The sequence below is a fragment of the Balaenoptera acutorostrata genome, chromosome 1 (assembly GCF_949987535.1).
Source record: "Balaenoptera acutorostrata chromosome 1, mBalAcu1.1, whole genome shotgun sequence".
NCBI lineage: Eukaryota > Metazoa > Chordata > Mammalia > Artiodactyla > Balaenopteridae > Balaenoptera > Balaenoptera acutorostrata.
Genome location: NC_080064.1, coordinates 33,993,778 through 35,002,361, shown reverse-complemented (window position 1 = coordinate 35,002,361; position 1,008,584 = coordinate 33,993,778). Strand labels below are relative to the sequence as shown.

General features: G+C 46.1%; 7 protein-coding genes, 1 non-coding gene and 3 pseudogenes across 16 annotated transcripts; 5 read left to right on the top strand and 6 right to left on the bottom strand.

The window, feature by feature from the left end:
• Nucleotides 1-4,396: 4,396 nt before the first annotated feature.
• RIMKLA (ribosomal modification protein rimK like family member A) lies at nt 4,397-37,991 on the bottom strand. The gene is made up of 5 exons (XM_007164660.2): nt 37,704-37,991; nt 22,277-22,507; nt 18,979-19,065; nt 12,396-12,599; nt 4,397-9,432 (listed from the first exon to the last, which is right to left on the bottom strand). Exons 1-5 carry the CDS (start codon nt 37,864-37,866, stop codon nt 8,942-8,944), a joined length of 1,176 nt encoding a protein of 391 aa, XP_007164722.1. The 5' UTR covers nt 37,867-37,991; the 3' UTR covers nt 4,397-8,941.
• Nucleotides 11,038-11,110, bottom strand: TRNAG-UCC (transfer RNA glycine (anticodon UCC)). Its single transcript has one exon. It is a non-coding gene; the product is annotated as a tRNA-Gly (tRNA).
• A 48,735-nt stretch (nt 37,992-86,726) lies between the features above and the next one.
• FOXJ3 (forkhead box J3) lies at nt 86,727-216,289 on the top strand. 5 transcript variants are annotated; one of them, XM_057553147.1, is made up of 14 exons: nt 86,729-86,906; nt 92,881-92,962; nt 109,338-109,398; nt 126,216-126,540; nt 136,257-136,331; nt 162,456-162,539; nt 182,634-182,735; nt 194,852-194,980; nt 197,214-197,388; nt 200,187-200,603; nt 201,648-201,749; nt 202,137-202,328; nt 212,895-213,002; nt 213,306-216,289. In XM_057553147.1, exons 3-14 carry the CDS (start codon nt 109,355-109,357, stop codon nt 213,419-213,421), a joined length of 1,869 nt encoding a protein of 622 aa, XP_057409130.1. In that variant the 5' UTR covers nt 86,729-86,906; nt 92,881-92,962; nt 109,338-109,354; the 3' UTR covers nt 213,422-216,289. The 5 variants fall into 5 exon arrangements, with proteins under 5 accessions (XP_057409138.1, XP_057409130.1, XP_057409123.1 ...); XM_057553140.1 differs by lacking the exon at nt 92,881-92,962; XM_057553151.1 differs by lacking the exon at nt 92,881-92,962 and having other exon boundaries at nt 126,104-126,540.
• LOC103013278 (60S ribosomal protein L17-like) lies at nt 105,799-106,357 on the bottom strand (annotated as a pseudogene).
• A 10,748-nt stretch (nt 216,290-227,037) lies between the features above and the next one.
• On the top strand, nt 227,038-228,983 carry GUCA2A (guanylate cyclase activator 2A). 2 transcript variants are annotated; one of them, XM_007164664.2, is made up of 3 exons: nt 227,038-227,144; nt 228,202-228,391; nt 228,849-228,983. In XM_007164664.2, exons 1-3 carry the CDS (start codon nt 227,070-227,072, stop codon nt 228,893-228,895), a joined length of 312 nt encoding a protein of 103 aa, XP_007164726.1. In that variant the 5' UTR covers nt 227,038-227,069; the 3' UTR covers nt 228,896-228,983. The 2 variants fall into 2 exon arrangements, with proteins under 2 accessions (XP_007164726.1, XP_007164725.1); XM_007164663.2 differs by having other exon boundaries at nt 228,745-228,983.
• A 2,190-nt stretch (nt 228,984-231,173) lies between these two features.
• On the bottom strand, nt 231,174-234,624 carry GUCA2B (guanylate cyclase activator 2B). Its single transcript, XM_007164665.2, has 3 exons — nt 234,509-234,624; nt 233,185-233,371; nt 231,174-231,474 (listed from the first exon to the last, which is right to left on the bottom strand). The coding sequence occupies exons 1-3, from the start codon at nt 234,599-234,601 to the stop codon at nt 231,413-231,415; spliced, it is 342 nt and encodes a 113-aa protein (XP_007164727.2). The 5' UTR covers nt 234,602-234,624; the 3' UTR covers nt 231,174-231,412.
• A 97,922-nt stretch (nt 234,625-332,546) lies between these two features.
• HIVEP3 (HIVEP zinc finger 3) lies at nt 332,547-830,455 on the top strand. 4 transcript variants are annotated; one of them, XM_057527626.1, is made up of 10 exons: nt 332,547-332,681; nt 432,422-432,533; nt 663,778-663,858; nt 732,096-732,293; nt 771,859-777,460; nt 781,318-781,463; nt 815,294-815,469; nt 821,840-821,926; nt 826,256-827,154; nt 828,265-830,455. In XM_057527626.1, the coding sequence occupies exons 5-10, from the start codon at nt 772,391-772,393 to the stop codon at nt 829,072-829,074; spliced, it is 7,188 nt and encodes a 2,395-aa protein (XP_057383609.1). In that variant the 5' UTR covers nt 332,547-332,681; nt 432,422-432,533; nt 663,778-663,858; nt 732,096-732,293; nt 771,859-772,390; the 3' UTR covers nt 829,075-830,455. The 4 variants fall into 4 exon arrangements, with proteins under 4 accessions (XP_057383609.1, XP_057383593.1, XP_057383598.1 ...); XM_057527610.1 differs by having other exon boundaries at nt 828,262-830,455; XM_057527615.1 differs by lacking the exons at nt 332,547-332,681; nt 432,422-432,533; nt 663,778-663,858 and adding an exon at nt 701,684-701,836 and having other exon boundaries at nt 828,262-830,455.
• LOC103020142 (transmembrane protein 59-like) lies at nt 466,626-467,644 on the bottom strand (annotated as a pseudogene).
• A 25,782-nt stretch (nt 830,456-856,237) lies between the features above and the next one.
• On the top strand, nt 856,238-862,287 carry EDN2 (endothelin 2). Its single transcript, XM_007164668.2, has 5 exons — nt 856,238-856,370; nt 856,719-856,881; nt 858,481-858,603; nt 859,559-859,657; nt 861,581-862,287. The coding sequence occupies exons 1-5, from the start codon at nt 856,307-856,309 to the stop codon at nt 861,672-861,674; spliced, it is 543 nt and encodes a 180-aa protein (XP_007164730.1). The 5' UTR covers nt 856,238-856,306; the 3' UTR covers nt 861,675-862,287.
• A 12,213-nt stretch (nt 862,288-874,500) lies between these two features.
• On the top strand, nt 874,501-875,901 carry LOC103013834 (60S ribosomal protein L4-like; annotated as a pseudogene).
• Nucleotides 875,902-967,951: 92,050 nt separating this feature from the next.
• Nucleotides 967,952-989,628, bottom strand: FOXO6 (forkhead box O6). The gene is made up of 2 exons (XM_057530596.1): nt 988,562-989,628; nt 967,952-970,156 (listed from the first exon to the last, which is right to left on the bottom strand). The coding sequence occupies exons 1-2, from the start codon at nt 988,973-988,975 to the stop codon at nt 968,891-968,893; spliced, it is 1,680 nt and encodes a 559-aa protein (XP_057386579.1). The 5' UTR covers nt 988,976-989,628; the 3' UTR covers nt 967,952-968,890.
• Nucleotides 989,629-1,008,584: the final 18,956 nt, after the last annotated feature.

Genomic DNA, 1,008,584 nt, shown 5'->3' with positions numbered 1-1,008,584 from the left:
TGTCATGCAAACAAATTCTAATGGCTCTTCCGGTGGGGACACAAATCTTTCCAGTCCCCTGGGATCCTTCCTGCACCACACAGCCATTCTTACACACAGCAAGCTCTCACTTGCTATTTGAATCTTTATTGTAAAGTCAGTCCAGGAGAGCATGTTGAGCAGGCCCACGACAAGCTCATACCATCTGCATTAGTATTTTCCTCCATCATCTTGACAGTTGAGAGTTGGCAATATTACAATTCAGACAGCACTCTGCATTTGAAAGGAAAATTATGGTTTTTCAGAATGCAGCTGGTGTGCAAGTGAATAGGATGAAGTTTCTATGAAGCCTTTTCCTCATTTTATGATATGAAAATAATAAAATGTAGATTCAGCGTGATACTTATTGAAAAAGAACCACCAAAAGGGACAGAGTTTGGGGGACAAAGGCAAACAAAGCCTTCTGTTCCACGGTAATAATTTTAATAAAAAGCAAAACCAGCAAAACAATCATTTAGAAATGATTTCTTCTCTGTGGGAGAAGTTAACATTGTTATTGCTGTTCAAACCACTTGGAAATGAGCTCTTTGGGTGCCTAGTTAAGATATATTCTTTACAGCACGTTTTCAGTTTGCCAGTTAGGTAGGAAAAACTACAATTCACTTTGCTGGGGGGATCTTAGCTGAAGTACAGCCCACAGGTGAGACACAGCCTCAAAGATCACTAAGTTTAGGAGCAAACCAAAAATATTTCTCATGTGTGAAAACAGAGGAAGACAGAACAGGCAGAGAAGCAGTGTTTTCAAGCGTTTTTCTTCAAGTCAGTTCTGCATATTATAATAGGACACTGGCTTCTAAGAAATCCATCACACATGCTACCTCCCTGGAATTGAGATGTTTCAATGCATCGGTGTATCAATTTCTTTCTTGGTTACCCAGTGGCACTGGTGTGTTGGTAAATGTTTAACAGGTAGCTCTCCAGGGGAAATACTTGGTATATAGTGTTTGCCCATCTCTGTGGGGTAAATATTCCCTCCACGGCTGATTTCAAACTACCAATGTGATGTCACTGAACAATGCAGTTGGGAACACATGCTCAGTTGCACACCATTATATGGCATTTCCACTGTACAAATACAACAGATGTCAGTAACCTCAGAAGCACAGACAATAGTAAAAGGTAATAAAATAATTAGGAAGTGATAAGTTTTGAATATTTATTACGTATATTTTAAATATACTTTAATTTTAGGTTTATATAATTTAATTTTTAATTGTGGCTGCATCTAAAAACCAGCCCACAAAATTCCTGAAACTGTAACAATCCGCTCTCATGGGTTGGTCCAAGCCGGCTCCACCACACCACTGGTACTCTGGGGACCTCCAGGTGGGACTAAACAAACGAGCCACCTGCCTGGTCTTGCCTTCACGAAGACCTTTATTAGTTCTAGACTAAGAACCCCAGCTCTCCACTTACAGTAGAGCAGTGTTCCTTCTAAATAGAAGATTCTGGGGGTCCGACTCGGGACAGGCCCAGGACAGCAGAATTTCAGCTGTTTTATTGGCTAGTTCCATCTGCTCTCAGGGCTGTCATCCCTGCCAAGTCCAGATGGTGCTGTTGGGCTATCAGAGATCCCTGCACAGCTCCGCCCCCCCCACCCCCCACCCTGGCCTTCTGCACTCCCCTCACCCTCTGTTTGACAGATTTAATTCAAATCCCTGGCACCTCCTCCTTCCATTTGATGCAAAGCCAGCAAACCTCATACAGGAAGAGCCAAAGAAACCAGGTGGTAAATCATACAAGGTCACGCTGCTCCTCCACTCTCCAGCCTCCCAGTTGTCTGAGGCAGTCTTTCCTCCAGGACTTTTCTAAGCCAGATACACCCCCTATATCTTACACTAGAGCATCACAGAATCTCAGGGATGGATGGGACCTTTCAGTCATTAAGCCTAAACCGCAGCATGCTGAAGCAGCCACCAGTCCTGCCCCTCCCTCCCCCGCATCTCTTTTCCCAGCTGTAAAGCTGCTGTCTGCCAGCTTTTATCCCTTGGCACTGAGTCATGATCACGGGCGGGAGCTGTTTGTGATTGCTGACAGTGGAGAAAGCAAGAGGAAAGGAACCTGCTGAAAGCCAGACTTGTGGTAAAGAGCTTCACATTCAAGATTGTGTTTATTTATCACATTTATAGGTGATGATGCAAAGGTTAAGCAAGATTAAGTGACTTTCCTGAGGTCACATAAGCCATAAGTTATCAAGTCAGGATTTGAACCGGGGCTAACCCAAACTAGCACCATTTACATCAGTCCGTGTTGCCTTCCATAAAGCGTGATGACCCCAACAGCTAGTGGTGATTATGGTGGTTGCCATGCCTGGCTAGGGTAGTGGGAATGAAAAATAGATCACCCTAAGGGATGGCCCTTGAGTTCTTCTTTAGGAGGGAGTGGTCTTTGCTTAGGAAAATGCCTTTAATAAGCCATCCGTGATAGAAGGTGAAATCTTGAAGGTAGAGGTGTTGGCAGGAATCATATTAGGAAAAGGAATGGCTATACTGCCGTCCATGAGAACATACGTGGATTTAGTTTGTCCTGAGAAGGGAGTCAGGTACCACATGGAGTGGAAGGTGAGTGGATTCCTCTGTAGAGTATAGAAGAACATTTTATGAATGGGGGTACCACGTCTGCATTGCTGCAATGCCTGCATTGCTGCCACGTCTGCGTTGTTGCCACATCTCCCATTTCCTCCCACATCACTGAAACACACACAGGCACATGCTCCTACACTGACTCATTTGAATTTTGGTGTGTGTGGAAGTGGGGGCAGGAACTGAGCCTTTCTCAGCTGATGCGGTGAAGGGATGAGACATGATTGTTGCTTAAAATGAGGTAGCAGAAGTCTGGAGCCAGCTGTGACTGCCAAGATATAAGTCCCTTAGAAATCACAGAGATCCAAAGGCCCAGTTATCAGACTTCTCTGGGTCTCAAGGGGCAGGGGGTCCTCAGCTGACCCACAGGCTACAACAGGGAAGAGTGTGCCTAGTGGCCGGCCGCAAGGGGGATGCACTGTGGAACTGCGAGAGGGAGGAAGCCTTTGACTTTGTGGCAGATTGTAGCTAACGTGTATCAATCAGGATTCCCCCTCAGGTGTGCCTGACGGGAGACATTTGGGACCTTCAAGCCCTTGGCCTCCACGGAGGCCCACGAAGGCCTCTGCAAATCCAAGACATTCTGCAGTGAGGGATCATGAACCAAACTGGGGCTAAGGAAGCCTTCAGTCAGCTTGGCAGGGGCCTTCTCTCACATTCCATCACTGATGGTGTAATGTGAGGCTATGTGGTCTTGGCTGGTCTACAGAAGGCACAGGCCATGAGCCAGCACACACCAGGAAATCTTATCTACGCCTTTGGGGCTCTTACCTAAAAGCCATCCAAGAGCTGAATCCTTCACACCTGGCACCATATTGATCCAGAGCAGAGGCTCAGCGGAAGGGGGATGGGCACAGGGTGGGTCCAGCATGGCAGCAGTGCTGGATGCCAGGGAAGAACAGAGCCACCTCTGGCAGTATGCCACACTGGCTGTGAACCAGACTGCCTGGGTCCCAACCTTGCTGCTGACTAGCTAAGTGACCTTGGCCTCTGGGATTCAGAGTCCCATCTATAAAACAGGGACTGAACTGGTTCCAAAGTGCTGCTATTCCTGTGCCCTCAAATCTGGCTTGATGGGTGACCTTCTTAGGGTTGCCTCAGAGCTCTAGTGAATATACAATGCCAGAGCAAGACTACCCAACAGTGTTGGGATGCCAGCACAGGGCCCAGAACAGTGCCACTTGTCAGCAGGGGAAACGCGCCTGGAGAAGGAAATGGAAAGGCTTGAAGGGACAAGGTTTTCATACTCAGTTGTGTGAGTTTTAGAAGGGAAGGCTGCAGTCTAACCACAGATTTGGACTGGAAGCATAATATGGTTTTAAGAAAGGAGTAAGACAACATATGCCTGAGATGGTGGTCTTCCAGGTGACAACAGTTGAAGCCACGATCTGATCTGGGGAATCTCAGAAGCAGTCATAAACAGCAGCAGGTTTTCTATTAGGGCTACAGTGGCAGATCCAGGAACACTAACTCCAGGGATAGTGACAAGAAGGCCGCTGTCAGGGCTTTTCCCAAAAAATCCGCATAGACAGACAGCAGATAGAAGCTGCACCTCTAGCTGCACAGGAAATTACTAGGCTGCTTCACTGACTTTGGACTCACCCTCCGACATGGCTCTGTGACCGCCTGCACATGGTATTCTGGTCATTAACTTCTGGGAGGGTCAGCTGTTACTTGAGTGATCGTGGAACCGCCCCCCCCCCCCAGCTCCCTCAGCTAGCTGCTTCAACCTTCCTCTGATTTACATTCAGAGCTGGTTCTCAAGATCAGCCTTCATCAGGACTTAAAGAAGGGATGAGGTATGTCTTCTTTGGAGAAATGTCTGTTTAGGCCTTCTGCCCATTTTTTGATTGGGTTGTTTGTTTTTTTGATATTGAGCTGCATGAGCTGTTTGTATAGTTTGGCATACAGATGGCCAACAAACACATGAAAAGATGTTCAACATCATTAATTATTAGAGAAACGCAAATGAAAACTACAATGAGGTATCCCCTCACACCGGTCAGAATGGCCATCATCGAAAAATCTACAACAACAAATGCTGGAGAGGGTGCGGAGAAAAGGGAACCCTCTTACATTGTTGGTGGGAGTGTAAGTTGATACAGCCACTACGGAGAACAGTATGGAGGTTCCTTAAAAAACTAAAAATAGAACTACCATATGACCCCGCAATCCCACTACTGGGCATATGTCCTGAAAAAACCATAATTCAAAAAGACACACGCACCCCATTGTTCACTGCAGCACTATTTACAATAGCTAGGACATGGAAGCAACCTAAATGTCCATCAACAGAGGAATGGATAAAGAAGATGTGGTACATATATACAATGGAATATTACTCAGCCCTAAAAAGGAACGAAATTGCATCATTTGCAAAGACATGGATGGACCTAGAGACTGTCATACAGAGGGAAGTAAGTCAGAAAGAGAAAAACAAATATCATATATTAATGCATATATGTGGAATCTAGAAAAATGGTACAGATAATCTTATTTGCAAAGCAGAAATAGAGACACAGAGGTAGAGGACAAAGGGGGAAGGGGAGGGTGAGATGAATTGGGAGATTGGGACTGACATATATACACTACTATGTATAAAATAGATAACTAATGAGAACCTACTGCATAGCATCGGGAACTCTACTCAGTGCTCTGTGGTGACCTAAATGGGAAGGAAATCCAAAAAAGAGGGCATACATGTATACATATGGCTGATTCACTTTGTCGTACAGCAGAAACTGACACAGCAGTGTAAAGCAACTATACTTCAATTTAAAAAAAAAACTTCATGAAAAAAGATTTTTAAAAAAAGGGGATGAGGTATGTCTCTCTTACTTCCGCTGAGAGGTGGATGAGAACCCATGCAACTCATTTTCTTTATACAGAATAGTTTCAAAGAAAGACCCCTACCTCTATAAGCAATACATATTCACAATTCTTTCATTCCAACAACCCACGGAAGAGCCATTTCTTCCTCCTTCCCACTAGAATTCCAGATGATCCCAACTTATTTCTTCCACTGAAATGTCACAAAACTATCCCAGACCTTCCTCTCCTCTCCTTCCTCCTCGCCCATCCCCAAAGTTCATGGAATCCCCTCTGAGCTGGGAGAATTGAGTCTGCAATTGTGACACTAATGGCTTAAGAGCCACTTATATTGTTGATCAGATCCTCAAGACCTAAAGCCCCAAATCCACCTTCTGGGGGAACCCCATACCCCTCAGCAATCAGACAAACAGCATGAAGACATTTTTCCCAAGTGCAAAGTCATATATATTCTGAGTGACTGAGCTATTGGCATTCAAGTTTTGACCAGTTTCAAGATGCTACTACCAGATAATGGGAAGACTGTATACAGACACTGCAATTTATGTTACATGAGGAAGACTGTTAGTTGATACACGAGAGTCAAGAGTTTCAGGTTAGATACAATCCATCCAGAAGGCTGAATACACTAAGAGCCTTACTTCTTTCAGGTCATAAGCCCTCTGAGAAGCTGCATCCTTTTTCAGGCCCTCTACCACTGTTTAGTGTGCTAAGGCCAAGAATTTATGGCCTCTTTAACTCCCCCAGAGGAGGGGTGATAGGAAACTGCTAAAAACCAGATGTGGGAGGCGTCCTTCTACCACCTCCCACGCAATGTACAGCTTCATTAATTAACTCCAACCTCAAAACACCTGCCCCAAGAGCTAAATAGAATAGGCATCTCCCCTAGCAGAAGAATGGAAAAATCGAGGCACAGAGTCAACTTGATTGTATAAGGTTAATCAGCTATTTTAGGGCAGAACCAGAACCGGGATCCGGCTCTACACCCCCGGTTCCTTCCAGCGGGCCCTGTGGGCAGCTGTGACGAGTGTGGCCCAGCCACCTGGCTGAGGCTCACAGGGCCCACAGCCAGTATGGGAAATCCTGGAGGGAGGCTATGATCCAGCTGTGCCCCAGCTCTCTAGACAGGGCTGGGTTCCAAGCAATGATGCCAATGACGACAGATGTCACTGGCAGCTGGGAAATGGGCCCCCTTTGACAAATCTGGAAGCACCCTCTAGCTGCTGTGCTCAGGATGGGGCTCACGAGCATCTATTTAGGTAAAGTGGAGAGACTGGGCTTGCACTAAACTGTGGGAAGGAGTGAATGCAGCTTCCAGAAAGTCATCACTTGGTTCAGAGGTTTACGTAGAAAGCATCTGGCCAAATCCAACGAGAACAGACCTAGAACCATCCTTCTAAACCCACCCTGAGTGGTAAAGATAAGGTACATGTCTTAACCTATATAAAGGTGAAGGATTATCGTTTTTCGACTGTACAGACACATGACTGGAATTACGGTTCAGTGGCATGCACCCTATGTTGACTGTATTTAAACTACTACTGTGTAGTGCGACATCTCCATTGCATGGTGCCAAACATTTTTCAGTTTCAGTTACTTGGTGAGATCTGATTTTAGCCACGGTATTTTCAAAGCCAATTTCTATTTAAATGTGTTGTGGAAAAATGTAATAGTTTGACTTTATACACGTTTTACATTTACAGCAGAATAAGTACAGGAATTCGTACACCCAAATGGGTGTTGTTCCTTCAAACTGGTCACGTTGGGAAGATGTATGTTTAGTCCAGGGAAGCTGACCTTACTCATAACATTTCTAGAACCTTCCTTGGAAACTGTCCACTTGTAAGCATCCTTAACATTGATAAGTCTTTGTCCTTTAAGGGTAGATTTATTCTTTTGAGGAATGATATTTTTTAACCAGCCAAAGAGCATTAGAAGATAAGTCTGATCAATAAAATGGGTGATGGAGCTCGGGATGATCTCTGGGGAAGGGTGGTGTAAAAAAACGAGGTCTGACTATAAGGTTATGAGGCCTCTTTTCTCGCATGGCTTCAAAGGTAACTCCAAAGAGGAAGTCTAGTGCTCTTGGCACATGCAACATCACAGCTCAAGAGTAAGGTCTCCCAGGGGAATAAGTACAATCATGGTGACTCTTGAGTGCATATGTTCTAGTGTATTTGGTTAAAAAGGTAGCCTTGCTCATTTTTGTCATACTTCACAGAAGCAGAAATGAAACACTCCATGTCCGTGACTTCTCCCAAGGGCAGTGTCATCATCTACTGCTGGAAGAGTTAAAATGAAAAGCACTTGGTGTCATGTCTACATTATCCACTCCCCCCACCCCCCCATCCCCCCCACCAAATGTGCAACGAGTTATTCCTGATACCTGAGTCTCCCCAGTGTGGAAAAGTGGGTAAGGACAGGTCTCTGGAACCTGGGTAAGACTAGTTATGTCAAGGGGATTGGAGTGTTTCCAATGGCTCTAGCTACCCAACAGGCTCACAACACCGACTCATACAAGAAAATCTCCTACAGCTAAGTACCTAAAGTTTCAGTAGAAGAGGAGGGGAAATGATTATCTTCCAGTAGCTTTCTAGGATTAAAAACCCACTCGCTTCTAATGTCAAGTGAACAGTCTATTGAAAAGAAGTCCATGGTGTTCTAGTGCATGCTTAAGGAAGAAAGTGTGTGGCCACTAGGTCACTGAAGTGCATTTCCAGCTGAGGTCAAAGGCAGCAAAGGTGCAAGAGGCTGCTGGGGCTGGCGTTAGTTGAAGCAGGATCTATATATTTGGAGTGGCAAAGCAATCTGTAGAAAGCCCCAGTTACAGAGCAGGATGTTTGCCAACGAGTGAAGTCAAAGGACGCTCAATCTCACTTTCTACAAAGTGCTTCACTGAAGATGCAAAGGAGGAAGCTCCCTTTAAAACACCATATCCTGAGTGTCAGAGAAATATGGTCAAGATGGTGATTGATGGGGAGCAGAGACTGATTCTCTAATAGCGCTGGGACTGTGTGTACTCCGAGTATCTCTCTCTCCCTCTCTCTCTCTCTCACACACACACACACACACACACACACTTAATGAAGAGCACACAACTGCAGTCACATTCCACCTCTTCTGCACGTGCCTCTGTCCGGTGGTTGCTCTTTTGTGCAGTATTTCCAGGAGCCGTTCTGAGTTAATGGGCTCCACTGCTAAAAGCCAGAAGCACAGCACAGAGTCAGCCGTAACATCCAACTGCTTGCAGCAGACATCGGTCTCAAATCCATCAGTCGGGATGTTGTTCTCGGTGAGGGTTTTTATATTAGTGTTTATAAAAACCGCAAAGCTAGGCCATTTGCTTAAATCATCGTTAGAAAGAATGCTGAGTGCCCAGATGGGATTTCTAGTCTCTGTGCAAATGAAATCACACTAGTCCAGATTTTATTCGCTCAAAACTACTAGGGAAGCAGTAGGATTTGGTTTCAATGCTGCCAAAAAGCAGGAATTCACTTAAGTTTTAATTCTGAAGCAATCCTGGTGTTAATGTTGTAGCCAGGGTCGGGCAGCATGGGGGCTGGGGCCCCCGCTGGGCTTGCTGAGGACCCCCGGATCTCTCCCAGTTCAGGCTCGCTCTCGCTAGAGGTAGACCCGCTGTTGATGGCGTAGACGCTCTCTGTGACTCCCTGAGCTGAAGCACAGCTGTCTGGCTCTTTCTTCTCCCTGGGACTAGACAGTCCTGGGAGGACAGCCATCTTCCCGGTCTGCCTGTTGGGCAGCAAGGACATGGTGTAGTCCGCAATGATCCCGCCCACATCTAAGTTGCAGGCCTGGTCAAAGGCTAGGAAACCCACGTTGGCGTTTGCTTCGCACACCGTAAAGGAGCCATCGTCCATGATGAGGAGATCGATGCCACAGAAGTCCATGCCCAGGATGTTGGACACCTGGATAGCCAGCTGCTTGCCTTGTTCTGTCAGTGGGCACATGACGCCCACGCCACCTGTGGGGAAAGTGCAGTGATGTAATGGTGACACTGTAACCGAGCATGACCATATAAGGCCTTCCCAGAAGAAACCCCTACCCATATCCTCTGCCTGCCCTTTGTCGTAGAAAAACTTTAGTCAAAGAATAAATTTAATCAGAGAAGTGAGAAAATGCAGAAAGAAAGGAAAACAGTCAAGCAAGATAAGATAATAATACTTTAGCCATTAAACAAAGTCAAGGACCTTTAGTTCTTCCTCAAGGACTGCAGATAATATTCTGAGCCACGTCCTGTGAGCTGTTTTGCAGATACTGAAACCCCCAGCAGGTGGAAGAAGTTAAAGGTATGCTGCCCACAAGCACGGAGACCCCAGACCGGTTGGAACCAGAAGGTTGATGATGCTGACCGCCCATTACCTCACCACCAGCCAATCAGAAGAATGTCCACAAGCTGACCACGCCCCGCTCCTTGAACGCTATAAGTCTCCTCACTACCCCCTCCAGGGCAGGACACACAGTCCTGTGGGCATTAGCCCACTGTGGCCCCCTTTGCCTGGCAAAGCAATAAAGCTATTCCTTTCTATAATACTTCACCAAAACTCTGTCTCTGAGATTTAATCTGGCCCCAGTGTACAGAGGCCGAATTTTGGCAACAACACCAGGCACTGACTGGACTAATGAGCCAAATGACCCTTCAAGGAAGAGAGGTGAGGGATGTCGGGGAAGGGCAGCAAGATGGGCATTTTTATTACCAACAAAAGGTCTGGATGGAAATCAGGACACCCTTTGAGAAAGTAATATGATTGTTTCTTTCCTAGAGTTTAAAAAATGTTTATATCCTCTGACCCAGTCATCGCACCATGAAGGAAATAATCTTATATATTGGGAAAAAAAGCTTTATGCACAAAGATGCTGATGGCAGTCATTTAAAATACTGGAAAGTCAAAATACTGGTACATAGTAGGCACTCGATACTTGTTGATGAGTAAATGAAAAATTATAATCTAAATAGCTCACAGTAGAGGAAAGCAGCATCGTTTACAACCATTACTAAAAATGATAGAGTTTGTGATCACATGGGAAAATACTTAAAAAGATTAAAGGCTGTACAGTATGACCATAATTATGCAAAAAAACATCGTCAGAAACGACACCAAAATGTTAACATTGGTTGTCTCTAGATGGTGGGATTAATGATAAATATCGTTTTTCATTTGACTTTGCTGTATTTTCTACATTGAGAATGAATTCCTTTTAGAAATTAGAAGAAACAAAATTATTATTTTCTAAGAAGGGAGAGGCCTGTGAAACAAAAATCTCATACCGAGGTCAGAGAGAGTCTGACTGCCCTTACTTGTTAAAAAGCTAAGACCTCAGATTTAACTGTCTTCCTTTAGTCTCTTTGCAAAGACTTAACACTTGTATTCTCAGGAACTAATGGCTTGACCTTAACCCTGCCCCTCCACCATCTATTACATGGTGTGAGGAAAAGGCTATTGAACAGCTTTAAAAGAGCTCATCAAAAAAGCAATATGGATAAATTACAAAACTGTGTAGTTTCTAGTTAAAGAATGGATTTTTTGGTTTGTTTTTTCTTTTGGCCGTATGGCTTGTGGGATCTTAGTTCCCTGACCAGGGATCGAACCTAGGGCCCCAGCAGTGGAAGTGCAGAGTCCTAACCACTGGACCACCAGGGAAGTCCCCAAAGAATGGATTTTGTGAGCTGATTGAAAAAGACAAACTGATAATACATAAGGTTCGATACTGTGGCAAGACATGGGGTCGTCATGAAAATTAAATGAGATAACGTATTAGGTACTTAGCACTGTGTCAACCTGAGCCTAGCATTTGCTTCTATCACAGCACTTTAGTCACAGTACCTTACAATGATCTGCTTATCCGTCTTCTCCTTTACTGGACCATAAGCTGCCCGAGGGCAAGGACTCTCATTAATTGCTACACTGTCAGCCTCTACCCTGGAGTCCACTTGGGGAGGTTGCTCAATCACACTCAGGAAGAAGGACCGGATTGGTGTTTCAGCCTCTTCATTAGTCACCAGACCTGGTATACTCATCTGGCAATTTAGGAAATAACAACTGGGTACTTTTTCACATTACCAACATACAAATTCCACTCATGAGGCTGACAATAGATTTCTGTGATGAAGATGAACATTCCCATGCCCCCGGGACCATCTCCATGCACCAAAACTGAAAACAAGCTTTATCAATAGGTTAATGGGATGAGGTTATGCATTTGACCCAGACACAAACTGCAGCTTTCTAATAACGTCAAACATATAAGAAAAACACAATTTTCAAAAGAAAAAAGAAACACAATCTTCAATTACAATGGAAAAGCAGAATATGCTATGTCTCCAGCTATAGCCTTACTTTTCAGTTTCTTTTTTTTTTTTTTAATTATTATTTTTGGCCGCACCACATGGCTTGCTGGAGTTCCTGGACCAGGAATCGAACCTGAGCCCTCAGCAGTGAAAGCGCAGAGTCTTAACCACTGGATTGCCAGGGAGTTCCCCATTGCCTTAGTTTAGACTCTCCTTACTTCTTGCCTGAGCTATTGCCACAGCTTCCAAACTCAACTCCCTGCCTCCCTCTCATGCCTTCAATCCATCCTCTTCCCAGACGTCAGTTTTTCTCAAACACCAATCCTCACGTCACTCCCTTGTTTAAAGCTGACTGCCAAGTCCTAACACCTACAGGACAGGGTTCAAATCTCAGTGTCCTGACATCCCTGGCCTGACCTCCGTCATGGCACTCACACCCACCTGTCCCCCTCCTGGACCGCTTGCCGCTAAGGGAAAAGGGCTTGTTTCTAATTCCTCTCTGTGATCCTGGCGCCTTGCAGACGGTCTGACCAGATAGGAGGGATCGAGACACATTCACTGGCTGGGTGCAAACATCCTAATGAAAAACCCTGGTGGCCGCCCCTGACCAACAGTCCGACTGAGCTTTCGTGCCTCACCGAGAGAGCAGTTGCTCTGCATCCGTCCGTCTGTGGAGCAGCGAAGCATAGAGCCTATCACCTGGCCACCTACTACCACCACCCGGATATCCTTTCCGTGGGACTCCTTCACGTACTTCTGGAACAGGTAGGGCACATCGTGGCGGATCACATGGCAGATGTCTGAGAGGTGGTGTTTATCTCTTGCGAGAAAAACAGCTTTTCCTTTAAGAAGACAGACAAAGAGCAAGAGAAGTAGTTAGAGAAGCCTCTGAGCGCCGTCCTTGCCACCCCACCTCCAGGTCCAGAGTCATCCATTCTTTCCCAACTCGCCTCACTGCGGCCCCTTCGATTTCTCTGACTCGACTCTTGCGTCTTATCAAATGGCCGTCGAACCTCATTTTTTTCTGGGTTTTACTCAGGTGCCTCTCCTTTCACAACCCTTTTTTTCAAAATGAAATCAAAATGTATTCCAGAAACACCCAGAAGAGGCCAAAATAAATTCCTAGGGATCTAGTCAATTCGCTTCCAGAAACAGTCAGCACCTCCTATCACCCCAGGATGCTGATTTGGCAGAGCCCATGTCCCACTCACTTTTTTTTTCTAAATCCCCACATCTCACACTAGGCTCGAGGCACAAAGCAAGTGTCAATCAATGCTTACAGAACATAACTAATTGAACATACTTTAGAGGAATTCCCAGTCAAGATGGAGAGAGACCCACAGAAGATAATGACACAGCCTGATATAGCATCAGGAGAGGTCTGTGCAAAATACTATCGGAGTTCAAAGGGGGAGCTACTGCCAGACGTGCTTCCTCCTTTCAAACACAAGAAACTTATTATTTGGCTATACCCATTTAATTCTGAAAGGAATGATCCATACTTCTATCGATCTCTGGGAAAAGCATTCCTTCTGGACTCCAAATTCTGTATTTCCTGCTTGAATCACTTATGCTTTCGCAATTATTTGACATCTGTTTTTCCATTTGCATATTAGCTAACAGATATGAGCAGGGGGCCCTGACAGGTTTGCTCCGTAAACCTGACATAAGCATACCATACCCTGATCCTTCTTGCTAGCAAACATGGAAAAAAGAGATGGTTTTCCTAAGATATGTGTCATCACCTTAAAAAGAGTGGCACATTTCTGAAGTCTTAATAAAAGAGGGATGGGTATCAGCGCCTAGTGGCATATAAGACCCAAAAGTAACCTCCAAAACATGTCTCAATCATTGGACATCTGGCACCAGGAGATCTGGCATCTGGCAGCAGATGGCTGGGATTCAGTGATAGGCACTGGGGATTCTCTGGACATTAGGTAGGATTTTCAGCAGAGATGGGGGCTAAAAATATGGACTTTGTTCCTTGGTTCCTGGCACAGAGGTTCTAATATGGGGCTTAATCTGCAGTTAATAAAGGAGCTACAGTTTTAAAGCAAGGAGGAAAAAAACTGGGCAGGGGGAAGGGCACTAAGATTAGTTAATCATCTACTGTGTGCCAAACACTTTATTTTTTTAAAAATTATTTCTTTTACACTTCATACTAGCTCTATGAAGCCATTAGGACAAGGATAGTTATTTTTGTTTTACAGAAGAGGAAAATAAAGGTCCACAAGGTTAGTAACTTTCTCAAAGGCATAGCCTGCATGAGTCCACTGCCTTCTTTAGATTTATTTCCATATACTAGAGCCTAACAACTGCTGTGACTTTGTTTACTCCCTATCCATTTTCCCTAAGATGTGTGTGCTACACTGGCAACGACCAATCTGAAAATAAAATTAAGATCACAATTCCATTTACGATAGTATCAAAAGGAATAAAAAAAACTTAGGAATACATTTAACCAAAGAAGTTCAAGACTTATACACTGAAAACTACAAAATATTTGAAAGAAATTAAAGATTGAAATAAATGGAAAGACATTCCATGTTCAGAAATTGGAAGACTTAATATTGTTAAGATGGCAATACTCCTCAAATTGATCTACAGACTCAGTGCAATCCCCACCAAAATTCCAACTTCCTGTTTTGCAGAAATCGATATGATGATCCTAAAATTCATATGTAAATGCAAGGGACCCCAAATAGCCAACGCAATCTTGAAAAAGAAGGACAAAGTTGGAGGACTTGTATTTCCCAATTTCAAAACTTTCTACCAAGTTACAGTAACAAGATAGTGTGGCCTGGCATAAGGATAGACATATAGATCAATGGAATAGAATTGAGAGCCCAGAATAAACTCTCATACAGATGGTCAATTTTTGATTTTTGGCAAGAGTTCCAAGAGCATTCAATGGGAAACCAACAGTCTCTTCAACAAATAATACTGGGAAAACTGGATATCCACAGGCAAAAGAATGAAGTTGGACCTTCATCACACCATATACAAAAACTAATTCAAAATGGCTCAAAGACCCAAATGTAAGGGTTAAAACTGTAAAACTCTTAGGAGGAGAGATAGGTGTAAATCTGTGTGACCTTGGATTAGGCAAGCACAAAATGACATCAAAAATGCAAGTAACCAAAGGAAAAAAGATAAATTGAACTTCATTAAAATCAAAACCTTTTGTGTATCAAAGGATACGATCAAAAAACTGAAAAGACGACCTACACAGTGGGAAAAAATCATGCTCAAATTACGTATCTGATAAGACAGTAGTAGCCACAATATATAAAGAGCTCTAAAAAAGTCAATAAAAGACCAATAAGCCAATTGAAAAATGGGCAAAGGATTTGAACAGTCATTCCTTCAAAGAAGATATACAAATGGCCAATAATATAAAAAGATGTTCAACATTAGTCATTAGGGAAATACAAATCAAAACCATAATAAGAAGGGAAATGGAAATAAGAACACAAATAAACAAATGGGACCTAATGAAACTTAAAAGCTTTTGCACAGCAAAGGAAACCACAAACAAGACCAAAAGACAACCATCAGAATGGGAGAAAATATTTGCAAATGAAGCAACTGACAAAGGATTAATCTCCAAGATTTACAAGCAGCTCATGCAGCTCAATAACAAAAAAACGAACAACCCAATCCAAAAATGGGCAGAAGACCTAAATAGACATTTCTCCAAAGAAGATATACAGATGGCCTACAGACACATGAAAGAATGCTCAACATCATTAATCATTAGAGAAATGCAAATCAAAACTACAATGAGATATCATCTCACACCAGTCAGAATGGCCATCATCAAAAAATCTACAAACAATAAATGCTGGAGAGGGTGTGGAGGAAAGGGAACACTCTTGCACTGTTGGTGGGAATGTAAATTGATACAGCCACTATGGAGAACAGTATGGAGGTTCCTTAAAAAACTACAAATAGAACTACCATACGACCCAGCAATTCCACTACTGGGCATATACCCTGAGAAAACCATAGGTAAAAAAGAGTCATGTACCAAAATGTTCATTGCAGCTCTATTTACAATAGCCAGGACATGGAAGCAACCTAAATGTCCATCGACAGATGAATGGATAAAGAAGATGTGGCACATATATACAATGGAATATTACTCAGCCATAAAAAGAAATGAAATGGAGGTATTTGTAATGAGGTGGATGGAGTTAGAGTCTGTCATACAGAGTGAAGTAAGTCAGAAAGAGAAGAACAAATACAGTATGCTAACACATATATACGGAATCTAAGGGAAAAAAAAAAAAAAAAAGGCCATGAAGAACCTAGTGGCAAGACGGGAATAAAGACACAGACCTACTAGAGAATGGACTTGAGGATATGGGGAGGGGGTGGGGTGAGATGTGACAGGGTAAGAGAGTGTCATGGACATATATACACTACCAAATGTAAAACAGATAACTAGTGGGAAGCAGCCACATAGCACAGGGAGATCAGCTCGGTGCTCTGTGACCACCTAGAGGGGTGGGATGGGGAGGGTGGGAGGGAGGGAGATGCAAGAGGGAAGAGAAATGGGAACATATTGTATATGTATAACTGATTCACTTTGTTATAAAGCAGAAGCTAACACACCATTGTAAGGCAATTATACTTCAATAAAGATGTTTAAAAAAAAAAAAAAACCATAATAAGATACCACATTACACCCAGTAGGATGGCTATAATAAAAACAAATAACGCATTTAAAAGTTGCTAAGAAAGTAAATCTTAAAAGTTTTCATAATAAGAGAAAAAAATTCTGTAACTATGTATGGTGACAGATGTTAACTAGACTTATTGTGATCATTTCACAATATAGACAAACATCGAATCACTATGTTGTACGCCTGAAGCTAATATAATGTTTGCATGTCAATTATACCTCAAGTTTAAAAAAGACTTTAAAAATAAATATATAAAGTGGGCCCATACATTACTAATGCTTGGAAAACATGCATTTTGGCTTGTGGCTTGTTTTTATCGTGGAGGTGTGGTGACCATTTGCATAATTTGTCGAGGCAAATTAATATACCCAATATAAAAGTTTTGTTTAGTATGTGAAGAAATTGGAACTTCATACATTGCTGGTGGGAATGTAAAATGGCATAACTGTTGTGGAAAACAGTTTGGCAGTTTCCCTAAAGTTAAACACAGAGAGTTACCATATGACCCTGCAATTCTACTCTTAGGTATATACCCAAGAGAAATGAAAACATATGTTCACACAAAAACTTGTACATGAATGTTCATAGCAGCATTATTCATAATAGCCACAAAGTAAAGCAACCCAAATGTCCATCAACAGATGAACAGATAAACAAAATGTGGCCTATCCATACAATAGAATATTACTGAGTCATAAAAAGGGATAAAAACCGGATCCATGCTACAACATGATGATCCTTGCAAACATTATGTTAAGTCAGAGAAACCCACACAAAAGGCCACATATTGTATGGTTCCATTGATATGAAATGTCCAAAAGAGGCAAAGCCATAGAAACAGAAAACAGATTAGTGGTTGCCAGGGACTAGGGGAGGGGCCATTGGGACTGACCTTTAACAAGTACAGGGTTTCTTTTTGGGGTGATGGAAATATTATGGAATTAGATAGTGTAATGGTTGCACAGAAGAGTGAAGATACTAAGATCCTTTGAATTATATAATTTAAAATGGTACATTTTTTGTTTTGTGAATTATATCTCAATTTTAAAAACATCCAAAAATACTATATCTTCTATTTAATTTGTTTATTGTCTGTCTTTCCCTTCTACAATGTGAGCTCCTGGAGGGCAGGAATTTTTGTTCTGTTCCTTTCTGTATCCCCTTGGCACTTTGTGGGCACTCAATAAATATTAGTTGGATTTTATTTTATGTATATTTTACCACAATAAAGAACTAGTTGAGACATTGCATTTTTGCACTGTAGTACATGTGAATCGTATTCAGAGCCCCACCTCGCCACCCAAACTCATTTCTCTCACTTCTTAGCAGGATCCCTTTCCTTTCCCAGGTTGCTTTGCCCACACCTGTTTCTGTATGTTGCTCAGCCAGTTCAAACTCCACATTCCAACTTAAGTCTCCTTTTCTTCCACCAAAGCCTTCCCTGCCTCAGGGCAGAGTGGGCCCCTCCCTCTGTTTGGCTCGAACAGGCGTTGACCTGCCACAGAAGCCATCGCCCTGAAGTGCTACTTCTCTACTCTCTACACATTGGAGATGGAGAGCAGTGAGTGTGTCAAGTTCATGGGAACTGCTCATTCCATGTCCATTAGGGTACCTCCTCTCATTCCAGATGCCCTGAGCAGTTAAGGATGCCATCTGGGTATCATCAGGAGGTACTCGATCACATACCACAAGGGAGGGGGACGGCTTTCTGCTGCACACGTCCTCTTCAACTACTATGTCTTGAGCACTGTAGTAGGTCTTGGAGACAGAGATGGGCAGGACCTGGTTCCCACCCCCTGAGCAGCTCACAGTCAAAAAGGGGAAAAGGCACATAAATCTATAACTGTCATAAGGTGTAGTACTATGCTAGTGGCATGGATGAAGTGCTTCGGAAACACAAAGGGAAGGGCAATTAATTTTGTCTGGAAGAGAGCGAAGGAGACCAGGGATGTAGACAGAGAAGAAACGACGAGGAGCTGGCCTTAAAGCCCGAGCAGAAGTTCACTAGAGGGCAAAGGAAGATGGCGTTCCCAGCAAAGGGAAGAGAGCAGAATACATGGTCTAGTCTGGAATGGATTACGGGGGGTTCATGTGGCTAGAGAAGGCTGCAAGGGAAGATGGATGCTGTTCGTCCAGGGCCTTCAGTGCCACGGTGAGGAATATAAACTGTATCTAATAGGCAACACCAGTTCTTGGGAGGGTTTTTCAGCAAGGGAGTGAGTGACAAGAAAAGATCTTTGTTTCAGAGAAATTGCACCCCCCAACGAATAGAGGAGGTACTGGCAGTGAAGTTAGGGAAACCAGTCAGAATCAAGTCAGGAGTCTGCTGCCAGAGTGCAGGGAAGGGCTGGGAAGGGTCTGGACAAAGCAAGGACAGTGGGGACAGCGAGGAGGGGACAGAACTAAGGACTACACCACAAGCTCCGCAAGGGGGAGCTCTGTCTCTCCGAGCAGTGCTTCTGCCGCGCGGCGTGAGGGTCTCCTCCGAGCAGAGAGGAGGCCCGAACGGAAGCCCGGGAAGTGCGGCACTGACCCCGGTGTCCGCGCGTGCTCTTCACCACGACCGGGTAGCCCAGCGGCTCGGCTTCATCGATCATTTTTGAAAAGTCTTCATGCCCACCTGTCAAGAAAAGCAGAAGTCAGTGAAGGTGAGGCTGATGGTCCAGGGCCCTGTGGGAATTCTTTGGAGGCCTCACATCTCTCTGATTCAGGCAATGTGAACCCATTCCATCGGACAGACGTGCACTGTGCATGTGCCATACAAAAGGTGGGAACAGAGAGACAAGGAAAGCAGCATTATCACGTGCTTCCACGTGGCAGAGGCTTCACACGCTCTAGTTCACGCAATCGTCATGACAACCCCGCAGGCAGGGCAGGGATTTTTCCCTTACCTTGGCTGTGGTAGGCAGAATTCTAAGAAGGCCCCCAAGATTCCTACCCGCTGGTGTACATGCTCTGTATAACCCCCTCTCCTGAGTGTAGGGGGGACAAGTGACTATGCTGGGATAGCATTCCTGCGATTAGGCTAATAATCAGTTGACTCTGAGTTAATCAAAAGGGAGATGATTCTTGGTGGATCTGACCTAATCAGGTGAGCCCTGTAAAAGAAGGTGAAGCATCAGAGAAACTCTCCTGCTGGCCTTGGGGAAGCAAACTGCCATGTTGGAGAGAAGTCCATGTGACAGGGCCAATAGGCAGCCTCTAAGAGCTGAGAATGGCCCTCAGTTAACAGCCAGCAAGTAAGTGGGAACCTCAGTCCTACAACTACAAGGAACTGAATGCCAACAGTAAACCTGGAAGACCCCAGACCTCAGATGTGGTCCCAGCCCAGCTGCCCCTTGATTTCAGCCTGGCGAGAGCTAAGCAAAAAGCCCAGCTATGCTGTGGCTGGACTTCAGATCTCCAGAAACTGTGAGATGATAACTGGGTGTTGTGTAAACTGCTAAGTTTTCAGTAGATTGTTGTACTGCAGTAGAAAACCAATACCCAAAGAACCAAGCCTGGGATTTTTCTCACCCAAAGGTAAGGCATGACTTGAAAGCCCGAATTGGCTCCACTACACTCCTTTAAGCCTTCATTTGAAAAATACGAATATTAATCTGTATTAAAATCTTTCTAAATTTTTTTATAAGCTTCCTTGATTTCCTATACCTTTGCATCTTTGGGGGACCATTATTCTGCCTACCACAGGTGATACTGTAGTTCATCAATTTTTTACAAAGCAAAATACTCTGGGATACTAATAAGACCTGTCACAAAAGTGCTAATGATTAAAAAAAAATAAAGCAGCATGAAGAGGCAGTGTAGATAATCAGGGGGCATCTTTACAATGAGGACATTTTATAAGAAGAGAACTCCCAGCTTCCTGACACCCGCTGATAAGTGTAACTCCTCTCTAGCCATCCTTTTGTCCTTCCCTTATAATACAGTGCAAGAGGGGTCCTGCTCATCTGAGGCCATCCCTGCACCTGTGCCTCGGACCCCTTTCCCTCTCACCTCCTCAGGGATCTTGCACCATTAAGTGTCCCCTCTCTGCTGTATCTCCAACCTCTCAGTTCAGAATTCCAGCAGCATTTTAAACATGCTCAGTAATCTCCCATCTTAAACAAATAAAACCCATTCCTTCACCCTGCATCATCCCTTAACTACAACCTTGTATCCCTACAATCAGGCTACTCAAAGGGTTTCAATTTCCTCACTTCCCATTCACTTCCTCATCCTTGACAAGTTGGCTTTTCTCCCTATGGCTGAACTGTAGCTTATTCATTGAACTCCCTGTTGCTAAATCCAACACACATCTCCATGAGTATGTTACGTGTCCTCTCAGAATTAAACACCCCTTTTAATTACACCATCCTTCTTGGGATGCTCTTTCCATTGGCTTCTGTTATCTCTCTTCTTTCTGTTCTAACCTCTCCAGGTGCTCTTACTTGGCCTCTTGCATAGGTCCTTCTTCCTTTTCCTATTCCCTAAAGGATTCCCTCTCGAACCCTCTTTTGTTAAATGTTGTTATTTTATTGTGGTAAGATATACATAACATAAAATTTACCATTTTAACCATTTTAGGTGTACAGCTCAGGCCTCTCTTCATTCTACATCTTCTCCCTGAGTAATCTCATCCATTCTTGTGACTTCACTTAACATAATGGAAGTTTCCAAATCCACTTCCTTAGTCTACACCTCTCTCAGGAGCTCCAGATCCATTTATCTGCTGCCTACTGAATAGTTTTACTTTTATATACTATAGACACCTCAAACAGAATGTGTCCCAAACTATAATAACCTCTTCCGACAATGCCTTGCCCTACCCACCAATCTGTTTCTCCTCTTCCATTGTTCTAGTCTCAGTGAGTGTTCGCTTTCACATCTGGTTGCCCAAACCAGAAACCAGAGTCACTCTTGATTCCTCTCCATGCTCCTCATAGCCACTCAATCATCATGTCCTAATATTTCTATCTCCTTCCTAAGTCCTGAATCTGTTCACTTATCTTCATTCTTACTATGACCACCTTAGTTTAGACTACCATTGCTCATTTGCATTGTTTATAAAGCCTACCAGTACATATCCTGTCTGTACTTTGCCCCTGGTCCAATTCCTTCTCCACAGTGTAGCCAAAGTGACATTCCGAACTCTGATCAGGCCATTTCTTTGCTTAAAGCCCTCAATAACTTCCTGTTAGTCTCAGGATTACCCCTGATCTCTTTCATGTACTGTATATGGTGACTTCTTATCTTTCTAGCCTTATATCTCAACTCTATCTCCTTGACGTTCCACCAACTACTAAAAATACCACCAATCGGTCAAGCTCTCTTGCCTCTAGGTCTTTCTATATTCTGCTTTCTTCTTAGACTGCTCCCCTGCCCCCCTTGCTTTAGGTGGATAACTTCAGCTAGTTTAGATGTTCTCTCTTTTGGGAAGCTTTCTTCCCTCATCACCTACTAAACTAAATTAGGAGCTCTCCTGTGTATTCCCATACCACCTTGCGCTAACTTTTATCCTGGCACTGCACTGAAATTGCCTCTGATGAACTGGGAATGCCCTGAGGGTAGGACTCTCTTACTTATTGCTAGAGCCTAGAGCCTATTGTGGTAGTTGGCACATAGTGTGTACCAGCTACATATTTAATGAATGAATTCCAGAGAGAAAGAAGCAAAGACATTTCAGACAGAGGGAATGACTATGACAAAGACTCAAGATGTTGAATCATCTAAGACGAACAGATTCGCCTTGAAAACCAACAAGAGATATCAGAGGCATTCTGGGGAGAGAGAACATAAGGATGCAGGTTATTTGGAAAGACAAGTCTCAATCCTATTTTAAGGACACTCACCATAGGAGAAGGTGTCCGGCATGGGGACCCCATGTCCAGCCAGCTCCTGGAATGTCCAGAATTTGTTGATGCAGTTTAGAATGCTCTGTGGGCGGTTGACTAAGCGGCAGCCCAACTTCTCCAGGTGTCTCAGGACGGTGATGTCACTGTCCGACTGCACTGAGGGTGTGGACACCCGGACAAGCACCACATCTGGGAAAGTGGTGAGCGCCTTCTGGTTCAGCTGCAGGCCTGCAATCAAAGGAAGAAGTGAGCTCTGGGCGGGTCATCATCTAGTCCCACCAGAAGCAGTGGTTCCAACAGATTCCTCAAGACTGAACCTAGCAGGAAGATAGCCTTGAAAATGGCACTTGGATATCCTGTTGTAATGAGACGCTACCGTCCACCCTATACGCCAAACAAATGGGCAGAGCATGACATTGAGGAAACACAAAAGAATGAACGGGGCGGGGCGGGGGGGCAGGGGAAAGAGCAGCATATCAAGAATAATCCAAGTTAGAAGAATCCATAGGAGATAATGCAGTCCAGCACCCTCCTTCCATGTAGGACTAGTATTACTCAAAATGTAGTGGCTTAGGCGGCTGGAGACTTAATGACAAGGAATGCAGTAAAGGTCACTTACGGTATCTTTACTACTCTTATGACTTCATCTTTAAAAGTCATCTGGAATATTACGAATATAATGAATGTAAAAATGTCAATGTTAAGTAAAAAAAACAGAATACCAAATTATCAGTACAAGTTAGAAAACGCTAGAAGGACATATAGCAACATTTTAACAGTGGGTAATGGGATTATAGATGATTTTCTATTTATACTTATCAGTATTTTCCCAAAATATCTTCAACTGTGTATTACCTGGATAACAAAAAACTCAAAAAAAAAAAATCAATATACTAAAAATCAATTCACTATTAAGAAAAACTAGAATGTATCACAAAACAATTGGTCTATATAGCCAAAGGACTTAAACCTGTATGACACCGGATGAACTGGTAGTATTAGCTTGTAGTGAAGACTCAGAGGAACAGGAGTGCAGTCTTCAATTATCTGTGCGGCTCCACGCAGAAGAATTATTTGACTTGTCTTCTATGACCTCAGGAGGTACAGCTGAGGAGCTATCCAAAAGAGCATTATTTTGTCTGACTGTTCACTTCTGTATCCCCAGCCCCTAGAACAGTATCTGCTGCCTGATAGGCACTCAATGTCTGTTTAATTATACAGAAGCTACATGGAGATAGATTTGGGCTCAACAAAAGGGATACTTTTCCTCTGCCTTAGGATGGAATGGGCTGAGGCTCATTGGTCATCCGAGGATGGCACAGAAGGAATGCAAAAGTTAGATAAGCTCACAGCAACCTGCTTGATCTCTTTCAACCCTGATATCCTATGGTTTGCATTACTCTAAGTAGTTATGTAGGCATCTCCGGTGCACCCAGCATCTGGGGATGGAATGATGGAGACAGGATATAGACTGGATAGGGCAATGAGAGGTGAGTTCAGGGAACTACTTGGTCTGCCTTAGTGAACCTTAAAGGAGTCTCTAAAATGCTCTACAGAAAACCTTTTAAACACAGTTTGAGAACCATCTTTTAGGCTTTAACCTAAAGCACCTTCGCTTTCATAAGTGATAAAAGTGTACAACCATATAACTCCAAGAAAACAAAAGGTAATAAGGAAGTTACCATTCCTCTATTGTGGGATGAATAATATCAATATAAAAACTCCAAGCAAAACAAAACAAAAGCAAGCAAACAGAAAAACCCAAACTGCAAAACTACTACATGGATCTAACTTGCACAGTTTCCACTCATTCTAGATGTTTCACCAATTTAAAAAAAAGAGAGTAAGTACAATCATTAAGTTAAATTGTTTTTAGTACTTCTGCTGATAGTGTGAACCCAAGGAAATGGAACATAATTCTCAGGGATGATTTGTAGAGAACGTTCAGGTTATCTTTACTTTGCCATCAGAAAACAGTATCATTTATACATGCTTTTTCCTTTGCCACTTAGAGCCCCTGGGGAAAATAATATGAAAGGGGGAAAAGAGCAAACCCTGAATAATATCCTCAAAACTGGTAGGAGAAGAAAGAAAAGTATTCAAGTTGGTGAAAATGGCAAGTAAAATACAGAACACTCAGGGGAAAAGCAACAGCCCAGAACAACATTACATAATGAGATAATATATGCAAAAATGCTTTGAGAACTACAAAACGCTATAGATATGCAAGGCACTGGCATTATTATTGCACAGACACTCTACTGAGCAAGGTAGGACACTTTATGGAGATTTGTACCACCTGATGAGAAAAAATGGCTTTGCAACAGAAAAGTGACCTAGAGAGATGAGAAGCAGCAGAAACGTCTGGGTTTTAAATCTCAACATGAGACCACAGACAAACAGTTAAACTTCTAAATGGGAAGAAAAGAATTCAGTCATTTCTGGAAATACCAACCACAAGTGGAGAGAGACAGCTCAGCCTCGATAAGCAGATTCACGTACACCTAGGAAGTCTTACCAGGATTTCATCTCTCTTCTCCAAAGGTAAATCTTTGGGCCTGGCTCATTCCAACTGAAGCCTTTAATAAATGAAGAATGGAATGGGTTAACGTGGAGCTGAAAAGGCTCTCCCAAGCAGTTAGACAGGTCTGGTCTCCGATTGTGCTGGCCGTCCAGCTCTGTGCAGAGAGGGACGTGATGTGTTTAGGGAAAACATATGCACAACCAGTTACTTCTCTACCCATTGACCCAGCTCCAGCATCCTTGCTATGGGGCAACGTCACTTGTCCCATGTTCATGCCCATTTTCTTTGCTGTTTGCACCTTGTCTAAATCACCATTTCTAGAAGTAGGAGACAAGAGTCTGCTGCTCACCGTGGCATCCTTTAGCAGGAACAGCAATTCCACAGAGCCACGGCCAAGCACAGCTTGGGTTTAAGGCTGGCACTTGGCAAACCTGTCAGTGAATTCTGAAGCCTTTAACCACTTAGTAATCGCTCTCCCTCTCCCCATTAATATATCCTCTTGGGAAAGGATGGAGCTTAATGTGTCACCTTTCCTGGGATCCTTAATGTTCCCACTGCAATCTATGGGCCTTAAACCAAGGGAATGAAGTGCTGATGCAGGACCTCAAGGGGGCCAGGGCTCTGCTTGGCTGCCAGCAATGGAAGGAATGCCCTGAACAATGAGGGGCTCGTGCCCTCAATAACAAGGGATTTCATGTGATTAAGTGCCCTAGTGCCCTCAGGCATCACCTTGACCTGGGAAGCAAGGTGGGGGGAAAGGAGTTGAGTTACTTCTGGGACATTTGGGGATCTCCCAGATTGCTAGACTGGGATTGAGATTTACTATTTAGCCTCAAACCACTTTTTTTTTTTTTTTTAAATAAATTTATTTATTTATTTTTGGCTGCGTTGGGTCTTCATTGCTACACTTGGGCTTTCTCTAGTTGCGGCGAGCAGGGGCTACTCTTCACTGCGGTGCGCAGGCTTCTTATTGTGGTGGCTTCTCTTGTTGCAGAGCACGGGCTCTAGGTGCATGGGCTTCAGTAGGTGTGGCATGCGGGCTCAATAGTTGTGGCTTGCAGGCTCTAGAGCACAAGCTCAGTAGTTGTGGCGCATGGGCTTAGTTGCTCCGCGGCATGTGGGATCTTCCCGGACCAGGGCTTGAACCCGTGTCCCCTGCATTGGCAGGCGGATTCTTAACCACTGCACCACCAGGGAAGCCCTCAAACCACTTTTTTTAAAAACTAAAATGATCACTATGTCCCCAAACAGGTCAATAAGATCATGAAAAAGATCAGTCCCCAAACTAGTTAGTATAATGACCAATAGCCAACCTAGTCTAAATCAACTTTTTGAAACCACAATATTTTCTCCATATTACTTCTAAAAAGAATAATATACTTTTATGGGTAATTATGTTTTTGACTCTATTATTTATATTTGGAAACATTTTAATGTATTAAAAACAAGATAGAAAAATTAGTAACTTTTCCAAAGAACTGAGCCTGTTTTTTCTCTAACCTATATATTGGATTAAATTAATTCTACAAAACTAGACTTTTGCATTTATGTGTACAACAGCAAAGAAATGTGCTTAATAATACAGAGAAATAGCTTTAGAAATAAACAAATCATTATTGGAAAGTAGAGCTCTAAGAATTAAAACCCATTCTCAATCATTCATACCAATACAGGGAAGAAGCATGGAAAATAAAAGGTGCAGTCATCCAGATCTGAATTTGCCTAACATTTTTACTGATCATCTATTGTGTTTGAGGAACTTTGCTAAGAACATTCATATGTATTATTGCATTTAAATTAAAGACACCTTGTTAAAAAAAAAAAAACATAGAGAACAGACTTGTGGTTGCCAAGCGGGAGGGAGGGAGGCAGAGGGATGGACTGGGAGTTTGGGGTTAGCAGATGCAAACTATTACATTTAGAGTAAATAAACAACAAGGTCCTACTGTATAGCCCAGGGAACTGTATTCAGTATCCTGGGATAAACCATAATGGAAAAGAATATACAAAAAGAATGTATATATATGTATAACTGAGTCACTTTGCTGCACAGCAGAAATTAGCACAACATTGTCAATCAACTATGCTTCAATTAAAAAAAGAAGACATCTTGTATATGCATCCCTGCACTAGATCTGACTGTCAAAGTCTTTGCATTTACACAGAACTGATGCACAGTGAGTGAGTCACCACCCTCCAGACCAGTGGGCACACAACACTCATTCATGTACACACATATGCATCTCTGGCTTCACAACTAAAAAGCAAGCTTCAAAACTAAACTGGCTTCTTGTACGCTAGGAAAAAAAAAAAACAACCCTTCATGTACAAAGCAAGTGGCAGAAATAATAGCAGGACACTGTAGCAGGAGAGCAAGCAAGGACCTCACTTACGGCAGCTTTTAGGACCATTACATTTGAGCAGGATCATGTAACCATGGCTGGTAGTGAAGCTCTGAGAGTTGTTAAAAAGGAATGAACACTATAAATAAAATAAGTGGATAATAATCCATTAAGTGCTGCACATGACCGTGTTGTGTTAGGAGGGAGGTGTGTCATCCCAAACATGATCTGGCTCATCTCAATCACTCTCCAGTTTTTCTCTGGTCTCTTTCTACCCTACCCCACAGCATTTTCTCATAAGGAAGTTACTTTTATTCTTACCAAGTAGATGCTATGCCACTCCTCCTTCCTGTTTAAAGGTCTTTGTTACAATGCCCAAAGAAATCTCACCTCTACCTCATTAAGACCCACAGTCATTATGTGGCCACCTTCCCTTTCCACCAACTGCTAATTTGAGGTCATTTAATTCAATTCAACCTTCATTGAACTGTTGAGATGAATCAGACATACTCTGAAGCAGGAATACAAAGATGAGCCAGGTGATCTCTGCATACCAGGAGCTTATCATCTCCTTACAGAGAAAGATATCAACATAATTTTAATTCATTCAGTCACTCAACACACATTTATTGTTTCCTGCATTCATTCAGTGAAGATTTATTGAGCACCTACTTTGGGCCAAGCCCAGTGTTAGTTTGGGTTTCCCCAGAAGGACTCCTGGAGATAAGGACTGAAGTGCAAGAGGTCTATTATCACGGTGGTAATTTCAGGAAACACTGGAGGGGAAAGTAGAGAAGGCAATGCTGCAAATAAAAGATGTGTTATGAAGTGAGTGATCACCTTGGCACCCAGGGCTTAATCTTGCCGGGCGGCAATAAGAAATGGTTTAGTGCACACTCCTTGGTTACCCCACCCAAGGGGCGAGGAAGCTAGCAATTTATAATATTTATATACCAACCCTGTCTTAGGTTGAGAGCTGATCCAGGGGTGTGGTATTAATTCCCTGGTCCTTCTGGCTTGCCATGCCTATGTGGGCAAAGTGAGCTCCTGTGACCAGAGAAAGCCCTCAGGCAGAGATTCAGGTGCTGATGGTTAGACCGGTGGCAGCGGCAGTGTGGGGCAAGAGGGGAGGACGGACACAGTGCCATCAAATGGTAAGAGCAAAAGGGACGTGGGAGGGCCTCTGACAGGCACCATCTAAAAGGCTGGGCATAGGGGTTGAGGTGTGAGTGTAACAAACAATATCCCTGGAATTTAAGAAGAAAGAAAACAGACAACTGTAGTTAATGTCATTGATGCTCTATGCAGAGCACCTGGGTATTAAGAAGAGTTATCAGACTGGTTTGGGCAGGGGGAGGGGAGGTTCTAACACAATGTGAGAACTGCTCTAGCAGGCATATATATCAGGGTACAGTGACAGCGAAGGAGGAGGGAACAGTTAGGTGATTATTTCCGAGAATCAAGGAAAGTTTCAGAAAGGAGATGTTGACTCGTAGAGCTTCTGGGCTCAGAAGAAATGTGTAAAACTAATAAATGTATAATGTCTACCCTTCAGAAACAAGTCAATGGTAAAGGCATGGCAACTCATAAGCACTGAGTTCTGCGACAGCCCAGGGCAAACGTATTTGCAAAAGCCTTTCAAGAAGTTGAGGACACATGAGATGAAAGGCAATTATGGCAAAGTAGATAAAGTCCTGGCCTCCAGGTCAGAGACTTGATTTAATTCTGTGCCATCATTTAACAGCTTGGCAAGACATAAAAAAATGTCCCTGGGTCTCAGTTTCCTCTTCTGTAAAATGTAAGAACTTGAAAACCTTCCTCTCTCCCACACCTCACCAACACAACGTTTCCTTGCAGCCACAAAGACAAATCTCATCAAGCCTTTTTCTCCTTTCCTATCAGGTTCTCAAGATTCCAGTCTCCACGGCCATGTCACTTCCCTGCACTCTGAACCCCACCTGGCTCTGACGTTGCCTTTTCTTTCTTTCTTTTTTTTTTTTTTTAACATTTTGGCTGCGCTGGATCTTCACTTCATTGCGGTGCGCGGGCTTAGTTGCCCCAAGGCACGTGGGATCTTAGCGCCCTGACCAAGGATTGAACCTATGTCCCCTGCATTGGAAGGCAGATTCTTAGCTACTGGACCACCAGAGAAGTCCCTGAAGTTGCCTTTTCTACTCCCACCTTCCACTCCTGCCCATCTCCCCGGTACCCTCGGGGACTCAATCAATGGGACTCAGTGGGCAGCAAATCTCCTATCCTTGAACTTTTCAGCAACTGTTCCCTTCCCCTTCTTTTTCTGAGTCTAACTGAACCCTGGCTCTCCCCAGCGACACTGCTTCCCCACCAGCCCTCCCAAGCTATGGTGGGTTTTCTCTCCCTCTCGCCTGGCGTTACTGGGCCTAGAGGTAGGAGAGACGTGCTCCTAGCTTCTCATTGCAGCTCGACCAGCATCCTTCTCTCCTCCTAAAACACCCAACTTGACTCTCATCCGACAATACCACACATCTCCCCACTTGTGCAGGTCATCTAAAGACCCCAGTCACTCCCCTGTCCTTGAAGCTTTAGCTCCAGACTCACTGACTCTCCTGTGCTGTCACAGATATTGGTGATTTCAATATCCCCATGAAGAATTCTTCCAATTCCCAGGCCTCTCTGTTTCCTGACCTCCTTTCCTCCACGGATCTTGTCCACCATCCCACCCCAGCCACCAGTACCAGTTACATTCTAGACTTTATGCAGTGATCATAACTCCCATCTCTAAACACCGTCTCCTATCTTTCCAGCTCACTCTATAGTACCCCAACTCCAGCCACACTTTGAAACCACCCGGAACCACCATGCATGGATCCCCCATCTTTTCACTGTCCCTCGCCCCCTTCATACCCTATTTGATTTCCATAGTCAAGCACCACAACATATATCCACAAATCCTTGCACCCGTTTCTTGCTTGGCTAAACCACAACCCCAGTTAGACTGATCCAACTCTGCCTACTTCATGTGCCCTCCTGTGCAATGGAGCATGTCTGAAGAAAAAATACACAAACCTGCTGACTGATCTCAAGGGCATCCTTATTGCTGCCTGCTAAGCATTGTTTCCCTAGTCCATTCACTCTCCCTCAACACCGGACAACTATTTCACACTTTCTTTTCTTGCTTCAGATCTTCACTTCTTCCTCCCTCCTCCTCATTCTCACTCTTCCTATTTCAGGGAGAAAAACTGAAGCAATCAGAAAAGAACTTCTCTATAACTTCCCACTATCACATCTACCCACCTGCACCTGTGCCAATAGGTGATCTTCTCTATTATTATGGCTGAAGTGTCCTTGTTCCTGGCTTAGGTCAACTCTTGAAATAGGCACTAGATCCCAATCCCTCTTAGTCACGTAAGGCACTGCTCCAGCAAGTCACCTCTCTCTCCTACATCACCAATTTCTCTCTCTCTATTGGATCATTCACATCAGCATACAATATTCTGTTATTTCTCCCTTCTTTAAGAAAATCCTCTCAAATCCATCTTTGCGCAATATCTTAGCTCAGGCTGCTATTACAAAGTACCATAGGCTTGGTGGCTTAAACAACAGATGTTTATTTCTCACAGTTATGGAGACTAGAAGTCTGATATCGGGGTGCCAGCATTATTGGGATCTGCTCCTGGCTTGCAGACAATGGCCTTCTTGCTGTATCCTCACATGGCAAGGAGAGGGAGGGAGAGGGAGAGAGGGAGAGAGGGTGCGGGGGGTGGGGGGGGGAGAGAGAGAGAGAGAGAGAGAGAGAGAGAGAGAGAGAGAGAGAGAGAGAAAGAGAGAGAGAGACAGAGAGGGAGAGGTGTCAAGTTCTCTCATCTCTTCTTATAAAGGCACTAATACCATTCATGAGGGTACCACCCTCATGACCTCATCTAAACCTAATGATCTTCCAAAGGCCCACCTCCAAATACCATCACATTGGGGGTTAGGGCTTCAACATATGAATTTTGGGAAAATACAATTCAGTCCGTAGCAAGTTATCAACCCATTTTTCACCTTCCCTTTATAACAAAACTCTTAAGACAGTGTGTATATTCCCTGTTTTCCATTACTTCATTGAAACTGCTCTTATCAGAGTAACTAATGCTAAGTCCACATTCTAAATCCAATGGTCAGTTCTCAGTCCTCATCTTAACTTGATTTACCAGCAATAGCTGAAACAGTCTCATCATGTCTTCATTCTTCAAACACATTCTCCACTCGGCTTCCAGGATGCCACACTCTCCAAGGTTTATTTCTTTTACTTAGGATTCTTTGCTGGTTCCTCCCCTTCTCCCCAACCACTAAACAGTGGAGTGCCCCAGAGCTCAGTCCTTGGACCTCTTTTCTGTCGACAGTCACTCCCGTGATAGGTGTATGGAGATGCTCCTACTTTTGATATCTTCAGACCAGGGCTTTCCCCTGAATCCCAAGTTGATATGATAAACTGCCTACTTGCCATTTCCATTTGGATGTTTAATGGGTACCTTAGACTGCGACCTGATCCTCACCACCTGACCAAACCTACTCCTCTCACATCCTTTCCATATGAGTAAATGGCAAACTTTATTCTTGCAGCTGCTCAGGACAAACTTTGGAGTCCTCCTTGATCAGTCCAATGTCTACACATCCAATGTCTGATCCAGTAGGTAAATTCTGACAACTCTGTCTTCAAAATGTATCCAAAAATCCAGTCACTTTTCACCTCCTCCCCTGAAATCATTCTAGTCCAACAACCATCATCCATCATCTGTCACCTGAACTGCAGCAAGAAACTCCTAAGCCAGCTCTCTGCTTCTGCCCTTGCTGTCATCAGTCTATTCTCAACACTGTGGCCAGTATGACCCTGTGAACATAGGGCAGGTCATGTCACCCCTCTGCTCAAAACTCTTCAGTAGATTCCCAGCTCATTCCAGAGTAAAATACAATGTCCTTCCATGACCCATAAGGCCCTATATATTGGCTCCCCCCACCTCACCTCTCTGACCACCTCTCCTAATGCTCATTAACTCTCTGCTTTGGCCACACTGGTTTCCTTGTTGTTCCCTCTTGCCTGAACCACTCTACTCCCAGATATCCAAACAGCTTGCATCCTCATTTCCTTCAGGTCTTTACTTAAACATCATGTTCTGGGTGAGGACCACTCCAGCCACCCTATCTAAAATTACAATCCCTTTTCCTGCCCCCAGAAATGTGCTACTTTTTCCTCCTTAGCTCTTTTCACCAAATACTAATGTGTTTTATCTTGTTTGTATTCTATCTCCCCATCTAGAAGGTAATCTCCTTCAGAGGCAGGGATTTCTGCCTGTTTTGTTCTGGTGCCTAGATCAACACCCCTCACATAGTAGGCAGTCAACAGATATTGTTGAGCAAATGAATGAATGAAATCATAATAATGAGGGAGACTGTGTCTGTTCTTACTCTCTGTTATATCTCCAGCACCTAGCACAGTGCCTGGCCTGGCACAGAGCGGGCACCCAATTGATATTTGTGGAATGAAGTAAAGGAATGAATAGGATTGTTGTGAAGATTAACTGACACATAAAAGATATTTAAGTATTAATAACAGAGTTACAGGAATGAAGAACCACTATTCCTGTTCATTCCGCAATGCAAAGTAACTTAAATGTATCACTTCCTCATAGCAGGAGTCTTGAGTTACTTTTTAATAGTGAAGGAACAAGTAGAACTAGATTGAGAATTTCAGATCTTGTTGTAGTTTTGTATTAAAATAATATAAAGCCCTAATAAGGTGAAGTCTCTCCAGGAAGTGGGTAAGGTGACCCACCTACCTACTGGAGAAGTGGGTGGAGTGAGGTGAGGCTAGCAGTGACGTACCTGGATGTCCATGGACTCTGCTAATAAGGGGAATGACAAGGAGGTGCAGATGGATGGAGACGACGTGGACCTCTCTGATGATGGCTGTGTCCCTTCCACCAGGCAAACCTAACAAATTTGGTGGAGGTGTATGGTAGCAACAACAGGTGGTTCAGAAACCTATAAAGCAGGGCTTTGAGATCCACTAAGGATCCCAATCTATTGGTTCTAGAACTTTTTCCAACACAGTTCACGAGCTGTCCCTAAAAACAGCTGTTAGAAACATCAACACTTCAACCCATCCTCAGCCCTTGAGGTCAGCCCACAGTTATAAATGTGGACTCATGGGGTAAAGCGTATCCATTCAGCACTCACATCAGTTTGGAAACATTATGTGGTCGGTGCTTCCACCTACTGACCTTTCCACTAGTGCTGGATGGTGGTTTCTTTGGATTACAGGGTGCCAGGCACAGGCCTTTAGCAGGGACTGAGGTTAAAGATCAACCTTTGTGCACAAAGGTGAGCATGGTACCCTTTTCTGCTAGTGTCTTCTTGCACAGTAATGGGAGTCCATCCTTTCTCTGTGAGGCCCCTGTTGTCTTTGGGAAGGCTGCGGTAAGACCATTTCCTCATTCGAGTTTACTTAGGATTTCCCCCTACCCAAACCTTTTAAATATTACTCACCTGGTCACTACAAAGAACCAAGTGAAAGTAGTCCAGAACACCTTAACGTAAAGAACCTGACCTAGAAACTGCCATATGGCCACCAAGGTTTCAGCTCTGAAAGTAAGGGAAGAATGCTGAATCATCCTGCTCCTAGAAGCCAAACTGTTACACATCCTCATTTCCAGGGCAGATTCATTTCTTTTGTCTTGGTATCTGTCCCTGAGTTTGGGACTATACTTTTTTCTTGAGACAGTTAATTGTAAAGACCTTTGGGTGGTCAAAAAACTTGATTTGCACCAGTGACTCTGCCCTCAAATAAGTAAATGTCCTCGTCACAAAAACAGTTATGCGTCCAATCATGATCTCCCAGACACAGCAGCAAATTACAGTACATCTCACATACCTGAATTAGCCTTTAAGGCACTTCACTCAGTCATCCAACAAACATCAACTGAAGGCCTACTATGTACCTGTTCCAGAGCATATATTTGAGGAATACCCAGTCATTTAGGGGGTGAGAGAAGATAAACTTTGTAAATAGATAAATTACAATAAAACATGATGAATGCTATCTTAGAAGGTCTGCACAATGTTATTCGGCAGCAGATAGAAGAGAGAGATTCCTGGGGGCTGGGTAAGGAGTCAAGACAGACTGTATAGAGAAGAGTGACTTGAGCTGGATATGAAGGGTGAATAAAAGTCCCCCATGGGAGAGGGTGCTGGACCAGACAGGCATCTCAGGCAGAGGCAATTTAAGTGCAAGGGGCAGGGAGGTCAGTACAGGCTGAAGCATAGGGTGGAGTGGAAGAGGGGAAACAGAAAGTGCTGAGCCCAGAATTACTGAGTGTTGGTCCCAACTGCCAGCCAGCACTATGTGCCCAGACACCCTGACTGATGTTTATCAAATTAATGTGTAAAAAGAACCTAGACCTATGCCTGGCACACGATAAACACTCCATGAATTTTGCTTTGAATATTGCTGTGTGCATTTTGGTGCCACATTCACCACCACCTTATCCTCAGGATTGAGAAAAATTAACAAATATGTATTGAATGAATGAAGAACTTGTGGTTTCTAAGAAGGAAATGGCAATGGATAGGATTCTCATAATGCTACAGCCAGCAGGAAGGTGAAGGGAAAGTGTTTTCTACAGGATTGCTTCAGTCACCTGAAGGTCATTCACTCTTCCCAGTAGTCTCCCCCACCCAAATCTATGCTGGGTAGGGCAGACCACTGGGTTAAAAAGAATAACCATAAAACCTTACATTTGCACAGCTTCTTCAGCTTACTTGTATTATCTAGTTTAAAATAACTGCAATCTTTAAATCCCAAACTTTTAACCTCTTGTCTGAATCCTATTTCAGATATAACCTGAAATTCTCATCTCTGTATTTGAGTTCCCACTAGCCTCCACGGAGGGAAGATGGGCAATGAATTTAAGAAACTGGTAGAGTCACTGCCCATACCTGTCCCAACCTGACCCCTTCATTTACTCCCACACGAATCTCAAGAAAGAATGGAAAGGAGCCTGAGTAAAGGTGGTACCTTAACTTCCTAAACTATCACATTACTCTGCAACGTCACTGTCTAGCCTCAATTTAATATAATTCAGTTCAGTTCCACATCTGATGTCCTAAGGCATACTTATTCCATTATCACTGGCTGGGAATTAGGAGACCAGGTTTTTAAACGTCAGTTTGCTGCCAATTAGCTGGATGGCACTGAGCAAGTCACTTCGTTTTTTTGAGCACCAGGTTTTTCATTTGTAAAATGAAGGGGTCAGAATGGGTGATCCCAAACTCCTTCCCAGCTCTCACAATAATTCTCAAATGGGAAATAGCATCGATGTCATTGTAACTCTTTCTGTATTTCGAAGCTAGTAAGTTCTGGAGTTTATTTTGGAGGAATACTTTGGCTCAGCAAATTACCAACAGTTTTCTACAGTTGACTCTAGAAGAAACTGGGAAGTAGACTGCATATCTTTATTCATTCAAAAATATTTCTTCAGTGCCTATTAAGGTGTGAGGCACTATTTAGACACTGTTACAGCCCTGAACAAAGCAAAGGAGCTCAGTCTTCTCATGGAATTCACTTCCCTGTGTTTAATTAATCCCCCCACGCACCAAATAAATCTTTTGACTGCTTTGGACGGCAGAAACAGTGATCTAATAGGTTTGTTTTATGTGTTGTGATTTGTGTGGGGCAATCTCTGAATTAGCAAAAAAATTAAAACTGCTTCAAAAAATCCCTGTCTTCAGTTTCTCCATCGACTAGGTAAATAACTCTGTAGTTTAAAAAGAAGTAACTCCTCGTTTCTAAGTAGATTGAGATACATTCACACATGAATTCCAGAAAAATTTTAAGACACTAAACGAAAGGGGTGAAATGTTTCCTGCAGCATTGGAATTTAATTTTCTCTTTTCCTACGACTGATTCTTTAACATGGGGTTTTAGATACAAAACAAAGAGCATTTCCCTTCTCCTTCACAGAATGCATGATGGGTCTACAAAAAGGAACATGATGTGGAATGATGTGTCTGTATCTCAAAAAAGGCATCTTTATAGGCTGTAAAACAAAGAGCAAACTCTTGGGGTGGAAAGATGTATATACTAGATTTAGATCAGTAAAATATAACAGATTATTCCATTTAAGTATGGTACTGATGCAGAATTTTAGAGCTGGAGGAACCCTAAGCCTTAGTTTTAAAAATGAGAAACCTGAGATTCAAAGACATAAAGTGACTTGGCCAAGGCAAAGCCAAGATACTCATTAGCAGCAAAGTTGTAATAAGAATCCAATTCTACTGATTTCCTGTCCAAGAATCTGGTACTATATTAACTAACTGAGAGTTTTAGCAAATCAAGACTAGAGAGATGGTGCCCTTTATGGCTGACAGCCACTGTTTTAGACTAAATGTATGTATGACACCTGATGTCTGTAGTGTATTTCTCCAACAGACTATACAATCTGATATTACTTATGAAGGGTTTAGATAAATTTATGGATGAAACATCTGGGACAGATATGTTCTACTTAGAAACAGGTCATATTCAAAATCTCATTCCTAAATAGCCTGTTCAGAATTTGGAACCCCTTTCCCCTGCCAAAGAAAAGTAACAAATTATGAGTTAATTTAACCAGGCATGATTGAAATAATATGAATGGTATTCCAAGAAGCACTCTCACTGGGCCCAAAGCCCCTTGAATCCTGGACCCCCCTGAAGTGACTGGATACCTCCAGACTGGAGGCTGGAGAGACTCAAAACTGCAAGCCAGGGGGAGGTTCCTAAGCCAGGATTCCTAAGTCAGAGACTGTTTGTGTTAGGATAATTAAGAATATCTAAAAACATACATAACCTCTTGAGGTCATGGTCACAGATGATAGCCATGTCTTACCCCAAAAAATCTCTTGGACACAGTAGTGGAGAAATCGGTGAGGCCAGAATGGTCTGTACCTGAAATCTTGGCTTTTCTGGAATCGGAATTCAGTACTTTCAGGGAGGAGGATGAGTTTAAAGAAAACCCATCAAAGGTCTTCTCTCCCACTTTACACTCAAGAGGTGACTCCAATCTTTCTCAGATTTCTCCCCATCTGCAGTTTCCTAGCTTGGGAATAATATTCTATGTAGTGCATTAATGATGCTTAGACACTCTTGGAAAACTTTTAAAAATATTCATCCTAATGGCAGTTTTGTAAATTTAGTGTGGGCTTCTATAAATCTAAACTGACAGCGTATCAGTGCGAGCACAATTGGCTAATTTGGGGTTATCTTGATTTTCCTCGGACCTCCAGGAGGCTTCAGGTGAACTTGAGTTCCTTCCAAACTAAGTCCCCTAAGTGAATTAAATCCTGTTCTCAAATCTTGGCCTCAGGGCAGATGCTGGTGGTCAAAGACGCTCTCAAGGTTAGGGGCTTTCTCTAACCCAAAGAGGTCTCTCAGGGGAGAGCGGCAGGTTTGGAGGCCCGGAAGGAGATTTGGCCTGGGGGGGCCCGGTGCGCGCACCCACCCGCTGGCTCTCGGAGACCCCGGAGCGCCTCCCCGCCCTCCCGGGCCCGCCTAGCTCACCGAGGTTGCCGCCGACGATGGTGACGGCGATCTGGTCCATGAGCACCGCCCGGAAGCGCACGTCCTGCTCGGAGCAGCGCTGCCGGAGGGCGCGCAGGATCTGCACCTGAGGGTAGTCCTCGAGGATGCGCCGGTCCGTCAGGAACCAGAGCTGGGAGCACATGGCGGCCAGGGCGGCGGCGCCCGGCGGGGCGCGGGCCCCCTCGGCGCCCCGGGCCGCTCGCTCTGGCTGGCGGGCGGCCGGCGTCCCGGGCGAGCGCGCGCCGCGGCTCCACTCCCGCCGGTGCACCAGGCGCCTCTGCAGCCCTGACCCAGCGAATCTGCCCGGCCACTCAGCGCCGCCGCCGATCCCGGCCAGCCAATCAGCGCGCGGCGGCGGGCGCGGGCCGGCCGCGGGGCCAGCTGCAGAGGCGGCCGCGGCGGGGCCCAAGCCTGCTGCGGCCGGGAGAAGGGACCCGGGCGGGGTTAGCGGCCCCGGGAAGCCCCGAGCGAGGAGGGCGGCGGGGAGGCTGATGGAGGGCATCCCTGCTCCGCGCTGGACCCCGGCGGGCGTGACGCTGCCGGCCGGGGTGGGGCGGCCGGAGCGGGAGGGGTTAGGGCGGCGACCCAGTGAAGCCGAGAGGGTGTCCGGGCTGACGGAATAGTGGTCCGCAGCGGGCAGCGGGATGCTTCCCAAAGGCCGTCTCGAGCACCCGGGGGCTGGGAGCATCGGCGGCCCCTTCCAGAGCCTGGGCCAGGGCCTCGTGGACGTCCCAAAGGAGACTCCAGGGCCTGGCGAAGGTCACACAGCTAGGCCTCCAGGTGGACCCTGGCCTTGGAATGCTCTGCCCAAATCCTGGCCTGGAGCTGGGGTGGGGATTGAGGGTTCAGATAATTTGAAGGTGTGTTTCTCAGGGTCTCAGGTTTTCTTTCACTGGACACCCCCTCCCAGGATGCAGCGGTTCTGGGCCTGCACAACCTCAATGTGAAGAAAATGGACTCCTTTTAGTTAGAAGGACCACCAGCTGGTCTTCCCCCATTCCCCCAGCCCATACAACTGAGTCATCTTTAAACACTGTCCTTGGTCCTAGACAATCGCAAATTCTGCCAGCAAACAACTATGTTTGAATCCAGACTTTCCTCTCTAAATAACTGAAAGACTGAAGTTAGCCATCTTTGGAGATTGCATTTGCTCTTCTGGCTCATTAAAATATTTGTCTTTTTTTTTTTTTTTTGGCTTAGGTGGGGCAAGAGGAATTTCAAAGCAGACCAAACAATGATAATTTAGAAATGGTGTAAGATATCTCAGGTAAGGTATAGGCTTCACTATCTATATTTTGCAGGTGTGTGCATTTACCCACTTCATGTGCCATTGGAAAAGTTCTGTCTAAATGGAATTTCAAAAATTAATTATTTTTCAAGCAATGTTAAGTAAATCTTTTTGTGTTGCAAAATACCCGCCCCCCCCACAACCCCATGAATGTATTTTCTTAAAGTAGCAGTAACCTAGTGCCCTATGACTTAGTAACTTTCAAAACTATCTTCTAACCACAGATCGACTTGGGCACTAGAGGCTCTATCTTGTACCTTGACCATTTCCTTGACGTCCTATGGTATATATTTGGTACACCCTGATGCTTTCTACTTGGCTTCTGCAGGATTATAATACATAGGATGTCTATAAGATGATCAGAACCATAGTTGTCTGGAACGATAATTTGTATATAAGAGTCACTAAATTTAGAAGTTGCTTACAATCCATTTTCATAGTTATCTTCATAAGTCGAGAATGTTTAATTCATATGCAGATGGATGCCAAGATCCCCAAAACCCAAGCTTGAGGAGAACAGGATCTGGGGATCCAGATGTTGTGATCACTTCTTCACTGTCTTTGCTCACCCTCCCTAGAAGGTTGCTAACACTGCTGTGATCTCCCTTTTCTAGGATGGGTGATAAGTGAGAACCTGGGACAGTGGCATATCCAGTTAGGAGATAGCTAAACTTATGTTGGTATGTTTTGTTCTATTATCAAAATTATCAAGCACAGAGGTAACTGCCCCAGATTTGGGTTATTTTCTAAGATGTATTACCTTATGTAATATTTCTCCATAGATGACTCCCAAATTCAGTCCCCTGACCAGGGATCGAACCCACGCCCCCTGCAGTGGAAGCGCAGAGTCTTACCACTGGACTGCCAGGGAAGTCCCCAAATTCAGTTTTAACCCTGACGCCTCCTGAGCTTCAACAATATAAAAACATGCTGTCCTGCCATCACCTCAGTGTCCCTAGAGCTAAACTCATTCTTTTCCCCTTCATTCCAGATTCAGCTGTCTTAAACAATAAGGAAAATGTATTATCTCATGTAACAAGAAATCCAGGTAGGTCAGTTCTGAGGTTTATTCATTTAACAGCTCAGTAAATTTATCAGGGACCCAAATTCTTTCCATCTTTTCACTCTGACTACCTTAGGCCAGTGCCCCTCATAGTTACAAAATGGCTGCCATAATTTCAGCTGACACATGCATACACACAATGTCCAATGGAAGTAGAGAAACTGTTTCTTCCCGTGTGTCTCTCTTTATTAGCAAGGAAAACCTGTCTCAGAAGACCGCAAACAAGCTTCTCACACTCTCCCACATCTAAACCAGTCACCAGCAGAGAGTAAGAAGCCATCATGAGTGGCTTAATGTAATCATGATTTACCCCCTGTGGCTGGGAATTGGAATCCCACCACCCTCACCAAGCACATGTAGAGTTAGGTGAACATCTGGACAAAATTGGGGTTCTCTTAGGAATAAAGGGAGAATAGATGTTGGGAGGACAAGCAATGGTGTTTGATACAGATGGCAAAAAGGTAAATGTATCAGGATAAGCCCGGTTAGGCTGTGGTAACAAGTGATTCCAAAGTGGCTTACAACAACAAAGTTTTATTTCTTGAAATACTGTACATGCCCATAACAGGCGTATCAGTTTGGCGTATTTGAGGTTGTCTTCATGCCAGGACCCAGGCTGATAGCGTAACCTTTTTCTGAAAAAATGTTGGTCTCGTGGAAGGGGGAAAATGATCACGGTGAATCACATGCTGGTTCTTAATGCTTCTGCCTGGAACTTTTACATGCTAGAGCTCACATTTTCTCGGTCAGAACAAGTTCACCTGGCCAAGTCTGACACTGGTAAGGTAGCGAAATATTATCCTTTCCTGGCAAGGGCAACAAAAATTTGTGAAAAACTATAACCAACAATATAGTCTGCCACACTCAAGGATGAGAAATAGCCAAATCCTACTCTGCTAATCGTCTCTCCTCTCTTTAGGGTTCCCAGGGGAACTATATAAGAGAAAGAAATTGGAATAGAAACCAAAGGATCATTTTATTCATAACTGAGCTAGCACCCAATAACCTCTAGAACAGAACTCTGCCAAAAGACTGAATCATATGGCTTACGTTTAAGGCTGAAGTGAAGCTTTGTAATTCCCTGCTCCGCCTCCACCCTCTAGATTTTGGGACTATCATGCATAGGCATGCCTGTGGAAAGAAGGGAGAAGATGATCAGATCTGCAAGCAGACCAGCTTTACTCAACCAAGTGAGGGCCAAATGGAAACTGGGCTGGTCCTACCTGGAGCAAGAACAGCACTCCTGACCACGTGCCCTTTCAACACAAAGTGACCCAACCACCAGTAAAATGTGAACTCGTTAGTGTCCTGGGCTCTGACCAATCAGATTAAAAACTTCTTCCTTCTGAAGGTAGCCAGTCAGAGGACAGGGCAGAGGAAAAGGGAATTCCTTCCTATGTTCTCACATTCTCAATTTTGTTCTCTCTTAATCTATTAGGAAGAGGGGTAGAAAAGTCTTCTGCCAAACAAATGAACATGCCTTGTCTATTTGCCTCTTCATCTAGACTGTAAGCCTCTCAAGAACAAGGGCCAATGCATCGTGCATCACTGTTTCCACATATGGTAGGTACTCAAGTATCTGTTGATAAAGTTAGGACTGTCATGTAAAAGACATCACTGCAATTTCAGTTGAGAAAACTGTGGTCAGTTACAGATATACTAGGTTTTTGTAACCTGGAATTCTGGGGCCCTATTTCTTATCTTACTTCCAACCTTCACTATATATTGGCACAAAAGGGTACTGAGATGTGCATCTGGACTGTGGAAAGAAAGTGAAAGTCTTTGTAAATATTACATGTGACCCCAAGCAGATTGATATGTCAAGTTAGAAGATCAAAATTCAATTGACCTCAATAAATTAGAGAAATGGTCATCAGTGACACTAGGATAAATGGAAAGTAGTACATTGAAGGAGTAAAAGAAGCATCACACACGCATGGGTTCAAGAGAGAAAAACTGGCCATGCAGGAATGTGGCCAAGAAAGACCTGATAGTTGTGGCAAACCAATAACAGAATGAATAGAAAAATGATGGGCTATATTAACAGAAGTCTACAAGGCCAAATTCATCTTCATATCCCTGGGACCTAGCACGGTGCCTGGCACACAGTGCATATTGAGAAATAGTTATTGAAAAAAATTGTGTGGCTTTGGTCAGATTGTTCATGCTGTTCTGTCCCTCCGAAAGCCTTTGCATGATCAATGCCTATCCACTCTTCAAGACCCAGCTCAGATACAATTCTTCCATGTTATCTTTCCTAAAATTTACCTTACCCTCACCTAGAAGAAAGCTCTCCATTTCTGAATCCTCATAAGCAGTTAATAACTGCTAGCTTACATTAATTATAATTAATATGTATTTAATTATGAAATATAATTAATTTTATTCTAGTCATGGGCTCTCAGTAATTATTGGGTGAATGGTAACTCTCAGATTATGACAATCCAATATACATAATTTCAAAATTATAGAATTAATGACTAAAGGGAGGGGTCTCAAATTCTAGAATTTTGCATTTCTGGCACTGACTCTCTCACTTTCCTTGGTCTAGTAATCCAGATGTCAGCTTTTCCCTCATCCTCTTGTTCAAGCTCCCACCCCTTATTCCCTCTCACACCTGGGTCTTAAGGAACAAGGCAGAATTTACTGAAGGGGAGACACGATGTACATCTTGTACACTGCAGTAATTCACTTGAAAATACCCTCCAACACACCTCTTTTTTCAGAGTACTCTCTGCTTCTGCCACTACAGATCTTTTTCCACTCCACTCCCCAGCCTCCAGTCTTGTTGCTCTTAACTCCCCCTCCCAGAGTCCTATGCAGATTCCTCAACCTTTCCTTATTGGGAGGAATGCATTTTACCCCAGCTCTACTTCCAAACTTGCGCCCCTGATGAATTACTGTTTAGCAAAACAAGCCTTTCAATTAACAGATCCATCTTCTTCAGGAAATAGAGGGGGATTATAAATAATTTTTCCCTGTTGCAGATACAATTAACAAAATGACTAAATGGGGTTAGTCAATGAAGTCTTCATTGGAAGCTTGTTGGAGTCAGCTTTTGAAGATGACAATAGATGCAGCTTTGCAGGGCAGAGTGCAAGGAAGACATTCAGGTGGTTGCTAGCTGCTGCCCGGCTGTGGATGAGCTAGCTCTCAGAACCAGGTAGAAGTTTATAGTTTTCAAGGGGCTTTCCCTATCTCTCTTGAGACAAGGCTGCGTAATGGCTTATCTTGCTCTCTGCCAGCCCTAACCTCACTTAACTATAATCATTAAAGATAGATGTTTGTTGTCTCAGTCTTTCCTAGTTCCTTAGCCATTTCTGACAAGTCAAGAATTATATTAGAAGCCTCAACACTATCTTTCCTTTCCTCTCATGTTACGATACAGGCTATGCTGCTATAACAAAGAGACTCTACAAGGAATTTATTTCTCTCTCACTTAATAGTCCAGTAAGGTGGATGTCCGGCATGAAAAGGTAGCTTTTTCCCCTCGTTCAACCTGGGACCCAGGTTCCTTTCATCTTAGTGTGTTACCTGCTCCAGCGGTGTGGTCATTGTTGGCATGTTCGAGGCTGGCTTTATTAACCACATCTGTGTTCCAGACCTCTGGAAGGAGAAAGAAAAAGTGGAGACAAGTAGCTTCCTTTTAATGATGTAACATGAACATTATACTCCTAACTTTCATTTACATCCCAAGAACTTGGTCACATGGTCACATCTACTGCAAGGGAGGCTGGAGAATATATTCTTTAATTGGACAGATACGTGCCCACCTAAAACTCAGTGGTGGGGAGAAGGGGTTCTATTACTAAAAGGAAGAGGAACTGGAGGTGGGGATGATGAGTGGTTTCCACCATAGCTCCTTATCCCTGTGTGAGATAAACTTCTTAGCATGGTGTAAGTGACCCTATGGACCTTCAGCTTTCCGCTCTAATAGTATAGAATTCCTTGAACTGCCCTGAATATGGTTTTGTGTGTCTCACCTCCATGACTGTTCATGGTAAATCTCGCTCGCCTTTCTTTGCCTGCTACAACCAGCTCAAGCAGCATCTTCTCCAAGAAGTCTTCTAAACCTTAGTTTGGCATAAGTGAACCTTCTTTGTGTTCTCATAGTGCACTATGCATTCCTCTCTTTTGGCACTTGTCAAATTCCCCCGCTATCAGCACAAGCTTGAAATCATCTCTTTATGGCTCCGTCTCCATCTACATTGTAAGCAACTTGAGAGCAAATATGCTCTGTCTCAGTGTTATTTGTATCCTTATTACCTAACTGTGCTAAATTCCTTTTGCCCACCAGTGGGGAAAATAACTTGCACTATTGCCTGACCCCCTGCATGTCCACTGAGTTGTGGCTTTCATCTGTAATGGCCAGACTGTATACGTGGGCATTCTTTCCATTTGGATAGAAGCACTAGCTGAAACCCCTGCTGATCTAGGATACCGATCCTCTTGCTAGATTTTGTGAATTCCTGCCTCTGGGGGGCCTAAGACCTGTTTTGTTACTCCCTAGGGGCTGACTGCTAACCCACAACCAGGGTATGACACAGCCATGGCTAGGTTAATTTCCCCCAGTTCTGCTCCTAGTGGGCTCTGGCTATTTCCCCCTTATCACTGGTTCATCCTGCTAAGGCTTTATCATGTCTGACCTATGAATGAATTTGCCCATGTTAGGATTAATAAGTATTGTTGATACCTTCTGTTTGAAGCTAACTGGTCCAGGATGGGAATGGATTCTCAGATTTGTGACGTATCACTGACACAAAATGCAATTTGTATAGGCTTTCTTTAGATGAAGATATATATATATCTTAAAACATATATGTCTTAAAATATATGTATCTTTAAAATATGAATATTTGAGTATGCAAAACCAGTATATTGAGAGGGATACTCATTTGGCAAATATTCTTTATTTCACAAAAGGATTGACCAGTCTTAGGAGTTAATCTCTCTTTTTTTTGGTATAACTTTAGTCATTGTTCAGTGAGGCAGCTTATGTCTGTCCTGGAGAATGTTCCATGTGCACTTGAAAAGAATGTGTATTCTATTGCTTTTGGATGGGAAGTTCTGCAGATATCTATTAAGTCTATCTGTTCTAATACGTCATTTAAGGTCAATGTTTCCATATTGATTTTTCTGGCCGTTGATGTAAGTGGGTGTTAAAAGTCCCCTACTATTATTATGTTATTGTCAATTTTTTTCTTTATGTTTGTTAATATCTGCTGTATGTATCTAGGTGCTCCTATGTTGAGTGCATATATGTTTACAATTGTTATATCTTTTTGTTGGATTGATCCCTTTACCATTATGTAATGTCCTTCTTTGTCTTTTGTGACAGTCTTTATTTTAAAGTCTATTTTGTCTGATATCAGTATTGCCACCCCAGATTTCTTTTTGTTTCCATTTTCATGGAATACATTTTCCATCCTCTCACTTTCAGTCTTTGTGTGTCTTTAGATCTGAAGTGAGTCTCTTGTAGGCAGCATATACATGGGTCTTGTTTTGTTTTTGTTTTTGTTTTTAATCCATACAGCCACTCTGTGTCTTTTGATTGGAGCATTTAGTCCATTTACATGTAAAGTAATTATTGATGGGTATGCACTTCTTGCCATTTTGTTAACTGTTTTCTGTTTGTTTTTGTAGTTCTTTTTTGTTCCTTTCTTCTTGTTTTGCTCTCTTCCCTTGTGATTTGATGACTGTAGTCTCTATTGTTATGTTTGGGTTCCTTTCTCCTTTTTTTGTGTGTATCTATCATAGATTTTTGATCTGTGGTTACCATGAGATTTATATATAACAACCCATATATATGTGATTATATTAAGTTGATAATCTCTTTTTAAGTTTGAATGCATTCTAACAACCCTGCATTTTTACCCCTTGCCCCACATTTAATGTTTTTGACTTCATATTTTACATCTTTTTGTTTGTGTATCCCTGAACTACTTATTGTGGATATAGATGATTTTACTACTTTTGTCTTAACCTTCTGACTAGCTCTATAAGTGGTTGATCTACTACCTTTACTGTATATTTGCCTTTACCAATGAGATTTTTCCTTTTGAAATTTTCATATTTCTAGTTTTGGTCTTTTCATTTCCACTTAGAGAAATCCCTTTAACATTTCTTGTAAAACCAGTTTTTTTTTTTTTTTTTTTTAATTTTTTTTTTTTATAGCTACTTTATTTATTTATTTATTATTTATTTTTGGCTGTGTTGGGTCTTCGGTTCGTGCGAGGGCTTTCTCTAGTTACGGCAAGTGGGGGCCACTCTTCATCGCGGTGCGGGGACCGCTCTTCATCGCGGTGCGCGGGCCTTTCACTATCGTGGCCCCTCCCGTTGCGGGGCACAGGCTCCAGACGCGCAGGCTCAGTAGTTGTGGCTCACGGGCCCAGCTGCTCCGTGGCATGTGGGATCTTCCCAGACCAGGGCTCGAACCCGTGTCCCCTGCATTAGCAGGCAGATTCTCAACCACTGCGCCACCAGGGAAGCCCCGTAAAACCAGTTTAGTGGTGCTGAACTCTTTTAGCTTTTGCTTGTCTGTAAAACTCTTTACCTCACCTTCAAATCTGAATGATAGCCTTGCCAGGTAGAGTATTCCTGTTTGTAAGTTTTTCCCTTTCATCACTTTGAATATATTGTGCCACTCCCTTCTTGCCTACAAAGTTTCTGCTGAAAAGTCAGCTGGTAGTCTTATGGTAGTTCCCTTATATGTAACTAGTTGCCTTTCCCTTTCTGCTTTTAACATTCTCTCTTCATTTTTTGCCATGTTAATTACAGTGTGTCTTGGTGTGGATCTCTTTGGATTCTTCTTACTTGGGACTCTTTGATTCTGGACCTGGATATCTGTTTCCTTTCTCAGGTTAGGGAAGTTTTCAGTTGTTATCTTTTCAAATAAGTCCTCTACCCCTTTCTCTTTCTTTTCTCCTTCTGGTATCCCTATAATGTGAATGTTAACATATTTGATGTTTTCTCAGAGGTCGCTTAAACTATCCTCATTTTTTAAATTCTCTTTTCTTTTTTCTGTTCAGCTTGGGTGATTTCCATTACTCTGTCTTCTTCTTACTCTTGATCCAGTCCTCTGTATTATCTAATCTACTATTGTTTCCTTCTAGTGTATTTTTTATTTTAGTTATGTATTCTTTGTCTGTGGTTCTTTTTTATATTTTATAACTCTTTAACCTTTTCACTGTGTTCATCCATTCTTCTCCTGAGTTCATTGAGCATCTTTATGATCATCACCTTGAACTCTTTATTGGGTAGATTGCTTATCTTCATCCACTTCACTTAGTTCTTCTTCTGGGGTTTTATTTTATTCCTTCATTTGGAACATATTCTTCTATCACCTCATTTTGTCTAATTCTGTTTTTATTTCTATGTATCAGGTAGGTCGGTTTTATTTCCCAATCTTGGAGAAGTGGCTTTTTTTTTTTTTTATTTATTTATTTATTATTATTTTTTTGGCTGTGTTGGGTCTTTGTTTCTGTGCGAGGGCTTTCTCTAGTTGCGGCAAGTGGGGGCCACTCTTCATCGCGGTGCGCGGGCCTCTCACTATCGCAGCCATCGGAGCACAGGCTCCAGAGCGCAGGCTCAGTAGTTGTGGCTCACGGGCTTAGTTGCTCCGCGGCATGTGGGATCTTCCCAGACCAGGGCTCGAACCCATGTCCCCTGCATTGGCAGGCAGGTTCTCAACCACTGCGCCACCAGGGAAGCCCGAGAAGTGGCTTTTTGTAGGTGACATCCTTTGGAGTCCAGTGGCACTGCCCCTCTGGTCACCAGAGCTATATGCTCTAGGGGTGCCCTCTATGTGGGCTGCATAGGCCCTTCTATTGTAAAAGGGTCAACTACTGTGGGCATATTGGTAAATACCATATTGGGCATATTGGCCTGGCTGGTTGCCAGGTCCTGCCTGATGCAGAGGCTGCCAGCCCACTGGTAGCCAGGGCTGGGTCCTGGGGCAGCTGGCTGTGCAGCTCACAGGGTCCCAGGACTGGTGCCAACTGGCTGGTAGGCAGATGAGCCCCTAGTGCTAATAAGGGAGAGGGAGGACTCCAAAATGGCACTTTCCAGCACTGGTGTCTTCATGGTAAAATGAGCTCCCCAAAATGGCTGCCACCAACATCTCTGTCCCCAGGGGGAGTCACAGTTGCTTCCTGATTCTCCTGGAGGCTCTCCAGGATCAGCAGTTTGGTCTGACCCAGGCTCCTTTCAAGATCCAGGCTCTATACTGGATATTGGAGCATGAGATTTTGTGGGGGCCCTTTAAGAGTGGAGTCTTTGTTTCCCACAGCCCTCTGGGTCTCCCATATGCAAGCCCTCTTTAAAGCCAGACATTCTGGGGGGCTCATCATCCCAGTGCAGGACCCCAGGGCTGGGGAGCCTGATGTGGGGCTTGGATCCCTTGCTCCTTGGGGAGAATCTCTACAATTGTGATTATCCTCCCATTTGTGGTTCACCTACCTGAGTCTTGACTATACTGTACCTCCATCCCTCCTACCTGTCTCACTGTGGTTCCTTCCTTATAGCTTTAGTTGTGGAAAACCTTTTCTGCTAGTCTTCAGGTCATTCTCATTGATAGTTGCTCTGTACATTGTTGTAATTTTGGTGTGCCCATGGGAGGAGGTGAGCTCAGGGTCTTCCTACTCTGCCATCTTGGCCACACCCCCTCTAGTGTTCTTGATGAGATGAAGATGTATTGGCAATTTGTAATGAATTGAAGCGAAGTTCCCAGCTTCAAAAGGTCACTTAAGAGTTAGAGATAGCTGCATAGCTCAAGTGCTCAGAGCCCTTCCAAGTTTCCCTGCCTGTATTAGTTAGAAGTCATTCATTTACAAATGTCAGAAATACAGTTTAAACTAGTATAAGCAAAAAGGGAATGTACTGGCTTTCAGTCCTTGGAAGTGTAGGAATGGACTTCAGTCACAACTAGATCTAGGGACTAATATACATTTTCCAAATTGGTCTTTCTCACTCTTTCAACCCCTTTCCCTTCCATTCCCTTTCTCTCTCGCTTTCTCTCTCGCTCGCTCTCATTCTCACTCTCACTCTTCTTTCTGTGTGTTGATCCCATTCTCTTCCACAAGAGACACCTTCTTTGACATGGCAGGGAAGTTAGACCCCTTCACATTCTCAATGTGCTTTATTTGGAAGACCAGGTGCATTTTTTTCTAACTCTAAACGAAAAGAATCCCCAGAAGAATTTTGATCGGCCTACCCCTGGACCAGTCATTCTGCCCAAGGCTATGTGGTACCTTGGTTGGCTGGGCCCTATGGCTGTGAAGCAGGATGGTGTGATTAGCAGCTTCACCAGGCTCACACAGTTTGTGTAGGTTCGGGCAGACAAAACAAGACATACCCACCACGCTCTCCCGTCTAAGGCCTGAGAGTCCCAGTAAATATCTTAAGTGTCCCCACCAAACAGCCCAAGCTTTACTTCATACTTTTGCTTGTTTCTACTCTTACTGCTCCACACTGACCAGTACTTGCCTTCTGTGTGGATCCCTGCTCCATGATTCCCTTGGACTGCCACTTAACACTGATACCACTTAGCTGGACCACTGTTGGCCACTCTGCTGCTCAGGCCAATGCTTGTGCTGTGTTTTTTTCCTGGACCTCTCTCCTCTCAGTGCTCTATTTGGAGATGTGCCCATGAGCTTCTCAGATGCTCTGACAGGGACCAGTACATACAGTTGTGCAATCATTCACAGTTGTGAGGGTTGTTTGGTGCACAAGGGCACACATGGGGACTAAAATCTAGCATGAAATGCAGTTCACTAAGCTCAAGTTATACACCCTCCCACGTATACTCCAGGAGGAAGAAGCACCTTCTTCTACTTGTACAAGGGTACCAATCCATGCTCCCAGGAGCTGTGACTCCCCCCAGATGACTTTTTCTAATTCAGATGAAGGTTCCCTAAGGGCTAGCAGTAGTGAAGATCTTGCTGTTTCCTTTGAAAAGGAAAGGAACAGCTCCTTCTCTTCTGTTTGCTATTGTATCAGAGGGATGCCACTACCATAAACATAATGCTGGGAGAACAGCAAGGATCACAGGCTCCCCACCCCACCATCTAACTATAACATCCTCACATGCCCTCCCAATATGCCAGAGCAAAGAATAATGAAAGACTGTCACAAATGTGACAGCATTATCAAAAGCATGCAGAAATCAGCTATGTAAATGGAAAGCCTGTTAGGTTCTCTGTTTTATGAAATTGGCAAATTATTCATCAAGATAGAAAATAAAAACAAAGAAAAACTATGAGAATCACCTCACAGAGATACTAACCATTACCACGCCCAAGTAACCCATGTTCACATTTAATCACACCATTAGATTGTGATAGCTCTCAAAGGCAGGTCTTTTAGTGTTACCTTCAGCCTAAACCTGCCCCTCTCCCTCCTCCCCAGAACTTATGCAAGACACCAATGGGCGGTAGCTGGGTCTGGACAAGTTTGGGTAATAGCCACCATGTTGGTCTACAACTACCATGCTGACCAGTCCTCCAGCCCTGATGCTGCTTGTGGCTGGTCACACCACACCATTTCATGATGAATGCTCTCCTAGGAATCTGGAGTCCTGCCTACAATTTGCCTCTGTCAGTTCTCCCCCTGCCTGTTTTCCCCATCTCTTCAGACATACCTATACATGAATAGTGGATATGGTTTGAGTTCTTTCCCTAGAAGTCTTCTCAACAGGCAAAACAGAGAGTGCAGTAGAAAACTGGAAGAGGTGTTATCTCACTATACTCCAGCAATATCCAAATCCCAGTTACATCCCAGTAGGCACTACCTTCAATAGCAATAGAAGAGAATGTGGATACTGGTGCCACGTGGTATGTCCTCTGGACCAGTGACTAAGTGAAATCAAAGGTGGTCAAACACATGTGCACATTTCTCAATTTGTGTCTCTCATACTGCTCCCCTATGATTCTATTTTTCTGCAGAAGGGCATGAAACTGAAGGAGTAGGGGTGCTTCCTAATCTGCCACCCAGAGACATTCTTTTGTTTTCCTTTTGTGTTATCATCAATAAAACTAGATGGGGTTCTAGCCAAGGATAAGACAGGGTAAGAGGGAGGTGTGGAAAGGATGTGTCCTGAGGAGTTCCTGACTACAACACAGAGGATTAGAAGGACCTAATGTAGAGATAGCGAGAACAGTGAAGCAGATACCCCTAACCACAGGAGCTTAGCTCTGACTGATCAGATTAAAGGAAATAAAAGAAAAGATAATTTCAGCAATGGAAATGAAACAATTTTCATTGGCTTTCAATGACTGGCTTTCAAACTGATCTGCCAACTGAGAGTCAGTCCTGTACCTGCTGAGCTAAATTCTTGGTAAAAAGCAAAAGTTAGATGACTCACACCCATTACTTGGAAAAATTAATAGTGTCCCTCCTTGCCTGGGAAGCTGACATCATACTATCAGTGTTTGGTATTTATTTTGTCTTGCTGAAGCCTTCCAATTTTATTTTTTTAATCCTGAAGCCAGCTACAGGTTCCTAGGAACGGTTGTTATTTGACAGCATCATATAAATTAGTCATGTTCAGTGGAAGTGAATGTACTGTACACAGCAGAGATCAGGTTGAATATAGAGGAGGCAGCACAGGTAGTAGGAAAAAACACTGAACTAGGGGACCCAAGTTCTTGTCCTGCCTAGCACTGCTAACTAGCCAGCAATGTGACATTAGGAAAGTCACTAAAACCTCACTAGCCTTAAGTGTAAAGTGAAGGGTTTAAAATTAGATAACCTATTATTTAAATTAACTAACTTCTAAGGCCAGCTCTAAAATGCTAATTCCATAGTCTCATTGGAAGTGGCACAAGGTGTTCAAGAAACTCATAGACAAACACCTGGATCAAGCACAAATTAGCTGAACTGAGCCAACTACCAAGAGGAAACAAACCCACGCTGGTGAAGACCAGAGGTGTAGCTACAACGTCCACACTTGTTTTCCAGGAAGGTGTGTGATGGCTGGGCACAGGGGCATGACAGATAGTACTGTGAAATAATTTAGTCATGGGCTCACTAAATGTTCCTTTCAATCTAGGTATGAGACTTGAGATACAACTAAATGTTTCCCATGACTTGCTATGTATATAAATATTTTGGTCTGATATCACATCTCAAGGGAAATATATCCAAAAAGACCTACTCACCCAGTAAAGTTCTTCGTGGTACCTACAGAGGCTGTATACAAATAACAAATTAGTGGTAACGCTAGCGTAAAGAATTATGTTGTGGCCATTCTGGATGTACCAAAATGTGGCCCAAAGGTTAGCGGGACCTCCTGACCTTGCTCTACAGTATTGTTCATATTCATAAGATACAATGTGTACTTTGTTGATGGCACAGCTTAGATTCTGTGTGCCCTCTTAGTTGTCTATGAGAATAGGAGAAAGAGCCCTAGCTTACAGGAGATAAGGCTTAGTCTAGGTCTGGGCAATACACATCACATACCCAGAGACTGCAGACAAGACAAATGAGATGCTTAGGAAGTCTTTCTGAATACCACCATTTCCAAAAGACGGTCCCAGTCTACATACCAAGTCTTATGTCCCAATACAAGAGTCCTGAGTCAAGGCATCCTACTGCAATCACTTGCTTTCAGTATACCATGGCCATGGCTTCCCTGGGGAGTACTACCCCAAAACGTAGTCCTCTGGGGGTGATTGATAACGCTTCTCTTTTCCATACAAGTTCTGAACCACCTAATAAACAAGACAAGAGCTGTCAGATGGAGGACCAATTAATGTTTATTTTCAATGTATTGGAGAATGTGACTTAGATGTGAGAGTCAAACTGTCTTCTTAATGCTGAACCTCAGGGTCAGACAGATTTACCACATGGTCAGAGAAGTCACTGAATTTCTGTAGGACTCCTCCATAAGGGAAGGACATTTATGAAACACACAACATGAAGGAGAAGCAGAGCAGAGAGCCTGCTATCTGTAGCCAGACCTGCTCCCCAAAGGAGATAAGAAGGTGTTCTGCTGTGCATGCCTAGTTTCTCCTTCCAAACTTACCAGTCAGATAAATTACTGTCTTCCCCAGTATTATGCTAATAACGCTGCTCCTGCCAAATGGAAGGGATTTGAAATTGAGAGGAAGCATTGCTCCACCCAGCCTCCCTTCCCCATTAACAAAGCCCAAGACCTTTTCCCAGGCTCGTAGGGAGGCCTAAAGTTTCAGCAGTGAAACGACACATTTCCTCCCTTTCTAACCCACCCCTTGGGACAAAACAACTTAAGTGCTCATAATACTAGGCAGAAAACTGTTCATTAGGGGTTCAGTAAGCAAAGAAGGACATAGTCTGCCCGTCCTGCTTTCTTCTGACACTGCATCCCAGGGTCCCTTCCTCCTTTGGAATAACTGTGGCTGGCATAGGGTATGGGGATGGTAACAATTACTGAATAATTACTTGGCAGCTTCTGAATTCTTGTCCAGAGATCCTGGAGGGTTTTATTTTAGGGAAAACCAAAGAATAGAGTGAGACCATCCCAGAGTATGGTATTCACATGCCAACTGACACAAAATCAAAAACTTGCTTATCTTTGGCCCATTCTCCTTAAGGGTACTACATCAGAAACCAGGATTCACTTTTTTTTCTTTTTTTAAAATAAGGTTTATATATATTTTTAACAGTATTCAATTTACAGAAAAATTTAGATTTTGCAATGGTAGTAAACAGAATTCCCATAAATCCCAAACTCAGTTTCTCCTATTAGTAACATTTTACATTCGTGTGGTACACTTGTTATAGTTAATGAAACAATATTGATACATTATTGTTAACTAAAGTCTATACGTTATTCAGATTTGTTTTGCTTTTTTCCTTCTAGTTTTATTGAGAAATAATTGATGTGCATCACTGTGTTAGCTTTAAGGTGTACAGCATGATGGTTTAATTTACATGTATTATGAAATGATTACCGTATCAGTTTAGTTAACATCCATCTTCTCATACAGATACAGTAAAAAGAAAAACAATTCTCCTCGTGATGAGAACTCTTAGGATCTACTCTCTTAACAACTTACCTATATATCATACAACAGTGTTAGCTATAGTCATCATGTTGTACATTACATCCCTAGCACTTATTTATCTTATAAGCTGAAGTTTGTACTTTTTGACCACTTTCCTCCAGTTCTCCCTCCCTCCACCCCCTGCCCTGGTAATCACAAATCTGTTTTCTTTTTATGTGAATTTGGTGTTTTGTTTGTTTTGTTTTTTTAGATTCCACATGTAAATGAGATCATACAGTTTTGGTCTTTCTTTGTCTGCTTTATTTCACTGAGCATAATGCCTTCAAGGTCCACCCCTGTTGTCACAAATAGTAGGATTTCCTTGTTTTTTTTATGTCTTCATAGTGTTCCATTGTGTATATATACCATAGCTTCTTTATCCATTCATCCATTGATGGACACTTGGGTTGTTTTAGTGTCTTGGCTATTGTAAATAATGCTGCAATGAACATTGGGGTGCAGATACCTTTTTGAGCTAGTGTTTTCATTTCCTTTGGATATATTCCCAGCAGTGGAATTGCTGGATCATACGGTAGTTCTATTTTAAACTTTTTGAGGAATCTCCATACTGTTTACCATAGTGTCTGCACCAATTTACATTCCCACCAAGAGTGCACAAAGGTTCCCTTTTCTCCACATCTATGACAGCATTTGTTATCTCTTGTCTTTTTGATGATGGCCAGTCTAACAGGTGTGAGGTGATGAGATTTGTTTAGTTTTTACCAAATGCCCTTTTTCTGTTCCAGTATTCCATCCAGGATACGACATGACATTTACTTGTTATATTTCCTTAGGCTCCTCTTGGCTGTGCCACTTTCTCAGAACTTACCTTGTTTTTGGTGACCTTGAGAGTTTTGAGGAAAATTGGTCAAGTGTTTTGTAGGATGTCTCTCAACTGGATTTGTCTGATGTTTTTCTCATGATTAGACAGGGGTTATGGCCTTTTGGGAGGAAGACCAGAGAAGTAAGGTACCATTTTTCATCACATCATATCAAGAGTACATACCATCAACATAACTTATGACTACTGATGTTGACCTTGATCACCTGGCTGAGGTAGTGTTGGTCAGGTGTTTCCACCATGAAATTACTCTTTTTTCCCCCCTTCCCATACTTCTCTGTTTGGAAGGAAGTTACTGTGTGCAGCTCGCATGTAAGGGATGGGGAGTTATGCTCCACCTCCTTGAGGGCAGAACATCTACATAAATTATTTGGAATTTTTTTGCACAGGATGTATGTCTCGTCTTCCCCATTGACTTATTTATTCAGTCACTTATTTATATCACCCACTGACTTCTTACTTGTAGTTTTTCATCTGGCCACATGCTTAGAATTCAGAAGGAGAAACTCAAATTGGATTCTTATGGATATTTGTTTTATATGTTGGGTTATAACCCAATACTGATTTGATTATTTTATTGTTTGAATTGTTCCAACTTTGGCCATTAGGAGCTCTTTCAGTTGGTTCCCATGGTCCCTTTTTTTTTTTAATTTTATTTATTTATTTTTATTTATTTATGGCTGTGTTGGGTCTTCGTTTCTGTGCGAGGGCTTTCTCTAGTTGCGGCAAGTGGGGGCCACTCTTCATCGCGGTGCGCGGGCCTCTCATCATTGCGGCCTCTCATTGCGGAGCACAGGCTCTAGACGCGCATGCTCAGTAATTGTGGCTCACGGGCCTAGTTGCTCTGCGGCATGTGGGATCTTCCGAGACCAGGGCTCGAACCCGTGTCCCCTGCATTGGCAGGCAGATTCTCAACCACTGTGCCACCAGGGAAGCCCCCCATGGTCCCTTTGGCATATCCCCATCTTTGTCTTATTGTGTTTTTCTCTTTTGTTTTTGTTTGTTTTGTTTTTTAGCACTACAAGATGCTTCAGGTGCATGTTGTATATTTCCCATCCCAATCCTAGAATAAGCCATTTTTCCAAAGAGGCAGAGTTCATTCTTGATTTGCATATTTACATCTACAACAAACTCATTAAAAAGTGGTGAGGGAGATTGGGAGCAGAATGGGTGGGGTCCCATTTCTTACTGATTCAGCTATTTTACCTTGCTTACTCCCGCAAAAGTTTGAAGTCTATATTTGTTTCCTATTGTTGCTGTAACATATGCTATTTCTTATTGCTTCTATAACAAATTACCATAAAGTTAGTGGCTCAAAACAACACAGATTTATTATCTTATACTTCTGGAGGTCAGAAGTCTGAAATGGGTCTTATGGGGCTAAAATCAAGTGTTGGCAGGGCTGCGTTCCTTCTGAAGGTTCTAGGGAAGAATCGGTTCCTTGCCCTTTTTCAACTTCTTATGGCTATCTGCATTCCTTAGCTCATGGCTGCCTTCCAGCTATGGTATCACACTAACTTCTGCTTTCATAGTCAATCCCCTCTTTCTCTCTCTTCAGCCTTCCTCTTCCATCTCTTAAGGACCCTTGTTATTACATTGGGCCCGCCCAGATTATCTAGAATAATCTCCCTGTTTTAAAACCTTTAATTTAATCATATCTGCAAAGTCCCTTTTGTCATGTAAGGTGACATATTCACAAGTTCTGGGGATTAGAACATGAACATCTTTGGAGGGTCATTATTCTATCTACCACAAAATCCTAAAACCGAAAAGTGACATTTGCTGATAAATCACAGTTTTACCTATTTCCTTTATGCCACACAGGACATTCTAAATCTAAACATTTTCAGCCTCAGACAATCATTTCTCCTTTTCCCCAAAAGAGCTAATAATAACAATATTATTTAATAAACCTCCCTAAACAATTTATGCCACTTTTTGGTATTTTGCCCAGAAAAGTAGCACAATTTTCCTCACTAATTCTAGTGATATTTTGCCCAGTAGCAATTTAGAAAATGCAGGTTAGATAGTTCATGTGGTTGATTTCCTACTCTAACCAAATGATCTCTAAACAAGAAAGGCTAAAGCCTTTATCCAGGCTCATAGGGCCATGATGGCTCTCAAAGCCTATTTCTTTTTTTTTTTTTTTTTAAATAATTCATTTTATTTTATTTTTTTTTAATTTATTTATTATTTATTTATGGCTGTGTTGGGTCTTCGTTTCTGTGCGAGGGCTTTCTCTAGTTGTGGCAAGTGGGGGCCACTCTTCATCGCGGTGCACGGGCCTCTCACTATCGCGGCCTCTCTTGTTGCGGAGCACAGGCTCCAGACGCGCAGGCTCAGTAATTGTGGCTCATGGGCCCAGTTGCTCCGCGGCATGTGGGATCTTCCCAGACCAGGTCTCGAACCCGTGTCCCCTGCATCGGCAGGCAGATTCTCAACCACTGCGCCACGAGGGAAGCCCTCAAAGCCTATTTCTTATCTTCTACATCTTTTCCATACTGGAAGGATAAGCCCCATCCATCAGTCAATCACATAGATCAGGGAATCTCCAATTATGTGTCCCATAAGACAGACCCAATATATTAGACTTAAAGTTAAATACTTGTGAATTTTTTTCCCAATGGAGAAAAAAGTTATAGTGATGAATAGAATGTTATACATTTCAAAAATGTTCCCCATTAATTTTCCTTAAACACTGATAACCTCATACTGCTAGTCTGTCAATACATGCTAGCTGACAACAAAAGAAATGAACAAGAAGCCAATTAATATTAATAGAAAAGTTAAGAGATAAGCAATAACAAGTCAGGAGTTCCCTGGTGGTCTAGTGATTAGCATTCGGCACTTTCACGGCCGTGGCCTGGGTTCAGTCCCTGGTAGCAGAACTGAGATCCGGCAAGATGCGTGTGCGGCCAAAAAAAAAAAAAAAAAAAGAAAAAGAAATAACAAATCATGTCTAGTTTGATAGCTCATGGTGCTTTACTGTAATTTCATGTTGCATGCAAAGAAATACTTTGCTAGCCAAAATGCTTTCTCATAGAAAGAACTCTACATGTAAAGGATAAATATCTTTCTAAATACGGTGGAACCAACTACTCTTTCTTCATTGTATTGGAGAGTCTTTTTAAAAGGAAACCATTTCTGTCTTGTGAAAGACTAATATAATCCTGGAGAGGCAAGAATATGGACTTTGGAGTTAGGTAAATCTGAGTATGAGCATCTTACTAGCTGCATGACTTCAAATATATTGCTTAACTGAATAATTAGAATTAGTTAGGAATTACATTTGGTTATTTGCAGAAGATTCTAATTAAAGCAATTTAACAATGAAAGAGTCTTACTTCTTCCTCAAAATAAAGAAGTGCAGAATTAAGCAGTTCAGAACTTGTGGTGGCTCCTTGATCATTAAGTTTCTAGGTTCTTCTTTTCTGCATGCCCCACGATCTTTAGCACACAGCTTCCATATTCCAGGTCACTCATGATCTGATATGGCTTTTGTTGCTCTAGCCACCTCATCTGCTTTCCAAGCAGCAGGAAGGCTGAAGAGCAACCAAAACTTTCCAGGAAGCCCCACCCAGTGACTTCTGCTTCTGTCTATCTGGCTGGTCCTCTCTGTAAGGGCAATGGGAAATGTGGTTTTTCATCGGGACACACTGCTCCAATTTTGGAAGGAGAGAATCACATTGGATTCTGTGGCAGAGATGCCTAAACAATCCCCAACACCCATGAGTTCCTTCTTCTTTTAGTAATAGAATCACCACCATACCTATCCACCACTAGTTTTACCTTGGCTAGTGGCTACTAAGTAGAGGCTACATTTTTCAGTCTCTCTTGCAGTTAGTTGTGGCCATGTGACTGTGATCTTTCCGGACAATGGGATGTGAGCTGAAGGGTCCTTGTGCAATTTCCTGAAAAAAGGAACTGCCTGTCCTTCATCCTCTCTCTTGCTCCTTCCCACAGGCTGGCACATGCCTGGGTAGTGGTGAGCCAGCTTTTACGATACAGATGAGGATAATGCCTTTGACCATGGTGGAGTAGCAAGAAACTACTGGGTCCCTGGATAACTGTGTGAGGCAAAGCCACCTGCCATCCTGGACTTTTTGTCTAACTGTTGTGTTTTATGAGAGAGAAATAAACCTCCACCTTGTTCAAGTCACTGTATTTTGGTATCTCTTTGTCACAGCAACTTAGCTTGTATCCTAACTAATACAGCCAACTTTCTGGGCCTCAATTTATTTTTTTGTAAAATGGCAATGGAATTATATACTCCACTGGGTTATTGCAAGAAAAGAAATATAAGTAAGGCACCTGGGCCATAGCTATTATATGTAATAGTTATTAGCATAGGTTTCACAAGAGGATTCTTAGGAGCTGATTAAAGCACTTGGAGGAAATAGTGCCAGTGTAATGGAGGACCATTATATGTGATTGGATCTTGATTTAGCAACAAAAGCATAAGAACAATAAATGTCTTGGATTTAAATGTAAGTAAGCTAGTTAAAATGTTTAGAAACATCACTTAAAGCATTTTCCCTTCTTAATAATTTGAATGATTTCCCTGCCTGAAATTGACATGAGGGAAGTTCAGAATGCAGGGAGGATGAATCAATAGTAGACATCAGAATGATACTCCAGAAGATAAGGTGGAACCAGCCTTCCCTTGGTGGGCTTCAGAAGTAGGATCAGGGAAGACCACAGGACAGTGTGGGTTTCCTCCCCCCACTCTTAATGAGGGAGAAAAACAGCCAGCAGGAAATGTAAATTCTGAATTGACAAAATTTAATTTAAACTAATAAAGACTTAAACACAATGTTTTCTCTGCTACTAGCAGGACTAGAGGCTTGAGTCTAAGAATTAATTGTGAAAAAAAATGAACATTATATTCTTTCTTTTGTACCTCTGAGTTATAGTATGCAAATTTCTATCCTGCTAGATGACACAAGGTCAGTACAAAAAAAAGCACAATTATAGGTCAATTTCATTTGTGAACATGGATTCCATAATCTTAAATAAAACATTGGCAAATTTAATCCACTAAGATAATAAAAGAATAATACATCACATCCAAGTAACGTTTAGCCAACAAATGCAAGTGTAAAAAGACTTTAAATTGGAAGTTTCAGCCAGAAACACCAAGGCAGTAGATATTAGATAACAATGTTGTCAGTAGACCATTTTGTAAGAATTTCAGAGTAGGGAGTCAAAACCTAGTTTCACAGTTCTCAACTCCCTTACCCTCAGGGTGTAAAAGTTGTTAGTGCAGGACTTTGTAAAGAGGACTTTTCTGGTAGTGGACAAGTGTCTGACTCATGCCTGGAACATGTGAAAGGCAGAGATGGGCTGGCTAGCTGATCCTATCACAAGGGTAAAGGGGAAATGAGTCAAGTGGCCTGTACTCCAAGAGTCAGTCAGGGTGAAAGATTTCTTTGGAGGGAGAGCTGGCTTAAATCCTTTCAAATCCTGCCCAAGAGAACTGCCTGGAAAAGCCATGGGACTCCAACAGAATGACCCAGTGTAGCATGGACCACCAAAAACCAAAAGCTGAGATGGGAGAGGCCAATGGAAGGGAAATGGTGTCACCTGCATAGTGGCAAGAACAACAGAATGTTCCTACTGGGAGCCTCTGCAGAACCCACAAACATAGCTCAAGAGAGAAAGAGTCAGCTTTTAATATTTGCCAATCCCAGAGAACATGAGACTATTTAACAAGAGTGTTTCTCTCTCAAATGTGAGAGAACCAGCTGGAAGAGAAGGAGATAGATACCCAAGGTGGAAAATGAGAATGTAACTATGGCCCTACCGCCCTCCATTCCTGCTGTAAGTATTCATGCAGAAGGTCCAAGTTAGGGGAGGAGAGGAGTTTTCACTTTAAATAAAATTTGTCATTTTGATTATTATATAATTGGGCATTCTAATGCCTGAACAGAGACTGTCATGACCATGGGACCCTTTATTATCTAAGCGTCATGTGAATGCCCAAGATTCATCTGGAGTGGAAGGGAAAGTTTCCCAATGAATAAAATTTAAAGGCACATTGTAAATAAGATCCAAAAAGCATAAAAATTTTTAAAAATTGGTAAATTAGATTTCATGAAAATTTAAAAATTTGGGGATGTTTCTACACAATGGAATGCTATTCAGCCATAAAAACGTGTGAACTACAGATATGTACAATAACATGGGTGAATCATAAAAACAATATGCTCAGTGGAAAAAGCCAGACACAAAAGAATACATACTATATGATTTCATTTATATGAAATTCTAGAAAAGGGAATACTAACCAACAGTGACAGGAACCAGGTCAGTGATTGTTTGGGGCCATAATGTTCATCATAGCGCCATTCATAAAAACTAAAACATAGAAATAACCCAAATGTCCATCAACTGATGCATGGATAAATAAAATGTTGTATAGCCATACAGTGGCATATTATTTGATAATAAAAAGGAATGAAATACAGATACATGCTACAACGTGGATGATCATTGAAACATCATGCTAAGTGAAAGGAGCCAGTCACAAAGAACCACATGTTGTGTGATCCCATTTATATGAAATGTCCAGAACAGGCAAATCTGTAGAGACAGAAAGTAGATTAATGGTTGTCTAGGGCGGCAGGAAGAGTTGGGGTAAAAAGGGTACAAGGTTTCTTTTGGGGATGATAAAAATACTCCAAAATTTACTGTAGTGATTATTGTGGTACTCTGTGAATATACTAAAAAACACTGAATTGTACATTTTGAATGTGAATTATCTCTCAATAAATATGTGAATTATCTCTCAATAAAGCTGATACCCAAAAAATGGTGTTGGAAGTCCTATTGAGGAAAAGAGTCAAGGTAGATTCTTACCAATATCACTAAAAATATACCTTCCTGATAAATTAAAAACCTAAATATAGAAAATGCTATGAGGGACTTCCCTGTTGGTCCAGTGGTTAGGACTCTGTGCTTCTAATGCAGGGCTGCAGGTTTGATCCCTGGTCGGGGAACTAAGATCCCACATGCTGCATGGTGTGGCCAAAAAATAAGTTTAAAAAAATTTTTTTAAAAAATATGTTTTTAAAAAATGCTATGAATTTATTAGGAAAAAACTGTAGCAAAATGTTTATGGCCTTTGGAGTAAGGAAAATCTTGTGGAAGAAGATTCAAATAGAAAAAAGATTTTAAAGAAAAGTTATACATTTGACTATATCAGTCATAAAAACTTCTGTAAAATAATAAATACGTTTATGGTATCTAAAGCTTAAGGCAGGTAACAGACTGAGAGAAAATACTTATAGCATAAGTACCAGAGAATTAAGACTCAAAATGTATAAAAAACTGCTATAATTAATTTAAAAAGGAAAAGAACATAGGATACCAACAGACAATTTACAAATGGGAAAACACAAGTGGCTGATATACATATTAAAATATACATTTGACCAACTCTCCTAGGAATCAGGAAAATTTAAAATAAAAAATTTCGGGAATTCCATGGCAGTCCAGTGGTTAGGACTCTGCGCTCTCACTGCTGAGGGCCTGGGAACTAAAATGGGAACTAAAATCCCATAAGCCATGAGGCAAAAAAAAAATTTCTTTTTCACCCATCAGATTTTTAAGGAATTTAAAAGTTTGTTAATATTGTGTTAAAAAGGATATGAAAAACTTTCACAAAGGTGAAATGGGTAATTTTCAGAGACTGCTGGTAGGAATATAAATTGGTATAGCCTCTTTGGAGGGCAAATTGGCAGCATAGACTGAAATTTAAAATGTGTGTAGACAAACCTCTTAGATAGGCTCATCCACCAGAGGGCAGACAGCAGAAGCAAGAAGAACTACAATCCTGCAGCCTGTGGAACAAAAACCACATTCACAGAAAGATAGACAAGATGAAAAGCCAGAGGACTATGTACCAGATGAAGGAACAAGATAAAACCCCAGTAAAACAACTAAGTGAAGTAGAGATAGGCAAACTTCCAGAAAAAGAATTCAGAATAATGATAGTGAAGATGATCCAGGACCTCGGAAAAAGAATGGAGGCAAAGATCAAGAAGATGCAAGAAATGTTTAACAAAGACCTAGAAGAATTAAAGAACAAACACCTAGAAGAATTAAAGAACAAACAAACAGAGATGAACAATACAATAACTGAAATGAAAAATACACTAGAAAGAATCAATAGAATAACTGAGGCAGAAGAATGGATAAGTGACCTGGAAGATAGAATGGTGGAATTCACTGCCGTGGAACAGAATAAAAAAAAAAGAATGAAAAGAAATAAAGACAGCCTAAGAGACCTCTGGGACAACATTAAGTGCGACAACATTCACATTATAGGGGTCCCAGAGGAGAAGAGAGAGAGAAAAGACCCGAGAAAATATTTGAAGAGATTATAGTCAAAAACTTCCCTAAAACACAGGAAAGGAAATAGCCACCCAAGTCCAGGAAGTGCAGAGAGTCCCAGGCAGGATAAACCCAAGGAGAAACGTGCTGAGGCACATAGTAATCAAATTGACAAAAATTAAAGACAAAGAAAAATTATTGAAAGCAACAAGGGAAAAACGACAAATAACATACAAGGGAACTCCCATAAGGTTAACAGCTGATTTCTCAGCAGAAACTCTACAAGCCAGAAGGAAGTGACATGATATATTTAAAGTGATGAAAGGGAACAACCTACAACCAAGATTACTCTACCCAGCAAGGATCTCATTCAGATTCTAGGGAGAAATCAAAAGCTTTACAGACAAGCAAAAGCTAAGAGAATTCAGCACCACCAAACCAGCTCTACAACAAATGCTAAAGGAACTACTCTACGTGGGAAACACAAGAGAAGAAAAGGACCTACAAAAACAAACCCATAACAATTAAGAAAATGGTACTAGGAACATACATATCGATAATTACCTTAAATGTGAATGGATTAAATGCTCCAACCAAAAGACACAGGCTCTCTGAATGGATACAAAAACAAGACCCATCTATATGCTGTCTACAAGAGACCCACTTCAGACCTAGGGACACATACAGACTGAAAGTGAGGGGATAGAAAAAGATATTCCATGCAAATGGAAATCAAAAGAAAGCTGGAGTAGCAATACTCATATCAGATAAAATGACTTTAAAATAAAGAATGTTACAAGAGACAAGTGGGGACACTAGATAATGATCAAGGGATCAATCCAAGAAGAAGATATAACAATTATAAATATATATACACCCAACATAGGAGCACCTCAATACATAAGGTAACTGCTAACAGCTATGAAAGAGGAAATCGACAGTAACACAATAATAGTGGGGGACTTTAACACCTCATTTACACCAACAGACAGATCATCCAAACAGAAAATTAATAAGGAAACATAAGCTTTAAATGACACAATAGACCACATAGATTTAATTGATATTTATAGGACATTCCATCCAAAAACAGCAGATTACACTTTCTTCTCAAGTGCGCACAGAACATTCTCCAGGATAGATCACATTTTGGGTCACAAATCAAGCCTCAGTAAATTTAAGAAAATCGAAATCATATCAAGCATCTTTTCTGACCACAATGCTATGAGATTAGAAATGAATTACAGGGAAAAAAACATAAAAAACACAAACACATGGAGGCTAAGCAATACGTTACTAAATAACCAAGACATCACTGAAGAAATCAAAGAGGAAATCAAAAAATACCTAGAGACAAATGACGACAAAAACACGACGATCCAAAACTTATGAGATGCAGCAAAAGCAGTTCTAAGAGGGAACTTTATAGCAATACAAGCCTACCTCAAGAAACAAGAAAAATCTCCAATAAACAATCTAACCTTACACCTAAAGGAACTAGAGAAAGAAGAAAAAACAAAACCCAAAGTTAGTAGAAGGAAAGAAATCATAAAGATCAGAGCAGAAATAAAAGAAATAGAAACAAAGAAAACAATAGCAAAGATCAATAAAACTAAAAGCTGGTTCTTTGAGAAGATAAACAAAATTGATAAACCATTAGCCAGAGTCATCAAGAAAAAGAGGAAGAGGACTCAATAAAATTAGAAATGAAAAAGGATAAGTTACAACAGACACCTCAGAAATACAAAGCATCCTAAGAGACTACTACAAGCAACTCTATGCCAATAAAATGGACCACCTGGAAGGAATGGACAAATTCTTAGAAAGGTATAACCTTCCAAGACTGAACCAGGAAGAAATAGAAAATATGAACAGACCAATCACAAGTAAATTGAAACTGTGATTTAAAATCTTCCAGCAAACAAAAGTCCAGGACCAGATGGCTTCACAGGTGAATTCTATCAAACACTTAGAGAAGAGCTAACACCCATCCTTCTCAAACTCTTCCAAAAAATTACAGAGGAAGGAACACTCCCAAACTCATTGTATGAGGCCACCATCACCCTGATACCAAAACCAGACAAAGATACTACAAAAAAAGAAAATTATAGACCAATATCACTGATGAATATAGATGCAAAAATCCTCAACAAAATACCAGCAAACAGAATCCAACAACACATTAAAAGGATCATACACCGTGGTCAAGTGGGATTTATCCCAGGGATGCAAGGATTCTTCAATATACACAAATCAATCAGTGTGATACACCATATTAACAAATTGAAGAATAAAAACCATATGATCATGTCAATAGATGCAGAAAAAGCTTTTGACAAAATTCAACACCCATTTATGATAAATACTCTCCAGAGAGTGAGCACAGAGGGAACCTACCTCAACATAATAAAGGCCATATACGACAAATCCACAGCAAACAAACAAACAAACAAACAAAAAAGTGTGTATACTATGATTTAGGAATTCCCCCTGTAGGCATCTACCAGAGTAAAGAACTTACCCATGTGCACAAGACGATTGTACAAAGGTGTTCATTGTAGTATTGTCATTGTAGGACAAACAGGGAACAATCTAAAGGTCCAAGGTCTATTCAGAAGTGGACTGGCTATGTAAAATTTAGAAGAAAAGGTTCATTTATATGTATAGAGAATGACCTCCAGGATTTATTATTGGGTGACAAAACAAAGCTGCAGAACAATATGTTTGATATGATACCATTTTGTAAAAAGAAACACATAAAACAATGTTATCTGCACATATGTCTTATTTAAAACATAAGAGAAAGTCTGAGATACTACTGAACTGAAAATAATAGCGAATGATGGCCATTAACATGATATTGAGTGCTTTCTATAATATTAAAAGAAATTGCTCTAAGCCCTTTGTAAGATTTAACTCGTTCTATCCTTACAACAACTCTTTAAGATGAAGAGAGATTAAATAACTTGTCCAAAGTCATGAGTAAGTTGCCCAATCCAGACTCAGGCTTGGATACCCTAGCTCCAAGGGTTATCGATCTTAACTTTGGTTATATGTGGGAAGCGAGGACTGGGATTGGGGTGGTGGTCAAAGGGAATCATGGCCTAATTTGTAATGTGTTTATTTTTTTAAGGTGCATGAACTTTTTGAGTCAATAAAAATTTATTTAAAATGAAATATGACAACTTACCAATTATCATAGAAGGTTAAAGAGATAACTCTTATCGCACTTAATTTGTTATTCTTAGAAAAGACATCAGCGTAAGCTTATTCAGAGTGCTTTGAAAACTGGAGATGACTACTGTCTGACATGACAACTTTCTGACACAACAATGAATAAAATGCTTTCAATTTGGAAACTACAGTATGTTAAAATTGAGATTAAGACAAAATTCAAGTACCTCTTTCTTAAGTCTTTCCATAAACTATCTTCCCAACCTTCTCTCTCCCCTCCTCCTACACCTTCTAGTAGGAGAAATCCATGCTGTTTCCTGCTCATGTTTTGCTCAGTTTGTTCCCATTTATCTGCCCAAGATGTTTGCACCCCCCACCTCTTTGGTTCAGGGGACCACCAGCATCTAGTTCGATGCAGAGCACAGAAGCTTTTACTATGTGTTAATAGATCTGGAATGACTGCAGTAGAAGCCTTCTTATCCAACAGGATCAGGACTGGAAATGGAATAATTCAGTTAAACTCAGAAATCACAAAATGTCATCTATATTTACTTTAAATATTTTATTTTAACTTTGAGCATGTTTATATATATTCATTCACCAATGTTTTAATGTAAAACAAGGTTGAGAATGAGTCCATGGATTGGAGCTCTGCATTATCTTTCTGGAACATACCACACTCACAGCATGCATTTTTATGATTTCCAGTTTGGGTTTCTTTAAAGTGGAGCAAGAGCTTAAACACACCTGGGAAAGAAATCTGTGTGCAGGACTTTACTTAGAATTATTTACCCAACTTTTTACAATTGTTTTGCCCACACTTATTTCAATGATAGTTTTTGTTTTTTTGTTTTTCAGTAACGCAGTCTTTATTGTCTTTTCAAAGCATTCCACTAAGTTTAAAAACAATTTAATGAAATGTTGCAAACATAGAAGGAGAAGAATAGAAAGGACATCTGTTCCCACACTCAGCTGTATGAATGCTACCATACTTGCTTCAGATTTTTCAAAAAGGAATCAATATTACAGATAGAGTTGAAACCTCCTGCACACTCCACACCGATTTCATTTCTATTCCACTCTCCCCATCCGTAACAACTAACCTGAATTCAGTGTTTAGCTTTCCCCTATGCATTTTTATACTTAGTAATATGTGTACCAGTAAATATATATATATGGCTTTGTTTTACATGTTTTGAATCTATGTATAAACTGTATCATACTGTAATTTTCTCTCATCATTATGTGTTTGAGATTTATCTTTGTTGATATTTGTAGCTCTGGTTTACTCATTTGAACTGCTGCATTATATTCTATTTTGCAAATATTCCAAAACTTATTTATTTTATTTTCTCTCTGGTTGAATAATTGGGTTATTTCCATTTTTTCCCCATTACAAACAATACTGTAGTGATCATTCCTTCATATATCTCCTTGTATATATATGTGAGAGTTTCTCTAGCCTAACAAATATAACAAGAAATGGAATTTGGGGGACAAAGGGCATGCACATCTTCACAAGTATATTGTCAAATTATTTTCTAATATGGTTGTAACAATTTATGCTCTCACTAGCAGTGAGTGAGTTCATTGCTCTATATTCAACACTCATGTTATCAGTCTAAATTTTTTTTCGCAGTTAGGTGGGTGTGAAATGGTATCTCAAGTGGTTTTATTTTGATTTGCCTTATCTATAATGAGGTTCATTATCTTTTCATATGTTTAATGGCCATCCAGATGTCCTCTTCCAGAAATTGCTTGCTTCTGTCCTTTGCCCATTTCTCTATTGTTTATCTGTTATTCTTGATTTGCAGAAATTTTGTTAAACTCTAGATACCCATCTTTGTCAGTTAAATGAATTGCAAATATCTTTCTCAGATTGCAGCTTGTAATTTATCTTTGTTCATGTCATATTTTGTTGAATAAATGTTTTTAAAATAAAGTTAATCATATTTATCAATCTTTTCTGTCATGGTTTATGCTTTTGGGTTTTAGGAAATACTTGCTTATTCTGAGAAAGATTCTCCTTACATTCTCTTCAAAATGTTTTGAACCTTTACTTTTCACATTTAGGTTTTTGTTTCACTTAGATATGGTTTTTCGTATGTTTTGGGGATTGGAACCAGCTTTGTTTTTTCCTTTCTTTTTTCCTGTATATACAGTCATCTTACCCCAGGTTCTCTGAAAAACAGAGCCTGAGGTACCACCTACATGCTAAGGTATTGAGAGGGGCAATGCCCGGGCAGCAATAATTAGGGAAAAGGGAAGTGAGGTGTGGGAGGAAAGAAAGCAAATACAAGTTGATATGTTACCAAGCTGGCCACAGCTTCCCAAGGAAATCCAGCTTTGGTCACCCAGGACATCTTCCCAGCAGGTTCTATGGAAGCACCACACCTCAGAACAGTCCATCAGAGAGAAGAGGAAGGTTGAACAATTTATCTTCTGCCTCCTCTTTTCTCCTCCCTGTTCTCGGTTGAAGTTTGTTCCATTCGAAGTTAAGTCACTTCTGTGTTGTTACACCAACCTAGTGGGGAAGCCAGTCTCCAGGGCTGTTATATGGTGCTTGATGCTTTATTTGAGCCTGATAGTGATGGAAAAGCCATAGTTTTGATAGTTTGATGCTTTATTTGAGCCTGATAGTGATGGAAAAGCCATGAGTCTGGTAGGGTGGGACCTGAGCATCAGAGCCATTGTGTCTTCTGCTGTGCTGGGAGCAATGGAGGCCACACCAAAGTTAAACTTTTGCTCTGTGGTAAGACTGAGACAACTAGAAGTGTTAGGAGATGAAGAAATGTCAGTAGCAACTGGGGCTCCCAATGGAGAGGTGAGTCCAGGTGCATTATTTGGATCCTTACCAATAAATTTTCTCACTTATTGAATAGTTCATTTCTAATGCCACCTTGGAATATATCAAATCTGCATATATTCATGAACCTCTTTCTGGGGTCTCTTCTGTTCCATTCACCAATTTGTCTATCCCTACACCAATATCAGGCCATCTCAAACCCTGTATCTTTAAACTAAGTGGATATCTGGTGGGACAGTCTTTCTATTTTGTTCTGTATCTTCAAAATTGCCTTGTCCTTTTCCTCTTCTATATGAATTTTAAGATCAGTCTGTTTAGTTCCACAAATAGTCATATTTGGATTTTATTTAGAATTATATTGAATTTATAAACTAACTTGGGAAGAATTCACAACTTTATGGTATTGACTCTTCCAGTTCATGAACCTGATAGATCTCTCCCTTTATTCAGGTCTGAGTGTGTGTGTGTGTTTTTCTTTTTATCTTTTTAAATTAATTAATTTATTTATTTTTGGCTGTGTATGGTCTTCATTGCTGCGTGCGGGCTTTCTCTAGTTGTGGCGAGTGGGGGCTACTCTTCCTTGCGGTGCGCGGGCTTCTCATTGTGGTGGCTTCTCTTGTTGTGGAGCATGGGCTCTAGGCACATAGACTTCAGTAGCTGTGGCACGTGGGCCCAGCAGTTGTGGCTTATGGGCTCTAGAGCACAGGCTCAGTAGTTGTGGCACGTGGGTTTAGTTGCTCTGCGGCATGTGGGATCTTCCTGGACCAGGGCTCGAACCTGTGTCCCCTGCATTGGCAGGCGGATTCTTAACCACTGAGCCACCAGGGAAGCCCATGTGTGTTTTTTTCAATTTTTATAATTTTCTTCACAATGATCTTACACATTTACAGATTGATTCCTAGGAATCCTGTTATTTTTGTCACTATTGTGAATGGAATCTTCATTCTTATTACAATTTCTGATTATTTACTGATGTTGAAAGGCTACTGATTTCTTCATATTGATCTTGAATATGGCAAATTTGGTAAACTCCCTTATTAGTTTTAATAGATTCTATTCCGTGGATTATCTTGGGATTTTGTATGTAATCAATCATATTTATCTATAAATAAGGACAGTGGCCTTCTAATCCCAGTTTTAAGGATTTGTAAAAATCGTGAATGAGTGTTAAATTTTGTTGGTGTCTTTTTGACATTCATTGGAATGGTCAATTTTTCTCCTTTAATCTGTTCAAATGGTCAGTAGATTTTAGGATGCTGTGTTTCCTTGTATTTCCAGGATAATCAACTCATTCTTTGTAGAAACAATCCTCATTCTTTTGACATTCATATTACATTTCTTGACATAATTTTAATTTAAATTATATAATTACAATATCAAGTGCACCTGGCATCAGTAGGTTATGAAATAAAATACAATTGGCCCTGGATAAGTATAAAACTCAAGTGCACAGCAGCCCATTACCTACCAGGATTACACTGATGGTTCTTTTAAGACAGAATGGAGAATGGAGAGTATCAGTTAAGTGGAAATCAATTAACAAAGTGTTCACTGTTTAAGGAAATCAGTGGCCAGGGTGACAAAGAACATGCTCTGTAAGTCAACATGAGTTGTCTCCATCCAACCACGTTCAAGAAATAGTTCTTGAGAAATTACTATGCATTAAGTACCATGTTAGGCATCATGGTTAAACACAAAGGTGAAGCAGATAGTTCCTGTTCACAAAAGATTTTGCAATCTCGTAGAGAGGTTAAGACCAAGTGCTTACATACATCACAATGAGACAGAAAGAGTAAGACGGATGTCTAAGGAGGTACAAAAGCTATCATGGAGGGAAGGTGTAACTGGGGGAAAAGAGTGATCAGGAAACAAGTTTAAGAGGAGATAGATTCTGCTATGAACTGAGAGGAGTTGGACCATTGATATCTACACCAATTGGCCGCTTTAACTGCTCCCTATCTGTTAGCAATTGCCTTGAAAGCACAACTATCCTCTGATCTCCTCTCATGACCATTTCTTTTCTTATTGGCCTTACACACAGATTCTCCCTCTCTGCCTGGCATTTTCAGATGAGATGTCCACTCCCTAGTCCCTGGAAACTGTGACTGTGTTGTTTTACATGACAAGGGAGAATTAAGACTGAAGATGAAAAAAAAATTGCTAATCAGCTGACCATAAGAGAGATTGGGAGATTAGCCTGGATTATCCTGATGGGCCCAGTGTAATCAAAAGTGTTCTTTAAAGTGAAAGAGGAAGCAGGAGAACAGTGCCAGAGTGATGCAGCATGAGGAAGACTTCACCAGTCATTGCTGGCTTTGAAGAGGGAAGGGCGTCATGAGCCAAAGAATGCCGTCAGCTTCTAGAAACTGGAAAAGGAAAGGAAATGGATTCTCTCCTAGAGCCTCCAGAGGAATGCAACCCTGAGACACATTGATTTTAGCCCAGTGCTACCCATTTTAGACTTCTGACCTGCAGAACTATAAGATAATACATCTGCTTTGTTTTAAGCCACCAAGCTTGTGGTAATTTATTAAAGCAGCAATAAGAAAGTAATAAAAAAAGTTAATAAAGCTGATCAGGAGAAAGAACAGGTTTTGAGGGAAAGTTTCTGGCTTTGCTAGTGCTGAGCTGAGGAGCTGGTGGTTATGTGTGAAAAGGCCAGAAGGTCATTGGAAAAGTGGGTTTGGATCTCAGAAAAGAAGTTGGGATTTGGGATTCTAGAATAATTTCATTGAGGAGATGCTTGACACCTAGAGAATGGGTGAAATGGATTTAAGGAGAAAGTTTACAGAAGTGCTGTCCAATAGAAATATAACACAAGCCATGAATGTGAGCCAGATTTGCAATTTAAATTTTTCAGTAACCACATTAAAAACATATTTAAAAACCAGATGAAATTAAATTTTAATAATATATTTCATTGTACTCACATATCCAAATTATCATTTCAACGTGCAATCACTATAGAAATTATTAATGAGACATTTTACATTCTTTTTCTTGGTATAAAGTCTTTAAAATCTGTTGTACATTTTACACTCACAACATATCTCAGTTCAGCACATCTATAATTAATTTCAAGGGCTCTAACCGTCATGTGGCTAGTGGCTACTGTATCGGACAGTGCAGTTTAGAGAAAGTGCACAAAGAATGGAGCCTTGAGAGACTTCTGCATTTAGAAGACAGGAGGAGGAAAATGAGCCAGTGAAGGAGTAGACAAAGGTAGTGCAATGTTTCAAAATCCAAAGGAATTTTACTTAGGAAAATGTAGCGGGGGGAAAAGCATCACATGATTTCTTTCTTCAATGCTCTGGCTCATTCAACTCTTACATTTTAGAGGTATTCCCCCTGTCTGTAGTGAAGCTTTACACTGCCTTTAATAGTCTCATATATACATCTAGCCATAAATTTAGGGGCTCAGATATAGGTGGCTAGGGATAATAGGGTGACTGGGGGAAGAAGAAAGGAGAACTAAAGTGCTATGAGGTTGTTGGAGGATGTGATGATTTGGAACAGGTGCCTGGTGGGAGTAAGATGGAGATCGTGTTGCCATAACAACTGATTATTTCATTGGCTCAATGACCAGTTGCCATGGTGACAAAATCTTTGTGTCAGTGTGACATGGATCCCAAGGGAGAGGATGCTTGTGCAAAGGACCCTTTGCTCATTGGTAAAGCTTTTATATTTGCAATAATTTCTGCATCATTTGATGAAACCTCCCCCAGGAACTTCAATGAACATTGATGTCCTCCCTCCTTCTTCCTGTTCATTTATAGTAATCATTGCTTGCAAAATGCACTCATTTTCATTGTTCATGTTCTATATAGTGTTTCCTTATCTGATAGTCTTTAATTGTTTTTTTTTAATTTATTTTTTTAAAGATTTTTTTGATGTGGACCATTTTTAAAGTCATTATTGAATTTGTTACAATATTGCCTCTGTTTTATGTTTTGGTTTTTTAGCTGGGAGGCATGTGGGATCTTAGTTCCCCGACCAGGGATCGAACACACACCCCCTGCATTGGAAGGTGAAGTCTTACCACTGGACCGCCAGGGAAGTCCCTTTAATTGTTTATTAATTTAACTCTTTCTCCTACACAGATATAACCCTGTTCAAGGCAGGGATCATAAAATTCAGTTGTGTTTTTAAAAGACGGGGGGTTAGTGGAAAAAGACAGACCTTTGGGAGCCAGACATATCTGTGTTTACTTACCACCCCTGCTTCTGCTGTTTGCCAATTGTGTGGCCTTAGGAAAGTCATTTTATCTTCTTGAGATTTCATTTTCTTCTATAAAACGAGGATAAAAAAACTTGCACTGTGAGATTGTTGTGACGATTACAGATAACCTACGTAAAGTAGCTGGCCTACAGTGGGGACTCAATAAATGGTCCCAATTATTATAATATGGTGCCCAGCCCATGTTGGTACTACTTGATGAGTAATAAGATAATGATGACAGATGATAGAATAACAGTAGGACTAGATTTAATCTTCAGGGTCCTTAAAGTTCAGTTGTCCTATGGTGGCCCAACTATATGTCAGCTGCAGTCTTAACTATCAATCAAAGTTATGCTGATCATAACATCTTGGGAGAAAAAAATTTAAAGTATTTAATTAGGAAAAATGAGAGAAGAGATAACCAGGTATTTTGTGCCTCCTGAGGGAAGAACATACTGCCAATGAACTAGCTGTGTCCAAAACAAAACAAAACAAAACAAAAAATCACACATGAATCTAATTCAGCCTCTAGATCCAATTACTGATTTACAGGAAACACAGAGGGCAGAGCACATGTTAAAAACCACCACGGGGAAGCAATCAGCAAGATCCATATTGTGAGAAATACTATAGGAAAAATAGTGTAGTTTCTTCAACAAACACTTTGCAAGAAAAAAAGAGCAGAGAGGGAACTTATAAATTAAAAAAGATTTAAGGGTTTTGTAGTGGCATAATAAAATGCACTGTGGTCAGCAGAAGTTGCTGAATGATATGTAGGTTTGGAATTCCATGTGGAAGTCTAAGGAAATACATGAAATATACACCCCTTTAAGAGACAAAACAAACAAACAAAAAACCCCAAAAAACAAAAAACAAAAAGATGTAAGGGACATATCATTAATTTCCATGCATTATTTGAACCTTGATTCAAACAAACAAATATTTTAAAAATTCATAAGGTGATTGGAAATTTGAACACTGACAGGATAGGTCAAAGATACATCTTGATACCAGTGACTTTAGAAATTCTCATTAATTTTTAGATAAGAAAACGGTATGTTTTAGTAAAATAAGAGTTCTTATCTTTTGGAGAGAACAGTTTTTAAATGTGTGTGTATTGATGAAGTATGATATCTGGAATTTCTTTCAAAATAACACAGATGGGACAATGTGAGTGTGAGGGTGGGAATCTAGATGAAACAAGATTGGCTACTACTTGGTAATTGTTGAAGCTGAAAGATGGCTATGAGGATTCATTGTGCTATTTGTTTATTTGCACATCTGCTTGAAGTTTTTCATAGAAAATAAAGAAGTTTGGAAAAGATTAAGGAATCATATTTAAAACATTAAGTGCATTCATCCAAGATTGTATGCACAGTAAAGATGCTCAGATGTAAGGAAATACAGACTATTCTTTGGTACAGTTGTGGACAAATGTATTGTGATGGTTTAATGAATAAATTAATGTATATTTCCCCTAGCTAGTCCTCCAAAGTGCGGTTTCTACATTGGACACATCAATGATATTTTTCTATTTCAAATTACAATCAGTATCACTCACTATGTTGTAAGTTATATTTCTAGAAAAACATTCCCTGAGAGGGAATGTGCAGACAAGATGTTTTTTAGGGGGAGGGTAGAGAGGTGTGCTTTTGTGATCAGTCCTAGTTGAGGAGTGAAGTAAAGAGGAGTGGGCAGAGGAAGGAGTTGAACAGTGATACAGTTGCCAAACAGATCTCATCTGAGCCAGCCCCCCAACCCCTTGGGAGCTCAGGAGATGGAAGGGCTCTTCCAATATGTCCCACCTTGAGCAGTGGGGCCAGGTCTTTATGCTTGGAATCACCCTCCTTACCGCAACAAACTTGAACTCATCCTTCAAGGCTGAGGTCAAATATTTCTGTGTCTGCGAACTCTTCCTTAAAACATCCATCCCCAGTCAGATCCAATTCCTTCCTCCCCTCTTCTTTCTCTATGAACCATACAGCGGAATAGGAAGAGCTCACATTTATAACATTTACTGCATGCTAGGTGCGGTGTTAAGGACTCTACATGTGCATTTGCAGTTGATACTATTATCCGCGTTTATGTATGAGGAAACTGAGTCTCAGAGTAATTAAGCAATTTTGCCCAGCTAAAGTCATTGAGCTAGTGAGTGGGATTTAACGCCAGGCAAGGGAGCCCTTACTTACTCACTTATCACTATTATTCACTTATCACTAGCACAAACTCAATCACTATTATGCTGGACTGCCCCCTAGCTACTGCTTTTACCTTTGTACTCCAAGCCCTGAGCACAGTACCCAGCCTAGAGTTAGCATTTAATACATGTTGACTGAATGAATGGAAAGTCATCCGATCAGCATTTCTAGCAAATTTCATTTTAGAAACAGATCAAATCCAGATGCAATTTGATCCGGCACAAGGATGACATATTTCAAGGTAACAAGGAGCAAGAAACCCCACTAGAAGGACTATGCTTGGCTCTACTCAACGTGGCAGAAAAAAGAGACGGATGCGGGGAGTGGGCATGTAGGCCATAAATTAACTGCTAAATGGTTAAAAAGGAAAAACTGTACTTAGGTACTTGAACATAAATTTTGTGTTTGTGTGTGCATACGTGTGCATGTAGGCCTTTTGTCACCTCTTGCCTTGAGAATCATTACAAAAAGAAACATTCCACATTCCTTTTACTACACTGAATGGTGGGGGAAGACACAAAAGTGGAGATGAGAACCAATAAGGAGCAGTAGAAGATACAGGAATTATAAATGTTTCCATTATATAGAAAAACAACTCTTCTCCTTTTCCATTAAAATATCACAATCTGAGAAAATACACTTGGAAAATCAGTATGGGATATTAGCAAAAGGAAGGATTTGGAAGCCATAGGATTGAGGCTCAAGTCTTTACATTGCTATTTGCTAGCAATGTGACCTCAGTTTTCTTGCCTGTAAAATGGGGACAACAATCTCTAACTTTTAGGATCATTGTGGGGATTTAGTAAGGTAAAATATTACTTCCTTTTTCTACTTCCTGTTCTTGATGGAAGCCATTGTTCCCACCTCTGAACTTCTATAGACATCAACATTTTGCCTGTCTTGTTTCATAGATCTTCCACACATTTTTTTCTGGGGTATTTCAAAGCAAATCTCAAACATGTAAGTTCATCTTAAATATTTCAATTGCAAGGATTTCTGTTATTTTACACCAAAAGAAATCCCAATGTAATCTCTTGGTGAAAAGAAAAAATAATTGTTTTGCACATCTTATTCAGTTTGGTTAACATATTAAGGTTAACCCTAACAGGTTCACTGGATCACTCTTCATTTCTGTGCTTTGCATTAGCCCTTTGAATATACTAATTATGCCTAGCGTTGTTATACTTTGGAATTAGATGCATGTCATATTTGCAGTATCTTAACTGTTTGAGTGAGTGGTAGTAACAGGTGAATCTCTTCCTGGCTTTAAAACATTGATTTACAAATCTGGGCAGTCCTAATTCGTTTGCAGGACTTTTTTCTTTCTTCTTTTTTTAAAAACATCTTTATTGGAGTATAATTGTTTTACAGTGGTGTGTTAGTTTCTCTTTATAACAAAGTGAATCAGCTATACATATACATATATCCCCATATCTCCTCCCTCTTGTGTCTTCCTCCCACCCTACCTATCCACCCCTCTAGGTGGTCACAAAGCACTGAGCTGATCTCCCTGTGTTATGTGCTGCTTCCCACTAGCTATCTATTTTACATTTGGTAGTATATATAAGTCCATGCCACTCTCTCACTTCGTCCCAGCTTACCCTTCCCCCTCCCCGTATCCTCAAGTCCATTCTCTAGTAGGTCTGTATCTTTTTATTCCCATCTTGCACCTAGGTTCTTAATGACCATTTTTTTTTTTTTTTAGATTCCATATATATCTGTTAGCATATGGTATTTGTTTTTCTCTTTCTGACTTACTTCATTCTGTAGGACAGACTCTAGGTCCATCCACCTCACTACAAATAACTCAATTTCGTTTCTTTCTATGGCTGAGTAATACTGCATTGTATATATGTGCCACATCTTCTTTATCCATTCATCTGTCGATGGACACTTAGGTTGCTTCCATGTCCTGGCTATTGTAAATAGAGCTGCAATGAACATTTTGGTACATGACTCTTTTTGAATTATGGTTTTCTCAGGGTATATGCCCAGTAGTGGGATTCTGGGTCGTATGGTAGTTCTATTTTTAGTTTTTTGAGGAACCTCCATACTGTTCTCCATAGTGACTGTATCAATTTACATTCCCACCAACAGTGCAAGAGGGTTCCCTTTTCTCCACACCCTCTCCAGCATTTATTGTTTGTAGATTTTTTGTTGATGGCCATTCTGAGTGGTGTGAGGTGATACCTCATTGTAGTTTTGATTTGCATTTCTCTAATGATTAGTGATGTTGAGCATTCTTTCATGTGTTTGTTGGCAATCTGTATGTCTTCTTTGGAGAAATGTCTATTTAGGTCTTCTGCCCATTTTTGGATTGGGTTGTTTGCTTTTCTGATATTGAGCTGCATGAGCCGCTTGTAAATTTTGGAGATTAATCCTTTGTCAGTTGCTTCATTTGCAAATATTTTCTCCCATTCTGAGGGTTGTCTTTTCATCTTGTTTATGGTTTCCTTTGCTGTGCAAAAGCTTTTAAGTTTCATTAGGTCCCATTTGTTTATTTTTGGTTTTATTTCCATTTCTCTAGGTGGTGGGTCAAAAAGGACCTTGCTGTGATTTATGTCATGGAGTGCTCTGCCTATGTTTTCCTCTAAGAGTTTGATAGTGTCTGGCCTTACATTTAGGTCTTTGATCCATTTTGAGTTTATTTTTGTGTATGGTGTTGGGGAGTGTTCTAATTTCATTCTTTTACATGTAGCTGTCCAGTTTTCCCAGAACCACTTATTGAAGAGGCTGTCTTTTCTCCATTGTATATTCTTGCCTCCTTTATCAAAAATAAGGTGACCATATGTGAATGTGTTTATCTCTGGGCTTTCTATCCTGTTCCATTGATCTATATTTCTATTTTTGTGCCAGTACCATACTGTCTTGATTACTGTAGCTTTGTAGTATAGTCTGAAATCAGGGAGCCTGATTCCTCTAGCTCTGTTTTTCTTTCTCAAGATTGCTTTGGCTGTTCGGGGTCTTTTGTGTTTCCATACAAATTGTGGAATTTTTTGTTCTAGTTCTGTGAAAAATGCCAGTGGTAGTTTGATAGGAATTGCATTGAATCTGCAGATTGCTTTGGATGGTATAGTCATTTTCACAATGTTGATTCTTCTAATCCAAGAACATGGTATGTCTGTACATCTGTTTGTATCATCTTTAATTTCTTTCATCAGTGTCTTATAGTTTTCTGCATACAAGTCTTTTGTCTCCTTAGGTAGGTTTATTCCTAGATATTGTATTCTTTTTGTTGCAATGGTAAATGGGAGTGTTTTCTTAATTTCACTTTCAGATTTTTCATCATTGATGTATAGGAATGCAAGAGATTTCTGTGCATTAATTTTGTATCCTGCTACTTTACCAGATTCATTGATTAGCTCTAGTAGATTTCTGGTAGCATCTTTAGGATTCTCTATGTATAGTATTATGTCATCTGCAGACAGTGACAGTTTCACTTCTTCTTTTCTGATTTGTATTCCTTTTATTTCTTTTTCTTCTCTGATTGCTGTGGCTAAAACTTTCAAAACTATGTTGAATAATAGTGGTGAGAGGGGTCAACCTTGTCTTGTTCCTGATCTTAGTGGAAGTGGTTTCAGTTTTTCACCATTGAGAATGATGTTTGCTGTGGGTTTGTCATATATGGCCTTTATCATGTTGAGCTAAGTTCCCTCTATGCCTACTTTCTGGAGGGTTTTTATCATAAATGGGTGTTGAATTTTGTCAAAAGCTGTTTCTGCATCTTTTGAGATGATCATATGGTTTTTCTCCTTCAGTGCAGAACTTTTTTCAGTGCTTGCTTCAAGGATATTTCATGGAAGGTTTTCCAGTTACTGCCCTGTACTCTTTGGAGATGCCTTGGGGCCCTGCTCCTTTGTTTGCCTGAGTTTAACCTTCACCTCCATATTCTCTTAATCTGGCCCATTAAAAAACTTGATCCACAGTGCACTTCAAGCTAGAATTCTCCTTGCCAAGTCCCCTGGGCTCTCCTTCAAGGTTTTCTACTCTTTGTAATATCCTCAAGGAGATTTGTGTGCCTTTACTGACTGCCTACTCTGTTCCAGCCCTGTAGATCCTGATGTTCCAGCTATTTTTCAATTATGTGGCATTTCATATAAATGAGGTGCATATAACTTGTAAAGTATTATATAAAAATTGGCTAACAATATTACCACAGCCTTCCCCTCCCTCTGAGATCCCTTAACCCAAGTGCGCAATATACCATAACACAGGAAGAGCCTTTTTGGGAAGTTAGGAGACCTGAGTTATGGTTCCAGATCATTCCTTAGCATTAGTTTAAAAAAAATTTATTGAGTACCTAGTGGGTGCCAGGTACCCAGTAGGGTGCTAGGTTTAAAAATGAATGAGGTGGGGCTTCCCTGGTGGCGCAGTGGTTGAGAATCTGCCTGCTAATGCAGGGGACGCGGGTTCGAGCCCTGGTCTGGGAGGATCCCGCATGCCGCGGAGCGGCTGGGCCCGTGAGCCACAATTGCTGAGCCTGCGCGTCTGGAGCCTGTGCCCCGCGACGGGAGGGGCCGCGATGGAGAGAGGCCCGCGCACTGCGATGAAGAGCGGTCCCCACACCGCGATGAAGAGTGGCCCCCGCTTGCCGCAACTGGAGAAAGCCCTCGCACGAACCGAAGACCCAACACAGCCAAAAATAAATAAATAAATAAATAAATAAATAAGAAAATCCTTTAAAAAAAAAAAAATGAATGAGGTGGGCCTTGCCTGAAGAACAGGGACTGTATCTTAACCTTCTTTGTAACTTCCTCTGGGACATGACATGGTCCATGGAACCTATCTTATAAAGGCTTGTCTGAGCCCACAGATCAGGACTGAATTTCAAATCCTGTATTTTAAAGCCTTTCACTACATTACACCAACCAACCCATTTCCTATATTTTCTCATAATTCCCAAGCAACTTCTTTTACCTGGGGATGACACCAGAAATTTGCATAAGCAAAAGGAAAAAAAATCAGTAAGGGTCTGCATTAGTCAGTATAGGCGCTGTTACGCTATGAGAGCAAATCCCAATTTTCAATGGCCCAATCAGCAAAAGTTGTTATTTTTGGCTGCGTTGGGTCTTCATTGCTACACGCGGGCTTTCTCTAGTTGTGGCGAGCAGGGGCTACTCTTTGTTGCAGTGTGCAGGCTTCTCACTGCGGTAGCTTCTCTTGTTGCGGAGCATGGGCTCTAGACGTGCGGGCTTCAGTAGTTGTGGCACACAGGCTCAGTAGTTGTGGTGCACGGGCTTAGTTGCTCTGCGGCATGTGGGATTTTCCCAGACCAGGGCTCGAACCCATGTCCCCTGCATTGGCAGGCAGATTCTTAACCACTGCACCACCAGGGAAGCCCCAAAAGTTGTTCTTCTCACTTATGCTGTGTGTCCTTCCCAGGTCAGCTTTGCTGCACATGGTCTTCGCTCTGGGACGGAGGCAGATGGATCAGTCTCTATCCTGAATGTTGCTGGTCATCAGGGCAGCAGGAAAGGAAAACATAGTGAAGCACTCTGACTCAAACCTTGCAGCTTGACTCAAAGCTTCCACCTGGAGGTGGCTCATCCAGCCACTCACATTTCATTGACTAATGCAAATCACATAACCAAGCTTGCTGTCGAGGGAGTTGGGGAAGTAAAATCGACTCAGCCCCTCCCTTCCCCCAGAGACACAGGAAATGTTCAGGAACAATAATATAGTGGCTTTACCCTTTCTTGGGTAAACTTTCTTGGGTAAATTCTCACTCTACCACTCTCAAACTACTGAGCCTCTGTTTTTCCTCTTCTTTAAAATGGGGACGACCACCTCGTAGTTTTGCTCTAAGGAGTAAGTGAAAACATTTGCCAAGGGTCTATCATGTTCCTAATCACACAAGAAACGCTCAATAAATATTACCCACGCCCCACCACTCTCCACCCAGCATTGGGGTTTCTTGATCATTCTTATTCAGCCCATTAGGCACAGAGTAGGTCAATAAGTTCAAAACTTGAAATCAAATAATTGCTTCTTAAATACCATGTTTGTACCCAGAGTTTCAGGATCCTTTAGGTTGCAAATCTTGGCTGCTCTTTCCTACTCACCAGTTTCCTTTCATTCTATGATTCCAAAAGATGCTGCTTACTCACTGAAGAGAGGAGATCTCCTCTGCTCCCACTCTACTTGAACACCTTCTCTCTCACTCTTCCTAGCACCACCCAAGTTTCATCTTCACCACTGCGTGTACATAATGTAAGGACTTTATTTAATCTACGCATTTGTTCATGTTTGTTCAGCTGTCTCCATGCTGTTGTGTCTTTCATGATGCTTTTAATTAGCTCGGTTGATTCTGAGAGTGGAGGTAAGCCAAGGTTTGAGCCAGGTGGTTACAAGGAAGATGGATGGGAGGGGGTGTTGGGGAGGTAGGTGGTGTGAGTGCACTAGTGCGAATTCATTGCCAGAACTATGAAAAAAATTTAGGCTTCTGCCTTTTATTGGGGAGAAATTGTCTAAGTTACCCCTTTCTTGTGAGAATGATTAAGCAGTAGAGTGTTTGGGAAGGATCACATTTTGCCTTACTGATAAAATCTGAGGTTAACACCAAGCTCCTAGAGGGCAGGAACTCAATTTATGGATGGTTTATGTAGAGCGATATGGTCTAGATTCATCAGTTATTTCTTTTCATCAGCCACTAGTGTTTAATGACCACTTTTAAGACTGTAATTTCTGTGGCCTCTACTTTTCTCATATCCACCCAACCTCTTTGCACAAGCTTTCCTCCTCTACCCCAAATTTTCTTTCTTTACTCCCAGGCCTGCTTCTGTTTCTATGGCAAACTCCTACTTATTTAGTCAGACTTAGCCTTAACTTTTACCTTTAAGAGTGAAGCTTTCTTTGGTGCCCCCATCCCCATCCAATCTGACAGAGTTAAGCCTTGCTTTTTTTTTGTTCCCATGGCATAAGTACAAATCTCTACAAATTGCACAGGCATTAACTTTTGACATGTCTGTTTTTCCAGAAGCCTAGGAGCCCATTGAAGGTGGGAAATTTATTTATCCCCTTTTGATTCCCTAGTGTTTAGCCCAACACCTGGTATAGAGTAGTTGTTTGATAAATGATTCTTGAATGCTTTTTAACTATGCAGAGTGACCAACACCTAACAAACACCCAAGTGTTATAATTAAATAGCAGTTAGTGGTGCTGAGAGCTTCCCAGTGGCCTCTGTATTTTTAGAAAATCTAATACATGAAATATAAAGTATTATATAAAGATACCCAGGGAATCTGGAAGGCTCCTTCAGGGCTGGGAATGATAGGAAGGGCTCTCTCATGTTTTTCTCTCTCCCCTTTGCAGGTCTTGGCTCACTTTAAATTCATTTCTCATTTTCTGCTTTCCTCTTACCATAAATAAAGAGGGAGAAAGGATCGGGTGAAGCCTCATTTGTCTAAAGGCGGCTGTGGGTCACGTGAAGTGTTGAACACCCCACTGTTGATGCACAGCCAATGCCGAATCAAGGTTTTGTAGGGCTATTGCAGTCCAGTTTGGGACTGTGTTTATTTTAGGGAATTTATAATCCAGGTGAGGCTGGGAAAAGATTGCAAACAACACAAAACAATAAAACTTCTATCTCATTGCTTTGAGCAATCTATTTCTCTTAAGGATCTGTCCTCTGAGTTGGATACCATTTTCTCTTTGAGGGCTCACCTGCTCCACACTCGCCCTCCCAGACCACTCATCTCCGGAGACTATGAACTACTCTTCTGTGCTGACGCTCGACCTTGTCCATAATGATGATTGTCTTCGGCGGCCTTTATTTTACGGCAGCCTGTGCCTGATCTCTTTTGCTACATAGCTATGATTATAGTTCCTATTTAATAGGCCAGGAAATGGAGACTAAGAGAAACTAAATAACTTGACGTAGGCACACAGGAAGTAAGATGTAAAACATGAGATTGAACCCAAGTCTGTCTTCCCAATCTGAGCTTTAAGCTTTTCCTGCCCACCCCCAACCCTGCCCCCGCTGTTCCAGAATCCCCCCTGCTTCTATGGCCCTTACAACTTTTTTTAGGGGGGGTGGGAGGTGGGGTGCTCCTCAGCCTTTGACATTCTGGGGCTTGTGATTCTTTCATTCTCAGACTGCTGATCCCCAAGCCCCCAAGCCCATTCTGGCAGCTATCCAGAAACATCTTTCTACTCTCTTACTCCATCATCGGCTGACTCCACTCAAGTGGCTCAGAGAGATTCCTGGTTTGGGACTTTGATAACCTTGATTCCCAGTCTCAGGTTAAAACCTGGTGACTATTGGCCTCAGTTTCTTCTTCTGGCAAATAGGTATAGTCTCAGTTTTGCCCATCTCCTTAAATGCATGACCCAGACTGTCCTTTAGTACCCTTCTGCTTATAGCACCACTCAGATGATAGTGGGCTTTGAGACCTAAAGAGCTGAGAAGAAGACAAGTGTTACCTGTGTTATAAAGGATCCACCCAGTGGCCCAAGAAAGAACCAGGAACTTCTGATTCCCTTGGCAACTCGGTAGAAGAGGGAACTTCTACCCTTCTGTCAGGCAAGCTGGCAAGGGTGGCCACTTCTATCTCCCTTATCACAGTGTACTATAATTATCTATTTGCTTCCCACTAGGCTGTGAGTTCTTAAAGTATAGAGACTGTATCTCATTTATCCTACTAACTGCTACCAGCCTGGTCCAAGCCATCATCCTGCACCTAACTAATGGAGCCTCTGGCTTCCACCAATGTCCATACACTATCGACTCTTAGCACATAGCCAGGGTGATCTTTTGAAAGCGCGAATCGGATCTTATCACTCCTCTGTTCGAAGCCCTGTGTTGGTTCCTCTTTAGCCAAGACCCTTACAATGGCCTACAAGACCCCACACTCTGACCTTATCTCCTATTCCTCTCTCATTTGCTTACCCGGCTCCAGTTGTCCTGGCCTCCACTATTTTTAACACTTCCAGGAATACTTTCACTTCAGGGCCTTTCCACTAGCTGTTCCTTCTGCCTGGGACACTCTTTCCCATACAACGCATGGCTCACTCCCTCACCTCTTTCAAGTTTCTCATTAAAGTCACCTTATGAATTGGGCTCTCCCTGATGGCTCTATTTAAAATCCCATTCTGTAAAACTGGAATTGGAATAGCTGTTATGAATCTACCTTCATTTCTCTTCCACTAAGTCTTCTTTGCTACCCCTATTACTTTGCTCTACGAGTCTAGATTTTTTGGATAACTTCCCCCTCCTTTCCTCTAAATATTTTCCTTTCTCCCTTCCTTTTGCTCCAGTGCAGATCTAAAGCCATTCACCTATATTAATGCATGAGTTTACTTGACGAAAGAGGTGAGGTGTATTGAAACAGAAAAATATGTGTTCTCAGCTGAGGAGAAGCTGGAAAGGGAGTTGGACTCAGAAGACATTAGGTTTGAGTCTCGGCTCAAGTTTTTAGCCCTCTCAGCTTCAATTTCATCAGCTGTAAAAATGAACACAGGAGTCCTACCTTAGGGACCTGGTGAAAGCACTGAATGAGAGGTCAAGTGAAAGCACCTGGCATGTGGTCTCTACTAGCTGCAGAAGCTTGGCTTATTCTCCACTGAAGCCCCAGCACCTAACGCATGGTTCAGTTGAAGTAAATGAACACATTATTGATGAAGAAACGGTTGATGTTAAAAAAAAAATCCCCCCCCCCCGCCTCCAGTTTTCCTCATACCTCTTACCCTGGTCTATTTTTTTCCCCCATAGCACTAAACACCTTCTATCACACCAAATTCTTTTCTTGTTACGTTTATCATCTTTCTCTCCATACTTAGATGATAGCTCTAAGAGGGAAGGGTATTTCCACCCTGCCCCCCTCTTCTATTCACTGATCCAACCCAAACACTAAAATAGGGTCTGACAACCTTAGTAGTGATCAGCAAATATTTGTTGGATGAGTGAGTGAATGAATCTTTTAATCTTCAGAATCTTGCTGGAGTCTTATGTAGAAAAGGAATATAGGAGTACTTTGAATCCCGAGTGCCTAGAAATGCTTGGTAAATGGCAGGTGTTCAATGTTTGCTGAAGCAATTGGGTACTCAGCTCTTTACCGGAGGTCTTCATCTGATCTATATGAGACTACATCGAAAGAGGTTCCCAAGGTCAATTCACTCAGGCCTCTCCTTTTCATCTCGTCCAATCAACCTAGTATTCATCTAACAAATTATCTGAGTTTCCAAATATTGAGTACCTACTATGAGTTCAAAAGCATGCTTGGTGCTATATGTGACTAACGCAAAAGAAGCAACAGCAAGTAATAAGTCTGAATGTAATTAAATGTGAAATTACAGGGCAGATTTGCAGTGCTGATACTTTAGAGAAAGAATCAGTGAAGACTGACTAGAAGTAAATTCCAAAGTTCACAAGTCGCCCAACTACCCTTCCAAGCGCTCCACCTGTTGATAGCAAGGACCATAACCTGGGCAGCAGCTTTAGAATGAGGTCTTTCAGAGTTACAAATCCTTTGTTTTAAGGAGTAGGAAACCAAGGCTAGGCACAGGAGAGGCCTTGGCAGAGATGGGTCTAGAACCCGGGACTTGTGACATTCTGGAAGAAGTGTCCTGAAGGTCCAAGGTGCCTTTGTGGGGGTCGTAGAATCCGTGGTGCCCGGTCTTCCGGAGAGGCTAAGGTGCCTATCACTAAGGTGAGGTGGAGGGGGTTAGGGGAGAGGTCACAAGGCGCCATTCCCCCGGGGGACGGGACCCCGGAATCCCTGGGCAGGATCCCAGGCGGAGGTCCCTGCTGTCCTCAACTAAAGAGCTGCCCCCGCCGCCACTCTGAGGAGTAGAGACCCCCGCCCCCCCTCCTCCCCCGCAAGTCGCTCGGAGCTGCCGGCGGCTGGCTGATACCCGCAGCACAGAACCAAGGCCCCGGGAGTCCCAGGGCACTACTTGTTCCAGCGGAGGGATCACAAGAGCGTTGCCACAGCTGTGACCGCGGAGGAGTCGTGACGCCGCTGACGCCGTGCCGGTGGCGCAGCGACGTCGCAGGAGGCGGGGGCGGCGGCGGCGGCGGCGGCGGCGGCGGCGGCGGCGGGGGCGGGAGGGGGAGCGGGTTGGGAAGTAGTTCCGGGTGCGCGGCCCCGGATGTTGGCTGTTCTCGCTGCCGCCGCCGCTCTCGGCGCTGCTCCGGGCCTCGGCCGCTCGCACAAGGCACCGTTGGGACGTTTCCCGGGGGGCGGAGACGCACACAGCGGCCGGGGGCTCGGCCGGGCCGTACCGGCCTGCGCAGCCTGAGGTGAGCGCCCGCTGCCGGGGTGGTCGGGCCGGGACGGCGGGCGAGGAGGCGGGGCCGGGGCATCTCCCGGGACGGAGGCAGGGGCTGCTCTCCGCGAGACTCCCTCTCCCTTTTCACAGCCGCGGTCGCGTCGCGGGGCGGGCGGCGGGCGGGGCGGGGCAGGGGGCCCGGGCCCAGGCTGAGGCCTGACGGGCGGCGAGGGCTGGGTCGCTCCCTCCCCCGCGGCGCTTCTCAGCTGCTGCTGCTCCTCAGCGGGGAAGCGGCGGCTCCGCGCCTCCCGCCCCTCCCCCAGGCGGGGCCCGGGGGAGCCAGACTGGGTTCCCGGGGGCGTCGAGTCCGAGGACAGTGGCCGTCTTCCCTCCGTGACCTGCCCCTAGCCTGGGCTAGCCCCCTTTCCCGGCACGATGCGGCTTCTTCCCTTGAAGCTCCGGGGTGCTTTTCGGTCGGCGAGGCGGCCAGTACCTCGCGCGTCGGAGGTGCCCTTCGGGGTGAGGAGGCCCGTGCGGGGGCCTGCGTTCCCACCCATCCTGTCGCCGTGTCCTTTACCGGCATTGGGCAGAGGCAGCCGTTCCATGCGGACGTGTTGCTGTCCTGTGTGTGTTGCATCCTGCCCACGTGGTAGGGTGTCTCCCCCCAACCCCCCTCCATTTTTGCAGCTAGTGGGAAGGGAGGTTAAAGCGGGGTGGTTTTTACTCTGTGATTTCCTCCGCGTGGCGAGGAAGGTGTTAGGGTCAGTTTGCTTTGCCGAGGCATACTGTTGGTCAGCTGGAAGAAGCAAGAGTTGTACTCTCTGAAATTGAGACCAGTAGGGGACTTGGTTTCATTGACATCTTTCTCCTCTTCGTTTAGCTGCTCTTGTTCTTTTCTCTACTATTTAATCCTAAAGAGAGAATAATAGGCTTTAGCTGCTGATGCATTGAGGTGCATAGTTTTCACTTCTCTATTCTACTTTTTGTGTGTATGGTTGGCGAAGGGTTTTCTTTTCTGTGTTGTGCAATCCACGCCTCAGTTGTTCCTAGTTGGATTCCTGAATGAGCTGAGTTGGGCTGGCCAGGGAGTTAGAGATTGGTGGGCATCTTCCTTGTCTTTTCCTAACATTTACTTTATTTTTTCCTTCTGTTTTGTTTGCCAGTGAAGCAGGCGTGCATGTCATGGATGTGTTACATGCATAGCTCTTTATTTGCAAGGCAGCACTAGGTAGTTTTCACTGAGTCACTCGTTTCGTGGGAGCTCTTTTATTTCACTTTTCCTCTCTTTCTGTTGAGTATCATTGCACTCTCTGGTTTTTGAAGCTGTTTTTGAAACGTGTTTTGAGTAGTTTCTTTCCTTAATGTCTCTTCCAGGTTAAGGTTTCCATCTTCCTGTGTTTTGCTCTTTTGTAACCACAGATTGCTCCCTTAACTGGGAACAGGACACGGTAGCAATGAGAGAAGCCTTGTATTCCTCCTAGACTTCAGCAGATATTTATAGAAAAGCAATAACTCCTCTCTGTTTTTCTCTTTGGGTAGCATCTAGAGATTTGATTGAATTTTTTAGTTTTTTAGATATCTTTTCTTTTTGTGTTTCTTGGAGTTAAGGTGAATCATTTTCTTGGTTTTGTGCTGCTGAAGATGCTGGGGTCTTCCTCATGCTTTTATTAGGTATTTTTTTGGATGGGGTCAGGACATGTTTATTTTGGCTCTTTTTGGTTCATTAGTTTGGTGAAATGAAAAATCCTCATATTTTGAAGTCACTTTTTAGATTCCAAAATGGCTAGTTCTTTTTCTTGGTTTTTCACATGTGCATTCTCTTTGAGTGTATGTTTGTTTGTTTGTTTTTTCTTTTATCTGGTACAATTGTTAGTATATTCTCCTTCTAGGTATGTAAAATAAAAATATTTAAATGCAGATTCTGTCCGCCCTCACCATGGTAAGTATGGGTGGGGCAGTGGAAAATAGAGAATGTTGTTCTGATACATTCTGAGGCATATTTGTTTAGTTAAGTCAGTCAGCATTTGTGTACTTCTGCAAAATACAGTGCTACGTGTGAAGTGGTCTGTGTGACGAGACACAAGGAATAAAATATGTGGTCTCCTCACACTTCTGTTGGGGAAACAACATGTAACATGCATCATTCATAATTCCAAGCAACATCAAGCTCCTGGTTGGGATAACGGTGCAGCCAAAGTCAGAGGTATAAGTAAGATTTGGAAAATTTGGAATTTTTAAAGGGCAAGAGATGTATTTAGTGAAGGGGTATTTGCAAAGACATAGACGTGGCAATGTACAAAAGATATTGAGCAGTTTGACTGGCATAGGGAATCTGTATTGGTGAATAAGAATAAATGAGTTTAGGCTTGGTGAGTGTGTATTGATGGAGGACCTTATTAAGGATATAGGGTTTAATTTGATGGGGTACCACAGTGGGTTCTAAAGATTGAGAGTAAGATGATGCATATTGTTCCTGAGGAAGGTTTTCATAATTAGTTGAGTGTTCTGGAGTAGGAAGACTGACTTAGAAGGCTCTTGGAGAATTTTAGAAACAAGATGATGAGGGTCTGAGATAAAATGGTGATGTTTGGAATAAAATAATAGCTAACATTTATTGAGTGCTGTATGCCAGGCACAATGTTCTAAGCTATTTACATGTATTTAACTCATAAAATCTTCATAATAAGGTCTTATTATTCCTATGAAGAAACCGAGTTACAGAAAGATTAAGTAACTTGCCCTAAATCCTATAGAGAGTAAGCAGCAGAGCCAGGATTTGAACCCAGGCAGTCTTGCCTTTGAGCTTATGCATTTAATCTTTATATTGTCCCTATGAAAGAGTGTATAGAATATGTAAGAGGATGTATGTTTGAATAAAAATTAATTTGAACTTAGCGATGATTGAATGTGTGCCAAGGGAAGAGAGCAAATTAAACATTGAAAGATTAAAGCCTAGAATCCTGGGAGAATGGCTGATAATGATGAGGAAATTAGGAAAGTGTCATTGTGAAGATAAATGAGCTAAGGTGGGTTATGGTCAGCACTTCGATTGTATACAATCAAGTTTTCAATAAAAGGCTAGTCTTCTGCAACTCCCGATAGCCTTTTCTCCTTGCTGGTTTTGCTCTGGAAATGCAGGCTAGTTTAATATTAATCTAAGCAAATAATTAGAAAAACAGATCTGTTCAAAAGAAAAAATATATAGGAATTATTTTGGTTGAGCCATACCACTGCTTCCCAACCTTAGTGAAGATAATCAAGATTTGAATAGAGGAATCCTGTAGTATATCACTATAAGATGAACAGAGATGCAGTGTAGGTTGTGCACGTACCAGGGCTGTATTTGGTAGTAAAAAAAAATATGTGAGTAGATGAGTGTTGGGAGGTTAGTAGCATGATGGCGAAAGAACTTTGAGGTTTGGAACTGTGGGTGACATTATAGGCTAATAGGTAAAGCATTCTGAGAAGAACCAGGAAGTACATCAGTGCCACAGAAGCCAAGGATAGGAAGGATAGTGTGGTAGACAGTATCAGATGTAGTCTCAAAGTTCAGAAACAATGATCATGATGAAAAGACTATTGAACTAGGACCAGGAGGTGATTTGTAACCTTAGAATTTTGAAAGGAAGGATAAGAAGAGATGCCAGATTTGCTTTCCACAGAAGGCTTTGTAGAGATGTTGTGGTCTGGTGTGGTAATTCTTAGTATTTTCTCCTATGCTTCCTCCAGTCCCATTCTTGTCCACATGTCCGAGCTACTCAAATATCAGAAAGCTCACTTTTTTTCTTTAAAGAAAAGAAACGTGTTCTAAAGCCAGTGATTTTGTACTTCGTTTCTCTCACACGTTTTATTCTTTTTTTAAAGTTTTACTGAGATAATTCACATACTATACAATTCACCCATTTAAAGTGTACAGTTCAGTGATTTTTAGTATATTCACCAAATTGTGCAGCCATCACCACAATCATCATCCCAAAAGAGAAAGTCTGTAACCGTTAAGTCACTCTCCATTTCCCCCTCATTCCCCAGTCCTAGGCAACCACAAATGTACTTACCATCTCTGTAGATTTGCCTATTCTGAACATTTTGTATAAATGGAATCATACAACATGTGGTCTTTTGTGTCTGGCTTTTTTCACTTAGCATAGTGTTTCAAGGGTAATCCATTTTTGTAGTATGTATCAGTATGTCATTCCTTTTTATTGTTGAATATTCCATTGTATGGCTCTACTACCTTTTATGTATCCACTTATCAGTTGATGGACATTGGGATTTCTTACTCTTTTAAAAATCCTCCCTATCTTCATTTTAATCTTCACCCTGCCAACTTCATCCCTCTCATGGCTTGTCTTTTAGATTATAACCTCTACTATGCATTCTGCTAGGCACTGGGGATATAAAGATGAGTATGACATGGCTTTTGAACATTCATATGGTGTGTTTATGGTTTACATATGTTTTCTCATGTGTTATCTATTTTATCACGCAACAACCCTGTGATGTAGGCAAAGCGTTTTTTAAGATGAGTAATTTGAAGTTTAGATTAGGTGACTTGCCCAAGATTGCCCAGTTAAGTCAGTGTTGGAGCAATTAGATCATCTCAGTGCATGTCCATTGCTATTTCCACTTCTCCATGCTGCTATTCTAACTTAAAGGAACCTCTTGTGAATTCCTGGAGAATTAGAGAGGTTGGAAAATCCCCTTGCTTAGGGAATCAGTAACTTTTAATGTTTGATCTTAAGGACATAAAATGAGATTTTTTCTTACTGCATTCTGTCACTTGTTTGTGATTTAGATAAGTCATTTCATATTTCTGCCTTTCTTTCAGAACTTTATTGGGGATTAATGTGATGATGGTGATAGTGGTAGTGGTAATAATAATAGCTAACATTTTCTGAGGCCTTAGTATGGGCTCAAAAGTGTTCTAACTATTTTTCATTTATTATTCATATAATCCTCACAACAACTCTAAAAGGTAGGTTTTCTTGTTATCAAAAATTTATAGATGAGGATACAGGCATAGAGAGGTTAAGTAACTTGCCTAAGGGTATGTAGCTAGGGATGGAAAGAACCAGGATTTGAACCCCTGCAGTCTATTTTCAGAACTCAGTGACTCTTAATCACTGTACTGTTACTGTGTTATGAATTAATAGAGGGTATTATTTCAAGTAAGGGTATGACCAGAATATGAAGATTGGATTTTGAATGTAGTTGGGGAAACAAACAGCAAAATTAAGTTGACATTGCATCCACATTTCTTTTAAATATCAATCTAACACTTCAGTGTACAGAGATGCGTGTTGTTTAGGCATCCAGGTACATTTTTTTCTGTTTATCCTTGCTAATAGCCTCTCAACTCAGAAATTGCATTATTTTCAGTGCTCTTCACTGTCAGCTTTGTTAGTCATTAGCTTTCCACATTGCCGCTATTCAGAAACCTTGGCTTAGGAGAGCTAAAGCTTACTTTAACCTGTCCTGAGCCTCCCTTTAACTGTGAATCTTTGTTTTCCAGTTTGAACAGTTAGCCTTTCAGTCCTAGATGGAGGTACTCTTTACCTCCTCCACCCCAAAACTCAGAAAACACCACAGAGGCATTTTATAACAACTGTCAAAAAATTTGACCATCTTATTTGGCATAACTGGATTTTAGTGCACAAATAACAAGAACCAAAGCACAGTGTTTTGGTTAAAGAGATTGACTTATACTGAAATTGGAAAAGGCATCTGCTATACAGGATTTTGGATTTAATAGAATTTGTTTAAAAAAAAAAAAAAAGAATTTGTTATAACCAGATCAACAAAGCATTATTACTGTGAGCCATGTGCTGGGACATGGAAATAGCTTTGTTATATGGAACCAGATGTATTTATATTTATAACAATGGCATTCTACTTATTTTAAGTAATCTTTTGTAGTTACGTACCTTGGCTGCTATTTTACTTGGCATATCAGCTGATAACCTGAGAATGCAATGTCTTTCAAAGTGGTTATTACTTTTCTATAGAATTGAGACAAAACAACTGAAATGGAGAGCAAATGAGACTCATATGGTGTCAAACTTTAATGCTGTAACGAGAAAATACTGGGTAAGTATGAATATGATACAAGCTAATTAGGACCATTTTCAATAAGAACTCTTTGGCACCATTAAGTTTAGTTTCTAGTAATTACTAAACTACTCTGGTTGCTCTAAGAATTTTACTGTAAATCTAAAGTGATTTCATTTTGGTATAATCAGTTTGTTGTTCGCACTGCCCTGTCTGACTTATTTCCCATCAACAGGTAAAGTAGTCTGTTATGGGATGCAGTAAGAGAAACTTGTTAGAACATAGTCCTAGAAAACTCTTCTGAGCTGAATGCTAACAATTTGGAGATGGGCAAAGTCTTTGGGTGGAAGTTTTTAGAGAGAGTCTAGAAATCTGGCATGTTGACCGTCTTTGTTTGGGCTGCTGTAACATGCCACAGATTGGGTAACTTACAAACAACAGAAATTTATTGCTCATCGTTTTGGAGGCTGGAAGGTCTTAAGATCAAGTGCCAGCATGGTCACCTTCTGGTGAGGGTCCCCTTCTTGGGTCATAACTGGCACTTTCTTGCTGTGTCCTTACATCGTGGAAAGGGCAAGGGATCCCTCCTGGATCTTTTATAAGAGGCTAGTCCTATTCATGAAGGCTCTGCCCTCATGATCTAACTACCTCCCAAAGACCCCACGTCCTAATATCATCATCTTTGGGGGTTAGGATTTCAACATACAAATTTTGGGGGGACACAAACATTTAAACTGTAGCATTGGCTATTTTTTCATTATTTTCAAATAATATGTATGTCATGGATTCCATTGAAGATTTGACTGATTATCCTAGGATGACCCTGTGTGTGAAGGAGACTTTATCTAGTAACTTAGTTTTAGCTAAAGTTTTTACCTGGAGTACAAACCTAAAACCTGTAAATGAATTCTTCCTAGAGGGAGTCCTGCCCATTGATATAGTGGTGTCAAGGATATAAGACTGATCTTCTGATTGATTGGTAAAGTGCGGTGCCAGTGTCACCTTATTAAAGATTTCAGAAGTTGAAATTGGCTTTTTCTACGGCTGAGACCTGGCCTTACTGTGAAACATAGATTTGTGAGAGAATGGATGAAGGGAGGAAGACTGCTAGAACTCATTAATAACAATTTCAAATTCTGTTTGCTTACAGAGAGATGGGATTGGGAGGGGGTGCAGTATGGTAGAAAGAAGTTATTAATATCCTAGATTTTGGCTGGTGTGTATATGGGTGTGTATTAAATTATTAAAAGGAACTAAAAAGTTTCTGTGGCTTGGCTGTACAACTTTGGGAAATTAATTACAGATACAACAGTCAAATATGCTGCAGTCAGGAGCAGGTTGACTCTTCTGAAGAAGATGGAGCAGACTGTCATGGAAGGAGATAAACAATATATGGCCTCAGTTTTTGCTAGTGTGGTTGGGTCTGTGAATCTGTGACATGCTTTACCTGTCTACCCTGTGTAAGGACCTGTTGATGGTATTGTCTCACATGTGTATACGTAGATAGTAATTACCATCAGAAATGGCATCTTTGTGTATCAGGGAAGTCATGTTTTATGTCTGTTATAGGGCATGTGTGCGCTGGAAAGATTTCCACCTTAATTTAAATAATACTTTATGAAAAGCTTTTTCTCTGATTAGAAAAACAGTCCTGTGATATAGGTAAGGCAAATAATATGCGTATTCCTGTTGACAAATGGAGAAAATGAGATACAAGCCAAGATTGACTTAATGTCACTCAGTTATTTAATAGAGCAGAGACAGGAGCCTAGATCCTGCATTCTGTCTCTAGTCTTGTACTCTTTAGTAGAAAGCTGACAAGGTTTTTTTTTAAAAAACTTATATTGCGTTCTTATTTATTGATTGATTGCTGCGTTGGGTCTGCGTTGCTGCACGTGGGCTTTCTCTAGTTGTGGCGAGCGGGGGCTGCTCTTCCTTGTGGTGCGCGGGCTTCTCACTGTGGTGGCTTCTCTTGTTGTGGAGCACAGGCTCTAGGTACACGGGCTTCAGTAGTTGTGGCACGCGGGCTCAGTAGTTGTGGCTCATGGGCTCTAGAGTGCAGGCTCAGTAGTTGTGGCGCACAGGCTTAGTTGCTCTGTGGCATGTGGGATCTTCCCGGACCAGGGCTCAAGCCCGTGTCTCCTGTATTGGCAGGCGGATTCTTAACCACTGCGCCCCCAGGGAAGCCCAGCTGACAAGGTTTTTATGAAGCACACACTTGGATTTCTGAGGTAGATATTAAAGTTTAAGAACCCCAAAGGACCTGGGCTCCTTGGAGCAGAACTTGTCTTGTGATAATGTCAGACTAGGGTACATAAAACTGTTGAGAGCAGCTTCTTCCTTTGTTAAATTTGGGTCCATTTCCAGTAGTTGGATGCATTTTTACTTGAACTTGCATTCTCTGTCTTTGTGAATTCTGGAAGTAAGGAGGAGATGGAATCAGAAGGGAAACTTCTAAGGATTACTAAATAGCAGATTTGGTCTTATTATTATGAAAGTATACATTTATAAAAATTTAGAGAATGAGGAATTGTACCTGGAACATTTAGAGATTGAGGGTGCTTGGGTTTCTACCATAGTGCGAACGTATTGTTTTTTGCCGGTGGGCAGGAAGAGTGACAGTATATAAAGAACTTATAACTCCACAGGAAAAAAGACTGGGAAAGAAAGCATCACGTTGGGTAGTCTTTATTTTCTCCTTTGAACCTGTTTATATTTTCTATAAGTTCTCTACAGTGAGCATATAACATTTTTATAGTCTTCTGTTTTCTAGTCTTTAAAAAATAAACATGTATGATTTTTATGGTTCAAATGAGAATTTGGAAAAATGTGAATCGTAGCACTTTTGAAGAGTAGTTTAAACACTGGTGCTTTCAAAGTATTTTGCTTTTTAGGCAGTTATGTTAATAAATCAGTTTGATAAATTATTTGATTATAATCTTGTAGGTCAAGTTGTGGGTGTATTAAGTGTTCTGGGTTTTTCTTTGCATTAGAAATTGGTCATTTAGCTCTGCTGGTCAATAAATTAATTTTAGTCCCCCAGAAGCAACCAAGAACTTAGGTTTACATATAGTAATTACTTATCAATAAATGACCTAAAAATAGCACTCTGACTTATAGTGAAAACTGGATTTAAGAATCTACTCATCTGCTTTCATTTCCTTTGCAGATTTCTAATAAGAAAAACCAAATTGTCAGTGATTCTTTAAGGTACTTGTTTTCATCCAGGGACATTGGACTCAGTTTCTCTCATTCATTTGCTCATTTATTCACCATGTGTTACGTCCTGGGAACTGTACTAAATGCTGGGGACACAAGTAACTGATAGGGTCCCTGCCATCAAAGACTACAGCTTTTGGTTTGGGAGAGACATCAGAAGAGAGATCCTAGGCATATGGAGATATCCATTTTTTCTGTTTTTCTAGTTTTTAACTAAAAAGCAGCATGACTAGCTTGTTTGAAGACTTTAATGCTTTTGGTGGTGTGGTTAGATGGCTTTAAGAGGAGCTGATGGTTTCATAATTATTTTTCTGACTGCAAAATATTGAAAATCATGGATCTAGAGAATTGCCTTATTTAAGGAGCGTTGCTTACTGAGGTAGATGACCCAGGCGTTTATATTTATATCCGATTTGCTTTGGGAGCATAATTAAGAAACCTGTGTTGATTCTTCTAGGATGGAGACAGTGTCTTTTTTTGTCTTTTATTCTCTTTACTGTTGATCCTTGAACAACAAGGGTTTAAACTGCACAGGACCGCTTGTAGGAGGATGCTTTTCTTTTGTGACTATGACAGTACTACATGGCCCATGGTTTGCATCTGCCGATGCGGAGGAACTGCAGATATGGAGGGGCAACTCTAAGTTATACTCAGGTTAACCCCCATGTTGTTCCAGGATCAACTGTACTAGTAAATGGAAGGATATTTCATATTTGAGCTTAACTTTAAGAATATTAATATTGATACATTGTATCAAAATTTACCTTTTGTCTAATATATATGTATGTATGTCTATATATGTAATACATAGATACATAGTAGTTCCTAACATCTTAAGAGTTAATCTTTTATTCAGACCAGCGAGATATCCCACTAAAACACTTGATAAAGAGTCATTCGGCTACTCTTAGAACACCTGTAGTCACCGATAGCTGTAAGGTAGCCTGTTTGTTGTTAGCTCTAATTGGGGCAAAATTTGCTTGTATCTTCATCTCTTTTTCCTAGTCCTTCTCTGCAGAACATTAGAGACCTAGTTTGCCTTCTTTGACAAGATAACTCTCTAAATATATGAATGTGATTGTTCATTCAGCAAATATTTCGTCAGCACCTACATATGCAAGACATGGTCCTGGGCATTGTGAGAGATCCTAAGGTAATTAAGAGGCATAGTCTCTTCTCAGAGAACTGATACAGAGAAAGTCATGGGTTTGTTGAAAAGAGTGGTTTTGCTTATGATGATCAGGAAACTTCTTGGAAACAATGATGTTTGAATTAAGATTAGTGATGGGGTAGTCTAGGCTGACTGCATAATCAAAAACCTAGAGATGAGGAAGAACAATGCAAGTTAGAGGAGTAGCAAGAGGCCCAGCCTGGCTCTTTGACAAACTATCCTCAAGGATATTGAAAATGTTCATTGTTTATTCTCAGCGCCTGGAGGAGTGTTCGCAAATAATAGGTGCTCAGTAAATATTTGTTGAATGAATGAATGGTTACATTTGGGAAATACTGAACAACTTCTTGAAGAGTCATAAAGCGCTTTAGGATATTGAACACTTTGTAAGTCCCTTAGAGAGAAAAAAAATACTTGACTCTAACTTACTTGATTATGGAATGCCTGTTAACAGCTCTGGAAAATATTACACTGGGTCTCTATGGTAGAGGTGACAGGGAATGCTGGAAAGTGTTTTCTTCAAGCTAAACACACCCATTTTCTTCATTCTACACTTGACATTTGGCTTCTAAACTCTTCACTAGGCTGATTTCCCTCCCTGCAAGTATTCTAGCTCATAAGTGTTCTTAAAACGTGGTACTCAAAACAGAACACAGTACTCCAGTTGTGAGCTAACCAGTGAAGAGTGAATGGGACCGCTACCCTCGTTGATCTGGATACTATTCTTCTAATGAACCCTAAGACTGTATTTTCTTTTTAGCAGCTGAGTCACTGTCTTGGCTCATATTCAGTTCTCATATTAATTTACAAGAAGTTCTTTGAGTAGATTCTCTGATTTCCTATTAGTAGAGCGAACACATGAATGCCCAATTTTTTAAATTGAGTCTAGGTTGTTTTCTCAGAAGTACTAGTGATTCTTAAGTTTCCTGAAATCTGAGAAAGAAAAGAATTAATTGTACAATGCTGGAGTAACATGAAAGTCCACCACTGCTGAGTACACTCAAAACTAGATAAAATATAATGAATCCCTCTGTACCCATTACAGATTTAATAATTATTAAGCTGTTTGCTCTATATGCCTCAACTATCTTTTGCTTAAGTATTTTAAAGAAAATCGTAGGCATTGTCTTTTCACTCCTACAAACATCAGTATGCATCTCTAAAAAATACAGACATTTCTTACATAACCATATGCCATACTGTAGCTAACGAAATTAACAATATTTCCTACTAGTGTTATCACAATATCCAGTTCATAATAAAAATGTCCTTGACTGTTTGTGTCTTTTTACAGTCGGTTTTTAATTGAATCAGGTTTCAGACAAGGTCTACACATTACATCTAGTTGTTATGTTTGTTGTCTCGTTTAGCCTAACACAGTTCCCCCCTTACTTTTTGGCATAATTTCATTGTGTCCACTTCTTTGACCTTTCGTGTCTCTATACCAAGTTCTGTTACTGTTCCTTTTGAAATAGCTCTAAGAGTTTTCCTTCATTTACAGCAATTCAGCAAACATTTTGGACTGTTATGTACAAAACATGTGCTAGGCATTATGGGAGGTAGAAAGATTAATTTGACATGTGCCTGGCCTACTAGGAGGCCTGCAATCCAGTGGCAGAGGCAGGTACATACAGAAACAATACGAAAGAGATTATTTGCCTTCGGATGGGTCATGCCTTGATTATATATCCTCCCATATATTTTCCTGGAAAATGCTGCTAGTGGTATCTTCTTAGTACATTACTTCAGGCATGTCCTGATCAGGAACCCACAGTTGATTGCCTTTTGAATTAATCCAAACTATACTGTTTTGGGCCTGGCACTCAGTGCTCCACTAATTCCCCCCTTTACCTAACATGGAACTTCTCAAGGCACAAATATCCTTTTTTTCTTTTTTTAGACCAAATTTATATTGTCATGTAGAATTTTCATTTCTCAAACAAGATTATAGACATTTTGAGAGCAAAAATCTTGTCGTCTTTTTCTGTATAATACTGGAAAGCTTAATAATTAACTTTTGGAGAGTCCTGGCACATATGCCACTGGGCCTGTTCTTCCTGCCTACTACCTTTCCAGAGACAGAGCTTCTGCCAGTTAGAAGTAAATAATCCAGGGGCTTCATTATTTTTAAAAAAGCCCTGGCATATTCAAGAAATAAAGGCCAGGGCTTCCCTGGTGGAGCAGTAGTTAAGAATCTGCCTGCCAACGCAGGGGACACTGGTTCGAGTCCTGGTCCGGGAAGATCCCACATGCCGCGGAGCAACTAAGCCCGTGCGCCACAACTACTGAGCCTGCGCTCTAGAGCCCGTGAGCCACAACTACTGAAGCCCGCGAGCCACAGCTACTGAAGCCCGCGTGCCTAGAGCCCATGCTCCACAACAGTAGAAGCCACCGCAATGAGAAGCCTGTGCACCACAAGGAAGAGTAGCTCCTGCTCACCGCAACCAGAGAAAGCCCACACGCAGCAACGAAGGCCCAACGCAGCCAATAATTAAAAATTAATAAAATAAAATAAAAGTAAATAATCCAGTTCTGGGTCTCTTCTTTTACCCCAAAAGCCTCCTTAAAAAAAGAAAAAAGCCCATTCAATGGTCTGAATCACATAACGGCAGATACATGGTTTGGATGTTGCCACTTCCCCATCACCATGTCCATGGCAAACTACTAATTTCTTGTTTTTAGACATGACCTTCGCAGTGTAGCACTTCAGGCAGCTACTACCTATCGAGTATAATTGGCAAATGATTTGAAACCTTTCTGCTATCCTTGTCCTAAACCAATAGTTCCTGAATTAAGCTGTGTATCAGAATCACTTGATACTTGTAATCAATAGATTTCCTAGGTTTCGCTCTAGACTCTTGAATCAGGATTTCCAAGAATTGGATAGAAATGATTCTTATAAAGTTGGCCATGGTTTGTAGACTTGCTTTGAGGACCAGGCAGGTAATTCTTATTTTGTTAAACAGCTCTAGCAGTGGAGACTATAGCTGCCCATCTTTTCAGGTGTATAGCATCTCATTCCTCTGACAACCAATATGTTCTGATATGTTCAATTTACTTTATTATTTTTTAAATTAATTTATTTTTGGCTGCGTTAGTTCTGCTTTGCTGTGTGCGGGCTTTCTCTAGTTGCGGTGAGCGGGGGCTACTCTTCATTGTGGTGCGCAGGCTTCTCCTCTTGGTGGCTTCTTTTGTTGCAGAGCACGGCTCTAGGCGCTCAGCCTTCAGTAGTTGTGGCTCGCAGGCTCTAGAGCGCAGCCTCAGTAGTTGTGGTGCACAGGCTTAGTTGCTCCGCGGCATGTGGGATCTTCCCAGACCAGGGATCGAACCCGTGTTGCCTGCATCGGCAGGTGGATTCTTAACCACTGCGCTACCAGGGGAATCCCTGATATGTTCAATTTACATTTCAGGGATATGGTAGGATCTCTTGCTTTGAATTATACCAGGCAAAGCACATGAATCAAATGCCCAAGATAAAGATACGGGATCCAGAGAGGTGGCATCTTGGTTTTCTAAATATAACTGAGCTTAAATTTAAAGCCTCAAAACCCTTCAGCCCTCTGGAAACTTATTCTTTCTCTGTTTAGTGAATACCTTTAAAAGTTTAAAATGGAAGAGTTCAACGTTTTTGGAGTAAACAGTCTTTTGAATTTTTCATACTTCATGTATATTCATTAAAGATGATTTAAACATATAATGTGATTTAACTTCATACACCTTTGTTAGATTTTCCATAAAAGTACATCTACAAGTTGGGGAAATGTTCTTTATTAGACCACATGATTTGATTTTGAGACTGGAAATTGTGGTTAAGTTATTGAGCAAAGTAGAGAGACTGAAGTTTCAGGATTATCCAGTGAGTTAATGACAGACCCAGAAATAGAATCCTGTGTTATTTGCTTGGGTTATGATTTGGTTTGAAGAGGGTGGCCTGTGATCTGCTTACATAAATTTCAGGAAGTAAGGTTTGGGGTTTGGAAGAAGTTACAGCTCTGTGATGTTTGGCCAAGAAGCTCCCCTCACCCACATTTACCACCTGTTTTATTGACAGCAATCCTAAACTATGGAGGGTAAAGAGACAGTTCAGCCTTACACTTCCTACTCCTACAGGAACAGTCTTATAAAGCTGAAGCTGATTGTTGGTTGGCATGCTTTTTTTCATCTTCTGTTATCAGAATAACAACACCTGGCCCTAGTGTTGTTTTTAGGAGGAGAGGGGTATAACCTAAGTAGTTGATTTATAGATAGTGTTAGAGTGGTTTCCTATAGAATTTTTTCAGGGTATATAGAGGTGTATACATAAGTGTATCTTCATTAAACATGTTTAATTAATAAACAGTATGGTTTGGAAATGGTGGAGCCTACCAGAAAACAAACTTTCTTGAACCACTAATGGTTCAAGGGGTTATAGATTTGAAAATAATTGCTATAGTAGTGTTGCTTTCTGGTGAAGTCATTACTTTTACTCTCCCCTTTTCCATTTTGTGGGGTTGGGGGGGGCTCCTATGGCACTAGTGAAGCAGCAGCTTACAGAACAAGAGAACATTTTGTGTGTGATGGTTCTTAAACTTGCTCTTTTAAAAAAACCAAAGGAACCCCTCCAGCTTTATTGAGATAAAATTCACATACCATATAATTCACCTGTTTAAAGTGTAAAATTCAGTGTTTTTTTTTTTATAAATTTATTTTATTTTTATTTAGTTTTGGCTGCGTTGGGTCTTTGTTGCTGAGCGCAGGGGCTACTCTTCGTTGCAGTGCACAGGCTTCTCATTGTGGTGGCTTCTCTTGTTGCAGAGCACGGGCTCTAGAGCACAGGCTCAGTAGTTGTGGTGCACGGGCCCAGCTGCTCCGCGGCATGTGGAATATTCCTGGACCAGGGCTCGAACCCGTGTCCCCTGCATTGGCAGGCGGATTCTTAACCACTGTGCCAGCAGGGAAACCCCAATTTTTTTTTTTTAACATATTCATAGGGTTGTGTAATCATTGCTGCAGCCTAATTATAGAATGTTTTCCTCTCCCTCTAAAAGAAACCCCACACTCATTAACAGTCAGTCCACTTTACCTGCCTCTCCAGCCCTATGAAACTATTAATCTAACTACTAATCCATAGTCTAACTATTAATATAAATTTGTTTTGGACATTTGATATAAATGGAATCATGTAATGTGTAGTTTTGTTACTGGCTTCTTTCACTTAGCATGTTTTCAAGGGTCATATATGTTGTAGTATGTACCATTCCTTTTTATTGCCAAATAATATTCTGCTGTATGGTTATAACATCTTATTTATCCATTCGTCATTTACTGGGCATTTGGATTGTTTCCACTATTTTGCTATTATGATTTAATGCTGCTGTGAACATTCGTGTACAGATTTTTCTATGGAGGTATGTTTTCGTTTCTTGGGTATATTCCCTGGGTGTGGAATGGCTGTGTCATATGATTACTCTATGTTTAACTTTTTGACAAACTGCCAAACTGTTTTCCAAAGTGGCTGCACTGTTTTACATTTTTCACTATCAGTGTATGAGAGCTTCAATTTCTTCACATCTTTGCAACCTTTGTTATTATCTGTCTTTTTGATTATAGCCATCCTAGCTGGTGTGAAGTGGTATCTCGTGATTTCGATTTGCATTTCCCTGATAGCTAATGATGTTGAACATCTTTTCATATCTTATTGGACATTTTAATATCTTCTTTGTAGAAATGTGTATTCAAATCTCTGCCCCCTTTTTTTTTTTTTTGCAGTCAAATGCTCTTCCTCTGTGTTGTATCTCCAAATCTTTGCCCATTTTTAAGTTGGGTTGTCTTTTTATTATTGAGTTGTAAGGGTCCTTTATATATTCTGGATACCTAACTTGCTTTTCTAACTGTGAATTTGTCTGAAATTACTTGCTTGGAGGCAGAGAGAAGTAATGGATACAAAGACTACATTAAAAACAATCTGGTGAGTTTTCAGTTAGATCTTAGTTGTTCTTATTTTATGTTTATTCTCTTTTTCCAACTCTTGAGGAACCTGGTTTATTCATTCATTGAACAAATATGACTGCAGACTATATACCAGGATTTGGGGATATAACAGAGAATGAAACAGAAACTTTAATCTGCATTCTAGTGGGAGAGAGACAGTTAAACAAAAGTCATATCGAATCATATCAGATGATGACGAGTTATGAAGAATAAAACAGGGTAATGGGGATATACTGTGATGAGCTTTCTAACATATTCTTCACCTTTCCTGATTTCTTAATCTGTTCCTCTCTGCTGTTTGACCTTTCTGCGATTTCTGTTTATTTTCATTTTACGTAGTTTGTAGCTAAACATTTACTTCACTCTCCTTATTCTTAACACCCTTGCAGTCTAATTTTTGCTTTCACTAGTCCACAAGATCCACCCTCTATAGTAATAATGATCTTCTATTAAAAGCCAGTATTGTCTTTTCAGTTTATGTCTATCTTAATCTGTGTGTAGCACTATTGCCTTTCTATCCGTTACATCACTTGCTGCAACCTCCAGTACAGTTTTCTCAAGTTTTTTTTTTTTTTTATAAACTGGTTCGTCTTCTCCAAATCTGTTAGAGTTCTCCAAATTTAAGTTTTGGCCTCTCTTCTCCCTCTAACATTACCATGGTGAATTGATCACTCTCACATGATTTTTTGCTTTCTGAGAGCATGTGACTCTGAGTTCTCACTTTCTAGCTATAGCTGCATCACTGCCTTCAGGTTTAACTAGTGAAGCTGCAGTGGACAGCTTGATTGCTACTCACTCAGCAGGATTCTTTTCCCTTTACGCCTTCCTCTGACAGATTTTTCCTGTTTAGGCTGATTAAGACACAGGTTATTTCCATGACTGCTTTAATGATTACCTGTGACTAATGGTATAACAATTCACAGTGTTCAGTCAAGGAACCTGATTCAGAGGTGTTGTTCCTTCATGGATGCTAGTGAATTTTTTACTTTCAGGTCTTTTGAAAGAGCTGAATTCCGAAGTTAGAAAAAGACGGAATAATCTCTTGACCTCTCATGCTTATAGTATTCATTTTCAACAAACTTTTACTTCTTACTTTTATCTGATATGCTGTTGCTTTCATTCAAGCTACTGTCACAGTAACTGAGGCATGAATTTTTCCTTTTAACAATATTCCTAAGGTCACAATTGGCATTCTCAGTTGGGTTCTTGATGCAAGGTCATGAATGTTGCAAGTTCTTTGTAAACTATAAAGCATTATATCTCTGTGTGGTGGGAGAGAGGAGAGAAGGCCTCATAAGAATTACTTGGGAGCTTTTTCAAAATACTTAGTCCCATTTCACCTCCTGCTCCCAGATAATGTATTGTTATACACCTGTTAGTTTGTTAAACATCTGCTTCCTAAATGTGAATAGTTTGTAACTCATTTTAATGTACACTTGAAGACTGCTTATATTAAAAGGAATTCCATATTCTTTCTGTTGATGATGGGATGTAATGCAGTAGTTTCTCTTGGAGCATACCCATCAGTGAGTGACTGGTTTTTACTCCCCGTCCTCTGGTGGTGTCATGCTACGCAAAGTTTCTTGTATGTTGATTTTCAAAGGATTTGCAGAAAATGCTACGTTGGCACCAACTTAAACTGTATAAATTTTGGATGTAATTGAACAAATTAATATAATTGTTCAACATAGTTGGCTTCAGAAATGTGAGTTTGTGCTTTGGAGGACACTTTGAGATTTTCCTGATTTCACTGTGGATCGTCGTAGCCTTCTTTTGTGAGAGTTCCATGTTGCTGGACATCTGCCTGGGTAGGGAGAAGATGATTGGTATATTTGTTCTTACAGTTAACCAGACTGGTGTTCAAGACACCACTTAGGTGCAGTAATCTAAATTAAAAGTGGAGAAAACTGAAACTAAGGCATTGAGACCACAGTAGATTAGAAAGATATCTAGGAGCTGGAGTTGGTAGTAAAACTTAATCATTTTAAAGTGTAAAATTTGGTGGTTTTATACAAAAGGTTTTTATTCACAAGATCGTGCAACTATCACCACTATCTAATTCCAGAACATTTTCATCAATCCCAAAAGAAACCTGTTAGCAGTCATTCCCTACCCCCATTCCTCCTCCCATCCCCCTATCTCCTGGCAACTACTATCTGCCTTCCATCTCTAGGATTTGCCCCATTCTGAACATTTTGTATAAATGGAGTCATACAATATGTGGTCTTTTGTGTCTGACTTCTTTCACTAAGCATAAGGCTCTCAAGGTTCATTCATGTTGTGGCATGTAACAGTACGTCATTCCTTTTTTATGGCCGAATAATATTCCATTATATACTATATGGATATTGTACAGATATGTCACATTTTGTTTATCTGTTCATCAGTTGATGGACATTTGGTTTATATCCACTTTTAGCTTTATAAATAATACTGCTATGAACATTTGTATGCAAGTTTTTTGCTTGTTTTTTTTTTTTTTTTAACTTTTATTTGCATTTATTTTTTGTGGCATTTATTCCCAGGCCATAAGTTTTTGTTTCTTCAGTTTCTTCTGGGATATCTTTTTCTTCGGGGCAACCTCCTCTTCTGGTTTAGGAACAATCTGTTCTTATTCAGTAAGGACCGTCTCAATGTGGCAGGGAGAGCTCATGTATGGGTTGATCCGACCATGAGCTCTGTAAGTTCTGTGCCGCATCTTGGGGGTTTGTTCACCTGTATGTGCTCAGTGACCAGCGAATCTGCATCTAAGCCCTTAAGTTCAGCATTACTCTCTGCATTTTTGAGCATGTACAGTAAAAATTCAGCACTCTTTTTGGGCCGCCAACCCTGCGTCCAGCCCCACTGTTTGGCCTGGGCACACCTACCAACTCCACCATTGTAATGATGGAATGCCACACATTGCTTCTTTAAAGTGACATCTTTCAGATACTTGGTGGCTTTTCGGATATGCATACCCTTAATGGCCTGGGCAGTTTCACGAGTGTTCTTAAAGTGAACACGAAGATTTGAACCTCTTGACTTGCATGATTTTGTGGGGTTTTCTGGGTCAAGTGAATAGCGAACCATTTTTAGAGGTCACCTCAGGCTGCTTACCGGAAAAGGAAGCTGTATGCAAGTTTTTGTGTGAACATATGTTTTAAGTTCTCTTGGGGATACATATATGTGTGTATATATGTATTCCCAAGAGGATTTATATATATATATATATATATATATATATATATATATATATATGTATGTATGTATATATGTATATATACATATATATAAATTTTTTATACATAAAAATACACACACACACGTACCCCTAAGAGTAGAATTGCTGGGTCCTGTGGTATCTTTTGTAAGAATTTACCTTTGTTTTTGATAAAGCTGGTGGTGTAGAATGTTGTAGAATATGATTTAGGTTTAAGAGACAAATGGGCTGGCTGACTCTCCACATTCTCTTGTCCCTGCCCACCCAATTTGGACAGCTTACCTATGTCTAGGTTGTTAGAGTCAACAGAGCAGTCATACCCAGGTAACTACCTTGTAGAATCCTGTATGTAGAGTCCTGGAGTTAGCTCTATGCACTGGGTGAGGAGTGGGCTGGGAGCCCAGGGGTGTTTAGAGAAGTCATTCCTCATAGAAATCAAGAATTGAAAAGAAGTGTTCTGCTCTAACAAAGGAAAAGAAAGCCATTCTTAGATAAAGGACTGTGCCATTTTATCAAGATAGGAAATACATTAAAGAAAGATAATGAATTCAGTTTTAGACATAGTAAATTCGGGATTTCCGGGAGGGAATGTTAGATATTTATGTTGGGAGATCAGGAGGTTGATCCCTGATAGAGATGTAGATTTGAGATTCATCTGCATTATAGGCGTTTGAAATACAAGAGTAGGTAGGTCACCCATAAAGTAAAAAACAGTAGAGAAAAGTGTCTAGTAATTCCTGTATCTGAGGTCTTTGAGGTTTTGAGTCTGCCAGCTGATGTTTTAGCTGTATCTTACTCTCAGTGGCTTGTTTCCTTCTGGTTTTGTGATTTTTGATTGTAAATTTATTTATTTTGGGACCTTATCCTTGAGAATTCTTCCAGGCCTAGATCAAAGGCAGATTCCCCAGAGAGGATTTGCATTTCCTTCTGTCAGGGTTGGGTGGGAGACATTACCATTCTAGGACTACCCTAAACAAAATTCTAGGTATGAAGCTTTTTAAACCATAATCTAGGTTAGGGTCAGCTTCTGGTTGTGAGTGTCTGAGGAGATACTGTTGAACTGCTCTCATAGCCCCCCAATCCCTTACCAGCACTCAGCGCCAAGGTTAAGTTTTCCTTGCAGTTCTCTTAGGTAACACCTGGACTTTGCCTCTTGTACCTTGAGCCCTAATAGACCTTGGAATTGCAAGTTGAAATTCATAGGGTTTGGCAAAATGCCCTGAAGGTGGATGAAAGCTGGTTTCAGTACTCTGCATACGTCTCTAGTTTCCCTCTTTCATTTAGTTTTTTCTTTTTTAAAAAAAAATTATTAGCACCTATTATTTATTTATTTATTTATTTATTTTGGCTGTGTGGGTCTTCGTTTCTGTGCGAGGGCTTCCTCTAGTTGCGGCAAGCGGGGGCCACTCTTCATTGCGGTGCGCGGGCCTCTCACTATCGTGGCCTCTCTTGTTGCGGAGCACAGGCTCCAGACGCGCAGGCTCAGTAGTTGTGGCTCACGGGCCTAGGTGCTCCGCGGCATGTGGGATCCTCCTAGACCAGGGCTCGAACCCGTGTCCCCTGCATTAACAGGCAGACTCTCAACCCCTGCGCCACCAGGGAAGCCCTCACTTAGTTTTTAGCCTCGATCATACTTTATTTTCTTTCAGGTTATTGATTAATATGTAAAGATTAAAAAAATTTATCCAGTGTTTGTTATTTCCAGTGGGCATGTTGATCAAGCTATCTATTGTGTTGTTCTAGCAGACGTAGACGTGTCCATCTCTCTTCAGTGCATGCAACGGATAGTAAGATGCAGGGAATTCAGTCAGCCACTAAGTTAAAAGTTATAAACTTGGGACAACATCCAGTGGTTTGTTTGGCCCACATAGTATTTAGAAAATGAAAATCAGGAGATTTCAGATAAAATTTTGGGTATCTTGCTTCTCTTGAAATATTAGAAGTTCTTAACAGTATTGGGCTTTCAATCCTGCTTAACAACAATTGGCTAGAACTGGGAATAGCAGCTGATCTTTTCAGAGTGAACCTGTTTTCTTTAGTTGCAGGCACACAATCTCCATTTGTGCTGTGTACGCATATTTATACCCATTCTAGCTTCTCTCATTCATGTTACCTGTAGACACTGTGGATCATCCTTGTGCCAGGTAGTAGTGCTAATACACAGTTTCACATTTGTTTAGTGATTTGTTTAATTCTAATAACAAACCTGCAGTTTATCCCTGATGAATAAATAAAGTTACGGGTGGTATTATCCCCAAGTTACAGATGAAGAAATGGAGTTTCACTGAGGTTATATAAATTCTTCAAGGTCTCTTAGTGTCACAGCTAGAATTTGAACAAAGCTCCTTCTGTTCAATGCTATTCTTTTTTTTTTTTTTTTTAAGCAGTGGAACTGTTCTTCAAATGAAGTTTTAGTGAAGTCCATTATGCAAAACCAACAAAGATAGCACTGCTTTGATTGGAGGGTAGATGGGGTGGGAGACAATTATGTGGGGATGGGAACCTGCATGCTCAGCTCTTTGGTAGCCTTTAGGCACCTCTCTGGAATCCTTAGGATTCTACTAAACAGTTTGGACACTCTCTATCTGTAACTAAGCATAACAATTTGTTAAATTTTATGAGTTTTTAGCTTTTTTGGATGTTACAGTTATAGTGTGCCTATTTTTCTTGTGCTTCCTCGTATGTCAGTCTTCATCAGTGTAATCTGTCTTATTGCTCAACAGCATTTTTATATTTTGTGGGTATGTGTTCAAATAATGGTGAATCTTTTAGCGTTCTATTTCTGTTTTACAATGGTAGTGTGATTTATAGTTTATTTTGGAGCATCTGATAACTAACTCTGCTTTACTTTTCAGATTCTCTTTGTGTCCAGATGGGTTTGTATGGACAGGCTTGTCCATCTGTAACTTCATTAAGGTTAGTGCTCTTCTTTTTATTAGAACATGTAACATTTTAAAAGTTATGCTGGTCAAGTCATATTAGAATCAGTTTTACTGTAAGGTTCAGAATAAAATATTGTAGTCTGTTTTGGTAAATAGTGCTATTTTGTGAGATTGGGACATATTTTTGCTTACAGAGATATTTGTGGTAGTGGGATTTGGGTCTTAATCTCCACTTAGTACATGAAATAACAATTTTACTCTTCTTTGTTATTCCTTTTTTAAAAAGAAACTAATCTTGTTTCTACTTGTTTTAATTAGAAAACACATAGTAAATTTTTATTGCCTTTGTAGCAGATTATTAAATAAGACTAGATAGTAATTTAAATCTCTTTTTAAAGGACGATATAAATATGATACCTAGATTATCCTCATTTACAGTAGATAAGTAAAATGTAAAAATGTAGGAACTAAGTTGTATTCAACCCAGTGGTTTTAGATATTTTCGAAGTTGCTAAATCCTTTCTATAAATTAAATCTTAAGTGAAAACCTGTGAATAAAGCAGATAAATGCTGGGCTTTTCTGCTTGCTTGGGCTTCCGTGTTCTACCCCTGCAGTTGCCCCTGAGGGATTACTCTAGTTCCCAGCGCACAGTTTGAAAAAATAACCTAAATCTAATCTGTTAATTGGGATCTTTCAGGCTAGAATATGAATTGCTGATGGCAGCACCTACCAGTTACATGTGGTGTTGTAGCTAGCTGTATCATTTATTTATTCAGCATATTGAGCACCTAATATGTTGTCAGGAGCTATTCTAAATGCTGGGGCTACAGTAGTGAACATAACAGATAAAAATCCTGTAATTATTGGGCTTACATTTTGGTGACAGGGTAATTAATTAAAAAAAGTAAGAAGTATATGTTAGATAGCGACAGTGATAAGAGCTAAGATGAAGAATAAAATAGAGAAGGGGAATAGGAAATATAGATAGGGTTATTTTAGATAGGGTAGCCAGGGAAAGCTTTACTGAAAAGGTGACATTTGAATGAAGACCTGAAAGAGTGATGGAATGAACCATATGTTGGGTAGGTAGAAGATGAGCGTTCTGGGCAGAGGGAATCCAGGAGCTGCTGGGGCAGGAGACTTGTCTCGTTAGGTTGGAGGAACAATGATGGAGGTCAATGTGGCTGGAACAGAGTAAGTGATGAAGAGAGGTGGAATTGACCAACTTTGGAGGGCAGGAATGAGAGAGAAGAGGGATACAAAATTATTAGAGCCATGAATGTGAAGTCAAGGAATCCTTAGGCATGAAAGAAATTCTGGTGGTTCAGAATGCCACCAAAGAAAAATAAAGTTGCCTTTTTAGTTTTTATATACTTGAATTTTTATGAGACTAAGGCTGACTCTCCTTTTCCTCATTAGGAGAGCTTTACTCCATGCCCTTATGGCATTTCTTTCCCTGAGAATGCATCTTCCAGCTTATAATGGAAGTAGGTGGAGTGATTACTTTTCTACCTTGTTGGAGTCCATGTGCCCCCACCCCCACCTCCCAACAAGGGACACCTGTATAGTTTGGAAAAGAACTTAAAAAAAAAAAAAAAGACTTCTTTTCTTTAATCCCCAAACCTGCTGTAGAACTAATTTCACTTAAGAGTCCTTTTGTTTAATACGATGGGAGGAATCATTTTCCCCTTTTTTTGAATATTTAAAACTTTAGATATGACCATATCAGGATATTTTTGCAGACTTTGATCTTCCACTGATCATAGAGTTCCTTAAAGATATTTTATTTGTGGGTTATGCCAAAACAGTCATATATTAAAGTCATTTACTGGGATTTTAAATCCCTTTATTTGAATAGTTATGTTTAGGTGAAGATTGTATATGACATTGGGTTAGGAATAATATATGCCTAACTTTTGGTATAAATATAATACGGTATTAAAAAGTGTTTTCTTGGGACTTCCCTGGTGGTCCAGTGGTTAAGACTCTGCGCTCCCAATGCAGGGGGCCTAGGTTCAATCCCTGGTCAGGGAACTAGATCCCACATGCATGCCACAACAAAGATCCTGTGTGCTGCAACTAAGACCCAGCGCAGCCAAATAAATAAAAATATTAAAAAAAAATGTTTTCTCAGATGTTTTGCAGCCAGTGTTTATGTGATTTTAGTAGGATACTTGCATGTTGCTAAAAATGCTAATTTTGTAAATCATGTGAAATTATATTAAAAATTTATATACGATTTGCAAGTATTCCTTGCAATCCGAATCTACTGCATACATATCCTGAGTTTGGATAGTAATAGTCTGGATAGTGAATACTGGATCATCTACATCTATTTAATTCCTGAGTTTTGGAAAGCAGGAGTGAAGGGTTCAGATAATGATGGATACAGTTTCTGTCAGACAATAGAATCTTAAAAATTTAGCAGAATCTGGTTACTGAGTTTATATAAGATGGATTTGAATCCTGAGGTGTACCTGCATTTCCAGGTATAGACTCAGTAATAGCAAAAGCTTACCGAAAAAGCAAAAGCTTTCCTTGAACATTTGCTTTATGTAGACAGGTAAACACATATATGTATATAACGTATTTCTTTCACATATTGTAGCATTAGACTGTTATAATTCGGTTTGATTAAAGCAAAATAAAATTTGATATTTCTTTGGACTTGTTAAAATGGGGCCCTTTCTGCATTTCTGAATTGCCTAACATTTATGAGGATTGATTTTATGGTTCACATGTGTATTCAGCCTAGGACGCTGAGTTATCAGTATTACTTTAAGTAGTTTATGATCTTCTACCTGAGACCTCTTCCTTTTGTTATCTTTTTCTTTCTTTCTTGTTCACACTTATCTTTTCCTTTTTGTTACGCTTCTCCCTTAAAGATGCCTTTTATTATTGATCCAGTCTGTTTGTTTAGGATATGTTGGGGAACACATAGGGATTTTTAGCACCAGAGAAGCTTGTGTGTTAGTGTCCCAAGTGAATTTCCTGTCCATCTGTTTCCTCATTTCCCTCCATTTGATATTGATAACCCTGCTATTTAGAATGACCAGAGGAGGGTAGATTTATTTTAAGGCTTCTTGCTGTCTTGTTTCTAGTAGCAGAGTTGCTGTTGTTAAGGCAGCTCTGGTATTTAGTCTTAGAATTGGGTAGATACAGGTTCAGATCTCTGCCGCGTATTATTCATATGATCATGGGTAAGTTACTTCAGTTTTCCTGATTTTACTGTAATAGGGATGTTAATGTTTACCTCCCTGGCCTGTTAGGATTCATGGGATAAAATATATATTGATTACATAAAGCATCTGGCGTATTTTTTCCTTTTTTGCATTTTCCTGTAGTAGAATGCAAAAGGGATCATTGTTTTTAGAATAAAAGAGGACAGGTTTGGGGACTCCCCTGGTGGTCCAGTGGTTAAGACTTCGCCTTCCAATGCAGGGGGTTCGGGTTCATCCCTGGTTGGGGAGCTAGGACCCCACATGCCTCAGGGCCAAAAAACCCAAAACATAAAAAGCAGAAACAGTATTGTAACAAATTCAATGAAAAAGACTTAAAAAAAAAAAAAAAAAAGGACATGTTTGTATCCTTTGCTGTCAGCTCAAGAACATGGGGTAGAAGAGGATTTCTTTTTCCCCTTCACCCTAAATTCTTATTTTTAAAAATTTAAAAAAAAATTTTTTTTATTGAAGTATTGTTGATTTACAGTGTTGTTAGTTTCTGGTGTACAGCAAAGTGATTCAGTTATACATACACATATATATGTATATTCTTTTTCAGATTTTTTTCCATTATAGGTTATTATAAGATATTGAATATAGTTCCCTGTGCTATACAGTAGGACCTTGTTGTTTATCTGTTTTACATATGGTAGTGTGTATCTGTTAATCCCAAGTTCCTAATTTATACCTCCCCTTCCCCCCTCAGGTAACCGTAAGTTTGTTTTCTGTGTCTGTGAGTCTGTTTCTGTTTTGTTAAATACGTTTTGTGTGATTTTTTTAGATTCTACATATAAGTGATATCAAATGATATTTGCCTTTCTGTCTGGCTTAATTCATTTAGTTTGATAATCTCTAGTATGATAGTCTAAATTCTTAGATTCTAGAGTATCTACCAGTAGCATTCAGGTTTGCAACTGACCTCAGGCTCAGGATGTTGCTGACATTTAATATTACATTTTTATCATACTTACAATTAATATAGTTTTATGCTTTTAAGTCAGTCCCATACAGTGGCAGAAATAACTTTCATTATCATGCCATAGTTCTTCATTGTTATCATATTTATCAAACTTTTTTTATAATTGATAAAATCTATTAATTTGCATGTTTAGTTCTGACATGTTCCAATTAAATGAAGAGTAATGAGAAACTGTCTTAATTTTGACCATTACAGAGACTTTTTCTAAAATGTATTTTGAACTTTTTGGCTTATCTTCTAAGACTTACTGTCTCATATGGTAGCCGCTAGCCTCATGTGGCTATTTAAATCTAAATGTAAAAAAAATCAGTTCCTCAGTCACACTAGCCACATTTTAAGTGTTTGGTTAGCTACACATGGCTATTGACTGTCATATTGGATAACACACAAACATTTCCATTGTTGTAGAAAGTTCTGTTGGACAATGCTGGTCTAGAGCATCCTAAATGTAATTTAATCTTTAAGCTGACTTATTGGGCTTCCATTTCTGAGCATAAGGTATTGAAGAGTACCACTGACTAGTCACTGACTTAAGGACATATTATAAAAGTTACTTATGGGACTAAATATTGACTTGGATAACTAGCTTTATGGTGTTCTTACTAATATATTAGACCAGGCATTATTTAAGCATTTTATGGTATATTAATTAAATTTCCCCTAACAACTCTATGAGGTTGGTGTTATGATTATTTTCATTTCACAAATGAGGAAACTGAGATAAAAAAGTTCAGCAACTCAAGGACATGCAGTGAATAAGGGACAGAGCTGGGATTCATACAGAGGTCTTGCTCCAGTGCCCATGCACTAAATTCTGCCTCTTGGTTGTCAGTATTTATCATAATTTGAGGCTTTTTCTTTTTTTAAAAAAATTTGTTTTATTTTTGGCTGCATTGGGTCTTTGTTGCCGTGCACGGGCTTTCTCTAGTTGCAGCGAGTGGGGGCTACCCTTCGTTGTGGCACGCGGGCTTCTCATTGCAGTGACTTCTCTTGTTGCGGAGCACGGGCTCTAGGCATGCGGGCTTCAGTAGTCGTGGCTCATGGGCTCTAGAGTGCAGGCTCAGTAGTTGTGGCACATGGGTTTAGTTGCTCCGCGGCATGTGGGATCTTCCCGGACCAGGGCTCGAACCATGTTCCCTGCATTGGCAGGTGGATTCTTAACCACTGCGCCACCAGGGAAGCCCTTGAGGCTTTTTCTTAAATGAGGGGTGCCAAAAAATATTCTACTTAATTGAGGATACTATGAAGAAATAAGTGCAAATGGGAAATACCAATGCAGGAAACTAGAAATAAGTGATAGAAAACTAGTGATTTAATTTTGAAATACATTGTCTAAAATTGAAAATAAAATCTTGTTATGAAAGTCAGCAGTTTTTAAATAGGGAGGTGGTGGAGAAATTGGAGTTGTCATGAATTCTTATACATGGGGGAAGATAATATCAGAGGTAATAGACTAAAAAGCATCACTGAATATACTGGCAAAATAAAGGAGTTAAATATAAAATCTGTGGCTACCAGCAGTGCACAGAATATAAAATAATACTGAAAAATAAAAAAGAAATTATATGATTTGATTCAGTAAGCTTATTTTAGTCAAGCTTTGCTTGGTTACAAGTAAAGGAAATCAGCACTGGACGTATCAAACAAAAAAGAAAAGGAATTTATTTGGTGAATACTAGGGTATTTCACAGAACCCAGAGGTAGCTAGGTCTCTTAAGGGAATAGAACTTAGGTTCTTAGGAACCTAGGCAGTCTATTTTCTTCTCTCTTGCTTTTCGCTGAATGTAATATTTTTTCATTTCTATAAACTGACTTTCTTTGCTTTTCTGGTACATGGGCATCCCATACCTCTCAAGTTCTTAGCTTTTTCATTCAGGAGACCAGCCCAGACTGTTTAAGTCCTATTACTAAATTCCTGAAGAAGAAAGTTCAGATGAACAATTTGGGTCAGGTACCAACCTGGTTCAAATCCTTTAATTTGTTGTTGTAGTACTCACTTTTCAGGGCCCTGGGGATGGAGCCAAGGCTGAGAAAGAGCTTGGTGAGCTAGGCAAAATGCTACAAAAAGTTTCTGATAAAAAGCAGCATGTGTCCAGTGTTGGGTGAGAAGAGTTAGGATTTCAAGAGAGGATATTTTTAGGATTCAGAGCCTTTCCTTACAGTCATGTGGGTAGCATGTCTTTTTTTTTAAAGGGATTTCTAATAGTTATCATTTGTTGAACGTCTACTCTGTGCCAAGCATTAACTCTGTACTACAGTGTTTCACATGTATTTTGTCATTTACTCCTCACAGCAATTCTGTGAGGCTTAGAGGTTTGACTTGTCCAAGGATGCAATTAATAAGGAGAAGAATAAGAATTCAAGCCCTTTTGGGTGATTTCAAAGCCTTTACACTTTCCATTGCATTATAGTATATTAGAAACAGTGACCTTTAGTCTTTGAGATGTTGACTTATAGCATCTTAAACTTTTTGGTCTCAAAAATTATTTAGTGCCCAAAGAGCATGTGTTTGTGAATTATATCTATCAAAATTGTATTAGAAGTTAAAACTAAGAAAAAATCAAAATATTTATTAATTTACATAGAAATAATAAACCCATTATATATTAACATAGATAACATGTTTTATGAAAAATAATTGTATTTTCCAAAACAAAAATTTAGAAGAGTGGTGTTGCCTTACATATTTGCAAAATTTTAAAAATATCTGGCTTAATAGAGACAGCTGGATTCTGTTCTGTGCCTCTGCATTCACTCTGTTGTGATAGCACCCATCACATAGCATCTGAAAAGCTCCACTCTACACTTATGAGAGGATGACAGTGAAAAAGGCAAATAATACCTTACTCTGAAAATTGTTTTGATCCTTCAGATCCCCTGAAAGGGTCCCTGGACCACACTTTGAGGACCACTGAACTGTAAACATCATATGTAGCAGCTTAAGCTGTTTCTTTAGCATTTTATGTGTATCACATCAGGATCACCTTCCATGATGTTAGCCTTCTGCCAACACTGATACCATATTACTGGTATAATGTCAGGGAGGCAGTGTGTGTGTGGAAATAGGATATCCAGTAAATGTCCTACGGTGAGTTGAAGCAGTATGGTTGCAGAGAGGTCAGGATAAACCCTTTAATGAGACAGAGTGAATACATGTTACTCAGAGGACGTTTATTATTACATATACACATATTTTTAAAAACTATGTATAAGAAGTATTAATAGCAGATTCTGTCTGGGTTTTTAAATAACATCTGCAAAGATGGCTTTGAGTGTTCTTGTATCAAAGGGACTCTTGTTTATTAGCTTTCCAGCTACTCAAGAGACATAGAGATTCCAATAGGTAGAATGAGATTAAATGCAAAATATGGTACTTACTTGATGACAGAATGTAGTTCAGTGGTTAATGTCCAAAAATATTTATTTTTCCTCCCTAAATTGTAGAGTAAAATATTTTTAAGATAAGAATTACATTTATAACATAAAGATGTCTTTTGACCATATGATCACTAAGTTTTAGCCTGAACGGAGTTCTAACTATGATTGTGGCTTGTATGAATTTAGAATACAGTTTTATGAATCTAAGATTATATATTTGAGTAATAGAGTAATTTGGAGAGAATCTAGAGAAGAGCAGTAACTATATTATGGTTCTTAAATCAGATCCTATTGGAGTTCTGGACTTCAAACTTTTGAGAAGGAACCCAAATGGTGTTAATATTGTAAAATATGTGAAACATCGTTGTGAAGAGAACTCTGACCAGTTCTCATTTTCCAGGATAGAATTTAAAGAAATTTTCTTCTCTGTAGCAAGGGAGATACATAGATTAGTCTGTTAAAATTTATTATTATTATTTTAAACAAAATGAATTACTGTATACATTTGGTGAACTTTTCTTCCCTTGGAGATAAAGAATATTGTTGGTCTCCAAAATAGGTAATAGCAGGGCTTTTAAAAATGACATAATGAGGTTCTTTCTCATCTCTGATTTTATGATAAATAGCTCTGAAACCACAGTTCTGTTTACAAATGACAGTCGTCTCACTAAATCCCCCAAGTTTTTGCATAAGCTGTATTGTGAATATTCTTGGAATTTTAGGGGTGAAACAAAAGTTGTGAAAGTCAAGAGTTTTGAAATGTGAACTTCTGTTTGTGTATTGGATTCTCTATCCTAAATTATGATTCTTCTACCTATATTTTCACTTCAAACCAATGAGGATTTTTTGGGCTTGTCCTTTAAAAAGATCATTGCTCATAGGAAATTTAAAGCCTCAGTTACTCATACCTTAGTGGTGATTAGTTTGATGCTGTCCACTTTCTTCCTAAATAGAGCAGAGATCAACTGCTTTGAAAAGGTTAGAGTTTTTACTGGAGGAGAAGAGCAAGTAATTAATTTTGGAGTTTATAGCTACTTTATTTATTTTTGGCTGTGTTGGGTCTTTGGTTCGTGCGAGGGCTTTCTCTGGTTACGGCAAGTGGGGGCCACTCTTCATCGCGGTGCGGGGACCGCTCTTCATCGCGGTGCGCGGGCCTTTCACTATCGCGGCCCCTCCCGTTGCGGGGCACAGGCTCCAGACGCGCAGGCTCAGTAGTTGTGGCTCACGGGCCCAGCTGCTCCGTGGCATGTGGGATCTTCCCAGACCAGGGCTCGAACCCTTGTCCCCTGCATTAGCAGGCAGATTCTCAACCACTGCGCCACCAGGGAAGCCCAATTTTGGAGTTTATAATACCAACTTTAGGGGCCAATCTTGGAGGCTTATGGCAGTGTGAGATGGGAGAGCCAAGGTATAGAAGGTACTTAGAAGTATGCCAGATGTAAACTATGTGTATTGAAATTTTATCAGGAACAAGCTGGTCCTACACCAGGAAAATGGAAAAACTTATTTCTTTATTTTCCTTGTTACACTTCTTTCTGCTGCAAAATATCCAACTGAGGCTTTTATACTCTTAGAACTTTGATTTATAGAACTCCTTTATAGAATAGGTAGGATTTTGTGGGCTGCTTCAGGAATCATCATCATAGAATCTTATTTCTGTGGGAAAAGTGTATGTTCAATTTTCATATGCAATCTACAAACAATTTAAAAGCACAGTCTTTTCTGGATCATTTCTTTAGAGTAAATAATTGAATGAGGGGCTCATTTCGATTGAGGTTGATAAATGATTATTGTGTGATTTAGGGCTAAGTCTAAAACCACTGAATAAGAGTGACAGTCATTTAAAATTTAGAAAATTCTGAAGAGTATGAATTTGATAGGAATAATAATAGCTAACATTTATTGAATGCTTATTTACTGTGTGTTAGAAACTCTTCTTAGTGCTTTGTATATATAACTCATTTAATCCTCACAACAATCCTTTGGGGTGGGTACTATTTTTATCCTCACCTTACAAATGAGGAAACTGAGGTATAGAGAGGCTAATTTACTTGTTTAAGGTCACATAGCTAAAAGTGGAAGAGCTTGGATTCCAATCCAGGCAGTCTTGCTCCAGAGCCTGTGTTCTTAATCACCATATCTTCTCTAATGTAGGACATTGACTGTGTTATTTTCCTGAAATTGAACTAAGAGTAGAAACTTTGGCTTTGCCGGTGTATGATAACTAATTTTGAAAAATAACAGCAGCTACTTTTGCTTGGAAATAGCTTAAATTATTGCTTCATTTATAAATTTAAAAAATTGTTTTTTTATATCACATGCTTCCAAAATGTAAGGTCAATTTGTAGTAGATTATTTTCTTTCTTGTTAGGTTTCTGCCACAATCAGCCTTGGGTACCCAAATATCCACATGTACTGTTCTTCCTATAAATAGAACTTACTTGCCCTTTTCCCAAGGGAAACAACCCAGAGTTTCATCCAGTTATTATATCCAGCTGAAATTCTAAGCTCTCTGGGTGCATTCACTTTCATTAGATCCCAGAGTGGCTTTTTGGTTTATAGTGGTGAAGGAATAGGATAATAGCAATAAAATCTTTTATTCAGAAAACAGGATAATGGGAAACACAAAATAGTCACTAGGCCATATCTATTATAAAATCCTCCTGGGTAGCAGTGGCAGAGACTCCATGACAGTATAATAAGTTCCTTGATTCTGCTCTTTGATGGGCTCTCCATTGTCCCCTGTGCCCTCTGAAAGGTCTCACCTTGTCCAGTATCCTCCATGGCCACATCTGCGGTGGGTATTGGTGAAGATGCCCTATCTGGGAAATGCATAGGCTTTATAGCTCACTTCTTGTTGATTAGCTTGGGTATTATTTTGGAAACTTAAGAGGCTTTCGCAGTCTAGGCACCCCTCTGCCCCTTTACAGTTATCTTAAAAAGCTTAGTTTCAAGACTTTTTGCTGCTTTGAGCCAAAGGACAGTCCTAGGCAGAATTTTTTAATATGAAAACTCTGCCCTTTGTGCTCTACTTACCCCAGGGATTTCTAATATTTTGGTGCCATGGAACCCCTTCAAAGTCTGGTGAAACTTGTGGACACTTCTCAGAATAAGGTCTCAAACTTCATAAAATAAAATACTCAGGATTACCGAAGAAACCAATTAATTATATTGAAATATGGTTAGCAACATATTAACTTTATAACATAGTAATATATATGCCTTTGAATTAACACATTAAATAAAAAATCTAGTGGCAAATCTAATACACTGTCATAAATTTGAAGTAGTCGATGAGTTTAAAAAGTTGAGATTCTGCAGCATTTGTCACATATGAATATATTTGTGATTTTTATTGATGGCAAAGTCACAGGTACTGTTAATGCTGCTGTGATTTGTTGTCTACTTTTGTAATTAAAGGAAATGCTAAGTTTCAGTTACAAGTTAGTGGAAATAAAGAATATATTTTCCCCCATCTAAGTTCATTCACCTCTTTTAGCTCCTGAGGGAATGATGGCTCTGGGTGGGGCCATTTGAAGTGATAGTCTTGGGTGGAAAGTCAACAAACTCACAACATTGCTTTTGTTTGGCAAGGTACCAGTCTTCTCTACTGCTAAGGCTGTAGTTTTGCAGCTATCACTCACTTACTTCAGTTTGCTACTTCAGAAGCAGTTGGTGTTTTTTTCAACCATGTAGGGCTTTAAATTATAGGAATTTTAGCTTGAATTGCAGACCATAGGCAGGGAGTACCTCCCTTAGCAAACCTGCGCTTTTCTCTGCTTGCAACTCTAATTGAAGTTTATTCCGCTTTTAGGACTTTGTTTTAAGTGGCTAGAAGGAGCCAACACATGCCAATATTCTCAATTTTTCCTGTAGTATTTCTCTCCTTGCTGTATAGCCTCAGTTGGCATATGGTTTGTTTTCCAGTTACAGTAGGTGACAATTTGACCAAATCCTTTGCCACTCTTTAATAAGTGTAATCAGCTTTCCATCCTGAAGTATTAGAGTTCTTAATGTTTGCCTCATCAACTCCTCTAAGAGAGTGTCTTATTTTAGGTCCTGTTACTTGTATCACTTCACTTCCATGTCCCACATTCCATGTTTGTTAGGAATTGATTCACCTGCCGGTAGAGATCTTTTTATAGTAGTTAAACACATAAAAAGTCTGGAAGGTAGGCAGTTCAGGGCTGGGATGGCAGCTTCACAATTGGTTCACCAAAAAAATCAGGGACCCAGATCCCTTCTCTCTGCTCCCATGTCCTCAGTGTATGGCTTCCATTCTCAAAGGTCACCTTATGGTCCAAGATGACTGTTGGAGCAATAGCTATTGTATCCACATTACAGAGAGCAGGAAGGGCAAAAGGCATAATACCATCCAGAATAAAATTGGGGTTGTATTCTTAAGGAAGAAGGCCAAAACAGATATTAAGTGGCAGTTAGTGGTCTCTGCCATAGACCTTGCTTCTGGCTGCCTCGGGTGCTGAGATGCAGTAACAGGAATTATGTTTTTTATATATGTATATTATGTGTAAATATATATATTTTTTGACCCCCTGAGATGCGTGTGATCAGAATTACCGCTGTGGTAATTACAAGGATTTCTTTTGAGTTCTCAGTTGCTCAGGTTTTCACATGCCAAGTGCTAAGACAAAATGCCAAGTGCTAGGAAGGGAGGGAGAGGATTCAGGAATATCTAGGTCACATCATCATTACCCTCATTATTCTTATTTTATTTTCCTTGATGTCTTCGTCTTACCTCCATTTAGGAAAGCCAACAATATCTCTACCCATTTCCCACCTTTGTATCCTGTTGAAAACTTTCTGTGTAAGCCTTGGCTACTCCTCAGTTGTTAGGGACGTTACAGAGGGAAGCCAAGCAATGTGCTAAAGTAGCTAAAATGCATATTTGGGATCGTATCAGTGGCAGTATTTCATTAAGTGAGGTCAGAACCCCCTCCCTCCTCTTATGTCATAAATTAGTGTGGAGTTGTTATATCTGGATGCTCTTTACCTTTTCATTGTATGCAGAAAAAATTCCTTATTCTTTTAAGCAATAGATACCATCATAGATTTAAGAACTTCAGACATAATTTTTTCATGCCTTGGTTTATCCCACAAGTAACATTATCTTCTTATCTTTGGCTTCCATCTTCCCATTTTTCTCTACTTTTCCAGTAGAACTCTCTGTGTTCCTGTGTAGTGCTCACTTGTCAGTCTGTGCTGAGTCATGCTTTTTTCCAGTTCATAAAGGACTTCGATCCTGTGGTTATCCTTACCTCATACTATTGAGTCCTCTTTCCCCTCTTCCTTTTAGCTTTTAAATGTGTTTGGTCTTGTTTGCTTGGGGAGCAGCACACCCACACCTTCATTGGCTAGTCACTGTTTCAATCATTTAACCACCATTTATTGACCCTTTACCTAGTGTGTTCCTAGGCATTGTGGGAACAGAAAAGAATAAGAAAGTTCCTTCTTCTAAGGAGCTCATGGCCTCATGGGAGAGAGGTAGATAAAGGTAATTTAATTCTATGTAAGTTCTGTGATAGAAGTATTTATAGTCAATGGGGGTAGGATCTAGTTCAATGTAGGAGATGGAGGATGGCACGAGTGGATTGACCAGGCTTTCTGGAAGGGGAGGTGTTTGTTCTGAGTCTTGATGAAAAAGTAGAAGCCAGCTAGGCAGAGTGGGAAGGAAAAGGCATTCCAGAAAGGAAGACTCATTCCTTATCCAAATACTGTGTTATTTTTCAGATAATGTGTACCTGGCATGGTGTTGGGTAGCATCTGAAGTACTAGTGTACGGTCACTATCCTCAATGGGGAGGCGGGGGAAAAGGGAGTGAGGGTAGAAAACTTATGTTCCAATTATACATGTGAAACAGCATGGTAAAGCCAAACTGAGGTTATAATTGCTCTAGGAATTAATACAGAAGGATTAATAAAAGGTTAATGAAGCTAAAGTAGTTGAAAATGAGGCATTCAGATTTAGTATAATAGGAGAAGGGGAACCATTGAAAGTTTTTGGGCACAGTGACATGAAAACATTGCTGGCATTTCCCTTGGAGTGTATACATGGACTCTGGAGGTGATTAGCAGGGAGGAGTGGTGAGAAATCAGAGCCTAGGAGGCCAGCTAGGAAGCTTTTGGAATGAGGTGAGGTAATGAGGGCCTGACATTTCTTAACCAGATTTCCATAACCAGATTCCTCAGAGCCTCCCATGCTGTTTTTAAATCTGCCACCATCTGTTCTCTTATACAAGTGGACTTCTGTCATCACCATTCCACTAAGAGGTTTCTTTCTAAAGTTACTTGATGATCTGGTCAAATCTAATGGTCATTTTTTGTGTTCTCAGTGGAGAACCACTGCAACAACCAGCCTAAGCAGCAATAGAGGCACTTTTTACCTCACTACCAAGAATATGTAAAATATAACAAATTGCAAAGAAAACAGCAGCCCCGCTTTTTCAGATTTTAAATTTAAGAAAGATTTTTATACTCTACTTCAATGAATAATTCTTACTCATAATGCCTTTGATGACTAGGCACCAAATTCTTTCCAGCCTATTTAGATCTTAACTTTCTTTAAGTCTTAGCTGAAGTTCTTCCTTCTCTACCTCTTAAGGCTGCAGCCCATGTTGTCCTCCACCTTTTTCTGAGCCATTGCAGCACCCAGAGCTCTTTTCCAGCTCTTTCTTGTGTTTGACCTTCCTAATTGGAGTACAGGTTTCTAGAGGACAGAAATTTTATCATACTTGCTGTGTGTATAAAATTTTACTCTAGGATAGCCTTGTACACGTGTGTAATTATAAATTCTTGTTTATTTTTATAACAGTATTACCTACTTCGTGTGTGTTCATGTTATATTATTGAGACTCTCCTAAAGTCTCAGTTAGTGGCACTGGTGGAAGGAAACAGAAGTTAAAGATGGTTCTCAACAGGGAGCATCTACTATATCAGTTATATTCCAATTAGGAATGTTCTTTTACATTATCTTTGAAAATGTATGTGACTGGCTGCTTTGGGAATTTGAACAAAATAAAGCTACTCAGTGGAGACTTAATTGAGGCAAATAGGATGATAGCATGGTATAATAATAGCCAATGTTCGTAGAATAAAATGTGAATAATAATAGCAGCAACTACTGTTATCACCACTACCAGTAGCTAACATTTATTGACTCTTTACTATTTGCCAGTCGCTGTTCTGAGTACTTTATATCAGTGAGAGGTAGGTAGTATTATTTTAATTTTACAGGTAAAGTATGGTAGAAAAACTGCTGGATTGGGCATCAGGAGATTTGAGCTCTGGTTTTAGTTCCGCTGTTAACTATTTGTGTGAATTTGGACAAGTCTTTAACTTCAGTAGACCTTAGTTTTTCATCTTTAGATTGGAGGCCTTGTTCTCTAATCTCTAGGGTACTTTGCCCACTCTTTGACATTCTGTGATATCTAAATTATCTTGGCTTCTTATTCCACAAGTTTCTATGACTTATTTCATGATGGGAACAAGCATTTCTGGCTGAGATTGTAGAGCAAGGTGCTGTATAGAGGAATTTAAAGTTTAGGTTTCAGAGGAATGCATACAGCAGAGATGGGGAGGGAAAATGAAAAATGTAAAACTGTTAATCAAAATATTGGAAAATATTCTATCTGCATTGCCAGTAGTTAATATTCTACTGGCAATGCAGATAGAATCCTCATGGCTATCTCTTGATTTATAATTGCTATTGCTTAATCTTGTTTACTTTATGGTTCATTAGTACCCTCCCAAGATACTCCTAGAGTAATATTATTAACTAATACTTATTGAATGTTTCTTCTACGCATAAGTTATCCCATTTATTTCTCAAAGTAATGTTTTAACCGTAGGTACTATTATTGTTTCATTTTACAGATGAGATGGGGTTTAGAGATAGTAACACTTTCATAGTCTCACAGATAGTAACTGGTAGAATAAGTACTTGAATTCTGGTCTGCCTGACCGCACAGCCTGTGTTTTTTATTAATTCTACATTGCCTCCCAGAAGTTCAGATCCTAAGCATATACTCCAGCTTGCTTTTTGCCTGCAGCTATTTGGAATGAAGGGTATATATGGGATTCTTAGCCACAGTTTTTTTCTTTTTACTGAGATACTTTAAGTTTCTTATTTTGTTTTCTTTTTCCCTTTATATCACTTAGAAGCCTTTCATTCCTCTCTGCTTTGTTGTCAAGCTCACTTTTCCTGCTTCTTTGATCCCAGGATAGGAAAGTTTGTACCTTTTGTTGAAAGTTTGCCATTCCAGTGAGAGGTGTCAATCTTTGTTTCTATATTTTTATCTTCCATTCTTAGAGCAGCTTCCTTCTTTCTCCAGAATATGTGTTAACCTGGCAGATGTTGTTTTTTCTTTTTTCTTTCTTTGGGTGATAATGGTTTGAATTTTTCAGCCTTGGAGAGAAATAGATTACAGAATCCAGATCACTGGATGTTTTTGTAAGCCTGTCCTTGAGTTGTTAATGCTTCTTTTCTTGCTGTCCATTTATGTGATTTTCTCTCTTATATCCCACACTCCCAGATCTTTAGTTTTCTTAAGCTTGTTCTTTGACTTTTTTTTTTTTAAACTGCCTGGCACTGCCTATTCTCCTTTTCTCTAGTTCATCAGTGTCCTTGAGTTTGCATTTCTTTTTTCAGTCAACTCCCCCAGCTAGCTTGTCTCCTTGCTATTCTTGTCTACCCTGCTTTACTCTTCCTATCTCCCACCTGCTCAACTTTACCTTCTTTCCTCCATGTAAATTCCTGTGCTTATTTCTCAGTTACTTCTCTGACTTCTTGCCTACACTTTAATTTTGGTATTCTTTTGTATGATTTCCCTAAAATTTGTGTAAAAGAAATGCCAGATATACAATCTTAAGTTTTAAAAGGGCCTGCAGTGTTGGTGAGTAAAGAGCTGGACTGCAGACAGATGTTTTCATACTATGATCCTGTCTCCCTGTTTAAAGTGACAGATAGTCTTTTTAAGAAAACTGGCCTCAGAATTACTTTGTGTGTATATATTGTTCTATCTCTTAGACAGTTTAAAACCAAATTTGTTGTGTTTGGAGAGGAAGAAATTAAGAAAAAAGATTGGAAATGTTGATCCCTTAAATATTTGGTTTGGTCATTAATATACTCAATCTTTTTCCTCCAGATTTAACTCAGGCTTTCCCTCACTTTGGAACTCCTAGATTTGTGAATATTGGATATTTTGAGAAGCAGGGGTTCTTTCCTTGATATTGACTAAGGAGTCTATTTACCTTCAGGATGACATCTGAACTGGAGAGCAGCCTAACATCTATGGACTGGTTACCACAGCTCACCATGAGAGCAGCCATCCAAAAATCTGATGCTACACAAAATGCACATGGAACAGGAATTTCCAAGAAGAATACACTTCTTGACCCAAATACAACCCTGGACCAGGAAGAAGTCCAACAGCACAAAGATGGGAAGCCTCCATACAGTTATGCCAGCCTCATTACATTTGCAATTAATAGCTCACCCAAAAAGAAAATGACTCTAAGTGAGATTTACCAGTGGATTTGTGATAACTTCCCATATTATAGAGAGGCTGGCAGTGGATGGAAGGTAAGGATTTTATTTAAATTTTTATTTTTATGCTGTAAACAGTAACAATACTGGCTTTTATTGAAGATAAAGCTTTGTGGAGGCTTATATAATTAAAGATGAAATTCCAATTACTAGTCATTTTTAGGATTAAAAGAAATTAAATGTTTTAAATTAGATGAATAACTTTATTTTGGGTAGAATATTAATTTGTTAGAGCTTTCTTGTATTAGAGGACTGACATAGCATAAAGTATTGGAGCAGAGATAATGTAGCATTCACTAGAAAACAATACCCACAGTTCAGTTAAGTTGATACTGTGTCTGAGGTTTAAAAAAAAACAGCATAGTATTGCAACTAGTACTGTTTTTATCATCAAAGATTTTTTTAAAAACTCTATTTTGAAAGAATTCTAGATTTATAGAAGAGTTTTATAAGTAGTACAAAGGGTTCCCATATATCCTTCAACCAATTCCTCTTTGTTAACATCTTATATAACCATAGTACCATTATCAAAACTAAGAAATTAATACTTTTGACTAAGCAGTACTGTTAGCTACTAAGTAAATTACAGACTTCATTCAGATTTCACCAGTTTTTCCCACTGATGTTTTTTTATGTCCAGGATTCAATTCAGGATCTAATCTAGGATCCCACATTACATTTAGCTGTCATTTGTTATGTCTCCTTAGTCTTCTCCAGTCTGTAACAGTCCCTCAATCTTTTCTTGTCTTTTATGACCTTGACACTTTTGAAGAGTACTTGTCAGGTATTTTGTAGAATGTTCCTCAGTTTGGATATGTCTGATATTTTCTCGGTTAGATTGAGGTAATGCATTTTGGGGAAGAATAATGCAGAGGTGATGTGCCCTTCTCTGGCTATCTGTCATATCAGGGGGAACTTGATGTCAGTATGTCTTATCACTGGTAATGTTCACCATGGTTCTTTGGTTAAGGTGGTGTCTGCCAGGTTTCTCCACTATAAAATTACTATTTATCACTTTGTAAATTATGAAATGTTTTGGGGGAGATACTTTGACAGCATGCAATACCCTGTTTTTCTTAAATTTTTGTTCATTAATTTTAGTGTTCATTGGTAGATCATTACGGCAGTTTTTATTGTTTTCTAGTGGTGGTTTCTCTTTTCCTTTATTCCTTCTATATTAATTGGGATTCTTCCCAATTAATATGGAAGGCTTGTCCCTTCTTCCCCTTTTATTTATTTATTCAATCGCATATTTGTAATAGTATGCACTCATGGATATTTATTTTATTTTTTGTGCTGTCGTTATTTGTTGCTCAGATTTTTGCTGCTTTTGGCATTGGGAGCTCTTACAGGTTGGCTCCTGTGCCCTTTGATATGGTACAGTTCTTTTGTTTATTTACCACTTCTTAACTTTCTGGCACCACAGGATGTTCGAGGCTCATCTCGTACCTTTCCTGCCTCAGCTCTAGAATCAGCTACTTCTTAAAGAAGCCTTAGCTCCTCATCTAAGCTTTTTGAGGAACCTTCAAATTAGTTACCTACCTAATCTATGTTATACGACAAATAATTCAGTTTTCTTTTGTATCTGCACATTTTACATTCATATTCTTATGTAGGAGTTATCCAGTTGTGTGCTGTGTGGGGTGTGTGTATTTGTGTGTGTGCATGTGGAAGAAGGGGACTTACAGAGCTTTAGGTCTGCCATCAGCTGGTAGTTCCACTTGTTTCTCTTAAGCTTTCATGTCTCAACACCTTTGTCTTTTTTTGTTTGAATATACTTATTAAAGGCATTTACTGAATTACTGTGCACCAGTGATGTGTGCTATGTATCATGCCAGATAATCAAGTGCCTTATGGGAAGGGATTTTTTTTATATCTTTTCCTCTATTCCATTGCACTAGCACAGTACTTCCATTTAGTAAGCCTCAATAAATGCAGCTTGAATGAAAGCCAGAATCCTGGTCCCAGCTTTCTTTCCTAGCTTATTTTTTGCTAGTTCCCTCTCATGTACTGTTTTTTCTACATATTCCAGCCTATTAGTTGTCCTAGAAATAAATATTTTGATTTTTTTTGCTTTTGTTTTTCTCTTACTTGTCCTTGGACTTTCTCTTGCCCTTTGTCCAGTTGGCATTATTCTGTTTATTCTTTAAGCTCATATGTAGCCTCTCTTTTCCCTGTGGAATTAATCTTTTGTGTTTCCATATGTTTTATTAATAACTCTATTATAGAACTTACAGATTTTTGTTCAGGGATCTTGTTTCATCGAAGTCCACCTTGAGTGCCAGATTCAGTCTGCTGGATTTCTTGCTGCTGGCCACCCCAAGTTATGGTCTGAAACTGGTTTAGAAGTAGTGATACAGTTTCATCTGGAAGATACATGGTTTGGATGTAATGAAGAAGGAAGGATGGAAAGCGAAAAATGGGAATAAGTTGAGAAAGGATAATGTTGCTTTTTAGAACTAAAAGATACGCCAAGGAGATTATCTGATCCAGTCTGTTGCTTTAGGCAGACCTTTAATATTCCCAGGGAATTGCTGTTTCATAATTATTCTTTTAAAAAGTTTCTTCCACCCAATTTTAGGAGCCTAGAACTTGCCATGATTACTTTAAATTTTATTTTTGTAAACATAGAAATATTTTGAACATCTCACATGGAGACAAATGGAAAGTGGTTTATCTTCTCCTTTGCTCAGGTCCTATCTCTGTTTTCATGTTTTAGTTCCCATTCACTGTCCTAAGATTTGTTTAGCATTACTTGTACAACTTGCTGCTTACTGTTTCTTCTTCAGGTATGGAAGAGATGGGTTAGGTGAAAATGGAAGGTCATATAGAACTTGTGAAATTAGCTTGTATTGTTTGAAGAGAGGATGGAAGAAAAATCCTAAAGCAGTTGTCAACCACCTTTCCAGAAATGTAGAGCCAACTAATGTCACCCAGAGGAGAAAATGTTGCCGTGGTTACTTAAAAGGATTCAAATAGAATTGTAATATTTAGATGAACTCCCTTTCATTTTGTGCCAGGGCATTGAAGGGAGATTACATATTAAAAACAATTCTTTGAATAGTCCATAAGAGTTATAAAAACTCTTTGAATTTCCATAATTGAATGATTTTGTAATCTGAACTAGAGGAAAAGGAATTTTTTGTGTGCTATTCACCTTACTAAAGAAAATTAACCTATTAAGTTACTGGAATTTAGGGTAATAAAAAGAAGACTATAAAAGAGTGGTATGGGTATGTGGGGGTGTATTCTACTTTTCTATGTGAAGAAAAAAAGAAATAAGAATATATTATGTGTTTGCTTATTGTTGTAAAAAGAAAGTTAGGAATAATAAACTAGAAATATAGTAAACAGTTACCTATAGGGATGGATGGAACTGAGGTAGAAGAGATACAGAAGGGAGTAAGATTGTGAGTGTACCTTTTTATGTAGTTTTGAGTCTTGAAACATCTAAGTATTTTACACATTCAAAAAAATATAAGTTAGGAAATCAGAAAGGATGAAAGAAGAAAACCTTAAAACTGAATATAAGTAGAAATAAATAAGCCTTATATCAAATGTATAACGTAATCACAGAAAAATTCAAGAAGTTTTGAAAAGAGCATACCAAGGTTGAAAAGAATTACAAAAGAATCATGGACTTCATTTAGTAGATTTGTCTTTGGTAGTGGTAATTTGCTAGAGGCAGTCTCTCTACCTTGTATAACCACAAGAAAAGAAGTTGGGAAGGGGAGCAATTCTGAAACAATCTTATGTGCATGGTAGGATAGAACAAATGAGTACATATATTAGTGTTTTGGGGAGTCAGGGCTCTCACAGTGGAAGAAGAGAAATAAAGGTGGAAATGGGGTGGTTGATTTGAATGAGAGATGCCAGTTTAAACTCAAGTGAAAATAAAAATCAGTGAGAGTGCTTTTAAATTCAGATTCTTGGGTCACAACTCCAGAGATTTTGAATTAGTCATCTTAGAGCCTAGGAATCTGCATTAAAATTCATCTCAAGTGATTCTGGTGTAAGTAGACGGTACTTCTGAGAAACTACTTTTGAAGCTGGGTTTTCAAGGCCAAGCAATATGCCTTTATCAGTTATTTAACCCGGGCCATTTTTCTCCAGCTTACTCTCTGCCATCCTAGTTATCTCTACCTCTACTCTCCCAACTTCTTTCCTTAGGGTTGTTAGAGGTAGTGTCTCCCCAAGTTGTGAGGTCTGAAGTCATCTCTCTTCTTCATTGTGTGTTGTAACTACATGTCTTGGCTCTCATATCTCTCCGGGTGTTTTTATTTTCTAAATATGCTTTTGGTATTTTTTTCAACAGATTTGTGATTCCCATAGGAAAAGCATTATATTCTAGGTTCTGAGTTGGTAGACAAGATCCCTACCCTTATGGAGCCTACTTACATTTTGATACAGAATACAGTATGGAAGAGGAAGACCATTAAACAAATTACTGTGTGGTGAGAAATCCACACTTGGCCTAAGCTAATAATTTATGAAAGTCAGAAAGGACTTCCTTAAAGAACTAACGTTTAAACCAAGAATGAATTGAAAGTTAAGTAGACTCAGGTGAAAGGGATGGAGGAAGGCTGGCAGCAGTAACTTTTGCAGGGGGAGCAATAAATGGAAAGCCTAGAGGTGAGAGAGACCATTGGAGGGGGTTAGTATAGAGAGTATGACAGCAGGATAGGGTGAGATTATGAAGAGTCTTGTGGAGGCTTTAAGGATTTTAGATTTTATCCTAAGTGCAATGAGAAGTTACTGAAAGGTTTTAATTGAAGCACTAATGTCAGATTTGCCTTGTGAAGAGGTAGCTGCCTGTTGGGTAGAGAATGGTGGAGGAGGGGTAAAGAGAGGAAGGTAGAGGGTGGACACCAGTTAGGAAGCTGTTGTACTAGTTTTGGTGAGACTGGTGTCCTGGACTGAGGTAGTAACAGAAGAGATGGAATAAAGTAGGTAGATTGAAGGTAGACTTAAAAGATTTGGTGACAGATTTGTTTTAGATGGTGAGAAGGAGGGAGGAGTTAAGGAGGTCTTACAGGTTTCTGATTGGAACAGTTATATGAATAATTGTCTTTAAATAGAGAAGGGAAAACTGGCAGAAGACCACACTGGGAATAAAGATTGAGTTTAGTTTTAAACATGTTGAGTTGGAGGTGTTTCTGGAGATGTCTAGTAGATTGTTGAAAATACGTGTTAACTCAGGAGAAAGGTCACAGATGGTTATTGAAGCCATGGCTGTAGATGAGATTGCCTAGGCAGCAAATGTAGAAGTGAAAAAAGGACAGTGACAGAGTCTTGAAGATTTCCAGCTTTTAAGCTTTTTGTAGAGGAGGATGATCTAAGTAGAGATGTGTTCTTCCACTGTGAAGCCATTTAGAAAACATGATCATTTTGATTTCTTCTTACCATCTTGATTTTGGTTTTTTCCCATCTTGAACTTTTTAAATGGGTAATTTTTCTGATTAGTTCCTTCTTTTCCTTGTCTTCTTTTGTATTTGGAGTGGGTATTGTTTATGATTTCATTTTATCTTCACTATTATTTTATTAGTTATACCTCTTCCTAAATTTTGTTTTAGGATGTGAATACTCTAGGGTTACCACCCACATCTTTAACTTATCACACTCTACCTTCATTATACCATTTTATGTATAGTGTAAGAACTTTATAAACCTTATACAGTTGACCCTCGAACAACCCGGGGACTAAGGGGACGCTGACCCCTGCACAGTCGAATGTATAACTTTACAATTGGCCCCCCATATCCATGGTTCCTCATCTGTGGATTCAACCAACCTTGGATTGTATAGTACTGTAGTATGTATTTATTGGAAAAGTCCGCATATAAGTGGACCCATATAATTCAAACCCGTGTTGTTCAAGGGTCAGCTGTACTTCTAATTCCCCTGAGCCAGCCTTTGTGTTATTTGTACATTTTACTTTTACATGTTATAAATCTCATAAATAATTGTTATATTTGCTTTAGACAGTTATCTTTTAAAGGCATTACAGATAAGAAAAAGTGATTTTTTAAATTTGCTTTCATTTTCACAATTTCTGGAACTCTTCATTTCTTTTTGTAGATCCAGGTTTCCATTTGGTATCATACTTCTGCCTGAAGAACTTCCTTCTAATATTGCCAGCCAACTGGCGGTACAAGAAATGACTTCTTTCAGCTTTTGTTTGTCTAGAAGTCTTTATTTTGCCTTCATTTTTGAGAGATATTTTTACTGCATATAGAATTGACTTTTTTTTTCTCTTAGTGTTTTAAAGATGTCACTTTGTTGTCTTCTAACTTGCATGGTTTTTGAGACATCGCTGTAATTCTAATCTTTATTTCTCTGTACATAATCTTTCTTTTTTTCTCTTGCTGCCCTTCAAGATGTTCTCTTCATTTTGATTCTCAGCTTTTGGGCTATAATGAATATAGTTGTGTGGATTTTTAATTCCTTCTGCTTGGTGTTCTCTGAAATTCTTGCATCTGTGATTTGATGTCCTGCATTACTTTTGGACGATTCTTGTCTGTTACATCTTCAAATTTTTCTTCTACCCTATTCTTTTCCATTTCTCCTTCTGGGACTCTAATTATATGTATTGTTCCACAGTTCTTGGATGATCTTTTTTTTTTGTATTTGTGTATATGTGCATGTCTATGTGCATGTGTGTTATTTTGGATAATTTCTATTGATCTAGCCTCAAGATACCTGAGCCTTTCCCTAATTGGGTCCAGTCTACTGATGAACCATCTAGGGAATCCTTTATCTTTTATCATGTTTTTTATTTCTGTCATTGACATTTGACTCTTTCTTATAGCTTACACATCTCTGTTGAAATTCCCCATCTCTTTATGCAAGTTGTGCACTTTTTTCTACTTGGTGCCTGAACATATTAGTCATAGCTTTTTAAAAGTTCTTGTCTGATATTTCTAACATCTGCGTCATCTCTCAGTTGGGTTTTGTTGGTTACTTTATCTATTGACAATGGGCTTTTTTCTTTTTTCTTGCTTTTCCATGTGTCTTGCAATTTTTGATTGAGTTCCAGCTACATGTGTAGAAGAATGGTAGAGATAGAGGTAAATACTATTTGTACTTGTAAATGGACAAACATCTTTTTTCACAGGCCATTTGTGTGGGGAGTCGAATTACACTCATCAGTAGTTGAGCTGGATTTGGGTTTTGTTGTTGGCATCTTTGCCTTTAGTATACCACAGACTTTACATTCCTCCTGCAGTAGACTCCTGTTACCTTGTGCTTGGAGTGGGAGGCTTGGGTGCTGTAGGGTTTTCTCAGTTTTCCTGTTTTCTCTTTTTAGTTGTCTCTGCCCACCTTGCTACAGATAGGGGTCTCTGTCCATGCTCCTGCCCCTCCTCTCTCTGCAGGTTGTCATTACTTGTTATCCACTGCTGGGCTTGTGGTAGGGGCTGGTTTTTTTTTGGGGGGGGGTGTCTTGATCCAGCCTTAGTCTTATTCAGGCCCTTGGACTTGAGGGTGGGGCTTTTTCAGTGTTTGTTTTCCCTCAGCCAGGTTAGTTATCCTTGTTTATCCAGTTACCTTTGCGTGGGAGTTTCCTGTCTCTTTCCCAGCTATAGTCACCCTCCACCTCAGCATGGTGTATTGCTGTAGGATACTGGCCCCTGGGTAGTTTCTGACACTTGTCCCATAGGTAAAAGGATTTTGCTTCCTCCATCAGCAATAGATCTTTGCCTGTATCCTGGGAAAGTGTTTCCTGTCCCTCCCTAGAGGCAGAAGGGCTTTGTTTCCATTCTTTCCTCAGAAGTAATCTTGGCCAGAGCCCTATGGGTGAGAAGTTTTGCTACCCCTACCTCAAACTTAAGTTTTTTGCTTTGTAAGTAAGATCTGTAGAAGGTGGTGTGGCTTTTTTTCCCCTCGTGGCCATCAGTTACCTCCTTCCTGCTTATGCCCCAAAGGAGACTTTCTCTGGTTTCCTTTCCTGCCCCCAATCTTTCTTGTGAGCATACGGTGAAGGTCCAAGAGCTTCTTCTGAGCTTGAGGGTGAGTGGAAATTTCCCTTGTGTCTGGGATCCTTGCTACTCTAAACTGATACCATGCTTGGCCTTTCAAATTTTAGCTAATTTCTTGGGTGCTTGGATGGTGGCCACCTCTTTCTCCCATATTCTGCCGAAAAGTGAGACAGTTTGTCCCCTTTCTCCTTGAATGGGCTTACCCTCTTAGGAATTTTATTTGTTGGGCTGCTTTGCAACCTCAGCTCTCTGATGTGGCTTAAAAATAGACATTTTTTTTGGCTTACCCATTGGTTTCTCATTGTTTGGGAGGGATCATCAGTCTTTGTAGCTGTTTACATTCCAAGTAGAGGTGGAACTCCCATTCATAAGTTTTTTTTTTAAATTAATTAATTAATTAATTTATTTTTGGCTGTGTTGGGTCTTCGTTTCTGTGCGAGGGCTTTCTCTAGTTGCGGCAAGCGGGGGCCACTCTTCATCGCGGTGCGCGGGCCTGTCACTCTCACGGCCTCTCTTGTTGTGGAGCACAGGCTCCAGACGCGCAGGCTCAGTAGTTGTGGCTCACGGGTCTCGTTGCTCCGCGGCATGTGGGATCTTCCCAGACCAGGGCTCGAACCCGTGTCCCCTGCATTGGCAGGCAGATTCTCAACCACTGCGCCACCAGGGAAGCCCCATAAGTTTTAATTGATGTTTGGTAATAAGATAGGCTTGAATTTACATTCTCTGGTCATCTTTTAAAAACTTCTTTAATCCCAGTATTGCCTCATGAGAGGCAAGTTTTAATGTAGGCATTGTTAGAGTTCTGAATTTTACATTAAAAATAAAATGACATTATGCCAAAAAATAACCCCCTGCCCAACATCCAATTCTAAGTAGTGGCTAAATACAATTGGAGCCCCTCCACCAGATACCTGGCCATTTTGGAACAAACAAAATTATGAAATGGATTTTAGAGCATTTAATTAAGAAGAAATGGTCTTTGGGTATTTTCTGTAAAAATTGTGGCATAGTCCTGTTTATTCATGAAAGATTTCCTGTTTCACAGATTCTCCAGGTCTCTAAGTGCGTTTTCCTTCCATCCAAGTTGTTTATTCTTTTTTGCTACATTGAGGAACCTACCTGTTCTTGCTGGCTTCTCTAGTCAGTGTCTTCCCATGTGGTTTTCTTTCTTAAATATTGTAGTGAGAACCGAATTGGTTTTTATGTACTCTTGTAATGGAGCAGTGTAATTTTTTTGTTTATAACTTTTTAAACTCATTAAAAAGTGATAACACATGTGCCTTGTAAATCATTTGAACATTGCAGAAAACTGAATGGAGGAAAATAATCATCACTTATAATTCCATGTAGAATAACTCTTAGCATTTTGCATTATGACTTGTTTCCAAGAATAAATAAATTAGCTAATAAATATATATCACAATTAAAATCATAATATGCATACAATTTTATATTTGGTATTTAACGTTAATCACAGACATCTTCCTGCATCATTGAAAGGTCTTACTAAACATTTAAAATGGGACGTATAGTCCATTATTTGGAGTTTTGTAAAATGCACTAGAAACTGTCTTTTCCAATAACTACTCCCCTTTGTAGCATTCATAATTTGAAAATCAGAAAGGTTTAAATTTGAAGCTCATTTAAAAAACTTATTCCATTTGTAATTGTATTCTGGTGCATAGAGATATTTAGGTTTCTGATTCTGTTTCTAAAGGGGGTTTTGGTTTTTGGAGTCCAATGACCTTATGGCTTTTCTTTCTTTTTTAATTTCAGAATTCCATACGACATAATCTGTCACTGAACAAGTGTTTCCTTAAAGTGCCTCGATCCAAGGATGACCCTGGAAAGGTAGGATTCATTTTCTTAAGATAAAATAATTGGATTCTTCATTGTATCTTTTGGCATGTTTGAATCTGAGTTATATTTGTTATATAAAGAAAGAGAATTGGAATGAAAGCATTTAGGAACTCGTCTAGTTCACTGGTAAGGAACCTTTGAGAAAGAGCAAGTCCTCCTTTACCCACCCCGCCCTATTCCACCTCACCTCACCTCACCTCACCTCACCTCACCTTACCTTACCTTACCCTTTTAGTTGGTATGCTTCAAGGACCAGCCAGACAGGGAGAGATTTCTTTTTAAGCAATGAGAAGCTAGCTAGCTAGTATAGGGCTGGTCCTCTGTTACAGTTTGCTGTTTCTAATCTAGTTTTTGTTTGGTTATTTTCTTAAGTGTTATGCATTAAATTAAATTTGGCTTTTGAATTGCTTGTTGGAACCACAATTTATTATTACATAGAAGAAGTGAATCTGTATGTAATTGACAAGTGGAAGTAACTCTTACCCTGAAGTAAAATTTTCTCTGTTATATCCTTGTTTTCTTAGTTGCTGTTTTTTCCTCTTCATTCCATTTATCTTTTGCCATTGTTACATTTTTAGTATTTTATCTGCAGAAACGTCCCTTTTTTTTTGGTATCAAGGCCATGTCAAATACATTGTGGCCTGAACTTGGTACTAGTTGCTTGGTTTCTAAAGCTCAGAGTACTTGCTTGGACCATATTTGGTTGTCATGATAAATTGTTAGTTAGATTAGGACTTTGAGATAGTTTATCTGTTGGCAAGTACGCATTCTTTTTTGGATGGTTAGACTTCTTGTCATCTTCCTCAGGCTACTGTCCCTGGAAGAATTTTTCTAAAATGTAAGCCTGGTCATGTTATCACCCTGCTTAAAAGCACTCCCCAGTGTCCTGGAGATGTTTCTTTGTTATAAAATATCCTTTACTATCTTTTCCTTAATCTGCCTTTCTAGCAATGATTTCACCTCATTCAAGACCCACTGTGAGGAACTTATTGATACTTGAGGTTTCCCAGACATGCCTTTCCTATGGTTTTCTCTTATTGCACAAACTCCCTCTACTTGTCTGCATACTCCTTGTTTTTTAAGATTGAGCTGCAACATTACCCTCTGAAGTTTTTTTGTTTTCACATACTTCAACTGAGTTTGTTGTTCCATCTTTTGAGTTTCTGTTACTTTGTCAGCATTGTAGTAGTTCCTAACTGGTTTCTCTATCCTGGGGCTTACTATCTCCAGTTTAATAGTAGCCAGCCATCTTTCAGAAAGGTTAACCTAATCATATGGTCTCTTTGTTTAAAATCTTCATTGGTTATCTATTGCCTTTAGGTTAAAGTCTGAACTTAAGAGGGTAGGGATAGTATGTATATTGTTCACTTTTTAGCCCCTGTTTCTTTCACAGTGGCTGGTGGCACTGAGGAGACACTCTTGTTGAATGAATGAATGTAAAGTTCACCCTTGAACAGTGCGTGGGTTAGAGGCACTGACCCTCTGCACAGTCGAAAATCCCAAGTATAATTTATAGTCAGCCCTTGGTATACACGGTTTCTGCGAATCCACAGTTCTGCATCTCCAGATTCAACCAACTGCAATCGTGTAGTATTGTAGTACTTAATGTTGAAAAAAATCCATGTGTGAGTAGACCCGTGCAGTTCAAACCTGTGTTGTTCAAGGTCAGCTGTATTGTATCCTCTGCTAGACTGTTAACTTCTTGAGGTTGGGCATGGAGAGTTATTCATCTCAATTGTAAAGCAGGCACTCTTAAATAATGAATGTTTTATAGCACCTTCTATGATCTGCCCCATCAAGTTGGTTCTCAGTAAGATTGAATAGATTATTGTAATAGTCTTATTTGACCCAGTTTATTATTTGTCTGTTTTCATAACTCTAAGATTGTGAATAGGAATTAGTGAAATTTTTCTTTCCTTTAAAGCAGGCTTATTATAAAAAAAAGGAATTATAACTTTTTATATTTGCTTCATTACAATTTCTGATGGGTAGTGAGTGTATGTGAATCTGACTAAAAATCTTAATAGAGTTTAGAGATTAGCTGTTTTATTAGAGTTCTATGAAGATACTAATTGGAATCTGTAAACATTTGATTCAGATTTGATTTTTAAATGAGGTTTAAATCATTAAAAAAGAAAAAACCAACACCCATGAATGCTTAACTATATTATGTACTAAATTTTAACCAATTGGATATCTATTTTAAAAATCTTGTGCTGTTAGGTTTTTTTTTTGTGCAGAACTTAAAAGCTTTTTCTACTTTTACTTAAATAATATCATGGGGTTAGGCAGGTGAATAAGTAATACCATGTTATTCTTTGCAGCTATTCATTTTGAATCAGGGTTGTCTTACTCCTATGCAACCAAAACAGTACAGAAATAAATTGAATCCTGGGAGGTTAATGAAAGCTTTCAACTTCTACCATTAGTCTCTAATTTTAAAGTTTCATTTTTATCAAAACACATCATTGTTCTCATTGACTTTGGTGATTATAGTAAATATACATTTGATATGATAAGTATCATACATTTATCATTGATGTGATAAATATCATACATTTGATAATACATTTCTACTAATAGAGTCATCTTTATTTTCAGTCTCAAGGTGAGATTTAAATACCCGTTGTTCTTACTGATTTTGGTCAGAAGTAAATGTTGTAAATCTGATCTTATAAAATACATTTACATGAATAAAATCATTTTAGTTTTTGATATCAAAATAAGATTTTTGTTTAAAAAAGTTCTATTGCTTAAAAAAAGTTTTGAAAACCTCAGATCTAGTCCATTTTATAGACGAGGAACTAAGTAAGGCCAGTAAATGAGGAATGACTTGCCCAAGTTCAGTGTGGAATTAGAACCCAAGTGTATTGGCCAGACTTACTTGCAAGTCACAGAAACCTATTACAGACTAACTTAAGGGAGAAAATATCTGCAGGAAGGGCTGGAACTGGAGAGGATTCTTCAGTTGTATCACCAGAGATGTCTCTTTACATCCCTTAGTTCTGCTAGCTTCTCTGATGGCTTCATTTTCAGCCCAATTCACGATAGAGATGGCCATCAGGAGCTTCTGGCATATATTCTACTAGTTTAGTAACCCTTAGCAGTGAGTGAGTGGTGCCCTCCCCACCAAATCCCCTGGAGTACCACAAACATCTTAGAATGAGTGCCCAACAAGCAGAATACACTTGGTTTCTTGGTTCCTAGACTGGCGTTTTTTCCACTATACCAGTTTTCCTTGAAAGGGAAGCCAAAATGTTAGTTAAGTTTTGGTACTTATGAATTGTTTTTTCTTTTTGTATTACAGTGTTTCCTGGCATTTGAGGAGCTTTTCCAAAACCACCCTCACCACAGTGGGAGAAAACCATTGAGCCAAGGTGGGGTGGGAGTAGTTTTTGGTCTTGGGTGATGGGTGTACTTTAACTAAACCCTTAGGATTTTGCTACCTGCTGCCATGATCCAGATGGGTCCAAGAGGTAGAGTTAGAAGTAGCTCATACAGCTTCTTCTTCCCTATACTTTCATGGTATAACTCTCTGTTCAGTGTGTTACCGGAGAGGTGTAGAAGCCAACTTAAACTTGAAAAGTATTGTTTAATTACAGGTGCTTTTATATGATTATTTATTCCTGACTCAATCCTTTATTTTCTAGATGCTTTTGTCATAAAAGCTCTTAATATTTGATACTCTCCCATGTACATTGATGGTCTGAAATCCATTTTTCTCAGTTCCCTGAAACTAAATATAAACAGCTACATTATTGTTTCTTTAAAAAGAAACACAAAATGAAATTATATTTTGCATCCATAGCTCTGCTGCTTTTTTTGGGATAGATTTCTATTTTCTTTTCCCTTGATTATAGCCCTGTTTCTGTATCCTGCAGTCTTTTTTTTTTTGAATTCCTGTCTCTTATCTCCTCTCTTATCATTAGCTTTGTTTTTTGTATTTTTGTCTGGTTTTTTTGATCTAATTTTTTTGGTAAAAGCCTTCTTACTCGGGAATTCACAAATGCCTCTTAATTATCTTCAAGGTAAGTATTTTGCTCACATTTATGGAAAGACAAATCCTATCAGCTAAATTCAGTTTTTTAAAAAAATAGAGTTCTCTTTTTTTGCTTTCCAGCTTAATCTTTTCTCAACCTTGTTCCCTCTTCTCTAGCTCAGGAAAGTGATACTTTGACTTTAAAGGAAATAAAAGATTATAAGAAGTAGTTTTAACAGTTGCATAATTAAATAGCAGAAATGGGCTCTAAGAGAAATGAAATGATAGCTAAGAAGTTTAAGACCCCATGAAGGCCCCCTGCCTGGCCTGGGAGAGATAACTACAGTGAATTCATAGTAAGAAGAGCTTTTTGTTTTTTGGATGCTTTTTCTTCCCTGAGGTGGGGAGGTTGTAAATGCTCAATGGCTGTGGAGATTGGGGGTCTCCTGTTTTGTGAGGAGACAGCAGCTCACTGCTAGAGAATTAACTTTTGGAAGTTCTGAGATTGTGATTATTTTCTACTCCTGTCCTCTGTCATAATGTAAGAGACCATAACATAGTTGACTGATTGCTTTTGTTCAAAGGATATTCTTTTTTGGCCATGTTAGTATTGTGTTGTATTTATTTGTAAATTGTCTGTTATTTGTTAGTATCCTGTTTTGGTCATTTCATTTGTAAAGGGTTGTAGAAAGACTGGAGAGGTTTGAGAGAACATAAGATATAGCAAGCATTAAGTGATAAACAGTGTTGCAGGAATCATAGGTATGTACCTTGAAGAAGGAAGATAGTATTAAATTTAATAATAGTCTTAAAGTAGATGTATGATTTTTGTAAGGAAGAAGTTGATGTCTTATCTGTGTCTTTGAATAAAACCAAACAGGAAGTAGGACTTAAAGATAGGCAAGAGTTCAGTTGGACAAAAATAAGTACATCATATTATTGGAGTGAAAAAACACTCATAGGGTTCCCAAGGGAAGCTTTAGAGTTTGCCACTTCTAAAGCACTTCAAGGAGAGAAGAAATTATTACCCTTCGTAGTTTTAACTCATGATAAGTAAGAACCCCCTTTTGAAGGCTGAGAAGAGGGCATGATCAAGAGGGATCCATCAGAACAAAGTTGAGATAGAATCAGGAATTAAGGGAATTAATGTAAGTACTAACATGAGGTCAAGAGTTGAGGTTGAATGTAAGTACTAACATGAGGTCAAGGGTTGATGCCAAGAGTGCATGTTAAGGCAGAAGTGGATTATGAATGTAAGGTGGTCAGTTAGACAAACCAGGGTTAGAAAGCCCAGACTAAGCATTGAGAGAGGCATTCAGAGAGGATTTGAAAAATTGGGTTAGATAAGAGGTGAGGGTCTGATTCAGAGAGACAACACTGCAGAAACGGAAAGTAGTGCTGGCACGGAACCCTGACAATACACTGTTAGTCAAAGCAGTTTAGTTAGAGCTGCCTTTTACTTGCACATGCAGTAGTCTCTGTTCTTAAGGGTGGGAGATAACAGTTTGTTGCTGTTGGCCTCTTTTTTCTTTTCCAGATCTAAACTGATTTTTAAAAAATAATTTTTTTGCCCTCAGATTAATTTTTACAAAAATTATACATGGTAAAATTTACTCTTTGGCATATAATTCTAGTAGTTTGACCAACGCATACAGTGTAAGCATCACCATGGTCAAGATACAGAACAGTATTGCCCTTTGGTAGTCAGTGCCCCACTGCCCCCCACTCCAAGTCCTGGCAACCACTGATCTATTTTTTGTTCTTACAATTTTGCCTTTTCCAGAAATTCGTATAAGTGGGACTCATACAGTAGGTGGCCTTTTGAGTCTGACTTCTTTCGCTTAGCATAATGCATTTAAGATCCATCTGTGCTGTTAGTATCAGCAGTTCCATTTTATTTCATACAGTTCATCTTACGGATTTACCACAGTTTAGTCACCGTTTGAAGAGCATGTGGGTTGTTGCCAGTCATAAGTTCATTTGAGCATCAAGTTTTTTTCTTTTAGGCTTAGATTCAATAATTAATTTGATAAATACTGAGATACAAGACAGTGTTGAATTAACCTAAACTAGTAACATATAAGTCATACTATCTATCATATGTGAGTTATAGGAAATATTATGAGTTATAGTAAATATAGGTGAGCTGTCTCTTGGAAATCAGTTGTGATGTAGTAAAACCTTATTTATCTTCTACTTAAATAATTTCTAAAAAGATTAGGTTTAGGCACTGATGATTTAAAAACAAGATATGGCCAACTATTAATTGCTTAATAGAATATACTGCTTTTAAGTATCCTTAACATTTAGAGAAACCATTTACTATACTACAATCAGTATACTAATTACGTATTATTAATTTTTTTAACATCTTTATTGGAGTATAATTGCTTTACAGTGTTGTGTTAGTTTCTGCTGTATAACAAAGTGAATCAGCTATATGTATACATATATCCCCACATCCCCTCCCTCTTGCGTCTCCCTCCCACCCTCCCTATCCCACCCGTCTAGGTGGTCACAGAGCACCAAGCTGATCTCCCTGTGCTATGTGGCTGCTTCCCACTAGCTATCTATTTTACTTTTGGTAGTGTATATATGTCCATGCCACTCTCTCACTTCGTCTCAGCTTACCCTTCCCCCTCCCCGTGTCCTCAAGTCCATTCTCTACGTCTGCGTCTTTATTCCTGTCCTGCCCCTAGGTTTTTCAGAAACATTTTTTTTTTAGATTCCATATATATGTGTTAACATATATGGTATTTGTTTTTCTCTTTCTGACTTACTTCAGTCTTACATAGTATTTTTAATCCATTGATTAAGAGTGAGTTCCTTAATAATCTTTTCTGGGCAACACTTAGATTATTTGATAATCAATGTAAAAGTAATAAAGGACTGTATTTGTTCAACAAGAATGTTCCAGAGACCTGAGCTGGCATTGGAATAGTTTTTGTCCATACATTCATTCAGCCAGTTAGCCACCCAAGCTACCTGCCTTTGAGTGCCTACTGTGTATTGACTGTTCGTAGCCTATTTTTGTGGTCTGAGTAGAGTGATTATTTAACCTGTTGCCCAAACTAGAAACTTCTGAGGATAAAAAGACGTTTTTCTCAATTATGTGTAGGCAATAGGTATAAACCAAGACTAAAACCGGGAAGGATGTTCACTCTATCTATATGGTGCATGCAAATGCTGTGCCTTGGAGTTGTGGGCAGCTACCCAGGAGCAGCACCCTAAGATGATGGAGGGTAAAAAAAAAAAAAACAAAAACCCTTTAAAATTGGATTGCCATATCTAAACTGGGAGAGAAAAAACATTGAGACACATGGTCTGAAGCCAAAGAAGTCAGGAACAAAAGGGATCCAGTACTATGTCTGAGGCTCTTGATATGGTATGCACTGAGAGCAAAGGAAGAGCAGAGAATAGTCTGTGATGATTCACTTTACCAATGAGCATATATACATGATAATATAGTTAGTTAAAACATAAAATTCACAGATGTAGCCATTTGGAATGGCTAACTATTTATGACAGGGACTGCTTTCCCCAGGAATATTAAAATAATATTAACTTCTTGGGTTTATTTATATTTAATCAGATAATGGCATTTTTATTAGGCTATTTCTAATCTAAGAGCTGTTAAAGAAAGGTCATATCAGTGTGTGATAGAGCAGGGGACTTTGTATTGACATAAAATTTCAGTCAGAAATTATTGGAATAATTAAAATATACTTTATTTGAAGTGATAAATATTTTGTAATGATGAAAATAAAGGCATTTAAGTCCACTGTTCATCTTTGACACATCTTGAAGTTGGCAGGTGATTCGGTTTTGGAAGATGTGTTCAGAGCTGGACAATTCTAGTTTGTGATCTTTCTTTGGGATTTTACAGACTAAGACATTGCATTCTTCTCCAGGAGGACGTTAACTTGCTGTACCAGAATTGTTGATATAAGTTAATAATAATGTCTACATTTGTATATAGCTTTACAGACTAGGGGGCTGTTTTACATGCATTATCTCAGTCTTTAAAACAAAGTTGTATTCAGGCCTCAGTTTTAGATAGTGATCTTTAAGTCCATAGTAGATTTTTCCATAACGGATTAGGTCACATAAATCTCATATAATGGAACGTCACATAAATGGAATCATTTGGTATATACTCTGTGTCTAGCTTCTTTCATTCAGCAAAATGTCTGTGATGCTATTGCATATGTCAGTTGTTTCTTATTATAGCTAAGTAGTATTCCATTGTATGAATATACCACAATTTTTTGTCCATTTATCTGTTGGTGGACATTTGGGTTGTTTTCAGTGTAGGGCTATTATGAACAAGCTACTAAGAAATTCTTATACAAGTTTTCTATGGACATATGCTTTCGTTTCTCTTGAATAATGGAAGGATTGTTATGTCAAAGGGTAGATGGAACATTAACTTGATAAGAAACTGCTAAATCTTTCTCCAAAGTGGTTGTGTATTTTACATTCCCAGTAGCAAGACATGTGAGTTCCAGTTGCTCCATATCCTGACTGACAGTTGATATTACCTATCTTTTTTTAAATTACTTTTTTTTTTTTAATTTTTATTTATTTAATTTATTCATTTTTGGCTGCACTGGGTCTTCGTTGCTGCGCACGGGCTTTTTCTAGCTGCGGCAAGCGGGGCTACTCTCCACTGTGGCACATGGGCTTCTCACTGAGGTGGCTTCTCTTGTTGCAGAGCACGGGCTCTAGGCGCATGGGCTCAGTAGTTGTGGCACATGGGCTCAGTAGTTGTGGCTCACAGGCTCTAGAGCACAGGCTCAGTAGTTGTGGCTCATGGGCTTAGTTGCTCTGCGGCATGTGGGATCTTCCCGGACCAGGGCTCGAACCCGTGTCCCCTGCATTGGCAGGCAGATTCCCAACCACTGTGCCACCAGGGAAGCCCTAAATTACTTTTTATTGGAGTATAGTTGATTTACAATGTTGTGTTAGTTTCTGCTGTACAGCAAAGTGAATCAGTTATACATATATATATATCCACTTTTTTTAAGATTCTTTTCCCATATAAGTCATTACAGAGTACTGAATAGAGTTCCCTCTCTGTTTTTAATTTTAGTCATTTTAGAGGATGTGATGTAGTGTCTCATAATGGTTTTATTTTGAACTTTCCTGATGACCATTGATTTTGAGCATCTTTTTTATGTGCTTAGCTGTCATTTGTATATCTTCACTTCTTAAAGTTCTTTTAAAGTCTTTTGCAATTTTTTTTCTTTTAAAATTTGGTTGTCATTATTACTGAGTTGTAAGAGTTTTATATATATTTTAGATATGTCTTTTCTTGGATTTATATTGTGTAAACATTTTTTCAAAATGTGATTTGCCTTTTTGTTTTCATAATAATGTCTTAAAAAGAGAAGTTTTAGATTTGATGAAGTCTAATTTATTAATTTTTAATTTAATGATTAACGACTGTGTGTCCTGTCCAGGAAATCAACCAAGGTCATAAATATTTTCTCCTCTGTTTTCTTCTGTAGGTTTTATAGTTTTAGTTTTTACATTTAGGTCTATGATCCATTTCAAATTAATATTTATGTATGGAGTGTTTAATCTTCCTGTTGAATTGTTCTTTTATCTTTATGAAATGTTCTTAATTTCTTCAAATACTCTGTCTTGAAACTTTGTCTGTTATTAATATAGCTACTACAGCTTTCTTGTGCAACTTCATGGTATATTTTTTTCTAGTATTTTGCTTTTAATCTATAAATGTCTTTGTATTTAAAGTGTGTGTCTTATAAACAGCATGTAGCCATTGTCTCTTCCTTCTTAAATTCAGTGTAACAGTCTCTGCCTTCTAATTGGAGTGCTTAGTCTGTATTTAATATGATTATTGGTTTGGTGGTTCTTTTTTTTTTCTTTTGTTTCTGTGTTGCTTCATTTTTGCAACCTTTGTGGTTAATCAAATATAGTATTATATTTTATTTTCTCTAATGACTTCTTAGCTATATGCTCCTTTTCTTAATTTTTCAGTAGTCATTCTAGAGCTTAACAGTATGTATTATTAACTTATCAAAGTCTATTTCGACGTAATATTATACCACTTTTCACTTTACACCTCACACTTCATACCACTTACTACTTACCTCTTCCCATCCGTTTCACAAGTGTAATAACCTTACAACAGTATAATTCCATTTATCTACCCATCCCTTTCTTTGTGCTGTTGTCATATCTTGTACTTCTTGCATCATAAATCCCACCTTAGGATTTGTTTTATTTGCTTTAAAAGGTTAGTTGTGTTTTAAGGAAGTAATTTTGACTAAAATATTTTCCTAATTTTTTATCTTTCCTGATGTTCTTTTCTATAAATCCAAATTTCAATCTGATATCTTTCCTCTTTAGCCTAACAACATCCTTTGGCATTTCTTGTAGTGCAGGACTGTAGGCAACACATTTTGTAGGCTTTTGTTTACTTGCAAAGGTCTTTATTTCATCCTCATATTTTTTGGGGGTGTGGAATATTGAGTTTTTTGGGTTTTCCCCATCTTTCAGACCTTTGAAGATGTTCCATCATCCTTGGTCTCCATTATTTCTGGAGAAAAGTCAGCTGTCATTTATAATATACTTTTATTTTCTTGTATGTAATATGCCCTTCCCCAACCCTACCTCTTCTGTGGTAGCTTTCAAGATTTTTTTCTTTATCTTTAGATTTAAGCAGTCTATGATGTACCTCAGTGTGGTTTTCTTTATTCTGCTTGGAATTTGCTAATCTAGGATCAATAAGAAGGGGTTTTCATCCCCTTCAAAATTTGAGATATCTCAAAATTTGAGATATTTTTGGTCATTATTTCTTTTAAAAAAAATACGGCCCCATTTTCTCTCCTTCGCTTTTAGTGTCCAATTAAAATATGATAGACTATTTGACATTGTTTCCTAGGTCATTCTGGCTTTCTTTATTAATTTTCCTTTGTTCTTTTCCTTTTTGTTCCTTATATTGGGTAATTTTTACTTATCTATCTTCAAGATCTCTGGCTCTCTGACTCTGTTCTGTCACATCTGGTGAATTATTGGACTTTTTGTTTCTAGAATTTCCATTTGATCCTTTTTTGTGTGTGTTAAGAGAAAATTGGTGAAATGAGTTTAACCATTTGCTTTGATGCTGGAACAGTAGGGCTTCTGTGTTTGTCTCCAGCCAGTTTGTGGACATGAGACATGCCTAGGAGCTTCTGCTTCACTGTGGATTTTTATAATAAGAAGGTATGTAGTACTGTCCTGATCTATATAGGGTTTAGAACCTAATCCATTCTGTCATCTGATTCCTTACATCATCACTGATGTTTTGAGATTCTGGGTTTTTATATGAAAACAAAGTAATTAGAAGAAATGAGATTTAAAAAAAATAATTAATGATAAATAACATGGATTATTGTGTCACCTCCAATTGTCTCCTTCCTCTAATCTCTGCTTACCTTTGCTCCATCTATTACATTGCTGCCTTAAGCTATGGTACACTAATAAACACACAGACCTACCTCTAATGCCACATTTTCAACCCTAGCCCTCAGCTTCATCTCCCTGAACTTTATATTGATGCTATACTGCACCATTGTTTTTGGATTTATGATGCAGTTAAATATCTTCATGTTGTTGCCCATACTCTTCATTGTATCTAGGTAGTCTTTCTTTCTATTTTACTCATTGTTTAATGCCCAGCTCAAGTGTCAGCATTACTCTGAAAGGAGGCAACCTTCCTTTTTCTCTTTGTTTCACCTTTTTCCTTCCTCCTTCCCTTCCTCCACTCCTGCTTTCCTTCCTCCCTCCCTCCCTATTTTCACCTCTTTCTTCTTTTTATTACCATAGTTCTTTGAATATACCACTGTTACTGCTCCTAAATGGTGTAGCTATCTGTATTTTGATCTGTTCCACCCAGTTGTGAGTTTTTCGTTGACAAGGATTGGGTCTTTTTCATTTTCATAGGCCCATAGCACCTAGCATAATATTTGATACATAGCAGATGTTTAATACGTGTGTATCACAAGAATAAACATGTCTTTTCCTAGTTAACTAAGAAGTAGCTGTTCTGTTCTTCTTAAGGAAACGTTTCTAATTGTATATTAATTCTCTTGCTGTTTTAAATTAAAGGCTGGTCTTTAGATGTTCTAGAAATCGTCACTTTGCTTCTTTTCACTCAGACCTTTTCTTTTGATCAGCAAGCCAGGGGTCAAGATAATTTATTTTACTTCTTAATATTAACTCACATATACTTTGAATTTGAGAGACTTTGGAGTTCCTATTCTTTGGGTAGGTGAACTGCTTGACTTACTCTGACATTAATGACTATTTAGAACTTTTATCAAGACTAACGTGGTCCAAAGGAAAGCCAGGAAACAGCTTGAAATCAAGAAACTTGAATTCTTTATGGGCAGTACCACCTACTTTGCTTTGTGACAAGTGACTTTTGTCTCTGTTGGGTATACCACTATATTAGATTGGAGCTCCTTGATTCCAGTTTTTTTCTTAATTAAAAAATATTTTTTATTGAGATATAATTCACATACCATAAAATTTACCCTTTAAAAATGTGTGATTCAGTGGTTTTCAGTATATTTGCAAAGTTGTGCAACCACTGCTACTATCTAATTCCAGGACATTTTCATTTTTAATTAATTAATTAATTAGTTAATTTCTTTATTGGCTGTGTTGGGTCTTCGTTGCTGTGCACGGGCTTTCCCTAGTTGAGGTGAGGGGGCGCTGCTCTTCGTTGTGTTGCACGGGCTTCTCATTGCAGTGGCTTCTCTTGCTGTGGAGCACGGGCTCTAGGTGTGTGGGCTTCAGTAGTTGCAGCACATGGGCTCAGAAGTTGTGGCACGTGGGCTCAGTAGTTGCAGCATGCAGACCCTTAGAGCGCGCGGGCTTCAGTAGTTGTGATGCGTGGGCTCCGTAGTTGTGGCTCGTGGGCTCTAGAGTGAATGCTCAGTAGTTGCGGTGCATGGGCTTAGTTGCTCCGCGGCATGTGGGATCTTCCCAGACCAGGGCTCAAACCCGTGTCGCCTGCATTGGCAGGCGGATTCTTAACCACTGCACCACCAGGGAAGTCCGACATTTTCATTTTATCAGTCCAAAAAGAAACCCACTTCTCATTAACAGGTACCCTCCCTCATCCTCTAAACTTCTGGCAACCAGTAATTTACTTTCCATCTCTATGGATTTGACTATTTTGGAAATTTTATATAAATGGAATCATACAATATGTGACCTATTGTGTCTGGCTTCTTTCATTTAGTGTAAGGCTTTCAGGGTCATCTATGTTGTAGCATATAGCGGCATTTTATTCCTTTTTTATGACTGAATGACATTTCATTGTATGGGTATATCACAGTTGTTTATCTGTTCATCAGTTGATGGACATTTGGGTTGTTTTCACTTTTGGCTGTTATGAAAAATGCTATGATCATTTGTGTATAAGGTTTTGTATGGGCATAATGTTTTCATTTCTCTTGGACATGTTTTCATTTCTCTAGGAGTGGAATTGTTGGGTCATATGTTTAATCTTTTGTACTGCCCCGACTGTTTTCTAAAGAGGCTGCACCAGTTTACTCTAGCAATTACGAGGCTTCCAGTTTTTTCATATCCTTGCCAACACCTTTTATTGTGTGCGTTTTCTACTATAGCCATCCTAGGATGTGAAGTGGTATCTCATTGTATAATGGGTTTGATTTGCATTGCCCTGATGGCAGATGATGATGATCATCTTTTTATTTGCATATTAGCATACTCTTCGATAGAAATTGTAGGAGATGAGAAAGAATACTAGAAGATTAATACAAAATAATATGTGATCAAATAATGGAGGAGGGAATATTTCATATATATTTTATTTAACCCTTAGTATATCATCAGGGTCTGTTGGATCCAATTTCACTTTTTTTTTTTTTAAAGAATTTCACTTATTTATTTATTTATTTATTTATTTATTTTGGCTGTGTTGGGTCTTCGTTTCTGTGCGAGGGCTTCCTCTAGTTGCGGCAAGCGGGAGCCACTCTTCATCGCGGTGTGCGGGCCTCTCACAATCGCGGCCTCTCTTGTTGCAGAGCACAGGCTCCAGACACGCAGGCTCAGTAGTTGTGGCACACGGGCTTAGTTGCTCCACGGCATGTGGGATCTTCCCAGACCAGGGCTCGAACCCGTGTCCCCTGCATTGGCAGGCAGATTCTCAACCACTGCGCCACCAGGGAAGCCCCCCCCCCCCGCCAATTTCGTTTTTGAGTATGTATTTTGAGTAGTTCTAATTTGTTAAGATTATTACTTTATGACTTTTATTCTTTAAAAAGAAGTCTTCCAAAGCACAGTTAGAAAATTTATCATCATCTTAAGAATTATTTCATCATTACCCATCAGTTATTCTCCATCATGCCCAACTACTAAAATAACAAGAATATAGCAGAATGATTGAATGATGTAGAAGGACAATGAAGTAACGAAATTATCACTATTATCCTTCAGTTTTCTTATTGTATTGCCCAAAGTATTGCATCGTTCAAGAAGGTATAATAAAAGTCTGTAGATGCCATTTAAGTCTAGTCTTTTTTTGTTTTTTTCCCTTTTAGTTTTCATTGAACATAGTTGAGAGTGTAGGTATTTTTTTTCTGCTCATAGTGACAAAGAGATGAAAATTGATAGAGGAAAATTGTTTACTGTTATCAGTAGAATCAGAAGTTAAATACAGACAGCATCACTCTAATTATGATGGTGAAATTGAGTGGATGATGTTATAGATTAGTTTTCCCAAACCCAAGAAATACTGAGTTAGTGATATATTTCTAAGGACAAAAAGATACATGCTATTCTCATCCATTTAGTCATTCAACAAGAAGGTCTTCATCATGCAGTACTTTGTGACTAGAATCTGAATCATCCCATTTTTTCCTAGGAAGTCATGTTACAGTATTTTTCATCTTTTATGATGTTTGTGCACCAATATTCACTTGATATGGTTCATAAGTGGACAGATCCTGAAGTCTGATGTGTAAACAAAAGTGCTTACAAGGAAATAAATGATATAGAAATGAAAGCATTAATTGGATTCATCATTCTATTTGGGATTTATAAACCAAATATGAAAATGTTTTTTGCAGTTATGGAGCAGAGGTGGCCATCCTTCAACAAAATTCTGAGCCATCAAAAATTGCAAATGTATTGCATTTTGAAAAGTAGAAGAAGAACAAGAATTAATAATATGCTAGAATCTATTAAATATATATTTATAATCTGGAATCAGCATTGCCTTTTGATAGCAAAATATAAGGAAGAAAAACCCACAAGTAATAAAGTAGAACATTTTAGAGATTGGAAATCTGGAATCAGTATTTACAAGATAGATGTTTTAGTTTCATGTGTGACAGTTACATTCAAAAGATACTGACCATTTGATATACATACCTTCAAAACCAGAAAAATTGACTATTTTAAATATGTATTATATATATAAAATATAGAAAATTTGGGTTTGCTATGTTTAAATTCCTACTGAAATATCTCATACAAGGTTTTTCCCCACAATCCTTTTATTATTTATTCTGTAAATTATTTGCAAAATGACTTAACTATAAACAAGAAGTGTCTATTGGACACAGGTGGTAAATAAATACTGATGACTAGTTTTCCTGGTGTACACTTAGGGCTGATTGTCATGATAACTCTATGAAAGAGATATGAGGAAAGTGGATCAAAGGTTTTGTAACTTGTCCGAGGTTATCGAATCAGATCTGGGATTTGAATCCAGGTCTATGGGTTAATAGATGTTCTCTTCAGGATATCACATGACCTTTTAAATATTGTATAGGCATACATCATTTTATTGTGCTTTGCAGATACTGCATTTTTAATAAATTGAAGGTTTGTGGCAACCCTGTGTTAAGTCTGTTGGGCACCATTTTCCCAACAGCATTTGCTCATTTCACGTCTCTGTGTCACATTTCGATAATTCTTGCAATATTTCAAGCTTTCCCATTATTGTTATAATTGTGATGGTGATTTGTGATCAGCCATCTTTGATGTTACTCTTGTTTTGGGGTACCATGAACCATGCCCACATAAGACTGCAAATTTAATTGATAAATGTTGTTTGTATTCTGACTGTTACACTTACCGGACTTTCCTGCATTTCTCTGTCCCTCTCCTTGGGCCTCCCTATTCCCTGGGACACACCAATATTGAAATTAGGCAAGCTGATAACCCTACAGTGGCCCTCAAGTATTCAAGTGAAAGGAAGAGTTGCACATCTCTCACTTTACATCAAAAGCTAAAAATGATTAAGCTTAGTGAAGAAGGCATGTCGAAAGCTGAGATAGACCAAAAGCTAGGCCTTTTGTGCTGAACATTTAGCCAAGTTGTGAATGCAAAGGAAAAGTTCTTGAAGTTAAAAGTCCTACTCCACTAAACATACAAATGATAAAAGAGCGAGATTACTGATATGGAGAAAGTTTTAGTGGTATGGATAGAAGATCAAACCAGCTACAACATTCCCCTAAGCCAAAGCCTAATCCAGAGCAAGGCCCTAACTCTCTACAGTTATATGAAGGCTGAGTGTGGTGAGGAAGCTGCAGAAGAAAAGTTTGAAGCTAGCAGAGATTGGTTCGTGAGGTTTAGGGAACAAAGCTGTCTCTATAACATCAAAGTGCAAGGTGAAGCAGCAAGTACTGATGCAGAAGCTGCGGCAAGTTATCTAGAAGATCTGGCTAAGATAATTCATTATGATGGTGACACTAAACAATAGATTTTCAGTGTAGACAAAACAGCCTTCTAGTGGAAGAAGATGCCATCTAGGACCTTCATAGCTAAAGAAGAGAAGTCACTGCCTGGCTGCAAAGCTTCAAAGGACAGGCTGACTCTCTTGTTAGGAGCTAATGTAACTGGTGGGTTTAAGTTGAAGCCAGTGCTCATTTAACATTCTGACCACCAAGATACATTTGCTAACAACATGGTTTACTGAATATGTTAAGCCCACTGTTGAGACTTACTGCTCAGAAAAAAAGATTCCTTTCAAACTATTACTGCTCATTGAAATTGTACCTGGTCACCCAAGAGCTCTGGTGGAGATGTACAATGAGATTAATGTTGTTTTCATGCCTGCTAATAACACAGCATCCATGGTGCAGCCCATGGATCAACGAACAATTTTGACTTTTAAACCTTACTATTTAAGAAATATATTTTATAAAGATATAGCTGCCATAGTGATTCCTCTGATGGATCTGGGCAAAGGAAATTGAAAGTGTTCTGGAAAGGATTCAGCATTCCGTATGCTTTTAGGAACACTCATGGATTCACTGGAAGAGGTCAGACATCAGCATTAACAGGAGTTCGGAAGAAGTTGATTCCAACCCTCATGGATGGCTTTGAGGGGTTCTAGACTTCAGTGGAGGAGGTAACTGCAGATGTGGAGTGGGAACAGCAAGAGAACTAGAATTAAAAGTGGAGCCTGAAGATGGGACTGAACTGCTGCAAACTCTTGACAAAACTTTAATGGTTGAGGAGTAGCTTCTTAGGGATGAGCAAAGAAAATGGTTTCTTGAGATGGAATCTACTCCTGGTGAAGACGAAGATTGTTGAAACAACAGCAAAAGATTTAGAATATTACATAAACTTAGTTGAGAAAACAGCAACAGGGTTTGAGACGATTGATTCCACTATTGAAAGAAATTCTGTGGGTAAAATCCTATCAAACAGCATTGCATGCTACAGAGAAATTGTTCATGAAAGGAAGAATCAATTGACGTGGCAAACTTTCTCTTATTTTATTAAATTGCCACAGCTACCAGCAACTACTACCCTGATTAGTCAGCAGCCATCAACATTGGGGCAGGACCCTCCACCAGCAAAAAGATTATGACTAGTTGATGGCTCAGATGATGGATAGTATTTTTTAACAGTGAAGTATTTTTAAATTAAGGTATATAACATTGTTTTTTTAGACATAATGATATTGCACGCTTAATACAGTATAGTGTAAACATAACTTTTATATGAACTGGGAAACTAAAAAATTCATGACTTGCTTTATTGCGGTATTCGTTTTATTGCAGTGGTCTGCAACCGAACCTGTGGTATCTCTGAGGTATGCCTGTAGTACTTTTGTTGGAATTTAGCATTGTATATTACTTAGAGAAACCTTTATGGGGAGCTTGCCTTGAAGTGAAGGAAGTTAAAGAGATTGATGTCAGTATGGCTTAGATAAGAGTTGGAGTTAGCTCCTGAATCAGGTGGAACAGGTGGCCCAGATAGTGGATTTAGCAGACACAAATTTAAAAACAGCCATTATAAATATGTTGAAAGAATTAAAATAAAACATATTCTAATAATGAATGAATGAAGAGATAGGGAATTTGAATACAGAGATGGAAACTATAAAAAGAACCAAATGAAAATTGTAGAGCTGAAAAATGCAATAACTAAATGAATAGTTCACTGAATGGCCTTAACAGAATATTGCATACAGCAGAAGAAAAGATCAATTGATCAGGAACATCTAAGAATTATAAATGTATGTGCCCAAAAGTAGAGCTTCAAAAAAACCAAACAAAAACTACCAGAACTAAAAAGAGAAATCAACAAATCCACAGTCTTTTAATTGTGTAGTTGATGTGGTATATAAGTTTCAGGTGTGTAACACAGTGATTCACAATTTTTAAAGGTAATACTCCATTTATAGTTATTATAAAATATTGGCTATATTCCCTGTGCTGTATAATATATCCTTGTAGCTTATTTATTTATTTATTTATTTATTTATTTATTTATTTATTTTTAATAGAAGTCAAATTCTTTTTTTTTTTTTTAATTGTATAGCTACTTTATTTATTTATTTATTTATTTTTGGCTGTGTTGGGTCTTCGGTTTGTGCGAGGGCTTTCTCTAGTTGCGGCAAGTGGGGGCCACTCTTCATCGCGGTGCGGGGACCGCTCTTCATCGCGGTGCGCGGGCCTTTCACTATCGCGGCCCCTCCCGTTGCGGGGCACAGGCTCCAGACGCGCAGGCTCAGTAGTTGTGGCTCACGGGCCCAGCTGCTCCGTGGCATGTGGGATCTTCCCAGACCAGGGCTCGAACCCGTGTCCCCTGCATTAGCAGGCAGATTCTCAACCACTGCGCCACCAGGGAAGCCCGCTTATTTATTTTATACATAGTAGTTCCAACCTCTTAAACCCCTACCCCTGTCTTGCTCGTCCTCACTTCCCTCTCCCCACTGGTAACCGTTAGTTTGTTTTGTATATCTGTGAGTTTGTTTCTTTTTCTTTATATTTACTAGTTTGTTTTATTTTTTTAGTTTCCACATATAAGTGATAAAATACAGTATATGTCTTTCTCTGTTTTATTTTACTAAGCATAATAACCCTCCAAGTCTATCCATGTGGTTGCAAATGGCAAACTTTCATTCTTTTTTTTATGGCAGAGTAGTATTCCATTGTGTATGTATGCCACCTCTTCTTTATCCATTTCTATGTTGATGGGCACTTAGGTTGCTTCCATATCTTGGCCATTGTAAATAATGCTGCTATGAACATTGGGGTGCATGTATCTTTTGAATTAATGTTTTCATTTTTTTTAATACATATATACCCAGGAGTGGAATTGCTGGATCACATGGTAGTTCTATTTTTAGCTTTTTGGGATGACCTCCATACTGTTTTCCACAGTGGCAGCACCAGTTTACAATCCCACCAACAGCGTACAGGAGTTTTCTTTTTTCCACATTCTCTCCAACATTTGTTACTTGTGGTCTTTCTGACGATAGCCATTCTGACAGGTGTGAAGTGATAGCTCGTTGTGGTTTTGATTTGCATTTCCCTGATGATTAGTGAAGTTGAGCATCTTTTCATGTGCCTATTGGCCATCTGTATGTCTTTGGAAAAATATTCAGGTCTTCTGCCCATTTTTTAATTGGGGTTTCTTTTTTTTTTTGATGTTGAGTTATATGAGCTGTTAAGTTGATATTAATCCCTTCTAAATGATGAAATTTTATAGATGTATGTTTTCTGACTAGCAGAATTAAATTAGGAATAAAAAACAAAAAGATACTTAGAAAATCCCGAAAGTTTAGAAATTAATATAGTTTTAAAGTACCTCTGGGTCAAAGAAGAAATCATAAGGGATATTAGAAAATATTTTGAGCTGAGTGATGAAAGCAGAAAATTTCAAAATTTAAATGCTTTTATTTGAAAAATAAGAAGGGTCCAAAATCAATTACTTAAGCATGTATCTTAAGAAGTTAGAAAAATAAGAGCAAGGTGAGTCCAAAGTAAGTAGAAAAAAGGAAATAATAAAGGGAAATCAATAAAAGAAAATGAACAAACAAAAAGCAATGAAACAAGAAGCTAAAATACTTAAGGAAAAAGCAATGCCAGTCTTACAGAAACTCTTACCGCCACTCCCCCCGTCCCCCCAAAAAAAGTGGATGAAGGAACAGTTTTCAGTTCATTTCATGAGGTCACTGTCGCTATGATGGCAAAGAAATAATAAGAAAAGTACAGACCAATATCTTTGTGAGCATAGACCCAATAATCTTTGACCATAGACCCAATAATCTTTAACGCAATATTAGCAAATTTATTGATATATGAAAAGGAGAATACATCATGACCAGGAGGGATTTGTCCCAGCAATGCAATGCAGGTTAAAATTTAAAAACCTATTGATTTAACTCATCATGTGAGTAGAAGAAAACTGAAAAATCATGTTATCTCAAGTGTAGAAAAGTTTGACAAAATTTGACACTCGTTCAGCACACTAGGAATAAAAAGGAATTTCCTTTATTTGATTAAAGGCATCTATAAAAAACCAACAGTTTATATCATATTTAATGGTGAGACACTGAATGCTTTTTCTCTGAGATTGAGAACAAACATGAATGCTTGCATTCACTGTTATTCAACATTCTGTTAGAGGTCCAAGCCAATGGAATAAGGCAAGAAAAAAATAGAAGACATCCAGGTTGAAAAAGAATAAGTAAAATTTTCTTTGTTTGCAAACAACTTTATTGCATATGTAGAAAATCCTAAGGAGTCTGTGGAATAGCCACTAGAACTAATAAGTGAGTTTAGCAAAGTCACAAGATACAAGGTCAGTATAATTTTTTTATGCTACCAATTAATGGTTGGAAAATAAAGAAAGCAATTTCATTTACAATAGCATCCAAAATAATGAAATACTTTAGGGATATGTTTTAACAAAATATATGCAGACATGTAAATTACTGAAAACTGTAAAACATTACCAAGAGAAATAAAACAAGACCTAAGTAAATGGAGAGATATAGCATGTTTGTGGAAAAGAGGACATATTGTTAGATGTCAGTCTTCCCCAAATGGATTTATAGAGTTAATGAAATGCCAATAAAAGTCCTAGCAGACTTCTTTTTTCTTGCTTTTTTTTTCTTTTTTTTTTTTTTAGAAATTGACAAGCTGTTTCTCATAGTCATGTGGAAATGCGAAGGACCTAGACCAGCCAAAACAATTTTGAAAAAAACCAAGGTTGTAGGACTTACAGTGCTTGATTTCAAGACTTTCTATATAGCTACAATAATCAAGACAAAATGGTATTAGCACAAGGGTAGACATGTAGATCAGTGGAACAGACTAGAGTTCAGAAGTAGACTCACATATATATTCAGCTGATTTCTGGTAGAGATGCCAGTGTAATTCAGTGGGGAAAGGACATAGTCTTTTCAAGAAATAGTGTATACCTTGGTGGAAGAAAAATTTATATTGATCCTTACCTCACACTTACACAGAAACTTAACTATGTATCTATCTCTGACAAAGGACTTGCTATTTAAAAAGTATAAAAAAATCCTTGTAACACAACAAAAAATCTTATAACCCAAATAAAACATGCGGCAAAATTTATGAATAACTGCTTCACAAAGGATGATACATGGATGCCAATAAGCACTTGCAAAGATGCCTATCAACATTATTACGGAAATGCACACAAAAATCACTGAGGTACAACTATACATCCACTAAGATGGTTGTAATTGAAAAGACTTAAAATTCCAAGTATTGGCAAAGACATGGAGCAGCTGGATTCATACATTGCTAATAGTAGTAGAAAATAGTGTGACGGTTTGAGTTTATTTATATGAAATTTTATAAAATGTTAAACTATAGTAAAAGGAAGCAGATGAGTAGTTGTATGGGATGGACATGTGGGGGCAAAGGAAGAGGGGTTGCTTGTTGAGTCACACAAAGGAGCTTTTTAGGGTGATGGAAATGTTCTTTATCTTGATTTTGGTGTTACTTGCGTGCATGTATACATTTGTCAAAACGCCTTTAACTGTATGCTTAAAATGGGTGCACTTTATTTTTAAAAAAATATACTTCAGTAAAGTTGACTTGAAAAAATAAAACCAGAAAACAGAAAACTCTTGTTTCTTACTTGCTCCACATAAGCCTAGAGGAGTAGGCCCTACTCTGGGAAGGAATGTGTGTTTGTTGATTGGCTGTATTTAAGCAGTTCAGTTTCTGTGAGAAATATTGTTTAATATGGAAGAGAAAAAGTAGCTGCTTTTTAAAGGTAGCCGAAAGGGATTTTTCGTGTGTGTGGTAAAATATTTATAACATATAATTTACCATTGTAATCATTTTTTTTTCTGATTAACTTTTTTTTTCCACATCTTTATTGGAGTATAATTGCTTTATTTACAATGTTGTGTTAGTTTCTGCTGTACAACAAAGTGAATCAGCTGTATGTATACATATATCCCCATATCCCCTCCCTCTTGAGCCTCCCTCCCACCCTCCCTATCCGATCCTCTAGGTCATCACAAAGCATTGAGTTGATCTCCCTGTTGTAGTCATTGTTTTTAAGTGTATGGTTCAGTGGCATTAAGTCCATTAATATTGTTGTGCAACCATCACCACCATCCATCTCCAGAAGTTGTTCATCTTCCCAAACTGAAACTCTGTACCCATTAAACAATAGTTCCCCATCCTCCCTCCCCCCAGCTCCTGGCAACCACCATTCTACTTTCTGTCTTTATAATTTTGACTGTCTAGGTACCTCATGTAAGTAGAATCACAAAGTATTTTCCTTTTTCTGACTGACTTGTTTAACTCAGCATGTCTTCAGGGTTTACTCATGTTATAGCATACTTGTGTCAGAATTTCCTTCCTTTTAAAGAGTGAATAATATTCCATTTTATGTATGTGCCATATTTATATGTTCATCCATCGATTGACACTTGGGTTGCTTTCACGTTTCAGCTATTGTGAGTAACTTGCTATGAACATGAGGGTACAAATATCTATTCAAGTCCCTGCTTTTGATTCTTGGGTATATACCTTGAAGTGAAATTGATAGATCATACGGTAATTTTATGTTTAATTTTTTGAGCAACTGCCATACTATTTTCCACAGTAGCTGTACCACTTTATATTCCCACTAGCTATGCACAAAGGTTCCAGTTTCTCCACATCCCTGCCAGCACTTGTTATTTTCTGTTTTTTTGATGATAGATATCCTAATGAGTATCAAATGTTATCTTGCAGTTTTGATTTGTGAAGGGAAGTTTTAAGTCATTTAATCCAAACCGGTAAGTTCACAGGTGAAACTCAGATAATAGGTTAGCAAGAGCCACTAGGTGGAAGATTTTACAACTTCTTTTGTGAATCATTTCAATTGTTTTTGCATTTGAGCGTTCAGAGGTTTGTTTTTGTTTTTTTTTTTTTAAGTATAGTTGATTTACAATGTTGTGTTAGTTTCTGCTGTACAGCAAAGTGATTCAGTTATACATATATGTTCTTTTCCATTGTGGTTTATTACAAGATATTGAATATAGTTCCCTAGTGTTATATGATAGGACCTTGTTGTTTATCTATTTTATATATAGTAGTTTGCATCTGCTAGTCCCAAACTCCCAGCCCAATCCTCCCCTGCCCCACTTCCTCCTTGGCAACCACAAATCTGTTCTCTGTATGAGTCTGTTTCTGTTTTGTAGTTAAGTTCATTTGTGTCATATTTTAGATTCCACGTAACAGTGATATCATATGGTATTTGTCTTTCTCTTTCTGACTTAACTTCACTTAGTATGATAATCTCTAGGTCTATCCGTGTAGCTGCAAATGGCATTATTTCATTCTTTTTTATGGCTGAGTAATATTCCATTGTATATATATAACACATCTTCTTGATCCATTCATCTGTCAGTGGACATTTAGGTTGTTTCCCTGTCTTGGCTATTGTGAATAGTGCTGCTATTAACATTAGGGGTGCATGTATCTTTTCGAAATACAGTTTTGTTCGGATATATGGGCATTCAGGGTTTTGTAAGTACATAATGGTGGGTTAGGCTTACGAACGATTTTTTTCTCTTTTGTTGATCTATTTGTGATAAGCTACAGCCGATTATATTTTGTGTGGAAGGACAGATACATATTTGTTTTTGTAGTTTTATTAAAATGTTTAATAAAAAAATGTTTAATAAATCAATGTAATGTTTGGACAGTGAGTGGTTTCCCAGATTAATACAAATATACACAACCATGCAAAACAAACTAAACACTGAAATTTATCATTTCCATAAACAGTGGTTTTTAAACTGTTGTCCAGTGAGTTTGGGTATTTTTCTTCCTGCTTCACTGTCAACTTTAGCAACAACTGAGTGTAGCACATTTTCCTGCTTTGTTTATTTTGCAACTTGCTAGCCTGAACCATACTCATAATTGTTGTTTTAATTTTTAGTGCTTAACATTTTACATGGTTCTTGGCAAGTTTACATCAGGTCTGGTAGGTTCATTAGCTGAAATGCAGAAAAGATAACATGGAAGAATGCCCCAGTATGGCTGTGTGTGAAGTGAGTGCTGAGTTCATATACTGCCTAGATTAGGACCTGGGGAAGCCTGGCATTATACCCTGTATTCTGACATTCTTGGCACAATTTGTTCAACATCTCCCCCCCCCCCCGCCATTTTAACAAATGTTTATTGAGTACTTGCTCTGTGTCTGATATTCTACCGTGCACTGTGGATATAGGAATGAGTTTCTACACTTAAGGAACTTGTAGCCTAGAAGGGATACAGACCTGTAAATAAAATTGTAATGTTAAGTGCAGACAATCATCTAAATGTATAAATAGTATAGAGATCTTGCAGAGGGAGAGAGAGATGAATTCTTGAGTATTGTAGGAGGATCAGAGAAGGATTCCTTTAGATAACATCTGAGCTAAGTTTTGGAGGTAGAATATGAGTTTGTCAGTGGTAAGGTGGATGTTATAGGCAAGGAGATAAGTATGTAGGACAGGCACAGATGCATGAAAGAACAAAGTGTGAAAATTGATAGATGAAAACTGTATTTCCCCTTGTTGTCAAATATTGCCTGTAAAAGCAGCCTAGGAAGATTAATGAAATGATAGAGGCAAAGAACTTGATTCTGGTCCTGACTCTCAAATCCTTGGTTGAACAGACCACTTTTATTTTTCTGAGCTTTGGTCTCATTTGTATATGTGCAAACTATATGATCTATGCTTTTCAAGTTATTTTTCAAGGGAGTCACAATTTCTGAGTGCCTGGAACACAGTAGGTCCTCAGTATGTATTTTCGAAAGAGTGGTCTGAGAACTTGTATCAAAATGTAAGAGAGGATAAATAGTTAAAATTAACTGTGATAGAATAAGCAATAAAAGATTTATGTACAGACCATTGCACTTATTGTATAAAACGTGGTCAAGAAAGTTGTTTTTATAAATTGTTTCCCTTACCTGTTTAGTTTTGTGAGGTCCCAGGGTGCAGAAACTACATACAAAATAAAATTCTGTTAGACTTGAATGTCATATGCTGTTGTAATTATCATATATGTTCAATTAAGAATTAGTATATATATATGTTTTAAATGTGTTCAGTTGATCATTTCCCTTTTTAATTTGGCTGTGGCAGATTTCTTGGACTTGGCTTCTTCAGCTTGTGACTTTTTCTCTCTTTAATAACATAGTTATAAATGGACTTTTTTTTCTTTACTTTTCTCCATTCAAAACTAGTATTTCTTCTCATGCTACTTTTCCATTGTTGTAACTGCAGAATGTTTGCTTTTGAAGCAGAGGATTGTGCAAGTCCATTTTAATGTTACAGAGTTCCTGTAAAATACTGTTAATATAATTTATTTCTTTACCTTTAGGGGTCCTATTGGGCAATAGACACCAATCCGAAGGAAGATGCGCTGCCTACTCGGCCAAAGAAGAGAGCACGATCTGTAGAACGGGTAAAAGCTCTTTATCACAAATTTAGTGTGATGGGGTTATTATGTCAGAAATATAGATCTTAAAAGTTCATTTCCAGTAATACAGTAAGTATAACCGTAATGAAGGTAATATTTTATTTGGATAGCATTTTCTATTTTTTCAAAGCACTTTCAGACTTATTATTTGATCTCAACACCTCTTAAGTGAGGTGGGCACTTTAGGAATTAAGTAAAAGGGGTTTTGTTTGTTTGTTTGTTTGTTTTGTAATTAGGGCACACCTCTTGTCTAACTGAGGGAGAATCCAGGTCTCTTGAGTTTTAATTTGGTACTCTTTACTCTGTGTCTACACCACTGAGGACTGGTTTTATATAACAGAACTCTTCCCTTTCACTGAAGATAATCATTTTGATTATTATTGAATTTTCCTGATTATCCTCAAAATGTTTTTTCCTGCTTCCAACCATGTAATAATTATTTTGTACACAGAGTCTCTAAGGACCTCAAGCTGAGTTTAAGTTGGGATTGGGTGAGCCATGAGGTATAGCAGCAACGGGATTTAGTCAGGCAGATTTATGGTGCCAGCAGAGGGAATTCAGTACTCCAGTTACTAAGCTCTGCAGAATTAGAAGTGAACTCTTAGGTCAGAACACTTTTTGGTTTTATACAAACCAAAATTTAAAAAGATAAAGTTTAGTATTCGTGGCATAGTCTTCTGGTAATAGAGTTTTAAGGCTGAGATATGTATGTAAAAATTTGAGAGGGAATGAACCTCACTTATTGCCCCTCCATCTTTTGCTTTTTATAACATATTGAGCACATGGACTTTAATTGTGTGAAAAAGTGGAGTATAACATGTTTAGCATTTATTGCCAGATTTTGAAGGAAGAGGAGAAGAATCCACATTGTTTGACCCAGAGCATTAGCAAGGATGTATATCTTGAAGGGCTGAGGAATTGTGGTCTTCTTTCTCTACCATTTGCTCTCTTCTTCTGAAGTTCCTGGAACTTGAATTATTTTTGGAAATTTGAATTCTTAGTTGGGTTGACAACTGGGAATTCCTTTTGGATATTAAGCCTGACTTTTATTCTGTTGCTTTGTTTCATAGTTCTTAGAGCAATACTTCTTTATTTCTGAGAGCCCCCTTTTTTTCCTGAAGACCATATTGTCAGTTTTATAATGGAAGTCTGTATAGAAATATAGAATTCTGATTACAGAATTCTGTTTTATGTATGTTCTTGAATGTACATTTTGGACATATATTTTCTGTATTTATTTCCTGCTGTTTATCTTTTTACCTTTTAAGTTTAAAGCATGTAAAAGCTTCAACAATTTGCCTTTGTAGTATAGTTCCATAAAATATCCAGTACCAGAGCCTTTCAGTTAGTATATTGATATTTATTTTGGCCTGAGCTATGTGTTGGTTGCTACTGTAGGAGAGAAACCTATAGAAAGAGAACAGCTGTAATCAGAGTATGTCTAAACAGGGAGACAGATATTGTTTAACAAACACTCTGAAAGATACTGTTCTTACAAAACATAATTTTGTGTCCTGATAAACTGATATGTCTGTATTTTTTCATTTAGAGGCTTTAGGGGGGGTAGTATTTTTATTAGGACAGAGTTTGTATTTAAGTAACCATTGGGTTGTCTAAGGAAATGCCTAAGATGGTCAAATAGTGAGTACGATTTTTAAACATTTAAAGTTTTGTCAAAAACGAAACATGACCCGTAAGTTGAAACTTCAGAGGATTTTAAAATGCAGATGGTAAATATGTTGACGTCCCTAAAATTTCCTTATTAAATTTTTGAAATGTTACTTCTTTGTCCATGTGTAAGCATCAGAGTTATATGTGAAACATCAAAGTATTTCACACATTTTTGAAGAGAGAAGAGCTTTTAATGTAAAGAGAAGCAATTTTTAAAAATGCAAGTAACAGTATCTTTATGTCTTAAATGAAAATTAAAGCCTGATGGTTATCTCCAGTCTAGTATTCTTAATGCAGTTGTCTGGACTGCCTTCCTGTTCCCTCTATTTACATGAACATAAACCCTTGTTCTCTCTTGACTGTTGTGGTATTCCTTTCTTTTCTTAATCCTTGAATATGTAAATGCCTTTCATTTTCCTTTTTCTGATTTCTTTCATCTTGGTACCATGTTTTCTTTATTTATCATAAAGTAGACCTGAAGACCTAAAAAGAATTATTGATAAAGTTTAGCATGGTGAAGACGAGTGGGCTCCTTGACTAGGAGTCCTGTGTTTTTCTTCTGGCTTTACAATTTACTTCTTCTGTGACTTCTGGCAAGTTGTTAGATTTTTTGAGCTTCAGTATTCTCAGCTATTTTAAAGGAAAAGATAGAAGGCTTAACAGCTGCTTTGGACTGAATGTTTGTGTTCCCCCCAAATTCTTATGTTGAAACCCTCATCCAGTGTGATGGTATTTGGAGGTGAGGCCTTTGGTAGGTAATTGGATCAGGCATGTGAAGCTCTCATAAATGGGATCAGTGCCCTTATAAGAATAGCCAGAGAGCTGGCTAGCTGTTTTCTACCATGTGAGGATAGCAATGAAGATACCTGCAAGAAGGCTGTTACCAGAACCTGACCATGCTGGCACCATGATCTTGAACTTCCAGCCTCCAGAACTGTGAAAAACAAATTTCTGTTGTTGATAAGCCACCCAATTTATGGTATTGTGTTATAGCAACCTGAGCTAAGATAACAGCATAATAATGATAATAGATAATTGAGTTTGTATGTGCTAGATTTTTTCTTAAAGAATTTTATGTATATTAACTCATGTAATTTTTATAGTAACTCCAAATGATGAAACCGATAGGCACGGATGTTGTTATCCAAGGGTACAAAGGACAATAAGTACCAAGGCCAGGATTATGAACTCAGGTAGTCTGCCTTCAGAGTCTATGCTGTTTACAACTGCGTTATACTGCCACTAGTATTTGCTGTGCTGAAGATCACAAGACTGAATCAGATTTCTTTTTATATATGCATATCTTATTGTGAGATAATGGGCCGTTATTTATTTTTGGATTTGAGTACTAATTTTTTTCTTCAATGTTATTTAAAATTTTTAAAAATTGAAGTATAGTTGATGTGCACTATTATATTAGTTTCAGGTGTATAACATAATGATTTAATATTTTCATAGATTATACTCCATTTAAAGTTATTACAAAGTAATGGCTATATTCCCCTGTGCTGTACAATATATCCTCGTTGCTTATTTATTTTATACATAGTAGTTTCTATCTCTTAATCCCATACCCCTATCTTGCCCCTCCCCACTTCCCTCCCCTCACTGGTAACCACTAGCTTTTTTTCTGTATCTGTGAGTCTATTTCTGTTTTGTTGTATACATTCGTTTTATTCTTTTGATTCAACATGTAAGTGATGACGTAGAATATTTGACCTTTTTCACTAAGCATAATACCCTCTGGGTTCATTCACATTGTTGCAAATGGCAAAATTTCATCATCATTATTATTTTTTATAAATTTATTTTTAAAATTTATTTATTTTGGCTGCATTGGGTCTTTGTTGCTGCATGCGGGCTTTGTCTAGTTGCAGCGAGCGGGGGCTACTCTTAGTTGCGGTGCGCCGGCTTCTCATTGCAGTGGCTTCTGTTTGTTGCGGAGCACTGGCTCTAGGCACGCGGGCTTCAGTAGTTTGGCGTGCGGGCTCAGTAGTTGTGGCTTGCGGGCTCTAGAGCACAGGCTCAATAGTTGTGGCGCATGGGCTTAGTTGCTCCGCAGCATGTGCAGTCTTCCCGGACCGGGCTCGAACCCGTGTCCCCTGCATTGGCAGGCGGATTCTTAACCACTGCACCACCAGGGAAGTCCCGCATTCTTTTTTATGGCTGAGTAATATTCCATTATATGTAATACATGTATGCATATATATATGTATGTATGTATAATGGAGTATTTTATATATATATCTCCCACTTCTTTATCCATTCATCTGTTGAGGGACACTTAGTTTGCTTCCATATCTTGACTGTTGTAAATAATGCTGCTATGAACATTGGGGTGCGTATATCTTTTCAAATTAGTGTTTTTGTTTTCTTCAGATATATACCCAAGAGTGGAATTGCTGGATCATATGGTAGTTCTCTGTTTTAGTTTTTTGAGGAACTCCGTACTGTTTTCTATAGTGACTGCACCAATTTACAATCTCACCAGCAGCGTACTAGGGTTCCTTTTCTTCCCACATCCTTGCCAACATTTATTTGTAGACTTTTTGATGATAGTTATTTTGACAGGTGTGCAGTGATATCTCATTGTGGTTTTGATTTGTATTTCTCTGATTAGTGATGTTGAGCATTTTTTCATGTGCCTGTTGGCCATCTGTATGTCTTTGGAAAAGTGTCTATTCAGGTCTTCTGCCCATTTTTTAATTGGGTTGTTTGTTTTTTTGATGTTGAGTTGTATGAGCTTGTTTATATATTTTGGGTATTAACCCCTTATTGGTCATATCATTTACAACTTTTTTCTCCCATTTAGTAGGTGGTCTTTTCATTTTGTTGATGGATCCTGTTTATTTTTTAAATTTTTGGCCTTGGGAGACAGATCCGAAATAATATTGCTATGATTTATGTCAAAGAATGTTTTGCCTATGGTCTTTTCTAGGAGTTTTATGGTTTTTGGTTTTACATTTAGGTCTTTAATCCATTTTGAGTTTATTTTTGTATATGATGTGAGGAAATGTTCTAATTTCATACTTTTTACATGTAGCTGTCCATTTTCCCAGCATCATTTATTGAAGAGACTCTTTTCTCTATTGTATATTCTTGTCTCCTTTGTTATAGATTAATTGACCATAAGTGTATGGATTTATTTCTGGGCTCTCTGTTCTGCTCCATTGATCTATGTGTCTGTTTTTGTCTCAGTACCATGCTGTTCTGATCACTGTAGCTTTGTAGTATAGTTTGAAGCCAGAGAGTGTGATTCTCGAGCTTTGTTCTTTTTTCTCAAGATTGCTTTGGCAATTCAAGATCTTTTGTGGTTCCGTATAAATTTTAGGATTAGTCGTTCTACTTCTATGAAAAATGTCATGGGTATTTGATAAGAATTGCATTAAGTCTGTAGATTGCTTTGTAGTATGACCATTTTACCAATATTAGTTCTTCCAATCCAGGAACACAGGATATCTTTCCATTTCTTTGTATCATCTTCAAACCTTCATCACTGTTTTACAGTTTTCGGAGTATAGGTATTTCACTTCCTTGGTTAAGTGTATTCCTAGATGTTTTATTCTTTTTGATGCAATTTTAAATGGGTTTGTTTTCTTGCTTTCTCTTTCTGAGAGTTCATTATTAGTGTATAGAAAAGCAATAGATTTCTGTATATTAATCTTGTATCTTACAACTGAATTCATTTATTAGTTCTAATAGTTTTTTTGCTGGAGACGTTAGGATTTTCTATGTATAGTATGATGTTATCTGCAAGTAGTGACAGGTCTACTTATTCCCTTCCAGTTTGGGTACCTTGGTTTTTTTGTTTGCTTTTTCTTATCTGCTTGCTGTGGCTAGGACTTCCAGTTCTGTGTGTAATAGAAGTGGCAAGAGTGGGCATTCTTTTCTTGTTCCTGATTTTAGAGGAAAGGCTTTCAGCTTTTCACTATTGAGTACGATGTTGGCTTTGAGTTTGTCATGCATGACCTTTTTATGTTGAGATATTTTCCCTTTATACCAGCTTTGAAGAGAGATTTTATCATGAGTGGATTTGAATTTTGTCAAATGCTTTTTTGTGTTGTCTTTTTATATGTTGTTGAATTTGGTTTGCTAATATTTTGTTGAGTGTTTTTGCATCTATATTCATCAGAGATATTGGCCTGTAATTTTCTCTTTTTGTAGTGTCTTTGTCTGGTTTTCGTTAATGGTCCTTGATTTTAAGAGACTTCCCCACATTTAATCTTCATATATATATAATTGTCATAAATATTATTATAAATAACAGAGCAAATTACTAAGTAATTAATCAACATGTTAGATCAAACAGTGGTAACTAAAGTGACTCAAAATATCAATAGATAATGCTGCCCTGGGAAGGCCTATAGGAAGAGGAGTGAGACTTAGAATTTGATACAGAAGTGTAAGTTTTTGGCATGGGAAATAGCAAATGATGGGGGACTTCCCTGGGTCCAGTGGTTAAGACTCAGTGCTTCCACTGCAGGGGGGCACAGTTCATCCCTGGTCAGGGAACTAAGATCCCACATTGTTACATAGAATGGTTTTGTTGTTTAAGTGATCCCCCACTGTGTGCCTTCCTTCTCTGAGGCTGAGTCTGAATGAGGGAGGGTTCAGTTAAAGGTATAAGTGAGCAGAGGAAGGAATGCAGTCTACATACTTATTCTTAGAACAGAAAAAAACATTTATTTCAGTTGGGCAAACATACTGAGTATACATTAGGTGGGAGGCACTACATGTTGCCTCCAGGAGATATGTAGAAATAGAATTTCTTTTTAAAGCAGGAGAAATGCTACAGAGTTGTAGACCAGAAAGTGTTTCATAAGGGGTTATTTTGATCAATGGATAAGATTTAGTTCTCTGTTTTTTACAGTACTATTGAGAGAGAGTTTATGTACAATTAATTGAATGTTTAAAGTTTACAGTTTGAGGATTTTTGACATGTGAAGTTATTAGTAGTTGACACTATGAGCATTTCTGTCATACCCAAAAGTTTCCTCATGCCCCTTTGTAACTTGTGCCTCCCTCCATTCTTATCCCCAGGCAACCTGATCTGGGGAGAATTGACATCTTAACAATATTATTTCAAGCCATGGAAGTGTTGTATCTTTCTATTCATTATGTCTTTAATTTCTCTCAGGAATGTTTTTTAGTTTTCAGTGTAGAGGACTTGGATGTTTCCAGTTAGATTTAATCCTGAATATTTTGGATTTGGATGCTATATATTTTAAAATCCAGTTGCTTGCTACTAGTAATAAAAATGTAATTAATTTTTGTATATTAACATTGTATTCTACAATCTTGTTAGTTCTAGTATTTTTTAAAGATGCCTTGGAATTTTCTATATAAACAAGTATGTCATCTGCAAATAGACACTCTTCCTGTGCCTTTCCTTTCTCCTCCCCTGTCCCTTCCTAGAACCTTATTGCAGTGACCAGAATCTCTAGTACAGTGTTGACTAGAAGTGGTGGAAGTGGGCCCCCAGCCTTATTTCCATTCTTAGGAAGAAACTGTTCAGTCTTTCACCACTAAATGTGACATAAGCTGCAGGGCTTTTGTAGATGTCAGATGCTTAGATACTAAGCCCAGTTTGGTGAGAGTTTTTATCATGAATGGGTGTAGAATTCGTTAACTGCTTTTTCTGTACCATCGAAGTGGTTATATGGCTTTTCTTTATTCTGTTTGCATGTTGAATAACATTGATTGCATTTGGAATGTTAAACCTTGTATTCCTTGGATAAACCCTTACTGAGTCACACTATATTATTCCTTTAATATATTGCTGGATTCATTTTGTTAATATCTTAAGTGTTTTTGCATCTATGTTCATGAGGGACATGGATTTATAATTTTCTTTCTTTGTAATGTCGGCTGAAAAAAAAAAAGCACAACGTGAAAGTTGAGAATTATATTTTATTTGGTGGACTTGATGAGGGCTTAAGCCCTGGAGGCAGCTTCTCAGATAGCTTAGAGGGACTGCTCTGAGGAGGTAAAGGAGGAGCCAGGATATATAGTTTTCGCAACAAAAACCAGGTAGATGGAACATCAAAAGATTACTGTTAATTAAAGAAAACTTGACATCTCAAGTTAATGAATTTAGTGCTTTTCTGTATATGGGAAGATGCAAGAGTCTGGGCTCATTGAAATCATTCCTTTGATGTGCACCTTAACTGTCTCGGGCTAGTGTCCTGTTTGTCTCCAGATTCACCTCAAGGTGCACATTTGAGGGTGGCTGATGGCTTGATGGCCTCAACATCCATTGTTTACTGATATGGCAGGTGATATTTTTCATCTGCAGTAGTATCTGTCAGGTTTTGATGTTAGGGTTGTACTGGTCTCATAAAATTGGTTGGGCCATTTTCCTTCTCTTTTCTGAAAAAGTTTCTGTAGGTTGGTATATTTTCCTTGAATGTTTGAGAAAATTCATCAGTGAAACCATCTGGACCTGAAGTTTTTATGTGGGAAGGTTTTTGATATTTATTTGTTATGGGACTGTTCAAATTTTCTCTTTTTATTCCAGTTTTGGTAAATTATATTCTTAAGAAATTTGTCCCTTTCATCTAAGTTGTTGAATTTATTGGTGTAAAGTGGATCATAATATTTGCTACTAATATTTATAGAATCTGTAGTAATAAATCCTCTTTCATTCTTGATATTGATGATTTGTTTTCTCTTTTTTTCTTCATTTGGTATAGCTAAAGGTTTGTTGATTTTGTTAGTCTTTTCAAAGAACCAGGTTTTGTCTTTAAAATTTTTTTTCTGTTGTTGGTTTTCTGTTTTATTTCTACTTTTATCTTTTATCATTTACTTCTTTCTAGTTACCAGTTTTTCTTATTAATATTTCTAGCTTCTTCAGTTTCCAGCTTAAATAATTGTTTTGAGACCTTTCCTCTTTTGTAATATAAGAATTTAAAGCTGTAGGTTTATCTCTAAGCACTGCTTTAACTGCATCTCACAAATTTTGGTATGTTGCATTTTCATTACCATTTAATTCAAAATATTAAAAAAATTCTCTTTTGAATCTTCTCTGACCCATGAATTACTTTTTCCAAATATTCCAAATATTGGGTTTTCCTAGGTATCTTACTGTTATATAATATAATTTGTTTTTCATTTCAGTCTTTACATATTTATTGAGACTTGTTCTGGGACTCAGCATGTGCTGTATCTTGGTGAATGTCTGTGTGCCCTTGAAAAGAATATGTGTTCTACAGTTGTTCAATATAGTGTTCTCTAATATCAATTAGATCAAGGCATTTACTAATTTATTCCAGTGTTCTTTTTCTTTACTGATTCTTAATTGTCAGTTTTTGCTTCATATATTTTGAAGCTCTGTTATTAGTCTCATTTGAAGTTGTGACTCTCGTAGACTGCATTTAGCTTAGTCTTGCTTTTTTAACATCTTTCTGACAATCTCTGCCTTTTTATTGGAGTGTTTAGACCATCAACATTAATGCAGTTGTCACCGGCGGAACGGGTGATTTCCTCAGTTCTTGCCCTTCTTGAGGGAAAGAATTCAGTCAAGAAGGCATAGAACAGTTTTAAGTAGCAAGAGTGTTGTTAAATAGAGCGAAAGTACACTCCTGAGAAAGGATGAAAGCGGGCTGTCTGGAAACCAGAAGCAGCCTCATGATGGGGTAGGGTTGGGTTTTTTAGAGTGGTGTTTCCTCCCTGTGTCTTGCATCATTTGACTGACAGCTTTAGGTTATATCACTTTTCTCCTAGTGCACAGGTGCTTACTCATAAGCACCCAAGTGAAACCCACAGTGGGGGGACGGGGATGCAAAAACCGTAATGCTAATTTATTACCTGTACAGCATAATGAACCCTATGTTACCTTGAGTCACCTTTTAGGTCTTGGTGTGCCTGCGCCAACCTGTGCTGGTGGTTTCATCTTGCTTGGTCCTGATATGGCTGGAAACCTAGTGGTGGTTCTTGACCACAAGAGGGAGGACTGTGGGTGTGCTCCGATCACCAGTGTCCAGGTGGAGGAGGGAAAGACGAACCATCCAGGGTGGGGCGGGACCCCCTCCTGTCTGACTAGCTACCTAACAGAATTATCGATATTGTTATTAATGTAATTAATGATACTGTTTTCTGTTTGATTTCTCATAAGCAGGTAGGGGGTCCCCAGAGAAAGAGAACCAGACATGGCTTTCTTGACATAAGAAAAGCCATTTTTGGCCTAAGCCATTTTGTGATCTAAGCCTGGCCATAATGCTTGCTCTTGAACAGGTCTCAGTAATAATTACTTTAAGGGAACAAAAGAACAAACTGTTACCAGTCATGAGAAGTGACAGTAGCAAAGATAATAAATCAGTTGTAACATTCCCAGTTCTGTTTCAAAGGCTAGCCCGAGTGCTTTCTTGGGCTGTTTTTGCAGAATTTAAACCCCTCTGGCAGGCGCTCAAGTACCAGATCAACTGGAACCTAAGGGAGGATGATGTTGACCTTTTCTGACCCTCGTGACTTCAATCAAGTGAAGGTTGGACTCTCTGGCCCCACCCCCCATCCCCTTCATGAATATGCATGTACCCTTAGCTTAAAACTTGCTTCAGTTTTGCTGTTGGCAGAGACACTGCTTTGGGAAAGATCCCCAGTGTTTCCCTTACTTGCTGCAAGTAATAAATCCTTCTTTCTCCCACTCTTTGCCTTGATTGTGTCTTTTAGCTCTACACCCACCAAGAGGCGAACTCAGTTTTTCTGGTAACACTCTGTATTTTTAGTTCCTTTTTTCCACCTTTTTTGCCTTTCAGATTATTTGGATATATTTTTGTATTCTTATCTACTGGCTTTTTAGCTGTACCTCTTTTTATATTTATATATTGGGATTTCAGTATATATTCCTAACCTTCTGCAGTCTATTCAGAGTTAATATTGTACATATAAAATGTAGAGATCTTCCAATAATATGTCTCCTTTGTCCCTTTCCTCACCATTCCCCATAGTATTACATCTGTGTATACTGATGATCTTAGAAGACAGTGTTATAAGTTTTGCCTTAAATAAAGATACATGATTTTTAAAACCTAAGAGAAAACAGTGGTCTTTTAAATTTACCTAGATGTTTACCATTTCTGGTGCTTTCATTCCTCAAGGTCCAAGTTTCCCTCTGCTATAATTTCCCTTTAGCCTAATGAACTTTCTTATGTTGTAGATCTCCTGGCAACGAATTCTCTTAGTTTTCCTTTTCTGAAAATGTGCCTTCCTAAATAATATTTTTGTTAGACATACAGCCTAGATTGAAATTTTTTTTTCTTTCAGTATTTCAACGATATTCACTGTCTAATGACCTCCATTATTTTTATGAGAAATTCAGTCATTTTCCAATCAGTGTTTTTTCTTTATGTGATATGTCATTATTCTCTGCCTGCTTTCTACCTTTATTTTTCAACAGTTCAGTTATGATATATCCAAGTGTGATTTTTCTTTTAATTTATCCTGATGGAGGTTTGCTGAGCTTCTTGGATCTGTAAATTTGTCTTTCAGCAAACTTCCAAAGTGTTCAGTCATCATTTCTTCCATATTTTTTCCTGCTGTTTTCTCTCTTTTCTGTCCTTCTGGAACTCATATATACATGTTAGGCCTTTTGAGATTATCCCATAGCTTTCTGAGGCTTTTTCTTTCTTTCTTTCTTTTTTAAAAAGAATCAGTCTTTTTCCTTTTTGTTTTTTAGATTGGATTATTTCTGTTGATCTGCCTTTGAGTTCACTGATTCTTTCCTCTTTAATCTCCATTCTGATATTAAGTCCATTACCTTTTAAAATTCAGATATTATATTTTTCATTGGTAAATTTTGATTTTGTTCTTTTTATATTTTTTGTGTTTCTCCACTGATATTTCTATTATTATGTTTTTTTAATTCAGATTTTTTCTCCTTTATCTCACTGAGCATAATTATAATAGCTACTTTAAAGTCCTTTTCTCATAGTTCCAACATCTTAGTCTTCTTGTGGTGGGCTTCTGTAGATTATCTTTTCTCTTGAGAATGGGTTTCATTTTTCTATTACTTACATATCAGGTAATTTTGGATTGTATCCTGGACATTATGAATGTTATAGAGACTCTGGGTTCTGTTATAATCTTCTGTAGAATATTGGTATTTTTATTTTAGCTGGCAGTTAACCATGTTAGACTCAAACTGTAAGTTCTCTCTCACCGTCTGTGGGCAGTGGTTCCAATTTCAATTTGATTCTTTAAGCTTCTGCCTTATTCTAATCTGCATATGCATGGTTCAGGGGTCAGCCTGAGACTTTTGTGGTGTTTCATATACAGTTTTAGGGGATCTCTTTTGACTTTATCCCCTGTGGGATTCCTTTCTCTCTTTAGTAGCTGGTTGTGTTTACCTGGGCTCTTTTCCCTAGTTCCTCCTGACAGACAGACAACTTTAGCTGCTCATACTCTGCATCTACTACCTGACCTTGGGGCAAAGCTACAGCAAAACAGGAAATTCAAACAGGTCTCTCCCAAGTTTTACCTTCTCTCCACAATCTACCTATTTTATTTATCCATCAGACTCCTCAGCTAGTTGTCATCCCATGTCCCTTTCCGCTTCCCCCACCCCAAATTGGTAGTTATCAGCAGAAGCTAGGTGTCACACTACCATTCTGGAAGTAGAGCCTGAATGAGTAGGATTTTGACATGGGGTATGAGGAAACTCCAGAAAGGATCTTTCATAAGCTGAGAGATGCCACCTAGCTTAGATTCATTGATACTTTTCTTTGTCCAGAATTTGGGTTTTGGCTGCAATAATAACAGTTATTCAAACACGTTTTGGGATCTGTAGATTCCAAGTTAAATTAGCTTTATTAATCAGGCTACTTGTCTACTAATAACATCAAATCAGTGTATCTACAAATAAAAATATATACCATACTATTGAGCATATCAGTGCATGTAAAGAGAATTGGGTCCTTTATTCTCTTGTTTTTTTGTTTTTTTTACACACACTGTATTTTATTTTTACAAGAGATAAACTGACACCAAGCATTGTAAATGGATGACCACACCAAAAGCAACAATGATTGCAATTACCAAACACAAAACACACTCATACTATGTCATAATATTGACATTCAGTCCAGTAATCCTCCACTGTAACAGCTCCTTTACTTTGCAGTGAAAATTGATTTGTATATTCTTTGCCTCTGAGTCCTTGTGGGATTTTTTTTTTTCAAACAAAGTCACAAAAATTATAATCATCCTCATCAGTTCACTCAGTCCCGTGTAATTAATTTTTTTTTTCATCTTCATCTTTTGTTACCACTTTTATGAATTCATCAGTTTTCCATTAGAGTTTTGAAAATGCTTATTCATTCAGTTCAGCAGTATGGTCAGTTACCAGAAACCTGTACTTGTCAGTCTTTTCCATGAATTCCTTGAAGATGAAACCTTTTTATAGGAACATTTTTGCAAAAGCATCAGCGTACACCCAGAACTGTCTGTAAATGAGAAAAGACTTAAAAATGACCACAGTTAAAGATTTGATGAAAGTTCATAATAATGCAAATGACAAGGAAGTTTAGTTATTTCTGAGATATACATTTTAAAGTAATAACTAGAATTATGACTTATAACATTATACCAGAACATATAAGATTTTTAGAAATTTCATGTAATGTCTGAAACATTTATATTAACATATTTCCATACAAATAACCCAAAGAAAGTTTAGTATTAGTTGTTTTTTTGTTTGTTTTTTTATACTGCAGGTTCTTATTAGTCATCAATTTTATACACATCAGTGTATACATGTCAATCCCAATCTCCCAATTCATCATACCACCACTCCCCACTCCACCGTGGTTTCCCCCCCTTGGTGTCTATATGTTTGTTCTCTACATCTGTGTCTCAGCTTCTGCCCTGCAAACCAGTTCATCTATACCATTTTTCTAGGTTCCACATACATGCGTTAATATACGATATTTGTTTTTCTCTTTCTGACTTACTTCACTCTGTATGACAGTCTCTAGATCCATCCACATCTCAACAAATGACTCCGTTTTGTTCCTTTTTATGGCTGAGTAATATTCCATTGTATATATGTACCACAACTTCTTTATCCATTCATCTGTCGATGGGCATTTAGGTTGCTTCCATGACCTGCCTATTGTAAATAGTGCTGCAATGAACATTGGGGTGCATGTGTCTTTTTGAATTATGGTTTTCTCAGGGTATATGCCCAGTAGTGGGATTGCTGGATCATATGGTAATTCTATTTTTAGTTTTTTAAGGAACCTCCATACTGTTCTCCATAGTGACTGTATCAATTTACATTCCGACCAACAGTGCAAGAGGGTTCCCTTTTCTCCACACCCTCTCCAGCACTTGTTATTTGTAGATTTTCTGATGATGCCCATTCTAACTGGTGTGAGGTGATACCTCATTGTAGTTTTGGTTTGCATTTCTCTAATAGTTAGTGATGTTGAGCAGCTTTTCATGTGCTTCTGGGCCATCTGTATGTCTTCTTTGGAGAAATGTCTATTTAGGTCTTCTGCCCATTTTTGGATTGGGTTGTTTGTTTCTTTAATATTGAGCTGCATGAGCTGTTTATATATTTTGGAGATTAATCCTTTGTCCGTTGATTCGTTTGCAAATATTTTCTCCCATTCTGAGGGTTGTCTTTTCGTCTTGTTTATGGTTTCCTTTGCTGTGCAAAAGCTTTGAAGTTTCATTAGGTCCCATTTGTTTATTTTTGTTTTTATTTCCATTACTCTAGGAGGTGGATCAAAAAAGATCTTGCTGTGATTTATGTCAAAAAGTGTTCTTCCTATGTTTTCCTCTAAGAGTTTTATAGTGTCCGGTCTTACATTTAGGTCTTTAATCCATTTTGAGTTTATTTTTGTGTGTGGTGTTAGGGAGTGTTCTAATTTCATTCTTCTACATGTAGCTGTCCAGTTTTCCCAGCACCACTTATTGAAGAGACTGTCTTTTCTCCATTGTATATCTTTGCCTCCTTTGTCATAGATTAGATGACCATAGGTACGTGGGTTTATCTCTAGGCTTTCTATCTTGTTCCATTGATCTATGTTTCTGTTTTTGTGCCAGTACCGTATTGTCTTGATTACTGTAGCTTTGTAGTATAGTCTGAAGTCAGGGAGTTTGATTCCTCCAGCTCCGTTGTTTTCCCTCAAGACTGCTTTGGCTACTCGGGGTTTTTTGTGTCTCCTTACAAATTTTAAGATGATTTGTTCTAGTTCTGTAAAAAATGCCATTGGTAATTTGATAGGGATTGCATTGAATCTGTAGATTGCTTTGGGTAGTATAGTCATTTTCACAATATTGATTCTTCCAATCCAAGAACATGGTATATCTCTCCATCTGTTGGTATCAATTTAATTTCTTTCATCCGTGTCTTAATGTTTTCTGCATACAGGTCTTTTGTCTCCCTAGGTAGATTTATTCCTAGGTATTTTATTCTCTTTGTTGCAATGGTAAATGGGAGTGTTTCCATAATTTCTGTTTCAGATTTTTCATCATTAGTGTATAGGAGTGCAAGAGATTTCTGTGCATTAATTTTGTATCCTGCGACTTTACCAAATTCATTGATTAGCTCTAGTAGTTTTCTGGTGGCATTTTTAGGATTCTCTATGTATAGTATCATGTCATCTGCAAACAGTGACAGTTTTACTTCTTCTTTTCCAATTTGTATTCCTTTTATTTCTTTTTCTTCTCTGATTGCCGTGGCTAGGACTTCCAGAACTATGTTGAATAATAGTGGGGAGAGTGGACATCCTTGTCTCGTTCCTGATCTTAGACGAAATGCTTTCAGTTTTTCACCATTGAGAATGATGTTTGCTGTGTGTTTGTCATATATGGCCTTTATTATGTTGAGGTAGTTTCCCTCTATGCCCACTTTCTGGAGAGTTTTTATCATAAATGGGTGTTGAATTTTGTCAAAAGCTTTTTGTGCATCTATTGAGATGATCATATGGTTTTTATTCTTCAATTTGTTAATATGCTGTGTCACATTTATTGATTTGCATATATTGAAGAATCCTTGCATCCCTGGGATAAATCCCGCTTGATCATGGTGTATGATCCTTTTAATGTGTTGTTGGATTCTGTTTGCTAGTATTTTGTTGAGGATTTTTGCATCTATATTCATCAGTGATATTGGTCTGTAATTTTCTTTTTTTGTAGTATCTTTGTCTGGTTTTGTTATCAGGGTGATGGTGGCCTCATAGAATGAGTTTGGGAGTGTTCCTTCCTCTGCAGTTTTTTGGAAGAGTTTGAGAAGGATGGGTGTTAGCGCATCTCTAAATGTTTGATAGAATTCACCTGTGAAGCCATCTAGTCCTGGACTTTTGTTTTTTGGAAGACTTTTAATCACAGTTTCAATTTCATTACTTGTGAATGGTCTGTCTGTTCATATTTTCTGTTTCTTCCTGGTTCAGTCTTGGAAGGTTATACCTTTGTAAGAATTTGTCCATTTCTTCCAGGTTGTGCATTTTATTGGCATAGAGTTGCTTGTAGCAGTCTCTTAGGATGCTTTGTATTTCTGCAGTGTCTGTTATAACTTCTCCTTTTTCATTTCTAATTTTATTGATTTGAGTCCTCTCCCTCTTTTTCTTGATGAGTCTGGCTAATGTTTTATCAATTTTGTTTATCTTCTCAAAGAACCAGCTTTTAGTTGTATTGATCTTTCTTTGCTATTGTTTTCTTTGTTTCTAATTCATTTATTTCTGCTCTGATCTTTATGATTTCTTTCCTTCTGCCAACTTTGGGTTTTGTTTGTTCTTCTTTCTCTAGTTTCTTTAGGTGTAACGTTAGATTGTTTACTTGAGATTTTTCTTGTTTCTTGAGGTAGGCTTGTATAGCTATAAACTTCCTTCTTAGAACTGCTTTTGCTGCATCCCATAGGTTTTGGATCATTGTGTTTTCGTTGTCATTGGTCTCTAGGTATTCTTTGATTTCCTCTTTGATTTCTTCAGTGATCTCTTGGTTATTTAGTAACGTATTGTTTAGCCTCCATGTGTTTGTGTTTTTTCTTTTTTTTTTCCTTGTAATTCATTTCTAATCTCATAGCGTTGTGGTCAGAAAAGAAGCTTGACATGATTTCAATTTTCTTAAATTTACTGAGGCTTGATTTGTGACCCAAGATGTGATCTATCCTGGAGAATGTTCCGTGCGCACTTGAGAAGAAAGTGTAATCTGCTTTTTTGGTATGGAGTGTCCTATAAATATCAATTAAATCTATCAGGTCTATTGTGTCATTTAAAGCTTCTGTTTCTTTATTTTCATTTTGGATGATTTGTCCATTGGTGTAAGTGAGGTGTTAAAGTTCCCCAGTATTATTGTTTTGCTGTCGATTTCCTCTTTTATAGCTGTTAGCAGTTGCCTTATGTATTGAGGTGCTCCTATGTTGGGTGCATATATGTTTATAATTGTTACATCTTCTTCTTGGATTGATCCCTTGATCATTATGTAGTGTCCTTCCTTGTCTCTTGTAACATTCTTTATTTTAAAGTCTATTTTATCTGATACAAGTATAGCTACTCCAGCTTTCTTTTGATTTCCATTTGCATGGAATATCTTTTTCCATCCCTTCACTTTCAGTCTGTATGTGTCCCTAGTTCTGAGGTGGGTCTCTTGTAGACAGCATATAGATGGGTCTTGTTTTTGTATCCATTCAGCAAGCCTGTGTCTTTTGGTTGGAGCATTTAATCCATTCACGTTTAAGGTAATTATTGATATGTATGTTCCTATGACCATTTTCTTAATTGTTTTGGGTTTGTTTTTGTAGGTCCTTTTCTTCTGTTGTGTTTCCCACTTAGAGAATTTCCTTTAGCATTTGTTGTAGAGCTGGTTTGGTGGTGCTGAATTCTCTTTAACTTTTGCTTGTCTGTAAAGCTTTTGATTTTTCCATCGAATCTGAATGAGATCCTTGCCTGGTAGAGTAATCTTGGTTGTAGGTTCTTCCCTTTCATCACTTTAAGTATATCATGCCACCCCCTTCTGGCTTGTAGAATTTCTGCTGAGAAATCAGCTGTTAACCTTATGGGAGTTCCCTTGTATGTTATTTGTCGTTTTTCCCTTGCTGCTTTCAAAAATTTTTCTTTGTCTTTAATTTTTGCCAGTTTGATTACTGTGTGTCTCGGTGTGTTTCTCCTTGGGTTCATCCCATGTGGGACTCGCTGAACTTCCTGGACTTGGGTGGCTATTTCCTTTCCCATGTTAGGGAAGTTTTCAACTATAATCTCTTCACATATTTTCTCTGGTCCTTTCTCTCTCTTTTCTCCTTCTGGGACCCCTATAATGCGAATGTTGTTGTGTTTAATTTTGTCCCAGAGGTCTCTTAGGCTGTCTTCATTTCTTTTCATTCTTTTTTCTTTATTCTGTTTCACAGCAGTGAATGCCACCATTCTGTCTTCCAGGTCACTTATCAGTTCTTCTGCCTCAGTTATTCTGCTATTGATGCCTTCTAGTGTAGTTTTCATTTCAGTTATTGTGTTGTTCATCTCTGTTTGTTTGTTCTTTAATTCTTCTAGGTCTTTGTTAAACATTTCTTGCATCTTCTTGATCTTTGCCTCCATTCTTCTTCCGAGGTCCTGGATCATCTTCACTATCATTATTCTGAATTCTTTTTCTGGAAGGTTGCCTGTCTCCACTTCATTTATTTTTTTTTCTGTGGTTTTATCTTGTTCCTTCATCTGGTACATAGCCCTCTGCCTTTTCATCTTGTCTATCTTTCTGTGAATGTCCTTTATTCTGTTGATTGAACCAGATTTTTAGTATCCATGAAGAATATCTAATTAAAAGATTTTCTAGTTAAAGCTGTGAATCTGGCCTTGTGGGAATACAGTGCCACATACCACAGCTGTCTCCTTTTTCATTAATCACCATTGAATATTCCTCTCTATCAGTAGGTTCTCAGCATCAGTAGTAGATACATGTTAGTAGTCATCATAGAAACCAGCACTTACTCTGCATTTCAGGTACTATGCTAAGTGCTTTACATAAATTATTTCATTAATGCTCTTAACACACCTCTAAAGGAAGTGGCATAATCCTCTTATTGATGAGGAAAAGAGTATGAAGTTTGAGTAATTTGCATGAAATCACACAACACAGGCTTGCCTCTTGTTACCAGTGGGGAGGAGTGAGAATTAGATAGTGAACCAGTAGTCTGGAATGAGATGACTGAGTTGAGTTAGAGGAACATGAGATTTGCATCTTTCTAAAGTAATCTTCTGTGTTAATTTATCTAAATTAGCTGGCACCAAAGTTGGGGCATAAATTGTAGCTAAATTGGCAGGCACCAAAGTTGGGGCATAGACAGAGCTGTCTTTGTAGTTCTTCCATTTGTATTTCTGAAGTGTTTTTCCATGTTCACCTAACTCTCAGTGTGTATCCAGCACGTAAGTAGTAGATTCTACCTTCTAGGGGTGACCCTTGTCTTTTCCTTTTTTCAAGATGTCTGTTCCCTACCCTCTTGGATTATCTGATGAAAGAAATTCATGCCAAGGGATTAAGTGATAAATAAATCAATCTTAGAAATGTTTTTCAGTGAAATTACTCTTTATTTTGAGAGAGAGAAAGGAGTTATCACAATCTATATCCAAAATTCTAAATGTAGAAAACCTATATTGATTTTTGACATTCATGTTAGCTCTATAAACAATGTATATGAAATTGTGTTATTTAGGATATTGTTCAGTTGCATTAACAGACAAAGGAGGACAAAACTACACCTGAGAGGCTTAAACCAGATAGATTTATTTCTCTCTTAGGTAAAAGTCCAAGCTGAGAGGTAGATCAGATGGATAACCAGCTCTGTTCCACAAGGTCATTCACATGTTTCCTTCTAATCTTATCTTTCCAGTGTTCCCCAGGGTATTACCTTCAGCTTTCTGATTATGCAGGATCACCACCACCACATCTGTGTCACAGGCCTGCAATAAGAGGGAAAGAGGATGGAGAGCAAGCAAGTTCCTTTCAAAGACATGACCCAGAAGTTGCACACATCACTCTTGCTCACATCCCATTTGTCGCACCTTAATCACATGGCTACAACTAGCTGCAAATGAGTCTGGAAAAGGTGGTCTTTAGCTGGGCAGAGATGAGTTGATAACTACAGGGATCTATTGCTAAAAGGGAGCAGAGGGGAGAATGAGTGTTACCCGATTATTAGTAGTCTCCACTACAGAAGTTTATCTCTAATTTTGGCAAACCTATCCCACAACCAGTTAAAAGAGTTGGTAAGGAGTAGCCATACCAATGGACTTTGTGATTATCAGGTTAGTAGCATAATAAAATATAGTAGAAGAGAATTCAGTAATGATTTTAAGTTTATTTTCAGAAACAAAGCACAAAACTGGATGTTGGAGAATTTGATGAAATAACTTCAAATTGTGTTAAAGTTGGTGGTTTTATGAGCTAATAATTATTTATTTTGTTCTTGTATTTTAGGCCTCAACTCCATATAGCATAGATTCAGATTCTTTGGGAATGGAGTGTATTATTTCGGGAAGTGCCTCTCCAACTCTGGCAATCAACACTGTGACTAACAAAGTAATTCTATTTTTTTGAACACTTTTGAAATGTCGTTGAGTAATACATTTAATTTGCTTTTATAGTAACAGTAGATTACTGTATGGTTGAGTTTAAAGATGATATAAATTTGACCAAACCATACATGGCAGTTTGAAAGCTGAATCCACAATGCTTTTAGCTTTACACAAGTTAGAAGTAAATAAATAATTCTCTGGAAAAATTGGAAGATGCTTATTGGGAAGCTCTATATTAAATTTAAATTCTTGACACTACCAATCCCATTGAATTTTTGAGTCCAGCATTTATTGAATCAATTTGTTTCAAAATCATTGATTACCCCTCTAAATATGTGATTTAAAAAGAGATTGACAAATAACCAGGGCGTCAACAGAATCCAGTAAAATAAATAATTCAGACAAACTCAGAGTCCATTAGAATGGTGGTCAGCCTCTTTCATGATATTCAAGTCTAGGTACATACCCAGAAGTGTAGTATGTGGTAGTCTGCTGCAATTTTTGTTTTGTTTTTGTTATTGAAGCAAGGGTCAAAACTTTGTGCTAACTCATTAGACACCTAGTAGGGTACAAATATCTCTTCTTTACAAGGTAGTTTCTTAATCTCATATCTCAAAACCCTAAAAAGGCTCTGGGAGGTTCATGAAATAACTCAGTTCTGTGCATCTATTTCCTCCATTACTAGACCATGATGAGCACCTTGAAGCCATAATATATCTCACTCTTGTACTCATACGGTCTGTCAGTCTTGCTTTTACTCTCTCCCCGTCTCCCTTGCTTTCACTTGCTTTTTTTTTTTTAATCTCTTCTACTTTCTTGTGCACACACATAAACACAAACATGTATACACTCAGTTGCACTAATACACGTAGTATCTTTGTATTTGTAAAAGGTAATGAACAAGCAGATAGAAGACAGAGTATAATCAGAGTGACTAATCAGAATTCCAATTTAGATAGGAAACTTACAACTGAGGTGTAAAGTAATAATTTTTCCCAAATAGCAATACATGGACTGATTCCATCAGAATCATTTAAGGGAGGGGTGGGGTTGTTAGTGTGTACGTGTGTTTGGTGGTGGTAGTAATTCCCAGATTCCATTGCAGGCCTACCAAATCAGTTACTTTATCCTTGTGGGTAGGGCCCAGAAATCTGTACTTTTAAAAATCATCCCTAATGATACCCAGCTAGACTTGAGAATTTCCGGTGAAATAGATGGGTTGGAATCAGAGGTATCCAGTACTGCTCTTTGCGATAGTCCAAGCAGGAGATACTGAGGCCTAAACATAGACAGTTGTGGCTATTAGGAAACAGTTAGAAAGTAGTAACGCTGGGACTTCGTGACTAAATAAAGGAGCTGGAGTTTTTGGACTTCTGCTTTCAGATATGATAGAATAGCTAGTATCAGATTAACCCTTCTCCCTATCTATATAAAATTACCACCCTGCCTCCCACACCCTGCCCCCCACACCCTGCCCACCAATAAAAAAGAAAGGCATTGGAGAAAAAGACAGGCAGGACTTCAGAAGAGAAGGTCTCAGAAAAAAGGGAAGCACACTGAGATAAGCCCTACGTGTTTTCCCTTGGGACATTTCCCACTTCTCAGTGCATGGCATAGAGGCTGCACAGAAAGCTACAACCTAGAGCAGTCATTGAGCTAGGTATGTAAAAACCAGAGTTTGAGGCTACCAAAGAGCCAGGGCTTAAGGACCAAGATCCTGAGGAATCTCAGAAGTGACCTCAACTGTTTGCAAGCAATATCCAGTTAAGGCATTGGCTAATCCCTAACCTGTGTGTGCTTTGACTCAGACACAGGCAAATCATGTGGATTTTTCACTAGCCAGACTTCAGCAGTCTCACAGAGGTTGGGGAGACAAAAGTTGTAGTTCTTTAAAGAGGGAGCCATGGTAAACACCCCAGTTTTTCAAATTGATACTTAAGAAAGATTATGTTCTATAAGTAAGAGCAAATCAAAATAACACCAGTCTCAAACTGTTACTAGGGTGGTATGCTAATATTCCACTTGCCAAAAGAAAACTAAATCCTTTCTGGAAGATAACATATCCCGAGCTTTTGCAAGTTTTCATAAGTAAGGTCTCACTTTCAGTCAGAATTTTCAGACATTCCAGGAAACAAGACCAAATAATTAAATGCCAAGATGGAAAGATAGTATAAACATATCCACAAGTGATCTAGATACTGATTTTTAAATAACTATGACTAATATGTTGAAGAAAATAGATGAATTATAGAAAATTTATCAGAATTGGAATCTGTATGGAAGAATCAGGAGAACTGAAAAATATAATAACTGAAATTAAGAATTAAATAGATGGATTTAACAGCAGATTAGACACAGCAGAGGAGACAATCAGTGAACTGGAAGATAGGTCAATAGAAAATATGCTGGTTGAAAAACAAAGAATGGAAAATTCAAAGACGCTTAAGAGATAAATGGGGTACAGGGAAAAGATCTAACAAACTTGTCATTAGTGTTCCGGAAGAGAAGCAAAAGGGAATAGAGAAGAAGCAATATTTTAATTTTCTAAGACTGATGAAAGATAACACAGTACAGATTCAAGAAGTTCTGAGAACCCCAAGAAGGACTAATTAAAAGAAAACCTTATCAGACAAATAAAAGTCAAACTGCTAAAAAACAAGGATTTTTTTAAAAAAAATCTTAAAATCAGAGGAAAATAACAGGCAACTTCAAAGGAACACACTGAATTCTGAATAGAAATGATAAAAGTCAGATACCACCAGAATGAAATTTTTGTAGTGCTGAAAGGAAATAACTGCCAATCCAGAATTCTAAAATCAGAATTTCTATGAAAAATGAAGGTTAAGTAAATTGGCTTTTACAGAAACAAAATGTGAGAGAATGTTACAGTATTAAAAAATTAAAGGAGGTTAATTTTTCAGATAGAAGGAAAATTATCCTGTGCAGAAAAGAATGAAGAACACCAAAAGAGTATGCGTGTCAGTAAATAAAAATATGTATCAAGTGATTAAAACAATAGCAGTTCTGTTATAGAACATAGTGCTTTGGAGTCTAAAATACTTGTAGAAGTTAAAGTACATGACAATACTAGAGTAAGGCATTAGGAAATATATTGCAGTTAATGTCTTTGCATTGTATGGGAAGTGGTAAAAGTACTAAGTCAAGGGCATGTGGTAAAATATAGGGCGGTGATTCTTAACACTTCAGCATATATCAGAATAACTAGGAGGGCTTGTTAAAACCCAGATTACTGGGCCTTACCCTGAGAGTTTCTGATTCTCTAGGTCTGAGTTGGGGTCTGAAAAATTGCATTTCTGACACCTTCTCAGATAATGGTCATGTACTGGTCCAAGTTCCTTACCTTATGAACCACTGCTCTAGGTTACTACAAGAATAGTAAAAGAATATTACCAAGTAAGGAAAAATAATAAATCCTTGGTTAATCCAAAAGTAGGCGAGAAAGGAGAAAAAAAAATGAACAGAGAAAAGATGGGAACACAGGAAAATAAAAAGTATTTAAATCTAATTGCATTAAGGAATACATTAAATGTAAATGTGCTAAATATTCATTTAAAAGCCAGAGTCTTTTCTGACCACAACAGCATGAAACTAGAAATCAACCTTAGAAAGAGAACTGAGAAAAAAATGATTACATGGAGAGTAAACAGCATGCTACTAAAAAGCCAATGCATCAGCAATGAAATCAAAGAGGAAATTTAAAAATACTTGAGACAAATGACAACGAAAACACAACCATACAAAATCTATGGGATGCAGCAAAAGCAGTTCTTAGAGGGAAGTTCATTGCAATACAGACCTTCTTCAAAAAACAGGAAAAAATCTCAAATAACCTAACCTACCACCTAAAAGAATTAGAAAAAAAAGAATAAACAAAACGTAAAGTCAGCAGAAGGAAAGAAATAATAGAGATTAAAAAAAGGTAGAAAAAACTCAATAAAACCAAGAGCTGGTTCTGTGAAGGGGCAAACAAAATCGACAAACCTCTGGCCAGGCTCACCAAGCAGAAAAGAGGGAGCACCCAAATAAACAAAATAATGAATGAAAGAAGAGAAATAACAACTGATACTGCAGAAATACAAAAAACCATAAGAGAATACTATGAACAATTATATGCCAACAGATTGAACAGCCTAGAAGAAGTGGACAAGTTTCCAGAAACATAACAGCCTACCAAAACTGAATCAAGAGGAAATAGATAATTCAGCAGAGGTGATTTATCCTGCAAACAAAAGTCCAGGACCAGATGGCTTCACTGGGGAAATCTACCAGACATGCAAAGAAGAACTTATACTGATCCTTCTCAAACTCTTCCAAAAGACTGGAGAGGAGGGAACACTCTCAAAGTCATTCTATGAAGCCACTATCACTCTGATACCAAAACCAGACAAAGATAATAACAAAAAAGAAAATGATAGGGCAGTATCTTTGATTAATACAGATGCAGAAATTCTCAACAAAATATTAGCAAGCCAAATCCAACAACACATAAAAAAGATATTACACCACAATCAAGTTGGATTCATCCCAGGGTCACAAGAATGGATCAATATATGCAAATCAATCAATGTGATACACCACATCAACAAAAGAAAAGACAAAAACCACATAATCATCTCAATAGATGCAGAAAAAACATTTGATAAAATTCAACATCCATTCATGATAAAAACTCTTACCAAAGTGAGTGTAGAGGGAACCCATCTCAACCTAATAAAAGCTATTTATGATAAACCCACAGCCAACATAATACTAAACCATGAAAAGCTGAAAGCCTTCCTGCTAAAGTCTGGAACAAGACAAGGATGCCCACTCTCACCACTTCTATCCAATAGATAAAATTGTCATTATATGCAGATAACATGATATTGTATATAGGAAACCCTAAAGACTTCACACAAAAACTATTAGATCTGATAAACGAATTCAGCAAGGTAGCAGGGTACAAGATTAACATACAGAAATCTGTTGAATTTCTTTACACTTAACAATGAAATGTCAGAAAGGGAAAGTAAAAAAAAAAAATCCCTTTTAAAATTGCATCAAAAAAAATACTTAGGAATAAACCTGACCGAGGAGGTGAAAGATTAATATGCTGAGAAGTATAAAATATTGGTAAATTGAAGATGATTCAAAGAAATGGAAAGATATCCCATGCTCTTGGATTGGAAGAATTAATATTGTTAAAATGGCCATACTGTCCAAAGCAATCTACAGACTTAATGTAATCCCTGTCAAATTACCCATGACATTTTTCACAGAACTAGAACAAATAATCCTAAAATTTATGTGGAACCATAAAAGAACCAGAATTGCCAAAGCAATCCTGAGGGAAAGGAACAAAGCTGGAGGCATAAGCTTCCCAGACTTCAGACAATACTGCAAAGCTACAGTAATCAAAACAGCATGGTAGTGGCACAAAAACAGACATATGGATCAAGGGAACAGAATACAGAGCCCAGAAATAAACCCACACACCTACGGTCAATTAATCTTTGACAAAGGAGGCAAGAATACACAATTGAGAAATGACAAGTCTCTTCAGCAAGTGGTATTGGGAAAGCTGGACCACTGCATGTAAATCAGTGAAGTTAGAACACACCCTCACACCATACACAGTAAACTCAAAATGACTTAAAAACTTAAATATAAGACATAACACCATAAAACTAGAAGAGAACATAGGCAATACATTCTCTGACATAAATCATAGCAGTGTTTTCTTAGGTCACTCTCCCAAGGCAATAGAAATAAAAGCAAAAATAAACAGACGGGATCTAATCAAACTTATAAGCTTTTGCACAGCAAAGGAAACCATAAACAAAACGAAAAGACAACCTACAGACTAGGAGAAAATATTTGCAAATGATGGGACCGACAAGGGATTAATTTCTAAAATATACAAACATCTCATACAACTCAATGACAACAACAAAAAGCAACCCAATCAAAAAATGGACAGAATACCTAAACAGACATTTCTCCGAAGAGGGCATACAGATGGCCAATATGCACATGAAAAGATGCTCAACATCACTAATTATTAGAGAAATGCAAATCAGAACTATAGTGAGGTATCACCTCACTCCAGTCAGAGTGGCCATCATCAAAAAGTCTACAAATGATAAATGCTGGAGAGGGTGTGGAGAAAAGGGAACCCTTCTACACTGTTGGTGGGAATGTAAATTGGTGCAGCCACTGTGGAAAACAGTTTGGAGGTTCCTCTAAAAATAGAGTTGCCATATGATCTAGTGATCCCACTCCTAGGCATATATCCAGAGAAAAGTGTAATTTGAAAAGACACATGCACCCCAGTGTTCATAGCAACACTATTTACAGTAGCCAAGACATGGAAGCAACCTAAATGTCCATTGACAGATCAATGGATAAAGAAGATGTGGTATGTGTACACATTTTCATTACTCCCAAAAGAAAATCTCATACCCATTAGCATTCATTTCCCATTTCCTCCATCCCCTGGTAACCATTAATTTATTTTCTAACATTCTGGATTTGCCTATTCTGGACCTTTCATGTAAGTGGAATTGCAAAATATATGACCTTTTATGTCTGACTTCTTTCACTAAACACATTTTCAAGGTTCATCCATGTTTTGGCATGTATCAATATTTCATTCCTGTTGTCATATAATTTAACTGTGCCCCAGAATAAAGCTCAAGAACATTCATAAGAATCTAAAAATATAGCACTTAATAATGTAGATTCATAATAGTCTGGCATCCAATAAAAAGTTACCAAGCAAAGAAGCAGTAGAAAACAACCCATAATGAGGCAAAAATCAGTCAGTTAGAACTGACCCGGAAGTGACACACATGATAGAACTAGTAGAAAAGGACATTAAAACAGTTATCATGAGCCAAGATATGGAAATAACCTAAGTGTCTATCGATAGATGAATGGATAGAGAAGATGTGGTATGTAATATACAATGGAATAATGTTCAACCATGAGAAAGAAAGAAATCCTGCCGTTCGTGACAAAATGGATGGACCTTGAAGGCCTTATGCCAAGTGAAATAAGTCAGGCAGAGAAAGACAAATACTGTATGATATCACTTATATGTGGAATCTTAAAAGGCCAAACTCAGAGAAACAGAATAGAATGGTGCTTACTGGGGGCCTAGGGGGTGGGGAGAAGTGGGGAGATGGTCAAAGAGAACTTTTCATTGTAAGATGATTAAGTTTTGGGAATCTAATATATAGCATGGTGATTACAGGCATGATACTACAACACTGTTGCTAGGAGAAAAGTTGCTAGGAGAGTAGGTCTTAAATGTTCTCACCACGAAGAGAAATGGTAATTATGTAAGGTGATGGAGGTGTTAGCTAATGCTATGATGGTAGTGATTTTGTAATACATAAGTATATCAAACTAGTACATTGTGCACCTTAAATTTATACAATGTTATATGTCAATTATATCTCAAGCCGGGGGTAGGGGGTGGGGGGAACTGTTAATGTAACTATATTTTATGGAAGTTCAGGTTGAACATGTGTATAGACACATGGAAGATATTTAAAAACCCAAATCAAACTCCTTAGGGATAAAAATATGTCCCAGTTGAAAAATAAACTAGATGGGATTAACAGCAGATTAGGCATTGTAGAAGGAAAGATGTGAACTTGAAGATATAGCAATAAAAGCTATCCAAAGTGAAACACAGAGAAAAGACTGTAAGAAAGTAAATAGAGTATTAGTGAGCTGTGGGGACAGCTTCAGGCAACCTATAATATGTGTAATTGAAGTTCCTGATGTAAATCAGGATCTACACAGAGCAATTAAGGACACCAGAAATGATAACTATGTGGGTAAATATAAAGCTTTTTTTAAAAAAATGTAAATCTCTTTAAAGGATAACTGTGTAAAGCAAAAAAATATGGGAAGGCAAAAGTAAAGCCATCGTTCACAGAAGACATCATCATTCATATGGAAAATTCAACAGAATCTACAGATAAACTCTTGGAATTAATAAGTGAATTTACCAAGGTGTCAATATTAGATCAGTGTTGGATTTTAGAAGTCAGTTATTTTTCTGTGTTAGCCATGGACAGTTAGAAAATACAATTTAAAAGATAATACTTAAATTAACGTTCAAAAACATCAAGTACAGAGACACCTCATTTTATTGTGCTTAGCTGTATTGCGCTCCCCAGATATTGGGCTTTTTACAAATTGAAGGTTTGTGGCAACCCTGTGTTGCCAGCTGATGGTTAACATTTTTTACCAATAAAGTATTTTTAAATTAAGGTATATACATTGTTTCTGTAGACATCATGCTATTGCACACTTAGTAGACTACAGTACATTGTAAACATAACTTTTATATGCACTGGGAGACCAGAAAATTCGTGTGACTTGCTTTATTTCAATACTTGCTTTATTGCAGTGGTCTGGAACCAAACCCGCAATAACTCTGAGGTAGCTAGGATTAAATGAAAGATGAACTCTGCACAGAAAACTATAAAAAATTACTGAGAGAGAACAAAGGGGGTTTAAATAAGTAGATATATAATTTTCATAGAGAAGATTATTGTAAAGAAGTCAGTTTTTCCTGAGTTTATCTACAGATGTAATATCCCAATCAAAATTCCACAATGCTTTTTTTAGGGGAAGGAAGATAGTAGGAAATGACCAGCTGATTTTGAAAGATAAATGAGACTCCAAATGGTAAACAGTAGTTGAAGAAAATGTTGAAGAAAAAAGATAAAAGAGGATTTATACTTCCAAATATCAAGAGTAAACCTACAATAATTGAAAGTGTAATATTAGCATAAGAATAGACACATAGAATTATGGAACAGAGTTCAGTGATGTCTTTCAACAAATGGTGCTGAATCAATAGAAAAGTGAGATTTTTTCATGCACAAAAATCAATTTCAGATGGATTTGAGACCTTAATATAAATGATAAAGTTCTCAATTGGATGAAAAAGAATAAAATATGTTTTAAAAAGTAGAATGAAGGAAGTAACAAAAGATTAAGAGCCGATGCTAACGCAACACACAACAAAGCTTTACGTAATCCTTTAGCTAAATTTACTGCAAAAGGACAGAAAAGGATATATACGTTGTATGAAACGAGTCATTAATGGTAGAAGTCTGCATGGTGGTTACCTGTAACAGGAGATATGCGGATGGATAATGACTGGCTGGTGAATGATGATTGGGAGAGTTCATGAGTGGGCCTTCTGGTGTGCAGGTATGTTCTGTATCAGTGGTTCTGTGATCTGTGGACACCTGAGTAACCAATACCCTTTTGGGGATTCCATGATAATACTAAAATGCTATTTGCCTTTTCCTTTATTTTTGTGTTTTCACAGATGCAGCAAAAGCAATAATATGTAAACATTAGCACAAGTCAAGGCAGTGACACCTGACTGTACTAGTAGTCATTGTATTCTTCACAGCCACACACCCTTCAGATTAAAAAAAAAAAAATACTAGTTAAGAATATCCTTGATGATGCAGGAAAAATAATTTTATTAAATTGTGACCTTTGAGTATACGTTTTTAAGAATCTGTGTGGTGAAATGGGAAGTACGCATAAAACGCTTAAACTGTGTATACCGAAGTACAGTGGTTGCTTCAAGGAAGAGCATTTGTGTTGATCTAGCCACTTTGTTCATGGAGCACTGATTTTACTTGAAAGAACAACTGACACTATTATTCAGATTTGGGTATTTGGCAGATATTTTCTTGAAAATGAATAAAGTAAGCCTCTCACTTAAAGGAAAACAGTTGACAGTATCTCTTGCCAATGGTAAAATTTGAGCTTTTAAGCAAAACATATAGGTTTGGAAAACTTACATCCACCACAGTGAGTCTGATAGCTTCATAGTCTTTACACACTTTTCCAATGAGATTATTGGTAATGTTAACAAGTGTGATGTTTTGATGTTGTGTAATGAAATATGTCAATATTTGGAAGATCTGCATAACTTAGTGAATGATATTTTCCAAATGACCAATGCATAATGTTATAAAATCATGCATGGGTAAATGATCCATTCAAAGTCCGAGGTGGAAAGTGGATTATAATGTAAAAGAGTACGAAAATTTATTCATATGGTTTCAGATGTTACATTGCAACTAATCTTTAAAAAATTGTCACTTGTCATATTTTTGTGTAGTATCAAAAAAGACTATCCACAATTATCTGAAAAGTCTATTAAAATATGCTTCCCTTTTCCAAGCATACATATATATACATATATACATATATATATATATATATGTATATATATGATGCTGGGTTTTCTTTCTATACTTCCACCTAAACAACATATTGCAACAGATGGAATGCAGAAGCATATATGAGAATCTAACTGTTTCCTGTTAAGCCAGGCTTTGAAATTTACAAAAATGTAAAACAGTGGCACCCTTCTAATTTTACTTATTTATTGAGAGAAAATTTTTTTTTTGTTAACATATAGTTGAGTTTGTAATAGTTATTTTTAAATTAGTATTTAAAATTTTTTAAATTTCTAATATGCCAGTTATTGATAAATATATCAAAATAAACAAAAGCTCCTTGCCTCCTTAATATTTAAGACTGCAAAAGGGTTCTAAGATCAAAGTTTGAGAATTGCTGTTGATTACATGATTCCATGAGTATGCCCGTTTTATAATTAATAAACTATAACAACTCGTGTATTTTCCTCTCCATAATATGTTACATTTTAATAAAAATCTTATCCTCCTTAGCTATGAGGATTTGTCCAAGATGGTGGGAGGTATTTCTGACTTGAGTGATAGGTAACTAAGCATGGACAGGAGAGAATGAGCAGCCAACAGAATGACCATGGGATGCTTGTAATTTGCTGATATTGTATTGCTTAAGAGCCCATAAGGTTGATTTTTTAAAAAATGAAATTTACGCTGGAAATACTGACCAGAAAAATCTTTGCCATAGTTTTATTTCCTCTCATTTTTCCTTATACTCTTTTCCCTTACTAGTTCCTAGACACATGATTGTTCCTAGCTGATGTGAATGTGAGACAGTTTGGTTTTGCCTGAAGTATTGAGGCATATTTGCCTAGTTTTCCAGGTTTTGGCCTCTTTTGGCAAATGAGCATTGAGCATGACCCCATTTTCAGCACAAACAGAAGGGTGGTAATAGCTCAGTTGGTCATTAAATTCAGCAAGTATTTATTATGTGTATACTGAGTAGAAAACATTATGCTGCTTATGATTATTTATTGGGGAACTCAAGTTGCTAACAGTCTAGTAGTGGATAAAAATATGATAAAAATTAGTTACACCATAAAATCAAAAGTATTAATTTTTCCCATGAAAGTAGGAGCATAGAAAGGAAAATTGGTAGTAGAATCTGAATAGAACTTTAAAGGATAGTTAGACTAGTTTTCTGTTTTAAAAATATCTTTTTTGTTGTTGTTTCTAATTAAAAATGATAATGCACATTATAAACATACTCAAACATTGTAAAAATATACACTATCAGTGACAGAAGTCTTCAGGAATACCCAACCCCCTGCCAGTTAACCATTGTTAACAGTTTGATACATAGTTCTTTCATGTCTAATGCATATGTTAGCATATTATTGTTATTTTAAAAATCAGATCACATATTTATGATTCTGCAATTGTGTTGGACAGTTAAGTTTACAGTTTTCAATATTATAAACACTATGATGCCTAAATTCTATTTTTTGTGTCCTTTTTTTTTTGATGCCTAAGATTTTGAAAGAAGAAAACTGATTTTGCTTAAAGCTTGAGTAAAAATAAGTTTATGCATTATAGAAATATTTAACAGTAAAAATCTGTTATAATCCCCTCTTATTAAATGTCGATGAACTAATTATTCCTTTTAGAAAATTGAATTTATGTACCTCTGGATGGGATATATCCTTTAGTTTGAAAGTAAATTATCAATATTTCATGGTGAACATGGAGTTAGCGATGTAGAGCATGGATTTGGGGTAGGTAAACACCAAAAGAAAGACCAGTAACATTTTGTTTTCCTTCCATCTACCAGGTTAGTTGTATTTTTGTAGAGTTGCTTAAAAAGTACTCTTTATAGTAGGAACTACTTATTTGAATGTTGCTGTTCTTTTCATTGTAGGTAACATTGTACAACACTGATCAGGATGGTAGTGATAGCCCACGCAGTAGCCTTAACAACAGCCTCTCAGATCAGAGTTTGGCATCTGTTAATTTGAACAGTGTTGGAAGTGTGCATAGTTACACACCGGTAAGTCTTGGTGAAGTTAACTCCTTTGCTGAGTACTCATTTAGAGCTTAAAACGGAACCAAATGTAATTGAAATGCAAATAAAAAGTGAAGATGTATATTTCTCACTGATCAAATTGATCATTAGCTTAGATAAGTAGAGCAGATTTCTATTATATTTTAGCAAGTTAGATACAAATATATTGTTGTACAATGTTATATATTTTGGTCTACTTCATCTGTTCTCTGTCCAAGTGAAACACAATTGGAATAGGAAAAGAATTTTTACTTTAGTCTTCTAAAGCTATGTTTGATGATATTTTACAGTCCTTGGTAAAAGAGCTTAGAGGATATGTATATCACCTAGTTTCCCAGAAGCATATCTAAGAAGGGGATTTTACAAACCCCAAAGGTTAGGATGACCTGGTACTCAGTTGTTAACCAGTCTTGTATTTTCAGTTTGGGTCTGGAAAACAAAGCTATGCTATAAAGGGACCTGTGTGAGTATTCTTGCGCCTGTGCTGACCCTTCCGTTATCAGATACTTCTTTTCAAATCATCTTGCAACTGTCCTCCCCGGTAGACAGAACAGAGCTGGAGAGAGCTATACGCCACACTGTTCATGGTATAAATTTGATCTCATCAGATCTCTCCCTGTTCCAAGATGAGTAATAGGTAAAAACTTTACACAGAAAAAAGATATAAGGGGGAGGGGGGGACCTGAAATAAGAAAATAACACGAGGGGAACAAATGCAGAGAGCAGTTTTAAAACTCACCTTGAATGTAGGAAAAGAGAAAGAAGACAACTCAAAACTGTTAACAGTGCTCTGGGGGAAAAAATTTAAAATATTTTTCGAGAATGCAGAAGAAACAGATAAAGGAATAACAATTATGTAAAAGAATACGATAGATATGGAGAATGGCGAATTATAGGTGTCCCCAAATAGTTGGTACAGAAGCAGTTTTCAGAAGAAATAGAGAACAAAAGGGTTACTGAGTTCTAAGAAAAGTTAATGGGAAAAACACTATATCTAGACACATCATAACAAATTTTTAAATTTCAGAAGTAATCATAGATACTCTAGCAGAAGAAATAAGGTACATTCAGAGAAACACAAATCATACCTCTCTTCCATAATACTAAATGCCCGAAGATGATGGAACACTTTATACAGAGTGTCAAGGGGATAGGTTTGGAATTATAAATATTATGCCCACCAAATTTTCATTCAGTTGTGAAGTCAAGAAAAAGACATTAATTCTTTGATACACAGAGTTTAGAAAGCATCCTACCCTTGTTTTCATGCACCCTTCCTGAAAAAAATTACGTATTTAGCTGATCAGGTGATGAATTAAAGTATTCAGTAATGATGAAGTCATGTGCCAGTGGTGGAGCCATTCCCCTACACAAAACTCGTATTTTTCCATGTCATTGTAGACTCCTTGTAAGCATCATTTTGAAAGGCTGCATAAATTTATAGCCAGTGTTCATATCTTAATTTTTTCAAAACACTAAACCAAATGGTAGTTTGTTACTGCTTGATATGATCTTTAAGATATATTGCTGATCATGTTTTATTTTATTTCTAGTTGTGCTGTCTTCAGAGATAATTCTTATTTTTTAGGTGTTCATGGTGCTCTTTTTCCTTGCATAGCTCGAGACCCTGATCCATTCTGTTTTTCTCAGAATCTCCTTTGTCTTTTACCCTTCATTTCTTATTTTCCTTAAGTTTCATTTAAAAAAGAAAAATTTACCTACATTGAAGAGTTAGGTGTGTTGAAGTTCCTTGATGCTTTGGGCAGTGTCATACAACCTGACTCAGTATTTGAGTTTAAATACTTCAAGATTAATTGAATAAATGAATGAGAAATGTTAGTAGTTTCAGAGTATAGTGAGTTTGAGATGAAATTGCTTCTGTGGAAATCAGATGAAGACTCCACAGAAACTGGAAGGGTTCCAGGCTTAGCTTATCACTTATTATGACCTTGGGAAGGTCCTTTAACTTTGAATTCTTCCCCCCTACTGTGAAATGTGGGGGTTGGATTAGATTTCTGAGATTCTTCAAGACCTAAGTTAACAATTTGTGGTCTGTCCTTTTATGTATACCCAACTTAACAGACGATAGGAAAGCCGAAGACAGGGAAGTTAATTCCTTTGGATTCTAGAAACTGTTCTGATATTTTCAGTTTTATATGTAACAAACCAATTTTCATATAGAGCTACTAAATTAGTAGTTTTTTTCTTTTAATGTTAGGTGACAAATCATCCAGAACCAGTCTCTCAGTCATTAACTCCTCAACAACAGCCACAGTACAACCTTCCAGAACGAGACAAACAACTACTTTTCTCAGAATATAATTTTGAAGATCTCAGTGCCTCATTTCGGAGCCTTTATAAGTCAGTTTTTGAGCAGTCACTTAGTCAACAAGGTGAGTTTTTTAATACCTCTTTTGTAATTTTTTACTGAAATTTTTTAAAGAATTATTTTCACATCACAGCTGTTATAGTTCCTTAATCTTAGAACATTACCATCATGATAAGGATTGAAGGTTCTCTGTGCCTTTACTATAGTCTGTATATATTTTTATCATAGCACAAGAATGGCAGATAAATCTATCTCCTCATGCATGCCTACTTTGTTTGATTACTAGTGGTGTCCTGGAGCATTGTGTTAAAGGATTCTGACACTGCATTTATGCCATGTGGGAAAGACTGCCATGATTAATTAGTGATGTCTAGCATATGAAGTGTTTGAGTGGTAAATGTTGCACCACAAGAATAGATGTGCCTTGCTTTTCTGTTCTGACTGCTGTTAGCAAAGAGATAACTTTTGGAATATGGTAGCACCAAATTTGCAGTTTCATGTACGGCACTTATAAGTGAACACATTAGTTAGTGGTCATTATTTTGTACAACATACTTAAATCAGATTTAACACTAAAAGTGATACTGGTTGAGATGTACTGTTACATCTCAACCAAATGCTAGATTGTTGCTATTATGTATTACTGTCCTATTAGCTGCTGGTTTAATTTTAATCAGAGTCATTTAGTAGGATCAAGGTGTCTCATTGTTGTTCCACCATAGAAGGAACACTAGTCAGAAGTTGTTGGGAACTCAAACATTGAAGCATTGCTTTGTTTGGCAGATTGACTATTTATACCCCAACTCAGAGGGTTTACCTGTTCACGGCAGTAGACAAAAATCCCTGCCTTTAAAGAGTTTACATTTTAATACATATCATTGTCAGATATTATGAAAGTTAATGTTATATGTAAGTGTTATATATATTGATGAATTATCAGTAGTTTGTTTAGGAAGTTGATTTTCTGGTTAAAGTAAGAGTCATGTATTTTCTCAAATTTTATGTTAAATTTTCTTTCTATAAAAGTACAAAAAAAAAAAACTAAGACTTTGCTAAGCGGATCCAGCTTTGCTGATCATAGTAGAAAAATACTGGCTTTGAAATAACAATGGCGACAATTTCTGAAACCCATAATGCTATTTCATTACACTAATAAAAAAAGAAAAGAAGATTGACAGGAATTCTGGGTTCTAGTCCAGGTTCTACCATAAAGTCAACTGAGTTAACTTTACCTCTTTAGACCTAAGCATTCCCATTGTACAGTGAAGAAGATTAGACTAGATCAGTGCTTTCCAAATTGTTCTCTTTGGAGCTGTTGGGTTTTCTGGAGGTTTCAGAGAGAAGGGTGCAGATGAAGAGGGAGACCTAACAGGTTTCTTTTCATGGCTTCCCAGAAAACAGCTTTACATTTATTAGTTTTACATACTGGGCTTCTGAAAGATATTTTGTTTTGTTTTATTTTAAAAACAATTTGGGATTAAAAATGTTGGTAGAGATTATATCTGGGTGCCCTCTTAAAATGTTAGGACTTTATTGGAAACAGATAATGAAACAACTGCTTTCTTTCATCTTATTGTAGTAACCCTATAGATTCCATATAAATGACATTTTTCCCAGGGTTAAGGCAAGCACTTTTATTAACTCTTCTACCTATAAAACCTTAATTTATTATGTTTTGAGATTATTTTATAATGTACTCTGATATAATTTTACTCCCAATAACAAGTATGAGAATACTTTTATTTTTGTTTAAAATTTTTGATTCTTTTATTGACTGACAGTATGGTATGGGACTTTATTTTCATTTCATTTAAGTAAAACTTTTTTGTGTTTGGTTCAGCAAAACATTATATGTTGTCTTCTGGGATATGAAAATAGTGTAGTTATATAGAACTACATGTTGCAATAAGGTTTGTTAAAGTGAGTGTCTACCTGTAAACCAAACATACATTATTTTTAACATTAAGCACTTCTGGCCTAATCATCATTATCATCATAGCAGCTAATATTTACTGAGCTAAGCCTGCAGCCTGTACTTGTACCATGGCATGTAATCCTCACAGCAACTCTACGAAGCACGTACTATTATCATACCCATTTATAATTGAGGTAATTGTGGCTTGGAGAGGTTAATAATTCTCCAGAGTTACCAAGTGTGTAAATTGTGGTGCAGAGATTTTAATTCCTCTTTTCTGGTGTTAAGAAATATGTAATCTTAACCCCTAAACTGTGTCTGTCTCAAGAATGTTCCATAAGAGTAATGAAAAAGAGCAGTGGAGATGGCTGTTTTGTTTTGCTTGGTCTTAAGGATTCTAGCCATCTTGGACTTAAAGTTTTTGGAGTAGTCAGAGAAAGAGATGAGAAATAACTGGGCTTTATTTCTACCCTCCTCTTTTGTCAAAGGTCTTCAGACCTATAGAGAACCATCCTCAATGTGACCCAACACTTCTCCCACTTTTCCCTTAACATTTTACTCATCTTTCAAGACTCAACCCAGATACTGCCTTTTCAAGGAAGGCTTCTCTGTATTTCAGAGCCCCTTCCTAGGTAAAACGGGGAAGAAGCAGAGTTCCTGTATTCCCTCTGTATACTTTTGCCTTAGTACTTACAGTGTTGGACGTAATCTCCTCAAGTGTCTGTCTCTTCCACTGGACCACGAGCTACTTGAGGGCAAAGAATGATGTTTCTTCTTGGTAGCCCCAGAGCCCAGGGTATGGTGGATACTCTATCAATACTTGTTAAACTGAACCAAAATCGCTTCCTGACAGCATATACCTTTGCTCTGTAAATAATTTTGCAAATATTTGTCATAAGGTATAACTGAAATCTGACCATCAGTGTTCTTGCTTTGTCTGTTTTCAGGTTTGATGAACATCCCTTCTGAATCTTCCCAGCAGTCCCACACTTCTTGTTCTTATCAGCACTCTCCCGGCAGTACAGTGAGCTCTCACCCACACAGCAACCAAAGCAGCCTGACCAACAGTCATGGCAGTGGCCTCAACACCACGGGCAGTAATTCGGTTGCACAGGTCTCACTGTCCCACCCCCAGATGCACACACAGCCGTCTCCACATCCGTCCCATCGACCGCATGGTTTACCACAGCATCCACAGCGTCCCCAGCACCCAGCACCACACCCGCAGCAACACAGCCAGCTCCAGTCCCCTCACCCCCAGCACCCCTCTCCACACCAGCACGTACAGCACCATCCGAACCATCAGCATCAGACGTTAACACATCAGGCACCCCCTCCCCCACAACAGGTATCCTGTAATTCTGGTAAGTTTTTGTCTTCTGACGTGTGTTTGGCTAACTGTGAATTTGGATCTGTTATCTGGGGCTTATATATATTTTCTACCAATACTCTTCTTATCCATCTTCTTTTGTGTTTCCTTGCCATAGTCCTAGAGTTGTAAGTCCTTCAGTCTATAGATTCACCTGGATATTGTCTTGATTACAGTTTATGTGGTAACATAGGCAAACTCAGCAACCCTTGCAGGTTTTGGTTTTAACTCTTTTGTTCTTCTGGAAAACAAGTGTTTTTGTGAGTGTTTGAAAGAAGAGTGGAATGCACAGTCTGTCTGCAGTCTATTGTGATTTAGTGTGGTATAGAAGAAAGAGTATAGATTTATGTCTGAAAGACCTGTATTCGAATCTTCATTATGGCTCTTTATGACCTTTGGTGCATTAACTCTTTTGGTCTTATTATTTTGTTAGCTGTAGAACAACACTGGTATACAGTGTTGTTATGAGGATCACATTGAGGTTACAAAGTATGAAATGCCTAGTCTAGTACCTTGCATTTACGTATTCAGTGAATGTTCCCACTTTTTCTTTCTTTGCATATTCCTGCCAAGTATTTCGTTTAGAATGATAGATTCGTACCCTGATTTTAAAAGAAAAAAAAATGTCTGTTGCTCTTAAGATAGGTCTTGATGGTTTCTGGTGAGATGCTTAACTGACATTGCTCACAGACCAGGCAGTCTCTGCACTGCAGAACTCCAGAGGGTACCATAGACATAGACTACAAGGTGAATGGGGCCTCTTGGAATGGTGCAGAGTACAGCTGGCTTCAAGTCTTGGATTCATCATAGTGGCCTTGCTAAGTCATGCCTCCTCTCTAGGTTCAATTTCTTTTGTTTGTAAAATACAGGGAAATAATACCTTTCCTGCCTGTCTCACAGAGCAGATTGCCCCAGTGCATGATATAATGGGTTTGAATCCATTTGTAAAACTGGATTGGGATCGGCCAATATAAGGAGTAAGGCCAGCTCAAACTTTCGCTATCCAAGATTTATAATATTGCCAATATTATTTTTATAGGTGTTTCAAATGATTGGTATGCAACACTTGATATGCTAAAAGAAAGCTGTCGAATCGCCAGCAGTGTTAATTGGTCAGATGTAGACCTTTCACAGTTCCAAGGTGAGTATTGGTTCCTTCTCACTTATAACCAAATACACATATCATGTGTTTTTGAATAGATTTTAAGTCTCTTTTTAGTGGAAATAAGCATCTCCTTATATAGTGTTTCTTTTGCAGTTGGTAGTATGCTTAAAAACAGCACTTTGCAAAATTCGTAATTAAGCCTTTCAGCCAGTTGATGTAGCGGAGGTTCACAGACAAGAGTTCTGAAGGAAATCTGGCCACATTTAAAAGAATCAGACTTTGAATAATTTTTAAAATGTCATTCTTCATTGCATGGGCAGAAGATTACCAGTGGAAATTTTGAGGGCTGGAAAAAAGAAGTGCTGTTTTCTTTGCAGTGTTTGCAGAACCATGCTAACTGTATTTCTAATGCTTTCCTCATAGGTTTGATGGAGAGTATGAGACAGGCAGATCTCAAGAACTGGTCTTTAGATCAGGTTCAATTTGCTGATCTCTGTTCTTCTCTTAATCAGTTCTTTACACAAACTGGCCTTATCCACTCACAGAGTAACGTTCAGCAGAATGTCTGTCATGGTGCCATGCATCCAACAAAACCTTCCCAACACATTGGAACAGGTATGGATTTAATTATCTTCTTGATTTTCTCTTTTTCTCATTCGTATGAAATTCAGTAACTGTCTGGGGCAACTTGATATGTTGTTAATGATAGCAGTGATGCATTTATATCTTTTTATTTCTAAGAAATGAATGAAATCAAGTAATTTTTTAAAGATGTATCTTAGAAAAATTGAGATAAAAGAGACTGTTTTTCTGTCATGATTTACATGATTATTTTATTGTTTATAATTGACTTTCCTTTGTGAACTTTAACCTTTCAAGTTACCAAACAAGAATTAAATGTCTTAAAGATATGTACATTTTAATTTTAATAAGAACATAGTTATGAGATGTTACCAATTTAAATTTGTATAGACTTGCAATGAAAATCAACACATCTTTATATATCTTCTAAGAATGTTAAAAAAAATTAAAGTTCAGAGTGTATATGAAGAGTATACATAACGGTAGTCTCATTTATGTTTTGCTCTGGACTCAAAATTTGTGCTTTGTATTTTTTCATCTCACTTTCTTCCTTTATTTTTTACCCTTGTAGCCATCTCGTTTACTCTGATTGCAGAGCCTACAATTTTCTCAAGTTTACATTCTGTGTTTAATATCCAAGTTCTTTCTCTCTTCATTTTAATTTCTTGATGCCTTTATCTCCACGTTGACTTCTTTTCTGTACATTGTCTTGTTTTTAGAGTTGATGCTAAAAAGCTCTCTTTTCTATCCTGAGTGGCTTCCTTCAGTCATTATCCTAAATTATTTCACATACTTGGTCTTTCTAAGTTCTCAAGATCCCTAGTCCTTTTTGTGAAATCTTCATTTGTGAAATCTTCTTTTTTTTTTTTTTTTTTTTTTAAGGATTTTCTTATTTATTTATTTATTTATTTATTTATTTTTGGCTGTGTTGGGTCTTCGGTTCGTGCGAGGGCTTCCTCCAGTTGCGGCAAGCGGGGGCCACTCTTCATCGCGGTGCGGGGACCGCTCTTCATCGCGGTGCGCGGGCCTTTCTCTATCGCGGCCCCTCCCGTCGCGGGGCACAGGCTCCAGACGCGCAGGCTCAGCAATTGTGGCTCACGGGCCCAGCTGCTCCGTGGCATGTGGGATCTTCCCAGACCAGGGCTCGAACCCGTGTCCCCTGCATTAGCAGGCAGATTCTCAACCACTGCGCCACCAGGGAAGCCCGAAATCTTCTTTTGATACAAAAGAAATCTTCCATCTTTGCTTCTTCCACTTGAATAGCTTACCTAACTTGAAAGTCTCAGTGGTTGTGTGATTTTGGTGACTTATTCATTTCATAAATCATATTCATAGAAGAGCCTCATTCAATGCCTGGCATATATAGGAGGTACTTAGTATTAACTGAATTTATTGAATGCCCTCTATGTGCCAGATACTAAGCCACTGAACTCTTTTTTTTTAATAACTCTTAAGCTTCTCTCTCTCTCTCTCTCCTTTTGTCACTTCTTTTTTGGTTCCTGTTAAAATAAATTTCAAAAAATTTATTTTTATTGTGGTAAAATACACATAACATAAAATTCACTGTCCCAATCATCCTTAAGTGTACAGTTCAGTGGTATTTAAATACATTCATAATGTCATAATGTTGTGCAATTATCAACACCATCCATCTCCATAACTCTTTTCATTTTTGTAAAGCAGATACTCTGTACTTATTCAACAAGACCTCTCCACCCATTTTATCCCTTCCCCAGCCCATGGCAACCAACATTCTACTTTTTGTGTCTTGAGTTTTAACTATTCTAAGTACCTCATATAAGTGGAATCATACAGTGTTTGTCTTTTTGTGGCTGTCACTTAGCATAATGTCTTCAAGGTTCATCCATATTGTAGCATATGTTAGAATTTTCTTCATTTTTAAGGCTGAATGTATGTATAAGGCTATTTTTAAGGCTATTGTATATATAATATATACCACATTTTGCTTAACCATTCATCTGTTAATGAACACTTGGGTTGCTGCCATGTTTCAGCTATTGTGAATAATGTTGCTGTGAGCATGAGTGTACAGATCTTTTCAAGACCCTGCTTTCAGTTATTTTGGGTATATACTCAGAAGTGGAATTGCTAGATCTTACGGCAATTCTATGTTTCATTTTTTGAGGAACCATCATACTGTTTTTCGCAGCAGCTGTACCATTTTACATTTCCACTAACAGTCATAAGGGTTCCATTTTCTCTGTATCCTCACCAACATTTGTTATTTTCTTTTCTTATTTTTGAATAGTAGCTATTCCAGTGGAATCTCATTGTAGTTTTGATTTGCATTCACTGATGGTTAATGATGTTGAGCATCTTTTCATCTTCTTATTGGCAGTTTTTATATCTTCTTTGAGAAATGTCCTTCGCCCATTTCTTGATTGGGTTTTTGTTGCTGCTGAGTTTTAGGAATTCTCTATATTTCTGGGTATTAACTCCTTACCAGATATATGATTTGTAAATATTTTCTCCCATTCTTTTGTTTTCTTTTTTACTGTGTTGTTAGTGTCTTTTTTTTTCTTCTTTTATTGTGTATGCCTTTGGTATAGTATCCAAGAAATCATTATGGAATTCAGTGTCATGAAGCTCTTGCCCTCTGTTTTCTTCTAAGAGTTTTAAAGTTTTAGGTCTTACATGTAAGTCTGACCCATTTTGAGTGAATTTTTGTATATGGTGTTATATAAGGGTCCAATTTCTTTTGTGTGTGGATATCCAATTTTCCTATTACCATTTCTTGAAAGACTGTCTTTTCCCCATTGAATGGTGTTGACACCTTGTCAAAAATCATTTTGACTATATATGTGTGTATTGCTGGGTTCTCTATTCTGTTCCATTGGTCTTATGCCAGTACACTGTCTGACTGTAGTAGCTTTGTAGTAAGTTTTGAAATCAGTAAGTGTGAGTCTTCCAGCTTTGCTGTTCTTTTTCAGGATAGTTTTGGCTATTAACAGTCCCATGAGCTTCCATATGAATTTTAGGATGGGATTTTCTATTTCTGCCAAAAAAAGTCATTGAGATTTTTGATATGGATTACATTGAATCTGTAGATTGCTTTGACATCTTAACGATATTGTCTTGCAGTCCGTGAACATGAGATGCATTTCTATTTATTTACGTCTTCTTTAATTTCTTCAGCAATGTTTTTTAGTTTTCATTGTACAAGTTTTTCATCTCTGTAATTAATGTATTCCTCAGTAGTTTATTCTTTTTGATCTCATTGAAAAATGGAATTGTTTTTGTAATTTCCTTTTCAGATTGTTCATTGTTTATATATAGAAATGTGACTGAATTTTGCATGTTGACTTTGTATCCTACTACTTTGCTGAATTCATTTATTCTAACAGTTTTTCTGTGTGTAGTCTTTAGGGATTTTTATGTATGAGATTATATCTGTGAACAGAGATAAATTTACTTCTCCCTTTTTAGTTTGGATGCATTTTATTTCTCTTTCTTGCCTAATTGCTCTGCCTAGAACTTCCAGTACTATGTTGAATAGAAGTGGTGAAAATGGACATCTTTGCTTTGTTGCTGATCTTAGAGGAAAAGCTTTCAGTCTTTCACCACTGAATATGATGTTCACTATGGGATTTTTCATACGTGGCTTTTGTTATGTTGAAGTAGTTTCCTTCTGCTCCTAATTTGTTGAGTGTTTTTATCATGAAAGGTGTTGACTTTTGTCAAACACTTTTTCTGTGTCAGTTGAGATGATCATGTGGGTTTTTGCCCCCTTCATTCTGTTAATGTGGTATATTACACTGGTCAGTTTTCATATGTTGAACTGTTCTTGTATTCCAGGAATAAATCTCACTTGGTCATGCATGGTGTGCATAATCCTTCTATTATGTTATTGAATTCATTTTGCTATTGTCTTGAGAATTTTTGCATCAAGGTTCATAAGGGATATTGGTCTGTAGTTTTAGTTCTTCTTTAAATGTTTGGTAGAATTCACCTGTGAAGCCATCAGATCCAGGGATATTCTTTGTACAGGAAATTTTTGATTAAGTATTCAATCTTCTTACTCGTTATAGGTCTATTCAGATTTTATCTTTCTTCATGATTCAGTCTGTGTTGATATTGTGTTTCTAGGAATTTGTCTGTTTCATCTAAGTTGTCCAGTTTGTTGGTTTACAGTTGTTCAAAGAACTCTCTTATCCTTTTTATTTTTGTAGAATCAATAGTAATGTCACCACTTTCAATTCTCATTTTAGTAATTTGAGTCGTTTTTTTCTTAGTCCATTTAGTTAAAGGTTTGTCAACTTTGTTGATTTTTTTTCAAAGAACCAACTTTTGGTGTTAAAGATTTTTCTCTAATGTTTTTCTGTTCTCTATTTCGTTTATCTCTGCTCTAATCTTCATTATTTCTTCCTTTCTGTTAGCTTTGGGTTTTGTTTCTTCTTCTTTTTTAGGTCTGTTTTTTAATGTAAGTCTTTATAGCTATAAATTTCCTCCTTAACACTGCTTTTGCTGTTTCCTGTAAGCTTTGGTATGTTGTATTTTTGTTTTCCTTCATCTCTAAGTATGTTCTTATTCCCCTTGTAATTTCTGCTTTAATCCATTGGTTAAGTGTGTGTTGTTTAATTTCCACAAATCTGATAATTTTCCATTTTTACTTCTGTTTTTGATTTCTAACTTCATCCTGCTGTGGTCAGAGAAGATACTTTGTATGGTACCTATCATTTAAAATCTATTGAGACCTGATTTGTAGCCTAACATATGGTCTGTTCTGGAAAATGTCCCATGTGCACTTGAGAAGAATGTGTATGCTGTTGTTGTTGGGTAGAATGTTCTATATATGCCTGTTAGATCAGGTTGATTTATTGTGTTAAATCTTCTGTTGGCTTATCTTCTGTCTGGTTATTCTATCCATTATTGAGATAATGGGTCTTTAAGTCTCCAACTGTAATTGTAGAGCTGTTTATTTCTCCTTTCAGTTCTGTCAGTTTTTGCTTCGTATGTTTTGCAGTATGTTATTAGGTGCATAAATGTTTGTAATTGTTCTGTCTTCTTGCTGTATTGCATCTTTTGTTGATATATAATGTCCTTCTTTACAAGAAGTAAGACTTCAGAAGACATCTCTTGTAACATTTTTTGATTTAAAATCTATTTCGTCTCATATTAGTACAACAATCCCTGTTCTCCTTTGGTTACTATTTGCATGGAATATCTTTTTTCATCCTTTCACTTTCAATCTGTTTGTGTCTTTGGATCTCACGTGAGTCTTCTATAGTCAGCATATGGTTGGATCATGTGTTCTTATCCATTCTGCCAATTCTGTCTTTTGATTGGAGGGTTTAATCCATTTATATTTAAAAGAATTACTGGTAAGGAGTGACTTCTGTGTTTTGCTATTTCTTTGCTATGCCTTGTAGCTTTTTTGTCCCTTATTTCCTGCATTACTGTCTTCTTTTGTGTTTAGTTGATTTTTTATAGTGAAATGTTTAAATTCCTTTCTCCTTTCTTCTTGTGTATATTCTGTAGCTCTTTGTGGTTACCTTGGGGATTGCATTTAACATCCTAAAGTTACAACACTCTAATTTGAATTTATACCAATGTAACTTCTATAACATACAAAAACTCTGCTCCTTTTCGGCTCCACCTCCACCTCTTTTGGTTGTTGATGTCTCAAAATTACATTTTTCTACATTGTGTGGCCCAAAACATAGACTAATAATTATTTCAAATTCATTAATCTCTTAAATCATGTAGAAAACAATATGTGAAGTTACAAGCCAAAGTTACAATAATATGAGCTTTTATACTAATAGTTTTTAGAAAACATTTTAGCCTCTTAAATCATGTATAGAACAAAAAGTGGAGTTAAAAATCATTGTTATGATAATGCTATCTCTATAATTGCCCATGTATTTACCTTCATTGAGATCTTTACTTTTTTCATATGGCTTTGTGTTACTGTGTAGTGTCCTTTCATTTCTTCCTGCAGAACTCTCTTGAGCATTATCTTCCGGGGCAGGTCGAACAGTAACAAACTCTCTTAGCTTTTATTTATCTGGGAATGTTTTAATTTCTCTCTCACTCTTGAAAGGACACTTTTACCAGGTATAGGATTCTTTGTTGACACTTTCCTTTTAGCACTTTGAATAGATTGGCCCACTACCTCTGGCCTGTAAAATTTCTGATGAGAAGTCTGCTTATAATCTTATTGAGGATCCCTTATATGTGACAAGTCACTTTTCTCTTGCTGCTTTCAGGATTCTCTCTATCTTTGAAAATGTGATTATAATGTGTCTTGGTGTGGGTCCCATTGACTTCATCTTACCTGGAGTTCGCTGAGCTTCTTGGATGTTTATATTCCTGTCTTTCATCAAATTTGGGAAGTTTTCAGCTCTTATTTGTTCAGATATTCTTTCGGCCCCCTCTTCTCTCTCTTTTCCTAGGACTCCCACAATGCATAATTGGTCTGCTTGATAGTGTCTCATAGGTCCCTTAGGCGCTGTTTGCTTTTCTTCAGTCTTTTTTCTTTCTGTTAATCAGCCTGGATAATTTCCATTGTCCTATCCTATCTTCACATTTGCTGATTCTTTCTTCTGCCTGCTCTTCTTTGAGTCCCTTAAGTGAATTTTTAATTTCAGTTATTGTAATTTTCAGTTCCAGAATTTCTTTTTGGTTTTTTTTTTCTTTTCTTTTTCTGTCTCTTTGTTGATATTTCATTGTGTTCATGCATTGCTTTCTTAATTTTCTCCACATCTTCCTTTAGTCTTTGAACATCTGTAAAGTTGTTTTAAAATCTTTGTGTAGTAGATCTGCCTTTAGGATTTTTTTCAAGGACAGTTTCTGTGGATTTGTTTTTGCTTTGAATGGGCCATACTTTCCTGTTTATTTTTATGCCTTGTGATTTTTTTGTTGTTGTTGTTGAAAACCATACACTTGAATCTGTTAAGTGATACCTGTGGAAATCAGATTCTTCCTCTTCCCAAGGGTTTTCAGGATTTTGTTACTGGTTTTGTTTTTTTGATTGTTACAGGCTATCCTTGTGCTGAGGATCAACTTAAGGTTTAAACTTAAGATCTTTTCAGGTTTTCTCTGAGCCTGTGCTTTTTCTTTTGGCATGGGTGGTCACTTTTTAACTTTCTCTGGATATGCAGTTGTTTTTCAGTATCCTAGTTTTTAATGTCTGGCTCCCAGAGGGGAAAAAAGAAAAGAAAGAGGGGAAAGGGGGCAGCAGCCCTTTAAATCTCCTGGAAATCAGTTCAGCCAGAGGAGAGGAGCTTGCAGTGTTGGGGGGAGATGCAGCAATAATGGCCACCCTCCTTTTTGTCTGCACCTCTGTAATCAGAAGCAACAATCAGTGCTCAGAGCACAGACCCCCAGTATTTGGTGGACAGTACCCTTTTTCCTACACTGGCTCCTGTAGGGTTTGTATAAGCTGTTCCAGCTGCTTGCCATGGGGGTAAGAGTGAGGGGATAGGTAGCTATATCTGTGCTAAGAGCTGAAATTCACCAAAATTAACTGCAATTTGCCAACCAAGCCTTCTTCTGCAAGTTGTGAACCTTCTATAGAGAGTCCAGAGTTGCAAACTAGTTATGTTAGATTTTACCCATGCAATTTTATCTAGATTCTTGTTCCACCATCTTCCCAGAATTCTCCCTATCTTCATGTTTAAGTATCAAGATCTTTATGATTTGGCATGTATTTTTACTTATTTGTCTTCTTCCATTCCATCTTTTTAATCTGTTCTTCTACGTGGACAGCTTATCTTTGGTCCTCTGATAGGTTCTAAGCCTGTAATTTGTCCCTTTCAGGATACATCACTTACTTTTCTAGCTTGCTTGAAGTCCTAGACCAGGTGTACCATACTTTGTCCATTGTCTCTTGGTTCTCCTCTCTTCCTTTCTTTCCCTGTTCAACCAAAATTGTCCCTTCTAAGTGCTGCCACATTCTCTTTTCCAAATCACCTTAAACCATTTCAGTCAACCTTAAAAGTACTAAGTGAATTTGAGTAGTTTATATGTACATCAATATGCATGTGTGTTTGGGGGTGAGCCCCTGTGTTGCTCAGATTGTTGCCTTCAGATCAGGGAATTCTAGGAAAGACAGGTAGAAGAAGATGTGGGTCAGTCTTAAGAGAAGGCCATTTCAGAAGGCCATTGTACATGCTAGCCATTAGGTGTCCTTTCTGCAATTTCAAAGCTGTATGGTGAAACAAGACTTTCTTCAATTTTGTGGCCTAAATTTCTAAGAAAGGTCCAAAAGTACCTTTTGATTTTGGAACTGGGTACTCTTGGTCATGGAAAAAGCACTTTCCATCTGCTGCTGTCCTCTGTCAGAGTGGCCAGACATCTCTTCTAGATTCTCTCTAGGCTGAGATCCTGGGTTATTTCCCTAAAGCCCTTTGTTAGTAGACTTCTGTGGTCATCTCTACTTGATCCTTGACCTTGATTATTTGGTTCTGGTTTTTATGATTCTCTTGATTTTTTCTGCCATCTTTCCCTTTTATTGCCAGCACTTCCTTTCCCTCTAGGGTCCTCCCAACTCCTTCTTGATTCTCAGTGCTACTCCATTCATAGCCTGGCAGATGCAGAAGACCTATAGTTTTCCCTCAGTGTTTATTTGTCTCCCAATTTCCTTCCCCTTTAGTCTTTTCCTTCTGAGTCAAAAGAACTTTAACGAGCCCTGGCCTGCCAAGCCATGTTGACCTTTGTCAACACTTTGTGTGATCAGCTCTGGTGTTAAGTATCTATCACCTCATGCCTGCTGATGTCTGTTCACAAACATTCAGGGTTTTTGTTTTTGGTTTTGTTTTTTAATTAAAATTTTAAAAAAAATTTTTGGCTGCATTGGATCTTTGTTGCTGCACACTGGCTTTTTCTAGTTGCAGTGAGTGGGGGCTACTCTTTGTTGCAGTGCGTGGGCTTCTCATTTTGGTGGCTTCTCTTGTTGCGGAGCACAGGCTCTGGGCGCATGGGCTTCAGTAGTTTTGGCACGTGGGCTCAGGAGCTGTGGCTCGCGGTCTAATCCAGTAGGTGAGGAAATGAGACAAGAGAAAATGAGAAAGAACCAGGAACAGAACCCAAGAGTTCTGACTTCCAGCCACTGCCTCCCAAGATAACATGCCTTTTTATAGTAAAGTTTAAAATCAGAAGTGATCTCTCTGACCAATTTACCATACTGAAGATTTAGGAAGAAAAGAAGAGAAAAGTTATACTAATAAAATTATACTAAGTTACAGCTCTAGTATATTTTTGCAGGAGAAAAAATGTGATCAGCCTTCATATTCGTGGCTGATGTACCTTTTAAAGGCTGCATCCGGCTAGAGGGGCTGCCCTCCTCTGAGTAATATGGTCATTCACTTACCAATGACTTCCCAGCCTCCATCCTGCAAAATCTTAGCTCTCTTTCTACTTATCCTTAACAACTCAAGTCATAAGACAAAACCTAATTTTTATTGGAGATTAATCTGTTTTTATATATATATTTTTTCATTTCTCTTTTTTTGGCTTAGTAATTCTTACCTTAAAGGAGGAGACAGTCTGACTTTCCAGTGGCAGGTGGAAACTTGTGAGCAGCCAAATATAGTGTGCCCTACCATGAATATAAAATGAAGATTTTTCTTCCCTTTCTAATTTCTTCTGGGAAAATGATTGCTGTTTTCTAGTTTGATTACAGCATTCCTAGAATGCAATTATAGTTTGTGTGAAACATTAGAATACCTTAGGGAAATAGCCTTTCCAGAATTCTGGATGTGTCATATAATATAAACCAGTGTTATGGTGGTTCTTCCCCAGGAGTTGTTGTGGGAGGTTGCATGATTTTTCCTCCCCTCCCTTTCTATTTTGCATTAGGATGCAATGTAATTGACATTCTGGAGCTATTATACTTGATGGCTGCTGTCAGTGAAAGCATATTAACTTAAGAACCTTCTGAAATGCTGTTTAAATGAGATCTATGTTTCCCATCTACACATCTTCTAAATAATATGTTTTTAATCACCTTTGATATAGCTCTTTTACTTTATGCAAATCTTTCCTGTCACTTTGTGCCTCCAGTCACTTTGTTAATCAGCTAGGGCACACTTAGGTCTGCTTTAAGGATGAGAAAATCAGGGCAATAGAGACAACCATTACTGGAAAGAGCCCATGAGTTAGGAGAACTGAATTCTAGCCCTAGGCCCTGTCAAACTGATGCGTCTTTGGGCAAGTCTTCTCAGCCTTCTGAGCCTCTGTTGCCTCATCCATAAAATGGGGGTAATCCCTGTCTTGCCTTCACTGTGGGTCTAGGGGGAGACTCAGATGAAGTAATGGGATATGAAAATGCTCTTGAACTATAATGAGGTATGTAACAACAACAGACATAACTTACCTACGAGCTTCCAGAGAGTTAGAGGCAGTGCCAGAATTAGTACCAGTGTACTCACACCCAGCCTGGCACCATGTTTGAAAATCCAGCACCACCTTTGGCAGAGTTTTAGCATCTAAAAGGAGTGATTTTTCCTTCCCTTTTCTTCCTCACTTTACTGGCTTAAGTTAGTTTTAGGTAACAATTCTATTAAGATTTTTATGTTTGATTTGCTTTACTTATGGTACTATGTTTTCCTTCTGTCTTCTTCTCGATCTGATTAGGAAATTTGTACATAGACTCCAGGCAAAATCTCGCTCCTTCAGTGATGCCTCCCCCTGGTTATCCTCACATCCCGCAGGCACTCAGCACTCCAGGAACAACAATTGCAGGTAGTTTGGGTTGTGGTGTGTTGGGGTTGGTACTCGGAGTTTAATATTGAAAAAGGCTTTAGCTGTCCCGACAGGGAAGGAGGCTGCCTCAGGAGGGGGTGAACTCCCTGTTTCAGAGGGGTGGGGTGTAGAATACCTGTAAGATGAGGATCATAAGAGCCACCTTGTAGAGGCTTCTGGGTGGGTAAGTGAGAGCATATGCACTGAGTTCTTGGCACACATAGGAAGTGTTCAGTAGATGTGTGTTTCTTTCTTCCTTTATCCTCTCCCAAGTCACTGCTGACATTGCCTCCTTCCTTCCAGGCCATCACGGAGCCATGAACCAGCAGCACATGATGCCTTCCCAAGCCTTCCAGATGCGGCGCTCTCTGCCTCCAGATGACATCCAGGATGACTTTGATTGGGATTCAATTGTGTAGAGCTTGTTTCTCAAGGCACCAGACAGACCCAAGCGTTACCTTTCTGTGCAGTGAAGGGAAAGGTTTGAGAGTATCCAGTTGAGAAAACAAAGTTTCTAATCATTTTACCAATGTTATCGAAATTTTTTTTGAAGACAATCAGAAAGATTTTAGCTGGATAACTTACTGCTTTTATCTGACCCAGACAAGTACTACATGTTTGTCTCCCTGCCAGCTGCCCTATGTAGCTCCTAATTGTTGTGTGATTTGAACGGCTTTTGCATATTTGTGTCAGTTTGATGTTGACCACAAGTGCCAGACTGATTTTTCAGACAGAGCCTATTTTGCTGCAAGCAGTTTATAGATGCATATGTGTAAATACATGTACAAAAATTATTGAAAGGCTTCAATTTTTTCTAATTGGATTATTATGTCTTGAAAAGGAAGTTACTGTGAGTTTTTATTCCTTGTTAGGCTATTTTTGGCAGGATGCTTTTAACTGATGTAGGCAACTAAAAGGAAATAGATTTTTTCAAAGCCCAGTTCCCCTTATTTAATCTTTTTCGGAAATGTGAGTATTGAGTTCTACTCAGTAAGCCAGAGAACCCAGAGTTTGATACTCTCCAAACAGTCCAAAGGGGCATGTTGTTCCTGAGCAGCATGAAGGACTGACCGAATGTTTGTTTGATGCCTGGGGGATGCTAGAGTTCATGTTGCACCGTGCCAGCATCTGTTTTTCTAAGTCTGCATCGTATGCCAGTTCTAAATGTGTTTGATTAGAAGCTGGGCACTCCTTGGCTTTTGAAACAAATCAGTGTCTCCACATTCACTTATGTATTTATTATTCAAAAGTGTTATTTTAATATTTATTGCTATCTTCTGTGAATGCTCAACTCCTCTTGGGTTCATTAAGGAGAAATGCAGTGTCTGAAAGCACAGAATTATTTTTCTTGATAAGAGTTTACAGACAAGACAATCAGAGAGAGACTGTGTCATTCTCTTTATCATTACTCCTGCCATGTGAGTATATTCTCTATCTTTGCATTCCTGCTAATTGAGACTTATTTGCTAAGTAGGATTTTCTGGAATTTGAATCAGAGTTCATTTGGGCAACAGAACAGCAGGGCAGTGTTTGTATAGCAAGTTTCCCCCTCATTCTCTTTCCATTTAGGAAGCACTGAAAGGAGGGTAGAGCCACACATGGATTTTATTTGCCTCAGTCTTCAGTGCAGTTACTGTTGAGTGGCCTGCTGTTTCTGTTGTCCTGTGTGTCTGTGTATGCATGACGTTTGGTTCCTTTCTTTGAAATGCAGCCTGCCTCTTAGGGGTGTTTATTAGTTGTTTGTTTTTTGTTTTGTTTTATTTCACAGTTACTTTGCATGGATTGATTGTCTTAGTTTTGCAATGAAACTAAGAGAAATGAGATTTCTTTTTTTAATGAATAGATTTTGAATTGGTTCTTTAAACCAGAAAAAAAAAAGCAGAATTTTTCAGTTCTAATGGCGAAACGATGTTCCATCAAATCAAGGAGTACTAACTGCTCGCTGGTTGCTTTTTAGCATCTCTAGTCTCCATCAGCCATGCTTATTAAGTCACTTTAATTACCCTTACTGATTCTGTGGTTGAGTCATCTCTATTTGAACTAAACAAACACCTTTGTTTCTCTGTGTGTGTATGTGAGAGTGTTTGCGAACGTCTTTGGGTATTTTTTCTAGTGGAGTGTTGCCTTGAATGAATCACTGGGAAGCCAGCCATGGTAAAGGCTGGTGAGGTTGGGGAGAAGGGAAAGGCTTTATATTCCTGTTGTTTGGATCCTGCTTGGCATGAAAAAGGAAACTCAGTTCCAGCCCCTTGGATCAGTAAAAATCAGAGGATTCTGGAAAGGCAGCCAATCAAGATGAGATAGCAGCCTGCAGAGTAAAAGCTCGGAAAAAAGGGGGTGATTCTCAGTAGTCTGCTCAAGTCACGGTTCTCTAGATACCAAAATAGCTGTTTGAGACTATAAATTGTGTGGGTAGCAGTGTGCACTTTAAACAATTTGGGTATTAGAATGCAGTAGCTTATACTGAGTGATTCAAGTAGAAACCGCTGATGAAGATGTTACAAATTGTGTGAAGCTAATTTCCCATTTGGCAGTCATTTACTGATTTGCAGTGATCAATATTTTTGTGAGAATTTAAACTTACCATGAATGGCCCTGGAGGCAGAGCCTCCATCCAGACCCATCCCACACTAGCGATTCACGTGGCCAGGGAGCCCAGGACAGGCTTTCTCACGGGCTCCAGCCAGACAAGGCTCCCTAGTGAGGTGCAGAGCACCCCTCTAGTGGCCATCTCAGTTGGTAGTTGTAAATGCAGAGCAAGTTCTGTCTTGGGCTTAAATTGACTGAAGACTTTTGGGGAAAAGAATCTTAAATGCATATAATCAAATGGGGGTACTCTGTCCAGGAGAATAATCCGACTGGCATTTGTGGCAGTTTTTGAAATGTAAATGTATTCATGTATGTTCTTGTAAATACATGTCTCTCAGATGTCCTTTGAAGTGGGAGGGAATCAACCTGGGGATTATTTCAAATGGAATAGAGTATTTTGATATTGTTCATTCAGAGGGTGATGTGTACATATCTATATTGTATATATGTGATGAAAATGCATTGGCTTTTTGTGCAAACACAGTCTGCTCTCTGTACTGCTGTTGGACAGTCAGTGTTTTAATGTTTCTACAGTTTTGCTATTGCACGATTTCATATTTTGCCTCTATGATGAACGGCACCCATTCTTTGTAACTGTTCAGTGCTGTAAAGAAATATCCCAAGTGTCATTAGGATTGTTGCTGCCAAAAGTGATATGCATGAATGGCACTTAAAATAAATATATTATGTTAACTCTATTTACAACACCGATTGGTCTGTGTCATTTGCTGCAGTTGAGGGAACAAGATTGGAGCTAGTCCAGAAGCAGAAAGCCTGGAGTTAGTCATTCCTTGGGGTCTCAGAGATTGTGTCCCATGTACTGCTGCCTGAGAACAGTCATTGCTGCTGTTTATTGAACATCTCACTTGCTCTGTGAACTTGAGGAAATTATTTCATTTGTCTGAGCTTCATTTTCCTCATTTACAGTGCCTATAAAATGAGAATAATACCTACCTCCTAGAGTTGTAGAGGGATTAAATTAATTAAGGCATTTAGAACAGCATCTGGAACATAAAAAGTACTCAGTATGTGCCACGTGCTGTGCTAAGTAGATACTGGTATCCTCTTCTTACGTATGGGAACAACTCAAGTTAGAGGTGTAATGGCTTCCCCAGACCCTTTGTTGGCAAGTGGTAGAGCTAAGGTTTGAATCCAGATCATTTGACTCCAACGTCATGTTTTTACACCATCCTCTATGACTTCCAGCGGAATACCCCTGTCCCTACCCCTACCCTGGACCCTAGTCTTGCCCCCAGCACTGCCTTCCCAGAGTGCTCTTTCCAAAAGGTGAAAGTGGAGCTTCTTAACATTTGCTGAGCCCACACTGTGTCAGCCCTTCCCATGAGAAATCTAGAGGTGAAAAAGCCACAGTTTCTGGCTGTAGGGGGTACAGACTTACCCAGGACAGGGAGCAAATGCCAGCCCAAGGAACTTGCCCAGGGAAGCTACTCTGAAGATACCCCCTGGCAAGGCAAGATTCTGGTGGTGAGCAGTTAGGTCATGCTGAGGCTAGGGCATTGACTTAGGAAAGCTTTGGGGTGGGCATGGGCTTTTTAAGTTGAGTTTTCAAAGGACTCGACAGGAGAAGGCGTTTCCATTTATACCACTGCTCTGAGCCAGGCATGGAAGCTAGATTAGCATGGGCCCGGGGTGAGGTTGAAGCCAAAGAAGTGACGGTTTGCTAGTTAAGAGCCAAGCACCAGCAATCCCTGGAGTTAGGATGAGTGGTGGTGTCCCGACCTGATTGTGGAAACAGGCTCAGAGAGGCTACCAATGGGCAGACCAGGGACACTGGTGGAAGTGGACTTGAAGCTGCGGTCTGTCTCACTCAGGAAGGGGAGAGATCCCCACCAATCCCACGATCCTGCTCAGGACCCCTCACTACTTCTAACTTAACCCATACAACACTGTCAGGAAAACCTATTTATAACCATTTTACCGATGGGAAACAGGCTCAGAAAGATTAACTTGCCTTAATTAAGTTCTCCTAGGTAGTGGAGGATCTGGGATCATTCAGTCTGGCCTGACTCCAAAGCCCATTTCCTTTTGCTCCACCCATGGATAGTGCCTACCCATCCTGTGTGTGTGTGTGTGTGTGTGTGTGTGTGTGACTTGGAGGAGCTCTGCTTTTTCATCAGTGCCTCTGAAAGACTGTAGTAGGGGGCATGGTTAGATCTGGTCACTTTGTGCTGATTCAGGCACAGCTAAAGTGCACCTTTGTGCTGATCAAATGAAAAAAAGATCATAAAGATGCATGTTTCATTCTTAAGGCTTTACCATGTTACAGTGTGTTAAGGGCTGCTGTTTATAGATGTGCCCTTACCAGTCAGACAAAGCAGTCCTGGAAGAACCATGTAAGCATCAGTTAGCATTCATAGAAGGGTTGACTGCATCAAAATGCCCTAGGATCACAGAACTATCTTGAAAGCTTCAAGCTGGGAGGGGCCTTTGAAATCATCTAATATTATAAAACACCCACATTTTGCTGTTGAGAACATTGAGACCCAGAGAGGGAAGTGACTTGCTCAAAGTCATACATTAGTTAGGGGAAATTTGGGGGAAGGGGAGGAGTGAGAAAGTCATCTTCCTGGCAGGAATTTAAAATTCCTCACACATTGTCTTGATCTACACAAGAACATGATGCTGTAGTAGTTACTGTAGTTATTGCTCCGGCTTACAGAAAAGCAAACTGCTTTAGAGAGGTAAGGCACAAGGCAGCAGCCTCCTGAATGCATTCGATTAAAGCATGGGAATTTAATTATACACACTTGGCCAAAAAGAGAAACAATGGAAATCTTAATGTGATAGTATCTACCTGTGATGAACGTGTGCCCCTCAGTGGGTACGAGTTGGAAGATTCAAACCTGAGACCATAACTGATGTCTACTTCCAGGTACCTCTCTGCCTGAGCATCTCACCACTGAGTGTCGTTCCAGTGGGTAAAGATACACATTCTGTACAACATTGCACTTGGATGCAAGCCAGCTACTTCAAAGACAGACTGTAACCAAGAATTAGGGAAAATGGCCATGTTGGGCTTATTGAGATGGTGTGTTTTTCCCCAGTGTGGTGCCTTCCTAAAGGATTTTCCAGAGGATTTTGGACTTACCTCCCTGTGTCTCTCCCTCACATGATAAGCAGCCTCCCTGTGTCTCTGCCTTACATGATAAGCAACTAGTCAACATGTGCAAAGCACACATTTGGTAAGTGCACCAGAGCCGGAGTCTAACCCCAGGTCAAGGCTGCTTCGACCCAGCTCTCAAGCTGTGCCTTCAGCAACGCTGACCCTGGAAGTCCAGAGTAGGACGGCCACCATGTATTCCTTGTTACTTCACATTACTTATTCCAAGTACTTGTGGGTTATCAGATTTCGCCTTCAAAACAACTGTGTGGTAGATAACTATTGTTGCCAACCTATTGCAAAGGAAAAATCTGAGCCACAAAGAGATTAAGTCACCTGCCCAGAGTCCTTTGCTCGTAAGTGGTAGAGGTAATAATAGCTGGAGCAGGAGAGCCGGGATTTCAAACCCAGGCCATCCAGCCCCAGTGTCTACACTCCAGTGCGCTGTGCTGTCAGTCCCTTACAGGGCAAAAAGAACGGGGAGCCTTAGAACAAAGCCACGAGGCCGCAGTGAGCACCGGAGGCCGCCAGAGGGCGCAGGGCTGCCAGCTGTGTGCCTTTCCTTGTTTGGAAGGTTTCCTTTACCACAGGGGCTGTGTTCTCTTCCTCTGCAGCCCCCAGGGCTGGGAGCTCCTACAGACAGATAGGGACCCCAGTGGCCAGCCCTCAGACTCTGCTGCCGCATCAGAGCTTGCTGGAGGGAGCCGAGGAGCCCTCTAGTCCTCGGCGATAAACATACTGGGGGGGGGGGGGCCCGCTGCAGAGTGGCCTCTGAGTCTGCTGCCTGGGCCCAGCCCTCCTGATGCCCACTGTCACCTACTCTGAGGTTCGGGTGGGGAAGGTCGCCCCACCATCAACCCCAGCTCTGAGTTTCCTGAGGCTCTGCATTCCTGGGACCAGTTGATGTCTTGTTTAGGCAAGTGTGGCCGGGCCTGCCACACACTTTGCCACGGGGCGTCTACCCTTGTCCTCCCAGCCCTGCCTCTGAGCCCGCACACACTCACACAGCGAGTCCCGGGGCCATCACAACATTATGATTATTGCCACTATTTGCCAGGCCCTGTGCCCAGTACTTGACAGCAGTTATCTGAGTTAACACTCCCAGTTGCCTTGGAGGTTGGTGTCATTATCTTCCTTTTACTGCTGGACGTTGCCACTCAGAGAGGTGAAGTCATTTGCCCCAGGTCACCATCAGTGAGAGGTTGGCAAGGGGACGGGAACCCAGAGCTGCCTTACTCCGGTCTGCTCTTCCCACCGAGGCCTATGGCCTCTTCCACAGCACTCCCCAGTTGCCCTTGACCTCCCTCAGTGCCAGTCACCACACCCATCCCAACCCACCCTACCCTAGCACGGGGCCTGAGCTGACGTCACTGGGTGAAGGCCACCCCTCTCATGACGCAGCCCCCAGAACGTCAGAGAGGCAACTTCCTGTCCCAGACAATGGCAATAAAGACGTCCAAGGGCGCTTCCCACCCTTCCCATGCCTGAGTGACGTCCATAGGCAGAGGCCTTCCTGGGAACGGTCCCCTGGTTCCGTGTGAGAGCGTGTCAGTGCATGAGCTCTGTGACTGGGGTGGGGGGGTGTAGGTCCTATAAGTCACGGTAACTGCGAGTGCTTGTGTGACTCCGACTGTGCTCATGAGGCCCTCCGTGTGTGTGAGCCAGACCTTGTATGTGTGTGCTTGTGTGTCTTGTGATTGTGTGCTCACGTGTCTGTGCCTGGGTATGTGATTGTGTCGCCTGCGTGATTGCGACTGTGTGCCTCAGTGTGTCTGTGTGTGATCATAAGCCGCAGACAGAAGAGAAGGCATTCTGCCCAGGGTAGGGAGGGCGGGATGGCTCCCCACTCAGGTTCTGGCTTCTTCCTCCCTTCCTAGCCTTGTTAGCCACTCGAGTCTTCCCCAGCAGCCCACGTCCCCGGAGACATTTGCCTGGGATAGAGTTGGGTTCCCAGGCACACTCAGGGTTAGGCCCTGCAAGTCCAATACAGATGAATTCTTCCCCTTTTCTCATCACATCCCTGGCCTGGCCGCTGTCACTGCTCCTCCCCACTGTGGCCCTTTGGACTGGATCCCAGATCTATCTATAACTGCTCCTGCCCCCAGGCAGCTCCTACCCTCCTCCTTGCGCCCCACAAAGCTTCCTGGCCAGACCAGAAGCTGGTCCATTGTGAGTTGCTGGCCTGTGGCTGATCGTGTTTTCTGCAGGCCTCAAAGGCCAAGAAAATACATGAGGCAATGGAAAGAACACGAACTCTGGAGTCAAAAGAACCTCAAGTTCCATCTGGGCAAGACATTGCTCTCTCTGAGCCTCAGTCTCCTCATCTGTATAATGGGATTAAAGTGTTGATGAAACCGTCCATGAGAAGTCAGATGGAAGCAGCCAGCACGGGCTCTGGTACACTGTCAGTCCCAAGGACCCATCTGCCTTCCCTGTCTGCCCTCCTCCCTTGCTTCTCAAGAGCACATGCCAAGACCCATGGATTCCCCTGCACACCATCCTTCCAATCACCCCTGGCCCTCCCAGGGTACTGCTGGGGGTGGAACACACCCCTTCTCTCCTGGACCAGTGCAGCAGCCATACCTAGACAGTCCGCTCCCAACACCAAGGGCCATGATGATCTTTCTAAATCACAGCTCTTCTCATGGTCTTCCCCTAGCTTCCCACTGTCACCGGGTGAAGGGCAAAACGCCTTAGCCTGGTGTTTAAAGCCTCCTCTGGCTGCTCACCCACAGCCCCTCTTGATACACTCTTTGCTTCAGCCCATCCCCCCCTCCCTTCCCCTGTGTGCTTCCTGTTGCCAGGCCTTTGCCATATAGCCCCCATCTCTGTGGGTCCAAATCCTCCCATTGATCAAATCCTCCCAGTTCAAATGCCACCTGGTCTGGCAAGCATCCCCAGACCCGGCCACGGGGGGACCTTTTCTCCCTGCAGAGCCCCAGGGAGTTTGTGCCCGTGTCCTATCCTCCCTCTAGCCTGTGGGCTCTGGGGCACATGGCAGGAGCACCAGGTGGGTCTCCCCCCTTCCCTGACAGCCTTCGGGTGTGATAGGTTGTTTCCGTGGCCGATGCCCAGGGCAGGCCAGGGGGCGGGGGGAGGAGGCCCTGCCGTGTGGGGAGCAGATGGTGAATGGAGCTCCCCCAGTGCCTTGTCCCGGCCAGGCCATGGGGATGTGAGATGACACTGCTGAGCAAACAACCAGACACACCCTCTGTCCACTCCCCAGCTGCCCCCGGAGCATCACGGGAAAGATCCTGCCCACCCCAGCGCCTGGGGGAGGGGAGGAAGCCCTCCACCCCCACCTGGATTTGGGCTCAAGCCAACAGGCCTCAGATTCCCACTCAGTCATCCACTTTCTCTGTGGCCCTGGGCTCTCTCCCAGGAGCCCCGTTTCCTCCTCCGTACAACGGGTATCACTGCCCTGTAAAACAGGGTCTGACTCAATGGTTGTGCCTTTCTTCTTCTCCTTCCCCAAAGATGGGGGTCTGGGGCTAGGAAGACAGGACAGGAGGTACGAACCGAAAAAAAGTTTAAGCTTTTCTTTGGCACTTGTGAGAACTGGCCTCTGTTCTGGAATTTACAGCTTTGTGACTGCAGCTGGTGCCAAGTCCACCTGGCAATGAGTCTGAAAAGTTGTGCCTTCCTCTAGGCTGAGCTAGCCCCACACTTGTGTCTGTGCTTCCCTCTCTGTTGGCTGGGTGCCCTCGTGCAGAGCGCCACCAGTGAAACTGTGCCCGGAGCTTCTGTCCACACCCTTGGGAAAGTCATGGTTTCTTACCCTCTCTGGGCCTCTGAGCTTCAGTGTGCCCACCTATAAAAGGGGGTTCTATAGCGATTTCTTACGTATTCCCAGAGCTATTGGGAGGTTCACATACATCGTGATGCCTTCCTCAGGCAGTTCTGGGCTCTCAGAAGAACCTACAGGACATGTTTGCAAGCAGGATGCGGAGGCTGTAAAATGTGGGCCACACCCTCTTCATGGTCACACAGATCAACATGGGAGTCTTCAGACTCCCACCTGGGCTCTGTTCAGGCCTTTCTTCCTAGGGTCAGCTGAGGCCTCCAGCCTGCAGGGAAGCAGAGCCAGGCCTGGGAGGGCTGGGCCTCAGTGGACCCAACTTTAACAGGCACGCTGGAACCATGACGAGGTCACCCAAACACAAGAGTTCAACAATCTCTAGGCCAAAAGGAATGGCATCAGCATCCTCACAGAGAACAGAGGGCAGCCTGACAGCAGGGGAAACCCAGGCAGCTGCCAGCAGTGGGTGGCTGGGCTGCAGGGCTGGCTCTGGTTTTCACAACTGTAAAGCACGTAGCCTAGAGCGAGTGCCTGATAAACGTTCGCTGCTATTATTAATGTTACGATTATTACTAATACCACAGCCTTCCTGGTCTCCTGAGAGATCAGGGGTACCCACTAAGTGCCAGGCCTTGTATGGGTACTGGGACCACGATGGAGCAAGACACAGGCTCTGCTCTCAGAAGCTCGTAGGAAAGTGGGCAGGACAGATAGTTTGGTAGGTTTTATAAGGGGAAAGTATAGGAGGCTGGTGGAGATGGTCTTAACACAGGCTTGCTGGGGCTGGAAGTCAGTGAGGAAAGTTTTCTAGGCAACCCAAAATTCACAGTGTAGTTGTTATCGTCTCCATTTTTCTGATGCAAAAACTGAGGTTCAGAAAGGGCACACAGCTGTTCACTGATGGAGCTGGGACTCTAACCCAGGGCTGCCTGGCTCCAAAGCTGGAGCTTTTCCACCTACAGCACCCCAAGTATGGGCCCCTTCTTCCTGGCCCACTCCTAGGGAGTCTTTCGGGATCCTGGGCAAAGGGTGAGCAGGGGCCTGACCATGATGGGCCTTGAATGCCCGGCCAGGGAGTCTGGGCTTCCTTCTGAAGGTTTTGGGGCAGCCACTGATGGGTTTTCAGGTGGGGAGGCAGGTAGAGGTGGCATGGCCTGGGAGGCTATGGAGGTGTGAGAGTTTGCCAGAAGAGGTGGCCTTGTATGTGAGGCGCCCAAACAACCCAGACCCACTCGCCACCCGTAAGAAATGATGAGGGGTGTTGGGGTGCTGGGGAACCAAGGCCACAGGATTCAGGTGGGGGCCCAGGGCGATCCAGAACCCCAGGCTTCCAAGAGGACCCCAAGATCCAGCGGCTTCGATGCAGGAGAGGAGGGAGGGGGTCTGAACTCACACCTGGGCCCAGGCTGGGCCAGGGAATTGGCAGGGGAGGGAGGGGTGTTGGTTCCCATTTCCCAGGGGAGATGTCAGAGGTAGGGTTGGGTAGGGCAGGGCCCAAAGTGCTAATGCCTAGGAGCCGTTTCCTCTTTCCCACAGTGTGGAGCTACATCACTCCCACACACCCACTCCACCCCAGCCTTGCAGCAGGTAAGCCCCGGCTAAGGGGTTATGGGAGAAAGAGGCTTCAGGAACCAGAGGCCCCTCCCATTACCCCCAATCCCACTGTAATTTAGGAGGGGAAAGACTGAAAAGCCAAAGGGAGCCAGAAACAGGGCTCCTGCAGCCCACAGCGGCCGCGCCGAACCCCATCCTTCATGCTAAACCCAATCCCAGGGCAGCCCGAGCCCCGCACTTCACCCCAGATCCAGCCCCAGTCATAAACCTGACCCCACCCACACCTCCAACTTACACTGCAGACTCAGCTCCCACCTTAACCCTACCACAGAACCCTAAGCTAACCCCAAACCAACCTCCGTGTCAGCTACAATCCCCACATCGACCCACTCCTAGCTGCACCCCTGATTCCAAGCCTAACCGTGACACTTAGCCCACGCCCGAGCTCAGCTCCATCCTGACCCTGACCCAAACCCCAATCTGAGTCCTAACTTGAACTCCTATCACTATCTGCTACTTCATCTTGCCCTAATGTAACTCCAGTCCCAGTTGGTAACCTAAGACTGATCTTAACCCAGCTTTCACCCTAACCCAGCTCAAGTCCACCCAACCCCAATTCCAACCCCAGCACCAGCCTCAGCTGCACTCCTGATCTCTACCTGTGCTCACCACCATCCCAATCACAATACATTCTACCCTTATGTGTATCTCTAGCCTCACCTTCAACCCAAACTCCATCCGTAACCCTAAGGTACCCTATCCCATCCCTAACCCTCTGCTGGGGCTCATTCCCACCCAGCTCTCAGCTAGCAGCGGCCACCATGTGGCTGGACTGGACATGTAGATTTCAGCGTACACACACACACACCTCGCATATACTAACACACTTCAACTTACACACATTCCTCAGTGTACACACACACACTAGAAAAGGGAGGGAATCTTAGTCTGGTTCTGAGGACTAGCCTGAGAGGGCAGGTTGACCAAGTGTTTCCTGCCCCTCCCTTGGGCTGAACCCCTTTGAAGGTCCCTCCAATTTCCCCTGCAGTGACTCTCCCCATCCAGGGATTCCCACCCCCATCCCTTTCTTTGGAGCCATCCAGGCTTGCAGCCAGATTGGTTTGTAGATTAGAACAAAGCAGCTCCCAGGGCTTCCCTTCCTCCGTGTCCTGGAGGCTCTGCTCACAAAAGAATACAATGAACACACACTATGCGGGGTACAGTCCTCATGGGGGTCAGAGTCTAGAGGGGCAGAGACACACACCCAAGTAATCCAACTCAACAATATCCCCAGTAGGGGAATGTGTCTGGTTCTGTGAGAACAAAGAGAGGTTATTTAGCTGAGGATGCAGTGGGGGTTATTGGATCTGGGCCTTAAAGTTTAAGTAGGAGTTCACCTAGTGACAAGGAAGGAAAAGCCTTCCAGGCAGATGGAGTAGCATATTCAAAGGCAAGGGTGCTGGGAGAGTTGAGCCTGGCAGGAAAGGCCAGGGTGGGGGAGATTAGGCTGAGTTAGCTGGGGGAAGCAGAGCAGAAAGAGGAGGGACACGGTGCGGGCGGGGGGTGGGGGGGATGGTTAGAGGGGCAAGGGAATCAGGAGGGAGTGGGGAGAGCACATCCGAGGATGATCTGAGGCTGCAGGACAGGCAGGACAGCAGGCCCAGCACCGGATGAGAACAGGCTATGGCTCAGATGGGCAGGTGGTCTCCAGAGGGGCCAACGGGTGCCAGAAGCTGTTGTGGCTGTTGATCAAAGTAATAATAACTGAAGGATCTTTTACTGAGTGCTTTCTGTATGCCAGGCATTGAGGTAAGCATTTTTATAACCTCATTTAATTCTCAAAATAACCCTACGAGGTACGTATTATTATATTGGTCCCCAGAGAGGATACAAGGGGTCCTGATGTTCAGAGAGGGAAACAATTTGTCCAGATTCACACACATAGGAATGGGGCAGTAGGTGGGACTCGAACCAGGCCTGTGGATGGCAGAGCTGAGTCCTTCCTCAAAGTCACAGTGGCCAAACCTAATGCCTGCCTTGGTAATCTCATTTCTTTTTTTTTTTTTAATTAATTATTTATTTATTTAATTTTGGCTGTGTTGGGTCTTTGTTTCTGTGCGAGGGCTTTTCTCTAGTTGCGGCAAGTGGGGGCCACTCTTCATCGCGGTGCGCGGGCCTCTCACTATCGTGGCCTCTCTTGTTGCGGAGCACAGGCTCCAGACGCGCAGGCTCAGTAGTTGTGGCTCACGGACCTAGTTGCTCCGCGGCATGTGGGATTTTCCCAGACCAGGGCTCGAACCCGTGTCCTCTGCATTGGCAGGCGGATTCTTAACCACTGCGCCACCAGGGAAGCCCCGGTAATCTCATTTCTTAACACTTGAAGACCCCTGGCAACCTCCTCCTCCCCCCAGGCTGAATTACTCACATTTCCTTGATTATTCCAGGCCTATTTCACCTCCCTGCTGTCTCACATGCAGTATCCTCTGCAAGAAATGGCCTTCTACCCTTAGCCCCTTCTCTAAGAAAATTTCCACCCATTCTCTAAAGCTCCTTTGGGAAAGCTTCTTGAACTGCCCCGCCCCTTGGCTGGTTGAATGGCCCCTCCATTCCTCATGCCCACCCACTCCCCTAATCACCCTGCATTGCCACTGGGCCTCCCTGTTTAAGGGCTGGGCTGGGTCTGCAGCCCCACCCTGGTGCATGGCCTGGCCCAGAGCCATCAGCGAGTGTGAGTGGTTGGTCCTGAATGCAGGACCCAGCCCAGCTGTGGGTTAAAGTGGGAGCCCAGGGAGGGGCTGGGGCTCTGACGGCCTCCCCCCCGACTGCTTTCTTACCAGACAGGGCTGTCTTGAGCCTTATCTGATTAGGGTTAAGTTGACAAGCAAGCAGATGAGACACTGGCAAAGACTCCTGGGTTACTCAGTAACCCTGCCCTCTTTTAAAGTCCCACTGTTTTCGCCTGGCATCCAGAACAAAGCACTCTTCTCTCTTAGGCGCTGCTGCCATGAACACCCTCCTGCTCTCTGCACTGTGCCTCCTTGGGGCCTGGGCCGCCCTAGCAGGGGAAGTCACCGTGAAGGTAAGTTCTCTGTCCCTACTGTGGCCCAGCTGGCTCTCTATGTCCAGGGCCCAGGGCCTGTCCCCTGATAGACCACCCCTCTGGGGATGGAGTGGGGGGTATGTCTAAGGCGTGACTCTTCCCCAGGGACCCCCTTCTCAGTCCTGCCTCTTACGCCTTCCTCTTCAAACTTGGAGAAAGAACATCAGGTAGAGAAAAGAGAAACAATTTGGGAAAGGCAGGTGATTAGCCAATGTACAGAGTGCCTGCCATGACCAGGTTCCTCCAGTATGTCACTGCGACGCCAGGATCACCGTGGCAAGAGGGATTATTAGTCTCATTTTTCAGAGGAGTCAAATAGAGTCTCAGAGAGATTCTGTAACTGGGCATGGGCACATGGTTGGGAAGTGAAGGAGCTTGATTCAGTTCCAGACCTTCCTCCTCAGCCAAAGCCCTGGCCTGGGTCTCAGGAATCACCTGGGCAGCCTGGAGGTCCTGACGGAAGGGTGTGCCCATCGGTGTGGATGCTAGCCGTAGGCCAGCCTGGTACTCATCGGGGGCCCCATTCTATCACAGCCAGGCCCCGGGAGGCCTTTTACTGCTTCTCAAACATCAGCCAGGCAGCAGGCTGGAGCCGGGGGGCCAGGGGATCAGCCGACGCTGCTCTCAGGCAGGGGTGAAGACAACTGGGGCACAGCCACGTGGATTCAGGATGCCTGAGCCTTGGTCCCAGCTCCGTGCCTCTCCCTGAAAATCAGCACAGCGGCTCCCACTAATAGGCACCTATTGTGTCCCTGCCGCTTCAAATCTGTCTTCTCCATTCCTCATATAACAGGCAGACCCTAGGATCCCAGAGTGTAATGACCTGTCCATGGTCGCAGAGCAAAACCAGGATTCAAGCCCAGTGTCTGGCTCTGAGCTCTGACCACCTCATATTGCCCCGCAGTGGAGCACCTGGCTCCCGCGTGCCGCAAACACTGTTTGAGTGCCACCGGGGCTGGAGAGGGGGCAGTCCTCGGGGAAGCGGCCAGGGAGCAGGCTGTAGCCTGGCCTCACACCCTGGACATGTCTCTCTCAGGATGGAAAGTTCTCCTTTTCTCTGGAGTCAGTGAAGAAGCTCAAGGACCTCCAGCAGCTCCAGGAGCCTGGGGGGCCTAGAAATACTGTTGGATCCCTCGTTCCCATCCTCTGCAGCTCCCCGAGTTTTCCCGAAGAACTCAAGCCTCTCTGCAAGGAGCCCAATGCCCAGGAGATCCTGGAGAGGCTCGGTGAGTAACCCCCTCTCTGAAGGGCGGGGCCCAGGAATCCCCTGATTGGTGGCACGTGAAGGAGAGATGTGTTCTGATTGGTGGGATTCCGAGGATGCGCTCTGCTCTGATTGGAGGGTTAAGCCCTCTGCTGTGCGTCCTGGTTTGTCTGGTCTCAGCTGTAACGCCTTTCTGGGTAGGCTCTCCGCCCTGATTGGCTGGCTTGCAGTACTTGTGTCCTGGTTTGGGGTGGAAAGTGCAGATGGTCCGAGAGGACAGGCCTGGGTGGCGGATGGTCAAACTCTGGCTCAAGGGAGGGCGGGAGCTTTGGGCAGAGGAAGCTGCTTTCACGGGGCCCCGTTTCTCCTGTCCAGAGGCCATCGCCGAGGATCCAAGCACGTGTGAGATCTGTGCCTACGCTGCCTGTGCTGGATGCTAGGACGGCGGGTGCTCACTACCTTCTGTCCCTCCCCCGCAGGCCGCTCTCCCTCCTCGCAGCTCCACCTACCCAGAATGGAGGGGTGACGAGAGGGCAGCCTGGGGAGGCCCAGCCCCTGCCCCCGGTGCTTTCCAAGCACCCCCACCCACGGCTAATAAACCAGATTCCAGAGTCCTCCTGGTGTTGCTTTCATTCCTTCTTTCATCCCACTTTATGGATGCCTACCCTGCCCTCGCCAGCTCAGGGTTTAGTGTGCTAAGTGCAAGAACCCTGCTCTTCCTGCTAAGCCAGCATCGGTACTGCCCCCCACTCACAGACACCGAGGAGACTTGAATCCAACGACCACCAATGGAGGAGGGGAACTTCTGCTTTTCTTTCATGATCCCTAAGCCACATGTGAGCTCCTGTACTGGTTTGGATGACCAACACAAGCACTGAGGGGCTATGAGATCAGCCCCTGGCTGGAGAGTGTTCAAGGGGCCTCAGAATCTGGCCCCGTCCTGACCACTTCAGCACTGCCTCCTGCCCTCTCCCCAGGGCCCACACCGCAAGCCATAGTTCTCACTATGTCCTCTGCTCCTCTCACCCCTGCTCACCCCTGATCTCTTGGGAGATCCCTCCTCCCAAGGTTGCAGGGGTGCTTGATGAGATGGCTGGTGGGGTAGAATTATCTAATGCTCCTACTCTGGAGCCAAACTCTCTCGGTGTCAGTCTAGGCACTGCTTGTTACCAGCTGTGTGACTTCAGGCAGGTTACTTAGCCTGTTCTCTCCCCTACTTCATAGGGGTGAGTGAAGATTAAATGAGGTAATACAGGGAAAACACTTAGAGCTCCACCGGGCCCAGCGTGAGTGAGCACTGTGCTGATGCTATTATTATTATTATTATTTCTGTCTAGATGGCTCTGCCTTGTGCCTGGCACATAGCAGGTGCTCACTCAGTGGCAGTTCCCATTATTGCCTCCTTCCCAGGCAGGTGGGAGACGAGGCCAGATGGTGAGTGGGCTCAGTTTAGACTTGAGAGTTGGTACTGGGGAGGCACAGAAGGGTAAGGGGCACTGTGGGAGCAGCGCTGCAATGTTCCTCTGGCTTGGTGGGCATGGAGAGCCTGCAGGATGCAGGGCAGGGAGGAAGCTCTGGCCTCGCTGGGGAGAGAGGATGGGGACGGGGAGGGAGGCAGTGATGATAGAGGGATGAGAGGGGCCCAGAGAGACGCAGGAGGCATTGCAAAGGCGCCTAGCCAGACTTGCCTGCGGCGGGGGAGGACAGGAAGGAGCCAGAGCTCCGAGGGGTGTGGCCTGGGAGGCTGGGAGGTTAACAGGACGATTGAGCACAACTGGGCAGGCAGGAGGGGCAGCTGGTCTGGGGGAATCCACCATGGCCTTGGCCCTGGGAGCTGAGTTCAGAGGGTGTGGCCCCTTTGTACCTGGCTTTTCTCCTCTCTGGCTGCCCGGGACAGAGGCCGGGGAGGAAGCCACCCTGTGGAAAGCCCTTCTCCCAGGAATTCCCAGTCTGGCTCTTGGCCTTTAGTAGAGCACTGAGGGCCCCTGGGGGAATGCGGTGGCTGCAGGGCATCCTCCCTTGGGTGTCATTAGCTGCAGCTGGGCCTGGAGTCACAGGGAGGCGGTAACATGATGGTTCAGAGCATAGACTCTGGCCCAGACTTCCTGGGAAGAAGCCTGCTTTGCCACTTTGCTGAGCCTGTGACCCTGGACTAATTAGTTCTCTCTGCACCTGATCTCCTCATTCGTAAAGGTAATACGAATGGTACCTGCTTCACTGAACTGTCGTGAGGACTCGGTGAGTTAATACCTACAAAGAATTTAGAACAGTACCTAGGATATAGCAAATGCTCAATAGATGCTGGTATTATTAATATTCCTTAGGGCCACCAGGATGGGGAGAGGGAAGGAAGGCCTTCCATATGGAGCTGGCCAGGCAGTCCCGGGGAGCCCAAGAAGGAGGGTAAAGGTGAACTCAGGCAGGCCCGGGGGCAGAATCAGCCCCGAAGGGGCACCATGTGGTTCCTCCCTCCACCCCCTCCACCGCAGTCCCACCTACGGGAGGGAGCCCCCCGTCCCCCCACCAGACCCATCAGGAGCACAGAAGCTCTGGCTCTGCAGCTGGGCCAGGCCTTGAGCTCAGCTTGGGGAGTCAGATGGATCTGGGTGCTCTGTGGCTTCCCAGCCCTGTGATCATGGGCGACTCATTTCCACCCAGAGCCTCACTCCTTCGATATGAAATAGAGCAACTCCTCAGGCAAGGAAACCAGGAAAATACCTTACTCAGGAGTCCAACCCACCCAGCTTCCTAGGCAGCTCTGCCTATGGCTCCTGGGGATGAACAAATGGACACCTGACTCTATGTGTAGGTGGGGAATCTTTATTCAGCAGCAGGGCTGCCTCAGGGGCCAAACTCTCCTCCAACCATGGGTCCAACTGCTTTGTGCCAGATCCAGCTGCTTGGGCCCTGCAGGGCGGGGTGGGGGGCGGGGATGACCGTGGTGGCGGGGACCCGTAGAGCCTGGATGGGGGTGGGTGCTGTGAAGGCAGTGGGCTGGGGGGGGGCACGGTGTCCAGGGTGGGCTCAGGGCACCCAGGCCATCTTAGCTGCAGCCAGTACAGGCAACATTCACGCACAGCTCGCAGTCATCAGCAGCGATGTTCCCTGGGCAGAGGAGAAAACTGGTCAGCTGAACCTGAACCTGAAACATCTGTGGTCCAAGGAGCCACTGACCAGGCAGCCAGAGAAGGCCTGCTTCTGAGAGGGTTTGAGGCAGGGGCCTGGCATCCTTCTCATAGATTAAGAGCAAGAAAGTTTAGAAGAAGCGTGAGCAGCTTGGGCTCAAGTCCCAGGTTCTGTCCTCCTAGCAGTGCCTGGGCAAGTCACTTAAACTCTGTGCCTGAGTTTTCCTGCCTGCTCGACTGTATCAGCCTGACAGAGGGGTTGTGAGGAGAGCTTGCAGGCAAAGGGATTGACCCAGGGCCTGGCACTTAGTAGGTGCTCAATAAATACTAGCTACTAGAGATTATCATACTAAGTGAAGTAAGTCAGAGAAAGACAAATATCCTATGCTATCACTCATGTGGAATCTAATTTTAAAAAGTTACAAATAAACTTATTCACAAAACAGAAACAGACTTAACAGATGTCGAAAACAAACTTGTGGTTACCAAATGGGAAGAGTGGAGGGGGAGGGATAAATCAGGAGCTTGGGATGAACATACACACACTACTATATATAAGGTAGATAACCAACAAGGACCTACTGTATAGCACAGGGAACTCTATTCAATATTCTGTGATAACCTATATGAGAAAAGAATCTAAAAAAGAATGAAAAGATGTGTATGTATAACTGAATCACTTGGCTGTACACCTGAAACTAACACAATATTGTAAATCAATGATACTCTAATAAAATCAAAAGAAAAAAAGAAAAAAAAATACTAGCCAGTTGCCGCATTCTCCTGGCCAGCTGTTTCATCCCTCACATTTCAGCTTAAATGTCACCCCGTCTCGGAAACCTTTCAGATCCCATTATGTAACAAGGAAGAGCCAAATCTGACTACATGTTGGATCTGTTGTTTCTTTTACTTTATCCTTTGCTTTCCGCTGCTTTTGTTCACTAAAAGGATACTGTCTATACATAATGGCCTGCCTTGGGGAACCCTGCCCCTTTACCTGAATGTTAAACCAAAGTGCTATTGTTCAGGGACACATCCTGACCCTGTCCACCCTGTGGATGGCTGCAAGAAAGAAGAAATTAACACATCCCCTCCCAGAAGCTGGCCATTCCAAGGGACATTTGCAAAACTTATGGCCTTTTTACTTTACTTCCTCATCTCCTCCCCCTCTCTGTTCTATAAAAGAAACTGGCACCCAAACCCCGATAAGATGGTTTTTTGGAGACCTTAGTCTGCCATCATCTCGGTCTGCTGGCTTTCCAAATAAAGTTGTATTCCATGCCTCAACACCTCGTCTCTGATTTATTGGCCTGTCATGCGGTTGGACTCAGTAACACTTATGCCACCGTGGACGTGAGCCATCTCTCTCCCGTGTCCCCACTGTGCCTCCCCCATCATCCCACTGCATTGCAGTCATTTTTGTGGGTCCGTTTCCTGTGTCCCCTTCCCCCCAATCTGTGTAGTCTTGGAGGTAGGTTGATCACCCCGTCCAGGTTGCCGGGGACTGAAGGAGTTCCTGGCATGCCTGATTTCAGTGCCCAAACCGGGTAGGCCAGGGGCTTGAGTTTCTTAAATCTCCCTGTTCTCAGCCACTGGGTGTTTAACAGAAACCACAAGAGGCAGAGGAGCTGGGGTGTGGGAAGGAGAGACAATGAGGGGCAGGAGGCTTGCCAGGGGTGGGGGGACTCACTCAAGGCCTGGAAAATGCTGTCCGCTTCCCCGGAGGCACAGATGGGCTGGAGGTCCAGTGGCAGGGCCGGGTGGTGGCAGACGGAGGGCTGGGGGCTCTGGGTTTGCAGGCCAGGGCTGGGCACCCATTGCCCCTCCAATTCATTCAGCTTCTTCACCGATTCCAGTTGGACCTGGAAGCCTTGGTACTGGGGGAGGAGGGAGAGGAGATGGGAGGGCATCAAAACCTGAGCAGGAAGGGGGTGGGACACTGCCAGGAGACCAGGGTTCCTCAGGCCCCCCAGAGCTTCCCTGTTCTCACGGAGTGGGAAAGTCAAGGTCATACTCAGAAGACTGCCTACGTGGAAGGTGGTGCCTGGCACTTCACACCCCCGTGTCACAGGCTAACTGGGAGATGAGGTCGAGCAGGGCCGTGGAGCACATTGGTTCAAGGCGTGGGCTTTGAAGGCCAGGGGACTTCGGTTCAAATCCTAGCTCTTCCCGACTGGCTGACCATCTCTTCCCCACTCTAAGCCTCATCTGACAAATGGACATAATCAAACTCCACTGCTCTCTGGTGCCTGGTACCCAGGGCACCCTCGATAATTGCATGATTGCCCTTGAACTGACATGGCAAAATGATGGCAATGCCTAGTCTAGCCAGCTGGGCTCCAAAGCCAAGGCTGCAGGGGGAAGCTGACACCGCTCCCCAGGATTTCCTTATTCCTTCCCAAGGAGGCCCCGCCCAGAGTCAGGAATGTGCCGCCCAGGAGCCCAGCGGCATCCTGCCACACCCACAGGCAGGCCCTGTTTCCAGAAGACTCCTTCTGTCTCACAGCTGCCCTGGAAGGAGACCCAGATTCCCTGCTGTCTTCTCTCTGGGCCTTTGCATATGCTGTGCCCTCTGTCTGGAGCAGTCGGTGACCTCTGTGCCTGGCTACCTCCTGCCCATCCTGCAATGTCAGCTCGAGTTACCGGCCGGGGCAACTTTTCCTGGTGACCCTCCACCCTCCTCCCCATACATGGGTGAATACAGAGAGTTGTGGGAGCATAAAAGAAGTCTCCCTGCCCTCTGGGCTCTTCAAGGGCAGGGATCACGTCTTCCACATCTGATCTCTGACTGAGAGGGACATTTGAGGAGAGCAATGCTGAATGACCATAATTTATTGCTATTATCATCACTGTCATAGCCACCATTGGCATCCCAGCTGCTCCCCCCCACCAGCTGTGTCCCTGGGCTGTGATTGGGTGTTGGGCTGAGCCCTGGGTCCTCAGCTATCCTCAGTGAATTGCCCAGCATTCCCTCTCCATCCCAGCCTCTCACCATGGGGACCTTCAGGACAAACCTGGATGTAGACTGACTGTGCGCCCTGCAGCAGTACCAGGAAAACCGCAGCAACCCCACACAGCAGCAGCCCTGACACCACCCTGCGAGCCATCTCGTTCCCTCTGTGTCTCGCCACTGTCCACCAGGCTTCCACTCGCTTCCCCAGCTGGCAGCTCTTTATAGGCCGGATTCCAGCACCCTGGTCACTCATTAACTGGCCAGCCAGGGTGGGGTTGACAGCTGGCTGGCATCCTGACAAGCCCAGAGCCCATCCCCGGGAAAGGGGTTGGGGATGATAGAGGTAAGGAGGCCCAGAGCACACTGGAGCATGATGCAGTGTTAAGCGCCTGCCTTGCGCGCAAGACAGCGAGCGAGTGGGATGAGAGGGAGGCCATTTCACAGACAGGGAAAGTGAGGCTCCAGAGGTAAAGTGCCTTGTCCCAGGTGACAGAGCTAGTCGATAGCAGAGCAGGTCCTCAGGCGTCTGACCCAGCTCAGCCTAGGGTTCTTTCTCAGGTCAAAAGGTGCAGACAGACAGGTTGGTCCAGGACAAGGTGGGCAGATACAAGGCTGACCTCAGAGTTCTCCATGCCCTCAGACCCATGCCTCTCCCACTCCCCTCTCCCCAGTTCTATTTAAGAACCATCATTCTGATCAGTCCCTGCCCAGGCCCTCAACCTGTCTCTGCCTGCCATTTCCCATGGTGATGGGTACACTCAGGCCAGGTATTGTCCATCTCACCTGTCGGTGCCTTTCAGAAGCCAGTAGCCTACCCCGGTATGGAGGAAAGCGCACCTGCCTTGGAGACAGATTGACCTGGGTTCAAAACCTGATCCTGCTGCATCTGCGTGATCTTGGCAAGTCACATCGACTCTGACTGAGCCTTAGTTTTCTCTTCCATCAGATGGGCATAGTGATAGAATCCACCACAAGAGGTTGCTGTGAGAGTGATGGGGCTGGGCCCGCCTGAGCTCGTCCTCGTCTGGGGGTGACTCGTGCTGTCACAGGTCCCTTAATTTCACAGTTGCCATTCGGGGCAGTGCATGACCTACGACCTCCGTGATTGAAGGTTGGGTCAGGAAGAAGTGGGCAAAGTCTGCAAGGGCGTCATCACCACTGCCAGCCCAGGCAGCTGTCAACAGCGTCCATCCCAGGGCTCTGCTCTGCCAGGCACAGAGCCTGGCATGCAGTAGGTGCCCCATGCATAACATTGAATCGAAGCCCAGATAGCCCATCTGGCTCTCCAACCTGTGGCTAAAATCTGATGTCATTGTGTTCCCTAAGGCTGATCCTCCTTGCACGAGCCTAATCCCATCTCGTGCTTTTGCTGCTGCTTTCCACCTGCCTGAAATGCTCATCTCCTTCCTTCTTTTCTTGGGGGATGAAATGAAAAAAGCTTGAGTGAACTTTGGTATTTCCTTTGTCTTGCTTTGAATATGGACTTTGACCTTTACTCTTATGAGTATGAAGAATTTAATAGACTTTCTTACGTGATTTCATATCTGTAGACTGAAATAACTGTCAGTAACAGTAACTCTCTTTTCTCTAATATGCAGGTGCCATGCTGTTCTATGGGCATAATCCCATTCAATCTGATGGGACAGTGTAATAACTGTCTTCATTTTACAGATGAAATTCATTTTACAGGCCCAACAACTTCAAGCACTGTGTGAGCAGCAGGTTTTCTCTCTGGAATTCTTGCCTCTGCTCAGCTTATGGTAGAAGGAACACAGGCCTTGGATGTAAGAAGATCTGGGTTCAAGCCCAGACTCCAGCACTTCTCACCTGTGTGACCTTGGGTGGCTTCTCCAAGCCTCCATTTCTTCATCAGTAAGTGGAGGAAGTAATGGACAACCTCACAGTGGCTATTGTGAGGAAAAACTGGACAGTCCCATCCCAAAGGAACCTGTGACTCTTCCTTTCCCCAGCATGTGCCTGGCCTGTGGGGGCCATGTCGTGAGTGGTGGTTTCCCTGCCTCTCCTTCCCCATGCAGCCCTCCTTGACAGGCCCCATCTCTGAACCTGCAGATGGGACACTTCTGATCTTCGAATCCCCAGTCCTTGCTCTCTCCACCAGGCAAGCTCAGCCCCACTGGCCAGACACCAAGAGACAAGGAACAAGCCTGTAGGTTTGGAGGCCCCGGTAGCCATGGCCTTCCCTCCTCTGTCTTTCAGCTCTGCCAGCCAGGGCCCATCATGTATCACTCTTTCCCTGGGAACAAGGTGTGGCTTCCCTGTCTGCCTAATCTGACTCAGATTCATATCTCAACGCTGCTCTTCCTAATCTCTTCACCAATGACCTACCATCCATCACGCCACAGATGCACAGACACAAACCCTCGCTGCTGCCCCCGTTCAGCCAGTGTGTGTTGACGTTTCTCAGGGCGCTGCCTTCTTGAGGGACATGGGAAGTGACTGTCATGCCAGCCTCGACTCTGGTCTCTGTGTGGAAACCTCGAACACGGAGGAGAGTGGGTGGCACTTTGCCTCTGTGTGTATTTGGGCTGCTCCTCTCTCCGCACTGGACTCCCTGCCCAGTGCCCACTGGCACGGTACATCCCTGCCCCCAAACTGACCATTTCCCAGCAGCATTTGTCACTCCTGACCACTCCATCTTTCTTGGAATAAAACACCTTCTCCACTTGGCTTCTGGGACACACGCTCTTCAGATTTTCTGCCAATTTCATTGGCCCATCTTTTCAGTTTCCTTTGTTGTTTTTTTCTTCTCTTCTTGACCTCTAGAGCTTAGAATGCCCCAGGGGCTCCAGGGCTCAGTCCTTGGACCACTTTCCTCTGTCTATAGTCACCCCCTTGGAGATCTTATCCAGTCTCAAGGACTTTAGTGCCATCGGTACCCTGTTAACTCCCTAGCCTGATCTCTCCCCTCAGCTCCAGACTCATTTATCTACCACCTCAGCATCTCCCAGAACAGGTGAGGGTACTACATTCACTCAGTTGCTCAGGCCAAAAATCTGGGGGGTCATCCTTGATGCCTCCCTTTGTTTTCATTGCCAAATTCAATTCATTAGCAAATCCAGTTGGCTCTACCTTCAAAATATTTCTAGACTCCAACCATGACTCATCATCTCCATTGCCACGGCCAAGGTCCAAGCTATCACCATGCATCACTGGTCTCGTGGATTCTTGCAACACCCTTGTATTAGTCAGGATTCTCCAGAGAAACAGAACCAATCCTGTTATATATTTATATATATTCTGTCTATCTATCTTCTATCTCTGTCTAGATTTATTTTTTTATTAAATTTAATTAATTAATTAATTAATTAAAAAATTTTTATTGGAGTATAGTTGATTTACAATTCTGTGTTAGTTTCAGTTGTACAGTGAAGTGAATCAGTTATATATATACATATATGCACGCTTTTTTAGATTCTTTTCCCATATAGGTCACTACAGAGTATTGAGGAGTTCCCTGTGCTATACAGTAGGTCCTTATTAGTTATCTATTTTATATATAGGAGTGTGTATATGTTAATCCCAATCTCCCAGTTTATCCCTCCCACCCCCTTACACCCCTGGTAACCATAAGTTTGTTTTCTACATCTGTAACTCTATTTCTGTTTTGTAGATAAGTTGTCTAGATTTATTTTAAAAGATTGGCTCATTCAATTGTTGGAGCTGGCAAGTTTGAAATCTGTAAGGCAGGTTGGCAGGCTGGAAATTCAGATGTAGTCATGAGTCTGAATTTTGCAGGACAAGCCAGCAGGTGGGAAACTCAGGCAGGGTTTCCATGTTGCAAACTTGAGGCAAAATTCCTTCTTCTTCTTCGGGAAACCTCAGTCTTTCTAAGGCCTTCAGCTGATTGAATGAAGCCCACACACATTATTCACTTAAACTCTACTGACTGTAAATATTAATCACATCTGAAAAAATATCTTCACAACAACATCTAGACTGCTGGTTGACCAAACAACTGAGCACCGCAGCCTGGCCAAGAGAGGTCTCCAAACAGATCTCTCTGTATCCACTCTTGCCTGTCTTCAGGCCTCCAGGCGGCAGCCAGAGTGAGCCTGTTAAAATTTAAGTCAGACCATGTCTCTCCTCTGCTCAAACCCACTAATGGCTTCCCACTTTACTCAGGGTAAAATTCAAAGGCTTCCACTGGCCTTCCAGGCCCCTTTGGCTCCCCTTCACATCTCTGAGCTCATCTCTAAAAATTCTGCCCTTCACCCTCTGGGTTCCAGCTACACCAACTTCCTTGCTGTCGCCCAAACTTGCCAAAAGTTGCTTACCTCGGGACTCTGCTCTTTACCCACGCACTTATATAACTCACCTCATCACTCCTTCCAGGTCTCTGCTCATATGTCACTTCCCCAAAGAGATCTTTCCCGACCATCCTACCTCAGAAAGCTTCCCCACCACTCCTGGTTCCCTTAACCTGCTTTCTTGTAGCACCTGTCATATACACACATTTCACTTCTTGCATTTCTTTCACTACTAGAATGCAAGGAATTGGTGTATTTGGTTCTTCCCAAACAATATATGGCACATAATTGGTGCTTAATAACTACCTGATGAGTTGAATAAATGAATATGAGTCAAATGTTAACTCCACCAACCACTAGATGTTTGGTGTTGGCAAATGTCCTACTTCTCTGAGCCTCATTCATCTTGTTTGGCATCTTCCTGCCATATGTAAGGGGCCTGGTGACCGTTCAAAAAATGTGAAGACATTTGTGAACTAGTGTTCCTAGTTATGAAATCATTGTTTATCAAGAAACAAAATCCTTTTTGTGTCGTATGTGCATAGCAAACTCTAGGGTATATAATAATTGAATCTACACATATTTATTGACGGCCTATTATGTTCCAAGCACCATTCTAGGCACAAGGGACACAGCAACCAACAAGACAGACAAAGCCCCTGCCCACAGAGCAGTGCTGGTGGCTTGGAAATGGTGGGTTGGGGGGGGTGTGTGTCAGAATAGGGATGGTGAGAAGAAGTTGGATTCTAGACATTCGTTGAAAGAGCCCACAGGATTCTCTGTTCCCTTGGATGTGGAGGGTAAATGGGGAGGAGTCAAGGACAACTCAACGTTGCTCCACGTCAGATGGGGCTGCTACTTACCGAGATGGGAAGCAGGGATGAGCAAGTCAGGTGAGGGTCTGGAGAGTCCAGTTTGGACATGTTGAGTTTGAGATGCCTGCTTGACCTCTGAGTAGAGATATGGTATGGGCCACAGATATACATGTGTGGTCGTCAAGGAGGATCTGATACTTAGAGTCTTGAAACTGGATTGAGAGAGTGACTGGTTGGAGAAGAGGCCAGTCCCAGGGCCGAGCTGCAACAGGGCCCTGCAGTATTTGGAGGTAAAGTAGAGCAGGAGGAACCCGCAAAGCCGATGGAGAAGGAGCAGTAGATGGAGCCCAAAGAGAGGGTTGTGTCTTCAAAGCCAAACGAAAAAGGTGTTTCAGGAACAACAGCATGCTCCCTGGGGTCAAACGCTGGCTCAGCTCTGGTAAAGTGAAGACAGAACTGCCCCTGGATTTAGCTACATGGAAGTGGCTGGTGACCTTGACAGGATCAATTTCAGGAAAGCAGTGGATGTAAACCTGATTGGAGTGGGATCAAGAGAGAAGAGGAGGACAGGAAATACACACAGTGAGAATGGAGGTCTGGCTCTAGAGCTAGAGAACTTAACTTTCACTTTGAATTAAAGGGTAAAATGGAGAGATGAAAAATTTAAAGAAAAATAGGTGTATTGGGTTTAACACATAAGCAGAGTTGATCTAGAAGACCCTGTATGGGGAATTGTATAAACTAAAGTGTGGTGGTTTTCCAGCAGCTTCCCTAATGAAATTTTGGCCCCTCCCTGAAGAAGTGGGTGACCTAGTGAATGGTTCTATTTTTGCTACGGCCAATGGGAGACTCAGAACCAAATCTGTACCCCAATATAAGTAACTACACTGAACCCCATTCATCCTATGACTTCCCTTTTGACTCAATTCCCCAGTCTACCCATATTGTACTGATCTTGACACACACACACACACACACACACACACACACACAGCCCTTTCAGGTTGTATTCTCCCCAGCTCCAATTGTCTTTATGGACTGGGGTTTGGGTAGAGTGTTTAAACACAAATAAGTGGATCAGGGCTGTCCCCTGGTGTCAGGCAGGGAGCACTGCAGGCAGAGAAAGCCGAGCTGCCCTTGTCCTTAAGGCATCCTTCGCTGAGCCTCCCCTTGAGAGTTAATGGATGAGGAGACACATACTCTCTGATTTGAGGGGCAGTGGAAAGCCTCTGTCCCCATGTCTCCTCCCAGGGGTGGAGGGTCCTGCCAATGTGACTGTGACAGTCTCCATAAAGGGAAGCGCATGAGGTCGTTAGGGAAAAGCCCCTGCTTGCTGGTTGGTGTCTGCGTCCTGTGGTCTCCAGGCAGTGGGTGCTGAGGTGAACAAGAAGACTGCAGTGGCGAGGGGAGGGAGGAGAAGGTGCAGCCCACAGGAGGGACTGGGGCTTGGGAGCGGCTAAGCGGCAGCCCGAGGCAGCGGGGAGCCGCAGCAAGGGGGGGACACCTGGGCCTCCAGGGTCTGCCGTTGCCTGAGCTGCGCTGCTCTCTTGGGAGGAGATGGTGTGCCTCTGACCTTGGCTTTTGTCGGTGTGTTTCTGCCTTCCTCCCCCTGTGGTCAAAGGTGTGTGAGCACGTGTGTGCCTGCCTGCCTGCTGTGAGCACGTGTAGATATGTGTGCACTTTGTGTCTATAGGTGTGTGCGCACACGTGTGGTAGGTGTGTGTGTGTGCATGCGTGTGTGAGAGCATGTGAACATGGGTAGGCTGTGTGCGTCTGTGTGGGCATCTGCACGTGTGAGTGTGGGTGGTGTGTGAATAGGTACGTGTAAGCGTGTGTAGGCATGTGCGTGTGAGCATGTGCATGTTTGTGTCTGCGTGAGTGTGTAAGCGGGGGAGTGCGAGTGTGTGCCGGGTGCTGGAAGGGAGGCCTCTCTCTCCTGGCTGTGGACAGGGGCCGGGTGGCCGCCAGGGTCCCTCTGAAGCAGGATTGGGCCCGGGCGCGGGGGCTCGGGGCTGGGAAGGTGGAGGCCGGGCCTGGGGGAGCAGCCTTCGCGCAGCTGCCTGGAAGCCGGGGGATTAACGGAGGACCCGGGAAGGCGTCCAGCCCAGGGCAGCCGGATCCGAATGTTCTCGCTTCTTCAACTCCCCCAGCACCCTCCGGCAGCCGCTCGGATGCTGTGGTTTTGGAGTCAGGCAGAGCCGAGGTCACACTGCTGTGGGCTCTCGAGCAAATCATTCCCTTCACTGAGTGTCAGTTCTCTCGATGGTGACATGGAATCAGCACACTGTGGCGGCGGAAGGGGGACGACAAGGGCACGGCAATGCCAGCGAGTGTTCACTGGGGACTGACGATGGGCCGGCCCTGATCTAAGGGCTCTACCAGCGCGAGCACGTGGCTTCCTCACATCCCCCTCGGTGGCAGAAAGCGTTCCTTTTACCGAGAACACCCGGGCAAGGGAGGTTTTCTAACTCTCCTGAGGACACACAGCTTGTAAGTGGCAGAGCTCCCGATCTGGTGTCATAAGCACTATACACCTGGCCTGTGTGAGCGGTAAGTGGATATAAGGCAGCCCTTGCAGTGCTGGGCACTTCGTAGACCCTCAGTAGCTGTCCCCTCATCCCCACTACCCTCTGTCCCTCCTAGGAGTTAAAGGCAACAGTTGAGGGAGAGAGTGAGTCCTCTTCACATCCTCCATGAATGCTACCTCTCAGAAGTTCTGGGAGTCCTGGAATTTGCCAAAGAAATGACCTGGATGTTGGTTCATGTATCCCCACCACTGGCAATGTGACAGTAACAACAACATACTGCTATAGATGTATATACATAATGATTAGATGCAGTCCTTCATTCGGCCAACATTTATTGAGCTTCAGTTCTTTGCTGGGCAGCAGGGCTCAGAAATGGATAAGACAGTCCCTGCCCTCAAAGGGCTCATGGTCCATGAGGACAGGTGAGGTCAATGCCGTGTGACAGACACGGGGCGTGGGGAAGCTCAGGAGGTGCCAGGAACCCCGAGGCGGCCCCACCCGCCTCCAGCTCGGAAGCAGGGGCCCTTCCAGCCGTTTGCTTACATCTCATGCCCGGGATGCTCCTGCAGCCCCCTCCCATGTCCTGCCCCAGCATGCTTCCTCCAGGAAGCCAGCCCAGACCACAGTCCTTCCTCTTCTTCTTGGGAACTTCCACAGCCCTTGTGCCCCCTCCATGGAACCCAGCCCCTGCTACCTTAATTGTTTCCGGTTTGGGTGCAAGGGACCCGTCTCCACAGTTAGGCTGCATCCCCTCCAGGACACAGCCTCCATCTCACATTCCTGAGAGATCCCAGTGCCCAGGTGGTCCCACACAAGCCCAGGACACACCATCTTTAGCGACGCTCCCGTTGGGGGTTCTTTGTTTGCAGCCCATGGGTTGAGCTGCTGAGGAAATCCTAACTGCTGAGTCAGGGACCCCCGCTTTGCCAAGCAGGATTGAGTTTCATTAAGTGGGGATGAAATACAAATTCCCCACAGCATTCATGGGATTGATGTCCAAGGTGCAGCTGCCATTTATGTTTTGAAATTTGCAGTTGGGGATCATTGTGAAACTTGATTGCTCTGTCTTGGGGACTTCTTAAAGTCCAACTCCCACAATAAGGCCAATCAGACTCAACCATCAAATGTCAAATAGGAGCTAATGAACCATTCACAGGCTGGGGAGAGAAATCAGGCAATCTCTTATTTCAGGATTATCCCTTCCAAATATTGAATCTGAACTGTAAGCAGAATTTGCTATAATTGTGTCCTCCTCCTCACGGGTGTGGAGGATCATTGGCATTCGCTTCGTGTCTCGGCTTTCCAGAGAGAGGCTTGACAAGCCAACCCGCCGCTTTCTAGAGGCACAGGATCCTGGGGTACCGTTCGACAGGGAGCGGGCAGGGGGTGCTGGGAGTCCTCCTGCCCCCCTGGTTGAGTCGGTTGAGCTCGATGTTGGCTGGGTGGCCCAAGTGCCTGTGTGGCAGCCTCTTTGTGGGAGAGGGCGGTCAGCATCGAAGGAGGGGGACGCACTCACATAAGCTCCACTGGAAGCCCGGGTGTGGCTTCAGGAGGGTCGCTGGAGCCCAGGGACAAAGGAATGTGTCCGGTCTCTACTCCTTAATCTGTTGCATTGGGATCTGCAAAGGCTAGCACCTCGGCTGCCACCCTGTCGGCTGATGCCCAAGTACATATGCTGTTCTCTGGTGCCCCTTTGAAACATCTGGCTGGGTGAGTCGGGTTATAATAGAGGGTTTGCCATCACTTCTACCTGGGGCAGCACTATGATGCAGTAGGTGTTTACTCTCCTCTTGCTTCCTTTAGGAATTGAGGGTAGCACGGTGGTGAGTCATTCCCTGTGGCAGAGATGGCTGGCTGTCCATCAAAATTTCCTCTCCTCTCTCATACTACACAGTCCTGGATGGAAAGCAGCTATCTGGCCAGCGATATGCAACTAGACTTGATCACATAACTGGCTTTCATCACTGAAATGTGAGAAGAAACAATGAGGGCTACTTACAGTTCAAGGTTCTTAAGAGGCAGCGCACCTTCCCCATCCTGATTTCCCCCTTTTACTGATTGGTTTCAGATGGTGACAAGGCTCTACAGGATGGCAGAGTCACAAGAAGGAAAGAGCCGGGATCCCTGAATCAACATGTTCAGCATAGGGGCCATGTAAATAGAGTGCATTTAATGGTTCATCCTTCCCTGTAGCTATTGTCGTGTGAACTTGGAGTACCTCCTGTAAAGGTGGAGTACGTTGGTTAAATCAATGGAATATATATACACACACACACACACACACACACACATATATATATATATATATATATATATATATATATATATAACCCATTGCTTTGGCCAATAAAATGAGGTAGAAGTGATGGTGTGCTAGTTCCAAGCCCAAGTCTTAAGAAATCCTGCATGTTTCTATTTGTTTGCATCTTTGCCATCTCCATATGAACATTTCTGACTGGTCTGCTGGAGAAGAGACACATGGAATGAGCCAATACACCCCAGTTGTGCAGCCAAGGCCAGCCTAGACCAGCTTTCAACCAGCAACCCATGAGCTGGTTGAACGAGCTGGTGAATGAGCCCAGCAAGATCAGCAGTGCTATCTCACCAAGCCCCATCTGCTTCCAGATGCCTGTGCACTAAGCACTTACTGTTGTGTGCCACTGAAGTTTTGTGGTGTTTGTTACACAGCATCAGGACACTAGATAACTGATACAACAGTCTACCAACCAGGAATGAATCTATTTCTTGGACTCTGCTGTGAGTAAGAGAGAAACTTCTATTGTGATGGAGGGTTGTACATTTTGGAGTTGATTTTTAATAGCAGTTTAACCCTAATTAAAACAACCCACTACTTGCATGGCTTGCCCATCGCTTCATGATGAAGGATCTGGAAAAATCTCTCCAGGTCCATCCAGCATATCTTTTCCTCTTTCTGCACACCAGTTGCGCTGGATTTCCCTCAAGTCCTTGAGTGCCCCAGGCAATTTCCAATATCATGACCTTATCTTATGCATTTCCCTCTGCTTAGAACCCCACTCCTTGACACATAGCATAGCTAACTCTCAGCTAAAATTCCCCGCCCCCCCACCCCCCTCCCCAGCCAGCAAGTTTACTCTAATTCTCAGAGGAGGTTACTCCCCTGTTAAGGTGGTCCCAAATCCCTGTGCACGTCCTTGGTGACTTTGAGACTCCCAGCCCAGGTACATCTTCTCCATCATGAGGCAGGACCCCATCTGGTGTGCTCATGGTGGGTCCCTCACATTGGGCACACACCTGGCACATTGTACAGGCTCCATGAGTAGTTTTTGAATAAATGGGTTGGTGTAGGTAACATTTTCTGGACTAGGGTTACCAAGGCTTTTCAACAGAACACCTTTGAGCTTGTGAGGACATATGAGGGACCTCCCTCTCCTTCACAGGTGCTGTCTAGTTGTATGTTTATTTTTCTCTCAACCTTCCTTCCCAGCTCAGGCTCTTAAGTGGCCATCCAGTGAGGTGGTGGGCTCTGTAGTTAGTCTGCCTGGGCCCAAATTCTGGCTCTGCTCCTTACCAAATGTGATCTCTCTGACAGGTTTCTTAATGTCTCCCTGCCTCAGTTTCCTCATCTATAAAATGGGGTTTATGAGAGTACCCATCTCACAAGATTGCTCTGAGGAATAAATGAGTTCATATGTGTAAAGCATATTCACAGAGCCTCACATATGGTGAAAGTTATAAAAGCATAAGCTATAATTATTCAAGGTCAGGGACTATATTTTATTAATTTTTGTATCTCCCAAATGCTTAAATCTATGCTGGCAAAAAGAATGTGCTCAATAAGTGCCTTTAAAGAAAAAAAATTCCAGAGGGTTAAAAAAAAAAAGACTTCATTATTATTATTATTATTATTATTATTATTATTATTATTATTATTATTACTTTTTTTTAAGGCCGTGCCAAGCGGCTTGAGGAATCTTAGTTCCCTGACCAGGGGTTGAACCCGGGGCTCTGGCAGTGAAAGCACAGAGTCCTAACCACTGGACCACCAGGGAATTCCCTCATTATTTTTTTAGAGCAGGTTTACCACGAAATTAAGAGGAAGGTACAGATATTTCCAATACACCCCTGGCCCCACACATGCATGGCCTCCCCCATCATCAACAATACTCACCAGAATGTTACCTTTTTTTAAAAAACCAAGAATGAACCTACATTGACACATCGTGATCACCCAAAGTCCATTGTTTACCTTAGGGTTCACTCTTGGTGTTGTGTATTTGTGGGTCTGGACAAATGCATAATGACATCCATCCATCATTATGATACCACACAGAGTATCTTCACTGTGATTATTTTGTTTTGCTTTTTTCACCTCATCATGTCATGAATTCATAGGGAATGGGCCCCAGCAGCTCAGGCTCCTCTCCATCAGTCTCACAAAGCCTGCCTCTCTGGGGGGAGCGGGCTGGTGCTTCCCTTGAACCTGTGCACTTTTCTCCTTGGCTCCCTCCTATCCCGGCTCTTAGAGCACTTAATACACTCAACACATATGCTCCTTCTCTTGGCAAGAATCTTGCCCTTTACCTGTTTGTTTACAATAATGCCAGCAGCACACAGGGCCATGTCATAGACTCCTTTAGTTTTGCCGTGGTGACATTCATGAGTGTTCCCTTTGGAACAGTGCTAGTCCCTGGATGTTGATATCACCTTCCTTGTAGGTTCACGTGTATGTGGCCAAAGGAACAACTTCCTGTTTTCTAAAAGGCCTGGAGAACATACAGCGGGTGCTTCTCCTCTTTCCCTTTGTGTTAGTCATTTTGGCGAAATTACTGGAAGATGGTGGTTCCGGCTGAAAGGCCATAAATGCTTTTCGAATGAATGAATCAAAAAAAGCCTCAGAAATAGTATTGGGAAAAAAAGATCAAAACGTATAAGCTGAAATGCCTGTTCAACAAGGTCCTACTGTATAACACAGGGAATTAAATTCAATATCTTGTGATAAACCATAATGGAAAAGAATCTGAAAATGAATATATATATATGTATAACTGAATCACTTTGCTGTACAGCAGAAATAAACACAGCACTGTAAATCAACTATACATCAATAAAGTAAATTTAAAAAAAAAGAAATAGCTGTTCAAGTCCAGAGTTGGCTCCTAGTTCACATATGGCTCAAATCAGCAATCAGGGAAGACTATTCTCGTGGTGTTTTACTACATCTTATTTGGACCCCAATGGCACCCCAGCTTGGTCCCTGCCTTCCTTCCCTTGAAGACTTGCCACTACTGGGATCCTGAAGAAGTGGCCCAGGAATGACAGCGACGTCGAAAATTTTCAAGCATCATTGACTAGTCTGAGGTGATACACTTGATGGGGCAGAGTTCATCGATACGTGTTTTGACCTGTTTATTTATAAATGCACTGTGTTGAAAGTAGGCATAGAGGGAACTTACCTCAACATAATAAAGGCCATATATGACAAACCCACAGCCAACATCGTCCTCAATGGTGAAAAACTGAAACCATTTCCACTAAGGTCAGGAACAAGACACGGTTGCCCACTCTCACCACGATTATTCAACATAGTTTTGGAAGTTTTAGCCACAGCAATCAGAGAAGAAAAAGAAATAAAAGGAATCCAAATCGCAAAAGAAGAAGTAAAGCTGCCACTGTTTGCAGATGACATGATACTATACATAGAGAATCCTAAAGATGCTACCAGAAAACTACTAGAGTTAATCAATGAATTTGGTAAAGTAGCAGGATACAAAATTAATGCACAGAAATCTTGTGCATTCCTATACATCAATGATGAAAAATCTGAAAGTGAAATTAAGAAAACACTCCCGTTTACCATTGCAACAAAAAGAATAAAATACCTAGAAATAAACCTACCTAAGGAGACAAAAGACTTGTATGCAGAAAATTATAAGACACTGATGAAAGAAATTAAAGATGATACAAATAGATGGAGAGATATACCATGTTCTTGGATTGGAAGAATCAACATTGTGAAAATGACTATACTACTCAAAGCAATCTACAGATTCAATGCAATCACTATCAAACTACCACTGGCATTTTTCACAGAACTAGAACAAAAAAGTTCACAATTTGTATGGAAACACAAAACACCCCAAATAGCCAAAGCAATCTTGAGAAAGAAAAACAGAGCTGGAGGAATCAGGCTCCCTGACTTCAGACTCTACTACAAAGCTACAGTAATTAAGACAGTATGGTACTGGCACAAAAACAGAAATATAGATCAATGGAACAGGATAGAAAGCCCAGAGGTAAACCCACGCACATATGGTCACCTTATCTTTGATAAAGGAGGCAAGAATATACAATGGAGAAAAGACAGCCTCTTCAATAAGTGGTGCTGGGAAAACTGGACTGCTACATGTAAAAGAATGAAATTAGAACACTCCCTAACACCATACACAAAAATAAACTCAAAATGGATTAAAGACCTAAATGTAAGGCCAGATACTATAAAACTCTTAGAGGAAAACATAGGCAGAACACTCTATGACATAAATCACAGCAAGATCCTTTTTGACCCACCTCCTAGAGAAATGGAAACAAAAACAAAAATAAACAAATGGGACCTAATGAAACTTAAAAGCTTTTGCACAGCAAAGGAAACCATAAACAAGACGAAAAGACAACCTTCAGAATGGGAGAAAATATTTGCAAATGAAGCAACTGACAAAGGATTAGTCTCCAAAATTTACAAGCAGCCCATGCAGCTCAATATCAAAGAAACAAACAACCCAATCCAAAAATGAGCAGAAGACCTAAATAGACACTTCTTCAAAGAAGATATACAGATTGCCAACAAACACATGAAAGAATGCTCAACATCATTAATCATTAGAGAAATGCAGATCAAAACTACAATGCAATATCATCTCACACCGGTCAGAATGGCCATCATCAAAAAATCTACAAACAGGGCTTCCCTGGTGGCGCAGTGGTTGAGAGTCCGCCTGCCGGTGCGGGGGACATGGGTTCGGGCCCTGGTCTGGGAGGATCCCACATGCCGTGGAGCAACTGGGCCCGTGAGCCACAACTGCTGAGCCTGCGCGTCTGGAGCCTGTGCTCTGCAACGGGAGAGGCCACGATAGTGAGAGGCCCACGCACCGTGATGAGGAGTGGCCCCCGCTCGCTGCAACTAGAGAGAGCCCTCGCACAGAAATGAAGACCCAACACAGATAAAAATAAATAAATAAATTTATCTAAAAAAAAATCTACAAACAATAAATGTTGGAGAGGGTGTGGAGAAAAGGGAACTCATACACTGTTGGTAGGAACATAAATCGATACAGCCACTATGGAGAACAGTATGGAGGTTCCTTAAAAAAGTAAAGATAGAACTACCATACGACCCAGCAATCCCACTACTGGGCATATACCCTGAGAAAACCATAATTCAAAAAGAGTCATGTACCACAATGTTCATTGCAGCTCTATTTACAATAGCCAGGACATGGAAGCAACCTAAGTGTCCATCGACAGATGAATGGATAAAGAAAATGTGGCACATATATACAATGGAATATTACTCAGCCATAAAAAGAAACGAAATTGAGTTATTTGTAGTGAGGTGGATGGACCTAGAGTCTGTCATACAGAGTGAAGTAAGTCAGAAAGAGAAAAACAAATACCGTATGCTAACACATATATATGGAATCTAAAAAAAAATGGTCATGAAGAACCTAGGGGCAAGACGGGAATAAATATGCAGACCTACTAGAGGATGGACTTGAGGACATAGGGAGGGGGAAGGGTAAGCTGGGACGAAGTGAGAGAGAGGTAGTGTATACATGGACATATAAACACTACCAAATGTAAAATAGATAGCTAGTGGGAAGCAGTCGCATAGCACAGGGAGATCAGCTCCGTGCTTTGTGCCCAGCTAGACGGGTGGGATAAGGAGGGTGGGAGGGAGGGAGACGCAAGAGGGAAGAGATATGGGGATATATGTATATGTATAACTGATTCACTTTGTTATAAAGCAGAAACTAACATACCATTGTAAAGCAATTATACTCCAATAAAAACGTTAAAAAAAAGATGCACTGTGTTACTGAAACATACATCCCTAAAATGTCCCAGTTCCTCTTTCACCATTATTTGGAAGAAGACTTGGCAGCAAATCTGGATGTTGGGACCTTTCTGGAAATCGTCGCCATCACATCATCTGTCAGCAGCGACTGGCTACTTACTTTGTGCAGGCAGTTGTCAGTCCTTTAATCCTCTCAACACCTCTGTGAGGGAGTCACCCCCACTTTAGAGATGGAGAAACTGAGGCTCTGGGAGATAAAGTCAGGTGCCAAGGTGGCACAGGAGGAACTGGTACAGCCAGGATCCAACTCCAGAGCACGGTGTGGGGCAGGCATGGTATCTCCTGTGGACCACAGGTGTAGTATTGAAAAGGCTTGGCAAATCCTGCCTTAGAAATCCTACTCCGTGACAGCCCATTATTTCAGAAACATTGTTTGAGTGTCTTCGCTGTGTGAGGAGGCTCCAGGGGGGCAGGAAGGGTGTCTAACAGTTGGAGCTGGAGAAGGGAAAGGCCTCCTGGGAGGCAGGGAGCTTCTTCTCATCTGAGCATGGCCAAAGGTGGTCGTGGGGAGTCTGTGTCAGCAGAGGGCTGACCTGGTGACCCAGAGAGTTCCTTCCATTCTTGAGCCTATGGGCCTATGTCTGACTTGTATCCAAGTGGCCCTTGAAGTGGTACCATTTCTGCTCTAGAAAGGAGCCACGTCTAGAATGGGCATCCATAAGGGCAGGTTTCCCAGCCTGAAATGGTCCTGGAGCTGGTCCACTGTCCTGCCAGCAAGGCCAGCAGCAGAAAACCCATGTGTCTTTAGGCCCACTCTACTCATAGGTAAGGAGCCCTTCAGTTAATAGCATGGGTTTGGGGCCCAACAGACCTAAGCTTGAATTTTAGCTCAGCCACTCCCAAACGGGGCTTGGTCTTAGTTTCCTTGTGTGTAAAATGGGGATAACTATTGTACTTTCTTCTTTGCTTTGCTATGATGGGTAAATGAGTAATGCATTTAGCCCAAGACTGGCACAGAGATGAATGTTTATCAAAACAACCAGAACTGTCCAGGTATTTTGCCCCAAGGTGGTGTATTTGGCCTGCTTGGAAATCCTTAGTGTGAAGTAATAACACTAGATAACATTTATGTAGCACATACTAAGTGCCAGACACTTTGTCATAAGAGTTTTAGGTGTGTTAACTAATTTAATTCCTATGTCAACCTTATGAAGCGGGTATTATTATTATCTTCATTTCACAGAGAAGGAAACCGAGGCACAGAGAGGTCTGTCCTGGAAATCTCTTGGGAGGTTCCATATGGCTGTAGGCTGCTCAGCAAGAGGGTGGTTTGGTATGAGATGGGAAAACCTATTCTTAACATCTAGCAAAGTAGTCTTAATGATACCCCCAACATCTGTGAGACCACCTCACAGTAAAGTGAGTATTTTTTTAAGTTAAAAATTAAGAGCTCTTGTCCTTCGAAAGACTCTGTTAAGAGAATGAAAAGACAAGCAACAGACTGGGAGAAAATATTTGTAAATCCTATATATGTGAAAATATTTGTAAATCCTATATATTTTAAAATATTTGAATCAGATTATATAAACAATTCTCAAAAGGCCACAATAAAACAGCTCTATTTTTTACAATGAGCGAAAGATATGAACAGATACTTCAACAAAGAAGATAAATGAATGGCAAGTAAGCACATGAAAAAAAACGTTTAACATCTGTTGTCATGGCTTTAGTGCAAATTAGAACCACATTAAGATATTATTTTACATGCCCTAGAATAGCTAAAATTAAAAAAGACTGACTTCATTAAGACTGGCAATACTAAGTGTTGGCAAGGTTGTGGAACTCTCAGATACTGCTGGTGGGAATGTAAAATGGTACAACCACTTTGGAAAACAGTTTGGCAACTTCTCAAAAAGTTAAACTCACACCTACCTTATGATCCCAGCCATTGCTAGGTAACTACTCCTAGGTATTTAACCAAGAGAAATGGAAGGACATGTCCACGGGAAGACTTGTACCTGAATGCTCACAGCAGCTTTAGTTGTAATAGCTCATCAAGTTAGTGATGGATAAACGACTTTGGTACATGCCTACAATGCAATACTGTTCAGCAAATGCTATTCAGCGTGGATGAATCTCAAAATGGGCTGAGTGAAAAAAGCCTGGTAGAAAAACAAGTAGACCTCTATGATCCCATTTATATACAATTCTAGGAAATGCAAATGAATCCATAATGACGGCAAGCAGATCAGTGGTTTCCTCGGGGTGAGGGGAGACGGGGGTGGGGTGGGGGAGGGTGTGGATTCCAGAGGGGCCTGAGGACACTTTAGGAGAGATGGACATATTTGCCATCTTGAGTCTGGCGGTGGTTTCACAGGTGTATACATTTGTCAAAACTTATCCAATTGTAAGCTTTAGATATCTTCAGTTTTTTTTTTTTAATGTCAATTATACCTCCATAAAGCTGTTGAAAAGTGAAATTCAGGTGTGACGAGGGAGGGGTTGGGGAGTTATTGGAGGCCCTGAGCGAGTCAACTCAGGCTCCCTCTAGGTTGCTGCCTTTTAAAAAATTATTTTTTAAAATTAATTCTCCAGTAAAGGGCAGGCCCTGTACCGGGCACTTTCACTTTGTTCTCGCAGGACCTGGGTAGAGCCTGTGCAAGCAAGTGTGCCCCGTAAAGGGCGTGGGGTGGGGTGGGGGGGCTGCTCAGAGGACGCACGGGGAGAGCTTGGGGAAATCCCTTCACATCACAGTCCAGCGTTCTGCTTTCCAAATGTGTAGTTTTCACCCTTTTAGGAAGCGAGTTCTGTGGAGCTGTTACCAATCAGGGTTCTTGGCCTTCCTTAATCAATAGAAATTGATAAGAGGCCAGACAAGAAATTAATGCAAGGCTTTATGAGAGCCCCTGCTGCAGCAGGGGGGAGCGAAGACAAATAACAGGTTCCCTCGCTTGCTCCCCAAGGCAGGGCGAGCTGTTTTTTTTTTTTTTTTTTTTTTTTTTTAATTTATTTATTTATTTTTATTTTTGGCTGCGTTGGGTCTTCGTTGCTGCACGCGGGCTTCCTCTAGTTGCGGTGAGCGGGGCTACTCTTTGTTGCAGTGCGCGGGCTTCTCATTGCAGTGGCTTCTCTTGTTGCGGAGCACGGGCTCTAGGCACGTGGGCTTCAGTAGTTGTGGCTCGAGGGCTCTAGAGCACAGGCTCAGTAGTTGTGGCGCACGGTCTTAGTTGCGCTGCGGCATGTGGGATCTTCCCGGACCAGGGCTTGAACCCGTGTTCCCTGCATTGGCAGGCAGATTCTTAACCACTGCGCCACCAGGGAAGTCCCCGAGCTGGTTCTTTACATGGGGTGGGGGTAGGGGCGGGTCCAGGGGCTGGGCTGGAGGGGTGGCTGAGGTGGTCTGCCCCTCCCTCTGGTGGTGTTGAGCGCAGGGGGCATGCTCAGTACCCTGTTTTGCTCCTGGCTCATTCTGAAGTGGGCGTAGGGTTTGGTCTTTTTGTATCTTATTGTCCATAATTTGCCCCAACTGCGAATGCACGTGGTTATTTTTAGTCCCTTGTAGTTTCTTTGTATTTTGTTGCTCAAGGTGATGTTTGTCCAGGTGCAAGCACTGCAGCAAAGAGTCCCAGATTCCAGGTGCCAGCCGGTCTCAGAGCTGTGTTCCTTAAACTTCCTTCTAAAACGATGGGGGTGGGGCTGGGGGCTGAAGGATCAGTGTGCTTCTGCGATGCCCTCAGTTGGCAGCACCAGCTTCCTGGCTCAGAGATAAGCCAGGGAAGCGGAGTCTTGGAGGAGGGCAGGGCCCTGAGTGTTTTCTCTGCCCCAGGCTGCGTGCTCATCCTTTTCAAGCTCCCCTGGGGCTGTAGGGCTGTCTCATGCATATTCCGGCTCCTCTCCTGAGGAGGCAAACTCTGCCGGCAGACCAGGAAAGGCGGAGACAGTGCTTCTGTTCATGGTCTGGTGCTCTCGCCCTCCTTTCACAAACTCAAGTGAAGATTTTAAAGGATGCTCAGAAATGGTTTGCAATGGAAATCACCACTGGATCCCGTCCCCAGAGTCTTGGTGTGTGTGTGTGTGTGTGTGTGTGTGTGTGTGTGTGTGTGTGTGTAGGATACAAACCCAAGGCAAATGTCACTTGGCTCCCTACCCCTTTCCAGGAGGCAGGTGTGAAAGGCCCCCCTCTCCTGGCTTGGCAGTCTGTTGGGAAGGAACTGCTGGACTGATGGATAAAGGCTGGCTCGGCAGGAACTGAGGCTGTGAGTCTCAAAGAGGCACAGTTGCCAGTGCAGACGACAGAAGGAACAGGTTCTGGAAGCAGGAGGGAAAGAGGGGACGACCAGTGAACGTATGCACACGTCCTAGAGCACACACCTAGCCCTGGGCACTACTGACATCTTCTTTATTGTGAAGGGCTGCCCTGCGCCTTGTAGGATCTTTGGCAGCATCGCTGGCCTCCACCCTAACCTCCCACCCTGGGAAAGGCATGACAATCAAAACTGCCCCCAGCTGTCCCCTGGGGGAGAAATCACCTCTGGCCAAGAGCCACGGGACTAGCCACTTTGGATCTCAGTTGTATCACCTGTGAAATGGCCATACTTGACCTCCTTGAGGGGAGGAGACTGGACTAGACTTGCACTGTCCAATGCAGGGGCCACGAGTCACATGTGGCCTGAACACCTGCAACGTGGCTAGTCTGAATTGAGATGTGCTGTGCGTGTGAAATACAGGCTGGATTTTGAAGACTTAGTAGGATAGAAATGAGGTAACATATCTCACTAATAATTTTCATGTTGCTTACATATCCAAATGATAATATTTTGGACACAGCGGGCTAAATAAAATATATTATTAAAATTAATTTCACTAGTTCCTTTTTACTTTTTAAAATGTGGCTATGAGAATCTCTGAAATGACCCATGTGCCTCCACCACTTCTATTAGATGGTGTTGGTGTAGAGAAGGGACAAACGTTAATGAAAGAATCACTCAGTTGGTGAGAGGGTACACGCATGAGGAAAGTGATGTGGCAGAAGAGAGCATGGACTGGGGGATGCTCAGGGGTCAGGGAGGGTGCCCCTAAGGCAGTGATGATAGAAGATCTGCGGGAAGAGGAGGAGGGGGAAGGGGAGGAGGGGGAGGAAGGGGAGGAGGAAAAGCAATCCGTGCAGAGGAATCAGCCAGTGCTAAGGCACAGTAGGGGGAGTGAGCACTGCGCCCGAGACACAGCCAGCGGCCAGCATGGAGGAGTGCAGGGCTGGACCACACAGGGCTCTGTGGGCTGGGTGAGGAGCTGGTCTCCATCCTAAAGGCAGTGGGAAGCCACAGAAGAAGGGATTTTAAGCAGTGGGGTCACGCCATCTGATTTGTTTTTTAAAGAGCTCACTCTGTCTTTGATTTTTTTTTTTTAGTTTTATTTATTTATTTATTTATTTTTGGCTGTGTTGGGTCTTCGTTTCTGTGCGAGGGCTTTCTCTAGTTGTGGCAAGTGGGGGCCACTCTTCATCGCGGTGCGCGGGCCTCTCACTATTGCGGCCTTTCTTGTTGCGGAGCACAGGCTCCAGATGCGCAGGCTCAGTAGTTGTGGCGCACGGGCCCAGTTGCTCCGCGGCATGTGGGATCTTCCCAGACCAGGGCTCGAACCCGCGTCCCCTGCATTAGCAGGCAGATTCTCAACCGCTGCGCCACCAGGGAAGCCCCTGTCTTTGATGTTTTATCTCCATCCCTAAGAAGTCACAGAGGGCTCTGGAATGGGACTGCTGGGTCCAGATCAGAGCTCTGTCACTCACTAACTCGGTAGCCGTGGGCAAGGAACTCAAACTCTCAGGGCCTCAGTTTCCACATCCGGAACATGGGATGATGATAATAAGAGCATTTACTTTACAGGGTTGTTGTGATGATTAAATAAGTTATCACATGAAGACCATGGTAGAACAGGGCTGGACACATAGTAACCACTCGGTGTTTTTCAATATTAACTTCCTGAGCAGGGAAGACTCCATCTTAGAAATCTTGGCTTTCCTCATTCTGGGTGCATGTACAAATATGCCTTGTATTTTTATGTTTCTCTTTCCCTTGAGCCTTTTTCCTCTCCTAGGAGGAAATCCCAGCTCAGTTAGAATTTGTGCCTTCCGTTCCTGGTTTCTGACACATGGAGGCCCAGAGACCACAAAGGAAGGAGTTGAGAGGCAGTCAAGGGGACACAGGAAGAGAACGTCACTCAGGGCCATGATTTCAACTTCTCTCCAAAAGCAGGATCCCTTACAGTTTCTCCCACTGTTGCTTCCTTTTAAAGTCAGTCTGAAGAAAAGGTGCTATCCCAGCAGGAAAGAAAAGAAAAATGAGCTTCCCTTGGCTCCTGCCTATTGGAGAGCCCCAGCTGCTGGGCCAAGGCGGGGAGAAGGTACAGCTTTCACAACTTTATGCACATATTTGGAAAAGTCCTTGATTGTTGAGTTCTTTGACCACATTCCAAGAACCCAGCAGCGCCTCCTCAGAGGGTGACCCCTGGGAGCCAAGACTGGTCTAGGATATGTTGCAAATTGCCCAAGGGTTTATAGCAACTTTGGCGGCATGACATGTATACAGAAGAGCTCAAAGTCTTGAAAATCCATCTGGGTACTGAGCTGGGTAAATAAAACCAAGTACTTCTGCAGCTCTGCAAGTTAATTCAACCTGAAGTTTCTTAACAGTGCTCAGCCATGAGCCTGACCTGCCATCAGTGGACAGCTTTGGTGACTATCCATTGAGTTTGTCCCCTGGGAGGAGAGTGTGCTTGATGTGCACACTGAGGAAGAGAAGAGAGGCTCCTGTCAGCCACAACCCAGGGAGACTGGGACCCGTCCATCCATCTTCCTGTTCCCTACACAGTCAAGAGCTGAATTTGGTCCAGCTTTCTTAGAAACTTAGCTCACCCTGGGTTAAAGCTTGGGCACTTGATGCTTCAGGGCGCCCAGGGGATTCTGGATCAACTTCATTCTCTCTAAGGTAGAGCCTGGGAGTGGTATGAACTAGTATGTTCCTGCAGCTCCAGGCATCACATCCCCATATGACAGTTTCCCAAGCAGAAAGGAAGGGGCTATGGACAAACCTTCTCCTTGCTTGCTGTGGTGTAGTAAGAGATATATTTGTGTTTGTCTCTGGTTCCTGGTATAGAGCTCCTAACTAACACCCTGGTAATTTCCTGAGTGATGGGAGGTTAGGAACATCTTTTATTCTAATATTTGGTCTTTGACCCTGGTTCTTGACATAAGACCTTCTAATACCCTTGGAATCTCCAGAGTGATGAATGTCTTTTTGAATGCTAAGGTGATGACTTGTGACTGAGGGCCCCTAGATAGCTTCAGAAGTCACCAGAAAGACCAAGCCATGATGAGAAACTTGGGACTTTCGGCCCCACCTCCCAACCTCTGAGGAGCTAGTCATTGCTCTGAGGATGTTGAGCTAGTCATTGATTATGCCTACATGGTGAAGCTTCCATAAACATCCCTAAACTATGGAGTTTGGAGAGCTTCCGGGTTGGTGAACACATGGAGGTGCTGGGATGGTGCTGCGCCCAGAGATGGCATGGGAGTTCCACTCCCCTTCCCCAGGTATTGTCCTATGGACGTCTTCATCTGGCTGTTCATCTGCATCCTCTGCAATATCCTTTACAATAAACAGTAAACATAAGTCAATGTTTCTCTAAGTTCTGTGAGATGTTCTAGCAAATTATTGACCCTGAAGGAGGGGGTGGTGGGAACTCCCCATTTATAACTGGTGGTTCAGAAGTACAGGGGACCACCTGGAATTTGAAACAGAGTCAGAAGTGGGGGGCTGTCTTGTGGGACTGAGCCCTTAACCTTGGGGTCCGTACTAACCCCTGGCATTTAGGGTCAGAATCAAGTTTAGTTGCAGGGCACCCAATCAGTGCCCACTGAGAACTGGAGAATTGCTTGGTGTGGAAAATTCCACACGTTGGTATCAGAAGTGTTCTGAGAGAAGAGGAAAACATAGTTTTCTTTTACATGCTCTCTCATCACAGAAGAACTTTCCCCAGAGTCCCCAGCATACCTCTTCTTGTGTCTTGTTGGCCAGAACTGTGTCAGGAGTCCACCCCAGACCAGTCATGGTGTAGGGTTGCCGTGATTGGCTTTGACCAGCCATGATTCACGCCCTGGGGCCAGGCACGCTGGGCTTGGTGGCGAGGAAGAAGTGGGCCACTGCTGGGTAGGAACTCTGTTGTCCTGCAGAGCCTTTATCCTAAGAGCAATGGGGAGCCATTGTAGGGCTTTAAGTAAGGGAGCGACATGATCAGATTTGTGTTTTTAAAAGACACTCTGGCAGGACAGTGGAGAATGGGTTGAAAGGAGGCAAGAATAGAAAGGAGGAGATTAGTTCCAAGCTGTCCAAGCTTGTATAACATGAATAAAGTCAGATAGGATTTCATTCTATTTGCTATAAAGACTTTTGTTTTTTTTTGCATTAATATGTTGCAGGAAAATGCTTTGAAGAACCTCTTGACATATTTTCCCTTCTTAGTAATTTACTTTTCACTCCCTTGCTGCCCTTAAAGCTGGTCCAGGATACCAAGCTCATTGCCCCAGGAGAGAGGAGGGAGGATACTACCTAGAACAAAGAAATCATCGCCAGCCGTAAATTTCAAACTAGACTTTCTAAATCCACAGACAGACAATAGTCTAGGATAGGAGTCAGCAGACTACGGCATTTGTACCAAATCTGGTGGCTGTTTCGGTAAAGCTTTATTGGAGCACAGCCATGCTCGTTTGTGTACAAATTGTCTATGGCTGCGTTGGCACTATAGCAGCAGAGCTGAGTAGCTGTGATCAGAACTATATGGCCTGTGAAGTCTGAAATATTTACCATCTGGTCCTTTATAGAAAAAAGTTTCTCAACCCTAGTCTAGAAAGGCAGACTTTGGAGAGAGGAGGCATTTTCTTGGAACTTCTGAAGCTGAATTTTTCATCTCAAGATCCAAAGCTTGGAAACTTACCGCAAAGTAGGAAGGACAAGGGTCTGTCATGAGGGAAGTGTTGGCCACACAGGACTGGGGAACGTCCCTCTCATGCTGAGGCAGGCAAGGCGGGATGGGCTTTAGATGTGACTGTCCTGGCTTCCCCTTAAGGTCAGAACTTCCAACTGCCCAAGGGCACAGCTTGGGGAACTCCAAGGCATCCAGAAAAGCCTTGCATTTTCATGATGCGGCTCCAATGTGGTTCAGTGACAGCAAGTCAAGGTGGCTGAGCGACTCCTTAGAAAGGTACCCGAGAGCAGCCTCACCTGGTCTCCCACAAACTCTAGTCTCTGCTTGGACAACTATGACATGTCATAGTTAGCTCCCCACTTTATATACTTACAAAGAACTCCAGACTTCCCCTTTTCAGAACATTCGTTAAATCTGTAATTATTCATCCAGTGTCTACTTAGCTGACCTGACCATTAATTCTACAAGGAAGGGACCGTAACTATTGATGGTTTGATCGTCATCATGTAACTCAATGATAACACTGCGTGAAGTGGTGAGCAACGAATGAATGAATGAATGAGCAAGTAACTCTAAAGACCACTCCCTAGCTTATCCCTGTCTCTTTGGTGTTTTACTGTCTAGTTGCTCTTGGCACCATCATTGAGAAAGGCAGGATCTCCCTTTAAGAGAGGAGATGAGAAAACCCTTAACTTTGTGGCTGCACTTGCATGTAGCACTCAGAAACCACAGGAGACCTCAGAGCTAAGATGTGCTCTTGACATTGAAGTGTCTACACTGACATATACCCATTCCTGGGTGCTCCAACAGGCTGTTGCAGGTACCTGCAGGGAACAAAGATTTTTCTACTTCAGTTTCTAGGTTGGAGAAGTGAAACCAACTGGCCACCCTTTAACTGAACCAATTAGCTCAAGGTGTAACAACTGCACAGATGTTCAGAAACAGTATGTTGCAGGGTGGACCATGTGGCAGAAGTGTCTTTAGCCAAAGAGAAGTTGGGTGGGGATGCGGCCAAATAATTCAAATAATGTTGTGCTTTTATGTATATATGTTAGATTTCAATAACAAGTAAAAAAATGTAAAAGAGGAAAAGAAAATAATTTTGACAATTTGCTTCCCAAATTAATAATAATCAAAGGCAACATTTGCTTTGTGTTCAACAAGGGCCAGATGCTTTGCTAAGCACTTCACGTGCATCTTCCTGTTTAATCCTGACAACAACCCTAGGAGATATTCGTCATTCTTCATTCATTGCAAACCTATGTACTGGGCACCTCCTGTGCCAGGCATTGCCCAGGCCCTGAGATACAGCAATAACAAGAAAGATGGGTCCCTGCCCTCACGGGGCTTACATTCCAGTGAATATGGATCACTATTAGCCCCAACTTGTCATTTTAAAAACTGAGGTTCTGGAAAGTCCAGTAATTTGCCCAAATCCTTTGTCTAGGAATTGATCGAGCCAAGATTCAGTTCCAGATATCTCTGACCCCAAAACTCCTAACCACTCGGCCATGCATTTTCTTCATGTTGATTCCCCCCAAAAGATTGGGTGGACAGTGCTCTACACCAGCTCAGGAGTTCTTCAGTACTTTGTAAGACAGACACATTCTTTTTATTGATTTATTTTTAAAGCATAAAAGGTTCGTGTACTGAAAAGTGCAAGAGAGGATGGACTGAGGTGCTCCAAAATTGTCTTGAAGACACCCCCAGTGTCAGCTTCTTTCTCTGGCAGGACTCTGCATAGCAGGTGCATGCTTGCAGGGATGGCCCTTGTGACTGGCCATCCTGAGAGGGTTGGCATGCCGCTCTCCTGGGCTCCAGGAAACGTTGGGACAGTGCTCAGTTTGGGGCATATGCCTTTCCCAGAAATGCTCCCAAGGCCAAGGGTGTGGGTATTCTTTTTACAATCATATTTTTTTCTTTGAGTATGCTATATATTCACATGGCACAAAGTTCAAGAAGTTAAAAAAAGGTTTACAATACAAAGGTGCCCCTCCCACCCTGTTCCCCAGTTTTCCTTCTTGGAGTTCCTTGCTTCTCATGTGTGCGGTGGAGAAGATTCTAAGACAAAGGGAGTGCAGATATCACGGGGTAGCCATGCTTAATAGATAAAGAAATATAGAGGGACTTACCCTGAGGCTCCTACAACTGTGCTGCTAGAGTGTGAGGTGATCCTTAAATATTTCCCCAGTTTGGACTGAACCACCTTTACATGAGCCACCTTCTTTCCATGAAGCCTGCATTCCAGAACCTCTGGGAAGCCAGGCCAATGACTGCCTTGTTTTCAAGTCCTTTTCGATTTTTTACCCCAAGACGTTTTCCGATGATAGGTGTCATTTACAACCCGCACCCTAACTCTCAGGAAACAAATAGATTGGTGTTCTGGGTCACATTCTGGGTTCTTGTGATTTGGTTTACTGAGTGTCCACCTTGGAGCTGGTGCTCAGGCAAGAGTGTCCCCAAATGGGGAGAAGACTGAGGAATGGAGTGACCACTCTGAATCACCATGTCCTCTAAGCTTCTGTGAGCAGCCAGTTGTCCTCTCTCAGTGCTTATTTCTCTTCAACAAATGACTTTTTAAAACACTGGAGTTCTCTGTTACCCAGTTTTTATTCAGGTAAGAGACAGTTGAAATATTGAGCTATTGGTTTTAAGAAAAGCCAGGGTAGTCCTGGCCAGAGCAATTAGGCAAGAAAAAGAAATAAAAGGCACCCAAATTGGAAAGGAAGAAGTAAAACTGTCACTATGTGTGGATGGCATGATTTTATATATAGAAAACTCTAAAGGCTCCACCAAAAAACTATTAGAAATAATAAATGAAATGGTAAAGTTGCAAAGTACAAAATTAACATATAAAAATCTGTTGTGTTTCTATAGGCTAACAGTGAGCTATCAGAAAGAGAAATTAAGAAAACAATCGCATTTACAATCACAACAAAAAGAATAAAATACCTAGGAATAAGTGTAACAAAGGAGGCGCAGGACCTGTACCTTGAAAACCATAAGACACTGATGAAAAAAACGGAAGAAGATAAACATGAATGGAAAGATATTCTGGGCTCATGGATTGGAAGAATTAACATTGTTAAAATGTCCATATTACCTAAAGCAATCTACAGATTCAATGAAATCCTTATCAAAATGCCAAGGACATTTTTCACAGAAATGGAACAAACAATTCTAAAATTTATAGGGAACCACAAAAGACCCTAAGTAGTCAAAGCCATCTTGAGAAAAAAGAACAAAGCTGGAGGTGTCACTCTCCCTGATTTCAAGCTATATTGCAAAGCCACAGTAATCAAAACAGCATGGTATTGGCAGAAAAACTGATATATAGATCAATGGAACAGAATTGAGAGCCCAGAAATAAACTCACACATATATGGATGACTAATATTCAACAATAGAGCAGAGAACATACAATGGAGAAAGGATAGTCTCTTCAATAAATGATGTTGAGAAAATTGGACAGTCATATGGAAAAAATAAAACTAGACCACTATCTCACACCATGCACAAAAATTAAAAGGGAGTAAAGACTTGAATGTAAGACCTGAAATCATAAAATTATTATAAGAAAACATAGGCAGTATGCTCTTTGACATCAGTCTTAGCAATATCTTTCTAGATATGACTCCTCAGGTAAGGGAAACAAAAGCAAAAACAAACAAATGGGACTATATCAAACTAAAAAGCTTCTGCACAGCAAAGGAAACCACCAACAAGACAAAAAGGCAACTTACTAAATTGGAGAAGGTATTTGTAAATGATACATCCAATAAGAGGTTAATATCCGAAATATATAAAGAACTCATACAACTCAACGACAACAACAACAAAAAACAAGCTGATTAAAAAAATGGGCAGAAGAGCTGAATAAACATTTTTCCAAAGAAGACATACAGATGACCAACAGGCACATGCAAAGATGTTCAACATCACTAATTATTAGGGAAATGTAAATCAAAACCACAGTGAGAGATCACCTCAAGCCTGTTGGAATAGCTATTATCAAAAGGGCAAGAAATAACAAGTGTTGGAGAGGGCGTGGAGAAAAGGGAACTCTCATGCACTGTTGGTGGGAATGTAAATTGGTGCTGCCACTGTGGAGGACAGTATGGAAACTCCTTAAAAAATTAAGAATAGAACTACTATACAATCCAGCTATTCTGCTTCTGGGAATTTATCCAGACTATGAAAACACTGATTTGAAAAGATACATGTACCCTTAGGTTCACTGAGGCATTGTTTACAACAGCCAAGATATGGAAGCAACCTAAGTGCCCATCAAGAAATGAATGAATAAAGAAGATGTGGCACATACATACAATGGAATATTACTCAGCCATAAAAGAGGTGAAATCTTGTCATTTGTGACAACATGGATGGACCTTGAGGATATTATGCTAAGTGAAATAAGTCAGACAAATACTATATGATTTCACTCACATGTGGAATATAAAAAACAAACAAACAAACAAAATAAATGAACAAGCCTCCCAAAACCCCCACTCAGGTAAATACAGAGAACAGAGTAGTGGTTACCAGAGGGGGAAGGGCAGGGGGAGGGTAAAATGGGTAAAGGGGATCGACTGTATGGTGATGGATGGAAACTAAATTTTTGGTGGTGAGCACACTGTGGGGTACATAGAAATAGAAATATAATGTTGTACACATGAAATTTATGTAATGTTATAAACCAATGTTACCTCAATTAAAAAAAATAAAGTAAAAACTGGAAAAAGGGAAAAAAAGCCAGGGTAATCAGTCCTCTGAATCTTAGAAAATACAGATGGATTCTACTCACCAGCAATAAGCCATCTTTTAGGATTGCGTGGGCTTGTGTGTATTCCACAAGCTCACTGATGGGGGTTGATTTACGTTACCGTCAGGCCATTTGGCAGGACAAAGCAATTATTATTTTCAGTGTGTGCTGAACTTATCTCTTTCCTCTGTTCCAATAAGACCAAGAATATGTATCGGAAATGGATATCCTTGACCATCCTTTTGAGATTACGCACAGTATTTTAACTCCAATGTATAATGAAATAAGAAATATTCAAGGTCATAAAGTTGGCATGCTGCTTTGTTTTATCTTTTACTTAAGTGGATGTTTTCCTTTGCAATGAAGTGTTCTGTGGCCAGTGACCATTTGGCCCATCGAATTCTCTAGACTTTTGCTAACTCAGACCCAATGTGAATAAATATATGTATATTGGCATTCTATGGGAACTGAGGTCACAACAAAAGCTGTCCATCTTCCTCTTGTGTCAATCCTCGAAACACTCTCTGAATTCTCTGCCTATGGCTGCAAGCTACTGGCAAAGGAGCATAGCATTGGCCCATAGCAAGAGTGGATGACAGGTCAAACAGTGACCTATTCTGGCATTCACCAGGCAAGAACCAGTGTTTAAGATCAGAATTATTCAGAGACTGGCTGGAGATCTGGGGATCTCACAGGGTTGGCTGAAGAGTGTTGGTAGTTATGGAAGGTAAAATCCAATGTGCTGGGTTAAGAACTGAGGAATATAAAGATGACTGAGACATGGTCCCATGTTGAGCATCCTAGTTTCGGATGGGAGACGGACATTAACTTGAGAAATATTTATTGCACATCTACTATGTGCCAGGCATTATGGAAATAGAGACAATAAGATGGGGGAGGGGCCTATTCACTTGTAGCCCATAACTTGATGGGAAGACAGACACGTGAACAGAGAATTGTGATCTCAAATGAGAAGTGAATGCCAGGGGCATGAAGGATTAGAAATAGCCTCATGGAAGAGGTGACAGAAGCCTTGAAAATAAATAGGAATTTGTCAGGCACATGAGATGGGAAGGACATTGGGGTCGGGTGGCTGGGAGAGCATAGCGCAGGAGTTTGGGAATAATAGGAACAATGATAACACTAGCAAACACTTATGTAGCCATATCCTCAGACTGTTCTTAGATTTTAGGTTTACTGGCTCACTTAATCCCCACAACAACCTTAGGTACAGATGAGATTGGGTCACTTAGCCATGATCAGTGTTTGTTAGTGGCAGAGCTGGGATTCAAACCCTGGCAGGCTGGCTGTGAGTTTGTACTCTTCGCCACCACACTGTGTCACCATGTAGCCTGAGCACACGACACAGAGGTGGAGGGAAGCCATGTAGATGAGATTGGCACATATGTTGGGGCTGGTTGGTGGAGAGCTTTGTCTGCCCAAGGCTGGAGCTGAGACCTTACCCTGTAGCAGAGGATTCTGCATAGGAGAGTTTGCAACCGGACCTGTACTTTGGAAAAAATCACCTTAGCAGCTGTGATGATGAACTAAGGCAGAAAGACCTGGAGGTTGGCTTAAGGCTACTGCAATTGCCCAGGTCAGATGGGTGAGGCCTTAAGGGCAGGAGCCATGGGCTGGAAAGGAGGGGTGAGATTTAAGAGCTACTTAAGGAGTAAAATGATTGGGATTAGGAGAGCAATTGCATATGGCGTGGTGGTGACAGGAGTTGTCAATGACTGAGGCTTGTAACTTGGGCACCATTTGCAACTGCCAGCTCTGAACTGCTGCTCTGGGTTTGTGGAATATGGAGGTATGTTCCTCCATTGAGATGCTGCTACACCCCAGGCTGCCCAGTTGTGGACCAGTCAGTTCCCTTCAGTGCCGCAGACACCAGGCTGCAGAAATAACAAAGAAGCGGAGATGTGAATGTAGCACAGAGGAATTACAGCACAGGACTGGCCGTGCCCTCGCATAGGGGGTCTAAAGCTCTTCCTACTTCAGAGTCTGCTAAACGCAGAATCCTCCTTCTCCAAGATTTGGGGCCCCAGATTCCTGTTTATTCCCACCCAAGAAAGGAAACATTTAGTTTGCCTCATTGTAAATTCTGCACCCCAGGAATATTTTATGTTTCCTGGCAGTGCAGTTATCTCTTCAGTGTCTTGACCTCTCCTTCCAGGCTAATTTCTGGGCCTCACCTTTGCATCCTCAAGAGGCTCATTAAACCATTTTCCAAAACAAAAGAACAGTCTCTCCCAAAGAGGAATTTTGCTGCCACCACTAGAATGCAGAAACAGCTGCAGCACCTCTGAAAATTGCAGCGTTTTCATTCCTCCCGTAATATTTAAATATTGCAAAAAGGCCAAGAATGAAGACCATTAAATTTATCCAGCGTCTCATCGAACAAATATTTATTGAGGGAGAGTGTCCACCTTTGGTAATAGAAGGTCAATCCCCTTGCTAAAGACACAGAGAAAAGCTGGACACATTAAAATTAGTCTGTTGTATCTGAGAGCTAAACCAGCTCTTTTTTTTTGAATTTTAATTAACATTTTTATACAGCAGGTTCTTATTAGTCATCCATTTTATACATATTAGTGTATACATGTCAATCCCAATCTCCCAATTCATCCCACCACCAGCCCCCCCCCCCCCCACTTTCCCCCGTTGGTGTCCATGTTTGTTCTCTACATCTGTGTCTCGATTTCTGCCTTGCAAACTGGTTCATCTGTACCGTTTTCTAGGTTCCACATATATGTGTAAACATACGATATTTGTTTTTCTCTTTCTGACTTACTTCACTCTGTATGACAGTCTTTAGATCCATCCACATCTCTACAAATGACCCAATTTCGTTCCTTTTTATGGCTGAGTAATATTCCATTGTATATACGTACCACAACTTCTTTATCCATTCGTCTCTCGATGGGCATTTAGGTTGCTTCCATGTCCTGGCTATTGTAAATAGTGCTGCAATGAACATTGGGGTGCATGTGTCTTTTTGAATTATGGTTTTCTCTGGGTATATGCCCAGTAGTGGGGTTGCTGGGTCATATGGTAATTCCATTTTTAGATTTTTAAGGAACCTCTATACTGTTCTCCATAGTGGCTGTATCAATTTACATTCCCACCAACAGTGCAAGAGGGTTCTCTTTTCTCTACCCCCTCTCCAGCATTTGTTGTTTGTGGATTTTCTAATGATGCCCATTCTAACCAGTGTGAAGTGATACCTCATTGTAGTTTTGATTTGCATTTCTGTAATAACTAGTGATGTTGAGCAGCTTTTCATGTGCCTCTTGGTCATCTGTATGTCTTCTTTGGAGAGATGTCTATTTAGGTCTTCTGCCCATTTTTTGATTGGGTTGTTTGTTTTTTTAATATTGAGCTGCATGAGCTGTTTATATATTTTGGAGATTAATCCTTTGTCCGTTGATTCATTTGCAAATGTTCTCTCCCATTCTGAGGGCTATCTTTTCATCTTGTTTATGGTTTCCTTTGCTGTGCAAAAGCTTTTAAGTTTCATTAGGTCCCATTTGTTTATTTTTGGTTTTATTTCCATTTCTCTAGGAGGTGGATCAAAAAAGATCTTGCTGTGATTTATGTCAAAGAGTGTTCTTCTTGTGTTTTCCTCTAAGAGTTTTATAATGTCTGGTCTTACATTTAGGTCTTTAATCCATTTTGAGTTTATTTTTGTGTATGGTGTTAGGGAGTGTTCTAATTTCATTCTTTTACATGTAGCTGTCCAGTTTTCCCAGCACCACTTATTGAAGAGACTGTCTTTTCTCCAGTGTATATCCTTGCCTCCTTTGTCATAGGTTAGTTGACCATAGGTGTGTGGGTTTATCTCTGGGCTTTCTATCCTGATCCATTGATCTATATTTCTGGTTTTGTGCCAGTACAATATTGTCTTGATTACTGTAGCTTTGTAGTATAGTCTGAAGTCAGAGAGTCTGATTCCTACAGCTCTGTTTTTTTTTTCCCTCAAGATTGCTTTGGCTGTTAGGGGTCTTTTGTGTCTCCATACAAATTTTAAGACTTTTTGTTCTAGTTCTGTAAAAAATGTCATTGGTAATTTGATAAGGATTGCATTGAATCTGTAGATTGCTTTGGGTAGTATAGTCATTTCCACAATATTTTTCTTCCATCCGAGAACATGGTATATCTCTCCATCTCTTTGTGTCATCTTTGATTTCTTTCATCAGTGTCTTATAGTTTTCTGAATACAGGTCTTCAACCTCCTTAGGTAGGTTTATTCCTACGTATTTTATTCTTTTTGTTGCAATGGTGAATGGAATTGTTTCCTTAATTTCTCTTTCTGATCTTTTGTTGTTAGCGTATAGGAATGCAAGAGATTTCTGTGCATTAATTTTGTATCCTGCAACTTTACCAAATTCATTGATTAGCTCTAGTAGTTTTCTGGTGGCATCTTTAGAATTATCTATGTATAGTATCGTGTCATCTGCAAACAGTGACAGTTTTACTTCTTTCCCAATTTGGAATCCTTTTATTTCTTTTTCTTCTCTGATTGCCATGGCTAGGACTTCCAAAACTGTGTTGAATAATAGTGGTGAGAGTGGACATCCTTGTCTTGTTCCTGATCTTAGAGGTAATGCTTTCAGTTTTTCACCATTGAGAATGATGTTTGCTGTGGGTTTGTTGTATATGGCCATTATTATGTTGAGGTAGGTTCCTTCTATGCCCACTTTCTGGAGAGTTTTTATCATAAATGGGTGTTGAATTTTGTCAAAAGCTTTTTCTGCATCTATTGAGATGATCAAATGGTTTTTATTCTTCAATTGTTTAATATGGTGTATCACATTGATGGATTTGCGTATATTGAAGAATCCTTGCATCCCTGGGATAAATCCCACTTGATCGTGGTGTATGATCCCTTTAATGTGTTGTTGGATTCTTTTTTTTTATTTATTTATTTTTATATTTTTATTTTTGGCTGTGTTGAGTCTTCGTTTCTGTGCGAGGGCTTTCTCTAGTTGTGGCAAGTGGGGGCCACTCTTCATCGCAGTGCGCAGGCCTCTTCACTATCGCGGCCTCTCTTGTTGCAGAGCACAGGCTCCAGACGCGCAGGCTCAGCAGCTGTAGCTCACGGGCTTAGTTGCTCTGTGGCATGTGGGATCTTCCCAGACCAGGGCTTGAACCTCTGTCCCCTGCATTAGCAGGCAGATTCTCAACCACTGCACCACCAGGGAAGCCCTGTGTTGTTGGATTCTGTTTGCTAGTGTTTTGTTGAGGATTTTTGCATCTATATTCATCAGTGATATTGGTAATTTTCTTTTTTTGTAGTATCTTTGTCTGGTTTTGGTATCAGGGTGATGGTGGCCTCATAGAATGAGTTTGGGAGTGTTCCTTCCTCTGCAATTTTTTGGAAGAGTTTGAGAAGGATGGGTGTTAGCTCTTCTCTAAATGTTTGATAGAATTCACCTGTGAAGCCATCTGGTCTTGGACTTTTGTTTGTTGGAAGATTTTTAATCACAGTTTTAAGTTCATCACTTGTGATTGGTCTGTTCATATTTTCTATTTCTTCCTGGTTCAGTCTTGGAAGGTTGTACCTTTCTAAGAATTTGTCCATTTCTTCCAGCTTGTCCATTTTATTGGCATAGAGTTGCTTGTAGTATTCTCTTAGTATGCTTTGTATTTCTGTGGTGTCTGTTACTTCTCCTTTTTCATTTTTAATTTTATTGATTTGAGTCCTCTCCCTCTTTTTATTGATGAGTTTGGCTAAAGGTTTATCAATTTTGTTTATCTTCTCAAAGAACCAGCTTTTAGTTTTATTGATCTTTGCTATTGTTTTCTTTGTTTCTATTTCATTCATTTCTGCTCTGATCTTTATGATTTCTTTCCTTCTGCTAACTTTGGGTTTTGTTTGTCCTTCTTTCTCTAGTTCCTTTAGGTTTAAGTGTAAGGTTAGATTGTTTATTTGAGATTTTTCTTGTTTCTTGAGGTAGGATTGTATTGCTATAAACTTCCCTCTTAGAACTGCTTTTGCTGTATCCCATAGGTTTTGGATCGCCATGCATTGTCATTTGTCTCTAGGTGTTTTTTGATTTCCTCTTTGATTTCTTCAGTGATCTCTTGTTATGTAGTAATGTATTTTTAGCCTCCATATGTTTGTGTTTTTTACATTTTTTCCCCTGTAATTGATTTCTAATCTCATAACATTGTGGTCAGAAAAGATGCTTGATATGATTTCAATTTTCTTAAATTCACTGAGGCTTGATTTGTGACCCAAGATGTGATCTATCCTAGAGAATGTTCTGTGTGCACTTGAGAAGAAAGTGTAATCTGCTGTTTTCAGATGGAATGTCCTATAAATATCAATTAAATCTATGTGGTCTATTGTGTCATTTAAAGCTTGTTTTTCCTTATAATTTTCTGTGTGAATGATCTGTCCATTGGTTTAAGTGAGGTGTTAAGGTTGCCCACTATTATTGTGTTACTGTCAATTTCCTCTGTTATAGTTATTAGCAGGAGCTCCTATGTTGCGTGCATAAATGTTTACAATTGTTATATCTTCTTCTTGGATTGATCCCTTGATCATTATGTAATGTCCTTCCTTGTCTCCTGCAACATTCTTTATTTTAAAGTCTATTTTATCTGATATGAGTGTTGTTACTCCAGCTGTCTTTTGATTTCCATTTGCATGGAGTATCTTTTTCTATCCCCTCGCTTTCAGTCTGTACGTGTCCCTAGGTCTGAAGTGGGTCTCTTGTAGACAGCATATAGATGGGTCTTGTTCTTGTATCCATTCAGCAAGCCTGTGTCTTTTGGTTGGAGCATTTAATCCATTCACATTTAAGATAATTATCGATATGTATGTTCCTATTACAATTTTCTTAATTGTTTTGGGTTTGTTTTTGTAGGTCCTTTTCTTCTCTTGTGTTTCCCACGTAGAGAAGTTCCTTTAGCATTTGTTGTAGAGCTGGTTTGGTGCTGCTGAATTCTCTTAGCTTTTGCTTGTCTGTAAAGCTTTTGATTTTTCCCTCGAATCTGAATAAGATCCTTGCCAGGTAGAGTAATCTTGGTTGTACGTTCTTCCCTTTCATCACTTTAAGTATATCATGTCACTCCCTTTTGGCTTGTAGAGTTTCTGCTGAGAAATCAGCTGTTAACTTTATGGGTGTTCCCTTGTATGTTATTTGTCATATTTTCCTTGTTGCTTTTAATAATTTTTCTTTGTCTTTAATTTTTGTCAGTTTGATTACTATGTGTCTCAGCATGTTTCTACTTGGGTTTATCCTACCTGGGAGTCTCTGTGCTTCCTGGACTTGGGTGGCTTTTTCCTTTCCCATGTTAGGGAAGTTTTCGACTATAATCTCTTCAAATATTTTCTCGGGTCTTTTCTCTCTCTCTTCTCCTTCTGGGAGCCCTATAATGTGACTGTTGGTGTGTTTAATGTTGTCTCAGAGGTCTCTTAGGCTGTCTTCATATCTTTTCATTCTTTTTTCTTTATTCTGTTCCACAACAGTGAATTCCACCATTCTTCTTCCAGGTCACTTATCTGTTCTTCTGCCTCAGTTATTCTGCTATTAAATCCTTCTAGTGTATTTTTCACTTCATTTATTGTATTGTTCATCTCTGTTTGTTTGTTCTTTAATTCTTCTAAGTGTTTGTTCTTTAATTCTTCTAGTCTTTGTTAAACATTTCTTTCATCTTCTCGATCTTTGCTTCCATTCTTTTTCCGAGGTCCTGGATCATCTTCACTATTATTATTCTGAATTCTTTTTCTGGAAGGTTGCCTATCTCCACTTCATTTAGTTGTTTTTCTGAGATTTTATCTTTTTCCTTCATCTGGTACATAGCTCTCTGCCTTTTCATTTTGTCTATCTTTCTGTGAATGTCTAAACCTGCTCTTGCCCAGGCTCGGCAGCCCACCTCCAAGGCCCTGAAAATCTCAGTTCCTGCAACTGGGTTCAGATGGTCCTGGATTCCTGGTGCCCTTCATCCTTTTCCCCTTTCACCTGGTGAAAGCAAACATAAATCTTCTTAGTGGAAGTTATCGCCACCTGAGACCTTGTATTATGCCTATAACCAATTTTTCTAATGCAACATTCGAAACCAAGTAAACCAGGCATCAGAGTGAACTTGATAATATGACTGACATTCATCAGAAAAAAAAAGAACAGAAAATAAAAACACAGAAGCTCAGATAGTAAAATTATCAGACCCAGATTTAACATAGTTACTGAGTAACTATTAACATGTCAGGCACTTGTGCTTGGCATTGAGGATAAAATAGTGAACAAACAAAACATAATTCCTGCCTTTATAGTGCTTTATAGTTTTGTGAGGGAGACAGACATTAATCAAATAAATCACCCTGTGGTAGATTGATTGCAAAAATGGGCCCAGTTCCAAATGTGAAATGGTACAGCTGTTGTGGAAAACAGTATGGAGCTTCCTAAAAAAATTCAAAATAGAAATACCACATGACCCAGCAATTCCACTTCTGGGTATATGGTCAAAAAAACTGAAAACAGGGTCTCAAAGAGATATTTGTACACTCTTGTTCACAGCAGCATTATTCACAATAGCTACCCAAGTGTCCACTGACAGATGAATAGATAAGCAAAATATGCTATATACATATAAAGGAATATTTTCCAGCCTTAAAAATGAAGGAAGTTCTGCAATATTCCACAACATGGATGAATCTTGAGGACATTAGGCTAAGTAAAACAAGCCAGTCACACACGCACACAAACCACTGTATGATTCCACTTATATGAGATACTTAGTCAAAATCGTAAAGAGAGAATGTATAAGGGTAATTGCCAGGGGCTGGGGGGAGGGGAGAAGGGGAAGTTATTGTTTAATAGGCATTGAGTTTTAGTTTTATAAGATGAAAGGAGCCATGGGGGATGGATTTTGGTGGTGGCTACACAATAATGTGACTTTATTTAATACCACTGAACTGTATATTTAAAAATGGTTAAAGGTAATTTTTATGTTATGGGCATTTTATCAAAATTTTAAAAAAGTAAAAAACAGGGCTCAGTTCCCACCCTTCTCTGTATCCAACCCTTTGTAATGTGACTTTTCAGCCATCCCAACAACTGATGAAGTCTATTTCTCACTTCTCAACTCTTAGCTAGCCTTGCATTTGCTTCAGCCAATAGACTGAGACAAAAGTGATGGTATGCCAGTCCTGAGCCCAGATCTCCAGAGGCCGTGTGCCTATCTGCTCATTCTCTTGGAATGCTGACACTAAGAATCATTTTGGGCTATCCTTTTGGAGAACGACTGTCCCAGCCAAGGCTCCAGACTTGACAAAGAGTCCAGTCAAGATCAGCAAACCTGCCTACCTCACTTGCAGCTGACCACATATGCATGAGTGAGTCCCACCACACATTAGTTGAACTGCCTCAGAGAACAAATATTTATTGTGGTGTACCACTTACATTTGGTGATGGTTGTTATGCAGCATTATTGTGGCAAGGGTGACTGATACACATATGAATAACTATGATCAGAGCAATTATTTTTCACCTTCTTTTGAACATTTTTGCATCTTTTGAAGGTGCAGTGAACTAGAAGGGTATTTAATAGGAGAATCTGATCTAATCTGGAGAGTATAGGAAGGCTTCCCTAAGAAAGTGAAGCCTGAAGTGAGATCTGGAGGATGAAGATTGTTAAGTGAGCAAAGAGGAAGACAGAGTGCCAGTTGTCCATGACTCACACTTGAGCAGAGACAGTGAAGACACCTGAGGTGATGAAGGAAATCAGGAGGCAATGCAAAAGAGTGTAAGACTAGATTAAAGAAGTAGACAGGGACTAGATCATGGAGGGACATGTCTTTATTTCTTGTTCTATCAAATAGAGGCAGTACCTTTTGATTCCCCTCTTTGTCAGTGTCTGTACTCTTCTCTTCACCTCCTTTCCTTATTCTGTACCCCAAGTTCTGCCATTTATATACTTTCATGTTTATATTGCCAAAATCACTGATGTTTATGGTAAGTTCTATAATTATAATATTCACGCTTTAGCTCTAAGTTGATTCTAGAAGCTAAAGATCAACAAACTCTTTACATATCGAGACTTTATATTATTATGACAAAGACCTTGTTCCCTGCACAACCAAGTGATGTATTATGATTTTAATTTTCTCACCTGAATTTAAATTTTAAAAATTGCTTTTTCCCCCTGTTATTCTATCTTTCGAAACTATTAGTAATTATCAGACATACTACTGAGGAAAATGTTTCCCAGGAGAATTCCCTTCTGGGACCTCAGTCCCCCTACTCCAATCTAGAGTGGTTGTTCTGATATCATTGTGGAACTTCTCTTCACTGTATTCATGGTTTACATTGCTATTTCTAGAAACCAGTGTTTCTTCTTGTTTTACTCCTATCTTGCCGAAGCATATCTTCAAGAAACTTCCTTGGAAAGGGGTGCAGAAGGTAAATTTATTTTCATTCATACATGTGTGAAAATATTTTTATAATACCCATATATTTGATAAATAACTTGTCTGATTATAATAATGTAATAATCTACGTTGAAAATAATTATCTCTTAGAATTTTGAAGGCATTGCTCTGTTATATTCTACCATCCAGATTTCCCGGTAGTGACAAACCCTTTCTACCCCGGTAGAAAGTTTAATGCTACTCTTTTTATTTTACTCAACATTCTTTATTATAGAATATAATGCACATGCAAAAAAAGTACAGAAAAATACAGAACTCAGTGATTTATCACAAATCAAACACTTGTGTAACTACTGGCTTTGTCAAGAAAATAAAACATCTTTAGTATCCCCAGCCACTGGTCACCCCCGCCAACCCCCTTGCCAGTTACTATTCCTTCCCTTCCCCCAAAGGTAACAATTATCCTGACTTTTATGGTAATTATGTCTTTGTTTTTCTTTATAACTTTACCACTTAAACTCGTATCCCTAAATCCTGTAGTTTAGTTTTGCCTAATTTGAAAACTTAAATGTATGAAAGAAAAGAATGTGTTCTTTGAGCCATAATTTCTTTCACTTGACATTATGTTTGTGTGATTATCTATTGTGTATGTAGCTGTAAATTTTTCATTTTTCAATACTGTGTAATACTGCCTTGTTTGAATATACAACAAATGCATTTATCCATTCTATTGTTGGTGGACATTTAGGTAGTTTCCAGTTTGAGGTCATTACAGGTAAAGCAGCCAAGAACACTGGTGCACCCGTACATATTTTCTGTTGGGTATATATCTAGGCAGAGTAGAATTATTGGGTCATAGGGCATGTAGTCTCATTGTAATTTTAATTTGCATTTTCCTAATTATCAATGATGTTCAGCACTGTTTCACGTGCTATTGCTCATTTTTTCCCCTTTTGTGATGTACCTGTTCAATTTTTGGGGGCCCGTCTTTCTTTTTTTTTTTTTTTTTTTTTTTTTAAAGGATTTTCTTATTTATTTATTTATTTATTTATTTATTTATTTTTGGCTGTGTTGGGTCTTCGGTTCGTGCGAGGGCTTTCTCCAGTTGCGGCAAGCGGGGGCCACTCTTCATCGCGGTGCGGGGACCGCTCTTCATCGCGGTGCGCGGGCCTTTCTCTATCGCGGCCCCTCCCGTCGCGGGGCACAGGCTCCAGACGCGCAGGCTCAGCAATTGTGGCTCACGGGCCCAGCTGCTCCGTGGCATGTGGGATCTTCCCAGACCAGGGCTCGAACCCGTGTCCCCTGCATTAGCAGGCAGATTCTCAACCACTGCGCCACCAGGGAAGCCCGTCTTTCTTTTTTTAATAAATTTATTTATTTATTTTATTTTTCGCTGTGTTGGGTCTTCGTTGCTGCATGCGGGCTTTCTCTAGTTGCGGCGAGCGGGGGTTACTCTTCGTTGCAGTGTGCGGGCTTCTCATTGCGGTGGCTTCTCTTGTTGCAGAGCATGGACTCTAGGCACGCGGGCTTCAGCAGTTGTGGCACGCAGGCTCTGGAGGGCATGGGCTCAGTAGTTGTGGCTCGTGGGCTTAGTTGCTTCGCAGCATGTGAGATCTTCCCGGGTCAGGGCTCGAACACATGTCCCCTGCCTTGGCAGGCAGATTCTTAACCACTGTGCCACCGGGGAAGTCCCAGGGCCCATTTTTCAATTCTAGTTTTTTCTTATTAATTTGTAGATGTTCTGGATGCAAGCCATTTTGTCACCTATATTGTTGCAAATAATCTCTCCCTTCTTATGGTTTGAATTTTTCACTTTCTTTTTTTTTTTTCCACTTTCTTAATGGTGTCTTTTGAGGATATAGGGGAGCAAAACTTACTACCCCAAAATGTCTCTTTGGCACGCAGATTATTTTGAGCTAAAAACAATCAAGACCCAAAAGACTCAGGAAGAAACTTGGACCTTCCCCAACTGCCTAGAAGAATTTAGGTAGTGGGCCTGTTCCTGGAATAGAGTTATCACCAATAGAGATATCTGCAAGGAATATGGGCTAGGGGTGGTGGGGGAAATTTTTAGAGATCAGAGTCCACTCTGTGTCCCATTGTCTCTGCATGGCCCAGCAAACATTTATTTACCAAACATTTACTTTTCCATCTTCCTGTGAATTGCTTTCCTCCCTTTTGACATCCTAAACCACTACCCCCAACATCCTCTTTCGTCTTTAGCTGAAGATGGCATTTAAGGTGAGGGCCTTGGCCATTTTGGCAAGTTACTCAGCTTTTCTGGATCTCTCCCATGTATACATGTTACTAAACTTTTGTTTGATTTTCTCCTGTTGATCTGTCTCTTGTCAGTTTACTACTTAGATCAACCAGAAGAACCTAGAAGGGTAGAGGAAAGTTTCTTCCTCTCCAACAAGGAAGAGGTGCTCTTAAATAAATGTAATCAAATTATAAATCTTTTCTTTATAGTTAGTCCTTTTTATGTCCTATTTCTTAAGCTTTTCTCCACTCTAATATTGTGAAGATCTCCTGTATCATCTTCTAAAAGTGCTATTGTTGCCTTTTACATTTAGATCCATAATCCACTTGTAATTCATGTTGTGTATACAATATGAGGTAGGGATCAAGTATGACCTTTTTTATATGAATATCCAGTTAACTGAGTACCATTTATTTAAAAAAACTTATTCTTTCTCCGATTCTCTTCAATATCATTTTCTCTGTAATTGTCATCAATCACTTGTGTGTATGTGCATTTTTGTGTGTGTGTGTATTTCTGGGCTCTCTCATCTTTTCCATTGGTTTATCTAATCTTGTACTAACACCACACTCTCTTCGTTGCTAGAGGGTTATAATAAGCCCTGAAATCTCATAGAATAAATTTTCACACCTTGTTCTTCTTTACAAGTGACATAGATACTTTTGGCTCTTGACATTTCCAAATAATTTTTAGAATTAGCTTGCCACAAAACTAACCCACTGGTATTTTTATTGGAATTGTATTGAATCTAAAGATCAGTTTGGTGATAATTGATGTCTTTAAAATATCTAGTCTTCAATCCATGCACATAGTATGTCACTTCCATTGATTATCTATTTCTCTATAACAAACCACTCTAAAACTTAGTGGCTTAAAATAGTAATAATTTATTATTGTTCCTGATTCTGTGGGTTGGCTGGGCTGGGAGGTCCAGGACGTCCTCACTCATGCATCTGGCAGTTGGTGCAGGCGTCATTTGAGGTGCCTTGGTTCTCCCACGCGGGCCTTTTACCCTCTAGTATGCCAGCAGTTTTTTGTTTGTTTTTTTTTTTTTTAACATGGCAGCTTCAGGATGGTGCTCCAAGGGGCCTACACTCTGAAACTCTCACAATATCATTTCCATTACATTCTGTTGGGCAAAGAAAATCACAGGGCCACTCAAATTCAAAGAGTGGGAAAAATAGAGTCTACCTCTTAATGGAAAGAGCTGTAAAGAATTTGTGGAATATTTACTATCCCAATTCATTCTTATATTTAAGTCTTTAATTTTTCTCATTTATAGTTTTCAGTATAGAGGTCTTGCATCTGTTTGTTGGATTTATTTCTAGGTATCAGATTTTTTTGATGCTATTGTGTTATCTTTTTTCTTTTTCAAAGAACTTTATTTTAGTGAAATATAAATACAGTGAAATGCACCCATTTTAATTGTACCATTTGATGAGTTTTAAAAAATGTGTAACTACCACCACAATTAGAATGAAGAACATTTCCACCATCCACAAATATTCCTCATGCCCTTTGCAGTCAAACCCCTTCTACCCTGGCCTCAGGCAGTCACTAACCTGCTTTTCATTCCTATAGGTTAGTTTTGCCTTTTGGAATTTCTTAGAAATGGAATAATGCAGCATATACTCTTTTGTGCTTGGATTCTTTTACTCAGTACAATGTTTTTGAGATTCATTCATGTTGTTGCCTGTATCAGTAGCTCATTACCTTTTATTCCTGAGTAGTGTTATATTGTATGGATATGCCTCAGTTGTTTATCCATTCTCCAAATGATGGGCATTAGAGTTGGGTTTGGTTGTTTCTAGTTTCTGGCTGTTATGAATAAAGCTGCTATAATATTTGGTTACATATGTTATATATTTACATTTATCTAGGGTAAATAATAAGTAGAATAACTGGTTTGTAAGGTAAGTATATATCTAATTTTATAGTAAAGTAACAGACTGTTTTCCAAAGCAGTTGTATCATTTTTCAGTCCCACCAGCCACATATAAGAGTTCCACTTGCTCCATGTCTTTGCCAACACTTGGTATTGTCAATTTCTTCATTTTTTTTCTTGAATTTCAGATTATTCATCTAGGATCACTTTCTTTTTGCTTTAACTACAACCTGTAGGGACTTCCCTGGCGGTCCAGTAGTTAAGACTCTGCGTTTCCACTGCAGGGGGCACGGGTTTGATCAAATTAGGATCCCGCATGCCACGTGGTGTGGCCTAAATAAATAAGTAAATAAATTTCTTAAAAAAAAACTTTATAAAAAAATAAGTACAACCTGTAGAATTTCCCTTAGTGTGGATTCTCTGCTTTTGTTTATTTGAAAAATGTTTTTATTTTGACCTAATTTTTGAAAGACATTGGCTCTGTAATTCTAGTTTGGCAATTCTTTTTTTCAGGCCATTAAGATATGATTTTACTGATTTTTGGTTTTGACTCTGTTTAGAACTGAGCTCTCAGTCTAGATGAGGTTTGTTTTTTTTTTTAAAGTAGTAAGTCTTTTTTTCTCTGGTTACTTTTAAGGTTTTTTTTTTCTTTGTCTTTGGTGTTTGGCAGTTTCATTATGATGTGTCTAGCTGTGTATTTATTTTTATTTGTGCTGTGTGGCTTTTGTTTGGCTTCGTGAATACGTGGATTGGTATTGTTTATCAGTTCTGGAAAATTATTAACCATTTCCTCTTGAAATATTTCTCTGACTCATTTTCTCTCTTCCTTCTCTTTCTGGAACAGGAAACATATAGTAAACATATTATATGTTTATTTCATATAAACTTGTAATAGATCATCTCATTTTATCCTTTATATCTCAACCTATTGAATATATCTTCCATATTTTGTCTCAGAATGTTGCAAGATGGATAACTTCTTTCAACATATCTTTTTTTTAAAATTAATTAATTATTTATTTATTTTTGGCTGCGTTGGGTCTTCGTCTCTGTGCGAGGGCTTTTCTCTAGTTGCGGCAAGTGGGGACCACTCTTCATCACGGTGCGCAGGCTTCTCACTATTGCGGCCTCTCTTGTTGCAGAGCACTGATTCCAGAAGCGCAGGCTCAGTAGTTGTGGCTCACGGGCCCAGTTGCTCCGCAGCATGCGGGATTTTCCCAGACCAGGGCTCGAACCTGTGTCCCCTGCTTTGGCAGGCAGATTCTCAACCACCGCGCCGCCAGGGAAGCCCCTCAACATATCTTCTAATTCACTTAATTCTCATTTTAACCTGTCAAATTCTTTTTTTAAAAACATCTTTATTGGAGTATAATTGCTTTACAATGTAGTGTTAGTTTCTGCTGTATAAGAAGGTGAATCAGCTATATGAATACATATATCCTCATATCTCCTCCCTCTTGCGCCTCCCTCCCATCCTCCCTATCCCACCCCTCTAGGTGGTCACAAAGCACCAAGCTGATCTCCCTGTGCTATGCAGCTTCTTCCCACTAGCTATCTATTTTACATTTGGTAGTGTATATATGTCCATGCCAATCTCTCACTTTGTCCCAGCTTACCCTTCCTGCTCCCTGTGTCCTCAAGTCCATTCTCTACGTCTGTGTCTTTATTTCTGTCCTGCCCCTAGGTTCATCAGGACCTTTTTCTTTTTTTTTAGATTCCATATATATGTGTTAGCATATGGTATTTGTTTTTCTCTTTTTGACTTACTTCACTCTGTATGACAGACTTTAGGTCCATCCACTGCACTACAAATAACTCAATTTCATTTCTTTTTATAGCTGAGTAGTATTCCATTGCATATATGTGCCACATCTTCTTTATCCACTCATCTGTCGATGGACACTTAGGTTACTTCCATGTCCTGGCTATTGTAAATAGTGCTGCAGTGAACATTGTGGTACATGAACATGTCAAATTCTAATGTATCTAAACCTACTCATTATTTTGTATTTGTAATAAATATGTTAATTTTAGTTATTTTGTATTTTCTTTCTCAAAAGTTCTATTTGGTAATTTTTCAGTCTTCTAAAGTCACTCTATATTTTTATCTTCCAAGTCATTCTATATTTTCCTCCTTCCCACCTATGTCTCATACATGTTGTCTTTTATTAAAAAAATTAATCATAATTTTCTTTGAGTTTTCTGGTATTTCCAGTTCCAGAAGTATTTGTGGGTCTTGTTCTGTTGTCTGTGGTGTCTGCTGATTTTACTCATGGTACTCAAGGGTGTTTTAACCTATTTAAGCAAGAAAGAACAAACACAAACAAGCCAATGAGGCAAGAATCCTGGAAAAAATCAGAATGGTACCAAGAACAAGAAAGCTTGTTGGAAACCATGGGCCAATTGAGAGAACCAGGTCAGTAGGGGTCGGCAGTTGTTCTGCATCAGTGGTCACCTGCAGTAGGAGCAAAGTGAGTTCTGAGATGATGAATTATCCAGTCTGTCGAAGAGGAGAATGCACAGATTCTACCTCTCATTTAGAAATTCTCGCTAATTATAGTGAGATTCTTACAAGGCTCTCTTAAAATTTCAAAAATACTAACAGAATAGATCAATAGATCACAATAATAATCATTGAGTCAGGTCATTCTGAGTGGTGAAACTTAAAGAGGGCAACATATCTGGGAAAGAGATGAAATGTCAAAAACCTGAATCTTATGTGAAATAAATCCCACTGATGTAGTGAGTGAAATTTTATTCTAAAAGAAGCTCAGGCCAATGATTGGGGGCTCAGGTTTGAATCTCCTTGGACTGTGCAACCAGGTCCTGTTTCTCAACCAGGAGCTAATAGGTTGATATCCTGAACCTTGCATATTTAGGTTCTCCGAGGCAGAATCTGTTTCTTCTTTAGAGTCAAATAAGATGACTATAACCCAAAGAAGGTATAGAACAGCTTTATCCAAAAGAACCATCTGCAATTGTGCAATAATATTCTATGTCTATGCTGTTCATACAGTAGCCACCAGCTACATGTAGCTATTGAGAATTTGAAATGTGGTGAGCAGGAACTAAATTTTAAATTAATTTAAACTTAAATAGTCATATAGGCTACTGGCTACTATATGGGACAAAGCAGGTATAGCTATCATATCTGGTAAAATTACTACAATATTAGGAGGTAACCCCATAAAAAGGGAAAATTATTTAAGTTTAAATTTGTGGTATTAGTATTTTTAAATGGTATCTAATATAACAGTAATAATCAGATCTTAAACATTGTGATATTTTAGGGGTGCTTAAGTTATCTAAGAAAATCTGGTGAGAGAGCTATGATCCTAAACACTCAGAAGAATAATTAAATAAGTTAGTAATCAGTTTTTTCATGTTTGTGGAAAACTAAGTTGTTAAATCCGTCAGCTGTGATTTGTATTTTGTATAAATCATGTGTGACTGAGTCATGCTAATGGTTTTAATGTTTTAAAATATGCTAAGTGCTTGGTAGGATTATAAGATCAATAACCTGGATATTAAACAAAGTTCAGGGAGTAGTGAATGTTCCTCTCAAAAGCTCCCTGGGAAAGTCTCTTTCTTTGAATTTACCTACACTCACTCTCTACATTTTATATTTCTATGTATAAATGTGCCTTGATTTAAGAAAATTCAAGATGGTGTTATGTGCAATTACCACCCTGAACACTTTTATTTATGGATTGTAAATTTCTTCAGGAAGGTCCAAGGTTTCTAAACAGACAGTATACATTTATTCTTTCCACTTAGCCTTCATAATCATGCCCAGCTCTGTCCACATGGTGCTCATCCTACCAGTAAGTTCTGCTGAGTATCAACACTGTAGCTTCGCATGTGATTTCCAACTAACAGGTTGGGAGAGCTTGGGAGTGGGGACTCCAGAGCCAGACAGATGTAGGGTTGAATTCCTTTAGCAGGATTTGTCACTGTTCATCTCTCCATTCTGAGACACTTGCCTTCCAGGACACCACAGTCTCCTTACATCCTACTAGCCTCCCATTCTCAGTCTCCCTCACTGGTACCTCTGCATCTTCCAACCTCTAAATGCTGCAGTGTTCCAGGGCTCAGAGCTTGGAACTTTTCTCCTTTCTTCACTCACTTGCTTGGTGGTCTCATCAGTGGAATTTAAAATGCCATCTACACACTCCCAGCTCCCAAGACTTATCCCTCACTCAGACCTCTTCTCTGGACTCCAACACAGTAGGTCCAACTTCCTACAAGATGTTTCCATTTGGATGTCCATTAAATATCTCAGATATGAAATGTCCCAAATGAACTCTTGGTCTTCCCCCTATAACCTGCTCTTTCTTATCTTGGTAAATGCTTACTCCATCCTTTTGATTGTTCAGGCCAAAATCTTTGGAGTCACCCTTGTCCCTTCACTTTCACTTATACGCCACATCCAGTCCTTCAGTAAATCCTGTTGTCTGTACCTTCAAAATACACCCAGATGTGACCGCTTCTCACCACCGCCCCAGCTCCCACTCTGACCTCACCTCCACTGTTTCCCGGGGGTATTCTTGCACGGGCCTCTTGCCTGGTCTCCCTGTTTCCACTCTTGCTCTCTAGCACAGAAGCCAGGGTCACCTAGTTGAAACCTCACTCAGATCTCATTGTTCCTTTGTTCAAAACCCTCCAGTGCTCCTCTGTCTTGCAGAGTGAGAGCCGATATCCTTGCAGTGGCCTGTGTAGCCCTATGCAGCCTGGTCTCAGTTACGCCCCAACTGCACCTACTGCTTGTCCTGTCCCCACTCTGTTTCTTTTTTTTTTTTGTAAGAGAATCATATGGTAGCTGTGGCTTTATTCTTGCTACTCAACAAAAAGGTGATGTAATGGCCATGATGGTCAACATCGTATGGGGAAGACCAAGTCCACACTTTGTCATGAATCAGCTGCTATGACATGAGTCTTTTTGATTAAGTCATTTGAATCCACAGTGACAACATAAGTCCTTGGATATATTTCTACGTAAAGGTCCTCAGAGGTGCTCTCAGAAGGCTAGGATGCCTGTAGAGCACTCTCATGCTTGATAGATGCCTCCAACATCAAAGGGTATGTCTTTTCTCTGACCATTCCCTATGTCTGAGCGCAAGTGCTGCTCCAACTACCCTCTGGGATAGTGGCAGATGTGGGTTGCTTTTCCTTCCTTTGGTGCTGATGAATCTCTCTCTCTGGGAGAAGGCACTGGTTGCCAGCTGCCATCTATCTTTCCTGGTAGGGCAGCTCCTCGAAAGGACCTCTGTGCTGCCTCTGGCGTCCCTGCCGTTTTTTGACCTGGTAGATGATACTCCATCTTGGAAATTGCCTCTCCGACTCATCTCTCCAGCTCTCGTCTTTGTGTCTCTGCTCCATCTGCATTGGCTTGCTTCTTGACCATTTCTTCAAGGCACCAGGCTCACTCCCACTTCAGGGCCTTTGCACTTGCTATTCCCATATGACTTGCCCATGTAGAGCAAGGTTTACAGGTTTTTGGTCTCAGTGAGGCTTTACCTGACTCTGGTATTTAAAATCAGAACTCTCATCTCCTGATGCTTTGTTTTCCTTTACATCATTATTTGTTTATTATCCATGTCTCTCAGCTCTCATCCCTGCTAGAAGATAAGGTTCACAAAGGTTGAGATATTTAAAATCTCTGTAATGATCTCTAACACCAAGACACACAGTAGGTACTCAAAATTAAAATACTCATTGATTAAATGAATGAATGAATGAATGAATGAATAAAGTTAACTAGGCTTGATTAGCTTCAATGAAATGTAAGAATTCTTTGAAATATAATTATTTTCAATTAGTTGGTTAAAACTCAGAGTTTCAAAAGCTGTGTTTAGTGTTTGATATAATTAATGTTCCTTTTTGACAAGACCTCTCATATGATAGAAAAGGATCACATTTTTGTGAGATAAAAATGGCTATAAAGAAACAGTCTTTTAATTTTAAGTTGGTGAAATAAGAGTTCTCAAATCCTGTATTAGACTGGAAATTGTTTTAAGGGAAGGATTGTGAAATTAATATTTCATTTGAATTCCTGAAGCTGGACACAAAGTAGCATAAAGAATTTTTGTAGTTTGAGCACACGGTGATAAGTTAAAGCTTTCTCGCAGCAGGGGGATGGTTTGCCTGAGGTCATGCTTTCAGGCAAGACCACTCAGAGGTCCAGAATCATTGAACTTCAGAGGGAGAGAAACTCTAAAGATACCAGGGATGAGGGAACTAAGTTTGCATAAACGCCTACCCTGTTCCAAGATGGGGCAAGGCTGCTGTGTTGGTCTTCATGACCACCCTTGAGGGGGTGGGGTGGTCCCATTTCACATATGGGAAAACTGAGGTTCAAACAGGGTCACTTGCCCAAAGTCACTCCTCTAGTAAATGGAAGAATCGGGATTTGAATGCAGGTCTGAGCTTTTCCCGGAAACTTATACTTGCCTCCAGTCTTTTACAGATAAGGAGACTGAGGGCCAGAGAGATGGAAAGCCTTGCCCAGGGTCAGAGGAAAGAGTAAACCCAGGTGTGGTCACCCTCCTTGGGAGCCTCTTGACCATTTATCAGAGCTTCCCTTTTATCCAACTTGCCTTAATTTTTTTACTGTTTTGCATGTCTTCAGATGCAATAATACATTATGATTCAAATATTCCAGAAATGCCCCCCATAAAAAGAGAAAGTTCCCCCCAATTTCCCCTCTAAAGAAAGTCACCATCATCAGCTTGAAATAATCCTCCATATTTTTTTGCTCTAGACACACACACGTGTGCACACATCCACACACACGAGTCACACTACATGTACAATTTTGTAACCTGCTATTTACACCTCACACTCTCTTTTGGGGATCTTTTCATGCCAATAAATGGTACAACCTCGTTCTAACTGTTGCACAATATTCCATATACAGATGTACCGTGTACCATACTTTATTTATGTAATTCCCTACAGCTGGACATTTAGGTTGTTTCTTTGGGATACATGTCTATAAACTTCCAAAATATGGAAAATTTACTTTTATAAATTTTTACAATTTTAATTTTCGCCACCATGTAGACAAAGCCCATTTCCTCACACTGTCCCCAATAATGTGTAATAATGTGGGAAGAGAATTATGACTCCGGGATCAGCCTGGGACTCATGATACTCAGCAGGGATGCTGGCAATGCTGGGCAGAGCACTTGAGGGACAGCGTGAGGGCAGGGGTGTGCCGGCCACCTGGCTATTCATCCAGCCCTCGCAGAAAGCACTCCGCCTCCAGCTTCTTTTCACACCGCAACTCCAGGTTCTCCCGTGCTTAAAACCTTCCAGGGGGCTGCTGCTTTATCAAAAGACATGTGCCTTAGTGGGGTCTACAAGGCCCTCTCGTGTGGCCTCCATCTCTCCATCCCTCCACCTGCACACTTCTCCAGCCACACCGTCCACCTTCGTGTTTCTCAACTGAGTGCACAGGGGCTGGTTTTACGACTTCCCTCTCCCATCCCAGTGCAGCTAAGGGTTCTGCCTTCTACACCTGCCCCAGCCCCTCTGGGAGCCAGGAACACCAGCCTGTGTTTGGGAGTTGATGTGTGTCCTGGATTGCTGAGCACGGGGCAGCTCCAATGACACTCAACACGACTTTGGGGTCTGGGAGAGTGTCACCTTTCTGGTTCATCATGGGTGACCTGCAGGAACTGTCGATGAAAAGTCCTCTTCAGAGAGCAGTGATGGCACTGCTTATGTGGCCCCTCAGCTGGGGAGACCCCTGGGGCTCCCTGGATGATGGTCTATGAGCGCTGCCTTGGCTTCCACGCAGCCTCCTGGTGCTGGAGAGAGGTGTGCTCTTACCTCCTTCTGTCCTCGCTGTTCCCCTTGCTCAGGACCCACCAGTTTTCTTCCTGGAGGATCATTCTTCATCCAACATACCCATCCACTGCCCAGGGAAGGGTGTGGTTGATGTCTTCTATCCTCTGTCCATTTGGCAGATAAGGCTTAAATTTGACATCATTTCCCTTTGGAGTCTCAAGAGATGTTCCTGTTCTCTCCCAATAAAACCTAGTTCTTGCAAATTCAAAACTTTGGCTTTCAAAACTATCGTTTCTGACATGGGGTTCAACACAGAAGCCTATTTTAAGAAATTGAAAAATAGAACATTAAATATTTATCTTTGCCTTCCTGATATGAAAATCCCAATTATCTTTGCAGCAACCCAGGATGCTTCTGACTGAGTTTTGAAACCTTGACAGGTAAGGAAATGTGGCAAAGAAAAGGACAAAGACAATTATGTCTTGATGTTATCATGTGATAGGCAACTTCCCTCTCACCACAGGACCTTTGCTCATGCTCTGGCCTCTGGCTTGACCAGGTCTCTCCGCACTCTGCATGATGATGCTTCAACTCAGTGATCACTCCCTCAGGTAAGCTGACCCCATCCATCCTCCAGCTCCATGACCTCTTGGCACCATATACTGCCCCTCCTTAACATTTATCCCAGTTAAAATTTTACATTTTTTCATACTTTTATGATTGAATGTCTATCTTACCACTAGACTGTGAGCTCCAAGAGGATGAGGACCAAGTTTCCTTTTCCTTCCTATTAATCTCCTGTATTTAGCACAATGTCTGGCTTATAGTAGGCACGTGATTAAAAAAAGAAAGAATAAGTAAATAATAAGGCAGCATAAATCTCATTATGGTGTGTGGTGTGTACTGGAGCTGCTTCATACCTACTCGTGGACCCAGTTCTCCACATCTTTCCCCATTTCTGTGTTCAGTGATGTCACAGTAGCTTGAAATCAGCCCTGGTGGCAGCATTTACACCACAGAAATCAGCAACTGCTACAAGCCGGACCTCCTTTGCCCCCCTCCCCACCCCCATCCTGCCGTCTGTTGTTAAGACATTGACCAGCTCACCACTGGGTGACCTGATTTCTGAGAGTTTCTCCCTAACATCTATATATTTACTTCCACACGTTTGATGTGTTGTTATGTAAACTTAATATATCGATGGTCAGTTCTTTGCCAGATTTTCTTCTAATCAGCAAGCATTCTTTATTTTATGCAGGTATGTAAGGTAAAATCAATAAGAACTGAAGCGTGTGATATTCAAACTGCCATAATAGGACCTAAAGACTTTGCTGCGAATCATTTCACCAAAGCGTGTTAGAATTTCAGGGAGCACAAAGGCAGAAGGAGACTTTAGTTTCCTTTACTAAGAAACTGTAGAGGCAACAGAGAAAATGTACGTATTTGGTGACACGAGAGAGGCTGTGAACGGGCATGCAGATGTCAACTCCCTGCTTCATTCCACCACTTAAGGGCTGTGCAGCTCTGGAAAATCACCTAGACTCTCTGGTTCTTTTCCTCAAGTGGCACATGGATGGGTGGAATTTAATGATTCAGTGATAGGCTTTACTGAACAAGGTGGGAGGAGGCTGACCAGGCAGCCTCCAGGTAGTGGAGAAAAGCTGATGGATTTGGGCAATCAGACCTCATATTGATGAAGCTATTTGTTCACTTCTGTTTTCGACTGTCAGTCACCAGGGAGTGTATTTTGTACCTTGAGAGCAGGGGTCCATCTTAAGAGTGTTTACTTTTTACATTTACTGGTATTTCAGTGCATTCAAAGTCTAAGTTAAAGTGTAGTTATGTTTGCTCCTTCTGGGGCATGGAGGTGGGGTGAGGGAGGTTCCAAGCGAAAAACTTAACCACAGTTGAATCTTGAAGAGAGGTGCTCATTCTACAAAGATCATACCTGCCACACATGGTCTCTGCCACATCATGGATTTCTTCCTGAATCTGCCTTTATGTTAGATTGTGTGGGGAATGTAGTGACCCCAGTTAAAGCTGTTATTAGCCCAAAGCAACACAATGTATTGTACAACTCTGTCTTTTGGGGGTGAAGATGCTGGCAAAGTATTTACCTTGATAAATTTAGGGGACAAGTTTCTAAGTTGCTTAGGGAAGAGAGATGTAAGAGGCATCACTGATATTTTTAATCATCCATCATTCTAAATACACATGAACTTTAAAAGACTTTATGTCTTATAGCGAAGCACCTGTGGATGATGGGTGTTAGCTCATGGAGGCCCTGGGAGGTTTAGAGACATTTTAGAAAAGAATGCAAATGACATACAAAGGGCTTTCTTATGACCTTAATAAGGCTTTAGTCAAAAGTAAGGGTCCCTGAACCCTCCTACGCTGCTGGTGGGAATGTAAACTGGTGCAGCCACTATGGAAAACAGTACGGAGGTTCCTCAAAAAACTAAAAATAGAATAGGGCTACCATGTGATCCAGCAATCCCTCTCTTGGGCATATATCCAGAGAAAACTCTAATTCAAAAAGATGTGTGCACCCTTATGTTCATAGCAGCACTGTTTACAGTAGCTGAGATATGGAAGCAACCTAAATGTCCATCGACAGATGAAAGGAGAAAGAAGATGTGGTATATATATATACAATGGAATATTACTTAGCCATAAAAAAGATTGATATAACATCATTTGCAGCAACATGTATGGAATGGACCTAGAGATTATCATACTAAGTGAAGTAAATCAGATGGAGAAAAACAAATACCATATGATATAACTTATGTGGAATCTAAAAAAATGATACAAATGAACATATTTACAAAACAGAAACCTCACAGACATAGAAAACAGACTTATGGTTATCAAAGGGGAGTGGGGGGAGGGATAAATTAGGAGTTTGGGATTAACAGATAAAACTACTATATATAAAATAAACAACAAGGTCCTAATGTATAGCACAGGGAACTATATTCACTATCTTGTAATAACCTATGATAGAGAAGAATCTGAAAAAGAATACATACACACACACACACACACACACACATATATATATACATATATATATATACACACACACACACACACACACACACACACATACATATATATATCTGAATCACTTTGCTGTACACCAGAAACTAACACAACATTGTAAATCAACTATACTTCAATAAAAAAGTAAGGGTCCCTGGGGTAAGGCATAGGGATGTGGAATTTTATAATTACAGGGGCTGTGGAAGTCACATGGTCTGATCATTCATAAGTGAGGTGAGCTCCTTGATGGTCTCCTAGAAAATGATCATCCAGTTCCTCCTTAAAACTTCCAGCAAACTCACCACATTACAAGGGCAATCCACAGATTATCTGAAAATATGGGAATGAGGTGAAATCAACCTCCCAACAATTTGCACCAGCTTTGTAACTGCTCTCACTTAGCCCTAATTTTCCTAGGCTTTAGTAGAACACCTTTTTTTTTTTTTTTCCCAACTTACCCTGAACCCTTATTCCAGTTTAAACCCTTCCTGGCATATACCATCATACGCTGTGACTTAGAATTATTTGGGCTTCAGAAGATTCCAGATAAAAAACAAGGTCCTACTTGTGCTGTGTGTATAGCACAGGGAACTATATTCAATATCATATGATAAACCATAATGGAAAAGAATATTCAAAAAAAGAATGTATGTATGTATAACTGAATCACTTTGCTGTACAGCAGTAATTAATACAACACTGTAAATCAACTATACTTCAATAAAAAATTTTTAAAAATAAAAAAGTATATATATTATATATCTATAACTGAGTCACTTTGCTGTACAGAAATTAACACAGCATTGCAAATCAACTACAGTTCAATAAAATTAAAAAAAAAAAAGAAGAAGATTCCAAGGTACTTTTCCCAGATTCCATGGATTCTTCTGTCACAGCTGGTTTGTCTGTCTGGCAGCTGAGAATTGAGCGCAGTTTAGAAGAAGCATCTCAGGGATGACTTAGCACATCAACATATGTGGTTGTTTTTGTTGTCCACGTCCCCTGGCACTCCAGACTGCTTTGTTTAGGAGCCATATGCATGTCCACAAGGCAGTTAAGAGTTTTACCATATTGGTGCTCACCGTCTATTGAATCTTTAACTTAAAAAAATATATAACTCTGAGAAATCACACAAATTCTATGAGAATTTTTTAACTGCATAAAGCACAGTGATTGCTGTACCACAATTTTAGATACAGTTTTCTATTTCTGCTTTGGTCCTGATGCAGCGTTGCATAGTATCTGGACAATAGGTCATCTCTAGGAGTAATGCAAGTGTGTAAAGGTAGGTTCCCCTTACTGTGAGTGACCAGGAAACTGGCAGAACACTTGTAATCAATCATTAAGTATCCAGTGAGATAAGGTCCTGCTCACAAGGAACTTAAACCCAGTTGGGAAAAGAGGCTGACAGGACTTCTGCAGAAAAAGTCAGTGTAAGTGCATTTTAAAAAGCCTTCCCAATTCCTACTTCTTTTAGTCAAGTTTGAGGGCTGTAATAAAGAAACCTCAAAATACAGTGGCTTAAAGAAGGAAGATTTTTTTCCTTTTTCATGTAAAAATATAGGTGGATGGTCCAGAGCCAGTATACGGTGATTCTGGAGTGTCGGGGATGTGAGGTATCAGGTATCTTGTTTCTCTGCATCCTCAACATTCAGATTCCATCTTATTTTTTTTAAATTAATTAATTATTTATTTATTTTATTTATGGCTGTGTTGGGTCTTCGTTTCTGTGCGAGGGCTTTCTCTAATTGCAGCAAGCGGGGGCCACTCTTCATCGCGGTGCGCGGGCCTCTCACTGTCGCGGCCTCTCTTGTTGCGGAGCCCAGGCTCCAGACGTGCAGGCTCAGCAATTGTGGCTCACGGGCCTAGTTGCTCCGCGGCATGTGGGATCCTCCCAGACCAGGGCTCGAACCCGTGTTCCCTGCATTGGCAGGCAGATTCTCAACCACTGCGCCACCAGGGAAGCCCCAGATTCCGTCTTATGGTCCAAGATGGCTGCTCCATTTTCTGCCATTGCATCCATAGTCAGCTGGCACAGTATCCCGCGTCCAGCAGTCTAGCAAAAGGGGAAGGGGCGGGAATGCCCCTTTCCTTTAAGAGCGTAATGTGGAAATCACACACTTCTCTTATGCCTACGTCTGGCCTCATGTATGGCCAGATCTCAGCCACACACCCAGCTTCAAGAGACTCCAAGGAATATCCCTTTAGTTGGGTGAACAAATGCTCAGCTAGAAATTGTACTGGGATGGAAGATTGGATTAAGGGGATTGGATTCAGGAGAAGAACTGGCAGTCTCTTTCCCTCCACTGAATTTCACAACAACAAAAATTAGACAAAAACCACCAATTAGAGTAGCTAAAATTAAAGTGATTTCATCCAATATTGGTGAGTATGTGGGGCAATGGGCCCCTCGTATAGTGCTGGCAGAAGTATAAAGTGGCCCAAGCATTTTAGAGGGCAATTGGCAGCCTCCAGCATTCCTAAAGACATGCATCCTGTGTGGCCCAGCAATCACACTGCTAGAAACTCATCCCACAGAAGCAATGTACAACATACTTTGATAATTACCTGTGAGGATCTTCACAGAAACATTGTCAGTTATGGCCAGTGAGCAGGACTCCCTAAAGACCTATCAAGAGGGAGCAACTTTAAAAAGGATGGTGTGTCTATATAATGGAATATTATGTAGTCATTAAAAATAATAAAGTAGATCAATATGTATTGATATAGCATATGCCCAAGCTGTATTCTTAAAAAAAGCAAGTTTGAGAAGAGTATACATAGAAAGGTTCCATTTTTTTGTGAAAAACATATATGTATATGCTTGCATATATTCCCATATATATTTGTATATACATAGGAAATGTGAAAGGCAGCACTGAAACTGAGTAATTCCAGGGCACAGAAGTGGCAGAAGGTGGGCGGAGAAGTTTCTACTTTTAGCTTTATACATATCTGTAATGTTCGACTTTTTTATGAGCGTGCATCAATTTTGTAATAAAAGATACAGATTTTGGAGGAAAATTGACCTGAAAAAGAGGAAGCATTAAATGGTTCAATGTCATTGCAGGAAATGTGACTAACTGCTAAGAGTCTGGGATACTTCAAAATACTATGGAAGTTGGGGGGAGGGCAGGGCAACCAGTATTGAAGCAGTAGAGGGAGGCTGTAAGAAGGGGCAAAGAGATTACATGAAAAGAACCGGAATATAAGATTCGATGCACAATTTGATTCTAAGGAGAGGTGTGTGTGTGTGCACATAATCTATATCTATATAATCTCTATGTAGATAAATGCACGAAAATATACAAGAACGTCATACCCTAAAATGTTATTGATGGTGTTTAGCTCTCTGTGTGAGATATGTGCTTTAATTGTATTTCTTTACATTTGTCAGTATTTTCCAAGTGTTCGACGAAAACACTCTTGGTTTTTTTTAAATTCAAAAAATTAAAAACAAAAGAATAGGTGATGTTTATATAGGTGGGAAAGAATGCAAAGGCCTTCCATGGGTGGGGCAAGCAGATGGGTGGACAGGTGAGACTGTTTGAGGCAGACCCAAGCACAGGTGAGAAATGTATCCTTCTCCATCATTCCCCCAAGTCCCTAGAGGCAGGGGGCAGGGGAGTGGGCGTTCCTGTGTGCCAAACCCTGAACCAGGTGCTTTGCCTCTTAACTCATTGAATCCTCAGAATGTTCCTGCCCCCGAGTGGCATTATCATCTCCAGGAGGCGGGTAGGAGTTACAGGAGGGTGTATCCCAGCTTGATGTGAGGGCAACGGCCTATTAAATGGGAAGTTTAAAGCGACGCACCAAGATACATTTCATAGTGAGGGGCCAGTCCAAGACGTTCGTTTTCAAAGGCGATATAATAAAACTGGTTTGATGACTCTCAAAGGCCAGACTGCGTAACCATCGGTGGAGAGGGTTTTTAGAGAGAGCTGTACGTGGGCTCCAAGTGGTCCCCCAACACCAAGGGAAGAGGCAGGGGTAGCAGTGTATCGAGAGGTGTATCAGGAATGGTCGGCCCCAGCGGAGAGAAGTGTTGATCACAGATATTGTTAGCATTGTCAGAGCTTGTTGGTAATAAAAAAATTAGGCCAGCATTTGATTGGTTTTATTATGATTTTTAAATTCTCTACAATCACTGCACCGCCTATTGACACAGCTGTGGTGGATTACCCTCGCCACACACTCAACCTTAGCATGCTGCTCTTGGGGGCGATTCTTCATTTTTCTTAAATCAAGAGAGAAGGGGAATTCAGAAACTTTGTTTATGCCCCTGCACTTCAGGGAGGGGCAGTGGGAAATCTAGGGAAGGGAAGGAATGGGCTGCTCGGCTGAGATGGGTGAGTGACAAGAGGCAGATGCAGGAGGTGAGCCCCACGCTCCCTGCCATCACGGTGAAGGAAGTCTGAGTGTTTTGCAGAGACCGGCTTTGGGCCACGCACACAAGCAGCAGCGGGTGGAGTCAGGGTAAGTTCCGCTGAAGGAACAAACACGCCAGGGATGCTGGACGAACGGAATGTCAGGTGAGGGTCCCTCCATCCCCAGAGGAATCACAGAAACACCCACGAAAGAAAGGGTCGACTTTAAACACCTGCCAGCCCCAGACAGCCCAGAGGCAGCATGCACAGCGCTCTTCAAATAAGAACCTTCCTCTTTCTTCCTACCCGCCTCCCTTCCCACCTGCCTCAGACTCTGTCGGGGAGAAGTAAGTATTAGCATTTAGCAAGTGGGGGAGGGAGAAAGAGGAAAGAAGCTGGGGCTTTCCACTGCAGCTGGTCAGAGGGAGGAGTGAGGAGCTGTAAGGCTGAGTGGGTGTGGGAGAGTTGATAACTACAGAGCCCTAGTGACTGATGGGGGACCTTCTATTATCCAAGAGTGGCCACCAAGAGTGGCCAGAACCTGAAGGAACAGTGGGAAAAAAATCCAGTTGCTTTGACACAAGTCCTGCTTGTTCAACACACTGTTACCTAAAGAACTTCCTAAAAGTAAGAGCTCTTGACCCACCTGGGGCCTAAGTGCCTAGAGCGCAGGATTGGTCCCTGTATTCCTCATCACTGCATCTTCAACACCAGGTGCAGGGTCTGGTGTATGTCACGTATTCAAAAGTGTCCATCGACAGATGAATGGATAAAGAAGATGTGGCACATATATACAATGGAGTATTACTCAGCCATAAAAAGAAATGAAATTGAGTTATTTGTACTGAGGTGGATGGACCTAGAGTCTGTCATACAGAGGGAAGTAAGTCAGAAAGAGAAAAACAAATATGCGTATGCTAACGCATATATATGGAATCTAAAAAAAAAAGGTTCTGATGAACGTAGGGGCAGGGCAGGAATAAAGACACAGACGTAGAGAATGGACTTGAGGACACAGGGAGCAGGAAGGGTAAGCTGGAACGAAGTGAGAGAGCAACATTGACATATATACACTACCAAATGTTAAATAGATGGCTAGTGGGAAGCAGCCACATAGCACAGGGAGATCAGCTCGGTGCTTTGTGTCCACCTAGAGGGGTGGGATAGGGAGGGTGGGAGGGAGACGCAAGAGGGAGGAGATATGGGGATATATGTATATGTATAGCTGATTCACTTTGTTATACAACAGAAACTAACACAACATTGTAAAGCAATTATACTCCAATAAAGATGCTAAAAAAATAATTTGACATGTTAAAATGAGAATTAAGTGAATTAGAAGATATGTTGAATGAAATAACACAATGTAAAGCAATTATACTCCAATAAATATGTTAAAAAAAAAGGAAACCTTTGGGGAAATAAAAACACTGTTTGCTGAAAAAAAAATTTGTTGGATGAACTGATAAATATTGGGTTGGCCAAAACATTCATTCGGTTTTAACGAACGAACGTTTTGGCCAGCCCAATATTAATAAAGTTGAGCGGCTGCAGTGTGAAGGGGTGAGTTTCTTGTGCTGGGAAGGATGGAAGCAGGAGATCCCTGAAGTGAACTGGCAGAGGGGCCTTACTTTGTTGGGAAGACTGGTCATATGGTACCTGTGTTTCCTTCCTGCCTCTTATTTTTGTGTCTCTCAGCTCTGGCATGACTTCCCCACCTTGCCAATAAGGAGCTTTAGAAAGGGGGTGTTTTTCTTTTTGTTTCTGCTGTTGTTTTTTAGCAAAAATGAAATTATAGAGCAAAGTGCAAATCTCTGTGCTTGGTATTTACACATACTATCTCTTATCCTTGGAACAAACCTGAAAATCAGGTATTATTTTTAATCCCTAAGCTCTGAAAGGTTAAGTGATTCACTCAAGGCCACTACCCCAGCTAGTAAGTCACCAAGGTAGGATTCAAATACAGGATGAATCTGCTTAGGAGATGGGGTGTGGGATCTGCAATAATCTCTCTTTATGAATGAGGTGGGAAGCTTTTTCAGGCACATGGGCCAAAAAGTTCAGATGGTTTGGGAGGAAATCATGTGTGATTTTAGGACTGGAGGAGGCAGGTGTGGAGAGGCAAGAGGCCATACATTTGGAGGGCTGGGCCCAAGGAAAGGAAAGACATGGCAGGCTCAAATATCAAGCCCCTTATCTGCCATTGCACGTAGGCGCTGGGGCACACTGGACAATGGTAGACTTGGGGCTACGAGCCAAAGACCACAGCGTGTATTTGGATCTGTGTGGGTTTTGAGGAGCTGGTCAATGGATTTCTCTAGACCTGAGAAAGCAGGTCAGTGGACACCAGGACAACACCACTGGGATGGACTTAGGATGAAGATGCTATTGTAGTCAAATACATCTACTTTTGTTTTTCAGGCTTTTTCATTGAAGAGTAACATACTACATGCATGCACAAGTCCTAAGGGCACAGGTCAGTGACTCATCCCAAAGGGAATGCTCCTGCGCGGCTACCATGCAGGCAAGAAACAGAACATAATGAACACCCCCAGCCCCCAGTCTCCTGGCAGACCCTAATCCCTCACCTCAAAGGTAACTACTATTCCGCTTATTCTAACACCAGAGGTAGATTTGCTTGTTTAAAAAAAATTTAAAAAAATTGTTAATACAATTTTTAAAGGTTATACTCCATTTACAGTTATTACAAAATATTGGCTCTATTCCCCATGTACAATACAGCCTTGAGCCTATCTTACACCCAATAGTTTGTACCTCCCACTTCCCTATCCTTATATTGCCTCTTCCCCGCCACCCCATGGTAACCACTAGTTTGCTCTTTGTATCTGTGAGTTTGCTTCTTTTTTGTTATATTCACTAGTTTGTTGTACTTTTTTAGGTTCCACATGTAAGTGATATCATACAGTATTTGCCCTTCTCTGACTTATTTCACTTAGCATAATGCCCTCCAAGTCCATCCATGTTGCTGCAAATGGCAAAATTTCATTCTTTTTTGGCTGAGTAGTATGCCATTGTGTATATGTATATATATATATATCCATTCTTCTTCTTTAACCATTCATCTGTTGATGGACACTTAGGTTGCTTCCATGCCTTGGCAGTTATAAATAATGCTGCTATGAACATTGCGGTGCATGTATCTTTTCGAATTAGTGTTTTTGTTTTTTTCGGATATATACCCAGGAGTGGAATTGCTGGGTCATATGGTCGTTCTATGTTCAGTTTTTTGAGAAACCTCCATACTGTTTTCCACAGCAGCTGCACCAATTTACATTCCCACCAGCAGTGTGCAAGGGCTCCCTTTTCTCCACATCCTGACCAACATTTATTTTTTGTGTTCTTTTTGATGATGCTTTGCTTGGTTTTGAAATTCAAATAAGTGTAATCATGCAATCTGTATTTTTTTTGGGTGTCTAGCTTCTTTTGTTCAGCATTATGTCTGTGAGACTCATCTATGCTGTTGTGTATCATTTGCTCATTTTCACGGCTGTAGGATTTTACCACAGTTTATTTTTTTCATTCTATCACTAGACATTTTTTTTTTCCAGTTTGGGGCTATGAATAATAATGCTATAGGCACATATGTACATGTTTCTATTGTGTATACCTAGGAATGGAATTACTGGGTCCTAGCATATGCATATGTCCAACTTTACTAGATACTGCTAAATAGTTTTCTAAAGTGATTATGCCAATTTACACTCTCCCCAGCCAGTATATGAGGGTTTCAGTTTTTTCACATCTCTGCCAATACTTGGTAATAGTCTTTTTAATTTTAGCTACACTGTTGAGTGTGTAGAAGAATCTCCTTGAGATTTTAATTTGCATTTCTCAGATGACTAAAGCAGTTGAGTATCTTTTCAAATGTTTATTAGGGGCCATTTGGTTATGTTCTTGTGAAGTGCCTATTCTAGTCTCTTGCCCATCTTTTTATTATGTTGCCTGTCTTTTTCCTTATTGGTTTGTAAGAGTTCTTAAGATACTATAGATGTGAGCTCTTTATCAGTTCTATGTTCTGTAAATATCTTCTCCCACTCTGCAGTTTACCTTTTCATTCTCTTAATGGTGTTTTGTGAAAGTTACTAATTAAATTTTTTTTAATTTTGGTAGAATATACATATTGTAATATTTATTACTTTAACCTTTTGTAAATGTTTAATTCAGTGGCATGCATTTGCACTGTTGTGTGTAACCATCACCACTAACTATACCCAAAACTTTTTCATCAGCCCCAACAAAAACTTTATACTCATTGGACAATGCCTCCCCCTTCTCCTTTCCATCAGCCCCTGATAACCTCTATTACACTTTCTGTCTCTATGAATTTGCCTATTCTAGGCACTCCATATAAGCAGAATCATACAACATTTGTCCTTATTCATCAGGCTTATGTCACTAAGCAGGATGTTTTCAAGGTATGTATCAATATATACCACATTTTGTTTATCCATTAATCTGTAGATGGACACAGGTTGTTTGCATCTTTTGGCTATTGTGAATGATGTTGCTATAAACATTGGTGTATGAATAACTGGTTAAGTCTCTGTTTCAATTCTTTTGGATATATACCTAGGAGTAGAATTGCCAGGTCTGTGGTATCTCTACATTTAAGCTTTTGAACTGCTGGATTGTTTTCCATGGTGGTTGCTCTACTTTACATTCCCACTAGCAATGCATGAGGGTTCAAATTTCTCCACATTCTCACCAACGCTTTCCTTCCTTTCTTCTTTCCTTTCTCCTTCCCTCCTTCTTCCCTCCCTCCCTCCCTCTCTCTCCCTCTCTCTTTCTCTTTCTTTCTTTCTTTCTTTCTTTCTTTCTTTCTTTCTTTCTTTCTTTCTTTCTTTCTTTTCTTTCTTTCATTCTTTCTTTCTTTCTTTCTCTCTCTCTTTCTTTCTTTCTTTCTTTCTCCCTTTCCTTCTTTCCCTGTCCCTTCCCTCCTTCCTTCCTTCCTTCTTTTCTTTTCTTTCTTTCTTTTTCTTTTTTTATAGCCATCCTAGTAAGTGTGAAGTAGTATATCATTGTGGTTTTCATTTGCAATTATCTAATGACTAATGATGTTGAGCATTATTTCATATGCTTATTGACCTTTTGTATATCTTCTGAGGTGAAATGCCTATTCAAATCCTTTGGTCATTTTTGAATTGGGTTGTTTGTTTGTTTTTGTTGTTAGTTTAAGGAGTTCTTTATATATTCTGGATATTAATGTCTTATCAGATATATGATTTGCAAATATTTTCTCTCATTCTACAGGTTATCTTTTTGCTTTCTTTTTAGTATCCTTTGATGCACAAAAGTTCTTAATTTGATAAAGTCCAATTTATCTATTTTTACTTTTGTTGCTTGTGCTTTTGGCTTTAATCCATAAAATCTTTGCCAAATCCAATGTCATGGAGATTTTCTCCAATGTTTTCTTCTAACAGTTTTATTGTTTTAGCTTTTACATTTAAGTCTTTGATCTATTTTAGTTAATTTTTTACAAGGTGTAAGGTAAGTGTCCACCTTCATTCTTTTGTATGTGGGTATCCAATTTTCCTAGTACTATTTGTTGAAAAGATTGTCCTTTCCCCATTGACTGGTCTTAGCACCCTTGTCAAAAATCTATTGACAATATACATGAGATTTTATTTCTGGGCTCTCTATTCAATTCCATTGGTATATATTTATGCGTGTCCTTATGCTAGTACCATACTGTTTTAACTACTGTAGTTTTGTAGTAAGTTTTGAAGTCAGGAACTGTGAGTCTTTCAACTTTATTCTTCTTTTCAAGATTGTGTTGGCTATTTGGGGCCCTTTGCAATTCCATGTGAATTTGAGCATTGGTTTTTCCATTTCTGTGAAAAAAGCTGTTGGAATTTTGATAGGAATTGGGTTGAACCTGCAGATAGCTTTGGATATTATTGGCATCTTAACAACGTTAAGTCTTCCTAACCATAAATATGGGATGTCTTTCAATTATTTAGGTCTTCTGCACTTTCTTTTAGCAATTTTCTATAGTTTCCAGCATGCAAGTATTTCACCTCCTTGTTATTTATTCCTAAGATACTTTTAGATATAATTTAATTTAATTATTTAGATGCTATTGTAAATGGAATTGCTTTCTCAGTTTCATATTTGACTGTTCATTGTTGGTATATAGAAACACAACCAACTTTTGTGTGTTGATGTTGTACTCTGCAACTTTGCTGAATTTATTCATTAGGTCTAGAAATTTTCTTGTGAATTCTTTGAGATTTTTCTATACATAGGATCATGTCATCTATTAATAGAGATAGTTTTACCTCTACCTTTCCAATTTGAATGTCTTTCATTTCTTTGTCTTGTCTAATTTCTACTACAATGTTGAACAGCAGCAGTGAAAGTGGGCATCCTTGTCTTGTTCCTGACCTTGGGTGGAAAGCTTTCAGTATTTCACCACTGAGTATGATTTTGTCTGTGGATTTTTCATAAATAACTTTTATCATGTTGTGGAATTTTCCCTCTGTCTCTAGTGTCCTGAGAATTTTTATCATTATGAAAGGGTGTTGATTTTGTCAAGTGCCTTTTCTGTGTCAATTGAGGTGATTGTGTGCTCCCCCCCTTTGTTCTATTAAGGTGATGTATCACATTGATTGGTTTTCTTACATTGAACCACCCTTGTATTCCTGGGATAAATCCTACTTAGTCATGGTGAATAATACTTCTAATATGCTGTTGAGGTGGATGCTAATGTTTGTTGAGGATTTTGCATCTATAGTCATATAAGTGATATTGGTCTGTAATTTTCTCTTTTTGTAATGTCTTTATCTGGCTTTGGTATTTGGGTAATGCTGGCTTCACAGAATGAGTTAGGAAGTGTTCCCTCCTCTTCACTTTTTTTGGAATAGTTTGAGGAGGATTGGGATTAATTTCTCTTTAAACATTTGGTGGATTTAACCAGTAATGTCAACTGGGCCTGTGCTTTTCTTTGTGGTAAGTTGTCTTTTAAAAAAATTTTTCATTACTAATTTAATGTCTTTACTTGTTATAAGTTTATTCAGATCTTCTGTTTCTTCTTGAGCCAGTTTTGGTAGTTTGTGTCTTTCCAGGAATTTGTCCATTTCATCTAGATTATCCCCAAACTTAGCTGATCCTTGATGTAATGGAGCATTGAGGAGCCATTTACAATGATTCTGTAAACAAATATTTAACGAGAGGGAAAAATGTTCACAGTAGATTGTTAACTCCAAAAATTAGGTTTCAAAATATTATTACACTCTGATTCCATTTTTGCATAAATCATATATTATACATCTATATATGCTTAGGAAAAAAATAAACTGTCCAAAAGAACATGTTAATGGGGATTAGCAAGGGGTAATGAGATTAGTGGGTTTTTTTTTTTTTTTCTTACAGGGTGATTTTTTTATAATCTTCTTCGGACTGCTCTGTATTTACTAAAATTTCTCAATTAAATTGCCACTTATGTAATATGAAATAAACACAAATTTTTAAAAAATTTAATTCGACTGAAGTGTGTTCATTTGGGTTAAGACTCTGTATATTCAGTATAACTCATTATTTCAACCCATTTTTCAGGCTCTATCACCTCGTTAGAAAGAACTCTAGTCTATTAGAAAACTAATTGTAACCTTGGAAACATGGGAGTGGGCCCGCATGGTCCTAAGAGAACTAGAAAGGGCAGGTTGGTTTGGATGAGGGGAAATGGGAAGAACTGTGGGGTGTGACTGTAGAGACGGGGTGGAGCTTGATCTTGGCAAGGTCTGGACAGTTAGAAATCAGGATAATGGATGGGAAGGGAGCAGGCGGGAGGGGTGGAAGAAGGACTTTACAATTTGTTTATGGAGAGTCCTAATCATCAATGCACATCCAGAATTTGTGTGGCCTGCATTTATACCATTTAGGGTGCCATCTTTAAGAAAAAGGACTTACAAATACAAAATTAAGTACTAAAAGTACTTTAAAAAATACTAAGTATTTTCTTAGAAGAAAAAAATAATCAACAAATTGCTGGGCCCAGGAGCTCTAGGTCCCTTTCTTCTAAGAGTTCTTTAGGTAATTGACCAGAAATACCTTTAAATTGTGTCTGATTATCACCTGGCTTCCCCTCCCCTTCTGGAACCCTCCACCACTTCCAACATCTCCCAGCTCTCATGGGGATTTACCCACATGAGGGGGCCTGAAGTTTTTTTTTAACTTTTATTGGAGTATATTTGCTTTACGAAGTTGTGTTAGTTTCTGCTGTGCAGCAAAGTGAATCAGTTATATGTATACATATATCCACTCTTTTTTGGATTTCCTTCCCATTTAGGTCACCACAGAACACTGAGTAGAGTTCCCTGTGCTCTACAGTAGGTTCTCATTAGTTATCTATTTTATACATAGTAGTGTATATATGTTAGTCCCAATCTCCCAATTCATCCCACTCCCCCTTCCCCCCTTGGTATCCCTAAGTTTGTTCTCTACATCTGTGACTCTATTTCTGCTTTGCAAATAAGTTCATCTGTACCATTTTTCTAGATTCCACATATAAGCAATATTATACAATATTTGTTTTTCTCTTTCTGACTTACTTCACTCTATATGACAATCTCTAGGTCAATCCACATCTCTGCAAATGGCACTATTTCGTTCCTTTTTATGGCTGAGTAATATTCTATTGTATATATGTACCACATCTTCTTTATCCATTTGTCTGTCGGTGGACATTCAGCTGGCTTCCATGTCCTGGTTATTGTAAACAGTGCTGCAATGAACATCGGGGGTGCATGCATCCTTTTGAATTCTGGTTTTCTCCAGATATATGCCTAGGAGTGGGATTGCTGGCTCATATGATAGTTCTATTTTTAGTTTTTTAAGGACCCTCCATACCGTTCTCCATACTGGTTGTACCAATTTACATTCCCACCAACAGTATAGGATGGTTCCCTTTTCTCCACACCCTCTCCAGCATTTATTGTTTGTAGACTTTTTGATGATGGCCACTCTGACCAGTGTGAGGTGATACCTCATTGTAGTTTTGATTTGAATTTCTCTAATAATTAGTGATATTGAGCATTTTTTCATGTGTTTGTTGGCCATCTGTATGACGTTTAAGTTGCATCAGCTTCATGGTAACTATGCTTCTGCTGATTGTCTTTCTCATTGCAGGTCTTTTCAGGTTTTCTCCTAGTTAATTCTTAGACCCCTGGGTGATGAAACTCCAGGACGGCAATTACTCTATGAATTCCTGTTGGCATATCTTGCTTGTGGGCTCCTCATATCCCAAATGGCTCTATGCTCTTAAAGCAGAGGCGTTTATTCCCTTCCTGCTTTCCCTGGAAGAAGAAGGGAGACTGGAACTAGTATTTACTAGAGAGGATGTTAATGGTTCTGTCTGAAACAAAAGCTCTGGAAAATATGTACATTGTACTAATTCATTTTTTCCCCTCTCTGATATGATTGTGGGTGATTCAGAGGTTACTGCAAGTGTCAAATCTTGATTTCACAAGTGGGGAAATTGTAGTTCAAGGGGTGACACAGATAGGCCCAGATTCTTAGTTCATATTTAGGTAAAATATGTAGCTGAGCATTCCAAGCGCTCAAGGAAGGTGTCACTGGAAAATATATTTCCCTGAATGGTAAATTTCCAAGTCAGACTGAGTCTCATTTGTCATTTTTTTTAATCGGAGAAATTCAACACGCATAGCAAACATTTATTACTTAAGCCTCATATTGCTGACGTGGGGAAGGTTCAGCAAACATTGTCTTTGTCTCACAGGTGGGAAAAATGGAAGCATGGTGGAGTTACAGGGACATATGTCAGGTTCATGAAGTGAAGCTAGGATATCTAGGGTGCTCTTCCATTCATTTCCTCTTCTCCCTTCCCTGGTCCATTTCTTATGGGAGAAAGCGTGAGGATGGTTGTGTAACCAGCTCCTTTGCCCAGGTAAGTCAGGACACCTGGGGGCTTTCTGCCCTTGCTCTTCTTGGGCTGGAAAATTCAACAGTGCTCTTTTGGTTGTGAGCAACAGAAATCCAGTTGAGTAAGCATAACTGGGAAAGGGGGACTTTATTTTAAGAATATAAGAGGGTCTGAAGGACCTCCTGAGTGGGCACACAGCCACCTAAGGGAGAACTGAAACCAGACGCTGAAAAGTCCGGGCTTCTTTCACTCCACCCCTCATCTCCGTTTTAGTCTTTATCACCAGAGACAAACTTTCTCTATTTCTTCCATTCACGGGAGAGAATATGGCTCTGACTTTCAGCTACAGGCTGAGACTAATTTGCTGGTTTCTCTGAGCTGGTCAGAGAGAATCGGATTGCCCCAGGGACAGGTGCTCGCCCCTGGTCCAATCTTATACTGTCACATGGTACAAACATAGCTGCCAGCAGCCTGCCCTGGGGGATCAGAGGCAGTTCCAAGACAAAAGGGATGGGGGATTAGGAGCTGGGCCAAACACTCCCAAAGTGTTTATTTTAGGTGGAAATTTTATGAGAGCATTGAAGGCCTCATTAAGGGCTGCCCTGGGGACATCAATCTTCACTTTAATCAAAAGAGCACAGCAGGCTCTTCCCTCATAAGACTGCCCATTCCTTATGCTGCTTTCTAAACATTCACAATGTGTAAATAGCATCCGTAGTAGCTATGCCTTTAAGATGCCCGGACCCTCTTTAAAGGAAGTGGTCCTGATCCTTCAAAGTGCAAGGTGAAATTGCCTTCAGCTATATCGGACTGGAGGAGCTGGGCAAGATTCTCTGAAAAACTTTATAATGAATGCAGAATTTAATTATTAATTCTTCTAATAAATACTGCCGAGGCACTGGGAATACAATAATGGATAAGATATCAACCCTGCCATCAGGGAACTCACAGTCTATTGGGGGTAAAACAGATGCATATACAGGAAATTAAAATACAGCGTGGCAGGTGCTAGGATGGAAGGGTGTTTGTGGGGGGGAGAATGGAAGGGGGACAACGGGAACACCAAAGAGAAGTACCCCACCAGACTTGGGGTGAGGGCAGGACTTGGAGAGATGGGAGAGGGTAGAGGTTATGGGGGAGTTTCTAGGAAGCAAAGATTATCTAAGCTGAGCCTTGATGGACACAGGGATTTCTGAGCCCATGAGGAGAGATGAGAATGGCTGGAAGAGTAAGTCAGAGAAATGTGACTAATCCCATAGAAAGGCAAATGCAGAGAGCTTTTTAAAAAAATTTTTATTTTTATTTTTATAAAATAAAATTTTTGGCTGCGTTAGGTCTTCATTGCTGTACACGGGTTTTCTCTAGTTGCAGCGAGCGGGAGCTACTCTTCCTTGTGGTGCGCCGCCTTCTCGTTGCGTGGCTTATTGCTGAGCCTGGGCTCTAGGTGCGCGGGCTTCAGTAGTTGTGGCGCACGGGCTTAGTTGCTCCGCGGCATGTGGGATCTTCCCGGACCAGTGCTCGAACCCACGTCCCCTGCATTGGCAGGCGGATTCTGAACCACTGTGCCACCGGGAAAGTCCCAGAGAGCTTTTAATATAGGTAAATCCATATAACATACTCAGGAAATTTGCTGATATATACACCATCGAGTTCTTATATATGTGCCCGCTAACATTTACTCAGCCAAGTCAGTGAGGGAAATTGGGATCAAGGCCAGAGTTCCAACAACCTTGAATGCTGTGGGGTGTTCTGATTGTATTTTCTAATATAACTTAAGAGAAAATGTGGTCGTCTCATCCGGCTCATTTCAAAATAGTAAGTGAGATGGGCTTGATATTTTTAAAGTGATATTGTTTGCTCCGTGCAATGGTTAATTTTATGTGCCAACTTGGCTAGGCCACAGTAACCAGATATCTGGGCAAATACCAGGCTGCATGTGGCCATGAAGGGTTTTTTGTTTGTTTTGTTTTTGTTTTTTTTAGATAAGATGAACATTTAAATCAGTAGATTCTGAGTGAAGCAGATGACCCTCCATAATGTGGATGGGCCACGTCCAATCAGTTGCAGGCCTTCAGAGAAAAAGACTGCCCCCCCCCCCCCCGAGGAAGAGGGAATTCGGTCTCCAGACAGCTTTCAAACTCAAAGCTGAATCACCAATTCGTCCTTGGGCCTCCAGCCTGTTGGCCTAACCTGCCGATTTGGGACTTGCCACTTGCCAGTCTCCATAACTGCATGAATGTATTCCTTAAAATTTCTCTCTCTCTCTCTCTCTATATATATAAATATATAAAAATATAAATAAATATCAGTTAGAGATATATAGATCCTATTGGTTCTGTTTCTGTAGAGAACTCTGAGCAATACAGTGTGTCTACTTTCTTTTTTTTTAACATTACAATGAGATATTTTATTATATTTATTTATTAATTTTTATTTAACATCTTTATTGGAGTATAATTGCTTTACAATGTTGTGTTAGTTTCTGCTGTATAACAAAGTGAATCAGCTATACATATACATATATCCCCATATCTCCTCCCTCTTGCGTCTCCCTCCCACTCTCCCTATCCCTCCCCTCTAGGTGGTCACAAAGCACTGAGCTGATCTCCCTGTGCTATGCAGTTGCTTCCCACTAGCTATCTATTTTACATTTGGTAGTGTATATATGTCAATGTTACTCTCTCACTTCGTCCCACCTTACCCTTCCCCCAACCTCCATGTTCTCAAGTCCATTCTCTACGTCTGCATCTTTATTCCTGTACTGCCCCTAGGTTCATCAGAATCTTTTTTTTTTTTAATATTCCATATATATGTGTTAGCATATGGTATTTGTTTTTCTCTTTCTGACTTACTTCACTCTGTATGACAGACTCTAGATCCATCCACCTCACTACAAATAACTCAATTTCGTTTCTTTTTATGGCTGAGTAATATTCCATTGTATATATGTGCCACATCTTCTTTATCCATTCATCTGTCGATGGACAGTTAGGTTGCTTCCATGTCCTGGCTATTGTAAATAGTGCTGCAATGAACATTGTGGTACATGACACTTTTTGAATTATGGTTTTCTCAGGGTATATGCCCAGTAGTGGGATTGCTGGGTCATATGATAGTTCTATTTTTAGTTTTTTAAGGAACGTCCATACTGTTCTCCATAGTGGCTGTATCAATTTACATTCCCATCAACAGTGCAAGAGGGTTCTCTTTTTTCCACACCCTCTCCAGCATTTATTGTTCATAGATTTTTTGATGATGGCCATTCTGACTGGTGTGAGGTGATACCTCATTGTAGTTTTGATTTGCATCTCTCAAATGATTGGTGATGTTGAGCATCCTTTCACGTGTTTGTTGGCAATCTGTATATCTTCTTTGGAGAAATGTCTCTTTAGGTCTTCCGCCCATTTTTGGATCAGGTTGTTTGTTTTTCTGATCTTAAGCTGCATGAGCTGCTTGTATATTTTGGAGATTAATCCTTTGTCAACTGCTTTGTTTAGAGTGTCTACTTTCATCCTCTAAAGTTTTGTTTTTATTTATTTATTTTAAAGGAGAACTCAATGCTGTCTACTGTACTATCTTATATACAATTAAATATGAAGGATAGAACGTGGAATCTGATACCAGTCTCCAATACTGGTGACCTTTAAGTGAAGCAACTTGGGGGGTCATTCTGGGGACGTTTTGGACTGAGCTTCTCCCACTGTGTTTGGTGGCATAACTTCTTACTTCCTTTACTGCCCATTCATAGCTTTTTACTTAAACACTTGCCCAAGTTGTCTGTAAGAAAGGAGTTTTTTTCTTTTCTTCCTTCTTCTTCCTTCTCCCTTCCAACCTCCTCCTACCCACAGATAACCCATGTTAATGATCTGTTTATTTATAAATACACATGCTATTTGTGTCTGTTGTTTTTATTATATAATGTCTACATCTTGCTTCCCACTTAGCAGTACCTTGTGGAAATCTCTCCAACAAAGTGGGCAGGGAAGCAGCCTATTTTTTATTTGCTGCTTGCATTCCATAGCATGCATATGACACTTATTCAACCAGTCCCTAATGATAGCCTTTCACTCTGTTTTGAGATTTTTTTTTTGCCTCTATAGTGCTGCAAAGAACATCCTTGTACATATGTCCCTGCAAGAGTTACTACCACTTAATTGCTTCCAAAATATGCCCCAATTAACCTACTTTGGTAGAAAAAACAAAATGTCCTGTGATTTTTTAATAAAATTTTATTTAATTAATCAGCCTGAAAACAGATTAGGTTTTCATTATCTTATATTTAATTTCTCATATTTTGGTATTTCTCAGTATGTTCCTCCTATACTCAAGGAAAGATACGGCACCCGTAGCACAGCGTTATTAAAAACTCAACCTTCGAGAAGTTTATCTACAATAATTTAGATTAGAAAATAAAACTTTCCCTCTTGCCCCGCAAATTTTGAACATAGTTTTAATTTAAGATGTGCAAATTCGGGAATTCCTTGGTGGTGCGGTGGTTAAGAATCCGCCTGCCAATGCAGGGAACATGGGTTCGAGCCTTGGTCTGGGAACATCCCACATGCTGCGGAGCAACTAAGCCCACACGCCACAACTACTGAGCCTGTGTGCCACAACTACTGAAGCCCATGCGCCTAGACCCCATGCTCTGCAACAATGAGAAGCCACTGCAATGAGAAGCCCGCCCACTGCAACGAAGAGTAGCCCCCGCTCACCGCAACTAGAGAAAGCCCGCACGCAGCAACAAAGACCCAACGCAGTCAAAAATAAATAAATAGATAAATAAAAAAATCTATAAAAAAAAGATGTGCAAATTCAAGGGTATGACCATGAAGTAAGAGTTACTTCTAATTATATAGATGGCATTTGAGATGCCATTTTCCCAGATCACCTTTTAGAAAATTTTATAAATAGGTCAAAAGAGGCACCTGTCAGCTTGTCCACTTGCTATAGACACAAAGATTAAGGCTAACATTTTAGGAAAAAAATAATTAGCAGGATTCTGGTGCCACAGAATTCCAACTTGAGTCCAGGGCTCCATCAGCTTCTCAGGGCCTTCAAACATTGTCATGAAGCAATGGAAACAGCAAGGTCGCTTTTGGGAAGCAATTTATGGAAAAGCTCATGCTCTGTAACCTGGAAATCCCAGTTCTAACATAATCCAAAACACATACATAAAATATATTTTTACAAAAAAATTTTGTCATGGGCTTTTATTTACATAAATATGAAATTGAAAGAAATCTAAATGTCCAAATATAAGAGAAAGGTTAATGGTAGAAAGATTTGAGGGACTATTGTGTACACAATATAAAGGAAGGTTAGGAAGAGTAGGAAGACTATGTAGCAGTATTGATTTAAGAGGATAACACAGGCTACAAAGTTATGTATGCAAATTGGTTGCAACTGCATTAAAATATGCACAGGCATAAAAGGCTAGTGAGAGATATACTTAAATCCTAATTGTTGTTACATCCTAACTGTTGTTACTTTGTTGTTAAATCCTAATTGTCCTATATGGGGTTTTGGGGAGAGGAGGATTTTGAGTTGATTAAAAAATTCTATTTCCCCAAATTTCTATAATTGTGTTATATTACTTCTATACTTTTTAAAAAGAGAGAACCAATTAAGAAAATAGATTTCTGATGGGATTAGAAATTTACCCTTATGAACCAGTGGGAATTATCTGAATTGAAGTGACATAAATGAGGTGACAATACAGGTTTTCATAGCAACAGCATTTTTTTGCAGGCAAAGAATATTTGAGAACAGATAATACGAGGTAGATTTTGTTTTGTTTAGGTTTTTCAATTTGTTAATTCAGAACTGATTTAAACAAACAACATCACAATCTACAAATAAACAAAAAGAGGAAGTGGACAGAGTTAATTGTGATGATGAGATCTGATGAAATGCAGAAAAGTATGGGAGTAACAGCAAACACCTGTGTACCTTGAACCCAGCTCTGTCAAAACCTATTTCCCTTTTTGGCATACGATAAAAGCATTAAAGATTGAGTTGAAGCCCCTGACAACCTCTTTCTTATCCCATTTCCCCTTTTCCTTGCCCAGAGATAAACAATAGTTTGGTTTCATCATTCCCATGCATATTTTTATACTATTACTACATTTATATGTAGCCATAAATTAGCACCATCTTTCATCATATTTTATTGTTGTCAATATTATCATCCTGAGTATCTCACCATGCAACTTACTTCTGCATTCAGCATCATGTATTAAGATTTATCCACACGGATGCATGTAACTTTAGTTTATCTACTTACCTATTGTAAAGTAGTCCACTGAAGGAAGATGCCACAATTTACTTATCCTTTCTTCTATTTATGGACATTTAGGTTGTTTCCATTTTATGCTTTCATTACAGTGCTGCAGTCAGCATTCTTCTCTGTTTACATACATGTATGAGAGTTTGTCTGCAGTACGTACCTAGGAGTAGAATTGCTGGGTAGGAGAGTAGCTCATCTTTATAAGATAAGGTCAAATTATTCTCCAAAGTTGTTGTACCAAGCTGTACTTCCTTAAACAATGTGTTGGAGTTCTTGTAGCTATAAGTAGTCCCCAGTACTTGGTGTTATCAAAATTTTTAATTTTGACAATCTGATGGGGTGAAATGTTATATAATTTTAACTTTCTGATTTCCAGTGTGCTCAAATATGTTTTTATCGATTTATGGTTTGTTCAAGTTTGCTCTTCTATGAATTGTCTGTTTAGGTCCCTTCCTCACTTTTTCATTTTATTGTTTGTCATTTTGTTATCAAACTGTAGACATGCTATCTGAATTTTGGACACCAATCTTTTGTTAATTATATGCATCATAAATATATGCTCTCAGTTTGCATCTTTAACTTTGTTGATGATAACTTTTGTTGGACATATCAACTTAATTTTAATGACAAAAATATCAATCTTTCACATTGTGGTTGGTACTTCTTGCTTCTCATTTAAGAAATCTTATTTTTTGGGGCTTCCCTGGTGGCGCAGTGGTTGAGAGTCTGCCTGCTAATGCAGGGGACACGGGTTCGAGCCCTGGTCTGGGAAGATCCCACATGCCACGGAGCAGCTGGGCCCGTGAGCCACAATTGCTGAGCCTGCGCGTCTGGAGCCTGTGCCCCGCGACGGGAGGGGCCGCGATAGAGAAAGGCCCGCGCACCGCGATGAAGGGCGGTCCCCGCACCGCGATGAAGAGTGGCCCCCGCTTGCCGCAACTGGAGAAAGCCCTCGCACGAACCGAAGACCCAACACAGCCATAAATAAATAAATAAATAAATAAATAAATAAATAAGAAAATCCTTTAAAAAAAAAAAAAAAAAGAAATCTTATTTTTTTAAAAATGCCTTTCTCCACAACCTTACAGATATTCTATATTTTCTTCGAGATTTTTAACATTTTAATTTTAAAATTAACATTAAGTCTATCAGGAATTTATTTTGAAGAATGCATTAAAGATTGCATTGTAAGTTTTCCTTTTGAATATGTCACAGCATAAATTATTAAATAACCCACCCTTGCTGCAATGATTGTAATGCTGCTTTTGTCATATATCAAGTTTTCATACATACGGTAGCTTGTTTCTGCACTCTCTGTCCTGCTCCATTGATATATTTGTTTATTCTAAGCCAACTTCACATTGCCTTAGTTATTGTGGCTTCAGTTAAACCTAGCTTTTCTAGTAAGCAAGTCCCCGTACCTTCTTCTTATTCAAAATTATGTCAGCTATTCAGGTCTCTTTGCTCTTCCAAATGAATTTCAGGATCACCTTTATCTATTGGGATTTTGATTGGAATTTTATCCAATATCAGAGTATTTTGGAGAGGATTGCCACTTTCCTCATATCAAGTCTTCATCATCCTTCAACATGTTATGCCTTTCCATTTATTCTGGTCTTCCTTTATATCTTTTAAAATGTTTTGTAGTATTCTTCATAAAGGCTATGCAATTTTGCTAAATTTACTTCTAGATTCTTTATGTTTTTGTTGTTACTATGAATGATAACTTTTTTCTGTCACATTTTCTAATTGATCATTACTGGTATTTAGAAAAATAATTCATGTTTGTCATTCTTGTGTTTAGAATCTTGTTGACCATATTACTACTAAAAGTTTGTCTTCTGTGCAGATAATAAATCAGCTGTAGTTTGTTACATTCAATCTTTCAAACTCGTATACCTCTGATTCCTTTTTCCTCCTCTGTACATTGACTTTGACCCGTGGAATAGAAAACAACCTTGCTTGTTGCCAATTTTTATGCTTCTGTGGTTTCACCATTGTATATGCTGTTTACTTCAGGTTGAAAAGAATGTATAATTGTTACTTGTTGGATACACAGCTGTATATATTTATAAGATCAGTGTTTCATAAACTGTAGGTCACAATCCATTCTTGGGTTGTGAAATCAATTTAGTTGGAGGCAATTCACATTTTAAAAAACGAAATAGAATGGAATGAAACAAATTGTATCAGAATACATCACTTATATTAAAGGTGAATATTGTTTGTAAAATTCTCTCTCTCTCTCTCTCTCTGTGCACACATGTGCATTTGTATACTAGGTTTTGATATAAAATATATTTCTTAAAAGTGCTACGTTAAAAAATTTGGAAATTTTGTATTATATCATGATTTAAAATTTTGTTCTTCAAAGTTACTATAGCCTTACTAATTTTTTGCCTGCTTGATTTATCTGATTCTGTCTGATAGAAGTGTTTGAAATTTTTGGAGTCTGATTATGAACTTATCCTTTTCCCTGTAATTCGATTCTGCTCTATATATTTTGAAGCTTTGTTTTTAGATGTATATAAATTCATGATTTTTAATATCTTCCTGGTAGATTGTTTCTGTTTTTGTTATGTAATTCCCCTCTTAATTTCTATTAACTTTTTGCATTAAACATCACCTCACTAGTTTTATTGGATATATCTTTTTCCAACTCTTTACTTTCAGTCCATTCAATCCAATATGTTAATCTTTGTTTTGTAATAAATGCATTTAATACAGTTGCATTTATTTTGATTCCTGATATACTTTAACTTATTTTATATTTTCTTTTTATTAACATTGTCCTGTGTTCCTCCTCACCCCATCCCAGTCCTTTTGGCTTTTTATTAGGTTTGCAAATTATTTTTTAAATACTTCTTTTATTATATTCTTTGTCGGCTGTTAATCTATTCTTTTAGTGATTTTCCTAAAATTTTAACATAACTTGTTTGAATTTAAAATATTCTAACAAGCATATGGTTCCTTGGCATTTCTATCCTTCTAAACAGAGTGTATGCACAGTTAATATTTAATTAAGCCTAAAAATACATTTATTTTTCTCACCATTATTTCATTGTTTCTTCTATTCCTTAGTAATTTTACATTTCTTTTTATTGAATATATATACTTCACTAAGTGTGTAAATGTGGATATGTATGTGGGAGGACCCATTCAGTCTTTGTGCTTTTGAAAATGTCTTTTTTTTTTTTTTTTGCCCTCACTCTTAAGTAATAATTTAACTGAATATAAATTTGTAGGCTGACAGCTATTTTCCTTTTGCATGTTAAGGATATGTTACTACATTGTCTTTTGGCCACAATTGTTGCTGAAAATAAGTTGCTGTCAGCCATATGATTCCTTCTGGGTATTTTTTGTTTTTTCTCTCTAGTAGGTTTCAGGAGTTTCTTCTTATCGCTGGTGATTTGCACTTTCACTGAATGTGTCAGGTTCTGTCCACAGAGTGTGCTTTCCATCAGAGGACACATGTTTTTTGCAATTATGAAAATTCGCAGCCCTAATCTCGAAATGTTTCTCCTCCATCATTCCCTCCATCCTCTTCTTTTGGAATATCTACCAGGTATAGGTTGGAGCCTCTCAGGTATCTTCCATGTCTGTTAACCACTATATTAAAAATAATCTCATTGTCACTCAACACTAAGTTCTGTGTGTCCATCTCACGACTAATTCTTAGTTCACTACTCTTTGGATCTAATCTGGAATTTATCTTGTCTTTTGAGTTTTTATTTTGGTAACCACATTTTTTTTTAGTTCTAATATATATTTGGGTTTTCTTAACACTCACCTGGTTTTGTTTCATATATGTCTCTTTTCTGTTTCAGAATTTCTTACTCATTGTTAATGGACATGATACCTTGGCTTATGCCTTTGAACATTCCAGACATACTTATTTTAAAGTCTTTGTAAGACTGTTTCATAAAATTAATTTTAACTCTAGGCATTTCATACTTCAATCAACGATTTTGATGGTTTTATAGGCTGTCTTCTTTAGTATTTGACTTCTTTACTTGTTATGGCAGCCACATTTTGAATGTGAGTGTGCGTGTGTGTTTCTCTCATCCTGTTTGTCTAGCAGTTTTGGGGATTTGCAGTTGCTTCCATCTGACCCTCCTCTATGTCCCCAGTACAGCACCAGGTGGAATTTTCTCTGCAGTGATATTGGGGCTAGACAGATTCAGTCATGGGGCAGCAGGTGGCTGGCTCTTTTCCTGCCCAGGAAGTTATATCTACAGCCTGCTTTCCTAAGCCAAGAATCCTCTGTGAAACTGTAGTCTCAGGAAGTGAGTTGATAATTGCTTTTTCTTAATAGACTTCTTTCTGTAGAGGGAGGAGCCCCATCCCAGCCTCTGGCTTCAAGTGGTGAGCCTGGGTCTGATCCACTATTGTGCATGAAGCACTTTTACTTCCCATTGCATGGTAGGAACCACAGTTTGAACTGCCACCATGTGCTTGCAGATTTGGAACAAAGCAGACCTGTGCCTTCAAACCCACTCAACACTTTGTAATTCATTGCCAGCTGTGGTCAATGGAGATGTTTATCTTGTTTCCCTCTCTCTTCTTATACTTTATCAATCACTGCAATGTGTTTGGAGGAAAGGGGGTGGATCAAAGCATTCATCTTTGATGCTTCATCTTGGCTGGAAGTCCAATCTACATTGTAAAGCTTTTCATTTTGTTTGAAATCCATTTAATTTTAGTTTCTGAAAGCTACATGTTATAGCTATATAACTCCATGATTAAAATGACATTTTTATTAAATAATTTTATGTATATTTATTATAAAAATAGTTCCCCACATTTATAAACACTTTCATTGCTTTAATGAAAATAAAGCAACTTAAAAGTCTGTTGTTTTTGATGGGGATTTCTGTGCTCTTCATATACCACAGCACCTCCCCCCGCCAAACCATCTAGAAAATCATGATTTCTGTAGAACTACATGGAGAAAGTGCATGGTCTCACTTGTTGATGGAAGTCAGCCTAATGTAGTGGCTGAGAGCCTTGGGAATCCCTGGGAATCACTCAGTCCTGGCCAGTGATTACTAGTTGTATGTTTTGGGCAGGTTATACAACATTTTAACCCTCATTTTCCTCATCTTCAATGTGTGGTAATAATAGAAACTAATAGGATTGTGTGAGGATCAATTGACATAATACACCTGATGTGTTTACACACAGCGCTTGGCACATAGTAAGTGCCCAATAGATGTTAACCATTGTTATCGTTATGATTAAATCATGAGTATATGTATCAATAAATTTTGTTAAATAAAACAACCAAATCATGAGGTTAGGACATAACTGGAAAGTTCACCTGAAAAAATAACAGCAAAATAAACTCTCTTTTACAATGGATTATGTGTAGTCCAAATAGTGAAAACCACGTCAATCTCCACATGAACGATAAAGTTATATCAAACAATAGTAATGTATTTTATGAAGAAAATTGGACTAAATTGAATTTTCCAGATTAGTAATTTTAATCAAATATGTCCCAGCCTCCAATGGTCAAAATATTACCCTCAAATTTTCCATGGCTATGAATCAAAACCTTGCCAGGAGAGAATCTACCTTTTATGCCTCTAAAAAGTTAGCATCTCAACATTTTTCTGCTCTTCTGTTTTTATCCATAGTTTCTATTCATGAAAAGACCTTCTTCATTTCTTCCCTCCTGAGTTAAAAAAAAGATCCCAACAAACTGAAGGATGATCTCAGTCTGAGAAGAGCAGTTCAACTATGCATGATGCAATGCCTATAAATATTGTCCTATTAGACAAGGGCTCAGTGGCTTAAGTGGCCTAGTTAAACAATTAAAGCTAACCTGCTTTGTCTCTTGGGCTCACAAAACCAAGAACCTAGGGACTCAATACAATCCCAGGAGACTCAACTTTAAAGACACCTTATTTAACTTGCTTTTAAAAATAGAGCACCATATTTTCATGGGTTTTACTTGGCAGACACACTGACTGAGGGGGGTTGGTCTGTCTGCCTGGTTTAGCATCAGTAGAACACCTTTCGTTAATTGATGTAGGCAGGAAGTGTGATAAAATAAGGCATTGATGCATGTGTGAAAGCTTGTCACTTGTTCACAGAGGAGTGAGACAACAGTAGGGGAAAGGAGAGGTCAAGAGCAGGGTTTCTGCTAAAGAGAAAAAGGGCTGTGTCTCTAGGGCTGAATTCATACAATATTTGGAACGAGCGTCAATGTTTGAACACACGACACCTCTTTCTTTGGGAACTGGATAGGAGCCTCAACATGCTGGGATTTTAAAGACATGATCAGAGGCTTGTAGGTTCACCTTTAAAACCAGGCAGCATGGTTACCAGTTCATTATTCCTTGTGTCTCCAAGGTGAACTCCATTGAAGAGTAGGTATACTTATATTGGAAGACTCAACAGCTCTCCCCTCCTTGTGCTGAAGGTTGGAGGGAATGTACCACGCACTATGGGAAGTGGGAGACTGGAGTTATCAACCTTCTGGTCTTGTTATTGAAAGGAAGAACATCAAGAAAAAAATTGAGATGTTGAGTTTCTTTTTTTTTTTTTCATGTTGGCCTTTTGTATGCCTTTTTTGGAGAAATGTCTATCAAACCCTGAGTACATTTAAAAAATCAGGTTACTGGTTTTTTTGCTGCTGAGTTGTAGGAGTTACTTATATATTTTGGAGATTAACCCCTTATCAAATGTATGGTTTTCAAGTATTTTCTCTCATTCTGTAAGTAGCCTTTTTACTCTGTTGATTGTTTCCTTTATGGAAAAAATGCTCAACATCACTAATCGTCAGGGAAATGCAAATCAAAACCACAATGAGATATCACCTCACATATGCCAGGATAGCTATTAATAAAAAACCAAAAGACAACAAGTGTTGGTGAGGATGTGGAGAAATTGGAACACTTGTGCACTGTTGGTGGGAAGACAAAATGGTGCAGCTGTTATGGAAACAGTATGGGGAGTCCTCAAAAAATTAAAAATAAAGCTATAATATGATCCAATAATCCTGCTTCTGGATATTTATCCAAAAGAAGTAAAATCAGGATCTTGAAGAGATATTAGCACTCCCATGTTCATTGCAGCTCTATTCACAATAGCCAAGGACGTTTAGGAAACAACCCAAATGTCTGTTGACAGATGAATGGATAAAGAAAATGTTGTATATATATAATGGAATACCATTGGCCTTAAAAAAGATGGAATTCTGCAATATGCAACAACATGGATGAGCCTTGAAGACATTATTCTAAGTGAAATAAACCAGTCACAAAATGACAAATACCGCATGATTCCACTTATATGAGATATCTAAAACAGTCATATTCATAGAATCAAGGAGTGAAATGGTGGTTGCCAGGAGCTGGGGGGAAGGGGGAATGAAGAGTTATTAATCAATGGACACAAAGTTTCAGTTAAGCAAGATGAATAAGTTCTAGAGATCATACCTATAGTCAACAATACTGGGGACTTCCCTGGCAGTCCAGGGGTTAAGACTTTGCCTTCCACTGCAGGGGGTGCGGGTTCAATCCCTGGTCGGGGAGCTGAGATCCCACCTGCCTTGTGGCCAAAAAACCAAAACACAAAACAGAAACAATATTGTAACAAATTCAATAAAGACTTTAAAATTGGTCCACATCAAAAAAAATCTTTAAAAACCAAACCAAACAAAAAAACAATACTTTACTGTGCACTGGAAAACTTGTTAAGAGGATTCATAATTTAATTCGTTAAGATCTCATGTTAAATGTTCTTACCAAAATAAAAAATAAAAATAAATAAAATAAGAGAAAATAAAGAAGGGGTCCAAAGAGAGAACCTTGGAAAACTAGAGAACTACATAAGTTTGTGAATGTGCAAACCAAATCTTTTTATGGTCTGGCATTCCTAACCTTGATGTCTTTGCTCAGACTCTTTCCTCATCTTTGGATTCCCTTCTACCCTCTTCAAATGTTGGTCTTCCATTGTCTCAGATGGAAGTAATCCTTCTCAACATGATGTCTGCTCCTCTTTACTGGTACTGATTACTGTCTCCTTCATGTTCAGTTATTTGTACCCTCATATATATATGTCAGGGTCTATGTTTTCTGGTGGCCAGGAAACTCAGCTTCCTACTCTGTGGTCCAGATCCTCTGGGAGCTTCCTGAAGAAGGAGATGATAATGAGGAGGAAGATGAAGAAGATCATGATGATGATGGCAGCACATCAGAGTGGAGCAAATATAACTTTGCAGGCAGACTGTCCTTGGTTTGAACTTAACCCTGCCATATGCTAATTGTGTAGTACTTGGTAAGTTCCTCAACTTAGCTGAACAATTATTTTGAGAATTAAATAAATTAACCTACATTGATATGTGCTTTAATCTAGAGCAAACAATAGCTGCTCCTGAAATTCTGTTTTCTTCTGCATCTCCCCTTTACTCAGTCCACAATAGTTCCTAGTTTAAAAAGAGCTTCTAGGGGCTTCCCTGGTGGTGCAGTGGTTGAGAATCTGCCTGCTAATGCAGGGGACACGGGTTCGAGCCCTGGTCTGGGAAGATCCCACATGCCGCAGGGCAACTGGGCCCGTGAGCCACAACTACTGAGACTGCGCGTCTGGAGCCTGTGCTCCGCAACAAGAGAGGCCACGATGGTGAGAGGCCCACGCACCGCGATGAAGAGTGGCCTCCACTTGCTGCAACTAGAGGAAGCCCTAGCACAGAAACGAAGACCCAACATAGCAATCAATCAATCAATAAAATAAAAAAAAATAAAATAAAAAAAAGAGCTTCTATCTTCAATGTACTAGTTAGGGTTCTTTCAGTTGCAAGTGAAAGAAACCCAGCCTAAGCAAATAAAAAAAGAGAACTTTCCACTCATGTAACTGCAAAGGCAAACCAGAGCTTGATCCAGGGCTCAAATGATGTGATCAGAGTCCAGCTTTTCTCTTTTCACTTTCCAGCTCTGCTTGCTCTGCAATTGTTCACTTCTCAGGTGGGCTCTGACCCTCATGGCAGATGGCCACCAAAACTTCTGCTTCTGTCCTCAGCAACCTCAGAGGCTGGAAAGCACCTTTTCCCTAGCTGCCCCAGCCAAATTCCCAGAATTTCATCCGAGTGGTTTTCATTGGCCTGGCTTAGATCACATGCCCATCCCTGAACCAATACTGTCGCCTGAGGGAGGTGAGATTCTGAGTGGCCAAGCTGGGATCTTGTATTTCCTCTGAGCCAGGGGTGAGAACAGCCCCACCCAATCATGTGTGCCAAGAGAAGGGAAGAGACGGCTCCTCAAGGAAAATCAGGGGACTGTGACCAAAAGAAGGGGACCAAGTGACAGGCGGGCCAAGCAGCAGATATTGACCATCTACATAACTTCAGTGAGGCTAGACACACCTAGGGAAAATGCCTCTTCTGCTTGGTGGAATTCCTAAAAACTCTGTGAAGATGTATAGATGCCTCCATACCTCAGTGGTTTGGGGTTTCCTTACTACTTCCCAGTGCTATGGATTTGTGTGTGTGTGTGTGTGTGTGTGTGTATGTTTCCTAGTGGGCTAAGTGACATCTTAGAAATGTGGTGGTTTTCTCAGTGTCCTAAAAGGAAGGAGATGGCTCACTCAAAGGGGTTGAACATAAAAGGCCATATGGATAGATGTGGGCAAGGGTAGCCAACATGGGGTAGTGAGGTTCCCAGGTCTAGTATGGAACAGCAAGAAGAAGGAAGGGGATTACCAGAGTCCAGTGAGAGCCGGACTGTGGCCTTAGGGAGAGCACAGCTACTGTCTGAGCCCCAGCAAACAAGGAGGGAAGAAGGGGAGTAAATACCCCAGCTTCTCTCTGTTCCCACCCTCCATTCTCACGCTGCTGCCTCCCATTGGCCAAACCCAAACAGAAGCCAGAGGGCAGGGAAACCCAGGTGAGCAGGGCAGAGAGTGGAGACCTACTTCCTGGACGTAAGGTTTATTCTCTGGGAGGAAAGTATAAGTGTGTTAGACATTTGGCAGATGATCAGTGCTGTTGGGGGAAGGGGATGTTTAGTCAGCGTCTGGCTAAATTCTGATTTATTCTCTTTGCTTTTGGAAATGTAATAATCTCTCCATCAAAGCTCCATCTATCTGCCAAAATAATGCATGTCCTTTTGTACAAATGAAAGAATTACTGCTATTATGCAAACACTGAAAGGGTACCACATTTGCATGCAAAGGGGAAAAAAGAAAAATCCTATTTGCAATAAAAATTAATTATACCAGTGTGGCAAAGAGACACATGAGTATCCATTTAACATTTGGACAGGAGCAGAACTAACTTTCCTTGCCAACCCTGATGAAATAATGGGAGCCAAAAAGAAAATACTCTGAAAATAGAGGCCTAGAGAGAATTTACAGGAATTGGGAATTTCTGGCCACTTTAAGACTTCCCCCCTCAACAGAAACAAAAGATTGAAATAAAGGTTTTTACAAATACTAACCATGAATATTAATGTTCTATAGCTGACGCCTGAACTGAGCTCCTCATTAAAATAGTCTTTGGTAGAGGAGTGTTAGCAGGCAGGATTTGCGTCTGGTGTGAGGTGCTGTGGAGAATGTGCTTTGCATCTGAAACCAGAAGGAAAGTAGATGTATTAGGGTTAGAACTTGTCAGATATTTCTTATATGGTTGCTTTTGATCATCAGAAAATAGAAACTTTGAAAAGAAGACAAAGGAATCATTTATTTTGGAGAAGAGAAGGTTGAGCTGTCTACAGAGGGGCGTTCAGTTCATAAAATGCTCCCCTGTGTCCCAAGGTCCTCATGTTTTATAGATGTGCTTGGTTTGCTTGTCTGTTTGCCCCAACCGGATGGAGAGCTTCTCGGAGGTAGGGATGGTGTCTACCTAGGTCTGATTTACCTGTATCTCCAGTGCTTGGTACAGAGTAGGCACTCAATAAATGCTGAATTGAGAAGTATATTAATGAACGAACCACGGAATTTTACTCTGAGCTCAAAGTAGTTTCAGAAATTGCCAATTCCAATGGTTCTGAAAGAATAAATGCACTTGGGGTGAGGCGTTGGGCAGTGGTGGGAGGCCGGGGGGTGGGGCAGGATAAGGGAGATGAGATATATCTGGGAGAGATTTTTCAAAATTAAAATTTTTTTCTTTCAGTTTTATTGAGATAATATTGACATACAGCACTGTATAAGTTTAAGATGTACAGCATAATGATTTGACTTGCATACATCATGAAATGATTAGCACAATAAGTTTAGTGAGCAGCCATCCTCTCGTAGAGATACAAAATTAATGAAATAGAAAAAAAATTTTTCCTTGGGATGAGAACTCAGGATTGACTCTCTTAACAGCTTTCATATGTAACATTCAGCAGTGTTAGTTATATTTATCATGTTGTACATCACATCCTTAGTACTTATTTATCTTGTAACTGGAAGTTGGTACCTTTTATGTAACAGATTTTTTGAAGCACGTGTCCCTCACATCCACCTACCACTCCAGCCTCCACATGGATATCAGAATCCAGTGGGAGTGAACATTGTATTTTGAGAAGCTCCATTAGATGGCTTGTGGTCTAACAAGGCTGAGAACCACTGGCTTCATACTCACCCCATGACCCCTCCAACCCTCTCTGCTTCCAGGGCTCAGCTCAGCACCTGCCACAAAACAGGTGCCACCAATAGCTGCTGAGTGAATGAATGTCACAAGGGAGACTCCTCAGAAGTACTGATAATTTGCCCAAAGCCACAGTCGTGTCTTGGCGGTTCAGACACTCAATCAACATGAAGGATCACCGCAGAGAAAACGCTGAGCATCTTTTTTCAACACCTCCCCCTCTGTCCCCAAAGTCAGCATTAAAGTTGAAAGCTTCCATGTGTGAAAGAGGACGTAGGTCAGGATTTTCTGGAGTTGGAATGTCGTTAAAAGGTGGGACCAGCCCTGGGAGGAAGTGTGGAGTTCCCTTGCTAGATCCTCTACTGAAGTGTTAAAGTGTGATGGAAACTCATCTTGTGAGGTTGATTAAGATTAGATGCAGCATAAAAAGAAATGAAGTTGAGTTATTTATAGTGAGGTGGATGGACCTAGAATCTGTCATACAGAGTGAAGTAAGTCAGAAAGAGAAAAACAAATACTGTATGCTAACACATATATATGGAATCTAAAAAAAAAAAAAAGGTCATGAAGAACCTAGGGGCAAGATGGAAATAAAGACGCAGACCTACTAGAGAATGAACTTGAGGACATGGGGAGGGGGAAGGGTAAGCTGGGACAAAGTGAGAGTGGCAGTGTATATATGGACATATACACACTACCAAATGTAAAATAGATAGCTAGTGAGAAGCAGCCGCATAGCACAGGGAGACCAGCTCGGTGCTTTGTGACCACCTAGAGGGGTGGGATAGGGAGGGTGGGAGGGACAGAGACGTAAGAATGAAGAGATATGGGGAAATATGTATATGTATAACTGATTCACTTTGTTGTAAAGCAGAAACTAACACACCATTGTAAAGCAATTATACTCCAATAAAAACGTTAAGAAAAAAAGATTAGATGCAGCCTTTGTGGAGGCAAAGAGTGGATTAGAAGTAGAAGCTACCTAATACCATGAATCATACCACAACTCTATAATCACCATTGGGAAATTACATTGCTACCCATCAAATTCAAGGGAGTGGATGAAAGAAATGACTGCTTCATCTCACGATCTCTCAGTCTATAAAACTGATGGTAAATTGGGTTTATTTGTTTGATGACATATATAGTTTTTTTAATTGAAATACAGTTAAGTGACAATGTTGTGTTAGTTTCAAGTGTACAGCAAAGTGATTCAGTTATACATACATGTATATATTTCTCAGATTCTTTTCCATTATAGGTTATTACAAGATGTTGAGTATAGTTCCCTGTGCTATACAGTAGGTCCTTGTTGTTTACCTATTTTGTATATAGTAGTGTGTATCTGTTAATCCCAAGCTCCTAATTTACCCCTCCCCCCTTTCCCCTTTGATAACCATAAGTTTGTTTTCAATGTATGTGAGTCTATTTCTGTTTTGTAAATAAGTTCATTTGTATCATGTTTTTAGATTCCACATATAAGTGATGTCATATGATATTTGTCTTTCTCTGTCTGACTTACTTCACTTAATATGATAATCCCTAGGTCCAGCCATGTTGCTGCAAATGGCATTATCTTATTCTTTTTTATGGCTGAGTAATATGATATATATAGTTTTGGCAATATAGTGTATTGTTTAAAGCATGGATTCTGTTAGTGTACTAAATGCCACTGAATTGTATACCTTAAAATGGTTAAAATAGTGAATTTTATGTTATGTGAATTTTAGCACATACACACACACACACACACACACACATACACATAAGGCAGTTGGATTCTGGTGCCAGAAAGTTTGAGTTTGAGTCCTGGCTCTGTCACCTACTAGCTGTGTGGCCCTTGGGCAAGTTACCTAACCTCTCTCTACCTCTGCTTCTTCATCAGTAAAATGGGGATAATAATAGCACTTCCTTCATGGGGTTGTTGTAGAGATTAAATGAGAGCTCCAAATGGGAGCTCTCAGTAGTATGATTACTGCAGACGGCAACCCCCATGGGGAGAAGAAGTTGTTAATTTCTGTGGCTCGTCTACAAGGCTGTGCATCATTTAATAGATGAAGTAAAGACTGACACCTGAGGCTGTCTTCATTGTATGACACTGACTCAGACAGAGCCTCTTTGTGAGAGAGAATACTTTGTTTTCCCAGGCACGGTGCTAATATAAATTATTTCCTTTGCATTTCCTGAATCACAGAATCTCAAGTACTGGAGAAGGTCTCATAGATCACGTCAGCCACATAAAGAAGAAACTGACTTGCCCGGGGATGCACTACTAGCGTGGCTTGGTCTTCTAATTGCTAGATCAGTGCTCTTTCTGCCCGTCACCATAGTTGCAATAAGTCAGTGCCTGGAAATGCATTTTGTTTTCACATCTGTAACGTTTAAAAGGAAATACACACACACACACACACACACACACACAGGCACACACGCAAGAATTAAGGTGCAGAGAGCACTTCAGTTTTGCAAGAAGCCGTCTGCATTTAATTGGAATGCACCACGTTCTCTGTCTGGAAGGGAGGTGGTAAGGCCACATCCACGTACCAGGATTCCTAGTTACAAGTAATGGAAACAAGTTCTGGCTAACTTGGGCAGTCAAGGGATTTACTGGAAGGATGTCAGGTGGCTTGAGAATTGAAGGGAGGCTGGCAAACCAGGCTCAGAAGATAACCCAACAAGAGGTCAGGCCGTGGCTACCACAGCCAAGGCCACCCTCAAGGTCAGTGTGATGGAGATGCTGCCAGGTACAGCTGCCCCTGGACCCTCAATGCCAAAGCCCCACACTCGGTCCACTGCTGCCACTGGTGAACTCTCATCCTTGGGATTGGCTGCTGTGAGTGGTCTCTCACCTGTTTTTGTGTCGTTGCATCACTCTCCATGATTTGAAGTCCCAGAAGAAATATCCCATCAGCTAAGCAAGTTAGCAGGTGGTGGTGCGGGGCTTAGAGGGAAAGTCTCTGGCCTTCTCAGACTGTGGATTGGGAGGAAGGTCCCTGCCTATAGTCAAGATTTACAAAGGAGTGTTCCACCCACCCATGCCCCACACCTCACTTTGAATTCTCCCCAGATGAGGAGGTGATAGAATGCCGAGTACTCAGAAACAGACAAACGAACAAAAACAACAGAAAATCCATGACATCAGGAGAATCCAGAAAAGGTACCTGGCCCAGACACCTGCTCTCTTCCCCTTCCTGGAGTCAGCATCTTCTACTCATCCTACTCTCTCCCCCACTCTCCTTCATCCCCATCAATCCCCGTGCTCAAGGGAACAGATGCTCCAAGACGGACTCCAAGGTCAAATAAATCTCTTACAGCTCTCTTTACTTCAGTCTCCACCAGATTCACCCTGGAACTCTTGAGTGTCTTCTCTGTCCAATCAGAATAAAGTCCAACTGCCTATTATTTTTATTGTGATAAAATTCACATAACACGAAATTCACCATTTTAGCCAAAAGTATACAACTCAGCAGCATTTAGGACACTCACAATGTTGTACAACTATCACTGCTGTCTAGTTCCAGAACATTTTCATCACCCCAAAAGGAAACCCCCTACCCATTAAGCAGTCACTCCCCATTCCTGCCTCCCCTGAGCCCCTGGAAACCATTAGTCGGCATTCTTTCTCCATAGACTGACCTATTTTGGAAATTTCATATAAATGAGATCATATACTATGTAACCACCTTCCTATGCCTACTCCACCTCCTTCTGCAACAGATTCTTCTGACCTGTCTCCCCACTACCTCTGAAACCTCATCTCAGCATAGGACAGGGAACCAGCACTGGTCACTCAACTTTTCCCTGACAACACAGATGGGAGAGGGAAGTCGATGGATCTGAGAAACCATCAGAAAGATGGTGAGAATCCCCTAGGGAGACAGAATGTAGTTGGTGTCTCTGTATGATTAACAACCACACAGAGCAGAGGAGTGCTGGGTAGAAGCCTAGGGGGGTTAGGCTGGAGGGAAGTCTTTTAGTTGAGTTGAATTATTTCTCTCTCCCTGGGCAGGTCACTGCCCACATCTTCATCTCTTCAAGACAGAGAAGCAGCAGGGCCCTAGTAGTGCTGGCTGAGGGTGGACAGTTGTGTCAGGGCAGCAATGGACCGGATGGGGCAGGGAGTGATTCAGAGCAGGTTCAAGCAGTCCTACCTGCCTCTGAGTGTCCCTTCTTTCCCCCACTCTTCCCTCTGCCATTGAGGGAAAACACCTGAGCAAGAGCAGGGCCTGGAATTTAAGTACAGCGGTGGTTTTCTGAGGCAGAGGGTTGCCCAGTGGGGAATGTACAGCCAGCAGCTGTATTTGAACGTGGGTTATAAGTGCCAGAGGCTCTCGTCTTTCTATACTCTCCACCTCATGCCCCTCCCTGTAACCTAGCTAGAAAGAGCACAAGTTGGGGCTGTGCTAACAGCCATGATTGCTATCTTACTTAGAGCCAAAGTGACTCCCAAAGAGAATGGCTTAAAGACTATAGGCATGCATTTCTCTCATACATAACAATTCTGAAATCTGCGGGCAGCTCTGCTCCATACTTTCATCCAGGAAAAAAGACTGACAGCATCTCTGTCTTTTTCAACACAGGGCTACTGTAACGAAGATGTCTGTAAGTGAAGGGCCAGTAGGCCAGCTGTGATGTGATGCTATGCAAGGCTTGAGCTTACCTGTAGGATGCAGTGTATGCTTTAAACCAGCGGTCGATAGCTGGTGTTGTCTCCATAGCAACAACACATGGGCTAGGAACCAAAGGGAAGAGTTAAGAGTGGCCCTTCTAACAATTACAGTGAACACTCCCCTTAACAGAACTTTTGTTTCTTTCTCCATGATGTTGGGTTTGGCAGGTTTGGGGTGTTGGTTCTAAGAGCGGTATGTTCCCACTAAGGAATGTAGTCATGGTTCTGATGAATTGGAAGCTGACCTTGTCCCTGGCCACTTGGGGACTCCTCATGCCACTAAATCAACAAGAAGAGAAGCAGATCACTGTCCTGGCCATCAAGGGGAAATTGGGTGTCTGCTGTGCACTGGGCTGAGAAGACTCTGCTTGGAACCCAAGGGATTCATGGGGCCACTTCTTAGAATTTCCACTCCAATAATAAAGTTCATTGGAAAACTCGTAACCCAATACAGAGAGGACTAGTAAGGGCTCAGTTACCTTGAGACGAAGGTTTGGGTCTTCCCACCAGCTGGTAGAGGGTAAGGTGAATGGATAATCAAAGAAGGAAGCCATGATTATGAGCTCTCGCCTCGGGACAGGCTACAGAAGTGGTGACTATAACAGTCATACTAATTGTATGTTAATTGATTCTTTCCCCCTCCCCTTTCCCTATTCTTTACATGAAGAATACTGGTGGTAGCTAACCTCAAAATTTAGATGCAGGTGGGGTACACTTTAGATGACATCACCAATAATAATACGATGGCTGATGACACTTCTGTCTCCTTGTATTTGGGATGAGATTTTCATTACTAAAATGAAAGGCAGTAATGGAAGCTGGATGGTAAATGGGGTGAAGTGAACTGATTATTTTATGTTTATGCTCTGTATCCACTCTCCGCCCTCTCTGCTTTATTCTCCCCCCCGGGAGGCTGATCCCTATAAACTGTGTCATCTGGACTCTCTTGTGGGTTTTCTGTTCAGATCAGCCAGTGCTGCAACCTGCCTGATCCAGTGTCCATTTCCTGAGCCAGCTCCTGAAGGATAGGAACATTATCTTAGTCATCTCTGTATGCAAAAGTGATTTGGTCATAAAATGTTAAATGAATCAATCAAAAGTGTGCTGAGATCTGTCTTTTTCCATGAATCTTGCAAAGCAGAACAAAGAACAAACTTAATTAACAGCATGCTCTTAATTTCCATTTCTAGGAAAGCAACACGGATTCTTTCCACATCGCCTCTTCCCGGGGTTCCCAGTGCCTTCAGGTATGGCCCCAGTGTCCCAAATGCAATACCTAACAGGGACCCAGGAAATGCCTTTTTGAATTAGGATGTTGATTACCATTGCATGTCCAAATGCATTATTTTATATGAGCTACATATCCTGTATGTGAAACCTTTCACGCATAATTGCTAGTGCAGTATATCAAACAATTTGCTCAACCCTTCAGGCTTCTAAGGTGCTTAATCTCTTTTATTAAGTGACTTTCCTCAGTTAAGTAACCATCCCGGTCTCCTTCCTCTAGGCCCTGTTGCTACAGATAAACGAACCTGTGCTCTGGAGTTGCTGGCTAATATATCAGCACTTCCAGCTGATTGAAGGTGGTCAGTGCTGGGAACGCAGATATGAGGGAAGGCTGGCAGGTTAAACATATGACTCAGAGGTCAGATCCGGGGAGAGAGAGAAGGCACAGGGGAAGGCTCAGGTCAAAGAGTTCAGGTAGAAGAGGTCAGAATCTGAACAAGGGGTCTAAGGCCATGGGCACCACCAAGAATCATAGATCTTCTAAAGCAGGGTAACCTATGTGCTTCCTTCCCAGATCACCCCTCCCCCAATAACTATTCTCAGAGCATAGGAACAAGTGGCTGAAGTATAGGGGGAGAGGGTGGAGATCAGGGTAGCCCCTGGTATAGGCTAAAGATTAAGGATTTTTTATTCTTTTTTTTTTTTTTAAATTAATTAATTAATTTATTTATTTATTTTTGACTGTGTTGGGTCTTCGGTTCGTGCGAGGGCTTTCTCCAGTTGCGGCAAGCGGGGGCCACTCCTCATCGCGGTGCGGGGACCGCTCTTCATCGCGGTGCGCGGGCCTTTCTCTATCGCGGCCCCTCCCGTCGCGGGGCACAGGCTCCAGACGCGCAGGCTCAGCAATTGTGGCTCACGGGCCCAGCTGCTCCGCGGCATGTGGGATCCTCCCAGACCAGGGCTCGAACCCGTGTCCCCTGCATTAGCAGGCAGATTCCCAACCACCGCGCCACCAGGGAAGCCCCTGATTAAGGATTTTTGTTTGCATTTCTAGTCTCTTTGGTTGGGTTAAATTAGAGAGTCTTATTTTCTTTAGTGTTAGTAGTAAATCATAATGCACTTACATCTTTATAAGTACATTAACCCTTTGGAGACTTACAGGATGTGAGAGCTGGAAGAATTCCTAGAGATTATTCATATTACCTTTATTTTATTTATGAGAAAATGGAGGCCCACAGAGATTGTTAAGTGTTATTGTTAGGACAATTTATGTTACAGACAGAAAACTAAACTCCAACAATGTAGGGGATTTATTGGCTCATATAACTGGAAAGTATGGGGGTAACAGCTTCGGGTGTGGCTTGATCTAGCTGCTCACTGCTCAACAATGTAACTGAGGTTCTGTTTATTTTCCATTTTCCCATTAAGCCTTTCTCAGGATTCATCCACTGTCTGGCAATCTAGTCTCTATCCTTGTTGTCACATGTGGTTGCATTAATTCTAGACCTTACATCATTTATAGTAGCTACAGCAGGGAGAGGAATCTTCTTTTTGTCAGAAGCCCTTGAAAATGTCTTCTCAAATCTCATTGCCCTGACTGGGTTTCATGTCTGCTTTTGAACTAATTTCTGTAACCAAATGGTATAGAAGGATTGCTTTAAGTCAATCAGGCCCAACTCCTGGAGTTTGCGGTCAGGTTAAGCAAGACTATATGGATTAGAATGGAGAAAAAGTGGTTTTCCAAATAAATTTTGTGGTTCTGATGGTGGGACAATGGAGGAATGGATACTGGGGAGTCTGACTGCAAGCATCCAAGGGCAGCGACTTACCCAAGGTCAAGTAGCTGGTCATGGCCAAGTTAAAACTAGAACCCAGCTCTTCTCACTCAGCATCTGCATACGGATGGTTCTATAATCCCTCTTAAGGTAGTACATGTTTCACAATAGACATCCAGATGGAACTATGGATTTGCTTGTTATGTTCAATTTATTCTTCAGCTATGATTACAAATAAGCACAAAAACACACCTTGCTATTTAGTCACAGTAATGAGTACAATTGTCTGAGTCACTTAATTTTGCATCTCATTAAGCCATGAAAGCTTTCAGGAGAAATTGAGTAGATTTTAGAGATGAGAACTATATCATTTAAATAAATGTTCTTTAGTCTTACTGAGGTTTTAGCCAACTTCTGGAAAATTTTTTGGAACTGGAATTCAGTTTTGGGGCAACTGTATAGATGCTTTAGGGCTGAACTTCTGCTTTTTATCTTTCTGGGAAAAATGCTTGTTAATGTCCCTCAATGAGAGACACTTACTCAGTGTCTTATTCACCTATTCAGGAATTACAGAGGGAAAGAAGAAGAAAGGAGGGTTCTGAGCACCTGCCATGTGCCAGGCACTGTGCTAAGCGCTAAGGATACGAAAGAGAAGGTTATAGCCCTCCAGCAACTCCAAGTTTAGTGGAAGAGGAAGATAATTAAATGGATAAGTAAAATACTACACCATTAAGTGCAGTAACAGCTGGAAGAATAGGGTGCTTTGAGAACACAAAGGAAGCAGAATATTGGGAACAGGGAAGAGCTAGGGAAGGCTTTCTGAAGGAGGAGAACTCCTTAAAGAATGGTTGAAGTTAGCTGGTGGAAAATAGGGAAGGTTATTCTACCCAGAGGGGACTCATGAACGCTGAAGCATGAAACCTTACAGTGAGTTTCCATGAAACTCCAAGTAATTCAGAAGGGCCAGGCAGGGGGTGGAGCGAGAAGACGTGTGAGGGGCAGGCAGGGGCAGGGTCATGAAGCTTGGAGTCTATCCTATGGGTGATAGGATGCCTTTAAACAGTTTTAAGTAGGGAAAGACATGGTTTGTGTCTTAGACATATTACTGTATTCGTTTGGATCTATGGTTGCAGGCAACCCTGGTTAACTTCCAAAAAAGGAATTCACTGGAGAGCTATGGGATCATTCAGAAAACCAAAGGAAAAGCTGCAGCACCCAGGCTCTGAAAAGAGCTCCCAGGACAGAAATATCAGGAATTGACTGGCAGTTTCCTTGGTCGGGGAAAATCAGGTCCAACCACCTTCTGTTTTTATTTTGCTCTGTGCAGAATTCAAATTCCAGAAGAAGGATGTTGTATTGTCCCAGCTTAAGGGCACACCCAGCCTGAACCAGGTAAAGTCGGCATCTTGATTGGCAGTCTCACCAAGCCTATATCTCATGCGGGAGGGTGGGTAAAGCAAAATCAGGGCGTTGCTCTCATAAGAATGAGGAATGCTCGCTATGTCAGCTAAAGCAGTGGGTATCCACCTTACCAGCTGTTTGGGAGCTCGATTTGAAGGGGACGAAAGATGAAGGGAATTGACAAAAGATGATGGAGTGCGGACTAGCACTGTGGTAGTCGCAATAGAGAAGAACCGTGGGATGTAAGGACATTTATGGGATAAAGATTGGTGGTTGACTCTAGAAGAAGAACAAGGGAAGAATCAAGGATGACTCCTAGGTCCCAGCATGCAGTAATAGATATCACTATTAGAGAGATGGTAGAGCAGGGGGAGGGAAGGTGACAAATTGCTTAGGACACGCTGAGTTTGAGAAACCTGTGGGACATCAGGTGGATGTAAGAATTTGAAGCACAGTAACTGAACTCATGGACATGGATGATAGAACCTAGGAAGGATTTTGGGAGGAGCCATGGAAAACATCAATATTTAAAATAAGTTTGCCAAGGAAATGAAGGTCAAAAGACGGAAAGAATGGAGAGAAGGGGGAGAACCAGGAATGTTCAGGGTCATAGAAAGCCGCAGGATTAAGGGAGACATCAGTTTTGAGCTCTAGTGCAGGCAGAAGCCACATTCTAGGGAACTAATATATATGTGGGAGATGAGGAAGTAGAAGTAAAAACATGCAGACCACCCTTGCAAGAATCTTGGATGAGAAGGGCTGGGAAAGTGCATGGTAATTGGAAAGGGTACAGCCTCAAGGGAGTTAGGTGTGGTTTTTAAAAAATTGTAGCTTGATTTAAAAAAAAATTGAGATATAATTCACATACCATACAATTCACTCTTTTAAAATGTATTACTCAGTGGTTTTTAGTATATCCACAAAGTTGTGCAATCATCACTCCTATCTAATTCCAGAACATTTTCATCACCCCAGAAGAAACCCCATGCCCATTAGCCGTCACTTTCCATTCTCCCTTCCCCCAGCCCTTGGCAACCACCAACCTATTTCCTGTCTATATAGATTTGCCTATTCTGGACATTTCATACAAGTGGACTTATATACAATATGATCTTTTGTGCCTGGCTTCTTTCACTTAGTTTTCAATGTTCGTCCATATAATACCATGGATCAGTACTTCAGTCCTTTTCATAGTCCAATGAAATTCCATTGTATGGATAAACCATAATTTGTTTATCCATTCATCAAACGATGGACATTCGATTATTTCCAATTTTGGGCCATTATGAATATGCTACGACATTTGTGTACAAGTTTTTGTGTAGATATGTTTCCCTTGAGTAATACTTAGGAGTGGAATTGCTGGGTCTCAGTTGATTCTTTTTGGGAGAGTCTTGGTCTTATTTACAGGCTGAGGGTGGCGGGAACCGCAGAGGGAGCGGTGAGATATACAGGGGTGGGGGGGTGGGGAGAAGGAAGTAGGCGCTGGAGAGAGGCTACTTTCTTCAACATCCCTCACTTCCTCTGTCGGCACAACCTTAATGCCCTAACCTCGCTTCACAACTACTGGACCTTCTGCACACCCATCACACTTGATGACCAGGGAGAGAATCCAGCACGTGGATAAAGCACCCCTAGAACCTGTCGCAGATACGTCCGGGCCAGCTGTTCGTTTTCTGTTGCAGTTCCTAGTTTCGCGGTCTCCTGTGGTTAGAGCCTGGCCCATTCCGGTTTGACTTTTTTTCCCGCAGATTCGTTCACAGGTGAATAAAGACAATTCACCGTGGAGTCTGAGTCTGAATCCTGGTTCTTCAGGTCACCCAAGGCTCTCAGTCGTTCCGGATAAGGAAGGATGCCCAATACCAGCTGTAGGGGATCCAGAACGCCAGCGCTCAGCACTTATGCGTTGCCCATCGCAGCCACCGCGCACGCGCCGCTTCTTCGCCAAGGAGGGGGTGGGGAGTAGGCGGGGCGGTTATCTCCCGGACCAATCGGAAGCGAGGGGCCCCGCCCTCCGGGCCGGTGGACCGAGCTTGACCCCGGCGGTGGGCGGAGGAGGCGGGGCCAGCCGTGCGGCCGCGGAGGGGGCGGGGCCCAGGGCCTGGAGGCGGGGCCTGGGGCTGTCAGTCCCGCGCCTGCTGCCGCCGCCGCCGCCGCCGCGGTTCCTTACATGTCGTGGCCCCGGTGGCTGCCGGCGCTGTCGACCGCCGTCCGTCGCCCAGGCATCCCGAGCCGCCTCCCGCCGTGCCGGCCCGGCGCGCAGGTAAGGCCGGCCGCGCTGCCGAGCCATCGCGTCCCCCTACTCGGCAGCGGTCCGCCGCGCGGGCGCCCCCTCCGGGCTGTGTCAGCGCCGCGGCTCCCCTTGCCTCCCGGGGGCGGTCCCGGGGGGCGGGACGACCGTCCTCCCCATCCCCCCCACACCTCCGGGCGCCGCGCCTGCAGCCGGGTCCCCGGGCCGCGCCTCCGCATCCCGGCGTGGGGCTGGTCCCGAGCACCCCCCTCTCGGGCCGATTACACAATCGCTGGGGCTGGGGGCAGGGGCCCCTCCCGAGCCTCGGCCCCACACCTGTCCCCGTGCCGCGCTCCCAGGCAGAGGGCAGACAACCAGCGCGACAGCGGGGGCCCGGAAAGTTTCACTTTGTGGTCCGGGTTTGTTGACATCTGAGAGATGCGGAGAGATGGAGGCTGAGCTGCGAGGATGCGCCTTGCGAGCAGCGTTGCCTTTGCCCCGGGGTGGCCCTGGTCCAGGTTTCCTTTCCAGAAGTCCTGCCGAGAGCTCTGCTCTGGGCTGGAGGCTGCTGCAGGGCACACGGGTCTCTCCGCCTGTACGTTAGCGAGCCTAGCCCCTAGCTTGCAGCATTCTGGGGAAAGCTCAGCCCTTCGCTCTTCCCCCTTTCCTAATTGAGCATTGACAGAACGTGTAGACGAATTTACTTAGCATTTCCCTGACACTTTATATTTGTGAGGCGCGTTGCCATCCCTGATTAGTTAATTAACAAGGTGGGAAAGCAAAATAGATCCTGAAACGCATGGCTAATGCCTTTAGTCTAGCAACTCTGAGAACCACTGAGAGCTTTAGGCTGTTTGCGGTGAGAGATGCTTTTGGCCGAGGTGCTGCCGGGAGAGCAATTCAGTGTCTTCTGGTTGCCTGAGAAGGCTTTGGTGATAATGGCAAGGCTTTCTCTGCCTCTCCCTGCTTATACTGTTTATTAAGGGTCGCCAATCTATGGTGGGTTATTTGGGTTTCTTCACTTAAGCAAAGGAGGAATTAGAAGTGTTGCTGACAAAGCAGTTAAGGAAAACAAACAAACAAAAAAACCCCCCAAAACCCTGAGGTTCAAATAAGTTTGGATAGTTGTCTGCTTTACCAGGTTACCCCTCCTGTGCAGAAAACCTTGGCTTTTCCTGTTCTCTCCCTATCTTCCTGGTAGGACTGTATCCATCTGGGCTGGTGTTACTGGTTCTGCATTTAGTCCATAGACCTCTTGCTGCCTGTGGTTTACAGACCTGCCTAGGGACATCCTCTAAGAGTGGGCTTAATTAGCACTTTTTTCTGCCCATTAAGCAATACAGCTTGAAATCTCTTGTAATCAGGCACTGTTGTAGTGTTGAATCTTTAATAATGTCTAATTCATTTTAATAGTGTTTCTATAATAATCTTTCTATTAGTATGCCAGTTCTGCAACACCAGTACTTTTAGTATAGAAGCAGCAATTTACTCGAAATATTATCATGGCAAAAACAATTCTTCAACATTTTTGCAGCCTACTTTACTTAGATAATTACCTCTAGAGGCTGTTAAGGTTTTTTATTCTTTGGTGCGGTAGGTGTTACAATGCTTTTGATCTATGAGGTCATTATGAGGTCATTCCTACTTGTAGAAATGATTTCAGTCACGGTGTCACTTAAATATTTTGTGGACTAATAGCATGTGAGTTTTCCCCACATGCTGATTTCTTTTTGAACAAGGAACCGAGTTAACAAGATTTAGTTTTGATTTGCCAGCTTAAATTTTAAGAAGGATGATATTTACTGTATTTTGGGGACTATATTAGTATTATGATGCTGATTTTATTAGCATAGGTATCAGGCATTGTTTTGGGTGCCTTATAGATGTTAACTTATCTAATTCTCACAACAATCCTATAAGGGAGGTACTATCATTACCCCAGTTTCAGACAATGAAATTGAGGCCCAGTGGATCGACTCAGGTCACATAGTTAAGTAAACGACAGCTAGATCCTAACGTAGGCAGCCTGAGTTCAGAGTCCAAGTACTTAACCACTGTGCTATCCTGCCTCTGTAGGTTATTTTTTTTTCCAGCAAGTATTTATTTCTACCTGCTGCCTGCATACACCCTGCACTGTGGGGAGAAGAGCACTTACAGTGTAATAACAAACACTGGGCTAAGAGTTCTTATTCTAGCCTTAACTCTGTCACCAACTAATCTGTGATTTTGAGGAGGGTACCTGATCTCCCTGCCTCCCATTTCCTCATTGGTGGAATAATAGCAATTGAAGCAGATGAACTAACTAGCCTTAACCTCCTGGGGAGCTGGAGAGATGAGTCAATGCATGTAAGAATTAAATGTCCTCCTCCCTAAGGCACAGTATAAGATCAAGTGTCAGATGAGTGGGGTGTGTGCGCACGCGTATGTGTATGTGTCACGGAGAAGGACTGGAGGGCACACGATGTATGCTTGCCAGTGGCCACCATGCACTGCACCATGGGAGTGCAGTGGTCGAGAGTCCTCATCTTAAATATTTCAGTATTGTTTTATTCTGTTGCCACCAGCATCATTCCATTGTAATTAAAAAAAATAAAAGACAAGCAGAAAAGAAGTCATGCTGTGGAAGTGGGGTAATCATGTGCTGGACAATGCAGGAGCATTCGTGGAGGACCATTTGGCATCACTTTGCAGGAGGCTTGGGGTCAGATGATGGCAGGACCTGGATGGCAGGACCTGAATGGCGGATCCAGAAGTCCTCAGCATCGTGGCAAGTCAGGGTTGAAAGGAAACTTTAAGGTCACTGCATCTAACAGCCTCCACCCCTTTCTCCCTTCACCGTCGATACAATGGTTGAATCCCCCACGTGTGCATACCCGTTTCACTCAGTGCTTATCCTGCTCCTGCTCAGACACCTCCTGAGCCATCCATTTGGTGTGTTTCACAAATCTGTGCACAGAAGAAGCTGGGATTGTATCCAGTGATAGGGAACGAGAAACCGCAGAAGGATTCTGGGCCCTTCTGGATTGTGCTCTTGGAAGATCAACATCTGTGTGAAACCTGGATTAGAGGGGAAACTCTAAACCAGGGAGACAAGTTAGGAGGCCTTGGCCTGAATCTAGGATTGAGGGGATCCAGACTGAGACAGGTGGTGGCCTGGGATTGCAGAAGTAACGGACCCCAAAAGACAGAATCCCCTGCACCCAGCATCTGCCTGTCGGCAAGCGTCAGAGAGGAGGAACGTGTCAACATCTCTCTGGGGTCAGGGGGGGCGTTGGGAGTGGAGCTGGGAAGTCCAGTGCTGTGGGGGAGGAGAGACAGCTTTGTATGTATATCCCCCAAAGCTGAATAACAGACTGTGGCTAGTGTAAGCCCTGTGCAGGCTGGAAAGAAGATTTTCTTTCTTTTCAAGAGGGGAGTGTACCATGGGAAACTCCCTCTGCCTAACGAAGAAATAGAATAGTATTTCTCCTTGGGTGTTGTAACCTCTCACACTGCTTTTTTAGCCTTGTGTTTTGCTTCTTGGCCATCATGGGAATCTGGTGGTGTTTGAAGCCATACCAGGAGGACGTGATGCTTTCTTCTGATTTCACTGGGAAATCTTCTCTGGGGGCTTCCGTTCTCCAGTGATACCTGTTGAGTGTGTGCTGTAGAGCCAGCACACCTCATGGGGAGCGCTCAGAGAGGCATTAGGAGTTTTTCTTTCCAGTGCGGATCGCGTGGCATGTCAGAGAAGGCTTGGCATGAAATGGTTACCACATTGACTGGAAAACAGGATAATTTGGAGGAAACAAATAAGATTTACACAGGAAGCCACAAAGACTGAAGAAATAGTTGAGAGCATTGTAAGTTCATTTTTCTCTTGTTCCTGTATGTGTTTCTGGCTTAGGATGCGACATTTCTTCAGTTCTGTATTCATATTTACAAATTTATAAGTTGAAATACTTTGCCTAATAGTGTATGTGGAAACAAACTGTATAATCTCATTTTTTTTTTTTGCCAGGACAATGTTGGCCTTGGTTTTCCACTATCTTTTAGACTAGTGGTTTTCAACCAGGGGTGATTTCCCCTTCTAGGGAACACTTGGCAATGTCTGGAGACATTTTTGGTTGTTGCGACTGGGGACAACATACCTGCTACCGGCATCCAGTGGGTAGAGACCAGGGAAGCTGCTGAACATCCCACAATGCACAGGATGGCCCCCCAAACAAGGAATTGCTCAGACTGAAATGCTCATAGGGTTGAGGTTGAAAAACTCCACTTTAAATGTTAAAAAAATTTCTTATTAGGAGCATATTGAGGCTAGAGGGAAGAGGAAGAAGAGGGAAATACAAAGTGTTCCTTGAGTCCTTGCAAGTGATAACAGCACCCTCCCTTCTGACAGGCAGGAGGGAGAAGCAGCTAAACAAGCCTCCGGAACACAGGCGTTCGTCTGCCACCCAGGAGCTATTTCCATAACTGGATTGCTCAACACGGTAGTTTGGAACAGGAAGTAGAGGCCCTTGGAGTGGGAGGAGGCTGTCAGGGTAATTTGTGGAGGCACAAGGGTTTATAGGCCAAGAAGGGAAGCTGGATCCTGCCAGAATAATTCTGAAAAGTTCTAGGAAATTTTTCTAAAGGTGGTTTTGTTGAGGACACCGCGTGTAATGCTTCAAAGACACAATCTCTGTCCCGGGAGTACAGGAACCCTGTAGGCTGTCGATCTGAGCACTTCCCAGATTCTTCTGTGTCTAGACACAGAGTGGAGAGTGAAGAGCGCTTGGTTTTGTTTTCAGGTTGTAGCTGTGTCCTCCTGCAACCTTTCTTTCAAAACTTTTATATTATGGAAAATTTTATCATGCCTTTCTATGGTGAGGGCAACTCCTAGTCTATTAATAAGAGTTATCTACTCTGTGCCTCTATTATGCACCAAGCACTTTACTTATATTGATTCCATTCCTTAGAACCTTTCTAGGTAGGAATTAGTATTCCCAGGTTGCAGATGAGGAAACTGAGTTTTGGAGAAGTTAAGGAAAGCTAAGAGGTAGCATTGGGTTCTAACCCAGCTTGTTTGATTCCAAAGCCCTCATTCTTTCCATTAAGCCTTGTCTCTCATGGGTAAAATTGCTGGGAGTTTGTACCAGGACTGGTAGAGAAGATGAAGGCAGGTGCTGTGAAAGGGGACCGAGAGTTCTGGTTCCCCCAGCTAATGAAATCTTCACATTGAACCCCCTGGGAAACATTGCTCTTGAGGGTGATAAATTACCTGTGTCCTATTTTTGAGCTGACTGTATAAAACAGAATTGCACACGGGTAGCCCTGAACCAAATTTGGTTAGCAGATGTATTTTATTTGGTCTGCACAGTGTTTTATTTTTTAAAAATTGGATTAGTTGAAAGTGGGATATTTCACACTACAATTTCCAAATTGCCACATTTCTTGGATTCTCTTGAACCATCAGAAGATCTGGCAACTCCGGGTCCACATTCCTCCTTGGCAGTAGTTAGTTATAGTAGCCACCCCTCTTTGGATGTAGCAGAGACTCCCTAGTTTGCCATCTTTACCATCCTGCCCTCTTCACTCATTTATATCACTTGCCAGGACTCTGAAGGCATTTGTTAGAGGCACCCTTGTAGAAGTCACGCCCGTTCTCTCTGCCAATGTCAGGGATGTATCAGTGGAGGCTTGTTCTGTGTCTGAATTAAAGATCCCCAGCATCTTTCCCATTTGTAAAGAGCCTGGAGAGGGTGACTCTGCTTGGCATGTGAACAGACCCCACCCACCATCTATCCCCCAACAATGGCTAATTGGATTCTGGAAGGGTTCTTGGACTAAGGCAGACCAATCTGATATTTGGGATTTAGACACCAAGCTGAGGAACTTCAGGTGGAAGGCCTTGTAGACTCAGGCTAAAAATGGTGATGTTGGAGGTGGCTGAGTGAGCAGAGAAGCTGGACGGCAAGTAGTGAGAGACGGTGTGGCAGCAGAGATGGAGGAGCTGCCCAGTCTCTGCTTTCACTGTACTTCCTGCAACTGGGTTCCTCTGTAGCCACAGCATTCATTCAGTGACATTTATTGTGCACTTACTATAACGCCAAGCACCGTTTAGATGCTTGTGATATATCAGTGAACAAAAACAGACAAAGGCCCTGTTCTCATAGAGCTTATATCTTGGTGGGGGAAAGCAAACAACGCCAAACAAAGAAGCAAGTAAGTATAAAATATATAAGGTGGTGATAAGTGCCAAGACGAGAAATAAACTGGGTAAGGAGACATGGAGTGGATGTGCAGGATAGTGATGCTGTGTGAGAGAGGTTGTTCAAGGAAGACCTCCCGACATAGTGATATTTGAGCAGAGATGTGAATGAAGTGAGGAGTGAGCCATGAGGGAACCTAGGGGTGGAGCAGTTTAGCAAGTGCAAAGGTCCTGAGGTGGGAGTATGCTTGACCTGTTTAGAGAACAACAAGGAGGATATGGTGGCTGGAATGTAACAATCATGGGAGAAGGGGAGGGGGAGGGAATTAGAGCCTCACAGCCATGCTAAAGACTTTGGATTTTATTCTAGTGAGGTAGGAAGCCATTGGAAGATTTTGAACATAGGTGGCATGATCTGGCTTATGTCTTAAAAATGTAAATGTTGCTGTTTACAATGTCTAAGACATGGAAGCAACCTAAACGTCCATTGGCAGATGAATGGATAAAGAAGATGTGGTACATATATACAATGGAATATTACTCAGTCATAAAAACGAATGAAATAATGCCATTTGCAGCAACATGGATGGACCTAGAGATTATCATACTAAGTGAAGTAAGTCAGAAAGAGAAAGACAAATACCATATTTTATCACGTATATGTGGAATCTAAAATATGACGCAAATGAACTTATTTATAAAACAGAAACAGACTCATAAACGTAGAAAGCAAACTTATGGTTACCAAAGGGGAACAGGGGTGAGGGGAGGGATAAATTAGGAGTTTGGGATTAGCAGATACAAACTACTATATATAAAATAGATAAACAACAAGGCCCTACTGTATAGCACAGGGAACTATATTCAATCTCTTGTAATAACCTATAATGGAAAAGAATCTGGAAAAGGAGATATATATATATACATATTCTCAGTATAACAGAATCACTTTGCTGTACACCTGAAACTAACGTAACATTGTAAATCAATTATACTTCAATTAAAAAAAATAAATGTAAATGCTGTATGGGAATAGACTGCAAGGCAGCTAAGGTGTATTCAGGACAACTAATTAGGAGGCTATGCAATAGTCCAGATAAAATACAATGGTGGCTAGGACTAGGGTAGAGACGGAGGTGGTGAGAAGTGGACAAGATCTGAATATATTTTGAAGGTGGAGTTGACAGGAATTAATGATGTATTTTTGTACTGGATATGAGAGAGAGGAGTCAAGATGATTCCAACCTTTGTGTATAAACATTATTGCAATAGTTGGCATTTCCCCCTCTCTTCCTTGAAAATATTTAGAAGCAACAAGGAAGGTGAAAAAATAATAATGAAAATTTTGCAAACCCCATTTCCAGCAAAATTAGGAGAGAAATTTAATCTGTAGACTTCAAAATGTGTGTAAAGACTGTCCCAAATAGATGAGATCAGGTAGAAGCCACGTGGGGAGAACTGAAGGGAGGCAGCACAGAGATGGCGAGAGAGACCAGCAGCAGTAGATCTTAGAAAGTACCAGAAAAGTCATATTCTTTAAGGTGAAAAGTGCACCCTGATGTGAAAAAGCTATATCCCTTGCTTACAGCAGTTGTTGTGAAAACTGGATGTACAGCTGGTAGAAGAAACCCTCCTGGCATAGTTTGATTCAAAGTTGTGAAAGAAGAAGTGTTGTATAAAGAATCACATAGTCAAGGTGCCATATATGTAGGAAGTATCTGTCTCTTTGGCAGCAAGGAAAAAAGAGAGTCTTTGGGTTGTAAAATACTTCAAGGAATGAAATATTTTAAAAAGAGGTAAATAAGTGGGTAAATGTAAATGTAGGAAAAATTGGCTTTAAGGTAGTTCCAGGTTGCTGGTGTTCCCTGCCCCTTCCCCTCCCCTGATACCTGGCAGAATCAAAGATGAATCTTCTCTAAAGGAAAGCATCTTCCTAATTTTCCAGGGCCAATGAGCAGTATAGTCAGAAAGAACAAAGCACATGAGGAAACAAAACATGATGAGAGAACTAGCAGATGTAACTGATAGAAAGAAAAAAAAAAGACTCACAAATTCTTTATGTATTTAATCAGAGACAAATAACTATATTTATTATGTTCATAGAAATAAAAGCAAGCTTGAAAATATTTTCAGGGAATGGGTAACAGTTAAAAGCGACTTAGCAGGTTTGAAAAAGACCAAATAGAACTTCTAGAAATAAAAATATAAAACTGAAATTTAAAAACTTAATGGATTACCATTAGGTAACATATTAGATAAAATCAAAGAGAGATTAGTGAATTGGATGATACATGATAAGAAATTATCCAAAATGCTGCATAGGGAGACAAAAATACAGAAAATATGGAAGAGAGGTTAAAAGACATGGAGGATAGATCAACTATACTTCAATACATTTTTAAAAAAAGACATGGAGGATAGAATGAGAAGTTCTAATGTACATTTAATTGGAGTACAAAAAGGCGAGGGAGAATGGGTAGAAGCAACTATTTGATGAGATAATGACTGACATTTTTCCAGAATCAGTAAAACATATCAAGCCAAAAATTCACAAGCAGAGCACCAAAGGCAAAGAGAAAATTCTAAAAACATCCAGAAAAAAAGGCACATTGCCTTGAAAAGTGATTTACACACTTCCCAATACCAACAATGGAAGCCAGAAGACAGTGGAATGATTTCTATAGTGAAGTAGCTGATAACCTAGAATTCTATGCACAGAGAAAATATCTTTCAAGAAAATGGCAGTATAAAGACATTTCTATATAAAGAAAATGTAGAGTTTGCCAACACTTTGTGAGTTTGCCTCCCTAAAGGAAATCTTCACTGATTTTTCCTTTAGGCATAAGGAATGTGACTCCAGTGGTAAAAGCTGAGCGCTAGTAAGGGATGAAGTATTTTAAAAAGAGGTAAATATGTGGGTAAATGTAAATGTAGGAAAAATGAAATATAAAATAGAATTTTAATATCTTATGCATTAAAATATAGAGAATTGAAAATAAGACAACAATGGCATACACGTTAAGAAAGGAGTCTGGCATCCTGATATTACCTGGAAGGAGAGTAAAGATTAATAGTCATTCTTAGACTAATAAGTTAACAATGTATATTGTATTTTCTAGAATAACCAGGGAAAGAATAGAAGCAGAGTGTATAACATCACAGCCAGTCAAGAAAGACTTATCTATAACAAAACTGTAGAGAGAATGAAAGCGAAAGGATGGGATACTGTCAAAACAATAAGCACAATATCAGATAAAGCAGATGTTATGGTTAAAAACATCACTAGGGGTAAAAAATTATTTTCACCAGGAAAAATATCAGTTTGAAATATTAAATATATGTTAATAACATAGCATAGTATATAAAGGGAAGGATGACAGAACTATAAGGAGCAATAGAAATATCCGCAATCATAGCTAAGACATTTTAAAGAAGAACTAGATCAGAGGACTTGCTCTATGGATATCAAGTCTTATAATAAAGCTATAGTAATAACAACAGAGTGAAATTGATTCAAGAATAACCAAACAATCCAACAGAACAAAATAGGGAGCCCAGAAACAAACCTGTGCATTTATGGACTCTTTATGTATTGCAAAGTATGCATTACAGTTTAACACTGAATTTTCCAATAAATGGGTACTGCGACTCATGGATATGTATATGGAAAAACATCATCTGACTATCGTATACAATACATGAAAATCAATTTCAAGGGGATTTAAAAACTTAAACATGAAAGGAAAAACTATAAACATTTTGATAATACAAGAGAATACCTTCATGATCCCTGCATGGGTAGGACTTCTTAAATAAGTTGCAAAAAGCAAACTTAACTTAAGAAAGCATTGAGAAAATTGATTACATTAAAATTAAGAATTTATTTTAATTAAAAGCTACTATGAAAAAAGGTAATAATTAATTACAGCACTGGAAAAGAAATATTTGAGCTTCACAAGGACAGATACTATGTCTATATTATTCATCACTGTACCCCAGCACCTTACAGAGTACCTAAAACCAAAGCTTCAGCACCCAGGGTACTATATACTAAGTACTTACAACCATTCCCAAATGATGAAGCTCCCTACAGAGCAGAATCCACATCATAAACCACAAACATTATTCCTTTACTGCTTTCTTCTGCTGCTGTTCATTCTTTAGAAAATAAGAGGAGAGAAAATAGGGGTGGTAGCTTAACCAGCCCATTGTTTAAAAATATTCAGTGTAGAAACTATTTGTTTAGGGTTGGGCAGATTGCTGAGAAGATTATATAGAAATATGAAACAAGGATTCTTCCTGGAGGAATTTACACTCTAGTTGGGAGATTGGCAAATAGGAAAAGATACTTGACAAATCTGGACCATTTAAAAAAATGTTATTTATGCTGTAAAGTATATAGGAGGACAGAGATAACACTGCCAGATGTGATAATTGGGAAGGATATCATGGAGGAAGGAAGATTTGATCTGTGTATTGAAGGAGGGTAAATTTATGGATAGGAAGAGAGAAAGGGAGAATGTATTCTAGGGGAGGAATGAGGATGAAACGTGCTTTGTAGGCAAGAAAAATGTAAGGTGCTTTGGGGGAACAGGCCCATATGACCAGAGTAGAAGGAGACAGATTATAAGTATAGATTCTTTCAGAATAAATATGAGTGAATAGCTGGAATTTTTTTTTTAAAGAATCATAGTGATGTAAACATAAAAGTCCTACTACTTATGAAAAGTGTATCCATAGGTAAAGTAATTAAACCCCTTTGGTGTTGGCAGAGGAATTGTAATCAATAATTGTGGTGGACATCTGTGGATTCTGATGCCCAGCAGCATTCACTCTTTTCCTGCTTGTGGGACCCCAGCCTCCAAGGATGAGTCACCCACGGAGGAGAGCATAGCAGAAAAATGGAGAGAAACTGCATCTAAGTGACATTATTGGAGTCAAACCTGGTTTTCCTTTCATTGCTGAAGTTGATTTGAGTTGGGTTGTCTGTTTTTTTTTTTAAATTAATTAATTAATTAATTAATTTATGGCTGTGTTGGGTCTTCGTTTCTGTGCGAGGGCCTTCTCTAGTTGCGGCGAGCGGGGGCCACTCTTCATCGCGGTGCGCGGGCCTCTCACTATCGCGGCCTCTCTTGTTGCGGAGCACAGGCTTCAGACGCGCAGGCTCAGTAGTTGTGGTTCATGGGCCTAGTTGCTCCGCGGCATGTGGGATCTTCCCAGACCAGGGCTCGAACCCGTGTCCCCTGCATTGGCAGGCAGACCCCCCAACCACTGCACCACCAGGGAAGCCCAGGTTGTCTGTTAATTGGAATTAAAAGAATCAAAACTGACACAAGAACAGACAAAAAGATCAGGAGTACAGAGTGGAGAATTCAGAAACAGGCTCATATACATATGAGAATGTCACCTTACTGGATACTCCTCTGTCTTCTTTGCTATGGATCCTCTCTTCCCAATTTCTGAAGCTAGAGTATCTCAGGGCTCAGGCTTCATTCCTAGATGAATTTATCCTGTCCTGTAGTATTAAATATCTATTTGCGTGACTCCTAAGTTTGTATTTCTGGTTTTCATCATTCTTCTGAGATTCAGACCCATATATTCACTTGCGCACTTCCATTCTCACTTGGGTGTCTAAGAGGATCTGAAACTTAACATGTCCTGATTCCCAACCTCCCCTCCTCCGAACCCGCTCCCTTCCTGAAAAGGCCCCTAGAATGGCACCACCATCTTTTTGCTCAGGCCAAAAACCTAGGAGTTATCTTTGAGTCTTCTCTTTCCTGTAACTCCCACATTTAGGCCATCAGCAAGTCCTCTTCAAAATTTTTTGACTCCACCTTCAAAATATAGCCTGGATCTGACTACTTCTCCTTACCTCTGCGGTTCCCACCATAGTCCAAGCCATAACCATCCCTCGCTTGGATTATTTCAATAGCTCCTAACTGACTTCTATACTTCCATTTCTTCCTCTTACGGTCTCTTCTACACACATTTGTTAGAGAGATCTTTCAAAACATGTCAGATCATGTTACTTGCCTGTTCAAAGCCATTGTTTTCCCATTACATTTAGAATATCCCAAATCATTACCATGGTCTGTAGGTCACTGCATTATCTGGCCCCTGCCTAGGTTTCTAAAATACATCTCTGCTTCTCTCCTTCTCACTCACTCTGCTACAGTCTCACTGGCCTTTTTGCTCTTCCTGGAACATGCCAAGTACATTTCTGCTGTGGGGCCTTTATACTTCTTCCTTCTGGTCTTTTTATGGATCATTCCCTCACATCATTCAGGTCTCTGATCAGATATGACCTCATCAAGTTGACCCTTCTCTATTATATGTAAAACAGTTCTTCCCCTTCCTCCTCTTCAGACCCTTGTCTGGTATATTCTTCAGAACTCTTATCATTATCTTGTTTATTATCTGTTTTCTTCACTAAATGTAAACTTCATGAAGCAGGAATGTTGTCTTGTTTAATGCTATGTTCCCAGCATTGGAATAATGACTGAATCATAGTTTGAGCCAATACATATTTTTGAATGACTGATTAAATGAAATTCGTATATAATAGAGGTAGCATATGTATCATTTTGTAAGATTTATTATTCAACAAGTGATTTTGGGAAAAAATGGTTAGACATTTAAGGATGAAATGGATTATTAATAAGAGGATATTATGGGCAGTTTTATGCCAAAATATTTGACAATTTAGATGAAATAAATAAATTCCTTAAAAAACCAAAACTAACACAAGAGGAAATAGAAAATCTGAATGGAGCTATATCCATTAAAGAATTGAATTCATTCTTAAAGACCTTCCCACCAAACAGATAAACAATCAAACAAAGAGACTCTAGGCTTAGATGGTCTTTCTAGTAAAGTCTTCAAGATGTTTAAAATAATTCTCCAGAGAATAGAAAAAGAGGTAACATGTCTCAGCTCATTCTCAAGAAAAACCTTTTTACCAAACCTTGACAAGGACATTACGAGAAAAGAAAATTAAAGATCAAACTCTCTCATGGACATAGGTAGAGAAATCCTAAACAAAATATAATCAACATGAATTAAACAATACATAAAAAGGGTAATGCATCATAACCAGGTGGGATAGGTTTCAGGAATTCAAGAGTAGTCAAAATAAGGCAAGGTAATTCCCCACAATAACAGAATAAAGAGAAAAAGAATATAGTCATCTCAATAGATGCAGAAAAATAATTTTATAAAACTCAATATTGATTCATGACTTAAAATAAAGTCTTAGTAAAGGAAATTCCTTAATCTGATGAGTATCTACAAATAGCTTAAAGCAAACATCATACTTAATGGTGAAATGTTGAAAGCTTTCTCCGTGGGATGTCTGCTATCACCACTTCTATATAACATTGCATTAGAAGTTCTAGTCATTGCAGCAAGGCCAGAGAAAGAAATAAAAGGCATATGGATTGGAAAGTAAGAAATAAAACTGTCATTATTAGGAGGTAACAGGATTGAGTATTTAGAAAATCCAAAAGAATCTGTAGATAAACTATTGGAATTATTAAGTAAGTTTAGCAAGGCTGCTGAATACAAGGTCAATATATAAAAATCAATTGTACTCAATATACTAGTAACAAAAATGCAAAATGAAAATTTAAAAATGATACCATTTACCTCAAAACACATCAGATTTATGGGAATAAATATAATAAAGATGTACAAGATTTCTACACTGAATACAAGAAGACATATTGAGAGAAATTAAATGAGACTTAAATAGATGGAGAGATATACCATATTCATAGACTGGATGACTCAATATTGTAAAGATGTCAATTTCCCCCAAATCTATCTGTAAATTATGCACACCATTCAAAATTCCAGTAGGCTTTTAAAATGGACATTAACAATCTGATTATAAAATGTGTATGGAAAGGAAAAGGGCCAAAATTAGCCAAAATAATCATGAAGAATAAGAACGAAGTTGAGAGAACTTCCACTATCAGATATCTAGACTAATTATAAAGCCATAGTGTTAAGACAGTGTGGTGTATGTGCCAGAATAGACAAATGGCCCAACGGAACATGGTAGACGGTTTAGGAAGAGACCCTCAGCTGATCACTGATTTACAACAAAGGTGACACCAAAATGTAGTAGAGAAAGGATGTCTTTTCAATAAATGGTGCTGATTCAATTTAATAGCCATGTGAAAAAAATGAATCTTGACCCCCTTCCTCAAACCATTCACAAAAATTAATTCCAGATGCATTGTAGATCTAAATATGGTAGTAAGACAATAAAGCTCTTAGAAGAAAATGTAAGAGAATGTTTGCAGCCTTAGAATGGGCAAGACACCAAAGCACTAACTATAAAGAAAAATATTGATAAACTAAATTAGATTGAAATTAAGAACTTCTCATCATCAAAAGACATCATTAAGAGAATGAAAGGACAGCCACAGAGTAGAAGATACTGCAAAGAACTACAAATCAATAAGAGAAAGACAAATAGCCTAATAGAAAAATGGAAAAAAACTTAAATAGGCACTTCACACAGAGGATGTTCAAATGGTCAATAAAAGGTACGCAACTTCACTAATTCTCAGGGAAATGCAAATTAAAACTATGATAAGTATGTCTACATATATTTACCAAAATGGCTAAAATTAAAAAGTCAGGCAATACCAAGTGTTGACAAGAACATGGAACAATTGGACTCTCATATATTGTTGGTGGGAGTGTAAACTGATACAACTACTTTGGAAAACTGTTTGATAGTATCTACTAAAGCTGAACACTCTATACCCTCTACCTTAAATTCCACTCCTAGGTATGTACCCAACAGAAATGTATATATATGATTACCAAAAAACACATATAAGAATGTTCATAGCATTCATATTATTCATAATAGCCTTAAACTGGAAGCAACCCAAATGTCCAAAGACAGTAGAATGGATAAGTAAATCATAGTATTGATATATTCATACTATGGTAATATATATAGGAATGAGAATAAGTAATCTATAACTACATGCAAAAATGTGGACGAATCTCACAAGTATAATGCTGAGAAAAAGAAGCCAGACACCAAAACAGGCAGAACTAATATCTGGGGATATAAACCAGGATAGTGGTTACCCAGGGGAGGTGATGAGTGCGAGGGGAAATTAAGGGGACTTTTGCCATGTGGGTTGTGTTCTGGCTCTTGAACTGGATGGTGTGGTACATGGGGGAGTTTACTTGTGAAAATTCATCAACCTGTACATTTATGTTTTGTACACTTCTCTGTATGTATCTTATACTTCATTAAAATTTTTACTTAAAGCAACCTGGATCTTTACTTCATTTCTTAAACCAAAGGAAATTGTAGCTAGACTTAATATTTAAATATAAAATGAAAGTTCCACCATTAAAAATAGGTGAACATTTTTATGATCTTGGAACCATAAATTGGACTGTATAAAATTAAAATTTTCTTTGAAAAGCAAAATTCAAAGAAATTGAATTCAAATTGGTAGAAAATATACCAAAATTTCAACATTGGCTATCTCTTGGGTATGGGATTACTAATGATTTTCATTTTATTTTTATATTTCTTTGTATTTTCCAAATCCCCTACAATAAGTGTGTGTTGATTTAATAATCAAAAGATACAAATTAGGACTTTCAAATTCTGTCTGTGTTTTACCAGCTTCACAATAATGAACAAACTCCTAGTGAAGGCATCTCTTTCCATCCTTCCTGCCTGTCTATCCATCTTCATCTGCCACTCACCTTCCACATGCATCCTGCCTTTCATTTTTCTACGGAACACTGATACTTTCTCACTGGAAGTAATTTAAACAAAATAGAGCATATAGAGAAAAAGCATGGAAGTCCCCTTCCTAATTCCACTAATCCCAACATCTTCTTCTGTACCTTTGCTCACATATGTATGTCCATGTACAAATACAGTCTTTTTTAAAACATAAATGGGATACTTGCTCCCTACTTCTTTTTTTTCCTTTAATAAATTTATTTATTTATTTATTTTTGGCTGCATTGGGTCTTCATTGCTGTGCATGGGCTTTCTCTAGTTGCAGCGAGTGGGGGCTACTCTTCGTTGTGGTGCGTGGCCTTCTCACTGCCGTGCCTTCTCTTGTTGCGGAGCATGAGCTTTAGGTGCGCGGGCTTCAGTAGTTGTGGCACATGGGCTTCAGTAGTTGTGGCTCGCAGGCTCTAGAGTGCAGGCTCAGTAGTTGTGGCGCTCGGGCGTAGTTGCTTCGTGGCAAGTGGGATCTTCCCAGATCAGTGCTTGAACCTATGTCCTCTGCATTGGCAGGCGGATTCTTAACCCCTGTGCCACCAGGGAAGCCCTGCTCCCTACTTCATAACCACATTCTATTACTTGCTGTTCCTTGAACTGTTCATGCTCTTTCACCCCACATGACTAGCCAACAGCCCCTTTTACCCTTTCCTCTAGTCCCTGTGCAAACAGCAATTACAGCATCTAATTATTTGATGCTTTTACTAAGGACTTTGGAGGTGAGAAGTTCAAAAGGGACAAAGCATGAAAGGAAAGCAGACAGAGCCATAGCCACGTGGGCAGCTGAAGGACGATGGGGAAGGTGGCAGGATACTATTTCCAGTTATTCACTGAGGTTTTTGTCCCTTTGGTTCCTTTTAGTTATGGCACATTCCCCTGCCTAGGCAGCTAGGGCATTGCACATTCATTGCCTCAAGGGACAAGTGACATAGTGGAATTCAGAAATCAATGCTTGGCTCTTGCATTTCCAAAGCCTGGTCCTCGTGGGGGCACCAAAGAACTCAGTGCGTAGGCAGCAGATTTAGAAGGATGCCTGATGAGTAAGAGAAGTGCTCTTCAGACATCCCCGCTCCCAGTGGTGTAATGGTGCCCTTGGTGAGGAGAGGGGTGTGGTGGAGGGGAAGGAGGGGAGAAAGATGTTTGAGGCCCCTGAGGAGGCAGGCTGTGCCCTGTGTCTAGGCTGAGTCCTGAAGGACAGTGAGTGCAAACCCCTCACAAGCCTGGGGAACCAGAGTGCAGAGGAAACCTGTGGCCCTGCGTTTAGGCAAAGCCCAGGGAGGAGGTATGACTCGAGTTCGCATCATGAATATGGCCCTGGAACATTCAAGTAGAAATGGCCTCAAATCCTACAGAGGCAGAGAAGCCCCCCAGCCCCACCCCAGCACTTCTCAGAGCCCTTGCACAGCACAGGGGAAGGAAAGTGCTCCCAGAAGGGGTGTGGAAGACTTGGAGGTTGGCTTAGAGAGTGGCTGAGGAAGCCTTGTGGTCGGGAGAGGCGGTCTGCATGATACCTGGAGTGGACCCGTGATCCAAGCTGGAGAGGGGAGAGGAGGTGTGGGCAGGGGCTGGGGGGTGGGGGATAACTTGGAGGATCAGGTGCCTCTCTGCCTCTGGCACCTTGGCACTCACTAAGGAAGGCCCTGGAATTTAGATATTACACTAGGAAGATGGGGCTGGGGAGAGACTTTGAATTGCATGTAACTACCAGAAGGAGGATTTCAATACACATCAGATTATTAGAGAACAGTAAAGCTGTATTCCTTACACACTTGAGTTTGAGAACTGAGAGTTGTCTCTATTACAGATAGAAGAGAAGAGATCCAGTTTTATTTCTTTGCTTTGGTGGTGGTGCTGTCGGGTTTTGATGTAATTGGCCGTGATCCCAGGGATTTCCTTAAGTATGGTCTGTGGAGGCTGTCTCACTTCTGCCCTGCTTTGCTGCTTTGGGGGGCTGCCAGGGACCTTTGGAGGCCAACAGAGGCCTGGCAGTCACAGATGTGTTTACCGTCACATCTGTACGTGAGCAAAGTAGGGAAAGATGAAATCAGCAGAATGGGACCTTTCTAAACAAGAGTATATAGGAACCCAGCCTGGAACACATTTAAAGTCAATGCTGAATAATCCAAGAGATGCAAATGAAAACCAACAAAGACTCATTTTTTAACTGATTGTGAAGTAAAATATTTATCACTGACTTGCATTAATTCAAGGGGTGGTTGAGTAATTTTCTGACCTACATTTAGCTTTGATTCATAGAACTTAAAGTTAATTTTCATAGAATTTAAAGTTAATTTAAAGTTAATACCTGGCGACTTCAGCATCATCAGTGCCCAGAGTCTTCACTTAAGTAGGTGTCACAAGACAACAAGCTAACGGAAATGAGAGGACGGAATAGTGCCACTGGACACGCGGTAGAGGCGGCTTGTGGGATCTTAGCCCTCGGTAGTGAAAGCGCGGAGTCCTAACCACTGGACTGCCAGGGAATTCTCCAAAGGAGTTGTTTCTTGGTAGCGGTTCTGGGTACTCTTTGAAGCTCAGGGTAGGATGTTTATGGTTGGCCCAGCTGTTATTTGTGCTCTGCTGTTCCACCACCGTTTCAGACTTTGCTGACCTTTGCCCAAAACCCTAATCGACTCATCCCTTCTTCCCGTGCTCTTTCTGCCTTCCTGCTTATGCTTTGCACACTCTGCTGACTTCTTTGCTCTGTGCTGGGCTTTGGTTTTTCTTCTCCTTCCTGAACTCTCACCCTGTTTGCCCCCGGTCCCTTTCTTTCCTCGTGATGTGCGCATCCTTGCTCAAGTGCAGCTCTGTTGTTAATTTTGTGGCAGGCCTTTTTCTCTTCACCTCACAGACTCTCCCCCAGCTGGGGAGGAACATGTATCTACTCTTCAGGAAATGCTGTCCTTTGGGTGGAAAAGGACTGGCTTCCTAGCAGTGCCAGAATGAAGCTCCTTCTCTACTGGAAACAAACAAAACCCCTTTATCTGTGGAACTTCCTGTTTCCTCCACTGAAAGCTGTGCTTTTCAAACATGGGGCATTAAGCCAGGGGCACATGGAATCATAGGATAAACTGGGCACATCTTCCTGGATGTCACTCGAAACTTTGGGGGAAAATGGTTTTGAATTCTTCTTCCTCATAAAAACAATTGCCACATATGAGTTGAAGAATATTATGGAGGGCAACCTAAAATTCACATGGCATTTAAAGATTAAACAGGAGATGTAAAAATTTTATGCTTCTGATAAGCTGCTTTGGGTTATGTCTTCAAAATTCCTGTGGTGTCTTTCCACTCCTCTGCTGTTAGGAAGTACTTCAGTCGAGAATTTTGAACAGCACATAAAGCAGTCCTTGGAAGTAGCAGATTTCTGTGGGTTTCACCCAGTGAATTTGGCACCTAGGGTTGATTTAATGAAGTTGGAGAAAATTTTGAAATATTAATAGAGATTTCTTTCCTCCTCACCCTTTAAAGTTTCCCTATGTCCTGCTTATTCTGTTATTAATTTCTTGCTTGGGGAGCATTTGGATTGTCACAGCAGGAATGTAAAGATAAAGAAACAGTCAGGGATCCTACTGAGAGTATAAATAAATAAATAAATAAATGAATTTAAATTCATAATAGAGACAGGCCTGACTTTTGATTTGTAAGAGCTGGGCTTTGAACATCAAAAGCAAATCTTTGAAGGAATCAAGGTGTTATGGGTTGAATTGTGTCCCTCCAAAATTCGTTAAACCCTAATACCTGAGAATATGACCTTATTTGGAAATAGGGTATTTATAGAGGTATTCAAGTTAAAATGAGGTCTTTAGGATTGGCTCTAATCCAATAAGCCTGATGTCCTTATAAAAGGGGAAATTTGGATACAGAGACACTCATAAAAGGAAGATGATATGAAAAGACATAGAGAAAATGGCCATCCATAAGCCAAGGAGAGAGGCCTGGAACAGATCCTTTCCTAATCCCTCAGAAGGAACCAACCTCACTAATACCTTAATCTTGAACTTTAGCTTCCAGAACTGTAGGCAATAACTTTCTGTTGTTTAAGCCAGTTTATGGCAGCCCTAGCAACCTAAGACTCAAGACATAAAAGTTATGCCATAAGCAACAGATTGGAAATATCAAGTTTCATCAAATCTAAGATGTCATTGGGACTTCCTTGGTGGTCCAGTGGTTGAGACTTCGCCTTCCAATGCAGGGAGTGTGGGTTCGATCCCCGGTTGGGGAACTAAGATCCCACATGCCTTGTGGCCAAAAAAATAAAGCAGAAGCAATATTGTAACAAATTCAATAAAGACTTTAAAAAAATACATTAAAAAAAAATCTGAGATGTCATCAGTTGGAGGAGCTGTGATAGAGCTTATATTGCCATGGGTTCATGGAAGGAGATCCAGTGTCCTATCTTTATGCAGTGGGCTGAGCCTTGAAGGTGGGGTGAGGTGAATTCAAGAGCAGGGTCATTACTACTCTACTTCCCATTCCCACTGTTTCCCAGGGAGAAGCCCTGTAGAGTTCTTTGTATCATAATGGTACAGGACCAGCAAGGTACAAAAGGTAGGGGTGGTATGTCTAAGTCTGAGACTAGAGTCTAGCTCACAACAGCATCCAAAACTCCTGGTCTTCAAGGTAGTTTTGAAGTAGCAAAGAGATACATGAAGTAAGAGACTGAGTGTGAATGAGCCAGCGAATCTGAATAAATTTGTGGCTGAGATGAAAAGAATGCATATGACCCCTCTGGACCTTATGCTTGGAGGCCAACATGAGGACCAAAGACATCAGTGAAGAATTTGGTGAGGAGAGAGACCAGTGACCAAAGATCAGGTGGGAGGAAAGCAGTGTGATGGAGGCCAGAGCAGGCACCATGTTCCCAAATGCCTGAGCCACGCTTGATAGAACCCTGGCAAGAAGGATGATTATGGTGTGATATTTTGAATTGACAAGTTTTAGCTTGAAATGCTTACTTTTACCCAGAAGTGACTGGATTTACCTGGAAATAACCTAGATTAAATTTCTAGTTTTGGAGGGAATTGTGGGGGAGGTGTTCCAAGACAAATTATTAATTCTGATTAAAATTAATTTGAGAAAAACATATTTGACTTTATACATTTGAGTCTAGATTTAAATTTTTTTACACAGTACATTAATTTTTACTTCTAGCCCATTACCTCCCACATTATATGAATTTCACTTGCACCAAAAACACTCAATTGTTTGTCTTATCCATTTCCCCTTGGTTTCCTAATTTGCTTTGGGTTACAGGCCACTGAGAATGTGATGAAAATTATGACTGCTTTCCCTAGAAAAATGCACATATGCACATACATATCAAATTTGGCATACAATTTCGGGGACTTCCCAGATACTCTGAAACCTCTCACAATGTCAAAAAATGGAAATAAAAAGTTGGTTTGTGTTAATAGAAATATATTAAGAATTCTGGTTTAAGATGACAGACTTTACATTCATTTGCTTCCCCTGCCTTCCTAGAACCCACTGAAATGACAGTTAAAGATATGTAGAAAAAAATGAATCCATGACAGCTCTGAAAACAGGAATGCGTGCCATGGTTTGATAAGAGATTTCATCAAATTTCTGGAAGATGGAAATGAGATAGGCTTGCCTTCTATTATTTCATGAGTGTAATATACCATAGGAATCCATGGCCTAGATCTCAAGTGGGGGATTGTATTGGATGTGGGAGCCTTTCTTCAGACAGGTACTAGAACTGTTACATATAGAGGATAAGAATGAACTTTGAGGCAGCAATCTGGGTGGTTAACTAGAAGGATGTCCTCAGGACATTTTGGCTAAGTAGCTCCTTCCTTTCTTAGATGCGTATAGAGCAATTTGAATTCTAAGAATTGTTTTCTGAACTTGTGAAAGATTTGCTAAAGGACAGTCCAAGTAATGAAGTTGGAGCAAAGGAGCAAGGCAGACTAATATTTGAAGGAGGTCCACAGGATAAAATGGAAATTCTGGGGTAGAGCCAGAGGGTTAAAAAAGAGAGTCATCTCAGACTAGGAGGGAAATGCAGTTAAGTGCCCTGCTTTTCTTTGACAGCGGTGGGGTTTCCAAATCCACCTGCCTGCTCCCTACCCAGGTATACTGAAGAGAAGGATCTCTCTACAAAAAGGCTACAGTCTGCCCTCACATTCAGAGCAAATAGAGCCTTCTTAACCACAAAAGAAAATCAGGCAAGCTACTCACACTAATCTACAAAGTCCTTCATCAGTAAGTATAAATGGTTAACTAAGGACCACCAAATGTCTGAGGGAAATCAATGTCATAAAAGACAAAGATGAAGATAAACAAACAAGTCACCTGAGCGGATAAGGAGATATGAAAAGCAATTTGAAGATATTCACATGGATGAAACAATGACATGTAGCTATGAAAGAGAATGTAAAAAGAGGACAAAAAAGAATTCTCAGAAATTAAAAATATGATTACTGAAAATCTGAAAGTGTAGTAAAAATGTCTAAATAACAGAAAGGATGCTGATAATCTCCAAGGGAGTAAACAGGAAGATAAAGTTAAGAAACTTTTTCAGGACCTAGAGAAAAAAGGTGGCAAGTATAAGAGATATGAAAAAAGACAATAGATATAGTTTGAGAAGGTCCAATATCTGTATAATTGACACAAAAGAAATAACCAAATAAGTAATAAAATCAACTTTCTCTGAAAAATCAAATTCTTCAGTTAAAAGGGGCCACTGAGTACTAAGCAGGATAAATGAGAAAAGATTCAAACCAAGACACATTCTGATGAAATTTCACTACTCTGGGAATGAAGGCAAACACTGTTGAAGCTCCCAGCAGGAGGAAAGATCAGATTATTCACAAGGAAATGGGAAATAGCTTTGCATATCACTTCGGTAATCAACAACAGTAGATGTCAATATACAACAGAATAATGCTTTCAAAGTTCTAAAAGAAAGTAAACCAAGAATTCTATACCCAGCTGTGTTAATTAGTGTGCTTTTGACTGGAAGGAACAGAAAGCCAACCTCAAGTGGCTTAAGCAAGAAGGAAGTGCATTATCTTACGTTATATGAAATTCAGAGATAAGGCATCACCAAGGTTGGTAAATTAATCAGCTTAATAATGGCAAATAACAATCAAGGTTCCTGATTCTTCTCATTCTACTGTGTTATCCTTCGCTTGTTGGCTTTGTATGCAGGCTAGTTCCTCTCTGATGACAAGATGTCCACAGTCATTCCAGGCACCACATCTAGAAATAACAGTTTCCAGAGGAAGACAAGAATGTCTCTTATTCAGAAGCTCCAACAGACTTTCCTTCATGTTTTGACCAAAATTTTGTCTTCTTCCTAAGCCAATCATTGGAAAAGTGTAGCCGTGATTGGAAAGGTATATCCAATCATTGGATAGCCATGATTGACTTAGACCAGTCAGGAGGCACCCCATGTGGATACATGGCGAGGGAGTATACCCTGCATAAAAGAAGATCCTATTATGAAAAGTATGGGGGTGGGAGCAAATGAATATTGTGACATGCACTAGTACATCAGATCTTAGTTTCCAGACTAAAATACGTGATGGAAAATTTGTTTATTATGGTTTATTTGGAGGAAATGGGGGATGGGAAGACTGTGGAACATCTACCAATGATCCAATGATCTTTTCTAGTGGTAAGCCTTCACTTTTACCCTGCTGTGACCTTAAAGCTATCTGTGTAGAACCATTTTATAGAAAAATATCTAGATCTGGAAATGCCCAGGAAAATCATAAAAAAGAAACTAGTTATGAGAGACTGGATACCTTACTTCCAAATCACCAGCCAAGAAAATGTCATAGGTGTTTGGCAGGATGTCACATTTCCCACTTTAAGCTAGAAGCAGAAGCATTGAATTTTAGTTAACTCTGATGATTGTGCAATTTAACTAATAGTCTTAACTTTTAAACACTGGAGAAGGCTTTATTTGAGAGGAAGTATTTTCAGTTGCATGGTGCATTCAACTGATGGCTAAGCTTTCTACACCCAACACCTTCACTACTGATTCATAGTGTGCTTCTAACAATTCACTCTTTCTTAAATGTTGATTGCAAAACAACATCATCAGAAGGATGATCTTCAGAAGGATGCACTGTGGCACGAACACTGGGACCTTAGGTGAGGTGCTAGGGCACCAGTCCTCCAGCCTTCCATGAGAAATGGCAACTTCTCTTGCATTCATAAAGGTAGCCCCTCACTTGAGTCTTTACAAAATAAAGGAAAGCTGTGTACCCCCAAATGTTTGTTTGCCTGACTCATTTAATCATTCAGCAAATATATATGAGGGTCTACTATGTGTCGGACACTATTCCAGGCTCTCTTAGTGGACAAAACAAATTATAGTCATGCAACTTACTTCCTACTGGAGGGAGACATTCAGAAAACCCTATAATAGTAATAAGGAAATTATTTGTTCTTTAGAAGGAGATAAAAACTTTGGGAAAAGTAGAGCAGGGTAAGGGGAATCAGAGGTACAGGGTAGGCCTCATTGAGAAGGTGACATTGGAGCCAAGTCCTGTAGGGGGTTGGGTGGAGGGGACAGTGCTCCAGGCAGAGGGAATGGCCAGGACAAAGGCCCTAAGGTGGGCGCATCCAGGACAGCAAGGAGGCCTGTTGCAGGGGAGGTTTCTCTTCTTCGCTGATACAGATACTGTTTGAAGCAAAGACTCTAGAACTGTGTGACAGGAATGCTTACAGATAAAGCTAATATTTGAAACAAATATTAGGAGCCATAATGTTTACTAAATGAGTTGCTATAGTAGCACATCGGGAAACAGACTGCTGGGCTGTACCCCTACGGTTTCTGAGCCAGTTGGTCTGGGGTGGAAGCTCCAGAATTTTCCTTTCTAAGTTCCTGGTTGAGGCCGATGCTGCTTCTTTGGTCACTAAGAGAACCACTGCTCCACAGACAATGGGATTTCTCTAAGAGTGAAGTCTGTGGTACGTTTTAGGTATAGTTTATTGACAATTTGTTTAGGGATATGTCTTTTACATAAATAGAGTCTATTCCTCAGTAGTTTGTACAGTCATATGTTGTGAAGCTCGAGCGGTCATCTGGTCCAACTCTTTGCCTTTTGGGCAATCATTTTTACCATTTTAAACCCCGTTTTTACTAATGAGGCAGTCAAGATCCAAAGAGGTTACGGCTTGCCCAAGTCACATACTTAGGTTTTGGAAGAATTGCTGGTATGTAAAAGTAATGAAAATTAAGCTCCCCTCTCTTCCTTGTTTCTAGAACCAGGAGATGCAAACCTACTTAAGGTTTGCTTTCTAATTGGGGGAGGGGCACATTTTGGTTTTGACAGAGAAATCTGGAACTCCCAAGTCCCTGCTTTATCTCTGCCACATTTTTAGCCCTGGAATGCACTTTGGACTCTGCCTGTTTGGAGCTCATGTGCTTCTAGATTTCTCTCTTGGCCCTCTGATTCATTTCCTTGGTTTGCTTTCCTCTCCTCTTTCCTCCTCAGTTCCGCCTGGGGCCTGCTTCCTCACCTGCTTGTCATCTTCTCTGTGAAGGAGGTCCTCCTGCTAGGAGAGGCGGCCAGGCTGTATCCAACGACTGGCCTCCTCAGCAGTGACAGTGCGGAGGGGAGACCTGCCGCACAAGATGCCTCGTCACTTTGCCCAGATTTAGTACCTAACCCGGGATATTTACATTGATTTGTTCCTTTTTTTTTTTTTTTTGGTGGCAAGATTTGTGAGATAGAAAAACTACACTTTTTTTTTTTTTTTTTTTTTTTAGAGAATTCAGGAACTTTATTTGCAACAACTTTGTGTGTGTGTCAGGGGGTGCGGGGAACACAGCTTGAGGCCAATGAATCCCCTCATTTGGAATGTATAGGTTAAACAAAGCTATTAAAAGGTGGAAAAACTACACATTTAACAGCAGCTTAATTTAACTGAAATCTCAAGTTTACGTCTGCCCAATGCATGTCGGAGGTTTTTCTCTTTACTGTGCTCTTGAGGTACTGATAGTGACATTTTTTGCCCCAAGGAGACATTTGCTCATTGAATTGGTCCCTTTAACCTCCCTGCACCTTAGTTTCCTTGTCAGCAAAGCAAGAGACATGATCCTTCTTTAGAAAGGAGACCTTGAGAGGTTCTGAGGCACCATGGCTTGGTTTCCTGCCAATCTGGGCAGCCTCAGGGGAGGGGCAAGATTTCAGGATCTGTGCCAGGAAGGAGTGCCTGAAAGACTTGCTTCCCAAAGCGATTTCTCTTCCCTCGCCATGGCCCTCTCTCTGGATCCACTGGCATCAGGGTGTGTGGACAAGGACCCCTCTGCTGAATTAAGCACAGGGTACTTTGCAGAGGGGCTCAGAAGACAATGAGGACTCATTTAGACTATGATTTTTTCTCCTCTTTTGCATGATATTATCTTTGAGAAGCCAACTTTTTTATTGAGGTATAGTTGATGTACAATATTATATGTTTCAGTTGTATGACATGTGATTTACAATTTTAAAAGTTATACTCCATTTATAGTTATTATAAAATATTGGCTATAATTCCTGTGCTGTACAATATATCCTTGTAGCTTGCTTATTTTATACATAGTAGTTTGTACTTCTTGATAGCCTACCTCTATCTTGCCTCTCCCCCTTTCCCTCTCCCCACTGGTAATGGCTAATTTGTTCTCTATATCTGTAAGTCTATTTAGAAGCCAACTTTTAAATCTTAATTTCTGTATAGGTCACTAATATTAAAAAAGTTAAAATATTAGTTAGCAGTTAAGAAAATTTAAAAAACCCAAATCCCTGGAAGGCAATAATGAATGACACTATTAAAATTTGCAATCTCCTCAGCCATGATAACAATCTCTTAACAAACTAACAGTAGACAGGAATTCCTTATTCTGGTAAAGAGTATCTACTAAAACCCTGTGGCAAATATCATCCTTAGTGATGGGACCAGGAATGTTACAAGAAAGCCTGCTATCCACCTATTGTATTCAACATTTTACTGGCGGGCCTAGCCAGTAAAATAAAACAAGAAAAAGAATGAAACGGCACAAATATTGGAAAGGAAGAAATAAAGACCATCATTATTTGCAAGTAATCTAATAATTATGTATTTAGATAATCCAGAAGAATCTATAGACCTTTATCAAGGCCACTGACACAGGATAATATTTTACAAATCAATTATATTTCTATATGTGAACCTCAAGTAAATAAAAATTGAGCTTAAAAATATCATTTACAATGGCATCAAAACCATAAAATAGTCTGCAATAAAGCTAATAAAAGATATGTAAGAGCTCTAGATGGAACTATAAGCATTATTCTGATAAATTAAAGAAAACCTAGATAAATGGAGGATTATACCATGTTCACAGATTATAAAGTCAGTATTTTAAAGATGTCAACTCTCTCCATGCTGATCTATAGGTTCGGTGCAATCCTAATTTTAAAAAACAGCCACATTTTTTTCTTACAGAAATTGACAAGTTGATTCTAAAATTTCTATAAAAACATCCAAGGCAACCTTAAAGAAGAACAAAATTGGAATAATTACATTGCTAGGTATCAAGATCTATTATAAAGCTATAGTAATTAAGGCAGTATCTGGCACTAGAAAAGACATATAGACCATTGTAACAGAATACAGTTCAGAGATGGACTGACACACAAATGCTCACCTGGTTTTTGACAAAGGTGACACTTAAGTGCATATATATATATATATATATATATATATATATATATGGTTGATCTGTACAATGATAATCCAGATTAATTACAGATCTAAATATGAAAGGCACAGGAAAACATCTTTATGACCTTAGGGTAAGCAAAGATAAGTAAACAGAACACAAAATATACTAACCATGATAGAAAATATTAACTTCATTAAGAATAAGAACTGTTCATTAAAAGGCACCATTAAGAGAATGAAAAGGCAGTCTACAGAGTAGGAGAAGATAATTGTAATACATTTGACAAAGGATTCACATCAAGGATATATAAAGAACTACAAATCAGTAAAGAAAGATGGAGAACACAGTGGAAAAATGGACAAAATTATTGAATAGGAATTTCACAATAAGGGCTATCCCAATGGCCAATAAACATTAAGAAAAGGTGCTCAATGACATTAGTCATCAGGAATTTCAAATACCCATGTACCCACTGATGTTTAAAATTTAAAACAGACAAACAATAGCAAGTGTTGGCAAAGATGTAGAACAAGTGGAACTCTCATATACCATTGGTGGGAGCATAAATTGGTACAACCATTTTGAAAAACCCTTTGGCAGTATCTACCAAAGCTTAATATATGCATATTATTCTGTGACCAAGCAGTCACATCCCTAGATACATATCCAACAGAAGTGTGGACATCTGTTCCACAAGATATAAGTACAAGAATATTTTTAATAGCTCCAAACTGGAAGGCACCCAGATTTCCATAAACATTAGGATGGATAAATAATTTGTGACATAAAAATTTTGCAGTCTCATCTCAGGATTGTTAACAAATGTCTTTCTTGTTTTCACTGTCCAGCCACCATGTGTGGGCAAAGTGCCAGAATGGCTTAGCCTCCAGAACTTGCCCCAGGCAGAAGGGGGAAACCCCTCATGGTCCATGGCTCACTCTGCTGTATGAGCACATGGGCAGGGTGGGCGGGGGGACCTGCAGGCAGAGTGCCTTCTGAACAACTCTCCATTTGGGCTGCCGGCTTGTCTGTAGGAAAGTGAAATTCTTGGGGTCTGACTGGTCCGTGGAGGCAGTTCACAAGTCTGGAGCCCCCTCTGCCACAGCAGGTCCCAGTGGATTGGTGGTCAACACCGATGGTGCCCGGCTGTGGTCTGGCCTCTATATTTAAAGCACCACCAGGTGATTTTAAGGTATAGCCAGGACTGAGAGCACAGTAATGACAGGGAACTGACTGCCTCTGAGTCTGCTTTTGCAGACGTCTCTCAGGGCCAGTCTCCATCTTTCCTGGCACCTGAGCAGGTAGAGGGATTTCCCAGCGAGTGAGGCTGTCACCTGAGCGAGTGGGTGAAGCTACTTGACGGGTGTGACTTGCCACCCCTTCGTGACTGACACAGCCGGCAGGAGTCTGGGCCATGAGACAGACCCCTCTGGTTACCGTGGCTGCTGGGCCATCTGGGTCTGTCTCACTGAGGCCCCAGTTCTGAAGGTGTCTGTTGAGAGGCGCTGTGGTGGACGGCATGGGCGGAGGGGATAGTTTGGTCCCATCTTGGCAAGACGTTCTCTGCATCAACGGGCGGCGCTCAGACAGTTGCTGATTGTCACATTGTGTGTCTGATGCTTTTCCTTTTTTAAAAAAAACATAAAGACCTACTGTTTCTAAAAAGAACTGGCAATCAACCAGAATAGTGTGAGGGGAACACTTGCTTAGAGGGGGAAGGCACTGTTTGCCATTTGGCTACTTTTAGTGCATATGAGCAGGGGCACGGGCACCCACAATCAGAACTTATGCAGGTCATGTGCTGGAGAGTGGTCCTGGAGACCCCCTGCCTCACCGGGGTTAGTCCTGTAGTTAATGGATTGTGGGGACATGCCGGGGGTTCCTGGGAAGGGGGCCAGGGTACGGTAGGCAGTGGTGGGGACAGTTAAGAGACTTAGGTAATGGCTATTTACTAAACAGTAAAAAAAAAAAAAAAAAAAAAATCACTATTTTACCAACCAGTATGCCTGCAGGGGTGCATACTGTCCAGATACCAGGTCTGCTTGTAAAAGATGCTAAACACTCCAGTTAACCTCAGCTAGAGTGTGAGACGAACCAGGGCTAAGTGGAAAGTATTGTGAGGGCATGGCTGAGTCTGTCTGATCATTGTCCTATGTGTCCTCAGGGCCTAGGCTGGGCACACAGTAGGTGCACAATAGGGCTGGGCACATAGTAGGTGCACAATAAATACATTCTTGATCCCAGAACCTGGTCTTTCAGCCCTTGTGACTCTCCTAGTAATAGGTGGCCACAGAAGCCTCAATATTAAAGAAACACTATTGAACATGACAATGAGCTGCCTCAGGTCCTGTGTAGAAAGGTTATCCCCACATGCCAGGCTGCCTTTGTGGGCATGGCATCTGTGGGAGGGAGAGGATGTTTTCATGCCACTAGTGTAGGAGGAGCCCTTAATCTGGATTAGTTAAAGCAGATCGCTCCCAGCCTCTCTTGACAGTGTGTCCTGGTGTCCTAGCCAGCGTTGAGGCTATGCCCACAGGGTCATGTTTTGGAGCTGACAGTTCTGTCTAGATTATGTTATTATACATCTGCTTGCTTGTTTTCTTGAAGATTGCTTCATTTCAGTGTAGTATTCATCACTGTCTCTTTTTTTCTGTCCCCTTGCTCTCCATTTTTACTTTATGATTTATCTTGAGTGGGGGCACTCCAGGGTTGGGGTTAAGAGCGCAGACTCTGGATCTGGACTGCCTGGGCTCAGTTCAGTGCAGCTTTCCATTTTGAACATTTCGTGAAAATCTTTGTCAGGTGAGTTGTTTAGGTGCTGGCTTGAATGTGTCTTTAGTATACCTCTCAGCAGCATATATTGTAGGAGAGCTGTCATCCACCAGCAGTCCTCCCCAGCGTGTGAGGCACACCACACTTAAGTCTGGGGGACTATGAAGATGTATTCCCACATATGAGATGGAAGAAATCCCCCCACATATCTGGGAGATAGACTGTGATGGTTAAAGCTGTATGTGACAAGCATACTCTCCCAACCTCCTCTTCTTCCTTTGGGAAGCTGCTACCCCACCTCATGTGGTCCTGGTGGGGCTGTCCATTAAGGTGATGTGTACTGCCTTCAGCTCTCACGTGGACATGTGATCTATGCTGGGCCAAACCTAGTATGACATCTCCTCAGTCACGGTGAGAGGTTTAGGGATGGGTGTTTTTCCCATGTGGGTCACAAAGATGCCTCCCTGAGGCTCTTCTACTAGCTCTAGTGGGGAAGACGGTGCTCTTCATTTACGCTAGCAAGTGGTAGCTAAGCTTCTCAATATGTGAGTTAACAAGTTACCATTTTTTACTAGTTTGACTTGGGTTTCTGTTAACTGCAGTTAAAATAACCCTGTCTAGCAGAGTTCAGAAATGTTTGAAGATGCTAGATTTTCTAGAGTGCCCTGACATGGCCCCATAAGAAAACATGGAAAAAAGGATGGATCAAATTGCTGTCTGGCTTGACTTTCTTGATCATTGAAGAGTGGGTCCCCAAGGCATTTCTTCTGTGACTTGATCACTATCCTTATTGGACGTCACAACTAACTCTGTCCTTTCCATTGTGTTCCCTCTCCTTGGAATGCTGTTCCCTTTGACTTCTTAGCTTCTTGATAGCTTATTCATCATTCAGAGTTCCACTCAAATATTTCTTTTCTGATACCGTCTCTGATCCTGCTGGTCAGATCGCTTCTTTTCCGTCTCTGAGTTCCCCCAGCTCTTTAATTTTTCTCTATTTATCTCAACTTGCATTATGTTACAATGAATTGTCCACATGTCCCATTTGCCCTCTGGAGTTTTCCTGGCTTTGAGATTCTGATGGTAATGGCTTGAACGCCCATTGATGTGAGATGCAAACCTGGCCTGCTGATGAGATCCTGGGCGTGACTGCCGGGGAGGTACTTATAAAAAATTCACCTGTATCTCCCTTTAGCACTTTTATGAGTTAATTTTTTTATTTACCCCTTTGCTCCAATTCTAATTTCTTTTGATTTAAAGAGTGAGACTGGGAATCTAATTCAGGGACTTTAAAAAAATTATCATGGGAGATTTTTACTTTTTTATTTAGTTGGTTTATATTTTCTAAATTTTCTACAATGAGCGTGTGTTGCTTTTGTAATTAGAAAAAAGTATTAAAAACACGAAAAATGATTCCCAGTTATGTAGATGGTACCAAAATAAGAGTGGCAAAATAGTCTGAGGGAAGTGCTAGGGACAGCTTACTTTATCTTCTAGCAATCTTCTTGTACTATAGGAGACATAAGAAACCCATTTTTTAACTAATGCCTGATTATTTCAAATATTTCTAATGTTTTGAATGGTCAGACCTCAAATAAGGGTTTATGATCTTATTTTTAACGATTAGCTTTGGCATCCAACACTGTCTAACATAGATGCTCAATTTTACATTTGGCAGAACTAAGCCATGTGCAAACCGCTTACTCTCAGGATGTTGCATATATCTGCCAGGTGGTGAACAAACATCCATTTAAAGTAGAAGGCAGAGGCCTATCTGCAATGCACAGTATTCTCAAAGAATATATAAAGTTGAGCAAAAACCATGAAGTCGTGAGGGTATACCTTTTGCTTAATTTCCCCTCCTTATTTCATAAAATGTGCTAAATATCCAGGGTCAAAAGTGGAAGGAAACAGACAGTGAAGATCAGTTGAATGGGGCAAAATTCAATGTCCAGTCTCCTGAAGGTACAATAGTGAGGCAAAAATGATTGAACACAATACTTAATTTAGGGGAAATTAAGACACAATACAAACTTTTTTGACATGAAATGTGAGCCAAACGTCTTATGTTCGCTTTTTATGGTATACTGGCTTTCCTTTTTCACATTAATGTTATATTTTACCCCCTTGCTAATCCTTATTTTTAATAGTCACGCTTTTAACACTCTAAGGGGCGTTTTGTTCCTTGAAGTTAAGCCAGAGTACCTTAGGATATTTTACAAACACATCCATCGAAATTGCTGACTTCTCCAGTTTTGACAATTTACTAAACTGATATAACAGGTAGTTCAATTTAGCCGCTGTATAGAGAGCAATCGTTTAGCACAGTTTGATATTTAACACTGCAGCTTAACCATAAAAAATACAATTTATGCTAATATGTTCTATTCAGGCCTGTTTGCAACAAAGCCTACAATTTAGCCACTTTGAGTTCTCACAACTGCTGTTTACTAATAATGCTTGATTTCAACAGAAAAAAACATTCCTTCAATTCAAACAACATGGGAAACTCGTATTTTGAGGGAAGTTAATCATTTGGTGATTCTTTAATCCTCATGCTGAAAGTTGGTTATAATTTTCACATCTCCTCTGTTTTCTTTCTTCATGTTACATTATGTTTTGGACCCTTACAGAATAAAAACAAGTACAGCATGTTCACAGTTTATGCAAGGGATGCATTCCGAAAACACTCACATAATTCAAAACTTACACAATTTGAGTCTGATTCTCCCAGAGGGATAAATATAAAGTAGGATTTGCTTGACTGTGCATAAAGAGAAGAGGTATTTATTGTTTTATATGACACTAAAATTGGCCAAAACTGCGACTGCACTGCGTATCCTTTGCCTCCGCTCTCACGTCTGTGGAATCATTAGACTGTTCATCTCTTTGTGTGTTTATGCTGCTGAGTGAAGAATGGGATGGAGCTCCTTCCAGCCCATGGAGCAGCTACAACAGGGACAGTGGTGGGACATTAAAAACATGCCACAAAGTCATTGGCACTCCTTCCATTGAGAGGCTGGTCTGTGCCGCTTCCTCTTGAATCAGGGCTGGCTGTGGTTGCTTTGATCAACAGTGTAGAGCAGAAGTGACACCGTGTGACTTCCAGTGTGTAGTAGGCAGAATAATGCCCTTCCCCTGCTCCTTCATAGATATCCACATCTTAATCCCTAGAATCTGTGAATATGTTACCTTATGTGGCAGAATGGGCTTTGCTGATGTGATTAAGTTAAGGATCTTGAGATGGGAAGATTATCCAGGTGGGCCCAGTGTAATCACAAGTGTCCTTATAAGAGGGAGACAAGAGTGTTAAAGAGAGATTTGAAGATGGTACAGTGCTGGCTTTGAAGGTAGTGGAAGGGGCCATGGGCCCAGGAATGCAGGTGGTCTCTAGAAGTTGGAAAAGACAAGGGAATGAATTCTCCCCTAGAGTCTTCAGAAGAAATTCGGCCCTGCCAACACCTCAATTTTAGCTCAGCGAGATCCATTTGGGACTTCTGACCTCTAAACCTGTAACCCAGCAGTTATAATCTCTCTCATCTTAATTTCTTTTCACCTTTCATTAAACCCACCTCCATCCTTCCTTTTGCTTAGGATAAAGCCTTTGGTGCCTAAATATTTTGTATGATGTGTGTGTGTGTGTGTATGTGCTTGTGTGTGTGTGTGTGTATATATATATATATATATGTGATATCTGTATATATTTATATCAACTTTCTTTTGATATTTGCATTATGTATCTTTTCCAACTTTCTATATCTTTATATTTTATACAGGTCTTTTGCAAATGGCATATATACAGCTGGATTTGGTTTTATATTCAGTCTGACAATTTGATTTTTAGCTGGAGTATTTAGTTCATTCATATTTAATGTTACCTCTGATCTATTTAGGTTTACATCTCTTATTTGGGCTTGCTGTTTTTTCTGCCAATTTCTATGTTTTATTTTCTTTCCTTTCTTGCCTCCTTTTTGGTTATCTCATATCATTCCATTTTTTTTCCTTCCTGGTTCTGAATGTATGCACTCTATTTATATTTAGTGATTCCTCTGGAAGTTATAACATACATGCTTCACTCATCAAAGTCTAAAATTAATACATTTCTTTACCCTCTTGAATTTCTTTACCCACTAACCTCAGAACACTTTGATTTCATTTACCTCCCTCCTGATTATAAATTATGTTGTCATGCATTTTATTCCTTAAAAAAAAACCCTCACAAGGCATTTTCTCTGTTTTATGCATATAGTGTCAATTTAGATTTATTTACATCTTTGTTACTTTTTTAGCTCTTCTTCCTTCTTGTAGTTCAGATCTTTCATCTGGGATTACCTTCTTCTTCTTGGAAAAATATTTTTTAGAATTTCTTTTAGTGAGTATCTCCTGGTAGCAAATTCTCTCAGTTTTTGTTTGAAAATGTTTTTATTTTGCTCCCATTTTAAAAAGATGTTTTTGTTGAGGATACATTTCCAGATGGGCAATTGTATTCTCTTAATACATGGAAGATATCATTCCATTGTCTTTGGCCCACATTGTTGCTATTGGGAAGGCAACTGCCAGTCTTTCAAAGTAATCTGTCTTTTTCCCCTGGCTGTTGTTAAGATGTTTTCTTTGTTTTAGTTTTATGAAGTTTCACTATAATGTGTCTGGAAGTGGATTTCTTTTCACTTACCATGATTGTGTTTCACTGAGCCTTTTGAATCTGTTATTGGCATCTTTCATTTGTTCTGAAAAATTCTCAATGATTCTCTTAAAATATTGCTTTTATCCCATTCTCTCTCTCTTCTCTATCTGGGACTTGGAATAAATGTATGTTGGACTGAATCCTCTCTGTATCTTAATATCTTCTCTGTATTTTCTCTGGTATTGTCTCTCTTTGCAATATTTTGGGTAATTTCTTTGGACTTTTTCGCTAATTCTCTCTCCAACAATGTCTAATCTGTTGTTAAACCCAGACATTGATCTTCTGTGCTTTTTTTTTTTTTTTTTACTCTGGAGATTCTCTTTGGTTATTTTTCAAATCTGTCATGATTTCCAGATTCTTGTTCCCTGCAGATATTGTCAGGCTTGTGCTTTATTTCTTTAAACAAAGTAAGCATGATTGTTGTATACTTTGTGTTTCATAATTCCCATAGCACTAGTCTTGGCTGATGTGTTTCTGCTGATGTTGTCTGCTTATAATATGTTGTTTCCTAGGGTGCTTGGGTGTTTTTTCTCTGTGAGTTTCACATTGTCCTTTAAAAAGTAGTTTGTGGGAACTCGTTGAGGCCAAAGATGAAGGTGCCCTTCTCCAGAGAGAATTTTTCTTTTTTTTTGCTTCTGTCAGGTGCCTAGGATCATTCCTGCTCCAATATCATTTTAAAATAAATTTACAGCTTGATTTTTTTGGGGGGGCCTACACAGGGGAAATACATTTTGGCAGTAAATTCTTGCAAGGACTGCCTTTTCTCTTTCTCTAGTTATCCTTCTTACTTATTCCTTAACCCTCCACAGATCCCTGCTCAAATATCGCATCAGCGGAGCCTTCCCTAACCACTCGATATGAAATACTATCCCTGGGTAGCACTACTTTCTAAACTACCTTAGTTTGTTCATAGTACTCTTTACCACAGAGAATGCTCTGGAATTACTCATTTATTTGTTTATTGAGTCTCTCCTTTCACTATCATGTATGACTAAATGAACAGTATCTCAGATACTCAGAATCCTTTAGACATGATTCAATATAGTAGAGCAGATAGATTTTTTTTTTTAAATCAGAGATATTGGAAGTACAAAATGGCATCTGGAATAATCTATTGCCCTTTAGAGGTCTGCTTAGTTAAAAAATAAAACCTCTTTCTTTCCCCAAATCTAACTCATTTTTAAAAACATCACATTTTAAATATAACTGATGAAGAGTATTCATTGAATACTCTGCCAGAAGGGCAGTACATATCTTAATAAATAGTTTGTTAAATGGGCAGTGATTAATAAATACATTTGTGTTAAAAATTTCCTAGTCAACAGAAAAAAATTGTATCCACGTGAGGGGAGCTGTGTCGCTTGTTCAACAAATACAGAACTTCTACGTTATGTATGGTAGACTCGCTGTTATGGAAATGAATATGATAATGTTTTTGTTAAAATAATATTCCATGTCTTGTGCAAGGAAAACCCAAGCAGATTACTTCAGTTTGGCATAAAAATTGTCCTCCACTTCTGAACACTCAACAACTAGCTATTTATATATAAGTGGGCTCTCCTCTCTCAGGATTTCCTATGTTTTCTATTCTGAAGGGGCCTTAGAGAGCAGGTTGCTCTCTCCCCTAGGCTTTATGATGAGGACACTGAGGCACAGATAGCATGACATGAGAGAGATTATGCTTAAGAGAGGATATTAAGATACAGAGACAAAACAGTCCAACAAACGTTTATTCAGAGTCCCAGACAGAGAAGGGAGAGCGAGAATGGAGTAAGGGATCCAGGTCTTGGCTCAGCAGACTTCCCATCCGCTATGGCTGCCTCCTTCTCTATAAAGATCTTAACTTTGAACTAGAGAGAATATGTCTGTGACAAGTTGAGCATGCGTGGATCGCTTTTTAAACTCACTTTTGTATTCACAGAAGAGATTTGATATGTTAGCCCTGGGCTGAATGTTTTCTGTATTAGGAGGCAAACGACCCCGTAGCCAACTGGACACGAGCAGACATCTAAGACGGGCCTCCTTTGAGCCACTATCCTTGGTGGCTAAGTGGGATGGCATGGCATCTCCTCCTTCTGGCTATTGCCCCTCCCCCTGACCTGACAAGGAGGGCCAACTCAGCATTTCTCAGACTTAAAAGAAATATTTAGCAGGCCATTCAAGTTCTTTCCTATGGCCTGCATGATTCCATGTGACCTGGCTCCTGCTTACTTCTTGCATATTTTCTTGCGCTACTATCATCTAACTACAGTCCAGCCTCTTCTGGAACTCACCATGCTTTTCATAGTTCATAGCCTGTAGCTAGCTTTCCATTCTTCCCAGGGCTGGCTCCTTCCCACCCGACCTTCCCTGCTGCTCTGTCAAAAGCAGGCTCTCTTTTGTTCTCTGTCTCAGCACCTTGTTTGTTTCTTATGTAGCACCTGTGACAGTTTGTAATAGTTTTATTTATTTCTTTATCATTCATTCATCATTCATTCATTCATTCTCTGTTCCTTTACTAGATTGTGTGCCCCAGGAGGGCAGGAAAGTCATGTGTTTGGTTTAGTGAGCCTATGGGCTGCTTGCATATAAAAGGCAACCAGTGAGCACCTATTGAATGAATGAATATGTGATGAAATGACCTCTCAGTTAGAGTTACCTCTGAACTCTCTATCCTGTGGTTTGCATGGACCTTCCCCCTCATATCTGTCCATTAGCAAAATCAGATTTTTGTGTTAAAGGTGAATGAACTTTTTCACAATAAACAAAGCTTCTCTGCTAGCTTGTCCTCCATGGTTTCTCTTTATCTTCCTTTTTATCTCTTTATCCATCTCCTCTGCCTTCCAGGTGATTTTTTCCCCTCCTTTAAAGCTGGGCTCCTCACCATAGATTTAGTTTTTCTGGAATGTTAATTCTGCTTCTGGATATTTCTCAGGCATTTTTAAGTTCTGAATTCGTATTGCTTTTCTCTTCGTTTCTCATTAGCTCTATCATGTCAACTTTGATTTGACAGCTTTGATCTCTTTGTTTTTCTTTTCCACTCAGGCGATATTCCTTTTAAGTTTCCTTAAACATTATTATTTAAATTCTTCCCCATATTTTTTTTCTTGCTGTTGTTGAAGAGCCCTTATTTGTTGTCTGCTTCTTCTTTTTTTTTTTAACCAAGGAAAATTCTACCCAGGCCTATTATTTGGTCCAAAAAATAGTATGAAAAATTTTTTTTCTTGATTCCTCTACTTCTTTACCTGGCTATGCTGGAATCCTCCACTTTGCAGGTGAGAGTCTGTATTTTTGTTAAGTCCTTCCACTGCCCATGGAAGGTGGGTCTAGGGCTGAGCCTTTCTGGAGGGTGGTCATCATCAGTAAACTTTGCTTCTTTTTTTCTCTTTCTAGTTAAAAATAAAGCCCCCCCCCCCCACCAACCCCAAACAGAACAAAGCCTCCAGGAGCCAATCGTCCGCACAGAGAGAGGTGAATCATGATGTCCTAGTGAGTCTCTTTAGCTTTGGTGTCCTGTTCCATCCTGCTTGGGGGTGAGCCAGCCACTTAGGAGTGTGGAACTTGTGGTTCCAGGGCTTGGCCTGGTGTGACTGTATTTTTTCTCCACCTACCTGTGCCTCTGTTTGCTGTTGCTGTTTTCTGCTAAGACAGTTAATCTTTTCTGGTTATTCTCTCATCCCTTTCCTTCCTTCTCATTCACATTCTGGGGGAGGGTTGGCTCTATCTATCCGTGTGTCTTTACTTAAGGAAGAGGATAACAGCGAGCATCATGTTTTGAACTATTGAGTGTGTTCCCTACTTTATAGTATTTGCGCTTGTCAAATACTATAATTTTAGATTGAGTTTTAAATGCATGGTGTTAATGAGTATCATTTCCTCCTTCAGGGAATCACTCATGCTGGTCTTTTGTTTTGTTGGCATTTATTTGGTTCAACCAGCATTTACTGGGCACCTGCTTTGTACCAAGCAGAGCCCTGGGAATACCAAATGGTCCCTCTTTATCTTCCAATTTGTCAAGACCTATTTGTATTTTAACTGTTGTTTTCTAAATCGGCATGTTTAATGATGCACCTCCAATTCTATCACCTATTCTGTCAGCAAGTAATTAATGAAAATGTTAAATAGTACTGGGCAAGAACTGACCCTTTTGGAACTACATTTGTTAAATTCCCCCAAGCTGACATTTACACTGACCTGTTAATCAATTTTGTGTTCCCTGGATACATAAATTATAGTTTCCCAGTTTCATGATGGGTAGGTCAAACAAGATAAAACCTTCAGCATTAACTAAATTCCTCTCCTTGAAGGACAAGGATCATCAGATTTATTCTCAAAACCATGTTGATTTTCACCCTAGCTGGAGCTGCTTATTAAAATAAATAAGAGCTGGCTTTCATGTTTTCCAGAGACTTTGAGTGCTACAGTAGGCAAGGAATTAGTTCCAATAACGCCTTTAACTGCTTTTGTTTGTAAGGAGGATTTTGTTATCTTTGAATTCCTTTTTGAATTTCCATTCTGAAAACTTCAGTAATAGTTGTCACTCAAGTCGATTCTGAGCTTTCCAGCCCCTTTGACATGAATGACATATATGGCTCCAAGTTTCAATGCTGTATGTTCGTTGCTAATTAAAAACAAGCAAACAAGGAAAGCTTATAAAATACCACCATGAGGAAATCCACTTTGGAGGCATATGCTTTGAAGTATATGTAGGGATACTCACAAGTGGGGTAAATATATTCCCATCCCCTCATCCTTTCATCCCCAAACATTTCTTTACTTTGAATGACTCACCTCCAGAAATACCTACTCTTTCCTCCATTTAAATTTTCGGTAAGGTGCACCTCTGTCCTATCTCCTAAAGCTGCTAATTGTTAGAAGTTTAGGCCCTAAAGGTGGGAGGGAACCCTTTGTTGATCTTGGCCCTCCATGCATTCCCAGTGCAGAATTAAAGGCATGGCTTACAGTAAATATGCCTTTTGGGAGTCTTCCAAAATTAATGTGTTTAAATTTTTAAAATATAATCCCAACAGGGAATGGTTTCTATAGCTAGGGGCTGTGCTTAGCCAATTGAGATAGGCATACTCTCTGAAGAAGTAATATGAAATGTTCAACATATTTTGTAGCCCCATACAATGGGCTTTACCCTCACCGGAGTATTGGCATAAGAATGAAATCCTGGCAAAGTGCAGGTTTTTCTTTTCTCCAGAGTGATTAAGTCTTATCTTAAAGTATCATGGTAACTTTACTGGACCACCTAGCTTCTGTGGTCATGCTTACTTTTCAAAGAGTTCCTGGATATTGGTTCATGATAATGTTGGCCTAATGTGAAATGGGATATTTTCTTTCCTATTTCCTGTCTCTGCTGTCACCTTTCAGAGGATGTAGAGGAAAGGGAGTCCCAGCATGATGAATCCAGTGGCGGAGCCATGAACAACTCTTTACATTTATAACAGAATACAATTCCCTTTTCTTTTAGTGCCTTACATTTTCTTGTCAATCCTCACACAACTTTTTCTAGTGGATAAAGTCTCCATTTCACATAGGAGGAGATAGTGGGGGGCGAGCCCCAGTGGTCCTGTAAGTTGGGGAAGGTCACAGAACGAGTAAGGTGTGCAGGAGGATTCACGGCGGCCTTCGGAGTCCAGCCCCCTCCCCCCGTACTCAGCCCAGCAGGCCTGACGCAGCTGAGCCTCTGCCTTCTCTTCACTTCCTCCCTTCTCCCTGTAGTCCAGGCTCCTGGACTCTTTTGACTTTATTTTCTGATGAGGCTCCTATGAGCTTTTTCCAGGTGGTGTTCTTTTGAGGTCTTACCCAGCCCTGTGAAAGGCTGAGGTGGTGCCAGGCTACCTGGAAGAGCTTGCTACCTTGGGGACGGCGAGCCTCCTGTCACCTGTTCTTGGCTTTTCACCCTCCTGGCTGCTCCTCAGCTTTCCTTCTCCCCTCATTCCTGGGCCCCACTTGCCAGGGCCCACCCGCGCCTTGTGACCACTAGGTGCCTCCCCTTTCGCAGGGCAGTGGATCCTGGCTGTGCTTCTGACCCAGGCTTCTAGAAGCCTCGCTCAGCCATGCAGGATGAGCTCTGCTGGGGCATGGCTTGCCCTGGTCTGATCTCAAGTTCTGGGCCCCGAGCTGAGACACCAGCAGGCCCGTCCCTGCCTTGCGTTCCTTCGGGAGTAGTATTTGCTCAGCTGCAGAACTTCTGCCCCAGTGGAACTGTCCCCCAGTTTGTCTTTCAAGACATTTATCAGAGAAGAAAATGATGACAGCCTTTGCTCTCCCTGGGCCTTACCCATGTGTTAGTGTTAATAAGCCTTAGTTGTACCAAATCCAACAGCTCATGCCTGTGGACCTCAAGTGGTCCCATTCATAGCCCCCTTTGTAAAAACAGCTTTATCGCGGTACAGTTTGCATGCCATAAAATTCAGCAGTCTAAAATGTAAATATAATGATTTTGGAGCTGTGCAACTATCACCACAACTAGTTTTAGAATATTTCTATCACCCCCAAAAGATCTGTTGTACCCACTTACAGTTAATCTCCATCTCAGCCCCAGGAAACCTCTAATCTACTTTGTGTCTCTGCAGAGCTGCTTTTTGTGGACATCTCATATAAATGGAATCGTACAATTTATAGTCTTTTGCATCTGGCTTCTTTGAATAAGCATAAGGTTTTTGAAATTCATCCATGTTATAGCCTGTAACAGTAGTCTGTTTCTTTTTATTGATGAATAGTATTCCAGTGTATGGATAGCCCACATTTGGTTTATCCATTCACCAGCTGATGGATATTTGGGCTGTTTCCGCCTTTTGGCTATTATGAATAATGCTGCTGTGAACATTCACGCACACGTCTTTCTGTGGGCACATGTTTTCATTTCTCTTGAGTAGATACTTAGGAGAGGGAATTGCTGGGGTCATAGGATAAGTTTATGTCTAACTTTTTAAGAAACTACCCAACTGTTTTCCCAGGTGGTTGCACCATTTTACATTACTATCAGCAATGTATGAAGGGTCCTGTTTCTCCACATCCTCGCCAATACATTCCCTTGTAAGTTAAAGGTTAGCTCGGACACTGCCGAGTGAAAGCCTGCCACTCTGCCTGTTCCTTTTCGGGGCATTGTACCCTTACTGGACTGCAGATTCATTCATTCAGGCATTTCTGCTCCCCCAAAGTCAGTCTAAAATGGCCACAGAAAATATAACTTCACAATATTCATATTCTTGCTCCCCTCACTAGTAGCGGATTCTTTTTTAGTTTTTTTTCTCTTTATGGGAGAGACTTTTTCTCCTGTCTCTTCCTCTTCTTATAAGGACATCAATTAGGGCCCCATCCATATGGTCTTATTTAACCCTTAATTATCTCTTTTAAGGCTGTCTCTCCAAATACAGTCACATTGGGGGATAGGGCTTCAACATATGCATTTTAGGGGGACAGAATTTAGTCTATACCACCATAAACCACAGCTGTAGGCTGGAGGGGTCATATTTCTCAGCTTGGGGCTCCATAAAGGCTGAGAACCCCCAATCTAGTAGGTTCCTTTGTGCCTTACTGAAAGGCTGAATAGAGACATAGACTTAGGTCTTAATGGAAAAAAAAGGAATAAAAGTACTGACAGACACAGTTTTGGCAGGGAACCACTCATTTTTTAAATTCCAGAGCCATTGCCTATTGGCAGTATGATTAATTTTTTTCTTGACTCTACAGCATTAAACTGTGAAATTATTCCTCAGTTACATGTTGTTCATAACCCCAAATCTTCTTCCCATGCTTCTAAACTCTGACTTGAGAGCTAACGCATTGAGGAGAGGTATTCTGCCCTGAATAGGGTCAGGAAAAGCTGGATTCCTGGAGGACTCAGACAATGGGGCAGACACAGCAGGGAGTCTCACTATTTTGCCTTTGGTGGGAGGCATATATGGAGTTTGTCACTTATGCTTTGAGTCTCACAGCATGTAGTCCCCCTACGACATAGTCCCTGAACATTGCACATTCTCAACAAATCCATTGCACTGGAGGCCTCTCTTTTATTTGCAAATGTTATGATCTATGAGTTTGATATCACTGGTGTGACAGCCTGGTGTTTCCTGAACTGCCTGGTCCCGGTCTCTTGTTCGTGCTCAGGCCGGAGCATCAGTCGGCTGGGGAGCTGCAGGAGGACGGTGCTCACTTCTTTGCCTGCACCTGCTTCCTCCCCTGGCTGGCAGGCCGGCACCTCCTGAGGCTAAGAGAGGAAGGAAGGAAGGCAGCTGGGAGGTGGGAGAACTCGGGGTGGGGGTCACATCCCTCTCCTGGGGTGGCTATTTCCCTCACTTGGTGGTAGCAGCAGGTGGCAGCTAGAACCAGCTGGAGCCTTTGGATAGCAGAGTTGCAGGACCAGGGAAGGTAATCATTCTCATGCTGTCCCTGCCAGGCCCTGTCCTGAACTCCCTGTCTGATTTTTGGTTTTGCCCTATCTCTTTCTCTCTCCTCTTCCACTTCAGTCAACTCACCCTAGTTTACATACTCCATCTGCCCAAACTCCCTCTTTCCATTCCTCGGCTCACCTACTTCCTTGCTCCTTGGGTTCTAAACAGGTAGGCTGTGAGGGGTTTTAAAGTTGTAAACTTTGGAGATAAGTTTAGCACTGTGGTCGTATTCGTTTGCAAGGGCTGCTGGAACAAAGTGCCACAAACTGGGTGGCTTAGCTTATTAGAACAAAAATTTATTGTCTCCTAGTTCTGGAGGCTAGAAGTCTGAAATCAAGGTGTTGGCAGGGCCATACTCTTGCTGAGGGTGCTAGGGAAGGATCTGTTCCTGACCTCACTCCTAGCTTCTGGTAATTCCTTGGCTTGTGGCAGTGTAACTCTGGGCTTCACATGATGTTCTCTCTGTGTGCGTGTCTGTTCAAATTTCCCCTTTTTATTTAAAATTAAAAAAAAATTTTTTTTGTTTTTTAATTGAAGTATAGTTGATATACAATGTTGTGTTAGTTTCAGGTGTACAGCAAAGTGATTCAGTTATACACACACACACACACACACACGTATTTCAGATTCTTTTCCCTTATAAATTATTACAAAATATTGAGTATAGTTTCCTGTGCTATATGGTAGGTCCTTGTTGGTTATCTATTTTATACGTAGTGGTGTGTTTATGTTAATCCCAGACTCCTAATTTATCCCCTCCCCCTTTCCCCTTTGGTAATCATAAATTTGTTTTCTATGTCTGTGAGTCTGTTCCTGTTTTGTAAATAAGTTCATTTGTATCATTTTTCTAGATTCCACATATAAGTGATATCATATGATATTTGACTTTCTCTGTCTGGCTTACTTTACTTAGTATGATAAGTAAACATGGTCCATCCGTGTTGCTGCAAATGGCATTATTTCATTCTTTTTTATGGCTGAGTAATATTCCATTGTGTGTGTATATGTGTATATATATCTATATATCTGTATCTCACAGCTTCTTTATCCATTCATCTGTTGATGCACATTTAGGTTGCTTCCATGTCTTGGCTATTGTAAATAGTAAATTTCCCCTTTTTTTATAAGAACACCAGTCATATTGGATTAGAGGCTCACTCTTCTCCAGCATAATCTCATCTTAATTTAACAAGCTACATCCTCAGTGACCCTATATTCATAGCAGTAGTTTTGACTTACTATGAGAAATAACTTTAGATAGAGTCTGAGTCAGGGTTTCTAAGAATATGCTTGTAAATAAATACTGTACCATACATTTTAAAAATATTTATTTATTTTTGGCTGCGTTGGGTCTTTGTTGCTGTGCACGGGCTTTCTCTAGTTGCAGCAAGCAGGGGCTACTCTTCATTGCAGTGTGCGGGCTTCTCACTGCAGTGGCTTCTCTTGTTGCGGAGCATGGGTTCTAGGCACGCGGGCTTCAGTAGTTGTGGCACACGAGCTCTAGAGTGCAGGCTCAGTAGTTGTGGTGCATGGGCTTAGTTGCTCTGCGGCATGTGGGATCTTCCCGGGCCAGGGCTTGAACCTGTCTGTGTCCCCTGCATTGTCAGGCGGATTCTTAACCACTGCGCCACCACGGAAGTCCCTGTACCATACATTGTTATATCATGCTTACTTTTAAGATAGCAAGAGATGGAAATTACATCTTATTTACATTAGGAAGAAAAGAAAGGGGCAGTGACATTTGCATGTGTGACTTCTTGTAGGCAGAATTAGAACAGACCAGAGGTTGAGTAATCCTTTGGCTGTCTGTTTCCGGGTAGCATTCTGGAACAAGCAAGCCCAGCAAGTCAGGGTAAGAATTGGGAGCTTCAAGTTCGGTTTCTGGCCTTGAATGCCGCTGCCTGAGCCAACTGTTCATTCTCTCCCAGGCTTAGAGTACTCCATCTCGGGAGATGGAATAATGCTGCCTTGGAGAGGAGTGTTAGGAATGAATGGATTATGTGTTTAGGAGATCTTCTGATGAAAGGCACTATAAGGATAGCAGTAACTTTCAATTACCACTTGGGATAGACACGAAAAATGATCTTCCCTTTTGCATTCATCTCCATGGGTCATAGCTGCAATCACAGGTGTGGAGGTGAACATTGTTGATATGGAGGTGACCTCAAAGGCAGATCAAAGAGAAAATCAATCAGGTGGGTGAATTCATGGGTCTTGAAGTAAATTTCTGAGTGTGGTACATGCTGTTCAGATTCTGGCATGAGGACTGTTCACCCTGCTGTGAGAGCTGACCGGGTGTGCTTCCACTCCTGGACTGTTCTGTGCACTCTTTGCCCCTTCGTAAGTCCTTGATCTCTGAACATGGCCTTGTCAGTTCATCAGCTCCCGATGGATCTGTCCTTCGGAAGCATGACTCCCAGTGGACATTTGCCATCACAGAATCTCTGGATGTGCTCCCTAGCAAGGCGGGCAGCACAAGGCTCCTGGTCTGCGTTATCGCTGCTTAGAGGACCTCTGCCTTCAATCTTGACTCACTTGGTCTAAAGAAATGTCTCCTAAGAACAGTATTGGCATCATTCTTTCTTTTCTAGCAATGGCTAGCAGCAGAATCCACCTGTACTGTGCTCGGGTAGAGGCATTGTACCTGAGACCAACTGAAGGAGCTATTTATAAAAAATTTTATAAATTGATTTTTCTTAGTTCCAAAGCAAGAAAGTAATTTGAGTCACTCACCAATTGTGTGATGAGAGTTACCAGAAAATTCAAGAACCAAATGACCAGATTGATTCATTCAATCTCAGCATCTACCAAAGGCCCAATACTTGCTACCATAGGAGCTGACCTAGAAATATTGTAGTGGGCATTGTTGTGTTGGGGAGTGACTTGGACAAAATTCATTTCTGTTTATTCACTTGCCTCAGGTCAGGTTCTCTGGGGCACCAGAGATTCTGGTTTCGAGTAGACTCTGCAATGGAGATTGGCATGCGGGAGGTTTATTTAGGAAAGTTCTCTGGATCAACATCAGTGGGGGGAGTTAGGGAAGCAGGACCGGGTGGAGGGGAAGTTGAGCTGTGATGTGGTCACAATGTAGGTCTCAGCTGATCCCACAGGAGGCTTGGGAGTTGGGATGGCCCCTCAGAATTGTCCCAAATTGATGCAAGGGGACCAGCCTTTATACACCTGTATCCAGCAGTCACCGGACCCATGGACTGCCCTCAGGAAGGGGGTGTGGCCTGGGGGGAGGCAGCTCTTTTCAGTCCAGAGCAGTTCCCAGAAATGGACTCAGCTGAGAGCCCTTGGCAGGGGGAGGAACGTGGGCTTCCATCCTGAGGGGTGGGCTGTGTGGGGATAATGGCAATGCAGCAGAGCATCCACTACCCCCGTCAACCAATTTGTGCCAAGCCAAACATTGTACTAAATACAAAGGCTATGGTGCATAATATGGGTGCAGCCTCTGCTTTCACAGAGCTTTCTGTCCTGTGGAAGGCCAACAAGTAAACAGGCAATTACAATACAGACTTTACCATCCTGTGGGCTTCCACGGTGGGGGAGCCAGGAAGGCTTCCTGGAGGAAGTCACATCTAAGACGAGATCTGAAGACTAAGGAGCTGGTTGTATTGAGAGGGCCATGAAAGGAGTATCCCAAGCAGAGAGCACAGTATGCAGGACATCCCAAGGGCCAGAGAGGGAGAGCATCACATGTTTGAAGAATGAATAAGGTTGAGAATGGCCAAGGATACAGTCTGTGTGGGGTTGGGGAGGGGGTGGTTATGGCTGGAGGGGTGAGCTGGGGCCTGAAACCACTGAGTGGGCAACCTGGCCTAGAGCAAGGGTTTGAATGAGAAGGGAAGGGATTGGGAAGGGACGGAAGGGAGGAGAAACCAGAGCTCATGGGATGGGCACAGAGAGCCAGAGGCAGTAACTGAGTCAGGGAATAGGAGGAAAACCAGGTGACGTCTACTGCCCCTTCCTGTTATAAATCCTGCAATGTTTGTGTTTGCCTGAGCCCTTTGGGAATCTTATACAACCAGTAGATATCAGCCTTTCTTTTTTCTTGGGCCTTTGACTTTTTTCCAATCCCCCCACCCCCCGCTGCTGCCTCATTCTAGGCTAAGGAAGTCCTCTGTTCACTTCTCAAGCTGCTACTCCCAGCCACTCTTGTCTTTACCACCCCGTTTCCTTGAAGACCCTCATTTTCGGTCTGCTCCCAGACCTCGCACGCCCTCATGCCTGTTACATAATTTAGTTTCCACCTCCTTATTACCGAATCTCCTTCAAGTGGCATGGGTGACCCTTTTCAATGACCTTCTCTGCAGTTGTCTTCTGGATTTTGCTACAGAATTCCATGCAGGTGACCCCCTTTTCTTGGAGTGTGCTTTTTCAGGGTTTCTGGAACCTGGGGTCTCTTGATTCTCTTCCTGATTTCCCCATTTTCTTCTCTTTGCCGCCCACACTGCCTCCTCCGCTTCCTACTCTTACTTCTCTGGAAGTAGGAGATCCCTGTGATTTTTGCCTTCTCTTTCTTCTCTCTTTTCTAGCCATTTTATTCACTCCCACGGCTTCAGTTGACCTTTCCACATGGTTGTCCCTTGCCCCTTCCACATGGTTGTCCCTTGCCCCCAACACCAGATTGGCATTTCTAAGGGATGCTGATTGGTCTACCTGGTTGTCTCCTCAGCTCCCCAAACCCCAAGTTCTATCATCCTTCATCTTTCATCCACGCTGATGCTTCTTCCTGCCTTTTGATTTTTGTGAATCCCATTCTTCCTACTCATCCTAGTTGGAAAATTTGAAGTTTTGACAAATCCTTCTTTTTCTGCTCCCTCTGTGCCCTACACCCCCCCACCCCCACCCCCCCACCCCCTCCCCACTGCCCCATAGCCTGTCAGTTTCCAAGGATTATCAGACTCTTCCTTTGCATTGTGGTCTTTTGGAAATGTCCATATCTTTTCAGTGTTGGATGGCGAGACAAGTCATTTAACTTCTAGTCCTTAATTTCCTTATCTGTGGAACGGGGATAATGGTTGGCTTGTTTATCTCATTGGGGTTCTTACATTTATAATATGTGATATATGTTAAATGTGGCTGGTGACTTATAAAATACCATACAAGTATTTGTTGTGGTGTTCTTGATGCTAAAGCATCCTACTTTAGACCTTCATTATCTAGACTAGAGAATTGGCCTCCTAACTGATTTCCCCAACTCCAAACACATACTCTGCTTCCAATCCATCCTACACAGTAATGTATAATCTCTCAAAATAATCTTTCTGTAGAGAAGCTCTGCTCCTGTCACTCCTATGCCCCCAAACCTTCACTGGAGCTCTACTGTCCAGTAAAATACAAGTTCCTTTCACTGGCATTCAAGAGTCTACATGGTATAATGCTGTCTTAGACTTATAAGATGGCCCCCAATGACCCCCCACCTCCTCTTATCCCTTAGGCTGGCTGGACCTAGAACAGGGAAAAATTGATGGGTTATCACTTCCATTATTAGGTTACAAAAGACTATAGCTTCTGTCTTACCAGAAGCTCTCTTGCTGCCTTTGATGAAGCCAGCTGCCATGTTAGAGAGGCCCGTGTGGCAAGGGACTGAGGGTGACCTCTAGCTCTAGCCCGCGAGGAACTGAGTCCCTTAGTCCAGCAGCCCACAAGGTATTGAGTCCTGCCAAGGCTGTGAGTGCCAACAACCGGTGAGCGAGCTTGGAAGCAGATCCCACCCCAGTTGAGCCTTGAGAAGACCATGGCCCCAGCAGATGCTTTGATGGCGGCCTTGTGAGAGACCCAGGGCCAAGACCTTGACTGCAGCCTGAAGAGCCCTGAAGCTGGTATAGAGACCCAGCTAAGCCGTGCCTGGATTCTTGACCCACAGAAATGGAAAAAATAAATGTGTGTTGTAAACTTCTCAATTTGGGGGGTAATTTCTTATTACTACTTAGTAAGTAAGTACTACTTACTATTAATGTTTGCTCTAATCTCTTTGTCCCTTACCAAGGCTTCATACTTCTTTGGAACTAAATTCCATGCTCTTTCCAAACCACACTGTGTGCTTTCTTGCCTCCATGATTTTTCTGTGGTCTTTACTTTGCTTAGAAGACTTTCATCTATCCTCTTCACCTGGAAAATTCTTGTTCATCTTTTTGCCTTCAGCCCTTGGACACTTGCATATAATAATGTTTCAGTAAATATTTATACATTTTAATTGTTGAAAGGGATTTCTAAAATAACAATTATTATTTGGAAGAACCCACTTAGAGACAGAGTGCTTAGAGGTACTCAAAATTTTTTAAAAACTTAATTCAATAAATATTTATTTAGAATCTGCCTGGGCCAGGTTCTGTGGATATGAAGATGTCAAGAACCAGAATGCTTGGTTTGGAACATGGAATACTGCTTTCACACACATTCAACCCTTCACCTAATTAATTCCTATTTATCTTTTGGATCTCATCTGCTACATGCCACCCTTTCAAGGCAGCTTTCTCTGACTCTCAAAATAGATCAGGTCTACTTGTTAGATGCATTCATTGATTTGGAAACATGCCCCACTGTTGTAATTATATAATTAATTGTGTGAGCGGAAGTTTAACATCCATCATCCCTACTAGACTGTGGGATCCTGGAGGCCAGGGACCCTCGCTCTCCTCGTTCATCCTTGAATCTTTATGACTGGTCCAATGCCTTGCCTTTAATAGGAGGCCAATAAATATCTGCTGAATGAGTGTCGACCCAGTTTGCCCCTGGACCCCAGAAGATCACCTCCTGGGTGGAGCAGCTGCAATGGCAGTCCAGCATGACGGCAAGAGCCATAACATAGGTCTTGATACTGGGTGCAATGGGGGGATAGCAGAGCAGAGGTAGGAAAGACATCAGAGATGAAATGGTCATTGAGCTGGGTGGACTCAGTGAGAGGTAGGGCTTTCCTGAATGAAAACAAAGGCAAGATGGATCCTGGTGGATTAGAACAGAATTTTCCAGTGCAGTGTGGGCTGTTGTATCCCAGGGTGCCTTGAAGAGGCACAGGTTTGCCAACTTATTGACCTTTGTCTATTTATCCCCATGTACCCTCAAACATTATTATTTTCTGGGTGTGCCTTGACATGAAAAAGTTTGAGAGGCAGTGGATCAGCTTCAGATGAAACAGGGCAGGTAGGATGGGATTTGGCAAAGATGAGTCTGGAAAAAAGGTTGTGAGTGGATTGCAAAGGGCTTCCATGCTCTGCTAAATAAGTTTGGCTTTTGCCCTGTAGGAAGTGGTGAGCCATTAGTAGTTTGACCATCTCTCCTCCAGTCTCCTCCTCAATCCTGTTGAGATTATTCCTAGACTTTATATACATGTTTATAGATTCCAAACTAATGAATAACTGTTATAAGAAGTTCTACCTGCTAATTCTCAGGGGCATAACACCAAACATCCTGTGCTGTGGCAGTTTTCGGTCTTGTGTGGTGACACATTGGTACGTTGGATCAGCTGGGATTGCATTACAAATAATTTACTGCAACTAGTAAAACATTGGTGCTTTCAGAATACTCACTAATTCTTTAGAGACTTTATTTTTTGGAGCAGTTTTAGGTTTGTAACAAAATTGAGAGGAAGGTACAGAGATATATCAATACTACATACTCCCTGCCTCCGTTATAAACTTCCCCCACCAGAGACTTACATTTGTTGCCGAGGATGAACCTGCATTAGCACATCTAATCACCCAAAGTCCACAGTTGATCTTAGGGTTCACTCTTGGTGTTATACATGCTGTGGATTTGGACAAATATCTAATGACATATATCCATCAATATATTATCATCCAAAGTGTTTACAGTGCCCTAAGAATCCTCTGTGCCCTACCTATTCATCTCCCCTCCCCTGACTCCTGGCAACCACTGATCTTTTCACTGTCTCCATAGTTTTGCCTTTTCCAGGAAGAATGTCATATTGTTGGAGTCATACAGTATGTAGCTTTTTCAGATTGGCTTCTCTCACCTACTGATATGCATTTAATGTTCCTCCATGTCTTTTCATGACTTGACAGCTCTTTTTTTTTCTTTTTAGCTCTGAAAAACATTCCATTGTTCGGCTGTACCACAGTTTATCCATTCACCTACCGAAGGACATCTTGTTTACTTCCACGTTTCGGCAATTACAAATAAGGCTACTGTAAACAGCTATGTGCAGGTCTTAGTGTGGAAATCACTAACTTTTAAAAATTAAATCAGGTTTATAATTTTTCCTAGATCAAATCTGTGTTAGTTTCCTAGGGCTGCGGTAATGAAGTATCACAAACTGGGTAGCTTAGAACAACAGAAATTTATTGTTTCACAGTTCTGGAGGCTAAAAGTCCAAGATCAAGGTGTCAAGAGGGCCATGCTCCCTCTGAAATCTGTAGAGTAGTATTCCATTGTACATAAATACCACATCTCTTTTTTTTTTTTTGGCCACACCGTGCGGCTTGTCGGATCTTAGTTCCCCAACCAGGGATTGAACCTGCACTCTCGGCAGCGGAAGCGCGGAGTCCTAACCACTGGACCACCAGGGAATTCCCTGTACCACATCTTTATCCATTCATATGTCGATGGACATTTAGTTTGTTTCCATGTTTTGGCTATTGTAAATAGTGCTGCTGTGAACACTGAGGTGCATGTATCTTTTCAGATTAGAGTTTCCTCTGGATATACGCCCAGTAGTGGGATTGCTGGATCATATGGCAACTCTATTTTTAGTTTTTTAAGAAATCTGCATACTGTTCTCCATAGTGGCTCCACTAATTTACATTCCCACCAACAATGTAGGAGGGTTCCATTTTCTCCACACCCTCTACAGCATTTATTATTTGTAGACTTTTTGATGATGGCCATTCCGACTGGTGTGAGGTGATAACTCATTGTAGTTTTGATTTGCATTTCTCTAATAATTAGTGATGTTGAGCATCTATTCATGTGCCTATTGGCCATTTGTATCAACACAACTTTTTTGGAGGGACACCATTCAATCCATAGAAACAAAATTTTTACCCCCTTGCATTTTAATATTCTTTCTTGAGTCAGAATAAACTGGTAGAGTTTTGCACTTCACCTGTAGTCATAGTATGTCAGAATCTGAATACGTCCATGAGAGTGTTATGCTTGTGAATCTGAATCCATCAGGCAGACAAAAAAGTTTGAGAACTACTGCTGCTATATAACCTCATCTCATTGGTTATCCCCTTAAATCTCAAAGACTTTTTGCTTCTCTTTCATTCTTAGGAAGCTGGCCCTTTAAGACTAGGCCACACTAATGCATTGGTCATCAGCTGGGGTGAATTTTGCCCCACAGGGGACATTTGGCAATGTTTGGAGGCATTTTTGGCTGTGATAACCGGTGGGTGGGGTGAGGGTGCTATTGGCATCTAAGTAGTTGGTAGATGCCAGGGATACTAGTAAATAAACATCCTGCAGTGCACAGGAGAGGCCCGCACAATGAAGAGTTGTCTGGTTCAGAGTGTCAATTGTGCTGGTGTTGAGAAATCCTGCAACGGTGGGTTTCGTGTGCCTCCACATCTAGGGTGGTCGTAATAAGATGCTTGATTTGAGTTCGGCCAGACTCTAGTGCATCCTTCTCTTAGAAAATTTTCAAGGTTGTCTTTCTAAGACACTGATACTCTCAATACCTTTGCTACTCTGGTAAGTGTGATGAAGTGAGTTTGAATGTAGACTCAAGTCAGTATCTCCAAAGTCATTCAAAGATGAGTAAGAGTTTCAGTATCCCATCTGGTCCCACTTTATGGACCAAAGAAAGATACATAATAACTTTCACATACTCATGGTCCAGTGAAGCCCCAGGGGTACCCAGTAAGTACAGTTCTGACAAATGACAAGGGTTTCGTGAGGTTAACATTAACCTCAAAACATGAATTGTTGAATAATTTGATATGAAATTTCCTTCCCCCAATCAATTTATATTCCATTTTCAAAAGGCATTAGGTAGTAATTATTCTCTGTGTACTGTGAATTATCTTCAGATATTCATTTGGATCACTGGACCCAGGAAAGCTGAGCCCTTTTGGCCAAGACTGACCCTGAATAAGCCCCAGATTTTAGATTTGGTTTCATCTAGACACTTGGTCCCTGGCTCCTTCTCTTGTTTTGCATGGCTCTTCACTTTGGTCCTGACCATCCATGGGTAAATATTTACAGTCCTTTCGCTTTTAGACTTAAGTTTATTTTCTGTATTCCTGGCTTAAATAAATCATTGATGCTTTTTGCTTATAAATCTAACATACTTCTAGGATGGATCACTATCTGTCCCTTTTTGATGGGATTTCTGATCTCTTAACTCAAGGGACTTGTAAATTAATTCTTGGCTTCTGGTACCTCTCATTCTGGTTAATGGTTGCTGAGAAGATTTTCTATCTATCCGTTGTCTTCTTTTTTGAGGCACTGAGGGCACCTGACAACATTTCATTCTATGGAGGCCGATTAATGAAAGCCCACGAGGTCATTTGTTATGTGTCTTTAGGGCCTCAGGAAATGGACCTGTGTCACTAACTGGGCTTAACTGAAAAGAAAGGAGAGGAATATTGAAATTTCAGGATAAAGATGTTATTGGAAAATGCTGCTATTTTCACTATTTGTATTGATAATCATCATGAAGCCCCTTTAATTACGAATTATGAAGTATCCTAGCCTTGGAAACAGGGAATGTTTTCCTATTTCCTCTTGGATCAGTTATTGCCATAATGTTATATAACAAAACAAAATCCCATAAAATCTCAGGCTGATCTGGGCAGGGCTGGCCCCAGGTTGCAGGTTTTGTTTATGTCTGCTACACATATCTCTCACTTCTCCTGTGTCTGTGGCACGCTTGCATCCAAGACATGCTTTTCTCATGGTGATGGCAGAAGTACAAGATGCAAAATCCCATTGGCCAAAACAAGTGATGTGACTAAGCTCAACATCAGTAGGTGTCCTGGTTACTATTACTATGGGAAAAATTTCCCTGAACCTTAGTGGCTTAAATAATAACAATCATTTTATTGTCTCTCATGGCTCCTCTGGGTCAGGAATTCAGGAAGGGCTCCACTGGGTGGTCCTGGCTCAGGGTCCCTGGTACAGTTGCAGTCAGATAATGCCTGGGGCTGGCATAGCAGGGGGCTGACCAATATTCTCAGGCTTCTCCACCTGGTCTCTTTGCGTGGGCTAGATTGGCCTTTCTCAGCTTGGTGGCTGTAGGGTTGTCAGACTGCTTACAAGGTGGTTTAGAACTCTAGCACCTTTGTTCTGGAGAACCAAGTGGAAGCTCCATTGTCCTTTATGACCAGGCTTGGAAGTCACATAGCATCACTTCTGCCACTCTCTTTTGGTTGAAACAGTCACAAAAGCCTGCCCACTTTCAAGGGAAGAGATACAGTTCCCAACTCTTGATGTGAGGGGTGTTAAGGTCACATTGTAAGAAGCACATGAAGGATGGGAGACAGTGTTGCAGCCGTTTAGGGAAAATACAGTCTGCTGCAGTGGGGCAGGGGGTGATTCTCTGCCCACAGTGGAGGGGAGGAGAGTAGATATTTGCTAAACACAAACCCGAACTATCATATGCCTTTAGCTCTTTATGTGGGATGCACAGAAATATATACTGGATAACTGTACTAGGTTAGGTACCCAGAAACATGGCCTAGATGGGAGCATGTGCAAGAGATGTATTGAGGGATTGCTCTTATGAAAACACCTAATGAGATGACAGAAGCAGTGTAGGACAGGAAGAAACTAGTGGTGGTTTTAGAAGTCTGGCTTCAGCCTATGTTAAGGACTGAATGTTTGTGTCCCCCGCAGATTCATGTGTTGAAATCCTAACCCTTAATGTGGTATAAGGGAGTGGGGCTTTGGGGAGGTAATTAAATCATCATCCTCATGAATGGGAATGCCTTTAAAAGAGAGATTCCAGAGAGCTCTCTAGCCCTTTTTCCACCATGTAAGGATATAGGAAGACAGCAGCCTGTAACTTGTAAGAGAGCTTTCATCAGAACACACCATGTGGTCTCTGATCTCGGATTTTCAGAGATGTGAGAAACCAATTTCTGTAGTTTATAAGTTACCCAGTCTATGGTACCTTGTTATAGCAGCCCAAACTGACTAAGACAGCTTAATCCCGTGAGGCGCTTCTAGAGTGTGAATTGAGGCAAGGGGGTTGAACTTTTATTTCCCTGCATCATTCAGTCATAGGTGTCCCTTGCAGGAGGAGGGAGAGGCATTTCTAGAAAAGGCAGCTCCCATTAGCTAAGAGGAATCCTCCAGAGAGGAGTGCAGGTGTGAGCCATAAGCAGCCAATACCTGCATCAACAGGAGGATGGGTACACCTGCCTGGTAAATGGGGATCTGAGTGGGACACCAATAGCGTCTGCTACAGTCCAACCCTTGTATCATTCAGATCCACCTGTTTCTTACTTTAAGTTTATTCTGTCCTCTCACAGCTTCTACAGGATTCTTCTTGGTCAGAATTTGGACCAGGATTCTTCTTGGTCAGGATTTGGGGGTTAGTGGGATAAACTACAGCTTCCATTGTTGTAGTGGGTCCTGAGGCCATAACTCATACCCATCCTCTCCCTTGGCTGCTGTCCTTTTTCGAATTTCCTCCCTTGGCTAGCACTTCTGCTGATCAAGGTGGCTTGTCTGGTAAAGTGAGCCAGACTCTCATCCCTGAGGAGTCTGAGCCCCTGGTTACCATGCCCTTCTCAGGCTGTGGTTGATGTAACTTGCCAATTTACAGTTAAGACTGGGCATTGAAGTACCAAGACACACCCCGTGGATCACCTGTCATGGCTATCACATGTCATCCTTATTCCTTCCTGCCCCAGTATGTAGCAGCAGCCCTACTTCCTTATGATGATCCTGGTCAAACCCCCTTGCCAGTAAGGCAACTCCATTTCTTTGCCTGCCATTGGAATGAAGAGCCTAGAGTAACCAGGCAGACAGCAGCTATAGCTTTAATTTTAGCAAAAACTGTCCCATGATGGAAGCATCTCTAGACCCACAATGCCTAAAGTGTTGAGTACCAGAAACACAGATTTCACAAGTGACACTGGGAATAATAGTGATTAAGGTTACTCTTACTCCTTCCTTCTGCCTTGCTTGGTTCCCAGACCTGTGTATTCTGTTTACTGGGAACCGGCCCCATATAATGGCTCGTTATTTAAAGTGTATGCTGCCTCCCAAAGAATAGTGTCTCACCTGTGCAGGTATTATGTCTAAGCCACCTCAGCTGTGCTTTCAAGAGGTTGTTCCAATGTTCTATCAAGCCATCAGTTTCTGAAGGATTGCTAAGTAGTAGGACCATTGGATCACACGGTCATTTGTCCATGTGCATGTTCTTTGCTGCAAAGTGGATTTCTTTGTCCAAACTGAATTTATGCAAGATCAGACTTTCAACATAGCAGTCAATTGGACACTCTGTGAGTCCTTGGATGGTGACGGTGGCTGAGGCCTACAGGCAGGAAAGATAAATCTGTACCCAGAATATTTATCAATCTTAATCAAGATGAAATATTACCCTTTTCAGGGTAGAAGGGAGTCAGCTCATTGCCAGCTAGACAGTTGGTCTCCTCTAAGGATGTACCGTGTTGGGGGCTCAGTATTAGCCTTTGTGCCTGGCAGATTGAACATTTAGCAGCAGCAGTAGCTAGAGAAGGCTTGGAGAGTGGGAGCCCATATGTTGGGCTCATGTGTAGCCTATGTCTCTGCCATTATGGCGGCTCCACTCATGACCCTGCCCTAGCACATTCTTGGGCCACACTGAAAACTGGCAGCCTTCCAAGCCACCCATTCTACAGATGAGAAATGTATGTTCAGTGGGGTAAAATAATTTTTCAAGGTCTCAGAGCCAGTTAGTTCAGGAGTTTATAGGTGCTATTTCCACTGCACCACGTTGCCTCTTCTGTGCTTTTGGACCTATTTCCAGGGTATCTATGAATAGAAGAAAAAGTCACCTGTGGTTGATTCCATGTGGGTGAATTGGCTCGCCCTTGAAATGCCAGATGTAGATCGGTTTTAGTTTTTCAAAATAGGCTCTGACTCAGGTAACGGTACTGTTCAAGGACAGGGGCGGGTGCTGTGTCCTGCCCTGACTCAGGGAGTGATTCAGACCGCGAGCTGGCTAAATCTGGGAGGATTGTTGCATTGTATCATAATCTTTTAGGTATTCATCTTACCCTTTAGCTAAGAATAGATCTGGACCATGAACAAACCCTTCTGAAACCTCCTCCTCCACTAGAGTTCCGAGTTTTCTTTCTATGTCCAATCTAGACAATAGGGATCACTGCATTTTGAACTTTTGCTTTCTCTTGCAGTTTGTCCTTGATGATGAGTTCTCCCAGGTGCTTCTGGATTGACTGGAACATTAAGGACGCAGTTGGCTCAGAGTTCATTCACTTGTCTGAGCTATTTATTTATGTGGGCGGCAGGACTTGTATCAGACTAGGACTGTGCTAAATATGTTTTGTATTTATTGAGAGCTATTGATGAGAAACTACTACCTACTTATTTAGCAGTGTCTTAGGGAATTAATGACTTTGGGGATTGGATCAGGGTTAGTATAGTACAATTTTGGATTGTATTCCACTTTATTTGATAAAATGAACTTTTAGTTACTTGCATAAAGATTTTTTTTTCTGGCAAAACTAAGTTTTCTTGGGACACAGAACTGTTCTTTTAACTTCTGTTTATAGTGGCTTACAGATTAGTGGGAGGTAGATTTTTAGAAACAATGGTAAAAACCTAAATAACTTCCCTTACTTTATTGAGTAAAGAAAAATAAATCACTGGATCCTTTCATGCTAATATAATTAATTTCATATATAAAGTTACATTCTAAATGTATCTGTATGTGTATATATATATATATATATATTTCTTTCTTTTACAAAATAGGCATACAATTTTTTTTTTTTTTTTTTAATGTAAGGGCTTGGGTGCTCTTATAGCTACTTTATTTATTTATTTATTTATTTATTTATTTTTGACTGTGTTGGGTCTTCGGTTCGTGCGAGGGCTTTCTCTAGTTGCGGCAAGCGGGGGCCACTCCTCATCGCGGTGCGGGGACCGCTCTTCATCGCGGTGCGCGGGCCTTTCACTATCGCGGCCCCTCCCATTGCGGGGCACAGGCTCCAGACGCGCAGGCTCAGTAGTTGTGGCTCACGGGCCCAGCTGCTCCGTGGCATGTGGGATCTTCCCAGACCAGGGCTTGAACCCGTGTCCCCTGCATTGGCAGGCAGATTCTCAACCACTGCGCCACCAGGGAAGCCCTACAATTTTGACTAAAAGAAAATTTTAGGCCTCATCGCCACTCCTTGTAAGGCTTTTTGACGACCTGAGGGATTCACTTCCTGTCAACCTGAGGACAGAGAAAGGAGTTTGGAGAATGTATGTAAATGAAAAGACACAGAAGCAGGAGGACCTTGTAATTCCCTCTCCTTCATAGTTGATATTGTAGCTTTAGTAATTTGTTTCCAGTACTGCTGAAAAACTGTATCACCCTTCCCCGTCCCCGTGTCCTCAAGTCCATTCTCTACATCTGCGTCTTTATTCCTGTCCTGCCCCTAGCTTCATCAGAACCATTTTTTAAAAAAATTTTTAGAAGGGGAAGGGTAAGCCGGGATGAAGTGAGAGAGTAGCATTGACATATATACACTACCAAATATAAAATAGATAACTAGTGAGAAGCAGCTGCCTAACACAGGGAGATCAGCTTGGTGCTTTGTGACCACCTAGAGGGATTGGATAGGGAGTGTGGGAGGGAGACGCAAGAGGGAGGGAATATGGGGATATATGTATACGTATAGCTGATTCACTTTGTTATACAGCAGAAACTAACACAATATTGTAAAGCAATTATGCTCCAATAAAGATGTCAAAAACCATATCACCTTATATTCAAACAAATATGAAAAATGACTTTCAAACTCCATTCATAACTTTTGGGCCCATACCTCTTTTTACTTCCAATAGTGGAAATACTTTTGTGTTGTCCGCGCCCCTCCACATTGCCAAAGCAATTGCTTCTGTGTTCTAGAAGGAAAGATAGGGTAGCCTTGGCCCGCTATGAACGCCAAGCACACTTGGATGGGAATAAGACATTAAGACATCATATTTAAATCATTTGATATTTGGCATGGATTTGTACCACTGGTCTATTAGCATAGCTGACCTGGGGTGGCTGTAGTTACAGAAACTCCTGGAATGGATTCATAGGCAGAATGTATTTTCCGTTGCTGTTGTTTTACAGAGATCCTGATACAAGGAGTGTTATATTTCTTGTTTTGGATCAGCCTGCATTTCTCCTAAAAACTCATAGCCCCCTGGACTGTTTCTGTCTAATCCTGATCCTACGGGAATGGGTAATCAGCTGCAGGATGGTGTGTGGACTTCTAGGAACTACAACAGCCCAGCCTCCTTCCCCTAAAGGCAGTGTGTGCTCATCTTGCTTGGTCTCTCTCCCCAGCCAGGCCTCCACAAATGCAAAATATTTCTAGGTTTGGGCTCAAGAGAGAAAATCCAGTGTGATGCTGTCTTAGCTTTGCACCTTCTCCTAACTTATAATTTCCCACAGGATATTTATACCAGGGAAGTAATTGACACTAGAGCCTTGTGCTGTCAGCACCAAAGGGGTAATGACTCCCTTGGCGAATTCAGCCTTTGCTATTATTCAGCTTCTGCTGGGAGTAACTCCTGGCTACCAGTCTAGATCATTTGAGGAGGGAAGGGAGGGGTCCTGGGTGGCTCCTCTGTCTCTTTTGACTGTGGAAGGGTTCCAGAATTTTCCTTCAATATCCAGATCATCACCAGAAATAATTTAAGTCCCAAAGGCCCTTTTCTAACCAGTCTAACCCCTGAGTCATTCCTGTGAGCTCCCCATCTCCCACAATGATTATATTCCTCTGTCCATTCGTAATTTTAATTATGCATTTACTCAATGGGCTTCCCTTCTGGTTAACTTCTCCTGGTAACTCATTAAATCTCTGAGTCACACATTCATTATTAAAGAGAGGGGGAAAGAATGAAAGAACAAAAAGGAGCTGTGCCCTGGGAGAAACTTGGGGAGGATCACCGCGGTTGAGTGTAGCTGAGTCTCTGGAGACCTCAGTTAGCTCTTTTCCGACTAGGGTGCGCCCTGCATCGCAGGTTGCTGTACTGACTGCAGGGAGTTCATTGGTCAGGTTGCCTTTAAGATGAGTTTTTGCCTTGGTAGGAGACCCCCTTATGATTTTGGTGAAAATGCTTCCCTCCTACTTAACTATGCCCTCTGAACCTAGGTGGTCTCAAAACAATGATGGACCCACTAATTAAAAAGGAATTCCAACCTTAACTTGTGTCTCTGAAAGAACATTAAAGGGAACTAATTTGTAACCCACAGAGATACTTCTTAATATTCCCTTTCCTTTCCTCCACAATTTTAAAAAAAACATTCCAACCTCCCTGCCCATTACCACTCAGCCCACCAAACAATTTCCTTCCTCACCCTCTCCCCAAGGTGAATAATTTTACTCCCGTGGTAGTACTTGGGTGATAAATTGTTGTGAGGATTAACTGAGAGAAAATATGTAAATACTGCCTATACGGTGCCTGGAACATTGTAAATGCTCCTAAAGGTTTGCTATTTATTATCATTTCCAATTCTGCATCCTCAGCCTCAAATTTGATTTTCTCTCTCAGTGGAAACATTAGGGGAAAAAATCCGGAGGCTGAGAAAATGATTCCTAAATAATAGTAACAATAGCTCTCATTCACCGAGTATACCTCGTGTGTACCAAGTGCTATCCTGAATCCTTTCTGTGCATTATCTGTTTAATCCTCACCACAGCCCTCAGGAGTGGATGCTATTATTATCCCCATTTTACAAATGAGGAAACTCAGAGAGATGAGGCAACTTGCCTCGGGCTACATAGCTAGTAAGTGGTAGAGTTGGAATTCAAACTCAGACCTGACTGCTTTCCAAGTCCATGGTTTATTGGTTTTGCAAAAATCTGCAAGGCTCTGGTGCTGCCAGCCACCAGGAAGGCCTGCGTTCTCTTTGTGGGTTTTGACCCCTGAGGACTGTGACCCCGGCTCAGAGACTCCGGGTCTCTGGTGATGAGTGAACTGCCCTTGAGAACAGCTGTCGGGGTGGAGCGGGCCCCCATGCCTGGCCTCAGCCGGGGTGAAGGCCCCGAAGGCCTCCTTGGTATTCAGTCAGAGGCAGAGAGAAATGTGTTTTTTCTGCAAAGGTTGGCGTTTATTTCTTAATAATCAGTTAAAAATTTATGTAGGCTCCCTAATCAAAAACAAAGGCTTTCTGTACTTTTACGTGTGCTAGAAACCACTAATGAGTTCTTGGGGATTTATCACCGACTCTAGAATAGAAGTAGAAGCCAGTATATCTGGAGTCAGTGAAAGAAGGTTTTGCCAAGGTACTTCTGCTGCAAGGGAAACGTTAAATATTCCACACATCCAGCGCTGCATCTGTCCTGGGTAATCTGAGGATGAGATTATGCCCTGCAGAGGATGCCTGGTACACCTTCTTCTTGCCCAGGTGACCTGGAGCTTCCTGGGTAGGCCCTGTGCAGTCCTTGTAGACTCGAATCCTGGGGTGGTCCTCCATCTGATGGTCCTCTCTCTGGGAAGAGATCCGGTTATGCAATTCAGTTGTCCAGGGGCCAGAAGGTAATGCTGAGCTTTGTACCAAGATTATGGACCAACGTATTCCTGAGTTCCAAAGAGTTAGCAGCAAGAAGAGCTGTGGCAGGCTGGAGTACTGTGATGGATGCCTGTTTTCTGTGCACACAAAACTCAAATACCATCGTTAGTGGCAACTCCTTGCTTTCCTTCATTTCTTCCTCCTCCTCCTTTTCCTCTTTATTTCTTTTTCTCCTCCCCATCCTCCTCCCCCCTCCCCACCCCTTCTCCTTCTCCCTTCTTCCTCTTCTTCGTCTTCTTTTTCTTTTTCTTCTTCTCTTCTTTCATCTCTTTTCTACTTCCTTTTTTCTCCCCATCTTCCTCCTCCTCTTTTTTTTTCCCTATGAAAGTATGTATAGCAAGAGGATATGTCAAGAAGATTTGGCAGATCATTCACTTATTTCTCACACATTTATAAATCACTTTAAACTGAGCGTGGAGTAGGAGGTAAAAAGATGAAAAAGAAATCCTTCCTGTGGGATGTGCATGGTCTAGGGGGATGAGATAGACATCTGACAATTATAATGAGTAACATGTTCTGAGAACTTATTATGTGCCTGGCATTGTGCTAAGTGACCCTTTAACCAGATCACCTCATTTAGTCTTCATAGAATTACTCTGAGTGGAATTCTAGTATTTTATCCTTTTATCCATGAGGCTGAGGCAAAGACAGATTAAATAATTGGTGCAGTCACACAGGCGACAAGTCACAGATCTGACTTGAACCCAGGCAGTTTGACTCCAGAGTCAGCATTAACAGCTCTGTTGCTTCCCATGTAATTACAGCACGTTGTAACGGGTGTCACCTAAGTAGGGTCTAGCAGAAGTGAAATTTGAACCTGGCCTTGAAGGGTGAGTGGGAGTTTTTGAGGCTGGAGAGGGAAGGGAAGAGCACTGTGGGCATTGGGAACGGTGTGAGCAGAGACAGGGTGGCACAGAGCACCTGGCATCCACAGACCATGACCACTGTCCCTTAGGCAGTGGAATAACTTGACACCTTCTAAGAAGAGAGGAAAATGATCAGACTTGTATACTAAAAAGGCAGCCATCGTTTCAAAAATGATGAATAAAATGGTCACATTATTAAAAATCTTTGAGTGTTAGGAATATGAATGATAGGGTCTTTCCCCTTTGTATTCTTTTATATATTTTCCAAGTTTTCTTTAATGAGCTTGTCTTGCTTACTTAAACAATGTGTATGTACTTTACACATGTCTGCATATGTACATGTATGTTGGAGAAGGGAGTCGTGAATTGGTGGCAGTGCAGAGAGAGGAGTGAAGTGGGGAGAGAAACGTTGGTGAGACTGTGTAGGAATCTCACCTACCTGGGAAGCAACTAGAGAGTCCAGGTGAAAGTCAAGGGCTTTGGTTGGTGGAGACCATGTCTGACTTGCCTCCACACTCCTCAGCCCCTCTCATAGGGGCCAGCATGCCCTCCACATTTCACAAATACACAGGTCAATGAATGAATGAATGAACAAAAGAGGAAAAATGAAAGCAGTGTGGCTGGAGAAGAGACCACGGACTTGAGGAAAGTTTCTGAGGGAGAACCTCCAGGAACCGCATAATGCCACCCTGGGGATGAGGTTTCTACCTTCAGCAGCAGGAAGTTGACGATCCTCATGTCTGTGATAGAAACTTCGGGGAGAAATGCACAAAGGGAGAAATGAGAGATGGCGAAGTTTGGTCTTGAATATGGTAACTTTGGGGTTAAATTGATAAAAACAGATTTAACCACTTGCTGCAAATCCACATGGGATGTGGAAGACAGACCAGAGAGAGAGTGGTAAGAAAGCCCCGAAGGCAGCTGCCGGGAGTGAATCCCAGTTGAATGTTGTCTTCAGAACTTTCTAGTCCAGGTGCCCTCTGCCCTCGTTGTTATGGAATGTTTAGCTGTCCAGATCATTTATTCCTAACTACTGTGCATGTTTTGGTTACTTTTTAGTTAAGTGCATTATACCTACACAAATCTTAGGTACACAGGTTGTAGTATGCAGTTCACAAAATGAACACACTTCTCCAGTCTCCACCAGAAGAAGACTAGAGCATTATCAGCGCAGCAGAAGTCTTATTTGTGCCTTCTCTCAGTCATTATCTGCCTCCATCAAATGTAACCACTATTCTGGGTCTTACCACCGTAGGCTAATTTTACCCCATTTTAATCAGTAGTGGGATTGCTGGATCATATGGTAATTCTATTTTTAGCTTTTTAAGGAACCTCCATACTGTTCTCCATAGTGGCTGTATCAATTTACATTCCCACCAACAGTGCAAGAGAGTTCCCTTTTCTCCACACCCTCTCCAGCATTTGTTGTTTGTAGATTTTCTGATGATGCCCATTCTAACTGGTGTGAGGTGATACCTCATTGTAGTTTTGATTTGCATTTCTCTAATAATTAGTGATGTTGAGCAGCTTTTCATGTGCTTCTTGGCCATCTGTATGTCTTCTTTGGAGAAATGTCTGTTTAGGTCTTCTGCCCATGTTTGGATTGGGTTATTTGTTTTTTTAATATTGAGCTGCATGAGCTGTTTATATATTTTGGAGATTAATCCTTTGTCCATTGATTCATTTGCAAATATTTTCTCCCATTCTGAGGGTTGTCTTTTCGTCTTGTTTATGGTGTCCTTTGCTGTGCAAAAGCTTTGAAGTTTCATTAGGTCCCATTTGTTTATTTTTGTTTTTATTTCCATCACTCTAGGAGGTAGATCAAAAAAGATCTTGCTGTGATTTATGTCAAAGAGTGTTCTTCCTATGTTTTCCTCTAAGAGTTTTATACTGTCTGGTCTTACGTTTAGGTCTCTAATCCATTTTGACTTTATTTTTGTGTATGGTGTTAGGAAGTGTCCTAATTTCATTCTTTTACATGTAGCTGTCCAGTTTTCCCAGCACCACTTATTGAAGAGACTGTCTTTTCTCCATTATATATCCTTGCCTCCTTTGTCATAGATTAGTTGACCATAGGTGCATGGGTTTATCTCTGGGCTTTCTATTTTGTTCCATTGATCTATGTTTCTTTTTTTGTACCAGTACCATATTATCTTGATTACTGTAGCTTTGTAGTATAGTCTGAAGTCAGAAAGTCTGATTCCTCCAGCTCCGTTTTTTTCCCTCAAGACTGCTTTGGCTATTTGGGGTCTTTTGTGTCTCCATACAGATTTTAAGATTTTTTGTTCTAGTTCCATAAGAAATGCCATTGGTAATTTGATAGGGATTGCATTGAATCTGTAGATTGCTTTGGGTAGTATAGTCATTTTCACAATATTGATTCTTCCAATCCAAGAACATGGTATATCTCTCCATCTGTTGGTATCATCTTTAATTTCTTTCATCAGTGTCTTATAGTTTTCTGCATACAGGTCTCTTGTCTCCCTAGGTAGGTTTATTCCCAGGTATTTTATTCTTTTTGTTGCAATGGTATATGGGAGTGTTTCCTTAATTTCTCTTCCAGATTTTTCATCATTAGTGTATAGGAAAGCAAGAGATTTCTGTGCATTCATTTTGTATCCTGCAACTTTACCAAATTCATTGATTAGCTCCAGTAGTTTTCTGGTGGCATCTTTAGGATTCTCTATGTATAGTATCATGTCATCTGCAAACAGTGACAGTTTTACTTCTTTTCCAATTTGTGTTCCTTTTATGTATTTTTTTCTTCTCTGATTGCCATGGCTAAGACTTCCAAAATTACGTTGAATAATAGTGGTGAGAGTGGACATACTTGTCTTGTTTCTGATCTTAGAGGAAGTGCTTTCAGTTTTTCACCATTGAGAATGATGTTTGCTGTGGGTTTGTCGTGGATGGCCTTTATCATGTTGAGGTAGGTTCCCTCTGTGCCTGCTTTCTGGAGAGTTTTTATCATAAATGGGTGTTGAATTTTGTCAAAAGCTTTTTCGGCATCTATTGAGATGATCATACGGTTTTTATTCTTCAATTTGTTAATATGGTGTATCACATTGATTGATTTGTGTATATTGAAGAATCCTTGCATCCCTGGGATAAATCCCGCTTGATCATGGTGTATGATCCTTTTAATGTGTTGTTGGATTCTGTTTGCTAGTATTTTGTTGAGGATTTTTGCATCTATATTCATCAGTGATATTGGTCTGTAGTTTTCTTTTTTTGTAGTATCTTTGTCTGGTTTTGGTATCAGGGTGATGGTGGCCTCGTAGAATGAGTTTGGGAGTGTTCCTTCCTCTGCAAATTTTTGGAAGAGTTTGAAAAGGATGGGTGTTAGCTCTTCTCTAAATGTTTGATCGAATGTACCTGTGAAGCCATCTGGTCCTGGACTTTTATTTGTTGGAAGATTTTCACAGTTTCAATTTCATTACTTGTGATTGGTCTGTTCATATTTTCTATTTCTTCCTGGTTCAGTCTTGGAAGCTTATACCTTTCTAAGAATTTGTCCATTTCTTCCAGGTTGTCCATTTTATTGGCATAGAGTTGCTTGTAATAGTCTCTTAGGATGCTTTGTATTTCTGCAGTGTCTGTTGTAACTTCTCCTTTTTCATTTCTAATTTTATTGATTTGAGTCCTCTCCCTCTTTTTCTTGATGAGTCTGGCTAATGGCTTATCAATTTTGTTTATCTTCTCAAAGAACCAGCTTTTAGTTTTATTGATCTTTGCTATTGTTTTCTTTGTTTCTATTTCATTTATTTCTGCTCTGATCCTTATGACTTCTTTCCTTCTGCTAACTTTGGGTTTTGTTTGTTCTTCTTTCTCTAGTTCTTCTAGGTTTAAGGTTAAATTGTTTATTTGATATTTTTCTTGTTTCTTGAGGTAGGCTTGTATAGCTATAAACTTCCTTCTTAGAACTGCTTTTGCTGCATCCCCTAGGTTTTGGATCATCGTGTTTTTGTTGTCATTTGTCTCTAGGTATTTTTTTTATTTCCTCTTAGGTTTCTTCAGTGATCTCTTGGTTATTTAGTAACGTATTGTTAGCCTCCATGTGTTTGTGTTTTTTACGTTTTTTTCCCTGTAATTGATTTCTAATCTCATAGCATTGTGGTCAGAAAAGATGCTTGATATGATCTCAATTTTCTTAAATTTACTGCAGCTTGATTTGTGAACCAAGATGTGATCTATCCTGGAGAATGTTCCATGTGCACTTGAGAAGAAAGTGTAATCTGCTGTTTTTGGATGGAATGTCCTATAAATATCAACTAAATCTATCTGGTCTGTTGTGTCATTTAAAGCTTCTGTTTCCTTATTAATTTTCTGTTTGGATGATCTGTTCGTTGGTGTAAGTGAGGTGTTAAAGTCCCCCCACTATTATTGTGTTACTGTCAATTTCCTCTTTTATAGCTGTTAGCAGTTGCCTTATGTATTAAGGTGCTACTATGTTGGGTGCATATATATTTATAATTGTTATATCTTTTTCTTAGATCGATCCCTTGATCATTATGTAGTGTCCTTCCTTGTCTTTTGTAACAGTCTTTATTTTAACGTGTATTTTGTCTGCAATGAATATTGCTACTCCAGCTTTCTTTTGATTTGTATGGCATATCTTTTTCCATACCCTCGCTTTCAGTCTGTATTTGTCCCTAGGTCTGAAGTGGGTCTCTTGTAGACAGCATATATATGGGTCTTGTTTTTGTATCCATTCATCAAGCCTGTGTCTTTTGGTTGGAGCATTTAATCCATTCATGTTTAAGGTAATTATCGATATGTATGTTCCTATGACCATTTTCTTAATTGTTTTGGGTTTGTTTTTGTAGGTCCTTTTCTTCTGTTGTGTTTCCCACTTAGAGAAGTTCCTTTAGCATTTGTTGTAGAGCTGGTTTGGTGGTGCTGAATTCTCTTAGCTTTTGCTTGTCTGTAAAGCTTTTGATTTCTCCATCGAATCTGAATGAGATCCTTGCTGGGTAGAGTAATCTGGTTGTAGTTTCTTCCCTTTCATCACTTTAAGTATATCGTGCCACTTCCTGCTGGCTTGTAGATTTTCTGCTGAGAAATCAGCTGTTAACCTTATGGGAGTTCCCTTTTATGTTATTTGTCATTTTTCCCTTGCTGCTTTCAATAATTTTTCTTTGTCTTTAATTTTTGCCAGTTTGATTACTATGTGTCTTGGCATGTTTCTCCTTGGGTTTATCCTGTATGGGACTCTCTGCGCTCTCTGGACTTGGGTTGCTATTTTCTTTCCCATGTTAGGGAAGGTTTTGACTATAATCTCTTCAAATATTTTCTTGGGTCCTTTCTCTCTCTCTTCTCCTTCAGGGACCCCTATAATGTGAACGTTGTTGCGTTTAATGTTGTCCCAGAGGTCTCTTAGGCTGTCTTCATTTCTTTTCATTCTTTTTTCTTTATTCTGTTCCATGGCAGTGAATTCCACCGTTCTGTCTTCCAGGTCACTTATCCATTCTTCTCCCTCAGTTATTCTGCTATTGATTCCTTCTAGTGTAGTTTTCATTTCAGTTATTGTATTGTTCATCTCTGTTTGTTTGTTCTTTAATTCTTCTAGGTCTTTGTTAAACATTTCTTGCATCTTCTCGATCTTTGCCTCCATTCTTTTTCCAGGGTCCTGGATCATCTTCCCTATCATTATTCTGAATTCTTTTTCTGGAAGGTTGTCTATCTACACTTCATTTAGTTGTTTTTCTGTGGTTTTATCTTGTTCCTTCATCTGGTACATAGCCCTCTGCCTTTTCATCTTGTCTATCTTTCTCTTAATGTGGTTTTTGTTCCACAGGCTGCAGAATTGTAATTCTTCTTGCTTCTGCTGTCTGCCCTCTGGTGGATGAGGCTGATTTGTTCTTCTTCATTGTCTTATATTATTGCATTGGATAAATATGCTACAGTGGAATAGACCATTCTGCTGTTGGTGGACGTTTGGGCTATTTGCAGTTTGGGCTTTTATAAATAAGGGTTTTATGAATATTCATGGATATTATCTTTCAGTTGATATATAAACACTCATTTTTTGTTATTTATGTACCCAGCAGTGGAATTACTGGATCACAGGTTATATATATGTTTAGCTTTTGTAATTTCTGCATAACAACTTTCCAAAGTGTTTGCATCAATTTACATTTACACCAGCAGTTTTTGCAGTTGAAATTGATCTATGTCCTCACCAATACTTAATGTATTTATTTGGTTTAACCATTCTGCATGGTTTGTAGTGTTATCTCATTTTGGCTTTAATTTGTGTTTCCTGAATGATATTGAGTTTCTTCTCATATACTTATTGGCCATTTAAGTATTCTCTTTTTCTTGTGAAGTATTGGTTTAAGTATTTTGCCAGTTAGTGGAAAGTCCATGTCTGGTAACTCCAATATATGGGCCACCTGTGGATCTGTTTGTCCTGTCTATTTTTTCTCTTGGTTTTCAATCATTTGGTTCTATTTTCTGGAATGTTTTGTATTTTTCTTTGAATGCTGGACATTATGTATGAAAAATTGTAGAGCCTCTGGAAAATATCTTCCTTCAGAGAGGGTTTAATTTCCCCAGATAGAGCATGGGAAGATCACCTTGAGCCACTTGAGGTTGGTCTGTTTCTAGTTTGTTCTTAATCATAGATCATGGCTCTTCTAGAGTCTCAATTGAAAGCCTGGTGTTTAATGACCCCCTCTTCCTCAGTGGTCCATGCATCCCAGCTGTTGTCTTTCCAGCCCACTGAGACTGCCACAGTCTCTAGGCTGCTGATTTCTATCTGACCGTCATTCTGTGCACTGTATAGTATTAAATGCCCTGAAGAGAAAATGTGGCTCTGCCAGGGGGCTCCCTTCAGTGAGCATTTATGCTCTTTGGGATCTTTGTCCCTCAAGTATTGGCTGTTTTGGTTGTTTTTCATTCTCTTCAGGCAGCTGGTGTGTGTGTGTGTGTGTGTGTGTGTGTGTGTGTGTGTGTGTGTGTGTGTGTGTGTGTTATTTTCCCCAGCTTTTATAGATGTTCTTAGCAGGAGGATTAGTCTGATACCAGCTACTCCATCATAGGTGAAAGTGTAAGGTTGTTATCTACATTTTAAATAATTTTTAGAAGGGCATTTCAATAACTTACTCCTTCCAGTTTTTAATTGCCTCTAAGGTCAAGGACTTCAACATGTCTGTCTATACTCTCTAAATGGCAAGAGAGAAACAAAGCCATGTGTTAGAAATCTGGGGTTTCCAATGCAATCAGGAGCAGAAACTAGGGGGTTATAACTTGGGGGTTGCATTCTAATGATTTTTCCTTTTTTCCTCCCCTAATGTTCAAATATATTTAGAAAGATGACTGGCCAGCAAAATATCCCTTAATTTCTGGCCAGATATATTGCATGTTTAAAGGAGAATGTATTTCCTTATTAAGAAAGCATCATTTTTACTTACATAGACCAATACAATCATTTGCTATACCAACAACTCAGAGAATTTAAGATGCAGAGCTTTATTTTTTCAATTGATAGACTTCATTTTTTAGAGCAGTTTTAGTTTTACAAAAAAACTGATTGGAAAGTGCAGAGCATTCCCATGTACCTCTTCTCCCCGTGCACACAGTTTCCCCTCTTATTTACATCTTGTATTAGTGTGGTACAAGATGCAGAGTTTTACCTTGGGAAGGTAAATTCTTCCCAAAGCATTTCTCAACCTCAGCAGTAACTCATCGTACAGTGATTTTTCCTGTGGGAATGGAAGGGAAGGATAGAGCATTCTACTCAGAAGCATCAAAGTAAATATTATGGATCAATGCCAATACAAAGCTTTGATTAGAAACAACTATCAGAGTCTTAGAAACACCTTTTAAATTAATCAGCTATGTGTATCTTCTGGTTATACAAAGCCCACGGGGCAAAGCAGTCCAAGGGTAGAATGTTTCTGTTGGAAATACTCCTAAGGGGAGAACGTGGTACTATGTTTAAAGCAAAAAGCCAATGCTCTCTTCCCTAGGTGATCTTTAATGGCCCTGGAGAGGATAGCCTTGGTTAAATTGTTTTTATACTAATATAAGGTATTAAAAGGTCACCATTAAAAGGTGTTCTCATGGCTCATTTTCTTTGCTTTTTAAAAACAAATTTTAAATTATGGTAAAATATACGTAACAAAATTTACCATTTTAACTATTTTTAAGTATACAGTTCAGTGGCATTAGGTACATTCACATTGTTGTGCAACCATCACCACCGTCCATCTCCAGAACTTTTTTCATTTTGCAAAATTGAAGTTCTGTACCCATTAAGCAATAATTCTTCACTCCCTGCTACTCCCAGCTCCTGGCAACTACCATCCTCCTTTCTGTTTCTATGAATTTGACTGCTCTAGAAATCTCATATATGTGGACTCATACAGTATTTGTCCTTTTGAGACAGACTTATTTCACTTAGCATAATTTTTCAAGGTTCATCTATGTTGTGGCATGTGTCAGAATTTCCTTCCTTTCTAAGGCTGGATAATAATCCATTGTATGGATACACATGTTTAAACATTCACCCATAGGACACTTGGGTTGCTTCCATTGTTGTCTTTGTTTTGTAGGTAGAAAGTTACGCTTTAGCCAGATATTTGGTATATTATCAAGGAGCTCTGGACTCCTTGAATTTTAAAATAAATACAAATTTTCCAGCCAGTATCTTTCAGATGCCAGAATTATCACCAATTTATGTTATGGTAACTCTAGAGATTGAGCATTGAAGTTTTCCAAAATGAATCAGAGATGGATTTCATTTTCAAGAGGTTATGGTCTAGCTGGGGAAATAAACTGGGTACTCAAATGTTAATAGTTAGTATGTGAAGAGAGTAGATGGGGCCGGGGTTGGGGTGGGAGTGGGGCATAAGGAAGTAAGATGGGGATGTCTGGCTGGGGCAGACTCAGAGCACTGAGACCAGACTGAGGAGTTTGGACCTAGTGGGTAGGTAGTGGGAAGCCACTGGAGATTTCAAATTGTTTGATATTTATGGATAACTTTGTTTCTTTTCTATTTAATTTTATGTTTTAATTATATAAAACATTTACATGCTTTCAAGTAAAAACTATAAAATACGGCACATAAAGAGAGATCTAGCTTCCATGCCTATTCCCTTCTCACTGTTCTTTCCTTTCTCTTATAGATAATCCTTCGTTTTTTTAGGTTTTGGTTTATCTTTCCATTTCTTCTTTTTGAAAACATAAGGAAATATGTATAAGTATTAATCTTCTTTTTTTATTTAAAAAGCAAATACTATGTATGCTGTTCTGCCTCTTGCATTTTCACTTAAATGTCTTCATATCAGTACACGGAGATTTTCCTCATTCCTTTTTATGTCTGCATAATACTCCATTATATGAATATATCATAACTTATTCAACAATCTATTGATGGACGTTTGAGGGTTGTTTTAAATCACTGGCTATTATAAATTGTGCTTTAGTGATTGGGCATGTGCACATATCATTTTACGTGTTGCCAGTGTGTTTTTAGGATAGATTCCTAGGTCAAAAGTCAAGGCATAGGTAATTTTGCTACATTACTACAAAAATCCACTGCTCAGGGATTGTACCATCTTTCGTTCTCACTAGCAATGCATGCGAGTCTCTGTTTCCTCAGTCATGCTAACAGAGTATGTTGTCAAACTTTTGGATTTTTGCTTATCTGATAAGGGAAAATGGTATCTTGGTATAGTTCTAATTTGCATTCATAGAAGTTACTAATATTTTAGGGATAGATCAGTGAGACTTCTTAAATGTGGAGGCCAGTAGGAGAGTGAGAAGAATCATTGGATTGAAAGACCAAGGGGAAGCAAATATAGGGGGCAATTTGTTGTTTTAATTGCTCATGGGGCACTCATATGGACGTGTCCATTCGGCCTTTGGAGCCAAGAAAGGGGTCATCATATCCACATAAAGATGGCAATTGAAGCTGTAAGATTATATGATGTTGCCAAACCTGGAAATGTAGATGAGAAGAAGGGCAAGAAAATGTATTTCTGGGACTTCCCTGGTGGTCTAGTGGGTAAGACTCTGCACTCCCATTGCAGGGGGCCCGGGTTCAATCCCTGATTGGGGAACTAGATCCTGCATGCATGCCACAACTAAGAAGCCTGCATGCTGCAACTAAGAAACCCACATGCTGCAACTAAAGATCCTGTGCACCACAACAAAGACCTGGCGCAGCCTACATAAATAAGTAAATAAATAAATAAATAAATATTAAAAAAAATTAATCTCCAAAATATACAAGCAGCTTATGCAGCTCAATATTAAAAAAGAAACAACCCAATCCAAAAATGGGCAGAAGACCTAAAGAGACATTTTTCCAAAGAAGATATACAGATTGCCAACAAACACATGAAAGGATGCTCAACATCACTAATCATTAGAGAAATCCAAATCAAAACTATGATGAGGTATCACCTCACACCAGTCAGAATAGCCATCATCAAAAAATCTACAAACAATAAATGCTGGAGAGGGTGTGGAGAAAAGGGAACCCTCTTGCACTGTTGGTGGGAATGTAAATTGATACAGCCACTATGGAGAACAGTATGGAGGTTCCTTAAAAAACTAAAAATAGAACTACCATATGACCCAGCAATCCCACTACTGGGCATATACCCTGAGAAAACCATAATTCAAAAAGAGTCATGTACCACAATGTTCACTGCAGCTCTATTTACAATAGCCAGGACATGGAAGCAACCTAAGTGTTATCGACAGATGAATGGATAAAGAAGATGTGGCACATATGTACAATGGAATATTACTCAGCCATAAAAAGGAACGAAACTGAGTTATTTATAGTGAGGTGGTTGGACCTAGAGTCTGTCATACAGAGTGAAGTAAGTCAGAAAGAGAAAAACAAATACCATATGCTAACACATATATACGGAATCTAAAAAAACAAAAAAAAAAGGTTCTGAAGAACCTAGGAGCAGGACAGGAATAAAGATGCAGACGTAGAGAATGGACGTGAGGACACAGGGAGGGGGAAGGGTAAGCTGAGACAAAGTGAGAGAGTGGCATTGACATATATACACTACCAAATGTAAAATAGATAGCTAGTGGGAAGCAGCCGCATAGCACAGGGAGACCAGCTCGGTGCTTTGTGACCACCTAGAGGGGTGGGATAGGGAGGGTGGGAGGGAGATGCAAGAGGGAGAGGATATGAGGATATATCTATATGTATAGCTGATTCACTTTGTTATACAGCAGAAACTAACAAAACATTGTAAAGCAATTATACTCAATAAAGATGTTAAAAAAAATTAATTAAAAGAAAAAAAGAGGGCTTCCCTGGTGGCACGGTGGTTGAGAATCCGCCTACCAATGCAGGGGACAGGGGTTCAGGCCCTGGTCTGGGAGGTTCCCCCATGCCATGGAGCAATGAAGCCCGTGCGCCACAACTACTGAACCTGCGCTCTGGAGCCCATGAGCCACAACTACGGAAGCCTGCGTGCCTAGAGCCCATGCTCCGCAACAAGAGAAGCCAACACAATGAGAAAACCGCGCACTGCAACGAAGTGTGGCCCCCGCTCTCCGCAACTAGAGAGAGCACGCATGCAGCAGGGAAGACCCAACGCAGCCAAAAATAAATAAATTAAATAAATAAATAAAATTTAAAAATCATATTAAAAACCTATTAATGAGATTTAAAAAAAAAGAAAATCTATTTCCAGCACAAACACGATTGGATAAATCAACTCATCTGTCTTCTCCATGCTTCCCTCTTTTTAAACTATTATTGAAGTTTAAATTTTTATTATTAATGTTATTATTATTTTCAGACTTAGAGGTGACAGACCTGCTGTCTACCCTACTGAAGTACTTGAAAAAAGAATGACAAAGGAAAGGGCTCTGGTCCCTTGTCACTCAAAGTGTGACCCAGTGATTTTGTAGCATGGGCATCGCTTGCAAGCTTGTTAGGAACCTAGAAGCTCAGGCTCCTCCCCAGGTCTGACTCAGAATCTCACAATGTACAGGTGATTTATGGGTTCTCCATACCCCTTTGAGTAGCTGAACTTTGCTGGAGAAAATGAGAAAAGGAGAGTTGACTGGTTGTGCCTTAAATTTGTGATCCCAAATCATAACTGGATGCTCTACACTTCCTACCATGTTTCTTTAGTGGGATTTCTTCTTTCACACTCCCAAGGGATTATTTCATACCTTCTCCCTGCTCTGCCAATCTCTCACTCACCCTCCCTGCTTATTCTCAAATGATGTCCTCCCCTATGTTAGGTATATAGAAAATAGAAGCCATTAGATGGGGACTCCGTCATACTTTCACCGCCAAATTTATCACCATCTTTTCTTTCTTCTTTATAGTGGGATGGAAGAAGTGTCCCTCTTTAAATCAACTCTCCCTACCTCTTTTCTTCTTTCCTCTCTCCCTTCCTTCCCTCCCTCCTTCTTTCCCCCCTCCCTCCTATCCCCTCTCCCTATTTCTCCCTCTCCCTCCCCCCTCCCTCCTTCCCTCCCTCCCTCCCTCTCTCCCTCCCTCCCTTCCTTCCTTCCTTCCTTCCTTCCTTCCTTCCTTCCTTCCTTTCTTCCTTTCTTCCTTCCCTCCTTCCCTCCCTTCCTCCCTCCTCTCTCTCTCTCTCTCTTTCTGCCTGGATTCCATTCCACTTCTCTAGGATTTGGCCAATTTGGCTTCTTTGGACATATCTTTCTTTTTATTATTTTTTAACATCTTTATTGGAGTATAATTTCTTTACAATGGTGTGTTAGTTTCTGCTTTATAACAAAGTGAATCAGCTATACATATACATATATCCCCATATCTCTTCCCTCTTGCATCTCCCTCCCTCCCACCCTCCCTATCCCACCCCTCTAGGTGGTCACAAAGCACCGAGCTGATCTCCCTGTGCTATGCAGCTGCTTCCCACTAGCTATCAGTTTTACATTTGGTAGTGTATATATGTACACGGCCATATCTGTCTAGCAACATCAATGTCTCTATCTTTCCGGGATAATTCCCATCATTAGAAAAACCTGATCTGATATCAACTGTCTTTTTTTCCATTTTTAAATTGTGGTTAAATATACATAACATAAAATTTACCATTTAACTGTTTTTAAGTGTAAAGTTCACTGGTATTAAATACATTCAAAATGTTGCACAACTGTTACCACCATCCACTTCCATAACTCTTTTCATCTTATAAAACTGCAACTCTATTCCTGTTAAACAATAGCTCACCATTCTCCCCTCTCCCTAGCCCCTGGCAACCACCATTCTACTTTCTGCCTCAGTGATTTTGACTACTCCAAGTATCTCAGATAAATGGAATCATACAGTATTTATCTTTTTGTGATTGGCTTATTTCATTTAGCATAATATTCCCAGGTTTCATCCATGTTGTAGCATAGGTCAGTATTTCCTTCTTTTTAAGGCTGAATAATGTTCCATTGCGTGTATTTGCCACATTTTGCATATTTATTCATCCATCGATGGACACTAGGGTTGCTTCCACATTGTAGCTATTGTGAGTAATGCTGCGATGAATGTGGGTGTACAAACATCTCTTTGACACCCTGCTTTCAATTATTTTGGGTAAATATGCTGAAGTGGAATTGCCAGATCATATGCTAATTCTACTTTAAAGTTTTTGAAGAACCGCTATACTGTTTTCCACAACAGCTGCACCATTTTATATTCCCATCAACAGTGCACAGGGGTTCCAATTTCTCCACATCCTTGCCAACATTTGTTATTTTCTGGGGTTTTTTTTTTTTTTTGATAGTAGCCATCCTAAAGAGTGTGAGGTAGTACTTAAAGGTAGTTTTTTTTTTTAACATCTTTATTAGAGTATAATTGCTTTACAATGGTGTGTTAGTTTCTGCTTTATAACAAAGTGAATCAGTTATAGATATACATATGTCCCCATATCTCTTCCCTCTTGCATCTCCCTCCCTCCCACCCTCCCTATCCCACCCCTCTAGGTGGTCACAAAGCACTGAGCTGATCTCCCTGTGCTATGTGGCTGCTTCCCACTAGCTATCTATTTTACGTTTGGTAGTGTATATATGTCAATGCCACTCTCTCACTTTGTCCCAGCTTGCCCTTCCCCCTCCCCGTATCCTCAAGTCCATTCTCTAGTAGGTCTGCATCTTTATTCCCATCTTGCCCCTAGGTTCTTCTGACCATTTTTCTCTCTTTTTTTAGATTCCATATATATGTGTTAGCATACGGTATTTGTTTTTCTCTTTCTGACTTACTTCACTCTGTATGACAGACTCTAGGTCCATCCACCTCACTACAAATAACTCAGTTTTGTTCCTTTTTATGGCTGAGTAATATTCCATTGTATAAATGTGCCACATCTTCTTTATTCATCTGTTGATGGACACTTAGGTTGCTTCCATGTCCTGGCTATTGTAAATAGAGCTGCAATGAACATTGTGGTACATGACTCTTTTTGAATTATGGTTTTCTCAGGGTATATGCCCAGTAGTGGGATTGCTGGGTCATATGGTAGTTCTATTTTTAGATTTTTAAGGACCCTCCATACTGTTCTCCATAGTGGCTGTATCAATTTACATTCCCACCAACAGTGCAAGAGGGTTCCCTTTTCTCCACACCCTCTCCAGCATTTATTGTTTGTAGATTTTTTGATGATGGCCATTCTGACCGGTGTGAGATGATATCTCATTGTAGTTTTGATTTGCATTTCTCTAATGATTAATGATGTTGAGCATTCTTTCAGGTGTTTGTTGGCAATCTGTATGTCTTCTTTGGAGAAATGTCTCTTTAGGTCTTCTGCCCATTTATGGATTGGGTTGTTTGTTTTTTTGATATTGAGCTGCATGAGTTGCTTGTATGTTTTGGAGATTAATCCTTTGTCAGTTGCTTCATTTGCAAATATTTTCTCCCATTCTGAGGGTTGTCTTTTCATCTTGTTTATGTTTTCCTTTGCTGTGCCAAAGCTTTTAAGTTTCATTAGGCTCCATTTGTTTATTTTTGTTTTTATTTCCATTTCTCTATGAGGTGGGTCAAAAAGGATCTTGCTGTGATTTATGTCATAGAGTGTTCTGCCTATGTTTTCCTCTAAGAGTTTTATAGTGTCTGGCCTTACATTTAGGTCTTTAATCCATTTTGAGTTTATTTTTGTGTATGGTGTTAGGGAGTGTTCTAATTTCATTCTCTTACATGTAGCTGTCCAGTTTTCCCAGCACCACTTATTGAAGAGGCTGTCTTTTCTCCTCTGTATATATTCTTGCCTCCTTTATCAAAGATAAGGTGACCATATGTGCGCGGGTTTATCTCTGGGCTTTCTATCCTATTCCATTGATCTATATTTCTGTTTTTGTGCCAGTTCCATACTGTCTTGATTACTGTAGCTTTGTAGTATAGTCTGAAGTCAGGGAGCCTGATTCCTCCAGCTCCATTTTTCTTTCTCAGGGTTGCTTTGGCTCTTTGGGGTCTTTTGTGTTTCCATACAAATTGTGAAATTTTTTGTTCTAGTTCTGTGAAAAATGCCAGTGATAGTTTGATAGGGATTGCATTGAATCTGTACATTGCTTTGGGTAGTAGAGTCACTTTCACAATGTTGATTCTTCTAATCCAAGAACATGGTATATCTCTCTATCTATTTGTATCATCTTTAATTTCTTTCATCAGTGTCTTATAATTTTCTGCATACAGGTCTTTTGTCTCCTTAGGTAGGTTTATTCCTAGATATTTTATTATTTTTGTTGCAATGGTATATGGGAGTGTTTTCTTAAATTCACTTTCAGATTTTTCATCATTAATGTATAGGAATGCAAGAGATTTCTGTGCATTAATTTTGTATCCTGCTACTTTACCAAATTCATTGATTAGCTCTAGTAGTTTTCTGGTAGCATCTTTTTTTTTTTAATTTTATTTATTTATTTATTTATTTTTGGCTGTGTTGGGTCTTCGTTTCTGTGCATGGGCTTTCTCTAGTTGCAGTGAGCGGGGGCCACTCTTCATCGTGGTGCGCGACCTCTCACTGTTGTGGCCTCTCTTGTTGCGGAGCACAAGCTCCAGACGTGCAGGCTCAGTAGTTGTGGCTCACGGGCCCAGTCGCTCCGTGGCATGTGGGATCTTCCCAGACCAGGGCTCGAACCCATGTCCCCTGCATTGGCAGGCAGATTCTCAACCACTGCACCACCAGGGAAGCCCTGGTAGCATCTTTAGGATTCTCTATGTATAGTATCATGTCATCTGCAAAAAGTGACAGCTTTACTTCTTCTTTTCCAATTTGGATTCCTTTTATTTCTTTTTCTTCTCTGATTGCTTTGGCTAAAACTTCCAAACCTATGTTGAATAATAGTGGTGAGAGGGGGGCAACCTTGTCTTGTTCCTTATCTTAGTGGAAATGGTTTCAGTTTTTTACCATTGAGGATGATGTTGGCTGTGGGTTTTTCATATATGGCCTTTATTATGTTGAGGAAAGTTCCCTCTATGCCTACTTTCTGGAGGGTTTTTATCATAAATGGGTGTTGAATTTTGTCGAAAGCTTTCTCTGCATCTATTGTGATGATCATATGGTTTTTCTCCTTCAGTTTGTTAATATGGTGTATCACGTTGATTGATTTGCATATATTCAAGAATCTAAAGGTAGTTTTTGATTTGCATTTCCCTAATGATTAGTGATGTTGAACATCATTTCATGTGCTTATTGGTATTTGTTGATATCAACTGTCTTTTAATAAACTACCTTCCTTGACTGCTTGTTCCACTCTAACCATTTCCCAATTTTTTTGCTCCCTTCAGAGTAAAACTTCTTAAAAGAGTTGCCTTTATACTACCTCTATTTCTCTGCTTTCCATCCACTTTTCAGAACACTTCAGCCTGGCTTCCAACTCCACCACGCTGCTGAAACTACTCTTGTCAAGGGTACCAGTGACCTCAGTGTGGTCAAATCCAATAGACGCTTTCAGCAAAATTTGACACTGTTGACCATCTTATTCATCATGAAACATTGACTCCTTGTGGCTTTTGGGACACCTTGCTTTCCTGGTTTTTCTCCTATCACATTGGTCCCCTCTATCTACCTCCTCTACCTGACCTTTCAGTGTTGAAATTCTGGAGTTCCTCAAGGCTCAGTCCTCGTCCTTTCCCCTCCCTTCTGTCCCCTCCTCTCCCTTTGCACTCTTCTCTCTCTTTCCCCCACTCTCTCTTATCCTCCCCCTCTCCTCACATCCTGTGTCCTCTCTTTTTCCATTCTTTCTCCTAAAACAAAGAATAACATTCTCTGAAAGTGCTCATTCATTTTACACCTTCCCATAGTTCTCCATTCTCTGTTGCCTTATACTCACCTTGTTTTATGCATTTACATTGTCTGCTTGGCTTCTGTGGGCATTTGAGTTTGTGATCACTCTCTTAAGCCATATAGTGTGGTTATTTATATAAACATTTCCCTCTGTCTCTTGACTGTATGTTCTCTAAGTGTTGGTTCTCCATCTGCTTTATTCTCAACAGTGCCTAGCAAAGTGCCTTGAGAACAATAGAAATAAAATTTATTGAATAAGATAAGCAAGCAAATAAATAAATACAAGGATTCATTAAAATCTAAAATTGAAAACATTTTTATCCTGAAGAAGATATATGTCTAGAACAGTGCTGGCCATCTGATGGGCATTCAGGGGGTTTGGTTAACTAATTGAATAATAGCAATCTGTAGGTTCCTGATATGACAGAGAACTTAATGATTATCATCTCCACCATTTAAAAGTATGCTGAAGTATCTATGTTTTTAAAGATTCAGCTCAATTATATATTTTATTAGAAGTAGAAAAAAGGGTCAAAGAATATCAAAGGATATCAAAAATGTGTGATAGAATAGTTAATGACTTTTGATTGAAAGCAGAAATGCTGTTATGAATAAAAGAAAGTGTTTTCCATTGAGATGAATATATATTCCCTTTTTATGTATGGCTCAAAAATTATTTTTATTAATATTGCTAAATGAAAATACTGATACTCTGGTCCTTAGACTAAAGTAAAGTGCTCAATAATGTGATCTAATTTTCAATAATGAACACCTACCAATAATGGGAATTGAATAACGGGAAATAAAGGTAATGATTTGGAGACTGAAGACATCTATTTAGCTGAATGACTTTGGCCAAGTCCTATACCTTTGTTTTCTCAGCTCTAAAAGAAGAAGACTGGATTTAATTATCTTTCAAGTATTTTTAAAGCTATCAAATTTCTGTATTTCTGTAATAAATAAACAGCTTCTAGTTCTATGATTCTGATGTTTGCTTTTCTAGTGCATACCTGATTCCTTTAAGAAAAAATACCTGGTAAACCCTAATGGAAACCATCTGGTAAAAAAGGAAGGAGACAGTATTGCAGGGCTTTGTACCTGCTTCCTCTATAGGTAGACTTCCTTGGTCTTTCCAGCAGAGAAAGGAGGTGTGGTAATTTTAAAAAATTGGGGTGGTGGGGGAAGAGATCAAAGAGAAAAAGAAAATACTTCCTTCTTCCTCTGAGAGTTGGTGTCTCTCCCACCTTTCTGGAGACTCGTCAGCACCTGCAGTGTGGACAGCACCAAATCTCTAAAATTCTCACATGCTAATCTAAACCCAGGTTCCTGGAGTTCACTGATTAAGTAGTTTGTATTCTTTCCAAAAAATAATATGAAACCAGGAGGGGCCACACAGAGGGCTTCAAAGATAATAGTCTAGATCTTAAATTGGGTGCTTTGTTCAAGAAAGTCATTTTTCTCTTGTGATTTATATCGTAACATACATTACATGAATTCTGTTGCGTCTATCAGTTTTTCCATGATAAAATTAATGAATTAAAAATATGTATCACATTAAAACAAAATAAAGAGACATTCTCATTTAAAGAGAGACCTCACATCCAGAGGGATAATTAAGAGGCTATTATGTATCCATCCTAAAGAGTTTCAGTAACAAACCTTCCTCCTTCCCTGACATATAAAGTAAGATGATCCCATGCAAGGTAGATCCCATGTGAGAACAAGAATGTGAACAGGAAAATAGCAGATATTCTCCACTTTTATGGAGCCCAGAATGGCTGGCTGGGATATGGCCTGACCGGCATTTCAACCAGGCTCTTGAGAAGTTCCACAAAGCACAGGTCAAGAGTGTGATCTTGTCTTTAGAGCAGAGTTATATGAGAACTCCTAGACTAGACCCCAGATCCTCCCATATTTTTGCAGTCAAGTTATAAGAATGAGCCTAAGAACCACATTGTTTCTAACAGAGAACAAAACCTCAGGCAGAATCTTTTATCGTGTGAAGTTCAGGAATGCTTTGTACTGCAGGCTTTACCACTGAGTCTCTGATCATTTACTTCTATGCCTGATGGAAGGTCCAGGGAGCCACTAACTGTTCAAATCCTTCCAGACCTGCTGTTCATTTGTCAGTTCTCATCCTTACTGTCTTTATGGTTCTGCTAGACCCTGTGAACCATAAAGAAACTCCTTGGCTTGGTCACACTGGATTATCTAGTCTTCCTTATCACATTACTTCACATTCCCCTGGCCTTTCTGTTTTTCCTGCCCCCTTTAACATTCACTCCCGGCATTCAGAAGATATTTAGTGAGCATCCACTATGTGTCAGGTGCTGTTCCAGGTGCTGGGGATAAAAGGAAGAACCACATAGCCATGGTGTGCACTAATGCACGTTATCGTATAGTGGGGAGGGGGAAAGTAGACATCAAACAGACATCTAAAGAAATTAATATATATTTTGCTCCACATATATAGAGAAGACGAGGGGCTATGAGAGGCAATAAAAGGGTGACGTACTCTAAATTGAGTGGCCAGGGAACTCAGCTTTGAGGAGATGGCATTTAAATTGCAACCAGAGGGAGCAGGCAAATGAAAAGAGAGGACAGAAGGGTAAGTTTTAGGCAGAAGGGTAAGTATGTGCAAAGTCCTGAGACAAAAAAGAGCATTGACACGAGAGAACCTGAAAGAAAGCTGGTACCATACACTGAGCACATAGAGTGGTGTTAACAGAAAAAAAGTAGTTGATTTGTCCCTATATGGAATACTTTGTGCAGATCTGGACACACTATTAGCAAGGTGACTAGTAATGGACAAAAATGCCCATGATCTGTTGTTCAATGAAGAGTAGTATCCTGAATGTGTAGTGTGATTCTTCATATGGCTATGAAGGACTCTCAGGTGCAAGTGCTAGAAAGCCCAATCAAAACTCGCTTAAGCAAAATAAGTATGTATTAGTTCACATAGCTGAAAAGTCCATGGGTTGGGCTACCCTTAGGCCTGGCTTTACCAGGGATTCAACTGTTATAGACCAGTGCTGTTCAGTAGAGTTATAATGTGAGCCACATGCATCATCACTTCAACATGTAATCGACAAAAATTATTAGTGAGATACTTTATGTTCTTTTTTCATACTGTCTTTGAAACCCAGTGTGTCTTGCATACTTACATCATGTCTCAATTTGTACTAGTCTCGTCAAATGCTCCATAGTTACATGTGGCTAGTGGCTACCATCTTGGACAGTGCAGGTCAAGGCCTTAGAGCCTTTCAATTTCAATACATGTGAGAGTGAGCTAGAGAATGAGTCTTCTTAGAAGTCTGAGCAAAAGTTTCTTTGTATCTCATTGGCTCTAAAACAATTACGTGACCATGTTGGACCAACATCGTGCCCGGGAAAAAAGTGACACACCCAATGGTTTAGACCTCAAATCACCCAAATCATATGCTGAACCCCAGAAGTGCAGAAAAGGGGTAGGCCCCACCTGAAGTCAATGTATGGGATAGACATTTGCTATTCATCTGGCCTCAGATAGTGGTGTTTGGGAATTCTATCCTCCCCATGTGGAGGAGGACTGGAAAGCAGACTGTTTGTGGAAGTTATATCTGGGAAGTGAGATTCCAAGGGTTGTAAAGGGCACACTTTTATTTTCTGTTTTACATATTTTTTTAGTTTCTTGCTACTAGCATATATTACTTTATTTTTATTTTTAAAGAGGAGGATAGGTAAACTTAGATTTCCTTGTTCTAAAATGGGGATGTGGTCTAATACCTGAGTGATCAAATGTTTTGGTTTGCATAGGATAGTCCTGGCTTATTCCTGTCATTACAGAGTAATTAATAGAACTCCTTTCACTTCCAAAAATGTCCCAGCATTGGAGCATATGGTCATTCGATCTAATACTTTAACTCCATGGTGGGTATTGATAAGGTTGATTCAGACTTTAAAACAATATCTCGAGATAATAGGACGTTTTGATAGACAGCCCAATAAAAGGCAAGTATTCACATCTGGTATTTCTACATCCTCAGGGAGCGAGGTGTTTTAAGAGTTAATTTTTCTAATAACTGAAGCTTGCCCTTTAAGCAAAATGTTTTAACATTAACCACTTTTGATGAAAATATTGCTCTGAAGCGTTATATATTTTCCTAACTTCTTGAGTAAATCAAACATGATTGAAGTACTTGTTGACGCAAGTTATCGCAGAGCTTCCCCCTGGTGGGAAGCCACTCACTGGTGTGTTGTGAATGGATTACAGGTGTGTGGAGATACGATCTCCCCCTCCTCTCCCCCTGCCACCATCTCCACCTCTCAGGGAAGCCAGGTGGGGCTTGGGGTGACAGAAGCCCCTGAATCAGTTGCCTCTGGCTGTTTCCCCAATGTGTCATCTAAATAGGTTCACTTTCCATGTGCATCTTGTAAAAGGTCAGGAAGAGCCAGTTACTGCTTTGTGTTACCATTTGGAGATTCTGGCAGGGCCACCTGGTATGGTCCTCCATCGTGGGTGAATTTCCCTGGACGGCTACTGCTCTTTGCTCTTTGTGGTGTTCTTCTTACATGTCTGGTGATTGTCATTGCTTCTTATTGTCTTTCCTATTTCATCTGCTATCTTATTTTATGCAGGCTTTAGGTAAAATGAACTATGCTTGCGTAGAGCTTGCCTCTTCCAGCTGAAGATTTAGTAGTGGCTGTTTGCATCATTGTCTTTGTAACTAACTCATTTCTGTGCTGTTGCTATACTCCATATGTCTAAGTTTAGAATGTCATATTATGCCTCCTCATTAGAGCTGGTAGATATCCCGTAAAGAGTCCTTTATTCTTTATTTTTTATTGTTTAATTAATTGATTTTTAGTTAAAAAAATTTTATAGCTTTTATTTATTTTTGAGCCCTTTATTCTTAAGAGATAGATGTGGTTAATATAGATAGATAGATACATACATACACACATAGATACATAGGTATAATTTCAAGAAGACTGTAAATAAATTACTGATGACAGCATCATAATGCAGTATTGTATTGAAGAAAAGAATACTTGATACACATACACACACACACACACATGCATATATATGTATAAGGAGGGGGCCGGGGAGGAATTCAGAAAACATGGAGAACAGTTATACCCTCCTTTCAAACCAACCTCATAAAGGTCAGTTGCCATCCTGTCTCAACAAATGGTCCCTTATTACTATTCTGAAACTGAATGTCTTTCTGGTTGGACAACTGATGTTAGCCAGCAAGGCATTTCTGATGCTTTTGTGTTCTTATGTAAGGGTGGACCACTTCCAGCATTGTAAATGACAGAAGGAAATACTCAATGGGCCACACAAAATCTTAACTAGTATCATTCTACGGCAGTCTTGCTCAGAAGTTAAAAACAAGATCTTTGAAGTCTGAGCTAGGTTTGAATTCTGGTTCTAGCACATACTAGCTCTGTGCATTGGACAAGTTTTTTAATCCCTTGGTGCCCCATTTTCCTCATTGAGTTTTTGTGATGATGAAATGAGAAAATGTTTGTAAGATCTCTTGTTTGTCATAAGTGATCACTAAATGATTTTGTTCCATTGCCATTATTGTTAATAATTTTGGAGTTAATGGTTAATGGAAAGACTTACCTTTGGGGAAAATATAATAAATAATAAAACAGGCATGATATTTTTGTCATTGGCCTAATTTTGAGTAATTAGTCACCTGTCATATTTTTCACAGAATAGTGACATGTGTGAAAAATTCTGAAATTGGCTTAATTGGCTAGAAATCTTCTTGAGTTATTTTATTCTTAGCTATCCATGAGGTTTGCTGTATAGCATCGTATTCTTTTCCAGGCAATTGCAGACTGGTAGGTGCTTTCAGCCAGGCAATTGTCCTGGATTACAGCTGACTGACCTATAGTTTATACTTTATGAAAAATCAGTACATCGTTTGTATTTTACTTAACCCCTATGGGATATTTTCCTACACCTTACATTTCTCAAAAAACAAGAGAAGTGTTTCTGGGACATATGTCATTCCTAAAGCCCCTTAGGGAAGTTTCCAAGAGGACAATGATTTATCCTAACTGCTATATCTTCTCCTGCTTGCTACTGCAAAAGATGCATAAGTACTTCATTAGACAAAGTAGGGTTCTGGTTTCTATTCAAAGATGTAGAGAGCTAGAAAGAGAATAACTCTCAAGCTTTCAATGAAAAAAATTGACTGGCAGCAAGTTCACAACCTTTCTTGAGCCTATTGAAGTACTGAGGTTGCTGGGAAACCAGCAGACCCATAATTTAGGAAGAGACAGGTATCTGCAGGGAGAAACAAGACATGAGCACTGACTTACCTGGGCAAGAAGCAGCTAGACAAGAATTCAACTAGAGTGGTTGTTGAGTAGGTGGAGTCTGGCTGAGTGCACACTGGCAAAAGAGGGTGAATCTAGGGGCCACAAATAAAGGGGGGAAGTCCATGCCCTCTTGTAGTCATTTTTCCATGAACCCCACCATGAACTCACAGAAACCATTTGGAGCGTCTACAGAAAGTCTCCCTTGTGCTGCACAAGGAACGAAGCTGCTGTGGGAAGGTAGGGAACTCTACCTGGATCCTTCTCTCCTATGAACAAAAGCCTTAAATTGTGTGGTGTGTGTGTGGAAGGGGACGAGCACTATTACCCTTAGGGTACTGGTGAAATCCTATCATTTCTGGAGCAAGGGAATAGGAAAAACTCTTGACTTCTGGGGAAAGGGCAGGTATAAATGTTGGGTTCATAAGTAACCCAGAGGAGGGGTGGGATCACTGAGAAAGCTCAGTGTTGCAGTGCTTGTCTAAGACTAATGGAACAACAGAGAATGTTTCCTCCCTCGCTCCACCCCCAAACCAGGCAAATAAAAGAAGGTAGAAAAAGAAAAGAAAAAAAAAAAGAAGAAAGAACAGATGAAAGAAAAAAAGAGAGAAAGAAGGAAGGAAGAAAGAAAAAGAAAGAAAGAAAAGAAAGAAAGAGAAAGAAAGAAAAAGAAAGAAAGAAAAGAAAGAAAAGAAAGAAAGAAAGAAAGAAAGGGCAAGGTTAGTGGGTTTTAATCCAACCATATCAATAATCACATTGAGTATGAATGGTCTAAACACACCAGTTAAAAGGTAGAGATTTTCAGATTGGATTAAAAAAGCAAGAACAAACTATACACTGTCCATAAGAAACTTACTTTAAATATAAAGACAATCGGTTAAAAGTAAGAGGATAGAAAAAAGATGCTGTGTGAACACTAACCAAAGTAAAGCTGGAGTCGTTACATTAACATCAGACAAAATAGACTTTAGAACAAGGACTAAAGTCTTGTTCTCAGGGATAAAAAGGGACATTAAATAATTGTAAATGCCTCAATTTTCCAAGAAGAAGTAATAATCCTAAATATGCGTGTACTTTACAACAGAGTTCTGAAATACATAATGCAAAAGCTGATAGAATTGAAAAGCAAAATAGATAAGTTCACAAAATTGAAAAATTCAGTGCTCTTTTCTTAGTAAATGATAGAACAAATAGGAAGAATATCAATAAAAGTATAATGATCTGAAAGACATTATCAAACAACTTGACCTAATTGACATAGTTATAGAACACTACCCAACTACACATCTTTCTGTAGTGCGCATTCACCATAGGATACTATATTTTGGGCCGTGAAACCAACCTTAACAACTTTAAAAGAACAGAAATTTCAGGAGGTATGTTCATGAACCATAATGGAATTAAAACAGAAATCAGAACAAAAATATATCTAGAAAAATCCCCAAATATATGAAAAATAAACAACATATGTCTAAATATCCTATATGTCAAAGAGGAAGAATTAAAAATATTTTGAACTGAATGAAAAGGAAATACAATGTGTCACATTTGTGAGATGCAGCTAAAGCAATGCTTGGGGGGAAATGATAGTGTTAAATAATTTATATTAGAAAAGAAGAAAGGTTTCCAATCAGTAATAGAAGCATCCATCTAAAAAAAAACAAAAAACACTAGAGCAAGAAGAGCAAATTAAAACTAAAGCAAACAGAAGAAAGGAAATAATAAAGATAAGTGCAACAATCAATGAATTGAAAACAGAATTGCTTTTGAGAAAAATCAGTGAAATTAATAAACCTCTAGCCAGACTGACAACTACTAAGAAGGCCTAAAATAGTGCATTTTGGTAGCAGTGAGCACACCCAGTGCCCAGATCTTGGTTTCTAAATGCCATTATCCAATAAAAGGAATGAGGAATCCTTGAAAAAATAAACTCCAAGACTGAGCAGGGAAAATACAAGAAGATTCTGGAGCATCTTGTGGTGCCACAGGGTAAGGAAGTGCTAATCAACAACAACAACAAAACAACGGCAGGATTATGTCAAATACAGGAACAAACATGAAAGAGCTCCCAATGGCCGAAACTGGAACAATTTTAGCCTAAATAAATACATTTTTAAAATTTGGTTATAACTCAAAGAATAAAATGATTATCCATGAGTCCATATTGATAAAAATAAAAGTTGGGTAGGCTGGTTATCTTGTATGGAGAAAGGACAACTCTTCCTTCCAGAAGAATTCCAAATTAATAAATATAGAGGGATGAGGGAAATCGAAAATCACCATTAGAATATCATAGTCATAACTGCTGCAGACAGATCACCTGATGAGTGCTAATATTTGTGGGTGACAGTTTAAGGAGAAGCAAGGCATTTTCACAGTCTCAAAGTACCCTCCCCCAATATTTATTAACTACAGAGAGAAAAATAGTAACTTCACAGTGGAGAAACCTGGCAGACACTACCTTAAACCAAGAGATCAAGGTTAACATCACTGGTAATAAGACGTATTGACATCATCCCCCCTTCCCCCAGTTTGATGTACTGAGAAGGCATGTCACTTCTGTGGTATTCTGGCCAAAACTCCCTAACTCTAGTCTAATCATGAGAAAACATCAGACAAACCTAAACTGAAGGACAGTCTACAAAATACCTGACCAGTGCTCTTCAAGTGTCAAGGGCAAAAAGACAAGGAAAGACTAGGAACAGTCACAGATCAGAGGAGACCAAAGAGAAATGATAGCTAAGCGCAATGTGGGATCCTGGATTGAATCCTGGAACAGAAAATTGGCATTAGTGGAAAAACTGGCAAAATTAGAGAAAATTCTGCAGTTTGTTAATAGTATTGTACCAACATCCATTTCCTGTTTTTGATCATGATACTATGGTTATGTAAGATGTTAACATCAGGGAAAGCTGGGCGAGAGGTATATAGGAGTTCTTTATGTAATCTTCACAGCTCTTCTGTAAGTCTAAAATTATTTCAAAATAAAAAAAAACAAAAGTTGGGAGAGCTTTTGATGAAATAGCCCTAAGGAAAGAAGTAAAGGCTCCTTTGTGTTAAAAAGAAGTAATATGGACACCTTTTGACTGTAAATGAGACTTGTAGAAGAATATCTTGCATCCTACCTGGGTCCCCAAGTGATTCACTGAGCTCTTAGTCTGAGAGTTACTGATGGGGCCATCCAACCCAACTCATTTGAAGACATCCAGTTTTGGGGGGGTGTTCTTTAACTCTTTCTATATCTTACTTTGGCTTTTTATCCTGTCTCAACTAGGTCTTGGAAGTGATGATGACCTTAAAATCAATTTTAGAAAACTGCTTTTTGAAAAAAGCTAATTTTCTTTATCCTTCTCAGAGAAAGATGAAAATTTTCCCTCCTCTTCTTTCTTTTACTGACTGTGATCATCGTGAGGAGGGGGTGCAAACTTGCAGCCCATCTTCTGACGTCAGCTGTTTCTAGCCAACATGGCTTTTGTTTATATTGAAGTTGGATTTGCAGAGAAGCCTGCTCATTTATACCATGCTGTTTCACACACTTATGTTGTTTGCTGGGCCCCTAAAGGCATGTGGGTTTTTGACCCCAGGTGAATGTAATAAGTTACATATAATTTCTGGTGTTTGCTCATGATCTGTGCTAATCAGAGCTCTTTCCAGTCTGACCAAAATATCTAATCCTGCTCCTATGGTTCTTTAGATTCCTCTGTGGGGTTGTGGCCTCTGATCTGCTTTTTATTATAACTTTCCCTTGTTCGTCTTTGCAGCATTCTTATGTGGGCTGTGGGTTGCCAGAAGAGAACTTTTCCCTGCCCTGCACCCCGTACACACGTGTAAAGTTGATGTTGCCAGGATATGCAAACTGCCCAGAAGCCAGGTGGTCACACAGAACAGGAGCTGTGAGGTCTGTCTCAGTGCAGGATTGGTTGGCGCTCAGAGTACCCATTTGGGGCTCATGTCACTGGCTGCCCGAAGTAGGGTCTCACCAGGTCTGAGAAGCTTGTTTTGTGCTATACCACACTCCTTTGGCACTAGAAGCTTCTCCAATATTCTGCCCTAGTTTACTGAGGTCCCTGATGGTGCTTCTCATATCTTAGGTATAAGAGGTAAAAGAAAGGTTAAGAACCAGTGCTCTAAGGTTTCGTTTGTTTTGTGTGTGTGTATGTGTGTGTGTGTGAGACTTTAGATCTGAATAATTTACTTTTAGGTAACCGGAAGTAAGAAGGAAGATGCACATTGGCCATGACTGATTTTTTTGTGCATTGAAAACCACCCCACCAAGATCCCCAAACAGGCTGAATGATTATAAGAAGGGAGTGGGTCTTGAGCCAGCTGTTTGTTTTTTAAACACCATGCTAGGGTGTTGTTCTACTCTGAGTGGTGGAAGCTCTGAAGGAAGTTAGAAGAAAACCCCCATTAACCTCAATGAGCTCTTGTCTTGAGCACCACATTAAGAGTCATCCAACCTTCCCTCTGGTGGGCAGGTCATCTTTTTCAGCATGATTTGGTAACTTATTTTCTACCTTTGTCTTTGATCATATGGCCCATATTTTCCTTCTTTATCTTTGGAAGAAGAAAAAGCATGAGGTGGGAATCAAATAGACCTAAGGTTTAATCCTCATGCTGACATTTACTGGATGGTTTAACCTCGGACAAGGACATAAGCATCATATTCATCATCTGCAAAAAAAGGGGGAAAATCTGCTAAGATGGTTTGGTAAGAATAACATATCCCTATTTTACAGATGAGGAAACTGAGGCAGGAAAGGATTAAGCCGTTGACTCAAACCCACAGGGTTTGGACCCAGATAGTCTGACACTACTCAGAGACTGCCCACTCAGTCCTTCTGCCATGCAGCTCTGCAGAAGGCCAGCATGTACTTACTTCTCATCTGTCTTAAGATGGCCCAGGGTAGAGGTTTCTGAAAATACTGTCCACTGTTGTACACTGGACAGTTCTTGAGCTAGGTGCCTGCAGTATTTTCATCTTTGCCTCTAAGTCTTGTGAGGAATGCTGGCACCATACTCTTCAGGTGTCCAGTGAGAGGGTGGGTGCACACAGACTTAGGAAAAGAGAGATTTGCATGGACTCTGTTTTCATCAGTGTTTATGGATAATAGTTTTCTGCCCCAGCAGGGGGTATTTATAGTTACTGTTTCAAAAAATTAAAATGAGTACTTTAAAAATAAATGGGGGCTTCCCTGGTGGTGCAGTGGTTGAGAATCTGCCTGCCAATGCAGGGGACACGGGTTCGAGCCCTGGTCTGGGAGGATCCCACATGCCACGGAGCAACTGGGCCCGTGAACCACAACTACTGAGCCTGCGCGTCTGGAGCCTGTGCTCCGCAACAAGAGAGGCCGCGATGGTGAGAGGCCCGCGCACCGCGATGAAGAGTGGTCCCCACTTGCCGCAACTAGAGAAAGCCCTCGCACAGAAACGAAGACTCAACACAGTCATAAATAAAAATAAAAAAATAAATAAAAGAACGTGAATTTCTTAAAAATATATATATAAAAGTATATAAAATAGGTTATACATTTAAAAATAAATAAATAAATGGATGAGTGAATGAATGAATGAATGAATGAAATATTTAATAAATGAGATAACAATGAGGAAGTTCACAGAAGAGTGCCTGGAACATAGTAAGCTCTTCACAACTGCTTGCCCCCATCCTCCCCACCTTCTCCTTCATTTGACCTTAGTTTAATCTGTTATTTTCTTCCCCCACAAACTGAGGTCACAGTCCTCTCCATTACATTATGCTTAACATTGATCAGGTGCTTTGATGAGCACTGTATTTCGTGTGAGTGCTACACCTAAAGTGCTTCTTGAAGAGTGACATGAAACTAGAAAGGATAGAAGCTACTTTGGATGTCAGAATTGGGTCCCAGATGTCAGGGTAAAATGATAGACTGATTCTTACAAGGTCAGTGCAAGGTCTTATTATGTCCAGAAAATTAACTGCGTGCTTGCAGAACGTGGGAGATGTGTGTCTCAGCAGCCACAAATATAGAAAATACTTGGGAGTTAAAACTGATAGTTGTATTGGTTAGGGCACAGATTCAGTTGCTGTCACAAAGACCTAAAATAACAATGGCTTAAATAAACTACAAGTTTATTTCCCTCTCACAGACTGAGAATAAGCAGTATAGGGTGAAATGGCAGCACCAGAAACCCAGGGTCCTTCTATCTTGTTGCTCTGCTACCCTTCATCCACAGGATGATCAGGTCCACATTACAGCCAATGGGAAAGGGAAAAGGGAAGTGGGGGGCATGTTCCTCCCCTTTAAGAGAAAGACTAGAAAATTACCCTAGTCACATCTGGCTACATCCCATTGGCTAGAACCTAGCCTCCTGGCCACACCTTCCTACAAGGGAGACTGGGAAATGTAGTCTTTAACTGGTAGCCATCTTCCTAGCTAAGAATTTTATTACTAGGTAAGAAGGAGAAAGAGAATGGATACTGATCCAACAGTTAGCAGCCCTACAGTTAAGTTGATATGATACAATAGTGCAATTTGTTTGTAAAACAGTCTTGGGCAATCTTACATTGCATTGATAGAAGTATAGGAGCTTCTAGAACAGGAATTGGCAACCTTTTTCTGAAAAGGGCCACATAGTAAATATTTTAAACTTTGCAGGCCATATATGGTCTATATTGTAAATTCTTTTTTGTTTTTGTTTTTTACAGTCCTTAAAAAATGTAAAAACCATTCTTAGCTCACAGACTATTAAAAAATGTAGCCTGCATGGACGGCTATAGTTTGCCAACCTCTGTTCTAGAACAAGAAGGGTGATAAGTCTGGGATCATGTCTAAAGATGTACAAGAATATGTCCAGAGGAGGTGGTCAGGATGGGGAAGGAAGGGTCTCTGGATGAATTCACAAGAGCAGTGACTGAAGGCATTGGTTACTTTTAGTCTGGAGAAGCTGAGACTCCTAATGAGATGATCATTGTCTTTAGATATTTGAATGACAGTCAGGTGATTAGGAGAGACCTTTGTTCTACATGTATCCGAAGGGAAGAACTAGAATCAGTGAGAGGATGCTCTGGGAGACAGACTGCCGCCCACTATTGGTGGACTTTCTCAGTATTGGTTACCATTTGTGGAGCCCTTATTGTCAGGCATTGTTCTAAGCCCTTTACATAGATGGTTTCACTTTACCTTCCACAACCCCATCAGGTCGGTATCATTCCTACCTCTACTTTAATGGATGAGACAAAGCAGCATTAGAAGGTTATATAACTTGCCCAGGCATACGTGCCACTAAGTGGTAGAGCCATAATAACTACAATTCTCTACTGCCACCTTGCATGCAAATTAAATGAGATTAGATATGTATATAATTTAGCAGTGCCAGGCACATAGTAAGTATTGTTGCTGGTAATAATTATTATTATAATCCCTAGGCAGTACTGTTTCTCATCATGGTGGTTGTATTAGTTTCCTATGACTACTATAACAAATAAACACAAACTTTGTGGCTTAAAACAATATATTTATTTCCTTAGAGTTCTGGTGGCCGGAAATCTGAAATCAGTTTCACTGGGCTGAGGTCAAGGTGTCAGCAGGGCTGTGCTTTCCAGAGCCTCTAAGGGCCTCTTTCAGCTTCTGGTGGTTTCTGGGCTTCCTTGATTTGTGGCTGTATCACACCAGTCTTGGCCCCTATGGTCACATTTCCTTCTCCTCTCTGCCTTCAGCCTCCTTCTTATAAGGATACTTTGATTCTAGTTAGTGCTTTCCCAGATAATCCAGGATAACCTCCCCATCTCAAGAGCCTTCAATTAACCACACCTTTTGCCGTATAAGGTAATATAAGGTAATATTCACAGTTTCCAGAGGTGAATGTCTTTGGGGGACATTATTAAACCTATCACAATGGTATTTAAACAGACACTGGATAACCACTATTTTTCTTTTCTTTCCACTATTAGAAAAAAATAAAACCCAGCAACTTTATAACATTCTGTGATTTATTGGTCAATCATAGTATCTGTTTTTCCTTGTGGTATTTGTGTGGGGGTGGGGGTATAAAAATAGAATATATTTTGTTTAAGGTATGAGTTAGAAGCAATACCGAATACCACAGTCTGACACTATTTATTGAATAACATTTTTTCCTCCCATTGATTTAAAATTCAGTTTTTATCACCTATCACATAGCAAACACTATACTTGAAGCTGTTTCTTAACTTCATTCAGTTCCATCGTCCATTTTTAGGTTTCTGCAATTGTGCTATATTGTTTTATTTACTGTAGTGTATATATTCATAGTTGATAAATTCAGTCCCCTTCTGACTTCCCTGGTGGTGCAGTGGTTAAGAATCCGCCTGCCAATGCAGGGGACGGGTTCGAGCCCTGGTCCGGGTAGATCCCACATGCCGCGGAGCAACTAAGCTTGTGCGCCACAACTACTGAGCCTGCACTCTAGAGCCCGCGAGCCACAACTACTGAGCCCACGTGCCACACATACCGAAGCCCGCGTGCCTAGAGCCTGTGCTCTGCAACAAGAGAAGCCACTGCATTGAGAAGCCCACGTACCGCAACGAAGAGTAGCCCCTGCTCGCCGCAACTAGAGAAAGCCTGTGTGCAGCCAAATATAAATAAATAAATAAGTAAATTTATAAAAAAAAAAATTCAGTCCCCTTCTATTCTTCTTTTTCAATTTTCTTGGCTAATGGCTCTTCTACTGTTTTCTTTGTCATTGTGTATTTGAACTTAAAAAATTCCTTATTATCATTTTAATGTGGTCTTGGGAAGAGAGGTGATAAATGGAGTTCTAATTGCCTTCCGTAATGATCCTCCCACCCTATTTTTTTATTCTAGTGATTTTCCTTACCCATCTCCATTGAGATTTTCCAGTTTTTTGGTTGAAATCATATGGAAGTTTAATTCCAGATTTATTGATTTCTTTCTCTCATCCTTTCTCTTTCTTTCTACCTATCTATCATATGTTAACAATTAAATTAAATTTTACAACCACATTAACTATTATATTTGTACTTAACCATACATTTTATTGGCTTTATTCCTCATTACATTTTCTTATATAACATGTCTTCTCTTTTCCTGAATTTATTATTCTGGTTTATTTTTTTCCTTGGCAGGAACAGATCTTCAAGTCATCTTTTTTTTTTTTTTAATTTAATAAAGGGTATTTCTATGTCTTTGAACATGCCTTTCTTTTGTCATCACATGTGAGAGAAATTATAATTTGGCAGCTGGTAGAATTCTCGAGTTACAATAAGATTTCCGTAGAATTTTATAAAAATTGTGCCACTGTCTTTTGGCCTAGTGTTGCAGATGTGCAGTATGATGTCAGTCTGATTTTCTTTCCTTTTAAGCAGACTGATTTATCTCCCCTATCAGGAAGCCTGTAGTTGTTTCTCTTTGTTCTTGGAGTAGGAGACTGCATCTAGAATTGTGTATTCTTTTTTTTTTAGCAAGAGAGAAGTAGCTTGGTTTTGCTCAAGCAGAGTTTTATTTATTTATTTATTTATTTATTTTTGGCTGTGCTGGGTCTTTGTTTCTGCATGAGGGCTTTCTCTAGTTGCAGCAAGTGGGGGCCACTCTTCATCGCGGTGCACGGGCCTCTCACTATTGCGGCCTCTCTTGTTGCGGAGCACAGGCTCCAGACGCGCAGGCTCAGTAGTTGTGGCTCACGGGCCCAGTTGCTCCACGGCATGTGGGATCTTCCCAGACCAGGGATCGAACCCATGTCCCCTGCATTGGCAGGCAGATTCTCAACCACTGCGCCACCAGGGAAGCCCTAGAATTGTGTCTTCTTTCAGTAATCCTACTGCTCAGCACTCAATAGACACATATGATCTAAGGCCTCGAGTCTTTCATCAGCTCAAGGAAATGTTCTTCCATTTCTTCCTTGATTGTTGCTTTTCCCCTTCCTTAATGATGTCATCTCCTTCCAGAACTTCATTTAGACTAATATGGGACGTTCTGGATTTCTCTGTTATATCTTGTGTCTTATTTGATTATAAATTTCTTTTGCTTTTTCTCTTTTTTTCTTTCTTCTTCTTTGTCTTTGTGTGTGTATGTGTGGCATACCAAAATGAGCTGTGGTCCTGCCCCTTTTCAGACTTTGACTTCTTCCTATATTAGGGACAAACTTCCCACTTTCCAAAGACGCCCTGGAATCGTTGCTGTTCTGTGTGGAGAGAACATGCCTAGTTCCTGATGTCCTTTCACTTGCCTCTGAGCCAATGCCTGTGACCCTCATCTGATCTTTGATCCTCTGAGCTTGGGGTTTTCCAGGACCTTTTTCTGGAAGGCTGTGCACTTTCTTCTTAGGGGGCCTGTGCAGAATCATACATGGACTTATCAGCACTAATCAGCTTTTCCTCAGCGACATCTCATCTGCTTTATATCTTCCCCATATTCTTTAAAATGTAGGCTTTATTGATGGCATCTTTCTCTGGGTCCCAGCATTGCCTCTAGTGTTTTGGTCATATAAATGTGGGGTTTTGTTTTGGTTTTGTTTTGTGTTTTGGAGGAGAAGGAAGGAGTAAATGTCTGATCCCAGTTTTGCTATTCCCCCAAATCAAAAGTCCTAGGGTGGAAACAGTAGAGGTGAGTGAAGCATCACATGCGTGGCTGGACGGAATGACCTTTCAGCTACATCTAGCTCTGGGAGGCTTGTCTCTGAAGTCTAAAGAATAAAGCAGCATAATTAAAGGTTTAAGAAACAACTTTTACATACCAGTCCAGAGAGATAGGGTTTAATTTAGCCGGGAGAACAGAGTGAGGTGAGACTTAAATGGTGAGTCACACTGAAACGACTAAAGATATAGCAGGAGAGACTAAGCTTAAATTACAGCCAAAGTGATTCAGGTTGGTCACTACAAAGACCATTTAACTCTGAAACACTTGTGTGGCATCACAGGGCATTGACTAGCCAAGTTAGGAAGCCTCCTTTTCTGGTGAGTTTTCTTGGAGGGTTAAGAGCTGTTCTATTTAAGGGAAGAGGATGGACTAAATTGTCTTCCGGTTTCCCTGACAGCCTTGGGATATTATGATTATGATACCTTGGTGCATATGATATTAGTGTTTTCACCCAGCCTTACTGATAATTTTTATTTTTCAGCGTGAGCAGAGAGTGTTTTTATTAGGAACACTTCCTCCAAATCTTTAAAACCGAATGGAGACATCTTCCCCTAACCTGCTGAGAAGAACAGGAATTTCAGTGGCTTCCTCTCTCCTGCAGCTGGAAGCAGCGCAGCTCCCAGTGTGGCTGGAGACTCGCTCCCATCCCCTGGCGGTCCCCTCCCCCAGGGCGGGCTAGAGAGACCAGCCAGGAGGAGGAGAGGGCCTGGGGCAGACCGGGGGAGGAGTGACAGAGTGACAGGCTCCCTGTGGTAGGTCTGCGCCTTGTCACGGAGCCTCCTGGGCTCAGGTCTGAGGTGGCCGCGGGAGAGCCAGTTCCAAGCTGTGTGGCTGGTGACATTTCCGGCTGGCAGTGCCCAGCCAATCAGTGACAGGTCCAGCTAGCTTGGGTGATGACACATGAAATATGATAATTTTCTGCTAAAGAGCCCTGAAAGCTGGGAGAGAAGGGTGTGCGTGCGTGTGTGTGTGTGTGTGTGTGTGTGTGTGTGTGTGTCTGGGAGGGGGCAGTGCAGGCAGTGGCTGTGATGAGGTGAGAGGGTGACAGTGCATTGGTTTCAGTGGTTTGCCCAGGGAGGGTGGGCTCTGAGGCTACGGCTAGAGGGACATACCCAGAGCAGCTATGGGAACATCGGGGTGGCTTTTCAGCTAAGCTGCTGGTGTTACTGCTGCTGGCCTGGAACCAGGGGAGCAGAGCCAGCGCCATTCTGAAGCTCTGGGGCTCCTGGGGTGAAAAAGAAACTGTAAAAGAAGGAAACTGCATTTTCCTTCCTTTCAAACATAAGTGAGGTGAGGAGTTCTGGTTTCCTCTCAGGGCTACCTCTTGAAAAGCCAACACTGGAATAATAAACACCACCTGGGTGGCTGAAGTACTTAACGAATAATTTTTTTTTCCATTGGGGCAGGGGGTTGTTGTTTATCCTCAAGCCCCACCCCCAGTTTTCTACCTCCATGCTTAACCTAGTCCTGAAAAAAGAAGTAAACAAACAAAAACCCAACAACCAAACAAAACCAGCTTGTTAACAAAATCTTGAAGAAGGGCCTAAGTTTGGATCTTAGAGACTGTAAAGGTTCAGGTGGTAGTTTTGATTCCAGATACTGGCTGGAAAAAAAAAACATGTGTTGGAACAAGATCTGGTCCTAGATTACATTATAGTTTGCAAGTAGTGCCAGAGGATTCTTTAGTTTGAGGGCATGGCAGTGCCCTGTGGTTAACTGTGAGCTGGTGGAGGCCCCTACTTCCTTCAGCTGCCCTGGCAGGCTTCCTGGTCCTTTATCAGCAGGTAGGGGCTCGTGAGGGGTGACACCCGTGCTGACAAGTGTCCCTGGCATTGTCTGACCCCATGAACATGTGTGTTCAGAAGTGAAGGATGGTAGTGTTTACATAACATGCTGATTTGTCACTGAGGAACTCATCACTGCAATAAATGTGTCTAGTTTTATGCCTTGCCTTTGCTCTTTCCCTCCCTCTCTCTCTCTCTCTCCTTCCCTCTCTCTCTCCCCCCACCCCCTCTCTCTCCCTCTATATATATTTGTAAAAAGGCACTGATGAATGAAATCATTATCTCTGCGAGCAAGCCTGCCCTGTGGCTTTAGGCATGGGACTGGGTTCCTGCGCTTGGAGTGACAGCTCTTCAGAAGTGATAATTGGTGTACTGTATCTTTAAAAGGTTAAAACCCCTTTCAAAAAAGGTCTGAACTCATAGTGGAAAAGAGAGGCGAGGCAGGGGTTGGCTCTGGATTCAGAAAACAGCTGCTGATTTGATTCCGTGTCTGCGGGCTGCATTTATTCCGTGTTTTTCAGCAGCAGGAATTCAAGAGGGATGCTACTGTTTGGGTTTCTGATCGTGATTTATATTTATTCAGAGGAATAACAGAGGGTGGATCTGTTCCCGGCGCGAGCATGCTCACAAGCAGCCGACTCTCCCATTATCCAACTGCCTAGTTTGGTGCTTCAATGTACATGTATATTTCGTGTACATATGTGTGTATACAAACGCGCATGCATGCCTGGATGGACATATGTGTGCACAGGTTATCTTTTAAGGACAATTCTTTCAATAAGGTCTTTACCCCTTACTTGAAACAGGTGTTCAGGAAAAAAATGCACAAAATCCAGACTGACCGGAATAATTCATGAAGAAGGGGCTGGATCCGTGGGTCAGAGAACACAGGACCAGTTTGCCATCCCAAGGCCGAAGGTAGGGGACTCTGGATTTTTATTCGGCGGAGGGATGCCTCGCGCTTTATTTTATTTATTGTGTTTTTGCCTGCGGCCGCCACGGACAAGTGAAATAGCGAGCTGCGATTCCATGTCGTCGTGGCCTTTCTCGGGCGAGGTGTCCGGTGGCGGAGGCGCCGGGAACGGCCGGGTGGGCGGCCGCGCGGCGTGCGGTGCTCTCGGTGGGCTGAGCGGGCTCCCTGGCCCGGTGCCGGGGGGGGAGCGGCGGGAGCCTCAAGTGACCCCCGCGCGTCAATCACGGCGGCAGCGGCGGCTGTAACCCTCTGCGCGCCGCGCGCTCCCCGCACCTCGGCAGCCCGGCGGCACCGGCGCAGTGGGGCCCCCCTCTCCTCTGAGCCCCAGCGGTCGGGCTAATGCCTCGTCCACCGCAGCACCTGCAGTTTTTTCTGCTGCCCTGGCTGCGGCTCCGGGGTTGTTCAGACCCCCCTGAGCCGTCTGTGTTGCCGAAAATGAGATCGGAGGATGCTGGGTGCCCAGACAGAGGGGAAATATTCCTAGCCCCCGCCCCAAAGGTTCCTAAAGCAAAATCACAACCTCCCCTCCTCCAAAGAAAATCAAACCAAACCCAAACTCTTACTCTGTTGGGGATTCTCGCCTTACCCCTCTCCCAGTCGTGCCCCACATTTTACCATCCTTTAAAATGAGAAACACCGCTGGTGGAATGGCCCCTGCCGAGACTGTGCAAGCTGCCCGAGGACTCCTGAGCGTGGCCGACACCCTGAACTCGCGGAGACTCGGACGGAAGTGTTGGAGAGGCGCTGGAGGCCAGGCGTGGGTTTGGTTGACCGCGGCTGCTTTGGTTTACGTTGCAGGTCGCAGGTCGGGACTACTTCTTTGGCTCGGCCCGCCCTTGAACTTTGGGGGTCGTGGATGCCGGCAGGAGGGTCTGCGGGATCTGGTTGCTGGGAGAGCGTTACCCTGGCCCTTTTTCTGCCGCGCACCTCAAGTTTCCGGCCACCCTTGGCATTGGAACCGCAGTATCCGGGTGCTCGCCACCCCCCAGCCGTGTCTTGTGCTAAGGTTTTGGTTGTGCTAAAACTGGCTTGCTTTCTGGTTGTTGGGGGAGGGGAGAAGGGGGAGCCTGAGGTGTGCCCTTAATTGATCTCCACCCAGCGGTCTCCAGCCCTTGTTTGCGTGATTACGTAACTTCAACCAATGATCAGACCGTGCGCCCCAGCAACTCCCACCATCTCCCACCCTGCCCCCCGACTGAAGAAGTTGGGTCCTATGTTTACGATGTTTTTGTGTAACTGTGTGTATCAGCGGGGCAGGGACAGTGTGGGGAAGAGGGGGAATGATTTGAGCAATTTATGTGAAGAACATGGGGGGCAAAGATCACGTGTCCATTAGGGTTAGCAGTGGAATTGGCTTTGGGTTGGTGTTGATCTAAAGACCCTCCCACATCCCTTTCAGCTAGTCATTGCTTGTCTGAACTTGCATTTGGTCATGTCACCCCCCCTCTTGAATCCTGGAGAAGGTTGGAATCATCCCTGCAAGACCCCTGGGTTCCTAACTAGATGCATAACACGAATCCTGAATCCAGGGTGACTGCCAGGCTCATTTGTTTCAGGTTCTAGCTTTTCTTCATACTTCCTGCTGAGGGAAAGAGTTTCTGCCACGCTTAGAGTTTCAGTTTTGCTCTGGGGTTGGGCTACACTGTGGGGCTGAAGATTAGAACCCAGATGCTGGCTGAGCTGCTCGACATATGCTCTTTAAAGCTCTGATGACTTGCAGTTGCTGGAGACCCTGTACATTCTTGCATTAAACACTGTGGGATTTTTTTTTTTTTTTTTTTTGCAACGTAGGAGAACAGCTGTCCCATCAAGATATCTGCAGGCAGAGGGGGAAAGGTGTCCATGACACTCAGCTCTCTCTCCTTCCTCCCCACTCTGTCTGTTTAGCTAAGGTACCCACAGGACACAGAATTGTTGCATGGGGCCCCTTTATCACACCCCTTGGTGCCTCAGCCTAGGACTCCTAGACAGACTTGTTAATTTAGCAAGAAGTCTGGCCCCTTGAGGCTGAGATGGTTTTACTGTCCTCCGCACCCAGCTGGGTCTGCTCTAAGGGCCAGCGACAAAGTTGTGCGCCGTGGCAGTGGATGAAGATGTTCCCCAACAGCGCTGTTGCTGAACTGTCTCTGCCCGCTCTGTCTCAGTGGCAGTCACCCTCCTTGGACTGGAGGAGCATGTGCTGCCTTTGGGTTCTTGCCAAGTGAGCCATCGAGGCACTTGGCGTATGAAAGGTACCAGCAAGAAGAAGAGGCATTTAGTCTGAAATCCAGGCAGATTCCAGGCCCCGGACTTGATGGTAGATAATGTTAAGAAAGCTGTGTGACAACTGGATAGCTTTTAACTTGTCTCTCACTTGCTCTGTGAGTTCCCTGATGCCTTTCAGGTTCTTCTCTGTTCTCCAAGCTGCCCATCAAGGAGGCCCAGACATGCTGTCCTTCCTTCTGTGTCTGGTGGAATCAAAGCATATTTACAAATCTGAGATGCACTGGGCAAGCAGGGCAGGAAACACCGACTATGTGAACAGGCAGCACTGGTGTTTCAGGACAGACTTGGCCAAAGCCCTTGACCAAGGTCGTTCTTCATCTGTAAAGTGGGTGTCACCATCGTAGCCTTACCAAGCCCACTGACATATCTTGAGAAGTAAATGAGTTGGGCTAAAAAGTAACATGTGCTCTGTAGCTGATGGGTGTTAGGATGATACCATGACAATCTGGAATGCACATTTATACGAAGTCACTTAGCCATCTGGGACCTAAATGGTAAAGCAAGAGAGATGCCATAAGTCCATGAGCTCAGGTCAGGTATTATGATCATTGGAAAACTTCACTGCAGAAAATTTCATACCCTTTTGAAGGACTCTTCATTTACACAAAGTTCTAAGAGGGTCAATGATTAGTTTGCCAATTATACCCAGAAAATTGGAAGAGAATGATGAAGTAGTGTACGAGGGTTCTTATAGCTCTTTTGTAAAATATCACTAAGAAGTACTAGTAATGTAAGAAATAGAAATACTAAACAAGTTTAAAATAAAGTTTAAAAGGCACAGGAATTCAAAGCATAGAATTTTGAGACTATTTAACATAAAAGTATTTAATGTGAGCAATTCAGTGAAATTTTATATATTTTGATAGGTCTTCAGAACACTGTTTTGTAGCATAATAACTGACGCTCACAGTGACCTATATGCATCAAGAGGAGTTTAAATGGCATTTTGTGTGTCCAGCTTCAAAAGGCATGAGAATATGAAGTATACCCCAAATGACTTTTTTCACCCGAGGTTTCTGGACAGCCAAGGGCTTATTGATCAAAATTATATTATAACTATAAAGCCCCCCTGTTGAAATTAATTGAGAACTTTACGATCTTTTGCTGAAATTTGGCAGGGAACTATTATGCTAGAATTAATAGTACTTATGTTCTAACATTTGATGTTACAGAAAATGCTAAGAAGGAGGCATGGGAGCCTCAGCCTGTCTCGCTCTGACCAGAGACACATTTAGAACCTTCCAACTTGGCAACTTTAATGCTGGAATTAATTGGAAGAGACTGGATGATGGAAAAGACGAAGCAGGAGAGGCATGTGCTTCTTATGTCAGTGTAGGGAACATAGACTCCCCACCACCAGTGCGCTGTTAAAAAACATTCAAGGTGTCATGACAACACCCTCATGTTAAACTGTGGTGTTGACTCAATTCAGACATGGTTCTCAAAACTGTAAGGATATGTGAGTTACACAAGCTTTGCCTGAGCTTTACTTGACCCTCTGCCGATTTGCTTAGTTATAGTTTATTCCAAAACAAAGGCAACAGGAAAAACACAAGTACAGGAAAATTAATGCTGACACTGTTTAAAGAGTACTGTATATTTAATTTAATTTTTAAATTTAATGCATATGTCAAAAATGTGAAGGCCCTAATTAAAAGTAGCAGAAGAGTATTGCTCGGTTTCTAGACGCACATAAGTTCATCATTTTGGTAAATAATTTGAAGAACGTTTTGAACTTATTAAAAGAAACTCTCAATAACAGGCCATTGAATATGATCAGAAATGCTCAGAACTGTCCCGAGTTTCCATGTATATAAGCAAAGGGATACTGATGTAATAAGATGGATAAAACACTATTCTCTGAAATCCCAGAGGGCTTGAAAGGCAGAGGAGGTAGGGGTTGGTGGTGGGAGGTGACTGAACCACTTTCTCCAAGGGGCTGCCCTTTTGGGAGGGTCACATTCGGGAATGTGTGCTTAGGCTATTGATCTGCTCTGTTCCTGAAAACCATGCATGCATGAATGATGTGATTCCTTCCCTCATTACTAAGTGCTACAAAATACCAGGTGTGGCTGGCATTCTTCTGAAAAAAAAAAAAAAAAGGTGGAGCTTTACATCTAGATGTGCAGTAGAGATGAACTGAGAATACCCCTTAGATTCAGCAGTGAAGCCAGGGAGAAGCATACAGAAGTCAATCTCAAGAATCATGGGAAGTCTCTGGATGTCCATGGGTCCTTGAATTGGAGTTCAGAGCAAACTTAAAAAAAAAAAAAAAAAAGAGTAATATACATGACTGGGATCCAAAGAAAAGCTGATAAACAAATAATACAGATGGAAAAAAATAAGACCAGTGCTATAAATACATGACATGCTCTGCTGAGCCTCTGTCACCAAAGTTAGTCTATTCAGGAATTGCAGGCTTTGCATTAGATGCTGAAGCTATCTTAAGATCAGAGGAGGGACTTCCCTGGTGGCGCAGTGGTTAAGAATCAGCCTACCAATGCAGAGGACATGGGTTTGAACCCTGGGCTGGGAAGATCCCACATGCCATAGAGCAACTAACCCCGTATGCCACAACTACTGAGCCCGCGTACCACAACTACTGAAGCCCGTGTGCCTGGAGCCCATGCTCCGAAACAAGAGAAGCCACCGCAATGTGATCAGGAACAAGACAAGGTTGCCCACTCTCACCACTATTATTCAACATAGTTTTGGAAGTTTTAACCATGGCAATCAGAGAAGAAAAAGAAATAAAAGGAATCCAACTTGGAAAAGAAGAAGTAGAACTGTCACTGTTTGCAGATGACATGATACTATACATAGAAAATCCTAAAGATGCCATCAGAAAACTACTAGAGCTAATCAATGAATTTGGTAAAGTAGCAGGATACAAAATTAATGTACAGAAATCTCTTGCATTTCTATACACTAACAATGAAAAATCAGAAAGAGAAATTAAGGAAACAATCCCATTCACCATTGCAACAAAAAGAATAAAATACCTAGAAATAAACCTACCTAAAGAGCCAAAAGACCTGTATGCAGAAAACTATAAGGCACTGATGAAAGAAATCAAAGACGATACAAACAGATGGAGAGATATACTATGTTCTTGGATTGGAAGAATCAACATTGTGAAAATGACTATGCTCCCCAAAGCAATCTACAGATTCAGTGCAATGCCTATCAAATTACCAATGGCATTTTTCACAGAACTAGAACAGAAAATCTTAAAATTTGTATGGAAACACAAAAGACCCTGAATAGCCAAAGCAATCTTGAGAAAGAAAAATGGAGCTGGAGGAATCAGGCTCCTTGACTTCAGACTATACTATAATGCTACAGTAATCAAGACAGTATGGTACTGGCACAAAAACAGAAATATAGATCAATGGAACAGGATAGAAAGCCCAGAAATAAACCCACACACATATGATCACCTTATCTTTGACAAAGGAGGCTAGAATATACAGTGGAGAAAAGACAGCCTCTTCAATAAGTGGTGTTGGGAAAACTGGACAGCTACATGTAAAAGAATGAAATTAGAACACTCCCTAACACCATACACAAAAATAAACTCAAAATGGATTAAAGACCTAAATGTAAGGCCAGGCACTATAAACTCTTAGAGGAAAACACAGGCAGAACACTCTTATGACATAAATCACAGCAAGATCATTTTTGACCCACCTCCTAGAGTAATGGAAATAAAAACAAAAATAAACAAATGGGACCTAATGAAACTTAAAAGCTTTTGTACAAAAAAGGAAATAATAAATAAGGTGAAAAGACAACCCTCAGGATGGGAGAAAATATTTGCAAATGAAGCAACTGACAAAGGATTAATCTCCAAAATATACAAGCAGCTCAGGCAGCTCAATATCAAAAAAACAAACAACCCAATCCAAAAATGGGCAGAAGACCTAAATAGACATTTCTCCAAAGAAGACATACAGTTGGCCAACAAACACATCAAAGGTTGCTCAACATCACTAATCATTAGAGAAATGCAAATCAAAACTACAATGAGGTATCACCTCACACCAGTCAGAATGGCCATCATGTAAAAATCTAGAAACAATAAATGTTGGAGAAGGTTTGGAGAAAAGAGAACCCTCTTGCACTGTTGGTGGGAAAGTAAATTGATACAGTCACTATGGAGAACAGTATGGAGGTTCCTTAAAAAACTAAAAATAGAACTACCATACGACCCAGCAATCCCACTACTGGGCATATACTCTGAGAAAACCATAATTCAAAAAGATACATGTACCTCAGTGTTCACTGCAGCACTATTTACAATAGCCAGGACCTGGAAACAACCTAAATGTCCATCGACAGATGAATGGATAAAGAAGATGTGGCACATATATACAATGGAATATTACTCAGCCATAAAAAGGAATGAAACTGAGTTATTTGTAATGAGGTGGATGGACCTAGAGTCTATCATACAGGGTGAAGTAAGTGAGAAAGAGAAAAAGAAATACCGTATGCTAACACACATATGTAGAATCTAAAAAAACGGTATCGATGAACCTAGAGTCAGGGCAGGAATAAAGACGCAGACCTGGAGAACAGACTTGAGGACACAGTGGGGGAAGGGTAAGTTGGGATGAAGTGAGAGAGTATCATTGACATATATACACTACCAAATGTAAAATGGATGGCTAGTGGGAAGCTGCTGCATAGCACAGGGAGATCAGCTCGGTGCTTTGTGATGACCTAGAGGGGTGGGATAGGAAGGGTGGGAGGGAGATGCAAGAGGGAGGGGATATGGGGGTATACATATACATATAGCTGATTCACTTTGTTGTACAGCAGAAAATAACACAACATGGTAAAGCAATTATACTCCAATAAAGATATATATAAAAAAACAAACAAAAAAACCCCAAAACCACAATGAGGTATCACTTCACACCAGTCAGAATGGCCATCATCAAAAAATCTAGAAACAATAAATGCTGGAGAAGATGTGGAGAAAAGGGAACCCTCCTGCACTGTTGGTGGGGATGTAAATTGATACAGCCACTATGGAGAACAGTATGGAGGTTCCTTAAAAATGTAACAGTAGAACTACCATACGACCCAGCAGTCCCACTACTGGGCATATACTCTGAGAAAACCATAAATCAAAAAGATACATGTACCGCAATGTTCACTGCAGCACTATTTACAATAGCCAGTACCTGGAAACAACCTAAATGTCCATCGACAGATGAATGGATAAAGAAGATATGGCACATATATACAATGGAATATTACTCAGCCATAAAAAGGAATGAAACTGAGTTATTTGTAATGAGGTGGATGGACCTAGAGTCTATCATACAGGGTGAAGTAAGTGAGAAAGAGAAAAACAAATACCGTATGCTAACGCACGTATATGGAACCTAGAAAATTGGTACTGATGAACCTAGTGGTAGAGCAGGAATAAAGATGCAGACGTAGGGAATGGACTTGAGGACACAGGGCGGGGAAGGGGAGGCTGGGAAATAGTGTATATAGCACTGACATGTATACACTACCCTATGTAAAATAGATCACTAGTGGGAAGCTGCTGTATAGCACAGGGAGATCAGCTGGGTGCTTTGTGATGACCTAGAGGGGTGGGATGGGGAGGGTGGCAGGGAGGCTCAAGAGGGAGGGGATATGGGGATATATGTATGCATATAGCTGATTCACTTTGTTGTACAGCAGAAACTAATACAATATTGTAGAGCAATTATACTCCAATAAAGATGTATTAAAAAAAAAATCAGAGGAGCCCTGGTAAAAATGAACCGACTTAATTTTATTAGAAGAACAATTCTGAAAAATCTCCTTAGTCAAGATTCAATACAGTAGGCTCTTGACATTCTTTATGGATGCATCTCAAACCCTTTACAAATTCCCAAATTTGCAAATGCAGAAAAATTTGCATAGGCTCTTGACTTCTTTCTGAATCAAGTTTCTGTCCAGAGAGGAGAGGTTTCCATAATTATTCACAGGCCACCAATGATTTGCCTTTTCAACTTGCACTCAAGGAAGCAGTTTCACATCCAGAGAGTTTCTGTTTCCCTGGTAGTGTGTTGGGAGGGGGAGCTTTGACAAGACTCCCTCTCTGGCTAAGTGACTTGCTCTTGTGCTGTGTAGCTTGGCTACACAGTTCACACTTGTGCTTCAGGAAAAGGAGAGTCGCCATGTGGTGTGGCTCTTAGGGGTGGTTCACAAATAACTGAACAAAGTGAATGGTGAGTCTACAGATGCCAAGCAGCTGCTGGAATTGGTAAAAAAAAAATCACACAGGCACGCAACCTCCCAAACTCCCTCCACTCCCTGGCCCTCAATATAGATTTAATACACTCTTAGACACTTCCCCTGACTGTCAGCATATCTCATGGAGAGAACTGGGGCATCACACAGCTGAAGCGTATGGTGAAAGACAAAACAAATCTAGGCAAGAGAGACAGGATGTAGTCATTTGCTCCATGCCCTCATTTTAAAGATTTCAAAATTTGAGAAGATTCCAGGAGATTAAAAAAACAAAAACAAACCCCACTGTGCTTATGACTATATTTAATAAAAAGAGCCAGAGCAGAATGTACTCTGAAGGTTGGGCTTTCCTGCTCCTCATTGGAGGTGTTCTTACAAGAATCTTTCTGGAGTGATGTGGGGAGAAGCTCGTAGAATTTGAAGTGGGTTTAAGAGTTCCACCAATTACAATTGAGGAGATCATTTTTACCAAGACATAGAAGAGCTATGTCAGGAACCACAGCAACTTGATATGAGAGTTTCTTATTAAATTTTTCTTGATATACTCCTTTTAAATAATTTTACTGAAATAGCCACTAGATACAAAAGAACACATATACTGTATATAAAGGTTTAAAGAATAATCATTCTTCATATTATATTATGACCAACACTCATGTCCTCACCAGTCAATTTAAGAAAAAAAATGTTACTATTACCTTCGAAGAGTGGTACCCCTCTCCATCCCATCCCACCCCTCCCTTTTCAGGGATAGTCATTTTCTGGACATGTCTGTCTCTTTTCCCCATGCTTTTCTTTATTGTCTCACCCTTTATATTTGCATCTCTAAACCATATCTTTAGTTGTACATGTTTGTGAATGTCATATAAGTGGAATCATACTGTTTATATTCTTGTGTTCATAGTTAGCCCATGCATACCAGAGGCTGCACTAGTTGACAAACAACTGAATATTAATATTTCCATATCAGTTGGTGGTAAATTGCTGCTCACCTAACTCCTCCCCCCACCCCTCTATGCTCCCATGAAACCTATTCAAGTCCCTTCACCTTCCTAAAGGGATTACACCTGGCACAGCAGGGGGTATTGGGACCCATCTCCAGTCCTGTGGCCGGAATCCCTTCTGACTATACAATCCCTGTCCCAGCTAGTTGTTAAATGTTTCATTCCTGGATTTGTTCATATTGTTGACTGTAGCTTAAGTTTTTTCATTTTGCTGAACTGTAATTCCATGGAATGAATACATTGTGGTTTATATATCTATTCTGCTGTCAATGAACACTTAAATCATTTCCAGTTTTTTGCTCTTGTAAATGGTGCTGCTGTGAACTTTCCCCTGGTGAGCATGTATATAAGTTTACTTAGGGAATATACACAGGAGTAGAATTACTGGTCACAACTGTGGGCATCTTCAAAGCTTCTAGAATAATTCAAAATTAATTTCCATCATGTTACGTGAATTTCACCTCAATAAAAGAATTTCTTACCAATTTCTCAGCTTGTAAGTCATTTTAAAAGATGTTTTTTCTCTAGCATCCAGTTTTCTTAGTTGTTTTCAGTAGACTTACCTAGCCCACCATAGCACTGGAAATAAAGTCTACAGGGTTTTCTTTAATACCACAGTAAACCCGAACACTTGTTAACTGTGAAAGACAATGCTGAGTCTATTGACAGGATGTATTATATATTTGCACGTGTTTATCACAATGGTTTATTCAGTTTATTCCATGATTCATTCCATAGATAAGATGGTGTGCTCTTAGAAATGTAACTTAGGTTCCTTCCAGGCTAAGATAGAAGACAAGTTGGTGCTAGTGGATTGAGTATGAATGTTCTAAACCTGCCAGAGAGTCTGACCAGAGTAGAAATGAGCGATATTGAGTAGATAACAGATAGTTTAGCCTTTAAATGCAGAAGTACATCAACTACTAGGAATTTAATTCTCCTTTCTTGGTAACTTGGGGGAGCTGATGGATTTTTGGTTGATTTTCAGTTCCATGCATTGGCAGTCCTGTTTCATTAGGACATTTCTACTGGATGCAGCTCTCTTCCAAACCTGAAACAGAGTGAATTGGGATTAGAGACTATCTCTTTCCTCTTCCATTTACTAAGAGCTAGATGTCCAGAATTACTCACCTCTTCTCTTCTGGATGCCTGTTTTTGGCCAGAGTTCTACCTTCATGCTACCCTTATCTCTCTGTTCTTAGCTTGTTATTGAATGATAGGCCTTACCACATGGAAACCCACTCTCTTTGGGAGAAAAAAAGTGCAATCATCTCGTTCTCTGAGACTGGCTCTCTCAGTTTCCAGCAAAGGACTTGGATGGCAGCTGGTATCCCCTGCTCCTCCCACTGCCCATGTGGCTGGGTTGTGCTTGGCTGAACTCAACTTCCAGGCCTTTCGGCCAAGGGATTTTGTAACTCTTTGTTGTTGTAAGGGGTTTGTCCAAGACAGTCCTGGCTGGTGACACTGCTGTGGTTTACTCCTAGGCCAGCAGGAACTGCTGCTCACTTCCTGGGATGACTTCTGAGCAAAGGGCCTTCAGGTTGTCATTGTCTCCTTCCCTTCCTGTGAGCCTGCTAGTGATGGGGCACAGCAGATGGACATTCCGGCTGCCACAAGCCTCCTGCAGGTCCAAGGGAGGGACCCGCGCCACTCTCGTGTTCTGTCCCCGTTCCTGCTGCCTTCCTGCCCTGGCGATGTCTCTGTTCCCTTCTCATCCAGCCTGGGCAGGGGCGCCCTGATGCGGTTTCTGTCTTACCTAGGTAGCCAGGTGAGAATGGGGTAGGCTAAGGGTTCCTTCTCTTCCTCCATCCTTTCTAGGGTTGAAGATGGTAAGAGCTCATCTTGCTGCCACCTCAGAGCAGTGTGACATTTGCTTCCCTGTTCTCTCCCTTTCTCCCCTGCTGCAGCCCCTCACCCCTAGCCCCATCCCTAAATGTTCTGGAGAGAACAATTCAAGGGTGAGTGAAAATTTTTCCTTGGACAGAGACAAATGATCTCCCACCTTCCCAAGGCCAAGTAAATCTTGGAAAGTTGCTTCCCCTTTTTCATCTAATAGATGCATAGTTTCTACCTGGGAGGCAGAAGCCACAGAAGAGCCCAAGAAGAGCCTTGTGGGCTTGCCAGCCTTCTCTGTGGGTCACTGGCCAGTTTTGCAGAACATCTGCCCCTCCGAGGTCAGCTGTGAATTAGTCTGCCTGGGTATCTGATCACTTCCACTAATTTGTAATGGCAGCGCTGGAAATGCTCGGAGCTCAGCAGCCTGCCACGAGGCTCGGATTGGAAAGGGAGAGAGAGTAGGCTTTCAGGAGAGAGAGGAAGGAAGGAAAGAAGGGAGGATGGAAAGAAGGAAGGAAGGAGAGAGGGAAGGAGGGAAGAGGGAAAGAAAGAAAAGGAAAAGAAAAGAAAAGAAGGAAGCAAGGAAAGCAGAACATATACTCTCTCACTCCTAGCACCTCAGGGTGAGGGCACTGCATCACATCAGATCTCTTGTTTTAAACTGAGTATAATATAATAAAACTCACCCTTTTAAGTGTACAATTCAGTGAGCTTTGACAAATCTCTAAACACCCACATAGCCGCATCACAATTAAGATATAGAACATTTTCATCATCCCCCCAAAATTTCCTTGGACCCCTTTGCATTCATTTCTCCCCTCCCACCCTCTTCCCTTGGCAACCACTGATCTGGTTTCTGAAACTGGAATTTGCCTTTTCTAGAACTCCGTATAGAAGGAATCATAAAATAGGTACTTTTTTTTGCTCCTGACTTTGTACCCTGAGCCCAGTGCTTTGAGATTCATTCACAGTGGGAGCATCAGCTGTTCATCCTTTGTGCAGCTGAGTGGTATTCCATTGTACGGACGTACTGCAAGTTGCATTTGTCTCTTTTTTTTTTTTTTTTTTAAATTATTTATTTATTTATTTATTTATTTATGGCTGTGTTGGGTCTTCTTTTCTGTGCGAGGGCTTTCTCTAGCTGTGGCAAGCGGGGGCCACTCTTCATCACGGTGCGCGGGCCTCTCACTATCGCGGCCTCTCTTGTTGCGGAGCACAGGCTCCAGACGCGCAAGCTCAGTAACTGTGGCTCACGGGCCCAGCTGTTCCGCGGCATGTGGGATCTTCCCAGACCAGGGCTCGAACCCGTGTCCCCTGCATCGGCAGGCAGACTCTCAACCACTGCGCCACCAGGGAAGCCCGCATTTGTCTCTTGATAGAAATTCAGGTTGTTTCCAATTTTTGGCTATTGTAAAAAAAGCTGCAGTGAACAATCACAATCTTTGTGTGTACATGTATTTTCATTTCTCTTGGGTGAATACCTAATCAAGTTTCTTTTCTTCTTTATCTCTCCAGAAATTGGAAGGTTCATTTTATCTGCCTTTGTGACTGTCAGGCTGTCACCAGGTGGCTCCTTCCATTTTCCTTCTATGAGTGAGCCTCAAATAATAATGGGATTTTGGACACCATCACCTGTACTCGTCCTTAGTATATCCTGTAGACATTCTATTCTAATTGTCTGTTGACACCCTTACTAGACTAGAAACAATATGGCATAGGAATTGAGAGCATGGGCATTGGAGCCAGACTGCCAGGTTCATATTCCAGGGTTCATATTTCACTCTGGCGCATATTAATTGTATGACCTTGGACAAATTACTTAACTTTTGTGTGCCTCAGTTTCCTCATGTGCAAAGTGGGATAATAAGAGTACTAACCGAATGGGGCTATGAAATATCAATCAGATGATAGATGATAGATAGATTGATAGATAGATAGATAGATAGATATGCTTAGCGCAGAATAAATACTGTGTTGTTGAATGGCTCAACAAAAAGGGATCTCAGGATCTGGGATGCACATGGTCAGATCTCCTTTTCTCAGTTCATGGTGAGATTGGAATAGTCTCCGTCAAGCTTTGTTGCCTGGCAACCTGGCATCCAAGCTCCCATTGGACCGCAAACACTACCTCTACACTGGGTGGACGGCACTTTTTTCCCTTGTCACCCAACCAGCTCTTCCTCCAACTGGGATGCTAACTGCTCCCCCTTTACTCCTTGAATTGGAGCTCTGTTCATTTCTCCCAAGTGTTTATTACAGAAAAACATGACTACAAGTTGCAGAGGATCCCACTTGTTTGCTTTGTCCCAGTTCCTTCTCTGGGTTCTGGGTCCAGACGCATAAATAAGGTAGGAAGCAAGGCCTGGAAAGTCCCCTGCCACACTCTGAAATTCTCACACCCAGATTTGCATGCATCTTCATGTGTCACAGGGTTCGAAGCTCTATGTTGATTAATGATATGGCAGGGAGGGCCACAGGCCCAGAACTATTTTTCCTATAACTCTTACCAAGGATGTTACTGTCCAGGCAGCCTCCATAGGAGCCAGGGCTGTGGATGCCCATCCCCAGCTCCTGTCACCTCTGTAAGCCAAGAACTGAGGCTCCCTTTGGAATGTGACTCTCTTATTAGGATGGGGGATACGAGGCCAGTGAGTGCATAATTGGAAATGAGGATTTAGCTTCACAGCCCTACATCCAGAGAAACTCTTTCTGGGTCTGACCTTTTTCTCTCTCCAAGAATAAGATGACTCAGGGCCAGGATGATCAAACAACTAGAGAAATCAAAATGTGGGCTTGATCCTTGATACTTGCCAAAGTGAGGCATCTGAACCGAAGTTTCCTATGAAAAGAATAAAGCTGCCAAAGTATGATCCTCTGTGGGTCTGTGGGGAGAACTCTGAGTGGTGTGACGTGTTAACCACCTTTGTCGGGACTCTCTGGGTAAAACATGGTATTTTATTAAACGTTTCGCGGAGTAATCTCAGTTAATTCACTCTGATGAGTAGAAGATGACCATTTTCCCTATAACAGTGCTTCCCATCCTAGGGGATTCTGACTTTATTGGTCTGGGGTGAGTGCTGGGCATTTGGGCTTTTAAACACTCCTGCAGTGATTTTAAAGTGCAGCCAAGGCCAGGGAACTGTTTTACAAACTAGGGACTAGAGCCTCCAGAGGTCAAAGTCACTGGCGCAGGGTCACACAGCTGTGCGTGGAGGCGCAGGATGGGAGCACAGGTGTGTGTGATTGCACCGCTTGGGCCTGAACGCCCTACTCTGGTGCTGATCAGAAAACTGTCAGCACTGGCTCCCAGATGCTGGGCAGGAAACCATCAGTAGGGATACAGAGATGCTGATGACTTTCCCAGTGCTTCCTTACTGACCCAACACTCTTTAGAGTCTGAGCACGTGTGTACTCTAAGTCTGAAAGGCTCCCAGGACAGAAAGCTGTCAGCCTCGACTCCAGGCCAGCCCAGGAGAGGAACACGCCCTGTGCCCTTCAACTCTTGGTCTTTGCTTAGTTTGCACCTGTGTCCAAGAAAACAAGGTTGGATGTTTCTTGATTTCTTATCTGGTGTGACCCCATAGCCAGGCATAAATGTCTGGGTCCTTCCTGAGCAGAGGCAGATAGGAGACAAGTCAAGTAAGTAGAGGTTTTTTCCATCCCTCACTGCCAGTTATACCTGCAGCAGTGGGACTCCCAAGGACTGAGTGCTTGCTGTATGCATCAGGCATTGCTCTAAGGGCCTTACACAAATTACCTCATTTTATCGAAGGAAGTACTGTTATTACTCAGATTGGAAAACTGAGGCAGTAATAACAGTAATCCCAGGCAGTCTGACTCTGGGGCTCAACTCTTAATCATCAAACTACATTGCCTATCATGGATCCTGTCTTGCCTTGTTCTTTAATTATTTCAGCAGTATCATCTGCTCCCCAACCTGATCATAAACTTCTAGCATGGAAGACATTTCTCCATTTCACCTTTTCTGGCACAGAACTGGATGTATAGCAGGCGTTCAGTAAATATTAGTTGGTTGATTTATTTTATTTCAATTGATTTTATTTCCGAGGATGCCACAATATCACATACTATGATAATAATAAACATGTCCTAGGAATGTAATACAGGTTCCCTAGAAGTTTCCTATTTGTTGACTTTTAAGTATTTCGGAATACTCTAAGTACTTTCTTAATAATTGCACATCACATTCAGTATTAGTAGCAGGACTAACTTCATGCCCTTATCATTTTCGAAGAAGAGCACTTCTGTGTAACTATAGCAGCCTTGATATCTTCTTTTGTAGGATTATTTTCCGGAACAAAAATGATCCTAAGTGGTAACTATCCCTGCACCCTCCAGCCTCCTGGAATGAAGTTGGTTGTTTGGGGGGTCTTCCGGGGGGGCCCACACCATGCTTAGTAGCAAACATTGTTGGTGCTCTGCCCAGACACCCTGGGATCACTTTGACTAGCTCTGTGCGCCCACCCCGAAGCTTCTGTGGCCTTTGCCCCTTCAAAGGATTGACCTGTCAAGAGGGCTGGTGTCACAGTAGCCAGTGTTAACTGGTGTGGGAATGTGAAACTCAGCTGCCTCGCCTTGGGGGAGGAGGGGACAGATTTGGGACGAGGTGCAGTTTGTACTCCAGAAGTCTTCTGGGGTCATGCTGGGGCTCCCCCTGAGGTCACAGCCTGGCCTGGTCCCTCCCCTCCTCTGTGCTGCTCCCCTTCTCCTTTCCTGACCTCCCTGGAAGCATTTCATTAATGAATCACCTGCCCAGGGATCCTTGTCTTACTCCAGGGGAACATGTCCTAAGGCCAGGGCATGTGGGTTAGATGTCATTTAGACCAGAAAAATACCTCTGAGTCTCTATATTTTAAGCTTTCATGTTAGTGCCCTGCATGCGCCCTAACCACCTCCCTAAGCCTGGGACCCCACCATCTCAGGGGCGCCCACCCATCTCTCTTCTCTTCATCAGGGGCTCATTCCATCAGTAGCTCCTGCTTGCAGCCCACTCCCTTCCCAGCTCCCCCTCTCACTTCTTGTTAACCAAACTATCTCTACTCTCTGTTTCTATTTCAGTCATTCAATATTCAACAGGTATTTCTTGAGTCCCTGTTCTGTGCCAAACATCCTGCTAAGTGTAGGGGGCGTACAGCTGGGCAGAAAACAGACAAAGCACTTGTCCTAACAGACCTTACCCTTCTAGGGAGGGAGGGAGACAGCAAGCAAGTCAACAAATCAAAAAGCAGGATAATCACACATTAAGATGAAGGATGGGAGGGAGGTGCTAGTGGTGTGAAGGAGGATAAGTTTGGCGGCAGCGGCCAGAGGTCTGAGTGCCTGTCTCACCTCCCGCTCACGCTTCAGGCTTTGCGTGGACCACACCCACTCCTCATCAGAACATCTCTGACCTGCACATCCATCAAGGCCGGTGGAGGTCAGACTTCATCTTTCTAGCCCTCTGGGCAGCATTTTATTAAGTTTAATTAAAACTCTGAATCTTCTTTTCTGCCCTCGGCTTCTGAGCCACGACCCACTCCTGGTTTTCTTCCCACTTTCCTGACTTATTCTGCCTGTTCTCCTTTGCCGCTTTCTCCACCCTCTCTACTTGGCCATTAAGGGTCAGATTGGCCCCAGGACCCTCTTCTTCCTGTGGACTCTCGCCTGGTTTCAGCTTCCGTGCATCTCGTCTGGACCGCTCTTTGGAACACCCGGCTGTAGATACAACCGTCTTCTCGGCATCTTCGCTGGGTGACCCCCCGTGTGCACAACTTGGCTCAATATCTGCTCACACCCACTCCCCCCTCCGCTCCCCTCAGCCTTTGAGTCTCTCCTCTTTGACATCCCCTGTCTCAGGAAGGGGCGCCCCTGTCTCCCCAGCTGCTTGACCAGAAACCAGACTTCATCCTCTCCTCTCTACCACCCATCACACCTAATCTATCACCACGTCCTCTGCATTCCTCTTCCTAAGGCTGTGGGTTTGAATCCAACCACTAGTCCAGTCTGAGTTCCACTCCCTTGTCCAGACTTGGCTGTGGCAAAAGCTTCCTAACTGGCCCCCCCAGGCCCTGCCTTGACCCTTCCAGGCTGTTCTTTGCACAGGCCCTGATCATGTCTGTGGTTTCTTGCCTAATGAAAGATGACGGAAAATTCTTAACATGGGCTGCATGGCCCTAGAAGACGGATCCCTGACTGCTTCCCTGGCCTCAGCACTGTCCCTCCCTCCCCGCACCCCAGCCTTCCTAGCCAGCATGTCCTTTCCCAGTTATGAGCTTTGCACATGCATCTCCCTCTCCCTGGGTAACGTCTCAGGGAGGCCCTCTGTGGCCAGGCCCACGTGGTGTATGAAGGAGCTGCTTTCTTTGTCCCTGAAGTGTTGTGATCACCGTGGGGATGAGGGGTGGGAGAGATGGCCACTGTCTTTCTATTCCCTTTCTGAGGAAATCGGAAGAAATCTAGGCTGTGGCATGCATCGGGTGGGGAAGGGGCTTGGAGTGGCAGGGAGGGAGTGGGAGAAATCTACCACAGGGGCAGGCAAGAAGGAGGTACATTGTCTGTAGAGAATTTAAAAGCAATAATAAAACCCATTAAAAGTCTGTTTGGTTTTTACTCTCACCATGCACCAGAAATTCTAAAAAGGGTTGATGATAATATACTCTTCCCCACAGAATAGGGCTGCTCTCCTCTTCCCTCAGGTAGATCTAGGAATAAGTCTAGGGACTCCACCAAGAAATAATAGCAATAACCATCATTTACTGACCAGCATGTGCCAGGCACATTGTTAGATGTGGGAGGATTCTTATGACCCTGGCTCCTCACAGCGGCCCTATAGGACAGGCATGATTGTATCCACTTTAAAGGTGGGCAAACCGAGACCAAAGAGGCAAAGTCGGCACAGGCCCATCTTGAACTGCTGGCGGGGAAGCCATGAGCGGAGGCAGTTGGTCCTGAAGCAGGCGGCTGTCTTTGGCCTGATGCAAAACGGGCTTTCTGATCTTGTTCTGTTATCTCTCCTCATGGGCCTCACAAGGCCTGTGCTTCCAAGGAATCTGCTGTAGGGAAGGGCTGTGTAATTCCAAACTAACCCAAAAACACTCCTGACATGATCTGGCCTTGCCAGGACACCAAGGTTCTGCAGACGGGGGAGAGGATCATGGCCTGGAAGCTTTCTGGTGCAGGGACAAGACCCTAGATTTGGAGAAATTCAGGCTGGATTCGAATCCTGGTTCTACCACTTAACGGGACCTTGGGAAGACTGTTCTCAGAGCTTCAGTTTCCTCATCTGTAAAATGGGGATAATAATAGAACTTACTTCATAGAGCTGTTGGGAGAGCTAAATGATGCAATGAGGGTGAAGGCTTTATCACTGCACTCATTAAATATTAGATTCTATAGTGTCTGTCAAGCTCAGGGCAGAGTAAATGATGTGTAAGGGACATGGGACAAACATGGTTTCCTTCCACACAAAAGTCATCAGGGGAGTGTCAACATTAATATTCTTAGGGAGACACCCCACTCTTCAGTGGGGTCATGAAACAGGCAGGAGGGCACTAAAAACGCCCGAAGGTGCACAAACCCCATCAAATGGGAAACCAGATTTCTGGTTGAAGCAGTTTCCTGGTAGAGAGAGGGCCTTTCTTCAGGAACAATCAGTAAATGGATATGTTCTCTGAACATAACACCTTGCTAAAAAAAGGAACTCATTGATACAGTTCAAGACATCACAGCAGAGGTTTGATTTTTCACAGTTTTTATTTTTATCACTTCATCAGTGATACAAGGAAACATCCAAAATGGCAGGAGCTGTGTGCTCACCGTCCCCGTCTTGAGGGGGCCTCCGCGGCAAGGACACTGGCCCGTGGGATTGCACCGTGCTGCCTCTGCAAAGAGAGTGCGGCTAGCTGCTGTATTAATTAAGCAGTGGGTTTTTAATGCTGGTTGAATGAATAGATCTGGCCTGTCTTCCAGCCTGGGAACCAGGGCTTTTAGATTTTATGTTATTTCCCCCAAACAATCAATTCTTACAGCGCTGCAGTGAGAAAACAAAGCCTCCGTTTGCTTCAGCTGAAAGGCAGCTTCATTCGTGTCTCTTCGTACCTGTGGAGGCTGTTACTTGCAGAGAGTCAGATGTAGATATGGCTCTGTGCGACCCTGCTGATGGCGGTCCAGTGCCTTTGTAAGTTCTTAGAATGGTCCTGTTCCTTCTCCTGTGTTATCTCCAGCATGCAGAGCTGTGTGTGTGTGTGTGTGTGTGTGTGTGTGTGTGTGTGTGTGTGTGTGTGTGTGTGTGTGTGTGTGTGTGTGTATGCATGTGTGCAAGCGAGCCTGATTGTGTCGGCAGGCTGACCTGAAGACATAGCTCAGCCCTGAGGCCCTGAGGGTCCTCCCGTGAGCCAGGACAGGGATGTGGGAGAGAACGTCAGAAACCCTTGTGAACAGGGGTTCTGAGCCTTTGCTCTAGGCCATGGAAAGGCACTAAGTTGAGACGGGTGCAAGGCGATGCTTTTTGCTGATGCGGTGTCAGCAGTTCTTCTGGGGTTGGACTCCAAATCACTCCTTCCTCTCTCACACCCCGCTCCACCCCACCCCACCACAGAGGAAGACTGTCTGGGAAGGAGTCCTCTTGGCTTTGTATCCATCAATACTGGCTCACGGGAAACCACGTTTTTCTTTCTTATGTTGGATAGAAAGAGCCTGAATTAGTTTTGTATCCATACAGTGAAAACTTTGACTCCAGCGTGCACCAAGAAGGAAACAAATAAACACAAAACCAAAGATGAGACCAAAGTTTCCTGGCCCCGGGTTGCTGGGAGGCTGAATGACTGCTTTATCCCGTACAGTAGTGGAGCCATATGAGAGCACAATGGTGCCGGTGCTGATGGAAGCACTCAGGCTGTGTCCTTCTCCCGGGACCATGCCCTTCCCCACCCCCTGCCCCTTCCCAGCCCCTGTGTCCACTTTCTCCCCGCACAGAAGTAGCTCATTCAAAGAATCACCTCTCCTTAAGAGTGTGGGCCTCGCCCACGAACATACTGTCCTGGGGGTTGGGCCTGACAAAGATTCTGTCCATGACCGAACTTCAGGCAGGCTCTTCTGAGCTCTTTTTCAGTTAGTTTTTGACTTCTGAGCCTCTGTGTGTTTCTGCATTGTCCAGTTTTAGCAAGAATCCTGCTAAGTTGGTTTAGTCAGAATCCCCCATCCTTCATATCTGACCACCCTCAATATCTGATCAGGTTCCTTATCCTCCCCCCTCCCCCCCATAGGTGATGTCTCATTACCCTGGGCTGCCTTCAGCAAGAACCCTGTTAGGTCGGCTTAGCCAGGACCCCCCCCCAACCCCTGACCCCTGATGTTTCCTCTTAGTAATTTTCCGTCCACTGACCCCCACCCTGCTCCTTGGTTATAAACTCCCCCTTTTCCTTATTGTACTGGGAGTTAAGCCCCATCTCTCTCCTCCACTGCAAAACCCCATGGCAGTGGTCCCTATACCTATCGTGATGGCCCCCCGAATAAAGTCTGCCTTACATGCTTTAACAGGTGTCATTGAATAATTTTTCTTCAACAGGTCCTACAAGGGTGCTGTCAGGGTCCTCTGCCATGGCGGGGCCACCCCTTCTTGGAGACCATGTGAGGGGCCTTAGACAGGAGAGTAGGATGTAATTAAAAGGCCTGACTTTTTGAGGGGGTATTCAGGGGACTTGAAAGTGAGATGCACCTCACAGACTTAAGGGAAACTTCAGGTCTGGCAGAATAGAGATCAGAGAAACAGTGGGCCAACTGGTACCATTACCTCCACAGACAGATAGGAAAGGCTGTGTCTCTGGAGGTAACCCAAGCTCACGGTGATTAAGGAAAGCCGAGATAATTCAGCATTAACTTCAGAAGAAAAGGAATCTTCATAAACTGGTTGCACCCCAGGTCTTTCACTCATCCATTTTAATCCTGAGGCTTTTTAAAAATAAACGCTAACATTTATTGAGAGTTCACTTTGAGATGGGCATTGTTCTTATCCCCATTTTACAGGAAAAAGTGCTACACAGAGAGGTTGAAGGATTGGCCAAATGTCACACAGTTAGCATGTGGCAGAGCTGGAATTTACCCAGGAAGCCTGGTTCCAGAGCAAGTCCCCCTCTTTCACCACACCTTATTTTCAAATATGTTAAAATACGTATAGAAAGCAACTTTTGTCATTCAGTGCATAATGAATTATATATAATAGCCAATTAATGTTCATTGGGGCAGTACTGTGATTAGTGGTATGCTGTATATTATGTTAACAGTTGAGGGTGCATTTTGACCAAGTCTTTCCTTTGGAATCTTGCCTGCTGCTCTTCTTGACTTCTGGAAAAATCATTCCAGAGTTGGGGGCAGTTTTCTAAGGATCTGCTACAGAGAGAAAGGTTCCACTTTGCCTTTTTTTGTCCTTCTCACTTTGCCCAAACCCAGTCTATCTTTAAGCTTCTTCCTTGCCCCCAGCATTTCCATTTCTCTGTCTACCACGTTCTCATTCTCCTAATCTAAGACAAATACATGTTTATCAGTCACCTGCAGTGTCACTGGAGGATGGTCACAGCCATGACTTTCTATGCCCAGGACCTCCTCAGCCTTGACTTCCACTCCCCCCTTACCATTAGCCGGAATGGCCTTGCCTTGAGGCCACTGGCCGCTCATGGGGCCCCGGAGAGGTGGGGGATTCAGCTGCCACACTCGAACTGGCTGGCACCTTCAGAATCCCAGGACAGAGTCATTTGTCAGCGGGAAAGGATAGCATCCCTTAGCCCGGTTTGTAAACCACCAAGAACCACTTTGTTATTCTCTCCATTTCTATATCCCGGATCGGAAGATTCTTATCCAGTTACGCCTCTAAACCAATCAAAATCTTTGTCATTAAAAAATATATTTTCTAATTTAATCAGAGATGTGCCTTTCTGCCAGTCAGCACTGCTGGTTGGCCTGAGCCGGCCTGCACTAGCACACTGGGGGTGCCAACAGTCCAGCCCTGCTTTTTGGTTCACCTGAGCATCTTCATCACAGGTAGAAGCTGGGTCATTTGAAATATTCAGTATAACCATTGGACCCTACAGATCTGAATAGTGTGGGAACTATGCTAATAAAAGGGGGTAGAACGAAGGTTTGGACCAGTTGTGGAATGTGTGTGGGGAGAGTAAGAGAAGATGGGAGGAAACTGGGGTGTGGAGGAGAAAGGGTCAGAGTCCCAGGAGCATCCTTTCCGTGGCTTAGAGCTGGAGACAGAAGAGCCTGCAAGGGAGGGGCCTAGGGAGGGACACTGTGCTTCTTTCCCACATGGATTGGTTGAATGAACATTGGTTGTCCAATGTTCGGCTTGGCTAATTACTCACTTGCTGTGCTTCCAGATCTGACCACACTCAGACTTGTTCTGGGCTTTTCTTTTTGTCCTGACTTGCTGGTGCAAGCTTAGTTTCTGCATCTGCAAAGTGGCCGGCCTGGGTGCCCTCAGAGCGTGCTCCCGAGAGCGTGTTTTTCAGATTGCTTAGGGAGGATTGCTTGTTTGTTAAATATAGATGCCATCTGAGAATTTGTTTTTAAATAGACACACTTGGGACCTTCCAAGGCCAACATGCAGAGGAATCAGGGGGCCGGCAGAGAGCAATGTCAAGTCCAGGACGTGGTTCTCAATGACCTTGCCGTGCTCATCCTCAATGAGCGTGACGTTTGGGAACATTGTGCTGGAGTGTGTTAATGCCAGCCTGGCTAGAGCTCGTTTTGCACTTTTGAATAAACATCTTGGTGTAGCTGGTGTTTGGGGAATGGGAATGTTTGAATGTTTGCCATTTTTAGATGCTGGAAGGGAAGGAGGAAAAGCAAGTGGCATGGTCCTTGGTGTCATTGTTCAAGACAATACAAACAATACGGGCTAAATGCTGAAGGAGGGCTGAGAAGCCCCGTTTGCTGCACGCCCTTGTATCAGGAACTAAATTAGATAATAAATGTGAGCTCTAATCTATAAGGCAAGCTAAGAACGGAGTAATGTGAGAGTGCAGGCTGTGTTTCCACATTGCTGGGTGCGAATCCTGGTTCTTCCACTTACTAGCTGGGTAATCTTGGGCCTCAGTCTCCTCATCTGTAAAATGGGGATAAGGATAGTACTGTGGCATGGGGTAGTTAGGAAGATTAAATGAGTTCATACGTGTAAAGTGCTTTGAATAGTGCCCGGCACTTAGAAACTGCTACATAAGATTTATTAACTATATAAACGGTACCTGGAGCTCTGAGAAGCGAAGTAACTTGTCCGAGACCCCTCAGCTAGTGAGTAGTGGAGTTGGGATTCGAACCCTGTGCTCTCTGGCTCCGGAGCAGTGTTTCTCAACCTCGGCACTGTTGACATTTTAGACCAGATAGTCCTTCGTTTTGGGGGCTGGCCTGTGTATCGTAGTGTATCTAGCAGCATCTCTGGCCTTTGCCCACTCAATGCCGGTAGCAAGAGCCCATCCCCGGTTGTGACAACCAGAAATGTCTCCACATATTGCCAAATGTCCCCTGGGGTGGGGAGCAAAACCACTCCTGGCTGAGAAGCACTGGGTGAGAGGGTCTGACACCCTGCAGGGAGCAGCAGGCTGGTTTCTCAGTTCCAAGGTTAAAAGTCCAATTCCCAGTTATCACCTTTTTTCTTTATAGACCAGTGGCCAGAGAAGGCTGGGACCCTGGTGGCTGGTATTTACCTACACTGCAGCTGAGAAGCCCCTGCATCCAGGCCCAGGCCAGCAGCCTCTCAGGCATGTTTTTGAGACGTTTTCTTTTCTTCCCTTGGCTAGGCATGTTTTCACCAGACCACAGGGCAGGCCGAGCCGTGTGGCTGGTTTGAGCTGCTCTCTGCGGCTGTCAGCGCCAGTGTCTGTGCAGCCAGACCGACCCGGACAGGCGTTCCTTGGAAGCACAGCTGGTGGGTTTAATTGGTGTCAGTGTGAAGGGTCCCAGAGCGGAAGGGGTCAGCGGGCAAGAGGGGAACTGACATTCCTCGTTGCCGCATCTTGATGCCACCTCATTCGGTTCCTGTTCTCATTTACTTATTTCTGTGTCGTTTTCTGCACCTTCTACTCTTCTCTGTGCTCTCTTTCAGTTTCACAAACTTTAACGTGTGGCAGAGGTGGGCTGTGGTTCAGAGTGTCAGGGCAGATGTGGGATGTGAGCAGGGCTGATGTGGGATGTGAGCAGGGCTGATGCGTTCTTGGCACCCAGCTGCCAGTTCTGCTCTCTAAGCGTCATTTGTAAAGAACTGTGTTGTTGGCCAGCCACTCAGGGTCTCTGACCAGCTTCTTAGAAAACTCTCAGAGTTAGCAGCATGTGTGGCTCTTGGAGTGGGGGGAGGGAGGCTGGGGAGGGGGAGGGCAGAGGGGGAATAGATTTTTTTTTTTTTTTAAAGTAAAGCTCTAGTGTTTGGGCCACTTAAAGAGAACTACGCTGGGTCCTATTCAAATATTTGTTATCGTAGGTTGACGCTTTTACATCGGTATTCACAGTTTGGGTGTCCAACATTTTTCATTCTGGTCCAGCTCTTGCTAACCCCTCGTTTTGATGCAAGCTTTCTTCCCAGCCTGCTCTACCCCTGTTCAATGGAAGGATGATATTTGCCCTCGTGTTGAATTGTGGTTGGGAAACAGGCAGTTCTCAAGCGCTGATAGGTCTGGAGGTGCCATTCCCATGAAAATCTGTCACTGACACTTGCTTCTTGTGAGTTTGACTCCTTCTCTTTTCCCATCGGAAGGCCTTGCTTTTTACAAGCTAAAAAATCAGGATGCGGGAAGATGTCACCGTTGGGGGGGGATTGTGGAAGATGGCTCCTCAGTAGGCACAATTAACCCCTGATCTTCTCTGGAGGGCTGCCTCTTGAGTGAGCTTGTGTGCTAAACCAGCCCACAGGGATGCTCAGAACAGGGAGAGAAAGGAATTATCAAGGACTTCTGGAGGGTTCTGTGAGCAAGAGCTTCCCTCCTTACCTGGAGGGAGACTCATTCGTCCAACTGCCAACTAAGATTTCCTGAGTGCCAGCTGGACACTGTGCTGGGGACACACCCATGACAGCCTGCAGGACCTCCTGGTCCAGGGGACCCGAGTGGAATGGGTACCCAGAGCAGGAGAGGGCAGAGCTAGGCACTCGGCCTGGTCATACCCACCATCATCGCTTCCGTCCCCCTGAGGCCACCATTTGGGGGTTGGGAAGCACAGTTAAGGGAACTGAGTTTTGTGTTTTGATGAAGTTTAATTAAAACTCTTAATACCTCTGCTTGGATGCAAACTCTCTTCTGTGAGTAGAAATAAATGTGAAACTCAGGGTTGGGAGATACAGTTGGGGCTTTTCGTGTGTGGCCTGTCTGCTGTTTCCTTGGTTTTCTCTGTGATCCTGCACCTTTACTGGAATCCTTGTCCCTGTTAGCCCAGGGTTGAAGTTGGGACACATAAATCAGACACCAGACAAGTTTCCTGGAAAAGGCCCAGGTTGGGTCTAAAGCTGGGGCCATTCTTCCAGCTAAATGCTTCTGTGAGACCAGGTGGCGTGCAGTCTAGGGAGCCCGGAGCCTCTGGGTGAAGAAAGCGTACGTGTGAGCCCACGTTTCCAGCTTGCGTGTTCTCAGGGCTCCCACCTGGTGAGAACAGGGCTGTGGGGAAACAGGTAGGCCTCCAGGCTGGCTAATGATTCAGACCTCTTCCTTACCGATTATCCAGTAATTACATAGCCAGGAGCAGGAGTCCACTCTGCCTGAGTGGACTGTTTATTTCCAGGTGCAGGCACTAGCTTCTTGGGCCCAGGTAGGGTCTGTTGACGTTTTATTTTGCAAAGACCAGTGTTAACTGGCACCGCATTTCTCATTCCCCCCTGCCGAGGACTAGAGTTGGCAGTAGCTCTTTGGGGGGGGGGTGGTGACAGTGGAGGGGGAGGCCTGAGGAAGAGGATGATGTCATGCCAGTAACTCTGCAATTCAGGCCTGTAGATGTTCCAGCCATGCAAAGCTGTAACTGAGTCCCCAGTAAAGACTCCCAGTGCAAAGTACACTCTAAAAAGTGTGTGTTTGTGTGTGTGTGTGTGTGTAAAGAGAAAAATAACCTTGATTCCAGAGCTAATAATAATTTCTACTTCTTACTCGTTCTTGGGTGTGATCTGAGTTATTTTCCTGGCTCGTGTGTCTGATGATGCCCTTCCTGTCTGTAAGGCTCCACACCTCGGCTGGCCCGGGTTCTCTCTCCTCTCTGGCTCTCCCTTGACCCTTCTCTGCAAACAAGCTGCTCCACTTTTCTTTTCTTTCTGGACAGGCCTTCCCTTCTCCTCACATGTCTGCCACACGCACCTGAAAATGCCCTCCACTTGAAAAGGAGAGCTTAGATGTGACTTGGTAATGAAGATTTAAATCAGCTGAGTGAACAGTAGAACTTATGGGGGTGATGGAAACAGTCCATCTCTGCAGTGTCCAATACAGTCCCCGCCAGTCACGTGAGGCTGTTGAGTACTTGAAGTGTAGCTAATGCAACTGGGTAGATTTTTGATTCTATTTCATTGTAATTAAACTTGAAGAGCCACATGTGGCTAGTGGCTGCCATTTTAGTGCAGATCTAGGGAATACAGCACCTGGAAGAATGAAATCAGGTTCAGTGATGCTGTGTGACGATTTGGGGTTATTTATCCTTAATCTGGGTACTTGGTTCTAGAAGAGTCAAGTTTTGTCAGGTTGCACGCTCAGGTCCTCAAAATGCCTCTTGCTCTTGCCTGCCTGCCCAGGTGAGGTAGAAACTTAATATTGTGTGCGGTAATAGAGCCTGTGGTTAATTTGTCACCCTCCCCCACCCTTCTCCACTCCAGCCCAGGCCACCCGGTGACTGGGTCCACATGGGTTGAGGTGCAGGGAATCACATACTCAGGGTACCAAGTCTTTCAGTCCAGCATCTGCTACTTCCTGGCTGGGGAACATATTTCACCTCCAGGGATAGATCGAGATTTCATAGGGCTTGAAGCTTAAGTAATTTGGGGACCCTCCTTAAGAGAAAGAATATAAAATTACGAATACAAAATTAGATATGATAGTGAAAATTTCCTCAAAATGAGAAAAGAAATCACATCCAACATAAGTTTTAAAAGCCTCATACGGATCTTTACAAAATCCCGAAAAATAGAGTATTTTTATTAGTTATTTGTCTATCAAACCTCTATAATACTTTTTTTTCTTAATATCTTTTGGCTGGAAACTCTTTGATCACCTCTTCATGTGATAATGATTTCATAAGTTTTCTAAAGGGAGGCTGAAAAGATCATTTAATTTTCTTCTAGCATGGTTGATAAAATTGTTTTTTATTACTGACAGTCACAAAACGTGACTTCATACACAGACATCCACTTTTTGTTGTACGGCTACGGGTTTGGGTCCTAAAGTGCATAAAATCTGATAAAATCTGTTTTGCATAATTCCCATCAAAAAGGGGGAAAGTGTTTGGTATGTTTGTAGCTGTGTTTGACGTGTTATCAAATATATTTCTGACAGGAGAAAACTTTCCTTTTGGAGTAAGCATCATTGAGTGAGAATTAGTTTCTCCTCCTACAACTCCACCTGTCTGATGACTGGAAGAAATGTCCACCGACTAGCTTCTGGCTCTGTATATTTCAATCTTCATTTTCCCTCCACTTCTCACGTATCTCAGGTACCAGATGGTGCACCTTTGAGTCTCCGCGACAGTGAGTGGGCCCAGTAGGCAGTAGGCGGATTCCTGGAAGCCATGGGGACAGCTACAGAGGCAGCTAGCAATAACCTGCCCCTGCATTAAAGTGACTGTGAACCACAGTCCTCAATCCCACTACACCCAAACTAAATTTATCCCCAAGTCAAGTTCCCCTTAGCTGGATCGCCCAATGCCTGAAGCTGCCTTAACACCACTTGACATGAAGGGAAATGCAACAGGAGGAGGAGACATCAGAGTGGAAAGAAACAGTGCTCCTAACGAATTGCAGCTAAAATACCTTAATTTTGTAAATTTCGAAAACCAGTTATACGATTCTGCAAACACACTGCTACGTCCTTGAAAGAGGCCCATGCAAGAGACGCCCGAAGCTTTCTTCATTTGCCTCCCAGTAAATCTGCAACTGTTCATCGCACTGAGTCGCAGAGTTTTCACCTTTAAAATGGGAAGAATGAGGCCCATCTCATAGAATCATCATGAGCCTTAAAAAGTTGTATTTGAAAACCATTAACATTGTGCCTGGGGAAGAGATGCTTAGTGTGGAAGAACAAATGAGTGAATAAATGGATGAATGAATGGATGAGTGAATAAACGGATGAATGAATGGATGAGTGAATGAATTAATTAAAACGGAAAGGACAGAAGTAACGTTTGCTAGCCATCTGCTTCAAGTCCAGTGGCCTTCTTTGAATTCACGGTATCCCCCAGACTGCTGAGCAGTTCTAGGGGAGCCCTCACTCCAACCAGAAATGGGGGTTGAGAGCCAGAAGCTGAAACCAAGCTCACGTGAGTGGGAACACTCAAGGTATTTTTTGAGTGGGCAGAATTTGGTAATTTTTCTTCAGCCAAGTCTTGCTACTCATGACTCTCCCATGCCCTGTGATTTGGGGCACTGTGCCTGAATTATCACGTTAAGGCTGGAGAAGATTCTTAAGCAGCATGAGACTGGACTATGGTTCTCAGCTGGTTCAGAGCCTCCTTTATACAAGGGCTGTTCAGCCAAGAGTATGGGGACCTAATGCCTTTGGAATTCAATAGCTGTGACCAGGACACTCCTCAACAAAGTTCCACAGCCAGACAGATACCCTTGGATCTGAAAATTGGTTGCTGGGTCAAGAGCTGTGGTGATAATATTGAGAGACCGTGGAAATTTGAAAGGTGTGTCCTGAGGCCCTGATCCCCACCTGGGCATGCCCTAGGTGGCTGCTGCCCTCTGTCAAGCCTGGCAGGCGGCTGGGGGACCCTGGGTGTGGTGAGGAGACACCATGAGACTCCAGCAGAGGCTAGGTTTGTCTTGACTCTGGTTCCTCTTTTACAGGTGAGGAGACTGGTCCGGATGACCTCTAAAATTTCTTCCACTGCTAACCTTTTAGGATTAAAAAAATTTGAGTATGTTGGAATTGACCCACCTCCAGGTGGTAGCCTTCTGAGGTTGGGGAGATGGGTAGTGTCAGCAGAAACACAAATTTTCAATGTCCTGGCGTGCTGATTCCAATTCCCCATCCTCCTTCTGCATCAACACGACTTGCCTGTCATCCTGTGGTGGTCGGCAGCAGCCATGGAGAATTGTACATCGATGGCCTGCAGTGACGCCCATGTATCCTTCTAGGTGGCACAGTTGCACGTGTTTGTGCTCTGCTGAGCAGGAGAAGCAGGCCTCTAAACGGTCCGGTGTAATCCTGTTCACAGGAAAACCGTATCTGTGTCTATATACATAGAAAAATACCGGAAGGAATTAATCCAAAATGTTAACAGTGCTTCTCTCTATGTGGTAAAACCATAGGTCACTTAATTTTTTAAAAATTTTAAAATTAAAATAACCTAGATGGGAAAGGAACTTGAAAAACAATAGATACATGTATATGTATAACTGAATCACTTTGCTGTACACCTGAAACTAACACAACATTGTTAATCAACTATATTCCAATGTAAAATAAAAATTTAAAAAAAAATTTTAATTTAAAAGAATCCCCCAATTTTTTATCTTAAGTATGTATATTGCAATTTTGGAGTTGGGGGATGAATGGAAGGTGTTCATGGGGGTGGTTTGGGAGCCCCTGCCGCCCTGGGACACCGGGGACAGAGTCTCTCCCACCTTAGCTGGCATAAGGATCATGCAGGGAACTTGTTAAAACTGCAGGTTCCTGGGTCCCTCTTCCAGAGATTATGACTCTCTGGGTCTGGGTTGGGGCCTGGAATCTGCCACTTACACAAACATCCCAGAGACCACCCTTTGAGGAACATTGGTCTGGGGACTCTTGCTTTATCTGGAGCTGGATTAACAGAAGTGTCGGGAGAGATCTAGCTAGAAGCAGGCAGGTGAGCTGAACATCAGCAGATCAAGCTGAGACTCCAATAAGATTATGTCTCCAGATGGAGGTGGCTCTGGGACAGAGGTCAGGACAGGCCTGCCAAGCTCTCAGAGGAGCAGGCTGTGCCAGCAGCATCTTGCTGTCAAATTCTCTGCCCCATCAGACCTCCTCTGAGGCTGGGAGGGCAGGCTGCATCCGGTGGGGCCAGAGGTTCTCTTTCAATCCTGGCCAAAACTAAAAGTTCTGGTTCTGCTACTTGCCAGTTGTGTGATTGTAGGTGAGTTACAGTTCTCACCTGAGTTTTGTGTAATGTAAATGATACCACCAACCTCATAGGCATTTCATGGGAGAAGGAAGTGGTCCATAGCAGGAGGTCGTGAACATTGGTTGTCTATCCTTTCTTATTCTTTGGCTGCTTGGGAGAAGGGAGCATGAGAGACCTCTTAGCCAAGGGGAAGGACACAGCCCTGCCTACAGCGCTGCAGTCAGATTGTCTGCCTAGGTCATTTTCACAACAGCTCCTTCACTGCAAGGCACAATATTCCTGGAGGATGTTTACTGGCAGGATGACTAAGTAGCTGGCCCAGCCTGACCCAGCAACTCCCTTCTGGCCCCATCCTAGCCAGTCTGTCTCTGTGAGTCCTCAGAGCTCCTAGGTAGTCTGAACACTGTCCCCGCTATTGTCTGTGTGGCTAGGGGACCCCTTGGATGGTCTCCCTCAGACCATCTCCATTAGGACTTTGCTTTAAACTCCATGTCCTCCAAGCAGCCAGCTGGCTCTCTTCTCCTAGACAGTCCTTTATTTTAATCTGAAACTTCCAGAAAGCCAGTTCAGCTCTGCTCCCCTTTGGTATTTTTTAAAAATTTGCCTTTATTTATTTAACCCTGCTTACAACACAACAGACCAGATCTGCAATATAGTGAATCTTATCCAATGGCAAGCATTTAGCAAGACACTTTCCAAATGGAAAATTATGTTCTTTGATTCCTGCCCCCTATTTCAGTCATTCAGCAGATATTTCTTGAGGACACACTGTAGCAACAAGAATTATCATGTATTGGGTGCTCTTTATGTGCCCAGGGTGGATAGTCCCTGACGTCCTGGGGATACAGACAGGCAGGTGGTTATCTACAGCATGGTGAGTGGTGCGAGAGGGAAGGAATGGGCTGCCCTGGAGCAAGTAAAGATGGACACTCTTTCCCACCTTCCACCCGCACTCCTCCTGAGCCTAGCTATTGTGTAATATAGCTAATTGCATAATGATCTCTTTTCCAAGTGAAATCTGCTTCTCCTGCAACTCCTAGTTTAGCCATCCTCTTCCATGCCTTCCTAAAGCACGGAAGACCCGTGAGGCCCCCATCCAGAGCTGTGGCTTTGAAACCCCCAGCCCATGCAGGACCTGGGATTGGCCTTGCTGCATGGCAGTATCTGCATAGGTGCAGACTGCCATCTTCCTTTTCAATTTAAGCAGAAAAACAGAAGTGCCAGGGAATCATACAGACAGTCCCTGTGGTTCCTTTTCCCCCTGTAAGGCAGCAGGCGGCTGTTTATCTGAGAGAAACAGGTTTGCCCAGTGGAACGTTTATTTGGTTTCTTTGGCTGATCCTGGGAACACACCTGCCACTTTGCCACTTCCTGCGAATCAAGCAGTTTCTTAGAAAAGGGACACATTCCTTAAAATATATTATGTGGTTTGGGGGTGAGAGATGGTTTCTTGGATTTTTATGATTTAATGTGTCTGCAAAAACATTAAGCCACAGATAAAAATACATTGACTGCCCCTTATGAGAAACTGGACTTTCCTTAGAATTAGGGGGCTGGTCATTTTGGTGTTTATGCTGGGTTTTGTTGTTTTTAAGTTTTCATTTGCTCCTCTTCCTGTTTCTCAGCACTTCTCTTATGCTGTAGACACACCATGTGTGGGCAGTCTTTGATACAGTACACTGCAGTTATCAACCAAAATAATCTGGATTGAACTTTTATAAGAAAAAGGCAAATAGTGAAATTAATTTTCTTAGATCTTATTTTTTAACATCCCTTTTTCAGGGCATGCCTTGGGGATGCTCTGAAAGTGGTATATTAAAAAAATAAGATATAAGTTATAAAAAATAAGATATAATATGTATTATAAAAAATAAGATGTAATATAAATTATAAAAAATATATAATATAAATATATGAAAAAATGTTTAAAATATATATTACATCTACTAATATATAGATCTTTCTTGACTCACAATGGGATTTCATCCTGATAAACCCATCGTAAGGTGAAAATATTATAAGCTGAAAATATATTTAATACACCTAACCTACTGAACATCGTAGCTTAGCCTAGCCTGCCTTAAATGTGCTCAGAACCCTCACTTTAGTCTACAGTTGGGCAAAATCATCTACTATATAGTCTACTTTATACTAAAGTGTTGAATATCTCATGTAATTGATTGAATACTGTACCGAAAGCGAAAAATAGAATGGTTGTCTGGGTACAGAATGGTTGTCAGTGTATCGCTTTTTTACCCTTGTGATCGCATGGCTGAGTGGGAGCTGTAGCTGCTGCCACTATCCAGCATCAGGAGAGGAAAGGACAGCATATCGCTAGCCCCGGGAAAAGATCAAAATTCAAAATATGACGTATGGTTCCTGCTGAATGTGTATTGCTTTTGCACCATTGTAAAGTCAAACAATCATAAGTCAAACCATTGTCAGTCAGGGACCGTGTGTATATATTTAATTTTATTTTATTATTATTATTTTTTTGTGAGAGAATCATTTTTGCTTTCATTTGCTCCCTGATCATCATATAGCAATAAATAGACATAGAACATTTTCTAATTATTTTCTGGGTTGGGTAGGGGTGAAAGGGAAGATCTGGAAAATCAGGAGTATATTAACTCAAATTTCAACACATAATTATTCAAATAAAATTTTAATGATTTCAGTTCAATACAACTGAAAATGCAGTGTGTTAAAGGGCATTTTCTACTAAATTTCAAATTACAGGTTGTGGGTCATTTCTGAGCAAGAGTATCCTATCCTACTGAGTATTCAACTTATTAACTAAGGTGATTGACATGGTAGGAGGTGGGGAAGAACAATAATCAGCTCATAGAATTTGGCTAAGAAAGGAAACAAACAAAAACAATGCAAATAATAATTAAAATAGCTACAGATATTAGTAAACTAAAAATACAATCCCAAATATCCATCTCTTAAATTACTAGAAAAAAATTACAGGTAAATTTACAGCAAATACAGTCTTCACAGATTTGGGTAACTTTAGTTGCATTTAATAGTGATTTTTAAGCCCTATAGCCAATGAAATCATTTTAAAAAGCACTATGGGGGCTTCTCTGGTGGCGCAGTGGTTGAGAATCTGCCTGCTAATGCAGGGGACACGGGTTCGAGCCCTGGTCCGGGAAGATCCCACATGCCGCGGAGCAGCTGGGCCCGTGAGCCACAACTACTGAGCGTGCGCGTCTGGAGCCTGTGCTCCGCAACAAGAGAGGCCACGATAGTGAGAGGCCCGCACACCGCGATGAAGAGTGGCCCCCGCTTGCCGCAACTAGAGAAAGCCCTAGCACAGAAACGAAGACCCAACATAGTAATCAATCAATCAATCAATCAATAAATCTTTAAAAAGCACTATGAGGAATGGAAATTTAGATGTCTATACACTTTTCTTTAAAAAAAAAAAAAAAGCTTAAATTTCTGAATGAGCAAGATTCACTTTTGCAGGTAGAGGCCCTGCTTCTTCATGATCTTCACCTTTAGATCTAACAACCACGAGAGAAGACGCTGGATATCTGTTTAGCTTTTGTTCACTCACAAATTCCAAGTCACCGTGGATACTCAGCTTCTCAGAGGGAACATACCGCTCCACAGCTGTAGCCACAGTTGCACAGCAAATCCAGAGCAACACCATCACGGAGAGGACAAGAGTCATGGTTAAAATCCACCCGGAGTTAGCAGAGACATCTTAAAAAGCCATCACTTTCTCCATCTTCAAGATAGTTCCTGTGTGCTTGTGAACTTCTCATTTGCAGATAGGACATTTTGCTTAGTGACAGTTCTTTCAAACTTGTCGGCTCCTGCTCCAACGGTGGTGCATACTGGATTTCTGGCTTACACTGGAATATAACTATTTTTCCATCATCAGCTTGAAGATAAAAAGTCCACGAAGAGGTTATGAAGCTCTGTGAACAGTCCATCATATCACTCCAGAATGACCTTACCAGGGTTAGAGGGAAGACTAGATGCATTTTTGGCATCAGGGACATGAGTTGTTCTTGTCTCAGTTCAGCAAATGGCAGCTGATTCTGGCACCCAAGGTGACAAACATATTGCTCATCAGATTGGGAATATGCTTCTGTACATGCAGATTCACATTCCAATTTGGTCTGATTTAAATCAATTCCATCATCCACAAATTGACAAATTGAAAACAGCCTGCAACCTCTCTGACATGCGTACAACTCCTCTTCCTTGGAGTAGGTGTGCGAGGGGTAGGTCAACTGGCAGGCCCGGTGACAAGACGCCGTATCACCCAAGACTGAGTCAAACGCTTCAGCCGAAGTGGTCCCCGAGTCTCCAGTCAGGGCCGTGGTCAGCAGCAGCAGCAGTGGCGAGAGCCCCAGTTGGGCCCTGACCCAGAGGCTCCCCTTTGGTGCTGCCATTTTGTTTGCCTCTGTCACAGCAGGTCAGCTTGTTGCTCTATATATTTTATATATATATATACACACATACACACACACATACATATATATATACTGGGCTGTGTCTAATTCTTGTGCCTATATCTGAAATACTCTACAATCAGACCTAATTGTTATGGCAAATAGCTAAGAGATAGCCCTGCACGTATCTATTAATAAAGTACAAGTAGATTTACATTTAGTATAGTATACTTACTAAGACAGGAAAGAGGACCATGAACATTGTGGAACATTTTTCAGATGAGTATTTAGAACTGATTGCACATATATTTACCAGAAAATGTGAGTAATCAGCATACCCTGTTTCCAGAACTTTCTATACTAAGGTTTTCTTATAGGAAGAGACAGTCGAGCATTAGATAAGAATGTGAAATTGGAGAGTCAGATTGGCCCCGGTTCATATCGTGACCACAATCATGACACCTTGACCCAGATACTTGGCCGCTCTCATCGATTTCCTCACCTTTAAAATGGGTGTTGTGCTGGTATCTGCCTCGCACGGTTCCTGTGAAGATTAAGACAGTGCAGGAAGAGTCCTCAGCACAGTCCCTGACCCATATGAGATGCACCACCAATGCTTGCTCTCGTGATCATGGCTGCCACCATCTTCTCCGTCATCATCGTTGCCATCACCATCTTAATGACTGTCCTCTACCTGTCAGGGCCTTTGCTGCAGCCAGCTCCTTTCTCCAAAGGGACTTGGGTTTGAGGGACTTGCATTGTGTGATGTTGTGATTCAGTGTTTCTAGGAAGTTAGGCTAGATTAACAAGCAAGTTTCTGAGTCTTATATAGAACTTCTAGAAATAGTTAATTGACCTTTTATGTCTTAGTTTGTTTATCAGTAAACTTAGATAAATGCTGCCGTGTTTGCACTTGAGAATGTGACATCTTCTGCTGTCACAAGCTTCCAGCGCCTAATGGTATTGATACCTGATCCGAGGTTAGGGTGATTTTGGCTCCTCGGCCTTCCTGTTCATTTTCAGATCTGAAAGCAGCACCTTGAGAACAAGGAGGCCACGCAGAGGTCAGACTCCTGTCATGCTTCCCTTTTCAGATGACTGCCTCATGCCTGGAGACCTTGAAAACTGATCTTGAAATCCAGGGCTGGGCCTGTTCAGTGGTTTTTTTAAAGAATTAAAATAGAATCTTTCAAGGGCAGAAGTCTCCTCTCTTCTTCCTTCTCCTCACCCAGGCGAACCCTGCTCTTCCTGAAGGTGACATGTAAATTTATACAAAGGTAGCTTATCTACAGGGCTTGCGGGGTGTTCATAGAGTTAATGCTGCATTTAAGGGGCCACGGAAGTACCTTTGTTGTCATGCCAGCAGCGTTCCCTTCCTGGTGAGCAGCACTGCTGAGATGGATGACAAAGGTTCAAATCCCTGCTCTGCCAATTATTAATTGGATGACTCTAGGCAAGTTAATTTCATGCAACTTCTTTGGGTCTCACTTTCATTACCTGTAAAATGGGGGTAAGAAATAAGACTGCCTTATAGGGCTGTGGTGAGATTTAGTGGTTCGTATAGGTAAAGCACTTGGAACTCTACCAGGCACATAATCAGGGCTATGTGAGAGTTTGCTATTGTAGTTAATTTTACCTTTAACCTTTACCAAGTAACTACTTGGGCTGTGACCTTCCCTAATTTTTCTAAAAGTTGAATAAAAGGCCCAGATGTTCTTCAAATACAAGTCATAGAAAAGGAAATACAAGTAGAGGTTTCACATGGAGGTGAAGGATTTTACATCCTTGGTCTGAAGGATATAAAATCTGTCAGATGTACTTCTCCAAGTGGGGGAAACCAGAGTTGTTGGACAGGGAGGAGTGGGCTGGGGAGACCGAGAGGGGGCTGTTTGCTGGAGTCCTGGGAACGAAGGGAGGTTTGCCTAAGAGGCTGTCATCTGGAGACCAGGGTGTTCCTGCTTAATTTAAGGCATGCTGTGAAGGGCTCCAGAATATGTTAAGATGGAATTAGTTTTAATATACTTCAGTTGAGAAACCCGTGGTATTTTCAGGAAGAGAGGAAGAGAACTTTGTAGGAAGCAAGCAGCCCCAAGGTAACAGGCACGATGGAGGCTTGGAGACTGTGTTTTGTGTGATCCATGGGGAGAAACAAGCCTTGCAGGGCTCAAGCATCTTACTTGAGACCTGCCCCGTCGATGGGAAGGGATGCCTGGGCTTCCTGTGGTGAATGGTGCACCTGTCTAGTTAGGAGAGGCAGCTCTTCATGGAGGGGTAACTGGTGAAGGGGAGGACTCCCCTAGAAAACTTCAGGCACATGGGACAGAGCATGCAAGCAAACTGCAATCCCACATTGATCCCAGAGTGCTTTTTCTCCCACTGGGCTGCCCATCCCATGAGGACTTGAGAACACACAGAGGCTGGGCCTTTTTCATCTCTGGATTTCCAGGAAGGGCTCAAGAAATGGTTAGGGGTCTGTGTTATGGATGAATTACAAATTTGGGATGACCTAGGAAGTACAACTTTGAAATGGGACTGGCGCTGATACAGGAAGGACTGGATTGGACCTTGGAAGCTCACATGACTTGTGTTCTCTCACAATCTGCCCCCTTGTTACTTGAAGCAGGGTGAATATGAGGTGTTCCCGCTGTCACCTGGCCTTGTTGATGGAATAAAAAAGGTAGGACAGGAAGGAAGGAAGGGAGGAAGGGAGGAGGGGAGGAAGGAAGGAAGGAAGGAAGGAAGGAAGGAAGGAAGGAAGGGAGTCTTTTGTGCATACATTCAGCTTAGACCAGTTCTGCATTCACCTCTGCTTGTTGAATTTGGATCCTGTGATGTGTGTGCGTGTTATGGGTGTGTGTGTGATGGGTGTGTGTGTGTGTTTATTGCATGTGTGTTGTTTTTCTTTCCCACCCTCTCCCCATCAATCAATTTAAATCTTATCACTTGCAAAGGTGGTTGTAAACTAAAACAAAGTGACCAAATATCACAGTTCAGATTCATGCTAATAGAGTGATTGTTCAGAGATAATCTCACCCCTTTTTCTTCTGAAATGGTGTCTTTCAGAGCTTTAGCTGTTTGGTTCCATTGAAACACAGCAGGACCTTGATACACTTTTGGAGAGAATGAAGATGAACCCCTGCAGAATAGAATGTCGTTAACATTGGTAGCTGGGGCCCTGGTTTTCATGTGTTGTAGGGTAAAGTTTCGCAAATTGCCTGCTCTGTGGGGGGTAGAGACCTAAATCCTCCACAGTGCTAACTAATTGGTGATGCTTAATTCATATTTGTGGATTGCTAGATGTGCGTTTAATTAAAAGACACACCTAGTTGCATGATTCCACAGAAACTTGCCAGGATTCCCTGATGTATTTTACAAATGAAATTAGGCTTTGTGGGAGTTGTAGAATTATAGATGTATGTATATTTCTTTTAATCTCAAATGCAAGAATAATATTTCTGAATCTGGTTTCACTTCCTGTCCTTAGTTTGTGCTTTCATCTTTTCTCTATGCTATTTATTTGTAAGTGTACGCCAGGATTTGTTTAGAATTCAGATAATTTTGTTGACTCTGTAGTCAGAAAATTCATTGATTTGGTTCCCAATTTCTACATAACGAACAACATTAAAAAGATACAAAGACTCTCTTCTGTTTTCTCATCGTTTATCTTAGCCTTATTAATATCTATGTAACAATATTATTTAATATGGATCCCCTTTAACATGAGCTGTTGACTATATAACCCATACACATTTGTGTATTTGGGAGGTGGGTGTGTGATATTGTTGAGGGTGGGGAAAATGGTTCTGAGCCTCAGAAAGTTGAAATATACCTGGGATAAAGCATGGAATTCAGTGGAATTGACTCTGCAAATCAAATGCTAGAATTCATTCACAAATATGGTTTTTGCATCTTCAAATGGCCTTGGGTCGAAAGGAAATAGAATTCAGTTAAAATTGCTTGAGTCAGGGTGTGAATGGCTGTGAGGAAATACGGTGTCTTTGTCCAAGGCCAAATTCAGAAATATCACAGCTTCAAAAGCCTGTCCTGCTTCAGAAGCAGCCTGCGGGTGACTTGCTCTGTCGGTCACGTGAACACCACCAGGAAGGAATTCCCTCTGTACAGAGTGTGAGGGGTCGGTTCCCCCTGAGGCGTTAACCCCACTCTCTTCTAGGCAGGGGCTTGGGTGTTTAGCAGATCTTGAGGAAGAGAGAATTCTGCCTGGAGACCTACATTAAGGCGTTCTCCTGGGCGAATTACAGTATTATTAACCAAAAAATAAGAAAGAAAAGGAGTGTTTTAGGAGCTTGCGGTGGGTGCACATGACTCATTAAGACCACAGTGACCTCTCAGTGCCTATGACCTTCCCGCTCTGCAGACAAGGAGAGCGGAGCTCAGGGTGTTGAGTGCTTTGGGGGGACAGAGTGGAGCCTCCGCCTGGGCTGCAGAGCCTCAGACCTATGGGGTTTTTCTTGTGGTGTTTCTGGGATCCACAGCACCGTGCATTTCCGTAATGATGCTCATTTCATCAAAATTAGTTAAGAAGTAGGAAAGAAATAACATATGTTAGAAGCACATTTATCAAGGTTGGTGGTGCTTAGCTATCCAGAAAATCTGGTTGGCTGGACTAGGATAGTTTTCTAAGTGCTGAATTTTGGCTTGACATTTAGGGGTGGTCAGGTAACATTTGAAGAGAGAATGTTGGGAGATAACATTTTAAAGAGAAAAGAGCCCTGGTGGGGGATTTAGAAGAGCTGGGTTTGGTAATAATGATGATGATGATGATGATGGTAGCACTAACATTTGCTGAGCATTTTTGCTCAACAAATTTGTTGTCCAACATTTATTGAACAGTGCCAGGCACTGTTCTAAGAACTTCACAAGTATTAATTCATTTAATTCTCACAAAAATCCTCTGAAGTAGATCCTGTTATTATCCCTATTTTACAGGTAAGGATATCGAGGCACAGAGAGGTTAAGTAACTTGCTCAGAGTTTTACGGCTACCAAGCAACAGAGTGGGGACTTGAACTCAGACCCTGAGTCTGACTTCAGACTCCATCACCCAGGTCACCTCTCTAGGGCCCAGCACTGTCACCCTTGAAACATTACTTAATCTGAGATATCATAGATTCATACAATTTCAACAATATTTTGGAGAACTGTATAAGGTTGCCGTTTAAAATTTTTGATAACTGTCATTTATTTTTACAGTCATTTCATGAAAGAAAGGACAATATTAACAACCCCTCAACAAAGTAAGGACACAAATCTCAGATTAAAGGACAATCCTTCCCTTTATTGGGACATACACTGACTTGTTCATCTGGCAAATGTGCCTGGAGTACCCACTGTGGGTGAGGGAGGGGGTCCGAAAAGCAGACCTAGCTCCCACCCATGTGGAACTCTCATGGGTGGGAGCTAGGGAGGGGAGATAGTCATTTTAAAAGTAAACGAAAACCTACATAATCACAGATTTGTTAAGTGCTGGAAGGACGTGAGCACAGCTCAGGGATGGGGAATAAAATGTAGGGTGCCCTGCTAAGGAAGGCCTCTTCCACGAGAGGAGGAGACAAATGCTGGGCAGAGGGAAAAGCACGTGTGAAGTCTCAGTGCGGGGAAGCGCCTGGGGGCAGGAGGAAGGAGAGGAGGCTGAATGGCAGCTCAGGGCCCAGGAGGAGGCTGCAGAGAGCAGGTCGGGTCTGGTGTACCCTCAGAAGTCAGGGGAAGAGCTTTGATTTTACTGGGGGGCAGTGGAAACCATTGCAAGATTTGCAGGTGCATGACGCGGTTTGATTTACATTTCACGGGATAACTGGGTATATGCTCCTGGGGAGAGCAGATGAGAAGGGGCCAGGAGGAAAGCTGGAAGCGTGGTCAGGAGGCTCTTGCAGCTGTCCAGGCTAAAGAGGCCGGGGCTGTGATAAGGGTAGACGGGGACGTGGAGGGGGAAGCAGCAGCAGGAATCAATGCTTATCCTGTTCAGGGTGGGAACAGGATATAGCCATCTCATAGGGGGACAATTCAGGAGGGACCATCTACAAAGGCAGGGCTGTGGAGGAACGACAGTGGTGGTGCTGGGCTGATAGGATGGAGCTGATACTGTGGAGGCCTGAGGGGCAAGGAGAGGGGGAAGTTACTGGAACCCTGAAGGAGAGGGCTGCCTTGAAGGGAGCAGTGACCTTCAGTGGAAGGTCAAGCCAGGCCAGTGTTCTGAATTTCTGCCTCGCAGGCAGAGAGCCGAGGAATGAATCCACTGACCTCTTTCCCCTCCCTCCACCCTCCTGTGACCTCCTGTGGGCTGCCCCATTGGCTGCTAACCAGACCACAGAGGCTGCCCATTGATGTGGTCCTTCCAGGTCAGCCCGTGGGCAGGGAGCGGAGTAGGGAGGGTGGAGGGTAGATCTGGTGGGAAACAGGACGTAGCCAGCACCAAGACGATTCCCAGACCTGTGTCTGAGCAGCGAGGTGGAGGGAGGCCCTCCTCCTCTGTGGCGGAGAGACTGGGAGAGGGAAAGGAAGCTGGGGAGGAGAGTCAAGGTGTCCTGTTCCCGTGGACTGAATCCCTTGAGGGCTCTGAGTTTTCCTCTGTAAAAGCAGCCGTTGGACTGAATGACCTGGGAAGTCCTTCCAACTGTCTTCCTAGAGGACCCTATGGGGGACTCACTGAGCGTTTCTCATAGGGAGTCTCTACGAGTCACCCAGAATCCAGCCCTCCTCGCCCCCTGCCCGGTCACCCAGATAAAAGCCACGGAGGGCGGCGATGGAGAGTCTGGGCCTGGCTTTCTGCCGGAGCAGAAGAGCATTTGGCGGTGGCCTTGCTGGGGAAGCCTCATCTGTGCTGTGCATGGCCGGCCGCGTCCTAGTAACTGCATCTTTGTGGCCCTCCCGAGGAAGAGAAGGACTTTCGTCTTTACAGATTATGTGCTAGCCGGCCAAGCCTAACTCGGGCAGAATTCTCTGGGTGAGAGGAAATCAGTGGGCCACCTTCAACCTTTATTTTGCTTTCCAGACGAACAGCCCAAGGGAAGTCCCAGCAAGTAAATGTGGGACTCTTCCCTCTTCCCTCACTTGGCTCCACTTTATTTTAATTTTATTTTTAAATTTTTATTGAAATATAGTTGATTTACAATGTTGTGTTAGTTTCAGGTGTATAGCAAAGTGCTTCAGTTATACATATATATAAATATATATATTCTTTTTTTACATTCTCTTCCCTTATAGGTTATTACAAGATATTGAGTATTATTTCCCTGTGCTATACAGTAGGTCCTTGTTGGTTATCTATTTTATATATAGTAGTGTGTATATTTTAATCCCAAACTCCTAATTTATCCTTCTTCCCCCTCTCCTTTGGTAACTGTAAGTTTGTTTTCTATGTCTGTGAGTCTGTTTCTGTTTTGTAAATAAATTCATTTGTGTCCTTTTTTAGATTCCACATATAAGTGATATCATATGATATTTGTCTTTCTCTGACTTACTTCACTTAGTGTGATAATCTCTAGGTCCATCCATGTTGCTGCAAATGGCATTATTTTATTCTTTTTTATGGCTGTGTAGTATTCCATTGTATATGTATCTATATACACCACATCTTCTTTATCCATTCCTCTGTCAGTGGACACTTAGGTTGCTTCCACGTCTTGGCTATCGTGAATGGTGCTGCAGTGAACATTGGGGGTGCATGTATCTTTTCAAATTATGGTTTTCCCCAGATATATTTGGCTCCCCTTTAAAAAACTCAGTGAATAAGATGAAAACTGCAGATAGGCACTTCTGCAATCTGCTCGTTTCAGTGATAAGGGAATTTTAAGGCACCTTTACTGCATTTCTGGTCACTTTCTAAGGCAAGAAAGAATGGTTTCAGTGAAGCCGGGAGAGTCTGCTGTTCAGGTGGTTGTTACAAGCTCAGGAGGTGGCCATCTCGTGGCAGCAGCTGTTTTTGGAGCAGAATTGGGGCAGGGGGGATGGGAAAGGGGTTCCTGACCCCAGCACGAGGCCAGTGTGAGGCCTCAGGGCCAGCAGCTCTGAGAAGCTTCTTCACATTCTGAGGGCTCCTCGTTCCCCTTGGACCTGCAGTTTGATCTCTTTCATCCCTGAGCTTCCTGACTCCTCAAGCCTCAAAGCTCTGAGATTCCCTGCCTTCGAGGAATTACAACCCACCCCACCCTGTCCTTTTCTCCTCCTTCTTCCTTACTGAAGGTGATGAGAATTCTGGATCTTAAGGGGAGTTTATGATCTCTCAGAAAACAAAATAAAGCCTATGTGAAAAACATAAGTCAGTGAACATATTGAAAACCCACATTTATCAAAATTCAGTCTGGTGTCTTGGGAAGTTATCTTGTATAAAAAAATGAACGCCTCTGAAATAATAAGAATAGGCATGTGGTTGTTAACATATAGGATTTTGTAGTTCGGATGCTGTTTATGTAACATGACATTACATGAGCCATTTCCTGGCCTAGCCAGGCACAGCGGTTGCTGGGATCCCCTGTGTTCTGAAGACACGTGCTAGGTTGTGGGCAGGCCTGGCTGACGGGTGGCCCACACTGGTTCCCGTCGGGCAGAGGGAAGTATTGGAGTCCCCACTGTGAGCTTTGCCTGGCCCCCTCTCAAGGGGGAGAAAGGGGGGATACCCCCTCCATAAGCCTTCCACCAATGAGGGGCTCCATGGCCTGATGCCACCACAGCAGTGGAGCAGGGTGGAAGCTCCTGGGTGAGCTGGGTTCACGTCCCCTGGGTCTGATGGTCCTTCCAAGTCCTGACTCTCCTAGAAAAGCAAGGAGAGTCTGCTGGCGACAGGGCAGTCGAAACTGCCCCTGAAGACAGAGTGAGGAGAGGAAGGAAACTGAGGAGGGACAACACGTCCACTGAAGGTGGGACAAAGGTGGCCATTTTCCTGGGGTGAAGTGGGCACAGGGGGGAGAGGTGGCCAGTAGAGCTGTCCTGAGAGGACCCTGCCAGCTCCCTGAGCAAAGCAGCTGAATGTGCTGTTGGATGCTCTTTTTGGCATTCCCTACTCTGGTTTCCTCTTTTATTTTTAAAATCTCTCTAATAAGTGCTTTAAGAGTGAACCTATTGATGATTTCTATTACTCAGGATAAGTCTGGCATTTTCCTATGAAGTTAAACATCTACAGCATATGACCCAGCAATTTTCCACCTAGGTATTTATCCAGGAGAAATTTGTGTTGGCAAAAAGACTGGTACATGGATGTTCATAACAGCTTTATTCATAATAATCCAAAACTGGAAGTTAACGCAAACCCAAACACCCATCAACTAGGGAATTTATAAGCAACTTGCTGCACACTCACATGCAGGACTCCAACTCAGTAATAAAAGGAATAAACTGTGGATACATGCAAGGACAGGCATGAGTCTTCTAAGTGTTTTGCTGGAAAAGCTACCAAAAAAGTATATATTGTATAATTCCACTTATATGAAATCCTAGAACGGTCAAAACTAATCTATGGGGGGAAACAAATGGAACAGTGGTTGCCCTGGTGAAGGGTGGGTGAAGGAAGTAGGACCAGGGGTTCACCAGTAAAGGGTACAAGGGAACTTTCTGGGATTATGGAAATGCCTGTATCTTGACTGGGGGGAATGGTTACCTGGGTATATGTGTTTGTCAAAACAAAAACCAAAAACCAACTGCTTACTTGAAATGTATCCATTTTATTATATGTAGGTTATACCTCAGTAAAGTTGATTTTTATAAAAGAACCTAATAAATGTAACAAGTTTTCTTTAAGAAGTTACTTAGTACATAGGGATTTGCCTGTTGATGGCTTGGGCTCATTGATTTGCCAGGGTTTTGCTTTATTAGCACTCGAGGATTTTGAGCTTCTTGATTTTGAGCCCCTCCGGTCTGTTCTCAACAGTTCCTCCTATCAATTCATTGAAGGCATTCTGAGATCACTGATAAGACTGTTATTTTATTGCTTGAGTTGTCAAATAATGCCCCGATTCCAGAACAATATTTCACAGAGATGGTGAAATCGTTCCACTGAAATCCGGTTGTTTCAGCAGGTGAGCCTGATGCTGGCCTCTGTGGAAGGGTATTCATCATCGGATTCATTATCAAGGGGATTCTGCATCCACTTTTCCATTGCCCGCTTAGTGTGTGAAGAGCTCAGAGATAATTATGTACAGTTAGTTTCAGTTTCATCAAACAGCTCTTCCTTACCACTGCATTTTATTCTCCTGGGAATGTGTGTGTGTGTGTGTGTGTGTGTGTGTGTGTGTGTGTGTGTGTGTACACACCCACATATACATATATGGTGAACAATAAGATGTATAGACTTTGGAAGGTACGCACTTTTCTCAGCCTTAAATAGTATTCATTATAAATTAATCCAGAGAACACTTTCTAAGCTTTAAACACATGCTTGTTGTTGTGCTGGGCACTGTGGGATGTACAAAATCAAATCTTAGACTCTAGGTCCAGAAGCACCTTGAGGGGTCATGTGGTCTGGCTCTTATTTTAGATGGGTGTGGCATTCTTACCATTTCAACTGTTATGGACTGAATCCTGCGCTCCTCCCAAATTCATATGTTGAAGCCCTAACCCTGGTGTGACTGTATTTGGAGATGAGGTCTCGAAAGAGACAGTTAAGGTTAAATGAGGTTATGGGAGGAAGGGGACTAATCTAATAGGACTGGTGTTCTTAAGAAAAAGGGACAGCAGGGGTGCAGGGCACAGAGGAAAGGCCATGTGAGGACATTGCAAGAAGGTGGTTGCCTGCAAGCCAAGGAGAGAGGCTGCAGGAGAAATCCGACCTGCCCGCACCTTGATCTTGGACTTCCAGCTTCCAGAACTGTGAGAAGATAAACGTCCGTTGTTTAAGCCACCCAGCCCATGGTATTTTGTTACGATAGCCTCGGCTGACTATAACTGCAACTGAGGCTGGAAAGTTGAAGTAGATAAACCATCGCTTGCCTCTGAGTTACCTAATTTCAGTAATAGGGAACCTTGGAGATTTGTTCTGTTTGTGGACTTACTGAAAGCATATCAAACTCCTTGATTTAACCTACCTTTGTTCTCATTCTTTCAGTATATAAAAATAACTAACTTATTGTGACTACTTAGCATGTGCTAGGCCTTGTCCTAAGCAGTTCATATGTACTAACTCATTTCATTATTAATGCAGTCATCTGAAGATAATATTCTTATTATTTCCAATTTCCAATTTGGAAACTGGAAGCCAGAGAGGTTAAGTAGCTTACCCGGAGTCACACAGCTGGTCAGCGGTGGGGTCCAGACCCCTATCCCAGGCAGTCTGGCTCTTTCCACCTTCCCCTTAACTACTCCTCTTCACTACCTCTGCCTATCCCAGGAGAACATCTACAGGCCTATCCTCTAGTCTGTCCCACGGGGCTGCCCCTCAGGGAAAGTAACTTTCTGCCTACTGCTGTACATCTTATTGTTTTCCTTTATTCAGAAATGTATGCATAAATTAATAAATCTCCTTCATTAAATTTGAAAGTCCCATTGATTACGACATCAGTTATAACTGTGTAAGGCAGACAGCAGGATGCATTTTGGAATTTTGGCATAGGAAGGGAGCTTTTGAATGCTTTGATTCATTCATTTATACATTCATGTGATGAATAGTTATAGAATGCCTACTCTGTTCCAGGCACTGTGTCAGGTGCTGGGGATGAAATGACGGAGGAATCAGATGCAGTCTCTGTCCTTAGGGAGCTGACAGTCTAGGGAAGGGGAGGGGAAGTAAATTGGAGTATTGTGCATGTAATTATTTAAGTGTAAAGTTGAAAGTAGAGAGTGATAAGGAGACTCTGAGCCATAGTAGGTGCTCAATAATCATTTGTTGAATGAATGAGGCAATGAATGAGTGAATGACCCGACCTAGTGTAGGGAGGCTTCTTTGAAGAAGGGACATTTTGGCCAAGGTCTGAGGTGTGGGTAGGGTCAGCGGGGGTGGGGGTGGTGGGGCGGGGAGTGGTCGTCAGGACTGCAGCGTCTCCCTCCTTGGAGGAGCAGGGACACTGCTTTTGGACGGCAGGCACCTCTGGTCCTGGACTCGGGACTAACATCTTGAGCAAACCTTTGTCATACAGTCACCCACATTCAAGTTCTCCTTTTCAAATCTGTTTAGATGTTGTTTGGGCTGTCTCCTCATTATTTGTTCTCTAAATGTCTTACCTAAAAGGTTTGTTCCTTAATAATTCACATTTTCATAATGTCTGAGGCCAATTGTTTTTTTCTCCAGAAGGAGAACACATTTTCAACTTCATGATGACGGCTAATGGGAGAAGCACTTGTACGGTATAAAAATTTACTTTATCGGTAGGATTATTGAGTACATGTGCTCCATAGAGAAAAACCCTTGTGCGTGGAAAGAACAGTCCCTTCTGGAGAAGCATTCAGGTTGAAGGTGGCTTTTGTACTTTGGTGTCACATCTCAGATATGACAGGTTCTGCTGCGTCCCTGGTGGGTCCTAGTCTTGGTGTGGTTTCTGTTCATCTCTCGGTGAAAGGAAGGCTGTCACCTGTTTGCATCTGTTAGGGATGATTAGCAAGCAAGGCAGGTGAATTCTCTTAGCTTTTGATCCCTTGCTTGTGACACTCAGATTTCCCAGTGTCACGGGGTGACCCCCTTAAGAATGTCATCTTAATATGAGCATTCTTCCAGGAGACCGTGTCCCAAACTTCTCAACAAGCAGACTGATGGGAGAGCCAACACTTGCTTTCCTTCTACTGACATAAGCAGTGTGTAATGTCTGAAACATGAACAGGAGAGAGGCAGGATGACAGGAAAAACATACACCAACAGGAACCATTGGTTTGAGTCCCAGCCTTGCCATGGAGTAAGTCCTCTGACCTCAGGCGAGTCACTGCCGTTCTGAATTTTAGCTTCCTCCTTTACAAAAGGGGAGAAATGATTGTTTATCGGGTAATTATTGTGCACAATCTTTATGCTGGGAGCTGTCTGGTTTTGTTTGCTAATTATTCACTTAAGCTTACGACAACCTTATAAAATAAGTATCTCCATTTAACAGATGAGAAAGCTGAGGCCTAGAGCGCTTGGTGCCGCATCCAGAATCAGACCACTTGTAAAGGCAGCTCTAGGATTTGAAATCTGACCTGCCACCAAAGCCCGTACTCCCCTTCCTCCCTCTGTGCCTGCAGGGTGGTTGAGGTGACTGAGCAAGAACCCTGAGCCGGTGTGTTCTAAACCGTGATGCAATCGCTTATTGTTTTTTCCCTTGGGTAGTTGGTTAGTTCGGCTGAGATCTGAGTTTGTTGCTGCTTTAGGATTGAATATAAACAGTTTGAAACTGCTGGCTCCAGGGGTGGATCTGTTTTCATTGTTTTGTCCTGAGGGGGCTTCCGAGCAAGATGTTCATTTGCATAAAGGTGTCCAAGTGCGAATTGGGTACACGGTGTCGTGGCAATACAGCCACCTCTCTCCCATCAGCAGGGGACCCTGTCCCCGTGCATTCTACAGATATTTGTGCATCTGTGGAGCCCGTGCTCTGTGGTGGGCACTTTGCTCTGGGGTAAAACATTCAAGAAGTTAAACCTCTCGCTGAGGGAGCTTATATTCTAGTGAGAAAAACAAAAAACAAGACCAAAGGGGGGCAAGAACATGAAAAATTACATGAACTGTTGGTGATCAGTGCTAAGAAGAAAAAAGAAAGCTGGGTAAGGAAGGAGGCCAGCATGGCTAGAGTCGGCATTAGCCAGGAGAAGGAGGAGGGAGGTGAGGCCAGGCATATGGCCGTGCAGACCCAGGGGACTTAGTGGGCCAGTGGAAGGACCCCGATGTTGGGTTTGCTTTCATTGTTCAGAGTCATTGACTCACTCTGCATGAGCTGGGAAGCCTCCGGGGGCTTTGAGCAAGGGAGAGGGAGAAGGGCAGAGATGGAGGGAGCAGGCTTGGATGGGAGGCTGGCAGTGGTCCAGGGAGAAGTGGTGTGGCCTGGGTGGCAGTAGTGGAGGGGTGGGAAGTGATGGGTCCTGGCTATGCTCCGAGATGGAACCGATGGGATTTGCCATGCCCCGGGTTTGCCTGCCCTGTAGGAAGAACCCAAGTTTAGTCATTTACTAGGTGGCACCACCATGGCAGGGAGATGGGTGGACATGGCTGCACGCGTGTGGTCAGGTGAGACCTCACGGTGCAGGATGAGGTTGTCTGGGCTTTCAGCATCTCAAGTTAAGCACAAGAAAGGCAGAACAGCTCACGATCTGTATCTGTACAACGTGCCCTTCTCAGTGAAACGTGTGCTGCAGAGAGGCCACCCTGGGCCTGAGCACAGACGCCAAGTGCAGCTGGAGCAGTGTCGGGGGCAGTCCTTGGGCTAGAGGGCGGGTCTGGAAGCATCAGGGCAGGGAGGGAAGGTGGCGAGGGGCTGCTGGGTGGGGACCAGTAAAAAATGTTGCAGCTTCTTCCTGTCAGCCAGGGGTCTGCAAACTGCAGCCTGCCTGCGGGCTAAACCCACCTGCTGCCTGTTTTTGTCCAGCCCCTCAAGCTAAGAATGGTTGGGTTGTTTAAAAAAAAAAAAAACAACTCTCAAGGAAGAGAGTATGCAACAGAAATGGTATATGACCCTGCAAAGCCTAAAATATTTCCTATCGGTCCTTTATAGAAAAAGCTTGCTGTAGGCAGATGATGGGGCCAAGACAAGGATGCCCCATCCATCCCACTTCATGCCGCTCTTAGGAAGATTGTGCCGGAGAACGGTGGGCGGGCATCTGGTCCAGGAATGCCCGATACAGAACAGCACGCTCCCCGGAGTCTCTGCTGAGCACCCCTCTCTAAGAGGGAATGTCCTCAATAGCCATTTAAAGACTGAATGATCGGAAAGACCCGCCCTGGCTTTCCGTCAAGGCGGCTGTGGGAACCTGGGGGGGAAAATAAGAGTAATAGAAGCTCTGCAGGTGACAGTTTTGCCCGTTGTGTTTGAAATACTCAGAGGTTGCCCATCCTGTCATGGGTCTCCTGGCATTGATCACACTTGAGACAGAGTCTGTGTTTAAGGCAGGACGTGTGTGGTGAGTTGGGACTTTTAGAGTCTGGTCCCACTCTTCAGGCGACCGCTGAACAAACTTTAGCACATCAGAAACTCTCTGTGCTGCTGACTGTCCGGCGTGGTTCGTTAGCTGGGGGAAGAGACCAGGCTCCTGCTCCTCTGAGTGCCTGATGGGCCAGCTGTGTTCCTTGGAAAACTACCTAGCACACCAGAAGTCAGTCAAGGTCAGGGAGAAACTGATCCAAGGGAAGGCCAATTTGGAGAAGAAAAGGTAAGGGGGGAGGGGGAAAGAAAGGAAGAAGTAGGGGACAGGGGTTATCTTGTTGAACCTACTTGACCTTCTACCCCAGACCGGTTCTGTGTCCAGACCCAGTAAATCGCACAAGGAGCAGCCAAGTTCACCTGTGAATCCTTGGCAAGTAGCCTGCCATTGAGAGCCAGCTGCACTTCAGAGGCCAGGAGGTAGGCCAGGCAGAAGCTGGCCTGGGGTGGACCCTGAGCTGCAGATCAGCCTGACCTCTTTGGCTTCCAGCTCTGGCTGAAGAAGGGAGGATCTTCTTTAGCTACTACTGCCAATGCAGTGGCAGCAGTGGTTTCTACCACGACCCCCGGTCCCGGGGGCTGGTGGAAAAACGAGCCTCCGAAGAGCAGGGGCCTGGGACTTCTCCCCACCCCCAGATATTTTCATCCCCCATCCTCCCGGTCCACAGCCCGCACACCGAGGGCATCTGCACCCCACACTTTGAGATCCGCCAGTTTAAGTGGGACTGAAGATTCCTAGAAAGTCAGCCTTGGATCTTCCTCCGGTGGCAAACTTCGACTCAGCTGGGTCCCTGTCTGTTCACGGACAACAGGGCTGAGAGGTCAGCTGCGGTCACAGTAGCGGGGAGGGAAGGCACAGAGGGGCTCAGATTTTGACCATTTTTCCTGCCACAAAACCTTTGTTAGTTGACTTAGCAACTCCTTCAGACCTGTTTGTGAGCTCAAAGCTCCGTGTTCTGTTTTTTTCCCCCCAAATCCTGAAACTACACGTGATGGTCGAATGTTGTCAGCGCTGGTAGCAGCCATAGCTGAAGCCCCTGCTCGTCCTCCTCCTTCTTGCCATAGCTGTAACTTTTAATTTTTAAGACTTTTTTCTTCTAGCAAATGTAAGGTCCTACCAACTACTTAAGCTTGATTTTACCCCTACCTAATGATTCATAGAATTCAAATCTAGAGTTTCCTGGACGTGTCTTATTCTGCTTTGAAATCACTCCCGTCTCTCCAGAGTACAATCCAGGAAATTTCCCCAGATCATCTCTCACAGGGAGCACGGCACCCAGAGTTGCCCCACTTTAAAGACAATTGGAAGAGACAGAGGTAACGCCAAGAGCAGTGACCGTCCCTGAAGTTCGGGGTGTGGCAACTCCCCAGAGCATCCTCTGAGGGCAGGGGCCTGATGACAGGTGCTGGTTGCACTTCTGTGCGGCTCAGGATTCCGGGCTCCAGCCCCAGCTTCCCCTACCACTACCGCCTAAGGAGACGTGGCCAGAGGGCGTTTGGCAGGAGGGCTGCCAGGCGGGTCTAGCTCATTGGTGGCGCCCTTGGTAGCACCAGATCTCCTCTCCGACCCTGTCCTTCCTACCCCCTTTGCCGCTAATCTTTGTTTAGCTCCAGATGCTGTTACGGCTCTGACTAAAAGCTGGCATCAAGGAGGATGTGAGCCAGGGCTTTAATTTCCCTGGATACCAAGGAGAAAGAGGATTAAAAAAAATAGCTCCAAGTATTTAAATTGAAAAGATACTTGAGTGAACCCCTAGTAGGGTCAAGTCCAATGATGGGAAAGTTTGTGCACCTGTGACAAGTCCCTTCCCTTCGGCCGTCTACCTGCCCTGGCCTCAAGAGCTGGCAGCAAGCACAGTGCTCTCATTAAGCTCTGCAAGACTTCTCTGGGAACCCAGATTAAGTAGCTCTGTGAAGGGAATCTGCTTATCAAAATACTGATGAATGGGCTGGGTCAAGGGTGAGTCAGAGGCAGCCATCGATGAAGCATAAACCCCTTGGATTAGGGTGAGTTGCTTTATCTTTATGCCTGTTTTAGCTGCTAAAGCAATTTGCAATCTAGATCTGATGCTCCTTTGATAGTCTTTCTTATGCAGAGATTTTCCAGGGGTCAGCTACCACTCAGCTATGTCCCAGGGTAGCTGCTATCAAGACATTTCTGTAAATTCCTTTCCATCCTGACAGAAGCCGTTGCTCCATTTTGTATATCCAAAGGTTCTCCCTGTGTCTCAAAGCCCCTCTGAGAAGAGAATCAGGTGAGCCAGGTTGTCACCCGGATATGCTTCAGTGCCTGTTTATGTTAGATCTGGTCCCTTTGTCGAAAGGTCACCCATTTGTGGAGCAAGCAGACGCACTTCAGTGTGATAGGACCAGCCTGAGATTAGCCAGAGGCTGCTTCGTTGTTCTGTTCTTTGGGGAGCTTTAGAAATGGTGAGAAGTTATACCACTTTTCTGGATCTTCATTTTCTTATCCATAAGAAGGGGGATGGGGGCGACGGCTGGCTGGTTCTCACATCCTCTAAGTCTGCAAACATCCAGCTCTCTCTGCACACTGCCTGCAGCCAAGTGTGAATCCTTTCTCTCCTCCCCTCCTCCCCTACTAGGAAGAGCCCTGCTCCAGCTACCTGGACATCACAAACCCAGAAGGAGTTTGGAAGGAAGGGAAGAGAACTGTGTGCCCCAGTCTTGAGGCCACTGGAGAATCTCAAGAGGAAGAGGTTAGATAGCCTGTAGGAGCAGGTGACACTGCAAAGGGAGTGATTGTTGGCCTTTTTCCTTGATGTGGAGGATGGCATCTTCTCCTCTCTCCAAATTTGGTTCCAGGATGGATGATTTGGGGGGAATTTTCTGCAGGCAGCGAATCTCATTCAGAAATTCTTCTTAGCTTCAGTCGATGATCATGGCTTCTTAATCTGGATGTACTGCCCGTTTCCTGCGACAACTAGCTCTTACAATTGTAAATTTTACAGCCATGTGACAGAGGCTGGCTTCTTAGTTTCAGTTTGACAGATGGGGAACTTTGGACCACAAAAGGTTAAATGACTCATCCAAGGTCACACAGTCAATTAATTGGGAGAGCCAGATTTACTGGGGTCTAAGGAATCTACAGTGAAATGTACAGATCAGTTTCGACGAATTCACGCGCCTGTGTAACCCACACCCTCAGCAGCGAACCAGAATTAGAATCATTCTCTGGGCCACAACTGCAAGATTATTGAAAGCATGGAGCCTAATGGGAATTCAGCTTCCCTTTAGGAAGACCTCCCTCTCCCTGCTTGTCCCCATTCCCTAAAGTGGCATCATCCCCTTGCCTTTCTGATTTTGTCCCATTCCCAGGACCTGTATTATTCTCTGAGCTGGAGTTCCGATTTCTACCTGGTTTAGGCAGAGTTGTCTAGGAAACTAGAAATAACGACAGTTGCCAGGCTGTGCAGATCGGGTGATCCTCGGCTCCTTCAGAACAACGTCATACCAGCCTTCTCTGCTTTTTCTACTACGCTCACCTGCCCTCAGGTCACTGGAATCATCCCCATGTGGCCCAGGTTGCTTTCAGCTCCCTAGCCACAGCGGATCTGACCCTCCAGCTTAATTTACAAGGAGGTGGTGGCCGGTAGCTCTAGATGCTGGGTGACATGGGGACGGATGATTCTGTGTCTGGGAATGTGTGTGACAAGCGGAGGAGGAAAGCCTGTGAAACTAAGCTTCTGTTTGACTCATCTTTGTTTTCCAGGAACTGGAGGAGGTGTGCATTTCAGACTGTTCACGTCCATTCCACCTTAAGCATTGCCCTTTTTTTTTTTTTTTTTTTGCATTCATTGTTTCCTTCCCTCCCACTGTCATTCAGAGTAACTGCAGCTGTGAGCACTGCACTTGGGGTTACCTCTCTGAAAGGGAACTGCTTATCTCCCATCTGTATCTGTGGAGTGAGAAAACTTGTCTACGTCAGCAGAGCTGGGTAATCATAAGACCCCTGGTCCCTAAGGATCTTTATCTGATTCCCTTGCATGACTCCCCAAACTCAAGTCTCCTGACTTGCCTCAATGCTCCTTTCACAACTAGCTCCCTGTCTTTGTTGAAATCTGTGGTCCTCTGTCCTGTTGAATCTGTAGTTCATCTTGTAGACTCCCCACATTTCTAAAGAAGTAGGAGACAAGCTTGGAGGGAATGGGAAATGTGGAGCATCACACAGTAATGTGATGGAGAAAACCACATGCTGGGACGTTAGCAGCAGTTTGGGGGGCGGAGGAGGAGGTTGTGGTGCTGGTGGGAGGGGAAGAGGGAGTGGAGAAGAGAGGGTAAAGGAAGAAGTGACTCAGTACTCACACACTGAGCTGAAGGCATGTGCATACGTGTGAAAATAATTAAGTCCTACGGTTTGTCATCAGGAGAGAGGATTAGAAATCTGGATTTCTGAGTTTTCTAGGTCCTGTTCTCTGCAGCTGATTTCCACCTCTGGTCTGAGAAACTGTCAGGGGAGGATCAAGGGCAGGGGAGGCAGAAGGGGTGTGCAGAATCCACTCTAACTGGTTATTTGTTTTGACAGACAGCTGTTTCATTGACGCTAGATAAAACTTAAGTTATATTTTTAATTCCCTTTAACAGAAATTACAAAGCATCATCTGTGGCCTTCTGCTTCCAGTTTTGCTGCCTGCCTTTTGGATGTTTGGGCCTTTTTAAGTTCTTGTAAAGCAGCCCTTACTCTGCAAATCTGAACCCATTACTTCTTTTTTTTTTTTTAATGGCAACGCCACGCAGCATGTGGGATCTTAGTTCCCCAACCGGGGATCGAACCCGTGCCCCCTGCACTTGGAAGCACGGAGTCTAACCACTGAACCGCCGGGGAGGTCCCGAACCCTTCATTTCTTACCTCCTTAGCTGCAACCTGTTTCTTTGCCTTTTACAACGCCACCTCCACCTCACAGCTACCGAGTTGCGAAATTCACAACTCCTTCTGACTCATCCTTAAGCCCTCTTGCCCAATTCTTCTCCCTTAGAGATTTGCTTTGTGGTACCTTCCAGATCTCTTTCTTTCTCTCCCATGGCCAACACCATGGTCTAGCCCCGATCACGATCACGGCCAGCCTGGGCCGCTGTAAAAGCTTACCAGTACACTTCTCACCCTAGCCTATTCTGCAGTCCCACAGAAAGCTGAAGCCTTTAAGATTCTCCTTTAAGTATGTTAATCTGCTATTCACACGTCTCCAACTGCTCCCTACTGTTTATTGGATAAAGCCCAGACTTCTCTGTGTGGGATTCAGACCTCTCTGAAATCTGGCCTCCTTCCTCCCTATCAAATTCTCTTTGTCTCTGTCTCCCTTGCACAAGCCCTCCTCCTGGGGCTGGGAGTGCAGGCAGCCTGTGCCCGTGCTCAGCTGCTCTCACAGTCTGCCCTCTCCCCCGCAAACCAGCTCACTTCTTATCCACCCGCCTAAACTCCCCCCCGCCCCCGCCACTCCAAGGTGAAAGGCACCCCATTTTCCCAGAAAGACCAGCCAGCCTTTTCCTGAGTCTGCCAGCTCCCCTTGGGGGTGTCTAGTGGCGCTCACTGCTGGGATCTCTTTTCGGCACCTGACTTGCCGGCTCCTGTCATGAGCATCATCTCCTCGGTGAAATCACAAGCCCTTAGAGCAGCTTGATTCTTTTATCAACCCCAGTGCTTGGCCCAGCGTAGCACGCTTGCGGGCCTCCGGACATTGTTTTGGAGGATTATCGTGCACTGCTCAAGCAAGCTACAAAGTGACTCTGTATCCTCTGCTACAGTGTGGTCCCAGACTGAGGATGGAATAAGAGTTTTCTTTGGGGTCATCAGCCAGTCTGCCCATCGCTTAGGGTTGCATGCACAGTGCCCAGCTTCCCCCCACCAACTCCCCCTCCTAGGGGTGTGCCAAGGGGCTGGCAATAAGCACTCCCCTTCCTCTTAGTTTGGGGTTTTGCTCCTGTTGCCAAGAACCTAGTGCTGGCTTTGCCTCCCTCTGATTCCACCTCCCTCCTGGAAGATGTTCTTCTTCTTGCTTTATTTTGGCTGCCAATTTTACTACTCTGCAGCTTTCAGGTTTGTGGGCTTACTGTGTGCCCACAGGAAAATTCGCCAGGGTTCTCACCCCACACGTGACTTCTTCCTCAGAGCTGTAATTTAAGAGATGCGTGTTCTGTTTCCAACTGCCGTTATGCCACTGGGGCCAGACCCAGCAAGAGACTCCAACTGCGACAGCAGAAATGGGGGAGGTTTTAGAGGAGGAAAATCCCCTTGGTGAAAATGGAGACGGTCCTCTGAAAACACTGCAGAATTCTGGCTGAAGGAGTCAGACCCATTTCTAATCCAAGAATAGTAATTCTCTAAGAGTGCACAACGAACAAATCTGGGTCCAGGTGTCTGCTTACTGCACACACAGTAGACTCTCCAAATCCAGCGGGATTTTGACCAGCTCAGGAGAAAATTGCTGTGTAAATACTTGTCGGGGAGTGGGATACGGAGGGAGTTATATGTCAAATCATTGTCCCAAAACCGATGCAGAGCAAGGAAGAAAGTTATACAATTACGGCTTGAGGTAAGCAGGCCATGGCTACACCTTGGAAGTCTCGTGTTCCATTGGCCTGGAGTGTGAAGGCATTTGTTGTAACAGGATTTGGTCTGTGGCCCTCAAAGGTTTCCATCTTGGCAAGCTGGAGATTTAAGGAGTTTTCCCTGCTGTGGCGTGTTTTTATCTACTGGAAGCATAGCTTTGTCAGCTTAACTTTTCTTTCTCATGAAACTCGGGCATCCTTATGCAGAGGCTCCTGATGGATGTTTAGGTGTTAAATCCATCCTGGGAAAGCGTGGGAACCACTGATCTCAGAGGGACCCCAAGTCCAGCTGTTGATTTGCAGGGCTTTTTTCCTATCAGGTTTGCTTACTGCCCTTGCTGGTCTGAACCAGAGTTAAATCCCAGCATTAGGAAGGACTGTGGCGCTCACCTAATTCAACCCTCCACGAAGTAAAGAGATGCCAAGTTCCATAGTGTGCAACCACTCTGCCTGACTGTTCCCTGTGGCAGGGAATTCACTTTACGTTGCCTGTTCTGCTGCCTCTAATTACTAGAATGGACTTCCATTTTTAAACATGAGCAGGCGATTCACAAGAGAAGCAACACAAATGAAAAAATTCAGCATCCCTGGTAATTAAAAAAAAAGACAAATTAAAACAATGAAATGCCCTTCTTTCCCCCAACAAATTGGTAAAGATTTTCTCAAAGGTTAGTACTCAGCATAGACAAACATTTGAGGAAATCGGCCCTCACTTGTTTTTCGAGGACAGTTTGGCAATATGTGTTAAAAGCCTTAAGATCTGTGTAACCTTTGATTTGGCAATGCCATTTCTAGTGCTTTCTCTTAAGGAAATGATACTGTTTGTGTGGCAAGGATTTAGCTATAAGGATATTCCTAGTGGTGATGCTTATAATACAACCTGACAAGTAGCCAAGTCTCTAACAAGAGGGGATTGATCAAGTCAGGGGTGCCACAGCCTAAGCATTACTTAGGCATTTTGTATCAACTCAGTTTTCATGATACTACTACAAAGTAGGCCTGTTATTTTGGCAATTTTACAGATAAAAATAACTGAGCCATGAAGAGGGCAAGTAACTTCAGTGAAATGATAGAGATGGCCAATGATGGAGGCGGGATGTACGTCCAGGTGGTCTCTCTGGAGCCCACACATTCTTAACCTGTATGCTCCACTGCCTCTCATAACAGAAATGTGAAGCGGAAAATACGTATTAAGTGGTATGTAGAATATGCTTCTATTTTTGTCTCAAATATCAAAGACTCGCAGAATATACATGACATTACTTTTTAAAAATAAATTTATTTATTTTATTTTATTTTTTATTTTTGGCTGCGTTGGGTCTTTGTTGCTGCGCACAGGCTTTCTCTAGTTGCGGCGAGCAGGGGCTACTCTTTGTTGCGGTGCGCGGGCTTCTCATTGCAGTGGCTTCTCTTGTTGTGGAGCACGGGCTCTAGGCACGCAGGCTTCAGTAGTTGTGGCTCGTGGGCTCAGTAGTTGTGGCTTGCGGGCTCTAGAGTGCAGGCTCAGTAGTTGTGGCGCACGGGCTTAGTTGCTCTGCAGCATGTGGGATCCTCCTGGATCAGGGCTCGAACCCTTGTCCCCTGCATTGGCAGGCAGATTCTTAACCTCTGCGCCACCAGGGAAGCCCGACATTACTTTTATAATTAGAAAAGAGTTTGGTTAAAAAGAAATCTATCCTTTATATTCAGCCAAGCTCTGAAGCCTTTACCCATTTTCCGACTCTTTCATTTACCAAATTTTCATTGAGCTCTTTCAATAGGGCATGATGACAGCTGCTCCGGATCAGCATGGTAGAAGACTGGTTATGCCCAACTGGTACAGAACTTCTGTGCCATGGGGAGACCAATGATAAACAAATGAACAGATACCAAGGGCTGCCATTTATTGATGCCAACTGTGTGCTGGGTATGCGTCTAACCAATATTGATGTTTCATGTGTTTATTCTTTTAGTCTTTTACATAACTCCTTTTATAACCCTGGACAGCATGTGGCATTAATCCTTAAGGTCACCCAGTCTGTAGGCAGTGGGGCTAGGATTCGTCTCTGGCAGGGACTTTCCAGCCTAAACTTCTAACTTCTCCAGCCTCTCCTACTACAAATTCATTACAGTCCAGTCACACTGGCCTCCTCTCCTACCCCAGGACCTTTGTACTTGACATTCTCTCTGTCCAGGGCACTCACTCTCCCACTAGACCTTAGCATGGTGGCCTCCTCATCATGCAGCTCATAGAGACCTTCCCTGAGCTCCCCGTGTGGCTTCCCTCTCACTTCCACAGTCATTCACCATCATTTTCTATCACATCACCTTGTTTTATTTTCTTTGTGGCAGTTATCACTGTCTGACATTATCTGACATTGTTTCACCCACTGGATTGTAAGCGCCATGGAAAACAAGATCCTTGTCCTTTTTTTTTTTTTTAATATGAGAGGTCTCATTTATTTATTTATTAAAATATATTTTTCAATGTTGTGTATTTAATATGATGTATTACAATACAATACATACAGTAAAGGAGAGATATGATCAGACATCATCTACCTATTTTCAACAGTATGGAGTTTTGGGACTCAGAATTAATATGGATCTGGTTCTAAATAGTAAATTGGAGAACTTTCAAACAATGATCAACATGTGTTTTTGTCAAATTGAATCAAGGAAGACAAGTACATGCCATTTATGCATTCCCTTCTCACTTACCTCCACATGCCCTCGAACCCATGGTCAGTATCATTGTTCTCTATTGAAACAGTAGTAATAACTTAATTATACCCAGTAACATATTCAGTGCTTTGCTAACCTGCTTTATATACATTGTCCCCTATAATCTGCCCAAGAGTCCTGTGGTACCCTCGGTAGTTTATACATGAGTGTGTTAATCAGGGTCTCCAGAGAAACAGAACCAATAGGATATATCTCTATCTACATCTGTGTCTGTCTCTATGTCTATGTCTACATCTATATCTATGTCATCTATCTGTCTATTGATTATAAGGAATTGACTCACATGATACATGATTATGGAGGCTGAGAAGTCCCACAGTCTGCCATCAGCAAGCTGGAGACCCAGGAAAGTCAGTGGTGTAATTCCAGTCCTAGTCCAAAGGCCTGAGAACCAGGAGAGCTGATGGTCCAGCCAATGGTAAATTCTAGTCCAAGTGCAGGAGAAGACCAATGGCCCAGCTCAAAAACAGACTTAGGAGAAGACCAATGTCCTAGCTCAAAAACAGACTTAGGAGAAGACCAATGTCCTAGCTCAAAAACAGACTTAGGAGAAGACCAATGTCCTAGCTCAAAAACAGACTTAGGAGAAGACCAATGTCCTAGCTCAAAAACAGACTTCGCAGAGCAAGATCCTTGTCCTCTTGATCACCATGGTGTCCCCAGTGCCTACCATAGTCCCCGCACATAGTGGGTGCTACTGAAGAGAGGGGGAAAGTGAATAAATGAAGGATGATGAGAGACTGATGGTCTCCAGGTGAGACACGCGCATTGGAGGCCATGGAAGGCAAGATGATCCACTGTGGGGCAGGAAGGAAATAAGGTAGATGAATAGGTAGGTAAATATATAGGTATAGACACACACACATATCATCCTTTCTTTCTATTTTTGTGAATGACAGAGCGTGAATATAATTTATAGATAAACAAATATACACATATGCCAGTTTACTCAAACGTTTACTGCTAGGGCACATTACCAAAAAACTTTGGGGATCGTTGGCTTAGAAGGAGAGACAGGCGAGGAAACAGGCCATCTGATGTGGTGTTACAGGTGCTCCCGACAGCATGAGTGTGAAGTGCCGTTGAGGCAGCATGTACAGGGTTACCTAGCCTGCCTTGGGGGGGGTGAATAATTGCGAAAACTTACATTAAAAAATTTTTTTTTAATATTTGTAATTATTTTTTAAAAACTATCCAAAAAATACACAAGCTCTTATTTTTAGACAATTAAAGCAACATAAATGGCTATGGCCCTTATGGTCATTTTCCTAATAGATGGTGAAAGAGAGACCACCTGAGAGTTCACAGTTGACTAGCTAGAGAGAGTAGTTTCCAAAGAGTTTAAATATGGCTGTTAATGACTGTGGTTAAATATCCAAGTTGTCCTTACTTTCTGAGCCGCAAAATTAATCTGAAAAATAGAAAAATAAACATGTCTTCAAACTCTGGTCTCCTAGCTAGAGAGGCAGTAGGGCATTGCAGTGGAAGAACATGGGCTTTGGAGTCTGACGAACTTGAGACTTTCCTTCTGCGTGACTTCGAGCAAGTCCCTTTTCTTGGATCACTCATCTGCAAAATGAGCACATGGATGCCTGCCTGAGAGACACCGTGTTGTGAAGATGAAACAGCACATTGTGCATCTAGGACCCAGCACAGTGCTTGGTACATGGTGCGTCTATCTGAATATCAGTTCCTTCCCAGTTCCTCTGGTTAAAGAGAAAACGCCGCGCTCTTAGAAAGGACTGATACGTCCTTCAGAACATCGTCAAGAACATGCTTTTTTCTTTTTGTACTTTATTAAACTGAGTCATGCTTGAATATGTTCTTCTTTAAATAATTTAAATTGATTTCATGTAAACCACAGCCATCCTTCTTGGGGCTGTATTGACCCTTGATATTTTGCTGGTGATGCTATCAGGCTAACCTTCTTTTCCTCCCTGGGCTCAAGCTTAGATGCTGCGGCAGCTGGATTTCTGTACGACCAACAACTCTTGTCTTCTGAACATGGAGGATTGCCGTTGGCTTGAAGCAGAGTAAACAGAGAGAAGCCGGGACCTTGGCCTGGGAACCACCTGTGTCCAGGCAGTGAGGCCTCTTGTGGAGTGGGGGAGGGGGACTGAGTGGCCTGTTTGGAGGAGAGGAATTGGATCAGGAAGGGGAGGACTGAGTTGGGCAGAACTCAGCAGATTCCTTGGCATGCGCTGCAGAAGGATTCCCTGAAGGGCTGCACAGAAAAGAAATGTGCTGTGTGTTTGGCAGGCCAGAAACCACAGAGAACCTGGCAATGCTTTTTGAGGATTTGGGAGCAGAAAAGCAGACTCCCTAGGTGGTTATTTATAGAGCCGGCAGCAGTAATGATCAGTTAGAAAAAATAAATTATAACTCAGTTAAACCTGAAATAACTTTTCTTTTGCAACCCCAGGCATTCCACCCGGGCGGCTTGCACACCACTCCCTCCTGATAGAGTTCCTGGAGGCCGAGGATCCCCGCCAGGCTCACTCATGGCCCCTCAAAGCTTCAGCGCAGTCCATAAGGCAGCAGAGAGGGAATGTCTGGCTAGAGACAGAATTCTGGCTGGATGACTCCTTTCTTTTCCCCTTGCACCCCCCAAATTGTAAAATTGTCTCTTCTTTCTTCCCTCAACACGTCTGTATCATACGGCAGAAGGTGGACCTTGCTGGGAGTGTGGAATCCGTGGCACGCTGAGCCTCCACTTTTGCATGCCTTGTGCACGTGAGAGTGCGCACACCAGCTTGTTTGCGGCGTCTGTGTTTTGGCTGCAGCAAGAGCTTCTTAGTGGTGTGCCTTCTGAGAGCTGGATGCTGACTCTGAGTTCACGGGCCCCCAGTCTCTCATCCCCCCTCAGCCAGCCAGTAAGACCACCACAATGTTCACACTGACAGCTTGGCAGTGGGGTCACCTTGAGCTGCCCGACCTGTCACTTGGCATCTTGACACTTGGGCATCCGTCCTGTTTCCCCTCTCCCAGCCATCTGCTCCTTCTTTTCTATTCATTCATTCGTTCGTTCATTTGCTTTTCAATCGACAAGCATTTATTGAGCGTTTACGTTGTGCCAGGCACTGGCAACGTACAAATAAATCTAGAGGCTGCAAACGGGTGGCACTTGAGTCGGTCTGGCCTGCAGATGCATGTTATTTGGCTCACAACATGGTGTCTTAAATTTGACTTGCTGCTGACAGTAAAGATGTGGCGATTTCACATAAGTATGCTGATACTTACTTCTCCCCGAAAATCTGAAGTTCTGGCAATACAAGCCCACACTCCCACGTGTTAGTATTTTCTACAAGGGCAGCTGCCCCCTTTAGGTGAGGCAAGTCCCTCCGATTCATCACGGATCCCGAGACTCCCAATTTTCTGGCCAGCGCCAAGACAAATACCATCCAGGTCCCATAAATCAGCTGCTACACACATTTATGGGACCTGCCTGGCCCTGTGCATTTGAATCTGTGACCCCTGATGCAGATTCTAATCTGAGGGGTTTTATGGTCCAGTGGGGGAGGCAGGCAGAGCCACAGGTAATTTTAGTACTGAGGAGTGTCATGAGAACAGTGTCCTTTGGAAGAAGGGGGGAAGGAAAGATTGTTATTGATGAAAAGAGTCAGGGACTTGATGGAGAAAGTGAGTTTGGACCCAGAATTTGAAAATGCAGTAAGAATATGCCAAGATGTAGCTGTGAAGGGCACCCCCAGCACAGGGATTGGTCCTTATAGCAGCTCAGAGGACGAAGGAGCAGAGAAGTCCAGTGGGACGGGGGCGGGGCAAACCTCAGTGCAGGTAAGGTTGATGCCGTTCTCTCTTCAGTGGGATGCTCCTTGGCCAACCCTGCCCAACTCTGCCCAACCCCAAACCAGAGACCCCAGGGCCCTTCACACCCTTCTGGCCAGTGGGCACCCCTCCCCCAGCGCCTGCCCCAGACAGCTGGGTGACCTGTGAACAGGTTCCGACCCATCTGCCAAAATTTGTCTGAAGTAACAGAGTCCTGCTGTTTCTCCCCACCCCAGCCCAGAACCCAGGGAGGGGAGAGGGAGAGGACAAGGCAGGTCTGTCTCCACCCTCAGGGGGTAGCAGGTGGCCCTGGGCACAGACCCAGTGAGTAGACAGGCTGAATAAGCCTCCATGGTCCCCCTCCCTCTCTGGCACCTTTTTCTCCTCATCCCTTGAAAGCTGGAGATCCTCAACACGTGCGTTGCCCTGGTCCTCCCTCAGCACTCATGCGTCATCATCGCTTATAGTAGTCTGGTGTCTCCCCAGCCGGCATCGTCAACCCAGAGCGGGAGGGGTGGGAGGAGACTTGTAGCTTATGCATGATTCACTGTGGAGAGTTCACAGGAGCCTCCAGCCCTACCTGCTCTCATCCCCTCCACACCCCAGTCCTGGCTTTGTCCTGGGCGCAGTCTTCGCCATGCCTTTGCCTTGCTCACTTCCCTCAGTCTGGATCTCCCTTTCTCACCCTTTCAAAATATTGAAACCCTTCCTTCTTTAAGCCCCTCGATGCATGATGCCTCTCTGGACCTCCCTGATTCGGGAAGCACCAGCACCAATAACATCATAACATTGCCGGAAATCAAAGAACTCACCCATGATCTGGATGCCCCAATCAATACAGCATTTCAGAGCCAGAAGAGAACTCAGCCGCTGAAGATGACCCCCTCGCTTTATTCCCCACCCCGTGTGTTCCTTTTTTGGCGGTGATCATAGCGGTTTGGTGGGGGTGATGAATTCTGTGCCCCCAACCAGACTGTTCGTTGCTCGAGGGCAGGAGCTGGCTGCTGTGTGTGTTTTCCCTAAGATGTGCTCACTGCTGCATAACGACTGTGCCCACTTGTATGTGGTTAGTAGCCAGTTGCCCCCTGAATTGAATTCTTGGTAGAAGGGATGAGAAGTTACTCTTTGCATGCAGATTTGTCATTAAGGTTATCACTGGAGGAAGAGTGGTAACAGTTTGGGAGTGACTGGGTCAGAGGAGGTGACACCTGTAATGTGAGGGCACCTTGTGGCCAAGAGCCTCTTTGCCTGGAGTGTTAAAATTTGGCTAATGGGAAATTGGTTCAGGCATCCTACAGGTTAATGCAGGCTTGGGGAAGGGAAGGAGTGTAGACCCGGTGCCCTCCTATCCACACCCCCACCCCAAGGATGTCAAGAAGTCAGGGCCTGGTTATAAGAGGGAATCTTAGCTCCTCTGAAGTCCCCATCTATGGGACTCTAGGTTATCCAGAAATTTTGGCCAGAAGTCGAGGGATCTCAACCTATATTCTAGCACTTGCCCTGGTTCAGTTCCACTGACGGTTTCCCCAAGCTCCTCTGCCACTTCCCACAGAGGTCTTCTCCTGGGCTTCCTTCTGGCCGCACCGCCTGTGGCTGTGATGCCTCTGGAAGCTCCACCAGGGCTCTGAGTGGCCCGTGCCAGCACCCCAAGGCTTCTGCTGTTGGGCTGGGGGTGTCCACCCAGCAGCCTGGGGCCTGGGGGTGCTGGGGAGAACTACGAGGGAGGCAGAGCACGAGTGGGTGGACATGCACACCCTGAGAAGTTTCACTGGTTTGGATCCCTCCAGAGCCTATTTGGTCTTATTATTGATCAGCTAATGGCAAGTTATAGTCTTTTACTGTTTACAGAGAGTTTCCATATATGCTAATTTCCTTGATCTTCACAAGTACCCCACGTCTTGGGTATTTTTACCATTCCCATTTTACGGATGAAGAAACTAATGAATCTCAGAGAGATTGAAATGACTTGCCTAGGGTTGGAATCCATATCTCTTGACTCTAAAGCATCTCATCGTTCCAATACACTTCTTGCCTCCCAAATCCTGTATCCAGATAGACCTGACTCACTAGCATTCTTTCTAGGTGAAGGGGCACCAGAGCTGGGAAGTGATTCAGCACCACCCCCAATCCCTGGAACTTCCTGTCTTCTTGCTCCTGTCATTGAGGACACCAGCCTAAGGGGACATTTTCTTCTTCCACATCCTGTTGAAGCACGAGGAGTCCAACTCCTACTATTGAAAGGGAGAGAAATTCAAAGGAAAGTCTCAGATTCCAACTTTGGAATCCACTTGGGAAGAAGATGCTCCTGGTGCCTTAGGGTCTTTTGTTCCTCTGTGCATTTATTTATTTATTCAGCAGATATGTATAAAGAACCTGCCCTGTGCCAGGCACAGTTGCAGGTGCCGGGGTCACCGTGGTGAACAAAACAGGCCAAGTCCTCGCCCTCTTGGAGCTCACATGCTAGTGAATGATGAACACAATGTTTCAGACCGTGCTGGGGGCTATAAAGAAAACAGAGAAGGGTGATGGGGTAGAAAGGGTGGGAGTGAGAGCTGCTTGGATTAGGTACTCAGGAGTGACTCCAGAGGAAGAAACATACAGACTGAGACTTGGGTGACAGAAGGAGCCCGACATGAGAAAACCAGGCCAGGAAGAGGGACCAGGAAGGGCAAAGGTCCAAGTGGAAGCTCAGAATGAGATTTTAAGGAAATAATATTCTTCATGGTGGTTAGATTACGTGTGCTGTCATCACTGTGGTTCAGCAACACCATGCCTAGTGGGAGGAGTTATCCCAGGATCCGACACATGTGTAATGGGATTTCTATGAGAAAACCAGGCTGGGTGCTAGACAGTGGACTCACAGTTAAACTTGGAGACCCAGGAACTGCTTGCATCACAGGCTTACTAAGAAATGACCAGGGCACGGAATGAGTGCTGGAGTGGGGAGGACAGGAAGAAAGCCCAAATTCACCGATTGTAGAAACTCTTGACCCTTGTGACCCTGGTAATGACGAACAGTCAGGTTTTCTAAGACTCCATATTTATGATTTGAAATTGTGCTGCTGGGGTTTCAAGTTGGGGTTCTGCTATCAATTATCCGTGTTTCATTGTTTCTTTGAACAAGTCACTTAACCTCTCTAAACTTAGAAATATTATATTAAGTGAGGGAGGGAGATGAAATGAACTCTAAGGCACTTCTTCTTCTTTCGCTTTTAATGCCTTAAAATGAATGCATTTATCAGCAGTTAGTTTTCTCTGTGTGGCAGCCTTTTTTGTGCCTCCGCTTTGAGTGAGGTTAGAGTACTAAGTCTAAGTGAGTCATTTGTAATGGTAGTGATTCCTTAATGTAAGCCAGGTGCTACTATTGACCTCTCTTGGTGTAGACCCGTGGTTCCCAAAATGTAGTCCCTAGACCAGCAGCTCCTGGGAATTTGTTAGAAATACAAATTCTCAGCCTCAACTCCAGATCTACTGAATTAGAAACCCTGGGTGTGTAACCCAAAATCTGATTTTAACAAGGCTTCCAGGTGATTCTGACGCACAGTAAAGTTTGAGAGCCACTGGTGTAGAGTACGTGCTTTAAGATTTGGGGCTACCGGTGATGGATTCTTATATTTCAGCCATTCTTGTGGCCACAGGAAATGCTTGCATTTGTAAGATGTTTATCCAGCTTGGCTTGGCGAACAGTCCTGTGGCTGTAAAGCAGAAGGGAAGCTCATGGCTTTTGCTGGGATTGGGCCCAAGATCTTCTGGTTGGCATCATATCCTGTCCACTACTCCAGGCGAGGACCTGCTAAGAGGAGGGTGTCGGCAAGGGGTGTGCTCATCCTTGAGGAAGCCTTGGCAGAGGGGCTGCTGGACGCGCTTCGGTGGAGGCTGATTCAAGTGGAGCCGGCTGTTGATTATGTTAGCGTTCACACATTTTTAAAGCATGAAACTGTCCTGGGTTTATAAGAGTCTGGTAGATAGATCTGCTTGCACCTGTGTCGTGAAGATCAGTGGTGATGAAAAGTCTTGGGTCTCAAATAAAAAGTAATCTGGTGACCCTGTTGTACACTGAATCTAGAGCTCTGATCCAGTTTGGTCTCCTTGTCTAAATGTCCACTCGTAAAACGAGAGTGAGGTGACCAGATGGTCCAAATCACCCAGGACTGTCCCATCTTTCCCCTTCCTGTCCCTCTCAGTCTGGTGTCTCAGATTTGGCCCTGCGTTGCCCACTCCTGCTGGATCTTGTCCATTCGAGGGACAAAACGTCCTGACACCTTCCTGAAGAATGGGAAGAGAGGAGATTCTGAAAGCACAGATTGCAATACTGTGCCAGAGGCCAAGGAAACCTATGCCTGGAGGGATTGCCCCACACCAACAGGAGCACCAAGGATGCTGGAGCCGGAGGCACGCAGGCCCAAGAAGGGTAGAAGTAAGTTTATTTTCCTGGTAGGGCTTAGAGGAGGGTTAGTACTAGGTAAGCATCGGGAGTGGGGCTGGGATGGCCTCTACTGGCCAGAAGGCAGAGAATGGGAGGCAGATGGGCAAAGCAGGAGGTGACAAAGGCATGGCAAGGAGTATGAGCCTTTCAGCCCAAGCTGGCCTTGCCTCTCTGCTCATGCCTTCTGCCCCTCTTTCTGAATTCTTTCATCTCTGACCATGTTGTTCCATCCTGGGGTCCTTCCTTCCTCCTGCCATCCTGGCGGCCCTGACACCCTTGTTAACCACTTGCCCTCCCCATGCTCCTGCTGTACCCTGCCCATTGCCCACTCCATCCTTCTCGTCTGCTTCTGTACATCATTGACATGATGGAAACGGGAGAATGGTAGAGTCCCATCGTGATAAGCACTCTCCCTGTTCGCAGATACCAGCAATGACCAAGGGCCACCCATAGCAGTTCCCCGGCTGTCCGTCCAGGACCCACCGAATGGAGGACACGCGGCGGCTCTCCCTTTACAACCACAAAAGCTGAAACAAAGGCCAGAGAAGCTGACGAAGCAGCACGAGTCCAGAAGCTTTCAGAATCACCCTGAGAAAATTGTCTATTGAATGACAACCAGTTTTACCAATGTGTGAGAAGAGACCTTCCCTCCCCCACTGAATTCCATCCTATCTGGATGCCCTTCTTTGTGGACTTCGAAGATCTCATGTCTACCTTTAAGCATGCAGTTCCTGCTTCAGCTGTGGTAGTTCTGGTTAACCTTCTCTGTGAGAAAATGTTCATTTTTTTCTCCCTCCACATTCTGGATTGAACTGTCTGACCTGAAACTGGGTCATTTTAGGCTAGAAGCACCTCTGGACATTCTCGTTTTTAAGAAGTTGCCAAGTTCATGTCACACTTGTTTCGTTTGTGAACAGGGGTCCACTTCTGACAGATGTTACCTGGCCTGGGCAGTGTGTCTCCTGTTGGCTCCCTGGTACTTTTCTCCCCTCCTCCACCCTGTCCCAGGTGAGACTCACTCAGTGGCAACCGTGCCTCTCCTGGTGAGGACCATATATGTGGCAGACGGCCTTTGGCTGGAGGTGTGAGAGATAGTATGGTCTGGTGGAACCGCCATCTTTGTCAATTTGGAGGCCACTGGAGGAGGGCTTTATTCCTGGGAGAAGGTAGTTTCAGAGAGGCCAGCCCTTATCTCCGTGTGCCCCCTGGTTCTACCCTCTTAACTCTTAGTCTTGCCTTTTAGTGTCTTTCTTAATCCAGGGTAGTTTTTCTTTTCTTTCTTCAACTAGAAGGAACTTTTGTTGTTATTTTCATTATTGCAAAGCAGCACGTGCTTATTACAAAGACATCAGAAAGGTAGACAAACAAAAGAAGAAAAAACCAGCCTCAAATCCTATTTGCCTCAAAGGCAACCATTGAGACTCTGTTGAAGAACCTTCCAGATCCCTTTCTAGGCATACAGTATCGTATATATATTAATATATATCATATATCACGATGACTTCTCCTATTGTGATGTCATGATACCACGTATGTTCTTTGATAACATATGTTGTCATTTAATGTCTTATAATGAACAGCTTTTCTATATCAACAAACTTTTTTAAAAATGGTTAAGTAATGTCTTTAATTACAGAAGAGAAAACTGAGGACAAAATGTAAAGTAATTTACAAAAGAAGGAGGATGCTAAGTCATTTGGTAGAAGGGAATAAAGCCAAGCAGATTCAGCTCAAAGCGTGCACACCCGCATTTTTCTGGGCCATGAGTTACATGAGTCTATAGCAATTGTCATGTAAGAGTACTCAATTATAGAGCTATCCCATCATTTATTTACTTAATCTCATATGGTTCAATGTTTAGGCTGTTTCCAACTTTTCTCTATTTTAAGCAGCATTAATGAGCATGGTTCTGGTTTAATCTACCTACAGTTATTTCCTTGAAGTAAATGCCCAGAAGGAGATCAAAGGACAGTTAGTGAAAGCTACAAAGACCTCCAAGTATGCAACCAGCATTAACTGCTTGGTACCAAAATGTGTTAAAGGCTGGGCCACTGGAAGGCTGCACACGCCCTTTCTAAGGTGATATCACACATCCATGCTTGGGTAATTCTGGCCTCCTTTCCCTTGCCCAGAACAGAAGGCACCCACAAATGACGTCTAAAGTAAGCAGATGGTGAAAGAGGGAGTGACGTTGTCTCTTTGGGTTGGCTACTTGGGTATATCTTGTGATTCCTCATTGGATGCTGAGAGATAGTCATTCATTCATTCATTCATTACCCACTTAGGGAGCAGCCACTGTTGCAAGGTGTCAAGCTGGAGTCTGAGAAGACAAAGATGGATTAAACAGGGACTCCATCCTCAGGAAGATCACAGCCTAGAGAAGGTCAATGACGAATAACACACATTTACTCCACAGTATAGTAAAGGGAGAAAAATGTAAGTTCAGTTATACATCTCAGGGCAGAAAAATTGGAACAATCTGAAAGTCCCAAAGGAAAAACATGAAAATCACACGTAATCCACTGGCCTATTCGTGACAGCTATCTTTTCCAAGTGTGTCCTTTGAGGCTTGCTTGCCTGTGATCGTCCTTACTGGGTGCAGCCTCCTTGAAGGCATTGTCTGTGTCCTTCATCTGCACCTCCAGAGACTCTGGCACCATCTTAGACAACTTATTCAGAAATCTGTTCAATGTGAAATCCAAATGGGAAGAAACAAAATTAAAGGTAAAGGGATTCATGAACTGAAACAGAGTCAATGTTTTATGTATGCAGGGAAATTTGCATTAATTCATATCCTTCTGTTGATGGAAACTTTTTCAAATATTTCATTATGAAAGTAACAATCTCATCTAAGAAAATATGGGAACTAGAGAAAAGGACCACTCTCACCCTGTCTCATCATCCTAACCCAGGGCTGGTGGCATTTGGGTGAACTTCACCCAGAAAAATGTGTATTAACATGGTGTTGAGGATAAGAGTGGAGGAATATGTGAGAGTTTTCATTTTTTTTAGTTTTTTCCCATTTTAATTTTTAATTTAACATGTTTAATAGTTAATTTTATTCACATAGTTTAAAATTCAAATAGTACGAAAGCATAGAGAATGAAAAGTCTATGCCCCAGCCATCTAGTTTCCTAGAGAGACCCAAGGGTATCAGTTTCTTGCGTATCCTTCTACAGTTTTTTCGTGCATATAAAATTATATATATATATATATATATGAATTTTTAATGGAGGGCTTGGTAATATCATTACTGAATATTGTAAGTTTAGTCTAAACTATTCTGTGGATCTTAGTGACAGGCCTGGGGTACAGATGGAGAAGAAGAGAGAAAGGGGCAGACTGGGTTGTGTGTGTGTGTGTATGTGTGTGTGTGTGTAGGAGGGGAGTAGGTGGTTGTTGCTGAAGGAGAAAGGGAAAGGACAAGAAGCAAAAGGAAAGAGTAATCATTCCTTTATTTATTCATTTATTCAACCAGTATTTATTGAGCATCTGTTATACGCCAGATAGTATTCTAGATCCAGGAGAATCAGGAGTGAACCAAAAGACAAAATTCCTTGTCCTCATGAATATTCATTAAAAATGGAAGGTGGTAGACAATAAACATAATAAATAAGTAAATTCTATAGTCTGTTAGAATGTGGTAAGTGCTATGGAAAAAATTAAGTAGGGTTCAGAAGATGGGGAGTATCAGGGAACAATTTTAAAGTGAGTGGTCAGGGTGGGCTTGAGAAGGGGGTGTATGAGTACAGACCTGAAGAAGGTAAGAGAGTGAGCCCTGTGGATATCCAGGGAAGGAGCACCTGTAGAAGGAAGAGACAGTGCAAAGGCCCTGTGGCAGAAGAGTGAGTCTGGGAAGCTGCCAGCAGGAGCCAACCCCAGGCTGCACCTGGTGACCTCTGCCCTGACGCTGGGTTCCCTCAGTTCCTGAAGAACCCAAAGTCAGGCTGGTGGGTTCTGTGTGCAGTGCTGAGATTATTCTATACTAGATGTTAGTTTCTCCTTTCTCTAAATTTTGATCCTAATGTTTAGTTTTACTCCTTCCAAGATAATTCTATGGTTTGGTGGTTAATTTAGTCCGAATAAGGAAAGAAGGGGAATAGCATCATTGCAACAGAAAAAGCAAGATTGAGACTCAAGGGTCCTGGGTTGTAAACAAATCCTGCCACATATTTTCAAGCATTTGGGGCACATTTCTCTACCTCTCTGGGCCTCGGTTTCCTCATTTAGAAATTGAAGGGGGGCTTCCCTGGTGGCACAGTGGTTGAGAATGCACCTGCCAATGCAGGGCACATGGGTTCGAGCCCTGGTCCGGGAAGATCCCACATGCCACGGAGCAACTAGGCCTGTGCGCCACAACTACTGAGCCTGCGCTCTAGAGCCCACGAGCCACAACTACTGAGTCCACGTGCCGCAACTACTGAAGCCCATGCGCCTAGAGCCCGGGCCCTGCAACAAGAGAAGCCACCGCAATGAGAAGCCCGCACACCACAATGAGGAGTAGCCGCCACTCGCTGCAACTAGAGGAAGCCCGTGCGCAGCAACAAAGACCCAACGCAGTTGAAAATAAATAAATTAAATAAATAAATTTAAAAAAAAGAATATCTTTATTAAAAAAAAAAAAAGAAATTGATGGGGGTGTACTTAGATGGCTTTAGGGCTGTCCTCGGACTAGATAGGAAGTGGTGTCAGGTGATGCCTAGTGATACTGCAGGGGAGGCGGTGGGGGGCTTCTGCCCACAGAGGACTCTGTGCATGTGCTAATGGGCACTGCCACCTGATTTCCCCTCTTGGACTAGAAGAGCTCAGCTTCACCCTTAAAACAGAATATTCCATCTGAGTAAGTCACAATCCCTGATGATAACAGAGGAGACATGGTGACACTGCTAATTGCACTCCTCTCCTTGTTTCCTCTGCACCCTTGAAGGGTTGGTTTTCTCCATGCCCCTGAGCTGCACTGATTCTCAGTCTGAAGTGGCCGTGGCCGTGGCCATGGCGGGGTCTGGAGCTCCTTGTTTTGTTCTTTTTGGCCTCAGAGGTGCCCTCTCTGTCTCACTCTCATCAGTTTGGATGCCTGGAGTCTTTCGTCCGCCCTGGTGAATTAGGCAGTCAGTGGGGAGGAGAGAGAGTGTGTCATTGGTATCACCGTTTTCCCATGTGGAGCAAAATCACTTTGAATTTCAGAATGGGAATGCGTGTGGAAGGTTGTGCAGACAGAGCTGGAGCCTTCAGCAATTTCATTTAGGGGGAAAAATGTTAAACATGTGTAGAAGCCTTTTCTCTTTCACTGTTAAAATGTGTCACCTTGGTTGTTCCTTTCTTGCTTATTCCTCAGCGCTTCCCCTGTTTCCTCTTAAACTACCCATCTTTATTAGCACCCTTGGCTGCTGTTAAACAGGGCAACAGAAGAGTGGCTTCCAAAGCTGGGTTTCTCTTCCCTTACTGGAGGTTTTTTTTAAAGTGGGGGCACTGTGTTCCCTCAGCATTGTGGGAGAAATACACATACTCACGTGCCTTCCATTGAGGATGGATTCTGCGATGTTTAATTTGTTGAACTTCTGATTTATGCTGTTCTCCCAATGCCTTTTTAAGATAGATAGATAGATAGATACGAAAATCCCTCTGTTACTTCTTACATTTCCTGTGATGCCCTTTGTCTCTATCAACTTGTGGAGAGAAATTTTATTTGGAATATTCATAACAAGTCTATCGCTAATTATCACTTTAACAATGTGTTATGGAGTGTATCCATGCAGTCATCTGGAAAGGCACATATGCCATGAAATTTGGGATTTGCTGTGTAGTGCGTATGCCCACTTTTAGTGTTTTATCAGATCTTTGGTCTGGGAGGAAGTAGAGGTGCTCTGTAATGGAGAAGGGAGGACTGACTTTGTAGCTGAATGCATGCATCCTTCCTTCCTGTCCTCATAGCAATAATTCCAGGGTGAATTGCTTTCCAGTGTAAGAAAAGCCTTAACTTTCTCACAACGAAACCCCATTCCGGCAAGCTACAGAGATCGGATCTGAGGTCACCCCAGGTCAGCGCCCCATGGACAGATCCCAGCTGTAGATCTAATCACAGGTGAAGAAGAAGCTGCTGGCCCTAGTGCCTTCCCACTGCTCTGGCAAGAAGGGTGGGGCTGAAATCATCCAGTTGGCAGACCTCAGAAGCAAATGCAAAGGAACGTCACCATCTCAGGAGACGTCAAGAATGAATGCCTCTCTTTTTTCTCTCTTTCTGCTCTCCTTTCTCTTGGGAAGGAGAATGAACTCATGCGGGGTTCTTTCTTCAGGATCCTCAGTGGGTCGGAGCTTTGGGAGTCAAGAATTACATTATCACAGGGGCACATGGAACTCTTCCCACCAAGGCTTCCTGATGGAAGTGGATTAAGCCCCAGAGGCTGCCTGCAAACGAGGCTGAGAGTAATGGAGCGTAATGGAGCCGAGCTCCTGGTCGAAGAGCTCAGTCCTAGTGCAGTAATAAATCAAGTGGCCTGGATGAGGAGCCAGTCATGGGACAGCAGGGAGCGATCTACCGAACCTGGCTCCCTGTGACTCTGGGGGTCTTTGTGGGTCCTGCTTTATTTATTTATCTTTGGCTGTGTTGGGTCTTTGTTGCTGCGTGTGGGCTTTCTCTAGTTGCAGCGAGTGGGGGCCACTCTTCGTTGCGGTGCACGGGCTTCTCATTGCGGTGGCTTCTCTTGTTGCGGAGCACGGGCTCTAGAGCGCAGGCTCAGTAGTTGTGGCTCATGGGCTTAGTTGCTCCACGGCGTGTGGGATCTTCCCGGACCAGGGCTTGAACCCATGTCCCCTGCATTGGCAGGCAGATTCTTGACCACTGCGCCACCAGGGAAGTCCCTGTGGGTCCAGCTTTTAACATGAGTGGGACATTCAGGCTCAGTCTCCTCTGGGTATCCATGGAATGTTCTGAGGGATGTAATTTGGATGGTTGTAGAGTTGAATCTGTTATAATGTGCTTTTCAAAATGAGTTTTTATTGCACTTGGAGCCTGGTTTTGCTAGATGTTATTATAGAAATAATAACAGTAATTATTATTTTTGCTGAGTAGTTACTGTACACCAGGCACATTATTCATCAAAATCATTAACAAGCATCATTAATGGAGCATTTATGATAGAGCAAACTCTTAAGCACTTTTAGATACATACCTTCCTAGTTATTCCTAGAAGGAAGCTCCCATTGCAGGCATCATTTACGTGTGAAAAGACTGAGGCTCAGAGCTTTCATCAGCTGTTCAGAGTGACAGTGCTGGTAAGCTGCATGAAGGAAAACAGCGGTTTGAGGCCCGTCTTTTCACAGCGGTGCCCTTCCTCCCCATTTTAAAGCAGCGGGAAAAAGTGCTTGGAGGAACAGCCCCAAGAAGGTGGGATGAAGGGTAGAAAATAGGATGTTTTCCTGGCTCTGTGTGGTCAGGGGGTGATACTGGATCAGGACTGGGCCTATCCACACTGCCCAGCATCAGGCTTTGGGGGCTTTGCACCTGCTTACAATGCATTGTAAAAACTCAGTAAAAACTCAGTGCTGGCTGCTTCCTTAAAGAAAGGATTCAATAAACCCTGGATTTCTGGATGTTTGGTTTCTTTGTGTTTGTTTGGGGTCGTGGTGGGACCCTGGAGGAGTTAGGTGGAAGTGTATTTGAGAGAGATAATTCTGGGTGTATTTAAAAAGCAAGCCACGGCAAACAGAGTCTGCTGTAGCCTTCATCCCCAGGCAGGGGGCTGCGGGCAGGTGGGCGGAGGAGGTGGCGGGGTCTGTAGTTAGAAATGCGGGCTGGCTTTGTTGTGGTCCGGCCTGGGCCCAGACGGGCCACATCCATTAACCACGCCAACACCAACCTAATAGGTGGGTGATTCAACTCCTTCCTGAGTTTTATTACCAGACAGAGACTATAACAGCCCTTTGATTTAGCAAGTTAATAAAGTAAGCTATCAGGCTCCACTGTTTAACCACTGACTGGATCGCCCGGGGCTTGTTGCTTTCTGGGAACCTTCTGATATTGTTTACAACTGAAAAGACAGAACGTGTGGGATTTGCGGGCTCTGCAAGAGTCTCCCGGCTCCTTCCTGGTCAGCCCTGCCAGCCCGCACCCCTCCAGTGCCAGGCTTCCTCACCTTGCATAGTGAATGGCCGGCTGACATGGCTGAGGATCTGATTGGCTCTGTGGGTGTCATGTCTAGAGGTTAGTATCCGAAGGATCCAATGGTCTGACATGTCTGGGGAGGGAGGGAGAGAGTTGTATGAGGATGTGGAGGTCTCCAGGTAGAGTCCTGTGTTGGTTTCCTGTGGCAGCTGTAGCAAATTACCGCCAACTAGGTGTCTTAAAACAACAAATTTATTCTCTCACAGCTCTGGAGGCCAAAAGTCCAAGGTCAAGGGTGTCAGTAGGGGCATAGCCTCTTGATAGCTTCTGGTGGTTGCTTGCAATGCTTGGCTTTCCTCGTCTTGTAGATGTGTCCCTTTAATCTCTGCCTCTGTCATCACGTGGCCTTCTCCCTCTTTCAGTCTGTGTCTTTTTTTTTAATTTAATTTTATTTTTTTATGCAGCGGGTTCTTATTAGTTATCCATTTTATACATATTAGTGTATATATGTCAATACCAATCTCCCAATTCATCCCACCACCAGCCAACCCCCCACCATCCCCTGCCGCTTTCCCCCTTGGTGTCCATACATTCGTTCTCTACATCTGTGTCTCTGTTTCTGCCCTGCAAACCGGTTCATCTGTAACATTTTTCTAGGTTCCACACATATGCGTTAATATACGATATTTGTTTTTCTCTTTCTGACTTACTACATTCTGTATGACAGTCTCTAGATCCATCCACGTCTCTACAAATGACCCAATTTTGTTCCTTTTTATGACTGAGTAATATTCCATTGTATATATGTACCACATCTTCTTTATTCATTCATCGGTCGATGGGCATTTACATTGCTTCCATGACCTGGCTATTGTAAATAGTGCTGCAATGAACATTGGGGTGCATGTGTCTTTTTGAATTATGGTTTTCTCTGGGTATATGCCCAGTAGTGGGATTGCTGGGTCATATAGTAATTCTATTTTTACTTTTTTAAGGTAATTCTATTTTTAGTTTTTTACTGTTCTCCATAGTGGCTGTATCAATTTACATTCCCACCAACAGTGCAAGAGGGTTCCCTTTCCTCCACACCCTCTCCTGCATTTGTTGTTTGTAGATTTTCTGATGATGCCCATTCTAACTGGTGTGAGGTGATACCTCATTGCAGCTTTGATTTGCATTTCTTTAATAATTAGTGATGTTGAGCAGCTTTTCATGTGCTTCTTGGCCATCTGTATGTCTTCTTTGGAGAAATGTCTATTTAGGTCTTCTGCCCATTTTTTTATTGGGTTGTTTGTTTTTTTAATATTGAGCTGCATGAGCTGTTTATATATTTTGGAGATTAATCCTTTGTCCGTTGATTCGTTTAAAAATATTTTCTCCAATTCTGAGGGTTGTCTTTTTGTCTTGTTTGTAGTTTCCTTTGCTGTGCAAAAGCTTTTAAGTTTCATTAGGTCCCATTTGTTTATTTTTGTTTTTATTTCCATTACTCTAGGAGGTGGATCAAAAAAGATCTTGCTGTGATTTATGTCAAAGAGTGTTCTTCCTATGTTTTCCTCTAAGAGTTTTAGAGTGTCCAGTCTTACATTTCAGTCTTTAATCCATTTTGAGTTTATTTTTGTGTATGGTGTTAGGGAGTGTTCTAATTTCATTCTTTTACATGTAGCTGTCCAGTTTTCCCAGCACCACTTATTGAAGAGGCTGTCTTTTCTCCATTGTATATTCTTGCCTCCTTTGTCATAGATTAGTTGACCATATGTGTGTGCGTTTATCTCTGAGCTTTCTATACTGTTCCATTGATCTGTATTTCTGTTTTTGTGCCAGTACCATATTATCTTGATTACTGTAGCTTTGTAGTATAGTCTGAAGTCAGAGAGTCTGATTCCTCCAGCTACGTTTTTTTCCCTCAAGACTGCTTTGGCGATTCAGGGTCTTTTGTGTCTCATACAAATTTTAAGATTTTTTGTTCTAGTTCTGTAAAAAATGCCATTGGTAATTTGATAGGGATTACATTGAATCTGTAGATTGCTTTGGGTAGTAGAGTCATTTTCACAATGTTGATTCTTCCAATCCAAGAACATGGTATATCTCTCCATCTGTTTGTATCATCTTTAATTTCTTTCATCAGTGTCTTATGGTTTTCTGCATACAGGTCTTTTGTCTCCCTAGGTAGGTTTATTCCTAGGTATTTTATTCTTTTTGTTGCAGTGGTAAATGGGAGTGTTTCCTTAATTTCTCTTTCAGATTTTTCATCATTAGTGTATAGGAATGCAAGAGATTTCTGTGCATTAATTTTGTATCCTGCAACTTCACCAAATTCATTGATTAGCTCTAGTAGTTTTATGGTGGCATCTTTAGGATTCTCTATGTATAACATCATAGCATCTGCAAAGAGTGACAGTGTTACTCCTTCTTTTCCAATTTGTATTCCTTTTATTTCTTTTTCTTCTCTGATTGCCATTGCTAGGACTTCCAAAACTATGTTGAATAAGAGTGGTGAGAGTGGACATCCTTGTCTTGTTCCTGATCTTAGAGGAAATGCTTTCAGTTTTTCACCATTGAGAATGATGTTTGCTGTGGATTTGTCATATATGGCCTTTATTATGTTGAGGTAGTTTCCCTCTATGCCCACTTTCTGGAGAGTTTTTATCATAAATGGGTGTTGAATTTTGTCAAAAGCTTTTTCTGCATCTATTGAGATGATCATATGGTTTTTATTCTTCAATTTGTTAATATGGTATATCACATTGATTTGCGTATATTGAAGAATCCTTGATCCCTGGGATAAATCTCACTTGATCATGGTGTATGATTGTTTTAATGTGTTGTTGGATTCTGTTTGCTAGTATTTTGTTGAGGATTTTTGCATCTATATTCATCCGTGATAGTGGTCTGTAATTTTCTTTTTTTGTAGTATCTTTGTCTGGTTTTGGTATCAGGGTGATGGTGGCCTCATAGAATGAGTTTGGGAGTGTTCCTTCCTCTGCAGTTTTTTGGAAGAGTTTGAGAAAGATGGGTGTTAGCTCTTCTCTAAATGTTTGATCGAATGTACCTGTGAAGCCATCTGGTCCTGGACTTTTATTTGTTGGAAGATTTTCACAGTTTCAATTTCATTACTTGTGATTGGTCTGTTCATATTTTCTATTTCTTCCTGGTTCAGTCTTGGAAGCTTATACCTTTCTAAGAATTTGTTCATTTCTTCCAGGTTGTCCATTTTATTGGCATAGAGTTGCTTGTAGTAGTCTCTTAGGATTCTTTGTATTTCTGCAGTGTCTGTTGTAACTTCTCCTTTTTCATTTCTAATTTTATTGATTTGAGTCCTCTCCCTCTTTTTCCTGATGAGTCTGGCTAATGGTTTATCAATTTTGTTTATCTTCTCAAAGAACCAGCTTTATTTTTATTGATCTTTGCTATTGTTTTCTTTGTTTCTATTTCATTTATTTCTGCTCTGATCTTTATGATTTCTTTCCTTCTACTAACTTTGGGTTTTGTTTGTTCTTCGTTCTCTAGTTCCTTTAGGTGTAAGGTTAGATTGTTTATTTGAGATTTTTCTTGTTTCTTGAGGTAGGATTTTATTGCTATAAACTTCCCTCTTAGAACTGCTTTTGCTGCATCCCCTAGGTTTTGGATCATCGTGTTTTTGTTGTCATTTGTCTCTAGGTATTTTTTGATTTCCTCTTTGATTTCTTCAGTGATCTCTTGGATATTGAGTAACGTATTGTTTAACCTTCATGTGTTTGTGTTTTTTATGTTTTTTTCCCTGTTATTGATTTCTAATTTCATAGCGTTGTGGTCAGAAAAGATGCTTGATATGATTTCAATGTTCTTAAATTTACTGAGGCTTGATTTGTGACCCAAGATGTGAACTATCCTGGAGAATGTTCCGTGTGCACTTGAGAAGAAAGTGTAATCTGCTGTTTTTGGATGGAATGTCCTATAAATATCAATTAAATCTATCTGGTCTATTGTGTCATTTAAAGCTTCTGTTTCCTTATTTATTTTCATTTTGGATGATCTGTCCATTGATGTAAGTGAGGTGTTAAAGTCCCCCACCATTATTGTGTTACTGTCGATTTCCTCTTTTATAGCTGTTAACAGTTGCCTTATGTATTGATGTGCTCCTATGTTGGGTACATATATATCCATAGTTGTTATATCTTCTTGGATTGATCCCTTGATCATTATGTAGTGTCCTTCCTTGTCTCTTGTAACATTCTTTATTTGAAAGTCTATTTTATCTGCAATGAGTATTGCTACTCCAGCTTTCTTTTGCTTTCCATTTGCATGGAATATCTTTTCCCATCCCTTCACTTTCAGTCTCTATGTGTCCCTAGGTCTGAAGTGGGTCTCTTGCAGACAGCATATATATGGGTCTTGTTTTTCTGTCCATTCAGTGAGCCTGTGTCTTTTGGTTGGAGCATTTAATCCATTCACGTTTAAGATAATTATCCACATGTATGTTCCTATTACCATTTTCTTAATTGTTATGGGTTTGTTTTTGTAGGTCCTTTTCTTCTCTTGTGTTTGTCACTTAGAGAAGTTCCTTTAGCGTTTGTTGTAGAGCTGGTTTGGTGGTGCTGAATTCTTTTAGCTTTTGCTTGTCTGTAAAGCTTTTGATTTCTCCGTCGAATCTGAATGAGAACCTTTGCCAGGTAGGGTAATCTTGGTTGTAAGTTCTTCCCTTTCATCACTTTAAATATATCATGCCACTCCCTTCTGGCTTGTAGAGTTTCTGCTGAGAAATCAGCTGTTAACCTTATGGGAGTTCCCTTGTATGTTATTTGTCATTTTTCCCTTGCTGCTTTCAATAATTTTTCTTTGTCTTTAATTTTTGTCAATTTGATTACTCTGTGTCTTGGCATGTTTCTTCTTGGGTTTATCCTGCCTGGGACTCTCTGTGCTTCCTGGACTTGGGTTGCTATTTCCTTTGCCATGTTAGGGAAGTTTTCACCTATAATCTCTTCAAATATTTTCTCGGGTCCTTTCTCTCTCCCTTCTCCTTCTGGACCCCCTATAATGCAAATGTTGTTGCATTTAATGTTGTCCCAGAGGTCTCTTAGGCTGTCTTCATTTCTTTTCATTCTTTTTGCTTTATCCTGTTCCATGGCAGTGAATTCCACCATTCTGTCTTCCAGTTCACTTACCCGTTCTTCTGCCTCAGTTATTCTGCTATTGATTCCTTCTAGTGTATTTTTCATTTCAGTTATTGTATTGTTCATCTCTGTTTGTTTTTTCTTTAATTCTTCTAGGTCTTTATTAAACGTTTCTTGCGTCTTCTCGATCTTTGCCTCCATTCTTTCTCCGAGGTCCTGGATCATCTTCACTATCATTATTCTGAATTCTTTTTCTGGAAGGTTGCCTATCTCCACTTCATTTAGTTGTTTTTCTGGGGCTTTATCTTGTTCCTTCACTGGTACTTGGCCCTCTGCATTTTCATGTTGTTTATCTTTCTGTGAATGTGGTTTTTGTTCCACAGGCTGCAGGATTGTAGTTCTTCTTGTTTCTGCTGTCTGCCCTCTGGTGGATGAGGCTATCTAAGAGGCTTGTGCAAGTTTCCTGATAGGAGGGACTGGTGGTGGTTAGAGCTGTGTGTTGCTCTGGTGGGCAGAGCTCAGTAAAACTTTAATCCACTTGTCTGCCGATGGGTGGGGCTGGGTTCCCTCCCTGTTGGTTGTTTGGTGTGAGGGGACCCAACACTGGAGCCTACCTGGTTCTTTGGTGGGGCTAACGGTGGATTCTGGGAGGGCTCATGCCAAGGAGCACTTCCCAGAACTTCCGCTGCCAGTGTCACCGTCCTCACGGTGAGCCACAGGCACTGCCTGCCTCCTCAGGAGACCCTCCAATACCAGCAGGCAGGCCTGGTTCAGTCTCCCATGGGGTCACTGCTCCCTCCCTGGGTCCTGATGCACACACTACCCTGTGTGCATCCTCCAAGATTGGAGCCTCTGCTTCCCCCAGTCCTGTCGATGTCCTGCAATCAAATCCTGCCAGCCTTCCAAGTCTGATTCTCTAGGAATTCCTCCTCCCACTTCCAGACCCCCAGGCTGGAAAGCCTGACGTGGGTCCCAGAACCCCCACTCCAGTGGGTGGACTTCTGTGGTATAATTGTTCTCCAGTTTGTGAGTCACCCACCCAGCAGCCATGGGACTTGATTTTATTGTGATTGCACCCCTCACCGTCTCACTGTGGCTTCTCCTTTGTCGTTGGATGTGGGGTATCTTTTTTGGTGAGTTCCAGTGTCTTCCTGTTGATGACTGCTCAGCAGTTAGTTGTGATTCCGGTGCTCTCGCAAGAGGGAGCGAGTGCATGTCCTTCTACTCCATCTTGAACTGCCACCTTGAACCAATCTGTGTGTCTTTTCTTCTTATTAGGACACCAGTCCTACTGGAGTTGGGACCCACTCTAATCCAGTATGACCTCATCTTAACTGGTTACATTAACTATTCCAGAATAAGGTCACAGTTTGGGTGGTCATGAGTTTGTTGGGGGGGGCACCATTCACCCCAGTCCAAGCCCTTTAGGAACAGGTGATACAGATGTGGGGACCATGGCGTACTGATTCACAGAAGGAAGTCTGGCAATGGCTGAGCTCTGGCGGCACCGTCTAGTTGAACTTTGGGTAATGATGAAGATGTTCTGTAGCTGTGCCCTCCGCTATGGTAGTCACAACTGAACTATAGCTAGTGCAACTGCAAAACTGGATTTTAAATTGTATTTAATTTAAATTAAATTTAAAACCATTTAAAATGACAAGTGGCTACCATATCAGACTTGGGCAGAGTCATTGGCATCCATGGTGGTTACCAGGTGTTTACAAATCTGAGCAAGATGGACTGTTGCTCCTTTTCCCTCTGGGTTAGGAGAAGGATGTCATACAGTGTCCTCTGCTGTGACTGTGTCACAAAGTAAGCCATGCTACAGTTCACGTGGGGTCCTCTCACCCCCAGTGGTGCCTATGAGTCAGGGCAGGGTCGGCCCCTCACGGGTATTCATACATCCAGAGCATCTCCATCGCCCTGCTGCTGGGATGCTCATGCTCTGGACCACGAGATTCTTTAGTCCCATCCCCTAGAATGCTCCAGTGGGCAAGTGAGGAAGGAGATGCCATGCACGTGCCCACAGGTGGCCCTGTGCTCATCTTCAGAGTCAGAGAAGGCCTCCTGGAGGACTTGGTGCTGAAGCTGAGACCTATTTCTGCTGCAGAGAGCCTAGTGTTCATACACGAGAACAAGTGCTCAGGATCACAGGCCTTTAGAGCCAGAGAAACCTCAGCAGTTATCAGGATGTGGTCTCAAAAGTTCTTAAACCACCAGAGCTTCTTCAAAGGAAAACTCTCTTGGGCTCTTAATATGTAGAATCAGTAATAGAAGGCTGCTTTGTGTTGGTGGGTGAGGGAAGGAGGAGGCCAGAGGCTTTCGTAGGGCCCCACCTTGCCCTCCTCTGTGGACCCTGAAGCACAGGTTGAGGAAACCACAGGTTGAGGCTGGCTCCCCCTGTGGCCGACCAAGGAGTGGAGGTCCAGAGAGGTAGAGAAACTTGACGAGGGCACACAGCAAGTTGTGTGATGAATGTTGCTGATCGGCGGATTTCTGATAATCCATTCCTGGGCTTTCCCCAAAACCTTGACACCCTTTTTGAGAGAAAATAACTTAGCCCAATTGTCAGCTACTGTGAGTAAACTGGGGGAATTCTGCTCTGGGACCGGATGCGCTTTCTGACTTTAATCCCATCAGGAAATGGCATTTTGTTTGGTTGCTATTTTTATTTTACCCACCGGCGGCTGAGATCTGTAGGTGGTCCTAAGTTATGCATGGTTGCCCCTCCCGGCTACCATGCATCAAATGCCCACTACATGCCAGGTACTGGGAAGTCCCCTCCTTGTGTCACTTAATCTCCGTGGTTCAAGGAGGTTGGTATTACTGACCCCATTGCATAGATGAGGAAACTGAGGCTGAAAGAAGTAGAGACAGGCTTTGAAGCCCCTTCTTTTTGCACAGAGATACGCCGTCCTCCCTAGGAAGATGGAGATAAATGTGAAATACCCTGGATACAGTAGAAGGAAGTTGCTAAAAAAAATCAGAGTGCCATTTAAGGGCAAAGATTGGGACAATGTGACTCAGGAGGAAGGGGAGGCCAGACCTGAGGCTGACCACAAGCGGATGTGAGGCAGCCAGGCATCCAACAGCAGTGACGTGGGGTCTGAAAGTGTGGTAAGAAAGCCAAGAGTGAAATGGCAAAATTATAGAAAAGGAGACTAGTTCAGTGGTTGTCAGGGTGGGAGAGGGCAGTGGGTGTGGCTCTAAAAGGGCCATGTGAAGGATCCTTGTGGTGATGGAAATGCTCTGTATCTCGCAGTATCAACAATATCCAGATACTGAGATATTGTAACATGGTTTTGCAGGATGTTATCACTGGGGAAAACTGGGTGAAGTGGATGTGGGATTTCTCCGTGTTATTTCTTAAAGCTCCATGGGAATCTACAATGATCTCAACAAGTTTAATTAAAAATGTATATAAACCCTGAAAAAAAGAAAGCAAGGAGCTCATGGGGCCATCTGCGTCAAAGGGGCAGAATCCTGATGCCTTTCATGCACTGGAAGCAGAGCCTGAACACTGTCTTCTGCAGCAAAGAGGTATTCACATGTCTGCACTAGAGGCATTGAGGCTTAGCTTGGGCGCTGTGGAACCGAGAGGGCCACCCCGAGTGGGAGCTGCCATGGCAGGAGGCAGTGCAAGAGAACGAGTGATGGAGGCCAGTCAGAATCCCCAGAGGTGGTGGGATGTCTGGTAAATCCTGGTCAGTCAGGCAGGCGACAAATACTCGTTGAACACCTTCTGGGTACCAGGTGCCATTCCAGGGCTGGGAACTCAGCCATAAGAGAACCAGTATTCCTGTCTATAATTCTTATGCTGTAGAATGGGAGACAGGCACTGAACACAGAACAAGTAAGTGCATCTGACACATCAGGTGCTGATGGGTGCTTTGAAGAAGACAGAAGAGCAAAGTGTGACTGAGTGACTGAGGGGCTGCTTTGGCCAGAGTGGTCAGGGAAGGCTACTCGGAGGAGGGGACATTTGAGGGAAGACCTAGATGACGAGAAGGAGGCAGCCATGTAGGAAGAGCATGTGCAAAGTCCCTGAGACAGAATAAGCTTGTTGGGTTTGAGGAAAAGTAGCCATTGTGTGTATGTGTGTGTGTGTGCGGGTGGGAGGAGTTGAGGAGGATGGTGTGGAGGGAGATGAGGTTGAAGAGATGGGCAAAGGCCAGATCCTATAGGTTCTTGTAGACTTTACTAAGGAGTTGGTATTGGGAAGCCCCTGGAATTTTCTAAGTGGGGGAAGGACACGATCCGCCATGTGGGGATGGATTTTAGAGGAGCAAGGGTGGAAAAAAAGAGAATACGCTATGCTACTGCAATCGTCCAGGCAAGATGGCAGTGGCGTGATAGGGCTTTGGCAGTGGAAATGGAAAGAGGTGTTGGGTTTGAGGATACTTTGGAAGTGAGGCTTTTAGGAATTTTCTGGTAGTCTGAACCTAGGTGGAGTGGAAAGGAAAAAAGTCAGGATGACCCCTAGGTTTGCCAGTCACATCCTACCACACCTAATTCCAGGGAATTGGTCATCTTTTGGACGTTATGAATTGCCATCAGGGAACAACACTGGAAAGAAATGAGGATCAGCTAAGATTCAGTAAGTTTGCAGTGGTGTGGTATGCTACCAGTTTCACTGGTCTGGGTTCTTAGGTTCATTCTCGCTGCAGAGAACACACTCAGATTGTCTTATTGATGGGGTTAATTGTAAGGATATTGGGGAGGTGAGGAAGTTCCAGAAAGCATCCTGGCAGCTGCCCCTTGAGCACCAAGGAGAATTACAAGCATGTTCTTCATCACCCAGGGCCATTGGCAGCTCTCAAGACCAGAGCATCTCTGCATGTTGGCTCCCAGCTCCCAACAGGGAACATCTGCTTAGATTGGCTGGTCCACCACAGGGCATGTCTGCAGGGCAGAGGCCTCAGGCAGCTGGAGTCCTTGACGTCTCTCCTGAAGGTCATTGTCTTTGGCTTGTGCACATATTCTTGACTTAGTCATGGGTAGAGGGTTGTGGGACGTGAAACGTGCCTGTGGCCCCTGAGGACATGCAGGCACCAGCATTTGTAGATTCACTCGTTCATGGACTATACTATGTACAAAAGTCATATAATCTAGGAAGACAAGTGTCAGGTGGGCACGAAGGAGCTAACATGGCAGGTTATGTTAACAGCATCTTTTGGTGAAAGCATGAGGAGCACGAAATTATCTTTTATTTGCATGGTACTCTATCTCTAGGGACTTGGAATTAACTTTATCTCTGGTGCAGCTTCTTAGTGTGGCCCAGGGAGCGTTGCAGTCATCCACCACCCATCAGTCCATGGAGGATGCTTGTTAACATGTACTTTCCCTGGACCGCATCTGCTCTTCTGAATTAGAACCACCCCAAGGCAAACAACTGCTACCCTGGGGATACTGGGGTGATCTACTTCCTTTCTCTCTGTAGTGGCTGACTCTGACTTTACCATTGATTTTCTCCATTAGTTCCTCTGAGGTTAACCATGAAGGAGCCGAAATGATTTTTTCCCTCTAGTTCTATAGGAGTATAGTTGCTATGGGCTGAATTGTGTACCCCTCAAAATCCACATTTTGAAGCCCTAATCCCCGTTGTGACTGTATTTGGAAATAGGACCTTTAGGAGGTAATTACAGTTAAATGAGGCCAAAAGGGTGGGACCCTGACTTGATAGGATTAGTGTCCTTATAAGAAGAGACACCAGAGAGGTTGCTCTCTCTCTCCCTGGAGTACATGCACTGAGGAAAGGCCATGTGAGGACACTTTGAGAAGGTCACCATCTGCAGGCCAGGAAGGGAGCTCTCACCAGAAACCAGATTGGCTGGCACCTTGATCTTGCACCTTCCAACATCCAGAACTGTGAGAAAATAAACTTCTGTTGTTTAAGCCACCTAGTCTGTGATGTTTTGTTATGACTGCCTAAGCAGACTGTGACAATAGTGTTTTCAAAACAAGTTTCTTTCTATGTACTTATGTTCCTTTAATGTCTCTAGATTTCCTTGGAGCTCATGCTAGAGATCAGTTATTCTGGTCCCCAAACCATGTATTGATAGATCAGATAGTGGCACTGCTGTGCTCAGGGTTCTCCAGTGTCTCCCATGGTGCTTAGAATAAAATCCAGAGACCTCACCATGACCAGTATAATCCTGCTTGCTGCTCCAGCTTCACTTCCCCACCCTTCAACTTTTATCACTGCTTTCCAGCTCCAAGCACATTCCCACCTCAGGGCCTTTGCACTTGCTATTCTCTCTGCCTGGAATACCTTCTCTGGCCATCCCATCTCAGAGAGCATTCCTTAAAACTCTTTATTCTCATGCCTTCCTTTATTATTTTTTTCAGAACATTTATCACCACCTGACACTATATAATGTCCTTGTCTATCTCTTCCACTAGAGTGTAAGCTCCATGAAGGCAGGGGCCAGTGTCTGTTTTGTAGGTTGCCAAATCCCCACATAGTGCCTGGCATATAGTAAATGCTCAATAATTACTTAATGAATGAATCGATGCAGGTCCCCACTAGAGTTCTAGCCTGCCTATGTGAAGAAGCTCCAGCATCATTGTCTTGTGCTATTAAGACTGGAGAACTGTGTCTTCCCCAGTGTTCTCCTGAGTCAGACCCTTCACACTATCACTATCAGTGGAGCCAGCATTTACTGAGCACTTGTTGTGCCAGAGAATGAATGCACTAGACATTGATAAAAACTGCATTTTGGTCTCTGTATTTTATAGGGTAAGGGGCAGCCAGACAGAGCCCACAGAACAGTGGCAGTGACAAGGCCCCCTGGGGAAGGACCCAGGGAGCTGTCTACTCAGAGCAGGGCAGTGGGGGTATCAGTGAAGATGTCTCCTGTCTCTGCAGAGAACTGAGCAAGGAGAAATTGGCTCTAGGTAGAACAAGAAAGGTTCTGATAGTATCTAAAAAGCTGATGGGGCTCCCAGAGGCCACCACCCAGCCTGTCCTCCACTGCTTCTGGCTTCTCTGACCCATTTGTGAGGAGGGTTAAATGAGGGTGTGTTATGTAAGGTCCAACCACAGGCCCAGAGGAACAGGGTCAGCTGGTCTCATGACCTTCCAGCCTCTTGACCTTTCTTATTCTGTGACTGTGCTGGGGCAGCTGTGCATACCTCTGACACACGGGAAAGCAGACCCCCGGGAGCAGGGTCCTTTCTGGGGTCAGAGCACCGCTTCCCTCTCTAGCTGTTGCATCCCCATCCAGGGCTTGTGGCCCCGCTGGTTCACGAGCTGGAGGCGCCCACGCTGAGTGGGTTCAGCAGCATCTCCTCAGGAGTGATTTCCTTTGAGCGTTCATCAGGTCTCAGATTTCTCTCTGTGGCCAGTTTGTGTTTACTCATCGTCCATATGAGCTGGGCGCCACCAGCAGAAAGAGGCATGGAAGGGGAAGCACGTTTTCACTGTGTGGCCGCAGGTGAGGCACTTGTCACCGCGATGCTTGAAGCCAGCAGTGCTCAGGGGAGCCCCTGGGGCCCCGCCCAGCTCTTACCAGGTCCTACTGCTCTTTTATAAATACAGGGAGGCAGAGGAAAGGACACAGACTTTGGAGTCCTGTGGCCCTGGATTGAAGTCTCACCTCTACCATTCATACCTTTGTGCTTTGGACTAAACTCCTTAGCTTCCCTGAGCATCAGTGCCCTGCCTCTAAGATAGGGATAGTGTCATCCTCTCATTTTACTTTCTTCCTCCCTTAAGCGGCTGGGCCTCAAATACAGTTGGTTAGTGGATGAAAGGCCTCAAAAACCAGCCTTCCCATGCGGCATTGCATTGTGTGGGAAGCTGGACTCAGTGACCTCTACGTTTCCTGCCAGTGCTGGAGCTATATGTCGGTGTCAAGGACAAATAGTGTGGTCAGCAGGGCCATCTAGAGACCCTGACAGACCCCACTTTGAGAACAACTGTTCTGAGCATTTTCTCCTTTTAACTTTTTAACTTGTTAAACTCACACAGTCTGGACACTGGCTTTTGGAGGCCCTGATAATAAGAAGCCCTTGACTTTGATTTTCACTGCAGAATACTTAAAGAGTTTATTTTAGCTGGATTATTATTTCTGTGCCTTCTCCCACCCCTAAAATGAAGAGCCTCAACTTGGATTTGTAGGATCTGTCTCCAGACCAGAGCCCACAGTTCCTCAGAGGGTCCTCAGAGCCCACAGAGGGCCCTCGTTTGTTCTAAGTGCCCAAGTGACAGGTGCAGAAGCAAAATCTGGGTCCATTGGGAGAGCTCAGCCAAGCCTCTCAGGTAGAGGAATACTAGGAGTGAAGGGTACACACAGCCTTGGGAACCAGACAGATCTCAGTTTGAATCCAGGGCCCAGCATTGACTGCATGGGTGGTTTGGGGTGTGGTAGGTAATGACTCAGTTTCCTTATCTGGGAAAATGGGAATCAGAGATTGTTGGGAAGATTAAATTAGATAATATTTTAAGGTGCTTGGCTCTTTGATTGAACACTAACTAATTACCTACTATGTGCCAGGCACTCTGCTGGTGACCCCTCAAGGACCTGTATCCTAGGGGGCTGTAGACCAGTGGACAAGTATTGTCCATTCAAGCCCCCTTGCTTATGTGTATGGGTTTTCTGGTTTATGTTGTGCTTTCACACACACACCCCCTGTGATTTGGTCACCATGACCATCCTGGGTGGTAGGTGCATCCTGAGGTCATCTCTATATTGTAGGTGAGGACGCTGAGTCCTGGAGAGGTGAGGTGCAACCTGGCAATGGTCCCATTACCAGGGTTTGCCAGGGCTGGGCCAGCAGCTAGTCTCTGACTTTTAGCAGGAGGTCCTTCTTCTACATCTTTGCTGCTCAAAGTCTCCACAGGCCAGTGACATCAGCAGCACCTGGAAACAGTTAAGAATGCAGGTCTCAGGCCAATCCCTGGATCTTCTGAATCAGAACCTGCATTTTGAGAAGGTCGCTCAGCTGATTCGTGTGCATGTAAACGTTTGAGAAACTTTTCTCTAGACCAGACCCATCGCCTCTGGTTGTGGGTCAAGTGGTGACTTGTCCCCAAGCCAGGATTCCCATCTTTTTTTAGAAAAAGATGAGAATCCCGTGGGTGACAGCATTGTGCAGTGGCTAAATGACAAAGCTCTAGGCCCAGACTGTCCAGATTCAAACACTGGCTCCACCACTCATCAGCTGTATGACATGTATGGTACGTTATGTGATCTCTCCGTGCTTCAGTCTCTGTAACTCCAAGGTGCATGGTAAAAGTACCCACCTCAAAATGAGTGTTGTTTGCCTTCAGAGAAGTAGCCGTTCAGAGCCAGCATCCCTTGAGGGCTTGCTCCAGGCCAGGCGCTGTTCCTAGGGCTTCATATGAGCACAGATTCACACTGCCACTTGGGCAGCCTTCCCCACTGTTTGCTTTTATCCTTGCCTCATAGGACTAGAGAAGGAGACTTCACACTTTTCATGGGAAAGAGGAGAACGGTTATTTCATGGTGTTTAAAGCTTTGATGACCACTATGTTAAACATATCCTTAAATGCGGGATCTCCCATGAAAGTTTTTCTAGCACTTGTGTAATTATGAAATTGGCATCTGAAAGCCCATACTCATCGTATATTGCAAAATGCTCTGGGAAGCTCCTTTCCAGCTCAAACATTCTATGATTCCCATGTAGTTTATAGACAGAGTAATTCCAAGCTGCATAATCATGTAAAATTATAGCATACTAGAGCCACCAGAACCCCTAATGATCACCACATTCAGCCACCTCCTTCTGCAGATGAGAATACTGAGACTCAGAGAAGTCAAGGCACTCGCCTATGGTCACACAGGTGGTTAATGGCAGAAACAGAGCTAGAAATAAGGGTTCCTCACTCTCAGCCCAATGCTTTCCACTACAAATGTGTATACATCTTCTCATTCATTCATTCAGCAAGTATTTCTTAAGGGCTTACATTGTACTGGGTGTTGCTTAGAAGCTGGGCATGTAATGGTGAGCAGCCTAGCAAGGTGTCTGTCCTCTGGAACTTACATCCCTGGTGGCAGGGAAAGACCATGAACAAGTAAGAAAGCAAAGAACAAGAACAAGACAATTTCAGATATTGATCACTGCCTAGGAGGTAACGTGGGGCAACGTGCTAGCAATTGATTTGGGCAGGGAAGCATTAGGACTGTCAGAGAAGTCTTCTCTGAGATGGTGCATTTGAGATGAGCTATGAATAAAGTGAGGCAGTGAGTTGTGCAGGTATGGGGATAAGAAACTTCCAGGAAGAGCCAACCTGCTCCCACCTCCCAGCTGTTAATCCTGGTACCAACTGTCACAGGCCAGGTTCCCCAGGAAACAGATTCGGAGACGGAGATGTGTGTGCAGAAGGCTTACTGGGGAGTGAGGGAAGCAGGGTTGGGCCGAGGGAAAAGTTAGGCTGTGATGCAGTTGCAACAAAGGTCAATACTATAGAGTTCGTTCTGGAGCTGAAATGGAACTTCAGAGTTGTCCCATGCGGAGGCCAAGGGGCCAGGGCTTTGTCCCTGCGCAACTGACGGATCATTGGGTTTAGGCTGCCCTTGGGGAGGGTGTGTGGCTCCCTTTGGTATTGCATTTTGGGTAATGCAGCTCCCTTTGGGGAAGGCAGTTCCTGGGCAGGGATTCAACCGTGAGCTGGCAGCTGGGGGAATGAGTACATTTATCTTGAAGGGGCATCTGGGCAGCGCCACAGCCTGTCACTAGGGCACCAAGACTTATTGCTGGCAGGACTATCCCACGGACAGACATAAGGACATCTTTATCTTGATTTATATTTGCCTTGTCTGAATATATGTTTCTTTATCACAATATTCTCGATGTTTACTGACTTCCAGCTATGGGGCTGGACACTGAAGGGACAGAAAGGAATTAGGCACAATTTCCCATCCTGGAGTTTATAGGCCTTTGCGGGGAGAGAGAAAATTAGACAGAGAGACAGTTTAACAAGTATCTCTGTGTAGCTCTTCCAGCCAGTGAATTGTACAAAAATACTTCTTCTGTAATAGACACTATAGTCACTTAAACATTCAAATCTGTGGGTTCAGTGAGAGCTTTGCCTAAAGTGTGTCACACCTGAACGTGTTCACCTTTAGTTAATGGACAGAAGTCATGGGCATTCCATAGACCCATTTGATTAGCTTCTTTTGGGCAAAGGAGGGAGAGAAAGGAGAGCTCAGTTGCCTGGTACACCTGAATAATAGTAAAAAATTGCAAATATTAGTTGAATCCTTTACTCTGTGCCAGTGCTATCCTGAGCACTGCGTATGAATTAACTCTTTCAGTTCTCTCAACATTTCTGCGAGATGGGTACCATTGTTGTTTCATTTTACAGATGAGAAAATCACAAGAAATTTAGGGATTCTTGAGTCATTCTTTAAAAATTAGGACCATAAAGGCAACATTTTTGAAAGAGGCTAATTAATAAATCTAAAGTTATGTGGACCCCTCAAATTTCCTTCTGACCTTTGTTGAATGTATATGAATGTATTTCATAGTTTCTATCCACTTGTATGTGCGAGATTGCATTCTGCCCCTTGATATTCTTATTATATATTGGAATCACATTTTCCCTTTTAATTCTGCGTCTCTGAGGATTATTCTGAAAAGCAATAGGAACAATGCTTCCTGTGCTCATGGGTTGCTGCTTTGATTGTCTAGTGGCCACTGATCTGGATTTACATCCAGACCGTTTTCAGGACCTGGTTAAGCAACAGGGTTAGATGAAGACAAAGAAGGAAGGATGTTTCTAACTCAAATAAGTTAAGGTGCATGAAAGCAATTTGAGAATGATAAAACACTGTGTCAGTGTGGTATTTTCCTTCTGTCATTCTCATCTGAATTTCTGTGTATCAGGTCTGATTTCCATTTCTTTAGGTAAAAGCAAAGACTGATTTTTCCAGAAAGCATGAGATATCTAAGTGGGTGTTGTTCCCATTTTCTGAAGCTTCACCTCTATTCATGGTGTAATGCAGGGGCCACAAAAGTGGATGTGATACGGCCAGACAGGTCAAGTCAACAGGCCATGCGGGATGGGGAGGGGGTAGCCCCTAGAGAGCCTGGGTGTCCAAGGGAGGGCGCCACCCAGCCAGCAACAGGTGAGCTCTGCCTTGTGGGAGTGTTGCATAGCGGTGGCCCCAAATCCCGAGTTTTAATGCAAAATCTTCTGATTCGTAGCCAAGCAATTCAGACTTTTATAAAAGACTGTGAATGTCAGATAAAACAGATGCACAGACTAGATTGCAGGGCTGCACTAGATGCAAGCTCTGGTACCGTGGCAGATGGGAATTAAGAGATTGACCAGGGCACAGGTGCTTGACAAATATCATTGAAGGAGCCTCAGTTGGCGCTTTCAGCTCTGATATCTTGGGCAAGCCACCTATTCTTTTTTTTTTTTTTTTTTAAACATTTCTGAAGCCTTTATTTACAAAAGCTTTAAAAACAAATAATCCCTCTGTTTCACAAATGTTTTGTTTAAAAAGGACCACCCAGTTACAGCATGGAAGTATCATGAATAAAGAATGTACAAGAAGCCACCTATTCTTGATCAGCTTCTACAAGGAAGGTTTTGCAAATTTACGAAATTTCTAACGTTCAAGTAGGCATCTAACACCACCAGAGTGGGGTACCCAGTACGTGTGTTTCTGATCCTAGTGCAGAGCAGTGGTTCCCCACCTTGGCTACACATTAGAATCACCTGGGGAGCAAATATATCTCCATCAGGCAGCACTCACACTTCTTACGCCAGAGTCTCTGAGTGAGATTTGGGATCTGTATTTTGTTTTCAGTCTTCCCGGTTGGTTGCAATGGCAGCCAAGGTGGAGAACCACTGCCTTAAAGTACCACCCAGAAATGCCTTCAGAGCCTGGGGTTCATTCCTAGGATTCCCCAGGGAAGGCCATTCTTCATCCTTTAAGGAGGGGTCACGTTTTGGAAATGGTCGAAAGGCAAAAGTCCATCAAATCAAATTGGTAATGCTCTTTGGATTGTTTCAAAACGTGAGTTAGGAGTTCTTCCAAATAAGGAGAGTCAGTCCCTGGTGTGCTTTAGAATTGGCTCTGATGAAGGCAGTTCCTTCCAGAGACCTTTGTGAGCATCTGCAGATTTCGGGCCTGATAGAGCAGCAGTGAGGGGCCTCAGGGAGTCCCCCAGTCCAGCGGGGTCGTGGCCCATGCCCACCCAGTGCCCTGACCTCCAGAGGACCCTCTGAGCTCTAGAACACCTCAGCTGCCTGACCTGGACCAGAGTCCACAGTGCTCTTGAAAGAATTAAAAGCGTTATTTCCTGTTATGTGCAGCTGGGTGTGAGGTCGGATGTAGATGAATTCTGTGATGTGGAAAGAGCTTTGTGAAAAGGGAGTATGATCTCAAGGAGGGGCATTGTGTGGAGAGCGTGAGTTTTTGGTGGAGATCATCCCCCTGCATTCACCCGCCCCCTTCCCATCCTTTCTCACTAGCTTTACAGCCTGGGGCTTCTATCTCTCCTGGGTGTGAGCAGTCTTGCCAGATGGTTGGGATGGGCCAGGTCCACCTGTTAGTGAGGACTCGCTTTTCAGAACTGTTGTCTGGCTGGGGCTGCCTGCCTTCCCCCCTACCTCCCGTCAACACAACTGCCTAGAGGACCAAATAGCCCGGTAGTGTTTCTGAGACACAGAAATTGGCTGGGTGAGAGTGGGTGAAGAAATTGTGAGTCTGGGGAATGCTACTCACGTGGGGGTCACTTTTTTTTAAAAAATTATTTTATTGTGGTAAGAACACGTAACATGAGATCTACCCTTTTAAAACTTTTTTTTTTTTTTGGTGTACAATACAGTATTGTTGACTACAGATACAATGTTGTCCAGTAGATCCCTGGAGCTTATTCACCTCAACTGAAACTTCATGCTTGTTGAACAGCATCTCCCCATATCCCCCTCCCCGAGTTCCTGGCAACGACCATTTCATTCTTTGAGTCTATGAATTTGACTGTTTCAGATACCTCATATAAGTATAATCATGCATTGATAGTATTTGTCCTTCTGTGACCAGCTCGTTACCCCTTAGCAACAATAGTGTCCTCAGGATTCACCCATGTTGCCACATATGGGAGGATTTTCTTTTCTTAAGGCTGAATAGTATTCCATTGAATGTATATATCATATTTTGTTTATTGTTCATCCATTGATGGACATGGAGGTTTTTCCTACCTCTTGGCTATTGTGAATAATGCTGCAATGAACATGAACGTGCATGTATCGCTTTGAGATACTGTTTTTAATTCTTTTTTTTTTTTTAAGATTTATTGATTTATTTATTTATTGGCTGCATTGGGTCTTCGTTGCTGTGCGCAGGCTCTCTCTAGTTGTGGCGAGCGGGGGCTACTCTTTGTTGCAGTGCACGGGCTTCTCATTGCGGTGGCTTCTCTTGTTATGGAGCACGGGCTCTAGGTACACGGGCTTCCGTAGTTGTGGCTTGCTGGCTCTAGAACGCGGGCTTGGTAGTTGTGGCGCACAGGCTTAGTTGCTCCGCGGCATGTGGGATCTTCCCGGACCAGGGCTCGAACCCGTGTCCCCCGCATTGGCAGGCAGATTCTTAACCACTGCGCCACCAGGGGAGCCCCTGTTTTTAATTCTTTATTGTGTATATCCAGAAGTGGGATCAGTGGATCATACGGCAGTTCTATTTTTAATTTTTTGAGGAATCTCCACACTGTTTTCCCTAGCAGTCATACCACTTTGCATTCCCACCGACAGTGCACAGGCTTCTAGTTTCATTGGGTTCACTTCTAATTGCTCCTCTGACTTTCTCCTCGCTCTTCTGATGATAGTCTGCCTGTGCTGCGGGAGCCACAGGATCATTGGCTAGAACTCTCTCTCCTGTGTGAGTACAGTCACTGGGTCGGGCATTACTTGAGGGGCTGTCCATGTATATATTGAGTGCATTCATTCATGCAGTGATATTTATGAAGCCCCTACCAGGTGCCAGTCCCCGTTGTATGACATCCCTGCCTTCTTGCGTGGGAAGACAGACAATGAAGAGAAAGTTAATATATAATTTTTCAGATGGTGCTGAGTGCTATGGAGACTAATAAAGGTAAGGAGGCCAGTCAGTCCCCTCAACCACCTTCTGATGGGTGGCATTATACCCACTTTACAGGTAATAGAACTGAGGCTCTGGAGGGTGAAGTAACGTTCCAAAGTTACTGTACCTATTGATTAACTGAGCCCAGACTCAGATGCAGGGCTGCCTGACTCTGCGAGAAAAGCGTATGGCCAGGTGTCAGGCCTGGAGCTGGGCCTGGGGTGCAGAGGTGACAAGGAGGACTCATGTCCTCAAGGAGACTTCAGCCTGGCGTGGAGAAGGACAAGCAGAGGGCCATCCAGCTGACTCGGGACGATGGCTGTTTCCACTGGGGTTTGTGCAGGGAGCTGGGCATCACCCCAGCAGCCCTCGCACTGTCTGTGGCTCCCAGGGGGGTGAAGGAGAGGGTCCCAGGCGAGGTTTGAGCAGTTTAACAGCTGAATCAGTGCAGAAAAGACTTTCTGGGCAGAGGACATAGCACCTCCAAAGGCAGGGAGGCCAGAGTCATGGCTTACCGGGAAACTACAAATAAAATAAAGGTGTTCTTTGATGTCAGTGTTTGAAGAAGCCAGAGAGCTATCCTAGGAGTCCCCAGGTCCCCGACTTCCCTGCCTGTCCCCTCTCTCTCTTCTCCTCTCTCCCTCCTGACTCTCCTCTCCCCACCTCTCCCTCCCTATTTTACTCCCCCTCCACCCCCCATACACACATACACACACACACTCTTTCCCCAGTAAGCCTTTAGAAAAGGCAGGCCTTGCTGAAATTGCCCAGTGAATTAGAATCAATGAGATTTAAGTGCAACCTTGAAAAGAATCATCCTCATGTTCTGTCTGTGATTGAGTTCTACAGGAATAGTTTAATTATGGAATATTTAATATATCTATTAATGATCTAGATCCGTAGCCTTCAATCACTCTCAGGTCCTTTCTTCGAACAAAGCCCAGTATTCAACCAAAGATGCATAATGGCTGCTCTGGTTGGGGTGGGGGAGGGGAGAGCAGGCCTGGCCTGGCCACTTCCTCACTGTCCACAGCCCATGCCTTTCCAGTGGTGCCTCAGACATCCTACCTGGAACCTCTATGGTACCCTGAAACAATGTAAAAATCAGCTCATCTAGGATTAGGCAAAAGGGAGCATTCATTTGCAGGTGATGGTAAATTGGTAAAGTTGGCAAAAACCACAGCAGCGAGGAAGAGGTGTCACAAAGCCCGCCAATAGCGAGAGGCATGGAAACCGATTCAGAAAGAAAATCAGGTTGTTCTTAGGTTTTAGGTGCTGTCAGTGAGGACATGCAGTGAAGCACTCCTGGTGAAAAAGCTAGTGGAAAAGCAGAATGTCATGTGGATTTGGGGTGTGACAAGAAAGCACCTCTCCATCCAGACCCATGTCTCTTACCTATTTCAGGAAGAATTCCCTGATCTCTGCTGTCAGCAGCACCCCAGCTATGGGGCACCACCTTCGCTGGGTGGCTGTTTGTCCTGCCCAGATACAGTAGAGGTAGGAAAGAGCTCCAGCTAGAGGAAAGAGCTGGGGCTTCAGAGTCAAACAGAAGGACGTGGGTTCCGTGTGACCTGGGGAAGACACCGCACCTCTTTAAGCTTCAGTTTCTTCACCTATAAAACAGAGGTTTTAAATTCTCCGCTCAAGAATAAATGAGTTTGTATGGCCCGCTCAGTGCCAAGTACGTGGAGATGCCCAGGCACTATTAGTCTGGTCTGCTATTGCCTGAGCAGGTTTTGAAGTCAGTGACGCTTCTCCCTGACTATTAAAGTGATACCTGTTCTTTATAGAATGTTTGAAAAAGATACACATGTGTAAAGAAGAAAACAAAATCCCCCGTTGTCCCACCACCGTGTGACAGCTACTGTTAATGTCTTGGTGCATTTCCTTTGACTGTTTTCTGTGTATAGCTACACATATACTTATAAATGATTTTTACTATATATAATTTTGGTTGCTTTGATCATGAACATTTTCCCATGTCACAATTATCTTGAACACCTGATTATTAGTGACCGCATGATAGCCTTTTATTTGGATCTACCATAATCTACTTGGCCATTTCCCCAGTGGCCATTTAAGATGTTCCATATTTTTTGCTATTCTCAATTATAATTAATAACAATATCAATGGTTAATGTTGCAGTGAATATCCCTCTACATATTCTTTAGGCCAATCTCTGATTATTTCATTGGGATAAATTCCGAGGAGTGTATTACTGGGTCACAGGGAAGATAAGGCTCCTGATATTTGTAGCCAAACAGAAAGGTTGTATCAGTTCACACCCCTGAGCTGGGTTTTGAAGGATGAGCCATTTCTGAGGTTACATTTCCTCCTCTGTAAAATGTAGACAGTAGTATGGACTTGACAGCATTTTCTTTGGTGTTGAATGGTTTGTGTACACAGATAGTGAAGTACCTGGCCTGGTGCCTGGTGCTCTTCTCCCTTTATCTTCTCTAATGCTCAGCCTAATTGTTGTATGAGATAAACCACATTGTAATTACATGTTACTTAAAAGCCTAGGACACCTCATACCCGTGCACACATACTGAAAACCCTGAGTAAATGCTGCTACCCAACCAAGGCCATGTACTCTGTTTAGAATCTCCCATTTCCTCAAGTCCCTAAATTCCTCATTCAGTCTTTCCCAGGGGCAGTACATCCTCACCTCTGTGATGGTGACCCCTGGGGAAGCCACTGTGCAAAAGAGAAATAAGCCTTTTACAAAATGTTTATTAATGAATGATAAAATATGCAGATGGCTCACAGGCTCTGGAAAAGAAAGGAGGCAGCCTCATTTGTGAGAGAGAAGGCCTCAAGTAAGTCCTATACCAGAGCGAGGGGGTGACAGTGGCATAGCCCAGCAGGGTGACCATGTCCAGTTGTGCAGAGTGGCCACGTCCAGTTGTACAGGTTGTGCACTGCACAAAAAGGGTGAATCATTCACATTACAGTCCATCACTCTTTCAGGGCTGCAGGGAGATGGAGCTGCTGTGGGACCAAGGGGTCTCTGGAGGTCACGTCAAAAGTAGTGAGACTTAAATGAGTTATTATTACATGTCAAGCATTTAAAACAGGGCCCGGAATCTGGTGATCACCAATACATGTTAACTCTGATTCTTATTCATGTGAGTTAATGTTTCTCATGTTCATGGGAAGGACTAGCTTTTCACAAACAGCATAAACCAGACACAAAAGATCTTTTCTAGTTGCTTAGGTATTAGAGGGTTTTTTAATGGGGGTTGGGGGTTGTTGAGGTTGTCGACTGGCAGGTGGGTTGTGTGGATCTCAAGGAAAAATGTCAGGACTAAGGTCTAGGCCACTTATAACATTAGCTGTGTGAGCCTGTCCTCAATTGAAAAGGGAGTATTACCTTTCCTACTATACCAGGCTATGATTAAGTTACAAAATGATAGATAGTAGTTTTGATAAAGCAAGAAATGATTAGTGAAAAGTAATAGAAATTTCTATTAGAAGTAGTTAGGAAATGGGTGATGATCATCACCAGTGTTATGGAGCCTTCTGAGATGGAGAGAGTGTTGCACTCAGGATTAGAAGCTCTGGGGTGGATTCTTGGTGTTTCTTTGGGCTAGTTTCTTACTTCCTGTGTGTCTTCATTTCCTCACCTATGAAATGGGGATCATGATACTCAAATACTTGCCCTACTGACACCTGATGTGAGGATAAAGCTGGAGTGGTATAAACGTGCCCTGAACACTGAAAAGTGCTGTACAATGGTGGTTTTTCACTAGAGATTAAATCTGTCACTAGAGCTCACAAACCAGCTTCTTTGCTTCTGCTGCCTACTTTGAAATAGCAAGTAACCAGACTTTTATGTGCCAAGAGAGAAATAAATGGATTTTTAAAATATTTGGTTCCAGGGCTTTTGAATAACTGACAGGAGTGTGCATGCTGGTGTCCTAGCGCCCTCTTGGAATGACCAGGACCTAGAAAGGAGCTGTGTGTGTACTTCCCCAAGAAGGGAAGACAAAAGCCGCTGTCTCCCCGCCCACCTACATACTCCGCGCTAATTGGGCTTCTTTGTTGCCCTCCCCAAAGGCTGGGAAGGAATGTGCAGCCCAAGCAGAATTCCTCTTCTCTCCGTCCCCCCGAGGTCACCACTCTGGGGTGGCCTGTGCCTAAGGAGAGTGTAGAATGAAGTAGAGGACAGAGCCAGGAGCAAACAGCCACCAGCTGCAAGAAGTCCAGGACTCTGCCTCCTTTCCCCAACTGCAAGTTACCAGGAGATCCACGGGAGGCAGGAAGGTGGAGCTTGGGCCTTGGGGCCAGGCATCCTGGGTTCCGATCTGTCATTCACCGGGTGACCTTGGTCACGTTACTCTAATTAAGACTGGTCCCCTTTTCTTCATCTGTGAGATGTGATACCTGCATCTTTGCATCCTTGTGAGGAGATTTAAGCAGTTGATGCAGCGTCTTGGTCAGCTCAAGCTTCCTTAACAAAATACCACAGACTGGGTGGCTTACGCAACAGACATTTGTTTTCTCACAATTCTGGAGGCTGGAAGTCCAAGATTGGGGTGCTGGCATGGTTGAATTCTGGTGAGATCTCCCTTCCTGGCTTGCCTCACATGATGGAGAGAGAGAGAAAGATTTTTTTCACTTCCTTTTCTAAGAAAGCCACCAGCCCTATTGGATTAGGGCCCCACCCTTCTGACCTCATTTAACCTTAGTTACCTCCTAAAGACCCTATCTCCAGATACAGTTCCACGGGGGGTTAGTATTTTAACACATGAATTTGGGGGGGTCTCAAATCAGTCCTTAGCATTGGGGAAAGTGGAACTGGACAAAATCATCAAAAGGAAGTGAAAACGGCAAAGAATAGAACATGAATGCTTGAACTAGGCACAAGTCTCAACTGCATTCTACAAACATTAGCAGACCTTTTCCAGATTCAGAGCAGTGTAGACCAAATGGTAGGAAGATGCTTGAGTTGATGGAGAGCTTGCTTTTCCACATAAAGCAGTTTTGTGTGATGAACGGTAAGTGTAGGATATTTTGAGAAACCACACTGATGCTGCCAAATCTGGGGACTCCAGTGGTGTAGCTGGACTGGGAAAAATGCAGAGCAGCCTTCTTGGAGATGCTCTTCCAGGTAATACTAGTATCCTGAGGCCTAGGCCAAGTGAACCTCTAACCACACCATTATTTTCTTTGTCCCCATGCGAAGAATGGGAAATAATCTCTAAGGAATTAACAAGGAATACAGCAGAAGAAGGACAGCGGTAGTTCTTCTATCTGGCTGTCAACAATTCCTCTCGGCCCTCTGTGTACCCACTGCTCCTCCCATCCAGAAGTAGGTCCCATGAATCTGGGCTGGCCTTGTGACTTGCTTTGCCCAATAGGATGCGGTGGCAGTGAGGCCTCGCAGCTTCCACTTTTTTTCCTCTCAGAACCCACCACAAGCTGAAGAAATCCAGGCTCTCTTGCTGGAGAGAAGGGCCCTGGAGGATGAGACCCTATGGAGAGAGAGAGGCCACACAGAGGAGAACCCAGGGGCCCACAATTTGTGGAAAGGGCTCACCAACAGGGAATTAGAAGCTTAATTCCATTCACCAAGTATGTATTGAGCCCTAAGTTTGTATCCAGGCACTGTGTGAGGGATGGGGGGTACCAACAAAAACAATTTGGAACCAGAGCCTGTCCTCATGAAGTTCATAATTAATGGGGGAGGTTGATAGTAAACACGATTATAATACCCACTGAGTGTGATTATGGGAAATGGACAGGGTGCTCTGAGAGCACATTGTGGGGAGGGATTGGGGGCAATGGCCAAGTTTCCAGGTCAGGGAGCATTTCCTCCCTACCCCGCCCCCCAAGAACACCCCTTCTGTCCATTTGCAGTGCATCTTTGTTCCTACCCCAGCCCCAAACAACCACTAACCTACTTTCTGCCTCTATAAATTTGCCTTTTTTTTGGATATTTCGTTTAAATGGGCCCATACAGGTGTGCTCTCTGGTCTGGCTTCTTTTACTTAACATAATGCATTTGGGTCATTTTCATTCTTAAAAGATATTTTCACTTGATACAGAGTTCTGAGTTTAATTTTTTTTCTTTCAGCATTTTAAGGATGTTGTTCCTTTATCCTCGGCTGCCATTTCATTTTTTTCTCATGAACAGTTACCTGAAATTTGAAATTTGATCCTCTGTATGAGGTGTGTCATTTTTCTCTGGCTGTCTTCAAGATTTTCTATCTTTGGTTTTCAGCAGTTGTTCTGTCATGTAACTAGGCATAATTTTCTTTGTATTTTACCTGCCTGAAGTTCACTGAGATTCCTAAATCTATAATTTATATCTTTTACATAATTTAGGAAAATTTCAGCCAATATTTTTCCAAATTTTTTTCTACCCTTATTCTCTCATGTCTGTTCTTCCTGGACTCCAAATACATACATGTAAATCTTTTCATATTGTCCCTCTAGCTCCTGAGGCTCTATTCCTTTTTATTTATTTTTTTTTTTGGCATTTCTTTTATTTAAAATTTTTTTTAAAAAAATTTCAGCTGACCATGGGTGGACTTCTTTAGCTGATATAATTGACATATAATGTTATATTGTTTATGTATACAACATAGTGACTTGATGTATGTATACATTGTGAAATAATTATCACAATAAGTTTACTTAACAATTGGTTGCAATTTTTTCCTTGTGATGAGAACTTTTAAGAACTACTCTCTTTGCAACTTCCAAATAGACAATAGAGTATTGTTAACTGTAGTCACCATGCTGTACATTACGTTCCCAGGATTTCCTCATCCTATAATTGGAAGTGTGTACTTTTTTGACCACCTCCACCACCCCCCCAACCTATGGAAACCAATCTGTTCTATCTATGAGTTTGGTTTTGTTTTTTGGTTTTTGGTTTTTAGGTTTTTTATATTCCACATATAAGTGATGTCATGCAATATTTGTCTTTCTCCAGCTGACTTATTTCACTTAGCATAATGCCCTCAAGTTCCATCCATGTTGTTGTGAATGGCAGGATTTCCTTCTTTTTTATGACTGAATAATATTCCATTGTATATATATACCACATTTTCTTTATCCATTCATTCTTCAGTGGACACGTAAGTTGCTTCCATGTCCTGGCTATTGTAAATAATGCTGCAATGAACATGGGATACAGATATCTTTTTAAGATAGTGATTTCATTTCCTTTGGACAAATACTCAGAAGTGAAATTGCTGGATCATATGGTAGTTCTATTTTTAATTTTTTGAGGAAACTCCATACTGTTTTCTATTGTGGCTGCACCAATTTACATCCCCACCAACAGTGCAGAAGGGTTCCGTTGTCTCCACATTTTCACCAACACTTGTTATTTCTTGACTTCTTGATAATAGCCATTCTGACAGGTACGAGGTGATGTTTGATTTGTATTTCCCTGATGACTAGTGATGTTGCACATCTTTTCATGAACTTGTTGGTCACCTGTGTGTCTTTTTTATAGAAAGGTCTATTCAGATCCTCTACTTATTTTTTAATCAAATTGTTTGTGTTTTTGCTGTTGAGTTGTATGAGTTCTTTATGTAATTTAGATATTAACCCTTTATCAGGTATATGACTTGCAACTATTTTCTCCCATTCAGTAGGTTGCCTTCTCATTTTGCTGATGATTTTCTTTGCTCTACAGAAAGCTTTTTAGTTTCATGTAGTCCCACTTGTTTGGTTTTACTTTTGTTGCCTTTGCTTTTGGTATCAAATCAAAAAAGTCATGGCCAAGACTGATGTCAAGGAACTTACCCACTATGTTTTCTTGGAGTTTTATGGTTTCAGGTCTTATGTTCAAGTCTTTAATCCATTCTGACTTGATTTTTGTGTACAGTGTAAGAGAGTAGTCCAGTTGCATTCTTTTGCATGTTCAGTTTTCCCATCACCATTTATTGAAGACACTATCCTTTCCCCCAGTGTATATTCTTGGCTCCAGAGTTGCAAATTAATTGACCATATGTACATGGGTTTATTTCTGGACTCTCTAATCTGTTGCATTGATCTTTGTGTCTGTTTTTATGCCAATACCATACTGTTTTGCTTATTATAGCTTTGTAATATAGTTTGAAATCAGGTAGTGTGATGCCTCCACCTTTATTCTTTTTTCTCAAGACTGCACTGGCTATTCAAAGTCTTCTGTGATTCCATACAAATATTAGGATTATTTTTTCTATTTCTGTGAAAAATGCCATTATAATTTTGATAGGGATTGCATTGAATCTGCAGATTGCTTTAGGTAGTATGGTTGATATTAATTCTTCCATTCCATGGGCATGACTATCTTTCCATTTCTTTGTGTCTTCATTCTCTTTCATTGGTGTCTTACAGTGTTCAGTGTACAGATATCTCACCTCCTTGGTCAAATTGATTCCTAGATATTTTATTAATTTGGATGCAATTGTAAATAGATTGTTTTCTTAATTTCTCTTCCTGATAGTTTGGTATTGGTGTATAGAAACACAACTGACTTTTTTTTTAACATCTTTATTGGAGTATAATTGCTTTACAATGGTGCATTAGTTTCTGCTTTATGACAAAGTGAATCAGCTATACATATACATATATCCCATATCACCTCCCTCTTGCATCTCCCTACCACCCTCCCTATCCCACCCCTCTAGGTGGTCACAAAGCACTGAGCTGATCTCCCTGTGCTATGCTGCTGCTTCCCACTAGCTATCTATTTTACACTTGGTAGTATATACAAGGCCACGCCACTCTGTCACTTCATCCCAGCTTACACTTCCCCCTCCCCATGTCCTCAAGTCCATCCTCTACATCTGTGTCTTTATTCCTGTCCTGCTCTTAGGTTCTTCAGAACCATTTTTTTCTGTTTTCTATCTATTTTACACTTGGTAGTATATACAAGGCCACGCCACTCTGTCACTTCATCCCAGCTTACACTTTCCCCTCCCTGTGTCCTCAAGTCCATCCTCTACATCTGCGTCTTTATTCCTGTCCTGCCCTTAGGTTCTTCAGAACCATTTTTTTCTGTTTTCTTTATAGAGCTGCAATGAACGGTGTGGTACATGACTCTTTTTGAATTATGGTTTTCTCTGGGTATATGCCCAGTAGTGGGATTGATGGGTCGTATGGTAGTTCTATTTTTAGTTTTTTAAGGAAACTCCATACTGTTCTACATAGTGGCTGTATCAAGTTACATTCCCACCAACAGTGAAAGAGGGTTCCCTTTCCTCCACACCCTGTCCAGCATTTATTATTTGTAGATTTTTTGATCGTGGCCATTCTGACTGGTGTAAGGTGATACCTCATCGTAGTTTTGATTTGCATTTCTCTAATGATTAGTGATGTTGAGCATTCTTTCATGTGTTTGTTGGCAATCTGTATATCTTCTTTGGAGAAATGTCTGTTTAGGTCTTCTGCCCATTTTTGGATTGGGTTGTTTGTTTTTTTGATATTGAGCTGCATGAGCTGCTTGTAAATTTTGGAGATTAATCCTTTGTCAGTTGCTTCATTTGCAAATATTTTCTCCCATTCTGAGGGTTGTCTTTTTGTCTTGTTTATGTTTTCCTTTGCTGTGCCAAAGCTTTTAAGTTTCATTAGGTACCATTTGTTTATTTTGGTTTTTATTTCCCTTTCTCTAGGAGGTGGGTCAAAAAGGATCTTGCTGTGATTTATGTCATAGAGTGTTCTGCCTATGTTTTCCTCTAAGAGTTTTACAGTGTCTGGCCTTATATTTAGGTCTTTAATCCATTTTGAGTTTATTTTTGTGTATGGTATTAGGGAGTGTTCTAATTTCATTCTTTTACATGTAGCTGTCCAGTTTTCCCAGCACCACTTATTGAAGAGGCTGTCTTTTCTCCATTGTATATTCTTGCCTCCTTTATCAAAAATAATGTGACCATATGTGCGTGGGTTTGTCTCTGGGCTTTCTATCTTGTTCCATTGATTTATATTTCTGTTTTTGTGCCAGTACTGTATTGTCTTGACTACTGTAGCTTTGTAGTATAGTCTGAAGTCAGGGAGTCTGATTCCTCCAGCTCCATTTTTCTTTCTTAAGATTGCTTTGGCTATTCAAGGTCTTTTGTGTTTCCATACAAATTGTGAAATTTTTTGTTCTAGTTCTGTGGAGGATGCCATTGGTAGTTTGATAGTGATTGCATTGAATCTGTAGATTGCTTTGGGTAGTATAGTCATTTTCGCAATGTGGATTCTTCCAATCCAAGAACATGGTATATCTCTCCATCTGTTTGTATCATCTTTAATTTCTTTCATCAGTGTCTAAAAGTTTTCTGCAAACAGGTCTTTTGTCTCCCTAGATAGGCTTATTCCTAGGTATTTTATTCTTTTTGTTGCAGTGGTAAATGGGAGTGTGTCCTTAATTTCTCTTTCAGATTTTTCATCATTAGTGTATAGGAATGCAACAGATTTCTATGCATTAATTTTGTATCCTGCTACTTTACCAAATTCATTGATTAGCTCTAGTAGTTTTCTGGTAGCGTCTTTAGGATTCTCTATATATAGTATCATGTCATCTGAAAACACTGACAGCTTTACTTCTTCTTTTCCGATTTGGATTCCTTTTATTTTTTTTCTTCTCTAATTGCTGTGGCTAAAACTTGCAAACCTATTGAATAATAGTGTTGAGAGTGGGAAACCTTGTCTTGTTCCTGATCTTAGTGGAAATGGTTTCAGTTTTTCACCATTGAGAATGATGTTGTCTGTGGGTTTGTCATATATGGCCTTTATTATATTAAGGTAAGTTCCTCCTATGCCTGCTTTCTGGAGGGGTTTTATGATAAATCAGTGTTGAATATTGTCGAAAGCTTTTTCTGCATCTATTGAGATGATTATATGGTTTTTATCCTTCAATTTGTTAATATGGTGTATCACATTGATTGATTTGTGTATATTGAAGAATCCTTGCATTCCTGGGATAAACCCCACTTGATCATGGTGTATGATCCTTTTAATGTGCTGTTGGATTCTGTTTGCTAGTATTTTGTTGAGGATTTTTACATCTATGTTCATCAGTGATATTGGCCTGTAGTTTTCTTTCTTTGTGACATCTTTATCTGGTTTTGGTATCAGGGTGATGGTGGCCTTGTAGAATGAGTCTGGGAGTGTTCCTCCCCCTGCTATATTTTGGAAGAGTTTGAGAAGGATAGGTGTTAGCTTTTCTCTAAATGTTTGATAGAATTCGCCTGTGAAACTGTCTGGTCCTGGGCTTTTGTTTGTTGGAAGATTTTTAATCACAGTCTCAATTTCAGTGCTTGTTATTGGTCGGTTTATATTTTCTATTTCTTCCTGGTTCAGGCTCAGAAGGTTTTGCTTTTCTAAGAATTTGTCCATTTCTTCCAGGTTGTCCATTTTATTGGCATATAGTTGCTTGTAGTAATCTCTCATGATCCTTTGTATTTCTGCAGTGTCAGTTGTTACTTCTCCTTTTTCATTTCTAATTCTATTGATTTGAGCCTTCTCCCTTTTTTTCTTGGTGAGTCAGGCTAATGGTTTATCAATTTGGTTTATCTTCTCAAAGAACCAGCTTTTAGTTTTATTGATCTTTGCTATTGTTTCCTTCATTTCTTTTTCATTTATTTCTGATCTGATCTTTATGATTTCTCTCCTTCTGCTAACTTTGGGGTTTTTGTGTTCTTCTTTCTCTAATTGCTTTAGGTGTAAGGTTAGGTTGTTTATTTGAGATGTTTCTTGTTTCCTGAGGTAGGGTTGTATTGCTATAAACTTCCCTCTTAGAACTGCTTTTGCTGCATCCCATAGGTTGTGGGTTTTCGTGTTTTCATTGTCATTTGTTTCTAGGTATTTTTTGATTTCCTCTTTGATTTCTTCAGTGATCTCTTGGTTATTAAGTAGTATGTTGTTTATCCTCCATGTGTTTGTATTTTTTACAGATTTTTTTCCTGTAATTGATATCTAGTCTCATAGTGTTGTGGTCAGAAAAGATACTTGATACGATTTCAATTTTCTTAAATTTATCAAGGCTTGATTTATGACTCAAGATATGATCTATCCTGGAGAATGTTCCATGAGCACTTGAGAAGAAAGTGTGTTCTGTTCTTTTTGGATGGAATGTCCTATAAATATCAATTAAGTCCATCTTGTTTAATGTGTCATTTAAAGCTTGTGTTTCCTTATTTATTTTCATTTGGATGATCTGTCCATTGGTGAAAGTGGGGTGTTATAGTCCCCTACTATGATTGTGTTACTGTCAATTTCCCCTTTTATGGCTGTTAGCATTTGCCTTATGTATTGAGGTGCTCCTATGTTGGGTGCATAAATATTTACAATTGTTATATCTTCTTCTCGGATTGATCCCTTGATCATATGTAGTGTCCTTCTCTGTCTCTTGTAATAGTCTTTATTTTAAAGTCTATTTTGTCTGATATGAGAATTGCTACTCCAGCTTTCTTTTGATTTCCATTTGCATGGAATATCCTTTTCCATCCCCTCACTTTCAGTGTGAATGTGTCCCTAGGTCTGAAGTGGGTCTCTTGTAGACAGCATATATATGGGTCTTGTTTTTGTATCCATTCATCCAGTCTATGTCTTTTGGTTGGAGCATTTAATCCATTTACATTTAAGATAATTATCAATATGTATGTTCCTATTACCATTTTCTTAATTGTTTTGGGTTTGTTATTGTAGGTCCTTTCCTTCTCTTGAGTTTCCTATCTAGAGAAGTTCCTTTAGCATTTGTTGTAAAGCTGGTTTGGTGGTGCTGAATTCTCTTAGCTTTTGCTTGTGTGTAAAGGTTTTAATTTCCCTGTGGTATCTGACTGAGATCCTTGCTGGGTAGAGTAATCTTGGTTGTAGGTTTTTCCCTTTCATCACTTTAAATATGTCCTGCCATTCCCTTCTGGCTTGCAGAGTTTCTGCTGAAAGATCAGCTGTTAACTTTATGGGGATTCCCTTGTATGTTATTTATTGTTTTTCCCTTGCTGCTTTTAATATTTTTTCTTTGTATTTAATTTTTGATAGCTTGAGTAATATGTGTCTTGGTGTGTTTCTCCTTGGATTTATCCTGTATGGGACTCTCTGTGCTTCCTGGACTTGATTAACTATTTCCTTTCCCATATTAGGGAAGTTTTCAACTATTATCTCTTCAAATATTTTCTCAGTCCCTTTCTTTTTCTCTTCTTCTTCTGGGACCCCTATAATTCGAATGTTGGTGCATTTAATGTTGTCCCAGAAGTCTCTAAGACTGTCCTCAATTCTTTTCATTCTTTTTTCTTTATTTTGCTCTGCAGTAGTTATTTCCACTATTTTATCTTCCAGGTCACTTATCCGTTCTTCTGCCTCAGTTATTCTGCTGTTGATTCCTTCTAGAGAATTTTTTTTTTTTTTTTTTTTTTTAATATTTTTTTTTTTTTTTTTAATTTATTTATGGCTGTGTTGGGTCTTCGTTTCTGTGCGAGGGCTTTCTCTAGTTGTGGCAAGCGGGGGCCACTCTTCATCGCGGTGCGCGGGCCTCTCACTATCGCGGCCTCTCTTGTTGCGGAGCACAGGCTCCAGACGCGCAGGCTCAGTAATTGTGGCTCACGGGCCCAGCTGCTCCGCGGCATGTGGGATCTTCCCAGACCAGGGCTCGAACCCGTGTCCCCTGCATTAGCAGGCAGATTCTCAACCACTGCGCCACCAGGGAAGCCCTAGAGAATTTTTAATTTCATTTATTGTGTTGTTCATCATTGTTTGTTTTCTCTTTAGTTCTTCTAGGTCCTTGTTAAACATTTCTTGTATTTTCTCCATTCTATTTCCAAGATTTTGGATATCTTTACTCTCATTACTCTGAATTCTTTTTCAGGTAGACTGCCTATTTCCTCTTCATTTCTTTGGTCTGGTGGGTTTTTACCTTGCTCCTTCATCTGCTGTGTGTTTCTGTGTCTTCTCATTTTGCTTAACTTACTGTGTTTGGGGTGTCCTTTTCACAGGCTGCAAGTTCGTAGTTAATGTTGTTTTTGGTGTCTGCCCCCCAGTGGCTAAGGTTGGTTCAGTAGGTTGTGTAGGCTTCCTGGTGGAGGAGACTAGTGCCTGTGTTCTGGTGGATGAAGCTGGTTCTTGTCTTTCTGGTGGGCAGGACCATGTCCGGTGGTGTGTTTTGAGGTGTCTGTGACCTTATTATGATTTTAGGCAGCCTCTCTGCTAAGCGGTGAGGCTGTGTTCCTGTCTTGCAAATTATTTAGCATGGGGTGTCCAGCATTGTAGCTTGCTGGTTGTTGAGTGGAGCTGGGTCTTAGCATTGAGATGGAGTGCTCTGGGAGAGCTTTCACCATTTGATATTACATGGAGCCAGGAGGTCTCTACTGGACCGATGTCCTGAACTCAGCTCTCCCACCTTAGAGGCACAGGCCTGACACCTGGCTGGAGCACCAAGACCCTATCAGCAACATGGCTCAGAAGAAAAGGGAGAAAAAAGGAAAGAAAGAAAGGAAGAAAGAAAGAGAGAGAAACAAATAAAGAAAATAAAGTTATTAAAATAAAAAATAATTATTCAAAATTAAAAAATTAAAAAGTAATAAAAAAAAGAAAAAGAAAGAAGAGGAAAGAAAGAAAGAAGAGAGCAATCAAACCAAAAAATAAATCCACCAATGATAACAAGCACTAAAAACTATACTAAAAAAAAGAAAAAAAAAGGACAGACAGAACCCTAGGACAAATAGTAAAAGCAAAGCTATACAGACAAAATCACACAAAGAAGCATACACCTACACACTCACAAAAAAAGAAAAAGGAAAAATATATATATACCTATATATTAAAAAAAAAGGAGGAAGAGAGCAACCAAATCAATAAACTAATCTACCAATGATAATAAACTCTAAATACTAAACTAAGATAAACATTAATCTAGAAACAAGTTAGATTCAGAAAGCAAACCCAAAGTCTACAGTTGCTCCCAAAGTCCACTGCCTCAATTTGGGATGATTCGTTGTCTATTCAGGTATTCCACAGATGCAGGGTACATCAAGTTGATTATGGAGATTTAATCCGCTGCTCCTGAGGCTGCTGGGAGAGATTTCCCTTTCTCTTCTTTGTTCGCTCAGCTCATGGGGTGTAGCTTTGGATTTGGACCCGCCTCTGCATGTAGATCGCCTGAGGGCATCTGTTCTTTGCTCAGAGAGGATGGGGTTAAAGTAGCAGCTGATTAGGGGGCTCTGGCTCACTCAGGCGGGGGGGTGGGGAGGGAGGGGTATGGAGTGCGGGGCGAGCCTGCGGCAGCAGAGGCCAGCATGACGTTGCACCAACCTGAGGTGCACTGTGTGTTCTCCTGGGGTAGTTGTCCCTGGATCATGGGACCCTGGCAGTGGCAGGCTGCACAGGCTCCCGGGAGGGGAGGTGTGGATAGTGATCTGTGCTTGCTCACAGGCTTCTTGGTTGCTGCAGCAGCAGCCTTAGTGTTTCATGCCTATCTCTGGGGTCCGCGCTGATAGCCACAGCTCGCGTCCTTCTCTGGAACTTGTTTAGGCAGTGCTCTGAATCCCCTCTCCTCGCGCACCCCAAAACAATGGTCTCTTGCCTCTTAGGCAGGTCCAGACTTTTTCCCGGACTCCCTCCCGGCTAGCTGTGACGCACTAGCCCCCTTCAGGCTGTGTTCACTCAGCCAACCCCAGTCCTCTCCCTGGGATCTGAACTCCAAAGCCCGAGCCTCAGCTCCCAGCCCCCAGCTGCCCCGGAGGGTGAGCAGACAAGCCTCTCAGGCTGGTGAGTGCTGGTCGGCAGCGATCCTCTGTCCAGGAATCTCTCCACTGTGCCCTCTGCACCCCTGTGGCTGTGCTCTCCTCCATGGCTCCCAAGCTTTCCCCCCGCCCACCCGCCATCTCCTCCAGTGAAGGGGCTTCCTTTCCTAGTGTGTGGAAACTTTTCCTCCTTCACAGCTCCCTCCCAGAGGTGCAGGTCCCATCCCTATTCTTTTTGTCTCTGTTTTTTCTTTTGCCCTACTCAGGTGTGTGTGGAGTTTCTTGCCTTTTGGGAAGTCTGAGGTCTTCTGCCAGTGTTCAGTAGGTGTTCTGTAGGAGTTGTTCCACATGTAGATGTATTTCTGATGTATTTGTGGGGAGGAAGGTGATCTCCATGTCTTACTCCTCTGCCATCTTGAAGGTCTCCTCACAACTGCCTTTTGTATATTGATTTTATATCCTGCAACTTCACTGAATTCATTTATTAGTTCACTCTGTTCATTTTAAAAATCTCTTTTCTCTTTGTTCTTGAGATTTGGATATTTTCTAGTGATCTATGAATTCACTCTCTCTTCTGTCATCTCCATTATGTTGTCAAGCTTATACAGTGAATTTTTATTGCAGATATTGTGTTTTACAGTTCTAGAATTTTCATTTGGTCCTTCTGTTATAGTTCCTGTTTCTCGGGTGATGTTTCCTATCTTCTTCATTGTGATTGCATTTTCTTTTACATTATCGAATGTAGTTATAATAGCTGCTTTAAAATTCTTGTCTGCTGGTTCCAGCATCTGGCTTATCTTGATGTTGGTCTTGTTGATTGTCTTTTTTCTTGAAAATGGATAATACTTTCCTGTTTTCATATATCAGGTAATTTTGAACAAGTATCAAGAATCCTGGACATTGTTAATGTTTTCAGACTTGGCCCTTCTATATTCTTCCAAAAAGTGTGTTGATTTTATTTGGTTGTTGGTTGATTTTAGCAGGCAATTAGCTTGGTTGGATCCAAGCTGAAAACGTAATCTCTTGGGTTGCAGTTTAAATATCCATCTATTTCTTTTTCCTGAGCAAGTCTTCCTGGAGTCTGATCTGTGCATGCATGGTTCATAGATCCAGAGATTGGGGTAGAAATTTTACACAAAATTTGGGGCTGCATTCCTGGATCTCTCTTTTCTGGGATTTCCCCCTTCATTTCCTGTTTTTTGCTACTACTGGCATTTTAACCACTCCAAGGTGGTATGACCTGCCATTAGTCTAAAAGGTACAAAAATGGGAAACTCACCCCACGCAGCTCCCTTTTTCCAAGCGTCAATGCCCCTCCAGAACTGCCAACTTTAGGTTTTCACTCTCCAATCCCTTTGAGTCATTGTTTGTTGTTGTTGTTTTGAATATGTAATTGTTACCTGAAGGAAGGTCAATCCAATAGGAACTTACTCAGAAGCTCAGTCAGAGCTTTGGCATCTGGGTATAGTTATTGATTTTAAAAATCACTAGATCAGTTAAGCATTTGGTAGACACAGAAGAAAAATGTATTAGTAAATACATTAGTAAACTAGAGGAAATTACCAAATTATCAAAATTGTAGCACAGAGAGATGAAAGAACAAAGAATGTGAAAGAAAGGAGAAAGTCCAGAATATGTCCAGAAGAATTCCAAAAGGAAATATTTGAGAGAATGGAGAAGAAGCAATAAACAAATAAATAATGGCTGAGAACTTTTAGTATTTGAAGACATTAGTCTGTAGATAAAGGAATCACAATGATCCCCAAGCAGGATAAATGAAACTAAAACTAAACTATGCATATTGTAGTGAAACTGCAGAATACCAAAGACAAAGAGAGAACTCAAAATAACTGGAGAGAAACAAGTCATCTATGAATGAAAATGATTAGATTTATAGATACCATAACAACAGTGGAAGCCCCACCATCACATGCTCATGGAATTATATGTTAACTGCTGGGAGGAAATAATTAATACAGAATATTATGCCTTGCTAACCTATTATTCAAGAATAAAGATAAGACATACTATGGAACAAACTTCAGGAAAAAGGAAGAGGAACTTAGAAGCAAGAAAGAGGGTATAACATTGGGCAAAGAAACTGGTAAATGTGAATAAATATAAATAACCATTTACTTTTTTAAAACAACGATAATCACAAATTTGAGAGTATGAAGATCGGGGAGAAGTAAAGTACTGAACAATGCTAATTTTAAGGTAAAAAGGTTTTTTTTGGACATTTAAGCACTCTGAATTTCTGTAATATTTGACAGAAGAATAGAGCTAATGTAAGTCTTTGTGTGCATTAAAAAATTTTAGGTTAAACAATAAAAAGAGGCATTGGGAAATACAAATCAAACAGGAAATGGAATATTATTGTGGAAATGGAATATTATTGTGGAAATGGAAGTTTTGACAGGGGCACCAAGATGTAATTATCTGCTATTTTCAAAACGAGGTGCTAAATCAAGATGCAGAATTTCCAAGGGAAACGTTGATCCCCAGTTCCTTGACTCTGAGACCCATCAGCAAGATCCAGTATATCAAAGGGGATCTGGGTGAGGATTTTGAAGCAGGGATCTTGTGAGGAGAATTTTTGGAAAGTTGCTGAAGTCCAGTCCCCTAAGGATAAAGAGGTGAGGGAGCCTAACCTTTCAATTCAACCTGAGTTATCTTTCGTGCTGGGGTTGGGTGGGGGAAACTCTTCAACCAGACAACTCAGAGAGCCTGATTTGTCTCCTGCAGTTGCGAGAGATCTGCTCTGATGTTTGACATAGGACTGAGACACTAAAGTGGCCTTTGGCAGGGAAGGCAGAGTAGAGATTGCAGACAGATTGCATTTGGGAAGTACCTACGTTCCCACTACAGCAGGGCCAAGGATGATTTCTGTGAATGAGATATGGATCATGCAGAGATAGTCAGATGGGAGCCCTAATATTTAAGACCCGCCCAAAAAGACAGGGTGAGATCCTGTGATATGGACCTCTGAAAGACCGAGGGTAGAGGGGTGGGACAGTCAGAGGGATGGGATGCAGCCTTTACCTCAGGAAACTTGCAGCCAGAGGAGCCCAGCTGTAACTTCTGCTTGGCCCAGAGTGTAAAGTCTGTAGGGCCAGCTCGTAGCCAAGCAAGAGCTTTACTGCCCCTGCTTCTCCTCCCCTTTGTACCCCAGTCACTCAGGGGCTTGAAGCCCTGCTTAATAAACTAGGGGCAAGGGGGTAAGAGGAAAAAGAAGCTCACCATACCTCCCTTCCCTGACCCCAAGTTTCCACCTGTCATAGGCCCTATAAAGGGAAGGCGGAAGCCACCTTTAACCAGCCTGTTTGGGAACAGAAGATGTCTTACTCTGAAATGAAGATTTAAGAGTCCAGTCTTGCAACAAATACATATGGAGTGCCTATTCTGTGCCAGGCATTGCTCAATGCTGGGGATTTCTCAGTGAACAAGATACATAAAAATAACTTCCGTCATGGAGTTAACATTTTAATGGATTAATATCTAGGACTAGACATTTTAAAGTTGATATTTTATGTTGTGACTTAAAGTGACTGCAAAACTGTCTGTTACCCAAAAGAGAGTAGAAATTTGAGGGGATAAGTAAATATAAAATAAATATTTAAAACATTTGAATTTTAATGAATGGCTATTTACTAGACAAACACTACCAAAAGAAAGCTGATATAACCATATTGTCATCAGAGAACAGTCTGTTAACAGAGAATGCTGTTAAGGATTTTAAAAAAGAGTTCATGAAGCTATAGCAATTTTCAACTTGCTTGTACCTAATAACATAACTTCAATACACATAAAGCAAAATTTGGCAGAATGACGAGGAGAAATGAACAGATCCATTATCATAAAGGGAGATTTAAACATAACTCTTAAAACTCGATAACTGATAGAGTAAACAGACAAAAAAATTATTAGGGATACAGAATATTTTAACACACAAGTGACAAGCTTGATCTAAGGTAGAGATTGGCAAATTATGGCCTGTGGGCCAATACCATCCTACTGCCTGTTTCTATAAATAAAGTTTTATTGGAACACAGCCTTGTTCATCTATTTAGCATTGACCATGGCTGCTCTTGTGCTACAATGGCAGCACTGAATAGCTGTGACAGACAGTATTCGCAAAGCTGAAAATATTTACTAATGGCCCTTTATAGGACTTTTGTTGACCCCTGATCTAAAGCATTTAACAAAACCCTGCCTCTAACAATTGAAAAGTACATGTTTTTTTCAAGCACACATGAACATTGATAAAAATTGATAGTGTAGCAAATATTGACTTAAAAAAACCAATATCATATATATCTCTAACCACAGAAAAAACCCAATATCATATATCTCTGCTCACAAAGCAATTACATCAGAAATTGATAATGAAAAGATAAGCAATCCCCCCATAAGTTAGAAATTTTAAAAAAATTTTCTAAATAATTAATGAATCGAAGAAATCATAATAGAAATTATACATTTGAATTGAATGATAATGAAAATGCTACATTTCAAAAGTGAGTGGGAAATGGCTAAAACAATTCTGAGAGGAAAATGTAGAGCTATAATTATCTATATTTGAAAGAAGAATCCAATTCCAAAAGTAAGGAAAAGAACAGAAGAGCAAACTCAAAGAAAGTAGAGGAAAGGAAATACTAAAGACCGAATTAATGAAATAGAAAATAAAGAACCAATAGAAGAGATCCAGTAAATCAGAAAACAAAAGATAAAGAATCCCTCAGCAAGACAGACCAAGAGGAAAAAAAAAAAAAAGACGAGAACAAATAAACACCATTGAGCATGAAACTGCTTTGTGGTCAAATGGCTACAGACTGGATAGAGCCGGGAGATAGGCACAATGTATTCTTTTTATTAGTCTCTGTACATTTCTGTATGTTTGAAAGATTTCCTCTCTCACACACGTGCACACATAAAATAAAATGTATAAACAAAAAAAGAGTGTGGGCTCTGGATTCAAACTGCCTGAGCTTTAAGATCGGTTCTAGACTTAGTTAGTGAGTGCCTTCGGGCAAGGTTACTTAAATCCTTCCCGAGCTTCTGTTCCCTGTCTGTAAAATGAAGGTAATCATAACATCTGGCCCATCAGCTCACACGCCCTCCTTCTCGAGATGCTGGGATTTCAGGCCAAGGTTTCACTGACACCGATTTTCAAAACTCTTTCTCTAGTCTTAAGCTTGCCCCAGAATCGCTTAGCGCATCTCCCTCACCTTTAGACAGGAATGTTTAAACTACCCTGGAGACCTTAGGAAGTTCTCTTGGTGCTCTAGACCCCACCTGGGAGGAAGAGGAGGGCTTGTCAAAGGAGGCTGTAGAAGGAGGAACGGAGCTGGGAAGATATGAGGTAAAGAACCAGTATTTACTAACTCTCCTCAGTGCATCAGCTGGTGTGCTAGATGAACACCTATTCCCTCCTGTGAAAGGTGATAACCATGTTATCTACCATTGGCTGTGTTCATTTTCACTGGCATTACATGTCAAGATATCTCTGTGCTGTAATGCATCTAGTTCATGGCCTCTAATGACTGCGTGATACTCAATGGTGAGCCAGATCTGGCCACAACCTCTTCTTACCCTTTCCCCTAGTCTCAGGAACCTAGGTTGCCTTTCATTCCTGGCCGCAAGAAACAATACTTGGGAATTTCTTCATAGATGCCCTCTTATAGAACCCTGTGAACATTTCTCTGGAATTTATAGCTGGGGGTGAACTCTCTGGGTCACAAGGAAGATAAACACTTATTTAAACTTAGAATTGTCGTGCTGTTTTCCAGATGGCAGAAGGGGACTTGAGCATCTGCAGATTTTGATATCCTCTGAGTGTCCTGGAACCAATACCTCGCAGATACCAAGGGACGGTGTTGCATTGCCAACAAGTGCTGTAGGGATGGGTGCTATTAGTTGTTATTTAATTAAAAATTTGCCTTTGGAGCTTGATCTGAAATAAGAGAAATGCTGGGCTTTTGTCTCACCAGGTTTGGGTGGCCTGCTTCCTTGGCTGCCTTCCATGTACCCACCCCACTTGTGCACAAGGAAAGAGCTGCATGAGATTACACTTTCTGTTCAGTGTTGTGGTTCGTTTTTCCTTCTTGTTATCTTTATGTGTGCTCTGTGTCTAAACTTTACGTGGGAGCCTGGAGCAGAGAACGACTCAGGATTGTGGAGTCAGGCTGACCTGAGTTCAAATGCTGGGTCTGCCACTCTCTACTTACTAGTTCTGGCTCTGCCTCCAAGGCCACCTTGATTAGTTTGGGATGCTTTACAGTTCTTCGGGTGCTCACTCCAGGAATCAACAGGGGGCTAGTTACATCAATGGTGTGTGGGTTTTAGTGGTTTAATTCAGAAGGTGATTTTATTCCTAAATTCTGGGGGCACATGCTGCATGTAACTAGCCTGGAAACCAAAGCTCTTCTGTTGGCCTAAGAGGCCTTGTGTGAATTAACGTTCCTCATCTTCCAGTGCTTTCCCCGAGCTCTCTGAAGTCCCGTTAACACTGGCCAAGGGAAGAGGGTTAGGGTTAGGTCATTGCTGCCTCAGGGACTTTGCACTTGCCGTTCCTTCTGCCTAGAACTTTCTTCCACCTGATTTTTCAAGGGTTGGCTTCTTCTCCATTATCAGTTCGAATGTCATCTCTTGTTGCCCCCTAGTCACCTGTTTTATTTTCTTTGTAGCACTTATTCCTGAAGTCATCTCATTTATTTATTTACTTGTTTACTTGTCTCCTCTGCTAGAATATAAGTTCTGTCTTAGCAGGGACCTTGTCTGTCCTGATCACTGTTATATCTCCAGAACCCAGAACAGTGCTATATACACACTATACACTCAATAAATGTATTTGAATACATGGGCAATTGGATAAATGGACTTACTGAAAGAAGAAGCAACTCTCCATTTCAAAATATGGAAACTAATTTCTTCGGTGCCTATAAATACCCGTGGAATTGAAACATAAATATTTGTGGAACTGAAACATATTAATGCATAATAAAGCTTTTAGTTGAGAGCGCCACGGAGAGCGATCGTAAATGAGTAATAATTGCAAGACTAGCATGCTGTGGGAAGCACTGGGGATTGAGCCTAGCATAGTTTAGGCCAGCTCTTGATTCTGAAATAGAGTTCAAGAAAGTGTCTCACCCAGGTTGTATAGGCTCCGTGGCCACCATGTGGTGAGAGGCACTGGCCTTGGAGAAGCAAGTCCTGAGTTCAAGTTCTGCTTCTGTATTTTCTTACCTGTGTGGCTTTGGGCATTTCCCTTAAGCTTTTGAAGCCTATATTTTCTCATATGTAAAATGCGAGCATACTAACTGCCATGGTAGTTATGAGGACTGACCAAGGTGATGGATATGGTGCATGTGAAACAAACATAGGCTTGGTGCAGGCTGGGGAGGGAGCAGGGGTCGTCATCATGTGACCCTGCTCTGGGCAGCCCTGGCCCTGGTAGTGTGAGCTCAGAGGTCATGCCAGATGTGTGTCTGCTGAGTGTTGGCCGAGGGACACTCTTCTCCAACCTCTGTGGTCAGAAGCCAGCTTTCTACAAGCTCACAGACGTGATGTATTGGGGCTTGAATTTTATCCATGGCCAAAAAATAAAAACAAACAAACAAACAAAACCAGTCCTTGTTCAGAAGGCTCTCACTATTCAGAGTCTTCTGGGGATTTTTCTCAGATAGCAGAACTACAGTGCCCAAGGTCCAGGATGTCAAAAAATGAAGCCCCTGCCATTGGAGGATGGGCTGACTGGGGGGTCAGGAGGGGGCTGCTGTGGATGGCTGCAGGAAGGCACAGGAGCCCCAAGCACCCCTTAAGTGGGGAGGTCCAGGCCACCATCAGAGTGGCTGAGGAATCTGTGAGACAGATACTGTCATGGTTCTTTCTATTTGTGCCTCTTTTGGGGGGCGAGGGTGGGCGCTGACTAGGAAAGACCCAGTGTTCAGACCTGCTGCTCTGACCTGGAATTAAAGGGAAGGTGTTAAGTGGCATGGTGTCAGCTTTCCTATTTTAATATAGTCTCTCGCGTTAGAATTACTTACTGGGCATCATGCACAGAATTGGAGGGCACTGTCTGACTTCTGATGGCCCTTCTTATTTGATGGCTCCTTGACTCTAAGCCTTCTTCTTTTGGCCTAGAAGATACATTCTTTATGGCCAATGGCAAAGAAGAGATTTCCACAGCAATTTCTGTTCGCCATGGTCCTGGGGAGAGAAATAGCACCTCTGTTCATGGCGAGAGAGAGACAGCTGGAAGAGAGCAGTCTCTGAAGCTCCCTCCAAGTCATTGAGCCTTGCCTGTCGTGTTTGGGAGGAGGACCAGCTGGTGGTGATTGCCTGGCAGATGCACGAGTCACTGTTTTGGGGCTGCCATGCCAGTGCTGCTTCTGGGTCACCAGAAAGACAAGATGTGTTTGACACGTAGTGGCTGCCCCAGCTGGAGGAGGCTGCAGGCCAGATGTTAAGAGTGCTAGATGAGGGTCCGGATGACTGGATTTGAGTCCCACTTCTGTTTCTTAATGGCTGTGGGATCTGGGACCTCAGAGACCTCATCTCTAAAATGAAGGCATTGGACCAGGACCTCGAGACAACGAAGGCTCGTGCTTCCTCTAAGAGCCTCTGAGGCCCCACAGAACAGAGGATCATGGGTGTGGCCGGGTTGGTCCAGGTCCAGAACACTGCTGTGCTCCAAGTGCTGCTGAGGACTGGGCCCCTGCCCCGTCCTGACGGGCTGCATCTGTAGAGCAGAGAGCCTTCCCTGCTCTGTCTCATCTGTCCAGGGATGGGGATGCTTCTCATTTCACAGATAGAGCAGCCGTTTGAGTAGGTGGGTTCTCAGCTCAGTGGTTTGCCTTCTCTGGGCTGAAGACCACGGGTCCTCCCAACAGTCTTATTAGTATTTGCTAATTTCCCTTCCCTGGGACACTTGTCACTATCGCTTTTGAAATGAGGTGTCCAGATGGGAACACAATACAGATGTGACCCAGCTATCACAGAGGGGATGCTAGAGGGCTGCTGAGCAGTGTCTGGAACTGAGACGTTTCCCTGGCTGGCCTTATCCTCTGTTTGTGCCAAATCCGCAGCATCCTATTAGACATCTGTCCGTTTCAGGCCGAGACAGTTCGATATTTGTGTTTCTTGTGTTTGTAAGTGCGTGTGAAGGAGGCTCTGTTTAGAGACAAGGGCTGACTCTGGCGCCCCCTGGAGGACAGCTGGCTGCGGTTAGGGTAGGCAGCCTCGCATACCCCTCTGCTCTGCGCTCCTGTCTGTCCTAAGGTAGCAGATATTTTAATGACCTGGGTGGTTTTGTTTATTAAAATACCACACCCTCGTAAGAAAGGTTTGACTGAAGGGGGGTTCTTCATACCCTCGTAAGAAAGGTTTGACTGAGTACGTATCTGTCTTCTTAAGCAGGTGCCTCTGGGCATTTCTCTTTGTAACTTGGGCACTTAGGGGCTTCTCTGGGCCTCTGCTTGCCCAGCTTTAAGATAAGGCAATTTTTCTAGCTCTAAATTATATGACACTTTGGGAGTTAAATAGATAACTAGATAGAATGGGATCTACCTTTTCAATTACAATGGCTGCTATTTTTGTATTATCTCTCTTGTTGGAATTTATTGTGACCCCAAGAAAAAGAGCTCCTCCTTTCCCTAACTTTCTGCCTTACCTCTTATTTCTCACCTCCTCCTGACGTTTTGCCACTCCCCACACCCCTAACCTGAAGATGCTCTGAGTTCAGCAGGAAGCAACATAGCACAATGGTTAAGGGTAGTGTCTCTGGAGGGGCCCAGCCTGGGTGTGTGGTCTGGGTCCATCACTGACATCTGGGTGACCCTGGGTGCATCACATAACCTCTCTGTGTCTGCTCCATTATCTGTAAAAAAGGAGATAATGCCAGCACCTACCTTAGAGACAAATGCATGTAAAATGCTTAGAATAGTTGCAATAGTGTTCATTTGTTGTTATTTTGTTATTGCTGCTTTCTTATGGGGCAAGATGGCAAATGTAACCCAGAGTCACCACCAACCTCTTTTCCTCTAGGAAGTGCAACAAACAAGCAATGAAATAAGCAGAAAACATGGATCCTGAAGTTTCCAGTGATGTCTGTTCTGAGTGCGAGACCAGCACAGGCCACTGTCCCCACCATCAGGAGGAGAGGCCAGCTGGCTGGCCAGCAGAATGGGCCATGGAGAGCAGGTCAAGCCAAGGGTTTAAGAGATGGGGTCACAGCCAGCAGGTTGTTCATTAACTGTCTACAAGGCAATAAATGCTAACTGAGGACCCTGAGGGCCACACCCTACAGTAGGGATGAAAATGGATCTGGTTAATGGAAGACTCAACCCAGTAGGAAAGATAAAAAGCAGCATCCTAGGAGTTTGGAGTTACTAGGGAGGGGGTGGGAAGTACCCAAGATCAAGATATAGAACAGGCAAGATCCAAGAGAGTAAAAACTTGGTGAAGTCAAAGGTTCAGGGCAATTGTAGGCAAACCCATGGCCCACGTGCCACATAGGCCTTCTGGCTTCAAAAAAAGACCCACACTATAAATGGGGGGGTAAAAAGTTAGAAAGCTGCTTCTCAAAGTGATAAGAATATACCTTTTTCTCCCTAAGAGGCACACATAGTACAACAATGAAGCTAAATTTATTTTAAATTGATTCATTTTTAAAATAATATAATCATTTTATTGTGCTTCACCTTACTGCATTTAGCAGATACTATGATTTTTACAAATAGAAAGTTTGTGGCAACCCTGTGTTGTCAGATGATGGTTAGCATTTTTTAGCAATAAAGTAATTTTTAATTACAGTATGTACTTTTTTTTTTAGACATAATGTTATTGCACTCTTAACAGACTACAGCATAAACATAACTTTTATATGTAGTGGGAAACCAGAAAATTCATGTCACTTGCTTTACTGAGATATTTGCTTTATTGCAGTGGTCTGATACCAAACCCACAATATCTCCAAGGTATTCGTGTATGTTATATAAACTCTGAATGACCACCGTTCACCAGGGCACTCTTTTTAGGGGCCCAGCCAGGAATGAGGGTCAGTACCTTGGAGAGCTCCAAGGGGGTTCCAAATAGCTGAGGCAGGCAACTAGTTTAGCATGAGTCAGAAGCCTGCTGCTGGACCCGTTTGGTGCCAGCCCGTACCTCCTGTGGGCATCAATTGTGAAGGCTGGTACTTCTCTAGGTGGAGATCCCAGAGCCGGGTCAGCCGGGCAGGTGGGGAGCAAGGGCTCAGGATGGAGACTGGGTATCTGCCCTCTCCCTGGATGCAGTCTTCCTGGTACCCAGGAGAGATCATTGCACCGATCCTGGAGTCAGCTATTAGGTCCTGTCACTAGGGTGTTTGTGGCATATTGCTGTCTTAAAGGCGGTTGGTAGCCTTTCTCCTCTAGTGGAGGTGACTTCGTTATTTGAGATAAGACATTGAAAGGGTTGCTGCTGCCTGAAGGCAGAAACAAAGAACTGGGACAAGCTCAGTGGCAGTTCTGCTTTTTCAGCCTCATGGATGTGTGGATCTCTCCAATTGATCCATTCAGTTCTTGTGGGTGTCCAGGGACTGTCTGTGAGATGCAGGACGAAGCCAGGCTTTCACACGTTTGTGATTGGCTTCGGGCCCTGAACAGTGCAGGCTGATTAAGTTTGGTATAAAACCTGACCAACTGCAGTTTGGGGAGATGCACCCACACGCATCTGGTGTGTGCGTGTACAGATGGGGGTGTGGTTTGGATATTTCTCTTCTGGAACAAGGCATTTTTAAAAACTAATTAATAGGTTCAGTCCCAGCCAGGTGTGGGCTCTGGTGAGTTGGTGATGTCAACAGATTTTATCCTCATGGCTCCTCTGCTTCCTCTTTCTCTTCTCTCTCAGTTTCCCTCATCTTCACTTTTCCCTGGTCATTTATTGTCTTTTCTGTGCAGGGCTGAGGTATGCACCCATGGTCACCTGTGGTAACCATATGCCCTAGATTCTCAGGGACAATTCTGATTATAGATACTTTCATTCTGTTCATTAAAAGTGATTTGTTAAATGTATGACTGAATGTGATTTCATTTTATGTTTTTGTAAAACCTAAATAAATTCCTAAATCAGGAAAATAATCTTCAGTCAAACCACATGTCTGAATTTTGCATGTAGGAAATATCGTCACCATATGTCAAAGACTGAAAGGGAAAATAATTTTCATCTCCTGGGCCAGTTCAATCCATTGGAGGAATCACCTGTGTTGAAAAGGAGCCTCAGGCTGTACTGGGAAAGAGGGTCATGATCGATTAGTGATGTCTGTCATGAGCATCATATGGCCACTGGTGTTGTCTTTGGCACCAAGATATTTCTGTTCCAAGGTCCTTCTGCTCTCAAGCTGTTTCACGTCTCTCTTGTCATAGAAAAAGCTGCCTTAGTCATCAGTGGTGAGGGATTATTACCCTAATGTGGTAACTATCCCAGAGGGTGGAAGAGACCCATGTCTCAACTGAGCTTCCAGAGATAGGCCAGGAGAAGGGGATATTTTGGGGGCTTCTCAGCACTCATTGCAAAGCACATAGCCAGCCCTGTTCTGAATCCCAAACTGAGTTTCCTACCTTGAGACCACCTAGTTTAATGGAAAGAACCTGGTGTTTGGAGGCACACAGATCTGGCTATAAATCCTGAATGTTCCAGGTGTACTGTGTGACCCTTAAGAAGGTTATATAACTTTTCTGGGTCTCAGTTTATTCTTCTATGAAAAGGAAATAATAATTATTATTATAAGCATTAAATCATGTAACACATTTAAAGCACCTACAGTGGTGCCTGGCACACAGTAGATACTCCATAAACAGGAGCCCTTCCAACAACAACTTACCAGGCCTGAGGACTATGTCATTTGCTCCTGACTGGCTATTTGAATAAACCTATTTTAAATAATGAATATCACTTGTACTTTGGGCAATAATTTCATCTCACTTCTACTCCCAAATCTGAAAAATAAATAAAGGAGGTGACCTTTACTAAATGATTTGGAATTTCAGCAGAAGGTTCTATAATTGCTAGTTAACAGGCCCAGGAAACCAGCTCTTGTGCAGTAATTGGAGGTGTGCAGGTTGGGACATTAAATTACGGGCTGGCCTCCTGGAATAGAAACCTTGCCACCATGACAACACCTTTCTGCATCTGCCTGAGTAAGTCAACAAATTGTTGGTTCCCAGCCCGAACTGGATGGCGACAAGGGCTTTCTCCTGCTGGAATCTTCAGGTCTTGACATGCCAGTCAAGTTCCTTACAAAGGCCAGGCGCGGCGTCGGGGGGGACACCCAGGAGGAGGAGGAGGAGATACAGTACCTGCTGCCGAGGTGCCTGCAGTCTGTGGGGGAGACCAGCAGAGATGGACCCGTTCGGGAGAGGGAAGGCAGGGTAAGGTCGGCAGAGGCAGCAAAGCAGAGAGGTCAGTGGGGTTGCCCGCTGGAGCCTGCCGAACGATTCGGATCCAGCCCCGCCTCTTACAGGGGTGTGTGCCTTGGACACGTTACTTAGCCTCTTTGGGCCCAGTTTCTTTAACTATAAGGTGGGGATAATCATCATACTTACCTCCTAGGGTTGCTGTGGGAATTAAATGGGCTAATGTTTATAAAGTGCTGAGGAAAGTGTCTAGCAGATGGTGTAAATACTTGACATTATTATTATTATTGGGGTTATAACTCTAATTATCTGAAAACAGAATGACTTCTGGGGTCCAAGTGAGCAGGGAAGACAGCAGGGACCACTGGGGGCCTCCTCCACGACCTTGCCCTTGGCCGCAGCCCCTACTGCTGGACGTCTCTGCGCCTTTGCTTCTGCTCTTTGCCCTCTTGATCTCCTGACCTGTTCCCACACGCACACCACTCAAGACCCAGGCCAAACACCACAACTGTCAGGAAATGCTTCTGGACCTCAGCCTCCCCCGGCAGGGCCAATCGGCCCATCTCAGAGCTCCCTGAGCACCTTTCACCTGCACTGTGGGCCCTCTCCACTCTTTCCCCGGTGCTTTGGCTCCTCGTGTGTCTCCATCGCCCACCACGCTAGAGGCAGCAGACCTGGATGTGCATTCTGGCTCACAACTTGCTAGAGGTGAGACACTGGGGAAACCACCTCCCCTCCCCTCTTGTCTTTGCAGATGGGCACAGCTGCCTGACAGGGTATGTAGAGATTGTGTGTCTGGCCCATCACTGAGTCCCTTCCCTCGCTCCCTCTCTCCTTACCTCAGTCTCCCTGACCTGGCGAGAGGTCTGGCGCTCCAGAGAGGCCACACACGCTGGTTTCTGAGCACCCTTCCTCGCCCGTCCTCTGGGCTCCTGGGATCTACCACAAGGCCTAACGCGTGGGGGCAGGGGTGGTGGTGAAGGCATGTTTGTATTTTCTTCCCTTCTCCCCTTCTCATTTCACGTCTTCATTCTCTAGCACAGGGCTATCAAATAGTGGGGAAAGGGCCCTCAGTGTAAGGATGAGGGGTGGGAGGGAACTGGGTCCAAGCGCCACGGAGGAGGGTCCTGGGGGCCAGGCCCAGGCCCTCTGTTTGGCTGAGCCTTGCTCTATGACGGTGAGAATTAAATGTGCTCTACTTTTGATTTTGAAACATGTCAAGGGGCAATATCCTTCCCACATCAGAGCACAGGAAAGGGGCAGGGGTCGAGAGTGGGAGGGGCATTGGGGGTGGGATAAGTCAAGAGAAAGAGGAAATTGAGCCCTAGTAGCCTCAGCTGCTGGCTCAGTGACTGGGTGACCTGGAGATGATTCACCCTCTCCACTTGGGGGTGTAGGGAGTGTGCAGATGGGAGAGGGGGTGAGGGTAGAGGTGGTGAGCACATGACAATCTGGGTCCTGTCCAGTTCATCTTTCTTGGGAAAAGCAGGGAAGGCGTTGAGCTTGGAGTCCCCCACCCCGCTAGAATCCCCTCGAGATACCCCTTCCCTCCAGAGTCTGAGTCAGGCCTGAGCCATCCATCTGGGTCCGTCCCTGCCCCTTCTACAGAGGGGAAGCACAGACGTGTCCCTTCCTGCTCAGCTTTTACTCATAATGATGCTGTGACAGAAGCCACCTGTCACTGGCCCCCGGCTGTGCGCCAGGTGCAGGATAAGCATTTCACATTCTCACCACAACCTTCATGGGCAGAGGCCACTCTATCCCCATTTAACATATGGGGAAACAGAGGCTCAGGGAGGTGAACTTATTTGCCCAAGGTCCGAAAGGGCCCTGGCATAGCAGGGACTCCTTCCTGAGTCTGTGGGCCCCCAACGCAGTCAATCACCATGACGTTCTCTTAGGAGGTGACGGGGGGTGAGGGGAGCAGAGCAAAGGACCTGCTGAGGAGATCCTTGGGTCATCTGTCCCCTCGTGTGGTCAGGTTGGTCGCCCTGGCTGGTTTCCCTGAGGTGATGGCACCCGAGGCTGTCAACAAGAATTGGGGAGACCTGAGAAGGACAGATATGGGGGTGCAGCTGGTCTGGGCTGAGAGAAGCATCTGTGGGGCAGTGAGGGCGCTGGCCCAGAGAACGGAGGGCAGCGGCCCGAGGCCCTGGAACCTTCAGGAAGGGAGGCGGAGGGCAGGCACCAGGGCTTTATCTGGCGGGGAGGACAGAGAGAACTGACATCTAGGAGATACCTGCTGTGTGCCAAGCCGCATGCTGGGAGCTGGGGACCCAGATCGGAGTAAGGCTGCGCTTCCGCCTGAGGAAGCCCAGTGCGGCGGCGGAGGCCGGTGAGGAGCCCTAGTGGCGGTGCAATGCGAGATGCGCTGCCAGAGACAGACGCGTGAGACGCCCTGGCAGAGGGGAGCGAGGACTGGATGCGGGCTGTAGAGGATGTGGGGATGGCTAGAGAAGGATGCCCGTTTGAGCTGAGTCTTGAAGGCAAGCAGTTGTTCACCAGGCAGCCCCTGGGAGACGGGTGGCGGCCTGGAGAAGCTGCCGGGAGCTGGGGCAGCACCACGGCAAAGGCAGGAAGGAGGCTGGGCCCTATGGAAGGAGCAGGGGAGGGGTGAGCAGGGTCCAGTGGGGGAGAGCCATGGGGGCTTCCTGGACCACTGGAGGGTGAAGCCGAGAGTGACTTTGATAAACACTTAGATTGGTATCAGAGAAGTGACTCTGACAGCCAGTGTGGAAGTTGGACAAGTGAGGGGGTGGGGCTAATGGGGAGGCTGGGAGATCCTATCATGAGGATGAGAGATGGAGAGTCCTGCTGACACTTACACCTGACACCCAGCCTGCCACACTGAATCTGGGCATCTCGAACGGGGCAGGTGGCACCAGCCACCCCTGGCTCCTTCTCCTGGGTTCTGACCAAGGAAAAGGTGAAGCAGGGTGGCCCAGGATCCTGCAGACGGAAGCAGGAGGACACAGGCCAGACCGAACTTGTCGAGGGCCTGCTCTGTGCCAGCCGCTAGGCTGGGTGCTTTGCCTGCCAGGCAGATGTCTTATGCTCAAACTTAAGATGAAAAAATGAAGGGTCAGAGAGAATGAGTAAGCTACCCCAGGGCACATGGCTGATGAGGTGGAATTGCACACTGGGCCTCTCTGACCTCAGAGCCTTTAGACTCTGCCAGGCTTGTGGTTTTCACCAGCTCTGAGATAGCTGCTGCCCTCATTTATTCACTCAGCAAATACTGATCTCAACCACGTGCTGGGGGGACTCTGGGGTGAATTAGGCACAGCAACTGGGTGCACAGAGCTCATGGCCCTACAGAGGAGAGGCACACACACACATACAAATACACACACATACACAAACACACACACACACACAACACAAGGTATAAAGTGGCCCATGGGAAAAACAAACCAGACCCTTGAAAGAGATGATCTCCATCGGGACACTAAATGCTCTTGCAGAAGAAGTGGCTCAGAAACCCTTTTCCTTCCCGTCTACTCACATCTTATACCCTATTCCCTTTTCTTTCCAATTTTGCTCTCATTTTAAAATGAGGGGACACAGGGTCTGGAAAGAGGATCCCTGTTCTTGCTTGCATATCCTTTCACCGGGAGCGCAGTGATATGGAACATTCCCACCTGTGCCAGCCCATCCTCACTATAACTTACGAGATGGTACTATTATCATTCCCTTATAAAAGGGTAAACTGAGGCTTAGAGGGAGGGTCCTGGGCTTGTCCAAGTTCATTTGGACCCAGATCCAGACAGCCCTCCGCCTTTTTGCCTCCCAGGTTGAATGGAAGTGCGCTGGTCTGTATCCAGTGGGCACTTTAATTTAAAGGCATCAGACCAATTAGGTTCCCAATTGGAACATTAAATATTTAAAATATTAAAAATTCTCTCATATAGTTTAGTTACAGTCTGGTCACTGTAGGGCTGGGGAATGAATGGCCTCGAGGTTCACGTGCACTTGCTCATCAGGAAAGTTGGCCTCACTTTCTTCTGGAAGCTTCTTGCAGAGTTAGCTCTTGCTTCTGGTTTCATTTTATTCTGTAACCACTTTCCAGAATTTAAAAATGTGTATGTTTCAGGGGGAGGTGAGGATGGGGATGCTCGAAAACAGTCAAGCATGTGATTAAATTCTCTAATCTATTTGTTCTAACCAGCCTACGGGAGGGTAAGCATGAGGAAACCACAATTAAATATGTGTAAATTTTTCTAGACAGTGGCAGAGAATGGATTTTTATAATCCAAGCCATATTTTAAATGCTTCAAGTGGTGTGGATGAATTTGACGTCTGCAGTAAATTATTTAATAATCTAAGGAAATCTAATTTCCTTCTCTCTTTCTTATAATGTTTTCTTTCATGTGAAGCTCTTTTTCCTATGTCAGGTCACCTCAGATAAATGAGCCCAAGACTAGGTTAGGACACCAGGGTTTGGTGTCATTTCTGCCACTTAATAGTATGTGGCCATGTATAAGCATCTCGTGTTGCCGGGTCTTGGTTTCTTCAGCTGTAAAATGGGTACAGTCTTCCTTATCTGGCAGGTTTGTCTTGAGGAGTAAACAAGCTGATATATGTGAAGCCCTGGGTACAAATCTTGGCAGAAGGCAAGCTCTCAGGTTTTATACCCAAGAACTTTCTAATCTGATGGTGGTGAGAACGGTGAAAACAGAAAGTACAGAACTGTGGCTGAGTGCCAATCCAGGAAGGTACACACAGGGATTGTGGGAGCACCGAGAAGGGGAACCCCACTTTCATGGAGTGGTTAGGGAGAAGTCAGAGTTAGGGACATTCAAGGTGGGTTTTGCCCAGTAAGAAGGAACTGTTCACTCAATTATTTACGTATACCCTGCCTTATTCCAAATAAAGAGGTAATATGATTTATAGATATTCTACATGAAGGTAAAATAAGGTAAATGAGGAAATATGGTACAAGGGAAATAAGGAGAAGGAACTAAAATAAAACCATGGGGCAGGTTAGGACATAAAACTGCTGGAGGTGATTAACACATTTGGCAGTAAGCTTCTTAGCAATGAAAACAAAAAGGGAACATGACCAGGTTGGCAGTTCTCAGTCATCGTGTTCACAGGATAAAAACAAATCAGGTCCGTGAGCCACAACTACTGAGCCTGCGCGTCTGGAGCCTGTGCTCCGCAACAAGAGAGGCCGCGACAGTGAGAGGCCTGCGCACCGCGATGAAGAGTGGCCCCCGCTCTCCGCAACTGGAGAAAGCCCTTGCACAGAAACGAAGACCCAACACAGCCAAAAATAAATAAAATAAAGTTAAAAAAATAAAAAGAAATGGGGAAAACAAATCAGGTGCCCAGGATGTGCACAGCTTTCCTGGGGCTAAGAACTGAGACATGTTTTCCCCAGGACCCCTCGACAAGGGAACTCTGTGTGGCATAGTCCTTAGTGGTATCATTGCAATAATCATGTCGTTCCGATGTGAATGCTTCTGAGGGGGAGTGCGCCAGGCAGGGAACAGTGTTCTTGGCAGAGGGAACAGCATGAGCCCAGCTCCTGGTCTTTATCAGGGGTTCTTTGCAGGGAATGTCTGCTGGCCAATTCCCAGCATGGTTCTTGGATGGGGTGACCCAGTGGGGCCTCGGGGTACCTGTGGAAGCAGTCTGGGGGTGGATGGCATTGCATGGGGGCACAGGAAGGGCATTGCTGGGGTGTGGAGACCTGTTGGGATGAGACAAGGGTCCGGGTTTCTCTGGCCGTGTGATCCGACCATTTGCAATCATGTTGGAGACTCAGAAGGCGGGGCCTTGGCAGTGGTGCAGGAAGCCTGATTGGCTGGGCTACCTCCTGCCCTTGGTCCCCAGAGGCTGGTTGCCTTTATAAAGAAATTGAAAGACTTTTTCTTGTATGAAATTTAAAAAAAAACAAAACAAAACACACATACTCTGCAGGCTGTCAGGAAGCAATGTGAGAAACCTGAGCTGCCCCACTGTCAGAGCCTCATATTTTGGGGGTTTTGTCTGTTCTATTTCTGAGGCTGGTAAACTGGTTTCCTGTTTGTTGCAAAATGGGTGGTTGTCGCTGTCTGTGCCTGGCCTGGAGGGAGGTGGCCTCACCCGCTGAGGCCCGTTGTTCTCCCCTGAGCCAGTTCCCTTCTGAGCAGCGGCCAAAGAGGAACCCAGAATTGAGGGGGCAAGGAACCGGGGCACCCTGCCAGCTGCTTCCCGGGACACCCAGGGGTTTGAAGTCACCACACTCAGTTCTGCAGTGCCTCTCTCTGGGAAGACTAGCTCTGTGTCACAAAGAGGGGACCTTTCATACTCAAGGGTCAAATGAGAGACTCAGAAAGAGCATGAGGGCGGGACTTGGAAGAAAGAGCCAGCTATTGTTAGAAGGGTCAGGGAAGAAGAGAGAAAAACTAACGTTAATTGGTACTTGTTAGGAAGCTGCCATTTTCACAGCTTTCTCAATTGTTGCATGTGATTCCCATTTCACAGATAAGGAGACTGAGGCTCAGAAACATTCAGTTGACTAGAGCCACTTACTCAGGAGCTGGCAGTCTGACCTGCCTTGGGGAGCAAGTTCAACATTCCTCTCTGATCCCTCTCCCTACACCTTTTTATTGAAGCTCCAAGAGGCAAAAAAGCTGCAGAAACTCACAGTAGCTAGTTAGTAGCAGAATAAGAAAGTTAGTTAATTCCTGGTTTCTAGTCTACTGGTCTTCCAAACTGCCTTAGATGCTTTCTAAACTGGCAGGGAAATGATGCCAGCCTGACCTGGGACAGAGTTGGAACTCCTAGCCAGGCAACCCAGGCCAGCCAGCCATGGTGTTTACATTTGTGAGCATTGCCTCTCTCTCAGAGCAACTAGATGGTGACGGACCGGGTCATAGGGTTCTGTTTTTCCCTGCCCCTCCCCCTCACTCCTCCACGTGCCATCCCAGATCCTGCAACTCCCCCATTGTCTTTTGGGGTAAAACAATGACTGCTCTTCTAAAAGTGTAGGTCTGTTTTATTAGCTGGTTATCCCCTTTTATTGGTGTTTTTTCAACCTCCTCCTGGACGCCGGGGGGGGGGGCATTATTGTGAGGAGAACTGAAATCTATTTTCACATGTATATTTTCTCAAGCAACAGATGCTAAAAGTTATCACCAATTTCTTGCAGGAGTTCTTAAATTCCCAAGACTGGAACCAGTACCTGGGGCATTCTCAGGTCTTAGTAGATCTTCTCAAATGCTTAGTTTTCCAGATTAACCCAAAGCAGAGCTGGGCACAGGGTGGGGTAGAGACCTAAGAAAACCCATCAGCCTAGAAGGCATTGCCTTGAGGGGCCTTGGAGAGGGAAGAAGGGAGACCAACCTGGGGGTCGGGCGGGGGGGGCAGTGAGAATGACCTGGTGGCGGGGGCTTTTGCTGTCTGCCAGTGTCCCCTACTTTGCTACCTCCTTCCCACTCCCTCTGCCTTGGATAATGTCCTCTCCCCATCACTTCCTGCTGAGGCCTCCCTTCCTTCCAGCCTTAGAACCGAGCAAAAAAGCCTTGCATCTTCTCCTTCCTCCAAGCCCTGATGAGCCTTTGGTTATACTGCCTCTCTTCTGACCTGTCTTCACCGTACTTGCTTTTAAGTTCTTTGTGACTTTCTTTAACTCCACTTGGTAATTGTAGCTCCTTGAGTGTGAAGATGCCCTAATTAGAGTTTATTCTCCCCACGGCATGGTTCAGGGCCTGATAATGTAGAAGAAAGGGAGGCGGGGTGGGTAGGCAGGTGGGTAGTGAATTCCTTCCTTTGTCTCAGGGTAGGCTCTGGCTGGAACATTATGGGAGAGGCGGGGAAGGACAGTCCCAGCTCAAGCCCATCCTCCACCCCTGGGCCTGTCATCTCTCTGTATAGGAAGCAGTCTTGTCACTTGGGTTGCTGATGCCTCACTACTTTGCAGATTTTGTGAAAGGGGCACCCACCTTGCTTCTGCATCTTCTCCCCTGTGGCCGGCCACATTTGTGCTTTGTCCTTCGTTCCAAACCTTCCTGCTATTTTTGCTCTCTATTGCTGCCTAAAAAACGAATCCGAAACTTAGTAGCTCAGAACAATGATTTCTTATTTCTCACAGTTCTGGCTGGGCAGTTCTCTGCTGGGAACCGTAGCTGCATTCAGCTCGTGGCAGGGCTGGGCTGGGAGGTCCGAGAGAGCCTCACCCCCATGCCTAGGGTCTCAGGGCTGGTTGGTTCTCCTCCATGTGGTCTCTCATCCTCCAGGAGGCCAGACCCGGCTTCTTCACAGCATGTTGGTCTCAGGGTTCCCAGAGTTGTGAAGGCAAAGCTGCTAGGCTTTTGAAGGCCTAGGCCAGAACTGACACAGCATCACTTCTGCTACATTCTTTGGGTTAAAACAAAAATCAAGGCCAGCCATATTCAAGGGGAGGGAAGATAGACTCACCCCTTGTTGACAGGAGTGGCAAAGTCACATTGCAAAGGCTCTGGGACTATTTAGCAATGATCCACTACACCCTGCTTTGTTTGCTTTGAGAGAGAAAATCCTCCTTTTGGAAACCTTTGTGAAATGGTTTCTAAGGAAGCCCGTCTGAACATGGCATGGTCAAGTTCAGGAATTGATGCTCTGGTCCCTGCCTGCCCCAAGCTCTGGAAGAGGCTGTTTGCAGAGTGGAGCTGGGGATGGCTGCTTCTAAGGAATGTGGACACCCACCTTCTTGATTAACACGAGCAACACCTTAGGGTGCACGGCCCCGGCACTGCATGAAGGGAGGGCTTTCTCAGGATTGGAGTCACAATTGTAACCTCAGGCACCACTCAGATCATGCTGTTTTCCCTGGAGTCCTGTGAGCATTAATCATTAATCCCCCTATGAAAATAGACCTGAGTTTTTTTTTTGTTGGTTTTTTTTTTTTGCCATTTCAACATCTGTTTCTTGGGCTAAAGATATTTTAAAACTCTTCTTCCTGGGTGTAGAAGTTAGTTTTTTTGTTTTGTTTTAACGACAAGCAACAGAAACTTATTCTCACTAACTTTAAAAAAAAAAGAAGAAATGTATTAAAGGGGAATGGGGGCCTCATGGAATTGGTGGAAGGCTGAAGAATTGGACCAGGAGAGAGCAAGAAGCAAAACAAAGGACTGACAGGTTGGAAATACATTTATAGTCTGGGGGAGTGCTCAGAGGGTACAGGCCAAGAGCTGCAGGAGCATCAGAGCTGGTATGTCTGTGTCAGCCTGGGGGAGCTGGGGACATTTCACAGAATTGGCAGTGTCGACCTCAGAGGAAAAGTTGGGAAAAGCATTCAGGCTGGTGGAATAGCATATGCAAAGACACTGAAACTTGAGGTGATCTTGTTTAGGGACCTGCAGGTAATTAGTTCAAGTGTGAGTGGCAGGAAAAGTATAGGAGGGAGGCAGAGAATGGAATGGGAGGTACTCACCAGACGATGGACGGCCTTGAGTGACTATTGAGGAGTTGGTATTGTACCCTGTAGGCCAGAGTTTTCCAAACTGGGTTCCTGGAACTGTAGTGGCCTGAGAGATGCTAGTAGATGCCCCTTGAATAAAGGATTCCATGAGCACATAAGTTTGGGAAATATGTATATTATTATGTATTTCTCTCTTGGCTGATCATCAAGATACTAAAGGCTCTGAGAAGTCCTGCAGTAAAGAAAACACGGGAGGAGACCAGCTGGGAGGCTGATGTGGTGCTCCAGGTGAGAAATGCTAGGTGCTCTCTGTCCGCGAGCTCAGAAGGAGGTTTTCCTCCCTACCTACCCTAGTCCTGCAGGATGTTACAAGAGCAAAGCACTTTAATTCTCTTGAAAAGGGAATGGGAAGAAGAGGGGGACTTGGTCGTAAATCCACTACAGTAGAAAGGGATGAAAGTGGAAAAATTTTTTCATGTGGAAAGTGAGCCCTCTGACAAAATGCTGAGTTTTTTGGGGGGGGATGAACTCAGTATTTCTAGATTTGTTTTCATGACAAGGCCTCAGTTCCCTTTGGCTTTTGCTGAAAATGATACGTTTTCGCAGACTTGTGACTTTTGCTGCCATGGTTGAACATCTCTGCATTCTCGGCTCTAAAAGTACAAAATATTTCCTCTGCTTCTGAGTGGTTCTCTTTAATTTTTTAAAATTATTTTTTGTTTGTTTGTTTGTTTGTGGCCACATTGGGTCTTCATTGCTGTGTGCAGGCTTTCTCTAGCTGCGGAGAACGGGGCCTACTCTTCATTGCAGTGCACGGGCTTCTCATTGCGGTGGCTTCTCTTGTTGCAGAGCACAGGCTCTAGGCGCACGGGCTTCAGTAGTTATGGCACACAAGCTCAGTAGTTGCGGCTCTAGAGCTTACGCTCAGGAGTTGTGGTGCACGGGCTTAGTTGCTCCACAGCATGTGGGATCTAACGGAACCTGGGATCGAACCCGCGTCCCCTGCATTGGCAGATGGATTCTTAACCACTGCGCCACCAGGGAAGTCCCTAATTTTTTTTTTAAATGAAAAGAGGTGTGGAAATTAAAAATGCTCTTTCTTCCCTCCTCTTGGAAGAAGGGGAGGGAAGACTGTCCCAGAGGAATTCCTCCAGGGTAGAAAGACAGAAGTTAAGCCAGGACTACTGAGATGGTGACGTGTAGCCCAGAGGCTGCGTGCTTTGCTGTGCTCGCTGTGAGGCTCCAAACCCTGTGACCTGTGAGCTTCCAGTGCAGATTCAGGAGAGTGACGGTGGCTGGACCCTGGCTGCAAATGAGCAGAAGAGCCTGGAGCTTTACCCAGGGCCTCGTGCTGGGCTGGGAGACACCCAGGCGTGAGCTTTGGGAGTGGACCCTCCACGTCCTCAAGAATATTCCTACCAGAAACCTCCACCATAAGAGGACACTGGTCATAGGACTCCGGGTGACAAAGAAAGGGGCTCATTTGACAATGACTTTTTTGCTCTGGTCATCCCTGCTCAAACCTGGAGAAAAAAGGAGAGGAAGACTTTTTCATCAGTTTCACAACATAGCTTCTGGAAGGCTCAGCGAAAGATAAGAAAGAGGATGGCAGCCAACACCTATTAAGCATCTACTTTACGCCAGGGACTTAAAGCTGGTGTGTGTTTTCATCCACCTGTGCATGTTGTCCTCAGTGCAAGCCTCTGATGTGCTTATTAATATTAATTGTAGAGAGGAGTGTGGGAGATACTATTTTGTTGGGTTTTTTTAAGTGTTTTCTTTTATTAATTATAAAATAACATGTTTATTTTAGACAATTTGGAATATACAGAAACATACCAAGAAGAAAATAAGAAATGCTGAGACCTGGTAAGGGTAAATCACCTGCCCACGTTAGTAAGTGATGGAGTGTGGATTTGAACTAGAGAGAGGCCACAGCATGTACCCAAATCCTCTCTTCACCTACTCACTCATTCACTCAACAGCCATTGATTGAGTGTTTTCTGTGTATCATAGAAGACATCATCTAATTTAATTTCACAAGAAAAGAATCTGTCACGAGGCAAAGTTAGTGGCAGGGCTGGGATGTATCTTCAATGTACGTTTAATACATGTACAGATACAGAAATAAATAGAGGTGTGTGTTTATGCTTGGGTTAGGATACATACAATTATTTCCTAGCTCTGCCCACTAGCAATGACACTCCAGTAGAAATGAGCATACCCACTGCTAGCCCTTAGTTTCTGAGTACCATTCTCCAGTAAAAGGAACCAGAGCTCCTTGGAGAAATGGCTGATTCTGGGGCTAGGCAGGGAAGCTACAACATGAGCCTGAAACATCTTGTAGTTCCAGAAAGTAAGAAAGTGCTTAAAACGAAAACCAAACAAAACAAAAGATAAGGGTATGTCTAAAGGACATAGAGGCCGACTAGAAAGAGTTCTCAATGGCCAAAGCTGAACAGCTGGAGCAATAAAACAAATAATGATAGCATTGAATTATAACCAAAAGAATCCATGAATCCATGTATTACAAATAAACAAATGAATAAATAAATAAGTAGGGAAGAAGGCACAAATCTTCTTTGGAGAAGAATTCCAGTTAATATATGCTACTTCCCTTCCAGTAGATGGAGCTTAATTCCTTTCCCCTTGTGGGTAAGCTAGACTTAGTACTCATTTCCAAAGAATAGAGTATGGAGAGAGAAAATAGTAACTCATGGTTGATAAGCCTGGCAGACACCACCTTAACCAAGTGACTAAGGTTAGCATCCTCAGTTCTAAGTCATGTTGCTATCATGTGACCCCAAAAATGATGCAAGGAGGAGGGCACATCACCTCTGTGGTATTCCTCTCAAAAACTTATAACCCAAGTCCAGTCATGAGAAAACATCAGATAGACCCACACTGAGGGATATTCTACAAAATAATGCACCAGTGCTCTTCAAAAATATTATGGTCATGAAAAGCAAGGAAAGACTGAAAAACTGCCACAGATCAGAGGTGAGTGAGGAGACATGACAACTACATGCAATGTAGGATCCTGGATCAGACAGTGGAACAGAAAAAGGACATTAGTGGAAAAACTGGTGAAATCCAAACAAAGTCTGGAGTTTGGTAAATAGTACTGTACCAAAGTTAATTTTTCAGTTTTGAAAAACATATGATGGCTATGGAAGATGTTAACATTAATGGGAGCTGGATGAAGGGTATATGGGAACTTTCTGTACTATCTTTGCAATTTTCCTGTAAATCTAAGATTGTTTCAAAAGTAAGTTTTTGAAAATTCTTCCCTGATAAAATAAGTGATGCACCAAAGAAATACAAAAGCCCAATAAACATAGAAAAAGTTCAGTTTGTCTAATAATAAAAAGGTGCAAGTTACAATAATGAGAGATCATTTTTACCTGCTAAATTGGCAAACTTTTTGTTATAAATCCTAACACTGCTAGTGCTGTGTAGGATGTGGGGCACCTGGGCGCTGTAAACAACCACTTGTAAGAGTACAAACTTGGACAAGCCCACAGCTAACATCATACTCAATGGTGAAAAGTTGAAAGCTCTTCCTCTAAGATCAACAACAAGACAAAGATGCCCACTCTTGCTGCTTTTATTCAACATAGTATTGGAAGTCCCAGCCAGAGCAGTTAGGCAAGAAAAAGAGATGAAAGGCATCCAGATTGGAGAGGAAGAAGTAAAACTGTCTCTCTTTGCAAATAACATGACATTACATATGAAAAACCCTAAAGACACCACCAAAAAAAATGTTAGAACTAATGAACAAATTCAGTAAAGTTGCAGGATACAAAATCAATATAAAATATCTGTTGCTTTTCCATACATAATAATGAACTATCAGAAAGATAAATTAAGAAAACAATTCCACAATCCAATTTACAATTGCATCAGAAGGAACAAAAAATCCAAGAATAAATTTAACCAAGGAGGTGAAAGACCTATACACTGAAAAGTATGCACTGTTGAGAGAAATGGAAGAAGACACAAATAAATGGAAAGATATTCCGTGCTTATGGATTTGAAGAATTAGTGTTGTTAAAATGTTCATACTACCCAAAGCAATATGCAGATTCAATGCAATTCCTATCAATTTTTCATAGGAACAGAACAAACAATCCTAAAATTTGTATGGAACCACAAAAGACCACAAATAGCCAAAGCAATCTTGAGAAAGAAGAACAAAGCTAGAGGCATCACTCCCTGATTTCAATTATATTGCAAAGCTGTAGTAATCAAAACAGTATGGTGTTGGCATAAAAAACAGTCACAAAGATCAATGCAACATATCAGAGAGCCCAGAAATAAACCCACGCATATAAGGTCAATTAATTTATGATAAAGGAGCCAACAATATACAATGGGCAAAGGACAGTCTTTTCAGTAAATGATGTTGGGAAAAATGGGCAGCCACATGCAAAAGAATAAAACTGGACCACTATCTTACACCATACACAAAAGTTAACTCTCAAAATGGATTCAGGACTTGAATGTAAGATCTGAAACCATCAAACTCCTAGAAGAAAAACATAGGTGGTAAGCTCTTCAACAGTGGTCTTGGCAATGATTTTTTGGATTTGACACAAAAAGCAAAAATAAATAAATAGGACTACATTAAACTAAAAAGCTTCTGCACAGCAAAGGAAACCATCAACAAAATGGAAAGGCAACCTACTGAACTGGAGAAAATATTTGCAAATCATATATCTGATAAGGGGTTAATATCCAAAATATATAAAGAATTCATACAACTCAATAGCAAAGAAACAATCCAATCAAAAAATGAGCAGAGGATCTGAATAGACATTTTTCCAAAGAAGACATACAAATGGCCAACATGTGCCTGAAAAGATGCTCAACATCACTAATCATCAAGGAAATGCAAATCAAAACCACAATGAGATACCACCACACAGCTGTCAGAATGGCTGTTATCAAAAAGAAAAGAAATAACAAGTGTTGGTGAGGATGTGGAGAAAAGGGAACCCTTGTGCACTGTTTGTGGGAGTGTAAATGGGTGCATCCACTATAGAGAACAATATGGAGGTTCCTCAAAAAATTAAAATTGAACTACCATATGATCCAGCATCCACTTCTGGGTATTTATCCGATGGAAACAAAAATACTAATTCGAAAATATATATGCATGTTCACTGCAGCATTATTTACAATAGGCAAGACATGGAAACAACCTAAATGTTCATCAGTGGATGAATGGTTATTCACCCATAAAAAGAATGAAATTTTGCCATTCACAATAACATGGATGGACCTTGAGGGTGTTATGCTAAGTGAGATAAGTCAGGCAGAAAAAGATAAATACTGTGTGGTCTCATTTATATGTGGAATCTAAAACAAAACAAAAACAATAAACAAAAAAGCAAGCTCATGTATACAGGGAACAGATTGGTTGTTGCCTGAGGTAGGGGGTGAAGGGAGTGGAAATGGGTGAAGGGGATCAAAAGGTACAAAATTCCAGTTATAAAATGAGTAAGTCATGGAGATGTAATGTACAGCATGGTGACTATAGCTAATAATACACTGTTGCACATTTGAGAGTAGAAGAGTGGATCGTGAAAGTTCTCATCATGAGAAAAAAGATTTTTTGTAACTGTGGTGGTGGATATTAATTGGACTTATTGTGGTGATCACTTTGCAATGTATACAAATATTGAATCATTACACTGTATATCTGAAACTAATAATGTTATGTCAATTGTACCTCAATTGTTTTAAAAAGTACAAATTGCTACAGATATCCCAAGGGAAGTATGGCAGTATATATCAAATAGTTGTGCATTTTCACTCATAAGTTCCCCTTTCAGGAATTTATACTAATAAAATACTCACTGATGTGGATAAGGATTACCTAGAAGGATACTCTATATATCATTGTTTGCAATAGTGAAAGACCGGAAGCAATCCATATATACAGGAATGTGGGCACTGGTTCTACTAGTTCAAATACATACATACAGTGACATACCATGTATCAAAAAAAATGGTATGGTAGAATACTGTTTAATGTATGGAAAGATTTTTTTGGTGTAATAAATGAGAAGAGAATGTATACACAGAATGATACAAATTTAGGAAAAAAGCATGTACATGTATATAAAAATATTTAAAGGACAAACACCAAAATGTTTATAAGAGTAATTTCTGAGTGGTAGGATTACCAGTAATTTTTGATTTTCCTCTTTGTGCTTTTCTATATATATTTTCAAAATTTTCTATACTTTTGTTTCTTGCACAAAGGACCTATATGCTAAGTCCCCTCGGGGGGAGTCACAGTGCCTGTTAACACAGTAAAAGTTCTGATTCCTGCAGGACAGAAACGTTTCTACTTATAAACTCAGTTTTCCCTTTATTTGATCACAGGTTTTTTTCATTGCTTTATTCCCAGAATTATGCCCAGTACATAATAGGTGTTCAATATATGTTTTGTGAATGAATAAATGAATGAATGAATGAATGCTTATGACCAAGTGGGAAATACACAGCCGAGCCCCCTCCACAGCATACCATGTCTTCCCACCTGCTCTGATGGCCTCTGCAGTAGGGCAGCTTCCTGCCCCTTTGAGTGTGACCCACAGGAACCAGTCATGGGACATTGAAACCCAAGCAGTGGGCAGAGAAGTGAAGGGCTAGAGGAGTGGCCAGATTAAGAGAAGGATCTTTACAGCAGTCAGAGCCCCTAGTAGGGGCGCTCTGCAGACAGAGAGCATCCCTGATGAGGCAGAAGAAGCCCAGAAAGCTGGACAAGATGTTAGGAGCAACAGGCCTTACCAGGAACAGACTGCATGGATGTCCTGGGTCATCCCAGAAGGTCTCAGGCCCCAAGTTCCCAGAACCCAAGGTCTCTGTGGTGGTATGTGATCCTGGGTATGTCCACTGGCTTCAGGGCACACAGGGCGGCAGCTTCCCAGGGCAGCCCACTCTTGTGTGTGCCAGTTCTGATGCTTGGGGAGTTCTATAGGCTGAACTGAAATCCTCCTCCCTGTAATTCCCGTTGATCATTAGCCTTCTGGGGGAATGGTCCTATCATCCTACAATGTGGTGGCCATCCATATCAGGAAGAACGGAATCCAGGTTCCCTGAACCTTCTCTCCTGGCCATTCATCTCCCTGTCCTTCAGGGACACAACCTGAAGGCTCTAGAGGAGTCAAGAAATGCATTCACACACAGCTACTTTAAGTTCCTCTGCATTTCCTGGTACGGTTTAGGTAGTTCTCCCGCTTTTCTCTGTTTTCTGTCCATGTATCTTTTGCGTATGCACTGAAGCTTGAGCGGAACTGCCCCAGTGCAGATTTGTTTTTTTAATGTTTTTTAAAATTTTTTAAAATTTATTTATTTATTTATTTATTTATTGGGGTATAGTTGTTGTACAATGTTGTGTTAGTTTCTACTGTACAATGAAGTGGAGTTCCCTGTGCTACACAGCAGGTTCTCATTAGTTATCTATTTTAGACATATTAGTGTACATATGTCAATCCCAATTTCCCAATTCATCCCACCCCCCCAACCTCCCTTGGTGTCCATACATTTGTTCTCTACATCTGTGCCTCTACCTCTGCCTTGCAAACTGGTTCATCTGTACCATTTTCTAGGTTCCATATATAGGTGTTAATATACGATATTTGTTTTTCCCTTTCTGACTTACCTGACTCTGTATGACAGTCTCTAGGTCCATCCATGTCTCTACAAATGACCCAATTCCATTCCTTTTTATGGCTGAGTAATATTCCATTGTATATATGTACCACATCTTCTTTATCCATTCCTCTGTTGATGGACATTTAGGTTGCTTCCATGACCTGGCTATTGTAAACAGTGCTGCAATGAACTTTGGGTTGCATGTGTCTTTTTGAATTATGGTTTTCTCTGGGTATATGCCCAGTAGTGGGATTGCTGGGTCATATGGTAATTCTATTTTTAGTTTTTTAAGGAACCTCCATACTGTTCTCCATAATGGTTGTATCAATTTACATTCCCACCAACAGTGCAAGAGGGTTCCCTTTTCTCCACACCCTCTCCAGCATTTGTTGTTTGTAAATTTTCTGATGATGCCCATTCTAACTGGTGTGAGGTGATACCTCATTGTAGTTTTGATTTGCATTTCTCTAAAAATTAGTGATGTTGAGCATCTTTTCATGTGCCTCTTGGCCATCTGTATCTGACATTTCTTTGGCAAAATGTCTATTTAGGTCTTCCACCCATTTTTGGATTGGGTTGTTTGTTTTTTTGATATTGCGCTGCATGAGCTGTTTGTATGTTTTGGAGATTAAGCCTTTGTCCATTGATTCGTTTGCAAATATTTTCTCCCATTCTGAGGGTTTCTTTTCATCTTATTTATGGTTTCCTTTGCTGTGCAAAAGCTTTTAAGTTTCATTAGGTCCCATTTGTTTATTTTTGTTTTTATTTCCATTACTCTAAGAGGTAGGTCAAAAAGGATCTTGCTGTGATTTATGTCAAAGAGTGTTCTTCCTATGTTTTCCTCTAAGAATTTTATAGTGTCTGGTCTTACATTTAGGTCTTTAATCCATTTTGAGTTTATTTTTGTGTATGGTGTTAGGAAGTGTTCTAATTTCATTCTTTTACATGTAGCTGTCCAGTTTTCTCAGCACCACTTATTGAAGAGGCTGTCTTTTCTCCATTGTATATTCTTGCCTCCTTTGTCATAGATTAGTTGACCATAGGTACACGGGTTTATCTCTGGGCTTTCTATCCTGATCCATTGATCTGTATTTCTGTTTTTGTACCAGTACCATATTGTCTTGATTACTGTAGCTTTGTAGTATACTCTGAAATCAGGGAATCTGATTCCTCCAGCTCTGTTTTATTTTCCTCAAGATTGCTTTGGCTATTAGGGGTCTTTTGTGTCTCCATACAAATTTTAAGATTTTTTTTGTTCTAGTTCTGTGAAAAATGCCATTGGTAATTTGATAGGGATTGCATTGAATCTGTAGATTGCTTTGGGTAGTATAGTCATTTTCACAATATTGATTCTTCCAATCCAAGAACATGGTATATCTCTCCATCTGTTTGTGTCATCTTTGATTTCTTTCTTCAGTGTCTTATAGTTTTCTGAGTACAGGTCTGTTACCTCCTTAGGTAGGTTTATTCCTAGGTATTTTATTCTTTTTGTTGCAATGGTGAATGGGATTGTTTCCTTAATTTCTCTTTCTGATCTCTCATTGTTAGTGTATAGGAATGCAAGAGATTTCTGTGCATTAATTTTGTATCCTGCAACTTTACCAAATTCATTGATTAGCTCTAGTAGTTTTCTGGTGGCAACTTTAGGATTTTCTATGCATAGTATCATGTCATCTGCAAACAGTGACCGTGTTACTTCTTCTTTTCCAGTTTGTATTCCTTTTATTTCTTTTTCTTCTCTGATTGCTGTGGCAAAGACTTCCAAAACTATGTTGAATAATCGTGGCAAGAGTGGACATCCTTGTCTTGTTACTGATCTTAGAGGAAATGCTTTCAGTTTTTCACCATTGGGAATGATGTTTGCTGTGGGTTTGTTGTATATTGCAGACTTGAATCGCATGGAAGGTGTCCTTTCTCTAAGTCAAAGTCCTGGCGGGAGGGAAGGCCCAGCCAGATGGCTTCTGCAGTGCTGCCCGTCTCCTGCTCACTGGCCTCCTCACAGCAGTGGCTTCTTTGCTCCTGGGCAGTGGGTGGCTCCAGAAGGGCAGGTTTCAGGCATCTGAGTGTTTTCCTCTTCACTTCTTGAGCCTCCTGCCTTAGGGTATGAGTGTCTGCTCAGTGCAGCAGAGAGAGGGACCTGGGGAGGGGCAGGTGGTGACTGGCAGGGCCACCACGAATAGAAGCCAGAGCTCTAGACAAGGTTTCTGTGAGCACCAGAGAAGCTGGAAGGGAGGCTGTGTTACATATTCACTCATCCACTCAACACACATTTTGGGAGCCTTGTGCCCAAGAGCAGGCCCTGTTGCCCCATCCTCCCCCAAGGACACGGCCCTGCCCCAGAGTTCGCCTCCCAGGCCCGAGAAATGAATCCTGTCTTGGAGAACTTTCCCTGAACAACTTCACTTATGCCTGGCATTGCTGGTCCTGGGCTAGATGTCAGAAACAAGGACGGATGACATGGCTCCTGCCTCAAGCAATCTAGGACCTGGGAGGTGCAGATGGACAAAAAAATGATGACATGGTAGAGGTGCTATGGTAGACATTTGGGGGCATACAGGACAGGAGGAGTGCTTACTTCTACCTGGCTAGCGTGTGGCGAGTGTGTCTGGACAGGCTTCCTGGAGGAGGTGTCCCTCGAGCTGGGTCTGGAAAGCTGAGAAGGTTTTCCCAGGCGGCTGAAGAAGGGGCGTTGAGGAGAGGGCAGAGGGTGTGATGCCTGAGAAAAGTATGATGCTTGAGGAAACTAAAAATAAATAAGTGGGTTTGGAGTAGAGAAAGGAAATGTATGTCTGGAGAGATAAGTAGGAGCCAAATCAGGAAATGGCTTGTATAGCTATTGTATTGGATAGGATTAGATTTTCTGCATATAAAACAGCAACAGCAAACTAAAACGACAGTGGTTTAAATACATAGGGTTTATTTTCCTTTCTCATAAAAGAACCAAAGGTAGCCAGCCTAGGCTTACTGTGTGGCGTCCACAATATAAACAATATCCAAGCTCCTCTGTTTCAGGCCTTCCATCCACAAAGCATGGCTTCCATCCTGAAGGCCACCTCATGTTCTAAGATGGCTACTGAAGTGCCAGCCATCACATCCAATTTATATAAAGGAACAAGAGAAAGGCAGAAGAGCCATGCAGCCATCTGTGCTCCTTTCAAAAAGACTTTTTGGTAGTTCCTCCCAGTGATTTGCCCCTACAACTTATTGGCCAGGGGTTAGTCACCTAGCTGCAAGAAATGAGGGGAGGTAAGAGTTTGCAGAATGAAAAAACCTCATTTCAGCAAGGTGTTCAAAGGTCAGAAGGAATTTGTCCATCAAAGAAAGGGAATAGGGTGTTCCAGGAAGAAGCAACAGCAGGTGCAAAGGTGTACAGGTATGAAGGAGCATGCGCTACTGGGGGGACAGTGAGTGGATGTGACTGGCTCCAAGGTAGACTGTGTGTGTGTGTACACAAAATGTGTATGTGCATGTGTGTCTATACATATGTGTGTCATATGTATGGGGAAGGGTTAGGAGGGGTTCTGAGAGGGAGGATGGGGCAACTGTGACAGACTGGAGGGAGTTTGGACTTGATTCTGCAGGAAAGGGTGAATCATGCAGACTTTCAAGGGGTAAGTTAATCAGATATGAGTTTTTGGAAGGTCAGTCTGAACACTCAGGTCAGGGAGAGAGAACGGGGCTGGGGGTACTGGTGTCAGAATGTGTGCATCTTATTCATGGGGCAGTAAGGGAAAGTGAGACAAACTAGGATGGGTGTTGGGATCAGGGAAATGAAGTTGTCTTGGAGGGAAGGGCCACGTTGTGGAGGCCTGGAGACTTGCCATGGTAAGAAACAGGGAGCCACTGAAGGTTTGGTAGTCGGGTTTCCTAACTATGGATTTTCCCATGGCCAGTGGGGTCAGCAGGGATGCTTGCTCTGGCTTTTGGTGGAAGGAAAAAAGGAAACTCACTTTACTCTCTCTATACTGCCTCTTACCTCCTTTTGCAGATCTGAAAATGAAAACACAGAGAGGTTAAGCAACATGTCCACAGTCACACAGCTAGGAAGTGGCAGAACCAGAGAAACCAGTTCCACCAGTCACCTCTGACCCTGGAGAAACACCTGACTCTGTTTCCTAGACTGGTGTCTGTTACTCTGCGGGGTTATTTTGTTTTACATGACATGGGGTTTGACCTGGATGTTACGTGTGATCCTATCTGGTGACAAGCCACGTATTCATAGCTTTTTACATGTACTTATTCAAATGAAGCACTGATGAGTCTCTTACTGAGGCAACTTGACTGGGAAGACAGGAGGACGGTCTGGTCCCAGCCCAGCCAGTGACTACACTGGCGGCTGAGGTCCCAGCCCTTTACTTCCTGTTCAGAGTTTCCTTTTCAGTGAACTAGAGAGTTCAGACGAAATGAGTATTTCCCAAATCATCTGTGTTCCACCCTCACAATTCATACCACACCAACCTATCCCCTAGACTATTATTTATTTAAATTTTTCTTTAAATATATTTACATTGATGTATTTTTTTTCATCCAGTTTTGACCTAAACATGGGTCTGTAAAATCATGGGTTTGTTTTGATTTGATTTTCTCTAAGTCACATTAAAATAAACTCATAACTATAAAGAAAACACAAAAGTTTGTCTTTATAACGATAGTAATAATAATAGCTAACAAATGTTGAACTGAGCACTTCCCTAAGCAGAGTAATACATGAACTCAGTTCATCTTTGCAATAACTCTATGAGGTAGGTACTTTATTAGCCCCATTTCACAGATGAGGAAACCAAAGCAGAGTGACTGTGTAACGTGCCCAAGATCACACGGCTAGATCCACCTCAAATAAACTTATAATTCTCCAGCAGTACCTGCTCCCCATCTTGGAAAGCCCAAGGCAAGGCCTGGCTCTGTCTGAGGTGCCACGATTCTACGATAGATTTTGCTGTAGCGGGTGTGGTGACGTGAGTGTGGTGATGTGAGCTGGCCCGCAATGACTGCGGTCCAGGGAAGGCGGTGGTGCCCAAAGAGGGAAGGAGTGTGTAAGGATGATGCTGATTCCCTGCGGACCAGGGGAGATGGGGAGCAGAGAGGTAAGGTGGCTACAGGGTTTTGCTCCAGTGTCCCCAGAGCTGGAGGGACCCCTGATAGGAAAAGACAGGGAGATTGGCAGGGGATACGGGATTCTGCTAAAGTGGGAAGAAGGCTGGGCTCAGCTGCCAAACAAGTTGAGATGGAGGACAAAGGAGCAGCTGGCTGGCGTGCCCTCCTTTCCACAGGCAAGTTTATAGGCACTTATTTGGAGTTTTCCTTATTCCATTTGCCATTCATTTCTAGCAGAATCATTTGCATCATTCCCAGCTTTCTTCAAATTTCACTTCCCTGGATGAGATGCAATATGGAGAAACCCTTGTGCCCAAGGCACTAATTACCTGGACCACATCCCAGGACGCCGTTGCTAGCAGGATGCCTGGTGACTCACCTGTGCTTCCCTGTAACAAATGGACTTGGCCGGGCCCCAGAGCGCATCAGAGCTGCGGAACCCACTGTGCTTTGTTCCCAACTGGGAAAGGGGACTACCTGGCCACGCCCTCCGGCTCAGGCCTCTCTCTCCCTCATCCCCATGGGGCCCCTGGCTCCTGACCTGCGAGGGATCACTGGCTGGGTTACTTTGCCTCTCTGGGTCTGTGCTCATCTGGATGCAGCCCAAACTGTCTCCTAGTAATTTTGAGGAGTCCTCCAAGGGGTCTCCTATATACCCACCACGCTGCGCATCGGCTGTGGTCCCCACGGGCATCCGTTCCCTTCCTGCCCTCCTGCTCTGGTTCCAAGCACATCTGCCTCCCTTGAAGCTGCTCAGAGAAGCTTCATTCTTGCTGCCACCTATCAGGTGGTGGCCACTCCTTGCCAGGGGGCTCAGTCTGGATGGTCCCAAGGCCTCCAGCCCTCAGGTACAGGGCAGTCTGGACTCTGGACAGAGATGGGAAGCTGGGTGGAGATAGAGGCGGCACTTTATCACCTGAGCCCCAAAGCAGCATTGCGTGGGCCCAAAGTCATAGGAAACCCCTCTCGAGTAGTTCCTTTGGCTTCTGTCTCTGACCTCTCTCTCCACAGGAGCTCAGAACTGGCCAGGGGACGTAAGGATATCCACCCGCCTCCTTACTTATTTCTCTCACTCCCTCTGCCCTGCCCCTCACCAAAATTTCTCCTTTCCCAGCTTGCAAATCACCTTGCACACAGGTGGAACCACATACGAAGTGGTCTGCTGTGTGTGTGGAAGGGGCGTGTGCATATGTGGGGAGGAATTATTGTCCATGTCTGTGCTGTCCAATATGATAATCCCTTGAAGTGTAACTAGTACAGCCGAGGAACTGGATTTTTTATTTTCATTTACATTTGAATTTAGAAATAAAGCAGCATAGAACATTTTCCCATGAAATACAACTTTATTGTTTTGGAAGTACTATAGTTCACTTTTTAACCTCCAGTAAGATGTTACTATTGTGTCATAGTGTGTATGTCAGATGCCAGCATTGCTTCTAGTACCTCATTAATCGTTTCTTATATTTATTACTCAATGAAATGATAGTATTTTGGATATATTGAGTTCAATGAAATATGTTACTAACATTAATTTCACCTTGTTTCTTTTTCCTTTTTTAACGTGGCTATGAGAAATTTACTTGTATCGCTCATATTGTATTTTTATTGGACAACATTGGTCTAGAGTAGAAATTGGCAATCCTTTCCCGTAAGAGGCCAGATTGTAAATATTTTGGGCTTTGTGGGATATCTGGTCTCTGTCACAATTACTCAGCTCTGCGTTGTAATGCTAAAGCAACCATAAACAATACAGAAGTGAATGAGCGAGCTGTGTTCCGATAAAACTTTATTTATAAAAGCAGGTGGCAGGTTGAATTTGACCTGTGAGCTCTCATTTGCAGATACCTGCTTTAGGCAGGCAATAGGAAGTGAACTGTGAAATGTAAAACTGGAAGTGATGAGGGTTAAAGGAGCATCCTTAAGGCTGGGCTGAGAAGGAAGGGCAGGCCCTGAGCAGAGGATGGAGTAAGAAAAGTCCTCCTGAAAGATAACAGGGGGAAAGGAAACTCACATCTGCTGAGTGCCTAGTGTGTGCTGGGCATTTTTCACATATTTTACTTGTATTGACTACGTTAATCCTCTCAACAAAACTGTAGGGTGGATACCAGTACCATAATTAACCCGTTTTCTAGATGAGGTACCAGGATGCATTCCCAGCCTGGCCCAGAGCCTGTGCTCTCTGCTGCTTCTTATGTGCTGTTCCCTTTCCTCGCTGCATCTCCCAACATTCTTGTGAGGTAAGTGTTAGTAACCTAATTTCAGATGAACACCTGGGGCTTAGTGGGGACCAGACTTGCCTGAGCTCCACAGCTGGTACCTGAGCCTGCCCTTGGTCCTAGGTCACCTGCCTTCCAAGCAAGATCTCCTTCTGATGTGTGTCTCCTTGCAAGGAATGCTCTTGTCTGCAAAGCCAGGTCTTCATGCCTCCCTGTTCTGGGCATTGAATCCCTGGCACATGTGGTGAAGGTGATGTCTTTTGGTGGGGAGCCAGATGCCCTTCCTGCTCCTCCTGGATGCTGGTGGGAGCCCCTGGGGGCCTGGGGGCTGGCTGGGCTCCTGGACCCCATGTCACCGCCTCTCCTCATCACAGGCCAAAGAAAAGGAGGTAGCGCCTTGATAACCCACTTGAAAAAGTCACTTGACTTCGTGCTTTTCAGTTACCTTCTCCTGGGTTCTTACTGATCCAAGGAAGCCACAAAAAGCCTGGAATAGGGGAGACCAGAGAAGCATTTTTCAATATACATATATAAAGTGAAGCAAAATTGGTATCACAGTTTGTATACAGCTTTATATTCTAGTTTTTGGTCTCATTTAATGTTACCATGGACAATTTCCCACACCAATAAATATTTTCAAAAACAGAAGTTTTAGTGTCCTCCCAATATTCCATTTTGTAGAGTTGTTATTTATTTAACCACTACTCCTTGTTGGATACTGAGGTTGTTTTGCTGTTATAAATAATACTATGATCCCCATCTTTGAACCTAAATTTTTGATCTCTTACGCTGTTGGTCCATTTTAGATTCCTAGGAGTGGAATTAGTCCAAGGGTGTAAAATTCTGAATGTGGGCCCCCTCCCCTCCCCATTCCTTGCCTACTCAGCCAGTTGTAGGGCCTCCTGGGCTGATCAGATGATGGCAGATGACATACAGGAGAAATGAAAGCAGCAGAAGGAGCTGAACTGATACTTATGTAGAAGGGCCTGGAGGCACAGCCGGAAAAGAAAGATCCCAGAAGGAAGACAGGCTGAGAAGAACTTGGCCAGAGAAGAGGGAGGACTGAAGAATGCAGTCGGCAGGTGTAGGAGGCAGGAGGGAGCCATCTGAGCGGCTGCCCTGAGGAGTGACCCTTGCACACGAGAGAAGGAGGGCTGTGGGTGTTTAGGAAGCTTGGCCGTGACCCATGCCTACTGATTTCCCTTTGCTACCTCCTTGGGAGAACTCAGTCAAGAATTAACAGTACTTTCCCAAACTTGGGGAGCTCGGTTTGTGTTTCTTTTGGATGGAGCACCCTGCCAAGATGGGCATTCAGATCTAGGCTCACGGGGCTTTGATAGAGATTTTTGAATTATCTGCCAAAAAGAAAAAATTATAAAAACTTACACTCTAAGCAGGAGCCTGTTTCATGCCACCCTCACTAAAATGACTAATAATTTCACAAGAGCATTTTCTATGTAAACTAGGATGTGATGGTAAGAAGACTACACTAGAATTTATGAAGCTTGATTGTAAGCCGAGATCTGATTAATTTGCTTGAGCAAGTCATGGAAACACTTAGGTCTCTGTCCCATTATGTACATCAGCAGCTGGCCTGACCCAGCCCCTCTCAGTGTGGAGCGCTGCTGCTGCGGCCCTGAACACCCCCAGACTGCCCCACCCAGCCAGCATACGAGCGGTAAGTCTGGGGCAATCGCTCTCCCTGTTCTGAGTCCAAGGATTCCTCCAGAGCAGCACCGACTGATGCAAACATGATGCGAGCCCCCAGTGGGAATCACACGTATCATTTTAAATCTTCTGGTTGCCACATTAAAAAAGTAAGAAGAAACAGCTGAAATCAATTTTAATAATACATTTTCTCTAACACAACATATCCAAAATGATATCGTTTCAACATGTCATCAATATTAAAAAATTAATAAGCTATTTGACATTCTTTTTTTAAAATACTATGTCTTCGAATTCCAGTGTGTTTTTTACCCTTAGAGCAAATCTCAGTGGGGACCAGCCGCCTTTCAATAGCCACAGGTGGCTTGTGGCTTCCATTTCAGACAGCACAGCCCTACAGCCTGGAGTCCACCTTCCCCAGTAACAGCCCAAGGCAGGCGGGGTAGGCAGGGGAGGCGGGGTCCTGGGCTTCCTGACGGAATGATGGTCTCCAGAAACACAGCTGCCGCTACAGGCTGCAGGTTGCCCCGAGCAACTCAGCCTGATTTGGTCACATGTCTCTGTGCCCCTCCGCAGACCCAGATCCCCCATCCTTCCTCTGCATGGTCCCTGCAGAGCCAGGCAGCTTTTTATTCCTAAGCCCTGGAAGCCAAAGGATGGGATTCTATGTCCTTCCCCAGATAATGGGCTACTTGCTCCGCCCTACACCTCTTTTGGGAAGAACTTCCTTCCATGATTCTGGCCACGGCCACTTGCCTTGACTGACCAATGCAAGGACAGCGACCTTCATCAATTCTGGGGGGCGCCTTACCTTCCCCCCTTTCTAAGGGGTCTTTGTCCTCAGTGGGTGATTTTCTGGCCCCAGGATTCTGAAGAACACCCATAAACGTCATCTCCAGCAAGGCAGCCAGCTGTACTTACAAAGCAGGGCTGAAGCAGATGACCTTGAGGGTCTCCTCCATCTCCAGCCGTCCTTATGCTGTCATCTCAGGACCCTGTGTTCTCAGGAAGCTGGGGGGAAAGATGATCCTTTACTTTTTTTTCCCTTTGCGTTAAACAACAGTGACTGGAGAGTGTCCTGAAAGTGACTGCTGGCTGCAGGATTACCGCCCCCCGCCGCTGCCCCCAGTATATTGCTCTGCAAACCCCTCGCTCTGCAGCGCCCAGCTGCCCTCCTGCCCACTCTCCTTTTGTCAAGTGGCACATGGAGATGTCATTTATTGTAGCATTCTGACAAATAGAAGCCATTCTTCTGATTTACAACCCTGCCACCTCCTCCCTTTGAGTCAGGGTGTGATTCATCTCTTTAATGTGATACTTCCGAAGCGTGCGGCTCACTCGGGGGCTGAGTGTGGAGTGAACCCTTCCTGCCAGCCTGCCCCCTCGGGCTCTTCCCCACTCGTCCTGACCCCCACACCCCGTGAAAACTAAGCCGGTGGCAGCCTCTGCCAAAGGGCTTAACTTTTCCCCCTTGATTCTGCCCCGGGAGTTATTCTATGTGGGTCCTGGGAGGACGCGGCAGGGCCCCTGAGAATGAACACTGATTCACATCCAGCTGCAGCCCCGAAGGTTTGACTTGGTTTGGGAGGTCTAGGTTTGAAAACCGCGGCCCGGGCACTGTGAAGACCTCTTGTTGGGAGGGACAGTGATAGAAATGGAGGCCACCCTTGTTGCACCCCGACCTCCAGGCTTTTCAGTTCTGACCTCGTTACATAATCCTCTAAGTGCTTTGTGGAGGCTCCAACGATTTCCCTTGGTTAATTACTCACTGATTCACTCAATAAACAGTCATTAAACTCCTTTCTGTGCTCACATTGCTCTTTTTTTTTATTGTGGTAAAATATACATAACCTAAAATTTACCCTTTTAACCATACTTAAGTGTACAGTTCAGTGGCATTAACTATTCACATTGTTGGGCAGCTACACCACCGTCCATCTCTGGAACCTTTTTCATCTTCCGTAACTGAAACTCTGTCCCCATGAAACACTGCCTCTCTCTCCTCCACCTCCCTTCAGCCCCTGGCATCATCATCCTACTTTCTGCCTCTATATAAGACTACTTTAGGTACCTCACATAAGTGGAATCATACAATATTTGTCCTTTTGTGACTGGCCTCTTTCACTTAGCATAATGCCCTCATGGTTCACCCATGTTGTAGCGTGTGACAGAATTTCCTTCCTTTTTGAAAGAGAAAAACAAATACCGTATGCTAACACATATATATGGAATCTAAAAAAAAAAAAAAAAAAAGGTTCTGAAGAACCTAGGGGCAGGAGAGGAATAAAGATGCTGCAGACGTAGAGAATGGACTTGAGGACACGGGGAGGGGGAAGGGTAAGCTGAGATGAAGTGAGAGAGTGGCATTGACAAATATACACTACCAAATGTAAAATAGATAGCTAGTGGGTAGCAGCTGCATAGCACAGGGAGATCAGCTAGGTGCTTTGTGTCCACCTAGAGGGGTGGGATAGGAGGGTGGGAGGGAGACACAAGAGGGAGGGGTTATGGGGATATATGTATACGTATAGCTGATTTACTTTGTTATAAAGCAGAAACTAACACTACATTGTAAAGCAATTATACTCCAATAAAGATGTTTAAAAAAAATTTTCCTTCCTTTTTAAGGCTGAATAGTATCCCGTGTATGTCTCTCCCACATTTTGTTTAGCCATTCATCCACCAGTGGACACTTGGGTTGCTTGCACCTTTTGGCTATTGTGTCACACTGTTCTTGATGCTGGTTGTGTACAGACGTACAGACATTCTTTGCCCTTGAGGGGTTTCTAGTGTAGCGGAGGAAGACTGACCACTCTCAGCACAGAAAAGCGCGGCAGCAGAGGTCACCATGGAGCCAGAGGAGAGGGCTGAGCTCTCCCCTGAGATGGCAGAGCAGGAAGGCTGACAACAGCTGGAAAAGACCACAGAACTGAGACTTAAAGGGGGATGAGTGACAGAAGGACATTGCAGCAAAAGGGACAGCATGTGCAAATGCTCAGAGGCAAGAAAATCTTGGTTCCTTCCAAACCTGCCAGTTGTGGGACCTGGCTTCAGGCAAGGAGGCGTGGCGGGGACAGCAGAGGAGATTGGGGTGGCCGGTGGAAGGGGGGACCCATCACTAGGGCTGGCACACCTTCCTCTGTCCTATCAACCCTGAGAAACCACTGGAGGGTTGTCAGGAGCCCTTAGGAGGTGGAAGGGTCCACCCTGTGGCTGGTGGAAGATAGTCTTAGAGTGAGAAAGACCTCGGAGGCTGGAGAGGAAATTGCCACCATAGTCTAGTGAGAAAAAAGAGAGTTGAACAGAAGCAGGGAAGTCGGGGAGATGCAGCAGCTTTTCTTTAGGAGGGAGAAGAGATGGAACCCAGGAGCCATCGGGTGGGTTCTCCTTTAGTTTTGTTTATTGAGCTGGGCAAGGAGATCATCAAGAAACGGTATTTATGGTTTAGTGTGGAATGAGCAGGAGGGCGGAATTGAGAGTGACTCTTGGTATCTAACTTGGATCGCACATCGTCCTGAGAATAATTCTCCCTGCCTGGTTGCAGGGACTCACTGGATATCAGGGCCCTTAGGTGTGGTCTGGTCCAAGTTCTGATTTTACAGAAAAGAGAAGGGAAGCTCAGAGAGGTGTCTGATCTACCCAAATGCACACAGCCAGCCCCTCTCCTCCCTCGTTAGCTCTAAAGCCACATGAAATGGCTCCTCCCACTGCACACCCCTTCTGTTTTAAGAGATTTTTATTGCCAGTCACCCCTGGGAGATTTAGAGACTTTAACAAAATTACAAACAATGGGGAAGCAAGAACTTGTAATTAAAATCCTCAGTTTTTGTTATCCGTGCTCTTCGTTAAACCTCGGCGGAGCTCAGCCAGCCAGCACACTTTTCTTGCTCAGACACTTGTCTTGGTCGTCTCTGGGGAGAGTCCCCCTGTTTCTGTCTTGGGAATCAGCCCCACGCTACCTTCCTTGCCTGGCTTAACCCAGAGCTCCTCCTGACTTATGAGAAGCCCTGGATGCATGTTGTGGCACTACGGTTGCTGATCTGGGCGGTTCAGACTCCTGGGCCCCAGACAGAATCAGGTTGACCTTCCTGGGGTCAGGGGGCACCTCCAGCTCCTTTCTTTATTATTATTATTATTATTTTAAAGTTTTATTGGAGTATCGTTGATTTACAATGTTGTGTTAGTTTCAGGTGTGCAGCATCGTGATTCAGTTATACATATTCATATATTCATTCTTTTTCAGATTCTTTTTTTTAAATTAATTAATTTATTTATTTTTGGCTGCATTGGGTCTTCGTTGCTGCACGCGGGCTTTCTCTAGTTGCGGCGAGCGGGGGCTACTCTTCGTTGTGGTGCACGGGCTTCTCATTGTGGTGGCTTTTCCCATGTAGGAATCCAGCTCCTTTCTGCACCTGCTCCTACTCTCTGCTCTAGTTTGATTCTGGGAAGGAGGAAGATCTCTATCCTTCCCCCAGAGCTTCCTGCAGGGGTGTCAAAGGGACCTGCTTTGATATAGACTGTTAGACTATTATATAGACCCCATGACCACGGCCACTTTAAGACAGACACAGATCAGTCCCTGAGTCAGTCTCAGACCTGCCCTGGCCTCCTGCCCCTCCCCTGGTTTGGCTCAGGGGTGGCTTGTCTGGGTTCCCCCATGGGCACCCCAACTCTCCTTCGTGGGATTCCCAGCGGTCGCCGCTCCCCCTTGGCACTGGCCTTAGCACCTGGTCCTCCCTTTGGCACAGACCTCCACTTGGCAGGTGGTGACCTGGCCCGGCCCCATCCAACTCCAGGCCACACCGGGTCCTATGACTGGCCCAGCTCTCTCTGTGGCCCGGGGAATGGGTGGGGCCTCTCTGCACAGTGTGATCTGCTTGCCATCTCCCTGGGCCCCTCCTTCGAGACTCTGGGCTGCTGCTTCTGAGTCTTTTTGTCTCTGCAGTCTGGTTCTCTCTGTCCTGATTGTCCATCTGAAACCTCGTCACTAGCTCCAGGGTCAGGCTGGTTCCCCCGTTCCCCATCAGGGAACTTTCTCCTGAGCTTATCCCTGGGCCTTTGGCATTTCTTTTTTTTTTTTAAATAAATTTATTTATTTTATTTATTTATTTTTGGCTGCATTGGGTCTTTGTTGCTGCGCGCGGGCTTTTCTCTAGTTGAGGCGAGCAGGGTCTACTCTTCGTTGCGGTGCGTGGGTTTCTCATTGCAGTGGCTTCTCTTGTTGTGGAGTACGGGCTCTAGGTGCGCAGGCTTCAGTAGTTGTGGCACTTGGGCTCAGTAGTTGTGGTTCATGGGCTCTAGAGCACAGGCTCAGTAGTTGTGGCACACGGGCTTAGCTGCTCCGCGGCATGTGGGATCTTCTCAGACCAGGGCTCAAACCTGTATCCCCTGCATTGGCAGGCGGATTCTTAACCACTGCGCCACCACGGAAGCCCCAGGGCCTATGTCATTTCATTTACTCTTTTCCAAGACCATTATCTCCATGTTAAGGTGAGGAAAATGATATTTAGAGAGGCTGTGTCATTTGCCCAAGAGCACCGGCTGGGGCTCAAAGCTACATCTCTCTGACCCCAAAGCCTGTGCCATTTTCATTTTCTCCCCATACAGCAAGCACTCATAACCGGCTACCTTAACCTGGGGAAAAGGGTAGGAGAAAGGACTTACCTTAATAATTTTCCACGGATGCTTGCAGAACATCACTCCATAGACACTTTACACATGTGATTCATTTGCTCTCATAGTAGCCCCTGTGATAGATACTACTGTATCCCCATTTCCCAGTTAAAGAAACCAAGTCACAAAGGGCAGTTGGCCCAGGTTCCCCAGGTAGGAAAAGGTGGAGCTAAATCCAGGCAGTCTGACTCCAAAGCCAGCAGCTGCCTCTCCTTGGAACTAGGAGAACATGGGGACCTGGAGAACAGCCAGATGCACCTGGGCTGCCCATGCCCTTCAGGAAGGTCCCACAGAAGAGGGTGGGAGGAAGGCAAGCCAGGCAGCGGGGTCAGGGCTGTGACCGGAGCAATCCCGGCAGGTGGGCATCATTTGGGGTTGGCCCTGACGAAGCACTCAGTAACCCTGGTGCCCACCGCTGTTGTGGGTCCATCTTCTACCCACGCCCAGCATCTCTGGTGTCTTCACAGAGGGTGGGGAGCTGGGCAGGGTAGGCTGCGGTGAGGATGACAGGGTGATACGCGTGGCGTGTAGGACAGTGCCTGACACGGAGGAGCCCTCAGCAGACATTAGCTCTTGTCATGAGCTGCTACTTCTCCCGTTTGGTGGATGATGACATACTGAGCCTTGATGAGGTCTGGCAAGTGACCTGCTTTGACCTCTGGCCCGAAGCTCTTTCCCCTGCACACCCAGAGAGTGCACGCATTTGCACGGTTACCTGTCATTTGAACTTACTTGATCAGGTCAGGGATGGGTGTAAACCTCCCCAGTGGGGTGTTTGGCTACATAGTAGTGAACTAACAGGGACCAGGGATTTGGCTTCACTGGGAGATGGGTTTGGGGATTTGCAAGAGGGCCTGTGGCTCGGTTGGCCCGCCCCACTGGGCCTGGAACCAGGGTGGGGGGCCCGAGAGAGCCATGGGCACACAGCCGCAATTCTGAAAGCAGACAAATGCCCAATGTTCCCACAGACAGGCCGGGGAGATGGGGCTGCGCGGCCAGAACAGCTGGGCGGAGGCTGGTGGCAGGAGACAGTGTGAGGCCCCGCTTTGTCCCTGGACGGTCATGGGGACAATCAGAAGCATAGATAACCCCTTTCCTTTCCCTCTGGGCTGCAGCCCAGGGATCAGAGCTTCCTGCGCCCAGCCAAGGAGAGCCGCCGGGAGAGCCCCAGCTCGGCTTCTGCACCAAGGCTGGCAGGCCACCAGCAGCCTGGGCTGCCCCACTGAGCCAGGGCCTCTTCGCTCCCACAGCCCTCCTGCGGGGTCAGGGACTGGCACAGGGCAGAGAACCTGAACCAGGCGTCCGAGTCCCTGGCTGTGGTCCCCGTGCTGCTGTTTATTGTCGTGTGACCTTGGGCGGGTCACCTTCCTCCCGCCCTCTGGGTTTCCTCCCAGAGCTGCCCTGGAGCTCAGAGAAGGATTTAGTTCCACATCTGCCACCTAGTGTACGTGCCACACACAATAAGGATCCAGTGTAACAAAGTATGGGGGGGGAGGGGGAGGAATAGCACTTGTTCCCTAAATATGTAAAGCAGCTGAAGGGGTGTCAACTTAAAAAAAATGCACAACGTGAGAGTTGCGAGTTAAGTTTTATCTGGGGCAAAACGAGGACTGCAGCCCGGGAGACAGCATCCAGGATAGATCTGAGAAACTGCTCCAAAGAGGCAGGGGGAAGGTCAATATATACGTGATTTTGGTGAAGGGGGGAGTACATGCAATTGAGCACATATCTTTTTACAGAAGATTTCTGCTAGTGTCGTGCGGGTTACTGCTAGTCACAAGGAGCAGATGTCACCATGAAGGATTTTAGTGCTTTTCTAGATAGGAGGAGATACAAGAATTGGGCTCATAAAATGGGCTCCTGAAAATATCTAACTATCTGAAGACCTGTTCTGCCAGTTTTTCCCAGAGCACAGAAGGCCTCATTTCTGCTCTCCACCTGAACTCCTTTCAGGGGGTGTTGAAAGTCAGCAGCTGCAGCAGCGCATGATTTAATCCTTGTAGAGGTCGATGGCAAGTGCCAATGGCAAATGCCAATTCGTAGTTGACAGGGTTTCCTGAAAGGTGGCAGAGTGAGTGCCTGTTTTCAGAGCTGCCTTCTCTGAAGCTCTCTTAATGAACGAGAGTCAGAACGAGAGTCCGAGGGGGTCAGACACCCTTCAATGCAAGCAGACAGCAGCCACAACCTCACACCCCAACCCTTGAAGCAGTGGGATCTGGGTGGAGTAAAGGGGGCACCTAAAAGCCACCACCAACCCGGATGACTGTCACAGCCTCACCTGCAGCCTCCTCTTCTTCACCTGCTAAAGACAGGCCACATTTCGGAAACACACAGGCAGACAGGCCCAAAGACAGACCCAGGTCCTCCAGGGCCAGCAGTGGGAGGAGACTCCCTCCGGGGCCAAGTCAGCCTGGCCCTGTGCCCCGGCGCACGCTCACACACCCATGCGTGCATACCATTGCCCTGAACGCCGGCTCAAGTGTGGACACATCCCAGTGGTACCTGGCACAAAGGGCCTGCTCAGGAAATGTCCCTGCAGCTGAACTCACCGCTTCTCAAGAGAAGGCTCTCTCATTTTTCTCCATGGACATGGGGCAGGTGTTTAAGTTCTGGGTCCCCAGCCTCAATGACAAGAGTAGGTCTTGCCTTTGGAAAACTCTAGAGTTCATTAGATTTTCTTTTGTGGACCACGGGGGCAGGGCTTGATTGGGCAGCCCTCTTTCCTTTTATCCACATTCTGACTGAAGGCTTTGTTTAAATGCCAAGGGGCTCATCCCTTTATCATCATTGTTATTTCAACTGCAGGAAGCCCAAACATGTGTAGATTTCCCCTTGTACCAGATCCTCTGTGATCTATTCATCGCTGACAGTGAACACATGGGAATGGGTGCAGGGGCCTATAACTGTGTCCCCCTGTAATTCCTGGGACAGTCCCAGGAACTCTCCAGAGCTGGGCAGGCAGAGCCCGGGGATGTTGGGTTATCTGTGGAGTAACCTGCTGGTCCTTCTGGTGGTTTGATGTCAGGAGCAATGTGGCTTATTTTGCAACATAGCAGATCCATGAAATCATGAAATGTCCATGTTGGAATCTCAAGTATCAAAACCACTCTCCCCATCCCCTTGGAGTCTTCAGGTGATCTGAAAGAATACCAGTTTCTGATAACTTGAGGCTTTCATTTAGATTCTGAAGCCAACGACTCCGCTAGAAAGAATAATGTAATGTTTCAAGCTCTACTCTTATGAGAATCTGTCTTAGGGTTATATGCTCCACAGAAATTTCTTCTCCCACAATGACTACTAAAAGGAGAGGCTTTTGATGTCTGTCTTTTATCAAGAACATGATGGCTGTCTGGCTGGCTAGCTGGATGGATGGAGAGAGAGAAAAGGAGTGAGTGAGTTTGTTTCAAAGCTGTCGTGCTTCAACACCTGAAAACAGAAGGTGATTTAGTTATTCTATTTACCGAAAATAGTAGTTGAGAAAACTTAAGTGAAAATTCACACATGATCTGAGTTGGATGCAGTGCTCCTAAGATCCCATCTTACTCTAAAATGTGTGATTTAATCATCCTCTGAATTGAGTCATTCCTTTTATTAGGCAAGATGTGATTTTTTTGTATTTCTGAATAATCTCCCCAGAAACCCTGGAGTTCCATAAAATGTACAGTCCACGGTTTATTGATTACAAGCCTCGTTGAAAAGTTTACGTAAAAATATTTCTGGAAAATCCAAATATCTACTAAGTCAGTGCCCATCTTTTTATTTTTTTTAAATTAATTAATTAATTTTTTTTTTTTATGGCTGTGTTGGGTCTTCGTTTCTGTGCAAGGGCTTTCTCTAGTTGTGGCAAGCGGGGGCCACTCTTCATCGCGGTGCGCCGGCCTCTCACTATCGCGGCCTCTCTTGTTGCGGGGCACAGGCTCCAGACGCGCAGGCTCAGTAATTGTAGCTCACGGGCCCAGCTGCTCTGCGGCATGTGGGATCTTCCCAGACCAGGGCTCGAACCCGTGTCCCCTGCATTGGCAGGCAGATTCTCAACCACTGCACCACCAGCGAAGCCCTAAGTCAGTGCCCATCTTTATGCCTGAATTCTCTCTCAAAAAATGACATTTAATTAGAAGTAATAGACCTTTAAAATCTAAGACTCAATTCATTTTTATTCTTAAAATTTTCAAAGCGTTCTTTTCTCCCAGTGTATCAGTCAGCTTACGCTACAGTGACAAACAACCCAATATATTGACCTACAAAAATCAGCATTTATTTCTTGCTCCCTTTACATGAAGACTGTGGCATCTCTGGGCCCTGAAGGCCTCCACATGTCTTCCTATCCTGGGACCTGAGCTGAAGGAACAGCAGAACCTGAGACATACTGTTTACTTGCTGCAGAGGGCAGGCTCAAGAGAGGCCAAGGTGAACTTAACCATCATTTGAAAAGCTTCTCCTCAGACCCAGCAAACATCACATCCCCAATCATCACGGTGACAAATCATCTCGCAGGGCCAAGCCAGTGAGGCAGAAACATATGTTCCTAGGACACTCAGGCAGGTCACATGACAATGGGCAGGGATGTAGAACCCAGTTGCAAGGAGGGAGTAAATAGTGGGGAATGTTAATTCTATCCACCACACTCCCCCATGCATGTAATATGTTCTTGGTCTTTTGGTTAAATCCCAAGCCTAAGGAATCTTCGTCAATAGCATTGAATTTAACTAACAAGTCTCTTTTACAAAGACTCATCCCTGATCTGTGACGTTTTCTAATTTAATATATTTCAAAAATTTTAACTCTACGTAGTGTAAAATTTTCTGAGTGATTAAAGGCCATATAATACAGAAAGAACTTGACCGGAAGTCCAAGGATTTAGGCGTAGGCTCGCCTCAACTCTTAACTAGCCAGGCAGCCTTCTCTGAGGCTCAGCTTTCTCATCTCTGCACCTCAGAGATAATGACTACAGGGGTGTTTAGGACAGAAGGAAGCATCAAAGAAACAATTGGCCAAGGCTGCTACAGGCCATGGCACCGGAGCAGCATCCTGGAGGCCCCACTTCACTCTTTAGATGCTGGATTGTGGGGGACGTCTTGGCAGGGGGAGGCAGGGCAGCATTTGAGGATGCTCAGAGCATGGCTGGTTACCAACTGGTACTGAGGTATTTCAGCATCCTGGCAACCGGTACAGCCACTTCAGTGCACCCCAGCTGCATGTCAGCCCTGCGTGATGTTTTTTCACGTTCCTGCAGATGAAAAAAGGCAGTGTTGCCAAGCAGAAAGAGTATTAAATGAGGAATCGCAAGACATGAGCTCTCGGCTTAGTTCTACCAGTTACTTGGCAAATTACTTAACCCTTACGTGCCCAGTTTTTCTGGAATGCTGGAAACAGTCTCTACCTTACAAAGCTGGCATAAGGATGAGTGGGGTAATGTGAGTGGCGTGCCCTGCACAGCATCTGGGTCACCAATAGGTGTTTCCTGAATCTGCACCCAAACCTGATCAGCCCATGACCTGAGTTTGGGTCCCAAATCTACCACACTAATTCTGTGAACTTCTCTTTCCTATAAACGCCATAAAATGGGTCCATTTATGGGGCATTTCAGTGGTGCGTGTAAAGTGTTCAGAACAGTGCTTTGTGTGTAGTAAGCACACAGATAAATCCTGTTTTTATTCTCTGTTACGCTGAGCTCTGTACTAGTTTGCCGAAATCATCCCCATTGACACGTCTACGCTCTCTTCTCTCTCATTTCTGATATATTTTTCTCCTGATGGCTGTCATCTTCCTTCCTCTTTATTCTTTTATCTTCTGTTGTGCTTCGTTTGTTCTTTTCCTTTCTACCACCCCTGTACATTGTGGGGTTGGCTTTGAGAGCTGTGATGTGTTTGGCTGCAGGTAACAGAAAACTCCCTTGAGCTGGGCTTTGCTGACGTAGAAATGCACATGTTACACAGAAGGAGGTAGGGAGTTTCACGGTCCAACCAGCCATAAAGGCTCTGTTTCATCCCATCTCTCCCCTCCTGTCAGCAGGATTGCCCTTGAAATTAGAAGAAGGAGGATGCCGTTTCGCAACTGGGGCTGTTTCCTTGTTCCATGCCCAGGTGTGGATAGATATTGGCAGAGAGAATGCACAAGTCAGACTCATCTTTAATGGGTTTCCCCAAGATTGTGGCCTAGAGGAGTGAGTGCGGAGAACTAAGTGGTCACACATGACCTGCTCGAGTGGCATCACTCACAGCAGGGGGCTGTAGGAAACAGGTGGAAGTCTCTGAAGAATCCAAACTGGCCCAAGAGAGGAAGAGTCAGCTTAAATACCTGCCAAGCCCAGAGAGAGGCACCATCAGCTCCTGAGAGCATCGGGCAAATGCAACCTTTCCTGCCCCTTACCTCGTCCACCAACCCCCGCCCAAACCAAGAAGGACCCAGAGGCAGCCCAGCAAGGAGGGGCAGACACACTGAGCAGGGAGGGAAGCAGATGACAAGCAAATGCTTTCCCATTGCCCATGGCTTGCTTGAAGTAGGCCTGAGCTGGGGAGGGGAGAAGCTCCAGTTTGGTTAAATACTGACTTTTTTTCAACTACTATTATTATTCCAGGTTGGCCTTATTAATTACTTAACTGAAACTGTTTTATGAGTACAAGTGACCAGAGGATGGATGCATTATCTAACTATCTATCCATCTATCCATCTACCTATCTATCTGTCTATCCATCTATCCGTCTACCTATCTATCTGTCTATCCATCTATCCGTCTACCTATCTATCTGTCTATCCATCTATCCGTCTACCTATCTATCTGTCTATCCATCTATCTAGTTAAGGCCCTCACAGACCAACTATTAAGAACATTATTTTAAAAATATTTTAAAATACTTTTATAGTTACAGAAGAGTTGCAAAGATAGTACCTCTAGGGTAACATTTCTTTTTTTTTTAATCTATTTATTTATTTATTTTTCGCTGTGTTGGGTCCTCGTTGCTGCTCATGGGCTTTCTCTCTAGCTGCAGCGAGCGGGGGCTATGCTTCGTTGTGGTGTGCAGGCTTCTCATTGTGGTGACTTCTCTTGTGGAGCGTGGGCTCTAGGCGCACGGGCTTCCGTAGTTGTGGCGCACAGGGCTCAGTAGTTGTGGCTTATGGGCTCTAGAGCGCAGGCTCAGTAGTTGTGGCGCATGGGCTTAGTTGCTCTGTGGCATGTGGGACCTTCCCAGACCAGGGCTCGAACCCATGTCCCCTGCATTGGCAGGTGGATTCTTAACCACTGTGCCACGAGAGAATAGTATTTCTTAACCTCTTTTTAAAATTTTTTGATTGAGGTACAATTGATGTATACCATTATGTTAGTTTCAGGTATACAACATGATGGTTCAATATTTGTATATATTGTGAAAATGATCACCACGATAAGTCTAGTTAACATCCATCGCCATGCATAGTTACAACTTTTTTTCTGGTGATGAGAACTTTTAAGATTCAACCTCTTCTTCATTATCACCCTGCTCCCCACCCCAGGAGCCTCTTTAGATTTTCATTTCTATAATTGCTCCCCCATGAAATTTTAATACCACAGATATGCTGTGTATCCATGTATGTGCTGTGTCCTTTAGAGGGCCATCAACCACTGTAATAGCTAAGATTTTTTTTTCTGCCCAACAACCAATTTTCACCCCTTGGGGGCAACCCTTCCATTGCAAATGCATGCTCTGGAGAATTCCAGCACACCCTTCACCCAGCCGCCCCTGATGCTAACATCTTACATAACTGTGGTATGTTTGTCAAACCTAAGCAATTAGCATTGGTGCAATACCATTAACAAAACTACAGACTACATCTTGATTTCTCCAGTTTTTCCACCAATGTCCTTTTTCTGTTCCAAGATCCCATCCAGGATCCCACATTGCATTTCGTCATCATGTCTCCTTCAGTCTCCTCCATTCTGTGACAGTTTCTCAGGTTTTTCTTGTCTTTCATGACCTTGACATTTTTGAACATCGTACTGGTCTGGCATATTGTTGAATTTCCTCAATTTGGGTTTGTCTAAGGTTTTCTCATGATTAGATTGCAGTTATGAATTTTTGGGGAGATACCATACAGGGGATGCCCCCTTCTCATTGCATCATATCTGGGGTGTGTGACACCAACATAACTTACTGCTTGTTATGTTAACCTCAATCCCTTGGTGAAGATGGTGTCTGACAGCTTTCTCCACTGTGAACTCACCATTTTTCCCTTTCCATACTCTGTGGATGAGAAGCAAGTCACTGCATCCAGCCCACACTCAAGGAGAGTGGATTTAAGCCCCACCTCCTGGAAGGAGGAATATCAAAGAATTTGTGGACATCTGTTAAAATCACCACAGCAATTAAAAAATATCTGGTGTGGGGAGATGCTTTGAGGCTGTGCAGATATCTTGTTTCTCCTTCAAGTTTTACCCACCAATTTTAGCATTCATCAGTGGATACTGCCTGCAGCAATTATTACTGTGGTGTCTAAAATAGCGATTTTTATTTCCCTCATTTGTTCATCTGTTATTTGGAATTCTTCTGTAAGAAAGAGATAGCCCTTCTTTCCATTAGTTTATTCAGTAAGTTATTTATATTAGTATGGACTCACAGATATTTATTTTATTCTTTGAGTTATAATACAACACTATCATTATTTATTTTGTTATTCAGATGGTTCCACCTTTGGTCATTGGAAGCTTTTTCAGATTGGCTTCTCTGTCCTTCTGACATGCCTTCATCCCTCCCTTCCTTCCTTCCCTCCCTTCCTTCCTTCCTTTCTTCTATTTTTCTTCCTTCTTCATTTCTTTTTATTTTTTAAGGCACTTTTTTACTTTCTGGCACTACAAAATGCTCCAGGCTCTCCTTGTATTTTCTGTGCCCTGGCCCTAGAATCAGGCATTTCTCCAAGGGGCCCTGGTTCCTAGAAACTTTTAATCACCCAAGAGTGACCAGAAGAGTCATGGGATGTGCCCTAGATTTCTTGCAAAGGTCAGAGGATACCCAGCTCTTCAGGACAGGTCTGATGGGACAGTGGGAGATAAAAATGAAGTTGCTTCTTAATTGTGTGCTACACAACCCCTTGTCCAATTTAACAGTAACCCTGAGTCACTGCCCCTCATAGGGTTGACCAGATGGGCTGATGGATGTGACATGCTTTGGAAAGTGGACAACACTTTCTAAGTGCAAAGGCTGATGCCTGTGGTCAGCTTTGGATAATCTGTTGTTTCACGGCCCGAGGTCTCTGACAATCAAGGAGTAGAAGAAATTCTTGCTACAAAAGGGAACCATTTGCCGTGTGACTTTTACCCTCTTGGGACCATGATGCTGAGAGATACTGATCAGAAAGGGCTTGCATTGCAACACCCTGGTCAAGTGCTTCGGCAGCAGAATGGACATGAGGTCAACAGGACTTCCTAACATCACGAGGCTGCTCTTCGTGTAAGAGCTGGAATGAGGAGTCTTTAAGGGAGACCTGGTGGACACCTGACCATGCCACTGGCCCACAGCCCTAAGGAAATGCTCTGAGCTCAGAGATCAGGTTTCACTGGAACCTCTCTGGTCAGGCCCAGCAAAGCCAACAGGGAAGGTTTTAGACTTCCAGTGAACTATCTAAGTGACATTTGTAATGGCGTAAGCAAAAACCCCCCAGCTTCCTCTCTGCTGACTCCCAGAAGAAGCAGCTCTTCAGCTGAGATGAGACAAAGACAGTTCCTTCTTCTGGACTGGTGGGTTTCCTTCTAACCCTCCAGAGGAGTTCCTCTCATCCCCAAGAAGGGGACTTTCACTTCACAAGAAGGGAAGCTTGTTAACAAGGGCCTGTACATCAAAGGAGACAGATGATTTGGCTGTGAAGATGAATTCCATCACCAAGGTTTTATAATTCTGCAAATGGACAGATTGGTAGCAGTGCCCAGTTGGTCTCCATGGGAAATTTACACGAGACAGAATAAGCCTGAGGGGAAAGAGAGCAGCATGGCTCAGAGCCAGGCCTGGCAGGCAGGTTGTTTTAGTCTTTTGACCTCAGTTTCTCCATCTCTAAAGTGAGAATGAGTGATGTTTGCTGTTTTCTACTTCACATACCTTCATGAGAATGAAAGATTGCAATCAAGAACATACATTGAGTATGGAGGTTCCTTCAAAAACTAAAAATAGAACTACCATATGACCCAGCAATCCCACTACTGGGCATATACCCAGAGAAAACCATAATTGAAAAAGAGTCATGTACCACAATGTTCATTGCAGCTCTATTTATAATAGCCAGGACATGGAAGCAACCTAAGTGTCTGTCAACAGATGAATGGATAAAGAAGATGTGGCACATATATACAATGGACTATTACTCAGCCATAAAACGAAACGAAATTGAGTTATTTGTAGTGAGGTGGATGACCTAGAGTCTGTCATACAGAGTGAAGTAAGTCAGAAAGAGAAAAACAAATACTGTATGCTAACACATACATATGGAATCTAAAAAAAAAAAAAGAAAATGGTTCTGAAGAACCTAGGGGCAGGACAGGAATAAAGACGCAGATGTAGAGAATGGACTTGAGGACACGGGGAAGGGGAAGGGTAAGCTGGGACGAAATGAGAGAGTGGCATGGACATGTATACACTACCAAATGTAAAACAGATAGCTAGTGGGAAGCAGCTGCATAGCACAGGGAGATCAGCTCGGTGCTTTGTGATCACCTACAGGGGAGGGATAGGGAGGGTGGAAGGGAGATGCAAGAGGGAGGAGATATGGGGATATATGTATATGTATAGCTGATTCACTTTGTTATAAAGCAGAAATTGACACACCATTGTAAAGCAATTGTACTCCAATAAAGATGTTAAAAACAACAGCAACAACAAAAAAAGAACATACATTGAGCGAAGAAGAATGAAGCAACAATGAATCCTGAGCAAACTCAGCCTGAAGCTTCCTGTTCATCACCTGACAAACATAAATTAGTGGAAAGAGACTTCACTAAGCATGGAAAAGTTGGGGCCGGATGAATGAAAGTCCTGCCAGCCCAGAGAATCCATGATCCTGGCTGTTCTTGGGTTCCTGACACACACGAGGCACTCAGTGAAGATACGTCAGCTGAATGAAGGAAGTGAGTTGGGTGCCAGTCACGCAGTGTGCTTGGTCCGGGTATTTGAAAGGGAGATTCCTTCAGCTCTGGGAAGGTCAGCAGAAATGTAGGCTGAGATGCCACAGGTCCTGAGGCAGAGTCTGGGGACAGCCAGGCCCACTGGACAAAAGGCAGGGAGACAAAGAACCATTCCATGGAATTCTGGAATATCAGAGCTGGTAGGGTCCACCCCGCAATCTTCACAGGTTGGGGGACAAATGTAAAGTGTCCCCTCCTCTGGGAAGCCTGTCCTCTGCACAAACCCACCCACATCTCGCTGCTCTCTGCACCCATCCCTCAAGGAGGGCAGGGAAGGACTCACTGTACTCTAGCCCCTTTGTTGCAAATTCACTCCCCCCATGAGATTGGAGCTTCTTATGTGTGTGCATGGGGTGAGGGTGGGAGATATGTCTGCTTTGTTTCTCTGTCCTCTGTGAGGCCGAGGTGCAGTAGTGGCCAAGCTAGGAGCAAACTCTCACCAGCTGGGAGGTGTATCTCAGCCACCATGGGTCAGTGCAGACTCAGAGGGACACTTGGGAAGAAAGAAGGATCAGGCACTGCCCAGGTAAGGGCATCCTCCCAAAAGAAGATGCTATAACATGAGTCCTCACTGGCAAACAGGTGGGGAAAGGCAAAGGCGTGGGGGGAGTTGTCTTTATTGAGCACCCACTGTATGCCAAGCATTGTAACAGGCACTTTACAAGCATTATCTCACTGACTTTTCAGACAGCCCCATTCATTTCTTCAGTCACCAATAAATGTTTACTGATTGTCTATGACACATGGGGAACTGTCCAAGGTGCTGAGGATACAACAGGAAACAAAACAGACAAACTCCCTGTCCTCACGCAGCTTACATTCTAGGGGGAGAGATTGACAACACTAGGAAGAAAATGAGTCTGATGTACAGCCTGTCATATGCTGTAACCACCATAGGGAAGGCGGGAAGGGGAACTGGGAAGGTGTGGGGTTGTGATTGTATATAGCCTTGCTGAGGTCTAGAGCTAAAAGTCCAATTTCAGTTTGCCCCTCGCCTAAAATTTACCAGCATAGCATTTGAGACTCAATCACAAAATGAACCAACACTAAATGTTAACTCCCTAACAAAGAATATGTTAGGGAACCATATTGTTCTTAAGGGTACTGAGGCTCAGTGACCTGCCCAAAGATACTCAGCTACCAGGTGGAGAAGCCAGGTGTTGACTGATCTCCAACTGATTCAAAAGCTTATGCTGTTTCCACTGGGCTAAGTTTCAGGACTTGTTGGGGCTTAGCAACATGAGATGGTCCAGGGGTTGGATGATGGGAACCTCCCTCTCTGGGGAGACCTTACGGCAGGAGAACTCAAGAGTGAGAAAGGAACCAAGATGTAGACTGAGGGAAGAAGTGTTTATAAATAGCTAGGAGGAAGAGGAAGCCTGAAAATAAAGGCTGGTGGGGCCAGGGAAGAAAAAAATCAATTAATTAAAACAAGCCAAACTTCTCAGGCATACCTTTTCAGCACTCAGAGGCCTGGAATCCTCCTCCCCTGAAATTTCCAGGAGCTCCCTAAATCCAGAAACAAACAAAGGGATGTCCAAGAAGCCTGAGAGGCAAGAGTGGAGGGGGATTGCAAAATCCAAAAGCCATGGCACTGCACACTCTGAGGCTGGCTTACTTGGCAGAGGGTGACACAGTTGACATCACGGTTCCTCTGAAAATGCAAGGTCACAGGCACCCGGCAACCACGCCAATTCAGTCACTATCCCCTGCCACCCACGCCTGTGATGATGGTCTTAAAAACTGATTATGATGATGACCTTGAGTCATGAAGAAAGGCTGGGGTTGCTCTCAGGACATGGCTCTGTCTACTGAGCCAGGCACAAGTGTAAAATGCTACCTCTGTGCAACCTATTCTGGCCTCCTGTTAGAGCCCTCAGCTGACAGCTTGTCAAAGACTTCTTCATGTGGTTGTCTCCCCATGGAACTGGGGATCTTTGAGGACAAGGACCGAACTTCTGCTTTGTCTCTCTGTCTTCTGTGCCCAGCAAGATGTCTTTCCCATAGGAGGGATGCAGAAGTATTCGTAGAATGAAAATGGAGACCTATTCCCATCAAAAAAGTTCAGACTAAAAGCTTTAGCCCTTTGAGAATTCATCTTCTGTATACAAACCACCAACTCAGACCCTCTAACCCGAGAATCGTCATTCTAGATAGTGGAGGCAATACTTCACCTGACTTTTCTCTCAAGGGCACCCCTGTTGCCATCCCTCTGGTTTACTGGGCACTGACGGTTGAGTCATCTCTTGCCCCTCCTGTCCTCACTTCACCCCCACCTTGTCCCATCAGTTATGTGTTCAGTTGAATTGGCTTCTCTGGTATCTCCAACACCTGCCTCCTTCTTTCCTTTCTCCATTCTTCCAATTTACTTCAGGCCCACTGGGCTGGGTGTGATGCTCTCCTTCCATCTTCCAATTGGTTATCTCGTCTCCCCAAGCAATCTTACACTCCCCTTCCATTCAAATTCCAAAGCCCAGTAGGGTCACGTCTCTTCCCTCCTTGGAGCCTCCATTGGTTCCCCCTTGTTTTCCGCATTTCAGTACATTCCTGGTACATCCCTCATATTCAGAGCTCCTCCTCTATCATCTATCCCCAGCCCACCCTCTCCATCTCATCTCCTACTGCTTTTCCTGTATGTTCCTTGGACTCTGAGGCCCTGGGCCCAGCACCCGCTCTGTGCTTTCCAGCCCCTGTGCCTTTGCTCCTGCAGTGTCATCCGCTGGGTGAACCCCTCCATCCCGTGGCCACAGGTCTCATCCTGTCCTTCAACCCTCAGCCACAAAATCACCCCTCCTAGGAAGCCTTCCCTGATTCTCCTCCTGCCTTCTGTTGATAGCGATCACATCCAACCTGAATGTCCACAGCATCTAATTTTCACCCCTATTGTGACATTTGTCACCAAACACCAAATTATAGTTATCATTGTATGTATCTTACCTCCCCTAAAGTGGTCTCCAAACTTTATTGATTTGTTTACTCCTTTATTAAAAGTTTGAGAATGCACACCAACATGTACATTCTTTATTTGCTTATAAATTAGACCACTGTACTAATATATTTTGTACATCTTGAAACACACAAAGAATAGGAATTTACAAAAGGGTGTGATAAAAATACTAGATATAGAAGCCTGGTGTTTTCTTCCTTTGCCCGGAGAACTTTCATGTGTGTTGCATTTTGGAGACCACTGGTCTAGTAAGGGAAGGACTTAGGCTGCAGGGGTGTGAACTCTGGGCTGTTCATGGGGTGAAGCATCCAGGGAGGAGGGGAAGCAGGCAGGAGAGCCCAGCAGTTCTGGGAGGGGAGGGCTGATCCCTGGAAGGCTGCTTCTGCCCACTGGCTCCAGGAAAAGGCTCGGCAAACCCGACCAAGCATGGCAGTTGGAAGAAGATTAAGAGGACCCCCAGGCAGGAGGGGAACAGCAGCTGGGCAGAGTGGCTGCCTCGGGATTCCAGGCTCTCTTCAGATGCCAGGCCATGTCCTTGGGGAATAGAGGCCTCAGGGGAATGGGATGGGCTGTCAGCACTGTGTCCCCTTAAGCATGCATCTCAACCAACAGTGGCAGCTCCTAGCAGAGATGCTAATGCAATGTGACTCCCATGGTATTTGATGGATAGGAAACTAAAGCATGAAGGAAGGTGCCCAAGGTGACCCTGGCACCGATGATGTGTGAACTCTCTTCGCACTTGGCCTCTAGTTTGTGTGTTAGTGTTCACACCCTCAAGGAGGCACCCCTGTCGCCATCGACAGGCCTGCAGCCCCACCTGCTCAGACCAAGCTGCTTCTGCAAAACTGAGCTGGTTGGGCTCCAAGAACAAGAGGCAGCTTCTGCTAATGCCCAGGCCCCAAACACAAGCATGCGCGTGCGTGTACACACACACACACCAGATGGGACCTCTCTCTGTTAGGACACCTTCAGCAGTGTTTTCTTCCCAAGGATCCCTGTTACCTCCCTGCCCTGTCACTTCCCTGATCAGAGTGGCTTCAGCGCCTCTGTGTCTGGCATGTACACTGCCTCTCAGAGCATCCTTTACTTTCTACAAAGAGCATGGCCTTCCCTGGAGAGGGGAGGTAACTTGGGGAAACAGATGGGGCAGGGTTGAGGGTGGGGAAGGAGGGCCCCTGCCTCCCCTCACCACCTTCTGTGCCACAAGAGAGCTGAGGACGGTTGTGGGGACAGTTGGTTGGGCTTTGTCACTACTTTGCTCTGCATGTCATCCTGCCCTGACTATGCTGTTTGCCAGATTGTGGGACTGGGGAAAGGCATTGTGGGAGGATTACGGCATGTTCCTGGTCCAGCTGTGGGAGAGGACTCCCAAGCCCCAGGTCCCCATGCCATGATCAGCCCCCGGGGCCAATGCCTCAATGGAAAGGAAATTCATTCTTTCATTTATTCAGTCAACAAGTGTGTGATGCATACCTACTGTATGATAAGCCCTAGAGAAGATGCACAAAAAGAATAAGCTAGAGTCTACCCTCATGCTGAACGTAGCAAAGTTTGCACAAAAGGGCATGGGGCACGGGGGAGGATTAATCCAGGGGTCATTTGTGCACCCACCTGTCCTTTGGGAGAGAAGGGTCCCAGCAGAGAAGCCTAGAGAGAGAAGAAAAGATGGGGAGGAGGGGAGAGCATGAATGAGGCTCAGGCTGAGAAAGTGAGCACATGCCCTGCCCCACTAGTACTGCTAAGCAGTGGCAGCATTTTACCACAGCAGCTAAATTGGTATGGTTTTCCAGTTAATGCTTTACATGAATTGACTGATTTAATACAACAGTCCTGTGAGGCAAGTACTCTTATTCATCCCATTTTATGGATGGTGAGGCTGAGGCTCAGAGGGGCTAAGTAATGGTCCAGGGATCTACAATCACTAAGTGACAGGGCCAGGTAGAGCCCTCACGTCCACTGCTCTAACACTGCACCTCTCCTCTCATTCGTAATCTCAGTTAATGTCTGATTCCTTATTCAGAACACCCTGTGAGATCTTACAGAGCAACCAAGGTACAAAGAAGTGAATGACCAGCGCAGGGTCTCACAGCTCTTAGGGGTCACAGTCTGACCTACATCCAGGTCTCTTAACTCCCCAGATTTTTAAATTCTGGTGCAGTCGCAAGATGCCAGGGCACAGGCTAGAATCCAGAATGCCGGGTGCCTTGTAAGAGTGAGTGAGGGTGGAAAACAGTTTGGAGGGTCCTGAATACATTAAACATAGAGTTACCATGTGACCTAGCAACTCCTCTCCTAGGTCTAGACCCCAAAGATTAGAAAACAGGTGTTCAAACAAAAACTTGTACATCAGTGTTCACAGCAGCACTGTTCACAATAGTCAAAAGGTGGAAACCACCCAAATAGCTGTCAACAGATGAGCAGATAAACAAAATGCAGTCTATTCATACAATGGAATATTATTCAGCCATAAAAAGGGATGGAATTCTGACACATGCTATAACATGCTTGAATACATTATACTCAGTGAAAGAAGCCAGACACCGAAAGCTCACATATTGTATGATTCCATTTATGTGAAATGTCCAGAATAGGTAAATCCATAGAGATAGAAAGTAGACTGGTGGTTGCCAGAGGCTGGGGAAAGGGGAAAATAGGGAGTGACTGCTAATGATTACAGGGTTTCCATTTGCGGTGATGAAAAATTTTGGGAACTAGATCATGGTGATGGCTCCTCAACACTGTGAATGCACTTAATGCCACTGAATTGAACACTTTAAAATGGTTAAAACTTGTACATTGTGTGTATTTTACCACAATAAATAAAGAGGGAGTCCTTGGACTCACCAGGGACTTCTTTCTGAGAAAGCAGAGGGTCGCAGTACAGCAAAGGGGAGCAATGGAGACAGTATCCCTGGTTCTCTTAAAGGGGAGGTGTCTATGATTCTGGGAATGTCCTTAAAATTCCCTGAACTCTTTAGAGAAAAGGCTTCTTACAAATCAGTAATCATTAGGCCCCAGGTCACTTCATCACAAATGGCATAACAACCACCCATTTGTCTGTCCAATGTGATTCTGTTTTGGATTTCTGCCCCCGGCCTGGAGTTTCCCAGACTTCCCTGTGTATCACAACCACTCAGGAAGTTTTGTAAAATGACAGATTCCTAGGCCTCATCCCCAGAGACTTGGGTTCAGCGGGCCGAGGTCAGGAACCTATACTTTATGAAGCTTCCTGGGAATCGTGATGCAGCCTGTCTTCAGCGGGTCTTTGGGAACCACTGACCTGGCCCACTGAAGTGCAGAAAGCCGTGCATGAGAGTGACGCTGGTGGAGAGATGTGTTTGCAGGTTGCCATCCTGTGTTTACTGTCAGCCTGTCTCGAGAGCAGATTTGCGTTCCTACCCATTCCCCATGGACCCCGTATCCAGCACTGCTCCTGCTCTGAATGTCATCCCATCAACCCTCTGGCTCTTAGGGGTCCTCCCTGTTGTCCAAACGTCTTATGAAGGTCCTCACTTTAAACATAGTATCCCTCAGTCCTTGGGAATTGTTTTGGGGCCTCATAAAACCTGTGCATTCTGGGGCAGGCAGACATGGCTGGATGTGGCCCAGTTGTACTAACCCCAGATTTGTCCAGTTTGGACTGGAGGGTTCCACAGAACATTCTACACTTAGTTTGTGATTGTTTACTTTTGAAAAATGTATTTCTTGAACAATACATAATTGTTATTAAAGAGCAGAAAATACAAATTAGCGAAAGGGGATGTAATTAATTATTCCAAATCCCTCTACTCTTAGATAACTATTATTAATATTTTGTTGATAACTTTCTAGACTTTTCCTATGCAAATGTGTGTGTGTGTGTGTTTTATGTGTTTATTCAACAAATATTTATGGAGTGCCTACTCAATGTCAGGCACTGTACTGGGAGCTAAGAATACTGGTATAAAGGATACAGACAAAGATCCCTGCCCTTAAGGAGCTTGCAGTATATACATTTGTTTAAACTTAAAAAAAAACCCAAAACTGTAGGCAGCTTTTAAGCAATCTTTTTCCCTTAATAGTATATTGCGAATGTCTTTCCATGTCTATCAATGAATATAGATCTGTATCATCATTGTAATGATCGTACACTATTCCATTGGCTATATTTATAATAATCTATTTAACCAATTATGCATAAAGTGGTTTGGCCTAGTTTTTCACTATTATAAACAACTTTGAGATGATCATGTTTATCTAGTGATCTTTGATGCCTTTAGACATTACTAATTTAGATATTACTATTTACTTAGGATAAATTCATAAAAGTGGAATTTTGAGGTCAAGGGGCATGTACTTCTTTTTCTGTTTTCAGGATAGCTCTTTTTTTAAAAGACTTTTTATTCTGAAATAAAAATACAGGTTCACAGGAAGTTGCAAAGATAGTACAGAGAGGTCCCATGTACCGTTCACCCAGTTTTCAACCCTATGTTTGCATCTTACATAACTATAGTACAATATCAAAACCAGACATTTACATTGTGACGATGTGTGCATATAGTTCTATATGATTTTATCACATGTAGATTCATGTAACCATCACCAAATCAAGATACAGAACTATTCCATCACCCAAAAGATCTCCCTCCTGCTAACCCTTTATAGTCATTCTCACCCCTCTCCCTCCAACCTTCCCAAATGCTGGCAACCACTAACTCGTTCTCCATGTCTGTAATTCAGCCATTCTGAGCATGGTATGTAAATTGAACCATACATTATATGACCTTTTGAGAATGTTTTTACTCGGCATAGTGCCCTTGAGAGCCATACAAGTTGTTATGTGTATCAATAGTCTCTTCCTTTTTACTGCTGAGTAGTATTCCATGGTATGGATGTACCACTGTTTAACTCTTCACCTATTGAAAGGCAGTTGTTGGCTTTTTAAAAATAAGGCTGCTATGAATATTTGTGTACAGGTTATGTGGGCAAAAGTTTGCATTTCTCTGAGATAAATGCCCAGGGATACTACTGCTACATACTATCCTATGCTAAGCGTATGTGTGGTTTTTAGAAACTTCCAAACTTTTTCAGAGTCGGTCTACCAGTTTACATTCCTACCAGCAATGTACGAAAGACCAGTTTCTCCATGTCCTTGCCAGCATTTGGTATCATCACTATTTTTTTTATTTTAGCTGTTTCAGTAGTTGTGTAGGGATATTTCATTGAGGTTTTAGTTTGTTATTGGCTAATGGCTAATGATATTGAGTATCTTTTCATGTGCTTATTTACCTTCTGTATATCCTCTTTGGTGAAATGTTTGTTCATATCTTTTGCCCATTTTCTAATTGGATGTTTATTTATTTTCACTGTTGGGTTTTGAGAGTTGTTTTTTTTTTTTTTGATATGTTCTAGATACTAGTCCTTTGTCAAATATGTGGCTTGCAAATATTTTCTTCCAGTCTGTAGCTTGTCTTTTCATCTTCCTAATAGAGTCTCTTGCAGTGGAAAAGTTTTTCATTTTGATGAGGTCCAATGTATTGATTTTTTTTTTCTTTTATGGATCATGCTTTTGATGTTATGTCTAAGAACTCTTCACTGAGCTCTAGGTTTTGAAGATTTTTCTCCTATGTTATCTCTAAAAGTTTTATAGTTTTACATCTTATTTTTAAATCTGTGACCCATTTTGGGTTAAATTTTGTATAAAATGTAAGGTTTGTGTTGAGTTCCACTGTTTTTGCCCATGGCTAGCCAATTGTTCCAGCATCACTTGTTGAAAAGACTCTCCTTTCTTCATTGAATTGCATTTGCTCCTTCGTCAAAGATCTGTTCTCTTGGGACTTCCCTGGTGGTCCAGTGGTTAAGAGTCTGCCTTCCAATGCAGGGGACGTGGGTTCAATCCCTAGTCAGGGAACTAAGATCCCACATGCCACGGGGCAACTAAAGCCTGCACGCTCTAGAGCCTGTGCACCACAACTAGAGAGCCTGTGCGCCTCAACTACTGAGCTCATGTGCTCTGCAGCCCTCACGCCACAACTAGAGAGACGCCCACACGCCGCAACTAGAGAGCCTGCACGCTCTGGAGACTGTGTGCTGCAACTAGAGAGAAGCCTGCGCGCCGCAAGCAGAGAAGCCGGAGCGCCGGAACGAAGGATCCTGTGTGCTGCAGCTAAGACCCGACACAGCCAAATAATAACAAAATGAGATTTGAAAAAGAAAAAAAAAAGATCTGTTCTCTTGTGGAACTATTTCTGGGTTTGCTACTCTGTTCCAGTGATGTGTATATCTATCCTTCTGCCAATACCACAGTCTTAATTACTGTAATTATATAATAAGCCTTAAAATCAGGTAGAGTGATTGCTTGCACTTTAATTTTTCTTTTTCAAAATTGTTTTAGCTGTTCTAGTCCCTTTGGCGTGTACCTGTGAAAGGCCTTTGGTAACATATTGCCCAAGTGCCCCCAAAAGGTGGTACTAATTTAAACTTCCGCTGGTGGTGGGGGGAAGTGCTGTTTCCATACACCCACACCAGCCCTGGTTGTTATCGTTCTTTTTAAATCTTGGCCTATCTGATAACTGAAAAATTATATCACATCCTTATTTTCAATTGCATTTCTTTGGTTACCTTTGAATCTAGGAAGGCAGCCAGTGCCCGCAGATCTTAGGGTATAAAAGTTTGGTATCCTTGTGACAGGAAGCTTCACATCGAAGATTTCAGAAATGTCCAACAGAGAAAGCAGACAGGTTTGTGTGGCATCCATTTGTGACTCCTTTTCCTCCGATGAAGGCATTTCATACCCTCTTCCTAACGTGTTCTTCTCAGCTTCTAGAGATGAAATAATCTGTTCAGGCAACCGCACATGCCCATCTCCAGGCAGGCATCCCTCCACTGAAAAGCCCAAATGTACCTTCAAACCACATTCAAAAGTTGACCACGTCTCACCTCCATTGTCACTACCCTGGTTTGCATGCTGCCATCTCTAGCTTGGATGATTGCCAGTGGCCTCCTGTGTCCCCACTTCTACACTTGTCCCCTAGCATCTGTTCTCAATAGAACCAGAGGGTTGTCTAAACACAAGTCATAGTCTCTCCTATGCTCAACCCTCCCTTCTCCCCGAGAGTAAAAGCCAAAGTTCCTGGATGGCCTGCCCAGTCATCGTGCCCATGTCCTCACAGCCCCTGGTCAGTCACTCTGCTTTAACCACCACGGTGTCCCTGCTCTTCCTGAAACACCCAAAAATGCTCATACACATTCTTGATTATTTTCTTAGGATTAATTTCTAAAATCCAGTTGCTGGGTCGGGGGATGTACATTTTTAAAAGCTCTTGGCAGTTATTTCTGCAGGAAGGCAGTATCAATTTCCATGCTTACCAGAAATGTGTGAGTGTGCCTTTTCCCCTACACACTCACCAACTCAGGGTGTTGTCATTTTTAGAAAGCCTTTGCCAAGTTGTTCCTTGCCACTGTACTCTCCATGTGAGTTTTATAGAAAGAGCTTTGTATAGCTGGATCAAAAACAACCATTTTACAGCAACTGAGAGATGGTCTTCCTGTGGATGTTTCTTGTAACCATCCTTGATATCAGCCAAGGGCAAGAGCCCAGAGATGGAACCAGTGGAGGAGTGACAACCTGTCCAGACACAGAGCTTTCCAGGAGTCTGATACATTGTAAAGGGGGCACTTAGGGGTCTAGGGGAGAGAATGGAGGGCATATATTTTATATGCCACTTTTCTGAACTGTGGCTTTTCCCAGCCAGGCTCTGGAGAGGACCTAGAGAGCCGACGATTCAAGGTTTTTCTGTCTTCCAAAGGCCTGCCCTAGACCAGTGGTTCTCAAACTGAGACAGCCTCAGAATCACCTGTAGGGCTCATTAAAACACAGACTGCCGAGTCAGTAGGTCTGGGATGGGGCCCAAGAATTTACATTTTTAAGAAGTTCCCAGATGATGCTGATGCTGTAAGTCCAGGAACCATACTTTGAGAATTGCTGGCCTAGAGTCCTGACGTTTGTTTTGTCTTTTTCCCACTGGTTCTTTTCCCTTCAGGTGAGATTAGGCACCAGCCTCTGTGGCCCGTGGAACCTCCATTAGGCATGGACCACATTGTAAGGCTGTGCTGTCTTTCCTGGGCCTTTCTCCCCTAGTTGGAGGTGGACCCTAGAATGGGGACCACATTTTAGTTCAGTCCCTCCGGTGCCTGTTGAACTTCTCAGCACACAGGACTTCATTGAAAGTTCCCCAGAAGAATGAGGAGGGATGGAGTGATCTCCACTGGTGACTGCGTAAGAATCGTGTGTGCTGGCCAGCAGATAGGCAGAGGGTGGAGATCACCCTGTGGTTTAAAAGTTGGAGGATTATCCCAGGATTCAGTCTCACTTCCTCTGACCATCAGATTCTGATGTCATCAAGAAGACACTCAGAAATGAAACAGAAAACTCAGACAGTGGGCTTGTTTTACAGGTGAGGCAATTAAGTCCCCTAGAGGGGAGTGCCTAACTCAAGGTCACAACCCTGAGTGATGACACAGGTGAGACTTGAGCCCCTGGCTTGCTCGACAGCCCCCTGTAGAGGAAGGAGGTGGGGTGAGAAGGGGAGTGTGGTCTGGACACGGAGCATAAACTTGGAAACCGGCCTCGGCTCTTCACCCATCCCAGGCTTTGGACACCTCCCTTCATCCCTTTGGGCCTCTACTTGGTCACCTGTATCCTGAGTATGATACCAACCCAAGGATGCTTTTGTGTGAATTGAACTTGGCCAACTGTTGTGTATGGGCCTAGCATCCTGCCTGGTACCCGGAGGCTATTTGAGATGCTCCTGCCTCAGGTGACTTCTGCTGGGCTTTCCAGCAGCCCCCTCACCCCCTACTCAGTGCCATTGTTCTAAAGGGCACTGTGGTCTCTGGCTGCACTTTGTGAGTCTTACTCTCCAAGAAGGGGACAGGGGAGAAGCTGAAGAACCTTTCCAGTTTCTTCCAGGAAGAACACACACCTGAAGGTACAGATGGGACCTCATGTGATGTCAGCCCCCGATCACACTTTGTGAACTTCCCTTCCCTCCTCACCACATCCTCCTGGGGTTTTCAGTGTCAGAGCTCAAGTGGAAGGTGCAGGCAGAAGTTAAATATAGAAAGGCACCTACTCACGGTGAAATGCGTGGGCTGAGCCTCGGGTGAGGGGGCGTAAGCACATGCTAAATTTAGCTGCCCGACTTCCTCTCCTGGCCCCTTACAAGCCATTATGCAAACACGGATGCTTGTCAGTTTCCCGCCGAGGAGGACTTCAAGGGCTGAAGGTGAGAACTTGGAAATGAAGCCTGCCCATTAATCATGGCCCTCCACCCCTCCACGGCCCCATGTGTTATCACTTTTCACCCTCCCAGCAGTTCTGAGACCTGGGCATGGAGGGTGTTGGTGATCTCACTTCACAAATGAAGAGGCTGGGGGACTTGCCCAGCATCCTCGTGGGGTAGAGCCCAGATGTAAGCTCAGGGTTTCACCCTGACTCCCCTCTCAGTTCCTGAGAACCCAGCACAAGAGTGCTCTGGGCTTGGTCGTCCAGCGGCCGATAAATAACACCCAGTCTGCAGATGTTCCCCAGGGTCCTGAGGGGTTTGCTAACTGCAGGTGGAAAGGCTGCACACTAAAGAGTATGACCAGGGATGGACCGAAGCCTTGCTACTCAAAGTGTGGTCCGTGGCCCAGAGGCATTGGCCTCACCTAGGAACTCAGAAATGCCGAGGCCCAGCCCGACTCCAGACCTGCCTAACCAGAGTCTGTATTTTAATAAGGTTCCCATGTGACTCATGTACATATTTAAGCTTAGGAAGCGCTGGCCTAGTACTTTGAGTGGTGCCCACTTAGAGAATCAATTCGTGGGATTTTTAGACGCTGGAAGTGTGTTCTTTCACTCACTCCCTCATTTATTCAGCTGCCATTTATTGATTAACTTCCATATTTGAGGGCTTGTGTTAGAATCTGAGACAGAAAATAGCTAACACTTATAATTATTTGCCTTGTGTTTAGAGAGCTGTTTTAGATTTGTTTGTTTTTAATTGAGATATAATTGACATATAACATTGTATTAGTTTCAGACGTAGGACATGATTCAATATTTGTATACGCTGCAAAATGATCACCACAGTAAGTCTAGTTAATGTACATCATCACACACGGTTACACATTAAAAGTAGAACTTTTAAGATCTACTCTCTTCACAACTTTCAAATATACAGTATAGTATTATTAACTGTAGTCACCATGCTGTATATTACATCCCCAGGACTTATTTATTTTGTAAGTGGGAGTTTGTACCTTTTGACCAGCTTCACCCGTTTTGCCTGTCTACCTATCCCTTGCCTCTGATAACCACCAATCTTTTCTTTGTATCTATGAGGTCCATTTTGGGTTGCTTTCCAGTTTTTGTCTTTCTGATTCCACATATAAATAAGATCATATGGTATTTGTCTGACTTATTTCACTTTGCATAATGCTCTCAGGGTCCATCCGTGTTGTCAAAAATGGCAAATTTTCCTTCTTTTTTATGACTGAATCGTATTCTTTTGTATATAAATACCACATTTTCTTTATCTGTTCATTCGTTGATGTACAGTTAGGCTGCTTCCCTGTCTTGGCTATTTTGAATAATGCTGCAATGAACATGGGGGTGCATATATCTTTTTGAGTTAGTGTTTTTGTTTCCTTTGGATAAATACCCAGAAGTGGAATTACTGGATCACACGGCAGTTCTATTTTTAATTTTTTGAGGAACCTGCATACTGTTCTCCACAGTGACTGCACCAATTAACATTCCCACCAACAGTGCACGAGGGTTCCCTTTCCTCCACATCCTCACCAACACTTATTATCTCTTGTATCAGTTTATTTAATCATCACAGTGGCCTATGAGGTAGGTATGTGCAGTTCATAGATGGGAAGCAGGAGACTTCAGGCAACATGCTTGAGGTCATGGTGCTTAGCAAGTGGCAGAGCCAGTATTTGCTCGAGCATCTGGCTCTTAACCAGGAGGCTTGACCTCCTCTAAGGATTAAAGAAGAACCAGAGCAGAAGGACCTGAGCAATCGGCTGTGCGGGGGCTTTGTTTTAATTGTGGCTTTAAGCTATAGGGCCGTTTATTCAAGTAGCATCTCATGCAGGTTCTGTGCCCTCTGGAGCTCCCTAGAGCACAGGCTGAAAGCTGCTCAGAAGACCAATTTCTTCATTTTGTAGATGTGGGAACAGGGGCCAGAGAGACGAGATGCCTTGTCCAAGATCACGTAGCTAATGAAGACAAAGTGAGTCAGGGCTGTGTGGGGCAAAGGTGAGCTCTGTTCCACACAGGGGCCGTTCCATTCCAGAGAGCGCGTTTCTGACTTCTGTTGTAGCGTTTCAAAATTTCCTTAGAAATTTAGGAACCCTGATGAGATCATGTTGACTGCTACAGGCCTTCCCCCCAGAATTATTCTCATTCATCTGTCTGTCTGTCTCTCTGTCTCACACACACACACACACACACACACACACACACACACACACACACACACACACACACACACACACACACACACACACACACACACACACACACACACACACACACACACACACACACACACACACACACACATGGTATGTCATAAGGTCAGAGAGCCCCTGAAGCCCGGAAGGAACCCGGAACCCTGGGGTCAGGAATCCTTGTCTGGGTTTCCTGTCTTTGCTGAAACCTGTGCAGGGGAGGTGAGAGGAGCTCAGATAGGTGCTGGGTGAAGGGCCAGCCATGGATACCAGAGGGTGACCCACCGGGACCAGCAGTGCTGAGTGGGAAGTCACACATTTCAAACAAACCTCTTTTTACACCCACACCTCCCAGATGGTGGCATTCACTACTTAGAACTTGTTGGAAGTTTGGAAGGACCCCCTGCTGGGACTGAAAATAGACCCCTCATTCAGTCTCTGGCCTGAGTGGAGGAGAGAAGGGCGGTGTGTGTTGACTGGAGCCTATCACCTTTGCGCCAATATCAGGTTTTGCTAAAAGCAGGCAGCCCTCTTTATTGCTCCTGTCTGGGGTTCTCTGCCAGGAGAAGAACCACCCGCTCTGCATGGGTTAAGGGCTGAGCAGTACCCCCCCACCCCATGCTCCTGTGCGCGTCCATCCACAGAGAGTTCTCACCAATCAGTGTCCCCAAGTTACAGGTAAGGAAACTCAAGTTTCGAAGAGGCTGAATCAGCGACCCAGAGGACCCCACTGGTAGGTGGCAGAGGGCGTTTTGCATTTGGATTAGTGGCCCTGGCTCAGAATGCGGATACTGGGTTTAGACCCCAGCAACGTAGCAGGCCAGCTGGTGGGCCAGCTGAGTGACCTCTCGCTTCGCATCTCCAGCATCCACGCCACATAATAGCGTCAACGCCAGAGAGCTAGCATGAAGGTTAACGTGACCAAAACACTTAGAACAGTACCTGGTGGATAAAGAATACTCAACAAATATTAACTGCCTTTATTATGGTTGCTGTGATGATGATGACGATGATTGTGTTACTTTAGAGTCTATATAGACGATCCCCGACTTACGATGGTTCAACTTATGATTTTACAATGGTGCAAAAGCAGTATTCAGTAGAAACTGTTTTTCTTGTTTTGAATTTCGATCTTTTCCCGGGCTAGTGACATGCGGTACGTGATGTCTCCTGATGCCGGGCAGTGGAAGCTGCAGTTTCCAGTTAGCCATGCAATCACCGGGGTAAACAACTAATACGCTTACAGAAAGTGTTCACTTTCAATACAGCATTCAGTAAATTACATGAGATATTCAACATTTTATAATAATGGGCTTTGTGTTAGGTGATTTTGTTCAACTGTAGGTTCATGTAAGTGTTCTGAGCACATTTAACATAGGCTAGGCTAAGGGATGAAGTTCAGTAGAATAGGCTTATTAAATGCATTTTCAATTTATGGTATTTTCAATTTATGATGGGTTTATCAGGACATAACCCCATCATAAGTTGAGGAAGATCTGTATTCAAATGTTACCACCCTGATTGCTTTTTGTAGGTGAGTGGACCACAGTTTCCCATTCAACAGTTGAAGGAAGTGGGGCAGGGAGAGGGGGAATGGGTTCTCTATGATCAGGGACAAAGCAAGGATGCATCTGGTTTTGGTGTGTCATTTTTCCATGAAGCCAGGGCTTCTGCTCACCTGCCTGGCCCTTGGCCTCTTCACTGCTCTCCCTGAGACTGTAGGCCCCTTGGAACCTGAGGCCAGTATGCCAGGGTCCTAGTGTCAAGCCAATCTTTGCAAAGACTCAGACTTTTAACTAGGTTCCCACTTTGCATTTGAGACCAATCTCATACTTCATTCCACATTTGTAAAGTGCCAACTCCATGCCAGGCACTCAGGACAAAATTACAAGTGATATTTACATAGAAGTCATGTTCCTATCCTGGCCCCAGCCTCAAGAATGATGTCCTTCCGTTGCTGCCTTGGTCCCTGTGTTGATAACACACCTGGTTCTCCAGGCCCTCTGGGTTCTCCATGCCAGCAGCCTTCTCTCATCTGATTACTTTCTAAGGATGAGCAAACACTCCTGAGTGGAATCACTGGGTCAAAGGAAATGATATCTTTTTAAGACTTTTGATCCATGTTCTTAATTGGCCCCCCAGAAAGACACCATCTTAAAGATGTTCAGGGACTTCCCTGGTGGCGCAGTGATTAAGAATCTGCCTGCCAATGCAGGGGACACGGGTTCGAGCCCTGGTCCGGGAAGATCCCACATGCTGCAAAGCAACTAAGCCCGTGTGCTCTAGAGCCCTTGAGCCACAACTACTGAAGCCTGCGTGCCTAGAGCCTGTGCTCTGCAACAAGAGAAGGCACCGCAATGAGAAGCCCGAGCACCACGATGAAGAGTAAACCCCGCTCACCACAACTAGAGAAAGCCCACGCGCAGCAACAAAGACCCAATGCAGACAAAAAAAAAAAAAGATGTTCATTCCAGCATTGTTTACTGTACACCCAGCAATAGTCTATCAGTAAGGGATGATTTGCATTAAATGTGATCAGTCTACACAGTACAATACCACACAGCTATTGAATGGGGTGACATAGGTGGGCATTCAATGACTTGAAAAGGCACTGATATGGATAAATGAAAAACATGGTACATCTAATAGACATAAGAAATAAACCCAAACTGCATCGTGCATAGAAAAGTGTATATCAAGAAGGACACCAAGTGTGAACAGTGGTGATCTCTGGGGTGGGATTATAAGTCATTTTAATTTTCTTTTTATACTTTCTGAAATACTCACAATATATACTATTTTTATAATCAAGAAAAAAATTGATTCCTTCCCCTTTCCTCATCCCCCTGCCAGAAATGTGGGTGGGCGTTGCCAGCGGCCTTGGTGGTGGGCAGCTGCCAGATGAGGTCCTGGGTAACCAGCACCAACATGGGCGCATGGTGGAAGCTGATGGGATCAGGCCTGGGGTGGGGGTATCCCGCACAGCACCCTCTGGGTCCCAACTGGCCCGTGTGTCCTCAGCATCAAACATCTTGCTGGTCCAGGGTTCCCTCCCCATCTTTGGCCTCGGTTCTTATGAGCGGGGCTGAAGCTTCCTCCTCGCTCCATCTTCTCCCCTGTCCCCTCCCCTCTCCTCTTCCTAACCCTGAGGTCTGCACATTACAGTTTACTGCTTACCTTACCCCCTTCCTTAACCTTCCCTTCCCTTCTCCTGTGGCAAGCATTTGACCTTTAAATCAGGCAGACCTGAGTTCACATCCTATTGTAGTCCTCAGTTTCCTCATCTGCAAAATGGGAGTCATAGTGTCCTCTTTGTAGGGTCGAGGGGTGACTAGTGCTGAGTGCGCTCCCTGGCCCACAGCTCCCCTGGCCTGCGGTTACGCCATTGCACCAGGTCGCATGCTGGCCCTGCCTGACTTTCTCATTACCTGGTCTGAGTGTCTGAGAGCGAGCCAGGGTATTTATACCGTGCATCCATCAGCCAATAGTTAGGAGCTGGCCCCTGGATGGGAGCACACTGACTCCCAGGCCCTTCCAGCCCTCTCTGCGGGCAGGAAAGTGAGTTCCAGTGGCTGAGCGCAGTGCTGGCTGCAGAAGTCAGGCTGGTGTACAAGGAAACGACAGAGGGGCCAGGTGGGACGGGCAGAGCACCGACAGCATCTGCTCCAGACCTGGCTGGTTGGCTTAGCCCGTGCCATCACCCCCATGGGATGACCCCACACCAGGCCACCTGTGGGTTACAGCAACCTAGGGAGAGGCAGGTGCCCTGAGTCAGGCACCACCACAGCCCAACTGAGACCTGCCACCTTCATGTATAGCTTCCCTGGACAGAAGCTTTTGTGCCCCGTGTTCGGGGGCTTAAAGAATACTAAGTCCCTTAGACCATTCTTATCAGGAGGAGTGTGACCAGGAGGCTGGAATGGGAAGGGGGGTCGGTCCCATTGCCCTTGCTTTCCGCAGCCACGCAGAGGACAGATTGAGGACTTCAGAGCCAGTCCCAGGCCCTGTTTCCTCAGCAAATATGCCACCTGGTGAAGTCCCAGGTTTCTAACCTGAAAATGGGGTTGATGACAAGTTGGCGTGAGAAGTAAATGGATAATGGATGTGAGGTAATGATTAGTAGAGGCCCAGGCATTTGGTACCCATTATTACTGTTGTCTTTATGGAAGATAATTTTTGTCTAACTATACTTAGTGGTTTATAATCTATGGCTCTTCTTACTGCATTAGCCACAGGGAGAAACCGTGGGGCCAGCAGGCAGTACATCAAATTACTTATTTAGATTGGGGACAGGAGGGGTGGTGTAGCCACCTCAAATATTCTATTTAGGGCCAGAAAGGATTAGCATCATCTAGGCTGAGGGGAGTCACTAGTTCTTTGTGACGCAGCCATTTATTCATTCATTCACCATTCATTCATCTCTCCATTCAACAAATGTTGATCGAGGATTATTATGTGCCAGGCACCGTGCTAGGTACCAGATCTCCTAGAGGTTACTGGCAGTTGTTGATCCCCAGCTAGGAGGCCTGTGACACAGGTGCTGCATCCCCCTTCTTAGAGGGTTTGTTGTATTCCCTCCAGTGGAGAGGGGAGAGCCTCTGGCCAGGACATTATTCCCATATCCCAACTCTCGCAACCCCAGTCTCATTCAGGCTTTTGGTCCTCCACGTCATGCTGCCCTCCCTCTACTGGGGTCCTCCAAGTCATGAGCTGCCTGGAAAGGTGGGACCGAGGGCCACAACAGCCCCTCCCTTTGTTCAAGGAAAGCCACAGGGTGTGTCCATAGCAAGTTATGACTAGAACCCCAGGCCAGGGTTCCTCTGCTTTGTGCTTCTCAATTGTGGGTGTCCATGTCCCTGGGGTCCATGCAGGGTGCCAAAGTCCTAGGGAACCACACGTAAACTTGGCTGATCTTTCAGTTGAAGAATTAAATGCATGCATATTTCATCACATGGAGAGATACATGCATAGACTGTGGAGCAGAATTGTATATGTGCATGGATTTTAGGGATAAAACAGGAGACTAAAGGCGTTTTGGCTTGTGGGGCCTGCTTTGGGTCATATCCCTGGAACTCCCGGGGGGAAACATTTCGGTGTCCTCCCCGCTTAGGGTTGCTTTGGTGGAAAGATTTGAGAACTTCACCAGAGTGATATTCAGGTGATGGTGACCCTGTGCTCCACCTCCTTGGTGGGGTGAGCATGGAGGGAGGGTGCCAGGCTTGTGAGAGGATGGAAGGGAATCACTGTTTAGGGGTCATTTGGACTGAAAGTCCACAGAGAGGAGAAACTTAGGAAAAGAATCCAATCCCTTCTTTGGTTGGTGCTGGAGCCCCCAGCTTTTGACCAGAGCCCAGCACCTTCCAGAACTAGAATTCATAAGACCCTGGCTGATGTCGAAGCTCTTTTGAGATCTATGCTGCTGGCTCTTTCGCTCCCTTCAGGCCCTGCGCCCATGACACCTGATCAGAGAGAGCCTCTCCAGCCACCCTTCCCCCTTCACCTCGCCGTCTACCCTGTTATCTTCAAAGAAAGCTGGCCTGCTTCACGGCACTTGGCAGGTTAGATAGGTATGTGTTGGGATGTAAGCTCTGCAAGGGCATGGACTGTCTTCTTGTTCACTCTTTGAATGAACACACCTTATAAAACCAGGCTTAGCCGGGATCTTTCTGAGCAATACCATCTACTGAACAGAATTTGCAGAAAAACAAAACCAAGACAAACAAGAAAATGCAGCTCAACACAAGAACATAAGCTCCTATTAAACATTTAGCCCCTAAAACATAGCTTCCGAGGAGTGTCAGGAACTCAGCCCCCTTTGACATAATCTCCTAAAGCTTCTTCATCCTGCCCGTCTGGCCACGTTCAGATCACGGCTTTACTTGGTACCTGGCTCTCTCCCCAAAGACTGGGAACCTCCAGCATCAGGGACCTGGTTTGATTCAGCGCTTTCCACTGCATCAATAGGCACTTAGCAAAGGTTCAGTGACATACATTTCAAAAGGCTGTCTGGCCTCTGAGCTCCACACGATAGGGAAGGGCTCTATTTGTTACCAAGGAGGAGAGGAGACTAAGGATGGGAAAATGTTTGATAAGAGTTTTCTGGTTAATCCAGTTCTGCTCAGAATATCCAGAAGGTCCCTCCTCTCGCCCCTTCCCCTTCCGTTTCCCAAGGACTCTGCTTGATCGGGTGCATTCACATTAATGTGATGGTGCCTGATTGCATCCATGCAGGGAAGGGGAGAAAAATGCAACTGCTCAGATATCTGCCAAGCCTTACTTAGGGTCAGGTCCCCTGTGCCCAGGAACAGAGAGGGAAGTGAGGAGGACCCTACCGCCCATTCTGGTGGGGGAGAAGAGAGAAACCTTTATGAGCAGACAGTATTCACCAGTGAAAGACAGCTACCAGCCCCCAGGGACCGTCTCCAGCAGGCTCAGGCCTTGAAGGAAGGGTGGGACTAGGCATGCAGGGAGGGGCAGTGGCTCCTCCACCATCTCCCCTTATCCTGTGGTTTGGAGTTGCTCCTCAAACACTCATTGTGATTGGAATTGACGTGTTTCACCGAATGGCTACACACTGATTATTGATTGAACAGATACCATTCGTTTGTTTGTTTGTTCATCCAGTGCCTGCCGTATGTTGGGCCCTGTCCTAAGTGCTGAAGATTTGGCAACACAGAACAAGACAGACAAGGTCCTTTCCTGCTCTTATGAAGCTTCCACAGCAGGGGACAGTAAACGAGTCACAGCTCACATTGGGAAGATGTCTGCCATGTCAAGGCATTTTTTGTACAGAGCTCCTCAGTGGGGTACCGCTGACACTTTTAGGGGCAGCTCTTTGTTGTGCAGGCTGGCTAGAATGTTGCAAGATTTAGTATCTCTAGTTCTGTGCTCTACTGTCAGTGACACTCTTCCCCATGACCCACTCCAGTCATTGGAACACCCAAGTACCCATCCACAGTTAAATACGCCTTATCAGGATATGGTCCTGCCCCCCAGTAGAAACACGACACGATCTCATTTCATCCTCACAACTACCTCATGAAATTGGTTCTGTTACCGATCCCCAGTTTTACAGATAGTGAAACTGAGGCACAGAGATGTTCAGCAACTCTTTCAAGGTCACGCAGTTGGAGTGATGGATTTGAACCCCAGGAACTTGGCTTTGGGAACTGTACTCTTCACTGCTCTATCACATAGCCTCTCAAACAAGCACAGAAACGGGAGATTCTAGGCTGCGAGGGATACAATGCTAAAAATAAATGAAGATGTTGTGATTATGAGATGAAGTGTTTCCTATGTGAAGCATTGTTTTAACCCACTGGGGAGAAAGGACCGAGTAATGAGAATCAACCTCGGGCTCCTCACTATGCTTTGCACACAGGCATTCTGAACACACCACTAAAAGTGTGTGTGGGGGTGGTATGTGTGTGCACATAAGTGATCTGTACTTTAGTGAAACCCTCTCCCTTTTAGGGAATATCCTGCTCATTGAGGAATAATTATTCATGTGAAAGTCACTCACCAGGAGACTTACACGTGGAACAGAGGAAAGGCAAGGTTGAGCAAGCCAGACTCTGGGAAGCGAGGCAGCCCTCTTTCTCTCTCCATATCCAATCAGTGGAAAAGTAATTATTAACTGCCTGTGGTGTGGGTCTGAGCCATCAGTAGTGAGGGAAGCTTTGGAAGCTCATTTTTGTTTAGTGCCCCCACTGTGGCTGGCATATAGTAGGTATTCAAACGTTGGAAGGATGGATGGATGGATGTATGGATGGTTGGACAAACAGATGGAAGAACAGAAGGATGGATAAATGATGGATGGAAGAGTGCCGGATGGATGGATGAATGGGTAAGTGGATGGATGTGTGGGTGGGTAGATAGATTGATGGATGGACAGATGGACAGATGGAATTTGGTGCCAGTACCACACGAAACTTCTGGTTTCAGAGGCCAGATGTGTTCAGGGACCAATTCAAGATGGTATAGAATTAAGGGCTAAATTACAAATCAAGATCAATTCCAAAAAGCATTTGTTTATCTTTCCTCAAATCAAATCAAGAATAAGGAGAACATTTTCTATCACTTTTCTTGGCTGACCAATGTAAATGAACACCTGGGCCCTCAGTCCTCTTAGTACATCTTAGGCAGTTGAAGGGAACATCTAAGACTTGCTGAGGACCTACTTTGTGTCTGTCATTTAACAGACATCATGACCTATAGTTTTCAAAGTAGCCCTGCATTTGACAAATCAGTAGGTTTAGGCTACTCAGATAACCCAAGCAATGGGCACAAGGTCATATCATCACTGGCTGAGCTGCAAATCAAAGCCAGTGTTGTCCGTTTCTACAGCCCCACCTCCTCCCCTGGCATGAACAGGAAAGCAGACAAATAGGGCAGTGTTTCTTCAAGCAGTGCAACCTCTGTGGTTGCAACCTCGTGTGACTCACCTGTATTGTGGGTTATCTCCCAATGCAATGCAGCGCCTTGCCAGAGACCCAAGGTCAAGGAATTGGGGGTGAGGATTAAAGAGGAAGGAGCTTGGGTTTATTTCCACTGTGGAGGGCAGAGAGGGCAGCTTCATCAGCCCCAGCGCTAGTCAGTCACTGAGGCGAGGGTGGATGGGAATGTGGGGATGGGTCAGCATTGTAGAAGTGAGCAAACTCCCAACACAGAAAGCCAGCTGGGGACCCAGACTCTGCTTGGAGAGTGCAGGGGGGGCGGGTGGGAGAATAGGGGGTTCCCCTCTGGTTACGGCACTGCTCCTCCAGTTCTGTCTAACATGGTTTAGCTGTGGGGAGGGAAGAGGGGGAGGGCCGGGAGACAAGAAAGAAGGAAAGAGAAGAGGCGGCTTACCGTCTTTCTTTGAAGGCAAACAGATCTGTGTTCCTACTGCAGCCCCTCCCTGTTCCCGCTGTGTGATCAGGGGCCAGTCACTCTCCCTCTCTGAGCCTCAGTTTGGGCCTCCCTGGGTTATCTTAGAAATTAGACAAGATACCATATGGAAAATGCTTGGCCAGAAATTGACTCCCCTTCCTCCCCTCCCTTCCCCGGCGAGTCTGACGAAGAGAGAAAAGCACCAGCCTTTGGCTGGGCACAGGGGGGACTGAGCACTCACTCCCTCCAGCTGCCCGCGCTCCTTCCTGCCTTCTCGTGGGCCTGGCTGCCCTCACCAAGGATGCTTCTGCCCACCCGAGGGCAGAGACCATGAGTCATGCCAGGTGGCACCTGAGAAGGGGCTGCTTCATGGACTCTGCAAGTGGACCCTCCAAAAGCCTCAGAGCTGACACCATGGCCCCATGAGGGCATGAGGTTCATGTGGGTCACACAGTGGGGGATGAATGGCAGCGCCAGGCTAGCCCCAGGACCACCAAGTCCTCCCGTAATGCTCGCTTCCCGGTTTCTCCTGCCTCTCTGCCCTCTCGGCCTCTGTATGGTTGGAGGCTTCTGGCTGCCGCTCGCAGGAGGAAGTGTGAGCGCTCCTAGCCCAGGCCCGTGAGACGAGGGTGTTTATTAATGTTTGTAGAATGAACGAATGAATAAAAATGACCCCTAACCTAGAGCCAGCCTTGCTGTTCATGTTAGTTTTCTCCTTCTTCCCCATTCTTTGCCCCCCAGAATGCTGTTGGGGGTTCACCCTGCCAGGGCTGGAGAGAGAAGCGGACAGTGTCATTCCAGAGCCTTGTTGAGCATCCCAAGGTCTGTTCCCTCCTCCAGGTTCTCCGGGTGTAGCTGCGTGCAGGTGACGGCCGAGCTGCAGAGACCGGGGAGCGACGTCGGTGGTCTTGCCCAACCTGAGTGCCCTTGCCGGTTTCCTGGCTGCCCCGCCCCCAGCAGGACTTGCAATAGCTGCTTTCTGGATGGCCTTGGAGGCAGCAGAAGCTCAGGGCCGTGGGGCCCGGGAGCACAGGGGAGGGGGGTCACACCGCCACCAGGGCCCATGTCTTCATCCCACCTCCTGGCCAGCAGTACGTTTCGGTGGACAGAGTATGGGGGAACTGGACGATATAGGCTTGAGTCCTAGATCTACCACTTTTAGCTGTGTGACCTTAGGCAAGTCATTGTTAACTCTCTGATCCCTTTTTGTCATCTTTAATGTGAGAACAGACAATTTCCTGCTTACAACAGGGCTGTGGGTTGGAAGGGGCTGTCCGTGACTGGATGTTGGGGTGACTGTGAAGACGCTTTGGGAACACCTGAGTCATGGTCCTGTGGGCCTGTGGTTTCCTTGCCATTGTGCTGTTGCTGGTGGTCCCTCTTCTGAAGCAACCTGGGGAGCCGGACTAGAGAGCCGGAACTTGAGTCTTGGCCGTAAGCAACTCACATGGTCTCTGAGAGCCTCAGGTCTTCTCATCTGTAAAGTGGGCGTGATGACCTTGTCTGCCTCTCCAGGGTCATCTGTAAGCACGTGAGATAAGACTGCGAGTCTGTGGTTGAGAAGTACTTTTTAAACAGTAGGTGGATTTGGGTGTAGCTGGGGGAGGGTCTGAAGAAGCCCAGACTTCCTTCAGAGAGAGGCGGACGGGGGAGGGGGGAACCCTGACTCTTTCTCTCACGAGCTAAGTAACTACCGAGGTTCCATTACTCACACAGCCGGAGCCTCTATGTTCCCATCTGACAAGACTTACGTGTGCCCAGGGCTCAATGGGCAGTCTCTAGGACAGCCTGTCGTGCTCGCCTCTGCTTCTGGAAGGAGTGGCCCGCTGACCCTGGGCCTCCCTCTCTGGCCACCACCACCCTAGGTCAGCAGAGTCTCTCTGACCTCACTCAGCTCCTGCCAAAGTGCTCCCCCAGCCTGGCTTCCTGGAGTTCCCTGGTCACCACCGATGCTCTGCTCATGTGATCTCCAGCTCGAGATGTCGAAATCCCACACCAGGCTGCCCGGAAACCCCTAGCCGGTGGGGCCGACGGGGCAGGGGCAGTGAAGGCTCCTCGGGTATTGCCACACGGGGAATCTATGCGGACACTGTTGTCAGAAGTTCCTGTTTCCTCTCCTAGGAGCAGTGGACGGCTGGGAGAATTTGGGCTTCTGGTAGCTCTGAGATTATTCTGAGCACAATATCATCCTAGGGATGCTGTATCTGGGGGCCCTCATGAAATGCTGTGGTGTAAGGGTGCCACATTCCATTACAAGCAGAAGGAAGATGCTGGAATCCACCTTCTTGGGGGTCTGAGTGCTGATACGGGCGTTTTTCTGCTCACAGGTTTCTTTACACTGTTCACAGGGACAACAGAGGGCAGGGAGGCTGGCTGTTTGTGGTGAGCCTATGAATCCTTACAGCGTTAGCTCACGTGCTTCTGAGACTGTTGCCCCATTTTATTGATGAGGAGACTGAGCCATGGCTAAGAGAACTGACCAACCCCAGGCAGGACAGTTCATAAGCAGCATCACCTTAACTGGAATCCAGGGTTGTCCAACCACGGATCCGTTGGGCTCAGCCTGGGTTTGCTAGTCTATGTCCTATTCCAGGTGCTGGGAGCGAACTGGCTGTGTGACCTTGAGCCAGTCACCTGATATCTCTGAGCTCCAGTTTCTTTCTCTGTTTCATGAGAGGATTGGACTAGCTCACTATTTCTCAAACCATTTCACAAAGAAGGTTAAATGAATTTCTCGGGAGTCTTGTGTTTTCCCTTAAACATTCTCATAACATTTTGTGTTCTCCATGATTCTATCAGGGTTTATTTTCATTTTTTAAAGTGTTGTGCTTGTTTCTCCCCTAAATCTTTAAGTAGACTTGTTGCTCTGAGATGTGTCGTGTGCTCCTGACACAATGCTGAGCTTCCCCCTTGGGTTGACCAGCTCCTCCTTCCTAGAGGGAAAGGCCTGGGGCAGGCCTGCTCTATTGGGCTTCCCTCCCATCAGCAGCACAGGACTCGGGCCTGGGCCAGAGCAGAACGGACGAGGACCCTGCCCTCCGGAGAGGTGGCCAGCACCAAACTTGAGTCTCAATGTTACCAGCTGTGGCCTTAGGCAAATCACATGCCTGAGCTTCCCGGTCCTCTACAGACACAGGCATGGATCCAGATCCTTCTTCACAGGATTACGGTGGCACAGAAGAGAGCAGGGGTGGGAGAGGTCCCAGTACGGGCCTGGCATGAGGGACGTGCCAGGACAGGCTAATGACGCCTGCTATATTTTAGGACCGCAGAGCCTCACAAATCTGTAAGCCATTTCCCCATAAAAAGCCCCTTTTCCAAAAATATCTCCCTCCCCAGTTTCATCACCAGCCTGAGGTCCTCAAGGTCACCAAGGCCTTAGGTGAAGGCCTGGACGGCCCTTGTTAAAATGCAATTGTTCTGCAGAAATGCTGGCGCAGAGTTCCACACCCCACCTTCCGTGTAATTAGCCACGTGGCCTCGGCAAGTCATTTGCTCCTTTGAACCTCTGTTTCTTCATCTGTGAGCCGAGGGTGCTAGAGCAAACAAGTTGCTGTAAACTAGGCTCTTTTCATGGCGCCCAGAGGTTAGGGGACAACAGATGAGTCAAGGGGCCGATGCAGCCCAAGACAGTAAGTCCAATGACGGGGCATGTCACAGGCCCTTTGGGGGACACAGAGACACACCAGCCAGGCTTGGAGAGTCAGAGGCCGTTCAAAGCAGAGGTAGGGGTCTCCTCTGAGATACAAAGGATGGCAGGAGGTAGTCAACCAAAATGGGGCTTTGGGACATCGCAGACAGTGGGAACAGAGGAATGTGGGCCAAGGCACCACACTGAGCTCCGCCCTGAGCACTCAGCATCTTAATTAAGGATCCAGACATCCCGCCGGTAGTTACCGTTCACCCCACTTTGCAGATGAGGAAATCGGGCTGAGATCCATTAAGCAGCTTGCCCGAGGCCACCTAGCTTGTAAGCGGCTCAGATGGGCTTCAGACCCAGACTGCTCAGATGCCAGAGTCTGTGCTCCTAAGCGGGTAGCCCCTTAGAGCTGGAAACAAGGGGCCGTGTATCTCAGCAGGTAAAGGAAAAAGTGAAGAAGGCCTCACTTTGTGCTTGGTGCCGGGAGGGTGGGTAGGGGTGGGCACCGGGGTCTGGGCAGTGGAGGGTGGCTGGAGCCTAGAGGGGTCAGCCCTGGGTGGGGGGACAGAGGGCCTCAGGTAGCCACGTTGGCCTCTCTGTGTAGAGAAAGAGCCAGAACTCCTTCTGGTCCTTCAGTGTTTCCCCTCAAGGCCTCACTGTCTGATGGGCTGTTATGTCCGAGCTGCTGAAGGACACACATGTGGTCCTCTCTGTGTCTTACCCCTGGGCATCCAGGACAGGGTCTCGGAGTCAATGAATGTTTGCTAAAGGAAGCCACAGATGTGTATGCTGCTTTTCCAGTACTGCCTTTGCCCGTGGTGAATGCTCACAAAATTTTGGGGGCGTGGAAGGTTCAGCCTTCTCATTTCACAGATTAGAAAGCTGGGATCCAGAGAGTGAATGTTCTTAAGACCGCTGTTCAGATTACAGTGTTCCTGGGGTCTCCCTGTTTCCCTGGGGGAGAAGGAGCTGGGTGAGCAGTGAGCCCACCTCTCTCCTCTTGAAGCCAGGGTGCCTTGCCATCCCCGGGACCCCACCCCTTCCAGGGGGAGCTGAGCATTTGGCGTTTTGCCCAGGGAGCTTGGCCTGATGTCATCCATGGGAAATGCACCTTCTAAGGTTCTGCGGGAAAGCCACCATGGGGTGCCCAGCCCAGAGCTGGAGAGTTCTCAGGCATTAAGCCTGGGCGCTCCTTACTTCTAAGCAGGGTGGGATCAGAATTGCAGGCCCCTCAGTTTGCCCCTTATGCGGGAGCGTGAAGCTCCCAGACACCCCGGGCGGGTACCAGCTGCGATGCTGCCTCGTTAAACGGGGAAAGGAGGCTCCTCGGAGGCAACATCTCCCCCACGCAGCCTACAGATCATTTTTCCAATGAGTTGTCACTTGGACAATGGGGCTGAGTCTTGGCCCTGATTCAGTGTTGTTGCCTTTTCTCCTGCCTCCCTTCCCTTCTAGGTTTTTTTTTTTTTTTCCTTCTTCTTCTTCTTCCTTCTCCTGCTTGCTTTCTTCTCTCCCCAGCCTCCCCTTACTGGAAACGAAATCTCTCAGTGCGTGAATGGCAGGGAGGGAGGGAGGCACCAGGACAAAGAGGAGGCTTTGTCTGGCGGTGAATTTAGATAGCACGTGGGTGGCAGGGAGCACGCAGACGTCCTCCATCCGCCTGTCACGGAGCTTGCCTTGTGTTGGCAGAGGATGGGCAGATGGGTTCGATCCTCTGGCAATACCTGGGTCCCAAGGTACGGGGCTGGGAAGAGAGCCCCAGCAGGCAGCCCCTCGTGGGAGCAGGGCACAGTGGTAGCAGGCTGCTGGTTGCGGGGAGGGCTGCTCCTATTTTAGAGCAGTGAGCAAGCCCTGGGGATGATGCAGGCCCGTGTGTGTGACCTGGCCTCAGCTCCTCCTGACGCACGACCCCTCGCGCCTTTGCTGCTCTTTCCCCATAGTTAGGGGACCCTAACCCCTCACAGGACTAAATCAAAAGAGAGAAGTGGATTCTCAGCCCCACCCCCATCGGCGCTGTCATCTTCCTCACCGTCATCACCACCATCATCATCACCATCATAGCAAGCATTTACATGTCGCCTACTGTGTGCTATTGTTAAAAGTGCTTATGAGGGCTTCCCTGGTGGCGCAGTGGTTGAGAATCTGCCTGCTAATGCAGGGGACACGGGTTCGAGCCCTGGTCTGGGAAGATCCCACATGCCACGGAGCAGCTGGGCCCGTGAGCCACAACTACTGAGCCTGCGCGTCTGGAGCCTGTGCCCCACAACGGGAGGGGCCGCGGTAGTGAAAGGCCCGCGCACCGCGATGAAGAGCGGTCCCCGTGCCGCGATGAAGAGTGGCCCCCACTTGCCGCAACTAGAGAAAGCCCTCGCACGAACCGAAGACCCAACACAGCCAAAAATAAATAATAAATAAATAAATAAAGTAGCTATAAAAAAAAAAAAAAAAAAAAAGCTTAAAAGTGCTTATGAATAGAAAGGATTGCCTGTACAGTAGGAGCTCAGTCGAAATTATTTACAGCTGACTCCAGTTTTCTGCTTGGTCGGTAACTTGTTGGACAAGATGATATCACCTCTCTGGGCCTCAAGTTTCTCAACTAGTCAAATGGAGACAATAATAGAGCTCTCTGCAAAGGATTGTTGGAGGATTAAATGCGTTGAAGCACATAGAATGCTTGAGAGAGGTCACGGTGCTGGTGAACTATTCACTAGCGTTAGAGCATGTTGGTGGGCAGTCACTTGATACTGGACAAGGGATGCATCTGGTGTCACAAACATCGTGCCTCACAGGCCGCAATTCGCCCTTAATGCCCTGCAAGCATCCTCTTAACACTCCCAAAGCCAAACATACCATTGCATCATCTTTACTGCCCACAGCCCTGAATTTGCTTTTCTTCTACATCCTACACCTCACCCCGCAGCCTCAGCAGCCACCGTGTCAGTGGATATTTTCCTCTCTTCTTCCCCCACCTCAACTCCATCCCAGTCCAGGGGGCCCAGGTACCGTTGCTTTTGCCCCTAAGTGTCTCTAGTTAGGCTGCCTTCTGTCCACCCTGCCTGCCCAGCCTCCGTCAGGACGCCCTCCTCTCCCTGGGAGCAATGAAGCCACCTCCCCCCTGGTCTCTTGGCCTCTGCCTCCCCTTTCCCAGGCTGCCCCCCACCCTGGTAGCCCACAGGTCTTTCTAAGGCACAGATACGGCAATTAACTCCCCTGCTGAACGCCCTTCAGTGAAAACAGGTGATCAGTCATCGACAAGCTGAGTGACCGTCAGCTGTGTCCCACACCAGCCTGGGCCCCGAGCACGGGAGGGGATGACTGGAGACATTTGCCAACAACCCACTCGCTGCCCATTCACGGAATGAATGTTTATCGTTTGCCTTCTCTGGGCCAAATGCTGCGCCGTGCACATGCCCGCCGGCTCATTCATCCTACCTGTCAGGGAGGCGTCATTGCTTCATTTTGCACATGAGAAACTGAAGCCCAGAGAGGTTCATGGGCTGGCCAAGGCCACACAGCTAGTCTGTGGGGTGGAGCCTCGATTCTGGTGCCCTGGTCTCTGAAGCCAAAGGCACCATCCACTCATTACTGCAGACAGCACAAGTGAGCCACAGAGAGACCCAGGGGGCCTGGCGGGTGTAACCTCTGCCCCCTGTCTGAAAAGGGAAGGAGGGCTGGTGTGTGAGCAATGGTGGGATTAGGGCACGAGCTGGGGTTGTAGGGGCAAAACCGTGTCCTGACCAGCTGCAAGGAAGGGAGGAGCGTGGGTGAAGGGCGTGAGCTGGGCGGAGTGTGGGGGGGTGGATTCTGCACCCACCGAGAGCCAGGGGCCCTACCCCAGGTGACAGAGAGGGGGCCGGGGTCAGGACGGAAGGGCAACTGGAGATGATGAGGGTAAGTGTGCATGCAGGGCGCCTGCCTGGTGGCTGAGTAGGAAGTTACAAGGACGGTAGAGGGACAAAGAGAGTGAGAGGCGACGGAGGCCTGCCCACCCTTCTCCAGTTCTGTGTCCTCCGTGAAGAATCCCTTCATGGCCACTGTCCCGCTGTTCCTTGCATTGGCAGCGCGAGTTCATCTCTTGGGAAGCCTGCCTGAGTCCTCTCCCCGGGCACAACCATGCCATCCTGCATCACTGACCCTGCAGCACCCGGACTCTCTAGGCACAGGCGTGCCCCCCGCAGGGGCTGAGGCCGAGTCACGGGTCCCAGTTCCTGGCACAATCCATGTTTGCTGAGTGATGGACAGGAGACAGGGGCTCCAGCTTCCACGTCTGGCTCCACCACCAACTCTCGCGTGACCCTTGAGAGGCTCTGCCCTGGCTGGGCCTGAGTTTCCTCTTAGGTACAGGGAGGGCTGGGTGGTAGCCCCCCCCCCAGGGCCCTTCCCACCAACACCGAGGCCTGCAATGTGAAAGCGGTGGAGGGGGACACAAAGTGAGGCATTCCACTCCACTCTCACTGTCAAGCTCCTCGCTTTTTACAGTAATTACCACTTAGTACCTGGGTGTCGGGCAGTTGGCTGTCAGCGCTGGGGTTTCAGAATCCAAGGACATCCCATCCCTTGGCTCTCCCTCGGCTGTGTTCTCATCCTCCATGCTCCCACCCCCATCACTTGGTCTCAGCACAGCCCGTATGGCCTGCTGCCTGGTGCAGCCAGGAAGATACCAGCAGTCCCTGCGGGAGATGACAGAAGAGACTTGGATGGTCAGGGGCCAACATGAAAATTTACTGCCACCGCATTTCCTCTGTGTGATTTCCCAGAATGCTCTGAACACTTTGTGTTTGCAGGATGGAGATTTGCTGCTGTCAGTTCATTCATTCCATGAACACGAATTGGACACCTGCTCTGCACCAGGTCCAGGGCTGGGTCCTGGTAACCCTGGGAACTAGGCAGGCTGGGGTGCTCTCGCCTTCTGTGGGGCTGGAAACCTGGATGCCCTGTGCCCTCCTGCCCACCCCAGGCCCCATCTAACCCCAACAGGAGCTCTCTGGAGAAGACGGGGCTCTGGGCAATGTAACTTGCTGTGCTTGGGGTTCTGTTGAGGGGCAGGCCTGAGCCAAGGGCCTGCCCTTGGAGGATGCAGCTTCCTGGTCCAGGTACTGTGTGATGGGAGTGGGCAGAGCCGTAGAAGAGAATTGTTCAGCCCAGGCATAAAGTTCAGCAGGAACAAATGGTGGGCATCCTGCAGAGAGGTAGAGCTCAGGTAGAGCTGAGGCTGCGCCTGGGGACAAAGCCACCCAGCCCTCAATTCCTCACCCATCCGCTCAAGGCTGCGAAGCTCACAGGCTCACAGGGGCTCACGGGCCCCTGGGTGGGCTCAGGGCTTCTGGTAGGGGTTTTGCCACTGCGGTAGGCCAGAAAGCTGGCCAGGTTGGTGGCCTGGAATTGCTAGAGGACAAAGAGGACCCTCAGGAATAGGACTCAGGGCCTCTGTCTCTCGTGTCAGCCCCTTTATCCAGCTTCCTCGCTCACTCAGCCAGCACTCAGTGGCGCTTGCTCTCTGGACTGATGTGCGCAGCTGCCTCTTTCCACAGTCAGACCTGCTCAGAGACGGGCTGTGTGTCATTCTAGGAGGTAGTGAGTGCCCTGGCCCTAGGGGTATGCAGGCACTGGCTTCAGAGCCACTGTGCAGACGGGCCACCAGGGGAGATTCTGACAGGGCTTCTCTCAGCCCTGAATTTCTAAGATTCCCCACTTTCCTTGTGACCCCTGTATAGGGGTTGGGCCCTTGCTCCTCTTCACAGACATGCCCAGCCCCCATGCAGGAAGCCTCAGCTCACCCCCATCTGAACCCCTGAACGGGGCTCTGGGCTATGGAAGTTGCTCTCTTATACCGCCACCCCCTCCCCAACCTCCCACCTGTAGGATCTAAGTGCCCGGAATCCTGGCTTCCCGCCCATGCCGCCCACATCCCACTTGGGAGCCTTCCCCACATAATCAGGACCATTAGAGGCCTCCTAATGCCACCTGACCTCAGGTCTCTGATGGGCCCCACGCCGGCTGTCCATGCATTATTGATGTGCAGAGAGCAGAGAGAGCCGCGTGGATGTATTACACCCTGGCGTCCCCCGTGCATTAGTTTGCAGCATTGGTAGCATCCGTCTGGGGGCCCAGTGATGCCCCCTTCCCAGATCGGCCCCAGGAGTGAGTGCAGATGGGGGAGCTGGCTTTCTGGGTACTGGGCACCTGCAGCAGCTGGGAGCCGGCAGCATTGACACCAGAGATGCCAGCCTGGGCAGGCCTGGCACGTCCAGGTCAGGGAGGGGAGCAGGTTGAAGGGTCAGCTCGTCTACTTCTCACCTCTGCAGGGAAGGAGGGCAGAGGCTGCAGGAGGGAAGCAGCCTGTTTGAGGTCACATTGAGGTGGGGCAGAGGCCCAGGCTCCTGGTGCTCCCCCCACATTGAGCCCCCCTTGAGCAGAGCCATGTCAGCTTCTGAGCCTTAGACCAGGCCTCGCCAGGTGGACAGAGGGGAATTTCGCGCAGGCGGGGGCCTTCCTCATCTCTTCATGAGGAGCTAAGATGAAAGCCCCCTACTCTGCCATTGCATTTTCTAAGGTTAAAACCGACTGGCTGTAGGACCTTGGCCTAATCACTCTCCCCCTCTTGGCCTTAGTGTCCTCATCTGGAAAATAGGCACAATAATCCCTGCCTCCCTGCCTCCCTCCTCAGGCTGGTGTGAGACTCAGCAGTGGTGAGACTGGAGGCTCATGTAACATACGATTACACATCGAAAGCAAGAACACATCTTCTCTGTCCTGGTTTCCAGTGCCTTGTACCTTTCAATGAAAAATCAGATGTTGAGCTAGTTGACCTATAGTTGAATTGAAATAACAAGAGGAATTGGGGCAGGGGCTGTGAGGCTCCAAGGACCGTAACATTTGGGAGGCCTTGGTCTCAAGTGTAGACCTGCTACTTACAAGCTACAGTCACAGCCTTTCTTCTCCCTCTCTTCTCAATTTCTCCTTCTGTAAAATGGGTATGGAATCAGGAGGGGGAAGATTAGAAGCCTTCTAAAAATATTCCAACTCAAAAGGCATTGGGAGCTCATTTAGACTGAAAGGTAAATGATTAGCATCAGGTCCTTTTCTAACAGCAAGTTTGGGGAGGGGGTTCAGAGTCCTGGAAAGCACCTGGTTCCTGGAGGCAGAAGGCGGGGATGAGAGGATAAGCTTGTCACCTGCCTCTTTTTGCCTGAGGGCCAGTGCCACTCAGTTTCTTCCCCACTTTGCAGATGAGTAAGCTGATGTATAGATGGTGGAGTGAGTTGCCTCAAGTCACAGGGCCAGGGTGAGGGAGAGAATGGGCCCGGGTCTGCCCAGTCCCTCCAGTGTGGTGGAAGAAGTAGATGGGCGAGGAAGAGAAGGGGCCCCCCCAGTGACTGATCCCCTCTGTGGGTTCTCTGCAAAGTGCGTTCCCTTCAGGACCTCCTGGGTGGTGGGTCTGGTTATTATCTCCGTCTCACGGATGGAGACCCTGATGCCTGGGCAAGTGAGCGGAAGCGCTGAGGGCGATGGAGCCAGTGGTCTGATTGCTGGTTGTTCCTGGATGGCTGTGGGGGGGGGGGCACGTGGCCGCAGCAGCCTGGGTAACCCCCAGTCAGTGTGGGGGGCTGTGACCGAGAGCGAGAATACAGCCACACGGAGGCAGGTGATGCGGCCCTGGAGCAGCAGCTGTCCTCTATGCAAACAAGGCCTTCAGCAGCAAGCAAGGGCATGGCCGATAAACCCCCTCCTTCTCCGCCTCCATGACCCCGGCCTGTGCCTTGTGACACCTTCACCACAGCAGCTGCCCTCGTTCTCGGCCTTGAATCTCAGGCCAGACCAGTTCACAAGAGCCATGCGCATGCCCTGGGAATTCCCTGGGCCCATCTGGAGGCAGTCACAGCCCGAGCAAACGTCTGGCTAAAGGAGCCAGCCCTAGAAGCCTCTCTGCAGTCAGGGGCTGACCAGAGCATCCCCAGCGGCATGTCTGTTTCACTTCTGGGGCCAGTCTGAGCACTGTTGGTGGAGCCTTGGCTTAGAGAGCTTCTTCCCCTGGACATACCCAGCTTCGTGCATCACCGCTGTACGCAGACACTTCACCCTCTGCCCTGCTTCCGGGCCTTTGCTCCTGCTGTTCCCTTTGCTGGACCCTTCCTGCCCTGTCCCCTCTCCATCTGTTCTGATACCTTTGCAGAGCCAGGCCCACATCCCTGCCCAGCCCTGAGTGCCCCGGCCCTTGGGGTTGCCAGTCATTACAATGCTGCCCTTGTAAAACGCCCAGCTCCCCACCAGCCTGGGCGCTGCCTGGCTGAGGCTGATGGATTTGTTTCTGGCTCTGGACTGAGTGCTTTCCGCACAGTCTCACTGAATCCTCACAACCAAGGAGGTAGGTATGCTTCTCGTTCTCGCTTTACAGATGAAGAAGGGTGGTCAGAGAGGTCAAGTCACTTGCCCGACGTGGCACAGCTACCAAGTGGAAGAGTCAGGATAAGGAGCTGGGAGTCCCTCCGCAGACCCTGTATTGGGACTAGACTGGCCCTTGTCAGCCTTGTATTCCCAGGGCCAACGGAGCACAGAGTGATTAAGGACCGATAGACGCCCAATAGATAAATGCTCAAGAATGAGACAGCAGATGCTTCCCGCCGTGCTCCCCACCAGGAGTGCCGACTGCACATCCTGCCTCTCCCTCGCCTCCCACGTGCTCCCCCAGGCCCAGGCAGGGCCCCCCAGCTGCCATTCTCCCTGCGCCGGGCTTTGGCTCAGGAAGTCCTCCTGGCAGTGTTGTGGGCTTGGGTGGTTATACCCATTTTATAGCGAGGAGACAGGCCCAGGGAGGTCTAATCGATGTCCCAGAGCAGCCGGCAGGATACGGTCGGTCCAGCCTCCGGCCTGGGGTTCTGGGCTCTGTGTCGGTGCCCCATCGCCGGGCTGGCGGGAGGAGACCTTCCTTACCAAAGCCTCCCGGCTGCCTCTGGCCCGAGGTGACGAGGTGATAGCACAGCTGGTCAGCTGGCCCCCTACCCCCAGTCTCTGAGAAGAGAGGAAACACCAGGCAGTGGGGGATTCCTCCGGCGGCGACACGCCCCCTGGCCACTTCCTCTGGACACTCTCGTTTTCTTTGTCGCTTGTTTTAGTTTCTGCTTTTCTTCCCTCGTTCCTTTTTTTCGAGGCCACTTTCATTTCCGTCTGTCAGTGTCTCCCCACACCACTCCCACCCATCCTTTCTGCTCGGCTGGCCACCCCAAACCCTCCTACCACCTTGGGATCCCCAGTGGCCCAGCCTGCCTGGGCCTCTGTTCCCACAGTGGGAACACTGAGGCGGGGGGGCTGGGTCCCCCCAGGCTCTCTGCTTAGCCTCTCTGGGCTCCTCTTCTGTGTACTGAGGGTAAGAATATCAACCTCAGAGGATGTGAGGAGAAAAGGAGGTGACACATGTAAAGCTCAAATAACTAGTATTTAGCACAACTCAATAAATACCAGCTCTGTGTCTCCAGGGTCTGCCTCTGAGTTCACTCCCCTGTGTTTGTGGTCATCTCTCCCACAGCACGTCTTCACGGGGCCCCACATCTGGCCAGAAGCAGAAATTACCCTCTGTGCCTTCTGTACAAGCCACCAAAGCCTGCACAGAGGAAGGTCTGGGAGAGGAAGAGAGTATTATCAGTTTTGCCCTCTACTCAGTACAGCCCTCGATCCAGTGCAGGAATTCCCTCCACCCTGCCCAGCGCACAGGCCTCCTTCCTTGCCAACTGCCTATGGCAAGGAGCTTGGTACTGCCCAGAGCAGCCCATCCACTGCCGGACAGCTCTGCTCGTTAGGAAGTTCTTCCATCCAGTGAGCAGAGACCCGCCTGCCTTTACTTCCATTTCCACCTTTGGTCATCCCCAAAGGGACCACTCTTTTCTCTCCCATTGTTCCAGATGCTTGAATGTTGTCCTTGGGCCGCTCCAGTCTAGCCCTCAAATCCCTCTGCCCAAGCCTGAGAGGCAGTGTGGCAGAGTGGTTAAGATCTTGGACTCTAGAGCCTAGCTCTCCCAGTTCAAATCCCAGCATGGCCCCTTGCTACCTATGTGCCATTGTATCTTCTACGCCCCAAAGAGGCAACTGTGGGACTTAGGTGAGAGGATGTGTAATGTGCTAGCATATTATAAGCACCTGGTAAACATCGCCTGCTACCGTTATTCTTGTTCAAGACCAAACATCCACAAATTCTTAACAGCTACACAAAGCTATATCAAAGGATATCATTCCCAGACCCCTTCTAAGCCGTATTGTCTGCTGGGTTCTACTTGGCAAGTTCCCTCTTACAACTTGGATAAGGTGCCTTGATTCCCAGAGGGAGCGTTTCATCAAAAATAGATCCCTGGTTTGGGAATGAGACCTGTGTTCATATCCCAACCCCCACCCTGGGCCTAAGCGCTAAGACATGGAAAGAAAAAGTTTGGATTACAAAATATGAAAACTGCTGATCAAAATGAATGTTTAGTTAATATATTCAAACGTAATTAATTGTTTGGTTTGATTTTTTTTTTTTAAAACGGCCCTTCCTTTGGGGGTTCCAAGTGCTTTGCCTTGCCAAGGTTCCTGATTACAGACAGCGATTGCACAGAAGTCAGAGCCAATTGTTAATTTTACAAGTTACTCATTGCAAATAATTTCAAAAGAAAAATTATTGCAAAAATTCAGGGTTTCTTTTCAGCCAAAGAATACTTTCAGAATGGGATGTGTTTTATATCATGTGGGAGAGACCTCCAAAAGCATCAGCACTGAGTCTTAAGATGTCCCCGAGACAGGTCACTTTGCCTCTGAGTCACTAACTCCTCACCTGCAAGATGGGGACAATACACCTGCCTCCCAGGGTGGTTGATCCTCACCTGGATCTCTGGAGGTAAGTTCCTGTCTTTTGGGAACTGCTGGGGAAGGGGGCAGAGGACTAGTGACCCTGGCTTCCCAGCAGTTTCCATACAGACACTAGCTCCTTAGCTTTATTTACAGTTCTGTGCATCTGGCTCTTTCATCCAGGCTGCCACACATCCTACTTGGAAAGTAGCAGCACCATCAGCAGCAGTTAATAACTTGGGCTTCGGATGGTTCTGGGAGATTCTCAGTTATCCCTTTGCTGCTGCATCAGCCAGTTCCACACAAGCCCTTGAAGGCCGGACGTCCCTCCCCAGCCACAGCGGAATTCAGCCAGAAGACTTGTCTCTGCTCCCTCACCTCTCAACAGCTTTTCCTTGTAAGAAACCGTCATCCCTTTGTCTTTGTAACTGGGAGAGGCTCATGGCAGAGGCAGGGAGATGCCGGCTGGATGGGTGGTACCAGGTTAGAGACCCAGCTGCGTTTCTGCCTCTCCTGAAACATTCTTGGCCCAGGATGGCTATTCACTGACTGAGAGGTGCTTTTATATGTGCCCAGTCTGCCTAGGGTGGGCTGTTTCATACAAAGAGGGTAGAAAACATTGAGTCCTGGGTTTCAGTTCTGCCTTTCTCACCACTTGCTGTGGGACTTTGGACAAGTCACTTGGCCACTCTGAACCTCGGTTTCCTCCTCTGTAAACTGGGGAAACAAACAGCTGGCCCACCTCTTCCCTGGCTTGATGTGGGATTGTGAGTGGTTAAGGCTCGGTAGACCAGCTTTGTGAGGCTGCAGGGAGAGATGCCCGTCCTCTTCTTTGTGTTGGTGTCAGGGCCCAGCTTCCCTGCTTTCTGCTGGCCCCAGCCTGACTCCCACCCCAGGCTGGCCCAGTCCTGGGGGCTTGCCCCCATCAAGGAACATGTGTCCCTCCTGGGATGGAGCTTGTGGCCTCAGACAAGACCCAGCAGGTGACCTCAATGCAGACCAGGTGTCAACACCTCTATTTACAACTCACAGATCCAGCCGCCTCCCCCTTGTCCCCCGCAGAGACTGTGTCTTTAAAAGTAGAATATGAATAATCACCAGGAAAAAATACATCTCACAGATCAGATAAAAATAGTCATTTCTACTGTTCCCTTATCACCCCCTGGACATGCCCATAATCAAAGACAGGGATTTGTTAAACCAGAGAAGATCTTTGAAGTGATCCCGTGTAACCCAGCCTTTGTTCCCAGTCTATATTTGCCAACTGAAACCAAAGAGGTTAAGTGACTTGCCCAGGTTTGTGCGGGGCGTGTGTGTGAGAGCTGGGGCTGGGGCTCTGACCTCTGATTCTTTACACAGCACCAGATGCCTCCCAGACTGTGACCTCCGCTCAGAGCGGGGTGCCTCCAGCCTCCGCCGTGTCTCAAAGGGCCAGGGAGGGTGGATGTGGCCAGATGTTCAGGAAACCCCTGAGTGTGGTCATCTGGTGCAAGTCTCCATTCTCTGGTCCTCATTCTCCCATCTGCAGAATGGTGTTGTTCTTCGATGAGCACTTTTTTTTCACTTTAGTTGGCAGCAGTTGTACCGCATGAAGCAAAAGCCCAATCCTTTTGTTCATTCAGTCCTCGGCCTTACATGTGAAGGTAGCCCCCTTCTCCCGGGGGAACCAGCCTCCCCCTCCCCAGCAGCTGTTCTCTCTCAGAGGAAGATCGTGCAGGCAGTGTTCTGGTGGAGGTGAGAGCATATCGATTTATCTTAAAGCTGCATTTGCAGAGTCAGCACACTTTTTACCTAGATTTTGTGTTTGTTCTATAGATTGAATGTGTTCCCCTAAATTCATATGTTGAAACCTAATAAATGTAATGGTATTAGGAGGTGGGGCCTTTGGAAGGTGATGAGGTCACGAGAGTGGAGCCCTCGTGAGCGAGATTAGTGTCCTTATGAAAGAGAACCAGAGAGCTCCCTTGTCCCTTTCACCATGTGAGGACACAGCGAGAAGACTGCCGTCTGTGGACCAGGAAGTAGGTCCTCACCAGGCACCGAATCTGCAAGCTCCTTGATCTTGGACTTCCCAGCCTCCAGAACTGTGAGAAATAAGTTTCTGTTGTTTATACGCCACCTGGTCTCTGGATTTCTATTACAGCAGTTCAGATGGACTGAGACAGTTTGTTTTCTTGGAGTGGCTTTGGAAGGTGACAGTGGTGGTGGAAGGGAAGCAAAGGTCCACCCCAAGGCACTACCTGATGCTACCCCTGTAAACCTGGAGAGGAAGGTTCATGTTGGGGCTGCCCTGGGGCTGCTGTAATCCCAGGAGAAACTAAAGGCTGTGTTCTCTGGGTGGACAGACAGATGATGGCCTTCAGAGAAGCGGGGAAAGCTGCTTGCTCTCCGTCCCTAAACCAAGCTGCTCATACCACCAGGAGGGGTCAGAGTACCCTGCTGGTCATTCACTCTTTAGCATGAACTACTTAATCAGATTGCTCTCTAACCCTGACCAAGAGAAATCTATTGGAGGGCTTTGGCTCATGTTCTGAAAGCTGTGCTGAGATGTTCCACAGCTAAACTAAATTGATATCTGTCTCTTCCCAATTTGTATTAGAGAACAAAATTACTACTTAGAATTATCTCAATTTCACGTTTTTCTCCCATTGAATTTCCTTAAGTTCCTGGCACCTGCTACTGCTTGACTGCTAATGAGTGCTCACAGGCAATAAAACGAAATGTACAAGTTGCCAACAAATATTAATGAGAATTATCAGAATCAGCCATTCTGCTGAGTTTCGCAGCATGTTTTTTATGATGGATGTGCATGTGTGGGTTATGATTTCACAGTGTGGGTGCATTTTCTGCTAGTAAAGTTGTTCCCAGTTCATGGGACAGAGCAGAAGTTTAGTGTTGCATGGAGTGCCCCCAAGAATTCCGTGACTTCCGTTTTCGGCAATGGAATGAGGATGGAGATGGTGGCAAAGAGAAGATGGGGCCCCCAGAAGGGATGGGAAGCCCCAAACTCAGGCTTCATCTCTGACACACCCTTCACCCCATCCAAGGTAGTCAGGTCCTGGTGACTCAAGATCTTTCAGGTGTGTCCCCTCCCTCCCTCCCCCACTGCTAACAACCTTGTCTTACTGGGATTTCTGCAGCTGCGTCTAACTGCCACCACCGCATCCCTGCATTCTGTTCTCCACAGTGCACCAGGGGGATCTTTCAAAAACACAAATCTGCTTGCACTGTCCCTCGCATAAAATCTTTTAGTAGCTCCCTGTGGCCTCCAGGGTTAAATGCCACATTCCTTTAGAGTGAGTTGCAAGGGCCGTTGGGATCTTACCCCACTCTTTTCCATCTCCTTTTCCACCTTCATGCTATACCCACCCCAGAGCGCAGTTCTGTGCCTCTGGGCTTTTGCAAATGTGGTTCCCTCTTCCTAGAAAGCTCCGGACTTCACCTCCCTCCCCCTACCTGGCAGGCACATGCATATGCACACACGCATGCACACACACACACACAGGAACTCAGGCTGTAGATTCCTACAGATCTCAGTTTAGATGCCACTTCTAGGAGGTAACTTGACTGCCTCTCAGCACCTAAGGTTGCCCATCCAATGTGCTCCCATGCCCCCTGGATTCACCCCATGCCAGGACTAGTCACACTGTAATTGTCTTTTTGCTGGTCTCTCTCCCCCACTGGACTGTGTGTCCCTGGAGAATAGGAACTGTCTTGCCATATCCCAGCTGCTTCATGTAGGGGATGCTCAACAAATACCTGTTGAAAGTGAAAGGAAGGAAGGAAAAAAGAGAGAGGAGGTCAAATTGGTTTTGCCAGTGTCCCAGTCCAGTCAGCGCCAGCCTGGGCATCTGCAAGAAATTCATGTCAATTCAACAGGTATTTCACAAGCACCAGCTACATCCCAGGTCTGTGCTGGGAGCTGGAGAAGGCAGAAGTGGGTGGGACAAGGGCTCTGCTCTGGAGAGAGCTGAGACAAGCCTACAGCTGGGGCAAAGCAGACGGTGTCCACCCTGCAAAGGACACACACGAAGAGCCCTGGGAACTTGCAGCTGGAGAAAGGGGACCCGACTGGGTCAGGGCGGGGAAGGTAGGGATTGCGGGGACAGGGCCTCCTCCTGGGGCTCGTTCTCTACTGGCTTCCTTAGTCTTCAAGGGTGATGGGGCTTCTTCCCCACTGAGAGTCCAGGTCAGGCATCACTCCCTCGGATGGGGTCATTCACGCCTGCCTCTATGCTGCCCAACGCACAGCTCTGTTTGGGAATATACTTCTGCTGATCAAGATGCTGCCAGTGTAGGGCTAGGGGCGCAGCCTTGGAGCTGACTGCCTGGGTTCTGATCCCGGCTCTGTGCCTGTGAGCACAGTGGTTGTGATGGTGGGTAAGTTACTCAACCTTTCGGTGCCTCAGTTTCCTCATCTGTATAGTAGAGATGATAATAATCCGTCCTTCATTGTATCATTGCCAGTGTTAAATGAGTTAATGCAGGTTAAAAACTCAGAACCGTGCCTGACACAGGATACAGATTATATACATCTTTGCCACTAGCATTATTAATTAACCTGTGCACCTGTGAATCTATTGTTCTAGTTTATGAGCTTTTTTTTTTCATTGTCATAAGAACACTTAGCGTGGTTTTTTTTTTTTAAGTTTAATTTTTATATATTTATTTATTTATGGCTCTGTTGGGTCTTCGTTTCTGTGTAAGGGCTTTCTCTAGTTGTGGCAAGTGGGGGCCACTCTTCATCGCAGTGCGCGGGCCTCTCACTATCGCGGCCTCTCTTGTTGCGGAGCACAGGCTCCAGACGCGCAGGCTCAGCAATTGTGGCTCACGGGCCTAGTCGCTCCGCGACATGTGGGATCTTCCCAGACCAGGGCTCGAACCCGTGTCCCCTGCATTGGCAGGCAGATTCTCAACCACTGCGCCACCAGAGAAGCCAGAACACTTAGCATGTTTAACAAAATTTTAAGTGTGCAATACAGTACCGTTCACTATAGGCATGATGTTATCCAATAGACCTCTAGGACTTATTCACCTTGTTTAACTGAAACCTTATACAGCAACTCCCCACTTCTCCTGTTCCCCACCTCCTGGCAACCACCATTCTGCTCTCTGAGTTTGACTTTTAGTACCGCATGTAAGTGGAATCATACAGTATGTGTCCATCTGTGACTGGCTTCTTTCACTTAGCATAATGTCCTCCACATTTATCCATGTTGTTGCATATGGCAGGATTTCCTTTCTTTTTAGGGCTGAATAATATTTCATTGTATGTATATACCACATCTTCTTTATCCATTCACCTATCCATGGACATTTAGGTTGTTTCCACATCTTGGCTATTGTGAATAATGCTGCAGTGAACATGGGAGTGAGATTTTGATTTCAATTTCTTTTGGATAAATACCCTGAAGTGGGATCGCTGGATCATATGGTGGTTCTATTTTTATATTTTTTGATGAACTGCCACACTGATTCCATAGTGGCTGTGCCGTTTTACACCCCACCACCAGTGCACGAGGGTTCCAATTTCTCTACTTACGAGCTTCTTGACATCAAAGCCTGGTTCCGGTTCCACCTGTGGCTCCTTCAACACCTGGCATAGGAATTGCACAGAATATGTTTTGGAAAAAGTGGAATAATAATAATAGTAATTCAGCGCTTGAATTGGGTGAGCCAGGACTGCATGAACACATTTTTTTTCCTAGAGGGACTCAAAGCTATTCTGAGTGTGTCCAAATGGAATCAACCTATGAATGAACCATCCCATCTGTGGGATGTTTCCGGTGAAGAAAACTACAGCGTCTCCCTTCTTCTTAGCCTTCAAGAGTTGCTGTCTGCAGCCTGGGAGCAGCCCTGAGGGCATTCACAGAGGTGGTGTTGCAAGCGCATCAGGTTTAGCGAGCTGCTCTGGGAATGGAATTCCCTGGCTGCTCTGGAGACTTTCCAGTATCTGGAAAGCCATAGAGGAGGTCCTGGGAGGATGTTTGAGGGTAGACAGGGGCAGCATAGGAAGGTCCAAGATGGCTTGGAAGGGACACTTGGCTGAAACCAGGGCCAGAGTCGAGGCTGGACCTCTGGCATGGTGGGTGTGGCTGGCCCCCAGCCAGCCTCCAAAGTCTGAGTCCTGTGTGACTGGGAATAAATTGCTTCCACCCTGAGCTTCTACTCTAAGGGAGGCTTGGGAATAGATATGGAGGTACTCTGTATGTGGCGGGGCCCCCAGCCTGGGCAACTTAAGGCAAGAAACAGCTTGGCCTGATGGAAAGGACTTGGGGGCTGGGAGTCACACTGTCCTGGGTTCAGATCCTGGCTCTGCCACTTAACCAGGTGGAAGACTCAAGCAAGACACGGCGCTTCTCAAAGGTTCACTTCCCCGGTGTGGTGTGGACGTGAGTTGTCCCACCTGGGGCTGCCGTGAGGTTGAGGTGAAGCTCAGGAAGGCTTCTATGTGTTCCTCTTCGGAGCCTGGTCACTGCCTCATCCTTCACTGATACTGTGGCTTTTGCCCCAGAAAGATGGATGTCTCAGGAAGCCCAAGGCTTTCAGATGAGCTAAGCCTTCCTGGTGGGGACTTGGCCACAGGCCTCCTGAGCAGTACGGGCCAGCAAGGCCTGTCCTTTGGTCAGGAACAACTGCTCTGGGGCAGTCTCCCTCCCATGACAGGGATACACCCATTTGGGAGATGGAAACATTGAGACACAGGAAGGAAAAATGACTTGCTTAGGCTGCCTTAACTTTTTTTAGATAGGCGAGTTATTCCCATGAATGAAGGAATAACTGTTCGCTCAAGGTAAGGTGAAAAGTGGAGGCGAAAGGTCTTCTTGCTCCACCTTCCCCCTCACATCTTACTTCCAACTTAGAAAAAACCTAGGTCGTCAGTGAGGGCTCACTGTTGTTCTCCGCCTCTGTGCTTTTGTACTTTTGTCTTGTTTCATTTTGCTTTCTGCTTATAATGCTATTTCCGATATTAAACAATGAAGTCTGTTTAGCCAAATCCTCCCCATTCTTCAAAGCTCAAATGAAACCCTCCTCTTTTTCCTCCTCCTCCAGGAAGTCCTCTGGGGTGCCTGGTTGCCCTTGTGCAGGCTACTCTCCACAGCTGCTGCAGCACACTCTGATCCCTCTGTTGCAGCTGTCTGGCTTTGGTCTCTCACCGTACCAAGGGTGTGTTTCTTATCAGTTCCACTTGGCTATGGGCTCTTTCCCAACCCAAACTTCGGGTAGGCCCTAGTCCCATCAAAGCTAGCTTCAGCACAGCCAAGAGGGAGGGTTGGAACATGCCCCTAGATCCCTGGCTAGAATCCACTGGAAACTTCTTTGCTTCCCTTTGGTCTCAGCTCCCACTGCCCTGAGGTGGGTCAGTGTCTTATGGCTATAATTGCAGCACATGCCTCTGTGTGTGTGTGTGTGTGTGTGTGTGTGTGTGTGTGTGTGTGTGTGTGAGAGAGAGAGAGAGAGAGAGAGAGAGAGAGAGGGAGAGAGAGACAGAGAGACAGAGACGGAGACAGAGGAGGGAGTAGAAAGAAAGGGAGGGGAGGGGCAGGAGCAAGAAGCAGGCTTGTGCCAGGCCACACACACCATGTTTCTGTTTCGAGGTGACAGTGAAACAATCCTTCTTTTCCATCAGCTGTCATGCCTGGTAGACCCTCTTCAGGATACTAAGCCTGCGAGCTGGGGCAGGCCAGCCATTCTGATTCCAGAAGGGTCCAATCTCTGTCACCTACAAAGGTAAATACCAGTGTCCTTGAAGGTTCACTAATAATTATAACAACTGCAAGCATTTGGGGCATTTACCATGCTAAGCACTTTACATGTGTTATTTTAATTTTTGCAAGAATTACTTGAGGTAGATGCCCTGTTAGTCCCATTTTTCAGATGAGGAAACCAAGGTTCAGAAAGATTCCATGCCACAGCAAGCAAGGGGTGCAGATGCACAACCAGACTGTCTGGCTCCCAAGCCCATATGCTCATCTCCATTGCCCACAAACATCGCGTTGGCCCAGGAACCTGGACTCCTTGGTGTAAAGGTCCTGGCTCTCCCTCTGGTTGCCATCTGTGGGACATTCAATGCACCAGGCCTCAGTTCCTCCCTCCTTAAAATGGACCAAATGCTGCTGAAGGGCCCTGCCAACTGTCATATGCTGAGAAGCTGATTCTGAATTCTCTGATGTTAAGATGCAATCATTTTCATTCTGCAATTCCCAGATTCTGACCATAAATTCTAGGATCCTGGAGTCCTGTGATCCCCATATCCTCCAATCTTCACTAGAATGTGGGCTCCATGAGGACATAAACTTCTGTCCATATATGCCCTGCTAGATGCCAGGGCCCAGCACAGCCAGCACTTGACATGTAGGCCATCAGTCAATATTTGTTGGCTGAATGACTGACCCACTCCCAGTTCTGCTTCCCCCTCACAGTCAGTAGTCCATGCCCACACCCTGGCTCTAGCCCACATCCTGAAATGTGGCCATTTGCCTGTTCAGTGGTGGACAAGCCCTCAACCAGCAGGCAACAAACGTGCCCTCTGGCCCTGCTTGGCCACTAATCAGCAACGTGACTCCGGGCAAGTCACTTAACCTCTCTAAGCCTCTCTTTTCCCCAAGACACTAAGATGAGGAGTCAGAGAAACATACCAAGCTCTTTCCTGCCTCATGACCTGTGCATGTACCATTCCCTCTGCCTGAAATACTCTTCCCCATTATTTGTTGACTGTTGTCTGTTTCTCCTATCAGAATTTAAGCTCCAAAAGGGGTTTTGTTTATCTGATTCAATGCCTAGAACACTGTCTGACACATAGTAGGTGCTCAATTATATTTGTTGAAGGAGGGAGAAAAGATAGAGACTAAGATTTATGGGGTCACCCTGGCCCTGAGACCTCTGCCCAAGTTCTGGTTCCCAGAACGCTAAGCCACTTAGCGTCAACTCTCTGCCCATGGGCTAACTCAGCCTGAACTCCTATGAGGCCCAGGTTGAAAACATACCCATTTTCCATGACGCGCTGCTTGAAGTCTGGTGTCTGTTGCTGGCACTCACACAGCTGGGGAAGAAGGAGCATCCTATATTTGAGGGTTGGGGAAAGGAACGAGGAATTCGGTGTCTGACCCAGATTGGCTTCCTGAAACTGCTTTGTTCACATCTCCCCATCCTGCCTCAGCCCTTCTCAGCTCCCCACAGGTCTTCACTGCCCATAGGAGAATGCAGACTCAGCCTGGGATTCACGGCTTTCCTTGATCTAACCCTGCCTGCATCTCCAATCTGCTTTCTCCCAACTCTCTTACAGGAGGCCTCAGCTGCAGTGGGTCCTGGAGCTACTTTCCCCAGTGCACTAGACCAGTCCCCTCATCAAGCTTTAATTGTACCATACCATCTGCCTAGAAGGCTCACCACTGCTCCTCCTCCAGGAAGCCCTCCCTGACCACACCCACCCATGAGACTTCTTTGTCTGGGCCTCTCTAGCTCTCCTGGACTTGCCTACTTCTAGAGGATGCTTGGCAATCAATATGTAGCTATTCTGTACATGGTGGGTGACCCCAGCCTATGGGAAGCCCTGTAGGCAGGGATGGGAGAGAGCTTGTCCCCTCTGTCCATCCTGGCTTGATCCAATGAGGTAATGGGCATGGGTACACCCTGTAAACTATAAAGCCCTGTCCCGCCTTAGCCCAGGCCCCTTTATCTCTGACCTTAACCCTTGCACCAGCATCCCTGCCTCCGGTTCACCTGCCCCATCTAGCTTCCCTGCTGAGCTAGACACGGGGTCCTTCTGAAACACAGATCTGATCATCTCCCTTCTCTAGCGAGCCCTCCTTGCCAGTAGGTTCCAGCCCAGTGAGCTTGTCCCCTGCTCTCAGACCCTCCTTGTGCTCTCCCTTCTCCCTGCCTTTGTTCGAGTCATCCCTCTGCCTGGAATGTCTTTCCTTCTCCCTCTCCTCCTTATTCTGCTAGACCATCCCCTTCCTTCAGAATCCCCTGACCCCTCCAGGCACATCCGGCCACCCTGGGGGCCTCCCTGGCCATCTCTCTGTGGTGGCATCTCCCCAACTCTACCTCATTCCTCATTTATTCGCACAGGTACCTCCATGGTCTTCGGGGTTGGCTTGAATAGAAAAGCGCTGAAGTAAAGGTTTCTCCTGGTGGGAGGCGCGATCCACTGAAGATATTCTGTGTGCTAGGCCCTGCGCTTTTTAAACTCCAGTTTATTGAGGCCCAACCACTGTCCTAAAAAAAAAAAATCATTGTCTTTTTCCCTATGGTAGGATTGAGGCCCAGAGATGCTAAGGGCCTTGCTTGAGGTCACACAGCAGTATGTGACACAGGAACCCTGGTCAGGCCGATTTCACAGCTTCCCTCCAAATTGCATGACCATGACAAAGGTAAAAATAACAGATCTCTTTCCAGAACGTGACTGTTATTGAACTGCCCTGAGGATTTTGTTTGTTCGTCTTTTTGCTGTCTAGTTCTTCCATGTCTCCCATGGGTGCTTCCATCTCAGCCCTGACAAGCAGCTGGCTGGTGTACAAGGGGTCGCAGTCCCCATCCACCTTCCTGCCCTTGGTCAAGCCTGCTGTGGGTCCCCTCCAGGTCACCTGGGCCCAGGCTCCAGACCAAGGTTAGACCTCGTGCTTCTCTCCAGGGCTCCTCAGAGAGCCGGGGGCCACCCCGTGCCCATGTCTGCCCAAGCCTGACATCCAGCCCTGACATCCAGGCTGCAGATCAATAAATCTGTCTCCTGCTCTTCTCTCCCGACCATCTGTTTTCCCTGGTGGTCCCCAGGGAGTCTGCCAGGCTGGCTGCAAGCTCCCAGGTTGGAGAGAAGAAGCTATTTTGGGGCCATCTGTTTGAGAGGTGCCTCCGGCTGGGGTTCCACAGCTGAGGGAAGCTGCCCAGGCAATGGGGAGCTGCCAGGAGGGGACAGCAATTAGGGAATGAGAACCACCTTTATCTTTAGGCTCGGGGCCGGGAAGTGCCAGCTCTCACAGGTAGACCTGTGAGATCCCAGGCTGGCTACATCTTGGACATGTCACTGGGGCAGCTGGTGTCAGAGGGAGCAGAGAAAACAGTCTGAACGTCGCCACCTCCCTCCTCCCCACACCCCCCCTTTTAAAACACATACACACACCCTTAAAACTGGGTTGCCAGTGACAACCTGGCATATCATCTTCTTTTTATATTATTCTTAGCCCCTCTGTTGCCATAGCAACCGAACAATGCTTTTAAATATAGCAGTTAATTTTTTTTTTTGTTTTGTTTTTTTGTTTTAGAGATCTCCTTTAATCAAATTTTTAAACATGATTTTTCAACATTTTAACATTGTACGTTCTCTCATTTTCTTACTTCAGTTTTATGCTGTTCAACTGCATTGTTATTTCTTTTCAATTTCTTTTTCCTGTTTGCTTGTTTGTTTTGGTCTCTTTCATGTTAAAGACTCTCCTTTGCTTTCTTGGTGTTTATCAGAGCAGCCCTGAAATGCTAATTGGGGGTTGAATGTGGGAGTGGGACCTCTTGACTTCATTGCATGTGGCCGGGCAGTGGGGTCCACACCTTTATCTTCTCATCTTACAACGCTATGGGCCCTCCTGGCTGCAACCTCCTGATCATACAGCTCACATTCACACCCTTCATACCTGACTCAAGGTCTTCTCTACTCCACCTGTTGGCATCATTCGTGCTGAGAATCCAGCCCAAGTGAGGCCTCCTGGTGCTCCTTTGACTACCTCGCCTTGACCTTTCCCTTCACCCACTTCTGTGTGCCCAGGCCTTTCTGCCTTCCTTACTTTGCTTCCAACCAGTGACCCTACTCCACACACACTGAGAAAATAGAATCTATCTGGCAGCAGCCCCTCTTTTTCATGTCCGCCCAAATGACACCCCTCCCCCCATTCAGACCCTCTTCCTTCCTCTTCATTCCAGCAGAGGAGGTACCCTCTCCTTCTGTCCAGGGTCTGCCTATCCTCACCCTGATAGCAGTTAATTTTTTCATCTCCAGAAACAAAGTTCTGGCACTGTCCAGAAGGCCAACAACTAGTTTCTCTCCTTGGGGCAGAGTCTTCCAGACTCATCTCACCAGATGTCAGCCCCAGAGTGTGAGCTGGGGCTGGGTATCCTCAGTCTGGCAGGGACCCACCTTCTGTGTTCCCTCACCTGATTACACTCCAGAGTCAAGGTGTGGCAGACAGAACCTAGGTTCTTTCTATATCCCTTCAACCCCTGAAACCCTCACTTTTCTTCTCTGAGCCTCAGTTTCTTTATCTGGGTAATGGGGATGATGGTATCTGCTTCACAGATTTCAATGGGACTTAAAAGGAGCTAAAGGAGGTGAAAGTGGCACCCGGGAGACAGTCAGTAAATACATCTGTGCTTTTTTTCCTTTCTCCTTCCCCTCCCCCATCCCTTTTCTTCCCTTCGCTTGCTTTTTCTGTCCTTACCTCCCTCTCTCTTTTGCATTTTTCTCAACCCCTCCTCCCCACTGCTTTGAATTATTGATGTTAAATTCCCAGCCAGTAACATCAGAGGGTTAAAATCCATAACCAGCCTTCCTCTGGCCTCCCCTCAGATCGACCCTCCCTCCATGGGCTGGTGAGCTCATCAGAGTCATTAATCATACATCATGGCTTGAGAACCCAGGGCCCTGTGGTCCAGCCGCTGAGCAACCCTAGGCAGGAGGCAGCCCGGACAGGATGTCTTCCGGAAGGGCTGGGCTGGCTCTGAAGCCTTGGGCAGAGTAGACACCATTAGTGGGAGCTTATCTGGGAAGGAGGAGCTGACCACTGTGGAGGGGCTTACATCAGAGAGCCTCCCTGGCCCAGTGATTACAGGTGTTATTTCCAGGTCCGCACCTCTCCCCAGACCCTCCCCCCCAGGCTTGCTCACCACCCACTCATCTCTCTGCATTCCAGAGCTCAGCATGGCAGGTCTTCAAACAACAGGCAGCAACGTTTCTAATGCTCAGTAACAGTCAAAACATGGCAAGGACTGCCCAGCAGGTAGTGAGTTCCCCATCATTGGAGACTTCACCTAGAGAAGGAAGCCCGGGGGCAGGATGTTGTGGAAAGGATTGTAGTACCGGGTTACAAGTGGAATAAACTCTGGTCTCAACCTATAATTCTATAATGCAAACAATAATATTAAAATCACCGTATAATTTTGCAGAACTTTGGGCACTGATTATTATCCTCATTTACAAAAAAAAAAAAAAAAAAAAAAATTGCCCAGGGTCATTAGGCTGGTAAGGAATCTGACTCTGAATCCACTGTTCTACCTTCCCCATGATTCTTCAAGTTCAGCTTTCCTGGCTGGAAGCTGCATGGTGGGGGGTGTTTATGGAGCAGTGCCGAGTGTGACTTTAAGCTGAGTCCACAGCCAGTGGCCTGGAGACATGCAGGAGCCAGCAGCTGCTCCGGGTGCTGGAGATCTTTTTCAGGGACCAACAGCAGACACAGGAAGAGAACACGCGTGCTCTGAGGGCTGTGGGAGCCTTGAGGAGGGAGGGATGCTCTGGGATGCGGGCCAGGCGCAGGGCGGGAGGGAGCCGATGCAGGAAGGGAAGGTGGCCGCCCTCTCCAGCCCACTGTGGGCCATGGACTCTTGTGGACACTTCACACCTCACTTTATTTAATCCCCCCACGGCTCCATGCTCTGCTGAATTTGTCAAGGTCACACAACTCAGAAGTGGAGGGACCACGTGTGTCTGACACCAAGGCACCACTGACCTCGGTGGGAGGTGGCAGGGGGAGGGACAAGCCTGCTGAGTCTGGATGGCTCAGGGTCTGGCTGTCAGTCTTCAGTCATTGCCTGAGGCTGGTGTGGGTGACCTGTGAGCCAAGAAGTGGTGGCTGAAGGAGCCGGGCCCGCACCCACCAGAGGCCCTTGGTGCTTTCCCCAACCCCCAGGGAGGACGGAGCAGGGACAGTGGCTGGAGGCGCAGAGGGGCTGCCGTGCTGTACGGGGGGACCACCTGTGGCCTGTGAGGCAAGAGACCTGGGGCAGTTCCTGAGTCTGTTGCTGGTTCTCTGTGACCCCTGAGGCAGGTCATCTCAGGGCCTTGGTTCCCCTCTTCACTCAGAAGACAGAGCATTCATTGCCGTGCCTATTTCACGTGCTCAAGTTAATTTTTCATTGTTGGCATCCACCTGCCCATGTCTACCTAAAACATCCACCAGCGACAGGTGCGCACTGTTCCCTTATCACGCAGTAGTTTTCTCTGTAGTGCATGCCCTGACATTCTATCATACCCCTCTTCTTTTATCTGTGACTCCCTTTCTCTGCCATGAGACTGTAAACCCCATGAGAGCTGGGACTGGACTTTATTCAGGGCTGTGCCTCCAGCGCCTAAGCAGTGCCTGGTACAGACGAGCCTTGAGCACATAGCGAATGAATGAATGAATGCATGCACGACCACGTGATTAGGGTGGTGTGCCTCCTTCCTGCTTCCGCGGCCCCATCCGTGTCTCCTCCTGGCAGTTGTCACAAGGCACTGGGATTGCATGTGTGCCTTCTGTCTCCCGCACACTGTCAGGTCCCTGAGGCTGAGCACAGAACCAAGCCTCAAAGAGGTACTTGATGAACCTTTGTGGAAGCAGTGAATCTAAGCCCTCTCCCCGCTGGACCTCAGCTTCCCCATTTGTCAACTGTGAGAGTGTTTACCCCAGAGGCTTTTTAAGTGCCCTCTCTCAGTGACATTCTGGGATTTGTCACCTGTTGGCTGGCGTTTCTGCACCTGCACCTGGGTGTGTTTGCCACCCCAGTGCTTGTCCTGACCCTCCAGGGTTGGTCACTGGCCAGAGTCTGACTTCCCCTTGATGAGCAATTAAAACCCCAGAATAGCCCATTGTTCAGAAACAGGTGCCTGGACCCTGTATTTATCTCCAGCGTGCATGCCCAGTGTGCTCGGGGCCCTGCCAGCCACGTGGTGGGCATCGTTGGGACTGCTCAGGCTTCTCAGCACCGAGAGGCCATCCCTGGCATCAGGAGACAGCCAATGCCAAGGGGAGCAGGCGCCCCTGAGAGCCAGGCACTTGTTGAAAGCGTTTCACATTCCTCAGGAAGGCCTCGCAAGATCGGTATCATTAACCCCATTTCACAGCAGGGGGTCGGATGCTGAAAGAGGCACCATTCCCATGGACGTGCCTCAAGCTCGCAGAACTTTAAGGGACAGGACTGGGGTCTGAACACAGGACCGGCAAGCTTTTTCACTGTGCCACTCAGCTTCCCCTGGATGTTAGGTGCCAACAGCACCCTGAAGCTATAGCCCAGCGACTGCTGGTGAATGGGTGAGAGATGGGACCAGCTCATGGGTGCGCTTATAGGGTCTACGCTTGCAAGTAACCAGACTTGATTTTTGGCCTCTTCTTGCCCCCCACCCCATGCTCTCAGCATGTTCTTCTGGGTCCTGTCAAATCTCACATCTTCTCTGAAGGACATGAGAGCAGCCTAAAGTGCTAGGGAGAGAGAGTCTAGGGACTTGAGATCAACCATGCCCATGGGGGTGGGGCAGGCACTCAAGGCCAGCCCAGAGGGTGGCAGTGGGAGAATCCAGTCCAGGCCCACAGCAGAGCAGAGTCCAGAGAAACGGCCAACGTGGGCTGGCAGGGGGACATCCGGGCACTGCCACTTACCAGCCAAAGTGACCTTTGGTAAGCTGGCCTTCAGCTCCCTTATCTATAAAATGGGAGTAATGATAGCAGCTGCCTGACATAACCCTCTTTGGGGATTTGATAAAGTAATCCCTGTAAAATTCTCAGATGAGCACCTGGCAGGGAGCACGTGCTTTGTAAGCCACTGTTGGCCACCATCGTGTCACCACCCTCCTGCACAGTGCCAGCACTGGGTTTGTGGGGCTGCAGCTGGGCGCTGGGCCAAGGCTGAGGAATAAGGTGGGTGTCGGGTCTTGGGAACAAGACCGTGACAGTTTCCAGGAACGAGGCACAGTATTAGGGCAGGGAAGTCTGAGCTGGAGGTTCTTTAGATGATTATAATGATGGGTTCGAGAACCAGAGGTGGGACTAAACTTGAAGGTGAGTGCAGGGGACCCAGCTGTTGGAGGAAGAGAGATGGTGGGGGAGGAGGGTCAGACCCTCACTCCGACTAAGGCTAATGGCTACGGTTAAAGCCATTCCATGTGGTTCTGAAGAGTTAAATTACCATTTCACATGTGCTTGTCCTTTTGAAGCAGAACCATGGAATGTCCAAGCTAACAGGAGTGCCCAAGGGTTTGTCAGGGCCTAGAATTTGCCTGGTTTCCCTGAACTCTGCATCTGGCATTCCTGTGGGTGGGGGCAGTGGAGGGGGAGTATTTACTGAGCTGCAGCCTCCCCTAAACTCTGCTATGTTGGTGACTCTACATAACTGGGTTTGTTTCTTTCTGCCTCTGTTTCCCTGTCTTAAACTCCAATTCCCTGCAAGGGTCAGAGCCCCACATGAAGTCCAGACCCTGAGACCCTGACTAGCTATTACCATTTCATCCAAACCCCACTTTGGGCTGGATCTTATTCCCTATACCCTCAAGCTTCTGGCTGGGTTCTTGCCCCCAACAAAGAAGACGGCCAGGAAATGGCACTGCCATTCGTCTAGCTTCAGAGATTGCCACTGCCAGAGACTACCTGTGTCCACCCATGAGTGGCCCTGCTTGGACCCATCCACCCTCTGGATACTCCCTTCTCCAGGCTTCTTCCTGCGACCGGCCCTTGATGCTACAATCCCAGCCTGCTGGTGGGAACACATTCCCAGGTCTGAAGCTCTAGCTGGGTACAGGGATGCTTTGGGCTGCAGGTAACAGAAACCCAACTACAAGTGGCCTAAACAGTAGGGGTTTATTAACTCCAGAAACCTGGAGGAGGGGGCAGTTTCAGAGCTGAATAACCCTGTGGCCCAATGATGTCAAGGATCCATCACTTTCCAGCTTTCCCTCCTCTGCCCACCTTCCCACTAAGTCAGCATTCTTTCACTCTAAGTCATAAGATGATCCCAGGGGGCCATTTGCAGACATGATGATAGACGGTGGAGAAGAGGACCATCTTTTCCAAAATCTCTTTCTTGTCCCAGAAACACTGAGAAAGACTTCTTTTAGCTATAAAATGGGAGTAATAGGTCCCATTAGCCAGAACTGAGTCACATGCCCATGCCTGAACTACTCACTAGAAAGTGAAATGAAACTACCCTTACAGGATTGGACTAATCACGGTTTACCCCCTGGGCCTGGGGAAGGGCTGGCCCCAATAAAGGCAGGCCTCTGTATTCCACTTGAACTTTTCCTGTTTGCATTTCATGCCAGAGCACCTGGTCACAGCCCTTTGTGGCCAAGGAAGCCATTTTGACTTCTTCCTCTCTGCACCCAGTAGGTGTAGAGTGTAAGTAACAGAAGCTGACTTTAGACAACTAAAGTGAAAAAGGATTAAGTTGGAAGGATAATGAAAATCTCATAGAACTGTTAGGAAGGTTGGAGAACCAGGCTCAAAAGAGGATCCAAGGCCCCTTTAGGGAGCAGAAAACAGGAACCTATTGCTGGCAGTCCTGTCATAGCTGCAGAGATGGAAGATTCAGGGGCATGGAAGGAGCATCAGATATACTTAGCTCAGTCTCATGCCATCCCTCTGGCTGCAGGAAAGCAGGGAGCCTTGCTTTACTGTCCAACAAGAGCGGGAGAACTAATTCCACCAAAATGAAATCAGGGTGCTATTGCAGAAGTAGGGAGTGAGGGGGTGGGCACTGAGTGGCCAAAACCCAGCAAATGCCCACGGTAGCCCATGATGCCTGACCTGAAGACAAAGCAGAGATGGCGTGCTACATGTCCCTCACACAGGGATGAAAGATGACCTTAACTTCACGGGGATGGCCACTCAGAGCAGGAGACACATGAGCACCCTGTCAGGCCCCCAGAAAGGCAGCCCGCCTCTGACATCACCCTGACAAGCAGAGGACTCTATCAAGTCCTTCTAAAGGCAACCTGAGCCGCTCACCTGGGGGGTGGCTACTCCTGGCTCCTCCCAGCTGCTCTAGAAATTCTTCTGTTCACCAATTATAGGAAACTGATGACAGACTCAGAACATTCCCGAGTCTTTCCTCAAGACTGCATGAATCCGAGGCCAATGCCCAGGCTTACCATCCTCCAGGTAGGGCAGGTTTCAGGCTTGCCCAGACCTATTGCAGCAGATAGCAAGCCATTATGGAGCACCTTCTCTGGGGCAGGTAAGGGCTAAGCACTTGGTAGGCAGTATTTCATTTAATCCTCCCAACCATCCTATCGTACGGCTACCATTTTCCTTTTCTACAGATGAGGAAACTGAGGCTTGGAAAGAGTCATTGATTTTCCCATGGACAAATAAGAAGCAGAGCAGGACTCAAATCTGATCCAGAGCCCCCTGTTAATCACTTCACCGTACTGTCCCGCACCCCGCTGCTATCGATATCTTTTTCTTCCTGCTTCGAAGGGAAATGGGACTGTGACCTTAGTTCACACATTTGTCCTCTAGGCTTATCCACTCACCAAAGACCCTCCTCACCTTGGGCATCAGCCCGCCACCTGTCAGAGCCTCGGATGGCTCCAGTACACCATCCCAGAATGCTAAGTCCTTTCTTACCCCACCCAAGGTCCTTCACGAAAGCCCAGTCACAAGTTGTACTTTTTAATGTCCACAATGAAACTTCGTCTTTGCCCTCGTAGTTGTGTCTTCCAAGGACATGGCTCTGCCTTCTGTTGTCACAGAGCATCCTTTCTGCTGCCCTTGCCAGTGCCCTCAACCTGGCAAAGGACCAGGAGCTCTACAGGTCCCCAGAGGGCTGGTCTAATGGAGCCATTTGCCAGCTGGGCTCCAGGATCCCCCAGAGGTGCCACAGAACCCCTGCAGGAGCAGCCTTGGCGGGAGTTGTGGGGTAACATGAAACATAACCCACTCAGCTTCTACCAGGGCACCCCATCGTTATCCGTTTTCCACACTGGTCTTCAATGTAAGTTTTATTTTCTAAGAAAAAAACTCGCTGCAGAAAATGTATGGGTTCATTGGCTACATTGATGCTATTTCCCCCAAGATTCCACAAGGTTTTCCTTGAACTAAACTCCTGTATCACCCTGGTCACTAGAATTGTCTTATGGAATCATAGCTTATCATTTTCTCTTTGACCTCATTTGAAGGCCAGTACTTCAGGAATAGCCATATATGCAGGAAATACCTCAGCACACTAGTGAAAAATAGAGAAGTTGTCCACTGTGTTTCTTGGTACCCTTGAAATAAAGACCATGGTAACCAAGTCGTCTCAGAAATCTGGGACAGGGGCTTCCCTGGTGGCGCAGTGGTTAAGAATCCGCCTGCCAATGCAGGGGACACGGGTTCGAGCCCTGGTCCGGGAAGATGCCACATGCCGTGGAGCAACGAAGCCCACATGCCACAACTACTGAGCCTGCGCTCTAGAGCCTGCGAGCCACAACTACTGAGCCCACACGCCACAACTACTGAAGCCCACGCGCCTAGAGCCCATGCTCCGAAACAAAGAGAAGCCTCTGCAATGAGAAGCCCGCGCACTGCAACGAAGAGTAGCCCCCAATTGCCACAACTAGAGAAAGCCCGCGTGCAGCAACAAAGACCCAACACACTCAAAAATAAAATAAAATTTAATTAATTAATTAAAAAAAAAAAGAAGTCTGGGAGAGGAGGGTTTGATTTTCCTAGTTTCCTGGCTCCTTCCTACTACTGACAATAGAACCCATCTTGTTTTGCTCCTTACCTTGGCTACTAGAATGCCCAGAGCTGAGCTATTCAACTATGCATGTCTCTTTTTAAAATGTGATTTTTCCATTATATAGTACTTGTGTATTTCCTAAGAATTAGAAAAAAAGACAAGTAAAAGGAAGCCAAAACCAAAAATTACTTACTGTGTTTCTACTCCCCAAAAAACTGTTAATATTTTCATCTATTTCTCTGGGTTTTTTTATGTACAGTTTTCATGTGGTTTTTTTTGTAGGGTTTTTTTCTTTTGACATAGGTGAAATCATCCTGTATATAAACTTTATAGCTTGCTTTTCTCAACCTGATATCTCAAGATTATCACATTCTTTCTTTTTAAATTGAAGTATAGTTAATTTACAAGGGTGTGTTAGTTTCAAGTATATAGCAAAGTGATTCAGTTATGCATAAATATATATATATATGCTTTTTCAGATTCATTTCCATTATAGGTTATTAAAAGATACAGAGTATAGTTCTCTGTGCTACACAGAAGGTCCTCATTGTTTACCTATTTTATATATAGTAGTGTGTATATGTTAATCCCTAACAACTCCTAACTTATCTTTCCCCCCACCCCTCACTGCCCGCTTTGGTAACCATAAATTTACTTTCTATGTCTGTGAGTCTATTTCTGTTTTGAAAATAAGTTCATTTGTATCCTTGTTTTAGATTCCACATATAAGTGATATCATATGATATTTGTCTTTGCCTGACTTACTTCATTTAATATGATAATCTCTAGGTCCATCCATGTTGCTGCAAATGGCATTATTTCATTCTTTTTTTATGGCTGAGTAATATCACATTCTTAAAGGATGCAGAGTATTTCATCAGGTAGATCAGAGGTCAGCAAGCTTGTTCTGTAAAGGGCCAGACAGTAAATAATTTAGGCTTTTCAGGCCATACTGTTTCTGCCCCTGCTGCTACACTCTGCCTCTGTAGTAGGAAAGCAGCCATAGACAATAGGTAAATGAGTGGATGAGGTTGTGTCTCAATAAAACTTTATTTACAAAAACAAGCTGCCAGTGAGATTTGGCCTGCAGGCTGTAGTTGCCAGCCCCTGATATAGATGGAGTCTAGTTTTCATAGACCCGTTATCCATTTCCATATGTTAGCACTTAGGTTTGCCTTCAGTTCTTAGAATTTTTGTCCCTTAGACTATATTCCTGGAAATTGAGATGACTGTGCCCCAAAGTATGGATCTTAGTGAGGCAAAGCTCTTGGTTCATGCTGTGAACTGTTTTCCAAAAGCGTTCTCCCAAATTCCGCTACCAGCAGTGATGTGAGTATGACATCACTCATACTCATACAGCAGTGATGTGCCCATTTCCCCAAACCCTGCGTGCACTGGGCATTGTCCTTCAAGACATTTACCTCCAGCCTCCCGTGCTCCCTTATGTCTGGACTTTGCTTTTGTCTGATGTTTCACGCCTTGGTCTGCACTTTTATTCTTTAATCTTCCTCACTTTGTTTTTGGAAGTAGGTAAGATTTAAGCAAGCAGGGGTCAAGTTCAGGGGTTGGGGGAGCCAGGGAAGCACAGAGTCCTGAAGGGCCAGTGAGGGTGGCACTGGCCAGCAGGGCTGACAGCTGTCCTTCTCTGCTGGGTGAGGGATCCACTCTGGTGGGTAGACACTGACTAGAACTTCCAGAGCCTGCATCACTGTGGGTCAGATGGGGGAGCGGAGAGGAGGCTGCCATGGGGAGAAAGGAGCAACATGGCAGGAGGGGACAAAGTGGATTTGGGGCTCAGACGACACAATCTTCCATCAGGCTCTGTGTGTGAGCTCGAGCAAGTTATTTTACCTCTCGAATTTGCCCATTTTTTCATCTGTAAAGGGGATAAAACAGTCAACTGCACAGGACTGTCCTGAGGATTCAACGAGAGCCTTAATACCAGACCCTTGCATAGTGCCTGGCACAGAGAAAAGACTTAATGTGTCTTTGTTAAGTTGAATTGGCTTGAGTGCTAGGGTCTTAGGAATGATGGGAAACAGATCATATGAATATTTTTTAAAAGAGAAAGAGTTTGGATCCAGTGCACAGTACAGGGTGGGCCTTCAAAAAACAATTGATGATGAATGAATGTATGGGACTGTGAAGTCAAACAGCTCCCGCTTTGTCACCTGTTAGTTATACGATCTTGGACAGAGCACCTCCCTCCCTAGTGCTTCAGCATCGTTCTCTGCAAAATGGGTTTCCTGAAGGATATTTACCTAGTGCTCCCAGATGAGAAAACAATCATGGGTGGCTGAGTAGTTTGTTCAGGGTCTCCCAGCTGGTCCACAGAGAGCTCAGGGTGCCCACCGGCCGGCTTGCTATGAGGATTACACGAAGCCAGGGCTGTAAAGTTTCGGGCTCAATAAATGTTCATTCCTTCCCTTAAGCAAGCTGGTCTGCCAGCCTGGGGGTCTTGGCCAGGGAAACTGAGCACAGGGCGGGGTCTGCAGCCACCGCAGGGACTGGGACTGCCCCAGAGGCTGCTGCATGGTGGCTGTGGGTTGCTGGCACTGGCGCTTGGGAGGAGCGGTCCAGGTGGATTCTCAGGAGATCACCTCTCCCAGGGGACCATTTCTCAAGAGCTGTCTCGCCTCCACGGAGTCCAGTGTGTGCTGCGGCCAAATAGAGAATTTGCCTTTTCTCAGCAGCCTTTTGGCTGAGAGTGCCGCCTAGGCTTTTCTAACAAGCCATAGCTCTCATAGAGGGATGCAAAGCCCATGTGAGGGAGCATGTGGTAGGACCAGCACTTAGCACAGGACGAGCTGGCCCATGGGACGAGCTCCATCACGGTCAGCTGCTGTTGACCTTGTTATCACTACTGCTATGGACCGGGGCTGGGTATAGGAGGCTTTACCTCCTCCATATGACATCTGATCAACCCAACTTCCCTTCAAGGAAGGTGTGAGTATCCCCATTTTACAGATAAGGAAACTGAGGCAGGTATGGGGAGGGAAGTACACAACTAGTAGTAACAGAGTGACAGTATAAGGCCTTGAATTTAAGTATCTGACTCTAGAGCCCATATTCTTAACCATTAGTCATATTTACTGCCTTTCATTGGACATAAAACCTCTCGGTGAAGGAGAAAGGGTTTTTAGTCCTGAAATGACCAATGTCCTTCTTTCTGGATTTGTCTGACCCAGGAACTAGGGGACCCTAGATTCTTTGAGGCCGGAACTCCAGCTACTCTTTTGACTGACTCATTCATACTGGAGGCACAGTTATTGACCTCTTTCCAGGGAGTATTTCATCAACCATCCAACAAATGTTTTTTAGGGATCTTCCCTGTGCCAGGCCTTGTTCACGGTGCAGGGAATGCATCACAAGTAATAATAATTACAACTAACCCTTACTATGTGCCAGGTACTGTTCTAGACACTGCACATAGATTAGCTCATTTAATCCTCACGATCCCACAGATAGCTGGTATTAGCCTTTCCTTATAGATGAAGAAATCAAGGCACAGAGAGGTTAAGTAATCTGCCCAATGTTCCACAGCTAATGAGTATCAGAGTCAGGATTTGAACCCAGGCAGTCTGGGGTCAGCATCCATACATTTAATTGCCCCTGCACTGTTGTGGCTCACATACTCCCTGACTCACAGAACTTCTAGTCTTTCCTTTCCAACAGGCCTGTTCAAATAGGACCAAACTAGCTTAATTCAGTTTTGTTTGCTGAGAAGCAAACTGGGCAGTGGGAATGAATCATCCCGGATTTGTAAAGTGCTTGACATCATGGGGCCAGTGGGAAAGAGTCAAGGTCATGAATGGGACCCTGGTCTATTTTCCACCATGGCCTTGACTGCCATGTGCCCTTTGGTAAGTCTCCTCACCTCTCAGCCTCCATTTCTTTATTTGCAAAATGGATTGTCAGTACCTGTTCTAACTGCCTCCAGGCATTTTTGTGAAGACCAACTGGTGTGGCAGATGGAAAGAAGATTTAAAATAGAAAAAAACAGGCACTGGGCAAGGATTTGTTATTGAACCAAAGTGAAATTTTGGTCAGCTTGATGAATGAATGAATGAATGAATGGTCCTAGCAGGCCTGCAGATTGGCTCCCTGGGTAACAAATGGCTCTCTTCGGGAGGTCTGTTGGAAGTTTTCAGAGTCTCATCAGGGGTCTCTCCTTGGCCATGTCCCATGCTCCTATCCCTTGAGTTATTTTGCGTCTGATTTTGTGTGAGGCTCCAAGACTGTTTTGGCAAACATTCATTAATGTCTGTTGGGAGAAAGGCCTTGTGCTAGACTCTGTGGGGAGACTGAGATGAATTTTGAATGGTCTCTGCTCTCAGGGGCTCAGAGGCTAGGAGGAGAAGTAATAAGAATAATCATAATGATAATAACAATGACCAGCATTTACCACATCCCAGATATTGTGTTGAGTTTTTATATGCATTATTTCAGTTAATCATTGCAACAATTCCGTGAGTTACTAAAACTTTTGTCCCATTTTACGTGAGGAACCAGATTTAGACAGGTTAAGTAACTTACCCAATTTCACACAACTCTGAAATTATAGAGCTGGGCATGAATTTGAGAAAGAATATGTGCATACAAATAACTCTATTATAAGGTGGAAACTACAGCGTATCCTACTAGAGGGGCAAGGACAGGCCTCTTGGCATTCAGAAAGAGGAGGGAAACAGGATGATGGTGGTGACGACAATGGTGGTGCTGATGGCCTGTTGATGGTAATGATGAGGATATTCACGATGGTGGTGGTGGTGATAATGGCAGTGATGGTGATGAGGAGGGTGGCGATGATGACGATAATCCTCTAGTGCCCATTTGTTGAGCTTTTCCTTCGTGCTAGGCCCTGACCTGGGTGCTTCCTACTGTCTCATTTCATGCTCATAATGACTTTCCAATGTCAAGGTCATCATCTCCATTTTACCCACGAGGACTCTGAGCTAGAGACAGGCTGAGTGGCCTGCCAAGGGCATGCATCCAGTCTGCGCTGGGCTGGAGCTTAAGCACGCCTCACGGCAGAGCCACGGCTCTTTCCTATACCAGGGTCCCTAACCCGTGGGCCATGCGGCCGGGCATCCCGGAGATGCTCCATAAATACCTACTGAGCAAATATTGAATGAACGGATCCCCAAGGGGTCAAAGCCTTAAACCCAGAAGACAGAAATAACATGTCTCGAGTGAGTATGTGTAACCGTTTTGTAAATAGATGTAGTGGTGCTGTGATCACTAAAATACAAGTTAATTGTAAAGCATTATGTTCATGTAGCTTTTGTATTGTTCTTTTTTTTTTTTCAATGAAAAGATACTAAGTGTACAGTTAGGAGGAGTTTTGAGAAATATTCTCACACAAAAAGGGGTCCTCATGCTAAAAATGGTGGGAAGCGTCCTGCCGTCCTGCATGTCGTGTGAACTGCTTTGCCCAGTGTCTGGCACAGAGGTCACTCAGAGGAGAGAGGAAACCCACCAGGCTGGGGATTGGGAGCTGTGGCATTTGTCCTGGGTCTACAAGTGACTTAGTAGACCAGAGCTGTCCCTTTCCATGGCTGTCTCTATAAGACCTAACACCAGCATCTAAGAGATTTCCCAAGTGGCTATGGAATGCTGACATGAATGAATGGATAACGGAAGAAAAAATGAGTGAATTACGACGAATGGTGCTCAGGGAGCCTGTGAGGGGATGTTTTCCCCAAGGAGTGCTTGAAAGTGAGAGTTTTTCAGCCAGAGAGCAGAAATAGAACACAGGGGGTTCAGCAGGGGCTGTTGACTCCAGACTTCCAGCTCTGTGAGTGGGGTGGTTAGGCTACGGCGGCATCCCCAGGGGGGTCTGATCTTGACCCTGTGATGACCCTGTTGGAGATGGGGTGGTGGTTGGAGCTTGGCTGCGAGGCTACTCTCAGCAAGGCTGTGCTCCCTATTTGGGGATACATTTTTCAAACTCAAGTGCAAGTTGACAGATGGCAGTGGTATAATATTCTCACATTCTCTACTTCCCACAGGCCTCCTTCCAACACAGCCCTGCGAGCTCTTAAAAACCTCTGTCATATCTCGACCATGAGACCACGGCTGGCTCTTGGCAGGTAAGCCCCCCATCGCTCCCTCACACCACGGGGCATGGAGCAGTTTCAGCACAGCCCTAAGACCATGGGCATGTTTGTGGCCAAGAGGTAGGTGGGGCTGAGTCCAGTCTTGGCAGGAGAATGGAGACTCACACTCCCCCAGGACTTCAGGACAAAGCTGCCAAATGTCCAGGGTCCTGCAGCTGGCATTTCTACCAATGGCAGTATATGGCGCTAGGAACGTGTCCTGGGACAGAAGCCAGGGAACTGGTTCTGACACCGTGTCAGCCTTTACTGCTCAGGAAACTCTCAGGCAAGAACCTGCCTTTCTGGGTTTCTGTTTCCCGGTGTGAAAGTGAGGGAATAGGATTCAGTGAACTGGACTCCGCGAACCAGCTCTTCCAGCCTCCGGCCAAGGCCATGGGCTGGGAGGAGGGACGGTGGGGACAGCAGCTGTCTGCCACTTCCCTAGGGTTCGTCTCCTGTTTGATTGCTCCATGGACCTCCATGGAGAGCCTGGGCTGGGCTTTGCGTGTGCCGTGCGTGTGCATGTATGCGTTTGGGCCCAGGACCTGTGTCCCTTCCAGCAAACTGTGCTTGAAGTCAAACTCAAGCATGGACAGTCACCAGCCCTGCACCTGCCCTGCCATGGCTGGACAGCACACCACGGTCACTGTAGGCTGTGGTGCCCAGATGGGAAGGGTGAAGGCTGCCCACATGCTGAGAGCATGGGCAGTCCCACAGCAGAGTGTGGGTGTGAAGATCAAGCTGGGTGACGGGCAACACAGTCTGGGAGACTAGGTTACCGTTAACAGTGAGGCCTTCATTCATGTGGGAGTGAGTGCAGGGCCAAAGCTCATGGGCAGATCTTCAGGGCAGGCTGGGAGAGCTGCCCAGGAGATGAGACCAGGAGGGCACTGAGGGCTAGAGGGGAAGAAAGCACATCATTGCCCTGAAAAAGCTTCCCATCCGAAGGAGGAGATGATGTGCAAATAGCCACAGTACAGGAAGCCTGTGAAGGCAGGAGGGGTCCATTCTGTCTGGGTTTGGTTGTGGGGTGGTTCAGGGAAGACCATTTGAAGATGACACTTGAACTGGGCTTTGAAGGATGAACAGAAGTTCACCAGGTTAAAAAAAAAAAAAAAAAAAAAAAGGAAGAAGGGCATTCTAGGCTGAGGAGACAGCATGTACAAAGGGGGAGTGGCTGGGGTATAGGCCCAGAGGAGGAGTGAGGAGAAGTGAGGCTGGGAGAAGTGGGTGGGCCTTTGAATGCCAGGCCAAGGAGCTCGGGGTGGGCCCTTTATGATCAAGGAAGGAGAGGAGATGGTCAGCTCCGTGGTGCCAAGAGAGGCCTCTGGGACCCGGGGAGAGGCTGAGAGCAAAGAGGAGGGGCTCGTGTCGGAACCTGCTGAACATCGGCCACAGGAGGCCCAGGGCAGGACGCCCCTCACTGAAGGGTCCGCATCCCACCGGGGCCCTTCAGGTCTCCCGACGAAGAGCAGCCACAGGGGCGCTGGGGTCCCCGTCCTGTGCCGGGGGCCTCTCCAGTGGAGGGCTGCTGGCCTTGCCATGAGAACCCCTCTTCCCGCCCCACCCAGCTCCCCTCCTCCCCCGCCCCTGAAGAACGGTGGGCCGCCTCGCCCAGGGCAGCAGTCACGTAAGGATGCAGTGTTGCTACCGAGGCCCTTCTCAGCCTCCTCCTGTCCTCTCCGCTGCATAACGAGGAGGCTCTCCCGCTACAGTCGTCTTCCGTGTGGTGGGTAACACTCCGCAATTGCGTAGTTTTACAGTTTCCTCTCTTGGCAGAACTCAGAACGCCTTCACATCTGTTGTCTCTCCTGGGACAGAAGGAAGAGTAGGCTCTGGGACCAGAGAGCGCTGGACTCCGGCCCTGCCCTGTCCCTCCCCTGGGGAGCAGTGTAACCGCCTGTGCCTCAGGGTCTTCATCTCCTAAGTACCCACCTCCTCGGGTGGTTCCAGAATCAGATGCCAGAGCTCGTGTGAAAGGCCAGCTCGGTGCCCGTCGCATGGGGAACTTATATTCTGTGCTGCTCGACCAGCTCATGTCCCAGTGATGGAGCAGGCGGCCTGGAAAGGCCTGTGGGTTTTTTGGTTCAAGGGTGGCATGAACAGTTCGCACCTGTGCCTTAACAGGCAGGCAGGCTCATGGCCTTGATTTTCCTTTGAAAAGTTCATTCAGCAGAACTTTCCAGACACCTCATCTGTTCCAGGCACTGGCAGACACCGGGGGCCCCGACAGGAATAAGATGGTCCCTTCTGCAGAAGGGATGTGTAAACAAATAGCAACACACTGTAAGAAAGGAACAGAGCCGTGGAAGAGGGAGTGTGGAAGGATCAGTAGGGATTCATCAGATCAGGAGAACCGTGGAAGGCAGCGAGGGCGTTCCAGGTGAAGGGGCCAGCAGGTACGCAGGCATCACTGTGGGAAACCTCCTGCTTGGTGGGGCATCTGTGTTAGTGTTTACGATGACCTGCTCTGCAGAGCTCCCCATCACAGAGAAGCATCCAAGGAAGCCTGCACCTGCCCCCTTGTCAGCTCAGGAGGCTCAGATCCAAGCCAGGCTTCACAGTTTAAGAGGAACATCAGTGAGCTCTGAGATACGGCCAGATGTGCAACTTCTAGTGCCCAGACAGCAAGGAGCTTCTGATGCTTTTCTTGCTTTGAGTTGAGGGCACGTATTACCCACAAGCTCAGAATTAGTCAGGGAAACGTTATTGCTGTGTTTGTGCTGGGGCCTGGGATAGAGATGAATAAACATGGATCCTGCCCCAAGTACAGAGAAAGAGGTGGACAGACCTCGAAGGTCCATATCACATATCTACAGATGCTCTAACGGGGTGGGGAGGGCATTCAAAGTGCTAAGGGGCTGTAGAGGAGGGGCAGTCAGAAGGCAGGAGCAGGGGGCCGTCATAAGGAGGGAATCTGAGCCAGATGATAATAAGAATAAGAATACTTATAATAACTAATGATTATTGAGCACTTACTATGTGCCAGGCGCTGCTCTAAGAGTTTTATATGGATTTACGTTTCACCTACACAACAATGCTATGAGGCAAGTGCTGTTATCATCCTCTTTTACAGATGAGGAAAACTGATGCACAGAGAGGCTGAGTAACTGTCCAAGGCACACACAGCTGGGAAGTGGCCTAGCCAGGCCGAACCTGGGCAGTCTGACCTCAGAGCCCACTCTTGAATGACCTGGCATAGCCTAAACACTAAGCACTCTCTAAGAACTAGAGGCGCCGACAGGGTTGGGACCGTGTCTGTCTTGCTCTAGCACATAGTAGGCACTCAATAAAAATGCGTTCACTAACTAGAATGCACAGATGCATGGATACGTTGATCCCTGAAAGAGCAGGGACAGAAAATGGGCACAGGGACAGGCACTGCAGACAGAGGTTGCAGCTGAAGCAAAGGCCTCAGGTACCAGCACGTGGAGTTGCTTCGAGGCTCTGCCAGGTCTGGAGCGCTGGAAGGCTGGAGGGGACCGGATAAGGGAGACAGAGTTTGAAAGGGAGCTTCCCTGGCCAACCCTTCCTGTTCCAAAGACCTGGCACCTGCCCGCCTTCCCCTGCAAGCCTTCCCCACCCAACCTGTCCCACATCGAGAAAAGGAGGATGCCTTGACCTTTGTGTCCCCACACCTCTCTGTCACCCATTCCTTCAAAGGCTCCCAGAGGCAGGGGAGGCCTGCACCACCCAAGAGGGGCTTAGGAAAGACAGTTTAAAACGTGCTCCTGTACGGGATGGCTTTCTGGATGTTTGAGGCTTCAGGGAGCCAATGTTTTTCAAAGATCCTTCCTTCCTTCCTTCCAGCTCTGTGGGCTATGCATGGGAAACTAGGGCTGGGGCTTAGCTCTGTGGCTTCCTAGCTGGGCGCCGTTGGGTAAATCGATTCTGTGCCTCAGTTTCATTCTCCATAAAGTGGGAATAAAATCAATAGAATTAAAGTGAGCAAGGTTTGGGGAAACTCCCATTCAGATCGAGGCTCAGTGAAACGTAGTTTCTCGGCTTCCTGCTTTGCTTCTGGGGCCTCAGTTTCCTCCATAAAAGGAAGACTTGGAGAATGTTGATCTTTCCAGCTTGACATTCTAGGATTCAAAGCTGTCCACACTGGTGGACTAGATACACAGACACATTTACACACACATATGTGCTATATGACTATAAGTATATACAATTTAATCACTTTTATAGATTTAAAATGTATACTAAATTATATTTAATATAAACGTATAATTGACAGCATCTTTGTTGTGTTTTCTTCTGATTGAAAAAGTAATACATATTTACTGAGAACATTTTGGAAAGTACAGAAAAAGAAAAAAATTCAGCCGCTATTCCACATTTGACACTGCCTCTTAGATATTCAGGGAATTCCTCTGCCACCTTTTTTTCCTATGCACATACACAGATATTTCAAAAACATATTTGGGATTGTACCCTGCATCCTATTTTTTAACTCAAGCTGAGCTATGGAGCCAGATCTCTGGGCAGGGCTGTCGTCCCCACTCCCGAGAGGAACCAGAGGCAGCTGCTACCACAGCTGTTCTGTGCCCGCTTCCCTGCTCCTGCCTGGGCGGCCAGCTACAAGCATCTGACCTTCGGATGTTCTGTGTCTCTGGCGGGTGCACATTTTACACTAATTTTAGCCTAGCCTCTCAGGCCCGCTGGCCTTGGGGGCTGCACACAATGGACGGCTTATGTAGACAGCTGCCAACGGTGCAGGAAGAACCGTCCCACCTTAAAATGTTCCTCATCGCCGGCCAGTCCTCTGCTCTCAGAGAACAAGCCGGCTCCCTGTTCCTTCTCTCACCAGGAAGGGGCCAATGTTGATGTTCCCAGCCCAGCAGGCTGGACCTGGCGGGCAGGTGGCCCACCAAACACATGGGCGATTGCTTCTCTGGATGGGGCCGTGTTTTTACAGGACAGGCTTGAATTTGAGCTGGAACAGCTGAAAGAGACTTCCCAAGAAATTGCTGGGTGGTGAGTTTGCAGCAGGGCAGCTGGGTGTCTGAAATGTCCCTGGGTGTGTACAGAGAGCCTTCCAGAGCCTCACCTTAATGTTTTACCTTTGTCAGGTGTGTACAAACGTACAGTGTTCTTTGACATCCGGTTTTGTCCTGATGACAGCCCTGTGTATTGGGTGACAGAATTCCCATTTTACAGGCAAGGGAACTGAGGTCAAGATGGGGAAGTAATTTGTTCAAGGTCACCCAGCAAGTCAGTGGCAGGGACTTGAACATGAACGTGGGTCTCTCACCCCAAGTCCAGGGCTCTTTCCATTCACTGGCATCGTACAGGTAAGGGGTTCAGCCAGGTTCATATGCATCTGCTCTGTGTTTCCTTAGGTTTGGTATTGTTTTTGCAAAATGGAGGTACTTTAATTTTCACCTTAAAAGTCATACGTGTTTATTGAAAATAAATATACCTAGTTGGTCTGTTTCTAAAGCACAAATCTGATCGTGGGAGACTCTTGCTTCAAACTGTGTGACGGCTCCCTTTGTCCACAGAGTGAAGTCCACGTGCCTTAGCCTGACATCGAATCTTCACAGCTTGCTACCTGCTCAACCCCCTCCCCACTCTCTCCCAGCCTGGGCTCCCCCAGCACTTACATAGCTCTACCGTGGCACCAAGGTGGGGCTGGAAACTTTCCTTACCATCTGCCTCCTGAGCAGAATAGAGCCATGAGGCAAGAAACCAGTGGGTTACTCATCTCCATGTCCCTGGGGCCCACCTGGGGCCAGACACGGAGCCAAGACCAGTAAATGTATTGGTCCCCAACCCACGGTCCTTCATGAAAAACTGGAGCTTTGATCTACGCTTAGAAGAAAGCCAAGGGCTGCCCGGCAGCTGCCAGCCCCATAAGGAAGTGGCTGCTTGGCCGGACTCCCAGGAGAGGCCTGCAGGGCCAAGTCAAGAAACATCAGCCCTGGGCAGGCTGGGAGGAGGAAAACGGAAGGGCGTCCCCAGATGTGTGCTGGAGACCAACCCCTTACCCCACGGCAAACCTTCCACCTCCACCCCCTCCCCTCCCCAGTCCCTTGGTGACAATACAGCCTGTGTAATACATCCGCAGCCCGGACAATGGCTCTTTGACCCAAGTCCAATACTCTTCAGGAGCAATCCATAGGCATCACAGCTGCTCTGGGGGAAGAAAAGTTCTCTAGGGACTATCTTGGCTCAGTGAGGGCAGGACCGTCTCTCTCCGACTCCGTGTGGGGCTCCTCTCTGGGCATGGCCCCTCAGGCTCCCAGACTCTGGGCTCTGGACATTATTGTGAGAGAGGCAAGGCCTTCAGAGTCCCACAGCCTCAGCTCCTGCCAGTCCTGTCAGTTACTAGCTCAGGGCTCCATCTCTCTGAGCCTCAGTTTCCCCATCTGCAAAATGGGACTAGTGATACCAGCCTTTCAGGGTTTTTGTATCTTGCAGGAAAGTACTTTTCAAAAAGCCTAGCAGAGCAGCAGAGACACAGTGAATGCCTGTGCTCCTTCTTCTGGAGGGTTCTCAAGGCCTCGAGAGCCTCACTGAGAAGTGCCAAGGCTGCTCGGTGAGGGTGGAGGTCTCTGGGGAGAGGCGCTGGGGCAGGTTGTACCTGGCACAGCAATCTAGCAGCTACCACTTCTCTGATTCTGACATGGTCTCGGGGATTTAGCCAAAGACAAACATTTTGTTTTCTAATGAAAGCCCGTGGAAAAGTAGACTTTTATAACAGTTGTTTCACTTCACTTTCAGCTTTCTAGGAAGATGTCTTTCGTTCATTTGTTCGTTCATTTATTCGTTCGTTCTACAAATATCTCCATGGCCTTGACCACCTGCCAGATGAGGCAAGAGATGCACAAACAGGCCATGCAGGGCCCCTGACTTCCAAGAGCCCACCGTCTCACTAATAATTGTCATTCAGGGTAAAAACGTAGGAATGACATGGGAAAGGCACAGTGTTGGGGTAGGGAGTGATCGTTTCCTGAAGGGTTGTTTGGGAGAGGGTCAGTGAAGAAGGTGGCATCAAAATGAGCCAGTTAGGAAGCACAAAGGGAAAAGGCCCCAGTCTCCAAAGAAATAGAAGTGTAAAATTCCAAGAATAAACTTAGGAAGTCATTGTGGATTAGTCTATAAGTTAAATGAAATCCCAATTAAAATCTCAACAAAATTTTGTAATAAAATGATTATAAAGTACATCTGGAAAAATAAACATGGATGAATAGCCTAGAAGAATTCAGTGTTGGTAAAGTGTAGCTCAGTGGACCTGAACAGAGCACCCAGAAGGAGATGTAAGTGAGCGTGGTGTTTAGAATTACAGACAAAAAGGCAGATGATTCCTAACATGCTATAAAGACAACCAGTTAGCTATTTGTAGGTGGAAAAAAAAAAGAATGAAACTAGATCCATAATTCAGTCCTCACATCAAAATATTTCCTAGGTGAAGAAAAAGCATGAAACCAGAAAAGTACTAGAAGAAAAACAATGAGGGAACATTTATGTCATATTGGGATGGAGAATGCCTCCTTAAGTAGAAAACTAAATCCAGAAATCATGAAAGAAAACAATTAAAGACCCCATGGGCAAAAAAACACAATAATCAAGGTTAAAAGATTATAACCAGCTAAGAAAAGTATTTCAATTTGCAAAAGACAAAATACAGGGCTTGTTAAGCATATGAAGGGTAGTCACCAGTAGTCAAAGGATGTACATTAAAGAATCAAGGTGTACATTTGGGTGCCTATTTCTTTTTTTATAATTTTTTTAAATTCATTTTTATTTTTATTTTTTTAAATTAATTTGTTTGTTTTTGGCTGCGTTGGTTCTTCGTTGCTGCGTGTGGGCTTTCTCTAGTTACAGTGAGCGGGGGCTACTTTCTTGTGGTGCGCAGGCTTCTCATTGCGGTGGCTTCTCTTGTTGCGGAGCACGGGCTCTAGGTGCACGGCTTCAGTAGCTGTGGCCCGCGGGCTCAGTAGTTGTAGCTCGTGGGCTCTAGAGCACAGGCTCAGTAGTTGTGGCACACAGGCTTAGTTGCTCCACGGCATGTGGGATCTTCCCAGACCAGGGCTCGAACCCGTGTCCCCTTTATTGACAGGCAGATTCTTAACCACTGCGCCACCAGGGAAGTCCGGGTGCCTATTTCAAAGCATGAGAAAACCTGGGGAAATGAGGAATGGGACACACGGACACTGGAGCACTGTTAGTGGATTGTGAATTGATACATTTTCTGGAGGGGATGTTTAACAGTATGTACCAACATTTTCAAATGTGCATACCCTTCAACTCAGCAGTCCACTTCTAAATAGGTATCCTAAGGAAACAATCAAAAGGTGCCTGGAATTGTATGTATAAGAAGGCAACAGAGCACAGTGGTTAAGAGTGAGGCATCAGAGGTCAGAGAGACCTGGTTTTATGCCATGTGACCCTGGAAGAGTTACTTAACATCTCTAAGCATCGGTGCCCTCAACTGTAAAGGGGGCATAATAATAACACCACTTTCATAGGCTTGTTGTGAGATAATATTCAATGAGATGATACTTATAAAATTCATAAATATGATTTATATAAATGTAAATTTATCTGTATACTTGTTTATAAATAAAATTCAGTGAGATAATACTTACAAAACTCTTAGCAGAGGGCTGGGCCCATAGTAAGTACTGAATAAATGTGGCTATTTTATTATTAGCAATAAGGCTGTTTATCATAGTGTTGTTTATAATAGTGAATAATCGGAAACAACCAAATTGTCCATCAGCAGGTTAATAAGTAAAAGAATGCTCATGCAGATGCAGCCATCTAGAGACCTGTGTCTGGAAAGGTGTTTTTCACATAATAGTGTATGAATATTTTCTAAAAGGTGTCAAAAGAATGCGGAAGGTATGTTCTAAATGGTATACATCTGTATGTAGAAAAGTACTGTTCATTCTTGTTATAACAGTAGTTAAGTTCTATAAAGTTCCACAAACACTGAATTTATATTGTTAGCACTGAACCATTGTTCCTAGGAGAAATACAGCATTGGTGCCTGCGAGCCTCTGGTCACAACTTTCTTGTCAACCTGTCAGTACGTACCCTTGTTGTATGTGTGTTTCTATCAAAACACCTTATTTAATATATACTGTTGATTCATTACCATTGCACTCGTGGCCAACAGCCCTGTAAGTGTTGCCTGAATGAAGCGTGTCTAACACCCGCGTTGTCTCTGTCAGGCACATCACAGTGAAATCACTGACAAAAAGCACAAAAATGCAAACATCATGACACTAAATAGACTGTAAAAAGGACACCTGTTGACCTAGGGGAGCTGAAACAAGAAGGCAGTGTCGATGGACATTTAGGTGGCTTCCATGTCTTGGCTATTGTAAACAGCACTGCAATGAACATTGGGGGGCATGTATCCTTTCGGACCATGTTTTTCTCCAAGTATATGCCCAGGAGTGGGATTGCAGGATCCTGTGGTAGCTCTACTTTTAGTTTCTTAAGGAACCTCCCTACTGTTCTCCATAGTGGCTGTACCAATTTACATTCCCATCCACAGTGCAGGAGGGCTCCCTTTTCTCCACACCCTCTCCAGCATTTGTTGTTGGTGGATTTTTTCATGATAGCCATTCTGACTGGTGTGAGGTGATATCTCATTGTAGTTTTGATTTGCATTTCTCTAGTAATTAGCAATGTTGAACATCTTTTCATGTGCCTCTTGGCCATCTGTATGACTTCTTTGGAGAAATGTCTATTTAGGTCTCCACCCATTTTTTGATTGGGTTGTTTGTTTTGATGATATTAAGCCACTTGTGGGGAGACTCAAATCTTTTGCTCTGCGCATGTCTGCAAATGACCACAAAAGCACCATGAGCATTGATTTCAGGATTGCAAACCAACTTAGTGAGTAGGTGAATTTACACATGCAGAAACCTTGAATAATGACAATCAACTGTATCTAAAAAAAGATGGTCTTGTTAATGATAGTTATCTGAGGGTCAGCGTGAAAGGTAATTTTCCCCTCTTTCTTCCTTGTACTTATAATGCTTTAACTTTTTTATGGTGGACATGTGTAAGTAAAATCAGGCAAAGCAGTAAAGTTACTTTCATTTTGGGAAGAAAAACGTGTCACTGATGGCTTTCCATTGTCAAGATAAAAGCCAAACTCAGTTGAATAATAAAAACAGCTAATAATTTTAGATAATGCTTACTATGCACCCCACAGATTTCTAAGCCCTTTATGTATATTAATTCATGTACTCCTCATCAAAAGAGATAGGTACTATTATTATATTATCCTCATTTTAAGGTGAGAAAACTAAGGCAAAGAGAAGTCAGATAACTTGCCCAAGGTCAGAGCTAGTGAGAAGCAGAGTTCAGATCAGAACCCAGGCAGTCTGGCTCCAGAATCCATGCTTTCAACCAAAATTCTGTGAGCGCATGCTCAGTGCCTAGCCTGGCTCTGGGTCGCAGAGATGCCCAGGAAAATCTGACCAAGAGACTTGCAGTCTGGATTGAGGGCAGCAACAAGGGTGCACCAGCGCTGTAGGCTCGTGGCAGGGCGGTGGGGGGCTTCCCGGCCCAGCCTGAGGGCTCAGAGAAGGTGGCATGCTTTAGCCCAGCACTCCAGCCCACCCCCCACCCCAGTCTGGCTCCCCTTCCTTTCTCACCTTCTTACAGGCACACCCTCTCTCCCACCAGGGCATCCCACCCCCAGCCCCATGCAACCATCCCCCTCTCTGAAGGAGCTCAAAAGTCATCTTCTTTCTCAAGCCATCAGGAGGAAGCGAGGGCTCCTTCTCCCGACCACCCCTCTATTTTGGAACCGTTATCTCTACTCACCCGTCCATCTACCCCCTCGAATGAACTTGTCTCATTTCATCTATCAATAAAAGTGTATTAAATGAATAAATAAACAAACAAGTGGAAATACCTAAGATTCTGAGCCCCGCCCCCCGGCAAATATAGGCCAATGGGATTGCAACGCAGTTGCTGTCGAAGGCTGCCAAGGCTCTGGAGGACTCTGGAGGGCTGTGCTGTCTGCCCTGGAGCCTCTGTGACCACAGGGTCGGGAGGTAGAGCTGACAGGGCTGCAAAACCAACATGAGCCAGGGTGTTGTTTCTGTGGCTTCTGAAAAACCCCCCGCCCCAGTGGGAAAGACTAAGAAAGGTCCCATTCAGCTTCTCTTGGCATTTCCAAGGGAAAGGATGGGGTTTGGATTGGCTGGGCTAGGGACATCTTTTCTAAAATAGCCTCATGCATATTCAGCTGCTCCCTGAAATAGTCGGGTGGCTATTTTAAGCGGCTTCTACTCAGATGCCCACACATAATGGCATCTACCTTGAGCGTGTAAACCAGCAAGAAGAAAAGAAAAGGGTATGAGAGGACAGTGTTAGGAGGCTTTTGATGGATTCCTACCACTCCTCCCCCACCCCTTGGTGTGTTTTCCTCTCGGGGACTCTCTTGCATGAAACTGAAAGTCATGGTTACTATGACAACTCACTGGAGGAGTTTTCCCATCCAGTGACCTCACCCACCCGGATCTCAGAAGGCACAACTACACCAGGACAGCCATCACTTAAAGCACAATAACGTTAAGTCCATGACAGAAGTTGGTTAGTTTACTCCTGAGAGAGTCCCTTAGTACCCATTTCCTCCTGGTTTGTACACAGTCTAACAAGTTCCCAGCAGATTAGAAGTAGAAGCAGTGGGAGGGCAGAGAGACCCTAACAGCGGGAGGTTGAGGTTACAACAGACAACCCAGCTGTGAGAGTAAAGAGAGAGCAACTTTATAAAGGACACATTTATTAACAAATATGTACTGAAGCATCAATGTGTACCCTTTTTGCTGGGGAAATAAAGATAAATAAGACACAGGTCATGGGATGAACAGGTAAATAAACAATTGTAAGTGTATTTACCTAAACTCTAACTTTGTTTCCCCAGAAAAAGATTCAAAAAAGAAGATGGAAATACAATGTTATAAGGGCTGAATTCAGAAATACAATGTCATAGGTGCCAGGGTTGAGGTAAGGACACTGGATTTGCAAAGGAAGGAAACGGGTCTCTCTGAGGAGGTTGGGAAGGTGAGGCTTGGGCAGAGGGATAAGAGCTCTTGGAGGACAAGCAGGAGGTGGCCTCTGTTCAAGGTGGCAGGCACAGCACGTGCAAAGGAACAGAGGTGGGGAACAGCAGGTCTGTTTGGGGACTTCCAGCTCAGGGTGGCTAGAGCGTGATGCTGAGGGGGAGGAAGGTGGGGGAGGGGGGGGAGGGGAGGAGGAAGAAAGAGAGATGATGAGAGAAGAGGTGGGAGAGGCCTCAGAGCCACGTCTCTGGGGCCTTGGAGGCTCTGCTCTATTAGAAGAACTCTCTGGGGCTCTTGTGTATTCAGGCAGAGATTTCTACCCACTCCAGTCACATCTGAAGGTCTCCCTGTGTCATAACATAGCACGATGATTGGAAGAAAATGAGATGATGTTAAAAGCTTCACAGGGAGAGGTGTGACTATTAAGAATGAGAGGAAAGTTCATTCCAGCTTCTCAGGACATGTATCAGAAAAATAAAATGAACAGGGAGGCTGGCAGCCTGGGCCCCAGCAGGGGGGTAGTGATGAGAAACAACTGACTGGGGGCCCTGGCCCTCAGCCAGCTCAGCTGTATGTCAAGAAGAAGAGATGGCTTACCTTTATATGTCTGAATTTACGCTTACACTGTTGTCCGATAGTTACCCAGAAAAGATTCTGCTTTGCTTAGGGCAGCCTGGGAATGGTGGGAAAGTGTGTGATACGTTTTAGAAAGATGGTCACTCAGAGGGGCTGGACAAGAGCAATAGATGAAGCTTAAGGAGGGAAGGCATCCTCTCTGGAGGGCACCTGTCCAGCAAGGCCTGACCACACGTTACATCTCAGTCGGCTTCTTTGAAGGCTTCAGGAACCATCAGCAAGAATCCCAGTGCCCAGAGGTGCTGCATGTCTGTCCTCTTCCTGCCTTGAGTTCCTCCACGTGCATGCAGCTTCTTTATTCTTCCCTTGTTTGTTCATTGACTCATTCATTCATTCCCTTGGAGCTACAGACTGGGAAACGGCTGGCATAGATAATGGTTGCCTCACTGAATTTTCAGGGATCTGTGAAAGCCCTGAAGTTATAAGAGAATGAGTGCATATTCTGTGTTCATTTTCTGAAGAGATAGTGCATAGCTTTCAGCAGATTCTCAAAGGGGCAGGTGACCCAAAAAAAGGTTAAGAACCACTGATAGAGATAGGTATTGTTTCATTTTAAAACAAATGATTTCGCCTTTTGGTAGACGAGCAGGGCAAGGAAGTGCCAAATGAAATTCCTAGTTCTGTGCCGAGCTGTCTCAGATGATGAAGTGACACTGGGGACTCTGCCAGTGTCCCCGGCACCGCTGTGCACCCAGTGTGTGTGCTTGCTGCAGCTGAGCCAGGCCCAGAGGCCTTCCAAGCACCAAGGGAGGGCAAGATCCCCAACCGAAGACTTCTCTCTGTTTCTCTCTCTACCCAACCACAGTCTCTCTGTAAGGCCCCTTTCCAGCCTGTGCTTGGTAGAACGTGCAGAGGTCCTCCTGGTTTGGGTAGATTTAGAAAGCTGGAAGAAATCTGAGAAGGGAGAAGGCATATGAGCTGGAGTTGCAGAGGTCTGAGTATTGAATAAGGCTTTGAAGGGAAGGGGCAGCTGAAGGGTATTGATCAGTTATAAAAGTCAGGTTGTGTCAACCTGGAAAGCTTCCAGTGATTTCCTGTGTCTGAGTAAAAGCCAGAGGTCGCATAAATGCCTTCACAGGCCCCGGTGATGTGGCCACCAATAATTTCTCATACCCCATATTCTCTGGCCTCCATACTGTTCCTCAAACTCTGGCCTCAGGGCTTTTGCACTTGCTGTTTCCTCTGCTGGGAGAAATATGCACAGGGTTCACTCCCTCACTGCCTTCAGGTCTTTACTGAAATGGGTCCTTCTCGGTGAAACCTTCTCTGGCCCCTATTTCAAATGGCCATGCCTCCTACGGCCACCACCGCATTCCCTGCTTTGCTTGTCTTGATAGCATTCACGTGCCATTGTCTATATATTATTCCCAGTGCCTGGAACAGTGCCTGGCCCATGGCAGATGCTAAATTCATATTCGTGGAATGAATGAATCGATGCTTACCGTGCTCTGAGCTAGTTGCTTTAACATACTATAACCTCATAGGGTCCTGTAGTAACTCAGCAGGGAGGCTTTGAGTCTCCCTCTTCACAGATGACAACCAGAGACTCGTAGCAGCTTGGAACCACTTCCTGGCTCTGGGGTCAAGAAGCTCCTGCTCTCTGTTTGTTCCCCGCCCCCACTCCTGGAAGCCTTTGATACTGCTTTCCCCAGGGCTCCTTGAGCCAGACAAGAGGCCGGGTTTGTACATGGTACAGTCAGTTGTTGAAAGTCCACAGCAAACTCTCACGATCCAGCTGTATCCAGGTCAGACAGTGTTTGATATGTCCTGGAAGTGGCCAGTCACTCTTATCAGAAGCAAAGTAAAGGAGAAAAGAAAACAACTTTATAGGGCTTTTAATGGATTCCTACTCCTTATTGCCATCCTGTAATGTATCTTAAACATCAGCTCACTTTGCTGCAAGAGATTATTTAAACGAGGACTTTGCTCTTTGAAAATATAGCCCAGAACCCAAAAGTAAGCCCAGAAATGTGTCAAGATAGACACAACATGAGGCCACTTCCATATACATAAGCCGGTTCTTTTGCTTGTAGTGGAATCCATCGGTGCCCGTTTTCTTCATAATTCTAACACACGCCCAGCCTGTGGGAGTAGGGGGTATGGGAAGATGGTGAAACAGGACACGGGCTGCATGGATGAAGGGAGAACCACACCACAAACCCCCATAGGTGCCCTGTGCTGGTTATTGAGGTTTACAAATACGACACAGAACGTGCCTTTAAGGAACTTGCAATCCAGCTAGAGAAACAGATGGAAAACAATTAAGTGTATTTATTTATTCAAATCCTCCCCTTGCTCCAACAAGGATTCTAGGCAGAAATAGGAAATACGATATAGTAATATGCTGCTATTGAGGTGGGGATGGGGGCTTATGAAGGAGGGGGTGCTCTCTTCTCCCTGGGGAGTCAGGGGGGTCTCAGAGACAGTGGTGCTCGTCCACTTGGTGACCCAGCAGGTGGCCTGTGTCCCTGGAGCATGGGGCAGACAACCCTCCATCCAATGTATGTACTGTGAGCCGGTCCTGCCCCTTGGGGAACTTCTGGTCCGGTGAAGCAAAGACCTGTGATGTATCTACAGTGCCTCCCTCCTCGCTCTCAGAGGCCTGTTCTCAGCGTATGGAAAGCCCCCAGGCTAAAGAGGCTGTGGCATTTCCTGTTGGTGGCCGATGGGCTTGGTCCTCCTGGACCCTCAGCTTCAGGCTGCACTGATCGCGGTCCCAATAGTAGCTCTGGTTGCAGGGGTAACACCTCGCGTTCAGACAGCGCAGCACGGTTTGCAAAGCTCCAGGGCATCTCATTTGTTCCTGCGTGCACAAGGCCAGGAGAGAGCCAATTTCCAGGGAGTGGATGGGACCACAGAGGCTCAGAGATTCCAAGTCTCACTCCCAGGAAGTGGCAGAGCCAGGACTGGAATCCTGGGGGAGGGGGGAGAAGCCCTGCCCACACAGGCATGTAGCTGGTGGTGCGAACACCAGCAAAGGACCACCTAAGAGCAAGGGAAGGTGCTGTAACTGGCGGGGAAACACTTGGGCTCTGGAATCAGATTGAACCAGGTTCAAAGCCTGCCTCCACCAGCCGTGAGCTGGGTGCCCTCACCTCCCTGAGCTTTGGCCATCTCACCAGGTAACTGAGAACAATCTTACCTATTATACTTCGCAGGCTTGCCGTGAGAGTTAAATGAGACGATGCGTGGCAATCCATCTAGCAAAGGCAGCAATGACAAGGGCCACCCTTCATGGCTTAGTTTGTGGCAAGCTTTACATGTATTATCTCAGCTAATCCTCCCAGCAACCGGCAAAATAGGTAGGATCATCGTTTTTTACAGATTTACAAAGACACTGAGTTAACCACAGCACCCAGAGACAGCAGCTGATGAACCCTGAATACTGGCTCCAGAGCCCCAGTTATTAAACATGAGGCTGTAATTCCTCCTCATCTCATTTCACTCATGAGCCTTTGACCCACACAGGCTCGGCCACTCGCCAAGTCTGTGGAAGTGACCCCTTGACCCAGCAGGAGGGAAGCACCATGGGAGTCCCTGGAGACCTGGAGAGGTCAAGTGAGCTTGACTGTGGAGGAAATGGTCAGCAGCTGTGGCCTTGGGAAGGAAGGGCTAAAAGGTCATGGGCACCAGGCAGAGCCGCATGGCCAAGGTGGTTGGTGGTTTTGGACTAACAAAGTGGTGACCTGGAATCCAGCGGGCTGGGCTTCCCTTTCCCACTTCCTTCCCGTGCCGACTGTCTCACTGAGTCACCTCCAGGAAGTCGGGGCGCTGAGGTGGAGAGTGAGGAGCCCTGGGTCCTCCCGCACCCTCGCCGTCACCTCACCGCGTGACCCTCAGGCACCCACTTCCCCATGCCTGGGCTCAGTTTCCACGTCTGTCACACAGGAGGCCTGACTAGATCTCCCAACTAAGGCAAAGGGCTTTTTCAGAGGGCAGTGCCTCCTGGAAGACAGTTCAGGACAAAGGCCCTCTCAGCTGGTAATCAGTTAGGGATTTAATAGCCACTGTCTGAAAATAAAAAAAAATATATGCATGCATAACTGAATCACTTTGCGGTACACCTGAAACTAACACAACGTTGTAAATCAACTATACTTCAATTAAAAAAAAAAAAAAAAAAAGGAAGAAAACAAAATAGTCATGGGGCCTCCTGAAAACAGCCCTGTGCTCCCATACAACTTGCTGGGTTCTGCCATGGGTCCCGAGTGTCACCATCAGGTGCTGGGACCAGGAGGGTGGTAGAGGGCAGACCCTCCAAATGCTGGAATGGTGATGGCCGCAAGGGGTAGCAGCCGCAAAGCTACCGAAGCCTCTTCTTCCTTAGTTCCATCCTTTGCCAGCCTTCTGTGATTCATGTTTCTGAGTTTTTACCGAGTCCTGGGCCCTGGCGAAGGTCCAAGTAGATCCTTCAGGATTCTAGTGCAGGTACAATCTTGTGGGAAAATGCACGGCCAACGTGGGCCTTCTCTCAGCTCCAAGCAGTGTCCCCTTGGAGCCCTGGGCCATGCAATAATCTTTTCACTCACTCAGACCCAAGAGAAGCTGCCTTGGCTAAATAAAGTTCCAAACCTGTTGATGAGACTTATCCCTAAAGACACTGTATTCTGAAGTCAACTCATTTCTGCAAGTAGCAATTCTTAGCACAGCACACGGCTCCTCCAGCTCTAGGATGCAAGGGCTTGTGAGTTGAGAAGAGCTTTTTCCAGGGCCCTGAGGGACTGCCTGGGTAAATGACAGAGCGGGGTTATGGCATCTATCTGGGCTTCCTGCAGCTCTGGAGACGGTGGGAAGACAAAGGAAGGAGGATTATGGGGCATATGGAGTCCAAAGATAAGGTTCTTTACCTGCAAGCTGGAGTCCAGTTGGATTAGCGTGGCTTTTGAGCCCCTCCTGTTGTGGCCTTGCCCCCCGTGCCAGCCTCCAAGTGCAGGTCCCCTCTGTACTGAGAGCTTCAGCCTTACCACTGGGCTTGTGCCATTCCCCACGTTGCTGTATCATTTCATGTTTCTGTGTCTTTGCATATTTCTCTTTTGCTGGACCACCACTTCCTCTCCTCTCCTTCCCCATCTCTAACTTAGTCCTCCTTGTAAACTCTCATTTAAGACCCAGTTTGGATGTCACATCTTCCAAGATGTCTCCCCTGACCTCTCCCATCCCCCTGGGTGGCACCTCTGTAAACATTTCTGTTACTTCCTTTTCACCCCATTTTACAGCTCTTTGGGTATATGTCTGCACAGCTCCTTGAGCACCAGACTGTGTCTTGGTGGCATTTGTGTCCCAGGCTGAGCCCAGGGTAGTGGATTTGTTGCTGAGGAAATGAATACCCCAGAGCCTGTTACCAAGGTTCAGAGGCAGCATGATGGTGAGGAGAGGCCTGGGGGAGCTGGATCGAGTCCCCGGCTTTGCCACTAACAGGTGGCACCCTTAGCCACCACCTATCCTGGACCGCGTTTCAGTTTCCCCCCTTGAAAAGTGGATTAATTTCTCAGTCTTTCTAGAGATGACATTTTGTGATGTTTCTGGGAAATCTGTAAGGCTGCTTTTACAGAGCTTCCCAAGCCACTAACTGTAGGGCATCCTTCCCTTAATTCACTGACCCCTTTCACCCACTTTCCCAGTACCCACTCTGGGCCAGGCCGATTCAGGTGCTGGGGGCACAGGGAGGAATCTGACTTGGTCCCTTACCTGAAGAGGTCCTGGCCTAGTTAGGGAGACAGACGCATCCACGGTGAGGACACAGTGCTATAGGAACGAGGAGAAGGTCAGCCCCAGGCTGGCCTGTGGCAGTGTTCAGAGAGGACTTCCTGGTACAGATGGGCCTGAATGACCCAGGGCACTGTATTTCACAGTGAGCACAAAGCATGTAAGCCACTGGGCGTGGCCAGTGTCATGGAGAAGAAGATGTGGTCTCAGCTGCTCCAGGGTGCCTGGGTGTGTGTCTCCGTGTGAGAGAGAGAGACCACAGAGGGGGTTGAGAGGTAGGAAGGCCTGGGCTGGCACAAGTTATAACCCCAACTTCCTTGGGAAAGAGCTTTCCAATTAAAGGCTTGGCGGGTACGGGCTGGGTTCCCTTGATTATGTAACAGCCAGGGATATATCGTCTGGGAGAGCATGAGAGGCAGGACGATGTGTCTGAGCAGGGCTCCACTGTTCCCAGAGGTGAGCTGGGAGCAGATCTGTAAATGAACCGGATTCGCAGATAGTGACACATCCAAACTGGGGCAACCAGCCCATGTCAAGCAGAGAGGACACCAGGTTGTGACAATGGGATTTGCTTGGAGCAGGACACAAGGTGTCTCTCCCTGCTCCTCCCTCCCTCAGGTCCCCCCCTAGCCAGCTGGAGCGTCTTCCCATCCCATCAGGGTGGTCTCTGGGAATGGTGGGTGGGGACAGGCCAGCTCTGCACCACGCTGGCCCGGAAGATGTGTGCTGGGCGAGCTTTGTCCATGGCAGAATGCAGTGCAAGGGCTCCTCATCTCCTGTGACCCCAGGGTCAGGTGGGCAGGAGGCCTGAAGCAGGTGAGTGCCAGCTGAGCACTTTTGCTTTGCTTGCTGGGGAGAGAGCACATCCCATTTTCGCATCATCACTTTGAATCGCCCCTGGACTCCCAAGAAACATCCTGAAGCCCGTTGATAAAACACACAGGTCAGTTCTCAGCTTCTGGGGGATGAGAAGGGCTTTAGAGTTAGGTGGTCTCTGAGCTTCATTTTCCTCACCTGCAAAGTGGGAATAATATTAGTACTACTTCCTGGGATTATTATTGTGAGGGTTCAGTACACGTGGAATGTTCAGCTTGGAGGCTGGCACGTAGTAAGCGCTCAATAACTGTTGCAGTGATTATTTCCATAAAAGGCAAGCTTCCACGAGGGGTTTGTCCTTTTTGACTTATACTCTGCATACTGTTTTAAAAGATTTGGGGTGCCCTCCATAGGGTAAGTAACCAGCATAAGAATGAGGTGGCACAAAGCCATTTCTGGGCAGAAGGACAAGTTGTATCTCCAGCACCAGCAGAAAAGACAACCCTTCACCCCAGGCTGGGACTGAGACAGGCCGGCAGTCAGTTCAAAGAGAAATAAGATGGAACATGGCCTTGGCCTATAGGCTGGGCCAGGCCAGGTGGGCTCTGTGCCTAGGCTGAGACCCTGTACATTACATGCCTGGGTATAGCTCAGTGCCCCAAACCTTCCCACTGTTTTGGCACTCTGAGTGACACCCTGCTGGAGGTGGAGTTTGGAACACAGGAATTAGAGTGAGGGGCCAAGGCCAAGGCCAAGGCCAGACATGGTCAACACCGAGGAGACCAGGGGTGGGATAGGGGCTCTCAGCAGCTTGGCCTGAGAGGTGTGGTCCAGTCTCCGGCCTGCTCCCCAAGCTGGCCCGCAGAGAAATGCTGTTGTCACAGCTGTGGCTGTCCAGGCCTTCGTGTGTGCTTTGGGTGTGACAGTCAGTGTCTCTTAGAAGGGGGCTCAGCAGTCCTGGCCCCTCTCCCTTCACGGCAGGGCCCAGACCTGGTTGCCAGGAGTATGAGGCACAGGGCCCAGCCCACAGAGGAAGGGGCAGGTGCCAGACTCTCAGGGAAGTGAGCTGGACTCAAGTTGTGATGAGGGCAGCGGGACGAGCCTCAGGTCAGACCCCCAGAGAGATGCCCCCCCTCCTCCCAAAGCAGTACAATAAGACCATGGCAGGTGAGCAGAGGCAAGCCCAGGACACCCACGGGGCATGTGGCTTATGGTGAGAAAATTAATTCTAGCCTTTGGTGGAACTGGGTTTCCCACATCCTCCCAGGCTTGGGTAGGATGAGCTCAGCGATGGGAGGGGCTGGACCTTCAGGTGCTGAGCCCAGAGGCTGGGGCTGAGGGGAACTGTGGAAGGAGTGACGCCCCTGACCTGCACAGCGCCAGCAGAGCCCCAGCTGGGCATGGATGCTGTGCGGGCTGGTCAGCTCCCTTCCGTTCCAGGGGTGCAGACTCCTCCCCGCCCTGCCGCCAGCCCCCTTCCCAAATGCATGCAGCTGGTCTCTGGACCACTAGGAGAGGGTGGGGAGAGACCAGAAACTTTCGCTGCGAGCACAGGCACAAGAGTCCCGAGGCACCCAGCTGGGGCGACAGGCTCTGGCTTTTCTGTGTTTGACAGCAGCCACGGCGCCATGGTGGCAGTCCTAGACTTGGGTTCTGACAAATGAGACCAAATCCAGGTTCTGCCTCTTCCTGCTCTGGGACCCCAGGCATGGCCCTTGGCCTCCGGCAGCTTCAGCTTCCTCACCCACAAAATGGGGTGGGGTTCCAGAAGGTCCACATGGTGGTAACTCTCAGACCCTCCAGAAATGGATGCATGTCAAAGGAATTGGGGAGTGGCTTTGGGGGGTTGCAAAAGCGATGGGAGAAAGAACAGTATTTACCCAGCCTCAAGGGTGCCTCCTCGACAAGGGTCTTTTTTTTTTTTTTTTTTTTTTTTTAATGAGGATCTTGAATCAGATGCGTATGTTTGATTGATTGATTGATTGATTGATTTTGGCTGTGTTGGGTCTTCGTTTCTGTGCGAGGGCTTTCTCCAGTTGTGGCAAGCGGGGGCCACTCTTCATCGCGATGCGCGGGCCTCTCTCGTTGCGGAGCACAGGCTCCAGACGCGCAGGCTCAGCAGTTGTGGCTCACGGGCCCAGCCGCTCTGCGGCATGTGGGATCTTCCCAGGCCAGGGCTCGAACCCGTGTCCCCTGCATTAGCAGGCAGATTCTCAACCACTGCGCCACCAGGGAAGCCCGACAAGGGTCTTTAACGTTCCAAATGCCGAGTCACGACGTGAACTCCCTTAACCAGGATCCTCGTGGTCCATCCCGGTGGAGCATCTTCTCCCCGGGCCCTGGGTCCCGTACTGCAAACACCTAACTTTGTGCCCGGAAACATTACTTCCCCCCATTTTTGTGGTTTCTCTGTCTTGATTGCCAGACCCAGATCTCACGGATCCATCTCTCCCCAGAAATCTGGCCATGGCAGGAGTAGGGAGCAGACTCTAGGCTGAGCTGGCTCAGAAGCAGGCCTGATGTTCCCACTTGTACCTACCTCCTCTTTGCAATTAGGAATGACCTCTTGGCTGGAGGGCTTCAGGATCCAAGCAGGCACAAACACTGGGCAGGCAGGGCCGCGGCAGCCCTAGGCACCTGGCCTCAGGGGGGTAGGACAGTCGTCACCATCGCTGTAACCAAGAGACATGGTATGCTCTGGCCCTTGGGGATGGGGTTTCTCTCAAGAGGGCTTGGGTGGGTGGGGGATGGGTGGGAGACAGTGGCCTTGCTCAGGCTGCGCGGCGCCCGCTGTGTGGTGTGGCCCCAGGGAAGAGGTGAGGGGGTGGAGAGGAGCAGGAAAGCTGGGAAGAGGAAATGGACAAGGCCACATCTCTAGGCCCGCAGGAATTCCAAGCCCCTGGCCTAGAGCAGCTCAGCTAATTACAGTTTCCCCATAGTTGGTGGGAACAAGGCTCCTAGGAGAGCGCCAGGCTTGGCCAGCACTGGCGAAGGAGGGCAAGGTTGAGACAGGCAGTGGGGAAGGCCTGGTAGCCGGCTGCCTACTGCATCATCGCAATCGGACCCCCAGGAAGGGCCAGCCAGTTCAGCCTCTCTCTAGGGAGAGCGGTCCCAGCAGCCCAGGAGCGCGGCACATGTTTGCCAGGAACCGGCCGTGGGGATCTCAGGGAGTAAACAACCCAGGAGAATCGACTTGCAAACCACACTCCGTGAAAGTCTCCCCCACGGCCACATCGCAAAAAGCAACCAAAATATTTATTCTGAGCGGCAGTTTTCAGAATTGCTCTTTGGAAGGCGACACAGACCGTCCAACTTCCCAGACAGCCCAGCCCAGAGGGACGCACCCCGCCCTCACTCCAGTAAAGCCAACGACCCATTAGATGGGGACTTGGGGTCAAGGTCAGCCTTTGCAGAGTCCTGGCCTGTCCTTCCACACTGTCCAGGGAAACTAGAAGCAGCTTAGACACATCTGGAAACCATAAACAGGCCCCTTGCCTTGGTGACCTGTCACCACTCAGCTGGAGCTGCCATCCCTGTGGACGCACCCTACGGCCCAGCATCTGAGGAAGTAGACCCATCAGCCAATCTTGTGTCACCACACAGTCGGCAGCCAGTGGCCAATGTCGGATATTAACTGGATGTTGAACTCTAGCTGGGAGGTTCTCACACATCCCTCTCCTCTTTTACCCATGGCCAACACTAATTCTTAGAAATGAGACATATAGAACTATCCTTCTAGAAAGGACTTCTAGATTGGACAGACTAAGCTAATGTTTATTAAGTCTCTCCTAGTCAGAAACACTGCTTGTTTGTTTTGTCTCACCATTCCCCATGGCAGCTTTTGATGTAGGCATCACTACCTATAGAGGAGGAAAGGTAAGCTCAGAGAAGTTAAGAAACCAGCTCGACATCACACAGCTAGTGCATGCCAGGGCCAAGATTAGAAGTGAGGTCTTTAACACCCTATTCTAGTGTCCCTTATTGCCCATCACACCGTTGTATTTCTCTATTATTACCTAGGCTAGTCGTGAGGATTAGACAGGATGACACATGTGAGGCATGTTAGAGTAGATGAGCATGACACATGCTCACCTTCACTTCTGCTGTCCTTCTCAGAGATTGTTTGGTTAGTACTATGGGATGACTTTGGACCTGGGTGTATTTGGCAACATTCTTTCAAATGCAAGGAACAGAAACAGAATTCCATCTGACTTAAGAAAAGAGAGAGGAGGGGAAGAGGAGGAGAGAGATTGGGTGTTATCTCATGGTCTCATTTTACTGGATGGATGGACCTCAGGCATGGCTAGATCCAGGAAGTGATACAATGTCATCGGGTCATCAGACTCTTATTTTCCCCACGTTTCTCATCTTTATTTCTCATCTTTACTCTCTTTTTTTGTGCTGACCTGTCTCATCTGCTGCCTTTGAGCTTCTTCTTCCACACAGTGTGACACACTGGGAGGCCTGTGAGGGGGACCCCTGCCAGAATCACGACTGAAGTTGGGGAAGACAGTTCCCTGAGGAACTCTTACCAGAAGAAAGGGAAGAGGAGATACTGGACAGCCACAAAGCAATGGTGCCCATTATTACCCTGGGATTGGAAGAAAGAGCTGAGTCGATAACGTGATACAAAAATGGGAGTCATTCTGTATGGGCACACCCTTTCAACCTTGCAGATTAGGAAACTGAGGCTCAGAAGCATTATGTGACCTTGTCACACTCTGACAGTGAATTTCTGAGGCACCCGAGGCTGGAATCTGCGTCCCCTGTTCTTCCACCTCACCCGGCTCGGGGAAGAGATTGAGGTCACAGTGACCCTCTCACCATCTTCTGCCTCACTCAGGGCCTCTCAGAGAGTGCTGGGAAAACTTGCGGGCCAGCAGCTACTGTGGCAGGTTCTGGGGATTCAGTGGTGAGCAGAGTACACACGTTACCCTAACCATGGCACTTATATTTCAGTGAGGGAGTTGGTTATCAGACAAAAAACTTATACAAATAAAAAGGAGTTACAAATGTTGATACTTGTTGGGCTCTAAAGACGAAGCTTGTGGTGCTGAGTGAGTGTGTCCAGGGTGTGAGAGTGTACACAGGTACACAGAGAGTATGCAGAGAAGTTGTACACCAGTACACAGGGGTCAAGGAGAGCTTCCTTGGGGAGCTGATGTGCAAGTTGAAATTGCAAGTTTGGAGAGGAGTTAACTGGTAAGGAAGGGATATACAGGAAGAGCATTTCAGGCAACGGACACGGCATGTGCAAAGGCCCGGAGGCAGCGGAGACTGAAAGAATACCCCTGTGCCTCGAGTGGAGTGAGGAGGAGATGAGGCAGGAGAGGCAGGCAGGGCTGCTGAAGGAGGCCTTGGAGACCACACAAAGAAATTTGGTCTTTGTCTAAAGAGCAGAAGGAAGCCATTGAGAAGATTTAAGCAGGACAGGCCTGGGGCTCATAGGGGGAGGTGGTGTGGATTAAAGCCTGGAGTAGAGAATATTTGGGGTGTTGGTGGGAGAACAGGCATGCCTGTGGGAGGATGGGTTCTGTAAATAAGCCAACGGAAGGCCTCAGGGGGGCCTTCTAGGCTACTCATGCCCAGAACTGTAAGATCTCTGTGTGCTTAAAAATTGTATACAGAGGATGGGACCTCTGGTGGAGGGAGGGGGAGTCTTTGTTCTTTTCCAATAAGAGCAGATTAAAAATGAGCTGTTTTCTTTACCAGCTCCCTTCTGGGTTTTTCACCTGCCAGGGGGTGTACACTGGGAATCTCCAGGAGGTCTGTGTAATAATCAGTGTTTTCCCAACATATTTGACCATAAGAAACTCTGAGGGCAAAGGCAGTCCCCAAACTACTTGAAAAGTGACTGATCTGATCCCAATATGAGGACACTGTCCTGGCAGCCTGTGGCCAGGTCAGCTTGGGATGAGACCAGACATAAGAGGAGAGGTCCTGGGTACAGGAGAGTGAGGAAGCTCCAGAGCTGAAAGTCACACCCTCTCTGCCCCATCCTTGTGCCCTTTCTCCTTTTCTCCCTGGTGCCTGCCCTGAGAATTTATTCCATGTCCTCAGAATATCCCAAGCTTAAAATCAGCACCCCGAGAGGTCAGAACAGGCTGTAAGCATGCGTCTCATTGACCAGGATAAAGTGTCACCAGGATAAATACATCAGTGTGAAGGCCTTCACTTGTGTCCACAAAACAATGGTGTGAGTGAGGGACAGAGGAAAGAGAAGGGGCGGGGATGCCTCCTTCCTCTCCACCCATTGATTTGTTTAATGGTCATTTAACAAACATGAGGCTCGAGCCTGGACACAGGGGCCTGGCCGTGCATGAGACAGACTCGGTGCCAGCCCTCCTGACTGGGCTGGGCTTGTGTCTGTGTGGCATTTAATTCTCCTGACAAACCTGCTTCTGGTTAAGCCCTGGCCACTGTTGGGGAGGCTTGACCCCAGCTGGCAGGGTTTAGGACAAGAGCTCTAGCCTGGTGTCGGAGAGGCCTGGGTTAGGAATGCAGCGGTGTTCTCTTGGGAGCGTTACCTAGGCTCTCTGCACCTGTGTGTCCTTCTCTGCAGAAGAAAGGCAACTCCACCTTCTGCATAGGCTGGGTGAAGGTCCAGGGAGATGCCACACTCTTGGCATCCAGCATGACACCCGGCATGCAGTGGCTTTCCTTCTCATCCTCTCTCTTCCCGCCCAGGACCAGACCAAGCAATTGCTGATGGTCTAATTTTTCCCCACCTGAGCATTACAGACCCTCTCCCCCCAGCTCAACACCACGTGCAATTTAGAGTCACAACCAAACCTGATTTATTTGTATTTGGGGAGTCCCCCCAAAACACTCTTCAACTTTGAGCAGCTGACACAATCCAGGGTTTTTGTAACTTTCAGAGTTAAACTGGACACAGGCTCACGTTTTTGGTTTGCTTCAAGCAGTGAGGTACAGTGGGACCAGCACTGGGTGTGTGACAAGGAAATCCAGGCTGCAGTCTGCTTTCCTGCCTGCCAGCTGTGCAGAGCGCCCAGCCCTTCCGAGCCTCAGTTTCCCCTCCTGTGGAGTGGGGGTGATCAATCCTTCCTCGCCAGGTGGCTGGGAGAATTGAGGGAGGTACAGAAGCAATTACGAACGGAAAGTGGAGCTGCATCTCAGAGCGTCTGCCTCCCCAGAGCTTCACAGTGTCTTCTCTGAAAGTACTTAGTTTCCCTCTTGGGAAACTGGCATCCCCAGTACCTCCTGCCACCTGTGACCACCCATCTGGTCTCTGGGAGACCCCAGCCGTTCCTGACCCAGCTGTTTGGCTCTAACTGTCCTGTGGTTAGAACATCAGGCTGGCTGTTCTGGGAAGCCTCTTTCTCAGGCTGGGTCTCTAGGGCGGGAGCTGAGCCCTGTTTGGTGGGGAGAAGACAGAGGCTGGGGAGGGGCGGGGCTGGGGGAGGGCCAGCTGGGGTAGAAGTTAGGTGAATGCTGTGTCTTGTTTTTCAAATAACTCCCGGTCCACAAAGCTAAAAATGTGGTTTGGCCTTACGGTGTGTGTGTGTGTGTGTGTGTGTGTGTGTGTGTGTGTGTGTGTGTGTGTGTGTGTGTGTGTGTGTGTGTGTGTGTGTGTGTGTGTGTGTGTGTGTGTGTGTGTGTGTGTGTGTGTGTGTGTGTGTGTGTGTGTGTGTGTGTGTGTGTGTTCCCAGTACATTTCCTTCTAATTTTTAAAACCATACGTAACGTCAGGGACATTTAATCCATATGGTTCTGATTCCTTAACACTTAAATCATCCAAATGTTGTTTTGTAGGATATATTTGCAAATCTCTTTACATAAGCTCTTAACTCCTGCTTTCTCAAGGGCATCGAGGTAAGATCTCTGGGAGAGGCTTCCTTTAATGCCAGTTTTCCACTCTCCACCCAAGTTGGCCAGAGGTCTTGTGACCGCCTGTGCTCCGGGCACCAGCTGCCCAGGCCCTGCCCTCAGGGCTGGAGGGAGGCTGGTGGGAGAGGAAGAAGGACAGACTGGGGTCCGTCCACCCCCCTACCACCACTTCCTGGCTGTGTGATCAGCCTCTAGTTCACCACATCAAACCCTTTTTTTCCTCACCTGTGAAAAGGGATAAATAATCACCATCTGAAAGGATTGTTAAGAGGAATTAGACAAGGATGCCAGTAGAGCGCCTGTAGCCTGGAGATCAGGGTTTGCCGTCCCCTGTGCCACGGCGCAGGGCTGAGGTGAGAGCAGGCCAGGTCGGACTGCAGGGTCCTTCTGGAGGAATCTTAGATGGCAGTGCCAGGTGGAGAAGCCAAGTCCAGAGAAGCAAAAGGGGATCCTGCCCATGGGAACTGGGGATTGAGGCGAGGATGGAGCAGTGACTGCAGTGGCCCGGGCACGGGAGGTAAATGGCCTGATGCGTGGAAATGCGCAGCCCAGCACTCAGGTGGGAGTCTGGGAGGCAAGTGGGTACCCCCAGCATACCCTCCGTTTGGTGTGACAAGGGGTAGGGGGTAAGACCACACAGGACCAGGCAGGCTATGGAGGGAGGGGACAAGGAAGGTGGCCCTCCCACTTTTAAGGGCCTGGGTTTCACACCTGGAAGCCACCCACACTCATCTGTCGGAGCACAGGCTCCAAAGACCCCCTTCACGGGCTCTCTCACCTGCAGCCACCAGCCCAGTTCCTCAGCTTAGAGTTCGGCCCTGTGTCCCCAACACACCTAAAATCCCTACTTTCCCCTCCCTCCCTCCCTCAGGCCATTCCCAAACATTCAATGCTCTTTCAAGCTTTTGTTTCTTCACCTGTTTCCCCTCCTTGGGTGGCCTTTTCCCCTGATAAACACCTACCCACTCTTCAAAGTCCAACTCAAAAGTCACCTCCTCTGAGAAGCCTTTCTGGGAAGATTTGCCAACAGCAGCACCTTCCTTAGTGCCATCCCTAGTCTTGGTCTTACTGGGCTGTACTTACTTGGGATGAACTCTTCAGGACCTGTGCTGGGAGCTGCGGGTAGAAGGACAGCTAAGAGCCCCCAGGAGGTCCTCCTGTTCAGGTGGAAGCAGACCCATGCTTAACCCACTGGGAAGAATGGAAATCAAAGATGGCACCTGCAGGAATCCGTGGCTGTGGGCACGAGATGGGAGACCAGGAAGGGGGACCCAGATGTCCTGGTGTAGCATAGCTCCTGGAGGGCCTCCCCATGGCAAGGGCCCGTTGGCCAGCTCTGATCTGGATGCCACCAGTGCCTGTACCCATAGAACAGAATTTGTTTCTCTGGCAATTCCAGACGGAGCAAATCCCAGACAGAGCTGAGTCTCTGGGACAGAAGAGCAGATGCTCAGTCTAAAATTAGGCTACTGAGTGCGACTCCATCTAGGCTGAGGGAATGGATCTGCTTCTTACATCTGTCACTGTGTAGTGGAGGCAAAGCAGAGCCCCTGCCTCCCTGTTGAGGCTGAGTGGCAAAGTGACAGCCAGCCAGGGGGCCAGAACTCTACAGTCTACCTGGAGTGCTTTCCTTCCCCTTATCTGGTTGACTCCTTACAAATCCCCTGAGAGGGGCATGTCCCCAGGGAGTTACCCCCCCACCCCCCGCTTCCCCAAACAGCCCTTAGGAGCGGGGTCTGACTTTGGCTTTGAACACATCCCCTAGGAGGTTAGATAACCTGTCCAGTATCCTCTCCACCAGTGGGGGTCCAAGGTGCTCTGGAACCTAACCTCAAATTCCAGCAGCAAGAAGACAGGCCCATAGGAATTATGCAGGTAAAAGCCAGGAGGTGTCTGGCTGAAGCTGAGGAAGATGGTAATCAAGAAAAATCTCTTCCTGCCTCTTCTTTGTCTGTTGTTCCTTCCTCCGTACAGGCATCCTCAGACTCTTTCACTGCCTGCCCAAGCTGGATCTCTGGGAAGAGTGCTAACCATTGGAGGCCTGCTGTGGGGTCCCAGCCCCCAACCATAGCCTTTATTTCTCCTAAAGCTACAGTTCTCACAATGGCCTACAGGGCCCCAAGTAATATGCCTGACACCCTCTCACCTCAGGGCTTTTGCACTGGCTGTTCTCTTTGCCTATATAGGTCTTCCCCCCAGTATCTACAGGACTCAATCTTCACCTGCTTCAAGTCATTGCTCAAATGCCACCTTCTCAATGAGGCTTATTCTAACTATCCTATTTAAATTTGTGACCCACCTCCCACCCCTGCATTCCTGATTTCCCTACTCTGTTCTACCTTGTACTTTCCATTGTATATACTTCCTGCTAACATGTTATATAATTCACTTATTTATTCAGTTTCTTTATTGTCTGGCTCTTCCTTCTAGAATGTAAACTCTACGGGGGGATGGCTTTTTGTCCATTTTGCCCACTAAGGTACTTACTCTAAGTCCCCAGAATAAGGCCCAACCTGTAGTAGGTGTTCACTGAACATCTGTTAGAGGATGCATGTGTTCAGGTGAGGCGGCGGCACCTGGACCCGGGGCTGCATCCTTCCTTGGCCCCTCTGCCATCGGGACTGCTTCTAGGTCCTCTCTGGGCCTCCATTTGCTCATCTGGCAGCTGGGGCTGACAGTCTCTTTCCTGCCTCTTGCAGAGCCTTGGAGAGGACATGAAGGTACAGGTGTGATTGTGCCCAAATCTACCAAGGGCTACCCAAATAAGTGTGAGGTGTCTATTTTGTTCAGCTAGCACATTGAGCACCCACTGAGTGCTAGGCCCATACTTAGTGCTGGGGGTCCCCAGAGGAGTGACAGCGTGTGTCCATCTGCAAAGAGGCTCTCCCAGGTGAGCGGAGCCAACTCCGGATGTGAGGAGGTAGGAAATGCTCATTTATTGGAGAGTTGTTGGACAAAAGAGAAGCCAAATAAGGAATGTGGGACCCTCCTGAGATCTGGGGAATTTATACCTTCACCTTCTGTATTAGTTGGGGTTCTCTAGAGAATCAGAACATAGGATACACACACACACACACACACACACACATATATCAGAAATAGTATATATATATATATATATATGTATGTATATATATGTATATTGTGCATGCGTGCACGAGAGAGAGAGAGAGAGACTGAGACTTGTTACAAGGCTTCACTCGTGTAATTACAGATGCTGAGAAGTCCCAAGACCTACCGTTGGCAAGCAGGAGACCCAGGCTTGCCGCTCGTGTAAATTCCAGTCTGAAAGCTAGCAGTCTGGAGACTCAGAAAGGGCTGATGTTTCAGTCCGAGTCCAAAGCCTAGAAGAAGCCAGTGTCCCAGCTCAGTCAGGCTGAGGAGTTCCCGCTTCCTCAGCCTCATTGTTCTATTCAGGTCTTCAGTGGATTGGATGAGGACCCCCACATTGGGGAGAGCAATCCGCTTCACCCAGTCTAACGATTTGAATGTTAATCTCATCCAGAAACACCCTCACAGACACACCCAGAGTAATGTTTGGCCAAATTCTGGGCACCACATGGTCCTGTCAATCTGCCACATAAAATTACCCGTTATCCCCTCCTCCCCACTCCCAGATTCCTCTTGACTCTTCACCTCCAAGCTCAGAACCAGCCACCAAATCCATGTGCCCACCTTTCCCTCCCCAGGTCTCCAGCTCTTCCAACCTGCCACCCTTGGAGACATTGCCTCTGCTCCCAACCTCCCCTGAGCCAGCCCCTTCTAAGTGGTACACCAGTTGCCCCAGGATGCTTGCTGGGATTCTCATCCAGTCAGATTCAGGGTGGAGTTGAAGGGGCAGGTTGCACAAAATCAGCAGGAAGGCCTGGGGGAGACAGGACCCAGAGGGCTGGTTTTCAGGCTGGAAGGAGCATGGCTGTGTTAAGGGCCTGGAGCTCCTGAGGGATCCATGGGGGCTCCATCTGTATCCCCAGCCAGAGTGGCAGATGCTTCCATGTTCCCCAGCTCTGGGACGTATGGGAGGAAGCCGTCCAGGTACTCTGTATGTCGAGCACCTACTAGGTGCCAGGCATAGACCCTCAGAGCTCTCCCAACCTAGTGGGGGCATCAGATACAAATATTTCACTATAATGGGATAGATGCTCTGATGATGTATGCAAAGCAAGTTACAGGAATGTTGTGGGGAGGAGGCTTTTAATTCTACTGGGGTGGGGAGGCTGGTCAGGAAACAATAATAACACCAGAGTGTTCGAAGGAGAGGGAAGGGCGAATGGGGGGATAGGAGGAGAAGGAAGGGCATTCTTGGTAGAGGGAAAAGCATGAGCAAAGACATGGAATGTGAACATTCCTGTTGCATTTAGGGAACTAGTGAGTGATCTTGCCCAGGCCAGGCCCTCCTTGCAGGGGGACTCCAAGGCCAAAGGATGGAGGATTGGAGTTCTCACCACCTGCCCTGAGAGGTCAGAAAGGCTACAGAGGGAGGGAGCCTGGGCAGGGGTGGAGTGAGACCATTTCTAGATTTCTTTGTTGTTGTTAGATGGAGGCTCCAAAAGTTAGCTTTCACACCAGGCCCCACCCCTTCCCATACACATGTCTCTTTACCATCCCTTCTGCATCATCTGTTGCTTTTATTCACTGTTATCGTAGTTATTTTCTGAGTGTGCAAGTCCTCTCTGGAGCCAGACTGTCAGATGCACAGGCCCTGTCAGGCCTCATTGGTCTTGCCTGGGGACTCCTTCCTGACCGCCCCCTGCCCATCCCCAGTCTCTCGCCCTGGGCTGGCCACATGGGTGATAGCAATCACTGTTGGATAAAAGTCACGCAAGGGGAGACAGCTTTAAGGCCATCCCAGAACTTCCCTTTTCTTCCTGCTGCTCCCAAAACTTTTTCTTGTCAGACCTGTTACTGTTTTTCTTGTCTTAATATTTATGGGGTCCGATTAAGTTCTCATTTCCTCCCTTCCCTCACTTTATGAGCTACTGTCAAAGACTGAGTCTCATGTATCAAAGTACCCTCCAAAGACCTTGAGTGGAGGTGGTGGGAGGGGCTCCCTTTATTGAGCATCTACTACAGGCCAGCTGCTTGATACTCACAATGCACTGACTCCTTTAATTTTATCAGCTCTTATTTGATCTTCATCATCCTTCCCTGAGATGTGTTATCCTCCCCATTTTACAGCCGTGAAAACTGAGACTCAGGAGAGTTAAGCAGCTAGTAAGGGTCAGAGCCAGGACCCGCACACAGACTGCCTTAATCCAAGCCTTAGAAGCTGGTGCTCTCCTGCTGCACCTCCCATTGAAAGGCACGAAGCCATACGCAGAGTAAATAGTGCTTGTTATTGATGATCTTGCAAGTCGGCCCCTTGGCTTGGGGAAAACCTGTTCTCACAGCTGCCAGGGGGAGTGACTAATCTTCTGATTTCCTGGAACCAAAGGCCCCACCCTCCCCACCTGGGGTTCACTGGGCCCTGTGGGAGTCCCCAGAAACACTGGTGAAAAGCCAGAGTGAGGCAGACGTGGTGTTCAGGCTGAGCCAAAGCCTCAGTCTAAAGTGTAGGAAAAAAGGATGCTTTTGTCATTTGGGGAAAACTAGTCAGTGGGCTGGAGGCCATGTGGCCTCTTGTAGTTGTTTACTGGACAGGACGGCCAGAGGCACAGAAGTCCGTCCTTAGTATGCTCTGAATACCTGTGACGTTCCTGGCAATGAGGAAGACGTGGCTGTGCATGGAGTTGCAGAAACTAAAGGGGTGGCAGATAGATGAATGAAGTGACTGCACATAGTGGGGCACAAGCCTGGACATCTGTACCAAACGGTGGAGGTTCACAGAGAAGGAAGCAGCCAATGCCACCCAGGGGACCAGGGAGGCTTTCACAGGGGAAATGGCCTCTGAGCTGACCTGGAAGGCTGAATGGGAGCCGGCCAAGCAATATGAGTAAGGGGAACAGTACAGGGGACTAAATATGCAAAATGCACTCAGCAGGTTCGGAAACAGTGAGCAGTTCTGCATGCTGGGAGCGTGGGGTGGTGCAGAGAGAGGGAGGCTTGGGCAGGTGAACTGAGGCTGTTAAAAGAGGCACTAATAGACAGGGTAATTTAGCTGGGCAGGCACCCACTTGAATTTGTCTTAGGGAGTTTCGCCTATGTGGAGAATGGATGGGAGGGGGAGATGGGCAGGGGGATCAGGGAGAAGGCTGTTGTAACTGGGTGATGATGGTGGCCTAGACTGGGGCAGCCGGAATGGAGAAGGGATTCTGGCTCAGGCTTGGGATGATGGGCGCCTCCATTAATGAAGATAAACAATATAGGAGGAGCAGGATTCTGGATCACAATATGGGAACAAAGTAACAGTTGCTACCGTTTATTGAGCACCTACTAGGTGCCGGGTGCTCCATCAAGGGCTCTATTTCAGTTTCTTGTCAAATCTTCACAGCAGCCCTTTAAGATGAGGAAGTCAAGGTCACCAACATCATGTAAACATGCCCAAGGTCACACAGTAAGTGGGGCTGGGAACTGAAGTCAGGTCCTTGTGGCTCCAAGGCCCATGCTGTTACCCACAGCATCAGATGAAGGATGAGTGAGTGCCTGACTGAGTCAGGAAGCTGGAAACACAGCCCTCAGGCTGGGGAGAGAGGTTGGGACTGAGTCCACCGGCAGCCCAGGAGGTGTTCTCCATAAACTGTAAGAGTCCCTAGTTCTCTGTCCCAGGAGAGAGATGGCTACCTCTGTGAGAAGTGAGGACTGGTGTAACAGATCTGTCAAGAGAGCACAAACCACACACACACACACACACACACACACACACACACACACATCGACAAACAGAAAAACACCACAAAGCATCTGAATCCAGGAAATCATAGCCATGGGGTCAGGAGGGTGGAGAGAGGGTGGCTGGTAAGTAAGTGCAAGACCCAAACATAAATTCCCTGGAGACTCTACTGGGTGAGTTGCTCAGCCCCACCTTGAAAGCTCTCCCAAGGCCACTATGGCAGTCCCCAGCCCTTAGAAACCATGGTGTATTCCAAAACTGTATCTGTAATTTGGTTGTTAGGAGTTGGAAACAAAATTTCACGGAGAGACAGCATCCTAGATGACAGATCAGATGCCAGTCATCTCCCCTGCTCCAATCTCTTTTAGTCTGTAAATTCTCTACAGCATGATGTTGGCTTCACAGCAGAACCAAGCCCAGTGCGCGCGCGCGCACGCGTGTGTGTGTGTGTGTGTGTGTGTGTGTAGTGTTTCCATGGAAACAAGCATTCAGCAATCTAGCCGGGACACCTGGACCACAATCTCCCTGAATTGTAGCCCCAGAAGTAGAATGAATCTTATCTCTCACCTTGTGTGCCCCCACCCTGCCCCAAGCTTGGCAAACAGCACTGTAGCACTTAGCAAGTTGCACTGGGATGATCTGTTTACCTGCCAGTCTCCATCCTTGGATAGAGCTCCTAGAACACAGGTTTGTGTGTTGCACGTTCCCAGAACAGGGAAGGAGCCTGATTCATGTTTGAAGAATGAAGGAATGTGGGAAAGCCCCCAGGGCCAAGCTCTGGGAATTTCTCAAGACCTGGCCCAGTTATACGCAGGGAAAGGGCTGATAGGAAGGAACTGGCACCTGGCACCACCTGCCTTCTCACCTGGGGCCCATCCAGCTGCAGGATGGGAAAGGTGCCTGGGGCCCCAGGGTAGGGGTGGTGGCTCACGGAACAGAGTTGGGCTCAGGCTTCTAGCCTTGAAGCAAGGCTGCCTGCCTCCATCCTGTGTCCCTGAGCTCTGAGGCTGCAGTCCTGAAGACCTTCTAGCCTCCAGTGAGAATTGGCACCAGAATTGGGATGGGGGCTGAGTCTCAAGACAGAGGACAAGGAGCTTTGGTTGTAGGAGGAGCTGAGTGAAGGCTTCTGGGCCGACACTCCTGGCCTGGAGGAGGGCCACAGCTGGATGGGAAGTGCGGCTTGAGGGGTAAATAGCAGGATCTTTGCAGGGTTCCGGAAAATCCAGAGTGACTATGTCTGGCACAATGAAGGTGCTTGATAAAACACACTTTCCTCATGCCTTCCCTGCTACTTTGCTGTAGAAGGGAAGTATGGACTGTATGTTTGGGGGTTGGGATGGGAATGTCCCAGGCTGCCTAGATGGGGCTGCACAGGAGTTTGCTAAGGGAAAGGAGGGGGAAGACAAATCCCAAGCCACAGAAAGTTGGAACAAAGGAGCGGTCCAAGGAAAGGGCCTTGGCAAGGCAGCCTCTGCAGGGCTGGCACATTGGCCCAGCTTCCTGAGCATCCATTCCAGTCTGGCTGAGAACCCACCTTCCACCACAGCCCCTAGCCAGGACCCCTGGAACCTCAGGTACAGCTCTGAATTGGATCACTCTGCCCCTCCTATGGTTAGCTTGTCTCTTGATTTGCCCCCCAGGATCATTCATTCACTTAACAAACATTTGTAAACTTCTCAGTCTTGGCAGGAGAGAAGAACCAAGATGGAAATATCCTGGCAGCTTCCAATCTGGAAAGAGGGGAGACCTCTCCCAGCTGACTGCAACTTGGGGTGATGGGTACGTCTCTAGAGGCAGGAACCATTGAGTTGCCTGTGGCAACATAAGAGGGTGACTGAATCCATTAGGAGTTTCCAGTGGGGCAGGGCCACCCTTCAAAGCTAGGAGAGGGTCCTCATCCTGGGGCAAGAACAAGGCTGTCATCTAAGCCTTTGTGCAAATCACAAAATGTCACCCCTCTGGGCATATGAATTATAATAAGACACCCACTTGCTCCCACCTGGAGCTGCTCCCAGCCAGGAACAGTAAGCAGGGCAGAGAGGGCAGGGCAGGAGTGGAGTGAGGGGCAGGGTCCTATCCCACAGGGTACCCTGTCTCACTTGCCCTAATTAAGAGAAAGACTTATGTCAAGGGCAGGCTTGATTCAGGGTGTGAAGGACACAGGAAGGGTAGAGAGGGCATTTCAGACAGAGGAAAGTCTGTGCAAAGACCCCCAAAAATGAAAGCTGGTGTAAGGTTGGAGAGAGTGCTGGCAAAGGACGCAGAGGGCTGAGCTGCAGGAGATGCAGCTGGTCGATGGGGCCTTTGTCAGAAAGGGGATGACCCAATTAGAGCTGGGATTGAGCGCTGGGAGCTGATGGAAGATCGGGGGGACTGGGCTGGTGGTGATCAACAGAACAGCTGGGAGCCTTGGCAACCAGCCAGCGGGTGTGCAATTGTGTACGTGAGTGTGCAGGCCCAGTGAGTGTCCGGCTGTGATCACACCTCCCTCCACCTCCTGCAGGCCCTGGAGCTGTGGTTCCCTCCCCAGGGCACCTAGGAGTGCAGTTCCCCTTTGCAAGTCGGGGTTTCTCCATTAAAGCTGGTGGTCTGGGAGGGGTTTGTTTGCTCTAACCTGGCTTTGGAGGGAAGGTGGAGGCTCTGCCAGAAGCTGTTGTATGGAGAAGGCACAGAAATCCCCGGGGCCACTAGCCCCTGGCCTAGATGGCCTCTGGCCAGGGGGAGTCTAGATGGCCTCTGGTCAGAGGGAGCCTACTCCTGTGACTGGCAGGGCCTTGAATTTGAGGCCATCACTTTGGAGCCAGAGGAAGCCTGGGGCCTCCGAGGCCTTTGTGGAAGCCCTGGTCAGCTTAGTGGTCAGTCACCCTGTGGGTACTTGAACTTCTGTGACCTGGAGAGGGAGTGCCTCCTTCAGCTGGCACCCTGGGCACTCAGCTTGCCTCACTCTTGTCCTGACTTTGGCCCCAGGCCCCAGAACCTCCTGACGTTGTTCCCAGCCAGCAGAGGCCAGGCCTGGCGTTAGCCAGGGTCAGCCCCTGTCCAGCAGAGAGTTGACCTCGGGTGAATCACCTGACAAGTCAGAACCTCAGGGTGCCGCATCTGTAAAATACAGATCCTGGTGAGGTCTCCAGGCCCCGGCCGTTGGCTCCCTCGGGAAGCAGCCCCGTGGGGGTCCCAGCTGGGAGCTGGCCAAAGCGGGGACCAATGTGCTCAGGTCCCAAACCCTGGGATCCGGTGGCTTCTGGCAAAGTCAGGCCGTTGGGGAGCCCCGGGGTGGCCCCACCCTCACCCTGAGGCTGGAGCCCAGGGAGCCCGGCCAGGCCTGCCCCGCCCAGCGCTCCTGAAGGTATATTCCCGCCTTGGGAGGCGCGGGCTTCCCGGAGCGGGGCTGGCACACGAGAGCAAGGCGGGGACCGCGCACTGTGGGAACGACGATGGACGCCCGCCGGGCCGGCTGCTGCAGAGTAGGGGCCCCGCGCGGCGGCGGCGGCGGCGGCGGCGGCAGCGACCGGGGCTTCCCTGACTGCCCTTCCCGGAGGGCCCGGGAGGAAATGACAGCGCGGGAGCCGGGGCGGGCGCGGAGGGAGGGGCGGCGCCCGGAGTGACACGGCCTGTCACCGCGGAGGCCGCCTCGCAGACCCTCCCTGCGGCCTCCAGGAGCCGGGGATTCCCCAGACGCAGACCCTCCCCGGCGGCCGCCCGCCCGCCGGGACCTGGCCGCCCGGGGACCCCAAGCGGCGGGCAGCGAAGCCGGGCACGCCGGGGCCGAGCCGGCCGGAGAGGCGCCCCGCGCGGGCGCCGGGGTCCCCCGGCCTCGGCGACAGGAAACTCTGGGGAGTGAATGGAAAGAAGTGGGTGGTCCTGCCCCTGCGACTTCCCCTGACATCACTGCCCAAATAAGGAGCTTCCAAGCGGCCGCGGGGCGGCCCAGAGCCGCGCCCACCGCCGGCGCCCGCCCGCCAGCCCGCCCCGCGCCCACCCCGCGCCGCGTGGGCCGCCAGCGAGCGCCCCGGGCACCGCCGGGCGGAGCCGAGCCGGGCGGAGCCGAGCGAGCGGGCGCTGCTGAGCCGCGCGGAGGCAGGGCGCGCAGCCCAGCGCAGCCCAGACCAGCCCGGCGCAGCCCAGCCCGGAGCCGCGGAGTCGCGGCCGCCCGCAGGTAAGCAGGGAGCGCCAGCGCCCCGCGCCCCGCCGCGGCCTGGCAGCAGGGAGCCGGCACCGCCAAGCGCGCCAGCAGCCCTGCCGGCCGGCAGCGGGATCACCCTTCGGAGCGCGGCGGGTGGGAGAGGTCTGGGCGCGGGCGCGCGTGCAGGAGCGCGTCGGGCCAACTCCCCGGACCTCCGGGACTCCTCCGCAGCCTGGGGTTGCCTGGTGCACGCGCTCTCCGCCTGCGTTTCCCAGACGCTACTTCTGTCACCGCCCCGGGGTGACACCAGCGTTCCCGCGTTCACACTTCTCTCGCACACTCGTGCCTGGTACAGCCTCACTCGGCCCCTGTGCCCCGAGCAGACCCGCACCCCGCCGCGCCTCCTGGGCCTCGCACTGCCGGACAAGGCGGGACAAAGCACCCCGGTGGGAACTGCCGAATGACTTTGGCAGCCCTAGCCACGCTTCCCCCTGGAGGCGGTGGCAGTTTCAGACTGTCACAGCAGACCGGCCTTGGGCTCCTCGGGCTTACTGGGAGTGAGTTAAACTAGCATTGGTCTGGCTCCTCTTGCCCCCTTGCAGAGTGGCACCTGGCACCGGGGATATTGCCGAGGGGGATGTACCTGGCATGGTCAGGAGGGTGTGGCGACTGGCAGGGAGCTAGTCCCGGCCTCCCAGCCTGGGTGTTTCCAGAGCGGCTCTCACTCCATGGGCATTTCTCTGAGCACCCTCCCCTCCCCTCTCAACCAGTGCAGGCTGCCTGGGATCCCGGACAGCAGTGGTGGCTGCTGCAGAACAGGTGCAGGTGTGTCCGCCTCGACGTCTGGCAGGGGGCTCTGTGAAGTGGCTACAGTTGCTTATCTGTAAAATATAGTATGTCGTTATTGACGACTTGATCAAGGTCATAGGGAAAAATGATAAAGGCAAGTAATGGGTCCATCATTTAGTGGCTCTGGGCAGATTCCTTAATATCTTTCGGGCTGCATTTTATTATCTGGAAAATGGGGATGAGGGTCCTCAGAGGAATGTTGTCAGGGAAAATTGAGATCATATAAGTGAAAATGTTCTGTAGATATAGAGCCCTGTGCACATGCCAGTTCCTGTGGTTTGGATGATTCTGGGCTGGTGTCTGCCATGGCTCTGCTCTGTGATTTAGGGAGACTGAGCGCCACTTCTGTTCTGTCATCTGCAAGAAAGGGGGCATTAACAAGTGTCCCGTGTGCCTGCTAGCAGATTCCCCAAAGTATGTTCTGTGAAACATTAGTTCTCAAAGCTGTGCCACGAGTAAGATTTCCCTATCCTAGTAAGTCTGGCAAATTCTGCAAGCTCTCTATAACCCTTCTGGCCAATCATAATCCATATTGGCAAATTAAAGGCTTTGAGAAGTACTGCAATAAAAAAAAAAACCCGTTTAACATTGTCAAACCCAGCATTTCCCTGGTTGACCCTGTAGCCCTTTTCGGGTTACACATGCTTGTTCTCCCAGGAAACAGTGCTTCTGGAGCTACCAATAGACATGATGTGGTGTCGTCCAGTTGCTAAGTTCTACTTGCCTTCTTGAATGAAGAGTAAGCAGAGGCCCAGAGGAGTTGAGTTCCTTATCTGAGATCACAGCTAAACAGTGGCCCAAGATCACCCGGTAGTTAGTGGTAAAGCAGGGACCAGAACCCAGACTCCTCATCCAGTGCTCTCATCCCATTCGGTTACATCCAGAAGTTGACAGTTCTCTTCTGCTGCTTTATGTGAACACCCTGCAGAATACATTTGGCAAAATAAAGATTTAAATGGATTCAATGATGATCAGGTACCTACTATGCGTCATTTGTTGGGGGCGGAGGGAGACTTTAGTATGTAAAGTTCTACCAGATGTGGAGGTTGTGGTGAAGAGTAATGGCACCAGAGTCCACACACACACACACACACACACACACACACACACGCATGCACTCCTACACACTCACACGTCCACTTCCAAACACAAATCCCTACCTCCCTACACTCTCACCCATGCTCACACACTCGACCCTGTATACTCATTCACACCTGTGCCCCTACACCCGCACACACACTCCTACACATGCACACACCTGTCTCTGTACATGCACATAGCCACTCCTGTACACACTCACACACATAGCCATCCTGTGTGCTCTAGGCTGCAGCCAGGAGGCACTAGTGGCAATGGGCACGTCCCCTTTTTCTCATGTCCCTAGAGCTGGGGGCGTGTGCCTGGCACCAGCTCCCCAAGATGAGTATTGAGCACGTGGGAGGCCCTGGCAGGGCCAGTCTGATGTTTGCATTTCCCCAGTGTTTTCCCATTTCTCCCATTTTCTGCCATACTTATCCCCCCACCTTTTTTCCGTCAGCTATTGTCTGGTCACATATGATATGATTGAAACAGCTCTGGCTTCTCTTGTGTCGTTTGTTTTAATCAACTCTCAAAGCTCGGTTAGGGCAAGGGCTTGGTCTCATTAGTTGGATTGGAATCCCCAGCTCCTAGGAGTATGCCTGGCACAGAGGAGACGTTCAATAAGCATTTATTGAATGAGTGAGTGAGTGAGCGAGTGAGGGACTACTGGCTGCTAGGATGCCCGTGACCCAGGCAGACATCCAGGTGGATTCGCTGAGCATGTTTGCTGAGTGCCTGCTGGGACCTAGGCACCTTTTTAAGGCAATGCTTGCATTCCAGTGGGAAGAGAGAATGAATCATAATGGACAAGGTAATGCTCACTGGTGATACACACCATGAAGAAACTCCAACAAGGCAGTGTGATGGAGAGTGTCAGGGAGGAACAAGGGAAGCCAGAAGACGGCCCTAGGGCATCCTCTCGGAGGAGTTGGCATTTATCCTGAGACCTGAACCATAAAAAAAGTGATAGCCATGCCAAGATCTGGGAAAGGAGTATTCCAAGCAGAAGAACAGCAGGTACAAAGGCCCCACTGCAGGAAGGAGCAGGGCTGAGGGTCCGTGGACAGGCCACACTTGGGGCCACTGCTGATTCCCTTGCCAGCACCTTTGAAGGGGGCATTGTCTGGTATCTGGTCTGGGACCTGATTGTCTTCGTGGTACAATCACAAAACCAAACTTGGTCCATCCCGGGCTTCGGGGTGTAGGGCTGCCTCGGCTATCTAAGAGGGCTGCCTCCCCATCTTGTCCAACCCCACCCCTATAAATGAGGAAAGGGTTGGGCTCCTAAGACCCCTCCCAGCTCTGCCATAATAGAATCTGATGCTCTGTGTGCAGGAGATTCACAACAGTTCAGGTGGTCCATCTGGAGGGATCGTGAATTAGTTGCGCCGCTTCCATTATTAATAACCATGATGTCATACATTTGTGTGGTTCCTGATGGGCTGCAGAGCACTCTCTCCTGTGGACTCATCTGCCAAGTGAGGGAGGGTTAAGAAGCGGGGGATGGCGGCGGTGGGCAGAGAGACCTCAGATACTGCCACGTGCTGCTGCAGGCTCACCCCAAGCCGCTTCACCCCCGAATCCCTACTTCCTCAGCTGCAGAGCAGTACACAGGAGAGCCTACTTCCTGAAGCCCTGGGGCTGTGAAGTGAGAATCAGCATGTCAGGGCCTGGCATGCCATCGTAGGCACTTGGTAGCTGTTGGTTCCCATTTTACAGATGAGGAACCCAGAGCTAAAAGCACTGTGGCTTTTCTGGTCCACTCCTGTATCTTCATTCTTCCCAGCACAGAGCTTTGAATAACTATGCTGTTGAATTGATTTGCCTAAGGTTGCACAGCTAGTAAAGGACTAACCCAGGACTTTGGGCTCCCAAGTCCTTTTCATAAACATCACGCTGTTTGGGAATAATTGTCATGGTTAATAAAGACAGACCGTCACACCCCATCTGTAGATGATCAGAATTATTGTTGCTTTGTTGAGAATCCTAAAATTGTAAGGTCTCGGGTTCTGAGGCATGATATCCTTTGTAAAACATTCAACGAATATCTTAAGAAACATGTTGGAACCTTCTGGAAGAGCATGTAGATGTGAAAGAATGACCTCCTGAGGAGAGTTGAGAGCAGTGGTTTAACCAAGAGTGTCCTTTCCTGTTACCTGAGGGCTTGTAACGGAAGAGTTCCTAGTTCTACCCCCACTGTCTGATTCAGAGCTTCTAGGGGTGGCATCTAGGCATGTGGAGAAGCCCCCTGGTGCTAGAAGTTCAGCCTGGGGATGAGAAGACTGGCCAGCTAGTTGCCGGGGAAGTCTGGCAGGCCCTCCATCTGCCTCCTTAGCTGTGGCTCTAACCCCTTTGTCCCCACCTCACATCAGCCATGTGGGAGGAGCACGAGCTGTGGAGCCCCACAAACCTGAGTTTGCATCTCCTGCTTTCTAGCATGTACCTTGGCCAAGTTCCTTTACCTCTCCCAAGCCTCAGTTTCCTCATCTGTAATATGGAATGCTCACTCTTCCCTACAGGGTGGTTGGGTGGATTACAGGAGACCATCTATGTCAGATATCTTATGAGATATCTGTGCCTGGCACGCAGTAGGTGAACAGGAAACAGTAGTTTCAGTTATTATTATGAAAAATGAATTATAATAATAAAACAACTGCAGTATTTGTGAACTGGTTGCTACTAAAGGGTTCAATAAAAATAGACCAATTTGCTCCAAACACCAGACTTTTGAGAAGAGAGTCCACTCCATATTGTAAACACCAGTCCTTGAGTCAAAGAATTACCAGCTCCGCCATCTTCCCACACCTCTTCGTTGCTCAGTTCCGGCTCTGGTGGGGAGCTGCGGGCTGCGTGGGAACCAGGGCTGGCCTCACTCTCCACACCTCTGACAGATCCATGGGCTCAGAGAGGGGGACGTGGGGTTTGAAGGTCAGTGTTGAGTTCGGGCTGTGCTCACCTACGTCAGCCTGGTCTCCCGTTCCTGAGGTCACTATGTGGAGGCAGTTGAGAGGCAAGCACGTGGGCTTGTGGGAGTCACAGGACGTTGCACTTCTAACCTACTCTGTCATTCATTCATTGATTCTTCGGCAGTGGGTGGAGCCCTTCCGTGGGCTCAGCGCGGGGCTGAGCACTAGGAGCGCGCCTGCGTCCTCGCGAAACTCAAGAGTCTAGCTGATCCAGCCACTCACTAGCCATGTGGCGTAGACAAGTTGCATTTCCTCTCCAGATGTCAGTTTCCTCATCTGTAGAATGGGATTGTTCTGGCTACTTCACCAGAGGCAGATCTTGGTGTTTTGAGGCCCCACCCCTCTCTGGAGTGCTGTCGAGGTTTTAGAGTCTCTACTAGAGCAGGCGGGCAGAGGACAGGGCTTCGGAACCGGGAGGAACTCCACTCTGCTGCTGGCTCTGCCTTGTACTTGCTCTGTGAGTCGCTGCATTTTTCAGCTTCTCTGCATTTCCTTTTCCTCGCTTATCTAATGTGGTTCTGGCACCTTTGTCATAGGGCACTGTGAGTGTGAGGTGAGATGGTGATAAAGAGTACCTGTCTGTCAGTAAATGTGACCCCCATTTCCTTTCTGTCTGGCTCTTTACTGTCCTGTGCTTTGCTGCTTTTGGAACGTGACCTCTACCCACTGCTGCCCAAGACCATCAGGTCCCCGGGAATGGGCAGGGGCAGGCAGACAGTCATCCCGGAGCTCAAAGAAATAAGCACATGTCCCTTGGTGAAAAGTGGGCCTGGGGAGGTGATTCCAGCCCAAGAGGAAACAGGGCCAGGATGCAGAGCCAGGAGTCCTGGGTTCTGTCCAGGACCTGCCACCAGGTCACTGTGTGTCAATTGCCAGTTCCCTCCCCTCTCTGAATCTCAGTGTCCTCATTGAGGCCAGTCTTCCAGATAACCTGGCATCTTCCTGCCCTGAGAAGCCCATGGGCCTTTGATGTGCACACTGAGTAGCCTCAGTAATGGAGTGGGCTGGTGGGGTATGGGGGTTTCACCAGTTTTTTCTAGCCTGGGCTCTACTGGATTTGATCCTGTGGAGAAGCCAGCAGACAGACTCTGGACAAAGAAGAGACTGTGGTTTCTAATTGGCAGAGCTGCTCATGGGAGGGGAGGCAGATGAAGGGACATTAATAGCATGAAATTAAATTAAAAGAAGGGCATCACTCCTTTTTTCTCCCTTAAAGAAGACCCAGAAGGCTCAAAGCCACCTGCTTCACAAATAGCTTTTCTCTCATTTGAATTCAGTAGTGTGTTTGGATGGGAAGAGTTTGTTTTCAGATGATCAGGATGGAGGCAAGAGGTTGCAGAGTGACAGTGGGAATCCAGTCATCTACCGAACGTCTGTTGAATACTTCCCAAATTCTAGGCACAGGGATGCAGCAGTGAACAAAACAGATAACAGTCAGTGCTCTCCTGGAGCTTATAGACTAGCAGAGGGAGGCATACCGTGAACAAAGGAGCTCATAAATGTGTAATACGTCAAATGGGTTAAGTGCCATGGAGGAGAAGCAAGTAGGGTAAGAAGTTCAGAGAATGCCAGGGGAGGGATACGGGGGCTCTTGTATGTAGGATGGTCAGAGAAGTTATCACTAAGGTGACATTTGAGCAGAGCCTTGAAGGAAGTATAGAAATGAATACACTAATTTAAGCAGAGTTGTCTTTCTCTATGGTGTACCTGAGAGCCTTTGGAAAGATCTCATTTGAGGCTGAAATGGTCAGCTCAGTCAGGCAGCTCAGTCTCTGGGCCATCCTGCTTTAGATACAGGATACCAAGTCTAATTCATGATCGTCGTTACACCCGCATTAATGATAATATCAGTGAGCTGGATACGACTCTAAGTGAATGGGTCTTTAAACCTTCAAAACGCCTGTCCACATAGACTGTCTTATTCAGTCCTCTAGCAAGGTAAAGGTATCATCTCCATGTTGCAGATGTGGAACCTGAGAAATCTATATATGGAGTGACAAGCCCAGGACCATATCCCAAGTGAGGGACAAAGTGAACATTCAAACCCAGACTCTGCCACCCATCAGGTCTGTGTTTCTCCCTGCGGGGCAGCTGGGCACCCAGCATACCACCTTGCATGCAGCAGAGGATGATATTTATTTTTTTGAAAACAAAAATAAATCCATAGACTAAGAGGATATGATGACTAAATGCAATATGGGATCCTGAATGGGATCCTGGCACAGAAAATGGACGTTAGTGGAAAAACTGGTGAAAATATGAATAAAGTCTGTAGTTGAGTTAATAGTAATGTATGAGTGTCAATTTCCACTTGACAGAAGTACCTTGGATATGGAAGGTGTTAACGTTAAAGGAAGGTGGGTGAAGGGTGTATGGGAACTCTCTTCCATCTTTGCAATTTTGCTGTCAATATAGGATTATTCCAAAGTGAAAAATTTATCCAAAAATAAATGAATAAATCCACATACACTCCGACTCGCCAGCCTCCTCAAGGTTAATGAGGAGAGTCATAATGGGTCATCAGGTAATTGAATCCCTGCTGCTACTAGTCATCCCTAGAGTTACCTGTGTGAGAAGGAGCAAAATTATAAACCAATGCCTGTAACCACACTGGAAGAGGAATGGAGGAGGTATCTCCCCCGGAGGCTGCCCCCAGGTGAACTTCTCGTATACCATATAACCTATATTTTAGGCTATACCAAGTATGCCCTTTATATGTGATGAAAGGTCACCAACTCATTCTCACTTGATGCTGCAGCAGACAGATGGAAACCTAGTTTTATTTGTAGGGCTGCCTCATGTGACTCTATGAATCGGGGTGACTAATGGCAGTGAAAGAGTGGCGGGAGGTGGTGAGAACAGAATCAGAGAGGGAAGGTGTAACGCCGGTTTTCTCTTATGGTAGAAAACATCAGGGCCAGGGAACGGTGTCTCCTGGAATGAAGGAAAGAGAGCAGGGTCAAGGGCTTCCTTGCCGTGATTTCCTACTCACAAAGCAAGCGGGCTGGGGATCAGTCCCTCCAGCTGAAAACCACTGAGTCCAGAGCAAGTGATTGGTCCAGCCTCACTGTGCAGCTGCCTGGGAGACACAGCTTAGCCTGTCTGGGTGACCTGGTCTCCTAACGGTTTCCAGAGGGCTTGTTCCTTGGCATGTGGGCATTTGGTTGGTGTAGCCCTGAAATATAGGACAGGCAGAAGATGCTCAAATGGACAGGAAACCATCACCACGAGTCTGTTAGAAAGCATCTAATGTTTAAAAGAGTGGGGCAGCCACTCCAAGATAGACTTTATTTTAAGCAGGCTCTGATCTTGTGAAATAAAGAAGTCCAGCATTTCCCATAGTGTGTTTTCTAGAGCACAAGTGCCATGGATGGAAAGATGTGTTACAGGGAGAAAATAAAAGTGCTCTGTGTGCAGTTTTCCAAGCTTGATTGATCAGAGAACTCATATATATACACATACGGTTTTATATATATACTTATATATGTACATATAAGGAATAGATTTTATATACGTGTGTGTGTGTCTGTATAAGGAAGATGTATACATATATAAGATCGCTGAACTAGAGTGCTATACAGAAACATTTTGGGAAACACTAAAGTTATCTGAGGTCAAAGCTGAAAAAAAAAAAAACCCCAAAGTGAATGCTAAATTGTGACTCTAAAACTTGTTTCTGCATGTTCATTTTAGCAAGTCAGTTTCCCACATTTTTTTCCTATTTTGTTAACTTGACTGCCCTTTTCTCAGAAGAAAAATGGCAAATGGCACGCAGATGATCCTTCCCCCTCCGTTGTGTACTGTGTCCAAGGGAGACTGAAGTACTGCGTGTGTTCCCTGAGATGAGGGTAGCCAAGCCATGTGACAGCTCGGTGGTGGGTCTCTAACCCAGAAACCCTCGTGCGACATTGGTGTTTTGGGAGCTAAAAAAGAACCTCATTAAAAATGCCACTGAAGCCCCAAATTTGGCCTCTGTCAGGTGTGGTTTTCACACAAGGGATCCCCAGCACTTCCACAAACACAGGTGTGTTTGTCACCCTGTAAGACGAGCATCTTTACTGCTCCCAGTGCCAGGTCATTGGACATGCCAGGCTAGGTGAGATCGCTCTTTGACTACATGATGATTTCTAGCTAAGCTAATCCTCACCCCACTCCCTGGTACCAGACTTTCTCACCCCATGTTGCCCCCAGGGGAGAGTCCTGAAAACTGCCGACCTGACCTTTGGAAGCTGCCTGCCAGCCCCTTCCCAGCCGGGGCCCACCTCAGCCTCCACGTCCCCTGACTCTTTACCCCCATGCGTAAATTCTGCCCCCACCCAAATCCTGCTTCTCACTCCTCCAGGCATGTTCCCAACATGTCCGTGTCCCGTCTAAGGTACAGGGTCCAATTCCATTTTCTGATTGCCTCTGTTAGAAACTGAACTTCAGTTTCCTACCTGGCATATTATATCAATGTGTACTTAGACTCCACAAATAAAGTAAAGGATAAGTAACAGAAAGAGGGAAAATTTAAGGAAGGAATTTTCTTTCTCTATAGGTTAGATGTCAGGGAGAGGGAGCTTTTCAGATATCTCATTTGAGGATGAAACGGTTGGTTCAGCGAGGCCCTCAGACTCTGGCCTGTCCCTCAGCAGACATGTGTGACCTCAGACGTCATTTGAAGTCTCCGAGCCTCTCTTTGCTCGGCCGTAAACATGGATTGACGCTCCCACTTCCCTCTTGGGGTTTTGATTCAATGCTGTGAAACTTGCGGGGAGCCTAGAGCAGTGCCTCGTGCATAGAAAGCTATGTGTTGTTATTCTTAGGATGAGAATTCCATCAACCAACTAAAAAAACAACCAAGTTGAAAAAAAGTGTGCAAAGATGTAAACAGGTAGTTCAGAGAAGTGAAAATGGCTCATAAACATATGACTAATGCTCTAGGTACTAAAAAACAAAGGATGATAAATAAAAATGCTTATAGAAGGCAAAAATGTGAAAAAATAGAGACAATCTAGTGCTGGCAAGGGTCAAGGGGACTTGTGAGCCTAAGCTGGTATCAATGAAAATGATAAAGGCACATACCTGCCCTGATCCCGAAATTCACCGGCTATGGAAACACACATGTACACAAAGATACACACACACACACACACACACACACACACACACACACACACACACACACACACACACATATAAGGGTGTTCCCTTGCAGTGTTGTTTGCAGTTGAGAGAGCTTAAAAATGACCTCAATGTACATCAGGGACGGCGCTTTAGAAAATTATGGTGAATTTGTACTGTGGAATACTTTACGGCCATTTAAAAAGAAAGAAGTGAATCTATAGGTCCTGACATGGGAGGACATTTACAACATACTTTTAACTGGAAAAAGGTTTCTGTGCGATATGTTTAATCTGATCCCATTTTTATACAGAAACAAACAGTTATATATGTGTGTGCACGTGTAGATGTGTTTCTGTGTTCATGAAAAGAGCATGGGAAAATACCAGGGAACTGTTAGTGGTAGTTTCAGCTGGGGAATAGAAATTGGGAGGGTGAAGGGGGACTGGTCCACATTTTCCTTTAAATACTTCTGTGTTTTTTAAAAAAATATATTTTTAAACAAAGAAAACAAAAAAGAAAGCCCAAGGAAATGAAGAGCAAAGACTAATCTTTATAGCACAGGATTATTGAGAAGATGAAATGAGATCATGCTTGGCAAACATCTAACACAGTGCCTGATGCTTACTAAGTACCCAATAAATGCTTCTGTCCTCTTGGCCCTCCCTCCATAGACTCTGGGCCACCCTGCCCCTCTGAGTCCATCCCGGTGTTTTCCCCAGACCGCGAGCTCAGTAAACACGCAATGGTGATCACAAGCTGGACAGCACACCAGGCGCTGTGTGCACCAGCCCAGTGCCTGCCCTCATGGAGCCCCTGGTCTGGGGAACCCACCCTGTTTCATTTCCCAGCCGTTCCCTGGGTCCTTTCTTCTTGGTCTCCTTGTAAAAGGCTGCCTTCCTTCACTGGTTGCTGCCGGCCACACCTCCTGTCTCCCAGAAGGAGCCTCTCACCACCTCCCAGCGTGGGGCCGGCTTTGTCACCAAGCACATTCCAAGGGTGAATCTTATCATTTGGGTCAGGTCTGCTCACTGGTTTGTTTCTTTTCTGTTTCCGCTCACGGCCAGGCTTTCCCACTCCCGGGCGGGTGTGTGGGCTTTCCTGGGTCCCTTCCCCCACTAGCTTCCACCTGGCTTTGATGAATTCCATCATGTCTGCTTAAAATCATTTCACTTCCAATTTGCTAATTTAATTCTAGTCTTACAGAATTTTGGCAACCCTGCCAAATTGGGTGCCAGATGCAGATTTAATGAGCATATTTTCAGTTCTTTTTTTTCTTGTCTGCATGGAGATGCCGAAGAGAATGGGTTCTGGAACTAGTCCCCAGGGGGCTCCCTGGAACACCCCACCCAACGTTTGACCTTGAGGCCCCGGGCATGACCTTCCAGCCACGTCTCTCCCAGTCTGACAGGTGGAGTTCATGTCTGCTCCCCTGGGAAGGGAGCTGTTATTGCATCATTCTCCCAGTCCTAGAAGCCTCAACCCAGTTCCCATCGTTTGGGCTTCACAGGAAGTGTATTTGGAGAAAATTACTTATTTCCTTCAGCCCATGTCTTCCAGCAGCCATGTGCAGCTCAACAGATGTTCACGGATTCGTCTCTTTTACAAACACATACTGAGCATTTTCTAGAGTGATTTCTCAAAGTGTGGTCTGTTGACAACTTGCAGTGGAATTCTGGGTCGGGGGGGGGAGGGGACGGATAATGCATATTCCTGGGCCCTACCCACAGCTGTAGCATCAGCCTGGATTCCACCCCTGAGGGGATTCTAGGGCCTCCAGCAATTCCAAGTGTTACCTCATTTCAAACTCATACGGACCCCTTACGGAGACATTTTAGTCTCCAAGAGAAAGACTCAGAGAAGTCAAACGGGTGGCTCAGGATCCACAGTGGCGAGTAACAAAGCTGGGACTTGGCGTGAGCCTTTCGGTTCTCAATGTAGGGCTCTTGCCGTCTCTGGTCACAGTGGCTCAGGGCTGAGAGCTGTTGTTCTCGATCCCAGTGGATTCACAGCAGGCCTGTGCCTGCCCTCGTGCATCCACACACACCCTCCTTCACAGACGAGGACACGGAGACCACGTTCCCACCGCCAAGCCGGCAAGTCTGCAGCGCTGTCAAAGCAGGGGCCACGACTCACACCACATCTGGTTCTAAATTCTGTGCCAAGAGACGCAAAGGGCTGAATGGTGGAACATGGACGTTCCCTCGAGGACCAGGAGAAATGGGCAGAGCTCTCCGGTTCCGGCACGGAGGCCTGCCCTGCTGCTGGGCGAGTCACATCTATTCCTGAGCCTCTGGCTTGTCGTCAGTACAGGATAGGGTTGGCTACGGTGGGTGATTTCCAAACTTCTTTGGAAAGTTCTCACTTCTTTGTGGCCGCAATAAAATCTTGTACAGTGTGTACAGAGAGACAAAACTGGAGATGCCTGGAGTGGCTCAGAGCTTTCCAGGAGGCAATTTGGAACATCTCATTTAGCATTAGCATGGGTCATCTGTGTGCGTCCTCCGGCCACCCCGCCCCCCAACATGACAGGTGGCTACAGCCTAGCCTTGGGGTCTGGCACCTCGGGCTCCCGTCCGGGCCCTACCACGTTCTGGCTGTGTGACCCTGGCAAGTTGTTTCCCTTCTTTGAGTCTCCGTTTCTTCCCTGTGAAGTGGGGACCATAGCAGTTGAGGTGAGGATGAAATGAACTAGTGCATGCAAAATACTTAGCACAGTGCCTTGCATGTATCAATAGAAGGTATGGTGACTCTTGTTTTCCTTTGATGGGATAGGATGTAAAACATGAGAAGTTAACAGTCATGGCAGAGATTTCCCAGGGCCCTAGAAACACCATGTCGTATGAGAGAGTGCTGTGGACGGTGAGGCCCGGATATTTGTGGGTCTGTATATTTCAGCAAATTTTTTAGCCCCTGCAGGGGGTGAGATCTTCTAAGAGAGAAACTCCCTGGTGGGGTGAGGGGCATGGTTTCGACCGAGATTCCCAGGTGGGAGTCCCAGAGTGGGAATGCCGAACAGGCTGGCAGGGCTCACCTGGAGCAGAGGCAGGGCGGGGCACAGCTGAGCTGGTGTGAGTGGGCCTCTGGCTGCTTCCTTCCGTGGGACCTGCTGCCTCAGGGCAGGGCCCGGTCACATCCCAGAGGCCCAAGGACGGGGCAAGATCAGAGCATCATGGGCTTCAAGCCACGGGGGTGCCCAGTGGATCCCAGTGCTGGTGGCGAGAGGTCAGAGAAGGAAAGGTTGGGGCACTGCAGGGACCAGGCTGGAACCTCCCGTGCCCACAGTGCCACAGGGCTGGGGACAGTGAGAGTGAGAGAGTGAGTGGCACCGAGGAGGGGATGTTTTCCAGCTCAGTGGGACTATTTCTGGCTCTGCTCCTGTTCCCGCAGTCACTGTGGAAACTGCACGTGCCCAGTTCAGTGTGGAAACATGACGAGTTTTTCAAGAGTGATGTACACTAAGCAGCCAGCCAGGAAGCTGCCGCCACTGCTGCTGGCAGGGTGAGAGTGTGTGTCTGCCCGCCCCGGCTCCCCACCCCACCCCCATCTCCTTCTCTCTCTGCCTGGGCTGCCTTTCTCCTGGAGCTGTATTTGGGGGAGGTGTGTTCTGTGCAGCGTGGTAGGTAGGCAGAAAAACGGCCTTCAGAAGACGTCCCCATCCTCATTCCTAGAACCTGTGAATACATTACATGGCAAAGAGGAATTAAGATTGCAGACGGAATTATGGTTGCTAATTAGCTGAATTTTTTTTTTAAATAAATTTATTTATTTATTTATTTATGGCTGTGTCGGGTGTTCGTTGCTGCGCGCGGGTTTTCTCTAGTTGCAGCGAGCGGGGGCTACTCTTCGTTGCGGTGCGCGGGCTTCTCATTGCGGTGGCTTCTCTTGTTGCGGGGCATGGGCTCCAGGCATGCGGGCTTCAGTAGTTGTGGCATGTGGGCTCTAGAGCACAGGCTCTAGAGTGGCAGTAGTTGTGGCACACGGGCTCAGTTGCTCCGCGGCATGTGGGATCTTCCCGGACCAGGGCTCGAACCCATGTCCCCTGCATTGGCAAGCAGGTTCTTAACCGCTGTGTCACCAGGGAAGTCCCTAGCTGACTTTTAAATAGGGAGATTATCCTGGATTGTCCACTTGAGCCCCGTGCAATCACAAAGGGCTTTAGATGTGGAAGGGGAAGGAGACTCATTGTCAGGGATGTGATGTGAGGGAGGCTCCACTGCCGTGGCTGTCTTTGAGGATGGAGGAGGGGGCCGTGAGCCCAGGAATGCAGGCAGCCCCAAGAAGCTGGAAATGGTGAGGGAATGGACTCTCCCTAGAACCTCCAGAAGAAACAGAGCCCTGCCAGCACCTTGATTATTGCCCAGTGACCCGTTTCAGACTTGTGACCTCCAGAACTGTAAGAGAACGCGTCTGCGTTGTTTTAAGCCACTGCGTTTGATGGTTGTATGTTACAGCAGCAGCAGCAGGCAGTGACCGGGGAGGCTGAGACTACCATGGGGAGAGGTCCGCAGAGAGGAAAGCTGCAGCCACGATCTTTTGTTTCCCTGAGGTCTGATCATTGCCTGTTGCCTCACTCTGGACACGGGTCCCCTCTGGCCAGCTTGCTCTCTGAGTGGGCAAGTGACTGTCCCCTCTGTTTCCTCCAGGCTTCCTGTCCTGTCCCCTCTAAGTGACTTCTCATTCCTCTGACACTTGGTGCCACTCCTGGGGCTTGTCACTTGGGGACCTTGCGTTGTCTGCTTTAGCCACCAGCACGCTGCTGCCCCTACTCCCACGCCCCTCCCCCGCACCAGCCGCTCGCTGGGCATTGCCAGAACCTAGGGGAGGAATTAGTGACTTCTGCCTGTTGAAGCCGGTTGTGCTCCCAACTGGTCGGAGCCACGCTCTGTGCTGTGTGCTGAAAGGGCCTGGACTTGAACACAGGGTGCCTGGGGTTCGGTCCTGGCTGTGGCACCCGGTAACTCCAGCCCTCGGCTGATCACGTCCCTCCTTCCTCATGGAGAGGCTGGAGGGAAACAGGATTGGTGTGAAAGCCTTTGACAACACTGCTGTCCGGGTGAGCGTGGCTGTCAGTGTTACTTTTCTCTCCCAGAGCTGAGTCCAGAAGTAATAGCTCCTCTTCCCACTGTGGCATATGTCACCGCCCTGCCTGGAGCCCTTCTCCCCTTGCTTTAGACACTTCCCGCATGCCTAGACCTGGGGAAGCCTAGAGAAAATGTGGAGAACCAGGGCTGGGATGTGGGTGAGGCAAGTGAGGTGCCCAGGGTGCAAATTTTCAGGAGGTCCTCACCCTTAGCGTCACGCAAACGTGGTAGGGAAGTCTAACCCCACACTCCCTTAATAGACGAGGAAACTGAGGCCTAGAGAGTGGAATGCCTTGCTCCAGGGCACCTGGGGGGCTGGAGGTAGAGCTGGGACCAGAACCCAGGTCTCTCCCCTTCAGCTCCAGGGCAGGTCCGCTCTTCTTCCAATTAAATGCATGAGTGAGTGGCTGAATGACTTTATTACTCCAGCATATATTTATGGAGTGCTTATTCTGTGTTAATAGTGTGCTAGGGGCTGGGCTTCAGTTTGGGAACAAGGCAAACAGGGTCTGGTCCTCCCCTGAGAATTTATATTCTGTGAGGAAAGAATAAGTAATGAGGCAGTTAGTTCTTTAATTACAACGATGATGAATGCTATCCAGGGGTTGGAAGTCATGGGCTGTGAATGGTTGTGCAGGTTGTGCACTGCACAAGTGCATGTAGCAGTCCTACCGTGGGGCCTCCATTAAGGAGGTTACAGTATAATTTGGAAGACAGGACTAGTATATCCTTAAAGTACCAGTACAAAATCATGAGTACTGGTTTTAACCACCATCATTGTGTTTAAAACAATAGGCTGGAAGGAGGGCCCAGAATTGCAGCCCTTGTTCCTTCTTCTCCAGGGCTCTGGGCCCTCACCTCCTTTCCCTCCCTGTTTGATAGTCAGATCACATGCAGTCAGCCCTCACTGGGAGTCTCAGAGGAGGAGCCCTGCAGCCAGAAGGGCCAGGAGACCAGGAGGAATGAGGCATTGCCCTCTCTTGGGGGGCAGAGCTCCTGTTGTACTGGACAGGGTTCAAAGGCAAGGAGTCCTGTGATGGCAGAATAGGCTGGAATCTTCAGAAACAAAAGCTTCTCTGCCTGGACAAAGTCCAGCTCTCAGCATCACCTATTTTCTAGAATGGTGGGCCTGGAAGGAGTCTGGCTTCTAGGAATTAGGTGTCTCCCTGCCACCAGCGCACTGCATGGCTTTGCACCCCGCGCATCTCCGAATGTTTCCACAGGCATGGAGAAAGCATGTGGAAAAGCATGGGGAGGTGGGTGTTGCTTTACTAAAGTATCTTGCCTGTCTGTCAGGCAAGGCCAGCTCCTGGGCAGCCATGGTGTGATGTCCTGGGGGCCAGCAGCACCCCTCCCACACACTAGTTGGGGGACTTTAACAAGCCCCTCACCTCCCTGAACCTCACTTTATCTGTAAGACAAGAGGGAGAAAGACCTATCTCACCCAACTGTTAAATTTGAAAAGAAGGTCCAATGTGTGCAAGGGCGTTTTAAGTCTCTGGTTTATGAGGATACAGAAATTGCCACCAAATGAGGGCATTCCTTCAAGAATCAAAAGGCCATCTAACTGAATAGATAAAGAAGATGTGGCACATATATACAATGGAATATTACTCAGCCATAAAAAGAAACGAAATTGAGTTATTTGTAGTGAGGTGGATGGACCTAGAGTCTGTCATACAGAGTGAAGTAAGTCAGAAAGAGAAAAACAAATACCGTATGCTAACACATATATATGGAATCTAAAAAAAAAAAAAAAGGTTCTGAAGAACCTAGGGGCAGGACAGGAATAAAGACGCAGATGTAGAGAATGGACTTGAGGACACGGGGAAGGGGAAGGGTAAGCTGGGACGAAGTGAGAGAGTGGCATGGACATATATACACTACCAAATGTAAAACAGATAGCTAGTGGGAAGCAGCTGCATAGCACAGGGAGATCAGCTCGGTGCTTTGTGATCACCTACAGGGGAGGGATAGGGAGGGTGGAAGGGAGATGCAAGAGGGAGGGGATATGGGGATATATGTGTATGTATAGCTGATTCACTTTGTTATACAGCAGAAACTAACACAACATTATAAAGCAATTATACTCCAATAAAGATGTTTAAAAAAAAAAAGAATGCATTGTAGAGTTGCAGTAAGTTGAAAACTTAATTATAAAGATTTAAGTTATTCTTGAAAAAAAAAAAGGCCATCTAACATATTTCCTTAGTGAGAGGTCCATCCTGGCTTTCAGGAGGAGCAGAGAAAGACACGTGGTACTCTGTTTGTTTTTTTTAGAATAAGGAAGAATTATTCTGACTGGTAAATAAATCAACTCCTTGGCAAGGAGTTAAAAGAGAAGGGGTCCTTAGAGATGGGCTTGTTCTAGTCTCTGGTTTGACAGAAGGGGAAACTGAGGGCTAGAGGAGAACATGATTTGTCTTCGGTCACATGGCTGGTTAATGGCAGAGCTGGGGTCCTGCCCACCTCCTGTGCCACCCCACACCTTGTCCCATATTCTGGGAATTTAGCTATTTAAAGAACAGTAGGTAGAGACAACCTGTCAGGGAAACAGGAGGGTGACCCCAGTGAGAGTAAGAGGATAGGAAGGTGGGCACAGTCCGGACAGGGGGTGAGCAGGATGGGCAGGAGGGAGGCAACAGCATGGAAGGTCTTGGTTCCGAGTGGCCAGAGGCGGAACGCCCTTCAGATTCCCCTCCTCCTGGAACCGCCCGAAGCCTCAGCCCATCTTCGGGTTCCCAGGATGTACATCCGCCACAAAGGTAAGCCTCAGGCTGTTTGGGGTCCTAGGCTGCTGCACAAAGGGCGATGTTAGGGACCATGGACCTGCTGGTTTGGCAGAGTGACATGTTGCTTGTCCTGGAAAGTGAGTTCCTGAATGTGGTGATGTCAGGGGCAACACCCTGGAAGGCAGGCCAGTGGGGGTGTGTTTACTGGCTGTTACTCATCACTCATTCACTCCGCACGCCAAGCACTGTGCTCACAAGCACCGGAGGTACACAGACGGTACACGTTGTTCTTTCCCCAAAGGTGCTCGCCGTCTGTGGGGAAGACAGACACACAGGAAGATAACTATCACAGTGTGGTGGGGTCGGTGTTGCAGCAGAGCTCTGGCTGGAGGGTCGGGAGCAAGAGAGAAGGGGGTTCCAGCCCGGTCCCTGGATGGTGGAGGGGCTGGGGGAGAAGGAGGAACTACCAGGGCCGAGCTTTCAAAGGATGGGTGGGAGTTCGCCTGGCAGAGAGGGGAGGGAGGATCTTCCTGAAGAAGGGTTTGGAACCTGGGAAGAAGGTGGCGTGTCCAGGTATTAGGTAGCTGAAGAGCCAGGAGTAAGGAAGAGTGTCAGGTGACGGGTGAATCTGGAAGGTCACGGTGGCCATATGGGGAAGAGGCTCTGACACCCACTTAAGGAACCTGGATTTCTAAGGGCGGTCAGCAAGCACTGGAAGTGGTTATGACGCACCGTGATACTTGCTTACTCTGAGATGCAGAAACATCGCTCTGTGTGGCGGGGAGAGTGGGCCCAGTGGCAGTGGGTGGACAGGAGTCCAGGGGCTTGAGAGACTCTTACGGAGCCGATTCACTGAGAACCTGGGGACACGTAGAACGTAGGGGGTGCAGGAAAGGGAGCAGTCAGCCACAGCTCCTGGACTTCTCAGGATGCCTCGGATGCTTTGCAAGACCCCTATGCTGAGGTTCAGGGTTCCACCCTGGGCGGTGGGCTGCTTACCTGGAACAGCAGTGGAGCCAGGGCTGGGCTGGAGCTGTGAGCCCCTTGAGGTCCTGACTGACACCCCATCTGCTGGTTCCCTCAAGGAGAGCTGAGAACATGTGGATGCTCTGGGGCTGTTGACTCATCTTCACCAACATACCTACTCTCAGGGGTGGTCAACTGAGAGAACTCAGAGTTTATCCCCTCGTTCATTGTCGTGAATTATGCTCAAAGCTCTGTGAGTGATACAGAGATGTGTCACACACATCCTAGTCCTGTCCTCAAAGGTCATGTGGTTTGTCTGTGATGCTGACAAACATTTGCATAAGTATTATGTTCCACATATACAGGGGAGAAAAGGGAAAGGCCACAATAAAGAGACCACGTGCTGTAAATGAGAGATCATTTCTGGCCAGAGAGGGGAGGGCATGGAGGGCTTCATGGAGGAGGTGGCATATAAGCTGGGCTCACATGGGTGGATGTGGTTGGATTTGGCCACAGTGAAATGGAGAAGAGCATTCCAGACAGGTAAAAGTGCACAGAAGCAGGCCAACTGTGAGCATGGTAGTTTGGCAGGAGCAAGGGTTCTATAGGGGAGCATTGATGTCAGGGGCAGCCTGGCTATTAGTAGAGGAGATCTCAAGTGTAGACTTTACTCTCCAGGAAGAACCACTGAAGAATTTGGTACAGGGAGGGGCATGGTGAGAGCTGAGTGTCAGTTTATCTGGCCTAGTGGAGAGGGTGACCCTTCAGATGCTGCTATGTACTGGTCCAGAGGAGAGGATGACTACTGAGGTCTTAGCAAGGGTGATGGAAAAAGAGACCTCTATCCATATTTATTGACGTTTATTGAGGCTTTAGGCCAGGCACTGTTCTAAGCACTTTATGTGGATGAACTGAGTCTCCCCAAGTCCAGCCATGCGGGTGCTACTGTTATTCCCATTTTACAAATTAGTTTACTGCAACCAGAGATGTTAGGTAAATAACCTGCTTAGGCAGGTCACACAGCTAGGAAGTGGAAGAGGCAGAGATTCGAACCCAGGGGCCTGTCCTCTTAACTTCCACCCTAGAAATGGCTTCCCAAGGGGACAGAGCAGATGAAAGGTGGCCCTGCCAAGGTTGGAATGGTTTCTTCCACCTGTCAGACCCCCCCGGAATGGTGGGGCTGTCTGGCTCTGAGGGCTGACCTTGGTGCTCTTCACCCCAATAAGCAGTGGGGGCCCCTCTGGGCCTGATTGGTTCACCGATTCGAAACAGCCTACATATAGGAGGTGACAATGTAAATAACTGATGCAATGGAAACTTTCTATGGAAAAAGGTACCCACTCAAACAGCTACAAAGTCCAAAAAAAGGAAGAACAGCAGAGCAGACCCAGAGGGCTCTGTAGCAAACAGTTTCCTTTGGCACAGCCTTTTCTGTCTGCCTGAGGCTCTGAGCTGGTGGGGGAGGAAGCCAGCAGCACTGGACAGGTGGCGATCTAGACCAGAAGCTTGGCTGGATCCCTGGAGGGCCCGGGGTCATCAGGCTTCCCCTCTTAGCTAAGGAGGTAGCCATGTGGGTGCAGAAAGCAATTCTTCCTCCAGACACACACCCTGGTTCTCAGTCTCCTCCGAAGGCCTTGATTGGGGCCCCTCCCCTCTGCGGACCAGTGGTTGAGGTTTTGCAGTCCCCAGTGTCTCCCAGGGCTTCAACCTGCTTTTTTTTTCCCCCGTGCCCTCCCTGTCAATAAGTTGCATCAGTCTTGTTATGGGATCTGAAATCTTCTTATTTTAGCACACAAAATCATTGTAAATATAAGTAAAGCTAAAAGATCAGAAATAACCAAAAGAGGAAGAGGAGAAGGCCATTTTCTGGAAAGTTGACTCTGTATTATTTAATTCTTACACCGACCCGAGCTCTGCACTGTTGCTCCCATTTTAGAGATGAGAAGACTGAGACTTGAAGTATTAAGTGACTTGCCTGAAGCCACACAGAGACAGAGACCAGTGGTGCCTGGTTTTATCTAACACTGAAGCCTGGGGCTCTCCTTCTGCTGTGCAAGGCTCTCCACATCTCTCTGTTTCCTCAGCTGTCAGATGGTAGCATCAGTGTGACAATGAGATAATAGAAGGACAACACTGGCACATGGTAGGCACTCAACAAATGTGGGTTTCCTTCCCTACCCCTCCCTTATGCCTCTACAAACTGGGGAGATGTGATGAGCCTTCTTGTGGGGAAACAGCCCGAGTCTGGGGGTCCTTGGGAGGAAGGGAGGTAACCACTGATTTTCTGACCTGTCTTCCCTACTTGATCGAGAACACCCTGTGGCAGGGGCCAGCCCTTCTTCACCTTTTCACCCTGGGGTCTAGCCCAGTGACAGGGAGTGTCTTGTCCAAGGTGGCTGGATGCAGCTGGACCTCAAAGGTGGACCAGTCCAGTGGGCTGTTTATTGCACCCGGCTGCAGGAGATTTCCGGTGAGAGGGGGCCATCACTAGGTGTGGCCTGGTATGGCAGGAAACAACTCCTCTACCCTTCTACCCGTGGCAGCTGTCAGCACCTCAACCTCACGTGCAGGCCCTGGGGTTTCATCTGCACTTTCTCTTCCTGCCACTCTTTATTCTCTTAGACTCCTGGGCTGGGTGCCCTCTATGTGCATTCAGGGCCTTCCTCCCCGCTTCCCTGCAGTGTCTTAAAACCGTGGATGTTTCTCCTGCTAATCCCCATATAGAGTTTGTGGGACCAGATATTCTTGCCTATCACTAAACGGAATCCATTACCCTGCACTTGAAGTTCCTCTTTTTCTGTCCTCAATACAAATGGAAATATATCACCATCCCCTATTTTTAAAAACTCTGCTTTTACTGGAAAACATTTCCCAGGTCTTCTCAAAGTATGTCCTGTCCATATCAAAGGCTCTGAGCTCCACTGCCTCTCTGCTCATTTTTCTTGTTTGGGACACCTCACTCACTACTCCACGGGAGAGAGCAGCTTCTTGTCTGGAGAATGGGGCGAGGAACCAGGAAGGATCCAGAAGCAGCCCGTGAGCTGTCCAGTGCTGTGGCAGTGTTCTCAGCCTGAAATGCAGAAACGTGAGGCAAAGGAGCGCATCCCAGGAAAGGGAGAGCCCGAAGCCTACCACAGGAAGGAGGTGGGAAACCTTGCAGAGCCAACCCCAAAACAGGCTCCAGAAAGAGGAGAAGTGGACAGAGGGAGGATGACTTGGATGGTCTCCCACTGTAACTGAAGAAGAGCACAGGCATTAATTGAGTGCCTTTTGTATGCTGGGTCCACACTGCATCTCTCACACACTTTGTCTCATCCAGTCCTCACAACAAACCCAGGGAGGGGTGATGTTCTTCACTTTTTACTCATGAGGAAAGAGGCTCAGAGAGGTTAAGTAATTTAGCTGAGGTCGCACAGCTATTAATAGGTGAAACCAGGGTCTGAAACCAAGTTCCTGTGATATCAGGGCTGTCTCTCTGCTTTCCTGTGCTGCTTCCCTGGTGTTAGGTAAATGAGGCAGTAATTCTCCCCATTTCCCCTCCCAATTGCTAAGTAGCCCCACGTGATCCCCCTAGATTATTCCATGTGATTCTGCCATGTGAGTCCCGGTGTCTCAGATTTTTGTGTTTTCTTATTGGTTTACAGACCACTGTAACAGAAATAAAAATAAAAATGAGAAAGATCCGTCCCACAATTCCCTGCCCCAAGCAGATCAGACTCAGCTTATCCGTGTACCAACCCCATCTGCAGATGTCCCATTCACAGTGGAGGGACAGTCTGTGTGTCAGGAGGGCAGCCGTGGCCTCAGAGCGGGCCTTGTCTACTTTCTCTGGGATCAGGGTGTGAGGCCCCTTGCTGGAAACCCAAGCCCCCAGGCTCCCCTGCCAGCCCTTAGAAAGCCACTGTGTTGTGACCCAGTGAGGCTGGCCCCTGCAGGCATCCGGGGTTTTTCTTTAACCCTTCATCAGCTGAACTTCCCCTGCAGTGACGCCAACCCCCAGTGCCCAGGCCGGATGTGAGGCGCCCTCCACCTGCCAGCGGAGGCCGTGCTGTGATGCTTTGGTTCCACACGGAGGGTGGGGAGGGGAGAGGACGGGCCTCCCTCCTTGTGGTTTTGGGTGGGGCCTGCAGAGGAGCTGGCCCTGGTCCTTCCTGCCCTGGGTAGATGCCACCTTGCAGATGGGCCCCTCTTGCCCTAGTAGGCCTTCCATGTTCAGCTGCTTTCTAAAAAGAAGACAGTTTTATATCATTTTAAAATTGAAATTTTTAAATTCTAAAAGTGATACATGCTTATTGTAAAAAAAAAAAAAAAAAAGAAGAAGAACAGTATAGAAATGTATAAAGAAGGAAATGCATGCTCTGAACCCCACTCACTGCACAGTCCCACCCCTAGGATGTGCTGACTACTTAATCCTGCAGGTCCTTTGTGGCATTAAAAGCTACACAGATATGTGTGTGTCTGTGATGTTGCTTTTCCCCTTTTCTCACGCCGTCCCATTGAGGGGAAGTGTGTGTAGCAGCTAAGTGTGTAGGCTCCGGAGTCAGACAGGAACCAAGGTTCACCACCTGTCAGGTCTCTTCGCCTCAGTAAGTCTCATGTGGAAAATGGGACCAGCAATAGTGCCTTCCGTCGAGCAGGCTGTGAAACGTAAGGGAGGTCACTGTGAGAAGTGTTGAACCCAATATTCAACACATAGATAAAGTCACAACAAATCTCTATTATTGGTAGAAATATATGTTTATTTCTAATTAAGAAAACTTGTTGTCCCATTATTATACCATTGGGTGGATTTATCATCATTTACTTATTAGGCCAATTCCCTGCTGATGGGTATTAAGGTTGTTTCCATATTCACTGATAAAAATAATGCTGCAGCCATTGTGTATGTGTGCATCTGTGCGTATGTTGTGTAAGATGTGTGTGTATTTGTGTGTGTGCCCTTGTGAAGCTGCTGGTTCAACATAAATTTTGGTCAGTCCTTCTCTCCAACACTGGATGGTAGCAGTCATTTTCGTCTTTGCCAGTCAAATCGGGGAAAAGATGATATTGACTTTTAACATATATCCTTTAATTATTAATGAGACCAAGCATCTTTGCATCTTTATTACACATTGTAATTTCTTGAGTAATGATCTGTTTACTTCCTTTCTCCATTTCATTAGCTGTGCATCTCTTCTTATTGTTTTGTGGGTGCTTTTTATGTATTATAGATATTGACCCTGTTTTATATATGTTGCAGATATTCATATCTAGTCTGTCATTTGCTTTGTAACTGTTAATGGGGTCTTTTGTTGTATGTAGTGCTTAATTTTTTTATGTAGTCTATTTTATTAATCTTCTTCTTTAAGAGCACTGAGATCTACTTCAGGCTTTGAACGTTATTTTCCAACACTAAATTATGTAAATATTCTAACAGTTTTGGTGTTTTCATGGATTTGCTTATATGTTTTGTTTATATCTTTAATTCAAATAAATTTTGTTGTAAGTGTGGTACATGTACTCTATTTAAAATAGAATTCTACACCCTCCCTCACTCTGTATCCCATTTTATTGTCATGCCATTTATTTTACCTGCATGTTTGTTTCCTGCTCATCTCCCCTGGCTAGACCCTCAGCTCTACAAAGACAGGGACCCTTTCTGTTTTGTTCATTGCTGCATATCCAGTGCCCAGAATAGTGCCTAACATATAGTAGGCACTTAGTAAATATTTGTCAAATGAATATACAACCAGCCAGTTGTCACAGCTCTCTTTAAGTAATCCATTCTTTCTCACTAATTTGGAATTCTATCTTTGGTAGCCTTTTCTGTTTCTTCTTTTGTTATTGATCTATTCAGATTTTCTCCCTCTTCTTTAGTTTTACAATTTATGATTTTCTAGAAGATCATCAATTTTCAAATCCACTGACATCAAGTTATGTGTCACATTCTCTTAAATTTAAAACAGTGTTAATATACATGATTGCAATGCCTTTCTTAATGCTTATTTGTGATTTTGCTATTCATTGCTAGTCAGATTAGCCAGTGGTTTGTCCGTGTTGTTTGTGTCAGAGAACTAATTTCTTTTGTTGCGGTTGCTGTACTTTTCTCATTCATTCATTTTTGTTTTCAACTTTATTCATTTCTTCCTTCTAGATTATTCTGGTTTATTTTATTCTTTTTCAGCTTCTTAGGTTAGATGCTTATTAATTCATTTAGTTTCAATCTTTCTTCTTTTATCATAAAAGCATTTACGGTTTGTATTTTCCTCTAAATGCAGCTTTGGTTATATTCCACGGGTTTTTTAAGTAGGTTTCTCAATGTTGTACATTTATAAATATTCTACAGTTTCAGTTTTGCTGTCCTCTTTGACTCAAGTTTATTAAGAAAAGCATTTTTAAATTGTCCTGTGCAGAGTTTTTTTTGGGGGGGGAGGGTTTGTTTGTTTGTTTCTTTGCTACTTGTTAGTTTCCAATTCTACTGTATTGAGAACTGAGCCTGTGATATCCATGTTGGAATTTGAGATTTTCTTGTTGTCTACTACAAAGACATTTGAGATAAAGGTGTTTTGTTTCTTGAGTATATATGAAGTTAAGCTTACTATCTTCAAATCCTCTATATTTTTCTTATATAAGGTTACATGTACCATCAAATTTTGAGTAATGAGCTCAAGATCTCAAGATGTTTCCTGGGTTTTTGGTTTGTTTTGCCTTCTCCTTGTGGTCCTAAAAGTGTGTTATTTCGTATACTTTATGGTTCTGTTGTACAGGGTGACGGTAAAGGTTCATGATTTTTGTGTCTTCTTGGAGAAACAGACTCATTAGCAGTATAAAATGCCCCATTTATTCTAACAGTTTTGCATTTTGACTGATATTAATATTGACTTTCTTGCATTCTTTTTGTTACCATTTTGTCTATTGATGTCCCTTTGCCATTTCTTTGATTTCAACCTTTATCAATTTGTGTGTTACTTCCAAACAGCATATGGCTGGATTTTTTTCCCCCAATCTAATCTGTCCTAGAGTAATTTCATTTATTCACATTCTTGTATTTATGATATGTTTGGTCTTACTTTCATCATCTTACTTTATGTCTTTTGTTTGTTATACTTTTTCCTTTCTTGTTTTCTTTTCCCTTTCCTAACTCTTGCTGAATAATTGAATTTCTTTGCTCCCCCCAACGGTTTTTAAATGTCTGTATCTTATTTTTCTTCAGAAATGGTTACCCTTAAATAAAAAATAAAACCCATACTTCTCTGTCAATGTTAAGAATTAAATGGTACCTAATTTCCAACAAGATGAGACCATTATTATCAACATTTGTTTAGATTTGACTGTGCGTTTTTCTACTCTTAGTGTTCATCATTGTTTCCTGTGTATCCTGTCTTGACCTTTCTTGAATTACTTATTCTGATACAGTTTTTATTTTGTTGGAGTAATTCCTGGAGTAATTTTTTTTTAAGAAAAGATAAGTGGGTGGCATACTATTTTTAGTGCTTCTCTGTTTGGCTTTGAGACTTGGCTGAGTAAGGGATCGTAGGGCTTTAACCGTTTTTCCTCAGAGCTCTGTAGTCTTGGCTCTGTTGCCCTCTAGCAGTTAATGATGCAGATGTCAAGTGCAAAGTCAATTTGATTCTCAAAATTTGTATAGAGACTGTCAGAGAGGAAGCTGAGTTTATTGCTCACTGGGTAAGGGGGAACTTCACCTCCATGGAGCCTTGGCATATCTGGAGGAGCGAGGCAAGGTCAAGATGTGTTGAGGATTGGAAGTCTTTAAAATGGGTCTGTCAGCATGGGGCTTGACTAGGATTGTGTAAGAAATACAATACAGCAGTCGTGGACTGGTAGAAACAGTGAGGAGGAATTTTGAGGCAAGGCAGGGGATTCAAAGAGCTTTCGGAGCCTTCAGCACGTTTCAGTAATGAACAGTCAAGCCATTTGCCAGGGCTAGAGTCTCGTGGAAGCACTAAGTAATACTCATGAAGACAGTAAGATGTGTGGGCAGGTGGTTTCTGCCCCCCCCCCACTTTGGTCTCTCTGGCAACCTGAAGGATTCACTCATTATCCTTGGATTTCAGGAATTCCATCCCTCCTGCCCTGCCCCAGCTCTGCTGCCTCTGTGTGAGTTTCCTGGGTGTTTGGCAGCTGGGCCTTTCCCTTGCCCATGTTGGGTGAGGCTGGCTGAGCTCTGATTAGACTCTCTGTGCCTCCCACTTGTCTGCTTTTCCTCAGACTTGCTGGCCAGCTGGTGCTACTATGGATCTGTTCTTACTTGTACATTTCTCTTTTCATTTCAGTGGTGTCTGGGGGAGAAGACGTAGACAGATGGGCCCAGTTTGCCATATAGAACCTCAAGTGTGTGTGACATTCCTGGTGACCCCAATGCAGGTGTGTCCGCCGGGCTCTCCCACCTGCCACCAGAGGCCAGAGTGGCATTTAGGTTACGCTGAATGAAAGAGAAGAGCCGTGGCTCCCTCCTCCCACCTCATCCCATCTTCTCCTCTGGCCTCACCCCTGGGCCTGACCACATTACCTCACTGATTAAAACGGTGTGGTGACCTCACTCCCCTACAAGATCAAGTCCAGACTATCTCATATACCAAATTCTTTTTTTTTTAATACTTTTTAAAATAGATTTAGTTATTTTTATTTATTTATTTTTGGCTGTGTTGGGTCTTCATTGCTGCGCACGGGCTTTCTCTAGTTGCGGCGAGCGGGGGCTACTCTTCATTGTGGTGCGCGGGCTTCTCATTGCGGTGGCTTCTCTTGTTGCGGAGCACGGGCTCTAGGCGCGCGGGCTTCAGTAGTTGTGGCTCGCGGGCTCTAGAGCGCAGGCTCAGTAGTTGTGGCACACGAGCTTAGTTGCTCTGCAGCATGTGGGATCTTCCTAGACCAGGGCTCGAACCCGTGTCCCCTGCATTGGCAGGCCGATTCTTCACCACTACGCCACCAGGGAAGCCCTATACCAAGTTCTTTCCCTGCCCAACTCTTCCCTCATGAGCTATCACTGCCTGTTACCTCCAGCCATATGGACCGCGTGCAATTTCTCGAACCTTCAGTCAGTTTGGGATCTCCTGTCTATTTACACTGCTTCCTTTGTTTGAGATGCCTTCTCTCTTTCTCACACATTCAGACACCATCAGAATTGACTGCTCTTTTCTTTACGCCTTCACCATGTAGCAGCTTAGAACCAGCGATGCTGTAATGCATTCCTTTGATTTCTTGCCCCTCACCCATCCCCACCCCAACTGTGATCCCCTTGAAGGGAGGGAATAAATCTTTGCTGTCTTTTATCTCCAGGACTTACTACCCAGCCTGGCCCCAAGTAGGCACTGAATGCACATCTGTTAAATGAATGAACGGCCGAATTAGGTTCTAAAGAGAATTGTTCTGTGCTGTGTGTGACACACCATGCCTGGCTCTAGGGGTGGGGGATGAGTCAGACCAACCTGCCCCAGGCGTAGGCTGTCTACCGAGGCTTTAAGACTCCTGGAGTCTCTGTGCACAGGGGGTGCTGTTACTTACCCTAAGAGGCCAGCAGATGTGCTCTGGGCATTCTGGGGAAGCAGGACTTAAGTCCAGTTTGGCAGGAGCTGGGTGAGCCTTCTGAGGAAGGATGGGTAGGATTTGGCCAGGCAGACATGGTCATGGGGGGAGGGGAGTAGCATGTGAGCGAAGGCTCAGAGGTGGGAAACTGTGGACTGTGTTTATAGAATAACATGTTCTGGGACATTGGTGTTTCTATACGTGGAGGGATAGAGCCAGCTGTTTTTATTAATAATTTGAGATCTGTTGGAGGGCATGAGGTCAGATGTGGAGATGATGGAAAAACATGGAGTGGTGAAAAGTTTGGGTGCCTTGGACAACAGAATTGGGAAATCATAGACAGGAGGCACAGAGCAAGTTCAACCATTCCGCTGTGTGGTGGTGCGATGCTGCCCTGGGGTGTGGGACGGGGCTGGCTGGATTTGAGAGCAGCAGGTATAGCAGGGAGGGGACAGCAGAGGGGCTTTGGTTAGCTGTGCATTTGTAGGAATCAGCAGTAGGATGTAGTTGCCAAAACATTAACTATTCCAAGGCTGTGTCAGTATAAAGCATGGTGCCCAAGTGAAGGAAGGTGACAGTGCCCCAGGCCTGCGTGCAGGTTACCCCAGACCTAGATCACTAGATGCACTGGAATAGTATCCATAGTATGACATGGGCTGAACCACATGCCAGGCATGGGTCTAGGCCCTTTACATGTACTGAATCGTTGAAACCCTGGGAGGTACTTGCCATTCTTAGCCCCTCTCATCAGGCAAGCAAGGCTCAGCAACTTTCCAAAGCAGAGGTAATGAGGAGAAGGCCCAGGCTGGAACCCAGGTACCCCGGCCCTAGGTGCCCTGTTCTCAGCCATCACTCCACACCACCTCCAGCAGACATACCAGTGTACAGCTCAAGGCAGCAGCGTGGATGTGACACGCCGTGCTAGATTCAACTAGAACAGCTCAGGCTTTCTAGATCATGAAACATGTTCCTCTGTATTTTCTTGTTTGATTCTTACCACAGCCTGATAAGTTGATTATTAAAAACTGGTGCAGTAAACGTTGTTGCCTCCCTTGGCCCTGAATGCTCTGTTTTGTTTGATGGTTTGGGGAATACAATGCGCACTTATGTCTATTATTGCGTTTAATTCTCACCCAGGCCCCAATAGGGGTCACTTTTGCAGGTTGTCTGGGTTTTTCTCTTGCCGTGTAACAAATTACTCCCAACACCGCGGCTTGAAACAACCCTCCTTTGTTAGCTCGCAGTCCTATAGGTCTGAAGTCGGGCACGGGGTGGCTGGGTTCTCTGCTCAGGGCTGAAATCAAGGTATCCGTAGGCTGAGTTCTCATCTGGAGGCTCAGGGGGAAATGCCGCTTTTCCAGGCTCATTCAGTTGCTGGAATCCAGGGCCTAGAGGGTTGCAGGGAGTCAGCAGGAGGTTGCTCTCAGCTCCAAGAGGCTGCCCTCAGGTCCTTTCCACACGGCCCCCTCCACCTGCAAGTCAGCAAGTGCATGTCCAATCCTCCCCTTGATTCTAAGCCCTATGACTTCCTCTTCTGTGACCAACCAGAGAGAACTCTGCTTTTAAAGGACTTTCTCAATTAGGTCAAGCCAGGGAATAATCTCCCTATTTTAAGGTCAAGTGCGCCCTATAACAGAACCTAATTGTGAGAGTAAAATCCATTATATTCACAGGCCTAAGGATCACGCGTGATGCGTACTCCAGGGGGGACAGGAAACCTAAGGGCCGTCTTAGAATTCTGTCTACTTACTGGTGAAGAAATAGCGGCTTATAGAAGTTAGGTGCCAGGTACAAGGTAGAATATGGTAGGCGCCAGGGCCGCCACGCCACACCGTCTCCCCAGGGACCATGGAGCTCTGGCCTGGAACCAAGACAAGCGTCCTGGGAGGAGTTGGGGCCTGGGCTCCTGGGACCAGGCAGACACTGTTCTATGTCTAAAGAAGTTGACCAGACAAACTCTTTGACCATGTTTTTCGACCGTCCCCTGCAGGATTCGGGGTACGAACCCGGCAGCCTCAAACTAGTTCATGGAGGAGCCTCAAGCGACACTGGCCAGGAGAGCCCTCCCTTCCAGAGGGGAGAGCAGAGCGTGAGAGGAGGCAGCTGCTGCAGGAGTGGACATGAATGCTGGTTTTCAGAGAGAACAGCGTTTTAGTTTTGGTCATCGGAAGTGGTGCCTTCAGCACAGGTAGGAAACGGGCGGTCGATGAATATGCTTGCTGGGGGCTCCACGTGGTCTTTCTTGCCTGAGCTTGCTAGAGTCCTTCCTCTTTAAAATGGATGGTGATGGTGATGATGATGGTGGTGATGATTGCCTTCCTTGAGCCTCTGTGAAAGTTGGACGTCCTCGGGACCTCCTCGGTCAGGAGTAGAAACCTTGAGGGCCAACACTCTTTCACTGCCCCACACTGTCTCCCCCCAAATGCAGTCCTGTCTCCCCAGTCCCTCAGTTTCCATTCTGTCCTTGGCAACAACACCGCTTAAGGAACCACCGGCCTCCCTACCTGCCACCCCCACCATGCCATCCTGCTGGCCAGCTCCACCCACTTCTCTGTGCCCCACCTCTGCCTCCCAGGATGGCTCTTGCCTAAAGAGGCCCTGCCACCCCCTCCCTAGTTAGAACATCACAGTGGGTACTGAAGACAGAGCAACATCTTTCAGGGCCCTCCCAGATATGAAGAAATGAAATGATGTTGGGTGCTCAGCCCAGGCTGCATATTAGAATCACCTGGAGTTTTTAAAAATTCCAATAGCAGGGCCCCATCTCCAGAGAGACTGCCTGAATGGCCCTGGGAGAGGGCCCCAGCATGGCTATATATATGCTTATTTAATTTGTTTTTAGCTCTTCAGGTATGAGTTGTGGTTTCAGGTTAGAAGTTCAGGCTGTGATTCAGGTTAGGTGTGTGGTGTTAGAAGCTCTTTGGGTCGGGAATATGTTTTTGGAGTTTTCGTCTGGCCGTGGAGTGCATCAGAATCACCCAGGGAGAAGGAGAAGGAGGAGGGAGAGTGCCTCTGTTAAAAAAAAAATAGACTCCTTGGCCCACCCAGGCATGTTCTCTGAATCAGGATCTCAGGAGGTGGGGACACAGGCATCTGTATTTTTATTCTGCTGCAGCCAAGGTTTGGGTGCTCTGGGGCCTCTGGAGATGCTTGTCCTGTGTTTGGGTCTGTGGGCTCCACTGTGAGTCCCAGTGGGTGCTTCCCAGCCTGGTGTGCCGTGAGCAGTGCCCATTCCCTTCGTCCAAGCAGAAGTGTTCTCACTTACAGAGAGGAGGACAGGGACCCAGGCAGCCCTCAGAGACAGCTTCTCTGTAGCTGTCTGAACTGCCCGGTGGCTGGGCCTGGGCCTCTGCCCACAGCTCTGCCGTACCACGTGGACCCCCTAGACCCAGGCCATGATCAGGGTTCTCCAGAGGAGGCGGAGGAATCATCCCCTGGACTCTGATGAAGAATGACTGGGCATCTGAGCCTCAGTTTGAGGGCATGTTTGATGTGGTACCTAATAGTGGAGGCTCTGGATCTTCCCAAGTTCAAATTCCAGTTCCAGCCTTTACTACTTTGGGAGGCAGATTGCTTAGACTCTCTGCCTCGTCTTTCTTGCTTGGAAAATGGGAGAGTCATGGCTCTTGCCTTACAGGGCTACTGGTGAGATACAGGTGAGGCCCTGGGATGTTGCCAGACACCTAGCAAGGGCTCCCCAACATGAGCAGCCCTCTGACTCATGCAGGCAGGTCGACCGCCACTCCGCCTTCCTCATTGCAACACTGTGACACGTCTGCCATACTCTGCCATCTGGTCCCAGTGCATGAGTTCCTAAGAGAGAGTCAGGGTGAAGTTAAGGGCCAATGCTGCACATGGGGCCTGGCGCTTTGCAGACAAGACTGAGTCCTGCAGAAACCACAGTGAGGCTGGTTCTATTGCCTCTTTTGTACAGGAAACTGAGAACAGAGAGGTGCAGTAATTTAAAGACAGTCACACAGCTAGTAAGGAGCAGAACCTCTGGCTACAAAAGACCCAGTACTTTCTTCTCCACTAAGATGCTTCCAAAAGAAAGGCAGTAACAGCTTCAAGGAGGACTTCTCCCCCAAGAGTATCTACCTTTTAATAGAAATCAGTAGCACCATAATACAAACGAATGGGTCCCCCTTCCTCGGCCTCCTGGGATACCTCATTGTACCTCGATTTAGCATTTGTCTCCTTGTGCACGTATCACAGTTAGCTGTACATGGTCTCCTCCACTAGCAGTCTCAGGGCAGGGTCTGAATTTATTCAGCTAGGTGTGCAGTAGACACTTGAACTATGCTGGAAGTAGAAACTTCTGAGGGTTGCAAGCAGAGAAATGGGGACACTGTCATGGGAAATACAGATGGGGGAATCCTCCCCAGACCTGGCACTTGTCCTTCCCTACTTCACTCTCAAACTCTCTTTTTTGTCCACGGGGGCCCTGGCAGCTGCATGGAAGCATCTGTAGGGGATGGGACCGGCCCAGAGGGAAAATGAGCTGTCAGTTCCAGTGAGAAATCTGGTCCCCACCCCTTCCCGTGCTCCCTCTGGGGAATACAAGCATACGTGATTAATGGGGTGCTGACTCAGTGCTTCTGGAGTGTCCAGGCACTCAGGGCCCACTGCTGGCACAGCTTCCCCCAGCCACCAGCGGGGAGGCTGGAATATATGGCATCTGAACGAGGTGGAGGGCTCAGGCCCAGGCAGGCAGGCAGGGGTGCCAGGTAGGAGCTGGCCGCGTGCCGGTCTTCGGTGGCCTTGCAGAATCCCCCGTGCCAGCAGGGCCCATTAATACCATTTGAGGCTTGGGAACGGGTATGTTGGAATTATTTGAGGGCGAGGAGTTGTGGAGTCATGGCCCCTCGCCTTTAGTACAGGCCTGGACTGGGGCTCTCTCCAGAGTAAAGGTAATTTTTGAATAAGCGATTGGAGGATGAATCTAATTTGAAGATGGGTGTGAAAGCATTTTCTTAGCAGCAAAGCTTTCTGCTAGTAGTTTTCAAACTTTTATAGTTTTAGAAACCATTTTAAAAAGTCAAATCCTGCATGGAATGCGAAGTTAAAGTGGTAGTTTATTAACACACATTTATTTTCTAAGTTTAAAATGTTAACATCTATTTATTATGAGAATCCATTAACAGAGCAATGACTCAGCTTTGATGCATAAAAACATTGAAAGCTCAGGGTCTAGATCAAGTGTCAGCAAACTACAGCCCGTGGGCCTAACCCAGGCTACCGCCTGATTTTTGTAAATGAAATTTTATTGGAACGCCGCTATGCCATTCGTTTAAACGTTATTTATGGCCGCTTTCCCACTCTAATGGCAGAGTTGAGTAGTTGTGACAGAGACTGTCTGTCCCACAAAGCCAAAAATATTTACTGTTTGGCCCTGTATAGAAGAAGTTTGCTGATCTCTGTTCTAGATGATCATTGTATCGGAATATCAGCTGTAACATCCAGGATTGCTTCGTCATTTTTGTTTTGTTTGGCTTGGTTGCACGATATTAAGAAAATTCTAAATAAGACAATGTGAATTGGTAACAGATTTCTCATAGCTGATCTTGCAGCCCAGGATGGTCTTCAGTTCAATGTTATGTAGACATTTAGGGAGGAGGAGAAGGGAATTCTGGTTTGCATCACTAACAGTGTCAAACATTTTCTTGGATTCCTTCTTATTACAGCACTCAGGAAGCACACAACCATTTATGACATCTTCATGATAATCCATGTAATCCATTCTCGTATCACTGAAAGCTTTAGCATGTACTTGTTTGTGTGGTTTTACAGAAATGTGTATAGTCCTGAATTTTAAAAACAACAATATAAAGATGCCCAGTTAGGGCTTCCCTGGTGGCGCAGTGGTTGAGAATCTGCCTGCCAATGCGGGGGACACGGGTTCGAGCCCTGGTCTGGGAAGATCCCACATGCCGCGGAGCAACTAGGCCCGTGAGCCACAATTACTGAGCCTGCGCGTCTGGAGCCTGTGCTCTGCAACAAGAGAGGCCGCGATAATGAGAGGCCCGCGCACCGCGATGAAGAGAGGCCCCCACTTTCCGCAACTAGAGAAAGCCCTCGCACAGAAACGAAGACCCAACACAGCCATAAATAAATAAATAAATAAATAAATAAATAAACCCAAAGTTTAAAAAAAAAAAAAAAGATGCCCAGTTAGAAGCTCCAGTCTTTCTAGTTGAAGACACATCTCAATACTGAAGTTCAAGATCCACCCAGGCCTTAGTCCGAGGTCTGTACAAACCACGTTCAGCTGGCCGCCCCTGTTGGCTCGACTCCATGTTCCAGTGTGCCGTAGAACATGTTTGGAAGTTCAGGTCCGTTTTCCATAACAGTTTTAATAGGAGTCAAACTATATTTTTAGAATAAAATTCTCACACGACATTTGAAGAACCTCTGAGACACCTCTGCAGAACACAGGTTGAAAACTGCCCCTTTGGCAAATATTAGTGTTTCTCGTTTCTGTGCTGAAGGATAATGGAGGAGCCAAGGATGCTGAGTCAGGGTTGGGAGGCAGGGGAGTAGGTAGTGAAAGACGGTGGAGGAGAGCAGTGAGGGGATGCTGTCCATGGTGGAGAGGGTCACGGGGCAGGGAGCGGGGGGTGGTCAGTAGTGGGAAAAGTACTTGGGAAACACAGAGAAGCCCCAGGAGCTCCTGCCAAAGCTGGAGGTGTCTCCTAACAGTTGTTGGTGACTTAAACACCGCTCTCCGGAGCTGCTCTAATAACTTCCAGCCATGGGCTTGGGAGAAGAGGTCCAGAAGATTAAAATATGCTCAAAGACATGGTAAAGGAGAGTGTGGAAGGCTCTTACAAATCGCTTCTAATCATCATGCCAAGGACCTCTGAGGCCACTCAGCAGATCCAGGCAGGGGAGGGGGGCAGGGGAGGGGGAGAGGGAGGGCAGAGGGGTCCTCTGGGTCAGCATGCCAAGCCGGTTTATGCAGGAGGACACGTGAGCGTGTGCAGTGCTTGTGAGTGACCTGGATGGGGACAGATGTCAAGGCCCCGAGGAGGTGGTGACTGGTGTTGGGCAGTGGCTTTGGGCATTCGAGGCAAAGCCCACACAGCCAGGAGTAAAACCCAGGAGTCCCGGCTCCCAGGCCCCCTGCCTTCCCCTCGGAGGGTGCAAGGAAGGGAGGGGCAGGCTGGTGGCTTCAGGAGGCTGTGGGCTGGAGAGGGCCTCTCGGGAATAAAAAAGCACAAGTTCTTTCTGAGGTTTTGCTGCTCACCCCATAGAAAAAGAACATTGTTAGATTTTAAAAGGGTGACCTCATTTTTTTCTTATTTACATAGCCCTGTTTGTTTATATAGCCCTTTAGAAATAGCAAACGTGTGCTAAGCTTAGTGCTCCCCCCACCACCAGCGGCAGAGCCACTGTGCGGGGAGAAACACCTTTTCATCTAAGAGAGGGGCAGCCTTGTGTCCGAGGACAGATGGGAGCAAAACGGGACAGGTAGGAAGTTTCGTGGTTTTTCGTGTCGCTTTTCCAAAATAGCCACATGCCTGCCTCCCACTTCCTGCCTGGCTCGACTCAGGGTAGATTTTCTCCTGCAGAGGACTTGTGTTCTGTGAATTCTCAGAGATGCTTGAAGGGATCCGTCAACAAGCAAACAGGCTCGACCCCGGAGACCTTGAGCTTGGCACTTTGCATCCCGCCTCTGCTGCTTACCAGCTGTGTGACCTTGGGCAAGCTGCTTCACCTCTCTGCGCCTCATCTGTAAAATGGGGATAACAACACTCCCTGCGGTGGCTGTGCAGATTAAATGAGGGAGTATGTGTGAAGGGCTTAGCCCAAGGCGGTCACACAGCAACTCTTAATGAATCTCTTAATCCACAACAGCAATTGTGATATCCATCCCCCACCTGGACAGTTAGTTATGGCAGCCTCCCAGCCACCTTCCCTTCCTGCCGGCTTGTCTGCTCCAGCCCATCCCTATGTTGGCCCAAAATAATAGATAAAGCTCCAATCTGACCGTACTGTCTCTTCCTTAAAATCCACCCAGAGCTTTCAAAGCCTGTGGCCAGGATCCGCGAAACTTTCTTTCGAAATGGCCAGGTGTAAATCTTTTAAGCTTTGCCAGCCATACAGTCTCTTGCAGCTACTCACCTCCATTGTTGCTACGTGAAAGCGGCCGTGGACAGTGTGTAGAAGACCTGGCGTGCCTGTATTCCAGTAAAACTTCATGAACAAAAACAGGCAGCGGGCTGGATTTGCCAACCTCTGACCTATGAGTCGGGTCCAAATCCTTAGCTCAGCATTCTTAGTCCAGCCGTTCCCGTCATCTCCATCCTTCTTCCTCCTCCTCCCTGGCTCCTGTGGAACTCCTCACACTTTAATCCTTTGCGCATTCTCTCTGGACTTTCCTCCTCTGCCTCCTGTGTGCCCCTCCCCTGTGGCATTAGGAAACTTTGCTCTGGGATTCTGTGGTCCCCTATCTTTACTTCTACTCTGTCTTTACTGTTAGAGAGCACCCCCAGGAAGGAATTCTGCCATTCTCCTATGACACTGCAGTGCATGTGTTGGTCTTTGTAGATGCTCAGTAAGTGTTTGTGATCAAACACAAAGATCTGCGAGAAGACGGTTACCCTCAGGGAGCTTACAGGCTGGTTAGGAAGCTAGGATGTGAGCTGGTGAAAAGCCAGCCAGCAACCCAGGCAGGAAATGAGGGTGCATGGATTTGTCGGGATACCGATGACAAGTTGGAGGAAGGAGAAGGCGTTTGAGTCGGACCTTACAGGATGGAAAAAAGACTATCAGAGAGAGGGAGGTCAGGAAGGCTTTCTGTGCTGGGGAAATGGCAAGAGAAGAGCAGACTCAGGTCTGGGTTCAGGGTGATGAATGGACAGACCAGTAGGGTGAGGGTCTGATCAGGGGTTGGGTGGGTGGTGAGGGAGTTTGGACTTCATCCTGCGAGCCAGAATTTCTCTAAGTGTGATCCACAGCTCCCTCCGCTCCAACAGAATTGCCTGGGGGTGTTTCTTTAAAATGCAGCTTCTGGGGCTCTGTCTCAGACTGGAGGCTAGGAGCTGCAGGGGGTTAAGGCCATGGTCTAGAAGAAGCTGCAACATTGTTGGGGGTGATGATCATGAATATTCTTCAGATTGACGTCACCTGCGGGCATCACAGCCAGGCTGGGGAGAGTTGAGGTAGGGATGCTTGATCTTCTCCCAAAGCAGATGAGGACACCCAAACTCAGACATGGCAAGTGACTTGCCCAAGGTCACACTGTGAATTACTTGCAGTTATGGGCCTGACTAGTTCTGGAACAGGGCCTGGGGTGGTCCTGGAGGTTCCACAGAGGTGGGTGGGACAGGCATGGTGACTGTCCCAGTGCCCAGAACAGCCTGGTGCACACTGGTACTTGGTCAGCAAGTGCTGAACAAATGAGGGCATGGGTGGGGTGGGTGGGTGGATGGATAGTATAGGGGCAGAGGAGAGTGGAGGTAGTTTTGAGATAGTTCTGATGTTGCAAGCCTGAAGGTTTAGGAGAATAGTGATACCAGAAGCATAGGAGAAGAAAAGATGAGTTTGGTGCTAAGCATATTGAATTTGAGAGGCCAGCAGGATGGCCAAGCCAAGAGGTTGACAGCTGGAAAGGCAGGGTTGGGGAGTTCCGGGGACAAGGCAGGTGATGTGTGCAGCTGTGGAAGCTGCTAGTAAGACAAGGTGAGAAATGTAGAGAGAGACAAGTAGGGGATTAAGGACCAAAACCTGAGGAACGAGCACAGGCATCCAGGAAAAAAAAGGTTCGGGTGAAAGAGTCAGAGAAGTGCTCAGAGGGCCAGGAGCGGAGTCGGGATGGGCCGGGGCAGACGGAGAAAAGAGAGATTTCAACAGCCAGTCACCCGGGTAACTCAGCTTGGGCCCCTCTTTAGAATAAAACCAGCCAACCTCAAAGAAATTGTGCCATAGGTAAATAAAAATGTCAATCCAAATAAAACCAAAATCACGAGTTTCTGTTTGCTTGGGATTTGTGCTCCCTGCCGGCAGATCTGCAGGTGTGGGAGAGTGGGCGAATCCTGGACCCGCCTGTCCCACCTGTCAGGACAAGCCCTGATGTTTTGTCTCTGCCCGGTTCTGGTTGGCATGCTTCCTGGGGATCACTCTGTTGCTTGGAGCCTTCGCCTTCCTCCCCTGTGCCTCACTTTCCCGCTTCCCTTCCACCTCTCTCTTTATTCATCCAACAGATATTTATTATTGGGAATAAAGCTCTGTGCAGAGGAGCTCAGCTGAGGCCCCTGAACACAGTGGGGACTGTAAGTCACCCACTGGAGAGATTTTTAAAAAACAGAGAGAGATTCCTGAACTTGCAAATTCAAGTTGCCTAAAAGCAAGAAGGAGCCAGCGATGCCTGGGTCCTCACAGCCCCATCTGGGCCGCTTCTGTGTGGCTGCTTCTGTGAATGAGCCGTTCTGGGTCAGCTCTGCCTGGGCTGTGGGTCTGGGAGGCACTGAGGCCCCGGTGTCAGGGTGTTTCCCCCATAAGACCCTAAAGATATAGCATCTGGGCCAGCTCTAGCTGGCCTCCCTGGAGCTTTCAGAGTCTCTCCTTTCATTGATCCCGATTGTGCCACCAAACTTGTCCCCTCCCCCCACGCCTAACACACACACTCACACACACTATGTCACAGTGACACCAGGACCTCCGTCACCATCATCCATCCTCAAAGGGGTAGATCACCTTTAAAATCAGCCCTGCCTGGACAGATGGTGCTGCGCACCGTTTTAAGTGACAAAACACACACATTCCTGCCTCTGAATATATTATCACCGTATCACGTATTGTTTTGTGAGATATTAAAGATACGAACGTATTATCTATAAAATAAATATAAAGGTATTATCTTTTACTTATATAAAGTATGTAGTAGGTGACAAGATGACATCAGGAAAGGAAAGGAATCAGGTGGTTAGGGAGGGCTCACCAGAGAAGTGGCATTTGAACAAAGACCTGAGGGGTGAGAGAGTGAGTCCTGGGGCACCTGGGGAAGAGTGTTCGGGCAGAGGCGGGATCCTGCCAGGTGGGAACAGCAAGGAACAGCAAGGAGACCAGTGTGGCTGGAGGGGCAGGGGTGGGGGCGGAGGAGGAAGATGGTGGCAGAGGGTGAGTGTGTGCAGATAATTGAGAAGCTGCTGGAGGTCCAAGCCCTGGAGTGACCTGATCTGCCGAATGTTCTGGAAAGCCCAGCCGGCTGTGTGTGGAGACCACACTGCAGGAAGCCAGGGCAGCATGGGAGGCTGGTGCCGGCATCAGGAAGCGATAATGTCGCAGACCAGGGTGGCAGCTGTGTAAAGTGGTTGGATTCTGGGTATAGTCTGAAGGCAGAGCCGACATGATCCACCGGCAGATGGGATGTGTAGTGTAAGAGAAAGAGATTAGGGAGGAGAGCCCTGCTGGTGCTCACATTTGCTCACTCTGCTCTCAGGCTAGTCAACCTCTCTAAGCCTCAGTTTTCCTCATCTGGAAAATGGGGCAGTTGGATCGATAACTTCCCAGATCTCTTCTGGCTTGAAAACTCACCACTTCAGCTTAGGTCACTGGTGGCTGGCTTTAAGGATGTGGGGTGGAACTCGTGCTTTAAAAAGGGGGCTTAGACTAGACACAACTGACAAAGAAAGAAAAGGGAGACGGGCATTCCAGGCAGAGGGAACGGCAGGAGCACAGACTAGGGGGCAGGGTCAAGAGGCCCAAGAGCAATGCTGAGGAGCAGTGAGCAGACTCCATGGCTGGGGCCGAGGACCGCGAGAGGAGGATGCCGGCGGCTACAGGGACGGGCACGCTACGCCCTTTGGAATAAACCAGCAGGTTCAGGGCCCGAGCGTTTTTTGCAAATACTGAGGCCCTCAATTTTGAGCCTTTTCAGATGGATACACTCAGGCAGGAAGGAACAAGGCTTGGCTGCTGTCCGGGGAGAGTTAACCTCCTGGCCCAGCATTGCATAACCGCAAAGCCTGCTGAGCGCAAGGAGACTCTTCTGTGTGGCAGCCAGAGTGGCAAGCCTGGTGGCTCTGGGCTCTGGCACCGTCCCGCAGCGGAACAAACAGCCCTCCCTTCCTAGATAATGGCCCTCATTGAGCATTGTGTCCATGGCCAGCACCCAGCGCAGGGCAGCTTAGCCTGGGTAAGTTTCCTCTCTTGGCTGCTTAGCAAAATGTTTACACTAAGCCTTTCTAGTAAGACGGTTCCTACGAACCAGCAGGCGGAGAAGCTAGAGAAAAGTGCCCCCCAGCGACCCTGCTCCCGGCTCAGAGAAATGCTTTTGCACACCCCACGTGTGAACCTGGGTTGGTCATTGCCCTCCAGGACTCTTTTGTAAAATAAGGCATTGAGCTGGAAGATGCGTGAAGGTCTGTCCGGTTCCAAAATTATTGGCGTTTTCTCTAAGTGAAGAATGAGTCCATTTTCTCATTGGGTGGGGGTAGAATTAGTCTGTCCTTTAATACTTCACAAAGGGCCTTTTTCTCAAGAAGGCATGTGTGTGACTGGGGGGAGCTGAAGATAAGAACTCTGAACCCTACCGACTTGGATCTCTCCTACTGCACCGTTGGCACCAGCAAAGACGCTGCCCCTCTGTGCGTGTGTCCTTCAACGGGGAGGAGGTCACCCCAGAGGATGCTGTACTTTAAGAGGTATCTGGACCAGCCGTAGGGGACACCAAACCACGTGGACAGAGGAACATTTGGGGAAACTGGAGTAGAGAGGACTGTCATCAACCATCCTAGGGGTCATCCTGGAGAAGAGGGGTCAGAGGTGTTCTGTGGGGTCCTCGGGACAGAATCAAAACCAGTGAGTGAAAATCGCATGGCTCATCCTTAGGAAGACGCCTGGAACAATAGGCCCCATAATATTCCAGCCCAAAACACACATACCCTTTGACCCATGGTCCCACTTCTGGGAATCCGGCCTATGGAACAATAGCACCAGTCCGTAAAGTTATGTGTACAAAGGATGTTTATTGCAAAATTCCAGTGGCAAAAAAATTAGAAAAAAATGTGACACTCAACAGTAGGGAAGGCTCGAAGGTATTATATTCAACCCGTGGCCCATCATTCATCTATTAAAAAAGAATGAGGGGATTCCCTGCCAGTCCAGTAGTGAGGACTCTGCGATTTCACTGTTTCACTGCTGAGGACCTGGGTTCAATCCCTGGTTAGGGAAATAAGATCCCGTAAGCCAAGCTGTGCGGCGTGGCCAAAAAAAAAAAAAAAGAGAGAGAAAGAGACAGACCCTGTCTCTGTTTAGAAAGGCAGTGAGTGCAGTGGTTAGGAACACAGAGGCTGGAGGCAGACTGCCAGGGTTCAGATCCGGATCCTGCAAACTGTGTTCCATGACTCTCTGACCATCAGTCTTCCCTTTGGTGAAGCAGGAATTATAATAGTGCCTGCCCTATGAGCTTGATGCAGGTGCCTGGTATATAGGAACTGCTCAAAAAATGTTGGCCTTTGACCTAGAAAGATTGTCCGTGAGAAAAGCAAGGTATGAAGAAGTGTACACAGGGTGATTCCATTTTTACGGAAACAAAAAAATGCTTCCCCCACCCCCCTTGCAAAAAGAGGAGAGCAATGGCTCCCGCCCCAGGTCTTGAGTGGCCTCCTGAGCGCAGTCCCTAAGGGAGGCTTGCGTCGTGGGCAGGAGCGTGCACCAGTGCTCTTGAAGGTCCCTTCCAGCCCTGAGACTCTGAGACGTTGTAGGCCCATCTTGGCAATCTCAGCGTACATCCTTGCCTGGCATTTGACCCAACCAAATAGTCTGCTGTTCACCATATATATGCCAGGGAAGACTTGCCATTTTCACAGATGAGGAGCAAGGACATTTTTGGTGGCTTGGTTTTATAAAAATGCTCATTGCCCCAGTGTGGTGCTCCATCAGTGGGGCCCATGTGGATCCAGCTGGGACTCTCCAAGTGCGGCCCAGACCCCACTTGGCTTGTGTGAGCCACACCAAGGATGCCATGGCCTAGGCTTGAGATGGACTCTGCCTCGGTCGGCCTCAGACACGCTCAGATTCACCCCCCCAAGTGCCACAGGCTTCAGGAGTCGAGGGAGAGGTGGCAGGCTGAGAAGACCCCCAGCTGGGGTGTACCTGACATGGAAATCAGCACCATTTCCTCTGCTCCAGTTAGAGCCACTTGAGATGGGCACAGAGCGTTATATTAGCAGAGAGAAAGCACACTTGTTTAAAGGGCTAGTACTAGATTTATTCATGTATTTAACAAATACATTTAAATTTTTAAAAATATTTCAACCAAACAACGACAGCAAAATACACAATAATAGAACAAACAGTGGTAAACCCACTAAGCCGCTTAAAAAAGACTTCAGCAAACACAGCAGAAGCTGCTGCATAGCCTTCCATAATCGCAGGTCCCTCCCCGCGCCCCCCAGAGGTGACCATCCTCCAGAACTTGCTGTGAACATCTCAGGGTTGTTCTCTGAACACCTACTATGTGCCAGGCAGAGTGCTGGGTGATGATTCACCCTGGGGAACAAAACAGACACGGTTCCCACCCTCATGGGGCTTGTGGAGTTGGGTGAGACCCTGGTCCCTCTATTAGAGGCCTTCGATGAGCGCCAGTCTTTGGTTACGTAAATGGTCACCTGTCCATCTGGGGCAATGACAAAGGCGAGCCTGGAAGAAGTCCTGACACCTGCCCTGTCACCAGCCTTGTGACTGGGGGCAAGTCTCCTGAGTGTCGCTCTGTCACACATGAGCTTTGAACTAGATGACATTCAAGGGCCTTCCAGCTCCACGATTATGGGGGGCATGGGGGAGCCTAAACCGCATCTGCCCAGGGACCCGCTCCATCGCTCTGGCAGGTGGAGGGGGTGAGGGGGAACTTGGCTGCTCATGAAAGGGGGGCACACCCTCGTGCATCCGAAGTGAAATGGTGGCGGGGGGGGGGGGTGCTTTTGTGCAGGACACAAACCACTAGTAGAACATGAGGTAGTTTTAGGGGAACGTGGGTGAAATCCATTTTTTTAAGAGTAATTTCTTACTATTAAAACAGTTAAATAAAAACCTAGAGTTGCCAGTTACACCCATGATCCCTACTGCTAAGATGAGGCTATGTTTTACCAAGTCAAATTCAAGTCAATGTAAATTAAAGTTTTATATAAATAACCGTACAGATGGTATGTGTTTCTGGCGAAACGTGACACGGTGGTCACCAAACGGCGCAGCATTTCCCAAACAAGAGCTAATGATGTAAAGGGTGGGGCCCACCTGGCATCTTTAGAGGCCAGCAGAGCCAGCCTGGAACTGGCACGTCACAGCCCAGGAAGTACTGGAGGAATGACTTCATGAAACAGCAGGAGAGAAATTCCCTTCAGATCTTAGTGCCAAGAAGCGCTGCGCTTTTTCTGAGAAACTGCTGGGCTTATCGTCAGGACACTGAGAAGGTACGACTAACTGTGTTGTCCTTCCTTCTTTTACTGCCAGGAAGCCTTACCCTGAACCTAGGACCCAAACAGAGCCACCACGTGGGGCTCCTAAGCTACTTATCCGTGTTCTTTTACCCCTTCTCCTGTAGACCTTACGTCTTCCATTTCCCCTGGGTTGATGCATCATTTTTAACGCAAGCTCTGATTTTGTTTGTGCAAACCACCTCAGGTCCTCTGTGGAATAAAGCAAGTTAAAATTGGAAAAAAAAAAAAAAAAGGAAATTAAGTAATTAATTAATCAATTCCTGTACAAACTGCCTAAGACCAAAGCATTCTTGGCTCTACTTAGCCTGTTGGGATTTCCTGCCAGGAGGTGCTGCTTCCCGGCTAATGTCTGGGTTAGACAGAGACGGTGGCCACTGTCGGTTCTGCACCCCTAGATCTGAACCAGCCAAGCGCTGGGGACCCACTCCTCCAGGAGTTGAACTTCGAGGCCACCTCAGAAATGGGACTCTCTCTCCAGACTCAGGGCTGGGCATGGCTCTCTCCCTACCAGAGAATCGGGTTTGTAGGCAGCTGTTCCCTTGGGCATTCCTGAGGGCACTGTAGGGCTCTCAGTCCCCCTGTGTGATTGGTTCCTACCAGCTGGTTCTGCTGCTGGCCCCAGACTGTCCAGACTGTGACAACATCTCCTGTCTGACTCCCATACTGCCCAGTCCCGTACATCTGCTGCCAGACCCTATGCTGTCCTGAGGGCTCATAGCGCCCACTCCAAACTGTATGGTCTCCCTGGCATTATGGCCTCAGAACCTCTGGGGGCCAGGGTGCTCTTAGAAGCACCATGAAATACTAATATTTTTAAAGCAAATGAGTAAAAACATTATGCTAAGTGAAAGAAGCCAGACACAAAAGACCATGTATTGTATGGTTCCATTTATATGAAAATGTCCAGAATAGGCAAATTCATAGAGACAGAAAGTAGATAAATTAACAGTTGCCAGGGGCTGGCGGGGAGGGGAATGTGGATTGACTGCTAAGGGGTATGGGGTTTCTTTTTGGAATGATGAAAATGTTCTGGAATTACATAATGATGGTTGCACAATCTTGTGACTATACTAAAAACCACTTAATCATACATTTAAAAGAGTGAAATTTATGGTATGTGAATTATACTAGATACCGTCTAATGGAGCAGGTTCCAAAAAGTTATGTTCATGAGAGAGACACTCAAAGTTTAGAAAATTCTATTTATTAATAGATTAATATAGTCACTAGTCTTGAAAATGAATACACCCCCTTTTCCAGAAAGGAATCAAGGTGACTTCTGTAAACTATCCGTTAGCTAAGGTTTTCCACAATTATAACTTCATTCATTCATTCGTTCTTTCACTCACAGACACCCATGAGTGCCTACCATGGGGCAGACACAGAGAACGTCAAGGGAGTTAAAACACAGTTCTGGGGACTTCCCTGGTGGTCCAGTGGTTAAGACTTTGCCTTCCAATGCAGGGGGTGCGGGTTCGATCCCTGGTTGGGGAGCTGGGGTCCCGCATGCCTCGCGGCCAGAAGGCCAAAACACAAAACAGAAGCAATATTGTAACAAATTCAATAAAGACTTTAAAAATGGTCCACATCAAAAAAAAAAATCTTAAAAAATAAAACAAAAACAGCTCTGCTCTATAAAATCTGTAGCTGGAGATATGACATGTGAAACCATCAGTATGGTGAGGGGTACAATAGAAACTGTCTTGAGCCCAGCATGTAATAGTAAGCATTCAAAAATTGGCAGTGATCTTTGCCACAGGAGAGGGGAGCTATGAGTGACCTGGACGGGGAGATGGGTGTGATCCTGTTTGGGAAAGAGAAATCGCTCACTTGGGCCAAAACCCATTAGGAAACCCATTTGGAGAGGTTTGTGGCATGTTAGAAGGACTTGGAGTTCTTGGGAAGGGAGTGGGGAGTCCCTGCAGGCCAGTGAGCAGGGCTCTGCCTTGCCTGGCACCCAGGGAGGTGAGTCAGCAGCCAGCGGTCCTGGCTGCCCTCCACCACTCCCTCCCCGGGGCATCCCTGTAGTTCCCCCTTCTAGGTGCCCCAGAGCCTCCCGGTCTGTGCCCTGGAAGGGGGCACTGTATTAATCCTGCCAGACTCGTGGGGACAGCAACTAGCTGAGGCCACCCCCTTTCTGCATCACAAACAAGAAACACCACTGGGTCTCCTGAGTTTCTGGGTGAAGGAAAAAGAGACCAGGATTTCAGGTCCCACCCCTGCCCATCTTCCAACCCCTGCCCATGTGTCTTTTTGAATTATGGTTTTCTCTGGGTATATGCCCAGTAGTGGGATTGCTGGGTCACATGGTAGTTCTATTTTTAGTTTTTAAAGAAACCTCCATACTGTTCTCCATAGTGGCTGTATCAATTTACATTCCCACCAACAGTGCAAGAGGTTTCCCTCTTCTCCACACCCTCTCCAGCATTTATTGTTTGTAGATTTTGTGATGATGGCCATTCTGACAGGTGTGAGGTGATATCTCATTGTAGCTTTGATTTGCATTTCTCAAATAATTAGTGATGTTGAGCATCTTTTCCTGGAGAAAACCATAATTCAAAAAGACACATGCACCCCAATGTTCATTGCAGCACTATTTACAATAACCAGGACATGGAAACAACCTAAATGTCCATCAGCAGAGGAATGGATAAAGAAGATTGGTACATATATGCAATGGAATATTACTCAGCCATAAAAAGGAACAAAATTGGGTCATTTATAGAGATGTGGATGGACGTAGAGACTGTCATACAGAGTGAAGTAAGTCAGAAAGAGAAAAACAAATATCGTATATTAATGCATATATGAAGAATCTGAAAAAATTGGTATGGACGATCTTATTTACAAAGCAAAACTAGAGACACAGACATAGAGAACAAACGTATGGATACCAAGGGGGAAAGGGGTGGGTGGGATGAATTGGGTGATTGGGATTGACATATATACACTATTGATACTATGTATAAACTAGGTAACTAATGAGAACCTACTATATAGCACAGGGAACTCTACTCAGTGCTCTGTGGTGACCTAAATGGGAGGGAAATCCAAAAAAGAGGGGATATATGTATACGTATAGCTGATTCACTTTGCTGTACAGTAGAAACTAACACAACATTGTAAAGCAACTATACTCCAATAAAAACTAAAAAAAAAAAAAAGATGAAAAGTGGGGATCATGCTGGCCTTGTAGGGCTCTGGACGGGGGCACTTAGGAAGATGATTCTAGGCCCCGATGAATTAATTTTTCACATCAACATACCGCTCCTGGTTCCTGAGTTCAGGATACCATGTTTGTCAGGGCTAAGGATGGACCAGGAACACAGAGTCAGATCCTGGGTGCAGATCAGGGAGCAAGGTACCCTCGAAGAACATTGGTCTGAGAATGAGAGGCCTGGGCTGTGGATCCCGCCTGGTTATGTTCCAGCCCTGTGTCTGGGGAGTCCTTCAGCCTCACTGAGCCTCTGTCTCCTCATCTGCAAAATGAGATGATAAGGCCCTAACCAGAGGGCGGTCTTGAGGAACTTTTCAATTGTGAAGTGATGTTCAGACCTTGTGATTACAATCTAAGGGGGGAGAGGGAACATAAACAGTAGGTCGTCTCTGCAGGGAAGAACCTGGTAAAATCAGATGAGAGGATGACTATGGAAGCCTTTACTGAGCTGTAATCATGGCACCCATACAAGGTAGCATTATTCATATTATTGTTATTATTTGAAATAGAGGTGTAAGCACAACCCAGAGGAAGGGGGAAATTGGTTCTGTCTGGGACACTGGAGGAGACCCCAGGGAGGGGCTGGCAGCGTTGACAAGTAGGATTTAGCCAGACAAAACAAAAGGGAAGAAGGGGGACCAGACAGTAAGGCCAAGGGAGGGGCTTGAACCCTGGCCAGGAGGCAGAAAGGGTCAGGGGAGTGGGGCACAGGTGAGAGGGAGTGGGAGTAGGGGGCTGGGAAGCTGGAGAGGTGGAGGGCATGGGGCCCAGGGTAGAGCGTCACAGCCAGCAGGAGGGTCAGGTACTGTACAAGAAGCCTGGAATGTCCTGGAGGCGGGGTGGTCTGTATCCACACAGGCCTCATCAGAAGGCTTGTTTGAGGGCCAGACTCAGGGCAGCTGGTAAGACCCAGGCCAGGGAGTAGAAGCATCCAGGGTGGTAAAGTCCTTAGAGCCCAACTATGGTCAATACCCTCTTTTTCAAATATGGGAACAGGCAGCACAGATGGGGGACGACTTGCTCAGAGAGCCCAGTGAGGCGAGGCAAAGCCAAGTCTCTAGATCTCCAGGCCTGAGCAAAATTCACGCCTTAAGCAAAACTCCATTTTTTCCTATTTCCTCGATTAAATGTGCCGGTGCCATGCGTGGAGGTTGTATGGGGAGGTGGCCGCAAGCAGAGCACACACTCGGGAGCCACCTGCTTGCCTGGGCTCCCAGCCTTTATTGAATGTGTGCCCCTGGGCAAGTCATGTGACCTTGTGTGCCTTACTTGCCTCATCTGTCAAATGGACTTAGGGACATTACCTGCCTCGTGGGGCTGTGTGTTTCAAATGCTTAGCAGAGTGCCCGGCACGTAGTCAGCGCTCAGTGACATCAGCAGCCCTTGAAGTTATCCCAGTTGATTCCCAGTTTGTCTTGTTGTCACAAAATCCGATTCATCCTTCATAAATCACCAGCCCCTTTATCAGTCTCCAGCTTATCTTTGCTTCTGGCTCTTTTCCTTTTTCCTGAGTTAAATGCTCTTGGCCTGAGCTTGTTTTATAGGGAGGAGCTTGGGGCATGTTATAATCCATTCAATTTAGCATCTGTCTGTTCTATTCATTCACTCATTCGTTCGTGCCTGATTCCCTGGGCAGCCAGTGACCTGTGCTTTGAGCTTTGGGAAATACAGAGCCCTGATTCCCAAAGGGTTCACCTCCTACCCTACACCCACAGCCCCTGACCTTCTGCCAGGTGGAATTTTCAAAATCATCTGGTTTGGATGGAGAAAAGGATGTGTGGATTGCAAGAGCCTTTCTTTTTTTTTTCCCCTGTAATGCAGTCTTAGAAAATTATGCCTGACTATGTCTTCTTGCTTGGTGAGGACAGAGCACGAGAGATTTAAGGGGTGGGGGTTAGAGAAGGCTGAGAGTCGCTCCCCTCAAGGACACAACAGTGCCCCCCAAGTGCTTGCAGAGTTCAGTTGTCATCAAAAAAGGAAGACCCAGATCAGGACCCAAAGTGAGACTTCCTAACAAGAAATTGAGGTTAGAATTCAGTGAGTATTAAATTAAACCCAGCTCCCTGGGGCCTGAGAAGCTGGGCTGATTTTACACTGGCATACGGGTTAACCTCCCCTAGGTTAAACTCACAGAGGCCCCCACCCATTCAGTGACCTGTATTTAGGAGTGGGGCTGTGAGCCTGGTTTTCAGGAACTAGTTATCTTGTCCCTCTCTGGCCTATCTTACAGGGTCTCTTTCAAGAGCCTGCCCTGATCCCTTTATCCAGTAAGACTCCCCTAGCCCATCTGCCTTGACCCTCTCTTGTTCTCACTAATTTGCCCACCCTTTGGCCAACATTAATTATTAGCACCATTTATTTGTATGCCTGCTACTGTGCTAGGGATATAATGGTGAATGAGTGAGGACCTTGGCCTAGAAGAAATCTGTCTCTTAAAGGGAGAGAAGCCCATAAAGAAATAAATTACAACATGGTGTGAGATGTACAGAAGTGTTTGACTGAATGCAAGAGGGTTGCAGAAAGCTTGCCGGAGGATTTGATGTTTGGGGTGATGTATTAGTCGGGCCTCTCCAGAGAAACAGAACCAGCAGGACTTAAATATATATAGAAAGAGATTTATTTTAAGAAATCAGCTCACACGATTGTGGAGGCTTGGTAAGTCCCAAACCTGCAGGGTGGCTGGGAGGCTGCAGACTCAGGGGAGTTGCACTTGGAGTCCTAAGGCTGTCTGCTGGCAGAGTTCCTTCTCTCTGGGGCAGGTCAGTCTTTGTTCTGTTAGGCCTTCAACTGATTGGATGAGGCTCACCCACATCATGGAGGGTAATCTGCTTGACTCAAAGTCTACAGCTTTAAATGTTAATCTCATCTAAGAAATACCTGCGTCTTGAACAATGTTTGACCCTACATCTGTGTACCATGGCCCAGCCAAGGTGCCATCACAGGTGGGTTTGGAGGACATTGAGACATTTGCCACGTGTCTAGGAAGGACAGGGCATTTGGGGCAATGGGAACGGCATGTGTTCTGAGAACTCTTCAGCTCCCTGTGGCTAGAACACACAGATTGGAGGGAGAAGGGAGAGAAGAGGCTGGAGACGCAGGCAGGAGCCCACTGAAAAGACCTTAAAAGCCACACCCTGGAGCCGAAACTATGTGGGGAGCCTAGAGGGTCTTGGGAAGGGGAGTAACTACGGACTAGAAACAGCCTCTGGAGCCCCTTCTCCCAGCACACTTAGTGTCGACAGCTCCATGGCCCTCAGCTCCTGGGCGACAGTGGGTGGCAGGGTACGAGGGTTGGCTAATTAGCTACCTCCAAAGGCTCTCCCCAGAATCAGAGAGAAAGCAAAAGAGCATGCCAGGTGCCCATGCAATGGCTTGCAGGCCTCTCAGACAGTCAGGTCATTGACACTACCTGGTGGGCCACCAGGCTGCCCAGGTGAACAGGACCAGCTGTTCCTGCCCTTCATGGAACCTCAGGGGGGAGGCTGGAGTTGGGAGCATTGAATGTGCTCTCTGCAAGAGTGGACACTGTGGGCCCCTCAGCTGGAAGGGCCCATCTTCCCCTGGTGTGTCAGTCTCCTAGAAGGGCCATTGGCCTCTCTGCCAATGAGTCACAGCCCAAAGATTTCCTAACAGCCAGAGCACAAGTGTCCACCTCCACATGTACCCTGAGAATTATTAGATGACAGAGAAAGCCATATTTGAAAGGATGACATCATAATATTGGAAAACAAGATAGAATGCCTTCCATGAACCAAAAATGTTGATAGGAAGATAGGAAGCCCATGAGATGGGGTAGATGGAGAAATCAGAGCAGAAGACACTACAGCCAAGACTCTAGAAGCCTGAGTGATTTTTATCCCAGAGAAGCCAAGTATAGGTCAAGCCAAGAGCCAACAAAACAAAGAACAGGAATGGACTGCCAGGGTTGCAGAGTCCCCTGAAGAGCTTTTCAGAAGAGGAATTCCAGTGCAACCCCTCTCACTTTCTACATGCAGAGGCAGGCAGCCAACGACAGGCCAAATCCCAAGAAATGCTCTCTAAGGAAAGTAACGGGGCCAGGATCTAAGAGACAAGCCCAGCTGAGGGAGTTCCAGAACTCCCCAGCCAACTCAGTGTTGTGGTCAGGGACAAGCAGGGAAATATGGCAGCTCTGCCTTGGAGTGAAGGATATCACTGTGCCCAGTGTGGAGTAAAGCCCTTCTTTTGGCAATTGCAGGAGTCCACTGGCCAGCTTCCCCTCCACAGTCCTTACAGGGAGACTTGCCATCATAATGCTTTACTCTTTTATAAAGAACCCTAAATAGGATGGGTTCATGAGTCCATCGTCACATTCAAGGGCAAACCTGTCAGAAAAATAGACCAAAGACCTCATAGGAAGCTCTGTCCAGTTCATTGTTGCACCAGTATCCTTTTTCGCTTCTTCTGCAGTAATGAAAATTTTATCAGGGTACATGGCCACCCAGCTAAAGACTACATTTCCTAGGCTTCCTTGCAGCTAGGTGTGGCTCTGTGGCGGCTGTGAACCCAAATCACAAGTACAACTCCCAGGCTTGCCTTCTCCTGTCTCTTTCCCTCTGAATAGGGTGTGGACAAAGGAGATGGAAAGCAAATGCTGTGGGTCACAGAAGAGATAGATCAAAGAAAGCCACACTGTGAAGCCACCATATTAGCCCACAGCCATTTACACTCAGACTGTTACACAAGATGCAAGTAAACTTCTCTCTTGTCTAAGCCACTCTTACAGTTGGGTCCTTGTTACAGGGGCTAGAACCTGTATCCTAACATGTATACTATCTTTACAACATAGTTCTTCATTTATAAATATGTATGGACAACCGGGGTCACCAAACTTTAGAAGAAAACCAATAGCAGAAAAAGAAGGCCCAAAATGGAAAAAAAGAAGAGCTCACTCCAAAGGAAAGGAGTTCAAACGTAAATGAATCCTAAAATAAATTACCATTAGTATCCTTGGCAATAATTGAGAGATTATCTCATTTAATAGAAAGGAATCAGTAGCTATGAAGATGGAGCAATCAGAGAAAAGGAAATAATTATTGAAAATTTAAAATATGACTCCTAAAAAAATGCAGTGGGTGCACTGAATAACACAGTGAATATAGAGGAATACCAAATTGGTAATCTAGAAGTTCAAACTAAGAAAATATCCCAGAATGTAGAGCAAAACATCAAGGAGAAAAAGTTGGTGGATAGGTCCAGGAGGTTCAGTATCCATCAAATAGGAGATCTGGAAGCAGTGATGACAGACAGTGGGAGAGGGAGGCATGGAAATAGTCAAAGATGTAACAAAAGAAAATTTCCCTGGGTTGAAGAAACATGCACAGATTTTAAAATTGAAAAACCACACTGAATTCAGGACAGGAATCAGTGAAAAGGAACATTTAGACATTCAATCTTACTGAAACTTCAGAACATCAAGGATAAAAAATGAAAAGCTTCCAGAGAGAATCAAAACTTACATCGGAGTCTCTCATCAGTAACACAAGATGCCCAAGGACAGTGGACCAGTGCTTTCAAAATTCTGGAGGACAATGATTTTGAACTAAGAATTCTATCTCCTCAAACTTTGAAAGCAAAATAAAGGCTTTTTATGTGTAAGAGTTTAGAAAGTTCAGAAATTCCCTGGTGGTCCTGTGGTTAGGACCCGGCGCTTTCACTGCTGGAGCCCGGGTTCAGCCTCTGGTTGGGGAACTAAGATCCTGCAAGTTGCGTGGACAAAAAAAAGAAAGAAAGAAAGTTTATCATTCAGTCAGTCGTTCATATTTCTGGAAGAAAAAGAAAAACCCTGGAGTTATTTCTATCAATACAAAAAGGAATCCAAAAAGATGATGACATAGAATTCAAGAAGTGAAGGAAGCCATAAATACTTTGTAGGAGCATTGCTTGTTTCTTAACTTGTGGAAGACTTTTCTTCTTGCGACAAAGTCTTGGTCATGTGGAATTACATTTCTTTCTCTTGGGTCTATTCATACGAAGTGGTTCCCCAGGAAATGATCTCTTTACAATCATATTGTTTATTAGCTTCAATTTTTAGAATTAACCTATAGACTAGACAATTATAATATGGAAGAAAATGTAAATGTTATGAAACTTGACAATATAAGGATACTGTAATAAATGTATAACTAACAGGAATTTAAAGGTGGACAGAAGAAAGGAGGTGGAAAGGTGGGAGAGTGCACGAATTTCTTCGTTGTTCATAGAAATGAATAGATCCTGTCTAAAGTTGACAGACCAGGAAATAGCAATTTAAGTATATTATTGGAAGATGTTAAAGGCAACTGCCAGAACAACCAAAAATATATAATGGTGAGTTGGTGTGGAAGGAAGTTGGGAGAGAGGGTAAATACAAAAAAAAAACCCTCAGCGTTCATAGGAGAGTCAGTACTGTAACTGAGTGAGGATGGTTTCTAATTCTGGGACCTGGAAGACGTTGAACCAAAATTCAAAGGGAAATTAACAATTTTAGAAGAAACGGGCTGCACAGCCACACTGGGGCTGTATCTCATCAGTACGTGTTGCCATGCAAACATGCCGTGCCTGTGACTCCAAACATCAGATGTGTCGTGACTGTGGGAAGGCTCATTCATTCACTCAGCCAGTGTTATAGGGAGCTCATTTAAATAAACAGATCTGAAGACTGACTTGATTCATATCTTCAGCTTCATGTCCCACCACTAAGCTCTACACCCCCGACCCTCTAACCACACTGACCTACCTTCTCACACACTCAGGGTTTCCTCCAGCATCATCCTGCCTTTGCTCACACTGGTCCCCTTTTCTGGTTGGTGAAATCCCGAGCGTCCTTCAGAGCCCAGTGTACTTTCTCTAAAGCCTCCCCTTCCTCCCCACCCCCAGCCTGTACTCAGAGCAGCCTCTTTCTATCATGGCATCTACCACACCTTATAATCTATTTTTGTTTGTGTCTCTCTTCTCATAGGCTTTGTATTTTTCAAGTGCAAAGTCCATGTCTTTTTTTAAATTGCGGCATAACATACATATAATTCTGAACACACATCATAAGGTTACAACTCAAATAGTTTTTACATATATACACTCATGTAATATATATGTAACCAAATCAAGATGTAGAACATTTCTATCACCCCAGAAACTCCTACATGCCCCTTCCTAGCCAATACCTACCTGCCCCACCAGAGCTAACCACCATTCTGATTTCTAATACAATAATTAGTTTTGCTAAACTCTAATTAAATGGAATCATACAGTATTTAGCCTACTGTGTCTGAACTCCTTTGCTTATTATTTTACCTGTGAGATCCATCTGTATTTTTGTCTGTAGCAGTATTTTGTCCTTTTTAATTACTGTGTGATAATCCTTGTATGAATATACCACAACTTATTTATCTATTCTGTTTGTTGTTGGCATTTGGGTTGTTCCCAGTTTTTTGCTGTTTCATAACATAAAGCTACTATGAACATTCTTGTTTGCATTTTTTGGCAGACATTTACATGCATTTCTGTAGGAAACGTTCTTAACAGTGGAATTTTTAGGTCATGGGATAGGTGTGGGTTTGGCTTTGAAGATTTTGCCAATCAACTGTCCAGATGGTTGTGTCTATTTACTTTCCCACCAACAATGTACAAGAAGAGTTCCAGTTGCTCCACATTCTTGCGTTTGGTATCATTTTGTTTGTTTCACCTTAGCCATTCTGGTGAACGTGTGGTGGATTTAATTTATATTTCCCTAATGAGTAATGGTGTTGAACACCTTTTCATATGCTTGTTGACCATTTAGATAACCTCTTTTTTAAAGTACCTGTTCAAATCTTTTGCCATTTTAACAAAATCATGGTAAAATACACAAAACATAAAATTTACCATCTTAACCCTTAAGTTCAGTAGTATTATTTTCACTTGGTTGTGCAATATCGGTGACTCTCCAGAACTCTTTTCATCTCGCAAAACTGAAACTCTATACCCATTAAACAACAAATCTCCATTCCCCTTTCTCTGCCAGCCCCTGGTAACCACCATTCTTTTCTGTCTCTATGAAGTCAACTCTTCTAGGTACTTTGTATAAGTGGAATCATATAGTATTTGTCTTTTGTGACTGGTTTATTTCACTTAGCATAATGTCCTTGTGGTTCAACCATATTGTAGTATGTGTCAAAATTTCCTTCCTTTTTAAGACTGGATAATATTCTATGCATGTATATACCACATTTTGTTTATTCATTCATCCATCAGTGGACACTTGGATTATTTATACCTTTGGGCTATTGTGAATAATGCTGCTTTGAACATGGGTGTACAAATATCTTTTTGAGACTCTGCTTTCAATTCTTTGGAGTATATACCCAGAAGTGGAATTGCTGGATCATATAGTAATTCTATTTTAATTTTTTTTGAGGAACCACCATACTGTTTTCCAAAGAGGCTGAACCATTTTGGATTCCCACCAACAGTGCATAAGGTTTCTCTACATCCTTGCCAATTCATGTTATTTTCTGGGGTTTTTTCTTTTCTTTTTTTTTAGTAGCCCTTCTAATGTGCGTGAGGTGGTTTCTTGTAGTTTTGATTTGTATTTCCCTAATGATCAGTGATGTTAAGCATCTTTTCAGGTGTTTTTTGGCCATTTGTATATCTTCTTCAGAGAAATTCAAGTCTTTTGCTCATTTTTTAATCTGGTTGTTTGGTTTTTGTTCTTGAGTTTTAGGAGTTCTTTATATATTCTTCATATGACCCCTTATCACATATATGATTTGAAAATATTTTCTCCCATTCTGTAGACTGCCTTTTCACTCTGTGGATTGTGTCCTTTGGTACACAAAAGTGTTAAATTTTGATGAAGTCCAGTTTATCTATTTTTACATTGGTTTCCTGTGCTTTAGTCTCATATCCAAGAAATCATTGCTAAGTCCAATATCATGAAGCTTTTCCCCTATGTTTTCCTCTAAGAGTTGTATAGTTTAGTTCTTATGTTTAGATCTTTGACTCATTTTAACTCTGGCCATTTTTAATTGGGTTGTGTGCCTTCTTAAAATTTATTTTTAGGATTTTTTTATATTCTGGATGAGTCCTTTGTTGAATATGTATTGCAAATATCTTCTCCCAGTCTGTGGTTTGTCTTTTTACTCTATTATTGGTATCTTCTGATGAGCAGAAGTTTTTCATTTTAATGAAGCCCAATTTATCAACCCTTTCCTTTAAGACTATGTGATTTTGCTTTTTGTGAACGGTGTAAGAAGTCTTTGCTGGCTCCAAGTTTATGAAGATATGTTCTTTTGTTTTGTTCTACAAACTTTATTGTTTAATCTTTTGTATTCAGGCCAATCATCCTTTTCACATTAATTTTTGTGTATGCTGTAGACAAGGTTCATTCTTTTCCATATGGATATCCAGTTACATCAGTACCATTTGTTGAAAAGGCTAACATTTCCCCCACCAAATGCAATCACACCTTAGTTATAAATCGGGTGACTGTATGTGTGGGAGTCTGTTTTCTTACTCTGTTGTTTCCACTGATTTTTGTTGTTGTTGTTCTCTCCCTTGTGTTGATGCTGCACTATCTTGATTACTGTTGCTTTTTATAGTAAGATCTATCATTTATGTCTGTTTTCATATTACTGGCCTGGCATTGAGAAGGCTCACGTAATACTTGCAGACTGAGTGAATAAATGAAGAAATGAGTTGCAAAGCAAACATTGTAACTGCTGTATCATTACTAGTATAGTTTATAGCCATCTTGCCACATGGGCAAGAAAGGTGGAGACCATAGGTATTCTCTACTTTTGTCATTGCCCACTTTGGAATACACTTTGTATGTCACCCAGTCTCTCTGGTCATTTGTCCTTATAGAGTTTATGATGTGTGCATATGTGTGTTATAGTGTGTTCTATATATTACCCTTTAGAGTGAACCAAAGGACCTTAACTACCTAGGAAGCTTGTAGGCAGTTGTGACTTTTGTACCATGGGCATTTGTATAGAAACAAAATGACATCAAAGGAACAGCTAGACCTGCTGGACACCCATGAGAGAGCAGGCCACTGGGACAAACGTGGAGGGCAGGTGTTTCTTAGGACTGGCAGAATGCGAATGGCTGGAAGACAAGTCTGCCTGACTGTGCCCGGCTTTCATTTCAGGCCTTGTTCTTCCTTAGGCTCTTTTACCCACAAGTACTTCCTGGCCCATTTAAGGTAAGCAGGTCGAGTTAAGTTCAGATGCTCCCCAAGTTCTTACAGGTGTCCATAAGCCTCTTTTAATCCTTACCAGAACAAGTCGGTTATAAATAAATAACGAGATAGGTGGGTGGATAGATAACTAGATTTATAACAGTAGGTAACTTCGTAAATTAATTAACTACAAGCATCTGGGTTTCACTGGGCCCTTGTTGAGTTCAGGCTACAGTTCCTGATCTTAGTTCATTTTCACTCTCAGTGGGAACAAGACTTAAACACAGTAGCTACCTTTTTCGCTGAAAGAGGGAAAAAAGAACTCTTCACAGGGCCAGTCCACAGGATGGGAAGGAATGCTGCTAGGAACAGTATTTGGTTACCTGAAGCGTTAGGACTGTGATTCATATCTGAGTCCTGTCTGCAAGGCTGGCATGACTCCAGCTGCCTTGAGGGTCTCCACGGCAGAGGTCACCCGATGGCCCACGTTTAGGTTCCAGCTCTCCCATTACCAGCTTTGTGATTTTGTGTCTCAGTTTCCTCATCTGTAAAATGCAGATGGTAATGGTCCCTGCCTGATAGAATTATTGTGTAAAACACTAAGAATGGCCCTGACACATACTAAGAGTTCAGTTGTTTGGTCTAGACACAAGGCATTGGTTAGGACCATCTTTGCCTTACTTGTCACAACCACAAATAATCAGGCTAAGTCTGGGCTTCCAAAGGTCTGGCGGAGTGGAGTTCTGGCTGCATTGTTGTTTGGTCTTGACTATAAAACCTGTTCCTGCTCTCCTGGAGATGTCTCTGGAGATGGCCCCTCCCCTGTGATGTCAATTCCACCTCTATCCCTGGGCTTTCTAACAGGAAGACAAACACCAGCCAGTTATAACTCACCCGGGATTACCTAGATTTCTCTTTGCTATGAATAGAATTTGCTTCTCGACCAGTGTGTACAAATTCCAAGCCTTGTCTGGGTCTTGGGGTTGGAAGGGAGGAGGAGAAGGGAAAGTAGGAACACAGAGACAATCATCTAAGGGGAATGATTTGGGAGCTGCCCAGACAGTGAATAATCTATCATTCATTGCTGATAGAAAGCATTTATCAAGAAACTCAGCCCTGAGGTTAACAGGGTCATGCAGAGTGATTGCACATAGGGAGGAGAGTGGTGTAAGCGGAGATGGCTGTGGTTAACTGGAAAGACTTCCTGGAGGAGCTGGATGCTGGGAAAACAGGCAGAATCCACCCAGGGCCCTTCTGACCAAGGTCAATGCTCTTGGGGGTTTTCTAGGCAGTGGCCTGAACTCAGGGTTCAAATCCTACCTCTGCCCTTCCTTGTATCATCTGAAGCAATTAGCTTCACCTCTTTGAGCCTCAGTCCTCTCAAAAGGGCATCTGTGTGAGGATCAATATGTCAATGTTTAGTATAGTTTGGGCACAGAGTAGATGCTCATTTAAGTAATTTTAAAATATTTTTAATATTTTACTCAGTGCTGGGTCCAGTGCCCGGCACTGAAATACAAAGGTGAATAAAGCCCAGCCACTGCCCAGTTCAGGGAGAGACAAGTTTCCCAGGGAGATACTGATGAACTGGTTAAGCCACAGGTCTGACCCAAGGCAGACATCTCAGGCTTCTCAGGGAAGCAGCACTATTTGACCTGTTGGACTAGTGGAAAACTTCTTCTTCCCAGCATAGGCAATCCATCAGACCAGAGGGTGTGAGGGGCTGGTCACCCTGGAAACCTGATCCAGCCCAGCAGCACACCCTGGGCCACCCCATAGGACCAGACTGTGCCTTCTACCTGCTTTCTGAGGGTCAGTACTGACCCCAGCTCAGTTGGAAGATCTGTTTGGCAGAACTGAGCCTTCACAGTTTGGGGCTTTTTCTTGTCATTCTAGGACCTAGGAGGGAACTTCTGAAATCTTCTGCCCACACCCTGAACGGTCTGCACATGGGGCTCGGGAGCCCCAAAGCCCTGGAGGGGAGAGAGGCAGCAAACTCACCGTTCCCTGTGACCACATTCCGGCCTCCTGAGCACTGCATGTGTTGAACCTCCCCGCTAGACTACAATCCTTTTCTTTCAAGTCTAACCATCAAGATTTTCCCCATATTTCAAGGCCTAGTTCAAGCACATGTGCTTTCAGGAAGCATTCCCCGACTCCTCTGTAAAATCAACCTCCAGACTCCTTTCTCTGTCTGTTCGCTGGGGAACAGCACTGTGTTTAAGCAGAGAGGTCAAGAGCCTGTAGGTTAGAGTTAATGCAAAGTGAAAGCGCTGGGTGGAGAGAGGAGGCTGGACAGGCTGGGCGGGGCCTGATTGGGACGAAGCTGAAACACCATTGGCTGCATCTCCCTGCAGTTGGGAGCTATGGAGAGTTCTTGACAGAGGGAGGGGCCTGGTGAAGTTGGCAATTGAAGAGATTTCACTTTCCACAGTAAATGGTGGGGTGGGGTGGAGGAACATTGGGGGCCTAGAGGTAATGTGATTAGTTACAGGAGGCAATTAGAGGAGTTTCATCAGTTTCCCCAAATATGGGGCTGTAGAAAAGTTTATGTCAGATTTTTACAAAGGGAGTTTTGTAACAATACAGATTCTGAGGCCGTTTTCCCAGAGATTCTGTTTCAATGGATCTGGATGGGGCTGGAACCTGTGCTTTTAGAAGATGCCCCAGGACATTTCAATGGAGTGAGGGTGGACTATTCAATAATGATGTCAGGACAACTGACTAGCTATATTGAAAAGACACTAAGCTTTATCTCTACCTCACTCCTTACACAAAAATAAATGCCAGATGGAGCCAAGATAGAAATGGAAAGGAAAGGAGGGAGGGGAAGGATGGAAGGAGGAACAGAGGGGTGGAGGGACAGAGAGAGGGAAGAAAAAATTAAATCATAAAGGGACTAGAAGAAAAGTGGGCGACATTCTAAAAAATAATCTTGGACACGAAACCTAAAAGTCATAAAAGGAAAGATTGATGATGTATTTGGCCACATAGAAACAAAATTTTTCTGTTCAGCAAAGTTAAAGATTAATAATAAATAGAGAAATATTTGCAGTTCATATAGAAAGGATTAATATCCCCAGTATCGAAAGAGTTTGTATAAACAAATAAATATATAATTCATTAGAAACATACGCAAAGGATATGAAAAATAATTCCCTGAATGAAATAATTGTTTGACAAGCTTATGCACAGTTCTAAGCCTTGTTCTAGAGAACAAGAAATACAGATTTAAAAAGTAATAAGGTATCTCTGTGGTAAGCAGACTAATGATTACCAAAGATGTCCACATCCTAATCCCTGGAACCTGTGAATGTGTTGCCTTTCATGACAGAAGGAACATTGTAGATGAGATTAAATCAAGGATGTGGAGGTGGGAAGATTATTCCAGATTATCCAGGTGGGGACCAACATAATCACAAGAGCCCTTATAGGTGAAAGAGAGGCAGAGCAGTCAGTGTTGGAGTGAGTCGATGTGAGAAAGATGTGGCCAGCCACTGCTGGCTTTGAAGGTGGCAGGGGCCAGGAGCCAAGGAGTGTAGGCGACCTCTAGCAGGTGGACAAAACAAGAAAATGTTGAGGATCACACAACAGAGCTGTGTCAGGGGCTTCCTGCTACAGGTAACTGGGTCCCATGCAGTCAGAGTGACTCCAGGCCTCTCCCACTGCCCTTGCTGGAGGAGACACACAGAGCCTGAGAAACAGGGTAGCCGACGACGGTGAGGAGTCCAGGTGCTCTGCCCCCTGGCTCTCTTCAGGTGCCCTACCTGCCATCCTACCTGCAGCCCAGATCTGTCTTCTCCTGAGGAGCTCCCAGGGAAGCTGAATCAGAGTCAGGCAGTCCCTGCCATTCAGGGGAAATGGCCCCAAACAGAGAATTGGAGGACTCAGGAATTTTCTTCCGTTTGGCCTGAACACCTCCTAGCTGGCTCTCCATGGGCAGGTCATGCCTCTCCTCTGGGCCTCAGTATCCTCCCAGAAGCAAATTAAGATGATGGGTACAAAGTGCTGTGAGTCTGAGGACAGGATATTCTCATGCAATTCATCCATTTGGCTGTGATGGAGGCCAGGGTTCAGGCCCCTCTGAGAGCTGTCCTGCCCTGGGCCTCACTGACCAGTCACCATTTCACAGGAACCCAGTGACCAAGAGGTACACTGGAGGCTCCAAAATCTCCAGCCTCAGTAGGAGAACCACCTAGTACAGCTTTCATGGAGGCAGCGGGATGGACCAGCCCATCTGGGAAAGCTGTGTGCCAAGATTGCAATGACTTAATCCATGAGTATCTTCAGTTCTAGCTTGAGCCCTGGGTTGGTATGAAGCATTCAATCTGAAAAGTGTCCCAGAAAGTCAGGTCCATAAGACCTGTCACCACTTGATCACTTGCCTATGGTTTTGTCCCCACTGCTGTTACCACTTGGCCCTGCCCAGCTTCGGAACCAATACCTCTCTTGTCTGGGGGACTTAGAAAGGCTATACCACTAGCTGAGTGGTTCAGCATTGTGTTAGCTTCTTTGGAGGCCCTGCTTTGACCTACAGATTCAACATCTGCTCTCATTTTTCGAGCACCAGCTGTGTACCAGACACAGGCATACCTTGAAGATGTTGTGGGTTTGGTTCCAGACCACCACAGTAAAGCGAGTCACACAAATGTACTGGTTTCCTAGTGCATATAAAAGTTATGTTTACACTATACTGTAGTCTACTAAGTACGCAATAGCATTATGTCTAAAAAAAGCAATGTACATACCTTAATTAAAAAATACTTTATTGCTAAAAAATGCTAACCCTCTTCTGAGGCTTTAGTGAGTCATAATCTTTTTGCTGGCGGAGGGTCTTGCCTCAGTGCTGATGGCTGCTGACTGATCAGGGTGGTGATTGCTGAAGGCTGGGGCAGCTGTGGCAGTTTATTAAAATAAGACAACAGTGCAGTTTGCCGCCTTAATTGACTGCTTCCTTTCATGAACAGTTTCTCTGTAGTGTGCAATGCTGTTCGGTAACAATTTACCCTCAGTAGAACTTATTTCAAAATTGGAGTCAATCCTCTCAGACCCTGCTGCTGCTTTATCAACTAAGTTTATGTAATATTCTAAATCTTTTGCCATTGTTTCACAAAATCTTTTCGATTTTGTCTTCACAAAATCTTCACTAAGAGTAGATTCCATCTCAAGAAACCACTTTCTTTACTCATCCCTAGGAAGCAACTCCTCATCTGTTAAAATTTTATCATGAGATTGCAGCAATTCAGTCACATCTTCAGGCTTCACTTTTAATTCTCTTGCTCTTTCTACCACATCTGCAGTTACTTCCTCCACTAAAGTCTTAAACCTCTCAAAGCCATCCATGAGGGTTGGAATCAACTTCTTCCAAACTCCTATTAACGTTGATACTTCGACCTCTTCCCATGAAATCACACATGTTCTTAATCGTATTATAATGGTGAATCCTTTCCAGAAGGTTTTCAATTTACTTTGCCCAGATCCATCAGAGGAATCACTGTCTATGGCGGTTATAGCCTTATGAGATATATTTCTTAAATAATAAGACTTGAAAGTTGAAATTACTCCTTGACCTATGGACTGGAGAATGGATGCTGTGTTACCGGCATGAAAACAAGATTAATCTTGAACATCTCCATCAGAGCTCTTGGGTGACCAGGTGCATTGTCAATAAGCAGTAATAGTTCGGAAGGAATCTTTTTTTCTGAGCAGTAAATCTCAACACCGGGCTTAAAATATTCAGTAAACCATGTTGTAAACAGATGTGCTGTCGTCTAGGCTTTGTTGTTCCATTTATAGAGCCCAGGCAGAGTAAGATTCAGCATAATCCTTAAGAACCCTGGGATTTTTCAGAATGGGTAAATGAGCATTGGCTTCAACTTGAAGTCACCAGCTGCACTGACCCCTAACAAGAGAGTCAGCCTGTCCTTTGAAGCTTTGCAGCCAGGCACTGACTTCTCCTCTTTAGCTATGAAAGTCCTAGATGGCATCTTCTTCCAAATAAGGCTGTTTCATCTACACTGAAAATCTGTTGTTTAGTGTTGCCACCATAATGAATTATCTTAGCTAGATCTTCTGGATAACTTGCTGCAGCTTCTACATCAGCACTTGCTGCTTCACCTTGCACTTTGATGTTATGGAGACGGCTTCTTTCCTTAGACCTCTGCTAACGTCAACATTTTCTTCTGTAGCTTCCTCACCTCTCTCAGCCTTCATAGAATTGAAGACAGTTAGGGCCTTGCCCTGGATTAGGCTTCAGTTTAAGGGAATATTATGGCTGGTTTGATCTTCTATCCAGACCACTCAAACTTTGTCCTTATCAGCAGTAGGCTGTTTCACTTTCTTATTCGTGTTTTCACTGAAGTAGCTCTTTTAATTTCCTTCAATAACTTTTCCTTTGCAGTCACAGCTTGGCTAACTCTTTGGCACAAGAAGCCTAACTTTTGACCTATCTCAGCTTTCAACATGCCTTCCTCACTAAGCTTAATCATTTCTACCTTTTGATTTAAAGAGAGAGACGTGTGACTATTCCTGTCACTTGAACACTTAAGGGGCCACTGTAGGGCTATTAATTGGCCTAATTTCAACATTGTTGTTGTCTCAGGGGATAAGGAGGCCCAAAAAGAGGGAGAGAGACGGTGAATGGCCTGTTGGGACAGTCAGAAAGAACACACAGAACTTTTATCCATTAAGTCTGCCATCTTATACGGGCATGGTTCATAGAGCCACAAAAACAATTGCAGTAGTAACATCAAAGATCACTGATCACAGATCATCATAACAAATGTAATAATAATAAAAAAGTTTGAAATATTATGAGAACTGCTAAAATGTGACACATAGACAGGAAGTGAGCAAATGGTGTTGGAAAAATGGCGCTGATAGACTTGCTCGATGCAGGGTTGCCACAAACCTTCAATTTGTAAAAAATGCATTATCTGCAAAGTGCAGTAAAGCGAAGCACAGTTAAATGAGTTATGCCTGTACTTTCTATACGTGATAATCACATTGAGTGCTCACAACAGTCTGCGGCCTAAAAGCAGCAGAACCAGGATTGGCATCTAGGCCAGTGGTCTTTCCACAAGGCCAGGGCAGCCCCTCAAACAGAAAGACTTCCCCTGATAACAGTGATGGCCATTAGTTCTTGACTGTTTACTACATTCCAGGAGGTACTATACTAAGCATTGCATATGAATTAACTCAATTTAAACCACATGTGGTACTTTTATTGTCCCCATTTTATAGGTAGGGAGACTGAGGCTTAGAGAGGTTCCCAAAATTTCCAGTTAGGAGGTGGAGAAGCCAGGATTCAAACACAAGCTGAGTTGCAAAGCTGCCTTTGGGATCGCATACTGTGTTGCCCTGTGTGTGGGCTTGGTGACCGGACACCTGCCCCCTCGCGAGAGCCCATCATGTCCTTTAGGCCTGGACCCCAGTCTGTGTTGCTGCATTTCCCTGTATCCCAATGTTCCCAGGCCTGGGTTCTGTCAAGCTCTTATTAGACTCCCCAGGACTAATATTGCACTGCAACCGCCTGTGTGAGTTAGTGTGTTTGTTTGACTGCTCGAAAAGGGACCGAGTAGATGTGGCTTAAGACGAGCTAGACGGTGTCGTTCTCTCGTGGGGGCAGGTGACTTTGCTTCATGCCGTCCCTGGAAGTCAGGTTCCCTTCCATGTGGTCAGAGTTGGCTTACCACCACTACTACTTCCATGTTCCTTCCTGAGAAAATGAGGACGTGGAGGGCAGACACCTTTCTTTCTGGCCATGACCTACGAGCTACATCTGTTGGCCAGAACTAGTTGCAAGGGAAGCTGGTAGATACAGTCCAACTGGGTGACCACAGATCCAGCTGATACTCCGGGGCTTCAATTACAAAAAGAAAGGGGAGCGTCTAGCGGGAGACATTTTCAGTCTCTGCCACGTTCCCCATTCCCAGCCAGAGCCCCACCATTGGCCTTGGCCACTCTCTGTCCAGACTTCCTTCGGTGGCTCTCTGACGACCTCTTCCGTTAGTCTCCAGACCCACATCTTCACACTCACCCTCTTGCCACCAGCTGAGCCCCCAGCCACTTTTACTTTTCTTTGCAGCAAAAGAATTCTGCCCCATCTTGTACACACACACACACACACACACACACACACACACACACACACACACAGATTCTCAGAAGGGGCACTGGTTTTGGTGTTGGGTCCTTAAATAAAAACACTTACTGTTTGCCTCCTGTCCAGCCTGTGGCCTTCTGTGCTGGGTTTCAGCTTTTGAAAAAAAGGCGAAGGCTTGCTTTCCTGGTGTTTTTAACATCGGTATGTTTTATTATTTATGGTCAGTAAAATTTTGACCAGATGTTGGCATATTGGGATGCATGCATGCATGTATATGTGTAACAAAATTATAAGAACTTTATGCCCCAAGTCTGGGGCAGATTGACCTAATAGCCCCTGGACATCAGGCTCCTGTCCCTGTCTTGCCTCAGTCTTCTCTAACTTGGCTGGTGACCCAAGCTCCCTAGTCTAGAGCCCGTGCAGATTCAAGTTGGCCCCCTGCCAGGACTGGTGGAATTGACCACCTGAAAGAGCCCACCTCCCACCTCCCCTTTGGGAGCCCTCTGGGCGTCCACTCTGGGCTATGGCCACGTTGTCGCTGCACCTTGGATACGAAAGTGGTTTCCAGTTTGGTTTCAGAGCTTCAGGTCCCCTTGCCTCGGCCCTGTTGGCTCCTCCCTCACTTCCCACTCCCCTGAGGCCTTTGTGACTCCAGCCCCAGCACCCTGCTCTCTTCCTTGTTGGGCTGTCCTAATAGCTAGGCCTATGGAAGCTTCCGGAAGTGGGAGCCAAGTTGTCTGATATGCTAGCCAACTTGATCTTGAAACTCAGGTTCTCTTCATGGTTCTAAGCTGGCTTCTAAGCCAGAGCTCTGAAGGCTGTGGCCTCAGAGGCAGGCAATGTGGACCCCAGAGCCATTCTGCCACCATCAGCAGAGGACATCCATCCTCCCTCTGGCCTGAGGCTCGGGCCCCTGTTGGCCCAGCTTCTGGGCCCTGTCAAGAAAACCCTCTACCTCTGACCTCATGTCACTGGTGACCTTTACAGGTGTGCTCACCAGTTCTCTGCAGGCAGTTTTTTCTTCTGTTACTTCAAGTTTATATTAAAACTTTACACATACCTTCAGAAGCACAGAAGATAGAAAAGAGCCATTTTCTTAGTGTCACTTGGTCACAGTGACTGGAAACAGTCCTTCTAAAGGGATTAAAGAGTTAAGTAAACAAGTGATGATGCCAGTGTGAACTGTAATCCATTCCAAGGCTGAAGCCTTCTTAGCCCTCCTAGGTTTGCCCCAGGTCTGCACCCAGTCCTGCTGCCCCCTCCCATTGCCTCTCGTATGAAGGACCCCTGGCCTTTCATGAGGTGTGGAGCAGGGCAGCAGAGAGCACTGGCCCAGGAGCCCGAGGACCTGTGTGGCCTGAAATAGTCATTGCCCCCCGGCAGCTCAGGTGCCCTCTATGCAGAACGAAGGGGTGGGCCTTTCGGCTCTCGGGCCTCACTGACCCACTCCTTCTGGGTCGCCGATGGTGCTGACATGTCCTGGCTGTTCCTGCCCCAGAGGGTGCTGGCAGGAGGGCCCTCTTGGGAAGAGCACCGAGCCCGGCTCACAGGTGCAGCCTGGATGCTGACCCCAGGCAGGTGGTGCTGGCCCAGTGAGTCACCTGATGACACAGTAGCCACCTGTCTCCCTCATCCACCCCACCCCTCCTACCTGGCCTGGGACTCTCCAAACCCCAGCCTCTGGGCACTTCCCCACCTGCCCCTGGAGAGCCTGTGGCTCGGTGAAGGGAGAACCACAGGACTCGACGATGTAGAGTCCTCCTTGGCCAACTGACCCCCATCCATACTGATCGTTCACCACCCAGTCATGTGGAGAGTCCCTTCCATCCACTGGAAGAAGCAAAGCTTACCACTAGCTAGTATTTTGGGGGTGCTTTGAGATCCTTGCATGAAAGGGTCACTAGAAATAGTAGGTAGCGTCAACCCTTTATTATCTATACAGAGCACCCAGGGGCCTCCCCCCTCCACGCCCCCCTACAGGTACAGCCAAGCCCGGGAGTTGCAGACCAGTCCGGAGCACAGTTCTGCATCTACACGGCAGATGCTGGCTGCCTCATCTGACTTTTCCATGACTCAGCACTACTGCCCACATTAGCTTGGATAAATGAGGCCTGGGGGTAATGCCACCAGGGTGGACTCCCCAGCCTCAGTCTGCTCCCCATTTCTCCTGTCCGGCAGCCACAGTGAGGTTAGGACATACGTTGAAAGGCCCCCTTGATTGTTAAGCCTCTGGACGCCCACTGATGCTCATTGCCAGGGATACAGCCACGTCCTGTAGGGCCAAGCCGGTACCTCCATAGAACACGGAGCCGTAGACTGCAGTGCCCATTGTGCCACAGTGGTCCTAGAGGGCATTTATTCGCCGAGGTGGAGATGAGCCCTGGCCAGAGGGTGGGGGGCGGAGGGTGGTCTGCCTCAGCTACCATCACAGTGCAATTTTTAGGGAAAATCACATCATCCTGCTAGACCTCAGTCTCCTCATCTGTCAAGTGAGGGGATGAGACTAGGCAACCAGTCTCTAGGAATCCACAGGAGACCATGGTGTCATTTCAGTCCTCACAGCAAAGACCAAAAGTTTGTACCAGACCCCCAGAGATGGTACTTGTGCCTGGTTTGGGTCACAAGGTAAATATTGACTGTAAGGGTAACCATTTGTTCTGATTTGCCTGCGACAGCCCTGGTTTATTGCTGTTGCTCCTCCTTAATTATTAGCTGTACCTCTTTCCCTCTCAAAAGTGTCCTAGTTTGGATGATATCTTACATGGCCACCCTATTGACAGTAATATGATGAAATGAGATTTCCCTGCTTTGGGAGGATGCTCTCTGCCGGAGTCAAAGGAGGGCTTTGACTGCTCAAAGAATAGCCTTGGCTGAGTTGTGACCTTCCATTGACAAAAATCAATCACTGCATTTGCTTGGAGGGATGTCATTTGAAGACATAGGTGATCTCATGCATCATTCACTGCCCCTGTCTGAAGTACCACATGAAAAAGTTCTTTTCAATCAATCCTCTGCTTCCTGCAAGGAACTTATATATTTCTTCCTCTCTGGATATAAAGACCCTGTAATGGACCATATCTCTCTTTTCTCCTTGACTGCCAGGAATCTCAGATGTAAGTGTATAGCTGAACTATAGAAGCACCGTAAGCCGTTATGATTGTTATACCAATATTCTTTCCATCCCACCAATCCTGACCTCCTGCCTTATTTACATTTTCCTTTGTTCTGATTTGTTATTCTTATTTACAACTTTCTTATATTATTTATAGCTTGTCATTCTTTTAAAAATATTTATAAAATTTTGTTATAGTTACATTGAAGTCTCTATAGAACCAAGATGGAAAGGATACAAAAAAGGAATAAATTTATAGAATATAATTTTTAGTTAGTTATTGAACTACCTGCCCTTCCATGGCATGTCACTATGTCCGAGGTCCTGCCATTTGAGCGAAAATTATTTGAGTCTTTCAGACTTGTTAATTTTCTGAGCACTCTGTGAAAGTAGAAGAAGGAGACTTTTCAACACTGCATCAGCAAACACCCAATGAAAATAAAGGTGAGGTCGTGAAGGGAGCCTGAGATCAGGATGCCAGGGGCAGAGCAAGCCTGCAGGAGAGGGAAGAAGGCTGCAGAGACACGGTCACCGCCCCCCCAGACCCTCGCCCAGGGGACAGGCACCTGCAAGGTGACTGGGGAATAAAATCTGGCCGTGGGGAGCCTGAGTTCAAGTGCTGGCCCTGCCTCTTAGGAACATAGGACCTTAGCAGGCCACCCTCCCTCTGCAGTCCTTAGTTTTGTCCACTGGAAAGTAAGGTGACTGGCGAGACAAAGTTCACAGTGACTTCCAGCTTTGAAATTCTCACCATGCTCCTGGGGAGAATGGCTCTGCAATGCCCTTGGAGCCCAGGAAGCCTAGGCTGCCCGACTTTTGGCTGGCCCTGGCAGGGCACACACACTTGGGGCTCTGCTCTGATCAGCTTTGCCCCTCAGTTTGGCAAAGACCCCCATTCTGAACTACTTCCAGGGTATCCCTGGGGCACTGACTGGACAAGGAAAGGTTGAATACCTGGAGGAAACTTCCAGAATGACCCTCCAGCTATTGCTTGGCAGATCTGGTGGTCACGCTGTGTTAGACTGTGAGCTCCCACAGGCTGGGACAGTGGTTTTAGCTTCTCTATGAAACACTGGTTTGGGAGGTGGGTTAGCAAGGGTTAGCAAAGCCATGAATGATGCCCTTCCTGGACACCCTCAGAACCCAGGGCCAGAGAGAAATACTAACCCGAGAACAGTCCCCCTCTTAGAAAGCTCATCTCCAAATAACCCACCGGCCCCAACTCTTGCACCAGCCATGGGACCGGTCGGGGTTCATCCTACAGCATCCACATCCATTTTCATGTTGGACCCCACTGCAGCCCGAGATGCAGTTGAGGCAGGAATTGCTGTTATCCCATTTCATAGATGAGGCAACTGAGGCTTAGGGAACTGAAACCCACTTGGAGTCACTCTCTGAGCAGGGACTGGAGCCCAAGCCTCCCATCGCTAAGTGCCCTGAGGTTCCCAGAGCACCCCCCCTGCCTCCTGCTCCCAACGCTCCACACAGCCACGGTCCTCGGAACCACAGTGGGCATCACTGGGAATGCAGACAAGGGAGGTACCAGCAGTGCTTCAATGCACAGAGCCTGGAACTCTGGGTTCGGGTCGGGTCTCCCTGGTTAACCTGTAGGGATCTCACCAGGTCGGAGCTGCCCGAGCTGTGGATGAGTCGCAGTAACTCTCTCTTCTCTTCTCTTCTATTTCTGTGTGTATTTCTGTGTGTGTGCTCTTGTCAAGTAGAAGAGCGTGACTTCCCCTCCGCGGCCGTTCATCTCCAACACGGGACAAAAGAGGAGAAGAGGCGGGACGGAGCTGCCCGCGGCGTCCAGCGTGGCTTCTCTCGTGCGGGGACCAGGGATGCCTGGGCCATGCACACAGCCGTCTCCAGCCGTCAGCGGTTCACATAGCACACAGGGGACTTGTGGGGGGCCACTTGCCACTGCCAACTGAAACAATACAATGGCAACACTGACATCCTTCATGACGTTTCCACGACAGACATTCAGGCAGAAAGTGCTGGCGCGTTTTCTGTCTGCAAAGTAGAGGGCCATGCCTCACTGATGTGAACAGTCTGGGCCCTGATGACCTGCTCTGAGTCCACTTGCACCCAGTGACACTTGCAAAAAAAACTCCCAAAACCATCTTGGGTTTGGCTTCCATAGCTCTTGACCAATGTGGCCCAAGCCAGACGCCTCCTTGGGACGCTTGGATTATTCGTAAATGCGGCCTGCCCCGACCTTCCCTGAATAGCATCTGAAGTCCCGTGGAGGTCATGGATCCTGAACAAAGTGTCAAGGGCACCAAGAAGGCTGAGGGAAGTCCCCGGAAGCGGCTGACCAAAGGAGAGGCCATTCAGACCAGTGTCTCATCCAGCGCCCCGTACCCAGGCAGCGGCACAGCTGCCACCCAAGAGGGCCCCTTCCAAGAGCTCCTAGCCCCACAGCCCTTCCCAGGCCCCTCATCGGTTCTTAGGGAAGGCTCTCAGGAGAAAACAGGCCAGCCGCAGAATCCCCCCAAGAGGTCCTCCATCGAAGCCTCGGTCCACATCTCGCAGATTCCGCAGCACCCTCTGACACCAGCATTCATGTCGCCCGGCAAACCCGAGCATCTCCTGGAGGGGTCCACGTGGCAGCTGGTTGACCCCATGAGACCCGGACCCTCAGGCTCTTTCGTGAGCCCTGGGCTCCATCCTCAGAGCCAACTCCTGCCTTCCCATGCTTCCGTCATTCCTCCCGAGGACCTGCCTGGCATCCCCAAAGTCTTTGTGCCCCGTCCCTCGCAGGTCTCCTTGAAGCCCACAGAAGAGGCACACAAGAAAGAGAGGAAACCACAGAAGCCGGGCAAGTACATATGCCAATACTGCAGCCGCCCCTGTGCCAAGCCCAGCGTGCTCCAGAAACACATCCGCTCGCACACGGGTGAGAGGCCCTACCCCTGTGGCCCCTGCGGCTTCTCCTTCAAGACCAAGAGCAACCTCTACAAGCACAGGAAGTCCCATGCCCACCGCATCAAAGCCGGCCTGGCCTCGGGAATGGGCGGAGAGATGTACCCCCCAGGGCTGGAGATGGAGAGGATCCCTGGGGAAGAGTTTGAGGAGCCCACTGAGGGGGAAAGCACAGATTCGGAAGAGGAAACGGGCAGCACGTCCACTCACCCCGCAGAGCTGTCCCCGAGGCCCAAGCACCCCCTTCTGTCCAGCGGTTTGTACAGCTCTGGGAGCCAGGGTTCCAGCCACGAACGCTGTTCCTTGTCCCAGTGCAGCTCAGCCCCGTCGCTCGAGGACCCTGCCCCCTTCGCAGAGGCCTCATCCGAACACCCCCTGAGCCATAAACCCGAAGACACCCACACGATAAAGCAGAAGCTGGCCCTCCGCTTGAGCGAGAGGAAGAAGGTGATCGACGAGCAGGCGTTCCTGAGCCCGGGCAGCAAAGGCAGCACCGAATCTGGGTATTTCTCACGCTCCGAGAGCGCCGAGCAGCAGGTCAGCCCCCCAAACACCAACGCCAGGTCCTACGCCGAGATCATCTTCGGCAAGTGCGGGCGGATCGGGCAGCGGACCGCCATGCTGACGGCCACCTCCACGCAGCCCCTCCTGCCCCTGCCCACCGAAGACAAGCCCAGCCTGGTGCCTCTGTCTGTGCCCCGGACGCAGGTGATCGAGCACATCACCAAGCTCATCACCATCAATGAGGCCGTGGTGGACACCAGCGAGATAGACAGCGTGAAGCCCAGGAGGAGCTCCCTGTCACGGCGGAGCAGCATGGAGTCGCCCAAATCCAGCCTCTACCGGGAGCCCCTGTCCTCCCACAGCGAGAAGACGAAGCCCGAACAATCACTGCTGAGCCTCCAGCACCCGCCCAGCACCACCCCCCCTGTGCCTCTGCTGAGAAGCCACTCAATGCCTTCTGCCACCTGCACCCTCAGTACCCCCCCACACACCTTCCGAGGCAGCTACTCCTTCGACGACCACGTCGCCGACTCGGAAGCCCTGAGCCGCAGCAGTCAACTGTTTACCTCCCACCCCCGGATGCTCAAGCGTCAGCCGGCCATCGAACTACCTTTGGGCGGGGAGTACAGTTCCGAGGAGGCGGGGCCGAGCAGCAAAGAGGCAGCCTCCAAACCCGCAGATGAACCGGAACCCAGGGAAAGCGACCTCACCAAAAAGACCAAGAAGGGTTTGAAAACGAAAGGGGTGATCTATGAATGTAACATATGTGGTGCTCGGTACAAGAAAAGGGACAACTACGAAGCGCATAAAAAGTACTACTGCTCGGAGCTGCAGATGGCAAAGCCCGTCACCGCAGGTGCTCACGCGTCTCCGGAAGCCGAAAAGAGCCAGGCGGAGCACGAGCCCTGGTCCCAGATGATGCATTACAAACTGGGGAGCACCTTGGAGCTCACTCCACTGAGGAAGAGGAGGAAAGAGAAGAGCCTCGGGGACGAGGAGGAGCCGCCCGCCTTTGAGTCCACAGAGAGTCAGTTCGGCAGCCCCGGGCCATCTGAGGCTGCTCGGAACCTTCCCTTGGAATCCACCAAGTCACCAGCAGAGCCGAGTAAGTCAGTGCCCTCCCTGGAGGGATCCGCCGGCTTCCAGCCAAGGACTCCCAAGCCAGGGTCCAGTTCAGAATCAGGGAAGGAGAGGAGAACCACGTCCAAAGAAATTTCTGTCATCCAGCACACCAGCTCCTTTGAGAAATCCGACTCTCTGGAGCAGCCCAGCGGCTTGGAAGGGGAAGACAAGTCTGCGGCCCCGTTCTCATCACCCCCGCCCGCCCCGCATGGACGCTCGGCTCACTCCCTGCAGCCCAGGTTGGTCCGTCAGCCCAACATTCAGGTTCCCGAGATCCTGGTGACCGAGGAGCCCAACCGGCCAGACACAGAGCCGGAGCCGCCCCCTAAGGAGCCCGAGAAGACGGAGGAGTTCCAGTGGCCCCAGCGCAGCCAGACACTTGCCCAGCTCCCAGCAGAGAAGCTGCCACCCAAGAAGAAGAGACTGCGCCTGGCGGAGATGGCCCAGTCATCCGGGGAGTCCAGCTTCGAGTCCTCCATGCCTCTGTCTCGCAGCCCGAGCCAGGAGAGCAGTGTCTCTCTGAGCGGGTCCAGCCGCTCCGCCTCCTTCGAGAGGGACGACCACGGAAAAGCCGAGGCTGCCGGGCCCTCGTCCGACACACGCTCCAAACCCTTGGGCACCCACATGCTAACTGTCCCCAGCCACCACCCGCACACCCGCGAGATGCGGAGGTCAGCCTCAGAGCAGAGCCCCAATGTTTCCCACTCCACCCATATGACCGAGACACGCAGCAAATCCTTCGACTACGGCAGCTTGTCCTTGACAGGCCCTTCTGCACCAGCCCCAGCAGCTCCAGCGGCCCCAGCAGCCTCAGCAGCCCCACCAGAGAGAAGAAAATGCTTTTTGGTGAGACAGGCCTCTCTGAGCAGGCCTCCAGAAACCGAGCCAGAGGCCACCCACAAGGGAAGACAGGAGAGTGAGGAACCCAAGCCCTCATCCAGTAAATCTTCGGCCAAAAGCCCATTGCCCCCGATTTCCTCTGCAGCCACCTCACACAGCGGGCACCCGGGAGGCAAGAGCCAGGTGCAGGACAGACCCGCGCTGGGGGCCACTCCACCCTACACAGAAGCACTGCAGGTGTTCCCCCACCCCATTGCTCAGCTCCCCTTGCAGGAGAAGCCGTACCTGCCCCCGCCCGTCTCCCTTTTCTCCTTCCAGCACCTCCTACAGCATGAGCCAGGGCAGTCTTCGGAGTTCTTCTCCACCCAGGCCATGTCCAGCCTGCTCTCCACACCGTACTCCATGCCCCCGCTTCCTCCCTCCTTATTTCAAGCCCCCCCACTTCCTCTCCAACCGACTGTTCTGCACCCAGGCCAACTCCACCTCCCCCAGCTCATGCCTCACCCAGCCAACATCCCCTTCCGGCAGCCCCCTTCGTTTCTCCCCATGCCTTACCCTGCCTCCTCAGCACTTTCTTCTGGGTTTTTCCTGCCTCTGCAATCCCAGTTCGCCCTTCAGCTCCCTGGTGATGTGGAAAGCCATGTACCCCAGATCAAAACCAGCCTGGCCACACTGGCAACGGGAACCCCTGGCCTCTCCCCCAGCACAGAGTACAGCAGTGACATCCAGCTGCCCCCCGTGGCTCTCCCATCCAGCTGCTCAGCACCCACGTCAGCCCCTCCGCTGGCCCTGCCTGCCTGTCCAGACACCATGGTGTCTCTGGTTGTGCCTGTCCGCATCCAGACCAACATGCCGTCCTATGGGAGCGCCATGTACACCACTCTTTCCCAGATCCTGGTCACCCAGTCCCAGGGCAGCTCAGCAACTGTGGCTCTTCCCAAGTTTGAGGAGCCCTCATGCAAGGGGACGACTGTGTGTGGGGCAGATGTGTATGAGGTTGGGCCCAGACCGGCTGGGGTAAGTGAAGAGCAAAGCAGAGGTTTCCCGACTCCATACCTGAGAGTGCCTGTGACATTACCTGAAAGAAAAGGCACTTCCCTGTCATCAGAGAGTGTCTTGAGCCTGGAGGGGAGTTCATCAACAGTGGGGGGAAGCAAACGTGTCCTTTCACCAGCTGGCAGCCTTGAACTTACCATGGAAACCCAGCAGCAAAAAAGAGTAAAGGAAGAGGAGGCTTCCAAGGCAGATGAAAAACTCGAGCTGGTGAAACCGTGCAGTGTGGTGCTTAGCGGCACCGAGGATAGCAAGAGACTAGAGAAGTCCCACTTGGGCAGCCAGGGCCAGGGCAGGAGGGAAGTAGAAACACTGTCCAGCCTGTCCTCAGATCCATCCGACCCAAAGGAAATTCCTCCCCTCCCTCAGCCCTCATTGCCCCGTGTGACAACCCCGGGCTCAGAGGCTTTGAAGGAATATGCCCAGCCGTCTGGTAAACCTCACCGAAGAGGGTTGCTCCCACTGAGTGTGAAGAAAGAAGATTCCAAGGAACAACCTGACCTCCCTCCACTGGCACCTCTCAGCTCACAGCCTCTGTCAGAAACGTCCCCCAGGCCAGCCAAGTTGCAAGAAGGTACGGACTCAAAGAAGGTACTGCAGTTCCCCAGCCTCCACACGACCACTAATGTCAGTTGGTGCTATTTAAACTACATTAAGCCAAATCACATCCAGCATGCAGATAGGAGGTCCTCTGTTTACGCTGGTTGGTGCATAAGTTTGTACAACCCCAACCTTCCGGGGGTTTCCACTAAAGCTGCTTTGTCCCTCCTGAGGTCTAAGCAGAAGGTGAGCAAAGAGACATACACCATGGCCACAGCTCCGCATCCTGAGACAGGAAGGCTTGTGCCATCCAGCTCCCGCAAGCCCCGCATGACAGAGGTGAGTTCAGCCTTGTTTTTCTTCTCCCCACTGATTTTAAAAGTCTTTGCTGAGCTTTTAAAGCCACATTGTCCTCACGTTCCATTTGCAAATGAGAGCCAACTGAGTGGGCAGATTTCCTCTCTATCAGCTGCGACTGATCACCTTATTTATTGGGTTTCTTTGTCAGTGTCCCTCATATCATTGGACTAGATACATTTCAATAAAGTGAGCTTTAAAGTGATCCACTTTCCTGTTAGCTTCTATTGAGAAATCAAAGACATAATCTCAGCCAAAAGACAGTTGGAAAACTGCCACTCCAACATACATTTCTCCTTATCTGGTTAGTCTTTTCCTATTCTCCACATCTACTATTTCTGTTCTCTGGTGCCACTTGAAATCTTCCCATTGTCAGAGAGTCTAGAATTTGATGCAAATGACTCCTGAAATATTCCTTCTTTCTTTTCTGTGAGTAGGAGAGCAAATAGAGCTTGGCTGCAGTATCCCTCTTTACCAGTAGGTGGCAAGGTCACAGCTTGACTCATCTATGCTGGTGGTAGCGCACAGCCCCGACTAAGGGCTCATGTTTACTCCTCCATTGCCTCTGACTTGAGGCTGCATCAGGAGGCATAAAATGAACTGATCCCTGCAAGTTCAGGAAGATTGACATTTGATAATTCCAGGTTTGCTTCATACCAGTGACACCTCCGTATCCTGACAAGGCCAGCGTAAGGATTTAGGCCATGATGTGCTATGCTGATTTGATATTTGTGGAATAACAATTGGTCTTATTGGTTGAGTAGCCTCACTGTGCCAGGCATTGCTCTGTGCCCATGAATCCAGTTGATGCTCATCTCCACCTGTGAGGTAGCAGTATCATCTTCATTCTGTAGATGAGGGAACTGAGGGTCAGAGGGTGAGAGAGGTCCAGGTCACATGGCAAATATTTGGCAAACCCAGAATTTGAACCCAAACCTGTCTGACTCCAGAGAGTCTATTTTTCTTCTTTCAATTATTTGAGGAAAGAAAACCTTAAAAGTGACTGCAAATTTAGAGATGTTCATTAGTGTGTCTTCAGACCAGATTCTTTGACCAAATAAGTCCCCCTAAATTCCTATTGTAGATAAATGAACAAAACTATGTTTGATAACTTCTCCTATATTTGTATCCTGCTCTTTTATTGAGTGACTTTTGTGCATTGAATTTGTCCTTAGCTCTACTTGATATTCTTCACCAAACTGTTTCCCAAATTTATTCTCTAAATATCCTTGTCAGTCTACAGACATCCTTAACTGAGGTTTCCACTTTCGCCATAAACATCATGACTGATTTTCTCTCCAGTGTCTCTTACTGGCGATGGCTACTCCCAAGATGCTGTTGTAATTATATTCACACTTAGAACTTATAGTGCACTTACTATGTACCAGGTACTGTGCTCAGTGTTACTTTTATCCTCACAACCACCTTGACAGGGTTCTATATCACTATATGATTGATAAAGAGACTAAAGCATAAAGAAGTCAGGTAACTTGCACAAGGCCCCACACACAGTAAATATCCTGGCTTCCAAACTAGATCTCACTCCAAAGTTCTTTTGGATGCTCAGGACTGCTCCTCTGTTTTAATGATTGAACACTGAAAGGTGGTTTAAGAAAAACAAAGAGTTAATTTGGCTTAACTGGGTTTGACAATCATTTGTTTAAAATGCTACTTTCCTAAAATGAGCTGAGCCGTGCACACTTTTTCCTGGAATATTCCATTTGATTCACTGGCATGTTGCCTACCAGAAGCTCACCAGTCTGGTCCGTTAATGTAACTGCATGGCCCACTGATTGATGCCTTTCTATAATTACACCTCTCTCTGGTCTCAGCTTGCGTATCTCCAGTGACTGGGCACTCACCACCTCTTAGTACAACCCAGCCCATCTTGGGACAGTGCTTTAAGAAAGTTCCCTATTATATTGAGCTGACATTTGTCATCCCATAGCTTCCATTCCCTGTTAGTAGCTCTGAAAAGGCCCCTTGGGCTATATCAGCATTTCAAAGCTCTTCCTAACCATCTTTGTGCAGGTCTAGGCCACCCAGTCAAGTTTGAGTTTGGTCACATACATTTTTTTTCAATTTTAAGCCCTGGAGAAACCCAAGCTTATACAAGAGTTCACTTTGCAGCCACATTTCATCCCCCAGGTTTCTCCTTCCTATTTTCTCTTTGGGGATCATTTTGACAACCACATGCACTATTGCAAAGAGATTAAGAGCAAGGGCTTCAGTGCCAAGTTGCCCGAATTTGAATCCCACTATCTCACTTACTAATTGACCTTGGACAAATTACTTAACCTCTCTGAACCTTGGTTTCCTCATCGATAAAATAGAGACAATAATAATACTTGGCTCATAGGACTGTAGAGGTAATTAAATGAGTTAAAATATGCAAAGTGTGTTTAGAACAGTGGCTGGCACATTGGCACTTGATCATCATTATCTGCAGTTATTCACATTATTATCATTAAAAGCTAAAGTGGATCCCTGGTCCACTGCTCAATTCCAACAGTGTTTCCTGGCAGAGTGGCTCCTGCGACCAAAACCAGCCTCCTCTAGCTTGGCCCTGACATCACAGCTGGTTGTGAGACAGAAGTCACTCATCAGCCTGGGGGAGGCCTCTTGGTCCTTCCATGGATGGCCCAGATGGCAGGCTGAGATGGAAGTGAAAACAGCATGCTCTGGAAATCCCTGGGTATTGCATAAAATCACCTGCCTTCTGCCAAAGCAGCAGTCCATAGCCTCACTTGGTTTCCACTCCCCATCTCCAATTCTGAAGAGATTTTTTTTTGGGGGGGGTCACTGAATCATAGAAGTTGACCCTGGAATGAATCTCCAAGATGGTCTAATCCCCTCAGACTCTGAGGCCCAGAGAGGTGAAGTAATTCACCCAAGGGTGGCTCAGCATGCAGTGGCCTATGTGGTGCTAGAACTCAGATTCCCTGATTCCCAACCAGCTACCTTTCTGCTGAGCCCCAGCCCATCCTTGTAGGGGCAGGTGTGGTGACTGGCACAGGGACTTCTGTCCTTAGATTGTCCCAGCACCGGGAGACAAGGTTGCTCCTCCTGCTGGCTATCAACAGTGCAGTTCCTCATGACCTTAATGACAGTGGCATGAAGTAGGATAAGGATCTCACTGCTGGCCCCAGCCCCCAGTCCAGCATCGCTGCTCCCTATTAAAGGGTGCACCCACCCCTGCCACCATCAGAGGATCTAGGGGACGTGTTATCCAGCCAGCTGTCACCACCGAGGCCCATATCTCTTGAAGAGAACAGGTTCCCTGAGATACACGCCCGCCAGGCCCATGCCCATCAGTGGGCGGCACAGCTTCTCTGCGTCCGGCTCTGGGGCGGGGGACTCGGGGGGTGCTATTGATCAGGGCCTTCAGGAGACCTGCGTTCTGCTCCCAGCAATACCCTTAACTTGCTGTGTGACCTTGACTTTCTCATCTATAAAAGAAAATTGGGCTGGTTAATCTCCAAAGGTGGAGCCTTCAATTATGTATTCAGCATTCCTCAAATGACTTCTCTGAGGCTGGTGTGACTGAGGAGACCAAGATGAGGACCTGTCCCCAGAAACCCCTAGACTAGTGTGAAAAAGAGAGCAAACGCAGCTCTCATGGGAAGGCCTGGTCTTCCCCTGAAAAAGACCTGGTCCGAGTCCCAGTTCTGACTTCACCTCTCTGAGGATCCGTTTCCCTCCTTCTGTAACGTGGGGCTAATAGCACCTCTTCACTGGGTAGAGGGAGGATGAAGTGTAGGTGTGCGATGCCATCAGAGGCATCATTCCGTGACCACCCGTTAACCAGCCATGATTTTGTCGTTCCTGCGGTGGGCCAGGTTCGCCTCCCTTCGCTGGTTTCCCCGGAAGGCCAGAAAGAGATAGCTAGAGTGGAGAAGGAAGAGGAGAAGCGAGGGAAGCCGGAGGAGGACGCTCCTGCCTCCAAGAGAGGGGAGCCGGCGAGGATCAAAATCTTCGAAGGAGGGTAAGAATCACCTTTGGTTTGCAATGTCTGCTTCCCATGCAGTAAGAGCTCGCGCCCGCCCGAGGGCTGGGGGTGGTGTCATCTGCGTTCAGAGGTGGTGAGCATCTCAACGGGCAGGGCTGTGCCCACAGGAGCCCTGGGCTTCCGGCCTTCCAGGAGGTACCATCTTTGTGGGACTCGCTGACCGCCTCTGTTAAGGAATGCGGGCTCCTTGGTCGGGGGTGGGGTACGCCAGGTATGTGCTGGGGACTGGAGCTGCCTGGGTCTTCCCCCAGCCTCTCTTTCCTCACATGCTGGCTGGGTTCCTAGACCCCGCATTGGGATTGATAGTGATTCTCCCAGGTCCTGTCCGGACTGCTGTTAACCTTGGTGTATGTTCCCCAAAAGTCACCTCTGTCCTGCCTAAGCAGCCACCGTGGCAGGCCTGGTGTCCCACAGGGGGGACTCGGGCTCTGCTGACAAGGCTGTTTACAGGGCTGATAGCGCACTGCACATACCAGCTGTGTACACCGGTCTCTGTTCTGACTGGCCGGAGTCCAGGACTCATTGGTTGGTACATATTTAGAATAATACTCCTGGTTTTTCACCGTCGGTGCTTTGTCTTTGTAAACCTAATGAGAGAAACATCTCAGAACTCTCAACTGTGGGGCTCCCTGGGTTCCAGCAGGCTGCCTGGTTTCAGACCTGCTTTGTGGAAGTGTTGTGCAAGCTGTGTTCTTTGTGACCACGTGTGTGCTTCTTGGGACGTGGGTGTCTGTACGCAGGTCCCATGGTGTCTGTCTCAGGGTCCTGTGTCTGTGTCCCCAGTGTGATCAATGCAGCCCTCGTCCTACCCAGTCCTGAGGGATAACAGCACGGAGGAAAACCTACCTCCCAAGGAGGATGGTCCCCATGAGCCCCAGCCAACACGGAATGTTATGGGACCTACGATTCTCCAGCACCTGCAGGTGCCTAACTCACAAGGTCAAAGTGGGAGGTGCTGGATTCCTCTGTAGCGCTGGGAGAGCAGACACTACCCAGCTCCCCAAGGCCACCAGTGGGCATCCTCCAGTGGCACTGACCAGCAGGGGCTCTCAGGAGAAGGAGTGTCCAGAAACTGAACTTGGGGGGTTGGCTTGTCATAGTGACAGGGAGGGGATCAGGGAGGGCAAACATCCTGCAGTGGCAGGGACACGTCCCCCAGGGGGGAGAAATATCCTTTTCAGAGTTCCAGTAACTGCTCCACTGAGAAACACTAGACCAGAGGTTTTTCGAAATATTTGCCCTCCTTCCATCTGGGAACTGACGGGTATCCGCTTCTGCTACTTGGTTAGAGCGCCCCCGTGTGTCTCTGTGTTCTCACATCATTGGGGTCCTCCAAAGGCCACATAAGACTTCATCCTGGGATTGGTGCATCGGTCACAGCCTTCTCCCAGCAGTTTCAAGGACCATCTGTGGGGCCCTAGGGGGAGGCTGAGTGTTAGCGGCCATGAAGGAGGGGGTTTGCTTCTGCCCTGAGAGGCAACTGTCCCCAGACTGGAGATCTGGTTCCAGGCTGCTCCCTGCTGCCCTCATTCCCCCCCGGGAAGCCTGAGTCCCGAAAAGGGCAGTTGGCAGGAGCCTCTCCCCACCCCAGTTAGTTCACAGCTTCAGCCACCGGAGTCTCTGCCACACGGTCTACCTTCAGCTGAAAGGTGAAGGCCACACCTGAGTCCCCTTCTCCTCTTCCTACAGCCTAGGCAGGGGTCCTCACTGTAACCTACCCCCACCGTCCCACCCAGGTCATCATTGAATCCTACCTGCTCTGTTCAGACTCTCCCTCTCTTCCCAGGTCCAGCATCCCTGCCCCCGAGCAGCTCTCCCACTTACCTGTTCCACTCAGACAATCCCCTCACCTCTCCAGCTCTGCTTCCCATCTGTAAAAGGCAATAATTACATACTTTGTGGATGGTCAGGGGATCCTGTTGCCGCCCCGTGTAAAGGCTGCAGTTCATGGTGCTGACAAATGGGCATCGGAGCATTTTTTCACCACTGTGTCCATCGCTTTTATCCCCTCCAGGATAATCTCACTCTGTCTGTCAGCTGCGAAGAATGTCATCCTCACTCTCTCTACTTGTCACATCTAATTTGAGCGCTTTGGTGGGGGGGTTATGTAATGCCGCCGGTCAGGTCATCTTCTCCTGCAGCCCCGCTGTCCCATCTGGGCCCCCGCTGTACCTCCCACCCTCCCTTCTGGAGACCCCTCAACATTTACAGCTCTCTTGGGGCTAGTGGCACCCCCAGGAGCGTTTGCAAATGTGGGCCTGAGAGTTTGGGTTGTCACAGAATTGGGGGCACCTCTGGCATTTCATGGACAGGGCTGGGTATGTGTCCATCCTATCACCAACCACAGAACCACTTGTCCCACCCAAAATGCCAAGGGTGCCCCCCACCCAGAAACACTGAATAGACCCTTCAGGCACACCCACCTGAGGTCACCAGGGCTTTGCCTTTGGCCCATTTCTTCCTTCCTTCCTTCCTCCCTCCCTCCCTCCCCTCCCCTCCCCCCTCCCTTTTTTTCTTTCTTTCTTTTGTGTTTTTTTTTTAACACAGCAAGTATTTGTACTTCACTCCAATACCTGTTTGACAAGGGTCTGCAATGGGGTTCTGTTCCTGGGAGTCACTCAGAGATCCAGGCCAGCCAAGGCCAAGAGGGTAAGATGGGACAGTGGTGCCTTGTGCACTGACTCTTCAGGCTTCCACCCAGAAGCTTCTGCTCCCATCTCATCTGCCAGAGCAAACCGCAGGCCTCACCCAGCTCCCTGAGCATGGGGAAGCACAGCCCTGCCATGCACAGGGGAGGACCAGGGCTCTTTGGGAGACAGCACTGACTACTCCAGAGGATTTACCATACATCTGCAACTTGTTGTTTCTACTCAGTGATGTTCTGAGATGTAGTCAGGTTGATCCATGTAGATGTAATTCATGGCCGTGAGTCAAGAGACCAGACAGCAAGAGTAGATGCTGGATGAGTCCAACAGGCAGGAGTCTTCTCATCACTAGTCTCCTTACTATTCTTCTTGACATCCAACCCAGCAGTTGATCAATCACTCAATCCATCCAGGAGGAGCTATTTATTCAGTGCCTTATGGGTGCTCTGTGCCAGAAGATGCCCAGAGCCAAGGGGGTAAACTGTGGTTCTCCTCTCAAGGAGCTTGGTTCAGGTGCAGCACAAGGCCCGGTGCTGAGGTGTGGACCCCCAATATTGAGATGCTCACAGCAGGCAAGGACTCCCGAGGCTGGAGTAGCCAGAGATGGCTTCCTGGAGGGGGAGGGCTAGGCCTGGAGGGTGCATGAGACTGGGACAGGCAGAGAGGAATGGTGGGTCGGTCGGCAGTCTGGGTATAATGGTGACTCACGCACCTGGTCAGTCGGACTGGTTTCTTCTGGCCTTGAGTGGTCTCCCTGGTCGCCGTCATCCACCTCCTTGGCTTCAAACCTCACTGTGCCAAGGACACTAAATGTGAGTCTCCAGCTAGGACGTCACTCCTGAACTATAGACCATTGCTTCTGATGCCTCACAGGCACCTCTGCCTGGGAGACTAGGGCACCTCGAACTCAGCATGCGTTGGGCCAAGCCCTCCAATTGCCACCAACGACATCTCCTTCCACATCCGGAGCCCAGATGATGCGCCCAGCCCTTCACACTCAAAACCTTAGTGTCATCTTGGACACCTTCTTCTCCCCCAACCCTCCCCCTTCCAATTAGTCCCCAAAGTCTGGTGTCCACACCAAGTGGTCCATGACTCAGAGGTGGTCTCTCTGCACTCCCTGTACCACGGCTCTTACCCCCCTCTCTCCAGGCCCCCATGTTCGTGCTATTGGGTGTCTTTGATCATGGTTCTGCCTGTGTCACACCTCTGCTCCAGAGCCTTCTGTGGCCGCCTTACCTGCCGGATCCAGTTGAAACTCAGGCTGGTCTTCCTGACCCCACAGTCTCACTCACCCCTGTTGTGCTTCACCTTCTGTGCCTGCTGGGCTCTGCCCATTGCCAAATCCTAACCACCTCCAAAGGGCGGTACTCAGCCCTCTCCTCTAACTAACCTCTCAGATACCTCCATACTCCCTAGTTCTCTGCGTTACTTCTGGAATAACAGTGGTACTGAAATCCATTCCTGTCTCCCCTGCAAGTTCTCTCTTGGCTTGGGTCCCAGGGCCATGCTTTGTCCACGCTATACATGCGTTCCTATTTACCGCATTGATTTCCGGCACCCAGCCCCCGCCCTGCATTCCCCGTCCCTTCCACACCCGAACGCAGTCTGCATCTTCCAGGCAGCCTCCGGGAGTGTCCATCAAGAGCGTGTTGACTTTCTCACCCAGCATCCCTGCATTTGCCTCGGTTGTTTTAGAAGGGCTCCTTTGTTACGAGAATGTTGATTTTACACCTACAAAGTTATACGGTTCATTGAGGGTAATGCCTGTGTTGTCCTAACTCAAGTTCACTTGTTGCAAGGAAAGCTGAGAGCTCAGCCCAAAGGGCTGGTGTGGAAGAGGAGGCTAGAATTGATAGGAGCTACCTGGATGCCATAAGTGATCATCCAGGCCCAGCTGGGGGTGGGGGGGCGGTGGAGAGGGGTCGGTGCTTAGGCCTGAAGGGAATGATGAGATCAGAGGGTAAAACCATGGAGGCCAGGCCCAGCTGGGGTGGGGAGTCCTCAGAAAGGTGGCCATTGTCAAGGGGCAAGGGGTGGGCTGGGTTTAGAGGGGCAGCCCAGCCTCAACTTGGAACTGGAATACAGGGCAGGGGACAGAAGCCCAGCTGTGGGCTGGGCCAGTGAGTGTGGGTATGGTGACTCACAGGCATGGGGCTGTCCGGGGCTGCCTCCCAAGCCCTTCAGGCCTTCAGTAGAAGGCATCCACGCCAGACCCTGCCACCGCCAATGGCAGGACTCAGCCATTGAGGGAGGACCGTCTGTGCTCCTGTCCAAGGGTACTGACCCCCATCTCTTCCCAGCTCTCCAGTACCGCCCAATACATCCCTCCAGCCACTGCCTCTCTCCTAGCCCGTTCAATTCAGCACATCCAAACTTAAAGTTTCCCACCTTAAAAACATTCCTTTTACTAAAGGGCTTATTCGCCCGATTTTTCTGTTTTCCTCAAAAGGAAAACTCCGGAAAGCGATGACTATACTTGCTCACGTCTCATCTTTCCTCCCATCCTCTCTCAGACTCATGCCAGTGGGGCGCTGGTCTCATCACACCTCAAAAGCTGTGCTTATCAAGGTCAACAGTGACCTCCAACGCTGAAGAATTCCGTGGTCAGTTCTCATTTCTCTTCTTTCCTGACCTGCTGGCAGCATTTGACACAGGTGACCCCTCCACCCTCCTTGAAACACTTTGTCCCCTGGTTTCCAGGCGGCCATCTTTCTTGACCCTCCTCTTCTTTGCCAGCAGCACTTTCTCGTCATCTTTGATGATTTCCCACCATCTCCTGATCTCTAAACATTAGGGCCCCCAGGGCTCAGCCCCTGGGCTTCCCCTTTTCTCTGTGTAAACTCACTCCCAAGGTGGCTCTGTGTACCATCTATAGGCTGATGACTCCCAGACTCGCATTTTCCGCCGGACTTCTCCCCGGACCTCCGTGTCAGGTCTCAGCCATCTGTGTGATGGTCACCTGGGCGTCCAATGAACTCATCCTTAGAACACAGCACAGCAGATGCTGAAGAACCACTGTGACTCCTGGGGCTCTTGGTATATTTGTTAAAGAAATTATTTTGAAAGTTTGCTTAATTTGGTACAGTTTCACTTGAAGGAGTTATATTTTTAACAGGTGTGCTTTTCTATCTCATGTATTTTCATTTCTAATAGCTGAATTCATTTTTACTGAGGTCTGAGAGTTTATGCAGTATATCCACATGTGGTTTATTGTGTACCTATATTTTTAAAAGCAAGCACGTGTGCGCACGCATATGTGTGTGTGTGTTTATGAAATAGTAGCTTGGAGAGAATAGTTTTAATTTTTAAAAATTTAAAGTTTGTTTGCTAATAATTTTTCACAAACCCATTTCTTCTTGGACTTTGAAACCTAAAAGTGCAGCATATTTTCTATCCTAAATTTCTAAATTTCTACTCTGTGTAGCCCCATCTTACTGTGAACTCCAGATTAAGGATGTTGTTGAATTATGCCTTTGGGAATATTTGTTACCTCTGTATATTTATTGGGGACCAAATTGATTAAACTATGAATTAAATACATAATAATAAGTTGGAGGTTTTTGGATAGGTGTAAAGAATAAACTCCGCAGGTAAACCACTCTAAAAATCCAAACTGGAACAAAAAAAGCTTGCTACCGATGTGTTCATAACGTAAAGGTTGTGAAATGTAAACATAGGCAGAGAAACTGTGTGCATTTGCTCATTCGCTGAATGTCTTTTTGAAAGTTTTTTGAGTGGCCAAAGAAGAAGAGATATACTTTGAAAGAAGGAAGCAAAATCACTTGTTCAAACTCTGCACAGGCAACTTCATTTTTCCTGTCTTCAGGCCCCAAACGGCTCTGTCTCACCTCCATTAACAAATCCTGTCAACTCACCCTGTGAAACCATATCCAGAATCTGCCCATTTTTCCCACCTCCTGGGTCAAACCACTGCCAAGATTCATCTGGTTTGTCACAGTGTCCTGCTGTAATCTCCTGCTTCCACCCTTACCCACTACAGTGTATTCTTAACCCGGCAACCAGAATGATCCTGTTTAACATCAGCAGACCCTGTCACTCCCGCTCTGCACCCTCCACAACCCACAAGTGGCCTGCGTGTGCTGGCCCCGGGTCCTCCCTGACCTCTGCCTACCCCTCTACCCTTTGCTTCCTGTGCTCCAGCCGAGGATCTCTTTGTCAGACATGCTTCTGCCTCAGGGCCTTTGCACTTGCTGTGCCCGCTGCCTTGAACACTTTTTTTTAAAATAAATTTATTTATTTTATTTATTTATTTTTGGCTGCGTTGGGTCTTCGTTGCTGCACACGGGCTTTCTCTAGTTGGGGCTAGCGGGGGCTACTCTTCACCGCAGTGTGCGGGCTTCTCATTGTGGTGGCTTCTCTTGTTGTGGAGCACGGCCTCTAGGCACGTGGGCTTCAGTAGTTGTGGCACGTGGGCTCAGTAGTTGTGGCTCGTGGGTTCTAGAGTGCAGGCTCAGTAGCTGTGGCATACAGGCTTAGTGGCTCCGTGGCATGTGGGATCCTCCCGGACCAGGGCTCGAACCTGTGTCCCCTGCACTGGCAGGCAGATTCTTAACCACTGCGCCACCAGGGAAGCCTCTGCCTTGAACACTTTTTCCAGGGTCCCGCAGCTCCCTCACTTCCTTCAGTCACACTTTGGTGAAGCCTTCCCAGGCCACCCTCCCACATGTACCCTCCTCTAGCATTTCTTATCCCCCTTCCCTTCCCTGCTTTATTTTTCCCCAGAAAGTCACTAGTTTGTTTCTGTTTCCTCCACCAGAATGTACACCCTGTGAGAGGACAGGAATTGTGCTTTATTCATTGCTGTATCCCCAGTGCTGAAAATGGTGCCTAGCAGTGCTAGAGAATGTTTATTAAATGAAGGAATCTCCCTTTACCTGAGACCTCAGGTGAGGGGCCGGATCCCTGAACTCAGCAGCTCTCAGAATCCGTGACAGGGTGGACGCTCTGGGTCTCAGGAAGGAGCAAGGACACAGAATCAGAGCCGAACCAGGCCGGACAGGACCAACCCACCAACCTGGAGTCAGGCTTGGTCTGGGAAGGTGAAGTCCGGTGGCCTCGGCTATGGGGCAAGCACCTGGGGCTGGGAGCCAAGGTCGTTTGCTTGCTGACCTGCCTTGCAAGTGTTACAGGTAAAAATGAAACATGATTCCAAAAGGGACCAGCTCATGGGCTGCCAGCTCCTAGGCCAGTGCCTGCTCTGAGCTGATCCCTTGTGTCTCGGGGGCCGGAGAGAAGTGGTCTTGGGCACCCAACTCTGGATAGAGGCTGCTGTCCTTCCTGGGTGAGTCCAGGCTGCCAGGGCCCTGTCTTCTTCCTGATCCAGTGCCTTGGTTTCTCTTTAATTCTCAGACTTCTCCCTGGAAGTGTAGACATGCAGCTCTGAGTGTGGCCCCAGTGGGCCGGGAGTGAATTGTCCAACCTCCATCACATGCGCCCACACTGGTTTTGTTCTCTTTCTGTTGCCCCCAAATCCTGTTGTTTCATCTCTCCTAGGGAATGTGACCTGAGCTTTGAGAAGGGGGTGGGGGTAGGGGAGGGTGGGATATTGCAGAGTCCAGGTGCGACATCCAGTGGCTCAGACCAGGGAGACCACGTTGGAGATGGGGGTGGAGCTAGAGGACTTCTGGTTAATTGAATATGAAGGGTGAGGACGAGAAGCTTGGAATGAAGAATGACTGCCATGTTCCTGGCTCGAGTAACAGCTGGATGGATGGTGCTGCCATTTACCGAGATGGGCAGGGATGGGGAAGAGAGCAAGAAAGGGGCTCGGGGAAGGGGAGATCAAAGCTTGGTGGACATGTTCACTTTGAGATGCCAGTCAGACATCCAAGTGTTCAGGAAGGCGTGTGGCAATTGGATATGTGAGCCTGGCCTTCAGAGGACAGGAAATACACATTTGGGACATGCGTTTGTCAATGCGTAGATGCTGTTTAGGAGGATGGGACTGGATGGGGTCACCTGGGGAGAGGGGAGGAGAAAAAAGAATAGGGCATCCAGGACTGAGCCGGAATATGCCAGCAGTCAGAGGGCAGGTAGAGATGAAGCTGCAAGAGTCTGAGAAGGAGAAGCCAGAGGAGTGGCGGAGACCTGGCAGAGTGAGAAGTCATGGAAGCCAAGGGCAGAGGGAGTTCAAGGTCATCTGTGCTGAGGGCCGCTTGGAGGCCCAGGGCAGGGAGGCCAGGCAAGTGTCCACGGGATGTGGCCTCATGTGGGTCACTGATGGGACCTTGATGGGCGCTGTTTTGGGAGACGGAGACCTGAAGGCAGCACGTGTAAGTAAACCTGTCCCAAGAGGCTGGCTATGGAGGGAAGGAGGAAAAAACGAGGGGGTGAGGGGTGGGACCTGGGTGAGTGTGTATGAGGCTGAGCAGGTGGGTGTTTACACAGAGAGATCTTCAGTGTGCTTGTGCTGCTGGGGGTGTGGAGGTGGTAGGCGCAGATGACAGTGCCGGGAGAGAAGGGGCCGAGTGCAGGGCGGGGTTCTAGAAGAGGTGCAAGAGGTGGGGCTGAGCTGATGAGAAGGGGGTGCTTCTCCTAGAGTAACAGGAGGAAAGACAGATGCGGGTGCGCTGCAGGCAGACTGATGGTTTCGGGGGGGAGTGGGGAGGGTTCTCTCAGCCCCCATCCAGACCTCTTCTCACTGTTCCTGGACAGCTACATTCCCAGCAGTAGATTCGTGAATGGCTGTTTTGAAAACAAAAGCAGGAAATGTCTGTTCCTAGGAAACCACTTAGATTCTTGGAAAAGTTATTCCTTTGTAAAGATTATCCTCCAAATAAATATCTCAGAGGTTAAATTGTCTAGTTAGATTGACTCTTTGTACTGGCCTAGCATCTTTCTCCTGAGCACTCAAAAGGCTTCCCAGGGAACACTGGCTCCAGGCATTAGAGAAAGCTGATTATGTCACTATGAAACCTAAGTCACCGACAGTGGGAAAAAAAAAAAAATGAAAAAGAAAAGACATATTGATCACGGGGCAGACTGAGTGTCTGAGTATGCTGGGGCCAGAGTCCCCAGAGCCCTGAGGATGGTCAGGGAAGACCTAAATGCATCCTATTAAAATTTAAAGGAGAATCCATTTCTCAAGCAGACACTGCCTCTGGTTGCTGTAGGGGGTCTAAGGCAGCAAGGGGCTCAGCCTGAGGGTTTGGGGGTGCGGGAAGTGGAGTCCTCATGCCAGCAGGTGGTGACCCCTGGCGGCTACAGCGAGGACCAGGCATCCCCTGGGCCTGGACAGCATCTGCCTGAGTCCCAGCCTCCTTCCTGTCCTGGGGAATCAGCCTGGGCGCCCAGGAGGAAGCTGGCTTCTCCCCTTCTCTTCTGTAGGCGAAGCAGCCTCTTAGCCAACAGTAGCACGTACTCTCTATCTCTCTTTCAGTTTTTATTTTTATCAAAATTGCACAGAGTTGAAAAAGCCAAATACTTTTACAAATTTCGTTATGGAAAACAGCAGCACCCTTCTTTCCCCCACATTTTCTGCCCGGCCCCCCACCCCCAGAAGCAATAACTTTCATCTCTTTTAGCTGATTTTCTTGGTTGACCTCCGTATCTCTAAATAATGTGCCTGGGTTGCTACTACCAGGCGCTTCAGCTTAGGTATTAGCTAGTGACTCAAGAGCCTTTCCTGGTGCACATATGCCCCCTCATCCCCCATCCTCTCATTAGACTGTACCATTTATGCTTCACAGCTATGTCACGTAATGAACTGTAGTTACTTTGGCTTTCCTATACGGCTTTTATTTTCTCTAGGAATAAAAATTGTGTATGTGTTAACTTCATTAGTTTTCTATATATGTATTGCTAATTCAACCCCCCAATTCTCACCTCACCAACTCTCCCCTGCAGATGTTCAGATGCAGCAGGTCCTCTGTAAACTCATCTTGCTGACACAGTCCCTCCCTGAGGGGTCCAGCTGGCTCCTGGCCACACAGGGCTGCTCCCTTTGCCTGGGGCACAGCTGCCATTCCAGGGCTGCCTTCACTCTCGCCCTGGAGATTCTCTTACCTATGTTGGATCTCCTCATCGACTTACGTCTTCCTTTTCCCCGGTTTACTTCCTCATTGTCACAGAGACCATCCTTCAGCATGGTCTTCTTGAGAAATGGCCCATGAGAGGTGAGCTTTTTGATGCGTCACATGACTGAGAATACTGGAATATTCAATTCCTCAGTTGATTGAAGTGTCAAATTCCGGGTTGAAAGAGTTTTGAGAGCATTGCTCCCTTGTCCTCAAGCTTCCAGGTTGCTCTCAAGAGTTCCCGATCCATTCTGATTTCTGTTCCATCCTCTGCAACTGTCTAAGGCTCTTCTCTTCCTCCTTAGAGCAGTGACATTTCACAGGCATGAATCTTGGTGTGGGGTACTTTTCATCACTCAGCGACTCTTTTAATCTGGCAAGTCAGGAACTTGTGCTTTAGAAAATCTTCTTGAATGGTTTCCTTGATGATTTCCTCTTCTCCATTTTTCTCCTCTCTTTGGAGCTCCTGTTATTTAGGTGTTGGACCTCCTGGCTTTTTTTTTTTTTTTTTGGCTGCATTGGGTCTTCGTTGCTGTGCGCGGGCTTTCTCTAGTTGAGGCGAGCGGGGGTACTCTTTGTTGCGGTGGGACTTCCTGGCTTGTTCGTCTAATTTTCACACCTCTCTGTCAGAATCCCCACCTCTTCGTATTTTTGCTCTACTTTCTGGGTACTTCTCTCCATTTTGTCTTCCAGCCACTCATGTTTTCATTTTTCAAGAGTGCTTTCTTTTCTCTGAACATTCCTTGTAATAATATCCTATTCGTATTTGGTTGATTTCAGTATCTTCTCTCTCAGAGGCTATTAACTTTAGTTGGCTTTGTTTTGTTTTTAGTGTTCTTTTCCACTTGGTTTCTGTTTCCCTCAGGTTCCCTTCATCCTTGTGTTTGTTTAGTCTCTTCTCTCAGGTGTCTGATAACCTCTGCTGTCTTCCCATGTTAAGAGTGGGAGGCTCAGAGACAGCTGGGCGCCTGGGTGTGAGAGCGAGGCTTCCCCGTGACTGCCCATCTGGGCTGTTCCACTGGGGAGGCTGCAGTGGCAGAGTCTTAGGTCGTTCTTCTTGGGCGAAGACTCCAGTTTCACGCCTGAAGATGGCAGGGTTCATTTCCCATAGCCTGGGAGCCACAGAAAGGAAAAAGGTGGGAGGGGAAAGGGAGAGGAGTCTCAGCCTCCAGTGATGCATTCACTCCATCCCTTCATTTCTTTGTGATTCCCCTGCCCTGCCCTTACCTGGCCTGATGTCCCCCTCAAATGCCTTCCATCTCCCCCTTTGCAGAGAAGAAACCTCCAGGCTTTCTCAGGGGTGGTCTCCTGGCTGCTGGAGTTGAGGAAGGGATGGGGTCTGACTGCTTCTAACAAGACTTTCCACTAGTCATCCTTATCTTGGTTCCCCCCATCCCCACCTTTAGAGTCCTTGGGGGGCCCTGTGGTGTAAATTAGGTTGGTTCTCATATTCCCTGCTGTCAACTTAGATTCCATTGTCTTGAGTCTGCAAAGTCTTTTTCACTCATCCATCCCTTTCCAGCTTCCACAATTTTATTGTCAGTCTCCTCTCCTGCTCTTTTCTTCTTTGTGGGTTTATTATGCCAAAACAGAGAGAGAGAGAAAGAGAGAGAGAGAGACAGAAAGAAAGAGAAAGGAAGGAAGGAAGGAAGGAAGGAAGGAAGGAAGGAAGGAAGGGAGGGAGGGAGGGAGGGAGGGAGGGAGGGAGGGAGAAAGAAAGAAAGGAAGGAAGAAAAGAAAGAAGGAAAGGGAAGGGAAGGGAAAGGAAAGGAAAATAAAGAATGTTTCCCCACCATCTTCAATAACAGACTCCTAGTAGGGTTGTTTTTAAATACGTTTTAGGCACAGAACTCATTCTTCCAAAGAACTCTTCAGGGAAGGTCACCCTCTCAACCTCCCCCACAGGTTCCTGGGGCCCCTGTGGCACCTTCCTGAACTTCTAGGACTCAGAGGAGCACAGGGGAAAGGGCCAGTGTTGTAGAAAGTCTGGAAAGTCTTTGGGCATTGGCCTGAGACAGAATCAGATTCTAGGCCCACCTCCAGCAATTACTGGCCAGTCCCTAAAGTAGGACAGTGGAATCTACTTTACAGGCTCCTTGTTAGAATTGAATGGTAAGATACTATGGGCTGTTTTCCCAGGCCTGGCATAGAGGAAGTGCTCAGCAAAGAGACCACTTCCTTCCTTGCTTCCTTTCTTCACTGTCTTTACTTCCTTCCATCTTCCTTTCCTCCCACCCCCTTCCCTCCGCCAGCATGATTGTGATCTTCCCCAGGCTCAGGTGGTCTTTCTTCCCAGTCAGTAGAAAGCCAGTGAAGGTGTAAGCCAGGCTATGTCTCTGATGGCTGTGTGTGGACAGCACATCAGGAGGGCAAGAGTTGGAGTTTGATCTATGGACGATAAAAATGAAATCAAAAAAGAAAAATGACACATGGGTTGGGCAGATGGAGAGTGTGACACTAGGGTCCACCTGAATTTTATTATCTGCAAATCACAGGAAACTTTACCTTTTCCATCTCTGGGTGTTGTTTGAAATGAGGCCTCACATGGAGGGAGGTAAGTGGGGTGAGTCCTGGAGCTGGAGACTTTGGGCAAATCATGTTTCCTCTCTGGATTGCAGTCTCTCCATTGGTAATTGGGGGATGTGGGAAAGGGCTTGGGTCTTGGAGTCCAGGGCTGGGGACTGTGTCCTGACTCTGCCTTTACTAGAGCTGAGGCCGTGGATAGGCCTTTGCTCCTTGTGAACCCAGGTTTCTCATCTGTAGCATGAATGATGGCCATATGGCTTGGGTGAACCATCTCTGGCTCTTGTGATGTGCTGTGTAGGATCTTTCCAGCTGTTGTCAGTCGATGAGCCATTTCAGCTCTGCGCTCAATACTTGAGGAAGACATTGCTCAGAGGCAGCTTACAGGGAAAGGTCTGGGCGAGGGGGCTGTGCGGGCTGGTTGCAAGCCCTTGTCTCTGCGTCAGAGAAGCTGCCTTTTCTAAAGGTCAGAGAATCTAAGCCAAGCTCATCTGCAGGGTATCCCTTCCTGGGCAGGAGACCTTGACAGTGTGCTCTGGCCTGAGATAAGACATCTGTTGGGAAGAATTTCCTCTTGGAGCCCAGAGTTGGGTGTTGGGTATTGCTTGCCTGGACACACACAGGTGAGGAGATGAGGGGGGCAAAAGACATACCAAATCTCCAGAACCCACTAGAAAAATGAGGAGCTTAAAAAAATGAGGAGAGAGTCAGTCTGGAGTCTCTTGGTCTCTTGGAGGAGGGGTCCCTGCTGTGGTCTGTCCCCCAAGCATCAGCTGCACCTTGCTGCCCAAGGGGTGAAGGCCCAGTCCCGGGAGACACTGACACCCTCCAGCGGCCACGTCCCACCTGCGCCTGCCCACCTGGGTGCCTTCCATCATGCTCTTCGGTGCCTCTCTGGAGGTGGAGATACCTCTCGGTGCTCTTGTGAATGTCAAGTAGAATCAGACGCGTGAATCAGCTGTCCAGGGTCTGGCCCTCTCCGTCCCACCGCCCTGCCAATCAGAGGGGATGAGTGGCATCCTTCACTCCCGCCTTCTGAGCAGGGCTCGTGTCTCAGTTCAGCAGCAGAACATGGTGACAAAAGCACGGCTTTGGCATCAGCCAGACCTGGGTTCAAATCCTGGCTGTGCTACTGATTAGAAAGTCACTTAGCCTCTCTATGGCTCAGGTTTCTCATCTGAAAAATGGGAATAATAACAGTAACCTGTCGATCAAAGTTGTTGAGAAGTAAAGGAAACGAAGATGTTGGTGTATAATGTACCCGGCACAGTGTCTTATTCTGCCATGAATGATCAATATTTCCTTACATGATTGCCTCTTCAAGTAAGGGGTCAACTAATGTCTCCCCCTTCTGCAAGCACATTGTGGCAGAGTGTAAACACTGAAGCCAAACCACCCGCGTGGGAATCCTGGCTCTATCACGGCGACCGGCTGATCTTAAGTGAGTTATGTAATTGCTCTGTGCCTCAGTTTCCTCATCTGTAGGATGGAGATGATAATAGTAATTACATCTCAAAGAGTTCATATGAGGCTTAACTCATGTAAAGAATTTACAGTGCATGATGAATAATAAGCACTTAATAAAAGTCCACTGGTATCATTATTATGAAAGCGTCCCTAGAAATCATTTGATCCAAATTCCTCACTTTGCCAATGAGGAAACCATGGCCCAGGGAGGCGTTAACACAGCATAGGAATGATAGAAGCCAGTCTCTTGGCCTTCACTCAAAACACACCAACAGGAGGAAGGGAGGAAGGCTGTGTGGTGAGTGTGTATGAGGGTACAGGACCTGTGCCATCTCACCGTGACTGTGGTGATGGCAGGGAGGTGGCATTGTGGTGAATCAGGCTGGGATTCTGAAGCACTTTCAGCTCCCGTGAAAAGAGACATTCAACTCCAGAGGATTCCTTGGGTTCAAGAGATAACAGGATGGCCTGGTTGGGGAGCCAAAACCAAGCAGGTTAAGGAGGGCCTCCCCTCAGGGGGCGGACCCTGCACGGGGAGTTAGAGCCTGACCAGGCAGGGAGACCTGGCATGGCCTTGGATGGAAGCAACATACCCTGGAGAATTCAGGGGTGATGCTTCATGGGGTTGGCAATTTACGCTTAAACTGTTCAGGAAAAGGAATTTTTTTTTAACTATACTTTCAACTTTTCAGTATGTTTGTGATTGTTTCAAAATAAAAACTTAAAATAAAAAAGAGAGAGAACCAGTTTGGCTCAGAAGAAGGGAGACCAGGGGAGCCAGGAATTGAGGAGAGTTTAAAAGGGCAGAGGCTGCCAGGGGCCGCCGGGCAGATCTCTGAACAAGCGGAGTCAGCCAAGGCCAAGAGAGGAAGCTAAAGGCATCAGACCAAGGAAGGAGCAGGGCCTGAACTCCAAGCAGAATTTTGGATCTGTGCTGTGAACAGGCGTCATCTGTCACCATGGGTGGCTTGCAGACCAAAGAAGGACAGCCCAGCTGGCAGGAGAGTTTGGGTCCCCAGGAGAGTGTGTCCCGGGGCACAGCAGCCAGCAGAAGGCAGATTGGGCTGGAGCCCGGGCAGCAGGGGGCGGGCGTGCTGGGCAGGCAGGCTCCCAGGAACATAGTGGCAGCAGACAGGGCGGACACAGGAGCCAGAGTGAACCTAAGGCAGCCAGGGAGAAGCCAGGCTCTGAGCAAGGTCTTATAACCCGCTGGCGAGTGTGGCTGGCAGACTGGGGCCAGGAGGCCGCCAGCCAGGGGCGAGGCTGGGCTTCTGGGGACTGAAGCCAGGAGCAGGCAGGGCACCTCCCCAGGGAAGACAGCAAGGAGTGGAGGCGGCCGGTGGGCCCGAGGGCAGGGAGGCTTGTCCGCAGGCTGTGCTCTTCAGCCGGGGGCCGGAACTTTAGGGGCCAGGGAGGAAAGTGTGCTCGCCCAGGGGGGCCGGGTTGGATGCAGTCTGATTCAGGAGGAAGGGGAGCCATCCCCTAGTAAAGAGGAGGAGACCAGTTCCTGTAGACTTTCAAAGCGTCAGCAGATCCAGCAGCTGGGCTGCCTCAGATCCGTCTCTCGGAAGTTTCTGGGGCTGCTTAGCTCGGGAGCTCAGGTCCAGACTCTATAAACCATGATTTTCCTGAGCTCTGTAACCTCCTAGTGGCTGCCTTCTGGCGGCTCTGGTTTCACCGTCAAGCGGTAAACCCTTCCCGTGAGGAGGGCAGCTGGGGACTTGTGTCCCCCTCCTTCATGGTCAGGGGTGAGGAGGGAGGAGCCCGTGGGGCAGAGTGGAGGTGGGGACTTGAATGGGTCTGGACCAGGGGAACAAAGTGTCCCCAGGGAGCCAGCCACGGGCTGAGCAGTGACCCCGGGGCTCCAGCTGGAGCTGAAGGAGGCAGCTGTGCCACGGATTCATACTGGGCAGGGGGCCGTCCCCGCCCGGACTCCAGCGCGGTGCCCGTGGGGTCCGGTTGCTGCAGGAAAGGGCAGAGCAGCGACCACGGCTATCCGCACGCTGGTCCAGGCTCTCTTCCTTCCCCCTTCCAGGGGCCAGAGTGCCATCAGTCAGCCCGCCCTTACCTGAGGCGGGGGAGAGGCTACTGTGGACGCAGTGGGGCTTTGCCTGGGGTCTGACAGCACTGGGCCTCCATTGTGCTCGCTCAGATCCTCACAAAGCGTCCTCACCCTTCACCCTCTTCCTTGGGTCTCCTCTGCTCAGTGTGCCTGGAAGGGCCCTCCCAGCAGGGACAACACACTGAAAGTAGCCAGCTGGGCTCCCCCAGATGTCGGGCCAGCCCTGGCAGGAGCCCGGCCTCCTCACTTTTCTCCCTAGTACAGCCATGAGATGCGCGGATGAGGGTCAAGCACCGGGTCCCCAAAGGAAGGGGTGAGGAGGCGGTCTGGTTTTCAGCAGGCTCTGCACACAGGCCTGACCGTCCACCGTGGGGCCGGGCACCCTCTCAGCACCCCACCTGATGGCTGGGCCTGGGTGCTATCCCTCTGCTCGCGAGGAATCAGGGTGATCGCGCCCATATCATGCTGGGAAGGTTGCTTCCGTCCTTGCAGGAATCCCTCACGTGTCTTGTCCCCTCCCTGGACTCCTGGGCCTTTGGTTCCCATCCTCCCTGGCCCACTTCATACCAGGTGCATCATGCACCTGCTTACCCAGATGAGAGCCTCCTGCGGGCTGTGATGCAAACCGTCAGGTTGATTTCAGGCGGCACCTGGACAAATGCTCCTTATTACATTTGTCATGTTTTATTTTAATGTCTGTTAGGAATTTGTAACCTGCGCGTGAACCTGAGATTTTGTGACTGTGAGCCCTCGGGGTGAAGCTTCGCTGGGGCAGGAACCTCAGGCTTCTGCTCAGGCAAGCCCGTCTCTGAGCTCAGACTCCTGGAAGGCCCGAGATGTGGGTCCCTGGTGTGGGTTTCGAAACATGACTCCGAGGAGCGTCACCGCAGGCCTTTGTGCAGTTCACGGGAAGATCGCTTCCCGCGGGTCAGGTGTGGCGCGAATCGGGAGGGAGACCGGGCACGCTGGCCTGGGCTGTCTCCTGCGGTCTCAGGGAAGATCACTGCGTCTGGAGTCTGGCAGACCTGGGAGCCACCCTGGCTCTGCCCTGCTGGGCTGTGTGATGTGGGGTGGACTGTTAGCCCACCTGTGCAACCGCTCCTCACCTGGAGGGTGATAGGAGCAGCGCCACCTCCTGGGGTTGAGGTGAGGACGAAATGAGAAGACGGCCTCGAACGCACCGCCCCAGCAGCTTGGAGCCGGCATGTGTCTGGAGATGGAGACTGGCATGCCTGGAAGGAAGCTGGCAGGGCAGGACACAGGCAGGGATGGGTGGGGGTCAGGAGCATGGCCTCTGGGGCCGGGCCACCTGGGTTGAGTCCTCGCGCCATCACTGCTGGGTATGTGACCTGGAGCAGGTTGTTCAGCCCCTCTGTGCCTCCCTTTCTCGTCTGCAAAGTGGGGAGAGTACTGATGACACAGCCAAGGGCTGTCCTGGGGACTGAACGCTCAAAAACGGCAGCTTGGCGAGTCCCGCAGCTGCGCTTCTGGCACCTCCTGGCTGGCTTTGCACCTGTGTCCATTGACCAGGAGGGCTGGGCAGTGCTCAGGAAACACCGCTGAGGACATAGCGGTGAGCTGAGCCTGAGGACGAGGGGCAGTTAACAAAGGCAGAAGGCGGGGGAGGGAAGATTGTTCCAGATGGACGAACTGGCCCAAGGCTGGAGGACCAGGGTGCTGGTGAGGCTGAGGCTGGAGGGAGAAGGGGGTGGCAGTGAGTGGGGGGCAGCCTGAGAGGACGAGAGAGATGGGTAGGCTGGGAAGGGGCCTGGGATGGGGTCACAGGTGTCAGTGGGGGATGGGGAAGGACCACTGTCCCTTTTCCATCAAATAGAAGAAGCTGTATCATTCATCTCATTTTTTTCGATGGGAAAGTGGGAATGCACAAATGAAAATAACTATAAATTGTAAACACTCCATGCATTTGGGGCTATTTTTAAATCCCCAAAGCCTGGTATTCCTGTAACTCCACCAGACAGTTGGCCTTAAAGCCGGCTCAGAAAGAGCCCTTACTAGGTCCCCAGGTCCTTCCAAAGCACGCTGTGATTGATTAGGCCCCAGACTATCTCACTAGGCTCCTCTCTCGGCCCTAGCCCGACCCTCCATACATCCCAGGCTCCTCTGCTTCTGCTCCTCTGCTCTTGCTGTTCCCTCCACCTGGAGGGACCTCTCCTCCTCTCCAGCTCCCAATCCCCACAGTGGACTGTCCTTAGAGCCCAGGTCAAATGTCCCCATTCCACGGAGTCTCCCAGACCTTTCCCCACCCTGCCGCTGCCTGCCAGACATCGCCTCTCCTTCCGAAGCCCCCGGACCTGTTATCTCACCTTGTCTTGACATTTATTATTTTCTGTTTGGTTCAGACAAATGGGTGTTTCCCCTGATGGCCAACGTTAGAGCCCACGGGCAGGGGAAATCCATTTCATACAATGCGTGTACCGTTTACAACGTGTAAATTTTAAAATGTAGACGGTGGGCCAATCAGAACGATCTGTGGCAGGCTGTGGTGCCACTTGCTAGCTGTGTGGCTGAGGGCAGGTCTCTGTGCATCTCTGGGCTCAGTTTCTCCATCTCTGGAGCAGAGGCAGCTGTCTCCGCCTCCCAGGCTGTTGTGAGGCTGGAGGACACGTACGGCACATGCCTCCACTCCCAGCAAACACCAAGGAGATCTGCAGGAAGCCTTAGCAGGCTCTGTTCTCATTCAGCTGCTCCAAGCTGATTCTGCATCTCATCTGAACTTCATTCTAGCCACGGGGTCGCCTTCTTGCCGACGGTTGCTCTGAAGGGCCCTTCACATGCTACAGATATCGGTTGTAAGTGATGCCCCAGCCAGGCAGGGCCAGCGCTGCTGGAGAGCTGCCCTCGGGCTTTCTGGAGACACGGTGTGCTGACTCAGTTCTCTACTGGCACCGGGCCTGGTGCAGGGAGGTGCATGGGGATGGAGTGGTCCTTTGTGAGGAGGTCACACCCAGAACCTTCAGACCCGGACCCAGTTTGGGGACAGCAGACTCTGGCCGTCGTAGTCCTGGCTCTACTGTCAATGCCTGTGTACGTTTGAGGGGGAACCTCAGGCAACTTACTGACCACTGGTGACCACTGATTGCGATGCAGCACATGGCCTCCTAGACGGAGCCCTGTCCCACCTGGCAGTCCCCTCGCCCTGCTGCCCCTACCCTTCCACCAACCTCCCCTACCCTCCTTTGTAGTAACAGCAGCCGTTGTCTTTTGAGGGCCTGCTGTGCCCCAGGTACAGAACTCAGCACTAAGCACTTCACAAATATAATTTCTAATCCTCATCACCCCCTGCTGAATAGTGAGGTGGGTAATGGCATGAATAGTACTTATATGTATATACACACACACACCCATTCTCCAGATGAGGGGTTGAGGCTCAGGGAGACGAAGGAACTTGACCATGGTCACTCAGGTAGTGAGAAACGGAGCAGGGATTCAAACCCAGACCTCTGTGGCTCCCAATCCTGTGTTCTTTCCTTCACAGCCCGCTGCCACTAACTGGGGACCCTGCTTTCTGCATCCTCTGACTCTCAGCCACCTGCGGGGCAAACCCCAGCTGAACCCTATTCTTGCCCCTCCATGTGCCCATGGCCAGGTCCTGAGTGGCCCCCAGTGAATGCAGATGATGATGATGGTGGTGCTTCCCCAGGGCCCATGGTGGAGGACGGAGTTGGCAGGGGGAAGCGTCCTCTCCCCTCTCCCACTATCTCTCCATGTGCTGGAGAACATTCCTCCCATCAGCAGCCTCTTCTCCAGCCAGAAGAGCCAGAAGGGTGCGTAATCCAAAAAGGAGCCTTGAGAGATTGGTGCTCACTGGCTGTGTGACCTTGGGCAAGTTACTTTACCTCTCTGAGCCTCCGTGTCCTCATCTGAAAAAGAGGAATGCCATTACCCACCTCACCGATTTCTAGTAAGGGATACATGAGGTCCTATAATTTGGAAGATGTCCAGTAAGTGCTGAAGGATCACAGATGTTTGGTTTGTATTATCACTGCTGCTCTGTCCAGTGCAGAAAAGGGCTGAGCAGTAGTGTCAAGTCCAGCAGCCACAGGCAGAGGCATCATGGGCAACTCTGTCAGACTGGAGACCTGATCATAAAGGTGACATGGAGCTCTGACCAATGAGAGTGTTGCTTCATACCGAGGCAGACCATAAAGAAGACCCTTTTGAGACTGTGTCAGAAGCTGTAATCTTTTGAGACTTGCAGCCCCAGGGTGAGCACTGGAATTAACAGAAGTGAGGAAACCGGCTCCCAGAGGTGAAGGCTGTTCGGGGACTGAGGAGAGCAAAGCATGATAAAGGCCACACAGGAGATGGCCCGCTGTGTGAGGTGTAGTTCCCAGTCCATGAAAAATGTCTTCAAGGAGGTTCAGAAGCTTCTACTTGCCCTGTACATCAGATAATTCCAAAAGGGCATGTCCCTGGTGACCAGCACCTCATTTTCGTACTCTGGGTTTGCTTTCTCACGTCCGGCGCCTGGTCACGTCAGGTTCACTGCACTGGGAACAGATGAAATGTTTTCTGCTAAGTGGTCACCACATCTGCTAACCTCTGACAAGACTTCATAGACATGGCATTTCTGAAGGCTAACCCAGCCAGCGGTGGCAACAGTCTGATCTCAACGTACGCGCTCCGGAAGCTTTCAACAGCCATACCTCTCACCCTGTCTCCCTCTGTGCAAAGTATCCAGCCCTTCTGTCATGCTAAGAACTGTCCAAAGCATAGAAAGCTTTTAACTGAAGGGGAGATGAGATATGATCAGTCGGCAGGAGCTCACGTCGTCCATGGACCATTCCTGCTTGTGTCTGTGCCATGACCTCATCCCCACATTCCAGTGGTGAGGACACTAATTTGGCTGCAGCTTTGGTCAGTCATTTAAGGTGAGGGGTTGGTGAAAGACTACCTGTAAACATAAAGCTCATATGGTCCAGTCTACCAGCCCTCCCTGGGAAGTCTTGTTTCCTGTTTTTCAAATGCAAGTAACCAAATCCCTTTATTCTTAAACTTGGAATTTCTTCTAAAGCTGCTCCCCATCTTGCACCTCTATCATCCTGATATAAATCTGACAGTTTGGTTAACTTCACTGAGGCTTTCATGACCCCTGCATTTTCTTTACTGGGCCCTGATCCTTTATCGTACTGATTTCCATTTCAGTGACTGTGCTGTGTCCATTTAGATTCCAACTAGACCCATTTACCTCAAGTCCAGCCTCCCTCCCAGCATAGGAATCTACTGATATTTTGCCCCAAATCTGAGAGGTCATTTAGTCTGTGCTTGCACACTGTCCATGGCCGGGAGCTCACTACCACTCAAGCTTGCTTTGTTCCAAGTTTGTTGCTCTGGGGTTGGAAAATTCTTTTTTAAAATGAGCCCAGATCTTCCTCCCTGTCTTTTTTTTTTTTTTTTTTTGGCTGTGTTGGGTCTTTGTTTTCTATGCGAGGGCTTCCTCTAGTTGCAGAGAGCAGGGGCCACTCTTCATCGCGGTGCGCGGGCCTCTCACTGTCGCAGCCTCTCCTGTGGTGGAGCACAAGCTCCAGCCGCGCAGGCTCAGTAGCTGTGGCTCACGGGCCCAGCTGCTCCGCGGCATGTGGGATCTTCCCAGACCAGGGCTCGAACCTGTGTCCCCTGCATTGGCAGGCAGACTCTCAACCACTGCGCCACCAGGGAAGCCCTTCCTCCCTGTCTTGGTTCTGCTTGTGGACTGAGCTACCTCCCAGGAGGCTGGCAGCGGTCGCACCTGTGACCTAAGGTATCTGTGGGCAGATTTTCCATGAGCCCGGTTTCTCTTCTGCTCCCAGCTGGTGGGGAGCAGATCTACTCAGAGCAAGGGCCAAGAAGGTGCCTGCCATCATGGGACAATTAGAATGGCCTCTCTTTCCTTCTCCCGTAAGATTTGAGTCTGTAAGTCTGAGGCCTGAACACACAGCCCACTTGTGTGTCCTGCAGGTTGAAGCAGCCAATGATGCCAGCCAGCCCCTTCTTGAGAAAGGGTCTGATGTGCCTCGCAGTAGCTACCCCAGCGCCTTCAGATGTTTGGGACAGCCTTGCCACGGTCATTACCTCCCAGGCATTCCCCAGCACAGAAATGATGCCTTGCATTTATTATGGGAATTTAATACAGTTCACAGCCTTTTCTCATCTTATTTGCATCTCAAGGCACATGAATCTCTGAGCACTGAGGAAACACTGAGGTTTCCCAGGGCGTGGTGACACAGCAACTCATAGCCATTGGCCCACAGGCATTGATCAGGCACCCAGTGTCTACACACATTTCATCAGCTGCTACCACAGATGGCCTCGGTCAGGGTCCCCTCAAGCTGCTGTTGCACGCAGCCCCAGAGGGCTGCTTCCAGAGCAGGGCTGTAACTGAACACCTTCCCCATCCCCCTCTGCCCACAAGATACAGGCCAGGCTTTTGCGCCAGCCCCTGAGGTTTTTCTAAGCCAGCCTCCATTCTTGCTTCTTGCCATATAGAATCATGCCAAGGCTTCCACAGCATAATTCCTGTCACACACGCCTACCACAGAGTAAACACGCCACAAATGCTAGCTGTTTCTTTTTCCATGACAAAAGAAACACCTCTGACCCTGGCTGACTTTCTTTTTAGTGTTTTTTTAGTAAAGAATAAGACATGCATTCAATCTCCAGGATCTGGTCACTTCCCCATTCTGGGCCTGTTTCCTGTCTGGGGAACAAGGAAGTGAAGCTGGGAAACTAGCTGACCATAGTCCTGCATCAGGCCGGGCTGGCTCCAGCCACAGTGGGGGGTGGTGGGGGGGTTCTCTGGGTGCTCTGGGCCATCCCATCTTAAGAAGGACAACCTGGAGAGGTTGGGAAAGTCTGGGGAGGAATCTGGAATCCATCTTGAGCGTGGCTGTTTGAGGCCTGGAGCAGAGAAATCTTGGGTAGAACAGCATCCTTTGGAGACTGTCGTGTGCAAAGAGGGGTTGCACTAAACAAGGCTCAGACTACAGAAGGTCATCAACTTTAGCTTAATAGGGGGAGAGCTGCCCAGAGGTGGAAGGTGCTGCCTGGGACACCGAGGGACCCCAGGTGCCAGAGGTAGATGCACCCGTGGTGGGGTGTGGATGGGCTGCCCTGAGAATGACCACATCAGAGGATGCACGAGGCCCCTCCCACCCAGGAAGTCAGAGGTTTTAAGGTCCTTCTGAGCATGGATGTGCTTTAACAGTAATTTCAAACTGATTTTAAATTCACAGAACCCTTTTTTACAAAGTTCGGTTTACATAGATGCCTATTCTGAAAAGCAGCTCAGTGTGGTGGGGCAGGTGAGGGCCCAGAGCCCTGCTGCTCTGTCTCCCCCTCCGTGAATCCTGAGCACAGTGTGAAAGTCATTGTTCTAGACCCTGCAGGTCAGGGCCTGCTGAAGGCTGGGGCGCCCCCACGTAATGGGCACCTTTAAGAAGTCCACTCCTCCTCGGTAGTTTCATTTCTCTGAACGCGACAGGCCCAGCTTCTGACATCCTGTCTCCCTCCCTAATCTCGCCGTCTGGTCGGAAACGGGGCCTTGGCTGCATTCTTTGGACCTGAGCTGGCTTCAGCGCAGGTTGGCTGCCTGCTCGGTGGTTCTTAGGCTTCTGCACTTGGTCATGCACTGCACAGCGTCTCAGCTTATCGTATCAATTTCTTTAGAATAAAAGTCACCTCCTCCCCTTAGACCGGTGCTGGGCATCAGACCCCTGAGCTATACTGTCTTCTGGGTAGTTGATGCCGATTGCTGATGTCCCCCTAGAATGAAAACTCACACCAGGAAAAGCGAGGAAAGGGCCCAGATGGCACAAACGCAAACCTGCAAAATGAATGAAGGCTGGCCTCCATGGTGGGAGTCCTGGAAGCTGTAAAAGAAGGCTCCTGACCGGCTCTCCCCTCCTGCCTCTGTCAGACAGCCCCAACTTCTCAAATCTGTGTCCTCTTTCCTCCCGCCCTTGCCTCTGCCCCGGCTGGGGCTCCAGGCAACTACAACACCACTCCCCAGCTTCCAGGCCTGTCAGCCCACACCATCCTCCACCCTGCACCAGACGGGGGCTCCCAAAGCAGGAGTCTCACCGGTCAGACCCGACTCACCCAGAAAGACCGGGATGAAAAGCACTTCTTCTGCAAAAGCCACCTAAGACCCACCCTGCTGGTCCTCCTCTGATCCTCCATGGCACTTTATGCGTTGTCTGGGTTACGGATTCTACCTCTTTGTTTTACAGTCTTTTAAGTACCTGTTATTCACACTCAAGACTGAGGTCAGAGTCTTATTTAGCTTTGCGTTTCTGGGCCAGGCTCAGACCAGGCCTTAGTAAGTATTGTTGAGTAAATACAAAGAATACTGCTTAAAATAGACCTTCCGCTGGTGGGCTCTGAGCCCGTGCTTGTGTTACATATGTGCCGTGGAATTCTGGGCACAGCAGGCCTGTCCCTGGACAGCACATTAAAGGCCCCCCATCCCGGATGTAGTGATGTGATATGATTTCTGCAGAACCCTGACAAAACGAGAGTCTGGGATGTGCCCAGAACCCGGTGTGAACTTCCCCCATGACCCACAGCTCAGCCTCCCCAGTACATTTGTCACCAAGGGGTATGTTCCCGACCTCTTGGCAACTGAATATTTTTAGCAAATACACAGCTCAGTGCCAACTGGCACTTGCTCCTCTTCCCACAGACATCCCTTCCTTTTTGAGCTTCACCCGGAGAGCAGCGCGTCACTGCAGACAAGCTGGGGGGCTCGCTGTGGCCGGACCTCCTGGGGGCCAGTGACCGCCAGGAGCCGACCCTGAGCCTCACTTCATGGGACACAGGCTGCCCGCAAAAGTGGGCCTCCGAGCAACAGTGTGGACATTTCTGGTCGCATCTTCCTCTCACTTTGCATGATTATATCCAAGATGTATGCCCCTGGGGGAAAGCATATTTGGCCACAAGATCATAATAAAAACAGAAATTTGACAAGACTTTAAAATATCCAAATTTGGAGAAGAGGTGACAGTTTTATGATAAAATATTGATATATGAAAACGTCAATAATATACATACAGAACAGCCTCTAGGAGCTCAGATTAGGAAGGTCACTCGGAGGTCATTGAGTTTATCCCCTCATTTAAGATGAAAATGAAGCTTGGTGGAAAGAGAAGTCATGGGTTTGAAGGTCAGACAGGCATCTACTAGCCGCATGACCTTGGGGAAATTTCTTTCAGCCAGAAGTTTAGCTCTGGGCTATTTCTGCCTCTCCTATTTTATTTGCCTTAAACTGTGTTTTTAAAAGAGGAGATTTTTTTTTTAATATTTATTTATTTATTTTTGGCTGCGTCAGATCTTAGTTGCGGCATGCGGGATTTTCATTGCAGCTTGCGGGCTCTTCGTTGCAGCGCGCGGGCTTAGTTGTCCCACGGCATGCGGGATCTTATTTCCCCAACCAGGTATCGAACCCACGTCCCCCTGCATTGGAAGGCGGATTCTTAACCACTGGACCACCAGGGAAGTCCCAAAAGAGGAGATTTTAAGTCTTAGAATTTCATAGCAATTAAGCACCTGAACTTTGTAACACATGACCTGGTTTCAAATTCTAACTGTGTTAACTTACCGGCTGTGTGACCTTTGGCAGGTTACTTAACCTCTCTGTGACTCCATTTTCTTATGTGTACATTGGGATGATTAGAGTCCCTGCATCATGGGGCTGCCTTGTGGTTTAAATGAGGAAAGGTATGCAAAGCATTTAAAATACTGGTTGGCACCCAGTAAGAGCTATATAAGTGTATGCTAATATTATTAGTTTTTTAAAAATCTGGATTTGTGGTTTTCTTGAAAACCTGGAAGATCTGACAGCCTCATGCAACACTTGGCTGGAAAGGTGTATCCACTGTTCCTTTAGAGAGGGACTGTGCGCTGCCTTCCAGCTCACTTCAATCCCGACCCCTCCCCCCTCCTTATACCTCCTCTGTTTTGCGCAGTCATGTGGCCAGCTCACCCCCCCTCCCCCGCATCTAGTGCCCTGAGGCTCCATTTGGTCAGGAATGAATATATCTATTTATATTTTTTGGATAAATATGGAATATTTGAAGGATAAATACATGCATTTTACAGCATTGTTACAGGAGCAAACAGGCTAATCCACTGAAAGCTGCCTCCCTCAGTGAGCTGCCATAACCACTCAATCCCTCCTGCTCTAGGGCCTCCCAGCCTGGCCTCTGGGTGAACAGCACTAGTGATGGGGAGCTCACTACCTCACAGAGCAGCTTCATCGCTGAGTCTTCGTCATACGCAGAGTCCAAGAACAACAACTCCCCCATCGTCTTGCCTGAACTGCCATTTAATTTCCACCGCATCCCCTCTTCTGGAATCTGGAGCAGAGGGATATGCCCCCTCCTTTGGGAGCTGTGCTCTGAGTTCCCAAGTGCTTGGTGGAAGCTTCAGGTTTCAGAAATGCCTGCCAAGAGTCTAGAGCCACAACCCAAGGGGTCACGTGCTGAATGATCAAGAGTCAGGCAGCTCAGCATCTCCAGTTGCAGGATTGGAAGAAGAGACGTGGCTGAAGGCAGGAGGGCAGACTGTGTCACGCGTAAGAGCGCTGGGGTCAGACCTGGGATCCAGTGTCTGCTTTGCCACTTTCTAGCTGCCTCGTGACTTTGGGCAAGACACACAACCTCTCTGTTTCTGTTTCCTTCTCCGTTAGATGAAAATAAGAAGACCCTCCTGATTAAGGGGTTGTGCAAGATTCTTTTTTTTTTCCTTTGAGTCCGTGAGTCTTAGACCTGCAGCATAAGAATGAAAAGAGACCCAGAAGATTCTGGCAGCTCCACACCCCTCCTGGCAGCCTCACTTACCTCCTGACCCAAGGCAGTGGAACAGAAAGCTGCTTCCGTGGGAGGGTCCAGGACCCCTGGTGCTTCGTGACCTCAGGCCCTCACAGCCCTGGGCCTCAGGCAGTCAAGCTCAGGGCCCCTTTAACTAAGACATTCTGGAATCCACAGAAACAGCTTTTTTTTTTTTTTTTTTTTTTTTTTTAAGAACAAAACCAGGCATTTTCCAGACTGGCTGCCATCCCTGGCTTGTCAGATCAGCAGAAGACAGGCAGGTGGTGGGGCTCAAAGAGCCATGAGTCAGCTGTACCCAGGCGGTGACTGTCTTGCAGGCTCAGAACAGGCAGGAGGCTGGGCGGGCGCTTCTTCACCGGGTGAAGGGCAACCTGTGGCACAGGCCTCCAAAGGGCAGCCTTGGGTGGAGGGTGGAGGGGCCAGCAGACCTAGGAGACACGACCATGCCCCTGGGGGTCCCACCATGCTTTTCTGGCTTCCTTCCCTGGCTCTTTGCATGGCATTTTTCTGCAGCTGTCAACACCCTCGGTCCCACCCAGAGCTGGTGGCCTTTCAGGAAGGGCTGCGGGGAGAGTGATGCCGTTCTCATCTGTCTGCGGTGTTACAGGCCCCTGAGAATCTCCATGAAGGAAGGTGCTAAGGAAACTTGGTCAGCATCACCTAAAAGCATTCGTGCAGCGTCTGTGCGGGGATGGGGATAAGTGGAAAGATCGCTGATGGTGTGATCTTGGCCATGTCACTTGAACTCTTTGGGCCTTGGTTCACATTTCTATAAAATGGGGACAATGGCAAAGGGCTGATGGGAGGACTGAATGACGTCAGGCATGTGGCGGTGGTTGGTGTATCTAAGGGCAAAGTTTGACTATTCCCAAGGGAGGGGAAGTGACTTACCCAAGGTCACCCAGCAAGTCCACGCAGGAGCCAGCACTCAGACCCAGGTCTCATGCTGACTTCTACCCTATGAGCACAGTGGTCCCTACCAGAAAGTGGGGAGTGTTCAGCCAGCCTGTCTACCATGGTTACGGGGGGACTGGCTGTGTGCCGCGTCCATGGGGAGCCCACAGTGTCAGGCTGAGCTTGTGCTCAGGGACTCTTGGAGTGGGAGCGTCTCAGCTGAGAGTCTCTAGCAGACACAAGGAAAGAAGGCCTTGGCTTGGCTTTCCTCTGTGCAGCGGTGAGTACCGAGCACTTGCTGGGTATCAGGCACTGAGCTAGGCCCTGGGGATGCGCTAGTGAAGGAGGCAGATATGCCCTCCGCGTGGGGTTAACGGGGACTACATTGTGAGAGGCCACACGGTACACACAGCTTGACAGGCACCGTGAAGGAGGAGTGGCGGGACCCCCAGGCCCAGGGGTGTGGGAGAGGGCTCTGAAGGAAGGGGCCTTTTGGCAAAGCCCTGAAGGAAAGAGGAGCTGGTCAGACAGTAGCAGGCGGTGGGATGGGTGGACGCGGGGGAGGGAGAGAGAAGGCCAGAGGAAAGGGACTCGGAGGCACTGGATGATGTTCAGTGTTGTTGATGGGGAAGTGCAGTTAAGAGAAGAGCTGGAGAGGTAGCTGGGCGAGGTGGTGCCCGGGGCCTTCTGCACCCGTTGAGTGAGGGGCAGGGCTTTATCCTGAGAGCAGTGGGAGGAACATTTAATGGGCCCCTGGGCTGGGAGGAGTGGCAGGACCGGATGTATTTGGGGAGAGCCCGCTCTGGATGTTTTGTGAGGAAAGGATGCTGCAGGTTAGGAGAGAGGATGGTGGCCTGGGCTAGTGGTGGCAAGGAGGTGGGCCTCCCTGGAGCATATGTGGGATGCGGCATTGACGGGCTGTGGTGATGGATTGACAATGAAGACTGAAGGAAGTAGAGGCACCAGGGACGCTGGCCTGGCCACCATGGGATGTGCATGCCGTTTACTGACGCGGGGACCCAGGAGGCGGTAGTACAGGTCAGAGGACATGGAAACATGGTTCAGGGCATGTGGGCTGTGAGGTGCCTAAAGACCACCAGGGAGATGCTGAGGGGGCAGTTGGATGTAGAGCAGAGGGGTCAGAGCTGGAGATAGAGACAGGGAAGCCATCAACATCCAGGCGGAAAGTCAGGCGTGTGCGGGGAAGCTCACCTGGGGGAAGATGTGAGGGGAGAAGAGTGCAGGTTGGTGCCTGGGGAGCACCAGCATGGGAGGCGGGGGTCAAAGAAGGAACTTGCGGAGGAGACCCGGTCACCAAGCCAACAGGTGTCTCCAGAGGGCGGGCAACAGGGCAATAACGCCTCTGCCACTTGGATTTAGCAGCCTGTGTTGTTGGCAGGAAGAGTCAGCAGGGGAGCTGGGCTGGGGCGGTGAGGAGGCGTGACTCTGCCAGCCTGATGGCCCTTTCCAGACTCAGGCTGAGAAAGGAAGCAGACAGAGCGGTCGCTGGAGCGGGCTGAGGTCCAGGGGGACTTTGGGGTTGGTTGGTACCGAGAGAATTGAGCGTGCGTCCGTGATGGTGGGATGTGTCCGAAGGCAGAGGCCTGAATCTGCTGGGGAAGGGGTGGGACCTTATAGAGAGGGGCCTTGCACAGGCTGGAGGGGCTGACCGTGAGCTGGGAAGGGGAAGAGGGTCCAGCTCACACTGGACAGCTGCCCCATATCTGTCCCTGGACTTGGCCCTTTGGGAACCACAAAGCTGTACAACCCCAGTGGCCTTCAAGGAGCAGAGAAGTCAACAGGCTCCAGGCTGGCCAACCAGGACTGCCCTCTTCAAGTCTCAGGACCCCCAGTGGCCACCCTCCTCCAGATATCCACAACCTGGGCCCTCCTGGCTGCCTCCTCCTCTAACCTCTTTTCTCTGGCTCCCAAATCACATTCTCTCCTGGTTCTCTACCAGGAGATCTCTGCTTGGGGGTGGCTTTTAGTGCCATCTTTCTCCCCGCCCTTACATTTGGGTGCCTCCTGGGCCCTCTCACTGCCCTCTTCCTGTTTCATACTCTCTTGATCTGAGCCTGCCTGCCCCAAAGCCCGTCCATCCCCCACGAGGGGTGACACGCGCTAAAACAGTCTGCTAGGAGTCCACCCAGACACGTGTGTGAGGGGAGGGACGAGGGCTTCATCATTTCCCAGTGCTCAGAGTCTGGAAACCAGGGGCCCTGCACTCTCTCCCCCGTCCCATCTCCAGCCGAGCCAGAAGCTCTCAGGACCCAGATTCCAGCCACCTGGACTCTCACACGGCCTCCAGGGATCAGTTGGGGTCATAGCGGGAAGTACCAATAGCTTTCAGGAGCCTCCTGGGGTGGCTGGCCCACCCGCTGCACCTCAGCGCAAATCTACATGTCCCATCCTGAGTCCCATGGATTTCCAGCTGTGTACTGGACATTTCCTCAACTCACTCTCAGGATCATCTCACACTCAGCAGTTAAGGACAAGGGTCCTGTATCGCTTCTGTCTAAGCCCGCAGATGGTACCACTTGAGCTGGCCAAGTTGAAAACTTTCGATCTTTGTTACTCCTTCATGGTGGCCCCTGCATCATCCAGATGGCCACCAAGGCCTGTAGATTCTACGTCCAGAAGGACTTGAATCTCTGTCCTAGAACACGTGCCTTGTACCCAGATTCTAAGTCTCTCTTCTTCCAGACCATTCCCCATGGTGCCAAGGAAGCATCTTCTCTTTAGACTTTGTTTATCTTTAATAAAACTTCGATCAAGTCTCAGCTTCTTAGTGGCATTCAAGGCCGGTGGTGATCCAGCCTATCCTGCCCTCAAACACTCCAGGCCTCTTAGCACCCGTGCCTTTGCCTCTGGGGTCCCTGCCTGGGGGCCTCCCTTCCTGCCTCCGTCTCTCAGCATCCTCTCTGGCCCCTTCCAGCCCAGGCTCCTCCTCTGTGCTACCCAGAAGGTTGTGCACCTTCCTTCCATGGAGTGTGACGAAGTGGTGTCTGGGGTTACATACATGCCTCCCCACCCCACCCCCAAGTCAAGGCACCACCCTTGGAGGGTCAAGCAGAGTCCTTTCTCTGTGTGTGTGTGTCTCCATTCAGGCGACTGCAGGTGGTTTAAGCTCGCTATGGAGGGAGAACGAAGGGGCTGAGAACAGCCGAGGTAGACGGACTCTAATGCCTTCTTCTGAATTGGCTTAAGCACAGGGGGAATCCCACATGTGGTAGAAGTCAGGGCGGCTGTGGGCCTGGGTAGGAGGGGGTGAAGGAAGGGGGACCCCGACGGCGCCATCATCGTTGTGGGGGGGGCTGTCATGGACCCGCCAAGCAGAGCCAAGTGGAGGCTGGTGTCCAGTGCCAAGGGGAAACCAAGCCAGTCTCGCTTCTTTCTTCTCCAGATGGGAAAGGGGCGCCCCAGCTCAGACTGGGTCCCAGGGGGACGAAGGGACCTAGGAATTAAAACCCAGGTAGCTGGTTGAGGTCTGGGGGGCATGCTGCGTGAGGGTGAACTGCTGGCACGGGGAGGCAGACACCCCCTGCTTGCCCCCAGGGTGCTCTCCCTAAGAGCAAAATGAGTTCCTCTCCCCTTAGCGCCCCATGGCCTTCCATGCCTCCCCTTGAAAGCAAGATGGTGCTTTGCCCTGGATCAGGGCAAGAGTTGGCCCCCAGCCTGAGGACTGGGTGCCTAAAAGTGGCCCATCGGGACCCGTAATAGGAAGAAAGGGTGGTTTTAGACAACTTGAGAGGTACCGGTTGGCCAAAGTTGAGGCAATCCACTTGTACTCTTGGACAGCAGTCTGTGCGTGAGTGCGCACGCACGCGTGTGTGTGTGTGTGTGTGTGTGAGAGAGAGAGAGAGAGTGTGTGTGTCACTGCATGGGTGAGGGTGAGTGTGCCAGGGTGTGTGTCAGTGTGTGAGTGTGAGTGCATGTGTTTGCGTGTGAGAGTGGGGAGGTGATGTGAGTGTGTGTGAGTGTGTGTGTATGTGTGTTGGTGATCGCTGTGCCGCTGCCTGCCGGCTCCCTCCCTCAGAGTTCCCTCCTGCAAGCCCATCCTTGTGGCGTCCTCTCAGCTGTAGGCTGATGGCCCCAGCAGAGCAGGACTGAGTCCCAGCCGTTGTCACGGCCTCACCTCCCCCCAAGCCCCTTCCTGCCTCTCTGCACCACCCCACCCCTGAGTTTGGGTGCCAACTCCTGGGCAGGGGGTGATGATGTGCGGGGTGAGTGTGGGCACAGGCAGGCCTCCTGCAGGCCAAGAGACCACACCTCTCCCAAGGCACCCGCGCCTTCAGATCCCCAGGCCTCATGAGTCAGAAAGCTCTTCTCCTGGAATTATGCCAGGATCCCCTCCCTGGACCCCGTCGCAGCCTTCCACGTCCCCATCGAGACACTCACACATCCACAACATTAGACCAGCACGGCATTTTGACAAGGAGGGTATCAAGTGAGCCTGTGAGACTCATGGGTTCCTTCCGAGTGGAAATAAGAACATTCTGATTCTGGGCCAAGAGCACAGTGGCGCTGAGGCCCAGCCGGTGGGCCAGCCACCCCAGGAGGCTCCTGAAAGCTATTGGTACTTCCCGCTATGACCCCAACTGATCCCTGGAGGCCGTGTGAGAGGCCAGGTGGCTGGAATCTGGGTCCTGAGAGCTCCCGGCTCGGCTGGAGATGAGACGGGGGAGAGAGTGCAGGGCCCCTGGTTTCCAGACTCTGAGGACAGAGAAACGATGAAGTCCTCGTCCCTCTCCTCACACGCGTGTCTGGGTGGCCTCCTAGCAGACTGTTTCAGCGCGTGTCGCCCTTTGTGGGGGATGCACGGGCTTCGGGGCAGGCAGGCTCAGCTCAAGTTCTGTCCCTTTCTGGCTGTGGGAGCCTCAGGCTCTTAAGGGCTCTTTGTGGAGACTGTGATTGAATTCGGGCAAAGCGCCCAACACAGAGTGAGCACTCCGTCAGTGGTGGCTGCCAGAGCTGTGGTTGTTATCTGTTTCACTCTCTTTGTCACACGGTGGCCCAGAGCGGCTGCTCTTTGGGAGCAGAAGCTGGCACCGAGGCCGGGTCTGGACCGGAGGCCCTCTGTGCCCCTGTGGCTTCCCTCCTGGCAGGGAGCACCAGGGTCTGCCGCCTCCGAGGGAGAGAAGGGGGCAGCCCCCCTGTGTGAGGGCAGGGCAGGTGCAGGGCTCCCTGGCGGATCCCCCCACCCGCGGTTCTCTCTGCTCCGCGATGCGTCCTCCTCTCCCGATGCCCCTAAGGGCCGGATGCAGCCAGGAAGCGCGTGCATCTTCTGAGGTGGGAACCTGCCTCTTCTCCTACTTTTTTGTTCCTTTACCATGACGCCTGTTGCTCATAGGTACAAATCAAACGAAGAGTATGTATATGTGCGAGGCCGCGGCCGAGGGAAATATGTTTGTGAGGAGTGTGGAATTCGCTGCAAGAAGCCCAGCATGCTGAAGAAACACATCCGCACCCACACTGACGTCCGGCCCTATGTGTGCAAGCACTGTCACTTTGCTTTTAAAACCAAAGGTAAGAGACGGTCAGCGGGGCACTGGCCCTGCCCGCTGCAGGGAGCTCCCCTCTGGGAGCCCCAGCACAGAGCCCGGGGCCCGGACCTCTCTGCCTGGGGCCTGGGCACCCCCGATTCCTGGGCTCCCCAGTGACAGAGCAGCCGCCTCCAGACTGGGCAGTGGCACCCCTCGGCTGCCCTGCCCGTGCTCTTGGATCCCACGCCGGCCCCTCTGCCCTCCACCCCTGCGATTCCCACCACGGCCAGGCGGTGGCACTCTCGCACACAGTTCCTGGTCTTGTATTTGATCTCATCACCCCTTCCTTTTGCATGTCTCCTTAGCCCTTTATCCACCGACCTGATGAGCTCCAGCATCCACACTGGTCACTGCCGCTCTTGAGTTTGGAAATCCATTCCACCCCGAGCCACTTAACACACTCGCATAGTCACCTTTCATGCCAGACTTTGCCCCTGCCTCCACCCCGCCTCACCACTCAGACCACGTTCCCGCTCCGTCCAGCTTCTCTGCAGCTCTTGACACAGGGCCGGGCTCTCCCCGACCCCCGAACGGCAGCCCTGTCATTCCTGCCCCCCAACACTGCACAGCAGGGTCAGCTCAGGCTCTGGCAGTCACCTGTGAAAGGAAGGAAGGCTGGCCGGTGAGGGTACGCAACCAGAGCGCTGTGATGGGTGATGGGGGGTGGCCGGGGCCGCTGCAGCCACCCAGGACCTGGGTGTGGACCAGTGAGGCCGTGTCCACGAGACTTGGACCGAGTTCTTCTCTGCTCCTTCCGCTGGCTGCTCCCACAGGGCAGGCAGGAAAGGCATCGCAACCCGCTTCTTCCTTCCTGGTAGCTGAGCAGACTGAGGTGCCTCAGGGGAAGCCTGGGGCTCTCGAACCCCTGGTGGCTTCTGCCTCTCATGCTTCGCAGTTTCCTGGCTCAGGGTTGGGCACGAGGGTCCTGCCTTCTCCTTTGGGCAAGTTGGGGGCCTCCACACCAGCCCCCACCAGAGCCACGTGGTTTTTCAGTAGATGGAACTGGAGAGCTTTGACGCCTGTTGACCTTCCTTTTGTTGGTAAAGCTGCTCCCAGAAAGAGCAGTGGGCAGTGGCTCTGAGGAGGGCCCCTCGGGTCTTTGAGCCTTCCTTACTTCCTCCTCCTCTTGCTGGCCCCTTCCGTTCTCTTGGTGCTAGGGCAGGGGCAGTTGATCTCATCCCCTCGCTCACGGCCCCCTCTCTGACCAGGTGCCCATCTCTGGTCTCCTGACCCCGTTAGGCTGCCCTCCTCTGTCCTCTCACCATCATTCTCAACTGGAGCTCAAACCTTCCCACCAAGGTTTTGGTTCGAATAGAGGTGATCATCCTCCTTCCTCGCCCTGACCCTCTTCTTTCTTGGTGTCTCATCAGCAACATTCCAAAGGGCATTCAGAGAGAACTGATAGGCCTGGAGCCCTGCCATGTCCAAGACAGCTCACCTAGCAAGCCTCGGTCCTGGTCGTGGGCTCTGTCCCACACACGCCCCCTACAACCCCACCTTCTCTGGCCTTAGGCGGCCAGTTGGGACTTTATGGTGGAGAGAGATGGGACTAATCCACCAACAGTTCAAATAACGGCCTTTGACTCTGAACGCCAAAAACCTTTTTGTCCAAGCCCCACTTGACGGTGCAGAAGACGGGTCCCTCGAAACAGAAATGACTGTTAAAGCCGGAGCTGTAACTATAAGCCAGGACCCCTGCCTCCTGGACATCACCCCCACCACCTTCTTCTCTGTGAGCAGTTGCCCCCTTGTCTGGAAGGAGTGGCAAAATCAGGTGGCCAACCAGGTGGCCTCCAGAGTGGATCACAGCTGCTGGCCCTGTGCCCAGGGTGTGTCCAGGGGGCCCCACCATTCTGTTCTCAGCATGAGGAGCCCAGTCCTGAGAGGGTCTCCCAGCCCAGGGCCATGAAGAGCTGCCCACCACCGTGGAGAACTGTCATCCTGCCACGTGAGACTGGAAGGACCCATGGGGCTGAGTTCCCAGCCAGAGCAGTCTCCCAGAGCAATCCCTATTCAATTCCCTCTGACTTTATTGAGAGGAAAGGCCTGGTCTTTTTCTGTCAGGTCTGAAAGAGGCCTGGGTCCCTGGCAGGAACACCCCTTTTCCAGGAGATTCCTGCATTGGAAGCCACGTGCCGAGCTATCTGCCGTCCCTTCCTGGGTTCCTCTGAGCCAGCACACAGCCCTGGAGGGTCCAGAGCTCCTAACCTGAGGGGAGGGTCTGCAGGCCCTCTGAGTGCCCTGGGGGTGGAGCCTGGGGTGGAGCCCTGAAGGCCCCTCCCAGGAGGGTTTGCTCTCACCCTGTGATGGGGGGAGGGCTGAGCTCTCTGCAAATGCTCCTAGAGGCTTCTGGAAGATGACACCTTCCAGAGCCGGAACAGTGAGCGCCTCCGAAATCGTGGAATATCAACCTCTGGGACTTAGAGAGGGGCCAGTAAGGATGGTGGCAGGTGGAAGCAGAGCCAGCTCCCTCTTGGCTCTCTCTGAACGAGGCGGGGAGCGAGGGAAGCCGCAAGACACTGACACTCCTGTTTCTCCCTGGAGTCATGGACCCTTCAGCCACCAGCCCAGATGCCAAAGGCCCCCTCCTCTCAGGGCTCCTGCCTCCATACAGCTGCCTCCATCTCCTCCCTCCCCTCATCCTCGGGCTCGGGCCCAGCCAGGCTGCGTGAGAGATGAGGCTGGGTCAGGTGGTCCTCAGGGCCCTCCGTCACCACCACCTGGCTGCACCCAGCCCGGGGGCCCTTCCTGTCTGTCTCCGTCTGCCTGTCTGTGTCTCCGTCTCTGTGTTAGACATCGTGGCAGCAGCTCCGGCCCCTGGGTGCTAGCAAGGGGTTGTCTCAGTGGGTGCGGCCAGGAAAGGCCCACTGGGATGTCCCTGTGGGGGTCTGGGGTCCCATGTCATCTTCGCAGAAGGTTCCCAGAGGCCAGCAGAGTGGCTGTGCTGGGTACAGGCCGTTGCACCGATCGCCTCGGGACAGAGCTGGCAGTTTGGGGCAGGCCTCAGGGACCGAGGGAGGGCGGTTGGTCAAAGCCCAAAGCTGAATGGGGCAGACAGGGTCACCGGCTGATGCCCTCAGTGGAGGGTCCGCCTCTGTTCCAGACGCCCATCATTTTCCATCCACTTGCCTTTCCTCCTTCATTCCAGGATTGTCGGGGTTTTGGTGGGGGGGCTGGGACGACGGTGAGAAGCTGTGGACTCTGCTTGGCAAGCCCAGGCTCTGACCCTTGACAAGGAAATGGTGTCCAGGCCAAAGAAAGACACCTGAGGCCATTTGGTACACCTCCCTCAATTCACAGAGGGGGAGGTAGGCCCACGGAGGGGAAACCAAAGAGGGCGCCGGATAACACTCAGGGCTGCGCATCCGGTCCTGTAACCCCGTGGCCTATCTGGGCAGCCACTCAGACTCCCACCTCCTCCCTGCAGCCTCCAAGGGCAGGGGCAGAGGAGAAGCTGGCGTCCAGGGGCTGCCCGGTGCCTTCTCCTGGGGGTTCCTGAGCCCAGACTGACTGGTAAAGCCAGCTACAACACAAGCATCACCTCAGTATCTCTCTCCTCCACACCCCCGTGACTGTGGCAGAGTCCCCCGGGTGCTCAACAAAGAGCGATTACTTGGGGGGGGGGGGCACACAGTATGGGAAGGAAGGAGGTTCCACGTGGTGGGCATCTGCTGTCTGCCAGGCACTCTCTGCTGTCACTCTACATGTTTCCCCATCAGCTCCTCCCAGCGTTCCCAAGAGGTAGGTATTACTTTACAGTTGCAGAAACTGGTGCTCAGAAGGTTAAGGAACTTGCCCAAGAGCACACAGCTAGCAAGTGGAAGAGCCCAGACTCAAACCCAAGGCCATCAAGCTCCTACACATGCTGGTTCTGTTCTGCCAGAGTGGAGCAAGCAAGGTCTCTGGAGTCCTGAGACCTGGTTCCACGTGGGGCTCTGCACTAGCTAGCGGTGTGGCTTTGACGGGTTGGTTCGCCGTGTTGGTGAATGGGAGCCCTCCCACAGCATCCCGTCACCTGATAATCTCGTCTAATGGCATCATCAGCACCAGGGCCGGGAGTTAGAACAGAAGCAGGAAGACCCTGAGCCTGGTGGGTGTGGATTACATGGTCTGTGAGGTTCCTTCCAATACTTTGCTTCTGTGATGAGAAGAGCATTTCCCACTCATGGTTATTACGCACCCATTGTGTGCTCAGCATCTAACTTGGTTGAGTAGAGACCCGAACCTTCCAGGCAGAACAGGTACAACAATAATGTCATAGCCAGAATGAGCAGTGTGCATAGTCTCCTGGGGTCTGGGATAGTCAGGGGATGGCGGGCTGGTCTCAGAACCTCAGAGGATATTCAGTTTCTCTGGCCCGTGGAAGACCCCAGCTGCCTTTACCACCCCCTTGACATCCTGCTCAGGCTTTGCCTGCTCACAACAGTGAGGGCAGAGGCCCATGATGTTGGACAGGGAATGTTGGGGACCCTCCAGCCCTGGAATGACTCTGGAAGTTATGGCTCTGCTCTCCATTTGGCCAGGAGTAGAAGATCCAGGTTTCTGTCTAGTTAAAGGAAGAAAATCTGACTTGGGAAGGATGGAGTCACAGACTAGGACTAAGGGAAGGAAAGAGGAAAGAAACAGCTTCTCTCTATCCTTGCCGCCCTAGACCTGCACACCTCAGGCAATCTCAGCTTAAGTTTCCCTTTACCCTCTCAGCAAAACCCTGTTTCCTTAAAATTCTCAGAATGATTAAGAAGCACCCTTTGGTTCATCTATGGACCCTCTCTCCCTATTCACCCATCTATCCACCCATCTATCCTCCTGTTTATCCATTTCTCCCATCCTCTCATCCGAATAGTTGGTCTTCCTATCCATTTATCTTCCCATTTATTTTCTCATCTTATCTGTTCCTCCACCTCTCCCATTTGTCCTCCCACCAATCCATCCTTCCATTCACCTGACCATTCTTTTATCCTCCTGTCTGTTTGTCCTCCCATGCATTTGTGTGTGCTGCGTCCAGCCAGCCAGCTATTCTCCCACTCACCCAGGTCTCCTCCTCTCCCATTCTCCATCCTCTCATATGTTTATTGATCCATTTTCCATCTATCCTTCCATTTATTTTTGTCCTCCATCTGTCTATCCATCTGCTTATCTACTCATCCAGTATCCCATCCATCTGTCCAGCTCCTTCCCGCTCATCCTGTTCATCACTCCATATTTCCTCTTACCCACTTATCCATCCGTCCATCCGTCCATCCATCCATCCATCCATCCATCCATCTCTCTGTGCGTCTGTTCTTGGAGTCTATTCTTGTCTCTTCCATCTATCTGCTCAAACTTGCTAACTGATAAGATTAGTGAGACAGAGCACCTGACTCAAGGAATTTACAATTTGTTGTATGAACTACCATATGGAAACTCAGCAATCGACAGAGCAACAGTGAGCACATCACAGTGTGGAGGCGGCTGCTGAGCCCAAAGGAACACCCCGAGGCATCTGGCCTGCATCCTTCCGGGTCAGGCTGAGGGTCCTCTGCTGCTCCTTCACAGAGCGTGCCTGCCCCCAGGGCTTTGCGGCCTGTGCGCACGTGGGGGGGAACTGGTGTCACTGTCTTTCCCCTGATTCCACAGAGCGGCCACCTCTGCTCTTCAGCCCACTGGGGACAGAGTCAGCCGCGCCCTGAGGGCTTCGTAGGCTTGGGGAGGGGCAGAGCCTTAGTTCGGCCTTGCCTGCACGCACCACCACCTCCGGCCGTGTCTGCACGGCAGTGACCTTGGAGGCCCAGGAAGGGGACATGACTCTCTAAGGAAGTCAGGACTTGGGCCCCAGCCTTGTGGCGCCCAGGTCCGGGTCTAGCAGATTTCTCTACACCTTCTGCCCTCTCTCCATTTCTAACAGTAACTTTGTCCTGGTTCCTCTTCCCAAACCCTAAGATTCTTCCCTGGGGGCTGCCCTAACAGGGTCCTCAGCCAGAAGGGCACCCTCAGCACCCATCCCCCATGCTGGGTTAGCGGGAGCCCTGATCTCATCCCGGTATTTGAGATGGCCGGTAATCCTGTTTGATGAGTGTCACCAGCTCCTGGGCCCAGAGTTAAAGGCAGGAAAAATTTATTGCACATGACTTGTCTTTTAATTTCCTTTTTGTTTTTTTTTTTAATAAGCATCTCACTTCTTCATTATACCCTTTGTCCCCTCACACCCCTCACCCACCCTACCCCAGCTCCTCTGTACCATCCTGCACGGGGTCTGTGGCTGCACATCCCACCTGAGCACCTGGGCAGAGGGACGTCCCAGCACCTGCCAGCCAGGCACCGCCCTGGGCCCCTGCCCTCCAGCCGAACCTGAGTCTGTTCTCATTCCTTTCCAGGGAATCTGACTAAGCATATGAAGTCGAAGGCCCACAGCAAAAAGTGCCAAGAGACGGGGGTGCTGGAGGAGCTGGAAGCCGAAGAAGGTAATGAATTGCCAACTCCCGCCTCCCCCTTCTCCCTCCTCCCCATCTCCCCCTTCTCCTCCTGTCCCCCTTGCCCTCCCCTTGCTTTCTGTCCTCCTCTCTCTGCTCTGCCTCCTCCTCTCCTTCTTCTCTGCCCTCTCCTCTAGTTTTCCCAACTGCAGGGAGACAGAGGTTAAGTTCACAGGATGACCGCTCCCCCTCACAGCGCGTGCTGGGAGCCATAGCTGTGGTGCATTAAGGTCTGCCAGGCAGGTGGCAGGTGGAGCGCCCGGCACCCCGTGGGTGCTCAGTGAATGTACGATGAATACATTAACACATGAGTAATTACAGTCAACATTGATTGAGCACCCACTCTGTGTCAGGCATGCTCTAGACACGTGCCGTGATTATCTTGGCAAATCCTCACGGTGACGCTGTGAGGTACACACCCACACTCACACTTACACACTCTGGGCATGAGCCTGACGCCCGGGCCTTTTAGAGCTAGAGGTTTTCAGACAGACCTGACAGCCCCATGTCACCTCCCAATCCCATCTCCTATCCCAGCACCGCACCCTGACCTCAGTCCCCCGTTAGCAAGATTAGAGCCACATTAGAGCCAGTTTCTGAGAAGACAAGGCAGGGTGTGTGGCTGGGCCCTGCCCAGCCTCAGCATCCAGGGAGGAGGCCAGAGGGGCTTTTTTGGCAGGTAGATGAGCGGCCAGAGGTACTCCTCCTGCACTGGGCAAACCTTTGACCAGATTCCCTAAAATCAGAATCAAGAATTACAGTGTGACAAAGAGAGGTGTGTGTGCCTGTGTCTCGTTTGTTTTTGTTTTTCTGATTTGGGAATGTGTCTACAGTCTTACAAAAGAGTTAGGTCACATTTCCTTTTAGGTGAAATAAATCACCTTTATTGAACAGAACACAGTGAACTTGGGGCTGTACCCCCGAAAATGAGGATGTGGGGTTACCATTCTTATCAAAAAAGCACATCAGGCCATTTACAGATGTCTCACTGAGTCCTCGTAACTGTGGTAGAAACTTGTGTTGCCCCATTTTCAGTTGAAGACATTTAGTAAAGCTCAAACAGGTAAAGGCAGTTGCCCGAGGTCAGACAAAAACGCTGGCTGCAGTGCCTGGTGGGCTGGATGGGGCAGCTGCACCCAAGCCCAGAGCCCTCCATGGATGGGAGGCGGGCGTTCCGACTAGCACTGCACCGGGGGTCCACTGAGGGACCCTGAGTGGTCCCTGCCCCTCTCCCACCTTCATTTTCCCAATGAGGCCAAAAAGGATGACCTTATTTGAGGATGAAATCAATGCATTCGTTCCAGAAATAATTACTGAGCACCAGACCCGTTCTAAGCCCTGTTCTAGGTGCTAGAGATTCTGCAATGAATAAAACCTAGTTCCTGTCCTGGGGAAGCCTGCATTCTAGAGGGGAGCTGGGCAATGAACAAATGTGGAATAGGGCAAGGGTGATGAGTCTGAAGCAAAGCATCCGTGAGGGGCTGGGAAGCGTGGAGAGTGGCCTCTCTGTTCGGGTGGTGTGAACAGGGAACAGGAGGCGAGGTGTCAGGAAGCCAAGTGGGGCCTGGAGAAAGGCTCTCCCTGCAAAGGGAACAGCAGGAGCAGAGCCCCTGAGGGCCAGAGTCGGGGGGAGATGAAGTCTGAGAGAGCAGTGGCTGTGAAGGCCAAGGGGTGGACTTGGCCGCCTGGTGGAGCAACGCCCTCTGCCGTTCCCTGACTCTGTATGCAGAGGATGGCCGGTAGGGGGCGCGGCTGGAGGCAGTGATCCAGGCTGAGCACGTGTTGGACTTGGGTGGGCCGAGGGAGGTGGGGAGACGTGGTCGGACTCCGGATGCATTCCGCAAGCAGAGCCGAAGGGGTTTGCTGACGTAGTGGGGCGGGGGGCGGGGAAGCAGGAGGGAAAAAAATAGCCAAGGATGACTCCGAGGTTTATGGCCTAAGAAACTGGAAGGATGGAGTTGCCACTTCCTGCGATGAGGAAGGCTCGGGGAGGAGCTTGCCTGTTAGTCGCGAAGTGAAGGTTGGGAGCACAGCTTAGGAACGACTGCCTACGGGTGGCCGGGCGGGCGCCGCAGCCTCGCCCCTGAGGTTGAGGAGGTTGAGCACCAGCGCCACCGTGTGGCCGGACCCCCTCGGCGCCCCAGCGCGCTTCATTCCTCCGGTCCCAGGCCGCAGAAGGGCGGAGCTTTGTGGAGCCTTGACAGTGAGGGGCGTTGGGAATGGGCCGTCCGGCTGGGGCATCCCATAGAGCCCTGAGCGAGTCCAGATGTGGGGGGCTTTGCGAACCCTGTGCTGGGCAAGGGACCCTTGGCTTCCATCACTCCTGCTGGGTGCCTGGGGCAGGCCACCGGCCCTCTCTGCCCCTCAACTTCCTCATCTGTAAAAAGGGACTTTAGGATCCTTCCTGGTGAATATCAGGAGCCGCTGGTCCTGACTCGGACTAGTAGCACTACCCCTCTGACCTTCAACTGCAAGATGAGATGCTCTCATTGCTGCCTGTCTGCTGAGGTTGTGAGGTACTTGGGATGAGAATAGCTAAGGTTTATTGGGTACTTAATAGGTGTCAGACCCTCACGATCCTCCCGGCAGCTTCATGAGGTGGCTTTTATTAGTCTTACGCACATTTTACAGACAAGGAAACTGAATACAGAGAGAAAAACTAAATTATTCAACATTATACAGCAAGGAAGGGGTGGAACTAAGGTTCAAACCCAGACCATTTCCTGCTTCTCAATGCATAAAAACATTTTGAAACTGGCAGTGTCATAATGCAAGGGTTGTAAACCTTAGTCCTGGGCTCTCTGGGTGATCTTGGGGAAGCACTTGCCTGCTCTGGGCCTGGATTTCTCCACATGTAAATGAGAGGTGAGGCAAGGTGAGCTCCAGGGCCCCCACTAAAGTCTTAGGCGGGAAAGTAAATGCGTGGGGCAAAACTTAGAGATGTTTTGCACCCCCTCGCCATCCCTACTCCTTTACCAATCCCCAGCCCCTTCCCCACTCTCACTGTTCTGCTCCTAGCTGCCAGGAGGCCATGCCCTTGGCCCCATGGCCCTCCCTTCACCTGCCAGCTCCAGCTCCACCCCATAGTTTTTGACCTACATCCTCTTGAATGCCGACTGCCGTCCATTGCAGGCATCTTACTGCTGTGTGTTGAGCTGTTTGGAAGCACAAGTGCTGGGCTTTCTACCCCCAGGGCAGCTCTGCATGGTGGGGTCCAGAAGCCTGGTTGCACCAGTGGCCTGAGTCAGCTTGTGTGTCCAGCTCTCTTGGTCAGTGGTTGAGTGGGTACTGACATGAGCTTAGTGTTGGGCCAGCGGGGCCCAAACCCTCAGGAGCCTGCCAAGTGGGCTAGATGTTAGCGGAGCTCCCCCTGGAGTGCTGATTGCTGCCGATTTCATAGATCCCCAAACTAGGCCTGTGTCCTGTTAGCGGTGACCCAGCTGGTTGGGCTGCCCCACCAAAAGCCAGACCAGGAGGCTGGTATTTCAGAGCTCCATTACCCCCCAGCTGAGAGTACCAGGGGTTCTGCAAAGACAGTACCTTCTCTGGACATGAGTGGCTGGAATGAGGCCCTGCTCTGCAGCCAGCCTTAGGCCAGCTTAGCCAAACCCCCAGAGAGGCCAGGGCCTGCCACCTGCCAGACACCATTGTATCAGCCGGCAGCAGCCTGGCCACAGTGAAAGACATGTATGTAAACTGACCATGCCCAGTGCTGCTGGACTGGCCAGCAAGGCGCTGTGTCCCAGAGTAATAGATTTCTTCATGGATGTATTGAGAGTGACTATAATTATTTGAGCCCTTGCTGTGTGTCAGGAGTGTGTTTCCTCCGCCTAGGAAACCCTGTGAGATGAGACTGTCAAGTTCATTTGACAAAGGGAGAGACTGAGGCACAACAGGGTGACTTAACTTGCTCATGGTGGAGCCAGCACTGAAATACTAATGAAAAAAAAACAAAGAAAAGACCTATCTTGTTTGCTATGGTTCAGTCCCAGCCCTACTACTTACCTTACCTGGACAAGTGACTTCAACTCTCTCACCTTGGTTCCCCATCTGTAACGTGGAGATAAGAATAGTGCCGACCTGGCGGGATTATTTGAGGACTAAGTGAATTAACACATGCAGGCCTTAGAACTGAACCTGGCACATGGTAGATACAAGGTAATTTCTGCTGTGGTTATTTACAAAGCGTTCCCATCTTCTCAACAATCTTGTGCCATTGCCATGGCTGTCAGGCCCCGTTTGCAGACTGGGACTCTGGGGCTTAGAGCAGAGCAGCCTGGGGCTGGCTCTGACCTCGGGTCTCCTGTGTCTGCCCCTCAGGAACAAGCGATGACCCGTTCCAGGACTCGGAAGGGCGAGAGGGCACAGAGGTCGTGGCGGAGCACCAGTTTTCAGACCTGGACGACTCGGACTCAGACTCGGACCTGGACGAAGATGAGGATGAGGACGAGGAGGAGAGCCAGGACGAGCCATCAGGACCGTCCTCGGAGGCACCCCCGCCCGGCCCGCCAGCCACGCTGCCGGCAGACTCCTCACCTGTTCAGGGCCCCCAGCCCCCAGATGCCACCTCTGGCAACGAGGCCACCAGGAGCAGCTCAGTCTCAGAAGCCGAGCGCTTGGCAGCCGGCAGCTGCTCCATGTCCAGCCAAAGCATCCTGTGCCTCCCCCGGCTGGGACCGGCCCCACCGGGCCCCATGGAGAAGGACACAGGCTCGGCCCTGAGCTCCAAGGCCGTGTCCCCAAGAAGGCCGTGGTCCCCGAGCAAAGAAGCAGGCAGCCGCCCACCACTCGCCCAAAAACACTCACTAACCAAAAGCGACTCGTCTCCCCAGCGACATTCACCGGCCCGAGAGCCACTGGCCTCGGCCCCGAGCCCACCTGGCCCCCAGACGGGCCCTCTCCCCCGTGGGTCTCCGAGACTCGAGCTGTCTCCTCTCACCCCCCACCCCCTGGGTAGGGAACTGCCCCCCGAACGCGAGGGCGCCACAGACCTAGGCCCGCACAGACACTCGCCCACGAGGAGATGGTCTCCAGGCCAGGCCGAGTCACCACCACGGTCAGCGCTGCCAGGGAAGTGGGCCTTGGTGGGGCCGGGCAGCCCGTCGGCGGGCGAGCGCGGCCCAGGCTCAGGGCTGGCCCCAAGGGCTCTCTACCCACCCGCGCCTCTACCTCACAAGCTTCTCGGCAGAAGCCCAGCGGAGACCTGCACCTCCACGTGGGTGAGTTCCCGTCTCCGGGGTGGCTGGGCCACTTCTCGCCGGCAGGTGGGGGGCTGTAAGCTCACACCTCCCTGAGGCCTCAGACCTGGAGCTACACCCCTGCCAGCTCAGCCGTTACCAAGAAGATGTGTACTGGGCACCTCTTATGCCAGGCACTGTGCTGGGTGCCTGAAACCGGTTAGTTTAGTGTCCGAAGCAGCAGAGCACGGACTCTGGAGCTGGACTACCCAGGATTAAAACCAGGTTCTGCCACTTATGAGCTGTGTGGCCTTGGATGTGAGTGTAAATACTTGTGCCATTTCCTCCCCCCGCACCCCCATCCCCACGTGTTCTTTGAGCAGATGGCAGAGCTCAACCAAAATCATCACATCTCCAGCATGACTGCCACCAGCACCCTCAGAGTCACCGCAGCCAACACCATCCCTGTCACACCATCAGCACTGTCACATCACCACTGCCATCTGCCATCATTACACTCCAGCCACCCCATCAGCTTGATCACTGTTGTCACAGCGTCACCATCCCCACCGCTGTCGTGATCGCCAGCACTGATATCATTATCATCGTCAACTTACCTTTCCCCTCCCAACACCTTTTCTGTCACCAGATTGTCATAACCCAACACCGCTGCTCACCACCAGCAGAGATTCAAGCTCCAGGGGGAACATGATCTAGGAATCTTAACTTGATTTTTCATTTTGGGGTCGTGTGAAAATTCCTGGAGGTGGGAGAAGGCCAAGAGCCTGGAGTGGGAACTCATGTTCTAGGGTTAAGTTGGGTCAGTACCATTTGGGGAACAAGAGAAGCCGCAGAACCGAGACAGAGGGCCAGGTGCATAGGGGCCAACCAGGCAGCCCCATCCTCTGAAGACAGACAAGCTGGCTGGAGGCGTGGGGACCGTGTCCTGAGTGCACCCACAGTCACCGTTCCAGAGAGGGCGCCCACACAGGGCAACACCGTAGGCAGGGGCTGGGACTCGGTTCTGGGCCAGCTCAGCCAGGACTTGCTCTGTGATCTCAGCGAGTCCCCTCCTCACTCTAGGCCTTGGGGTCTCCGTGTGCCCAGCACAGAATCCTCGCCTCACTCTGTCTTATTTTCTGACCCCAGCAGAAGGCCGAGTCGCCAAGTCCCTCCTGTTCACCTGGCCCTGCTCATCCTCTCTTCTCCCGACCCTTCTCCGCCCCCCATGACTTCCACGGCCACACGCCGGCCCGGACAGAGGAGAACATCTTCAGCCATCTGCCTCTGCACTCCCAGCACTTGACCCGCTCCCCGTGCCCCCTGATTCCCATCGGCGGGATCCAGATGGTACAGGCCCGGCCGGGGGCCCACCCCACCCTGCTCCCCGGGCCCAGCACGGCCTGGGTCAGCGGCTTCTCAGGGGGTGGCAGCGACCTGACGGGGGCCCGGGAGGCCCAGGAGAGAGCCCGCTGGAGTCCCACCGAGAGCTCATCGGCCTCCGTGTCCCCCGTGGCTAAGGTCTCCAAATTCACACTCTCCTCGGAGCTGGAGGCCAGGGACTACCCCAAGGAGAGGGGGAGGACGAGCAGGGGCCTGGGCAGACCTCCCGACTGGGAGCCCCACGCAGCCGAGGTGCCCGCAGAGCCCGTGCCCACGCACAGTCCCCGCACCCCACCCGAGGCCTCGCCCCGGCCACCCCAGGGCCGCCGGGCAGGGTCCCGGAGCCCCCGCCTGGAGTCACCGCGTGCGCTGGCCAACCCCTCGGCCTCCGCCACCCCGCCGCTGGACCGCAGCAGTTCCGTGGGCTGCCTGGCCGAGGCCTCCGCTCACTTCCCAGCCCGGAGGAGGAACCTCTCCGGAGAACCCAGGACCAGTCAGGGTTCCCCCGAGCCCTCGGGAAGTGGGGGGCCCGGGGCACCTCCACATCCTCCCGAGGACCGGGGGCCCCAGAGCACTTAGCCTCTCCCCGACCGCTTCAGCATCTGGCTTCCGGTGTTTGGCAACAGACGTTTCCAGCCGACTTCCTCGAATCATCTTGCTGTCACGGGCTCCCTGTCCCATCTGTTGTTCTGTCCAAGAAGCTTCTGCTCAGCCCCCGTCTGTCTTATCTTCCCACCGTGTATGCAGTTACCTGTGCCTTTTTCTGTGACCTTTTGTTGCTTGAAAAGATACAAACAACACACACACACACACAAACATTAAAAAACCCCACGAGGTATTTGAGGCTGTGAATATTTAGGTGGGGCTTCCCCTTGGGCCACTGTGGTCAGCAGCCATCCCCAGGGCTGGCAAGAGGCGGTCAGTTGCTAAGAGAAAGGGGAATGCACTGAAGCAGAGAGAGAGAAAAAAAGAAACTTTAAAAAATATATAATTAAATGTAAAAGCAAGCACTCCTATGTACAGTTGTTTATGGTTCCTATTTATTGCTGCTTTATCCCACCCCAGCTAGTGGCCTCCCCCGGCTGCCAGCAGAAGGGCCAGCAGCCCGAGGCAGAGGGACAGGCAGGGAGACTCCACGGGCAGGCCCAGAAAACTCTGACTTTCTTTTTCCTAGGACTTCAACACAAAATATTTGGAACGGGTAGAAGGTAGGAGCTGGTTGGTTCCCCAGGACTCCCAGACGTCCAGGTGGTCTGAGTCGTGATCCCATCCTGGCATTTGACCGGTAGACAAATCCCCCTGCCCCCCGCCCCAGCACCTCTGCTCCTTACCCTCACCCTCAACCTCCGGGCTGGGAAAGGAGTCCTGACCATCCATCTCCTGGTTCCTGAGCACCTGACCTCAGCCTTGCTCTCAGGGCCCCAGCCACTGGCTGCCGTCCTTGTTCTAGAAACTACCCACAAGGCTGAAGTGACAGGGCCCAACCCCTGGGGGTCAAGATCCAAGGTGCGTTGCCTTGCCATTCCTGAGGCCAGGCTTGGGCTTCATTTTACATTTGGTCCCTGGGGTACAAAGGGCCCTATTTCCTCCGTGGCTGGGCTTTTCCAGTGCTCAGCACTGGAAGCTTGCAAGGACACATTTCTGGACCACTTTGCAGCGGGACTGGTCCCCCTGTCCCCATCCCACACACTGTCAGGCCTCCACTACCCCCAGGAAGTACCCAAACCCATGACTGGTGGGAACTGCCCAGGCCTCCTATTGGTTGGCTTAAATCTCTTTTAAAAAATAAAATTAAATATATATATGTAAACCTGGAAAGACAATGGTGTTTGATATTTCCCCTAGCCTCCTATTGTCCAAGGTCATTTGAATTCTTCTCCAAAGCAATCAGTAATAGTTAGTGCCTCCTTCCTCATCCCCATCTCCTCCTTTACGAAGCTGCCCTGTGTTTCCTGGTGCAAAAGCCTGCTTTGTTTAAAAAAAAAAAAAAAAAAAAAAAAGACTAGAAATTAAAATCCCAAGTTGAAATATGGAACTTGAACTCTAGCATGTTTACCCAGCCCTGGGATGGGTGGGGTTTTCCACAACATCCAGAAATCATTTTCTTTAGTTTCTACCAGGGGGAGAAAGCACAGGGACCACGGTCATGGCCCAGCCAGGCTAGGTGCTAATGCTGCAGAGCAGAGACCTCCTTGGCCAGTCCCATTCCTCAGGCAGGCTGCATGAATCGTGTGGCCATAAGGGGCTCCTGAGCTGTTGTTTCGACAGGACACCATAAGGTGCATAGGGCTGGGGCACTTCTGTGAGCTCCCCGCCCTCTGGCATAATTCCCTCTTCTGCCCGTTCAAGACCTTCCCCTGCTTGGCCTCTGCTGCCAGGACAAACCAGCCACAGGTCAGCCTCCAGCCAGACCACCTAGTTCATTTCCCTTTGGCTAAGACAAAAAGGGGACAATAGGGAAGGACCTACCTGGGGGTCTGCTGGGCTCCAGGGTACAGGGGCTGGGGTTAGCCAGCACTTCCTGGCTGTCTGACCCAGAGTCTGGGGCTCTCGGCCACCCTGGAAGAAGGCCAACGAGCCCAGCCTTGGCTGTACTGGCACTGGTCAGGTCTGGCAGGAGGTGGGAAGGAGCCTGAGCCCCAGTCACAGCCTAGGCTAGAGGCCAGGGCTTTCCTCATCATTACCTTCCGGCCCCACCCCAGGGGGCTGCCCAAGGACTGGAGACTTCAAGCACTGAGGCCTGGGAGCTGGATAAAGGGCATTGCTTCAGCCCAGGCTTGAAATATTCCTGGGCAAGATCTTCCAGCCCCAGACCTACAAAGCAGCAGACTGGGCTCTGCTAGACTAGCCCGTGACCTTGGGGGTGGCCGGGCCCCTCCCCCAAGCCCTGCGCCCCAGCTCTCCTGGGCATCATTCCCCCTGTATTCAGACAGCCCAGCTGCCAAGGTTTCCTTCCTGGAGGCCTAGTCATGGCCGGTGTGGCCAGCAGGGGGCAGTCCTCACGGCCACTCATGCTCACCGGCACAGGCAGAGGGGATGGGGGCCAGGAGTCACTGGAGAGCCATTTCTCAATGACAGAGACACACTGTGCAAGCAATCTGGCCAAAGGGCTTACTGCCCCACACGGGTGCCCAGAGTAATGGAATTGATGCCACCAGCCTGGGCCGTGTGTCACTGAGCATGGCTCTGAGCCCCTCTGCCAGCCTCTCTTCCGGCTCCCCCAAGCACAGAGTTCCCAGCCCACACGCCCACCCTCATAATGTAGAAAAGACTCTCACTCCACACTCTCTCCCACCCCCCACCCCAGGACCCACTGCCCTGCTCCCAACCACTTGCACATTTACAGCTTGCCTGTGACCCTGTTGTCCCTGTTAAGGGACACGGTAGAGAAAGCAGTGCTGATTTTGTTGCCACAGACACCTGTCATGTGCTCTGCTGAAATGTGCCGGATGGCCATTCCTTGGTACAGGCCTGCTGTGGTCCTCGGGTGTCGGCAGGGTTGGGGGATGTGGGCCAACTTGCCGAGGTTTCAGAGCCAGCCCTTGCCTTGGGGATTCCAAGCCACCTGCCCCCCAGGGCTACCCTCCAGGATGCCCTTCACCCTCAGCAAGCTCAGGGCCATTTTGGGTACTAACCTTGCTCCTCTCCAAGGCACCTTTTTACAAGCCTACTCCCCCGCCCCCCGCCAAAGCCCCGACCACTGCAACCCTCCAGGAGGCTGACAGCAGTGAACTTCCCACTCTCCCACCTCCAGCAACTCCAACTTCCAGACCCAGCAGTCCCTCCTCGAAAAAGTCTGAAAGAATTAGTTTCCGGACCCCTCTAACTCCTGCTCCATCCTCACCCGGCCCTTTTGAATAGGAACAAGCAAGATAACAGAGCTGAGTTGCTCGCTAGTCCTTTCTCCAGGCAAATCTTCTTTAAAGCAAAAGTCCTCCCTGGGCAGCCATCCATGGAGACAGATCCGCAGCACTGAACAAGGGGAGAAAGTTCCTAAAGACCTGTTCCACCAATTCTGCTTCTGCATTGCGAATCCCGTCCGCTTTCCATTGGAAAACCGCTTCGGCACTTATGATCACTTTACTAAACCTAGTGTTAAAAAAGGAAGAAAAAAGAAACCGAAAAAAGAAACGTGTAGGCAAATGTAAGATACACGCTCTCTGTAAGATAAAAATTTGCCTTTTTTTTTCTAAAAGGTGTATGTATTCTGTATGTGAAATTGTCTGTAGAGAGTTTCTATGTTCTTAAATGGCAATACATTCCAAAAATCGTACTGTAGATATGTACAGCAACCACACTGGGATGGGGTAGTTTTGCCTGTAATTTTATTTAAACTCCAGTTTCTCCACTTGCATCTTGCAATGTTGATATGGTATATATCAGTGCAAAAGAAAAAAAAAATCTCAACAAAAAATCCTGCAGGTCTAAAGCACAGAGTCTGATGTACAAAAGGAAAAAACTGCTCAGTATTGATGTGTGTGACCTTTGTTGTAAATTACATCTGTACTGTGAATGAGAAGTTTTTACAAGTATAATAATTGCCTTTATTACAGCTCTGGCTGAGTGTTCAGCCTGAGGATATTTTTTAAAAAAAACAGCACGTTGGAATAAATTTGAAAATCCCAACAGAGGCTTGCTTGCCTGGCTCATGGTTTTTCTTAGGGTTGTAGAATGGAGGGACACTTGGAGTCCCAAGTGCTTCTTTTGCTACGGAGAATCAGGCCCAGAGAAGGCAAGTGAGCAGGCCACAGTCACACAGCCTGGGATTCAAGGGGCCCCTCCTTTCCAGGCTTGGCAGGAGGCACAGGTACATTGCCATGTGGTTTGGGGTCTATATTCATTTCCTAGGGCTGCCGTAACAAATTAACAAACTAAGTGGCTTAAAACAGCAGAAAGTTATTCTCTCACATTTCTGGAGGCCAGAAGTCTGAAGTCAAGGTGTTAGTTCCTTCTAGAGGCTCTGAAGGAGCATCCGTTTTATGCCTCCCTCCTAGCTTCTGGTGGCTGCAGGCGATCTTTGGCCTTTGGTTTGTAGCTGCATCACTCTCATCTCTGCCTCTGCCTTCGTATTGCTGCCTTCTCTGTGTGTCTCTTCTAAGGATACTCGTCATTGGATTTGGGGCCCACCCTAATTCAGTATGATCGCATCTTGATCTAAATAAGGTCACACACAGGTTCCAGGGGTTAAGATATAGCTGTGAGCCAGGCTATAGCAGTCACACTTAATTTTGAGGGGTCACCATTCAGCTCACTACAAGGTAAGACCTGGAAACTGATCATGACACAGCTATTTACTGCCTGTGTGACACTGGGCAAGTTATACAACCTCTCTGGACTTCTGTTTCCTAATCTGTAAAGTGGAGGGTTGTTGTGAGGATTAACTGATACAGTGTATACAGCATGGCTAACAGAACCTTGAACATAGTAAGCCTTCGACAAATATCCTCTGAGCGGACCTTGCACAGGGTGCTGGGGTTACAGAGATGAAAAAGACAGGTATAGGTCCCCACCTATTGTATTGTATTCAACAATGGCTTGCTGAGCGCCAGTGAGGGACTGATCATCGGATATAACAGTGAACAAAACAGACAGTCCTGCCCTCAAAGAGCTTACATTCTAACAGGAGAGGCCATCCTTAAGCAAATAATGACATCATGAATTACTCAATCGCAGTGGCCATAATTGCTGCTTCAGGAGAGAACAAAGCTCTAGTCCAGAGTGAGTCTGAGTCATCTGGAGACCTTTCTTGGAAAACTCCTGAGGGCCTGAGGGTGGGGGGTGGGGGCGGGGGTGGCAAGGGTGGGGGGATGGTGGGGGTGGGGGTGGCAAGGGTGGGGGGATGGTGGGGGTGGGGGTGGGGGTTGGGGGGATGGTGGGGGGTGGGGTGGGGGTGGGGGTGGCAGGGGTGGGGGGATGGTGGGGGCGGGGGTGGCAGGGGTGGGGGGATGGTGGGGGTGGGGGTGGCAGGGGTGGAGGGGATGGTTGGGGGATGGGGGGATGGTGGGGGGGTGGGGGCGGGGGTGGCAGGGGTGGAGGGATGGTGCAGGGTGGGGGTGGCAGGGGTGGGGCATGGTGGGGGTGGGGGCGGGGGTGGGGGTGGCAGGGGTGGAGGGGATGGTTGGGGGATGGGGGGATGGTGGGGGGTGAGGGTGGGGGTGGCAGGGGTGGAGGGATGGTGCAGAGTGGGGGTAGGGAAGGGGCAATGGTGGGGGTGGGGGGATGGTGGGGGTGGGGGCAGGGGTGAGGTGGCAGTGGTGGGGGGATGGTGGGGGCGGGGGCAGGGGTGAGGGGGATGGTGGGGGGGTGAGGGCGCTGGTGAGGGTGGCAGAGGTGGGGGGATGGTGGGGGTGGGGGGATGGTGGGGAGGTGGGGGCGGGGGTGGGGGATGGTGGGGGGCGTGGCAGCAGGGGTGGGGGATTGGCAGGGGTGGGGGGAGTCCAGGAGAAGGAGCAGAGGAAGAGGTAGATGGACAATCAAGAGAGGTCCTCAGGGTAAAATGCCGCCCACAAGTTCAGCACTAAGAACCTAAGAGGGCCTGCTCGTTTCAGCAGCAGAGAGATCATTGCTGACTTTTAGGGAAAAGTTGGCCTAGCCAGCTCCTGGCCCACGGGAGGCCCTTGGTAGACACTGCCAAGTGTTGAATGAATGGTGGAGGCTGGGGAGTGAGGAGAAGGGGGCAGTGGGGACAGCAGATCCAGACACCCTCCCAGGGGCCTGCAGTGGAGGGCAGGGGACAGCTGGAGCAGCAGCTGGAGGGGTGTATGGGGTCCAGGAAAGAACGACGCTGAGTGTGGGAAGGAGATGGTGAGACCCCAGCCTGCTTGATTAGGAGGAGATGCAGACACCTCTCCCAGTCTGACCCAAGGGAAGAGGCGCAAGCGACGTCAGTGACAGAAGTTGAGGACATTCTCTCTGTGCAATGGAGTGAGGTCATCTGCTGAGAGGGGAGGAGAAACTGCAGGTGGGGGAAGATTGGAGACTTGAGAAGGTGTGAATGGCCTTTGAGGGGAGCGGGAGAAAGCTGGCCAGGGAACGGTGTGGCACTGCTCCTGCTCAACGTGTGGTTTGTCCAGCAGTGCTCAGAGGCCACGCTGTGAGCGTGGAGAGGTGGCCAGGTAGATTCATTCCGGGGGTGGGGGTGGTTTTGCCCGGCCACGGGACAGAAGGAGTGGGGTACGGGAGGTAAGAGAGTTGGCCAATGAAGAGGTGACATTATGGACCCCTGAAGTCACGAGCTCGGAAGGAAGCAAACGGGTGGCTTCCACAGAGCAAGTCCAGTGGTCAAGTGACTGGGGATTTGGATGAGAACAGAGGAGAAAAGGCTGGGAATTGTCTTAGCTCATTTTTCCAGAGGCAAGACAGTTGTGGATGAAGGTGGTGTGGACCACAGGTGTAGGTGCTGAGCTGGAAGGAAAGAGGACACGACTGGAGATGAAGAAGCTGGGAAGCGAGTGTCCAGGATGCCAAGTGGGTCGTGCAAGTGACCTGTGCAGTCATCTCTGATGATTGCAGGGCTGGGCTGGAGACCTGAGCTGTGAGCCAGGCTATATCAGTCAGGATGGGGGCTGTCAAGCTGCAGAAACAAGAAACCCAGAAGCTCAGGAGCTGAAAACAAGGAAAGTTGAGGTTTTCCCTTCTGCTATGTCTGATGTGGGTCAGCAGCAGAACTGTACTCGTCCTCATCACTTGGAGACCTAGGCTGACGGAGGCTTTATCCCGTGCTCCCATGACCTCAGAGGCAGAAAAAAGGAGGCAGCTGTGAAACATTGCATTGACAACTAAATGCTCTACCTGGGAACAAACATTCCTCCTTTCACATTTCATCAGCCAAAGCAAGTCACATGGCTGTGCCTAGCGGAAGAGACGAGGAATATATGAACACAGCACTAATGACGATCACAGGAGGCTAGGACATAGTGTCAGAAGTGCCTAAGAGCTGAGCAGATGTCAGCAATGGGACAGGGGAGGGGCAGGGCCTGATGCCATTGGCCTCAAAGGTGCTAGGTTTTTACAGGGAGTGAAAAAAATAATGGCGTGGAAGGAGGCCTGGAAGCGAAGATGGCACCTGGCGTTGGAATCATGGGATGTGGAAGGCGAGGAGCAGCTGCCTGGGAGCAAGTCCTGCGGGAGAGCCCAGGTCTCAGTCGAGACCAGTGGGAAAGTGGAATCCCAAACAGGCCCAGAAGAAGGAGAGCAGAGTATCAGCCAGGCCCCGCGTTCAGCATTTACAAGCCCCATTTGTAGTCCTCACAACAACCCAGGGAGGTGAGAGGTACAGTCCCCATTTCTACCGAAGAAAACAGGAGTTCCAAAAGGCCCCCAGCAGCCAAAGGTGCAGGGCTAGGCAGAGGCAGTGTGAAGACTGACTCTAGTCCGACTCCAATGCGGCGCCTCCGAGGACCCCAAGTTCCTCCCTCTGCTCTCCAGCCTGTGCTCTGGCCCCAGGGGAGCCCTGGATCTCGGACTCTTCACCTCCTTCTGCCCAGGCACCAGTGGGACAAGGCGGGCCCTGGCCAGAGCTTCTTCCCAGCGGCTGCCTAGCTGCTCAGCAGTGCCATCTGGTAGCCACGTGGATCCCCGTGTCTGAGGCTGCAGGCACAAGGATGGACTTAGCAGACCCCGGGGCTGCGAATCCAGTGCTCGAGAGCGTGGAAAGTGAGTGTGAATTCTCTGAAGGACCAGACTCCCCAGCAAGCTGCAGGGCCCAGGGCCCACCAGGCCTCCCACGGCCGCTCTGGAGTTCACGAAGCCGTTTCCCTTTCAGAGCGAGGCAGGTTGGGGCACACATCCCCGCTTCACAGAAGGAGAGAGCCCAAGATCATACCCTGGCGAGTGGCAGGGCCACCAACCCGGGTTACACCTGACCCAGAGCCTCAGGAAGGCTCGGGCTGCCGCCTGTTGCTGCTGAAGCCTGAGCCGAGCCTTGCTGCTCCCCCTTGGGCCCTCACCCTAGGCCTGGACGCTCTCTGGGCTCAGGACCCGGAGGTCACACTCGGTCCTAGAGACTCCCAGGGACAGACCGTTGCCGGCAGGTTGGGCTCAGAAGGCAGGCCAGCCTGAGATGGGCATGAGCAGAGAGAAACGGGAAGCAGGAAGAGTCCGGCGAGGACGGGGGACGACCGAGGAGGGAGCAGCAGGGCGCTACACCGCGTGAGGCTCATCACGGCCCCTGGTCCACGGACAGACTTATCACCTCATCACCTTGCAGAGGAGGAAGACAGGGGCTCAGATGGGTGACACTGCTCCCAAGGTCGCAGTGGTAAGGGGCAGGGCAGAGACTTAAAACCAGGCCCCCACATTCAGGAAGTGGTTGGTTTCCTATGGAAAGAGAACCTGGGCCTCTTTTCTACCTAGTAGTCCTCAAACCCGCATTGGGGGACCCCAGCGGACATATCCCCCAATCTTGTCATAGCATCAGCCACTTTAGGGAGACCCAGCTACTAACCTCCCCTTTTTTTTTTTTTTTTAATTTTATTTATTTATTTATTTATGGCTGTGTTGGGTCTTCATTTCTGTGCGAGGGCTTTCTCTAGTTGCGGCAAGTGGGGGCCACTCTTCATCGCGGTGCGCGGGCCTCTCACTATCGTGGCCTCTCCCATTGCAGAGCACAGGCTCCAGACGTGCAGGCTCAGTAACTGTGGCTCACGGGCCTAGTTGCTCCGCGGCACATGGGATCTTCCCAGACCAGGGCTCGAACCTGTGTCCCCTGCATTGGCAGGCAGATTCTCAACCACTGTGCCACCAGGGAAGCCCCTAACCTCCCCTTTTTAGAAATGAGAAAACTGATGTCCGGAGCCAGGAAGATCTTGGCCCTAGGCCAGGGCCAGGATTCCTGAATCCTCAGCGGAGGCACCTGCACCACTCTGCCCACCCCTCCTCTACCCCAGGCCCAAGTTCACCTGCCCGGCTCTGCCTTTTTAGGAAAGGAAAAGAGCAGCCCCGGTGGTGGGCAGGTGGGCAGGCAGGTGGCCATGCTAATCCACAGGCTCCCGGCAGCTCTGGTTACCGTAGTTTGGGGCCTGGGCAGCCCTGGCTGGGAGTGCCAGCCCAGCCAATGGGTGCTGCCGCTGAGCTTCTCTGCCAGAGCCATACAAGGCTTTGCTGTAGCCCAGTCCCGAGCCAGCACAGGGCAGCCCCAGCGCCGGCACCCGCCCCGCCCGTGAGCCTGCCAGGCCGGCACGTCCTCGGACTCTGCCTAATCCAACCTGGGAGCAGGCAGGGCTGCGGTGCACATGCACCAGGCCCAGGGTTCCCCAAGGTCAGGAAGGTATCACTGCCAGGGCAGAGGCCAGAATCAGGGCAAAGACCTAGCCAGCCATGGTGATCCCAGCTGGGTTCAGGGGTGGTGGAGCCCAGGGCTGGTCCAGGCTGAGCCATCTCTCAATAAAATGACCTTCTGTTCCCATCACCCCTTGGCCTGAATGGCCACTTGTCCTTCCTCATTCACCTCTGGGAAGGGTCTCAGCAAAGTGAGTATCTGGTTCCTTCTGGGGTCTTCTCAGGGTCTAAGCTTCAACTCGTCTCATCTATCCTGGGTCTAAGGCTGCATGCACCTCTCGGAATTGGGGTGTCCATTACTGAGTGCACGTTGTGAGAGTCAGGTATGCATAGGTCCCCTCGCGGGCCTTTTGTGGGTCCACTGTCCCTGCCATGGGTCTGGGCCTGGGATTGTGGAAGCAGGTGGGGACAGGCAGCCCCTGCCCACCAAAGCCCATCCCATCTGTCAACTCATAACACCTCTGACTTAATGCTCACAAGATCCCTGGGGAGTGGGAACTATTGGCCCCATTTGACAAGCAAGGAAACCAAGTCACAGAGAGGTTATTTGCCCAAGGTCAGGGTGCCAGGATTCAATCCCAGAGTGGTCTGACTCTAGACCTCTGTAGCTTGCAGACTTCCTCCTCTAGGAATTTCAGATCCTGGAGGGACAGGGGACTGCCATTTAGACCAAAGTGTGAATGGAGGAGAGAAAATCATTGTCCGAGATAAGAGGGTCCTTTGTTCCGGAGCGGGGAAGGGCTTTTCCCAGGCCCCCAGTGCACCGCCATTGCCCAGGCTGTGGTCACGGCTGCGCACGTGTGCGGCAGCCCCCATGGAGCTTCCCAGGCCACCACTGACAATTAGGTTTGTCATGGAAGTCACTGGGTTCAAGCATCCTTGTGTGTCCTATGTGGGTCGAGCTGAGCTCAGGGCCACGACTGCGGTACTCCCCAGGGCCACCCAGCAGGTGAGGGAAACGTGCCGGCACTGGGGGGTGGCAGGCCAGGCTGGCATCGGGCTCTGTTTGCTCACCCAAGAAAGGAGGAGATAAATATAGACACAGGATTACTCAGACACAGCCAGGGAAAACCGGCTCTGAGCCTCAACTTCAGCCCTGGCCCAGTCTCACCTTCACCTGCCTGCCCACTTGGTGCCTGCTGCCAGGCCTGCCCTGCTGGTCCCAGGACTCCCTGCCTGCAGACTCTGGAACAGCCCTTCCTACCTGCTCTCTGGGGGCGGGGCAGAAACTGAAACCCAGAGAGAGTAGGGCCCTTGCCTCAAATCCCACAGTAAGTTGGGAGTGGGTGAAGCTAGGGCTGCACCTGGCATCAGGAGTCAACTTTTCAGGCCCAGGCACTACAGCAGCCCAGACTCAGTTTCCCCATCTGTGAGATGGGGGCCTGGTACACCCAGCCCTCAACTTCCTTGAGCCTGCATGGAGGATCGAGCTGGAGACCACCCAGCAGAAAGGGGATGAGACTGGGGTCTCAAGCACTAGGAGATACTGGCCCGAGCGGCATGTGTAGGGCTTGGGCACTGGGACTCTGGAGCCAGACAGCACGGGCTCAAATCCCCGCTCTGCCATTTTCAGCTATGAGATTTGGGGGAAGTTACTTAACACATTGGTGCCGCAGTTTCCTCATCTCTAATTTGAGCATAATAAGAATTATTATTCTATACTATGATACAAATATTATATACAGTATTATTTACATATAGTATAATAATAATAGCCTAATAATAGCACCGGCCTCCAGAGTGTTGGTGAGGATTAAGTGAGATGAGATTGGTGCAAAGCACTTACCCAGGGCCTGGCACAGAGCAACTACTCCATGCATGTTTATTATGATATATCCAGCCAGAGTAGGTTGGGGGCCAGGTACAAGAGGCCTGGGTGGGTAGCTCGAAGTCTCCCACCCTCCAAGGGAACAGCCCAGCCCTGAGCTGTACAGTGCACTGGTCTCTTCTGTGCTGTGGCCCTTGCAGCAGCGCCCTGCCCTCTCTGCCTGGCCTGAAAGCTTCAAGAGTCAGGCAGACATGGATTTGAACACTGGCTCCACCACTTACAGGCTGTGTGACCTTGGGCAAGTGACTGGCCCTCTCCAAGCCTCAAATCCCACTTTTATCCCTCCTGGGATTGGTGTGAGGGTTAAATAGGGGAACCTGTGGGAAACACGCAGCTCAGCCAGGCAAATGGACTCTCCACACTTGAGTTCATCCTGAGCCCCTTCTCTTGTTTCCTCCGGCTTCTTTCACTGGCTATGAGCTCGGCCCGGGAGAGGCCACCTCTAGGTGCATGACCCTCACACATGCAAGGCCCTTGGATACGGGAAACATGCACCAGTCCCCACATCATGCATGAGTGCAGGTCCCTCCCCATGGGTCCCTGGGACCCCCAGGGATCCATAAGTTCCCCCTGCACCCCTCATGCACTTATGCATGTCCACACAGGTGTCTGTGCCCCTTCCCCTCATACCTGCACACACACATGCACGCATATATGGACACACGGGGCACAGCTGTGCACGAGCTCAGAGAAGCAGGTGCACGCAGGTGTGTCCCTGCACACCTCGCCAGCACGCACGCTCCCACAGTCAGGGGTATCCCAGCCAGGCCCAGCCCTGAAGTGGCCGTCTTCACAACAGAGGAATGCAGACAGCTGGGGATGCTCTGCCAGCGGACGTGAGGGAGAGGCCCAGGGGAAACCACACGGGCAGGAATCCAGGCAGGTGTGCCAAGCCGAGGCGGGGCCTTAGGGTGCCAGGAAGTGTGTCAGGGGGCGGGGCATGTGCAGACACTGGCTCACTCTAGTCTCCTCTCTCATCACCCCCTGTCCTCAGCCTCTGGGACTTGGAGGCCAAAGGGTCTCACAGACCACCATCCTCTACCCAAGGCAGCGAGCAGGTTCTACCTGCACAGCCTTGCTGCATGGCAGGGCACTGTGTCTCTGGGCTGCAGTGGCCTGGTCTAGGCTGTGAGGGGCCATACTGGGGAGTCTTACTCACTGGGGACCCAGAAGAATCTATGACCACAGAGATAGACAAGAGGAGGAGTGTTGTCATTGACTCAAGTCAGAGATGACAGAGACAATGTGGAAGTCACTAGAACGCTTCAGGTAGGATTCATGCTGACTCAACCGCCACTGTGTGCTATGTAATGCACTTGCATCTATCAACTCCCTGAATGCTTACAAAGGGACCCTGCTCTCATTTACAGATGGGGAATCTGAGGAGCAGATGTGGCATAACCTACTCAGGTCCCAGAAGTGGATGATTCCAGATACCAGTCTCTAACCACTGTGCTGTGTGACCTCTGCTGCAGGGCACATGTCACACCCTGGTGGAGTGGTTTGCAAGTGAGGCCTAAACACTGCAGGCAGCATGAAAGTCACTGTCCCAAATGTAGGGATCTCTGGCCCAGGTGGCAGCGAGGCCTTCTCAGGCCCCTGCAGCATCAACCTTCTCCAGGTCGCAGCTACATGCAGGGGAAGGGGGCAGGCTGAGAGCCATCTGGGGGTTTTGGCCTCTTCTGCCAGCATCCGTCCCTGGGGACCAGCTGAGGCTGGGTGGGGGCCATGTCAGGGTTCCAAGAGAGGGCAGGCACTAAGGTGGGGACATGGCCTCTGCAAGTTCAGCCCTGGGGTGGAGATAAGTCATCCTCCATCTTCTTTGTACAGGAAACATGGCGGAAGAGGGACAGAAGCCGAAGAGTTCCCGAAGAGACTGAGCGGGGGAGGGGCTAGCGAGGGCCCCAGCGAGGACCTGCCCAATTGCTGAGTCTCTGAGGTCAGGGCTGACGCTGGTGGCCCCCAGGCCAACTAGGAACCCCACACTCCAGATCTGTCTATTTGCTGGGTGGGACTATGGGGGAAGGGCAGGCTATACCCTGATCTCCAGGACCTCAGGATGAGGAAAGGAAGAAAGGAGTCAGTGCATGAAAAAAATCCATCTGGGGACCTTCCCTACACCCCAGAAGCCACTCTGCTTGCCCCCTGCAGGTTCCATTCACGGACTTGGCCATTTACTTCCTAGGGGAGCTAAAATGGGGAAATGACAGTGCAGTCATGGAGGACCAGGAGGCAAGTGACATGCCCAAGGCCACACAGGGCAGAAGGATTCTGACTCCAGTCACGACTGCTCCTTCTGGGGACAACCAGACAGACAACCTCAAGGTTTCATGCTACACTCACCAGGGCTGGCCGCATCAGCAGCTCCTGGAAGCCTGGGGAGCCCCGCCTGGCCCTCCAGCCCAGGAAGAGAGTCTCACTCTCAAGAATAAGGGTGGCCGAGTCACACTGCCTCGTGTTCCCACCCGCTCTGCAGTACCAGAGTGTGGCCTGGGGCAGATGACTTCGCTTCTCTGAGTCTCCAATTCTTATAAACAGCATGCCTACCACTCAAGGTTGCTCTGATTGTTAGATGGCATTGCACTTGGAACGGTCAAAGCATGGCCCGGCACGGCACACAAAAGGCCTCACTGTAGCCACCTGTAGTTTCCAAAGATTTCTCAAGGCCCCTGCACTCCTTTCCAAAGCACATCTAGACTTGAGAACTCATTACCCGGCACAGGACTTTGGGGAAAAGCAAGACAGACAGTGTCATCCCACTTGTCAGCTGGACAGACCCAGGCCCAGAGAAGGGGAGTGACTTGGGGGAGACACACAGCAAGAAGGAGTCAGGGCTTGGAGGCTTCCTGCCCTGCTTCCTTCTCCCACACCAGCCTCATGTAGAGAACGGGCCCCGGACCCCAAATAGTGCCCCCAGGGCACCCTGAGGGTCTTGCTGCGGCTAAGCGACCTCTCTGTTCCACCCACTGGCGCTTCCCTCCGGTGGTTGCTGCCCTGTGACCTACGCAGGGCGCTTGGGCTGCCAGGACCTGTTAGAGCCAGAGCCGCTGAGACTTGGGGAGGGGACCGGCCTCCCCGAGGTCTCCTGGGGTCCCCAGCGGGGGAGCTGAGACCCAGGTCCCGGGCGGCACGTGGCGGCGCTGCCCGCGCGGTGCAGTCAAGCCCCGCCGCGCCCCGGCCCGGCACGTTTGTTGGCAGAGCCGGGAACAAAGCGTCCTGCGCATTCCTGCGCGCTGACTCATCGCCTGCACGTAGCGCCTGCTGCCGCCGCTGCTTTGCCCAAAATTGGTCGGGAGGCGAGGGCGGGCCGAGCGCAGCCGCTGCAGGTCCTCCGCTCGCTTGCCTGCTCCGCGCTGGCCGCGAGGGCCCCCAGTCCTAGGATTTCCTGAAACAGGCAGGAGAGCGAGAGATACCGGGGCCCCCGCTGGTCCCCGCGATGGCCGGGCAGAGTCAGGCAGTGGGACCAACTCCTGGGAGTGAGGAGGGTGATAGGGCGCAGGCGGTGGGCTGGGGATGAATTCCGGCCCGAGGGCACTTCTTACCTTTGAGCCTCAATTTCCCCATCTGCCAAATGGGGATGTGCCAGGCATGGTTGCAAGCACTTGGTATGAGTTGTCTTCCGGAATTCTTACATCAACCCAGTGAGGAGGTACTATTATTACCAGCGTTTTACAGGTAGGGAACCTGAGGCATGGACACTGATTTACACGAGGTCAGGTGCCAGTGAGCTGCAAAGCTAGGATTTGAACCCGGATTGTAAGGTTTCGGAATCTGCATGTATCCCCTTTATGCTAAAGTGCAGATCACAGTGTCTGGCGCGCAGTGGGTGCCCTCCCCGCCCCCTGTCCCTTGGTGGTTGAGACCAGGTCCCTCACTTCACCTCACTAAACCTCCATTCCCTCACCTGTAAAGTGGGTGTCTGCAGAAGGGCGCCCTCAAGGGGTTGTCAGGGAAATTACAAGTGAAGATCCAAGTGTGTTCTGCGAAAGAAAAGACAGATTTGGCTCCACAAGACTTCCAGCCACCAGTTCCTGTGGTCATCTGAGCCACCACCAAAGTACAGAGAGGAGCCGAGCTATGCCTGGGGTCACCAGCCAGGCCAGGCTATACTGGGCTGGGCCTCCTTAGGGCGCCCAGGAGGCTGGGGAGTACGGAGTTGCCTGTACCCCTTGGGAAAATGAGGCAGTGGGAGGATCCCTGCCATGATCCCTCTGCCATCCTGGCCTCTTTCCCCATTGCAACCTGTGAGGTGTCGGGGTCAGAGGCCTGCCCAGATTTTGCAGGAATGAGGTGGCCACCAGGTGGCTTTGTTCTCAGGTGCAGAAATAGACTGGGCAGCTCTTCCCCCGGATGTGATGTCCCCCACCTGGGGCTTGTCTGATAGTCCAGGGAAGGCCCTAGAAGGAAGCCCCTCCAACCCAGGACTGGTGTGAGTCCCAGCGGGCCTGGGCCACCACGGCGCAGATGTGAGCTGACTCCACTTTGAACTCAGAAAGAGGTCAGCTCCGGCGTGATGTGCAAAGCCTATAGGCAGGCCTCCAAGCTCCTCTCATCCCTGGGTCCCTTACAGTGTTTGCAGCAGCTCCTAGGACACGCCATGCTCTTTCAGACCTCCCAGCCTTTCCCCAAGCCTTTCCCCTTGCCTGGAATGCTTTCTCTGCCTTCAAAGCCTCACTCAGATGTCTCTTCTGCTGGAAAGCCGTCCTGACCCTCCCGGCAGAGGCAGGCACTCACTCCTCTGGGGTCTGGTAGCTCCTTGTCTGTCCTTCCCTTTTGGCCAACACAAAGCCAGACACAGAGCACACACTGGCGCTTAGGGCCACGGCCTTCATCACAGACGCTCCCAGGTCCCTATTCCACGGAAATGCCTTCAGGTCCCCTTTCCCCAAATCCCAGCTGGGCCACAAACCCACAGACCCAGCCCAGGTCTGGCAGGGCAGGCTCAGCCTGTCTACTGCATGACAGCAGAGGGCACGGCCTTGGGACCTGAAGACCCTTCTCTTCTGCTCCTGGCTGTGTGACCTTGGACAGCTCATGCAGCTTCTCTGAACCTCACTCCCTGGCCCTGCCCTGCCTGCTTCCCAGGTCTGTTTGGAAGATCAAATGAATGAAGGCAGAGAGAATGCTTGGCATGTGGGCACAGCTTCCCACACAGCTGTCATTATTACGGACCTGCCTTGTGCCTGGGACCTGGGTTCCAAGGCTGGGTGGTAGCCGGGCAGGCAGGCAGGCAATGAACTCAGAAGCAGCAGCGGCCCCGGGCTGACTCAGGCTGAGGAGGCACTGGGAGAAGTGGTTGCTTTATGGTCAGCCTGAGCCAGCCCAGCTCTGGCCCTCCCTCTGGCCACCCCCAGGCGTCACCCAAATCTGAGGCCGCAAGGCCTTCCAGGCCCATTCAGGACCTCTTATCTGGGGAGATAAAGGCCCCTTCCCCTTGGATGGTGGATCCATTCAGCTGGCTTCTGTGTGACCTTGGCAACCCTCACCCTCTCTGGACCAGCCTTGGGGAGTTCAGGGCGGGGGGCAAGCAGTGGCCTCCCAAGGCTCCCAGGCGTGTCTTCTAGGCAGGCATGGTGGGGGGGCTCCCCCACTGCTTCTGGGCCCCAGAGAAATGGCTCCTGCTCCTTCCCTCCCTGATACCTGGCCCAAGATGGTGATGGGAGCTCCCAGCATCCTCCTGAGAGCCTGGGGTGATTATTTTTATTTGACACATGAGGAAACTGAGTCCCAGAGATCAGAAGGCCCTCACCCAAGGTCCCACAGCCAATAGCCAGGACACTGGTGTGTGGCTCTGCAGCCAGAGTCATCAGGGACCATCTACTACAATCCTCCATTCTCTTGTGGGCTCCTGGCTGGTGATGGCTGCCTCCCTCCCCTCCCCCATCCCCCAACACCCTAGGACAACAGCTCTGTGCCAGGGTTTGGACAACAATCACCAGCTTATGAGATCCTCACATGAATATAAAACAAAGGAGGAGGTAAAACCTCAGAGAGCTGGAATTGCTTGGCCCAGGTCACAAAGCACAGCGGTGGAGTGAGACTCAGTTTCCCATACCTCTGCTCTGTGGCCTATACCAGCTGCTTTCCCAGTCTGGCAGGGGTTCAGGGTTCCAGCAACACCAGACCTCAGGGAGCCTGCAGGGAAGCCCTCTGGTCTCCAGACACCCCCTGGCTATGGGAGGCCAAAGAGGGGTTGTACCTGTCCTGCCAGGGTGGGCCCACCAGGCCCACCTGGGCCTGAGGCTCCTTGCCAGGCTCAGATGAAAGTGTGAGGTCATTGGGCCATCTCAGCTCCCTGTTGGATCTCGCTGCTGTGACTCGGCCCTGCCTTCCCCAAACCTCCTCCTCCAGGGAACTCCAGCAATGGTCTGGCCTGGCCTGGGCTGCTCCCACGCCTGCCTGCCCACCCGCTCAGGGCCTCCCACCCTGAGCCACCGCTCACCTCACCACCCAGCACAATGCTCACTGCGTAAACAGACTACTCTCCTCCCCCAAGCTCCCAGAGTTCCGCTGCCTACAGCCCAGGAGCTAGGCTGAGGGCTGGGGGCACTTCTCCTGCTGCCCTCAGACTCAGGCCCTGAGGTCAACCCCCAGGACCTGCGTTTGGGGACTCTCTGGCCTTGACAGGAAAATCTAGAATTGAGATTGAGGCCTCAGGCCAAGGGCTCAGACTGACCTGAGTTCAAATCCCAGCTCCTTCCTTGCTAGATGTGTGACCTCCGACAAGGCACCTCAGTTTACCCATCTGAAGGAGGAGGGCAAAGATAATCAGCTGCATCCCATGAAGATTCCATATGGGATCCCGATGCCAGGATAGTGTTTAAATATGCAGGCAGATCTAGATAAACAGTAGCTGTAATTAATTCTTAAAGTGCCAGGCACTAGTGATCCCAGGATGGTTCAATGAATGATGGGGAGATGGAGAGAGAAGGTCTGGCTCTTCCTTTGATGATGGAGTAGCATCAGGGAAGGGCTTCCTGGGTTCAAAAGCTCCAGAGTCCCTTCTGCAGGCTGAGCACCCAACTTCCCTCAGTGGGTCCAGAAGGCTCTCCGAAGAGGTCTTTCTGGACTGTGGCTGGCCTCACACTTTACAGTCTCCAGGGCACCCAAGAAGCACCCCATTTCATGGAGGGCGAAGCTGATGCTCAGACAAGAGAAGGGGCTTGTCTGCAGCCACCCAGCTGGAAGCTGAGCCCCAGCCTGCAGCTCCATGTCCCCCTCTTCCCGGCCCAGGAGCCGCCTCCTGGACCAGGGACACCCTCACCTCCCAGTCTCAGAGAGCACTCTGGGAGATTCACAGAGCTCATCTGTGCACTGGGGACTCTTAGTGGCCCTGCTGGAAACCCAGTTTCCCAAACTCATTCGGTAATAGAGTCCTACCTGCTACCAGTGTTTTCCTTGGAACGCACGGCAGGAAACTGAGTTCTGCAGCCATCAGCCCAGGAAGTCTTTGCCTTTATCTTCTCCCGTTATGCTTGAGAGGCAGCTGCCTGAGCCACGGGGAGCCGGCAAGCCTGGGCTGCGGACAGTGGAAGAAGAGTGGACCCAGGAAAAACTTCTCTAGCCTCCTCATTTCCAATTCAATGGGTATCTACTGAGCATGCAATCTGAAGGAGGGGACAGAGGCTAGGGAGGTCACATAAGTGAAGGGCAGGGGGAGTAGAAATAGCACTGACCCTGGGGTCAGACAGACCTGGATTTGAACCCTGACCACTACAGGTCAAGCTCTCCAACTTCTCAGAGGCTGAAGTTGTGTCTGAAAATGGACACACTGACATACCTGGAAAGGTTATAGTGTAAGGATGAAGTGAGAGCAAGAGCGTGACCAGGTTATGTAAAAAGCTGTGGTCAGTAATAATTATGATGACCACTGATGGAGCTCTTCCTCATTTAATCATTACACAGCCATGGTACCGTGATTATACCCATTTTACAGGTGAGGAAACTGGGGCTCAAAGAAGGAGGAAAGGCACATGCAATGAGAGGCAGGCCTGACACCAGAATCAGAGCTCTTAGCCATTAGCCTGCCCTCGGAGACACAAGATAAGGCCTAGCCAAAAGTGGCTATAGATGAGAATAATGTGGGTGTTCAAAGGTGGGTTAGAGCTCATGTCTTGGATGGAGTTGGGAAGGCTTCCTGGGGGAGGCAACTTTTGTGATGGGCCTTGAGGATGGGCAGAATAAATCAAGTAAGACTGGAAGGAGGAGAGGAGGCCCCACCTTGCACAGAGGCAGGGAGGCAAGAAAGTGTGCAGCGTATCCAGGGAGTGACAAGCCCAGTGGGCTGGTAGGCCAAAGCCATGGATACCCAGGTCAGCACTGGTGGGAGAAGGAAGGCAAGATACCTCCAAGTCAGATCCCAAGCAGACCTGATGCCAGGGTGGGCATTTGGGCTTAACAAGATGCTTCACCCTGATGCCAGGTCCTGGCTGCAGAAGCCTGGTTTCCATAGGAAGGCAGCACTGATCCAAATCTCAGCACACCTCAGGTCTGGTGTGCTGCCACGTGGGGTGCCAAAGCAAACATGGGTGAGTGGAGCAAGCCAGGCTGGCCTCAGGTGCTTGGAGGGACTGTGTGACCCAGGACAGAGTAAGGGCCACTCATGGTGCATCTGGCCCATGGCGTGAAGACGGCACAATTTCTACTAACATCCCCCCAACACAGTCACGCACACACCACTCCTTTCCAGGAGTGCGTCCGCACCAAGAGGCCCCACACGCCCTGCAGCCCGGGGTGAGGAAGGGAGGGCAGAGGCTGGCCAAGAGAACCCCCCGCGCCAGGCAACGGGCCCAGCCTTCCGTGGGTTCTGCCACAAAGCCTCCCAGCAGCTGGAAGATAGGATTTTTCTACTTAGATGCCTCTGATGGATGTGGCCTCTGACACTCAGGAAGATTAAACAGTGGTGTGCCCTCGGTCACGCGGTTGGTGAGCAACGAAACCAGAGCCCAGACTGGCCGCCCCTGCCCTGCGCTACTTCTGGCCTGACACAGTGCTGGGCACTTGTCCACGGGGGGACGGGGGGAGATTGGAGCCTGAGTCACAGGGCTTTGGAGCTGGCAGCCAGATCCACCGAACCTCAGAGATTCCAGGGTGGGCTGGCCCCTGACTCACCCCCATACCCTGAGCCGGCCCCAGGCAGCGGCTTCAGCTCCTGGCCGCCCTCCTGCCTGCCAGAGCCCAGCTGTGCCCCTCCTGGGTCGTTCATGGCTCAGGATTCCCAAGAGCTGGGCAGGCAGGCCGAGGCCTTTAGGCAAGGAGGTATCCCAGGCCCGTCTCTGCTCAGGAATGTCAGCCTAGAATCACAGCGGGAACCCCAGGCCTTGACAGCCTGATGATAGAGGCACTAGGCACTCATATTTAGCTAACATTTAAATGAAGAACAAAATACTGTATTTCTGCGTGGACCAGCCTCCTGGTGGCTCACCCCTTCCCAGAGGGAAGACAGCCTCCTGGTGGGGCACTGGGTGTGCCCTGGAAAATATGGGTTCCAGGCAACGGGGTGGGTGTGACTCTGAAAAACTATTAGCTGCATGTCTTGGCTGGTGGTGGTGGATGGAGGAGAAGACTGGAGTTCCAGCCCCTCCAAGTGCAGGGGCTAGGCCTCAGAGAGAAGAGTCCAGGCATTCTGGGTTCCCAGGATGCAGGTCTGGTAGGGTGACCTCTGGCAGGCTGTTCCTCCTCCCTGGACCTCAGTTTCCTCGCCTAGGTATAGGCCAAGGGCCTTTCCCTCTCTGGTTGCCTGTCTTTTTCTCTTAAAGATTATGTCAAGTCTTCATCCTTAGAGCATTTTGAAGATGGTATCAGGCAGAAAAAGGGACCTAAATCTTCTTCATCAGAAGGGGTGTCTCTGCAAGAGCAGGGTTTGTCTGGTGAGATAAAGTCATCTTGTACATTCACTCCAGCGTTGGGCACAGACCATGTGCCCAAGCCTGTGTGCTAGGCCCTGGGATGGGGATTCCAGAGAAGACTATGTCTCAGTGAGCTCACATGCTCAGTGAGGTGACACCTCTCCCCAGGAAATAACCAGATGTTTCCAGGACAAGTTTAACACACCATTCAAAGCTCTTTGACCTTTCTAATTTCTCTAACCACATCTGTCATGAAGGAAGATGGATGCGTGGGAGATTGGTTGTGTAGATGTATGGATGGAAGGATGGCTAAAAGGTTAGATAATGGATAAACGGATGGATCAGTACAAGGAAGAATGGGTGGAAGGATGGGTGGGTGGGTGGATGGATGGATGGATGGGTGGGTAGGTGGATGGATGGGAGGATCATTGGATATGTGTGATATAGGCTGTTGGTCCCATAGCAGACGAGTATAAGGGGAAAAGTTCTAGCCCTGCCTCTTGTTCATTGTGTGACCTTAAGTCACTTCTTTATCTGTAAAGTGAGAATCTTATCTGGAAAGACCTCATCTGTCAAGTGAGAGCCATGAGCCCAGCCTGCCTCCCAGTTCTGTTTTGCGTATCCGGTGAAATAGGTGGGGACTGCCCACGCCTACCTAGCGGCTGTGACCAGGCCTCGGCCACTGGCCTCTCAGGCATAGGCAACATGCTGTGTTTTAGCTGTGGGAGTGATGCACCCCTCACCCGCCATGGATGCAGGCCTGTTCCTGGGTTTCCCACTTCCCCAGGCTGCACAGGGCGCTCTGCCGGGTTAGGAGAAAAGAGGTGACCTCTGGAGAAGAGTTGCTGCCAGAGGGCTCCTCATGGGCCATATTTTTAAAGGAATAGTTGATGTGTCCTGTTTGTTATTAATCTAAGTGTAAACAGAATAGGGTCCGCGAGGGAAGCACAGAGGCCTGAGGGTTAGGGCTTTGGAGTTACACAGTGTTGGCTCTGCCACTTCCTAGCTGTCTGACATTGGGCAAGGCATGAGCCTCAGGTTCCTCATTTATAAAATAGGAACTAATTATAGTACCCACCCCTCAGGTATGTTATGACAATTAATGGAGATAAATGTATGTAAATCGCCTAACACAGAGCCTGGAATATATATATTTTTTTACATCTTTATTGGAGTACAATTATTTTCCATTGTTGTGTTAGTTTCTGCCGTACAACAAAGTGAATCAGCTATACGTATACATAAATCCCCATGTTTCCTCCCTCTTGCATCTCCCTCCCACCTTCCTTATCCCACCCCTCTAGGTGGTCACAGAGCACCGAGCTGATCTCCCTGTGCTATGTGCAGAGCCTGGAATATATTAAACGCTCACGAAATGCACACGTACCCCAGTGGGGAATTGGGCTCTTAGCACTTTGGAGGTAACTCCAAAACTTCAAGTGCAAAGATTTCCATCCTGGATGCTGAGCCCCTGGGTTGGTTTTCTTATTTCAGAAAGTCCAGCGGGACTCACATGCCTCTTGACAAGGGAGCCCTTACTGAACAGTGTCTGTTTTTAGCTGAAATTCCAGCAGTTCCATGGGCCTCGCTGACCCTGTTCTGATTACCCTTAGATTAATAACAGACAGGGCACATGAATTATTCCTTTAAAAGCAGTTTATGTGGGACCTATAAATCTTTCCAATGGGCTGAGCTGGAGGGAGGAGAATTAGGAAGGGGGTGTCCTCTGAGGGAAGAGGCAGAGATCAGGGGACCTGGCCCCGCAGGGCTGAGGCCACGCTTGCAGGGACCCAGCATGGGGACGATGCTGTGGGTGGTGGCAGGCCCTGCTGGCTCAGGGTGAGCTCTGGCTGATGGCAGGAGGCCCAGACCACCCACCGGAAAGACGCCCTGAGGCTGAGTGGCCCCAGGCTTAAGTGGGGGCAGTCCTGACCCGCAGCCATGGGGACATAGCTTGGGGACAGGTCATGATGGGAATGTCTTACTTCCCTCAGTCCCCAAATCCCCAACTCAGGTTGGCTCCAAAGCCAAACCCTCCCCAGCCCCCTATTCCCTGTAGGCTCCAGACATCTCCCCCTGGCCAGCCCCATCTGCCCCGCTGCTCGCTCTGCTAAGCTGCCTGCACGGTATGTGCCTGCAGCTGAGACTCTGTGTCCCTTCTGCTGGGGCTGCAGACAGAACTTCCTGAAACCTGGTGGGACCAGGTGGCAACAGGAGAGTGACTGGTTTTCCAGAAGGTGAGAGAGCGAAGGGTTCCAAGCTTGGAGCAAGACCGATAGTGATGCAGTTACAGAGTCTGCAGGGCTTGCATTTGGGGAGCTGGAAACTCAGAGCAGGTTGATTCTGCCTGTTGTAGGCTGTCAGAGCTGAGAACGCCCCCCACGGTCAATGGGAAGGGAGGAAAGCTGTCCAGGGAAGCCAGGGAACGGACAGGACTTGCCCAATCCCACACAGCATGAATAGCAAAGCTGGGGCCGCTCCTGCAACACCAGGCACCTGCTCCAGCCCTTTCCTACCCTGTTGGACATCACCACAAGGACATTTAATCCTCACTCCTGTGCATCCTCCGTCCCAGTCAGCTGGACAGCTATTCGATGGGACCAAATTTACTACTAGTGCAGGGGTGATAGAGGGAACTTTGGGGTCCACAGGAAGGTAGCCTAGACCCGTCCCAGTGCCCCAGCCTTCCTGAGATCCCAGTGGGATCCTTCTCGACAGTCCTTCTCAAAGGGACCCAGGGTCTTGGGCTCAGCTTGGACCCCTGGGAGCTTCACTGCTGTGCAGGAAAGGGTGGGGCTGGATTAGTAGCTGAGAGAACATATCCAGCCCATCACTGTCTTGAGCAAGTTGCTCCTCCTCTTGGACCTCAGTTATCTCATCTGCCAAATGGGAGTGAAGAGCAGAGACGATTTCTAGAGGGCAGTTCCTAGCACGGTGTCTCACCCAGAAATACACCTCTTCTGCCAGCCTGCCCTCCCCACAAATCTCTCCTTCTTAGATTAGGCTGGTGCCAAGCATAAGTGGAGCAAATTATTTTGTGTGCAAAACAATTCCCTCCAACTTCTGACAGGGTGACCTTCTGTGAACCCCTGCCCCTCCACCTGCAGACTTTATCAGCCCAGGCAGGTAGCGGGGCCAGGGGAGGGTTGAGGCAGTGCTGCAGAGCAGTTGGCTGGGGCAGTTGGAAGGAGCCAGAGCAATGGGATTGGGGGGTCCGTGCAGCCACACCAGCCAGGAGGCATAGAGGTGACTGTCGAGGCCCAGGCCAAAAGATGTAGGGGGATGGGTCTGGCTATTTTTAACTCAGCTTAATTTTCTCTACCTGGAAACCAACCCTTGCCAGTGGGGTAACGTTGTTCCCGGAATTCTTTCACTCCATAAGACCTGGGCTCGCTCAGGTTCCCAGGTCCGGCCTCTCCATGTCACAGGAACCCTGCTTTCCCGGCTCGAGCTGAGGGCAGGGAAAGAGGGAAACTGGAGTCGGGCACAGCTTCCTGAGCTGACCCTGTGTTGCCGGGTGGTGGCCCCTGCCCTGTCGTCATCCTCCTTTCACACCAGGGAAGGATCCTGTCCCCTGGTCCGTTTAATTCTTCTATTATGTTTCCCAGACTCAGAGCCTCTGGTTGCCTATTGTCCTGAGCAGCCACTTTGCATTTGTGTAAAGATTAGACACGTTAGAACCTTCGCTCTCACTCCGATGGTCTTTTCTCTTTTAATTTCTCAAATCCAAGATCTTTCTTTCTCGCTACACTCTGCTTCCTTGTCCTCTCTCTCTCCCTACCTGTCTTTATCAGCCTCCCTGTTTATTTTCTTCCCCTCCCTGATCCCCTCCTTCTCCCCGCTGACCTGCTTTTCCTCTGTCTTCTCTTCACGGTTCAGTAGTTCGAATCCTCTTTCCCCCCCCCCCCCCCCGACCCCAAGCCTAACCTCCCTTAATTCCGTATTTATATTCCCTTGGAGACTCATAGAAATGACTGAGAGCATTGCTCACCTCATTCCAGAAATACTCTTCTAAATTCTTAGAGAGGCACCAGGCAGGGTAGGGCATGAGCACTGGGAGGGGAGTCACTGTGGTTTACTGGAGAGACCAAGACCCAAGTCCCGATCCGGGCTCTGCGTCCACCAGCTGTGTGACCTTGGCCAGGCTGGGCTCCTGTCAGAGTCTCCATTTTCTCCCGGGCAGCAGTGGAGCTGGTACCCAGATGAGAACAGCTGTGTCCCAGGGCTGTGAAGGAGAGGGGTTTGTAGTGCCCTGAGCACACAGTAGGTGCTCAGAAATGTTTGTTTCTGCTTCCACTGCAGCCTGAGCCAGCCTAGGGGAAGGAAGTATCTCCCTTCTTTGTTCCATTCTGCCCTGCTCTACCAGGATCGCATACATACATGTGTACACACACACACACACCCTGGGAAGAAACAAAACTGCCTGTTTTTTCATGGTCATCTATTTCTCCCTTCCTAAATGTCTAATGGTAAAAGACCAGCTGAACACAGGAACTAAAACTTGGGCAGCCTGGGTTCCTGAATTTCCACAGTTCAAATCCAGGTCTTTATTCATTCATTCCCCCCTCCCTCAGAGAGCATTCACTCAGAGGTTCTTACTGTGTGGCAGGCAGGCTCCAGGCCCAGCCGTCTCTGGAGTTCTGGACCTCGAGATCATTGAGAAGATAAGCCCAATGTCATGAGTCAGGCATAAGAGCACGGGTTCTGGGAGTTCCGAGAAATGAGAGGGCCTTTCCTCTTGTGCCTGAAGACAAGGTCCCTGAGAAGGGTGGATTCTGAGCCAGCGGAGGGGCAGGAGCAGAACACTGGCCCCAGGGAGCCCCTCCACCACTTTGCCTTTTTTGCAGAAAGACACAGAGGTGAGCCAAGACATCCTGTCATGTCCGAGATGGGAGGCCTTCTAAGGGGCACTTGGTGTGTGTGCCCACCAGCCATCTCTCTCTGGAAAGGGCTCTGAAGGCCCCTTCTTAGTATCAAGGGAGTCTATGAGCCAAACAGGTTAAGCACCCACCATTTTGGCTTTGTTTTGCAAACAAGGTAACTGAGGCCCAGGAGAGATGTCCTTGGCAGTGGCTGCTCAACTGAATAGGTTCTGGAGGGGACCAGAATTCCTGTTCCCAGGCCCCAGGGGGTGGGGCTGGGGGCTGGGGAACAAGGGAAGAAGGGCGCTTCCTGGGGGAGGGGGGAGGAAGCAACTCCACGCTGGTCGGAGGTCAGGGGTGAGCTGTGTCCCTCACTGGGGAAAACAGGCCCAGAGAGGGCTCTGACTCGCCCAAGGCCACACAGCCTTGAGCAGATCTTTTACCTCTCACACCACCGAAGGGACACCCACCACCTGGTTGGCAGTAGGCGGGCAGGAAAGCAGGGTCTCCTCCAAGGAAAGGGAGGTTTTGCTCATGGGACCTCTCCCTCCAAACTCTCAGCTCCGGGCAAGACCTGTGGAGCAGCCTCGGAGAGTGAGGGAGGGGGCTCAGGACACTTGGGGGATTATCTGAGGAGGTCCAGTGGGACTGGGAGGGGTCCCTGGGGGCAGCAGGGGAGCCTCAGGACTCCGGGAGGTGCTCCAGGCTCAGAGGGAGGAGCAGGGGCCTTCCCTCCCCCCTCTTTCCTCCCCCGTCGCGCTCCCCACACCGCGGGGGCTGGGGCGGGCCAGGCGCCCTGGGAGGAGGCGGTGCCCCTGGCTCCCAGCCCACCGGTGCAGCGGGGCAGGGCGGACGGGCAGGGGCGGGGCCGCGCCTGGGGTTATAAGTGGCAGCCAGGGCACCGGGGCAATGAGCTATCGGCTCAGCTTGGCAGCAGGACGCTGGCAACAGGCGCACTCCTTGCTCCGGTCCAGCCTGCCCGCTCCGCCACCACCATGGTCGCCATGCCCACTGCCTGGTGCTCCATCGTTCTAGCCCTGCTCGTGGCCCTGCACGAAGGTGAGCCCCCTGGCCTCGGCTGCTGCAGCAGCCTCTGGGTTTGTTTGTGTGCCTCCCCCTGGGGCTGCTGTGCCCTCCAAGCCAGCTGAGGGCATACAGGGGCCGGAGCCCCGCAGCACGGTGGCTGCATGGGGCTGTGCAATTAGAGGTGATGCAGTCCCAGGGCAGCCACTAGCCTTTCCCACCCAGAGCCGCTGGGGCTTCCCCGGGCTGTCCCGGAGCTCCTGAGCAGTGAGAATGCCAACTTCCTCAATTATGCAAGAGGAGGAGCCCGGCGGGTCCCCCATCCCAGCTGTGCCAGGCGCCCTGACCCACCTCTCCACCTCTCTCTCCCTCCTGTGCATGCAGGCAAGAGCCAGGCCGCTGCCCCCCACGCCCCAGAGCAGCCAGCGCCCTTGCCCCGTGCCCGAGGCTCCCACCTGCGGCCTCGCCGTTGCTCCTGCAGCTCCTGGCTCGACAAGGAGTGCGTCTACTTTTGCCACCTGGACATCATCTGGGTGAACACTCCCGGGTGAGCTTCCCTGGGGATCCAAGTGGGGCTGCAGGGGGCAGGGGTAGGGGGTGCTGGCATGCCGGGGAACCTCTGGCACACTACAGCTCTCCCCCGGGTATTGGGCTAATATCAATAGCAAGCAGCTATTGCTTCAACTCCTACGTGGGGGCTGCCTGAGCAATATAGAGGGCTGTCTCATGAGAATCCTCACAATAGCCTGGTAAGAAAGTATTGGCTCCATTTTCCAGATCAGGGTACTAAGGCTCAGAGAGGTTAAGTGCCTCTCCCAAGATCACACAGGAAGGAGTAAGTGGTAGGCGGAGGCTCCATCCTAGGTCTGCGGATGCCAGAGCTCACAGTGGCTCTGCCATGCTGCCTCTGCATAATGTTCCAAGAATAATACGATCAATGACAGCACCCACGTCTTGACTGCACCAGTCCCTACGCCAAGCACTGCTTGTGCGTTATCATCTCATGAGCCGCCCTCCACCCCCGTCCTCCCCATGAGGCAGGTACTGCTGTTGTCGCCAAATGACAGATGAGAAACCTGCTCTGTGTCACCTGGCAGAGCCAGGGTGCGGGCCCAGGGCTGTCTGTTCTGTCTGCACCCGCACTGCCTCCGGGCCACTGCATACTTCAAGTTGAAGTTTCTCTGTGTTTGTGGTTTTTTTTCCCTTCCCCAAATTACAAAAGACAAGAGAAGCCCGGCACGTAAGCGTGTGTGGAGCTAATCCGCATCCAAACACTGGCTCAGGGCGGGAACCCCGCCAGTCCCTGCGTGCTGGGTCTACCTGGAGTCTTTACAGCTCCAATCACATCGTCTAAAATTAGCACTGGCACCCAAGGTGCTGGTCCAACCGGCCACAGGGCCCCTGCCCTGCCCCTGGCCCGCCTTGGCCAGACTGAATCTGAACTCGATCTCAGCTGATCTCACACACACACACACACACACACACACACACACACACACACACACCATTTTTAAGTCAAAATTCTAAGAAACAACTTTGCTATATAGTAGAAACTAACACAACATTGTGAAGCAACTATACTCCAATAAAACTTTTAAAAAAACAACAACAGTAAAACAGACTCTAAGAAACATTTGTCACCCTTCCAGGCAAGTGGTGATCAGGTGGGGGCAGCTTAGCTGTGAGCCTGCGTGTTTACTTCTGTGAGATGGCATTTCCTCCCCGCCTCCAGGACAAGCTGAGGGTCTTCTCTGAGAACAGGGGGACCAGCTGCTTCCATCAGCTCACGTTCCTGTCCGGGAGGGCGGCGAGGGGCAGGAAGGACAGCTTCCACGCCCTCCTCCCCTTGCTGAGAGCCCTACTGAGCAGGACCGGGGGAGTTGAGGGGGAGCAAAGGCCCAGAGAGGGGAAGGGTCTTGCCCTGGGCCACCTGGCACCTAAGGAGGAGCCTGAGGTGGGACTTCTTGAGGTCAGGAGCTGGTTCCTTTTGCTGCCACCCTGGTGGCATGGGTGGTCATCCCAGTGTGCAGTGTGGACAGTCTCAGCTTGCCAGTGGTTCTGTTTTATCTAATCCTCTCTCTCAATTTCTCTCTCTCTCTCTCTCTCTCCACCCTACACCACTACCTTGCTGGCTGCCCGCCCACAGACAGACAGCTCCTTACGGCCTGGGAAACCCGCCAAGACGCCAACGCCGCTCTCTGCCAAGGCGCTGTGAATGCTACAGCGCCAGGGACCCCGCCTGTGCCACCTTCTGCCATCGAAGGCCCTGGTAAGTGGGCACCCAGCCTGCAGGGCCCAGGGGTGGCTGCTGGCCTGGATCTGCCCTGGAGGGCAGGGTGTCTGGGAGGCCAGCAGAGGAGCAGAGTGGCTAAATGGGGGCGGGAGGAGCAGGGTCCTAGGGGCCCGGAGGCTGCCCTGGGTTGTTGGGCAGCATACCTTCCTGCGGGGAAGCAGTTGCCCCTGAGTCCCACCCCCCTCACTGCCCAGCTCCGGGGGCTTCTGAGAGCATTACGTCCCTACTCCTGGGCAGGGGGGATTCTCCCTAGGTGACAGCTGAGGCAGCTCAGGCCCAGAGAGGGGACAGGACTTGTCCTGTCAGGCCACACAGCTAGTCAGACGGAGAGCTGGGCCTTCAGCCTTGTCCACTGGGTTTGGGGTTCGGATCTGAGGCTCAGGGAGCTCCGGCGCTCTCTCGGTTCAGAAGTAACATGCGGAGACGGGAGGGTTGTCACAGAGCTGCTGGGAGAGCCTTTGCCAAGTCTCTGAACCCTCTGGGCCTCAGTTTTCCCGTCTATAAAAGGGACGGAGACTTCCTTCCTTCCCTCCTCCACTTGGAGCATTGGGGAAAGTAGAAACTGACTTCACGATCCCTAGCCTCCTGTTCCCATGACAGTTTACGAGAAACTCCTCCCCCGAGACTCCAGCTGTGACTCCACCCCTGCCTCAGTTTCCCTTGCAAAGGGCCCGGCTCAGCTGCAGGTGGCTGGATTCTGGGAAGGCCGGCCACCCAGCTGCCTCTTTCTGAGGCTAAGAACCCGTTCCCGGTAGCTCAGTTTTCCTCAGTCGCCACACCACCTGGGAAAGGAAGGATGCCAGCTGCACAGGGTAGAAATGGATCTGCTCCTGAGGGCGGGTCGGGGGGTGGCGGCTGAGCCAGGCCTGCAGCCAGGCGGCCTCGGGGCCCTGGACAGCCCCTCACTTGGGCCCTAATGCTGTTCGTTTAGGACTGAAGCTGTGGCAGTCCCAGGCAGCGGGTCCTCTGCAGACGTGTTCCAGGCTGGCAAGACATGGGCCACAGCAGGAGAGCTCCTCCAGCAGCTGAGGTGAGGGGCACCTGCACTGACTGAGCGTCTTCTGTATGCCTTGCACATTTCCCAATAGAAGCTCAGAGAGGTGAAGGTGTTTGCCCAAGGTCACACAGCAAGCGGTCATCTGGCTAACTCCAGAGCCTGCGCTCTTAACCACTATGCTCTTTGTTACCACCAGACCTGGAAGTGGACTTTTATAGAGGGTTCGAGGGCTTGTGACTGTGGAAGGTCCACAGGTGTTCATTCAGCCTGTGTCTGAATCAAGCATCTCCCACATGCTGGGGTCCAGAGGGGCCAACTACCCGGCCTGCTCCCTCTCTGTGTCCCAGACTGGATTGCCTCCCTGGCGGCCTCAGCATGGCTCAGCTCAAGGCTTGGCACCCAGGAGGTGCCCATGAACGTTTGTCCAACCAAACTGACTTGAGAACAGAAACCGCACAGCCGGGCTTCCCTGGTGGCGCAGTGGTTAAGAATCCGCCTGCCAATGCAGGGGACACGGGTTCAAACCCTGGTCTGGGAAGATCCCACGTGCCGTGGAGCAACTAAGCCCGTGCACCACAACTACTGAGCCTGCGCACTAGAGCCCACGAGCCACAACTACTGAGCCCACGAGACATGACTACTGAGCCCACGTGCCACAACTACTGAAGCCCACGGGCCTAGAGCCTGTGCTCCGCAACAAGAGAAGCCACAGCAATGAGAAGCCCACGCACCACAACAAAGAGTAGCCCCTGCTCGCCGCAACTAGAGAAAGCCCGCGCGCAGCAATGAAGACCCAACGCAGCCAAAAAGAAAAAAAGAAAAAAAAAGAAAGAAACCCCACAGCAACCATGTAGCACAGTGGCTAAAGGGGCAGCTTCTGAGCCAGAACTTCCTGACTTGAACCCCAGCCATACCACAAACAAGCTTTGTGACCTTGGTCTTATCACTTAACTTCTCTGTGCTTCCGATTCCTGTCTGTGAGGCGGGGACAACAGTGCATCTACCTCATGGGCTTGTTGTAGGTTAGACAAGTTGACACACATGAAGACACTCAAACAGGGCCTGGCCTGAGGGAGCTCTGGAGGCCTTTGCCATCCCCACCTCTGCCCCTGAGGGCTCCTCGGGGCTGGCCAGTGCCGGGGTGCAGCCTGGCCCCTCGGGGCCTCCCATTTCTGTGGGGAGGCAGAAACATAGGAGAAATGGCAGGATGGTGGGATAGGTAGGACACAGCATATACTTAGGAACTGTCTTAGGATGAAAAAGTTCAAGATAGGACTTTGCAAGTGTTTGGCACTTCGTCATCAGCAAAGAGTTTGCTTTGCCAACCTGTACTCAGCCTCACACAAGTTGAGGCCTGATTTTATTTTACAGACCAAGAAAGAGGCTCAGGGAGGTTGAGACCCTTGCCCAAGTTCCCATAGCTGGGAGCCAAAGCCAGCCTCCTAGCTCCCAGTCTAGAATGCCTTGAGCCAGGATGAGGCCACTTGGATGACACCAGAGTCCCCACCAGGGTCTCAGCCAAGTTCAAAGGGCAGCTAGGACCCGTACATGTCTGGGTTGGACCACCTTGAGCTGGACCTGGAGGAATGGGAATTTTAGGAGGTGGAGTCTAGTTGAGCGGAAGGTAAACAGCCTGGAAGGAGCGGCGCGGACAGAGCTGTGGAAGCGGGAAGGCGGTCGGGGGGATCCGCTGGGCTGCTCTTAGCCGTCCAGTCACTCTGGTGGCACTTGATGTTGGACATCAGTTCTGCCAAAGCTCCCTGTGGGCAGAGCAGCTTCTAACCTGGTCTGGCCTGTCCTTGACGTTCAGACCTTGTTTTCAGGGTCCGCGGTGGTCACCCGCTGACCCCATGGCTGTGAGTAAGGGATCCGTCCCCTATGGCCGCTGCCTCTCACAGGGAACTCTCAAGTGATCTATATTTCCTGAGATGCTTAATTGACCTCTCTCGATTCCAGGGACATTTCTGCAGCCCAGATCCGCTTTGCTAGGCAACAGCAGAAGGCAACAAGGGAGCCCAGGCCTACCCACTCCAGGTGGAGGAAGAGATAGCTCTGGAAGCTGGAGGAACTCTGGGAAGAAAGCCTGTGCGGAGCCGGGAGGAGAGGGGCATCCTAGGGCTGGGAGACCCTCCGCCTGTTTCCTGGGCCAGGAAACCCACCTGCTGGAGTTGGCACAAGCTCTGGCCTCCTCGCCCTGTGGAGGGGGCCTCCCTCAAGGCAGCTCCATGCCCTCCCACTGCCCAGGAAAGCCATCAGCCCCCAGGCTGCAGCCCGGACCCCCATGCTGGCTCTGGCCCGACAGCCCTGCTGAAAGGAACGGTGTGGGGAGTGCGCTAACCTGGGGGCCACGTTCCAAGAGGTGTCCTGTCTAGTGGCTGCAAACCAGGAATGATGTGCGGTGGTGGACGTTCACAACTAAGCCAGTTGTAGAGGCTGGATGGGTCTATCCAGGACTGAAGTCCCAGTTGCGCCCCATCTGTCCCCTCCAGCTCTCCCTCCCCAGAGTCCTTGTACCCTCATACCCGGGGACACTCCTGATGAGAAGGGCCTGGTCTGCTTCACCTGTCTGTATATAACTTATTTGCTCTGAGAACTTTGAAAATTGTGATTATTTATTTTAATGTATTTTTTTAGACTCTCAATTATTTACCTGCGAACTTGTGTTTGTAATAAACAATGAAAGGGTACTCTAGTATCTTGTCTTGGCTGAGGAGGGGGTGGGAGGCATCTCTCAGGAAGGGGCTGCTTGGAAGTGAAGGGAACACAGGAAGGGGAAGAAAAGAGCCTGGGACAGGTGGCTGAAGCCCTGAGTTCCACGCCCCTGTGCCCTGGCTGGGCATCTCTGGTTGCTAACCCACCCTCTCTGGACTTTTGTCTGTCATGTGCCTGGACAGCCATTTGCAGTTTTTTTTTTTTTTTAAGTTTATTTTATATTGGGGTATAGTTGATTAACAATGTTATGCTAGTTTCAGGTGTACAGCAAAGTGATTCAGTTATACATATACATGTATCTAGTCTTTTCAAATTCTTTTCCCATTTAGGTTATTACAGACTATTGAGCAGAGTTCCCTGTGCTATACAGTAGGTCCTTGTTGGTTATCTATTTTAAATATAGTGGTGTGTATATGTCAATCCCAAACTCCCAATTTATCCCTTCCCCCCACCTTTCCCCTTTGGTAATCATAAGTTTATTTTCTAAGACTGTGAATCTGTTTCTGTTTTGTAAATAAGTTCATTTGTATCATTATTTTTAGAGTCCACATATAAGTGATATGATATGATATTTGTCTTTCTCTGACTTACTTCACTTAGTATGATAAGCTCCAGGTCCATTCATGTTGCTACAAATGGCATTATTTCATTCTTTTTAATCAGCCATTTGCAACTTTGACATCCAGGGTTCCAGGACCTATGTTTCCATCAGGCCAGTAAGCGATGGCCAGACCTTTCCCAAAAGCATGTTTGGAAGGAGTCAAGACTATGAGGGTGCCAGGACCCACTTCTGCTCTAGTTGCCCTGTCCCGCCAGGGGCCACCCCTGAGGTCTGGAGCAAATCTCTCCAGTGAGGGCTGGGGTCGGAGGGCTTCCACGGCTGTGTGCAGCCCTACTGGCCGGTGATGGGTGTTGTGACGGAGTCACAGCCTGGCCCTTGTCCCTCACCCTGGGCCTGGGACAAACCCTGCTGGGGGCATTCAACACTTCTCTGACTTAAGAAGCGCAGGGCTCTAGGACCGGGTTGGCCAATCATGCCAAGGCCCAAGAAGCTGCCCACCTGAGTCCCAGGGATGGCCAGAAGCCAGGGCCACCCCTGCTAGCAGCTGCCTAGACCCATAGCCTCCGTTACTGCCAAATCCCCCTGCAAGCAAGCTGTTCCCTTTTCCCCCGGCCGGCCTCTGCTGGGAATGGCAGGCTGTGGCCTGGGCCAGCTCTTGAAAAATAATTCTTTACACACTACTGTAAGCCTGCCTTGTCCATGAAGGCAGCCCCGACCCCCTCATGGGAGAATAACATGTTGACACATATTAAACTCCTACTGTACACTGGCACTTTACCCAGATGAACTCACTTCATCCTTGCCACAATCCTATGACATAGGTACCTTTATGATCCCCATTTTACAGATGAGGAAACTAATGCATAGAGAAGGCGATTGACTTGCCTAAGGTCACACAGCAAGTAAGTGGCAGCATCAGGATTTGAACCCAGAGTCTATAGTACACATGCACGTATGTACGTATTGAATAAACATTTGTTGATTGAATTCATGGATCACCACTGTAATATGACATTGAACAAATCTTTCTCTTTCTGAGCCTCAGTTTTTTAATCTATAGAATGGAAAACAATAGTCTGCACCTTGTAGAGCTGGTGTGAACCCTAAATGGATAAGTTATGGTGCTGGGCTCAGTCGTGGGCCTGATACGAGGCAGGAGCTGCTTGTCAGACCATCAGTGGTGATGACGTAACAAGTGGGACAGGCACAGAGCTGCAGGACCTGAGGGGAGGGGAGATTGGGGCTGGCTGGGGTGCAGAGGAGCGGTCAGAGAAAGACTCAGGACTAAGATGCTACTGCCATGGCCTCAAAGAAGAGTGAGACTCAAATCAATAGAAAGAAAATGAAGAGGGACCCCCAGACAGAGGAGACAGGAAGGGTAAAAGTTTGGCAGTGGGAGTGACAATGGCATTCCCCATGGAGGACCCCATGTGGCCAAAACATGGTCGGGGGAGATAGCAGCAGGACATGAAGCCAGAACACCCTGGAGGCCAAAGTAAGGAGGCTGGATCTTCTTTCATGGGCCCTGGGGACCCATGAAAGATCTGCCAGCACCGGGGACCTGGTCAGAGCCTGGCTTTGGAAAAATACCACCAGAGGGCCTCACAGGGCAAGAGCAAATGAGGAGACAGAAGACAGAGAAGCAAGTTCACTACTGGCCCTTAGGGGTCCATTCTGGGTGGTGAGGGTTGGTGTGATGGAGCTGGCCTAGTCACTTACTTCCTACTGTGGCCCAGGATCCCAGCACACCTCTCAAATCTCACTGAGCCTGACGCCAGGGGAATCTCACTCCCCAGAGGCCCAGCATCCCATTCAAAATGACCCTGTCCCCTTGGAAATCCCAAAGCAACAGCCAAAGGCCAGCCTAGGCAGATGTGTGGGGCAACCCCAGCATGGCAGGTGCGATAGAGGCCAGGCAGAGCAACGTAGGTTGAGGGTGTGTCAGAGGCCCAGGGAATTAGGCATTCACTGCCCTGGCCAGAGTTCAGAGATCAGCGACCCAAGTGATTAAGTGAGAGATGATTAAAGGGAGGAGAGGAGGTCCAGGAAGCAGGTAAAGGCAAGAGGATAACATAATCCCCTGGATCCTGATTTTCAGGAAACGGGGGCCCCTGGCTTGGGCCCTGCACTAAAGAGAGTCCTGCTCTAGCCCTCCGCCAGCCATACCTCTCTCCTGAGATAAGAAGTTTGCAGGGTCAAGGGTCGTGGGCACTCAAAGTCTGAGCCTGCTTCTAGACCACATTCCAGGTAGCCGGGGCCCCAGAAGTGTGGGGGAAGGTGGGATAGAGTTTGGAAGAAGCAGAGGAAAATTTACGAACAGCAGCGGTCAAGTCAAATTGAACCCTGGGAAGAAAGGTGTCGACATTTTAGAAAGTTTGTCTGGATTTTGTGGGACAAAATCTCCCCCTTTTCCTGTCTTTTTCTGCCTTTTCCATCAACTCTTACAGGTTTTGTCAAGGCTTTCTGAGCCAATTTTGTGTTCCTTTTGATTGGAACACCAGGCAGACATAGGCCAGAAGGGGGCACAGGGTGACCCAGATTTATTCGGGTCACATGCACAAGCGGAAGCAGAGGCAGAGGGGAGTCCGGTCCCGTGTCCAGGGCTGTGTGGCCTGATACATATCTAGGCTACAGACCGGCCCTTTCCTGCCCTGGGCTGACTCTCCCTCCACCCCCTCACTCAGCCAAGAACCCCAAGGAATTAGTTTCACTCTTGCTTTCTCACTCTCTGAATCTCAGGGTTTTAGGTTGAGAAAAGTCATCTGCTTATCAGAGCAATGAATCTTTGGAATGTGGCCATCCATACATTTAACAATTATGAACAATCACCGTTCAGAGACTCATGAACAAGACAGACACAGCCCCTGCCCTCACAGGCCAGGAGAAGAGCCCTTCAAGAAAGCGCTGTTAATAAGAAGATAGAAGTGATAGCGAACATTTATTAAGTGCTCACTGCACGTGAATTCCTTGGTTCCTCACAGCTACCTTACGCAGCAGGTTCTATCATTATTATTCCCATTTTAGAGAAGAGATAACGGAAAGGTTAAGTAACTCACCCAAATCTCACAGCTAATACGTGGCTGAGCTGGGATTTAAATCTCAGGCTCTCAGCTTGTATGCTGTCCTGCTGCTCTAAGAGGGTAGATCCACAGTGTGATGGAGCCCCTGGTGGGGGACCCCGGGAGGCTTCCTGAAGGAGGTGATGTCTAGGCCAAGCTCGAGGGAATCAGTCAAGTGAAGGAGGAGGGTGGATAAGAGTGTTCCAGGTGGAAGGAACAGCAGAGGTGAAGGCTCTGTGGGGAAGGGAGCTATTCTCAGCCCCTCTCAGGGAGCAAAACAAGAAGGGGGCATGGGGAAGGCTGGAGATGGGCAGGCAGGAATGGGCAGTGCCCTCCCGAGCGCCTGGCAGGGGGAGGGGCTACAAGCAGGGAAATCCACAGCAGCTGTCACCACCATCTGCCCCCAACCTTGCCACAGCCTCAGACAATTTCTCCCCGGAGAATATTACCATGCCTGAAACATGCCTTTGGATCAAACCACACTTGCTGCCCTTGACGTCTCACAGGCTGGCAGGGAAGACAGACAAGGGCAAAGTGAAGTGACAAGAAGTAGGTAAGTTGTGGGCTGCCCTTCCAGCTGGGCAGGGGGAGGGGAGGGGAGGGTTTGGAGAAGAAGTAGGGTTTGCACATGCTGGGATGAGGGAAAGGGCTGGAGCGTGGAAGAATCCGAACGGAGGCAGCCAGCCTGATCAGCAAGGGCCAGGCTGGGAACACCATCCAGTGCCAGGAATTCGAACTCAAGTGATGGGAAGCCAGCGAAGGTGGCTAGTCAGGGGAGAGAGCCAGGACAGGAGCTGGCCTTGGGCGGCTGGCTTACCCCTGGCCCTTCCCGCCTCCCCAGCCAGTGCTTCCAGCTCAAAGGGGCCCTCCCAGCCCCTCGCAGGGGAGAGCAGAGTGTGGGCCTCTCCTCTGCCTGCCAGGGACCTGAGCCAAGAGCCCTCAGCAGCTAGGAAGGGGGCCATGTGTGGGCCCGCCAGGAACTCTGGAAGAGGAATGTGGCCTAATTAATTCTCCAAAGCTCAGAGGGCCTCGCCTTGTGGGAGCAGCTGCCAGGACAGGCCTGCCAGGACGCCACGGGCCCAGCCCGTCTATCACTGTGTGCGGGGACAGCAGGCTGGGAGGCCCAGAGACAGGGGCCCAGGGGGCCAACCCCTTGCCTCCAGGCACACACGTGTCCTCCAGCCCCTTCACAGTAAATAATGCAATAATAGTAACAGTAATAGCAACAGGCCTTGAGGGCTTAAAGTGTGCCAGGCCCTGTGCGAAGCCTGTTGTACTCACTTCTCATCTAATCATTACAAGGACCAGTGAGGTGGGTACCATTATGATCTCCATTTTGCAGATAAGGAAACTGAGGCTCAGACGGGTGAATTTCCCGGACCAGGATCCTGCAATCAGAAAGCACAAGCAGGGAAGCTGGGATTTGGACCTAGGGAGTCTGGGCCGCAAGACCATGTTGTCATAACCACCATGCTGGGCTGGCTCAGCAGGGGAAATCGAGGCCCAGGGAGGTGGGATGCCTTTCCCAAGGACAGTCAATTAAAAAAAGGCCCTGGGATAGTGAATGGGATAGATACCTGCAGGGAGAAAGGCCACACCCCTGTCTTCTGCTTGGATTGCCTTCTCCTGAGGTTTCTTATGGGGCTCTTCCTCTCCTGGCCCATAGGTCACCCTCAGGGACCTGTGATTCGCTACTCCAGGCAGGCGGGGCTGGAGGAAGCGATCCTGTCTCCTGGAGTCTCCACCCATTTGGTCCCAGTGACATGGTAACAGCACCGTCGGCTGGGCGGCATGTTCTCAAAGACTCCTCCTAGCGACCCTATCCCCACTCCATGGGCTGGGGGTTGAGGGTACACCATGGCCAAGAGAGACTCAGAGTGGTGCAGAGACGGGCTGGACCAGGGCCTTTCAGCTAGAAAGTGGCAGACCTAGGACAAGATGGGCACCCAGACTGGCCTGAAGCCAAGACTCTGCCCTTCCCCGACAGCAGACCGGAGGGAGGGCAGCGTAGCCACACCCCATCCCTTCTCTGAGCCTGTTTCTCATCCGCTGTATGGCGATAAGAGGACCAGCCTTATAGGCCTGTCCTGGAGTTCATTCATAACAGCTCACACACTATGGGTACTTCTTGTGTCAGGCACTGTCCGAAGTACTTTATTTAATTTTTAAAAGTTTTCCAAAACAAGATTTTATTCGTGGCTATATAACATATCACCATAAGGCTGTACCATATGTATTTGTTACCCTGTAGGTGTATATTTAAGTTTGTCCCATTTCCCACCAATGCAATAAACACTGTGTGCTACATTTATACATAAATTTTATATTCATTCCTAATTCCTTTTTTGCTGCATAGCTTTTATTGGGACTTAATTCACACCCCATAAAATTCACTCTTTTAAAGTGTACAATTCAGTGTTTTTTTATATATTCACAGTTATACAACCATCACCACTATCTAATTCCAGAACATTTCCATCACCCCATAAAGAAATACCTCACCCTTTAGCAGTGACTCCCCATATCCCACTTCCCTGGTCCCTATAAGTTAGGAATCTACTTTCTGTCGCTATGGATTTGCCTCTTCTGGACATTTTATATCAATGGAATCATACAATAAGTGGCCTTTTGTGTCTGGCTTCTTTCACTTAGCATAATGTTTTCAAGGTTCATCTATGTTGGAGTATGTGTCGGTATTTCATGCCTTTCCATGACTGAATAATATTCCCTCATAGAGACAGACCGCATTTTGTTAATCCACTTGTCTGCGTTGTTTCCACTTTTTTGGTTTAAGCATGTTATTTTAGCCCTCAGCGACCCTCTGGGGAGATGCTGTCTTATCATCATATAGACAACAAGATTGAGGTCCAGAGAGGTTAAGTAACCCACACCAGGTCACTTAGCTAGTGAGTAGCAGTGGTGGGCTTTGCCCCGGAAGTCTGGCTACAGAGACCATGGCCTTAACCACTAAGCATCACTGTCTCCTCAGTCAAAGTAAGATAGTGTAGGTCAGCACCCACAGCAAGCAACTGCACCAGAGGTGGCACCCATAGGGTACTTAGCGAAGGGTGGCTTTTCTCAGCAGCATTTCTGAAGGTGGCAGAGCCAGGGTCTGCCAGGCAGAGCCCCAAGCTAGAACAGGGGTGTCAGGACACCCAGTGATAAAGGATTGCTATCTCGGCACACAGGTAGTTCTCCCAGGGGACATCTCTCCACACCTGGGGGGAGCTGCTCCCTCCGCAGCACATCTTTGGCTTGCACCCCAGAGCCCATCTCTCCACCCATCCCCACCTACGCAGCCATGACTCCTCTCCTGGCCCCAAGGCCCTGCCACTGGGCAGCTGAGGTAGGATCCTTGGGTGAGGTCAAGGTCAGAGCTGCAGCTGAGGTCGTGTGGATGGGTCGCTGCCTCCTCTGGCCTCCATCTACTAAATAATGAGATAAGAAATCTTAATACCTTCTCTTTTTTTAAATTACAAAGTTAGGACAATACATACACAAGAGCTTGTGGCTTTAAAAAAATGAAAAGAATATGGGAGCTTCTAAAATAAAAAGTTTCCTCCTGACCTCCCTCTCCAAGGCAACTACTCTGACAGTGGGGTAAGTAGCCTTTTCCTATGGATTCAGGTATATGTTTTCTAATGTTACAGAGGTGTTTAAAATAATAAATGGTGACATGAGTCTCCCTATACTGAGACCTTCGTTTCTCACTCCAAAGGTGTCTTTCTAGACCAGTACACAGAGATCCACCCCATCTCAATTTTAACAGCTCCACGTGGTCTCTGGCATGGACAGACTGTTGTTACTTGACCATCACCCACTGATGGCTTTTGGAAGGCCTCCATTTATCATTTTCATAAACATGCTGCAGTAAACACCTTGTTTATACATCTTTGTCCTCAAAGAACCGATTTTTAGACATGAAATTGCTGGGCCAAAGACAAGCACATTTTAAATATTCTGCCAAGAATGAGGTTCTAATTTGCAATCTTGTCCCCACTAGGTGCAAGTGCCCTTTTCCTCACAAGCCTTCCAGCACAGCGTTTTATCCATCTCTTGTGGTTTGCTGCTCTGATAGCGAAACCACTTCTTCACAAAGAATCTGATGTGCAAAAGAGATATGGCTGATGCCACCCGGATTGGGGGGTGGGGGGGGTGTGGGGCCTGGAGACACTCCATGTCCCACCCTATCCCCTGGTGCAGAGGACCCCTCTAGGGTCTTCCAGCGTTGCTCTCCAGGATCCTGTTTGGCTGCAGGCCTGTCCCTCCGAGGCTGACGTGAGCCCGCAGCCCCTCAGTCCTGCCCAGTGGTTTGGCCCTGCAGGGAGCTAAGGATGGAGGAGGGGCTGGCCAGTCTTCTTCCTCAGCTGACCCCACCCTTCCCACATAGATGCGCCTTTGAGTAGGGCGCTCCTGGGGACAGCATTGTCATGGCAAAGCACGTGCGGTGGGGGACTGTGGGCACCTGAACCTGCAGATATTTTGAGGAGGGGGACCCTGGGGAGTCCGGATTCCCCCTCAGCCTGCGATCCAAACTAGCCTTTTAGAAAAGACTGGATCCTGGTCTTGCCTCTGCCCAGGCCTTGCTGTGTAGACCCAGGCAGGTCACTGTCGCTTCTGGGCTCCAAGCTCCCAGCTGCCAGGCCGGGGAAATCCCTCTCACAGGGTAGGTGCTGAATCTGCTCCCTCTGGAGACTCCACACTTGCCATGCGCATGAGTCACTCCCCAGGGGGAAGGATGGCTCCTCCTGGGAGTTGGCAGACTCAGGGCAGGGGAGGGGCACGGGGAGCAGGGGAGGGGAGGCTCCTTCCCTACAACTTTGATGCTGCGTGGTGAGCTTGGCACACTGGAGTCCCACCTGGCTAATGTGAGACCGAGTGTGAGCACACGCACGCAGGGCACACCAACGTGTGAAATGTATTCTTGTGTGCCGACTGGGGATCCTTCTGCTGGTGTCCAGGCATTCAGGTTTGTGTCTCGTGTGATGGGTGTCCATACACAATCCACCTGTGTGCACGTCGACATGTACAAGTATGTGTGCCTGAGTGTCCCTGAGAGTGTAAGTCTTCGCCTGGTTGTGGCTGCCTAGATGTGTGTGCATACATGTGCCTACGTCCGTGTGCACGCGTGAGAGGTGCATGCAAGTCCATGATTAGGGATTACAGGTGTGTGGGCGCACCAGTGACATGAGCGTACAAGCTAATGTGTGTATTTGTGTCTGAGCATGTGTCAAAACACATGCATAGAGTGCCCGTAAGTGTCGATGGTGTGCATCCACGTGTGTGGATCTAGAGGTGCTTCAGTGTGCGTGTGGGCACAGCTGTGTATGGAACTATTGCAGTGTGACTCTCTGCTGATGCAGATACACACAAGTGTGCATTTGCACCGCAGGAGGTGCCACCTCAGGGTCCGCAAACGATGACATCTCCTCCAGGGCCCATCCCACATGGCCTGGACCCCTCTCCTCTGCGCACACTGAGGAACCAACAGAGGGACAGTGTCATTGCTTTCATTACAGGCAGATCGATTATTTTAGTAATTAGTAAGTCGTTATAAACCTTACCGAGTTTAAGTACAAACATGGATATATCATAGATGCAAAATGCATATGGAATCTGAACACGAAGCATGAAAGTGAAGGATTTCCCACCCCAATCTGGGATGGCAGTGGTGGGTAAGTACACGCAGGGCTCAGAAAAGCAGGAGAGGGAAGGGGCAGAGCAGAGAACCCCTGCCTCCGTTTCCAAGGCTGCCCAGCCCCTGACCTCCATCCCCACCCCCACCAAGGGAGATATTGTCCTGGGCCCAGATGCCCCCAACTCTGGCTTGAGTGGGAGTGGGGGAGTGAGGGTGTCAGACCATCCCCTGCTCTGACAGCAGCCAGGCAAGGCAGGTCCCTTCTCAGCCTCCCTCTGTAACTCAGGGATAATCATACCTACTTGGGGTTTCTCAAGGAACCTCAAAATATAAGCTCTGATATCTGCCCACCTCCTTCCTCCCCTCAGGACAATTTCTATCCCCCCACCCCAGCTCCTCCGCTTCTCTCTCAGCCTGAACTGCCTCCTTGCCCCAGGCCTGACCCACGAACTGCTACCCGCCTGTCCAAACCCACGCCCGTGCCACCACCCAGCCACACATTTGTCATCTCAGCTGGACTGTGAACTCCCAGGGTAAGGAAGGCTCAGGCATTCCTGGGTCCCTAGAGCCCACCCCAGCCTGGCACGGCTTAGATATCAGGCACGATTTGATTTTAGAAACTGAAGATAAGGGTAGGGGAGGGAGGAGGGCTCTGGGAGTAGCAATGTTTGGTAAACACGGCAGGTCGTTGGGTGCCCCAAGACTGGATGAGTCAGCCTGACCCTTGGCCTTGAGGACGGAAGGAAAAATCATTTATCAGTCTCCACCAGGTGCCGGCATCACCCATGCACTTGATCCCCACCACGCACCTGGGAGGTAAGCAGTATTTTTATTCCCATTTTATAGATGCAGAAACTGACCCTCAGAGAAGAGGAATCAGCAGCAGAGCTGGGACTCAAGCCCTCCTAACTCAGCACCTTCCCCAGGCTCTCCCCTCATGTTCCATCTCTCCTTCGCAAGCCCCGCCCATATTCCCAGCACTTAGCAGGAGTCTGTGGCTCTATCCCAGGGGCTTTGGAAAATGCCCTCAGGAGCAGCCCTTGATCATAAAGGATAGGGGTGGTGGATAGATACCCCAGCTTCCTCACGCCATGGGTGGGGAGACCCTGAGGCTGGTTGCACAGCGTCTCCCGGAGGTCCCCAGTGGAGCTGAGCCCCGCTTTCCACCTGCTGCTCATTAACTTGCCTGTGTTGGCTGCCCTTCCGGTCTTACTTCCACGTCCTTTATAGCTTCCTGGAATCACCTCGAAAATAAATCCATGCCCTTGAATCCTAGTTCAGGTCTTCTCCGAGGGCCCCAACCCAAGACTGAGAGGCAGCAGCCATGGGGGCTATGAGTCCCTGGGAAGCCAAGAGGACCTTGCTGCAAAGGGGTCTCTGCCTCAGAGGCCTTGAGACACGTGCAGGGCCAGAAGCACCTCAGCACAAGTCTGGGGCCATGGGAGGAGCCCCGGCAGGCGGGAGGCCAGCCCGGCTGCAGCTCTAGCGCTGTGCACAGTGTCAGGTCGGGGTGCGGGGCTGCAGGTGCACCAGGGTAAAGAGGGCAGTAGGGTGTGAGTGCAGCAGCTGACGGGAGCAGGGCTTATCTTACTGCCCAAGACCACACCCGTACCTCCCTCCCTTCTGCAGAACTGGGCCTGGGACACCTATGCCCTGGCAGGCCCCAGGGCAGATCCCGGCTAGAAAACCCCAGAGCCCCCGGCTGACCCTCTCCTGCTCAGTCCCTCTCCCGCTCATTCCCTCTGGTCTGGGTCCTGGCAGAGCAGGGAGGCTGCCTGGGGAAAGTCCTAGATGGGGATCTGAGCAACTCAGTGCCTCTCTGGGCCTCAGTTTCCCATTCATGAAATGGCACAGGGCCCTGGTGGGGCTGAGGAAGTGAATGAAGGGGTCCCAGCACACCTCAGAGGGATCCTGTTCTCTGATTCTGCCAGGAAATCTTTTGCACACAAAACATTAGATGTGGCATATCTTACACCCCTAAACCTTTCAGAAGAGGGTATTACTTAATGTAGAGGAGTCAAATTCTAATGGTGGAAATTCAAGCATTGGAGAAGACATAGCTTGACTTTGGGGATTGGCCTTCCTTACACCCCTCAAACCACACCATGTCAACCCCCAGACAGGCAGTGGAAAGAGCACAGGCTTTAGTGCCAGACAGACTTGGGCTCAAATCCTTGGTGACTCAGAAAAGCCCCTCAACCTCTCTGAGCTTCATCTTCGTTGGCTGTGAAATGGGTTGACAATGCCCACTGACCCAGGTAAGCATCTTCAATCTCCTTTAGTCCTCAGTCTGGTGAGGAAGTAACTCTGATCCCCAGTTGGTGCAGTAGAGACCCAGAGAAGAGCAAGCAGGTGCTAAGGAGGCCAGCCCCTGCTCACGTGGGTCCACAGTGGTCCAGGACCTGCCTGCCCCCTGCCCAGGGACCCCTGAGGCCTGGGCTGTGCCCTGTCCATTCCAGCCTTCCCCTGCTCGGCCCAGCCCTGACCCGAGGCTCACCCACTGCCCGGTTCCTGCACCTGGCCCATGAGGCAGCCAGGGCTGGGTCTTCAGTATCGGCATTCCTCTGGGATTAATACGTTTGGCCTCAGGAATGCTGGGGGCTGGGCCAGGAGGTCAAGGGTCCATGACCTTATCCTACTCTCCTGAGAAGCTCTTAAAGCCTCACAGCACCTGGGCGAGGCAGGCATGGCCCAGCCACAGAGGGAAACCGAGGCCCCTGACTTCATCCAGAAAAGGAAACCAGAGGCCTCCTTGGTTATCCTCAGTAAGGATCAGGACAGCAGAAGATGAAAAATGAAATCAAAGCAAGCAATGGACTGGCAATTCCACTTCTGGGTATATACCCCAAAGAAATGCCTAGATACGTTCATCAAAAAATGTTTACTAGAATGTTCAGCTTTTCCTATGGGAGCCACCGGGTTGAGAGGTGCGTGGTCTTCTCCTCTCCCCACCTTGGCGTGTGCTCGTCCACTGATACCAGTGTACTCCGAAAAGGGGGAGCCATCTGACAAAAATGTCACTTTGCCTGCTGTGTTCAAGACTCTCATTCGACCAGATATTGTAAACTTTGTTCACGCCAACTTGTGCAAAAGCAACAGACAACTCTATGCTATCAGTGAATTAGCAGGTCATCAAACCAGTGCCGAGTCTTGGGGTACTGGCAGAGCTGTGGCTCAAATTCCCAGGGTTCGAGGTGGCGGGACTCACCGTTCTGGCCAGGATGGTTTTGGAAACATGTGTCTTGGGGGCTGCATGTTTGCACCAACCAAGACCTGGTGACGTTGGCACCACAGAGTGAATACAATGCAGAAGTGATATGCCATCCGCTCTGCACTGGCTCTCTCAGCCTTACCAGGGCTGGTCATGTCTAAAAGTCATCATATAGAGGAAGTTCCTGAAGTTCCTTTGGTAGCTGAAGATAAAGTTGAAGGCTAAGAGAAGATCAAGGAGGCTGTTTTGCTTCTGAAGAAACTTAAGGCCTGGAATGATGTGAAAGAGGTCTACGCCTCTCAGCGTAGAGCGAATGAGAGCCGGCAAAGGCAAATGAGAGCCGGCAAAGGCAAAATGAGAAACCGTCACCGTATCCAGAGCAGGAGACACTGCATCATCTGTAATGAGGACAGAGGTATCATCAAGGCCTTCAGAAACATCCCTGGAATTACTCTACTTAATATAAGCAAACTGAACGTTTTGAAACTTGCTCCTGGTGGGCATGTGGGACGTTCCTGCATTTGGACTGAAAGTGCCTTCCGCAAGTTAGATGAGCTGTATGGCACTTGGCGTAAAGCTGCCTCCCTCAAGACTAACTATTGATACAACCTCCCCATGCACAAGATGCTCAGTACAGACCTTAGCAGAATCCTGAAAAGCCCAGAGATCCAAAGAGCCCTCCGAGCACCATGCAAGAAGATTCATCTCAGAGTCCTGAGGAAGAATCTACTGAAAAACCTGAGAATCATGTTGAAGCTAAACCCATATGCAAAGACCATGCGCCGGAACACCATTCTTCTCCAGGCCAAGAACCACAAAATCCAGATGGATAGGGCAGCAGCGGCACTAGAAGACAAATCAGATGAGATGGATGTTCCAGGCAAGAAGCCTGTGGTGGGAAAGAAAGGAAAGAAGGCTGTTGGCATTAAGAAGCAGAAGCGTTTGGTGGGAAAAAAGGCGACAGCAACCAAGAAACCAACAGCTGAAAAGAAGCCCGCAGAAAAGAAACCCCACCACAGAAGAGGGCTGCTGCATAAACTTAAATTTGTTTATTTCGTAAAGGTCAAATCATTTTGGACAGCTAATTTTGAATAAAGACCTGATGAAAGAAACAGTGGAAAAAAAAAAAAATGTTCAGACTGCCCTGGTGGTGCAGTGGTTAAGAATCCGCCTGCCAATGCAGGGGACACGGGTTCGAGCCCTGGTCCAGGAAGATCCCACATGCCGCGGAGCAACTAAGCCCGTGCGCCACAACTACTGAGCCTGCGCTCTAGAGCCCACGAGCCACAACTAGTGAAGCCCTCGCGCCTAAAGCCCATGCTCTGCAACAAGAGAAGCCACCACAATGAGAAGTTCGCACGCCGCAACTAGGGAAAGCCCGGGTGCAGCAACGAAGACCCAACGCAGGCAAAAATAAATAAAATAATAATTTTTAAAATGTTCATAGCAGCACTATTTATAATAGTCTCATACTAAATGAAGTAAGTCACAAAGAGAAAGACAAATATATGATATCACTTATATGCGGAATCTAAAAAAATGATACAGATGAACTTATTTAAAAAGCAGAAACAGACTCACAGACTTAGAGCAGGGATCCCCAACCCCCGGGCCATGGACCGGTACCAGTCCGTGGCCTGTTAGGAACCAGGCCTCACAGCAGGAGGTGAGTGGCAGGTGAGCAAGCGAAGCTTCATCTGTATTTACAGCCACTCCCCATCGCTCACATTACTGCCTGAGTTCTGCCTCCTGGCAGATCAGCTGCGGCATTAGATTCTCATAGGAGCGTGAACCTTACTGTGAACTGCGCATGTGAGGGATCTAGGGTGCACGCTCCTTATGAGAATCTAATGCCTGATGATCTTAGGTGATGCTAGCGGTGGGGAGCGGCTGCAAATATAGATGATCATTAGCAGAGAGGTTTGACTGCACAGAGACCATAGTAAATCAATTGCTTGCAGACTCATATCAAAACCCTATCAGTGAGTGGCAAGCGACAATTAAGCTGCATCTGGTGGCAGGCGTTATAGTGGCAAGTGAGTTGATGTACTTCAATTGTACAGCTGCATCTGGTGGCAGGCTTTAAGCCAGAATCCGACACATTTTAGTCTGCACGTGGCCCGCCCATTATTTTATTTACTTGCATCCGTGCCTCTTTCCTGCATTGCGCACTTGCATCAGTCACAGTTTTGGTAAGGCCACAAGCTAACCCTAGCCAGGATGAGTAAAAAAACAAACATCACTGGAGAGCTTCTTTGAAAAGGAGGAAAGACCCAGTGATGAGACAGCAGAAGACTCTAAGACTGCCAACAAAAAGAAAGCTACATTTAAAAGAAAATACCAAGAGTCCTACTTAAATTATGGGTTCATTGCAACAGGTGATTCACATTCTCCAAGCCCGCTTTGTATAATATGTGGCCACCGGCTATCCAACAAAGCCATGAAACCTTCAAAACTGCTTCGCCACATGGAGCCCAAGCACCTGCATTGAAAGACAAGCCTTTGGAGTTTTTCAAAGGGAAAAAACCATGAACACGAAGAACAGAAGCAATTATTGAAGGCCACCATGTCATCAAATGTGTCTGCACTGAGAGCATCATTCTTAGTGGCTAACCGCATGGCTAAAGCTAAGAAGTCCTTTACTACCAGTGAAGAGTTGATCCTGTCTGCTGCTGAGGACATTTGTCATGAACTTTTAGGAGAGGCTGCAGTTCAAACGGTGGCACGTGTTCCTCCTTCGGCAAGCACCATAACTAGACGAATTGATGAAATAGCAGACTATACTGAGGCACAATTGTTAGAGAGGATTAATGAGTCACCATGGTACGCAATCCACGTTGACGAGTCTACCGATGTTGACAACAGGCAACAATGCTTGTTTTTGTGCAATATATTTTTCAGGAGGATGTGCATGAGGATATGTTATGTGCAATTTTGTTGCCAACCAGCACCACAGCTGTGGAACTATTCAAGTCGTTGAACGATTTTACATATCAGGAAAACTGAATTGGTCATTTTGTGTCGGTATACGCATGGACGGAGTGGCTGCCACGGCTGGATGGCTTTCTGGTTTCACTACTCGGGTTAAAGAGGTCACTTCTGAATGTGAGTCTACGCACTGTGTCATCCATAGAGAACTGCTGGCTAGCTGAAAAATGTCACCTGAACTTAACAATGTTTTGCAGGATGTGATTAAAATTATCAACCACATTAAAGTACATGCCCTTAACTCACGTCTGTTCGTGCAGCTCTGTGAGGAGATGGACGCAGAGCACACACGTCTTCTCTTATGCACAGAAGTGAGATGACTTTCTAAAGGTAGATCACTGGCCAGAGTTTTTGAGCTATGAGAGCCGCTCCAGAGATTTCTTTTAGAAAAACAGTCACCACTGGCAGCACATTTCAGTGACAGAGAATGGGTCACAAAACTTGCTTACTTGTGTGACATATTCAACCTGCTCAACAAACTCGATCTGTCATTTCAGGGGAGAACGACAACTGTGTTCAAGTCGGCAGATAAAGTGGCTGCATTCAGAGCCAAACTGGAATTATGGGGGCGACGAGTGAACATTGGGATTTTTGACATGTTTCAAACATTAGCGGAGATTTTGAAAGAGACTGAGCCAGGGCCTTCTTTCTCCCAGCTGGTGCATGATCACATATCTCAGCTTTCAGAAGACTTTGAGCATTACTTCTCAACCACAAAAGACCCCCGAACTGGGAAGGAATGGATCTGTGACCCATTTGTGAATAAGCCAGGTGAATCCATTTTGTCTGTGCTAGAAGAGGATCAACTGCTTGAGATCGTAAATGGCTGTGGCCTTAAAAGCATGTTTGAGACAACTTCAAATCTCCATATGTTCTGGATGAAAGTCAAGGTGGAATATCCTGAGATTGCCACAAAGGCACTGAAAAGCCTGCTTCCACTTCCAACATCCTGTCTTTGTGAAGCTGGGTTTTCTGCGGTGACAGCAACCAAAACGAGATTACGGAGTAGATGGACATAAGCAACGCACTTCGGGTGCCACTGTCTCCCGTCACCCCCAGATGGGACCATCTAGTTGCAGGAAAACACACTCAGGGCTCCCACTGTTTCTACATTATGGTGACTTGTATAATTATTTCATTGTATATTACAATGTAATAACACTAGAAATAAAGTGCACAATAAATGTAATGCACTGAAACATCCCAAAACCATCCCCTCCCCCTGATTTGTGGAAAAATTGTCTTCCACGAAACCGGTCCCTGGTGCCAAAAAAGTTGGGGACCGCTGACTTAGAGAACAAACTTATGGTTACCAAAGGGGAAAGTTCAGGGGGGGAAGGATAAATTGGGAGTTTGTGATTGACATGTACACACTGCTATATTTAAAATAGATAACCAACAAAGACCTATTGTATAGCACAGGGAACTCTGCTCAGTACTCTGTAATAGCCTAAATGGGAAAAGAATTTGAGAAAGAATAGATACATGAATATGTATAACTGAATCACTTTGCTGTACACCTCAAACTAACACAGCATGGTTAATTAACTTACTCCAATATAAAATAAAAATTTTTTAAAAAGCTGTATACTAGAAAGTTCATAGCAGCACTATTTATAATAGTCTCAAACTAGAAACTATGCAAAAGGCCAGCAACAGTAGAATGAATAAGTAAATTGAACTACAGCTAACAAAATAATATGGATGATCTCACAAACAAAATGCATAAAACAAGACCTCATCCCAGGCTTCCCTTGTGGCACAGTGGTTAAGAATCTGCCTGCCAATGCAGAAGACATGGGTTCGAGCCCAGATCCAGGAAGATCTCACATGCTGCAGAGCAACTAAGCCCATGTTCCCCAACTACTGAGCCTGCGCTCTAGAGCCTGCAAGCCACAACTACTGAGCCCACGTGACACAACTACTGAAGCCCATGCGCCCTAGAGCCCATGCTCTGCAACAAGAGAAACCACTGCAATGAGAAGCCTGCACACCGCATTGAAGAGTAGCCCCCACTCACCACAACTAGAGAAAGCTCCCACGCAGCAAGGAAGACCCAACGCAGCCAAAAATAAATAAAATAAATTAGTTAAAAAAAAAGAAAAAGAAAAAGACTCCATCCCATAAGATTCCATAGATATAAATCTACAGTTTTAGTGGTGTTAGAAGTCAGCAAGGTGGTTTCCCTTGGGGGGATGGGGGCAGGCAGTGACCGAAAGGGGACAGAAAGGGGGCTTCTGGGGTAGCAGTCACGTTCCATTTCTTGATCAAGCTACAGTCTGCATGGGTGATCTCAGTTTGTGAAAATTCTTCAAGTTGGGTGTCTATGATCTGTACACTTTTCTGTACAAATATTATGCTCTTGAACTTTATGTTGGAATCTTATGGTATGCTCTCTTCTGTGTCTGGCCTCTTTTGTGCAACATTTTGTTTTGACATTCATCCATGCTGTGACATGTAACAGGATTTCTTCTTTTTCATTGCTGTGTAGTATTCTACTACCTGAATGGCCCACAATGTGTTCATCCATTCCACTGTTGATGGAAGTTGAGCTGTTTCCAGTCTGGGAGCTATTACAAATAGTGCTGCTTTGAACATTTTTTTTGCACCTGAGTTTCGATGGACGTATGTATGTATTTCTACTGGGGGTATACCTAGGGGTGGGACTGCTAGGTCATAGGATATACACATCTTCAGCTTTGTTAGACCCTGACAGTTTTCCAAAATGGTTTACGATTGCACACTTCCATCAGCTGTATATGAGAGCTTCACATCATCACTAGCACCAGCATGGTTACACTTTGTCTTTTAGCCATTGCAGCGGGTGTGAAATAATTTGCATTTCCCTGCTGCCTAGTGAAGCTGAGCACCTGTCTTAGTTTGGGTTCCCTAGGAGCTGACCCTGAGACAAGGATTTGAGAGCAAGTAGTTTCATTGGCAGGTTGTTCACCTCCTAGGGCTGCCGTAACAAAATACCATAGACTGGGTGTCAAAACAACAGATATTTATTCTCTCACAGTTCTGGAGTCTGGAAGTCCAAGATCAAGTGCCATCAGGGTTTGTTTCTGGCAAGGTCTCTCTTCCTGCCTTGCAGATGGTTACCTTCTCACCGCATCCTCACATGGCCTCTTCTCTGCGCATGTGTAGAGAGGGGGAGAGATCTCTGGTGTTTCTTCCTCTTCCTATAAGGACACCAATTCTATCACATTAGGGTCTCAAGCTTATGACCTCATTTAACCTTAATTCTCTCCCTGAAGGCCTGATCTCCAAATACAGTCACATGGGAGGTTAGGGGGACACAATTCAGTCCATCTCAGCAGGCGATCCTAGAAAAACTCGTCAGGGAGTGAAGAAGCGACAGAGGGGCAGGGAGGAGGCTCCTGAAGTGTGTATCCACAAGCAGGTTACCACCTCGGGCATCTGGAGGTTAATCCCCCAGGGAGACTCTGGGAAATCGCATAAACCACACCCCCGAGAGTTATCCCACTCAGGGGACCAGGGAGTTGGGTTTTTATACACCGACGCCTGTCAGTCATTGGTTGAGGGCTATTTCAAGGCATGAGAGGGGGTCAGCTCCCTGGCATCTCCCAGGCTCACAGAAGCCCTGAGACTCAGAGCTGTGGGCACACACGCTACAGCACATCTACACATGCTAGTCACGGTCGAATTCTCACTTGTGTGAAGTGGTTACTCTTTTGAAGCTGGATTTTGAAGGATGTGTATTGAGTGACCAGGGAGGAGAGGGCATTCCAGCAGAGGGGACAGCGTAGACAAAGGCCTAGAGAGAGGGACCATATTGTCCAGCTCGGGCTATATAGGGAAGGGGAGGGGGATGAGACTGAGGCGGGGTCAGCAGAGACTCTACCATGAAGGTCGAATGAGAAGACACGCCATCCATTTGTGTATCTGCTCAGACACCCAAGCTAGGCTGTGTCCCTAAGACCATCTCAAAATGCTGTTTTCCAGGGCCCCCCCAGTCCTCTGACGATGCACCACAAGCACCCCCAAACCCCAGGATGCCTCCCATAGCCAGAGACACAGATGCAACTCCCAGCAGAGAGGCTGCAAGCCAGGGCCAGAGCAAAGACGAAGGGGCCAGCAGAGACCTAGGCCACAGCGTGGGAATCAGGAGAGTCAAGGGCTGACCCCAAGATTGACCTTAACAAAGGACCTTGAGCTAAGGTACAGGTACAGGGTCCTGAAACACTGAGAAGGACCCACTTAGTATCTAACCTTATGCTACCTGAATTCAGACTGTGCTGCTCTTCTAAGGTCTTCTCACGGGTCAGAAAAGCTGTGTGTGTTTGCACTGTCTGTGGAGCCTGCATAAGGAAGGCAGAGGGTCAGGGAGAGGCTGGGCCCAGGGGTGTGGCCTTGGATGAGCACCCCCCAACCACTGTTTTGGCCTGAGGGGGACTGGGAAGTGGGAATCTAAGACAGGTCTGGGCAGGGTTTGACTGCTCTGCAGTCAAAGTCTGCTTCGCTCTGCAAAGCTATCAGTTTGGAGTTCAGCCATATCCAACTCTGTATCCAAATAACAAGCATCTTCTCTACAAAGGTGTAACCCTGACAGGGACCAGGCCCCATGAACATCTGTTTGTCAGTCCAGCCTTTCTTTGGCAAGTTGCATCTCCACCACTAATCCTGCTCTGTCTGTGTGGCTCAGGTTGGGCAGCCTCCCCACACCCAGGCAGGGGGACTCGTGAACCATGCCTGGCCAGCCAGAGTCCCCGCCCCCAGGCACCATGATTGGATAAACACACGACCCAAGCCAGGCCAATAGGAGTCTTCCTTGAGACTTTTGTTAGCGCTTTCTGGAAACTCTCTCATCATCTGAGATCATGAGCTGTAAAGAAGAGATTCTAGCAGCTGGTGGACAACATGCACCATGGAGAAAATCTGCCCAGGCAAAAAAAAAAAAGGCAGGCCTAGCTGGGAGATGGAGAGAGAGACAGTCTTCATGGTGTCAGTTAAACACCTGGATGCAGCATGTCTGAAGTTCCTAGACTCCTCATTTGCATGAGCCAACACATTTCCTGCTGTGCTTATGTTTCATCAGGGTTTCTGCTGCTTGCAGTCTAAAATGTTCTGATTAAAATACTAGGTGAGAACACAACCAAGCCCTTTCTGCACCTTCATACCTCAGAGATATACAGAGATGTGCAGGGAGTTTCTTTAAAGGGCCTTTGCAATTGGAATGTTGCAATGAGGCAAAGATCCCTGTCCTGCTGCCCTTCTTTCCCAAGTGACAATTGACTAACTCATAGCGGAGTAAACACTGCCAGCAATTTACGTTCAAGAGTTCAGAATGCTACTCCCACTGGAAGGGCTAAGTCCTGGCAAGCTGCCCTCCACCTGACTTCCCAGAGTGTTCTGGAAGGTGCATCTTGCTGACCAACAGTCAGAATTAATTACTTTTTCATTTGCTGAAATGTGGGGGTCAGAGCTATATAGAATTAGGAGAAAGGAGAGAAAATATTGCATTTTTGCAACTCCAGCTTGAATGGGCAATATTGCACATTGCTGGACTTGATTTGTTTGTTAATTCAATGAAGCTCAATAATCCACCCAAATTTATTTAACCATAGGGGTTTAGTTAAATAAATTATAATGCATGGATTTAAAAAGAAGTAAGGTAGATCTAAAATATACCATCATAAAAATATGTCTAATGTATGAAGCGTTAAATGCACTTTGCACAATCGCACCTCAATAAAGTGGTTTTTTTAAAAAGCGATTTGCAGAGTAATATGTATAGCATACGCCCATTAATAAAAAAAATACCTGGCACTCCTATCTCTTGCAGGAGGCTTGTCATTTATACAATTAGATGGGGGGTGGGAAGGGAAGGAAAAAATAAGCTATTTGCAATTAAAGGTAACTCAGTTTCTTTGGAGGATTCAGTCGGTGCAAACTTCAGTTCCCTATCAGAGGTATTTCCCCTTCACAAGGGGTCCCCCTCCCAAGATGGGGGTCTAAGAACTAGAAGCTTGGGCGTCCTCAAGGCATCAGGGAAGGGCCCCTCCTTCGCCTCATGTTTCTCTTGTCAGAATGTCTCCTCCTGTTGGTTGTGAGCCTCGGTTTCCATCCCAGCTGCCATTACCTGTGCAGCAGGGGGAGCCCAGGGCCGGTTTTGACTTGGCAAAGACTGTGGAAACTCCAGAAGAGGGGGGCTGATCAGAATCCCTGCAGTCTGGCTGGGACTTCCGGGACATTGTGACCCTGTCCAGGGTCCTGACTGGCAAATGACCCACCAGAACCCTGAGTGACCTTCTGTGGGCTTCTGTGTCCTCCCATTGTTGGGGTGCTGGGAAATTGAGGTATCCCTTCCACATCACACAGAAGACAAGCGTGACTAGGGGCACTATCCCTGGTCTTCTCTCTGCCTGAACTCTTAGTAATGGGTTGAATGCTGACCTCCCCAAAAGACATGTCCACATCCTAACCCCTGGAACTTGCAAATGTGATTTGGCAAAAGGGGCTTTGCAGATATAATTAAGTTGAGGGTCTCAAGATGAGATCATCCTGAATTATCTAGGTGGGCCGTAAACCCAATGACAAGTGCCCTTTAAAGAGAAAGTCAGAGGGAGGTCTGACGCAGAAGAGATGATTCAGAAACAGAGAAGGACATGTGAAGACAGAGGCAAAGACTGGTGGAGTGATGGGGTCACAAGAAATGCCAACAACCACCAGAAGCCAGAAGAGGCAAGGGACAGACTGTCCCCTAGAGCCTTCAGAGGGAGCACAGCCCTGCCAATACCGTGATTTCAGACTTTTGGCCTCCCAAACTGTGAAAGAATAAATTTCCGTTGTTTTAAACCACTTGTTATGGAAGCCCAAGAAACCAATACACATTTCCTGCTGTCCTTTCTATTCTACTGTGGGCGTGGACCAAACATCCCTCCAGATAGCATCTACAGAGTTCTAGAGTTCTAGAAGTGGGCAGAAGTCCCCTCTGGGGTTCTATCTTTTCCACAACCTCTCCCAGGCTGGGCTCAGAGGGAAGGGTGGGGCACAGGATCCCTCAGGCAGCCTCTTCGTGTCACTCTTTCCTCCTCCAAATCTGTTTTTCCAACTCTCTAGTGGCTCCTCTGAGAAATGGAAGCACTGCCCACATCTTCCCAAGGTGGGCAGGCGTTTCCCCTGCGTTGTACCCTAAACTCTTTCTACCTGTGCCTTAGAGTATAAAACTCCACATTCAGTCCTCTAAGTTTGCTCTTGACAAAGTTCTGGGAGCAGAGAGCTCTGCTTTCTCTCTCTTATAGTAGGTGGTGCTGATTCTCTACCTATCTTCTGTTTCCCTGCTCCTCCTCGTAAAAACACCGTGGTTTTCATTTCTGGAGTCTGTCTTACCCTCACATCGCCCATATGCTTCTGGGGAAGCTGACCCCAACCTCAGTCCCAGGAGCAGCTCTAACTGGTGTCATGGAATTCCATCCCACTTGGTCCAGAAACTCAGGCCTAAATGCCAGTGCAGGGCGCACTTCTGGCCACAGGAATAGGCATGTGACCTTAGCCAAGATGAAAGTGCTGGGAGCTTCTGTAAAAGGTGTTTCCTTGCTCTTAAGAAGGAATCACCAGAAGGGATGTGCTCTCCTTTCCCTTGTGTCCTGGTGGTAAATGTGTGGCCCAGACATCTGACAACTCTGAGGGAAGTTAACCCATGGATGAAGCCATCAGACAGAGGAGGGCATAGTCAAGGGACTGCAGAAAGATGGGCCAGAGTTGCTGGATTAAGCCAGTCCTGAAGCCCACCCTATCTCTGGAATCTAGTTACCTGAGCCAGCACATCTCATTGTTGAAGCCAGTGTATGTTAGACTTACTATTACCTGCAGCCCAAAGCATCTTAACCAATATGTCACTTACCCAAGCCAGTTTTTAAGACTATTGTCTTATTATGGACTTTGAGATCTTCTTTTGGGAGTCAAAAGCTAACTAAGCATTGTTCTTTATTCCTCTTATATTACTGCTCTAACAATTTGAATCCTCCCTGAGGCAAATGGATGCCTCTGGCACAAGGAAACATGAGAAAAAATACACATTACTATATTTCAAAGAAATTATCCATGTTACCCTAACATTTGGACAAAAATCTGGGGGAAGAACTTCTAAACTGTTAGCAGTAGTCACCTCTGGTGAAGAGAACTTGGGGGAAATGGATCTCCCTTTCTAGGTTGGTATTACTGTAATATTTGAATGGGCTCACGCTCCTCCTGCAGGAAGGATGCCGCATCCTCCTTGGACGGAGCTGAGGACCTTCAGCATCTCTGGAGAGGTCTCCAGGCTCTGGGGACCAGAGGCCACAGCCCAGACCCCAGTGCTCCTAGAGCACCCTGATCTGCCTCAGCGTCCCCATCATTCCCTAAGGGTCCTCTTCTAAGGTTAGTCCTAATGCAGCGTTCAAGCCCAACGCGCCTGTCTCTGGCATTCCCCCAGGCTGGTGAAGCCAGGAGCCCCAGGGTGAATGGAAGGAGCCTCTGCCCCAGCCAGGAGAAACCCCAGGACTGACCCCATACCCACCAGTAAAGGCCGGAGAGGCTGGGCTCTGGGCTCAAAGCTTGGGGAGAGGAGGAAGAAAGATGAAAGAGCTGGAGAAGAGACAGTTTTCCAGCACCTGCTCTCCCCTGCCCACCACCCTCTCTTCCCTGGACCTCGTCCCAGGACTCTGTCCCTCTCTAGAGCCTCTGGCTCCAGGATCAGAAAAAGCCTCAGTGTGGGCCCCAATTCTAGAATCTCCATTCTCAGAAAGGCTAGTATAGGGAACCTCCACACTCCCCTGCCGCCCCTGCCTGGGAGTGGGGTGGGTCTGGATTTCCCCCATGCTCATCCCCTCCGTGAAGGGCTGGGCACCTGCTGGAAGACATCCTGTTCCCCATGGGTACCCAGAGCCCTCCAGATGCCCTGAACTTCCTGATCCACCTCCGACCCCTGCCTGGATGGGCAGCAGCTACCCCAGAGTCTCTTGCCCAGTCTGACCCCTTTGTGGCTTCCTGGTCCCCAGGGACCCACATGTACCAGGCCCTGTGCTGGACATCACGTTCAGAGATGAAGGCGGGTCCCTGCTGCAGGGCAGCAGGGGGGCAGCGGGTGGACGGATGCCCACATGAAAGCATCCACTGTGGCTGCCATAGTTTGCACAGCTGCTCAGCCTGATGCCGGCTGGGGACGAGATGCTGAATGGACGCCAGCCCCTTCCTCAACAAGTAGGTCAAGTTCCCAACAGCGATCTGCGTGGACACCCTCGCCAGACGCGGCATCTCTCGCAAGTGTTGCCTCCTCAGGAAGGTCCACCCTGAGCACACGATTTAACAAGTATCCCCTGCTCCACTGTTCTTTAAAGCACGTATCGTATCGCCATCTAGCACTACATGCTCGGTTTGCTTTTTCCCACACTGGAACGTAAGCTCTTTGAGGGCAGGTGTCTGTGTCGTTCTTCCATCCCCAGCCCCTGGGATGCTGCCTGTGCACTGACTATGTATTTGTGGATTCAGTAAATCTGCATGAAGGGTGGGGTTGAACACAATTCTTGTCCCTCCCTCTGCCTCACCAGTCACCTAGCCAAGCAGTCCCCAAGTCCTACAGAAAGTGTCTCTTCCCCTGTTCTGTCATCTCTCCTCCTCCTCCTCCCCAAACTCTAAGCCCAGCCTCGCCAGCCCTTACTCAGTATTTCTTAATCTCCAAGGCCCGGTTCAGATGTCACCTCCTCTGTGAAGCCAGCTCAGATGCATCTGCGGGCACGTTGCATATTATGTGATCATGGCCCCTCTTACGCCACACCGCAGTCGTTTGTTTATAAGTCTGTGCCTCCTGCCCCCTTGTCCTCCCCCCCACCAACTGCTGAATAGATCTTCAGAGCTGGGCTGGGGCCCAAATCTCTGTGTGAGTCTAGGGCTTCTGCAGAGGGCAGGACAGGGCTCAGGAACTGTCTGTTGGATGAATAAAGGACTGAGTGGAGAAATGAATGGATGAGCTCCCCGTTAGTGAGGGGTACCTGAAGGCGCAGGCAGATGCATGAATGAGCGAGAGAAGAAGTTACTGAGTGAATGAGTCAGGGACTGAGGGGTGGCGCGGAGGGAAGGGTGAACGAGCCTGCGAAGGAGGGAGAGCCGTGAGGATTCCCAGCCTTCTCCAGCAGCCCTGGCAGCAGCCAGCCCCCACTACCCCTGGGCCTGAGCTCCGTGCCAGCCAGACCTCCAATGCCTCCCCCCAGAACCAGCTCCCATCAGCGCTGCTCAGCACACGCTCCCGATGCTGGCCAGACACTGCACCGGGCCGTGAATCAGACAGGGCCCTGCCCCGGGGATCCCGGGACCAGGGGGCAGACAGACAGCCTCATAAATAAACTCGCTGCCATGCTGGGCAGACATGTGTTCCAGCAGAGAAGTGAGCTCAGGGTTGGCTCTGGCGCCTGGGGCAGGCAGGGCAGAGCCTGATGGAGGGGTCTGGGAGAGCCTCAGGAAGAGGGACCTCAGAGATGGGCCTGGTGGAAAAAGGGCACCAGGAGCAGGAGGGACCAGCTCTTGCCGGTTACTCTACTGGAACCCCCTCACCAACCCTGCCAAGTGGACATAGCTTTCCCCATCCCTGCATGAGACCTCAAAGTTCAGAGTGTGAAGGACTGGCTGAGGGCACACAGCCAGTGATGGGCCCAGGCACTAGCGTTGCTCTCAGGCCTGTTCACAGCCCCGTCCCAGGTAGGAACAGGCAGCTCTGTTCTACAAGAAAGGAAGCTAAGGCTCAGAGAGGGCAAGTGACCCAACACCACACAGCTGGTAAGCAGAGAACTGGAGTTTGACCTCAGGCACTGGGACTCCAAGCTCTGGGACCACTTCCCCGCACTGCCACCTACTGACTGGGAAACTATGGATGAGTCATTTAGCCTCTCCAAGCTTCCTGAGCGCCTCATCTGTAAAATGGGGTTAACATTGTCTGTTGCGGGGTTTCCCTGGTGGCGCAGTGGTTGAGAGTCTGTCTGCCAATGCAGGGGACACGGATTCGAGCCCTGATCTAGGAAGATCCCACATGCCACGGAGCAACTAGGCCCGTGAGCCACGACTACTGAGCCTGCGCGTCTGGAGCCTGTGCTCCGCAACAAGAGAGGCCGCGACAGTGAGAGGCCCGCGCACCGCGATGAAGAGTGGCCCCCACTTGCCGCAACTAGAGAAAGCCCTCGCACAGAAACGAAGACCGAACACAGCCAAAAATAAATTAAATAAATAAATAAAGTAAAATTCTTTAAAAAAAAAAAAAAAAAAGATTGTCTGTTGCATATGATGGTTGTAGGGAGGATTAAATGAGTGTCTGGCCAAAAGGAGTGTCACCACGTAAGCAGTGATAACAATAATAAAAATGACAATACCAGTAATACTACTACTACTACTAATAGTTTATACCAATGGGACAGTATTATGCTGAGAAAGGAAAACTTGCCTGGAAGTTAGAAGGACTGGCTGCAAATCCCAGCTAGGACACATCCCTCTCCTCTCTGGGCCTCAGCTTCTCCACCTATAAAATGGTGGGAAGGGCAGACTTGAAGATGTTTCCTGACCTGGTGGTCTCTGAGTCCAGGGATCCTGTTGTCTTTTCTTTTTTTTTTTTAACATCTTTATTGGAGTATAATTGCCTACCACTGTTGTGTTAGTTTCTGCTGTATAACAAAGTGAATCAACTATACGTATATATATATCCCCATGTCCCCTCTCTATCCCACCCCTCTAGGTGGTCACAAAGCACCGAGCTGATCGCCCTGTGCTATGCAGCTGCTTCCCACTAGCTATTTATTTTACGTTTGGTAGTGTATATATGTCCATGCCACTCTCTCACTTCGTCCCAGCTTACCCTTCCCCCTCCCTATGTCCTCAAGTACATTCTCTACGTCTGCGTCTTTATTCCTGTCCTGCCCCTAGGTTCATCAGAACCTTTTTTTTTTAGATTCCATATATATGTGTTAGCATACAGTATTTGTTTTTCTCTTTCTACTTACTTCACTCTGTATGACAGACTCTAGGTCCATCCACCTCACTACAAATAACTCAATTTCGTTTCTTTTTATGGCTGAGTAATATTCCATTGTATGTATGTGCCACATCTTCTTTATCCATTCATCTGTCGATGGACACTTAGGTTGCTTCCATGTCCTGGCTATTGTAAATAGTGCTGCAATGAACATTGTGGTACATGACTATTTTTGAATTATGGTTTTCTCAGGGTATATGCCCAGGGGTGGGATTGCTGGGTCATATGGTAGTTCTTTTTTCAGTTTTTTAAGAAACCTCCATAGTGACTGTATCAATTTACATTCCCACCAACAGTGCAAGAGTGTTCCCTTTTCTCCACACCCTCTCCAGCATTTATTGTTTGTAGAGTTTTTGATAATGGCCATTCTGACTGGTGTGAGGTGATACCTCATTGTATTTTTGATTTGCATTTCTCTAGTAATTAGTGATGTTGAGCATCCTTTCATGTGTTTGTTGGCAATCTGTATATCTTCTTTGGAGAAATGTCTATTTAGGTCTTCTGCCCATTTTTGGATTGGGTTGTTTGTTTTTTTGATATTGAGCAGCATGAACTGCTTGTATATTTTGGAGATTAATCCTTTGTCCGTTGATTCGTTTGCAAATATTTTCTCCCATTCTGAGGGTTGTCTTTTTGTCTTGTTTGTGGTTTCCTTTGCTGTGCAAAAGCTTTTAAGTTTCATTAGGTTCCATTTGTTTATTTTTGTTTTTATTTCCTTTCTCTAGGAGGTAGGTCAAAAAGGATCTTGCTGTGATTTATCTCAGAGAGTGTTCTGCCTATGTTTTCCTCTAGGAGTTTTATAGTGTCTGGCCTTATATTTACGTCTTTAATCCATTTTGAGTTTATTTTTGTGTATGGTGTTAGGGAGTGTTCTAATTTCATTCTTTTACATGTAGCTGTCCAGTTTTCCCAGCACCACTTATTGAAGAGGCTGTCTTTCCTCCATTGTATATTCATGCCTCCTTTATCAAAGATAAGGTGACCATATGTGTGTGCGTTTATCTCTGGGCTTTCTATCCTGTTCTGTTGATCTATATTTCTGTTTTTGTGCCAGTACCATACTGTCTTGATTACTGTAGCTTTGTAGTATACTCTGAAGTCAGGGAGCCTGATTCCTCCAACTCTGTTTTTCTTTCTCAAAATTGCTTGCTATTTGGGGTTTTTTGTGTTTCCATACAAATTGTGAAATTTTTGTTCTAGCTCTGTGAAAAATGCCATTGGTAGTTTGATGGGGATTGCACTGAATCTGTAGATTGCTTTGGGTAGTATAGTCATTTTCACAATGTTGATTCTTCCAATCCAAGAACATGGTATATCTCTCCATCTGTTTGTATCATCTTTAACTTCTTCCATCAGTGTCTTACAGTTTTCTGCATACAGGTCTTTTGTCTCTTTAGGTAGGTTTATTCCTAGGTATTTTATTCTTTTTGTTGCCATGGTAAATGGGAGTGTTTCCTTAATTTCTCTTTCAGATTTTTCATCATTGGTGCATAGGAATGCAGGAGATTTCTGTGCATTAATTTTGTATCCTGCTACTTTACCAAATTCATTGATTAGCTCTAGTAGTTTTCTGGTAGCATCTGTAGGATTGTCTATGTATAGTATCTTGTCATCTGCAAACAGTGACAGTTTTACATCTTCTTTTCCAATTTGTATTCCTTTTATTTCTTTTTTTCTCCGATTGCTGTGGCTAAAGCTTCCAAAACTATGTTGAATAATAGCGGTGAGAGTGGGCAACCTTGTCTTGTTCCTGATCTTAGTGGAAACGGTTTCAGTTTTTCACCATTGAGAACGATGTTGGCTGTGGGTTTGTCATATACGGCCTTTATTATGTTGAGGTAAGTTTCCTCTATGCCTACTTTCTGGAGGGTTTTTATCATAAATGGTGTTGAATTTTGTTGAAAGCTTTTTCTGCATCTATTGAGATGATTATATGGTTTTTATCCTTCAATTTGTTAATATAGTGTATCACACTGATTTGTGTATATTGAAGAATCCTTGCATTCCTGGGATAAACCCCACTTGATCATGGTGTATGATCCTTTTAATGTGCTGTTGGATTCTGTTTGCTACTATTTTGTTGAGGATTTTTGCATCTATATTCATCAGTGATATTGGCCTGTAGTTTTCTTTTTTTGTGACATCTTTGTCTGGTTTTGGTATCAGGGTGATGGTGGCCTTGTAGAATGAGTTTGGGAGTGTTCCTCCCTCTGCTATATTTTTGAAGAGTTTGAGAAGGATAGGTGTTAACTATTCCCTAAATGTTTGATAGAATTCGCCTATGAAGCCATCTGGTCCTGGACTTTTGTTTGTTGGAAGATTTTTAATCACAGTTTCAATTTCAGTGCTTGTGATTGGTCTGTTTATATTTTCTATTTCTTCCTGGTTCAGTCTTGGAAGGTTGTGCTTTTCTAAGAATTTGTCCATTTCTTCCAGGTTGTCCATTTTATTGGCATATAGTTGCTTGTAGTAATCTCTCATGATCCTTTATGTTTCTTTCTTTTTTTAATATTTTTTTAAAAATATTTATTTATTTATTTATTTATGGCTATGCTGGGTCCTCGTCCCTATGCGAGGGCCCCCTCCAGCCACGGCGAGCAGGAGCCACTCCTCATCACGGTGCACGGGCCTCTCACTATCGCGGCCTCTCCCACCGCAGAGCACAGACTCCAGATGCCCAGGCTCAGCAATTGTGGCTCAAGGGCCCAGCTGCTCCGTGGCATGTGGGATCTTCCCAGACCAGGGCTCGAACCCGTGTCCCCCGCACTGGCAGGCAGACTCCCAACCACTGCGCCACCAGGGAAACCCGATCCTTTATATTTCTGCAGTGTCAGTTGTTACTTCTCCTTTTTCATTGCTAATTCTGTTGATTTGAGTCTTCTCCCTTTTTTTCTTGATGAGTCTGGCTAAAGGTTTATCAATTTTGTTTATCTTCTCAAAGAACCAGCCTTTAGTTTTATTGATCTTTGCTATAGTTTCCTTCATTTCTTTTTCATTTATTTCTGATCTGATCTTTATGATTTCTTTCCTTCTGCTAACTTTAGAGGTTTTTTGTGCTTCTTTCTCTAATTGCTTTAGGTGTAAGATTAGGTTGTTTATTTGAGATTTTTCTTGTTTCTTGAAGTAGGATTGTATTGCTATAAACTTCCCTCTCAGAACTGCTTTTGCTACATCCCATAGATTGTGGGTTGTCGTGTTTTCATTGTCATTTGTTTCTAGGTATTTTTTGATTTCCTCTTTGATTTCTTCAGTGATCTCTTGGCTATTTAGTAGTGTATTGTTTAGCGTCCATGTGTTTGTGGTTTTTACTGTTTTTTCCTGTAACTGATATCTAGTCTCATAACGTTGTAGTCGGAAAAGATACTTGATATGATTTCAATTTTGTTAAATTTACCAAGGCTTGGTTTGTGACCCAAGATATGATCTATCCTGGAGAATGCTCCATGAGAACTTGAGAAGAAACTGTATTCTGTTGTTTTTGGATGGAATGTCCTATAAATATCAAATAAGTCTATATTGTCTAATGTGTCATTTAAAAGTTGTGTTTGCTTATTTATTTTCATTTTGGATGCTCTGTCCATTGGTAAAAGTGGGGTGTTAAAGTACCCTACTATGATTGTGTTACTGTCGATTTCCCCTTTTATGGCTGTTAGCATTTGCCTTATGTACTGAGGTGCTCCTATGTTGGGTGCATAAATATTTACAATTGTTATATCTTCTTCTTGGATTGATCCCTTGATCATTATGTAGTGTCCTTCTTTGTCTCTTGTAATAGTCTTTATTTTAAAGCCTATTTTGTCTGATATGAGAATTGCTACTCCAGCTTTCTTCTGATTTCCATTTGCATGGAATATCTTTTTCCATCCCCTCACTTTCAGTCTGTATGTGTCCCTAGGTCTGAAGTGGGTCTCTTGTAGACAGCATATATAGGGGTCTTGTTTTTGTATCCATTCAGCCAGTCTATGTCTTTTGGTTGGAGCATTTAATCCATTTACATTTAAGGTAATTATAATATGTATGTTCCTAATACCATTTTCTTAGTTGTTTTGAGTTTGTTTTTGTAGGTCTTTTCCTTCTCTTGTGTTTCCTGCCTAGAAAAGTTCCTTTAGCATTTGTTGTAAAGCTGGTTTGGTGGTGCTGAATTCTCTTAGCTTTTGCTTGTCTGTAAAGGTTTTAATTTCTCTGTCGAATCTAAATGAGATCCTTGTTAGGTAGAATAATCTTGGTTGTAGGTTTTTCCCTTTCATCACTTTAAATATGTCCTGCCACTTTCTTCTGGCTTGCAGAGTTTCTGCTGAAAGATCAGCTGTTAACCTTATGAGGATTCCCTTATATATTATTTGCTGTTTTCCCTTGCTGCTTTTAATATTTTTTCTTTGTATTTAATTTTTGACAGTTTGATTAATATGTTTCTTGGTGTGTTTCTCCTTGGATTTATCCTGTATGGGACTCTTTGTGCTTCCTGGACTTGATTGACTATTCCCTTTCCCATATTAAGGAAGTTTTCAACTATAATCTCTTCAAATATTTTCTCAGTCCCTTTCTTTTTCTCTTCTTCTGGGACCCTTATAATTCGAATGTTGGTGCATTTAATGTTGTCCCAGAGGTCTCTGAGACTGTCCTCAATTCTTTTCATTCTTTTTTCTTTATTCTACTCTGCAGTAGTTATTTCCACTATTTTATCTTCCAGTTACTTCTCTGTTCTTCTGCCTCAGTTATTCTGCTATTGATTCCTTCTAGAGAATTTTTAATTTCATTTATTGTGTGGTTCATCATTGTTTGTTTGCTCTTTAGTTCTTCTAGGTCTTTGTTAAACGTTTCTTGTATTTTCTCCATTCTATTGCCAAGATTTTGAATCATCTTTACTATCATTACTCTGAATTCGTTTTCAGGTAGACTGCCTATTTCCTCTTCATTTATTTGGTCTGGTGGCTTTTTACTTTGCTCCTTCATCTGCTGCATATTTCTCTGCCTTCTCATTTTGTTTAACTTACTGTGTTTGGGGTGTCCTTTTCACAGGCTGCAGATTCGTAGTTCCCGTTGCTTTTGGTGTCTGCCCCCAGTGGGTAAGGTTGGTTCAGTGGGTTGTGTAGGCTTCCTGGTGGAGGGGACTGGTGCCTGTGTTCTGGTGGATGAGGCTGGATCTTGTCTTTCTGGTGGGCAGGACCACATCTCGTGGTGTGTTTTGGGGTGTCTGTGAACTTATGATTTTAGGCAGCCTCTCTGCTAATGGGTGGGGTTGTGTTCCTGTCTTGCTAGTTGTTTGGCATGGGGTGTCCAGCACTGGAGCTTGCTGGTCATTGAGTGGAGCTGGGTCTTAATGTTGAGACGGCAGCCTCTGGGAGAGCTCTTGCCGATTGATATTATGTGGGGTCAGGAGGTCTCTGGTGGACCAATGTCCTGAATTCGGCTCTCCCACCTCAGAGGCTCAGGCCTGACACCCAGCTGGAGCACGATACCCTTTTGGGAAGTCTGAGGTCTTCTGCCAGTGTTCAGTAAGTGTTCTGTAGGAGTTTTTCCACATGTAGATGTATTTTTGATGTATTTGTAGGGAGGAAGGTGATCTCCATGTCTTACTCCTCCACCATCTTGAAGGTCCTCAACCCTGTTGTCTTAGGTTTGCCCTGTGCATGAAGTAACCTTGGGCTCTGCCTGCTGGGCCCTCATCACACACTGGTCTGGGGTGACGCAGTGGGTCTGGGCCTGAAGACACATGCACTGGAGGAGGACAAGAGGTCCTTGGACAGGGAAATGGACGTTAAACCAGGAGGACCCAACACGCTGTCCCTCCCACACAGCCCCGGCACCTGGCCTAGGGGTCACTCAGATATTGTCTGCTCTGGGTCTCTCATACCTCAGCGTGTGGGGCGTGCCTCTGCCCCTTGGCCTCAATCTCTCCCCTCCCTGCCAGCTCCCCGAGGAGATGCTAAACCTTGGTGAAGAGAAAGCAGAAGAAGGTAAGGAAAGAAAACCTGGAAGAGCCAGGAGAAGAGCCAGAAAACACTCTGGGCAGGAGGGTGAAGAGCATGGTTTTACAGGAAGGTGGGGGTGGGGATGAGAGCGAGGCTTGGGGCAGGGTTGGGGGGGAAGGAAAAGAAGCCATGTGAGGGGATCGGAGGTCTCTGTGACATTTTTTGGAGGCCCAGGCTGAAGGCAGAATCCCCTTTACTAACACTGGTGACCTTTGGGTGCCCCCTCGTTGTGTCCAGTGATGCTGGGGGCCAGGCCTTTCACACAGGTCACGCCAGCCCTGAGGATGGGTCTGCCTCAGTGGCCCCAGCCCCACAGGCGGCCACACAGAAGGGCTGAGGGATGTTTGCGGAATAAAGGGCTTAGTTCAATCTCCCAAAGGCTCTGAGTTGAAAAGAATGTAAACATCATCCAGTCCACCTTTCCCCACCTGCCCCTCGCCACGGGAGGAAGGACTTGCTCGGGGTCCCACAGTGAAGGATGTCAGGGCCAGAACTGGAACCCAGTGTCCAGTGTCTCAGGCCTCTTTCCAGCGCAGCAATGGAGGGTTCCTCTGCCCTGAGCAGTAGCAGGAGGAGCCCCTGTCTCTGGGTCTGGTTTTATAACCAGCCACGAGAGCGGGCTCGGGGCCTACGGCTCAGCTGCCAACCTCCCCAGGTTGGAGGAGCATTAAATGGGGCCTCAATGATGCTCAGCTTTGACTCCTGCGTAGGTGAGGGTGGTGGCAGGGAACATACTGATGTGGCCTCTGGGGGGCTCCAGGGAGCCTGAGCCCAAGACAAGCCTCCACCGAGGTCTGAGTGACCCCAGGCCCTGCAGGGCCAGTGGCAGGGAGGCAGGCAGCATCCTTGGAACTGAGGCCTGATGGCAGAAAGAGGAGAGGCCAGGTGACCCACCAAGATACCCCAGAGACAGTCTTCACTGAGAGACACAGGGAGGCCGGGCCAGCTGCAGGTTAAGAGCTTTTACAAGCTTCCAGCCTACAGCCAAAGGTAGGAGATCAGTTTGTAAACAGACAACAAAATCCCACAGAGACAAACACCCTCAGACATGTCCTAACCCAGCTCTCCAATGGGCTCAGAGCCGGAGCTGGCCTGCTCAACTTCCCCACCCCTTTCCAAGGAAGGGGCAGCTCAGCCTTGGACCTGCAGAGGCCAGTCTTTCTGTTCCTTCCCCATCGAAACTCATCAACAAATCCCCTCTGGGTTTATTGCCCGCCCTCCTTCCTTGCTGGACTCCAGCCTCATCCCCATCAGTTTTGCTGACCCTTCCTCCCAAACCTTCCATGGCTCCCCATGTCTACAAGGTGCCATTCAGACCTCTCAACCTGACCCCTCAGCATCTCCATGATCAGGTCTCTGACGTCAGTCCCCACTGCTTCCCTCTGCCCTAGCAACGACTCTCAGTCTGGCGGTGCTCTCCCCATGCGACCTGCTAATTTCAATCTGGATTTGGTCTGTCAAGCCCAGTTTGGCCCTTGCCCTTAACCTTGTGGTCAAAGGAGGGATCCCAGCTAGTGGGCATGCTTTTCCTCTGAATGGCAGGTGGCCCATGTGTCTGCCCCAATCAGTGGAGCCATGGTATAGGGGAATCCCAATCCTACCATTTCCTGGAATTGTGACCTTGGGGAAGTGAGCCTTGATTTTCTCATCTGTAAAATGGGAATGGTGATCCCTCCACAGGATTCAAAGTTCTGGGCACAGTGTAGATCACAGAGATGGCTCTCAAGACACTTTAGCTATTATTATCAAGATCAGCACTGTTATTACTTCATGCAGTCCCATGCGGCAAACATACTAAGCACCAGACCACCAGCAGGTAGCAAGGCTGTCAAACCACTTCACCTGAAAATATTAGGAACACTCACCTCCAGCTCAACTTAAATATGGGAAGCTGAGGCCCAGGGGCCCGAAGCCAGTTAACAGCACAGAGCCAGACCAGAAGCCACGTCTCCTGTTTTCCAAGCCAGAACTCTTCCCCTACAAGCTGCCACTGCTAAGAGCCAAGTTCAGGCACCAAACTTTAATTATGATTAAAGTCTCAATGTATAGAGAGAAAACCTTAGCTGCATATAAGAATCTTTATTATTTATTCTCACTTTTAACGTCCCCCCTTTAATACTCCTATGCACTTTCAGAGAACTCCCCTCCCTCCTCCTCCTGGGCAAAGCTCACTCCTCCAGCTGCTCTTTCTTCCCCCACCTCCTTTCCCTCTCCATCCCTGGGGAGGCCTTTCTCTGACCTTCCCTGGTGGAGCCAGAGGGCAAATGCTGGCTTGCCTTTTTGCTACTCAGCTAAAAAGCTGAATTCCTTTTCTCCCAGGGCCCTCCTGGATTTAGTTATTCTTGTTCTTAGCCTCAAGGATCTACTCTGTAAAAGAAAACTGGAACCTCCCTCTCCCCAGCCTTTATCCATTCCCATTCCTCCCATCTTAAAAAACAACCAACGAGCAGACAAAGCAAACCTTCTTCTACCCTCTTCTCCTTCAACCTGGCCCCGTTCCTTCTCCTTCAGCCATGTTCCTTGGTGGTGACCTGTTCTTTCCAGGTCCCATCTCCTTGGCTTCCTCTCCTACTCCGCAACCCATGGGGCTGTCTCTGCTGCCTCTCCACCCTCTGCCCAGACTCCTCCTGTTCAAGTCCACGGTGACTCCACTTCCCCACATACGCTGGGCTCTGTGTAGCCTTCAAGCTGCCTGATCTGCCTGCGTCAGTTTCCCCTCTGAGCACTCTCTCCCAGGGGCTGTCTGACACTGTCTCCCCACGGCTCTGCCCATAATTTCTCAGTCCCTTTTGTCAGCTCTTTCTCTGTCCAAACCATGACGCTCTGTCTTGGGCCCTCTTCTCCTCCCATGTTCCTCCACTTGGCATTCCTACAGGTTGAATTTCCATCTCTAGCCAGTGATTCCTAGAGCCCCATCTCCAGCCCAAACCTGTTTCCTGAGCCCCAGGCCTGGGCACCCTACTGCCTCCTCTGGGTGTCTCGAAGGCAACTCCAACCGAGTGCATCTAGAACCATCTCGTGATTCTCTTTTGTGAAACCTGCTTCCCCTCCCGAGCCCCCATCCCTATATACAGCCCCACGATCCACCCTGTTTTTCAGGTTGAACACCTGGGAGTCAATGGTCCTTCCTCTTTCTCACCCGCACACCCAGTCTGTCACCATGTCCTGCTGAGTCCACCTTCCAAATGCCTGTACAGTCCATCCAGGCCTCCTGATTCCATTACCACGACCTCAGTCCAGACTTCCCACCTCTCCCCTGGTCTTGCAAAGCCAATTTACCCTGCATTCCATTCTCCTTCCAGCAGCCAGAGGGGTCTTTCTAAAACACAGATCTTTTTATGTCATTTCCCTGCTTAAAACTCATCACCGTCTGTCAATTGTTCTCCAGTAAAACCCCCAAGTGTTTGGCATCTGGTGCCACCCTTCCCCCAGATCTCTGAGCACCAGCCACTCTGGCCTTTTAGCTTTTCTTTCAATTTGCTGTATTTCTTCCTGCCTCTGAGGCTTTGCTCTGGCTGTTTTCTCTGTCCAGAATGCTTTTCCTTCACCCACTGACCCATCCTCAAGAGATCAGGCCAAGAGTTGCTTCCCACATTTCCCCCCCGGGGCCTCTGGGATTTCAACAGCTGCCAGGTTGTCTGCACTCACCCATGGGTGCCTGTGTTTGCTTGATCCATGTCTGTCTCGGCTCCTGGACTGCAAATCCGTGAAGACCAGCAGCCATGTCTGTCTTGCTCATCCTACAGCCACACTGCGCGTGGCCCACAGCATCCCAGGGCCCCATCTGCCCAGGCCATGCCCCTGTCCACACAGCCAGTGCTGACTGCCCCAGAGACCAACTCCAGCCTGGAATTCAAGGACTCACCTTTCCAACATTCCCAGTCCTTAATCCCCCCCCACATACCTTTCCCATCCGTACTGGGGAGCCTCCCCCTTCCTCCCTTTGCTGCCCCCATTTCCCCCTCCTCCCTCTTTCTCTAATGATGTCCATCCAGCAATAGCCAGCTCAAGCCCACCATCCTCAATGATGCTTCTGTTCCCTGACCACACAGCCCATCTTCCTCTGGATTGACAGGCATCCCTCCCTAGCTTCAGGATGAAATCACAAGGTTCTTGGGGTTCTTCCCAGTTGGCCCCAGCCTACATTCTCAGCTCCCCACCATCCACCCCTGGCACCTCAGAGTACAGCACAGGAGGACTTGGCCTTCAAAGCCATGTTTCCTGGATTCAAGCCCTGCTTCCACCTCTTACAAACTTCAGGATCTTGGGCAAGTACTTTGCTAAGTCCCAATTCCCTCACATGTAAGATGGGAACAGTTAAGAGGCCTCACCTCATCACATTTTGTAGGGATTAAATAAGGAAATCCACAAGAAGTATTTAGCTCAGTGCTTGGCACCGAGAAGCTCTGAGCTTCTTTCCTCTGTCGTGGCCCTAACTGGTTAAGAGCCTGTCCCTCCCATGGGTCCTGTGTTAAGAGGAGAGGCTGAGTCTCTTTCAGCTCTGTATCCCCCTTGCCTAACTCAGTGCCTGGTCCCAAGAAGATTCAATAATGCTTATTAATGAGTAGATAGACCACACACTTGACACAAATCTTCTCATTGTTCTTCACTTTCATGTGTATAAATCTTATCTCTCCTAACAGAGTTTGAGCTTCAGGGTATGGGGGAGGTGGTACAGGGGGAAGGAGAGCTGGGGTGTCTTCATTTCGGAGCATCCAGAGCTGGGAGGGAGCTCCGAGCTTCTGACGTCTCTGTACCCCCCATGGTGCCCAGCCCGGAGCAGGGAGTCAAGGAGGCCTTGTTGACAGATGGGCCCACCATCTTCCCCAAGGAGGAGGCATGTTTCCCCCTCCAAGATAGCGCCCTAATTACTCCCTGGTCCCTCCCCTCCACACACACACATCTGCTTTCTTAGGCAAGAGCCTGCTTGACTTCCACACGCAGAGTTCTTTTGGCTGGCGGTTCTGAGCCAGCTCGACCAGTTTCTTCAGAAACTACAGCAGAAAGAAAGGAAAAGTTTTCTTAAAGCCACAGGGCACAAAACCAGAGCAAGGGATGGATCAATTCTCACCAGCAAAAGGCCAGCCGTGGACCAGCTTTGGCCAGATCATCTCAGCCCTGTCCAAAAGGCAGGCCCGATGGCGTAGTGGAAGGGTTAAGTGTGTTGGACTCTGCACTCAGAGAGTCTTGGGTTTATTCTAGGCTTTGCTCCTAACCCACTGAGTGACCCTCCACAACCGATTTACCCTTTCTAAGCTCAGTTTCCTTGTCTATAAAGTGGGGACAATATTAATGCTAGCTCAGGAGGATTTAATTAGACGAGTTATCAAAAGGTTGGCTATTATTATTATTATTACTATTATACCATTGAATATCAGGTCCAGAAAGAACCTCAAAGGTCATTTGGGAGGAGAGGACACTGCAGCCTGCAGAAGTGGCCTGATTTGGCTAAAACATAGAGCAGATCGGTGCTTTTTCCTCTACCCCTATGTTAAGAGGGGAGGCTGAGTCCCCTTCTCCTGACATCTTTCAGAGAACCAAGAGGGGTTTGCTCACTTATCCCCAGACTTGGAGACAGTCCCCTACCTTGATTTGAAGAGCACAGATATGGGGGACTTGAAGGGGGGCATGCAGCGAGGTCCATGCCAACAACTGACTTGTGATCAAAAGGACATTTTTTCACAAGTGGGTCCCCTCCAGTTGGGGGCGGCCATGGCCCTGCTGACACCATGCTGCAGGGCAGAGCGTGGTCTCTGTTTGCTGTCCTTCCGGGAGGCGGGGACTGTGGCTGGGTTCACTATGGACACAGCTTGGACTTTGCAGGGATAAGGACCTTGAGAGACAAGGCCCTGTCTGCTCCCCCTTCTCCCGCTGAGCTCAGCAGTCTTAACCACGCCTCAGGGAGGTGTTGAAGGTCGCTGCACTGGGTCAAGAAGGCAGATCTCAAGCAGTCTGTAGGTGAGGGGTCTGAGATGTGTTTTCAGGGCTGAAGGGGACCCCAAACTGCACTTGGAGAAAAATAAAAACAGGAAAGCCTGCCATCCGTTAAGCAGCCACTCTCTCCTTGGCTCAAATCACATCATTCCAGTCAATCTTGGCAATAGGGCTTCCCTGGTGGTGCAGTGGTTAAGAATCCGCCTGCCAATGCAGGGGATGCGGGTTCGAGCCCTGGTCGAGGAAGATCCCACATGCCGCAGAGCAACTAAGCCCGTGTGCCGCGACTACTGAGCCTGCGCTCTAGAGCCCGCGAGCCGCAACTACTGAAGGCTGCATGCCACAACTACTGAAGCCCATGCGCCTAGAGCCTGTGCTCCACAACAAGAGAAGCCACTGCAACGAGAAGCCCACGCACCGCAACGAAGAGTAGCCCCTGCTCGCTGTAACTAAAGAAAAACCCACGTGCAGCAACAAAGACCCAACGCAGCCAAAAATAAAATAAATAATAAAATAAATAAATAAATAAATAAATAAAATCTTGGCAATAGCTCCTTCTCCACTGGGTGGTTTGTGAGGACAGAATGGGAAGCTGCATCTGTACCAGGGTACCTGGAAAGGAGGCATTTGCGTTAGGGTTGCACGGCGAGAGAAGTTGCCAGAGAGTTGTCTGTTGAAGTACAGAGGTGCCCCTTAGAACAGACCTTCCTTGTTCATGTACAAGTCCCTTGGCCAGGGTAGAGGAAGCACTCCCCTCTTAACTCCCCAAACACAAAGCCAGGAGGCCCTTGTGGCCTGACGAAGGCTTCTTCCACTGCTATTGGCTTGCAGAGCTGGCCTCTGATGCATTGGTGGGCAAATCTGCATAGGGACCAAAAAACCTCCATGTTGTGTTGTCTCTTAAAGATTGAGATAACCCACTGTCCAGAAAAGAACCCAGGTACCTGGTCCCCTCTTCATGAGGGAGGGGAGGGTCTGAACTGATGACCTTGCTCAGCACAGGGTCTGGGATATTGGTAAAAGGGCTGGTTCTGGTTTCCCATGTGACTAGAAGCCCCTGGCATGGCTTGCTTTGGGGCCAATGGCCAAGTGTGTGGATATGAGTCTAAGAAAGCTATAACCGTGGACCCAAAGTGTGGAGATCACAGGAGCACAGGCTCCACTGCAGGAGAGGACAAGGGTCCATGAGGGTGTGCAGATCATGTCTTCCACAGCGCCCCCATGTGGTAGCAGCAGAAGCAGTAACACTAATGGTCTGATGAGAACTAGTTCTCTTTTCCTGACACTGGAAGCAGAATTCTTCCCTTTGGACAGAGAAACCTAGGTTTTTTTGGACAAGGTAGGCAATGGCTTCAATCAGGAGATATTGGACTCCCATTAAGTTGTTCAGGTGGGTATTTGAGCAATTAACTGCAAAATTAAGAGACTTGTGACCAATACTCCCAAACTAGTGAGGTGCATGATTCTGGTTTCAGCATAGAACTTGACTATCTCATTGGTTCCTTCTAACAGCCCATCAAGTGAGCATAATTATGCACATTAAATATATGAGGACACTGAGGCTCCAAGGAGTCAAAAACATGTGCAAGTTCACCCAGCTGGTAAGTGTTGGACCTGGGACTGGAATGATCTCTACTCAGTGCTCCACAAGATGGAGCAGAAACTTGAGGGCACACCAGGGTCAGCCCCTCTCACAGTGGCTCTTTCTTATCCTTCAGATCACAGCTTACCCATCTCCTCCTCAAAGAGGCGTCTGAGCTGCAGAACCTACAGTGTGTTTCATCCCGTTACATCTATACATCCAGACAATATTTCTTTCTTTCTTAGAAAATTATCATAATGATCATAACCTCATTTTTATTAGTAGCTTTAAAATTCCCAGGACTTCCCTGGCGGTCCAGTGGTTAAGACTTCGCCTTCCAATGCACGGGGTGCGGGTCTGATCCCTGGTTGGGGAGCTAGGATCCCACATGCCTCGCAGCCAAAAAACCAAAACGTAAAACAGAAGCAATACTGCAACAAATTCGATAAAGACTTTTAAAAAATGGTCCACATCAAAAAAAAATCTTTAACAAAATAAAATAAAATAAAATTCCCTTCGTTCTGTCTCTCTCCGAGAACATTAGCCCCACGAGGCAGCATGCTATATGCTATGCTCACCACTGAGGCCCAGGGCCCAGCACAGAGCCCAGCACATAGTGGGAATCCAATATGTATTGGTTGAATGAATGATTGAATAGATGGATAATGGGGACTTGAAAGCATGTCCTCTTTGGATGGAGTAAAAAGTCGAGATGATCACAAGGGAGAGGAGAAGATCCAGGGGAGACACAGGCCCCATCTCTGAATTCTAAAGGGCTATCCTGGAGCTATAGGACCAGGTAGGATGGGAGATACAAAAGCAGGGTCACTTAAAAGCAGAATGCTCCGTGATTGGGGAAACTGGGTCCCCTGGGAGGAGATGAGCTCCCTGCCCTGTAGGTACAAGCAGGCTCTGACTATCTCTTCCTGCCCCTACCTGGGCAGGACTCCGACGATGGCTAAACTCAGGTTTGTCAGGCCTGAGTCGTGACTGCTCAGGGACTCAAAGCAAAGTAGGTGAAGGGGCTCTAACGAAGAAGTGAGTTGCAGGGTTTCCTGGGGTATTATCAGGAGCAGGGATCTCTGGGCAGAGACATGGGTCTGTTTGCTGAAACTTGCTCACAGCAGCTTCCGGACTTCCTGGTCAGGTAATTGCAAACAAAATAGACTGGGGCCTGGGCAGCAGCTACAACCCCTCTGTACAGAGAGGGGCCTGGGATGGGGCACGCAGGAGCAGGCCCTGAGTCATAGAAGGAACCAGTCACACTCAGAACGACCAGGATTCTGGCCTCAGAAACTTTCTCAGTGATGATGATGGTGGGCAAGGCCCAGCCTCTCGCTGGCCACAGGCTTCCCATCTGCAGATCGAGAACCCACTGGACACCCACTCTGTACCTGGCCAGCACTGGGGAGAGAGAGCCATCGACACTGCCTCCCAGGCAGCCAGGAAGGAGGGCACACTCTGCACCCAGCAGGGGCTGGGGGGTAGTGGGGATCAGCAGAGTGCTTCCGGAAAGAAGCTGGGAGATCCAGCTCCTTCTCTGAGCTCCTACTCTGAGCTCTTTCTCTGCCCTTGTCCGGGAAACTGACCACCTAGAGGAGATCGGAAGGTGGTCAAGAAGGGTCTAGCCTGAGGCGCTGCAAGACTGGCCAGCAGCACCTGGGACTCTGATGCCTGGGTTTCCTGGAGGAAGTGTACATTTCTGTTCATTTATATTATGCTCTTGTGTATCTGTATTTATATAAACATGCGAATCACATATTTGTGTGTTTGTGTATGTGAATCTCTACACTCTCCTATGTGTGTATGTTTCTATGTCTAATTCCATCTCATATGTGTCCACGCGTATGTATGTGCCCTTGTGTGTATGTGTTTCTAGGTATACATGGGAGTCCAAGTGATTACATGAGTTATATACATATATTCATTCCACAAATATTTCTAGAGTGCCTACAATATGCTACATGTTGTCCTAGGTGCTGGGAATACAGAGATGACTAAGAAATTCAAAGGTTCTTTCCTCATGTAGTATAAGAGATGGGCAACAAATGAGTGAATAAATAAATAATCTGAATAAATAATCTCAGATTGTGATCACTGCCATGAAGGGAAAAAAAGCAGGATAATTAGAAAAGAGTGACTTGGGAAGCATTATTTCATATAAAGAGGTCAGGAAAGACTTCTTGGAAATGCAGAACCTCAGGCCTCAAACCAGACCTCCTAATTCAGAATCTGCATTTTAACAAGATTCTTAGAGGATTTTCATGCACATCAGAGATTAAAACCACTAGGTTAAAATATCTTAACATATGCGTGACATGGAGTGACAAAGGGAATACAGGCAAATGCTACAGATCTCCTTCTGCTATTCACCATGAGCTAATAGTTGGGCTTGATCAATTTCTTCCTTCCCTGGGCAGAATTCTTTACCCATGAAGGTCACCCAGTCATTCCTATGGATCTGAGACCTTGGAGGTCCTGCCCATCTAGAGCTATGGCGGTCTTCAGTTAACAGCTTAAGACATTTTCCATCCCTGTTACTCACTGCTCCTACTGAGTATCAGAAAGGTGATTTCCTCATGACAGAATCAATAACCCCAGTCACACTGTAACCTCTTTTCTACTTGTTTGCCCAATGACATAAGGAGTTTTCAATGGCCAGCTGGCATTCTTAACTTCCACTTGAATGTACATATTCTTGCATTCTCTAGTGGAAACATTCCTTCCTTGGGTACCAAAACTTCTAAACCCCAAGTTTGGGGGGAAGGTCATTAGGTGGAATTGTGAGTACTGCCACCCATGCTTCGTTCCTTGGTCCCCTGGCCATATATTCTAGCTCTGAGAGAACTAATACCATGTATAGGTAGCTGATTAAGAGTGAATATAGCATCCTATAGGATGGCTCCCGACATCATAGTGTCTTTTAATTCCATGTGGCTCTGGAACCAAGTTTTTCATTAGGTCGTTCCATAATTCTTTAGGTCCATCAATTTCTTGGCAATGGGGTACCTGTTATGACCAATGGATCCAATTAGCTTCAATCCACTGGCTTACTCCTCTCTCTGTAAAATGAATTTCTTGGTCTACGGCAATGTGTATGGGATACCATGACAGTGGATGAGGTATTCAGTGAGTCTACAGATGATTCTCCTGGCAGAATTATGGCAGGCAGGAAAAGCAAATCCAAATTCAGAATAAACAGCTGCTCCAATGAAGAAAAATTGCTGTTCCTCCCATAAAGGAAGGAATCCAATGTCGTCTACCTATCACCAGGTGACATCCACAGCTGCTTTGTCACTGAGTCCATTGAGCAAGCACTGGGGTGGCCAGGAAAAGAGACTAACTGGCATCCACCAGGAGGTCATCTTGACCACCTGTTTCTTAAAGCCCTTTCTTCCAGGGTCTTCAGGAACTTTTGGTGAGTGCTCTCCTAGGGTGAAAGTAAGCCTATGGCGCTGGATCCATTCTGAGGGTCCAATCGCATGCCTCTTCCCCAAGCTCCTCTTTCACCAACCCTTCAATCCTGTCTCTTCCAAGTCCCTGTCCATCTGACCAAATCATTAGCCACTTCCCATGAATCACTGTAGAACACAAGCCTCTGTTCTTCCAGACCAAGACAATGAGACACACCAAAGTGCTTCTCACGGCGAAGTTTTCTCTATTCTGTTCTCCAGGGATACCTCTACATGGGGCTGTAATAGCACAGCATCCCACTTCCAGCTGGTACCAGCATACCGTGCAGAGCCATTTGTTAACCAGGCTCAGAATGTTTTCTCCTCCATAAGTTGGCTATAGGGAATTCTTGTGAGAGCCTAAGGTGTAGGCTGAGAAAGATGTAGCATGCTGCAAGTGTGAGCCACCTCTTATGCAACATGCTTGTGCTTTCAGGACCTGCTTTGGTCCAGACAATTTATACCATCTCCACTAGATGAGGGAGTTCTGTTGGGCATGCTCAATTTAATGGCTAGGTGGACCCAATAAGACGGCAGGTCTCTTGAACTAAACAATTACTTCATAGTCTATGGCCAGGTGTTTAGCCTCTGTCAGTGCCAAGGGGCAAGCCAAGAACTGTTTCCAAAAGGTGAATAGTTATTTTCCAGAGAAGGCATGGCCTTGCTCCAAAAATAGGGTCTCTAACTGTGGTGCTGCTATCTGGTCTTGCCCAAACACTCCGTACAGCATCGCGACCTGCCACAGACTTTCAGCACCATTGAATCTAGCGTATCATAAGAACTTGGCTTCAAGTCTTAACCAGCTCAGATCCCATTTAAAGCCAGCAGCTTTTCTGATCACTCAGGAACTGGCTTGAAGTAGTGGACACAAATGTGGTAGATGTTGCCTCTAAAATCCAAAGTAGCCCACCAAGTGATGTGCCCCTTTCTTAGTGATCCGGGCTGTAGAGTTTAACAACCTGTTCTTCACTTTGAATGGGATATTCTGAATTTCCCAGGCTGATATTTTCCCAGAAGCTTAATTGAGTCCCCTATATTTTCTCAGTCTATTCTTCCCTCACCCCGCCCCCACAAACACAATTGTATTTCAAGATACTTGCCATTTTGTGATCTCTAGGTCCTATGAGCAAGATATCACCAGTGCTCTAGGTGAGTGGGATGTCCTGTGGCATGATGAAATGATCAAGGTCCTTATGAACTACCTTGTTAGAGGGCGAGACATGGAGTTGGAGAGTTGACATAGCACCGTGGCAAGATGCAAGGTGTACTGCTGTCCCTGCCATGAGAAATCTAAGTACTTCTGATGTTCTCTGATCATTAGAATTGACGAGGGAAAGTATTCTCTGGGTGTCAGATATGCATTAACGTGTTCAGTCACAAGACCACATTTGGAACATCATGGAACTGTAATCGGAGTCACCAATATATATTAATGATAATAATCCATTTTCATTTTTTAAAACTCATCCATCTTATGCACTGGCCAAACTAGAAAGTTAAATGGAATCACCGTCCCCACATCTTTCCTTGATAGTAGCTTTAATCTTTGTGGTCCACGGAAGAGACGTTATTGTTCTGACTTACTATTTTGATGTGGTTTGGAAACCTACAGCGGTTTTCACTTGGCCTATCCAGGCTCCATGGGTCAGGGAGCCAGTATAGTAAATCTGCCAATCCTGAGTGTATCTATTCTAACAATACACTTAGAACCTGCGTAAGTAAACGCATATGGTACTGCTGTGTGCCATGGAGCAGACTCAGATCAACATTCCATTTGTCATCTGATCCTGATAAAGCCCTAATCTAATTGGGTCAATCTCAGGGGTAATCTGGGTCTTTAGGAATCAGCACTCGTTCAAGGCTAGTATCTAATAATTCTCAAAGATCTAGGGTCTTTGCCAGTACTCTGTTACCTTGAAATGCGGCCACAGATCCCTTTCGGGAAGGACAAGAGAAGCTTTAAGGAATTAAATGATTATTTGTTGTATTATTATTGAAGAGTGTTTCCTCAAGAAGTACTTCCCTTCTCTTTCATTCAACAGACTGTGGTTCTGCATATTGACTAGGTGAGGTTCTGAAAATTTTTTATTGTGATGGCTCAAGTCACTTTTTGTTCATAAGATGCACATCTATTTTATTATATGAATCAATATAGGACCTTAGTGGGCTCCCCATCTCTTCCTGCCTTAAACCCATCAACATTAACCATGTGCAAAAAAAATCCTGTTGTTTGGACCATTCTAATTACCATGAAGCTCTGTTCCCTATAGTGGTCACCACACACACCCAGCCTCTGCCTTTAAGTGCTACCACATGGCCTCCGTCACGCCAGGATCCTCCCATTTCCACTGACACCAGGGGCCCATTCAACTGTGGCAACACCCATCAGCATGCCTGGACCACAGAGCACCGTCATTGGAGGGGTTTTTCAAAGGGGTTTAGCATTTCCCTCATCAGTGATTTTTTTCCAAGGTCTTGGTGAAGGGAGTCCTTGGGCTCTCTTAGGGGTCAGAGTTTCGAGTGGGAGGATTCTTCTTTCTTCTGAATTTCATATATCAAGAAAGTCCTGTCAGCACCTCAAACCAGAGCGTTGAATCCAGAGCTCAGCAACATCAGGAAATTCATCCAGACTGAAAATGATGCTCCTTCTGAGAACTCATCCCCACATGTATTCTCTAGGATGTTGCCAAGATAAATTAACAAAGTCTTGTAATTCTGTCAGTGAGTAGAATTTCTCCTCCAAGGTTTGCCTTTATAATTGGTCCCCAGGAACATGCTGGAATCTGATCTAGTCATAAGCCTAGGGAACAGTGAGGAATGTTGGTTTCCCTTTGTAAGGAAAAACCTTAGGCAAGGAGTCTTTAACTGAGGCCAGACAGTCTTGTCTACTAGCGGAACAAGGCCAGTTTGGCCAACATGGTGGACCGCATAGGGTTTGGGAGTCTGGATTATTGAGTCTGTCATTCTCAGGCATAACCCCATTTTGATTCTCAGTTCTCACCCTTTCTGGATTAATTCTTTAAATGTTATGAAAGGACCCTGCAAAGGTTAAGGATTCAAGCATGAGAATTCAGCAATCCACCAGAACGAACCAGCCCTGCCTCAATAAGAGACGAGACTCTTTCCCAGTCATAGAAAGTTCCTGAGTTTCAGTCCATGCCTTGAGCCAAGGCTCTAGGGACTTTTGTTCATTATTTTCTTTCCTTAAGCTATCCAATGCCATTAAAAACAGACATTCCACCCCCCAGTCCTCAAATTCCTCCTGCCCTTTATTCTGTTCTATGGCACGGGTCGTTCAAGCCCCTGATGTCTTGCCTTCCATGGGTACTTCATCTTAGGTGACCACAAGGGACACTTTAATTAGCTGTTTCAGCACTGGGGACCATGAGCTTCTGGGTCTCATCCTTTTACACTAGCTGTTATTTCCCTGCCTTCAGCCCTAAATAGGGCAGGAACCAATCCAATATTCCCAGGATTCCCTCAGGGTCTGTGCCTGTACCCCAATTATGGGACCAAGATCTGTACTAATCAGGGTACGTGTTGGCAAACAACAGAAAGAAACGCTGGTTGGCTTATATTGAAAATACATTTAACAGACAGGCATCAGAGAGTTCACTGACCCTGTGCAGAAGCAGGAGGCCCAGGCAGGGTCCAGGGAGACACAGACCAGGCCTTGCTACAGGAATGACAGCCCCAGGAGCTGCTCCAGTGCTATCCCCACCAGTGTCCCTGTTCCACCACGACAATCCTCGCTGACCCTGCACCTTAGGCCACTCTTTCTTTCAGGGAGTCACATCCGTGTGTGTGTGTGTGTGTGTGTGTGTGTGCGCGCGCGCGTGCACGCGTGCTGGTAGGAAGCAGAGGAAGACCAGTGAGTTGCTCTCCCTTACAGGATTTGTGGGATAATGGAAACAGCACTAAATTAGAAGTGGCCTATGCCAGGCTGGAATCTCAGCTCTACCATCCACTTGACCCAGCTGTGTGACCTTGAGCAAATCCCCGACCTTCTCTGGATGGGCCTCAGTTTCATCATCTGGAAAATAGGGACTATATCCATCCTTCCAGCCTCACTGAGGTATTGTGCTTCCACGGTCTCCTTTTCTCGTGGGTAGGACTTAGCTCAATGTGTAATGAGACCTTTATTTGTGAAGGAAAACAATCACGTTCCTCCAGTAGATGGTAGGCTCTGTGAGGTCAAGGACTTCATCTACCTGCTTGGCGTTGTTTCCCCGACACCTAGAAAAATGCATGAAATGTACCATGGGACCAACAAATATTTGTTGAATGAAAGAATGAATAAGCTAACAGATCAGGAAGAGCTTTGTAAACTGTCAAGGGTTGTGCATGTATAAGTGCTGGTGCTTTGGAGCCACAGAGACCTTATATTAACTATTGCTATTATTGTTGTTGTCATTATAACCCCTGAACTGTATATATTCAGACAAGCTGAATTATTTTGTAGTGCAATAAATGTGCCATTCTCCTCCCTCTGTCTTTGCCTGAGATGCTCTTTCCCTTTCTCTCTCCCCCCACTCTTGTGTCCTCTCATCCTCTGCACTCAGGCGAAGCTACCCAGTGGCCCCTGTGAGTCCCCGCTGTCACCTGCACACCAGTCTCAGCACTGGCCCACTGCGCTACGACTGTCTGATAGTCGTCTGCCCCATCCCCTCCCTCCAGCTACTCCAGGGCTTACTCCAGGGCTGCAGTTATGCCTCCTCGTCTGGAACCTCAGGACCCAAGCCAAGGCCCAGCCCACAGTGGGGGCTTAGAAATGAATGGATGAATGAACGACTGTTTTCAAAACTATGAAACCAATCTCTGTCTTTACTTGAGGACAGAGTCTGAAGAAATGACCTAAACCTGCAGAAAGATGCACTGAAGTTAGACCCCAACAGAAATTCCCCGGCCATGTCATTTACTAAACCTTGTAGGGGAGGGACAGAGGGAAGAGACATTCTTTCTTTCTTCCTGGAGAAAAGCTGGGGACTAGGGAGGGGAATTGAGATCCTTGGGAAAGCATACCTTCACTGGCAGGGAGCTCATTACCTGCGGGGCCAGCCTCCTCTGCAGCAACTGGGGTCCACTCAGTCCTTGTGTCTCCGATCCACACCCCTCACCTATCCCACTATCCCCTCTCTCAGGAGGCTGTGACTTTGCAGAGCTGGCGGTCAGGGACCACCCCACCACTTCCAAAAGAAGAGTTTTCTAATGGCAGTGGTCTAACAAGGGAGCAGGCTAACTCAGTAGGTAGTAAACGCCTGATGGTGGAAATGTGCACAGAAAGATCTGCCTTTATAACACAATTGCACTTATGGGAGAACTCTTAGGTGAACCTTCTCCCCTGTTCATTTGAGCTGTGTGTTGAAGCCGTTTTCCCAGGTAAAAGCCGAGGGAAATGTATTCCAGGCAGAAGGAATGGCACATGAAAAGGCATGGAGACAGAAAACAACCTAAATGTTTGCGAAAAAGACAAATCGTCTTGACTTTCAAAGCCAGAACATGGGGGCCTAATATTTGCTGAGCACAGACTGTACACAGACACTGGGCTAGGACCTGGGAAGATGCTGCAAACAAGACACACAGTCCCCACTCTCATGGAATTTATAATCTAGTCGGGGAGCAGATAAGAAACAGACAAATAAGTGAGGGCAGTCATTTCAGGTGATTACACATGTTATAAAAAATAAAACCGTATGACACAATGGAGAATGGTCGGGGACCTCCTCTCTGAGGAAGTGATGTGTGAGTTGAGATCTGAAAGTAGCAAAGAAAATAGTCATGCAAAGAGCAGGATGAAGTAGTTCCCAGACAAAGGAAACAGCAAGTGCAAAGGCCCTGAGGCAGGAATAAACTTGGGATTACGGAGAAACACAAGGAGGCCAGCGTGGCTGAAGCGTAGGGAGCAGAGGGAGAACACCCCATATTTGGCTGGTCTCACCTGCCCCAGTCTCTCCCCTCTGCTTGGATGCTAGACCTCCTGGGCAGGCTGAGTGTTCAGAGCAAGACCCTCACTCCTGCTCCCCAGTCCCCACTGCTTCAAGGATCCTGGTTCTTTCTGGCAGTAAGTTCCTGCCCATCTCAATCTTAGCTCAGTGAACTCAGCCTGCTGCATCCTGCACAAGCAGCCCAGCCTCTCAGCCCATCCCCCAGCCAAGATCCCAGCACCCACCCCAACCCCAAGCCAGGAGCCAGGGTTCTAGCCCTGGTCCAAAGGGGCTCCAGTCACCAAGCTGCACATCCCTTTAGACTCAAACCACCCAAGGAGCCAGCTCTGGGGGACAGCGTGTGGAGCGGGGGGGTGTCAAGGGGCTGCACATGGCAGGAGATGGCAGAGCCAGACACGAGATCCCAGACTAGATAGAGCTGCTGGGAGCAGGGAGGGGGTCTGGGCTCAGCGTTCCTGGGCGGTGATGCCATCTCCCCGGCAATGGAGTGCGGCAGCAGGAGCCTCCCACTCTCCCAGAGGACTCGTCCTCCCTGCTCTCTGATGGGGGAGCTGTCGGTTACAGGAAGGCAAGGCTGTTAACAGGACAGCTCCAGGGAGCAGGAAATTAACCCACCAGCCACAGACAGGAGGTGCTGGGCCGGGTAGGTAATTAAGGGGTCCTACAATTACTGCGCCTTCAAGCTGGGCCAGGGTTCTCAGGGAAGGCATGAAGATGCCGCTCAGCTGGGGGTCCCGGCTGACCCTGGGATGGGGGATTCAGCGCTGCCTCCCTCCCTTCCTTCTCTTTCCGCTCCTGTCTCCCTTAGGCCCCATCCCCACCTCTGTCCAGCCACATGTGATTCACAGGCTCTGCTCATTCCCATCTTTGCATATGCTGTTCCTCCCACCTGGAATGCCTTTCCCACTCCACTCCACCTCACTTAATCCTGCCCTCCCATCAGCCCCTGCACAGGCCCTATCTCCTCCAAGTTTTCCTGGACCAGTCCTGTGGGAAGGGACAGTTCTGAGCTCACATAACACAGCCCCTTTGTGTTATAGTGAGGAAACAGACTCAGAAAGGGCAATGTTTTCTCTAGGGTCACACAGCAGAACCAGGACTAGAACCTGAGACTCCTGAATCTTGAACTAAGTTTTTTTCCACCACACTGTGAGCTCATTAACCAACAGCCAACCTGGGTATCATCGTGTGCAAAACCCAGGACACAGACTGAGGGCCACAGAGGGTTCAAGGAGCCGCCATCGTATTTGTCCAGCATCTGCTTCCTTCTGGATTCTGTGCTGGGGACTAGAGATGCTGTGACAAGCAGACACAGACACGGCCCTGCCCTCAGGGAGCTTACAGTCTATGTGGGCAGAGGACACTTCGCAGGATCACCCAGAGGTATGTTCCATGGTAAACCAAGAAAAGTGTTCAAAAAAGAGGCCCCAGGTTGGCGGGACCTTGTGACAAAGATATTTAACCCAGACTGGGGCCCAGGACAGGCCTCTCTGGAGATGCTGTGCCTGGGCTGCAATCTGGAGAGTGGAAGGCAGCAACTCGTTGATGAAGTGGGGCAGGGAAGAACTTTCCAGACAAGGGGACTGGCACATGCGCAGCCCAGCAGAGGAAGTCCAGGATGGCGGGAGCTCAGAGTGAGGAGAAGGTGGCCTGAGGTTCAGCAGGGAGGCCGTAAGGCCCAGATAATGAAGGACCCCTGGCTAGGACATTTGATCTTTATCCTAAAAGCACAGTTAAGCCTCTGCAGAGTTTCCATCAAGGGAGCTGTGTGTGCTGGTGAATGTCACTGGCTGCAGTATGGGGGAAGGGTTGGAAGGGAGCCAACGAAAGGGGGGCCTGCCAGAAGGCTCCTGCACAGTCCAGGTGATGGTGGTGTGGACAGCACAGTGCCAGCAGGCAGTCAAGGAAGGAGTGTCGAGAAAGGGGTGTGTGAGGATGGAATCTCCTGGGGCAGGTCCAGGGCAGGGGGTGGGAGCGGGGGACAGGCTGGGGAAAGGGGTTGAGGGAGAGAAAGGAATCAAGGTAGCCCCGCTCCAGGGTTCTGGTTTGTGCAATGAGGTAGGGGTTAGCCACCGAGATGGGGGCAGTGTGGGAGGAGGAGAATAAGCTGAGCTGAAGACGCTTGTGAGAGACTGAGGCTCATGGGAGCTGGAGACCCACAGGTGAGGGGGTAGTGAGATGCCACTGGGATTGTGTGGTGGGTGCAGGCATGAGGCAGCTACTCTGAGCTGTACCTTCCCTGTAGCTCCTTTAACACGGCAGGTGCCATTGCTCCCATTTTCCAGAAGAGGAAACTGAGGCTCAGACTGGAAAACAATTTACCCAGAGTTCCACGGTGAGGACCTGGCAGAACCAAGGCTGGAACCAGATCTGCCCTCCCTGAGTTTTTCCCACTTCAAGCTGTGATGCCTCCCTGGCTCGAGCCTAGCCCAGAGGAGAAAGCAGGGCCCCCCACATATGCAGCTGGGGCAGCAGGGAGCTTGTTAGCATCTGATGGGCTCTTGGAGGGAAGCGGCCCCTGCAGGGTTACCCCTGCAGAGGAGAAAAGGGTGGGGAAGGCAGCCTGGAGGTGAGCAGGGACCCCACCCTCACGGTCAAGGCCACTAGCATCATGGCCCTTCTGTGCATTGCACAAACTTATACCGATGCCAGCTTTGTGTTAAGCCCTCTGCTGGGCCCTTCATACCCAAGAAGAACGGCTGCTGCTCCCATTTTTCAGTTGAGGAAAGAGAGGCCCAGAGAGAGGACAGTCACAGATGAGTTAGTGGCAAGATGCAGAAAGGACCCAGGAACGTCTGGCTCCAGAATCCCAGCTCACTCTCTCCATGGGCTGGAGGGGTTTAGTGAGCAGCTGGTAGAGGCAGAGACGGAGAGGCCCTGGGCTCAAGGGCTGCCCAATCCCTCCTGTCCCCCAACACCCCCTCAGTGGGCCCTGGGCCTCTGGGGTGCAGGCCCGAGGGAAGGGGGAAAAGGGACAGGATGTGAGTCCGCTAGGAAGCTTTTAAGAGCCTTTGCGGCCACCTGAGCATCCCCGCTAGCATCTCTTCACTCTTCTGCCGGCCACTCCCCACCCCCCAGCCCGCGGAGCCCAGGGCAGCCTCCTGTGCCCAGGCAGTGGAAGGGAGAAGGCTAATAGAAGCCTCTCATCCCCATCAGGGCTGTCTACTCAGTTCTCCTCCTGTCGGCGCTTTTCGGGCAGTCCAGCCAGTGTTAGACCTTCTGGCCCCTTTGTTCAGAAGAGACCTGAACAAAGGGGACCAAGACCAAGCAGCAGCAGCCAGTTCAGGTGGGGAGGGAACGGTCCATGGAAGGGTGATCGCTAGCCCAGCCTGGAGAAGCCAAGCCCTGGAGAAGGCCAACCCTGTCCTGTGAATCCTTGGATTTGGGGGTGTGGTGGGAGGGTCCAGCTGCACAGAAGCGGTTGCTGCCCTGCAGACCCCAAGGGATGACAAGGAAGGTGCAGAGCTTGGAGGGCCAAATATGGGGGTGGGGTGCTGGGGGCAGGGACAAAGCAAAAGGGGTCCTGGCCAGCAGGGGGCTCTGGTGCAGCAGAAATCCAAGCAGGTGATTTGCAAGGAGCTTGCTGGCCTTGACATGGGTCTGGAGGTTACCAAGGCTAGAACATGATTCTGGAGCAGGGAAGAAGAGGCACCCGCTCGTAAGACCTGGTTGTTGAGGCACGACCACAGCACGAGGGACCCAGTACGGTGTCATGAATAAGAGCCCAGGCTTCAGAATCCACAAGGATGGATGAGTTAGAATCCTGGTTGCTGCTGTGTGGCCTTGGGCAAGTCTTTTCCTCTCTGATCTTCAGATTCCACCTCTATAAAATGAAGATGCTCATCTCGCTTCCCCCATTGGAGTTGTTGTAGGCATGGTGCCTGGCGGGCAGTAAGTGCTCAGTAAATGGACAAAGTCCTTCATGAGGAACAAAGAACACATTCAGACATCAGGACCGGCAGGAGGATGTCCACGCCCCCTCCCCCCACCCAGGGTCCTTTACCTTCCCACACAGGTTAGGGTGGGTACCCAGCTCTTTCAGAGCAGGAGGAAGGGGCTTCAGAGCAGGAAGAAAGGGCTGCAGGGGCAGAGAGCCGGGCAAAGAACCAGAGATGGGGCTGGGACCTAGGCAACTTGCCAGGTTTGCTTCATTTGCTTAACAAGCTTATCAAGCATTTATCAAGCACCTGCCCCCTGGCAGGCTTTGTATCAGGCACAGAGGTTTCAGGAGAGAAGACACACTTGTCTTGCCCTCCAGACCCGAGCAGGGACACCTCCTGCTGACCCCAGGTGGGGCCGGGTGCTGCCTGTTCCAGGTTAACCCTGGTTGGCACCTCCTGGTGCCAGGTCCAGCGCTTGACCTCACAAGGCCCTGCTATTGCCACAGATAAAGTGACCTGTGACTCAGCAAGTAAACGGTCTTGAAGGCTGGAGGTCAGGGAGTGGGCTAGTGGCAGAGCCAGGCCAGCTCCTGTTCTCAAACTCTCTCCCCTGCAAAGGCTGCTGCTCACAGAGACTTTGGAGCTGTCAAGACTTGGTTCACATCCAGGCTTTTCTACTTGGTACCTGGGAACCCTGAGGAAGTCTTTCCCACCCTCTCAGCCTCAGGTGCCTCACTTATGAAATGGACCCCTTAGGCCTGCTAGGAGAATACAAGAAACACTTTTAATGTTTTATGCTATATGATTTCTCTTTCCCTTTAATAAAGAAAGCTCCTCGGGGCTTCCCTGGTGGCACAGTGGTTGAGAATCTGCCTGCCAGTGCAGGGGACACGGGTTCGAGCCCTGGTCTGGGAAGATCCCACATGCCGCGGAGCAACTAGGCCCGTGAGCCACAATTACTGAGCCTGCGTGTCTGGAGCCTGTGCTCCGCAACAAGAGAGGCCGCGATAGTGAGAGGCCCGCGCACCGCGATGAAGAGTGGCCCCCACTTGCCGCAACTAGAGAAAGCCCTCGCACAGAGACGAAGACCCAACACAGCCATAAATAAATAAATAAAATTTAAAAAAAAAAAAAAAAAGAAAGCTCCTCTGCTCCAAACTAACCCTGTGAGGTTGGTATTGGTACCCAGCTACAGCAAAGGAAAGGCTCAGAGAGGTTAAGTGACTGCCCAGTATCACACAGTATAAATCAGGGCCGTCAAACTCCAAAGCCTGTGCTCTTTCTAGAGCACAGACTACCTCAGGGAAGATTGATTTTTCCTTCTTTATAATGGGCTCATCTGAGACCAAAAGAGTCCTCTGGAAGAACAGTTCGCAGAAAGCTGTCAGTGGTGAGGGGCCCTTCTGGGGTCCTGACCCCCTCCATCAGAAGCCTAATGTCCTGGGTAATAATCCCGGCTCTGCTGCAGACTGGATGACCTCAGTCAAGGGCAAGGTCCAAGGCTTACACCAAGCCCCAGTCTCCCCCTCCTTAAATGGGGGGAAGAGTTACTTAAGCATCAGACATATGGCATCCTCTGCCTTTCTTTGTTTCTCACCTCTACCTGCTCCATCCCAGAGACTGACCCCCAGGGTTCCCTCTGCAGGGAACCCCCAAGATTAGCCCCCACAAACAAGGCAAGAAGCTGCTGTGCTGAAGGGTGCTTCTACTTCTCAGAAGCATGGTCCCCATCCGGGACTGGGGCTGCAAGAGCCCAGCTGAATTGCCCTCTTGATGCGCTGGGTTTTCCCTGAGGATCTCCTTCAGGCCCTTGGAGCAGACAACCCAGCTAAGGAGGCTCTGCATCTGGAGGGTCTAAGAGACCCGGGAGCAGGGTCTGGGCAGGCAGAAGCAGTGGGCTGAGGGCTGCCCTGGCCTGCTCTGGGCTCCTGCCATGGTCTCGGGCACTTCTGGGCTCCCCTGGCCTTAGGGGAGTTTGGAGGCTCAGCCGGACTTGGAAGGGACCCCCAGACCTGAGATGCCCAAATTATAATTAAATTCCCTGATCAAACCATCAAATAAGCTGGATTGCCTTTACATGAGCATGGAATCAGCCAGCTAAAATGTCGCACCCATGGCTCCCCTTCCCCAGCCTGATGGATGATCCTGCAGGGGGAAGGTACTTCCATTAAAAAGGATTCTACATTTTGGAGAGATCGTGGAAGAGTCATATTCCGAGAGAACTGCCAAGACACCCCACGGCCAAGCCTGAGGTACGACTGCAAGTGCTGGGGAAGGAATTTCTGGCAAGCCTGGTTCCTCGTGTTTCACCAAGACATCCAGCGTGGCTCAGAGAAGGGCAGCATTCGGGAATTAAACATCTCTCTGCCTGGCAGGATCCGGCGGCGGCAAAACCTGTGCTGTCGCCAGAGCGGTGCCCCAAGGGTACCACTTGTTTGCATCCGGAAGCAGTTTTAGTTGCATTGAAAGGAAGGTCTCTCTCTCTCTCTCTCTCTCTCTCTCTCTCTCTCTCTCTCTCTCTGTACTTCCCCCACACACACTATAAAATTAATGCTGGTTAATAAAGTAAATTTGGAAAATACAAAAACAACAAAGCAAAACCACACAGCCCTGTCTCCCCCAGCACTTTCAGCCTTCTGGTGACTTCCTTTTGTCCCCAAGCTTTACAACACTCTCCGCGGTCTGCCACAGCACAGCTAAGACTTCCTGAGCACTTTCCTTTTGCTCTGAGTCCTTTCTCTGCCCAGAGGCCGCTCCCTGGTTCATAAACTTAAGGTTGTTTCCATTTCTGCTCTTCTAAACACAATTGCTATGAATACCTGTGTGCCAGAAGCTTTTTCCAGATTCTGAAATACCCCCTTAGGACTGGTGTTCCGAAGCGGGTGGCCAGTCACACAGCAGAAGAGTGTTGAAGGCTCTCTATCCAAAGACCCTCTTTAAAGGATGATTCTCGAGCCTATGAAAGCTGGAGACCATGCCCCCCAACCTGGGAGCCCTCCACATTCTTTGTCCCCAAAATGGCCAGAGGATATCCCTGGGAGACTTTCCCTTCTGCTCAAGGCCCACAGGGATGGGGGGTGATGTCACCCCGATGGCCCTGGAAAGCTGACTGGGGCTCCTGAGGAGACAGAGGTTCATGTATGAAAAAGCAGCCCATCGACTGGAGATTTCTCCTTGGGGCTCACAGTCAGACACATGGGTGTCTTGCTGTCTCTGTCACTAACTAGCTGTGTGACTTTGGGCAAGTTACTTACCCTCTCTGAACCCGTTTCCTCATCTGGAGAGTGGAGATGATAATGACACCTACTTCCCTCGAGTGGCTGTAAACATGAAGTGAAATGATGCGTGTATCACCCTCAGCCCAGTGTTGGCTACAGTCCTGTAAGCGGCCGACACAGTGGAACCATTGGATGGCTACTTTAGCTGCAGGGCCCTTTCAGTCCGAAGGGTTTCCTCTGACTTCTCCAAGTCTTCATTTCTCCAGGGGTAAATGGAACTGAGAATGATTCCTGCCTCCCAGAGTTGCCAGGGAGCAAATGAACCTGCCTGGATGAGAAGGAGCGCCCTGTCAACTGCAGAGGGCGTTGTGGTCATTTACTTTGCATGTTGTTTGTATCCTATCGGGAACTTACTACCTACGGCTGAGGCCTGGGGGCAGCTCTGGGTGATACAGCCTCTTCCTCCAGGAAGCCAAAGCCTGTTTCCAGCTCTACACAACAAGCCGGCTCCAACGTCCACAGAACCCCTCCCATTCCAGCCCCCCCGGGATCTGGGGTCACACAGCACTGGGGCCCAGTCCCGGCTTCATCGTTCCAGCCATGTGTCCTGGGCCACTGGCCTCTCTGAGCCTCAGGCTCCTTCTCTGTAACGTGGGGGCTCCCATCCTGCTTCGCAGAGCTGTTAGAGCGGATGAGCTCACGGGGCACCCAGGAGGTGCTCCTTTTATGTAAATTTCCTTTTCCCTGCAGATCTGGAAGCCACAGGGCCCCCTCCCCAAGCTGCCCAGGCGCATCTAAAATCACAAAGCACATTTCTGGTGCGGCATCCACACTGCCTGGTATGACCAGGGTGAGGGCTGCTCTGGTCTGTGAGGGTCATGGGCAGTGGGTGGGCTTGGGGGCCATGGGGAGGGGGAGAGAGAATGGGGAACCCAGCTGTCTGCCGGTTTGCCAGGACCCCCCGTGGTTGGGGGCGAAGAGAGCATAGCACTGCCTCACCCCCTTCTGGCTGCCCCAGGAATGGGAAGTGCAAGTGCAGGGGGCCGTCTGCGTGTGCATGAGAGCTCTCGTGGTAGATGGGTGGTGTGTGAGTGTGTAGGTGTACTAGACTGCCAGGGCTGTGTGAAGTGTGTATCCTGTGTGGATGTGTGGGTGGCTGTGTGTGTGTGTGTGTTTGTGTGTGTGTGTCTGTGTGTATACAAGATTATAAAGCCATGTGCAGTTGGGGATGTTCAGGTGTGGGCAGTTGCCTCTGGGTGGCAGGGTGTGAAGGTGGAGGTGGGCTTCTGGAGGAGGGTGCACCTGTCTACGGGAGCGAGTGTCTTCCTGGAGCCCTGAGGAGCCCCTTCCCAGACACCCTCCTTGGTCATAGCTGCACAGCCCCTGCCAGAAGCTAGAAACCAGAGGACAGGGCTCTGCCCTCACAGCAGCCCAGGCTCCCTCACGAGGAGCCAGACTTGCTGAGAGCACATGGCCTTGGCCTGATCCTGCCTCCCAGCCCTGGTACCCCCATCTCACCAGAGCCCGGGAGGGGCCTGGGAGTGTGGTCAGGTCAGGTGAGCTCTCTCCACACCCCGTGGCCAAGGGCCACAGGGAGACCCCAGGGAAGGTCCAAGCAGGCAGGCATGCAGGAAAGTATGAAACCTCAGGGACCAGTCTGCTAGGCGATGCTGTTTGTGGACGCCTCCTCCTGGCCTGGCAGCTACTGTACCTGAAACCTCACAGAATCCTCCAAAGGCAGGTGTCATCATCACCCCCATTTTACAGAAGAGGAACCTGAGGCCTAGAGAAGTGACAGAACCACTCTTCCAGGCCGGTGCTGGCCCTCGAGCCCCATCTGTGACACTGAGTGTGGCACACAGAGCCCCTCACCATGATGTCTGCCGTGGGCCAGTTTGTGGGTCGGTGTGCCCCCTCCCTCCCACCACCACCCTGTAAGGCTAGCGGCTCCGGCTCCTGTTAAACGGGAACAAGACTCCCAGGCACATGCCCCTCCCAGAGTGGAGCTGGCTGTGGCGAGCAAGGGCTCAGGGCTTTTCTTGCCATTTCAGGAGCACGGGAATGTCAGAGGAGAGAGTTGGGGTGGCCGCAGAGGGGCCCGGGGTCCTCCTCACTGGAATGTCTCAGCTTTGAGCCCGCCTGTAAGGAGGGCCACCACTCGCCCCCTTCCCAACCAGGAGCGCTGTGGGTGGTGGTGGGAGGGGGCTCCGGGACGTGAGATGGGTCAGCAGGCCCCCACCTGGCACGAGCAGGTGCCCCGTCCAAGGCAGCCCCAGCCTGGGACTCGCAGCTCAGCCCTGAGAGGGAGGCCTGGGCTCACTGGCATTTCTGGAGCTGCCGCACGCCAGGATGGGGGCCAAGGGCTGGTACCCATCACAGCCCACAGCCGATTGCTTGTTAATCCACCCTCCTCCACAGCTGCTCCAAGACAACTTAATTAGCCTGAAAGAGCTGCTGGAAGCCTGCCGGGGTAGGGGGTGGTCAGAGTAGGAACCCTCCCACCTTGCAGGGAGGGACCTTGATAGGAGGACAAGATCACCCCTGATTCTGAGGAATGTGCCCATTCCCCGTCATAGGGACCCAACCCACCATGGCTCTGCCAGGTCCGGCCAACTAACCCCACTGGACAGATGAAGAAACTGAGGCTCAGAAGGGGGCAGGATGGCCCAGCCTCAGGCAGGATCTGCTCTGTAGTATTCATGGGAGATGGGCATTTTGAAAGTGGGGTGGTGCTAGCTGGGGACGGGAAGAACCCAGCCCTCAAAAAGCTGGCAGGGGAGAGATTGAGGTGCCAGCAACTTAACCACCTAGACAGAGGGATCCCAGGTTGACATCAGGAGGGACTTTAGGCTGCAGGAAGGGACCTGAGCCAAATCTATCAGGAGGGAGTGGGTGGCATGAGGCACAGAGGGAGGTGGGCTCCTACCCACCCTGAGGGGCTTGGACCATCATGCCCAGCACTGGGGCTCCTTGCGCCTCAGGGAGCTTGGCCAGAGCCAAGTCTCTGATAGGATAATGTCTAAGATCCCCTGCTCCCCACAACCTCCAGGCACACTGGGAGCCCAGGTGCAGAGGTGATCAGGGGCTGGGGTGATCAGGGTGGGCTCAGGCTGAAGCAGACACAGCCATTGCCCTCCAGACCCTGACCCTTCTCCATCAGTGCCAGGCTGGGCACTGCGCCAGGCACACGGGTGGAGGATGAGTGTGTGTGTGTGACAGCACAGAGAGGGACACAGGACACCCAGTGAGCTGGAGCTCTGCCCCACCTGTCAGGTCCAAGGTTGAGCTCACTACCTCCCCCATCTGCTCCCTCCTCCCACCTCAGAGAATACCCACCATCAACCACCCAATTTCCCCAGCCAGACACTTGCTGCCTCCCTCCTGCTCACCCCCCAGTCCTGCCCAAGTCACCTCCCAAACCCTTGGAATCCAACACCCCCATCCCACCAAATCCAGGCCACCACCACAGTCCCTCTGAATTGCAGCCAAGTCCTTGTCACCCATTTCCCTGCTCTGCATGCCACACACACACACATACACACACACACACGCACGCACACACACATGCATATTCCCCATGAACTGTCAAAGGAATCTTTCCAAAACTCAAATTCGACAGGTCAGCCCCCTTGCCCTCCACAACCTGGCCTTCGAGGCTGTGGGGACTTTCCTGCTCACCTCACTGAGATCGGAACAGAGCAATTTAAAACCTGGGCTACGGATCAGCAGATCTGGATCTGCATCCTGGGTGGGCCACTTGGTGACTGTGTGATCCTGGATGAGTCACACCACCTCCCTGAGCCCTTTCCTCACCTAGGAAACAAGGCTGCCATGACCTTCACCAAGAAGACTTCATGAGGTACCAGGTTGGGGCCGTGATGGGTGCCTGGCTCGCAGCGGTCTCGCCGCCTGGCACTGACCAGCACTGGCTAGTTCCCAGCTGCTTCTCCATACCCACCTTCGATGCTCAAGGCTTCCTGCCCCTGCAGCTGGTCCTTCTTCCGGCTCCAGCAGCCCCCTTAGCACCTTGCTCTACATCTGGCTGTTCCCTGGCCCGTCTCTACCTGTGAGCAGGAATAGAGCCTGGGACAGACTCGGATTATCAATACATTTGATGAATGAATGAATGCAGTACGGATCCCTACAGGGGGACACGGTGACATGGAGAAGCACACAACACACACACACACACACACACACACACACACACACACTCACTCACTCACATAGGGTACCCTCTTTGCCATCTGTGGCCCAGATGGGCTGAGGGTCAGAGGGAGCCTCTAGGTTGGTCCATCTTTTCTCACACCCCCCTTGGTACAGCCCAACTCAGCCTGAGCCTAAAAGCAAGCTCAGGACCTGTTTTCTGAGGTTCCAAGAGGGTGTGTGTCCTGCCTCCATCACAGGGCATCTGAGCCTGAGACACTCAGGCCTGCAGGAGGCAGACTAGGGAACCACAGAAGCCCACTGTGCAGGACCGCCTAAAGTGGGGGGCGGAGCTGCGGCTGCCAGCTGGCAAGTGCCTGGGCCTGGCAGTGCCGCCAAACGCCCACTTGCACCAGCCGTTAGTTTCCAGGGCCTGCCCACGAGCTAGCGGGCATGCTGGGCCCGGGCTGCCCTGGGGAGTCCTGCCAGGAAGAGGCAGCCTCTGGGAGGGTGGCCTGAAAGCGGGGAGGGGAGGGGAGGGGCAGGGCAGGGTGAGAACGCCAGGCTGGAGGCCCTCCACTCGCAGTGCGGCCCGGGACAGGCTGCAGCACTCTCAGGGCCTCAGGTGCCTCTTCTGTGCAATGGAGGGGGGTCCCAGGGCTCCCTCCACGCAAAACATCCTGCAGTGGGGATTCTGACCCCTTGTGAGGGGCCGTGCTCAGAGGACTGTGGCCACAAGAGCTTCACTCAGCAGGGAGCCAAGGCCTGAAGCCTCTGGTGGGGCTGCCCCTGGGAGGGGGCCTGGGAGCTGGAGCTGAATCTTGGGGGATGTGGTGCAGACACCTGTGTGCATCACCAGCAAGGCACTATCCACACTTGAGCTCTTTTCATCTGACAGCAACGCTACCTGCTTCAGTAAATGTTTGCTGTGTAAGCACATGAATACAGTAATTGAAGGAGGGATGATGATGGTGATGGTGATGATGATGGTGGTGATGATGATGATGGTGATGATGATGGTGATGGTGATGATGGTGATGATGGTGATGATGGTGATGGTGATGATAATGATGGTGATGGTGATGGTGATGATGGTGATGGTGATGATAATGATGGTGATGGTGATGATGGTGATGATGATGATGATGGTGATGATGATGATGGTGATGATGATGATGGTGGTGACGATGGTGATGGTGATGATGTTGATGATGGTGATGATGGTGATGGTGATGGTAATGATGGTGATGGTGATGATGGTGATGATGATGATGATGGTGATGATGATGATGGTGATGATGATGATGGTGGTGACGATGGTGATGGTGATGATGTTGATGATGGTGATGGTGATGATGATGGTGATGGTGATGATGATGATGATGGTGATGATGGTGATGATGATGAGGTGTTTTACAGATGAGGAGAGTGGCTCAGAGTGGTTCAGTGATTTGCCTAAGTCACACAGTAGTAGGCATGGAGTGAGTTATTCCTTCTGGTGCTGGGTGCTGGCAGAGTTTGGAGAAAGTGCTAGAACCAACTCACAGGGGTTACCAGCACTCAAGCCCTCAGAACAGAGACAAACCCTGGTCCTGGCTCCCTCCAGTACCCCTTTTGCCACAGAGACCAAGCCCTTATCTTGGTAGCACCAAGTAATAACAATAATTAATACGAAGAAGGCCCAGCTGTGAGCACCCTACACCCCTATGAAGCATCCTCGTCCTCTGACTTACAGAAGAAGGAAGAAGGCATGAGAGAGGTTGAGAACTTGCCAGAGGGCACACATCTTACTTCCAGGACTTTGGCCCCAGAATCCACACTCTCCTCACTATGTCTCGGGGAAACTGTTTGTCCTGAAGGAGCTTCTGGCCACCTCCCTCCATCTACTGTTCACCCAACACCATTTCCCACCTGCTCAGTTGGGGCAGAGGTGACTTAACTCTAGGCCTGGCCCCATGGACACCACCCCACTCCAGCCAGGGGAGACAGACAAGGTGCATGTGATTCATTCGGGGCAGGAGGGCCCCTAACCAGGGGTGTCAAGGGACCCTGAGCTGAGTCTCAAGGAAAATGGAGGACAATGGCCCTTGCTGGCTTCCCATTCTGGGCCCAGGGGGAGCCCCTGAGTTGGGAGAGACTAGACCCATGTGGGTGGCAGTGGGCGCCCTGCAGGCCGAGTCCAGGCTGGTTCCCGGACAGCAGCCAGCACCTGGTCATCACAAAGTCATGGTGGGGCCGTTGAGGACTCGCCATTGGGTCATGATGGGCTATGGGTGCTCATGGAGCCAAGCTCTCCACCAGCCTTCCAGCCCTTTCTCTCAGGATGGGTGCCCTAGCTGCTTCCTCAGGGTCTGTGGGTACGAGAAATGGATGTTACAGAGGCACCACCCTCCAGGCACACGGAGCCCAGAGCCTTGGGCCACCAGCCCAGCACCTGGAGCCTGGAGCCCAGAGCTCAGAGCCTGAGCAGAGCCTGGCCGGAGGGGGTGAGGGCACCAGCCAGCGTCCAGGCCTGCTGCCCTTGCATCCCCAGCCCGGAGCCCAGCGAGGGCCTGCACCTGTGCCTGAGGGCACCTTGAGGAATCGACTGCCACCCCCCTGAGAGCCTCTTCCCCTAATGGGGGCAGTGAGAGGCCAGCCCCAGTGCTCCCCGACCCTCCTGGCCTCTTGGGGCACCTTGTACGGTTCTAGAAGCAGGACTCTGGACAAGACAGCAGCCACTGAGAGTGGAGTGTGGAAGGGGCCTGGGGGCCGTGAAGGAGGCTTCTCCCCAGCACCCATGCCAGCAGGGGGGCAGGAACATGTCCTCAGCCTGGGTGAGTGGTCCCAAGACTTTCAGATCTGAGTTCTCCTCTACCAAGGGTCACTGAGTGCCGAGTGATCTGCATCATGGACTCCTTCCCACCCCCACCTCCAGTGATAAGACTCAGACTTCCCCCTTCAAGTATCCCTGGGTGATGTTCCCAGCACCCCTGGTGACCCAGCCAACCCCTGCGTCTCGGTTCTGGGGTCCCTCATCACCAGCAACCCTCTCCTCCTCTGCACTCTCCCAGCCATCCCCACCCTGGACATTGTCCTCCCCCAGAACTGCCCCCTGATATTTCCTTCCCCCCAGGACTGGCCTCTCTGTCCACTGCCCTCCATCCTTCCCCGTCGGGCCAGCTTCACTCTTCTGACCCCGCTCTCTGACCTCATCTCACCACCTTTCTCCTCCTCCTGGGCTCCCTCCCTGTCCAGCCTAGACACCAAGGGGCCTTTCTGCACCCAGAGTCTTGGGCACCTTGGCCCTCAAAAATCTCCCACCCTGTTCTGCAAAGGCCCAGCCTGAGGCAGACCAGCGGCCCCCTCCGCCAAGGAGCCCAACTGTCCCCGAGCCCTGGGCTCCCCCCTCCCCTGCCTCATCTCTCCTCCCTTCCCCTTCCCTCCATCAACAAACGCGCTTACCTCTTGATAACGATCTTTCAAACCCCTCCCTTAGCCCCACACTCGGCTCCAACTGGGCCCCATCTTTCTTCTCCCCAGCCTGGTGGCATCTCTTCAAATGTGACCTGTGTGCCCGTCTCTGCCTCCTCAGCCCACTGCCGTCCACGCCGTATTCCACCAAAACTCTTCTCACCCATCACTCGTGCTACATCCTGAGAGCGAGAGCGGTTTGGTTCTCACCCTGGCCTGGGGCCAGGCAGCAGGCACTCTGCTTACCACTCTCCTCCCTGCACCCTGCTCGGCTCCATGGCCCCAGGCCCTGGTGAGGGTCCTCCTGGCTGCTCCTTACTCCCCTGGTAGGTCCATCTGCCATCCTGTTCCACAGAGAACTGGGCTCTCTCCTCACCCTGCTTGTTCACCCCACACTCTCCCAGCACCCATGCTCCCAAACTCACCGCTGCCAATCTCCACGCCCAGGGGTCCAACTGCCTCTTCAGTGTGGGTCAACCCCACCCACGTAACTCACTTAATCCTGACACAGTAACCCCATGAGGGAGGTACGATTATTATCCCCATTTTGCAGACTGGGGTACTAAGGCACAGAGAGGGTAAGTGAGTTGTCCAGGGTGAACAGCTGATAAGCCTCTGAGCCAAGCTCTCCTTCCTGAAGATCCCACAAGAACCTCAAACTCACCATAAACAAAACAGGTTCATTGGCTCTGCCCTGAACTTCTTATTCCTGGCCAAGCTGGCTTTTGGACCAGACAGTTACAAGCATCTGGACCGTGGGCAATTTTACTTAATGCCTGTGAAGTACTCGGCACAGAGCTCAACCACACAGTAAGTGGCCAATACAGGCCAGCTGCTATCGTCACCACGGCCCTTCCCGAACCTCTGCTTCCTCCTCTATAAGATGGGGCTGTCGGGGAACATCCAGGCCCAGGGCCCGGCCACTTGGGGGAGCACTGCGGCCCTGGCTACTCAGCACAAGGACTTTTTTGCACTTAATCAAAGCAACATCGATTTATGACACTGCATGTTTGGCATAAATGCACTATTTTTCTTAAGCCAAAATAAAACTCCAAGAAGCTGTAAAAACCCAGGAGTTGGGAGGATTCTCTGCAGGGTCAATTAGGGTGAATTAGAACCTACAGATGTGAATCTCCCCAGGCACACAATGGCAACCTGGGTGGGTACACTTCGGAATGCTAATGAAAGCAGCTGCTCCATGTGGGGGAGCCAGCTTTGCCCTCCCTTCAGGCCCTGAGAGAGGGAAAGCCATGTGGGATGAGGCAGGACAGGACCTCTGCCACCCTGGGCTGTGTGATCTGGGGCAAGCCTGGGCCCAACACTGAGCTACAGTTTCTTCCTATGGGGTTACGATGCATGACTCAGGAGAGGGAAGTTCAGGGCCTGGGGTAGGGATTTCAAATGATGTGTGCAGCCGTTTTCATTGCTTGGGCAGAGATCTCAGGATCTGTAATAGTGGTTGCAGGAAAAATGGGATTAAATTCACCAATATTTGCTTGTGTATACGACCGTCTCCATAAAGCAAGGTCATGCCCCACCTCAACGGAAGCAACCCAAAAGTCCTTCTTGTTTTAGGCAGGGGAGCGTGTGTGAAGCTGGATTTGATCCCAAACTCTGCCCTTTTACCAATCACTGCCACCCCAAGGGAGGGTTCCCACTTTTCCCATTCTACAGATGAGGAGACTGAGGCCTGACTCCAAAACTCAGCATCTTAACTTGTATACAAGCATGTGACCCATGCCCCAGTCTTTCCTACCTCTGGCTTGGTGAGGTCACATCTCTGCCCATGGCCCTGCACCCCCAATGCCCTAGTTCCTGGCAAAGATCTTGGAGCCCCAAAGCTCAGCTCTGCACGTATAGGTGGGCAATGAGGAACGAGCAGGTACCCTCTCTCTGAGCCTCAGTTTCCTTATCTATAAAATGAGGATGATGATGGTAGCTGCCCCGGGCAGTTAACTAACGCAGCTTGGTGCCTGGCACAGGGTAAGTGCTCAACCAACGTTAGATAGTTTAAAGATCCATTCGGGAGATAGGATCTATGACTCTCACTTTGCAGCTAAGTAAACAGAGACTCAGAGAGGTTTAGCAACTTGTCCAAGGTCACAGAGCTCTGGAGCTGTGGTGGCGGGGCGCGGGGTGCCTGGGGAGCAGGAACTGGGGCTCAAACCAGGTCTGCTTGTCCCCATCGGGGTCAGGATGGAAGAAGAGTCACCAAGCCAGAGCCCCCAGGGCAGGGGAAGGAACTGGCGGGGGAGAGAAGGGAAGGAGGAGAGAAAACAGGAGGACGCCAGGGCAGAGGCGAGGCCAGATGTAAGCTACTGCCTTGGGCAGAGGGCCTGAGCCAAAAGGGGTCAGTGCGGGCAGTGCCCGGGCTGGCAGTGGGCACTCTCACCTTCACTCTGTTCTCTGGTGGCCAGTGACCTTTACAGCTCAGCCTGTGCCACTCATACCCTAATGAGGCCCAGAGGGCAGGGGTTTGGGGGTGGCACGTCCACATGACAGCATTCGGCCTCCCACCCCTGGGGCCAGAGCCTGGATTCTGCCCCTTCCCCCGTGGCCAGGAGCGCCCCGCCAGGGGCTCCGTTCTGGGCTGCAGGGGTGGGAGGCCAGCCTGAGCCCTGAGCAGCCAACAGCCCAAGGTGGCCTCCAACGGACCCCAAGACCTGGGGGCACCTGCAGGGTGGGTGGTGCCCAGGCCCACCCACAGCTGCCAGGCTCCGTGCCCCTGCCTACAGGCCCCACCCACCTCTCCTGAGGCCCCTGACAGCTGGGAATTCCTGCCGCATGACCCAGTCATCCTCTCAGGGCTGGGAACCTGGCCTGGCAGCCCAGACTCGGTTCTGGTTACAGCTCAGGCTGCAAGCTGGCTGTGAGGCCAGGACAAGTGACTTCCCGTCCCTGGGACTCAGCTTCTCCAGGTCAAAGGACGGGTGAGCTGCAAGCTGAAAGAACTCTTCCAACCCAGAGAATCTCGGGATCTGGAATCACAGAGGCCAAGTGTTGGAAAGAATTTTGGGCTATGATTTCCTAATACTGGTCCGCAGCCTGACAAAGTCAGGGTCCGCTGGGGGATGTGTGAACATGTAGTTATGAGGGCTCCCTTCCATCCTTGGCAGATCAGTAGATGGGGAACAGGGAGTCTGCTGGTTTAGCAAGTGCCCTGGATCCATGCCTTCCTCCCACTTCTGACTTCTGGGTGGGTGGGAAGATGACGATGGGGGTGTCTTCCAGAGACAAGATGCCCAGGGATCCCTAAGCCTCCCAAAATCTTTAAGGCTTCATCCCCTGGGTCTCTTGAGACCCCCCTGCCCAGAGCTGGGCTCCAGCCTTCACTACCAGCAGCAGCTCCTCCATAGAATTCTCCACCAGCTTCTCTCCATCTTGGTCCTCTTCACCCAGGAGAGGCCACAGCTACTGGCCCTTCCAACCTCCCCTCCAGCCCAGGGCAGGAGCCTACTTTTTGTTTTCTTCTTCTTCCCAAGGTTGCATACAGTAAAGGGCACTGACTTTAAATGAACAGCTCGATGCATAGTACCCTTGTGGACTCCATGTAACTACCACCCTGTTAAGCTCTAGAACATTTCCTTCACCCCAGAGAGCTCCCAGTCAAGCCCCTCACCCCCTGCATCTCCCCTGCCCCACTATGCAGACCTCTAGCACCACAGATTAGAAACGAGAGGCCTCTTTCTAAGCTCATCTTTTGTGCTCATCAGGCTGGACCAAAGGCCCCCTGAGGACAGCAGCTGGGCTGTCCCGTTGGCTGGCAGTGCCCGGCACAGGGCAGGTGCTCGGGAAGGGCTGTGGCAAGAAGGACAAGGTGGCTGGAGGTTGCACCCCTGCTCTAGCTGCTGCCATAATAAGGCCCAGGCTGCTTGGCCCATCATTCCAGCTTCCTTCAGTATCCACCACTCCCGCAGCACTCACCCCCTGCAGGACACCTTGACGCGTGAGCACACAAGGTGGGCACACAACACCCCCACCTGCCCTAGCCATGCCTGTATCCGTGCTCAGACACCTCTATCCTGCAGGGACCCCGCCTCACCCCAATACGTTGGGTCCCAGTGGAAGGTCAGCTCACCCACACGCCCACACTCTCACACGTGTGACCTTGGGATGAGCACGCTCCCTTTCCAAGCCTCAGTTTCCCTGTCTGTAAAATGGCCCTATCAGGCTGGGTGGATTCAATGCGCTCTTTTGGCTCTGATGTTTCCTGCAGATCCACCACCCACAGTTAGTGTAAATAAATGCTTATTAAACAAATAACTAGCCCCAAAGAATGAGTCATCATTGATGGTGGAATTGTAGGCATCAGCTGCAGGGGATTTAGAGGCAGAATTCCAAGTGTGGTGGTTAAGTCTGGAGTCGGACTGCCTGGGTTGGAAACCTTGGGTCTCAACTTTCTCATCTGTAAAGTGGAGATCATAGTAGGGCAGGTGAGGATAAAATGAGATAGTGCATAGAAACAGCTGGAAGAGCGCCTGGCATTTACTAAGTGCTCAGTAGAGTTTAGCTCCCATTGGTGTTCCCAGCGCCCACTGCCCACTGTCGCTCAGCAAGGCCCTGGAGTCCACATCAGCGACCAGCGGGTGGAGCCAAGTGTGGCAGCAGTATCTACCTGGTACCACCAGAGGGCACCATGACGCAGCCAAAGCTGCCCAGGTGCGCCAAGGGCTCCCTGACATCCTGCGGGGCAGTGCCAGCCAGAAGCCTGCCAGCTGGGAGGGTGAGGGCGGAGGCCTGGAGACCCGTGCAGTCCTTTCTCCAGGTGATGCCCCACACCACCTTGGCTTGATATTCTGTCCACTTCTAGCACAGTCTGTGACCAATAGCAACCCAAAGGGCACCTAAACCTTCCCAACAGGGCCGTCAGACCCATTCAATGGATGGGGAAACTGGAGCCTGAGAGAGAGGGAGGCCAGCTCCAGGTCATGAGATGACCTCTGACCTCCCTGCTCAGACTGACCTCCCTGTACATCCCACTAAACATCATGAGTGTGACCTCCCCCACCCACCCACAATCAAGGCTGGGAGCCAGCACCCATGTCCACCTGACACTCCTTGGCCAGAAGACACACCAGGGGAAGAAGCACATCTAATGGTGGGGAGACCTCAGGGATGGGGGGCTGGAGAAAGTACTGGAAGTGCACAGAGAGAGAGACAAAGAAATATAAGGGGAAACGGGGGCAGGCGGGCATGGAAGACAGGGAGAAGTGGGAAAGACATTTGAAAGAGACATAAGAGAAAGTACATGGGATAGAAAGAGAAAGACGGGCATGGGAAGGAGAGGGACAGAAAGAAAGAAGGGAGAAGAAAGAGAGATGCAGAGGCAGAAGGATGGAGAGAGAGGCAGAGAGAGTGATGCAGGAAAAGAGAAGTGGGGGGGGGGGGGCGGTGACAGAGAGAGATGGGAGACAGACACAGGAAGAAAGAGCTGTGGGCAGGGAAGCAGAGACCCATCCTCCTCCAGGCCACCCGAAGCAGCTTCACCCTGGGCTGGAGCAAGAGGAACACCTGTTCCCTCCCCCTGGGCACTCAGCCAGAGCTTTTGCCCCCACCCTTCTGTCCCACCGCCCACCCGGGCAGGGCTTGCCAGCCAGACACCCCCTCTTGGGGGGGGGTGGTTGAGCCGGTTCCCAAGGGCACCTAAGGCAGACAGGCAGGGTCCCTGGGGCTGTGTTGCTAGGAGATCCAGCCAAGGGCCCCAGCCTCTCTCCTGAGCCTCTCCCGGGGTGAGGCTCAGCACTCACCTGGTGGCGGGGCGGGGGCCTGGGTCTCCCCAGCTTTCACCCCACCTGGCCCTGGCAGACCTCTGCCCTGCATTCTCTTGGCAGAGGGAATGCACACTTGGTGACCCCACCATTCGCCAGGCCTCCCTGGCTCCTGCCCCAAGCCTCAGGCCTGCTGTGCTCCTGAGAAGCACTGGACTCCACGGCTTGGGTTCAGGTTGCAGGAAGGCTTGTTCAAATCTCAGCCTGCCTTTTACCAGCTGTGTGCCCCTGGGCAAGTCACTCTCCCCCTCTGAGTCTCAGCTTCTCATCTTTAAGCAAGGATAATAATAGTATCCATTTCATAGGATCCTCCAGAGGAGGAAGAACCGTAATGCGGGCACAGAGTAGGGGGGATGGGAGGCTGGTTTCAAGCTCTGTCCCTGAGCCGCCTGGGCTGCAGCTGGGAGCACCTCCCTGCAGTCCCCAGTTGGCCCTGCCCTTGTTCTCCTTTGCGCGGGCTGGAGTCTGATTCACAGCAGCCTCTGGGGAAGAGGTTGCCCTGAGCTGAGCCCTCCCCCAGGGAACTCAGACAGACACCAGGAGGCACGAACCCCAGGGCCCAGGCAAAGCCATTCCCACATCCCTGTGTGCTGCTTTGGGGCCTTAGGTTAGAGCAACTTACCTCCCAGGCCCTGTTCCAGGCACCTTAGCAAACCCACAAGGGCCCCTGTGCAGGTACGACCATTATCTCCGTTTTACAGATGAAGACACAGAGGCACAGTGCTATGCCTTTGCCCAAACTCCCACAAACAGGTATGGGGGAGGCAGGCGGCTTCCAGAGCCCAGATCTTAATCTCCAGCCCGGGTGTCAGACTCCCCAGGGAAGGGAGAGGGCCAGGGCTCCTCCCTGGCGCCCCTACCCCAGCTCTGGGGCCTGGCTTGGGCGGGGCCAGTGAGGAAGCCTTGAAGGCAGCAGGGGAGGGCCAGCCCCAGGCCAGGCTGCAGCTTGGGCCACCCAGCTTTGATTTACCGTCTGCCTTCAGGCTGCTGCCCACCTCAGCCATAAATCTGTGGCTGCAGTGCTGGCCTGGCCCCTGGCAGGCTGCAGGGGGCACCTCTAGGGAGCGTTAGAACATGCCACCCAGAGAAGTCCCTCCCCCAGCCTGCCCTGGAGCTGCCTCTTGGGGGAGATCTAAGAACCAGGCCTCCCTTACCACCGGCTAAGGCCGGGCTTCACCAGGATGCTCTGGGGTTCCAGGACCTGTGGCCATACAAGGGGCATCCGGCCCAAAGCCCCTTCCCCGGGGCCTGTTCCCTGCCTGCGTCACCTTGTCGCCTCGGGCCTCAGCAGAGTCAGTCCGAGGCAGTGTGTGGGTTGGGGGACGGGGGGGCCACTCCAGGCTCCATGCCTTCCAAGGCAGGCCCATGGCTTTGCGGAGATAGACGCCTGACGTCAAGGCCAGCCCTCTCCCACTCTGGCCCCGTGAACACTGCAAAACCCTCGACCTTTCACTTACAGTGTAATGAGATGAAAGAAGCCAGCATTGTGCCAGGCACCCAGTAGGAGCCCGTCCACTGATGCCAGCTCCCTTTCATTCCGCCTCTATCCCCCCGTTGGCACTAGGCACAGAGTCAGGCTGGTCAGGAGGCTTCTGGATACTTTTCCAGGGACGCTGGGCCCTTGGCCAGAAGCGCCTTGCCTGGGCTTCAAGAGATGGGTCCAGGGAGCTGAAAAGAGAGAGAGCCAGAGAGGACACGGGGTGGGATGGGGATGGGGATGGGACTACATGGAGTTGGGGGACACACAGGCCAGCCGTGTGTCTAGGTAGTTTCCCGGGTGAACTTTCTACCAGCATCGCACCCCACAGCTCCCGCTCCCTGCTGTGTGGGCCTCTGGGGGCTCCTGGATTCCCCTTCCACTACTTTGCCTCCCTGCCCCCCACACAGGCACACCCTCCAAAGTGAGCTCAGGCCCTTTCTGGCTATGCGACATTGTGCAAGTCACAGGGCTGTGCGTGGGACTGATGTAAGATAAAGGAGCATCTGAGATGCAGTTATCGTCTGGAGACCGGTGAGGTCTTGGGTCTCAGACTGTGTGTGAGAGACCATGGGAGAGAGTGGGAGGGTGTGGCCAGGCCAGCTGAGGGCGGGGGGGTGTGAGTATGCACATGTGCGCATGTGTGCTCACATGTGTGTCTCTGTGCATACACATGTGTTGTGTGCTTGTGTCATGTGCATTGCTCATGTGTATGCTCACACATGTGTGCGTGCACCTATGTACAGTAGTGTGTGCACATGTGCTTGTGTACATGTCATATGAGTACACCATGTGTGTGCTCTGTGCACACGTGAGTGCACGCATATATGTGTGGGTATGCACGAACATGTGGGGCCGTAGCAGGCGGGTCTCCCTGGTTCCCCTGAGTCCCTCCCCTCTTTGATTCCTCGCCTCCTTTTCCCTCCATCCCTCTTCCTCAGCATCCACCAGTCCTTGCCTCCTTCCGACCCAGAGGCCCAGCTGCCGGATATCCAGACAGCAGCCACGATCACGCTGTGCGCTCACGAGGACCCTCTAATCCTCTTAGCTTCCACTTAACCCCCCTGCCCCCAGGTGGAAGCAGCCCCTGCCCACACTCAGCTGGCCTGGGGGCAACACAGCAGAGGCTAATGGACTCCCAAGCCGGCCCTCAGCAGGTTAATTGGTAACAATGAACCCCAAATCCTCACTGGGGGTTGAGAGGGACACTTGTCCATCAATAAGCCCCTTTCCTAGCCATGATCCCTTTGATCCCGACAATCTCTTTTGAGGTGGGGATTTGAATTGCACATTTGACAGTGAAGGGCATTGAGGCCTTGGAGAGGGAGGGGGTCTTTCTTGAGGTCACACAGCAGGTCAGTGGCAAAGTTCGCCCTGCTCAGGCCACTCCCATACCTGAGGCCTCAGGGAGGTGCACTGGTGTGCTCCCTGGGGGACGCTCAAAATCCTAGGGCTCTGACATCTTGGGGGTCTCCTCCCTACCAGATCTCTGCTCAGCTCCTGGGGCTCCAAACCCCCAAGGCAGTCCCCTCTCCTTCCCTCTCGCCTCCACCCACCATCCCAAGGTTCCTGGCAGCCACCTCCTGGCAGACCTACCTTGCCTCCGTCCACCCCCTGGGGCCATGGGTCCTGCTCAGGACCACCGGGGTGACAGTCCAGCCTGCATGCCAGTCTCCCATGTGTTGCCTTTCCAGAGCCCCAGTGGCTCATTTGGTACACAGCAGTCAGACCGGCATTAATCTGGTCTTGCTGCTGGGATCACGGGGAGAGCCAGCACTGCCCAAGCCACACCCCATCTGCCCCTCCCACAACCCATCCACGTCAGCACCCTCTGCCTTCTCCTCACTCACGGCCCTCAGACACTCAGACCACCCTGGTCTCTTTCTGAATTCTCATCACTCCCACGGTTTTCCTCTCCTTGTAGACTTTGCCCTCTCGGATTCCTGTGCCTAGAATGCCCCCTCCCTAAACTCTTTGCCTGCCAGACCCCTCAGTTCTAGACCTCAATGTCCCTGCCTCAGAGAATCTTCCCTGACTCCCCAAGCTAAACTAAGCGTCCCTGTTATTCAGTCTCCAGGCACGTTTCACAATTTGCCTGAGTATATCCCTTTATGTCTTTATTTGCTTCATATCGGTCTCCCCCACTAGAGCATAAGCTCCTTGCCTGAGGTCAGTGGGACACGTATGTCCCTGTATGTCCAACACAGGTCATAAAGAAGCCAGGCACATAGTAGAGTGTGGGTAAATATTTGGTGAATAAATGAAGGGTGGAGAGATGAACAGGCAAGATGTACCCCCTACACGCCTGCATGAGTGCAGAGCTGGGTGGTGGAGAGGGTGGGGAGAGCTGCCTGGGTCTGGCAGAAGCAGCCCTACTCCCAGGGGAGGTGGGGGGAGGTTTCACACATACACACACCCCCAGCCAGCTCTCACAGGAGTTGGCAGTCCCTCGGCCTCCCATCCCCACCTTCCACCCCCGGTTCTGGGTTGGATGCCTGGCATCTGCCTCCTCAGGGCTCTCCTCCTTCCTCCAGGCCCCCCAGGGGACAAGGCCCCTTTCCCCTAGACCCATGTAGACTCTGATTCTAGCCCAGGCCCTGACCCTAACTTGCTGTATGGCCCTGGCACGTCCCTGCCCATCTCAGCCTCAGCTCCCTCACCCACAGAGCAGGGGAGTTGAAAAGGATGATGTCTCTCTGTCTAGCCAGCTTCCAAGGAGGCCCCCAATTGTCACCTCCTGGTGTTCACAGCCCTGGGTAATCGCTGAAGAGGGCTGATCAGCGTAAACGATGGGACAACATGAAAATGAGAGTGTAGCTCCTGAGGCACAGAAAGATGGGAGGCTTCTCCGCTCCTCCTCGAATCCCTCTCTCTGAGGAATCCAGTCACCATGTTGTGAGGACACTCAAGCAGCCCAGTGGAGAGGAACTGAGGCTTCCTGCCAACAACCAGCACCAACCAGCCGGGTGTGGGAGCTGGTCACCTTAGAAGCAGATCCTTCAGCCCCAGACAAACCTGCAGACGACCCCAGCCCCCGCCAAGATCTTGGCTGCATGAGAGACCCTGAGCTAGAACCGCTCAGCTAAGCCAATTCCAGATTCCTGATCCATAGAAGCTCTGTGAGATAATAAACATTTATTGTTTTAAGCCACAAAGCCTTGAGGTTACTGGCTACACAGAATAAAGTAACGAATACCCCTCCCATCCTCCACCCTCTGCTGCCTACCCTGCTGGTCTGACTCACTGGCCTTTCAGAAAACCCCAGATTGAGGTCGCCAATGTTAGACTCAACCAAGTTCAGGGGGGAGCTCATCATATCCCCCCATCTCTCTGTTTCCACACTTAGCCATTGCCAACCTACTTCCCCCAGAATCAAAGACAGACACGTGCGTGTACCTTAGTGCCTTCCTTATCCCCAGCACCAGTCACTGACAAACCTGGTCTCTTTCACCTCCTGCATATCCCTAGAATCTTCCCTCTCTTGGCCATGCCCAAGTGCCCGGCCCCAGCTCAGGCCACGCTCTCTCTCACCTGTTCAGCAGCCCCTCTCTGGTTTCCCCGCCTCCATCCTTGCTGCTCCTACCAGCCAGCCATCCTCCACACTGGCCGCTAGAGGGAGGGACTTTCTAAAACATAGATCTGATCCTGTTGCTCACCTGCTCCGTAACTTTCTCTGGCTCCCCTGTTGCCTAAGGTCCAAATGCCTCGGCCTGGTGTTGAAGGCTTTTTATCATCTGCCCTTGCCCTTTACCTCTCCAGGCTCATCCCTAATTCCACTTTGTTTCAAATTAATGTTCCACTGATACTGAACCACCTGCAATTCTTGGAACACAAGAGTTTCATGCCTCCATGCCTTTGCTCACACTGCTTTCTCCACCTGGACTCCCCTCCCCTTCTTTACCTGGAAAACACCTACTAATCTGTCAAGCCCCAGCCATCTGATCTTCCGTGAAGAAGATCTCGGCCCCACTGCATCTTGTTGGATTGCAACAATCCATTTACGTGTCTTGTCTCCCACAAAGTGACAACCTCAAAAGTAGGATAAGTAGTCCTTTTCATCTCTGTATTCCCAGTACCTTGCTCAGTGACCAGCATACAGAGCCCTTAAAAGTTCTTAAAATGGAAGAACTCTAGGTTGACCTTTAAGGTCAACACATTTAAAACCCACTTTGGATGGGAATATCTCTAAAAGGTATTACAGACTCCCCTGCCTTTTTAAAAATAGTTTTGGGGACATGATTGAACCTTGCTCAAGTGTATGATTTGTGTCAATACAGACACAGCGTTTTTCAGAAGAAGCCTTGGAGATCACAGTAGAGGAAGGACCTCAGGTCTGGAAAGATCAAGTGACTTGCCCAAGCACCTTGTGTGATGAATGTTAATGAATGTCTGGCCTGCAAGACGGTGATCTCCCTGCTTTGCTGAAGGATTTTGAGCCCTTGCCTTGCCCCTGCACTAAATGGCCCCAAATTCAGTGTCCTTTGAGATTTTTGCATGTTTTATAATCTTCCCATTTCAGCACTGTACCAGTGTACCTGTTCCCCACCTTACCCTTCTAATTTTTTCCTTCTGATCCACTGGAGGCAGGAGAACCATGTAACCAAGCCACATGGGAAGGAAGAGTTATGGGCCTGGCCTGAAATCTGGGAGCACCGCTCCCCTGGGGAGCGTGGCGGGATGATGGGGTTTTGTGTTGCCTTCCTGCCTCCACTGTGCCCCAGGTATGACAGTTGTCGAGATAAAAGACTGAAAGTGTTGGGGTGGTTCTAGCTGAGTGAAATGTCAGCGTAACTAAGAGATCCTGCAGGCAACCCCATCCCTGGGCAGGTGACTCCACAGGGGAGGAAAAAGAGGCAACTCCTGGACCCTGGGCTCCACCTAAAGGAAACTCCCTTCCCACACTCCCCTATCAGAGACAAACCACCTGGTGTGAGAGGTAAAAGGAAACAGTACCGCTGGGCCATGGTGGGGAGAGGGGGACTGGACAAGTGGGAATAGCTCTGCTTTATCCTGGGAGCAACCGGATGGGGGCAGAATGGGGAGCAATGAACTAAGAGATGTGGATTCTAGTCCAGCTCCACTACTAACTGGATGCATGTCAAGGGGCAACTCAACTAACCCCTCTGGGTGTCAGTTTCAGAATCTGTGAAATGGGGATATTCCCCACATCATGGGGCTGCAGTAGGATTAACAAAAATAACGTGTCAGATCTTAGTAAATTCTAAAGTGCTGCACAAGGGAATATGGCCTTCATTCACTCATTCCACAGATACTTACTGATCACCTACTATGTGCCAGCCAGGCAGAGTTCCAGGAACTGGGGATGTAGCAGTGAACACGACAAAGCCCCGGTTCCCATGGAGCTGACATTCTGCGGAGGGAGACACATGAACGAGTAATAATGTACCAAGCGGTGTCTCAGAATGGGCGCAGTTATGCTGCCATCAGTGCCTAAAAGCCACTAAGAATCATTTCTCACTCACACTACATGCTCTTGGAGGAAATCCCTGCAGGCCCACTCCACACTGTCCTCACTTGGGGACGAAGGCTGAAGGAGGCTCCATTCCCAACTTCCACAAAAGGGAACATGGCAAATTGCACCAAAGTCCCAAAGCCCCCGGCCCCAGTCCTGGGAGTGCTACAGGACACTTCTGTCCCATTTCACTTCCCACCAGCAAGTCACATGGTCACATTCATCTTCTCCAAGGGGCGGGGAAGTGCAGTCCTACTCTGTACCCAGAAGATGTAAGTGCAGCGTATTTGGTGGAAAGCATTAATGCCCACTATGGATAGATTCATGGTTAAGTACCAGGAAAAAAATAAAGTAGTGTAAGGAGCTGGGTGGGTGGCGATGAGGGAGTCTGAGAAAGGCCCTCTGAGGAGGTCACATTGGAACAGATACATAAATAAAGTCCAGAGCAATCCTGTAGGAAGAGCACAGGACACTGAAAGGAGGAGCAAATGTCCTGGGGCAGGTGGAGAGCCAGGAGCTCAGTGGCCTGGAGCCATGAGCCAGGGGCAGGGTTGGAGAGAGAGAGGCATTCAGAAAAGGAAGCGGATCATTCGCCTCTTTGTCAGGGCTTGGCCTTTCCTGAGAGAGATAAGATGTTACACGTGGCGGCCAGCAAGCAGTACCCTTAGTGGATAAAGGGTAAACAGTCCCCGGAGCCAGAATGCCTGAGGCCAAGGCCCAGCTCCATCCCCTGCTAGCACAAGACCTTGGGCAAGTTACTTGACCTCTCTGAGCCTCAGCTTCCTCTCCGTAATAATTGAGGGTAATAAAAGGAGCTGCCTCACAGGGTTATTGTGATGATAACGTGCTTAAAACAGGGCCAGCGCATTGTGAGTACTATAGCAGCACTGGCTATCATTGTAATCGCTTTCCTCCTCAGCCTGGAGAAGTCCCTCCCTTCCGCTTTACCTCATCTCCCGGTCACCACCAGCACCCATCTCTAACAGGGATCTCATCTTCCCTCTCTTGAGTCCCAGAGCCTGTGAGCCCTGAGTCCTTCCCCACCTCTCTGTCCCTGTGATGCTCTCCTCAGCTTCCGCATCTGCTAGGTGGGACCAATTCTCCCCTGCTGTCCAGGTGATGGACCCGGCGCTCCCCAGTGAGCACAGACTCTCCCCCTGCCCCGCAGCAGGTGGGTGCTCCCGCATGGCTGCTGGATGGATTCCTAGCTGCCTGTGCTTTCCGCCACCCACCCTAGGGGGGCTGGGAAGACTATGGGTCCCTCCCCTACAGTCACCCCCACTACCCCAGCTCTGGCAGCCAAGCTCTCTGGTGGGCAGGAGCTGGCACCTCACCCAGGAGGGGAGAACAGCTGCAGAGATGGTGGGAGAATTCCTCCCGCTGCTGGATTTGTAAAACAATTGATTAAAGACAATGCAATTAATTATTCCTTGATGAAATAGTGGAAATTACCCAAGAAAATGAAGATTTCAGCAGCAGAACATTAAATCCCTCTAATTATGTCATTCCTAAAAAAGGGGGAGGGGGATAAAAAGGATAGAAATGGTGGGCCAGAGGGAGGAAAAGAAGTGTAAAAATAGATGGGGTGACCCTGGGGCTCATGCCAGGTGAGTTGGGGGCGGGGATGGAGGGGATCACCACCCCGGTCTTGACCACATTGTTCGAGGGAAAAGTCTGAGGTGACAGAGCTCTCTGCAGGGGATGGCGAGCAGCCTGGCAGGCCAGACACTGGGATACGTGCCTTGGGTGCATTAGCTCATTCTCACACTGAATCCTGGTGCCTCATTCCCGTTTTACATAGGAGAGCATGAGGCTTGGAGAGGGCACGTGACTTGTCCAAAGATGCACAACTACTAATTAATAGAGGCAGGACTTGAACTCGGGTCTAACTCCAGAACCTGTAATTTTTCAACCCCACAACTGCTGGAGTCTACAGCAGTAGCCACTGCAGATGCCCTTGGCAAAAGTGCATCTGACTGCTAGCCCCCTGAGAGTCTCAGTGGCCCCCTGAATCTCAGGGCTGGGTGTGGGGGGAAGGGTAGCTGCCAGGTGCTGACATCTCTGCCAATGAGAATTGGCCTGAGGTCCCCTGGGAAGGGATCTTTCTAGACTTCCAGCCCGTCTGATCCCTCTGGATGTGCTTTTGCAGGCCAAGGAGGGGTGGCAAGTGGGACCTGCCATGGGCCTGGCCTGGCCTGGCTCTCTCTCCCTGGGAGCTCCAGATGCTCCACTAGGGAGCTGATTGCCTAGATTCCAATCTAGGAATGGCTGGGGTTGCCATATGGCCTTGGGCAAGTTCCCTTGCTTTCCTGGACCTCAGTTTCCCTATCTGTAATAGTAGATATGGAGCCAGTGGATATATGGGTCCATTTGAGGAAACTGGACCCAGCCCTGCCCCAGCTCCAATGGTGAACTCAGTTCCAAGAAACCAGAATCATCTCTAGAGTGGGCAGGAGGAGGAGATGGACAAGGGAAGTCCCAGATGGACAAGCGAAGTCCCAGAGCCAGCAGAGGAGGTGCTGTGTGTTCTAGCTTCTGGGGCTGGGCTAAAGGAACCAGGAGGAAGCCAGGGGCCCTGCAGTGGGCAGTGGGTGGGAGGCTGTCCAGGGAGGGAACTGGGCTCGGGGTGGGAGGAGGGAAGAAGAGGAGCTTGGAATGCAGTCAAACCACTCACCCCCATTCCTGCCTCCGGAAACCAATCAAGGGGACCAGGTGCCTGGAATGGCCAGGCCTGGCAGGGCCTAAAGCAAGGGACACTTGATTCTTAGCACTGCCGAGGTCCTTTTTAGAGCTTGTTCTGTGGTTACCCTGCTCCTGGACCATATCTGAGCATAGCCCATAATGTTTCTGGACACTCTCAGGCACTATCAGTCTCATTTTTTTATTGGGGTATAGTTGCTTTACAATGTTATGTTAGTTTCTGCTGTACAATGAAGTGAATCAGCTATGTGTATACCTATATCCCCTCCCGCTTGGACCTCCCTCCCACCCATCTAGGTCACCACAGAACACCAAGCTGAGCTCCCTGTGCTATACAGTAGGTTCCCACCAGCTATCTATTTTACACATGGTAGTGTATATATGTCAATCCCAGTCTCCCAATTCATCCCACCACCCCTTCCCCCGCACCGTGTCCACACGTCTGTTCTCTACGTCTGCGTCTCTATTCCTGCCCTGCAAATAGGTATTTTCCAATCTAATCTAGCATCAGAATTTCAATTTCTCATTCAATCTAAACATTTCACGCTTTCCCTCTCTAGCTCAGGCCCAGCCCAAGCTAAGAGACATTCAAAGGGGATGGAAGGCCTGGTCCTCCAGGAAGATTGGGGCTACCAGGCCCTCTCTGTAGAGCATTTCTTGTGGGTCTTTGGAGTTTCCCTCACTGGGATCCTTCAGCTGGTATTTCCCTGACATGGGCAATGATGTCTATAGCTGAGATCTCATGACCGTCCCCAGCTCCTTCTTCTGGGGGCTCATCCCACTCAGTCTCCAAGAGGTCACCTGGTCTTGGCAGGCCGACCCTTCATGCAGCATGTCTTGCTACGGCCTCTCCGACCCACAGAAGAGCCTGGGCTTGCCAGACTCTCTTCCCCACCATCATAGACAGTTCCAAGTCGCCACCTCCTTCTAGACTCTTTTCAAGCCAGGGTCAGGCCTCGGCCACTGTGCCAACCAAATTCTTAGGGACACATGTCAGCTTTTCCAAATGCTTCTCCTGAAGCTCCCCTGCTCACCCAATTAAAGTGGGAGTAGGGGGGCACACCCCACCCCTCCAAAGGCATCCTCACTGCCCATCTCCACCTGCCCCACCCTCGTCACTCTCACCTCCCTTTATGTAGCATGGACGTGGGTACTGAGGGTCACAGAACAAGCTTGGGCCTTGCAAGGCCTGAAGAGATCTACATCTTGATTTAAAATGTGGGTGTTCTGGGCGCCAATTACTCTCAGAAGCACTCCAAGCACGCCATGTCCCATTCGGACAGCCTGATATGAAAGCAAGCCCCAGCTCCTCCAGCTGGTTCCGACTCCTTCTTTGGCCACGTCCGCATCCCTGTCACCTATCCCAGGCCCAGCACCGACCCTCTCCCTGTGGCAGGGCCCCATAGCCTCAAGTCCGCTGTTGAGAAGCACCTTCACTCCAGCCATCCTACAGTGCCTGTGGAGACTGTGGCCCCGAGCAGACCAGCTGCAGAGCCAGGCCCCAAACTCAGGCGCCAACTAGCAGGCCAGTGCTCCTTCCACCAGCTCAGCCCCCAGCCATCGCTCTCCGGGAGGGATGAGCTTATTGATGGAGGGGCTGGGGCGGGGAGGAATCCCTTCCCCTCTAAGGCAGCAGCAACAGTTCCTGCAAGAGCAAGGTTGGGAGCTGGATAGACCTGGGTTTGAACCCCAGTTCTGCTACTTTCCAGCTGGCTGATTTGAGGCAAGTCACCTCATATTTCTGCGCCTCGGTTTCCCCCTCTGTAAAATGGGTATGATAATACTGAACCCAGAGGGTTGCCAGGAAGGGTGAGTTGAGATCAAGTCTTAGCCAGGCACTGGCACAAAGTGGGTTAGTTCCGTTAGGACTCCCCCCTTGTAGTCAGGATACCGGGGTTCTACTTCAAACCCAGAGACCAATTTTCTGGCCAAACTGGGTCTTGAACTTCCCATTTGTGTCCTGGAGAGAAAAGCTGCAGTGTGGTGAGGCAGATAGTGGGGGCCTGAGAGGCTAAGGAGGGGCTTCTGGAAGAGAGTCTTTAGAATTAGGGGTGGTAGGGGCACAGCCCAGATGGGAAGGGCTGTTCCTCCCGCCCATCAGCTCCCGGACCCCTCCCACCAGGGATGGCACTCTAGCCCCTCCCCCAGCTCCAGCACAGATGGCAGGAAGGAAATGCCAAGGCATGGAGGTAGGGAGGGGCCACCCAGCCCCCGGAGGCTCCAGCCCTTGCCAAGCTTCCCACAGGAGAAGGAAGCAAAAGCCCCCTCCCTTGCTATGGCACTGCCCTCTGAAAGCCACAGCCCACTGATGCCCTGGTGCCTTGTATCCCGTTGTCATGGTAACCAGGACTAGCTGACGTGCCGACAGGCAGACCAGGAGCTGCTACCACATGAATCAGTTGAACTTGATGTGACAGACACAGGCGGGTGGCCTGCACAGAGGTGGAGGGAGGTGGTGCCCTGTGGGCAGCGGAGCTCAGGCTGAATCTCTCCAACCATGACAGGTTTAGGGGCTCCAGAAGCCCGCAAAACCCTAGAGGTCCCCAATGAAGGTGAGGCTGGCCCTTGGACCAGCCATGAATCCTCTCCAAGCCCCTATTTCCTTACTTGTAAAATTGGGAGAATGGACTGGATGGTAAAGATCAAATAAAATAACGAGCAGCGGCCTGCTTTGTAAATTCAAACCTGACACAAACGGCTGTTTGGGAGAGTTCAAAGGCTCGGTTCTCATGCAGACTTGGGCTTCAGTCCCTCTTCTGCTCCTTGCTGGTGCCATGCCAGCCCCAACTTTCTGTTCTGCAGAATGGGGATAATACTGCCTCCCTCACCGGGTTCAACTTTTCACTTAGCCATTTAATATTTATCAACCCCATCTACATACCGAGCACCGCGTTAGGTCCTAGGGACACAAGAGTAAACGAGGCAGACCCATTTCCTGCCCTCACTGAGCTTACATCCCAGTGGGAGGGGCAGACCCTAAACAAGCACACAGACCAACAAAATATCTCAGGTTGTGATGAGACTCTGAAGAATGCAGACGAGGAACTGAGCTGCAGAGCAAATGGGCTGAGGGCTTATTTTAGGAAGGATGACCAGGATGGATTTTCTGAGAAGGTGTCATCTCAGCTGAGACCTAAGTGATGAGAAGGGGCTGGACTCTCAAATGAAAGTGAGAGTGTTCCAGGCCAGGGACAGCAAGGTAAGCATCCTGAGGTGCGGTTGAAGCACAGGCGGAGGACGACTGTGGCAACAGCAGGGCAAACAGGTTAAGTGTGAACAGGGATTTTATCCCAAATGCAATGGGCAGTGGAAAGCCAAGGAGCTTTGAGTAAAGAAGCAATGCGATTTGATTTCCACGTACATGCTAAGGATGCTTTTGCTGCCAAGTGGAGAATGGGCCTTCCTTCGGCAGCCAGCCCAGGTAGAAGCCCGCTGCAGAGGTCCAGAGAAGAGAGTAGGGTGGCGTGAACACCAGGTGGGGGTAGGAACAGAGATGGAGAGAAGTGGTCGGATTCAAGATAATTGTGGGAGATAGATTCACCAGGACTTGTTCCTGGCCCAAATACAGGAGGTGAGGGAAAGGGGAGAAAGAAAGATAACATCTGGGCCTCTGGTCTGAGTATATGGTGGGTGGTGATGTCAATTTCTAAGATCAGGAAAACTGATTAGTTTGTAAAACATCTGCAAAGATGGGACTTAAGTTCATGAGAAAAGTCCAAGGGACTGAAGTCCTCTCTCCAGGGGAAAAACCACACTCACAACAGAGCAGCCTTCAGGACAGGCCACTTCCCTCCCCCTGTCCCCAGGGGGCTGCCCCAGTCTCTCTGGAAGAAGTGTTTGGAGAGGCTACATGGCCAGGGGCCTCGGTTTGAACTCTGTTTTGAAAGTGACAGAAACGTAACTCCGACTTCCATAGGCACAAAGAAGGATTTAGTGGCTCGCAGAATGCAAGGAATTAACCCATGGGAATGGCCCAGAGAGCAGCTGGGCCTACTCTGCTCTCTGCCTCTCCCCACAGGCCAGCTCTTCCATTCCAACCGCAGACCCACTTCTTCCCCAAGGCAGGAAGCACCGAATCCTCCGGATTTTTTAAAAGAGAAATCAACTTTTTTTTTTTTTTTTAATTTATTAATTTATTTATTTTTGGCTGTGTTGGGTCTTCGTTTCTGTGCGAGGGCTTTCTCCAGCTGTGGCGAGCGGGGGCCACTCTTCATCGCGGTGCACGGGCCTCTCACTGTCGTGGCCTCTCCCGTTGCGGAGCACAGGCTCCAGACGCGCAGGCTCAGTGGTTGTGGCTCACGGGCTTAGTTGCTCCGCGGCATGTGGGATCTTCCCAGACCAGGGCTCGAACCCGTGCCCCCTGCATTGGCAGGCAGATTCTTAACCACTGCACCACCAGGGAAGCCCGAGAAATCAACTTTTAATTTTAATTTTTCTTCTCTTCACTAGGCCACCTTTGGTCTAAACATATTAAGAAATATGACAATGAACTGTGTGAAGAGGGAAAAGACTACTCCAAAAGCACATATATTTAAAAAAAATTTTTTTCACTGTTCTGAAAATGATTCCCATACAAAAGCAATAAAATTAATCTATAACAGGAAAAATATGAAAAAATTCATAATAGCATCCTCTCAATTTTTATATCCTATAACTTCCAATGACTCTCTTTCTAGCTGAAAAACTCGGAGAATTTTAATTGGCGAGGCTTGTATTATGTGCAACACTTGGGCCAATCAGCTATGCCAGGGGCTGGGTTTCTATAAGGACATGGCAGCTCACACTATGGCCACAGGGCTGGAGGGGGCTAGGGAAGGGCTCTGATGCCCAAGAGACAGTGCGGAGCAGATAATACTCCCAACGTCTTTTACATGGTATGCGTCAGCTGAATTCCAAACCAGAGAGATGGAAGGGAACCATGAGAACAAGGAAAAGTTTGCAAAAGTTTGGAAAACTGAGCAGTTGTTACTTGGAGGCCCAGGAAGGGCAGCCAGAGAAAAGCCCACGGCCCCTAAGCCATCTACTGAGAGCAGAGGATAAAAAAACATTGTCCCGATGGAGTTTGTCTGTGTGAGAAGCCAGAGGAACAGTGTCCAGACTCTTGGACTGGTTGGGTAGGGATCTAACTATGCATAACTGTAATATCTGGTAAAAGTTTGAGAAAGACCTTTATCTCCCCCAGAGACTGGGGTTGCCAGCAAAAGGGCTGCAGATGGAAGCTGAATTTGCAAAGCAGACAAAAGTGCAAGTTAGTCAATTGCTTTCTAATGAGTTTCAGGCTCCGGAGCCACTCACTAGCTGTGCAGCCTTGGATAAATTAGATTTCACATCTCTGAGCCTCGGTTTCCTCCGATTTTAAATGGTGAATGTGTAAAAAATAAAAATAAATAAGTAAAATGTAAAGTGTAAATGTAAAGTGTAAAATGAAATCATGTATGAAGGAGAGCGCTTCTCTCATAAGGTCAAGTGAAGAGTAGATGATAGAATGCAGGTAAAATACCTGCTCCAGAGCCTGGCACATAGTATGTGCTCAATAATATTATCTAATACTTTCATCACTGCTACAGAGGAGGTGTGTGAAGGCGGTAGGTCAGAGAGCGTTCCATTAACTTTCGAGGGCCTCTTAGAGGACAGTTTCAATACAGGAGGCTTTAATTTGCGGCCATGACTCCACCCCAGGCAACTGTAATAGCAACTTTACTCTCTGATCACCTGCCATGCGCCAGGCACTCTGCTAGGTACTTTACTTCCATTATCTCATTTTTGAGCATTATCAGCAATGATTTGAGACAGTGTATCAGTTAGCTTTTGCTGCATAATAAATCACCCCCACATTCATAGCTTAAGACAACAACCACTTACAAAGCTCATGATTCTATGGTTGGGAAGTTCAGCTGGGCTATGCTTCTGGTCTTGGCTGGGCCCACACATGAATCTGCAGTCCACTGCAAGTTAAGTGGCTCCACTTCTGGGAGTTGCCTGGCTGTCATCTGGGTGATGGGGATGACTGAGCCATGTGTCTCTATTCATCCAGTAGGATAGCCCAAGCTTTTTCACACAGCAGCTGGGCAGGGTTCCAAGAGAACATATGAAAGTGTGCAAGACCTCTTGAGGCTTGGGCTCAGAACTGGCACTGGCACTTCTACCTCATCCTGTTGGCCAAAGCAAATCATAAGGTCATCCCAGATTCAAGGGGATGGGGAGAAGCTTCAAAGTTATATTGCACAGGGCATGCTCAGAAAGGGGTGGAGAACTGTGGCCAATCTTGCAGTCTACCACAGATAGGGACTAGTATTACTGCCATTTCACACATAAGAAAATTGAGACTCAAAGAGGTAAAAATGTCTTGTCCAAATTATGCAGCTAGTAAGCGTGGCAGAGCCAGGATTTGAACTCAGGGGTCCCCATGCTCGACTGCATTGTGACATTCAAACTCCATTCTCTCAGGGGAAACTGGCACAATCCAAACAGCCCAACCTAACAGGCACCAGAGAGCTTGACTGAGATGAGGGTGGGGCAGGAGCAAAAAAAAAAGTTGAGTTTGAGGCAGGACAAGACCGGGGGATTCAGACAGAGCCTGTGGCCATGACAAGGATGCCAGTTTTGTGACATGGACTTCAGCCTGCCTCACGAAGCCACAGAACTCAACAGGACAGGCCAGAGCTGACCGTCTTCCAGGCAGAAATCTTGCCTGGGCCTCTTGCTGGCAGGGGCCCACCGTGAGTCCGCAGTGAGGGAGCTGCCTCTGGTGTCTGCTACTGAGTTCCCTCCCAGACCACGGGTGGCAACAGCGCCGGCCAGAAGATGGAAGAAGTGTCACAGGTGAAAGTAGAGCTCTGTCCTCCCGAGAGCACACTGAGCTGGTCTCTGCCCATGCCCAGGTGTGAGCAGAGGGGTACTGGGCTGGCCATGAGATGCCCCACCTCCTCACCTCCACTGTGACCGGCCCCTCCCCCGCAGAGATCCCAGTGCCAGGAGCACAGCTGTGCCCAGCCAAGCTGCCGGGTGCCAAGCCGGGCCTGGCGGACTCCCTCTCATCTGTCTCTCTTTACCAGGAACAAATGGGAATGAGGGAATCAATTAACAAGGCTCCTTAGCCAAATGACTGCTGCTCCCTCCTTCCCCAGCCTGTTAACCCTTTGCTTCCAGGGCCGGGAAGGGCTGCCCTGGCTGGCCCACCTCGCTCAGCCCTGGAGCCCCCCTGCTGGATGCTGTGCTCCTGCCTTGGCTGGGCCAAGTGCCGGCAGCAGCTGCCAAGCTGAGGGCCCAGAGCCAGAAACCTCCATTCAGCCTCGGTGGAATTGGGGGTCAGTCTCCAAGGATACTCAGGGGCTCTGGCCCACAGGGCAGGCCTGGCCCTTTCTTTTCTCTCCAGAGACCTGGGCCCCTCTCCTGGATGAGAAACCCCTGAGAAGAAGGTTCAGGTCGGGAGGGTGGGTCACAGCCAAGCCTCACCTGGGGACCCCACCGGGAAAGGTAGGGGCCCAGGAGACAGGGCAGGAGGCATCAGGCCACACTCCGTAAGCCCTGACAACTCAAACTTCAGAAGCAAATGGTCAGTCTAAGCACCCTCTCCGAGGAATTTAGACAGGCAACTGTGGTGGCCTGGTTGTCCGGAGTGCTGGGTTCAAGTTCCAGCCCAAGAACTGACATGGGGTCTGACAACATTTGGAATGATTAATCAATAGGCCACTCTTTCTCCCACCCCCTCTCAGCAAATGTCTTTATTTGTTCTCCAGGGGTCTTCCACCACCACCACCACTCCCTTCCCCCCACCCTACCTGCCAGCCTCGCCTCAGCACTCAGGCTTTGGTTTGAGCCACTGCATTACACAATTCAGGGACTGCCACACATAGCCTGATCCACCATATGCTGTGGCATTGGGGTCACAGAGAAACGCAGACGTGTGCTCTTGGCCTTTTACGTTCAAAAGATACTCAGATTCTAAGTTCAGACCGAAAAAAAATTGAATGCAGCTTGCATGGAGAGAGCTATCTGCGCCCACCCCCTAGATTGGATAAAAGACTCCAAAGGTTGGGAGGAGGGTGGTGAAAGGGACCAGAGAGGACAGGCCAGCAGGGAGGACCACCCACCAAGCGCTGACACTGGAGAGTGAGCTCTGGGCCCAGCCAAGGCCTGAGGTACATGTCAGCTCACCCATTCATTCATTCATTTCACAAATGGACAGTGAGGGCCTTCTGTACTCCAGACACTGTTCTGGGCACAGTGGACAAGCGACAAGGGCCCTGGCCTTGGGCAGAGTGAGGCTGAGGACATGAGAGTCACTCAGGAATGGCACTCAGCCATTTACCCACCTATTGTCCAGGAGGAGGGAAGCCGTCTGTGCGCTGAGTCTTGTCTCAGCAACCCCCCAGGTCATCCAATGGACACAGCCCCTTCCTGCCTGGCTTCTGTACCCCAGGACATTTGCGAGCCCCCTGGTTGAAGGTGGGCCCAAGACAAGCAGGGGGCAATGGGGGAAGGGAGGAGAAGCCTGAGCTGGAGACTGCCCAGCAAGACATGCTGAAGTCATGCTGAAGCCACTGAGCTGCCCTTCCCTGCCCCTAGAGTGTTTGCCAGTTTCCCTTCTTCCTGCAGAAGGGGATCTGGGCTGTTGAAAACTCCAGAAACTCACCTTGGGCCCAAGTTCAAAACTCTCAAGCCAGGGCTCCAACTGGCCCAGTATGAATCATGTGTCCATCACTGAGCCAATCAGCACTGCCCAGGAGGGGGGATCTGTAAAGGATGGCAGCTCCCATTCCAAAAGCAGGGTGAGCACAGTGGGAAAATGGTTCCCTGAAGACAAAACCACTGATGTCCACCACACTGACCTTGGGCATGTGGAGATACATTGAGCCTCACTCTTCTGATCTGTAAAATGGATCTAATAGAGTGCCAGCCTCACTGGGCTGTCTTGAGGATTAAAGGAGATCACTCAGACGAGAGTGCTTCTCATACAGCAGGTACTGAAGAAATGGGAGTCATTTCTCTGGCCTCAGTCACCCCCTCTCTAAAATGGGTGGGTGTCCAGGTTCATCTCCCCAGCCCCGATGCCCCAAGATCCCATGGCTCTGAGCCTGCATGATAAGCGTGAGTGAGCACAGACCCTCCTCTCAGAGGTCAAGAGCCCCCTTTTATTCCTCAGGACTGGGAAAATCCTCCTGCTGCTCTTCCCCTCCCCCACTTCAGACTCTCCGCCTCCTGTGACTGCTCCCCAACCCTCTGAGTCTCTGCCTGGCGGGCGTCCTAGGAAAGAGCGCATGCAGGGCTCTGCAGAGCTGGACCACCAGAGTGCAGATCCCAGTTCTGCCTGTCGCTTAAAGGCTGGGCGATCTTGGTCAGGTTCCTTAACCCCTCTGTGCCTCCTCCGTTTCCTCATCTGTAACAATGGGCGCGCTAACAATAGGCACTGCCCCATGGGCTCCCTGTGTCTGTGGCCGGGCCATGTAAGTATCAGCTATTCGAGTTCTCTCTGCTGCTGGCTCCCGCTCCACCCCGCTGCGGAAGTAGCTTGGATGGTAAAGAGTGGGCTGAGCACTGGGGACAGAGCGGTGCCCCAGACTGACTGCCGCAGCCCCCGGCCTCCTCAGCCTCCTCGAGTTCCCTGCCTGCTGGCGGCAGACACATCAACAGGCAATTTCAGTGTAGCATGACCAGGGCCACTCTCTAGGGAAGCCTGCCGGGGGCGTGGTTAGTGTGCACAAGGAGGGGCCCGACCCCGAGGAGGGAGGCCAGGACCTGCTGCCGGGGCAGGCAACAACTGGAAGACAGTACAAGTGGGCTGGGTGAAGGGGGTTCAGGGTGACGGTCCAAGCAGAGGAGCCAACAGTACAAGAAACTCAACCATGAGGGTGGGCCAGGAGACAGGTTGGTGGGGAGGACCCAGGGGGTGGCAGCTCCCACCAGACTGTGTGCCTGGGTATGACTGTGTGATTGACCGGGGCCGTATGTGTATGTGTGTGGCTGTGTGGCAGACGGTGTGTTTGTGGGTTTGTTTCTGTGGGGGACTGTGTGTGAGGGTGTGAAATAGTGTGTTTAGAAGTGGGGTGGAGCTTGGCATGCCTGTTTGAGACACTTTAGGGTGTGACCACTGTGGGTGAAGTTGTATGTGTGTGATTGTGTGTCCATGGGTGTCCCTAAGCTGTAGCTATGTAGCTGGCTGGCTGTGACCAGGAGTGTCTCTATGTGAGCTGTGCGTATGTATTGAATATATACATAGATGTTGCATGTGTGTGTCTGTGTGTGGGTAGTGTGTGTGTGTGTCTTTGTGTAGGTATGTGTGTGTGTGTGTGTGTCTGTGTGAGACACATGTATACTGCTGCCTGTGGAGTCCAGGGCAATGAGAGCTGCTCCTCCCTCTTCCAGCCCTGCTGCAGAAGACACACACACACACACACACACACACACACTCATGGGGCTGGGAGGGGTGGCTGCCCGTCGCTGCCACAGCCAGTCAGAACTTGCTAATTTGCATGTTAATGAAGCTCGGGAGCTTTCCAGCTCGAGACTGACAGGAGCCCCCGGCACCCCCCTACATCCTCCCCTGACGGGCCTGGGAGGGGGGAGTGGAGAGGGCTGAGAACCGGCAGAGGGAAGAAGAGGCGGAGGAGGCTCTGGGCTGAAGCTTCCCTTTCTCTCTCTCTCTCTCTCTCCTCCCCCACCCCTGTGCAGGCCCCAGGCCCCTCCACGTGGCTGCCGGCCCCTTGGCCCCCCTGCGCTCTCCCTCCTGGCCCGGCTTAGGGAGAGGGGGCTGGGACAGAGCCCTGGGGCGCTGGCAGAGGCGGCTGCTCAGGGTTCCCCGTGAGGTGAGGTGAGGCTGCCCTCCTCTGCCCCTCCAGGGAGCGCCCAGCAAGCCACCTGGGGCAGACGCCGTGGGATGCACATCTGAGAGCGGCTCGGTGCCAACACAGCCAACGGGCACTCCCTCCTGCCCCCCACCGCCATCAGGCTTCAGTGTGGCAAAGGGGGTCCCCGTGAGCTCTTCAGCCTGTACCTCTAGAGAAAGGGCTCCGTCTGCGTGGGATCAGAGCTCCTGCTCAGGAAGGGAGAGAGGGGGACAGGGTCGGGGGCAGGGACGGGGACGAGGACTCTGGAGATAAGATGTGTGGGGAGACTGGGGTACAAGTGGAGGGTGCCTCCCGCCCGGCCCCAGCCGGGGGTGTGCTCCCAGGGAGGGAAGGCTGGGTGGCAGGTGGGAGGTCAGAGCCCTCGCAGCTGTGATCAACAGGTCAGTCCTGGTTGCGTGGCTGTCTCCTGCTCAGTCCATCCCCGCTGCATTCTTGTCTGTCCCAGGGTCCTTCACCCCTCCCATCCCCCCACGCGCCTCCTGCCCCCTCCCCTCCTTCCTTTCTTAATCAGCCACATCCCACAGGAGGCTGGGCTCTCTGGGGAGCCCTCAGCAGCAGGCTCCTAGAAACACTGTCTGGGTTTGTCTCAGAGGTGTGTCCCCTGCCTTGGCAGAGAGACGGTCTCTGGCTGGGGGTCCTGGCCGCTGCCTCCTCAGCTTGGCTCCCAGCGGGCATTTCCTCCCCTCCTTTGCCTCCCCTTCTCCCCCATCACTCTCGGCCCTGGGTCTGGCCCGCTGCCCCGCCTGTCTCTCCCTGAGCCTGGGTCTCCATCTCTCCCTCCTTCTCTTCCCTGAATGCTCAAATATTCATATTCTATCCCCGCCCCCCTCTCTCTGCCTTGCCCTGTAGGTCCCTGGGCACCCGCCCCTGCCCCTGCCCTGGCCCCCAGGTGTCCCTTCACCAGAGCTGGGAGGCAGAGAGGTGAGGCTGCCTGAGGCCCTGGGTCTCTGCAGGTGAGAGGGGATCCAGGCAGTTGCTGGTGTTAATTGCAGGGAGGACGTCTGGCAGAAATAAGGTGGTTTTTCTGCTTCAGTGACGACTGTTACAATCAAATTGTCCACAGACAATTAGCGGAGTGGGAGAAATAAGAATTAGATTTCTAATTATTTTCCCAGTAAAAGCCGCCCTGGACCCAGTGGGTGAGGGGGAAGGGCTCCTCAGTGGAGCCAACAGGCACTCTGGTGGGCCCCGCTCCCCTGGGCAGGGGGCGCCTCATAGGAGCTCCCAAGGCAGGAAGGAAGGGGCAAGACTTGCCCAGCCAGGGGCTGGAAAGGGCAGAGAATCTGGCCATGTGGGTCCCAGAACCAGCCTCCATGGGACTTGCTGGCACTTCCCGTTTTTGAGCCTTAGTTTGCTCGTTCCAAAATGGGGGAATCATCATTCCCAAGAAGCAGAATCGTGGTGCAGAGTCAAGGAGGTGAGGTGGCGACAGCGCCTGGCAGACATCAGCACGGCCCCGGCTCACACACACACGTGTGCAGACGTGCAAGCTCACACACTCACCCCCACATGAGAAGCCTCTCCTTCCACCTCCTCTGCCTCCCTGAATGGCAAGGCCTGCGTCTGTGACACAGGGAGGGGGCTCTTAGGGAAAAGGGGACCGAACCCAAAGAGAGCCTCACGCAGCCAAATTCCTCTCCCTGATCTGTGAGCCTCCCTCCTCCACATCTCGGCAGATGAGGCTACCGATGGTGGTTCCTGCCTGGGGTGAAGCGAGGGTTCAGTGACACTGTGTAGGGGGTGAGCCTCAGGCCTGGCCCAGGGCACATGCTCAGTAAACACGGCTGATGGTGAAAGTACCATCCAAGGCAGCCAGACCAGGCCTGTGAGGCTGCACACAGGGCTCTGTTCGGAGTGTTCTGGGCTCACCAGACCCAGCCTTCCTCGGGGACCCAGACGCTCAGAGAGACGGACAGAAGACCAAGCTGAGAAGGACCCACCAGCAGATAGGACAGTCCTGGGCTCCTGTCTGGGCTGTGCCCTTTCTAGCTGGTCAGATGGTGTCTACTTCCCCTCTCTGAGCCTCAGTTTTCTCCTCTGTAAAGTGGGAAGAGAGCAGTGGCCTCCTCAAGGAGTTGCTTTGAGGCTGTGACGATAATTCGCTCCTGGAACGTGCTTTAGGGGTGGGAGGGGCTGCTGGCACAATCACCTAGACTCGAACACAGTCGCCCCTCCCCCCCACGCCCCGCCACGCTGTCCTGCACACAGACTCGGGGACCGAGGGTGGGAGCCTCTGGGCCACCCCCGGCCTTCAGGCCCTGCCCCCCGTGCAGCGGAGGGAAGACCCAGCTCTGCTCACTAACGTCCTCAGGGCCCAGGCCTGGTGGCAGCCAGCACACCTGCACACAGAAGAGCCCATGCAGGTGCCACGCCTGATGGCGCTCTCACTGTCACGTTTGTGCAGCGTCGCACAGGCACACACACACACACACCCTTCCTGGGGCAGCCAGAACGTCCCGGAGTGAACTGAGGGGAAACTCTCGGCCGCACCCACCAGGGCTGTGCTGAGGCAGGCAGCTGCAGCCCGGCTGCAGGATCTGGCGTGGGTGAGGGGAGCTGCTGGGAGCCCCAGCTGGGAGGCAGGCAGGAGGGGTTCTCAGCTGCCTCTTGGGCTCCAGGCCACCTTCCCACCTCTGGGGCCAGCTGGCTGGGCTTGGCAGGGTGGAGGTCACCTGCCGGGAGGTGGCAAGAGCCTGTGTATTGCTCTCCCCCTCCCCCATTGCCCTTCATTCAGCAACAGTGACGTGACCCCGCCCGCCTTCCCCCACCTTCGGTGCCGTCTTCCCCCTCCTTTCCCATCTCTCCATCTCTGTCTCTCTGACTCCCTCTGTCCCTCGCTGGGTCCCTGGATCTCGCGGTCTCTCTGGTTCTGGGTCTCCCCACCTAGCCCGGTGCTGGGCTATGTAAATGTGGTATTTCCCGTCTCATCAGCAGGGCTGCCTGCTTGGCTCACATTTAATTTGATCCATGGCGGCGCCTCTGCGGAGCCACTCATCAAAGCAGGAAGACAATTAGGTGAATGTCAGGGTGGCCTAGGCCCCACGGGGCGACCAAGGCCTGGGGCTGGGGCCCTGAGGGGTGAGGGGCAGGGGCCTGGCTGCAACCTGCGTCTCCCTAGGGGCCTGTCCATACTTGGCCCAGCGTCCGTGGTGTGGCCAGTTGCCTGGACGGCCCCAGGGAAGACCAGGCTCGCCTCTGCCCAGGACCTGGGGCACTAAGGGGCTGAGGGGCGTGGCTGGTGCCCCTGGACTTGCAGAACCCCCTCCCCACCCCCAGGCCACAGACGGCAAGGGGCCTGGGCATCTGTGTGACTGCAGTCAGGTGGGCTCCTGGGCTGGGCCCGAGTTGGGATCAGGAGACCGTCCGAGCTCTGAGCTAGTTCAGGGTCCACTGGGAAAAGCATACATTCTTTCCACAGGCCCTGCCCGGCCCGCCCATGCCGGCTCCGAGCCAGCAGTCCTCTCCTGAGCTTCAGCCTGGCCTTTTATCCTCCCCGTTCTGTCTCGCTTCCACTCCTTCTGTCTTTATTTCTCTGGTTATCTTTATTTCTCCGGTCTCTCTCTTCCCTCTCTCTGCCTCTTTTCTCAGTCTCATCCCTTTATTCCCAAACTCTCCCTTTTCTGTGTCTTATACCCACCCCCACCCCCCTCCCCCATCGTGTCCTCCGTCTCCTGGGACCTTCTAGCCTCAGCTACTTATCTATAATTCCCCATCCCTGTTCATGGCTGACCCTGCCCCAAGGGGTCACCTAAGACTGACCTTCTAGATAAATCCCAACACCCCTCCAGCCCTGGATTCCTCCCCACTGCCCTCCACACCCCCTCCCTGGGGATCCCTGAATCTCTGACATCTCCCTCCCTACTGGCTTCTTCCTTTTAGCTGTCAACACATTGAAGTCTCTCCCTTCTTAAAAACAATAATAATAATAAAATACATTTTAAAGAAATACTCTCCTTGACAGCCCAACCTCTTCCACCATGGCCATCTCTCTCCTTGCCCTCCAGGGAAGCTTCCGGGAGAGTTATCTACACTTGCTTCTTGACCCACTCCAAGCTGGCTTCGGTACCCCTCGTGCCCTAGAAACAGTCCTCACAAAGGTCACCAGCAACTTTCTCATCACTCAATCCCACGATCACACCTCACTTGGATGCCAGGACGGCATCAGAACAACTGACCTCTCCTCTCTTCTTGACTCTCCCTAACTCCCAAGACACCCTCCTGGCTTTGCCTCCACCCCTTTGGCTTGTCCCTTCTTGGACTCCACCTCTGCCCTGGCCTCTCACGGCTGCTCTCCATAGCTGTCCCAGGTCCTCTTCTCCGTTAATCCTTCACACGACCCCTTAAGTAATTTAATCCATGCCTCACCACCCACCCCCCAGGCTTCAGTCACCACCTGTGTCCACACCTCTGACCTTCTGCTCTAGCCTAGCTCTTTTTCCTGTGCTTGGGACCCAACTATCCACTGCCTCCTGGTCCCTCCCTGCATGTTCCATGGCCCTCTCAAACCCAGGGCGGCCCAAACCAAGCTTTTCCTCTGACCCTACACCCTGTTCCTCCTCTTGGTTTCCCCAGCTTAATGACTAGCACCTTCATCTCCCAGTTTCCCAAGTCAGAAACCTGGAGGGCAAGCCAGAGCCCCCTTCCCCCACTATTCCAAACAGGGGGTGATGATGGACAGCAGAGTCATCAAGTCTGCCTCCAAAACATTTCTCTTCTCTAAGGCCTTGAAAGTCCACCCTCACCTTCCCCATCCTCCCTAGGCAGACCTGCTCAAGCCAAGATGTTCTCATTATTCCCTTGGAGGTATCTTATGCTTCTCCATCTGCAGGTGTTTAATACTCTTTATCCCCACATGGAATGCCCGCTTTCTCTTCTTTGCCTAACCCATGACAAATCCTTCTTGCCCCTCTTCTTGAAAGCCTAGCTCCAGCCCCCTGCAAGGAAGTCTCTCCTCTCTGCCCCAGCTGGCAGGATCTTCTCTCACCCTAAGCTCCTGGACCCTTCTTGTCTGGTCTGTGCTTGGACACACAGCATCATCTCCACCCTTCCTCCTGCACACACGTACTTCTACATTTCCCAGGCTCCTTTATGGTAAGTGAGCCACGTGACTGCTCCTGGCCAATGAGCTGTGGACAAAGGTGAAATGGTCACTTCCTGGCCAAAGCATACAGGAGTTAGTGCACGACCTTCTAGCTGCTACAGCAACCAAGATAGTCTCTTTTGAGATGATGGAGCCTCAAGATCAAAGCAGCATGGAAAGCTGACTCACTCCATGAAGGACAAGAGCCCTCAGATGCATGGACCTGCAGCAGACTTTGCATAAGCAAAAAATAAACTTTGGGACTTCCCTGGTGGCGCAGTGGTTGAGAATCTGCCTGCTAATGCAGGGGACACGGGTTCGAGCCCTGGTCTGGGAAGATCCCACATGCCGCGGAGCAACTAGGCCTGTGAGCCACAACTACTGAGCCTGCGCGTCTGGAGCCTGTGCTCCGCAACAAGAGAGGCCGCGATAGTGAGAGGCCCATGCACCGCGATGAAGAGTGGCCCCCGCTTGCCGCAACTGGAGAAAGCCCTAGCACAGAAACGAAGACCCAACATAGCAATCAACCAATCAATCAATCAATCAATCTTAAAAAAATAATAATAAAAATAAAAAATAAACTTTTACTGTGTTCATCCACTGAGATTGAGGGGTTATTGGTTACTGCATCAGACAGCCTCTCTTATCCAGACGAATACAGCCCTTTCTGAGTGTTATTTCCCCATCTCTAGTCTGAGGATAACCTTCTGCTCTTCACAGGGTGGTTGTGAGGATTAAAGTATTAAAAGGTCCACACTCAGTTCCTGAGTGCCTGCTACAAGCCAGACTCAGTGTAAATGCCAGACTATGAGATATCCTAGCTGGGCAGGTGTTATGAACTGAATGTTTGTACCCCCCCCCCAAATTCATATGTTGAAGCCCTAATCCCCAGTACAATGGTGTTTGGAGGTGGGGGCCTTTGGGAGGTAATTAGGTTTATATGAGATCATAAGGGTGGAGCCCTCCATGATGATATTAGTGCCCTCATGAGAAGAGGAAACATCAACCATTTGCAAGCCAGGAAGTGTTCTCACCAAGAACCAAACCTGCAAGCACCTTGATCTTGGACTTCCCAGCCTCCAGATCTGTCAGAAATGTTTGTTGTTTGAGACACCCAGTCTGTGGTGTTTTGCTATAGCAGCCCAAGGAGACTACGACAGCAGAGCTCCATTTATCAGAGAGAAAAGAAGCTAGCTACATTCAGCTGCTCAGGTCGGGTACTGAAAAATTCCGGGGGTGGGGCGGGGGCACTGACAAAGATTATAATGTGGAAGTCACTCCCTGGAGCTGTGAACTGTAGTAACCCTGCCGTACTCCCAGCTCCAGTGCTGTTTTGAACCCGCTGATAAACATGGAGACTAATTTTGTTATTACAAAAGGAAGAATTGGGGGTAGGGGGGCTTGAAAAGGGCACAGGAGAAACAGGAACAATGGTTATAATTTCATAATATTAATATAATAATAATAATGTGAGGAAATTTTCACATCATGCTACTATGTGCCAGGTACTGCTCCAAGCCCTTTACTTAACATTTATTCATTTATTTCTCACGACAACAGCCCTGTGAGATAAATATCATCATCCTCATCTTACAGATGAGGAAATCGAGGTAGAGATAAGATAGGTAAATTACCCAACATCATGTGGCTTATAAATAGCAAAGCTAAGATTTGAATATGGGCATTTTGTTTTCAGAATTGCTCTTAACCCTTTTACTATATGGGTTCCTGGGACGAGGGCAGTGTGGGGTTCCTCAGCCCCCTCCACTCTTTACATCTTCCATCCCTGCAACCCCCATCCCCTGCTACCTTGGCCTTGATGCAGAGCCCAGACCACTTTGGCATCCAAAGGGCAGGGGATGTGAAATATCCAGAGACCACCCCTTTGGCCTGGCATCGATAATTCATGATGGGAGGGATGGAGGGGAGAATTCTCCAAACATGTTCAAGGGTGGTGGATGGGCATAAACAGGAGTTTGGGCAGGATCAACTCCGAGCCTGAATCCTTTGGGCATAATAATAAAATAATAAAATAATAAATGCAAATGTGACCTCCCATGTGCTCGTAGGTCCTTCAGCTCTGTGACACATCGTGCCACAGACAGGAACTTATTTAATTCTTACATCAACCCATTTCACAGATGAAGAAACCAAGGGTCAGAGAAGCCGATTGCCCAAAGTCATTCAGCCATTAGGTAGTAGCGTCTGGCAGACCCCAGGACTCAGGCACTGTCCACATCTCCAGCTACCCTCAGAAGTGCCAGCCCTCCTAAGAGAACCCCCCATGTCCCCAAGGATACCTCCTACTGGGAACCAGGGTATCCAGGTCTCCTGCAGCCTGGCAGAGGTCTATCTGCCAGGGTGAGCCTCTGCCTCACCCGCCCACCCGTGAGCTAGGGACAGAAGGGGGACTTTATGTGCAATCTGCCTGACTCTCCAGAAAGCACTTAGGTTTACGATGTGCATGAGATTGATCGCCAGTTGGCGCAGCTCCCGCTCGTTCAGTGCCAGCCCAGCGCTGGCAGGAGGCTGCCCCCCCACCCCCCCTCTCAAGGAGCATCAAAGCCGCCTGCCAAGGCCCCTCGTGAGGGTCCTTCTCCACTAACAAGTGCCGAGTGGAGGGGGGAGCTCTGCCCAAAGGCCTTTCCACGGCACATATACCCCCGTCCCATGGTAGTTAAATAGCTCCGCGTTTTATGCCAATTCCTGCCTCTTCTGCTTCCCCTCTAACGAGCTGATGCTTTCAAAGGCCCCGCTAATTGGTGTTTGCACCTCACACACCACGATACTTTGGTAGTCACTTAGGACGTGGGTCCATCCATCACACCCACGGTACGGAAGGTTGCTCACCTCACTGCATCAGGGTGCCCAGCCTATGTGCTTTTACTCCTGTATGCACATGGGGGAGTGCCCGTGTGCCTTGTTTCATACATGAAGGACGTGTCTGCACAGGCACACTTATGTGCACATGTGTGTATAAGTGCTCCTTTGGAATATCTCTTGTGTATCTACGTGTTTGTATGTCAGTGCACGTGCACAGGCAAACACTATCGTCTGTGCACATGGAAGTATGCGCTTGTGTGTGTGCGCAGTTTCCTGGGTGGGTGTGTTTGTGTGCATATGTGATAGAGCTTGTTGTGTTTAGGCATGCACTCATGTGCTTTGCATGTGTGTGTGTGTGGACATCTTCTTGCAGGCAGGCATGTTCATGCGAATTTTTTGCAAGTCAACTAATAAGGTATATGTTCATGTCCAAGTGCATGTGTAGTTGTGTGGGCTTGTATGCCTAAGCACAGGGAAGGGTAGACATGTGCATTTGTGTCCATAGAGGTGGGATGTGGGGATGAGGTTGGGGTGTCTCTGGTTGGGGTGTCTACGTGGCATGCACGTACCTGGGCATTTGTATATGACATGTGGAGAAAAAGTGTAACACAGAAGTCAAGGGCTCACAGGGTTTGAGGCCTGCCTCTGCCATTTTCTAGCTGTGTGACTTTGGGATGATCAATGAGCCTCTCTAATCACCAGTTTGCTCATCTGTACAATGGAGATAATAAAAACATCTATCTCATATTGTTGTTATGAGGATCAAATGAGATAATACACACAGAGGGCTAGTCCGATCTTCCCTGCCTGCTGGGAACACCCACAGTGTGTAGACACTGCCCCCCACCAGCCTTGTCTGGCCTCAACACGGAGCTGGCTGCCCAGGAGAGACCCTGCAGGCACCTGGGGAGAGAAATGGCCAGGCCCAGACCACACAGTAACAGCTACAACCTCTGAGATCTTTGTCACATCCAAAGTGAGTTCACACTTTTACTACCTACCTTTGACAGGTGGGAAACTGAGGTGCAGAAGTAGGTAGGAGTTGGTGGCAGAGCAGGGACTTGCTGTCAGAAGACACAGCCTACAGCAGGTCTGTGGGAAGCCGAGTCGTCCCTCATTTCCAAGGGAGAGGGGGTGGCTTCAAGAAGGTGGAGTAATGCACACCTTCGTGAACCCCATGCACCGATACACAAACCCGGAGCAAAGGGGTTTCCTTACCTGTCCCAGCCTGGGGAGCCTGCCTCAGAAGAACATCCCTGCTGGGGACTCAGGCTGGGTACGGCAACCCCCAAGGTGCCCAGCCCTGTCCCTTCTGTAAACACAGCTCTAGTAGATCCATATCATTTACTCACCAAGACACTGAGGCCCAGAGAGGGGAAGGAGCTTGCCCAAGTCCATAGGACAGAAAAGAACTAGAGCAGAAGCCCCCAGGAGGCAGGCCATGATTCTCACCCCTTGCTCTCCTCATTCACCATGCAGCCTCAACTGGCACTGACCAGGCCGCTGAATCATGGGTTGGGGCAGAGACCTCCCCACGGGCAGGTCATAGGGCCTTCAAACCCATCTGGTGGTCAGCCCAAGAGTCCACTGTGTCGCCATTTGGGGGGACATGGCCTCTAGACCTGGGCTCCTGCAACCACTATGTGTTACTTTTTTTCTCTCATATTTTGCAGGGTGATTTTTTATGTTACTTTTTAAATTTTACAAACATGCAAACTTAAAAAACAATCACAACCAGTAGCAGCAGCAGCACTGCACCCTTGCCAGTTGACATTGCCACTGTCATTAATCCCGCCATCCCCCAGAGTCATCACCACCTCCAGCATCAGTCTGACTGTGCCCCCTACCACCAGTTCCCACCCCTTAGGCTGTCGTTACCCCCAGCCTTTCATTAATGACTCGGAATTGGTCTTCTGCCACCCTTTGCATTTCATTTCTCCTCCCACTCCCAGGCTCGTTCCAGGATCATTTGACCTGAAGCCCTCCCCAGATCTGCATCCCTTCCTGCTCCCCTGAGCCCCTGGCCTCGCCTGTCCTGCAGAAACTGCGGGCTGGGCTTTGGCCCTGAAGTCCTCACTGGGGGCTGGCAGCCAACAAGGGAGCCAGGAGGGGCAGGAGTGCCGAGCGCCCCCTTCCCCAGGGCTGGTGCCCCACCCATCCAGCCGGTGGCCTGTCTGCCTTCCTGAGCTCATTAACTGCAGGTCACCATTCAGCAGGAAAGACAAGGTGTGGGTTCTGCGGGCGTTCATTAGCCGTGAGAGGAACAGTGTGTGTGAAATTAGCAGTCACCTGAGGACCTCGATAATTTCATAATTAGGAGGCCTAATGGCTCCAGCTCTGGAAGCCAAATGACTTAACCCCTTGCCTGCTGGGTGCCTAACCCCCAGCCCAAGCCTGCAGTCCCCTCCCTGTGACCCAATCATGTTCATTTCTGCCACCCCCATGCCCAGCACGAGGGTTGGCACAGAGGGGGTGTGAAAGCAAAGTTTATGGAGAAAATGAATGAATGAACAAAAGGGTATCTGACTGGGGAAAGAGCTTCAGCCCCCGCTGCAGGTGATCAGGGGAGGAATGACTCTCCATCTGCAGGAGTAGGTGTGTGGCTGTGTGCGTGCCTGTGTGTGTGTGTGCACGCACGTGCATGTGCACACATGCAGGCGTAAGGGCACACACACGTGTGGATCTGTGCTGTCTGCTTCTAAGAACCTTGTGTGTGTGTGCACACTCACATCTATGATATTCATTCCGCTGCCTCCTGTGCTCTGTGGGTGCTCTGTGATGGGGCCCCACGTGCCTTCCTTGAAGCCAGCCTCCCCTCGTACCATCTAAATAATGGTGACCTCATAATTTCTACATGGGGCATTTGGTGGGAAAAGCAGGCCTAGGGAGTTGCCCTGAACCTGCATTTGCATAGCAAGTACACTATTTTAGTTCAGACTGAATGTTCCATTTGGGAGTCTGGTGTTAATAAGGATGGGGGGGCACTAAAGTCACACCCTTTAGTATGTGGAGCTGATCCTGACAGCCTCCGAAGACCCCCAGCCTCTCTCGGCCTGCTCCCCTTCCTCCCAACCTTTCCCTGGTCCTGAAGAGGTGGAGGCTGAGGTGGAAGATGGGGTGCACTGGGGTCCGGGCTGGATCAGGCCCTCCCCAATCTGGGAACAACTGATTCTGAGGCTCTGGTGACCCTGCCTCCCTCCCCGAATTGTTGAGCAGTGGTTGGGGAAGAGGTGAGTGTGGTGAGAGGGGAGGGGAATGAAGAAAGGGAGAAGAGGAGGTGTGAGAAGAACAAGAAAGGGATGGAGAACAGGAGGGGAATGGGGTAGAAAGGCAAGTTGCAGCAAGGATGGGAAGTCGCAAGGAGGTGAGAGAGAAGAAAAGAGGAGAGAGAAGATGGGAGGGGAGGGGCGAGGAGGAGAGGCAAGGAGGCTGGGAGCATTATCAGCACTTAAAAAGCGAGCAGCTCGGTTCTTCTTTGGCACAAATAATGGCTTTTTATGAATAAATCATGTGTCAGACGCCTCCCAGGGAGTGGGCATGGAGGGGGGCGCGTCTGCTGGGCTCCAAGTCTGGCAGGGAAGGGCCAGTTGCGGACCCCCAGCTGCAGGGGTATTGCCCCCTTTCTCCTGATGGGTCCCAGCAGGACAGAGCTGTCTCTGGAATTACCACTGGCCTGAGCCAGGTGGAGCTCAGCCATCACTCTGAGGTGGTCCCGCTGCTCCCTGCGCGAGAGTCTGGCCCATCCCAGGGTTGGGAGTGTTCCTCTGTTCCCCTCCCCTCCCCTCTCGCAGCAGAGCTGCCCAGAAGATGCTCCTGGCAGGGGGACACCAGCTCTAGTCCACCCGGAGAGAGGGATGCGCCAAGACAGGCAGACACACCCAGAGAGGGAGGCGTGCAGCGCGCACAGCTCACACAGGCATGGTCTCCACAGCCCCGGGCACACACGTGGGCACACTTGGAGATGGACACACCGTCATTCCCACCACACATACACACACACACACACAAATGCTCAGGCATGCGCACACTCAGACAAGGAGACCCCAACCATCACTCAGCCTGCCCCCTCCCAGCATGTGCGCATGCGCGCACGCACACGCACGGGCCCACACGGACAGATGCATATGGGGCTTCATGGACACACACAGACCTGCACACGCACAACAGCAGCCCACCCTCCATCAGCCTAGGGTGGGGGCAGCTTTGCAGCCCAGATGGAGCCCAGACCCAGCTGGGCTGTCCCTGAGTCTGGTTGTGGGGCGGGGCTGGGGCATCACTCCCAAGGGAGAGCTCATCTCTGTGCTCCCCACCCGGCGAGGACACCTACCACACCCCGCAGGGAGGTCTCGTCACCCTCGGCCAACTGAGCCCAGAACCAGTACAGGTCCTGCTGGCTCTGATCTCCTTTGTTCCTCTGCTCACAGCCACCACCCCAGAGGCAGTGGGGGCCACAGGACAGCCTGGGCATTGGAGGTACACATTTGGGCAGGAACCCCAGCTCTGCCCCTCGCCAGGAGTGTGACCTCAGAGAATAATTCCCATTTTATTTGCTCCTCAAAACAAATCTGAGACTGGTGCTACTGCCCCATCTTTCAGACCAAGAAAGTGAGGCTCTAAGAAGTAAGAGTGTTAGGCATTCCTTTCTAGGACCAGGCCCTTTTCACAAACCCTAGGAGCCCACAGTGTCCTGGTCTTCCTCCTCTCCCTAGCTGCTCCTACTCAGCCAGTGCATTTCTCTTCCTGTGCCAAGGTGCCCTAAGGTGTTCCCCTGAGCAGACCTGGGTCACCTGCTCCTCCCACTCTGCACCACCCCCCAAGCCGCTCCCAACACCTCCATGACAACCTCCGTACTCTTACTTCTCTGACCTCCCTCTCCAGCTCAGACACCTTCCTGGGCTTCTGACCCCATTATCCAGCTGGACATCTCTGGGCCACCATGTTGCCCAATGCCAGGGAATGCCATTCACACAGTACATATGCCCCCAAACATCCCTCCCAAATCTCAAGGGGTCCCATAAGGCATAACTCAAATTGAGCCTGTCTGAGGCTGAGTGCACCATCTTCCCCAGGGCTCCTCCTGCCTTGAAGTTCCCCATCTCAGTGAATGGCCTTGTCTGCCCAAGTGCCCAACCAGAATCAGGCATCATTTGATCCTCATTCCCCATATCCAATTCACAACCAAGTCTCAATGACTCTACAGCCAAAATATATGTGAACTCATCCTTCCCCCTCCAGCCTCACTTCCCTCCCCTGTCCCTCCTGGTTTGAGTCACCACCAGCATCTCTGGCTTGGCCACGGACCCTCTCCCATTGTTGCCCCTTCTGGCCCATTTGCCTCCCCATCATTGTTCATCTTTCCACCTCTGAGCTTTGGCCATGCTAAATTGCTTTTTGTTCTGGAACCCAAATGATCTCTTGACTCTGGATCTCTGATCATGCCATTCCCTCTGTCTGAATCCCTTCCTTTCCCAATGCCAACTCATCCTTCAAGGCTCAGCTGAGACAGCACCCCCTCCGGGCCCCTTCCCTGACTCCTCAAGCCCGGGATGGGTGCAACTGTCTCATTCATTCCCACAACAGCCCCCTGCCTCCTCCATTCATTACATCTCTGATCTAAAATCGCCCATTTACTCATCTCTGTCCCCCTCGAGCCTCTAAATTCCTTGAGAGCAGAGGTTGTGCCTCTGTTGCTCTCCATGGTAGCCCCAGTGCTTGGTATAAGACCTGGCACATAGCAGGTGCTCACTAAATTTTCCATGGATGAATGAATGGATGCAGGACCTGTGCTGCTACTTTACATATGTTTTCTCATTTACTGCTCACAAGAAATCCATGCAATAGGTGTACTAGCCTGTGGTCTAGACCAGGAGAGCAAGGTTATGGAGGTTGAAAATTTGCCCAAGGTCACACAGCTGGAAAACAGCAGGGAATAAATTCAAACAGAAGTTTGTGTGCCTTCAAAGTCCTCCTTTCCACCATCGCTGCCTGCCTTCCTAAGCCATTTTCCCTCTCTGACCGTTTTCTCATCTGTACAACGGGAACAAAAATTATACCTAATACAGGACCTGGCATGAACACGTTCTCAGTTAATATCTGTGCCTTCTCTCCCAACTCTGAAGCTTATTCAGGACAGAATATCCCCAGGCCAGAAACTTCCTGCATGCACATGTTCACAGAAACAGGTGCAGAGCTCCACACAGGCACATCTCCAGCATCCAAAACTCAGTAGGCACTTAACCAATGTGTGTTGAGCAGACAGACATCAGTGAATGCTGACACAGACTCAGACACAAAGCCACAATGGGCTCGGGCACAGGGACCCCCGCCTCCATGATCCCTACCAATTATCCTCTTCCTCCGCAGCTCCCCCTACTAGCCCAAGGCACGAGAAATATTTAAAACAATTTTATTCATGAAAATATGCTGTACAATGCACTCTACACGGCCTCGACACGGCACACACGCACACGCACACGCTGACGGCACGGCCACGGTACACTGCCTACGATATGCGCCGGGGACGCCGCGCCCACAGACCGCCCCGACCGGACACTTATAAATAGGGGAGAGAGGAGCCAGGACTGGCACGGAGAAAGGGGTGTCGGATTGGGGGGTGGATCCGGAGCTGAGGCCCACTGGGGAGGCTGAGACCAGTACTGGGGAATGGGGACGAGCGGAAAGGGAGAGGGACTTCCACCCGGGAGGGGAGAAACTAAGGCGGGCAAGGATGAGTGGGCGGGGCTGAACTGTGGGTCTGGAGGTCGGAGAGTGGTTGAGGGCCGAAGGAGGACAGCTCAGGGTGAACAGCCAATAGGTAGGTGTGAGTGTGTTTCTGGGAGCGGGTTCCTGGCTTGGGGTGGGTGAGGCTAAGACCAGTGGGAACGTGTCAACTGGGGATCAGATTCGACTTTGGGGTGGGCGATTCGTCACGCGGGGGCCCCGCAAAGGAAACTGAAGATTCGGAGACGCCCCCCCACCCCGCCCCGCCCCGCCCAATCTCCCGGTGGGCTTCCCAGACCAGCACGGCCCACCTCATTCCTCCCTACTCCCACCCAGCCCGGAATCCAACCTCCACTCCCAGGCTTCCCGCCCTTGGGAGGAGGGGGAGCGGGTCTCAGGAGTCTGGGCAAGAATGGCAGGGTGCCCCAGCCCCTCCCTACCACTTCCCTCAGCGGTCAGCTTCCGAGGGATGTCTCTAGCTGGGTTGGGGCTGCCTCCTGGATCCCCTCCGTGGAGCGGGAATGGGAGTGGGGACCCGGGGATCAGGATGGGAAGACAGAGGCCCCTGGGGGGGGCGGGGCAGGGCACCGGGGGCGCGGGAGGCGGCCCTCAGCCCGGCACCCAGCTCTGGTTGGGGGGCGGGGCCCCAGCCAGGCCGGGAGGCGGCGGCGGCAGGGCCGAGTCGAAGTTGAAGTCCATTTCGTCGCTGTCCATGAAGTCGTTGAGGATGATGGACTCGACGTCGCACTCGAGGCTCCCGCTGAACATGTCGAGGTCCAGGTCGGCCGGGAAGCGGTCGGGCGCGGCACCCAGCGGCCCTGCGGCGGCAGCCGCGTACGGCCCCGGCAGCGCGTCCAGCAGGAGGCCGCCGGGGGGGCCCCCGAAGACGGCCGCGTGGCCCGGCGGCGCCACTCCCGCCGCGCCCGCCTCGCCGGGCAGCGTCATAAGGCTGATGGGGTGGGCTAAGGCACTGCGCGAGGGCGCCGGTGGCGCGTATGGGGCCACCCCCTTGCCCGGGTAGGCGGTGGCCGCGCCCGCCAGCGCCAGCTCCCCGGGCGCGCCCAGCACCGGGCCGGGCCTGGGTGCGGGTGGCGGTGGCGGCAGCAGCGCGGGCAGCGCCCCCGGGCGGTAGGGCGCGGCGGCCGGCGCAAAGCTGGCCTGCTTGTTCTCCTGGATGGTCTGCATGGGCAGGCGGCGCAGCGCGCCCAGCGCCGGCGGCCCGAAGCCCCCGCCCCCGCCGTAGGCACCGCCCTTGCAGCCGCCGAAGTAGGCGGGCGTCCCGGCGCGGGCCCGCGGCCCGTACGCATCCTGCGAGCCGTCCAGCAGCGCCTCGGGCAGCCCCGCCCCGCCGCCGCCATGCAGGCCCAGCGGGCCCCCGAGCTCGGCCAGGCGGGTTAGCTCCCCCGGGCAGCGCGCACCCAGCGCGGGCGATAACGCGCTCGCCGGGCTCGGGTACATGAGCGGCGACGACGGCGCCAGGGCCTCCAGGGCCTCGTCGTCCTCCAGTTCGGCCGCCTCCCCGAGTAGGGGTCTCCCGCCGCCGCGGAAGTCGGCCCACGCCTCGTAGTCGTCGCTGGCGTGGGAGGCCGGGCTCGTGGCCCACTTGGCCGCGGCAGGCACGGGTCCCGGGGCTGGCGCGCCCTGGGGACTGTCGTCGGGGCTTCGCTCCGGTGCCTGCAGCTGCTTCTTCTTGCTGGCCTTGCCCTTGATGCGCAGGAACTTGGCCCCGTTGTCCATGGACACAGCCCTGCGCCGCGGGGTCTTGCCCGTCTTTCCGCCCTCAGGGTTCAGCATCCACCAGGAGCTCTTGCCTGTGCCCTCGTTCTGCACGCGGATGAACCGGGTGTGCAGAGACAGGTTGTGGCGGATGGAGTTCTGTGGCCAGAGACAAGGATAGGGGTGGGCGAGTGGGAAGTGAGGGGGTAATTGATGGGAAAAGGAGTGGGAGAAAATAGAGAAGCGAGAGTATAAGAGAACAGGAGAGGAGCCAAAAGGTGGAGGGGGAGGGAATAGGGAAGATGAAAGGGTAAAGGGGAGAAGGAGGGGAACAGGTGTAAGTACCAGGTCGGACAAACTCAGACTATCCATCCTCTACCCCAGACCCGCCCCATCCTTCCCGCTCCCCTGCCCCACACAGGCACTGTCCGTAGGGTGAGGCCAGGGCTTTGGGTCTAGCCTTTTCAGGGAGGCAACTCCTAAGGGGCCTGCAGCGGGGGAGCAAGACCCCCCCTCCCCAACTCAGCCAAGCCCCGCCTGGGGCTAGCCAGGCTGCCAGGGCCCCCCAGCAGATTATGTAAGGGCTCATGCCGCTGCGGCTCATTTGTCCGCTCCCCACCACCCTGCCAGCCTGGCATGGCGCCAGGAGCCCGAAAACCCAGGGCTCCAGAAATCAATCTCGCGGTGACTGATTAAGCCCTGTTTAGAACTAATTGCTCTTTCGTGTGTGGGGAGAATAAATTACCTGCTTTAATTTCGTGTCTTTAAAATGCAACTGCAGGTAGAGAAGACTGTTAACCCTTTGCTGGGAAGACCTGACCAGGGAAAGCAGAATAGGCTGGGGGGTCCCCAAGGTGGGTAGAGGCCCAGACTTTCCCCCAACTTCTCTGAGCTTCTGTGAACTCCACAGAGGCCTTGGATCCCAGCAAGCCCCTCAAAGCACATCCATTGGCCATGAAGACCCCAGACCCCGCCTCTGCTCACTGCCCACCTTCAGGTCAGCCCAGGTCCCGTCTGGGCTGCAGCCCTCCCTCACCTCCCCTCCCCTCCCCACCCACCTGATGCAGAGTAGCTCTGCCCTCAAAGCCCCTTCCTGGTGGAACCTTCACAAAATCCCCACAAAGCAGGTGGCATCAGGCCCATTTACAGACAAGAAGACCGAGGCTCAAGAGAGGTGAAGTGGCTTGCCCAAGGCCACAGAGCCCTTCTGCTGCCCCTGGTCCTTCCCTGGGCTTCACCTTAGGCACACCCACACATATCCTCTTCTAAATTTCTGTTGGGCCCCATATCACTGCCTGCTTTTGCCAGGCCTGTCCTGGGGACAGAGGAAGGCTGGGGCGTCCACAGCTCCACTGACCTGGCTCCCCACAAGAACCTGGAGGAGTAGAACTTCTGCAGGGCCTACCATGCCCCAGCTCTGAGGCCTCCCTGCTGGTGGCCTGGACCTCCTGGCTCAGGCACTGCTGTGGAAACAGCAGGGGTTTGGGTATCTGCAGGGCTGGGCAGGATGCCTGGCTCTTTTCAGCCACCTAGCTACGTGACCATGGCTATTGACTCAATCTCCAGGAGCCCGTGCCTCAGTGAGCGCCTCTGAAAAAAATGGGCGACATCCAGTAACCACCTCAGAAGGCTGTTAGATCATTATCTGAGATAACGTGTGTGGGTGTTTGGTGAACACACCAGGTGCCCATAACGCTGGTTAGATCCCTCACTCTGGCCAGAAGACCTCACTTCTTAGATCACTCCACAGACCCACTCTGTCTCTACAATCCTTAGTATCAGGCCCTGAGTGTAACTGCGCTGGGCACGAAAAACTCTGGGGAGCTGGCATTACCCCATCTCATGTACCAGGGAATGGAGGCCAGAGGCATGATGTAACTTGCCCTCGGTCCCACAGGCGGCAATGCCAGGTACCACTCCAGATCTGCCCGGCATACAGACCTGCTCTCATCCGCCCAGCTCCAGAACCTCTGATCCACGAGGGCTCTCCCTCCTGCCTCCTTCCCGCCTGTCTCCAGAAGGAGGGGTCCTCCCTGCTGCCCAGGGCACCCTCCCACCCCTCACACCCAGTTCCAGGTACTCACCTGACTCTTCAGGGCCCCAGGCTCCCTATCTCTGGCACTTTCTGGTCTTGGGAGATAACAGCTAGGGCTTCAAGGTCCGTCCCAGCATTGTCCTGCCTGGCTTCTCCTGGGGCCCTGAGAGGAGGGGAGCTGGACCCCCAGGGAGTGGTGCTCCCTGGAGTAGAAACCCCCTCTCCCGCTCCCGCCCCTGCACCTGGCTCCCCAGCCCCTTCCCAACACCTGTGTTTGTTGCGGGGGGGCCTCAGAGGCCTCAGTTCTCCTCCCCTGGGGGATTATCTGCCTTACCAGAGGCTCTACCTCCCAGCTGCTCCAGCTAGAGGTCAGTCAGGCTACACCTCTTTATCAGTGTCACTATGTGCCAGCCTGGTTCTGAGTGCTTGGGGGTGGGGGGAGGAGGAAGGACACCGCCAAGTACGGGCACCTCCCGAATACCTGCCAGGTCAGCCCTGAGTACTGAAAGTACTTGATCTCACGTGATCATTCTATCAGTCTCCATACAACGCAGGGATTGTGAGCCCTATTCAAGATGAGGCGAGTGAGGCTCAGAGAGGTTAAGTAAGTTGAAAAGATCACACAGTTTAAGTGGCAGAGCCAGGCATTGATTTCAGGTTAGTCTCGTTCTGAGTCTAAAGGACCTCACGTTCCACCATGGGAGAGAGAACAAGTCAGAGAACTTCCAAAGAATCTTAGGAAACCAGTCCTCCATTTCTTCTGAAACTTTCCGTGACGTAACCAACCCTAGAAGCTGGCAGTATGGGAAGCTGGGGGCATGTTAAAAGGTCAAAATTCCCTACAAGTCTTGTGCTTCCTTTGTAGAATTCAAAGGAATCTTGCACTGTACTCTGTAATACTTCCAAATTTTCTGAATATCAATAAAAATATTTTAGATTACCACCAAGAACACATGTTCCAGGCCTATGAAGGTCTGCATCCTTCCCCACTCTGTTCCCTGCCCAGCCAGGTACCCCTGAGCCCCAGCCCAAAACCACAGCTGGTTGGACCCAGAGAGAAAAAAGGACTTGCCGCAGTTCACCCAGGGATTCGAGCCCAGGCCTCCTGACCCCCAGCTTGGTGGCCCTCCTCCCCCGGCAAGCCTGACCTGGGGCCAGTCCCTCCTCCTCTCTGGGCCTGTTTCCCTCCCCATAAATTGATGAGATGGGCCACTGCACTCTAGGCACCTTTTCAGTCTGACAATAAAAAGTTCTTGGAATCATTCAGTCCAGAGGTTTTCAAACTTTTGTTTTTTCTAAAGTAGTGGAACCTTTTTAGTGAATGGAATCTAATGCAAAACTTGAGTGTTCTACACTCAAGCCATCGGAGGTGGGGCAGGGGTACCTGGAGCCCTGCCTGCTCAGCACCCTCCCTTGGCACTCTCACTGAAAACGAGGCCCTTGGGGAGGGATTCTGCAGGCCAGGTGGATGGGGCAGTTGAGGCCTAGAAAGGTGCCGTGCCTTGCCCAGTGTCACCCACGGAGGTGGCCCAGAGCTGGGCGAGGACCTAGGCCTTGGTCTGCTGAGCCAGGCTCTTCACCAGGTGTGCACCAGGGCTGTGCCCCAGGAGGCAAGGCCAGGCCCTGCAGCCCATTCTGGCTACTCAGGTCCCAGCCACCTGGCATCCATCAGAGCTCCCGGCCAAGATCCAGTGGCAAGCGCTGATCACATCTCGCCCACAAGGCCTCCTGGGAGGTCAGAGGCCACGGAGGAGGTGAGGGAGACGCCTCTACCAGGCAGCAGTAACCAGGGCTCCCTCTCAGAGTCACCTAGCAACCCGCCACCACAGCTACGGCCCCGGCATGCCCCGGTTCCCCTGGTGCCCAAGCTGGGCCCTGCTTCTGGGGCCTCACACCTCCCACACCTCCATGCAGGCCTGGGGCAGGTTCCCAGGGGAGATGGGACCTCCCTGACTCAGTGCCTCAGAGGCCATCAAGAGGCAGAGGGAAGGGACAGTAGGTTACATCCCATGCCCATCCTACTCTCCCTCAGAACCTGGGTGAGAGGCCAGCCCCCTGGGGCCTCAGGCACCAGGGAGAAGAGGCTGGTACAGGACAAAGAGCACGGGCTCTGGTGTTGGATCTGGATTCCAGTCTTGGCTTTAACACCCACAAACAATGGAGCAAAAGATGCTTTGAACCTCTATTTCCTCAAACAGCTACCTGCTTGCACCGTTTCCCTCCAGGCAGCAGCTGGAGGGATCCTGTAAATAACGTGGACCACATCCAGTCCTGTCCAGAATACCCTGATGCCCCCATCTCACTCAGAGTAAAGAACAAAGGCTTTGCCGTAGCCCACAAGCCCCTCCATGACCTCCCAGGCTCCTCCCCTGACCCTGTCCTGCTGCCAGGAACCTGCCAGGCACCATCCCACCTTGGGGCCGCGGTCGCAGGGGCAACACTGTTCGCCCAGATACTCACATCCGTCTCTCATCTCCTTCAAGTCTCTGTTCAGATGTCACCTATGTGAGAAGCCCCATCCTGCCCACTCTTTTAACAAGTGCTTCTCTGCCTTGCCATCTCTTGGCCCCCTTAGCCTGCTCTGAATTTTTCTAAAGCAATTAGCGCTTTCTAAAGTACCATATAATTTCTTTATATTCTGTGTTTATTATTTATTGTCTGGTTTCCCTTATATTAGAAAATAAGTTCCATGAGGGATTTTTGTCCCCCCCTTTTTTTTTGTAACCGGACCCCATGTGTTTGGTATATGCTAGGCATTTCATAAAGTTTTGCTGAATGGATGAAGGAGAGACAGAAAAGGGGGGGAACATTGTGTGGCAGGGAGAATTAATGAGACTGTCAGAGTGGCTGGCACACGATAGGGGCTTCTCCAAACTGGGCTGAGAGAGGGGAATACAGGATGGAATGGGAGGCAAGCATGGGGTGGAGAAAGGCAGGAGCAGTCAGAGCCACAGAAGGAAGCGCAGAGAGGAGGAGGGGCTTCTGTGCGAGGGGAAGAAGGGCTCCCAGGGTGAACAAGGCGGCTGCCCACCCCAAGCCCCACCTGCTCGCTCCTGCTCCCCAGATAGACTTGGGGAAGCCAAGGCTTGCTGTGGCCAAGCCCTCTCACAGCCTGGACCACGTGGGCCAGAAGACGCTGCAGCAGCCCCTGTGGGAACAGAATAACCTCATCCTTGCTGATGGTGCCTCCCTCGCGAACAGGGTCTGAGCCATTTGGTAGCGGCAGCTCATCTATCCAAGGGGACACCCTCATCTATTCCCAGGACACCCTTCGCCCACGAGCGGTAATGCATTCATCTGACAGCACAACCCCATTTATCCAGCACACCAGTCCCATTTATCCAGCAAGTACAACCTCATTCGCTAACAGCACTCCATTCACCTGACGGGCCCCCTCATTTATCCAGCAGGACACCCTCATTTATCCTCCAAGTCGGAGGCTCTCCTTCCTCCTGTGGTGTGGCTGTGTTCTCTGACGGTGCAACCCGACTGATCCAGCAGGACAGCATCTCTTCTACAAGTACACTTCATCCCCTGATAGTACGACCTCATTTATCTAATAATGCAGCCTCACCTTGCCTCCAAGTACCACCTCATTCCCTGGCAGTATACCTCGTTTATCTTCCAGCACAACCTCATTTCTCCTCCCAGCACAGCTTCATTCCCTGATAGCTCAAGCTCATCCAATCTTACTTCTCCAGCCAGAGCCCACCAGATCTCAGGGCCGAAGAGTAGGGGCAAAGAGGGGGAGTTTAGAGACAGAAGAAGGGTCCCACCATTTGCTGTCCCCTGCCTAGAGAGGGCTGCATGGCACTATGACTATATCCTATCTCCCCAGGCCCTAAAGGGCCCATGGACTTTGAGTTCTAGGTTGCTCAGCCCAGCCAGCCCTCGACCGTTGCCCCACCTCCCATTTGGTCCCCTTGAGAGCTAAAGAGGGCCTACAGGATGGATTTCCTTCAGCTCTCCAACAGGGGAAAAACCCCACCTGATTCGATTTGTAGCATTTGCTGATTTCTGTGGCATGGATACTCCCATCGTAGCCAATTTTAAGCTGGCAGCATGATGTCATTGAGTGCAGAACTGGGAAGAAGTGTGCATGATCAGCTCTCACGAGCCAGTGCAAGCCAGCTCTCGCACACCACTGGCCCGTGCTCAAATACCGAGGCCGGAGAAGGGCACCACCTACCATGTGCCAGACCTAAGCTAGACTCTTTAGATATGTTTCTTCTTTGAATCCTAAAAACCATGCAAACTGTGAGTAGGTAATGCTATTTTACAAAGGGTGGGGGGAGAACTGAGGCTCAGGTGGGTTAAATGACACCTGAGGCCATGAAGCTGGGAAGTGATGGAACCAGGTCTGGGTCTCCGGGCTGTTGGATTCCAAAGCTAAGGCTCTTCCTACCCACACCGCCAATGTGGCGGGGAACACTGCCCTGCTGCCCACCTCAGAGGTCATACCTGCCCTGGTTCTCAAGCCCAAGCTTCCTGGTTTTCATCAGAGACAGGAGACTCAAGTCTTGTGCTCCCCACCCACAAGCCCTGTGCTACCTCCTGGCCTCTGGCACCAAGGGGATTCCAGGACCCTCCCAGTTCAGTCCTGGGTCTTGCGTCCATCCATCCAGCCCAAAACCAGGTATGGTTGCCTCTCCAGGTCCCATCGCTGTCCAAGGTTCATCCTGGCCCCTCCCTCAGGAAGCTGACCCCAACTACCCAATGGGGATGGTGATCCAGCTCCACCCTCTAGTGCCTTCCTGAGCGGAGATCACCTGTGGGGCGTGTGAGCGCTCTCATCCCCTCCGTGACTCCCATTTCCTCTCTCCCTGCTTCCTTCCCTCCTTTCCTGCATAAAGAAGGGTTAAGGGCTAGAGTTGGAATCCCAACTTCATCCATGTGACCTTGGGCCTCCCCTGTAAAAGACGGTAACTATCGCAACATCCATGGGGGAGGGGGCGTGGCTGGGAACTGGATGAGATCCCACATGTCAAGAGCCTTCCTGACTCCCTGTCTCAGCCCCAGGAGCAGCTCTTGTACCACACCCCACCCCCTCTGGCCCAGGAACACACCTGACTCAGAGAAAGCCACAGACTCTGGGGGAGGGTGGCTGGCGGGGGGAAGGGTCACTGGCTCTGCTGCCTGGAGTACTCAGTCCAGACAGGATTCCTGGCAGAAGGGGTGACCTGGATGACCTCAGGGCCCTGAGGCCACATGTAAACCCTTGGTACTAGGGTGTGTAGTGAAGGAGGGGTAGAAGGGCAGGTGGGGGCATCAGAGCCACAAGTGTTGACAGGTGAATGGGCTTGGGGTCAGCAGTGGAACAGAAGTGGGCAGCCAGGGGCCAGGAGGAACCAAATGTCCAAAGCAAGGCATGAGGTCAAGGGACAAGCCCTGGCGTCCCCCACCCCTGCCACCCCAGAGACAACAGAACCCACACACCCAGCCCGGACAGCACACAAATCAGCAGCAGAAGTCCCAGCTCACCCCTACTCAAAAGCCCATGGCTCCTCATCCCGCCAGCGCTTGGGTCCAACTCCAGACTGACATTCAAGGGCCCTCTGATGCTCTCCAGCTTCATTACCTCCATTCCCTTAAACCCATCTGGGGCTCCAGCCACCCTGGATGTCTCACGCCTCCATGCCTTCACACACTCTGTTCCCTGTGCCCTTCCCTCGCTCTCTGCTCAAGCGGTTCCTGCTGCTGCATCAGGGCTAGCTGTGCAGCATCTTCCTAGCCCCCTCTGCAAGCCCCAAAGGTAGTTGCTCCCCCTTCAGTGCTACTGCAAAAATCTACCTGCACGCTGGAGTATAACCGTAGGTGAGTCTGCCTCCCCACTTGAACTCTGTGGGGCAATCCTTGGCTCACAGCAAGTCAACACATAGGTTGGAACCCTCAGCAGCCATGAACCACTCAGGCCTGGCAACTCTGTGCCGTTTTCTGTTCAACAAGACCTCAGGCCGGAGCTCCAGGCCTTGCCTCCTCCCTCCCAGTTTCCCCTCCAGTTCCTGCTGCCTCTGCCACCTCCCTACTTCTCCCCTGGCTTCTCGGGAGACTTCAGCAAAGTGAGAAAGGAAAGAAACTACCATTTGCTGAGCATTCGGTGCACTGTGCTGGCACTCAACAATTAAAATCTTACTGAGTATCTGTAACAAACCTCTGAGTTGGTTTATTATCCTGATTTTACAGATGAGAAACTGAGGCTTCAAGAGACAACTGACCTGCCCAAGCGGGTAAGTGTCGAGGCAGGAATTCACACCCAGGGCCCTTGCTCTTCCTCCTACCTTGAGAGGCCTCTAGGGAGGAGCCTAGGCCAGACAGAAGCTCCCCTGGGGAGGGGGCGCCAGGAGCTGTGCACACTGGCTCAGCAACCCCTCCACAGACTCTTCCCTCCCTCTTCCAGGATTAAAGGGGATCCCTAAATGCCAGGCCATTCAGGCCTCTCCCAGCCTCTCCTCATCGGAGCCCCCTCCCTCCCTCTGCCGGCAGCACATCCCACACCCCTGCCCCCGGCCCTGGGAGCAGCTGCGGTGACCTCACCCAGTCCTGCCCTGGGCCTGGCTCTGGGGAGGGCTCTGCAGCTGTGCCCCAGCCCTACAGGCTGGCTCCTGGGGGGGAAGGGGGGGAAGAGTAGGCATGGTGCCAAGAGGACCATCTGCTCTCCCTGGGGCATGGCCACCCGCATAGACACTGCCCTCGTCCCCAGGGGCTGCCCTTGGCCCTCTGTCCCCATGCCAAGGGGCTCCAGGAGCTCTGGGCAGCCCACCCAGACCGGGGCACCAGCCCTCATCTGCCATCTGTCTTCTCCTGGAGCCTGAGAGGTCCTTGCAGGGCATGTTGGAGCACGAATGTCCGCTGAAAAATGAACAAGTGCTCAAGGTAAGCTCTGGGGGCAGAGGCCAGAGGCCAGGGCTGGGTGTGCTGAGCACTGCCTGCCCCAGCACCAGCTCTGCCGAGCCAGGAGCAGGCGACCCCCTAGGGGCTGGCGGCGGCGGGGGGGGGGGGGGGGGGGGGGGGGCGCTCCATCCACTCACATCTGCTCAGCTGGCAGGTGCCTCTGGCTGAGGGCAAGCCCCTTCCCCCACGGCCCCAGCTCAGGTTACAAAAGAAGGCAAGGCCAGCTGAGGACAGGGGGAGGGGACTGGAGGGGTGGAGGAGGCATCACAACTTCCCAGAGTGTTGGGGGAGGAGAACTCGGATCCCTAGATGAGACTGAGGGCCAGAGAGGGAAGGACCATGCCCAAGGTCACACAGACTGCCAGTGGGCAAAGAGGAGCCAGCGTCCAGGGGCAGGCAGCCCCGGATTCAAAGGTGACCTTGAGTAAATCACTGGCCTCATCTGTAAAAATACAGTGCCTAAAACCTGCCTGCTTGCCTCCCAAGGCCATGGGGAAGGCTCTGTAGGCTAGAGAGCAGTGGTTGGACCTAAGGGCAGGACGAAGCTTGGACATCCTGATTTTCTGACACCCCAGGGGCAGAAAGGGAGGGACTAGAAGAAGAAATCCTACCCCCCACCCCAAACACATACACAAGTCAGTGTCTCTCAGGGATCAGGGCCCAGGACCCCCCGACCCCCACACACACAGCACATGTGGAGGTATCTCCTTTCCTTTCCCAGAGCAATGAATAACAATAATGATATTTGCTAAGATTTCACTGGGGACTTTACATGTAACTCTCCTTACATGCAATTCTCACAACAAAGCTTGGACATAAGTCTTTATTATTATCCCACTTTGCAGAGGGGGAAACTGAGGCTAGGTTGCCCAAGGCCACACAGAGGGTAAGTGGCAGAACTAGGACTGCTCCTCCCTGCTTGCCTCCAGACTCCTACCCACACCACTTTGTCTTACCTCTGAGATCCTCAAGGCACCAAAGGGTGCTGCTTGGCACCTCAGGCCTGGCATCTTGGAATCTTGGGGCCTCCACCCTCTCTCAGGCTCATCTTCTCCCCTGGACCCCAGTATTAGGCCCACATTGGGCACCTGAGCCAGTCTCTCCCCCCACCCCAACCCTCCATACCATCCTTTCTGCCCATGCCATTCCTCATCCCCCACAGCTTGGAGTGCCAGCTCCTTGGTGTGGCATTCAAGGCCATTCGCCGTCCGGCTCCTGCTTGCTTCCCCAGCCTCAAGTCCTGCTGGGCTCCGGCTAACACAGCCAGACCCTGTGGGGCTCCTAAAGAGTCCTGAGGGTTTGACTCCTTTGCCTGGTTCTCCCCCCTCACCTCCAAATACCCATAGCTCATAATCTGGCCCTCCATCATGACCCTGGGTAGTTTTTATCCTCGTCTTATCTCCCCCGCTGGCCCTGCAGGCATTTCGAGGGCAGGGAGCCAGTCCGGTTCCTCTGAGCAGTGCTGCACAGTGGGTGCCCAGTGGGTGCCCAGTGGGTGTAGGCCTGGATTAAGGTGAGCGGAGGAAGCGGCCATCAGCCCTGGGGCCTGCAGATGGAGGGGGGCGGACAATGTCAGCTCCCTCCCTCTGGGGGCTCTGGATTTGAGAAAGGGTGCCAGGGATCCCAGAGCCACCCCCGAGGCTGGAAGCCCCAGGGCCAAACTCTAAGGGAAATCAGAGAGACAATGCTAGGGCTGGGGGTCAGGGGGGGTAGCGGCCAGCCTGGACTGTCCTGGCCAGAGCACTCGGTTAGGGAGGAGTAGCCCAGGGGAGTTTCATTTCTGTCCCTTCCAGTGGGATACTGTGAGAGCCACTTTGTTTCTCTCAGCCTCACTTTCCTCATCTGCAAACTGGGGATAGTAGCAGTACCAGCTTCACGGTTTGCTGTGAAAATTAAATGGAAGCACACCTGTCATGGCATGTGGTGGTTGCATCCTGGGCTGGAAGAGTTCTGTGTAGCTGAAGAAGGGTCAGAAGACGGGTGGGGTGAGTGATGTGGCTGTACAGGTTGACTGGGGCCAGGTGGCCAAGGCCTGGAATGGCACGCTACAGCCCCAGGACTGGATCCTGTAAGACCAGCACCGCGCTGTACACATGGTCTCGCCTCCCCCACCCGACGGGGAGCTAGCAGAGAGCAGGGGCTGCGACTTTCCACTTCCTGGTGGGCCAGCGCCAAAGAGGCCTGCTGAGTACACCGACGTTTCCCCTCCCTCGGGCAGCCAAAGGCTCTCAGTGGCAGAGCACCTCCCTCCTGCAGCCAAAGGCTCTCAGTGGCAGAGCACGTCAGACACGGAGGGCGGGCAAATGTACTGTGGTGTTTCAGTCCCTTGGAGCTGACTGCATGGGGCTCAATTCCCTGGAGGACCCAAAAAAGAGTGAGGAGGAGAGATGTGGGCTCAGTCTGGGCAGCCTGTTTAGAGAAGGTGGTCCGCCCTGGGAGCGGAAGACGGGAGGGGGACTTCCCTGGAGGTCCAGTGGTTAAGAGTCCATGCTTCCACTGCAGGGGTTGCGGGTTCAGTCCCTGGTCGGGGAACTAAGATTCCGCAAGCAGAAGCAGAGGAAGCTACCATCTAAGGCATCGGTTCAGAATCCGACCCGTCATCAGACAGACCTGTTAAAATATAGATTCCAAAGCCCACCCACTGAGAGTCTGATACAGAGGGTCTGAGACAGGGACTGCAGACTGTACTACCTAAAAGCTTCTAGGTGACTCTGATAATCAGCCAGCTCTGCCAACAACTAAGGATTTAAGGCAGATTCTCAGAAAGACACATTGGGTTCCAGAATCACCTAGGAGGTAGGATTTTGTTCAAACTACACAAGCACCCGCCTAGTTTCTGAGGGGTGTCCCCAGGGTTCAGTCCATGAGAGTCAATAGCAGCCTTGGTGAGCATGTAACAATGGCAGTGGTTTGGGCTGAGAACTCCAGGGTCAGGTATAAAGATGGCAGTGTGAGGGCTGCCTGGGATCAGAGGCAGCAGGGAAAGTGGGAGGGAGGGCAGGGCCTGGACAAGGCCAGCAGAGGGCCCAGGGGTCCAAACAGAGCAGTTTGGGCTTGGTTGGCTCCCAGGGGAACTGAGGAGCCCTGGAGGGTTCCGGAGAGAGCATGAGTGAGCCCTGGGGCAGAAGGGCTGGCTGGGGTGTGGGCTGATACTGCACTGGCATTGGAAGATGGCGAAACATGGAGGAAACAGGTCTGCTTCTAAATCTAGGCTCAGCCTCGTCTCAGCTATGCTACCTTGGCCAAGTGACTTCATTTTTCTGAGCCTCCATTTCCTCAACTGCAAAATGGGGCTATTAACCCACACCTGGCAGGACCCAGGGAGGATGAAATGAGAGGATTTATGTGAAGTGCCCAACTGACTGCCTAGCACCCAGGCGTTAATCCTCTGAATTCTCGTTCCCCTTCCCAAAAGAGGCATCCCCCTTCGAGACCAGAAAGGCTTCTCTGCAAAGAGGGAGGCCCAGGGGGCGGGGGTGGGGGAAGGTGTGGGAGGCCCCTCCCCCACACGCCACCTGGCCCCCCTCCCACCTCCACATATGGGTTGGGGGGTGGGGAGAGGCAGCAGACAGCCAAACCCTCCCAAACAGGAGTTGGTTTCCATGGTAACCAGGATGCCAGGAGGAAGGGGGGCGCTCCAGATCCAGCTGTCCCCCTGAGCGCCCTACCAGGGCCCCAGAGCCTCTGCTAATGCCCACCTAACACCCTGTACCCCCCATCTGCCTGCTCTGGTGGCCAGCTGGGACTGCCAGGAGCACTCCCTTCACTGTGCCCAGAGTTTGTCTGCCACCTGGGTACTGCCAGGGGCAGGGTAGACAGCCCCAAGCAGGAGTCCCCAGTTCGAGTCCATCCACACCTGTACTCACGTGCTTTCACCCATGATAAGTCCCACTAGGTACTCTACGCTCTCGGTCCCAACTAATCCCTCATGGCTCCTAGAACCAGAGGGTTTGTCAGTCACAGCCCCGAAAGGGCCACAGTCTGAGTGTGTTAAGGCCCTTTGGACACAGATGAGAACACTGAGGACCAGAAGGGGAGAGAGCTTTGCTCCAGCTCACACGCGCTAGATCAGGGTGCCCTACAGGTGCTCTGCCCACCGCTCACCAACTCCCGACTCCACAGCTCCAACAGACCCCAAAGGGCTGAACTAGGACACCTTGAGTGATGCTCCAGAGAGATGGGTCATTGCCAGGGAGAAGGAAGGAAGGCCTAACAACTTGAAGGTCTTGTCTAGCAACAGAATGGGCAGTCCCAGAGCTTTCGGGCTCCAGGTCCCTGGGAGTATGTGAGAAAGGGATTGATCTGGGAAGGAGGCTTGGAAGCGGGTGATGGGCTCCACCTCTCTTGGAGATCCAAAGTCAGACTCAGAGGTGGAAGGAGTGGGCACCAATGTGTACCTGTTTCTCAGGTACCCACTCCCAAGTTGGGAGGCAAGCCACAGGCTGCAAATAGGAAAGGGGTGCTGAGGAGTCAGCCACAAGCTAAGGGAGACAGTGAGGTGAGGCGGGGGCTCCCCCTGCTATAGCTGGTGCACCCACATGCCAGAGGCTCACATCCACACACGCAGCCCACGACCACACCCTCACCCTTCACAAGACACAGAGAGAGGGGCTTCCATAGCCCCCAGGACCCCACGGAGTTGCCACCACCAGCTGCCACTCAAAGATGGGAGAAGGTGGGCTGCAAGAAACAAGCCTGCACCCTTTCCAAATCCCTCCTCTCCAGCCCCAATGGCACAGGAGGAAATGCTTGAGTTTGGGGGACAGGACGGGGTTCAATTCCCAGGTCTGCCACTTCTTAGGGATGTGACCCTAAGACAAGTCACTTCTCCACCTAGGAAACCGGGATGCTAACACCCACCTGGAAGGATGGAGGACAGGATTTGAGGGGACGTGGGCTTGGCTGGTGGGCGCCTGCTCCCCGGCGCTCTGAGCCCTTGCCCCTCTCTGGCAGAGCCCCTCCACTCCACTCAGTCCTGAGCTGGGTCCTCAGGGCGTGCAGAGAGGGGAGCCCCAAACCGCAGAAAGTGGCGGCTGGGGGGCGCTGAACTTTCGAACCCGCACACACCTCCCCCCCCCGCAAGCGCCGTTCATTACCTTAACAGGAGTTAAAAATAACCGTCTCATCTCTTTAAATTAGTCTGTCTGCAATTACCGCCTGGCACGGCGCTGCCCGCCATCGTCCCGCTGGAGCGGCGCCAGGTGGCAGGCGGGGCCCTCACCCTGTCTGTCGGTCTGTCTGTCTGCCTCCAGGTCCCCCCCTTCTCCCCGCAGAGGCGCAGCCACCCCAGGGGCCTCCCGGCGGCCCTGCCTCCCAAGCTCCCCAAGTTTCTGGGGAGGGGGCCGGGCGGGCCACGCGGCTGGCAGAGTGTGGGGCCTTCGGGGAGCAGAGGACTGGGGGGGGGGGGGAGGGGCGCGGTGGCGAGGGAGGGGCGCCGGGAGGCCCGGGAAGCCGGAAGGGCCCGCTGCGCGCCAGCGCTCGTGGGTGGGTGTGAGCAGGTGGCCGTGGGAGTCTGCCGGGCGTGCCAGCAACTGTGCCAGGAGCGGCTGGCACGGGCTCGTGCCCAGGAGGCGGGCAGCTGCCAGCCCCCCGCTCGTGCAGCGCGGGGGGAGAGGACACCCCCCAACCCGGGCTCACACCGCCTCTTCCCGCACCTCCACCAGCCCTCGGGGCTGGGGATCCCCGGAGGACAAAGAAGAAGGAGGGAGCCCTGCTGGAACGGGCTGGGGGGAGGAGAGAAGGGAGAGCCCCTGCACGCACAACCACCGCTCAGTCGGGCTGTAGCAGGACCCTCCTCCCGGCCTCTCAGATCAGTCTCTCTCTTCTAGCCCCCACCCCACCTAGGACCTACGGGCCCGCCTGGGCCGTATGGGGGGGGGACACCCCCCTGCTGATCCCACCCCACAACAGCCAAGCTGCTCCAGGCACTGAGGGAGAAGGGAAATCCCCATCCACTGGGCTCCTCCCCCACCAGTCCCGGGGACAGGAATGGGAGGCACCCAGGCCTGGCCTGGGAGCTCCCAGGGGAGCTGGCAGCCTGGAAACACAAAAGCAGGCAGAATAACTCCAAGGGCCCTAAGTGGAAGCAGCACCAGGACCCAGAGCAGCCTGGAAGGCTTCCCGGAGGAGGAAGGTGGGGTTAGAGTGTCTGAGAGGAAGTAGGAGGCTCTACCTGGATGTGGGATATCCACACTTTTGCGACACTGGAGAGGGAGGGAGACTCCTGTCCAAGCCCTCGTCCCAGACCTGGAGACCATCTGCCCTGATGGCAACACTACCAGCCTCTCTGGTGGAGTTCCCAGCACCAAGCCCAGACTCTCTTCGGGCTTCAGCCTGTTGGGTGCCTTAGGCCTGCTGTTGATCTTGCCTCCTCCAATTCCTCTCTGCAACACCTCTGAACTATCTTCCCACATCACAGGTGGGACCACAGGGCAAAGGCCAAGCACAGGGCCCTCACTCGGCCTTTCCCACGCCACAGCCCTGCCATCCCACGCTCCTAGCCCTGCCTAGGAGCCCTTGGTTCCAGCCTGGCACACCCAACAGTCTCCCAAACCCAACATATGCAATTCCACCTCCTTGCCTTTGCGTATGCAGTCAATATCCCTTGGAAGACTTTCTCCCAAATTCTACCCACCCACCCCACCCAGTGAAGACAGACCAGATCAAGTGCCATCTTCTCTGTGAGGGCTTGCCTGGCTCCCCAGGGGATCTAACCCACTTTCCCCACACCCCTACTCCCACCCCCACTCCCCGGCCCTCAGTCCTGCCTGTAAGACAGAGGGCTTGCGTGTGGAACTGGCTGAGCCCTGATGCATCCTGAAAGCAGGTGCAACGCCTTCCCCTTCGGTCCCCCCACTCCATCTAACACAGGGTTCGGTACACTCCAGGGACTCAAGTGCAACACTTACGTGGGGGAGGGGAGGGAGGAAGGAACAATGGGGTCCCTGCCCCAAGCCCTGGCACCTGAGGTGTATCACAGGCTCTGCTAACCGGAGGGTGGCTGGGAGTTGGGAACGGCCCTGCCACCAGGGCCCTGGAGGGACTGACTGGGAATGGAGGAACAGGCATTAGGAGGGACAGGAATGAGAGGGGAAGGAGGCTCCCTGGGGAGCTGGATGGGGGGGTGGGGTAGAAGGAGGACAGCCACTGAGGGGATGAGATGGGAAAGGCCAGGGGCCTCTCTGAACAGCCCTCCTCCAGTGCCTCGGGGGTCTCTGCCAGGGCCTAGGTCAGGAGCCCAAGGCTGAGGCTCCCTCACCAATGCCCTAGCCCAGGACAAGCATTCCTGAGCCCAGGGGCAGGGAGAACCTATGTGTCCCCAGCAGCGTGGTGCAGTGGAAACTGCATCCAATGGGCAGGCGGGAGGCCTGGGCCATCATCCAGGGCCTGCCGCTCACTGATGACCTGAGAAGAGTCCCATTCCCTTTCAGGGCCTCAGTCTCACAGTCTGAGAAATGAACTCATGGGACTAAATTATCTCCAAGTACCTTCCCAGTCGCAGTCTAGGATTTAGATCTGCCCTCGTTTGAAAGCTGTCAGTGTCCCCCGCCCATATCCAATGCCAGCAGGACACTATTCCAGAGGCTCTGGGTCCCTGGAGGGAGACACATCTGGATTGGAATCCAGTTTTCCCATCTACTGACTGTGTGACCTTGGGCAGTTCACTCCTCCACTCCCTGCCTCAGTGCCCAGCCCTATAAGTGGTGACAGTAAAACCCAGCTCAGGGAGTGCAGAGAGCATTAAAGGAGACACCTGGCACAGATGCCTGAAGGTGCCTGGCACAGGGCTTGGCCCTGAGACCCTCAGTGAACTGCAGTTCTCTCCCAGCTTCAAGCCTCATGTTCCCTCTTGCCATCTTCCTTATCATCCCTCACCTATCAAGCCCAGCTGGAGCTCTGCCTCCTGCAGGAAGCCCTCCTGGCTTATTCTGGCCAATAGTACCCTCCCTGGCCTCAGCACCCTCTGCACTATCCACCTATTTCTTCACTCTTTTACCAGACACGCACTGGTAGTTTCCAGTGCCAGGCTCCATGCTCGGTGCCGTGGGCACAGAGATTGTTCTGACACTGCCACTGTCTTCCAAAGGGGGTGGGGAAGGGAAATGAGACAGGACACAAAAGACTAAGACCTATGACAGGTAGGGAGAGGGCCAGAGAAGAGGGAGTCCTGAGCTAGCTAAAAAGGGTTAGGGAAGGCTTCCTGGAAGAGGCATCTGAACTCTGTGCCCTTGAGGACAGGGACTATCTACAGGGAGAAGTGAAGGGTGGGACAGTACATGGGAGGGAGGTGGGAGCAAAGCACAAGGGCAGGACCCACTTAGGAGGAACAAGTGTTCCGGAGGGGGCTGAGCCCAAGGGGACCGGAGAGAGGATGGAGAAGGAGACTCATGTCGGCCCCTCCAGCCTGTGTCCCCACCCAGTAGTGGCCAGAGACAGACAGAGAAGCTGCCAGCAGAAAGCCCGAGAGCCATGGGCTCCCAGGGCAGAGCACCGTGGCCCCTACAGTGCAGCCACTGGACATCTTGAGCTGTCCATGTCCGTGAGCCTCCCCTCCTCCACTGGCACACCTCCTTCCCCTGACCCTGCCTACAGGCACCACCAGCCAGAGCCCCTTCCCTCCATTCAGGCATGCCTCCCTCATAGAGACCCCCCTCTCCCACAGGGAGTCTCACAGCTCACAGGCCCTAGGCATGGCCCGACCCCCACCCCACCCCAGTCTCCTCTCCCCCAAAGGCATCGACTATCCCCATTCCCCAACAAGTTGGCCAGGGGAGGGTCTAGAGGCCACAATCCAGTCAAGACCCTGTCCTCGCCCAAGATGGCTCCCCCCTTTCCATTGGTTGGTACTGAGGCCTCCCTGGGGTGCCCCTCCCCTCTCCCCCTCCCCCAAGTGCATCTGGGCTCAGAAAGCCAGGGAAGTGGAAGACAGCCTGGGGTGGTCATGGACAGATCCCCAGGTCTCAATACCTTGCCCTCACACCAGCAGGGATCATCACCAGCCCACCATGCTGATCCAGGCAAGGGGGGCAGCAGCTGCCCCATGGAGAACTCAGATCTCAGGTCACCTGACCAGTTCCCCACCCTAGGCTGGCTGGTGCCCCAGAGTGAACTCCTGGCACCACAGAAAGAACTGTGGGCCTAGGGTCGCATTCCTCACCCTGAGGCCAGCTCCAGGGAGGGCAGTGGGAAAGATCTGGGAGGAAAGCAGCCACTGGCCCCAAGTCATTATTTCAGCTCTTTAAGGAGGGTGCCCTGGTGGAGAGGGTAAAACAAGAGTAACACAAAGCAAACTCGTGGGGGTAAGAGGGGCGTCCCCAATGTCTGAGGCCTGAGAATAGGTTCTTCTGCTATGCCCCCAAGGATGGGGTAAGGGTGTCCCTCGAGAGTGCCTCAAAGTGGCAGTCCCTTGTCACCCCACCAGACCTCCCACCTCGCATCCAGAGCATGCACACAGCTGCTCCCAGCACGCCCCCGCCTGTCTGCCGGCCGGCCCCACGCCCTGGGCACACACTCTGTGACTCCTGGGGGTGCCCCAGGGCCTCCCTCTAGACCGCCCGCCGGGAGCCCAGACGCATCTAGCAGCCCCTGGAAGCCCCAGCCGACGACTCCAGACCCCCTCCCCTGCCGGACGCCCCCACCTTCCAGCCGGCCGAGCTGTTGCTGTCGCCTTTATCCTTGAAGTAGGGCACGTAACGGACCATCCAGTCGTAGATCTGCGAGAGCGTGAGCCGCTTGTCCGGGGCGCTCTCGATGGCTTTGGTGATGAGGTCGGCGTAGGACAGGTTCCCCCACGCGTTCCGCCGGGAGCTCTTCGCTTTCCGCAGCGGTCCGACCTCCGCGCCCAGCGGCGGCGCTGGGGCCATCGGCGGGGCCGTGGCTCGGCGCTCCGGCCCGCAGTCCTCAGCGCCCTCGGCCACCCCTGAACCCAGCGCTCCGTCCTCGTCGCCGACCAAGTCTGGCTGCGGCAGGGGCCAGGTACACGAACGCGGCCGGCTCTGCGGCGCGAAGTCCGGGTCCACGTCCACCTGATGCGCTCGCAGCTTCGCAGCCATGGTCCCGCCCGGCTCGGGCGAGGAGGGGAGGGGGGCTCCGCGGATGGTGGGCGGGCGGCTCTGGGATCTGCGCGCCCCGGGGAGGCCCGCGGGAGGGGTCCCTGGCGGCGCCGGCTCAACCGCGGGGCGCCATGGGCCGGGTCGCGGAGACAGGGGGCTGGACGCGCTGGGAAGCCCGAAGGGAGGGAGAGGTGGGGGCAGTGAGGGAGCGGCGGCCCCGGAGCCCAGCGGGCACACACCTCGCCCAGCCCCGCTTCTAGCACCTGCCGCCTGCCTGCGCCTGCAGCCACCACCGCCACCGTCTTTGCCGCCGCTCCCCCGGCGCCGGCCCCGCACGCGGGCTCCGCTCTCCCGGGACGGGGCCGGATTGCACCATGCCGGAGCCCGAGCCCGTGCCGGAGCCCGCGCCGCCGCCGCCGCCCCGTGAATGCCGCCGCCGCCGCCGCCGCTCCGGCTCCAGCGCCAGCTCCCGCGCCTGCCGCGCTCAGCGCCGGCTGCACCTCGGATGGGCGGGGGACGGGGAGGGGGCGGGCCCGGCGCGGGAGAGGGCGGGGCGTGCCCGCCCGCGGCCGCGGAATCCTCGGCCGGCCGGGTGCCCCGCCCGCGGGCTGGAGGTGGAGGGGCGGGGCTCCCGGCCGGGGGCGACCCTGCCGCAGCCCCAGCACGCAACAGCGCCGCCTACGGAGCAGGGGAGGAGCGGCGGGCGCGACCCCGCCCCCTGCTTTGAGCTGGGGGAGGGGGCGCGGGGGCGAGGCCCAAGCGCTCTCATTGGTCCGCAGCAGGGCTGTCCCGCCCACGGACTCAGCTGGATCCCTCCCCGAAGCGCGTCAGCGGGTTATTGTTACAACCCGGGGTTTCCCGGGGCAACGGGGATGGGGCGGGGCTCAGAGCACTTGGCTCCGCCTTCTATTCCTGGGAGGAATGCCCCGCCCCTGTTTCTAGACACCCCCCCCCCTCACCTCCCCACCCCCCGCCCCCGCCCCGGTGTTTCCAAGTCTTCATTCCAGAAACCTGGTGCGGTGGATGATGGAGCTCCCCTCTTTGTGCCCTGGGCTGGAGAAAGGGAGAGGGTCAAGAATACCTGTGTTCCGGGTCAGGCTTGGCCACAATTTTGGCTTCTCCATCTGCAAGTTGTTTTTCGTGGGCTTTCAGGGTGCCTGAAGTTTAACGTGTAGTAGAATCAACCTGGCGAGCTTGTTAAAACATATTGCTGTGCCCCAGTCTGGTAAGTCTGTGTTGGGGCTTGAGACTCTGCATTTCTGAGAAGTTCCCAGGTGATGCACCCTGGACCACACTTTGCAAACCACTGCTTTAGAGTCTGTGGGAGGCTCTTGCAGGGGCTGTTGGAACAAACACTTGCCCCAAATTTCATCCTATTTGGGGAGAAGTTGCTCATTCATTTAACAGATATTTATTGAGCACCTTTGATGCACCAGGCACTGTTGGGGCTACTAAGGCCAGAGCAGCAGCAGAGATAGATGAGGTCCCTCCCTCATAGGCTGGTGGAGGAGTCAGATGTATGTAAGTCAGATCATCATACAGCCTCAGAAGGAAGAGGCCGGCTGAGCAGTTGGGCAGCCCATGACCTCATCCCACAGGGCCCTAGGCTAGGTTTCCAGCCAACACTCCACCTGCCAGCCTTTGCTTGGTGCATCCCCTCTGCCTAAAACACCCTTTACCCTCCTCAAGATCCTCATCGAAGATCTTCCCTTTCCTCAAAACTCAGCTCAACTCATCCCTGACACCTTCTTTAACCCAACACCCAGCACTTGTCCTTGTCCCTTGCTTGCCCAGACCACTGCTGCTCTGCCAGTAATATCTATGTCCCTTTAGCCCAATATTTCTCTTTTGCCAGTCAGGAAACTGAGGCCCAGAGTGGCAGGTGTCTAGCCCAGATGGAATGGCCAGGACTAGAATCTAAGCTCACCAGCCAGTACCACATTCCTGGAGAGGCTGGAGACTGCAACTTGCAGAAAGTTCTCTGGGCAGTGGGAAGGCTGGGCCCAGGCCACAGGAGACACCCGTCTCTCAAAAATTCCTTCATTTCAGCTTAGGTCCCAAGGAGTAGGACCAAGGGTGAGGGTGCGGGCAGGGCTGGAGGGGCCCCTCCTCGCTGCGCCCCCCCCCACCCCGAGGGTGGGAGCAGGTCCAGCTTGCAAATGCCTGGCGTGGCATCTGCCTGAGTCACATCCCGAAGGCAAGGGTGGGCATGGGAACCATTGGCTGTCCCCTTTCTGCTTACATATACACACACACCCTCCAGGTGGTTCTGTTTAGAGTCAGAAGGGCCCTGAAATCACTGCTGGACCCCCTCCCACGGTTCTCATATGCCCTCCCTGCCTGGGGAGCCCATGCTGAGGGCTGCCTCCTCAGGTACCCTGGAAGCCAGGCAGGCCTCCTGCTAGTCTTCAGCCCTGGTTTAGCCTGCTCTGTGAGACGGGGCCTGCTGGGGGCCATACCAGAGCTGGGAGGATCCTTAGCTGGGGGCCCTGGCACAGGCTGCCACTGCGGGGCTGGGAAGCCAGGTTGGCAGAGACGCCCTAGAGGCTGACTCAGGCTCTGCTCCGGCCCCTGCCCCTCCCAGTGTCCACAGCTGCTGCCTGGAATCTCCTCTGGGACCCACACTGGCACACTCAGCCCCCGCTCCCCCCCTGCCACACACACACACTCACACCTACCATGCACACCAATGCTCATTTTTCTCTACTCACAACTTGGTTCCTGCTCACATGTGCATTGTGAGGCTGTATAACATACTGATTAAGAGTATGGACAAGTTTCTTAACTGCCCAAAGCCACTATTTCCTAATCTATAAACGAGCATCATCATAGCATGAACTTCAGAGGCTATTTGAAGAATTCTGTAAAATCGTGAATGTCAGCATCAGGCTCAGAGTAAGTGCTCAATAATCCTAGCTGTTTTTATTACTGTTGGCATTGCCCCTACATATCTTCCCTCCCTATTTGTCCCAGGTCACACTGTCCCACCTGCTCTCACCAGGCACGCACTGGAGTCCACTCACACACTCGGGCTCACTCACATGCACACTTGCCTATGTCCCTTACACGTGTGTCCCAATTACGCAGACCCTCAAGTTCCTGTGGTTCCAACCCCAGGGCTCTCCCACTCCCCTCCCCTCCTCCACACTGGCTCTCAAGCTCCCAGTTACCCTCCCTACCACTCCCACATTCATTCCTGCTCACAGACAAGCCCCCACTTGCTCACCCTCGCTTTCCTCCCCCTTCCACACACAGGCACATTTGCTTCTGCTCACACCTTCCCTTGTACTTAAACTCACTCGCATTCCAATGCACACACACTCGCTCACTCACACACAGACACGTGCTTTACCCGGTCAACTTACACTTGGATCACAAAACCTGTGCACATACACCCGAACGATCCCAGGGCACGCCTCGGTACCTCAGCTGTCCATCCCTCCCAGTGAGGAGCAGGCACTACCCACCTCTCCCGAGGCACACTGCCCTCGGCAGACCCCTTCCTGGGCCACGCAGTGACCCCCCCCCCCCACAGCCCCGCAGGACTGTATCCTCCCGGCTGCTTCCCCTCCTCCAGTCTCAGCTCCCCAGCCCCTCCCAGCTCTCAGAATAGCCCCTGCCGCTGTCGCCACCGCCACCTCCACTGCTGCCACTGCTGAGCTGTCAGGGCCCGCCAGAGCCCGCTTCCCCAGCACGGTGCCAGCTGTCTCGGCTCACTCGGGGCAAGTGAGGACAGAGGACAGGCTTCTCTGAGGTCTGATGGGCGTAGCTGCTCTGCACCCCCGAGAACCCCCTTCCAGAACCCACCTGGAAGACCGTCAGCTTTCGGGGGAGCCCACTGCCACTTGCCCAGCATTTTCCCAGTCCCCAAAGGACTTTGCCTGTGTCCCTTTTGGTCCTCAAAAGCCCAGAGAGGGCTGCCTCCCCTTCATGGCTGAGATAAGCCGAGGTCTGGGGGGAGGGGTTTGGTCAAGGCAGAGCAGTGAGTTGGGAGCAGAGCCAGACCAGGGCCAGCCATTCCTAGCCCCTCCTGGGGGACTCGAGGGGACCCTCCCCTAAACTGCACAGAGAGCAAGAACCACCCCCCTGCCCCCACCTGCCGGTACTGAGCAGAGCCTGGTTGACATTTGATGCCACAGTTGTCAGGAAAAGAGAACAGCACAGGGGTGATGTCTGGGGACGCCTCTGGAGGGGGAGGGGCTGGTGCCCAGCGGAGGCCTCCAGGGGTAGAAGGGGGAGCGTCTGCAGAAGCCAGAGGGGACATCAGGACAGCTGGGAGAGCCTCCAAGGCAGGCTCAGGCCTGGCCCAGGGACAGTGTCAGGGAGTGGGCGGGGCTGAGCTGAGGCTGAGCGGCTGAGGGGGACAGTGCTGCAGGGGAGGGCACTGAGGCAAGATCCGAGGCGCCTTCAGCTGCCTTCACAGCCCAGGCCTGGGCCAGAGAGTCCTGCGGGCTCGGGGAGGCAGCTTAGACCTGTGACTGCCCAGTGCCCAAAAGCATGGGGCCCAGGTCAAGAGGGCCTTGTGTCCTCCTGGGCCAGGGGTCTGTACCACCACCGACAGTGGCAGAGAAGTAGTGCTGAAGTGAGCTACTCTTATAGGCCAAGCCTGTCCCACCCACCATCCCACTTAACGCTATATCCTTATTCCCCTAAGTTTTATTGAGCACTTGCTAAGTGCCAGCCCCTGCAGAGTACCTGCCAGGCATGATAATCCTTGGGAGCAAGAACTCTGCCCATCTTGTTCACTGCTGTGTCCCCAGGAGCCAAAGCAGGGGCTGGCACAGAGACTTTCAATAAACATTTGTTGAATGGCAGGATAAACTCATTGTATTCTCACAACCACCCAAGAGGCAGACACTATTATTCCCATTTTCTAGATGAAGAAAGTGAGGCTCAGAGTAGGGAAGTAAGTAGCCTGCTTCCCTGAGACTCAAACTGGAGTCTGGGTTTGCTCCTTGCACAGCACTAGAGGTAGGGGAAAATGAGCTTCGGGGCAAGTCACTTCCCTTCTCTGAGCCTCACTTTCCTCATCTGTGAAATGGGAATGGCTATACTTACCTGTAGGGGATGATTAAGACCACCTGTGTAAGGTGCACAGCATGGAGCCGGCAAAGAGCAAATGCCAGACAAATGTATGCCCCCTTCATCCTACTCCACGTTGGGCTTGCCTGATATTCTAAATTTCCACACAACCACACCTGGTATCCATGATGCCTGTAAGTCACCCCTCTTTCTGTACAACAGGAAGGAGGTGTATTAGTTTGCTGGGGCTGCTGTAACAAAGTACCGAAGCAGCTTAAAGGAACAGGAATTTACTGTCTCACAGTTCTGGAGACTAGCAGCCTGAAATCAAGGTGTTGGCAGTGCCACGCTCTCTCTGAAGCCTCTAGGGGTGAATCCGTCCTCCCCTCTTCTAGCTTCTGGTGGTTGCTGGCAATCCTGGCTTTCCTCATCTGATAAGCACATCACTCCTCTGCCTCTGTCTTCACGTGGCGTTCTTTTCCGTCTCTTCTCCATGTCTTCACATGGCATTGTCCTCTCTGTGTCTGTCTCCTGCTTATGATGACACCAGCCACACTAGATTTAGGGCCCACCCTACTGCACTGTGACCTAATCTTAACTAATTACATCAGCAAAGACTTTATTTCCAAAAAAGATCCAATGCTGAGGTTCCAGGAAGGGCGTGGATTGGGGGTGCGGGGAGACACTATTCAAACCCAGTACAAGAGGTGTAATGGAAAAGGGTGGGATTTGGAGACCATCAGGACCAGGTTCGAATTTCACCTCCTTCACTAGGAGGCTGTTTGACTGTAGACGTCTCTGAGTCTTGTTTCTTACCCCTGTAGAGCGAGGACAACAACTCTGACCTCCCAGGGATGTTGAAAGGAAAAGATGAAATGAGCACTTGACAGCCATGCCCAGCAGAAGAAGACCCACATCTCACTGTGGCCTCACTGCCCTGGCCCGCCCCGTCCTGCCCATGTGACCTCTCCTCGGGATTGTCCTGACCTAGCCTGTCATTTTCCTGATCCAGTGATCCTATCAGGACACTGAGCTGCAGTGTTCTGCTCCTGGCCCTGCTAAGTCACTTCTCTGTTCCTCAGAGCCTCTGTTTCCTGATCAAACAGGTGAGAGGCCTGGAGCAGATGATCTCAAAGGTTCCATCTGAAGCTGATGTTCGCAGAGCCCTGATACCTCCTCACAAAATACTAAAGTAGTCTGGAATTCTATAGAGCCGTGGCTGTTCAGAGAAGGAGTCCTAGGGAAGGGAGTGAGGTTTCTAGGAGAAGGTTGCCTCTACCAGCTGCCCCTGTCTTGCCAGGTGCCCCGCGGCCCACCAGGCCATGGAGGCAGCAGACTTCCCCAAGCCAGTGAGACTCTGCCTGTGAGGAGCCCCCAGAGGGCCGCCCACGGCCCGCTGGGTTTGCTGCTTCTCCCCTCGGCTGCAGCCACAGCCCCATTGCTGGATGACAGGTAGCTATGGAGAGAGGCAAGTGCCAGCCCCACCAAGGACTTCCTGTGTGACCCTGGACTGGTCCCTTACCTCAGTTTCCCCGTCTGCAAAATGGGGATCACAACACCTACCCCCGGAGTGGGCAGGAGAATGAAAGGAGATGACGTGGAGAAGGAGCTGCATAACCTCTGGGGCATTGTAAGGATGTCTCTCTCTGGCCTTCAGCGTGGCCTTGCCCTCTGTCTGCTGGGCCCATGCCAACATCACCACCTCCCCAGCCTGACTCTCGGCCTGAGGACCCACAGCATGAGGTGTGCTGGGAAGAGAGGCTGTGGAATCCCAGTGAATTAGGGTAATCAGAGCAACCAGCCCCCTGAGGCGCCGGCTGATAGGAGGAGGGAGGAGGCCAACAGTGACAGAAGGCCTCCTGTGTGCCAGGCACCGGGCCATGTGCTCTCGCTCATTTCATCCTGACAGCCACACTCTGGAGCCATCGGCACTATTCCCATTTTGCAGATGGGGAAACTGAGAGCATCTGCTAAGGAAACTGAGGCAGCAGCTGCTGGGGAAACCTCACAGGGTGGTTGTGAAAATGATATAATAATAATATTTAATAATATTTAATAAATATCATCATCGGGGACTTCCCTGGTGGTGCAGTGGTTAAGAATCCTCCTGCCAATACAGGGGACACGGGTTCAAGCCCTGGTCTGGGAAGATCCCACATGCCACGGAGCAACCAAGCCCGTGCGCCACAACCACTGAGGCTGCGTGCCACAACGACTGAAGCCCGTGTGCCTAGAGCCCACAACAAAGAGAAGCCACGGCAATGAGACGCCCGCGCACCGCAACGAAGAGTAGCCCCCGCTCGGCGCAACTAGAGAGAAAGCCCGCGCGCAGCAACGAAGACCCAACGCAGCCAAAAATAAATAAATAAATAAAGTAAATGTATAAAAATAAATAAGTAAATAAATATCATCATCATCATCATCATCATTATCAAGTGCTTACTTATCTTACTTATTTATCAAGTGTAGCCTCTATGCTAACTGATTCCATGGTTCTCCCTTGAGCCTTAATTAACCCTGAGAGGTTGGTATTATTTTAGAAGGGGCAGCAGAGACTCAGAGAAGTAAAATAACTTCTCCCAGGTCACAGAGCCAAGAGCTGAGACAGAGTTTTCCAACCCCAAACCTGATGTTTTCACCACTGCAACTGCTTTCTCTCTCCTTGTTGCTGCCTGCACAGGTGAGTAATGCCACGTAGTGGTGGCACAGACTGCCCAAGCCAAGCGCGGCTGACAGGGTAGCAGGGACGGGATGTGCCATCGTCTCCATCCATGTTTTGTGAAACATGCTCAGCCCACACCCTTAATTTCTACTTTTTAATCATTGCAAGTTGACACTTAGACTAAGAGAAGCCAAACATGTAGTCCATGCAAACGATACCACTTTCCTAAGCTCTCATCACCCAGGAGCCAAGAGATGGCCCCCTCAGGTGGCCCGGCCCTGCCCTGCCCAGCACCCTGGGACCTGGGTCCAGCCCCAGCCTTCCTTGCAGCTGCTTCTCTGCTGCTCCTCTGGGTGCTCAAGCATGGCCCAAGCATGGCCCACACTACAATGACTGCGACTCTAGCTGCAGGCCCAGGCCAGCTGAATGTATCCACGTTCTGCAGCTGCCTTTCGGAGACCTCCTCACCCAGTAGAGGGACCTAATGCCATATACACTCGCCCCAGGCCTGGCTGCCTTCTGTGTGCTTGTCCTTAGCCTTCAGTTTATCTCCTGGACTCCCCTTCATGGCTCAGCGTCAAAAGAGCACAGGAATTGAGCCCAACAGGCCCAGGTTAGCTTCCTGGCTCTAACTCGGTGACCTTGGGCACTTCTTCTCCCTGAGCCTCAGTTCCTTACCCTTAGGCAGCTTTGGCAATACCTACTTCACAGGACTATTGTGAGGATGATGGCAATAATGACCAAGATAATAACAATAATACTTATTAAGGGCCTAACAAGTGCTAGCTCTATGCTAAGTGATTCCATGGCTCTCACTGGTCCTTCATCAGCTGGAGAGATTGCTATTATTTTACTGTCATCCCCATTTCACAGATGAAGACATAGTAACAGAAGTTTCTGGCATATATTAGGCACTTGACAAGTACTAGTTCTGTCTTAACAGCTTTTGTTTTTTCAACAGTTAAAATTTATAAACTAAATCAGCTACGTTCAAGCCATGCTGGGATACACAGCCGTTGCTCCCACCTAGGACATCTATACGTGTCCAGCTTGCTCTGTGACTCCAGCTTGGCAAACTGCATGCCTGGACTGCTTCCTTGTTCTGAGATGTCTCATCCTCAGACCCTCCCAGCTGAACCTGTGAAGAGGCTGTGCTGGGATCAGGAGACGTGGCCCCAGGGCCAGCCCTACTGATGTTTCTCTGCACTCTTTTGTGCCCCAGGTGCTTTGTTTATGTCTCAGGGGAGGGTGGTTGGAAAGGAGTGGTAGATAGCAGGTGCTCCGAAACTGTTGGTCCACAGCCTCTCCATCCAATTTAGTCATGTGAATCAGTCAGAGTTAAAGATCAATCCAAAACACTGACCAGCCCAATACACAAGGGAGCCATAAACACAGGGAACCAACCAAGGGTCAAGTGTGGAGAGAAGGGGGCATGGGCTCTACTTGTGGGGCTGGACGGGCCCTTTGTCCCCACAGTGCAGCACGTGCAACCCACTTTGCCTGCTGGGAAACATAGTTACCCCTTGTATTCTATTGCAGTAACTCTCCTCAGTTTAGGTTTATGGTTCATCTCTTCTCCCATTTTATAACAAAACCCTTACTCCTTTCCCTCAGTTAATCATGCTATTGTTATCGCATGTGCCATTTTATAAAAACTGGAATGTCCCCCAAGTCCCTTTTTTTTTTTTTTTTTTTTTTAATTATCTCTTTATTTATTTTTGGCTGTGTTGGGTCTTCGTTTCTGTGCGAGGGCTTTCTCTAGTTGTGGCAAGCGGGGGCCACTCTTCATCGCGGTGCGCGGGCCTCTCTTGTTGCAGAGCACAGGCTCCAGACGCACAGGCTCAGTAGTTGTGGCTCACGGGCCCAGTTGCTCCGCGGCATGTGGGATCTTCCCAGACCAGGGCTCAAACCCGTGTCCCCTGCATTGGCAGGCAGATTCTCAACCACTGCGCCACCAGGGAAGCCCCCAAGTCCCTTTTTTGGAAGTGGACGTGGCATGAAGGATGGATGAGGGCGAGAAGCACAGGTGCAGGAAGTAAGTCACATGTAGGGTAAAGACGGAACCAAGGCATCATCCACTCCCACCCAACAAACTCCCAGCATCCTTCCAAACTCCCAGCATCCTTCCAAACTCCCAGCATCCTTCCAAACTCCCAGCCTTCTTCCTCTGAGACGATCCCCAGACCCCTGTGGACATATCAGTCCTTCCTCCTCTGTTCCTGGTGCCTGTTTCTTGTTCTGCTCACCCTGGGCTGTACTTATCTGTTCCCACATCTGTTTTCTGGTCTGTGAGGTCCTCTAGCACTGGGTCTTATCCTACTCATGTCTCAGATCCTGCACAGGACCTGAATGGGGGGAGAGAGGGGGTGGGGAAAGGGAATAAGAGAGGCTTCACAAAGGTGAAACGTTTGAGATGGGTCTCCTGATAATTCCCTGAGCACTTATTAGATGCCAAGTGAGCTTTTCAAGAATAAGAATGACATAGCCAGAAAAAACATGTACCTAAAGGGCCTCCTACAGAGACAGGCACATGATAGGCACTCAAGAAGTGACAGCCATGGTTACAGTAGGGAAACGCTGGAGGCCACCTGGAGGAGATTACATTATGCCACAACCACGCAGAGGAAAACTATGTAGCTCTTAAAAAGAATAAATAGACCTCCAGGTGCTAACACAGAAAGGTGGCCATAATGTGACATTAAGTGGAAAAAGTAGTAGTGCCTACAACATGCCAGGCACTGTGTGTAATACGATTCTGTTTCTATCAATTCCACACATGTACATTATATTTGCATGTATGGATGCACACACATAAAAAGTGCTATATATATAGAAAAAGGATTCTCCCAAATTGTTAAGATTAGTTAGTTCCAATCAAGAGCCAATATTGGGGGTTGGGGAGAGCCTTCCGTTTTACTTTATATAGTCTTGCACTGTTGAATCGTTTTATAACAAATTAAGAACAGTGAAGGAAAAAAGAAGTAAATGCTATAATGAGTGCCCCAGGAAGAGCTCAGCTGACAACCCCAGTGACTTGGCAAAGGGGTCCAGCAGCCTGGTCTCTTTGCCTCCATCACCTCCATCACCTCTGCTGAGTGCAGAGGGTAGGTAGACACTGAGTCTGATGGGGGAGGCCCATAGGAGAGGTTCCAGGAAACCAGGGAAACCAGAGTTAGGTAAATTGCCCTCCACTGAGGAGGGATGTGACTGGTGACCCCTCTGGAGACACAGGGGTCAGGTCAGATCCATGAGTATCAGCCCCAAGCTTAGGAGACTGATTCTGTGCTGGAGCTGAGCCCTGCTCTCTCTGTGGGCCTTGAGACAGAGTCATGAGGACAAGACCCCATGCTCTCAGATCAGGTGGGAGCCTTAGAAATCATTAAGCCCATTGCCCCCTCATCCCATTATCTGGATGGGAACTTAGTACCTGAGATGGTGTAAGGCATCTGGGTAGGGGCAGAGCTGGCCAGAATGCAGGCATCATGATTCTAAGTGGGAGATTTTCCAGGCTCCCTCAGAGCCTCCCAGGTGGGAGGGGCATGGTGAGTAGAAAGAGTATGGATCTTGGAGACAGACAGACCTGGTTCTGGACCTTGATGCCCACCCTTGAGACCCTAGAGCCTCATCTGCCTCCTCAGGAAAATGGAGACAACACTGCCTATCTGAGGGTAATTGTGAGAATTGAAGACAAGTTTAGTAGGACTTAATATGTGTTAGGGGTGAGTGGTGTCTTTAAGAAGAGATGGGAATTTATGGATAAGGACAAGGGTAGCTGGAGATTTGAACTCTGGTCTTTAGGGTTCACGGCCTGATATACCTTAGAGAGTAAAATCTACACCCAGTCCAGGCAAGAAAATGTGGAAGAGGGTAGCAGTTAAGAACTCGGGTCTGGAGTAAGTCCCTGATGCAAATTCCAGTTCATTTCTAATTATGTGCCATCTCTAGGCCTCACATTCTTCATCATAAAAATGGGGATAATAGTAGTTCCTACCTTTCAGACTTATCATGAAGATTAAATGAAGTAAATGCATGTATTAGTAAATTGCCTAGTACAGTGCCTGGCACTATTTGGGGTTATAAGGCAGAGGCACTCAAGCCCTTTCTACCTGAGAGAAAAGGATCCAGAGTTCCTAATAGACATCAGGTTATGGCTGGAAGAAGAGACCATCAGAAACAGGAGGTATGTGGCTTTGGCAACCACAATGTGGAGTGGTGCAGAGGGCAAAGGCCTAAGAGTCAGACAGATTCGAGATGAATACTAGCATCACCATCTTAGCTGTGTAACTTCAAACAAGTTACTGCACTTCTCCAAGCTTCAGTTTCCTTATCCCCCAAAATGGATTGCTGTGCCTGTTACTGCTTGACCAGAACATATTAGAGTAAAACTCCAGATTACTTTGCCCAAGGCTCCTTCCCTCCATCTGTTTCTTCCCCAGCTCCTCGCTCCCGACCACCATCTCACAGTCTCCAGAACAGAGCACTGGGCTTGGAGTCTCAAAGACTTGCTTTCCAGACCCAGAACATCAGCTGTTACCTGTGGGACTTTGAGCAAATCACTGTGCTTGGCAGAATCTCAGTTTCCATGTCTGGGATGGGGAGACTCCTCCGTCCTCACAAGGTTACTGTGAGTAACAACTGAGGCAATAAATGTGAACATACGTGAACGTGCCTCACCCAGTACTTTGAATAAATGTTCACTGTTCACTATGACTGAATCTTTACGGTATTTTTTTGGGGAGGCCACTTACATTTTACAAGTCATTTTAAGGACAACTTAATCTTACTCTCCATAGCCAAATGATCACCTTGAAACTGAACATGGAAAGAACATGTATATTGAGTCCAGGGCCTGGCTTAGATCTTGGCTCTAGCTCGTAGCCTTGGGCAAGGCCCTTCATCTCCCTGAGTCCTAGTTCTCTTAGCTATAAAGAGGCACTGAATTTATCTGAAGGAAACCAAAACACTATTTCGAAATGATATCTGCACCCCCATGTTCATTGCAGTATTATTTACAATAGCCAAGACATGGAAGCAAGCTTAGTGTCCATAGATTGAAGAATGGATAAAGAAACTGAGATGTGCGCATGCGCGCGCACGTACACACAGGAATATTATTCAGCCATAAAAAGGAGGAAATCCTGCCATTTGTGACAACATGGATGGGACTTGTGGGTATTATGCTAAGTGAGATAAGTCAGACAGAGAAAAACAAATACTGTATGAACTCACTTATATGTAGAATCTATGAAAAAACTAACTCATAGATACGGAGAAGAGATTGGTGGTTGCCAGAGGTGGGGAGTGGGGGGTGGGCAAAATAGATAAAGGTGGTCACAAGCTGCAAACTCCCAGTTATAAGACATGTAAAGTACAGCATGATGACTGTAGCTAACAATACTGTTGTCTATTTGAAAGTTGCAAAGAGGGTAGATCTTAAAAGTTCTCATCACAAGAAAAAAATAGTTATAACTAGTGTGGTGTGGGTGGTAACTAAACTTATTGCAGGAATCATTTTGTGATGTATCCATATATCAAATCATTATGTTGTACACCTACAACTAATACAATATTATATGTCAATTATATACTATTTTTTTTAAAAAAGAGGCAATAATAATACCTACTTCACAGGGTTGTTGTGAGCCTGATAATGACAATAATAATAATAACAACAACAACGACAGCTGTAGGAGAGGGCTGGGACCTGGCCTCACAATCACCCACCAGGGTAGGCCAGCTCTGGAGAGGTAGACCAGATACCCAGGCAGATGGAGGTGTTTCCATTGAGCAGACCATCACTTGCAAACACACCTATAAAAACATTGCCATCACCTGTGCTTCAGCTGTTACTCCAGGTGAGAGAGGGAGCAGGCTTGGGGGCTGCAAGTATGAAATTGGGTTCCCAGGTAACTCTCTGCACAGCCTCTTGGCAGACAATAGCTGCCTCTTGAAGCAAGGTCTGGAGTTTGGCTGGGAGGGTCTGAGGATGAGATATCTCAGAACAAGGAAGCAGCCCGGGCATGCAGTTTGCCAAGCCGGAGTCACAGAGCAAGCTGGACACAAGCAGATGTCCCAGGTGGGAACAACGGCTGTGTACCCTGGCTTGGCTTGAACATAGCTGATTTAGTTTATGAATTTAGACTGTTGGAAAAAAAACAAAAGCCATAAGACAGAACTAGTACTTGTCAAGTGCCTACTATGTGCCAGAAACGTCAGTTACTACATCTTCACCTGTGAAATGAGATGACAGTAAAATAATAGCAACTTTTCTTGGTTGATTAAGGATCAGTGAGAGCCATAGAATTACTTAGCATGGAGTTTGTATTCCATAAGCTCTTGATAAATAGAAGCCCATATTATCATAAGGCATAGGGCAGCTGGGAGGTGGTTCACTGAGCCAGGGATCACAAGAAGGGGTGGGAGCTTCAGAGGAAGTGATGGATTTGGTTTGGGGGCACTGAGTTGGAGGTGTCTGTGGGACAGCCAAGGAAGACATCTGGCAGGCATTGATGTAAAGCCTAAAGCTCTGGGATGAGGTGGGGACAGGAGATGTGAACTTGGGAGCCCTTGGCACCAAGATGGAGAAACCATGGGAGGGGGCTAAGACCCTGGGGTGTTGTGGAGCAAGATGTGAAGACAGCAAAGAGCCAAAGGGGGATGCTGAAGGATGCCAGCATATTAGGGGGAGCAGAGCAAGGGCAGACTGTGAAGGACTCCGGGAACTGCTAAAGGAGTCGGGGAAGGAGCAGGCAGGGAGCTAAGAAATGGTGGACTCATGAAAGCCAAGAGAAGAGAGTAGTTAAAGAAGGAACTGGTAAGTAGTGCGAATGTTGCAGACAGGTCAAGAAAGCAAAGCTTAAAAGAACGTGCTACAGTATATGTTTTCTCAGACCAGTGCAGGCCCAAAAGTGAGGCAGCTGCTGCTCCCAGTATATACCACCAGCCCGCAGGGAGGGCGAGGCCAACCTCTAAAGCTCACATAGGAAATCCTAGCGAACTTCCCTGGTGGTCAATGGTTAAGATCCTGCTCTTCTAACGCAGGGGTGTGGGTTCGATCCCTGGTTGGGGAGTTAAGATCCCACAGGCCTTGGGGCCAAAAAACCAAAACATAAAACAGAAGCAATATTGTAACAAATTCAGTAAAGACTTTTAAAATGGTCCACATCAAAACAAAACAAAAAAAACCTTTAAAAAAATTTTTAAAAAAAGAAAAAAGAAATCCTAGGCAGTCAAGGAGCCTCAAAGTGGAGCCCAAAGGCCCTCGAGAGGCAATGTAGAGGTGGGAGGTGCTGAATCCCTCTGCATGAGGCCTTGCCACGTCTCTAAACAGCTCTGAGCCTCCGTCTCCTCAAATATGAAAGGGGGTAATATGCAAACTTTATAACAGTGTTGTAAGAATTGGATGACATCCTTTTATAAGATACCTGGTACATAGTGAGCACTCAAAAAAAGCTAGTGCTTTCACTCCAAACCAAGAAAAAGTTAAATTCAGGTCAAGTATCCTCTTTGGGGGAACACAGGGAATACTTTAGAAAGATTCACACTGTCACACCTGTCTTACTTTCGAAGACTTGGTGATGGGGTACCCCAGGCATGACCGCCAAGCTCCCCTCCAGCCCTGTCATCCTGTGCTCTCCCCAGAGAGAGGTGGTCATCTGTGGATGATCTGTCCATTCAGAGGACAGTGGGGAGCCTGCCTGGCCAGGCTAAAAAGCCCAGTGCCTGGGGAAAAGGGAAGAAAGCTGTGCAGAGTGTAACAGAGGCACCCAGGCGAAGTCCAGTTTAGGAAAGTAAGTTAAGTTGTTCTTAAAATGACTTGTAAAGATTTGGTCACAATCAACATTTACACCAAGTACTGAGAGAGTCGTGTTCACATATATTGTCTCAGTCATTACTCCCACCAGCTTGTGTGGAAGGGGGAATTCTCCCTACCCCTGACATGGAAACCGAGATTCTGTCAAATAAAGTGATTTGCTCAAAGTCCCACAGGTGACAGATGATGGCCTGGGATTGGAAGGCAAGCCTGTGGTCAGGAAGGAGAAGCCAGCTGGATTTGAGAAGCTAGGAAGGAAGCAGATGAAGGGAGGGAGCCTTGGGCGATGCGATGTCTGGGTTTTACTCTAATAAATCCTGGTGGAGTGGGAATAAGCACAGGGAGGGGCTGGGACCTGACCACACAACCACCCACCTTGGTGGGACAGCTTTGCAGAGACAGACGAGACACCTGAGCAGATGGAGGTGTTTCCATCTAGCAGACCGCCACCTGCAAATACACCTCAAAACACCGCCATCACCTGTCCTTGGTCTGCTACTTAGGGAGGGAGTCATGACAAGGAAGGAGGCAGGTTTGGGGGTTGCCTGCCTGAGATGAGCCCCACTGGTACCCGTGGTGGCCAAGAAGCCAGGAGCAACCAGCCCACCAGCCAGGTGAATCCATAGGCCCTCCGGAGTGGGGAAGGGGTCAGAGCTCTCTGAGCTTAAGTGTTTTCACGAAGGAAACAGAGATAAGATAGCCTACATCACAAGGCTATCCCAAGAAATAGGTAAGAGAACACATAAAGGGCACCTGGAGAGTTCCTGACATAGAGCATGTGATTCTCTTTCACTTCATACTTGTCAGATGAGGAAACTGAGGCTCAGAGAGGGGCAGTGACTTGTCCACGGTCACATATCTAGTGAGCTGGTGATAGAACCAAGCCTAGGAGCCAGATCTCCTAATAGCCAGAGGCCCTAACCCTCAAGCAGTAGATTATTCTTTCCTCCTGGATGGGGGTGATGTGTTAGCCACAACACCCTACCTGTTCAGACCACATTAACAGAGATAGAGTCTAGACCTGCCTCACACCTATGTCCAACACCATAGCCACTAGTCACAGGTGGTTACTGAGTACTTGAAACGTGGCTATTCCCAAAGAGGATGTGCTCTAAGTGTGAAAACACACCAGATTTTGAAGATTTTGTATGGAAAAAAAAGTTTAAGTTATCTCATTAATGATTTTTATGTTGAATGATTTATGTTGAAATAATATTTCAGACATATTGGGTTAAATAAAATATAGCTTTAAGTTCATGTAACCTATTTCCCCTTCCTTTTTTTTTTTTTTTTCGCCACACAGCTTGCGGGATCTTAGTTCCCCAACCAGGGACTGAACCCGGGCCTCCAGCAGTGGAAGTGCAGAGTCTTAACCACTGGACCATCAGGGAATTCCCACCCCTTACTTTTTTTAAGGTGACTACTAGAAAATTTAAGATTGCCCACGTGACTCACCTTATATTGCTGTCAGAGCGCGCAGGTCTCAAATGTAGGAGGAGATGGGGCTGCCCCGCTCTGCGCAGAGGAGGCCTGAGTTGAATTCTAGATCGCTCATCTCAAGAGACACGTAGGCAGGGAGGAGCGTATCCAGAGAGAGTGGGGGAAGCAGAATGAGGCCACATCTTTGCACAATGCCAGGGGCACCGCTGACACCATGGTCCAGTGGGGCTGTATTCAGTGACCCCACAACTATGTCATGGAAGGGACAGTTGAAGGACCTGGACTGGCTCCACATGGAGAGAAGACTTGGAGAGGGGACGTGATCCCTGTCTCCAAATAGCAAAGGACAGTCACGGGGCCAAGGGAGCAGATGTGTCCCGTGTGGCCTGAAAGAGGAGAGCTGAGGTCTCAGGGGGAGCTCCAGGGAAGCAAACTTCTGCTCCAGGACAGGCCAGGACCATCCCCAGCGGGGCTGGGTGGCCTTGTCTAGGGGGTGCGGAGGGTGAAGGGAGCCTGGTGGGTTTTTCTTAGGAGGGGTTAGCATAGAAGGAAGAAATGTTCGATGACCTACAATGAAATGTCCTCACTCCTGGAGGCTCTGGAGCACCTCTGGGCGGGTGGCTGCCCCAGGCAGGTCAGGACAGAGAGGTTCCTGGGATTCCAGTCTAATAATAATAACACTACAATAACGGCTAATTGAGCATCTACTAGGTACCAGGGGACTGTACACATATTATTACTATTCCTCTCACCCACCCTGATGAGGCAGTAACTACTTCCCCGACTAGGTAGGTAGGGAAACTGAGGCTGAGATAGGAGGAGTGGACAGGAGCCTTGTCCAAGGTTATGCATCTCCTGGGCAAGCTGGGATTTGAACCCAGTCTGGCCTATAGCAGTACCCTCAGGCATGGGGCAGCCTCCTTGGGGAGCCAGAGGGGCAAAGGCCAGCTGAGCCGGAGGACTGGCTCCTGGTTCACGGGAAGCCAGGGCCCCACTGGGCTCTCCAATTAGTGAGAGCAGAGAAATCAGAGGCAGCAACAAGCTCTGCTAATGAGCTGCCACATTAAACAATGAGTCACACTCCCATACGGTGCCGCTCCAGCCCTAACCCGGAACAAACAAGCTGTGAGAAACAGTTTACAAAACAGCGGGGTGTGACTGTCTCCCTGCTGCCACCCGCTGCTGCCACCACCACCGGCACTGCAGCCACCACCCAGCCCACCGCCCACAGGCAGACACAGGCACAGAAGAGAGCCTGGGAGGGGCTCCCAGCCAGCCCTGGCTTCTGAGCTCAGGGGAGTCCCCATCTCCGAATGGCCCCAGGACACTCCCTAAGTTGCAGCTTCCACTGCCATTCTTGCCGTCTCCTGAAATGCTGGAGGCTCTGTCATTGGACCACTCTGTGACCTAGGGCAGGTGACTTAATCTCTCTGGGTCTCAGTTCCTTTATCTGTATTATGGGGATAATAATAACATCTAGCTCATATTCCAATTATGGTGTTTCAATGTGATCATCACATGAACTGCCTGGCACCCAGTAGGTATGCAGTAAACACTGGATCCTTCCTCCCCCCTTCCCCACGTAGGGAATCCAGCTCAGAGCCAGTCTCATAGAAGGCTCCCAATAATAGTGACTGCTTTCCTTGTCCTTCTCCATATTATACTTCTTTCTGTCCCTGGCCTACCCCCTCCTAAACTGTGGGATCCTGTGTGCAGGAACTGTCCTACTCATTTCCACAGCCCCAGGCCCAGCACAGGTGAAGTTGAAGAGCAACAGGCTTTGGGGACAGATCATGCCTCTGGCAGTTAATAGCTGTGAGATCCTGGGCAGCTATGGTAAGAATTATTTCTTGAACCCTACCCTGTGCCAGACAATATGCCAAGTGCTGCATGTACATTATCTCATTTCATCCAATGAAGGGTATTATCCCATTTCACAGATGAGGAACTTTATGCTCAGAGCAGTTAAGTAGCAAGGGGTGGTGGCTTTGCAGTGCATCGACTGGGCTCAGCTGGACTACATTTCCCAGAATTCCCTTTCCTCTAAGGCCCTGGTTAGAATCTCCTAGTGGTTCTGCTTCTCTAATTGAACCCTGACTGATACACATGGCAAAGGTTCCACAGTTTGTTACTGATGGAGCTGGAGTTCAAAATGTTTGCCTGTCACTCAGCTCTAGATTTTCAACTATTCTACTGGATAATAATAGCTAACACTTACATAGTAACTATATCAGTTTTATCTCATTTAATTCTCATAACAACCCTATAAGGTAGTTTTTATTATTATCATTCCATTTTTACAGGTGAGGAAACTGAGGCACGGAGAGGTTAAATAATTTGTCCAAGGTCACACATTAATAAATGGGGAATCTGAGAGTCAAACCCAAAAGTCTGGCTACATGACCCATCTTTTTATCTGTTACATTATTCTACCTCTCAACCCTAATATAACTCATTCTCTAAGCCCCAATTCTCCTCAATCTATAAAATGGGGATAATCATACCTAACATATAAGATTATAGTGATAATTAAATGTGAAGATGTAGTTATAGGGCTTCTGGGAAGATGAAACAACAGGGGGTAGATTTACCCTCTGTCCCGAGCAACTGAAAAGCTAGATAAAGTAAAGGAAACAACAGTTTTCAGACACAACCTCAGGCAGCACAAAATA

What these genes read in the sequence shown, in the direction of transcription:
- GUCA2A (XM_007164663.2), top strand. Translation starts at nt 227,070, where the DNA reads ATGAACACCCTCCTGCTCTCTGCACTGTGCCTCCTTGGGGCCTGGGCC. An exon ending in CAGGGGAAGTCACCGTGAAG is followed by an intron (nt 227,145 to 228,201) that starts GTAAGTTCTCTG and finishes TGTCTCTCTCAG; the next exon opens with GATGGAAAGTTCTCCTTTTC. An exon ending in GGAGATCCTGGAGAGGCTCG is followed by an intron (nt 228,392 to 228,744) that starts GTGAGTAACCCC and finishes TCTCCTGTCCAG; the next exon opens with AGGCCATCGCCGAGGATCCA.
- FOXO6 (XM_057530596.1), bottom strand. Translation starts at nt 988,975, where the DNA reads ATGGCTGCGAAGCTGCGAGCGCATCAGGTGGACGTGGACCCGGACTTC. An exon ending in ACAGCTCGGCCGGCTGGAAG is followed by an intron (nt 970,157 to 988,561) that starts GTGGGGGCGTCC and finishes CTCTGGCCACAG; the next exon opens with AACTCCATCCGCCACAACCT.
- EDN2 (XM_007164668.2), top strand. Translation starts at nt 856,307, where the DNA reads ATGGTCGCCATGCCCACTGCCTGGTGCTCCATCGTTCTAGCCCTGCTC. An exon ending in ATCTGGGTGAACACTCCCGG is followed by an intron (nt 856,882 to 858,480) that starts GTGAGCTTCCCT and finishes GCCCGCCCACAG; the next exon opens with ACAGACAGCTCCTTACGGCC. An exon ending in GAGCTCCTCCAGCAGCTGAG is followed by an intron (nt 859,658 to 861,580) that starts GTGAGGGGCACC and finishes TCTCGATTCCAG; the next exon opens with GGACATTTCTGCAGCCCAGA.
- RIMKLA (XM_007164660.2), bottom strand. Translation starts at nt 37,866, where the DNA reads ATGTGCTCCCAGCTCTGGTTCCTGACGGACCGGCGCATCCTCGAGGAC. An exon ending in CATCGTCGGCGGCAACCTCG is followed by an intron (nt 22,508 to 37,703) that starts GTGAGCTAGGCG and finishes CTTTGATTGCAG; the next exon opens with GCCTGCAGCTGAACCAGAAG. An exon ending in GCCGGACACCTTCTCCTATG is followed by an intron (nt 19,066 to 22,276) that starts GTGAGTGTCCTT and finishes TTTTCTTGACAG; the next exon opens with GTGGGCATGAAGACTTTTCA.
- GUCA2B (XM_007164665.2), bottom strand. Translation starts at nt 234,601, where the DNA reads ATGGCTCGCAGGGTGGTGTCAGGGCTGCTGCTGTGTGGGGTTGCTGCG. An exon ending in CACAGTCAGTCTACATCCAG is followed by an intron (nt 233,372 to 234,508) that starts GTTTGTCCTGAA and finishes CTCCTCCCCCAG; the next exon opens with TACCAAGGCTTCCAGGTCCA. An exon ending in CAGCATTTTCCAGGCCTTGA is followed by an intron (nt 231,475 to 233,184) that starts GTGAGTCCCCCC and finishes TCCTCTGCCCAG; the next exon opens with GGAACATCGCTGCTGATGAC.
- FOXJ3 (XM_057553140.1), top strand. Translation starts at nt 109,355, where the DNA reads ATGGGTTTGTATGGACAGGCTTGTCCATCTGTAACTTCATTAAG. An exon ending in AGACCTTTCACAGTTCCAAG is followed by an intron (nt 201,750 to 202,136) that starts GTGAGTATTGGT and finishes CTTTCCTCATAG; the next exon opens with GTTTGATGGAGAGTATGAGA. An exon ending in TTCCCAACACATTGGAACAG is followed by an intron (nt 202,329 to 212,894) that starts GTATGGATTTAA and finishes CGATCTGATTAG; the next exon opens with GAAATTTGTACATAGACTCC.
- HIVEP3 (XM_057527610.1), top strand. Translation starts at nt 772,391, where the DNA reads ATGGATCCTGAACAAAGTGTCAAGGGCACCAAGAAGGCTGAGGGAAGT. An exon ending in GCAAGCCCCGCATGACAGAG is followed by an intron (nt 777,461 to 781,317) that starts GTGAGTTCAGCC and finishes GCGGTGGGCCAG; the next exon opens with GTTCGCCTCCCTTCGCTGGT. An exon ending in GGAGCTGGAAGCCGAAGAAG is followed by an intron (nt 821,927 to 826,255) that starts GTAATGAATTGC and finishes TCTGCCCCTCAG; the next exon opens with GAACAAGCGATGACCCGTTC.